This window comes from Schistocerca piceifrons, chromosome 7 (genome assembly GCF_021461385.2).
Source record: "Schistocerca piceifrons isolate TAMUIC-IGC-003096 chromosome 7, iqSchPice1.1, whole genome shotgun sequence".
In the NCBI taxonomy this organism is placed as follows: Eukaryota; Metazoa; Arthropoda; class Insecta; order Orthoptera; family Acrididae; genus Schistocerca; species Schistocerca piceifrons.
The window spans coordinates 335,366,796-336,201,117 of record NC_060144.1 but is presented as its reverse complement, the minus strand read 5'-3'; the positions used below and the strand labels follow the sequence as shown (position 1 = coordinate 336,201,117).

The following is an 834,322-nucleotide window of genomic DNA, read 5'->3' as shown; positions in this document are numbered from 1 at the left end:
TCATTTCATCCCCATCGACGCCCAAGTCGCCGAAGTGACGTCAAATCGAAAGACTTGCACCAGGCGAGCGGTCTACCCGGCGGGAGGCCCTCGTCACACGCCATTATTATTATTATTAAAATTTGAATTGTCATAATCTACTCATTAAGATGTATGACCTTATGTTAAAAGCTTAACAAAATAAGACAAGTATTACAATTAGAAACCGTGTGTTTTTCTTGAGTCAGCGTTACTGACGGCGCACGAATACGCGAACTTCATTCGTCCAGTATTTGAGAAAGAGAACATTTAATGGCTTCCAACAAAGTTCACACAAAATTTCAAACCCTTACGAAATTTTATCTCGCTGACATCTCCCACAGAATGACGAAAGGAAATAGTTTATCTCTTAAAATATTTCTGCTGTTCATGAAGTCAAACTTCAGCATGAGGCATGGCATTTAATTTATTACGGCTTTACCAATAACTTCATTCGCAAAACACTTTGCATACATATCTACGTACATCACTCATTGTTCCTACAGAGTTACATCACTGTACGACACATAGTTCATGAGATATGACGACCTAAACAAACACTGAGACTCGTGAAAACTAGCTTTTGCTTAAAATGGAGCTCAGATTAACCACGCTATATTCATCCAGTGTTTCATAATGAGAGCACTAAGCTACTTTTAACAAAGTACAAGCATAATTGTAAACGGCGATAATTCCGTATTTATTTTTGTTCACATGAAACAGAAGCTGGTTTCGTCACACTATATTCTGTGGACTCATTATAATCCTTACTGCTCACGAATCCGTGTGTGAACTGCTCGATTTAAATGCGTTGTAAATATGTTGCTCGTATTCTACGTTATTTTCGTTACATTCCGTTTTTCGTACTCTCACGTTTAATAGAGACCACCGAAATTTTTATTGCAGCAGCAGCAGCAATCCGTCGTCAGGCCACAAGCGGCCCATCGGGACCATCCGACTGCCGTGTTATCCTCATGTGAGGATGCGGATAGGCGGGGCGTGTCGTCAGCATACCGCTCTCCCCGTCGTTATGATGGTTTTCTGTGACCGGAGCCGCTACTATTCGGTCGAGTAGCTCCAATTGGCATCACGAGGCTGAGTGCACCCCAAAAAATGGCAACAACGCACAGCGGACAGGATGGTCAGCCATCCAACTGCCGGCCACGCCCGACAGCGCTTAACTTCGGTGATCTGACGGGAACCGGTGTATCCACTGCGGCAAGGCCGTTGCCCGAAATTTTTTTTGACATCTACTAAAGTGAACTATTTCTAGTACCTGTTAAAAAATGAAAATGTCGTGTGACTAGAGCCTCTCGTCAGGTAGACCGTTCGCCGGGTGCAAGTCTTTCGATTTGACGCCACTTCGGCGTCTTGTGTGTCTATGGGGATGAAATGATGAAGATTAGGACAACACAACACAACACTCAGTCCCTGAGCGGAGAAAAATCTGCGACCCAGCCGGAAATCGAACCCGGGCCCTTAGGATTGACCTTCTGTCGCACTGACCACTCAGCTACCGGGGGCAGACGTAGTTCTTGTTAATAACGTGTGAAAACGTTTGTGCAACTTCCGCCGCATTTTTATTATTGTCAAGGAAGAATGCTCTGGTCGCCAAGACTAGCAAGAAAGCACTGGACTTACTTAACTGCTTTTACATCTACATCCATACTGTGAAACGAATAGCACACACAATCATTGGCAAGAAGCGACACCATTCAAAGCAGAACTACGTACTTACTCATTCCAAGGCAATATTTACTATAACTGAATACCAATACTGTCAAAACCTGCTGACATGGAGTCCTCCATTAAATGCGAGAAAGTACGGAAAACAGGTGCAAACAAAAATATAACGTACAGTACGAGCAATATTCTTACAATGCATGGGAATGGAGTAGTTCACACTCAAGATTTGTAAGCAATAAGAGATACACATTATGTCCGCAAAACACTGTGCAACGAAAGCAGCTTCTGTTTTATATGAAACAAAAACAAATTTGGAATCATTTACCCCAACCCAGTATTACAGATGCGAGAAGAACGCAATCAGGATACGAGTAACACATTTACAACGCAATTTAAAGATTGCATTATACACGAGAAATCTTAATCAGAAGCTCACTGCGATGAAATCAACTTCTGTTATCTGTGAAACGAAAATAAATATCGAAGACTAGAGGTCAGCCTACAAGAAAGAGAGATGATGAGTTAATAAACTTGCAGTGCTTCAAGTGGCGTGGCAGCGAACTAAGGGTGTGTTACCAGAAGTCCCTGTATACGAATTCCAGCCCCTAGTCGTATACTGGCAATAGTGCACTGAGTTCCCCTATTTAAGACCCCTCCGGGGCAAGCATGCTCTACCCATTTGTCAGTTCTCATGCGTTGATTGATCGGGTGCGCTTCTGCTGCAACTCTTGTGGGCTGTGACGTCCTCCGTGCTGAAAGCTCGCCTCATCGATATCGGATCGATCGTCTTCACACAGTAAAATCGCAGAGCACGAAGTTTTTCTATGACAATATTCCATGCAGAATATGACTGAAAAATACCATCGCATTTGGTAAGTGCCTCAGATGGTCGCATCTCCACTGGTTATTGATAATAGAGTTCCAAAGGTTTTAGGTAATTTCCAAGAATGATTGCCTATCGAAGTTGGAGCACTCCAAACGATACATATCGAAGTTGCGATAGTAAAACGATTATGGAGGTCTCGTGGCGCGCGTTACGAGTATGTTTGAAGGTGTCACTAGAGAACGACAAAAGAAAAGCGTTAGAGAAGCACTGGTAAATTGAAAGGAGACGACTTACCTTACTTATTAGTCGCCGTCGGTGTTATCGTCTTGTGAGAGTCCGCTCGATGTATAAGCTGCAAGGACAAGTCCTTTTTTGCCATACCCGGTTTATACTCTGCCAATATCGCGTAGGAATATCGGCAATGTGTCGCATGCGTCGACTTTCCCCTGGAGACGCAAGTTGTGAAAGTATAGGTACTGGAATAAATAGAGTTCGTCCCTCTGTCCTGGACGGCCTTCTCTTTTTATGGTTGACTTGACAGACTTCCACAGGCGTTCTATGTTCTGGGTGTGGACACTGGCGTCATCTGAAGAGACAAACTCGACAGAGTGGTTCACAAATTCGTGTTCGAACCCTTCAGCTTTGAGACTCTGGTATGACTGAAATCCGTCGGTGATGACTTTTGTTCCTGCCAGTATGAAATGCTTTATAAGACTCACTAGAGTCACCTTGTCTCGCGACAATACCCTGACAACGAAACACTCGCGTGACTCCCTTTCTATGCCACCAAAAACCCAAATACGATCTACTTCAGTTTTAGTAGGCCGCCCTCTCTGATTCTTTCGCCTAGCAATGTGAGACTCGTCTACTTCCACTATTTTATGCGGTCCACCAATTGGCACACTGTCGTTTGTCACTACCACGTAGCACACTTCTCGACAAAATCCGAAGTAATCACAGACGGTATTCGCCGTTAGCCCACTTTCTGATGCTGTGGCTTGCAGAGTGTAATCACGAATCCAGCACGACACAAGAATTATGCTCGTCTCAATCGATAATTTAGAGGACTCGAACCACGTATTTTTCCTGATGCTGGTTCGCTTTCCACAAAGCCCGCAATGAAATTGCAATGGAATCTCTGTGCCCGCACTCCTCTTACGCAGTTTCACAGACTTGGCAGCACCACAGTCAATACAGTCTCTCGTGTCTTCGTCGGGCAGAAGTCCATATTTCCGGGAAAAAGTCAAACATTTGTCTACACCGCTTATGCATGGGATGAGAGTTCTCCCTGTGAGGCAATTCTCAAACAAAACTTGAGAAGCACCACTCATTACACTCGCTATCAAGGGAAAACGTCACAAACAATTATGGCCGGAACGTAATTTATTGAAACTGAATAAACAATGCAAAACTGATACAAATGATGATCACAAGTAATTTTTCATAACACGCGCCACGAGACCTCCATAATCGATTTACTATCGCAACTCCGTTATGTATCGTTTGGACCGCTCCAACATCGATAGGCAATCATTCTAAGAAATTACCAGGTTTTAAGTATGAGCCACAATTTTTGTAGCATGGTATTTCAGCAACTAGAGACTTCAAGAAGGGCAGGGAGTGGACAAAAAAAATACAGAAAAAAACATATTACCTTGCCTAATACGATGTGGGTAACTCGTTGGCATTCAAAACAGCTTCCAATCGTCTTGGAATGGGTAAGCACAGGTCCTGTATGGTTTTCAAGGAAATCTTATGTCATTCTTCCTGCAAAATAGTGCCAAGTCCAGGTAACGATGATGGAGGTGTATGGCGATCACACAGACTCGTGTCTCCAAAGTATACCACAAACGCTTAACATAATACTGAGGTCTGGTAACCGTGGTGACCAGAGGAGACGCGACTATTCATCCTTGTGCTCACCAAAATAGTCCTGAGCGATGTGAGCTGTGTGAGCAGAGCCCTGTCGTGTTCGAACACAGCATCACCACTGGCGTAAAGATATTTTACCATTGGATGTACCTTATCACCCAAAATAGTCACATTATCCTTGGCAGCAACGCGAACTTGCAATAAATATGGCTACCCAAATCATCACCGAATACCTGCAGTCTTTCACTCTTGCGACGTAAACTATGTTGGAAACAATGTGGAATAAGCCTGTTCCGACCAATTGCCGTTTTCCCATTGTCTCACAGCCCAGGTTTTAAGATTTCGGTTCCAAGCGCTCCTGTAACGGGCACTCGTATCACTGATGAGAAGTTTTCTAATTCCAGTTTGCTATGCGACTGCGGGCAGGACTCACCAGTGCGTCATTCAGTTGTGCAGTGATTTTTACAGCTGTCGTCCTATATTCTTGGCCGCAAAACTTTTTATCTTGTGACTTCGGTTTTATACAGAAGGGTACAAAAAATGTATCCACTGTTTAAAAGTCCATAACTGGCAAACTAATTGACGGAGTTGTCTCATTTTTGGTGAAAGTGTAGCTTAAAGTCCAACTTAAAGATATCGCTGTAGGTGTTCGAAATGGTCACAATTAACATCCACACACAAACGATGCCGCCGAACTGCAGCACGAACTACTGACTGCAACGTGTTCAGTTGGATATTTGCACATGAATATATGATGGATTCTCGAAGTTCATCCAACGTGCGTGGCTTTTGTCAATAAACGACGTCCTTTAGTGTTCCCCACAGGTAAAAGTCCAGAGGAGTTGGGTCTGGGGAACGTGATGGATATTCCACAGCACCTCTACGGCCTATCCATCTTCCACCGGCACAGTTACCGGTGACGTGTACCTTCAGAAGCTTCAGGCATCCATTTTACCTGCCATCCGAGACTTGTATGGAGCCGAAAGAGTTTACTTTCAACAAGATGGTGCCCCAGTCCACTACCAAAATCGTGTTAGGGCGTATCTCGACGAAAATCTACTAGGAAGATGGATAGGCCGTAATTCCTGGGTATATAGTCGAATTGACAGCCCTTAGATTTGTGCGATTTATCGTATACTCAAAATTTATCGGGTTTCTCTTAGTACCCATGTGGATGACCTCGCACTTTTCTTTGTTTAGTGCCAATTGCCACCATTTGCACCATACAGAAATTCTCTCTAGAGCATTTTGTAATTGGAACTGATCGGCTGATGATTTTACTAGACGGTAAATTACAGCGCCATCTGCAAAAAATCTAAGGGGGCTGCTCAGATTATCATCCAGATCATTTATGTAAATCGGGAACAGCAGAGGGCCTATGACACTACCTTGCAGAAGGAAAGATATGACTTCTGTTCCACTCGATGATTTACCGTCTATCTCTTACGAACTGTGACCTCTCTGAGAGGAAATCACAAATACAGTCACACAACTGAGACGTTACTCCATATGCACGCAATTTGATTAATAGTCGTTTGTGAGGAACAGTATCAAAAGCCTTCTGGAAATCTAGGATTATGGAGATCCCTTGTCGACAGAACTCATTACTTCATGGGACGAAAGAGCTAGCTGCGTTGCAAAAGAACCATATTTTCTGAATCCGTGTTGGTTATGTATCAATAAGTCATTTTCTTCAAGGTGATTCATAATGTTCGAGTATAATATATACTGTGCAAATACAAACTACTCAAAACCTTTTACAGTAGTTTCTGTGTATAAAGCTCACCACTATAGACTCGTGGAAGATGACTTGAGACTCTTAATAAGCCAGCTTAGGCCTCCTTTTGTAACTGGTGGTGACCTGAATTTCCATCATTTTACTTGGGGATGTGACATGACTGTCAGGAATGGCAGGGCTTTGATCGATGTTATCGAAGACAATAACCTAGTGATGGTCAACGATGGAGTTCCCACTACGGCGTCTGCTCCCTCCCGTTCAAGTTCTGCATTAGATATATCGCTTTGTACCCTTCGTTTTACTGAACTTTCTAATTGGCTCGTTAAGACTGACTCAATGAGATCCGATCATCTCCCAACAGAATTCTTTAATAACATAAACGTTGATATGAAACAAATGTTTTATGTTAGTAGTAAGTGGATAATTTCAGAGGCTAACTGGGACAAATATAGCGTCAGAGTTCGAAGAAACCTCGAAACTACAGAGAGCAACTTACAGGAAAAATAAACATACCATGATATAGAAGCCGCAGCGAATATCAGCATTCCTAATATAAAAAAAAGCATGTACTGTTACGAAGCAACATTCCCCTCCATGGTGGAATCCCGACTGCCGTAGAAAAGTTGCGAAACGCCAACTTACTCTGAAGAATTCTATCTTGGATAATACTTGGAAATGAGAAAAAAACGCGTGTATAAACAAATTCCTGATAAAAAGAAAAGTGGATTAAGTCTTGTTCTTCACTCAATAAAAAGCAACCATTATGTCCAAAATTTGGTATAAAACAAAGGGCTTTAGAAACAGCCATCTGCCATTCAATCTTACTATAACTGCCTGGGTATAGGGATTTATTGATACGCTCGCACCTTCAACGGTCCCATTCCAACATTATGCTTCTCCAGTTGAAGAAAACTATCATAATATCTTTCTTCTCCATGCTCTAAAGAAGAACTAAACGATGCTATTAAAACATTGTGTGACAGCTGTCCTGGTACTGAGTTCATACTTTATTCTATGCTTGATAATCCGGCTGTGGAAGCAAAAGATTTGCTAGTGTTCATTTTTAATCAGTGTTGGATGAAACAGGACCTATTGGAAACTTGGAAGACGCAGATCACCTAGTTCTGAAAACCGCGAAAGATCGAAATATCTCCTCTATTAACCGATCGCGTTGTCGTTTTGTGTAGCAAAAACGCTGGAACGAATGTTCAAAATGAGATTGGAACGGTAGCTTGGAAAGCGTAATTTAATGCCTAGGAGTCAATACGGATTTAGAAAAGGTAAAGGGACTATTTACAACCTGTATTCGCTTGCTACGGACATCATTTCAGCCTTTCATAAGGAAAAAACTGTAGTCGTCGTTTTTGCTGGACTTCAGGGGAGATTATGATCACATGCTGATGGATCTTGGTATTCCTTCAAGGATGATAGATAGGATCAGTTGTCTGGTCGCTCAAACAACAATCTATGTCATATTTAAAGGAAACATACTCGGTCCGTAACTTGTCTTTTAGGTCCTGGCCCAGGATGCAATTTTTGTATACTCTATGCTGTTGTTGTTGTAGCCTTCAGTCCTGAGACTGGTTTGATGCAGCTCTCCATGCTACTCTATATACTTACGCTATATACTTACGATTTAGAGCGAGTAATCACTCCTCCGACAAAAATTTTACGATATGCAGATGATGTTTGTGTTCATTTAACTGCAGACTCATATATTCAGTCTAAAACGGAATTGCTCAATGTGTAGAACACATCGATGAATGACTGTCCAACAATAGTTTGGAGATCTCGGCTGGGAAATCGGTGATTGTACCTTTTGATGAATCGAATACTGCTCGCATTGTTTATCACTCAACATGCGAAATGTATACTTTCCCGATAAAATCTCACTCTCGATTCCTCGGTATGAGGAATATGTGACTCTCGGCTCAGCTTGGCGCCTTACATACAATCTAGTGCTGATAAATGCGAGAGAGGATTAAGTGTAATTCGCTCTCTCACTCGTGTGTGGTGGGGAGCGCATCAAAGTACTTTACTCACGATGTACAGAGGGATTATTTGATACACACTGGACTATGGTTATATGCTGTATCACAATGTGTCTAAGATTTACCTCTCCAAATTAGATACTCTTCAGTTCAGAGCCATTAATAACTGCCTTGGAGCCATGCGTTCGACACCTACAAATGCTGTTTTGGTGGAGGCAGGAGAGATTTCCTTAAGCATTAGACGTCAAATGCTGTCAAATAAATTTTTCATTCAAGGAATGGCCTTCATGGAAAGTGCTGTCTGTAACAGTGGAGACTGCATTTATTAATTATGCAAACAAATGAACCGGAATAGTGGTTTAATAACATAGACTGCGTCTAGACTTTTCTGTACTGTATTCCGACTTTAGCGGTAGGTACAGAGACTGCTGTGTAAGCAAATGAATACAACCTATTGTGCACAAATAAGCGCGAGGAGCAGTTACTGCTCGATTATGTGAATGGAAATCAATCTCTGGAGGTAATATTGTTAAATATCAAGAAATATGCATCGGGAGAGATTCAGAGTGTAACCACAACACAAAACTAGTTGTAGGAAAGTCAGGTGCTAGAGTCGCATTCTATAGAAGTACCATAAGAAAATGTAATCTACCCAAAAAGGAGGTGGCTTACAGCATCCTCATTCGAACGATCCTTGGGTATTACTTGTCTGTCTGGAATCCTTCCCAAGTACACAAAACAAAATGTCCAGACACTCTGTGACCAAAATGGTACTGAAACTGAGGATGACAGATTAAAGGCCGAAATACTAAATATCTTTTTCCAAAGCTGTTTCACAGAGGAAGACTGCACTGTAGTTCCTTCTCTAGATTGTCGTACAGATGACAAAATGGTAGATATCGAAAAAGACGACAGAGGGATAGAGAAACAATTAAAATCGCTCAAAAGAGGAAAGGCCGCTGGACCTGATGGGATACCAGTTCGATTTTACACAGAGTACGCGAAGCAACTTGCCCCCCTTCTTGCAGCGGTGTACCGTAAGTCTCTAGAAGAGCGTAGCGTTCCAAAGGATTGGAAAAGGGCACAGGTCATCCCCGTTTTCAAGAAGGGACGTCGAACAGATGCGCAAAACTATAGACCTATATCTCTAACGTCGATCAGTTGTAGAATTTTGGAACACGTCTTATGTTCGAGTATAATGACTTTTCTGGAGACTAGAAATCTACTCTGTAGGAATCAGCATGGGTTTCGAAAACGCCGGTCGTGTGAAACCCAGCTCGCGCTATTCGTCCACGAGACCCAGAGGGCCATAGACACGGGTTCACAGGTAGATGCCGTGTTTCTTGACTTCCGCAAGGCGTTCAATAGTGCCCCACAGTCATTTAATGAACAAAGTAACAGCGTATGGACTATCAGACCAATTGTGTGATTGGATTGAAGAGTTCCTAGATAACAGAACGCAGCATGTCATTCTCAATGGAGAGAAGTCTTCCGAAGTAAGAGTAATTTCAGGTGTGCCACAGGGGAGTGTCATAGGACCGTTGCTATTCACAATATACATAAATGACCTTGTGGATGACATCGGAAGTTCACTGAGGCCTTTTTGCAGATGATGCTGTGGTGTATCGAGAGGTTGTAACAATGGAAAATTGCACTGAAATGCAGGAGGATCTGCAGCGAATTGATGCATGGTGCAGGGAATGGCAATTGAATCTCAATGTAGACAAATGTAATGTGCTGCGAATACACAGAAAGAAAGATCCCTTATCATTTAGCTACAAAATAGCAGGTCAGCAACTGGAAGCGGTTAATTCCATAAATTATCTGGGATTACGCATTAGGAGTGATTTAAAATGGAATGATCATATAAAGTTGATCGTTGGTAAAGCAGATGCCGGACTGAGATTCATCGGAAGAATCCTAAGGAAATGCAATCCGAAAACAAAGGAAGTAGGTTACAGTACGCTTGTTCGCCCACTGCTTGGATACTGCTCAGCAGTGTGGGATCCGTACCAGAAAGGTTTGATAGAAGAGATAGAGAAGATCCAACGGAGAGCAGCGCGCTTCGTTACAGGATCATTTAGTAATCGTGAAAGCGTTACGGAGATGATAGATAAACTGCAATGGAAGACTCTGCAGGAGAGACGCTCAGTAGCTCGGTACCGGCTTTTGTTAAAGTTTCGAGAACATACCTTCACCGAAGAGTCAAGCAGTATATTGCTCCCTCCTACGTATATCTCGCGAAGAGACCATGAGGATAAAATCAGAGAGATTAGAGCCCACGCAGAAGCATACCGACAATCCTTCTTTCCACGAACAATACGAGACTGGAATATGAGGGAGAACCGATAGAGGTACTCAAGGTACCCTCCGCCATACACCGCCGGGTGGCTTGCGGGGTATGGATGTAGATGTAGATGTACACTAATGACGGAGATGATAGAAAGGTAAATAGCGTGTTTCTTTAAAGGTTCTTTTAGTACTTTGGTCCCCAATTTTTCTAAGACCATCATTCCCGAGTACAATAAGATATTAGCTATTACCCCTACCCCTCCCTGTCTAACTAAATTTTAAAATGAAGAAGAATTTTATTTGAACAATATTTTTTTAACTGACGGAAGGTAAATGATATTTAGCTATTAGTAGTAGTAGTGGTAGCTTTATTCATCAGTAGATCTCTTTTTACAAGGATATAACACATGTCAAAGTATTTGCAAGTTTAGACCAATTTAAAATAAGCTAATTCGTGTACACTTATATTTAGAGACTTCTAGTCAGAGACAATCATTAGATTTACTCCTGGTATACAATAATTTTGTTTTACAAATAACTTATTAAACAATTGAGCCGTGCGTGGCTAGTGTTCGCGTCATCTCTTATTTAACATCCTGTTTTAACCGTACTACCACCTTGTTATGTTAATTTCAATTACGGATAGCCATCACTCGCCGATAATTGCCGACACACATGATTTGAGTGGGGACGACTTTGGTTGATCATCGGTCGGTCGTCTGCTCGGACGACATGTATTTGGCCAGCGATCGCTTATGGGTTGGCTGTGTGTGCCGACTCGTGATTCGTCCTTGTTATTGCACGGTCACTGCCGTTAGCATCGTCTAGTTCTTCGTGCAAGTGTTCGTGAAACTGTGTGTAGTTCATGTGGTTTTGCAGCGAACACATAGTGTGTTGTGGGGCGATCACTCTGTTGTATAAATAATCCAAAAGGCAAGATCGCTTAAACACTGTTTACTATATCACCGGTTTCAACACACTAAAGGTGCCATCATCGGATCTGTGAAGATATAACATGACAGGTTTGATGGAGGTCTTACATGAGTTACACTATATACATTACTATTAGTACAGCACCACATAAATGAATGTAGCTTAACATGCATAAATCATTTGGATATAACGATACATGAGGCAGACCAGCGAATATAAAATCATTGTCGCAGAAATATAAATTAAAAAACAACTGCTCTCATGGTCATTCTATTCCATCAGATATACAGAGGGGTCCGAAAATATGCATCCACTGTTTAAAAGTCCATAACTTGCAAACTAATTGACGGAGTTGTCCCTAGCAAGCGAATACAGGTTGTAAATAGTCCCTTTACCTTTTCTAAATTCGTATCGACTCCGAGGCATTAAATTACACTTTTCAAGCTACCATTCCAATCTCATTTTGAACATTCGTTCCAGCGATTTTGCTACACAAAACGACAACGCGATCGGTCAATAGAGGAGATATTTTGATCTTTCGCGGTTTTCAGAACTAGGTGATCTGCATCTTCCAAGTTTCCAATAGGTCCTGTTTCATCCAACACTGATTAAAAATGAACACTAGCAAATCTTTTGCTTCCACGGCCGGATTATCAAGCATAGAATGAAGTATGAACTCAGTACCAGGACAGCTGTCACACAATGTTTTAATAGCATCGTTTAGTTCTTCTTTAGAGCATGGAGAAGAAAGATATTATGATAGTTTTCTTCAACTGGAGAAGCATAATGTTGGAATTGGACCGTTGAAGGTGCGAGCGTATCAATAAATCCCTATACCCAGGCAGTTATAGTAAGATTGAATGGCAGATGGCTGTTTCTAAAGCCCTTTGTTTTATACCAAATTTTGGACATAATGGTTGCTTTTTATTGAGTGAAGAACAAGATTTAACCCACTTTTCTTTTTATCAGGAATTTGTTTATACACGCGTTTTTTTCTCATTTCCAAGTATTATCCAAGATAGAATTCTTCAGAGTAAGTTGGCGTTTCGCAACTTTTCTACGGCAGTCGGGATTCCACCATGGAGGGGAATGTTACTTCGTAACAGTACATGCTTTTTTTTATTAGGGATGCTGATATTCGCTGCGGCTTTCTACATCATGGTATATTTATTTTTCCTGTAAGTTGCTCTCTGTAGTTTCGAGGTTTCTTCGAACTGTGACGCTATATTTGTCCCAGTTGGCTTCTGAAATTTTCCACTTACTATTAGCATAAAACATTTGTTTCGTATCAACGTTTATGTTATTGAAGAATTCTGTTGGGAGATGATCTGATCTCATTGAGTCAGTGTTAACTAGCCAGTTAGGAAGTTCAGTAAAACGTAGGATACATAGCGTTATATCTAATGCAGAACTTGTACGGGAGGGAGCAGATGCCGTAGTGGGAACTCCATCGTTGACCATCACTAGGTTATTGTCTTCGATAACATCGATCAAAGCCCTGTCATTCCTGACAGTCATGTCACATCCCCAAGTAAAATGATGGAAATTCAGGTCACCACCAGTTACAAAAGGAGGCCTAAGCTGGCTTATTAAGAGTCTCAAGTCATCTTCCACGAGTCTATAGTGGGGAGCATTATACACAGAAACTACTGTAAAAGGTTTTGAGTAGTTTGTATTTGCACAGCATATACTGTACTCGAACATTATGAATCTTCATGAAGAAAATGACTTATTGATACATAGCCAACACGGATTCAGAAAATACCGTTCTTGTGCAGCGCAGCTAGCTATTTATTCCCATGAAGTAATGAGTGCTGTCGACAAGGGATCTCAGATAGATTCCATATTCCTAGATTTCCAGAAGGCTTTTGATACCGTTCCTCACAAGCGACTATTAATAAAATTGCGTGCATATGGAGTATCGTCTGAGTTGTGTGACTCGATTCGTGATTTCCTCTCAGAGAGGTCGCAGTTCGTAGTGACAGACGGTAAATCATCGAGTAGAACAGAAGTGATATCTGGCGTTCCGCAAGGTAGTGTCATAGGCCCTCTGCTGTTCCTGATTTACGTAAATGATCTGGATGATAATCTGAGCAGCCCCCTTAGATTTTTTGCAGATGGCTCTGTAATTTACCGTCTAGTAAAATCATCAGACGATCAATTCCAATTAGAAAATGGTCTAGAGAGTATTTCTGTATGGTGCGGAAGGTGGCAATTGGCACTAAACAAAGAAAAGTGCGAGGTCATTCATATGGGTACTAAAAGAAACCCGATAAATTTTGGGTATACGATAAATCGCACAAACCTAAGGGCTGTCAATTAGACTAAATACCTAGGAATTACAGTTACGAGCAACTTAAATTGGACAGATCACATAGATAATATTGTGGGGAAGGCGAAACAAAGACTGCCCTTTGTTGGCAGAACACTTAGAAGATGCGACAAACTCACTAAAGAGACAGCCTACATTACACTTGTCCGTCCTCTGCTGGAATATTGCTGCGCCGTGTGGGATCCTTACCGGGTAGGATTGACGGAGGACATCGAAAAAGTGCAAAGAAGGGCTGATCTTTTCGTGTCATCGCGCAATAGAGGTGAGACTGTCACTGATATGATAAGCGAGTTGGGGTGTCAGTCATTGAAACAAAGGCGGTTTTCTTTGCGGCGAGATCTATTTACGAAATTTCAATCACCAACTTTCTCTTCCGAATGCGTTAATATTTTGTTGACACCCACCTACGTAGGGAGAAATGATCATCATAATAAAATAAGAGAAATCAGAGCTCGAACGGAAAGATTTAGGTGTTCCTTTTTCCCACGTGCCATTCGAGAGTGGAATGGTAGAGAAGTAGTGCGAAAATGGTTCGATGAACCCTCTGCCAGGCACTTAAGTGTGAGTCGCAGAGCAACCATGTAGATGTAGATGTAGATGTAATTCGATTTGATTGTTTCCTGCATTGAGCGGGAATTTTTTAAGCGGCAGCGCAGTTTTTACTAATATAGCGACGCCACCTTTTCCATCGTGAAGGTCCTCCCTTGTCACGAAATAATTTTTAAAGCGAACAATCTGCTAAGACTTAGATCATGTTTCGCGTAACAGGACTATATCAGGCTGTGTAATGCATAATTCTCTTTGTGAGCTTTCTCGATTGGAGTTAGCTGATCTTGCGTTCCACTGCAATACTTTTGTAGACTTCATTATTTAGACCGGGAGAGACCCAAAGATGCCTTCTAGTAGAAGCCTGATACTATTATCGTCCATAGCATTGTTTCGTCGCGTATTTCGAATGACAATGTCTATAACATTTATTATCTTACCGATTAGTTCATTGCAAACAAGAGGCTGTCGTTTATTTAGAACTTGAGAAGTTGTTATCCCATGAGCACTAGACACGTTGGGATTCCGACTCATGGCAGTGATTGCATGTTACGTGGGATACAGCAGGTTTTGGTACTGAGGCCACTCATGTACATTACGGTGTCGCGTACTTCCGCTCGGTGAGTAATGCTTATCTGAAGAGGCCCATCCACACGTTTAGCACCAATCGCATTTGCGCACTGACAACGAGTAAACTTGTCGTGGGCAGCGGCGGGAAAAGTTCTGTGTTTTCGTGATCTGGAGTGCTGTTGTTCGTTTGAACAGAAACTATTGACCCAGGATAGAAAATATGTTGTCCCCCAGTGACGGAAGCGAACGCTGGCAAACGAGTAATGTTCAGCGCATCCCTGAAGTCTATTTATCAAACGTAATTAATTACTGAGCTCTTCGCCGTCTATGGTTCAAATGGCTCTAAGCACTGTGGGACTTAACATCTGAGGTCATCAGTGCCCTAGACTTAGAACTACTTAAACCTAATTAACCTAAGGACATCACATCCCTAGAGCCTTAGGTGCAGGTTGCCTATGTTTTTATCCAGACTTTCCGTGTAAGCTACATACAAACCATAATCTGTACATCTGTAGAAGTTAGAAGACCTCTGGGTCGTTACAGACTCTACAGAAAAAAAGTTTCGAACATTTTGTTGAGAAGGATCAGAAGTCAAAACTGCTTTTACATGGGGGCCACATGCATGCAATGAACGTTTCTGAATTTCTGAATTTCAGACTAACCTCACTTCGCCACTTATCTGCCGTGCTGGAAAAAGCTGGAGGGCTCGTGTTCTGACATCTCCTTCTTCTCCTCTTCAGGGTGTATTCCAGACTCACCCCTAACGACCGCTAACGACGGGCTGATACCATCCATCGGGGAGTCCAACGTAGTTCCTGGAGATGCTTGAAAGGGAACAGAATCTTCATGTAACCGCTGTGCAGCTGGTTGATGTCGATGTTGCCCAGCAGGGGCGTCGAAACTGCCACCTCCTTCGCCATTTGGTCCACTATACACCCCACCATGTATGGTGGAGCTAGTCTCGTACGAGAGGAAATTCAGATTACATAGACAATTATAACCGAACCAAACATAAAACCACAATTCACGAACTAAAAGGAAAACCATTAAATTGAAGCGCACTCAGAAACAGTGCCAGGTATCCTGAATTTATGCAAAATATTTCTGAGCGCTCGTTTAACCATTACTATTGTCATTGTTAACCAGAGACGTTATGTCCGGTTCATTGTTCATGGTTCATTGTCCCAGTTTCAAATTGCCTAGCTAACAGCCTCCAGGGACAACCAAATATTTGATTTTCAGTACTTGCGTAATTAGTAACCGAATTTAAAAATTAAAATGCTGTCATAATCTACTCATTGAGACACTGAGACAAATGGGCTGATAGAAAAAAATCCCAGTAACAAGAAGGAGTTGTGCGACATAAACGAAAGTACGTAAGCGTGTTTCTACATCTGAAAGATGATGTCTATTCAAATTTCGCGGCAGTCGCATGAGGATGCAAATCAGGTTTGCTTTAAATATGCGCTGTAACGAATGGTTCAAGTGGCTCTGACCACAATGGGACTGAACATCTGAGGTCATCAGGTCCCTAGAACTTAGAACTACTTAAACTTAACTAACCTAAGGACAACACACACATCCATGCCCGAGGCGAGATTCAAACCTGCGACCGTAGCAGTCGCGCGGTTCCGGACTGAAGAGCCTAGAACCGCTCGGCCACCGCGGCCGGCACGCTCTAACGGTCGTGAGCGTTAGTTACCTTTGGTTTTGGACGTGGTGAGATGATGTTAGTCAAGAGTGTCTTTAAAGCGAGAAAGACGCCATGATCAACACCTCACTGAGTTTGAACGAGGTCGTGTAACAGGGCTACGAGAAGTCGAATGTTGCTTCTGCGATATGGCAGCAATGTAGCCATCGTACATGATTGCTGCTGGCGGTGGTCACGGGAATGTACAGTCGCAAGAACACCGGGCTCCGGACGGCCATGTGGCACTACCGAGAGGGAAGACCATCGAGTTCGTCGTATGTCTCTGGTGCATCGAACTGCATCGTTAGCAGCAATTTGAGCAGTAGTTGACACCACAGTGACACAACGAAATGTAACAAATCGCTTACTTTAAGAACAGCTCCGAGCCAGACGCCCTGTAGCGTGCATTCCAGTGACCCCAAATCACGCTCATTTGCGATTTCAGTCGTGTCAAGCAAGAGCTCACTGGAGGGCATAGTGGAGGTCTTTTGGATTTCCTGATGAAAGCTGGTTCTGCCTTCGTACCAGTGGTAGCCGTGTTTTGGTTAGAAGGAGGCAAGTTGAGGGCCTGCATCCAACATATCTGCATGCTAGACACATTGGACCCACACCTGAGTTATGATCCGAGAGACGATTTCATATGACACCAGGAGCCCTCTCTTGGTTATCCCACTCACCCTGACTGCAAATTTGTACGTCAATTTGATGGTTCGACCTGTTGTGCAAACATTCATGAATAGCGGGGAGTGTTTTCCAACAGGATAACGCACGGCCACATACCGCTGTTGCAAACCAACGTTCTCTACAGAGGGTGACATGTTGCCTTGGCCTGCTTGATCACCAAATCTGTCTCCGATCTAGCACATATGAGGCATCATTGGAAGACAACTCCAGTTTCATCCACAACCAGCATTAATCGTCCTGTATCGAGCGCCTAAGTGCAACAGACATGGAACGTCATACTACAAATTGACATTCCGCACCTGTACGACACAATTCATGCACTTTTGCATTCAATATTCTGGCGGCTACACCGGTTATTAAAGTACCAGCATTTCAAATCGGAATTGCTTATCTCGCGCTTTCATTAACTTGTGACCTTGCAATGTTCATCACTTAAATATGTTAGCTAGACAAATGTATTCCCGAAATTTCGTTACTCTACATTATTTTTTGGTGTCGTTATTCTTTTTCTTCAGTGCGTTACAATTAGAAACTGTGCATACATATTGTGTCAGCGTAACTCACTGCGAGCAAATACCCAGATCATGTTCTTCCAGTATTTGAGAATGAGAGGGCTTATAGACTTTGCAACAGACTTTACAAATAATTTCAAACCATCAAGGAACTTTCTCTCGCTGATACCCCCACAAAATTATGAAACTAAAACGGCTTACAGCCTACTACGTTTTCACTGTTCACACACTAAAATTGCCACATCAAGTATGTCGATTTTGTTTATTACATCTTTATTACTAACTCTATCCGCAACACATTTTGCAGACGATATCCATCAATGAATATGTTTGCGAAATTATGTCATGATACGACACACAGTTCAGGAGTTATGACGTCATAAACATTGAGATGCTTGAAAAACTAGGTTTTTTTTCTTAAACTGCAGTAGATATTTCCCAGGCTATACTCATCCATTTTTTAATAATAAGAGCACTTAGTGACTTCGAACAAACTTTAAATGTAACTTCAAACGTTTCTAAACTTTTTCTCCCTTTCATTCTTAGCGTCAAATATTTGACACATTAATTCATTTGTAAAGTAACTAGAAGTTTGAGGCTGTTTCGTACATGGAACTTCGATTCTTTATACAGTTGTGGGTTTACGTGCACTTTATGATACTTAAGCAAAACACTGTAAGGGCAGTGCGGGATTCCAAGCTTGCGTTTCTCTGTCACAGAGCGTCTTCTGCCCACCCGAGTGGAGTTCGCTAAAAACAGCTGACAGCTGTACAAACAACTACCAGCTGTCACTGTGCAGAGTTTCATCACACAAGAAGAGGTTCACACATGTCTCTCACCGTCTGGCATTTGGTTCCCTTTTACAGAGCTGTTCTGAATTACCAGTGACAAGAATAATAACAATCCTGTAAAACTGTAGGTCATATTTTGTAGTTTGGAAGAAATTGATGTTTTAGATATTAAAGACTTCAGAACTTGGAGGAAAGACAGATCTCAAATAGCCAAAACATTTTTAATAGTGTGTGTGCGATGCTGAGTACATAGGCTATAAGATTTTTCTTCTTTTGTTGTTTTGTTACAATGCTGTTGAACACTGCCACTCATTCAAAATTTTCTAGCATCCTACGATCTAACCCTCATTGTTTTGATGGTCCTATTTTGTAAAAAATAACGGCTACTTTTACTGAACAGCAGTTTCGTAACCCAAAATGATTCTTTTAATTAAAATTGAGTGCATAATAATATTTTATGAGATTAATGCTTTTATTTATTTATTTTCATTCCAGTGAACCTCTCCATCTATGAAACGCAGTCATTGCACACGTCCTCCCACACCCAGAACTCTTCTAAGAAAAGATCATCATCGTATATATTTCTTCTCAAAAGCGTTTTTACCTGTATACAATGATTGGGACATTATTTTCAAGATTTCGTTTACTAATAATGACGAAAAATACACAAATAGTTTAAAATTCTTGTTTTCATACAAAAAACTTTATTTTGAAAACATTTTTGTAAAAACAGTGTAGACGTGCCGTGTATTGATAATTGCTTAACTAACATGCCCGGCAGCTTTTGCACTTGTTTAAATTCTTCACGCAAGCGTAGTTTATCATGCGATTTCGGACGTGCATGTCGAAGTAAGGAATGTAGAATGCACCATCTATTGAGAATCTAATTTTACTGTTACGTGCTACAGTAGTTAGAGTTGTTTACTTTCTTTAAGGGGGAAGGGCAAGGCGGCGGTCGAAAAAAAACTCGAATTTTTTATTGCGGAATTCGAATGTATATAAATTGAAAAACTATTGCCCAAAATATTACGCGCGAACTCCAAAAAGTAAAGATTCTGTAAGCGTTTGAAGCCGAGCGTGTACGGCACTCCTCGGCATTAGCGGTTTTACTCAAAATGTGAACGAAAGTTTTATTGGTTTCAATCGGAGGTACGCTCCAAAAATAACATCCAGCCGAAGCTAAATTGTCAAAACTGCTTCAAATTTCTATGTCTATTCTTACATTGGGTAACTTACATTGGGTAACAATGATTTAGAAAATCAAGTAGATTACTTCAGTAAAGCGATCAAAATTCCTAAACATAACTCATTACCACCAATTCGATTCCACAGAAATCAATGATCAAAATGTTTCGCAATTATACTCAGTGGCAATTCTACATTCAAAAAATGATGCCTGTAAAGCATTTAATAAACATTCCATTTGCAATTTGTTACCTGGAGCGACAAAGTTTTAACTCACCCCCAATTCTGTCCAACCTGAAGGAATATACAACAATCAATTCTCGAACTCTTTTAATCCATCCTGTTAAGCAACTCATCAATTGCTATTAAAGAAATATGCTAGTATTGTTTTCATTAGAAATCTTATCCTAATCAGGGAGTAATTAATGGCGCAAGATTAGTGGAAACTCACTTTGATGAGTTTCATTAAATCACGTTAACCTCACACCTTCTGATGCAATCATGTATTTCCAAATGATAAGAAAACTATACCCAATAAAAGCCGGCTGAAGTGGTCAAGAGGTTCTAGGCGCTACAGTCTGGAGCTGCGTGACTGCTATGGTCGCAGGTTCGAATCCTGCCTAGGGCATGGCTGTGTGTGTTGTCCTTAGGTTTAAGTAATTCTAAGTTCTAGGGAATGGATGACCTCAGAAGTTAAGTCCCACAGTGCTCAGAGCCATCTGAACCCAATAAAAGTAGCCTTCGCTATAATCATTAGTAAAGCACAAGGTCAGACACTTCAGAGGGCACTATTGTATTTCCCAGAATCTGTTATATTACATGGACAGTTATCTATGGCTTTTTCATGAGTTTGCACATTCGATGATATTTGTGTTTATGTTAAAGACACTAGCAGCCAAAAGTACACAATGATCACATGATAATTGCTAACGTTGTTTTCAAAGGAGTTTTGCAAAATAAAAAAGTTTTAAAAAAGGAAAATTAATCTGACAAAGACAATATTTGCTTTTTATATGTTTTACAATTAACGATATTTTATGTAATAATATCTATTTTTAACAATGAGACCAATACTGGTTACTGCTATTTAAAATATAATACATTTTATTAGTAAATACTTCAATTTACTTATTGCTGTACTATTGTCGGTGACTGATCAAGATAGAATGAGAACTATTTCTGTGCATCAGTTAGGTCTTTTTTATGAGAAAATGACACTTCAAGGTTGAACTATGCATTTGGGGACATGATTGTTAGGTAAAGTCCAGTATTTTTAAATTTAAAGCCATCTGATAATTACAACATTTTAAATAAGGTAGCAGTACGATTTCTAGATTTAAAGGGACACAATTTAAAAAGACAGATATCATGATTTAAAGGGACAGTAGATAAGCAGTACTAGTATGAGGACATTATTAAAATGTCACTAATAAGGGCTTCCAGTGTCACAAAAAACACTCATGCTATTTATATTCTAGAACATGCTACATTCCCCTCTTCTGGGGAGTCACTGGCAATTGATCAACGTCAGTCAGAGGAATTCCTATCCTACCTTCACTCTTGGACAAGTTTACTAGGTCATTATGTAACTCAAACCAGACATGAGATATAAAACTGACAGAAAACCCCTGGACCAAAGGGAACACATTCAAATGGTGGGAAACCCCTCCCCCACCCCTTGTCCAATAAGGTTCAAGCTCCCTCATCCCCTATCATCCTTTATAACTAGTTCAGTTGTGTAGAACTCTTCATTCGAGATCTGTGCATCATAGGGAGAGGTTCAGGTTTATTATAAATAAATTATTATTAACAATAATTCTGTATTGGCAGAGTCTGACAGTAATAACAATGGTATAACGATTTTCTTGAAGAGATAAACAGTATTGGTTTCAAAACAGACTTTATTATTTTTTTTCAATAATGTGTTTTGCATTGTTTAAGGCATCTTCAGATTGGCTAGCAGAACAGATGTAAAACACATAGGTAGTCATCCATTCAAATGTTCTAGCAGCCAGACGCCGTTGCCAATATTTAAGAACGTTGTGTGGTGCCCTTATATAAAATAGTGTTGAGTACATGGGAAGTCATGTTTAAAATGCAGAAAACTCTCAGTAGGTAGTTGGCCTTGTCGAGTTTTTAGAGACTTTGTGCAGTATCCTTGTAGAGTATATAGCGCAGTCCAAAAGACGCCAAAAATGGGATCAGGGTTACAGAAATAAATTACAAAATGTAAAGATGTAAGAAATTTCTATGTTTAAAATACATAAAAAATTTACATAAAAGTTAGGTTCATGCTGTTGTAATTCAGCTAGTGCACAAAATCAGTTATCCTTATTGCATGAGAATATCTGAGGACCAAGAGGTAAACTTAATGAGTTGCTTATTTGTGTTGAAGAATTAGAGTCGAGCAAACCAGTTGATATAAACTGCCTCTCTGAGCATCATGCGACCATGGTATAGATTTGCTAACTGTTATGGCATTCAAGTTAGCTTCTTACTTCTGTAGAGAAAATATGGAGAAAGGAGGAGTTGCCACATTCGTCAGGAACTGTTTTGATTTCAAGAATATTAATGAATATTGCTCAGTGTAGCACTTAGAAGTTTGTGCAACAGAAGAACTATTTCATAATAAGTGCTTGATAATAGTAAGCACATACAGAACACCTTCAGGAAACTTCAATCTTTTCATAAAAAATCTCGAAGCTCTGTTGTCCCATCTCACAGTAAAAAAAAAAAAAAAAAATAAAAATAAAAAAAAACAGTGAAATAGTGGTTGCTGCTGATTTTAATATGGATTTATTGAAAATCTCTCTCAGTGAACAATTATTGCAGTCAGTAACACCGATATTTAATTTAATTCCTACTGTGAAATTTCCAACTAGGGTATGTAAATGCTCTGAGACTGCTATTGATAAGATCTTTGTAGATAGATCTAGGGGAAAAAAGTCATATCACAAAACCAATAGTAAATGGTCTGTCTGATAAGACATGCAGCATCTTGTGCTAACTGTTGGAAATTGTCAGGATAAGAAATGTAATAAATCTGAGTACAGGAGGGTAATATATCAGTCAAAAATTGAGAAGTTTAGAAGATCGCTTGAAGACGTGAACTGGATAGATGTATACAGCACCTCTGACTCAAATGGAAAATACAAAGCATTCATTAATAAAGTTATGTCGTCTTTTGAAAATTGTTTTCTCGTAAAGGCAACTCAAATCAAACGGAAGTCTAAAAATAAGCCATGGATTACTCAGGGAATAAAAATATCATGTGGGGCAAAAAGGAGACTTTATCTACCATCTAGGAATAGCTCTGATGTTAGTATTGTAATGCATTACAAAGAATGCTCAAAATATTGAAGCACGTAATGCAGAAATCTAAGCAGCATTACTATGTGTAAAAGATAGTTACATCAGGTAACAAAATAAAAACTGTATGTGATGTAGTGAAGATAGTGACAGGAGGGGCCAAAAAGGATGAGGAACAGATAACTCTAAAAATAAATGAGACATTGGTAACAAGTGCACATAGTGTTGCAAACCTCTTAAGCAACTACTTTGTTTCTGTTATTGACAGCTTGGGATTATAAGGATCAGTAAACAGTGCAATGGAGTATCTGAGACCAGTAGTTACAAATAACTTCAGTAAAACAGAAACGATACTCTCATCTTCCAACGAAGTAATATTCATCATAAAATCTTTAAAATCTAAGTATTCTAGTCGCTATGATAATATATGAACAAAGTCCATCAAAGAGAGCTCATATGAGTTAAATTCTATCTTATTTGTGTAATCAATCTCTTATCAGTGGAACATTTCCAGATTGGCTAAAATATGTTGAAGTTAGGCTTCTTTACAACAAGGTGGACGAAAAGATACCATCAAATTATCGACCAATTTCACTTTTGCCAGCTTTTTCAAAAATATTTGAAAAGGTTGTATTCAAGCATCTCCTTAAGCATCTAACTGCAAATAGTATATTGTCGAAGTCACAGTCTGGGTTTCTTAAGGGTTCTGATGTAGGGAAAGCTATTTACATGTACAGTGTGAATGTACTTAATTCATTAGATAACAAATGAGAGACTACTGGTTATTTTCTATGAACTGTCAGAGCCTTTGGCTGTGAGAATCACAGCATTCTTTTAAGTAAATTAGAAGAATATGGTATCAGAGGACGTGCTGAAAAATGGTTTGAGTCTTATCTAACTAACAGGAAACAAAGGGTGTCGTTGTGAAATACCTCTTCAGTGAGTAGTCAGTCTTCATGTGATTGAGAATTAATTGCATGTGGTGCTCCTCAACGTTCCATCTTAAGTCTGTTGCTTTTTCTTGTATACATTTATGACTTCTCGTCGATTAGTTTGTCAGGTGCTAAGTTTGTTTTGTTTGCAGGTGATGGAAACATTGCAATAAGTAGAAAATCAAGTACAGATTTAGAAATGGTTGATAATCAAATTTTCATCAACACTAATAGATGGTTTAAGGCAAATCCACAGTCATTAAACTTTGGAAAGACCTACTATATGGAGTTCAGAACCTGTAGGAGAATTCCTTCCAGTGTGTGCATAACATATGAAGACCTGCAGATTGAAGAGGTTGACAGTGTTAAATTTCTGGGATCACAACTCAATGATAAATTACATACCACAGAAGCCCGTATCTCATGGTCGTGCGGTAGCGTTCTCGTTTCCCACGCCCGGGTTCCCGGGTTCGATTCCCGGCGGGGTCAGGGATTTTCTCTGCCTCGTGATGGCTGGGTGTTGTGTGATGTCCTTAGGTTAGTTAGGTTTAAGTAGTTCTAAGTTCTAGGGGACTGATGACCATAGAGGTTAAGTCCCATAGTGCTCAGAGCCATTCCATACCACAGAACTGCTGAAGCGCCTAAACATCTCTGTATATGAAGTGAGGATGGTGTCAGATGTAGGAGATATAAACATAAAAAACTTGCATATTTGCTTACTTTCATTCTATTACATCATATGGTATCATATTTGGGGTAACTTGTCAAACTGAGCAAAAGCGTTTAGTGTGAAAAGCGTGTAATAAGAGTCATTTCTGGTGTAAATTCAAGAACTTCATTTAGAAACCTGTTCAAGGAACTCTGTATTCTAACCACTGCTTCTCTGTATACTTATTCCTTAATGAAATTTGTTGCAACTAATATATCTCTGTTTCCAATCAATAGCTCAATACAAAGCATCAATACTAGGAATAAGAACAATCGACATAAAGAACTAAACTCACTTACCTTGCTCCAGAAAGGAGTCCAGTATTCAAGAACACACATTTTCAATAAATTGCCAGTAAACATAAAAAACTTGGTTTCAGATAAATTACAGAGTTTGAAAGAGTTTTTGATGGGCAACTCCTTCTATGATATAGATGAATATCTTAACAGGCACTGATAGACCAGCTTAAGTAATAAAGTCTTTTAGATTTCAGTTTTGACAGCACTTCGTCACAACAGACAAGATCAGTATTTTGTGTATGATAAATTTATTAAAAGTGCATAACTATGTTTCATTGTGACATAGTATTAATTCTGTAAATATTAGCAGGTCTAGTTTACACTAACGTATTCACCTATTTTCATAATCTTCTGACAAATGATTAGGATAATGAGTATTATGTTCAGAAGTTTCATGTTTCTTGTGTTATACTTTCTGACATGATCTACAACCACAAGACTCATCTCATTTTTGGATCTATGGAATGAAACCTGAATCTAAACTAATCTAATCTAAGTAGATAGTTGTCATTGTTGAGTCTTTACAGACTTCATGCAGTGACCTTGTAGAGTATATAGCACAGTCCAAAACAAAACAAAAATTGGATCAGGTCTACAGAAATGCATCATAAAATAGAAACATGTAAGAAATGCTGTTTCTGGTATCTTTTGGACTACACCATACATTCTACAAGGGCACTGCACGAAGTGTCTAAAAATCGAGTAGGGTAACTACCTACAGAGGTCTTCAATGTATTTTAATTATGACTTCCCATGTACTTAACATATTTTTATAACAGAGTACTATCCAATGTTCTTAAAATTTTGACAATAGCGTCTACCTGCTAAAACATTTGCGTGGATAGCAGCCTCTGTGCTTAACACCTGTTGTGCAAGCCAATTTTAAGATGCCTTAAACATATGGATTATTGGCAAAATATAGAATATTTCAGCCTCTTTTGCAGCCAACACTGTTATCTCTTCAAAATGTTTGCCACTTATTGTTGTATCATCCCACCATGAATTGAAAAAAATGATGTAATAAGTTAACTGATAGTTTATTATTAACAATTTTTTGCTTCATTAACAATTTTTCTTTCATGGTTTTATTTACAAATCTGTTTATTTATAATGGCACATATACAGTGTTTTCTTTACAAAGCTATTTTTTTCTTATATGTAATAATATGCAGACCTAATCCTTTACAGTTTTTTGTTGGTATAATTATGCATACATTTTTTCTTACATAAATGCATTCGTTTTATTTACAAAGTTATTATTTTTTCTCAAGGTTTATATACATTACTAATACTGCAGGTACACTAAAAACCTAATTATTACGATTCCCATTGTAATTTATGTTTTTCATTCTATATACAATAATTACATTTTTTCTGCTCATTCTATATACGATATTTACATTTTTTCTTCTGATTATTCTGTTTATAATATTTACATTTTCGTTCTGATCATTCTGCTTACAATGTTTACATTTTAATCATTATATTTGTGTTCATATGTTCTATGCACAGTATGTAAGAGAAACAAGGACAACAGTAGCAGGTGAAGAGAAACCACACACACACTCATACATGCACGTGAACACACACATACATAGCACATCTACACACACATGCACACACAACGTGCATAACAATATTATGCACACACACACACACACACACACACACACACACACACACACACACAGTGTGCAATGAGGTGTGCATACTCAGACACATACAAGTATGACAAGTGTTTCATCTAGCTATTCTGTAAACTCATCCAATATTTTCCATTGTTTCTCAGAAAATAGTTTGTTAATTAAATTTGTGAAAATGGTTTTCAAAGTCACACGTCATGAGAGCCCTCCATTCGGTTTTACAGTACTCCTTCACGCAGTGACGGTAAAATCCTGATACACCATAGTCATGCAGGACGTTATATTTATACATAGGAAGTAGTCGAAATTTTGTGATATAAGCACTATATTAAAGTGGGTGGAGATATCTTGTATACGCTAGTGTCCAAAATTAAAGCAATAAACGGAAATTTTTTGAGGTTGCTTTTATTTTGCCACAAAACAGTTGATAGTAAAGTTGAAAAATGTAAAGAATACAGAACTTAAATGAATGCAACTTACCAAACGATAGACAAAAATGTTGCTCGTTTTTTCCACCTTAGTGGATTTACATCCATATTCCGATTACTCGTTAATGTGCTCAGTAAGGGGTTTGACCACCTCTGGAAGCGGTACACACCTAACGATGACAGAACATGCTATGAATATTGTCATCAACCTCATGTTGAGGCAGTAGCGCTCATTCTTCAAACAGAGTTGCTCGCAGGTGTTGGAGAGTGAATTTTGGGTGCTGACGTGACACAATCTTTCTTCCTAGTGCATCCCAGACACGTTCGATGGGATTCAAATCAGGAGAGTGAGCAGGCCACGCTATACATGTAACATCTTCCATTTCCAAGAAAATGTCAGCCACCCATGCACTATCAGGTCGAGCATTATCGTCCATCAATACAACGTCAGCGCCCACAGCATCTCGCAACAACCGCACATAAGGGCCTTAAGATCTCGTCACGACACCTGACGGCGGTTAAACCTTGCCAATACACCCATACAATTTCATAAATAGGTGTTCGAGTGGACAACATAATTACTTCCCAGGCTGTTGGGGATCGTCCTCGATATCAGTCTCTTTCCACAATGCTGGGTCCAGAAATCGTGTTCCACGTTACCTCCTGATGGGAATCCATCGAGAATCACTCTGCAGACCAAATCGGGGCTCATCTGTGAAAAGAATATTGGGCCACTATTTGAGTGTCTGGGTGGCATGTTGACGACTCCACTCTAGAGGTTCCCTTCAGTGAAGACGTGTCACAGGTATGCACATAGTGGGTCTCCAACAATAAAGGGTACTCTCTCTAAGCCTTCTGCACAGCTTTTGCCTCAATACAACACATCCAGCGGATGCTGTGAGGTCAGATGCCAGTTGCTGTACAGTACTGAGGCGGTACTGTTGTGCCCTTACACCCAAATAACGGTACTCTCTGTATGATGCCACACGTGGCCGGCCTTGCCCTGACCTTTGGGATACATTTTCGGTTTCTATAACCTGTCGCCACATCCAAGAAACAACAGAACGTTTCACATTAAGCCAACGAGCCACATCAGTTTGCAACTGTCCTGCTTCCATTTTTTCTACAGTACTCCACCTCAGAGAGTCTGGTAAGCATCTTCTCTGTGTCATACTGCACCATCTGTGACTGTATACACAGCGACCATGGATGTGAGACTACCTGGCAAACACTACCCCATTTGATAGGTACCCCAACATCATTGTTGGCATGGTTGTCCGTTGACAGGAATACCATCTTCTGTTCGGAATACGATCGTACAAACATCTGTTGATAGTTTGTATGATCATATTGTGAATTAGACACAGGATGGGGAAATTGCTATTTGTTGCTTTAATTTTGGACACCAGTGTACTTTGATAGAAGGTTACAGGTTTGTATCGAAGAAGAGAACTGTTAGAATCACAGTATCATCTGCTCCCCAAGTGACTAAGAGGTATGCACTAAAGGTTGAGAGGGCTCGATATATACGGCGTTTGTTACTTAAACGGAGGGAGGGAGTGCATGAAGTCAGACATACGCTTAAAAATAAAAGGAGCATTATACAGATGGAGTAATTGGAACATGCGGCAGAGAGGTACTGTAGGTCCTTAACCCATTATATCCCATTGTATGATTTATCATACGCATGCTCTTCTTAGGCACTGTAGTTTCCAGAAGTTCATGGTCAACAATCGAAACCTTTTTATACCTTTTATTGTTAGTTTAGAAGTCCATTGTTGGAAACAACAATATCAGTGAAGAACAGGATCGTTTATTTCGTGGCAGAAGGCATTTATTCTAGTGCTATTCATTCTGCTGCTTTTCGACATGGATAAGCAGTAAGTAATGATGCAGTTATGATGTATATTGTTATAATTTTGCACATATTACTATGGATTACTAATTTGAATACTCCAGATCACTATATTTGCACAAATTTAAAAAGCTTACTTTATTAGCTTTGCTGTGGTATTGGCTTATATTTTGACGTATGAAATATCATACGGTGGGCAGTAAGGGATAATTTTCTATCAATTTGTACGATTTATCTGAGATAAAATTTGGAAAAGGAGAGAGGCTTAGAAGAGGTTCTAAATATACTATTCGCCACAGAGGATCATGATGAAACTGCCATTGATGAATTTGATGAATGCCAGGAACTTGAATATGTGCTTGTTCCATCAAATGATGGTGAGGACAGTGATAAATATGACGCAGCTAGTGATTCAGAAAGACAACCCGCCACTGTTGCTGATTTAGGGAAAAAGGTTCTGGGACAAACTGCAGAGGTAAGAGTAGTAAAAAGTGACAGCCTTATTGAAGATGCTACATGTTTATCCACTCAGCAGCAAAATCCTTGCTGTTCCAAATCACAATCACGATCCCAAGTTAGGAAAAAAAGACACTGGATAGCAAAAAATTAGAATCTACACTAAAATTTGAATTATCTCGTGTCCTACACCTGATATAATAGAACATCTCTGCACATCAAATTCGACTCCAGTTGACCTTTTTCGTACAGTTTTTGATGATGATTTGGTTGAGATTCTGATGAGAGAGACAGTAAAATATGCTGCTCAAAAGGGACACAACACACAAATAATTCATGACATTTACAAATACATTGCTATTTTGCTTTTATCTGGGTATCGTAAGGTCATGCATAGACGTTTGTACTGGGAGACCCGACCTGACACAAACAATGCCCTTGTTTCTAATTCTATCTCCAGAAATTCTTTTGACAAAATTCACAGATTCTTCCATGTCAATGATAATGACAGCATTGAAAAAGACGATAAAGTTTATAAAGTTCGCCGACTAATTTCACAATTTTCAAGAACTCATAGAGCCTCTAGGGTCAAATTTCTCCTTGGATGATGCCATGGAAACTGTTTATAAGGGGCAAGCCAATTCGCTATGGTTTCAAATGGTGGTGTTTAGCTACATCTACTGGATATCTCATCTAATTTGAGCCACATGTTGGGGCAAGTCAAAGAGATCCCCAGAAGACACTGGGGAAGTCTGTTGTTGAAAAGGTTTGTGTGGGCTACGTCCCTCAGAACAGCAGACTGTACATTGATAATCACTTTAACTCCTTGCCCCTACTTGAATCTCTTTCTTCAGATGGAATCAAATGCATAGGAACCCTGATAAATGACCGTTTGGAGAAGGTGCCTATGCCAGATATAAAGAAGATACCCAGAGGTACTACTCGTGTGTTAGGTGATACAGAAAATTCTGTCACACTGGTAAGATGGAATGACAATAGTCAAGTGACTTTGGGGACAAATGTAAAGGATGTAGGTGTATTAGGTGAGAATACATGTTTGAGGTGGAATATAGAATCAAGAAAGAAGGTTTCCATATCACAGCCTTCCCTTGTGCAGGAATATAATCGCCACATGGGAAGTGTAGACCTTTTTTGACTATCTACAAAGTTTATACCGCATTCGAATAAGATCAAAGAAATGGTACTGGCTGTTGATCTGGTTCTGCCTGAATGGGGCTGTTGTGAATATGTGGATCCTGTACAGGCAACTAACTAACAGTATGAGCCTATTGGAATTTACTAGCCATGTAGTACTTTCAATCCTGACCTCGCCCAACACTGAAAAGCCAAGATGTGTGAGACCACGATTTCTATCCCAGGTGCAAGAAGACATCTGATTTGATAATACTGGACATATGATTGACGAGCAGAGCACACACAGAAGATGTGGACAGTATGGTAAATACACAAAATTCCATTGTGTAAAATGCAGTGTAGGACTCCATCCAAAGCGGTGTTTCATTTTGTATCACCAATGCTAAGAAGACAGTTTCCTGATAAACCATCATTTTTGTCATGCATTCCTATTAAAGCAATGTCTTTTTATTCATGTAATACATTAATGTTACTTGTTTGTTCAACAATTTGTTTTTACCATTTATCCTTAACATATGAATAAATAATGTATATTTAAAATATAAATAATAATAATAATGAAGTTTAAATAATCTGAGCATTACTCTTTCTTTATTTATGCAGTTATTGAATGACAATCATGAAAAATTCCACATTTTAAGTGTGATAAAAATCTGGAAAGAATTCTATCCCTTACTGCCCACTGTATGATATATCAAATGTTAAAAAAAGTATGAATTTCAGGCCACAATAACAAAGTAACATTCAGAATATAATTATCAACCCATATAGATGGTGGATATGAAGTTTTATCAAAATCTAAAAAAAATTATTTTGGGATATAATGGGTTAATGTAATGACTAGAATGACTAGATATAAGCGGGGAATTGACACCACATATGCTTTGCTAGTGGAAAGCCGATGCACTCTAGAGAGGCATGTTAATAAAACGAAGATGTCATACTCCCACTGGTTCTGTGAACATGAGGATATAGTAATGTTTTCTATTTGGATTATGGATGCTGTGGCAATCTCTCTCAATACAAGCGAGTTGCAAGTCATATGTATTTGGAATCATAAAAATATCTGGATGCAATTTAAAGTGATATGAATCCATAAACGAAAAGCGATACACGTGGATCAGGTATTACTGTTGTTCCATAAAAACACGGGAGAACTGCTGGATATCAGTAACTTCCTGCCACGACATTTCGGTGCAGAGTCTTCTGGCCATCTTCAGGTGAATGCCACTGTAGTAGTACTCTACTTGAAGATGGCCAGAAGACTCTGCGCCGAAATATCGTGGCAGGAAGTTACTGATATCCGGCAGTTCTCCCGTATTTTTATGGAACAATCAGTACCCCGGGAAAGCTTTAAACATCACAGGTATTACTGTTACTACAGATGAAATTGCGAGAAATTCGCTGATCACAGGAGACATACGTGATATCTCCATGACATAGATTAGCACCTAATACTATTGCTCAGTGTTTGTCTAAATTTTTAAACCATTTATATTGCTCTTAATCATTTTATTTCGATTGTTCTCTAGAGCAGTGTCAGTTAAGGGAAGTATACGGCTCTTGGCACATATGCAGTTGACAGTATTGGGGGGAGAATTAACGTACACCGGGGAGAGAGAGAGGAGACTGGAGATGCTGTCAGCCAGATTTCTGTTCATATCTCTGATCGCTATGGTGAGGAAGGTTAGGTCTGCTTCTGCTGATCTGTCGGTGTCGCCCAGTTCCATTATCTGCTAGGCTGTGGATGTCTGTTTTCGTCCCATGCTTTTTTATGTTTAACATTTTACTGTCAACTACTATTATTTTAAAAAAATAAACAATTACGCTCTTCTTATAAAGCGGTCTGGGGTGATGTTAAAAATTATTTTCCCCCATTAATATGTGTTTTGGTCTATTGAGTAACACTATGCAGACAAAAAAATTGAGTCAACCTTACCCCGGGCCCTGGAGTATTCACATCACAACACACATCCATACGAAAATATGACCGAAAGTACTGGCTTCTTGGGTCTTTACTCTTCGCTACTGATACAGGTTATCGACTAAATTATGTTTGACAGTGGGGATGTAGTGCAAAATATTTTCTGTCTGTCTATAATTTTAATTATTTAACAAGGAAATCGATTTACAAGCTAGAGCTGTTGGTGTATCCATCTAAACTACAACACAACGATTTATAAACACACATTGTAGAGAGCTATTCGTAAAAACATTCGAGTTTTTATCACATTTTTTAAACTCACGCCAGAGGTTATTAACATCTTGATACAGATGAGTGGCTGCCTCAAAAGATGGCGACCGCAGCACAGTAGTGAGCGCCCACTGCTACCTGACATCATGGAGCTCTAAGGTGTTGTCTCACTGGTGGAGTAAAGAATTATTTTCGCTGACTTCTGTTACTACTATTATTATTGCGGAAGTGGTAAATACCATGATAGTTACAGGACTCAGAGCGACACCTGCTGCTTACATCAATGGCTTCTGCATTAGTGAGCACCTGAAAAAGACAAGTTACTAAAATATGTATGGTATTCTTTGAACAGAGCTGACACTGGGATCTGATACACGCGTAGCACTCTGCAGACACTAGACGTGGCGTACAGCAAGTCTTAAAACATCGGAAAACTATTCTTCTCTTTCAACAGAGGATACTCTGCGCACATGTGTGCCTGCACCGATATATAATTCTGTATTTAAGAACAATTGCAAAAGCAGTGTAAGATAGCGTCGCATATGAATGGGGCTGTCCTCCCTAAAACTACCCAACTAAAGATAAGAATAATCGATTCCTATTGGCTGAAACAAGCAGAGGAATGTTGTTTTACGCTTATAAACACGGTTCGTTTTGGTGTTAGAAGTCATTCCAGTCTAAGCCTTGCTAGCACCAAACATCAATAGCGCCGACAGAATTAACAGAGATCAAGCGACATAATGTAAACTATGGTCCTTTAGTGGCTAATAAGCAACAAAAATTTAATCTAGTGATCCTACAGGCATGTATTTAAGATGATCTTCTTCGTTTTTTCCATGTTTGTGTGTGTTCGTTATAGCTGTAATCTGATGATTAATTTCTTCTTCTTCTTCTGTTAAGGATGTGATGGGCACATGTAGACTCATGGTTGTGCCTGCAACAACTACTGTACGACCTGACAAGATGATGATGTGTTTGTCACCACAGCCTAGTTCGTCGATGATGTTTTTGCCACAACTGCAAACATCACCACAACCCAGCCTATCATCATCACTGTGGTACGAGTTGATAATACCAGCTCATCTGCCAATCCAGCCATGCCAAGAGGCATTCTGTAGTCTTTGCGGACCTCCGTTTCTAGGAGCACTTGATGATAATATCACGATGGATCGGCAGGATACGATATTACATTGCTGCAAATAATTATGTGCTGAGAGGCTCACAGACTTATTCAGACGCTGCTAATTTTGAACGTAAGTAGAACTACTATAAACCTGCTATGGATCTTCACTGAATCAGACATCCCTATGACATCACTCTGGAACTAACAGCAGCAGTACCCCTGCCCACTCTGTTGCAGATCAACAAGTAAGTCCTGCAGCTGCACTGGACTACTCTGAGATTGGTGGGCTTTTGGGGACAGGATCCCACAGCCCTGACAGCATGAAATTAGGCTACCGAGATCCTGACACTTTCCTCAATACGAGTGATGCCGTTTTTGAGAGGATGCTCCCTGAAATCGTCAGTGTCCCACAGTATCGCGCCATTAATTGTAACACAGGTCTATACTGTGAGCTCACTTACCCGCCCGAAGCGGGCAGTGATGCTGGTGAGGAAAAGAGCATCGTCCAAATTTGCGAGAGAACTGGCGTCATATCACAGGTCGGTTCTATCACAGAGTGGCTTGGAACTTTTGTCAAGAGTGTCGTACTCGGCCATTTTTTTTTTCGAAAAGCAGGAAAGAGGGTTGGGTAAAGAACTCAGTCACACACCCCACTCTGATGTACACTCATATGTCATTGGTCCACTTAATGGAGGGTCCAGTTTCATCCCTCTTCTGGAAGATATTACTGCTAAAAAAGCATACATTCATTTCTAGAACACAGATGAAAGGAATTAATATTGCTTTGCATGGTTACTTGTGACTAGTGATAGTAATTACCCTATGTTGCAATGCTTCCAAGTACTTACAATGTATGTAATGTCCGTGGGCATTTCAATTAACAAGGCATATCATTCCATGTAAAACTCGAGAACCTTCCAAAGTTCCAGGAGCAGAACTATGATTATTCAATTCTCGTATACAACCTGTATTACGATGACAGCGAGCCAGAAGAGGATGACCATGAGCACACTGTGCACAACAAAGAAGTCAGCTTAAAGTAGATGGACCCCTGCACTTTTCAATATTAGCTGATCAGCACCCAAAACATATAGATTTTTTGCTGTTCCCTCAGGTCAAGAAGCAACACCATGTGTGGACCAGAGACATAAATGACATGTTTGTTGCAGATGCCTCAACTCTTTTACCAAGGGGGAGTATCTTGAAAGACACATCAATGAGTGCTTCAACCAGAAATCCGTAAATGTGGAAATGCTTGCCAAGGATAAAAAGTTCTTAATATTTCAAAACGCCCACCACCTGGAGCAATGCCCCTTCATCCTACAAGGCAACTCGAGTACCTTCTACCTCTTGTGGCATCACCCTACCTACACAGGCATGTATTGTATGCAGCAGGGTATCAAGGCTCTTGTGGAATGTTGTGAAGGCGATCCCACTGCCTCTCACACTATTTCCACAGAACGGCATGTACTGTATCTTGCAGTGTAGAAAGTTGTAAGGTAGTATACCTTCTGTCACAACATATTCGAATCATATGTCAGGGACAATCCTGCGAAATGGTTGCTCACTGAGCTCGAAAAACTTTTGTGGGAAGTTGATGAGATTTAACGCAATGATGTTTCATGACTGACTCACAGGAGAACGATGCATTGTACAAGCAGGCAGTCGAGTGTCATATTTGACGGCTGCCATTGGATGGAAAAGCGAAAACTCCATGTTGAGAACATTGTCATCTAATGATGCAGCTGAAATATATGCAAATTGAAGTACCACCTGGCACGGAACATTCCACTCTTGTTTCACATCCTGAATCGAGTATCATGCCCACTTCAGCATGAGTAATTTTAGGCTGAAAGAAGATAAGCTCACTGTCATTCCTGAGATCATTGAAACGTGCATTTCTTTGCCCTAACGTATCACACCAAAAATATTGCTCCACTTCTTGGATGCACTTTGCTTCATGTCACATATCTCTTCAGAAACTTGCTAGGACAATGCATCAGCAGGACCCACACATATCACCAGTGCCACATATCCCCATGATGCAAAGTTTCAGCTTCTGATGGCTAAGGCGGTATTTCCATGCAAAGACCTGGATTCGATGGAGAGACTACAAAAAAAAAAAAAAAAAAAAAACCACATTGCCAGAGATAACAGCATTCTCCAACAAGCCAACAGACACTGGCCTAACATACAGAGTCTGAGCAAGTGGTGAATCTTTGGCAGGAGTTCATCATCCTTGGCCGGCCGCAGTGGCCATGCAGTTAAAGGCGCTGCAGTCTGGAACCGCAAGACTGCTACGGTCGCAGGTTCGAATCCTGCCTCGGGCATGGATGTTTGTGATGTCCTTAGGTTAGTTAGGTTTAACTAGTTCTAAGTTCTAGGGGACTAATGACCTCAGCAGTTGAGTCCCATAGTGCTCAGAGCCATTTGAACCATTTGAGCCATCATCCTTGATTTAGGGGAATATGCTAGTTTATACATAATAGCAATGTACACCAGTCCACAAATATTTTTAAGGGGCTACGGAAAGGCTCAAAATCATGAAAAGTTCAATTTTTACGTTTTCTGAATCTGCAGACTGTTACCTTTTAATAGATATATAATTTATTCAATTCCGAAGACTACAACTATTTTTAATTTTTTTTTTGAAATGTGTTCTACATGGGCGTGACCCACTGTGGCGCTGTTAAACTGCTGTCAAATGGTGTTATTATTAACGTCCGTGTTCATCAGGTACGTTTTAGTGATGTGAGATAAAGTATGTGTTGTGGCTAACCTGTGATGGTTCAATATATATCGCTGGTGTGGTTGTCGATTGTTTCATGTTTATTTGTCGTTATCTCGAAAATATTCGTAATTAATTCTGTTTCTTGAGTCTCTGTTTTGTTGAAGTATAATAATGAGTAAATATAAAGTTATTAGAAATCCTCTGAAGGCTTTTAAGAAAAGGAGAAATGTTGGAAAGCCAAAGGTATGTGTTATTACTGTAAACAATAAAGACGATAACCAAGTGAGTGAACCTAACCTCTCAAGTACACCTGCCCATAGCAGTCAAAGTGGGAAAGAAAATACTTCACAGAAGAAGCTTGGTTCAATGAGTGAAAACTATGAATGTTTTATGGGCGAATCGGATGTGAATGAAATATTTGATATGTTGGTTCTCAAAGGAATTTTTTCAAACTGTGTAAGATGTATTCATTGTAGTGAAGTTGGTCCGGAACTCTCCATAATAAAGCACGTAGGACTTGCTAGTGAAATACAACTGAAATGTGATAAGTGTTCATACATGACCACCTTTTGGAACAGTGTTGCAGTAACTGCAACTGAAGAAAATGGTAGCAAAATCTAGGAACACAACAACGAGCGATGCTTGCTTTAGACAAGGAATGCCTTCGGGCTGCAGACAGGGCTGTAAAGAGTCTAGAAATACAAGCAAGAGTAAACAGGAGGAGGAACAAGATGAAGCTGGAGGAGGAGTTTGCAGAGGATGAAGATAATCCATCCTATGGACCTGGAATGCACTAAAAAGTTAATCCAATCTTTGTCGCTCGATTCCCAAAACTTTTATTTTCTCATACTAATTACATGTTTTCTAAGGATCTTCCAAACATATTTGTTTCAAACTTTCAGTAAATGTTACACAGTACCTTCTGCATAATTTAACACAGCCTTTTTCCAAAAAATTGTATGTTTTTGAATATATAAATAAAAAATTGCAAAAAAATGTTGTGAATTTTCATTACAATTGAAAAAAAAATCATCTTTAATAACTGAACTAAAATTTTGTAAAATCCCTGTGTTAAGTTGTTGCCCATATTCCAATAAATAATCTGTAAAAAGTTCAACTTCCTACCTCAAATACTTTGTGAGGAAAGATGTAATTTATAAGCGTTATTTTAACATTGCAAGTATAGGGCGTTCCAGAGCCCCTTAAGAAGTTATGTGGTGTATGCCTGGGCACATATTCTCAGGCTCCTGCTTTCTACTACACCATGCCAGGTCTTCCATGGGATGCAGTGTTAACATCGTGCTGTTGCCCTATATTGAAATGCTGTTCTTCTCTGATCACGGATTTTCCAGGGGTTTTATCAGTGCATGCACAGGTACATTAAGGCGAATAACCTGCGAAGGAGTGAGGAGGAGTACATGCCATCTGCCGATTTAAGTTGCGTTCTTTGCAAGGGTATAAACAACCTCTACAGGCAAGCCCTACCATAGGAGAGTTTCGAAGTATCTCCAAAGAGAAAATTGCCAGACTGAAGGAAAAGATCCAAGATGTAATTGTCAATGTTGGTGAGGGCTATGTTAAGGAGGTAGAACGGCATACCCTACCCCTTTGCATGATGGGCATAGTGACTTGCTACTGTGTCCGGGGCGCCTAGTCCCACGAAACAGTTCCACCCTGAAGCATTTTACAATGCTGGAGAGCGAACAGCGACATATTCTACACTACAGAAACTTCCAGCAATGTCCTAGGTTGGGGTGAAACTTGATAAACTCACCCACATCTCCTTCAAGAAATGTTGCTTACTGAAGGAATACAAATGGTTCATATGGCTCTAGTCACAATGGGATTTAACATCTGAGTCATCAGTCCTCTAGACTTAGAACTACTTAAGCCTAACTAACCTAAAGACATCACACACATCCATGCCCGAGGCAGGATTCGAACCTGAGACCGTAGCAACAGCGCGGTTCCAAACTGAAGCGCCTAGAACAGAACGAGTACATTCTTGTAAACACTGAACAGAGGGCTCTAGCGATGTGTGACCGTGAAAAAGTATTTCATAAACTAATTTACAATTGTAACTTTGAAAAATATTTTTATAGACTAATAAACAATTCAGTCTTCACAAAAACAATGGAAAATCAGTAGGTCAGTGTCGTGTCTGTATTTTAGAGTGTCTGTGTAGTTCATTGCAGCGCACATGCTGCTGACGATTGACAGTCATATTAAATTATGAAATTCGTTCGGTTATAGCGAATATGATTGTAAAATGGCTATACAAATTACTAATAATACATGAAAATTGTTTCCGGATCAGTAATAGTACCCAGATTTCCCGTTTTACGCAAGTGGTCGCCTTAACTGCCTCAGCCATCCGAGCTTGCCTCCAGGATCGACCCAAGCTTCCATATGTCATAGTGCCTATGTCCCATAGTGCTTACATACAAACCATATTAGGGAGAGACATTGTTTTACTCATCAGATTTCCATGCTTTGGCATGAAATACAGAAGGGCTGAGTCTGTATTTAACAGTGTTTGCATAGTTTGGTACAGTGTTTCTTCAGAACCATGAACGTTAGAAGAAAGATAACATGGCCTAGAGTAAAATATTTTTATTTCTCATCAAAAATCTCTAAAAGAAGTGTGATACTTCAGCGATATAATTACAAATACCGTGAAAGTATGCAACAATAATGATTAAGGCTTTTGTACATTTTTAATTTTAATGTCTGTAATAGATGCATATTCGCAATTCTTTACTTTCAAGGAACTTTTTAATGGAAAGGATTATGAAGCTTATAGTTGTTCACTCTTTTCCCAGCTGATGCTAGCATTAAATGCGCTTATCGTCTTTCTCATGCCCCCAGTTTGGCGATTCACTGCTTTGGCAGTTTTCTATTCATCGCATTTTTTTTACTTTGTCATTTGTGATGTGATCACTTCGTTCTCAGAAGCATGTACGATATCTATATTCTTCTATGAGCAACATTACATTCTCTTTAGACTACTCCATCACTCACGCAGCTCACATCAATACCAACAACAGTAGACAACATGGCAGATGAAAACTTTCTGTACTACTAGTCCTGAAGCAAACAGGATGTGAACTTCCTTTGATAGTTTGCGGGAAAATGCAACAACCAGCAGATCACAGGCAGACACCTGCAAATGCGACCTATTCACGAAAATATGCCATTTGCAGATGTGCGCCTGGCATTTATACCAGCGAGAATTATTGTTTGCTGCTGCACGTGTGTTTTTGTTCACTGTGGTGTAAAGAAGGGTTAAGAAAGGGTTTCCGAGTATTCGATATTCAAGGGGCCCCTCGCCATTCTATATTTATTGATAATACGAGATGTTAAATCTTCAGTATATTAAAACAACTCCATGCTGTCAATATTGTGTTCAACATTGTCCGCTGGCAACCCCATTTTGCAAAAAAGGTGTCGAACATCCACTGGAAAGCACATGCAACATTATATTAGCTATAACGATAGAAAACAACGAAAAATAGAAAATGGTTGGAAGGTGCTTGAAAAAGAAGATCAACTTGTTGCATGTTAATTTATTCCCCACAATCAGTATCACTTTCCTGAAAGATTTCACAAACTATTTTCGGATCAGTCCTGCATCATATGACAGATTATTAATATCTATATGTAGCAAAGTAGAGAAGAAAGAACGTTAATGAAGGACCGGTGGCTGTTGACGAGAGATTAGGAATAATTTTGAGTTTTCTGGCAACAAGCAGGTCGTTCGAATGCTTGACGTTTAGTTCTGTAATATCAACAAACACAATTAGTAAAACTGTATGGAAACCTATCTGCCTGGCAAGGATATGTTCAGGTAATTAACACAAAACATTTTTTTACGTTTTGTGGTGATTTGGTGAAACTGACGCGCATTTAACAGAGCTCTTACAAGCCATTGTAGATGTATGGTGTGTTTTTCAAAGTGGAGGCGGTTTTCCAAACCGCTATGTAATTCACCAACCTGCACTATATTTTCAGATCAATAAAGTAACCAGTGTCTTAGAGAATCCTCTGTTAACCAGCCTAAGGTGATGTGTAAAATGACTACCCTTGGATAGATCTATTAAAATTGTTTTGTGTTAAAAGACTGCTTGAGAAACTGAATCTGAGACATGTAACGCATAAAGACGAACTGAAACTTAAACATTGCATGCTAATATTATGTGGCTGGTTCACAAAGCTCTGTCAGTATCTGAATGAAGAATATTGTCAAACCATCAATACTTTACCTCACACATGCAGTATTTCTTGAAAGTAGTGAGAAAATATTGAGAGCTATCTGTACCGATAATATGACAATATACACCCTCAGACGGTCTGTATGTTGACAAACGGTGTGAAAATATTACTGAACGTGTGAGAGCCCCTTAAGGCCAATTCACACTAGCTGTCATGGCATGTCACTTCAAAAAATACCTCAAAGCATTTCAAATGTCGGCATTCACACAAGCCATCGATGGAATGTCAGTATACATCAAGGTCTCTTGGGAAGTAAGTTATGATAGTGGCATCATCTGCTAATATCATAAGTTATCCTATTTTCGCTGGTCTCTATGATGTTATAATAGAATACCATATTTGGTGCTTTATTGTCTTATAAATTTTTATTTTACACTCAAGTGCCAAAGAAACTGGTATTCAAATACAGAGATATGTAACTGCAGGTTATCAAGATTTAAGTGACTTTGCATGTGGTGTCACAGTCAGCACACGAACGATGGGACTCAGAATCTCGAAGGTAGCGATGAAGTGAGAATTTTCCTGTACAACCGTTTCACAAGTGTACTGTGAATATCAGGAATCTGGTAAAACATCTCCAACATCCCTGTGGCCAGAAATAAATCCTGCAAGAACGGGACCAATGACGACTGAAGAGAATCATTCAACGTGACAGAAGTGCAACACTTCCGCAAATTTCTATAGATTTCAATGCTGGGCCATCAAAAAATGTCAGAGTGCGGACCATTCAATGAAACAACATCAATATGGGGTTTCAGTGTGAAGGCCTATTTGTGTACCCTTGATGAATGCATGACACAAAGCTTTACGCGTCGCCTAGGCCCATCGACACTGACACTGGACTGTTGATGACTGGAAACATGTTGCGTGGTTGGACGAGACTCGTTTCAAATTCTATCGACACACGAAGACAACCACATGAATCCATGGACCCTGCATGTCAGCAGGGTACTGTTCAAGTTGGTGGAGGCTCTGTAGTGGTGTGGGTGTGTGAAGTTGGAGTGTATGGGAACCCTGATATATGCATACAGCTGACATGTATGTAAGCATCCTCTCTGATCTCTTCCATCCATGCATGTCCATTGGGCAATTTCAGAAGGACAATACCACTCCACACACGTCCACAATTGCTACAGAGTGGCTCCAGGAACACTCTTCTGATTTTAAATACTTCCGCTGTTTACCAAACTCCCCAGAAATGTACATTGTAGAGCATATCTGGGAGGGCATTCAACGTGCTGTTCAGAACGCATCTCCACCCCCCTCTTACTCTTAAGGATTTATGGACAGCACTGCAGGATTCATGGTGTCAGTTCCCACCAGCACTACTTCAGAATTAGTAGAGTCCATGCCATGTCGTACTGCAGCACTTCTGCATGCTCACGGGGGCGCTACAAGATATTAGGCAGGTGTACCAGTTTCTTTGGTTCTTCAGTGTGTGATTCTGCTTTGTTTTAGTGGCAAATTGCAAATGTTCCATGGGGACTTTGACATTTTTTTCCACTGAGTGTCTTCCACAAGTGGTATCCGATGTCTGAAAGCGAAAAATTTCTTAGGGTTTATAATGAAGTAACAGATCTGAGTCCCACAGTGTTCATAAATAAGAACATAAATTAATGAAGCAATTTTTATTAATTAACATTTTAAGTGAAAAAGTCGGGTCTAGTGAGGGATATTATTAGTTACGTAAGGGAAAAACATAATGGATTAAGTAAATAGGCTCTATTTTGTGCAATGTAGGACTCATATGGAAAGAATAACTGATATAAACTGTGACTAATGTTTTTGTCACTCTTAAATCGAACCAACATTCAAACAAGTGTCTGCCTGCAAAGGTGTACAAAACAAGACTGACGAAACACCAAAGATATCACATACTTCATTATTCTTTGTTTTTGTATTCTTTGTTGTCTATATCGATATTATTTCCTCATTAAGTTTCGTCTTGCTGGCCCTCCTTTATAATGTGGAGTGCTGGGGAAGGCGCAATCATTACTAAGGATCCAGTTGTGTTGAATATTGGTGTTCACATTCGGAAATGAGCTACCCTTCTGAAACAAGATATGCTAAACTATAAAACTCAGGTCACTATATGGGGACTAAATAAAGAGTAGAAACTGGAAATTTACAATTCGCATGGAACATTTGGTAGGTTTATCTTTTGTGGAAGGATGGGAACGATGACAAGCTTCATTCTGTACACCACGATCACCGAACAGGAACGAAAGTTCCGCATTTTGAAAAATATTTTTGTAGGACACATGTTTCACTGCTTCAAATACCAACCCAACAGTTGACAGTGAATTTTAAAATCAGCCGAGTTTGTTACATATTCAAATTCTGCGCCGTTGTACTCGTAAGTTCCGTTTGAAACATAACACGAACTGTATAACAAAATCACATTTTGAACTAAAAAGCAGCAGTTTTCTTAGAATTATCACAAGTGCTTAGTTTTATGGTTCTGTGTGTCAAACTGTAAAAACAGAACCCTTATAGGATGACTTTGTTGTCTGGGAAAAAATCTGAAAACAGTTAATTTGTAATTATATAGATAGATAGATGAAGTCCCATACTCTGTGACAGAGTGTAGGGGAATGATACAGGAGACCCACACCACCGTACTAGGCAAGGTCCTAGTGGAGGTGGAGGACGACGGTTCAATCCCATCTCCGGCCATCCTGATTTAGGTTTTCCGTGATTTCCCTAAATCGCTTCAGGTAAATGCTGGGATGGTTCCTTTGAAAGGTCACGGCCGATTTCCTTCCCCATCCTTCCCTCACCCGACCTTGCGCTCCGTCTCTAATGACCTCGTTGTCGACGGGACGTTAAACACTAATCTCCTCCTCCTCCTAGTGGAGGTGGTTTGCCATTGTCTTCCTCCGGCCATAATGGGAATGAATGATGATGATGAAGCCGACACTACAACACCCAGTCATCTCGAGGCAGGAAAAATCCCTGACTCCGCCGGGAATCGAACCCGGGACCCCGTGCTCGGGAAGCGAGAACGCTACCGCGAGACCACGAGCAGCGGACCTTGTAATTATATAACACGAAAAATTATTTCTTTTGTCATTTGTTATCTGACTACAAACATAAAATTAAAACATTCTCGAAAGTTGCCGATCCCCTGGGACCAATATCTTTAAAGCATCAATGTCAATAACAGGAAAAAATCGCCGATATCCTCGATTCGTGGCATGGATAAGCTGCCTGTGTGTATAATTAAGTTTGTACATAACCATCAATGTACGAGTCCTACTCACACCTGGCCAATTTGTTCCTGGTTGGTTGGTTGGGGTGAGGACGTAACAGTGATTAGTGGAGGATGGGAAAGGAAGTCGGCTGTGCCCTTTCAAAGAAACCGTCCTGACATTTGCCTGAAACATTTACAGAAATCACAGAAAACCTAAATCAGCATGGCAGGAAGCAGTTTCGAACCGTTGTTCTCCCAAATGTGAGTCCATTGTGCTAACCACTGTGTCGCCTCTCTCGGTAATGTTTCCTTGCATAAAATTAATACTACATAATGATTAACAAAATTTTGAACGTTATAAATGGTGTTCAAAAATTAACAAAATGTCAATTACTCAGCACCAAATATATTGCAATTAACAATGCTATTTTGCAATGGCTGTTTAAACTATCATCAGTGCTCTTTTCTTGTCATAAACACTTCCTAATCTGTGATGAAATCTTAGAGGTGCGGAGGTGGGTGGAATGGGCGGCTGAAGCGTCTGACAGTTGGGGTGTAGGTAGAGAGTCTGGTGGGGATGAGGTTGGAGGCACTGCCTCAAATGTCAGTGAATGATGTGTAATCCATAGTTTAGGTTCTGCAGTGGATCTGTGGCACTGCAAAGCAGGTAACACTGCTGTTAGTTGGGCCCTGAGTTCAGAACCCACGCAGATTTGATTCTATGTATTGAAATTTTAGTGCACTTGTCATGGAGAAGGATATCCAATGTATGTTCACCCCTCCATAATACCTTGTAAGTACTAAAGTATGTGTGCTGAAGTAATGCTCTTATATTGTCACCATGTAACATTACATGCTTGCACATCGCCAAGTCCTTGTGCACAAAAAGCTTGGGAATTCTATCACACTGCAGAGGAGATGTTCTCATGTTGGAGACATGCTGTCTGATTCGTGGACCATTGCAGACTGTTCCATAGGGATGACAAACTCTACTGGGATGTTCTGTTTTTCACCATACAAGATATCTATCAGCAAAGCCTGAACGTACTCCTTGAAAGCACTGTGAATGCTGAGAAGCACCCAAGGAGGGCCTCTGACCATTGTCCATCGTGGCTTATCAGAGACAGTTCGAGTGTGTGGCACCACCGCTCCCGTAACCCATTGCTCTGTGGGCAGTAACCAATTATTACAACCTGCTGAGCTCAGGGGATGTAATATATCACAACAAGCGAGAGGTACGGTTTGGAAGAGAGGGATGACTCACGCCAAAGTGTGCAGAGAGACACAGGCAAGTGTGTCATTGACTTTGTTTCATCAAAGATTCACAGCAGGCATTTTGAACTCAAGGGTGGTGCCATGCACCATAAGTGCGAGGTTGGGTCAACTCCAGCGCCAATCTCAGAAACTGCAGTGTTGGCATCCTTTCGCCAGCCTTGCAGACAATGCACTCCTATTCACGCTACAGCTAAGTGGCCGCTGTGTGTGTTAGCTGCATTCCGTGGCCCAGAACATGGCTGACTGCTCCTTCAATCGCAACTCGTGAGCCCTTGTAGAACGCCAATGGGAAGCAGCCAATCACCGTCGTTGTAGTGAGCCTTATCAGTTGTGGCCGTCCACCTAGCGCAGCTCATTCAGTGCCCACAGACAGCTCTGCACCCGGAAGGCTGCAAGTTCGCAACCCAGCCCCGCACCTGTGAATGGCAGCTTGCAGTCCACCAGACGATGCCACCCAGTGAGTGGAGGCTAGCAGCCCTCTCGCTCCTTGCGCCAGTGCAGCTCGAAGCTGTTCTGCACTGTGCCACAGCAATGATGCATCCGTGCAGTGGAGATTAGAGGTAGCTTCAGGGGGCCAGTTGGCCACTGATATCCATCACCAAAACGTCGTCGTGGTTGGCCTGCAACTTAAACAATCGTCATTCTCTCCAGTTCTGGACACAGACAGAATGGTGACACAACTACCTCCTTTGAGCCTCCAGGCTCGCTTACTTATACTTCTTTTCCCTATGCCTCTGACGTAGTTCCTCTAGAGGGGACAAGTGGAGTGCTCTTTGATAATTATGTCAGCTTTCCTCTGCTTGTTTTGGCCCCTACACACAGGCCACTAGGCGCTGTTGTAAGTGCAGCATATGGGTTCTTCACAGTACGTCAGTGCCCTGTGCTGCCCTGATTACTTCACATTTGTATACAGTAACTCTCCAGGCAGTGCCTTCTAGCCTGTGAGCGGTGTTGTAAGCCTGCCTCACAGAATAATTTTCAAAACATGAACATCGCCCACACCTGCCATCTGATGTGCCAATTGGTCCCTTAAGTACTGCCTTCCAGCGATAACTGCATGAGATTTATAAGAATTCTGCAAATCCGCGCCTATACTTACACGTGGTGCAGCACAGTCGTGCAAAACTGTTGCACTCCACAGGGACTGCACAGTTCTTTGAAGAATGCCAACTAGAACTGCCTACCCTAGTCTGTCGTTATTGACAACTGAAATGAGAGCCGGCCATTGTGGCCAAGCAGTTCTAGGCGCTTCAGTCTGAGACCATACTGCTGCTACGATCGCAGGTTCGAATCCTGCCTTGGGCATGGATGTGTGTGATGTCATTAGGTTAGTTAGTCTAGGGCACTGATGACCTCAGATGTTAAAAGTCCCATAGTGCTCAGAGCCATTTGAACCAAACTGAGAGATCCATAGATATACAAAAGCCTTAGCCATAATCTCGTCTTTGATTTCTGGTATCAGAACTGCCTTGATCCACCATATGATTTGATTGATGATTGACCGAATATACTTGTATCCACTAGTATCGGGCAGCAGACTGACCAAGCCCAAGTGTATGTGCTGTAACTTACTTGCTGGAGTGAGGTATTGGCTGAGTTCCAGGCTAGCATGCCTCCCTATTTTGCAGTGCTGTTACACAATGCAAGTGTGAGTCCACTTGCTTCAATCACGATTTACATCCAGCCAAACAGATACAGCTCACTGCAAGTTTGGGTACAGGGCAGATCCCCAGGTGAGGCAAATTGTGGAGATTATCAAACTCAAATCTTCTCATTTGCGACAGCACCAACAGTCTAAACTTCCTTCTTGATATCTCGCAGCAGATCTGTCTGTTCACTCCAGGGAGGCAGCGGCACGCAAACCAAAGGTAGATAAAGGTGTTCTGTTAAAGTTCTTTGTTTTGTGAATCTGTCTCCTGCAGTGAAGCAAGCTCATCATGATTAATACACACTGAAAGAGCATTGATTCTTGGGAAGAAGTCTACCACCATATTGTCCACTCCTTGAATATATGACACATGTCATGTGTTTTCATGACATGTTCGTTTGATTCCCAAAAATCACCTTAATTATTCGTCAGTTTGCAGCCAAGGAAGAACTTGAAGGAGTGCTGTTTCTTTTTTTTTCCTCTGGTGTGTCGAAATCCTAATGCATTAACCTTGTGCCCTAGAAACGTGACTTCCTCCTGGCAAAGTTGGCACTTTTTCGTGTTTATCTCAGTGCCATGAAGATCATGATTATCGAACTTAGAGCGAAGGCGTGCCTTGTGATGTGATATATTTGATGAAAAAATCAAAATTTCATTGATGAATGAATAGCAAAAGGAAAATGTCTTAAAATCTTATTAATAAATCACTATCTTACTTAGTCCGCAAAGCTTGAAAAAGTATTCCTACAACCCAGACAGTGTAATAACAGCTGCCTTTGGCACATCATACAGAGTGATGGGAACCTAGAGTTATGCCTACTTCCAGTCGATTACAATGAAGATGCCCTTGCCAAGGCAAGAGAAAAATCCAGAATATTTGGAATTGAGTACCTGTCTGGTACTATTCTTGCACTTAGCGAACAATAGTTCCCACACATACTACACTGAAGTGCCAAAGAAACTAGTATAGGCATGCTTATTCAAATACAGAGATATGTAAACAGGCAGAATATGGCGCTATGGTCAGCAACGCCTATATAAAACAACAAGTGTCTGGCTCAGTTGTTACATCTGTAACTGCTGCTACAATTGGAGGTTATCAAGATTTAAGTGACTTTGAATGTGGTGTTATAGTCGGCGCACACGCGATGGGACACAGCATCTCCGAGGTAATGATGAAGTGGGCATTTTCCTGTATGACCATTTCATGAGTGTACCACAAATATCAGGAATCCGGTAATATATCATATCTCTTACATTGCTATGATTGGAAAAAGATCCTGCAAGAATGGGACCAACGACGATTGAAGAGAATCGTTCAACATGGCAGAAGTGCAACCCTTCACAAATTGCTAGTTTTCAACGCTGACCCATCAGCAAGTGTCGCATGCAAACTAGTCAATGAAACATCATCGATATGGGCTTTTGGAGCCGAAGGCCCACTCGTGTACCCTTGATGACTGCATGACACAAAGTTTTACACCTTGCCTGGGCTCTTCAATGCCGACATTGGTCTGTTGATGACTGGAAACATGTTGCCAGGTTGGATGAGTCTCGTTTCAAATTGTATCGAGCGGATGGACATGTAAGGGTATGGAGGCAAACTCATGAATCCACGGACCCTGAATGTCAGCAGGGGACTATTCAAGCTGGTGAAAGCTCTATAATGGCATGGGGCATGTGCAGTTGGAATGATAAGGGACCCCTTATACGTCTAGATACGACCTTGAAAGGTGACATGTATGTAAGCATCCCATCTGATCACGTCCATCCATTCATGTCCATTGTGCATTCCGACAGATGTGAACAATTCCAGCAGGACAACACGAATTGCTACAGGGTGGCTCATGGAACACTCTCCTGAGTTTAAATACTTCCACTGGCTACCAACCCCCCCCCCCCCAGACATGAGCATCACAGAGCATATCTGGGATGCCTTACAACATGCTGTTCAGAGAAGATCTCGACCTCCTGATATTATTTCGGATTTATGGACAATCCTGAAGGATTTATGGTGTCAGTTACCTCCAGCATTACTTCAGACACTAGTTGAATCCATGTCACGTCATGTTGCAACACTTGTACTTGCTCGCAGAGGCCCTACACGATATTAGGCAGGTGTATCAATTACTTTAGCTCTTCAGTGTATATTCAGGCTACAATGGAATTACGAACTAGTATAGAGCACATCGATGAGTGGATGTCTAACAATAGACAGACTGACTATAAACACTAAAGATATCACGAACGTCACTATTCGTTTTTCTCGTATCCTAAGTCTTCTACATTGATACTATTTTAACATTCCATTGCATCTTGGTTGGGATTGGGGTGGGGGGCCAATTATTTATATATTTTCGATGGAAAATAAATGTCGTAGTTTTGAAATTTTGTTTCTCTTCTCCCCACTTTACCACACAAAACTGAACATACGCTATAAAGTTTGTTTGGCCATTAATAAACTTTATCGTTTTTAGTTCCTCATTTATGGTATGTATACATTGACTTTTATATCGCGGATGGTAAGCAATAACTACACTATCACTGTTAAGTACTAGGCAAAGCGGATGGCATAAGGTACGTCTGAATTGGCCTCGTCTTTGAAAAGTATGTTACGTGCTTGATCTTTGGTGTTATATTTCTACTCTATGGTGCTAACAATGATCTCTGGGTGCTAAGAGCGCCTGATATCTGTGACGAAAGCGTTGTCAAATGTCTTACGTCAACGATATTTGTGTGTGTTTAGTATCAACTTTGTACGATGTTCTAGAGAATTCGCGAGAGAGCGTAGAGAGGTGAACAAATATATCTAATTTCTTGCGGAAAGGTTTCTGGGTACCTAGTGCTGTTGTGTCGTTTGAAACTTTGCTTCAGTTTTCAATAAGTGCGAGCGTGTGTAAGATATTTTTATTCTTATTAGCGGTAACAGATAATCACAAAAGGAAAATGTCTTATATGTTAGGACATCTTCATAATGGATGGCAGGTAGACCAGGCCATCTTATCAGAGGAAGATAGAGTTGTGGTACGTACGTATAGTTGTTACACAAGTGTGTAAAATAGAAATGTTTGAATTGATCTGTGCAGTACGCTACATCTTTATAGTACTCAGCCGTGAAAATATCATGCAGGCTAGGAATGAGAGTTTCTTCGGAGACTTTAACCGCGGTGTTTATAAACTTGTTTATTAATTTTTTGTTAAAACTGTAAACGATAGATTTCTGTAGATTTTCGTGCTGTCGAAAACGTGCTTATTGTGTGTATAGTTTGTCACCTTGTTTGGTAGCTATAAGAAGAATTGTTGCATGCTTCTGGCAGTTATAACTGTCTGCAAACTGTACGGAGATCTTACTTAAGTGCAGTTAAGCGTAACTTAGTCGTTGCAAGGCAATTTGGCATCCCATGTTTGACGCTGTGGGAGTGTTCCCTCCAGTATCTCGTGTGGTGCTTTCATTCCCGACCATCCCACGTTTACGTTTCTGATTAATATTTTATGCGCAACGTCAAAAACTATGGGACAGACATACGCAAACAACTCCCGATGTTAATTGCGACCATCCGTCAACCGTAACAGTACCATTTTGTAGTTGTCACTAATGGGTCATAAGATAATTACATGCATTGATTACGTGAAGTTCACAAACTGAAAACTATTCCGGTGCCCTTCAGTAGTTACTTAACCTTCTTGAATTTCTCCGTGACCCCATGAAGCACTGTGGTTCCATTTCTTTTACCTGTAACGTGACGGCAAATTACATACAGAGACCGATGTTCATTTTAATGCACGCTGGAACTCACCAGCAGGAATTCCTTTGAATGCTATAATTTTCTGTTTTTCATGTTATCCGGATAGTCCAATAGCTATTTATTAGCGACTAGTGCTATTACTAGGTTTGTGTCATTTACCAGTCGTGATTGGACAGACCTGTTAGGGTTACATATATAAGATTTGGTTACAATGTTCAGTGTGTATTCACAGTAAGTTCAGATACAACACATTAAGACAATATTATTTTGTCCATTCACTTCGGTCAATATTGAAAAATTCTCCAGTAGAATATAATGGGTGTTCTTTCAAGTCCTGTGCAGTTGTCCTTTTGAACAGCCCTAGTGGCAGAGATGCACTTCTCGGTCCAGTGTATTATGTATTGAATATTTTTAGGGCAACCACTGGAAAACTGTCTTGGGTTCCAGTCAGTCAACAACTTGATACTTCAATGTTCTTTATGTTGTAGGTGTCATGATTATGAATGTCTTGCCTCATGCTGAAATCACCTTGGTTTTCCTTTAGGCTACACTGCTGATGCATAGAAACACATATTGGCTGAGTACTGTCATTATCCCTAACCTGGTAAATATAGGTTTGCAGTACTCCTGTGTTTTATTTGATGTAATGATCCTGACAATTTTTTTAGCATTAACACCTTATAACCTGCAGAGTGTCCCCATAACAGCAGACTGTAATTATTATGGCTACGAAAGAGTGCATAATAAACCGTTAGTAGGTATTGGTCAGTTAATGTGCCTTTTAGTTTTCGTAGCAGGTATAAAACACGAGAGAGCTTGGAACACAAATAATCTGTGTGCTTGTTCATTGTCAGTTTGCTGTCTGTCATGAAGCCTAGTAGTTAGACAGCCTCCATGTTATCCTGGCAGCCAACGTTGCTGAAACTGCATATCATGTGTTTTTTCTCAATTCATTTTATTTCCGATGAAACACATTTTAATGCTTTCCAACAGAACATCTGCTGCCAACAGAGCTTGTTGAGCTGTTTACCCCTTGGCAAAGAGTGGTATCATCAGAAATCTGAAGAACGTTGTAGGTACAACCTATATTATTGACATAGATAAGGAACAGTAGAGGTCCTATGATGGATCCCTGGGGTGCACCCTACTCCAATTTTTGCTCTTGGGGGGTTGCTCCATGGACTGATACTATTTGTCTTCAGTTTTCAAGATAGGATTGAAGAGTAGCTTGGCCACACCTTCAATGCCATAACACTTAAGCATATTAATCAGTGTCTTGTGTGAGATGCAAACTAACACCTTTCGCAGATCGCAGAGTGTCAATGCCACACTCTTTATCTTCAAACACCTTCCTTATCTTCGTGATTAAGACCAATACCACTGTAACTGTTGACTTTCCCTTGCAAAAACCATGCTGTGTGCCCTGGAAGAGTTTGTTTTCAAGGAAATACGGAAGCGTCCGATCCCGCCCGTCTGCTTTGACCCATGACGTCACAAATATGGCGGAAACAAAAACAAACACACACGCACACTTTCCACAAGAAACCTATTGACACTAACGGGACAAGCGCGGGAAATGGGGTGTTTTGGGTGGGGGGCAATCTAAATATAAACAAATTTAGACGCCTTGCGTAGCTAAAACGTGTAAGTGAAGACAGCCATGCATGAATACCCACCCACCTCCCCAGCGGTCGTAACCCCTGCAACCCATAGAAGATAAAGATGCTTCAGAAGCTTATTAGTGTTTTTTGTCTTTTTTAAAAAAAAATCTCACGGGATAGAACGAACAGATCAGAAAGATAAATATAATAAACTAAAACAGAAATTCGAGGAAACAGATAATTAAAATAAGTAATAAGTGTTTTTAAATTTTAAAAAAATCAGAAAAGTAAATAAAATAAGATAAAACAGAACTGGAGACAGCCACACTCAAACCAAACTCTGCGCCGTCATGACGTCACACACGACAACACCCTTACGTCATGGCTCAAAGCGGACGCGTGGGTTCGGACGCTTCTGTCGACCCTCCAAAATACCATACATACAGATAAATCAGCGCACACACACACATACACACACACACACACACACACACACACACACACACACACACACACACACACACACAAGACCTGCTGTTTCTCAAGGATGCCTTTTGGCTGAAAGCATAAATGGTTTGTAGTCTTCTCATTGTGCTTGTCTGCGACTCTGTGCCTTGGGGATTGCCTTCTCTATGTGATAAGTAGCAGCCTATCCTTTTCATAATATTGCTGTTATTCCAGCCTGAGATTTGTAATGTAAGACACATATTAATAACTATTGACAAGTCTATCTTGTACCTTGAAGGTAATAGAAAAGATGGGTACATGAGAGCCATAATCAGTCTCACAAAATAAGTTTCTTAGACAAGTTCAGTTTGAATATAAAAAGGGGGTCTCCACAGAACACATGGCTTTCCAGTTTACGTATCAGATTATACAAAATTTAAATGATTAAATATTGCCAACTGGTATTTTCAGTGTCTTACCAAAAGCATTTGAAAGTGCAGTTCACATATTCTCATAGTGAAGCTCAGATATTAAGGCATCAGAGAGCTTGCAAGTAAATTGTTTTCATCTTATCTAACTAAAAAGATTATCGCATCAAGAAACTGAGGGAATTTACGCAGTTAGAGAAAGCATCTATAGACTGGGATAATCACAATAGGTGGTAAACGTTCGTGAGATTTCTTCACCCGAATGTGGGATAGTGATATGCGACATTGATATCTTGTTACTGTTCAAACAAGTTTTACACATTATGTCGTTGAAGGCCTCTCTGAAGGCTATTGTCAGTGGCACAGAAATACAATAAGTATATAGTTAAATTTTAAAAATGAAGTTTGTGTCATAATTCAACAGTTATAAAAAGTCAGGAATTACTTATAGGTCAAAAAAATTGGTACATTGCTTTATGAGAGTAATTGAAACTTGATGTTTTAAGAAGGAAGTCCTTTTAAATCTTCAGTTTGAAGTTTGTGGAGGTTGCAATGTTATCAAATGAGTGAATTCCATATTTTCATACTGTGTCAGCAATGTATTATTCAAATAATTAATCTGAAAAGTAACATCCTCCATAACTGTCAGTGTGACAACTTAATAATTCTTTCACTAGTTTCAGTGCCCAAAAGTGAGTGACGGCTAGCAGTAGGCCTAGCTTGTAAGACTTGTGCAGTTCCATTGTAATTCTGAAATGTGATATTTCTGTGAAGTTATTTGGTTGTGATTTGAGGGGGTCATTTTAAAGCATTTAGTTTACTTAGGGGAGAGCTGAATTAGAGATAAAAATTTACAAAAAGTTACACAGGTGAAATATCTGATGTACAAGCTTCATATGTTAATGTTATACTGTATCTGGAATTCTGGATGTGGATGTATAATACCGAGACTAGCTTTATGCAGATGGAATCCTATGTGATTTTTTAGCTTCATTCTTTGTTAAGCTTACCAGTTTGTGCTTAATGCAGTCATCAGTCTATCAGTATTTGTTACATGTATGTTTTGCTTGGTGCACCTTGGAGTAAGAAAATAATAGTAAATCCATTTATTACAAAATTAGAAAGCTCTCCTAGAGTATGTAGCCATGTTGAAAACTTGGGTATTTACATAATTACTGATATCTAAAGCTGCATTATGATTCGTAGAACAGTTGCTTTTTACTTTCCAAATGTATAATGTAATTATTTCAACAGGTAATACGTTTCGGCCATGACTGGGATCCATCTTGTATGAAAATGGATGAAGTATTGTACAGTATAGCAGAAAAAGTGAAAAACTTTGCAGTTATATACCTGGTAGATATAACAAAGGTTCCTGACTTCAATAAAATGTAAGTTCAACAAAAAAGAATCAACATAAGTAAAGTGTTGGCAGTTTTTAGTAATTTTGTGTAAATAGTGTTGTGAAACAATGTAACAAAATCTGTTTCAAAAATAGCGATGTCTTTATCATACTCCTTTAGGCTTCTGGTTTCTACAGTAATGTATTCAGAACTGAGTGGTTGGAACTAAGGAACTTTGTCTCCTCCCATTGCTTAACTCCATCAAAATCTTGTATTGAATGCCTCTTTTATTGCAATGATACTTCAAATATGAGGGTTGGAATGTAAAATAGTGGCAACTATTTACTCACAACCGATACAAGAGTTACTTGTTTGCACCTGTTCCTGTCCTTCAAAGTAGTCATCAGCATTGCGCAGAACCTGTTGCCAGCAATGTAGAAGGCGTAGTATACCGTTAACAGAGCCTGTTCTGTTGATGGTGCGAATGGAGCGGTCTGCTGCCTGTCAGATCTCTGAAACAGTTCTGAAGCGAATGCCACGAAGTGGTTCCTTCATCTTCAGAATCAAATCAATCACAAGGACTTACGTCCAGGGAGTGAATTGGATGGTACAGTACTTTAGCCCAATCGACCAAACAGAGCGGCCATAGCTTGCCCTGTATGCGCCTGCGTATTGTTATGCAGAATGTGATGCCGCCAGCTTTTGCAAAGCTGGTCGCAGGTGATGCCACGGAGGAATGTAATGCATTAGGATAATGCCATCACAGTCATACACAAGAATCACCATAACTTTAGACCACTCCATTAGCACCATCAAGAAAACAGGCTCTGCAAACAGTATACTACGCCTTTCACATTGCTGGCAACGGGTTCTACACAACGCTGGTGACTGCTTTGAAGGACAGTAACAGGTGCAAACATGTAACTCTTTTGTATCGGTTGTAAATAAATAGTTGCTACTATTTAAGTTCCAACCCTCGTATTACATTCAGTTGATAACGTAAGCTGGTACTGGGTGGCATGCTAAAACACAGCTAGCTACCAACTTGGCATTCAGTGCACCAGCTCTCTGTTGTGGCTATTCATTATTTACTCTATGAACAAAAGAGGAAAGATGCACAAGAAAGGAAATCATCAGATAATTCCCTTACTGCTAGATAAATTGGACAGGTAGACCTGACAAATTGCAAACCTAGCAGTTGAACCCAAGAGATGTGGTGAAAGTGACAAGGAAAGCTCAACACTTTCTCACTCTAAAGTGAGCCTAATCATCCAAATTAATGTGATGTCAGCATCAAGACAAATTAATATTACAATTACATCCAACACTCGGCAAAAATCTGGAATGGGGCCAGAGGCATACTTTTGTGTTTCATGCAAGAATATTGTCAGCACTTACTGTGTGATACGATGGGTGCAAACAAAGGTGTGTCAGCTGTTTGTGTTACTCAGCCAGTGAGAGAACAGTAGGTAGACAAATTGTTTCAAAGTAATACATTTGGACAAAAGCATGAAACATTGATGTAAATAAGAATCATAAATTTATTTACTCTTTGTTTGAGTCAACAGTTACCTAAACTGTGTTTGTATCTGCAAACCAAAGACAGTGTCACAACCCATGATATACACAAAAAAGCAGTGAAATATTTTGTGTTGCTACACAATTGACTTGAGCAAGCACACCAAGTGGATCAATGTTTTTTTTTTAATTTAATCATTTAGGTGGTAGGTGGATCAATGGTTTTTTAATTATTAATAATAAACATTGATTCACCTACATTCTCCCATGATTTTGTGAATAAAAACTTTTTAAGCCAAAGTGGTGGCTTTTGCTGCACTTCCAGATGATTCCACCCATACAGATCATTGACTCTGTCGTTTCACCACCACATTTGATACATTTTTGTATCTCTGCAATTAAACCTTTGACATGTACTGTGACATTGCCGTGCAGAACCAAATCACTGAAATCAGCCTAGTGTGTAGCACTCACTTTCATCAGAAAAAGGTTCTTTCAAAACTCACTAATACAAAAAACAACACAATGATTTCAATTTCGACACTAGAAACACATTGCCATTGTTCTCACCTCTCAGTGGTTATGTTAAAGAAATGTCCCATTGGCTATGCAGAACTGACACATTGTCAACCTATCAGCAGTAAATAAGACCTGATGCTGGCTCTGATCTAGACTGTAGCCCAGCTCTCAGATAAGTAATTTTAGACAAGACACAGAATTTAGGGTTACATAGTAAGAAATTATTCAAGGGAGAGCAAAGGGAGGGTCATTAGGGAGCACTTACGATGAAATTGAATGTAAATTCCAGATGAAATCCTCTGAATTTCAGAACATTTTCAACAGTACACTTGTTACAGACACACATTGAATTTCATTGTGTGCCCCTATAGTGGTCTTCCTTTCTTGCATTGGCACTGTTAAAGAATTAGTTAGAATTAGGAAAGAATTAGTTACCAGACCATTAATACTAGTTGCAAGACATTGGTTTGAATGCAAATGAATAAATCAATATAGGTATTAGCAGTAGTCTTCTACACTGCTTTCTCAAAATAAACTCTGCATTATTCAAAACCTTGTGAAAGGAATTTTGAAAATTACGGTGGTAGCAATTTAAGGCAACCTCTCATGGGCCAACACAATAATGAATATTCTATGAACGTCATCAAATAACATCCATTAGCTATGTGAAACTGGCACAGTGCTACCTTTTGTAGTGTAGAGGAAAACTGCCATGACTGGGATTGCTTGTTTTCTAGAATTTAGCCCACAAAGTATTTGAAGTGTCCAGAATATCATGAAAATATATTGAGAAAACTATGCCTTAACCTCCACACTTTATTCATCAAAATGTGTGGTAGGTATAATGCCTAGCTTTCCGTAAAGAAAATTGAATTCCACAGCTGAAAGTAATCATATCTTTTATTGATTTAAAAGAGGACTAGAAAAAGCAAGGAACTCCAGCATTGGTGGTTTTCCAAAATATTCAAGAAAGTAATAACCGAAATAGCAGTGTCACTTTTAATCAGTGCATCATACTTAGTTTCAGGATTGCTTGACTGAAAATCCTATTTACGCGTTTAAGCAGCTCACCAGCTGATGTACAGGGTGTATGTAAAGTCCGGGAACACTTCCAACTATTTATTGCACAAGAACCAAACATTGTATGGATACCATACATAAGTCATTATGAAGAAAAACCCTGAAAGTTTTTTCATATATACTGCCACAGCGTAGTTTGATAATTTTCCAATAGTCAGCACTAGTCACAAACCTGGTGAATTCAGGTGCGGTGCGAGCTTTGTGTGTGGGAGTTCATGAAATGGCCTCCCCGATCACCGGATCTCACTCTTGTGTTACTTTTTTCTGTGGGGACACTTTAAAGATCTGGTGTATCTACTGCCTCTACCATGTGATGTAGCAGAGCTCCAGGAGAGGATACGGGAAGCGACTGTCATAGTCGACAGTGCATGCTGGGACAGGTATGGCAAGAATTAGATTACCTTATTGAAGGCTGCTGGGTCACTCATAGTTCACATATCCAATGTTTGTAAAAAAAGAAAAAAAGCTTTCAGAGTTTCTCTTCAAAATGCAATATATGACATCTGTACAATGTGTAGTTCTTGTGCAATAAATAATGGAAAGTGTTCCCGGACTTTACATACACCCTGTATTTTGCAGTGCATCCAAAGTATTTGATACTATAGATAATGACACTACTAGAAAAGCTTAAATGTTTTCGGTCGTTATTACAGGTGCCTAGTTTGTCATATTTAACATTAAGGATGCAAAAAGTTATAGTGAATAACAGAAAAATATAGCAGCATAGACAGTAGTGCAACAATTTGCATTTGTTTCACTGCCACACAGTTCCAGCTGAGGGGTAGTTGGGATATTTGTTTAAAGATCAACTTTCACAGCAGCTTTGTTTCTGTTGGAGATAGTTTCAGCTTTCTGTGTGGCTTGTGGCAGAGCTACAATAATACATGTTAAACTATGTTGTAGCTCCTCACACAAATCACAAAATAAATCATTTTTGCACTATTTATCTTATCTTGGAGATGATGCTTTTCTGAATCATTGGGAGACCTGCACTCAACAACCCACCATGAACAGTGTGTTGGAGAAGACATGCTGCATCAGACTCAATTAGCAAGTGATCCATGGCAAGAAAGATTTATGTGCTTGAATTTCACCACTTTTTCCTTGTGTCCATTAATGAAGGAATGTGTGTCCTGTACTGAAAAATTAAGATTTTGTGATTTTTGGGAGAGACACTCAACACAATAGTGTCCCTGAATGGAGTTTGTTAGGGCTTTGTGTAATGTTTGTGTATTGATTAAATAAATCAGTTGTAAAGCATGGTCTCCTTGTAGTATTCATACTTGTTAAGATTGCAGACCAGTGAAAAACTCAAGTATTTCTTGTGTGATGGGCAGCTTCCTGGGTTCATTAGACTTCCTTAAGTTTCTTCAGGTAAATTTGCCTGCCTTAAGACTGATTCAGGGGTGTCCCCATTATACTTAAGCTAACAGATTGAGTGGCTTTTTCCGTGATGTTCGTCTGTCTCCTTCATCCGCCAGTTCACTACTGCGACTTTCTTTAGTAGTTTATCCAACAGTCTGATGGGCTGCCTTGTATTCTTGGTCTTTCCTCTGAGACTCCATTATAGTACTATCTTCTGTCATTTCTTTGTGCAATATGTCATGCCAGTTTCCTTTTCAGAGCCTTTGTCCTTTCCACAACTTCCAGAATTCTTGTTATTGCTGTTATGTCTTCGCGTTTTTCTTACCTTAGTGAAACTGATTGGCCTTTCTGTATCTCAGATCCATTCGTAATTTTCTTTTGAAAAACTCATTCAAAATCAGTTTCACAGCAATATGTCATGATACGAATAACTCACAGTTCAAATCAAGTCTTTCAAAATCTGTAAAAGCTGTGGATAGTGGCATTTCATGTTAACTGGCTCTTCTAATTACTTTACACTATGGTTAATTGTGATACACAGGGGAATCCGGCTTGTTAAATGGGTTGTGCATCTTCTAAAAGAGCATAGATGCAATTTGTCGCGACTTTAGTTAAAACTGTGTAGATAACAGGGAGTAAACAGATGGTACAGCAGTTCTTAAAATTGTGAATAGTTGTTCTTAAAATTCAATGTTAAGGTTGTAGTGAGGAGTCTGATGTTGCTCCTCTGACTGATATTGTGAAACAAATTTCTGGTTGTGAACATGTAAATGAGAAATGTATCTGAGTACTTAAATAGTAATGCCTACAAACCAGAATTTAAGTAGGTAAGTGATGAAGTGGGTTAGATAGAGGAGAATATAAACAAGGTGATTGAGGAACTCATTATCATGCACACTGAGATACTGGAAAGAATTGATCAGTTGCATAATGACAAGCAAGTAATGCATACCTAATTCCAGTGGGCTTCCAGATGTGACATGTAGCATGTTTTATAAATATAGTCAAAATCAGTTTCCGGTAAAAATGAATAGTTTTGGTTATTCGTGTTTTCAGTTATCCAAGCTGCCTTGGGTCCCCATTAACCCAGACAATTGGGAACTTCCTGTATCAAAACTTCTGCATTATATTTAGTGGAATGAAACAAAGGTAAATTGTTCACCATGTAACTGAGACATTGAGCCCATAAACAAAATTGTATTTCTCAAGTCTTTCCTCAGAGGTTACATTGCCCTAGCACTGCAGCCCAGGTAGACTTGAGAGAGGTACAGTAAACATGATTTTTTTACATAGTCACAGAAAGAAAAAGGTCAGCATATGAGTAACATTTTATATCATACTTTTTTTGTACTACGATAAATGATGGTTACGCATTTGAGACCGGCCTCAGTCATCCTGGATGGGGCAGCTTGACTGCCTTTTTTTTTTTTAACTGTGAATACCACAATTGTTTGATGTTCCATTTGGAACATTGACATCTATTAAACTCGGGCATACTAAGAGCAACATCACAATTTGGGCACCACCAAAATATTTTTTCCATCTTCTGGTTCGTACTGGCATCAACACACTTTGCAAACACATGCTGAGTGCAGTTTTGTTTCTCTGTTGGTGGAATCTTCTCAGAAAAATGTCAGTCATTAAATTTGCTTGATCCAAGACCTGGGAGAGAATTTCTGCACATATATTGTCTCTTTATGCAAAAGAATTATCTAAGTGTGTCAGACAGGAGAGGTACAATTTTCTTTTGATAATATTCCATTCAAGATACAAACACATTTTTTATGCTCACTGTAAACAAGTAAAAGATCAATATTTTCCATTGTTTGAACTGCATCCTTATGAAAGGATAATAAGCAGTCATTTGGTCTCATTTATACACTCACGTTTTGTGACTTCTTTAATTCAGAACCACACCTGGCTTTGATTTAGTCAGTGCCGCATGCCCTTCCCCCGTCTCCTTGTGAGTTGATAGTTCCCTCTGTTCTGCAAGCAGTGTGGCATGTTGAAAATATAAAACAGCCTTTGTTCCTCTCTGTTTTAAACAGGGCAGATGTTCCCATCTGAAAACTGTCTTTTTTTTATTCTTGGCTTTACAACTGTACATAGAAAGAGCTTTTCTGTTAGGCACTTGCTTCCCAATGTCTTGTGCTCTGATACTCAAACCCTGCAGGTGATGTATAATAGTTCACCAGTAGTCTGTTCTAAAGTACCGTAACACCTGACTCCTGTGCCGCTTCTTTCAGCATTCTCTTCCTCCTCTAGTACATATCTGGTTGAAGCATCACACACAAATTGATGCCATACTTATCTGGTTTGCTTTTTATGTAAAGAGGCAAAAGGTATTCACCCTCAAACCACACATTCTTACATCAGCTGTCATATACTTTGCTATCTAAAAACTGTTCATTATGCAAGTAGTGGCCCAGCAAAGACATAGATAGCAGACTAAAGCAGTACGGGACTCAGTGGAGTGCAGCAACATACAAAGTGCCGTTGTGGAGTACAGATTTGAACACAGTGGTAGCACAATGCACTGTGCAGTGGCAGCCGCAACTTTATTATTATTATTCACACACAATTTAGTAGTGAAAAACAAAGAAAAATAGAATGTCAGCCTTATTTGGAAATGAAACAAGTCATAAGGTACTCAAAGGCATTTTCTATCAACTTGGTGATTCTCAGAAAGCTTAAGTTTCAGCACCTTCCATGATTCACATTTTAAATAGATTTTTATTTGCTGACCTTATAACAGGCATTGTTACATATCATCAGGACAGTGGAACTTATGAATTACATTACTACAAATGGTTAATTTAATAATAACCACTACATTTTATAGCACATCTGATAACTTAATTTCCATGATAAAAGTAAAAGGATATGGACAAACTGAGATCTCCTGTTCTTTTTTGCAGGTATGAACTGTATGATCCATGTACAGTAATGTTCTTCTTCCGGAACAAACATATAATGATTGATCTGGGCACTGGTAACAACAATAAAATAAATTGGCCACTGGAAGATAAGCAGGAGATGATTGATATAATAGAAACAGTGTATCGTGGTGCAAGGAAAGGGAGAGGTCTTGTAGTGTCACCAAAAGACTATTCAACAAAATACCGTTACTAAATTTTGCTTTGTGCTGTGGTATAGAAGATCTGTGGAACATGACACCAGCTGACTCTGTGTGTGTGATAGAGATGGTGATGCCTTGCAGTGTCTGCAAGTATTTTTTATTTACTATAATGGAAACCATTATATTTCTACTTACACACTTTGTTTTAAAGGTGTATTTGTTGTGTTCAATAAAATCTATGTAAGTATTATATATAATCTTGGAATTTCCAATTTGTGTCCCCCTCCTGACCATGGGTGCTTAAACTTCAGGCAGACAGTCTGTTCAGCAGTAGCATGGCAAGGAGAGAATGAACTGTTCGTGAGGTAAAAGCTTTTAAATTAAGGAATACATGTCTTTTGTGTATCACTGTAACTTGGGAGACTGGTACCAGTTCATCAGATCAGTGTTCATTTGTAAAGGCAATATTATTCAGTAACCCACCTGTCTTCCAATGTGTGTCTTTGGAAGCAAAAATTAGATATTTCGTTTCATCCATCATCAAGTGTTTAGTAATTGTTTGGTAGAATATGAAGGGGTTCAATCATATCAGAAGTAATTTGCATTCTTTGTGGCCAGTAATAAGTCATTTTTGTCATTTGAATAAATAACTTCCAAAAATAAATATTTGTTTCATCAATTGCTACTCCAAAGTTACACATGAACATACAACTTATCATGGTAGACGAAGCATTGATAAAGAAACTTATTACAACGGGAACAATTCTTCAGTGGGTTGACTATTGGCTATTGACTCAATTAGTCAATACTATTTAGATAAATTGTAATAAGTCTTCTTTCAGGTATCAGCCCCATCAAGAATGCCAGCTAGGTGTCCACCTTCTCAGATGTGGGGTTACCATGTTTTGAGGCTGTATCAGTTGCTGGAACACCAGGCATTGTGATAGGGAAGCCTGTGGAGTAAGCTTGTGCAATTGCTGACCCACTCTGATGCCTCAAAGGCTGACATTTTTCCCCTCATCGTAACAGTGACAATCACTGTTGGTGCCAGGGGAGGCAGTTTCTGGAAAACACAATGGATGTTGTCCACTCACACTAACATGAGATTTAGCAGGTAGTAATGCAATCCCATTTGCTCAAGCCTCACGTAAACAGCCATTGTTCAGAGAGACATCTAGTGCCAAGTTCATGTGCATTACATTTGCCATAGTTTAATCACTAGTAAATCTGCGATTTAAGTTGAAATTGCTTTAATTTGCAAGTTACTGGAGATGCGATTGGGACATGGATGGGAAATCCTTGTAATTCTCTGCAGAGTGCTGTTTGCATCAAATTTTAAAGAGCAAAGTAGATACATTTGATACCAGTTGTTAACAGCATTCTGTACTCATCCTTGCAATGGATTTAATTTTTAAAACTCTTAGTGCCTACTGAAAACCGTGTCATTTAGAGGAAAATACTGAAAATGCATGCAAAAATATATGTTACAAGATGCAAATGTATTTTTGGAAACTTGGTAGTCACCTTAGTGATTCTTTTCTTAACAGAATGTTAAACAAAAAGTGGGACCCTTCACATAACTACTACATTATGTCCTACTGACATGAGATTCCCCATGAACTATGGACTTTGCTGTGGTGGGGTTACTTGTGTGCCTTATAGTTGCAGAAATTTGTGTAAAGGCAGGGTTCCTACGAAAGTAATATACCTGAGAAGCATAGGTGTATTGAATTTATTATGAAAGTAGTAGATACAGGTAAGACACAAAAGTCATGTTGGAATTCGTTTCTTTCATATCATGAATAATAAAATAAGGTGTTAGATTTCCTGGATGGAAATTGGTATAAAAGCACTCACTGCTCTGCTGTGTTATTGCATTGATAGTACTTTGTCCAACCTCTGTTCTTCCTAATTACCTCAAAACTTCGGAATTGATTTAGCTAGGGTTTGTAGTTGTTGCAGTGAATTTCGTGCTCTTTTATTGCTCTTTTCAACTCGCATATGGCCTCACATTGCCTTCCATTGTGAAACGGACCTTGTGCATATTCTCCAAAAGTTTTCCACATGGTTCAGATCCCAGCCATGTGCAGGCCATGCAAGACATAAATATCAACATTTTTCTCTTCAAAGCACTTTTCTGTTGTGCAGAAATCAGCACAAATCCATTATCTCCTTGCAACATTAGACTTCAGCCAACACAGACATCATAATTTGTAATCTATTCTCTCTAGCAACTTAGTATACATGCTGGAGTTTATTGTAGTATTCACTCAAGCAATGGGTCATTTACTCTTAGCAGAACAGTGCCCAAATCATAACACTTCCACCACCTAAATTTCTGCTCATTCTCCCTGCTGCTCTGTTCTCAGATCTTGACAGTAATACTGAAATCAAACCAGACCATCTAAAGTAAACTACTCATCACTTTATCCTTCTCAAGTCCATGAAACATGTTTTTCAACAAACTCCAAAGTGTTTGGGTGTTAGAGGTGGTTTCTACAGTCATTTCTTGCATAAGATTTGTCGTACACATCTGGCAGATACTGGCGGCTATAATTTAGCAACAAATTGAGAAAAGTAATGGTTTGTGTTCCTCCTTGCTGTGCCTGAAAGTATCTGTTTTGATGCCTCAGATAATTTCCTTCTTCGCCCAGATTTTTTATTCTGTCCCTGTCATATACGCATTGTCACTAATGCTCTCTGGTTTCTATTAGCAGGGAAGATATGTACAGGCATACTAGCACCACACAGCTGACTGCCTTATACAAAGCCCATTCTCTACCAATTGAGGTCATGTTGTGTACTGTACTACTGACTTCAAATGCCATAACATTTGACTGCATTTGTCAGGATACTGAATCTCATACTATTGCATATACACTGTGCGCAACTGTTCCAACTGACAGTGTTAATTTTCCTAAAACTCTGCATGGCTGTATACTGATGTCTGCTATTTTACAGGTGGATGTACCTTAAGGTAAGATGGGTATCTGTGAAGAATCAGACTGAACTTGTGGTTCCTGAAGAGGGAAGCAGTCTGGATGATTGACTGTTCTGACTTCGTAACAATAGTGAATGTGATCTTGCTCTGTTGGTATTGCAAACAGCTGAAAGCAAGGGGCAACACCAGCCCTTTACTTTTGGTGAAGGTGTGCAGCTTTATTGTAAGGCTACATTTAATCTAGATGCAGGATCCAACCTGACATGACTTGACCGTTCAAACAAAGGTCAACTGTCAGGAGGCAAACACCCAGGGTGCACCCTGGGGCACTTACATTGTAGCAGACACTAACGGGTTCAGTCCAACTATGCTGTGGGTATCTGCTACCCTCGTGGGGCTCACAGTTCTTTGAAGAGTTCCTGCATGGCGCATATAGGGCCCTGAACTATTGCAGCCAATTCTTCCTGGGCTGCAGTCCCTTCCTTGTGCCTCTCCCTCCCTGTCCTTACTCCTTCCCCCGTCTCAGTATTCTTACTTACATCGAACTGGTTATCCACTGGGTTTCCTGTATTCCTTGCAGCTTTGTTCCCCTTGCTTTTTCGGCATGTTTGTTTCCTCTCATGGTTTGACCTTCACTTCTAAACTCTATCCCTAGTATGAGCTGTTTGGGAAAGAACTCCCTCCCTAGTGTCCACAGTGTGGATTCATCTCACCCCTTCCTACCACTTTTCCTTCTATGCCATAGTCCCCTCAACCCCGCTAGGTCACTAGCATGTGTAGCCAGTGCATGTGGTGGAACTGTTCGTACCCATCTGGATGGGCCCCCTGACAACACATGAATCACATTTCTGTTACCTGAGCTGTCACCACCTCATTTATGCCTATGAATGGTTGCTTATCATTCCGGAGCATCAGATCTCACAGGAACAGCTGCCATGTCAGATGGCTCTTGCTGTGGCTGGGTGGTGCCCTTGGGGAGAGCATCTGATCAGAGTGAGTGGTAACAGGGTGGATGCTTTGAACTTCATGCATGTCCTACTGTCATCTCAATTGGTAATGGGTCATGAACACTGCTTCTTATGACCTTGTGGCCTTCCTTTCCCTGGCTAGACCCTAGGAGGAGGGCCAGGCTCACTGGCTTGGGGTGAAACACTTTCCCCGCTCACTGGTCTGTACTAGGATGGATGAGGGCACATTCACTGCCAGAAAATTATTTTTTGTGGAAAATATCAAAGACAAGTTTGGTGAAGTGCAGTCTTTGGTAAGATGTGATCGGGTTCCCTGTTGATTAAAGTTTCTTCTGCTGGCCAGTCTGCAGCTCTTTGTGCTTGTGATCATCTTGGCCATGTCTTGGTGACCATTACACCTCACCAGTCTTTGAATATGGTACATGGAGTTATTGTTCATAGGGGCCTCATGCTTTAAACTGATGAACTCTGGGCAAACCTGAAATGGTGGGGTGTTCATTTTGCTTGGTGTGTGCAGAAAGGTCGTAAGGAAAACCACAATAACAGCACCTTAGGTGTTACTAGTGTGGTGTGAAGCTGTACGTCCCACCACCCATAAGGTGCTTCTGGTTCTTGTGTCTTCCTGATGTACAGCAGAAAAGTCCCACGAGCATTTCTTACACTGAGGCTCGTTAGAAATTTGACAGACCTAATGCTGTGTTGATGACTTCTACTTCCGTCTGTGTTTCATGCTTTCACCTCCTCCCTCTGCCTTACCCCATTCCCATCCCCCTCGCCTCTCCCCCTCCCCGGCCATAGAACTGCACTCCTTCAGTGCTGTCGGTGATTGAGCTCCTTCTCAGGACACCTGACAACCCCCCTCCCTCCCTCCCCCCCCCCCCCCTTGCAGCTCTCTGGCTGGATGCTTGCTACAACTACTCAACCACAGGACACAGTCTGTGCACCTCAAGGCCGCCCGTTCTTTTGGTTCCAGATCTAACAGAAGCCTGCTCTCCCTTTGCGTCCTGCTTTCCTCAACCTATGAAAGAGGAGGAGGAGAAGTAGTAGTGCACTCAGATGTGCCACCCCCGCCTCACAACTTGAGTCTGACATCTTACTTAAAGATGTCATACTGTAATCATTGGTAAAGGATGGTGACCCAGTGGCATGATTGTCTCTAGCCCATTCACCTCCCATTTGGATACCTGCTCAGTGATTCTCCAGTGGAACTGTAATGGATAGTACCATCAATTCCCAGTGTTGGAATCCCTTATTGCCGTTTCTTGGCAGCTTGTCTACCAGAATCTCATTTTACTGGTGCTCAATCACTCCACACTTTCTCGCCCTTCAAGATTTTAATGCCCATCATCCTCTGTGAGGCAGTGAGTGTTTTTCATCTTGTTGGAGGCTCCTCATTGACCAGTTTCTTGCAGACCATGGCCTGTGCCTTCATAATGACATTTTCCCTACTCATTTTAGTGCTGCATTGTGGAGAAGTGAGGTGTTGAAACAACTAGTTATGGGTGGAATCAGGGCCAGGGGTTGAATCGTGGGAAGAAGAGAGGGCCAGAAGAAGCTTCCATTCAGTACAAGGTTCATTGTAGGATTCCACCTGACAAGGGGTAAAACATAAGTGGGAAGTTTCAGCCCACTGTTTTTCTGCCATTGCTCTTTCACTCTCTTCCCCTCTCCTTCCTTACACTGGTTGCCACATGATGACCTGTGATAGTCACCACTTCCTGTTGATTCTCTTGTACCCTTCCTGCCTCCTGGTGACCAGGTTATCCCTCTGGGCTTCCCTTCATGCTGATTGGTCTCTATATACCTCTCAAGTTGTTTCCACCTGTCAGGTTGTATTGATGAAGTCATATGTGATGTGCCCAATATGGTAATTTGCACTGCTGCCCACTTGATGGGACCCATTCGCAGACAGACAGCCCAGTGGGGGAACATGGCCATTGCCTCTGCTATCAACAATTGTTGTCACGCCTTGCAAAATCTGAAGTGGCCATGTCGTCTGCCAGTCTTATTACCCTTAAACGTCTATGTTCCAAAGCCAGTAACTAAATCAGACAGAGCAAATGAGTGTGTTGGGAACACTTCGTCTCCTCTATAGATTCTTCTGTCCCTCTGTCACGTGTGGGCTACTCCTCACCCTCCAAGGTTGTCAGTGGCGGTCTTCCATTCATGGCCTTACCCTTGCTGGTGGCCTTTGTACAGATCCATCAGTTCTCATGGAACACCTCGCAACCCATTTTGTGATGGCATCACTATCAGCTTCCTATCCAGCTGCCTTCCTTCTCTGGAAACAGTGGGCTGAAACTTCCCACTTATGTTTTACCCCTTGTCAGGTGGAATCCTACAATGAACCTTGTACTGAATGGAAGCTTCTTCTGGCCCTCTCTTCTTCCCACGATTCAACCCCTGGCCCTGATTCCACCCATAACTAGTTGTTTCAACACCTCACTTCTCCACAATGATTGTATCTCCTCCAGGTGTTTAATCATATTTGGCTCCAAGACAATTTTGCCCTCTCAATGGAGAGACAGTATGTCTGGCAAGGTTCCATCGTTCCTTGATAGTTACTGGCCAGTCAGCCTGACCACTGGTCCCTGCAAGTTACTAGAATGGATGGTAGCTTGTCAGTTCAGTTGGGTCCTTGAATCTCGAAACCTTTTATCTTATTACCAGTGCTGCTTTTGGGAGGGACAGTCTCAGATTGATTATCTGCTTCAATTGGAAACCACTGTTTGGCAGGCCATTTTTCAATGCCACTGTCTTGTCACAATATTCTTCTACCTTCAAAAGGCCTACAACACATCTTGGCATCATCACATCCTCCATACATACCATTAGTGAGGTCTTCAGGGGCTGCCTCCCAATTTTTATTCGCCGTTTCCTGTCCCACCAGTCATTCACTGTCTGGGTTGGCACAGTTTTCAGCTCTCACCGGACCTAGGAGAAAGTCATTTCATGGGGCTCTGTATTAAGTGCCCTTTCTCTAATTGCTCCTAATGGGCCTCCAGTGGACCATCCGTCATCCCTGTTCTGTATATGGATGCTTTCTAATTTTTGATTAGCTCCCACACCACGACCTCTGTGGAACGACAGCTCCATGGAGCCACACAGCACGCATCCACATACACTCTTGTACAATTTTCTGTTCTTTGCCCTCAAGTGCATTTCTGTCACCAAGCTACTGTCCATCCTGAGCCGGAGCCAGAGCCCTGCCTCAATGTCAGACACCTTGTTGTTCACCTCCTTGCCAACACCTCTCGTGGCATGAATCGTTTGACCCTTCTCCGCTTTTACTGGGCATCAGTTCTGTCTCAACCAGACTATAGTTGTTAAGTTCATGACCAGCTGTCCCTTCCATGCTGCTCTTCTTGGACCCGGGTCACCATTGTAGTCCCTTTAGCCACTGGTGCCTTTAACAGTACCCTTGTTGATAGTCTCCTGGTTGATGCTGGGATCCCTCTCCTTTAGATTTGGCGGTCCTAGCTCCTGGTTTCCTGTGCCATCACTATCCACTCCTCACCTGCTCGCCCCTCCTACTCTTATTCTTTTTGTGGCTTTGTGTTGTCTCCTGCCCGCCTTCAAGTGGGTTTACTGGTTGGGCTCTGCCTCACTTCTCTCCACTGTGACTTCCATCTCCCCTCCATGTCCTCTTGGCAGCATTCTCTCTCAACACACACACACACACACACACACACACACACACACACACACACACACACACACACACCTCCCCCTTGGGTAGTTCTTCGGCCACAGACTTGGATGGATCTCTTCTGGGGTCAAAGAGCCTCCATCATTCCAGAAAAAGTACCTCTGTCATTTTTCCCCCCACATCTGCCAACTTCAATGAAAGTAAATCTACAGTTCATGATCTGTGATAAGCTGCAAAATAATACCACTTTTTAGTAAGACGCTTAAACTTAAATTGCTTACATCTATAGTGTTCACATCTTTCCTAAATTTCCATGCTTTTGTAGCCATTTGCACTCTCCATTTTTATCATCTGCTGTTGTCAATTGTTCAGCAGAAACTTTCGCCTAAATGACATCAGTAACAAGCAAAGTATTTTTCCTACAGTTGTCTTGCACTCTTATGTTGTTCAACTGAGAAAAGTAATAGACAAGTTGCCAAATATATGGGATGGAGGAAAATTTAAAAATAAGTCTCATTCCAATTAACATTGAAATAGATGAACTTGTTTTATGCTGCTGTGTCTATGAAAATTATTTACAGTTGTGTGTTCTGTTTATAGACAAGGAAGCTCAGAAGTTCTGGAGTGTTTCAGAGAAGTGTAGACAAAGGAAACTAAAGCAAGTGAAAGAATGAAATGGGGAATGCAAACAAAGATTGGAAGTGAGTAAATTTTCTGAAAAGATGCCGAGTTCTTGACACACATTCTGATCAGTAGACAGGCTTCAGGAAACTTAGATCCCAGGATGATCTGCTTCTATGTCTTCCATAAACCTTTTTGATAGTCTGGTAATCAGTCTCTCTCTCTCTCTTTCCCTCTTTCCCCTGCCCCCTCCCCTCCCCGGTAGACCCAAGACGAGACCAATAGAAGATACAAGATAGCATTTGTACACGAGTGAAGTTCCAGTGATCAAATAAGATAAGTATAAATTTCACATGAAACAGTAAAAAGCAAAAACAGTGTTAGAGCACAAAGCATTGAAGCTGGAAGAACAAAAAGTACAGCTTCTAGAAGAGCCCTTTGAAACAGTGATGGTCTGTGATGGTAGTGATTACCTTTCTTAATGAGTCTTTTGCCCTCAATAATAACTGGAAGACATCGCAAAAGTGGACTTATGGATGGACAATCTTGTTTCAGTAGCAAGAAGGCCAAAAGAAAAATATTACATCAGCAATTCTACATCACAACCAAGGTTTACAGAGCTAACAGCATGGCCCCATCGCGGGACGTAATTCTAGCTACTGAAGGTATTGAACAAAGAAGCAGAATTGTTGGATTCTCTATAGTTAATGCAGATGAACTGTTAGTGGTTGAGAATAATTTTAACTGTGTAACTTAAATACCTACCTATCTTCCTGTCTGGATGATTGACTGAACTGACCTTGCAATGTCAGCCAACATGGCACTGCTGTGCTGGTACTTCAGACAACTAAAAGTAAGAGGAAATTATACCTGTTATTTATCCAAAGGGCATTCTTCTCTAGTGTATGGTTAAAGGATAACATCCTCTTGGGTAAAATAGTCCCCCATTTGGATCTCTGAATGGGGACTATTCAGGAGGATGTCATCAGGAAAAAAGAGACTGACAGTCTATGGGTCAGTGTGTGAAATGTTAGATTCCCGAAGCAGGCAGATAAGTTAGAAAATTTAGAAAGGAAAGGGATAGATTAAAGCAATGTATACAGCAGAACTTCGATTTTATCTTCTCCAATTTTACATCGTAAATTTGTAACCCCTATCAAAACTTGTAAGACCAATGGATTTCTTCATAGTAAAGTTTACCTCAATTCTCAGTTCTTGACATGATCCAGTTTTCTTCCTATTGACATTTGATGTGACTGAACAAGTTAAAAGTGGCACAAAAGACAGATGGTTCACATCACGGCTGCTGTGGAGAGGAGAGGGGGAGAGAGAGCTGATGTAATCCACAACTTACAACATTTAGCTTCACGGCACAATTATGATAGCTACTGCTAGGTTTCAGTGGTAATGGAAGACCAAGACAGTGAAAAGTGCTACAGAATGAGCCAAAACATGAAGGGGCACCCAGCCACCACCTTTCCTTGTGCCACTTACAACACAGTCTCATCTTTTTACATATATTTCTGATGTACTGAATTCAGTTATATCAATTGTCAACCTGTTAAATTCAAACACTGAGTCTGGAAGAATATGCCTGGTTATAATCGAGGAAACATCACCCATTTCCAGCTAGTGAACTTCCATTGTGTGGCAGCTTGTTAAGTCACCCAGGGGGCAGAGCAGAAACATTTCGATGGAGGGTGTGGGGAGAGTGTTACTGTAGGTTCAGGCCAGGATGAGTTTTGGAGCAGAGACTGTATTGTAAGGATAGCTCCCATCTGCACAGTTCAGAAAAGCTGGGGTGGACAGGAGGATCCAGACGGTTGGGATTGTGAAACGTCGTATGTCAACCTGTTCATGGACAATATAGAGGAAACCTATCTAGTCTCCCAAAACCCCTTGTCTGATTCAGATTCATTGACAAATCTTCATGATATGGACTTGGGGCCAACACACCCTACCTCATTCCTCCACAGTCTCAACACCTTTTCTCATCCATTTCACATGGTCCTCCTTAACTTTGCTTGCCACCTTCTTGGAGGTTTACCACCACCTCTCTAATGGCTCCATCCAACACCTCTGTCAACGTTAAACCCACCAACAGTTAATGCATATCAACAGTTGTCATCTCTCCTGCACTAAAAATCCCTCCCATATAGCCTGGCTGCCTGGGGACGGCATATCATCAGTGACAACAACTCCCTTACCCAGTATGCTGAAGGTCTAAGGGCCTTCACAGACAGGCATTATCTTCCAGACCTGGTCCGCAAACAGATTTCCCATGGGTCTATGGACAACAGAAATACGTGAATACTGATTGATTTTCAATTATTTATTTCCAAATACAGGTTACAATGTGCACTGTGCCGACCCACCATCGCCGTCTGCTGCTCTAGCCTGATTATTTACACATTCATCATGACAAGTCAAGAAAGGATAAGATTTTGTCCAATCCGTCAGCTAATCCAGATATAAAATAGCTGTTTCGCCAACAGTTTACCATGTGCAGGCAACCAGTGACCCAGATGTTTAGGCATTTTGTGATGGGCATCCACCTTTACTGATGCAAGTACCTGCTCAGTGGTTCACAGATGGTGGCAGCTATGTACATGTGTACGTATGAGTTGCTGCGTGCATTCCTTTAGGACGTAACAATCAAATCTCCCCCCCCCCCCCCCCCTGAGCAGAGGAGCTTCCAAAGATGGTTCATGATGACCATCTGAGTGTCACAAATATGTAGTACTAGTTGTGGCATCAGAAGACATAGCAATGTTTGTTTCATTTGCAGACACAGTAACAGATGTTACTGGCAAGCAAGCTTTTAAAATAACTCCGTGTAAAACAGATTGTATGGACACAAGACAAATCAATAGGAGTATTAAGAACACCATAATGATAATTAATACTTAACATTATTGCTTGAATACAATCTCACTGCTAAGTCATTTTTCCTGAATATCCATAATGGTCATTATCCGCAAAGAAACAAGATGGAGAAGGGATTGAATATGTTAGTATGTGTGACTTGCTGCATGAAAAGTCATTGACGTCACAGAAGGCATACAAAACAGATCGCATGATAAATCACAGTGGGTAGCATTTAAAATTAATCCTGTTCTTATTATTGAAATTTTTGCGTGCAAATGTCACATAGAGGGTTGGATTTGAAAGAGTAAATTACACTGTTGGTATATTGTTGAAGAAATTGCTGATAAAGATGGATTATAGATCTAGGGCAGTCATCTCTCAAGATTATTCAAAAATAATTACTATTGTGACAGTTACGCATAGGCAGATCATGGTCATTCAGAGGCACAAACTACCTTCAATGCTTACTGAGCCGGAGTATGCAGGACCGATAACTTGTTCCCAGACTAGGATGATGTAACCCTGAGATGCTATTCTCTTAAGGAGGGAGCAATGTCCCAGAAGAAGAGTAGTACTGTGGTGTAGTGGTTATGATACTAAACTGTTGCATGGAAGCTCGTGAGTTCGAAACTCACATGAACTGAAACATTTTAATTTCTATATTCAGTTTGAGTACATTCTAGAAGTATCCACAAATGTCAAGAATCGTTGTACTGGAATGTTCTGTCGCTGCATATATACTGTATGTGCTCTGGCCGGAGGCAGTTCACTCCGCACTCTTGTATGTGCAAGTGCTGAATAAACCTTCGTTAAGTGAAGTTAGTGTTCATCATTCATCTAATTACACCTTCTTCTATGTGACAGTATATCCTCAATCATTAGTGTGTGTGTGTGTGTGTGTGTGTGTGTGTGTAATAGTATATATTGCATCTAGCTTACATTTATTTAATAGTGGGATCTGCTAGAACGTCTGGATGCAATAGTGCACTGCTCAGTCATTTGAATTATTTTCTAGGGCTTTTCTTAATTTAAAAGCATCAATTCTAGCATGTCAGTGAATCTTATTGATAAGTTGTTTAAATATTAGTAAGCAGTCACAAAATGCAAGCTGTGGAACATTTATCTCACCATGAATTACATGGAAACAGGCAACAAATTCCTTTAAAATTTGTTCAGTAGGAACTGTGTGATTAGTAATAATTCTCTGCATTTTTAATTATTTATTTATTTGATTAGAGAAGATAAATTCTTACCGGACTAGTATTCAATAGGTAATATGTTGTTATTAATGTCCAATAGACCTCTGCTGGTTAAAGTACAAAATACAGCACAAATAATGCTTATATTTAGATTAAAGTTCAGTCTTGATCACGTTATGTCTGTTTTAATGAGTAACCGGTTTCGGTTTTTTCTATAAAACCATCATCAGACCTGTGAATAAATTTTAAGAAATACTAGATACCAATCTTTAAATGAATGAAAAAGTCTAATGATGTCAAAATTTTTAACAAAATAAAATAAAATTAGTTATACCCATTAGCTCCCTTGGGTTGGTAGGTGGAGCTCTCCTTGCTGCTGTGCAGTCAACTGATGGTTATGAGTGCTGAGCACGAGCTTAAATATGCAGAGGCTCCGCCTACTTCCTGTCACACTACTTCATAACTGCCAATCAGCGTTCATAATGACGCCATCGTCAAAGTATAAAAGTAGGAAATACACTAATAACATAAAATTGATTCATTTAAATATCTGATTAACAGATAGTAGTTGTGTCTACAACTTATTTATATTTTGTATAAAAACAGTGAATTACGATGTGTGATAGCTGTGCCCTCTATGGACAACCTTAATACTATTACAGTGCCAGTTACATCAAAGATGTAAAATCCTTGGCGTTGTGGTATATATCGATTATACCAAGTTGCCTACATCACAATTGCATCTTTGTTGGATGCTGCAGAATCGTCTTGTTTTAACTGTAGTTTTTATGGCAATCTTCTTTATAGCATTAAGTTAGCAGCCAATAGTACGTTCCACATTATGTATATCTGAATAACTGATGAGACTGCTGATGCAGCATATTTTACATACATTGCTTTTGCCATGGGTATAACTAATCTTATATTTTTAAAAAGCAAAAGAGTAGATGCTTTAATTATAAAATTTCGTCAAAAAGGTCATAATAATATTTTTTGCGAAAATCTAATTGTTCATTGAGCAGCATTGATGATTTGGTTTTCAAATGAGCATATATCTCGATTTCTTCTAGGATATTCATAAGTAAGCCTTTATTTGCATAATGAAGAACTTGTAAATTCTGTTGTACTGTCCCCTCAGCGTGATTATTGAATGTTATATGATGACCAAAAACAGACTTTGTTCGTGAGGTACCTGACGTATGTTCTTTGTACCTTACTGCAAAATTTCGACCTGTTTGGCCGATATATATTTTCTCACAGTCTCTACATTGGATCTTGTACACTCCTGATCTGGTAGATTTTCCATTATCTTTATTTACGGTATGTCTTAATTTTTGTTGTAAAGTATTGTTAGTTGTAAATGCTATTGTTATTCCAGAATTTTTAAATAAGTTAGTGATTCTATCTGATACGTTTCCCATATATGTCATCTTCATATATTTTGGATTACTTATTAGTGGAGTACTTTGTGATTGTTGTACTTTATTAAAAATGATATCTACCTGTCGTGTGTCGAAAGAGTTGGTTTTTGCAATTTGTTTTAAGATGGTCATTTCCTTTTTGATCTCATTAGCTTCTAGCGGTAATTTTAGTATTCGGTGTATCATAGACTTAAAAAATGCTTTTTTATACTTGTCAGGATGACATGATGTAGCATTAATAATATCAGTGGTTGTAGGTTTCCTGTATATGGCGAATAAATGTTTCCTGTTGTTATTAGTTATAGTGAGATCTAGGTAGTTAATAGATTTTCGATTTTCATGCTCAACTGTAAATTGTAGCTTCGGATGCATAGAGTTTAATTTTATAGCAAGTTTCTCAATTTCGTCTTTCGAACCATTATAAAGTAATAATGTATCGTCTACATATCGCTTGTAATATATGCTTTTATTTGCGATATCAGGGTTATTTTTCAGGAATTGTGTCTCAATGTGGTTTACGAAAATGTCTGCTACTGTCCCAGCCAAAGAATTTCCCATTGCTAAGCCATCTTTCTGACAATAGATTTTAGTATTAAATGAGAAATAATTGTAATCTAAAGTGCATCCAAGTAGTTCTATAAGTTCGATTATTTCGTCTTTAGTCATATTTTTGTATTGTATTAAGTTATCCCTAATTATATTAATCGTCTCAGTAATTGGTATATTTGTATATAAATTTTTAATATCTAATGAGGCGAAATTTGCACTAGTTGGAATGTCTATATTGTGGATTTGTTGTGTTAGTTCATAACTGTTTTTGATACTGAAGTTGTTGTCATATGTATAGAATGCTTTCAAAATTTTATTAAGTTTCATATTTAGTTTATATGAAGGACTACTTCTGTAGTTGACAATAGGTCATATAGATTTCTCTTTATGCAGTTTAATCTGTGATCTTAATTTAGGTATTTGGGGATTCATATTTTTCATCATATTTTTTTTCCTCAGGGGTCAAGAGGTGATTATTTTCATCGACTAGTTTCTTAATCTTTAATTGGAACTTTGGAGTGGGGTCTTTAGTTACTTCAACGATCCCATTTTCATTAAAAAATGAGAGTGTTTTAAATATATAATCGTCTTCTTTAATAATTACAAGGGTATTTCCTTTATCGGCCTTTACCACAATTGCTTTCTCTGCTAGTAGTTTATTATTGATGTTTTTAAGTGTTTTATCTTCAGTTTTTCTATGCAGTTTATTTTTCTCTTTTAAAATTAAGTCCTTCATTTTTAGGGCTATCTTACATGCTTCAGGTTTATTTATTTTCGATATTTTGCTTGTTGCTATAACATCAGCAATTATGTGTTTAACGTTGGTATTGTTTAGTGGGGGAGTTAAGTTATATTTTAAGCCTTTGTCAAGTAGTGACATTTCGGACTTTGTGAACTGAATATCTGTAAGATTCATTGTCCTTGGATAAAATTGATGTATATGGTTGACCTTTTCTGAAAGCTTATTTTGTTGTTTAGCTATGAGTAAATCAATTTTCCTCTGATGTCTTTGGGTAATCGCTTTCCGTAAAAAGTCTATTTTCTCATCAATGCTGCTTAGTAAAATAGAAAAAATCAAAGGTGAGAGTTCATTACTTAGCAATAAATGCAGACTATACATTTCGACATTTAAAAAATCTTTTATCTTAAAAGCTTCTCTAATTTCAGATTTAATCCATAAAATACTACTCTTTTGTTGTACATTACTAGATTTGGATTGAATATTGATTTTAGCATATTTTGGTATGATATGTTCCATGAGGCAAGTTTTATTAAATTTAATTTTCATACCAAGTTTCATAATTTTGGTTCTAATATTTCCTTTTGTAATTTCCAATTGCCTGACTAGACAAACTTTGCACAATTTTGGTAAACATTTTTGGAATACAGTGATCAATTAATTGTTATATTTAGATTAAAGTTCAGTCTTGATCACGTTATGTCTATTAACTACCTAGATCTCACTATAACTAATAACAACGGGAAACATTTATTCACCTTATACAGGAAACCTACAACCACTGATGTTATTATTAATGCTACATCATGTCATCCTGACAAGTATAAAAAAGCATTTTTTAAGTCTATGATACACCGAATACTAAAATTACCGCTAGAAGCTAATGAGATCAAAAAGGAAATGACCATCTTAAAACAAATTGCAAAAACCAACTCTTTCGACACACGACAGGTAGATATCATTTTTAATAAAGTACAACAATCACAAAGTACTCCACTAATAAGTAATCCAAAATATATGAAGATGACATATATGGGAAACATATCAGATAGAATCACTAACTTATTTAAAAATTCTGGAATAACAATAGCATTTACAACTAACAATACTTTACAACAAAAATTAAGACATACCGTAAATAAAGATAATGGAAAATCTACCAGATCAGGAGTGTACAAGATCCAATGTAGAGACTGTGAGAAAATATATATCGGCCAAACAGGTCGAAATTTTGCAGTAAGGTACAAAGAACATACGTCAGGTACCTCACGAACAAAGTCTGTTTTTGGTCATCATATAACATTCGATAATCATGCTGAGGGGACAGTACAACAGAATTTACAAGTTCTTCATTATGCAAATAAAGGCTTACTTATGAATATCCTAGAAGAAATCGAGATATATGCTCATTTGAAAACCAAATCATCAATGCTGCTCAATGAACAATTAGATTTTCGCAAAAAATATTATTACGACCTTTTTGACGAAATTTTATAATAAAAGCATCTACTCTTTTGTTTTTTAAAAATATAAGATTAGTTATACCCATGGCAAAAGCAATGTATGTAAAATATGCTGCATCAGCAGTCTCATCAGTTATTCAGATATACATAATGTGGAACGTACTATTGGCTGATAACTTAATGCTATAAAGAAGATTGCCATAAAAACTACAGTTAAAACAAGATGATTCTGCAGCATCCAACAAAGATGCAATTGTGATGTAGGCAACTTGGTATAATCGATATATACCACAACGCCAAGGATTTTACATCTTTGATGTAACTGGCACTGTAATAGTATTAAGGTTGTCCATAGAGGGCACAGCTATCACGCATCGTAATTCACTGTTTTTATACAAAATATAAATAAGTTGTAGACACAACTACTATCTGTTAATCAGATATTTAAATGAATCAATTTTATGTTATTAGTGTATTTCCTACTTTTATACTTTGACGATGGCGTCATTATGAACGCTGATTGGCAGTTATGAAGTAGTGTGACAGGAAGTAGGCGGAGCCTCTGCATATTTAAGCTCGTGCTCAGCACTCATAACCATCAGTTGACTGCACAGCAGCAAGGAGAGCTCCACCTACCAACCCAAGGGAGCTAATGGGTATAACTAATTTTATTTTATTTTGTTAAAAATTTTGACATCATTAGACTTTTTCATTCATTTAAAGATTGGTATCTAGTATTTCTTAAAATTTATTCACAGGTCTGATGATGGTTTTATAGAAAAAACCGAAACCGGTTACTCATTAAAACAGACATAACGTGATCAAGACTGAACTTTAATCTAAATATAACAATTAATTGATCACTGTATTCCAAAAATGTTTACCAAAATTGTACAAATAATGCTCCCTCAAACAGACTAGGCGCATTTGTGCTGGATTGAGGTTGTGTGTGACAAATGTTTCAGACGCAGTTGATCTTTTGTTTATAATTAGCAAATGTAGACTAACTGCATTTTGTTCGTGAAGAGCCGGTCTGTATATCAAGACATTCCCAGTTCCAAATTAGTGTCATTCTTAACTGAACAATACATCAATTTGCTTCCTAACAGAAATGAATTTCACTTAAATTGTTCTTAAACAAGTTTAGCGTTATTTGCTGAAACTACCATGTATACTTGTGATTCAAACAACACTCCTCTTTTCTGCAGTACTATTTCTACAGTGTTGATGTTATATACTATCATAGCAAAAATTAGAATTACGGTGAACATGGTTAAGTATTTCAAACCACTAAGGTTAAACAGTGAACATGCAAGGGGTATTTGACAAGTAATGCAACACAGATTTTTCGGAAAGCAGGTTTGTTGTGTTGAAGATTCCAATACACCATATTATTCAATACTCTTTTTGACTACAAAACCCTATTTTTCAACAGAAAATCTTTTCGATGGGAGAGCATGTATGGCCCCACAGTACCTACTCTATGCGTAGATTTCAAAGCCACATGTTGCTGCATCAATAACCTCCCTGTCATCCACGTACTGCTTTGCCCAGTGTGCTCCCTTCATTGGGGCCAAACAGATGGAAGGTGTGAGATCCAAGCTGTAGGATGGAGGAGACCAGCCATGTTTTGTCGTGGAGAAGTAATTCATTTTGCGTTTTTACGACAATGAGCACGCTGTTGTCATTCCTTCATTTACCTGAGGGTAACACAATACACTTCAGCGTTGATTGTTGCACTGTGAGGGAGGACATCAAGCAGAATAACCCCTTCAGAGTCCCAGAAGACAGTCTCCATGACTTTACTGACCAAGGGTGTGGCTTTGGACTTTTTCTTCTAAGGAGAGGTGGTGTGGTGCAACTCAATGTATTGCCGTTTTGTTTGTAGTTCATAGTGATGATGTCCATGTCTCAACCAATGTGACTATATTCACAGAGAATCGTCACAATCAGCGTCATAACATGAAGCAATTGCACTCAGATGGTCCTTCACTGTTCTTTACAGTCTCCTGTTAGATGGTGAGGAAACCAGCAAGGCACACAGCTTTGAGTACAACTAATGGATCAGGGTGTCAGCACTACAACAGAGATGTCCAGTTGTGCGGCAAGATGTTTGTGATTTGTGGATCACCTTGCATGAGTGTGTCCACACGTTCCAGCATTGCAGGAGTCACAGCTGTGAGTGGCCAGCACAAAGGTTTTTGCAACCTTATTGTGATAACAGACACCTCAATCAATGACTCACCAAGGTTTTGTTCATTGCCAGGTCTCCGTAGACATTCTGCAAGCACCTACTTTTTTTTTTTTTTTTTTTTTTTTTTTTTTTTTTTTTTTTTTTTTTTTTTTTTTTTTGCCAAAAGAAACTCAATGACAGCTCTCTGCTTGGAATGCATCTGTTACATACATTTATTTTGAAGGCTGTTCATCATGCCACAGAACTTAAACTGTGGGCGTTGAAGCAGGAATATTCCACGATGTCCCACAATAATTTCCACATGTTTGTCAACTGGGATTGGCCAAGAAAAATTATTTGTTGCCTTACTTATTGACTGCTCCCCTCGTAGTACTGATGTGTGTCTTATGGAAACAAAGTTCAGTTAATTGCACACTCTACGTAATGGCTACACTTACACAGTTACACAACACATTGGCACATAGCTGAAAATAAACACAGGCTTTGCACTTGCTAACATTACACAAGTCTATTGAGATTGTAGGTGTGTCTAGGGCTGGTTTGTTTGGTTGGTGGTGGTGACACCTTGACTTCTAAGTCTAGACTGCAGCCTCATGATATCTGCTCCTGAATTTAGGAAGAGCTGGTCTGCCCTTGGCCGATCCTCATCATCTTTGGGCGTTACAGGAAGTCTGTCCAAAAATGGCTTTACATGACTGACAGGAACTGCAATTGAACAAAAAGGCAGGTGGAGCTTAAGAGTGACGGGTGACATCTGAGACGGGGTATGGTTTTTTTTGTCAGCCAGGTTACTGTGCATGTGGGTAAGTTCATCCAACAGCCGTTGACAGATGGCAAGTTGGCTTCTTCCACGTCAGTCCTTATCACAGACATCAGCTGCAATAGGTTTCCAACCAGGAGCAGTGTGATCAAGTTGGGGATGCTGCCATATCACACAGCTGTAACATAAGTGGTATCTTGTTCCCTGAGGCTCCTGCTCTGCCTCCATTGCTGCTTGAGGAAGGCACCACATCTCCAGCTCATGCAGGGTGTCGATCAGCACCAGCAGAGAGAGAGAGAGAGTGTGTGTGTGTGTGTGTGTGTGTGTGTGTGTGTGTGTGTGTGTGTGTGTGTGTGTGGGCGGGGGGGGGGGGGGGGGGGGGCGGCGCACTTCCTCCATAGGTTGGTGTGGCACATCCTTTAGCATTGCTTGTGACATCTGCAAGGCTTGCACTGGGTGGTGCGTCAGGATGTTGATGTTGGAGACAGCACTCCTCTGCGTTGCTGACATGAAGTACTTGGCTAGGGTGTGGACGGCAATTGCAGGGGGGCTGCCTTTTGGCTTTTTGAAACCCTATAGGATGATTCATGTTGGTGAGATAATGCAGCTTTGAGTTTCTCACAGCCATGATCTCTCTCCACATTTCCCACAACTGTCAGTTCGACTTCTGTTCTTCCCTGAGAAGTAGGCATTGCTGGCTCTGATAGTCCACCCGAAAAACAAGATTGGCATTGAGCAGTGGCATGCCCAACACTGGGAGCTGAAGCACTGAGGTGACCCTCAACTTTAGGTCTCCATAGCCACCAGTGAGAGCTGGAACACCTTCCACAGAAAAAAGGTAAACATGGGCTCTAAAATGCGTACCTTAAGCACTATGAGCAGTTCTTATTCTTCAGTACTGTAAAACAAATCTCTTACTGCAAGCTATTTGCTTTCCATATTTTGGGAAGTGGTAGTATGTACCAAAACAAGGAAAAAGTCCAGTAAATATGTGCTCTAAAATGCATACCTTAAGAGCTATGACCACTTGTTCATCTTAACTATTTTGAAACACAACTCTTGTAATGAACAAGTGCTCATAACTTTTAAGGTATGCATTTTGGAGCACTTGTTTACTTGACTCTTTTGTTTCAAATGATCATTCCCGTCATATCCCTGAATACTAACCAACACTTCTGAAATACCATATACATGACCTCAGTTCCTGACTGTCAAGGCCTTTTACAGCCAGTGTTTGGTTGGTGTGCTTGTGTATTTTGATGAAAATCTGTTTGGCCAATACTGGATTTTCCATCTGTAGAATTACCATCTGTAGAATTACATTGAAGAATAATTGGCCTTCTGTCCCTTAATAGGAATGCCTTATTTTCATGTTGTAGTGAGTAATATTTGTGGCTGCACGATGGTTTTATACGATTTTTATTAATGGCCATTAACATAACTAATCAATCTAAATGTAACAAGTAGTAAATAGTGGGTACTCATCCACTACAGATAGGGAAAGATACCAGGAAAATCTCACTGCCTTTGCACTAAATGTAACTGGGGGATTTATAGTACTGGCATATTTGGATATAAATGTTTATTAGACTCCTCTAATTGGAATAGCAGCTTGTTGGGTTGTTACTGACATCAACAGCTTTCATTTTAAACTTTGTATGATTATACTATACCAGTGGTTCACTTGTTAACTTCATAATTTATTATTAAAACAAATGTACTTCCTTAATATTTACCCTAAAATTATGCTTGAAGCTGCAGTGAACTTGTCCCTTTGTCACAACCTTTTTTTTTTTTTGTTGTCGTGACACACACACAGCTCCCACCCACTAGCCTCTCTAGCGCCCAGGGCTGAAAGGGCATGTGGAGTTATTTCAGTGATCATATAAACAAATAACCTGGCAGTATGAGCCCACTGGTCCATATCACATTGCACCCTGGATGCGAGCACTTATTTGGCTGGGAAGGGTGTCATAAACCCACTGCAACCTCTCTTGGGAAAAGCTGGCCAATAATTGTGGTAACTGGACCTTGATATCCTGCATGCTGGTTTAGAGACGGAGTTAGTGTAAGAGCTGAAACTTAGGAAGTTGGGTACCCCATGTGTTCTGTTTCTCTAATCCAATAAGTTGAATATTTTTTTTCAAATTCATTACATTTCCAAGAAGTAGTCATGCATGATATATCTAGTACAAAAAAAAACAAAAAAAACTGAATCCATAAATAAGCCTGAGCTATACCACTACTGTAGAAAAGACAAGATCAAAGTTCTTAACTAAATTACTTCAGACTTTTACACCTTACTCTAATAATCAGACTGACACTGGCTATATAGTCTATTTTTAAAACAAAGTATACATTTTTTGCTAAAACAGACTGGGAGGAGGAGGAGGAGATCAGGACATGCATCGAATTTGCACCAAATTATTTTCAGGTTCAGTAGTTTAGTGTAACTTTTATACTCGGAACAATCTTTTGAGTACTATGAACCCATTAGCATAATTAGTTTTGCTATAGAGCATCTTAATAGGATATTATGGTCAATTGAAAATATTCATACAGCGAAACTCCACAGATTTTGTATGAGCTAATATGCATATTCAGTATAATAACCTATACCACTCTAAAGTAAAGTATTACAACTTTCAACAAATGCACCGAGCAAGGTGACGCAGTGGTTAGCACATTTCACTCGCATTCTGGAGGACAACGGTCCGTCCATACCAACATCTGGCCATCCCGGTTTAGGTTTTCTGCGACTTCCCTAAATCACTTGAGGTAACGGCCAACTTCCTTCCCTAATCCGATGGGACCGATGACCTCAATGACCTCGCTATTTGGTCCCCTCCCTCAAATTGACCAGCCAACTAATGCATTTTATTATCCCTGAAATTAATTATCTTCCATTTTAGTTGAAGTTGATGTTCAGAGAGGCTGCCACCTTTCACCATAAATTCTGCCGTAACTACTGCGAGATTCTGGATTTTAATTACACACTTCAGTTGCCTGAATTTTACTGAAATCTCTTACTTACAAATTACATTAATCTTCAATATGAATTATATTCATGGAAATAAGGGACTGGCATTGAAGAAGAAAGATAATGTCAAAGTATTTCTACACATTTGTAATTGGCAAACATTTTTTAAATTGTATTGGTTCTCGTATTTCATCAACAGTAAATTCCAACCTAGCCACTTTTTAAAGCATTATGTAGTTTTCAAAGTAAGTTTATTCTTAAGCCACTCTTAACAAGAGTACAACACTACAAGAAGTCAGTCTGCAGTGAGTTACCAACAGAGAAGTTTGCTGATATGTACAAATGTGCCACATTTGGTGTAGTACAGATTACAAGTTGAAAGCTGTACCACATTTGGTTCGAATTTTGCATCCAAAACTTCCTCCAACAATTGTTTAATGACAGAAGTTAATTAACATTTTGTAGTGAATTTATGTCTGAGGTCAGTGACTGTGCCAAACTTTAACAATAACTTGCAATGAATGTGTTGACTGATGAAAACAAAGTATTGCTGTGCACATATGGTTAATTATGGTTATTACATCACCTCAATTTGTATGAACTTCTTTATTATGATTTATGTTGTCTTTTGTTGATCAACTGGTTACCACACTTGAAAAAGATGAACCGTCATACTGGGCCGCAGGTTACTGCGCTCTGACTGCAACTATATAATTATTGCCAGAAGTAGTGTGTAACTATGTATCTGCACCAAACTGAGGTGTACAAGACCTGAATTGACCATAAACAGTGGCTCAGACAACACTAAAGAGTTAATAAAGTGTTTGAACTTCAAAATTCTGTGTGGGCTATATCACTGAAAGTATCCAACGACAATCAAAATTTCAGCCAATTTTTGACAGAGGCACTGGCTACCATAGGACACTGAAACAAGTAAAACGGGTAGGCTGCAAGCTGATCCCTGTGTTGTATTGAGAACAAACCTGGGATTTTGTTCACCATGGGAGTACCTCAATATCCACACACAGTTCATACATACGTGCCATGAGCGAATAAGCAAAACTCTACCATCTGGTGAGCAAGATGTAAGAGACAGGAGGCAAAATACCTTCCAACTTGAAGAAGAACATAATAATTCCAGTCACAAAGAAAGAAGATGTTGAGAGATGTGAAAATTACCAAACTGCCAGTTTAATAAGTCACAGCTGCAAAATACTAACACGAATTCTTTACAGACAAATGGAAAAACTAGTAGAAGCCGACCTTGGGGAAAATCAGTTTGGTTTCCATAGAAATGTTGGAACATGTGAGGCACAATACTGACCCTACAACTTATCTTAGAAGATAGAGAAAGCTTTTGACAATGTTGACTGGAATACGCTCTTTAAAATTCTGAAGGAGGCAAGGGTGAAATACAGGGAGCGAAATGATATATACAAGTTGTACAGAAACCAAATGGCAATTATAAGAGTCGAGGGCGAGGGGCGTTAAAGGGGAGCAGTGGTTGGAAAGGGAGTGAGACAGGGTTGTAGCCTATCCCCGATGTTGTTCAATCTGTCCATTGAGCAAGCAGTAAAGGAAACAAAAGAAAAATTCAGAGCAGGAATTAAAATTAAAGGAGAAGAAATGAAAACTGAGGCTTGCTGATGACATTGTAATTCTGTCAGAGACAGCAAAGGACTTGGAAGAGCAGTTGAACGGAATGGACAGTGTCTTGAAAGGAGGATATAAGATGAACATCAACAAAAGCAAAACGAGGATAATGGAATGCAATCTAATTAAATCGGGTGATACTGAGGGAATTAGATTAGGAAATGAGACACTTAAAGTAGTAAAGGAGTTTTGTTATTTGGGGAGCAAAATAACTGATGATGGTTGAAGTAGACAGGATATAAAATGTAGACTGGCAATGGCAAGGAAAGCATTTCTGAAGAAGAGAAATTTGTTAACAACGAATATTGATTTAAGTGTCAGGAAGTCGTTTCTGAAAGTATTTGTATGGAGTGTAGCCATGTATGGAAGTGAAACATGGATGATAAATAGTTTGGACAAAAAGAGAATAGAAGCTTTTGAAATGTGGTGCTACAGACGAATGCTGAAGATTAGAGGGATAGATCACATAACTAATGCGGAGGTACTGATAGAACTGGGGCGAAGAGAAATTTGTTTCACAACTTGACTAGAAGGAGGCATCAATTAATAGTACATGTTCTGAGGCATCAAGGGATCACCAATTTAGTGTTGGAGGGAAGCATGGAGGGTAAAAATCATAGATGGAGACCAAGAGATGAATACACTAAGCAGATTCAGAAGGATGTAGGTTGCCGTAGGTACGGAGAGATGAAGAAGCTCGCACAGGATAGAGTAGTATGGAGAGCTGCATCAAACTAGTCTCTGGACTGAAGACCACGGCAACAACAGAGACATGCCTTTCAAACTCTTAATGCCATCTGACCTGAGTTTAAGGCATCTCCAGATCCTTTATAGCAATCACTGATCATCTGATGCTATTCACAAGGCTTGGTAACAACACCAAGGCACTCTGGTGGCCATTCTACCTGTCACACAGAAACCCAACCCTGTCTTCTGGGTAGTTCACTTTACTACACTCTGCTCTCCCAGGCACCAGGCGATATACAAAAGTCAAAAACTTGGTACAACATTTTGCAAAGCAATTTGATCTACAATCCAGAAGCATTTCGTTGAAGTTGGGTTCAGCCAAAAATGCCTACAGATTTACTCACTGTATAGTTGCAGCACTGACTTGTACACAAATAATATTGAAATCATTACTATTTCTGAACAGTATCTTACCTCGGAGCTAACCGACACAGACAGTGTTGTCCAGAGCACAGGAAAAGCATATCTATGAATTATTAACACTTGTAGCTTCCATGGGTGAGAAGGTAGAGCATTAAGTTGGCATACCAAAGATTTCGCGTTTAAACTGCACTGATGGCTTAAGCATGAAACTGTTATACTGGAGAATATTTTCTAGACATGTAAAAAGACTTTGTAGTTTGTAGAAATTTTCTTTTGGCACTGGTTTCGCTTCGTTTCTTTGAAAGTAATAAATCTAGAGAGTACATTTGTAGTTTCACAGAATATAAAATCAGAACAGAAAAATGAAGAAACAACTGCATCACACATGTGGACATAGTAGTAGCAATAAAACCAATAGTAGTAGTAATAAACAAAATAATAGGTTTAATAAAATGTACATAACATTCAAAAATCAATGCAAACATGACCCCCTACACTCACACTCACTCTCTTTCATCCAGTTGGAAAGGCTTCACAATAATGGCTGCATACAAACAAGTGTTTGAGGCAAATTACTTTTGCACACAAACCACATTTGATGAATCCCACATTTGCACATCCACCCTGTAGGTTACACAATGGAAACTTGTCTGAAACAGAACTTTGTCGAAGTTTCAAAGGGTCTGGTTTCATCAATGAGTTCAGCCATTATCCACCCACAACAGTGGGAATTATAGAAACATGGCGAACACAACTGATTGTAGGTGAGGGTTTGCAGCTGAAGAAGATTATTCCATTGTTGCAGACTAATCTCTTCTGAAGAATCTCTAGCAGCATCAGAAATATTACGAATCATATGCTTGTACATTCTGAAGAAATGAAGATCAAGATGTTGACAAAGGGAGATTGTGTTTGCTAGTATTATGTGAAGTGGTCTTGTCTTCTGATTGGTTATTTTGCACGTGCAGGTCACAAAGGACACTAGCGTCTCTGTGGGGCCCCGTAAGAATCCAGTATTAGAAGAAGTTTCTCTCTATTGATTTGTTCCAATACCACTTCTTGTAGAAACGTCCTAAACAGTTCTTTGGTCATTTTGCCAAATGAGTGAGAGAGGACAATTAAAGTTAGTGCTGGGAACATGGACTGACGTGTACAGTGCTCAAAAATGAGGCTCTTGGAGGACAACAAACAGCTTTGGAGCAAGTTTGCCTATTTGTAGAAGCAATAGAATAACTGTGTATGGGTTGTTGCTTGAACAGACTATACAACCCCTAAAATATCTTTAGAAACCTCTAGTTGCGAGAGTGCGGCCCACAGGCATCTCCTTGTTGAATCCATTTTTGTCAGTGTTGCAGATATTTGCCTCTGTGTAGGCTGTCATGACTGCATGAGTTGCTTTTTGCCAATCCACCGTTTTCTGGATGTCATTTCTGTTGTGGTCAATTTTCACTATAACAAAAGATTTGACTTTAAGGCTTACAATATTGTTTTTACACCTCCAGCACTAGACCGAATTGTCACTGGCTTCAAACCTTGGGAAATTTAACTCGCTTGCTTTTGTTTTTTCCCACAATTTGGTGGTAGTGTTTGAAGGTCTCCAACACATGCATTGTAATATGTATTTACTTCTCCTTCACACACTTTAATTCTCCACTCTCTCACTGCTGTTTCCATTCAAACAATGTGTGCCATGGACATCCACTGCAAAATCTGTTTTTCATTGCAGACATCGTGCGGTGTGCACAAATGTTTGGGTTGGCTTCAGCAGCTTTTTGACATTAAGCCAATATTTGAGCATTTCAGTTTTCTCGTTTCTTGAGTAAAACATTACCCTTTTCTCCTCCTGTGGTATTTCATCATTTCCATCTCTTGAGGACCCTTCTAACAACGATATCAAAGACTTCGACTCTAGTTCACAAACAAACAATTCTGCTCCACATGGTGTGCGCTCATCACCATCTAACTTTTCTTCTTCTGTGACATTTGATGCACTCCATTCATCAATTATGGCCAGTAGGAATGCTGTATATTTTCTCTCCGCTTCAGTTATTTCTGTTGTTGTGAGCACACAACAGTCAGTATGCAACGCTTCATCGAGAATGTTAATAACGTCCCACGGATTCAAGTTGCACAACAGCAGTATTTGTGGCTTGCAGACTGGATAACAACTGCAGACCTATTTGTCTGTGTCTACAAACATGCGACTCTAGTCACAACACCCACATCTAAAGTACACAGGGCTGCCACCTGCAGTCTATTATTACTATTACTATTATTACTACTATTGTCCCATTGTTTATTCAGTGGAACTACAAATGCACTAGCTGCTTCATCATGAGTGGTCTCAGTTCTGTTGCACATGCCCGACTGAACACCACATCTATCTATATATATTATAACGACTCCATTTCTTACTAGGCTAATTACTGTTTAGCTCTACAGGGCCATTATACTGAAATGTTTCCCCACACCACCTAGTATTGTCTTTCTATTTGTGTGAGTAACTGTATGTTCACTGTTGTGGGTAAATACATACAGCGTACACAGGGCGGTGTGTGAAACTGATGGCGATTACACGCTTCCGCTGTTGTAGAAATCTGCTCCAGATGCTGCAGATACCGTGTTGAGCTGAAAGTGGTAACCAAAATACGGAGAAATATTCTTCGGGGGTCTGTTGCATAGCAATCAGATTGCTTTCAGTTCTGAGAAGTGTCCAGTTACTATTGTGGATTTGAATGATCCATGAAGTGACTTCTTTTCCGAAGAAAACATCGAACTATTTCACTAGAACTGAACGCTCCCGTCGGAACTGTTCTCAACTGGTGTTTATTAGTAAATCACAATAGCAGTACATCGCTGGGTGTACCTTCTTGAAATGAACAATATTTTATTGTTCTATTAACTGATTTCCTTCCATATGCACTTATATTTTACAATGTGAATCAAAAACTCGCAATGGCGTCGATTTTTTTACATCACAAGAATGGCTCTCCCTACTAAAAATTACTCTTAACTAGAACAAACAAAAACTATATCCTAAGAATAATTATGTGAGCGCTGTCCGCCACAGAGTAATAAACAATATCTTTGTCTCTCTCTCGCACTGTCACAGCAAGTTACGCTGCATGATACGTCATAATATGTACTCTAATTGTATGTTACTTTCAACTAACGAAGCACTGCCCAAAGAACATTTCTATAAACTCCAAAAAGTCTGTTCAAGCAGAAACGGTTAAAAAAAAGAATTTATCATCAGTGGGGTTTGAACCTGAGACCCTTAGTATGATGATCTAATGCTCTGCCAACTCATTTACGGAAGCTACACATATTAATTATTCACAGATATGCTTTTTGTGTGCTCTGGTAGTTTTGCTATTGTTTTTAATTAATGTTTACACCCGTTCTGCTGGATGGCAGCACATATTACAAACTAAATCAGAGTTTTGGTTGATACTCTATCGATGTACAATGTTTGGTACCAATCTGAGTGTCTGACATCCATAGGTTTGGGTGTTAGCAAATACAGAGATGCAACCCCAAACATACATAGTAATCCACACCATAAACTACAGAGGAGAGTCACTGTTTGTATGTGAGTGAATTGAACACTGAGCTGGAATTGGGAAGTTGCATCCCACTGAAAGAATCATTGGCAATATGCTATATTGATATACTGAAGGCAGACATGTACTGGAGAGGGGGAGGGGGAGACTGGATTTAAAACTGACACATGAAATACCCTTTGTTACACACGTATGGACTATAGATGGAAACAATTTTTATCTTCCAGCAGAACAGTAATAAAAAGCATAGTGTCACAAATAATACAATGTGTTTCATATACAACATCCCAAAACAACACAGTCTTCTGATAAACATAAGGCAAAAATGTTTGGAACACCTTAGAATCCTGCATTAAAAGCAGTCATATTGCTAACAAAAGTAATATTACGAATGCACTTTCAGAACTATTGGGCAAAATATTGGCAATAGAGACTCCAGATTTGATTGAATGTGTTAAAAATGCTTCTCGTAGATGTGGTTTGAGAAGGTATGCATTAAGAGATAATTAAACCGTAGGAACAATCTGCATACTGTTGTATTACAAATACGCTACCAATACACTGCTTAATGCTATTAACAATGGTAACATTTACTATTAAATGGGTAAATTAGGAAGAAAGATGCTACTGTCTCCTAATTTATACTATGTAGCTGCTGTTTATCTGTTATTAGTTGCTTGATATTAATGTGATTACACTGGCATTTTTCAGAGAAAATATGTACCTATATCTGTGACACTGATACAAGAGACATTATGCGGGCTTTCCAGTTTCTATGCCAATTTTTGCTGACACAAATCACAATGAATTTTCAGCCTCCTTTGTATATTAACACCATCATAGTAATACATCCCCACACAACCTACTCCAGCAAATTGGTTTAGTGCTGGAACATTAAGTTACCAGATACCATTACTGTTGAACAATGATAGCACAAAAATTTTACCATAGGAATTAAAAGGATATAATAAAGGTCTGAAGGCTTATTGCTTTCCTAAAATGAGCAACTGTTTAAAGTTTTTTTCATTTGTGACAATCTTTCATTTTTATTAATTTTTCATACTTCACATTTGAAATAAATGTTGTTCACAAGCATTCTTTCCTGTGAAGACCTTGGTGAGTTATTGCTGAAGACCATCTTTTGAGCCAAAAAACGGTTCGCCAAATAAATTGCTACTGTAATACTACCACAGTTTGCATTATTATCGCAGTTTGTGCTTTTCATTTGCCAATATAAAGTAAAATACTACAGCCTATCCAATCTGAAGTGCACATTCTTGTTAATACAGTTACATGACTCCTAAACAAGCTGAAACACCTACATCTCCAAATACATTTAAACAGTGATCACAATAATAGATCAGGAAAAGTAATCACTAGATGACGCATGCCTTTCTTGAAGCTTTTTTTGCTTCTTCAAATGGTTCCCATTGCACTTCGACTTTTAAAATTAATATTCCGAGGAAAAATACATTCTTTTTTTTCTTCTATTTTTGGGACATCTGCCAAATTTTCTCAGGCCAACATTTCCTTCGTATTACTATTAATAAGCACCACATGTATTGCATTTAGTGCAGCTTTTTTCTTACTCGCACCAAATGATTGATATGGCTCAAATTAAATGACAGGTGTGTGTGTGATATTGCATGACTACCAGATTCCACATACACTTTTCCCTGTGAATAGAAAGCCACAGCACCACCTGATTCTGCCTATTGGACCAATCCCTAAGAATCCAAACCTGCTCTTATTAAAACTCTGAGTGCTATAGAGTCCTGACATCAAAAGCATGCTTATATTCCTGAGAGCCTCACAATGCAGACTTTAAGAGAAATTCATTGAGAAGGTCTCTAGTGTCTCAAGACACGCACTCTTGTTTCCTATCCCTACCTTCCATTATTTGTATTTCAAACAGTACCTTGAAATACTGGATTTAACAGTAAATCCAAGAATTTTTCACTGTGAGAATTTCAAGTCCTCAATTAAAAAGAATGCAAGTTCACCAGTCACAAAGTCAATTAAACAGAAATAGGGAGCAGAGTCAGTGATGGGTACAATAAAAACTCCTGCATTTCTATATTAGTCACTTTGAGAGGTGCTCCCTGTGGCAGTGTTCCTTCTACTCCAACAGATTATAATGTGTTGAAACACTTTCTAGTGAAAGTTGGTGGACTCAGTTATGAAGAAGGGTGACTGCTATGATTTATGGACTTAATCTACATTAACTCATTATACACACACTTCATATTTCTTTGCAAGCCATTATGCATTGTACAGAGCAGCACCATCTAGATCACATAAGATTAGACACACTTACACACTTCTTTCTGTAGACCCATTGTGAGGCAGGACCATCCATACACATCTCTTTATCCCATGAAGTCTCTTTCAGCTTGCCCATTAAATTTTTACAACAGATTATTATATAATGAAAGCAGAATAATGATTGTATGGGATACCTTAAATATTGCCGCACCACATTTTCCTTTACTTTTTTCTCCAGCAAGTAGCATGTAAATATGCAAAAATTTTATTACCTGTCTTCATCAGTTAAGTCCCTGAATATCGTTCTACCTTTATTTGATCTTTTCTTTTAGTTAGAATTTTCAGGAGTCTCAAACACAGCAAAACACATATTCACTACAGTTTCTTCCAGTAAAACATAATCTATTGTAGCATCTGAATCATAGCTCCTTTGCTAATACTGCCCAGGTCAGAAGAGTAAATCAGTTATTTTTAAAAACTATATGCATGGGGTTCTACCATTTAACATTTCCACTCCTGTAAGATCTGTATTCTGACGAACACACGTAATCCAAGTGCAGGTGTTACCCCTTTGCACTTCCCAACTTTTTACAGAACTCTTCAAGGATGAAGAAGTATGACAGTACATCATTTCAGCCCAGTTATTGTACAGAATTCACCACTCAGTTTCATATGATTTCAGGAATAAATTTTGTTTTCTAGTTCCCACACGAAGAAGGTAATATACATTTCAGGTTCTCATCCAATATCTCCATTTTAATTACTCCTATAATACCATAACTTGCTGTTAAAACATCCTTCCCATTTTATTAAGTTACATTGTCTTTAACCCTTTAACGTATTGATTTTTTTTTTTCAAACTATGTTCCAAAAAATATTTTTTATTAGTGGATGACATTACATATAGACATGTAAAGATAGCTTTTAAAGCTCAAAATAATAAGACCAAATTTTGATGATCACCAATAATAAAATCCCAAGTATATTTGTGCACTGGACTTTGGCTGAAATATCAAGAAACTTGCACTCACTTTTTTAGTTTCTGTGTAGCCATGAAGTCTAACCAAGTATTTCAAAACAGTTTCCTTTGAACATAAATCTTGGTGGAGCTGGCTGGAGCACAGTGGCTTTTTTTATTTCATACTGCTGGTGAGCGCTTGTCGCTCAACTGATGAACTGTCATCAAACTCGGGACCACTACAGCCATCCTTTATTGCAAGCATACAGAAGAGAGGCTAAAAGTGCACTTCTTTTGTCAAGTATTCAAAGCTCCACCCAGTAAAGACAATATTTTGTGGCAAACCACCTCAAACGAAACATGACAGCCAGGCTAAATGTAGGGCCATATGCTCTCTAGTGGCCAAACAATTAACTATCTTCAGTGCTCAAACGGGCACAAGTGGGGGTTTTATTTTTTTTCACGTCTCTTATTCAGTTCCCCTAGTATAGTCAGGGTTTTAATTTTCTGTTAGAATAATATTGAGATAACTCAAGTTTTATATTAAGGGATCAAGTAACATTTTGACAAGTTCTTTAGGCATCATATTCACACCTATTCCCCCTGAAGATTAAGAGGAAACTTGAAATTTTTCTTTGAGACAATCTTCCTAACTTGCGAAGATTTTTTGAATGAAATTTGCCAAGAAAGCTTGCATTATCACATAATGCCAATGTATTTTGTTTGCATTTAACAGGTCTTGACACTAACAAAATTCAGATGATGTGCACAATCATGTAATTGATGATAAAATACTGAAAGAAATTGTCTCATTCCTTTATTTTAAAAAGTTTTCAGCTCTTGCTTGGGGGTTTACAAATAATAATAATTTTGTTCATACCAGTTTGTACTTCTTGACAAAATTCATCTTTATTTTCTGTTAACCTTAATATGCAAGCATCAAAACTTTTGTTTTGATTCTCAGCAGAAACTGAAGTTGAAGTATTGGTCACTAGACAGTGTGGACTTGCTAGGAGAGCATGTACATTCGCCGTCATGTTTCACCCCTTGCTTGCTTAGTTGCCAAAATAGCAAGACTTGGTTTGACCACAAACAAAATTGTTCAGACTTCTCATGATTTTGACAATAGTCATACTGATTATATAAGAGAAGAGTAGTTGTCAAATCATTTCAGGAAGAAACAGGGGTGGTATTCCTCCAGATATCACACCTGCAGAGGATGGATGACCAAGGGTTAGCGCGAGAATTTCTTGCTATATGGATTCTGAGGAAGGCCTCAATGACTTCCGATTATCAGTCACATGTTGCATTATTTTCAAGAGTGTCATGTTCAGAAAAATCAGTGCCACTATTCTCAAAATCAGTAAATAACAATTTTGTGATCAGTCAGACTCAGTCTGTCAACTGAATTCGTTTTTGTGGAAACAAATAGTGTGAAATGTGCTTTTAGAGAGGCAAGAAATTGACTGGGCAAGAATTTCAAGGATACAAGCTAAAGGTGTAGCAAGTGCAAACTCATACTGTGCTTGAAAACATGCAATACAAAATAAATACTTGTATCACAAAAGGGACAGAAATATGACTACTGAACATAAGATAAGCTTCATTGCTAAATATTTTTGTGTAAAATAATCCAGTTGGTTTCCGTTTTCAGAAATGGTATTTTTTTTAAAAATCACTTTATGAAAACATGTGTAAGTTCAAAAGCAGTGTAGTGCACATCGCTTTACTTTATAAACGCAACACTTTATATTAATCTAAAGGTTACTGTTATACAAAAACAATATAACAGTTACAGTTGCTTAAATTATGGTGTCAACAGCCTTGTCCTACTTCTAATTAATTAAGGATCTGCCAGTTTTATTTTGGCATTCTAGCTGACTGAAGCACCCTCACTTCACTTTGATATTGTGTGTTTCACAGGGATGTCTTAACGTGCCTTGGGTTTCTCCATTTGTTGTCCTGTTCTTTAATTCTACAGAGTTCTGGGTGCCGGATGACTTCGAGGATTCTTATTGATTATCTTCAAGACGTGTGCATTGCCATTATGAATACGGTGCAAGTGTGTGTGTGTGTGTGTGTGTGTGTGTGTGTGTGTGTGTGTGTGTGTGTGTGTGTGTGCGCGCGCGTGCGCTCTCTCTCTCTCTCTCTCTCTCTCACACACACACACACACACACACACACACACACACACACACACACACACACACACCGACAAAATGTATTCATTGCAAGTAAAGTGGATGCAGTCTGTTGCAAATTATTTACAAACCACAGGTTTTTTTCCTTAGCTATTTTGTGTCCCAAGACAAAGCGTATCTTTTACATGATTTATATATAATTTATTACAATAAACATACTTTTATCATACGAATCCAGTTTAATGACATTCATGTCTACATTATTTACACCAAGTCTTGTACTCGTTAATCTACAATGTCTTAGGCCTATAACAGAATCACTGAATATAATGAAGGAATGAGTGTTCTCGCTTTGATTGACACCTGCTGAAGATGCACAGCCTTATTTGTGAATGCATTATTTTACAAATGGCATTACCAAGGTGTAACTGGTTACATATTTACAGAAATGTCCATTATGGCTGCTTAACATTATTTTGATTAATTTTTTTCTCTGCTCCAGGCAGTGTAGCATGTACTATATAGTATGTGGCTGGCACTTGGGTCACTCACAGATTGAACAATGGTTTGGGAAAGAGAGGAGGGAGGAGCAAATGTTATACAACTTTGTGTGAACACAAACAAGTTGCATAATAAAAACGCAAATACAGCCTGGAAAAAAAAATACCACAAAATACTGTAACTTCAGCTTACCACCAGTAACCAAGGAATAGTTCATGCTCACAAAAAGCCTTGTGTTTTTAAAAGAAAAACAATATTCTGATAATTTAAATAATCATTTAGTGTTATACATCATCAAAAATTTGAGACAAACATCATCATGAAACTGCAATAAAATACATCTTAGTATGTTTTATACACAGAAAAGCATAGACTTTGGTCCACAGTTTAGAATGCACAGTAGTGCAGTAAAACTCACATCATGTCTCCTTTAACTGCTAACGACACAATGTTTACTGTACAAGCCAGGATCTCTGGGGAAGGGGAAAGGGGTCACTCCATTTCTTTTAAGAGCTGAGAAATTTACGGGCACAAAGCCATTTCACTAGTAACAGCACCAAACACATTTCCTAAACGTGTGGCACCTTGACATCCTGTCTGTGTTGTAGGAGTTTGCTGTGAAGTGTGGCGAGGGAAAGTGCAACCTGCCCGAGACAGACAAGCAGCAGGAAGACATCGCCAAGTAGCTTACACATCAGCAGATCCTGTATTGGCCACTACTGCGCCACAGGTTCCACATAGTTAGCAGGGTACAGCCCTACACGGCCATCCTTACGGCCTTTGCACCATCCTTGTTCATCTTCGTCTTCGAGCTTTTCAAACACGTCACCTGTGCAAAAAAATACAGTTTAGTACAGACTATGAATTAAAATCGGAATCTTACCGTGACACATGAAGTAAGGACATAAATTACAGACAAAATTTCCCCAGATCCATGTCTCAAATCTAAACACAGACATATGCTGAGGTATTCAGATCACAAAGACACTCTTAGAGCTATAAAATAAATGCATAATACCATTTTTATAGGTAGCTGTTGTACACGTATGGCTGTCACTTATTGAAAAATGTGGCTTTTAATTGTGTAACAGCCTACCTCCAGTATCCACCAGGAAAACCTCTAAGTTTTCCTAACATATAATGCAAACTCCCCCAAAAATATTTTTATGGCCTTTTTAACAAGACTCTGCATTTATCCATGGTAGAAGTACTGAATGTAATGAAGAATGGCACAAGTTTAACATCCTGACATTGGTACAGCCATTAGAGGTGGAAAGTAGACTTCTACAGCCAAGACTGATAAAACAAATTAGACGTGGCTGTTTTGAAGGAAGCTCCTAGACATTTGCATCAGGTGAATTAGGAAAGCCACAGAAAATCAGAGTCTGGTCTCAGCAGCCAGAGAACGTGATCGCGCGTGCATTTTCCTTGTGTAAATGTCTGTGTGTTTTCTACATTAAAAGAAGACCTTTTGACCAAAAGCTCTCATATATGCAGTCTTTCTGTTGTGCCTATGTGAGATTCAATAACTGCTCTATATGGTGAGTAACTATCTATCCTCTTCAAAATATTATAGTTATGACATCCTGGATTTTTCAGTGTCAGCAAATTTAATTAGGTATGCTGGATGGAGGTCTCACTTTCACTCTCTCTGTCTAAACATGCTGCCCCTCCCCCACCTCCCCCTCCCCCACCCCCTTTTCCAGCAAAGAGTAAAATATGTATTTTGTAAATGTTTACAGAGATGAAAAAAGCAAAAAATTATATAAAACGTCATTACTGACTGAATATCAAGCTTTAAACCTTTGTATTTATGCCCTTACACTTGGCCACAGAGCTAACCAATCAGTTTCATATGCACTATCTTATCAGGCCAGCTCCGTGACTTCAAACTTGGACTAACCATTGCATTATTACTCAGATGACATCCTATCATGGACATTTGAACTCTTCTAAATCTTCCGAAGTCGACTGTTTGTGATGTGATTGTGAAAAGAAACAGGAAGGAACTATCACACTTAAATGAAGACCAGGTAGATCTCATGTACTGATGAGGAGGGGCTGTCTGAGCACTGAAGAAGGTGGTTGTAAAAAAAAAAAAAAAAAAAAAAAAAAAAAAAAAAAAAAAAAAAAAAACACATGAAATCAGTGGAAATAATTACTGCGAGTTTGACAGTGGTAACAACAGTCCAGCTAGCACAATGACTGTGCACCTTGAGTTGAAAAGAATGGAATACAATGATTGAGCAACTTGTCATAAGCCATACATTTCTATGGTCAGTGATACATGAAGCTTCATGAAGTGTAAAGAGCAATGCCACTGGAAAATGGATGACTGTACATCACTTATTTGGAGTGTGAATCACGCTATAACCGGTAGCAATCCAATGGATAGATTTGTATTTGATGAATACCTGGAGAATGTTACTTGCTATCAGGTGTAGTGCCAAAATTGAAGTACAGAGATGGTGGTTTACAGAATGGAGGTATTTTTCGTTGTTATGGGATGGTCGTCTTACTGTGTTTAAGAAAACAATAACAATACACGTGGAAAGAAATGAACAGATTTTACAGCATTGTGTACTGCGTAAAGAAGAGGAGCAGTTCGGGGATGACAGTTGATTGTACCAGCATGAGAATGCACTCTGTCATAAAGCAGCATTCCAGACACTTGTGTCCTACATCACTACCTTCTACGGTTTTGGCTCTTGAAGAATGTGCTGCAATTAATCCATAACAAGTCAGATACTTCACTGAAAGTGTTCCCAGCAAAGTTCATGCTGTCAGAGGCGAAGGCTGGATGCAACCCATATTAATATCCTTTAATAGGTGTTCTGATACTTTTGATCAGTCAGTGTATTTGTGAGAACTGCAATATACTGAAATACTGGCTTGAACAGTTATTAATTCTTCAGCTCATGTAGAATATGTTCCACCTCGGGGTGTATACACCAGCAAAGAAAATCCCAGATTTCCTGTTTACAAATACATTTTTCCCTCAGAGCTGTAATACTTATCAATCCTTTGAATGACAAAAGTTTTTATAGACTTGTGATACGCTTGTCTCAACCAATCATAGTTCATGTCTGTGTTTGTTACTCTTTGAAATACATCAAACACAACTGCGTCAGTAAAATTTTAAATAATGACATAAATGGCTCGCATTATGGCTCCAAAATTTTTGTAAATGGCTGGTTCTCAAAGCACTAAGTTTTGAATGAGAGTCAAACATTTTGTGATTTAAGAAATTCATCTCACGTTTTCACACATAACATAATTCATCTTGCGTAACAAGGAAATTTATTTTGAAAGTAATGCTTTTCAAACCACCTTTAGCGACCTGTTAGAAATAGGTTTGTTTGAGTAGCTACCAGAGAGCACCAGAAAACATGCGTTACTGCGCATGCACAGCTATGATGACATACTCTGCTCATAAAGCCTTTCATCACATTTCTGTTTGGAAATGTGTGTGTACTGGTGCAGCATGTGACTACATGCAGCGCTGTGTCATTTTGTTCGGAAGGGACATACAAAACTATTGTATTTAGAACAGTTGTTATATCATATCCTATCCTATCCAGACAAGGAATGCAAAATAAGAAAGCAGTCCTTGGCATAATATTCATTTCCAAAGCAGACTCTACAACTCTACCCTAATATTTTGCTATGTGGTGACTTTAACAAAGATTTTTTTTTTTAAATTCATACTCTGCAATACTGTTATGTAGTATTTCCAACCAGGTTTGCAGCCATAGAGCAGTGCAAAAAACTAGTAAGACAGACTACAGACTTCGTGCAAAAAGAAGTTTTTTATGACTTTTTCAAACTGTGTGAAAAATTAACAAGGCTATCTGTAAAGCCAAGAAACTGTAATTTGTAATTTTTATTTGACTCCAGGAGCAACTACGCTACTGGCCATTAAAATTGCTATACCACGAAGATGATGTGCTACAGACGCGAAATTTAACAGACAGGAAGAAGATGCTGTGATATGCAAATGATTAGCTTTTCAGAGCATTCACACAAGGTTGGCGCTGGTGGCAACACCTACAACGTGCTGACATGAGGAAAGTTTCCAAGCAAATTCTCATACATAAACAGCAGTTGACCGGCGTTGCCTCGTGAAACGTTGTTAAGGAGGATAAACGCGTACCATCACGTTTCCAACTTTGATAAAGGTCGGATTGTAGCCTATCGCAATTGCAGTTTATCGTATTGCGACATTGCTGCTCGCATTGGCTGAGATCCAATGACTGTTAGCAGAATATGGAATCGGTGGGTTCATGAGGGTAATACAGAACACCGTGCTGGATCCCAATGGCCTCATATCACTAGCAGTCGAGATGACAGGCATCTTATCCACATGGCTGTAACAGATCGTGCAGCCACGTCTCGATCCCTGAGTCAACAGATGGGAATGCTTGCAAGACAACAATCATCTGCACGAACAGTTCAACAACGTTTGCAGCAGCATGGACTATCACCTCGGAGACCATGGCTGCGGTTACCCCTGACGCTGCATCACAGACAGGAGTGCCTGCGATGATGTACTCAACAACGAACCTGGGTGCACGAATGGCAAAACGTCATTTTTTTCGAATGAATCCAGGTTCTATTTACAGCATCATGATGGTCGCATCCGTGTTAGGCAAAATCACAGTGAACGCACATTGGAAGCATGTATTCGTCATCGCCATACTGGCGTATCACCCTGCGTGATGGTATGGGGTGCCATTGGTCACACGTCTCAGTCACCTCTTGTTCACATTGACGGCACTTTGAACAGTGGACGTTACATTTCAGATGTGATAAGACCCATGGCTCTCCCCTTCATTTGATCCCTGCGAAACCCTACAGTTCAGCAGGACAATGCACGACTGCAAGTTGCAGGTCCTGTACGGGCCTTTCTGGATACAGAAAATGTTCGACTGCTGCCCTGGCCAGCACATTCTCTAGATCTCTCACCAATTGAAAACATCTGGTCAATGGTGGCCGAGCAACTGGCTCGTCACAATACGCCAGTCACTACTCTTGATGAACTGTGGTATCGTGTACCTGTACACGCCACCCAAGCTCTGATTGACTCAATGCCGAGCCGTATCAAGGCCGTTATTACGGTCAGAGGTGGTTTTTCTGGGTACTGATTTCTCAGGACCTATGCACCCAAATTGCGTGAAAATGTAATCACATGTTAGTTCTAGTATAATATATTTGTCCAAAGCATACCCGTTTATCATCTGCATTTCTTCTTGGTGTAGCAATTTTAATGGCCAGTAATGTATAAAGCTTTGTGGGGAGTTACAATGATAAAACACTATGGGCTGACAGTCTATAATTTTCCAAAGAATGGCGTTCTGTAAAATTAAGACATAAACAACAGAAATTAAGAAATAATGTAAAGCGTAGAATAAGTACATGACAACTGTAATAACATGTCTTGCAACTGAAAAGCACTGTATTTCATGGAAGGCAGATTTGTAAAATTCTGCTAAAGCTTTCAATATATTTGAAACAAAACATTTTATTCAATATTACTGACCAAATTTGCCTGCTTAAGTCATCTTTACATGAACATTTACATATATGTATAGCATGTATGTATAGCATAGTATGTATAGCATAGTATGTATATATATATATTTGAATAACATTAAGAGACCTTACATCACAGCATAAAAGAAACAGGACACCAGAGAAGACTCCAAGACCACTGGAATTTTGCAACCCATACTGAAATGCACAATTCAGCTTAAAATGCATATTCATATGTCCAGATACACACTGAAGTAGGTCCTGACTTGGTATTAAGCTTTTCAGTGTGGTTTTTGGGATGCCAGTTTTCTTAGAGTACCAGTACTGTGTTACCTCATGTTAGGTTCTTTATTATGGCTTAATGCCATACATGCCAGAAGATGAAAGCATGTGCTTGAAATTCAGCGAATAGTTGAACCTAGCCAATAGTGTGGAATGAAACACTTTGCTTCAAATAAATTGACTGCCTCTGTGGAAAAGATGAATAAAAGCCAAATTCCTTTACTTAACCAACAAAAATAACTTCTTTGTTCTGCGAGATGATTAATGCTCAATTGCCAATAACATGGAAATAAAATAACAACCAGAAAACTGAACCTAACAACATATTTCAGTCTCCTGTAATTATGTGAATGTATTTTAATTCATTTGACAGCTCCCAGCCACAGAAATCCATTTTGTTTCCATTTGATGTGAGGTAGCACCTGGTTGCTTGATGCTACTGCTCAAACAGCCAACAGCCATGCTTCAAGTAGCCAAAAGCAGGAGAAGGTGCCACTCAAACGTAACTTCAGCTCTGTACATGTGCTTGAGCCCGCTGGAAACTGCACAAACGAACCTAATGTAAACAGTTGCGACGTAAAGCTCATCATTAGTTTGTAGTTACAAAGTATTGCATAGTCTTCGTCTTTAAGCGTTTGATGCATTTTGCTGTCAGCAGATGCTTCAGTTTTATTTTATTATTATTCACTCGTTTATGTTTTACTCCAATATTATTCTGTACCAAAGTAAAATTCTTTGTTAGCTTATCAGTCTTTACCCGTCAAATTACAAAAATTTAACTGAAAACTGAAAACTAAAATAATGAAAAATTCCCATAATTCCAAAAAAAAGTTCCTGGGTTTTTTCTGGTTTTCCTGTGGCATGTACAGCTGCACCTGCAACTCCCAAACATCTGGCCAGAAAAGTCAGTTTTTTTGCCAAGCCAATGCAAAGAACAGTCAAATGAAGTGTACATGTAAACGTGGGTGCCAGCACTGTTCACTGTAATGAAACGGCCTGATATGTGGGGAATTCAAATGGGTCAGGGCGGTTTATCTCTGTGAAATGAGTTTTTTTACACTGTTACATTTCATCTCGTAGCTTCCCATTCTAATCCATCTTACAGTGATAGCTGCACATGTTCCCAATGCTACTACGATGACCATCATCTAGCAACCTTTACTGTTGGACAATATAGTGAACAACTGCTACTACGATGACCATCATCTTGCAACCTTTACTGTTGGACAATATAGTGAACAGACGCCAAGTCTGGTGGTCTTAGATGGCACGTGATACATCATGCGATTTTGATCTCGGCTATCAATGTATCAAGGAAGTTTTTATGTTAAGTGACTGCTATTCCTTCAGGCAACTCCACATGCCATATTACAGCTGGATAATTCTGCCAAGAACAACAAATGGCAACGCTTCCCCAACCTGCTCGTTTGCCTGCCATTTCCGAAATGGTTGGACAGTAACTTATGTTATCACGGTCGTCTAGCAGCCACTACTGATGCTTTGTAAACTTTCACACAAAAGGCATGAAGGGGAAGTCCTAAGAACATATCCAGGCCCTCTCTGACTCCATGCCACAATGTCTAGACACTCCAATTGTAGAACATCACAATTTCAAACTGTATTAAACTCTCTGAGTCAGAGATGACACACATCCTGTAATTTCTACCATTTGTGTATCATGCTGTACCTAGTACACATACAACGTTATGCCTGTTCAAATGTACCTTAGATGTATCAATTTTCAAAACCATTAGTGTACATGTAACACGCTGGTTATTGATTGTTGGGAATATAATGAATCTTACTTCTTACATTTATTGATAAATTTTATTTCCAGTATGGAAAGTTCCAGCAGAATCTAAATAATTTAGGAACAAAAAAAATAACTCACTGAGTAGCAGAAACGTGGAGCTGTCGACAGACACACACACAACAATTGTGTTCCTTTATTTGTGCCTGTCAATGACACTGTGAGGGTTTCTTTTTTTTTCCCTACTCCTGAATTTTTGTTGTGTTTTAGTAACCTCCGATGAAGTTACAGGAAGTTTTTGGAACAATAAGAGTATTTTTGTTCTGTAACCAACATTTTGCCAATTTTTCTTCATTCTGTTTCACAATCAAAGGTGGATTTACATGCAGGCCCACTAGGCATGAGCCTAGGAGCGACAGCTTTAGAGAGCAGCATTTTTTGCACTGTATTTATTTTAACATTTAACATTTGAAAGTAAGTGTGCTTGCAAATGACAAAAAATTATTAAGATTGTAAAATAACTTGGCAGTTTTAGCATGCCATATTAATGGCAAATGATAATACACAAGCTTTGAAATAATATTAGTTTATTTTGTGACTGAATGAAAATCCACACAATTTATGTCAGGAATCGTGTTTACGAAATTGTTCAATGATATCTTAAAGTAAGCTATCAGGATGACAGTCGACAATACGAGCTTTGAAATAATATTATTCCGAGAATTCTTTCAGTTTCTGACTTCTGTTCACTGAAAATAGAGAAAGAAGCAACAATGAAATTAAATTACTCTGCACTGTCATTCTTATCTTGACAATTTTATTTCATAGCAAGTGGGGTCAAGTAATCCAAGCTAGTCAAATGATCACTGTCATGTCTCAAGCAAAAAGCTTTGTGCTTGTGTTGTATGATTTTGAAGGGGATACTTTTATTTACAAACTTATTTTCTTTCATGTTGGTGGCTGTTGATAATTTCATAAGTGTCTTTAACATGAATAAGAGTGACAAAAATGAACGTGAAAAATTAAGTGGGGCGGCATTTCAGAAATTAGTGAAGGGAAAGTGAGAACAAGAAGCAAATGTTCTAAAAATTCTTCGCAGAAGACTGTCTGTAGTTTGATTTCAAGTAGTCCAGCACTACAACCATAGTGAAAGAAGTAAATGAAAATGAAACAATAGTTAAAAATGAAGAATAACAAATTGTTCCTGAATTCGAATCTCACAAGAACCTAAGTGTTTTATCAAATATTACAAAAAGAAATAATATTGAATCATCAATCGACATAGTTTTACACTGTGGCATTAATCCAAATTGTAATGGTGATCTTTCTAATTCACAAAGGTCAACAGGCAGTAAAACCAGATATTTGAACAAAAATTTATTTTATCATGAACTTTAAAATGATGAAGCAACTTTGCGTGATTACTTAATATACTCCTGCAGCATTGGTGCTATTTTTTGTGCACTGTGTAAATTGTTTGGAGGTAAGACAATGATTGCTACTATTGGTATTTCAGATTGGAGAAATATTTCTAATATTTTGAAATATTTTATCTCATCATGAATAGTCACTTGAGCACAAAAATCATTAGTTATCACTTTTAACACAGAGAAAACTCATGTGGAATGGTAGAAAACCATTTAAAGTCAACACGTTGAGAGAAAAATGTTCTGGCGCAATGTGTTGAAAAGGGTGTTTGCAATAGTGAAGAAGCTAACAAATTGTGGACATCCTCTACGTGAACACAGTGAAAAATTCCACTCGTACATAAAGGTCAATTTATGAGGTCTCTCGAACTTATAGCATACAGAAATCCAGGGCAGGGACACACAAGTTACGTATCTTCAACAAACTGTGATGAAATAATAGAGCTACTTTCTGAATGAATAAAAAGAATCATCATAACCGATAACAAGCAGTTCAAATATTCCTCTGTAATAGTAGATTCTACTGCAGACATATCACATTTTGATCAATTATCTTAGTATTAACATATACGAAGGAGAATGGTGAGTCTGTTGAATGTTTCCTTCTGTTTTTACCAAACCTGGGACGTAAGTCTGAAAGCCCATCTGAATCCTGCCTACAAATTCTATTGATTTTACTGACTGTAGAAGCCAGTAATAAGACAATGCAAGCAACTTATTAGGAGCCTACACTTCTTACTTTTTTCAGGCATTAACTAAAGAACAAAATCTAAAAGTGCATTATGTGCCTTGTGCAGTACATTCTTTGAATTTTGTGGGCACTTGTGGTGCAAGCTGTTGTCAGGAAGCATCTTCATTTTTCAGTTTAGTGCAAAATGTTTATAATTTTTTCTCTGGTTCTACTCAACCCTGGGATAAACTTCTTTCTTCTGTGAAACCATGACGTAAAACAGCTAAAAGTTTATCAAAAACATGTTGGTCAGCAAGAGAGGAAGCATGTGTAAGTCTAAATGAAAATTGGGAGAGCTTTATACATACTCTCATACTTTACCAAGAATACCTGTGAGAAACCACTTATGCAAACTGAAGCTTCAGCTTTACTGAAACAACTAAGTAGACTAGAAAAAGTATTCATGATGACAGTTTGGAAGGGCATATTCCAGAGATTTAATAGTGTAAATACGAAATTGGGAAGTCAATATTGACATCGAAATAGTGCTTGAATTATATGAATCACTTGAAGAGTTTATTAGCTTTGTTCATGGCATGTTCTGCCATTACGAAAATAAATCCATGGACATTAAAACTGATTTTGATTACAAATGCACCTATAAAAAAATCAAGGAAATAAACTTTAAGTTGATGAAGAAGTGGCCACTGAAGTAGTTTTTCTGACTGATAGGGAGAAATTTACAGTCAAAACATTTTTCCTAATACTCAACACCTTGTATGTTGCATTAGTGAGGAGGAAGGGAAGTTATAAAGCACTGTTATTTTAGGCCCTTTCACAGTTTTCAGTTGTTGTTGTTGTTGTCTTCAGTCCTGAGACTGGTTTGATGCAGCTCTCCATGCTACTCTATCCTGTGCAAGCTTTTTCATCTCCCAGTACCTACTGCATCCTACATCCTTCTGAATCTGCTTAGTGTATTCATCTCTTGGTCTCCCTCTACGATTTTTACCCTCCACGCTGCCCTCCAATACTAAATTGGTGATCCCTTGATGCCTCAGAACATGTCCTACCAACCGATCCCTTCTTCTGGTCAAGTTGTGCCACAAACTTCTCTTCTCCCCAATCCTATTCAATACTTCCTCATTAGTTATGTGATCTACCCATCTAATCTTCAGCATTCTTCTATAGCACCACATTTCGAAAGCTTCTATTCTCTTCTTGTCCAAACTATTTATCGTCCATGTTTCACTTCCATACATGGCTACACTCCATACGAATACTTTCAGAAATGACTTCCTGACACTTAAATCAATACTGGATGTTAACAAATTTCTCTTCTTCAGGAAAGCTTTCCTTGCCATTGCCAGCCTACATTTTATATCCTCTCTACTTCGACCATCATCAGTTATTTTGCTCCCCAAATAGCAAAACTCCTTTACTACTTTAAGTGCCTCATTTCCTAATCTAATTCCCTCAGCATCACCCGACTTAATTAGACTACATTCCATTATCCTTGTTTTGCTTTTGTTGACGTTCATCTTATATCCTCGCTTCAAGACACTGTCCATTGAATTCAACTGCTCTTCCAAGTCCTTTGCTGTCTCTGACAGAATTACAATGTCATCGGCGAACCTCAAAGTTTTTATTTCTTCTCCATGAATTTTAATACCTACTCCGAATTTTTCTTTTGTTTCCTTTACTGCTTGCTCAATATACAGATTGAACAACATCGGGGAGAGGCTACAACCCTGTCTTACTCCCTTCCGAACCACTGCTTCCCTTTCATGTCCCTCGACTCTTATGACTGCCATCTGGTTTCTGTACAAATTGTAAATAGCCTTTCGCTCCCTGTATTTTACCCCTGCCACCTTTAGAATTTGAAAGAGAGTATTCCAGTCAACATTGTCAAAAGCTTTCTCTAAGTCTACAAATGCTAGAAACATAGGTTTTCCTTTCCTTAATCTTTCTTCTAAGATAAGTCGTAAGGTCAGTATTGCCTCACGTGTTCCAGTGTTTCTACGGAATCCAAACTGATCTTCCCCGAGGTTGGCTTCTACTAGTTTTTCCATTCGTCTGTAAAGAATTCGTGTTAGTATTTTGCAGCTGTGACTTATTAAGCTGATAGTTCGATAATTTTCACATCTGTCAACACCTGCTTTCTTTGGGATTGGAATTATTATATTCTTCTTGAAGTCTGAGGGTATTTCGCATGTTTCATACATCTTGCTCACCAGCTGGTAGAGTTTTGTCAGGACTGGCTCTCCCACGGCCGTCAGTAGTTCCAATGGAATATTGTGTACTCCGGGGGCCTTGTTTCGACTCAGGTCTTTCAGTGCTCTGTCAAACTCTTCACGCAGTATTGTATCTCCCATTTCATCTTCATCCTCTTCCATTTCCATAATATTGTCCTCAAGTACATCGCCCTTGTATAGACCCTCTATATACTCCTTCCACCTTTCTGCTTTCCCTTCTTTGCTTAGAACTGGGTTTCCATCCGAGCTCTTGATATTCATAAAAGTCGTTCTCTTATCTCCAAAGGTCTCTTTAATTTTCCTGTAGGCAGTATCTATCTTACCCCTAGTGAGACAAGCCTCTACATCCTTACATTTGTCCTCTAGCCATCCCTGCTTAGCCATTTTGCACTTCCTGTCGATCTCATTTTTGAGACGTTTTTATTCCTTTTTGCGTGTTTCACTTACTGCATTTTTATATTTTCTCCTTTCATCAATTAAATTCAATATTTCTTCTGTTACCCAAGGATTTCTACTAGCCCTCGTCTTTTTACCTTTTCAGTAAACTTACGAATAGTTCACCAGACATTAGATCTGTACACACAGCAAAACTCCAAGTGTCGTCTGAAATTAATTTAGAACCTTCCTTCCCAAGTGAACGTGTACATTTCATGGCACATTTGAAATCTTAAGAGAATAGTAAAGTACCAGCTGAAGTGAGTAAACTTCTACAAAAGAAGCAGTTATAGTCCAGGTTTGTGAATGTTGACATTGCTCTTAGAATGTTTCTATGTAAGGTACTTACAGAATGCTTGTTTTCAGCTCTTAAAAAGCTGAAACCATACCTACATTCTACCTTGTATGAGGAGAGATTTAACACCTTGTCCATTCTTCACATCGAAGCTGACCTCCAAACAGATGACCATCTCAGCTATTAAGTAATGATTAACGAGTTTGCTGCCATCAAAGCCAGATGCAAATTTTTCTGACTTAAGTTTTGTTTATTTCTTCATATTAGTTTTAAAAATTTTTAGGTTATAATGTGATTTGTTGTTAGCAGCTTAAAGAACATTTATTGTGATTCAAAAGCTGTAGAGTTATTATTTAAAACATATTTTTGCTGGTGTGCATATACTGCAGTGTGCCTAGGGGTACAAAAATTTTAAATCTGCCACTGCTTACAATATTCAATTTGTAACTACATGGGAAAGAATGTTTAGTGTACTTCTGTTTCACAATTACTTTAAAATAAAAAGCTACTAAATTTTCTTAGTTTCCATGAAACCTTCATTCCACTCACTCTTAACATCCATTCAAACATTTAGCCTTATTTTTATGTTGCATACATAGGCAATGTATTCTCTACACTTAATCACGCAAAACAGATAGTTTTCCGTATCTAAAGCCCCTTTTATATGATTGATTTTCTTGTCTCAACTGACTACTCGAGACAAGTGTGTGTACTGCAGTGCTCCTGTCATTCCATTCCCGTACTGAGTATCTTTTGTTTTGAGTGGTCATTTTCGTTTACACATTAGTGTCAAAATTGTCGGTGTTGTGAGAGCTGTCAGCTGCGCAGTTTGGCATCTAAATAGTGAAAGTGAGGTTATGAGGGACTATCCCTTTATGGAAAAATCGAAATGTACTCGCAAAATGTAGGAACAAGCAATGACAATGGGGTTTATCAATGGCTGAAGCAGAATTCATACTGGAAGTTCTCGTCAAATGTGGTGTGATAAAGTGTTCACACTCCTGATGACTGAAAAAATAGGAAAAGTGTCATCCAAACACTTCAGAACATATACATTTATTTGCTGGAGAAAACATATACTTGCAAACACATCAGAAAATATGCATAATGCAGTAAACAGCACCTTTTAGCTTTATCCTCGTTTGGTGTTTTATTGCTAACCACCAAAGAACAACGAAAATTATTATTCTCATCCATTGATGTTAACTTTTTCACTGTTTAACTAATTTTCATTACACACGTTTACATATTTACATTTTTATTTATGTACAGGGTATGTTCTTTTCCTCTGTAGAACGTAAATACTTTTTGCTTTCAGATATTTCGTCTCTCATGTAGACTAGAAGAACACTACTAGGAAAGAAAGAATACCAAGATCTTATGAAACTTCGCAATTGTTATGAAAACAAAGCAAACAACATAATGATTAAGAAGACACGAAAGCACAAAATTAGTTTCTATAACAGAAGCGAGCTTGAGGAGAATAATGACTTCACAGACACAGATGCGAAGTGGTTGGTTGCTGATTTACAGCAGGCATGAAAGGTGCACGTACTTTGATTAGTCTATAATCAGATAGTCTCTCATGAAAAATTGGCTTAATGATCAACTGAAGCAGCAAATTTCAAGAAACATTATTTTACCTTGTTTGAAGCTGAGTTCATCTGACTCTGCCCCTTCATAGTCATAAAGCGCTCTCACGGGAACACCAGGTTCACCATGGTCAACTAAGGCTTCCCCTGCATCTTCGTCCCATTCATCTTCTTCAAATGGATTAGCTTCTTGTCTTGTGCCATTCCTGTAATATGGAGAAAGATACTATTTGCTTGCTTCTCAATGATGTGTATTAAAAAGCCGCTGACTGTCACTGTTCAAATTGGGTATAACTAAACACTGTACAAGACTACATTACAGTAAAATTTCCTCAACAAATTTCCTAACTGAAATTTTAATACCTTTTCTTATTTAAAAAAATCCCATATTTCTTGTGCGTAACTGTAAAAATACATCATGCTGCTAGGAATTTCACTTCTTTTGAATCACTCAGCACATTCCAAAAATTATTACATCAGAATACGGAATACAAATAGTAAAATATGTTTACAGAGTCCGAAATATGAAAGGAAACAGCACTTTCATCCATCAATCTGAATTCAAGTAGGATTTTAAATGATATCATAATGTCAACAATGGAAATTCCTGGATAGATTGATGGTTAGTTGATTGGTGGGACAAGGGACCAAAAAAACTCTTGGCCCAAGAGTGGTGCACCCAAAAGAAAAGACATCCACCAGGAATGTTTTCGGATCAAGTTGGTAGATTCATAACAGTAAAAGGGAGAAGACTAAAAACATAATGGACATCTTTTGTACCGCCAATACTAAAAGCAAGATGAAGGAGATAGGGAAGTCAGCAGGTGGCTGTCCCCGGGGCTCTGCATGTGACAGGAAACGTCCCATCCACAGCTGCCCCACCCGCAATCCAGTACTGTCAAGAGCGCCCATTATTCAACAGAATGAAGCACCTAGAACAGAAAACTGGTGTGGCAAAAAGAGGCAAACCAATTCTAAAAGTGATTAAAGCAGAGTAAAAGAGGGATGAAAAGAGCAGTCTAGTCTAGGAGGGAGGGTCTGAAATCCTCCGGACCTAGCATACAGCGGGATATGTTCCATCCCCAACCACTCTGCCCCTGCTCCAGAAGTAGATTAAAATCTTATAACTGACAATAAAAACCACTTTCATGGAGAAAACAGAACCAGTTTAAACACCCACATATTAGAGGCATTATGGTTGTTTTAGAACCCATGACTGTTTATTAAATGGAAATTCATAAAATTGCAACCAGTCACTTTTTGAAATAGTTATCTATTCATTCTATGAACCAGTTTCTGAACCTTTTCAGCCTCATCTTCAGATTGTTTTCCAGAAGTTACGTAGTTATTTCAAGCATAATGTTGGGTGCTGGCTCTGTGACAAGTAGACAGAAGTATGAAACTAAATGTTGGATACAAATCAACAGATAAACAATATTCATGGGGATGCATTAAAGCATGTTTCATCATCTTGTCTCAGAGCCAGCACCCAGGATTATGCCTGAAATAGCCATGTAACTTCTGGAAAACCATCTGAAGATGAGCCTGAAGAAGTTCAAAAACTGGTTCACAGATTGAATACTAAGTTTCCAAAAAAGCAACTGGTTGCAGTTTGAGTTAACCTGGTATGACCAATGTGGAGATGATACAGGACTGTGGATTCATTCCACCAGCAGAAATGGAAGGAAGAGTGCCATCCTGCTGTAGTCTCCTTGACTGTGTGGAGTTTATTAGACGTGTCAGTAGCCCACCATATGTCATTGCATTTCTGAGCAAGCACAAATCTCATGCACACCCTCAAATCTGCACCTGGGATCAGCAAAGTGAATCAGTAGAAATTAAGCCATTCTCTAGCCAAATGGTCAGCCAATTCATTCTTCCAGACACCCACAATACTCCGTATGTAGAGTAAAACAACTGAACAAGCAGCACATCAAAGGTCAGCGAGAATGGCATGAATAGCCGAGACCAAAGGGTGGCAAGAATAGCATCACTCGATAGCCTGGAGACCGCTCACCGAGTCAGTAAATGTTAAAGAACAGTCAAGGGAGGCCCATTTAATAAAACAGAGGTCTCTGCTAACACCTGTAAGCTCTGCCATAAATACACAACAAATTCCCGGCGCCGGCCGCTGTGGTCTCGCGGTTCTAGGCGCGCAGTCCGGAACCGTGTGACTGCTACGGTCGCAGGTTCGAATCCTGCCTCGGGCATGGATGTGTGTGATGTCCTTAGGTTAGTTAGGTTTAAGTAGATCTAAGTTCTAGGGGACTGATGACCACAGCTGTTAAGTCCCATAGTGCTCAGAGCCTTTTGAACCAACCAAATTCCCGGCAATGACAGGAGTTCCACACTGGAAGGAGATGTAAAAGCATATCCTGCCTGATCCACAGTTTTAAAGCTGTCAGTGTAAAATTGGGAACAATTGAAAAACTGGACATAACAGATGCTGAAAGGCCATGGGGGTGGGAGTAGGAAGGGTAGGGAGAATGGCAGTTAGACTTTAGGACATAGAAAGAGATTGGACCTAATACAAGACCTGAGCACCATCCAAGGAGGAAGGCACAGGAAAACATGGACAGCACAGTCCAGGGAGGAAAAATCTTGGCAGAAGTGACTGCATAGGAGATGATGAGCTGGCACTTGACAAATCTGATGTGTGGCAAGGAGACTGTCTACAGGACTAGCCCAAAAGGCACCAGTAGCCAGATGTATACTATGATGGTGGGCTAGGTCCAACGGTTTGAAGTTGAAGGAGCTGCTGAGCCATAAACCTGGCAACCACAGTACAGTCAAGATGAAACCGTGGCTCAGTACTTACAGGTAAGAGTAGCATGATCTGCACCCAAGATGTATGGGCAAGGAAGCAGAGAGCATTAAGCTGTAGAAAGTTGAATAGCATTTCCAGTGGCGTCTATGATCATATTTGAGATGCCTTGCACAAACTCATTGATAAAATTCGACAGAGGGGCGGCAAATGTAATGGCTGAGGCAAAGAAAAGCCCTTAATGATCAAGTGACTGATGGGCAAGTTAGGTGTGAAAGGGCGGGGAGGACTAGTCAAGTCACAGGATCACTGCCAGTCTCCAGTGGGGATGGAACCACAACCACAAACATTGGCTCAGAAGCCATATGTATGGGGTGGGGGTAGGGGTAGGGGTGGGGGTGGGGGGGGTGGGGGGGGGGGGAGATATGGTGCCTCTGGAGGCACAGGAGGAGCCTTGTCCCAGTTCTCCTCCTCCTCCTCCTCCTCCTCCTCCATAACCTTTGGTGGGCAAGGTTGGTTTAAGGGGCTATTCACAGTGAGCATGGGGCAGATGAAGAGTGGATGGCTCCTTCAGCCATTGTTTGACATCAGGCTTCTGGTTTGGTATTTGTCAGGAGAAGGGGTCCTGAAAGGGAACCCTGTTACTGATAGACACTGAAGAAGGAGAACTCTTCTCTGGCCGGGTGTAGGAAATGGTTCCCTATTGGGAACCAAATGAGAGGAGTGTGATGGGAGATCTTGTTCGGAAAAGTTGAGGTATGAGGTGATGGTCATGATGTCAGTGTGATTATCATATCCACAGGATGTACACTTTCCTATTTTTTCCATGCTTCGGTATCTGACAGGTGGTCGATGTGTTTGTACCATATTTACTCGAATCTAAGCCGCACTTTTTTCTGGTTTTTGTACCCAAAAAAACCGCCTGCGGCTTAGAATCGAGTGCAAAGTAAGTGGAAATTCTGAAAAATATTGGTAGGTGCCGCCATAACTAACTTCAGCCGTTGAATATATGTAGCGCTACACAGGCAAGCTTCGCAGGCACAAAGATAAATACTGGTGCCAAAACCTCTGCGTCAGTAAATAAATTTAAAAAAAGGTGGAAGACAAGCTTTTTTCTCCACCCCGAGTTTCGACCACTGCATTTTCATACATTATCCAATGAAGTAAATACAAATTCCGTATTGTTAATCTTCGAATGTAGCAGCATTTCTATGGTCCGACTGGCAAGACTGTTTGGGATGTTTGTCAATACGGCCAACTCTACGTTCTGAATTTTTTCCTACCTGTGAGAAGAGGTGGTTGCTAATAGAAACTTTTATGAACTCTAATCACATGCAGTATTCTCTTCACCATAAGAATAATACGAATATAAACATTTTGCCATGTATTCTTTCATGTTTGCTGCTATCTCATTTAAATCCTGTCAGCGTAATAAACTACGAAACTAGTGTGAGACAACAGCAAACACAGAAGAATATACATATCATGTCATGTTTATATTCGTATTATTCTTATGCCTAATAGTGATACAGTCAGAAATGAAGCACGGCAATTGACTAGATTTTTAAATCTAAGATGACTCTAATTTCTGTGCAGAATGTAATGTACAAAAGAGGTGTCTGCAAAGATTTTCAAACGGAGAAAAATTTTAGCTAAACTCTCATTCAGAACATCTATCATATGCAGTCTATTATTTGGTTCTTGTTGATCATTATCAAAGAAAGCAGCAGTGTCAGTAACAACAAATAGCAGCCTCTTGCCATTGTTTCGCTAATGGGACAATTCCTCTCTTTTTTTATTGTAAGCGGCGGTAACGCACACAAAAGCAAGCGACAGGTCGTAAACACACATTATCAGACTGCGACAAACAATGCACGACACAGTACAATAATGCATTTTCAGCTTACAGTGACGTAAACATCTATAACAAAGAGAATGGAACTTATCAGATCAAAGAAAAATAAGCAATCGATTCAAACCAGATGAAGCACTTGAAAAAGGAAGGGTACCCATATAAATACAGACGGAGCGTCTGACGCATAGCAATGGCTACCTGTTAAAGCTTAACTGCTAAGCTTATGACTCGAACCAAACTACTGTAGCTGTATCGTCATTCATTCGACCTAAATTGTGTCTCATATTACAATGGACCAACATTGTTTCAATTTGGAGGTGCGGCCTAAAACTTTTCTCTCCCCTTGAATTCAAGTCTCAAATTTCAGGTGCGGCTTAGATTCGGGAAATGTTTTTTCCTTGATTTCGAGTCTCATTTTTTAGGTGCGGCTTAGATTCGAGTAAATATGGTATTCCTGGATCTTCTGTTCTTTCCTGTAAACTAGGCAAACTGGCGAATATGAAGGGTGATGTTCACATAATGGACTCACAAAGGTGGATGTTCACAAAGACTACATTCATGGAGTGATTGTCCACAGTTGCCGCATTTTGGATCCACATTGCAGCAGGATGACATATGCCCAAAGCATTAACATCTGAAGCTCCTCATGGGCAGTGGGATATACAATTGCACATCACACCTATACACCATGACCTCCAAAGGCTAAGATAAAGGCACCTGTATCCATATGATTATCCTTGGGGCCTTTCTGTATGTATCTGAAAAAAATTACATCTCACTGCTGGAAATAAGTTCAGAGTTCTGCATCTGCTTGGAGTGTAAGTTCTCCGTGGGAGATGATTCCTTGGACCATGTTCAATGTTTTGTGTGGAACGGTGATCACACACGTGTCACCTGGACGATCACATGCCCTAAAGAGCTGCAGATTGGGCGGCAGAGGAAGTTTTAATTAATCACAAACCATTTAGCATTTTTCCTAGAGACAACTTACCCAAATTTACCTTCAATGTTTTCGACAAAAAATAAAGGTTTCATAGCAGTAAAAGCATCCCCTTCAATCTAAGTACATACCAAGAATTCAGTGAAGTGTGGGCTTCCAGATGTCTGGATTCTCCCTCTTCCCATGGCATAGCCAAGGAAGGAAACATTGTGGGTTCATTATCTCTCTGCATTGTAATAATTTTTTCCATCTGAAGATACTGCTGGGGCATTGCGGTCACCAGTGGTAGGAATTCTGAGTCAGTTCGGGGTGTTCCCACGACCAGCTGAGGATGAAACATCCACCCAAACATAGCCCCACTTGCTTGAGTAAGCCTTATACAACTGAGGTGCAGCAGGTTCCCCAGAGGTAGGAAACCTGAGTGTCCAAAACCAAAAACCAAATCCAAGCAGGCTCCGCATCAAGAACACCATCCAATGGTAAGGCAGGTATAGCAAACAGATGGACTTACAGCACAGAAAAGGAAGCAGCACTGCAAAGGCTGGGCCCTGTTTTGGCCAAGCATGTAGTCACCAAAGTAATGCGAGCTCCCTGGGACAGGGTGGGGGGGGGGGGGGGGGGGGGGGGCAATGGGTCAAAGGAAAGGCAGCCCAATCACCCGTAATATGGTCTGACGTAGACTGTAACGTGAAGCTAAGCACATAAATTACTGACCACATAAATGTGTACTTCTAAACATTGACATGTTTTCATGGAACACTTTTAGTGCCTTATGGATTTGCCCATACATTAAAGACATATACATAGGAGTAAAGTGCCAAAGAACAGCTGACACAGCTTTTTTGTTTCTCTATGCTACTTACGTAATAGTAGACGTCCTATTAGCAGTATCGGCTTTCTCCTTGGCTTTTGAGGTACTTATACTCTCCACTTTACTGTCAGCTGTAACATCTGTTGAAATCACACGTCCTGTTGCTTTCTTGGCAGCTTTGTTATTAGCTGGTGGGAAATCCTGAACAAAAGAAAAAGGACAATGACAGACATCCCTACACATATTTAAATAAATCACCAAACACTATCATGTTAAACTGTGTACCCCATTATTTAAGAATGAGTTTGTTATTTCTTTTCCTATATGATGACAAGACATAATTAACAAATTTAATCAATTCCTATACTGAGGATGCTATATAAAAATTATGACACCTATGTGCCTTAACACTGCAAAGTTTTTTTTCTACATTATGCCATTTGGCTGATACCAAATTTTTGAAAGCTCTTTCCCTCTCACACTAGAATATTCATTTACATTTCATAAATTCATTTACATTCTAAAAATTTAAACACTAGCAAGAAATAAAATGATATTGTTTGTGCTCTATACCAATGCAGAAAGTTTTTAACATAAAATGCCATTACTCAAATTCAATCTAAGTAATACATTGAAAATTATAAAGAAAAACAACACAAAGCTGCTAAAATTATTATTTCTTTCATTGCGACATATCTTTCTATAAACTGAGTAATAGCTGCAACAAGACTCAAACACCATTCAAAGTTCATGATACTGTTTATGCACAGGCCAGTGTATGCATGCACAGAATCACCTGTTGATTGTCATCTGGAGCATCTTAATGCAATAGCTTCCTATCACCCTTCACTTGTAACCCCCCCCCCCCCTCCCCCCGAGTCATCTCTACTGAACCGATAAACTAAGGAGCCACTTTGCCAATAATGTTCACAGATAGAGAACCTAATTTGTTAGTTTTTGCTTTCTGGTCAGCACAATACAAAGGCTTTACTTCTGTGGCCATAGGAGCAACACCCATGCCCTAGAGTGAGGCATGCCTCTCGACTGTGCCCTTGTAGCATTATGAACATCTCTCTTGGCGCACTAATGTAGGAAAAGGCAGATTGCTACCTACCGTAAACAAGAGACTTCAAGGTGCAGACAGACACAATTAAGACACTTGCATAAAGCTTTCGGTCCCAGCCTTCATCAGTAAAAAAGAGAGAGACAGTTTCTTTTACTGATGAAGGCCGTGGCTGAAAGTGAAATTTTATGTGACAGTCTTAATTGTGCCTATGCAAGTGTCTTAACTGTGTGTCAGCAACTTGACATGTTTTCTTTATGGTAAGTAGCAATCTGTCTTTTCTTACATTGTTGATATTCCTACCTGGAATTTCCCTTGTTTGATGTCTGTTAGAACACTGCTATGACAGTGTATGACCTTGTGTTCCTCACACTAAGGAGTACAAGACACACCATGTACCAATAAATGAATCTTCAGACAATGTTTTGTCCTGTACCTTCCCAAACAACTTGGTAAATTGTTTATACTCCTACTTATTTTTTTAACAGCACCTATAACAGTTGCAAATGCTAATAGAAAATTTACAGCATTAAAATTAATAAAAATATTCTGGATCCATAGAGCGACAGATGGAATTATGACCAATTCTGGTTTATTCCCTACCTCCTGACTGTTTTTCACTAAAGCTCTTTTTATGAAGAATCAAGAAATGTGTCACAAGGTGACTGAATTGAATGAGTTTCATTTAACTGTAAATGTTCCTAGTCAGCTTGAAGGATTTTTTCAACAGAACAATTGAAAATACCATTATTATACTTTTAGTGTTGTACACATGTTAATAGTACTTTTTATTCTTTTCCATTCCTTATGTTTAATTTACAGCTCAACTCTTACAGTTAGTAAGCTTTATTATTATTATTATTATTAATATAAGCATCAAGGTATTGTAGATAAGCCATTAGCATATTGGCATCATATAACTAAAACTAGCAGCATTAGGTCAATTATAATAAATTACTGGTAGGTGAGACGGAAAGAGCAGATTGTATTTTACAGATGGTGTGTCAAAATTTTATTTATTAGCTCTAAGGCAGCATTTTATCTGTCACTTTATGGAAATTAAGATAGCACAGGTATGCTGCGTTACACTTTAATGAAAGCAGTTTTAGAGTGGTTATTTACAATAAAATGTTAATCAAGCAAAGCTAAGTTGTTTTAAGTTCAACAGTAACACAAGCATTTTACAATAATTACAACCAAGAAACCTCCAAAGCCGTTTCATGGCTTATTCATCAACTTGTAAGGAAGGAAGATTTGAGTTTGTTGCTTCATTAATGAAAAAGTCATTACACATGGTCATCGTGTATCATATGAGAAAATTTTCTTACAACTACTTGTGCTGCACACGGGGCAATTTCTACTTGTTAACTGATCTGCAGCTCATTTGGTGAATTTGGTAAGCAAAAATCCAACGAATACCACAGTTTCATGTTCTATTTCAGGACTCTTGACCCTGTACAAAATGTACTGGATCACCAAAATCCATTACAAGGGAATTAATACAAAATTCCAATAACAAGCAGCTAATTTAACTGGGAATAAAGTTCCTTCACTGTTGGTGAATTGTATTAATTGTTGATCTTTTGCAAAAAGATAAACCTATATCCTGGAGCCATAGAATGTTGCCTACCAGCCTTTGAAAAAGCAGCACTCTTCTAATACTTTAGTCACAATCCTGGAGCTGTGGTGAAGTTGAAGTTTTGAACTGGTCCACCTGGCACACTTTAGTGGCTCTACTGAGAGAGTGCTGCCAGTGAAAAGCAGTCATTCCAAGTCTGTGTCTAGTTGTTAAGAATTAACTCTTTATGTGTGTCAAATGGGTATCTTTCAGATACATTTAATTGTACCTCTATCTTGGAGATTGGCAGAAGTGATAGTATGATTAGGTGTGGATAATTTGCTTCCAATCCTGCTTATTAAACATGCTTTTAGACACTACAAGATACACAGGAATTAGTGTCAATGACAAGACACAGGAAATCCCACTGTAATAGTCTAACAGGCTGTGGTAAGCAAAACAGTGCCATAACAGGACAGTTTCACAGCAGCTACAGGCTAAGGGACATGTATACCTGGTGGAGTTTATCTACCAAGTTTTCAGCTGCTCCTGTATTTATTCTTCTGTATATCTAAGTGCAACTGTTCCCTGGCATAATTTAAACCTCTACTGCTCACTCCCTTTTCTCTCCCCTCCAGTACCTATTGACTAAGGCTGTCTCTAAGTGTGCTGCAGAATGCTGTTTCCATGCATTGTGTCTTTATTTTTCTTTCTACACCGTCGCCTGTAAGTGAAGGTAGGTAGTCCTCTGTCATTTCACAGTTCTAAACACACTACTGCATTTGAGCAAATACAGAGTGGCCCATAAAAATGTACACACTCTCTGATTGTCAATATTAACGGAATAAAAATCATACACTGTTACAATTCTTGCATGGGGAGAAGATTATTTTGTGTGTTTAAGTGCCCCCATTAGCAGCCAAACAACTTCGATGCCACTGAACTATTGACGGAACTATGGCTGTCAGTGTTGCCAGTGTGATAGCTGCACAGGGCACCTTGATGGTCTCTTATAGCTCATTCAGTGTTGCTGGTTTCTGTTGATGAACTTTACTTTTCAGGGTCCCCAAAGGTACATTTCCAGAAGTGTAAGGTCTGGAGACTGTGGTGGGTACTCAACAGCTCCTCTTCAACCAATCCGGCATCCAGGTACTTTACATTTTCATCCAAGTAGGCTCCGACATCTCTATGGTAGTGAGGCGGAGTGCTATCTTTTTGTAAGTCAAATCTTTCATTTCCAAACATCTCTCAGATGACAGGTAAAATCGATGTTTGCCGTATATGAAGATGCACATCACCCGTTATAGTACCATCAAAGAAGAATAAGCCAATCAAACTGTGTGATGTCAGACCACATCACACACAGTAGATTAACATGTTTGTCCACATGAACACGAGGATTTTCAGGAGCCCAGTAAAAGCAGTTGTGGTGGTTTACAGTACTGTTCAGTTTGAATTACGTCTCGTCAGACCCGATAACCATCCCTGCAAACTGTTCATTCTCACGAAACATGACTTCGAACAATTCACAGTACTCCAGCTTTCATCCAGCTCGTCCTCATTCATAGCTTACAGTGATCTTGGAAGGTACACTTTCCACTTTGCAGCCTTCAGAATTCGTCATACACTTGATCGGCTCACTCCGCTTTTACGTGCGACCTGCTTCACAGATTTTTCAGGTGACCTAGCAAAATGTTGCAACACAGCAGCACTGGAAGGCTGGACTTGGTGATGTTTTGATCGGCCATACCTTTCCTTATGCACGTCCTGAACAGTACCATCTGCTTCAAATTTAGCAGACACATTTACGTGTTAATGGCAAAGTTCTGTACACATTGCCGTTGTACCTCCGTCATGTTTTCACACTTCCAGTACCACTTCAATATGGCCTTGCAGTACTCAAATGACAATCTTACTTCATTTATCACTGCACTGTCATTTGCGGATAAACACGCACCAAGATCTGTTGAGAAAACAATGGACTACACTACCGAGCAAAATTGAAATGATACATCATTGTTCCAGAGATATTAACTACCAAAGAGTGCCTACATTTTTCTGGACCTCTGTATTATAATTCCTACAAATCAGTCAACTATGTAACAAAACTGCCTGTTGGCAAAATTTAATTCTGTGATAAATTTTTGTGGACCCAGAAAAAGCACATAATTGAAATACTACCCTTGCACATTGCAGTTATCATAGTGTGCTGTTTCTTATTTGCCAATGAATTATTTGAACAACCCAAAGTAATAGTCATGCAGTCTGAAAAATGAGTGTCATGCTCGAAATGGTGATCACAGCAAAAAAGCCAAATTAAATGTTTCAGCCTACAGTTTTGCCACATACATGCAACCATTAAATATTCGATTCATCTACATTATTAAAAATGGACTGAATATACCAAATAGTTGTTCTTAATCTTTGAACTGAACTACTATAAGAGCAAAACTTGTGTAATTTAGTAGTAACAACAACTAAAAATGCAAGGTGAAAGAAATTTACTCCAACAGTCGTTCATTTCAAAGACAATGAGGTTTCACTTTTCTAAATTTGTGAGGTATGAGAAAAACATGTACCCAATTTCCTGCTCACTGGAAACACTCCAGTTTGTTTTACATACATCATTGTGCTTAGAGCTATTATGCAAGTTCTAAAACTGTAAATCTAATCAAAGCATTTTAATGAAATTTTAAAATTTGAATGATGTGCAATTTGTAAGATAACTACAGAAGCAGAAATTTTTGATGCAAACACAAAGGGATAATTTGGTTTTTTAAACAAACATACCCTGATGAGCCAAAATTATATGACCCCCACTTAACAGCATGTAAGTCCACCTTTGGAATACAATACAACAGTTCTGTGCGGCATGGATTCGACAAGTCCTTGGTAGGGACACAAAGCTGGTGCCCAACAGTCTCAAGAAGTGTTCCACTGGGTTCTTACTGGGCAAATTTGGTAGCCACAACATCAACACAAGTTCCCCATGGTGCTCCTCAAACCACTCCAACACAATTTTGGCCTTGTTACATGGACACTTAACCTGATGGAAGATGCCATCACTGTCAGGGACACAGCAATGGATGCATGTGTTCTGCAAAAATGTTCACATAGGCCATAGCTGTCATGGTGCCTTTGATTACTTCCACAGGTCCCATGGAAGCCCTGGTGAATGTCTCCCCTAGCCACCAGCCTGCATCACTGGTGCGCTCAGATTTAGAGTTGACATTAGCCTGTATGAAGGTGTATCCAGACATGACCATTGACCTGATGTAACAAGAAAAATAATTCATCCAAGCAAATGATATGTTCCTATTGATCCACGGTCCAATCTCAATGAACCGAGCGAGGTGGCGCAGTGGTTAGCACACTGGACTCGCATTCGGGAGGACGACGGTTCAATCCCGCGTCCGGCCATCCTGATTTAGGTTTTCCGTGATTTCCCTAGATCACTTCAGGCAAATGCCGGGATGGTTCCTTTGAAAGGGCATGTCCGATTTCCTTCCCCATCCTTCCCTAATTCGAGCTTGTGCTCCGTCTCCCTCCAATCTCAATGATCCTGTAGCTATTGCAATTTTAACTGACAATATCACCAGGTCAACATGGCAACACATAGGGGTCAACTCATGCTGAACAGTGTGCTCTGAAATACTTGTGCATACACTAGCACTGTAGTGTGTCACCAGATTTGTCACAGATCGACTTTTATCCTACTTTACAGAGTGACAAAGCTTCTAACATCCACATTCTGTGATAGGGCACCGATGTTCACCTTGTCACCTACTTGTGGTTTCACCCTCCTTCAGCCAGTTTCCATAATTTGCTCATGACAGTATTTCTTGAGCAGCTGACTAGCTTTGCACATTCCGAGAAGCAAGTTTGCAGCCACTGGGCCATAGAAATATGCCAAAGTGTTTCAGTGAATTTCCCCATTTGCAGGAACATCATCACTTAAGTGCTTCTCCATTCATTTCTCCTCCACTTATACACTGAAGAGCCAAAGAAACTGGTACACCCGCGGCATACCATGAAGGACCCCTGCAACCATGCAGAAGTGCTAGAACACAAACATAGCAAGGGCTCAACTTGTGTCTGAAGTAGTGCTGGAGGGAACTGACACCATGAATCCTGCAGAGCTGTCCGTAAGTCTGTAAGAGCACAAGAGGGTGGAGATCTCTTCTGAACAGCACACTTCAAGGCATCCCAGATATGCTCAATAATGTTCATGCATGGGGAGTTTGGTGGCCATCGGAAGTGTTTAAACTCAGAAGAGTGTTCCTGGAGCCACTCTGTAGCAATTCTGGACGTGTGGGGTGTCGCATTGTCCTGCCGGAACTTCCTAAGTCTGTCAGAATGCACAATGGACATGAATGGATGCTGGTGACCAGACAGGATATTTACGTAAATGTCACCCCCTGCTAACATGCGGGGTCCATGAATTCATGAGGGTGTCTCCATGCCAGTACATGTACATCTGCCTGATACAATTTGAAATGATGCTTGTCCTACCAGGCAACATACTTCCAGTCATCAACAGTCCAATGATGGTGTTGATGGGCCCAAGCGAGACGTAAAGCTTTGTGTCATCCAATCATCAAGGGTACACAAGTGGGCCTTCGTCTCTGAAAGCCCATATCAATGATGTTTCAATGAATGGTTCAAACGCTGACACTTGTTAATGGCCCACCACTGACTGCAGCAATTTGCAGAAGGGCTGCACTTCTGTCACACTGAACGATTCTCTTCAGTCATCGTAGGTTCAGTTCTTGCAGGATCTTTTTCCAGCTGCATCAATGTCAGAGATTTTATGTTTTACCTGATTCCTGACATTCACAGTACGCTCATGAAATGGTTGCATGGGAAAATCCCCATTTCATCATTACCTCCGAGATGCTTTGCCCCATTGCTCGTGCACCAACTATAACACCACATTCAAACAATCTTGATAACCTGCCATTGTAACAGCAGCAACTGCGTCAGACAGCATTTTATATAGGTGCTGCTGATTGCAGCGCCCTATTCTGACTTTTCACGTATATCTGTATTTGAATAAGCATGCCTATACCAGTTTCTTTGGCGCTTCAGTGTATACTTTCCTTACCTCGTCGCACGCACACAGCACCACCATGCAGCATTCAGTGTTGTGGTGGGCAGTGGTCATAATGTTTTGACTCATCAGTGTACATTTCGTAACTTAAACTGTCTGTTGAAGAATCAGTTTTAGAAAATTTCTTGTCACACATCGCACTTTGAACACACTGTTTTGATATAATACTTCATATTATGTGAGTAATTTGAACAGTGAATGGGGGAGGCTCAGCCAATGATTCCTATGCCATCTCAATGCAACTGCATCACTTTTGTCACAATATTTCTTCAGAAGCAATCAACACTGTCCTCTTTTTCTTTTAGCATGCCCTGTCATGGTAATATCTGGGTGTCTGTCACTTACTGATCTTTAACAGTCTACTTTAATCTTCTATATGTAACACTACAGTATAGATTCACCTTGAAACAGAACTGTCTTCCCAACCCATTTCAGATAAATTGTTTTACTCTTTTGCAGTCCGGAATATCAGCTGCTTGGTTGCTTTCATAATGGGATCATTTCTGAATTTCTAGTCCAGATCTTTACATCATTCATCTTCAAACAGTTTGATTGTTGACACCACTGTGTCAATAAATTCAAAGAATGACATCATTTCCACCAAGCTATTAGTTTAAATGAGTATTTCATTAAGCACTACTGGATTGTTTCAAGCATGCGCACATCGCTGACGGAGATGACGTTTACACTAAAAGCAGACTAAAATATTCTGGTGTCTGACTGAGGTTCAATCCTGTAAACTTTCAGTTTCCAGGCACAAACTTTACCAGCAGACCACTAGGTCTGACTAGCATGTTGAATGGAACACACATCAATATTTCTGAGCTCAAATCCGCCCTCTACTGCACATCATCAAGTGGTACACTATGGTACTTAAAATTTTAGGTGTAGGTAACTTTCAGTCGAAGTGATAGATCTTTTAATTTGTCTATCTTTGTGCTCCTATGAAAGACCACATCTTGTTGCGTCAAAGTGTACGTTCTTTACAGAAAATTACAATTTCTTCATAATAGCGATAACAAACATAAAATGAACACACATGACAGAAAGAGCTCTTGCATGGTCTATGCTTACTAATCTGTTAAGAAGGTTTTGAACAGACCTACACTTGCTTCCTCTGCTGGAATTTTCTTTGCTATTATTACTAAGAGAACAAAGCTACAAATTATAGCATTCTGTACAACTAAAAAACTTAATTATTACATGCAAGTCTTCTCCAACAGGCCTCTGGTTGATGAGTGTGATTCCCATCGGGATCTCCGCCTTTGATTTGCCTTTTGCAATGTCCCTGAACTCCTCCGTGTACTCCTGCGAAACACGTGCAGGGTCACTAACATGCTTCAAAACACACAAACTAATGGCATGCCATTGCAATGCATGCTCTAAAATGTTTGAATAAATAAACAACTAACTTACAATGTGTAAAGAAACTACACAAACTTTTAACATTTAGCAGTTTGTTGATACAGCAACACACAAATGAAAGCACTGAACATTTTATGATTACATGCAAAACAACACACATCACATCACTGCAGAATCAGTTCTGGTACACATTTATATACATAGAGTTATTTATAAAAACATACAGACAGAAAAGCTCAAAATAAAAGAAATTAATTTAAATTTGTGAAAACTGCCAAAAGCATTAGTTAATTCATCAGCATTCTTTTACAGCTTTTGCAGCTTGCATAAGCTAAATGTCATGAATTTGTATATTATATCACGTGAATAAACTGCTCCCTCCCTGCCTTCTCCATCTACCACCGAATTATGACCAAAAACTTTGGTATGGGCCAGAAAGAATGTGGCCTACATTAGACTTCCATCACAGGCAGATGTACTGACTCGAACCCACCCCCTTGCTTCCAAACTAATAGCAAAATTTTACCCTCAAGCACAATGATTCCATTTTAAATAATAGTCTCCATTTCTTTTGCCTCGTAATATCATTAAGCCTGGCTAAAAATAGGTGGTGAGTGCCACATACAGTAAATTTTAAGGGACATTACAGATGTGCTATGTTTCTAGGATGCTCAATCATATTGTTGTTGTTGTGGTCTTCAGTCCTGAGACTGGTTTGATGCAGCTCTCCATGCTACTCTATCCTGTGCAAGCTTTTTCATCTCCCAATACCTACTGCAACCTACATCCTTCTGAATCTGCTTAGTGTATTCATCTCTTGGTCTCCCCCTACGATTTTTACCCTCCACGCTGCCCTCCAATACTAAATTGGTGATCCCTTGATGCCTCAGAACATGTCCTCCCAACCGATCCCTTCTTCTGGTCAAGTTGTGCCACAAACTTCTCTTCTCCCCAATCCTATTCAATACTTCCTCATTAGTTATGTGATCTACCCATCTAATCTTCAGCATTCTTCTGTAGCACCACATTTCGAAAGCTTCTATTCTCTTCTTGTCCAAACTATTTATCGTCCATGTTTCACTTCCATACATGGCTACACTCCATACAAATACTTTCAGAAATGACTTCCTGACACTTAAATCAATACTGGATGTTAACAAATTTCTCTTCTTCAGAAACGCTTTCCTTGCCATTGCCAGCCTACATTTTATATCCTCTCTACTTCGTCCATCATCAGTTATTTTGCTCCCCAAATAGCAAAACTCCTTTACTACTTTAAGTGCCTCATTTCCTAATCTAATTCCCTCAGCATCACCCGACTTAATTAGACTACATTCCATTATCCTTGTTTTGCTTTTGTTGATGTTCATCTTATATCCTCCTTTCAAGACACTGTCCATTCCATTCAACTGCTCTTCCAAGTCCTTTGCTGTCTCTGACAGAATTACAATGTCATCGGCGAACCTCAAAGTTTTTATTTCTTCTCCATGAATTTTAATACCGACTCCGAATTTTTCTTTTGTTTCCTTTACTGCTTGCTCAATATACAGATTGAACAACATCGGGGACAGGCTACAACCCTGTCTTACTCCCTTCCCAACCACTGCTTCCCTTTCATGTCCCTCGACTCTTATGACTGCCATCTGGTTTCTGTACAAATTGTAAATAGCCTTTCGCTCCCTGTATTTTACCCCTGCCACCTTTAGAATTTGAAAGAGAGTATTCCAGTCAACATTGTCAAAAGCTTTCTCTAAGTCTACAAATGCTAGAAACGTAGGTTTGCCTTTCCTTAATCTTTCTTCTAAGATAAGTCGTAAGGTCAGTATTGCCTCACGTGTTCCAGTGTTTCTACGGAATCCAAACTGATCTTCCCCGAGGTTGGCTTCTACTAGTTTTTCCATTCGTCTGTAAAGAATTCGTGTTAGTATTTTGCAGCTGTGACTTATTAAGCTGATAGTTCGGTAATTTTCACATCTGTCAACACCTGCTTTCTTTGGGATTGGAATTATTATATTCTTCTTGAAGTCTGAGGGTATTTCGCCTGTTTCATACATCTTGCTCACCAGATGGTAGAGTTTTGTCAGGACTGGCTCTCCCACGGCCGTCAGTAGTTCCAATGGAATATTGTCTACTCCGGGGGCCTTGTTTCGACTCAGGTCTTTCAGTGCTCTGTCAAACTCTTCACGCAGTATCGTATCTCCAATTTCATCTTCATCTACATCCTTTTCCATTTCCATAATATTGTCCTCAAGTACATCGCCCTTGTATAGACCCTCTATATACTCCTTCCACCTTTCTGCTTTCCCTTCTTTGCTTAGAACTGGGTTTCCATCTGAACTCTTGATATTCATACAAGTCGTTCTCTTATCTCCAAAGGTCTCTTTAATTTTCCTGTAGGCGGTATCTATCTTACCCCTAGTCAGATAGGCCTCTACATCCTTACATTTGTCCTCTAGCCATCCCTGCTTAGCCATTTTGCACTTCCTGTCGATCTCATTTTTGAGACGTTTGTATTCCTTTTTGCCTGTTTCACTTACTGCATTTTTATATTTTCTCCTTTCATCAATTAAATTCAATATTTCTTCTGTTACCCAAGGATTTCTACTAGCCCTCGTCTTTATACCTACTTGATCCTCTGCTGCCTTCACTACTTCATCCCTCAAAGCTACCCATTCTTCTTCTACTGTATTTCCCCCATTCCTGTCAATTGCTCCCTTATGCTCTCCCTGAATCTCTGTACAACCTCTGGTTCTTTCATATGTAAAATTAGAAATGTGCAAGTTGTGTCTGCATGAGTGTGTGTATGTGTGTCTGTTGTCTATTTTAGACAAGGGCCTTGCCTGAAAGCTCATTTTGTGACAGTCTTTTTGTTGTGCCTATCTGTGACTCAGCGTCTCTGTTATATGATGAGTAGCAACTATCCTTTGCATAATATTGTTGCGAACTGTCGTTCTGTAATGACAAGTTTTATTATTGATACTTACAAAAATATTTAAAGTAGATGCAGCTATGACTTTTCCTACAGTTTGCAATATAAAACTTGGGATCTTTGCATTTAGAGGGCAAGTACTCTACAACTGAGCTATCCAACCAGGACACGTGACATGTCCTCACAGCTGATTATTAAAACATCCTGATGTAATATTTTATACAAACAGCATGTAAGAATTGATTCCTGATTTGCAGTGTTACTGAAGAATTGTGGAAAAGTAATAATCATTTTCATCTGAATACATAACATTACCCTTTCTCTCTTCTACGAAAGAGAAGAATCTGTCAATAACCTCGCTGTAGTGGCAGAGTAAAGTAAAAATGCACTACACACTACATTCTAGCAATGAACAGAAAAAGAAAGAAGCAGTAATATTTTCATACAGTACATATAATTGTAACTATCATGCAGGTTCTACCTCGAAATATGGCCAGTTCATAGCCATATTCACACCATGTGTATTTGACCACCACTTCAAGTCCTTTTCATGATCTGCATTATTAACTGTGTGGTAAAACTCTTCATATATTTGAGGCAAACTGAAAAAAAGTGATAGTAGTTAGAACATTACCACCTACAGATACCATTTGTGAAACATGAAAATGTATAGTAACTTTGTACACAAAAGCAACAACAGCATCAGAGCTAATCAACTTTCTTCATCATTCTTAATGCAAGTTTGAAAATATGATAACGGAAAGTTCTTGGTGGAATATAAATAAAGGAAGGAGCAAAGGTAGTAATTTACCGTATACCTGAGTGGATTTCAGACTCATTTATGGGGCTATTGAGCACCGATGCCTCAATCTTATAGTAAGTTGTTACCTTTACTCCTCCATTATTAATGATGAGTTTGCCTGTTTGCAGTGTGAACTGACCTGTATTTAATTCACTACACCCCCCCCCCAAACCCACACATTTACTAACAATACAAATTCCATGAATTCTAATACAGCCCATGAATATTTGCTACTTACACTGGATCCTGAGAAACATTCAGACACTTATGAATACAAAACATCGTTTGTTTAAAGAACTGCAATCGCTGAGCCTCCATTTCTTGACATTTGTCAAAGACTACAGTCATGTCCTCCATGTATTTGGGATTGTAAGAATTTATCTCATCAAGGGCTGCTTCGTATTTCTCTTTTGCTTTTTGTACATCTTCTTTTGACTTCTGCACACGGTCCTGCATCTTTTTAACCTGTAAATACAATCAGTTTAAAGATATTTTATAATAGGCAAAAAAACAAAGTATATAATATTAAGAAACTGTGGTCCATAACTGCAAATCAGATCTAATGTAAAAGGAAAGTTTAAGTGACAAAACTCCACTATCACAATGAACAGTATCCATCTTAACCAAGTTTGCAGTTTCTTATATAAAGACAAGCATATAGTTTGGATACTCTATTTCATTACATCACTACCTGCAGGTGGAAAAGTACATAAAAGAGCAGTACATACAGCATCACCAACATTTTCAGGGCACTTCACTAAATGTGTACTATTTCATCTTAGGCTATGAATACTCAGTATACTTCTGGGTCATACAGTCGAATAATATGTTACAAATAATCAGAAATTAGGCTCTTATATTGTTCACCAGTGAGAGGCGATATCTGACACTAAGTGCCCAGTCTGATGCCATGGAAAATCCTCCACACAAAAATAATGATCTGAATCACTTTATGTGGGTTTTGATGTATTCGTGTCCAGCTGTCAGTTTGTACCATGACTAATCAATTCAAGTTAGGTGCTTTCATGCATTGAGTGCCCAGTCAAGTCAAGTGAGCATGCTCATCTCTGTGCAATGTGTTTTCTAGTAGCTTCCATACCCTAAAGGGAACAAGTTATTCTGGTTCGTGGTTATTTTCCAGCACTAAATTGGTGAATGGTTTCTCACAGTGTGCCCCATCTATCCTCTGTTACAATGTACAGTAACCAATGGCATAGTTTTGTTGACTAGGTGGTTGTCCCCTGAATCAAGGTACTTCCAACAAACAATTAAAATTGTGACATCTGAAAAACCCAGGCCTGCACAAAATCGGACATGGCATGTCCTATGAACTGGGCACCCGAACATCAAAAGCAACTTATCATAAGCACTCAAATTTGATGTGAAACAAAGTACAGGGTCGGAATTACTCTTCACCACTACTCCATCCATAATTAGCGGTGTGTGTGCGTGTGCCCGCGCACGTGCATGCATGCTGATTTTAAACAACATGAACTCACTGACCTGATCAGGAGACAAAGAGCTGTCAGCATTAGCATTTCTTTCTTGGTTACAAGCAGAGCGCTCTGTTTTGCATGCCACATGGTAGTCGCTTTTGGCTCTGTTTACTTTAGCTAACAATTTTGACCATGGTTTCTGAGCTTTCTTAAATGCATCCTCCATTTCCTTCTTTTCTTTTATCTGCATCATTGACTGCAATAAAAAAAAAATACAAAAATCATTAAATTTCCATTAGCTGTATGATGAAGAGATTTGTTACATTTATTTGAATCATGCTTACTTTGTGGTAGGTATCTTTCTGCCACGTTTTCACTTGATTCATAACATCATTACATAGATTGTCCTTAACCTTTAGATGCAAATCGCACAGTCTCTCTGCTTCAACCAAGACACCCTTCCACGCAGCCTCTGTTGTTCCATACTCTGGGCCTGAAACAATGAATTTTTTCATCTGCTCATGTCAGAAGCTATATAATTAAACATCAAAAATCAAACTGTATAATCATATAGTTTTAGTACAAAACAGTAACGGCAAAAATAGGTAAAAGCTGAAAATCGACCCCAGGTGAATGTGTAAGACCAAACAAAATTATGAAGGGGAAAATCAGGGAAGCAAAAGAAGATTGAAACAAAAACACTCATGTATTGAGACTTTACAAAGTAAATACAACTTTAATGATTGTATGACAGTAAAAAAGACTGGGAACTTCCATGCAAGAATGCAACCTCATCTACATGTGTAGTTAATGATAATAAGCTGATCATTGACAAAAATTAATAAATACATATTTAGAGAAACTCCATGGAAGAACTTTTCCATGATAATAGACCAGATTCACCTCAAGTCACAGGAAAAACAGCACCACATATTATCGTGGAAGAAGGGTGATTGCTAGTAATGGCAATGAAAGATGGGAAAACAGCAGTACCAGATGGGATGCCTCCTGAATTCCTTTAGATGTTTGAGGAAGAACCAATAGAATGGTTGACAACACTATTCAATAAAACGTATAATTTGGGTATTCATTCCTCAAAACTGGCTTCAATCAGAGCTTGGCTTATTTTTACGCATTGTGATTCCATAACAGTGATGTCACTGAGCCATCTCCTGAAAGTAATTTTAGATTATTTTGTGAATAATTTTTTAAAAGTTTGTGAAGAACAAATGGCACTTACACAATTTGGCTCCAGAAATGCTGTCAGTACTCCACAGCCTCTTTTCAGCATTCAGATCTTATTCCAGAGGTGTTGAGACATGAACTGTGATGATGATGATGATGATGATGATGATTGGTTTGTGGGGCATTCAACAGCACGGTTATCAGCACCCATACAAATTCCCAACCTTTGCTCAGTCCAATCTCGCCACACGGATGAATGATGATGAAATAATGACGACAACACAAACACCCAGTCATCTCGAGGCAGGTGAATGAACTGTGAAGTCTATACCTGTTTTACTGATTATCAAAAGGTTTTTGGTAGAATACAATGTAAGATGGCTGAGTTGTTAAAAAATAGTGGAATGGATGACAAAAACCTCTGGCTCAAAATTAATCTATATTGGAATACATATGTTGTGTGAGTAGAAAATGAGAAAGTGACACATTGAAGTTATGCCAAGGGCTGAGACAAGGTTGTATTTTGTTGCCACTAATATTTAAGCTCTATTCAGAAAATGTCTTCAAACACGCCCTTGAAAATATCGAAGAAGGTATCAACTTCAATTATGAGAAGCTGAAAAATATCCACTATGTTAATGATACTGTAATATTTGCCAACAGCCTAAATAGTCTTCAACATATTGTATCCCAAATCAATGGAAAGTAGTGAGCATTATGGCTTATAAATCATTGTAAGGAAAATAAAATTAACACTCATAATCAAGGAAGACCTACTGAACTGTCATCATAACAGTAATGGAAAACTTGCTGAACAAGTAAACAAACACATTCATCTGGGAACCAATTAAAGGGGTAACTCCAAAGAAATTATAAGTCCTTGTCAACAAAGCCAAAGCAACATTTTGTAAAATGATTAATACGTTCAACCACTTCTTACACGAAACAAAATTACGATTTCTGTAGCGCTTCATATTCCCCATCCTTTTTTATGGAACTGCTACATGGACTCTGACAAAGACTTGATGCATTTGAGATGTGGCCGTACAGAAGAATGTTAAAGAGTGTCGCAGAAAGATAAAATTATTAATGACATTGTCCAGAAAATGAAGACGGAGAATGAAGTCCTAAACACAGCAAAATGCGGAAAAATATCTCAGCCATGTAATGAGGAATGGGAACACACATAAACTGCTGCAAAATATTTCTCAAGGAAAGGTACCTGGTAAAAAGAGGATGAAGAATAACAACGTCTTGCCTCGGAAACTTAAGTGTGCATCTGTTAGAATATATCAGGCCCACACCTGGAAAGGTCACAACTGTGTAAGGTAGAGTCAATTCCATCTTTCATGATCTGTCATATAAACAAAATTTGCTGTTCAGCAAGTGAGTCCCCATTTGTTGGTCTTTGCAATCCTGAGGAGTCATCTCACAAGATGACTTGTATTTCCTGGTATCTGACACTGATCCAACTATTTGATGACTTCCATGCTGTCCACTCTTATTTGTGTGTTGACACAACACATTCTTATGAACTTAGGCACACCCATTCAGTGAGATGGGAACATCCGCTGCTACTACGCCTATCTCATAACCTGGGTTGATTATGTTGCCTAATGTCTGTGGGTACCAAGAATGCTAGGTAGTAGGCTTAATCACAAGATCTTGAATAACTAATAATGGTTGCACATTTCATTTAAGGTGATATCTACTTGTTTAACATGATATAACTACAACGAACAGGGCATGCTTATTTTGTAGCAGAGCAACATAATGTTATGCCCTAAGTTCATGTGTCTAATTAATTTCATACAACACTTTGTATGACGATTACTCTGTGTTTTTCACATGTCAGAACTCATCTGAAGTTACTCCCAAATATTTTGTTAAAGAAATCAGAATTTTATATCTACTGATATTGACATCATTATTAGTAGAGTAATAGTTCAGATACAACAAGAATGGGAGGGGAATGAATCAGCATCATATTAACTGTTGAGAGAAACTTACGAGGAGAGAAAAGTTATAAGGAATACCTTGCCTACCATAATAATACATTTCTAATTTGTTAGGTTCTCACAGTATGTAACTGCTTCCTTCATCAAATAATGAATTGGTGGTTTGAACAATATTAATTGGGTATGTCTTGCACAGGGAAGTGGGGAACACATGGGACTGGGCAGAGCCTTCAATGTTGACAAGAGACTACACTGCAATATTGCTGACAATCATTGATTATTTGGCTACTGTAGTTCTGGCATAAATCTATTATGCAAACCAAAGCAAAGCATGGAAAGCTGTAAGACTGGAGTAATATAGAGAAAGTTTACATAATAGAAATGAAATTTACAACAATATTATGGAAACAGGGCATGAAGGAGACAAAAAACATATGGGGCAGAAGACTGCAAGAAAAATCCAACGAGTAATGAAAGACCTAAGTAAAAACAAGACTCTTAGGATACACAACATCTCCTCAGAATTATAAAAAAAAGCAAAGGAGAACCAATCATGACAAAACTGTTCAACCTGGTAAGCATGGTATAAGACGCATGCGTATGTTACGACTTGAAAAAGAATTTAATAATCCCAATACTAAAGAAGCAAGGTGCTGACAGGTTAATTACAAAACCATTTTATCACACTTCCCAGGGAAAATTCTGACGATGTCCTTGTCTCTGAAGATTTTAAAATGAACAACAACAAAAGCAAAACCAGGGTAATGAAACTTAACCAAATTACATCAGATGAAGGTGAGAGCATTAGAATATGAATTAAGCCACTAAAACTAGTAGACATGTTTCTGTTATTAGAGCAACAAAATAACTTATGATGGCAGAAAAAGAGGATATAAAATGTACATTGGCAACAGCAAGAAGAGTGATTTTTAAAAAGAGATATATGTTAACTTCCAACATAACCATAAGTGTTCATAATTTTTTCTGAAGTATTTGTGAGTGTGTGTCCTCAGATGGAAGCAAAACATGGACAATAAATAGTACAGACCAGATGAGAATAAGGTTTTTGAAATGTGGTGCTACAGAAGAATATTGGAGATGAGATGGTAGATCACGTAGCTAATTATGAGGGTATTGAATCAAAATGGACAGAACTTTATGCCACAACTTAACTAAAGGAAACGATATGTTGCTAAGAGATGTACTGACTTGTTGAGGCATCAAGGCACTGTTACTTGGGTAACAAAAGTAGTGGTGGTGGGGTATTGTATACATTAACAGAAAGACTAATGCTTCACTACAGCAAAGAGAATGTGGTTGCAACAATCACAGGCAAATGAAGGGATCTGGAAAGGATAGGCTGGTCATGGAGAGCTCCAGCAAAACAAGTCTTTGGAATGGTGACTAGAACAAGTTCCTCTGTTGAGTATTTTTATGGGTGCCTGGAACATAACCTATCACTTATTATGAGCACTGGTGCCAAACAATTTACAACTTCACAACAAGAACCGAATGAGGTGGTGCAGAGATTAGAGCACTGTACTTTCAGTTGCAACATGCTAGCTTCAAATCTGTGGCATCATCATCACCACCCTGACGTAGGTTTAATGTGGTTTAAGAAACTCATTTAAAGGAAATGCCATTGTCAACTTTCTTCCCCACCCTTGTCCAATCTTCACTTTTTCTCTTCTTGTAATGGCCTCATTACCAATGGAGAATTACATCACCATCCTTGTTTCTACCCTTCCCTGCTTCATGGAAAAGTCAACTGATTGGCTTTCATTTTTACCAGTATGCAGTATCAGCACCCAAGTTGATGCTACATTCCTGGCTTCCAAAAGTTGTTGAAGACAGTTCCACACTGTTGCCCAACTAACAAAATAGGAGCATACACAGTCACGAGTTCCTAGAAAACAGAATACAGCATTTCATTCTAACGGAGAGAGGTCTTCAGACATAAAAGTAACTTTGGACATACCCCAAGGTGTTTTATAGGACCATCACTTTTTACAATATCAATTAGTGGATAGTGTCGCATGTTCTATGTGACGTTTCTCAGATGGTGCTGTTTTATTCTGAGAAGCCTTAATTCTAGAAAATTTTAGTACAGAGCAGGAAAACCTGTCAAGGATTGACATTTGATGCAGGGATTAACAGTTGGCCCTCAACAGTCAACATAAACAAATGTAGCCTATTGTGCACAAATAAATGGAGAGACCCATTCTTGTATCATTACATAATTGCCAAGGAATCACTGGAAATAATCACACACATGAATATTTGAGCATATGCAAGTAGCAATTATAGTGGAATGACCATGTAACTCTAATCCAAGGAAAAAAATGTGACACATTCATTGGAAGAACCCTCAGGAAGTGTAGCCCACCCATGAAGGATGCAATTTACAAAACCCTTGTTTGACCAGTACTTTAATATTGTTTGGCACTCTGAGATCCGTATCAGATAGGATTGACAGAGGAAATACAACCAAAGAAAAGCAGTGTGTTTCACTACAGATTCATTTAATAAACATGTAAGCATCACAGAGATCCTCAGTGAAATCAAATGACAAGCGGTGAAAGAGGGCATTGTACGTCATGGTGTGGTTTACTGTTACTTTTCTGTACGCATACATTGCTTGTAAGGCGTGTCCCATAAGTATATGTCTAACATACAATGACAAGAAGATAGAAGAAGTGGACAGTGTTAAATTCTTGGGATTACAAGCTTGATAATAAATTCAACTGGGAGGAGCACACCACAGAACTTCTGAAGCGTCTTAACAAATCTCTATTTGCAATGCGAATTGTGTCAGACATAGGGGATATAAAAATGAAAAAGCTGGCATACTATGCTTACTTTCATTCCATAATGTCATATGGGATTATTTTTTTGGGGTAATTCATCAAGACAAGCTAAAGTTTTCCGGGCACAAAAATGTGCAGTAAGAGTTATATGTGGTGTGAACTCAAGAACCTCCTGCAGAAGCCTGTTTAGGGAACTAGGGATAGTAACTACTGCTTCCCAATATATTTACTCCTTAAAGAAATTTGCAATTAAAAATATATCACTTTTTCAAACCAACAGCTCAATTCATGGAATCAATACTAGAAATAAGAATAACCTTCACAAGGATTTAAAGTCACTTAGTCTTGTACAAAAACGTGTGCATTATTCAGGAACACACATTTTCAATAACTTGTCAGCATATATGTATACCCGTCCTTTTTTCCCCTTAAGGTAAGTCTTTCCGCTCCCGGGATTGGAATGACTCCTTACCCTCTCCCTTAAAACCCACATCCTTTTGTCTTTCCCTCTCCTTCCCTCTTTCCTGATGAGGCAACAGTTTGTTGCGAAAGCTTGAATTTCATGTGTATGTTTGTGTTTGTTTGTGTGTCTATCGACCTGCCAGCACTTTCGTTCGGTAAGTCACATCATCTGTGAACTTCTGCACAATTTCAGTGCACTAATGTGATCATTGTAAGTGTGTGTGTGTGTGTGTGTGTGTGTGTGTGTGAGTACAATGTAACTTCTGCACCATTTCAATGCAGTAATGTGTTCATTGTAAAGAAGTATTATAGTAGTTGTATTACATGTGTATTACCTTATAAATACATAAAATAACTTTTTTTATTTTAATTTCAGTGCATTAGTATTTGTAAAATGAGTCTTTCATATAGTGTTCATTAAAAAATCATCATTCCACTTGGGACCCGTGGAATGGTACATTAGCTTATTTGTTTTAGTTGTAAATATTTGTCATGTATTGTTGTATTTCTGCCATGTTCTACATCCTGGAGGACCTCCTCACTACAGATCAATTGGAATGAAAGTAAATCTAATCTAATCTAATCTAATCTCCACAGCAGTCAACCAAAACACTGCCTCCCTCTGTGTTTGTTTCATGAAAAGACAATTTAGGTAAGCTTTACCAACAATCTTTCTTCTCATGGATCATTCATGAATGCAACAGGAAAGGAAGGATGGGAGAAGAGACTGGGGTACACAAAGTACCCCCTGCCACATGCCGTACAGTTCTTTGCAGAGTACTGTAGATGAAATTCTTTAGCATTTTCTTTCAGGCAAGTTGCAAGTTGTTTAACGGGTGTACTGGATTATTGGAACAATGACGCTGGCAGCCTCATTAGTATAGCAACAATTAATAGCACAAATACTGTTGCAGTTTTGAAAAACTGACTGTAAATCATTACACGAACTGCTTCACCTACACTTTAGACTGAACTATAACTGCTGGAGGTTACAATGGACGATCATGTTGTACAAGGTAACATACAGAAAATGTTCATGTGAAGAAAAAGTGGAAATCAAAATCTAATAAAATCTAAAGATTCATAAATAGGGTAAGCCTGATTTTGATGGACTGCCCATTACTCAAAAATTTTATCTAATGTTGAGATCTAAAAGCTTCCATAATTTCACTCATTACTTAAGCTCCGCAAGTGGAACACTACAGAAATCTCGGGTGTGAAGTATATAACAGTATTGAAAACAATTTCTATGATGAACTGTTCAACAGCACATTTGAATAATTTCAACTCAAACTTGATCATGGAAAAGAACTATTTGGTCTCTGAAATAGTGAAGGAATTTGGTTTTGTGGAATGAAATTCCAGAAGTTCCATGACTAGTATTCTTGAATCACAATTGAAGAAAACTACATTTTCTGGCTCCAGAGGTATATACCACTGCCATCAGTATAACAAAGTCTTTCCATCTGAAGTAAACTACTCAAGTGAATTTGAGGAAGAAGTTACGTAAAAACTAACCATTTTTAGAAAACACATTAGAAGCTAATCTATAGCCATAAAATAATCACAAATGCTGGTTAACAAGAGAGAGGACCTGTATCAGTACTAGGTGAATCCAGCGAGTCCTCTGAAATAAAATTATCCAAAAGAATACAGAGTGCACAATCAGGCAAGAATTTACTTAGTGGCACTTGCACACGAGCTTACACAATATCAGACATGGCTATCAGAACGCTGCTACGGAGGTTCATAAACAGTGTTCAAACGAAAAGGTAAAAAGTGTCACTAAAAGCTGTGCCTTCAGCACACAAGTTGATGCTCACAGTCTTTTTTTAAGTCCGAGGTCCAGTACTCATTGAATTTCTCAATCACAGAAAATCATTAACAGTTACATGTACTGTGAGACACGCTGTAGCCTTCACTAAGTCTATCACGAGCAAACAGCCGGGACTGCTCTCAGAGGGAACGATTCTGTTCCACACTAATGCATGTCCACAAGTCTTCAAGGTCACACACAATGTAATGGCCAAGTTCAAGTGGGAGCAGCTTCAGCATTTGCCCTTCATCCTGGACATATCACCCTGCGACTTCCATGTGTGTGATGTGCTAAAAACGCACATCAAAGGGAAGTGCTGCAACTCATATAATGAACTGAAGGCCACATGGAGGACTGGCTCCTGTGACACCACAGGAATTCTGGGAACAAGGTAACAGTGGGATCTCTTGAATAAAGACTCCAATCATAATGACAGTGTTGTTTCATACCTCGTCTTTTGAATACCCTTCATAGATTTGCAATATGCCTTCAGTCATGTAAGATGGATGGGGGTGGCAGTTAGTATGAAATATCTTGATGGTGGAAGAGTGGACGGCAAGGAGAGTGGGGCATAACTGACTGATGGAGATGCACCAGCCCAGGGCATGTGATCAAGGGAAATGCCCCAGCCTAGGGCACACAAGGAAGGGAAATTCCTCTGGGCGCAACCTGCAGCAAGTAGTGTCTAGGTTGTGCGGAAGGATGAAAGGTGCACCTAAGTGTATGCCCTTGTGGTCAAACAACATTGTTAATTGAGGTGGGGAAAACCCCCAGTGCATGTTCGAGGAAGGGGGGGGGGGAGGGGGGGGGGGGGAGGACACATCAGCACCAAGTTTAAAGAAACATTCTAAATGTGTGAAGGAGGAGGAATGGCGAGTCAACTGTTAATGGTCAATACATCAGGTATTAAACGAAGATCTGCATTGTACCTACTGTGGTGAAAGTATGCAAATTGATTGACAGAGTGGAAAAATATTTGCGGTAATGGGACAGAAATTGCATAGTAAAAGCATAGGAATACAATGTGAGGATGGCACAGACTGAGTGTAGAATACTTTCAAAGTGTCTGGTGGGAACATAAAATATCTTGAGTTTAAGGAAGGGTATGCAATTAGTTGTGCTTGATACTTACGGCATGATGTGTCTGTGAGAAGGAATGCATAGTTTGTAGATTCGTAGGATAGCAGGATGAGGAGATGCATCGAGGAATAGCGGATTTTCTGATGTATACAAGCAAGGTTCAATGGCTACTCTGATGTGTTTATGTGCTGAAGGGGAGTTAGAACAGAAAAAAAAAAATTCAAATAATCGGATTTTTATCTCATTATAAAATTTGCAATTTTCCGAATAAAATGATTATTTATAATCAATTATAAACTCACATGGGAAGTATTTTCTCTAATTTTTTAAAATATTATCTACACCGGTTGAAAACGTTAAAATTTTTATGTGCATTACTTCAAGATCTAATAAAATTGGTAATTTTTTTTATATAGAAGGCTGTGGATTCCTGTGTTATAAAGGTTAAATTACGTGTTTGTATTGGTCATGTCCAGAATAGGATGGGCACCAGGTTTACAATGTTGAAACAAAGTCTGAGAGACAAGAAACTTTCTGATGGTAAAACCATAAGAAGTAGGCTGACAGATAAAATGATTGATGAACTACAGCAGTATTATGCGATGGCCATTAGAAATAATACTGAGGATTTGTTGAAAATTAAGCAGGCAGAATGGGCTACCTTCTTCCACAGACTTTTAACTAATGAAAAACCAGTACACCACCTTTGCCCTCCTGGACCTGATTCATGATGCAATTACCGCAATGCCTAGTACTCAAACAGTTCACACAGCCATAAACGTTCCATCCCAGCAGCAGTCATGGATATCATAAAACCTATATACAGAGACCCGGCAAACCCTGAATCACTGAAGAAGTGTCTGCAAGGTCAGACTCAAAATCCCAATGAGTCGTTCAATAATCTTAATGGACCTACCTACCAAAAAATGTTTTTGTTGGAATAAAATGGAAATGAGCATTTGGCGTCATTGGCCGGGAGGCCCCTTACGGGGCAGGTCCGGCTGCCTTCGTGCAGGTCTTATTACATTTGACGCCACACTGGACGACCTGCGTGCCGGATGGGGATGAAATGATGGTGAAGACAACACAACACACAGTCCCCGAGCAGAGAAAAGTCCCCGACCCAGCAGGGAATCGAATCCGCGGCCCTTAGGATAGCAGTCCGTCACGCTGACCATTCAGCTATTGGGGCGGACTTTGTTGGAATGAAGACACTAAAGTGGGGATCAGTGACACTGTCATTGCTTTTACTTATGGCAACATTGGTAGGGTGAAAGTGCTACAGCATATGGGAATTAATCCTGGAGCAAACTGCATCAGAGAACTTGAACAGTTGGACATGGTTCGCATTGATAAAGCAGAGTACGCAGCAGAGTATGCAGCGCAGTTGGCCACTAAGGAGTCCAGAAAGAAGAAAAAATTTGGAAAAAGATCAAGAGGATGATATACAGTATGGTGCAGGGTGCTTCTGAGTGACTAAAAATAAAAATAAAAATAAGCGTACATTAAGTGAGTTACAGTCTTTTGAAACTTTAGAAGCTGTTCCTGCAAAAATTACATTTTCTTTTGCATTTTTACCTAAATCTCAGAAACCACTTCGAGTACTCAAATTTTCAGGGAGTAATAACATACATATCCTGAGTCTACTGAACTAAAAGAAGAACATAATGTTATGTATAATTAAAATTATTTAGAATAACATACAAAAAAGTACACAAAATTTTAACTGTGTAGTTCTAAAATTGTATTTCAGGAAGCAGTGGCAGAAATACAATTATTGTAGTTCAGTAGACTCAGAACACACTGTTTCATGTGCCGTAAAAGTTTCATGTCAATGGCTACGGTATTTCGTGGAGTACAGGGAAGCCAAGTCACTAAATTTAACATTGTCGGGATAGGGCCCTGCTCCAACTCCCCTTAAGCGAGGAGCACCAGTGATGCTACACATAATCTTGGCTGAATGCTGGTGATGAGAGGTGGTCAGTAGCGGTTATTAGTGTACCCTCAAGGGGAACACACAAACTACCAACAGAAACACTTCACTTCAGAGATAGAGGCTGGTCACCTGATTATACGTAAAATGAGGGTGCTGCAAGCAGGATGTGAAATGACAGTCCCTAATTGGGAGGGTGGGCTAAAGGTCTGCTGTGGAGTGTTTCTAATTGGTATTTGGTTGCCTGAGATGGGAATGTGCAGTCTACTCTCTCTCTGTACTTGTAGTTCTGGATTCTAGGTGTGTGGAAGGGCCAAGAATGCGAATGAAAGTGCAGTAAGGTGGAAGTGAGGCGCGTCGAACAGACAGTTCAGGGCTACCGAGGTCTAGGAAAGAGTATCTGGTATCTCAGCATCAGACAGAAAGATATGTCAAGTTTGGAGATAAGCTATCAATCATACAGGCACGATAATTGGAGAGGGGTAGTATGAAAAGGGAGAGAAGGAAACGTAGTAGGTGAATATGGATTGGGGCTAAGAAATGAAATAGGAAGCCGCCTGGTAGAATTTTGCACAGAGCATAACTTAATCATAGCTAACACTTGGTTCAAGAATCATAAAAGAAGGCTGTATACATGGAAGAAGCCTGGAGATACTGACAGATTTCAGATAGATTATATAATGGTAAGACAGAGATTTAGGAACCAGGTTTTAAATTGTAAGACATTTCCAGGGGCAGATGTGGACTCTGACCACAATCTACTGGTTATGAACTGTAGATTAAAACTGAAGAAACTGCAAAAAGGTGAGAATTTAAGGAGATGGGACCTGGATAAACTGACTAAACCAGAGGTTGTACAGAGTTTCAGGGAGAGCATAAGGGAACAATTGACAGGAATGGGGGAAAGACATACAGTAGAAGAAGAATGGGTAGCTTTGAGGGATGAAGTAGTTAAGGCAGCAGAGGATCAAGTAGGTAAAAAGACGAGGGCTAGTAGAAATCATTGGGTAACAGAGGAAATATTGAATTTAATTGATGAAAGGAGGAAACATAAAACCGCAGTAAATGAAGCAGGCAAAAAGGAATACAAACATCTAAAAAATGAGATCAACAGGAAGTGCAAAATGGCTAAGCAGGGATGGCTAGAGGATAAATGTAAGGTTGTAGAGGCTTATCTCACTAGGGGTAAGATAGATACTGCCTAGAGGAAAATTAAAGAAACCTTTGGAGAAAAGAGAACCACTTGTATGAATATCAAGAGCTCAGATGGCAACCCAGTTCTAAGCAAAGAACGGTGGAAGGAGTATAGAGGGTCTATACAACGGCGATGTACTTGAGGACAATATTATGGAAATGGAAGAGGATGTAGATGAAGATGAAATGGGAGATATGATACTGCGTGAAGAGTTTGACAGAGCACTGAAAGACCTGAGTCGAAACAAGGCCCCGGGAGTAGACAACATTCCATTAGAACTAATGACAGCCTTGGGAGAGCCAGTCCTGACAAAACTCTATCATCTGGTGAGCAAGATGTATGAGACAGGCAAAATACCCTCAGACTTCAAGAAGAATATAATAATTCCAATCCCAAAGAAAGCAGGTGTTGACAGATGTGAAAATTACCGAAGTATCAGTTTAATAAGTCACGGCCGCAAAATACTAACGCGAATTCTTTACAGACAAATGGAAAAACTAGCAGAAACCGACCTTGGGGAAGATCAGTTTGGATTCCGTAGAAACGTTGGAACACATGAGGCAATACTGACTCTACGGCTTATCTTAGAAGCTAGATTAAGGAAAGTCAAACCTACATTTCTAGCATTTGCAGACTTTGAGAAAGCTTTTGACAATGTTGACTGGGATACTCTCTTTCACATTCTGAAGGTGGCAGGCGTAAAATACAGGGAGCGAAAGGCTATTTACAATTTGTATAGAAACCAAATGGCAGTTATAAGAGTTGAGGGGCATGAAAGGGAAGCAGTGGTTGTGAAGAGAGTGAGACAGGGTTGTAGCCTATCCCTCATGTTATTCAATCCGCATATTGAGCAAGCAGTAAAGGCAACAAAAGAAAAAGTCAGAGTAGGAAGTAACTTCCATGGAGAAGAAATAAAAACTTTGAGGTTCGCCGATGACATTGTAATTCTATCAGAGACAGCAAAGTACCTGGAAGAGCAGCTGAACGGAATGGACAGTGTCTTGCAAGGAGGATATAAGATGAACATCAGCAAAAGCAAAACGAGGATAATGGAATGTAGTTGAATTAAGTTGGGTGATGCTGAGGGTATTAGATTAGGAAATTAGACACTTAAAGTAGTAAAGGAGTTTTGCTATTTGGAGAGCAAAATAAGTGATGATGGTCGAAGTAGAGAGGATATAAAATGTAGAATGGCAATGGGAAGGAAAGCGTTTCTGAAGAAGAGAAATTTGTTAACATCGAGTATAGATTTAAGTGTCAGGAAGTCGTTTCTGAAAGTATTTGTATGGAGTGTAGCCATGTATGGAAGTGAAACATGGACGATAAATGGTTTAGACAAGAAGAGAATAGAAGCTTTCGAAATGTGGTGCTACAGAAGATTGCTGAAGATTAGATGGGTAGATCACGTAACTAATGAGGAGGTGTTGAATAGGATTGGGGAGAAGAGAAGTTTGTGGCACAACTTGACTAGAAGAAGGGATCGGTTGGTAGGACATGTTCTGAGGCATCAAGGGATCACCAATTTAGTATTGGAGGGCAGCGTAGAGGGTAAAAATCGTAGAGGGAGACCAAGAGATGAATACACCAAGCAGATTCAGAAGGATGTAGGTTGCAGTAGGTACTGGGAGATGAAGAAGCTTGTGCAGGATAGAGTAGCATGGAGAGCTGCATCAAACCAGTCTCAGGACTGAAGACCACAACAACAACAACAACAACAATAATTGGAGAGGTGTGGAGGGGCGGACCAGATGCCGGAATTGTTTTTAAAAAGACTTTCTCGATTTGAAGCATAGCTATAACATTTGAACCCTAAACATTTAGACCTTTGAGCCCTAGTAAGAAAGAGAAGAAAGCGTACTGGGAATTTAAAAACTAGATTTCAAAGTTTCGTTTTTCGAAATATAAAGCGCAAATGTTACCTTAAAGCAAACTGTTAGTGGAGTGTGAAACAAGATCAATTTTCGAAGGGCAGAACAGTCAAGAACATTGCATAATTGGTAAGTACACTGAAAGGAATTTTGAAATAAGTAAAAATTGAACTTTAATCACGATTCTTGCATTAATAAAATATATATTGTGTATTGCTAATGACACAAGGAGTTTCCAGGCTACGTTAAAATATTGTATCAGGCAAACCAAAGTGGTTCACACACTGCTGCAACGAGAAACACTGTTGTGGAATTATTAAAACAAATCAAATAGCGAATTCCGTAATTTTAGCAGGGGCTCCCGTAACACCATAATTTAAACTAGAAATCGTGATGATTACGGACAAATCTTAATACTTTGGGTGTCTGCGCAGGCACTCTGACACATGCAAAGTCTAGCAGCTCTACATAAATGTGCTGTTGTGTGCAACCGGTACTGGCCCTTTCAGAGTCTCACTGTTCGTAGCAAAGTAAATTTAGTCAGACAGATCTCGGCGAAGCTCCGACGATTTTATTAGAGTCAAGTCACACAAATTGTTTCGAGTTGTCGCTACTGACCCTTTTCGATGAGCTCGTTCCACTTCTTGGCCCAGCCGCGCAGGCTCTTGGCGTAGGCCTTCTCGATGTCGGCGCGCTCCTGCACGAGCGCGACCAGGTCCGTGCACAGCCGGTAGCCGTCCTCGATGCGGCGGGTGGTGCGCTTGTAGTTGCCGGGCTCCCAGAAGGAGTCGCTGCCCGCGATCAGCATGTTGTCGTCGCTGTGGTGGGACATGGCGCCGGCGCCGCCTCTCAGCCCCGCTCCCTGCAACACCGCCAACGGCCAGCTGTAGCCCAGCTTTCTGTCTCCCCGCGACTCTTGCGCGAGCCGAAGCAGCCGTCCAAAGACGCAGACTTTACTTAGTTTGATTTATGACAAAATATAGTTTCCAAATTTCTCCTCTAACTTTCGGAGAACATTAAAACTTGAGAGTCTCGAAAAAGACGAGATGTTGTACGGGGTGTTCAGAAAGTCTCTCCGCAGTGCCGTATGGCTCAGTGAATATACCAAAATGAAACTCAGTGACATACAAGTTATCAGTTTGTTGAATATTCATTTTTACTTACAAATTTTCACATGAAATGTTGAGTTGTCCCCCTGTTGTTGAATACGCAATTCAATTCGTCTAACCACGTTTCCAAACACAAGCTGTAACATTTCTTGTATAACGGCAGCAGTTAAAGTGGATATTGCAGTTTTCAATTACTCGATGCATTTTGCATGGTTTTTATAGACAGTTGCTTTCGCTGCACCCCAGAAGAAAAAGTCAGGTGGTGTTAAGGCGATCGTGGAGGGCAAAGTCCCTGTGAAATTATGCGATCACCAAAAACATCAGCAAGTAGTGACATTGAAACGCGAGCTGTATGCACGGTTGCACCATCTTGTAGAAAATAACCGTTCAGTATTTCACTTAACACAACTTCTCCTATGAATGGGTACAGAATATCACTGCAGTATCGTTGTGCGTTTATTGTTTCGTTAACAAATATGGGACCCCCAATCGCACGGCATGCGCGGCTAATAATCATATGGCACTGCGGAGATACTTTTTGTAGACACCTTGGAAAACTACAAGTGTAACAGGATAATTTGTTGTTGCTCGAGTCCACTGCCCATACGGATGCGCTTGCAGCCTGACCGCCTACAGAGAACAGTCCAACCAGTACTAGCAAACTGGGACAGGCTAACAACAACAACACCGACAGGGTTCACGAATCCACAGGCAGAATAGAGAAACCACAGGAAGGTTCCAGAATGGAATTTTCACTCTGCAGCGGTGTGTGCGCTGATAGAAACTTCCTGGCAGATTAAAACTGTGTGCTAGACCGAGACTCGAATTCGAGACCTTTGCCTTTCGCGGGCAAGTACTCTACCACCACAGCTACCCGAGCACGACCCACGACCCGCTCTCAGTTTTACTTCCGCCAGTACCTCGTCTCTCACCTTCCAAACTTCACAGAGGCTCTCCTGCGAACCTTGCAGCACTAGCACTCCTGGACGAAAGGATATTTCTGAGAAATGGCTTAGCCACAACCTGGGGGATGTTTGCACAACGAAATTTTCACTTTGCAACGGAGTCTGCGCTGATAGCGCCCTTGCCCGCGAAAGGCAAAGGTCCCGAGTTCGAGACTCGGTCCGGCACACAGTTTTAATACGCCAGGAAGTTTCTAACCACAGGAAACTGAGTGAGACAAAGGAAAGAAAAACAAGAAAAGCACACCCAGAAAGAAAACGAAATTATAAATAGATTGACTTCCCGAACTTTCCTGGAAACGACAAAGAAATAACATTCTCGGCATTTACACACTCGCATGGCCATAGCCTGCAGACGTGTGCTTACAGTCTTACAGGTGAGTTGGATACTGACGACGTTCAGTGCACACTTCTATTTTATGTCGGGTAAATTATGACACTGTAAAAGTTTAAAGAATTTGTTGCTATTATATAATCAATCTCATGACACATGTAGTTCACAAATTTTCGGACTAATGCTTTTGAAATGTAGTATTTCTCTGAACTGTAGTTTCTTTGAAGCTACTTTGAACCGATGTACGAGGAGCGTTCGATAAGTATTTCAACAGGTTTTTTCCTCGACCAATTTCGATTGTGGAATATTCCCCCTTCCGCCTCCGTAGTTTCATTATGTTCCGATAGGTCGCCTTGCTATACGTAGGCCTTCAAAATGGCGTCTGCAACGGAGGTGCGTTCCAAACAGAGAGCTGTCATCGAATTTCTTTTGGCAGAAGACCAGAGCATCGCAGACATTCATACGCGCTTGAAGAATGTCTACGGTGACTTGGCAGTGAACAAAAGCACGGTGAGTCGCTGGACGAGGCGTCTGTTATCATCGGAACGAGGTAGCAAAACCTTTGTGCTGGCCGCACACAGCTGTGACTCCTGCAATGCTGGAACGTGTGGACACACTCATTCGAGGTGATCCACGAATCAAAAACACCTCGCTGCACAACTGTTGGTAGTGCTAACACACTCATCCACCAGTTGGTGTACCCAATGCTGCGTACCCGCTAGGTTCCTCGCTGTCTAAGTGAAGACCATAAAGAGCAACGAAGGACCATCTCTGTGGAATTGCTTGCACGTTACGAGGCTGATCGTGACAATTTTTTGTCCAACATCGTCACAGAAGACGAAACGAGGGTTCATCACTACGAACCACAAAAAAGGCAATCCACCGAGTGGCGCCACACCACCACCCCTTCCTCTGAAGAGGGAGTTCCTACCCTTAGTAGATGACGTCATAGCGACAGTCTTCTGGGACTCCCTCGTGGTGCAACAGTCAACTCTGAACTGTATTGTGCTAGTCTCAGGAAACAGAAGAAACGACAGCAGGGTGTTTGTCACTACAAAAATCAAACGAACTACATCACACCGCAAGACTCACACAGGTATGCGCACCGAGACCAGATCACCGAACTTTACTGGATTGTTCTTCCTCATCCACCCTACAGTCCGCAGCTCGTGGTCGTGCGGTAGCGTTCTCGCTTCCCGCGCCCGGGTTCGATTCCCGGCGGGGTCAGGGATTTTCTCTGCCTCGTGATGACTGGGTGTTGTGTGATGTCCTTAGGTTAGTTAGGTTTAAGTAGTTCTGTTCTAAGTTCTAGGGGACTGATGACCATAGATGTTAAGTCCCATAGTGCTCAGAGCCATTTGAACCATTTTTTCCACCCTACAGCCCGGGTCTCGCACTGTCCGACTTCTATTTGTTTGGCCCAATGAAAGATGCATTTCGCGGGAAGTAGTATGTGGATGATGTAGCAAGATGTTAGCTCCGACGTCGACCAGTAGAGGTAATACGCGGGCATACAGCCTCTCCCAATAAGATGTCTTGCGGCCGTCGCATTGAGTGGAGATTATATGGAGAGAGAAAAAAAACAGGCTTTTATAGCCAGAAGTGTGGGGAATAATATGATGTATCGAAATCCTGACTAAAACCAACCTGCTTACAGAAAAAAATATGTTGCATTACTTATTGAACGCGCCTAGTAGTATACAATGATTTATTATTATATCGAAATTATGTTTGTTATTGTTAATAAAATCCTAAGCACCTGTTGAGCATTAACAGCAGTGGTAACGGCTAGTTATTTGTATGGGGGGGGGGGGGGAGGGGGAGACGCTGACAGTAACAAAACAATGGCCTTCCTCATAATCGAATACCAAAGCAGCGGTTGGCCCGTCCAGATACATACAGATATTGACGGTAAAAGTTTACTTCGGCATACTATAAAGTTAATCTCTTGTTGTTTCCAGGCGTCTATCCCATAAAACAACAGTAAAGTAGCAACAAGCATACAGTTATGTGGAAGGCTCAACTTCCATTGTGACAACATTACTTTCTTTTAAAGAATCTTGGTACAAAATAATTTAAACAACACGAAGGTGACAGTCGAAACAAGGTTTTTTTTGTTCATTATACCAACAACGCACTTCACAATTCATTAAATGAGACAACACTTGAGGGGGTTTGGCTTTAATTAACGAACTCATTACAATCTCATATTATTAGAGATAATTTTTAAGACTTGTGTAGAACTCTTTCTGCAATGAGGTGTTAACGAGCGGGATTGCTTCAGTGTACGTAGACTAGCAGGCTGTGTACCCAAGGTAAGTACCGAAGCACTCTTTCACTACAGGAAATCTGTAGAAAGTATTGTGCGGATCGTAGCTGAAACCTTTAAGCCATTGATATCCAATGAAATGCGAAACCTCCGCTGAATAATACAGTAAGTGAAAGTATAGGCCTTGGTACAAATGTGAAAATAGATATTATCGAAACGCTGGTTTGTGTCCTTGCAAAATCGAAATCTAATAATACAATTACTGTGCGCTTCAATTTTAAAATATACTGGTTAATCTCAATAACGATAGAAACTGTGACCAGAGGACATGGCGAAAGAAATTCGCATGGTCCTTCAACCACATCTAAATACTGGTGTCTAAGCACCATCAATTTTGCAGGTAAGTACAGTCCGCAGATCAAAAGGAGAATCATTCCAAATATGGTTGCAAAATGCTAGCTGTCGGTATGGCATATGCAAAAAAAGGTTTCTACTGTTACTAATGGCGAGCTTGCCGGTCGATTAACTTGGGGGTCACATGCACAGCGGAACGAGTGAGTTTTATTGACAAAATACTGAGAAGATACAACAGGTCTACTAAGAAGAATGCAATACACACCGCTTGGCCGTCTTCTATTGGAATGTTGCTGCGCGGTATGGAATGCGGACCACATACGTTTGGCGGAGGATACCGAAAAAGTTCAAAGAAGTGGAGTTCATTTCATGTAGGGAAGAGAGTGTCGCATATATGATATGCGAGTTGGGGTGGTGGCGGTGGTGGTGGTTGCGGTGGTTAGTGTTTAACGTCCCGTCGACAACGAGGTCATTAGAGACGGAGCGTAAGCTCGGTTAGGGAAGGATGGGGAAGGAAATCGGCCGTGCCCTTTCAAAGGAACCATCCCGGCATTTGCCTGAAACGATTTAGGGAAATCACGGAAAACGTAAATCAGGATGGCCGGAGACGGGATTGAACCGTCGTCCTCCCGAATGCGAGTCCAGTGTGCGAGTTGGGGTGGCAATCATTAAACCAAAGGCGTTTTTCATTGCGACGATTTCCTTTCCACGGAATTTCAATCTCCAGCTTTCACCTCCGAATGCGAAAATATTTTGTTGACGCCCACTTATATAGAGGGAAATGATCATCGTAATAAAATAAGAGAAATCGGAGCTCGCACGGGAGGATTTAAGTGTTCGTTTTCCCCGCGCGCTGTTCGTGTGTGGAACGCTAGGGAAATAATGCGAAAGTGGTTCGATGAACCCCCTGCGTGCCACGTAAGTGGGAAATGCAGAGTAGTCGAGCATATGGAGACGTAGACTGCCATTAGTACGGATTTGGCTGAAATAATCAGAAGTTCCTCATCTATGAATCCCAGATAGAGCGTAAATTAACATTCGTCGTTCAACTCCATAATTAGGTACACGATTTCACATTAGGCCATTGCACTGCATCCACTCTTAAAGCCTTTTTAATTATGGCTCTTGTCATGCGAAGTAGAACTGTTATAACATTTTGCTAGTTTTGAGGAACTGCCTTGCTCTTCAGACAGTCAGCGAATAGGAAGTTACTCTTTTACTAATTTTCTGGTTTCTCTCTCTTATTCATGTACGGAAGGCTGTTCGTACGCTTCATGTGACAAAACCGTAACTTATTATTTTCATTAATCACTAACTTAATAACACCTCTTTTTTAATGTTTCAATAGCTAAATCGGGATCTGGTAACAAATTAGAAAAGGAGAAATACTCTAGTAGTACTAATAGTCCACGTTTAGAGGGAGGGCCGAAGTGGCACCCTCTTCCACATCAACAGTCGTTACAATTACTAGTCATTCTGAAGGACTCGCTGCAAGGGGATTGGTGCGTAGTGGGAGAGTCCGGCGAAAAAGATTGAAACCACGAGATACATGGGGCATTCAATAACTAAATCAACACATTTTTTGTCAGATAATTCCGGTTGAAAAAATGCGGAATTTGTTGTGCGACAACGTGGAGTATTCCCACGTCAGTCCCTATAGCTTCGTTGAATTTTCGATAGGTCGCGGCGCTGTTCGTGGCCTTCAAAATGACGTCTGTAACGGAGGTGGGTTCCAGGCAGAGAGCTGTCATTGAATTCCTTTCGGCGGAAAACCAGAGCATAGCAAATATTCATAAGCCCTTGCAGAATGTCTAGGGAGACCGGGCAGTGAACAAAAACACGCTGAGTCGTCGGGCGAGGCTTCTGTCATTATGGCAACGAAGTCCCGCAAACCTGTCCGACCTGACGCGTGCCGGCCGGCCGAACACATCTGTGCTGCCCTCAGGAAATTGAAGAAACGACGTCAGGGTGTTTGTCGCCACAGAAATGCAAACTAACTGCTTCTCCTCATTACAAGGCCTGAAATAAGTCTGCGCATCCGAAAGGAGCAGACGAAACTTCAATGGATTGTTCTTCCCCGTCCACCCTAGAGCCCGGATCTCGCATCTTCCGACTCCAGTGAGAGATTCACTCTGCGGGAAGCAGTACGTGGATGATGGCTAGGTTGCTGATGCAGCAAGGCGTTGGTTCCGACGTCGACCGGTCTCCCTACATACAGCCTCTCCCAGTAAAGGGCGTTGAGGCCGTCGCATTGAACGGAGATTATATTGAAAAATAGAGTTTTGTGTGGCCTAAGGAGTGGAGAATAATATGGCGTATTGGAATCCTGAATCAAACCAAATTACTTTTAAAAAAAGTGTATTTCATTACTTATTGAACTCCCTTCGTATTATGTCATCTTGCAGCTATGTGCTCCCAAGGAACTGGTTCAAAATACGCATTTGAGTTCGCTTACAAAATCTGAAAACAAAACAGGTTGTATCTCTTTGATTAACAAGTGTTAAATATATATATGCTGTGGCACCAAAATCCCAGTGTAGCTATGTAGTAGTGTTTGTTGGGTGACGTGTAGTAACCTGAAGCACAGGGGAGGTGTGGAAGCATAGTGTGTGTATCTGGTTATAGACCGGCTGACTTGTTAGAGTGTAGTCAGCACGCGGTGGCGCATGCACCGCGACACGTGAACGGTGGCTCCCACGTGCCGTGCTGGCTCGTGTAACATTTCGCAGGTTACCGAAATAGCGGTGGGCGGTCGCTGCCAGCAACTGGGGGCGCCCAGTCTGCGTCTTCGCAGCTGGCAACACTTGGCTCAGAAAATCAATAGCAGTTGTGCCCAAGGCGACCAGCCTTGTAAGAAAATGAGCCACGAAGGAACAGTTAAGACCTGTTGATCATTACTATTTTAGTACCAATGCTACATCATTGACCCTTTGTGACGCATAACATCTGTATTACAGGGTGTTTCAAAGCTCCATATTTATTGATAAAAATGTCACAAACAGGGGGTGAATTGCAAAATACTCGCAAAATATTAGTTTTAGCCATGCTGTCACAAATGATACGTTTCCAGCAGCAGCACGAGCAATATCTAGACGATAACTAAATTCACCGTGAACTTTACACAACATATTTGCATTTACACAAGTCATGGCGGCTGTTATTGTGTTCCTCACTTCTTCTGTGTCACGAGGTAAAGGGGAGATAAACACACTTTCCTTCATACATCCACACAAGAAAAATCGCATGGTGTCATGTCTGGCGGTCTCTGAGGCCAAGAATGCGGGGCAGTGTCCCGGGGTCCCGCGCGCCCTATCCAGCGTTGAGGCAGTGTGTCACTGAGAAACTGACTTACCGGTACGTTGTTGCACCAGTGTAGTGGAACACTGCTCTGTTGGAAAATGAAGTCATCGGAGTCCTCTTGAAATTGTGAAAAGAGCCAATTCTGCAACATTTGGAGATCATAGTTCAACGCTGCATAGGGCGCACGGAACCCCCAAGACACTAAACTGCATTCTTAGCCTCGAAGATCGCCCGACTTGACCCTCTGTGATTTTTCTTGTGAGGTATGTGAAGGAAAGTGCGTTCATCTCGCCTATACCTCGAGACGTAGAAGTAGTGAAGAACAGAATAACAACCACCATGACTTCTATAAAAGCATATACCCGTACATTGTTTAAAGTTTATGACGAATTTAGATATCGTCTAGATGACGATCGTGCTGCTGCTGGTGGACACACAGCATTTGTAATGTCGTAGCGAAAGCTTTAAGATGATGTGTGTGTTTTGCAATTCATACCATGTGTTGTGGTGTTTCGTTTTTATCAACAAATATGGAATTTTGAATCAGGTCATTCTGTGAAACAACCTGTATTAAATAAAAGGCTAACCCAGAGCGCGCGCCCCGCGACACACACACACACACACACACACACACACACACACACACACACACACACACACACGTCCCCTCTTGTCTAAATAATTTTGCAATTAGATTAAAAACAGCCGACCCGTTGCAAAGGATAAAGTAATCTTTACCTAGGTTTCGATAAGTATAAACCTATCTTCTTCAGAAGTAAGCAGTATTACATTAACATGGAGTGATACGTCGCTGCCACTTTTACAAAGATCTCCATAGCTCCATTAGTCAAAATCAAATATAGCCCTAAGAGTAGGGTTTGTCTGATAAATAAAATTAAGTACATGGAAGTTGGAGAGCGCATAAGCAACCCATGTTAACGTAATACTGCTTACTTCTGAAGAAGATAGGTTTATACTTATCGAAACCTAGGTAAAGATTACTTTATCCTTTGCAACGGGTCGGCTGTTTTTAATCTAATTACGTGGAACCGTCGCTGTTACGCAGCTATGTTTAAAATAATGAAATTTTGCAATTGTTTTTTATCTTCTGGTAACTTAACTAGACAGCAAAAAATCTAAGAGGGCTGATCAGATTGTCACCTAAATAAACAGGAAACAGCTGAGGTCCTTAGAGAACACCAGACATCACTTCTACTCGATGAATTACGAACTGCGAACTTTCTGAAAGGAAATCAAGAATCCAATCGCACAACTGCGACAGGCACGCAATTTTATTACAAGCTGCTTGCGATGGACGGTGTCGAAAGCCTTTTGGAAATATAGAAATGTGGACTGGATTTGAGATCCCTAGGCAATGGCACTCATTACTTCATGAGAATAAAGAGCTAGCTGCGTTTCACAAGAAGGATATTTCCTGAATCTGTGTTGCCGGCTGCGGTGGTCTAGCGGTTCTAGGCGCGCAGTCCGGAACCGCGCGACTGCTACGGTCGCAGGTTCGAATCCTGCCTCGGGCATGGATGTGTGTGATGTCCTTAGGTTGGTTAGGTTTAAGTAGTTCTAAGTTCTAGGGGACTGATGACCACAGATGTTAAGTCCCATAGTGCTCAGAGCCATTTGAACCATTTGAATCTGTGTTGACTCTGCGTCAATAGTCGTTTTCTTTGAGGTAAATCGTAATTTTCAAACACACAATATGTTTCAAAACCAAAATGCAGATCGGCGTTAGTGCTACAGCTTCTATGCGGCTTCATGAGAAATTTAGAACTGAAGTTTGAGTCTAGTGAGGAAATCCTGCATCATCAAAACTATTCTCAGAAGCACGAGAGCGTGTTTTCGTATTTCCAAACTGAATAGGGAAGACGGAATACAAATTAGTGGAACGTCTCTGAACAACCACCATTTTATTAATGACAATGTACCTTCATCTCTACCGCAGTTAAAATTCAACAACAAATGGAACAACCTGACAGAGTTCGAAAGTACGCTTGAAGCCAATTACAGTAAGACAATACAGTAAAGTGAACCAAAACTTGTACAGAATAACAATGCAGTCACACAGATAGTAGGAAAAAATGGCCTGTAGCGTTTTAGGTAAACTAAATACAGGTTTAAAATCAAGAGTCTGATGCATCTGAACAGAACAGTTTACAATCGATGTGTATCACCCGTTTCTAGTTTTGGCAAAGAGACATAGACTTTAAATGCGAAAACTAATCACAAAAGGAGGGTTGCTGCCCAGACTATGAAGAAAACGTGTAAAAAACATGCATACGCGTCGTTTGCTACCGGGATGCATAGAGAAGTCTAGGCGAGGCCTTTATCCCACATGGATGTCGAACGGCCCGCTACTGCAGAAGCTGGTCGCGGTCCTTACGTAAAGGAATGAATTTTCGTATTTCATCTATTCTATTAAACGTGCAAACATTCAAACATTTTTACACACGGTACAACTCACGACTGTCATTTCGCGAACCCTCTAAACAGGTTGGTTCTATTCCTGGCGTCATTCACAAAACCTGTTCATTTGCGGAGGGCACGCGTTCACGGATTGGACACCTATCAGTAGCCGAAGTGGTGGTCGGTTCACTCTTAACGCTCGTTATCTTCCGACACTTCCAAGTCTGTCTAGGTCCAGGTCGACCACGTTATTCTTTAACTGAAACCTCTTGTGTTCTCTCTAAACGACTCCACTCTCCTGATAGCTAAATCCTGATTCTGAAGTCTCTCTCTCTCTCTCTCTCTCTCTCTCTCTCTCTCTCTCTCTCTCTCTCTCTCTCTCTCTCTCATATCGGAATATAGTATAGTAAAGTCGCCAATTATTATTACTACCGACAGCATTCCATTTTCTGATCAGGGCTCAGTCCATAAAAAATCCTTAGTGACAGGATAGTATCTAAACAAAGTTGCCGTTCAATATTCAACCATGGGCAGCTTACTCGAAAGTCTGCAGAAGGACTCTCCTTATGAAAACTAACCACTACTCGTGTTTCTAAATTATTTCGCGCGCTGCCACGATCAGTGTCGTAAAGCCAATACAGCAAAAATCTGTCCTCACTGTCTAACTGCGATACTCTGTGCGGATGATTGCCTTCGCACATAAATGGCTTGTTTACTTTAACCTAAGTCTACTTTGCCTCTTTTTCTTCACTTATACCTTGGTAGTAGGACTATTTTCGACTATGAATTAGTTCAATTCACGTGTTCTTCAGTCCTGTCATTTAAAAGGACCGAAAATTTCAAACCCTTGTAGTGAAACGAAATACTTTAAAAAAGTAAAAGCACAAAGGGAACATTGTGGCAGTACGACGACTGAAATGTCAATAATGAAACTAGCGTATAACCTGTCAGGCAACTGATCAGTGAAGAGAGTGCCCCCAACGTATAGATTTGTAACAGATACACCAATGGGTTTTCTTCCACCACGGACCGCATTCTACTAAGGAAAGTTTGTAACATCGCTCCCCGGATATCAATCCTACCGTCGCCCGGCTTTTAAGCACCAACAATTACAGCGACACTTTCTCCGCCTAGCAATTTCACGATATGCGCGTCGTTTTGGAAAGCGTCTTTCCGTCTACTGCCGGAGCGCTATGTTCTACTACCTAGATGACTGGACTGAAATTCCTAGAAATTATGGCTGCAGTAATGTTCCGGAAAAGAAACCATATCGAAAACGCGGAAATGGTATCCGCAAAAACATTAAGGTGTCTGTATACACATTCTGAAACAAAACTTAATAAAGATGTTCCTTTTTTCCGATATGCGCCAAATAAGACTTATTTGTCCAAGGCACGTGAAATTTTTCCTTCCTTCAATCCGCAACAAACCTTCACCGCGGTATTGTGTGTCCAGATTCATTCACGCTTTTGAATTTCAATCAATACATTACGATTTCTATAATCTTTCTGTTCGAAATAACTCTTTTAGTGACATTGAATTCATTTCCACCGTATTTGTGCATTTTAATAAAATGTTTTATCACTGTTACACAGCTCTTCATTGAACCGTTTTATTGTCGTCTATTTTTAATTTTGTCTATTTTCATTGTTTACGGTTAAAACTGAAATTCTAGCCGATGTGTATGTGTCATAGTGCCACACCTTTGACACTAACAGTGTGGAGCAAATGGTCGCTCGATGTGCTACCATTCACTCAAGGGTGACGGACAGTTAGTGACACACACACACACACACACACACACACACACACACACACACACACACACACCGGCCGAAGTGGCCGTGCGGTTAAAGGCGCTGCAGTCTGGAACCGCAAGACCGCTACGGTCGCAGGTTCGAATCCTGCCTCGGGCATGGATGTTTGTGATGTCCTTAGGTTAGTTAGGTTTAACTAGTTCTAAGTTCTAGGGGACTAATGACCTCAGCAGTTGAGTCTCATAGTGCTCAGAGCCATTTGAACCACACACACACACACACACACACACACACACACACACACACAAACTACAATAAATTGTAGAAACAAAACTTGCGCGACCTTTTATTACATGAAGAGCGGAAAGGTTTACACGAAAAGCTGTGTGTGGATAGCTTGGAAGAAGATAAGATTTTAACAATTCTTCGATGTCAAGTTAGCTGGAGACAACAATACTACTATTAACACGGAGATACTAAACTGTCTCAAAAATGTGTTTCAGCTGCACAGGAAAAGGCTTCTACGCTCGAGTACTACGCTGCACTGCAAAAGCCAAACGAATGTGTATGTTGCGCCAATTGGCGACTCTGATGTACCATTATGAACCGTTAGCAACACACCAATTCCAATGGCCAGTCCGAACGACAACGGTGCAAGGCATCGGTTTTACTTTTTTCTCACACATACCCTTATTAACAAATCTGCTTCAAAAACAGCGTACAGTATGTAAGACAATTAATTTTGCTTTTAATTCGCCTTATCAGGTTACCACAGTCAATCAATGTTTCATCAAACATTAGAACTCAAGGAGGCCGTGTCACTAACCAGTACAATGTGTCAGTGTTTTCGTTATGTATGCTTGGCCCAACCAGTATGCAGTCGGGGTCTTGACGACTCAGTGTCTGCTCGAAACATCCGGCAGGAAACCCCACTTATGCAAATTACACAGCGTCACTCCCATCTTTATGCTATTCAGCTAACGACGCATTACGAACAATACAGCTTGCCGCCAGTGTGTACGTGAAAGGGGAGGGAGAGAGGGAGGCAGAGCTGCATTCTCCAGTTGACGTATCCTTTTTGCGAAGCTTCGTTCTTCTGACATTCTCTACACAATATGAAACTTTTGCTGGATCTTGTGCCTGTCTGTAAAGATACATATGTTGGGCGACTAACTGTGCATGCTACTAGCATTAACTTGCTTATATTTGCAGGCGATATATAACCGTATTAGCAGAATTTGCCCATAGTTTTCAAAAATGCCATAGAAGACATGGATAAGATATTCCAGGAACTTATCATCTGAAAACAAATAAGAAGAAAATTGAAAACGCAGTATGCAGTTAAGTGTTACTAAATGCGGGTGGAGAGAATCAAGTTGGGTGGTTGGGTTGTTTGGGGAAGGAGACCAGACCGCGAGGTCCACGGTCTCATTGGATCAGGGAAGGAAGTCGGCCGTGCCCTTTCAAAGGAGTGATTTAGGGAAATCTCGGAAAACCTAAATCAGGATGGCCGGATGCGATTTGAACCGTCGTCCTCGCTCGGTAATCAAACAAGTCACCAGCTTTAAGCATATAGGTAGTACAATATTAGAGCATAATAATTTCTGACAGAATATTAACTGTAATTTCACAAATTTTAGTAGCACTCAATAGAAAAAGTACTAACATAGAACAAGATTACTTTAACGTGTCACGCAAGCGCGAGAAATTAATTTCTCGCTGTGGGGTGGAGCGCGTATTTATGCTTCCTTTCTTCTGGAGACGCTGCTTTTCCTATTATTCGCCGTGGGACGGCGTTCCTATTTAAATGCCATGGGCTACTATTTTAATATACTGACCGTTTATTTTAAAAGTGCCGTAAGTTCATTCTTTAAAAAAAAATAGTCCGCAGCTCGTGGTCGTGCGGTAGCGTTCTCGCTTCCCACGCCCGGGTTCCCGGGTTCGATTCCCGGCGGGGTCAGGGATTTTCTCTGCCTCGTGATGACTGGGTGTTGTGTGCTGTCCTTAGGTTAGTTAGGTTTAAGTAGTTCTAAGTTCTAGGGGACTGATGACCATAGATGTTAAGTCCCATAGTGCTCAGAGCCATTTGAACCATTTTTTTTAAATAGTACAAAATAAAAAAATTATTTTTACACTAGATTAAAAACAAATTGTGTGAATTTCATTTATTCGGTAAGCTCTCTCAGGGTAATACGAAAATTGTATTCACAGCTGTTCGTTGCACCTGGCTGATAGGTAATACGTCATACGTTAGTGTTTTGCTGGCAATTTGTGGAGTCAAGTGTGAGCCACCGGCGGTACGTACCATCCGATTGGGATCTAGTGTAAACCACCTGTGGTACACGCCGGCGTGAACTGGCAAATACCAAGAAACAGCACTGAAAGAAATTTCGTTTCGATCCCTTCCCTCTGTCGCTTGAAGAAAGACAATATGGAAAGCAAAACAAGATACAGAAGTTTGAGATATGAGTCCTTAACACCTCGTAAAAGACCGTTGAGGAGGACTGTCAGGGAACAGACTGACATATGGAATGGACACTCACTCCTTCGACACTTAAAAACTTTAGCAGTAAACGCGAGAAAAGAAAGCACAACAAAGTCACTGTTGTACATCTAGCATCTAATACAGAAAATTACAATTTACTGCGTACTGAAGAGAAATGTGGAATATAGATACGAATTGAGGACGGTGCATGGTAGATGCCGGATTGAAACAATTGCATCAGAAATATTAATCCTGTTTCCCTGAGAACAAAACACTATACGTAAGATGGTCAAATTTTATGAGTGGCCGTCTGTCTACGTCGTCATTTCAAAAGAGCACAGGGTTGTGCTACACTGTGTCCCTAACTGCAGTAATACGAAGATGCGCAGAGGGCTGAACTACGTACCATATTCGATGAGGTTGCATGTATGTACCCTGACAACAAACGAGTCACAATTTGTCGCATCCGTTTTATTCTACAAACGCGGTCTTCTGAGACGAGGTGGCGGGTATTAGAAGATTACGTGCAGTTTGTTTATAATGGCAACAGATAACAAAGTTGTGCGAATGCAACACCATCTATTGATTGTTCACTAAGGCAAGTCACTTTTCATTCAGCAGTCTGAGAAGGGGTGAAAGCGAAAAAAATGGCTTCGCAAAATCGTAGATGAGAAGAGCATGCAGTAACTACTTTTATCTGCAAGAGGATCTACAGTTACTCAAATTCATCAGCTCTGCCTAGCAGCTAGTGTGCCTACAGTGGTGAGTAAAAGGAGGACTACAAATGATGTCGAGGCAAACGGCTATTCGAATGTGCATGGCAAGAGCGCAGTGTCATGACCACTGTCCAGGCCTATGCCATTACGCAACCTAAGGGCCAAAACATGCGACCTGATCGTGACTGGTATTCTGGCTGATGAATTTCCTCACATGAACGCACCGCTATTTACACTATTATTGAAGAAAAGCACGAAATTGTAAACTACACGCAATGAAGATACATGGAATCCTTGCCGACCAGTAAAAAGAAGGGCATGCGCCGCAAGGTTTTGGACCTCTACCGACAAGATGCAGACATTTACTTAGGGCGATTAAACGTGGATATCTTATACAAACGAAAAATGGAAACAACCGTCACTGCCTGTATTTACTCGAGTTGAAAAAGGAAGATTATAATTTTCTATAACGATCAACAACTGCTGATTATAGGCAACATGGGAAAACAATTACGGCTGGCGTCGACGCGAAAATCAAAATCCTGCCACACACGGAGCGACCTGTCTTCCGCGACCGTGGCTGTTGCTTCCTCAAGTCTCCTTTACAAAATCCCATGAAAGATAAATCACAATGGGGTAATATCCGGGCAGCTAGGAGACCACTTTAGCAGACATTTGTCTGTTGCTCCACCACGACCAATCCAACGATACCACTGCTCAGATAAGCCCTAAAATCGCGATGAAAATGTGAAGGTGCGCCATGTAAATGAGAGACAAAGTTCTCTGATTCTATTTGCAACAATGCCATCAAACAGTCCTGTAACATCCGAAGGCATGACTCTAGTATCAACCCGTTCTTCAAGAAAAAAGAAAAAATTAAAAAACGGCCCATAAAGTTTCTTATAAGACATGGCACAAAAAACACTGACCTTCGGAGAATCTCGCTCGTGTTCAACAATGTTATGCAGGTTTTCGGTTCCCCAAGTCCTACAATTGTGCGTTTTTGCTTTCCCATTTTTACGAAATGTCGCTTCATCTGAAAAAATTATCGAATTCACAAAACCATCATCTTCGATATGCAATGCACAACTCGAATCGCTGGTCTTTTTCTTTAGGATACAACTTTTGCACTCACTGTAGTCTATATGGTTTCACGTTTAATGTTTTACGCAAAACATGCTACACAGTCGTTGCTGATATTTCCCAACTCACCCCTAGGCAGATTTTGTCGGACTCCTTGTGAAACCTTATCTCACTCTTTCAATGTCATTTGCATCCACACGTGGCCAACCTCTTCACTTCTTTTCAACAAACACCCAATTTCAACTAACTTCACATGACTACTGTAGATTGCCTTTCTGGATGGTGCTGCTTTCCCGTAATTCAACCTAAATTTTTATTGGACATCCCATGCGCTCTTTATTTTGTCAAGTTCTAGCCACAGAAAGCCTTCTCAGCTCCAGAAAGCGTCATCTTTATTATCATACCGTCTAGTAACTATACAAGGAACTAAACGTCATACTTTTAATGATAAAAAAAACTTTCAAGTTTACTGTTTCAAATAATGTATATTGTTACTTTGTAAAGCTACTCGTTCGGTTACAATAGATTTTTTAAATTGTTCCCGGACTTTTTTGAAACACGCTGTAGACGGCATTTCCCAGTTAATGAACTGGAGGGTTGATACCTGACCGAGTCAAGGGGCAATACCGATGTCAATCCCGGTCAGGAAACTGTGCATTTTTTTGACAGGTCACTATCCTTAATCCAGCCATCTTGAATGGCACCAGTTCAGAGAGCCGTCTGCTGATGTGGAGTCGAAGGAACTCCAGTACATATTGTCTTCCATTCTACATCATTTAAGTTCTGTTAACATTAGATCTGCACACAGCTAGGGGAACAAATGTTCTATATCTTCAGAGCCTGAGCCAAATCTGCAAGACCAAACATTAGTGGGAACAGCCATAGAATGCAGGCAACTGGCCGAGGGCTGTATATGTATGTTCTCAGGCCATATCCTCCAGCTTTTGTGATGGAAACTTACTAACATCTCTTTCTATTTTCCAGTCTCTTTCTTCATACTATCTTTTACTTACACCAGTTGTTCCGTGTATATATTTCCGATTAAGCAGTAACTGCACAAAAGACTAACAGAACTGTCATGCTTTCTATTATTGTTAACCTATCAAGTAACACTGTACACAAATTGTGAATGAATTATTTTAATTATGGTTGTTAGCTGTGTAACTGATGGAATATACGATCCGTCATGGTATCTACACAGCGAGCCATGAAGTTCATGCAGCAACAAAAACAAATCGATATCCTTTGGAATATTTTCGACAACACATCCTTCTCGACCTCGCGCTGGCTGATAATTATTTCTTAAGGTAAGTGCTTAGAAGTGAATGGCTATTACGTGTATACATGAGGTAGGTTGAAGGGAAAACTAAACGCGCTAGTAAAAACTTAGTTCAAGAAATATATATAATTTTTATGATGAACGTTCCGTACTTTTTCACTACGCCTCATAAATGCCTGCTCTCCCACGTTAATGCCGCTTTTCGTCCCTAGTTAAGTCACTGCTGTTATTTTACCATGAATAAAATTCAAGAAATTAAACTTTTACGAAGCGGTTGCTGTACAACAACGTTCTTGCAAGGACTTTGAAAAAACTTTTGATTTACGTATTTAATACCAGCGACTAGCACTCGATGAGCATTATTTTAAAAGTAAGCTGTGTCACGAATCTGTTGAGGAATGAGATCACTTCCTATATTTCAGACTATGAGCCTCCCTCTATGTGCAAAAAAAAACAACACACACACACACACACACACACACACACACACACACTACCTCCAACAATTTTGGTCATGTTTCTTTACAACAGTTTAATTTGCGGCGATCAGACATGGGAAAGGGATGTTCGACAGAGAGAACATGTTTCGTCGCGAAATTTGACATGTTACCAAAATGATAACGTGGATCTTTACAAATATTTAGATTCCTCAGATTTCCTCGGTAAATATTGCTTTAAAAGGATAACACTACAATCAATTTTACTTACTTTACTCATTCCGTAAGAAACACTTCCTAACAATACGTAGACCCAATCAAGCTCTTACTACACTTTCACACTGAAGCTTGCAATTGCCCCATTGCTTTTCCAAATTAATCTTTCAGGTTACGACAGCCCACAGCAGCCTTTATAACTGTTCAAATAATTATACGCTTCCCCAACGGATGCTACTGACTTAGAATAACGATACTGACTCATCAGTGATTTTCGGGAAGTCCACGCACGCTCCCGCGGATAAACCGAGTAACAACTCACTGCTGTGTTACCAGTCGACGGAAAACTCCTAAACTCATTTTTCATTACATTAGCAAAACATTCGAAAGATTCTAGTGCGATTGAACTGCACGCGCCCATTCCGTCGCGAATTTAGTTCCTGCCAAGCAACTACGGGAGCAACGCACTCTCCTCGCCGCAGGTTCGTTCTTTCGCTCAATTTACTTTCACCTCTTGTCTTCAGGCGTGGAATCCTGACCGCAAGACAGCTGCATAATCACGAACTGTTAATACTTCCTGCTAACTCTGGAGTAACCGAGATTACTGCTGCACATCCTCCGATACAACAGTTGCCATAAATGTCTCCAGTCAATTTGTTCATTCTTCACTATGTGTATTTCTTTTTACGCCTACGTGATTACTCTGCTATTCACAATGAAGTACCTGGCAGAGGGTTCAATGAACCACCTACAAACTGTCTCCCTACCGTTCCACTTTCGAACAGCGCGCGGGAAAAACGAGCACTTAAAATTTTCTATGCGAGCACTGATTTCTCTTATTTTATCGTGATGATCATTTCTCCCTATGTAGGTGGGTGCCAACGGAATGTTTTCGCAATCGGAGGAGAAAACAGGTGCCTGAAATTTCATGAGAAGATCCTGTCGCAACGAAAAACGTCATTGTTTTAATGACTGCCACTCCAATTCACGTATCATGTCTGTGCCACTATCTCCCCTATTTCTCGATAGTACAAAACGAGCTGCCCTTCTCTGAACTTCATCAACGTCATCCGTCAGTCTCACCTGATGCGGATCCCACACCGCACAGCAATACTCCAGGATAGGGCGGACAAGCATGATGTTCAAATGGCTGAAATGGCTAAGAGCACTATGGGACTTAACATCTGAAGTCATCAGTTCTCCAGAACTTGGAACTACTTAAACCTAAGTAACCTAAGGACATCACACACATCCATGCCCGAGGCAGGATTCGAACCTGCGACCGTAGCACCAGCGCGGTTCCGGATTGAAGCGCCTAGAGCCACTCGGCCACATCGGCACGCTAAGCATGGTGTACGCAGTCTCTTTAGTAGACCTGTTACACCTTCTAAGTGTTCTGCAAAGGAACCGTTGTCTTTGGTTTGCTCTACCCACAACATTATCTATTTGATAGTTCCAATTTAAGTTATTTGTAATTGTAATCCCTCAGTATTTAATTGAATTTATACCCTTCAGATTTGTGTGAATTATTGCGTAATCGAAATTTAGCGGATTTCTTTCAGCACTCACGTGAATAACTTAACACTTTTATTTATTCATGGTCAATTGTCACTTTTCGCACCATACAGATATCTTATCTATATCATTTTCCAATTAGTTTTGGTCATTTGAGGACTTAACAAGACAGTAAATGAAAGCATCATCTGAAAAAATCTAAGACGGCTACTAAGATCGTCTCCTACGTCTTTAATATAGATCAGGAACAATAGTGGGCCTATAACCCTTCCTTGGGGAACGCCGGACATTACTCCTGTTTTACTCGATGTCTTTCCGTCTATTACTACGAATTGCGATCTTTCTGACAGGAGATCACGAATCCCGTCGCACGACTGAGGCGATATTCCGTAGACACGCAGCTTGGATAGAAGACGCTTGTGAGGAACTGTGTTGAAAGCCTTCTGGAACCCTAAAAATATGGAATCAATTCGACATCCTCTGTCGATAGCATTCATTACTTCATGAGTATAAAGAGCTAGTTGTGTTTCACAAGAACGATATTTTCTGGATCCGTGCTTACTATGTGTCAATAAATCGTTTTCTTCGAGGTATTTCATAATGTTCGAATACAGTATATGTTCCAAAACCCTACTTCAGATCGACATTAGTGAGATAGGCCTGTAATTCAGCGGATTACTCCTACTTCCCTTTTTGGGTATTGGTGTGAGTTGAGCAATTTTCCAGTCTTTAGGTACGGATCTTTCTGTGAGCGAGTGGTTGTATATAATTGCTAAATATGTAGCTATTTTATCAGCATAATGTGAGAGAAACCGGACTGGTATACAATCTGGGCCGGAGGCCTTGGCTTTATTACGTGATTTAAGCTGCTTTGCTACACCGAGGGTATCTACTTCTATATTTCTCATCTTAGCAGTTGTTCTTGATTGGGATTCAGGAATATTTACTTCGTCCGCTTTGGTGAAGGAGTTTCGGAAAACCGTGTTTAATAACTCTGCTTTGGTGACACTGTCATCAATGACTTCACAGTTTTTATCGCGCCGCGAAGGCATTGATTGCGTCTTGCGACTGGTATGCTTTATGTATGACCAGAATCAGTTTGGGTTTTCTGTCAGATTCCGAGACACAGTTTCGTTGGGGATTTTGCGTTCTTTTAAATTTGACATGCTTTTTTCGTTGCTTCTGCAACAGCGATCTGACCCGTTTTGTGTACCATGAGGGATCAGTACCATCACTTATTAATTTATGTAGTATATATCTCTTAACTGCAGTCGATACAGTCTCTTGATCAGATCGAAAGGAGTGAAGACTGTCTCTTAAAAAGGCATTAAGAGCATTTTTATCAGATTTTTAAATAGAAATACTTTCCGTTTCTTTTTGATGGTTGTAGGTGTTACGGTATTTCGCCTAGCAGCAACTGCCTTGTGTTCGCTAATCCCTGTGTTCGTCACGATACTCACTATTTGTCCAGGATGTTGTTGCTAAGCCGGCCGCAGTGGCCGTGCGGTTCTAGGCGCTACAGTCTGGAGCCGAGCGACCGCTACGGTCGCAGGTTTGAATCCTGTCTCGGGCATGGATGTGTGTGCTGTCCTTAAGTTAGTTAGGTTTAATTAGTTCTAAGTTCTAGGCGACTGATGACCTCAGAAGTTAAGTCGCATAGTGCTCAGAGCCATTTTTTTTGTTGTTGCTAAGAGGTCAAGTATGCTTTCGCAATCATTTACGCTTCATGAACTAATTGTCCAAAATAATTTTCTGAGAAAGCATTCAGTATAATTTCGGATGACGTTTTATTACTACCGCCTGGTTTAAAGGTATAATTTTTCCAACATACCGAGGGTAGACTAAAGTCACCACCAACTATAATTGTATGAGTGGGTGACTTCTACAGGAAAACAGGTAGCAGTCGCTGTATATAAAAAGGAGAACAGTGGAAACTTTTGGGAAGAAGTGTGAAAGTAGTTATTAACTCTCGCGCCCATAACCATTATAACTTAGACTACTCAGTCCTCAGAAACATGGAATTATTCTATCCATTTCTCAAGTTAACGAGTAATACACTCCTGGAAATTGAAATAAGAACACCGTGAATTCATTGTCCCAGGAAGGGGAAACTTTATTGACACATTCCTGGGGTCAGATACATCACATGATCACACTGACAGAACCACAGGCACATAGACACAGGCAACAGAGCATGCACAATGTCAGCACTAGTACAGTGTATATCCACCTTTCACAGCAATGCAGGCTGCTATTCTCCCATGGAGACGATCGTAGAGATGCTGGATGTAGTCCTGTGGAACGGCTTGCCATGCCATTTCCACCTGGCGCCTCAGTTGGACCAGCGTTCGTGCTGGACGTGCAGACCGCGTGAGACGACGCTTCATCCAGTCCCAAACATGCTCAATGGGGGACAGATCCGGAGATCTTGCTGGCCAGGGTAGTTGACTTACACCTTCTAGAGCACGTTGGGTGGCACGGGATACATGCGGACGTGCATTGTCCTGTTGGAACAGCAAGTTCCCTTGCCGGTCTAGGAATGGTAGAACGATGGGTTCGATGACGGTTTGGATGTACCGTGCACTATTCAGTGTCCCCTCGACGATCACCAGTGGTGTACGGCCAGTGTAGGAGATCGCTCCCCACACCATGATGCCGGGTGTTGGCCCTGTGTGCCTCGGTCGTATGCAGTCCTGATTGTGGCGCTCACCTGCACGGCGCCAAACACGCATACGACCATCATTGGCACCAAGGCAGAAGCGACTCTCATCGCTGAAGACGACACGACTCCATTCGTCCCTCCATTCACGCCTGTCGCGACACCACTGGAGGCGGGCTGCACGATGTTGGGGCGTGAGCGGAAGACGGCCTAACGGTGTGCGGGACCGCAGCCCAGCTTCATGGAGACGGTTGCGAATGGTCCTCGCCGATACCCCAGGAGCAACAGTGTACCTAATTTGCTGGGAAGTGGCGGTGCGGTCCCCTACGGCACTGCGTAGGATCCTACGGTCTTGGCGTGCATCCGTGCGTCGCTGCGGTCCGGTCCCAGGTCGACGGGCACGTGCACCTTCCGCCGACCACTGGCGACAACATCGATGTACTGTGGAGACCTCACGCCCCACGTGTTGAGCAATTCGGCGGTACGTCCACCCGGCCTCCCGCATGCCCACTATACGCCCTCGCTCAAAGTCCGTCAACTGCACATACGGTTCACGTCCACGCTGTCGCGGCATGCTACCAGTGTTAAAGACTGCGATGGAGCTCCGTATGCCACGCCAAACTGGCTGACACTGACGGCGGCGGTGCACAAATGCTGCGCAGCTAGCGCCATTCGACGGCCAACACCGCGGTTCCTGGTGTGTCCGCTGTGCCGTGCGTGTGATCATTGCTTGTACAGCCCTCTCGCAGTGTCCGGAGCAAGTATGGTGGGTCTGACACACCGGTGTCAATGTGTTCTTTTTTCCATTTCCAGGAGTGTAGTTTCTATAAAATCAATGATCCAACATTTAAATTGTGTGCACTTTAGTTGGCCAGCGAAGTTAATCAAGACTTCCTTCAATGAACGTACCATCAAGTTCTTCAGGTCCTTTTTGGCAAACCCAATAAGCAAACGATATAGTCCAGTTCCAAAAGTGTATCCGGTTTCCCAAATGCTCATTTATTTCTGTTTCCAGGAAGGGTTGCCTAACAGACCCACAAAACTGCGCCTGTATTTCTGAGATCAGTCTGCTGTGGAATGTGAGAACAAGGTTTATGCTCACGTACAATGGTGTCCAAAATTAAAGCAACAACCCGCTATTTCCCTGTCCTGTGTCTAATTCATGATCTAATCATACAAATTTTCAACAGATGTCGGTGCGATTGTGTTCTTCAGGCAAGATGGCATTCCTGTCAACGGACAACCAGGGCACTTATCAGACGGGGCTGTGTTTGCCGAATAGTCCCGCATCTACAAACGCTGTGTACATAGTTTCAGACAGTACAGTATGGCACAGACAAGACGCGTATCAGACTCTCTGCGGTGAAGGGCCACAGGAAGAATGGAAGCAGAACACTCCCAAACCGATATGGCCCGATGGCTTAATGTGAATATTCTGTTGTTTCACGGACATGGCGACAGTTTAGAGAGACTGAAACTGTATTCCGATGACCAGGGCAGGGCCGAACACGTGTGACGGCAAAAAGACGACCGTTATTAGGTTGTAAGGGCACGACGGTAGTGCCTTAGTATTGCACGGCAACTGGTATCCCACCTCGCAACATCTACTGGATGTATTATATAGCGAGGCAAACGGTGTACAGAAGGCTTCGGCAGAGTAGCTTTTGTTGTCCGAGACCTGCTGTATGTGTGCCTCCGACGCTTCTTCACAGAAGGTAATGTCTAGAGTGGAGTCGTCAACATGGCACCTGGACTGTCGATCAAGGCGCCAATGTGCTTTTCACAGAAAATTTTTGGAATCAAACAGTACACATGTAATACTGTTTTGTAGTGTTTATGACTGTGCTATGTTTTGCATGTTTTAGAATTAAAGAACCGACTGATGATGACCATATTGTCGCTTAAACTAGTTTGGGAATAAAAATAAAGAACGCAAGTGATTTGAATCAAGGATGACCCACAATCCTATATTGTACTTGAGATACGTATTATGCCGATTGAAGACGGGTGAGAGCCCGAACCGCGTAAAGGCACAAATAAAATTACATAAAAATAGCTGGTTGCCGTATTTCTTAAAAGAATCTTAGGAAGGGCAGAGGCCAGAAATATTGAAAGAATTCTCAGGAAGTTTAGTCCAACCACGAAGGTGGCAGCTTAGAAAACCATTGTTGTATTGATACAGCCAGTGTAGCACGAACACCATACAGGACTGATAGAGGAAATATGCAAAGAAGAGTAGCGCGTTTAGTCCCACATTCTTTTAGTACTCGTGAAAGGGTCACGAAGACGCTCCGTCAACTCCAATTGCAGATGCTATACGAGAGGCGTGCGCGTTATGCTGTGGCTTATTTTTAAAATTCCGTGAGTGTACGTTTCTAGATGAATCAACCAACATATTGCTTCCTCTTATGAATATCGCGCGAGATGGCTATGAAATAAATTCAAAGGTCTTTGGTCTCACACGGAGGCTTACCTAAAGTAGTTGAGCACACCTTTCGCGACTGGCGCAGGGAAGGGGAGGGGAGGGGAGGGGACAATAGTACACATAGCACCCTCCGCTACACACCATTAGGCAACGTGCAGAACAAATTTCGATCACCGTGATATTTACTGGACGTGATCAATTTTTTGTTCCGTGTCGTTGTTACACAAGTTTTTGGCGTAGCCCCGGGGGGGGGGTCCTGGAAGAAGACAATGTTCTGTTCTTGAGAGAAAAAGCTCATTAGAGACGAAATACAAGGTCATGCTTACGCGTATAGAAGCGGTCGTAGTTTTATTGAAGAGACAACCCCGGCAACGACCTGAAGTTATCTAGGAACGCCACGGAAACTATCAGGATGGCTCCCTGATGCGCGCTGCGGGTCTTTAACAAAGCGGCACTTGGCTCGGATGAAGCCGCGGAGACTTGTGGCCACTGATTGTGAACCAGCAGCTGCGGCTGGTAACGCGCTGTGGAGCTGTACGGTCCCGCCCCTGCGCCGTCGTTAGTATGCGGCGTGCGAGGTCCCATAACGACCGCCTGGAGTCCCGTCCCTTCCACACACTGGCTGCTCTCTGGATTCCAGCGCTAGAAAGCGCCCGGGATTTCCCAGACTAGCTGCGCAACCAAAAGATGCCGCCCCGCACGTACATCTCCATACTGGCGAAGGCAAGCTGTATCGATCAAGGAGTTAAAGCAGAGAGGAAAACTAACTAATTCAAGACCACTTTTCCTTCTCTTGCTATATGAACCTTTTTACAATAATTGGTGCTCAATAATTATGCTTCTGCAATTCTCCACACCCTTGTGCCACCAATAAACATAGTCAGTAGTCGATGCTTCCATTACAGTATCTTCCTCCCGGACAAGTTTCATTTACTGTGTTTACATGTGGTTCGCAAATCTGTTTTTCGGAAACACATTTCCCAATACAGCTTCAGATTGCATTCTAATACTGACTCTGGAAATGTGGTAGTAGCAGCCTCCACAGTCTATATAAACGCTGCAATATTTTTGCAACATGTTTAGGTTGTTAGTATCCGTCTTATTTTTACAAAAGTCGACTAGTCTGGACGGAGTGAATTTTTGTACAACAATGGAGAAGTAGAAATATTGGACTGAGCAAGAAGTTAACGATCTCATACATTTAAAAGAAGGGAAACAGCCAACGTATTGAATATATCGTGACACGAAACAGCTGATTTTCAGAGGCTATTCGTGTAAGACAACTGACGATTGGAAATTAGGTATTTGCCGGGATAGCAAAACCGATTCAGGTCTTAAATCTGTCGACACGACAGCGAAAAACGGTTTTCGAAGTTTGGTTTTCGACATCCGGAAGTGTAAGTTGCATGTAAATGTATCTATTGCCACATCTCACCAACTCGTCCCCCACTAGTAGTGACATTAACAGGCCTGTTTCTCCTGAAATGTCTGACACGCCTCCGTTCCATACTTTCACTCCGCAGTTTACTGTAACGTACCTCTGTAACCACAACCTTCCCAGTTCCTAAAGTCCTCATTTGAATCCCAGCAATGAGTATCAAACGCATAATTCTAGGAATTAGGACTTCAGTTTTACATTATGTTTAAAATCGCGTTGTTTTTCTTGGGGATTCTTCTGTGTGCGTATCTTCGAAGTCGTCCGTCCTCACATTCCATTAATGATAGTCTAATCACACTGAACATCACGTCTAAATATTCCACAACGAATTGCAGTCGTGGCAGGCGCACTAACCGGCGACAGAAAGGAACGGCACGAAGTTCAATATGACGCAAGTTTTGACGTTGACGGGACAGTGGCGTCGTCTGGTAACGTCCCAAATTAGCGAATTCTTGCCACGCTAACTCGTGTTACAATAGTGAACTTTGTGGTATATACGCCTTCTTGATCTTTATCTTATTGATGAATTTATTTTAGTGTCATTACGGAGGTTGCTGAGAGACCAATACTGAACATGAGAAATTATTTATGTTTTTCAATACCAGGAAATAGAACAACGCCACACAACACGTACATAAGAACGTACAGAGACGTCCTACGAGCCTTTCCTTATGAGAATTTCTTGAAGAGTAGAACTGTCAGCTTCGTTGAGAGAGAAAGCGACAGTTTTTAAATTACTTGCAAATTATAAAGAAACCAAGACGCAGAGGATTCAGCAAATAAGCGGACTATACTGTCTTCTAAATATTTAATTGAGCCAATGAATGTATAAGCTTCGAAATGTTTGTACCACACTGTTCCTATTCTTCCAGTTCTTAGGTGTGTGTAGTCGAGGCCCATATGGTAAGACCTTTGTCACGCACACCCGTAATTTTGTTCCGCTACATTAAATTCCACTTTAACGTGTGATGCGAAGTGACGTGGTGTTGTCGGCTAAATGTAATACTGGTATGTTTCTTCTTGCAATTTTGCTTCTATCGTGAACTTTTTATTTACGCGTCCTGCATCGTACCTTCAGTGTATAATTAAGAAAGCCGTATTGAAAACTATCCCATTTCTTATCCATTCAATAGTGTGTGTGTGTGTGTGTGTGTGTGTGTGTGTGTGTGTGTGTGTGTGTGTGTGTGTGTGTGTTTGTTTGTTTGGGGGGGGGGGGGGGGGGGGGGGGGGGGACGCAGTGGTTATTTTGAAGAGAAATTGCAGCAGAGAGCACTGTTTCTCTGGAAACTATAGGTAATTACTTCGAATGTGGACCAGGAGCTCTCTTTGGGCACTCACTGCGGTTGAAATTAATTATTCGGCTGTGTATTATTTTGGGTTTCCCCACATCACCTGTTACGGAAGCTCCGTTCAAAACCTGTCGGCAGGCACAGTTCCCATCTTTATTTACTCACTGCGACATGGCGACGTCCATTTTACTTGCTACTTTGTGTACGAACCCCCCCCCCCCCCCCCCAACAAAAAAGTGGCTAACATGTGTACAGACACACGGCGCTGAGTTTCCTTGCTTGTTTGTCTGTCTGTCTGTCTGTCAAATATCTGGTAACGCGTAGGCAAATCTAACATACAAATAAATACCGCTATTTTCACAGCTTTCTATTTTAATTTGTGGAACCTGCACATTTTGTGTTGATCTGAAGAACGTTGATACACACTAGTTTATCACTGAAGAGCGAGGAAAATATTTGGACGATCAACGCTCTCAATTACTTTACACAAATCATCGGAAGTTTACGTCCACAGTTGCTGGATGCGACCATAATCAACTACGGAACGAGAGAGAGTGAATTCCGGGATGTCTAATAACTGTGTAACCTAACAGCTATTTTGAATCAAACTTTTCGTAAGTTTAATTTACAAACAGTTTGATTCAAATACGACCCCTCCTCGTGAAGATAATAATCATAGTGTGTAAAGAGGAGGCTTTCTGGCATTTATTTAGTAACCAGTTTTCATTATCCAATATAGCAGAGAAGGCCGAAGAAACTAAGGGCCGAATGGTGAGTTTATCGTCCTTCTGCTTTTTTTCTGAATTTCAAAGGAGAAAGAACAAATAGGGGTGAAAAAAATACTGCGTAGTTTCTCTGCCAGGAGACCCCCACCGACAAAGAACGAGGCCACTCCGTGTCCTGACACAGTGTCATCTTTTTATCCTAAATACCGAACAATCGTTGTAGATAAAGACACTGTGCTCGGGCTGCAGAAGATCGCCACCCTCTAGAAAACTTTAAAAACACTTCAAAATCATCAAAAACACAAAACAAAAATGTGAAGGTGGCATAGGGCCTGGGAGTCTAACAGTATAAGCGTCCACCCTGACCCGCAAGATGAGAACGAATCACGTGGCCAGCTAAAGGAATCGCCCATATCACGTCGTAGTCCTTCCACCTGTAGATTCACCGAGCGCAGCGAATAGCAGGAGCCGCACCCATACCATCAGTGCCTTCGGACACACTTCGTGCGATTACGGTGTATACAGAGAAGATCAACCATTCCCTAAGACAGCGGTGAACAGACACAAATGCTGGGTGTTCAAAGACTACTCACGCCATCGTGATGTCTGTCGTCTTTTCAAAAAGCTACAATATGACAGTTTTGATATGGGAGCGTTATCTAATCCTGTGACCGCTCCCCTCCCGAAATCCCGGTTCTTTAAAGAATACAACTCCAATGCACAACACCTTTCCGAACGTCTGATTACTTTAGGAATGAGGTAATGTGTTACACATTTGACGAGAAGCATGTAAAAGATATATGGTTGAAGACGAAAAGCCCTAATTATGTCGGTTTTACTTGCTTCAGATCATGAAATGTATCAGTGCGATTTCGGTAGTTTTCGAACCCTTTTAAGAAAAGCTGTTTTTTATGCATCTCAATGTTTATGACAGTATACCTCCTTATATGTGTGTCATAACATGCCATAATTTTTGCAGGTACGTATAGTGGTGTATGTGACGACTGTCTGCAAAATATGCTCTGAATAACATTAGTAGCGAAGTAGTAATAAATAAGCCATATTTGATTTTGCAATTTTACTGCATGAAAAGCGAAAATATAGTAAGCGTTAACCTTTTTTTCTTTTCATCATTTTGGTGAGGGTGTCAGCGATAAAAAGTTTCTAAACAGGTTGGAAATTGTATGTAAGGTTTGTCGAAAGTTGTTAATTGTTGTCATTCTCAAATACTGATTAACTTCATAAATGGTACGCACTGACGCTGGTAAAACCAAAGATCACATAAGCATAACTACTGCACTTTCCAGTTTTATTCCATTGACGGAACAAATAGCTCTTACAGGGTTGCCTCCAATTCTTGCAGGCTCAATTGTTTTTTCTCAAGTGTTTACGTAAATTGACTATAATCACACAAAAAGCAATTGCTATAAAGATATATCAGTTAAAAACAAGTAAGTTCACATACAACAGCGCTGCACAAACTACATACAGACTACTGGCACTGCAGATCGCTCGATTCGTCTGAACGCAACAGATATTTCCACATTTCACAGTAAGAAGGAATGGCCAACTTCAAATTGCACGAGGACAAGATTTACGCGAAAATCTGTAATGAATGGACACCGGCACATTGGATCCGGACAAAGAAAGAGAGGTGGCCTCCTGGTTAACGGTTTGCGTTCCTTTTGTTCACACACTGTGGTTTAAATTTTTGGAAACAGTTTCTCCATAGAGGAAGTGAACCAAAGATCACGAGAAGCAACGACCGGCGCCGATACCTAGTCCTTATTATGCACTTTTAGGAAAGGGTCCGTCACACTATTGCAACTACGGTCTCCCACTGCTAAAGACACTAAAAGGGTTGTATCAAGTACTACGTGCAGAAAGTTACACATGGGTTGTTCACATGGCACGCTACCAACGACATGAGCACAGAACATAAGGAGGCGCGCCTTGGCATTGATCACGCCTACATGCACACCGACGCACATGAGCGTAGGACTCCTCCTTTTCATGCATGAAGATTGCCAATTAACATCGCACAAATTTTGCTATGATGAGAGCCAAAAATCACTATCCTCCATTACAACATTCGTAAAAACGGATTCCTTTAAACTGGACTAGGTAGCTGTACTGCATCGTCTTTGCACGTTGAACTATGAGCGTGAAATTTTATATACAGGCTGGGGCAAATAAAAGTGGCCGGGACAAGTGGATAGTATTGTACAAGAATGGAGGAGAAAAATATCTGCTTCCAATACGACGGAGCAACTGCCCATACAACCTGCTGAACCTTGAAGCACATTTGCACAATCTTCACGCCTGACAGTTGTTAGCGCAGGTCAGTCTGGTCGCGGCCCTAGCTGGACACCCAGGTCACCTAAACTGTCAGTGTGCGATTACTTTATGTGGGGAGTCCTCAAGCCTACGGTGTATCTTCAAGAACTGCAGCAGTACACGGTGGATGACAACAGTCCAGCTACGATCCGCTTTCAGGAACTTGCTCATCAGGGCCCAAAAAAAAAAAAAACCAGAAGATGAATGGTTGTATCTTTCAACATCTGCTACAGTCAGGTTAGCAGTGTATTTCCCTTCCTCTGCTGTGTTTAATTGCACCCTGGAACTCTGTTCTCCGGGCCACTTTTATTTACCCCATCCTGTACAATATCTTCTCGATAATTTTGTACAGCCTTACGCTGGAGTAATAAATGGTTGCTGTGTCCTAAAAGGCAACGCTGGACTAGGTAGGGCTTGCTTGTATACTAATATCTTCCACAGCAAACAATTCAGCGCATGGAGTGGCCACCCGTACATCTTGGTCTCAGTTCACGAAATGCTTGGTACACTGTTGGCAGGAATGTTACCACACACAGTTACGCCCCCGAGACCCGGCGGATTTTCAAGAATAATGTCTGTCAGTTCCTGAGCAGCTCACACTCGTCCTCACTCTCGCCAATAGCATCGCTGGTAGCTCGTCCAAGATTGTCAACACGTCCGGTTGACTGTCGTTTGCGGTTTTCTACTCTTCCCATCGTTGCATCTACGTTCAAGAAGTATTCAAAGTTTTAATTATCACGTCGGAAAAAAAAGTTGGCTAATTAATGTTTTGTTTATTTGCTGTTAGAGCTCGAGCAAATTACCCTGAGACAGGCGCAGAAACGCATTATCTTCGTGAGCTTTAGCTGAACTCCTACTTTTCCGAAGAGAGGGGTAACCCAGGTGACGATCGCCTGCCAACCTGCACACTTTGCTTGCTATCTCTTCACCACAGAGCAGATATAGGCGTCACAGTCTGGAACCGCGCAACCGCTACGGTCGCAGGTTCGAATCCTGCCTCGGGCATGGATGTGTGTGATGTCCTTAGGTTAGTTAGGTTTAAGTAGTTCTATGTTCTAGGGGACTGATGACCTCAGAAGTTGAGTCCCATAGTGCTCAGAGCCATTTGAACCATTTTTTTCTTCACCACATAGCATGGCTCATTTATCTCCACGCCCCATAGGTGTAAAGAAAGTTATCATCATCATCATCATCATCATCATCATCATCATCATCATCATGCATGTACGATTATTTGCAATGCCACTAAATTTTTGACAGAAGAGGCAATTGAGGAAGCAAAAAACTCATTAAAGCTTGTTGAGAGGGTTCTAGGCTCTGGCTATTACAGTCGCTCAATACGGAGAATAAACACCGAAGAGGAAGGCATAGCTATCTAGAAGTACTTCCCAAGGCTTCACAACTTCCAAAAGACGTGGAAGATGGAGGTATCGATTATATTGCTTCCCCCTACTTATACCTCCCGAGGAGATCACGAATGTAAAATTAGAGAGATTAGAGCGCACACGGAGGCTTTCAGACAGTCGTTCTTCCCGCGAACCATACGTGACTGGAACAGGAAAGGGAGGTAATGACAGTGGCACGTAAAGTGCCCTCCGCCACACACCGTTGGGTGGCTTGCGGAGTATAAATGTAGATGTAGATGTAGATAATTCGAGTACTTAATTTTTCTGTAATATTTCCGAAAAGGTTATCAGGGGATTGGCAATTTCCATGCGACTCGTGTTGTTTTTTCTTTGTCAGTACCATCGAAAGCGACACTCGACAGCTACGTTACATTCTTTACTTTTTTTTTTTTTTTTTTAATATGCGATTTCCTCGGCAGCATGTGGTTTCTCTTGTTTTGCTTTCGTTGATCGTTTATGTTACTACTTTTCCGCTACTCTAGTGAAAAACTATAAATAAAAAAACAACTACAGTATTTGTCGAATTAATACTGGCATAATCTGTTAATACGATCATTCTGCAGAGTCGCTAGCTGTGTTTTAAAAGTTATGCAGGATATAGGCCTACGTTTTGGATAAGCTTCCGCTCAGTGTTTACTGCGCAACAGCATTGTACCAACATACTGCGGCGAAGTGCGGGACCAAAAACAGCACAATATTACTGCGCAATATTTATGCCCGGGTTGCGGCAGTTAGAACTCTGCCTTCGTTGCGAACACGTCGGCGCTCGGCGATATGGAACTCTTTATATGTTGCGACTGAACTGCTTTCCATGCAAACCACGAGCAGCAATTACGCAGAATGGACGAAATAAGCCTTAAAAGCTTGCAGTGAACATTTGAATTGACCAAGTGCCCTTTGACTGCAGCACAGATTCGTACACTACAACGATAACTAACTACAAGTTGAACAATTTCACTGTGTAATTAATAGTGCACTTCAGCTGTTTTCTATACATTTCTCTACTGTAACAACGGATGCAAACGAAATAAAACAATTATTTACTGACTGCTGATTGACAGCTTACACGGTGGTCTGTCCACAGTGTGACAACTGTTTCAAAGAAGTTTGCTCACTGGATAGCTGACTGACCTCATCTGACAATTTTGAAAACTGCTACAAGTAAAATCAACATTTCTGCCTACTGTCATGAGACCATGATCTTCACTTTTCTCTGTCATTGCTGACACCGAGGTATTTGGCATTTTCTAAACAGTCAGAATTTCGTTTCTCAAAGTACCGCGTGGTGCCTTAATATACGTCCTCCAAAATAGTCCCCCATGTTTTGTCGTTCTCCTTTTTCAGTTCACTGCGAGAATGCGCTCCAAGTGAATTGAATTTCTCTCTGTCTCGGCAGAAACTACCGTTTACCGCGCAATTGTACCATTAGACGGTACAATACACTGAGTGGGAGTCAATACTTTTAAAGCTCTGCAATCTTCAATATATTGCACAATCCGTCAATACCCATTCTTAGACAATATTGTTGCCCCTTAATGGGGGATACCACGTTAGGAGACCGTTTGACACATTTTTTGGGATTTTTTTTGGGTGGGAAGAATTAATTAGAATTTAGTCAAATTTTGACATAATTTCATTCATATTTTGAACAGTTTTTGGGAATTTTTTGAATAATTTCAGCCAAAAATAACAAAGTTACGCTGTGATGTCAGCTGAATGTTGTGAGTGTGGTTCTCTATTTGCGTGCAATGTAGCCATTCAGATTTTCATCTGAAATCAAAAAGGTTTTGGTTTTACATTAATAACTTATTTTCTTAGAATATGAACCTCAAATGCAGGTGAAAATAATAAAAATTTTGCACGCGTTGGAACAATTTACTTCGATTTTCTCGATTTTTTCCTCTAATTATGCAAAGAATAATACCCTTAAAAAATCACTGTATCATCTCACAAGTTGGTTCATGTAATTCTTAATTTTTAGAATCATACTATCAATTTTCATAATGATCGGTTCTATACTTTTTGAGTTAGGCTGCACGCAAATGTGAAAAGGAGTCATTTCGAGATAAACGCGTTTGAAAAATAAATTCTCAGGAACTAGAAATTCAAGGAAGTTAACAATAATAATGTAAACTGCTTACCGATTAACCTGCGATTCCAGCACCATATAGTAATCCTTTTTCTTCCTCATAGGCTTCGTTTAAACCTTGCAGCAATGCTTTCCGAACTTGCCGACCTTCCTTAGACTCCAATGAACTACGTCGATTCTGCCGGCTCACGCGCTGGTTATCCATTTGTTCAGCATAATTGAAACTTTGCGTGCCTACTACAATTCCTGCCTCGTTCATGACCATCAGAAGGGATGAATTTCCTTCATTGAATAAGCCCGCTGCTAAATACGATGCCAATTCAACGACTGCAAGTGCAACTCTTTAGGAGCTAATCGCCAAATAGTGGAATTACAACTTTCATTTGCATTTTGTGTGTGTGGCCACCTAAACATCTCTCCAGTAATTCATCCCTTGATAAATCTCGAGCCTGTACCCGATCTGCACTCCGTTCTACGCTCATAAAATCTAAACAAATGAGAACTTCGCTTTGAAATTCTGATAGCGTATTTTTGGATAGTTAAGCTAACGATTTGTGCAATAAGAAAAACGGATTTTTTTTTTACCTCCTAACGTGGTTTCCCCCCTTAACTGCCCCTACCACTCGGTGCTCGTTCGCAACGGATCCTCCTCCTCCTCCTCCTCCTCCTCCACCACCACCACCACCACCACCACCACTGTACCTCCCCGAACGCGCCGTTCGCGCAGCTAAGGGTCAAATTATTTTGTACACAGTCGCAGTCCCCGCGACACTAGAGGCGCCAAAACAAAATTTGCAGCCCGTTGATAAAATGAGGTATAGTGTATTGATGAGCCGGCGTAAGCTGATCCCTGAAAGTTAAAAAACAGTGAGCTGGGCGCGGCAGCTTCTCGGACCTCTCTCAGCAACAACGCAACGCGATTTTGTAAACATCTCTCTGACAACTCCACAGTGTTGTCACATGTCTGTAGACGGCTACTGTTGTCTCCCGTAACCTTTAGCTTTTCGCAGTTGAGAACTGGCAACGGTGCTGCGAACTGTCAGGGTTCTTGCGCCATGTCGACTACAATAATTAGCGTCCTGCATTTCAAAGGGACCAACGCTGCAACAATCCATGCAGAGTTGCCTGAAGCGTACGACAGCAATGCACTATAATATTTTATGACGGTTAGGTGGCGAGCACGCTTCCAGTATAGTCAAACAAGACAATAACGAAGCACGAAGTGGCAGACCGTCTCTCTGTGAAAAACTGGGAGTCGAAAGGGAAGTAGAGACAATGATTTTCGAAGTCGATCCGGTAACGGACAAAGTTGAAATCAGTCATGAATCTGTTTCCAACATCTAGCACAACATTCTAAGTAAGACAAAATGGTTCAAATGGCTCTGAGCACTATGGGACTTAACATCTCAGGTCATCAGTCCCCTAGAACTTAGAACTACTTAAACCTAACTAACCTAAGGCCATCACACACATCCATGCCCGAGGCAGGATTCGAACCTGCGACCGTAGCAGTCGTGCGGCTCCGGACCGAGCGCCTAGAACCGCTAGACCACCGCGGTCGGCAAAGTAAGACAAACATCGCCGTCTGCTGCGGTCTACGACTGGTCTCACACTTTCAAGAAGACGCCGAATCGAGGCCGCCGCTGTAACGCTGCGGCTGTGTCAGAACATGAGAGATAACTTCTTTATCCACCTAATCACCAAGGACGAGCTCTAGGTGTATCACTATAAAATCCCAAAAAGGAGCAAAGCAAACAGCGGGAAACATGCGGACTCATGCCCAGCGAAAAATTGCAGTTTTCAATGCAATCGTGAACTGTAATATTCCTATCGACTGTGGTCATCTTATCCTACTTAACAAGGGTGGACATGTCGAAAACAGCCTAAAAAAGCGGAGACCCCACCGTCATTGGACAAAGCGATGAAGTTGTATAGAGACTGTCATGTTGTCGTGCTGACACCCCATGCTCGTAAGGAGACCAGCCGTCACATGGCGTTACTACTGAAATTTCCTGACGAGGTTACGGGAGACTGTCAAGACGTAGCATCGCGGGAAGTTGCGCAACTAGGTGTTATTGCTTCGCGACAACGCCCCAGCTCATTCCGCACAGGACACAGTCGCGCAAGCTGCTTCTTTGGGCTACCAAATTTTGCCTCATACCTGTGTTCCCTGAAATGGCACCTACTGACTTCTTACACTTCCCTTCGAAAGTAAAGATTTCGTGGCGCGCATTTCCACAATGACTACAAGGTGACTTTCGAGGTGAAGCTGCTGACTTCTACAAACGAGGTCCCCACTAAGTCATCCATCGTTGGTAAAGATGTGTCGCATTAAAGGGTGAAAACAGAATGTTCAGTAACAGTCTGAAAATGTTGTAAATGTGTTGCAAGAAGGGTTGTGTTCAGAAATAACTGTCAAGAAAAAAATTCTTTACGTTGCGCCGTTTCCGAATTAATTAGCATTGAAGTTATTCAAGCAGGCCGTTGCGCATGCCAAATAAAGCGGCCCGCCATATACACTCCTGGAAATTGAAATAAGAACACCGTGAATTCATTGTCCCAGGAAGGGGAAACTTTATTGACACATTCCTTGGGTCAGATACATCACATGATCACACTGACAGACCCACAGGCACATAGACACAGGCAACAGAGCATGCACAATGTCGGCACTAGTACAGTGTATATCCACCTTTCGCAGCAATGCAGGCTGCTATTCTCCCATGGAGACGATCGTAGAGATGCTGGATGTAGTCCTGTGGAACGGCTTGCCATGCCATTTCCACCTGGGGCCTCAGTTGGGCCAGCGTTCGTGCTGGACGTGCAGACCGCGTGAGACGACGCTTCATCCAGTCCCAAACATGCTCAATGGGGGACAGATCCGGAGATCTTGCTGGCCAGGGTAGTTGACTTACACCTTCTAGAGCACGTTGGGTGGCACGGGATACATGCGGACGTGCATTGTCCTGTTGGAACAGCAAGTTCCCTTGCCGGTCTAGGAATGGTAGAACGATGGGTTCGATGACGGTTTGGATGTACCGTGCACTATTCAGTGTCCCCTCGACGATCACCAGTGGTGTACGGCCAGTGTAGGAGATCGCTCCCCACACCATGACGCCGGGTGTTGGCCCTGTGTGCCTCGGTCGTATGCAGTCCTGATTGTGGCGCTCACCTGCACGGCGCCAAACACGCATACGACCATCATTGGCACCAAGGCAGAAGCGACTCTCATCGCTGAAGACGACACGTCTCCATTCGTCCCTCCATTCACGCCTGTCGCGACACCACTGGAGGCGGGCTGCACGATGTTGGGGCGTGAGCGGAAGACGGCCTAACGGTGTGCGGGACCGTAGCCCAGCTTCATGGAGACGGTTGCGAATGGTCCTCGCCGATACCCCAGGAGCAACAGTGTACCTAATTTGCTGGGAAGTGGCGGTGCGGTCCCCTACGGCACTGCGTAGGATCCTACGGTCTTGGCGTGCATCCGTGCGTCGCTGCGGTCCGGTCCCAGGTCGACGGGCACGTGCACCTTCCGCCGACCACTGGCGACAACATCGATGTACTGTGGAGACCTCACGCCCCACGTGTTGAGCAATTCGGCGGTACGTCCACCCGGCCTCCCGCATGCCCACTATACGCCCTCGCTCAAAGTCCGTCAACTGCACATACGGTTCACGTCCACGCTGTCGCGGCATGCTACCAGTGTTAAAGACTGCGATGGAGCTCCGTATGCCACGCCAAACTGGCTGACACTGACGGCGGCGGTGCACAAATGCTGCGCAGCTAGCGCCATTCGACGGCCAACACCGCGGTTCCTGGTGTGTCCGCTGTGCCGTGCGTGTGATCATTGCTTGTACAGCCCTCTCGCAGTGTCCGGAGCAAGTATGGTGGGTCTGACACACCGGTGTCAATGTGTTCTTTTTTCCATTTCCAGGAGTGTACAATTAGTGTCACTCGTTCTCATAGCGTAAATGACACTGTACAAGACCGCTCGGCCTTTGGCTCGCGTTCGATCCTCACTAAGTCCCAATTTTTGTATCTCTCTCATACTAGGTTTTCGGAAACCAAACGAAGAACTCGTTTGGCTACAGCGTTCTGGCGGACCACTTTAATTTGAGCGCCTAACGGTCCGATTGGCTAACTTCAACGCCAAACTTGTAAACGGCACAACGTGTCGAATCTTTTCTTAACAATTATTTCTCAGCACAATCTACCCTGCAACACCCTTACAACTTTTTCAAACTGTTTCTGACTATCCTGTACATGTAACGTGTTTCACAATTCACGTTACACACTTCTCGAGGTTGTAGAGGGGATGTAGTGGATGAAGTTTTACATAGGAAACCCATATCTGGAAACGGTTCGTTTCCATATTAAAAGGAAAATACGAGCTACTTAATCGCGCGCTAGATGTTTCTTCCGCTGTTCGCGTTTTATCGTTGGCTACCCACATTCATGAATGGTACGATGACGCGATGTCATGTGATGTCCTGTTTCCGTCTGCCGTATTTTCATGCTCCATGGTGATACGTCAGCTGACATTATGGTGACTAGTACTGCAGTAACAGGATGCTTTAGTACATGTTCACAGAGTACACAGACATGTTGTTAATTTACGGTGAAGCTCGCCGTAATGAAAGAGAAGCTCAACGGCTGTACCACGAGTACTTTCCAAACCGTGTGACTCAATCTAATACCATGTTTGCCAGAGTAGAACAACGCCTGCGGGAAGATGGTAAATTCACAAGCGATAGGGCAAACTGTAGTGCTCCAAGAAGGTGGCGCTCTGTTGTACTGGAAGACTAAGTGCGCCATGAAGTTGAAGGGAACCAATCGACGAGTACTCGAGCCACTGCACGTGACTTGCATGTGTCTTACTCGTCTGTCTAGCGTGTTCTTGCATGAAAATCAACTTCATCCATATCATCCTCAAAATGTACAAGCCATGGTGTGTGCGTATTCTGTGCCTCGTGTCAATATCTGTATTTGGTTTGTACACTGTTATGTGGATTTTACTCACTTCTAAGGCGAATTTTGTGCACCGACAAGGGTGTTTCAACAGGAAAGGTGTTTTGAATGCTCGAAATAGCCACATTTGGGATCAAGAAAACCCCAAAGTCACGTGTACACGAAGATTTCGGCGCATCTTCAGCAACACTGTCTAAACAGTTATCTCGATGGTCATGTGATTGGACCATAAATCCTTCCTCCACAACTAACGGGTGCCAGGTACTTGATACTCCTGCAACAAGCGCTGTCAGTTTTTGGAAGATGTGCCTGTGGATATTCGGCACGAATTGTGGTTCCAGGATCATGGCGCAGCAGTACATTTTGCATATCGCGTCCGAAACTATCTGAACGTAGTCTACGGAAGCAGGTGGATCGGTCGAGGTGAACCACATGCTTGGTCACCAAGATCCTCAGATTTAACCCCTTTGGACTTTTTTTGTTGGGCCACATGAAGAGCATCGTTTAAGTGATCCCTGTCCAGTCGGAGGAAGATGTGACTGAACGGATTATGGCTGCAGCAGAAGTGACTAACCATACAACACGCATTTTCTGGACAGAGTTTATGCAAAATTACTGCGCAGATGCACTGTGTGCACCCAACTAGGTGGTAGTTATATCGAACAGCTGTTGTAATATCACAGTAAATAGGCATGTAATCTGCACATCTTGTTTTCCTTGTAGCGTGGAACTGAACCGTTTCCGGACATGGGTTCTTAAGTAAAACTTAATCTACTACGTCATTTCTATACCTCTAGAAGTGTGTAACGTGAACTGAGAAATACCCTGTAGAGGAAATGTAACATCAAGTTCCATCGTTGCAGCTTGATTTTTAATTGAAGCACTTTGACCACCCCCTGTAATTAGCCTCATACGTCAGTTTGCAACTATGTGGCTGCTGACACGTTTGAGCGTCACTGCAGCTGTTTGACAGCTGGCGACCACGTGCTTGTGGGACATTCATTACGGGAGAGCAGGCGGCAGCGGCGGCCAAATGCTGGCTCGTAAACTGCTGCGGCCGACCGCGTTCCCGCGGCGCCGCATCAGCTGCTGCTACTGCGTGCCTTGCCCCAAATAACTGGCATGCCTTCCCGGGCCCAGCGCTTCCCTCACAATTCTGCCCGGAGGCTGCTGCGATTAATAACCACGCTACGTGCCCGAGCTCTCAACGCGAGCGGCAGGCACAAAGGCGTTACATTCAACACTTGTAAATTCCAGCGATGAAGAGACTACGAAGGAAGAGGTCGCACTACTTCCAATCGATAATTTCCGCCCGCCCCCCAACTTATTTCCACCGACACCATTATAAAGTATCTTTCGCTCGCCGATATTTACAGCCCCCCCCCCCACACACACACACACACTACGTAAGCGACCATGCAGTGCATGGCGGAGCATACCTCGTATCATTATTAGACATTTCCTTTCCTGCTCCACTACCAAATGGAGCGGAGGAAAAACGACTTTGTATGCTTCCATACGAGCTCTCATCTCTCTTAAATTGGCTTTACGGTTCTTACGTGAGATGTATGTAGGCAGCAGAAGAATCGTTCTGCTTTCAATCGCAAATGCCAATTCTCTTTTCGCAACAGCGTTTCGCGAAAGGAACATCTTATTCCCTCCAGAGATTTTCATTTGAGTTTACGAAGCATTTCGATAATATTCACTTGTTGATCGGAACTACTGTCAACAAATCTAGGGAGGCCTCTGGTTTGCTTAGCTGTCTTCCTTAAATCCGACCTGGTGGCAATCACCAACAATCGAGCAATATTAACGAATGGGTCGCGCCAGTGTTCTTTAAGCAGTCTGCCTCATAAATAACGGACGCTTTTCTAGAGTAATGCCAATAAACGAAAGTCGACCATTCATCCTCCCCACAACCGAGCTTACGCGCTCGTTCTACTTCACGTCGATTTACAACGTGGCAATTTCAAAGCAAACAGCTAATACGCTATTCGAACATTACAGGGCTGTTTATCCTACTTTTCTGTATTACCGTACATAGGTAGAGGTTATCTCCGGACAACCTTATGAAATCCGGTCCGGTAGATCACAGTCGCCGCAGTCGAAGGAGGCTCCATGTGATGTCCGAACGCATTCTGGGGTACTCCCCCTTTACTGGGATTTTGGGGAGAGCGGAGGGGTTAGTTTTTGTCCAGATCTGAGCTTACAAGGAGGGATCAGAAAATGCGACTCGCCGGGTGACGAGCTTCAGCATATTAATCGAGATGCAGTCGCAATTAACTTCAGTAAGAGTTTCGGTCACCACATTTCTGTTTTTTCTTTTTTTAAAAAAACCTAGGTCCATGATAATACCGCAGGATCTTTCGGACCTGGTGGAACTGTAAGAACTCTCGAAAATAAGGACTTTTGTTTATGCATATTAAGCTTGATAGCTTCCAAGAAATCTAAGAATTTGTAATTAAAGTTGAGGAGCAAAATCCTTGCTGGAAGAGATGCTGATCGAGACACAGACGTACAGCCTCCCACCATATCACTGCCAAATTCCATGCGAGTGGAATCGCATCACACTTCCTTTTTGCTCTCTGAAGTGACGGTCCAAAGCAGGGTCTTTAAAAAACAAGTTTCATTTCCGTAACATATCGTATCATATTGTGTGGAAGATTGACTGTGTGTATGACTTCCTCCAGTACGCTCCGTGAGGATTTCTTTTCTCCTTCGCATGCTTCTATGATACCGTCGCACGCACTGTGAAGGGTTACCGCGACGCGAAGAAAATAATCTCACACAAAGGGAACTTAGGGACTGGCCCTCTTCTTAAGTTTCTTCAATGTTTCGGAGCGCTGCCAAGCATGAAACACTAATAGCTTATCAACTGCAGAAAGCAGTACGACTGTAATCGTCAAGTCGCTGGTTTGAACCTCGCTAGTAGTCTGTTCTTTCTACTTTCATTTAAATTCCACATTTATTACAAAATGGAAACATTAACATTTACTGAAACACAGTATTTTTAATAAACTGGTACGGAAGTTCGAGTATTCACAGTAGATTACAATTTTATACAGAAATGTGCAACATCAAATAAATGATAAAATACTTTGTTTCTAGTGATTTTTTAGTATTACTGATGAAACATTTTTTTTCATTTAACGAAACGGCATTTCACACGCCTCTATCAAATTTTAATTTATTTTCATATGACCTATAATTAAATATAAAAAGTGTTATTTTTATTAAAATATGATTCAGTATTTGTTAATTACATTTTCATGTCTTACAGCTTGAGAGCACGTCTTGACTAAAGACAGCAGGGTGGCCGAGCGGTTCTAGGCGCAACAGTCTGGAACTGCGCGACCGCTACGGTCGCAGGTTCGAATCCTACCTTAGGCATGGATGTGTATGATGTCCTTAGGTTAGTTAGATTTAAGTAATTCTAAGTTCTAGGGGACTGGTGACCTCAGAAGTTAAGTCCCAGAGTGCTCAGAGCCATTTGAACCATTTCTTTATAGACAGCAGGTTCAAATAGATGTAGTTTGCAGTAGTTACAGAAATTAAGAGGTTTGCACAGGATATACAAGCGTTCAGCAACAAATTTTTGGACTGAAGACGACGACGACAACAGAGAGACAGACTCCCTCCAGGTCTGTGTAGTAAGCGTTTCTTCGTCTACAGCGATGCAGTTACGAGGGTTGGAACTTTAATAGTGGCAACTACTTATTCACAACTTATCGAAAATGGATACATGTATCAAAGTTTTACTGTCTATCACAGTAGTCACCGGCATTGTGTATAACCCATTGCCAGTGATGTGGAAGTCATAGTATATGCTCAGCAGTGCTAGTTGTGTTGATATTTGAGTGGAGATGTCTATTGCCCGATGAATCTGTAACAGTTCTGAAGCGAATGCCAAGGAGTAGTTCCTTCATCTTAGGGATCAAACTGAAGGCACGAGCCCTTAAGTCCGGAGAGTTTAATCGGTGGTACAGCACTTCCCAGCCGCATCAATCGAACAAATCAGTCATAACTTGCGCCTTATGTGCCCGAGCACTTTCCTGCAAACTGACAACTAGGTCGAGAAGAATGTGTCGCTGCTTTTTTCTTTCAGCTAGGTGGGGGGGGGGGGGGAGTGCTATTTCAACCTCCAAATTCCACGGTCTTATGTTCTGGTGACTTCAACTTGATTCCTAAATTGGATGGCATTCGCTACAGAACTGTTACACAGGTTCGTCGGCTAATGGATCGCTCCACTCAAACTATCAACACAATAAGGGTATCCTATGCTGGTCACTATTCTGAAGGACAGTAGAACTTTGAAACCTATATCTACGTTGTATAAGTTGTAAATAAAAATTTGCCAGTATTAAAGTTACAACGTCCATATCGTACATTGCGTAACGTGCGCCCAGTGTCTGAAGCGCATGGCCTGCGGTAGAAGACTTGTTTTAGCGAATGCACGCAGCTATCAAAAGAAGAAGTTTTACGCATACACGCATGCAGAGAGAGAGAGAGAGAGAGAGAGAGAGAGAGAGAGAGAGAGAGAGGTACTTTGGCGGTCTTCCACCCCTACAGTTTACAGAAAGTTGTGTTCACTTTCTACGGAGACGCCAAGCCGAGAAAGTTGTCTGACATCCCATCGACAGTCAGTTCGTGAACAGCCCTGCTTATGCGGGCCGAATATGAGTGGCTGGCGGGATCGGTGCCAGACCAACTTCCAAGCACGTTCCTGCCGACAGAAAACGTTGCGTCTCGCGAGGCAAACAACTTCGGGCCGCGTCGATGAGTTCTCTTGTAGCTCTTTCAGTGGCCGCACAAACACGCGTTGAAGTAGTGAAGTTGCCCTCCGCAGCACACAGCTCACTACGCATATCTTCGAACCTGGGGCAAACAAATTCCTAATGGTTCCAACTCTTCTAGGTTTTGCTTGGTATAATCCATTATTCAAAGCCGTAAATGGCAGTAAGTTTTAAAGAAAAAAATTGAAAATATATATGAAGCGGAAAGAAGATATGAAAATTACTACAGTATGAAATATCGGTTAATCTGTTGCAGTCATTATCATTGGGTTCCGTAAAGTAGGTCATTTTTTAATCTATTCTTATCCTCACCATAATTTTTTTCCTCAGCTTATTCCTCCATATTTTTGGATGAAATTGTATATGCTCTGGTAATCAAACGTTTGTATAAGGCGTCTAGCAATGAGTACAGAATAGAACACATTTCTTTCCTCTAACATCAGTCGCAATAAAATTTGTGCCTAGTAAAGAATCTTCAATGGTAACTTGCGACAACAACAACAACAACAACAACAACAAAGCTTCTCTCAATGATATACAGTACTGACAAATATGTTTCGAAATATCTTTTCTAACAAAACATATGCTACCTTAATGGCTCTGAGCACTATGGGACTTAACATCTTAGGTCATCAGTCCCCTAAAACTTAGAACTACTTAAACCTAACTAACGTAAGGGCATCACACACATCCATGCCCGAGGCAGGATTCGAACCCGCGACCGTAGCAGTCCCGCGGTTCCGGACTGAAGCGCCTAGAACCGCACGGCCACCGTGGCCGGCGATACCTTAATTTGAAATCCTTTAAGAAAAGTATTAACGACAACAACAAATTACCAACGTCACTTCCTGTCGCTATTTTTTTTTATCCGATGCGTTTCAGAATTGGAACTACATTGCATATTGATATCATCTACACAACTGAACCCTTTTTCATCATTAAATAATACTCGATTAAAATCACTGTACGCCCACAAGTTAAAACATCAGTTAATGAGTTTCTTTATGGTTGATTTACAAATACGAAAGGTTCAAATGGACAAGCCTGCTAAATTCAAATGCAACGCCACCAAGCGAAATACGCATCTCAATGCGAAGCAAACTTTGCTTATGACATGTTGTCAAGCCATAAAAACACCAACATGTCCAGTCCAATGCAGTTACAGGTGAACGATCACAACAATCTAAAATGAATGTGTTATTATTTCTAGATGTAAAACAGAGAATCAAGCAGAAGTTTTGTGTAATATTTTGGAAAAATAAAACGAGTTCCATTGAAAATGAAGCACAGGTGTCTAAACATGTTTGGGGAAAAAAAAGGAAAAAATATCTTGAGTTTTGCATGAGGCGGAGTTTTAAAAACAGAATTTAATTCTCAAGAACGGAGGAACGACAACAGGCGCTTCCAACATTGTCAAGATGTGGTGAACAGAGTACACTATCCGATTTGAAGGGAAGTGTGTACTCAGAAAAAATTAAGTGCGTCTCGTCGACAGACAGGTAGAAGAACCGCGCCGGCATGAAGTGTGAGCAAAAGCACGAATCTGGCGAGAATTAAAACAAGTTTCACTTTGCTGCCTTTAGTCTTGCATTATATGCATAATGTATACACAACAATAAACAAATACGTTGCAAATACACTGAAGCTACAGTAGTTCTAAAATCATGCTTATTCGTCCACTACGCTTTCACGGGTTATAGTACGAGTTTTCGAGATAAATAATATTTTGACAGGGGATTTCGTGCTTCTCTGCAGGGTAATTACTTGGGATTGCAACGAACGGGACAAGACACACTGACGGACACGGAAAGTGTTACATCACACTTATCAAACTTTGTTGAAATGTTCATCACATAATGTGTATTAAATAATTTAATGTTCATTCCATTCAGAAATGACAGTCTTAATCAGTAGGAGGTATGATCACTTAGAACACGAATACACCCTTGTATTCCTTGTGATCTAAGAAACATCCTCATCCTGAATTTCTTGCCATGCCTGAAACACCTGCAATGTCAGCTCGTGTAGAGTGCTGATTGAAGGCTGATACGAAAGTTTGCCATCCTCAGTTCCGATATACTATGTTGGTGACAAATCGGGGTTCAGTGCAGTTTAGTCAAGGATCCAACAATTCCTCAAGGTGTCTGAGCGTGAACTGCAGTGTGGGGTGTTGCATCATGCAGCTGGAATATGCCATTTTGTACCTTGGTCATAAACGGCGGTGTGAAAGACATTGTGCGTGTCCGTGGGAGGGGGTGAGGTACTTGTTCTTGCGCTGGAAAATGCTATTTGGTAAACTGGTCATGTAGGGTGTAACACCCCACAACAGGGTTTATCATTCTTGCCACATACTGGCGAGCATTACCAAATAAATCCTGCACCCATATTCAACAGTTCCTCACACCATGATCACAGCAGTTGGTGATGCATGGGTCTCGAGAACCGCTGCTTTTTGTGACCTTACACTAGGTCATCCATGGACACACTGGTGTCGATGTGGACCGCCACAAACAGAAGCAAGACTAATTGCTGACTACCACAATGTCATTCAATATCCCAATTGGCTCTCGCTCTACACCATGCAGATCTCCGTTGCCTGTGGTATGATGTCAGCAACTTAAGACCTCAACCCAGCTTCCAGTACTCTGTTCCGGACGGTTCGAGGTGACACAATCACAGCGCGGATATCAACTGTTGTCATCAGTCAATCTGTCACAGAGCCAGTCGAAGATCCCGCAATCTTTTTGTGGTCTTTTTGCCAGACTGTTGCCCTGAGTCCACCTGAGCACCATTCGTTCTGCAGTCATTGCACTACAGCTGTCAGAGAAATGTCGAAATTGTGCTTCCACGTCCCTCATGCCAATGATCAGATCTTTCGCAAAGTCCGAAGACATGTGGACGTCCTCTGGGCATGCTGTGTTGACATTTGCACCCTCAAACATTCCAGTAACGTACACGCATCCAACAGCCGTCATGTGCGCACACTTTCTTCATCTGTAGGAACGGTTTTTTTCAAGCTCGCACATGGATGAAATTTCAATCAAAACATTTCACATGCAGAGAAATACTGGAGTACCGTGTAACATTTTCTATTCCCGTCTGCGTATTATAACGCTAATAAGAGGCAAATGAAATGAACGACATTGTTAATGCACGTTTTAATTCGATAGGGCACATATATTTTGAAGTCGATAATGAACGTCGTCACACTCCGAGCACTTATTAACGTAGAAAACGCTGTCTGGCGCCTGCTGAGGTGCAAGTTGCCTCAACTGACGTCAGTGGCAGGTAGAGGCATTGGACAGGATTCCGGGATGCCCCACAACCGCTCCTGAGACTTCCGCCCAGCTTTTTCTTTTGTCACAGTTGCGACTGCTTCACTCAACTGCGTTACGGCGTTTTACTGCGTCTCAGTTGAAGCTCCGATGCTCTTCAGGCTCTGGAAGGAAAGCGCCATTCTCGTATCAAATCTGGTAACAGAGTTAATCACTTAAGAGAACAACTTCGAAACCAGTTTTATCGTCGCTTTACGACGCACCAGGAAATGTACAAAGCGAATTACACAGCCCTAACAGAAGGATTGTGTTTCAGATGTTTCTACGGTAACGGATTCGTTTAATACCAAACCCTTGAGTGTCAAACGTTCTCCAAAACCAGTAAAGCTCAACTGACGACGAATAACAAACTCAATTTTTCCATTTTATCCTGGTAACGTTCCTGCCTTTTTAGGCAAAGGGCATCAAGAAGCAATATTAAAGTTGCAGAGCATTCACTTAGACAGCAACTTTAGGACAACAGCGAAAAACTTCTACGGTGTGTGTGTGTGTGTGTGTGTGTGTGTGTGTGTGTGTGTGTAAGTGAGTGTGTGAGAGAGAGAGAGAGAGAGAGAGAGAGAGAGAGAGAGAGAGAGAGAGAATAATTTAAGCTCTCCAGAATCTAAAATCTGAGCTATCTCAAATTTCCCTCGGTAATTCAGCGAAGACCAACTTTTCTCTACCTTCATTTTATATTCTCACTATGGTTCTGAACAAACTCACTGCGGATCGGAGAAGTCCATTGTTTAGTCACAACTGAGTCATCTACTCTCCAACGATGGGCTCTGATAACTCCGATACGGACAATCGGGCTCGGAGTACCCCAAGGCCAGATAATTTTTAATCGCACTAAATAACATCGAGCAGTGGTCACTAAGTTGCTCTGCTACATTCCATCAAACACATCTGGATTTTGTGAATGCTAATAATTATTCTAAAAGATACAGAGCTCTGAAGTTCCATATTATACATGTACCTAGGTGTCAGCCATCTTAAGGTTTTCACGTGGATGTGTTAGCAATGACCTCGTTGCATATTGTAACTGTCTTCAGTATGTATTTTACTGGTCGCAGTGAAGTTCCACTGTTGAACAACAGCATCCCTCTACACAAACATAACAGACGGCCATGTACAGAAAAACTGCGAAAATACCAAAAATTACGAATCGTGTAAAATCCCCCGATGGATATGGAATTCATTGTCTCCGTTACACTATGCATATCGGACACGAAGCAGTTCCTATTTCGAAAGATGGTCTGAGGATGGAAGATTAGCGTATAAAAAATGAACTGTCAACAATGATATCAGAAGAGACTTATGTATGAACTCATGTTGGGGAAGTAAATTTACCTTGTTTTAAAGAACTTCATCTTGGTGTTCACCTTACGAGATCTAGGCAAACCACACAGCAAACAAAACCAAAATGTTATTGACTGAATGAGGGTTGTAACCCTGGTCCTCAGGAGTGTGGATCTAGTGTCTGAATGACTTTCACGTCACTCATTCACTCGAGCACTACGTAGCTTGTCACCGAACAGTGGGCTTGGTTCCCATGATAATATTCCGATGGTTGAAGGGCGAACCAAGGCAAAGAACTGAAGATCGCATATTAGGGACAAAAACAGGTTATGATTACTTAGATCATTTGGCCTCTTCCCTTTCTATCCCGTAAAGAAAAACATAGGCAACGAGTTCAGTTATTCTCACTAACAAGATAAGATGTTATCCGAATACAGAGAGATTTCATCCGCGCAGCTAAAAACCAGCTGCGATTAACTCTTGTCAATGGCTACTAGAGCAAGGAACACGATGAAAAATAAATTAAGATAATCGCCTCAAAAATTAATGGCAGCCTTTAAAGCCGAAGGCAGAATAAACTATAAAATTCATGAAATTTTGTGATTTCCCGTTTACAGCGCTGCATACGGCACTGAAACCAACCACTAGAACTATTCTGTAGTCTAAACACTTAACACAGTGCAACGAAACTCGGGACTTCACTCAGTGGCCAGCGTGCATGCGACAGGAGTCACACGCGTAATCCAACACTCAAGGTCAAAGCCCGCATACGGCGAAACTAGCCTACTCCAGTTTCACTATCGCATTTCACCGACAGAAAAATGCCCTCTCTCCCTCCAAAACTCACACGGGAGGTCCCCTATATGTCTACAGAGATGTCGCATGGGTCACTTGGGACCGTGCTTCCTTGTCAACGGGATTCACCTTTACACGAGAGAGAACTTAAAACCACAGCAGCATGCGGGTAGGTTGCTTTCTCATAACTGCACCGTTTCCCCTTCCGAAGAGTGAGTGTTTCACTGACACTAAAAAATAAGCCAACCAGTTAATGAGCATCATACATTCGAATAACGCACATGTTGCGTCCACTTCTCTCGGCTGCCACAACTGCAGCTGTCGAAACCATCTGTGACTGGAAATACAGGCAAACATTTAAATTCACTTTATCATTCTTCTTAGCTCGAAATTTGAAAATGAACTTTCATTCAAATCTAGACTGAAACATTTGCAGCAGGAACAAGGATGCGTAACAGACGAAAGAAAACACGTCCGCAATACTTTCGTAAAGACGAAACCAACGCCTTACAGGAAGTAGCACCTGCGACAAGAACCACATCAGACCTTATGACAACTGTATTAAGCATACTGAGGCAGCAAGGAATTTTGTTACCAAGGGAAGGGCAGGGAGTAAGAATTGCAGCAGGAGACCAAGCTTGACTACAGTTCAAATGGATATAGGCTGCACCAGTTTATCTGGGGGATGAAGATACTCGCGGGGATATACTAACGTGCAGACAGCTGCAACACACCTGTCTTCACTGAAGACCACCCCACCACCACCACCACCACCACCACCACCACCACCAACAACAACAACGTCTAGTATGGCCGCTGATGCATAAAGTCGCGCCGTAGTACAAAGATGGCAGTAGGAATGATTGTAACTGTAGAACAACAGTAAAGCACGTTATTTTTCGAAGAACTGACCTAGCTGAAATACAACTAGTTTCTACATGGGACCCAGCATGGGTTACAAACACAGATCGTGATAGTTCGAATTAGCCTACATTTGATATGTTTACACTTTCTACAAGTTCCAGACTGAGAACTCCACCGACACCGATACGTGATATATAGCACCGTTGGCGCTTTCGCAGACTTCTTCGCAGCCAGGAGGCAGCACGTAACGCTGCAAGTAAATGTGTTACTGGTCGCAGTGAAGTTTCGCCAACTGACGGGTAATATTCTTAATGTTATTTATTAGCGACTTGGCTAATAATATGAGTAGCAATTTTAGACTCCTCGGAACTGATGATTTCCATCTATGAGGAAGCGTTATCAGCAAAACGTAACTAAATTGTAACCTGGTTCAAGAATTAGCGACTACCTACTATGTACAATAATTGTTTAAGGGACGACAAACGACACTTCACACCATTTGCCTTCGGGCTTAATAAATCACTAATGAAGCGTGTCAAATTTAAAAATGTGGGATATGAAGTAGAAAGATCACAGACTCACTGAAAGAGAAAACACGTGCCGGACTTCGTTTGACTGCCAGGAAACTGGGAAACCACTGATTTGTCCACGTCAGAGATCGTTTAAAAACACTTGTATGACTTATGCTGGAATACTACAGAAGTGTACGGTATCGGTACAAGATTAGAGAACAAAAATAACGTATTCAAAAGCAAGGAGCTTGAAATATCACAGGCTTATTTCACATGCGAGAGAGTGTGATGCACGCCTTGTTTCACGAATCTGTCAGTTTAGATACTGCAGTATTGGAACAAGTTGAATTAAATTAACTAGAGTAAAATGAACCGAGGCGAAATTAATGAAGTTAGAAAACATTAAACAATAGTGTAAACCGTTCAGCAACGCTTAACTTGCGACTTATTGAAAATGCCGTGACAATTTCAAACTTCTGACAGACAGATTCATAAATCACATCGACAATACGGCATTTCATTCAATTTCGGCGAATTTAACTCAGCTGGTACATTGTGGCAGGGGAAGCCACGTTCCTCTCCAAATCTTTCCCCTCGATGTTGCTGGCCCCGCACAGCCAGCGGGGAATGTGGCAACAATGTACGGAAGTAATAATAGGAAGCATCAGCGACAGTAATAATTTGGAACGATTCGCGACAAGGCAGGAAATTCGGTCTGGAAGGAAACTGTCGGGACGTACTTTCTACTTCTAATAACCTCGAGAAGCCGTAATTTTTTAAATTCGAAGAACTCGTTATCAGAGCGGAGTCACCATCCCGTTGTATATTACGCAAGACCCTTTAAAAAGTAGAAGAAGAAAAATAAGGGGTGGTGCGAAGGCATTTCATAAATAATCCCACGATTCTTCTGTGAATGGAGCAGACTGAAACAATAGCGCGCAGGACAGAAACAAGTTACCTAGAAATTCCCGGCAGGGTTCGAACCCAAAACCTTGCCTTTTGCGGATTGAACTATCCATACACGAATCACGTCCTATCCCCGTAGCTTCACTTCTGTCGGTGCCTGTGTCCTACTTTCCAAACACCATGACACTCCACGGAGTGAAAAATTCATTCTGCGACCAAGAAGTATCTTCTGCCTGAGTGTAGACGTAGGTATCTTCTCGATTGTAGCGAGGCGTGCGATATGGTCCTTAAGACGGAGTCGAGTGATATGATGGGATCACATATAACAGCTGTGCGATATTCGCACGAACTCCCCGTAGACAACTGCAATACTTACCGCATTACAGGCACACAGAAGGCAACGAAAGTTACGGTCCTTACTCGGACGTCCTCGCTCGTGAGCGCACATTCAAACCACCACAAATCACTGTCGCAACCATCACGCACAAGCAGGAACGGACGGTACGCCCGCCTGCGTCACCTGTTTGGGGACTTTTCACACGCAACGTAAACAACGTAAGGCATCCCCTAAACACTGCGTCGGGGCCTGCGAAGGCGCCAGGCAGCTGCTGGACTTACGGAGTGGCGCGAGGAGGTGGAGAAGCGGCGCAGCGAGCCCATGAGTCGGGACGAGGCGGGCGCCTGGCTGTCGCCGCTAGCACCAACACCGGCAACACCACCAGCCACCGTCATGTCCGCGCAGCGACTGCCGCCGCCGCCGGCTAATGCTGTTTGCGTTAAGCGAGTTACCTCTCCTCTCTCTCCGCCTCTCCACCGATCCTCGGCCTACATACTGCGCCCAGCAGGCGCTCCGTCTGTCTTCCCCCACCCACTCCCATTCCACCGCTCCACACACGAGGGCGCGCTTCACGAGACCGCCTCGCCTGGCTCTCCAGCGCCCCAACCGTATCGTCCGGCAAAGTAGAGAAAAACAGATCGCCTATGCAAACCCATAAACGTATCTGCTTTCTTTTTCAGTACTACGCAGGATATTTGTGTTTCAGCTACTTTTCTGTGTCATAACACGAGTTCTTTACAGACGAATGAAAAAAAAACTGTCGGCCGGTGTGGCCGAGCGGTTCTAGACGCTATAATCTGGAATCCTGCCTCGGGCATGGATATGTGTGATGTCCTTAAGTTAGTTAGGTTTAAAAAAAAAAACTGGTAGAAGCCGAAGGAAGATCAGTTTGGATTCCGTAGAAATGCTGGAACACGCGAGGCAATACTGACACTACGACTCGTCCTAGAAGATAGAGGAAAGGCAAAGCTACGTTTCTAGCGTTTATCGACTTAGAGAGAGCTTTTAACAATGTTGACTGGGATACTCTCTTTCAAATTCTGAAGGTGGCAGGGGTAAAATACAGGGAGCAAAAGGCTATTTACAATTTGTACGGAAACCAGACGGCAGTTATAAAGAGTCGCGGGCAGTGGTTGAGAAGAGAAGGAGACAGGGTTGCAGCCTATCTCCGACGTTATTCAATCTGTATACTGATCAACCAGTAAAGGAAACAAAACAAAAATTTGCAGTACGAAAGAAAATCCATGGAGAAGAAATAAAAACTTTGAGGTTTGTCGACGACATTGTAATTCTGTCAGAGACAGTAAAGGACCTGGAAGAATAGCTGACTGGAATGGATGGTGTCTTGAAAGGATGTTGCAAGATGAACATCAGCAAAAGCAAAACGAGGATAATGGAATGTAGTCGAATTAAATCAGGTTATTCTGAGTGAATTAGATTAGGAAATGAGAAAGTAGTAGATGAGTTTTGGTATTTGCGAAGCAAAATAACTGATGATGGTCGGACGTTTCTGGAGAAGAGGAATTCGTTAACATCGAGTACAGATTTAAGTATCAGGAAGAATGCTGGAGATTAGATGGGTATATTACGTAACTAGTGAGGAGGTACTAAGTAGAATTCACGAGAAAAGGAATTGGTGGCACAACTTGACTAGCAGAACGGATCGGTTTATTGGACACGTTCTGAGGCGTCAAGGGATAACCAATTTAGTATTGGACGGAAGCGTGGTGGGTAAAAATCGTACAGAGAGACCAAGAGATGAAGACATTAAGCAGATTAAGAAGGATGTAGGTTGCAGTAGTTATTCGGAGACGAACAGGCTTGCACAGGGTAGAGTAGCACGGAGAGCCGCATCAAACCAGCCTCTGGACTGAAGACCACAACAACGGTCTTCTGACCGGTTTGATCCAACCCGCATTCTGCGCCATTCTTTTAATCTCACAATAGCAACTGAGACGTTGAGACGAAAAACGGGTTTTTTGGGTATATGAGTCATTACTGTGTTTGTTCTTTTCACACGATTCCACGCCTGGTGGTCCTAAAATGGAAAGCGTTGACTGTCTAAACCGGTGCTGAAAATTCGTTTCGCGCAGAAAGTGGACTTGTCACACAGACAAGTCCCTCTATACCGCACAAAAGAATTTGAGGCGTGATGGCAACACTATAGTGAGATGCAGTAAACAGCTGTGAGATTTCAAAATGGCTTCGGTGATGGAACCGTCAGACGTGTTAGGAGAGGATGTACATGAATTTACAAGCAAGCAACGACGGTCTGAATTGTGGAACAGAATTGTGATAAAACAAAACAGGGTCTGAGTTGGGTGCATACGAACTGGAAAGGAAATATGATTCCTAATAGGGAAACAGATACAGATGCAGGTAAACAGACATACGCTGTTCATTGTATCCTCTGTACATAATACACTAACTTAAAAAAAATGCAACACCAAAAAATAATTAACGTAGAGCAACGAAATTTCGAGAATACATTCTTTCTCAAATTACGGCCTATGTTTGACACTAGTAGACTTCTCTTGGCTAGGAATCGTTTTTGCCAGTGCTAGTCTCCATTTTATGTCCTCCTTCCTCCGTGCATCATGGGTTATTTTGATGCCTAGGTCTCGCGATTCTCAATTCTGGTAAGTTTCTCGCTGTTCTCATTTCTACTACGTCTCATTACCTTCGCCTTTTTCCGGATTACTCTCAATCCATATTCTGAACTCATTATACTATCCATTCCATTCAACGCATCATGTAATTATCCCCCAATTTCACTGAGGATACCAATGTCATCAGCGAATGTTATCACTGAAGTTCTTTCACCCAGAATTTTAATCCACTCTTGAACCTCTCTTTTATTTCCGTCATCGCTGTATAGACTGACCAGTAGGGGCGAAAGACTACATCCCTACCTTACACTCTTTTTTAATCCGAGCATTTCGTTCTTGTACACGGTTCTAGGCAGACGAGGAATACCACACAAATACCTATATAAATGACTTCCTAATATACAAATTTGTATTACAAATAAACAAATTCCTCTTTTTCAGAAATGTTTTTCGTGCTGTAGCCAGTCTCCATTTCATCTCTGTCTACTTCGGCTAACATCAATTACCTTAGTGCCCAAAAAGCAAAACTCTTATACTACTTTGTGTGTCTCATTTTGTAACCTAATTCCTTTTAGCGTCGGCTGATATGATTCTACCAATATGCATTACCCTTACTTTACTATTGTTGATGTTCATCTTATAAACTCTTTTTCAAGGCACTTGCCATTCCATTCAGCTGCCATTCAAAGTTCTTTGCTGGCTCTGGAAGAATTACACTGTCACTGGTAAACCTCGACGTGAAGTGAAATCAACGCCTAACTTTTTTTTTACGCATCCCGAAATACACGCTATAGACGGATTAAACATAATGACGGCTGGAAAGTCAGACCCTTGACACTGCACATCGCCCCCACCATCATGAGTTTTCTTCCACGCAAATGTATCATCATCATCATCATCATCATCATCATCATCATCATCCGTTACTGCACAAAGATTTCCAGGATTCTATATGAATTATGACCTCAGCCCATACACATCCAAGTTGCTCCTGCAGGTGTCCTAATATCCCCATACATCATTTATCAGACCGACGTTGCAGTCTTTTCATGTGTTTCTTCTGCAACAAAGAGTTTCGGCGGACCCTCTACCATCCATCTTCCTGGCTACGCATTGCGCCCACCTCAATTTTGTTTTCATCACGGTCGTAATTAACTGCAAACCGTTTTGAAAATTTACTTAAAGTTCTATTTATTTGTTTCACTACACATCCTGTCATTCTGTTCAGCTGCGCTAAATACCAATCCATAAATCGCTTCTAGATCGTCATTGTCTATTTGCAATTTTGTCCATGTGTTCATTTTACAATATTTTAAGTGTTTCTAAAACGATTTTCAAGCCTACTTTCAAACTTGCTCATTGAACTCTGTTATTGTGTTGTATCTATATTAACTGGGAAAAGCAAATCGTCATCAGTAAAACGAGAGTTGTCACGCTATCTTCTGTTAATAGTATTCCTTTTTCCCCAGACTTCAACAGCCTAAACGAAGCTTTTCACATTCCTGTACTCATAACTGGTTTAGAATTGAAAAAAAAAATGGTTCAAATGGCTCTGAGCACTATAGGACTTAACATCTGAGGTGATCAGTCCCCTAGAACTTAGAACTACTTAAACCTAACTAACCGAAGGACATCACACACATCCATGCCCGAGGCGGGATTCGAACCTGCGACCGTAGCGGTCACGCAGTTCCAGACTGAAGCGCCTAGAACCGCACGGCCACAACGGTCGGCCTTTAGAATTGAGGCGGTGCTGTTGTAACGAAAGTAAACGAGCTTTTCTTGCAAGCTATCAGCACTATGTCATTTAAAAGGTCTTTTTGTGATGTCCTATGTAAAACTAATACCAGTTTTCATTTGCTTTCCACATTTAGCAATATAAGAACAAAATATTTCAAGTAAAATATGCGAGGAATACGATACATCCACAAGAAAAATATGTCACGTTCCTACGAATGCCTCCACGTAGAACTGCAAGCAACACCCAGGCACGTGTCATGATATTCAAATCCAGAGCGCTTGGTGAACCACTCTCCTTGTTACGTTTCGTGCATCAAGTGACCCTTATAGGAACGAACACTGCCGTCCATGAAAAGGAAACTATAATCAGTGGCACCAACAGATGACGGGAGGTTAGCGGCTGTGCCTACTTAACTCCGAAGAGTCATAAGGTTCGAATGCCCACACGAGTAGTCTTGTCATCTGATTGTAGGCATGTTTCACATTCAAATGTGACACTTTTCCGTTTCGAATATTGTCCTAATATGCAAACGCGATGGTTGTCCGGCACGACACCGAATCTAGACCAGCCAGAGTTAGTGTGAAGACGCACCGGATTAGAATATTTTGCAAGTTACAAGTATAAATAATAATAAAAGCGGAAACTTGCATCGTTATCTGAAACTTTCGGAGTTAGCCTCGAAATCTCGCGAAATTGGTAAGGATTGGCCGTATTTTTGGGCGGCAAATATATGACGCACGGGGTGGACGAACACTGACAGGTCTTTTGAAGCGAAGGTTAGCTGTACCACAAGTTCGTTCACTTACTGCGTGTCCCCATGTACGATGATTTTTATTTTCTAGGAGCTGCCAAAAATCTGCAAACGTGTGGACTTTTAACGTTGTTAAATGGAGTCAGAGGTGAGTCAGGTTCGCTGCAACAGGACCAGTGGGAGATAAGGAGAGAGGAGGGCGGCTTTCCCATGGCGCGGGTCATCACCGCTGACCCGGCCTCGCAGGGACATCAGCGTCCCGGCTTTCTCTGCTCTCCAAGGTCGCACCCGCGGCCGGTAATGTCTGCTGTAGCAGGTGGCTGCATCTCCCCACTAGGCCATCTCATCAGCGAAAGCGCATCTATGACGGAAATGACGTGGTCTAGGTAAACAGCTCATGCCGAAACTACGGAAATTACCAGCAATGTCCAAACCGTATTTTTAAGAAATTTGTCATTCATGTACAGTGGTGTGTTTTGATACCCCAGGTCGACAGGATTTACAGGGTCCGCCTACTAGCAAAATACAGCTTCATACATGTATAGTTGTGTTTGCCCAAATAATCTCACCACAGCTGTTACTCACTGGACATATAACTATTCAGTCATTAGATTACATTTAGTTTTTCTGTAACTTCCAAGCCATTTCAGCTAGAGACCTGTAAGTCGTGTACGGTATTATTATTATCATTATTATTATAATCATCGTTTATTTCAATTTTCTATCAATCCATCTCTTCATTTCCTCCTTCCCCGCCCTCTGTCCATCTCCACTTCCACCTCATTTTTCACTTTCTGCCCATTTGCCCCTTCCCCTCTCTGCTGTCCGTTTCCTCCTCCTCTGTATGTATATCTCCCCCCCCCCCCTCTCTGTCTAACCATCTCCTCTCTCCCTATTTCTATCCATCTCCTCCTGCCTCCAGTTTCTCACCCCAACCACAACACAACCTCCACAGTATTTCTTTCCAGATAGTAAGTAGTTTGTCTGGACTAAGTCTGGTTGAAATCGATCCAGGGGTTTAGGGGCAGCTTTTTACCAGTAGCTGTGCCTGTGTACGCACATGTCAAGTATACGAGGGCTATTCGGAAAGTAAGGTCCCATGGGTCGCGAAATGGAAACTACAGGGGAAATCCGACGAAGCTTTGCCCGTATATAGCGCCATGTCGCTCATATCATCTCTGAGCACTCAGTGAGCACGTAAAGACGCTTATAACAATAATGGCTTCCATCAAGCATGTATGCCCGCTGCGAGGTTCCACCTGATTTCATGCAACCTCACGTAACGTACCTGTCATGCATTTTCTTTTTCATGACAACCCTCGGCAGATAAAATGACTACGTCGCTGTAACATTTTCGATGGGAAGTTGATCACCCAGAATACAGCCTGGACTAGGCCCCCCTTTATGTTCACCTCTACTCACATGAATCGCTGGCTGTAAGACCACAGTTTAGTACAGACAACGAACAGCAGACCAGCCTAGATAAGTAGCGGAAAGCGCAGGCGGCTACCTTCTATGACGAAGGTGTTGAGAAGTTGGTACAAAGCTACGACAAATGTCTATGTCGGATGTCGGAGCGGCGACTATGTAGAGAAGCAGCTGGAAGGATAGCAAACTTTTGAAAATAAAACACTTTTTTCACTGTGGTTTCCATTTCAAGACCTATCGGATCTTGTTTACCGACTGCACCTCGTATTTAATATATTTCACACATATTTTTACACGTCGTTCACCTGCATCTCCAGCGGAATTCGCCCCGTGGTTTCGTTTCCAGGAGACTCGAAGTTTTTTACGATTTATCTCCTGGTATACATTTTGCGAGCACATTCACTAGTATGTGTTAAACTATGTCCAAAATATGTTACGAATAGATTTAGTAATAGTGAAGTAATAGCTCAAAACGTCGTGCCTGATGCGGCAGTTTTACTACAGGATCAGTGAATATGTAAAAAGCTATAAACTTTTTTTCCTTGCGTCATTTGAGGGGCTGTCAACGAGAAAACGCTTCGGAAAAGTTTGTGATTATATGTAAAGTTTGTTGCCAGTCATATAATGGTCTCGTTCTCAAACACTCGACAAAGTCGCGAGCTACACTTCTTTTCACCCTCCTCCCACCCCACCCCCTTGCTAGGAAGGTGGTTCTTATCTCCCCTCCCCCCCACCAAGAGCAAATGTTTTGAGACAGAAAGTGATACGTGTACGAAGTTTGGTTGAAATCAGTCGACTGGTTCAGTAGGAATAGTGTTACACAGCTGTTTACAGTTTATTATTATCATTATTATTATTAGTAATGTTGTTGTCGTGGGCCTCCTTTCAGCTTTGCGAGATCATTTTTTTTAGACTTCCTGAACTGACTTACTGCAACTTGTTTTCTTGGGCGAAATTTCCTTCGTTTTCATTCGCAGTTTGGCGCTGTTCCTACAGCTCGAACTAACTGCAAGCAAAAATCTTGATATCTTTTGTGGCTCCTGTGTTTTTCCTACGAAGTTGTGTTGTACTAACTCTAGCCAGCTCTTTCGACCAGGTACTGGATACAGGGCTCTTCTAGAATTCTACAAACATCTGTGCGTTTTGCATCAAATTCTTGGTACCTGCCTGTTTTCAAATGAGACAACGACTAGAAAGCCCGTATGGCAAATAATACAGGAAAAAGATTTCCTTAGCCCATTTCTCCAAATGTTTTGCTGGTTATATACCCCGCGTACACACACAAACGTCTATGCTTTGCAAGCTGTATTTAAGTGTATGTCCGAGGGCATCGGTGTTACGATTACAACTCGCTTTCTTGTTTGTACTCACCCGTGCGAGATCTTTTTTCTTGTTTTACCGCCACCTTCGGATCATGAGATGTGCGTCAGAGGTAGTAGTATGTAGCTTGCCACTTCCCGAAAGGTACATTCTCAGAATTTTAAGAGTAAAGCTCTCTGTAACGGACAACGCCTCTCGTGTGATGTCTTATCTTCCGACTTTCCGAGACGCTCTCGCGCTTACTAAACAAACTCTTGACAAATCTTTTCGTTTTGTATCTTCTATATTTATTACATTAATCCTACGTCTACAATAAAGGTTACTGCCACAAAAAAGCAAGTACTGAAAAAATAAAAGCAGAAATTTAAAGAAAATGTCATGAAATTTATATGGAAAGTGTCCAATTTGTAACTACCACTTATCTACAGGAAACCTCACTAAATTGGGATAATTGGGGGCGAGTCCAGCCCCAGTCCTAACTAAAGAAATTTTTTCTACAACAGTTATCTGAACATGTAAGGGGCGTTCAGAAGAAAACGAGCTGGAGGCGTAATTACAGAAACCAGTACCTGTATGTTAGAAGTATTGACCCTGGCTGTTGAGACACTTGTCCCTCTGTGACACAGGGTGGTGAATGGCTGTCTCATAAAATTCCCAGGCCTGCGATGTTAACCAGTTCCGCACGTACAGCTGGACGTCGTCGACCGAGGTGAATCGTTTGCCCCTCAGAGCCTTTTTAAAGGGGACCCTCCTGATTCACTTCCTGCAGCACGGGAGAACAGTGGACGACCAGGCAACCTCACCCGTGGGGTCATTCTGCTCTACGACAATGCAAAGCCTCATACGGCCAACACAGTCGCGGCACTCCTGCAGAAATTCAAATGGGAGGTTCTCGGCCACCCTCCACACATTCCAGACCTCCCTCCCTGTGATTACGCCATTTCTGGTCCCCTTAAAAGCGCTCGGAGGGGCAAACGATTCACCTCGGATGACGACGTCCAGCTGTAAGTGCGGAACTGATTAACATCGCAGCCCCGGGAATTTTCTGAGACAGCCATTCACCGTCTTGTGTCACAGTGGGCCAAGTGTCTCAACAGCCAGGGTCAATACTTCTAACATACAGGTACTGGTTTCTGTAATTATGCCTCGGGCTCGTTTCTTTCAAAACGCCCTTATATAATCAGGAATATAACATATAGTGTATATTCTGAAATACTGCACATATATTTAATTTCAGAACATTTAATGTAATTCACAATTGTATTAAAAAACTTCAAATATATACTTAAAGGTAAATTAAACAACCTTGACATGTACACTACATACAGTACGTATTCAAAAAAATTGAAGCCTGTACTATTATGGAAGAGTAAATGCTATATTTACTGTAGAATGGTACGAATTTTACCTGTTATTTACTGGTGTTACCTGGATAGCCGGCCGGTGTGGCCGAGCGGTTCTAGGCGCTTCAGTCTGGAAAGGCGCGACCGCTACGGTCGCAGGTTCGAATCCTGCCTCGGGAATGGACGTGTGTGATGTCCTTAGGTTAGTTAGGTTTAAGTAGTTCTAGGTTCTAGGGGACTGATGACCATGGATGTTAAGTCCCATAGTGCTCAGAGCCATTTGAACCATTTGTTACCTGGATCTATAACGAAATGATCTGCAGCACCCAAAAGGAAAGACCTTATTTTTGGTTGAGATTCTTTTGTACATCGTTTTCATGACTCGTTATCGCACCTTTTTTGGAGTAGGTTAATACTTTTTGTAATCGGAATTAATGTTAATGAAGTTAGTGTGTCTGAATTTTCCCTTAGTCTACTCGTATTACCTGTACATTCACTGATATTTACTTCTTCCTTAAAATCAGTAAGCTTGGCGCGAATGATGTCCGGTACAGAACGATGGTGTTCCACTTCACGATAGGAAAACCGGTTCAAATGGTCGGTTTTCCGAATCAGAGTTTACTGTGTATTAATGAATAGCTCTCTTTGCAGAATTCGTAGTTTTTTCGCCTCTTTGTTTTTGAAACCTTGTACATGTTTATACTATACGGTGCTGTAGGCGTAACCACATATTAACCACGAATAAGAAAACGGCGGCGAAGAAGAAACGCGCCGCCTGCTGCGGTCACCCGTACAGATATTTTACTCGGTGTGGAGAAGCATCGACCCGAACCATCGAACAGCGCGGAAAAAAACTCGTCGGCTTCGCGCCGAGATTGGACGAGAACCGTTAGAAGAGGAGGAGGAGAAGGTGAAGAAAGAGGCCGGGAGCGGCATTAGGCGGCTGCGGCCGCGGCCGCCGCCGTGCGTGTCGGCGGTGCGCCGGGCCGACATTCCGGGAGGCGGCGCGCAGCGGGCGTCCTTGAACCCGGGACGCGCCGCCTGCTCCCTACCTGCCGACACCCCCAGTCACATTCGCAGCTCCACCGTCACTGTTGCGACGCAAGTTTTTTTTTTTTGACACACGTGCCTCCGACGTAGGCTCTTTTCACAGCCACAGAATAGCCACTTCTAGTATCCAAATACTACTATTTATCAATGAGTCACGACTGAAACCGGTAAAGGTATGGCAAGTTTTGGGTGTACCAGGGAGAATCAGAAGGTCTTCCCCCTATCTTTCATTAGACGAAATAAGGTACATAAAAGGTATTTACAAATCTACGGACTATACTAGGTATTTTACACTACATAGTGGCGACAGAAGTCACAGGATAGTGATATGCACATATACGGATGGCGGTAGTATCGCGTATGCAAGGTATAAAAGGGCAGAGTTTTGGCGGGGATGTCATTTGTATCAGGTGGTTCATGTGAAAAGGTTTCCGATGTGGTTATGGCCGCAAGACAGGAATTAACAAATGGTTTAAATGGCTCTGAGCATTATTTATTTATTTATTTATTTATTGCCAAATTACAGACATGTTACCTGATGTTTAAAACAGGTCGTACATCTTACAATTTTCGTTTTTCATCTTTTTACAGTTGTCTTTTCTTTTGTTTTATCTACAACATTTACAAAGAATGATACTTTTCAAAATAACGATAATTTAAGGTTGACATATAAATAAAATTGTTATTTTTTAAGAAGAATATAAAAAAGATAGGATAGAGGAGAGATTTGTTAGTCCCATCGCCGAATGTGACTGACGGTGAATACCTCGGAATGGTTTCTTCGAGCCGTTGACCGCCAGTCTCTCTCTCTCTCTCTCTCTCTCTCTCTCTCTCTCTCTCTCTCTCTCTCTCACACACACACACACACACACACACACACACACACACACACACACACACACACAAATGGTTATTAGTAGAGAAGTAATGTTTCTTATCCTACTTATTACTAATCCTATGTATTAACTACTTCAGGTGCCCATCCATGTACAGCATACGGTGATTTCTTGGCTAGATTGCCAGCACCTTATGCTTATTTACTGTCACATCTCAGCTTCCTCCTCCTGGTCACTATTTTCGCTGTCACTGTGGGTATCGCTGCCCACCCTCTGGAGATTGTTGTTACGCTGCACTATGGGACTTAACATCTGAGGTGGTCAGTCCCCTAGCACTTAGAACTAGTTAAACCTAACTAACCTAAGGACATCACACACATCCATGCCTGAGGCAGAATTCGAACCTGCGACCGTAGCGGTCGCGCGGTTCCAGACTGTGACGCCTAGAACCGCTCGGCCACAGAGGCCGGCCTAGTGTCTTCCTCAGCTGAGATACACACCTGAGGGAGGAGACGTTATAGTCATGGTTCTGCTGTTAAAATCTCTGTCATCGACAAAGTACGTCGCTCCGTAAAAAATGCACAGTTTCTTATTTACGTATTGAGATATCGAAGCAATGAGTATTAACCATACTGTGAAATATTTTCTTCCGATGAATGTTTGACTGGAATACTCTCTTTCAAATTCTAAAGGTGGCAGGGGTAAAATACAGGCAGCGAAAGGCGATTTACAATTTGTACAGAAACCAGATGGCAGTTATAAGAGTCGAGGGACATGAAAGGGAAGCAGTGGTTGGGAAGGGAGTGAGACAGGGTTGTAGCCTCTCCCCGATGTTATTCAATCTGTATATTGAGCAAGCAGTAAAGGAAACAAAAGAAAAATTCGGAGTTGGAATTAAAATCCATGGAGAAGAAATAAAAACTTTGAGGTTCGCCGATGACATTGTAATTCTGTCAGAGACAGCAAAGGACTTGGAAGAGCAGCTGAACGGAATGGATAGTGTCTTGAAAGGAGGATATAAGATGAACATCAACAAAAGCAAAACGAGGATAATGGAATGTAGTCGAATTAAGTCGGGTGATGCTGAGGGAATTAGATTAGGAAATGAAACACTTAAAGTAGTAAACGAGTTTTGCTATTTGGGAGAGCAAAATAACTGATGATGGTCGAAGTAGAGAGAATATAAAACGTAGACTGGCAATGGCAAGGAAGCGTTTCTGAAGAAGAGAAATTTGTTAACATCGAGTATAGATTTAGATGTCAAAGTGAAACATGGACGATAAATAGTTTAGACAAGAAGAGAACAGAAGCTTTCGAAATGTGGTGCTACAGAAGAATGCTGAAGATTAGATGGGTAGATCACATAACTTATCAGGAGGTACTGAGTAGAATTGGGGAGAAGAGGAGTTTGTGGCACAACTTGACTAGAAGAAGGGATCGGTTGGTAGGACATGTCCTGAGGCATCAAGAGATTACCAGTTTAGTATTGCAGGGCAGCGTGGAGGGTAAAAATCGTAGAGGGAGACCAAGAGATGAATACACTAAGCAGATTCAGAAGGATGTAGGTTGCAGTAGGTACTGGGAGATGAAGAAGCTTGCACAGGATAGAGTAGCATGGAGAGCTGCATCAAACCAGTCTCAGGACTGAAGACCACAACAACGACAACAAACAACGACGACGACGACGGGTGTTCCGCTAGGGAAAGATAATAAAATCAGTGGCAGTTGTTTGTAAACAGTGCCACGTTTATGAACCTGTTGCTTTGAGCCCGGTGTGCGAATGGATCACTGCTCGGGTGGTCCGGCGGGCCGGCCACGGAGCGGACGTGTGCCAGCAGCGCGGCCACCAGGGCCAAGGTGAACGCCCCGCGGGCATTGTGTGCCGGGGGAGGGCGCAGTCATCAGGAATCTGCAAGTCAGCACGCGGCTGCCAATGCCGCAGGCGCGCAACCAACTCAGAAACTCCGCGCTTAAAGGCCCTAGTGCGCCGCGGATACCTGTCTTCTACACTTTACGCACTGAAACAGAACCAGTTTAGTAAGCGTTACATCAAATTCATGTTCCCTACCTTTTGCAGGATGTACACTCTCCCCAGAGGAAGGGAGCTGGGAGCTGATACGGAAACGTTAGCGAGACAAGAGGAGTCCACGAAGGCCGGACTGGCATGGTAGAAGGTGGTGGGAGATGGGAAAAGAATTGCAGACAGAAGATCACTTAAAAACAGGTACTGGCTTTCAATGGAAATACTTCCACAACGCAACAGTGCTATGTAAAAATATGACATAATATACTATCTGTTTTTAGTAGTGAGAGTGTGAACCGTAACTTCAGTATTTAAAGCTGGAACTTCTTATACATGATGATTAGCTAAATTGAGAAATTCTATCGGTCGTATTAGTTTCAGGAATCCTTCATCTCCATGGAAAACTAATTCAATAGGACAGTGACGAAGATCTTTCTCGTAATTGCTGTGCACTGCCACGACAATTTTAGAAACATTCTCACCAAGGCTACCAAAACGTTGTGTTAACCAAAGTAATTCTCATTAATAATCATATTAATGAATCTCTTAGTTCTAATCTACTCTTGTCTAGAAAATAACCGAGCGAGGTGGCGCAGTGGTTATCACACTGGACTCGCATTCGGGAGGACGACGGTTCAATTCCGCGTCCGGCCATCCTGATTTAGGTTTTCCGTGATTTCCCTAAATTGCTTCAGGCAAATGCCGGGATGGTTCCTTTGAAAGGGCACGGCCGATTTCTTTCCCCATCCTTCCCTAATCTGATGAGACCGATGACCTCGCAGTTTGGTCTCTTCCCCCCAAATCAACTCAACCCCAATCTAGAAAACATTTTTAACTGTTCTTTTAGATATGTTTCGCCACAGATGTGCTCTCTTCTACTGACCTCTTACTTCTTTCAGTATTACAGGAACATTGTGTTTAAGCACTAACTAGTAGGAGAGCAATATTTTTGTTTGTGCCTACCTGAATACAAATCTTTACGATCTTCTTTCATAAGTTGTATGGGCTGCCACTGTGTCATTTGCAAGGCAATTTTTCTTCCTTCTTAACCCAAACAAACATTCCGACCAGCGTCTTCTGATTCAATTTCGGGATGTGATTACATTTTGTCCCTTAGATGTTTTACGTATGTTCTCTGTGCACGCCACCTCCAGTTTTCTTTTTATTAAACACTACATTGTTTTAACATTGCGTTTATCATGCACCTTCAAGAGAACTGTACGGAAACATCAACGCCACTGCCAAACAGTGGTGGTCTGATTTTTTTTTTGTAATGCTGTGTTCATACAAATCATTTAACGTGTAAATATTTTTCCATAGTGCCGTTTGGTCATTCAGTACTCACTCGCCTCATTTACCACTGCTGACCTTTCCATTTACGGCTGCTAGTAACACCACGGAGATGATTTTGAGATCGCGTCTCTACTTTTAACTAAAATAATCAATGGTCTCTTTACTTACTTTCCTCTCATACTGCACACCGCAGCAGATTTACATACCTTTCTGGTTCCTCTGAGAGAGAGAGAGAGAGAGAGAGAGAGAGAGAGAGAGAGAGAGAGAGGATCGGAGAGCGTAAAATCTGGCTTACCAGACGGAAAGTTCACCGGCGAGTGTGCTATTCTGCTTCATGCGAAACCGCTGCTTGCCTTGTACCATATTGGAAATTGGTCCTCGTCCAGTTTGCCTGTTTCATCGAATTCTCCCTAGCTATCAACGGTGTCGTCATCTCAGCGCCTCTTTACAAATCCGGACAACTTGTGCAGGTTAATGTGACGCTGAATGCTATCCGCCACGATCTGAAAATCCGAGCCACTGGATTAGCGCGACTTGCCGTTTTTAATTTTATTCACAGTGCCCCCCTCCATCCATCATGTCGTGTAAATCTTACATCTACCTTTCCTCCATCACTTACGTCGCTGAACGGTTCCAGAATTACTTCCTACAGTTGTTAATCAAAAAATGGCTCGGAGCACTATGGGACTCAACTGCTGAGGTCATCAGTCCCCTAGAACTTAGAACTACTTAAACCTAACTAACCTAAGGACAACACACACATCCATGCCCGAGGCAGGATTCGAACCTGCGACCGTAGCGGTCGCGCGGTTCCAAACTGTAGCGCCTAGAACCGCTCGGCCACTTCGGCCGGCAGTTGTTAATCGAGTAACAACTTTTTCAACAAAGGTCCCTCTGAATTCGGTGTATCTAAAGTCTAAAACAGTGCCAGCCAAGGAGCTTTACCTATGCGACACATACGTTGACGCGCGTAAATTTATTGGGAAATAGTTTCAGGAACCAATTATGGGTGCGAAACTGAAATCAATATTTTCGAAGGTTATTCTGAGTTTGCTTAAATTTCCGTGGCCACAGCATCGAGATTCTTAATAATTCTTTGGAATGAAAGTTATGGTGTCTGTTTACAGCAAAGGCTAGGTCTATATTTACGTTGAAACTGACAGTTTCATTGTGCGTGACAAATCCAACGAATATGACTACGATTCGAAGTATCGCGACATTTACCGACCAGTTCAACTAGTTATTCAAAGGACAGTCACAAATCAAAGGTTGCCAACGTCTCTCAACAAGATGCACTGTCGATTCGACAATATACAGGGTGTTTCAAAATGAATATACTGGTTTTAAGGATTTGTAGCATTTATAAATATAAATAACACATCAAATGAAAGAGCAACTCTAACAGATTTGTTTGTATACGCGTGCGCAAAGGGAAGAGTATGGAACGACCAAGAACGAATAAAAACATCTTGAACGAGTGAGAGTCCATCACGCCTAGTCCCAAGAAATCAGTTAGTCGTCGTCGTTCGCAGTTGTTACAGGTTCTAAAGCCTACATACTACGGCTTACGTGCCAACTTCGCAAACGAAATTTTGCTGCATGAGATGAAGATTTTCCAGTTCGTGTCGTCTTCAGTGGTCAATCGACATTTAACCTAAATGGAAATGTGAACACACGTAATTTGTGTATCTGGGGGTAAGCAAATCCCTACGAGATGGTACAGTTGCAACGAGACTCCTCTCGACTTTTTCGGTGAAGCAACTGTAACTGGTGTTCCTCAGCAGCAAAATGGTGCGCCATATCACTGGCATAGCTCAGCACGCGACTGATTAAACGACGACGTACCCGACCGCTGGATTGGCCGAAAGGCGTTGGATGACAGAGCTCGTTTTATATGATCTTCATGTTCACACACGATTTTTGCCTTTGGGGTTTATCAAGTATGATGTGGATATGTCTCCGCTAACAGGTGATCTATCCGACTTCAGAACCAACACTGTTGCAACAATTACTGTAGACAAAGTGGTCAAGGTATTGGAAAAACTCGCCTATCGACTCGATGTGTGACGATGGTGCTCACATTGAACACTTTTAGGAAAAACTGTTATAGTTGCTCTTTCATTTGATGAACTATTTTTAATTGTAAGGTAAATGTAATAAATGCTACAAAGCCTTAAAACCCGTATATTCATTTTGAAACACCCTGTATTATTTGGCACAAATTCGTTTATAATATTATAGCAATTACATTGTTAAATTTCACTATTATGGCCACCGCTACCTTTCGAACAGACTGCGTCATTAATATTTGACGTCACGATTTGACAACAGCTTCCACTCATTGATAAGACACACATTGTCTGCCCATTGGTACTTACAACCAGCTTCTGACACTCCCCTTGCGCTACCTTCACATTTTATGGCGAGCGCGATCTGTCTATTCAATGGTTTCCAGACATTTAATCATGTCTGCTTGTCTTTATGTGATTCTTGTGTACCTAAAATACTTCCATCACACGGCTCGTGATGAGGGGTACGAACAGCTTTTTAACAACGCTTCTCAGTAAGATAATGGAGGTTAGTGTGGGGTTAAAAACTATAGAGGGAGACCACAACTAAGCAGGTTCAAATGGATATAATTTCCAGCAATCATACTAAGACGAAGAGGTGTGCACAGGATAGACTAGTGTAGACAGCTGCATCAAACCACAGTCTTCGAACTGAAAACAACAAAAACAACTCGTATGTGACCGTTACAATACAATTAGAGAAATTACGGCTTTACTTGTATGGCGTGTACTATCCGCGAATTGAACAGCAAATTAAGGGGGGGGGGGGGGGGGGCGAGGAACACTATTAACTCCACTAGTGGGTTACGGACCGGACTGTGAAAGAACAGTCTAACAGATTTTATTATTCGTATGACAACGCAATTACAGTGACAGTGATGTGATGCTATCCTACAGAGCACGAGTGGCGACGCATCACAGTGGAATGTTTGGGAGGGAGGGTATAGTATTGCGTGTGGTATGCACAGGAGATTTTGAGGAGATACTAAAACGTACATTCTGTTTTTGCAGTATATTTCACCAACATTATGGGTATCGAAACACAAACCTCGTGTTACGCAAAGACACGAAAGACAGATGCACTTTAGAAGCATTCGACAAATCGCAGGAAGACGCATGTTGAAGTATCGGAGCTGAAAATTTTTGTCGAAAGAAGTAAACATCTCTCGGCAAAGAGCAGTAATCACTTAATGTTCCCATCCCATAGCACTTTAGGAGTAAATACACTGTTCCGACCTGATATTTACCACATATTCCACTACTTGACTGGTAAGTTTCTCTAAGAATATTGACACGTGGATTTATCGCTGTATCGTTCTTTTTACGTCGTACCGCATCCCAATAAAATGTCAATCGTTCGATGTGACAACTCTAGATAAAGTCACACGCTTCCAGCACGATTCTTTCAAGTTGATGTGGAGACTGGTTGGCGGAACTGAAGCTGTGAGAGCCGATCGTGGGTTGTGCTTGGATGGTCAGAGACTGCCCACCAACGAAGGCAAGGTTCCGAGTACGACTTAACGGTCTGGTATTCAAATACAGCCGGCGGGGTGGCCAAGCGGTTCTAGGCGCTACAGTCTGGATCTGCGCGACCGCTACGGTCGCAGGTTCGAATCCTGCCTCGGGCATGGATGTGTGTGATGTCCTTAGGTTAGTTAGGTTTAAGTAATGGCTCTGAGCACTATGGGACTTAACATCTGTGGTCATCAGTCCCCTAGAACTTGGAACTTCTTAAACCTAACTAACCTAAGGACATCACACACATCCATGCCCGAGGCAGGATTCGAACCTGCGACCGCAGCGGTCACGCGGTTCCAGACTGAAACGCCTTTAACCGCACGGCCACACCGGCCGGCTAGGTTTAAGTAGTTCTAAGTTCTAGAGGACTGATGACCTTAGAAGTTAAGTCCCGTAGTGCTCAGAGCCATTTTTTATTCGAATACCCCCACCAGATGTATTACTTTAAAAGGGTTTGTACGATCCGTCGCAATCACTGCAGCACAACTCTGTAATCGTTCAACGTACGCTGTCTTACCTATCTGATAGAAATCCAACTTCTTGAGGAATGTTCTACAATTAGCTGTACTTGCGTCTTCTACCAGATTTCTTTTTATCGTGCAGTGCACTTTTCAAAACCCTTCCAAACAAACCAGATCTTCCACTCGCCTTCTCTACTACAGAATCAGTAGTTTCGTCCCGTTTACACAGCTTCTTGGTACCACCGACAAACACAGTGTCTGACAACAAAAAAGCGGAGCATCTAGGAGGAGAGGAGAAAACGAAACTTCACCGGGTTGAGAGGGTATGTGATGTAATTTCGGTCGACATAAAACGAGTCAAGTACATAAAGAACTTGGGACTATGAGCCCACCTCTCCGTACGACGTTGCATCCCCTCTGACCTGAATGCATGCAATGATTCGGTTGGGAAACGTGTCATACAGCAGTTATAACATCTCCGGAGACAAATTGGCCCATACTGTTTTAATTCGTCCTTGATATCCTGGATACTGGCAGTGGGTCGGAGTTGACGTCGGAGCTGGTCACGGGTGTCGACGCGCATTATGCTACTGAAAGACACTGTCGCCTGAGAGGTAACAGATGTCCGCGACGTGCCGTTATGCCGTCAGGGTCACTAGCAGCCGTGACCTAAAGTCGTACCCGCTAGCCTCCGTACACCATGACGCCAGAATAACAATGATTTATGGATGAGGGCGCTAAACAGCAAGGTCATCAGCGCCCTGACGACATGAGTCAACACCGATGTGCCTCGCCAAAACATTAGAAGAATGGGGACCTCTCCACAGATCGCCGACGATTGTCATCCAGAGCAGTGCAGAACCGCTAATCATCGTTTAACACAATATGACGGTATTCACCAGCAGTCCACGCTTCACGGTCACGGAACCAGTCCAAACGCAGCCGTTAGTGCAAACAGCAGCCCACGCAATGGACGCTAATTCGTGGATTGGCTGTTGCCAGTCTCCGACCAACGGTGTGGATGACACAGATGTTCCACGAAGTTCGTTATTTGTTCTCAGATGGCAGACGCAGATGTGAAGGGGTATGACGTCCTTGGTACACAATACAGCGATCCTCCCTTATGGTGCTGAAACGTGGTCGACCGGAACCTTGACGAGTATGCCTAGTCTCACGTCTCCTTGCTGTCCAACACCGATCTTGTGTCACATCCGATGCCCCTCAAATCTGGACATTGCACAATTCGATCAGTCGACAAATGGAGAACGGCAATGAGACTCCTTTCACTGTCACCCACTGATGATATTTTCTCCAACGAGTACGATTTATCTCCACGTCCCTCACAGTGATTAGTTCCTCTCTGACACTGTCCACGCTCTTTGTGTCCTACCAGGCTTCGTAACAATACTACACCTAAATAACACTAATGCACTCTGCTGGCCGTTCTACCCGTCAGAGAGAAATGCCAATGATTTACATAACCGACGGTAATGTTTACGAAGTCGTACTGATATCCGACTACGTCTTCTGGGCGATTAACATTTTTTGTCAGTGTGCTTGCTGGATGTGAAGAGCTTCCAGAAATTCAGCACTGATTTGTAATGTGATACTACTGGGTCCTCTCTCTTTGCAGTTATCCAGGTTGACCGCATGGAAAAATGTTCGCCATTTGCTTACGATCACTAGTCTAAATTCTCTTTCTCGCCGCTTTGCACAGTTCATGAACTATTGACGGTTTTCATTTTGTATGTGTAAAATTGTGTCACCACAGTGTTTAAGATTAGGTATAACTTTCTAACAGATGAACTACTACTACTTAATACCTTGGTCTGTGAGACTCGACACGAACCCAGAATTCTACCCAGTGATTATGTTTTCATCAAAATACAGCTACAGCAAAATACGAACAGTGCACATTGGAACAGCGCAACGTGCAACGTGCTCATAGCGTCAATGTTATTTTTTTTCCAAAGGAGGTAACAATGCAGCCTTTACCCTCATTTGTCCGACTGCCAAACGTATTTTCCGCCAAGACTGTCGGCGTTGCCACTGACCGTAACATGTATACAGGATGTCCCAGGAGCAATGGTCAGGCTTTAGGAATGTGACAGGGGCCATCATTCGAAGCAAAAAGGTCTAGTAAACATTGGCTCTAAAATGCGTACCTTAAGAGCTTCAATGGAAGGGACGGGGTTTCGCATTAGCGGATACGAACAACTACTGATAGCTCTTTAGGTATGCATTTTAGAACCTATGTTTACCAGACTTTTTTGCTTCAAACGGTCGTTCCTGTCATGTTCCTGAATGCTGACCATTCCTCCTGGGACTACCTGTATAAATATTCATTTTATAAATTCTAATACCTTTTTCTTTCTGCAATATGATATTTACTTACGTTCCACGCTCGTTTCGCCTTTTGTTCAAAAGGCACCTTCAGTGGATTTGTTACGGCGTAAAGTCAAGCGCCGTCACGACGGAGGGCAACGTTAGACCAGAGAGGGTTGTGAAGAAGACGCCAGGCAATTGCACGTGGACCGACCCCTCACTAGGACAACGCGACGACAGCGCCCTCTACACGAAGAGAACATAAGCGCTGCAGCCGACTGGCCGCGGCCCCGTTCTACGAGTTCTACAGAAGCGTGAATACCAGCGACCTGGGTAGGAGCATCCACTGTATTACTTCACTTGTACTGGAAATGTTATACTGAAAGACACTGATTATATTGCATGTCGCCCTTTGCTTGCGACACATCGTTGATAATTTCTCAAAACTTAAGTACTGTAATTTATCTTATTGTAATAAAAACCCAGTAATACGATCTGCTTGAATTGTTGTCTAGCGATCCGAGAAAGCAGGCTTCCTAGGCACCCCATATTTGACGAGTAGGCAGGATACAACAAGATTTGTTAGTAACTCGTGTGTCTTGCGAAAATCTGGTCCGATCATATACCCTGCGCACAAAAAAACCTGATCACTTTTTCGAAACCCTGTAATTATCTGCCACTGTGAAGCATAAGTTTGAATTGTGCCTCATAGGTGCCTACAACGTTTCTTTGTAACAGTGCAGACGCGTGGCGCCCTGCGACGTCACCCTCGGGCTCGGCGACGCTTGAAGCAGCAAGGTGTCGACACACGCGAAATAAAAGGCCAGCTCTCAAAAGCTCAGTGCGATTTAAGGCGGGCTAATAAAGTGACACTGGCTCCACATTACACATCAACTCTCCCAAATGCCATCGTGGGCGTGTTACCTCATGGGAAGGTCGTCGCGCCCCTCTTAACCAACATTTTACTCCTCCTTTTGACGCCTCTGCCATGGAAGTCAGAATTGCGACACCTAGAGTTGAAATCAAGCTATTTTCTTATTGGTGGTCGAGGGAAACATTTCAGACACACCGCGGCTCAGAATAGACACGAAAACGTCTCAGGTCGCGATATAAAGGGCGTCAGTGAAACCAGCGCGTCCTAGAGGTGTTGGTTCCCAAACATTTAGCGGTCGAAACGATAGCTCGCAGTGCAATGACAAACAGGACGACGTTCTCGACAACTTATAACACTGTTAGCGACCTCCCGGACGATTCACCCCTTGTTTAGGGACATCGTGGGGCTGTAGCCCCACTCCACGTGATCTGAACGCTATGGCGTGTAGTTCGAACGCAATTTTTGCTCTGGTATACAGAGGGTGGTACCACTACGGACCTTTCAAAACTATGTGATGAAATCTCATCGTGATCCCAAGCAGCAAAGAGTATTTATGTTTTTTCATCCCCCTTGCTTCGCGCCCTCCTCACGGAGGGGTAGCAATATTACCAAGGCAACCCCTTCGACACCCCTTCAGTGAGGCTGCCTGCCACCGAGCACTAGAGAAGCCGCGAGGCATCACTCAACTGAATGGTTGTCGAAGTCTATGACAGACACATTTTTAAAATGTTCAACAAAGATGCGGGAGTGGCGCCGAAGGTGTTGGCGAAGCGGCGGGTCTTAGAGGGAGCCGTTGCTGTTTTATTCACGCTCATGTCTACAACACTATAATCCTACAACAGAATGTTGTCTGCCCACATTTTGCCGAAGTTGTTTCGAGCACGCTGCAGAAATTTCGCTAGAAAGCCCTTACAGATCCTCCATACAGTCCCTATCCCCATGCGATTTCCACACTTTTGGAGCCCTGAAGAAAGACATTCGTGGCTGCCGATTTGCTTCTGATGTAGAGGTGGGCGCCTGGGCACAATCATGGTTCCGTAAGCAACTGCAAACGTTTCTCCGTGAAGGCACTGACCGTCTTGTCTCTCAATGGCGATTACTTTTGAAATAATAAACGCTTACTTACTTTTATCCACCTATCTCGTTTTCAGTTTATTGCCCCTTATACACTGAAGAGCCAAAGAAACTGGTACACCTGGCTAATATCCTGTACGACAGCCGTGAGCACGAAGAAGTACCGCAACACGACGTGGCATGGACTCGACTAATGTCTGCAGTAGTGCTGGATGGAACAGACACCATTAATCCTGCAGGGTTGTCCATAAATCCGTAAGAGTACGACGGGGTGGAGATCTCTTCTGAATAGCACACTGCAAGGCATCCCAGACATGCTACATAATGTTAATGTCTGGGGCGTTTGGTGGCCAGCGGAAATGTTCAAACTCAGAAGAGTGTTCCTGGAGCCGCAGTGTAGCAATTCTCGACGTGTGGGGTGTCGCACTGTTCTGCTGGAATTGCCCCAGTCCATTGGAATGCACAATGGAGACGTATCGATGCATGTGAACAGACAGAATACTTACGTACGTGTCATCTGTCAGAATCGTACCCAGACGTATCAGTGGTCCCATATCACTCCAACTGCACACGCCCCAAACCATCATAGAGCCTCCACCATCTTGAACAGTCCTCTCCCGACATCCAAGGTCCATGAGGTTGTCTCCATACATGTACACGTCATTCTCTCGACACAATTTGAAACGAGGCTCGTCCGACCAGGCAACCTGTTTCCAGTCGTCAACAGTCAAATGTTGGTCTTGACAGAACCAGGCGAGGCGTAAACCTTTGTGTCGTGGAGTCATCAAGGGTACACGAATGAGTCTTCGCCCTCCGAAAGCCCACATCGATGATGTTTCGTTGAATGGTTCGTACGTTTACACTTGCTGATGACCCAGCACTGGAATCTTCAGCAATTTGCGGAAGGGTTACACTTCTGTCACGTTGAACGATCCTCTTCAGTCTTCGTCGGTCCAGTTCTTATAGGATCTTTTTCGGGCCGCAGCGATGTCCGAGATTTGATGTTTTACCGGATTCCTGATATTCGCGGTACACTCGTCAAATGGTCGTATGGGAAAATCCCCACTTCATCGCTACCTCGGAGATGCTGTGTCCCATCTCTCGTGTGCCGACTATAGCACCACTTTCAGACTCGCTCAACTTTTGAAAACCTACCATTGTAGCAGCAGTAATCGTTCTCACAACTGCGCCGGACACTCCTTGTTTTATAGACGCGCTGCCGAACACAGCGCCGTATTCTGCCTGTTTACATATCTCTACATTTTAATATGCATGTCTATACCAGTTTCTTTGGCGCTTCGGTGTAATACACTTCGTCCGACGCATGACCGTAAAATTCACTACACAATACTCGGCTACTAATCGACTGTTTCCTCCGACCAACTGTTCGCAACCCCTCCGAATGAATAGGCTCTGCTTTTTAATTACTCCTGCGCTGGGGCTCAGAACGTTGTTGAGCCCAGAAGTGCGCTCAACCACAATGTGTACCACTTCACCGAATAGTGCATATCCGCTCTCGCATAGATCGAGACGCAGCCACAGTGATCTCACACAGTTCCCCTCTCAAAGTCGTCTACAAATTTATTTCTGTACGCTACCCCCCCCCCCCCCCCACCCCTTGCCCAAAACACGAACTATTAAAACCTTTCGTCCTCAGCTTGCAGACTTAGGCGTAACAGAGTTATTTGTGCGGAGAGGATGGTGCAGAGAGCAGAGGAGATGGTGCAGAGAGGGTGAGTGTGTGAGTGCGGAGAGCAGTGTGCAGTACAGTGAGCGGTATTACCGTGGCAGTGCGCCGGCAGCAACAGCAGCAGCGGAAGGCAGGCATGGCGCGCCGCCACTGAGCCAGCCAGCCGGCCGACAGCGGCGCCGGACGCAGCAACGCGCCACCAAGGACGTGGGCTCTCACAGCTCGCTAGCCACGCTGTGGCGTGCCGTTGCGACACCTGCCTACTACCCTCCCCGCACTGCTCTAGTTCCCCCATCGCGAGTAGCGGTAAAAGCGTCACGTCTACACCTATGGGTGGATTAAAATAACAAGGTGACTGACAGCTAGTTGTCCACGAAAACTGAAGAGGAATTCCGCCTTATGCAAGACAGCTTTGTAGTTTTGTTTTCACCCAGACGCGTTTCGGCACTTCTTGCGTCATCTTCAGTGGGTGTTTATTTTTTCCTGCACTTTTTATACTATCTTCAGTGCGTTTATTTGACTATTCTTCTGCAAAATTGTTGTTACATGCTAACCTCTAAAGAAACTTTTGGTAAAAAATATTTACATTTGTAAAATGAGCGATTATTGTCACAACAGAAGAAGTATATAAATAACACCCACCCCAAACGGCATATCATCAGCCTCCTACATTAAACTCATATCACCCCATACTGCACACCATTCACTTTACATGCCTATCCACACTTCTGCCGCCCCCCCCCTCCCTCCCTCCCTTTATCTTGGAGCAAAAACCGCGGGCCTGTAACAACACTTCAAATCTGCGCGCCACATCTCTGCCAAACTGCCCGCAAAACAAATTAACACTGCACAGCCACCACAACACGTAGCGGCGACGAAAACTTTCTGCTTGGGGAACAAATTGTAGGAAATGCACAAATATCGACAAAAGCGAAAAGAATAAGCGTGTTACCTCGGCGCAAACAAGAGTAAAACACTACAGCGTCAAAAACTATAAGTAACACGCTGACACGATATGTAGTGATTCTCGGTCGGAAATACATAATGAACAGAAAAATAATGTTCGGCTGTTTGCAGATGACGAGCTGTGCGTTGCCGTAGTAGACCTACAGCTACTTGCATAAACATCCAATATCTCCATGTAATGTATGTAAACAAATGCATACATCCATTTTATACCCAAATGTTCTACAAAACTAGAACCTTAAGACGAATTGTAAATAAATAACACAGAATGCTTCAACTCAGTGATACATGTCAATACACAGTACTTTATGCAAACAAATGTAAAATATTTGACAATAATCGCTCATTTTAGAAATGTAAATATTTTTTACCGAAAGTTTCTTTAAAGGCTAACATGTATCAACAATTTTGCAGAAGGAAAAAATAGACAAATCCACTGAAGATAGCACAAAAAGAGCTGTAACACGTCTGGGTGAAAAAACTACAAAGATGCCTTGCATAAGGCGGAATTCGTCTCCGGCCTTCTTAGCAAGCACCGAAATAAGAAGAACTGCAACGTTCACAAAATGATTAGTTGTTCACGAGTTCGGCCACACCTTCTGTCCTGCACACACTGTCATGTCGTTTCTGCTCTCTCAGCTGACCGTTACCAGTCAGCTCCGGGCAACATGCGGCCTGTAACATAATCGTTGGGATTTGTTTCTATATGCTTTGCCTCTCAGTGCGGTACGTGAACTGCACGGTATGTGGGAAGCTGTTGTGAAACTGCTTAGGTAAGACAACTATGATCCAACAAAGTGAATTCAGTACTGTCAGGTAACGGGGAACGTATGGCGAATCTCTCTCACTGAACTGCTACCGGAACTATACTGCGCTTGCGCGCAATGCCGAACCGACGGCATCCCGTCTCGCCTTCCATGTTCAACTGCCAGTCAGTTATTCTGCCCCAGGCATGGTAAGTAGCAAAGCGGCCGTGCACTGCCACCGAGGGTACCGGCAAATGTAGCATTTACACTCCTCAAGCCAACTTATGGTAGTGTTACTTTTTATTTATTTACAACATGATCCATTACAATTGAGAGGGAGAAAATCGGTGCCGGCACATAGCCTACTCCTCGCGAATAGCACCTGAGGGGCCGCCAAGCTTAACGTTCTCATTCGACGAATGGATCGCCATCAACATTGTCGAATGCCCTCACTTCATGAGACACTGCTGGGAGGTTTTGTATTTGAACTTAGGCATCTACTCCCCTTACTGGCCAAACAATAGCAATGAAAATTTTTTCCACTGCCAGGATTCGAACCTTTAATTTTATTTCCATGATATTATCGCGAAATATACGTTGGAGAACGTAATACTTGAACATGTAACGAAACGCGCTGCTCTTATTTGGACCTTCTCTACTTCCTCTATCAATCCTATGTGAAAAAATTCCCAGACTGACAAGCAACATTCAAGAATTGGTCGAACGAAGAATTTGTAAGCTACAGCCTTCCTGGGTGGATACTTCCAGTGAATCTAAGTCTGACATCTGCCTTTTCTAGGATTAAAATGTTGAATGAACACATCTTTTAGCTGTCTAAAGTTCCAATTGTTATTTTATTTGAGCAAGCAGTTCTGGCGCTACATTATCTTCAGAGTCCCTGACCAACATGTAGGGAGAACCCTCTTCCTTGCTCCAGTCAAAGTGGGGGCTAGCATTCAGTGACTGGTATCGGTAGATTTTTGACACAGCTGTCCCTGCGATCAGCTCTTGTCGACTCTACAGCAGGATCATCCTGCAAGAGAATGATACCCACCCACATATTACCACGGCAGCTTTATCTACGCTGTAGAAGTTTCGCTGGAAAGCCCTCACACATACTCCATCCAGATCCGATCTCTCCCCACGTGATTTCCATATTTTTGGAGCCCTTAAGAAAGACATTTGTGGCCGTCGATTTGCTTCTGATGTAGAAGTGGGCGCCTGGGAACGTTCATGGTTCCACAGGCAACTGTGAACAGTCCACAAGTGATGATCGAAGGGATCTCTGTGTCAAAAATATACGGCCCCTATTTTGAGTGGACCAGATATGGGAATCTTCCTACAAGTCGGTCAGGGGGCCTGAGGCTGGCGTAATGCAACGCCGAAACTGGTTGCTCAAATAAAATAACTGGAAATTTAGACGGCTGAAAGGTGTTTTGATTCGACATTTTGTATTGAAAAGCAGAGGTCCTGCAGCCATCTGTATAAAGACGAACTTACAGAGGATTTTCGAGGATTAGTTTTACGTGGTCGTTCAACATGCGTGCTCCAGATATTAAATGAATGTGACTGTTCGGTAACTGTATTATCACACAATAACGAGTCTTTCTATTTATTTACAATACATTATATTTATATGTCCCCAACCTGAACTACTATCCTCTGTGGGTCTTCCTGCATTTCGTTACAATTTTTTTGTGTTGCGGCACCGTCCGCCAACAATCCCATTGAATTTCCTACTTTTATGTTTCGATCGATTTAGCTGGAACTTATTACTACCTGAGAATACAGTTCAAGGTCGAAACCTGCCCATCACTAATACTTTATGACAAGTAGTTCCGTGATCTCCACTTCACCTTACAACAGAGACAACCTGCTTTTTATTTTTGCGATATCTTTAACGCAAATGCACATGAGTACGAACAACATATCAGAGCCCGAGAATATCGCACATTTACGGAACTGCTTTGCGCATATCACTGTAGCTATAAATGCTACCGACAATCTTTCTGATTGTCCAGTTACCTGGCAATTTAACATACGCTCTGCACTAATTTGCGAAGTTTCTCGAACGAAGAAGAGCTGGTGATTACCATCCATATATAATATTTAGGTGCTGCACTTTCAGAGACACACAACAAAAGATGTTTAGTTCATCCTAAACACCTCCAGTGATGATGTAAGAATAGGCTGCATCAATGCTGTATAGTCATAATACCTTTAAGCGCAGAACCCTGAAACATTCCAAGGAAACCAGAACAAGAAATAAAACTACAAGCAGTTATAATGACAAAGCTTTTATTCGATATGACGTAATACATGAAACATCAAATGAGTCCTTAACATTTCGCTATAAAAGCAGTAAACCGACAACCTTTTGCAACGAATACCTGTCTGAGTTGTGGTTAATGTTTACTCCTCTCACTTTAAGCACCTCTCTCTAGACACGAGACAAGTGCCTGCGAGATCGCGCGTAGCCCATGATGAGGTTAGCAAAGAACGTTACTGCCGCCGAGTACCACAACAATTACGTAGGCACGCTGAAAGAGGTGGCATCCAAAGCACTTCATGAAAGGTTAATGGACGGTAAAGACTCGTGTCGAAATTATCTGCATCCTCTATCAGTTTAGGTCACATCCCTGCCACAGACTGCGTTTTACATGTGAATGGACCGGATGGACGCTAAAGGTAGTCTAACAGACCTCAACACACTATGGAAATAAATGCACAAGTCCATTCGCGACTAGAGTCAGTCCCAATATCGATGAATCTCAATAGCAGGTTTCACTCAAGTTCTTCGAGTCTTCCATCCGAAACATTCAGAATTACAAATGAAGCAGGCTTCTAAGTTTTCAGCCGAAATTCCAACTGTGAAGAAGTCCTTCTACGTTAGTTTGCAAAACGACATTTCTCACAGCTGAGCACCAAATGCTCGACTGTACAGCTGGTGCCAATTTGCCCTGAGTTTGTGAACGACTGGATTCTGCTGCTCTGTCGCCTACACAAGATATCACCATCTGCTCATAGTGAATTGCCACAACACACGTTCTTTACTATAGACATCTTAAAATAGCTGAAAACTAATTTCAGTCTTAAATTGTCATCAGATTGACACATATCAACATGACATGGTAGGACGGTTCGTTGACATGAGAAGTACTGGTAGACCACCGGAGTCCACTGTATGAAGCTTAATGGTATTATTGTAGTTCAGTTTGTTGAAATCATATGAGGCACTTGTATATTACAAACTATGATCCTTGGACTTATGTGAACTACCATTTTATTGATATGTATCAGTCGAAACAAATCGGAAAATAATAATTTAAAACAAGTGTTTGAGGGTTTTAAGCAGTCTCTTTTGAATCATTTAAGAATTTCCTATAAACAAGTATTAAAAGCGAATGCATGGACACCACTGTCGTGGCACACAGTCCAGTCGGACACCGAAATAAAACGGGTCCCGACGAGAGTCTTAGTGCAAATCGGGGCCTTGACGCGGCACATTTGGTGATCCACATCCTCCTTGGGCTGCCTCATTTTTCTTCCTTCACGTGAACTATCTTTCTGTATAATTTCGCACAGAGTTCAACGTCCCATTGCGGGTCGAAGTGGTTAGAGACCACTGTCCAACTCTCGCTTTGTCGAAGGAACCAAAAGTGAAGTGACTTCAGCGAATCCGCATAAATTTAAACCAGTACGTACGGACGGTGATCTGAACCAAGCTCGTTCCGAATAAGGATTTAGTGCCTCAGTGACTGCGCCAATTCGGTCTGACAGTTTCTCGTCAACTGAAAGTGGGCCACCCACCCAGCAACAGCCACTACTGAACAAATTCGAATTGTGTTCTTATGAACAGCGGTACAAGACGCAACCCAACATCTCTGGTACATTCAGTGCATTCAGTATTGCTGGCTAATGATACGGAGGCCCCATAGTTGATTCTTAGACCATCGTGCCTCATCTTTTAGTATAGGAGAACTATAGCCTATTATGACTCGTGTTGTAAAATGACAATCTGTTTTAATAAATAAACAATAACAGCAGCGTTCGAGTAGCAGAAAGGTGTAGAACTGAAATTTTTGCGATGTTTTTGTTTCATACACTTATGGGTTGTATCGGCCGTAGTTCTTAAAATCTTACACAGTTAGTGGGTATCACAGCCTGACTTCTAAGCAGACGAGCTAGTATTTCACATTGTATCAACAGATTACATTTGGCAAAAATTCAGGCCCAATATCGTGTACGATGACGAAACAATTTTATTGTGTTGGTGCATAAGTTCCTAGCGTTTTTCCACACGTTCATTAAGAGATAGTCATTAATAATGTAGCATCCTTCACTATTTACAACAGTTTGCCAACGCTGGGGTAACATTTAGATTCCGCGACTATAAAAAGCACGAGGTTTTGAGGCGGAGAACTCATCGAGCAATATTCGGAGCACATTTTCATCCGGAAAGGAAGTTCCTTGAAGGTTGTTCGACGCAGAGCGAAAAAGGTGAAACTCTGAGGGCGCAAGATTAGGTGAATAAGGTGGGTGCGGAATGACTTCCCAACCCAAATTCTGTACAACGTTTCCTGTCAGTCTAGCAGATTGCGGGCGGGCGTTGTCGTCGAGCAGCCCATCACTTCACACAGTCTTCCTGGTCGTTGTTCTTGGACTGCGTCTGCAAGACATTTCATTTGTTGACAAACGTCAGCAGTGATGGTTACACCTCGGGCAAGCAATTCGCAGAACGGCACACCGTCGCTGTTCCGCCAGATGCACAACATTATCTTCTGTGGATGCGTGCAGATCTTTGTACGGGGAGTTGCTGATTTATTTAGGCTCAACCATTCCTTTCTTTATGTTAGCATGAAGACGCCATTTATCGTCATCAGTAACGATACAGGATAGGAAGGGTCCATGAGCCAACTGATCACGAGCAAACCGAGAAGCGCATATGGCCACCCACTGATCTTTGTGATTTCGGCTTAGAGCGTACGGTACACCAACACCCGATTTTTGAACCTTCCTCGGTGCATCTAAATATCCCACCATGGTGGAATGATCACAGTCCACCATATTTGCCAGTTCTCCAGTACAATGGCGTAGAACATTTTGGATTAATGCTTTCAAACCATCTTCCTCAAACTCCGAAGGTCTTCCTGAAGGTGGAAAGTTACTAATGTTAAAACGACCCTAGTTAAAAAGAGAAAACCATTTTCTTGTCGTGTTATGTCCAATGGCCTTATCCCCATACACGGCGCAAATGAGTCTATCTGCCTCCGCTGCTGTCACTCCTCTATTGAACTCGAACAGAAGAATATGCCGGAAAGAGCCGATTTCTCCACTTGGCTCTCCATTTTCTAGCGTCTACAGCTCCACTCATGATCTCCAAATGACAAAATTACAACATGCAAACTCAACAGCAACAATGAACTACATATAAAAAATGGAAATCGATACATAAATCCATAGAAACTGGTTTATCAACACTCAAAACAAAAACGCTACGAATTTGTGCACCAACCTAATACTAACTTGACTTGGAGACCAAATGGCAATCATTCGTCTACAATTTTACCTCCACGATGCAGCTACAAAAGACAACCAAAGACGTGAGCAAAACAGCGTTTGCTGTATGGAAGAAATTATGTCACTTTGTGTCAGAATAAACGTCCCTCGGCTTTTACGGATAATCCAGCAGAAGCATCGAATAGCAGGGGACTACGTAGGATCTTGTTCAACCTCATCAACGCGCCAACTACCCGCCTCAGGCGAAATCGCAAATGCGCCCCACTCTCAGGTAGCCGGCTTGAATTCTAGCTTAGTATCATGCGGTAATTCATTGTCGACAGCAGTGGAAGTGTTGGAGATGTGTCGGGCAAATTTAGTTATACCTTCAGCCGTCTGGAATGGTATAAAACAGCTGCAACATTTCCGCTGCTGCCGAAAACAAATCACCGCACAATACTCCACTTTATCAATGGGCTGTTTGATTTGGTCCTCTAGCCAAGTCCTGCGAAAATAAAGTTAAATAAACCATTCAAAGAATCAGCTAAAATTCGCTTGACGCCTTCCTAAGATACAATCTCCATTCCTTCCAAATTAATAATACAAATTTAGACCAGGTGTGGCATGAATTCAAAGAAATAGTATCGGCAGCAATTGAGAGACTTATACCAAATAAATTAACAGACGACGGAACTGATCCTCCTTGGTGCACAAAACGGGTTAGAATACTGTTTCAGAAACAACGGAACAAACATGCCAAATTTAAACAGACGCAAAATCCCAAGATCGGCGATCTTTTACATAAGCACGAAATTTAGCGCGGACTTCAATGCGAGATGCTTATAACAGTTTCCACAACGAAACTTTGTCTCAAAACCTGAGAGAAAATCCAAAGAGATTCTGGTCGTACGTGGAGTATGTTAGCGGCAAAAAACAATCAATGCCTTCTCTGCGTGATAGCAATGGAGATACTATCGAAGACAGTGCTGCCAAAGCAGAGATACTAAACACAGCCTTCCAGTTTTCCACGTGCCGGTTTTGAGTTGTCTCCTATTCTGTCCCTTGGGTCTGGCGCGCAGTCATTTAACTCCTCTCTGTGTTCGTATTCTACGGTTTTGACTTGGGCGCGTATGATCTCAGTTGTTTCTTGCGCCCTAAGCAAAGCGAATCAAACAGCCTTCCGAAATGCCTTCACAAAAGAAGACGAAGTAAATATTCCAGAATTCGAACCAAGAACAGCTGCCAGCATGAGTAACGTAGAAGTAAATATGCTCGGAGTAGTAAATCAACTTAAATCACTTAATAAAAGCAAGTCTGCTGGTCCAGACTGTATACCAATTATGTTCCTTTCAGAGCATGCTAATGCATCAACTCCATACTTATCAGTCATATACAACCGTTCACTCGACAAAAGATTTGCGCCCAAAGACTGGAAAGCTGCACAAGTCAGTCCTATACTCAATAAAGGTAACAGGAGTAATCCACTAAATTACAGGCTCATATCATTAACGTCCATATGCAGCAGGATTTTGGAACACACATTGTATTCTAACATTATGAATTACATTGATGAGAACGGTATATTGACACACAGTCAACACGGATTTAGAAAACACAACTAGCTCTTTACTTTACTCACACGAAGTGTTGAGTGATATTGACACGGGATTTCAAATTTGTTACATATTTTTAGATTTCCCGAACGCATTTCATACTGTGCCTTACAAGCGGCTTGGTATCTAACTGCGTGCTCACAGAATATCGTCTCAGTTATGCGATTGGATTCGTGATTTCCTGTCAGAGAGGTCACAATTCGTAGTAACTGAGGAAAACTCTTCGAGTACAACAGAAGTGTTTCTGGGGTTCCCCAAGGTAGTTTATAGGCCCTCTGCTGTTATCTATACAAACGATTTAGCCGTGTGATTGCTTCCAGATGATGCTGTCATTTATCGTCTAGCAAAGTCATCAGAAGATCAAAACCAACGGCAAAACGATACAGATAAGATACCTGTAAGGTGCGAAAATTGGCAACTCACCCCGAGTAATGGAAACTGTTAGATCACCTAGGTAAGTGCTAAAAAGACTCCATTAACCTTCGAATGCACGATAAATCAATCCAATTTAAATCCCGTAAATTCAACTAAATACCAGGAATTACAATTACGAGTAACTTAAATTGGAACGTACACGTTGTGGGGAAGGCGAGCCAAACACTGCGTTTTATTGGCAGATCACTTAGAAAATTTAACAGATCTTCTAAACAGACTGCCTACACTACGCCTGTCCACCATCTTTTTAGAGTACTGTACACGGCGTGGGATCCTTACTAGACAGTAGTAACGGAGTACATCACGAAAGTTCATAGAAGAGCAGCGCGTTTTATATTATCGAGAAATAAGGGAGAGAGAGTCATTGACATGATACAGGATTTGGTATAGACGTCGTCAAAGCAAAGGTATTTCTCGTTGCGGCGGGATCTTCTCACGAAATTTTTATCACCAATTTTCTCCCCAGAATTCGAAAATATTTTGCTGACGCCAACACGCATAGAGAGAAACAATCATCATAATAAAAATAAGGGAAATCAGAGCTCACACGGAAATATATAGGTGTTCGTTTTTTTACGCGCGCTGTTCGAGAGTAGATTAATACGGAATTATTGTGAAAGCGGTTCCACAAACCCTCTGCCAGGATTAAGGGTGATTTGCAGAGTATCCGTGTAGATGTAGATTTAGCGATGTGCTGCGGTTACTGTGGGGCAGAGGTTTCTGTGTGTATATGTCCTGATGCACACTGAAATCTGCACACCACAGTAACCGCAACACACCGCAAGAGATGCCAAAACAAACAGCCCATTGATGAAGTGGAGTACTGAGCAGTAATTTGTTTTAGGCAGCAGCGAAAATTTTGTGGCTGGTTCATGCCGTTCCAGATTGCTAAATGTATAATCTGCATTCGCTTGACACAGCTGCAACACTTTTGCTGCTGCCAAAAACGAAATACTGCACGATATTCATTTAGCATTCAAACCGTCTATGTAGCAGGCGCACTGATATGGTTGGACAAGTCCCTGTCATTCGTGATGCTTCTGCTCTGCTATCTGGAGAAGACGAGGGAGGCTTACTGTGACGCATTGTGACTTACAGTGTTACTAAGAGTGTTTCTTCCACAAGAGACATGTTGTTTTGCCCACTCCCATGGCTGTCCTTGTTTTTAACTGCAAGGGCATCATGGGAAAAATTGTAGACTAACGACTGTCATTTCGTCACAGATTGAAATTAATAGATGAGAGAGTTGTACCTGGAAGACAGTGCACCCAGGAACACATTACGTTTCCTGGTCTGTGTTTGAATCTAATGACTGTCTTTATAATCACATGAAGGAAAGTGCATTATAAACCACCATATGCCGTTTCTGCCATTTTTTTTACTGCTTTTGTTGTTGAGAGGCATGAGAGTGGGTTTTGTGCGCTATTTGTAAATATTAATAGTTCTACACATTTAAGTGTTGTATAATATAATAAAACTATTTGGAACGAATTGTTAATTTTTCAGTTAGACAGTTTTAAGATGAGTAAAATTCTGTATAGTTACGTAACATGTGGACCGTTAAGCCATAAATCGTCGGTCGTGCACCATCTTGGACTTTTAAACCAAACAAGGTTCATCTTAGGAAACGCTATATTTGTAAGTATTTTAATCATTCTCCCCGTTTTGAAAACGGATATTTGTTTTAATTACCTCTAGCTTCTGTTTCAAAACGTTTTTAACTTACAATTGGTTTTTGATAATACATCTTAGTCTGATTTCACTTACTAATTCTTGGCGTGCAGTAGTGTAATAATGTAACACACAAAATGTTAAATACAGCATCGACAAGATTTTATCGATTGCAACACTTAAGTTTGAACAGAACATTTGTTATTAAGTATATGACCATATTGTACCTTCTAACAGTTTTTCACGTTCGGAATGACTTTACTTTTCCGGGATATTTATTGTAATTTTTTAAAAAAAAAACATTGCAACACCCAAAGTGAATACTATCATTTCAAAATGGAGTAAGGAAATATTTTATTACAGGGCTAGATAGAGGCGAAAGTCTGAAAAGTATTCCAAATACAACACTCTCCGCTACAAACATGTTTCGTCACCGTACTTTATGTTGAATCTGTCGCTTCCCAAAGACGCTATACGTCCTGTAATATTAGCCGACCCTGGGACGACGAGATTTCACCAAATCAGTTCCACTAACCAGGTATGCAGCGTACTATCCATCCCATCAAATTGCTACAATGATTTTCAACATGAAAACCATAAGAGTGACAGTCTCTAAGCGGAAAAGATATTTTGTGTGTGTGAAATCTTAAAGGACATAACTGCTAAGGTCATCAGTCCCTAAGCTTACACACTACTTAAACTACATTATCCTAAGGACAAACACCCTCCCCCCCCCCCACACACACACCCACACCCATGCCCGAGGGAAGACTCGAACCTCCGCCGGGACCAGCCGCACAGTGCATGACTGCAGCGCCTTAGACCGCTCGGCTAATCGAGCGCGGCAAAAGATATTTTAAAAGGAATCAGAAACCTAAGTTTTGATCGGACTACCGACTCACACGTATAGCAGATGGCTGCATGATAGGGAACGCATTGCAGACGAACGCTGCTTAGTGCCTTCGCCTGCCCTGTGAGAGAGACAACGAGCCTTGAACGAGACCTACCGCCGCAGGGCGGCATCAGCGAACGTTCTGTCTCTAACAAAAGTTGTTCCCCATGATGCGATCCATCACTCCTGGCCTTTCGTCGCAAAGATTTTGGAAAAGAAAACATTCTTCCTTTACCATATCCTTTTGTATGGTATTCTTTCGCTTTCCAACGGGAAAGTAACTGACGAAGTTCCAAAAGGCACCTGTGTATGCATACGAAGCTCACCAAGGAGGCAAACCGTGGAACGCTCAATGAATGGTCGAACAGTGACGAGGACGCAGCTTATGAGAGAGTACTTTCATAACATGAGAAGCGAAATTCTACGAAAGCACGAATTAGTATTACTTTCACAAAATACTGAGAGAGACTCCAGTATAGTCCTCTAACGGTCCGCCGTGTGAGTAAAACGATTACTGCAGACTCGCCACGGTTTCGTCTACTGCGAAGGACAGAGGGAACGGATTTTCCGTCTGGCCTCTGCCTGCGCAGTCGAGTGGTTCGCTGGAAAGCGGGTCACTGCACGCAAGGATGGCCACGGCTGCCCCCAGCTGTCTGGCAGGGGGCTTGCTGCAGCGCCCGCCGCGGTAAAACTGGAAGTGGGCACCTGCCAGCGGTCACCAGCGACTGGTGCATTACACCGACTGCAATAAATCGTGCCAACATCGTGGTGGTAAATCTATAGTGGAACAGACACGCCTCGGTGCAGCTAGAAAGAGAGGGTCCCGCAGGCGAAGGTCAGCAAACCAGTAATGCACCGAGTCGAACAGGAAAGTGGTGAGCTATTTTCTGTTCAGTGTTTAGCGTCTAGTCGGGCTGGCTTACAGTAAAAGCCCTGTCCAGTCGGTAGTGGTCTTAACACCGAGGTTTTTTACCTGACAGAGATCTAATAAAGATGGTTTCTCTCAGGGGTTTTACCGTGATCGACAAAAACATGAAAATTAAGAATCGGTATGGAACAAAAGAATATAATTCCCAATGTGATTTCCTGTTCGCTACGGGGAGTTCCACGACTTGACGTTTTTCTCAATAAACCGTTGTCCCTTCCCAGAAATGACACCATGCGACTACATTTACTCTCTGTACTACAAGTTTCGACAGGGAACCTGTTCTAATATGGAACATGATCACTACGCGTAACTGATCAAGTCAAGAGGTAAAGCTGCATCAAAAATTTAACTATGAGCATTTACTTTCTCCTTGAAAAATATCATCTTATTATGCGATAATTTAACTTTCGGTTATGCCTTTCCACTCAGAGACGTGACGGTTGTGTAACAGGCCGCCGCTGTTTGCCTTTTTTTTTTTTTTAATCCTATGACGACAGATTTTAATCTGAAGACTCTGCTACCCTCTTCCTAATGTACAATAACGTATTCGTCGCCTTCGCAAAACTTTCGTCACATTATTTTACTGCATGTGTTCACCACCAGATCTCACATCGTAATCGTATACACAAATCTTAAATACGGTAATTTTTCTGCTAAAATCTTATGTATTGCGTGTACCTCCTATAAACCATCTCGGTATGTCGATTGTCGCGTGTTTCTGACTGAATGTGATACGCAACGTGCTAGGAGTTTGCTTTATTTGGTGCAAGGTGCAAGGTTTCGAGCTACTTAGGATGCCGCTGCTTTAAGCTATCTGGTGAATCTTGTTTACGTTCTTCAATACATACTTTTTTCCTTAAGCGTGACGGCTTAACTACACACTAGACGTAAAGTGTGGTCCTTATTTACATTCACTTATCCAAAAATACAGGGTGTTACAAAAAGGTACGGCCAAACTGTCAGGAAACGTTCCTCACACACAAATAAAGAAAAGATGTTATGTGGACATGTGCCCGGAAACGCTTAATTTCCATGTTAGAGCTCATTTTAGTTTCGTCAGTATGTACTATACTTCCTCGATTCACCGCCAGTTGGGCCAATTGAAGGAAGGTAATGTTGACTTCGGTGCTTGTGTTGACATGCGACTCATTGCTCTACAGTACTAGCATCAAGCACATCAGTACGTAGCATCAACAGGTTAGTGTTCATCACGAACGTGGTTTTGCAGTCAGTGCAATGTTTACAAATGCGGAGTTGGCAGATGCCCATTTGATGTATGGATTAGCACGGGGCAATAGCCGTGGCGCGGCGCGTTTGTATCGAGACAGATTTCCAGAACGAAGGTGTCCCGACAGGAAGACGTTCGAAGCAATTGATCGGCGTCTTAGGGAGCACGGAACATTCCAGCCTATGACTCGCGACTGGGGAAGACCTAGAACGACGAGGACACCTGCAATGGACGAGGCAATTCTTCGTGCAATTGACGATAACCCTAATGTCAGCGTCAGAGAAGTTGCTGCTGTACAAGGTAACGTTGACCACGTCACTGTATGGAGAGTGCTACGGGAGAACCAATTGTTTCCGTACCATGTACAGCGTGTGCAGGCACTATCAGCAGCTGATTGGCCTCCACGGGTACACTTCTGTGAATGGTTCATCCAACAATGTGTCAATCCTCATTTCAGTGCAAATGCTCTCGTTACGGGTGAGGCTTCATTCCAACGTGATCAAATTGTAAATTTTCACAATCAACATGTGTGGGCTGACGAGAATCCGCACGCAATTGTGCAATCACGTCATCAACACAGATTTTCTGTGAACGTTTGGGCAGGCATTGTTCGTGATTGGGCCCCATGTTCTTCCACCTACCCTCAATGGAGCACGTTATCGTGATTTCATACGGGATACTCTACCTGTGCTGCTAGAACATGTGCCTTTACAAGTACGACACAACATGTGGTTCACGCACGATGGAGCTCCTGCACATTTCAGTCGAAGTGTTCGTACGCTTCTCAACAACAGATTCGGTGACCGATGGATTGGTAGAGGCGGACCAATTCCATGGCCTCCACGTTCTCCTGACCTCAACCCTCTTGACTTTCATTTATGTGGACATTTGAAAGCTCTTGTCTACGCAACCCCGGTACCAAATGTAGCGGCTCTTCGTGCTCGTGTTGTGGACGACTGTGATACAATACGCCATTCTCCAGGGCTGCATCAGCGCATCAGGGATTTCATGCGACGGAGGGTGGATGTATGTATCCTCGCTAACGGAGGACATTTTGAACATTTCCTATAACAAAGTGTTTGCAGTCACGCTGGTACGTTCTGTTGCTGAGTGTTTCCATTCCATGATTAATGTGATTTGAAGAGAAGTATTAAAATGAGCTCTAACATGGAAAGTAAGCGTTTCCGGACACATGTCTACATACCATATTTTCTTTCTTTGTCTGTGAGGAATATTTCCTGAAAGTTTGGCCGTACCTTTTTGTAACACCCTGTATATCAGAGGTGTCGACTGGTCAAGAATTTTCTTGTGTGTGTGTGTGTGTGTGTGTGTGTGTGTGTGTGTGTGTGTGTGTGTGTTCTGTCTCAATGCATACACAAATGAGAAAGAATACTGTATGCCATCTGAATTGCCGATGATATGGAGGGATCCCATCAGTCGTACTAATAACTTGTTTTGCATGATTTTCTCTATAAACAAAGCAGCCTCCACGAAAGACAAACCAAGAATTTCGTACACCAGTATAAGTTCTACAGTTCAAACTGTACCTAAAGTCGAAGAAGTTGCTGAAGCTTTATCTGAGCTCCACTGAAATCATCATCATGCTCATTCACATTCTCATCCACATCCTCCTCCTCATCATCCGCCAGCTCCATCACACCATCCTCATCCTCCATCAGCTCCACCACAATATAGCCGTGATTGTCAGTTTCTTCATAATCAATCGTCAGCATCATCAATGTCAGGCCTTCAGGACTTCTCTGGCTACTTCAGAATCGTGTCATGTTTTCCAGAGGCGACCTTGTCTTCGTCGACCTACTGCTTCGTTTTGTCACGTCGTTTGAGCTATTCTCGACTCAGTCATGCGCTGACAGTGCTGTATTAAACTGTCCCTGAATTTCATTATTTTATCTCTGATTTAATGAGCACTCATATCTTCTCATATGTCTCCGTACGTTTGTGCTCAAGCAGTAATAAACCCGTCATATATAGCAGAAATTCTATTTCGGTTTCCTCGCCTTATTTCGCTTGTGTTGATGGTAGTGGTTTGTATCCTAAAAGACTATCCCCAAAATGAGAGCTAATAAATTTTCACTTTTCGGGTCCAGTGAAAAAAAAATTATTCATCATGACAAAAAAAAATGGTTCAAATGCCTCTAAGCACTATGGGACTTAACGTCTGAGGTCATCAGTCCCCTAGACTTAGAACTACTTAAACCTAACTAACCTAAGGACATCACACACATCCATGCCCGAAGCAGGATTCGAACCTGCGACCGTAGCAGCAGTGCGGTTCCAGACTGAAGCGCCTAGAACCGCTCGGTCACAGCGGCCGGCTCATCATGACATTTAACTTCAGAAAATTCATAAATAATGAGATTACAGTATGGTAGCCTGCCGTGCACTTCGACTATTACGTGGAATTGTAGCGTGGGTGCAGATTCCATCAGCAGAGCGAAGTCTCAGTTTCCAAAACGGCAACGAAGACACACACATGCATCCCTCCCCCACTCAAGCGGCGTCTGGAAACACTTTATGGCTCACTGTCATGTCAGCCACCTGTCTGTCAGAAAAATCAAGCCATGTAAGTCACTGGCCTCATGCCCCTTGACCCGTCACCATCCAACATCTTCAACAACTGACGTTAGGTGAATGTATGTTCATTCTGCTTTCGTTCGTTCGACAGCACACGTCTTCAATACTCCGCGTACATGAGTAGTTAGCGTCATGGGAGAAAAAAATGGCCCCTGACTTCAAGTAAGTAAATAAACAATCTGAACAAAGGCAAAATGTTTTTAAACATTGTGAAAGGAATCTCATTACAGTCTTCAGCAATTCCTTGTAATCATTTATTAGTAATGAAGTGACAGCATGATCCGAAGCAACGCAAGATATTCCATAAATACATTAGAGTATGGAGCTGCTGAAGTTCATATTACTGCAGACCACGCCATATCGTAGAGGCATTTCATTTTCAGTATAATGATTTTTTTCCTTGCTTTAGTTACGTTGAAGAGGGAATACATAATTTGTTTACAGCTACTCTTGACTTAATTGAAGTCCCATGGAAATACAAGTGTGTTCTTACAGGCGCAACTAAGGAATAAGTACTGTTCTGCACAGTTTGGTTATAAAATTAAGTGAAGGAAATATATTTACAGCAAGTGTGACCTATCAGAACCTTGACTAACTCTAAAAATAAAAATGAGGCAGAGCTGTATCGACGGTTACTTTCCTATCTAGCATCGTATAATTGTAAACATCAACCAGAAGTTCACACAAAAATTTAGAAACTGTGCTTTTACAAATGAGCAACCATAGTTCAGCGACAATAAAGGGGGTTTCCAGTCGCCAGATACCTCAGTATTATTTATGACTTACGTGCGGTCTAAGGCACTGCAGTCATGGACTGGGCGGCTGGTCCTGGCGGAGGTTCGAGTTCTCCCTCGGGCATGGGTGTGTTTGTCCTTAGGATAATTTAGGTTAAGTAGTGTGTAAGATTAGGGACTGATAACCTTAGCAGTTAAGTCCCCTAGGATTTCACGCATATTTTATTTTTGACTTAAGGCAGGCTACATTGTCATGGATGGATGTATCTGAACTGAAAATTAGTTTTATTCATCCATCTACTTTTCTGCCACTTCATCCTCGCTTTTACTGGCGTGTCTGAGACGTGCCCCAAGCGATATCGACGAGAAGTCCGTTTTGGCACGTAATATTTGAGAGAACGTGTTGTTTTCGTAAATTTTTCTGTGAGCTCTTGAGCTAAAAGCCTGCAGGCTTCAGTTGAGCCTGTGTTGAACACAGTGCCAGCAGAGAATCAGATCGCGCTCTTGAAAACACTGGACTCCAAAGGATGGTGTGTGTGTGTGTGTGTGTGTGTGTGTGTGTGTGTGTGTGTGTGTGTAGGGATCGAAATGCACATTTTCGCTGCCTGTGTAAACGCGGCGACTTGGAGCAACTGAGCGCGTGGAGTGAAATTTTGGCAGAAGCCCGCGAGAGAGCAGAGGAGAAGAGAGGAGAGGGAGCCGTGAGGTCGCAGGTGCAGGCTGGGCTGGGCCGGGCCGCCCCGTTCTGTTCCGTTACGTTAGCAGGGGGCGCCCGAGGCGCTGCCGCATACCGGACAGCCTAGGTCACGCGGCGGCGAGCGCTCCCCGGCCTGCACTCACTTCTTCCCCAGCAGTGCACCCTCATCACCACTGCCCGGTAAACGGCGACTGTGCACCTGTCCTCAAGACATGCAGATTGTGACGTACTCGGCTGGCATTGACGCAAATCCACGTTAAAAAGTTCTTGGGTCAAGGTAACGCGACACTTTTTGTACAATCTTCTGGGCTAATACATATTTCTGGCATCTTGCTGCGATCTCCTTCCAGGAACTGTGGTGCACTGTCAAAAGTGTGATAATTACATGACAGTACTTGCCGCATTTATCGCGGTGGATGTTTATGACAGGCTACTAAGTGACGTTGCGCGACAGGTTGTAGCGTTCACTAGAATAGTCCGATCAACGAACGATGACGGTTCGCACATGTCGAGGCACGGACAGAAATGGCAATGTTGACGGTTCCCAGCGACAGTTGTAGTACGCGCATGCTTTCCTCTTTAAGAAAGAGTATATCCTGCAAATCATGTCTCTCGCTCCCTACGATCATGTTTAATGCTCGCGTTAGTTACGGCATTCAGAATAGAGCGCCCAGAACACTACTGAACGCTCATTGGCTGTAGGAGTACGCGTGACGTAGGTGCGCAGAACAACCCTAAACTCGACCGCCACCATTCGTGACTCCAACTATAGTTGCTGCAGGGTGCGGCGTTAGTGGCGTCTTGTTAGCACTGAAGGCTGGCAGCCATGCTGTAGGTTGTTTAAAGCTACCGTCACGATTAAAATCTTTCCGGTGTTCAGTAATTCCGCCTCTCTGACACTTCATTTGAACTGATAAACTGCTTTCGCTAAAACGCGGGTTGGTGTCGGCCAGAAGGCCGAAACATGGGGGGGGGGGGGGGGGGGGGGGGGGGGCGGCGAAGAAGATTCTAACAGAATCACGCGGTACTAACATCCAATAAGCTTACGTTCATAAGTAGTCCGGTTATTGTCACACCAAGGACGAAATAACTAATCATCTATAAAATTTTCTCGGACTTTTTGCCTACTCAGGGTAAAACCTCGAGCTTTCGTCTATTACCTCCATCGTCTTCGTCAGGAGCAACAGACTGACAAAACTGCTGCTGTGGTGGCCTTATACAGCCCAAAAACGCTTCTGATTGGTCGGTAATTATGTTACGCTGTAAACGCCTACGCTATTGGCGCCACCGCTCCCGCCATAGCGTAAACATGGTGACAAATATCTCTGGCTCTTCACTGCTTCGAGAGGTCGCTACCATAAACGCAAATATTACATCCGCTGTCACGGTTCAATGTATTCTCACAACCTCTTTAATTACAGAATCCGAGCATGTAGGACCCTGGGACAAAACTTTCGTTTCATCAAATAGAATTTTATGTGAGGCTGTGTTCGGCAACTGCAGATTTCTCCAGTTCTCAATTTTTAATATGCCACTTATTTTCTACACAATGGTCGGAAACGGTGGGGGTGGACTCAATGATGTAACTGATTCCGCACTCACAAGGGAAAATGCTGAACATCCGCGTGTTGAGCCACCTATTGCATTCCTTCCCTTCTGCGGCGCTGCGTCCACCAACTCAGGCATCGACCTAAGAAGCTGTATCAGTTCTATTTTCTGACCTCCGAAAAAGGTAAAGGAGATGCTGTGCCCCGTTAAGGACATTCTCGGTCTCAGGATCTCTGGAATTTCCAACATAACTTGTGCTCAGTCCATTCGTACCGTTTCCGAGCGCTGTGCCGAACATAAACAGCCTACTAAAAATCCAGAACTGGAGATATCTACAGCTAACGAGCACCGCCTCGCAAACATAAAATATACTGTTGGACGAAACAAAAGTTTTGTCCCAGGTTCCTACATACTAGGATTCTGTAATTAAAGACACTGCATAAATAAGAATAAATGAGAAAATCTTCAACCATTACAACGGATATAAACTTTGCGATGCGTGGAAGCGATGCAGAGAAGAGCCAGAGCTATTCGTCGCAATATTTACGCTGCGGTGGAAGTGATGGCGCCACCAGCGCAGTTGGCACCATTGCGTCAGCATTACGTAATTATCGACCAATCAGAAGCCGTTTCTGAGCCGCAAAAGGCTCCCTACCTGGGACTGAATCCGGGACTTCCAGCGCTCTAACTGCTAGACCACTAAGGCCTACAATCTTCTCAGCAATATTTCTTAACAAGAGAAACGAGACAGTTCACATACCTATGAACTATTTCTCGTAGTGAGAGACTTTTTTTGTCCTAGCCCTGCTTCTTTACGTTCTGACAGTTCATCACAATGGTCAAACCGGATAGCGAGGTCTAGCAGCAGTGACACCTATACATAATTCCTTAGGCAAAGGGCGAAGAGAAATGGCACGTGTGTTTACCGAAAGACGTAACATCGAAACAGGTTACCACATCTCCTCGCCAAACCATAAGAAGTCGGCTGTCACTTTGCAAGATGAACTGCGACTCCTTGCTAGAAGGGTACTGCAGAGGTCTACAGCGCCCTATTTGAGTCTGGGCGGACATTGGAAAACGCTCTTCCATAGGACGACAGATGAGCTGTGCGAAGGTACCTGCTCTCCTCGCGTCCTTGATCAAGCCGTCCGCGTACAGTACCAGACTACGTCATCCTTCTTGCAGCTGTAGCACAGATAACTGCAGAAAGGATGGGGTCGCGGCCTTGTCTCTTCCCGTACTTAATTACAAAAACGCTACAGCATCGTCTGCGAACAGCATCAGGAAGCTTCCGACATATATACAAACTGCGTACACCACTGAAGTGCATGCGCCGGAGGATAGTCGGCATTGCACCACATGTCACGTTTTCTTCCAGTTTCGGTCGCTTCTGGAGCACGGAAAGAGTGAATGCTTAAAAGCGTCTGTGCATCCCGTAATAACAGTCTGATCTTGTCTTCATTGTCTCTGTAGGAACGATATCTAGGGAGCTCAAGAGGATCTCTAGACTATTCACTGAACACTGGTTCTTGACGTTTGTACGTAGGCTTTCTCGTGATAGTTTGTTCCTATCTACAAGTGTCTGCCAATTCACATCATTTGTGTCACCCTTCATTCTATACTTTCCATATCCGTTGTTAGTCTTGTTTGGTAGAGGTCCCAAGAACTTTAGCAATATTCTTCCTTTGTAGACTAATTGCGAGTCTCCAATATTCTGAAGATGAATCTAAGTCTGCTGCCCGCTTTACAAATGACTAAGCTCATGTGACAACTCGATTTCATATTCCAAGAAATGGTTGCAGACAAATATTTGTATAACTTGGCTTATTCTAATTGTGACTCATTGATAATGTGATAGTACGGTACTACGTTCTTTTTCGTTTTGTGAAGCGCACATTTAAACCAAGTTGCAGATCTTTACGTCACTTTGAAATATCATCAAGATCTGACTGGATATTTGAAGACCACAGCAGTTAACAACGGTAGGGGAGAGTCTATGAGAGAGAGTTACTGGAAGTAAAACGTAAAACATGGTACCTGACTTGTTTTATTTGTATCACTTGATAGGCCCACGATAAACTAAGAAATCGTAGCTCTGTCTCTAATTTGAGATTCTCACTAACGGCAAGTTTGTCAGAGTGTGTGCATGTAAACAGTGGCAACTCCGAAGAACATGGCTACGAATAGTAGTAACGCGTGCAGGTTTCATACTAAAAAAATACTTTTCAGGGAAGCTTTGTATAAATCGGAGGGTGATGTGGATAACTACGACCCAAAGATCCTAAACGTGTTCCTGAACGAAAACGCGTTTCAAAGTTGTTGCTAATTAGAAAAAGTGAATAATTCTTTATGCAAGCAAGCAATTTAATGTTGTGTTCATTACTATTCTTTTCGTGAATTTACGTAACAGTGACATGGCACAAATATTAACGGCCATCCTTAACATTGTTTACGTGCTGCAGTAAGACGTCAATAACATTACTTTTATATAGCGCTGAATCTTAGGTCAATTTCTGAGGTTGTTATACTTCATTATTGCATACACTGAGAATAAAAATGTTCGTATCATAAACTGAAACAATTTGGACTTTTTAAATTTTCAGGTTTAAGAGGTTTCACAGTAATGTTTCGTTAACTCACTTAGAAAATAAGTGAATGCTAAACCATGTTAAATAAACAACTCATTGACGTACCTTTAAGAATAAAATTTTGTAGACAATTTCCTATTTTAAAAATATGCCATTACTGTAGAACTATTATAAAAAAATGACATTCAAATAAGTTAATCAAAATCGATGTACTTGAAATACGTAATTAATCAGATTTAAATTAAATGTTACCGCCCAATTTCTCGATACACTGTTTACATTTATACAGTTAGGTATTACTTCATTAGAGATAAATGCATCACTTCTTGTAAGTCTTAAGTTACTATTAATATTCTCCGCTGGGTCATTAATACACAACATGATCAACAAATTTTCCTGGAGCATGCTTGCTGTTACTACCTCTGTCGATTACTCTCCGTTCAAGATGACATGCTGCGCCCTGCCAACCAAAAAATCTTTATTCCAGTCACGAATTTTATTCGATACCGTGTATAACAGCACTTTCGTTAATAAAGACTGATGTTGCACCAAGTCACATGCTTTCCCAGGGTCCAGAAACACTGCATCCACCTAATTTCGTTGATCCATGCCTTTCGTAACATGTGAAGAAAGCTGAAGTTGGATTTAGTTTGATTGCAGTTTTCGAACCCACGCTGTTTGGGAAGGAACAGGCTATTGCGTTTGAGATACTGCATTATGTTTGAAATCAAACTATATCCTAGGATTCTAGAACATTTAACGATTTCGTCTCTTATTACCTTAGCTGGAATCCACGTTAAACTGCTGGTCCTCTTAGAACTGTGTACGGTAAGTCAGTACGAAGATCGCGAGGGCATACCACCTCCAACAGGAGCGTGGACAATAAAGCACTGTGGTGTTCAAAGCAATCTTTATGGGATGGATGAAGGCGAATGCACCACTTACACGCCGTGTACACCAGATGCCAGTGGGTAATGGTTGAGTGCGTCATGCAGGAAGTTGCAGCCTCAGCCAGGGGCGGAGATGGTGGCGCGTCTGTGCCGTGCTGGCACCGCTCCGGCCCGGAAGGCAGCAGCTGCGGGGGAAAGTGACGGGCGTCAGCTTTCCACGGTCACGAGCTCACGCCGCAAGTCACGCGTCCCCCCAGCCCAGCTCTGCCAAAACCCGGCCGCACAACACGTCACGTCACATCACTTCACCTGCTGTCTGTGGGAGACCGTGGACTCCACGACGAACCAGTCAGTAATGACGGCACTAACAGGCGAAACGCGACTGCACCAACCATAGCAATGTGAGCAAGGGATTTACTAAGACAACGCCGGGAAGATGGTTAGACCGATGTCAAAACCACAAATTTAAGTGTGTTTACTCATAGCGATGTAGGAAAGATTTACTGTAAGTTACACTTGCGCGCTGGATGGAAATTCTCACCAGGATACGTGTAATCCTCACGCAACACATATTTAGTGAGGGTTCTGACCATGTCCCCGTATCGACTGAAAGCTTCATCTTGTCACCTGTTCCTCTCCAGACCTGTTAACCACCACAAAAGCATTCCCCTCATGAAGTGCGACCAACATCTCTGCCAGTAAGCTACACAAGGGGAAATCGCACAGTTATATAATAATAAAAATAATAATAATAAAAGTAGTTTGGTTCAACGGCCTTGTGCAATTCTTTCTATTCGATGCCACTTCAGCATCTTGCGTGTCCGTGAGACAACGGTACCACCTCATCCAAGTACTAACGCGGACCCGACGATGCTTAACTCTGGCAATACTAACGCATATTCCATAACGTCTAACACCAAGAGGGAGGGTTACTTTGTGCCCACCACAAAAAAATTGAAAAATACAAATTTCATTAATTGTTATTAATTTTTATTAACAGAATGATTTTTAAATAGGTACTGATGTATAAGTATGTTTCACAACCGAAAAATATCTTTCAGTACAATCTTACCAATTACCAATGCATTTTCCAGGTGTGTGTACACGGAAAGGAGGGTACTTTATAACCACCACAAAAAAATTAAAAACACAAAGTTCGGTAACTGTCGTTGAGTTTTATGCACAACATACTTCTTAAAGCAATACAGATGTGTAAGAAGGGCCTGAACTTGAAAATATTAATGTGACATTTGTTGCGAAAAGTCAAATTGACTACTATCACTTTAATTTTTCGTTAAGTTTTACTGAAAAATTTAAACATTTACGGAATCTAGTATAAGAATTATTAAAAGCAATTTTTTTTCAAAATTTGATAATATAACGTACAAGACTAGATTACAATATTTCCAAAAGGTGGTACCGAGAGGGAAAATACACTATACACCTCTATTTATGAACTTATATTTACGGCGTAATTCTCAATTTTTTACTATTTCATAATAAAAACCCATATTTTTGGGAAAGGAAGACATTTTAATTAGATTTGGACTACATTTCTTCTTCTTCTTCTTCTTCTTCTTCTTCTTCTCCTCCTCCTCCTCCTCCTCCCCCCCTCCTCCTCCTCCTCCTCCTCCTCCTCGCCTTATCCCGTTTTCTCTACGGGGTCTGAACAGTTATATGGATAGAAGTAATTTTAGTACACTGGGTGGCCGGTTACCCTTCCTGACGCCACCACTTCCCCTGGGATGAAATGTGTGTACCCCATCCGTGCGCGTCTAGAGTAAATACCATGTACAAGTGTGAGAAAGTATTGTAAATTTTTGCTTACGATCTAGCTGAGGCGAGACTCATTATCTCAGTATGGGACTCGGTAGGTGTAAGGAACGGTGCAAGTCCGCTAACAATATCTCAGAATTATCCGAGATTTCCCTGAATTTCAAGCCCATTCCAATTTCCTCATACTTTCCAACGTTTTCGAGGCAAGTCAGCACCGAATTACAGTTAGGTGCGGATCCGAGGCTCAGTTCTGGGGTGTGTCACAATTTGTTCGTCATGTAGGGTGAGTTTCAACGTGTGTTTTATAAGAGGCAGCTACATGAAAACCAATCACCTACCAGGTCGGGAATACGGAATGGTTCCATTCAGAATCGCCATAGGCGTAATGACATTTATCCCACTGGGGGACGACATGATCAACTTCGGTGTCATAGAACGCGGTCGGCCGCTGACGGATCCACAACCGCATCCACGCTTGTACTTCCTTGTCCGACAGAAACCGACGACTTCAGGACGCCAAAGACATGAAAACGGTGAAAGATCCGGGCTGCAAAGAGGATGCTACAGTGTTTCACCGCCAAACCGCTGAAGCGTAGCCTTCGTTCGACTGGAAATGTGGAGGCGGGCGCTATCATCAGCTAAGAGGACAATTATGTCCGATAGCATTGCTGGTTGTTCTTACTTTATGGCACATCACAGTTTCTGCACAGTGTCTTCAAAGCGCTGTGCACTGAATGTGGTTCCAGGCACGAGGAAATCGACGAGCAAAGGGCCTCTGTAGTCAAAAAAGTCAACATGGGCTTACAGAAACTTGAGTGAACAGCTCTGGATTCTTTGGCGAAGGAGGTCTTCACTGCTGGCTTTACCGTTTGCCCTCAGGCTGTTGGAATGCTGTCCGGCAGAATCACCCTGTTTGTATGATAATGCCAGCCCTCACACTGCCAATAAAACGAAGGCTACGCCTCAGCGATTTGGTTGGGAAACACCGTACCATCCTCCGTACAGCCCGGATCTTTCACTGTGTGAGTTCCACACCTTTGGCGACCTGAAGAAAGACAGGCGTAGAAGTCGGTTTCAGTCGGACGAGGAATGCAAGAGTGTGTGCGGTTGTGGATCCGTCGGCGGCCGACGGCTTTCTACGAAAAAGAAATTTATCTCTCTCTACCTCCCCCCCCCCCCCCCCCGTCAAATTACAGAAACAACGCTACCTTACCCCACTTTTAACGTGCCAAGATTTTGACGACAATATATAAAATGTTGCAATACAACAATATTAATACATCAGTATACAATATCATCAACGAAATTTCATTTCAGAGAAGCACATTATTTGAAAAGTACTCGTCCCAAAATTTGTGAAACACTTGTGATGCAATTGATGTTCGAACTATTATAGCAACGAAGTTCCACAACTTCGTAATGTACACTATGTAAAATCCAAGAGAACACTGCACATTATCAGTATATCAATTACCATTAAGAATGTAACACAAAGGCTGCCGACTATGGCTGTCCAAGCTTGTATGCGGGGGGAAAACTCGTTTGTTTCAGTCCTTCAACATACGTTTTGGGAAGGTCAGTCTGCACTTCTACTTTTTTTTAACGGAGGGCTTTTCCTTTTGTGCCTCGCCTAATTCCATTTCCTTGCACTGTTGAAAATCAGTGTGTCCCGTCAGCCTGCGAATGGGTGCCTTTATCTCACTGGAATGTTTTCTAAAGCCGGTCAATCTGACAGCCCACCTCTCAGGCAAGAAACGAAAATGTGGAATTCTTTGCAATTTTCGAGATCCTTAGGTTTCAGTAAATGTAACTCCATCTTGCGTTCAGGGACGTGGTGCAGCGGCTGATCGATGAAATGTAATAATACTGAACCGACGGCCATTGTTTTGCTATTGTTTTATTAGGCAATCAGTTTCGAGGTTCCAAACCATGTCATCATCAGGCATGTCGCACGACTGACACCAAGTACTACTCGTTCATCCTGTCTGATCACCTGCATCCATTCATGTCCATTCCGACGGACTTGGGCAATTCCAGCAGGACAATATGACACCCCCACACGTCCAAAATTGCTACACAGTGGCTTCAGGAACACGCTTCTGAGTTTGAACACTTCCGCTGGCCACCAAACGCCCCAGACACGAACTTTACTGAGCATATCTGGGACGCTTTGCGACGTGCTATTCAGACGATATCTCCACCCTCTCGTACTCTTGCGGATTTATGGACAGCTCTGCAGGATTCATGGTGTCAGTTTCCTCCAGCACCACTTCAGACATTATTCGAGTCCATGCCACGTCGTGCTGCTTTGCTTCTGCGTGCTCGCGGTGGCCCTACACGATATTAAGCTGATGTACCAGTTTCTTTGGCTCTTTAGTGTACTACGCGCGTGTTTGTTTCCCGCATCGAGAGCGAGTATCGGCGCAAGCCAGAGGGAGACGCGAAGCTCTGGCTAGGTCGAGTCCGCGAGCAACTCGCCAAGGCCTGACATTATGCAGTGCCGCCGGCATTCCCTGGGTGTGCAGTCCAGCTGCGGGGCCTGCAACGCGAGACTCAGACTTAATTAGAAGCGTCACTCCTATGTAAATTAACGTCGTAGGGAGTGGCAACTAGGAAAAATAGTTGACGGAACACTTCTCTAATTAAAGCCATGCATCGCGGAAAGGCTGGGTACCCTCACGACAATCAGCAGTAACAGGCACTCATCGCCGAGCTCGTAATTCGCCTGTGTACTTTAGTCCACACGAGACCCAGCTGAGCGACGTGCTTTTGGTAACAGCATTACCGGAAGCCTTTGACCAGTAGCTGGCCACGGACGCCTGCGCTCCAGCCTTGACACTACGGCACGGGCTGGCAGAAGCCGCACCAATGCACGCGCACTGCAGCTCGCTAATCAATAAAGCATTCATTCCTGCGTGCACATGTAATGGCATGAGCTGCCACGCCCACAAAAAAGAACTTTTCCGCAAGAGTAGCAGCTGTAATGTACCAGAATAGGATAGCATTTAATGAAAACTAAAGTTCCCACAATTACGAAGTATGTGATACTAAGTCGCAATGTTTATGTGAAGTTGTGTTAATGAAAGAACTTGTAACGTTATTGGATTACTGCATTGATGAAATTAGGTCATCTTTTAATATAGCGCAACCAAATTACGATTGACTGTAAAGATACTGAACCGAACAGCAATTATGATAAACTGGACTTTTGTTTGCACTGATTTTATCATTCACAAAATTCCTACGCAAAAAAAGCAATTGTGATTCAGCTAACTGTAAAAACGAAGGATTTGTGTTAGGAACAGAAACAAACCAGTGATCACCACATTATCAACGAAACGATATAACCGATTCAAAAACATTTTCATAAACTGTATAGTTAGATTCCATGACAAGTTTTGTAAATATTAATTTTACTGTCAATTACTTCAATTCAAACAGTATAATGCAACTTTGGTATTGTTGATAGCGGAATAGGGGTGGTAAGGCGTCAGTTTTCAGGCACGAGACCGGTGTCAGTCATCAGTTTGTAGGGCGACAAACAAGTTTTAAATGTAGTTTGATTGCTTCGGCTAAATCACTTATTTTACTAACTTGACAAAGGCAGCTTGAGATACGTTTAAAAGACGCAGATTATACTACAGGTGGAGGAAAAAACAACAAACATGAGTACACACCTCAATCAAGATCGTCGATTATCAATAAATAAAGCAGCTGGTTATGTTTCACCGTGTACTGCCTTGTTAGTCAAATACCTTACCGGACGGCAGTCGCACAACGTCCTCCACAACCGACGATATATGGACAGGTCGCTAAGCATAGCAATTCGAACACTAGATGGACTGGGCTCCGCCAGCTAGGGACCAAAAGACGGCGTATTGAGAAATACAGCACACACTGTAAACTAGCGCCACCAACCAACCAATGTCGACGCACGCAGACGTTATCGGCAATGAAATATCAACAGCAGGAAGGCGAGCGATCGGTCCGAGAGAGGGGGGGCGGGGGGTGTTGTATATATACGTGTGATGCTTGTGCTCTGTACACCGGCCTCTAACGGTATGACAAATGTACGACATGCAACAACTACAGGGATACGGCACATATCGATTTAGGTTTTCCGTGATTTCCCTAAATCGCTCCAGGCAAATGCCAGGATGGTTCCTTTGCACGGCCGACTTCCTTCCCCATCCTTCCCTAATCCGATGAGACCGATGACCTTGCTGTCTGGTCTCCTTCCCCAACCAACCCAACAGTAACGAGATCATCCTTTACCTACCTTTAAAAAGCCCTGATTTTATATAGCGGTAAAAAACATACTTCACGCCGTGTTTCCTCAGAATAAGACTAGCTGGAAACACTACCCATGCAAAGCAAGAAAAGTTGCAGACTTGGACGCCGCAGTATTTTCACCACTCAGCCAATTCACGGTTGGTTTACACCGCTACGCGCTTCTGAAATGTCTCACACTAAATCCTTGCCGGCGTAAGGTAACGTCAAGATGGGCTAACTTAGCTCTCAAGCTTCCAGCGTCTGAGATGACAATGGCACTATGAACCAAGGTTCAAATTACTTCTTCACGCTCAGGCGATGGTGACAACTTATCAGCCTGAAGATACATATTAATTATAGTTGTCATACGTTGTCTTTCTGTTTCCTGGCTGCCGCAGCCGCCTTCACCGAATGTTTAAAACTGCCATACACTGCGATCCATCGTTTCATTTGTCTCTTGAAGTTCACAGGCTGTCCGCCTGTCCAAATTACAGCTGTTTATCTCAGAAATAACTTGAACATTCATAAACCCAGGAGAAGCTCAAATTTCGTACTGCCTTCTTGAGTCAAATCATTATCAAAATATGAAAATATGGACGGGATGCACAGAGATGCTAGTTCGTTACATTACATTCATGATGAAAATTTTCTTATAGGCTTAGTATCCGCTAGTGAACCTGATCGTATAGCGCAGCGCGCTAGCTTGCGAGACAGGAAGACAAACCAAAGCAAGCCATATAACGGTTAATGACCGTAGCTCATGCATCGGTCAGCCTGTGCGTGATTTATAGGCGGTTTCCCACGCTCGTTTAGGCAAATGCTGGGATGGTTCTCAATTTTCGCCTAAGAAAATACGATACCACAAACAGTTAAAATGAAGCGAAACGCATATGGCAACAAACTGCCTTCAATTGGTTGCACAGACGGTACATACCTCCAAGGAGTTAAAATACGATCGTACATAGAAGAAGTTTACACAACTCAGACAGGTGGCGCAAACGATTTCCCTCCCTTATGTAACTCATCACTGCAGCGACAGGAAGGGCAACCGGCCCCAAAGTTAAAATATATTTGCCCTCATAACGAGAATAAATCCAAATACAAGGCCACACAAGTAATGTGCAAAAATTTAGTGACAGCCATAATAAATAATATGATATTTAAGAGAACACGCGACTTTCAATAACTGTGAGTTTTCTTGCATTAATGCAGTAGTAAAATATATAGTTGCGGCGAAGCAATCAGATGCTAGTATAGCTCGTTCATACTGAGAGGCAAATCTCTTACGCAAAGCTTAAAAATTAAGGGTACCAGGCTTCTACACAACCAATAATCCTCCGCGTTTATAGAACACTGGCTGAAAGACGGTTGAACAAAATTTCATAGCGTTCGGACAGATTTTTTTTTACAAACATCTTTGTCCCTTTTACATATCTCTGAACTACGGAGCGTAGAATAATAAAAAGATGAAGAATGGATGCATTCATAACCACAACTCATAATTTTGAATTAAAGAGGGAAAATTCCGTTGGGTGTGGTGCGTAACGATGTTGGAAAACAGAATGCGTCTAGAGATGTGGAAAGCGACAATGACACTGCGGAAAAAGAATCGAATACATAGTGGCAATCACTTAGCAGCAAGCATTAGAGGACAAATACGTCAGATGCATAACTTGAACTAGATGGAAGCGACTATAGAGAAATAATAGTACTTGAAAGGTAAATGGAGATCTTCATCCAACGTCTGTATTGCATTGGGAAATGTTGGAAAACCAGAGTTTTTATCATTATCCGTGACTGGTCAATCTCTAACCTACTTCTTTTCCCTCCAAGGGCTGAAGATTTGCGCAAATAGTTGCCTTAGTGAGACCGTTCAGACTGTCACGTCGTACTGTGTACAATCGTAACACTAACTGCTAACGTCTGCGACGAATCTGATACCCAACTGAATTTGATGCGTCAACTTCCAAGTTTTTTTAAGTGGATGAGAAGCCAGGACAAAAGAGTAAATTTTGTCTCCAATCATACCGATAAACAGATAGCTAGAGAGAAACCGTACTGAGTCTGCAATCGGCAATCTTACTGAAGATCAGCACTTACATTTAGTAACTGAATTTGAGACGCTGGGAACAGTCTAGGCAAGGTCAGAATGCCACGACAGACTGTAAATTTACTCGTGTCCCTCACATATTCTCTCAGTGGGCACATATAAATAAGGGTCCAATTAGTTTCTGCACTGTAGAGATACACTTGGAACTGAACCAGAAGCATTAATCAATCATTTATATAGCCGGGCTAGCATAGAGCATTTGAGATTGTCTGTAATCACTTTCTACATGAGGCACGTTCAGTAAGTAAGTGTATTAAATTTTTTAGAAAAAGTATTTTAAAAATTACAGAATATTGTTGATACGCTTGTTGACTATTTTTTTGCATCATCAACATCCCGTTCAATGCGTGTATTGAATCTTCATGTCCTCTTCAAAGAATTCTCTCGCCAGCCACCCCCCCCTCCCTCCTCCTCCTCCTCCCACTTCAGAACCTCTTTCTGCACCTGAACGTCGATAGGAAACTGCATTCCACTCATGTGTGCCTTCAAGTTGCTGAAAAAACGATAATCTGAGGGCGCTAAGTCAGAGGAGTACGGGGAATGGTCCGAAACATCCCAACCAAATGAGTGCAACAGCGCCTTGGTGGCTACGGCTGTGTGTGGACGTACGTTTTGCAACAAGCACACTCCTTTTGTGACCATTCCCCTCCTTTAGTTGTGAATGCTCCTTTTGAGTTTTTTGGGATCTCTCAATATTATTGTGCACTGACGCCCTCGCCCTGAGGCAGCAATTCGACCAAAATTATTCCTTTTCGGTCCCACAACACTGAGGTCACGATTTTTTTGCTCGAAAATGTGGTTTTGAACTTTTTGGGAGATAAAGAATTGGTGTAACGCCACTGTAACGATTGTCTGGTCGTTTCAGGCATGTAATGAGCCACCCACGTTTCATCTCCAGTCACGAAACAGCTCAGAAAATCCTCACCTTCCAATTAAAGCCGCTCAAGAAACTCGCGGGCGCAGCTCACTGTTTCTCTCGTACTGCTCTGTCACCTGTTTTGGGACCCATCTTGCGCACGATTTCCAGCATCCAGCGTTCCTGTGAGTGTATCGTATAAGAGAGTTCAGGAGAGTTGTGGAAACGTCGCAGAAATTTCATCCACTGTCAATCGGCGGTCTTCACGAACAGTTTCTTCGATTTTTTGCACCAACTCATCAGTCAAAAATAGAAGATCTTCCATTTCTTTGTACGTCACAAACATTTTTTCTGCCCCCACTGAACTCCATACCTCACTTCAAACACACTTTCGCCGTAAACAGTTTTGATTAGCGAAAAAATTTCGGTAGGCGTTATTCCTTCCGCACGTGGCTCGCACTTGGCGGGATTTCTTACCGCCATCTTTCACGCAACTGGACCATGCAACGTGAGTTTACGTGCTAACGTGTTCCTCCGATGCTCACTCTGGTCAGGAGATCCCCGTCTACCAATCAATCAGTGTTGCCAATCACAAGAGACCATTATGATCACAGTACACTGACATTCTTAACACGTTTCGTACATTACTGTTTTGATTTAGGCATGGCAAGTTGCATTTTGCTAACATCGGTGAATACTTCTAGAAGGAATTACAAAAACATCATCTACTTACAAGTTTATCACTGGGTTACAGTAAAGAAGCGCTGCGTAATGCACTCCGTAGCAGTCTGCCGAAGTACGTTACTTTAACTCCGGGCGCGTCTGTCTTCGCTGGTTGCGGTCGCGACTTTTCCCCCCACAGAAATTGCCTGAAGCGCCTATCTACATCGCCTGCTACGGGCGAACGCTGCTATTGCACGCTCTTTCTCAATTTGACGGCAGGTTTCTGCTATTCTGCCGAGCAGCCGCAACAAGTTTTCAACACGGTGCGAGAATCGCGAAAGTTTGAACTCTATGGCCTTCCTTGCTTAACATAAAAGGTCCTTCCCCAACTATACAGACGTTTTTCTGTACCTCTCGCTTGTCTTGCCAAAACAGCGAAGCGACAGGCTAGTATGACAGAAGCATAGGTGCGAAAGTCATCGACTTGAGGTACTGAAGGACAGTATACAAAATTGAACAGAATTACCATTATTGGCTAAGTGAAATGTAAGTGACAGAATAAGATTGTTGTTTAAACTGCAAGTGCTCTCTCCATTTGAGTAAAGCTCGTCCGCCACATGCATCATACGTTCTATGGACAATCATATGCGTACACAGGTATGATGTTGCTTAGATTCAACGAAGTGTGTCGTGCACTTCACTAACGGTATTCGGCTCTGCCCACACCACTGGGAAAGAAGATTAATCGCCTCCAAGAGATGTGCAACACTGGTTCATGATTCGGCCGGAGTCCGTATCATACCTGGAAGCGCGTAAACATTTTTGTGGAATCATATGGCCCTACGGCGCAGTAAGACAAAGGGCGCACTGCTAGACCAATACAACAAGAACTACTTCCGAATAGGATTATGACACGTCGTGCTATTTTGTTAGTGTGTACCAACATTCGCAACCGTAATTCATTGCAAGCCAAGAGAACGAATATAAGACGCGTCTCATACACACTTTCTCGGATGTCTGACGTTGGCGATGATGATGTGTTACCACGTTTCTACCAATGGCCTCTGTAGTCTGGTCCTTTCAAACCCCACAATCCACGTTTCTTTGAAGAGTACTCGAGTAGGGGCACAATTGTTCGTCCGCAGACTAGCATAGAATGCTAAGTAAGGTGAGGAAGGAATCTACTCAACCAGAAGCTCGTACTTTATTTGTACCTGAATCACTTTGCTCCTCGGTTGTCGTTTGAGCGATAGTTGTTGCAACAGACCGTGACGATACCTCACTTCCATCTTTCATACTTTTTACTGATAATAGTGATAGACAAGGGAAACAATCCACAACCGCTATGTATGGTTACTGACTAATCTCCGCTCAAAAAAAAGGTACTTGTCTACCAACGGTAGACGGAAGTAAATATATGGACAAGTGCCTTTATCGGTGACTGCTAGGTCCAGCGCGGTGATGCTCCTGTACGCACTGCTGCTGGTGTACATCACATCGAAACGAACTTGGTGAGCCCTGAATTGAGAGGAGGAACTGCAGCTTGGTCACCGCAACTGAATCCTGTGGATTAGTACTTTTGGGGTTACCTGAAGGATCTGGCGTATTCCGAACCTGTCGAGTCTGCACGTGATCTTGTCTGCATAGGAGCAACAGTAGCAGCTTCACATCACCCGCCAAGCACCATGACTGAGCGAACGCGCCAATTGCTTACCTGAAAAATAAGTATGAGTTAACATGGTAGCAATTTCAAGTTACTACAACAACGCATTATTATGTAAATGTAAAATGTATTATAATTCATTCTAATATATAGCTTATATCAGTCATTTATAATCCTTGAAAGCATCCACGCTATCCTCACCCATGTTCGAGACGCAAAGGAATTAAAGACATTAGCTGCCAGTGGGCACTGATTTCTTACAGGTCTTCTGCTTACCAGACAGATGCTCTGACCACTACGCCATCCGGACACAGTGATCACCACAACCGCACGGAATACCCTCGCAGTCCTCCAGTCAGACCCAATTTCTAAACTTATCAGCCTCATTACTCGCAGTATCTCGCCAATTCCCGTAAGAGTTGACGCTTGGTGTGCATCTGCACTGAAGGGATCACTGGCCGACATCGAAAGAACATGCACCACACGTTTAATGACTGCGATGACGGCCAATGATCCCTTCAGAGCAGATACACACGAGCTCAAACTCTTACGGGAATGAGCGAGATCCCGCGAGTAATGAGGCTAATTAGCAGGGGCACTACATCTGTAGTGTGTGGTATAAGTTGAGAATTTGGGTCTGGTGGAAGGCGTGCTAGGGTAGTCCATGAGGCTGTGGCGAGCACCGTGTCCGGTAGTGGTCAGCGAATCTCCAAAGCAAGCAAGAGACCCGGCTTCGAATCCCGCTCCAGCACATATTTTCAACTTGCCCCACTGATACAGATCAAGGCCCATTGGCAGCGAATGTCTTCAGTTCCTTTGTGTGGTGGCTGCAGGATCAAAACGGTGTCTGTTCTTTCGCACACAACATATTTAAGACCCATGTTCCTTGCACCCGGTCACGCTACGGGTTTTGGTAATAATATCCATTCCACTCCTCTTATGTGTATGTTCTCCTTTCCTCCATTTTTTACTATCATACTAATTTGTTTCTCATGTACACAGTTTTGACGTTACCCTGCAGAGGAGTCCCGAATATTAATTCTGGCTTTCGGATATGTAACTATGTTTTCCGCCCACATAAGTATCTCAAATATGAACCAAACCTGATTTATTTATTTTGAACCGTTCTCAGTGTGGCCTAATACTTAACTCACATTAATGTACACAGTAATCATGCTAAACTAAAATTTGCTTGCACTGGGCTATGCTCGAACTATTGTTATTTTAGTGCGTTATTCTAGGTTTGTTTTTAAAGAGCAAAAACCATCAAAATTTAAAGAAAGGAGGGAGGGAGAATAATGGGGAAGGAAATTACTTGTGGCCTTGTTGGAGAAATCATCCTGGCATTCATCTTACAATAATGAGGAAAGTTTGTATCCCGATGCGGTCCTCCTGGCCGCTCATGAATTGTGTCTGAATCTAGTAATAATTTCGTTTATTTATTGCATGGTGCAGATTATGAATGGAAGACAATGAAACGAAACTGGCCCGGTAAGTATTTCAAAACTCTTGTTCACACGGACCTTACAGAAAACTGCAATTACACTATTACCAACTGTTACGTATCAGTGGTTCAGCAATATCTTGCAAGATAATTGTGAAAATAAATGTATGCTGATACCTGAGCACAATACATCAATTAACATTTCAGAGTTTCACGCGTTGACTGCTTTGGAATCCGCCACTGCTATTACAAAACCACTGTAAGAGGAAAGAGCACTTCTCCGTGAACTCGCGGCATTGCTTTCTTGTAGGGTCTTGTGCCAAAGTGAAGAGATTAAAAACTATGGGTCTACACATGTTCAGTCACATAATTCAAGATGATAAATAAAAATTATTTGAGATACTGAGGACAGCATACGACATTAATCATAATCTAAACAATTTCAATGCCGTTCGTTGTTCCTTCGAGCACATGACACATTAACGGTAGTTACAAAGAAGTGAAATTGAAAAGCAGCATTCTCAATTTCCAGTTGCTACAAGCATGCTCACACAATTCACTCGCCTATGGAACATACGGAAGTCATTTAGAACCTTAATTTTACAAAGCTTAAATGAAACTTTGGAGGATTTCTCTCTTGCTCCGACAAGGACCCTTATTAGCATTTTACACATTCCAGCAAAAATCATGACGAATGTGGGCTTCTGTATTGTATTTGGAGCATTTCCTTTGGAATACTGAAGTCATGGAATTTTTATGAAGTTAGTTTGACACGCCAATCGATCATTTAGCAAAACCTACATGATCACTGTTGGTGCACTTTATAATGGAATTGCAAATTAATATACCGGTATACGTTATATTGTATTCAACCTACCTATACCATGACCATCCGTCTGTTGAAAGTACGTTAACGTGACAGCTGTAGACATAAATGATTCTCATTTCTGTTGCATCAAAATTTATTTGTTTGCTTCTGTCTGTTTCGTTACATTCGGAGTATTATGGGACTGAATGTGAGAGTTGCCTGTATTCGGACTGTTCTCGATATGACCGAATTATTCTACATTATTAAGTTAGCTGTATCGCTCTACTAAACCTTTCAGGATGATCTTTAGTAGGTACAGCAGAACCTTGTAATAATGCCACTGAGAACATTACGCGTTTGATACTTCTATTCTGTCCATCAGGTAACTCTACCCAAAATATTTTGGGAGCAATGAAGAACAAACGTCTGTGTTTTTTCTTTTTTAAGGTCCTTTCAGCCATCAGCTTTAGACGCGTGTCAACTTTAAGGCCCGCCACGTTCTCATTAGACATATTTCACTTCGGCGATGGCTCAGCTTTAGGTTTGCTATGCGGCAGCTATGCCAAATGAGAAACATCGTTCACTTTGTATGTTCTTGAATCCTCTTGTCCTATGATAAATTACGTTATTCTGAATGTGCTGAGACTTCAAATGTGTAAATCTGTAGTTCGTTCACAGTGGCACACAACCCGGAAATGGATCCCACCCTTTTTCCCAAGTACGTCTCTTCTTTTTTCAAGGTATGTGCGCAGGTGGACCAAGACCAGAGGACGTCTGTAAAACTTTTCTATCACACTTCGATGGAATTGACGTGCAGCTGAGCATGAAGCCAAAGCAAGAGCTTTAAGGTTCCAGCAAGCAAGAAAGGTTAAGAAAGATGGGGAACCTGGATTCGGATACTAGACAGATAAGGTAAAAAAAAACCGCTACTATAAGAAGAGCAAACAAAGCTGGAAACCACAGGCAACTGTAAATACTGTAATACAGTACAAATAAATCTAATAACGTAGAAATGACTGGTATCTTTCTTAAACAAAGAAGTATGTTTAGTCAAAAATTGAACTACGTGAATGCAGTTAATTACCGCTACATTCCATTTATACGAGTATGCAAAACACATCAACTTATCTCGCATATACACCCGCGTTACACATTATCTGTAGAGATATAATGGTTTCGTATTATACCGTGCTTTAACATTTATCCTTCCCTGCCCTACCGTCCACATGCACCCCTCTGTCTTTCCTGGGCTATGCAAATTTCCGTTTATTTTAAACTGTTAATTATTATTGTATGTGTACTGCTTCGAAATATACGCTGCTCAGGAGTTGAGTGAGATCTTCGTAACGGGTATGGAGAGAAGACGCTAAGCAATTCTAGGGCAACGGTAAGACAAATGAGGTGTGTGAAAGTCAGTTGTTTTCAGTCTGCTGCTGGATAAGCGCCAAAACAGGCCACGACTACTTTCTTGGAAACGCTGTCTACAAAAGGAAGCTGTTTTCAACAGTTTACAACCGGTTACGAACTAAACAACATACTATATAGCAATGTTGAGCGTTGGACGATAAACGACTTAAATTTAAATTGACACACAGTACTCCATTCTCCAGGCTCGCAAGAAGTATGTAACAGCTTTCTGTGATAGTTTGACGTCAAATAGGGATCAGTGTTCCTCCTGGACAATGTCCTATATTTCTTGATCCCACTCTCAATCCACCGTCTGTCGATACATGATTTTTTGTGTTGTCTGAAGATATTTTGGATAAAAATTTAATAAAAATATAAAGTAGATACCTAGCTTATAACACCTGGACCTAATGATTATCCAAACCACGACCGGTTTCGGGACGTTAAAATCCATCTTTGCGTTCATACCGTGAAGCTGCCCGACGGCGGACGGTTTCCGCAAAGATGCAGTGATTTGGGGCCCTTGCACTGACTGACCCGATCACATGTGTGTTAACAAATGTAACAATTTTATAAACCTCAAGATGGGATTTTAACATTCCGAAATTGGACGCGGTTTGAATAATCATTAGTACAACTGAAGCAGATCTCTCTAAATTAATCGCACCTCTCGGTTGCTATGTCCTACACAACAAATCTTGTGTAGTTTATAACATTTTTATAAAGACAATTTGTTCTCTTCACAGGATAATTTTCTATAACCCCTTTGTCTATTAGAAAAATATAAATAGTTATTAATGTTCGGGTTGTTGGGGGGGTGGGAGGGGTGCGAAGTTTTTTTACGATGTGTAGGGTTCCGAACAACAACTTGGCAATAGCGTCACAAAAAGGTATGGAATACGGAATCGAGCAAATATTGCAAATAACGATAAATGGGAAATTCAACGTTGGGGAGCTAAGACCATAAAAGGACGGCCAATCAGTGACGAGCACGTGACAGGCTGTTCAGTAAACGTACGTATTTGGGTGTGTGTAGCAGAGCTGTTCTAATCCGACGTAGCTGCCGTCATGTTTCGCTCCGATTGTTGTACTCCACTACACTTGTTCCCGTGTGCCGCAAGGCGCTGAAGTCACCACGATTAAGTACACAGCGAGCTGGCTTTCACACCTAGGCCTGCTCGTCCCCCAGACGTCAATCCCTTAGAACTTTGGTTATGGGGACACTTTAAGGAATTTGTCCACGCCACGCTAATCTACGGTGTGCAGAACCTACAGGGTAGCGTCTTCAATGCATGCCAGCAGGTGCATCAACCACCGCGTATTCTTGAAACGGTGCGTCATTCTTTACGCCGGACGGCAAGGGGTGCATTGTCATGAACGGATGCCGCGTTGAAAATACGTATATGTACAAGGCCACTTAAGATGTTTCACAAATAAAAGAAGCGAAACGCATGTGGCAAAAAAACAAATTTTGAATCGACTAAGGAACGGCGGAAAATGGAAAAAATGACGAACTACACTATTTATGACATTATGACAAATTCCTGGAAGCAGTAACAACCGTAAAATATCGGTAACTGTCCAGGGCGACCTTAAGTGGAATGACCATAAAGCAAACAGTAGGAAAAGCAGATGCGACACACATTAATACGAAGACCCTTACGGAAATGTAATCCGCTTCTATGTCCTCCCTCAATCCGACCTGATAGAGATCCCAAACGCTCGAGCAATACTCAAGAATAGGTCGTATTAGTGTTTTATAAGTGGTCTCCGTTACAAATGAACCACAACTTCCCAAAATTCTACCAATGAACCGAATGAACCACAACTTCCCAAAATTCTACCAATGAACCGAAGACGACTATCTGTCTTCCCCACAACTGCCATTACATGCTTGTCCCACTTCATATCGCTCTGCAATGTTACGCCCAAATATTTAATCGACGCGACTGTGTCAAGCGCTACACTACTAATGGAGTATTCAAACATTACGGGATTCTTTTTCCTATTTATCTGCATTAATTTACATTTACCTATATTTAGAGTTAGCTGCCATTCATTACACCAATCACAAATCCTGTCCAAGTCGTCTTGTACCCTCCTACAGTCACTCAACGACGGCACCTTCCTGTACACCACAGCATCATCAGCAAACAGCCGCACATAGCTATCCACCCTATCCAAAAGATCATTTATGTAGATAGAAAACAACCGCGGACCTACCACACTTCCCTGGGGCACTTCAGATGATACCCTCACCTCCGATGAACACTCACCATTGAGGACAACGTACTGGGTTCTATTACTTAAGAAGTCTTCGAGCCACTCACATATTTGGGAACCGATCCTATATGCTCGTACCTTAGTCAGGAGTCTGCAGTGGGGCACCGAGTCAAACACTTTCCGGAAGTCAAGGAATATGGCATCCGTCTGATACCCTTCATCCATGGTTCGCAAGATATCATGTGAAAAAAGGGCGAGTTGCGTTTCGCAGAAGCGATGCTTTCTAAAGCCGTGCTGATGCATGGACAGCAACTTATCTGTCTCCAGGAAATTCATTATATTCGAACTGAGAATATGTTTGACAATCCTGCAATAAACCGATGTTAAGTATATTGGTCTGTAATTTCGAGGATCCGTCCTTCTACCCTTCTTATATACAGGCGTCACCCGCGCTTTTTTCCAGTCGCTCGGGACTTTAGGTTGGGCAAGAGATTCGCGATAAATGCAAGCTAAGTAAGGAGTCAATGCAGTAGAGTACTCCTGTAAAACCGAATTGGAATCCCATCAGGACCTGGCGATTTATTTATTTTCAACCCATTCAGCTGCTTCACAACCCCAGGGATGTCTATCGTATGTCCTCCATACGGGAATCTGTACGAGACTCAAACGGCGGTATGTTTGTACGATCCTCCTGCGTGAAACATTTCTCAAATGCTACATTTAAAATTTCAGCTTTCGTTTTGCTGTCTTCCGTTGCCAGGCCAGACTGATCAGTGAGTGACTGGATGGAAGCCTTCGACCCGCTTACCGATTTTACGTAAGACCAGAATTTCCTTGTGCTTTGAGCAAGATGTTTTGCTAAGGTATGGCGGTGGTAGTAGTTGAATGCTTCGCGCATCGCTCTTTTTACAGCAGCACGAATCTCTACAAGCTTTTGCCTGTCCTCATTCTCCCGATCTTTCTTGTACCGCGAGTGCAACTGTCTTTGCTTCCTGAGCATTCTCCGAATTGCGCTGTTAAACCACGGTGGGTCTTTTCCGTTCGTAACCCACTTTTTCGGCACATACTTCTCCAATGCGTGATTTACAATGCGTTTAAAATTTGCCCATAATTCTTCCACGTCCATCGTACCGGAAGTAAATGGAGTCGATTCATTTACTAAGTGGGATGCTAAAAACTGCTTATCTGCTCTTTCTAGTAAGGATACTCTCCTAGCCTTCTTGACAACATCATGATCACTAATCTCTGTCTTAACACTGACACCGTCGATGAGGTCTGATCTGTAATGAATCCATATACATCCGAGTCTATACTAAGTAGGTTGGAGTCGCCTCCGACATTCTGCGATACAGAATGTAGACTCCCTTTGAATGATTCTAGAATTGTCACGGTGGAACCTGGTGGCCGGTAACAACACCCAGCAATTAACTTTATTTCCCCTAGCCCTGTTAAACGTGTCTTAACTTCACAATCACACTCTACTTCGACCTCAGTAGACACAATATTTTTGTCAACTGCAATGAAGACACCACCTCCTACGGTGTCTAATCTGTCTTTCCGATACATGTTCCAACCCTTACTAAATATTTCAGAACTTCCTATCTCAGAGTTCAGCCATGTCCCAGTCCCGAGAATAATTTGCGTGCCACACGCTTCCTGGAGGGCAGTAAATTCAGGAACTTTATTCCGAATACACTGAAAATTTACTGCTAATTCCTGAGTACTGTTCATCAATCTGGGACCCTTACCAGGTAGGCCCGATAGAAATGAAGATCTAATGAAGATCGATGCACGGAATCGTTTATTCTGCGAGAGAGAGTTACAGAAATGCTGAACAAACTCCAGTGGGAGACGTCACAAGACAGGCGTTGTGCATCATACTACCGAAATTTCGAGAGAGTACCTTCTAGAAAGAGTCAGACGACATTACTTCCTCCCTTATACGTCTTGCGAAACGACTCCGATGAGAAAATTCGAGAAGTTAGAGCCAATACAGAGGCTAACGGACAATCACTCTTCCCACGTGTCATTGGTGAGTGGAGCAGGACAGAAGGGATCAGTTAATGGTACTAGAAGCATCCTTCACCACGAACCATTAGGGGCTTGCTGAGTACGATGTTGCAGATTTTGTGAGCACTCTCCGCAGTGGGACTCACAGGTGGTATGAGGGCTCTCTAGGCAAAAAAGATGAAGATGTCCGTTTATCTTGCCTGGAAGCCGATTCCGCCATAGAGGCCTTTGGTGAGGTAAAGCACGGGTAGTCGTGTCGGACGGAGAGTGTCGCGGCGTACCGCTGGCAGGTCCTGTGGGCGCGTATCTCACGCTGTTCGATCCCCCCGGCCGCATTCCGGGGCGATCGGCTGTTTGTTCCGTTTCCGTCGACGTCGACGTCCCCTGCGCTCCCTGACAGGATGGCGGTATCTGGGAAATGGGATTCTCTGGTCTGTGGGGACAAACAGCGCCGTCACCAGATAAGCCACGGCACAGCGCGTCAAGGGTGGGGGAACGAGCTGGGGGAGGGGGAACGAGCTGGTCGGCTAGCTACAGGCAGAACGCAGCCTCTCGGCGCTGCTGCTGTCTCTACCGTACTCTTGAACGAACACAGAGCAAGAAAGCATTAATTGCGATACCTGTCAAGGAATTTTGTAATGACAGCATTGTCTCCTAAGAATCTTTAGGGATAGGCAAAAATGATAAGACGTATTTTGTTTTAAAGAGAGATTTCTACAGCTGCCACTGACTCTCTTCACATTTTTCTAACACACTTCCTCCTACATATCCAGTGCGATTACGCGATGATGATACAAACTTTCCGGGGTGATCAAGAAGGGTAAATGTATCAATTTGAGGTAAGGGACCGCGATTCGGAACCGACCAAGTCGAAATTTTTAAGCGAAAAATCGTTGTGACACCTCTGACAGTGGAATATAAGTACAGATTCTGTTGTTGCTACGATTGTAGGGTACGCAACTTTCAGAAGTGCTTATGTGCACTAACATACGAAAAAAGTGTCCAGTAAATGGTCTACGGACTCTGAGGTACGCACCATAGGAGCTAGAAGTACTTTTTCCATCTTCTTTTCCGTTGAACAGGTGCCCACTGCTTTATATGCATTTTAGAGCCCACTTTTACAAGCATTGATCCATACTATCATCTCTGAAAGCCGCCTACCTTACAATCTTAGTAGCAACTATACTGGTACATATATTCCGCCGTCAGAGGTAGCAGAAAGGTTTTCGCTTAAAACTTTTGATTTCTTCGTTTCCGGACATTGTCCCTTACCTCAAATTGGCACATTTATCCTTCTTCATCATACCTGAAAAGTTCGTATTATCAAAGAAACGCCCTTTATCTTGCAAAAAAGATGGTAAAATTTGAGAGATACGAGGTAAAAAAGGACGCTCACATGGTATAGGAAGTATCGCCAGCGGAGTATAGATAGTTACACGTACAGTAGCGATCTGAGGTTAATGTTGTATGCCCTCTTCTCGCCTATCATATAACTCATATACATTTAGATCGCTGCCACCATCTTGCACACTCGATCAGGTGTTACACCTTCGCTAAATCAGCTACACAGCTTCAGGCGTTTTACTTTGTTTTAAACCGTGACGGGAGTAATTAGTTGTTCTTTTCATCGTTATTGTGGATTAGTCAAAGTTGCAACACTTTTAGCACACCAACATGTACCTCTTAAGAAAAATAGCCACACAACTGATGTGACACAAGGAAAACAGCTATGCAGTAGTCTCTATTTTCGACCATTAAAGGCGTTTTTAATTTAATATTACGTTCATTCCACCTACTCCGATGAAAATAACCGATTGACATTCACGAAGTTGAAAAGTTTTCTTAACCACTGAATCTTCTATTCTCTTTACAGACACCTGCACTCGCTAAATTTTACAAGTAAGAAGAGAGGCTATTGGGAAAAAAGGAAATATTCTTTCCCATTACTGTCTGTTAACTTGTGTTTACTCTAATCTGGAACTCTATCGTAACGCATGCTTGCCTTCGGCCATCAGCAGGCCTGAAAGTAAGTTGTTACGAACGACAATGGCTTCTGGCCTTCTCTACAATGAATCCACAGTTCCTAGATGACTTTACAAACGTAAGGTTCACTATAGAAAATGGGAAAAATGAAAACCTAATCTTTTTCGTGTGAGCTCTGATTTATTTAATTCTATGAGCATTATCTTAGATGGGTAGACCACATAACTAATAAGGTATTGAATAGAATTGGAGAGAAATTTACGGTATGACAACTTTAAACTAGAAGAAAGGATCGGTTGGCAGGTCATGTTCTGAGGCATCAAGGGATCACCAATTTAGTATTAGAGGGCAGCGTGGAGGGTAAAAATCGTAGAGGGAGACCAAGAGATGAATACACTAAGCGGGTTCAGAAGGATGTAGGCTGCAGTAGGTACTGGGAGATGATGAAGGTTGCACAGGATAGAGTAACATGGAGAGCTGAATCAAACCACTCTCTGGACTGAAGACCACAACAACAACAACAACAATAATAATAATAATAATAATAATAATAACAAGAACAACAACAACGATCATTACCTACATTTATGTTGGATTCAACGAAATATTATGTATTCGGAGGGGAAAGTTGCTGACTGAAATTTTGTGAAAGCGCTTTTGTTTTAATGATTGCCATACCGAATCGCGTATCTTAGCCGTGAAACTTTTTTCCTACTTCGCGATAATACAAAACGAGCTGTCCTCTGTCAATACCAGGCAAGGTGATGTACAAGCATAGTGCCGGTAGTCTCATTAGTCGATTTGTTGTACATTCTAAGTGCTCCGTCAATGAAACGCTGCTTGCGGGAAGGTTCTTGTGGCAGCAGTTAAACGCCCAAGCCCGATTCACATCACCAGCACCTTTCCATCATTAGATCTGAACTACTTGCATTCGTGAAAAAAAAGCTCTGAGCACTATGGGACTTAACATCTGAGGTCATCAGTCCCCTAGAACTTAGAACTACTTAAACCTAACTAACCTAAGGACATCACACACATCCATGCCCCAGGCAGGATTCGAACCTGCGACCGTAGCGGTCACGCGGTTCCAGACTGAAGCGCCTAGAACCGCACGGCCACACCGGCCGGCCATTCATGGACAGCAGTTCGTGAGTGCATGTAGAGAATAGTGTTACGGTTGGTGGTATTGGAAGGAGAGGTGAAAATTATTAAGACGACCTCCAGGATCTATGCTCCTGTCCGACGAAGTGATCACCCTCGTGAATCTATGACTGGAGGTTGGGAATTCAGCTACTGGAATTGGCGTTTAATCTGGACATCATCACAAGCGCCCGTCTGTCTCGTTCACTGTTCTGGCCACAAAACTACCAAATCACATCCGCCGCCGTGATACGAACCAGTGATCACGGGATCGGGAGATATCGCAGCACAGCAACTCTGGCCATAGAAGAATTACCACGCGACGCATTCATAGGGGGAGCTGTGTGTTGGTGGCCCTGAGGACAAACACATGGCCAGTATTACGTAAGCGCTGGCGCTGCGGCAAGAACTAGTTTGGCGACGGGCGGGTCGCTGACCCCGCAGCCGGCACTTGACCGCAAGGCCGGCACCGTGGCCGCGATCTGAAGCGCGGAATGTCTGACGGTTCGCTCACTGTTACCAAACTGATCGTGAGCAGTTCAGAATTCCCGACAAATGATAGTAGGCACAGGGGCACGTAATTTTGTTGTATGTTACCACTTTACCTACCATCGGGGTTCAGAGGCCCGACTGTGATTTTTAATATCTTCTCTATTAGTAACTTTATATTTTATTTTAATGAAATTTTATGATTTTCTCCTAATTTGCCAAGTTAGTCATAATTATCAAAAAAGTTATAAAAATTTCCCTATGGCTTTGCGTTAAAGTGTTGGTGCACGTTTCCTCCCGTACGGGCCTCGCGGGAATTTTTCAACAGCCAGATTTATGTCTGCGCAGCGTTGTTGTGTCATTTTCCACTGCTGACTCGCGCTGTTATTCTTACAGTGTTCAACAGTCCTCCTCTGTATTAAACACATGTTTATTTTGGTGCTTTATTTCATAACAGTTGTCTGTTCTACACAATAAAAATGTAACCAGGAAGAGGGCTATCAGACGAGGAGAAAAGGGAATTGCTGGAGCCGTCTTCTGATTCTGAAAACCCACCTAGTTAATGTGAATCTTCCAGAGATGATGATTATGAGTAGATGTCTCTGAAAACCCAGAACTACACGAGGATGAGATAATGAATAATCCTTTTACGAAGACACAGGACAATAATTTAGCGCAAATTCTGTTGAGTGTGACTCCTGTTTTCTCGTAATGGCTATAACTCCTCAAGCTGGAATTTTTGGTAGCCGGAGCAAAAAGAATGTACCGATTTAAGACCAGGTACCTACAAGTTATTCGATTAGAACTGTGATACTGAAGAAACTTGTTTTATGCTCATTGACAAAGGAAGGTCGAATCGTTTACGAGTATTGGGTGGATGCAATGAAAAAGTTTCTTGGTGTTCTGATCCTGACTGGAGTTCGCAAGTCAACAAATGAACATATTAGTCAGCTTTGGAGTATAGATAATGGGCGACCACTGTTCAATGAAATTGTGTCTCGCAATCGCTTACGTGCTATTCTGAGAGAGTTGCCCTGTGACAATGCAGCAGCCCGACGTGAACAAAGGTCAAGTCAAAAATTGGAAACAATCGGAAAAATTTCTGAGATATAGGAAATTACCCTTAGGGATGCCTACATACCAGGATGGTGCATGACGGTGGATGAACAGCTGGTCACATTTCAAGGTGCCCATTTTGGCAATACAGCTTATGAAAAACTCATAGATAAGGAAAAAGTTCTGGACAATTGGTGACAGTGTAACAAGCTACTGCTGCAAGGAGGAAGAAACTAGAGCAGTGAGGCTTTAAGAGAATGTTGTGAAAACCCTGCTGATCGAATTTGAAAAGTCTGGACATAATATCACCTGTGATAACGTTTTACATCTCTTGATTTAGCTCATTATTTTTTGTCACAAAATTTGCGTTAGTCGGTACTATCCAAAAAAAAGAAAAAAAAAGTGAACTACCTGCCGATTTTATTACACCTAAAGCAGTGCACTAAATCTTCTGCTATTGTCTGTAGACCCCGCGCAAATTTGCAATCAGATTAAAAACCACCAGTAAAAGTATAAAAACTTTATCTTTAAATGGTAAACTTTAAATAAATAAAATTATTACAGAAGTATTTATAACCCAAAAGTCGTTCATACCATAAGCGGTCAAAATAGTGTCAATTTAAACAACACAGGCCCGAGAGGCCCCACTGTAAGCAACGCTACATAGATTTTGGTAAGCAGAGGCTTAATAGCGTGCCCTCTTCTAATAATCGAGATATCGAATCAAGTGTGGGTTTCTTAAATGGAGCAATGTACTGCGCCGATATTCATGAGGGATTATAGAACATCCTCACTGTCAGCACCACTTTCCTTCAGCGCCGCTTTCGATTTAAGTATAATGTATATATAAATTGTGTAATATACGTTAAAGAAAATACAGTTAAGAATTATTAGTCTTGATAATGAAAATAAGTGCATTTGGAATGTATAGGGTTTACGTCAAAAGTAGTGTTTACTGTGCTTGTTGTTCATTCTGTTACAGCGATTCGAGGGCGCTGGAGTCAAGGCGGCGGATTTGCTACAGCAAGGTACGCCCTCATTGGAATCGTTACCATATGCGCCAAGCTGATGGCAAAGCCAAGCTAGAAGACTCGTCGTTGTGACAGCGCCCTGTGATTATTATTAAGAAGATGCTGATTGGTATTGTAAAGATAAAAACTAAAACGTTTTGTATGATTTCAATTACTCGCCTGATTGTCTTCACTAATACGTCCGAGCGATCAGAGTTACCGTTACTACGTTAATGACGTGAAAATGTATTAAGAAGACAAATAACTGAACAGAAGGTGTTATTTGCGAAAATTTAAAATCTTTGTCGAAAAATTATTTGTTTCAAAAGTGTTTGTGCTTAATGTCGATCATGATAAATGCAGTCACTATCATTTTACTCAAAAGGAGAACTGTAGCCAAGTGAATCGGAGTAAAAGGAAGTGGAATATCTTCGTATTCAAAAATGTTTAGAAAAGTTAAAAGAAGTATACATACTCATCGAGAAAGCCCTGACTACATCAATATCTCAGAGGGGGAAGACCTCAAGACACGACCAACAGATTCGTTTCATGTTTGGCAAGTCGAGTTTCTACCATCTAAAATTAAAGAGTAACAAGGAACCTCTTGAGTGCGACGTCGCAAAAGGCCAATGATGTCTATGGCATTCGATGCCTTACATATTGTCTACCATGCAACCTAATATTGGCTGCTAATGACAACAGGGGGGTGGGACTAGATGCGTTCAACGGCGAGCACAGCGTGAGACTACGGCGCATCCTTTAACTGCTTAATCGACGAGTAACTCACAACCGTGCTATAGTGGTGTCGATACAAAGCAGAGCAATGGCAACGATAAAAAAAATAAAAATTAAAAAAAATAACGAACTCTGCATCCAACAGTTGTCGATGTTGACAGAAAGCAACCGAATTAATTTCGTAGAGTGAGGAGGAAGTGGCAGATCAAATATTAGCGTTTCTGCAACATGAGTCAGTGGAATGGGTGGTTTTGCATACACTCGAATGTGTGGGCAATGTACATGGGGAGTATAAAAATAATGATCGGTGCTTAACAAGTGAAACACACTGGAATAGGTATCGAGTCACGTAGTCCACCCCTCTTGTCGCACAGAGCGCCACAAATCCCGTCTTCGGATCGAAGTGTGAAGGATAATCGTTGTCCAGGAGTGGGAATTAAACAATTATGTACCTGCAATATCATCCGCAGTAGATTGAAGAAACAATTATGAACAGTTTTTGAATAAGTCCACAGCAATATGGCCGTGTAGTGCATAAGAGAAACTACGGATATTCAAGGGAGGACAAGGCGCACTTGTTACAGAAACTCGTGCTTGCGAATTTCAAGGATGTTCGAAACGATTTACAGAATGTGTTTGATAGTGACCTAGTACGTTATGCACATCAAATTTCGCGCGACATAAGATTACAGAGATTTCAACGTAAGCAGTGGATGGTTGCATAACCCAAACAATGCTACAGAACTGGAAGACTTAAGATAACGAAATTGCAAACAAAGCGTCATGTTGACGATGCACACCAAACAACGAAATCACCCCGAAAATTTGTAGATGACGTAAACAAACTTAGGCTATCGTTTAGAAAGGAATTTGTTTCTTAACTCCGACCAATCGGGATTTGAGGAGGAAATGAATATGAATATGAAAGGAAACCTAGAAATTTGAGGTACCAAGAGTGTTGTATCAAGATTAACTAACATCAAGGCTTCAACGCAGGCATATACAATTATACGGACTGTTACACTGGATGATAAATTGGCTGAAAAGTTATTTATTGTGCTGCGAGAAGTTGGAGGTACTCTCCCCCGTACGATTCTTTCTCGTGTGATGATCTTGCAAGGGCAGCAGGTAGTATTCGCGTCATAGCGAGCAAGAGTGGGGAAATGGGCGTAAGAGAATTACAACTATGGTATGAGCACTGCTTTTTGCCAATATCTGGTCAAAATAAAATGCTTTTGCGTAAGTCTGGCCTGCGTATAAAACTCTTACTCCTCTATAGCGAACTACCCATCCCGCAAAGTGTGTGACATTGCAGTTCATACCACCTAGAGCCACTGGACAAATTCAGCCTCTGGATTTTTTTTCGTGAATATAAAACACTATCGCTATCTGCAGCTACGTCTTAAAGAATAGCCAATTTCACGATAAACTCCACGACAGACTGTTTGGCATTCGGTTGCATGCCATCACATTCCATCATTTCTCACCACCCCGTTAAACTAAAAGGTGTTCGCCTTCGATCTTGACCGTACGAACCTTTCGGATCACTGTGGCCTGCCATTTTTCCATTCTGTCATTCACCGAACAAGTCAATCTTTTTAACATTTGACTGTCAACGATGTTCTGTTGTGTGAAGTGTAATAAGTACATCCCACAGAAGTTTGATATCTACAACTCCCGTACATTGATTTTCGGTCGCTCTCCTGATGCAATGGAGAGTCACTAACAGCTAATAATTTTCCTGTGACAATAGTTAACACAACACTTTCAAATCAGCCTTACTAAAGACTGAAGTTGCAACCTTGCACTCAAGGGGTTTCTTGTACGAAATTCTGGCTCAACGCTCTTCGGTTTTGAGAAAATCGCACCTAAAACTCATGACGCATAATCGACTCAAAATAGACGGTATCGATAAATAACTGACTGTTTTCAGTCATCATGTGTGGGGTCCGTTAGATATTGAGAAAATAAATTGTTGCGCCTGCCACTAACGTACCCTTAAGGCAAACGCTACAGGCCTCTTCAACGGAAGCGCCGCTGGTGTAGCAACACATGCATCTTGCTGGGGAGGAGAGAACATTTGTTAGATTCACAAATGCAGTCTCCAGTTTTTTTATTTGTGTCTCTTTGCATATCGAAATCAGTAGGTATAGAACTTTTAATGATGTGACGGTAACAAATAATAAGACAGGTAAACGGATTTCTCGAACGACTCTTGATTAGTAAGGAACTAAAATTGTGATCCTGGTTGCCTTACAATGGCTCTTTTACTCTTTGTGTGTCCTCACTTTCCTTCGAACATTTGGATGGAAGGCACTTGCCATACAAACACCGGAAGCAAATATACTTGCGCCATCAAAATATCTAATGAATGCAACATTCGCGCAAATACACCATTCCTTTCGAAGATATGGCGGAAAACAGTCTTGGTTTATAATTCTAATTTGAAAAATCGTTGCTGAAAGTTGAACAACAATTACGGTACGAATCTCTGCTACATCCGCGCAGTTGAGCAATACCGCTGGGTTTCCTTAAACATATTGCAAATTTGAAACTCCAAATAATTTCTGTACCACGCCTCTATGTAAATAAACACTGTGCGGCCGGTTGTCTGTGGTCGTGACGAATTCGCAGCATTATTACCCGGAACTGTTTTTCATACAACGACACTTAAAATTTTAATTCTTTACTAATCGAATTCGTTTGACAATTCTTTTGTCTACCTTGTTATTACACCTTATTGATTACCTTATTAACCAGCCCATCCTACAAATTTCGATACGAAAAAAAATACAAATAAAATATTGCTGAATGCGTTTGAAAATCGGACCAGTTCTCTGTTCCCCAGCCAGGTGCCTTGATCGCTACGTATTCGTTGAATAGCGTTTAGCGTATAAGTATATAAGCGGCAATCGTAATGGTTTTCTCTCTCGATTTATAGGAAAAATCGCTTTCGCGGACACTATACACAATGATGAAAAACGCTCAATTTTCAATTATATATAGGTCCCGTCGATTCTGAAATTTGCTGTGGTTTTCTCAAAAACCAGGGTTGGGGATGTTAAGCGAAAATATCTTAGGTGTCTTTTATTTCAGGTCATACACAAGCTCCTTGCCAAATATGAGCCAATCGGTTGGGAGTGTCTCAGGCCTCACCCTCGGGAGTGATGCAACTGTTACGACGATTAAACACACAATAAAATTACGTGGCCCTCTGTACGCCATCATTTAATGGTGTCACGAAGGTTCTACGAAATAAAAGTGGTGCAAAGTATTAGGTCTGAAATGTAGTACTACAAAGGAATGGTGAAGGTTAAACGGGCACAACTTGACTAAAAGAAGGGGTCGATTGACAGGAAATACTCTGAGACGTCAAGCCGAGAGATGAATGCAGAAGCAGATTCAGAAGGATGTAGGTTGCTGTAGTTATTCCAAGATGAAGAGGCTTACACCGGATATAGTAGCATGAAGGGCTGCATCAAACCAGTCTTTGGACTGAAGACCATAAAAACAGCAAGGTGTTACACGGCTCACACTGTATAATTTGGGAGAGGGCAGGGGGAGGGAGAGAGTATGAGACTACCTCATCTACAGTATCGAAATTCATGCCTTAGTGCGTACATAGCTGCTGCCAGATTCTATGCTTAACACCCTTTGAATAGAACGACATTAGGTAGCGTAGAGCGCTGTAACTCAAGTTGGAGGACATTAAATACTGATTTACGAAACAATGGTCAAGTATTGAGCACAAAATAGATTGCAGTCAGTAGCGCGTATATTGAAATACGAGAAAATAAACGCATTTAAAAGCGTTACCACTGAACCACTTTTAATGAAGAATCGCACTGGAGCTGAGCTTCAAATTAAATATCAAACTTAATGAAAATTCAAATATTAATATTTATATATTAAATTCAATATTTAAATATAAAATTCATATTAAATACCTTTATAAAATACGCCTTAACTGACATTAAAAAACAGTAGGTTGAGTCGCCCTAAAATAACGTTAAAATCTCTCTAACGAAAATATTCACGCTAAAATGTAGCTTACGGTGTATTTACAATCGTGTCAGCCCGATGCAGGCTTGCCTTTTCTTTTTCTCTTCTCTTTTCTTTTCACTCACAGTCGTTCGTTCTTAACAGCCTTGAGACGATTGACGACAAGGTTACCTGAAACTTTATCAGCACTTGCTAATCCAACTCTATTTACAAACACAAGCGAGTATTTTTTTATAAATATAGATTATCTTGAACAGTTAAGGGCGGGGGGAGGGTGGCTGTGCGGCAGAGGTCGTGTATGAGTAGAACATAAGTCGTCCGTTGTTAGATTTTGCTGGAAGTCCAGAACTCGTAGGCAGAAAATTTGTGAAATCGGACTTCATGAATTTTATGAGCAGCTCTGAGAAGAAAAATGCAATGCCTGTATCAGTTTTCCGCTTGAATTCTGTTGAATTTCACGAGCCTACTACGTTTAACGAAACGTATTTCGTAACGTGCCGTTAGTTATCCATTTCGAAGGAAGTGGCTTAGAGCGGCACATCCTGTCGGCTTAACGGGCTTCCTCGGCTAACTTATTTCCTTGCTTGGAGTCTGCCCTCCCCTAAAACGATAGAAAAAATTCATACGGTTATGGCCTCCTGTATTATTCGTCGTCGTCCACGCCCCCCCCCCCCCCCCTCTCCCAGTCAGTCTTCTGACTGGTTTCATGCGGCGCTCCCGAATTCCTCTCAATTCCGAGTAACTATTGCACCCAGCGTCCTCATCTATTTGTTGGCGAAATGTCCGTCTGTGTTTCCCCTACAGCAGTTACCATCCACTCCTTCCTCTAGTTCCACACATGCTATTCGTTGATGTCTTAAACACCTGTCTCCCTCTTCTTACCAATGTTTTCAAACGCTGCGATTGTATTGTTTTCCAGCTTTCTAACACTCCACGTTCACTTCCAAGAACTACTTGCAATCAATATTCTTCTTTATCTACAAAAAAAATTCCATATACGTAATTGCGATTAATAGTTAGTTTAGAAATTCATGTTTCATTTCACGCCTGGAACAAGTTGGTCAATACTTTTTCCGTTGTCATTCCTAATTCTTATCAACATCGACTTTGCGACCTTCATGGGGTCACCAAGTTCCTATCTATCATAATTTTTCGGTTGAAGGGATTCGTTCCGTACTTTCAAGCCAAAGAAGTGATTAAGAGTGTAGTTTACATCTGTTCCTCTGTTGTGTATTTTATCATTTAAATAACCAGAACCCAAATTCTCAACAAGCACTCTAAACGTTACTGATTGTTTGTGACGAGATTAGGTTCAGCACCTTTTTACAACATTGTTGGGTGGGACACCACAATGGGTGAATTACAATGAAGTCCAGACCATTAGCTGCTTACAGGCGTTAATAAATATCAACGGGGACAGTTGAAAATGTGTGCCCCGACCGGGTCTCGAACCCGAGATCTTCTGCTTACATGGCAGACGTTCTATCCGAGTGAGCCACCGAGGACACAGAGGATAGTGCGACTGCAGGGGCTTATCTCTGGCACGGTCCCCGTGAGACCCACATTTCCAACTTACTGTCCACACACTACATTTGTAGTGCCCCTGCCCACTATACTCTTTACTCGCGGCAGTCAGTCTACCGATTCCCGTAAAACTTCGAGCAATGTGAGTGCATCCGCACTGAAGATCATTGGCCGGTAAGCCTTATCTATATGAAGATGGTATCTGTTCTTTCGGACAATGGTCCACTTCCACGATGTGTATGTGAGAGCTATGTCGTAAGTTTAACAGTTGAGTGAAAATGACTGTGATGGTTCCGTGTATCGTGTGGCGTTATATTTGTGTAGTATGCTGTAAGACCCCCCCATGAACCATGGACCTTGCCGTTGGTGGGGAGGCTTGCGTGCCTCAGCGATACAGATAGCCGTACCGTAGGTGCAACCACAACGGAGGGGTATCTGTTGAGAGGCCAGACAAACGTGTGGTTCCTGAAGAGGGGCAGCAGCCTTTTCAGTAGTTGCAAGGGCAACAGTCTGGATGATTGACTGATCTGGCCTTGTAACAATAACCAAAACGGCCTTGCTGTGCTGGTACTGCGAACGGCTGAAAGCAAAGGGAAACTACAGCCGTAATTTTTCCCGAGGGCATGCAGCTTTACTGTATGATTACATGATGATGGCGTCCTCTTTGGTAAAATATTCCGGAGGTAAAATAGTCCCCCATTCGGATCTCCGGGCGGGGACTACTCAAGAGGATGTCGTTATCAGGAGAAAGAAAACTGGCGTTCTACGGATCGGAGCGTGGAATGTCAGATCCCTTAATCGGGCAGGTAGGTTAGAAAATTTAAAAAGGGAAATGGATAGGTTGAAGTTAGATATAGTGGGAATTAGTGAAGTTCGGTGGCAGGAGGAACAAGACTTCTGGTCAGGTGACTACAGGGTTATAAACACAAAATCAAATAGGGGTAATGCAGGAGTAGGTTTAATAATGAATAGGAAAATAGGAATGCGCGTAAGCTACTACAAACAGCATAGTGAACGCATTATTGTGGCCAAGATATATACGAAGCCCACGCCTACTACAGTAGTACAAGTTTATATGCCAACTAGCTCTGCAGATGACGAAGAAATTGAAGAAATGTATGATGAAATAAAAGAAATTATTCAGATTGTGAAGGGAGACGAAAATTTAATAGTCATGGGTGACTGGAATTCGAGTGTAGGAAAAGGGAGAGAAGGAAACATAGTAGGTGAATATGGATTGGGGGACAGAAAGGAAAGAGGAAGCCGCCTGGTAGAATTTTGCACAGAGCACAACATAATCATAACTAACACTTGGTTTAAGAATCATGAAAGAAGGTTGTATACATGGAAGAACCCTGGAGATACTAAAAGGTATCAGATAGATTATATAATGGTAAGACAGAGATTTAGGAACCAGGTTTTAAATTGTAAGACATTTCCAGGGGCAGATGTGGATTCTGACCACAATCTATTGGTTATGAACTGCAGATTGAAACTGAAGAAACTGCAAAAAGGTGGGAATTTAAGGAGATGGGACCTGGATAAACTGAAAGAACCAGAGGTTGTACAGAGATTCAGGGAGAGCATAAGGGAGCAATTGACAGGAATGGGGGAAATAAATACAGTAGAAGAAGAATGGGTAGCTTTGAGGGATGAAGTAGTGAAGGCAGCAGAGGATCAAGTAGGTAAAAAGACGAGGGCTAGTAGAAATCCTTGGGTAACAGAAGAAATATTGAATTTAATTGATGAAAGGAGAAAATATAAAAATGCAGTAAGTGAAACAGGCAAAAAGGAATACAAACGTCTCAAAAATGAGATCGACAGGAAGTGCAAAATGGCTAAGCAGGGATGGCTAGAGGACAAATGTAAGGATGTAGAGGCTTGTCTCACTAGGGATAAGATAGATACTGCCTACAGGAAAATTAAAGAGACCTTTGGAGATAAGAGAACCACTTGTATGAACATCAAGAGCTCAGATGGAAACCCAGTTCTAAGCAAAGAAGGGAAAGCAGAAAGGTGGAAGGAGTATATAGAGGGTCTATACAAGGGCGATGTACTAGAGGACAATATTATGGAAATGGAAGAGGATGTAGATGAAGATGAAATGGGAGATACGATACTGCGTGAAGAGTTTGACAGAGCACTGAAAGACCTGAGTCGAAACAAGGCCCCCGGAGTAGACAATATTCCATTGGAACTACTGATAGCCTTGGGAGAGCCAGTCCTGACAAAACTCTACCATCTGGTGAGCAAGATGTATGAAACAGGCGAAATACCCTCAGACTTCAAGAAGAATATAATAATTCCAATCCAAAAGAAAGCAGGTGTTGACAGATGTGAAAATTACCAAACTATCAGCTTAATAAGTCACAGCTGCAAAATACTAACACGAATTCTTTACAGACGAATGGAAAAACTAGTAGAAGCCAACCTCGGGGAAGATCAGTTTGGATTCCGTAGAAACACTGGAACACGTGAGGCAATACTGACCTTACGACTTATCTTAGAAGAAAGATTAAGGAAAGGCAAACCTACGTTTCTAGCATTTGTAGACTTAGAGAAAGCTTTTGACAATGTTGACTGGAATACTCTCTTTCAAATTCTAAAGGTGGCAAGGGTAAAATACAGGGAGCGAAAGGCTATTTACAATTTGTACAGAAACCAGATGGCAGTTATAAGAGTCGAGGGACATGAAAGGGAAGCAGCAGTTGGGAAGGGAGTAAGACAGGGTTGTAGCCTCTCCCCGATGTTGTTCAATCTGTATATTGAGCAAGCAGTAAAGGAAACAAAAGAAAAATTCGGAGTAGGTATTAAAATTCATGGAGAAGAAATAAAAACTTTGAGGTTCGCCGATGACATTGTAAGTCTGTCAGAGACAGCAAAGAACTTGGAAGAGCAGTTGAATGGAATGGACAGTGTCTTGAAAGGAGGATATAAGATGAACATCAACAAAAGCAAAACAAGGATAATGGAATGTAGTCGAATTAAGTCGGGTGATGCGGAGGGAATTAGATTAGGAAATGAGGCACTTAAAGTAGTAAAGGAGTTTTGCTATTTGGGGAGCAAAATAACTGATGATGGTCGAAGTAGAGAGGATATAAAATGTAGGCTGGCAATGGCAAGGAAAGCGTTTCTGAAGAAGAGAAATTTGTTAACATCCAGTATTGATTTAAGTGTCAGGAAGTCATTTCTGAAAGTATTCGTATGGAGTGTAGCCATGTATGGAAGTGAAACATGGACGGCAAATAGTTTGGACAAGAAGAGAATAGAAGCTTTCGAAATGTGGTGCTACAGAAGAATGCTGAAGATTAGATGGGTAGATCACATAACTAATGAGGAAGTATTGAATAGGATTGGGGAGAAGAGAAGTTTGTGGCACAACTTGACCAGAAGAAGGGATCGGTTGATAGGACATGTTCTGAGGCATCAAGGGATCACCAATTTAGTATTGGAGGGCAGCGTGGAGGGTAAAAATCGTAGAGGGAGACCAAGAGATGAATACACTAAGCAGATTCAGAAGGATGTAGGTTGCAGTAGGTACTGGGAGATGAAAAAGCTTGCACAGGATAGAGTGGCATGGAGAGCTGCATCAAACCAGTCTCAGGACTGAAGACCACAACAACAACAACAACATGCTGTAAGAAAAAGGAGAGGGAGAAACACTACGGCAGCACATAGCCTACTTCTCTTAACATCTCCATCCGATGAAAGGATCAACATTAACAGTACCACAAGCCCTTACTTTATGAGACACCTCGGAGAGGTCTGGAGTTTAATCCTGAACGTTGGCCCAAAGCCTGCCATCAGGACTGGAAAACAACAAGAATAACTGTTACACATACCGCCCCCCCCCCGCCCCCCCACACACACAAATTCGAGTCTACTACAGAATTACAGACGCTACTAAATAAAGTGACACCTGTCTGTGAATACGTAATTACTCAGATTAATATGTTGTCTTTTGTATAAAAATCGAGTCATTTCTGTCCAAACCGTCGCACTTACAGACTATACTTTCCGAATTATTAATTTCGATTTCACAAACTATGTACGGCGTCGCCCGCATACTGCACAAGGAGGAAAAATTTCTGATTAAAGATTACTTTCCTTTCTTTAAATCCATGATGAGTGACTTACTGATGAAGTCCGTTTACACAGCTGTGCATCGACATGTACATTGCGGAGAAAATACGCTAGTGCAAAGACAGCACCCTGGCTCAATAATTAAGTGTTCCGCTCATCTCAATTGCTCGGTTTTGCCGTGAGGAGTCACAATGAGTACCTTGCACTCCATAATGGTTGCATGTGGCACACAGACAGTTGAACGTTTATGGGAGAAAGTTTCATGTTCAGGGTTCAAACGTTTAAGAGGCTTTTCGTCATGGCCTGACGAAGCAATCACAATGAGACTGTATTAGTCAGATTGAACTATAAAATAACCGGAAAGTCATATAACGTATCGTGAAAAAATATTACTACGGGAATCTTCATTCATCACCACGGACTAACAATAGAGTAGATTTTCGTAATTCTGGTGGGTATTTTGTTGTGACTTGGCAAGACAGCCAAGCCACTAGGAGATAGCCGAAAGGCACGCGTTTAAGCTCACGCAGGCTGGCGTGAGGTCTGGATCAGTTAAAGGAATTGAGTCTAGTAAAAAAAGTACGGAGCTTATGGAATACTTAACTTTAATCCATAATTTGTGAACATCGGTCTGACGGTACATGCATCACAAGATAAATAGCAAATGATAATGGCGCCTTGCTAGGTCGTAGCTGAAAGTTATGCTAACTATCGTCTCGGCAAATGAGAGCGTAATTTGTCAGTGAACCATCGCTAGCAAAGTCGGCTGTACAACTGGGGCGAGTGCTTGGAAGTCTCTCTCTAGACCTGCCGTGTGGCGGCGCTCGGTCGGCAATCACTGACAGTGGCGACATGCGGGTCCGACGTATACTAACGGACCGCGGCCGATTTAAAGGCTACCACCTAGCAAGTGTGGTGTCTGGCGGTGACACCACATATTTTATAGCTATGTAGTTTGTTTTTCAGTTAGTCTCTTTTAAAAGCAAGGAGTGTGCAGATGTACGAGATACGTCTTATTCTCTGTTCCTGCTACCCACCAGTTACAGGGACGCAGTGCTTTCACGGTGATCACACGTGGTCAGGGTTTGACTACACCTCCCTTGCCTCTTTGGGATGCGGCCGAGTCTCGACTTCTCGCCACGGAGAACATCAAATTATGCAGTCTTCTTCGTCGGGTTTTGAAGCAAGAGGGCATTCTGGGATGTATCTACATTACAATATTCTCTCCAAGCCACAGTGACACCGAATACGTCTGTACACCGGAGATCAACCCAAAGTGGCTTGCGTGATTTCAGGTGTACAGCTGGCGGATTCTGTAAAGTCCTGCTTACAGCAGAGTTCCAATGGGGCCCTGTCTCCTTAAGAATTTCAAGCCTTCCGCCTTCTCTTCTGACATTCCGAGGAGTTATCCTGGACAGAACAGGCAAACCGCTGAACGAGAGTAAGTTTGACAGTGCCAATAATGGTCCTCACAATCTCATTCAAATTATGACGATGCCTGATGTGGGACACTCAACGTCAACGGCACGGCCATGAGCGTCATTAAGAGGTGTCAGCATGCTAATCTGGTGATTCTGTGTGCATCTGCTGCGAGAGGTTGGGGGGGGGGGGGGGGGGCAGGGGTACGATCGATTGCTGTCCACACGGGAAGAGTAGCTAACAACGCATTAAAATTCACCTATCAATTGTAAAAGACGCCTTCATGATACAATGAACTACGATACTTGGAATCAGTTCATAAAAATGTTAAACTGCTTGGGCGAGCTATCCATTCAGGGCACGCTGACAATCCTTTCCCAACACTTACGAGATGAGGTCCGTCATTTCACGAAATTTCAATATTCCAAGTACAATGATGTCGGCGTCGGCGAGGATGTTGGGCAGATCTCAGAGTTTTCCTTACGACAGTGCATATAACACATGTAGCTAAAAAATGCTGGGCCGAAAGTGGTACACTACGAACACAGAGTGGTGGATCTTCCCGTTGGACGGCAAAAATAAAAAAAAATGTTAATGGGCAGTGTTCCATCGTAACCACTCGCAGCAGTTGCACACGCAATCACCAGTCTGGCATGCTGACACCTCTTAATGGCGCTCATGACCATGCCGTTGAGTGCAAAAAATGTTCAAATGAGTGTGAAATCTTATGGGATTTAAATGCTAAGGTCATCAGTCCCTAAGGTTAAAAGTGTGTCAGGACACACACACACACACACACACACACACACACACACACACACACACACACGAGGGAGGACTCGAACCTCCGCTGGGACCAGCCGCACAGTCACGACTGTAGCGCCTTAAACCGCTCGGCTAATCCCGCGCGGCGTTGAGTGCCCCACATCAAGCATCTTCATAATTTGAATGAGATTGTGAGGACCATTATTGGCACTATCAAATTCACTCCCGTTCAGTGGTTTGCCTGTTCTGTTCAGTATAACACCTTCATGATGATGCCTGACATGGGGCGCTCAACGGTATCGGAATGGTTGACGTCAAGTTCGCCAAGGCTGCCTGACCGACTTGATTGACCGCACATTGTTGTCAGTCACTTCCAACCATTCGGTTTCCCACCGACGTATGATTCTTCTATCAAACAATGAGGTGACGGCGTGCACAGGGACAGCACATCGAAGTACACCACCATCCCGACCCGCGTCTTTGACTGTTTTGTCGGTTGCATCGTTTCCTTGAATCCAGAGGTGTGCTGGTACCCAGCAAAATACCACCTCCTTTCCCTGGTGTTGGATCCGCTGTAAGGTGTCATGAATGATTTGTACCATCCTGTTACTAGATACACTGTGTAGCGCTCGTAGCCTCATTAAGACGTACATCTATGTTGCATGTAGGCCGTTTTCCCACGCAGGGGTCTAATATTCAGAAGCGGAATAATGAAATGAAATTGCAATACTGCGTAGCGTGTCTGTATTTGCTCTGCTGTCGTTTCCGGCAATTTTGAGGAGTAGATGTACTCTTGAGCAAAATTTCTTTGATTGGTTCGTACTGTGCTGCTTAAACGACAGTAATTTTAGTTTATTTAGCAACTAGCGGAGAAAGCGTGCGCGGGCCACGTGTTTGTTTATAGCTTGTGCGTCCACGCCCGTATCACGCAGCGTCTGGCTCTGTGCTTAATGTTTATGACGTCATTACTGCTGAACCGTGCGTCTTACAATGATAAAACACTAGTACATTCATCGGAAGATACTGATCCTGCCTATGAAATTTAGTAGGAAAGAAATAATAAATTTAAACATCATTCATGATGCGGCAGTTTTTCACGCACCTCGTTAATTATGACGTCATACTGATGTACTTTTACACTTACATTCAGTGGTACACACATACCGTCTGTAAAATGTCAGTTAGTAAGGAAGGACGGGGAAGGAAGTCGGCCGTACCCTTTCAAAGGAACCATCCGGGTATTTGCCTGGAGCGATTGAGGGAAATCATGGAAAACCTAAATCAGGATGGCCGGACGCGGGATTGAACCGTCGTCCTCCAAAATGCAAGTCCAGTGTGCTAGTCACTGCGCCACCTCACTCGGTTAAGTTCTTTCTTTCTCAAATAAAGGTCCAATAAAACCTGGGAATTCACGCGTCGCGGGCTACGCTACTTTTTCACCCCCAAACCTTTGATAGGTAGGTGGTTCTTACCCCCACAGCGATTGTCACCTGACTGTAAGGTATATGTGTACCAAGTTTGGTTGAAACCGGTCCAGTGGTTTACTAGGAGACGTGGAAGGAAAACACACACACACACACACACACACACACACACACACACACACTTTTGTAATACGTATGGGTATAATTTCCCTCTGGTGCGACTGCTTCACCAGGGCGTGACGAGAACCCTCAACTGAAACCTTTAAACTCTGAAGATTGATCATTCGCTCCGGAATACGAATACGTAAATAAAAAATATTGAACACAGTTGACAGACTTTTACTCACAACAAAATGTGAAAGTCGTTCGGCCATTTCGGAAACAATTAAAAGGTGACAACGAGAGAGAGAGAGAGAGAGAAGCAGTCGTTTTCTGTGCAGAAACATGCCAGCTGAGGGATCTCCAAATAGACCAGGGTGCAGCGTCTGGGCAATTAGGTTGGGCGGGCAGTGGCGCGCCGCGGCAGATAGTCCCAGGCGATTACTGGCCCCGGCTTCCGGCCTCATACCACAGCGCCTGACTCACACGACAGTGAAAGCCGAGCGGAGCCGAGCCGAGTTGCCCTGCTGCAGGCGCGCGTTGCTGCACTTGCTGGCGTCTGGCAGCACTGCATCCTCTAGCTACAGCCAACCACCTGCCGGACGTGTGTGCGCCTGCGTTGCAAGGTCATCGATAAAGAATGCCGCGATTATTAATTTGTGTTATGCAAAATAGTAAGCGCGCACCAAGACAAACTCGCAGCGCCTTGTAGTAATGTAAGTTGGTGACTACGCTATAGCCTGAACCGCTATCATTGATTCATTTGAACAGTGCTGTTGGTAGAGGACTTGCCCGCGAAAGGCAAAGGTCCCGAGTTCGAGTCTCGGTTCGGCACACAGTTTTAATCTGGCAGGAAGTTTCAGTGCTGTTATTGTTAACACCCAGACGGCTGATGCTTGCAGCTAGGACTTCGTTATTCGTATTGCGCATGCGCACAGAGAACTTTCCTCTTCCCCTCTCTCTGGCCCCTCTGACATCGGATGACTACTTCCAGAGGAGGGGGGGGGGGGGGGAGACCAGGTCTGGTTCGATAACAGTTTTCCCAACATTCGACTTATCATTTGATGCTCTCTCCACCCATTTTTCTCCTCGTACACCATCGTCCCAAGTGGCCGATAGTAATTGTCATGCGTCCACTCCAAAAATCTTACAAATGAGGAGCCTCTGGCGCCAGCTCCAGCTTAGTGCCGAAGGAGGGGCTTTTGCCACTCGGGCATTAAGGGAACCCTAGGGGCGAGCGAAATACACTGGCTGGTGTGCAAGACGAAAGGAACTTTCGCATGATGTGTCACTGCCAAGTAACATAGGTCTACGAAACGTGGACCTGCGTAGGAAGAGCTGCTATAGTACAGTACAGTACAGTACAGTACAGTACAGAAGGGAACTGTAAGAAATGCGTAATGAGAACAACAAACGTATCACTTCTATTCAACGACAATAATTGGACTGAGGATACCGCGATTTATGATGGTCCCTTGACGTAACAGGAGGCGTGACATGGTTCTTAACAGGGTGTGAAATCACGGAGGACAAAATGTATTCTCTGCAACGTGTACCCTTGCTAGCCACAAGGTACGTAAGGAATAGTTGTGGTAAGGCGTCCCATTTCTTGACCAGCACGACTGACAACCGCTGGGCAGTCGTCGGTGCGCGTGGACTACTGCTGTTAGTCTCCCTAATGCATCTCCCATATGTGATCGATGAGATTTAAGTCCGGGGAACGGGTGGCCTGTCCATTCGCCGAATATCCTCTCGTTCCAAGAGCTGCTCCACTTTTGACACGGTCGCGCATTGTCATCCACAGAAATGAAGTCAGAGACGTACGCACCCCTGAAAAGGCGCACATGCAGAAGGCCTACAGTCTCACAATAACGTTGATCGGTCGGTGTACCCTGTTCAGAGATTTGAGATTAGCACACTCAAGCAAAATTATGTCTCCCCACAACGTAACACCAGGACCACCAGAACGACAGTGTTACTGCATGCATTACGTGTTCCCACCTCTTGCCGTATGAGCGTAAGTCCAGAATCACTACTCAGATCGAATGTGCTCTCATCCGAGAGGGGCATGCGACACCATTTCCCGTCGGTCCAGTCCCTATACTCTTTGCACCGTCGCCAACGGTGCCACCGACGTGTAATGTGAACGGAACGCACCGTACTGGTCGTCAGGCGAGGAGACTAACCTCATGCAGTCGCCGTTCCACTGTGGAACGTGAGATTGCGTCCTGTTTGTTAAACGCGGTCGCAATGGCATCTGCTGCCTGACGTTGGCCCATTCTTGCGTGCTGCACAATGTAGCGGTCATCTACTGCTGAAGTTAACTATCGTTGACCATCTACTTTCCTTCGGGCAGCAGTGTCTGTGATTCGAAACTCTTCTCTTGCACGCGAAACAATGCTGTGAGCAATAGTAAACTCATGGGCTACACTCGTCACAGTTAGCCCTCCTACCACTTCCCCAATGATTCTTCCCCGTCTCGAGTCATTCAGATGTTGTCTCCAGGCCTTGTTCTAATGAAGAACACCACCACAGATGATGATGTTTCGTTTGTGGGGCGCTCAACTTCGCCGTCATCAGCGCCCATACAAAGTCCCAATTTTTACACAGTTTTTTTTTTTTTTTTTACCCAGTCCGATCTAGCCACTTTCACGAATGATGTTGACAACACAAACAGCCAGTCCCTGTGCAGAGAAAATCCCCAGCCCGGTCGGGAAGCGAACCAGGCACCCCCACAGAGCATCGTAACTGCTCGCTGATTGACACAGACTGTCTTTTCCCATTCCTTCAACTGTCTCGTGTTGCGGGACCAGCCTCATTTGGCGCTGCCGTCACGGTAACCTCACGCCATGTGACGTTCAACTTTCTGTGCACGACTGGGAGACCTCCGGCAACATGCTCCCGCACTTTCATTCATTTTTGTCGGGAAGGTAATATGTTATGTAATGTTATCTAGATCGTTCTTAAGTTTTGCACAGCTGTGTAAGTTAACGAATACGTAAATTGTACAAGGTGTGGTTGCTTTCCAGTAAGTATTGACAGTTAATCACACCGTCTAAGTTTTTCTGAAGCACCTCCAGATTTACACTTCCAAAAGCAACCGTGGAGCTTTCGGGATGCCGTGTGAGAAATAGCGCTTCGATTTAAGGATTTTTTCGGAATCTATACTGTGTTGCTTGAAGATAGTCGTTCTGTTCGAGATACCTCATTACGTCCGAGCTCCTTTCCGTGTGGGCTACATGTGAAACTTACTAAAACCGCCAAATCACTTTCGCCTTTGCCTCATGTCGCGCTGAGGAAAACTCAACTCTGTTCTGCGTGAACTTGTGCGCGACGCTCCAGCACACTCCTACCCATGTGACTACGGGAAAACAAACGTGGTTGCCTTCCAGTCACTCAGCGCTAGACACACATTAGGTTTTCCCTCGAGCTCGAAATATTTCCTCTGGATCTGTCCCTAATTCATTCACGACAGCAGTGCACTGCTGAGTGTTGCTTGCTGGCATAAGATCGGATACTGCTGTTAATCGTACCAAAAGTATCCACTGACTTCATGGAGCAACCAGTCTGATTAGCGCACAGCAAAAGAAAGCTATTATCCCAATAAAGCCTTGCCCTGTCAAGTTTTCTTTACATTCAAGCAATGCGCATAGCCGTGTTCACAGGAAAATTCACGAGCCGTGACAAGTTATTTTGAGATTTGTGTCGCAATACTTTAAGAAATTTATGTCTGGGCAGTCACCATCAAATCCAGGAACTGTGAAAAAGGGGCGAAGAGGGCCAGACTGTAAGATTTTCTTAAGAGAGCGCTCACGCGCTCATAGCAGCAGCAGCAGACGCGTATACTATGGATTGTGATGTTTACCGTTTCAAAGAATTTGCTCACATTTGAGAGCTCCTGACGTGCAGGCCTTACGCCACACAGAGCTGACGCTGAATTTCCACTAGTCCTATGTTCTCTGGAGTCGAAAACCTCATCCACACGTCTTGTCTTCGCAGTGATGGGAAGAAAGCGCCGCGGGGCCCCAGTTTAAAAACTGCTTCCACTAGCCGTCGTATCAGTAACACAGCTGTATTTATCAACCTGTAATAAATGATCAGACGGACAGGATGGGCAACAATCTGCGGCTGTTTGCTGATGACGCTCTCGTGTATGGGAAAGTAATAGGACACAAGACGACGGACAAATTTTCTAGTTGGTGTGATGAATGACAGGTAGTTCTAAATCTAGAAAATATAAGTTAATGCAGGTGAATAAAAAATAATAAAAAAACAACAGTCCCGTAATGTTCGAATACAGTATTAATGCTGTGCTGCTTTGACATGGTCACGTAGATTAAATATCTAGATGTAACGTTTCAAAGCGATATGAAATCGAAAGAGCACGTAAGAACGGTAGTAGGGAAGGTGAATGGTCCACTTCGGTTTAGTGGAAGAATTTTCGAAACGCTTGGTTCACCTCTAAAGGAGACCACATACAGAACGCTAGTGCGAACCAGTCTTGAGTACCGCTGGTATTTGGAATCCCCACCAGATCGGGTTAAAGGAAAAAATCGAAGCAATTCAGAAGCGGGCTGCTAGATTTGTTACCGCTAGATCTGAACAACGCGCGTATATTAAGGAAATGTTCCGTAAACTCCTGCGGGAATTGAAAAACCGGCGTTGAAAGATGATTGCTGAACGATTCCACTGCCGCCACCGTTCACTTCGCGGAAGGGCCACAAAGGCAGGAGCAATCAGGGCTCGTCCTGAGGCATATGCTCCTACAGAGGCCAATAAGATAGTCGTTCTTCCTACGCTCTACGGGAAAGGAAATGTCTAATATCGGTATAAGGTATCCCCCCATCATGTACAATACGTTGGCTTGTTGAGTATGTACGTGTGTACACAAATAAGCCAAAACATTATGACTAATGCCCACCGCGACCTTGGATGCAGCCTGGTGGCATTCCAGGCACGTGACGCGGTAACAAAAGTATGTAAGCAGAGCAGACGCGGACGGGGAATAACACTAGCGAAAATATGGGCTGGAAATGGCGAAATCCACTAAGATAAGCGACTCTGACAAAGGGCACATTATTATTTCGCAGAGCCTGAGAACGAGTATCTCGAAAATGGCGAAGTTGGTTTAATGTTCGAGTGCTACTGGTGAACATCTACGAAGAGAGTATGAGGACAGTGAAACTACCACTAGGCGCTAAATTCTTGGACGTCCACGACTCTTCACAGAACGTGGGGTTCGGAGGCCTGTTTGCTTTGTGAAGTAGGATAGACGGTGATCTGTGTCATCTCTGCCGAAAGAGCACAATGCTGGTGCACGTACAAGTGCTTCGGAGCACACCGTCCGTTGTACATTGTTGAACACGGAGCTCCGCAGCAGACCACTCCTAGATGTTCACATGTTGACCCAACGAAATCGTCAGTTACGATTGCAGTGGCACGCGACCACCTTGATTCTACTGTTGGTCAATCTAAACGTGTCGGCTCTTTGGGTAAATCACATTTTTACTACACCAGGTCGATGGTCGTCTCCACAAACGTCGCCATCGAGGTGAACGGCAGCTATGAAACGTGCAGCGCGCCACGGAAGCAGGCTTCTGGGAGCAGTATTATGCTATGGGAGACATTCTTCTGCGCTTGCATGGGACCTGCGGTAGTAATCTTAAGATACGCTGACAGCTGTGAACCACCTGCATCCCTTCACGCTAGATGTCTTCCCCGACGGCGATATCATCTTTCACCACTATAACTGTCCGTGTCTCTGAGCCAGAACCGCGCTACAAAGATTTGAGGAGCATTATAGCGGACTCACGCTGATGTCTCGGCGACCAAATTCGCCTGATGTAAATGCTGTAGAACCCATATAGGTCCCTATCGGGCGCAATCAACGCGTACACAAATCAGCGGCCCGTTATTTGCGCGAATTACATGACCTGTGCGTAGACATCTAATGCCAGATACCTCCACAAACCTTCAAACAAACTGTCCGATCCCCAATACGCAGAATCAGTGATGTATTTCGTTCCAAAGACGGATAAACAAGCTATTAAGCAAGTGGTCATAATGTTTTGGCTCATCGGTGTACCTCGATGCTACGTGGTTTCTAATGTCTTACATAAAAGTAATAGAAGACTGAGAAATTTTTTGACACGAGTAGAGAAGATGAAATACTGAATACTAATGACCACCGAATATTTAATTTAGCCCATCAACTGCAAGACTTAATTTAAACAATACAAAAAACTTTCATATTCACAATCAGTGCTGCACATGTATGTGGCAGTGCTTGTGTCGTAGGTGTTTCTTGCGCATCTAGGTGGAGCAAAACCAGTAACTTTGTGTACAACACGTAGGCCATCAGAGTTGTGAATGGAAACAAACATGCCTCATTAAAGCATGGCCGTATAGGTGGTAAGAGCGATAGAAGGGCAAACACGAGAAAGAAAGGCGGGGACAATAGCGCTGGCTACACAGAGTTACTAGTGCAGGACTAACTGCTGGTATATTGCTGTAACTTCACAAAACCACAGAAAAGACTGAACTGCACCATATTTTAATGCAGTTGAAGCGAGCGTAAAGAATGAGGCCACCGAGGCGTGAACAATAACTTACTATACGAACCTACGGGACCACATTCCAAAGTCTCTAGACAAGCTGCATATGGTGGAACATGCATCCTTATGCAAAGCCTAATGGACATTACAGCAAAGAGGAGAACTCCAAAACTAGTCTGCCCATATCTAAAGCAGGATACACACGCAAGTGCAAACTGGACAAGCACACAAAAGAAAACATTTTGTATCTATCTTGCTCGCTCCCACACAGACGTACAGAGAGAGAGAGAGAGAGAGAGAGAGAGAGAGAGAGAGAGAGAGAGAGAGAGAGAGAATGGTAAAGCTTGAAACTTGATAGTAGTGGCTAATGAAGCGAGGAACTAAATTCCAAATTAACTTACTCAGTGAATAGAAGATACATCCACGATACTGACATAACTATCTACGATAGGATAGAACGCTTTGTCACTCGTAATTTCCTTCACTGGAAAGCAATATACAGGTATGAGAGAAGCTCCGACACCTTAACGTAAGAATGGCAGTGACTATGCGATTTCTAGTGACGGGAAGAAACTAAAAAGCCTCCCAGAATCGTATGCTGCACTACGAGTCAAGATGAAGATGCTGCATCCAAATCGTTCGACAAAAACATTGCATAAGCTGGAATAAAATCTTCTAGCAATTGATTTCTTATTTGAGATGGTCTGACGAGCTAAAGCAATGAAAATTAACTCGAAACTGATTATTACATAAACAAATTTGGCACAGACACTTAAGCAGAGACTAGTGCAAACTTGTATAACCGAAGAAATCCAAATCCTCAAGCAGTTTGAATTATTAAAATGGTTGCACAAACTTATCACTTGAACGCGAAAATAGGCTTGTGCAAAATGCTTGCACGAGAACTGCTTTCAAGCTTCCAGTAACGTGTGTGGCGGTCTTACGCAGTTGGTAAAACATCATCATGCGTTAATTATAATTAAACAGCCGCATCCGGGATGCGAGAAAGAGACTTTTAGACCTACAGAACCAGAACGAAATAATGTGCCGAATTATGGTGGGAACACATGAGGTACTGATTTATTTCCTGTGCTAAAGTTCTGACAGTTTGGCAACTGTCGTACTGTTGTTTTCGGGTCGAAAGGGTTGTTTGATGCATCTCTCTATTCTCGTTTCCTCAGCAAGCCTATTCATTTCTGCATTCCTGCAGCCTGCGTCCATCTAAAGCTGTTAACTATATTCGAGTCTTGGTTACGTCCCACACTTTTCTCCCTCACAAATGGAGCTTTCGCCCAAAGCCTTCTTCAGAAAGGAAAAGAGAAAAGGAACAATATACGAGCAGGCACACCACATGCACACAAGAGCGCCATCTCCGGCCGCCGAGAGGCGTCACCGAAAGCGGTTATGGAGGGAGATGTGGTGAGCACACCACTTTCCCGATAGTTGTCAGTTTTTGTGACAGTGTGTACAAAACATTCGTTATTCAATATACAGCATGTAGAGTTCAGCAAGGACAAAGCATGTGTTCTGACATTTACTTTAGCAAGCTCATGAAGACGCCGCGTCGCTACACGAGAGGTCATAATGACACATCGGTATCCCTGCACGGATCGACCAGCTAGCTGCAGATTCAATTCATGCATCGCTCTTTGCCGCCGAACTACTATTCCGGCGTTTGTGTATCTGTGGCCGAATGCGCAGTTGTGCGGCCACGGATTTGAAAGGATAGAGCGAGGACTGTAGCTTCAGTCTGTGGGCACACTCAAAAATGGCCGAAAAAAAATGCACGGCTGAAATATCAGGTGAAGAAATAGGGTTTCTGCGGTTGCACGCTCGGAATCTAGTGACTTATCTACATCAACCACTTAAAGCCGAAAATCGCGAATTCCCATCATACGAAAGCTGTGATAATACCTGGAAGGGTAACTGTTTTTGAGCGCCAATGCTAGTTGGAGCTCATTCAGCATGAAGCTGCCAACGCTTCTGTAAGTGCTGCATTCTCGTGATTGGTTTGGGCACCTCTAAAGCGCCACAATTTGTTATTCTTATCTTTCACCTAGAAAGTTATTCCGGTGCTAAGGGGTTAACTTAACATTTTGGAGCGCGGCGAGTCGTTGTGCGACCTTCACTCGCAGCAGCACACAGTTGATTTGCCCCGCATGGTCAGACAGGCTGGCCGAGAATCGGCAGAAAGCGCCGGCGGCTTTCTACGCAGTCGGCCAGGAGACGGGCGCGGCGTCCTCCGACGCATGTCAACGGCGTTTCTCCCAGGAGGCGAGAGCAGCGTCGACGGCAGCGCATTTTCTCCCGCACATTCCGACGCACTTCTCATCGCTGGCAGCATCACCACTTCGTGAAAATGCCGTCCGCATCGGGGTAAGCGGCGCTAATGAACCTCTGAACAAAAGGTGTTGCGCTTCAGATTCCTTATTAGTGCCACTTGTCCTCGTGAGAGCTTTCTTTTCTTTAGTCTGACGCAGAAACGAAAGATAGCATCTGCCTGTGGATATCACTATGTTACACGCGTTCGCCAACGCTGCCGTGATAAATGATACATTTGCAGGTGTTTTCAGATCCTGAATTGTATGAACTGCTTTCTCCAAACTTATATCCCTTGGACCTCTGGCAAACACTCCACGTACGACACGGCGTGTAGTTATCAATGCTTTTATTCAGTTGTAGCCTTGTGCAGTATTCGGATCAACGATAGTTCTGTGCAGTGTCCTGCAAGAACATATTCCGAACAGAATAACAATTTAACTTGCTAATGGTTACAAAAACCTCAGGGAGAAGCCAAGGCTTCCGACTCACTAGCTCTGAGTTGCTCATCTCAAACATCGAGAGATCCTTTGTGTGAAGTTTGAATGGAATGTTTAGATTGAAGCTTTGAGTCCAGACTGTGAGGTGCGCTCAGATACCCCAATCTGAAGGACATTGTCTGCAAAATGTTGGGGATCTGGGATTAAGCACAGACCGACTTAACTTAGAATGTAACAATCATCGAAATGTATATCAAAAAATAAGTGCACAGACAACAAAACCCGGGCTGCGGTATCTGAACTCTTTAACAGAACTCATCCATTTTCTAATGAACCGCGGTTGGTTGGTTGGTGATTAATGGACTGAACAGCGAAGTTATCAGTCCCTAGGTCCAGGGGTAGTTCATCTGGACTGGCAGCGACCGTAAGGAAAGTATTCTGATGAGATAGTAACAGCGGCAAAATAAAGGCATTGAAGGCAATACTGATGTAGGAGTTGAGGAATTATATACGGACCCGTACACAGGTGAGAGTAGATGAGGAGTCCACCCACGGCTCATTCAAGGCGAGAAAAACCCCATCCACATAGGACCCCTGGCAATCCGATTAATGGCGGGGACAGTTACAGAACAAAGATTGCCCCCTAGTTGGGAGATTCGTAGCGGAAAGTGAGAAGACTGTAAACTAAATGGATATTAGATGGACCGACAATAATAAAATCAAGATGAGAGAAATTGGTAAGGCAGCAGGTGGGCGTACATGTGACGGGAGCCATCCCAATCACAACTGTCCAACCCCTTATTATAGTCAAGGCGTTAACGAGCACCCACTACTCGACAGAGTACAACGGAACAGGCCACGTTATATACACCACGAAATTACAACGAATGAAAAAGAAAGACACAAACGAATAGGTCTTTGGAGAAGGCACTTTTGAAAACACTATGCTGGAATGCTTTACGAGGTCTGCTCAAAAAATTCCGGACCTTTGTCCACAAATTTTTTCTACGCTTACCTTTTACTTCTCCTTCGGAATACTGTCCTCTGCAATTGATACATCGCTCCCAACGCCGTTTCCATTTCCGGAAGCAGTCTTAGTACGCCTCTTGCTGAATCGCGCGTAGCGCCGTCTGCCAGTTTTCTTGTATCTCGTCTATTATTGCAAATCTTCGTCCTTTCAACAAGGTTTTCTACTTTGGAAATAAAAGTCCACAGGAGCCAAGGCTGAAGAGTACGGAAGATGAGGCAGCACAGTGATTTTGTTTTTTTTTTGTGCAATAGTCACGCACCAACTGGGATGAATGTGCGGGTGAGTTATCGTCATGCAAAAGCCATGAATTGTCTCGCCACATTTCAGGCCCTTTCCTTCTCACATCTTCTCGCAAGCATCCCAACACGTCCCTTTAGTATCGATTAACAGTTTGTCCCCGTTGCACGAATTCGTGATGAACTAATCCTTCGAAGTTAAAGAAAACTATCAGCATAGCTTTGATATTTGACTTGACCGGGCGAGTTTTTTTACGGCCCTGGAGTACCTTTCCCAACCCACTGACAAGACTGAACCTTAGTCTCAACATCGTAACCGTAGTCCCATGTCTCATCACCAGTTATGATTCACTTAAGTAACACCTCCTTCTCATTTGCGCGATCCAACAGTTCTTCGCAGACTGCGACGTGAAGCTCTTTCTGGTCTTGACTCATGAGACGTGGGACGAACTTGGCGGCAACACGATGCATTCCAAGTGTCAGGATTTCATGACATGATCCAACTGAAATGTTACATTCTTCTGCAATATCTCTGACAGCCAGTCTTCGACTGGCGCGCACAGTTTCGTTAACGGATATGAGCACTGAAGGGCGTCCTCAACGAAGGTCATCTTTATTTTCCGTCCGCCCATTTTTAAACCGTGTGAACCACTCATAACACCGAGTGGGGCTTAAGCACTGATCACCGTATGCTTCCTGCATCATTTGGTGTGTGTCCGTAAATGGTTTCTTGGGCAACGGCCTTGCCGCAGTGAATACACCGGGTCCCGTGAGATCACCGAAGTTAACAGCTGTCGGGCATGCACGGCACTTGGATGGGTGACCATCCGGGCCGCCATGCGCTGTTGCCATTTTTCGGGGTGCACTCAACCCCGTGATGCCAACTGAGGAGCTACTCCACCGAATAGTAGCAGCTCCGGTCAGAGAAAACCATCATAACGACCTGGAGAGCAGTGTGCTGACCACACGCTCCTCCTATCCGCATCCTCATCTGAGGATGACACGGAGGTCGGATGGTCCCGATAGGCCACTTGTGGTCTGGAAACGGAATGCTTTATAAAGGCTTTCTTGAGTTTCGTGCAAAATTTAATGAAGACTTGTTGCTCCTCTAACTCTGCGGCCTCGAAATTCGCAAACTGTGCTACGCAACGTTGTTCTCTGTACAGCACTGAACAATAACTAACACACATGTAACAATGAAACTTCCGGAAATTACACATTAAACATAGTTTTGTGCAGGGATGCCAACTGCATTTCGCTCGAACACACCAATGGCACGAAATGACTAGTGTTTCAGAATTTTTTTGAACAGACCTCGTATGCAAGTGGACGTGGCTGCTGCTGGGGTGGGGAGAGGGTGATGCAACTGATTCATGAAACACCATATGTTACGGATATTCTGCACCGCGAGTTAATTTAGCAGATCGTAGACAAAATTGCTGACACAGTGACCAAAAAAGACTTGGAAGGCATAGCATATGAAACAATCAGCACCCTCGTCACTACTAGAACGGGAGCGCTGTTGAAATACGTTTCCGCACCAAAGGAATCCTCGAGATCGGGCTGGAGGCGGGAAGCGACGCGGAAGATCCACATCGGATAAAGCAACACACCCTAGAGGGCTGGGAGGGAGGGGGGGGGAGGGAGATACCCCTTCAATCAGGGAGCGTATGTGAAATTTGTGCAGGAGGAGACTGCTGTCCGCACACAAATGGATATCTAATTCCGATTCTGTCCTAACGCCCAGTGAGCCGCAGGGCACCTACGAACCTGGATGTCGTTGGGAGAGTGTGAGGAATCTGCTTCTTTGATGCAAACACTACTTCCGAGCTTTACAAACTTTTCCGCTTTGCGACACCGTTCCACTAATATCAATAAAAGATATTCTACAGTAAAAAATATTTTAAACAAATATTTATGTTTACATTTCATTTTAAGTACAGTCGAATTATACGTTAAATACCTCTTCATAAATATAAAACTTTTCAATACTATTACGAATCCAGTGCTTCAGTGGGTTTGACGAGCATTACAAATGCCTCATATTAGTTCGGATGTAGGACAAATTTACAATGTAATGAGGTAACTCATTTCTTGCAATAATCTCAGCAACAAGGTAACTAGCTTCTTGAGCTCCCATTTTTGAGTATTCTTCGTTATACAGCCTCACTTTTATGTTCTTGCAACTGCGTTATGGCGCGGAATGGAGGTTCGGGACACACTACTTGACGGTTGTTCTGTACCTACTGTACTGAAGTTTCGGACACATTGCTTGACTGCTGGTCTGCATCTGATGTTTCATACTCTGCCAAATGTGTCTTTCTGACAATAAATTAATATATTTCTGATGACTTCTGTAACTTACATCACTTGGAAAGAAGTAAAATAACGATGTCCCACGAATGAAACATACTGTTGGGAAAGAGGACAATTTCCTCGTTATCACCAACCGAAGAGCTAGTTAAGGCATGTACCGATAAAGAGCGCCTAACTACATCAGCAGAAATGAAATGAGCGTATGGCATCGTTGGCCAGGAGACTTATTTCAGTCGACGCCACACTGGGCGACTTGCGCGCCGGGTGGTGGTGATGAAATGAGAAAATATTCAACCCGGCCGGGAATCGAACCCGGGCCCACTTGCATGGGAGGCGAGTACGTTACCACCCAGCCAAGCAGGCGGACACATCAGCAGAAGAGGTACATCTAGGGCACAATTGATACATGCAGAAAGTAATGGAATTTAAAATGAGGATCGCTCGTTTAATATGTAATCTATGGCTACACTGAACGAAGAGGAGGATGTTTCGTATATATTACGAAGTTTTTCCATCTATTTGACATTTACATTCAGAATTTACTAGTCCCGCGACACCCTTGATGCTACTTAGTTTGGAAATTTTGACCTCTAGTGGTTATCAGAAAGGACAGACACTTTTCTATGACTGTAACAGCAGAAAGGGTTTGTGAATATTAGAAAACCATCAGGGTGTAATACGTCATTGACGCAAAACAGTGACACTAATTATTTACAGACGAATGGGTAGACCAGTAGAAGCAGACCTCGGTGAAGATCAATTTTGATTTCGGAGAAATGTGGACGCACGCGAGGTAATACTCGCTCTAAGTCTTACCTTAGAAAAGAGACATAATTTGAAGAAAATTTTTGACGATGTTGAAATTATGAAGGTAACAGAGATAAAATACCGAGAGCGAAGGTTATCTACAAATCATGAAGATACTGAACTGTAATTACAAGAATCTAAGGACATGAAAGGGAAGCAGTAGTTGAGAAGGAAATAAGACAGGGTTGTATTCGAAACATTATCAATCTGGACAATTAACAAGCAATAAATGAGACTACGGGAAAATTTGTAAAGAAACTCGAATTAGAGGAAGAAGAAATAAAATCTTTGAGATTTGATGATGACATTGTAATTATGTCAGAGACGCAAAAGACTTCGAATATTTCGAAAGGGTTAGCGTAAGCAGATTCAAATAGCGATTTGGAGATGATGAGGCTTCCGCGGGATAGGCTAGAGTGGAGAATTGTGTAAAACCAATCTTCGGACTGGAGACGACGTCAACATTAGCGGATGTAATAACTGTCGCATTAGATATGGATAATTAGCAGCAGCGGGAGCAGCAGATATGTTGGTTAGGACTGTTAGTAACAAAAGTAATAGGTTTTTTATGGCCACAGTGGCATCATTAATCATTAAGTGAATTTCCGAGTTGGACTGCAGACATAAAATACGGACAAAAGTAAAACAAAGGAAGAAAATAAATAGCCTCAGCCTCTGGCAAAAACAATAGAACTGCTCGAAAGCGGAAAGTGGGGCTCTTTAAACTGAAGACGAAGTTTTCTATTTTGAATATGAACACACTAAAAATCCCGTTTTAACACGTACAGGACGCCAATAATCCTACGGAACATTGCTCAGCTTTTAGGCAGGTCAATTACTGCGACGGTACTATAAGACGCGAGCAAAATGCTGGCCGCCTGATCCCAGCCGTGCTGTGACGTCGCTAATTACATACTTCGATAGCGACTGATTGCCAATTACAGGCCGCTCGCTAATCGCTAATAACCATTACGTCGGCGTCACAAGCTGTCTGTCGTGCTCTAATACTTCATTCCTCGTTAGTTCTGACCCAGCCAACACCTTTTACCAGTCCTGCTTCCTGATTACCTGTACAGCCCCACCGAAACGCCGTCCCAAGATTTACGGCAACGGTCTGGTTCTGCAATAGAAACCGTGCGCTATCGGCATTTAAATGATCCAAAGAGACAGGATGCTAACGTGATGTATTTTTGAAATGGACTTCATGAAACTTTGTTGCCTCTATTTCGCAGTGACTTCACGAGAGGCCAGTTCATCATTATTACATGCCTTGCAAGGAAGCAAGTCTGCAATAGCAGCCGTTACCGCTTGTACCAAATACAACGTCTTACACTCAGTTATCTCACAAACGAAACAGAAGCAGATAATAACAATATTATATTATAATTTACTGTATATTTGCAGCGTCAAAGGGAACATGATTTGAACACGTTGACACTGCACCAATGGCTATTTATTCTTTATATAAGTTTTCGTCACATTATTCTTATACACACTTTTACGTGGAAATGGAAAATAAGCAAATCACATTTCGAATCAAATAAATTAATACAAAGCCCTCTATGTTAAAACGAAATTTTCCACAGTGTTCCATAAACAAATATATAATACGTACTTACATAAGCAAATGTAGAATGTCATTTTAATAGTCTCTACTATTGATCTTCGAGTGCTCCAAATTGATTAGAGAGGTTGTTAACAGATTCATTGAATTAATCTTTTCTTCTTAGACGTGCACAGTCCGCTTTCAGCCCCCCTGGAATTAGCAATTCCTATTTCTGTGGCCTGATTCCGTTCTGGTAACGATGTTGTCAGTTTATTAAAATGGGACTGTGGTGTTCGTCATACGTGAAAAAATCTCGTAAACACTGTGTTTCCGTTTGAACTTCGGATTTTGATCAGGATCAGCTTCAGTCCGTCAAAGTAAGGCGCAGCCCGGTGGACTACATTAGTAAGCGTGGGAAACCGAAATCTTTTTCCAAATTACATCAACTTATCACACGAGTTCATCTAGATAGTTCAAATGTGCGTGAATTCCTAAGGGATTAAACTGCTTCGGTCATGGGCCCCTAGACATACACACTACTTAAACTAACTTATGTTAAGAACAACACACACCCATGCCCGAGGGAGGACTCGAACCTCCGGCGGGAGGGGCCGCGCAGTCCGTGACATGACGCCTCAAACCACGCGGCCATCTAGATAGTGAATCTTCTATTGTAAAAGATATGTCCGGACTTTCACTCCACGGTTATAACAGTAAACAACTATTCTTTCCCGAAAACTATGTTTATTCTACTTTCATGGGTTATGACGATGGATTGAAGCCCAGTCGTTACGGAGATTTAAAATACATCTTTCTCATAATGCTGAACATGGTGACTGTTGATTTTGAAGGGTGCAAAACTTTATGACTACAGTCCATTTATCTTAAAAATGGTTCGTCTACGGTGAAGTGTCTGTCAGAGCTTCCTCCAAGTTGGCCAGTATACTATTCTAAAAGAAGGTAATGGGATTCTTCGCTGTAAAATTGGCGACAGAGTGTCAGTACAGAGGGAGAATCATTAGTTCATTCTTATGGTGCACCCCCCCCCCCCCCCTCTTTCCTTTCTCCCCGGTCCGCTCTAGTTATAAGCCTCATCTTCATGGGGAGGCACTCTGACAAAGACACTGATACACGGAAGTCTATAACACACTCGCTGTTTGCAGAAACGGTAACGACACAATAAGTAACTAGATAATAAAAAAATACATGTCCCTTATAAACATTTTAACAGCTTTCTTTCTGTCGTATATCGTGACGGCCGTTGAGCGGCTATTTCTTCATCTGCTAATATGGCAGCATCCTTAATGTCCTAAGCTTGTTTGGAGTGGTAACTGGTAGTGTTGGCATACTGCCTGTCCCATGCTTTCAGAATTAGATGCCATAATTTTAGTTTTTGACACTGCTGAGGACTGAAGATTAACAAGTCTTAGTACACAAAGAGGAAGCTATTTAGTGTGTGAAAACGCTCATTGCTTAATGTATCAACATATACAAGAAACTGAAGTAAATGACTTTTCACTAGCAGTGCAGCAAATACGCACGGTAACTAGGTTCTGTGTGTGTGTGTGTGTGTGTGTGTGTGTGTGTGTAATGCCTTCAAAGAACTCTTGTAAAAACTATGTTATTTTAAAACTTTAAGAAGAAGGAGGAGAATGAGAAGACGAAGAAGAAAACGAAGTGGTAAGGGGACATTTCGGAAACAAGGCAGTGCTAGAGTTTCGTACTTAACGACTTCTCCGTCCTGTTTTGCATATTTATGCGTCAGTGGAAGTGACACTACATATTAATAAACGACTCACGCATCTGCTTCACTATGTCGCTAGATGAAGTTATCATTAATTAAATAACAAAATGGTAACCCTGTTGGACTGCTTACCGAAGGCCTTGTTCCGTCTGTTTATTTAACCTTATGCGAAACTTTGAAAGAGACACACCTTACATGTACACCGAGCATACTAAAGTAAATAAGGCGACTGTCGCTTCAAGGAAAATTTTCTGCTTAAAAAATTCTTAAAAATTTCACTAAAGGAGATTTCAAGAAGTTTTTTTTTTTTGCCTTTGAGTGTGTACTCAATTTAGCCATCGGCAACACATAGTGACAATGTACACATAATTGAATAAACGCATACAGAAATGCACATTTACAAGAATAAAAAGCTTAACTGTTACAGGTTTGTACATAATGTTTTAAAAATTGAATTGAATTGGAAAATAATTGAAAGTGCCTTGGCTTACAATTCACACCAATTCTGAAATATCTTCATCAGCAAGACATATTTATAATTTACGTACACCATTAAAACCTACAGATTTTGCTCTATATAGGGCAAAATCGTCTCCAACTGCTCAAAAATTAAATCTCTCAATTTGCCTGCTCCGTCCAATTAAGTGAAATGTTTATCAGTGACACAGAGTGTTCAGGATACTCATTACGGACTTTATTCGAATTCCCTGTCTTTTGCTACTTGAATCGTGCGTCCGAAGAGAGTTTTGCGCGGGAGGTACACGACGGCCGAGTACTGGAGAAATGAGAGTCGCAGACACGTGCAGCCGAATACAAGCTGGGAATGCAGCGGAACTGCTTCAGTGTGCGTTCACTTTAAATGTCATGCGCTGGAAAGATGGAACAGTGGCGAAACAGAGGGCAGAGTAACCGAGGAGAAAGGCTGCACGTAAGTAAGCGTGCGTGCGATGGCATTCACTGGGATGGACTGAGCGAACTGCCGGTGGCACACTTCTGTCGGCACCAGCTCCTGCACTGCTCTGCTCAATTGCATAACTTTCCGTCTCCCAACCGTCAGTCTCCAACTGGGTAACACTTGCTCACTCTTCGACTTTTAATAGTATCTCCACATCTTTACGACAGCAGAAAGTATCTTAGATTTGAAAAGGTGCTAAACGGGACTGTAAACTCGTGCTACGGATATGGGTCGTTTCTACGTATAACAGCGAGAAATTTACGGAACGAACGATGAACCTAGCGTAAGCGGCAGACACAGAATTTACATTCTTAGCAGTGAGCGGGCACCGAACAGTGGGAAAGTTAATACCAAGCAACGCAACAACAGAAACTGGCACTGTCTAACAGTGTTTGAAAGTAACACTGTCTGACAGTGTTTGAAAGTAAAAGTGGTTCTTGGCACGCAAGCTTCTGTGGTACAAGGTTACCACTGGAGAACTGTAACAGGTGTCAAGGTACTTTCAGTTACTCACTGGACTACACCCACGACAAGTCTGAAATCGCGTATCGTTTTGGTTTACAGTGCCTACTTTGTCACACAAGCACCACTATACCCGTCAGGCCTCTACCTTCGTTTGATGAATTAAGAAAGTGGGTTAGGAAAGATCTGGAGGAAAGAATTTTGTATGATTTATGTCTGTTTTCTGTTTTATCTTATGACATGTGGTGAAGTGTCGATGCGAAGCGCCGTGTTTTTGTGTACCTAACGAATGACTCGGTCCATGAGAACAACGCGAATCCTGTGAGAAGACTACTTTTAACTTGCTTTCTATTATATAATAAACTGGTTTACAAGACGCTCCTAATGTGTGTGACTTGTGTACCGTCAACTTCAGACACAATGCGCACGATACCGCTCTATAATAACTACAACTTCGACAGCTGATTATGAGCAATGACTTGTCTATGGAACTTTACCATCATGTGCTGATACAGCTTAGTTCTGCGGCAACAAGTTTCTCTTCGCTAGTTGAGTTCATAATATTTCCAGACTTATAGTCGTGTGCTTATTTATGCGTAACTAAACGTTTTCCTTATACTGAGCGTAGAATTTGGTCCACTACTATCCTGAATTTGATGCGCAATTTTAGAAAGTAAATAGAAAAAGTTTAACCGTGGTGTGTTGAAACTACTACTAAAGTGCATTACGTGACACGACAAAGACTTCTGGGAAGAGTAACTTAGATATTCCATAACGAATTAAATATGGTGTAGGTTTTTAGTAAGCAGCACTGGCTACTTCATGAGATGGGTAATGTTGGCTCACATTGACATTTAGCCGAAACAGATGAACTTCCAGACAGTCCAACAACATTTCAACAAACATAAAAAGGGTGAACACTATTTAACAAGCGTACGCTTACAAAAGGTGTATAACACGGCGTAATAAGTTGTGGGCCAGAAATAAAATAGTGTTTTGCCCTTTATTCGGTGATGACCAGGTGATCCAAATAGGGGCGACGAACGGCATGATTTAGATGCTGGAAATTTTAGTATTAAACGTTGTTCTTTGACCTACCAAGTATAAATGAACTTGTAAATGGAAACTTTGTAAAATATATTAAAAATAAGATTGGACAAGGATGACTTGTTATTCGACGATTGAAAACCCTTTGGAGTATGGAGCACATGCGAAATAACAGAAGAAAGCATATGTACATATGAGGCAAGTTTGGGAAATAATAGTGAGAAAAAGTTCAACCGCTGGCCACGAAAATGGATTACTGGAGACGGAGTGCTGGAGTATCACGAGTGGACTACACCGAAAATGAAGATATCAAAAAAATGATTTAAGTGGAAGGGTACATAACGGGAGTTCTTGACAAGAAGACGTTATCAAGGGACGCTTAAGCAAGAATTTGCCATAAAATCACTGTTCAAAACACATCGATAGTTTTAAACATGCGTGGCCTCTCGGGACCTACGATGGACACCTGGAAATAACACAGGGTGGATCACCTAAAACCTGGACCGCAAATGTTGTGGAAATGAAAAATGCTATTGATGCTGTTTTAGGGGAATGGTTTGGTAGTCAGGGATTCTTATTGTTAGCCGATCAACAGACTGTAATAATACTCAGGAGGTGCATTTTTTGTGCAATCATACGCTTTTTAAATGTAACATTGCATATTGACATTAGCAGAGACAGTATGGCCGATCAGAATGTCAGTGGTGTTTGCATCAGGATTCTAGTGCGGCTCGATTAAGACATATCGTATTCTGAAAAGTTTCCACACCAACACTTGTTTGTGCCATTCAACCTGAGTACTTGCTAGGTGAGATATTATGTTTGCTTACAGTGTGCTTATTTATTCCTTGAGTGCACTGTGACACACTAGTCAGTGTGTGGCATTCCGAGCAGTTGGTCGTGAGTGGACGATATGTTTTACCAACGCAGGAAAAGCCGACACGATCATGGTGTATGGAGAGTGCAGGAAGAATGCAATTCATTCTTGTATGGTTATTTATAAACCTCTTCAACCAGTTACGTGAAAGTGGTAGTGTAGTATCTAGACAACATAATAGAAGGAAACAAGTGATGACAGAAGGAGAAATTAATGTTCTTGCTACCGTAGCGGTTGATTCACACGTTAGCGCTCGCGCATTCGCACAAGTGGCATGAGTCAGGCAAGTGTCCTACGCATTCTCCACCGACATTGGTTCCATCCATATCACATCTCTCTTCAAGAGCTGCATAGAAACGATTGTGAAAATCATGTTAACTTCGGTACATGGGCAATAAGGTAGGATACTCCATCAAAGAAATCATGTATCTTGTTCAGTGATGAAGCCACTTTAACCAATACTGGGCAGGTAAACCGCCGAAACATGCGCTGTTGGTCTGTTGACAATCCCTGTTGGTTTCGTCAGATGGGACGCCAGCATCCATGGAGTGTAAACGTGTGATGAGACATTGTGAACCATTAGCTCAAAGGCCCATGTTTCATGAACGGAATACTAAACATGCACAAGTATCGCAGCCTCCTAGCAGACCATAGAAGACGTTCGTTCCTCTGTAGACTAGGAGGAACCTGTGGTACCAACATGATGGCTGTCCAGCCCATAGTGCACGAGGCACTACAGCATGAAGTCATTAATTATGTCCAAATCGTTGGATTACGCGCACAGGATTCGTACTTTTGCCGGCCGTTGCCCGATATGACGCCTGGTAACTTTCTTTCTGAGAGAAAGCTGAAAGATACTGTGCACAAGGATTCGATGATACGCAACGACGTATTACTGCAGCCTGCTCGGACATCTCCGCTGAAATGCTAGTACCAGTATACCAGTCGTTCCATACCAGACCGGAAGCGTGTATTGCCGCTGCCGGTTGTCATTTTGAAGACATCATATGATTGTCAGTTGTCTCGTTGCGGTCAGAATCCACATAACTCGTGTAAGCACTTGTGCTGTTCTTTAATGTGTGGCTCAAATGGCTCTAAGCACTACGGGACTTAACATCTGAGGTCATTAGTCCCCTAGACTTAGAACTACTTAAACCTAACTAACCTAAGGACATCACACACATCCATGCTCGAGGCAGGATTCGAACCTGCGACCGTAGCAGCAGCGCGGATCCGGAATTATGCGCCTAGAACCGCTCGGCCACAACGGCCGGCTTTAGTGTGTGCTTCCACAGGTACTGTAGAAGTGTAGGTGTGTAAGGAACTTTTCGGAATGCGATATCTCGTAAACTACTCGCGCTACAATCCTGCAACAAACACCAATGACATTCTAATTTACCGTACTTTTACGTTACTAATGTCAATAGCCATTTTTCCATTCGAAAAATGGCTATTGATCGGCTAACCATACGAGGCCCTGACTACGAATCTTTTCTATGAAAAACAGCACATCAATAGAATTTTCATTTCCATAATATCTGCGGTGCAAGTTTTAGGTGATACACTCCGTATACTGGCAAAGACCTATGTGTAAATTGCTATTCGCCGCCTTCGCAGTCAAGTAGTGACACCACTGGCTACGACAAGGGTACTCTTTTTTTTTTACGGACAATATGCAACTGTTGGCAAAAATTTATATTCTTACTTACAATAAGTTTTAAGTCTTTCTCCTTCTAGAGGGCTTACACTATCCACAGAACTGTGACGCTCTTCTAAATTCTAGACGGGTCTCTTAACAAATGAAGAATCGTTACAGCAGCTTCATATGGACAATGAATAAGTGAAAATTACTCGTGCTTAATGACTTTCTTTTCCAGAATTCGTCAAAGTAACGCTTGTTCCGTCATCACCACAAGCTCGGATGGCCGCGACTGGAATACGAAGCAAATGCGCTGACGAGAAGATTCGCAGGCCCAGCAACGGCAGAGTAGCGAGTCGCCTTGCAGGAAGGGCCTGGCTTATCTCGGCAGCGTGCTAATACCGTCCGCAAACACCGCACTTCAACACGGCGCGTGACTGCGGCCGAGTCGCGTGGCCTTATCGGCGCACGTACAGCCTTCGCTCCTAAAGCAGGCCTTCGCTGCCTCGTCTCTACCGCATTTGTGCCGCAGTCAAAGCGAAAACTTATCGACTCGGCTAAACGTAATCTGCTGTTAAGTGTCTGGCGTGACTTCGCCGTCAGTAGGGAACGAACATGGACAGATTTGTTGCCGGAAGACGACAGTGAGCTTTCCTCTGACATGCTTACCCGTAGACGTAGACAGACTGGCCCAGAGGGATGAGTGGGGAAATTGGTTCAAAAAATGGTTCAAATGCCTCTCAGCACTATGGGACTTAACATCTGAGGTCATCAGTCCCCTAGAACTTAGAACTACTTAAACTTAACTAACCTAAAGACATCACACACATCCATGGCCGAGGTAGGATTCGAACCTATGACCGTAGCGGTCACGCGGTTCCAGACTGAAGCGCCTAGAACCGCTCGGCCATAACGGCCGGCGGGGAAATTGGGCGCGAAAGGGTGGTGACGAGAGGGTGGGGGAGGAGGAGGAAGAAGGGGGGGGTGGAGGAGGAGGTGGTGCCTTGAGAAACCCACATTGAATACCTTTGCTTGAAGAATCAAATATAGCAACTGCCCAAACTGACGTACTACGACGGGACCAACACCAACTACATTTCGGTAAACAACTAGGTGTCGGTAAAACATACTGAGTGAGCGCAAAGAATATGTGGGAACGGCAGTGGCGTACCTTCTCACACATCGTTAGACGAAAGTCGTTTTTGTGTGTGTTGGAAAGTCATGACGTTTGCTTTGAGCCAATGAACAGCATGTATTACCGTGGGTCCGCCTGACGGTCGCAGGACGTAATACTGGACGCTGCACATGGAGAAAGTGGCGACATATTCCCTTTGTTTACGGTGAAATGAAGACAATGCTCGAAGACAGCAAATATAACGCGAACGTTTCCCTGCACTAAGATGTCCGCGTTATGGCACATTTACTGCAATCCACGATCGACTGGACAATACTGGCACATTGATGGCACGCAGATCCAATGCAGGTTTACCAGGACGGTGCGTACACTTACCTTTCAGGAAGACCTTACGCTTTAAGAACAGATCAGATGCACGAACACAAGAAATTACCAACGCGTTCGGTATTCACCAGAGTTTAGTGTTGTGTGAATAGCTGCTTCGAAATTTTCGTACTACTAGCGTACATGCCTTGGACTAGATGCTGATCCAACTCTGCTTCAGTTCGTACGCTGATTTCTGCAACAGGTTAACTAGTAAGGCCTTTAGTTTCCTGAAGCTTTTCTGTTTACGGACGAAGCTAATTTTACTCGGGGAAGGCATGCAAAACTGTCGCAACTCGTATACATGGATAGAGAAAACCGACGTACTACAGTTATGTGAAGTCATCACAGACTTTTTGTAGGGAATATGTGGGCCTGTGTAGTGGGCTTGCGCCCTACATATTGTCTTCCTGATTCAGGTGGCCAATGTACAAACTGTTCTTCCAAAAGCACCTACCAACGTGGTTACAGGTCACATCCCTAAGTATCAGGAAGAGGATGTGGTTCCTGCATCATGGGGGCCACGGCGCACTTTGCAGAACCAGTATATGCAGCCTAAAATGTACTATCGCCAATCACTGGATTGGCCGGGGAAGCCCTGCACATTTGCTTGCAAGATGCCCTGAGCACCTTTTCACTTCTTTTTCTGGGACTACATTAAATCCGAAGTGTCTTTACCTCTCGAACTCTGAGGACACATTAGGGGACCAAATTCTTGCAGCGGCCATAGATTTTCTGCTAAACACAGGACGCACCCTGTTACGTCAGTACCGACTCTGCATTGAAATTAATGGTGCTCATTTTGAACACTTATTGTACCGGTGGCAGAACAATGAACGACATTTAATAATATATTATCCTCAATCACACCCAATGACCTTGAGACTCCATACCCACTCAAAATGGATTTCCGACGTCTGGTTGCTAAACGAAATACGTTTGTTGTCTCCACCGTCATATCTCTTAAGTTTTGGCATTTAATTTTCGAACACCTTGTATACAAGCAACTCATCAACCATACATGCTGTTAGCTCACATGAAGTAGAAACACGTTGAGAAGACGATCGTCTTTGCTTTACTCATATTGTTCGGGAGTCTAATGAGTCTTTCCTAGGAATTTTACTGCAGCTCCTCATTCACGTCGCAAGGACGTCAACAAGCTAGCATCAGCCATTTCATTCGCTGACTGATACAGTATTTACAAACAAGTCGTATCTTTGGGGCAAATAATATTTTTCTGATTGGGGTAAAAATGTTTTTCCTATCGATGTTTTTTGACTTTAGTCTCTGTGTGATTTCCTTGACAAAACATGAACCAGACTCAGTATCCCATTTAGAAACACCTGACAACTGTGTACAATAAAAGAGATCCCAGCCGTGAACCTGCCCCGTAAGACTACAGATTTCACACTTAAAACACCTCACATTTGTGAACAACCAATCATCTTACCTGTACTGGCGTGAAAATTTCTAAACGGTCTACAATACTAAAACTAAACTGAACAGAATTCTCGATAACTGTCAACCAAATAAGAATTTCACAGACCAAAGATACATAAAACCATTTGTGGTCACCGTAAAAAAGTGCATTGATTGTGAGTGCCCAAAAAGGAAGAAAAAAAAACACATAGTTCAGAACCCACAAGCTTTCTTCCTCAGATTTAATAACGGTAGGTACTGAATATCTTTGAAGATAAATCCAAGTAAGGAGAAGCAATTGTCATTAAAGAGATGAAATTGTAATAATTCTAAGAATTATATTGATATGATGGTTGTGCGTGTCATAAGAAGATTTAAACTTTTCGAACCCACACGATTTCAAGTAGACATTATTACAACTTTTGTCAGCAGATCGTGGTCTTGTGGGTAGCGTTGCAGCTCTCGATCACGTGGTCCCGAATTCGATTTGCTGTCGGGTAAGGGATTTTCTCCGTTCGGGACTGAGTGTGTAAGTGCCGTCAAATAAGAAGACTTGCAACAAGCTGCCGAACACTCCAGAAGGTATCCCCCGACCAAAAATGCCATACACATATTTTCATTACAACTTTTACGTTGGAGATTCTTTTTGTATACACACACGTAAAAGCGTGAATATAGCACACCCAAGCCAACATCGTGTTAAGTAAAAATTATATAGTGACATACGCGCTGTCTATTAAACGTAACATATAATGATCATTACAGGTGCGTCTCCATAAATGTGCGTAATGAGAAGTGTTAAATGGGTGGCCTACGCTTTATCAACAGATTCCAAGAACACAGGTTATGACTGTGAAACGAAGGAACATGGCGGGTACGACATACTCCATAGAAGTGTGCATACTTCTTATGTATCAAAGATAGGTCGCTTGATGAAATACAAGTCTATCTACCAAGCGTAACTGTTTTCTTACGGGAAAGAAGTCCCGCCACAAATCGTCTGGCATCAATACATTTACAAGTAACCTGTGCATATGGGGAGTGTGTGATGAAGGGTAGTTTTTGTGGTACAAACATTACTGGTTTCTTTCCGCACCAATGAAAAGCTGCCATCAGGATAATCCATGGGCAATAACTACCAGGGTACGTCAATGGTTGCCTTTGTATTGTGAGCACGAGACGGTAATACGCGAGCGCAGTAGATGCGAATGGCACTTGCCTATCCCTTCACATACCAGTATCATTCAGGTAGATAAGTTGCAGTTGTGTATAGGGGCGGGGAGAGGATGGGGAGGTGATATACCTGTAAGGAGCTGTAACCAATTTACTGACAAACTGAAGTCCGTGATGAATTAAGGCGCTCTCGAGATGACAAAAATGATGAAATGTTGTACGACATGGTAAACAATCAACAATCATTAGGAACATAGTAATCGACACCAATTTTTACGATCACAACGGAAAGTCGATCTCAGCGACATTTGAGAGGTTTACTACTTGACAATATTTGCAATTAAATTCGTCAAGCACATTAGGCAGAATACTTACGAAGACTGCGCGGTTTGGAGACGACAGTGTTTTCCTATACATGGTCCAGTAAATGAGGTACACCGTTGCCTTTCCACGACCTCTGCACAAACCAGTATACAAATTGAATTAGTACGTGGCGTTCATCTTTGTTCAATATTTCTTGTAGCAGAATGAATGTCCATCTTCAATTTTATTGCAACATTACCCCTAACATATTGCCAAAATTTGTCGTATGATCTCGCGTAATCTCCATAGAATTCATTTCAGTATACGATTCGTAATCTTCAATTGAGAGGTATATAACACAGCTGACAACGTTACCGTAGGGTCACATAACTACATTATTCATTTATTTGGGGAAGTGTGTAGTGACGGGCGTCGTCAATTCAGCCGCAATGGCGCATCTTTCGCAATTTCTTCTTAGAAATATTTATATGGCGCCATACTTTACTGGAAAGCTGTTCGGATGGGACAAGAACCGTCAGGATAGGTGGGCGGAACACTGAATGTATAAGATTTGCAGATGACATGGCGATCCTCGCAGAAGATCAAGAGAAGCTGATTAAAATGCTAAATGACCTGAATGAAGCCTGTGCAGCATATGGTATGAAATACATAAAAAGAAAACCAAAAGCACTGTCATAATTCTAAAGAGAAGGAAAATTAAGTTGAGGTCGGAAATCATAGAACAGGTAAGAGCATTTAAGTATTTGGGAAGTTGGACTAAAGAAGACATGGATTGCCAACAAGATATCAAAATGAGAATGGTTCTGGCGAAAGAGGCACTTCAAAAACAGAGAAGACTCCTAACTAGGTGTTTCAACAAGGAATTAAGGAAGCGACTGGTTAAGTGCTTAATATGGAGCGTGGTCTTGTATGGAGCAGAAACATGGACTTTGAGGAAGCAGGATGAGAAGAGAATTGAAGCTTGTGAAATGTGGATATGGCGCATAATGGAGATCAGCTGGACTGATAAAGTCAGGAATGAAGAAGTACTGAGGAGAGTGGGAGAAGAACGGAGGATGCTGCTGACGGTGAAGAACAAGGAACTAAACTGGATAGACCACAATCTAAGAAAATATTGCCTTCTAGTAGAGGCAACTGAAGGTTAAAGAATGAAGACGAACGCAGAAGACAGACGTGCCCTTAGCGCCAGGATCTCACCTGCAATTGTTCCAGGTAAAATTCTGGCGCTAACTATTCCTAGAAGACAGAGAAGCTTGGAGGGCTATGCAGTCAAAACCTGCCGCAAGGCAGACAACTCAATGATGATGATGATACTGTACCATAACCATTGCATGTAAAACATTGTACTAAAGTGTCTACTAATCGGCATCTGAGACTTAAGTTTGTATCGCTATATCCTGTGGCACGCAATCTGTCATTTGTACAACTTAGTAACTACTCTATATCAGGTGGATGACATGGCTTTGCTGTATGTTGCAAAATCACTCCAGCTGTAAATGACATGTGAAGGCGTGGATGTTCTAAGTTAACGTTTTTCAAACTTTTCGGCTGAACATAAATACCAGCAGGTCTTTTCGCAAATGACAGCTTACTCGAAATGTGGGGTAAATCTTAAATTGCAAAAAAAGCTAACAAAGAAGTTATTTCGTATAATATAGTAAGACTTTAACACGTGCTTGTTCTGGTTGTGTATTATAATACTGAACATACGAATAATATCGATTGCCTTATTGACGTAGTGTGTTCCGGCATATGGTGGGTACCATCACGTGCTTTAGAAATATATTTCTACATTCGTAAAATGTCTTATGTATCTAGTCAGTTCTTGGATCTTAATGCAGTAGCTGTCAACAGGTTCCTATCCATTTAATTACAGGATCTCAGATTGTTTATATACATTTATTGTACTGTTACTGCTCTGTCTCTTGACGCTTCCACGTAACAAATTTGTTAAAACGAGCTTGAATCTCGTACCTTGAATGTCTGTGCTGTTTATATTTTAAGTATTTAAACGTAAGTAACGGCAACGGCCTTGCCGCAGTGGATACACCGGTTCCCATGAGATCACCGAAGTTAAGCGCTGCCAGGCTTGGTCGGCACTTGAATGGGTGACCACATCCTGGCCGCCATGCGCTGTTGCCATTTTTCGGGGTACGCTCAGCCTCGCGATGCCACCTGAGGAGCTACTCGACCGAATAGTAGCGGCTTCGATCAAGAATACCATCATAACGACCGGGAGAGCGGTGTGCTGACCCCGCGCCCGTCCTATACGCATCCTCCATGAGGATGACACGGCGGTCGGATGGTCCCGGTAGGCCACTCGCGGCCTGACGACGGAGTGCTCTTTAAACGTAAGTAACAAGTTCCATTAAGTACTATTATACTCTTGTGTACTACATATGGTGTAATGGCTACTAATTGATTTTATGTAAGTGGTGACAACAGCTATGACTTGAGGTCTACATGATCTGCGGAAATTATTTTGCCTGTTGCTGTCGGTGAGACGACTTCAATTGTTTCCCATGTCATGCAGGATGGCGTGTTAATTTACTGGTTATATACTCAGAAAATGTAACATGATTAAACGCATGGGATTCTGTGCAATTTTTCCGTGCTATGTGAGAGTTCTCAATACTCTCTAAAATGCCGAATACGTTGCAAGTTCTGGGATTATGGGTAGGTAGTGCATCTGGCACAATGGCGTAAGGTCAATTGAGACTTCGGATCAGTTCCGTAAATTATTATATTTTTTTGTGCTGTACGTGAACATGCGATTAGTAGCTTAACAGCACCGATATTACCGAATAATAGGTTATATATTCTACGTAACTGTACTACACCATCTTTTGATTGGATAAGATGTATTGACCTGCATTTCGTTGTAAGCCTTTACAGATCTGAAGATAGCCAATGAACTGGCTGTAACAGGTTGTCTGTATAAGAAAACTTGCGATCTACGCAATAAAGTGTTCTAAAAGGATATGAGACTGTCATGTTCTTCAACTGTCCACACAAGATTGGAAATTGTGACTCTTCTCTTTCTCCACATTCATTCGCAATCTATATTTCGTGTAGATGACTGCCAATGCTAAAAGCACACTTCACATAAGTAGGACGTTCAGAAAAATATCTTAACTCGTAGGCCATTATTACCTACTTGCGAATACCTCTGCTTCGCGAAGCTCCAAGACTCATGAAATGCAACGACGAGGATACTAACTTCGATTTCAGTGTGGAGTCTGAAGAAATTATTAATACACTGGTTTTGTCCTTCGGTGGTAAGTGCTGATGCAACTTCTTTACTCAAAGGATCTTTGACGCAATTGTGTTTTTCAATTATTTCTGGAAAATACTTCAGAAAGTAATAATTGAATTCAGTTAAATTATCCACAAATAACAGACGTCTCCACTACCTAGAAATCATTGTCTTCTAAAACCGTATGAAGAGCAGGAAAACAACTTTTATCTTTAGTATCAAACTTTTGGTGCCGGCCGAAGTCGCCGTACAGTTCTAGGCGCTGCAGTCTGCAACCGCGAGACCGCTACGGTCGCAGGTTCGAATCCTGCCTCGGGCATGGGTGTGTGTGATGTCCTTAGGTTAGTTAGGTTTAAGTAGTTCTAAGTTCTAGAGGACTAATGACCTCATAAGTTGAGTCCCATAGTGCTCAGAGCCATTTGAACCAAGCCAACCAAACTTTTCGTGCCAAAATACTAGACTGACATCTACAGCACTGCCACAGTAACAACCGTTAGTTGCTGCCTCGCTGTGTATCACTACTATAGTCTGATTGAAATTATTTGATAGTTGACACTTCTGGCATTGCCAAATTGCCACAATAATTAGTTCACATCAATTTCTTTTTCTAGATTGCTTTCTTTTTTGATGTGCGTAGATCTCGAACCTTGGTGTGGCCATTTTATTTATTATTTCATCACACATGATAACCACACCAAAAAACAAACACACACACACACACACGCGCGCGCGCGCGCGCGCGCCGGTTTCACACACAGCACTAACCCAGCACTACTTGATCGTTCCGCGTAAGACGTGATGCAGCGTCATTTACACAGTTGTCACAATCACACAGATCGGCTTACGTTAAATGAGCTTCGCACGACATTGCGTGAAGAGGAATTTTTGAAGACTGGCAGTTAACTTTTAGCGACTGCAACACCAGAGTCATAAATAGCTTAGCGTTGTACAGTGTAATGGCACAGCCTGGTGGTGCCGGGCTGGCTGCCCTCTGCAATAATAAAAAAAGCCTTGGATGAAATATTCAACGATCAACTAGAACAGATCTCATATGACGACCGCCCCGACCAAGTGCAGAGAAGAATAACGTAAAGAAAGAAAGTGGTTAGCGTACAAACTTGAGTAGAAGATCAAGGGTTGGAATTTCAACAGATGCAGCGTTTTTTTTATTTTTCTAAATTTAATCAAAATACTGTGATTAGTATTTTTATTCAGTTAACTGAAACACGTAATTTTTTTTTATTTCTAATATTTTGCTGTGCCATTTTCATCATCGTATTGACTTTAACTGCTCATATTTTTCATCCTGTCATTCAATTTTTGTTTGGAATTTGCTTGTGTCGCCTATAACTTGAAACACAGTGCCAACAAGTACTGTTCATCGGATGTTAACGCGGCATCCCATGTAGCCAGTATGAGGATAGTCTCAGGAAACCAATGACAGCGAGAAATTGCCGTGTACTTTTACCGTAAAACTGAAAATTTTGCTGCAGAAGATGGCTAGGCAGACAGACATATTACGAAATTTTGTCTTGAGTTTGCTCACGGTAGTAAGCCTTAAATACCGCGAAAAAAGCGATTGTGGTTCTGGTTCTGGCGCAGGTCACTGATCGTCGTTTTCTCGAATATAGTGCTGGTCACGAGGTGGTTGTTTGGGCTACACAAGCCGTCGTCTGTCACAGTTCAGCCACTGGTCGCTTACAATCGCCTGTCGACAGAGCATCTCCCATTTCAGTCGTACCTCGCGGCGGCCGCTTCCAACACTGCTTCGCGTTACACATTAACAGCGTGTGAGTGTGTCGCTTATGAGCGAGTGGTAGTCGGCAGCGGATGTGGCAACACTGTAGCGGCAAGTGATAGTCGCCAACTATCAAGTAATTTTTATCGGACTATAGCGCACGCGTTGTTCCTTTAGTCAGAAAGAAAATAAGCCGAATTATTGTTTTTATGACACTACTGCCACGGCACTACCCTAACGCCGCAAAGCACTGTTTGAAAACCCCTTTAAGTAATGAAGCATCTGAGCTAACTTGGACCTCGCACCGAAGCGGCTGCGATATGTTCCTGTGGCACACAGACATACCTCGCCAGAGCCCGCACTCACCCACCTCGTCGTGGTCCTCCTGGTCGAGCAGCGCGGTGTCGGCGCGCCGCGCCAGCTTGTAGAGCGAGCGTCCCATGGCGTCCATTGGCCGGCCCGCAGCCTAGCCTCGCCGCAGCAGAACCCGCACCCGCACTGGCTCGCTCGCGGCTCGTCCGGCCCGCGGCCTTGGACGGGGCGCGCTGCCCACTCGCCGTATTACTTAGCGGCCGCTAACGCCGACTCTCGCCTCTGACTGGCACGCTAATTGCCGACGCAGCCGCCGGGGCACGTGAGCGCGCACCACTACGGCAGCTGCTCGCGGAAAATTACGACCCGTCCCAGCTGAATGGGTACACTACCAGATAACCCACAGCGCCACCCACCCGCGCGCAGCCGGCAGCCGAACGTAAACAACCGCGGAAGGGCAGCGTTATCAGAGTTTGGCCTGACCCCACGAGTTGGTGGCAAGCGTTCTGAAAAGGCAATGCTCCCGCGGCGAACACACACTGTCACCTGTACGATGTCGTTACCACCGGTGGGATCGCCTTTCTGAAATCATCTATACGGTATTTAATTTACAGCGATCCGCTTCACCTATGCTAATTGTTTATTCAGATCGCGACCGGTTTCAGGATTTTAAAATGCAGTCTTCAGGTGTACAAAGCTATTGTAACTGTTAACAGGTAACGTGCTGTCGGAATGGAAGTGGTTGGCGCTGCTACCGTACCGCTGCCCAGCGGCAGACAGTTTCCGCCAACATGCAGTCATTGCAGCTTTCGCACCGACTACCCCGTGTTACCAACTACAATAATTTCGTACACCTGAAAATGGGATTATAATTCCCGAAACTGGTCGTGGTTTGAATAAATAATTAGTGTAACTAAAGCGGATCTCTTTAACTTAATTATTATGCCTCTCAATTGCAGATGTCCTACGTGTCAAACATTTTGCATCTATACGATATTTTACGTAAAGGTCCCAGGTATCGCAACCTGCAGCCATTCAGCCTGGCGGGCCCTCATTTGCGAGTAATTGAGGAAAAAAGTAGTTGAATTTGTCGTTTCCTCTACTTCTTTACAAACGGAATGTTATTGAGACAGGTTGGGTAGTGCAATCGTTATAGCACAACGCTCATATACAAGACGTTATGGATTCGAATCTCCTAGTGGATTGAGGTTTTTTTTTTTATTTTTACACCGTTATCAAAATGACTTCGATATTACTTTTACTTAGCGAAGGTGTTTAAGTGTACCTTTTAAATTCCTGTTCCTTCCGTCATGTCATTTTGACCAACGTACGAACTTTTTCAATTCCTCTCAATTTTTATCCCCATCATCCCACTTGGCATCTTCGTGCATGTGAATTTAATCGCTAATCGCTCAATTATTTTTATCTATCTATTATCATATTTAAACATTTTCAAATGCTGCTAGGTCAGCTAAAAAACAAATGAATGAATCTAGTAAAAACGAGTGAATCTAGTAAAAACGAGTGAATCTAGTAAAAACGAGTGAATCTAGTAAAAACGAGTGAATCTAGTAAAAACGAGTGAATCTAGTAAAAACGAGTGAATCTAGTAAAAACGAGTGAATCTAGTAAAAACGAGTGAATCTAGTAAAAACGAGTGAATCTAGTAAAAACGAGTGAATCTAGTAAAAACGAGTGAATCTAGTAAAAACGAGTGAATCTAGTAAAAACGAGTGAATCTAGTAAAAACGAGTGAATCTAGTTAAGATGATGAGTGGATCTATTTATGTGTGTAACAGCGCCAAAAAAGTAATTTTCGTTCCAAAGTGTACATTTTCTTGGATGCTAATCGTCATACAAACATATGCAACATGAATTCTTATTTCACTATGAACAAAACAACGTAGATGAACATTTAAACGAAAGAAGGGTTTGTAAGTAAAACGAAATTCATGATGAAACGGAAGAAATTAAATCGATATTAATACACTGAAATAATTAAAGTCTCATGCACAAAGATTACAAGTGGAAAAGGAATTATAGGAAGAAATAATGGGAACGACTGGAAAAGTTAGTACGGTGATTAAGATGATGTGACAAAGGAACGGAAATTAAAATGTTACTTTTAAACCCTTAACTGAATAAAAATTATGATCAGTCATTTCGATAAAGATTTAAAACTTACAAAATCGCAAAGCACCAGGATAGATTTAAACTCACAACCTCTTGCTTTTCAGTCTTGCCCTATAACCATTACGCTACAACCACTGTCAGTAATATTTCTTTTTTAAAGCCGCATAGAAGTCACCCAAAATTCCAAATTTTGTGTCGTCGATGACTAGCAAATAAGGTCCCACCAGCGTTAATGGCTGCCTGGGTCCTTAACCTACATCACTGTGTGGATGGTTTCAAAACGTCGACCCCACCGTTGGGGACATCTCCCTGTAAGTTGCTGGCACATGCTACTGTGATTCTACACAAAAGAATTTATTTTTCGCTCCACCTGCCCTGAAACTTGCGCCGGCCCCGGACAGAACCCGTCCAAGGAATTTATGACGCGGCCGATGTGCCAGCTGATCTGGATGTGGCTTTGAGGCGGTTCGTCACATCCGACATGGTCAATTCCGAGCAGGTACCTACGTCCCATCTCAGTTACACGATTCGCAACATTTCGAAAATGTTCTCACACTTTCACATGGGATAACGCTAGATGCAGACCGATGACAGATGGGGAATACACACGAATTCCGTCCGAGATGGAGGGGGAGGGGCGTGGTCACAGCAGGATTAACACTGAAACTGCCAAAACGAGATTAACATGCCTCCCCCGCCAGGACACAGGATGAGGCCAGGGAAAAGGAAAGGATTTACTTTTTCCTCACAGAAGCCTGTCTGCCTACGGACAATAATAATACCAGCTTAGCGTAGCGTTGTGACGGACAACGACTGGTCATAATAAAATTCGCAGTGATAAAAGGAATGTTCACCCTGTACCTCTGTGAATCAATTTACTCACCACTCTTAAGTGTTTCAGCGGCCTATCCTCATCTTCCGTCATTTGACCAGTTCCCATAAACACAATCTACGTGGGTCACCAGCGATAATTTTTGGAACCTGCAGCGGCCGTGTATGAACAGAACTTAGGGCAGCCTAGTACATAATCTGGATACCTTCCAAAAATTGTCTCTGGTGATGTTACGATTTTGAATGAGTAAAATAATCGTCCATCATATGATGATGGAAGGTAGCCTTCTGAAACATGGAGTGTGGTGAATTAATTAATTCGCAATGGCAGTGCTTGAACATTAGTCTCTGCTTGTTCTCAGAATGCCATCGTCTACACTGTTCCACTTTATCAAAATGGATAAAGTTTATGAGTGTTTGCGCTACGACGTCAAGGTCGTGTGTAATGCAACGAAGACTTGCCACTATCTATAGAATATAATGGAATGTTATAAAAATAAAAATATGTAGACATGCACTGATTATTAAGTATTTGGGCGTCTGCCATACTCCATCGAGCAATAACTGAGAGCTCTGTATGTTACCATGTTGTATCTTTATCATTTTCAAATTAAGTCCACAACAAAACATCTTTAGATCCTCGATTGTTTACATAAAATGAACTCAAAATTTGAACCGTCTATAACTCTTCTGTGGTGGTGGTGAAGAGCTAGAAGAGACGCACCCCCCCCCCCCCCCCCCCTCTGCCTGCACCTGCATATGTTTCTAGCATTCAGTTTTGAACGACTCTGTATTCCCAGCTCTGTGCTGTCGAGGATGCTCACACGTCAGATACGCAACCTCCTCAGATCGTAACGGTGCCCTGTGGGTAATAGCAGCGCGAGGGGTCTTCCATCTGGCTCTGAATATTGCGGCGTGTAGCGGTTGAGGCGCGCCGGGTGGAAAGGTCAACCGGGTCGCGCCGCAGGTCGTTGAGAGGCGCACCGCGAGCTGTTGCGGCCGCTTTTTAAGACACTTGGGGGCTATTGAGGAGCCGGCGGACACGCTCCGCTCTACCGCGAATGGCGATCGTGAGCCGCCTCGTGGGTAATACACCAGCGCCTCCTGAACACACTGCCACTCAGCTCCGCCCAGTACTTTGATCGCGTTCCCAGAATACAATCAACCTGCATTCTTCACTTTATCTGGTGCATCTGAAACATTTATTCCTTCGCAGCCTCTGTGCGTACGGAGATTCCTGCCGATCCGTTAAGAACTAGTATAGTTCGCAAATTAGGCAAGCTACATGTAGCACGGAACAATCAAACGAGATGTTGCAGTATTTGACACACTAGATCATCTCGTATCCTCTAACACAGCAAGTCAGACTGGCTCTATTAGGTACAATTAATCAGCTAAAAATCGACTGCCACAGGGAAGTTCAAAACGCGAATCACAAACATACCTCACACTGGGTGGCTGATTTTGTAATAAAATGACAACTCCGATGACGTCCTTGGTATGTTACAGGCTCGATACCGAGGCGGTTGGCCCAGGAGACATCGACTGTGCCCAGCAGCTACGATAACTGACCTCTTACCAAAAATCCTTGCAACGTTGCATGCACGTCGCTGTTAATATAAATCCGACAACAGCCCTTCCACTCATCCGAACTGTCACAGGTTTTGTTTTCGCGGACCGTCGTGGGACTATTTTCCCGCTGTCCCAAACCGATACGCTTCAAAAGTTTGAGCGTACCACATCCCAAATGGGACCATATTGGGAGGGAGGTACTCCCAGGCGTGCGGCCGAGTTGTTTCCGTTTATGCTCAATATTTTGTCGGTCGATCCAGGCGTTATCTTCAGGTGCTAGTGTCGTGCTGTTGTGTAAACTCTATGTCTAGTTTCCACCTAAAATGACTGGGAGACTCGAGGGTAATATACCTGTTCCGCCCAGTACTATGATCGCGTTCCCAGAACACCACCACCCATTCTTCACTTTATCTGGTGTATCTGAAACAATTCCCTCTCAGCCTCTGTGCGTGCGGAGATTTCTGCCGATCCGTTAAGAACTAGTATAGTTCGAAAATTACGCAAGCTACATGTAGCACGGAACAATCAAACAAGATGTTGCAGTATTTGACACACTAGATCATCTCGTATTCTCTATCACAGCAAGTCAGACTGGCTCTATTAGAAATAATTACTCAGCTAAAAATCGACTGCCACAGGGAAGTTCATAACGCGGATCACAAACATATCTCACACTGGGTGGCTGATTTTGTGATAAAATGACCACTCTGATAACGGTGTTGGTATGTTATAGGCTCGATCTGCGGTGGTTGGCCCAGGAGACATCGACTGTGTACAGCAGCTGCCGTAACTCACCTCCTACCAAAAATCCTTCCATCCTTGCATGCACTGTCGCTGTTAGTATAAATCCGCGAGCAGGCCTGCCACTCATCCAAACTGTCACAGAGATTTTGTTTTCGCGGACTGTCGTGGTACTATTTTCCCGCTGTCCCAAACCGATAAGCTTCAAATGTTCGAGCATACTACATCCCAGATGGGACCATATTGAGGGGGCACTCCCAGGCGTGCGACCGGGTAGTTTCCGTTTATGTCCAGTATTTTGACGACCAATCCAGTCGTCATCTTCAGGGGCTAAAGTCGTGCTGTTGTGTATACTCTACGTCTAGTTTCCAACCAAAAAGGCTGTGCGAAATAGAAACAACTCGGCTAAAAACACCACTAATCAATCACGCTGAGAAAACGTAGCACCGTATAACCCTTTTACTACCACAAGACGTATGTTTTCCACTATAGGTTGTCAGAGAACCAGAGGGGAAACTGCCGCATGTTGTTACTATGTATTAACGTTCCACTGGTAAAGGGAATCCTGCTACTGGTTTGCATATTTCTTATAATTACAGATTGTACCTATGAGCTGTGCTGTCTTCAGCATTCACTGCCAATCTTCTGCCCCGTATTGTCCCCCGTATTGTCCTTCGCACCTGCAGAAGCAAAAGCAATGAACGTATTTTCAAAGCGGGCTGCCGTCGCGCCTTCCGGTACAAATAGCGTCAATGAACTGCACGCACATATTGACGTCAGCCACATCACAAACGAAGAACATATCGCCCACCTGTAGTATGATTTACAAACTAGGAGCGATACTCTATCCACTGATGTTTCTCTGTTTTCTGTATGTCTTTCAGTTTTTGCGCACGCAGTCATCTCTTGTGACACTAACTACCTATAAGTGACTATTTCTCCTCCTGCCTCTCCCTTCCCTCCCACGGCTTTGGTAAACGACATAGCGGGCATTATTTTTGTGACCACACAAGGAAAGAGTTCACGACCGGATGTATCAGCAGCTGTTTAAGGGGGGACAGGACGTCAAACGGGCCGACTTGGAGCAGGAGAGGCACCACAGGACATTTTAATTTCCACTGTCTATACTTTTACAAGTAAATTCGTAAAACTTTGTCAGCATGACCAGGAAGCATTCGGGATTCACACTCACAGCAGTGGAAGTTCAAAAACATAACAGAATAAATTTTTTTACATGTGAAACTTCATCATATTTTCGCTTACTATTGGCTACATTTGTTGCTATAGGTACATTTTTCTTCACAAGTAAGAGAGATTCTTTGATGAATTTTGCACAGCTTACAAACCATACTTACAGGTGTACGAAACTCTAGAATTTTCCAAATTTATTAAAAACTGTGGTATAAATTGAGGTAATTAACTACAACATTTGATTTTTTTCTAAACAAAGTTCAAAACGTAACAGCTCATTCATTTTTTTTCATAAATTAAATAGATTCTAGAGTTTCAGACACCTGTAAATATGGTTTGTATGCTGTGCAAAATTGATCGAACAGTCTCTCTTACTTATGAAGAAAAGTGTACCTATAGCAACAAATGCAGCCAATAGTAAGTGAAAAAATGATGAAATTTCATATGTAAAAAAATTATTTTGTTATGTTTTGAACTTCCGCTGCTACGAGTGTGAATCCTGAATCCTTCCTGGTCGTGCTGACAAAGTTTTATGAATTTACTTGTAAAAGTATAGACAGTGGAAATTAAAATGTCCTGTGGTGCCTCTCCTGCTCCAAGTCGGCCCGTTTGACGTCCTACCCTCCCTAATCAACTATGTTGTATGGTCGTTGTCGATGGAACTTCTCTATTCCTAACGTTTTGTTCAGAGCTGCGCTGGACATCTTCAGACTTACTCCCTTCCGCTGTGTCTTGCTCACTAATTCATCAGCACGTATGTCTTTTCATTTTGCTACTTCTGACGACGCTATTAATTAAAATTACTATACATTACTGTCTTTCACTCTGAAAAAAAAAGTGGTAGTCAAAAGGTTAATGAGTGATCGCACCCAGACCTAAGAACACCGCAGACACAGGAGGTGATGGCACAACGTTTTGTGACTGTCACCATGTAAGCGCGAGTGTGGAGTGGCTCTCTCTCTCTCTCTCTCTCTCTCTCTCTCTCTCTCTCTCTCTCTCTCTCTCTCTCGCCCCCCCCCCCTCCTTATTCTCTACATTACTTAGCAGTGTGGCTAGATTTTGGTTGTAATAACTATTAAGAAAACGTGTTTCACTGGATTAATCTGGCACAATTGTTTCTTGACGAAAGTGAATTAGCACCAAACACGCACTAAAGACATTGTAGGTACATCGTTCTATCAAATTATCCTGTTTGATGTAACACTGTATTTTACGTGATATGAAATGCTAGCAAATTTCGTGCAGTGATCGCAGCCATCCTTTGGTTTAGAAGTTTTCACATATACCGAAACCGATAATGTGGAAGTTTACTATCGCAAATGACAACAGAATTATCAGAGACTTGTAAGAACAAGGTAACTTGAGCTTAAAGCCTGCGTGTTGCCCATTCAGCTTTATGAAGGAAAAAAGTATGGTTAGGTTTTGACGTCCCGTCGACGCCCCAGCCGCTAGAAATGTAGCAGGAGGCGTGCGAGGAAAATATTCACACACATCTGTCTCAGACAATTAGTACTATATTTTGTAATTTACAATATTATTTTATAATTACCTGTTCGTCTTTATCCCAGTCATGTAATTCACAGTATTACCGGATAGGCTTGCAACAATTACCATCACATCACTTTATGATTATACGGAAATTTATCGATACAACTTACGGAATCGGTAGATGTATTGTTTTGTAGCAAACAACCTCACGTTTTACACAACACAGTTCACTCACATTTTGGTTCATGTGACTACTATTTGGGATGCACAAAAATTCCCACCAGTATTAAATTTCTTCCCACATTCGTTGCAGCAAATCGGGCTTAACTTCTGCAACGGCAGCGTAGATTCGATTTTTCTAGTCGGCTAAATTTTTTGATCCTGGAGGAACACACACACTGTTTTTAATGAAACCCCAGAAAAAAAAAATCCAGCGGTGTCAAGTCTGGTGAGCGAGGTGGCCATGCGATTTGCCCTTTACAGTCAGTTCACAGTCCTCGGAGGCGATTATTAAGGAAACCTCGAACTTCGTGAGGAAATGAGGTGGTGCACCGTCTTGCTGGTGGAAAACCCTACCATCTCGGTCATATTAATCTATCTGTTGAATTGAAAAGTTTTCAAGTATATCCATATACACAATACCAGTGACAGTTTTCTCAAAGAAGAAGAAAGGGCCCTTGACTTTCAATTTGCTGGGGGCACAAAACACATTAAATTTGGGACTGTCACAGACGTTTTCCAAGCTTCGCTGCCCCATACACTGCAGTTGTGGGTTTTCGCCATGACACTGATAAGAAATGTTGACTCATCCCTGAACACTACTGTGACCAGTAATGTCTTGTGGTCTTCTACTCGATGTAACATTTCCGCACGGAATTCCCCACGAGCAATCTTATCTGAATGACTAATGTGCTGTGCCACTGTGAATCTGTATGGTTTCAATTATAAATGTCTACGCAGTACTCGTCAAACAGTCTTTTGTGGAAGCCAGTCTCACAAGACGCACATCGCGTTGCGGGCAAAGCTCTTCCTAACCTGTTCGACAATCATCAACACGCTGGATACCTGGCGATTTATCATCTCACAATGAACAACCCGTCTCAACAAAGTTCTTGTGACAAGAGTAAACTGTAGGTCTGCTTGGAAGTTCTTTAACGTTTTCGGTACGATACTTAGCCGAACTGTTGTTGCATAGTTCGTTTCATGTAACCAAAACACACAGAGAGCACGCCCCACTCCGGTGAAAGGAGCCATTTTAACTTGCACTGAGGTGGTGCTCCTGGTGGCTGAATGGGGTACCGACGATGCACTAGGTGAATCGAACTTGAGGTGGTTTGCTACAAAATGACTTACAAGACAGGTGGAGGTGTCATCTTATTAAATGTCTATATCAGTCTAAGTTTGTAAAGTTCTTTTTGACTGAGCCTGTATAACAGAATAGGTACAATATGGCTGAAGGCTAGGTCTACAGACAAATCCAGCAGTACATTATAAGGTTAACATGGATGACGGAAATAACGTATCATTAGGAGTATTCTGATACGAGTATCCATGTAGATGCTTTGTACAAGCAGGTACATGAAGAAGTGCTAGCGGTGGTCTGAGAGCGTCCTATTCAATGTTACAACGAGTTAGCGCTGGTAGAGGAAGCTTGTGATGAGGTAAGTTAAGTATCTAGCATTAGACTTTCGTCAGATTAAAATTGAATGTTCATGGCCCTTAATTAAAATGGTTTCACAAGGATACTGTGGGTCAAACAGAAATCGTAATATTTAGTGCAATATGTAAATAAAACAAGATGGTGTGAGGAAAGTGATTAACTGATACAATAACTTTTAGAGTTCGAGAGTCGACAGCACATTCAGAGATGTCGAGTCAGCGACGTCTCTACTTTTCACTGTACCTTCTGTTTTACTGTTGAAACTGAACTCGTTAACGTTTTTTGTCTTCAATTGATAAGCATCGCATTTCTCTAGCTGAAATGGAGTAATGTGTTTCACTCAGCTATGTCATTCTTAAATGCACTGAGCGAACAAAGTGGCGCAATGGATTCAGATTCGTTTCCACTGAAAAGGGCAGGGCCATTTCTCTACTCTCGCCCTGTACAAAAAGATGACAGGATGGAAGCGTTTAACATTCCGTCGACGGTATAGCCACTAAAGTCAGAACAGAAGCCTGGATAGTGAAGGAAATAGGCTGTAACGTAGCACCCTGGCTTTCGGCTTAGTGAATCGAGGAAATCACAGGAAACATAACACAATGTGGAATACATGGATTTGAATAGAGCTCATTTCATATAGGGCTTCAGTGTTTCCATAACAGCGCCACCTCGCTCAGGCATTGTGCCTGTGAATGAGTGGTATAGTCGAATGGAACTAAATGAGGGCCTGACATGTGGGTCACGAATTTTGATCATGTTTTGCAAAGACATTCTATATTGAAAATGGAGAGATACGTGTTTCGGCTTTTTGCTGTACACTCTATAGTCAGCGAAAAAATCGTGGTCAAAGTTGATGACGGAAAATCGTATTTTCAATGCTATACAACGAAAGACCGTCTAAAAACATTTTTATTAATATAACATGGCGAGTGCAAAGTCAACGTGTCGAGTTGTCAACGTTTTTCTGTTTTCATGTTGTAGCTAAGTTGCTGTCATTCAAAGTGTCTAAGCAGAGCGACTTCGGCGACCGAGCGGTCGATGCGATAGACTACCATACATTTTTTTTTCGGGCTATCTGATAATATTCTGCTAATGGGAACAGCTTTTTTGCATTTTTTAAGTAAAACATTGGGAGGTGTGACTGATAGTTACACAAGTATGTATAATGTACTGATATTTATGTTCATCGTGATACATGACGCCATACGAGAGGACTGTCGTAGATGACGCTCAACGAACCCTCGCCATTAAAGCGATACCGCCAGAAAGGCGACATCACAGCAGAGGAGAAAATTACAAGGTAGTATCCGCCCTATCAAAATTCATGCCTTGGTCCACAACTAGCCATCCGCGTCTATCTTTCAAGATATGCTTCTATACGCTTGGTACGGATCCAAATTCATATATGATAGATTTGTTTATAACGACGTGTATCAGATATGTTTTCCACGAATATAACAATGCGGAGAGATTTCGGTTTTGCGCATTGTACGAGAAATATTTTTGTTTTTGCCTTTTCCCGTGCCAAGTTTCAGCCCTCTGACTGCGACAACACTTACGAATAGACAGTCAGGATTACAGAATAAAGTAGCTTATGTGTATTTTTGTACTATGTAGCACGATGTAACTGTCGATACATTATATGACCGCTCGATTGCCGAGCTCGCTCTGCTACTTGCTTAGAATCATGGATACCGTAGCTACAGCATGAAAACACAAAAACGTTAATAACTCTAACATTATTAACTTTGGACCCCATATCATACTAACAAAATGTTTTAAGACGATCTTTCGAGGTATAGCAGTGTAAATATGATTTACCGTCATCAACTTGGATCTTTATTTTTTCAAAAACTGGGGAGTGACTAGCAAAAAGCCGAAACACGTCCCTCTTCATTTTCAACATGGATCGTCCTCCTAAAACTTTATCAAAATCGGTGGCGCACGTGTCAGACTCTCCCTTTTTAAAGGATTAAATGTCTTACTGAGACGGCTTCGTGTGTGACTTTACCAGCAAGGTTTGTAGTGATATCAATATTTTGATTTGTCACCCTTCAGTCTTGAAACGCGCGACCTCTACGGTCGCAGGTTCGAATCCTGTCTCGGGCATGGATGTGTGTGATGTCCTTAGGTTAGTTAGGTTTAAGTAGTTCTAATTTCTAGGGGACCGATGATCTCAGATGTTAAGTCCCATAGTGCTCAGAGTCATTTGAACCATTTGCCATTTGATTCGTCACCACAGCTGGACGTGTAATACTGATGCATTGTTATATTTATAAATATTTTTTTTTCAAACTGCCGATGAGAGCGAGAGGCGTGGCAAAGTAGTAGCATTGTACGCATTATCGACACATGGCTCACGGTCGGGTGTTTGGCGAATGCCGTAACATGGCCAGTTCTTGGGACAGGAAGTGAAACGGGGCAGTTAAGTTCAAATTCAGTGGAGAAGACACGTATACTGTAGGTCTCAAGCCTCGTGCGAAACTGACTTTGCCAGGAAATTTAAAGGCAAATTTATCTTTCTTTCCTGTGGGAGGAGCGTGATTACGGCATTAATTGTGTTGGCAACTCGGAGAAGCCAGTGCAGTAGAGACACTGAAGCCAACCGCGGAAGGAAGGTTCTCGGGGTAGGAGAAGAGCCCACTCGTGGGCGGAGAGTGTCAGAGAAGAGGCGCGCCCTGCAGCCGTCTGCGTGAAGGAAGGACCTCTGTTTCCGACGCCGGGTCCGTGCTGAGGTCATTGCCGCCAGAGCGAACTATGTTGCAGTAATGCAGGTGAGCTCTCAGTGCGTACGAGAACTCTCGCGCAACTGCTCCTTTTCTTTCTCCCACACTAATCGGGATCTCTACATGGGTACCCCACAAGTCACCGTACGGTGCGTGAAGGAGGGGTATCTTGTACCACTACTCGTCATTTCCTTTCCTGTTCCACTAGCAAACAGCGAGAGAAAAACGATTACCTATACTCCTCCGAATGAGCCCTAATTTCTCGTATCTTACGCTCATGGTCCGTACGCGCTGTGCTGACGGCAATGGAATCGTTCGGAAGTCAGCTTCTAATGCCAGTTCTCTGAATTTCATCAATAGTGTATCTCGACTCAAGAATAGGTCGCACCAGCGTCCTATATGCGGTCTGCTTTAAAGGTGAGCCACTCTTTCCTCGAATTCTCCCAATAAACCGAAGTCGACCATTCGCCTTCCATACCACAGTTCTCACTTGCTTGTTCCATCTCCAGTAATACTATATCCGAACATTACAGGTTTGTGCATTTCCGCCACAGTAACTCGTGCACCGAAATTAATTAAGAATATATGCAGTTTTACATACAAGGATTCTTATGTTTATAATTTCTTTCCCGTCAACAGCGCAAATAACCTGTTGTGTGTTGCTACCCTCGCAGCTATGCGATCGATTCATGGGTAAAAACATGCTCTCCAACCCTGCAAGCATGACCGAATAAATGCCCTCTGGTGCAGAGCATGTGTGCTTCGATTAATGTGCGCAGTTTCTCTTTCAGAAGACTCTTAGTGTTACATTAATCTAGCGACTGTATTTAATGCAACTATTTGAGACAGCCGTACAGGCGCAGTGGGTAGCATGAGTAATCAATTGTACTCGAGCGGAGACCCGACAGATGGTTAATATAGGGCGTTTCACAATGTTTTGACGGTTTCAAATTTCAATAACGCGCGCTGAAAACAAGATACAGCGACGGTGGCGCCGTCTGTTAGTACTGCAGACAGTAAGTTTCATCCCATATACACATCAGTAATCATGTCGCACTGGTCGAAGCGATGTCGAGCGTTCGCGGTGGAGTTACAGGGACTGGCGTGCGCGTGCAAAGCGCCTTTTGTTAGCATATCGAGACATAGCCGCGATATCAAATTCCTGCGGCCGGCCGGGGTGACCGAGCAGTTCTAGGCGCTACAGTCTGGAACCGCGCGACCGCTACGGTCGCAGGTTCGAATCCTGCCTCGGGCATGGATGTGTGTGATGTCCTTAGGTTAGTTAGGTTTAAGTAGTTCTAAGTTATAGGGGACTGAAAACTTCTGAGGTCAAGTCCCATAGTGCTCATAGCCATTTGAGCCATTTTTTGTGCCAATTCCTGCACGTGGAACAACAGTGGACTGTGTAAGAAACTTCAGTGCAACTTCTAGTCCCTCGAATTGAAAGTCAATCGGCCCTCGGAAAACCATCTGAACTCCCGAGAACACCGAACGTGTACGTAGCAGTTTACAGGCAAACTGTTGTCATTCGTTACGAAAACTAGGTTGTAACAAGACAGCGCGACATGTCACACATCCAACATGGCCTTGCAAGTTCTCCGTGAACCGTTTGGTAACCGCATAGTTTCCAAACGTGCCTGTGTCGATTGGCCGCCTCGCTCGCGTGATTTAACCGCGCCGAACTTTTACGTGTAGGTTATTTGTGGGCGAGAGTGCACTCCCACCGGCCGAGAAGCTATCAACAGTTATAAGATAGAATTCACGATGAAATTTCCAGAATTCCTCTAGCTATTATGAATGATTGTTCAAAAACTGGGAAAACACCTATTGTTGTGTAGTAGCAAATGGTTGTCATTCGTCGAATGTAGTGTTTCTTAAGCAAAGTTGAAGAAATTCCGTATCTTGTGTAAAATTTTCTTTGTTTCGCGATTAGTTTGTGTTTTATTCAAATGTGAAATAGTCAAACCATTATTAGGCACACTGTACAACACGTGGTTAGGATACCGAACTCTTATACGGGAGGAGATGTTTTCAGTTCCGTTTCCAGCCAGCCTGTTTTAGGATTTTGGGTGTTTCCCCAAATGCATTAGGACAAATGTGTCCGAAGGAACGGTAAAATCTACTCCTGCTTCCTTCCTTCCTTTCTTCCCTACTCACTCCGTATATTATTAAGGCTGGAAAAGAATAAGCTCTTACTTTTTCAATGCAAACATTCGCCTTAATCGACTAGATAAGCTATAGAAAACCTAAATCTAGAAGACTGGAAAGGGCTTTAAACCCAACTCTTCCCGAGCCAGAACCCACTGGCTTTATAACCACTACGTCACCTCGTCAGTCATCGCATTTATGAATAACTTGCCTGAATGAAACACGCTACTGCGACTGAACTAGGCATACAAAATACTAATTACTAGACGGGTCATGTGCTGAACATACTTACGACAGTAGAGTGTGTGAATATTTTTGTCGCGCACAGTGAAATTGTAATAACAGATTCCCTCTGGGGCAACGTGTTGACCGCTGTGTGCGAATCCAGGCGGGATCAGATGAGTGGCTGCGCTACCGGTCCAAATCCGGGAGTGGGCAGGCGCCGGCATCCGACCGTAGGACGCGCTCTAACGGTGCGACTCCCAGTGTTGGAAGGGTTACTCACCTGGCGCGACCGTTCTGCAAGTTACGCAGCGGCCGGTCCACCGGCCCTTGACCCGCAGCCGCCCACGAAAACTTGTGTAACTCCTTGACGGTAATTTTAAGAACACTATTTAGGACGGCCTACACCTGTGCAGCGTTGTTGAAGTACAGATACTGTGCAGGAGCAGCGTGGAGCGTGGTTAATTGTGTTGCTCGCTTCCTCTCGAAATTGTGTACACGAAGCACTTTATTTGCAATGCGCCGTGCGTGATGTTTGGGCTTAAGATCCATGTGTTAAGAACGGTTTACTATATTTTCAGCAGAGATAAGAAACCTCGAACCATCCGCTTACACTCTTACGTGGATAAGATCTGTCGTGGGTGTCTATACAGTAATGATGGTCTTATATAGATGTTAATATAAAAAAAAAAGGGGGGAACACAGGCACCAGTGGAATCACATCCATGATACGTAGGTCCATGAATGTGGTAGCAATTATGATTTGCGCCGGATGAAACGAGTTCGAGGAAACGACTTACATATTTAACGAACTGACGCAGACAGTATACCGAGAACACGAGTGCCTTCCATCGATTCGTTGCTTTACGTAACCGGACTGTGACTTACAAAGTACTATCTCATGATATTGATGCAGATCATACCTACTGCTATCTGAGGCAGAAACTTGCGGCATCCCCAACTACATACATGAATAGCAGAAGCAAAAATGGAGCGCTTTGAAGATCGTCTGACGCTGACAACAACACATTTTGGAGCGGTAGTTTTTGTAATATATTTTACATTCATATAACAACAATAATTTCTGTCATGTTAATTAAAGCTGAAAATACGACGTTTTTCATGTGTATTAACACACTGAAAAGAGGGTGATTTCGTGGTAGTATTCGCTTGAAATTTTTGCACCCCTCACACAAAGTCAGAGATCAAGTATAAGGAGAGACATAATGTCGAATTTAATTTCTAAATTCGCTGCCCATCTACATCTTTCAGTGCCTAGAAAGGAATGGGAATTCAGTGCACCTCTAAAACTAGCTACCATACGAAAAGTTTTGCTTGTCTTTCACTGTTATTCCAGCTTCATTTCACACAAGACCTTTTTCCGGAACGTACTAAGTTAAGTACAAAATAAACTGCTGAAATGAAGCAATTTAAAAAATGACGATTGTTGGTAGTTTTTCCATTTACTTTACCGGTGTTTCGGATTTATACTTTTGGCGGATATACCCTAACTTAATTCTTATTTTACTTTTCCAGAGATCCTCAGCTTATATTCATACCACGTACTCAAACAGAAAGAAAGCCCACCAAACACGATGTTTAACGCCATACTATATGGTGGCTCGCATGTTCTACTTGTAACAAAAAACAGATGTCTCACCTCAGAAGAAAATCAAAAAGCAATGGTGATCTGTAAGCCACAACGGAACAAGAGTATGTCTGACTAAAAATTTTGAGGGCAGAACATAGCAGAGGTGTCCTGATTCCAGATGAATATGATAGAACAAGACAATATAGAAGCCAAGTCAGGTACTGGACGTGAATACTGTGTGAGCAAAGTGCGGTTTCAGAGCGCGCCACAATGTGGAAGGAGGGCGATTCCCCGCCGCTCCTGATACTTAAAAAAGTAGTTGTCGCCAGCCCCTATAGGCGGCGGTAGCAGCAGCAGCAGCAGTTGAAGCAGCAGGGACTTGGGGGTCGTGTGTTATTCACGCACAGCTGTTGGGACGGCGAGGGGTGACCTACTTGTGCAACGCCTTGCTCCGGGGACCTACACCCCGCCCGATACGGCACTACGAAGGTAGGCCCGAGCGCGCGCCCGCGTTCGATTGTTATAAAACATTCAAGCGCCTCGCTTGGGCCGTGTCTGACACGAACCACGCTTTCTCCTACAGAACATAAGAACTCAGTGGAAATGGTGGTTCACAACAGAGCTACATGGAGCACGTTCGTCTACAAAAGCAGTGCGTGCACGTGTTGGAACGGGAGAAATAGTCCAATTTCTGTGTCACTTTCAGATTTGCATCTATTCTCTGCAAATAATTGAAATGTACGTAAAAGAGTACTTTTATTCCATTTATTAAGGTTTCCTCCCGTTCTGTCCACCAATGGAGCTTCCGATGAATGACTGCTGGTAATGCGTCTATACGTAGATGTAGAGCACGCTCTGTTTATGCTCTGAAGGACGTTTCTTAAAGTTTTGTAAGAAAGTTGAGAGATACACGGTGCCCTTCGAGTGTCTGCCACTCATGCATTATATACTCAGGTTGGTCAGAACCAGTTTGAAACGCTTGTAAGGTGACGTCCATTAATTACGTCAGCTCAATATAGGGGGCGGGGAGGTTTGCCAGAATGTCACCAAATCTCATTTAAAAGGGGGATAGGCAATGAAAATCTCACATCATTTTTTAAAATCAGAATACACACATTATATAATGGACAATTTTAAAGTGCCCACCAGTATTGATGCCCTCTCTGAACAGAACTGTATGCTTTACATTGCGCATACCCGGGATTCCCAGAGTTGAAACAAATGCCGCACAAATCTCAGTTTTCATTCGGAAAGTTCTCTGTCAAGTCGGTCCAAATCACGGCGTGTCAGTGAGTCAGCCGTGATATTTCGAAACCCACACAAAGCCAATGTTATTGTGTTCAACATAAATCTCTATTACAACTTTCAAAATGCTTATGGTAAGAGGAATGTCGACAAGTCGAAACACGTGCGAGCAAGTAGTTTAACCATTTATGGATGGGAGCCGAAGCTCGCCGTTATCTACTCCACTATCAATCATACTGTTCTCTTAGTGATCATACAAATCAAGATACTAACAACCTATGTAATCATACGGTTCAAAGAAAGGTACAAACAACGTTCTCTCTCATCTGGAAAGTAAGTAAAGGTTTAAGGTGGCATTTAATACACGCAATATCCCGATAAAAGGTCAATTTTTAGAGACCCATCAAAAGAGCTAATACTATTTTCGTTTAGCCTTTTTGTCCATCTATCTCTCTATGTGCCTGTCTGTCTGTATGTCTGTCTCTGTCCGTTCGTCCGTCCGTCCATCCGAAAACTATTCAGGCTTTAACCACTGTCCGATGCACTTACTGAACAGAACAAGGTTTTATTAATATTGTTCAACCAATGTGTAAAACAAATTCATTTTTACATGACTAATGGGTAAACTTCACGTGGGAGGGGGGGGGGGGGGGGGAGGCGGGGGCCCACCACATTTCACCGAAGTGGGAGGGGGAGTCAAAAAAGAAAAAAGGCTTCCCCTAAGGATGTTGTAAGGGAGGTTGCGCTGGGACATAAATGTTAAGGAAAATATTCTTTATGTTGCGCCGTTTCCCAGTTATATAGCACTGGAGTTAGTCACCTAGTAGCCCGCGCAAATTCAAGCACTTGCACGCGCTGGACGTGGCCATGCACCGACATCTGTGGAGTTACTATTTGTTCAAATGCTCATTACCAGTTAAAATATACCTTCTCCGGAAGTGGTAAGTTTATGCTACGTAAGCAAAAGCTATGTTTGTTCGGTTTGTGGAAACCAAACTAAGACCGAGATTGGCGACACTATCTCTGGCAGGCTGATTGAACTTGCGCGTGCGACGACCTGCTTCGCTAACTTCAATGCAAAATAATTCGGAAACGGCGCAGCCTATCGAATTTTTTTCTTAACAATTATTTCTCATCACAACCTACCCTGCAACGCCCTTGCAATCTTTTCAGACTGTTTCTGACCACCCTGTATATACCAGCCGCGCCCTATCCGTTAACGGTGGTTAATAGCTATAAAAAAACAGTACCCAGGTATGTATCTATTCCAGTTTTGTATTAGTTCATCTTCTCCTTACTCCTGTCTCTGTACAGCTCCTCTTGCCCCACCTCCTCTCTCTATACATCTCCACCTCCCTCCTCCTGTTTCCATGTTCTCACCCTCACCCCTTTAGGAGACTGGTGGTTCTCATCCCCCCTCCCCTTCTCATACTCCCGTGCCCCATGTAAAGATCGTAACTAAAATGTGTACCTAATTTGATTGAAATCGTTTCACAGGTTTAGGATAAACCTTTTACCCGTGCCTTCGCTCGCTTACGCACATTTCATTTTCACTCAGCTCAATGATTATGATGTATGATCTCCTGAATTATGGGTCGTACAATTAAATTTTTTCTAGGCATATTTAGCTGCATATGTTGATACTGTCTGCGAAAGAGTGCTGCGAATTGAGTTCGTAGTGAAGAACTAATACATTAAAACGTCATGCTTCATGCGGCAGTTTTATTACAGGATCATCGAAAATGTAGCAAGCGATAAAAATTTTTCATTTCATCATTTTGTGGGGGTTGTCAGCAAAAGAAGTTTGCTAAAGGTTTTACATTATGTATAAAGTTTGTTACAAGTAACTAAGTGTTCTTATTTTCAAACGCAGATTTCATACAAATCTGTCCAGTCGCTTGTACGTGAAGGACTAACACACACACACACACACACACACACACACACACACACACACAGCATTCAATAAGTAGCAACACTTTTTTCTGAAAGCAAGTTGGTTTTATTCAAGATTCCAAAAAATTGTTCAAATAGCTCTGAGCACTATAGGACTTAACATCTGAGGTCATCAGTCCCCAAGAACTTAAAACTACTTAAAGCTAACTAACCTAAGGACATCACACACATCCATGCCCGAGGCAGGATTCGAACCTGCGACCGTAGCAGTCGCGCGGTTCCGGACTGAAGCGCCTAGAACCGCTCGGCCACTGCGGTTCCAAAACACCATATTATTCATCACTCTTTTGGCTACAAAACTCTGTTTTTCAACATAATCTCCGATCAATGCAACGGCCTTACGCCACCTTCTGGGAGGGCCCGTATGCCCGCATGGTACTACTATACTGGTCGGCGTCGGAGCCAACATCTTGCTGCATCAATAACTTCCTCCTCATCCACATACTGCTTGTCGCGAAGCGCATCCTTCATTGGACGAATCAAATGGAAGCTCTTTACGGTGTTCTGTTAGCCGGCGAGGAACCCAGCAGGCACGTACCTTTGAGTACCCCAACTGGTGGACGAGTTGTCAGCTTTACCAACGGACAAGTCCAGTTGTGCAGCGAGATGTTTGTGATTCGTGGATCATCTCGAATGAGAATGTCCTTACGATCCAACATGGCAGTACTCACAGCTGTGTGCGGCCGGCCGGCCGGCACGCGGCAGATCGGACAGGTTTGCACGACCTTATTGCGATGATAACAGACGCCTAGCCCAGCGACTCCGCGTGCTTTTGTTCATTGCTGATGTTCAGCAAGGGTCTATGAATGTATGCGATGCTCTGGTTTTCCCGCAAAAGAAACTCAATAACAGCTCTCTGCTTGGAATGCATCTCCGTTACAGACGCCATTTTCTAGGCTACGTATAGCGACGCCACCTAAAGGAACTTCATGGAACTATAGGGGCTGAAGGGGGAATATTCTACATTTTTTTTTTCTTCAACGCAAATCGGGTGAGAAAAATATGTTTAAGTACTTAGTGAACGCCCCTCACATATTTTCCGTTACAGAGAGTCTGTGCCATCCTCATTGCCATTCTTTGTTTATGCACCTGGTTCTCAGACAATCCCACCTAATATGGTTCCCATGCACTCGAGCAACTTTCAAGTCGGGTGGTACCAAGTTATATGTGCCATCTCTACTGTAACCAAACTGCCAACCCCAAGTATCCTATCAAAGCATCGAAAGCTAATATTTACTTTATCAATAAGTTAGTACCTGTGGTGCTTCCAATTCGTATCTATGTATACTGTTAAGGCTCAGTTTCTGTATGACAGGCTGGTTTATAAATCCAGAAATTGAAGGGTATTACGGTAATTACTTTTTATCGGGTGGACAGCACTGCATCTCTTTACAGTATTGTCTTTGCAACAAGCTGATAATTTGTATTACTGCTTCCTTCATATATGCATCCTAAGTACTTGAACAGGTGGACGGTTTCAAGTACTTAGGATGCATATTCTCACAGGATGGCAACATAGTGAAAGAACTGGAAGCGAGGTGTAGCAAGGCTAATGCAGTGAGCGCTCAGCTACGATCTACTCTCTTCTGCAAGAAGGAAGTCAGTACCAAGACTAAGTTATCTGTGCACCGTTTAATCTTTCGACCAACTTTGTTGTATGGGAGCGAAAGCTGGGTGGATTCAAGTTACCTTATCAATAAGGTTGAGGTTACGGATTTGAAAGTAGCTAGGATGATTGCAGGTACTAGTAGATGGGAACAATGGCAGGAGGGTGTCCACAATGAGGAAATCAAAGAAAAACGGAATGAACTCTATAGATGTAGCAGTCAGGGCGAACAGGCTTAGATGGTGGGGTCATGTTACACGCATGGGAGAAGCAAGGTTACCCAAGAGACTCATGGGTTCAGCAGTAGAGGGTAGGAGGAGTCGGGGCAGACCAAGGAGAAGGTACCTGGATTCGGTTAAGAATGATTTTGAAGTAATAGGTTTAAAATCAGAAGAGGCACCAATGTTAGCACTGAATAGGGGATCATGGAGGAATTTTATAAGGGGGGCTATGCTGCAGACTGAACGCTGAAAGGCATAATCAGTCTTAAATGATGATGGCTTCCTTCATTGGATAGATGTTAGTCTTTAGATAACTGGATCGTCTGTGAAAATGCTACTAATACAGGTGGTAATAATTAAAGTGCAGCTACACTCAGAGGTTCAGTGCGCGCTTTATTCATTATATGTTAGCGAAACCTTGTAGATATGCTTCTGCGTTAATGTGGAACCAATTAACACTAAAAAAAAAAGTTCCGATTTTGGTCACCAGGTGCAAATCTGGCGCTGTACAGCATCTCGTCGGCGTCTCCGGTGCTCATATTGAACACACTGTGTATGAGGTGGACACTCTGTGAGTAGCTGTACTTTAATTACAGCCATCCGGTCCTATCAACAGACTGGCTATGTTTGTTGCAGTACGTTTCTGTGCCACACCTCTCATGCTTTTTTTTATTACATGAAGAAGAAAATCAGCAAGAAATAGAGAAATCGGGCTTTGTTAATGCACTACGTTTTAAGTGAGCCAACTGTTTATGTAATTTTTAACTCTTGAAGTGATGCTGAATACATACCCCTTCCAGAACGTTGAACCACTACTTCGAACACACATCGTAAAAGCAACTGAATACATACAACATTGGCAGTTAGATGGTGCACAGGCTTCACAGTGTTGGCTCCTTCCCAAAGTCGAGTGGCAGACCAGGAACGTTCGACAGTCTCGTCCATTCGTCTTTTCTATTGATAGCAAAAATCTTGCTTCGGCACGCTAATGCTGCCGCTGCGTTCCCTCACTGCTAGTAGTGCCAGTAAGGCTTCTCCGAGACATGTGAGGCCTATAACCTGGATAATCGGTTGTCACGAACATCTCAAGACAGCAGAGAGTTCTATTGGAGCAGTTGCGCTGAAGGTGGTTAGCAGTTTGCAGAAAATCCCTCTGGTAGGTAAGTGTAGATTTATGTAACCATTAGATGCACCATAATCGCAAATACCTTCGTTTAAAAGGCTGTTTACTGTGTTATACTTTCCAGCAGTACATCGGAGGGTTATGGCACAGTCTGAGAAAGTATCACAACACTGCAGTAACCGCAACATAATTTAACCAACATTTTTTCATCTCTCGTATGTCCAATACATCCTACTATAAACAGACTTATACCTGCGACGCGATGGACTGCACTTATTTGGGAAATTTTCAAAGCAGCTTTCATAAAAAGGGGCCACTGCGTTATGTTGCGTTATGTATCATGTTTTGGTGACATAATATGGGACTACAGTAGAATAGCTGTAGCGGAAATGGTTAGATGGTACTGGGCGGCATGTGCGAGTGTCATTACGAATTTTGTAAACAAATCTCATTGTTGTTTGGGTCAAGTTTGCTCCTCTAGGTGCCCATCTATTAAATCTAAATTATTTAAATTATTTTGTATGAGTAGCATAGGTGCGTCGCGCCTGTGTGTGTGTGTGTGTGTGTGTGTGTGTGTGTGTGTGTGTGTGTGTATAAGATCAGGCGACGAAGTCTCTTCGGTAGTGTGGTAAGAATATAAATTTCAACACCTGGCATGTACAGCACCAGACACAGCAACATCGCCACCTAACCGTAGCTGAAGAGATTAATGTAGATCCATCGAGCGGTTCCAGTAAGACTCCCACACCATCGGAAGGTATGGGCGGACTTCATGTAGGTGTGTCACTTCTGCTTACGTTGAATAAAAAATCACTGACACAGTCTGGCACACCTGCGAAGGATTGGCGGCATTTGATCCCTCTCACCCCACCACGGCGGCCAGGTTCTAATTTGTTTACGATCGGGATCGACATGCAAGAAGTGCTCGCACTAGAGAAACAACAAAAACAACGCACTTATGGCATAAGCAGTTATACAAAATAAAGCATAACTGAAAGAGCGGCATTTGATGATGGCAAGATGTTGCTGAATAGATCAGTAAGGAGGTACGCTTTTCAAGTGAAGTACCAGATACACAGTAATTTTATTATAGTGACGTACATTTACGACAGTGTATCTCTGCGTTACACATATTAATCGTTGTTTAATATCGTTTAAAGTATTTTAATGATCCACATAAGCAAAATGTTCATCTCATTTCACATGCATAATTGCAAAATTACACAGAGTGAAACTTCGTGCCGGCCGGTGTGGCCGAGCGGTTCTAAGCGCTTCAGTCTGGAACCGCGCGACCGCTACGGTCGAAGGTTCGAATCCTGTCTCGTGCATGGATGTGTGTGATGTCCTTACGTCAGTTAGGTTTAAGTAGTTCTAAGTCTAGGGGACTGATGACCTCAGATGTTAAGTCCCGTAGTGCTCAGAGCCATTTGAACCATTTTGAAACTTCGTGTATAAGTATTTCAGTTGAGTAACTCAGCAGTTTCAAATCCTCGAAGACAGAAATTCGTTGATGTAATTTATGTATAAAATACGCAAATTTATGCTCTAGACGTATCTGGAAAGCGTTTTAAAGCAACATGGTCTTGTTCGTAATAAAACTTGTCATTACCATATAATGCACGAATGTGAAATGTACTGATGCTGAAGGCAACCCTTTTGAACATTAAACAGAAAGAAAGAACGTTTACTTTTCACACTGGACATTAATCTCTCCACTTTCACAGATTTAATATTGTGGAACGGAAAATAAATTTTCGATGACCGTTCCAGGTGACTATTACATCTTTTGATGCACCCTGTATATTATGAATGAGAAAGTCTTCAACAATGGAACGTTTGTAAAGGAAAGCAACAAAACGAATAATTGACTTATTTACAGTTTCTGTTTCTTATGTCATTGTTTGCACAGAAAAATTTCACGAATTTGTATCTAGAAGCAATTACTATGTGATAAAACATTATGTCAAATGTTTGTGTTATCTATTTGGAACTTGTTTACATACTTTTGTGAACATTTAATTTTTCATTATCACTATAAACTTAATTATATCAACAATTTATGTAACATTCAAGATTGTTACTCGTCTGTACAAGGGTCTGTGTTAGTGAAGTTAGTCTACCGCAGTTTGTCAGTCAGTCAAGATGAAATTCTTTCAGTAGATTTTGCAACAATTTAAAGGTGTCATTATGACAGTTTTCGAAGAAAATATGTAGACGACAGAAAACACCGAGTACTTTATTCCATAGTTTGCATTACAAATCGAACCACTCGTCGATCCAAGGTAAAACCAACTCACAGCTAAGCGTTTTAATGATTTCCACATACTAGTCGTGTTACAACTTTACGTGCTGAAATCATCTACTTTAGTTCATGGCACTGGTGCAACTGTCGTGTCACAGCAAACGGTGTGTCCCGTACAGAGTTCACGACGGCGCCTTTGTTGGGTAACTGGCCGCGTAACCTTGTGGCCCCACTTACATATGCAGCCCGTGGAAGCCGGCGGGCCACCACCGAAAACGTGGGCGGCGCCCTGCCCAAAGTTCAGCGCCGCGATTTGCATCGCCCCGCCAATTGCGCGCGCGGCCTCTCCAGCACGTTGCTGACTCGGGGCCCTCCTCAGACCCTGAGACGGTGCAGCGTGCAGCCCAAGGGCACGGCAAAGCGGGAGCGGTCGATACCGCGTGCCTCTCATCAGCTGAGTAAAAATTTCTCGGTGTACATGCCGCGTCAAATCAGGACAAATCTCCAAGCTTTCGACCACTACCTCCATGGTCGTCGTCAGGGCTAAAACTGACTGTCGTGAACTAGCGAGGTTCCCACTTTTATACGCAAAGGACGGCTTCTTATTGGCTGGAATATGTCAGCGATATGGCGCGTAGCGAAGTGGTGCCCTCTACTTCAATAGATGTAGTTGCTATCCCGCGTTGCTTGCAGCGCCATCCCTTAAATCAGGAGGTAAAGTGCGGGAAGTTTTTCTCTGCGATTTTTCTTTATCCAGTGCACTCTTCCAAGTGTTGCTAAGTGCATAGCCGTTGTCTCTATTAAAGTTATTATCGCTAAGTCTAATTTCGACTGCTTCCCGGATCACAGAGTCCCAGTAATTCGATGTGTGGGCTATTACTCTGGTTTCTTCAAATAAAATCTTATGCTTGTTAAGCAGGCTATGTTCAGCCACCGCTGATTTTTCCAAATACCTGTATTTCAGGTGGCGTTGGTGCTCTATGCAGCGGTCGGCAACGGTTCTTACAGACTGGCCCACGTAATTCTTGCTGTATTCGCAAGGAATAGTATAAATTCCCGGCACTCTTAAGCCGAGACTATCTTTGACTGGTCTCAACATTTCCTTAATTTTCCTAGGTGGTCGGAAAACTGGTTTTATTCCTTGCCTCTTCAGGACTCTGGCTATCTTGCTCGTTGTAGCACCGCAAAAAGGAAGCCGCGCTATGTGTTGGTCCTCTTCTTGTATGTGGCCGGCATCGTGTCTTACTTTCTTGGACAATACTGATTTAATTTCACCGGCAGAATAACCATTCCTCTTGAAAACAGTCGTCAAATGGTTGATCTCGGGACCGAGGTGGTCCTTGTCGGAAATAGTCCTGGCTCTGTGTACCAAAGTATTCAGCATAGCTCTCTTCTGAGACGGATGATGGAAGCTATGGCTATGCAGATATAAGTCTGTATGGGTTGGCTTCCTGTACACAGAATGGCCCAGTCGTCCATCCGGCTTTCGCTCTACCAACACATCTAAAAAAGGTAACGTCCCTTCCTTCTCTACCTCCAATGTAAATTTTATGTTTGGATGTACACCATTCAGATGTTCGACGAACTGCTGCAGCGTGTCGCTGCCGTGTGGCCAGATTAAAAATGTATCGTCGACGTATCTGTAGAAGCATGATGGGCGGAGGTGAGCACTGCTCAGGGCTCGTTCTTCAAAGTCCTCCATGAAAAAATTCGCTATTGCTGGTGACAGTGGCGAACCCATGGCTGTTCCATCCGTCATTTCATAATAATTTCCACTGTATAAAAAATAAGTGGTCGTCAAGGTATGCCGGAACAACTTCAAAATTTCTGAGGAGAAATGAGCACACAACAATTGTAATGTGTCATCCACAGGTACTTTGGTGAACAGAGAAACCACGTCGAGGCTGACCATGATATCACTTGGGCCTATCTTCATCTGTTTTATGATATCAACAAACATTTTTGAATTTTTAATATGATGTGGGCAGTGACCAACTATAGGCGCCAACAATTTAGTTAAGTGCTTTGCAAGCTTGTACGTAGGAGAGCCAATAGCGCTAACAATCGGTCTCAACGTGACGTTCTCCTTATGAACCTTTGGCAAACCGTACAGTCTTGGTGGCCTAGGTGCTCTCGGCCGTAAGTTCTTCACCAGTTCGTCGGAGAGGCCAGAGTTTTTTAGTAGCTCCCTTGTCTTCCTGCTGAGCGCCGATGTGGGATCCCGTCTGAGAACCCGGTATGTGCTGTCCTCCAGTAATAATCCAACTTTCTTACGGTAATCTGTAGCATTGAGGATTACCGTGGCGTTCCCCTTGTCAGCAGGTAAAACAACTAGATCTTCATCCTTCTGCAACAATTTCAGTCCTTGTCTCTCCTCTCTGCTGATATTTGACTTAGGTGGCTTGGATGTCGCTAAAATCCGGCTAGTAGCAAGCCTTACGTCATCCGCTGCTTCTTGAGGAAGATGACGAACTGCTTGTTCCACTCCACTAATGATCTCAACCACCGGTAACTTACGTGGAGCTGGGGCAAAGCTCAATCCTTTACTGAGAGCCGAGATGGTAGCTTCATCAAGTTCCTTGTCAGAGAAGTTGATAACAGTGCGGTGCATGCCGTTGGACCCAGTAGTTCCTTGATCACGGTTAAGCCGCTCAAATTTATCGACCTGTTTCGCCGTAGTCCCGCTTAAATTGGCTCGTTGGTGTGCAAGTCATATCCACCCATTCCCAGTCCAATGGTGAGAGGACTTCGGCCAGAAATAAATGGCAACTAAATAACAGGCGAGCGTTCATGTCTAGTTCATAGCTGGTATGACGTATCCTCTCCTTCACAATAGCATGGCTGGTCTTTCGTAAAATTCTGTTTACTGCAGCGCTTCTGATGTGGTGTTTGACGACTGCAAACTTCGGTACTACCTCCTTGTCACGACAGCGTTGTAAAAAAGCCAGTTTGCTCAGCAACTGAGACTGTTTCAGGCGCAGCTTCTCCAGGTGACGAACGCTGCGCGCTATGTCCTCCCCGTAGAGGAAACTAATATGGCTACGAAGTCTTTCGCGACGTATTTCCTGAGTAAAAATTTCTCGGTGTACATGCCGCGTCAAATCAGGATAAATCTCCAAGCTTTCGACCACTACCTCCATGGTCGTCGTCAGGGCTAAAACTGACTGTCGTGAACTAGCGAGGTTCCCACTTTTATACGCAAAGGACGGCTTCTTATTGGCTGGAATACGTCAGCGATATGGCGCGTAGCGAAGTGGTGCCCTCTACTTCCATAGATGTAGTTGCTATCCCGCGTTGCTTGCAGCGCCATCCCTTAAATCAGGAGGTAAAGTGCGGGAAGTTTTTCTCTGCGATTTTTCAGAGCTGACACTTTAACGCCACCGCTCTCTCCTGTGTGCCACAATGACATGTGACGGCTTAATCAGGAGAGCTCGTACAAAGACTTGAGAGCACGAAGCTGTGGTGAGGTAAATACCGCCACAGTGAGCGCGTTAGTCCGCTATCAAGGCCGCCGAATCAAGGCACGCGCCTTGAGACTCTTATTACTGTGTCAATGCCAGGCTGAGATTCATTGGAAGAATCTTACGGAAATGTGATTTGCCCACCAGAGAAGTAGCTTACAAACCCTTCGGCCGGCAGATTCTTGAGTACACCACTGTCAGTGAAGATGTGCTGTATTGATGCCGTTTTTTTAAACTCTATTAAGCCTTAAATACTATTATCAGTGGACTGTCTCAACGGGAATACAGATCGGTTGAATGAGAAGTTTAATTAAAGGACACCACATGCTTCATTTGTAGTGACACATTAACAATGGTAACATGGATGGATGGTTGGTAGCTTGCTTGATTGATTGGTTGTTTAAAGGGACCAAACTACTAGGTCATCAGCCCTTTTAACAAGTGGGCTGTGGCACCGGACACCAAGCTCACATTTTTCAGGTTTCCCAACCTATCCTTAATTTTTTTCCTATTCTTGAAAGAACACAATCCCGGTTAACACTGCAAGCATCGCAGCTTCATTTCACACAGTGCTGCTTACACAAAACTTGATTTGAACTGATAATTAAGAAGAAAAATAACCACAGCTCTGTATCATTTCTTACTCCACAAGATACTTCAAAGCCTATGCTGCTTCGTCAGGTGATACAAGTCATAAGTTCGTTAACTGTCCTGCCAAAACATGTTAAGTGTGGCTGTAGACAACTATAACCTTGAAAATGAATGCAGGTTAGCGATTAATGACAGAAAAAACAGGTTATTGTGGCAAAATCTCATGGTAACTAATTCCAAAAAGGATTTTATAAAACAACTTTTGACGTTAGGGTACAAGTTTAGCGATTAAAGATAACAGGCAGTGTACAAACTGAGGTTTCTTCGAAACTGTTGTATCACAGAAATGCAAAATTGAAAACGGACTCCTCCACCCATTTGTCATGTGTGTCCACACATGCATATAAAACTGCACTAACGAGACACACTGTCCGTTTAGTAACACACACTTCGTTCCCCTTCCAATGATGTATCTCGCATTTACACATCTTTTCCTTTAGTAACATTTGGTTTACTTGGAAAATTCCAGGCTGTACTGTGCTTCCGATCGCTACTTAAACTGTTGACCTGATTTATTTCTATAATCAGGCGAGTGGGCCGGTTCACGGGACAACACGGCTGAAATATCACGCGTGGTAAACCGGTGTAGCGCTGGCGTCGCAGAGTTCTTAACTCGACAAGCCTGTCGGACAAGAGCGTAGATACTGTGGGAGCACAAGGATAGTTCGCCAATTCCAGCTCCAACAGCTGGAAGCACACAGAGGCGCCGCAGACGCCGATAGCGTGACAACAAGCTGCTCCATTCTCCTCCTCCCGGCGGGGGCGGACCGTAATAAAAAGGACGCTTTCAGACAGAAACGGGACGCCGCGAGGCGGTCGCCATTGTCGAAGCTGCGGCCGGCGGCGCGGGAGTTATTAGCTGCCAAGGCTGGCTGCCATTGTGCAAAGAGGAAGCGGCCCATTGCGCCGCCCAGTAGACCACACCACACCAGCCCAGCCCAGACTGCGAGCCGACGAGCAGCAGCGCCGGCCGGCTATCCGCCCGCTGACGTCACGGGCCGCATACTGTGACGTCACGAAGGCACTGTCGAGGACTCGCAACGAGAGCGTGCGAACTTCCCCCTCCGATTTGATTCACACTGACAGTGTGTGTAAGGCAGGACTTCAACGTATGTAAACGAAACACGCAGCTGTCAACCTCCTTCGGGAAAATCGAGTTTGAAAGATGTAGGCGTGCTTTCATGCCTTGAATGGTAGCTACCGCACAAGGAGTAACCGCAGTATGTCGTAAGTGCGCGGTCTTTCGATCGAATCGGCACCACTTTCTTCTTTTTCTTTTTCTTTTTTTCTTACAGACGTAATTCTAACAACAGGTTTTGGTGGTAAGTCACAAAATCACGAAATTGTGTGGCGACCCAGACCCATTTCTGAATGTTTATTTTGCAATAGACACACTGGAAGAACCATGCACATGCAAAATTTCGCCATTCATTGCATACGCTGTACGTACACTAAGTATTATTTTCGAAGGTTCTACAATCATCCTGATTCGTGCAGTGCTCTCTAGGTTACACATTATAATGTCACCAAGTGTAGAAACAATAACATAAATAAAATTAGCGTGGTGATTTGATCGAAAGTTCTTGTGAATCATCTGTTTCAAATCTCCTTAGCAAATATTTTTTTCTTTTTTCAGGTTGAAGATTATGAAAATAATAAGTCAGTTTCGGTATTACGTTGGAATGAAAAGAGGAGGTACCTACAGCGAGTTCCGATCAAGAGACCTCGCGATATGAAACCGCGCCCTTACTCGCTCGGCTCCAGACTACTTGAATACTAGCGATCGTACGAGTATATAAAGCACACCTAGAATGTTCAACACGATTTTCTCGAAAACGTGTTTTTGAGTTCTGTTCCTGTTTACAAATATTGAAGTCGCAATCTTGTTCTACACACCCTGTGAAAATGTATCACATCGGTGGGGGAAATCATCAGGGTTCCCAAACTGTCCCCGTGACGGAAGATAAATATATTTTTTAAATTAGAAAAACTTGTTTTATTCATTGATTACTTCAATTTTAGATCATAACTAATAACACAGGAACCTTAATAAAGTTAAGAAAATAATCAGTGTCATCAAAATGTCGGAAAAAAGCCATGTTAGTAATATTTTTTCGTGGATCACTTATTCACTTTCCGCGGAAAGCCAGTGTCCCGCGGAACACGGTTTGTGGAACCCTGCTTTAGATCACACACAGCCTCTATCGTTGCCGTGCAGGGCTTTGAAACCAACATCAAAGTGACACACACCAATAAACCCACGGTTCTTTAACCAATCGATCCCCTGTGAATGAAACAGCTTCAAACGTCTGATTATTTTACAAATGAGTTAATGTTTAATGTGTTAAATATTTGTTTCTTCAAGCATATAAACGAGAAAAAAAATATGTTTGAAGTTCGTGTATGGCTAATTTCCCTCATAATGGGACAATGGATGAATATAAGCTGGGTAATTTGCATTTTAATTTGACTGTATGAATTACGAAAATTTAGTAAGCGCTAAACTTTTCTCCTTTCATCATTTTGTTCGTTTGTTTGTTTGTTTGTTTGTTTGTTAAGAGGGAGGGGGGGAGCGGGTTCTGTGAGAGTGTGTTTCGTAAGGGTTTGAAATTATGAGAAAAATTTAGTTAGAAGTTGCCAAGTGCTCTCATTCTCAAACAACGGTTCTCGTATTTGCGCCAATAGTTACACTAACTCGAGGCATACATGCAGTTTGCAACTAATACTTGTCTTACTGAGTTAAGCGTTTAACGTAACGTTACATCTCTTCATCAACAGACTACGACAACATTTTCAATTGTTATATTCGGTCAAAACTTACGCGAGATACTGAAATTCGAATTTTTGTTCGACCTAGCATATCGTTTCAGTAATTTTGATAGTGAGTACTACAATTCACCTAATTTTTGTGGCGAAATTCTAAACGTTAATGTGATGGTTACGTTTCATCAGACAAAGGCATAACAAAGTTTGAAATGCTGAATTTACAATTCTTTCTGTATATACTTCTTGGAAGAGCCAGAATTACATTTTCTTGAGCGACTTCCCCATTTCTGCTACAATGTGCATCACCTGGTTGACCATCGACACAGGACTGCAAGACAACTTGGCAGTTTGTTTATCTTTTTCTTAAGTTTCCTCAAAAATACAATACATAAAAAGTTCAAAAGGAACAAAAATGGCGTCTGATTTTATCGGTCAAAACACATGCAAGTTTTGTCCGTACACAATACCTGACGCCAATCCTGGGGTGCCCATTCTGCATTATTCCTTGCCCATCTGTAACAGAGTCCATGGCGATGTGTACGACGTGGTGTTCGCCATGGTCGTCGAGAATGGAGATTCGCATCATGCAATAGTTTGATGAGACACGTGACGTACTGTAGCCTCTTCGAAAGCCGAATTACCGAATTCAGTTCTGGAGCACACATCCCACGGATCCTCTACCCCAGAAATCGTAGATACCTATCATCCTGTACACCTGTCGAAAGCGGTCGCATTTTGGGGTACTAAGTCCTAAATACTACCTGTCAATTGGAACTCATTCCACGCCCACTCCACATCACTGACTCCGGTGCACACGTCAGGCAGCTTCCTCGTTGACGAGCCTTCTGCGCCTAATATGATGTGAACCCAATCATTGGCCAAGACTGTCCTTCGTAGCATGACGGCTGCTCACTCAACTGTTCCACAGACGTGTGTTAATGCACCCCTACTGGGAGTACTTTCGACTGAAATGCTGCAGTCCATTCGAGTACGGCGTTCTACCTGTAGGTAGCGTTCATGGTAACTCCGTACGTTTACAAACACCGTCAGAGGTGAGCTTCCAATCCGTACAGGAACAGTCACAATAGCAACACACCTGCACGAAATATTGGGGTGATTCAAAACTTTTATCGATTTGTATATTTCTGTTCCAATGGCTTACGACTGCTGTGCAAAAGCTACTGTATACCAGACAATAAATCGCAAGATTAACGTTTCCAAGTCGTCTAGCGTAGCACATCCATGGAAGTCACGCACAGCATACTAAGAAGTATCAGTCATGTTTAATTGCCTGAGGAGCTACGTTGCCTTCAAATCCGCAACGTGGAACGAAAGGTGTATTCATAACGCCAGCGTGAGCTTCTCAAGCACGTTCTGACGAGGGAGAGGCGCCGTGCTGACAAGGCGAAACGTCTTCTCGGCGCGGTGGCGGAGACGTGACAAATGAGACTGTAGCACAAAGGGTGGAGACGCGAGGGCGCTGAGTACCGAGCCAGGAGTGCTCCAGGGCAGCGGGACTCACGTCTCTGGAAGCCGACATGATGGACGCTTCTCGAGGGCGCACTCACTGCTACATGTTCCAGCACACGTCACAGAACTCTGCGTCACAACTGCGAATTGTCAAGCCATTGTGTATATGCCTCACGACTGGAGAGCAAAAGAGGCGACAAAACAAGACGTTCAGCGACTCAGCTTGGTATGGATTCCATGTACTACACTGAAGCTTCCGAAAGAAATTTTCAAATGTGATGTTTCTATAGGTGCAAAAGTATGAGCGATCGGCTATGTATTTGGAAATCTGATATGAAGAATAATGTGAAAGTGAATAAATATTTTTATGACATTATCGAATTGACACCGACTTACTGTCAAAATGACTAGTGCATCATTAGAAGACTATTTATTTATTTATTTTCTTTTAGTCTATTATCTGTACAGAAGAACAGACCAAATGTTGCACATGAATTGGCATGAATATTGTACGTAATATTTTAACATAATTGCAAATTTTTTAATAATGACTCAGCATTATGCTGTTTAAGGGGAAAGTATTAACAGAATTTCTACATAAGAAAAATAGCAACTAAAAAAGTAAACATAAAAAAATCTACATACAACAATTTGGCCATCTGGTACACAGATATCGGTTCATTCGGAATCCGGAAGGCACACGGTACTGTTCTATTACTACGCAGCACTGGTGATCACAAATTTTATAATTTATAATTTTGGACTATACGACTATACGACACTACGCTACACAGCACTACCCACGCCTACTCACTCAACAGATTTTTAGTTTGATTGGCTGAATTGAACCACCAGTCACACCAGTTTAGTTTCATCAGCAGCCTTGTAAACGTTCACCGTAAACTACGAGGGTTGCCCAGAATGTAATGTACCGCATTTTTTTTCCTTCAACAATTCTTTATTGAACATACTGACAATTATACACACGAAAAAATGGTGTTTTATCTACACACCCAATTTTTCAACGGAATCTCCATCCCGTTCTTTGGCCTCCTTCCAGCGCCAAACAAGAGCGTGTATGCCCTGACGGTACCAAACTTCGTTCTGGTGGCGCAGCCAGTGCTTCACTGTGTAAATTGCCTCTCATCGTCCTCAAATTGTCTTCCACGAATGGCGTCCTTCAATGGCCCAAAGAAGTGGAAGTCCGAGGGGGATAGCAGCAACACGTCAGGTGTGACAGCCGTGGATGGTCTCCCCGACCGCTGCAAATCATGGAGCTCCGCCGAACCGCCTTCTGATGACCTCACCCTACGTGCCCAGCGACTAAATGTACTTCTGTCGCCAGGAAAGGCTCCATAGATTTTACACAAGCGTTTGTGAATGTGCCATAATTCTCGCACTTGCCAGCTCTTGCAATCTTCGGAACAGAGTGGATGATACTTTTCGGAAGCTCAGATGGCGTATTGCCACACTCATACATTCTACACACCAACGTGAATAGTCGTTTTGTTGCCACTTGTTGATTTAGAGATTCTGGTGGAATGTTATCTATCCCTTCTGCCTTATTTGATATTAAGTCTTCCAAAACTGTTTTAAATCTGATTTTAATACTTGATCCCCTGTCTCTCTTGTTTCTCCTCCTATCAAATCCGACAAATCTTCCCCCCCCCCCCCCATAGAGGCCTTCAATGTACTCTTTGCACCTATCCGCTCTCTTCCTGCATTTAACAGTGGAATTCCTATTGCAGTCTTAATGTTGATTTTGATTTCATCGAAGCTTGTTTTGACTTTTTTATATGCTGAGTCAGTTCCGATAATCATTTCTTTGTCGATGTCTTCACATTTTTCCTGCAGCCATTTCGTCTTATCTTTCCTCCACTTCCTATTTATTTCATTCCAAGTGACTTTTACTCCTGTATTCCTGATTTTCCCTGAACATTTTTGTACTTTCTTCTTTTATCCATCAACTGAAGTATTTCTTCTGTTACCCATGGTTTCTTCGCAGTTATTTTCTTTGTACCAATGTTTTTCTTTCCAGCTTCTATCATGCCATTTTTAGCGATGTCCATTCCTCTTTAACTGAACTGCCTACCGAGATACTCATTATGGCAGTGTCTATAGTCTCAGAGAACTAAAAGCGTCTGTTCTGCATTCCTTAGTCCCTCCTTATCCCATTTCTTTGTGCACTGATTCTTCCTGACTCGTCTCTTAAACTTCAGCCTACTCTCCATCACTACTAAATTGTGATCTGAGTCTATATCTGTCCTTGGAAACGCCTCACAATCGAATATCTGATCTCAGAATCTCTGTCTGACCATGAAGTAATCTAATTTAAATCTTCCCATATCTCCCGGCCTTTTCCAAGTGTACCTCCCGCTCTTGTGATTCTTGAACAGAGTATTCGCTGTTACCATCTGAAATTTACTGCAGAACTCTAATCTTCCTCCACTCTCATTCCCACAACCGAGTCCATATTTTCCTGGAGCCTTTTCTTCTACTCCATCCCCTGCAAGTGCATTCCACCCCTCATGACTATTAGGTTTTCGTCTCCCTTTACGTACTGTATTTCAACTTCAGCTTGCGACGTCGGAATGCATATTTGAACTTTCGTTGTCGGTGCTGGTTTGCTGTCGATTATAATGAGAATAACCCTGTCACTGAACTGGTCACAGTAACTCACTCTCTGCCCTACCTTCCTACTCATAACGAATCCTACTCCCGTTATACCATTTTCTGCTATGTTAATCTGACCAGAAAACCTTGTCTTCTTTCCATTTAACACCGATGTAACAGCAGCGCCTTGACTTCTGAAGTATAGAACCGGAATATTAGACGTACTCGCTCCGTTTATGATCTCTACAGTTCACACACACCTAGAGGAGCTGGATGCGGCCGCGTAATGTCTACTGTAGTCTAGCGCCGTTAATCACTACTGTTAAATTCGTAGAACTGATTTCATCAGTATGTCACACCTATTTTTGCAACACGTGAGGATAATCGCTACTTCGAGTAGTTTCTCATTAACGCAGATGATTCTGTTTGGACAGCGTCTTCATGATCATTAAGCAGATTTCACCACTGCAGCGAACTTGCATCCTTCACCGGAGATAGAGATTGTTTGATGAAAGGGGCAATTTTTCTGGAAAGAAAATGCGCCGCGTTTAGCACAGACAAAATTCGACGTAGAAATTTAGCTGTTCTCACCGTGTAAGCGCGGACACGTCAATAGTCTCTCTCTCTCTCTCTCTCTCTGCTATTCTATGGAGTTTCGTCCAACACTTTGATTTTCGCTTTCCAGTAGCATGACATCATGTGGTGGCAGTATCTAACACTAAATTTAAAATACGCTACAGTGTCACTTATTTCTTTTCATTTCAAGAAAGAGCATTAAAATTATCGTTAAATGCCTATAAATAAAACCTCTAAAACCGCATTTTTAGAATAGCGATTAAAATTGCACCGCTTTTTCCACAAACTCTGGGAAATCTGTAGACTCTTTATGGAAACGAATCTACGTTACAGACCTACACAAAAACTTTTAATGTTTGTATATGATCTACCATAAAAATATTTTCGGACACGATATAAAAAGACAAGACGGTTCTACTACGGACAAAATTACACAAAAGCTGCTGATTGACGATTTAGAAGAAAAAACTACACTTTTTCAATGAACACGAATGGAAGAGACTGCAGAACGCCTCGCGAAGCAACGAGGTGAAGTTTCAGCTCACACAAACAGTATCCTGCGAGCGCAGATTTTCTTCCTGTCTGCTTGTTTACTATACGAGAAAACAGAAAGATAAGAACTTTTAGTTACGTCTCTACGAGCTCCTGTCACTCTTGCATAGTTATGTCATCTCCCTAACACCACGTAACATACAAGTGAGTGTTTACACTCCACATACTCGTGCACGAAAATAGGCAGCAGGCTGAAAATTACGATGCAGCCTCTTCAATCATTTGCATCACTTGCAGAAAAAACATCGAGAATACTACATCAAGGTGCGATGCGGATTAATTTTCTCCTACACTTTCACAACGAAAAAATTCTGACTTACAGTGAGACACATCTGTATGGCATACGACAGTGTGAGAGAATTCACGTCTCGTTGTGTTTGTGTAAAAATATAGTGTTCCGTCTTTTGTGCAATATACTTGCTGGGCCGTACCTGCATCCTATTGCGCCTGCTTTTCGCGTGCCAATATGCACCTGATACCTATGAGATTACTGCTGGGACACGATATTCCGCTCCTGAAATTGCCTGGAAAATGCATTGGCGGATCACGGAAACTCTCTTTGGGGTCACGCAAGAATTCAAAGTAGCAAGTGAACAAGTGGCAGGCAACATATTATTTACTTTCTTATTCGATGCTATTCAGCGGTCAATTTGCATTCGATAGCAAGTCATGCCCGGAGAAAATATGGCGACGAAGTCGGGCACGCCTTTGTTACTTCTAACTCGTAGACGACTGCCAGTTCTCAGAATAACAGCTAACAGTGAAACTAAACCAGTTAGTATTTGATTACGGGCACTACCAATTTGCAAAAAGTGACTCGTGTGTTCCAGAAGGCAGCGGTTCGAATTTCAGTGTACGTACTACTTTCAGCAGTGTATTCGCGTCGATGTCACAACAAATACCAGTTGTATTTTCGCCTGCACACGCGGAAGCTGGCGTGGAAGAGCACGCTACACAAAACGGTGCATGTCCTCGCGACGCGTCAGAGCGTGAACCAGCGCCACTCGGCACCCGAGCGTGCCGTGCCATGTCACACACAGCTGCGGCAACAGCAAATAAAATCGCCGCACGCTGCGCCTGTATGTCAACCAAGTCACCAAGCACCAATTCGACGGCTGGTTTGACGCAACTCTCCACGCTATCACCTGCAAGCCTCTTACTCTCTGCGTAACTATTGCAACCTACACTGAGGTGACCAAAGTCATGGCATACCTCCTAAAATCGTGTCGGCCCTCCTCCTGCCCGGCGGAGTGCAGCAACTCTACGTGGCATGGACTCAACAAGTCGTTGGAAGTCCTCTGCACAAATATTTAGCCATGCTGCCTCTGTAGCCGTCCATAATTGCGTTGTTGCGGTGCAGGATTTTGTGCACGAACTGACCTCTCTATTTTGTCTCATAAATATTCGATGCGATTCATGTCGGGCGATTTGGGTGGTCAAACCATTCGCTCGAATGTTCAAATGTTCTTCAAAACAACGGCGAACCACTGTGCCCGGTGGCAGGGCGCATTCTCATCCATAAAAATTCCATCGTTGTTTGGGAACATTATGTCCATCAGCGGCTGCAAAAGATCTCCAAGTAGCCGAACAAAACCAGGACCCCAGTTCATTCCATATGAAACAGCCCACACCATTATGGAGCCACCACCAGCTTGCGCAGTGCCTCGTTGACAAATTGGGTACATGGCTTCGTGGGGTCTGCGCCACGCTCTAACCCTACCATCAGCTCTTAACAACTGAAATAGGGACTTATCTGACGAGGTCACTGTGTTCCAGTCGTGTAGGAGGCAACCAGTAAGGTTATGAGCACAGGCGAGGCGCTGCAGAGCATGCCGTGCTTTTAGCAAGCGTCGGTCTGCTGTTATTGTCCATTAATACCAAATTTCCCCGCATTGTCGTAATACATACGTTCGTCGTACGTCCCAAACTGATTCCTGCACTTGTTTCAGGCAGTGTTGCTTGTCTGTTGGCACTGGCTACTCCACGTAAATGGCGCTGCTCTCGGTCGTTAACTGAAGGCCATCGGCCACTACGACGTCGTGGTGGGAGGTAATGCCCGAAATATTGTATTCTCGGCACACTCTTGACACTTGGTCTCGGAATATTGAATTCCCTAACGATTTCCGAAATGGAATGTCTCATGCTCCTGAGGTCTTAATCCCCGTCGTGAGGCCACAATCATGTCGGGAACCTTTTCATATTAATCACCGGAGTACAAATGACAGTTCCGCCAATGCACTGTCCTTTTATACCTTGTGCACGCGATACTACCGCCATCTGTATATCCCATGACTTTCGTCACCTCAGTGTGTACATCTTTTTGAACGTAGCAAATTTAGTCAATTTCGAAACTAGAAAAAATTATCTTTAGCTACATCAGAGCTTGGCTAGGAGCTACGCGTTCCACACCAACAAATGCACAGTCAGAGGAAGCTGCAAAAATGCCTAAGGCCTTACGAAGGAAATTGACGATAGACGTATTCCTCCTCAGACACTGTGCAAAATTGGATTATACACTCCTGGAAATTGAAATAAGAACACCGTGAATTCATTGTCCCAGGGAGGGGAAACTTTATTGACACATTCCTGGGGTCAGATACATCACATGATCACACTGACAGAACCACAGGCACATAGACACAGGCAACAGAGCATGCACAATGTCGGCACTAGTACAGTGTATATCCACCTTTCGCAGCAATGCAGGCTGCTATTCTCCCATGGAGACGATCGTAGAGATGCTGGATGTAGTCCTGTGGAACGGCTTGCCATGCCATTTCCACCTGGCGCCTCAGTTGGACCAGCGTTCGTGCTGGACGTTCAGACCGCGTGAGATGACGCTTCATCCAGTCCCAAACATGCTCAATGGGGGACAGATCCGGAGATCTTGCTGGCCAGGGTAGTTGACTTACACCTTCTAGAGCACGTTGGGTGGCACGGGATACATGCGGACGTGCATTGTCCTGTTGGAACAGCAAGTTCCCTTGCCGGTCTAGGAATGGTAGAACGATGGGTTCGATGATGGTTTGGATGTACCGTGCACTATTCAGTGTCCCCTCGACGATCACCAGTGGTGTACGGCCAGTGTAGGAGATCGCTCCCCACACCATGATGCCGGGTGTTGGCCCTGTGTGCCTCGGTCGTATGCAGTCCTGATTGTGGCGCTCACCTGCGCGGCGCCAAACACGCATACGACCATCATTGGCACCAAGGCAGAAGCGACTCTCATCGCTGAAGACGACACGTCTCCATTCGTCCCTCCATTCACGCCTGTCGCGACACCACTGGAGGCGGGCTGCACGATGTTGGGGCGTGAGCGGAAGACGGCCTAACGGTGTGCGGGACCGTAGCCCAGCTTCATGGAGACGGTTGCGAATGGTCCTCGCCGATACCCCAGGAGCAACAGTGTCCCTAATTTGCTGGGAAGTGGCGGTGCGGTCCCCTACAGCACTGCGTAGGATCCTACGGTCTTGGCGTGCATCCGTGCGTCGCTGCGGTCCGGTCCCAGGTCGACGGGCACGTGCACCTTCCGCCGACCACTGGCGACAACATCGATGTACTGTGGAGACCTCACGTCCCACGTGTTGAGCAATTCGGCGGTACGTCCACCCGGCCTCCCGCATGCCCACTATACGCCCTCGCTCAAAGTCCGTCAACTGCACATACGGTTCACGTCCACGCTGTCGCGGCATGCTACCAGTGTTAAAGACTGCGATGGAGCTCCGTATGCCACGGCAAACTGGCTGACACTGACGGCGGCGGTGCACAAATGCTGCGCAGCTAGCGCCATTCGACGGCCAACACCGCGGTTCCTGGTGTGTCCGCTGTGCCGTGCGTGTGATCATTGCTTGTACAGCCCTCTCGCAGTGTCCGGAGCAAGTATGGTGGGTCTGACACACCGGTGTCAATGTGTTCTTTTTTCCATTTCCAGGAGTGTATAATCGAAAGTGAATGAAGAGAGAATAAATACTGAAAAAAAACTGGAAACAGAATTATTTACAGGCGTACATTTATATCAGTTTCTCCCGTATTTCCAAAAAACTAGAACAAAGCCTAATTTCGATTACCAGGATGAAGAAATAACTTCATCTGCCAAAGTTTTCTAATTTCTAACGAAACTGTTCTTCAGAGCAGAGCTTTTGGTAAAAACTGACATTGTTTATCTCTTCCCGGAGTATTTCGAGAGATGTAGTTATGGCTCCAAAAGCAGAGGTAGAGTCAAATGCTTGTTCATGCGTCAAAACAGTGCTTACAAGTTACTGATTTTGTTTCCAGTGAGACTTCTAGTTTTTCCAGAGTAGATGCAGCTATAAATGTAGTTCTGTATTACTTGCAGAAAATCTCAGTAAAAAACATTTTGATTTTAACCGATTGTAAAAACTTACTCCAACATATGCAGACGCCTGTTCATCTCAAGAAAACTCTTCCTGTTTATCAAGAAGACCAACAAGGAGAACTAAAATCTTGGGATGACGATAAATTTTATGTTGATTATGGGACACGCTAACATTAAATACAATGAAATCGTCGATGAATAAGCGAAGAGTGTTGTTCAAAACTACGTATTTAGAACTTTCTACTGCCGCCAACAGAGGAACAGTACATTATACTGAAGACGTAGAAACCAATGGGAATGCGAAAATCGGTCTATGATGTTCACACACATGGCTCTGAGCACTATGGGACTTAACAGCTGAGGTCATCAGTCCCCTAGAACTTAGAACTACTTAAACCGAATTAACCTAAGGACATCACACACATCCATGCCCGAGGCAGGATTCGAACCTGCGACCGTAGCAGTCTCGCGGTTCCAGACTGAAGCGCCTAGAACCGCTCAGCCACACTGGCCGGCTATGATGTACAGTGAAGGGAAATATTATGGACAGAACAGCCGAACATTTCCTCGAAGCCCTGGTTCTACACAATTACGGCAAACAATCATTTATAACTTGCGAAATTCACACGAGACTCAACGATGGTTCATTCCCCTATCATTCCCACGTTCGAAATAATCCTTAATGTGAATGTAAACTGTAAGCAAACCAACAAACTGATTTCATACGACAGTCAATCAGCTCTGATTAACAACTAATGCAGCAGCTCTTCTCCAGTGATGTAATATATAAATATGAAATTTTTAAATAAAGTAACCTCATCCTGTAAAATACTAAAGTATTCCTAAAACTCTGAGAAATGACTACGTGGCTTTCATAAAGAAGTAGTAGTGATTGTCAAGGCTCGATATCGATCTGCAATGATTCTCCTCCCTCCCCCCAGCCCCCTCCCCTACTTCCATTAGCGAATTGACGATTCTGTAGCATTTTTCCTATCCACCAATCTTCTTTGAGTCAAGTCGCGCCATAAATTCTCTCCCCCAATTCGATTAAGTACCATCTCATTCGTTGTTCGATCCACCAGTCTATCTAACCTTCAGCGTTGTTCTGCAGCAGCACATTTCAAAAGCTTAAACTCTGTTCTTGTCGGAAATATCCATATGTAACTTCCGTTTAAGACTACACTCAATACAAGTATCTGCAGGAAAGACGTCCTAACACTTAAATTTATATCAGACGTAAAAAAGTTTTGCTCTTTATTACCGCCTTTTTGCGGCTGCCAGTCGGCATTTTATTTACTCTCCACTCGGGTCATTGTCAGTTATTTTGCTGCCCAAAGAGCAAAACACATATGCCACTTTTAGTTTCTCATTTGCTAAGCTAATGTTCCATCGGGATTGACAGTGGCAGTGGTGTCTGCGAGGGACCAAGTGCTGAAACTCTTCTAATCTGATTTAGGAAGGATGGGACAAGGAAGATGAAGTTTAACGTCCCGTTGACGATGACGTCAATGGAGACGGATCACAAAAACAGACTAGGCATTGAAATCGGTCGTGTCCTTTTGAAAGTAATCACCCCTGTATTTGCATTACACGGAAAAATTAAGTCTAGAGTATGGTTTATGTAAAAACGATATGCAACCAGTCACTTTTTGAATGTGGTACGATTTATTGTACCATTAGATATTTTTCGAGTAACTGCAAGATCACAATGTACACAGCTGCATCTTTCCATGCAACCTACTGGTTATCCCAGTTTCGTTAAGACTGTGGCAATGATAAATAAAAAGTCGTGAATTATGTTCACAAAACCTCTATTTATTGAAGATAGTCTTACCATGAATCAATAATCAGCTGAAATCGTTTTAGAACTGCTTCAGAATAGCCAATGTAGTCCATTTTTTGAACCGCATTTAGTACTGCACTGCAGTCTTTATGGATGTCCTTGACTGCGTCGTAGTGGTGTCATTTTATTGCCAACTTCAATTTGGGGAACAACTAGAAGTTGGCTGTAGCCAAATCCGGCGATTATGGCTAAGCGGTCCAGAGCTGTTACTCGTCTGATGACCAAAAACTCGTCCACTAGCTTCGCTTTGTGGACTGGGGCGTCGCCGTGGAGGCGCGACCATGAACCTGTCTCGCTATTTGGGTCGAATTCGACGAATTCTCTCCCACAAATCAAAAACTTTACGATGGCTCGCTTCTCCGCCATTTGCCAACGAGTGTCACACACGTACTGCCATTACATTCGCGGCCAGGACGCCTGCTGCAGCGACACTAGCTCTTCGACCTTCTACGCTGTTGTTGCAACGTCAAGGATCATAATGCCGCAACTCGCCCTAAGGCAGCACTGCAGTTTGGAATTTCACACAATCAGTCCTACCGGAACTGGGGCCACACCGTGTACGCATGTTAATTCGCTAGTAACTCTTCATTATATTTCACTGCCTTTGTTTATCTGCAGCTTTTTTTTATCCATGTGACATGTATCTTTCCAACGAATAGATAACCTGATACTTGCAAAGTTCACTCGCGTCCATTATTTTTTTTATTCCATAATTTAAAGCATCTGACGTCAAAGATCGCGATAAGGATAAGCCTAATATATATCATCCTCATACTCTTTGAATTTACACCGTGTGTTTTAGTGTAGAACAAGTGCACCTAAATACTGGAATGTTCATCTAATACCTCCAGCTGACGATAAGACTGCAGTGGTTCCAAAACTACTTAACATTATGACCCAGCGAATCATTCACAAGAACAGAATCATCTTCATCGTTTATCATTATTGCCTAAAACACTTGAAAATACTGCCATCGTATGTAAAAGTCTAATGACGTCACTGTCATTGGAATCGTTCTCAGAATCATAAGAAACATTCATCCGTATCTTCATTCTCACTAGCAACATCTGAATAATCGTCGTCAGAAATTTCCGAAAGTACTTCACGTTCGTTCGTTTCCTTCCATTTTCTTCAATACAAAAATAATAACGACATGAAATATCAAAATGCAATCAGAAAATACATGCAAGCAATCAAGTCTGATGCAATGACTACTGGTGCAAAAGCCTGACATACGAAGCAGTTAAAATAAATCACAGCAGAAAAAATCTACAGAAATCTTGTACAAATCGAGGTACCTCGAGACCCGTCCGTGACGGATGGCGCGAAACACGAGTAAACTCTTGGTTGTCCGCCATGTGTCAATGGTATAGTAAAGCAAACCAATTCGAAAAGCGACTGGTTGAACATATGGTGTGGCTATAAAATAATGGGACTGATACTGTCACAGAGTAAATAGGCATGCGCCGGAGATGAATGACCAATAGCTGTGATGCGTGAAGGCTTCTGAGTCGAATGCTGCATCTCTGATAGTAAATATATCAGTGTAGCCGTGGCCTTCGTTTGCGTAAGAGTTGTCATTTTGTTTTGCCAAAAAATAATGTGTGTGATAATAGAACAATAAATTACTAAGAAGTTTAACATGAAACTTAAAAAACTGCTACTGAAACCTGTCTTCTTCTTCTTCTTCTTCTTCTTCTTCTTCAGTCCAGAGACTGGTTTGATGCATCTCTCCATGCTACTCTATCCTGTGCAAGCTTCATCATCTCCCAGTAACTACCGCAACCTACATCCTTCAGAATCTGCAACCTGTATTCATCTCTCGTTCTCCCTCTACGATTTTTACCCTTCACACTTCTCTCCAACACTAAATTGGTGATCCCTTGATTCCTCAGAAAGTGTCCTACCAACCGATCCCTTCTTCTAGCCAAGTTGTGCCACAAACTCCTCTTCTCCCCAATTCTCTTCAGTACCTCCTCTTTAGTTATGTGATCTACCCATCTAATCTTCAGCATTCTTCTGTAGCAACACACTTCGAAAGTTTCTATTCTCTTCTTGTCGAAACTATTTATCATCCATGTTTCACTCCCAAACATGGCTACACTAAATACAAATACTTTCGGAAATGACATTCTGACACATTAAACTCGATGTTAACGAATTTCTCTTCATCAAAAACGCTTTCCTTGCCATTGGCAGTCTACATTTTATGCCCTCTACTTCGATACTGAAACCTATTTTTTACTAAATGTGTATGGAGAAGACTTCATCACATATGTCAGTTTTCGAGTGGTTCAAGCGTTTCCAAGATGGCCGAAAAGACGTTGAAGCTGACTGACGCTCGAACAGCCTTCAACATCAAAAACGGATGTAAATATCGATGAAGTAGGTAATCTCATTCGATCTGACTGTCGGTTGAGTATTCAATCCATTGCCCTGTACTGTACGAAGTATTAAAGAATGCATCCGGCAAATTCTACATAACCAATTTTTACATGAGAAAAGTGAGAGTGGCGAAAATTCTCAAGATCGAACAAAAATGACCTTGTGAAAATGTTTGCACTGACACTCTGAATACCATTAAAAGATCTTAATTTCTTTGAAAGTGATAACGTGAGACGAATCTTGCTTTCTCCATTTATGATCCGGAAACTAAGCGCCAATGATTTGCTGCAAGTGCCAACTCCATGGTGAGCGAAAAAAGCTCGGATGAAGAAATCAATATTCGAAGCGATGATAGTTTTTTCATACTCATTTGATTCCTAAACTAACATTACTAACTTGAAGTTCTTGCTCTAAACCGTGAGAAAATAAGGGGGGAAAAAAGACCCGAATTGTGGAAGAACAAGACATGGATTCTGCATCAAGACAACACCCGGCTTGTACTGCATTGTCGATCAGGAGGTTTTCTAGAGAATTGCAGCAGCCCAGTGTTAGACCACCCAATGTATTCGCCTGACCTAGCACTGTGTGACTTACCTATTGTCCAAGGTCAAATTTGCATTAAAAGGAACAAGATTTGAGTTCGTTGAATCAGTGAAAGAAAATGCGGCACGCGTCATCAAAAAGCTCATAGAGGAAAGCTTCCTGCAGTGTTTCCACCGACGGAAAATTCGCTTGGTGCGTTGTAGGGATTGAGGAGGGGAATATATTGAGGGTGACAATAACTAAATACATATGTTTTTGAAATAACTTTTATACAGAAATACACTCCTGGAAATTGAAATAAGAACACCGTGAATTCATTGTCCCAGGGAGGGGAAACTTTATTGACACATTCCTGGGGTCAGATACATCACATGATCACACTGACAGAACCACAGGCACATAGACACAGGCAACAGAGCATGCACAATGTCGGCACTAGTACAGTGTATATCCACCTTTCGCAGCAATGCAGGCTGCTATTCTCCCATGGAGACGATCGTAGAGATGCTGGATGTAGTCCTGTGGAACGGCTTGCCATGCCATTTCCACCTGGCGCCTCAGTTGGACCAGCGTTCGTGCTGGACGTGCAGACCGCGCGAGACGACGCTTCATCCAGTCCCAAACATGCTCAATGGGGGACAGATCCGGAGATCTTGCTGGCCAGGGTAGTTGACTTACACTTTCTAGAGCACGTTGGGTGGCACGGGATACATGCGGACGTGCATTGTCCTCTTGGAACAGCAAGTCCCCTTGCCGGTCTAGGAATGGTAGAACGATGGGTTCGATGACGGTTTGGATGTACCGTGCACTATTCAGTGTCCCCTCGACGATCACCCGTGGTGTACGGCCAGTGTAGGAGATCGCTCCCCACACCATGATGCCGGGTGTTGGCCCTGTGTGCCTCGGTCGTATGCAGTCCTGATTGTGGCGCTCACCTGCACGGCGCCAAACACGCATACGACCATCATTGGCACCAAGGCAGAAGCGACTCTCATCGCTGAAGACGACACGTCTCCATTCGTCCCTCCATTCACACCTGTCGCGACACCACTGGAGGCGGGCTGCACGATGTTGGGGCGTGAGCGGAAGACGGCCTAACGGTGTGCGGGACCGTAGCCCAGCTTCATGGAGACGGTTGCGAATGGTCCTCGCCGATACCCCAGGAGCAACAGTGTCCCTAATTTGCTGGGAAGTGGCGGTGCGGTCCCCTACAGCACTGCGTAGGATCCTACGGTCTTGGCGTGCATCCGTGCGTCGCTGCGGTCCGGTCCCAGGTCGACGGGCACGTGCACCTTCCGCCGACCACTGGCGACAACATCGATGTACTGTGGAGACCTCACGCCCCACGTGTTGAGCAATTCGGCGGTTCGTCCACCCGGCCTCCCGCATGCCCACTATACGCCCTCGCTCAAAGTCCGTCAACTGCACATACGGTTCACATCCACGCTGTCGCGGCATGCTACCAGTGTTAAAGACTGCGATGGAGCTCCGTATGCCACGGCAAACTGGCTGACGCTGACGGCGGCGGTGCACAAATGCTGCGCAGCTAGCGCCATTCGACGGCCAACACCGCGGTTCCTGGTGTGTCCGCTGTGCCGTGCGTGTGATCATTGCTTGTACAGCCCTCTCGCAGTGTCCGGAGCAAGTATGGTGGGTCTGACACACCGGTGTCAATGTGTTCTTTTTTCCATTTCCAGGAGTGTAGTTCCGTTATTTTATACCCACGTCTTGTATTATACCTTCATAAACCGCCAGTTTGAATCACAGATGCAGTTCGTCATCTAGGAAGGATATAATGAATAAATCTAGATGGTCAGAGACGAATTTCAATCGTCGTCGTCCCGGCTACGAGTTGTGGAAGTAGTAAAACAAACTGATTCTTTATAGTTACTTATTATTTCCCTATTTCGAAGGCTTAATGTATTGCTGACGTAATATGTATGGGATCTACAGCAGGGCAGCAACAGCGGAAATGATTAGATGGTAGTGGAAGAGGTGTGGGAGTGTCTTACGAATTTTATAAAATAATCTTTGTTGCTTCAGTCAAGTTTGGTATGACACTTTTCGGCAGCATGCTGCAACCTCCAGATGCCCATCTATTAATTCTAAATTATTTTGTGTGACTACATATGGCATAGGCGCATCGAGCTTGTGCGTGACAGCGCACGCAGAAATATTTTTTAATATTAAATGAGCTGTGACGCGATGTTTCATCGTTACGGTTACGCAGACACAGGCGCTCTTCATTCCGCTGTCTGGGGCGCACCGAAGTGGCCCTACTAGACTTGGCCACTGTTTCTATGTTTCGATACAGTGAATCGATGCGTGGAACTGTTTCAGTGTTTCATTCCGCCCCTGTCTCGGATAACCGGACCAGATTCGATCTCGAGCCAGACACAGAAACTGTATCGTTTCAAAGTAAGGCTGTTTCACTCCACCTGTGCTTGGAACGGACTAATTGTATCGAAACAGTGATGTTTCATTCTGCTCTGTGTCGGACGAGATTCGGGCCGGCACAGGTACTGAAAAACAACATACCACTTCATGAAACACTTTCAAGAGTGTCGAAATCTTTTTGACAGGCAATAGCATGACGCTTAAGATATCCGAAAATAAAGCTTCGTTTCTAGCTGACTGTCCTATTCCGAAATTGCGTAACATCTGCATTATAAACACTAACCAAACAATAAAACAACGCATACTATTCACATTCAAAATAATAAATATGTTAAAATCATTCAGTTAAATTACACTTTTTTTTATAACATACGCTTCTCTGTTCATGTACGGTAATCATATTAAGAAACACAAGTAAACCTACAACATTCTGAATAAAGAAGGCGTAGAGTGACAGTTATTAGACACGTACATCAATTTGATGTAGGTATAATTGCAAGGAATCTGTTTGACATATCACCATATCACTTATAGTGTAATGGTGAACGGGAAGGGCTGGGGAGCATGGTGAATTTATAGTAACGGTTCGAAACACCTTGAAAGACAAAAATTTTTTTCTGTTATATTTTGTTATTTATTCGAATTATTTGTGAGTCTATAGTCAATGTGCCTATTATCCACAATGATTCCTTTGTGTGCATGGAAATTAGCAGAATGGGTATATTACCCATACTAACGGAGTGTGGGAATCCCAGTAGCATATCCGTAGTTTCTGCAGTTTGCTCCCACCTCCAGTTCCGTTCGTGGTGGTTCTTCTGTCTTCAGCTATGGCTGTCCTCAGCCAATTGAAAAGTATGAAAGTCACACGACACGAAAGCAATGCATTTGCTGCAGGAAATACGAAATGCCTATAGGCCTAAGTGATAGTTTCATACTTTCTGCAATATGATTAGCGCTCTCGCTCCTGATTTGTGTTTATACGGACATACTTATACACTAGACATTCAAGATGATAAAATGTATAGGATTATTAGATTACTAAACACAAAATGTTTCACTGTTTCGAAACAGCGTATCGAAACATTACATTGTACTATTTCATTTGTTTCGAAACAGTTACGTGTTTCAGTTTGCCCATCTCTAGGCCCTACCAAGAGGATATAAGCAACACGCAGTCGCGGCGCTGGCCGTATTTTGCGCCGGTGATTACGGGAGCGTCCCCATCGACCCAGAAAGCCAGCTGTGCCCGTGTCTCTGAACGACCTCGCCTCCGAAATAGCTGACGGTGACGGCACGCTGCTGTGCCTGTGGTTCGATCCGTCCGCCCATCAGCGCGCCGCGCCGCCAGGGGCTTTGTGTGTGAGTCTCTAGCTTATCCAGCGGACGTGAACGTGACGGGTGAGCCGACCGCTGCTTAGCACGTCACTGCTCGCCACAGGCCGGCACCCTCGCAGCACCACTGTCTCCCGACTGAGTCGCATTAACCCGGTTCTTCCATGATGGGACGCGGTAACTGACCACCACAGCATTCACTCTGTACAGTGGGCAGGCTGTGAAGGAAACCAAGGGAATTAAAGAGCAAGGAGAAGAGACAAAAACTTTATGGGTTACAGATGACAATGCAATTCTGTAAGATGTGACAAAGGATATGGAAGGACAATTGAACGGAATGGACAGTGTTCCTTTATGTTTTTACACTTTATACGTCACAATGACAACATCCACAATGCTGTAACTGGTTCCGACCAGCCAGTGGCTGCCTTCAGACTGTCAATAGGAAAAACGTGTCGATACAGAATCATTGTGTAACCTATTAAATCTACCCACGTAATGACAGAAAAAGGATATAATTGTTTAAAATAAAAGTGACGTGTTTCCATCACTACCCACAGAAGGTGAATCTGAAAATCAAACGGCAGCAAAAATCATTAGACAAACGGCGACCGGGTATCTCGTGACATCAGACAATAGGCAATACGCCAAGTGGCCACAGAGCCTCAACAATTTATCTAATGAATGTAACTACAAAATCTGCCGAAGCAGCTATTCCTTTGGGGAATACAGACGTGCTCTAACAGACAGAGGATTTCCCCTCTGCCTATAAAACCTCACCTTACCTAGTGTCGTCTTCACACCTGCTGAAAATGCAAAGGAAATGTTAAACTACCGTTTTCTGCGTATGGATTATTGTTTTGTTTTGTTTTGTTCTAGGGCGCAAAAACAATTAGGGTAATACGCGCCCAAGCCGGCCGCGGTGGTCTAGCGGTTCTCGGCGCTCAGTCTGGAACCGCACGACTGCTACGGTCGCAGGTTCGAATCCTGCCTCGGGCATGGATGTGTGTGATGTCCTTAGGTTAGTTAGGTTTAAGTAGTTCTAAGTTCTAGGGGACTGATGACCACAGATGTTAAGTCCCATAGTGCTCAGAGCCATTTTTGAATACGCGCCCACGTCAGAATTGTAGAACACGGAGAAAAAGAAAAGAGTTAAAAACGACTACACGTTAATCGTCAATCCCGATGGACAGCTAAAAACAGGGACGTGGAGATAGGTATATAAAATATGCCACAGAGAAATGGAGGTCCTGAACTAAAAATTACATGGCCTTCGCCATATTGACATGACGGATAAAAAGTAAAACGCGGTCTACAACATGTAGATTTAGGCATCAGCTTTTTTTATCATTATGAAGGTAACTAACTTGGCAGGTTCTCTAGATTCTGTGACTATTCGTCTCGTTTTTTTTTTCTTTTTATCTAATGACAGTATGGACATCACCAATGGCAGATCGAAACCAGTGCGGCATTTAACATGCTCATGTAATTGTGTAATATAACATATAAAAAACATAAAAGAACACTTTCCACGGACAGTGCGTATTTTCTTTTAACAAAAGAATGGGCAGGATCTTGAAAAGGCGGTTCAAGATGAACATCAATAAAAGTAAACCAGTAGTAAAGAAATGTAGTCTTAACTGAATCGGACAATGCTGCGGGAATTAATATTAGGCAATGAGACTCTGAAAACGGTAGACGAGTTTTGCTATTTGCGGAGCAAAATACTTTACTATGGCTGAAATACACGATATAAAAGGCAGACTTGTAACAGCAAGACATTATTTTCTTCAAAAGAGAGATATTTTAATATTTAATACAAATTCAAGTGCTGGGTCGTAAATCTGAAAGTATTTACCTGATTGTAGCCTTGCACGTAAGTGGCACGTGGAGAAAAACCAGTTGGACAAGAGTAAAATAGAAGCTTTTTAAATGTGGTGCTATAGAATAATAATGAAAATCAGATGAGTAGACCACGAGGTACTGAATGGAATTAAGGATAAAAAAGGAAGTTTATAGTTTAAGGTATTGTCGAGGAGACGTCATTAGAGACGGACCACGAGCTTGCATTAGGAACGGATGGGAATGGAAAGTGGACATTATCTTATCAAAGGAACCATCCTAGCATCCGACTTAATCGGTCAACGAAAATCATGGGAAACAAATACAGACAGCCAAAGGGGGAGAAAAAAAGCGGGGGGGGGGGGGAAATCGAAATAGTGAAGCGAGACTAAGGCTGGGATACAGTACGCGCATTTGCAGAAAGTCGTGGCTGGATAATTTTTTAGTTCAATAGCAGCCTAAGACGAGTCTGCCGCAGACTTGACAGAATCTCATTTTAGAGACGGAATCTAGTGACTGGAAAGATGTCACTCAAAGTACATCGGCTTAACAGAGGACTATGTAGAGAAGTAAATACATTTAGAACACCCCGCCCCCTCCCCTTCCTTAAAAGAAACGAGCTTTCTGCCTACCTATCCTCTAATCTCTGTGCCTCTCTCGGTCGGTGAGTCGGTGCACCCCTCAAAATTTCAGTGAGTGGGGACATCATTTTGAACTGGGACGTCAAACGCGGAAAAGGTTCGCTTTTTCTCCTGTATGAAGGCCTATCGATTGTCGTACGCCTCCTTGTCTTTTTCTTTTAGGTCAATATTGTTTCAATAACTATACAGAGCACACTGGTCATCTTGGGCTAGTATCGAAATGCGAAAATAGTTTCCAAAAGGCAACTTCAGAGAAAATGACACATGCTCCCCGGTGACAGACACGGAATGTTAGTCTAACCACTACCTCTCAAGACCTACATTTATATACCCAGCAAGCCACTGTGCAGTGGATGGTGGACAGTGTTTCGCGCCAAAATGGAACACTTTCCGTTGGGGCATGCCGCGAGGTGAAAAAAATCACTGCCTGTATTTCTGCGTAACTTTATTAAATCTCGTAGTATTCTCAAGATCCCCACATTATGTTTCAGTGTATCATTTTACGCACACCAGTTTTCTAAATACAGTGAATACCGTTCGACAGGAAACTGAGGGGAACTGAACCATTTTTTCATGCTGCAGGAATTTAACTCTACAGTGACCCACTATCCACCCTCCCTCCAAACACCGCACTCTAGTTTCACATCCTAAAGCTGCCATGGTCCCTCAGTCAGTCCTACAGCATGTGAGCAGGAAGATGTGCACTGGGCAACTATGTGCTTCAAGTAGATACAAGAGAACACATGGATAGGACATAAAAATGAATGTAAGCGTAAAAATACAACCATATATTTTTAAACAATTAGATACGAGGTGTCACGAATCACCACAGATCTCCTACCGTAATTAAATAATTTTTTTTACATTATAGACGACTGATGATATCGAACATGAAAACGTTCAGTTGCGAAAGATTGAATTTTTTCTTATCTATACGAATAGGATAATTGACGCATGCCAGAATATGAGAAAGTAGTTCATTTTCGGTATCATAAGATTAAGACAAAGCAATTCGATTTCCTGTTACATTACTCTTTTAGGTACAAACTATATTAAAAGTTTAAAATAGTATATTGCTGGGGTTTAAAATTTTTTAGCGGAGCCTTTTCCAGCATCACGGCTTCGACAAGCTGTTCAGTACCGTGTATCATATTCATTTCACCGCTCGAAAGCGCATCTGAATAGCTTTTGTGCTTATCATGAGGTCCTGCACAGTTGATGTAGCGGGGAGAGGAACTGCAGTGTTGATTAAATTGTCAAATTCGCCGTCGTAGGCTACCTCGATGTGTTGCTCGGAACTCTGAACGATCGCCAAGTTGTTTTCGTCTGACATACCTGGCGCTGTACCTACACAGTTCACTGACTTTGACACACCTATAGCCGAATTCGAAAACTGAAGTGTTTCGATTTTTTCTACAGTGGCAACACACAGGGACAAGCGGTAACATAACTACTGTTTACTTTGCTCGGTTTAACGAAAAAGAGAGAAACTGAGTGACGTCGCGACTGCAGAAAGCAAATATTTTCCTCGTCCGAGAAGCGATATCTTTTAGTTGTTAACAGATTTTTGTTTCGTGTCAAAAGCGGAAAAAAGTATGAAATTCTTTATTTAGTCGGACCGCAGCATTGTTTCGTGTTAACCAATTTTCCTCGTTAAACGCTTTCGTGAGAAACATTTTCAACGTAAACAAAGGGGAAAGAGGCAGGGTGGGGTGGGGGACATGACGCGTTTCCGAACAACACAACGTACCTGAAGCGTCACGGTACACGGAGGTTGACACGTCGAAATTCTCTCCTGCTACCTGGCGACAACAGGCGCTGCCAACGTATAAACATACCTCGGCCGCTGAATGCCGTACTTGTCGTAACGATTTATACTGGCAGCGTGTTTTCGCTGCCGCGACTTCTCGCAGCCTGACACTTGAGCAGAGGGGATGGCGGGACAGCATCGCATCGACTTTTTGCTCGCTTTGCCTCGCTTCTCCCCGCTCCCCTCCTCAGAAGCGAACTGGGTCACGAAGCCCTCGGCGCGCGTATTGTCGGAGCATCCCCTCAGACCGACGCCCACGCCGTATCGAGCGCAACGCTCAGCCGGGTGAGGAACAGGGGGGGGAGAGGTAGGCTGACAACAGCGCGGGAATTTGTTACCGCCACACGTGCCGGCATTGCTGACCTTACTCCACGCTAAACATCGCCACCACGACGAAGATCTTGAAGGGGCCATACCAAAGTACACTTTTCTTGTACTTTTCAGCTAAGCAGGTGTTACTGTGAATGTAGACAACAAACCTATGCAACAATACAGTTCTTCGTCAAGCCTGAGGGATATAGAGCAGAACTGCTCGTTTTGGAGACTCGGTACCGATATCTGTCAAAGTAGAGTGAACGCGTACGTGTTGGTAAGTGCATCTCATTAAGACGCCTGAAGATGTATCTAGCCGGCCGAAGTGGCCGTGCGGTTAAAGGCGCTGCAGTCTGGAACCGCAAGACCGCTACGGTCGCAGGTTCGAATCCTGCCTCGGGCATGGATGTTTGTGATGTCCTTAGGTTGGTTAGGTTTAACTAGTTCTAAGTTCTAGGGGACTAATGACCTCAGCAGTTGAGTCCCATAGTGCTCAGAGCCATTTGAACCATTTGAACCAAGATGTATCTATGTAGCTTCGAAGTCGATGGTGTGTAAAATTAACAGATTGTTAGACTGACTTGTTTCCGCGAAGTTGATTTGAAGTCTTTAATTTCTTATTATTCCCTAAAGTAAACAAAGTCACGTCAATGTTTTGCACCTGACGCCGTGGTACCTTCCCAACAATATGGAAGAAAGGAGATCAAAGAATGTAAGAACTAGGAAAACATTATAAACTCACCATTCTATTCATGAAATCGTCAAAATTAAAAGCAAGAGTGGTAAATAATGAAAGGAACTGAAGCAGGACATTCGGTACGAGTAACCAAAAGTCGGTAACGGATCCTCTTTATACACACACACACACACACACACACACACACACACACACACACACACACACACACACACACACCGCAATTTTCGGTCGAAATGGGGCCCTATTTGAGGAAAAAAAAAAAGTTCAAATGGCTCTGAGCACTATGGGACGCAACTGCTGTGGTCGTAAGTCCCCTACAACTCAGAACTACTTAAACCTAACTAAGAGTGTGCCTTTCAAACCAGTGCACAGTAGTCACCCGCCACCAAGCGGCACACTGCTCCTGTTATAGCCAAGCGAAGTATGCCCTAAGCTCTGGCTAAGGGAGGTAAATCGTTCAACTGCGACACCGTATGTAACAGCTCAAAATATCTGAATTTGCGCATTTCTAAATGCCATTTGATCGGTGTGTTAAAACACGTTAATCAAATTAAAATATGCACAAGGATGATGGCACATACCGATGTGTTTATGCAATTCCTGTATCAATTCGATTGAGCTCTCATACCCTATTATAATGCCTTCTAGTATAGTATTGGGCTAACTTTTAGTTTCACCAAAGCGTCCACTTTTGCAAGCATATTTCCCCCTTCAGTGTGGTGGAAGGGTTTAAAGCACGTGTATCAAAACGGCAGCCAATATGTAATATCAACGTAACGTATCAATGTTGCCTCTTAGCAAATGATGTGAGCTATAGTAAGAAAATTATGAAGTAGATGTACAATCGCACCAAATCTGGGTTTTGAGTGAAATCCAAACAAGCTTTTGGCCTCTTCGTTTCCATGCAGAAAATTACTGTTCGGTTTGAACAAAGTCTTTACGATATATTGAACTGAACGGAGATAAAGCTACGAGAGGGTGCTGAAAAGTAATGCCTCCGAAATTTCGTGGTAACTCAGAAAGCCTTTTAAATAAAACAAACGTTGTCAACAATCTACATCTTTACTCTTCATGTCTAGATATTATTTCTCAACGTAGTCACCCTGGCAACAAGCACATTTCTTCCAACAAGAGACCAATTTGTTGATACCGTCACTGTAGAGTGCTTGACTTTGTTGACGGAGTCACAATCTCACCTCTGCTTGCACCGCTTCATCAACTATCTGAGTGAAGCCCTCGAAGTTTCTTTAAGTTCTGGAAACGTGTGAAAATCAGATGGTGCCAAATCGGCTCGGCTCTGAGCACTATGGGACTCAACTGCTGTGGTCATCAGTCCCCTAGAACTTAGAACTACTTAAACCTAAGTAACCTAAGGACATCACGTACACCCATGCCCGAGGCAGGATTCGAACCTGCGACCGTAGCAACAGCGCGGCTCCGGACTGGAGCGCCTAGAACAGCATGGCCACCGTGCCAAATCGGCTCTGTATGGAGCATGATCGATGACAGTGAACCTAGGGCGTCTGATTGTTGCAGGTGTCGCAGCGTTGACGTGTTGTCTAGCATTATGACGCTGAAGGAAGGGTGGCCCACGTGTGGACGAACTCTTCGGTCAGAAACTAGACTATAGCAAGCTGTTTCTCATGCACCGACATAGTTACGTTACACGCCGCCATGTTACACGTTACAATTCTAGGTCCTCCAGCGGCAGAGGATTGCTACATCCTTCCGCGAACGGGAAAGCAGACTGAGTAAAACCTGCATGACAACTAATGTCTCAACAGAACAAAAAATTCGGAGTCATTACTTTTCAGAGACCGTTATTCACGCGGAGAGATAGTTACCCAATTATTTGTGAGATATGCGTTAGCTGTCAGTGGTTTTGTAGAGCTGATGCAATATCCCGTCCAAAATCATAGTTTTTAGGTCACCTCTACGAATCCAACAATTAACAGCTACTGACTCCCTTGCTCAACAGAACTACGATGTTCCCGTAACACATCTAAGGACGAGGAATGTTCTCTTACTAGATATTTGTCGTGGTGTATTTTCGATTACGTGATGGGCAGTTCCTCTCTTTTTCAGCTCAAGCAAAGCAGTGGAGTTAGTGGCAATCAACTCGGACCACAACGTAGGGGTAAGCAGCGACCGAGTTCCATAATGAAAGGCTGTGTAAACAATGCGACCGATGAGTAAGCAATCTAGTAGCGGAGCCCTGCATCCGACTCTGGTGTGTCAACACGAGACGCTTATTTTTGGCCACCGTCGTTTTATTTTTAGTTGCCTATTTCACTGGTGGCCATCAGTTCCGCCGATTTAGGGCAGTTTGCGGAATTAACACATCACCCACGTAAGCTGTGTTTCTTGTGGCTGTTTAAAGAGTTCATCGCACAGCTATTCCCTATTAGACACATGTTGTTCTCAACACAGCCGTCACTAAATATGACCCCTTTCCATGTGCGTTATCTCAGAAGTACGTGAAAGATGTCCTCCGCACCTATTAAACTCAGTTTACAAGTATTTACTCAACACTACTGATAATGGACGAATTTTATAGCGCTCAACAGACACAAGAAGCAGCCGAATTGTAGAGATGCACAAAAAGCGCTCTGCTGTCTCTGAAATTACATTAGTTCGGCTACTTTACAGGAGCATGAAGTTGTCAAAATCTGTTAATGATCGTCTGCTACAGCTAGACAGTGAATGGGTGAAGAACATACGAGCAAAAGATAATTTAAAGCAATGACACTATACGTATGGAGAAAAACCAATTGTAGATATCCTCAAACGGCAGTACATGGTTCATCTAGTGTCTCTGACATCACTACTAATAGTGTGACGTTGAATCATATAAACAGTAACGTGTCTTATTGATCAAAGCTTAGTAAAACTTTAGTGTCCTTAAGCAAAGAAAATTTTTGGGAGAGTAACGATCCATCAGGCTTTTTAAGAATTGACAGAGTTTCTGAAGCATGCTACTGAGGTGGAAGTCGATTTTTTCTTTTTTTCGAAAGAGGAAGTCAGACATTTCATATTCACAGCATTTCGAGAATATGGTAGTGTACCAGAGGAGGTTACGGTGTAATCATTCAGATAACGGGTGCGTTAACTCCAAACATGTTTCATTTAGTGTCGACAAGGAATCAGATTGGAAGTGTGCTCAAAATGGGCTTTCGGCATATGTGTTGCTCAAGACTAGCAGCCGATACTACGAGGTGTTTCCGAAAGATTTAACCGATTTCACTACACTATTTCTTCTACATGAGGGAACACTTTAAATGAGGTGTGGAGGAATGGCAGCCTATTCTTCCTCAACAGCCGACTGCTGGGACGGTAGTGATTTTGGACGCTGGGGTCTGGAGCAAAGTCTACGTTCTAACTCATCCGAAATGCGCTGCACTGGATTCAGTTTGGGCGTCTAGGTAGATCAGTCCATTTTAGGAATGTTATCGTCTACAACCCATTGCCTCAGAGATGCTGCTTTATGACAGGGGCATTGTCACGCTGATACAATCATCGCCTCGAAACTGTTCCTCTACTGTACGCAGTATACAATGATGTAAAATATTTTCATATCCTTCCGGATTTAGAATTTTCTTATGAGCAATATGGGACCAAACTCTACCCACTAAAAACACCATATCATGATTGATCGCTGCGGATCACTCACAGTCATCCTGTGTCCAGTGGCTCCACCTCAAGCGTCGCTTAGCTTTGACTACAGGCATGTGTTGCTAACGAAGACCTGCTCGATCACTGTATCCCATTCTTTTTAAATCCCTACGCACGGTCACTGTGCTAGCTAGACTGCTGGTAGCATTTTGGAGCTCACGACTGATCCCTCCACTGGCTTCATGTGTTTTTCATTTTATTTTTATTTTTACAGGCACGCTCTACGATGCTGCATGGTCCCCACCCGTCAGTACGTAAGGTCTGCCCTGGTCATAGTTTAGCTGTGGTTGTTCCTCCGTCTTTCACGAATCACGTCGTAAATAGCTGAATTGGACAGCTTTAGAAGGGTTGAAATGTCCCTCCTGGATACGTTACTCACTTCACGTCCAATCACTAGTCCTCGCTCGAAGTCAAATGTTCACATGTTCAAATGTGTGTGAAATCTTATGGGACTTAACTGTGAAGGTCATCAGTCCCTAAGCTTACACACTACTTAACCTAAATTATCCTAAGGACACACACACACACACACACACACACACACACACACACACACACACACACACACACACACACACACACGGCCGCGCGCGCCCACACGCCCGAGGGAGGACTCGAACCTCCGCCGGGACCAGCCGCGCTCGAAGTCACCGAGCTCTCGTGACCGACCATTCTGCTGTTACCGCTTGTCTACTGACAATACAATACTCCTCCCGCCTACTTTTATACTGGTAGATCCGCCTCTCCTGGCATACGGGGGTCAATTCCACATTACACAGAGTGGACATTACCAAAACCGATAACATGCAGCGACGGATTCCTAACTGGAAATGGAGGGAAAAAGGTCCAATGAACGTGTGTCCGGAAGTGCATCGTTGCTGCGGTAGATGGCACTGATGAATGGAGGTTCCTCTGACCACGTGCCGAGTGTTCCTTGTGTGTTGCATGCCGCGTGATTGACGCCACTCACTGTAAGCAGCAGAACGGACCGGTATTCACGTCGGGAAAAAGCAGAGATGGTGTTTGTGTACAGTTAAGCAGATGGAAACGGTCGAGAGGCAGTACGGTCGTCCAAATCTGGTGTACACACAGTCTGCCGCCTACCTGCACGTTCGTCTATCTGAAAGGACCCTGATCACACAAACGCCCAAAAGGGGCTTGAAGTGTTTTGTGATGTGGTTGGTGCCTGAGGATACTTGTTATGGTATAGCAGTGCTGCCTCTCGACCGTTTCCACCTGCTTGGCCGTAAGCGAACAAGAACACCGGACCATTCTACTACTTACAGTCCACTGCATCAATCACACTGCCTGCAACACACAAGGAACACACCGCACGTGGTCACAGCAACTTACATTCGTTAACGCCATCTACCTTGGCAACTATGCATTTCCAAACATGTTAATAGGGCCTTTCTTCCTTCACTTCAGTCAGGAACCCGTCCCTGCAGTTTAACAAAATCGGCAATGTTCACCCTGTATAGGTGTGTCCGGATAGTTTCGTTTAGTTGGTGTGTGCATCGAGACTAAAAGTTTACAGTGGCGACCACTGTAAGCTGCCAGTAGGGGCCTCCCTGGTGCAGATAGCTCTGTATCCGTTTGAATAGCTACAATTCCCTTACGAATGTACGGACTGATTTAACAATGAGCTGCCTTAACGGTGTATCAGGCGTAAGGAGCATAAAGATCTCTGAATGCACCACTGGGCTCCAAGGTCGCCTGACCTAACCGTATGAGACAAATTTTTTGCTGTTTTGGCAAAGACTCCATATACGAGCTACCCCTTCCCCTGAACTGCGACGCCGCGTAGCAATAACATTGAGTACAATTACTCCCGGCATGCTCACGAAAATATGTGAGGTATCTGTCCCTTTCAGAATAGGTTCTTTTGAAAATGAAAAACTTTGTAGTCCTATGCGTAAATTAAAATCTACCACAAATTTCTGTTTTCAATCATGCAGTAGATATAGTCTTGTGTAATCGGATTAATCATTTTGAAACGCACTGCGTTATACACGAAAATCTACGTGGTTACGGATATATGAAACCAAGCAGTTAACAAACCCGGCGAACCACATTAGAGCAGTACTTGGTAAAGTCTGACTCACCACGCTGTTGCCAGGAGCCCTTGAAATTTAACCGCGGGACTCATTGCATCAGCTAAAAGGTCAAAACAACAAATATTACACTGACGATTAATAAACAGACTTGAAACAACTTTCTGAATTTCATTAATTTTTGCAGCGCTTTCATGCAGAGTAAAACCAAGGGTAGTCCTTAGTTTGAAGAACCTGTATGATCCTTCTCCTCGGCTGTTTTATAAGGGCTTTGTTCGATCCCGACTTGGCTTTACGTGTAAATCTATGGCTCGGCATGATCCTCGTAAAATTATCACAGTGGTTGATTCAGTTTCTCTTAGTTTTCATCCAGCCATGTCTATCTGAGTCGTCATTTCAGAATTTTCTAGAATTTAAAATTTAAACATGACTCAAGGCTTTACCCTTTAAGCTACAAATGTAAAATTGCATATGTTGGTATCTTGACTAACTTCCTGTTTTATGGAGTATATTTTACATATTGGGGCTAATTACTAGCAAGTCGAGCTCCGTAAACACAAATTATCATCATCATGAATTTCGTAATGACTAGGTGACAGTGGTTGCGTAAAATGTATTTTTTAAAATATTACGCTATCGGTGTAAGCATTCAGCCATAGCCTCTATCTGTCCTCAGTTATTGCTCTAATGTTCGTGTATTTTGGCCAGTTTTTGTCTGTAGCGACAGGAGGTATGTACTACGAAAGAAATACAACTGTTTGTAGTACATGTATCGAAGATTGTTCATGTTATGTAACGATGCTTCCAGTAAGTAGCTGACGGTAGGTATGTGACTGGATACCGTCCCGGCATATTAATAATAATAATAATAATAATAATAATAATAATAATAATCCTATGCAGTCAGTGTCCACTGAGTCATCATTTAGTTCCTCAGTTTCGTGCGAGCTGCAGAGCACCATAATATGTACGTAACAATAATTCATATAGACTTTAAATGCTAGTAGCTGACAAATCCGGCATTGCCCAGGTACTCATTTTGTCGATTTTCTATTGGAAACGAAAGCAAAAAATGAACTGTACTTGTAGTGAAGTATCTAAAAAATTTCATTTACATGTATTCGGTACTACATCTTTGAAATTATCAAACAGTCACACGATGAAATACGGTATCCAAATTAAGAAACATGATTCCTGACAGTTCTTGTACGTTGGGAGTAGCTGCCTCGCGAGTCTAAATGTGTCTATGGCAATGCCTCCTCATAGCTCTATACGTGGCTATCGTTTTCGCCTACAGCCGTTTGTGCTTCGCAGTTGACAGCTGTAAGAAGATTTGCAAGGTGTCGGAGACTTCCTCGTGGTAATTCGACTATAGGACTGCCTAAGTATTAAAGAATAAATGCATTAAAACTCCATGCATGATGCGGCATGTTTTCACGCATCTCACAGTTTATGACGTCATATCTTCTGAACTATGATAGGTAGGCGGTTCTTGCCCTCACAGCGATTGTTGCCTGGCAGTAAGGGATTGTGGGTAGCAAGTTTGATTGCGACTCGACAGCTATTAAACAAGGTGCTTAACACCACACACATTTACTACATATTCATTGACATATATTCCCATTAAAATGTCAGCCGTGGCCGCAAGAAGTGAACACCGTTCGCCCCTCCGCTTTATGCTACGCCAGTCTGTGAACTCCGTGCAAACGAAGAAACAATACACGCTAAAATGTAGCAGCAACCGTAGTTTAAATTCGCTGTGGTGTTCACCTCTTATACGTCCGTGCAATTACACGTACTCCAAGTATTTTTAGAAATACGGCCGCGTAACTGAATTACCATTCACACGGATAAAGTAACGTTCAATTACTGTTTTAAAGTCAGTGTCTTTGCAACACAATAAAATATACTTACTATTCCTGCGTGGTAGGTAAGTGTGCAGACTCTTGTGCAAACACAAGGGCCAGCGGGAAATCATAAATAGGTACAATGACAACAGTTCCTTAACACCTGACATCCCTAGACTTCTGCTCATGGAGACCTTGAAAACCGGAGTTTAACCGACAAAACTGATTTACAATGAAGGTACAGTGAGAATGCTTCGAAACGTTGTGCGTAGCCAATCCCGACACTTTCTAGTCGACAATGAAGTCCAGAAACAGTGTCTACTCGTTATGTGGCCACATCTACTCGTAACTGTGGTCTGCCCGATACTTCTCGTTACACCTGCTTCCGTTCCCGCTGCCATGTCACCGACAACAGACCAAAGGATTTCGAGGGGAATGGAAAGTCATTAGTCACCTGGGCTGTAAAACTAACGATTACATTTCGTGCCGTGCGTATTCGGTATTACTGACACACATATCCGTTACAAAATATTAGTTATTCGTTACTGAACGTCTTTACTGATCACATACAGAATAAATCAGTTGCCCCTATCGATGTAGTTCTGTGCAACCCGCAATGTTGTATCTTGCCTTCATAAACCAGGCGCGAGATTTTCGTTTTTCCTCGCTTGGTACGCGCTAACTATTAGTCCTACAGAAAAATGAACATGATCTTTCTGTAGGAAATTAAATGTAGTTAGACTTTGTACCAGGATACGTTTTTGGCAGGGCTCGTAGTTTCTGAGTTATTCAAAAAAACGTACAAAGTGAATTTCAAACGCACCCTCACTGCCACGCTTGCCTCATCGGTCAGGATTTATAGTATGTTGTTTATGGCACTCCCTCCTACCGGTGTTCAAAAATTTGCGACTGCATGAACTATTTCCCACGTCCGATCTTTATCGCCTTCCCTGCCAGGACTTATTACGCCACCGGCTTACTCGAGCACATTGTTGTTGTTGTTGTGGTCGTCAGTCCTGAGACTGGTTTGATGCAGCTCTCCATGCTACTCTATCCTGTGCAAGCTTATTCATCTCCCAGTACCTACTGCAACCTACATCCTTCTGAATCTGCTTAGTGTATTCATCTCTTGGTCTCCCTCTACGATTTTTACCCTCCACGCTGCCCTCCAATACTAAATTAGTGATCCCTTGATGCCTCAGAACATGTCCTACCAACCGATCCCTTCTTCTGGTCAAGTTGTGCCACAAGCTTCTCCTCTCCCCAATCCTATTCAATACTTCCTCATTAGTTATGTGATCTACCCATCTAATCTTCAGCATTCTTCTGTAGCACCACATTTCGAAAGCTTCTATTCTCTTCTTGTCCAAACTATTTATCGTCCATGTTTCACTTCCATACATGGCTACACTCCATACGAATACTTTCAGAAATGACTTCCTGACACTTAAATCAATACTGGATGTTAACAAATTTATCTTCTTCAGAAACGCCTTCCTTGCCATTGCCAGCCTACATTTTATATCCTCTCGACTTCGACCATCATCAGTTATTTTGCTCCCCAAATAGCAAAACTCCTTTACTACTTTAAGTGCCTCATTTCCTAATCTAATTCCCTCAGCATCACCCGACTTAATTAGACTACATTCCATTATCCTTGTTTTGCTTTTGTTGATGTTCATCTTATATCCTCGCTTCAAGACACTGTCCATTCCATTCAACTGCTCTTCCAAGTCCTTTGCTGTCTCTGACAGAATTACAATGTCATCGGTGAACCTCAAAGTTTTTATTTCTTCTCCATGAATTTTAATACCTACCCCGAATTTTTCTTTTGTTTCCTTTACTGCTTGCTCAATATACAGATTGAACAACATCGGGGAGAGGCTACAACCCTGTCTTACTCCCTTCCCAACCACTGCTTCCCTTTCATGTCCCTCGACTCTTATGACTGCCATCTGGTTTCTGTACAAATTGTAAATAGCCTTTCGCTCCCTGTATTTTACCCCTGCCACCTTTAGAATTTGAAAGAGAGTATTCCAGTCAACATTGTCAAAAGCTTTCTCTAAGTCTACAAATGCTAGAAACGTAGGTTTTCCTTTCCTTAATCTTTCTTCTAAGATAAGTCGTAAGGTCAGTATTGCCTCACGTGTTCCAGTGTTTCTACGGAATCCAAACTGATCTTCCCCGAGGTTGGCTTCTACTAGTTTTTCCATTCGTCTGTAAAGAATTCGTGTTAGTATTTTGCAGCTGTGACTTATTAAGCTGATAGTTCGATAATTTTCACATCTGTCAATACCTGCTTTCTTTGGGATTGGAATTATTATATTCTTCTTGAAGTCTGAGGGTATTTCGCCTGTTTCATACATCTTGCTCACCAGATGGTAGAGTTTTGTCAGGACTGGCTCTCCCACGGCAGTCAGTAGTTCCAATGGAATATTGTCTACTCCGGGGGCCTTGTTTCGACTCAGGTCTTTCAGTGCTCTGTCAAACTCTTCACGCAGTATCGTATCTCCCATTTCATCTTCATCTACATCCTCTTCCATTTCCATAATATCGTCCTCAAGTACATCGCCCTTGTATAGACCCTCTATACACTCCTTCCATCTTTCTGCTTTCCCTTCTTTGCTTAGAACTGGGTTTCCATCTGAGGTCTTGATATTCATACAAGTCGTTCTCTTATCTCTAAAGGTCTCTTTAATTTTCCTGTAGGCGGTATCTATCTTACCCCTAGTGAGATAGGCCTCTACATCCTTACATTTGTTCTCTAGCCATCCCTGCTTAGCCATTTTGCACTTCCTGTCGATCTCATTTTTGAGACGTTTGTATTCCTTTTTGCCTGTTTCACTTACTGCATTTTTATATTTTCTCCTTTCATCAATTAAATTCAATATTTCTTCTGTTACCCAAGGATTTCTACTAGCCCTCGTCTTTTTACCTACTTGATCCTCTGGTGCCTTCACTACTTCATCCCTCAAAGCTACCCATTCTTCTTCTACTGTATTTATTTCCCCCATTCCTGTCAATTGCTCCCTTATGCTCTCCCTGAATCTCTGTACAACCTCTGGTTCTTTTAGTTTATCCAGGTCCCATCTCCTTAAATTCCCACCTTTTTGCAGTTTCTTCAGTTTTAATCTACAGGTCATAACCAATAGATTGTGGTCAGAGTCCACATCTGCCCCTGGAAATGTCTTACAATTTAAAACCTGGTTCCTAAATCTCTGTCTTACCATTATATAATCTATCTGATACCTTTTAGTATCTCCAGGGTTCTTCCATGTATACAACCTCGAGCACATACAAATTGTAAAACTGACTTGTGTAAATTTTACCTAACAATTTTGTGAATTTTAACAGCATAAAAATAATTACATCCTTGTATTCGTCAAGCCTTCTGATTACGAAACTACTGTGCTTCGAAGGGTTAAGTCTGGATGTAATTGTCAATGTAATTAGCTTTGAAGTAACGTTTGCGAAAGTCGTTTTCCTTCCTTTACCCTGGTGAGTACGTTTAAATTAATAATGTTAACGAAACAGCCGGCCGTTCTGGTAGCTAATCAATACGAGACCAAAAAAAGTATATCGGGAACAATTCGAATAGTCTGAAATTTTTGTACAGTTATACGATCAACATACTAGAAAACCTTACTGCTGAGGGACGAGAGTGGTGGCGGAGATGCGTTTGAAGGTCACTTTTGCATGTTTTTCTTGAATAACTCTGAAACAGTGGGCTCAAACGAGAACATATCCCAATACACAATTTAATTACATTAAATTTCCCGCAAAAATCCGTGATTCATTTTTTCTGTAGGACGAACAGTTTGTACGTCGAAAGCGAGAGAATACGAAAACCTCGCGCGTGGTTTTCGACGGCCGGATACAAGAGTATGGGCTGCATAAGACGACCTGGTAGAGGTAACTGAATCACCCTGTATTAATCCCCCCCCCCCTCCAAGTTATCAAGTTTTGCGAACGACCGTCGTCATGAATGCGCCATTTGAGTGAGACGTCTTCCCTCGACGGATTTTTCTCTTTTACATCCTTACGAGCAATCACTATGACTCTGACGACATTAATGTTAACACCTGAAGTTGCAACAGCTGACCGAGCGAGGTGCCGCAGTTGTTAGCACAATGAACTCAAGATTAGGAAGGAAGACGGTTAAAATCCGCGTCCAGCCATCCAGATTTAGGTTTTCCGCGATTTCCCTAAATCACTTCAGGCAAATGTCGGGAGGGTTAATGTGAAAGGGCACAGCCGTTTTGCTTCCTCATTCTAGACGAGCTTGTGCTCGGTTTCTTATGATCTCGATGTCGAATGGACGTTAAACGCTTTTTTGCATTAGTCAAAAACTTCGTCATAACAAAGTAGGCCTAATACCAAACTGAATCGCCACGCCTCTGCCGTAAGGGAGCCACCATAGGCTGACATGGCGTTCTCCCTCACGGCGGCTGGTTTCTGCTGTGGCAAGATACGTAAGGTAGATGGACGGCAGTGGTTCGGCCACTTTGAGTAGCCTTGTTAAAACCTCCGTTCATCGTGGGGAAAGAAGGAATTGGATTAAGAATACTGCCGACTCCACCCGAGTCGGACACGAGTTGCGTGCGATGAAATGAAAACATGGCGAGTGATAAAACGTATTAGGTACCGCGCGTCACTAACTAATTCCTCGGTCGAGAATAATAAACTGGAGAAATAAGTAACTGCCGATACGGAACGAACGTGCAGAAAGAGGATAGGCGAGTAATGAAACGGTTCCGTTACTCCGAGACAGTTAGGAGTAACGAAAACGGAGGAATACCAAAACCCCTGATTCGGTCCCAGTCTGGTAAGAACTGCGCCCCCCCCCCCCCCCCAAAAAAAAAAGTTCCAGTCAGTAACAAAAGGGTACTTCGAGTGTGGGGGAATACTCGTTACTGCATACCGACAGGGTTCCGACACTGGCCTAATTAAGAAATGTTTCGTTATACAGCAACCTAAGTCAGCAACAGCAGAAGATTGCGCTCGCGTAACAAAGGAGCAGCTTGTTGTTGAAGGCGGCCACCACAGTATAAAAATTACGAGTAAAAATTAGTTTAATTCGGTACGTGGAAAAATCGCGTGTCACTCTGGAACTGTGCCTTGTTCCTGCAACATATGTACGAAAAGCGAACAGCAGACGGCGCCAGCAGAGCGGCAACACTTCACGGGCAAGAGCAGCTCTCCAGACTTCCCGGATGGAAGTCAAGGCTACGGCTGCGGTGCGCACCTGCCAAGTCCATGTCACGCTAAGCTAGCGCTCTCTCTCTCTCTCTCTCTCTCTCTCTCTCTCTCTCTCTCTCTCTCTCTCTGTGTGTGTGTGTGTGTGTGTGTGTGTGTGTGTGTGTGTGTGTGTGTGTGTGTGTGTGTGTGGGGGGGGGGGGGGAGGGGGGTGTTAGAATGGACTTTGCACCTTGTAAAGCTAAGGTGGTGTCCCGGGTGCACTGACGACACCTTCGTCTTATGGAGCCATGGTGAGCAACAGCTCGGTGACTTCCTTAGACCACCGGAAAGTCTCCATGCCTACATAAAATTTACCAAGGAGGTAGAAAAGAACCAACAGCTTCCGTTTCTAGATGTGATGGTTACAAGAAACTATGAGAACCTGAGACACAGGGTGTACTGAAAATCGACACACACTGACACATACCTGCACAAACTGTCAGACCACCACCCGAGCCACAAAAAGAGTGATGGTTAATACGCTCGTAACGTGCGCAAGACGAATATGTGAGCCGCTGCAGTTCCAGCACAATATGCAAACACCTACAATGCGTTCTGAGGAACAGCGGCTACTTCATCAGTTGCATAAAAAGTGTCACAGAATGTACACTAGCCGATGTGACACGTCGGAAGAGAAATGTCAGGTACGATATTCCTGGCGCACATACCCGCGGTGACGGACAGAATCGGCCGTATATTGCGCAAACATGGCCAGGATCCCCGAAAATAAACGGTACTGCAAGGTGGGATAATTTGAAGAAATCGACCGTGGTGGAGGATGCGTCGTGTGAAACCGACCACAAAAGATACTTCGTCGACACGGAATTTCTTGCTGTGGAGAAGAACTACCACGCCCGGCTAGTTCAGAGAAGCCATACAGATCCACAAATACGACAATAGCTTCAACAAGAAACCCCGTAAGATGAACGGATCCTGGATTTCCGCGCTGCAGCAAATGACCGTTGCAGGTAACAAAAGCAGGACCACAGCGGCAGTGACCAGAGGAAAGTACCAGAGACAGGAGCCAACAGGCACTTTATCAACAAGGGGGCACAAAAGTCTCGATAACTTTGTACTTTTATGGCTCTTTACTTTGCTCCTTTCCAGGCAAGGGTAAGCTTCCATTCTTAATAGTGGAAGCCAGTTTTGTTCCTAGTGTTGCTTCTTATGCTTAAATCACCAAAATCAACAATAAGACGCAGAGCAAATGTCACATTTTATTATAATTATACTATGTCACTTCAAATTGAATAACCAAATCAATTAATTTTGAGGTTTTACATTTTAGTGTCCCCTGTGCACTGTAGGTACTGATAATAGATCATGTGATGTACAGAACAGAATGAACGGTTTTAATTTGAGTAACAGGCTGTTTACCGCAAACTAACATATTTCTCATCATTTCGTTTATCGTTCCTTCTGATGCGTCCGTAGCTCGTGGTCTGCTGGTTATCGTTGCACACCATATCCTGAAGTCCCGCTTTCAATTCCTGGCCGAGCCCTGGATTATCTCCGCTCGTTGAATGGCTGTCGTATTATCATCATCATCATCGACGCGCAAGTCGCAAACGTCTAGAAAAACTTGCACTAAGCGGCCGAAGCACTGCCGGGCAACAATGCCATACGATCATTTCGTTTCACTTGTTGCTTCTCAACTGGGCTTTTTATGGTGCTCGCAAATTTGTTTTAGTAGCGTACGATGGAAAGCGATTTGTACATAACAAAAGGAAGACCCAATACTGACCTCTGTGTAACAAGTAGTGACACACACACACACACACACACAGAGACACACACACACACACACACACACACAGACACACACACACACACACACACACACACACACACACACACACACAGACGCGCGCGCGCGCTCTCTGAAGTGCCACCTATTTGGGTGTAAATCGTCTAACATGACTGTTGCATTCAGTCAAATATGAAGTGAATCACTCTCTGTATCTTGAAACACACACACACACACACACACACACACACACACACACACACACACACACACACGGTTCTCAGAAACAATGATATGGTACGCACTGTCATTTTACCTTACACAAACCACAAAAGAATTACGGTTAGTGACATTTTGTGAGCCATGTATCAGTACATAGCGGTGAAATAGTATACAATATGTTCAATCCTGATAGCTTTCTGGAACGCAAACAGTAACTCAGAATATCATTTGCGGATATGTTTTTGAAGAAGAAGTCGATAATGAAGTGCATAGTTACTTATTAATACCAGTCTGAAAACCCATCTTAAAGAGGACTCCAACAATGGCATACATTGTCTGGAAAGGTATCTTGTAAAAGTGAAGAATTACATGCATGGTTCAGTGCAATGAGAGTCAATTATTTTCCTCATTCCCCAGCTGTAGTCAGAGTAGCACAAACTCAGCGAACGCTTGTAGCACATTTTTCGCATATGTAGCTCTCTATCGAGCTGGTTATATCAATTTTAAGAAGGGATTAGTCAGGAGGCTTGCTACCTGTGTATCACTCATTATTCTGTCATCTTTAATAAGAACGGCACCATTTTGTTTATTTACAGGCTTATTTTATCCTTTCTAACTATTCACCATGGAGATTTAATTTCATTTTCATAATAAATTCTGACAAAAGGTGTGAGGCTTTTTATTTTCTACTCAATAAAAAATAGTTTTCATTATATGCAAGCAGTTGCACATCTTATCATTCTGCATTGTTCACCCTTCAGCAACGTGATCTTTTAATGGTTTTTAATATCAAAGATTTCTTTGTTACGCCATTGCTACAGTATTGTATAATTTGTATTACGAAACACCTGGTAAATTTAGAGAGAAATTTACAGTTTACATCCATTGTCTTACACACCTCACGTCAAACGATAATTTGCAGGTTCCTACTGTGACATTAACTACTTAACTCTTGTCCCTATTAACATTTGACTATGATTTTTCATTTTGTCTATTATGGCTAACTTGCCATCAAGATCCAGAATCCATCAAAAAGTAGACGGACATTAACTTTGTTGAATACGTACTCACTTCATACAAATAAGATAACGGAAAAATGTACGAAAGTTATTCATCGCACTGAGTGGCTAACAAAAATTTCGTTTATAAGAAACAAACAACGCAAGATGATGTAACCTAAGTCAATACACTGGCTGCTTCTCCAGACACCATTGTGTTTGTTAAAATGAGCATTGCTTTGAGAAAGAGAGAGAGAGAGAGAGAGAGAGAGAGAGAGAGAGAGAGAGAGAGAGAAACGAATAGGTGCGTTTAAATTGTAATCGTTATCTGACATTTTAATCTGAAACGTGGTTAAGCGAAGATTTCTTGATATTCCAACCCAGAGGATAGCTGATATTCCACGAAATGTTCTGTTACAACTGCAAAGTACAAGATGGAAGACGGGTGGTGGTGGTGGAAATTTGTGGTAAGTTCCTATGGAACCAAACTGCTGAGGTCATCGGTCCGTAGGCTTACACACTACTTAAACTAACTTAAGCTAAGGATAACACCCACACCCACACACCCATGCCCCCGAGGGTGGTCTCGAAGCTCGTGGGGGGGGAGGGGAGGGGGGGGGGAGCCGCGCAACCGTAGAGGGCACCCAAGACCACGCGGCGGGATGACGGATACCATAAGAAAGCAATCTGTTAGAGCTTTACGTTTAAATTGCCGTATTGCGAGGAATAACTAGTCGTGCAAACCATATAGCACACTCCACCCTGGGTTTCCACCTATCTCTGAAACCGATCACCCAACACCGCAATGTTTCCGACCAGAGACCGTTGCTTTGTTTACATTCGAAACAAGTGAGGGATGACGAAAACTGAATTGCGGGAAACGTTCATCGCTGTCGTTTTCACATGTTAAGGCCTGTATCGACTTTACCCGTCCGCTGAGAGATCGCTTTTCCGATTGTCTTATGTTTAGACAAATGATCTATGTAAATTAGCTGTTCCGATTTCCTATCTAGTCAGAACCGATGGGTGTTTTTCTTTAGTTCAATATGAGATGAGAAATTTCTTCGGTGTTTCCGTCCAGATTTGTCGTCATTAAATAAATAAATAAATAAATAAATGAACTCGACGAAACATGACAGCTCGAGCACGTTTCTAACACAGATGTGCATTTACATGGAGGTGAAGGTCGACTGTGGAAGAGCAAATCCTGCAGCTAGAACTGCATTTCCAAAATCATTATTGGATTGTTTAGATGAACAATCAGAAGCGGCATTGGTAGCTCCATATAGACCTAAATAAAGTAAGTGAGTAATTTGCTCTATGATTCACAATGGCAGGTTTATGTATTGAGAGATTAGATGCATTGTTTTTTTCTTTAAAAGGGAAATATACTGTAAGGGTAGTCTATACATAACGAATGGCATGTTTTGATATACGAAACTTACTTTTCACGATTAATTACACACAGTCGTGGTATGTGCCATTTGTGAAACCTAAGCACTCGGCACAGTCGAGGTTCAGATTAGCCATGTAATGTTTATTTTGTGGGGCATGGGAAGCTGTGCTGTGCCGGCACTATACATCCCCAGTACAGCAACTTCGAACTCATATCGGCAAATGTTTGGCAGAAAACATTAACAAGTTCTACGTGTTACTAGCTTCTTTTCAACACCAATCGATTTGCATTAATAAAGTTCGCTGTCTCATTTCGATCACCGTCGTTATTTTAGTGTCTCAGCACATGAAGTTAGTTTCGAGTGTAGTGTAGCAATACACTTGCCCCTTTCCCCATTACTGCTTACTGAGAGACACGTTCCTGTATCTCGAATAGTTCAGGTGTATTAATATTTCCGGGCTACTTCGTTCCAAGTGGAGATAAAACAGACAGTATCCACGGCCAAACTACAAAATTTCTGTCTTCATTTCAGGAGCAGCAAAAATTTTTGCGAAGCTAGGTTTACGCTAGCTTTTAAGAATTTATGGACGCTTCACTTTTATCATTGTGCTTCCAGTTGAAGCCAGAGTAATGTGCACGTCAGCGAGACGCAGCGTCCTTCTGGTGCATCACCTTTAAGCATTTAGCGCAAGTCTGCTAACAGCCTGAGCCGGCCGCATCAGATACGGAACGGCGTCTGCAGGCAATAAAGCTAACAGGTTGCCTGCACTCACTACGGGCACCGTGATACAATGGCCGATGCAGTACATCCAATGCAGCTCGGCCGACTCGCGAACAGCCTCAAATTGCCGTAACAGTAACAGAATCGGGAAAAACTATAGCTCGTACCTGTGCCACGTGCTCTTGCTCATTGGGGAGAGAGGGGTCACCTGTTGACAACTGCAGGAACAGACCTGGTATCTTCACCATCGATATTGAGTTGCTGACAAATTTACCACTTATCATTAGCCACTTACGAATCGGAAGAACGTTGTACACCGCGATCCTAGGGATCTCAGCGTAGCAACTACGGCTGCAGACGCTCTGCGCTCCATCTATGAAACCGTCGTGGAGTTAGCTGCCTGTGACTGACGCTGTTCGCTACGAATTAGTGCCTGGCTCTGCACGGCGGTGGCGCTCGCTACGTTCGCAGCACACTGGCTGAAGGCGCCTCTCAGCCTCGACTACAAATGCATCGCACATGCAGGCTAATTACCCTGTCAGGCTCATGGGAATTACACTCGTAAAATGCTAGGGCACGCTGGGCTTTCTTCCCTCGAATTAATTTAAGAAATACAGTACCCGGCGGATTTTTATATACCAAGACATGTTTCGGATTATCACTCACCTTCAATTGGTCTAATACTGATAACTCCTTCAAAAGTTTTCATGGTTGAATGCTGAAGCTGCCTTCTGTTCTGTAGCTTGTTGCAGTGGCATGCGCAGATGCAGGAATCGGTTATGGGACCGGGGGGTGGGGGTGGGGGTGGGGGGGCACAGTTATCTCTCTTCCTACCCCCCAATCCTACCCCCCCCCCCCCCACCGTGCCGTCACCACCATTTTCAATGTGCCATAGACGCCTAACATTTTTATAATAATAGTAAGTGAAGCAAAGCAGTCATCAATCGACTGATTATATATCACGCTATGAGACCAAGACGCTGCTGTGTTCGATTGTATTCTTTATTACAAAAGCCCTATTTCGGCGTGTTTGCCATCTTCAGTTTATATCAGGTGATCTTGATATCCATATAACATGGATGTCTCTCTGCTGTCACATTACTGTGTAAGTTTGCTCCTTTGATACTGGTGGAGCTAAAACAGGTGTTAAACTTTTGCGGGAGCAGTTATTCGTGAAGTTGTTGAATTATGAAAGTTTATTTCATAATGACGATACTGGACAGCTCTACTGACAGTTGAGTCGGCGATGCCATATGGACATCAATGCCACCCGTATGGCAATCAAGCCGAAATATGCCTATTTTAATAAACAATACAATCGAACACAGCAGCGTCTAGGTCTCACAGCATTATATATAATGTCCTTATACGACATACGACGCACTACGGCCAGCTGAGTACAAAATCCAAAGATTGTTTTGAAGACCACAGTGGTTTACTAAGCATGGTCGTGTTGGAGGTGGTAGGTTGTTGCCTTCTTGCGACCTCTGAACTGACTTACCCCGCCAGCTACAGGGAGATCTACAGTTCACCGTGAATTCCAAATCACAATGCAGCCCGGAATATTTCACCCTCAACATACACTGTCACTGGGGAAAGAAGTGGTAAGTGACATATGAATCCTCTGTTTGACCGGGAACTGAACCAGAACCTCTGGATTTGTTGCCTGCGACTTTACCACAGAGCTATCTAGCCAATATGTAAAATGCTTTAACACAACAAAAATTGTTTACACAGTTTTGGCATAACGTTCAAGAAATTGCAGTTCAGAAGGATGTAAGTCGGCCTTGGTGGCCTAGCAGTGAAGTGCTTACCCTGAAGCAGAGAGTTGGCGCTACGTAATTCCGTACGATCACGGATTTTTCAGTTTGTATTTTACCCTAGCCTTCATATCTTGACGTGAGGAGTCGCCAGAAACAGAACGTGGTTCGGATTCTACGTTAAACTGCAGATCCCCTTTCCACGGTTGGATAACTGGGTTACATTAGGGGCACGCAAGTTCCCAAAGTGGCGTCCAAGTCAAAGATATCCTTCAGCCCATAGAGCCACACGAAATTATCATTATTTACAGAAATTCTGCACTTAAAAATATTTCATTTGAAAATCTAGACAACAGATGTGTCACACAATTAACTTAAGAACAGTAAGAGTAACAATCTGCCATAACTCTGAGAATGTCATAGTTTATACAATATACAATCTTAGTGTACACTCAGTATTTCACTAAGCACTGCGATTATGAATAAAGGTCTGTCTACAAATGCCCACGAGAGCGCGTCAATGAGGTGAACGCCGTTTCTTTTGGGAAGTCAGTTATTCTGTTACTCATTTATATTTCAGTAGAGGACGGCCTTTTGCCTTCCCTCACTCAACGTCCAGTGCTTTATCGGTTCTACAAGTGGACGCACGAACCGTATCGGATTTGTAATTGACCGCAGATGTGAATGTGCAAATTTACTTGCTTGAAACATTACTGGCAACCCCACACGCAACCACTGGAAAGCCTTGAATGTCCTGACAACCACACACCAACCCCCTCTTCCCCATGAAATACCCTACCCCGCCACCCACCCGAGTGCCGCGCCTGTATAGCGCAAGGAGGAGCTCCAAATTACAGGACACAAGGCAGCTCGAAGGTTCATAACGCAGTTGATAAAACCATTCTATTGATTAACATATAATGGTATCACGCCAACTCTACAGGGGCGAAAGGCCGAAACGTGTCTTGTATTATCGCGAAACAGTGGAGAGTGTGCCACAGATATGATGTACGAATTGTGGTGACAGTCATTAAAACAAAGCCATTTTCTGCTGCGACACGACCTTCCCATGAAATTTCAATCATCAACTTTCCCCTCAGAGTACAAAAATATATTGTTGGCGCCCACTTACATAGGGAGAAATGATAATCACAACGGAAAAAAATGTGTGTTCGTTTTCCCGTGCGCTGTTGAAGAGTGGAAGGGTAGAGATGTTTAAAGGTGGTTCCATGAACCCTCTACCAGGTACATGTAGATTTAGATGTAGGTATAACCAACCTTGTATAAAAACTGACTGGCTGCTGCTTTTTTCAAGTAATTCCATCCATAGCGACGGAGTTCACCCACAAGTAACGTGGATAAATAGCTGATGTCAGAAGACACAATGGGGGAAACCGACTAAGCTGCCCCTCTATTATTCTCTAATGGTGTTTTCCAGAATTTGTTTTTTGCCTTCCAATACAGACAGTTTACTACTGGCATTGAGAGGAAACAACTGCAGACGGTTGAAGGAGGTCATGTTTTACCCTCTTAAGCTGCTGCTGATTTTTCTAACTGAACAACCACAACCAGTTTAGATCCGCAAACCATCAACGGATTCCAGTATACCAACAAAAAGAAAATAAAGAGCGTTACAAAACTGGACTGAGAGGTAAGTTCTTTCCGTTGGTATACAGGAACCCCATGCTGGTCGGTGGACCGAAACCGCCTGTTCGATAGAAAAATTTTATCAGCACGTCTTGGCGGTATATCACAAAACTAGCTTCTTAAAACAGAAGGTTGAACCGTGATAATACACTAAGCAAGCCTTCAGACAATAGTACATACAATCAGTATATTAATGCAGCGTGGGGTAGGATTCAAGTTACTTAGTATCTTCTCCTTTTCCTTGTGCCTTTGTCCCAAATCGGCGCACGATCGACATTTTTATGAACAGATTTGGCATGGTTACTTTAAGGGGTAGCCGCGGACGCTCTTCCTGTCTGCACCCCATTACACCCCTCCCCCTTTCCACGGGACGTTATGTGTGTACCCCCAACTGGCTGCGTCAAGTGAAATGGGGCGAAAGTTTTCCAAATGTTTGCGAATCGTCTAAGCGAGACAGGGATACCGGCCTGGCATTGTGGGAAATCGCCTGAAAACCACAGCCAGGCTCGATGGCACACTGACCCTCGTCGTAATTCAGACGGGCGGATTCGGTCCGGGGCCAGCTCACCTCACCGTCCGGGAAACACGCTCGGCTATCAGGGCCAATATTTAAGTTTCTTAGTTCATTGGCGTTGTTTTTTTACATAAATAATGAATTTATAAACTCATTTACCAGCTTTATTTGTCAATGAGCTTTAAGCTAACTGGAAGGAGAAATGAATAACAATTTTCTGGACTTTTGTTTTTGTTCCTTGTTTGTCGTTACCCTACCCATTCCACTACAAATTCAAGACGTCCTCTTTGAGTGGAAACATACTCAATCCTGAGAAGGTATCCTTCAGCATTTGCTTCGTTTTGTTGTGTGTCCGATGTGGCTTCTTGTTAACCTATTAACGGTGACGACCTCTTCCTGCTTGGTATCATATTACGTAACTGGGGGCAATGTAGTACGCCTGTTGAATAGCCCTATTGCGCCAGCTCTCACAGACAATGAGTGAAAGCATGTGACGACAATAGGGTCAGGACGTTTAAGTTCTAGACTATACAGAGCCTCACAAGACCAGGCGATGCGTCGGCAATGAGTTTCAGGCTCTCGCCTCTTTCATTAGATATATCCATTCACGGTTATCTGATCTCAGCACTATGTTGCAAGGAATAAACGTAATAACATCCAGGTACACATTGGACATCGCATCAGTATGTTGGGAGGAAAGCTACTGTGAGACATTTTCTTGAATACTTTCTTAAGAAAGTATCTGGAATATTTCCTTGGCGTGAAATGTAACTAGTGGGCACAAAACTTACAATTTTTTTTCTGTAAGCCTTCGTTCGCGATTATAACCCGTTCTCCGTGACCGCTCACGCAACGCCGCTCACCCGGTAACAATTCAGCCTTCCAGCAATTACATCTGGAGTCCTTTCGCTGACGCTTCTTAGCCAACACTGCAGTAACATTCGCTATAGTTGTATGCTCTGGCATGTTTAGTTCTCCGGCTTGGTGGCTGGAGGGAGCGTCTGTCACACTTTTCCCTGCAACGTCTTGACTTGATTCATGTATGTGTCTGTCTGAACTGGAGTTACATTTGTATGAAAAATTTCTGATTCAACTTTCTCACTGTCTTATTGTATATGACCAAGGATAGTGCACTTTCACTCAATCAGGTGAGAGATCTCTTACTCTACGCTGTAGTGGATTACCATATTATTCACGAACAGTTTACGTTAATAACCAACGCTCGGAAATGTGGTTCTCAGTGCAGCTAAAATGTCAATCCGCTTCTTCTCAACAGAGTACACTGAAATATAGCACCCTTGATTGCTGCTAACGCTACTAATGATTATTATGATGATGATGATTTATATGGTTATTAGTCGCACCATCAGCACATGGCATTCGAAGATATAGGAGCGAGATTGTATCCTGGGTTTTCGGTTGTAAGAATTCAATCATACGTGCCATACTCGGTAGGAGAATAGTTACCGACTTTGATAAAATTTAATAGTGGCGAGGGTACAACTAACAAGTAAGATCATACAAATTTTTAATGTTTATAAATTTATTATGTTCAGGGATAGAATTAGAAAGATATTTAATTTCCATGCTGGTTTCGAACGCTAACACTGAATGTAGCATCCTGGTAATTCTAAAGCATCGACAGTTATGGACCATCTGTACAGTTTTTCGTGTTCACAGCTGCTGACATTTGGAAGAACTACTGCAAGAATAATAATTAGACATTCAACGTGTAATGTTCTACTTTACACTATGTTGAATGCAATTTTTCATAAACTTGGTGTCAAAGCAAATTTCAGCAAATTGCTTTCCTCTCACTTGATAGTAAGTTACTCTACTAAAAAGGGTTCAGTTGCTTAAATTGAGTCTACTGTTGTAACATTTTTGTTGCAATTTTTAAAGTATATTTACAGCGTCAATTTAGGCTACGCACTGCTCTCCCACCCTGCTGCATTCGTCGAAAAACAACTTCTGCCAAAAGAGTCACTAAAGCAGCTGCGTAAAGATTGACTTTAATTTATCATGTCCCTGAGAGAGATAACGAAATAGCCAAAACGAAAGCAATATGCTGTCTCTAACAACGGCAGGATCATCTAAAGATGCACCATGCCATTAATTGAGAGCATCCTCTACTAGAGTTTTGACATTTTCTGTCCTGTTTTGTGATGTGCATGTTGCAGAAGGAACTGTCGCTGCAGTCTACAGCGCAAGCAGGTTCTGAGGGTTGTTATGATACCACGAGCATCTTTCTTCCCTCCCCTTCAACACAAAGACATGGCGCGGTAAAAAACCCGCGGTAGCAGTAGGGGCGGATAAATCGCCTCCGTTCCTTTTGATGGGTTAAATCCAATAGCTCCGCACGGACATGCGGATGACTGTCAGGCAGCGCATATTTTTTGCCAACGTGACGCCGTTTGCCTCTGACAGTGCGCCTATTCATCAAGAGTAGCTATTCTTTCTCAAGCGCTACTGACGAAAGAATTCAGTTAAAAAACTATTTCACATATTCTAGTCTCACATCAACTTGATAGTGAACTAGTTATCTTTTCATTATTCACCACAGTCATCATGATGCAACTAAATTAAGCTATCAGTCGCACTCTATTGTTGAGTATGCAGTGAAAAAACTAGTTCCTGGGCACTTAACGTTTGATGCGCTTTATGTTATAGTTGTTGCGGACGAAATGTATACAATATCTAGGAATTGTTCCATAAACTCAAGAGGGCAACAGTTATGTCCAATTTGGACTAAACAGATTCCATATAGAAAGGTGCACCACGTGGCGCTGGAAGCTACAGTGAAACTATGGCACATCCATCAGCATAATTATATATAGCACAAAAAGGGAAGGAGTAGTAGAGTTTAACGTCTCATCGACAGTGCGGTCGTTAGTGATGGAGTACAAGTTCTGATTACGAAAGGGTGAGGAAGGAAATCGGCCGTGCCCTTTTCAGTTCCGACATTTGCGTAGGGCGATTTAGGGAAACCATAAAAAACCAATATCTGAATGGCTAGACGGGGAATTTGAACTGCCGTTCTCCCGACTGCGAGCCCAGTGCGCTAAGCGCTGTTCCACCTCGCTCGGTTTCTACATGACAGACATTCCGTCTCGTCTGCTGTGTGGAAGTTAAATCCATAAATCATCATCTAGCAGCTGGTACGTTAAAGTCAAGTAGGCAACAATTCAGTTTTAAAACATCTAATTCAGGCACTGGTTAAGGTGAAAGAACAAATGGCATTTCCTTCTTTCAATGACTTTAGAAAACGGGAACATTTAGAAAGTTTTCTTATTTTTCGTGAAACAAATTTAGCTTGTTACTGAACGGCTTAATAGAAATTCAAGAAAAATAGGAATGATATACTCATTGTGAAGCAGGTCGTATGTAATTTGCATAGCCAAGACAATGAAGTGATTTTCCTCGCGGAAGCACGCATTTATCAAACTAAAAATTGCGCAACTCGCAACTGAACATGCTTTTTTTTTACATTTTGAGGGAAACGAGACATTGCCAGCACACAAATTAACAATTCAACACTGCCAACTTTCAATTATGTTACCTTCCAACATCACATCTGAGTCTGGCTTTATTTTTCTTTCTGTCTTGGTCAGGGTTCAAGTTTCTGTTCTATACAAGCATATGGTCCCAACGAAGCTCGTTAAGAATCGTTTCCTGGCAGTGAAGGAGACAAAGTCAGTATTTTTCATTTCTGGATAAGAGACTCTTTTGCGTACGCTATTCAAGCTTTCACTTATATTGTACCTCTGGAAACCTATGTGCGATAACTTCCGAGGTATGGGACACCTTTTCGCTTACAATGTGCACCATTGCGTTCCGATTTTCACCTCTTGCGCAATTAATGATTTCTATTTAGCTTCTGCTGATCGTCATATCGCACTTCTCTACAAAAATCTGGTTCATTCGCTGAAGTGCCTTCTGTAGCTCGTCTTCATTCCTGCCCAATAAGCCAATGTCTTTGTGACTACCTCACTTACTAAATTTAATGGTCTGACAGTCCTTCCTTGTTGGGAAAGTAACCATTACGATTGGCTGAATGGAATACATTTGCATTATGTGCTAAGTCGGGAAAATCCTCTAGCTCTAATGACGCGGCGGCAAATTTTAGCCACGAAACAAGCACGTCGGTGTGGGGAACACCCAACTAATTCAGCCCCGCCTGGAGTTCCGTCTTCGTATGTGCAAAGCCAGAACCCACCGCCGCCCACGCGAACTGCTGCTGGCACCAGTACACACTCGAAATAGCGGTGGTTCTAGCTGCTTTTCTGCCAGTCACTACGTACACATCCAAGCGTCTGTTCTCTGCACAGTGTACAGTTGGGCGGGCAGTTTTTGGTAGCTATAACATATGCCCTTTCATTACCTGAAAAAACTTATCAGTATTACGTCCGTTTTTAAATATGCAACCATCTCGCTTAAAAACCTGAGAAAGGGGCACTCAAACGATCCAGTCTTCTTGATAGTGACCAATATATATCGGTTGACCAGAAGGGGACATGACACAGCAATCTGTTCATCACAAGCACTTACGAATGACAGACAACAGAATAGCTGACGCTTGTGCGAAGTAAGTTATTTCGGATGATATCGAGAACTACAGAGAAGCACCTACGAGAGGAGATATTCAGCATTAGATAAATCACCTCGTTAGAAAAGAGAGCGTCAAGTGACAGACACTACGACATGATGACGCCAATAATACTTTGGCATCGCGCGCTCAGTTGCAGACGGCAATAATTATTCATTATATATTCCACATGACGTTCCATTATGGTCAATACAAATAATGCATCTGAAACATCAGTTACCCTCTTCAGTCTCTCTACTGTTTTTATCAAATGGTATTTTAATATTTAGCACATTGTACTCCTTCCTCGTCGAGCCAGAACGACTTATACTACAGATATATAACAGACATTCATAAATACACAGCAATGATTTTATCAGATTGTAAGCAAATTTGCTATTTCTGTATTAATTGCCAAAATACCGTAATTATGTATTAATCTGTTCTGTTTCATGCTAATACATTTCCCTCACACTTATTATTTATGCAGGGGGCTCAATGTGTCACCAGAAACCCAATAAACAAGCGTGCTAGTCGCCGAGGACACACATGCGCCGAAAATTTTTCACTTTTGTTGCTTGCCGGTTCAGCGTCGGAATGCGTGCCTCCCCGTTGCCCGTTGTCATCGTAAACAATATGAGAGTACTTGTCGGAAGTAAACCCTACGAGTGTGGCATTACAGCATAGGTTCCGGGTTCGTTTTGCCTCATTGGCTCCACATACTGGAAGCCTGTGCTGAACAACTAACAAAGTAAAATTTTGGTTTATTTACGCGTCTGCGTTAATATATATAAGACGACACAAAATTTTAAAATTTTCGGTTTCTGGTATCACCGATTCGGTGCGTTTGAGAAACTCAATTTGACAGGAATTGCGCACAACATAACGTACTTCAAAGTTCCTTAGGTACCTTACTTTAATACTGAAACGGTAAGCATATTTCACTGGCATATGCAGACTACGTACTTTTATATGATTAATATGAATATCATCATTCTGATTCAAAGACCTGAAATTACTTTTTACGGTGATTAAATACACGATATTCAACATGTTACTAACAACAAAAAATATGAATACACAGATAATGTTTGGTTTTCGTCGAAAATTAAAAATGTGAACTAAGGAAAAAAATCAGTATTATTGAGAAACTACTGCTGGATGAAAAAAAAACTGCTAAATTAATATTCCTCAACGTGTAAACAAACTTGAAACAAGTACAAAATATCACATCGCGGTGGAAAATGCAAAATTCGTGATCTGGTTCAATCGCAGACTATCACCGGTAGCAACACGTGAGAATTTTGTAATGTAGTCTAAAACCCCAGGTTCCGGAAGAGGTACGTGCCCCCTACTGCCGCCCCCTTGCACGCGTCTATGATGACTTCACTAACATTACATAGACATCTAACCCAGTATATCCTCACGGTACACCATGTACTAAATAGCGGTGCAATACAGGAAGAGAAACATTTGCTATAGCTTTGAAATTTAAAGCGCTTTGAAATTTAAACCGTTTAGAAAGAAAGCAGGAAACGAAATTAGTGGCATACATATGCGAGGCGAAGCACAGGTACGTGATCACCAAAGCCGTAAAATTACGTCAGTGTTAGCTACGGATGTGGGACGGCGCTTGCAGCACGAACCACGCCGCGTCGTACATACTGATGGCTGCGAACGACGCACCGAGCAGCAGGACACGCCGCCCGATATCCTAGGGTTGGCTTCACCGGCTCCAAATCGCGGCATGGCTCGTCCTTACACAATCCCTCTAACTCCTCTGTGGAACCCGTCACTCCGTCCGAACCATTAAGTCAGGTGACACAACACAATGATCCACAGAAACGGCACCCAACACCAAAAGAGTTCCTGTTTCACTTCACAAACACGCGTCGGCCGCCTACGTTGAAGCGCTCGATCTGTCCGTCACATTTCCCGGCACTCGCGGCTCGGAGCAGTAGCGGCACCCAGCAGTGACGCCTCCCTCTGGGCTACTGGCCGCACCGCACGCAGAGGTCGTCGGGTTGGCAGGCTGACAAGGCTCACCGCCACGAAAAGATACTAGGACCCACCGCGCCTGCGCGATCCTCATCTCCACAGCAGCGATTCACGGCGTATGATAGGAATGTGCAGGTTCCTCGTATCTCGTATCAGCTCGCACGCTCACGCACAGTACAGGTAGTCTAGTGCGTATCAGAAGTGGGAGGGGAAACAAACTGTATGTAGTGGCGAGGTTACACATGAATTGGATCACGACTTCCCGCGAACGAATTAGTCATAGCGCCACTTCGCTCGTCCAATCACAAAAATACGGGTATGAAGACGATCTTCCCGAGTACAGACCATAAAAAAAACCGGTTTGTGAAGGACGGTTTTAGAGCCGCGTCTATATTGGAAACACTTAAAATGGGGTACAGTCTACGCTGGACATGAATGGCCTTGTTTTAGGCAAATGGCTCTGAGCACTATGGGACTTAACATCTATGGTCATCAGTCCCCTAGAACTTAGAACTACTTAAACCCAACTAACCTAAGGACATCACGCAACACCCAGCCATCACGAGGCAGAGAAAATCCCTGACCCCGCCGGGAATCGAACCCGTGTTTTAGGCAAAAGAAAGAGTCGTACTGCACTGCTGGTGACAGATCTCGAGAAGCTGGTTCAACCGCTTGACTGGGAAGTGTTTTCTTCCTCCGAGAACGTCGGTTCCCTTCTCCGTCGTGTGTGAATCAGTTGAGTGCATTCAACAGTAATGAATGCCTGTGTAGTGTGATGTACCGTATGTGTTTTATCATGACGAGAGAAAGGGTGGGGGGGGGGGGGGGGGGGTGTGAAACCCAGCGCCGGCACATAGCCTACTCCTCTGGAACAGCAACACATGGTGGGCGCAGGGAACTTCACCATCCGACGGACGGATCACTATCAACAGTATCAGGTGCCCTCATTCCATGGGCCACTATGTAGAGGTTTGGAATTTAATCCACAAGATTGGTGCAAAGTTTGGTAACCAGGAGTTAACGAATACTCCGAACATTTCTTCCGCCATCACGTTTCCTACCGGCTACTTCCGAGTCGACTGCCACCGATTTTCCGTGCTTCAGCGACCTCGGTTGTGGAAGTACGTAATGTAATGGGGAATTATTCCCCTCAAGTAATTCAGGAAAACAATTGAAAACTTAAACCGAAATTGACAGACCGCGATTCGAACCATCTCTTTCTGAAATTAATGCACTGCCTAATTAATCTACCACTTAGCTCTATTAGCTTTTGGAGTTAAGGCTGTGGCAGCACTGTTTTAAAAATTTCGACACGAAATTATGTATTTTTACTACCACCATTTTATTCGTTATCATATCCTCCCCAGAGCCATTTCTGTTTCTTAGCTGTTTTAACTAGACCTCTGGGGAGAATATGATAAATTAAATGCTAGAAAGAGATGGAAGTAACCTGCTGGAAGATGTGCGATACTCATCATTAAGTGCATTAACTCTGGAAGATTACCAGAAAAATGAAAAAGGCTGACGTTGTACCAGGTACTCTTAAAAAAAGAGACAAGGAAAAGTTTGAGAAATATTATCCACTTAGTTTGTTATCACATCTTAAACTCTTAATTAAAACTGTATTAAAGCGGCTCGCAAGAGATCTGAATTTCCATTAACCTGTTCAGCAAGAGGGTTTTCAGGAAGGAAGTGTGAATCACTTCGCTTGAGGAAACAACTGAGTATAACAGCAGGATTCATCTCCGTTGAGATTTGGGGCATCATGAAGCCCATGAAACTGCCAGAATAAATTCGAGGTTAAAGCTCTTGAGATACCTCTGTGAGCCGGCAACAAAGGCAATCACAGTGGATGACGACAGTATCAGTATGAGCCCAATTGGCAAAGGAGTTGGCCAAGATGAAACCATCTCTGTGAAACTGTTCAACTTGCTTTGCAGGACGAATTCAAATAACTAGACTGGAATAGCAGAGGATTAAAACTCAATGACTCGTGTAATGTAAGTCAAGATTTGAAAGAAGCTACAGAGGATGATCCCTGAACTAAAACTTATCTCTGCAAAGATTGGCTTCGAAATGACTACCAGCAGAACAAAAATACTAAACCTAACAACAAACCACTTATGACTGGAAACCAGTCTGAAGAAGCTATTTATGAAAAATTTATTTTGGTCACGAATTAAACTACCGAAAAACAACCTAAAAGCTGACATTCCTTCCGAATAAGACTGAGCTGGGCAGCGTTCCGGAAAGCGATTCGTCCTGACCAACAAGGATGTCCCAAATAACCGGAAGGATACGTGCGTTTTACCAGCTGCAACTTACGGTCGCCAAACTGTCATATATAGTGTATGAATTTCACCGCAAATCGTTATCAACTTTTCTGCCAACATCTCATTTCAGAAATGGAGACGTTTCGTGGCGCTTCGTATCACCAAATGTGTCGCATCGCGATTACTTCGTTTTGGGGCATCTTAAGCAAAAAATCTAAGCGACTGTGAACACGCTGTTAGACATTTGATAAAATATCCACTGAAACCAAAAACAGTGTCGTCCACTTCTTGTCAAGACCTAAGGATCGTTTTACAACGAATATTATGGAAAAGTCAGTTTCGGCACGGTGAATCTTTTAATGACGTCATTTTCAAACCACGTCAAACATAGTGGTAATTGTTCAGTCTGACGACTGGCTATCTGTTAGGCTACAATGAGTCTGCTTCCTACTGGCTTATTACGAGGTATCTTACTTTAGAAAAATTTTCTACGGACTGTAATATATAGCACGTACAAAATTGTACGGATCATCTTCCAGGACACATACCTCACACGCAAAAAAATAAAATATGATATTCGGATATGGGTTCGAAAACTTTTTACTCTCATATTACAACTTCATAGTACATTTACATCACTATTTTGCAATTCATACTTACGTGATGCCGGAGGTTTCATCAAACCAATTTCAGAACACTTCTCTAGCGTTTAACTCTCAAATAGCACGTGGAAAAAGGAACATTTAAACCTTTCCGTGCGAGGTCTGATTTCTCTTATTTTATTACGATCACCATTTCTCCGTAGGTAGATGAGTGTTGCCAAAATATTTTTGGCATTCGGAGGAAGAAGTTGGAGATTGAAATTTCGCGGAAAGATCTCGCCACAACGAGAAACACCTTTGTTTTAATGAATGCCACCCCAACTCGGGCATCATATCCGTAACAGACTCTTTCCTTTCCTGCAATAATACAAAACAGCTTCCAGTCTCGGAAACATTTCGATGTCCTTCGTCAATCCTGTCTGGTAAGGACCTCACACCGTGCAACGATACTCCAGAAGAGGACGGACGAATGTAGTACAGACAGTCTCTTTATCAGACCTGTTGCATTTTTTAAGTGTTCTGCCAATAAAACGCAGTCTTTGGTTCGTGTTGCCCGCGACATTTTCTATGTGATCGTTCCAATTTAAGCAGTTCGTAATTATAATCCTTTGGAATTTAGTTGAATTGTGGGCAATAAATTTTGCATGTTTTATCGTGTAACCGATATTTAACCGCTTCCTTTTGGTGAAGTGCCTGACACTGTTTAGAGTCAATTGCCACTTTTGGCGGCAACCAGTCTAAAGGGTTGCTCATATTGTCTCCTAAAACGTCAATACAGATTAGGAACAGCAAAGGGTCCGTAATTAGAGCGCTTCCCGTCAGTTACTTTGAACATGCCGTGACAATGATTTTATTAATATTAATGATGTGCACAAGAGGGCAAGCCATAGGTGTCCAACAAATCCGTTCCCCCAATGTTATTATTACCACGTATCCCGTGGGATAAACTCTGTAGTGTTCAGAACTTAGAGAAGGAAGTATCAGCGATAATGGAAGTTTGAATCAGGCCTGAAGGCTTGATGAGACAGCCCAATAATTAAGAGGATCTTCCAGATAAGCACGATATCCGGGTTCGAGTTCCTGTCTTGCACAAATTTTCAATTGGGACTATATTCTCATTATCAACCGACCCACCCTAACGTTTCCCATGAACCGTGGATCTTGCCGACGTAGGGTTACTTGCGTGTCTCCATGATACAGGTAGTCGTACCGTGCGTGCAACCACAATGGAGGTTGTATCGGCGGAGAGCCCAGACTAACCTGTAGTTTTTGAAGAGAGGCAGCAGCGTTTTCAGTAATTGCTGGGACAACTGCCTGATCTTGCAGTGTTGGTACCGCAAACAGCTGAAAGCAAGGATAAAAACGGAGGCCGTTATTTTCTCGCATGCATCTCTACTGTATAGCTTAGTGATGATAGCATCCTCTTGGGTAAAATATTCCATAGATAAAATATTCCTCCATTCAAATATCCAAGGTGGACCTACTCAGGAGGATGTTGCAAAAAAAAGGCGGAGAGACAGGGTTGTAGTCTGTCCCCGACGTTATTATTCCGTTAACTGAGCAAACAGTAAAGGAAGACGGCTATCAACAGAAACAAAATAATGTTAATGGAATACAGTAGGATTAAATCCGACGATACTGTAGGAATTAGATTAAGTATTGACACATTCAAAGTAGTAGCTGAACTTTGCTATTTAGGCAGCAAAATAACTAATGTTGGCCAAACTAGACAGAATATAAAATGAATGCTGGCAATAGCAAGAAAACCCATTTCTGGAGATATCTGTCTGGAGTGTAGCCTTGTACGTAAGTCAAACATGGGCAATATATAATACGCACTCCGTCTTCAGGCCACAAGTGGCCCATCGGGACCATTCGACCGCCATGTAATCATCAGCTGATGATGCGGATAGGAGGGGCGTGTGGTCAAGCATACCGCTCTCCCGGTCGTTACGATGGTTTTCTGGGACCGGAGCCGCTACTATTCGGTCAAGTAGCTCTTCAATTGGCATCACGAGGCTGAGTGCACCCCGAAAAACGCTAACAGCGCATGGCGGTCCGGATGGTCACCCATCCAAGTGCCAGCCACACCCGACAGCGCTTAACTTCGGTGATCTGACGGCAACTGCTGTATCCTCTGCGGCAAGGCCGTTGCCCACAATATATAATAGAAGTTTTTAAAATATGGTGTTCCACAAAAATGTTAAAAATTGGATGATAGGTCGAATAAATAATAAAGAGGTGCTTAATCCAAATCGGGGAACAGAAATTTATGACAATTTGAATAAAATAAGCGATCTGTTGATGGGATGTGTCCTTAATTTGGTAATAGAGGAACTGTGAGGATAAAAACTGCGAAGGGAGACGAAGGCATGAATATAGTAAGCAGGTTCAAATGGATATTCATGTGGATGGATATGAAGAGCTTGCACAGACTAGACTAGGGTTGAGAGCTGCGTCAAACCAGTCTTCCGACTGAAGACCATATTATGCGGACACTATAACGTGGCTGTTTCACGTAGGGAGAGTTTTAAACTATGGTTGCGTAAGATAGAGGTCACGCCTGAACCACCACTGCCAACCGCAGCAAACAATTGCGCTATAGCCACTACCAAATGCTTTGTGTACTCCAATTTGTTTTGTGTTGTGGATTGCTTTCTTTTTATTATTTTGAAATGTGTTAAGAGGCTACTCCTAGTGCATAAAGGTATCTGAATGCGATTCTCACCACAAAGAAGGGAATCAGCGATCCTTATGACAGTTATGTCAGTTCTGCCTTCGTGGAAGCACAGAACGCGGACGTTCGAGAGGGGGGCGTGGCTTATACCGCGCACCGCTCCTCTCCTTTCAGTCAGTCGAAGTTCTCCACTGCCGCGATATACTGTCCGCGTAACAATAACAACAACACACAGATTCAGTAGGGTCAGGAATGGTTGGAGAGTAGGAGGAGGATAGCGAAAAGCGATATATCTTTTGCTCATAAATCTAAGTAGCAGCTGCGATCAGCATCCCGAATTGTAACTGTGCGGGAATGCATCATTTTGAAGTAGGTACGGTACAGCCACTAGCGACAATTATCGTTGTGGATGGCGAAAAAAGCGTGATGTAGACTCCACTAATCGAAATACAAAATAAGAAGATTTAAAAAAGTTATTCTTTGGCATGGGTGGTTCGTGATGGGGTGACAGACATTACGGAATACCAGCCAAGTGATTATTGCATAAATAGCAGTGCATCACCTCTTGTTACGAACGCCAATATGAACGAGACGGTCGGCAAAGTTACAGCGATGACCGAAAGCGCTACGCAGTGTATTACAGCTATCGAAGACGGAAATGTTTCCTCGCAGAGTTAATCTATGCAACAGCCTCGTCCGTTAGTAGTTCGCTGCAAAGTTTCGTCAATCTCTCAGCGGCGCTGTACCGGTTAGCCAAGTTCCGCAATCACCAAACGAGGCCATTTCCTCTATTTCCCAACGGAGAGCGCTATCGATTTAGTTTTCAATTCGGACAAATCGTTGCCAATGCGTCCGCGGCGGTCTGCCGTCGCTGTTAAATCCAAAGTGGAATGTGTTCTCTCTTAATTACACGACTGGATACGGACGTGATTTCTCACGATACGCAAGGTCTATTATATCCTCGTTCGTACTGTCCTCCTTTCAATTTATCAACTTGCATCAACTTTACAATCGTTTGTAATTTAATTCCAGACTGCGACTTGCCGGCCGAAGTGGCCGTGCGGTTAAAGGCGCTGCAGTCTGGAACCGCAAGACCGCTACGGTCGCAGGTTCGAATCCTGACTCGGGCATGGATGTTTGTGATGTCCTTAGGTTAGTTAGGTTTAACTAGTTCTAAGTTCTAGGGGACTAATGACCTCAGAAGTTGAGTCCCATAGTGCTCAGAGCCATTTGAACCAGACTGCGACTGAACATGGCAACCATTGAAACATAACCCCCCCCCCCTCTCTCTCTCTCTCTCTCTCTCTCTCTCTCTCTCTCTCTCTCTCTCTCTCTCTCTCTCTCTCAGTACTCGAGTTATTTCGCAGTAAGTTATTCTTTCCCACCGTTCAAGGATATAATTTATATCTAGTGCATTCATTTACCTCAGGCTACCCTATTTTTACAGCGGATACCAATAATGTTACATCAGACTGAAATCACGGAATAAATTATTATTGGTCAAAATTTATAGAGGGAACAGCGTAGATGCGTAGCAACGTCTAGATGAACTCCATGCCATCATCTTATGGCATTCAAATTCACCTTAACTACTTCGACTTAAATTCTGTGAATGCGAATAACTTGGCTTTAGTTGTTTTAGGTATAGGTGTACTACCCATCAGTGACATACGAAAATTTGTGCCGGACTGGGACGAAAAACGCGGACTTGCCGCATATCGCGAGCGGTCGCCTTTACTGTTAGGCTATCCGTGCACGCCTCACCTGAACACCGTGAATGAAACACGGCGAGATGGAACTAGACTGCCAGAAAATTACTTAGTAGTTGCATACATCGGCAAGGTCTACACTTCCAGTAAAGAGCTAATTAAGCTTAATGAAATGCATAAACCTGTACTGGTATGCAGACTGATTGGAACTTCATGTTATTAAATTACTGCTTTTGTTAACACTACGAATAGAGAACGTTAATTTTTTAATCTGCGGGGAGGGTATAATTGATCTTTTACTGATTGGGAGAACCCTCACGAAAAACTAGAGATCGCAGGACACAAACCATGTGGAAAAATTTCTAAGGACACGGTGAAGAGAAACAACGAATAAACCATGAAAGGAACACACTTTAATTTCCACATGAAGGATTAACATTTGTTAAATGCATAGCATGTTTACGTTCCACTTACAAACGTCACGTCACAAAGGTTGATGAGTAATGTGAAGTTAGTTCGGATAACATTTCATAACTGTTCGCGGCACTTTTCGAACGGTGGACCATGGAATGTTCAACTGTCTTGACACAGTTCCATCACTGCTTGAAGATAATACATTTCGACTGGAAAATTCAGCCATAGCAACGGTACGTTCTTCAACAATTTGTGGCACAACTGGCCATCGCCCACTCCCAGGAACAATTCCCAAATTGCCAGTTAATTCGACCTTCCGAATCATTTTCTTCAACCACGGTGAAAAAGAGGACCTCTCCATATTCCTTTAGTGCGTCGATATTCGCGGAGAGCAGTAGCACTAGTGCTGCTGTTTTGATAAAACAGCTTTACGGGTACAGCCCTGCTCGCCTTGGCCAGATCCAAGTGGACTAACTGCAATTTTAATGCACACTGATTGGGCCACTCAAAACATACACAAAAAAGCTAAAATCGCAAAACCTGATGTGTTATTAGGATCAATTACGGTAAGGCAAATCGAAGTCTGCAGCCTCGAGAAACCTATGCTCCCTGAATAATAGTGGAAAAACTGCGTAAATTTTTGGACGTTTTTCAGTTGTTGCCTTCTAATTCAAATTATGCGTTTTCCGATGTTTGTCTTTAATAATATTTTAAGGTATTTTAAATAGGCAGCAAATTTAAGTCAAACCGCAGCTCTATACGGTCAATGTTTCTGAGATGTGGAATTTCAAATATTCATTTTTTTTTACCGAAAATGAAACTTTCAAGTTTAGCTCATGTTTTGGCTCAAATGGCTCTGAGCACTATGGGACTTAACATCTATGGTCATCAGTCCCCTAGAACTTAGAACTACTCAAACCGAACTAACCTAAGGACAGCACACAACACCCAGCCATCACGAGGCAGAGTAAATCCCTGATCCCGGCTCATGTTTTGGTCTGAATATCGGCATAACCGTTCATCCTGCAAGAAAAGCCACGAGAATTGAAATTTTAGCGAATTTTATTGGCTTTCATTACAGCAAAAAAGTAGTTTCCAAGCGCAGCAGTTCTCCTGAAATCACATCAACACAAAATGTTAGAAAACTGAATTTTTGAAGAATTGGTCATAAACATTATTAATAACTGACTGGGGATTCAATGAAAGGAAAATGCGTAGCATCATGTTCAAAGATTGGACTGTATTTTTACATGAATTACATGTATTACCATCCTCCATTTCCATCCATAGACAAAATACTATCCTTCAGCTGTGGAATCGTGGGAGGTGCTGAAATAAATTGCCACCTGTCTCCAGAAAACCCATTGAAAGGGTCTGAAAAATAACTGGATGCTTGATAGGGAAGATAAATTGTAAAACAAACGTAAAGTGGTAACTTTAGCGACAAACACCAACTGAAAGTGCGTTGACGTGCATCCATTCAACTTCTTTGAAAGAATGTTGTTCACTAAGCACTTGGACAGTGAAGTCATTGGGCATTTTTAAATTCTAACTGGCCCCTTATCCATTGTATTGTTCAACGAAGAGGGGTTGCGTAACGGGTTGAAATCAATTTTCTACGCCGCTTTTACTCTACTTTCCCAAAACATCTCTCTTGAGGCCAGAACATTTGTAGTGGTCCACAAGGCTACCTGGCGCCGAAACGATTATATTAGGGCAATCGTTGCTACTTACATCACCTGCACATTAAACAACTTTGGCAGGAACGTTTCAGGGGTATTTGATGAACAGCTTGAGGAGAGTTAAAACTCCAAAACGATTGCAGCCCTTTCATGCAACGAGATCGTGTTTGATTCTTCAAAATGCCCCAGGAGAAACTGTTAGCTAGCGACTCCAAGAAGAGACGCCATATTGACCAGTTGGGCTCTGCGTAGGGCCTCGCGGACATTGAAACTAAGATGACAACAGAAGATGCCGACGGCGACATTATGCGTACCGCCCTCGATGAAAGCACATCCAATGAGAATGTGAACGTGGCTGGACAGTATGTGGACTTACTGCTTCTCTTCGGTTTGGGCTTGAAACGTTTACTTTCAGAGACAAGTGGCACTCACTTTCCCATCACTTCTTTCGGTCAAGGAGTAATACAATTGCTTCCCGGATTTGAACTACATTATGTTTTGCGATTTTAATGTCTAATTTAATTGGCCTAATGCTTGTGTTTCAATCCTACGGCATCGTACCTGTACCGAAGCCTAGCGGGAAGTCACGACACCAACACTACTAACAACGCAAATCCTGCAGCACACAGTCTGAACATCACTCCTATAAATATGGTACCCATATTGTAAGTAATTTTCCGTCCACAATGGATCTGGTTCAAAATGGTTCAAATGGCTCTGAGCACTATGGGACTTAACTTCTCAGGTCATCAGTCCCCTAGAATTTAGAACTACCTAAACCTAACTAACCTAAGGACATCACACACATCCATGCCCGAGGCAGGATTCGAACCTGCGACCGTAGCGGTCGCGCGGTTCCAGACTGTAGCACCTAGAACCGCTCGGCCACACCGGCTGGCTGGATATGGTTGCGAAAGTATATAAAGATAAAAGCGCAAAACTTATATAGCACGTTTATTCTTACAGTGGCACAAGCCTGTATGCCTCCCCCTGCATTCGTTACAGTGGATAAGGCAGGGGTACAGTAAACGTCAGGTCACGCTGAGGTTAAGGTCTTTAAAGATATAATGTTGATTCAGTTGGACAAGGACGTAACATAAATTATTTGCACTAATAATCCGGTATTGTTGATTAGTGGCTCCCAAAATGGAAAGACTGTCTCACCTTTCATTTGTATGGAGGAATGTAGTTACTATCAAAGGGAATGTGACCGAATACTGAAGATACATTGCTTTTCCAAATTACTTAACATTTTGGAGTGATTGATTAACGGTTTGTTGCTTAACAGCTATCTCGCTATTGGTCCGTAGCATTTTAGTACACGCCTGATACACAATCGCTCAACAGAAATCGAAATCCATTAAAAGCAATGCCTCGTCTAACTTTGATGACATCTTCCGCATGTAGATGTCGTTTGTTTATGGGCCAGTTTACAGGACAGCTATGAGTTCTCGCTCGTTGCCTTCTCCCGGCATCGCGTAAAAACGGCCCTGCTACGACAACTGCGCCGGGCGTGTTTCCACAGGTGGGTCGTAGCGCCGGCAAATACAGGCGGCGGACAACTTAATATCCGGCCGGCCCACCCGTCTCTCCCAACTTCCGCAGCCTCTCCTCGCCTCACCGCGCACTAATTGTTTAGCCCGAGAAACTTCACCTGCGCCGACCTGCTTCTGCACATTTAACGCACCAACTCCCGATTCAATTACTTCTCCGCTATTTTCCTCCGCCATAGTGAGTCACGACATTTTGCAGCAGACTTGAGCAACGTAATTAGCGCGGCGGAAGCCAGCTTGATTGCATTCCACTTAGTGATGTAGCGCTCGTACAGCTATAAAATATTTCTTTTGCACAATTTGGCGAAGAAGTCACTTATGTGCAATAGCATACCGAAACACTTTTTCCTCAAAAGAAACACCGTTATTCTCAGATAATAAGTTTGTTTCGAGGACGATAAAACTGCTGGTACATCTGTTGCCTTGAAATTATGCAAAAAGGACAGGTCTTAAGTAACGTAAACATCCCATTCAAGAGTAAAAATTCTCTGACTCATTAAGAATCAAAACGTAAAAATGTACATTGGTGTTCTGTTCAGAACGTGTGGACGAAGGTAACTTTCGTATGATGTATTACTGCCAAGTAACATACGTCGCCGAAACTTGGAGCATACATACACTCATGTTATGTTTTTCTCGTTAACACCTTGAACGACTAGAGATAACAGTTCACATTCACAGGACTTACACATTAGTAAGTCCTGCAGAAATGATTAGCATCTGAACCATGTCCGCCCGCGGGTTCGAGGCAACATCGACACTGTGGCGCAACACCACCTACCGGTAAAATTTGCCTTCGCCTCTCCCTGTCGGTATAAACCGAAGGTAAGGGATCCGTGTGACTTGAGCAGAAGTGCAGGATGCATCGCAGACGTATGCGCGAACCGCACCGTCATATCAGTGAGTTTGAACGAGGGCGCATTGTTCGCATGAGAGAATGTGATGGATGCATCCATCTGGGAAATCACTACTCGTGTGGGACGAAGTGTTTTGGCAGTGCAACAGGTGAGCGCAGAATGGTTCACGGAAGGCCGTACAACACGTCGAGATTGGTCAGGTCGCATCACCCACACCACCCCCAGAAAAGAACGACACCTCACCTGAATGGCATTACAGGACAGATCTGCGTCCTCTTGGCTCTCGCTCAACAGTGGAACGGTGCAAGAGAGTAACACATCGTACACTATCAGGGGTGAGAGTCCGTCGCCGATTATTACGGCATGGGTTAGGTGCGCATCTTCCACTTCTCTGCCTACCTTTGATGCTAGACGGCAACAATCTGTGGAACGACGTCACCTGGGGCAGGAATGGCATCAGATACAGTTTCGAACGAATCCAGTTCTGTCCGTTTGAAAATGATGGCCACATTTTGGTTCCTCGCAGACAGGGATCAGCATGACAGTGTTAGCATTGGCACAAGTCATACAGCGCGAACTCAACGCCTTATAGTTTGGGGTGCTATTCGGTACAACCACAAATCACAGTTGGTGCTTGTCCAGGGCACTGTGACCAGTGTCACCTACTGAATGACATCCTGCGACCCGTAGCCATATTCTTTCTGCACAACACCCCATCGGAATTTCTCAGGAAGACAATATACGACCACATATTGCTGAACGAACACATGCTTTCTTGATGTCAGAGGATGTCAACCTCTGGCATGGCTCGCCAGATCACCAGATGTCGCCAATCGAAAGTGTGTGGGATATGGTGAAACGACGGGTGCAGCACTGTGAACCAATGCCAACCGCCACAGATCAACTTTGGAACCAGGTGAATGCAACATGGATGGCTGTACTGCACGACGCCATTCGCGACTTATATGCGTCGATGCCATCACGCATCGAACAAGTTATCAGAGCCCATGGGCGACCCTGTGCCTACCAGGCAGGAGGATACATGCTGAACCGATGTGACTGAAATGCTAATCACTTCTGCACAACATACAAATGTACATGTCCTGTGAATGTGAACGTCCAGTCTCTAGTTCTTCAAGGTGTTCTTTTTTTTCTTTTCTTTTTTTCCCTGAACGTGAGTGTAGAAAACACTGCTGCGACATAGTACAGAAGGTAACAGAAAGAAACACGCAGTAAGACAAACAGAAATGTCATTTGAACTTACTGTGATTTATGATGGTCCCTTGGACATTGCAAAAGGCGGGACATGTTTTTCAGTAGGAGACGTAATCACCACGAACGACAATACATGTTTTGCAGCGCGCACTCTTGCTAGCCACAAAGCTGGTAAGATCTATCTTCATCCACCAGCGCTGTTGAAAACTGATGGATGGTCGCTGGTGCTGTATACCACACGTACTCAATGATGGGATTAAAATTGGGGGAATGTACAGGCCAATTCATTCACCGAAACCTCAAAGAGCTTCTCCACCTGCGCTGTCAGATGCGGTCGCGCACAGTCCATAAAAATGTACTCATGACCAAATGCTCCCCCGAAGACACACGTGGAGAAGGAGTACGATGTGACAGTAACGCTGACCGGCCAGCGTAGCGTATTCAAAGATCTGAAAGTCAGCTTGCCCTAGCAATATTACGCCTACCACAGCATAACACTTGGACCACGAAAACGATCATATTCGGCACTGCTTCTGGGTGCATTACGCGAACCCAACGCTCGCCATCTGAGGGTGCGTCCAGAATCACTTCTCGGACTGAATCTGCTCTCATCCGAGAATAGCATGCGACCTCAGTCCTCATTTGCCCATTCAGCACCATCGCTAGCCGTGCCGCCAATAACGAGATTTTCGCTCTGCAGCGGAGTGTGCACTGATATGAAGCTTCCTGGCAGATTAAAACTGTGTGCCGGACAAAGACTCGAACTCGGGACCTTTGCCTTTCGCGGTCAAGTGCTCTCCCATCTGAGCTATCCAAACACGACTCACGCCCCGTCCTCACACTGGCGGAAGTAGAGCTGTGAGGACGGGGCGTGAGTCGTGCTTGGACAGAGCAGATGGCAGAGCACATGCCCGCGAAAGGCAAAGGTCCCGAGTTCGAGTCTTGGTCCGGCACACAGTTTTAATCTGCCAGGAAGTTTCGTGCCGCCAATGTTCGTGTGTCAACGGAACGCAATGTACAGGTCGTCGCGTAAAGACACCACCCTCATGTATTCGCCACGCCACTATGGAGCATGAGAATGGGTCTCCTGCAGTCTTGTTAATGCAGCTGCAATGGAACCCACTGTTTGACATGGATCCCTTCTTGCCTGTTGCACAATGTAGGGGGTCACTGCTGCTGCAGTTGACCGTGGTCGATCACCTATTATCCTTCGGGAAGCAGTACCTGTTATTCGGAACGCTCCCCGTTCACGTGAAATAATGCTGTGTGCAGTTCCAACTATACACGTCGCACTTAGCCTTTCTTCCAGCTTCACAGTGATTCTTTCCAGAATGATATCATCGAAATACTGTATTGTCTTTGGGTCATGTTGTAATGGAGGCCACCACCATGGTGCACCGTAACCGCTCGCTGGCTGACACACATTGTGTTTTCCCGTTTCCTGAACTGCCTCGTATTACACTGACAACCCTATTTGGCGGTTTAATCATGTTGACCTCACGCCATCTGACGTCCAGTTTTCTGTGCACGACTGAAGGACCTCTGGCAACTTTGTCACGCATTTTCACACATTTCCACTGAGTTGTTATTATGTTATGTTATTTTACCTACCTCGTTATCACGTTTTGCAGAGCAGTGTATTATCTATGCAATAATTACAAAGCACCACTCATACTCATGATGCTTTGTCAATAAAGCCTATCTCGTGTGGTGTAACAGGCATTTAAATTGCAGTAAACTTATGACTGGAAAAAATAACAGCTGTTATCATTACTGACTCTTCTCGTTTTCCGACGTCCTCGACTCTCTTCCTATTTGTACTTATGCTTTAATGCCCGTGTAACTACCATGCACTTTGTTTACAACTACACACCGGTGTGTCTGTTGTTGTCGTCGTCGTCGTCGTCTTCAGTCCGAATACGGTTTGATGCAGCTTTCCACGCTAGTCTATTTTGCCCAAGTCTTATGTCTGCGCAGCTACTGGCTATAGCTCTGAGCATTATGGGACTTAACTTCTGAGGTCATCAGTCCCCTAGAACTTAGAACTACTTAAACCTAACTAACCTAAGGACATCACACGCATCCATGCCCGAGGCAGGATTCGAACCTGCGACCGTAGCGGTCGCGCGGTTCCAGACTGTAGCGCCTAGAACCGCTCGGCCACTCCGGCCGGCCGCAGCTACTGCAGCCTACCGGGTGGTTATAATTAAAATGCAGCTAGTCACAGAGGTCCAGTGTGAGCTGTAATTATCCTGCGACAATGAAACTTTGTAGGTATTCTAATGTTCTAGCGGAACCCATTTACGCTGTAAAAAATTATTTCCAATTTTGTGCGCCAAGTGCAAATCTGGCGCTGTAACGCAAGAAAGACGTATACAAATGTTTCCACATATAATGAATTTGGAACGGGTCGTGGGCAGAAAAGACGAAGCAAGCGAGAGAGACGTAATGTTAATTTTATTATTAATCGCAGCTTCCACAATTTGTTCGAAATGAGCATCGGAGACGTCGATGAGGTGCTGGACAGCGCCAGATTTGCACCTGCTGGCCAAAATTAAAACTATTTTTTCAGCTTAAATCGGTCCCACAGTAGCGTATCTACCACGTTTGGCTGCCATACGATAATTACAACCCACGCTGGACGTCCGTGATTAGCAGGACTTCAATATAAGCACCCAGTATATCATTCCTTTCTGTCTTGGTCTCCGTCTACGATTTCAACTTACCACATTTCTCTCCATTGCCTAATCAAACATTTCTTGACCCTTCTTTTAGACAAGCTGTGTCATAATGCTCTTTCCCCTGCGATTTCATTCAGCACTACATCAGTTACTCGATCCATTCATCTAGCATTCATCATTGTTCTGTAACATCGCATTCGAACGCTATTCTCTTCCTGTCTGCACTGTTTACGTCCACCTGTGCTTCATGGACTAATAATTACGTTTCCAAAATTTTTCGTCCGGATTTCACTTTCCCGAAAGCGCCTAATTTCTATTACCGCAGACAGACGAATAAACGAAGCTAATGCGTTCTCATTCTCAGTAACCACAATGATTATTTACGGAAAGTAGTAACTGAATTTACAAATTCTGAACTTTATTTTAAAACTTATGTTCTCTAACCTCAAAGATGACTTCTCAGCAACTTTATAGGTCTTGCTGCAGAGCAATCTGTATCATTATTCAGCGCAGAAGTGACGTCATTAGAAACGTGTGTTGTTTCCTACCGCATTCAGGAAGTCTGAATTTCTGAAAGCAGCCCATACGCCACTGCTGAACTGCTTTAGCCACTGGATGTGCGGATGGTACGCTCACCTGCAACATAAAGGATAGAAAAGCGCTCAGTAAATCAGACCATGAGCGAAGCTATTGCGCAAAGTTTCTTGCACACCGCAGGCGCAGCGAATCTTATACGGCAAGTTTTTACTCTAGCGGCAGCTCGGCGGAACTGCCTCTCACTGCGGAGCTATGGAACAGCTTCACAGATACGGTACAAGGGCTGCAAAGAAATATTCACAGGATGGTCACACAGAGACATATACACACTGCAATAAGCAACAATAATGAATTTGCCTTCAGCAGCAATACCAACGAAGATTTAGTGCTTTATGATTTCACAGCACCGCGTGTCTATATTCCACAAGTGTCACCTTCCGAACTGAAGTAGTCGGGTGTAGCTGTCCAATGAGAGTACCTTCAGTGTCCCACAAAGATGAAAATCTATAACATATCATCATCAATGAAAGATATCGCAAGAGATTTGACAATGCACAAATGGAGAACTTTTGCTGTATGATCAGTATCTAGCGAGATGATTTAAAAAAATGAACAAATGTTGGAAAACCCCTGAGATGAGAAGTAAGTAATGCGACGCATTACGGGGCTGGGCTCCGCCTTGAATTGCCTTTTAAATAGCCATACTGTGTTTCATAGTTTTCCCAAAATTATGACAAGCTTTATGACCATTTGAAGAAGGCTCTACAAAACCTAGCCTCTTGGAGACTAAAGACCCGAATAAACAATAATCCACTGATGATGAGACAAATGTGATGAAACACGTTGGGCAGTAAGAAGATTTTACCCTTCACCTCATCAGGGGGAACCTAAACCTCATAATTTAGTCTGTAAACACTGCTACTGCAATAGCATCGAAAACGAGATGATGATAATATGACATGCTGAGATTTACTATGATACTTACAGAATATGAGACACAAACTAAAAAATAAATATTACTGGTAGGTTTACAACGTGATTAGAGAGAAAATGTTACGGACACACTCAGGGCACTCAAACTGGACTCCAGAACCTCAACAGTCTCAATGACTGTTGCATAAATTTAGAGACACGTAAAGGAAGACTAACAATAATACACTCCTGGAAATTGAAATAAGAACACCGTGAATTCATTGTCCCAGGAAGGGGAAACTTTATTGACACATTCCTGGGGTCAGATACATCACATGATCACACTGACAGAACCACAGGCACATAGACACAGGCAACAGAGCATGCACAATGTCGGCACTAGTACAGTGTATATACACCTTTCGCAGCAATGCAGGCTGCTATTCTCCCATGGAGACGATCGTAGAGATGCTGGATGTAGTCCTGTGGAACGGCTTGCCATGCCATTTCCACCTGGCGCCTCAGTTGGACCAGCGTTCGTGCTGGACGTGCAGACCGCGTGAGACGACGCTTCATCCAGTCCCAAACATGCTCAATGGGGGACAGATCCGGAGATCTTGCTGGCCAGGGTAGTTGACTTACACCTTCTAGAGCACGTTGGGTGGCACGGGATACATGCGGACGTGCATTGTCCTGTTGGAACAGCAAGTTCCCTTGCCGGTCTAGGAATGGTAGAACGATGGGTTCGATGACGGTTTGGATGTACCGTGCACTATTCAGTGTCCCCTCGACGATCACCAGTGGTGTACGGCCAGTGTAGGAGATCGCTCCCCACACCATGATGCCGGGTGTTGGCCCTGTGTGCCTCGGTCGTATGCAGTCCTGATTGTGGCGCTCACCTGCACGGCGCCAAACACGCATACGACCATCATTGGCACCAAGGCAGAAGCGACTCTCATCGCTGAAGACGACACGTCTCCATTCGTCCTTCCATTCACGCCTGTCGCGACACCACTGGAGGCGGGCTGCACGATGTTGGGGCGTGAGCGGAAGACGGCCTAACGGTGTGCGGGACCGTAGCCCAGCTTCATGGAGACGGTTGCGAATGGTCCTCGCCGATACCCCAGGAGCAAGTGTCCCTAATTTGCTGGGAAGTGGCGGTGCGGTCCCCTACGGCACTGCGTAGGATCCTACGGTCTTGGCGTGCATCCGTGCGTCGCTGCGGTCCGGTCCCAGGTCGACGGGCACGTGCACCTTCCGCCGACCACTGGCGACAATATCGATGTACTGTGGAGACCTCACGCCCCACGTGTTGAGCAATTCGGCGGTACGTCCACCCGGCCTCCCGCATGCCCACTATACGCCCTCGCTCAAAGTCCGTCAACTGCACATACGGTTCACGTCCACGCTGTCGCGGCATGCTACCAGTGTTAAAGACTGCGATGGAGCTCCGTATGCCACGGCAAACTGGCTGACACTGACGGCGGCGGTGCACAAATGCTGCGCCATTCGACGGCCAACACCGCGGTTCCTGGTGTGTCCGCTGTGCCGTGCGTGTGATCATTGCTTGTACAGCCCTCTCGCAGTGTCCGGAGCAAGTATGGTGGGTCTGACACACCGGTGTCAATGTGTTCTTTTTTCCATTTCCAGGAGTGTATGAAGTATTTTATAGCATGTCAAACAGAGCTTTCCGCTGTTCTGAGACTTAATCCAGGATCTCTGCGCACCAGTCTTTACGTGTATTATTTCTGTGGCGCGTAAACTTATTTCTGCTCTTATAGTGATAGCTGACGCATCCTGAAGTAACAGTGTCAGACAAAGGATCTCTCTTTAGTATCATCAGTTTCTTGATTTTAGTTGTACTAAACATTTCAATGACTCCATCACACCGTATTAGAGATAAAATTGATAATACAAAATGCACTCTGGTGAAATGCACTTATGAATAAATCGGTGTTGTCAAAGAAAGACCACAATGAAGCTCCTCGAGGCAAACACCAATGAAATAGCGTATGTTGGTTCAAACTTTTGCTCACAGAATTAAAAAATGGCTAATGTGATTAGGAGATGTAAAAGAAAAGTAATTCAGTACCTACTCTAAACAGACAGTTTCTAAACCAGCAGTAACACTTTGCAAAACAAAAAAATCCACTACTTTCTAACATGACCAAGGAATACAAACTAATCGTATCCAAATCAAACGAATGGCATAATAACGATGTGAAATTCACTTGCCCTTTTCTCACTTGATATTCTGTGAACTATGGCTGAAGGACAACATGCAGATTCCATATTCCTAGATTTCCTAAATATGACATGGTACACCACCGCTGACTATTAACGATGGTACGAACATACGGAATATGTCCCTAAGTACGTGAGTGGTTCAAAGACTTCTTAATAGAGAAGACATCTTAAGCAACATAACGCAGTATGTTGCCCTCGACGGCCAGTGTTCATGAGAGAAGCCCCAGAGAAGTGTTCTCCATGTACATAAATGATCTGGCGGACACGGTAGGCAGCAATCTGCACTTGTTTGCTGATGAAGCTACAGTATATGGGGAGGTGTCAAAGTTGAGTTACCGTTGGATACAAGATGATTTAAACAAAATTTCTAGTTGGTGTTACGAATGGCAGCTGGCTGGCTCTAAATGCAGAAATAATGTACGTTAATTGTAGATGAGTACGAAAAACAAACCCTTCACGTTCAGACACAGCATCTGTAGTGTCCCATTTGACACGAAGTCCTTTAAATACCTGGGCGTAACGTTGCAAAGCGATGTGAAATGTAACGAGCATGTGAGGATTGTGATAAGGACGGCGAATGGTCGACTTCAGCTTATTGGGAGTATTTTAGGGAAGCGTGGTTAATCTGTAAATGAGACCACATATAAAACGCTAGTGCGACCTATTCTTGAGTGCTGCTCGACTGTTTGGGAGCCGCATCCTGTCCGATTAAAAGAAGACATCAGGCAATTCAGAGGAGGGCTGCTAGATTTGTTACCGATAGATTCGAACAAAACACAAGTATTACGGAGATGCTTCGGGAACCCACATGGGAATCGCTGGTGAGAAGACGACGATCTCAAGCGACACCATTGAGAAAACTTAGGTAACCGGCATTTGCAGTTGACTCAGAACGATTCTATTGCCGCCAACATGCACTTCGCATTAGAACCACGAAGATTAGATACGAGAAATTAGGAGTCATACGGAGACCTAGAGGGAGTCATTTTTCGCTCGCTCTGTCTGCGAATGAAACAGGAAAGGAAACGGCTAGTAGTGGTACAGGGGACCCTCCGCCGGGCACCGTACGGTAGCTTGCGGAGTATGTACGTGAGATGCAGATGTAGAAGGATAATAGTTCTGTTTATAATAAATGCATACAAATCGTGTTGATTTTTTTCTGCAGTAAGCGTACACAAAGGCACAATAACAGAGAAAGATATGTGAATTGCTGCAGTTTCGTGTGTGTGAGAATTCCTAAGCTTTCCGAAAGATTCCAGAACAAGTGTTCACAAGCTGCCCGCCTTAGTATATTGTTTCATATTTACGACATAACTGCTCGCCGAGTGATCGAGGTGAGCTCGTTATAAGAACCTTTTGTATGCTGAACTAACACACCTTACAGCTTCCAGTTCCAGTAGAATCCCAGCTTGATTCCCACTATACACATAATCGAACGTCTTAATGTTTATTTTTCTTACGCATTAAGGGATACAGATCTCCTCCACCACGCAGGAGAACAAGTTTGTCGTACAAAGTGTCTGAGACGCAAATACTTAAGATTATCTCAGGGGACTCGCGGTGACAGCACAATGAAAATTAGGTCAAACGAGAATTTAGCTAATGATCTTCCGAATACAAACAATATACTGAGGTTCATGCATTATTGTTCTAGCTGACGGTGCGCACCTTGGAGAGACAGGTTGCTTTCTGTACAGGGTGTCCTTTCAGCGGGCTACTGTAAACCTGAGACGTATCGAAACACACACCGCTACAGTATAGAATGTCGTCTCCAACTGACCCGGCCTCGATTTCACTTTTCCCCTACGTAATTTTTACTTGTGCTTCAGCTGTTGCAATATAATTTTTTAATTCGAGTGATACCATCTGTATCCTGCGAATTGTAAGTAGAACAGTTCGACAAAAATCTTTATCGACAGCTACTTTTCAATAATTTTCTTGTCAAAGGTATTTCTCCCCAGAGCCATAACGTAATTATAACCATATTAAGTACAACGGTGAAGCCTGCATATGAATGACTAACCTTTTTTTTTAATTTCAAGGCACCCTTTTATTGACTTCTGTATTTTGTATTAGAGAAACCACCATTTCATTAATTTCTTTTTGAAGTTCATGTGCCTTTCGTATGAAACCACCGATGCTATTGCAAGACAGACACACGTAACGGAACACTGAGGTATCTCTACGAACGTAGTGGATTTCAACAGTCACTTACAGAGTTCAAAGCAACAGTCTGCGCGGAGATTGTGCTACGTGATTGTGAGATTTCGACATGTGGTTATTCTTTGCAGTTATCGTAATGAGCTCACTGACTGTGAAAGTAAGTAATTAAGCATATCTAATGTTGCTGAGGCGTAAATATGTGTGTGTGTGTGTGTGTGTGTGTGTGTGTGTGTGTGTCTGTTTCGAAATGAAGGCACTGAAGCGCAATGTACTTTTAATATAAGTTCACTAAATTTTGGGTCCATTTTGCTTGTCAATTAGGACTATAATTTGTTCTAGGCATTACCAATTCACAAATGTTTCGAGACGTGGGATTGAGTCTAGGGAAAATGCGAAATTGCTTTCAAACGTATCTCATGAAATGAAGGGTGGTTGAAAGCAGAATGTCTGAATGGTTCCAATGACAAATCACAACTTTAAAACAATTGACTGTTTACTTTTTGCCAATTTCTTCTTGTACTCCTTGCTTACTATAATAACAAAGGCCAGTTGTGTGAAACTACATTAAAATCAATTTTTTTATGTTGTTGGATTCAAAGTGCTAATAATAAAGTATTTGGGGGTCAGAGAAATGAGCACCATTGACCAAATGAAGGAAAAAATAGCATGCTGGATGTTATGCTCAAAGGAGGCGGGAATCTCTTAAAGCTATGGCTGCTTTAAAGAGGGCGAGTCGATTATTACCGTTTTTCATGCTACGCGTTGACGGCCGCGGAGTTCATGAGGTCCTGCATGGAAAAAATAACATCTATTGCATAAATTTATCAGAAGCTTGCGAGATTACAGAACTGCGTATCTGACGGCAGAATGAACTGGGAACACTGGCTGGTGGGCACAGGGAGTTCTTTTTGCTCTGACACGCCTGCCTGGTTGCGCGCGCCACAGAGCGGATGGCGACGGGTAAACAAACGCAGCTGACGTACACAGGGACGCCGCACGCCGCTGTTTTGCTGCGGATTATTTGGCTTGCTCACACAAAATAAATGCACCGGTCTTTAAAACCGGAGGCTCGGCGGGTAGTGGCGGGCCTGCCGAGAGGGGAAAAAACGCATGTGACGTTGCAGTACACGTGTGCGAATCTTAGTGCCGATTCGTCGCCTGGGGGCGGGCGATGCTCGTAAATCTCGCACGCCCTCGGTGACTGCCGTAGCCGATATCGAAAATGTGGGCTGCATATGGGCTGGTAGGAACACGAGCCGATAACACGGCCCGACTGCACGATGCACCAGCTGCTACGCTGCGTATCTGTTAACAGGCTATGGTGTTATGGTGCGTCGTTAGTACTGTAGCGCACCCTCATTATAGTGCTGAGAAAATACACACCAACTAGAAATAAATAAATCTTTATAAACATAAAAGTTTCCTTACTTATGCATTCTTCCATCATTTCTTGGAAGAACAATTCCATGTTTAAGGTTGGATAACAAGATAACTTTTGTTTTATTGATTTTTTTTATTTCTGACTAATCTTCGACTTGTTGAGCCATCCTCAGGAAACATCTGACAAGCGTCCTCAAGGGACACCAGGTCGTAAGTAACAAAAAATTGTAAGCAGTTATCCAATCCATCTGTACAGAATGTTTTGCACCAAACTTGTTTATTTCCTTAATATTGTAAACTGAACAACTGTTTGAGAAACTATCAAACTGAGCACTCATAATTTATATTGTGCACCAACATGTTTTTTAACATTGTAAGTAACATTTTATGCAACGGACAATATTAAACGAAATAAATAAATAAACTACACAATATTACAGCATTACAGGTGATAGTGTAATATTGCTGATATTTGTGAAGTCGTAACATTGGTTGACGAGTTGTCAAAGTGAGCACTCTTCATTTATGTTGTGCACCAAATATGTTTTCTGACATTTTAATTTACAATTTACGGAATGGGTAATACTAAACACAATATAACCTGTAATACTGTAACATTGAGTATTTTAGTAATTTATTATGTTTGATAACATCCATTGCGTACTGTTTTATTTACAATGTTAAAAAACATGTTTGGTGCACAACGTAAATAAGCGCTCAATTTCAGAGTTTCTCAAACACTTGTGTAATTTGCAATATTAAGAAAAAAAAACAAGTTTCGTGCAAAACATTCTGTACAGGTGGATTGGATCTTTGTTTATAATTTTTCATTACCCAAGAGCTACTGTCCCTTGCGGACGCTAGTCACTTGTTTCCTGGAGATGGCCCAATAAGCAGAAAACTAGTTAGAAATAAATAAAAATCAGTAGAACAGAAAATTTACTCGTTATTCAACGTTAAATAAAAGTCCTAATAACTATTGTTCTTTCTTTTACGCAACGTTATCTGTTGCAGATAGCATCAGCTACAGTCAAGTGGAACTGTTACTGTATATCAACTGTTCAAAACGTTCTCAGCTATACACACTACCAATTGTGTGACATTCTCTTGCATCGCAAGTTAGGTGCACGTCTCTTTATTGTGTAACAATGTTACCGTCGTCGTCTATGCGGGATTCGGCTGCCGTTCTGCTGGTTTAGCCACTCACGTAACCACAAAAGAGTGTCCATTGAAAATAGCGGCGATAAACCCTTGATGCCAAAAACAGAAAATGGAGGATGTTTATCGAAAACCTGTAAATGTTCCATCTCTCCTCACAAATGCAGGCAGTAATGAACGTAATTTATTAGACACCTGTAAGCCTTACTGTTGCCCGCGCAGCACGGAGCACATATCTAAACACTCTTTAAGATAAATCTTTCACAAAATACCTAAATTCCCACTCAGAGTTGGAAATTTCTCACCATAGTAAATCCTGATTTCCACCACTTTTTTCTGTTAATAGCAATGAAGCCACATGGCTGCCAATCTTGAGAAGAAACTGTCAGTAATTACATGGCAAATACGAAAGGTGCCCCTCCTCTGGGAAAATTTTAAAAATTAGAAGCCTCATTTTGGCTTTAACAGCTGTATTTCAGACATTTTCCGACCCTAAATGAACTAGATATATTTAAATGATCATATCTTTATTTTCATATTAAACGTAATCCAAATTTTCATCTTCTATAACGAAAACTACTTCAGCCTCGCCCGCCCGGCTAGCCGCGCGCTCTAACGCGCTGCTTCCCGTGCGAGAAGGCGTGCCGATCCCCCCCCCTCATTTGCCCAGTTCCAGAGCACCGTTCCAGCTTTTGGAGTTCTTATCAACTACGAATGATACAAGATACAGATCGAATTCAGGGATGGACTGCTAGGATTGTAACAGATCGATATGGCCCACATGAAAATAAGATGCTCGAGGAATTCAACTGGAAACATCTCGACAAAGTCTATTTTTCTTGTGAACCTACGTTCACCAATTCAGTAAATCGAGGGTGAATGTGCGATAGTTCTGTTGCCACAATTGCGTATCTTGCTTAGCGGTAATGAGAATAAAATATGGGAGATTAGGGCGTACGCTGAGGCGCACAGACATTAATTTTTTTCGCTCTCAGTACCTTGAAAGGAATAGACCAGAAAATCGCTGATATTGGTGAGAACTGTCCTCCGCCACGCGCTGTATAATTGCTTATGGAATAGGAATGTGGATGCAAAAGTGATAACTTTCTGTTTGCTACCACAGAAGTTTACATTTAGGTCAAAATTAATATATTGTGACTTCGTCTCCTTTCGAGTTAATGATGATGATGTTTGGCTGGTTTGTGGGACTGAAGGGACCAGACTCCTAGGGCCATCGATGTTGTTTCGTTTGTGGGGCGCTCAACTGCGCGGTCATCAGCGCCCGTACGAAGTCCCAATTTCTTCACAGTCCAATCTTTTTTCTTCCACAGTCCACTCTAGCCACTGACACCAATAATGAGAATGATGATGGAATGATGAGAAGAACACAAACAGCCAGCACCCGGGCAGAGAAAATCCCCAATAATTCCTTTTAAGCGACACTAATTTTTGTTACCTTTAAGTTTCTTCTGCAAAATGTTCGTTGTCCCTAGATGCTCCTTTAACTTATTCGGGATACCCTCGGCTGGGCAACAACTTCAGCTGAGGTCCATGGCTTTTCTCGGAAAAATTGCCGCGCGGGATAGCCGCGCGGTCTTAGGCGCCTTGTCACAGTTCGCGGAGATCCCCCCCCGTCGGAGGATCGAGCGCTCGCCCTCGAGCGCGCGTGCGCGCGTGGTGCGTGCGTGCGTGCGCGCTCGAGTGTGTGTGTGTGTGTGTGTGTGTGTGTGTGTGTGTGTGTGTGTGTGTGTGTGTGTCCTCAGCGTAAGTTAGTTTAACTTAGATTAAGTAGTGTGTCAGCCCAGGAACCTATGTTCTCAGCAGTTGTCCCATAGACTCTTACCACAAATTTTCTCAGAAAAACTGCTCAATTAACTAAATTATTTCATGCAAATTGGGTACATAGGCCTATATCTTGATTTTCCCGACATCATGCAACAACTAAGAGCAAATGAATCAGTCGCGTGCGGCATACTTATGGAACCGCTAACACTCATAATATTTGTTTCGAAATTATTTTCACAGTGAGCTGGATGTAACAGGACTTTTTTTTTCAATTCCATCCAATCCCCAAGATTGACACTATTCTGGTTGCTAAGTTTGATGTAGCGTAAGCTTTGGAAAAAGTTAATTTTGTTATGGAATACAGTCGTACTGAGCGCTAAATGACACCGCCCTGTCCTCTGTTAAGCTTTATCGTGCTCTCTCTCTGGTGCGCGCGCGCGCACACACACACACACACACACACACACACACACACACACACACACACACACACACTTCAGAAGTTTTAGACTTATATGCCAGAGTTTCAGGAACTGCTTTACGCACACAAGTTAAGTTGGTCGCGCTATCTCCTGCCTGTTACGACACCTGTTAACGTAACGTTTCCAACGCCGCAGTGCCGGCCGTGGTGGCCGAGCGGTTCTAGGCGCTCCAGCCCGGAACCGCGCTGCTGCTACGGTCGCAGGTTCGAATCCTGCCTCGGGCATGGTTGTTTGTGATGTCCTTAGGTTTAAGTAGTTCTAAGTCTAGGGGACTGATGACCTCAGAAGTTTAGTCCCATAGTGCTCAGAGCCATTTGAACCAACGGCGCAGTACACGAACCTAGGCTTCTGCGTGACATACTGCCCTGACTCTTTTCGATGTCATGGAATTTGTTGCACTCAGTTTGACTATAACAGCCAGTGACTCGATGTTTATTTTCGCACTGTAGGGCGTTAACTTTCTCACTGATGTTTTATTTTTGAAAGTTTGGGAAATGCTGGCACTTAAGAGGAGCAAGTATGAATAATAGAAATATTTCTATCTTTCCGTACAGCGCAATGTTTGTTTTCTGTTACTTACCAAATATATTTCCTTACGAAAAAAACTGGCAAGTTAATGCGAGAAACATTAATATTCTGAAAACGCAAATGATACGGTGATCGGAGTAGGAGGGGCCGAAAAAAGAAAGACACGAGGAAGTGAATGTCAAAAATCTATTTGTTGTCAGTGTGATCTACGAACAAGGTAAAAGCTTCCCGACCGTCCCCAGAGACAGGAAAATCTGGTATCTCCTGCATTCGAAAAACCTCTCTCCTGTTGATTGCAATCATCGGCAGGAAACTAAATGCTTAGTTTCACACTCCTAGTGAACATGCGCCTCTCAGGAATCCATGGGATTTACTTCTCGTTTTTACACCATCTAGCCGACAAGCTAAGAATGTGAACACTATAAAATCGTTACAGTGAGAACTCAGGTGCGCCTCAAATTTTAAAAGATGCAAGAAATGAAGCCACTATATCTAATAATGCCATAAAATTTATAATCGAATCAAGCGGTCGTCTGACGTATTGTTTGTAAGGAACTGGCACACACTGTCTAGGGACTAGATGCAACTGGGGCAGTATGCTTCTATTTTGCTCTGATTTTTCCACTACAGGTTCGCGTTAGTTTCCCCACCACGCCGACCTAATTTTTTACTTCAACTGATTACAAACACTCGCACTGTGAAATTGTGACAGCAAACGTATTCCATTCAGATAACTAATATTTTTTGTCGCCTTTTAGCGACCATTAGTGTGTGTCAGAAATGCTGAACAAAATTGCAGCTGGAGGCGTTACAAGAAAGGCGTACGCTTAAAAAATTTAGAAGGCCCACCTTTTAAAACAGGAGTGGAACTCGTGTAATGACCAAACACTTGGAAATAGGTAAGTTATGTACGTGTTCCTTGGTTACATTTGCGAATACTCGCAATGATAGGAAGCGTGTCTGCAAGTTCACAGTATCAGTGAAAATATGGTTAAATTCTCATCTTATACGTAACTATCACTAACATCTTAATCAAGTTTAATATCGGCAAGCCAACAACACACATATCGATTCAGAAACAGATGAACAGAGTACATGCAGTTGCCACGCAGAAATTATTTCAATCTGTTTCTAAAACCATTTTCAGTGTCTGCTAAAAGTTTTAATTCAGGAAGGAGGTTGTTAAATATTCTCACGGCGACAGACTTCACTCCTATTTGTACACGAGTAAGGTTACAAAATGGATAGTATAGGCCGTTATACAGGGTGGCCCAAAGAAACGTATAAGTTCCTAAACGATAAAATTCTGTCGAGCTTTCACCGAGTGCTCCTCGGCGACTGCCAAGTGGTGACAATCTTTTGGTTCTGCTCCCGACGAAAACATTACCTTATATTACGCAGGAGCGAGCACCACTGGCGTAACAAAAGGCAGCGCAGCTATACAAATACGGTAACAACCAAAAGACAGTCACCACTTGACAATGGCCGAGGAGTACTCGGCCGAAAGCTCGAGGATTTTGAACCACTTGACGCGGCTGGAAGCTCGAGAGAATTTTATCAGTACATGTCGCCGCGAACGAATGTGCTAGTATACTGCTTAATTGCTCGTAATTTCGAAATTAAATGACGGAGACGTGTCATTTTCGGTGAAAATATAGCTTTGGGGTTAAGTTATTGAAATCAGTGTAAGTATGCGAGTGACCACCATTAACATTCACACAGAGGCGATGCCACAGAAATGGTGCACTAATTACCGATTGGAACGTGTCCAGTTGGATATCTGCACAGGAATGTTCGACGCATTCTTGATGTCCATCCAGTGTATGTGGTTTTTGTCGATTGTACTACCACAGATAAAAGTCGGGAGAACTTCGGTCCTGCCTATTAAATCGATCGTGGGCGTATATTTTCGTTGAGCTACCGCCTGAGACCATTATTGGGCGGGGGGAGGGGGGGGGGGGCGTATTCTGTTGAACGTAAAACCTTTCGTCCCCATACTGGATGTCTCAAGCTTCTTCAAGTGCACCTAGCCGGTAACTGTGTCGTCAAAGTAGAAAGACCGAATGACATCCCGGTAAGATAAGCTAAATCACACATTCACTCCCGGTAAATTCACGGCTTTGTCCCCGCTGGTGTGCGGATTTGCGGTGGTCCAGTAGACGCACTTGTGGTAGTTTACTGTATCACTGAGTTTAAAATGCTTCTCACCACACCACGCAATGATCTGTGCACACATTTCATTGTCAGTAAACCACCCGCAGTACTCTTATTCTACAATCTGGGTCGTCCTCGTTCATAGCGTGTAGGAATCTCTGGCTGTAGCTCTTAAACTTTGCTGCCTTCAACATGCGCTTGAACACTTCAGCGACTCATCCTGCTTTAACGAACACATTGATTTACAGACTTCTGTGATAAGCGAGAGAACTGATGCAACACAGCACGAGACTTCGCTGGGCTTGTTGCTGTTACAGGTAGTCCATATCGTTGTTTGTGTACATCTGTAAAACAGCGTTAGACTTCAATTGTTCTCGAATGCATGCAGTTTTTAAACATATCGGTGGGTCTATTTGAAACTCATTGCGCCCCTGGCGATGAACTTCATTAATGTTTTCGTACTTAATGTAACCCTTAAAATCTGCTTTCCTTTCATCGAGTGTCAGGCCTACACCAGCCACGTTTACTCATGTAACTGGAAACAAATCTTAACACCACCTATGTGGCGACTGCCAGAACAATAAACTATTAAACTATCCAAAACGAGACGTTTCCGTCATTTAATCTTGAAGTTATGAACAATTAAACAGTGTATACATTTTTGGAACACTCTGTATTTATGAATGCTACTACATTGAACAGCCAGAAGTCATGGGGAAGGCAGTGGATGTGATATCGGCGCCCGGCCGATGTGGCCGAGCGGTTCTAGGCGCTACAGTCTGGAACCGCGCGACCGCTACGGTCGCAGGTTCGAATCCTGCCTCGGGCATGGATGTGTGTGATGTCCTTAGGTTTAAGTAGTTCTAAGTTCTGGAGAACTGATGACTTCAGATGTTAAGTCCCATAGTGCTCAGAGCCATTTGAACCATTTTGTGATATCGGCCGTCGGCTGCAGAAGCCTTTGCAGTGCATTTGTTTCCGTACATTTATGGTGGAAATGTTTTCCTGACACCCCACATTCAAATCGGCGGCGATGTCATTCTCACAGACAATCAATCGTCACATATGGCATTGAAGAGGTAATGTACCGTCTGGTACAACTGTGATATTCCTGTGACTATCTACGCATATGAAAAAACTATCTGCGGTACAGCTACATGGTTACTCTGCAATACACTTATTAATGCCTGGCAGAGGTCCATTTCTCTATCGTTCCACTCTCGAAAAGCGCATGGGAAAAACTAGCACTTAAATCTTTTTGTGCGAGCTCTGATTTATTTATGATGATCATTTCTCACTACGCAGGTGGGCGCCAATAAAATATTTTCACAATCGGAAGAGAAAGTTGGCGATTGAAATTTCGTGAGAAGATCGGGCCGCAACGAAAAACGCCTTTGTTTTAATGATTGCCACCTCCATTCAGGTATCGTGTCCGTGGCACTCCCTCTGTGTTTCACGATAATACAAAGTATTGCAAGATTTAGTTTGGAAATCAAAATTCTTGTTCAAACCCCGACATGCTGTGTTCCATGTGTGTTGTTCCGACTATCATCTCACGTTCGAAGTAGGTTAACTCGCGTCATGCTTCCACTTTCACTACGCACTCGTCTGTATCAGACTGTTCAGGTATCGTGCCTACACTTGCACCGTACGTCACACCTAATCGCAACATTCGGGCGTCATATAAGGCACAATGGGACAAACTTAACCGTGACTTCTTAACACGCAGTTTATTATTTCCAAGTATGACAAGTTCTTTACAAGAGACAAAAAATGGCTCTGAGCACTATGGGACTCAACTGCTGAGGTCATTAGTCCCCTAGAACTTAGAACTAGTTAAACCTAACTAACCTAAAGACATCACAAACATCCATGCCCGAGGCAGGATTCGAACCTGCGACCGTAGCGGTCTTGCGGTTCCAGACTGCAGCGCCTTTAACCGCACGGCCACTTCGGCCGGCCAAGAGACAATAGGAGGGTGACTGTATTGTGAGGCTACTTTTAATATTATCTAGTTATCTGGACAACTGCCTAAATAAGGCTTATGATAGACGAATACTGATGATTGGCTTGTGGGGCGCTCAACTGCGCGGTCATCAGCGCCCGTAGTGTGTCCCAACTTTTACACAGTCCAATCTAGCCACTGTCACGAATGATGATGATGATGATGATGATGATGATGACGACGACGAAATGATGAGGACAACACAAACAGCCAGTCCCTGGGCAGAGAAAATCCCCAATCCGGCAAGGAATCGAACCCGGGACCCCGCGATCCAGAGGCAGCAGCTTACGATCCTTACCACATATTTCTGTGAAATCAGAAATTCGGAGTTTTTCTCAAAACTGGGGTTCTGTCGGAAACGACATGTCCAACATTTTTATTAAGATGTATCGCAATGAACAAGAGGCCTTTAACGCAAGCAAACAAGTCATATCATTTAAAAGTCGGGCACAGGACGAGCTATCCCGTGTATTTTGTGACTGTTCATCAAATACAGAACAGACATCAGCACCGGAAGCCAGGCCGAGAAAAAGTGAGGTATAAAAAAAGTATCCTGTATTAAGTACGGCAGCCTACAAGAAAGAGGAACAATTGTCAGTATATATTGCTTGAATTGCTAGCTGTTGTGGTTCAGGCAGTGATTAAGGTATAACAAGTAATGTCAAGTATCTTCAGAAACAAGGAATGAAGTTTTTGTGGCCACAAGTGCCAAATATTGATTCGATAAATCAAGATCAGGTAACTGTAGTTGCAGCTGCAGCGGATGTTCTGTAACGAAGATTAAGATTTAACATGCATGAACTTTAAGGTGTTAACCTCAAATAATTTTGGAGCTATGTGCGTGGCATTCCATGCTAGTACCTTTCATTATATTTACAATCTTGTTGATAGATCATACTGTTTGATGTATGTATCGTGCCAGGGTTTTTTCTTTTATGACGCTTAATACAGCACTTAAAGTTTTCAATCAAATATTTGACCTTCGAAAAATAAAGTTTCGTTGTGTTTTTGAAATACTGAACATAAATCAAACGGCAGTTGACAGTTGGAGTGCAAGTATAGGCCGGTCAATGCATTCCCAAATCCACGCTAACTTTGACCATCCTCAAATTTTTCCATTATTTCCTCCATATTTTACAAATGTATTATGCTAATTACTATGAAATCCTCTCGTACAGGTCACTATGTTCACTAACATAAATATCACAGAAATAAAAAAAAAAAACAATCATGATAATCACAATTCAATCTGAAAATCGGTATACCTGGTTTACGGTACTAGAAACTTTAAATATGGCATCCAATAATCAGGAACAATACTACAGATAATGTTTCAAGACGTGTACCGATAAATTTTCTACGCACGTACGGTGCCATCACAGGAAGGGGAGGGAATGATTCGGATAAATTATGTACCCTCCGCCACACACCGTACAGTGGATTGCGGAGTAGAGATACAGACCTAGCAGCTGCGGGTGTCTGGGCAGGGCACATACATCTTGACAACGGGTACAAACGTGGCCCCTTCTGTCGCGATGACGGCAGCCGCTTCCGCACTGGCCTGGAGGCGGTACAGCAGTTGTCACCAGTAGCCGGCAGCAGCCACGTCACGCGGAAGTGAACTGTCGCCGCCTTCCTCGTTGTGGTGTCACGTGGCCAGCGACGCAATCGCTGACAGGTACTAGCCTTTACCAGGTCTCCACACACCGCGGAGTGCTCGTGGCGAAGGAAGTTCAACATTGTGCCGACATCGAGGTCATTATTAAAGATGGATAAAAGCGTAGGAAACAAAGCATCCACAGCAGAGCAACTACCGATGAACATGGTGATCGCAAAGTAGTACTTCAAAGGATGCAAGAGGAACAACATGACCACCCTATAATGTTTCTTAAACTTCTTCAATGTGAAACACGAGCTGAGCAGGTTTATAATGCTGCTCTCTGTGGTTTCGCCGTGCTTATGTCCTAACGTCTCTAAATTCTGTTATTAACACACGTTCCTGCGGAAAGTGAGTCGCTCCGTTGACACTTTTCGTCACAGTAGAGGCCACTTAGGCCTGCGACTCAACACCACAGGGTGTACCAAGTTAAGACTGGCCACCCAAAACAAACTTTGATATAAAGAGCGATTGAATATACTGATGTGCTGTTTCCGCTAAGTGAAAGAGAACACTGTGGCGAATTTTCTGACGTACGCACGTAATTTCTAACGTATACTGCTACATAATAATGTTACCGACCAAACTTTTTATTTAATTATATACTTTTTCTGTGGCACTGCCAGAAGCCTTTGAAAATTTCTTCAGCGACATAACCTCTTCGTTCCCTCGTTACAAACACGTGGATCTCCATTCACCATTTTTTTTTCCTGCGTAAATAGGCGTATTTTTCCACTTACAGAGCGATGGCCGCGAGTATGGACATTCCACTTTTTATTTATAAAACCAGGCCACAGCACCTTGCAACGAACGATTCGTGTGTTAATTTAGAGCCTGGTTGGACGCAGAAAATGATTACTTCTACAAAATGAAAAGGAAGTATTAGACTAATAATGTGTATTTTTACCTAACGTTCGCAAACTATTCTAGATGTTGAGAATTAGTTCAGATCTCCACAAATTTTCTTCGTTACTATGAAATAATCTATTTTCTGAATGTGCTCCTACGCACTTCAGGTCATAATGCACATTTGCTAGACACATGCACCAAATGTGGAATGTATGTATGTATTATAAAAATAATTGTTTTGACGCTTATCATAAAATGCACCGTAAAGGTTTATTTACTGGCAATAACTACTGCAGGATGATTATTTTCTTGCATTTATGAAGTAGTTTTAGAGCATCAACAACAACCTGTATTGGAAATAACACTTTCAAAATTATTAACATTAAGAATCGTATTTTCTGTGTGTATTAGCAGATACAGTTTGCAGTTTCCCATAAACACACAGAAGCCCGCGCGGATAGGAGTGCAGCACCGGCAAGTACTAAATCTGCATATGCGGATATTGAAATTTTGCAAACCTTTTTAACCTGTTCGGTAGCCGGAGATCTGACAGTGGGATTGCTCCTGGGCTAAATTTTCGCCACCTGAAGTCGAATTTCGTAACTGGCTAAGGCCAATCAGAACCACATTTTAGTTCACCATGGCCTTTCAACGTTACTGACACTTCTCGTGGGTTACAAGTATCTGTCGTAACTACTAAATGTGATTTAATGAAATTTTCTGCAGAACATTCCCGCAGCATCGTGACATCAAAATATGTCGTGTTACGTGTTGTTGTCATTTAGTCATTAGTTCGTTTATCAGATGAATGTTATTTCGCCACAATGTTAAATCATATTAAAACGTTGCCCTTCTCCGAGTGTTAAGTGTTGCAATGTGTACTCATAAATATATTTAAGATAAACTTTGATAAATTCACACATTTTACACCCAATATTATGTCATATGTACAGTACACTTGCGTTCCACCGAAACTATTCTTTGGTCTTTTGGTACAATATATAAATGACGTAGTAAATGGTAGGATTACCAGTAGTATTGGTGACGATGGTACAGGAAGAAACACAAATTAATGTATAAGAGAGAAACTGTGAGCTTACGACTTTTTTGTTTGCTTGTTTGTTTTGTATATAATTACGAGGGTGGACTGAAAAGTAATGCCTCCACCTTCGTAACTCTTTAACAGTTGACAGCATTGGTATGCGGCAGGTACTAGCTTGTTCAGTAGCCTCTTTTCTACAGCTCCAGTTGGTGGGAAGTCGTAGTATTGAAAGGCTGTATTGTTGCAGTGTAAAGTACGGAACTCTGCGCAGACGGTCGGTCAAAGCGATTTAAGCAACGTGCAGTCATTGAATTCTTGACAGCAGAATGTGTCACCCCAAAGGAGATTCATCAGAGAATGAAAGCAGTTTATGGTGACTGTGTTGATGTGAGTACTGTGCGTCTTCATTCTTGTGACGCGAGAGGAGTTACTGGCAAATTTCAAGTCTGTGCGCTCTCATTTTTGGAGTAGGCATCCGGGGTACCCATCATGCACAGATCTTCCGATAGCCAAGCAAAGCAATAATGTGACCCACACGTTCTTGTGAAATGCCGATTGTGCTTGCAATTTCTGAGTGATACGACGATCGTCCTGAATCAATCTGTCAACATTTTGCTTGTGAAACTCGGTGGTTGCTGTCACAGGACGTCCAACTCTTTAGTTTGTCACGCAGGTCAGATGTTCCCGCCTCAACATCTTTAAACTTAATCGCCCAACGACGCACAGTACTCACATCAACACAATCACCATGAACTACTTTTATTCTCTGAGTAATGTCCTTTGCGGTGACAACTTTTGCTGTCATGAATTCAATGACTGCACGTTGCTTAGATACACTGTAACAACACAACCGTTCAATGCTAAGGCTTCCAGCCAACTGGAGCTGTAGAGAAGAGGCTACGAAACAAGCCAGTACCTGCCGCATTCCAATACTGACAACTGTGAAAAGTTACCAAGGTGGAGGTATCACTTTTCAGTCAACCCTCGTAATTAGAACCGCAAATCGTTTACTGCTAGTCCATTGTATATTATAAGCCTGAGAAAATATAAACTGCATCTGGTAAGTAACAAAAATAGTGATTGCGGAAGTACTGCGCTTTTATGTGACCAAAACAATTACTTCTAATGCAATTACAGTTTACACGTACAAACATAAAAAATTATATTATTATTGTTGTTTTTGTTCTCAACAGAACTATTACCACCACTATCATCATCATCGGCCAGAGTTTCCTGTTATTACTGATAAGTGAGAATAACAGAAACATGTTTTACATAAGCTCGACGAAGTACTGAAGCGATGTTCGATATACAGGGTTATTACAAATGATTGAAGCGATTTCACAGCTCTACAATAACTTTATTATTTGAGATATTTTCACAATGCTTTGCACACACATACAAAAACTCAAAAAGTTTTTTTAGGCATTCACAAATGTTCGATATGTGCCCATTTAGTGATTCGGCAGACATCAAGCCGATAATCAAGTTCTTCCCACACTCGGCGCAGCATGTCCCCATCCATGAGTTCGAAAGCATCGTTGATGCGAGCTCGCAGTTCTGGCACGTTTCTTGGTAGAGGAGGTTTAAACACTGAATCTTTCACATAACCCCACAGAAAGAAATCGCATGGGGTTAAGTCGGGAGAGCGTGGAGGCCATGACATGAATTGCTGGTCATGATCTCCACCACGGCCGATCCATCGGTTTTCCAATCTCCTGTTTAAGAAATGCCGAACATCATGATGGAAGTGCGGTGGAGCACCATCTTATGGTACGTTTAGCTCCCTGCTTGCTTTATTCGTCGACTTCCGCGGGCTACGCGTGAAACTTGTCCGCACGCGTTCAACCGTTTCTTCGCTCACTGCAGGCCGACCCGTTGATTTCCCCTTACAGAGGCATCCAGAAGCTTTAAACTGCGCATACCATCGCCGAATGGAGATAGCAGTTGGTGGATCTTTGTTGAACTTCGTCCTGAAGTGTCGTTGCACTGTTATGACTGACTGATGTGAGTGCATTTCAAGCGCGACATACGCTTTCTCGGTTCCTGTCGCCATTTTGTCTCACTGCGCTCTCGAGCGCTCTGGCGGCAGAAACCTGAAGTGCGGCTTCAGCCAAACAAAACTTTATGAGTTTTTCTACGTATCTGTAGTGTGTCGTGACCATATGTCAATGAATGGAGCTACAGTGAATTTATGAAATCGCTTCAATCATTTGTAATAGCCCTGTATTTTTGTTTTCCATTTTTTAAATTTTACTTTTTTGAGGAAATAGCGCTTCCTAGTGCTGTATGATAAATCTATATTGTTACTTTTAATTTTTGCTACAACATCTATGGTTCATTTTATAAATCAAGAACTTTCAAATAAAATCTTAAATATATATTGACAACTTCCATTTAGCTAGAAATACTATTTATCTGTAAGTAAGAGACAGGAGGATAACTAATCTAGTAATACACCGATAGCATACGCAAACAAAGCGACTGCAATGAGATAATGCCTGACAGGCACAGTATGTAACACACCTAAAGTACACGTAACGCAGTTACGATCTTAACTGACCAAAGCTACTAGGAAAACAACTGCCGTTCAGGAGTACCTGTGATGGTCTATGGTAGCTTACGGTAAATTGGAAATTTGGTCCTACGGTACCAAACTGCTTAAGTCATCGATCCCCCGGCTTGCACACTATTTAATATAACTTTAACTTTCGCTAAGGACCACACACACACACACACACACACACACACACACACACACACACACACACACACACACACACCCTAGGGAGGACTCGAACCTCCGACGGGGGAAGCCGCGTGAACCGTGGCAAGACGCCCAAGACCGCGCATCTACCCCGCGCGGCAGCTTACAGGACGTACGGGTACTTATGCAGAAAACCTGGAAGAAGGCTGTGTTGCCATCTTTAGCCCTTTCAGAAGTCAGAAACATATCTATCAGTTCCGGGAGGCTGCATCTGCAGGTCAAAATAATGACAGTCTGGAGCGAATGGATAATAAGAGTGAATTAAAACAACAACAACAACAACAACAACAACAATAATAATAATTATCGATGGCATGCTCTATTCAAATTTAATATAAGAGGTAAGTGAATATCTTGGGAGGCTATGAGAGAATATTCGCAGACGACTGGTGCAGAACTACTGTACAATAACTACGAGTAAACATCCGGAGCGAAGACCTGTGCCATCATCTTCGCCCTGTACCCAGACCCAGTTGCCCCACCCCCAGTGAGGTTCGCCGGCCGGTGTTGTCGAGCGGTTCTAGGCGCTTGTCTGGAACCGCGCGACCGCTACAGTCGCAGGTTCGAATCCTGAGTAGTTCTAAATGTAGGGGACTGATGACCTCAGATGTTAAGTCCCATAGTGCTCAGAGTCATTTGAACCATCACATGGTGCGATTGCTGCGAGGCTACGAGAGCCTTGCGCCAGCTGTACCTGGTACTCAGTGCACGATCAAAGTCGCACCAGACGCTGGTATACATCTACATCAACACTCCGCAAGCCACCTGACGGTGTGTGGCAGAGGGTAGTTACGGTATCAGTGACTCATCCCCCTTTTCCTGTTCTATTCGCGAATGGCACGTGGGAAGAATTATTGTCGGTAAGCCTTTGTGTTAGCTCATCATGTGATGTGAAGAGGGAGACGAAAATAACAAAGCTAGCCGACTATCGCTCACACCGAAGCAGAGTTTATTGCTCAGTCTCACTCCCTGTGGTTCTAGTAAAGCCAACGAGTATCAAAAAGTAGTAGGAGGCCCTTTGCTACTTCTTTATTAGACAACATTTCTTGAAGACTTCACGACCCGAATACTCTGTCTTTTGGTCTCCAACGCTTCTTACTGGAAGATTAGTATGTTGCAGTCTGATGGCCCTCGCCGCATAACTTACATATAGGGACTTCTGTCTCTATACCCATCGTGTGTAAGTTCTTAAAGCTCCCATGACCTGTTATAGCTAGCACGAGTTTAGCCTGTTTCCTGTCCTCTGCTTTGGCAACATTAGCTTGCCGCGTTTTTGTTTTGGGATACCATCATTTACGAAATGCTCCTGCGGCCGCTCACTGATTATGCAGCTGTCGTCTGAGGCAATGCCGCGGAACAGTACGTGGGTCGGCTCCAGCGCGTCCAAAACAGGGGCCGCAAGCGGGCGCTGCATCTGCCGCAAGACTATCAAACGAAGCTGGTTCACCAGATGGCAGCCTTCCCTTCCTTACGAGGGCAGTTCCGCACAATGGTGCGCGCCCTTTTAGAGAAGTCAGAAGGCTCCCAGAACGAACAAACAAACACACACACACACACACACACACACACACACACACACACACACACACACACCTCGGCGCTGGTGCAAGAAAACCCGGTGGCCAGACCTGCTGCATACTAAAAAGTGTCGGCAAGTAACAGATAGAACGAAATGAAACATGGAGCACGGAAGTGACAGCCACGTGTACAATGAAATAAAGGTTCACCCTCAGATAGGTGTGGTATCACGTACCAGTACCATCCCACAGGCGTCAAAGCTGGTAACGGAATTGCAAGTTTCCGTCAGACGCCGATCGCAATCGTGCGGGACCCGATGGACCCAACGGTGCGGGACCGGTGAGCTACGCCTCCAGTGGCTCCATACCACGAGCGCCCTCTGCCGCCGCTATGTAGGACGGTCGGCGACAGCCACAGAGACCACTCGCACTTTGAGCCTCTTCGCTACGTGACGCTACGCAAACGCCGCCTAGTCGCGGCGCCGACATCATCGTTTGTGCTTTCGTTCAGAAAGCCTCTTTCTCGTTAACACTGAGAGCTGGAATCTATTTCTTGCAGCATTATCTGTAATGAGTCTTCGTACACTTGGAAAACCACAAGTAAAATAAATCTTCTGTTCACAGTGTTAACTTGTTCGCTAATCGTTGCTACTCCTGTCCAGCTTTCCTACGATGACAGTTGCTACACCACTCTGCAGCTCACCTCTCCATACCATAGTGTACGAAGTCGTACACAACAGAAGGAACACCTGACACGTTTACCCTACAAAAAATCTGGAAAAAGAAACCCAGCAAAAAACTCGCGGCTGAGTCATATGATTGCTTCCGGAAATGAGTTCTTTACCACCCATGTGTTCCTCGAAACACTCCGTACAATCTCTGGCAGATTGTCGGCCGCATTTTGTACATTACTCGCTAGAAATTCCACAGTGATCGCCATCCACCCGGCAGGAGGAGCCGGCCTGTTTGTGTTGCCAGCGGTGCCGCGCTGCGGCAGCTACTCAGTTTCGCCGGTACTCCACTGATGGCTGCACGGTGGCTCTTGACCCCGGGTGACTGCGGCTACAGCTACGGCTGGACACGGCGCCTCGCCATGGCGACGGCGGGACCGGTTCCACCGCGTCCGTGGCAGCGGCAGCAGCGCACCAAGGTCAGACACGTGCTGCTGCTGCTGCTCCCACGTTCAGTGACACAACGCTCCCAGCTCTAGGAAACACCTTAAAACGTAAATGCCTATCTTCGGATATAAACACTATGTGATCGAAAGTATCCGAACACCCCCGTGTAACGCGCAACTGACCACGAGATGTCACGAGAGGCTGACCCGCCAATGGAAAGCCAGTAACACTAGATTGCGACTGTCGGGAGAGCACAGTGACTTCGAACGTGCCATCTCAGTAACAAATCCATCTTTGACATGTCAACCCTTCTAAAGCTGCCCAGTACGATTGTTGTTGATGTTATTGTGAAGCAGAAATGCGAAGGAAAAACCACAGTCAGGAATATCAGACAGACCTCATGTACTGATGGACAGGGACCATCAAACACTTAGTTGCAATGTGCTGCCAGCATTCCAGCTATTACAATGATTGTGCCTACTGAATAAAAAATAAAAAAAAAGAATGAGATGCAATGGTCGACCAGCTCTTCATAAGCCACACATTTCTGAACTCAGTGCCAAACGGTGCTTGAGCTGGTATAAAGAACGACGCTGCTGGATGGAGGCTGACTGAAAACTAGTCATTTTTTTTTTGTAATGAATCATGCTATAGCCTGTGGCAATCCGATGGGAAGGTTTGGGTTTGGCGAATACCTGGAGAACGTTACTTGCCAACACAGGTAGAGTCAACAGTCAAATACGGACGAGGTGATTTTACAGTACGGGGGTGTTTTTCGTGTCTAGGGTGTTGTCAGCTAACCACAGAAGGACGTGAACACATTTTACAGCAATGTGCGCTGAAGCCGGCCGGAGTGGCCGTGCCGTTCTAGGCGGTACAGTCTGCAACCGAGAGACCGCTACGGTCGCAGGTTCGAATCCTGCCTCGGGCATGGATGTGTGTGATGTCCTTAGGTTAGTTAGGTTTAATTAGTTCTAAGTTCTAGGCGACTGATGACCTCACACGTTAAGTCGCATAGTGCTCAGAGCCATTTGAACCATTTTTTGTGCGCTGCATACAATAGAGAAACATTTCGGTCGCGACGACTGCGTTCATCAGCATGACAGTACACCGTGTCATAAACAGCGTTTGTGAGGCAATGGTCTATGGACAATAACATTGCCGAAGTGGGCTGACCTGTCCTGAGACCCCACATTAACCGAACAGACCCCTTTGGGATTAGTCAGCATGTCCATTTCGCTCGCAGAGACCGCCGAGGCCGCTGCCCTGCAGGCAAACGCAGCCCGTCATAACGGGATCTCTGATCCGTAGTGGGTTACCAATTACAGTGAGACCTCGTTTATCCGGTCCCCATTAATAAAAATCTCCGGTTCACACTGGACGTATTTTCACCGCAGTCACTCAACGGCAGGAGAAGTCAAAATTTTTTATCTACCGCTCACTTTAGCAACTCTGAATGACATTTTCTAATCGCGCACCGGCTTCAAGGTAATGGTAATTTACAAAGCACTGAAATAACTTTACTTTACAAAATTCGTGAAGATGAATTACAGCATATTACGAACGTACAGTCCACCGCCCGCTGTGAAAGCTGGCACCCACACTATTGGTCTGTGGGGACTAGGTTGTCTACCACTGCTGTACTGTATGTGATATTCAGGAATTAATGGTGGAAACAATCAACGACGACAGTCATTAAATTTATAACCTTCGCATGTGCATCCTTGCACTAAGTCATTTAACAAGTTGACACTAAGTTGTACGTTACAGCCCAGTTTCTTTCAAGTGTAAAACGGTATAAAAGGGAAACAAGGCAAAAATTTACATGCACTGCGTGGAATGAATAAAGGAAAATTTGTTGAAACTGCAGAATTTTTGCGGGAACTTCAACGGTGGGACATTGGAAGAGTAACCAGAAGGAAAATTTTGACGAAGTTGGCGTTCATTACGAAGACATTACCACAAATACAGAGGCAACAACTGCTGTGTGTGTGTGTGTGTGTGTGTGTGTGTGTGTGTGTGTGTGTGTGTGTATTGGGAGGGGGGGGGGGTCTGAAGCATCCGCAGAATTTTTTACCGGGGAGTAAGAATTTAAATAGCTTTTTCCAGACAGACGAGATGGTCAGTTTCGGAATATATCATCCTAGAAGAAATAAATTTTAGTTGTGACACAAAAAACTTATTCTATCCCAGAAAACTGATGGTTATCCGCTGAATATATTAATTTAAAAAATCCAGGAGGCGGCCTGGTTTCCCATCTTATCATCTCCCCCCCCCCCCCCCCGTCTACTCCGAATAAATCTAATAAATTATTTGAGGCGGGGGTCTTATACAGCAATATACAGTGTGTCGCAGAAGGAACATTCAGTGATAGGAATGAACAGTCGAAGCCAAATGGGCTAGTGAACATGGGTTCTTAAATGTATAACCTTAAAAGTTACAGGCAGTACATCTTTGATACTATGAAACAAATCTCTTCAGTTCCAAGCTCTTTGATTTCTTTCAAATGGTTCAAATGGCTCAGAGCACTATGCGACTTTTGCGGTCATCAGTCCCCTAGAACTTAGAACTAATTAAACCTAACTAACCTAAGGACATCACACACATCCATGCCCGAGGCAGGATTCGAACCTGCGACCGTAGCGGTCGCTCGGTTCCAGACTGTAGCGCCTAGAACCGCACGGCCACTCCGGCCGGCTTTGATTTCTTTATTTTGAGACGTAGTAATAAGGTCGAAATCAAAAGAAAAAATGTGTAGTAAATATAGGCTCTGTGATGCATACCTAGAGAACTATCAGCACTTGTTCAGTAGACGAGATGTGTTTCACACTGGCGACGATGAACAAGTTGTCGTTGCTCTTAACGTATACATTGTAGAGCCCTGTTTAACAGACTTTTTTGGTTCACATGATGGTTCCTGTTATATTTCCTGAATACTGATGACAATTCAATCCTGGGACACTATATATTGAAGAACCCACTCCGCAGGTGATTAGTTTTGGCCTGAACGCCGCCGCTTTAACACGATCGAAACGTCAGTTATTTTAGTGATGTTAGTATTTTATAAGATGATGCGGCACTACATCTCGAAAAGATTGTAATGTCATTGACACCGGCCACGGATGTCTTAAGTATTTACGTTTTCACCCGTGATTTACGAACATTACTGCCTACGTAGTACGTCGGAATAGCACGATTGGGAGGACGGATATGTTGGAGAACCATAGTTACCTTACTACAGGTATACACAGCAATAAAATTAAATTAACGGAATCAATGTCACGACATCATCATATAGAAGGTTCAGCATATTTGAACTGTGTGTACTGATATCAATTAACGTCACTGCATTATCAATGATTTCATCCCTATTGATTCATTTGTATCATACACATTCATTGTGATAGTGTACACCCCGATCCTCCACAGACTCCCTTCATCCACCTCGTGGTTCCCCGTGGGAGAATCTTTGGTACTAGCGTTTGGGACACGTAGGTGTGTTGCGAGGATGAGTGCTCTAAAAAGCAGAAAAGTCGGGTTCGAGTTTGTCTGGTACACATTCTCGATTTTACAGCATATTAATTACTCTGCAGGTTCAACATAATATCTACCGTCTTATACTGATATCATTCCATTTCACTGCATCGAATTAATTTCCATCGATCTACTCATTTCAATTGACCCGCCCGGATAGCCATGCGTGTTAAAGCGTTGCTTCCGGCACGGGGAGGTGCGCCGTCATCCCGCTAGGTTAATATCGGGCTGATATCCATTGGAGATTCACAATTCGTAAACATTTAGAAAACTTTCGCTCACTTTCACATGAATAACACTACCCGCAGGCAGTTGGGGTGCACATAAATTATTCTTTCCTGAGAGTTACGGAGCGGCGGAAGGAGAGACATCCGGCCATTCCTTGAATTAAACGTGTCAAATCCGTTAATAACCATGCCGGCCCTGCGCCAATGCGGATCAATGGCACAAGAATAAGAATAAGAAATAAAGAGCTATTTATTTCACTTCAGCGCATTTACTTAATTATGAAAGTTGCTCCCGATAAACTTTCACATAAGGTCTTTCAGTGGCTAAATCAGTTTCGACAGTACTCGATGGATAATTCTTGGTGTAACACAGTGTCAAAATATGCGCGGAGTTACAATTTGTGTTAGGCCTCTATCCGAAGACTGACGGCAGTCTCGACCTTTTGTTTAAGGAAGTAATAACATGCGCGATTCTTGGAATGTGCGATACGCTCTCGAGTTTAAACAGTGAGTGATGCACAAGCGTCTCTTGAAGCGTCAGCAATTTCGATCCATCCCGACACTCGATAATCGTCTAAGTTACGGTATTTCGTTCAACAAAATAAATGAAGGCCTGTCGGGTTGAAAAATCACTACTGTTTTGGATTTCCCGCAGTAACTCTAATGGGTCGTCAGAAAAAAGCAGTACCCTTACAGACCAATATTGCGCTCCAACATGCGAAACGAATTGGTAAAAATAAATAAGTAAAAAGACTAACAGAAAAGTAAGTGTTCAATCAATAAAGCAACAGGCACAGTAGCGAAAATTGCTTTCTGCAGAATCACATTGATTCTCCTAATTCAGTCTCACGTGATCGCCATCATAAAACATTATCCGCTGAACTACTTCTCAAGTGGGAAATAAAACATTAATACTGGTACAGTCCAGTGGAACTACACTGACGAAAAAACAAAAAAACTGCAACACCAAGGAGGAGTTGTGCGACAATACGAAAGCTGCTAGGCGTATTCTACTTCTCGAAGATGACGTCCATTCAAATTTCAAACCAGTCGCACAAGAGGATGCACATCAGGTTTGCTTTAAATACACACTGTAACGGTCCTGAGTCTTAGTTGCCTTTTGAGATTGGTCTAGCGAGCTGATGTTAGTCGAGAATGCCCTTAAGGCGACAAAGAAATCATTATCAACAACTCACTGAGTTTGAATGAAATCAGGTAATAGGGCTACGAGAAGCTGGATGTTCCTTCCGCGATACTGCAGAAAGACTTGGCAGGAGTGCAGCCATTGTACATGATTGCTGGCAGGGTGGGCCACGAGAATGTACGGGCTACGGCCACGTGGTAGTACTGAGAGGGAAGAACATCGCGTTCGGAGTGTGGTTCCGGCGCATCGTACAGCAACTGCAGCAGCTACTTGAGCTTCAGGTGGCACTGTTACAAATCGGTTACTTCAAGAACAGCTCCGAGCCAGGCGCCTTGTAGCAAGCATTCCACTGGCCCGAACCACCGCCACATACGACTTCAGTGCTGTCAAACGACAGCTCATTGGAGGGCAGGGTGGAGGTACGTTGGGTTTCCTGATGGAAGCTGGTTCTGCCTCGGTGCCAGTGATTGCTGTGTGTGTGTGTGTGTGTGTGTGTGTGTGTGTGTGTGTGTGTGTGTGTGAGTGAGGAGGAGGCCAATTGAGGGCCTGCACCCAACCTGTCTGCGTACTAGACACAATGGACCCACACCTCGAGCTGTGATCTGGGGTGTGATTTCGTATGACAGCATGAGCACTCTCGTGGTTATCCCACGCACCTTGACTGCAAATCTGTACGTCAGTCCGGTGATTCGACCTGTTGTGCTGTCAGTCGTGAACAGCATTCCAAGGTTGTTTTCCAACACGATAACGGTCACCCATATACCGCTGTTGTAACCCAACGTGCTCTACAGATTGTCGATATGTTGCCTTGCCCTGCCCGATCATCATATCTGTTTCCAGTCGAGGACATATGGGACACAATCGAACGATAGCTCCAGCGTCATCCACAAACAGCATTAACCGTCACTGTACTGACAGATCAAGTGCAACAGGTATGGACCTCAGTCTCTCTCTCTCTCTCTCTCTCTCTCCTGTTAAAATTACTTTGTAAAGGATCAGTCAGGCGCACAGTCACTCTGAGTTGGTCTTTAGAGACAAACTCAGGTACTCAGCTGTGGGTGAACGATTGCTGATCTTGCAGTTCAACGATGCTTAATATTTTCGTCTATTCACGCTCATTACATTACATTCACGTATTTGGAGGAATTCTAGTCAGTTTCTTCCGTTTGAGGATATGATGTTATACAATAATTTTTACCTTTGCAACTGACTGTGTAAATGAAAAATGGCTAAGAAAACCAGCGTTAGGGGTAAAATTCATATGAAATACAAGAGTACACGCAAGTGACATCTGTTCGTGAGCGAGAAGCAGAAGACACAATGCCTCCCCTGACAAGTTTTAAGTGAATAAGGTGCAATGTGCTTGGTAACAAAAAATGTTTTAGTAGTTCCATACAAACTTATTGCTCTGAATAAAATATTCATATCAATCTATTTAATAAGTGGTGACTGCAGGACACTGAGACGAACTATTTACATTAGAATGTGTATGTCCGAAGGAACACTACATAGTAATTCTGAACAACAGAGGCACTGCAATATTTTATTCAATTACAATGTCCTCCTCCTCTGAACGGGAATTACAGGAGTGTACGAATGCAAATTGTGTCCAAGGAGAGACGACATATGGAAGCCTGTGTCTGGCCGTGACTCGCGCATGGATAGCCAAAGCGGTTAGGGCGCGACCGCTCGCGGAAACAGAATCCGGTTCGAGTTCTAGTCCGACACAAATTTTCATTCCCTTATACAGCTGGTGGTTGTTCGTACTCACAACTGACAATATGGTTCAAATGGCTCTGAGCACTGTGGGACTTAACATCTGTGGTCATCAGTCCCCTAGAACTTAGAACTACTTAAACCTAACTAACCTAAGGACATCACACACATCCATGCCCGAGGCAGTATTCGAACCTGCGACCGAAACGGTCACGCGGTTCCAGACTGAAGCGCCTAGAACCGCACGGCCACACCGGCCGGCTACAACTGACAGTACATTTCATGTGTTTCATAATGGCTGTAGTCACCGCAATACCTGTTCTTTCGGACATGCATGCATGTCCCAAGGAACACTGCATCGTTCTCCTTAACTCAGGAACTTGAGCAACTTATCGTTTTCTGGTTGTTTGTTAGTACAGTAGATCTGGAAACAACTATGCTGTCTCTTTGTTACTCTGATCCGGATATCAATATTTTTCGAACGCCTAATACCACTGGCTACATGTAGCTGCGCGGCAGAAAAGAGCGAGATGGAGGCTGTTTCCTTACATCCCGCCTCATCCCTCGCAATCTTCTGAACTACGCGTTGTAGCTGCTAGCCTACTACTCATAGAAACTACCGAGCCGCATTGGCGTCTGCGGATGGGCGAGATAATGAATCTACGAGAGAAGCCTACGTGAGGCTCTGCAAGTCGTAGTGTCCCTATCAGAGGTGAGGATTAACCTACCGCGCGGTTGATACCACTCGTTCGCCAGTGCTGCACTATACACACATTTTTAGACCATTCGGCACATCGTCTACGTCGGCGCCCCGCGGGCTGTAAACAAAAGCTCCAAAACACTGCGCACGGCAACGGAGCGAGCGGAAGAGAAGTTCGGCTCGCTGTGTCAACATCAGACCGCAGGCCGAGGCCGGGGGCCCTATTTGCAGTCCGCGTGGGAGAAGTGGGTACAGACAGCGCGGAAGGAAATGCAGCGTGCGCCAGACGGCATTAACTTTCGCCGCTGTTCATTAGGAATACGCGCATTCCTGAGATAGTAGATAGTGCGGGAGTTAAACGTCTGCGCGCTCGACAGCTCACAACTTGAGGCCAATAAAGCACATTCACGATTAGTTGCAAAAGATAGCTTCCAGTGAACTGTAAAATCCTCACTAAGGAAATGCAATAGTAGGTCATTGTATTTATTTTATGAGACCCACCGAGCTCGCTTTCTTGACTTCTTGAACCATTGCCGCAAAATGTTAAGGACGCTTACCACAATGAGGTCAGGTTGAACTTATGGAAAACTGTTTCCAGTTTTATTGTATTACGAAAGAAGACCAAGAATAATCCTTCAGCACTAGTCAAACCAAAGTAGTTATCCATCCTAATGCAAAGCGTAAAGAGGTAAAACACAACGTTCAAGAATTAATGTTCGTGCTGTTTCTGTTATTAACACTATGCCTGAAATGACAATGTGACCAAGACACGAAAAGGAGCGTTGTCGGAGAAACTAGTGCCACTCTAATCTTACGGTGAAGTGACGTCTAAACCAAGTGTCCATGAAAGTCGATGCGACCTAGAAATTCCCTATCAGTCGACAACTGAAGAACGTTGGAGCCGCTACATTGAATTTAGTCGTATTTCGTTGTTTTCGTATTATGGCCTCCATGTTATGAAAGTATGTCATTTCAACGCAACGGCGCATTTAAGATCGATCTCTAACACTTCCCTCCTGGTACGATTCGTTATAATTAAATGTCATTTAATAACACATCGGTGGTAAAAGCCTTCAGGAGGTCCCAAGATTAAAGGCGCCACTACCGGGAGCTGTGTGTTCACCGTGGTGTAGTGGTTACAGACAGTGGAGTTAACAAATCGAAAGAAGCAGCTTCGTGTCCGGCTGTACTGAAATATTTTTTTCAGCACCGGTTTGCAACAGTATGTTCCGCAATATTCGATGTTATTTACGTACAAGAGCGCTCTCTATCAAGATGAGTTTGTTCGATTTTGTGAGTTCAGTCTGATTAAAAACACGAAAGGTTCTTACATGTCGCAAATATTTGGCTGTTTTTTTTTCTAACACGTCGCGCTTTCCGCGGTGGGGGAGGGGGGGAGGAAGAGAAGGGAGCTTAGGCAGGAACCTACTAAGAGCACAGCCTCCACAGGCGGCAATGTAGCACTGAGTCTGGCATTCGGTCGATCGTACAGATGGCGAATACTGTCCTTAGATGGAGACAAGAGCGGAGATCGTGCTGGCCAGGGAAGTTGCTGCACACTTTGCAAAGCATGTCGAGTCTCACGGGTAATGTGTGGGCGAGCACTATCCTGCTGGAACAACCCATCACCTTCCTGTTGTAAGATCGGCAAAAGAACGGGTCTAACGACATTCTGCACGTACAGGACGCTGGTTGACCATAATGCCCCGGTTGGAGCCAGTGCGTCTTGGACGAATGCACTCTACGAGGCAGCGCTCACCAGGTCCGCGTCGGACGCGCTAACGGCCATCACTTGCATGCAAGCAGAATCTTTCAACACTGAAAACCATGGTGCGCCATTCCATCTTCGTGGTCCTCTGACGGCACTAGCCGAGCCGTGCAGGTCAATGCTGCGGCGTAAGTGAAAGACGGGCTAGAAGTGGGTGTGCTCGTAGTCCCACTGCTACTAACTGGTTCGCAACAGTTCGTGTTGACACGTCTGGGCTCACAAGTCCTATTATCTGTGCTGTGATAGCTGTACGAGCTGTCACTGCTGCCCTAACAATGTGACGATCCTGGCGGCCATATATGGTGCGATGACGTCCATAGCCGCGTCTACGGGTGTGAAAATGCTCGTGAGCACTAGTATCAGCATCGTTGCACAACCGACGCATCACGTCCAAATATATGGCCATTCTCCGAAAGAACAATCCCGCCACTCAGAAGGCCACAATTTGACTCCTTTCAGAATCGCTCAGTTGACTGTAAGAAGCAGGAGTGTGTGTGTGTGTGTGTGTGTGTGTGTGTGTGTGTGCGCGCGAAATGGTTGCCTGCTCGCTTCACACGTTTGCACCGCATTGAGCACAACTGGGGGGTCCGAAGGGCTTTCTTGGGTCTCCACGTTAAAGACTCACACTCGCCCAACGCGTTCTTCAGTTACTCTTGGTTATTCCACACTCTTCCCTTGCGGAAAGGTATGCAAACAAAACTGTTTGAATTGCTCTTTCATTTGATGTACAATTTATAGTTGTAAGTTATAATAAATGCTACAAAGCGATAAAACCTGTACATTCATTTTGAAGCACCCTGTATAAACTGACACGAGGCTATTGTGGTTCGGTCACAGGCTGTTAAATGTCGATCCTATTAGCCAATATAAGAGTGGTTTTGGGAGGTTTTTTACGTTTATCTAGTCGAACGTCACGCAAACAACACAAGAAGTATTAGCTATGAAAAAAAATTTGGATTATAACTAAAAATTTACTTTTATCTGTAACAATTTATTTACAATACCCCCCCCCCCCCCTCTCTCTCTCTCTCTCTCTCTCTCTCTCTGGTTGTGAGGTAAATCACTTAAGATACAATATTTTTTTGAAGTTCCTGTGAAATTTACCTCTTGGGGCACAATAAGTTTTCAAACACAGACTCGATTATACCAAAAAATAGCAGATCTACATTTTCCCGCTATTGGGTAATATTCTGCAAATGCCCACGATTGTAGATACAGACTTCAGAAACCAATGGAAATTTGGAAGTATTTATGAAAATCGATTACAATTATACTAACAACGATGTCATTGAAGCGAAGTTGAATCCAGTGACTTTATAGACAGGAGAAGAAATAAGCAGAAGAATGAAAATGGCCTGGTATGCTTTTGGTACGTTAAATTGGATTCTGGGGACCAAGCTTCAAATGTGTATGTGTAACAATGATTATAATGTGTCTGTAGCATCAGTAGACTTTATATCAATAAGATGCAAGTAGCTCCTCCTTTGTTATAGACATACGAGTTCTCTCACGCAGATGAAACAAACTCACGAATATTCTTCGCTCTCTTCTGCGTAAATCCACGTTGGTCCTTTACATTGACGAAATGGCTCTCTAAGCTGCCTAGGATGTTTTTCAGACGACTTGCAATGCTCTAGACACGTAGAGAAGTTGTATACGACGTGAAAATCATTTCATTTCCCATCTTTAGCCTGTCAGTCTTCGGACTTCATATCTGCACAGTCTCTGTTGGCATACTACAGCACACGATTTCTCTTGTCTACCGTTCCGTAATATTACTGTCCGTCGTGTGATTTGCTCGGCCCTATACCAAATTTGGTGTCACATGAGATATGGAATTGAGAAAAGAGGACAGAGTACTGGCACGAAAAACTAGGTAATTCTTTCTCTCTCCTTATTTCTACAGAATAAAATACACCGACTGACCTGACAATACCGCTGAGGTAGTAGGTACCTTTTCCAAGTGCAAATTTTATTAGTGCCGACATTAAACTGTAGGCATAAACTTTTTGCTACGGCGGCAGACACGGCTTATTACGCAACTGCAACTCTGATGCGGCTCTGGATGAATTATGCAGCCACAGAACAGCCAAGGTGGGGTTCTGCAGACTGTCGCTCCGGTGTACCGTCATGCAAAACGGCAACAGAAGCACACCATAGCAGTCAGATATTGACAAGATTTCAAATTTGTGCGAAGACTGACAACTTACTTTAAATATCCTAAAATGTAAGATTTTGCACATCACAAAATGCAAAAATTTTGACTACAATATCACAGTCAGAATTAGAATCTCTTAACGCATAGAGATACCTGGCTGTAGCACTTTGAAGGGATATAAACTGGAACGATCATACATGCTCAGTCGTACGTAAACCAGGTGGCATTGCTGATTTGTAGGATACTGGGAAAACGCAGTCTACGAAGGAGAAGCTTACAAGACATTTGCGCGTTTAGTCTTAGAATATTGCTCAGCGTGCGGAAACTATGCCCAACAGGACTAACCGGGAATACTGAACATAAACTGTTACGGCAAAGCAAGCTGATACTCAGCGCAGTGACTGATGCTAACGACTGTAAATGGAAAATGCCTTTACGGTCGCTCCCATCAGCCACCGCACCGAGCGGCAATTTGGTTTGCCCTAACAGTACATAGGATTGTTTGACTCACGGAAATGCTGAAAAATATGAACTGGCAGACGCTTGAAGATAGGCGTCAACTATAACGTAAAGAACTTTTGGAAGTTTTAAGAACCAACTTTAAAAGATGACCCTCGCAATTTATAACAGCCTCTAGCATCGCTCACGTAGGAATCGTGAAGACAACGTTAGATCAATTACATGTGCACAGAAGCTTCGTACGCGAATGGAGCGGGAAGAACTGTTATGGGAAGTACGCTGTGCGACGCAGATTACAGTGTTCTACGGTATATGGATGCGGATGTACGACGCAGATGCGTTGTTGGTAGCACGGACCCGGCCGGCGTCTTGCATCGTGACTGCGCAGCCTGGCGCCTGGGGGAAACTTTTCTCATTAGCACCGTGGAATATAGCTGCTGATCACAACTCGGCTGTTTACCACGCTCTTCCAGAGCTGGCATCACTCTTTTCTGATGACCAACTTTTCCATAAGTGTCTTTGAATGTGAGAGCCAGGACTGTGGTTGTAGCCTGCAAGGAGTCAGGAAGCACTTCGTAAAATGGTACTCGGTAATCTTCGCGTCGCCCGTACTAAGGAGCGTTCCGTAAGGGACACACATATAATCTCTATGCAGTCAAATCTGGATGAGTGGAACAACTTCTACAGACATTTTTACCTCCAGAGGCAGAAGGCAGTGATTTCTGTGAGTCGTTTTCATGGTTCGCACCTCCGTGAGTGAAAGCTTTCTTTTAAAGGAAGACGGCGAAATACAGAGACTGGAAAAAATTATGGAAACACAAGAAACACATTACCACGCCTAACACGGTGTAGGAGAATCGAAACAGCTTCCCGTCGTCTTGTATTGGGTAAATGAAGATCCTACATGGTTTTCAAGAGAATCTTACACCATTCTTTCCGCAAAATAGTGGAAACTTCAGGTAAAGATGGAGGTGGATAGCGATCAGGCACCCTTCTCTCCAACGAAGACCAGAAAGGCCCATTAATATTGTGATATTAAGACTGTCGATGCCATGGTGATCTGACAGTTCATCCTCATGCTCATAAAACTAGTCGAATACACATCACCATCGAGGAACACATATTGTACTATGGGATGTATCTGATCTGCCAAAATGGTCACATAATCCTTCTACAGCGACCATTAGGGCCCTCGAATACCGCAACATGGCTGCCCATATCCATCACTGACCCCACATGTTTCACTCTTGGGTCGCAAACTTGGCCAGAAGTTGGAAACAGTGTGGACAGAAAGTAATCCAACCAAATGACTTTTTACATTGCTTCATAGTCCAGGTCCTGTGGCTTCGGCGCCATGTTTTCCAGTTTCTGGCGTTTGCATCACTTACAACTGGTTTTGGAATTCCAGCCCGCCTTGCAGTTCCCTACGTATGGATCTACGTTCGTGTTGTTTTAGTGCTCACACGGTTCGCGAGTGAGACATTCAGTTCTGCAGTGACTTTTGCAGCTGTAGTCGTCCTAATTTTTCGTCACAATCCTCTTCAACGACAGTCTGTGACAGTCAGTCAACACACTTTTTTTCCACGTTGTGACTTAGCGGATGGGAGATTTTCCTCTTTCCCTGTATGCTGTATAAATCTTCGACACTGTGCCTCTGTGAACATCAAGTACTCCGGCTCCCTTGGTTACTAAAACAGTCACCACACGACACCAACAATTTGCTCAACATAATGCACTCAGTACACAGACCACGACTGACACTTCGCAACGTACTGAGGACATGCGGAGGTGCCGTTCGTGATCCGATACAACAGCGCAATCTGCAGGGTTGGCTAGCACCTGCATTTACATCCAAGCATGGTTTTCCATATTTTTATCCAACTCCTGTAGTGTACGGACACTGTCATTTTATCCAGAATTCTATACGATTTTGTAGACATCAAAATTCAAAAGCAATGTAAACTCTGGATTTCCTTAATATTGGATTATTTATACATGCTCTGAGAACTTCAGTGCATACTGTAATTTAGGTCAGAAAAACGTATGCGAGGTCATTGGTTACCTGAATGTCGTTATCGTTTTAGGAAACAATATTACTTAACAAGTTCCGACCGCTCAAAAACGTGCGTTGTGTTCTCAGGACGTGAAAGTGAAAAAAATGTTATCTCACGATTGAAAAAGGACTGATTTCTTTACGTAAATATGTTATGTGTGAATACTATATCCGTATACTCCAGCCTTAAAATCCATAGGGTTGATTCACCGCTTTACTCGTTCTGATTTGAGTTCATCAGCACTAACCTCTCGTAACCGCCTTGCTTGGCCCAACACGCTGTCCCACAGTATGTAAAGTTATGATGAATCACCAGCCGAATATAACGAACAACAATCAATTGATAAGCGAACGAAAGCATTTGACGACATTCTAGTTGGAGCTTTTATTTGTGGGAAAGGCATGTAGAATTTTGCCGATTTTTGATTCGAGTTGTTGCTATCAGATGAAACTGTTGACATCTTGAAGTGGGTTGGATAGTAAATTGACTTTGGATGAAAAAAAAAAATACGTTTGAAAGTTATTTACAACTTACCTTAATAACTACATTTCTTCCACGAATGTTTTGCAAAGTTCTGGTAATAACGGGCACGTTGATGAGAGTTCACTTCAAAATAAACACGTCAAACGTCTGTATAAATCACGGGTAGTGAGAAACTTAAGGGTTATCACCAATTTAGTTGTAACCAGTTTAAAATCTCTCTTTGGTATCGGTCTAGTCATTACTCGGTCAATTTCGTTTGCAAGATATTCAGAATCGTGTTCAGACATTCTTGTGAGTTCAAGGAACACTAGTTTACCAACAGCTCGCATAAGGCAAGCATAAACCCCGGAATAATTACACTTTCTTATCGCGGCTTGCAGAAGTATAAGAGCTGCAGCCACTTCCACTAGTTCGCTTTCGCGGTGCTAATGTGGCCTTTGGCTCGGAAATGTGTTGCCGTAGATATACTTTAAACAATAAGAAATTTATATCGTCCATGTAAAGCGTCATGCCTGGAGAGGTCAACAACAAATGCAAATATCATAACCTGCAATTTCAGAATATTAAAAAAAAAAAATTCATACGACGAACAGTCCACAGTTACGCATGAAAACAAAGACCTCAACATTGGTTATTCGAAAAAGTCTCTTAATCCCGAAGTGCTCTTACGAAGATTTAAGACTTCCACCTATTCTGTCTTGGATGCTCAGATAAAGTGAAAAAATATTAAGTAGTCTTTGTGTTAAATTCTGATTTTACACCATTATGTGGATGCCTTCGAAAATCGAATCTAAATGAAACAACGCCTCAGTTCAGTTTCACTGACCGCGTCAAATACAGAAAAGAGTACACCATTATGTGGATGCCTTCCAAAATCGAATCTAAATGAAACAACGCCTCAGTTCAGTTTCACTGACAGCGTCAAATACAGAACAGAATCAAAGAATATTTTAAACTCCACGTCGACAGACACTGCTAATAGGGAGCGAGTAATAACTGTCCAATAAAATAAAGACTAATACCTACACGAGAATACAGAAATTATTCTCCAGTGACAGGAGCTCTCACATGTGAAGTTAGTTTGTAGCTTCATCTAGTGCAAATATAATTGGATAGCACGACTTACATAGTGGAAGTTTGGAAGCAGTCTTATAAACCAATGTTAATGAATATTGAAATAAAATTTGATCGCCTCATCTAAAAGCAAGCAGTACATATTATCAACGAATTGTTACAACATTTAGGGTGCATGAAGACAATGACTGGATGGGCAGTACAAGAAATAAACTGAAGAGTGAAAGAACGCCTGACGTGCGGTTTTCAAACTAAGCATCCAATTCGTCAAAAACGAAAAATAGACAATGATTATGTATTACCAGTTTTGACTAATAGCAATGACATACAGTCTGAAAAAAATAAACAAAAAACCAACAGGGGATTGCTTGGCGAATAATGGACGTAGAGATGCAGAAAATAAATGTCCCTCGATGACAGATGCATCCGGTACCTTTGCTAATTTCAGTGTTCATATTTTCCTTTACACTAATATTTCACTGAGCTGTCTTGTCCTCCTAATGGAAGTTGGGAGGTGCTTCATTCCATTAAAATCCGGAAGTCAGCGTAAAGGAAGAATAATTAATTTTTAAACCTGAATTGTCTCACCGCACCGGGGCTGTTTAACGTGCACGCATCACGCTACACTGTCTAACGAACCACATGGTTTGTTAGCATGTATCCGACAAATCAGTATCACTACTGCCAGGTAGTCCCATAAAAGACAAACACACTTATAATTACGTATTCTTTCACGGTCCCCCGTGCGATGGATAATCTACCTCGCTTCTAAGCCTTTGAAATGAAAAGTCTTTCATTTCACTAGCGTTCATCCCGCCTAGTCCAGGGTCCGCCTTTTTCAGGAGTCGTGAAGTCAGCCTAAAGGTACGAAGTCGTGTGCGTCATCCGTAGGGGAATCGTGTAAACTCTTGTGTGTGTCTTCGTATTTTAAGAGTACGTTCAGATGCAACAACGGGCGAAATCAGGAGTGGTTCAGATGACGAGCATTGGCGCAGTTACTACTGGTCGTCAATCAGTGTTGGTCGATCGTACGAAGTGGACACGGTGGAAGTTGTTTGTTTGCAGTTCATTTATATGAAGAGGCGTAGAAAAGGAGTCCACCCTGTTTTAAGTGCTTGCTTACTCAAAGTTTGACTGTCACATTATATCCAAAGCTAAAGGGCAACGAACCCATATTGAATTCCTTTAGGATGTACGTAAGAGTGTTTCGTTGCGCCCTCTATTTTGTTCGCCGCTGGAATATCGCTCTGCAAACTGAAATCACGGCCGCCAACGTTACTATTGTGATTCATTTTCGCCATGTGTTTTGCTTCTGTGTGCTTTATTACATTTTTTATTAATACGCAAAAGAATGTCCACAGCTAATAGCGAAAATGACCAGAAAACTGATGAGGCCCTCAAGTGCCCGAAAGGAAAACTCAGTGCTTCACATTAGCGGAAAACGTACGAAAAAATGCAGTGCTGAATTGCACAGCTGGTGCTGCCACGGCCATATAGGACGTGTCGCTAGCAGCAAATGTGAGAAGCTAGTTTCATTCGAAACTTTCTGTGAAGTTACGTCTGAATGACGTGTATAGTACTTGAATTAATGGACTGCTGTCAGGTTTCGTGGTCGGATCGAGTTTTACAGAAGCAAGGTGCGTGAGTGGATCCTCAGAAATTTCGACATATTCGGAAAAAACAGCCGAACTGAACTCTGAACGCAATTAGTCCGAAGGTTGTTGCCTCACTCTGGGTTTTTGTGATTGCGTATTATTGGAGTTTTCACTGTTGTGAAGATACTTTTACACAATTAAATCATTACTGCTCCGCAACGAGCTATCGAAGATCATGGGTTCCAGATACCGAAATAAATTCAGAAAATATGCCTGAATACCTCCGGAAAAAAATCCGTTTAGTTTCGGTTACACTATAAATCATACAAAATTATTTATTTATGTATTATTTGATTTTTTTTATTATTTAACATTATCTGATTAGGGCCATCAGGCTTTGTCTTACATCGGACCAGGGTTACACACATACAATTTACCTATTACTACATAGTTACGTAAGAAATAAGTTTTAATTAATATGACATCTAGTACTAAAATGATTTGAGTGTCTGAAGTGCAGTGTGAGTAAATTACACTGACTATGAACTGATAAAAGTAATAGTGGCAATATATGTACTACTGCAGCAGCTGTCACTAATAGTAATAATAATTAATTATAATAATAATGAAATAACAATAATAATGATAGTGGCTGGTATAAGAGGAATTGATAGGTGTACAAAATAGATGTTTTCTGATTGTGTACTGGGAAAAAGGAAATTTAAGGGAGACTGGCTCGGCTAAGAATACTGGGAAATGAGGAGAGGGATGTACATTGGTAGCGAGTGCGTATAGGGGCAATTGCAATCCTTACTGTTGCTTGAGTAGATGTGTTTTTAACTGTCTTCTGAAGCTGCAGATGTTATTTGGTTCTCTAATATAATGCGGGAGGTTATTCCAGAGTCAGGTTTCTGCTACTGAGACAGCCTTCGAGAAAGTGGCTGAACGACAGAATGGGACAGAAAGGATTTTGGACTCGTGGGAACGGGTGTTTCTGCCATATGTTTCAGACAAGAGCGTTACGATCGAGGAAAGATACGAGGGACATTGTACGCTGATTAGACAGCAGAAAAGACAGAGGGTATGGAAATCTCTGCGCTTCGTTGTACGCAGCCACGGTAGCTGTGCGTGTTGTTATTAAATGAGATCATATAGTCTAACACTACAGGCATTCATAACCAGTTCCAGACGCCTGAGCTTTCCTAAGAAAGGCCTTCACTATAATCAATCACTTGAAGTGTAAGTGTTTGTGCACTTTTCTTTTACAGGTCAAGAGGGAAGAGCTTTTTATATTTTTGTAGGCTGTGGAGAGATGCTAATGCCTTCTTGCACAATGCAGCTGCGTGCTCTGTCCAATTTAGATTTTCATCTATTATCACGCCTTTGCTGAAGGAGAGAAGTTGATATTTGTCCCATTTGGCGTATAAGTTGCTAAGGATTTCCGATATTTGGGTTAACGTGCCTAGAATGATCACCCAGTACCGCTTGGGTTTTTAATAGAATGAGCTTTTAACCCAATATCATGCATCCATTTTGATAGTGCACACAGGTCGATACTGAGAGAGAGAGATAACTTCAGGTTTATTACATACAACCGAAGATCATTAGCGTACAAGTGGAACTTGCAGCAGGACAAAACTGATGATACGTCACTGACATGCAATGAAAAAGAGCACTAGTTCTAATACGGGACTCTGGGGGACTCCTTTGCGACTGTATGGTGCGGGTATGTTGCACTGCTGGTGAGACGTCAGGTATGAGCCAAACCATTGTACTGCACATGGCGAGAAATTTAGGCTGCTAAGTTTGGCAAGTAAAATGTCATAGTCGACGGTGTCAGGGGCATTGCTGACGTCTAAGAAGAAGCACGTGTAGCTGCCTCCTGGGCACCCATGGCAAGCTTCAGAAGGTCGTCTGTTATACTTATTAAGGCAGATTTTGTGCTGCGATGTTTACGGAAGCCTGGTTTGTATTCGTCTAGTAGCTTGTTTGTAATTAGGCAGTTTGTTAGCTGATCGCGGACTGCACAGGGGATAGACAAAGTAATGTGAACAGTGGCAGTAATGGGATGGTTGTGTTTGACGGTCAACAACGCAGGTAACACTCGTGTCGCGCTGGACTGTGCGTGTTCAGGACGCACAAGACATCAGTGCAGGTTGTTTACGAGTAGTGCACACTTCGTATTTGCATTCAGAGGGAGAGGTCGACGTGCAATGAAAGACCTAACAGAGTTCCAAAGAGGGCAGATTGCTGGGGCCCGATTAGCTGGAGCATCAGTAACCTAGACAACCAGCTTATTGAATGTTTCAAGAGCAACTCTTTCAACACTCATGACAGTCTACACAAAACACGGAAAGACATCGTCGTATAAACTTAATAGTGGGCTCAAATTAAAACTAAATGACAGAGATCGCCGTACGCTAACACTAATTTTGTCAAAACAACAAAACTACAGCGGCTAAAGTGACTGTAGAGATCAACAGCCATCTTCGAGATCCCGCATCTATCGACACTGTCCGCCGAGGACTCCGTAAGGCGAATATTCATGGACGAGCTGCTGTACCGAAACCATTAGTGACGACAACCAACGAAAAGAAGCGTGAAATATGGTGTCAGGAGCATAAATCCTGGATGGCTGATCAGTGGAAACAGGTCATATGATCCGACGAGTCAACGTTTTCATTATTTCCAACACCCGCCAGGTTTATGTTTGGAGAATGCCAAAAGAAGCCTACAGTCCTGATTGCTTGATTCCAACGGATAAGCAAGGAGGTGGAAGTGTGATGGTGTGGCCAGCCACATCATGGCATTCTGCTGGTCCCATCAGCACTCTCAAAGGCCGTGTTACAGCCAACTATTATGTGAACATTTTAGGCTATCAGGTGTACCCCATGATTCACATGATGTTCCCCAACAATGATACCATATTTCAGGACGATAACGCACCCATTCACGCAGCCAAGACAGTACAATCGTGATATGAAGAGCATCCAACTGATCTGCAGCGTCTTCCCTGGCCAGCACAGTCCCCAGAATCGGACATTATCGACCCTTTGTGGGCGGTATTAGAGCGCAGACTCCAGAGCAGATTTCCGTTTGCCTCATCACTGCAGGAGTTAGAAGAGGTTATGATCGAAAAGTAGCATATCATTCCACTGGAGCCTATACATCCTCTACATTTAGCTGTATTACGGTACAAATTAGGGTCCAACCCCTTATTAATAAACCACCCCCGAGTAAGTAAAGGTGTTCACAATATTTTGTCTTTTCCTGTATATTTTAAGGCCTTGGACAGTGCAGGAAGGATGCAAATAGGTCGGTAATCAGAGGGTGCTGTGGCAGAGCCCTTTTCCGGCAATGGCTTACCTAATCCCTGCTCCAGGCCTCAGGGAAAAGATTGTGACTAAGGAGTGGTTGAAGATATCTGTTATAGTGGGCAGTAGTGAGTCAATAATAAGCATCATTTGGGCTGTGATGCCATCGTGTCCATCATGCACTGCCTTTTTTGATGGTGTTGCAAGTAACGTGCTTTAGCCAGAATTTTTCGTGGCTACGGTCGTTTACTCCCATGAATGAGGGGAGGCTGTGCTTCGTTTGTGGTTCAGTTGTGGTTGTAGGTAATGTGAAGTACCGGGCTCGTCTATTTTTGTTGTCCGTTAAATGTGGGCATGTCAGTGTTGCACTTCCCACAGCTTCACTGAGTCTTGCGTTTCTGCTTTAAAGGTTGTCTAATTAAAAATATAGTTATTCCAGTTACAAACATCGTAAATTAGAATCAGAATATAGAAAACGTTGTGGAGAAGACGAAACAAAAATTGCAGTTTTATAGGCATAGCACAAAACCACTAAAGAGACTGCCTACGCTACGCTTGTCCGTCCTCTTCTGGAGTATTGGTGCGCGGTATGGAATCCTTACTATACAGGACTGACGGAGGACATCAAAAAGCTTCAAAGAAGTACCACCGCGAAATTGGGGGGGGGGGGGGGGGGGGGTGTCTCGGATATGACACGCGACCTGGGGTGACAGGCGTTTTTCGTTGTAGTGAGTTTCACGAAATAATTGACAATTTTCTCCTCCGGTTGCGAAAATATTTTGTTGACTCGCACCTACATAGGGAAAAATAACCATCGCAGTAAAATAAGAGCTCATGGGAAAAGATTTAAGCGTTCATTTTTCCACATGCTATTCGAGAGTGGAATTGTCGATAAATAGTTTCAAAGTGATTCTATGCAGCCTCTGTCAAGCACTGAAGTGGACTGCACAGTTATCATGTACATGCAGACATTTTCTCGGGGGAGTTCGGGTGCATACTACACATTCAGCGCACTAAAACAGGTTGAATCTATGTCTTCTTTCTCCAGGACTATCAAAACAGATTTTGATTAAATACAGTATTTTTTTTAAAAATGTATTAAACACAGGAGAAAATTTTCCGTTGATACTCACTGCTCAGTTCTATAATTTCGTTCGAAACTTACAAATGGTCTATTATGTTATTCAATCTGTATATTGAGCAAGCAGTGAAGTAAACAAAACAAAAATTCGGAGTAGGTGGAGAAGAAATAAAAACTTTGAGGTTCGCCGATGAAATTGTAATTCTATCAGTGACAGAAAAGGACTTGGAAGAGCAGTTGAACGAAATGGACAGTGTCTTGAAAGGAGGATATAAGATGAACATCAACAAAAGCAAAACGAGGATAATGGAATGTAGTCGAATTAAGTCGGGTGATGCTGAGGGAATTAGATTAGGAAGTGAAACACTTAAAGTAGTAAAGGAGTTTTGCTATTTGGGAGAGCAAAATAACTGATGATGGTCGAAGTAGAGAGAATATAAAACGTAGACTGGCAATGGCAAGGAAAGCGTTTCTGAGGAAGAGAAATTTGTTAACAACGAGTATAGATTTAAGTGTCAGGAAGTCGTTTCTGAAAGTATTTGTATGGAGTGTGGCCATGTATGGAAGTGAAACATGGAAGATAACCAGTTTGGACAAGTAGAGAATAGAAGCTTTTGAAATGTGGTGCTACAGAAGGATGCTGAAGATTACATGGGTAGATGATATAACTAATGAGGAGGTATTGAATAGGATTGGGGAGAAGAGAAGTTTGTGGCACAACTTGACTAGAAGAAGGGATCGGTTGGTAGGACATATTCTGAGGCATCAAGGGATCACCAATTTAGTATTGGAGGGCAGCGTGGAGGGTAAAAATCATACAGGGAGACCAAGAGATGAAGAGACTAAACAGATACAGAAGGATGTAGGTTGTAGTAGGTACTGGGAGACGAAGCTTGCACAGGATAGAGTAGCATGGAGAGCTGCATCAAACCAGTCTTAGGACTGAAGACCACAACAACAACAACATGTTAAACCCACCCTAAAAGTGGCGGCCTACATGTAGCACAGAACTCCCAAATAGCCTTCTGTGGTCCTGTTTAATTCAGTACTTTTCGAGCTGCCAAGCTTCCTTTTACTGACGTAGAGACGTTTTCATCGCAGACAACCTACGCCACTGCGCGCCGGCGCGCGCCCCCGCGTGGCGGCGGAGAGGATCCGCTGGAGCGGCCAGCGGGGCCTTATGCACGGGCGCGCATCTGCAGAGATAAATCTAGGCTCACGACCCCGCAGATCAATACATCGGCGCGAGGGTCGCCGACCCAACACTCCGTCCCGTCCCCTCCTGGGCGGCTGGCGGGACCGGTTTCTTTGCTCCGGCAACAAGTGACCCGGACATACGGCGCGACGTTCTCCAGCGGCCAGCACACGTCGCCGGACAAATGGGGCGCTCTCATCCGCATCGTCATGGCATCACGACGTGTGCAATCTCGTTATTATTCCCACTGCTGTCGACATTATTAAATCTATCTGTTTCACTACGGTAAAAGTAGTTGGGGTTCAGTAGAAAAAGGTTCTCTTATCTCGCGTCTGGAGCAATAAGGGAAATGACATAGTGGTGACGATATCATCTGTCTGCGAGAGAGTTCCGCCAGTAGCGTTTGAGGGTCTAGAGCAGAGGTTCCCAAACTGGTGGGCGCCTCCCCTTGGGGGAGGATGGGGGGGCGTGATGATGTTGCAAGGGGGGCGCGGGTGGAGTTAGCGGTAAAAACCTAATATTTATTTTTAATATCGATATTTTAGTAAAAATGAATGTGCAGGTATTAATGATAGATTATGGTGCTAAATGCAATCGTTTGGCGTCCCACTTCCCGCAATCCTATCTCAATATCTAAAATCGTATACTGGTGAAGAAATGGTGAGCAGTAAGGGAATGTAATCAAGGTAAGGAAGTTGTTTTATTCATATTTTTTAAAGTTCTGTGTAGTCTGCAAAATTATTTCGTAAAACTTATTTTTTATTTTTTGTCTGGTTCTGAGAACTGGGCGTTTGTCGCCGTTCGGTAACTGTCAGCGTTGACATAAATGCCAACCTATGCGCAATGACAATGGGGAGCGCTATAGGCGTACAAATCAGTGATGTTCGTTAACACCGTGACTGAGTGACTATTTTTGATAATGAGTGAAAGTAATAAGCTACACTCAACTTAAAATAATGACCCGCATCCACTAATGTGCAAAGGTCGCAAATATTTTTCCTTGTTTACCAAGGACTTTCTTTACTTTAGGAGTGGCTTATAATCACTAGACTAGACTGATGACGTAATAACTGCGACTAGATACATTAACAGCCCACCATGTTACATGACGTCACCATCACAAATTTTTCAATAGTTTCTTGATAATAAAAATCTCTATATTTTTTAGGTGGGGCACGGAAGTTTTCTTTTCGGCAAAAGGGGGGCGTGACAAACAAAAGTTTGAGAACCTCTGGTCTAGAGCTTGAGAGGAATACGTCGCGTGGAGATCTGTTGGCTCACTGCAGGAAACTGAATGTCTAGCGAACGACGCGAGCCGTCGGTATATTCATTGAGATGTGATGTATTAGAAATAGGTCTGAAACGTTATTGTATGTTTGATTTGAAGATGTCGCTGGTCTGTTATCACTATAATTTGTCTTTTGGTTCTAGTGGATGGCGGCTTGGTTCATGTTCATACAATGCAGGCTTCCACGGCCAGATGTCGTAGCTGCTACTAAGTCTTCCGGATCGTATGACCGTGGTGCACGAAACTTTTTCATTCCTAACGTTTCGTCCTGAGCTGTGCTGGATATCTTCAGTTCTGCTCTGGCCGTTGACGTCACCGTCGCGTGTGACGAGGGCCTCCCGTCGGGTAGACCGCTCGTCTGGTGCAAGTCTTTCGATTTGACGCCACTTCGGCGACTTGCGCGTCGATGGGGATGAAATGATGATGATTAGGACAACAGAACACTCAGTCCCTGAGCGGAGAAAATCTCTGACCCAGCCGGGAATCGAACCTTAGGATTGACAGTCTGTCGCGCTGACCATTCAGCTACCGGGGGCAGACTACCGTCGCCACTATTTTGACGTAGGCAGGGGTGACACATTCATTTGTAGAGTAGGCAGAGACTTTTCCACAGTAGTCTCATATTTTCTAGCGTTTAATATGTTGGAAGGCACTCCTAATAAGAACTATCCGCCTGAAAACCCTTATTCTTGCCGAGGTGCCGCCATTTTATTGGGTGGGTTTTGGGAGGGAGTAGGTCTCCGGATTGTTAGTGTTACCATCCAATTGTTGTTTTCTAAGGCTTCCACCTCCGACATGTTGATGTTATCGATCATTAAGCACGATATCTCGTTGTTTACTAGCCCTTAAATGAATATTCGCCTGGCGGATGGATGGGCAATTCGTACCTTCTTGCTCAAGCGTCAGCACGCTGTGTGGCAAATACCGTTGTTACCTTGCTTACTGCACCTTATAACATTACTAGTTCTCACCTATCGATGAAAAATTAACAACGGACTGCAATTTATCTCAAAAAACATGTGTTTTGCACATACTAAAATATTGAGAACAAGTAAAATTGAATTTTCACTTATCTGGTTTATCTCAACGTTAGCGATAGTTGATTATAGGCAGCTGTTTAACACCTTTCGCAGGTATCTCACATCAGTTGCTGAATTCACACACGCCATATTGAGCTAATGTTCAGATTTGAATAATAAAGCCCCCTTACTTATTAAACATGTCATTTATTTTTGTTCCTCACATTACATTTTTTCCAGCAGCGCCTCCCACCTGTAAACCGGCTCCTCCTGAGTCTACTGCAAAACTCGTCTCGTACTTATGTGTGTGCTATATATGGCGTGGAAACCACACATAAAACATCTGAGCTCTGGCTTTTTCTTCGCATGTGTCGACACCTTGCCTGTGGACGCGTTGCCCAGCCCGAGGTGACACTGCACGGCCTCACGTTTTTGCACCATTCCAGAGGAAGGTTGTAGATACCTTCGTGTCACATTTCAATTTTTTGCGTCGTAACAGGAGAATAATGGGGTTTCAAAAAAGTGACTTTTTATTGTGTTGTGCAATGTTTATGAAACTTTTTAATAACAATAATAATTGTTCACGCCAGTACTTAGCATACAGGTTTTGCAGAACATCCAAGAAACTGCAATTCAAAGGAATACAACATTTGAAAAGCATTCGTCAGAAAATTTGAGAAGCGTATCAGTCGTAATTCATTTAATAACTGTAGTGACAATACATTCTCCAAACTTTAACGACATACAGCATAAAATCGAAGTGGGCACTCACCATTATTTATCAGTACGTCACATAGCAATACGATCGTCATATTCACTCTGGGAATGTGCGCCTTTACGTAGCTAGAATGTTCCGTGTCAGGTCTTAAGGCCATTCATGGAGAAAAGGCGTCACGAAAGTAGTTGGACAGTATCCTCGGATAAATGTAGAACGCAATTTATAGAATTCGTTGTCACTTTACTCGCTTAAAGTCAGCTGTGAAATAAAATATAATGGCTACGGCTGGCGCATCCTTAAAAGCGATACGAGAGGGATCTTTCTGTGGCAGATCTTTCGAGACGGTGACAGCCAGGCGGCACGCCAGATGCCTCGGGCTCTCCATTATGCGCCGACGCTGCTCCTAATTGACCTCCTCTGAGGGCAGCGTCCCCAGCACAGCTGTGCGCTGCACGCCCCGCCTCTTCCGCCTCCCAACACTTTCATCTCCCGGCTGTTCGCTTCGCTTCTACACATGAAACACGCTCTCATAACGCTGCTTACCCACCACTGTGCCGTACAGGTATTTTGCGACTTATGCTGTTTGAAATGGTATCAACTAAGAGGGTGGCGACAGCGCGGCAATTACGAATGTAACGAATCAAGACCCAGGCGCATCCGTCGGCTAGTGCCGCTCGCTATATACGAGTTAACGCCACCTCTGTATTCCCAAGATGACAGTGACTATTCCCCAGCCTGGAGATAGTGAAGTGCTCTACATCAAATCCTCCTACACGAGTGTGATGGAGGCCTAAAAGGCTGACTCAAGCGTGAGTGGTGTTCCAAGAGCTGCAGATTTCCTAATATCTACTGGGAAATAAACGTTTCAAAAGCCATGGCACCAAGGACTATTTTGCAGGAGAGTAATTACTGCGAGCTGGGAAGAGTCGATGAAACACACTGAATGGGGCTATTGAGCTTGACTGGCCGAAAGACGTGAATGACGGAACAGTTTCGTGAAGCTGTCTGCAGCTCCGATTGTCGAGCCATCTGGGGGGGAGGGGCTCGCTTAGAGACCGTGTTACCTCTGGAGCGGAGGTGATGTTTTTCGTACACTTAAAAAAATAAATAACTCAAAATAAAAAAACGCACCACGACGGAATTATCCGAATGCGACGGAAATCGGCAGATGTGATGTACATGTACAGACGAGCAAATGATTACAATTTAGAAAAACTGGATGATTTATCCAAGAGAAAGAACTTCAGAAACTGAGCAAGTCAATACAACGTTGGTCCACCTCTGGCCCTTATGCAAGCAGTTATTAGGCTTGGCATTGATTGCGGAGTTGTTGGGTGTCCTCCTGAAGAATGTAGTGCCAAACCCTGTCCAATTGGCAATTAAGATCGTCAGAGTCTCCAGCCGGTTAGAGGATACTAACCATAATACTACAAACATTTTCAATCGGGGAGATATCCGGCGGGCGACCTTGCTGGCCAAGGTAGATTTTGGCAAGCACGAAAACAAGCAGTGGAAACTCTCGCCGTGTGATGGAATTTTACTCTAGCAAATGAGATTCCTGGCCGGAGGCTTGTCCGGAGACGTCCCAGACGGCGGTGGGATACCAACCTGATTTGTACGCCAGCGGTACGTCGAAGATATTCTACGCCACGTTTTGTTGCCCTTCATGGCAAGCCATCATAGTCTTACATTTCACCCAATTTAAGTTCCGCCCGTTTCTACTGCCTATTTTGGTGCTGGTCGTTTTTACCTTGGCCAGAAACGTCGCCGCATCTTTAACCAACTGAGAAAGTTTGGGTAGAAGCAGCTCGAGATTTTGACGATATAACGCGCCAATTGGACAGAAGTTGGCACTTATCCCGCAAGAGGACATCCAATAACTGTCAATCAATGCAAAGTCGAATAACTGCTTGCGTAAGGGACAGAGGTAGATCAATGTGTTATTGACTTCCTCAATTTGTGAAGCTTTCTCTCCTGAATAAATCGTCCACTTTTTCTGAAACTGTGATTTTTTTTGTCTGTACGTGTGTATCAACTTTGCCGGTTTCCGTTCCATTTGGGTAATTCTTTCGTGATGCGTCTCTCGCTTTTTTTTTTCTTTTTGTTGTCTAGTGTGCATTTCAGAAGTCAGAAAAAGGTTACACTTCGTGATCAGCTGCAAAATGGAAAATTGAGTATCTGAGGTGCATTCCTGTCGACGTACACCGCTTTCGCGTTGAGTCATTCCGGTTGTCTAGGAGACTTTCCTTAAGTGTGTGTCCAGATGCTCAGTGGGCAGAGGCCTAAAAACGTTATAGAGCGAAGTAGAAAGTTGGACGGCGCTATTTAGTGAATGAGACGGACATACGAGGTTTTCGATGGAGCTAAAACGTATTCGTTTCCGAGGAAATTTGGGAGCAGCGCTCTTATGTGACTTTTTCCCTACTGCCGTTCAACTGTATTCTTGTTTTGTTGCGGTGGACATTATCGATAAAAGCTGCAAGGAGCTAGTCAGTGGCGGTGCGTGAACTGTTAGCGGTATGTCTGATCTAGTCCAATGGCCGGACTTCTGAAATGAGAGTAGTTTGTAGCTACGGGCTCTTAATACTTAGCACTGCAGTAGTGAGAATTTTAGCGGAATCTCGAGCGTCAAAGCTGGTCTGGCAACCTTTATTTAGACAGATTTGACATTGTAGCAGAGCAGAGAATTAATCCAGGTCCGCCAATAACGTTTCCCGTCAAATCCACTGACAGGTACGCCGCTTAATTTGTTCAAATGGTGCAAATGGCTCTGAGCACTATGAGACTTAACATCTGAGGTCATCAGTCCCCTAGAACTTAGAACTACTTAAACCTAATTAACCTAAGGACGTCACACACATCTATGCCCGAGGCAGGATTCCAACCTGCGACCGTAGTGATTGCGCGGTTCCAGACTAAAGCGAATAGAACCGCTCGGCCACAGCGATCGGCACTTAATTTCTCTCTCATGCTGCACACCGTCGAGAGTACGAGGATCTGGGCAAGTCTGACTTCACGTAGCACCACGGAAGATCCGAGGCAGGGATGAAGGAACTTTCACGAAATCTTTGTTACCATGGTGAAGTTCGCTCATACGTTCAGTTAAAAGTATGTGTCAGATCGGTAATCTAATCCGAAACATTGCCTTTTGTAGACAGGTAACTGTAAATTGAATCCCCCCTCCCCCCGAGAAATTCGCACATCTAAGGTTAGAATGATGTTCGTATACACACACACACATATTACAGAATCGTATGCAAAACTTTTTTTATAGTCTGAGAAGAGCAAGCAGAAAATTTCGTAGGAGTCAACAGAACACGAACAGATTGTAACACGTCTGTACTGGAATAAGATGGGAGTGTGACGCTGAGTTTCTGACGACGTGTACAAGAACGTAGAATTAAATGCAAATAACTATTTCCTCCATTGTGTACTGAATTGTGACTGCTGCTAATTTAAATGAAAATGTTCCTACTTCTTCGTCTGTCTTGTTATTTACGAACTGCAATACTGTCATATAATGCATATGACTACATAGATATGGGTAACGTCCGCACGTGGATTACGAAAACAGATTCTCGCAACAACCTAACTGCACATTATTCATGACGAAGAATTTTCGCAAAAGCGATGGTTTGTTATCACAATATTATAAAACAGTCTAAGAAGTTGTGATGCTACAAGGAATCTTCGAGCCAATACCTACAGTGGTTTATGCCAGTAGCATGTTAGTCACGGATATAGTTTGGCTTGTGGTATGCTAGTGAGCTCGCCGTCTATTGTAGGCAGATATGACGTCACGCAGTGGTTGCTGGAGGCCTCAGTAGAGCAGCAACTATCTATTCTAGTTTTGGCAGCCATTTGGGCAACATACATCCTACATTTAAGAGCCAAAGAAACTGAAAAACCTGCCTAATATCGTTACGACCCCCGCAACACGACGTGACATGGACCTACTAATGTCTGAAGTAGTGCTGGAGGGAACTGACACAGTGAATCCTGCAGGACTGTCCATAAATCCGTAAGAGTACGAGGGGGTGGAGATGTCTTCTGAACAGCACGTCGGAAGGCAACCTAGCTTTGCACAAAAATGTTCATGTCTGGGGAGCTTGGTGGGCAACTGAAGTGATTAAACTCGGAAGAGTGTTCCTGGAGCCACTGCGTAGCAATTCTGGACTTGTGCGGTGTCGCATTGTCCTCCTGGAATTGCCGAAGTCCATCGGAATTCACAATGGACATGAATGGATGCAGTTGATCAGACAGGATGCTTACGTACGTGTCACCTGTCAGAGCTGTGTACAGATGTATGAGGGGTCCCATGTCACTCCAACTGCACACGCCCCGAACCATTACAGAGCCTCCGCTAGCTTGAATAGTCCCCTGCTGACATGCAGGGTCTATGGATTCATGAGGTTGTCTCCATACCTGTACACGTCCATCCGGTCGAGACAATTTGAAACGAGACTCGTCCGACCAGCAACATGTTTCCAACATGTATCGCTGGATGGGAAACCTACTTTAGCAATAACGTGATGGTGCGGAATCCACGTTCCTTCCTCAGCCACTGTACTGTTAAGACATATCACATGTTGATCACCTTTTCTATATCAAAGAGAGGACTTGTCAGTTTCTTCCTCATTCATCCGACAGATACTAATAGCAGCAGCAAGTGGGTACATTATGACTTCCATGGTTCTCCTAGTACATCTGCTTGTGTAATCCGCATGTCGTGGTATGCTTGGTATCCAACCGCCAAACCATTTGCTCCAGTCTGATACGTACATAAATTCTGCAATTCTTGGCCTGGTGCAAGGCTATTTTCGTTGACGATTTGTGTGCAAGATGCCTTAACTTAAACTGTTTCGTGTAGGTTGCGTTAACGTCGTTGTGTGTGTGTGTGTGTGTGTGTGTGTGTGTGTGTGTGTGTGTGTGTGTGTGTGTGTGAACAGTCTCTCAGGACCCTAGTCTGTGAGGCCGTTAGTAGAGGCCTGGAATTAAACCCATGACGCTGATGGAAAGTCTGCCGATCAGGAATTACACGCCCTAGTCGGACAAATAGTGCTAACGAAAACTTTTTGAACATGATGCTTCGAATCGACTACTCCGGACGGTTTACATCCTATATTATATTTGCTCAGTAGCACACCACATGCCTTCCACTTGAGCCAAGCTCTGCTGCCCTTTATTGAAATTCACCGCCGCTTTTAATTTCAGAACGCCTGTACATATGTGACTTGTAGCTTCCTGTACTAATATAAGACGCACTCCTTTTGAGTCGTTGGGACTGAGGAGAAAGGACTGCGAAAGACGTGTCACCCGTGAGGCTTACGTAAAGCGAACACAGCATCCAAAGGCACGCATAGCGTTATGCAACGTTTCCGGACCTGTTTGCGCCGATGAACACGGAGACAGCACTGGGATAAAGGCAAGGATAAGACCTGACAGGATCGGTGATAAGATTTAGTTCCTCTAATGACAGTTCGAGCGTGTTACACACACACACACACACACACACACACACACACACACACACACACCAAAGCTTGTAAGCTATTCCGAAAATCTGGAAAGCAGTTGTACAGTACATCAAAAATCAGTATGAAACAGTGCGGAACAATCTCTGGGAAGAACGACTTTCAAACAGCGTTCTTCTCAATAAACCGGCACGCCAGAATTATGGACTCCAACGCGGCGATGAAAAATGCACTGTACAATGACAGTTTGCAGCTCCACATACCTCCTCTTCCTCCTCGAAATGTATCTGATTATGCAGGTTGTTCACAGAGTCTCTTCCAAGCTTATCTCTTCTCCCACAGTGTATCACTTAGCATATCCTCCCATTGCTGTATTCTCCGGTTCATATAATCCTTCACTTGGTCTGTCGATCTGGTTCGTGGTCTTCCGACTGGTCATCATTCAGATTCTGCCCATACTACGGCTCTTTCTCTGAAATCTTTCTGGTCCCATTATTTTAAAATGACCAAATTATTTAAGCCTGATACTCTCCACTGTTTCTTTTATGAGCTTGATCTGTAGGGTGTTTCGTATTGTTTCATTCCTTATCCTGTCTCGTCTTGCACAGAATCTGTCGCAGAAACCGCACCTCTGTTGCTTGTATAACAGATAATTACTGTTTACTTTACATTACGAAGACACACGTAGTCACGTACTCAGTCACACAAAATAATACGTATCAAAGGAGTAGTATCGCCTCAGAAAGAATCTGACATTAAGCCTTCAGGGACAGGATGAAATGGAACGCATATGGCAACAGATGGAAAGCAGATACACATGCGCAGAGTTCGACCAGCAGAGGAGAGTTTATCGCGCGGCACCAGACCGGAATCAACTGTTTCGAAGTCACCCGCCGATTTCTTGTCAAGACTCGCGCCAAGTACTCATCATAAAACAAGAGTCATATTAATTATAACCACAACGTACAGACAAACGTTGCGGCTGATTAAATAATGTTTTACGATTCCCACACTAACTAGCAAAATGTATTTACAATCTTTCTTTCTCTGAACGAATCAAAAACGATTTGTCGTCAGATAATCTATCGGTAGCATTACTAAGTGGTAAAAGAAATTAAGCTACTCATATTAGAAATAATAATTACCTGAAATTGCACAGTTCATATAATAATGGAATTTCATCACTGACATTAAAGCTGCAAACTCTTGTTCTCGAATAGCATGAAGAGCGCTTGTTGAGTCCAGCTTGTGTCACACGTTCGCCATGAGACACAGAAGGAAGATTCAGAATTTTACTTAGGGCACTAGCCTACAGTTTGGCTGTCAGAAACGTTAAACCATCATCGATCCTCCCTTTGCCACACAAATACTTCGTCAACAATCGGGATTCGAATCAGCTGCTTCCCAGTCAAACTTCACCGCGCAAGAGTGTATTAGTGACCTCGGCTATGATTATGGGTGGGCTTCCAGTGTAGTGCAAATTTTTGAACATGAATCCACTTTGAAAATCTTCGTACCAATTACGGTTCTTATTAAATGAAATAGCTTCTCATTTGACCTTATAAGGCTTAATCAACGCTGTTTTAGATCTACCCGCCCCATTAATATTGCAGGTGGTAATTGGGAATTTAAATCTGGACATAGTGGCAGTCGCGTGGGCACGGTATGCAGAAGTAGACACACTTGTGTTTGCCAATTTGTTATATACAGGGTGGATAAAATATAATTGGCCCAGGAAAATATTTCATCCACTTTCAGGTAGGCAACCCAACTTACGTCAACCGCCCCCGTTGCAAATGATTCAAGTCGGTTTGCTTATCATGAAATATTTTCCGCCCAGTTCTATTTTATCCACCTTGAATAACTGTGGTTTGTTAATTTTTCTTGAGCCAGTCCCCCCCCCCCTCCCCCATCCACCTCCCGCTTGGTTCCATCCGAAGTAAAAATCAGGTTTATGAACTTTGAATTCACTATGATAAGAATTTTTAAAAAAGTATCAACGCCACGAAATATTAGTACCACAAAAAATCTTGTTACCTAATGCGGACAGGTTATTTACTTTTGTATCCTTAGCTGCACGGACATTTCGAAGATCACAGTGGTCGGGTGAACTGACGGGTCAATGAGCCCAAGATATGTATAGAAAAGACAGAGTGACACGAACCGTTCTTTTTTTTTTTTGCACCTCAGCACTAGCCATTCAGTCGCCTTTCATTTACAGAAGGAAGACAGGAACTGTGGGAAGTACAATGCCTTTGTCGTCAGTTCGTTTACACGGGGAAATTCATTTTCGCCGGTATTACCCGCCGCATGAAATAACTGGAAAACAGTGACACAAATGTTAAGCGCTTTCTCTTATAATTTGCTGGTGCGTAAATTAACTGTGCGTCAAAATGCCCCACTAGTTGTGCGAGAAGTGACGGTTTATTGGGAAAGCTTGCACAGCAACGTGAGACTGTCAAGAACTCACCCTGGCGGGAGATCTCAGTACATCTTAAAAGTCCGGAATATAGGTGCATGCATTTCGATCGGAAGCTTCTATGAGAAAACCATCTTGCATTTATTTTGTAAACGTCACTTCTTACCTGGTTGCTGTATTTTTTAAAACAACTCAGCCAACGTTACAAAATTTAAAGTGCTTGGTCTGAAATCGATGTTGATGAATTACAATTTGGAATTCAGGAAAGAAAGGTCAGTGTTAATTTTGATAAAGTCTCGAATCTTCTCTTCTGTATGAGATTATTCTTGACAGTGCACCATTTCAAGTTACCTTTCCGCGTTACCGGGGATAGACAGTAATATTCACAATTGTGTTGCGAGTGATGAAGTCATTGGTAAACCAGCTAGTTATGCACAACATTTCTGTTAGACGCAAAATGACATTTTTGTGCGAATTTTCATATTTTTTGAATTTAGGAACTAAGGAGTATAAATTCCTCAAATCAAGATCAAATTCTTGTCGGGTTTTCAGCTGAATCAAACTGTCGTCTGCATACAATATTTCCGCTGCCCACCTGGCCGACATCATCAGGTGAGAAAAGATAAAGCGCTATCGCCGATAACTGACTGAAACCATGAACGACGGGAACTTATACGCAGCGAAAATATGAAAGCCATGCGCAAAGGTCTAATCGTTGCTGCTGACCCCTTGCACAAGAAGAGTTGCAACGCCTCCAGTGGTGAATACTGTCGAAAAACGATATACCATTAAGGATTGTTACTCACAGACGGCCGATTCAAATGCATCCCTTCCTTCTTTCTTATTACGTTCAAATTGCATGCATCTTATTTCTTTGTGAACTAAACCGGGAAGGGGTCAAACATGAAAAAGAAGAGAGAGGCAGAGAAATAATTGGAATTTCATGCCACTTAATGTACAGTTTTATCAACAGCTGGTCTTCGCTAAATAACGTATGTGTTTCTAATGTATGGTGGGAAAAAAAGAAGATTAGAGTCCAATGTTCCGTCCGCAACGGTGTCAGTAGACAGAGAAAAAGCTACAGTGTGTAACGCCGGAAATGCATATCCTCCTATTTCCATCTATTGTACTATTATTTTTTTCCTTGTTTTGTTACCTCAAGATATGACATTTCTGTCTCTTTATATATTGTAATTGCTTTACTGTTTGTATATATATATTTATGCATTTATGTCGATGTATAATTGTTTTGTTTCGTAAATATTATTTGTATTTTTACGCTGGGTCTTGCCTAGGGAAAACTGCTATCGAACGATTACATCGATAGGTCGTGTGAAGAATCAAAGTGTGTAGGTTCTTTGGTAGTGTTAACGCTGCCGCGTGGAGCGCGGGAGAGCAAGTGAGAGTCTGGCGGGAGTAGCGAGTGGAGCAGGTGTGTTGTGTGACGCTCCCGCGAGTTGCCGCGCTTTCGGGGTTTGGCAGCATGTAATTGCGCTCGACTTGCGATGATAGTTTCTGACATGGTGTCGCGGACGGGAAACATTAACTAGCGCACATCAAGAGCCCGTTTCGTCTGGTGACCGTGTCGAGAAGAAGGCGCGCCAACATCCAGCTTCTGCAACAGCGACGGCCGACAATGAGTGACTGTCGCCACCTCCTCAATCGACGGCTTCAAACCTTCAATCGACCAACAAGGAAGACTGGAAGCAAGTAAAGTTTTAGAACTGTATGGCAGACCTCAGCTTTTCAAACTGTACCATTTTCGTCACTATAATTACAGCAACTTAGCATGAACCTTTGTTGCTCATTGTCCCAATTGCATTGCCGAGCAGGGTCCCTTCCTTTTCCGAAATGAGCCCGAGGGTCGTTGAAATTCAAACGCCAGCATCATTCGATTTCACTGCTTTAATTTCAAAGTTCAGTAGCTGGCTACAATATTTAGGTTACACGAGCACAAATTTAGAGTGCGAGTTTTGTTAGCATATTTTAGCTTACCTGTGACTGCAGCTCAGCTTGGTACGTACTAAATTTTACTATTGTTAATAGTTCAGAATCATTTAATTCAAGTTCAAAGTTAAATCTCTTGTTTCTAAATTGCGTAGAGTCAAGTTGCTTTTGAAATGATTGTTGAGGTAGTCCAAGACTAACCGTATTTTACTGGATTTCGATGTGCTTCAGAAAGAAAGCTCACTATTAACTTCAGTCACTAAATTAACTTTCGATTTTCCGGTTTTATTAATTCTTTTGCTAAATTAAGTCAGAGTGTAGCGAAATTTATTACTTCTGACAAACTTTCAGTTTTCACACTACACGTGTCAACCTTCAGTTGCCACGCTTCTAGTGTTAATTATATGTGTAATAACCTTTCTTTTTCAGTTACTATAGTAATTGTCCTTAGGACTGGCGACCGTGATTTCCCCCAAATCTCAAATATCTAATTACCGCTAGTTAATTGTTAACGTAACGGCCGCACATTTACTTTCTTTATTAACTTTACCCCTTTTCAAAATTAATTTCCACCAGTTTCATTTGCATTTTTCCTTTCATTTAGATGTAACCCTTTCCTCCCTCTTTACCGACAGGTTAACTTCGGTGACGATTGCTTTTCCAAAACTCCCATTAGGTACACGCGGTTTCATTTTTCACTGTCATTAAGGTCGGTAAGTGAGGGGGAGGTTACACGTGGCGACCTGGTGACAGGACAATCTTCAGTTTTGAGGTTGTTCTGGACACGAATTTTGTATGGTGCAAATCTCGTAACTAAGTATTGGTTACGAACAGGTCGTTACGTCAGCGACATTAAGTAGTGGGAGTAAATCTAATTATATTTGAGATTTGGCATTTATATTGAAAATTATTAAAATGAGTGAAGGCAACAATTACCAAAATTTGGTAGACTTGGATACGGAACAATCGGTCGAACAGTGGGAAACGCGCACGGCGGTTCCCATTGTTCAGGGGCAGGCGGCTAGCATGAAAGACGCGACCGCCGAAACGCAACAAAGAGCAGAAATGGAATTCCAAACTTTAGAAAATGTTTCGGAATCGGAAGCGAAAATCAAATCTGTACCCCTTGATGATGAATACGGGGGAACATATATAGAGGAACCAGCTACGGAAGTAAAACCGGTAGTCTCCGGGAATTTAACTGATTTATTGAATGTTTTGATTAATGAAATCAAGAGTCAATCGGCAGAAATTATAGCTCTGTCTGCCAAGCAAGAAGCTCAGTCTGAAAAGATTGAACGAAAGCTAGACAATCAGAACAAAGCTATTAATGTTGTTAACAACAATGTTGGAGTTGTTAATACAAAAGTTGATAAAATCAAAGAAGATATTGTTGTAATTAATACCGAAATCGGTAATCTTAAACAGGAAATGATAGGCGTTCAGGCGGAAATTGCGAGCATAAATACTCGTTTTGATTCCGAAATTAGCAGAATCGAGAAAAGTGTAGGAGAAGCAATTGCTCCGATCATCGAGAATAAGGTGACGGAACAAATTCAATTAGTGAAAAAAGAGGATCAACAGAAGGTGGAAACTTTAAAGGCTTTAGTGTCCGAAGTAGACACTAAAGTGAGGGAGCAGGCTAATACCTGCGAAGAGAAAAAGAGGGAAGTGGAAACGCTTGCGACAACCACTTGCCAAGTAATTACGAGAGTGTCGGAATTAGAAAAGAAATTTGATGAAAAACAGAGCTATGTGCCAATCTGTGCACATAGTTCGGAATTGTTGGCGGAAGAGGAGCGGTTCGACCCCTTGAAAAAAGGCGGTATACACGCGACGGATTTCATTAAGAATTGTGAAAGAGTTTTACCCAGATCATGGACTAATGAGAGAAAAATTAATGCGGTTATTGATGTGCTGGCTGGTGATGCCAAGCGTTGGGGCTTAAACCTCAACATTACGAACCTGACTTTTGACGAGTTTAAAAATTTGTTTCTGGCTGAATACTGGTCAGAGCAAAAACAGCAAAGTGTCTGGCGCGAATTTGTCGTATCGAGGCCTTTCGATGCGAATTCGCGCGGTTCGATGAGGGAGTTTTGTGAGGGCTGGATCCGCAAGTTGGAATATTTGCGTGATCGCCGCACGGAATCCGAAATAGTCTGGGAACTCTACAAGAAGCTTCCAGATGATACAAAACGCTACGTAGGAAGCAATTACAGGACAATCAATGATTTCCTGGAAAGAGTGGAGGACGAGGACAATTGGCGCAATAATCGCGACAGTGGTAGAGGCCGTGGTAACAACAAAGGGTACCACAGCAACCACACCAACGATAACCATGGGAATAATGCATACCGCAACCATGGCAGCAATAACAATAATCGTTCGGACCGTAATAACAATCGGTACAATGCGAATAATAACCGGAATGACGGAAACCAGTATCATACTAGCGTGATACGGGCTGCGCAGAATAGTAATAATGCCAGAGGGTGTGACCAGCCGCCTCAGCAGTATCCGGGGAGCGTATCTGCTGGGACGAGACAGGGAAACCATTAGCTGCGCCGGTGAGGGGCCGACCGGGCGTGGAGAAATTTTGGCGGCCCAATAACAGGAGAAAACCCAGGTATCGTCGTTATGAAAATTCCGTGTGGAATAATCAACGGCGGGAGAGTGTGCCAGTGTTAAGAGAAAGGAGTGCGCCCACAAGTAGTAGATCAGCAGTATACACGGCAGTAGGTAGTACATTCACTGTCAGTGAGAACAATTTAAGTAGTGTTCCGGAAATCGATCATAAAGTGGCAGCTGTAATACCCACAGCGGAACTGGAGATTGAGTTTAAGAATGATTCGCAATTGTTGAGAGAAGATCAGATGTCGGATAAAACGTCCGTCATTGAGCGAGGGGATGCAGAGAGGGATGAGGTCTGGTTAAGGCAGTTCGGTCGCTTATACGACGAACTAAGAGATTATAGGGGTCTGTATGGGAGAAGTGTTTATGGGGAGCGCGTGCAGTATTTGCCGCGTCTCGTCCCACAGGAAGATAGTATTTGTGAAGTGATTGAAAGTTCTGGCCCTAACCGGCAGACTTTACCAGAAATAGTTGATGTTAATGGGCAGCACGAGCAAGATTCGTCGTGTTTCGTCCCGCAGGAGTTAGATGTTGAAGGAGTAACGGAAAGTTCTGGCCCTAACCGGCAGACTTTACCGAAAGTTATAGTGGTAGAAGTAGCCGACCCATCCGACGCAAACCTCCAGTTTAAACATTGCGAGAGTATTAAGGGGAAAGATTACGAAAATTTTAGTGATAGCCGGACACAATTGGTAGAAAAGCACATAGATTTCAGCGTGTATGAGGTTAGAGCTGACGTTATGCGGTCAGACGGTAGCAGTGTGGGTTGCGCAGATCCAGAGGAAGTAATTTCAGATGCGACTGGGCACATTCCTCCAGGTAGATTGGCAGATGAGATCAATCTGACCAAAGAGGAATCAACGAAGGTGACAATTAGTGAATCGATAGCAAAGCAACACTCACTAGTTGACGAGTTACAGGAAAAGGTTTCGGTATTGGAGGCGAAGCTACAGACTAAGCCTCAGGACAGACGTGTTGAAATTAAAACTGTATGTGAACAGAGGCTGAAAAAGCCGCCAGATAAACCGGATTTAGGATCAAAGCCGGATGGTTTTTTCTGGAATGACCTGGATATAGACGAGGATTTACTGTGGGAAAATAAAGAAACAGTCGAGGACAAGTGTAGACAGATAGTAGTGTCTGTTAATAGGCACGACCTACAACTAAACGTGTTGATTGACACCGGTGCAGAATTGAGTGCTGTATCTGGGAAAATATTTGAGTTACTGAAAGACAGGCCTGGCATCGTAGTTATGCCAGTAACAGGAGTGAAAATTATCGGTGCTACTGGGAAGGCCAGTAAACCGGTCACAAAACAGATTTTTGTCAACTTCGAGATATGTGGGGCACGATTTGAACAAGAGTTTGTCGTCGTGCCAGACTTAACTACGGAAGTAATTATCGGGTTAGATTGGCTATTAAAGTACCGTGCAGTGATTAACTGCGAAAGCAAAACGTTGACATGTACGTCCCAAGATAAAACAATAGTAGTTAGTTCTGACGAGGCAGGAGACGGTGTGCATAGGCAATACCAGCCTATACACATTGTTAAGTGGCCGGATGGTATTGACGTAGGTATGAATCTGAACTACTGTAATGTGAAGAATCTCGGCATTGACAATAATGTAGAAAGTGAATTGGAAAGTATTGTGGAAGGTGTGTCAAACGTAACACACGAACAAAGACGAGGCCGACTTTCCCGTACCTACTGCCATCACAACCATAGGGCATGGGGCAAATATGAAGCAGAATTTAAGAGAATTATGAACACCTTGAGACATGAATCTACGGGATTTTCTCCAGAGGAAATCCTGTTGGATGACAGAAGTAAAAGTTTAGTGGAAGTGATAATCAAATTCCCTCCACGGATTGACATTAGTATTGGTGTGAAAAAAGATCGTTTGCGAGAAGTAATGAAGCTAAAAGCTGATGCTCGCATACGGCGTCATGACGCTAAAGCGCGTTTTGCTAAGTTTGCAATCGGAGACTTAGTACTTGTAAAAGCTCATGAGAAATCGAGCGAGATAGACAATGAAATCTCTAAATTTAAGTTTGTTTATAATGGACCATATAAAGTCATTGGTATACCTCACACAAATGCTTATTGCTTAGAGTATCCAAGCTCTGGAAAGCTATTAGGTATACGAAATATAATAGATTTGAAATTGTACCAACCTAGGATCGATTAATACCACACAATGGGTAATTTGTACAATATGTAAATATAGAGTGTAAGATTTAAGGTTTGCTAGATTGCCATGCTTTTGACTGACCAAGAGGACATTAAAGAAGTTGTAATTAATAAGTAATTAATTTTGACTAAATGATTTAAGAGAGAGTGATTATTTATCAATTGAAAAATCCAAGCTGCTAATTTAAGTTTTCAGCTGAGTCACAGTAGATTAAGCAACGTAAATATGATTTTGTAACTAGCTGTAAGATTTCATGAATATGTGTTTTACTAGTCATTGCCGATGTACTTAGACGCTGTTTTAAGTTTCAGGCTAGTACATGCGTGTGATGATGGACAGTGTTGAGTTATCCACTGTGATAGTATTAAGGGACTCCTTGAGATTACTCGGGAGTGAGTTTTTCCTAAAGAATTCAGTGAAACGGACGTTCTGGAAACGCCGTCACAAGGGCGAGTGAGATCAAGCGTGCCGCACACGCGGGCGCAACAATACTGGCGAGGCGAGCCGCTATCGGCTCTTGTGCCGCTGTTGGCTCTTGTGCCGCTGTCGGCATTCTTTGTCAGTAGACAGAGAAAAAGCTACAGTGTGTAACGCCGGAAATGCATATCCTCCTATTTCCATCTATTGTACTATTATTTTTTTCCTTGTTTTGTTACCTCAAGATATGACATTTCTGTCTCTTTATATATTGTAATTGCTTTACTGTTTGTATATATATATTTATGCATTTATGTCGATGTATAATTGTTTTGTTTCGTAAATATTATTTGTATTTTTACGCTGGGTCTTGCCTAGGGAAAACTGCTATCGAACGATTACATCGATAGGTCGTGTGAAGAATCAAAGTGTGTAGGTTCTTTGGTAGTGTTAACGCTGCCGCGTGGAGCGCGGGAGAGCAAGTGAGAGTCTGGCGGGAGTAGCGAGTGGAGCAGGTGTGTTGTGTGACGCTCCCGCGAGTTGCCGCGCTTTCGGGGTTTGGCAGCATGTAATTGCGCTCGACTTGCGATGATAGTTTCTGACATGGTGTCGCGGACGGGAAACATTAACTAGCGCACATCAAGAGCCCGTTTCGTCTGGTGACCGTGTCGAGAAGAAGGCGCGCCAACATCCAGCTTCTGCAACAGCGACGGCCGACAATGAGTGACTGTCGCCACCTCCTCAATCGACGGCTTCAAACCTTCAATCGACCAACAAGGAAGACTGGAAGCAAGTAAAGTTTTAGAACTGTATGGCAGACCTCAGCTTTTCAAACTGTACCATTTTCGTCACTATAATTACAGCAACTTAGCATGAACCTTTGTTGCTCATTGTCCCAATTGCATTGCCGAGCAGGGTCCCTTCCTTTTCCGAAATGAGCCCGAGGGTCGTTGAAATTCAAACGCCAGCATCATTCGATTTCACTGCTTTAATTTCAAAGTTCAGTAGCTGGCTACAATATTTAGGTTACACGAGCACAAATTTAGAGTGCGAGTTTTGTTAGCATATTTTAGCTTACCTGTGACTGCAGCTCAGCTTGGTACGTACTAAATTTTACTATTGTTAATAGTTCAGAATCATTTAATTCAAGTTCAAAGTTAAATCTCTTGTTTCTAAATTGCGTAGAGTCAAGTTGCTTTTGAAATGATTGTTGAGGTAGTCCAAGACTAACCGTATTTTACTGGATTTCGATGTGCTTCAGAAAGAAAGCTCACTATTAACTTCAGTCACTAAATTAACTTTCGATTTTCCGGTTTTATTAATTCTTTTGCTAAATTAAGTCAGAGTGTAGCGAAATTTATTACTTCTGACAAACTTTCAGTTTTCACACTACACGTGTCAACCTTCAGTTGCCACGCTTCTAGTGTTAATTATATGTGTAATAACCTTTCTTTTTCAGTTACTATAGTAATTGTCCTTAGGACTGGCGACCGTGATTTCCCCCAAATCTCAAATATCTAATTACCGCTAGTTAATTGTTAACGTAACGGCCGCACATTTACTTTCTTTATTAACTTTACCCCTTTTCAAAATTAATTTCCACCAGTTTCATTTGCATTTTTCCTTTCATTTAGATGTAACCCTTTCCTCCCTCTTTACCGACAGGTTAACTTCGGTGACGATTGCTTTTCCAAAACTCCCATTAGGTACACGCGGTTTCATTTTTCACTGTCATTAAGGTCGGTAAGTGAGGGGGAGGTTACAAGTGGATACAGATGGGAAGGAAATCGACTCTCCGCTTTACGAAAGAACCCCCACATTTCCCAAACACGAAGAGAGTGACTAAACTGTGGCACATTATCACTCGGTATACGACAATGTAGCTGTAATTGGCTCGAAGATAGCAAATATGTAATGCTTTGGTGATTGTAAATGAGACAGTTTACGAATGACAGTTCCACTGGTCAACATGTGAATGTATCAAGCATTCCGCAACATCGGCGAAGACACTTACGATCACGAAGACTATCGTAGGAGGCCCCAAATGCGTAAATCTCCCGCCAATTTGTTGAATACTTTATGGCTTAGGCCTTCCATAGTTTACTAGTCCGTATTCTTAGCAGTATGTCTTCCGTCAGCCACGGAACGGAGGTTCCTGCCTGATCACTGCTGCTCTCTTGCGACTGAGATATCCAGTCCATCGCTGTGGTCGATAAAAGCGTACATATGAACATCGTGTTTATGTAAATATAATAAAAATTGGCGGGGTCGAGCAGGACTAGCGCACTGAGGGTTCGTACAAACTGAGTAATATTTATACACAGTTGATTCATTCCAGAATCGAGACTCACGACGATTTGTACCGGTTATCGACATTTACACTGGCAAACCATCGGTACCACGGGTACAAAGATTTTAGACAACGCTTTAATTTAATAATATACGAGGATTGAATGAAAATTAATGCCTCCACCTTCGTAACTCTTCAACAATTGGCAGCATTGGTATGCGGCAGGTACTGGCTTGTTCCGTAGCCTCTTCTCTACAGCTCCAGTTGGCGGGAAGCCTTAGCATTGAGCAGTTGTGTTGTTACACCGTAAAGTATGGAACCCTGCGCAGACGGTCGGTCAATGCGATTTAAGCAACGTGCAGTCAATGAATTCTTGACAGCAGAAGGCGTCACCCCAAAGGAGATTCATCAGAGAATTAAAGCAGTTTATCGTGATTGTGTTGATGTCAGTACTATGCGTCGTTGTGCGAGTAAGATTAAATACGTTGAGGAGGGAACTTCTGACCTGCGTGACAAACTAAAGAGTTGGACGTCCTGTGACAGCAACCACCGAGTTTCACAAGCTAAATGTTGGCAGACTGATACAGGACGATCGTCGTATCACTCAGAAATTGCAAGCACAATCGGCATTTCGCAAGAACGTGTGGGTCACATTATTGCTTTGCTTGGCAATCGGAAGATCTGTGCACAATGGCTATCCCGGACGTGACGCCTTCAGAAAACGTGTTCATCGTTGGCAGAAATGTATCCAACTGGCTGGTGATTATGTGGAAAAGTGAATATTGGTAATTAAAGATCAGATTCTAAAGATTATTTCTGCGTTTGATTTCTTAAAATATTCTCATCCAAACCCAATTATTGAAGGTGGAGGCATTACTTTTCATTTAACCCTCGTGAATGTAAGAAAGTCATGCAGGAGGCAGACGACCGTTAATTATAATAATCAGCAGTTCTCCATGCCTGATGTTTGACTTTTACCATCGCGAACCGGTCAGCCTGAATGCAGAACTACTGTTTGTTTTAATTTCAAACAAAACGTCCGATAAAAAATAACACTTTTCGATTGATATAATTACGAAATAACAATTTTCGGATTATTTTCTTTGGTTCTACTGTGAAACCTTCCTTTTTGCCAAATTTCATGGTTCTAGGCCTACAGGAAGTACCATATAGTTTCTGATGAGCGAGTATGCGATTTTTAAAATGTGCGACATAAATGGTCGTATCTTCCGGTGCATTGACTTCGAAGCTTCAATGTTTTACACCAGCAGGGGACCATAAACCTCAGTATGTGACATGAAGTTCAACTTGATACCTCCACCCATTCCTGACAAAAAAGATTTTTAACAGTCAGACGGACAAAATGTCATCCTATAAGGGATCCGCTTTTACCGACTGAGGTGTGGAACCCTAAAAATTATTACAAATGATAGAAGTTTGTATTGCGGCAAGATCTAGGAACCAAGCAGCAATCGAGTCAGTGAAAAACTGCTTCACCATCGCGATCGCTGAAAGCAAAAGATACGAGAGCGAACGTGAAATCAATATCGATTTGGTTCTTCGACAGAGTAGGAATAAGACACTATTAATTTTTTCCCCTAAGCACAAGAGCTTACCAGCACCATCATCTACTAGTGCTAAAATGATTGCGAAGTCTCTGTGGGATAAACTATCTTACATTGAGCCAATCTAGGGTTCGCTCATTGAGGTAACTTTTGGAAAAAAGGGGGGGGGGACACGTAAGATTTTGTATTTGTGGGACTCCACAGTCTCCAGATGCCTAACAAAAATAAGCATGATCCGTAATGACATGAAATACAAATGTTACGAATGTGCTTGACAATGAAGCTTAGTCGAAATTAGCTAACCGTACAATTAAACAAACATCGCATTACAGTCCTTCACTGTCCATGTTTACGTTTATTTAAAAAAAATGGGAAAAGAAAGTTCTCAAGCATATCGAGGTATGTACTTCCTGTACCAGTGTTCTCGGCGAAGACATATGGACCATACACTGTATCTCAAATAATTACAGGATCTACTGGATGGGTTGAACATTCTAATAACTACAGAATATAGATTGAGAGTAAAACGAAGAGAGTAGCAGAAATGAGAACTGCGAGAAACGTAACATCAGACTTGGGAATGGCGAAGTGTCGAAGTTAAGAAATTCTGCTACCTAGGCAGCAAAATAATCCGTGAAGGGTGGCGTAAAGAGGACATATAAAGCAGACTAGCAAAGGTCAAAAGGGCATTCCATTCATGACCAAGAGAAGTCTGCTAGTATCAAACATAGGTCTTAATTCGAAAAAGAAATCTCTGAGAGTTTACCGTTGGAGCACAGGATTGTATGGTAGTGAATGATAGACAGTGGGAAAACCGAAACAGGAGAGAATCAAAGCGTTTGAGGTGTGGTGCTACAGAAGAATGTTGAAAATTAGGTGAACCGATAAGGCAAGGAATGAGGTGGTTCTCCGCAGAATCTGAGAGGAAAGGAATATACGGAAACACTAACAAGAAGAAGTGACAGGGTGACAAGGACGTATGTCACCAGTTACCCCTAGATCTGAGAAATTCGTCTTCCAACCTGAGAGTCCAAGAGACCCGGCCGCCAGTCGGGACATAGCTGCAACTAAGGTTCGTTCCCTCCCCTTGTTACTTTGGCTGCATGGACCTAATTGTTAACTTCGGACGCACACTAAGGTTCGGTGCAAGAGTTTACAAATAGCACAGACAGCCCTCTTTCGGTTGCCGAACTCAGACGCCTTCAAATCTCTGACAGTAGTATTGCGGAAGTTGCCGCCATTTTTGTTACATGTGAGGTCTCATTACCTTGTCAGCAGCCTTGCGTTCGAGCACTACGTGTGGGTTCGCATGGTTCACGTTCGGAAACTTGCAGCAGACACGTTGTTGCTACTGCGCCATTACACCGTTTGTACCACGAGCACACAAAATCGCGACTTTACGATGTCTAATGAGGTATGCTTTTTCGTTCGGCCCATGCGCCTGTTTTCGTAATTCGGATCTCACAGCTAGTATCTTATTCTCTCGTTCACCATTCGTCGCGCTCTCTCTCTCTCTCTCTCCCCCTCCCCCCCCCCCCCCTCTCTCTCTCTCTCTCTCTCTCTCTCTCTCTCTCTCTCTCTCTCTCTCTCTCTCTCTCTCTCTCTCTCTCTCTCTCCCCCCCCCCCCCCCGCCCACCCCTTGCGACTGGGCGCATAACCGATTATCATAAGGTGCCTACTTTCTGTGGTCTCATGTATTATTCCTTGTCCTACAGCATGGTGGCTTCGTGCCAAATCTCTGACATTAGAGAGTACTTGGTAGAAAATTTGTAACAGGGCTACCTCCCATTTGTGTGTCTTACTGCAAAAATATATGCCTAATCTCTCTTACTGCAGCCTACCTTGTGCTGTAACTCCCCTACCTGTCCCGTTGTTGTTAAATGAAGTTTTCAATTAGGCTACGAAACACCCGCCGAGAGAAAAAGCCCGACGCCTTTACAGTCCTGGGGCAGCAGATCAGCAGGTGAGTTACCTTCCTGTCTTATTGTGAAGACAATGGGCATCAGATCGTCATACCGCCAGTCACATTGGACTACTCACACACCAGAGGAGCAACAACAGGAGAGGAAGTCGTAGCGGGCCGCAACAGACGAGTTAGAACACTGATGGCTTTTTATGAGGATTTTAACTCTATCAATACGATCTACAGTGCTTACACCACTGGGTTTGAAAATTCTGCTCTTAATTGACGACTAGTTATAAAGTTATTATTATTTGAACCTTTTAAAAAATGTATCCCCCTCTCTAGTTAAGAGATCTGTGCTTGCACGAAGGCTTAAAAAGCATGCGTGGTGTCATATAGCTAGAGTGAGGCGGGAAAGGGTGACATTTTCTTCGGAGGATGACGTAACGGGCGAGACAGAGGTTACACAGGCTGTCGACGCATGTGCAGCACAGAGCTCACGCCCCCTCCGTAGACCCCTTCCCCCCCTTCAAGTGTTGTCTGTCGGCGACGCCCGATGAAACATCCGCAGGCGTCTCACGCCGCACCGCTCGCTTCCTTCCTTACCGAGCGCCAGTAGGCTATACAGTTGTCATGCAAATCTCACAGCGGGAGGGGAGCGGCCTTCAAGCCGCAGATGTGCCTCGCTTCCCAACGCCGCGTTTGATGTTCAGACGGCACTGACAAACACCTGAGTCAGGCGGAGCTTTTAGCCGGTGGATTTAAATGTCTCCAATATATTCTGCGCTTGTCTCTGAACAATCTGCGACAGCCAATGCAGCTGTCAGCGTCGAAAACACACACACACACACACACACACACACACACAAAGGTTGCGAAGTCTTGAAAGTAATGGTACCTTCAACAAATAATTACTTGATTCGAGTAACATTAGGAGCTTTTTTTCTGTGACGGGCCGCTTCTTCCTTATACTCTTATACCCTACATTTTACACTATGCAGCGTTTCAGATTCTCTGAGTAGCTTATCGTTGATACAAGTGTTTGCACAATTGTTCTGGAATACCTTCGCAATGTATCTCGGACAGCAATTTTAGCATGACCGTACACAGCTCTGAGATGGCTATTGCGATAGCATTATGGGTATACAGGGTGGAGAAAAACAACAGAACACTATACACTGAGGAGACAAAAATCGTGGAATACCTCTAAATATCGTGTCGCGCCTCCTTTTGCCTGGCGCAGTGCGGCAACTCGACGTGACTCAACAAGTCGTTGGAAGTCCTCTGCGGAAATATTGGACCACTGTGTCAATAGCCGATGGACGATTTTGTGCACGAACTGACCCCCCTTAAATGTTCGATGGGCTTCATGTCGGGCTATCGGGGTGGCCAAATCATTCAGTCGAACTGTCCAAAAGTTCTTCAAACCAATCGCGAACAGTTGTACCCCGGTGACACAGTGCATTTTTGTTTGGGAACATGAAGTTTATGAATGGCTGCAAGTGGTGCTGAATAGCCGAACATAACCACTTCCAGTCAATGATCGGTTCAGATGGACCAAAGGAATCAACCCACCTCTTCTAAACGCAGCTCATACCTTTATGGATCCATCACCGGCTTGCACGGTGCCTTGTTGAGAAATTGGTTCCATGTCTTCGTGGGGTCTGCGCCACCTTCGAACCCTACCCTCATCTCTCACCAACTAAAATCGGGACTCATCTGACCAGGCCACGGTTTTCCAGTCAGCTAGGGTCCAACTCGATATACTCACAAGCCGAGGGGAGGCGCTGCAGGCGATTTCGTGCTGTTAGCCAAGGCACATGTGTTAGTCATCTGGTGCCATAACGGAATGATTCTCAATATGAGAAAATTCAATTACTGGGTCTTACTAAACTGCTCTCCCAGAATCCAGTAAAAGTTGCAGGTTGCTTCTCTAACGGCTTCCAAAGACAACAACTTTATTTTCATATATCGCGTTATTATTGAGGGAATTAAGAACCTTAAAATGCTATCATTGTTGTTGTGGTCTTCAGTCCAAACACTAGTTTGATGCAGCTCTCCATGCTACTCTATCCTGTGTAAGCCTCATCGACTCCGAGTACTGCAACCAACATATCTCTGAATCTGCTTATTGTATTCATATCTTCGTCTCGCTCTCCAGTTTTAACCCCCTCCCCACCCTTCCCTCCACAACTAAACTGGTGGTGTGTCCTACCAACCGATCCCTTCTTTTTGTCAAGTTGTACCACAAATTTCTCTTCTTCCCAATTCTATTTAGTACCTCCTCATTAGTTACGTGATCTACCCACCTAATTTTCAGCATTCTTCTGTAGCACCACATTTCAAAAGCTTCTATTCTCTTCTTGTCTAAACTGTTAATCGTCCATGTCATTTCTATACATGACTACAATCCATACAAATACTTTCAGAAAGAACTTCCTGGCACTTAAAAGTATACTAGACCTTTTTTTTTTCAGAAATGCTTTTTTTGCTTACTTCGACCATCATCAGTTATTTTGCTTCCCAAATAACAAAACTCATTTACTACTTTAAGTGTCTCATCTCCTAATCTAATTCCCTCAGCATAACCTGATTTAATTCGACTACATTCCATTATTCTCGTTTTGCTTTTGTTGATGTTCATCTTATATCCTCCATTCAAGCAAGACACTGTCCATTCCGTTCAGCTGCTCTTCCGTGCCCTTTAATGCCTGACAGAATTATGTCATCGGCAAACCTCAAAGTTACTACGTTTTTCTTTTGTTTCCTTTACTCCTTGCTCAACATACAGATTGAATAATATCGGGGATAGGCTGCAACCCTGTCTCACTCCCTTCGCAACCTCTGCTTCACTTTCATACCCCTGGACTCTTGTAACCGACATCTGGTTTCTGTACAAATTGTAAATAGCCTTTTGCTCCCTGTATTTTACTCCTGTCACCCTTCGAATTTGAAAGAGTATTCCAGGAATGTAACTTTGCCCTCCTTAACCTATCTTCTAAGATAAGTCGTAGGATCAGAATCTCCTCGCGTGTTCCTACATTTCTCCAAAATCCAAACTGATCTTCGCCGAGATCGGCTTCTACCAGTTTTTCTACTCTTCTGTAAAGGACTGGTGTTAGTATTTTGCAGCCGCGACTTTTTAAACTGATAGTTCGGTAATTTACATACCTGTCAGCACCCGCTTTCTTTGGAATGCTGTCATTGCCTTCTCATTAAGAGGCATAATTTTATGTTAAAGGTTTAACACAGTGATATAAGTATTACAGCTAGCAACTGTCAGAGACTTAGCCACTTCCAACAAACTTTAAGCATAATTTCAAATAATGACATGATTGTTACAGTAGGTACACCAAATAGCTGCTTACAAAACGTAACCTTTATTTACGACAGACTGTTTCAGCTAAATCGCCATTTTCAAGTACCTGCAATTATAATTTTGGTGAGAACAGGTATGGATGCCATTGTCATTCATATTGAAGTGGCTGCCATGTAGCTGTCTAGATTGATGTGACGTCTATGCTGCGTCGTTAGTGGACCGTTTTGTAACTGTCACTGCTTTATTAAGATCGTAAACAGTGTCAAGAGGTTGAAATTAAATGTTAGTTACGATGTGACAGCAGTTCAACATTCCACTTTTACGACACTAAACATTGTGCAGATGAAATGCAATATTATTCTATTAACTAAAATTTGTTACGGTTTTCTTTGGTTGTTGCATACGTTACTTCCGATTTATCCATTTCCGTGTCCTAGAAGTTCAATAAAGTTTTTAGTGACAGTACTTATGTCTAAATTCTTTATGTTCGTTTAGTATTTTTTGTATTTTCTCGTGTACATATAAATTTGTAATTTCTCTAGAACGTTCATTGCAAAGCCTTTTGGTAATCTGTGCAGAAACTGTAGTGCATTTTCGATCGTATCACCAGTGTGATTCAGATTTTTCAAATGTAGAAAGAAGCTCGACTGATAATATTTGCTGTCTCTAGTGTGTTCATTATATCTCACGTTGAAATTTCTTCCTGTTTGGCCCATGTAAAAGCTATTGCAACTGCCAAAAAGGAAGAATTTTTAACGTGAGATATAAAGAACACACACACACACACACACACACACACACACACACACACACACACACACACACACACACACACACACACAGAGAGAGAGAGAGAGAGAGAGAGAGAGAGAGAGAGACAGAGAGAGAGACAGAGAGAGGGGGGGGGGGGAGCGGATATTATCAGTCGAACTTCTTTCTACATTTGAAAAATTTAAATCACATTGCTGATACGATCGAAAATGCACTAAAGATTCTGCACAGAATACCAAAAGGCTTTACAGTGAACGTTCTAGAAGAATTACAAATTTTTATGTACAGGGGAAAATACCAACAAAAATACTAAACGAACATACAGAATTTAGACATAAGTTCCGCCATTAAAAACTTTATTGCTCTTTTAAAACACGAAAATGGATGAATCGGAAGTAACAGTTGCAACAACCAAAGATAATCGCAACAAATTTTAGTTAATAAAATAATATCGCTGTTCATGTGCACTATCTTTGTAAACATATACCATCGTAAAAGTGGAACTGTCGAACTGCTGTCACGTCGTAACTAACATTTAATTTCACCGTCCTGACACCTTTTACGATTTTAATAAAGCAGTGACAATTACAACGACGCAATATGGACGTCACATCAATCTAGACGTGAGTACAAGGCAGCTACTTTAATATGAATAACAATGCGAGCTGTATGAACAGTGGTTTTCTCGTCTTGGTCACAGCATCATCACTGGTGGACAAACACTGTATCACGGTATGAACCTGACCAACCAAAATGGTCACATAATCCTTGCCAGCAATATGACCTTGCAGAGTAAGTATGGAGTCCATCGCATACCACGATAAGGCTGCCCTAATCACCGAAATCCCGCCATGTTCGCTCTTGAGACGTAAAATCGGCCAGAAGTTGAAACCAGTGTGAAAGAAGACGCATCCGACCAAGCGATTTTCTTCCGCTGTTCCATAGCCCGGGTTCGGCGCCAAGTTTTACAGTTTCGGGAATTTGCATCACTGATGGGTGACCTTTGAATTCGAGCTCGGCATGCAACTCCCTGCTTCAGGAGGTCCCTTCGTGTTGCTTCGGTGCTGACGGCGTTTTTGAGTCCGGCAATCAGTTCTACAGTGACTTCTGCAGCTACCACAATCTTCTTCAATAAGAGTCTGTCACGATCACTCAACACACACTTTCGTGAGCATTGTGACTTGCTGATGATGATCTTACGTTTTTATTGTGTGCGTTATAAATTATTGTGCGTCTTGAAATCCCACACTCCTCGACTACCTGCACCCACAATATGAGCACCAATCATTTTCTCATGTCCGAATGCACTCAGCTCCCATATAATGCACTCACAACTACACAAAACACTGTTCTGACCACGTCTGACAATTGCAACGCACTGAGGACATAGTACAGATGCCGTTCGTGATTCTCTACAACAGCTGGACGCTTGGGTACCATCTGCATTTCTCACTGTGTTTGCATATTTTTGTCCAACACCTTTAGTCGCCCACAGAGTTTAACTTTACGTCCGTTGCTCCACAACGGGGCATTTCGGACCTCTCATTACTTGTAATATTTTACTCTATTCCATGTTCTCTACCCTACTCTGACAAAACCATGTAGTTTCTTCTCCTCTCTGTATAGATAGATTAACTGTCAAGAATTGCTCTCGGAGGTGAAAGGAAGAAAGATCAAGATTAACCGTCCCTTCGGTGACGAATGCATTACATAGACAAAAGTTCAGATTTCGAAAGGAAATTTGGACTGCCATTTGCAGAGTCGATTCATAAGAACATCTGGAAACCTTCACCTGGATGGACAAATGGTCATTTGAGCCGCATCCTTCCGAACGGCAGTACTGAGTCGAACCACTACGCCACCAAGTTCGTGCAATGAGACGTCAGATCCTATATCTAAGCCCAAAAGATAAGCCCAGATAGTTTCGAACTGATGTCACCTTCGTCTGTCCATCGGTTACAATCAAGCAGAAGAGATTAACTCGTTTACTGCGACGGTGTTATCCGCGTTTATATCTCTCACACGAGATCAACGAACATTTCTTCCTGAATAAGGTGATACAGATAATTCCCGCAGTTCACAGCTACTTGGCACACTGTACTCTTTCTTTAACACATAGTTTAGAATGATTAGAACAGCTCATCAGCGAGACACGGTTGGTACGAACACGCTACAATACAACGTAACCCATGAAACTGTACGTTCAGTCACAACAGAGAATAGTAAAACACGCGACACTATTTTAGTGCAATGAGGATGTTGGAACAGGAAAGTCCGTGAATTACTAAGACCTGAATCCTCACACTGATCTGGAACGATTCTAGGAAATTATGGAACTCAAGGGAGTGATCATAAAAGTTAAACACCCGTCTGTTGTAGACAAGCGAAGTGAGAGACAAACCGTAGCAGAACAAAGTTGGCGGAGGGGGAGGGGGGGACACCAGTCATGGGGTAGTGAGCGTTCGAACGTAATGAAGTAACTACTGGCAGCATCAGTGCCAGAAGCAGTGCGCTGGTGTCTTCGTTTCACAGGCCGCTACACTTGTGGTGTGTTCGAGAGCTGTTACAGTTTGCGCCTGTGCCGATGAGTCAGCGCAGGCAAACGCTGGATGACCAGCATTTGTTCACGCGTTTGAGGACTGGTGCGTGCCAACAATCTGCAGATAACTGCTGACCGAACTTGAAGAAGTCCTTCATTAATAAAAAGATTCGCACGTCACCCTCTAATTATAGCTTGCGTCTGCCACTAGGGTGGCGCTTATCGTTGAAACAACCGGTTTTCTGTTATATCGGTTTTTTTCCTTGCCAATTTTCTGAAATCGAACAAAGATTGAAAACTTTTGTCTCAATTTCAAGACACAGAATCAAAATATTAAATTAAATAGGCAAATAAAAGAAAACTTAATCCCTCCACCATTCGCTGCTTTTCTCGAGAACTGGTAAGTGGTTGGATACACCAGTCTTCTCTTATTGATCCTCACTTTTTGAAACTCTGCTGAACAATCATTTTGTGCTCGGAGATCATGCCACTATTTGGGCACTACGAATAGTCAGTGCTCAAGAGTAAAAAACTGAGACTGAAGCACTGTTTTTCCGTGTTAATTTGTCCGGTTTCACTGGCTACATGCTGTTGAAGGCATATTATATAGACACAGGCAGCAGGTAAGTTACTTCCTATTTGTATTATATAATATGCACGAATTGTTAAGTTTTTAATTTAATACTGTTACCATAATTCCTTTCAATTGTTTCACAGATATGACAGACAAATATTTACTCTTTTAAAAAGGAATGAAGCATTTTACTTCATTGCTACTCCACTTCGTAAAAGTATTTCCAGATGAAGGTTGGTGCCATACTGCAATAAAATTGATGTCCAGCGACGATAGCGAGAGACTACCACCGTACAAACCAGGTGGGGGTGGGGGTGGGGGGGTAAGTATTGCCCCCTGCACGTTAACGCTTAGCTTCGGGCACGACACGTGGCAACAGGGATATTACTGTCTCAGCAATGCAGAACCAATTCTTACGCCATGTGTTCGTTGCTCGTTTCTGTCGACATTGTTATTTAAACAACACCGATCACTTTTCCCATTTTTATAATAACGCAATATTTCTAACCAATGCAGATTCTCCGAATAAAAAATACTCCTTTTTTAAAAAAAAGGATTATTTAAAAAAGAAAAATTTTAGCGTTTTTGTTATGACATTTCGGTTTTTACTCAGTTATTTGTAAAATATAAAAAACACCTCCTATAACCGAGCCCAACAAATAGGAAAATACCGATTATTCAGACCCGAAATACCGGTATTGGTTTTAAACGATTGGCTTTTCCCATCCCTATCTCCCAAACGTTGAACAACGATATCTATTCCTTTCACGCGATGAAAATGGTCACTGATGGTTGATCAATATTGGTATTCTGTGGATAACCGTTTGCGTGTCTTTGCATGAAGCACTTATCACGAAGTCATACTGCACGAAATGTCACGGACTAGTGACAACAGTTATATGTCGTGAAACATGTTCACGCGAGAAGTACAGTGTATGTGGGACGATGAACGAGTCGTCTTCTGCACTGTCCCCCCAAAAAGGTAGATCAGATAACCTTGTACTACGTCTCCGTCTGCAACGCCATCGTTCAAGACTCCACGCCTGGTCACCCCGTCATGTCCTCTTTATTAATTGATCGAAGAACATGCGCCGACTTTTACACGCACGGACCGTAAAAATCTTGAGTGGCACCTAGCTCAGCAGATCCACTTACAGTCTAACTGAATATCTTTTAATTCGATATGGCTGTCATATCCAATTTGACATTGAACACTACTCTGCACGCAATGTGGCCGGCAGCCCTAGAAGAATGGTATTGCTGTCTTGTTACAAACAAAAGACAATTTACAGTCATCTGAGCAGTACAGTGAAATTTCTTGCACGTACCCTTCTCTCCCCCCGTAGGAAATTTTCTACATATAGACAGCAGACAGAAGACGACAGACAGCAGTAAAACGTTTATCCTGGAAACATATTTAACTATTTTTCAATTAACATATGAGATATTCAACCCATTCAGAATAAACAGGGAGCCAAAGTGGACAAGAATCATAGGTTTGGGGCCCAAAGTCATATGCGCGCACAAGCAAACATACAAGGTTTTGAAGCGTCAATTAAAGGTGTCTCGTGTTTTCCTGATGAGCTACAATTCAGGCTCACAAATTTATATGCGCGAATAGACAATGAAATCTGATCTTCGTAGGGACGCAGTTGCGGAAAGTTTTGCCGCTGTCTCTGCAGAGTACAAAACGAATATTTTGTACCCGCCTGGAAGGCTGCGCGTGGGTCTGCTCCTGTAAACTGAAGGGTAGGCCGAATGTAGGAAGTGAATAGGAGCAGGAAAAGGTACAACACGTCGCTACTGCAAATACAGTTAAAGCATCTTTACTAGTGTATAAACATATGCATACATATTACATAACTTTCGGTGATGAGCATGTAGGTGCGACGTCGTGGACACATCGTTACTGATGCAAAGTCTCAATAGCAAACTAAGCTGAAGCTATGTTTCCTGGCTGTCTACACTTTATGAAATGAGCAGAATCTGGGGTGGAGCTCGTAGAGCTCTCCCGCTCCGGCTAGAGTGCGCTGTCGTCGGTGTCTCGTAGTGCCAACTTATGAACCTATGCCGTGGCATCGTTGCTATCGATACCACAGAATATCTGTCATCAATCTGCTACCGTTCGCATTGAAAAATAATGGTTTTTCTCGGTACTTCCTCTACAGCTCGGTACTTCCTCTACAGCTCTGACAAGTGACACCTTTACCTCGACAACACGCACGACAGACATCGCAGTTGCCACGTGCTAATCCATCAATCATCTTGTTATCGCGGATTGCGAAACGGTTTCTTTTTTTTTCCTGAACACGTGATAGAAGATATCGAGAAGAGCAGAATGCGGGAAGTAGGCAAGTCACCTGGAAAAAAATTCTTAACAATACTCTCTTTGGTCGAATATCCCCCTAATGGTATAACCGAATTATGTTTGGCAGAGCCGAAACGTCTAGTTTAAAGTTGTATAACTACTAAATAGTAATGAGGTACAAATGAATCGAAAGCGGTCTTGCTTGATGTTGTCTTTAAAACATTTTACACATCACCCTACATAAAGAGAGTCGAACTACCTGACTCCAACGGTTTGCAAAAAATGGTTCAAATGGTTCTGAGCACTATGGGACTCAACTTCTGAGGTAATTAGTCCCCTAGAACTTAGAACTAGTTAAACCTAAGTAACCTAAGGACACCACACACATCCATGCCCGAGGCAGGATTGGAACCTGCGACCGTAGCGGTCTCGCGGTTCCAGACTGCAGAGCCTAGAACCGCACGGCCACTTCGGCCGGGAACGGTTTACAGCTCGCACCATTAATAGCCTCAAGAGTAACTACGGAGGGAAAAATATCACTCTACAGTCACAAATAGATATTTTATTTATGATGCATACCGCATTCAAGCGCAGGTTCATCTTAAGATGACTGCCGTCAGTATTTGTGTTTCAACTTTATTAACTGGAACATCGCCTGAGAGATTTCGGGTAAGCCGAAATTTTTTACTTTTAAATATCACGTGTATTGTGGATTGTGAATTTCTTAGAGGGAACACTGTACTTCTGTCAAACTTATATGTAGTCGAGAATTAGTGTGTGATTTGTACGCACTAGTCACTAATGCACTAAATAATAAAAGTTATGCCGGCCGGTGTGGCCGGGCGGTTCTAGGCCCTTCAGTCTGGAACCGCGTGACCGCTACGGTCGCAGGTTCGAATCCTGCCTCGGGCATGGATGTGTGTGATGTCCTTAGGTTAGTTAGGTTTAAGTAGTTCTAAGTTCTAGGGGATTGATGACCACAGATGGTAAGTCCCATAGTGCTCAGAGTCATTTGAACCAATAGAAGTTAATCTGTAAACATTATGAAATATTATGCTGGTTTACTCATGAACTCTGCTTTTTTTTTAAATTGAAGTATCAGAAATAGTGAAGCTGTATTTTATTCTGACTGCTATAAATGCACACCAGGTACTGATGTCATCAACAGCTAATCAAGCAATAACTTCGAATAATGGTGAAAAACAAGATCTTTGGAACTTACTGAAGGTGGCATTTGTTTTTCACAAATACGAGTAATTTTGACTGGACATTTTAGTAAGTCACAAAGCTAGTTCCCGTTCTCCACGTACTTGAAAACGAACTTTCTTTTGAGTTATACTTTATTGGAAGATCTAGACTCAAAACCTGATGAACATCGAGAGGGATAAAAACAGAGAAAGCTATTATGAATGTTATTTTGCTAACATATCAATTAAGTTGAGCCTTAACCGATCCATCTCAAGCAACATTTTCCATAGTAAAGCTCCACAATTCCAGCAAAGTGTAGTATTTCTCACAAAGGGACGATAGGAAGCTATTGCTATTATTAAATATTAGCAAGAAGAAGCCATCTTCATTTCGGTTTTTACAATCCATAGCGGCACTACCCTTTATCGTCTTTCATAATTACGTAAATCATATTAGTTACACTCAATAAATCCTCCTCTTACATCAACATTTAGTTCACCAAAACTGGCTTTAAATTACTTCGAAAATTATCGCTACGGATCCGACGTACCAGATTTCTTTTTCTGATGTTAAACTACGTTAAGAACCGACAAAGGAGATGCAGAAGTGCACCATTACTTAACCGTATTTCTATATGTAAATAATTACGCCACAGCAAGCATTGGGAACCTTACGAATCCGTTAACAATAGCACCGCGCACACTACTACAACAGTAAACATAACACTAAAACATAACACCAAAAAAGAGAACATGGCGTCCTGAGCTCTCAGCCAGAGTCGACATCACCACTGCCATCTGTTGTCGACACTACGCAACAGCTGTGTTGGACGTCATTCAACAGCATGTTACGACGGCAGTTGATTTTAGTTAGCATTTTTAAGCTTTGTTGAACAGTAGTTGAAGTCAGGCGCATCTTTACAACTGCATACAGGGTGTTACAAATAGGTACGGCCAAACTTTCAGGAAACATTCCTCACACACAAATAAAGAAAAGATGTTATGTGGACATGTGTCCGGAAACGCTTAATTTCCATGTTAGGGCTCATTTTAGTTTCGTCAGTATGTACTGTACTTCCTCGATTCAATGCCAGTTGGCCCAATTGAAGGAAGGTAATGTTGACTTCGGTGCTTGTGTTGACATGCGACTCATTGCTCTACATTATTAGCATCAAGAACATCAGTACGTAGCATCAACAGATTAGTGTTCATCACGAACGTGGTTTTGCAGTCAGTGCAATGTTTACAAATGCGGAGTTGGCAGATGCCCATTTGATGTATGGATTAGCACAGGCAATAGCCGTGGCGCGGTACGTTTGTATCGGGACAGATTTCCAGAACGAAGGTGTCCCGACAGGAAGACGTTCGAAGCAATTGATCGGCGTCTTAGGGAGCACGGAACATTCCAGCCTATGACTCGCGACTGGGGAAGACCTAGAACGACGAGGACACCTGCAATGGACGAGGCAATTCTTCGTGCAGTTGACGATAACCCTAATGTCAGCGTCAGAGAAGTTGCTGCTGTACAAGGTAACGTTGACCACGTCACTGTATGGAGAGTGCTACGGGAGAACCAATTGTTTCCGTACCATGTACATCGTGTGCAGGCACTATGAGCAGCTGACTGGCCTCCACGGGTACACTTCTGCGAATGGCTCATCCAACAATGTGTCAATCCTCATTTCAGTGCAAATGTTCTCTTTACGGATGAGGCTTCTTTCTCACGTGATCAAATTGTAAATTTTCACAATCAACATGTGTGGGCTAACGAGAATCCGCACGCAATTGCGCAATCACGTCATCAACACAGATTTTCTGTGAACGTTTGGGCAGGCATTGTTGGTGATGTCTTGATTGGGTCCCATGTTCTTCCACCTACGCTCAATGGAGCACGTTATCCTGATTTCATACGGGATACTCTACCTGTGCTGCTAGAACATGTGCCTTTACAAGTACGACACAACATGTGCTTCATGCACGATGGAGCTCCTGCACATTTCAGTCGAAGTGTTCGTACGCTTCTCAACAACAGATTCGGTGACCGATCGACTGGTAGAGGGGGACCAATTCCAAGGCCTCCACGCTCTCCTGACCTCAACCCTCTTGACTTTCATTTATGGGGGCATTTGAAAGCTCTTGTGTACGCAGCCCCGGTACCAAATGTAGAGACTCTTCGTGCTCGTATTGTGGACGGCTGTGATACAATACGCCATTCTCCAGGGCTGCATCAGCGCATCAGGGATTCCATGCGACGGAGGGTGGATGCATGTATCCCCGCTAACGGAGGGCATTTTGAACATTTCTTGTAACCAAGTGTTTGAAGTCACGCTGGTACGTTCTGTTGCTGTGTGTTTCCATTCCATGATTAATGTGATTTGAAGAGAAGTAATAAAATGAGCTCTAACATGGAAAGTAAGCTTTTCCGGACACATGTCCACAACATATTTTCTTTCTTTGTGAGTGAGGAATGTTTCCTGAAAGTTTGGCCGCACCTTTTTGTAACGCCCTGTATAAGTTGTTCGTTGACACGTTCGGTGCCATCGCCCCGCCAGGCGTTGTTGCTCGGGGAACGACAACTGGCCAACGCCACGCGTAGCGTCTTCTATCGGCGCCGTCTTGGCTACATTTTGCCTATTTTTACAGAAATGTCTCAAAACAAGCGTGGACGGTAAATTTTGGGTGTACTAAGGTTGAAAATAATTATTTTACAGAGAAAGAACGATGAATTGAAAACAAATACACTTACCTGCACAAGTTTGATCACAGAATAGCAGAAACTTAAAGCAGCAGCTAAATCGCAACCGACGTTCACTGCAGAATGCTCGGGCACGAACTGACGTAAATCCCATCCACACAGTGGCGTCGGCCACCTACCGTTCCCCGACCTACCACTCCTGGCGGGGCGGGACCACCGTACTTGTTACGGAATTGGCTATAAGTGGCTATGAGTTCGAACTATTTATGAAAAGAACGTTTCATACTCGTTCAAGGGATCCATCAACAAAGTTGATAAAGCAGAGGCGCGCAATATAAGCAAGATGAATTACGGTGGGTGTTAAACTTCACACCTTTTATAGAGTAATAGCAGTGCCGTTTACAATGGTCAGCTAGGAATGTTTACGCTAATGAGAGAGCGAAGAAGATCGTAACACTTGCAAATCAACGACTCCAACGTAAGTTCATCGAGGAACCTTTCTTTCTCCAGATAAGGACGGTCTAAGGCAGGTAGTGTAAATTAGTAACAAGAGCTAACTGAAATGTAACAGCAGTAAATGTTAAAAAAAGCGCTGATGGCTACATGTTATGCGTTCGGTACTGACATCCATGACTTTTTAAAACAATGTTACCCAAGTAATTTACAGTCGAAAACATCCCCACTAGTGTTGAGTTTAGCTAAGTAGATGGTTGTAGCACTGAAGAAAATATGTCTTGTGAGAAGATCATCTTTCTCGCTCGCGCGCGCGCGCATTACAAGAGAGAGAGAGAGAGAGAGAGAGAGAGAGAGAGAGAGAGAGAGAGAGAGAGAGGGGGGGGGGCGAGAAGAGAGATTCAACAATAATAATAATAAATGCGCTCAACACTAGTGGGGATGTTTTCGACTGTAAATTACCCCGGTAACATTGTTTTACAAACAATCATGGATGTCAGTACCGAACGCATAACATGTAGCCATCTGCGTTACGTATCAGTTAGGTCTTGTTACTAATTTACTCTACCTGCCTTAGACCGTCCGTATTTGGAGAAAGAAAGGTTCCTCGATGAACTTACTTTGGAATCGTTTATTTGCAAGTGTTACGATCTCCTTCGCTCTCTCATTAGCGGAAACATTCCTGGCTGACCATTGTAAACGGCACTGCTATTACTCTATAACAGGTGTGAAGTTTAACACCCACCGTAATTTTACAGATGCAGTTCCGACTCAGTCGCCTCGCTGCCTACGCATCTTCCTACATTATTCTGTAAGTTTGAACACGCTCATTTACGTCATTGCGTGACCAAACAGGGAAGATCGGGAAAGTGAAATATATTGCAAGTGATTTATTCAGGATAATGGAAATTCCGTTCATCTCTCGCATGTGAAAAGCATACCATACCCAAATATTTTCCGAGATACAGTCATTGATGAGGACTTGGTTATGTGGATTTTGGTTTATAATATGCAAGCGGAGAGAGCGGGATATGCAGCTCTTTCAAATGCGGAAGTGTCACTTTTAAAGGTTTTTGGTGCAATACTTGATGAACACTTACAGAGTTTAGCTAAGTAGATGGTTGTAGCACATAAGAAAATGTGTCTTGTGAGAAGATCATCTTGCTTGTATTGTTTCATTATATTCCAGCATACTCATACAGATTTTAAAGCAGTACTGCTGAGTTAAAACTGCGTAGTCTTGAAACATTATTTTGCCTGTGCAGCATTTTTCCTCATGAGTCACATCGGAGGAGAATCCAACTTTCTGAAGTTATCTGTCGATAAAGTACGATTCATTCAGTTAAGATAAAGTGGTGATGCTTTTTATTAATAAAATACTGGGTGGTTCTAATTAAACTTCCCTATTTAACACCTTAAAACACGGAAACTAATTACCATACGAGTACCAAACTTGGTTGCATTAATGTCCAGAGTATGGGGTGCATGATTTTCATGACCTTGGACAAAACGAGCACGGCATTATTGGTGAAGCTCTCATATTGAAACAACAGTAATGCTGCAGCTGCACTTCGAGAATATCACAGGCTGAAACGATTACGGAAGGGTCCTCTTTCTCCACCTGCTGTGCGGAGCACGATGAAGACGTTCGAATCCATTGGAGAACTGGGCGTCGCTCTGGAAGGAGGCCGACGACGGGTTGCACCCAGGTGTGACTGACGAAATCGCTGTTGCTATGACGGACAATGCTGCGCGCGATTCTCGATCGTCAGGCAGTGCGCGTGCTGTCACGACAGTTGAACATCCCGTGATCCGCTGTACGGAAGGTGCTTCGAACCGTTCTCAAATAGTATCCGTACAAGATCCATATCGGATAGCAGCCTACACCACAGAACACACAAAGAAGTGCTGACTTCGTTCGCCACTTACTCGCAAGGATTGAAACTGATGAGGGCTAGTCCTGGACCATCCTCATTTTTCTCTACGGTTGAGATGAACACACACAATTGCCGAGTGTGGAACTCTTCACCCCCTAGGCAATGTGCATTATGTTCCTCTGTTTGGTGAACTTGGCACGGTATGGTGTGGTTTCACGGCTATGTTCATCATTGGCCCATTCTTTTTTGAACAGGTTGGCGATGAATGACCAAGTGTGACTGGCCAGCGTTACTGGTACATGATTCACCAGCATGTCACACCCGCCCTACAGGAGAGAGACGCGCTGAACTCCACTGTTTTCATGCAAGATGGGGCCCCACCACACATCACTCGTGGAGTTCACATACTTCTCCGAAACACATTTGGAAACAATCGAATAATCAGCCGATCGTTTCCAAATGCTTGGCCGGCACGATGACCTGATCTCACTACATGTGATTTCTGATTACGGGGCTGCCTGAAGGACAGGGCTTACCAGGGGAACACACACAAATGTGCTGATCTGAAGCGCAGCATATCAAGAGAGATAGCCAGCATACCTACGGACATGCTTCGTTCTGCGGTAAAGAATGCAATCCTGAGCTTTCAGACTTCTTGACACTGATGAGTGCCATGTTGAGCCTCTTTTGTAGCAGTAATGGTCCGGATTTTAATGGTATGATGTACCGTGGCAGCACATTAAAAGTGTTTCAATTGGACTGATTCTGCATTATTTCTCTTCCCCTGTCTTTGAGATTAACGCTACCAATTTTGGTCCGTACGGTTATTAGTTTCCGTGTTGTAAAGTCTTAAACAGGGAAAGTTTAAGGTATATTTACACTAACACCTGGATTGTAAGGTTGGTAACAATGTTTGTCAAGAATTTTTGAGACCAAATCTCGCGTGCTGATTACAGTACTATCTACGAGAAATAACTTCCCAGGTATTCTGAAACAGGAATTAAATTAAGAGTTCACTGCAGTTTCGAACTGCAGCTGCTGGAAGCCAAATGATCGTAGCGAGGTATTAAACGACTATACGCCACGAACTAACAAGTCAAGCGCGGCAGCCGTTATGTCCGTGGAACGGGTTAACTAAAAAGCGGACCTAGCCTGTTTTCGCTGACTTAGTCCAGGGCTTGGCCAGAAATTAAAGTGACAGAAGTGACAGCTCTAGATGGCCCAGCATTTAGAAAAAATAGCATTTTTGAAGCGGATCGGAGGAGGCACGAGTTTCCGGCAGTTGTTGGCGCAGTGGTAGGAGTACAGACTGGTAATTCGAGGGTCGTGGCATCGAGTACCTATGCGGAAACATCTTTTGTAATTTGTTCAAATAGTTCAAAAGGCTCTAAGCACTATCGGACTTAACATCTGAGGTCATCAGTCCCCTAGACTTAGAACTACTTAAACCTAACTAACCTAAGGACATCACAGACATCCATGTCCCAGGCAGGATTCGAACGTGCGACCGTAACAGCCGCGTTCCGGACAGAAGCGCCTACAACCGCTCGACCACAGCGACCGGCCTTTGTAATTTGTACGTTACTTACACGTCTAGTAAACCGAAATAGTTCTCACCATATAGCATTTATGAATATTTTCATAAAAAGCATGAAAATGAAAGGCAAAGGAAAATTTGAGATTGCAAACAAATTTGCAGGAAGAGATTGTAAGGCGTACACGAGAACTTCGTATTTGACACTGGATATTTTTAATATTTTACAGTAGATGATTTACACGTACTGGAGTGACAGCCATCGTAGAAACAGGGAAGCTGTGACTGACTCGGCACGTTGCACACTTTTATAAACGCCGATTTCTTTTTTTTACCGTTACGTGGCTGTTTTAAAGTTTGTATAGAAATACGAACTTCGTTTAAATTCATAAGAGGTTTGTCACAGCAAACCACGCGTAACGCATTATTTAGCCAAATATTCGCGAGAATAACTCGTGATGTACAATGGAATGTGTTTTGATGCCGTGTTCTCGGAATGGTATTTTCTTCTCTCTCTCTCGATGAGACCAAAGCAGTTTTGAAGATATTTGATCAAAGGCTTCACCTGACGATAAAAACAGACGTAGCAGGGTTGCACTATTGGAGTGCGTTTGGATCAATCACTGTGATATTGCAGGATGGAAATATTTTTCACCTTGAAACATCTCGTTGTATAATTATGGATTTGTCTTCCCCACGAGTCAATTAACAGAACCAATTTGTTCTCTTGCACGTCGGGTTTCATCACATTGGTCAAAAATTCCTTTTCATGCCCTTAATGAAAATATTAATAAATACAATAAACGGAACACTATTTCGGGTTATATGCAGACAAATTGACGTAGAAATTGAAAATGATAAAAAAAAGGAGTTTCCGCTTAGGAACTGGATGCCACGACGTTTCGATTTCAATTTCGTATTATTTCCACTGCGCCAACCGTTGGCTGGAAACAACGCCGACTTAAACACAGTCAAAGAAAAAAATGCAACACGTAGGCATTACACAACGTAATAAAAAGTATCCGGACACCTGACTGAAAATGACTTACAAGTTCGTGGCGCCCTCCATCGGTAATGTTGAAATTCGATATGATGCTAGCCCACCCTTAGCCTTGGTAACAGCTTCCACTTTCGCAGACATACGTTCAATTAGGTGCTGGAAGGTTTCCTGGGGGATGGCAGCCCATTCTTCACGGAGTGCTGCACTGAGATATCGATGTCGGTCGGTGATGCCAGGCACGAAGTCGGCGTTCCAAAAGATCCGGAAGGTGTTCTATAGGATTCAGGTCACGACTCTGTGCAGTCCAGATCATTACAGGGATCTTACTGTCGTGTAACCACTCCGTCACAGGCCGTGCATTATGAACAGGTGCTCGATAGTGTTGAAGGATGCAATCGCCATCCCCTAGTTGCTGTTCAACATTGGGAAGCAAGAAGGTGCTTAAAACATCAATGTAGGCCTGTGCTGTGATAGTGCCACGCGAAACGACAAGAGGTGCAAGCCCCCTCCAAGAAAAACACAACCACACCATAACATCTCCACCTACTAATTTTACTGTTGCCACTACACACGCTGGCAAATGACGTTCACTGGGCATTCGCCACACCCACACCCTGTCATCGGACCGCCACATTGTGTACCGTGATTCGTCACTCCAGACAACGTTTTTCCACCGTTCAATCGTCCAATGTTTACGCTTTTTCACCAAGCGAGGCGTCGTTTGGCGTTTACCGACGTGATGTGTGGCTTATGAGCAGCCGCTCGACCATGAAATCCAAGTTTTCTCACCTCCCGCCTAACTGTCATAGTACTTGCAGTGGCTCCTGATGCAGTTTGGAATTCCTGTGTGGTGGTCTGGATATGTGTTTGCCTGTTACACATTACGACCCCCTTCAACAGCCGGCGGTCTCTGTCAGTCAACAGACGATGTCGGCCTGTACGGTTTTGTGCTGTACGTGCCCGCCGCGCGGGATTAGCCGAGCGGTCTGAGGCGGTGCAGTCACGGTCTGCGCGGCTGGTCCCGGCGGAGGTGTGTGTGTGTGTGTGTGTGTGTGTGTGTGTGTGTGTGTGTGTGTGTGTCCTTAGGATAATTTAGGTGAAGTAGTGTGGAAGCTTGGGGACAGGTGACCTTAGCAGTTAAGTCCCATAAGATTTCACACACATTTGAACATTTTGTACGTGCCCCTTCATGTTTCCACTTCAGTATCACATCGGAAACAGTGGACCTAGGGATGTTTACGATTGTGGAAATCTCGCGTGCAGACGTATGATAAAAGTGACACCCAAACACCTGATCACGTTCGAAGTCCGGGAGTTCTGCGAAGCCTCCCATTCTGTTCTCTCACGCTGTCTAACGACTGCTGAAGTCGCAGATATGAAGTACCTGGCAGTAGGTGGCAGCACAATGCACCTAACATGAGAAACTTATGTTTTTGGGGGTGTCCGCATACTTTTGATCACATAGTGTATATGAATGAACGGGAGTGAGTACATACGATGCTCATGCACAGACGAACAAATAATTACAATTGCAGAAATATTGTATGATTTATAGAAGAGAAGGAGCTTCACACACTAAGCAAGCCAAGAGCGTGTTTGGTCCACCTCCGACACTTACGAAAGCAGTTAGTTGTTCTGCTTGGCATTGATTCTGTCCAGCTGACGCACTAGATCCTTAAAATCCCAAGACGGCTGGAGGGCGGCGCCTATGAAGCTCCAAATGCTCTCAATTGGAGAGAATTCTGGCGACCTCGCTGGCCAAGGTAGGCTGTCTCTCAGCTGGTCGTAGGTTGTGTTCCAAAAATAACAGCATAGAGACAGAAGTGAAGACACTTTCTGATAGATCTGACCGTCATTTTGCAGGAAAATCCTCAAGCAGGTACAGTGAAGCTGTTACTGATTTGTTTGACTGATGGGGCTGCTAAGTGCTGTACCACCTACTACACTCCCTCGACTTAAGCCCCCGTAAGTTCAACTCTATTTCTAAAATGAAGGAAACACTTCACGGCATTCGCTTCAGATCTGCTACAAATTCGTCGGCCAATAGACTGCTCCGCTCGAACTGTCAACACAACTTTCACTGCTAAGAGTATCCTACGACTTCCACATCGCTGGCAACGGGCTATACACAGTGCTGGTGAAGGAAAGTAAAACTTTGAAACACGTATCTATTTTGTACGAGCTGTCAATAAATAGTTGCCGCTATTAAGGAGAAATCTACTGTTTCCTTGTTTTATTTCCTTGGGGGGGGGGGGGGGGGGGGGAGTGAGAGTATGAGAGAGAGGGTGAATATTACAACGCTTCCTCTTCGCTTCTACATCTACATCTACATTGATACTCCGCAAGCCACCCAACGGTGTGTGGCGGAGGGCACTTTACGTGCCACTGTCATTACCTCCCTTTCCTGTTCCAGTCCCAGTTACTACATTAGAGGTATTAAACGCTATAAATATGTTAAAAATTATAATTTCATGATGGTATTCCAGGCAACGTAATAAAGCACAGTGCAAGATACACAGATTTCCAACTTGCTGACATCATTACTATACCATTAGCACAGAAGTCTTCCCAGACAAACTAAAACATAGATCATCAAGCCAGTATACAAATAAGATGATCAGTCTGGTGTTGTCAATTACCGACCTACATCACTGTTATCTGTATTTTCAAAAGAAATTGAAAGAGTAGGCCTAATGCACGAAAGACTCATTTCCTTAATAAAAATCGAATATTAGTTAATGGAAACAACAGTTTTAGGAAAAAGATCAACTGAAACAGCAATCTATAACTTTAAAACTGATCATAGCTTCCACAGACAAAAATGGATTAAACTGTGGCCTGTTTTTGGGTCTATCCAAGGTGGTCGATGTCACTGACTATAATTTATTACTCGGGAAACTACACTATGTGATCAAAAGTATCCAGACACCTGGCTGAAAATGAAGCACAAGTTAGTGGCACCCTCCATCAGTAATGCTGGAATTCAATATGGCGTTGGCGCAAATTAGCGGACACTAATTCGCTTAACGTGCCGCCCACCAATCACAGCCTTGGTCTGCGGAACTGGTGCGTTGCTGCTATGCCACGGGCACCCAAGCGTGGCAGAGAGGGCGGAGAGTCGCTGGTCGCGTCGTGCTGAGGCGGCTGCAGGTGCATACTTTCCCCCGGGGCAGGTGGCCAACCTGTTGCTCGTCCGCCGCCTGCCAATAGCTCTCCTGGGAGCCGCCGGCGGACTCACAATGAGCGAGCAGAGTCCTCGCTTGCATCACCGGTCGGAAATGCAGACGCCCGCTGCGCCGCTCAGCGCTACCCTGCTTCTCCTGTCGGTTCCACAGCTGGCCCTGGCCCCAAACCAGAGTGATGTCACCGGCACAGCTCCGCTTGATGCCTTTACCAGCTGCGCTACGAGTACGTAACCGGTTGCTAATGAGATGGGCGTTGCAACGAGTGACCGAACATCTTTATATCATATGTGAACGTCGCTTATCGCGGCGACACTCAATGTTTTGCCGTGTCACATTGTTTTGGTTACTCAAGCTTTAAGTGACTTCCTCTGTCATCGTCTGGAGTTAATAATAATGTTATTAGAGTCGAGATCCCGCAAAGCATTCTGACTCATTTGAGCACTGTTTCTCATCTTCCGCGATTCTCTCATTTGTTCTCCATATAGTCTGTCTTCAGTCCACTTTGTTGATGGTTTCTTGACCTAACATTTCACTTGTGTACCTTGTGTCTGTATACGATTCTGTCTTCAACTAGATATATCTGCGCTTTTTCTACGTCAAGTTTGACTCGTGCGGTCCACGGCTTTCTTGAACTGACCACCTGTATGTATGTACCAGTTCTGCTAGTGAGTGTTTTTGTTGACAGCCTGCTGATGTGCCCGCAGAACTTTCTTTTTCTTACATCTGCTGCAATGTTTGAAATCATCTTGTAATGTCTCTTGCAGCGGTCTGTCCGCGATATTTTCAGAAATTTTTTAAATTATATAACTCAGTACATATCTCGAAATATCTCTTCTTATCTTACCGATTCCTAAACTTTAAAATACGAAGATTATCAATGCAAAGTAGTTTCACGCCCTATTATTCCTTGGAGCGTCCATTTACTCCATGGAATAGCTTCTCTGCTATCTATGTTTTCTCTTATGAAAAGAATGAAGAATGCTTGCCGATTAGCCGTGAAAGGAGGAGGATGTATATGTATGTATTGTTGAGCTAGTCGCCATCTTGATGAGATTCTGTATGAGAAGGAATTTAATACATGAACTAAACTAAAGTAAGTGTGTTCGCGTATTATTTAACTGATTATTATTGACAGTGTCTGCTTACTACGCTGTGTTGCACGGGATCAGTGGGGAACGTCTGATTTACACTGGACGAACCTGCCGTTTTGTATGCTCAAGATATCCAGTTACTTCAAATAAATAGGCTAACACGGTCTTACCAGCAGATCTCCGGTCTTCCCCATGTGATCACCGAAAGTTAATAATTATTACAAATGTTTTCAGGAGATCGACTGACAATTTTCGTCGCACCTAGACTTCGAAATTGCTTCACTGCCTTATGGAATTTAAGTTAAGCTCAATTTAATCAGGAAAGAACAGTACTGAACTATGTGAATGTGATAAGCCTGCTTTGTGAATAAAAATTCCCTTAACATACGCATGTTTTTACTATCCTGATCAGTGAAGCTAAATCAGGCCGGTGTGAGAGAGGTTTTTAAATTTTTTGAATACCACAAAAAAACATTAAACTCTCTACGGTTTTCCTACAGTGTAATCTGTGTACTCATATTCTTTTAGCTCTGGGCCGAGAATATTATCATTTTGCATTCTTCTTTCAGTATGCTTTCCATGTCGCTTTTCGTATGGAATGTTAGTGTTTCACTGGGTACAGTATTTCAGGCTTGATAACTGTGTTGTAGGGTGTGATCTTTGTTTGAATCAACATGCATTTCTTATATATGTCTTGCGTTTTGTCGTAACCTCTGTTCATGTTTTGTAGTCGAGTCTTCTGTGCCATCTTTTCTCCTCTTGCAGGTTCGAGGATTTTACCTGGATATTTTAAGTGTGTAGCTCTGTTTACCTTATCGTATTTTGTGTCTAATTTTTATATGTTTAATTCTGAACAGAGTAATTCAGACTTCTGGAAAGACATTTGCAGGTCAACTTTTTCTGCACATTCCTTTAGTATTTCTATTTGGCTGGTTGCTGATGCTCCGAGAGTATGGCCAGGTCGTGTGCGAAAGCTAGGTTTTAGATTTATATCTCGTCCCGCGATCGTGCTACTTGTGTTGGTTCCCTGTGTACTTGGATTTCAGTTCTTTTTCACATTCTCTCATTACTTTGTCCAGGACTAGGTTGAACAATAGTGGGGATAATCCTTCGCCTTGGCGTATTCCAGCTTTGATAAGGAATTATATATTTCATTTATTTATTTGGCCTTCAGCAGCAAAATGGCCATTTAACCAGCTAAAAGGTAAACAACTGGCATACAATCACCATAAATTGAAGATATAATAGTGATACATGTACATCAAAGGGTTTTAGAAGCCTGCTGTTAACTGACATGTGTTTAAGATATTTTACAATAGATTTTAGTGATTTAAAGGAAAAGAACATACTCGTATAACAATATTAAAGATTATCAATGGTGTAGTGACAGAAATATATATGAAGACACGCGTTTACATCTAACAAAGGTGTTGGAGATCCCGGAAAAAAAAGAAAAAACGGTGGTTTAACAGCGTTAATTGATCTTGCATTTACTATGGAAAGATTAGGAGCAATAGAAATACAAATTTTCAGAGCCTAAACTGAATTAACTATACACGTAGAATACACATTAACATGCAACGACTGTTAACCTAATTCCCAATCCTGCGTTCTTGCTACGAATATACCTTGGCAGCTTGTAAATATCTAAAATATTCTTTATAATATGCGGAAATACTAAATAAATAAATAAATAATAATAATAATAATAATAATAGAATGGCGGCACTCGTAGGAAACTGCTTTCAGACTTAATTGTTGTAGTAAAGACTGTCTATGCCATTCCCATTTTGGGCAAGCAAAGCGGATGTTCACTGTATAACATTTTGCAGTGTTAGTACGGTCACAGGACGGGCTTTGGTGTAGTTCCAGTGCGACAGAGACGCATCGGAACACTTTCGTGGTCGAATCGCATATGTCAGACAGTGAATATCAACTATCGCGGAACCGGGGCCGGCGTGGAAAAAGAAGCTGAACACAGGCATAATATCTTCTGAAGAACTGAGACAAGTTCCAGTCGTCCTGCGATTATGAAAGCCATTCTGTGTAGACAAATGTGTAACTGAGAAGACTAAAGTTTGAGGTCGATGAAAGTTCGGGATTTTGTCGCTTCTTTAGCAAGAACATCGACTTCTTCAGTATTAATGATGCCACCCGTAAGATTTAATACACAGCAGTTTTATCGTCTGCCTTTGATTTCATGCTAGCTGTATTGCCAAGGCGATGCTGCTGGTATCTGAATTCTACTTATTAAGCCATGTAGACCGTAAAATTTAACAGAATCGAATAAAATGAGTATCTTATAAACCTGAAGGGAGCTGACATTTTAAGGCTTCTAGTACACCTGCTTCCGCAGAAAAAACCCATGTTTCCTTCGGCAGTTTAAACAATTTTGAGGCTTTTATTTGTGACAGAGAAAGGCACATCCCACACTTTCTCTCCCTCCTAATTTGAAGCCATTGGTAGAAACGTTCCAAATATCCGTTCATTTCTGGTATACTAGGCAGATTGTACCACAACAGATGAGTGGATCTAATCGTCGTACCAATTGTCATAGAGACGTCACTAAATCATACAACTTAATATATGCTTCTCTGTGACGGAAATACGGAAGCAATTATACTGATCCCGTTAGACGATAACTCAGCATCGAGAGCTCTTGTCCATGCAAAAAGGCTGAAGGCAAATAAGCGGAGTGATTTAGACTTACCACCTAACGGAATGTTTACTGCTACATGGGTCATTCAAATATAAAGCGGAACATCCTAACACAGCTTTATTGATGATACATACCAATATAAAAGGAATGTCTTACTTATTCCCTTTACAAATACATTTTCTCCATCGGACAGGAAAATTTCAGATCCCTTCATCGAATAATGTAGTTGGCTCTTCCAGTAGCCAATTAGTATTCGTCCATAACATAAATTTACATTATCTCTGGTAACGAATAAAGATTCCGTAATTTAGTGACGTCTCTTCCACCAGTAGGCCAACTAAATACCAAAGTACTACAAGGCCTATTAGTGCGAGTGTTAACTCGATTACAGAGGAATTCGCTGAAAGCCGGAGTACAAAAACAAATCTGAAGTGGAAAGAAATCTGAGAAATATTTATCCATCTTTGTGACACGTTGTTGGCCTTTTATCAGAGTCGAAAATTACATTTCTGCGCACAATATTTCAGCGACGGACCGAGTAGCCGTCTTCATATTCTCTGAGATTGCTGCCCAGCTAGAAAGTGAGCTACTGATGGAGTCGTACCCATATTTACAACCACGTTCGAATCCCAATGCCCTCTGACAATTACAGTCACAGCCGGCCGAAGTGGCCGTGCGGTTAAAGGCGCTGCAGTCTGGAACCGCAAGACCGCTACGGTCGCAGGTTCGAATCCTGTCTCGGGCATGGATGTTTGTGATGTCCTTAGGTTAGTTAGGTTTAACTAGTTCTAAGTTCTAGGGGACTAATGACCTCAGAAGTTGAGTCCCATAGTGCTCAGAGCCATTTGAACCAATTACAGTCACTACAACGACAAAACCCTGTGGATCAGAAGTGTGAAAACATCGCCAATTTTTAAACTAACTGTTAATGTAGGACATAAATATGAGTGACACGATTTTTGATCGTTTGTTTCTGAATTTCAATATTATCATTGAAAAATTCAAAACAGTTTATGCAATATGCCGGGCAAAGGGCAAAATTCGCAGAAGTGCGAGTAGTACTCGCGCTCTGAGGGTTCCGTACGAACTTAATTATGTATATAGATAAGTCATCTCTAGGTCCCGATGACTGAATCTGCGAATATCAAAATGTATGACAAATTGCCGTAACTTTTGATTCCATTGACTCAAAAGCTTAAATTTTTTTACACCGCCAAGGGACCTTAGACCCCAATACTTGGCACAAATTGCGACTTCGTATCTCCACCCGTTCCCGAGAAAAAAAGTATTTTAACAGACGGACAACAAAGTGATCCTATAAGGATAAAGATTTTACCCACTGAGCCACAGAATCCTAAAAATCAAAATATTAAATTTAGGAGAGAAAGACTATCGTGTGCTTTATGTTCTTTGATACAGCCAAGAAAATATAACAACAAATTTGACCAAAATGTTGTAATTAATCCATTACAATTAAAACTGAAAAGTGACCCAAAAATTTTAAAATTAAAATCTTTTATTATTTTCACAATCTACTGTATAAATTGAGAGTATCATTGTCATCCAGTTAGTCTAAAAACAATGTCTAAGCTTCACGTATTTTCTTTACTACACTGCTTGCTCTTAATATGGATGGTCAGAATGAGAAGCCTTATGCACCATTTAAAACACTTGATTTTTCCTAAAGCTCGGGAACTCATATCCACCGCGTATGAAACTTCAGCCTAACTGTTGTTATTCTGAACGTCGACCAGTTGATTTGTTTTCGTATCAACAGAAAAGATACCTTAGTATTCTGCCAATTTTCTACCTACTTAAGTACGTAATCTCATTTTGCCTGCTCCTGATACTAGTCCCTCAGTTTATTAAATGAAATTTAAATATATTGACTGACGTCGTTTGGTATTGTAAAGGAAAGTAACTCTTTGAAAAGACTGTTCGAAGCTGTCAACAACTACTTCGTTTCCAGAATGAGATTTTGCCATTCGCGGACAAGTGCTCTACCAACTGAGCTACCCAAGCACGACTCACGCCCCGTTCTCACAGTTTTACTTCTGCCAGTATCTCGTCTCCTACCTTCCAAACTTTACAGAAGCTCTCCTGCGAACCTGCAGAACTAGCACTCCTGAAAGAAAGGATATTGCGGAGACATGGCTTAGCCACAGCCTGGGGGATGTTTCCAGAATGAGATTTTCACTCTGCAGCGGAGTGTGCGCTGATATGAAACTTCCTGGCAGATTAAAACTGTGTGCCGGACCGAGACTCGAACTCGGGACCTTTGCCTTTCGCGGGCAAGTGCTCTACCATCTGAGCTACCGAAGCACGACTCACGCCCGGTCTTCACAGCTTTACTTCATATCAGCGCACACTCCGTTGCAGAGTGAAAATCTCATCCTGGAAACATCCCCAAGGCTGTGGCTAAGCGATGTCTGCGCAATATCCTTTCTTTCAGGAGCGCTAGTTCTGCAGGTTCGCAGGAGAGCTTCTGTAAAGTTTCGAAGGTAGGAGACGAGATACTGGCAGAAGTAAAGCTGTGAGGACCGGGCGTGAGTCGTGCTTCGGTAGCTCAGATGGTAGAGCACTTGCCCGCGAAAGGCAAAGGTCCCGAGTTCGAGTCTCGGTCCGGCACACAGTTCCAATCTGCCAGGAAGTTTCACATCAGCGCACACACTGCTGCAGAGTAAAAATCTCATTCTGGAATAGTACATACTTTATGGGGCGATTCTGAAACAGCGGATACGTAACTTATCTCTCAATTTTTGTTGTAATTAACAATACCTTTTTAATTTTTCTGAAAGAATAACAGTTAAAACTTGGTCCGTAGTGCTAGCCTGATGTGTGGTTGAAAGCAGTCAGTGGTTCGTTTAACCCGAAATACTACAATCTGAAAAAAATGGCCGGCAGTTCCCGTAACAGGAGTGAAGTAGTTCCAGTTGGTCACTCACTCTTGTCTTGTGTTGTATGGAGTATGGCTAATAGTGTTAGATACAAAGATATTGAATTATTTGCTGACACTGTAAGCATGTATCGTTCGACATTCCGCCCACAAATGTATCTACACGTCTAACAATACGAATGGAACACGAGAGTTCACAGACGCATTTAAAACCTGGATAGATAGGAAGGGAACGACCTGTCGACATCGAAATCATTAGCGACAGAGAAGTAGTTTAGAAGGTTCTAATGGAGAGAATGTGTATGCCTTACTCTTGTTGTAGAGAAATCTACAATATTCGCTTGAAGTTAACTGGAAAATCTGAATTAGAATGGTAAGACGGGGATGTGAATCTTGCTACGCACTACTACAATTTCAGTGTGTGCACCACCCCATTCGCTTCACTGCGCAGCAATATTATCGGCTGATAAATGTTCTAGATCAGAATCCAATTTAATAAAATAACTCCAACAGTGATCCTAACGCAGGAAGAGGCAAGACATTCCTGGCGCTACAGGAGCGCACATGGTCGCGAACAGATGCAGCACTTCACCTATACCATTACACTACGGAGTTCTACCAATGGAACTTCAAATTAACGGCGTTACCGCGACCACGCACGACATCCCAGCGGTAATGCATTGTTTCTACGTGATACTTCGATTTCCGCAGACGTTCACCCCTCCACATGATAAAGCGGATGGTGTTAGTGTTCTCGACACGATGGCGAGACGCCTCGACGATCACGGCTAACTGCAGTATGCATTTTATTGCTCTATTGCCAAAGAAAACTGAATACCTACGAGTGCACAAAACAGAAGCGGCTTCCGCGCTGTTAACTGATTGTCTGATTCCATACTGACCGAGTGAACGTAAAATAGTGCAACAGGCAACACTTTAACTGAAGCTGCTACAGTGCATAGTTTGACTTGTTTCCGCGACGTGCACACAGTACTACAACTAGTTTGTTTCCATGTTGTTCACCCTTTGACCCGGTATCCGAGAAGCGCCTCCCCGTGAAGGTTTCCCCCGGTGTACACGACATTAAGAGCACATAAATAAATTACCATATATGTGCCTATTACAACGTTCTACGAGCTTATTCTCGTCTCTGTGATATACGTTACAGCTTTTCAGATACTTGTTTAATTCGAGCAATTTCACAATACAGGATGAAGAAACGCTGCATTAAACTACCTGTCATGAAAAACAGTTAACATGTAAGTAACATATCAATAATTCCTTCGTGTAATATACTACGAACCAAGGGCGCCGTTGCGTGACAACAGGAAGACCGTTTATACCTGGAAAGAGAAGAAACAAATAATTAGGCAAAGGGTAAACGTCACTGACAACATCGTCAACAATCTACCTCTAATTCAGGCGTTATCTGGAACAGCGGCTTAACTGTAATATAGTATGAGAGAGATATAAAGCATCAAACGTTTTAAATAGCTGTTTTTATTCATTTCAGGCTCTCTTGCATGGACTAAATGTCAGTCAAATATAAACAAAATATTGTTGTTTCAGAATGTATGACGTGATAGTGTAGTATGTACGAATTACTGACTGGTTTTGAAGCAACAGCGTGACACTTCGTAGATGTAGTATGATTATTCCTATACATCTCAAATCAGTTATGCCGTCGTGCCACAGAACGCCGCATTAGATAGTCGTGTGCACCAAGTTTTCACACTAATAATACCTGACAGTCCCGGGCACGAGCATCTTAACAAACAAAAAATATTCGTTGGATAGCCTACCAGACATTGAGAAACATCAGACTTGATGACTGTACATTAAGTGCTTAGTAATAGCCTCTGGAGATTCCCTCAAAGAACAAGGGATTTCTAAAATATGTCCAGCCATTACCTCCGCAACTTACGCCGTTGGAAGAAATGAGAGAGGCGGGGGACGGGGGTCCAGCCACGTAGCTACACGTCGAGCTGCTGCCGAAATTAGTAAGCCATCATCCACATTCCTTATCATTTCTAGCACTAGTACTGTTTCGTTTACCTCGACCAAACCCTTTCAAATATCTATAGCTCTTAAGCATTTAACTTTTATTTTAAGTCATAAATTTTTAAAATATCGAAACCTGGTGGTCAACATTAGTGCGTTCTTTACCTCTTATTTCAGCCTAAAATATTTATTTGCTTAAGTAGAACTGAATTTATATTTCAAATACAGAGTCACATTTGGGCTCCTCCAATGAGAGGAATCTTGTACTCCCCACTAAATCGATTCTGACGATGAACCCTGATGAATCAATGTTACAATCACTGCCACAAATTTGATGGAATACCATGATTTCAAGGATATATGGAATGGAGTCCGTCTCTTTGGGTCCAATTTGTTGGACAGTCTGGTGGTGGACAAACTTACGTTTGCCACCATATGCTATAAAGGGTGATAACTACTGCCTATGCTACAGCTATGGAGAAACATTCCAGTATTGGCTCATGGTTAAACTAAATAAGTACGAAAACGAGTTCAAGAAGTCTGTCTACATACTAGTATCCAGTCTCTACAGCACAGCTGAATTGAAATAATACAAGTGTCTCAGCATCTTTGTTTAAAATGCTTTGATAAAATGATACAACGTCTACATACAGCTAGTGAACTACGTTGAGGCGGCCGGGGTGGCCGAGCGGTTCTAGGCGCTACAGTCTGGAACCGCGCGACCGCTACGGTCTCAGGTTCGAATCCTGCCTCGAGCATGGATGTGTGTGATGTCCTTAGGTTAGTTAGGTTTAAGTAGATCTAAGTTCTAGGGGACTGATGACCTCAGAAGTTACGTCCTATAGTGCTCACAGCCATCTGAACCATTTTTTGAATTACGTAGAAGTCAAGTTCGCTAATACAGAACGCTGCACCTCTTATGATATCCAAGATTCAATGTGCGATGCATACGCAGGTTGGGTCAGCTGCCTGCGAATTTTAAGCAACCCGCAATGCCTTCAAAAACCATGGGCAAGATTATCATATTCTCTCGCTCTCTCTCTCGCTCTCGCTCTCTACTTGCAAACTATCAGTCGCCCAGAAAAATGAAGAACTATTTTGTAGGAAATTTAATAGAGTTAATCTTGTATAGTGATATGTTTCCCCCCAGGGCCCACTGTTTTCCAATTTTTCAACAAAAACGCGTTTGAGGGTCACTTTTGTACGTTTTTCTTAACCAGTTTGAAAACTACAGCCTCTAATGATTACGTATCCTAGTACCAAATATAACTACATTAGACTTCTTACAAAAATGTCCCATTCATTTTTCCTATAGGACTAATAGTTTGCACGAGGTAAGCGAGATAATATGAAAATACTGTGTGCGGTATTTGAAGGTGTTGCAGGTTGCATAAAACCCATGCGTAGGGTCAGCTGTATCACCCTGTATGTATGACCACTGCCCACAGCGAGATTGGCGAGATGAATGCCACCTGGTGTTATTACAGGCATGTGACGCTATAAGGGAAGTACCAGATGATCAAAAAGTCAGTACAAATTTGAAAACTTAATAAACCACGGAATAATGTAGATAGAGAGGTAAAAATTGACCCACATGCTTCGAATGACATGGGGTTTTATTAGAACCGCCCCATATTGCTAGATGCGTGAAAGATCTCTTGCGCGCGTCGTTTGGTGATGATCGTGTGGTCAGCCGTCACTTTCGTCATGCTTGGCCGCCCAGGTCCCCAGACCTCAGTCCGTGCGATTATTGGCTTTGGGGTTACCTGAAGTCGCAAGTGTATCGTGATCGACCGACATCTCTAGGGATGCTGAAAGACAACATCCGACGCCAATGCCTCACCATAACTCCGGACATGCTTTACAGTGCTGTTCACAACATTATTTCTCGACTACAGCTATTGTTGAGGAATGATGGGGGACATATTGAGCATTTCCTGTAAAGATTATCATCTTTGCTTTGTCTTACTTTGTTATGCTAATTATTGCTATTCTGATCAGATGAAGCACCATCTGTCGGACATTTTTTGAAAGTTTGTATTTTTTTGGTTCTAATAAAACCTCATGTCATTGCAAGCATGTGTGTCAATTTGTACCTCTCTATCTATATTATTCGGTGATTTATTCAGTTTTTAAATTTATACTGACTTTTGGATCACCCAGTATATAAGCAGAGAAGAGGCGAATCATTCTAACGACGGTAGCGGCCGCAAAAAGGGAAATCCACTGACGCAGCGACTTTGACTAAGGGCGGAATGTTATGGCCTGGTGCCTGGGAACGATCATATCTGAAACTGCGAAGCTATTCGGTTGTTCACGTGCTGCTGTCGTGAGCATCTATGGAAAGTAGTTGAAGGTCTGTGAAACCAAGTACAGGCGACAAGGTGTTGGGCGACTGGGTTTCCTCACAGAAAGTGGTGGCTCGAGACTTGGCCGCTCTGTAAAGCAGGACATATCTGACGACAGAATAAAATGCCGGTGCAGGCACAAGTATTTCGGATTACATCATTCACAGCACACTGTTGGACGTGCACCTCTTCATCTTTCTATGTTGGCCCAACAACATCACCAACTACGATTACACAGGTTCATTGAGAGTTGACCGTGGATCAACAGAAGTGTATCGTCTGGTCGAATGAACGATGTTTCTTGTTACACCAGGCTTATAGTCGTGCCCGGCTATGCCGTCATCCAGGCAAACAGCTGCTTAGGAAATATGTACTGGGGGACGGGCGTGGACGATGAGGGCAGTACTGTGCTATGGGGAACATCCACCTCGGTTTCCACAGCAGCATGAAAACTATGGACTACGTCAAAATTATTGCGGACGACTTGGATATCTTCTAGAATGATGTCTTCACCGGTGCCATCTTCCAGAAGTACAACTTTCCTTATCACAAAGCCGAAATTGTTCTGAAGAGGTCAAAGAAACATTACAGTGAACTCACGATGTCTTGGCTAACAACGCCGGCTGTCCTGAATCCGATCCTACACATTTGGGACGATATGGACGCCGGTACCGCGCCCACAAACCACCGGCTCATAATTAACGGAAGTTCAATGACCAGTGCGTAGACATCTGGTGCCACGTAACGCCGGAAACCTACCATGGACTCCTGGTCGATTCGATGCCACGCAAAATAATCGCTACTTTATTACATTCCATTACATCAGAGTGTATAGATGGTCCATCTGAAGTTTCGGATGAGATTATCTCGAAAACTATACATCGGGTAAAAATAGTGGGTAAGACAAGTACGGAAGGTCAAATGCGGACAGCAAATGATACTACACGTAACCCCCAGCCCCCGCCCCCTTGGGTGGGGCAACTTTTAAATCTTAAACGGAAATCCCCATTTTTATTGCAAATTCGGACTCTCCTTAAAGTAATCAAGTTTTGTCAGAAACATTTTTTGAACCATTGACACAGATGGCGCTGAAATTGAGAAAAATTAAAATTGGGGAAGAACTCCCATTTATTGAGAATGATCCGAGAAGGAAGCATCAAATCTACACATAATGTGCACCAATTCTTTCATTACGCCAAATTAAGCTATTTTTTGTACAAAATGTATCCTAGCCGCCACGGTTTTTGTTGGAGGGAGGCGGAATGGTATTAATACCCCGTTAGGGAACTATTCACAATTGCATTACTCGTCGGACTGTGGCGTTACCGTGACCAAACTGCGAACTATGGCTCAGTATAAAGGTCGGTGCAATGCGATCAGATGTCACTTCACTTTCAGATTGTGAACGGTAAACATCAACTGACGAAAGTAAATTATTCTTCAGCGAAACATGGCTCACTATCCTTCTGCAGAGACTGTTGATGTGATTTTAATTTTAGGTGAATGCCTTGACAATTACGCTGAAGCTGCGCAATTGTATGCGGTTCGTTTCCCAAACAGACAACATCCAATTGAAAACATTGCACTCAACGAGCTCGAAATGGATACATGCACCATCCACCTCGTCATCAGGAATACCATGAAAATGACGCTCGTACCCTTACCGATCTCGCCTGTGTTCAGCTGGATCCCGAAATGAGTAGTCGTGCGATTCAGAGAGAAACTGGAATACCGAAATCAACTGTTTTGCGGACTTTGAAGGCACATAAATATCATGCGTATCATATCACACGGACACAGGCTAACGCTAAAAGTAGGACACAGTACATCTTGTACAAAAATAGCTTAATTTGGCGTAACGAAAGAATTGGTGCACATTTTGAATCAATTTGATGCGTCTTTCTCGGATAATTCTCAATAAATCTGAGTTATTCCCCAATTTTACTTTTTTCTCGATTTCAGCGCCATCTATCAATGGTTCAAAAATGTTTCAGACAAAACTTTATTACTTTTTATGGAGAATCCGAATCTGCAATAAAAAATTGGCGTTTACATTTAAGGTTTAACAAGTTGCCCCCTGCCCCACTCGAGCGAGCGGGGGGCTTTCAGCTTACGAACTTGTCTTACCCACTATTTTTACCCTATGTATAGTTTTCGAAATAACCTCATCCGAAACTTCAGATGGACCACCCTATATATAATGTGTGTGTGTGTGTGTGTGTGTGTGTGTGTGTGTGTGTGTGTGTGTGTGAACATTATGCTAGAGATACGCGAGCGACGTCGATGGCAGATATTTGAGGGAAAGAATTACTGCACCACCCACAGAGCCCTGCACTTTGGCGCCGAAGGCTGCGGCCCAGAATCTGATTTGTCCTTTACGCGCGATATGCAAAACTTGCCGTTATGACAGCGGATGCGATAAGACTGTGCTTATTTGACTTTCAAATGAGAGAATAGTGCTTAAAGTTTTCAGTAAGTGAAAGTAACCAACTGATTCCGGTAACATTTCACATTGTCTATCAACGGAACGAAAGGGCGATACACAATCTGTCATTTAAAACATATCCCGCTTCCGTCGCTCTTTATGTCTCTATTAGGCTGTCTTCGTCTCTTACGAACAATAATTGTAAGAGACTTCGGGAAAAGCCACGGTCTCGTGAATGACATGTCAGCAAGAGTTTGGAGCAACAGTGGGGAACTACAACAACAAACTGCAGTGGCCGATCCTCACCACAACGAGTCAAGTACTAACCACTCAGTTAATTACGACCAAACATCATGTGATACACGTATCCGAAATATGTTTCACATTATCAATTTGTACATCAACGTATATTGTTAATATCTCTGTATGCGTGTATAATAAGGGGCAGTCAAATGAAAACGAGACAGATGGACAGAAAGTAAGTAGACTGTTTATTATTCTAAAAGTAATCACCATAACTCTTAATACATTTATCCCACTGTGAGAAAAGACGGTCGATGCCTTGAAGGAAAAATGTTTGCGGTCGCTTAATTAACCATGATTGCACCAAAGTGTGCACCCCTTCGTTCGAAGCAAATCGACGGCCACGAACGTCTTTCTTCAGGGCTCCACAGGTCGGAAATCACGTGGGACGAGATCGGAAGGAATATTAGGTTTAATGTTCCGTCTACATAGAAGTCATTAGAGACTCACAAAAGTTCGAATTGTGTCAAGAATGGTGACGGGAATTGGCTGTGCCCTTTCAAAGGAACCATCCCGAAATTTTCCCGGAGAGAATTAGGGAAATCACGGAAAACCTAAATGTGGATGGCCGGACGCGTGTTTGGACCGTCAACTTTCCGAATGCGAGTACAGTGTGCTAACCCCTGCGCCACCTCGCTCGGTGGAAGAGATCGGGACTGCATGGAGGATGTGTAAGTGCTTCCCACAGGAACTTCTCTACTGTACACGAAATAACAAACACGCTAACTCCAGACATGTAAACTCCGGGAAAGTCATGATGACCTTTTTCTATGACTGCAAGGGTTCGCTCCTCACTGACTTCCTGGAACACATTTTACGAACAGCCGTACGTGGACAGTTTGCAAAAACTGAAGAGCGCCATGAAGTCTAAACATTTGGGAAAGTTGCCGGACGGCATCATTCTGTTGCAGGATAATGCCCGACCACATGTTGCCAAGGTGGTTCCAAACAAGCTGTACCGGTACAAATTTCGCTAGGACGCCCTTACACGTTCCCCAACCAGGACGCATTTCTGCCCATGCGATTTGTGGCCGTCAGTTTGCTTTGGACGAAGATGTACACACCTGGGTACGATTGTGATACCGTAGACAACCGCAAACATTTTTCGTTGAAGGCATCGACCGCCTTGTCTCTCAGTAGGATAAGAGTATTAACAGTTGTGACAATTACTTCTGAAATAATAAACAGCTTACTTACTTTGCCCATCTGTGTAATTTTCATTTGAGTGCCCTTTATATATGAACTAAGCAGTGATCACGTTAAATGTGATTCGTCGAAGTCCGAAGTTCTCCGCACACACAAACTACACGTGCACTTCATGAAAACTCAGGGTGCCGCGGTAGCTAATGACAGTGAGATCGACCTGCATAGATCACTTTTTTGTCGCCACTAACATGAGACAATGGTCAATGTTAGGTTTAGAGCCACGACGTCCACGAAACTAGACGAGATCGCTGGAATGCTGCACGTATTTGAGTTCATAATCATTCTATTTTATGATATGTCAGACGCATTACGAACTGTGTTGTCAGCTAGCTTATCGTTCAACGTTTTTAGTTTTTTATCTATTTAGCTATGCCCAATAGCCATCTCGTCGCCAGTCTTCGGAGAGTATACCTGAGGTATGTTAAAACGACAATGTTCCACTATTCTGGCGAAGGCGACGCAGACTTAGGTAACCGCGTCGAAACCCTGAACTCTCAAGTCACTCCTTGTTAAACTGCCTGCATTCGTGGCATACCTGTCAACTAATAATAGAAATCTGACACCAAAAATAAACTGTTCTCAGAATACGTATCCAACACTAGAACGATCGTTGTACCACTTAACACACCTCACATAGTAATGCACGAATTCAAACTTTACACATTAACTGCAGTGCATGGACTGACCAAACCGGATATTGTTGCTCGATGTCGGTATTGCACCTAGCTCTTGGACGTTTTTCTTTTCTAAGGAAAAGTAGCTGCAGTTTTATCAGGGTAAATGAATTCGCACAGTAACTGATGTCCGAGCTCTGAAAATTCATAAGTACTGGTTGAGGTGTGGAATTAGTGCAACTCAAATGGACCGATCTTTTTCCATCAAACCGTAATTTCTTATAGATGTGTGAATAGCATGCTGCATCCTTTTTCAGATAATTAGCAACTAGCAAAAGGACATACGGTTATTTCATGTAGGACGATGCAAGATAAGATAGTTCTTATCTCAAGGACAGTACGCATTACTGACAGAAGCGTTGGTGGTGTGTGCACACAAGTCTGAAGAGCTTAATGACATAGGAGCACTATTGGAAAGCAGGCCAAGAAAGTTGCTAACTGAAAACGATAAGCCACGCTATCTGCCACAATTGTGACGGTCCATTTAGTGCGACCATCGCTATTCATTTGGATACTTAAATATAATGTCAAATTAGGAGCCGTTAGTAAGTACGGTTGCTGTTAAGAAAGGTGGCTACAAGTGAGTATGACGCCCCGTGCTAATACTGCCATAAAATGTTACATATATGCCTGGCAGCATCCTAATGTACCGACGCGCGAGCAGCGGTGGTATGGCTAAAATCCTTATCGTCCCAGTTTCGACAAGCCATGACCGAATAATCACGACTATGAAAAAAACACTATTGTACTTTCAGTTCATTCTTGACTACTGCACTGTATACTGGAAAGAATAATGCGTCAGGCCATCTTTGACTAAAGCCACAATGAAATGCGTTTTATATTGAACTAAAGGGTAGTCAAAGAGTCAATAGGTACAATACGCGCATGATTTACGAACAATATACGTTACATGGATTAGAGCAATTTGTGACTGGTTCGTAGCCTGTTATTTATTGAAATGATATTCTGCATTGATTGTTTATTGGAGTTTAACTTTGAATAGTTTATTTAATTCGGAGTAGAGATATAATCAGAATAAATGTGAGTCATTCTTAGGAAGTCATGTAATACCTGTGACTATGGCGACCTGTTAGTTCGCAAGCAGTGCCGTAAATTCGTCATAATTCGCAATCGGATAGAATTTTAGTCAGTTACAACGGCGTAACTGAATATTGCGCTTCAACTGGCGATATGTATTACACACTTTATACTAACATCCACACCTGTTTTGGACACTGAAGTTCTTCGACGGTAGGGATCGGGAAGGTGTTAGTTTGGGCCATCCATATGCAGTGGTCAAAATAAATGCTGCATATTGCCGAAACTTTAACACTGAATGTTATGATCCGGAAAGGCGTGATATTAATAGATAGGTTTCTTTGTAACGTAATTCTAGCGGAAACAGTTCACGTTTCTACCGCGAGTCTGCAGTATGTGCAGTCTATGGAAACCGTATGTCCTGTACACAATGCTGTACTTGCGCTGTGCATCATTACGAGAGTTGTTGCTCCAGTATCGTTCGGACAGCAATAACGTACAATCAACAGCGCGGTATAGTTACTGTAATGGAGCAGCAGGAAGACAGGTATTCGAAGCAAATGTTGCTATGAGTCAAAGCGATGTCTCTAGAATCTGGACCAAGTTTCTAGTGACAGGATCAGTTCAGAATTTTCAATGAAGAGGCCGCAGAAGAAAAGCAACACGTGCAGGACCGATATTAACGTATAAAAGCAAGCAGAAACAGTCAACATAATGTCACACGTCCACGGGGATTAAGTGCCAGAAGACCTCTCAATGGTTCTCTTCTATATTGTGTTCGGAGAGGGTTTGTATCGCATTGGCAAGAAACATTCTTTGTGGATTAGACAGCGATAGGACACAACGCGCTTTTCTGTTGAGACCCGTTATCACTCTCCGCCCTGATAATAATAACTTTCGTGTTTGGAGGCACGAGGACAACGTTTACACTATATCGTAGACTGCCACTCTTATCAAGGCGGTTCAGCCATGTTTTGGAGTGGAATCATGTATAACCACAGGATCCCCCTTGTGCTAATACACGGCAGGATGACTACTGCAGGCATTGTAGCACCATTTGGTGAATATATTGGAGCGGAATTCACGTTGACGGACGACAGTGCACGCTCCCATCGCCACAATCTCGTGAAAACCTTAATGGAGCACACACTCAGTCGGATGGAACTGCCTCCACATTCTCCACACCTCACTCCACTGAGAATGCATTGACCATGTTAAAGCTAGGGGGCTTGCGATCGTTCTGTTCCACAGGAGACTTTAAAAGGCATCACAGGCCGCTGTGCAGGAATGGGAAATATCCTACAGGCTTATCTGGACAATTTGGTGAACAATATGCCCAACAGCATTCAAAAGTGTCTCCAACTACGAGGAGGGCCAACTGGTTCATAAACAATGTGTTTTGCAAGTTAACAGTGATAAGAAACTTTAGTGTTTGGAGTGGAAATCTTTTGTATGGCTTTTTGTGTTTATCAATGTGTAATCTTCATTTTTGTTTTCTTATGACTGTACCTGACAGAACAAGATCAGTTTTGCTTCCAATTATGCCCAGTATTGACAATAAAGCAACATGCAACATTCATTTTGATCACTGTAAGAACATCTTTCTACGCATATCTCCCAATACGCAGATGACCACAAAACCAATACGTCTTCTGCCACAAGCGCAGTAACAGGAGAGGGCATCTGCGGCAGTGCCATTGGTTACACGGAATGCCGGGTTCAAATGGCTCTGAGCACTATGGTACTCAACTTCTGAGGTCATCAGTCCCCTAGAACTTAGAACTACTTAAACCTAACTAACCTAAGGAAAACACACACATCCATGCCCGAGGCAGGATTCGAACCTGCGACCGTAGCGGTCGCGCGTTTCCAGACTGTAGCGCCTAGAACCGCTCGGCCACCTCGGCCGGCCGGAATGCTGGGCACAGCGCTTGCGTCGTGAGTGAAGCGCTGTATAATCTTACAAAAAGCCTGCTGTCGCTTGAATGTTAGCGCATGGCTAAACAAAAATGATTACTGCTTACCTTTTTCTGCATCTATCCACACATTAAAGATGATATTTAAAAAAACTATATCTTCAGGCTTTCTGCCCCCCAAAAATGTCGCATAGTGCTACAATTCGCAAGAGTAGCTAGCACGTCGGGCAATAACCGCAGCTGGTACTACGACACACGTTTTAAAAAACCACGAATATCGCCCGCTTCATGAATGAGTTTTCATGCTTTGCACCATTAGCTCTAACAGTATGTCTCTTAACTACTTTGCCACCAACGCAGGACTGCGCTCCAAGTAGCAGAAACACACGGGTCGCGACGGCCCCGCAGGCGTGCGCCTATCTCGTTGAGAGGCTTATATGGCTAAAACATCTGCGACTGCCTCCCACGCAAGGCCTCGCGCGGTATGTCGACACGGCACTGCACTCTGTGCTGCTTCCAAGCTAGTGCGCTGCTCGGCAACACATTTCCGGTCGCTCTCTTGTGTCTGTGATCGGACTTCCTAGCATGCCATGTTTCAATCCAGTTAGGTAGAGGCAGTATTTCTTGACTTCCGAAAACACATCGTGAGTCAGCACCGTACACACCTTCGCTATTATCGACAGTACGCGGTATGAAGCAAAATTTGTGACTGTACTGTGAATTTCTTGGTAGGGAGGACGCAGCGTATCTTCGATGGAGAGGCATCTATAGAAGTAGAAGTAAACTTCCTCACAAATTAAAACTGTCCTGGACAGAGACTCGAACCCGGAACTTTCGCGGGCAATTTCTGCAACGACTGAGCTACCCAAGCACGACTCACGATCGTCACAGGTTTACTTCCTCCAGTGTCTATCTCCTACTTTCCAAACTTCACAAATGCACTCCTTCGAACCTTACAAGAACCAGCACTCCTGGAAGAAAGGATACTGCAGAGGCATGGTTTAGCCACAACGAGGGAAAATTCCCAGAACGAATTTTTAACTATACAGCGGAGGGTGCGTTGATACGAAACTTACCGGGAAATTAAAATTTTCTGCCAGACCAGGATTTTGCCTTTCGTATGCGAGTGGTCTACCGACTGAGGTGCCGAAGATCGCCTCACGACCCGTTCTCACGGCTTCACTCTGGAAACATTCCCCACACTGTGGCTAAGTCATGTTTCCGCAATGTACTTGCTTCTAGGAGCACCAATTCTGCACGTTTCGTAGGAAAACTTCTGTGAAGTTTGGAAAGTAGGAGATGAGGTGGTGATGGAAGTAAAGCTGTGAGTGTTGGCCCGTGGGTGGTGCTACTAGTTAAGTCGGTAAAGCACTTTTCCGCGAAAGGCACAGGTCCTGGGTTCGAGTGCCGATACGGCATAGTTTTCGTATCAGCACACACTGCGCTCCGGACTAGAAAGTTCTCTCTAGAACCAGTTTCACGTGTTCCCCAGTCTAGCGTTTTTGGACTCTTGCTATTCATATGTCCAAATGTGTGTGAGTTCCTAAGGGACCAAACTGCTGAGGCCATCGGTCCCTAGACTTACACACTACTTAAACTAACTTATTTTTTGAACACCACACACACCAATGCCCGGGGGGAGGACTCGAACCTCCGGCGGGAGGGGCCGCGCAGTCCGTGCATGGCGCCTCAAACCGCACGGCCACTCCGCGCGGCTCTTGCTGTTCATGTCGTATAAATGACCTTGCAGACAATATTAATAGCAACCTAAGACTTTTCGCATATATAATGTCTATAATGAAGTACTTTCGGAAAATAGACAGCACAAATATTAGATCGCATCTTGATTAGATTCGAAAGTGGTGCAAAAATTGGCAACTTGCTTTAAATGTTCACAAATGAAAAATTGCCCAGTTGACAAAATGAATGCAAACGACTACAATATAAACGAATCACAGTCGGAGTCTGTCGACTACCGAGCGAGGTGGCGCAGTGGTTATCACACTGAAATCGCATTCGAAAGGACGACGGTTCAATCCCGCGTCCAGCCATCCTGATTTAGGTTTTCCGTGATTTCCCTAAATCGCTCCACGCAAATGCCGGGATGGTTCCTTTGAAAGGGCACGGCCGACTGCCCTCCCCTTCCTTCCCCGTCCTTCCCTAAATCGATGAGACCGATGACCTTGCCGCTTGGTCTCTTCTCCCAAAACAACCCAACCTCTGCCGACTCATACCTGGGCCTGGGTGTAACAATCTGTGGGGAGATGAAACGGAACAATCATATAGGCTCAGTCATACGCCACGCAGAAAGCAGTTTTCTGTTCATTCGCAGAATACTAGCGGAAATATAATCAGTCTGCAAATGAGATTGTTTACGAAACACAAGTGCGACCTATACTCGAATATTGCTCTAGTGTGTGGGGACAAATAGGGCGATCAGGGGATAATGAACGTATATGAAGATGGGTAGGACGAACGGTTACAGTTTTGTTTCACCCAGGGGTGAGAGTGTTATGATGAAAGAACTGAATTAGCAGACGCTTGAAAAACAGAGGCAAACTGTATCCAGAAAACCTACTTACAAAGCTTCAACAACCGGCTTTATGTGGTGAATCTACGAATTTTCTAGGTATCACTCCGGTGGGAATCGCGAGATCAAGGATACACTAATTACGGCGCGTGAAGAGGCATCTACCAGTCATTCTTCCCGCGATCCAGACGTGAACGGGACAGCAAGTCTCCTTTGTGACTGACACAATGGGAAGTACGCTCTCTCATGCACTTCACAGTCGTTTGTCGACTATGGCTGTAGAGCTGCCACCGTCCACTCCGTACTTAGCACCGTCAGACTTCCTTATCTTCGGGCCTTTGAAAGATTGATTACGTGACCGCCCGTTTTCCAAACTCGGACGTTGTAGCTAAAGCTGTAACACAACGACTGTCAGGCTGTTCATGTTTTTGCGAGTGCTGCATGCAAATATTTATTTCTCGTTGGCGATAGTGCACAACGAATGGTGGTGACTATGTAGGAAAATGGGATATGTAGCCGAAATTTTTACTCTAAATGTAAGTCTTAGAATTAGCATGAGGGCACTATCTTGTACTAACTTTTAGCTGTGAATCACACGAACAGGGTTGTAAACGAATCATAGCACGGGTACATCCAGTGCCCTTTGCCAGAAAAAAGGGCAACGATCATCGCATGTGCGAAGCGGAAAAAGCGCAGGAAGAGTGTTGGCCCCCTTAAACTTAAGTGTGCGGGCTTCGATTCTCCGCCTGTGTTGACTCGGATTCGTTGGTCTGCGCCCAATGATGCTGGTTTCCATGCCTTGTTGAGTTGAAATCCCGTGTCTCTATTAGTCAGGCCGTTACTTATACGTATTTCGACTACTATTATAATAACGGGAGTCCCAGCACGTGCAAGCTGACGAAAGGATCTTTATCTCTCCGTGATCCATGCTGTGTCCCGTGTCAAGACGATGTTCAGACACAGCAGACTTTTCTGGCTGACCCAGACTGGTGTGACGTCTATGATCTATCCTTAAAAGTGCGACATATCTGGTCGAAGTATGATTTCCCACATGGGCACGGGATTTTATACATTCCTCATCCCCTCAAACCCAGGTCGACTTTGACGAAACCCAGTACAGTTTTCAATCGCGCTTGAGGGCGGAAGACACATTTTCTTTGATGTTTCTTGAGCAGCCTGCCAAACTTTAAGGGCGCGCCACCAGCATAGGGCAGTAAAACCACCCTCGTGGATAGTTAATAAACTGCTCTTTCGAAGGATATACAGTGTGAGCCAGAACTCTATTGATATACTCCCAAAGGTCGTAGTATGGACCAAAACAAGGGAAAAAGCGTCCAGTAAACATGGGCTCTACAATGCGTGCCTTAAGAGCTATGAGCACTTGTTGAGTAGAAGAGAGGTGTTTTCCAGTAACGAAGATGAGCAAGTACTCATAGCTCTTAAGGTATGCATTTCAGAGCCCGTATTTACTAGACTGTTTTGCTCCACACGGCTACCTCTGAAAGTTTGTCGGTGGTGTTCTGCTTTACCATGTATGCACTTCTATATGCCCGTCACTCCTAAAATATATGTTAGCGTGGGAACGTCTGAAGTGATGTAAGGAAAACTTTTCTTCCTACCTCTCATCTTTCAGACTGGAAATGAGTTTCTACTTCAATTTGTATCACGTATCTCCTCACATACTTCTACGGATCCACGAGTGAAGTCAGCAAAGCAGAAACTCATTTCAACTTGGAGCGGTAGATTGAGAAAGTTTCAGACGGCAAGTGAATGAGAAGCGAAGTCGCCTGGGCGAGGCAATTACGATCTCGTTTGCTGTCTTGTACATAACGTTCTCGTTTTAGCGATAACTGAGTATGTGACATGCAGAATTCCATATTTATCGTACGTTATTGCTTCCTTTTTTTTAGGGAGGGAGAATTATTGAGAGGGGGGGAGGAGTAAAGTTCTTTGTTTTTTTTTGTAAATGACTGAGCACTATGGGACTTGACATCGATGGTCATCTGTCCCCTAGAACTTAGAACTACTTAAACCTAACTAACCTAAGGACAGCACACAACACCCAGCCATCACGAGGCAGAGAAAATCCCTGACCCCGCCGCGAATCGAACCCGGGAACCCGGGCGTGGGAAGCGAGAACGCTACCGCAAAGTTCTTTGTTGCTGTATTTAATATTCTGGGGCAGGTCGAAGATTAATCAGTAGACAGACGGTGATTAATAAGAAGCTAGTATATTGCGTTTAGTCACCCGAAACTGAACATACATCCGCAATGCGAATGTGTGATACGATACATTAGCGGCCGTTGTAATATCCATGAGATTTTTCTATCCCTCTCCCCTGGCATTCACATATCTCACATTGTGGATGCCCTTAACGAGTACCTACGGATAAGTAAAGAACCCAGATAGCTTACTTACACATTAATAAAAACATAATGTTCTCTGATCTTAGTACCACAAAGATGTGGTCGGATCATCACCAACAGATTTTTAAGCCCTTACTAAATGGGACCCTTCAGAAACAAACAGGAACATTCGCGCAGTTTGCCGTTCGCTGCGCATCGCGTCTGTTACTGTGCCAACTCAAGTACGGTAATGGAAACGACTTCTGAAACTACGATTACAACTGGCTTTCCAGGAGTCAGAGACAACGCCCCCCCTCCCTCCCCCCTGCCATTGCTTTACACCATTTAATTCTTATTTGATTTATCTGAGTATACAATAACAAAGTTGCACATCCCGTGTATTATTAACGCTCTGTTTCAAAATCTTTATAATCAAGTCATTTCCCACTACACGAACAAGCAGTGACAGTTTGAATGTTCAATTTTCTACATATTTCAAAACAGATATATACTGATAGCCAAAACGTTATGACCACTGCACCACGTGACGTTGTACGACGCCTGGTGACGTTGCGCGGTAGCGGAAGTATGTAAGAGGGGAAGACACGGACGGGGGATCACCTTAACGAACAATGGGGAAATCCATCGAGTTAAGTGAGTCTGACAACGGGCAGATTATTATGTTGCACAGCCTGTGAACGAGTATCTTGAAAACAGTGAAGCTTGTCGAATGTTCACGTGTTATTGTCGAGATCATCTACATAAAGATGTAGGACAGTGAAACTACCACTAGGCACTAAATGGCTAGCCGCACAAAACTCTTCATAGAACGTGGGGTTCGGAGGCTTGTCTACTCTTTAAAGGAGGACATATGATAATCTGTGGGATCTCTGCCGAAAACGCCCAATGCTCGTGCACGCACAAGTGTTTCGGAGCTCACCGTTCATCGTACATTTTTGAACATGGAGCTCCGCAGCAGACCTCCCCTGCGTGTTCACATACTGACACAAATGACATCGTCAATTATGATGGCAGTAGGCACGGGACCGACGAGATTCGGCAGTCGATCAATGGAAACGTTTCAGCTCTTCGGGTGAACCACATTTTTGAACAGTAGGTCAATGTTTGTCTCCACAAATACCGTGACTTGAGGTGAACAGTGGTTCGAAACTTGCAGTGCGTCACGGACGCAGACTGGTGGTAGCAATATTAAGCTTTGGGAGCATTCTACTGCGCTTGCATGTGACGTGTGGCAGTAATCGAAGACACGGTGACGTCTCCGAATCACCTGCATCCCTTTGTGCTTGATGTCATAACCGACGAGCATTTTAGTGAAGTCACGTTGCTGTCACGGCGACCAAACTCGCCAGGTGTAAATCCTATGGAACCCATCTAGGTTGCTATCGGGCGCCATCACCGAGTAAACAAATCAGCGGCCCATTGCTTATGCAAATTACATGGCCTGTGCGCAGACATATAATACTATATTCCCACACAAATCTGCCAACGAACTGTCTGATCCCTGATACACAGAATCAGTGCTGTATCGCATTCCAAAGACGGACGAACAAATTACTCAGCAGGTGGTCATAATGTTTTGGTTCATCCGTGTACCTTAAAATGGGGACAATCGCTAATTGTAGTGCAGTAGATAAAAATCGAAATAAAAGACGCGTATTCAGTAGGAATATTATTCAGCAAGAAGTCAAGTATAAGAAATGTCAAATACGGTCTAACTTACACAGTAAATACACAAAACAGTGATGCAATGCTCTACAAATGCTGACAACATACGTATTACAATTACGTATCATCAGTTTTATTTGTTGAAGTCAGTACCAGAAATCGGCTGACATAACCTCCTGCCAACAACAACGTCAGGGCCACGCGGGGTAGCCGCGTGGCCTGAGGCGCCTTGCCACGGTTCGCGCGGCCCCTCCCCTCCCCCCCCCCCCCCCCCCCGTCGGAGGTACGAGTGCTCCCTCGGGCGCGCGCGCGTGTGTGTGTGTGTGTGTGTGTGTGTGTGTGTGTGTGTGTGTGTGTGTGTGTGTAGCGTGTAAGCCTAGGGACCGATGGTCTCAGCAGTTTGGTCCCATAGGAACTTTCAGAGAGAGAGAGAGAGAGAGAGAGAGAGAGAGTGGGTGGAATCCCACTCGCTTACTACGTACCACGGACCAGGTGATCCTCGAGTACTGTGAGCGTGACGGGCTAGAAAGAAACACTAAATGGGGAAAAGACCTGAGCTACATCGCACATGCGCACTAAGGCAAATAGGGCGGACGGGGTGCTTTCCACCTCACCTTGTGAGAAGAGGTTAATAGAACTACCCCAAATGCCGTCTTCCATGATAGGGCCTAGTAATACTGCTTTCAGAGTCAGACAAGCTACAGCATTAGTAAACAGCAACTACAGAATCATAAAAGTAACCTCTGTAGCTGCTGTTGTTTTGGAACGTGCAGCTCCTCATGGGAACAGCTCCTATTATCGAACACAACACTGCAGCTGGATTTGCGGTACCGTTAGGGTTACGTCCCCCCCCCCCCCCGCCCCCCTTGTATACAGACACTTCTTACATCTAAATACATACTCCGCAAGCCACCATACGGTGCGTGGCGGACGGTATCCCGTACCACAAATAGCTGTTTCCTTTCCTGTTCCACTCGAAGATAGAGCGAGGATGTGAACCCTAACTTCTCGTATCTTCGTGGTTCCTAAGCAAAATGTATGTTGGCGGTAGCAAGATCTTTCTGCAGTAAGCTTCAAATGCCGATTCTCCAAACTTTCTCAATAGTGTCCTTCGAAATGAATGTCTTCTTCCCTCCAGGGATTCACACTTGAGCTCCCGAGGCATATCCGTAACTCTTGCTTGCTGATCGAATCTCCCGGCAACAAATCTCGCAGCTCGCCTCTGAATTTCTTCGATGTCTTCTTTCAATCCGATCTGGTGCGGAACACAAACACTCTAGCAGTACTCAATAGGCCGTACGAATGTCCTACATGCGGTCTCCTTTACAGATGAACCACACTTTCCTAAAATTCTCCCAATAAACCGAAATCGACCATTCGCCTTCGCTACCACAATCCTCAACAGCCCGTTCCATTTCATATCGCTTCGCAACGTTATGTTCAGATATTTAAACGACGTGACTGTGTCAAGCAGAACACTACAGATGCTGTATCTGAACATTACGTAATTGTTTTTCCTACTCATCCGCGTTAATTTAGGTTTTTCTGCATTAAAAGCCAGTTATCATTCATCACATCAACTATAACTTTTGTCTAACTCATTTTGTAACTTCCTACAGTCACTCAATGACAACGCCTTCCCGTACACCACAGCATCATCGCCAAACAGCAACAGACTGCTGCTTATTCTGTCCGACAGGTCATTTACGCATGCAGAAAATAATAGCGGTCCTTTCACACTTCGCCGGGGCACTCCTGATGTTAACCCTGTCTCCGATGAACACTCGCCGTCGAGGACAACTCATTGGGTTCTTTTACTTAAGAAGTCTTCGAGCCAGTCAGGTATCTGGAAGCCTATTCCGTATGCACATATCTTCGTTAACAGTCGGCAATGGGGTACCGTGTCAAATGCTTTTCGAAAATCCAGAGATATGGAACCAGCCCACTGCCCTTCTACCATAGTTCGCAGTACATCATATGAGAAAAGAGCAAGCTGGATTTCGCACGAGCGATGCTTTGTATGGCCGTGCTGATTCGTGGACATGAGCTTGAGCTAGGAAATTCGTTAAAGCTATTAGAATATGCTCTACAATTCTGCAGCAAACCAATGTTCAGGATAGTGACTTCCTTACAAACAGGAATCTCCTGCGCTTTTTTCCAGTCGCTTGGCACTTTGCCCTGGTCGAGAGATTCGCAATAAATGCAAACTAAGTAAGGGACCGATGACGTACTCTTTGTAAAACAGAATTGGGATTCGATCCGGACCTGGCGGTTTACTTGTTTGCAACTCTTTCAGTTGTTTCTCTACGCCAGGGATGATTATTACTCTGTTCGATACGGGACACTGTGCGGTGGTCAAACGACGGTACGTTTGTACGATTATGCTGCGTGAACGATTTCTTAAACGTGGAATTATAACTTCGGCCTTCCTTTTGCTGTCTTCTACTGCCGAAACAGACGGGTCAACGAGTGGCTGAATGGAAGCCTTAGACCCACTTATCGATTATGCATAGGACGTGAATTTTTTGGGGTTCTCCGCCAGATGTTTAGTCAAAGTATGACTGTGGTAGTAGTTGTATGCTTCGCGCATACATCTTTTCACAGACCCACGTATCTCTTCTAAGTCTTTGCCAGTCGCCATTTGCGCGTCCTCTTTTGAACCGAGAGTGCAACAGCCTTTGCTTTCTCGGCATTATCCGTATTTCGTTATGAAACCACAGTGGGTCTTTTCCGTCCTTAATCCAATTACTAGGCACATACTCGTCCAGAGCATGATTTAAAATCTGTTTAAACTTTGTCCATAATTCTTCTATAGCCATCATTTTGGAACTAAATGACTGCAGTTCATTGCCTAATTGAGATGTCAACAACTGCTTATCTGCTCTTTCTAGCAGAAACAATCTCCTAGCCCTCTTGACTGATTTATTAACTCTCGGAACCACAGTCGCTATGAAGACATCATGACCCCTAATCCCAGTCTTTATACTGACGCTATCGTAGTTTAATGAAGTGACAAGACATTTTGTTTGTTTACTTGAAGTGGAAACCGCAGTGAGGTATATATGTCGCGACGAGGAATCGGCTCAGGAAGCCAAAGAAAGCGGGTTAAGTGCTTACCTAACTTAATTTCGATGCTGCTTATTCACGGACGTACGGACTGGCCTTGTGTATTCACGCTGAATAGGTTTCATTCGCGCACGTAATATTTCTGGGTTATGTAGGTGCCTGACGATGAAAAGCTGTGCAAAGGTGGGAACTTCCCTGATAGTACCCACATGAATTCTGTCCCTCCCGTTGTTGATTTTCAGTGGAGAAATGCCCTTCCACCCTGCACCGACTGCAATCGTAATTCTAAAGGACACAGAAGTTGTATCTACATCTGCATACACACCCCACAAGCCACCGTATGGCACTTGGCGGAGGCTGTCTTATACCTTTACTAATCATTTTCTTTCCTGTTCCACTCGCAAACACAGCGAGGGAAAAACAATGCCTGTGTGTCTCCATACTCTTCTCTTCGTGGTCCTTACACGAAACGTACTTTGGCGGCAGCAGAGTCGTTCGGCAGTCAACCTGAATTGTAGATTCTCTACACTTTCTCAAAAGTGTTGCGCGAAAAACAAATCGCCTTCCGTCCAGGGATTCCCAGTTGAGTTCACGAAGCATCTCCGTAATATTCGTTTGTTACCGAACCTACTGGTAACAAATCTGGCAGTCCGCCTCTGAACTGCTTCGATTTCTTCCTTTAATCCGACATGGTGTTGATCCCAAACATTCGAACAGTACTCAAGAATGGATCGCACTAGTATTCTATACGCGGTCTACTTTACACATTAACCAAACTTTCCGAAAATTCTCTCAATAACCGAAGTCTATCAATCGCGTTTCTTGTTACCGTCCTTACGTGCTCTTCCATTTCATACTTGTCAAATGGTATCTACAGTCCAAAGATGTTTACGTTACGCTTTACCCATCTGTCTATGCAATATGCAAAGCGAAATATGAAACTTTGGCAGTCAAAGTATTACGCAATAGGTTCTAGACATCGAAACTTTGTTTCCGAAAGTGATAGTACACAACTAGCATCAGTTTTGCCTTTTTTTATCTACTTAGATATTTAAACAAGTATGCTTTTTAATGGAACGTTGTCTTTTTTATAGTCATCAGAAACCACTTCTTCCGAAGAGTTCAGTTAAATAACGATTGCAAATGTTTGCTTTGAAATTTTTGCAAAAATCTGAGGTAATTATGCAACTACAAGTGCTTAGGTAGGAGGTATTACGCTGTGTGTCCTTTTATAGATCTCAGCTTTTTTGTCTGATCCTTATGGAGAAGAGGCAAAAATGACTACTGTGGTGTCACCGCCAGACACCACACTTGCTAGGTGGTAGATTAAATCGGCCGCGGTCCATTTAGTACATGTCGGACCCGCGTGTCGCCACTGTGTAATCGCAGACCTAGCGCCACCACAAGGCAGGTCTCGTGATAGGAACAAGCACTCGCCCCAGTTGTACGGACGACCTAGCTAGCGACTAGATGTACGAAGCCTTTCTCTCTCATTAGCCGAGAGACAGAATAGCCTTCAGCTAAGTTAATGGCTACGAACTAGCAAGGCACCATTAGCCTTACAGTGATTGTAATTAAAGTCTCCTGTGTATAGTCAAGAGCGATGTACCACAATGATTGATTAAAGATAAGTATTAATCCAGCTACGTACTTTTCTTCATAGCATTAATTACGTAGCCTGTTCCAGTACTTCACGCCCGTCTGCGTTAGTCTAGCGTGCATTTTCAGCCATCTCGATCTTCAAGGTGTTGGCCCAGCTGCCGACACATCAACTACGAAGGCTTTCGTGACGCAATCCTTGGATAAATAATTATCGGTAAACTTACGTCAAATTTGGATAAAATCTCAGACTGTCGTCAGATATGGCCTATGAAGACGATGATTGAGGCACTCATAGAAAGTTCGGGATTTTATCCGAATTTGTCGCGACAACTTTACCGAAACTTTTTGTCGATACTCAACGATTTTAATAAATGGAAATATTGGACTTCGTAGCTCATCCAAGGTTACTCGACAGAGAAGAGCTAGTAGCGGTACATCCAGTATTACTCTCAAGAGCGACGGCACGACACCTCAATGCAGACAGCGCACGGGCAGGAGAACAATTGCACAGGCTTTAGCGCCGGCTGCCGAGGTCACGCCGCCACGTGATGAGCAGGTGATAAATGAAGCCTCGCGGGCGAGAAAGGACGTACGGCCTTAGGAGCTCTGTATGTGCCTGTGCTACCTGTGCAAGATCATCCGTGAAGGGACTTGGCTGAAGTAATTTGCAAATCGACTTCTGATGACCACTCTGAAAATCTCAAGTCAACCCACATCAGTTTCGGTTTCGGTGTTTAGTTCTTTAGGTAGCATAATACAGGGATTATGACCACGTAGTCGTTGACGTCAAGTGAATTGTAACTTACGCACAGTTCGACGAGGTAGAGAATTACCACTACATAACAAACTCAGTTGGGAGGAGCGTAGCAGAAAGCTGCTTAAAGGCCATAACCAATTTAAACCTCTGAATCAATCTTCTTGTTAAACATAAGCAGAGCGTACCATGTGATATAAATGGCGCTGTACGTGCCCTAACCGCTGTTATCTTATTCCCATTATCACTTCGCGAGATATATGACGGTGACGGCGGAATCGTCGCACTGTCTGCTTCAAATACATTTCCCCTCATTATACCCAACAAAGTTTTACGAGAATTACGTGTTTTTCTTCCAGAGATAGCCACATACATTCCCCGAGCATTTATGTTAACTTTCGCGTGGGCTGTACCGACATGTTACGATCCTAGTCTTGCGACTCTGAATTCTGTCATGTCTGCCAGGTAAGGCCCCCAAATTCTGGAAAAATATTCTAGAATGGATCGTACTAGCCCCTTGTATGCCGTAATCTTTACATATATATCCCTTTTCCCCCAGAATCCTTCCAGCTAATTCAAGTCTCCAATTCGCTATCTGTAATACTGCTTCTACGTGATAGTCCCTGTTCGTATCGCTTCCGAATATTGCCTCCGACGTCCACCTACTTAACTGAGTGGTTAACGCGTCTGACTATCATGCAGTGAGCACGGGTTCGATTCCCGACTGGGTCGAACACTTGCTCCGCTCGGGAAGTTGGTGTTGTGTTGTCCTCATCACCTTTCCATCATCATCGACACCGAACTCGTCCAATATGGCGTCAACTGAAAAGATTTGCAACTCGGCGGCTGGACTCTGCATGTGGGGACTCCTGGCCATCAATGCCATACGATCATTACACTACTTATGTCATGTGCAGAAGATCTTCGCCACAAATACTATAGCAGACTCACTATGTTATCCAGTGGAGCTTGATGAAGCAGACCAAGGTCAAAAAATTTTCACCCTCCAACACGCCATGATGAATAGCTCATAAGTAATGCGTACAGCATCGTTTCGTTTGTGTAAAGATAGAATTTCTATGAGACGATTCATTAACATACGTGAAGCGGCGAATTAATCGAAATTGTGTCATTACTCTAGCATTTATATTACGTTCCAGCCACTTAGTTGGTAATACCAGCTGCAGCACTCTGCTAAATATTTCCACCCAATTTCGTTGTTTAATCGCAGTGTTTGTGAAAAAATCGGTAACTCAGAATACTGGTTTGAAAGTACACTGACTGTAGCAACCGCAGTAAGATCAGTGACAACTCATAACTCTGAAGCTGCACTTTAAACGGAATGTCTATAGAGTCTTACATACGTGATGAGTAATGTGAAAGCAACCATCTGAAAATGCTGTACAAGGTCATAAGCTAATTATCTTCGGAAACTTTTATTTACCGGTATATGCTTTCCAGAAGTAGTCTCCAAAGGCAAAGTGCCTTTCCGTGAACTGGAGCAGGATTTCACAGGGCCAGCAATTGCATCAACACCTTTCTGAATAATAAACGGATTTACAGTAGCTTAGAACTGATCGTCTTGGCCTGTACCAGGGGTATGTGCGAAACCTACCAGTCGGCCCAGGGCTGGGAATTAGGGGTTACCCAGTCACCCGTCACGTACAGGGTGTCCAGAAAAGGACTCCCTGATTTCAAAATTAAATATCTCGAAAACAAAGATCGATAGAGGAATGCAGTAAACGGTATGTTTATTGTGAAAGCTGTAAGAAGTTTATACAGCAGTTTGAAATAATAGTTACAAAAGCTGCTAACAGATGGCGCTGTAATCGCCATACGTAATGCCTAGTATAAATAGTGCTCCGAAGCCCAGAGCGATCAGTTCCACTATTGAAACGCGACAGGAGGTTAGCGTACCGAAGGAAGAGATTAAAACCATGTACTCCATTGAACAACGCGTTTTTCTGGTGCTAGAGTACCACAGGATAGAAGAGAGTCCTACGGCAACAAGGCAAAGTTTTCAAACACGACTTAATGTTCCAAAAGGACCCGATGCGAAAACCATTCGTACGCTCTTTGCAAAATTTCAACGAACAGGCAGCGTAACTGGTGATCTAGTGGGGCATGTTAGCTGCAAGCAAACCGCAGTTACGCCTGAAAATATCGCCACAGTTTCTGGAATTATTCAGCGAAATCCAATGTCATCCGTCAGTAGAATTGCATCTGAGACTGGTTTGAAGCGTTCCAGCACGCAGAAAATACTGAGAAAGAGCCTACACATGTTTCCATTCAAAATTCAAACGCACCAGGCCATACCCGTACGAGCTGTGCAACAAAGGGTTGCCTTTGCTAATCAGATGCTCACAATGATTGACAGTGAAGAATTTGATGTTGGCTGCATCTGGTTTACAGATGAAGCACACTTCCATCTGAATGGATACGTGAATAAGCAGAACTGGCGATTTTGGGGTTCCGAAAAGCCATATTGGTGTGAAGCGAAACCCCTGTATTCTCCTAAAGTTACTGTGTGGGCTGCAGTATGCAGCAGAGGCATTACTGGCCCAATTTTCATTCGAGAAACGGTCACTGGTGCACGTTACGTTGCAATTTTGGAACATTTTGTCGCCACACAGCAAGCGTTAGAGGATCGACCAGGTTGGTTGGTTGGTTGTTTGGGGGAAGGAGACCAGACGGCGAAGTCATCGGTCTCATCGGATTAGGGAAGGACGGGGAAGGAAGTCGGCCGTGCCCTTTGAAAGGAACCATCCCGGCATTTGCCTGGAGCGATTTAGGGAAATCACGGAAAACCTAAATCAGGATGGCCGGACACGGGATTGAACCGTCGTCCTCCCGAATGCGAGTCCAGTGTCTAACCACTGCGCCACCTCGCTCGGTGATCGACCAGGTACTGAATAGTTTATGCAAGATGGAGCCCGACCACATCGGACCGAACAAGTGTTTCACTTTCTAGAGGAATACTTCGGGAATCGAGTCTCTGCTTTGGAATATCCCAAATTTACTGATGCAGGCATGGATTGGATTCCATATTCGCCGGATTTGACTCCCTGTGACTTTTTTTGTGGGGCACAGTGAAAGACATGGTCTACCCGAAGCATCCCGCCACGCCACGCCGGATCTCTGTGGCATGTGAATCCATTTCGGTTGAGACACTACGAAATGTGATGGCGAATTTCATTCTTCGTTTGCGCCACCTCTGTAGTGCCAATGGTGAACATTTTGAAAACATTGTGATGTGATTGTTTGCAAAGATTGTTTTCATACGATTATTTCACTTATGTATGCTGATATGAGCTATACAGCGTACAGCGCCATCTCTTAGTAGCTTTTGTAACTATTATTTCAAACTGCTGTATAAACTTCTTACAGCTTTCACAATAAACAAACCGTTTACTGCATTCCTCTATCGATCTTTGTTTTCGAGATATTTAATTTTGAAATCAGGGAGCCCTTTTCTGGACACCCTGTATCAGACGCTTGGGCTAGCTTTCAGAAGCGCACAGGGAGGAAAAAGAAGAGGAGCCTCAAACGAAGAAGCGGAGGAAGGATAGGAGAAAGTAAAAGAAGAAAGGAAAAAGGAACGAAAAACAGTGGTGAGATGGTTCGTATGTCAGCTATGGACATTGCGAAACATTCCCAAAACACTCAAGACATGTTCCCCAAGAGAGGGGAAAAAGAATAGCAAGAGGATAGATGTGCAGTACGGAAGGGAAAAGATGCTACAAAGGCTGGTGTCCTTTGGTGGCCAAGTACGAACCCGCCAGAGGGTGGCGAGACCGCTGGAAGGCGGGGAGGGAGGAGTTATGCGGTGAGAACGTAGTTAAAATATGTCTGCCAAAACCGTGTTCATTATTTTACACATGCAAATTTGTCGCGCTGTAGCGTCCAGCGAGCGGATCAGGATTAGACCTCACGCTCATTCCCACCTTTTTAATAGGCTCTTCCAACGCGTTTTCAATGTGCCTGAAATTACAAACTGGAATATTTTCCGGCGACACTCTGAAAAGGGCGAGGAAACCCTGATAAATAACGAGACTGAAGAAGTATGCACTATAAGAAACTACTATCGAGCCCTGCGAGACACTAACACGCTATGTATCTTATGCTACTCAATCGCGACAATGTAGCTATGAGCAAAGGCTTAAACAGAGATGGTAGAATGTAGTATGCTTACATTGCTACTTTATACGTAAATAAAATTACTAAGTGTACAAGTACGTTTAAGGAACGCACATTTGCGGTAACAGGTATGAGAGATTTGAATCTGCATTTGTGATATTACGAAACACGTGTGTTAACAGTGAAGGAAACGAGATGTTTCTGAAGTGACCATAAACCCTAGTGTATCCAAAAGAAAAGTAACATTAGAAGCGCTCGACAATGATAGATGTAATGATATTGTGGGCAATGTCATTATTGATCTGTAAATCTTTGCTCAAGTTCTTTCTGAAACTGTCTTGCTCGCTTTGTGGTGGTGAAGTTAAACTTCATGAGGATATTGGAGCAAGGGGAAATGCTGCTGTAAATTAATTATTAAATTTGCGTGAACGCTGCAGAAGTAAGACGACACACAGGTGTGATGCAGAGGCTTGTAATGAGTCCGGTGGTGCGGGGCGTCACCTTGAGGGCCCCTCCTGTGGCGGCGAGGCGCCACCTGGTGTCCACTGGCTGTGCGGACGCCGCGGGGCCGGGTCAAGGCCGACCAGCTGCCCGTCCCAGCCCATGATCTGCTCGCGGCGCGAGTCTGAGCAAGGCGCGCCATTCCATTCAGAGGCTGCGAATCCTACAGGAAAGCCCGTGTCGCTAGCCTCTACCGTCGGAATCCGAACAGCATTGCCACGATCACCGTTTAAGTTTTCTCCAACGATGCCTCTACTGCATTAACTGAAACGTGACATTATCATCGTTTTAAAATTTGTCGTTTATTAACAGATGTACAGGGTTATTACAAATGATTGAAGCGATTTCACAGCTCTACAATAACTTTATTATTTGAGATATTTTCAGAATGCTTTGCACACACATACAAAAACTCAAAAAGTTTTTTTAGGCATTCACAAATGTTCGATATGTGCTCTTTTAGTGATTCGGCAGACATCAAGCCGATAATAAAGTTCCTCCCACACTCGGCGCAGCATGTCCCCATCAATGAGTTCGAAAGCATCGTTGATGCGAGCTCGCAGTTCTGGCACGTTTCTTGGTAGAGGAGGTTTAAACACTGAATCTTTCACATAACCCCACAGAAAGAAATCACATGGGGTTAAGTCGGGAGAGCGTGGAGGCCATGACATGAATTGCTGGTCATGATCTCCACCACGGCCGATCCATCGGTTTTCCAATCTCCTGTTTAAGAAATGCCGAACATCATGATGGAAGTGCGGTGGAGCACCATCCTGTTGAAAGATGAAGTTGGCGCCGTCGGTCTCCAGTTGTGGCATGAGCAAATTTTCCAGCACGTCCAGATACACGTGTCCTGTAACGTTTTTTTCGCAGAAGAAAAAGGGGCCGTAAACTTTAAACCGTGAGATTGCACAAAACACGTTAACTTTTGGTGAATTGCGAATTTGCTGCACGAATGCGTGAGGATTCTCTACCACCCAGATTCGCACATTGTGTCTGTTCACTTCACCATTAAGAAAAAAATGTTGCTTCATCACTGAAAACAAGTTTCGCACTGAACGCATCCTCTTACATGAGCTGTTGCAACCGCGCCGAAAATTCAAAGCATTTGACTTTGTCATCGGGTGTCAGGGCTTGTAGCAATTGTAAACGGTAAGGCTTCTGCTTTAGCCTTTTCCGTAAGATTTTCCAAACCGTCGGCTGTGGTACGTTTAGCTCCCTGCTTGCTTTATTCGTCGCCTTCCGCGGGCTACGCGTGAAACTTGCCCGCACGCGTTCAACCGTTTCTTCGCTCACTGTAGGCCGACCCGTTGATTTCCCCTTACAGAGGCATCCAGAAGCTTTAAACTGCGCATACCATCGCAGAATGGAGTTAGCAGTTGGTGGATCTTTGTTGAACTTCGTCCTGAAGTGTCGTTGCACTGTTATGACTGACTGATGCGAGGTTATTTCAAGCACAACATACGCTTTGAGGCTCATGTCGCCATTTTGTCTCACTGCGCTCTCGTGCGCTCTGGCGGCGGAAACCTGAAGCGCGGCTTCAGCCGAACAAAACTTTATGAGTTTTTCTACGTATCTGTAGTGTGTCGTGACCATATGTCAACGAATGGAGCTACAGTGAATTTATGAAATCGCTTCAATCAACTGTAATAGCCCTATATATACGCACCGCAACCAGTCACACACTTCATAGATAATCAATCTCATTGCTGTGCTGTTAAGTCTGACGACTAGTTTAATACAGCTTTCCAGGTTGGTCTATCCTGTGCAAGCCTCCTAATCCCTGCATAGCTACAAATTTTACACCCCCACCCACAATGATTCTGACTGACGATTACTTGATACCTCTGGCGGAGTTCTTTCACCGCAGCCTTTCAGTCAGGTTGTGCCACAAATTTCTTTTTTCTTGAATTCAGTTCAATTCTTCCTCATTAGTTATTCGATCCATCTGAAGCATTAAATGGACAAACCCAGGTCATTTTAAGCAAATTTAATGCCGCAAAAAAAGCACAAAAATGCGAACCTATTCACTTATTTCCTGTAACTAACTTCAAATCTAAATAACTTATGTCAATTTTGTGAAATGTAATTGTTATTTCATAAATAATGTTTCAAAGGCATAGCAGCAGTCAGCATGCGGCTCATTGCGATCTATTATATTACTGTTTTGTTTTAGAAAGTCAGTGAAGAGCATCCCTGCTAAAATCTCTCTCTCATCTATCTCTCGTGTGTTAGCTTTTATACTGACAGGACCCACTATAGCTGCGATCCTTGCATATCAGTAACTAATCTCTCTTTTGTGCAGATAAATCTGATTTATTGTATGTCATGTATTAGCTTGAGAACCATTTGCAATTAAATTTATGTAAATTATTTAAGTCTCATGAGTTCTCACTTTAACAGTAGTCCTAATAGATACAAGATACATAAAATGTCTTAATGTTTTGTTGTTACAGCAAACAACCAATACGACCTTAACGGATCGTGGCGTGCAGACGCAATGGCCGCATACAATTAGTTTTGTGCATTTTATTCACTTGCAGCTTGCTACAGCGTTCCTGAAATTAACTGCCCATCATCACGAAGCGTTTTGCAAACTTGAATGCAAGCGAGAAACTTTCAATGATCTGGCCACAGTCTCCAAGCTAATTCCATTTCGCCCGTAAATAACATATCGGTCCCGCAAAATTGATGGTCGAGTTAAAAGATGTAACCTTCTCTAAATTTTACTGCATTTTTCTAGAAGTCAATTTGGCCACTACCCAAAATGCATCCACCATCAACAATGATCGTCTGCCCCAGTTAATTTAACAGTTTTCTTTCCAGTGATTAATTTCAGTTTCTACTTAAAACCAAATTTTAGTAATCTTGCGTGAGCAGATGCATCACATCCAACTAATCTTAAGCGTTCTTCTGTAGCACCACATTTCAAAAGTTTCTATTCTTCCAGACGTTCATTAGGAGGACACACCAACTATGGCCCATCATGAGCGCCATTGGATCACCGACGTAACTGACTCGCGAAACATCTGGTCTGCCTCCTTACTGTACGCACCGCCGCCCCATGCAGATATGCATTTGTTGTGATCCACATTTCATGTAATTTTTGGGAGATTCACTGAAGCTGCAGTGTTCATCTCTGGCCCGCTAATATAGAATGGGACGCAACATCAGCTATACTACATCCCCCTACATACCGCTCCCAAGGTTTTATTGAGCATAAGATTAGATTAATTACAGCAGCACGCACAGAGGCATTTAAACAATCGTTATTCCCGTGCTCCACACTTGAATGTAACGGGAAATACCACTATGAATTGGTACCGTGGGACGTACGCTCCGCCACGGACTTTAGTGATTTGCAGGGTATAGATGCAGATGTAGATATCAAGAATAATATCAGGACGACACGAAGAAGTTTCCATTTTTGGTGTTCTGTGGCACAGTAACACGAAAGATTAGCCTTCTCGTACAGAGGCATAAAGCCGATTCAGTCTTCAGGCCCCTAGCAAAAATTCAACACATGAAGCCGAGAAAGAACGAGAGGGATCTACAGCGTACCGTGTGGCTGTGGACGGTTCATCGTTGGACAGACGGTGCGCATTGCTGAACAACGGCATACAGGACATGAGAGGTGTTTCCGTCTACGGTATCGTGATAAATCAGCGGTAGCAGACCATGCTCTGCAAACGGACATTAATTGCATTCCACGGAACATCTATTATTAAAAAACTGAATGGCTTTTGGGATAGTTTCAGAAAAGAAGCGTTCGAGATAGAATTCTCTGCAAACCCATAAATTAATAAAGACAGCGGTCTGCAATTCACGCTACTTCGGACCCAGTCATTGGAACGTTTAAGTTTGTCCACCGGTTGCGAGATTAAAACATTACCTTATATGGCGCTGGGCTGATCACCAGTGATGTCACAGGCGGTGGCTCCGCTATACAAGGACGGCAGCAGCAACCTCAGAACAGTCACCGCTTGAAAATGCCGAGGAGACTTGCTCGAAAGTCGCAGATTAATACCGTCTGATGCGGATGGAAGGACTGTCACCTTCTTCATGAAGCCCAAGCGTATTTCTCCTGTCTCATAGCTTGCGTACCAGCCTTCCTTTATCTGCATAGGACTGTGTTGTTATCTGGTGTATAAATTGTTCATAAAGCTGCTCCAATTTTTTCCAAACGTTTCATATAAATAACACCTATCTTTCCTCTGCTCGTGTATGCTTCTAGAATCCTGTATTTGCCCTCTAGCTATCATTGCTTAGCCATTCAGTATTTTCTGTCAATCTAATATTTTCAGTATCTGTATCTACTTCGTTTGCTACATTTTTATACATTACTTTTCGTCAGTTAAATTAAACATCTCTTATCTTATCCACAGATTTCTACTAGACACTTTTTGCTGATTTGATCCTCTGCTGCCTTCACTAATTCGTATCTCCAGGTTACCCATTAGTTTTGTATTGTAGACTTATACCTTTCCTTTGTTTGTCAATTGTTGCCTCATACTCTCCAACGAACTCTCGACATCCTCTGATTCTTTGGCCTAATCCAGGTCCCATCTTTTTAGTCTCCTGTGTTCTTTTGACATTAAAGCATTAGTAACGCGTTTTGAGTCGCTAGTACTCACCATCAGGCTTGAAGCCATAAAATCATTTAAATATTATTTACGCTACTAATACTGTTATTGTAATTTGCTTATTTGCCTGGGTCTTCATTAGGTACGGAACATATGCCTCACTACACAAAACAGAAATATTCGGTGTATTCACTGACAAAACGCATACTGGCATGTCAATATTTTTGGTGACTTATTATATACACGCATATGCTCCTGCGGTGGTCAAACATCTTTCTTCCTTTTTATAACACTTTCCTGCACTATCTTAAGTTTCAGTTAGCACGGTTTCTACTTCTGTGTAGGGAGGTGTATGTTTCGGATCTAATATCCTGGCATAAAATTTTTGTGATTTGTATGCACTGACACCAAGCATTAAATTTAGTGGCACTACGTATCCTCCGTGAAGCACAGTGCAGTAGTTAGTTGAGTATATATGTAGATCTATGTTGACCGAACTTATCAGACGATAAGGACTCAGTTTGATACCGTAGAGCAGTCGCACATTGATACGCCACGACAAATACAGTAGTGCCTTAGCCACGCGATTAGTCCAGTTTGCTTTGTGTCTATGTAGAATACGCGTAGTACGACCCACAACAGTGGGTCAATTTGTTCGTCTACCGCAATTCCATGATGTGCGCGATGACGTTTTACGATTTTAGACAGGGTGACAGTCTCTCGTCTGTCTGATACTGACAAGACTCGTAAATAACTTTCTAGTACCACATATTCTTGACGTTCAGATGTCACGCATCGCAGATATCTTCGAAAGTATAGCTAATCGTGTGGTAGACACACAGAAAAGGTATCGGGAACTGTTAACACACAATCAGTTTCTGGAAACACAACACTGGAATCGTGCTTTTGGCTAATTTTATAAATTATCTTCAATGTTCCCATTACTGGTACTGACATGTCGAGGACGTCAAGAGTTCAGATGTTCCAAAACCAGAATTACAATGCGCTAAAATAGTACACGACCATTGATAATAATTAAAGCTGGGAATGTAAACGAATCGAGGAGATATGTACACTGCATAATTTACGCATCACCCAAATCAACGGGCCCACGTATCAGTTTGATGCAGAAGGCGTGTAAGCGTTCAAAATTTGTTAAACAAAGTTCTGCAAAATGTGTCAGTTAACAGCAACTACAGTACTGTTAAACACTGCAAATGTACAGATAAAAGAAAACTTGAACGCTACCAAATATATGAAATTTTTGAAGCTAGTGTTAATGTCCATAGTTAAGAGGCACCAACAACTGCCACCGCCATATTTTTTTATGCAAATCAAACTTTTCCGAGAACACTTTGCGGCAGCCCATTCTTTCTTCGTTACGTGCGGTGAGGACAGTTGTTTCTACGTCACGACAGGCCATTCGAAAACAGCGTTTAGTCACCAACGTATTGTTCATTGTCTGGCTATCTCTGACAAAGAACGATTCAATTTCACGTGACGAAGAAAAAGGAAGACTTTCTGGAGTAGAAGACGAGCATTTCACAACGAAGGAATTCACGTTGCATCGCCCATCGCCACAATCATCAAATCCCCCCAAACTCACTCCCCTCGCACGCACAGTTAACATCTATGATTTTTGGATTTTTCAACTGCGATCCTAAAGGAACGAAACTCGCTAATAGTTAACAAAATGCGGTGTTCACTGGCCAAACCTAGGCTTAGAGGGAACGTTGGCGCTCACGGAAGTACGCGTAAGATGTACCTATCCGAGAATTTTTGTTTGTGCTCATAACGAAACAAGCGTTAATTTGGAAGGGTTGTAATGAATTTACGCTTGTCTCTACTACACATTTAAGCAGTTTGCAATTGAACGCAGCAAATACTTACGGTTTGCGGTTTGTTTCCACAGTAACTACGTTAAGCGGTAATTCCGACACAATCGAGTTTTTACCATTTCGCTTTTTGGCAAAGCACTTAACCAGCTGATAAACTATTGCATCGGACGCTGTATCGTTTACGACACGTTGTGGCGTAACGTGCGCATGTGGAAATTGGCAGAAAGTTTGCACTGCACGTTTGAGGACTTTGCGTTCCTTCTGAGGCGCACAGATTACGTGCTAGAGCAAACTGGTCAAACGAGATTTTTTAGCTTCACTATAAATTAACATTAGCTGCGACAAACAACTCGCGTAGTTGCAGCATTAGTGTGGAGCAGCACAGCACGACTGGTGTGACCGAATGCCCTAAAATAGACCGGTAAGTAGTCGTCCTCTGGCTGTGTCACGCTTTGCGTAACAGCACCGCACCTGCATCTTCCCGCTGGTACCTACCCGTAGGAGCTCGGCTGTGGATTGCCCCAAAGACAAAAAGGGCTACTCCAAATTGTTGGTAAATCCAGGTGCGGCTCCAGGGTTCGGATCTCGGGGGACATAGTTCTTCACTGTCTCCCCCGCCCCCTCCCTTTACGTAACAGATGCAAAAAGTAATTTATTTAGCCGTCACCTCCACATTTAAGGTGACACAGACGCCTAGGGTTTTAATAACAAAACAAAACATTTCAATGTAATCATAATAAGTTGTTTACTCTGTGATTAGTACAGTGCTTTTTCTTTGGAAGGGTGGGGGAGAGATATATATGGGGGTGGAGGCCACACTACGCATGACCAACCCTTTGGATCATCCGCGCCTGAGAACACCCTTCCGTACGACATAAGACAACTGAAATAGCATCTAATGGATGCTAGCAATGTGCCTGCTTATATTAATGTCGTCAAAATATCATGCAGATTGCATTCAATGTTATTTCGAGAGCGATCTGAGCCATACGAAACACAAATGTTCACGACATTGATACCTGCAGACTATGAGGAAGGTAATTGCTAGTAAGTGACCTACGTGGTACCATTACATGACCTATAAATAACTACTACTACACAAAAATGAATACTTGTACCAAGCAGCATGCATTGAACAGTCTACAGAGCCTACCGGTTTATTGGAAGCGAAAAAAATGAACGAAGACCCTAATGTCTAGTCTACGTCGAGGTCATTAGAGACTGAGCACGAAAAATTCATCTCAGTATTCACCTTAAGCTATTTTGGGAGAAATCACGGAAAACTTATGCCGTCTTACAACTATGAGCCAGGTGTCATACCGTTATGCTACTTTACTAGGCCATTCGAAACGAGAGGACGACCATAAAATATTTCACACTTTTACCCACGATTATGTTTTGGACGGCCACGATCCTATCAATATCTGCACCCAATGCGCGCATACTTTTTCACGTCCCTTTCATCCGTGTATGATAACTCTACGCGTTCAGTTTACATACTCATACTTACGATTAGAGATGGCACACGCATCAGACTTGTTCGTTACTATGGACCTTGGCAGTTTTTTGGGAGAGGGGTTGTGAGAAACTCGTGGCTCGAATGAATGATCTCATGAATGAGGTGAACTCAAGTACATTCAGAGTGGAAGCGAAAGCAGCAAAGTGTGATAATGAATGGCCTGCAATATTAAGTACTAAAATACACTCCCGGAAATTGAAATAAGAACACCGTGAATTCATTGTCCCAGGAAGGGGAAACTTTATTGACACATTCCTGGGGTCAGATACATCACATGATCACACTGACAGAACCACAGGCACATAGACACAGGCAACAGAGCATGCACAATGTCGGCACTAGTACAGTGTATATACACCTTTCGCAGCAATGCAGGCTGCTATTCTCCCATGGAGACGATCGTAGAGATGCTGGATGTAGTCCTGTGGAACGGCTTGCCATGCCATTTCCACCTGGCGCCTCAGTTGGACCAGCGTTCGTGCTGGACGTGCAGACCGCGTGAGACGACGCTTCATCCAGTCCCAAACATGCTCAATGGGGGACAGATCCGGAGATCTTGCTGGCCAGGGTAGTTGACTTACACCTTCTAGAGCACGTTGGGTGGCACGGGATACATGCGGACGTGCATTGTCCTGTTGGAACAGCAAGTTCGCTTGCCGGTCTAGGAATGGTAGAACGATGGGTTCGATGACGGTTTGGATGTACCGTGCACTATTCAGTGTCCCCTCGACGATCACCAGTGGTGTACGGCCAGTGTAGGAGATCGCTCCCCACACCATGATGCCGGGTGTTGGCCCTGTGTGCCTCGGTCGTATGCAGTCCTGATTGTGGCGCTCACCTGCACGGCGCCAAACACGCATACGACCATCATTGGCACCAAGGCAGAAGCGACTCTCATCGCTGAAGACGACACGTCTCCATTCGTCCTTCCATTCACGCCTGTCGCGACACCACTGGAGGCGGGCTGCACGATGTTGGGGCGTGAGCGGAAGACGGCCTAACGGTGTGCGGGACCGTAGCCCAGCTTCATGGAGACGGTTGCGAATGGTCCTCGCCGATACCCCAGGAGCAACAGTGTCCCTAATTTGCTGGGAAGTGGCGGTGCGGTCCCCTACGGCACTGCGTAGGATCCTACGGTCTTGGCGTGCATCCGTGCGTCGCTGCGGTCCGGTCCCAGGTCGACGGGCACGTGCACCTTCCGCCGACCACTGGCGACAACATCGATGTACTGTGGAGACCTCACGCCCCACGTGTTGAACAATTCGGCGGTACGTCCACCCGGCCTCCCGCATGCCCACTATACGCCCTCGCTCAAAGTCCGTCAACTGCACATACGGTTCACGTCCACGCTGTCGCGGCATGCTACCAGTGTTAAAGACTGCGATGGAGCTCCGTATGCCACGGCAAACTGGCTGACACTGACGGCGGCGGTGCACAAATGCTGCGCAGCTAGCGCCAATCGACGGCCAACACCGCGGTTCCTGGTGTGTCCGCTGTGCCGTGCTTGTGATCATTGCTTGTACAGCCCTCTCGCAGTGTCCGGAGCAAGTATGGTGGGTCTGACACACCGGTGTCAATGTGTTCTTTTTTCCATTTCCAGGAGTGTATTATGCTGGTCATTCTCGTATTCGTCCCAAGCTGAAACTTGCTAGTCCCTTCGGTAATAACATTCCGAAAATAAAACGTTGTGACACGTGACCGAGTCCGCTCACCACCACGGCCGATCGACCAATAGCACTGGTAATCATCCGCTTCTGTTTGGCGGCAGCTACTATCCAATACTGCTTATCTGTGAGACCTTAAAATGTGTGACAAAATTGACGATCCCGCCAAGTGTGAGGTGCGCAGTTATATCCGCTTTTTAAACGCGCGGGAAGTCCGACCTATCGAAATTTATGGACAGATAAATAAGGTTTACGGTAATGTGATGAACAAGGCGTCAGTTCACAAGTGGTGTATCACGTTCTATGGCGGACAGAAGAATGTGCACAGCTGAGATCGCTCCGGCCAGCCATCTGTAGCGACTGACGAACTCAAAGCAAAGATTGAAACAAAAATCCAAGAACATAAGCGTTTCACTATTAATGGACAACAGCGGCCTCTTGTCAGACGCCTCAACGACTTCGCCGCGCCATTAAAAGGTAGTGGCGTTTAATGCTGACCAGTGGAGTGATCCTCCATCACGATAATACTCGTCCGTATGCAGCGGTAATGAGACAGGAGTGGTTACAGTGGGAAATGTTTCAACATCCGTCACATAGTCCGCACTTAGCCCCAGGTGATTCTCACTAATTCATAAAATTGAAAGATTTTTTGTGTGGACAGCGCTACGGAAGTGATGATGAACTTAAAGAAGCCGTTACTCAGTGGATCAACAACGTGGTGGCAACTGAGTATGCAGAAGCATAGAAAAGCCGGTAAAACAATATGGCACGCTCCTAAATTTGAACCGTGACTAAGCAGAAAAATAACTTGGTTTCAAATTATATGTAAAATACAGTTTCGTTTAATTATATCAAATACAAATTTCTGTACAAAGTAAAGTTCTTTGCTTTCCGAATGACCCTCGTATTTTTCAAATTTATCAGTAAAATCAAATCAAAACTTTAAAAAATCATCGAAATTTATTCTACATTCCAGCGTCCGTTTTAACTTTTTTAACGCTGTATCTGGTGACATTTCCGAACCTTCGTTCGTTATAGAGCTTTTCAGCTCTATGTGGAACCGACGGAAGTTAAATAAGACGATGAGTGAAAGAAATGTCTTACATCAGTCTTCGTAATTGCAGTACTACACTGCTGAGAAACAATAAGAGATGTGAAAGTAAACCCAGGGCTTTCGTTTCAGATCAGCAAGAAATACTTCATCAAAATCCAAGAACAATGGCACTTCTTTCATCTGACATTAAAGGACGCAAATACCTATATAATTTTATTACTGATAGCTTGAAATTATTCCAGCGGGAACCGCCCCCAGCTTACTCCGGGTCTGTTTACTTAAATGGTATGATCGGCTCTACCAATAACGCCAACATACTGTCAATCTTTCACTGTTTTCCGCATACCGACAATCTGGGCAGCAGGACTGCTCTCTTATCTTCACTGCTTCTACGAATATGATTACGCTCTACGCTCTTTACTATAGAAACAAATCATCTTCAAAGTCTCTGCTAAGCCTGTGCGACTTCGTCGAAATCAGTGCATAATTGTGCAGCAGCTCAGTTTTTCAAACGAAATACAATTAACAACAAAATTATCTCATATTTTTATCGATCTTGCACGTAAAACTTCACACTGACCAGATGAATGCAAAACAACATGTGCAGATCGTATCCGTTTGAAAATTCTGACAGCAGTGTTGACAGAAGAGTCGTCGTAAAGACTGAATACCCTATTGAAACTGCCGTCTAACGGACAATGAGTGCGACGCCTTGAACTAAACGTATCGCGCATCATCAGACGGAGCAACTGAGTAACAAACGATATCGCCTTAATTCTCAAGTTTCTGTGAGCACGTGCCATGGCAAAAGCTCTCAATTACACTATTGTCGCAGTATCTTAACCTGCAACCATCGCGAACACCGACCTAGCACAGACACAACCAAAACATACCCTAAATTATATTGGAATGATCTAGCATGGGGAACACTACCAAATGGTCCCATTCGATTTCGTCATACTTGTCGCTACCCCGACATCGATTTCCTAAATCAGTATGATGAAAAAATATTGTCTTTGAAAATTATAAGATTTCACAGTATTTTTAATTACAAAATATTTATTGCTTATTAAAGAATTTGGCCGGCAGGTGAATGTGTTGCTTAGTAGAAATGTAGTCATAAACCCGCTAGTTCCAATCTCGCTAGGAGTATAAATTTTTTTAAAATTTGAATTCCACATTCATTAACAAGTTAAAGTGTTACTTAACAAATTTGAATCATAAGTTTTGTAACAATGACTTCTTTTTATTTTGAACTACCATTCGCGCGAAAATTTGGTGCAAAAATGTGGAACAAAAAATACAAATTTTCGTTTAAAATTTCTAGAAATTATATTAATAGAAAGGCATTTCGCATATCTGTATCACACGGCAATTTACTTTCACACAATCAGTAGTTAAAAAGAGAACTCGTTACTTTTATTAAAGAACTAGGAACCAGCCGAGAAACCAGGCGTTGCACGGGTACTTATTTATAGCCTACCTGAGGCTTCACACGTGTGGAATTTATTTTATGAGTTGCAAAGCTTTTCTGTACATAATGTTTGAGGTAATATGATTGGGGCATAACCGGTTTGCTTGTTTGCTTTACTAACAAGGGAAAGAGCAACGTAGATCTGACTGTGCAAAAAGCAACTAACAACCGCGCACTCAACACGCAGCGTCTGGCGTTGTGCTTTGTTGATGGTCGTGGCATGACATAATCTCACTGGGAACTGTAGAGTTTAAAGCGAAATTGAAAACTGTTAGGGGGTAAGTGGGATTCGTGATATAAAAACTCGTTCGCAAACGCTACTTTCTCTCAGAATTTCTATGATATAACGTTAGAGTGATGTAACTTCAAGCCTCTATGAGTTAAGGGTTCTGAGAAGCGAGATAACGCAAGACGCTGTCGATCAGAGTCACTTCACGCCACCCTTTCGGAAGGCGTTTCCAAACAGCTGGTTAGAACTTTATTTTCTCGAGTCATAGGGAGTCTCGCCTCACGATCTTCACTGGATTCTTGAAACCGTATACTCCTCAGTCTTGAGCCATTCTGATTTATTCAAGAAGACTACACTGTTTTCTAGGCATTTTTCGTAAACCACACGAAATCAAAATGTAATGATTAGGCACCCAAATCAGAAAGTAAACTGAGCAAATTCGTTATTCCTAGCAAATAATATAAATAAAACCTCTCGGAAGAAGCACAGCTATGTCGTCAAATTTTTAATACATAAAACGAAATCAGTAAATCCGTATATCCTAGCCAAGTAAATTCTCTGTTACGTTGTACTCATACAGATAAGACTGCGATGATTAATTCTGCCACTGACGTTAACTTGAGAAAATGCATCTGTCACTGAGTTTTATATATATAAAAAACTAACAGCACGATCTACTGGTTCTTTATTGTACTGAGCCATGATGATTAAACATCTAAACTACTACGCTGAGCAGACAATTTTACATGAAACACTAAAGCGTTATCTTTTTTTCCGTATTCCGATCTTGATGAAATAACGCCTACACGCTGCCCTACGCAACGCTCAAGTTACCTGTGAGAACCTCACGAAAATTCGTCAAGTAGCTTTGGAGATTAGCATGTTCAAGCAGACAGACACGACGGTAGTAAATTTTATTATTACAAATTATCGTTCACTATTTGCAACTTAAAATTTCCATTTGTTGGTATTCCAGTTGCTGTGTGTTTGTTTATCGATTGTCATTTTTAATTTATAGTTCACTGTGACCGAGCGGTTCTAGGCGCTTCAGTTCGGAACCGCGCTTCTGCTACGGTCGCAGGTTAGAATCCTGCCTCGGGCATGGATGTGTGTGATGTCCTTAGTTTAGTTGGGTGTAAGTAGTTCTAAGTCTAGGGGACTGATGACCTCAGATGTTAAGTCCCATAGTGCTTAGAGCCATTTGTAGTTCACTGTTGCTATTTAAATTTACATACTGTCATTTGGAGATAGTGACTGGAGCCGTCGACGCTACAAAATGAAGTGCCAAGCGGAGAAATCGGAACATTTCCGACGTATTCTTCTGTTTTGAGTTAAATAGAGGGGACGCACCCAGAAACATTTGCGCAGTGAGTGGGGTTATTGCCACTCCACAGAGCAAGAGAAGAAAATAGTTTTCTCGTTTCGAGGAGGATGATGATCGTCTTAATACGCAATGACCCACGTCAGTGTACTCGATAACTGGCAAATGTGATGAACCGATCACTCCACGATCGTACGACATTTTCATGCAATGGGGAAGGTTCAAAAATCGAATGTGGGGGGTATCGCATGCTTTAGGCCAAAATCTCGAAGGAAGTGGACACATGTGCATCCTGCTTTCTCGTTATTAACTGGCTCGTGAACACCACCAACCATTCCTATTCTGTACCGTTACTGGCGACGAGAAATGGTGTCTTTATGCTAAAACAAGGAAAACAAAGAAATGGTTAAACCCAAATAAAGTATCAACAGCCCGTAAGAAGACCAGTGCGATCCACCAAAGACTGTTACGCATCTGGTGGAACAGCAACGATGTGGTGTACTAACAGTTGCTTCCTCGGTATGTAAGCATCACTGTTGAGCTAAACTGTCAACAACTGAGACGTCTTGAAGACACAGTCCACGAACAACGACCAGGAAGACTGCGTGAAGTGATGCTACTCCACGATAACGCTAGTCCGCTTTCTGCTAGACTGACAAAAAAAACAAAAAAAAAACACCACTGTACAGGAGTTGGGTTGGGAAGTCATTCCGCACCCACCTTACTCACCTGACACTGCGCCCTCGGATTTTCACCTTTTCCGCTTTCTATCGAAAAATCTTCAGAGAACTTCCTTTCCGGATGAAAATGCGCTCCTAATATGGCTCACGAGTTCTTCGCCTCAAAACCAGTCGCGAAATCGTGAATTTACCCCAGAGGTGCAGACTATTGTATATAGTGAAGGAGAATATATAACTGACGACTAACGTCTCTGTTATGTCTATCTGTTGTGTTTATTCAAATTATGTAGAAGCAGTATGAACTTCGCGACTAAACCAATAAAAAATAAGTAAAGCTGCTGCTAGTAAGATACGAACTGCAACAATTTAGGCTGCGCTCTTAACTACTACGATTATATTATCAACCTAAAGATGTTTTCTACTTTGAAAGCGCTCGGAAATCTTTTAATTTTCGAAGCTTTTTAATTGCACCATGCAGCTGTACGAATCGGATCTCGGGGCACTGACCTCCAAAAATGCTGGATATATGAAGAATATATTAACGAGGCCAGTGCCTAGAGTTCCGTTGTAAGCCTGGACCTTCCATACCGAAAAAAAATAAATAAATAAATATCGTGGTACTGTTCCAACACTAGCGGCCGTATACAACTACACTAACTGCGACTAGTGCATTCTCCATAAACTATAAGCTTGACAGCCCCCCCCCCCTCTCTCTCTCTCTCTGTCTCTGTCTGTGTGTGTGTGTGTGTGTGTGTGTGTGTGTGTGTCGCTCCCTCGGTGTCAGGTCTCGTTGAGGACGCCATACATCTTGCCACTGTACCCTGTGCAGTGGAAGTGACGGCCGCCACCTGCAGTTGACGTCTGCAGCGTCCGCAAAGGGGGGGGGGGGGGGTAGCAGCGACTGCCGGCCCGCACCCTCCACACAGAAGCCGCTAGCGCAAAGGCGTCGCCCGGCAATGTCCAGCCGCGGTTTCTTTCTATGAATAACTGTGCTCCATTTTGTGACGGACCTGACTGGGTACGAGGTGTCTGATAAAAGTAATGAGACTGACCTAACTACCAAAGTTTTAATTTTTTTTTTCAAACAACAATATTATCCCCTTCAAAGTAGCTCCCTTCGGCAGCTGCACACCGGTATAACCTTTATTCCCAGTCTTGGTAGCAGGGCAGAGTGGCTGTGGAACAACAGGAACGCCTTTTAATGTAAAAAATGCCTTGATGGAAGTGCCCGTGTCACAGTGAGCGTTGTCATGATGCAGCATCCACTTATCTGCAATGTCCCGTCTCACTCTATTCACGCTTTTCATGAGTCTTTCAAGGACATCTTTGTAAAACACTTGGTTGACAGTTTGTCCCGGAAAAATAAATTATTTATGTACGATACCCCTCACTGTCGAAAAACCAAATCAACATTGTTTTCATCTTCGGTTTGCTCATTCGGGTTTTTTTCGGTCGAGGAGATGTCTCGGTGTGCCATTCCTCACTCTGCCGTTTTGTTCCAGGATCATACTAAAAAATCCAAATTTCATCACCTGAACCACTCGTCGTCATTGGCAATCCTCTCAATAAGATTGAAGTGCAGGTTTCTTCGATTGTCCTTCTGCTCAGCTGTCAGGTTTTTCGGCATCATTTTGGCACAAATCTTTCGCATGTGCAAAACTTAGGACAAAATTTGGTGCACGGTGGAAATGTTTACGGTTAACGGGTCACCCGTCATTCTAATTGGTAAGATGTCCGTCTGGTCTCACAAGAGCACGCAGACCTTCGATGTTTTCGTCGGTTTTTGAAGTTTAAGGTCTCCCTGAACGAGGGTCATCTCCAAGGTGTTCTTGGGTCTTCCAAAAATGATATGTGCCAGCGAAAACCTTGTGCTCTCCATAAGGAATGTTCCCCGTAGGCTGGTTTCAACTTTTCAAAGGTCACACTCCCGGATTCCCCAAGTGTAACAGAAAATTTGATGGTATAACTTTGCTCTAAATCCCGCTGTTCTACGTTCGTAACACACAGCACAAAAACACAACTTCACTGGTGGCGCTCTCAAAAATCATGCGATAGCTGTAGGAGCTGAAACTCTGACTAAGCATCTGGAAGAGATAAACACACTGGTCTCCTCAAGCAGACCAACACAGTGTTTTCATGTAGCTTGCAAAGATATCAGTTTCACTACTTTTGTCATACTCCTCGTAAATCACGGTCATTTTCCTAGGACTGTATATACAAACGCCACGGCAATAATAAAATCAAAGATGTAACAGTCGCTTTACTGCACATTTGTAAGGCAACATAAAATCCGCTCCGCGCCTTATGTTTCCCAATTCCACAGAGACCTACATGCAGCACGCATGTCTTCAACATGACGACATGAATGCGTCGCACTGCTACACACCGCATGTCTCTCCAGAGTGTCGTCAAACGCATTTTCTCTGACAATTCGGTAGATATTTCCAATTTCGTTTTTACTACGTGTACACAGATGAGCCAAACATTATGACCACTCCCATCGCGAAGTTGTGTGCTGCCTGGTGACGCTGGGGACACATGACGCGGTTTGAGAAGAGTATGAGCGGGGCAGAGACGAATGGGGAATCATTCTAGAGACGATAAGTGGCGCAAATGCGGAAATTCTGCCGACTTAACTGGCTGTGACAAAAGCCAGATTATTGTGGCCTAGTGCCTGGAACGAAGTTAGTAGACTATTCGAGCGCTACAGTCGGGAGCACCTACGGGAAGTGATTGAAGAATGCTGAACCCACGAGTAGGCGTCGATAAGTTTGACGTCCATACCTCATCACAGAACATGAGGAACGGAGGCCTGCCCGCTCTCTAAAGCAGGACAGGCGGCGACCGGTGAAAATCTGACAACAGAGGCTAGCACAAGTGTTATGGAGCACATTGGACAACGCATAGTGTTGAACATGGGTGTTCCGCAGCAGAGGACCCCACGTCTTCCAATGTTGACCCAGCAACATCAGTTATGATTATAGTGGGCACGAGATCATCCAGATTGGACTGTGGATCAATGGAATCGTGTCGCCTAGTCGGATGAATCCCATTTATTGTTAAATCAGATCGATGGTCGTTGCGTCATTCAGGCGAATGGCTGTTCGAAACATGAAGTGCTCCACGGACGCAGGTCAGAGAGAGCAGTATTACGTTATGGGGGGGGGGGGGGGACATTTACCTGTGTTTCCATGGGTCCTGCTGTATTAATCGAAGGCAATATGATTTCTGCGGACTACGTGAATATTATTAGTGACCACCTGTAACCAATTATGACTGATGTCTTCCCCCAACAGCGGTGATATCTTCCAGCAGGATAACTGTCCCTGCCACAAGGCCAGAATCGTGCTGCAATGGTCTGAAGACCTTGACAGTAAACTCAGGTTGATGTCTTGGCCACCAAATTCGGCTTATCTGAATCCAATGGAATCCAACTGGGACGCTATCGGGCGCCACCTCCTAATCCACAAACCAACCGCCCGTAAATTACCCGAAATGTGTGGCCTGCGCAAAGGTATCTGGTGCTACAAACCTCCGGAGACCTATGAAGTACATATTGAATCCAAGCCATGCATAATCACTGCTGAATTGCGTTCAGCAGGTGGACCAAACCGCTTATAAGAGTGAGCGAGCGCGCGCGCTTATGGGCGCTCAACGGCGAGGTTATCAGCGTAGTCATGATGTTTTGGCTCATCAGTGTAAACGGAATCATCAAAAACAAAAATACTGCGTTTCATGTTACGCTTCCCTACAAACACAATGTTTTTTACCAAGTGGAATTTTATCGTTCTAGTGCGAAATTCAAATTTAATTATTCATCTAAGACTGGTCATATCACAAAAAAAAACTTGCCCACCATGCCTTCCTTGTCTGTGCTGATCCGCGTCCGTCAGTTTGTTATAGCCACGCTCGAGCGCTGTTCAGTCGCAGCTAGACAGCCAAGGTTTTCTTACAAGAAGACTTCGCAGATTTCGAGGTAAGTGCCCAGACAATTTCCTAGAGCACAACGACGCAGCTCCAAGAAAACTTTCAAAAAATTGTCTTTGAAGATTAGATTTCCAAGCTCCGCTGAACACAAAATATTATCTGCTGATGATTGACGTAATCACTGGCAACTGAATGTGTAGAGTGGAAAGTCTTGTCTATCTTAACGTCGCCGGTTCGAATCACACTGATTGCAATTGCTTTTACTATTATTTAAGCTCTATACTTATTATCAAACGGAAATGTTACGTAACAAATACTAAATGATAATTTAACAAAAAACATTTTATACTTTTAATTACTGATCGTAGGACAAAATTTGATACAGAAATGACAAGCGAGTTACTGTTAAATGAGAGACATCTCACTCTTTAATCTCTAGAAATATAAAAATTATTTGATTTTATACTTGATTTCCGCATTTTTGTACTAAATTTTCATTTACCTGAATAGTAGCATTTTCATGCTACTTTATTAGTAAATAAAAACAAATAAGCAATTTCGTTATGCCGCCCACGGTATACCACGATATGGCTGCCCAAATAATAACCGAACCCATAGCCATGTTTCACTCATAGGACGTAAACTCGGCCAGAACTTTGAAATAGTGTGAAACAAGGACTCAGACGACCAAATGACATTCTTCCACAGCTCCTTAGTTCAGGTTTTATACAATAGCTTCGGCACGTTTTCCTGTTGCGGGCATTTGCATCACAGGTGAGGGGTTTTGGAATTCAAGCACCCCACGTAATTCCCTGCTTATGGAGCTCCCTTCGTGTTGTTTTGGTGCTGACATGGTTCGCGAGTGTAACATTCAATTCTGCAGTGATTTTTGTTAACTGCCGTACTCTTTATTTTTCGTCCTAATTCTCTTCAATGACCGTCCGTCACGATCACTCAATCCACATTTTCATCCGAGTTGTAACTTAGCGAATTATGTCTTTCCGCTTTCCCTGTAAGCGGTATGAATGTTCGATACTTCGGCTGCTTTTGTTACGGAAGCATCCACCATACGAGAGCCAACAACTTGCCCACGTACGAATGCTGTTGTCTCCAACACATTGCATTCACATCTACGCTAAACATTAGTCTGACCACGACTGACACTTGCAACATATTACGGGCATTGGATAGGTGCCCTCCGTGGTCAAATACAACAGCACAACCTGTAAAAAATGTTCAACTGTGTGTGAAATCTTATGGGACTTAACTGGTAAGGTCATCAGTCCCTAAGCTTACACACTACTTCACCTAAATTATCCTAAGGAACACACACACACACACACACACACACACGTGCCCGAGGGAGGACTCGAACCTCCGCCGGGACCAGCCGCACAGCACAACCTGTAGGCTTGGTCAGCAACGTCATTTGTGTCCACGCATGCATTTCTCGCGGTGTTTCCATAGTTTTATCGAAACCCTCTAGTGATGTCTGAGCAGGCCCAATGTCTTGTTGCAACAATGAATTTCCGAAGAGTGATCATAGTTACTTCTGTTTTATCTCACAATCTTAACGATCCAATATACTTGGAAACGTTCCTCCCTGTCCGACGTCTCTGTACTCCTATAGCGTCTGATGAAGTAACACCCGGAGCCACGTCGAGAGTCAACGAAGACTTCGCCCTGTGCTGTGCTGCTCCGTAGACATCCTCCGAATCGCTTATTGACGGATCTAGATAATTACTATTAACTGCTACATAAATACTACCAATCTAAGTAAGATTTGCGAGCCCCACTTTGACCCCTGAAATAGGGTTAAAACAGTCACTACTCCTGCACCACTCATCAGTGTCCTGTAGCAGTCCGTCTAATTTATGAAAGCTCCCAGATCCCAGCACTGGATTTGACAACAAACGCTGTCATCACTCACTACACCGTCACTGAACTGTTCCTACCATCTTCTCTGTGAACAACACAGGATCGCAGTTTAAAGTTGAAATTACCAATGGAGTAAAGGGCAATTTATCAGCATCTAATAACCGCCGCCAAGTCAACGTCGCTCGTTAGATAACGCCTTCAGCTAGTTAGATGCTCCACTCTCTGCTAGGACCTCTCCCTGAACAGTCCGCGTACGCGCGCTAAACAGCAATACGCGCCTTGAAAATAGAGAGCTGACTTAAAACGGTTCCCACGCAAGCACACGGGAACGCACTTCCGAACACTTTCGAAACTTTCCACACTGAGAGAAAACCTTAACTGGTCTTTGAGTACACATTTCCGAAACACCCACCAGTACACCATTCAGCCCCAGGGGGCTCATAACTACTGCTGCGCCCCGCCACGGCTGCCGCCCGACTCCCCGACTTCGTCCTAGAGATGGGAAAAACAGACACCGGTATTTCAGTTCTGAACAACCGGTATTTTTCGGTATTTGCTTGGTCTCGATTATGAAGACCTTGTCGTTTTTTCTCGTTTATTAGAAAAAATAAGATATGTCGGTTAGCCATAGCAACAGAGCTACGATTTTTCTTTTTTTTAAAGATTTTTTTAAAAAAAAGAGTAATTCTCATTCGTAAAATTTGGATTGGTTTGAAATATTCCATCACTATAGATAATGGGAAAAGCGATCTGTGCTATCTCAGTAACACAACCGACAGAAACACATGATACAAGAATTGGTACTGCATTACTGAGACAGACACCTGTTGCCGTGTGTCGTGGATTAATACTTGTGTACGTGCAGTGTGCAAGAGTGGCCCCCACTTGATTTATACGGTAGTTTCTCGCTACCTCGTCGGACAGCCGTTTTATTGGAGAATGGTACCAACCCTAGTCTGGAAATATTTTTACGAAGTGACGTAACAAAGAAGTACAATGCTTTACTTGCTTTAAAAGAAAAGATTTCTGTCATTTATATGAAATAATAAAAGAAGGAAATCATGATAACAGTAATAAATTTTTAAAAATTTAACAACGATTCATTTCTAGAAAACAATAAAAATAGGTAGTATCTCTTCTGCTGCTTGTATCTACATAATATGCGTTTATCTGCTTGTAGCTCTTGAAAACGAACAAATTAACACGAAAAACACAGTTTTACAAGCTCCGTTTTCGCTTTTTAGCACCGACTAATCGTAACAGTCTAATATTGGTGTGATCGCCGATCACAATATAATTTTTGCGCACAATTTCAAAAAATTAAATAGAAGAGTACTGGTGATTTTTCGTAGTACTCAACCACTTCTCACTTTTCGAGGAAAGCAGCTAACTGTGGACAGGCTGCGTTTCTGTATTTGCCTATTTAATATTTTGATTCTATGTACCTCGAAACAGTCAAAAATTTTCAATTTTTGTTCGATTTATAGGCTTATCACAGAAAATAATACAAATTCAAAACCGAAAATGTTATTTCAGCAACCGGTTATTTTGAGCAGTTTTAACACTAAAAAGAAAGCGACACAACCGAATACCGGTTGTTTCAGCGATAACCGCCATCCCTACTTCGACTGCTCCCAGCTGTACCACCATTATTTGAACTTTAGAGCTTTGGACCAATTAGCCTCTAGAGCAGCAAGTAGGCGCTGCAACTGGCCATTTCCCTTTAACGCTTGTGCAGTGCTGTTGCCTGTCGATATTTTCAGAGTTTGTTTCCCATGGTGTATGAGGAAATGTGAGCTACCCTGTGGGAAACATTCGCCTTGGAATTCCTTCATTCCTTCATTCACAGTAATTGTTCTTAGCATTCTATTCAATTTTTCAAACCCAGTAGGCGCTGGATCGAGGGCGCCTATCACGAGAGAGGCCAGAGACACGCCTACATGCAACAAGCCGCCAACGCCCTCTCGACAGCATGTATTTAGGCCGCCTCCGCCGCTGACTGAAGGGACTCACTCACTCATCCAGTTTGGCGTCTGTCACTTTACTCACAGAGCAGGTTTAGTTCATCACAGGTTACAACAGTACATAGCGACCAGATTAGTAACTACAACTAATACTTTACATCAGTCTGCAAAAGAACTATTACTGATGAGCTTGTACCACAAAACATGGGCGCTATTCAAGTTAAGTAAAACTTCCCGTTCATGTAAATAAAGAACCGTATTAATCCACATGTGGTTCAAATGGCTCTGAGCACTATGGGACTTAACATCTGAGGTCCAGACTGAAGCGCCTAGAACCGCTTGGCCACAACTGCCGGCAATCCACGTGTGCATTTGTGTTGTAGAAAGAGGATACAGGCCAACCATACCAAAATCTTCTCCCGTGCTTCCTTGCGGTACAAGGCTCTACACTTTCTATTAGAATTTATCGCCGATGACGAGTGATGATCACTACTATTTGAAAAAGAGGAAAGGAAATAAATATGAGAGTAAAAATGGCCTAGACTGCAGTTGGTACCCTAAATAATTTTTCAGAACGTAGTTCTTAATGTGTATGAAACCGAACGCTAACAAACAGTTTGATGATCAGTTTTTACTCATAACACGAAGACCATTCAGTATTTGAGGGTGGTGCGTTGGTCAATGGAGAGATGAAAGTTGCAAATCATTGGGAGAGGCAGTAATACAAATATATGAAATACGGAACAGACTAGAATGGAAGGCTTTCAACTATTATAGTGATAAAAAAAGCGTTTATGTGGGTTCGACAGTAGCCAGAAAGCTGGGCGGTAGCTGACTAAAGGGAGTTCTTTTCTAGGTTCCAAGAGTTAACAAAAGATTGAGAAGACATACTAATGAAAGGTCTGAGGCTAGATGATGTTCAGGAAGGAAAGGCATTCGTATCACTGAAGATCGCAATGCATGGAAATGTCTAGAGAGGGCTATTGTTTATCAGTGAATGTCAAATGGCTGATGATTGTTATATATTAGATTTTATCGTAATAGCGATTGTTTAGAAAATAACAATTTAGATGGGTCACTAAATCTTCATCGAAATCATTTTGTTTTCACGCCACAGAGTGGTAATTACCTCCTGGTCGGGAACCACTGCTTTCTCCGAAATTTATGTTGCAAAGGCAGTTCTCGTTACCCGGAAGCCGGGAAACAAGCGCTTTCACGTACGGAAATTTTATTGCGATACCCGACTAGTCCCGAAAATGGTCAGCATCACGCTTCGCTCCGCCAGAAAGGATTTCACTTATCTGCTGTACTGTTACCTAAGCCTAACCACTGTTTTGACTGCGATTTTGTCTCTGTCCTGGTGGTGGTGGTGGTCGTGGTGGTGGTGAATCCACATTTTGTCTACCACCGCCTGACGACAGCGTGAGACCTTCAAATTTACGCTTCAACTTCTAAAACCATTTTTTTTTTAAACGTCGTTCGACTGTGTTTGTCTCGAGTCAACAAACGTAATATCGGGCACTCTGTTTCTACCTAAGTATAACTTCGGTCAGGGTATTATCCGACCTTACACGACGCCTGCAATCCCAAATATGTCAACACACTCAATGCTTTTGTCTTCAGTCACGATTCCACGCACTATACAAACTGATCTTCTTCTGGAACATTGCCAACCTGCAGTGAACGAACGAACACGTAACAGTTAATTTATTAAACAATGAACGGTTCGTTGGAACACACGATTGCGCGGTCAACTGCACTGACGAATTTTTCTCGGAAAATCGGTCTAGTAATATCTTCGTTTTGTAGAGACATTTCACCCGTTTCTTACTAGTCATCTTCGCCAGAAGACATTACTCGGCTGATCTTTCGGAGAAGAATTTATGCGTTATCTGTAGTGTTGGTGAAGATTCTTCGTGAGCTTCACTCAGATTAGTACCGGTTTGCGTCTAAAGTGAACACTTTTTTAGATGAAAATATTTTATTATTGCTGATTACTCGATTAAGCATTTCTGCCACGTGGGAAAGATTTTGTTCGTACACAAAATTTAGGCTCATGAACCCAACTCTTTTAATAAAATTCCTTTCTGTTTCTTGGAAAAGTAAAAGAATTTTCAATCTAAACTCAGAGTATGTATGCATTCCCGCTAGTTAAAATATACTAATGCTACAATATTTATATCGCTCACCTTACTTGGAGCGTTTTCATTTCTATTGTTAATCACCCACCTGAAATTACTTCTTTAGCCAAGCGACTCACATTAAGTGAAGGGAATGGTTGATAGGACACATTCTGAGACATCAACCATTCACCAACTGATTACTGGAGGGAAGTGTGACGGGTAAAAACCGTAGAGGGAGACCAAAAGAGTACAGTAAGCAGATTCAGATGGACGTAGTTTGCAGTAGCTATTCAGAGACGAAGAGGCTTGCATTGTATACAGTTGAATTGAGAGACGCATCAAACCATTCTTAGGACTGAAGACAACAACGACAACTTCAGGTTGTTGCCTTAACCTGCAGAACCTGGATGGTCACCAAGCATAGCACTCACTGTTTCTTCGCAACCCTACGTATCTAGCCTGTACCACTTTCGTGACCAGTCTCCATCTTTCAATATTACTAGCATCTACTTCCACCCTTTCCCTTGCCCAACTAATGTGGAGGACTTTGTCTCCAACTTGTATGGGTGGCTAGCCCCAAACTGCTCGTGCCGATATCTTGTCTACTGCAGAGCTGATGTTTAGCGCGAAACCAGCACAGTGCCGTTAGCACGGGAACTAGGCCTGAATACCAACATGCGTGCTGCACGGCACTTCCTTCTCCATTCGATCCACTGAATTACTGGCACAGAATCGATACCACAAAGGGTTCTAAAATGAACGTACAAGTCTTTGACTTTCACTATAACACTGAAACTACATTGTCTAGTCGTGAGAGTAGGTTTTAAGTGAAAATTCATATTATAAAGTTAAGCCTTAATAAACAGCTGATTTGATTACCACATGTTTTAAGCAGAAATTTTCTCGTTTAAGGAGGTGTACACCAACACAAGAACCGAGAATCAGAAGAGAGATGGGTGGAAGTAGATTCACGTGACGCCTAATTAGATTACTGCTTTTATATACGAAGAGTACTGCCACCGGTCGTAAGTTCTAGACAAATCCTAGTGCTAAGCACATTAAAAATCCATTAACTTAAATTCTCTTGCTGAGTTACGTAGATACATTTCATTTTGGTATTCCTCTTTGCCGAAGATGCGTATCTCTGTTCCTTGGCTTTTAGCCTTCACACTGTGTTTTAGACAACGCAGTGGGAATGAGTCAGTGTGAAGTCTCTTCCAATACAAGTGAGTCTCATAAACGTTGCTAGTACTGGAAATACCGAGCAGAGGCGAATCGTGGAATATGAGGACATCTCAAGGCAATGCAAAAAATTATATAGGATAATTACACAATAAAGAGCAACTAGACTAAATAAGGTTCAATATACAAAATGAGACGTATTTTTCTTGTGGAAATATTAACGTGTGAAAGCCGAAAGGCGCTTGGATTCCAAACAGTACATTTTGCTTGTCGGCCCTGAAAACCTTGCCCTTCCTTGTAGCAACTATATGCCAATTGCAACAATGCAGAACGATCGACCCCTTCAATGTACGTGATGTCCTGTTTACAAGCAGTAGAAATCGTGTTCCGTCAAACGACGGGACCTGCAGTCTACCAAAATTTTCGCATTCCATTAATTGGTATTGGCAGTCAAAGTGTTACAGGCGTTTTCAGCTTTTTCTGTCGCGTCAAAATCTGCATTCCTTCTCATCTTGTCACAGGTTAGATAATGCGTTTCAATTCACCTACGCAAGTTTGACAAATTTGCATCGCGATGTTTCGGTTTTTATGTTTTCCCCATTTTGTTTTTCGCTAACTAAATGACGATCTAGTAAGAACTTAAAATTTACGACAGTTATGACAGTTTTTGTCGTAAGAAATGCTTATTTAATTTTAGTTCCCGTCTGACATTAAACAAGCATGTGGGAATCCCTACAATTTTCGAAGAAAACAAAAAGAGGTATTAGCAACCACTACAATAAATTATCAGCTTATCTAGATTCAGGGATTAAATATTCCTGCTTGCTGCGTGACGAATAGGAACATTCATCGTGAACAGCCTTCTGTTTCTTTTTTACATAATTTTTTTTATCAGTGTATTCAGGTAGATATTGAGCTGGAAGCAGCAGATTAAACTTTAGCTATTTCGTAAAAAATCAAGCAGCAGCGATTTTTTCAGTTCAAAGTTGAAGTTGTTTATTTTATTATATCGCTTTTGTCCACCTGTAAGTTGACACAACGTACTTTCCTGTAAGTCCTTATTAACATGGTTTCTGCAGTTAGGAATGCATGCCCTTGGCAACTCTGATAACTGATATCTTATCTCTACTTGCTTTTCAGCCATATATGAAGGATTTCCTTATTGCGACCTCTCCTACGAAGTACATGGCAACAGCTTTTAGCGACATGTACTGCCATATACAGTTTTAGCTAGGCAGAGAACCCGGCACTTCACAACTTTGTCTTCCTTGTGGTTCAAGGATCTGGCCACACACATATGGGCAAGAAGTTCTTCGTAATTTCGTTTACAGTCTCACTGGTGGCTTCCAGCGCAGTATACATAAACCCTCTGTGAGTGAGAGCTCTTTTGTGTTACATTGTGAAAATAGAGTCGTGCCACGCGATAGTTACAATTAGTGATACGTTTTCTCAATGCCAGTGGGCAAATTGCGCTTTAGTTAAGGAACTGTACGAAATTTTTAGTGTCGTACACTGAGGACTAGATAGTAATGGGCAGGATGAATGATTGAGGTAAATGATGGGTAGTGACAATAACGAAACAAGATACGCAGCAGAAACGTTCGCAAAAACTTACAAATACAAAGCGAAGTCGTCTTACGCGACCTATTTTCCACCAACACTGTCCCGTAATTAATATAAAATGAGAATTAAAAAGACCAATCATGTCAGAACAATTAATTCCCACCAACAATGTGCATCAGTACTTGTGATTGCAAGCAGCTAATCAATGTAGTTTACGTTCTTACGCTATACCGCAGGTTTCAGTCTACATAAGAGGCCACTCTGGAAACACATTAAGTTGAGCTGCAAGCGAGCAGGCACGATTATGTCACCTAGGCCGACGGCAGTGGCCCATCCTCCTCAGAGAGTCGGTTCACGAAAGGGACCAGTGAGCCATACGGGTCAAACGCCACCTGGCTGACCATCTTTCCTTTGAGGAGGCGCCACAGGGCATCTTTCAGTGAAGCAGCTATAGCATCTTCCACTGGGACACCAGTAACTCGAATGTGGAAGGAGGAGAAATGACGTTCTTCGCAAGGTACGGAAAGATGCTTTTTTTTAGCAAAATGTAAAAAACAGGGTTTTCTTCGAAATACACCACACCGCCGGGAGATAAAGATCGAAATGTGGAGAGACAACAGACTGTCAAGCCACCTTCGTGGGTGGCAGATGCACTCTATCTCCGGCACAGCAGAAACCGAACGTTTAACACAAGCTAATGAAAATAAATTAGGAGATAGAGAGACGGCTGTGCTCTTGAGAACCCATCTCATTGATCACAGAAAGAGAAGAGAGAATGCAGGACGCCGTTTTGCAGCACCAGATGCTAGAAAACATTTTACTAGTTAACCGCCAGAAATCAGAAATGAAGAGGAGACTCATTTAGGGCATCTACTCACTGCTTGCCGCTCGGAATGTCCGTAGCTCAGCCAATACGAAGTGACGTAGAGACTGAAAAAGTAAAAACTCTAACCTTCCTTTGAGGAAGTAGACACAACAAAATCACTTCACCTCATAGTAAGAAGTTTTCATCGCCAGACTACTACTCCATACCTTGCCAGCCAAGCAGCCAGGCGCCTCTCTGAGTAGATAAATAAATAAACGTCGTGTGACTAGGGCCTCCCGTCGGGTAGACCGTTCGCCGGGTGCAAGTCTTTCGATTTGACGCCACCTCAGCGACTTGCGCGTCGATGGGGATGAAATGATGATGATTAGGACAGGACAACACAACACCCAGTCCCTGAGCGGAGAAAATCTGCGACCCAGGCGAGAATCGAACCTAGGATTGACATTCTGTCGCGCTGACCACTCAGCTACCAGGGGCGAACTCTGAGTAGATGAGCTGAGGGACTCGAAAACAATTCGGACTGCGTTGCACATAGGCTAAAGCGCAGGTTATTGGTGCGAAACCAGTGACTCATTTTGCACATTCTTCAGCTTCCAGCAGCAGATAAGCACGTTGCGCCCTAGCCGCAACTTATCTTCTTCCTCTCTTCAGTGCTTTGTTTACTCTGAGTGCTTCATGGCATGGCTGAAGCTTTTAGCGCACCGAAGTTATGTTCAGGCCTGCGGTACCTGTTTTCAAGATGATTAATTGCGTTGCTATATTTCGGTTATATGTTTTTCTTTAGGGAATAACGTCTAACACATGTTTCTTCATAATTTCTAAATTTCTATAAACGAACGTGCAATACTACTAGGCCCTACTGCGCGTTTGTTGTGCGGTACTGACCACCCGATAGTCTTTCAGTATCAGCCATAAGTAATTTCAATTTTTAAATTATGTTCCCTTTTCTTATTTCTTTTCAGATTGAAATAGCGTATAATAAAATAAAACAGGAGGAACATGAAATGAAGAGTGCATGAAAATGTCCGTGTGCGAAGTTATGTTTAACAAAATTACACCAGGTAGGCAGCTGAAACGTTTTCAACTTCAAACGAAAAACATTTACACCGAAGAGCAGAGATTAACAGCAAACAAAAAAATGAAGTCTGAAACGGGGTTGAAGAAGCTGAACTTAAGTCGGTTGTCCCAAAATAAAACACACACACGAAGGGTGGCCGTGGGAAGTCAATTACGAAGCGACGAACAAAAGTGGGCTTTATTGTAAATAATGGGCCAACAGCAGAGATTAAAAAGTGCATTACGTGTGTGTGAAGTTATTTGGAGAAGACTGGGTGATGTGTACCAAGTGTAGAGGCTGGGCATATGTTGGATGTGTGGATCAGGAGAATATTTTGTATTTTAATTGCGATCTCTGTAAAACAGTAAGCAAAACATTGGTGAACTAAGTTGAAATTGTAAGTTTCCTTGCTTTGGTGTTCTATTATTATTATTATTATTATTAGTCATTAAGTATCAACGCAATGTATCACTGACAACCAATATTATCACAGGAAAGACAATGACCGATACTGCAAGATATTTCCGACAAGCCTCGTGATTTTATCTCATAGTTTCGATGTAATTAAGTACTACAGAAAAAATATAAATCATTCCATCGTGATGTTTCTAGAACGTGTCTGGATGTAAGAGAATAGTGTATTAGTATTCTGATTAATCACCACAGTTACAAAGTAAATCGAAAAAACTCAAGCCGGCCGATACTACACGACTCTCCCCTAATCCTGAGTTTGAGTAGTTTTCAAGCTTCTGTCTGAAGACTTGGCTGCAGATTTTTACGATCAATATCCTTTCAATTTCGGCCATAGATGCAAACGCATACCCTTCTACAACGCTATCTATCTTAATATTAACATTTCAGCAATCGCGATACGATTTCGTGAATATTATTGTTTTATACCGAGAAGTCATTAGAATCAGATGTAATGCTGACTTCTATGTAATAAACTGAATTAATTGTTGTTCTTGTTTAATTTCGTAGCTAGAGACTTCCTCATTCATTATGTTGGAGGGGCTACGATTTATCGAGGTCTGATTAACAAGGCCAATTTTTCAAAACTTCAAGTCAAAAGCCCAACCGTCATCTAGCAAACAGCATCTTCACATTCTTTTTTGATCATGGCCACACTTTAACTGCTGGTTTCTTACATCTGTATTTGAGCCTAAACCTCAATCCATGTAGTGGCGCCATTCAGGTTCACCCATCTCGAAATATTAACACAAAAGGAAAATCGCATTAATTGCTTGGGCAGCTCGTCGTGTATGATCTAGAGCTTGTTCAGCAATTGCCTTGCAGGAGAAGTATTATACACCTTCAAAACGCCAGTCCCACTCAGAACAAAAACCATGGGAAGGTTAGCTATGGAATGATTGGCAATACTACAAATTCACACAAACTGCATAGTCACTGACGATTTGGGACTTTACGGACAGCTGTACAATATCGGAACAAAAGTAGTGTGTCTTAAAAATTGTCTTCAATCTGTAGCTTGGTTGGAAAACTGTACTGCTTTACTATGCACGGTACTATTGGATGTGAAAGCGTAGGCTCCAAATTACACTGCAAGTTGGCATTTTTCACATCACGAAACAACTGATAAAAGTGAAAGAAGCGATATGTCTAAGAAAAACTCTAGCGCCAACAGAGGCCTGAACGCTAGCTCCTTACCAGGTTGAAGACGATAGCGTATTGGAAACTTGTTTTATACTCTGGTAGAAATTCCAAGTGGGGTAATTCTGTATAAAAGTTTTGATAGATCATGTCCTCTGGTACCAAAACTGCACTCTGTGTAGCATTGACATTGTAGTAAAATGAAATTCTGAGCATACAGTACCTAAAATTTTTTTTATCTACGTCTCTTATGAGCGATCTTTTCTATTCACCGATTCATATTTCTAAGAGAAGCCTCTTACGCCATCTACTGTCGGATCCAACAATATTTCGCCACCATTCACGGCACTGTGTTATTACCGGAGTAAGCTATAAGGTATACCGACTCTTACACTTGCTTCTTTTATTTTTGTAATGAGCACCGCAAAGTGGTGCCCTGGTACATGGCAGCTGTAAGCCGCACATATCCAACATGTGTTTTGATCGGCAACAGGGATACAGATGTTTGTAAAACTATAGACGTTAGTTTAAGACATCTAGCAAATCAGTGACACGACCAGACACAGTATACAGTTCTCACTGTAACTTAAATGTACCTCACTTCTGAAATAGTGCAGGTACTCTTTCAGAGACAAACTTTTTTGGCGCGCTGATGTGTACATGTATGTGGAGGGCGGGGAGGCTTTTTGCGTTATGGCACGCTTACAAATGTTGCTGTTAAATGATACGATTGGCAAATGAAGGGTTTGAACTCGTCAAGGACAGTTCCACTGAAGAGTTTGTAGAACTTTTAGTGTTAAGATTCTCCTAGTGTGAGGGATCTCGCTTCAAGTCTCCATGAGACAAACTTCGTTTCTGAACGCTCACGCAACACTGTTTGTGCGCATTAAATGACTGTAAGTCTGCGTCATTGTCCTAGCTCCAGTCCTGTCGGGCCGCAAATATAAAAAGAGCGACCGCTACCGAGATAGAGTATCGCCCAATAGTATCACACACTTACGAGGGTTAGTTAAAGTTTGAATTATCACCTCGAAAAAAATTAATTTACCTGATTTTTTTTCGAGACGATAATCAGCATTTATCACTATCCCTCGAATGTACTTCTCCCATAGCCTAGTTACCAATGTTCCATTGTCTCTGAGTAACAATGACATTAACGCAGGTCAAACCAAAAAAAATTTCGTTAATACAATAAGCACACAACTTTTTTTCTTATTTTAATCTTGCTGATGCGAAATTCCGCGTTCTGGCCCTAGGGCCAATCAGGGTCTACTGACCGTCGTATGGAGAGGCGTTAGCTCCGCACTCCGCTATTCCAGTCGTTGTCGGCTTTCTAGACCCTGGAGGCGCTACTTCTCACTCTAGCAGCTCTTCAAGAGACACCGGGAGACTGAGTACATCTCGTTTCAGTCCCCTCTCTAAGGAGAAATTTCTGGTACTACCAGGAATCGAATCAAAGTCAACACAGCGGCCAGAAACGCTGTCTACTGAGTTACTCAGGCGCACCAACCTTAGTGATGGAAAACGTTAATTGATTAATAAAAATAAACTGATTGTAATGGACTCTATTCACATTACTGTCGCTGGCGCAGCTGATCTGTTCATTTACGGTGAGCGACTGTAACGTTTCAAATTTCCCCGCGAAAGAAAGTGCTACGTAATTAACATTTTGTTTGTTTGCAAGTATATGTATGCAGTTATAGTACAAATGAGCATCCCTGCGCCACAGTCCCGTAGCACGCCTTTACAGGGGTCGTAACAAAACGGCGCAGGTCATACACGAAATGGTGTAACGTGCAGTAATTCGAGTTGTGCATCTGAAAGGGAAGAACGCTGCAATAAACCTTGAGCGGTAAAAGTGTAGGGCGACAAAGCGGCGAAAGAGGCGAAGATCCAACCATTATCGAGCAAGCTGATGCTGTTTGTGTGTGTGTATGTTTTTTTTCTTTCTTTTTTTCCTACTGCCCCGGGGATGATGCCAACATATTATGGTCGTAAGAAGCCAAACTGTCACAGGAGCATACTACCGCAATCTTCAGAGGAGGTTACGGGAGGCTGACTGCAAGCTGTTCCTACTGCCCCGGGGATGATGTCAACATATTATGGTCGTAAGAAGCCAACCTGTCACAGGAGCATACTACCGCAATCTTCAGAGGAGGTTACGGGAGGCTGACTGCAAGCTGTTCGAGGCAGTGCTTTTAACGTAACATTTCATTCAGCGGACACTTCTTTAGGCCATAAAATTTTGGCTCATCCACTTATCCTCCCTACATAAACACAGTACCTTTTTCCTCTTTCCCCTGACGAAAAAACCGCTGCGTAAAAGGCATTTCCAGATTGCCGACGACCCATATCGAGATGAGATCTTCCCCAAACCACAAAAATGCAGACTTGTACAACCAAGGTCTCCGCAAGTCATCAACTTCCGGGAGAAATGTTTTGTACTGAAGGGTGAACATGTAACGACGGACTAACTCCATCACCGAGACTATTTGGAGAAGAGAATAAACTTTTGTGACTACCCTGCATATTATTAATGCAGAGGCCACACAGGTGTTATCATCTTACGTATATAAATAAAAAATGTAAACGTTCGTTTGTAGAAATTCTTAAGTTTCAGAATGTTCTTACCCCCTGCTTCGAAATTTTGACAACGTTATACTCTGATACGTGCGTGTTTTTATATACCTACTTTTAAATATATGTATAAGACATGAATATATAAATACGTAATACAGAAAATGGGAAAGTTTATTATCAAACATCTCGGAAAATTCTTGATAGATTCGGAAAATTCTTGATAGATTTAATTCAAATTTTTACACACTACTCTTAACGAACATTAGGACCTACATAGGTGCCACATACACAGGTTGAATCTCCTAAGAGCTAAGAGTCGTCAGGCGGATTTTCTCTCGTGTTTGAGCAGATATTTGCGATTTAGTTTTTGCATCGTGTAGCTGGAGTCAGCCGAAACAAATAGTGCTCATCGCGTCTTTCATGCGACGCCCTGTGCCCACGGAAAGCGTTGGTTTGTTTCCCGTTACGAACAAAATGATTTTAATACCCTGAATACACAGTATTAATGTTCCACAATAATATTTATTTGATAGTTCGTTAAGAACTGTCTTTCGGCTTCTTAGGCCAGTCACGTTATTTTTTGGGCCCATTCGACTGATCAGCCTCAAACTGATCTAGTGCGATATTCGTTTTACCAATATCTATTAAATGGCACGGCAAAAGAAGAGGAATAACGAGTACTGTAGCAGCGACAGCACCGCTTTGGCCCGCGCTGACTGTTCTAGCCATGCAGAAGCGTGCCGCTCGGTAGCTGTTGGAGTACCGATTATTCCTCGTGTTTTACTGTCCCTGTTAATACATATCGGTAAAACTAATATAGCAAGAAACTAACCTGAGGGCCATATAGTGAAAAAGTGAATCTGGTAATTGGAGTCTTTAAGTTTTTGTTAATCATTCCTTTTGCTTTCTTGTGGAGATAGTTCCATAGCAACTTTCATCCAATAACAAATATTTCCTTGTATACAACCGAGAAGTTGAATACCAATTTTCATAAATTTTTAATGTAGCGAAATAGCATCTTAAAATTTTCATCCCCTGCTGCGTTCCCTTAGGGGTTGCATTTCCAGAAACAGTGACGTGTGTGCTTTATTTCTAACACAGAAGTCAAATACAAATTTTCTTACAGTTAGCTTCAAAATTGCTTGCACAATGAAATAATTCCATAAAAGCTTTGCACCACGATACGGGTTCAATTCCCAAATATAGTGGAGCACAATTTTTTTTTATTTGTAACTGAGAAGTCAAATACTAAAATCCATACATGTAGCTTTAAAAAATTTTTAGTAGTTCATTAACAGTTATATTTTCAAAAATCTTTCATGCACATTTCACCCCCATAAGGTTAAATTTCCAAAAATGATGAAAACCGCATTTCTTTACTTCTGACCGAGAAACCAAATACCAATTTTCGTAGGTGTAGCTTCAAAATTGCCTTAATAGCGGCATTAAAAAAATTACCTTCATCCCCTATTGGCCCGCTTAGGGTTGGAATAAATCCCTTCTTAAACGACACTTATAGCATAAGGTCCACAACTTCTTCAAGTGTCAAGTTTCTATCCTTAGCAGTTTGGGTTGGGCGATGATGTGTCAGTCATGATATTGCCTATATATACGCCATTTGCAAACAGGTAAATTATATTTATGACTTATCGTCTTATGATTAGAATACTACTACATAACCTGAATTTGCAATAACGATAAATAAGATTCAAAGTTAGATTGGGGGGGGGGGGGGGAGAAGATGAGATGGACAGAGGTGTGCGAGGAAATGGACATGGAAAGAGGAAAGGATGCTATGGGCAGCGGAAGGGGGAGGGGGAAGAGATGATGGACAGAGAAAGGGGTAGAGGGGGCAGGAGAAGATGGATAGAGAGACGGTAGGGGGGAGGGGGAGCAGGAGTAGTTTAGGACGTATACCCATACATAGTACAAATGTGTGCTTTCTCTTGTCTTTCTTTTCCACTAAACCAGACTGAGCCACAGCAACGCATGGCCGGGAACAGCTAGTAATTAATAAACGTACTCAACAGTAACTTCAAACACAGACCGAAAGTAGAATCAATCACTACAACTTCAAGGTGAAATGAAGCAGCACTGTTATTCTGTAAGAATGTCCGTTGCTTTACATGTGTGTGCATGACATACAAAGCAGGAAAGATTGGTCTCAAGAACGTGAGATATGGCGTTGCGTGCTGCTAGCTCACGTAGTGGGAGACGGGAGTAGCCGCAACAGGATCTGTGTGACTCATCCCGTAGGAGCGGCTGCCTTCTCAGCCGCTACGACCAACACCTGGAACGCGGCGTCATCCAAAGTAAACGATAAGACTTCCAAGAAGCAGCTCAGCTACGTGGCAGTGCAGAGAACTCGGAAAATGATAGTTCGCCTGAAAGCCGAAGATTAATACAAAGAGTACCTTTAAAAAAAAAAGTTAACTGATGGGACGTGAACGCTGTCGTGACAGAATTAGAAACGAATACACGTAGATTTGTGTTTGTGCTGTACAGTTCGTTTGGCGACAGGTGACAGTACAGTTAGCTGGAATTATGTGCTGGAAAGCGATTTACGAGGACGCGCTGAAAAGTAATGTCCAATTTTTTTATGTGAAACCTAAAGCTTTTTACATTAAATGTTATTAAGATTCTATGGCTAAGATAGATACTGCCTACAGGAAAATTAAAGAGACCTTTGGAGAAAAGAGAACAACTTGCATGAATATCAAGAGCTCAGATGGAAACCCAGTTCTAAGCAAAGAAGGGAGAGCAGATAGGTGGAAGGAGTATATAGAGGGTCTCTACAGGGGCGATGTTCTTGAGGACAATATTATGGAACTGGCAGAGGATGAAGATGAAATGGGAGATACGATACAGCGTGAAGAGTTCGACAGAGCACTGAAAGACCTAACTCGAAACAAGGCCCCGGGAGTAGACAAAATTCCGTTGGAACTACTGAAGGCCTTGGGAGAGCCAGTGCTGACAAAACTCTACCATCGGGTGAGCAAGATGTATGAGACAGGCGAAATATCCTGAGACTTCAAGAAGAATATAATAATTCCAATCCCAAAGAAAGCAGGTGTTGACAGATGTGAAAATTACCGAACTATCAGCTTAATAAGTCACAGCTGCAAAATACTAACACGAATTCTTTACAGACGAATGGAAAAACTTGTAGAAGCCGACCTCGGGCAGATCAGTTTGGATTCCGTAAAAATGTTGGAACACGTGAGGCAATTCTGACCCTACGACTTATCTTAGAAGAAAGATTAAGGAAAAGCAAACCTACGTTTCTAGCATTTGTAGACTTAGAGAAAGCTTTTGACAATGTTGACTGGAATACTCTCTTTCAAATTCTGAAGGTGGCAGGGGTAAAATTCAGGGAGCGAAAGGCTATTGACAATTTTTACAGAAACCAGATGGCAGTTATAAGAGTCGAGGGGCATGAAAGGGAAGCGGCGGTTGGGAAGGGAGTGAGACAAGGTTGTAGCCTCTCCCTGGTGCTATTCAATCTGTATATTGAGCAAGCAGTAAAGAAAACAAAAGAAAAGTTCGGAGTAGGTATTAAAAGCCACGGAGAAGAAATATAAACTTTGAGGTTCGCCGATGACATTGTAATTCTATCAGAGACAGCAATTATGTAAATGTATACTTAGAATCTATACAGCAATTATGTAAATGTATACTTAGAAATAATCGTAAGATTGAATTTCACCAATAGTGACGAATAAGCTTCTTATTCAAATAATAATTCAGAAGAATCCTCACTCTTCATACTCAATGTTTGCTGTGGACCCAAGAATAGGGGACAAAACGCTCATAATACGTTAATCCTGACAAAGCGCTAATTTAACGTACTCTTAGTTACGTGTGGTTAAGCAGTAATTCTTAGTTCCTGCGACAATGCTTTCTGTTCCATTTCAGCGAAGATAATGTTGACATGCAAGTCACATTATTGCTTGCGTTGACACTTTCGCAATGACCTTTCACTCTGCATCGCAGTGTGCATTAATTTGAAATTTTTTGTACATCAAAAGTGCCCTACCGACTGTGCTAACCGAGCACGACCCACGACCTACCCTCAAAGCTTTACTTCCGCCAGTACCTCATCTCCTACATGCCAAATATTACTGGAGTTCTCTTACGTACCTTGCGGGAATTGCAATCTTTTCTTCCAGGAGTCCGCAATGTATGCAAGAGATCTTCTGTGAAATTTGGAAGGCAGGAGATTATGTACTGGCGGAAGTAAAACCATGAGGACGAGTCGTGATTCGGGCTTGGGTAGCTCAGTTGGTAGAGCATTTGCCAGCGAAAGGCAAAGGACCCGAGTTCGAGTCTCGGTCCGGCACTCAGTTTTAATCCGCCAGGAAGTTTCCCACCAGCGCACACTCCGCTCCGGGGTTGACTTTTTGTTTTGTTTTTGTTTTGGTTTTTTGGGGCGCAAAACTGCTATGGTCATTAGCGCCCGGTCTGTGACTTAGGCAACGATAAAAAACGAAAATGGAAAGCAGCAGCAATGGGAACGAAACAAAAAATTGGAGAAACTAAAAGCAGAAGGAAAGCTTAAAAATCCACTACAGAAAGGGGTTGGTTGTCCCCAAAAAGAGCTTCAAATGACTGACGTCATCTCACTGGCACTAATAAACTCGAGAACGCGATCGGCCGAGCGCGTGTCATCTGCTAAAATTTACCGATATATCAGGCGACAGCTGTAGACGGGCGCGTAACGGAGTAAAATAGGGGCACTCAATTAAAAGGTGTCTGACCGTCCACAGCTGAGAGCAGTGGGGACAGAGTGGGGGAGGATCACCGCTTAAAAGATGTCGATGGCTAAGAAGACAGTGCCCTATCCGGAGTCTAGTTAAAATTACCTCCTCCCGACGACGCGTTCGGGAGGAAGAGGTCCAAGCACAGGGAAGAGCTTTCATGTCCCGCAATTTATTATGGGGAAGTGTCGACCAATGTGCGTGCCATAAAAGAACAACACGACGACATAAAACGCTCCGTAGATCGGCGAGGGAATCGATCGAATAGCTGGCCGAAGAAGACAGACTGCAGCCTTGGCCGCTATATAGGCCACCTCATTTCCACAGATACCAACATGTCCTGGGATCCAGAGGAACGCCACCGAGATGCCACCGAGACACCCCCCAAGTGGAGCAAGCGTAGGCATTCCTGAATCCGCTGGACCAGAGGGTGGACAAGGTAGAGAGCTTGGAGACTGAGGAGAGAGCTGAGAGAATCTGAACAGATAACGTACTGTATCCGCTGATGGCGGCGGATGTAGTGGACAGCCTGGAGAACAGCGTAAAGCTCCGCAGTATAAACTGAACACTGGTCGGGAAGCCGAAATCGATTTGGGGTGTCGCCAACAATATAGGCACTCCCTACACCTAACGATGTTTTCGAGCCATTAGTGTAAATAAATGTGGCTTCCTTCATTTGTGCACATAGCGCAGCAAATGCCCGACGATAAACAAGTGAAGGGGTACCATCCTTGGGAAACTGACAAAGGTCATGGAGCAGGCAGATCCGGGGACGGAGCCAAGGCGGTGCTGTACCCCAAGTTGTCAAGAAGGTTTTAGGAAAGCGGAAGGAAAGAGAATGGAGCAGTTGACGGAAGCGGACTCCCGGTGGTAGTAGGGAGGATGGGCGGCCTGCATACCCTACATCCAAGGAGGCGTCGAAAAAAATGTCATGGGCCGGATTAGCAGGCATGGAAGACAGATGGCTAGCGTAACGACTCAGAAGGACAGCTCGCCGATTGGACAGCGGAGGTTCAGCAGTCTCAGCATAAAGGCTTTCCACAGGGATGGTGTAAAAAGCTCCAGACACTAAACGTAATCCACGGTGGTGGATAGAGTCGAGACGCCGAAGAATAGACGGCCGAGCAGAGGGGTAAACTATGCTTCCATAGTCCAATTTCGAGCGCACTAAGGCGCGATAGAGGTGGAGAAGGACCACTCGGTCCGCTCCCAAGGAGGTACCATTCAGGACACGGAGGGTGTTGAGGGATTGCAGACAGCGAGCCGAAAGATAGGAAACGTGGGAGGACCAGCACAGTTTTCTGTCAAACATAAGACCCAAGAATTTAGCGACGTCCGAAAACGGAAGGTTGACAGGTCCTAGATGTAAGGAGGGTGGAAGAAACTCCTTACGTCGCCAAAAATTAACACAAACGGTCTTACTGGGAGAAAAACGGAAGCCGGTTTCGATGCTCCGAGAGTGGAGGCGATCGAGACAACCTCGAAGTCGTCGTTCAAGAAGGCTGGTCCGTTGAGAGCTGTAGTAGATTGCAAAATCGTCCACAAAGAGGGAGCCTGAGACATCAGGAAGGAGACAATCCATACTCGGATTTATGGCAATGGCAAACAGTACAACACTCAGCACGGAGCCCTGGGGTACCCCGTTTTCTTGGGAGAAACTACGGGAGAGAGTGGTGTTCACCCGCACTCTAAATGTGTGCTCTGCCATAAATTCGTGAAGAAAAAGGGGCAGCCGACCTCGAAAGCGCCGAGAACAGTGTGCGGAGGATGCCTGTCCTCCAACAGGTATCGTATGCTCTCTCCAGATCAAAAAATGTTGCTACTGTTTGGCGTTTCCGGAGAAAATTGTTCACGACATAAGTGGAGAGAGCAACAAGATGGTCAACTGCAGAACGATGCTTTCGGAAACCGCATTGGGCAGGTGTTAGACGACTGCGGGACTCCAGCCACCACGCTAAACGGCAATTCACCGTACGCTCCAAAACCTTACATACACTACTCGTAAGAGAAATGGGGCGATAGCTAGAGGGGAGATGTTTGTCCTTTCCAGGTTTCGGAACAGGAACGACGATAGCTTCCCGCCATCGTCTGGGAAAAGTACTGTCGGTCCAAATTCGATTATAAAGGCGAAGGAGGTAGCGCAGACTATGAGCTGATAAATGCAGCAACATTTGGATGTGGATACCATCCGGTCCTGGTGCGGCGGAGCGAGAAGAAGAGAGTGCATGTTGGAGTTCCCGCATGGGGAAAACAGTATTATAGCTTTCGCGATTTTGAGACAAGAAAACAAGAGGTTGCACTTCCGCTGCACGTTTCTGCGGGAGAAACGCTGGCGGGTAATTTGAAGAGCTCGAAATCTCAGCAAAGTGTTGACCCAGTGAGTTAGAAATTGCGACGGGGTCCACTAATGCATCATGCGCGACAGTGAGCCCAGAGACCGGGGCGAAACTAGGCGCGCCTGATAACCGTCGAATCCGACTCTAAACTTCCGAGGAGGGAGTGAAGGTGTTAAATGAGCTAGTAAAGAATTTCCAGCTTGCCCTCTTGCTATCGCGGATGACGCGATGGCATCGCGCACGGAACTGCTTATAGCGGATACAGTTGGCCAAAATAGGATGGTGGCTGAAAACGCGAAGAGCACGTCGCCGCTCACATATTGCGTCACGGCATGCCTCGTTCCACCAAGGAACTGGGAGGGGGGGGGGGGGGCCCGGGGCAATTGGGAGGTGCGTGGTATTGAACGTTCCGCAGCTGTAAGAATAACGTCTGTAATATGTGTGACCTCATCGTCGACGCTAGGAAAGTGACGGTCATCGAATGTCGCTAGAGACGAAAAAAGTGTCCAATCGGCTTGGGCAAACTTCCAGCGTCGCGGGCGCATATATGGCAGTTGAGGCTGCAGTCTAAGGACACATGGAAAGTGGTCACTCGAGTGTGTATCATCAAGGGCGAACCATTCGAAGAGCCGAGCTAGCGGAACAGTACCGACCGAAAGGTCCAAATGAGAGAAATTTGTCGTGGAGGCAGACAAAAATGCTGGGTCCCCAGTGTTGAGGCAAACTAGATCCGCTTGGTGGAAGACGTCTAGCAATAGTGAGCCACGTGGACAAGGATGTGGAGATCCCCAATGCGGGTAGTGGGCATTGAAGTCCCCAACCAGCAAATAGGGGGGTGGAAGCTGACCAAGAAGATGAAGCAGATCAGCTCGCGCCATTGGTGTGGACGATGGAATGTATACAGTACAAAGAGAAAAGGTATATCCAGAAAGGGAAAGACGGACAGTGACAGCTTGGAAGGAAGTGTTTAAGGGGATTGGTTGATAATGGAGAGTATCATGGAGAAGAATCAGAGTCCTCCATGTGCTGGAGTGCCTTCAACAGAGGGGAGATCAAATTGGACTGAAAATGGGGGAGAACAAAGCGGTCATGGGGACGCAGCTTTGTTTCCTGAAGACAGAAGATGACCGGCGAGTAGGATCGTAAGAGGATCGACAATTCATCCCGATTGGCTCGAATGCCGCGGATATTCCAGTGGATAATGGACATAGGGTGAACAGAAAATGGAGGAATGTGACCAAGGTTGCTGTCAACGACTGCTCAGAGCTTGCGACCGACAGCATGGAATGGCATTCAGCCGAAGGCAGAAGATCCTGATCCATAGGTTGTTCAGGAGCAGCTCCTGCCACCAGCGATCGGACGCCAGCAGTGCCCCTCGGCGACACAGAAGACGGCCGAGGGCGATTACCGCCAGGTGGTGCTGTAGATGAGACACGCCTTGGCAGAGAAGGAGATGACCTGGGTTTCTTATTAGCCTTCTTGGAAACACGATGTTTAGATGAAGGAGGAACCGATGGTTGTGAAGTTGGGATACGTAAAAAATCTTCACGGGTATGCTCTTTTTTCGAAGTCTTGGTGTCAGACTTTTGGGCTAGAGATTTAGCAGAACCCGATGAAGGGTGAGCCATAGAGTGGGCAGGCGAAAGTGGGGAGGTTGAACGGGCGATCTTTGCGCTGGCCGATCTGACGACCGTGGCACTAAAGGTGAGGTCACAAGTCTGCGTGGCCGCCTCCTTTGTTGGCCGAGGAGAGGTAAGGACAGTGCTGGATTTTCCTGTCTGAGGCATGGTGAGCTGTCGACTGGAGAATAATTTTCGAGCAGCAAAGGTCGACACGTTTTCCTTCACTCAGACTTCCTGAATGAGCTTTTCGTCTTTAAAAATGGGGCAATCTCGAGAGGAAGCAGCGTGGTCACCCATACAGTTGATGCAACGAGGGGATGGAGGTGGACAAGTACCCTCATGGGCATCCTTGCCACACGTAACACATTTGGCCGGACTGGAACAGGACTGGCTGGTGTGATTGAACCGCTGACATCGATAGCAACGCGTAGGGTTTGGGATGTAAGGGCGAACGGAAATTATCTCATAGCCTGCTTTGATTTTAGATGGGAGTTGAACTTTGTCGAATGTCAAGAAGACAGTACAGGTTGGAATGATGTTCGTGTCAACCCTTTTCATGACTCTATGAACAGCCGTTGCGCCCTGGTCAGACTGGTAGTGTTGAATTTCCTCGTCAGACAATCCGTCGAGGGAGCGTGTATAAACGACCCCACGTGATGAATTTAGAGTACGGTGCAGTTCCGCCCGGACAGGGAGGGTGTGTAGCAGTGAAGAACGCAGCAATTTTTGTGCCTGGAGGGCACCGACGGTTCCTAACAACAAGGTGCCATTTCGTAATCTGGAACAAGACTTTACAGGACCTGCAATTGCGTCGACACCTTTCCGAATAAGGAAAGGGTTGACCGTGGAGAAGTCGTGACCTTCGTCAGACCGAGAAACAACAAGGAACTGTGGCAACGATGGAAGGACTGTCTGTAGCTGAGACTCATTGAACTTACGCTTGTGAGCTGACATAGTAGAAGATGAAAAAACCATTGCGAAAGTATCCCCCATGATTACCGGCGTCTCAGATGGCGCGCTCCTTCCTTGTGGGGGCCCCCTCTGAGGGCACTCCCGCCTTAGGTGATTGTCCACACCTCAGGTCACACCTCCCGACAAACGGACGGAGGGACCAATCGGCACTTTCGGAAGGTATCAGCTTTGGTAATCACCCCTCCCTGGGCCTGGCCGTTACCAGGGGGTACGTATGTGTCCTACCTGTCTACCCGGGGCGGGGAATTACGAGTTACCCCGTCACCGGCTACGCATGTAAATGCGTGGGTCGGCCTTCAGACACGCACAGGGAGGAAAAAAGAGAAAGGGAAAGGAAAGAAGAGAGGTCTCAAACGCCGCAGCGGAGAAAAGGGCAAAAAGAAGAGGTAAGGAAAAGAGAAGGACAAAGGAAGTGTGAAGACTTGCAAGCGGAGAAAGCAAAGAATTTGTTACAGTTTCGAGCGTCCGTCTCCGGACGTAGGCACACAACATACTCCAGAGGGGGAGAAAGGGAAGGAAAGTGGTGGTGGTGAGGGGGGTGGGGGTGAAGGTGGGGGATGGGGAAGGATGCGGAAAGGGAAGGTATGCAGCCCGGAAAGGAAGGAAGGCCACATTAGCTCGGGGTCCCGTGTTCGCTACGCACGTATCCACAAAAAGAGTTGTGGACCCCCTGGGGGGGCTCCATGTTGAAAAAAATCCATTCTGGAAATATCCCTCAGGCTGTGGCAAAGCCATATCTCCGTGATATCTTTTCTTCGAATTTTGGTGCTAACCCGAATTTTGCAAGAGAATGTCTGAAGTTTCGAAGGCAGGAGATGAAGTACTGACAAAGTAAAGCTGCTAGGGCGGATCTTGAGTTATTGCTAGGCAGCTGAGCTTGTAGGGCACTTGCTGCGGAAAGCGAATGTCCCACATTTGAATCTGATCCAATCGATCACATTCCAACTCGCAGTTTTAATCTGCTATGAGGTTTCAGATATCAGTGCTAACGAATGACAAAAATGTTCAAATGTGTATAGAATCTTATGGGACTTAACTACGAAGGTCATCAGTCCCTAAGCTTACACACTATTTAACCTGAATTATCCTACGGACAAACACACACATCCATGTCCCAGGGAGGACTTGAACTTCCGCCGGGACCAGCCGCGCAGTCCATGACTGCAGCGCTCTAGACCGCTCGGCTAATCCCGCGCGGCTAACGAATAACATTTTGGATCTTTCATGTCAGAATTTCATGTGGTATGCTGGTCCGTACTGTTCCTTAGCGTTTTCCGTGATGAATGTACCGTGAAGAGATACAGACGAAAATACCACTTGGGCAATGCGCCAGTTAATAGAGTTGGATTTTTTTTTTTTGGGGGGGGGGGGGGGGGGGAGGGAAGCGGGGAAGAGCGAAGGAAAGTGTTTTCCTCCTCAATAATACCGGCAACATTTCTAAATCAAAAATTCTTCATTTCTGGGAAACTGCTAAATTGTGGGCATAGCATGTATGAACACCATTTCCTAATTTTCTAGGGTCCCACACAGATACCATGTCACTAACTTTGACTTAGACTGTTTGAAAACAAGACTCCGACACAGGAGTCAGAGTGGCCCGTGAATAGTATGTTAACGCTCACCGAAAAAAAAAAAATGGGCAGGTATGGCCGACGTCTCCTCAGGAGACTTACGCCCCGGAAGTGGCGGAACCCTGCAGGAAAGATTTCCTGACCACTATTTTATAGCATTCGATAGAAGCCCTAAGCGACCTGCGGCAAGCTACCGCGAGGTGGCACAGCAAGGCGCTGGGAGTAACCTAGAAATGCGATTTTCAGGTGAGCCGTGCTGCAATCCTGCGCTTCATTTCCGCGCACGGCCGCTGCAATTTCCGCCGTCATCAGCGGTCGGCGTAGGCGTAGGCGTAGGCGCTGGCGCTACGCAGCGCCGCCCCGCCGCACGTCACCGCCACGGCAGCCGCCGCCGGCGTCGTCCACAGATTACTTCGCGGCGCTACTGTTTCCCCTAAATTAAAAACGCCACGCAAACTGCTCACTGTTACCGCGTTTCCACCCACTCCACCGACACCCGAAAACTTGGAAGCTATTCTTACGATCTGTTACAACGAAACTTTATTTCCGGAGTTGATAGCAATGATTTTCTTTTTGCACTCTCCGATGGCACGTTTCGAGAAATATTTTCATTATCAGGAGGAGGGGGAACCATCATTTCACGTTTCCAGTTTGAATACTCTCTCTCTCTCTCTCTCTCTCTCTCTCTCTCTCTCTCTCTCTCTCTCTCTCTCTCTGACAAGCTTGCTCACACTGTATTCTATTTAGGACAATTTACTAGACACCGCGGCGAAACTAAACTGGCGAATCCTTTGTTCATACTGGAGGCAAAATCCAATCGTACTTTTCTTTATGTGCATTTCCGTGTTTTCGGGGTGCAAATACTGTTCCATAAAATTTCGGGCTTGCAGCCGCATAAATTCAGCTTCCTCTTCTAATATTTCGTCTGAATATCGTCCAGCCATCTTCAAAGTAGGCCGAGGTGACTGACGCTCCTGCACTTGCTCCGTCCTTTTCAGCCCGAGGACTTGACCACTGCGGTGTGCGGCCAAAGATACACAATGCGCCAGAGACGTTGAAAGGCGGCAAAGAGGTGTAACATATGCATGGAAATTAGATGTATGGCTGCGCAGTCGCTCCACACGGTGATATCGATTTGCCACCGAGAGCCGCACCGTCGCGACGTCTTTGTGATTTAATTACAGAAATTGCCGGATTCCATGATTTGTCCAAGATGAAGCCGCTATCTCTATCAATTACATTCGTCGGAAACCGAATTTCAATTGCTTCTTTCACTACTGAGTCCCATAAAGATGAAGTCAAGGTCAAAATTTCGACATTATCATACACCATAGAGCGTCGAAATTTTAGCCTCGACTTCATCTTTCTGGGACTCAGTAGTGAAAGAGCCAGTCACCTCGGCTCACTCTGAAGATCTGTTCAGCCGAAATATTGGAAGTGAAGCTGAATTTATGCGGCTGCACGCCCGAAATTTTATGGAACGTACTTTTCTTGCTTGTGTAAAATGTAATGAGTGGGAAACGCTAATCCTGCCCACAGTGCCTAGATAAGCGTGGCTAACTACTCGAAAACCACATCGCTGCTGACCGGCAGAACTGACTAAGCGACCTGGCACGGAGTCCACAGAACACTGGCCTTCACGATCTGGGACACTTCGCGCGTTACTGCGTCAACACCTCAGCGGGTTGATAACCATCTTAATGGGAAGAGACACAGAACACAAGATTACAGTATTAGAGGACTTAACACTGAGGTGACTAAAGTCATGCGATAGCGATATGCACATGACGATAATAAAGCGTACACAACGTATAAAAAGGCAGCGCATTGGCGAACTGTCATTTGTACTCAAGTGATTCATATGAAACGGTTTCCTGTGTGATTATGACCGAACAGACTATAAACGCGGAATGGTAGTTGGAGCTACACACATGGGATATTCTACTTCGGAAATTGTTTGAGAATTCAATATTCTGAAATCCACAGTGTTAAGAGTATTCCAAGCATACCAAATTTCAGGGATCACCTCTCACCACAGACTACACTGTGGCTGACGACCTTCACTTAACGACCGAGAGCAGCGGCGTTTACGTAAGTTGCCAGTGGTAACAGACAAGCGACACTATGTGAAATAACCGCAGGTATCAATGTGGGTCGTAGGGTGAACTTATCCGTTGGACAGTGCGGCGAAATTTGGCGTTACGGGGCTACAGCAGCTGACGACCGACGCGAGTGCTTTTGCTAACAGCATCGCTTGCAGCGCCTCTCCTGGGGTCGTCACCATATCCGACCCTGGACGACTGAAAAACCTTGGCCCGGTCACATGAGTCCCCTTTTCCATTTGGTAAGAGCTGCTGGAAAGGCTCAAATGTGGCGCACAGCCCACGGAGCCACGTCAACAAGGCACTGTGCAAGGAGATACTAATAATGGGTCCGTAATTGCTGTGTTTACACGGAATGGACTGGGTCCTCTGGTCTAACTGAATCGATCATTGGCGAAATGGTTATGTTCGGCTACATGGTCCCAAACAACGATGGAATTTTTATGTATGACAATGCGCCATGTCACCGGGCCACAATTGTTCACGATTAGTTTGAAGAACATTCGGGACAATTCGAGCAATGATATGGACACCAAGACCGCCCGACATGAATCGAATCGATCATTTTTGGGACGTTATCGAAAGGTCAGTTAGTGCACAAAATTCTGCACTGACAACACTTCCGCTATTATGGACGGATTTTGGGGCAGCATCGCTCAATATTTCTGCAGTGGACTTCTAACGCTTTGTTCAGTCCATGCACTACGCCGGGGAAAAGGCTATCCGATACGATATTAGGAAGTATTCCATGACTTTTGTCACACATGTTCACTGTAAGGAAAAATCGAAGCTTTTAAAGTAAGTCGTTAATTTTTTTAATGTTATTTGTTTATTATATATCACTACAAATGAACTACAATAAAAATAAAATAATAAAACACAAAACAAATACAAATGATACGTTGAACTATCGAACCGTTGTCATATGCTAGTGTACAATTTCTTTACCCAGTCAAGGATTGATGTGGCCACGAGAAAGTCATTTGGATCACCCAGGCAGGCTCTATATTTACGTTCCTAGAGAATATGCCGGATGGACTTGCTCGGTTCTCCACAATGACAGCTCAGATTGGACTGGTCACCCCCATTTTTACAAGTAGTATGCACCCACACCGTGTCTTGCTCGGATGGTTTTTGTCTTGCACTCATTCTTTGGGAGATCAAAGCCCTTGGGTCTCTGTGGAGAGTCAATAAGATGCCTCACTTCAGATGGAGTATTCGTAATCCAGGTTTACGCCATTTGCTGTCAATGCTGCAGCTGCCACCAGCAACCTGTTGCGCCAATAGCAGGAGTGGATTTCTACAACGACGTCACTTTCACTTTCAACTGTAACTGTTCCAATGCGCTGCTACAGTTTCAGCTTTTGTCCATTTTCAAACACAAGACTTGGTGCTATGTAACGGCATTGTCTATTGAAACGAATATCGTCCATGCCATCTTTTCTTGAATACGTTGGTAAGTCAGTAGCACCCGTTGACTAACTTTAACCTGCATCCGGATAAGACTACTCGTGTCATTGGTAACAACCACTGGCTACACAGAGGGAGTCAGGAGGAAAAGTACAAGCTTTGAGGGGCGACAGTATTGGTGATCCTGATCAAAAAGCTTCAAATGAACATATCCGCTTTTTCAACCGTATCCACATACAGGTGCTTGAAAAATCACGGGTGTCAGGTCCTTCACCAGCACTCACTTGGGAATACAATTAAAGAGACGTTAGGCTACGTAGTTTTGTCTTTACGGACCACAGGTCATTTTCCTGAAACCACACACACACGCACGTAGACTTAAGTGTGCCTGCTGCTTCCAGCACTAGGGTTCCCATGTATCTCCACAGCAGTTGACTTTTACACCGTTGGGCTGATGCTATTTCTATTACGGACATTTCGACGGAAACAACAGCAAAGGCATTCCTTACTACGTGGAACCTCTGCGCGTATTTTAGATGCATGTGTTAAAAGTAAAGGACCGTACGAATAAGCTCTGACCAACAACAAAGTGTGTGTCTACAAGAAGTGCAAAATGCATTGCAGTTGGCGGTGGACTTTTTGAACATGTTTGTGAGGAAATGTACACAGTTAAACAAAATATTTTGTCACAATGTTTCAATTACTTATCACTAGCACGCGTCTTATTCCCCAATTCTTTCATTAGTTTCCTCGGAAGAACAGAACATATGTCTTTTGTTCAGAATCACTAATGCTATCGCCCCTCAAAGCATGTACCCCGCCGCCTGACTCACGCTGTATTATTATCAACAGTGACGTGGTCCTGCAAGAATGTCATTTTTAACTTATTTCTCTTTCACGGTATGACATCAAATCTTAGCTAGAAAATGGCACAAAAGCCAAAACTGTAATAGCTCAGCATGCGAGTTACAGATTAACTATAGCATGATGTCACTTAATAAATTAACTACCTTCTTGTCTATATAGCGTTTTTCCTTGCTAAACGAATGAAGTTAATGAAAGTGAATTCTGATGTATAATTCTAGTGCCCTGAATAACGTTTATCATATTCTAGGAAGGAGACCATGTATTATAAGCGGCTGTTCAATTTATTGTTTATTGTGCGACCGGCTTTTGTCAAAAACAATTATCCAGAAACTGTAGTACATATACTATGGGTACAGGAAAATTTCAGATGAAAAGAATGTTTGGAAACTGTAGTAGGAATACAGACACTACTAACAGATTTTTGCTAACAGCACGAGTCACATACATTATAACTGACACTATTTATCTACCTTTCCACGACTATACACTGTTTATAAATATTATACTTTTGACGTTGTGTTTTTGATGTATGTATGCAACTCTTACTGTAAACAAGAAACTAAAGCTTGCTTGTTTTTTTATTACAGTTTTCGAAAATCCTTTTCATCTGACTTTTCTTGCATCCGTCATTTGCGTAAACAGGTGTTCCATAAAGGTCTTTGACGGAAACCGATAGTACAACAAAAAGTACACTGAACAGCAGCATAAGCTGTTACGTGATGTCATTTATAAAAAAAAGCTATGGAACAATGTTTATTACTTTGTGGAGAAAACTGTTCATTCAGTGTGTAGCACCTGTCGCTGCTTGAATTAGCAGAGCAAAGTTTTACCTGATGTTACCTTCATATAATATATGCATATAAAAATAATAATTGTGTTAATGCAACGAACTGATTACACACTGCTGAATAGGTGCCCCTCAGTTCGTTAACGCTATGGGCTCTGCGCCATCTTTTTTTTCCCCGCCCTCCCAGCGCCAAGGTAAGGGAAGGGTTTCGCTAGGCTCTGGGGAACATTATTGGATCAAATTCACTTATCTTGAACGGGCGCAGCCTGAACAACCGTTTTTCTTCGAGATTCACAAAAGAGAATGTGTTGCCTAAAATGCTTGGCTACTAATCCATGTTAACAGTAGGAAATGCAGAACCGGTCCATCCGCGACCACGACCACGATAGCTGACAGTCATTAACTGTGAGGGTAATCATCTGATCTTCCCTATTCAAAATAGGCTGAGACTTTTCCTCGAAACAAAGAAAATAGAATACTGTGTTTAAATATGGTGGCTCAACCTGCTTATTTGTTAATCATTTGTGGAAATAGTTCTTTGATGGAACTGAAAGCGCTTTGCAACATTTTTAAGCGTTTCCTTCAGTACCCTAGGGAAGGAAACAAAGTTCGTTTCTGTTTCGTCGATATTTATAAAGTAACCACACTAAAGGTAAAAGCGTTCCTCAACCCGAAGGTTTGCTTGCAGAGGTTTACTAGGCATGGCTTTGCATCCCTGTGGCCTTTGAAATAACTTACACAGCCAGTACAAGGGAACCTTAAGATTAATGTTGACTTCATACCACCAAGACATAAATTTAACAACTGCATAAACGTATTACCATAGTGCCAAACATTTTCGGGCACAAAATAAATACTTGGCACTAAATTTCGAAAAATGTGCTTTTGTAGAACTTTCGTATGCACCAAATTCTTGTATCATAATCCACATTCTCTACCAACACCTTCACATATAGAGCAACATAACGCAACATGCAAACCGCAGTGATTTCACACAGTAAAATTCTTACGCAAGACTGACAGCGTTAAACGTGTATTAAAAACCAAAGTTTTCCTTATCACTGTAAGCTGACACTTGTGGTATGCCATGGTAGTTGTATTTGTGCTACTGGTCCCTTATCACTTTTGTTATCTGACAGTCCGGGCGATAATTTAATGACATAGGTGGTTACAGTTAAAATATTTTATTGAGGAAAAGTATTTGAATAGATATCAAAGGCGAATAAGCACCGTATGCAGCAGAAACAGTAAACAAACCTCTCAAAGGTCAAATGGAGAAACTTGAAATAAAGTTTAGAAAAATTTTAAGGAAAATCATAGGACAAAGAATTCCAAAATGATAAGATAGCATACATCAAAAGAGAAGAAAATCTCTGCAAGAAAATAGAAAATTTTTCGGATGTAATGCGAGAAAGAAATTTTTATGGGCAACTTTTCAAAATAAACTAACAGATTAACCAAACAAAGCTTTCACTTTTTCCGCAACCGCAAAGCAAAGCCCCACTGGTACACCTAGTAGAACTAAACATTTCAGAAAAATCATAATCGTTCGACCAGCTAAATTAATTACTAAACATGTAAATATAAGGTTCCAAGACAAGTCCACACAAAAACCCACACACATCATCATCATCTCGAAGAAGAGAGGAAAAGAAGATCAGAAAGAATGGAGAAATATTGGGCACTGAGAAGAAAGGCGAATAATCTGCAAGCTGTCGCCGTGACGTACTGCTTAACGCTTTGCCTGCTTTGTCAAGAGACCTTTCATTGCTCTCTTTCCCCTCGAAGGAAAAGCTCTCCTCAATATGGAAGTTAGTTTGAACAAAGCAGTGTGTTACTAGGGATAGTCCTACTGGAAGTGCTATGAGGTTGTCTTCACCAACCTTTGAACTTAAACTTCCGGGCAGGTTAAAACTGTGAGCCGGGCAGGGAGTCGAACCCAGAGGCAAAGGTCCCGGGTCCGAGATTTCATTCGACACACAGTTTTTATCTGTCAGGAAGTTTCGTATCAGCCAACACGAGTGAAAAATCATTCCGCAACCTCTGAACTGATTTACGCAGCCAGTTATGGGAGGACTTAAACAACACTGACTCCAAGCTAGGGTACTACTTGCATATTTCACAATCATCATCAAAACACTGGCAGAGGTAACACAAGCAGTAAATTGCACTGAAAGTTCTATGGCCGCTTTAAGATTGAATATAGCGCCATAAGATTTGTAATATGACGCACAAGACACGGTGCATTTTGAGACATATGGACACTTATTTTTTCCCCCTAGAGATCGATGCGCAAATAAAGTAGGGCAGTAAGTTGCTAATTTCGGTATTTATTAACTTCCGCCGTGGAACTAGCGGATTGCTGCTTAGGCCTAAATACAGGGTGTCCATAATTAAAGTTCCAGTTTGGCTGGTTGGTTGATTCTGAGGAGGGGACTATAGGAGGGATGGGGAAGGAAGGCAGCAGTGCCCTTTCAAAGAAACCACACCAGCATTTGCCTGAAGCGATTTAGGGAAATCACGGAAAACCTGCATCAGGATGGCAGGACGTGAGTTTGAACCGTCGTCGTCTTGAATGCGAGTAGAGTGTGCTAACCACTACGCAACCTCGCTCGATCCCAATGTCGAAACGTTGCAGAAAGAGAAACACTGCTCAGAATGATGTTAAATATGAACGGCATATAATTGGTATTCTTGGCGCTGGGGAACAGTCATGGAGCAAAAATATTGTTACGAAAATTTTACCAATGGATGGTGTTGTGAGCGTCCGAATATGCACACAAACAGACGCGCGGCACGGTTCTTCGTCAGTCTGCGACCGAGACACCCAACATGATTGTCTCCATGAAGGATCGCGCGATGCTGAAATGAAGCTCTTTTGTAATAACGGTGACAGTGCGCCAGTAGCCCTGTAGAAGTTCCGCACACAAAGGCGTTGGTCCGATGTCTGCTAAGGGTTTGGAGGAAATGATTACAAAATTGGAAAATACAGATTCTTTTGAAGCACACTGTGGCAGAGGGAGGAAAACAGTTGATCTGACGTATATCGAAGATGTGGCCACAGCATCGCCGCGGGGGTCGAGCGGCGGTGTGCAAACATGCAAAGTACGGAGAATTGCCCGAACTTTGGACGTGCCTGAGAGCAAGGTGCATAAAATCCTACGAAACAACCTGCACCGATATCCGTACAAAATCACACGTGTTCAGGGGTTGCTTCCTGCTGACCTGCTAGCATGGCAAACTTTCGCCCTGAAATTTCTTGCTCGCATCGAAGTGGATAATGAATGGCCATGGAATATTCTGTGGACAGACGAAGTACATTTCCAAGGACATGTCAATACGCAGAATTGCAGAATATGGGCAACGGAAAATCCGCACGCATATCAACCTGCGTGGTGCATAGCTTATCGTAGGGCCGTATTTATCCGGGGAATGAGTCCTGCCGGTCCTGTTACCTGTACCGTCACTGGTGAACGCTCCGACAGTCTTCTGCGCGCCAACGTCAGTCGAACCCTTCAACAGCGTGGGTGTGTAGGGTGGGATCATTTTTATGCAAGACGGCGCTCCTCCGCACATTGCACAGCCAGTGAAGTGGCTGTTGCGGAGGCATTTCGGAAATCTCAGAATTATGAATCGTCATTTCTATACAGCCTGGTCGTCTAGATCAACCGATCTTAATCCGTGTGACTTCTGGCTGTGGGCTTATTTGAAAGATGTGTTCAGGACGAACGTTGCTGAATTCAAGGCACGCGTTGTGCAACGCACTCTGAACGTGGCCCCCCACCCCCAGACATTCCGATCTCTTGTGGGACTTGCTGTTTGTTGATTACAGTTTATAGCAGAAAACTGTGGACAACATATTGAACATTTCTTGCGCCAGTCTCACGACAATGAGAAACCGATGTCACTTTGCTTGTTATACGATTTTTCGCTTCAGCACAATTGACTGCGGAACCTGTGCGGTCAAGCACATTGAACAGCACGGATGGTATAATGTACAGCTCAAACCACAGTCCGTCGTATTGCTATTCGTCGGTCATTTGTAGCCGTCCCCCAATTACGTTAAGACGCTTATAGCGCCATTTGTTGGTACAATGTTCGTTTCATTCTCTTTCCATGACGTTTCTCCCTACGTCAATAACACGCTTGTCTAATCTAACATCATTCTGAGCAGTCTCTCTCTTTCTACAGCGTTTTGAAACTGGAACTTTAATTAAGAACACCCTGTACGATGACGAGCCAAAACACTATATCACTACCCACCGCGAGACTGAATGCCACCTCGTGGCGTTGCAGGCACGCGAAGCGGTAAGGGAAGAATGTAAGCGTAACAGAAACGAGCGACGATACGGGCCGCAAATCCACTGACATATTCATAAGCAACTTCGACAACAGGCAGCTCGTTATCGCACGGCGCACGAGAACGAGCATCCCAGAAACGGCGGTGCTGGCCGGCTGCTCTCGTGCTCCTGTCGTAATCATCTATGGAAAGTCGTTGAAGGACAGTGAAATCACGAATAGCAGACAAGGTGCTGGACTTGGCCGTAGGGCGCTTTCCCACTCCGTAAAACAGTGCAGGCGGCAATCTGTGTCAGGTTTGACGACTGAGTACAATGTTGGTGCAAGCGCAAGTGTTACGAAGGATGCCGTTCGGCGCACTGCGTTGAACATAGGACTCCGCAGCACACGGCCGCTACGTATTCCCGAGCTGACCCGACGATGCTGTCAATTGCGACTGCACTGGGCACCGGATCATTGACTCTGGACCAGGGCTCAATGGAAACGGATCGTCGGCTAGGATGGATCACGTTTTTTGTTTCACTAAACCGATAGTCGAGTGCGGATAAGCCGTCATCCAAGCGAACGGCTGCTCGAAAAATGCACCCCGCTGGGGACGCAATGATGGGAGCAGTATTATACTATCGGGGAACTTTACCTGGGCTTCCATGGGATCTAAGATAGTAACGGAGTACACCATGACAGGTGTGGACTATACGTGAAATTATTCCACGCCATCTGTATTCCCTCACGCTTGGGGTCTTCGCCAACGGCAACTGCATCTTCCAGCAAAGGAAATGTCCTTGTCAGAAGGTCGAACGGTGCTACAGTGATTTGAGGAGCATGATAGGGAACTCACGTCGGTATCTTTGCCACCAAATTCTCATTATTGGTATATATACAATTTTCCCAGCATGACCGAAGCAAGCGATTCTGTTGGCGCCCACCTACACACGAAAAAATGATCGTCATTACAAAACAAGTCAGAGCTCACACAGATATTTCAAATGTTCAAATGGGTGTGAATTCCTAAGGGATAAACTGCTCAAACTGCTTAGGTCATCGGTCCCTAGTCTTATACACCACTTAAAGTAACTTTTGCTAAGAACAACACCCGCCCCCCTCCCCGTGCCCGAGGGAGGACTCGAACCCCCGGCGGGAGGGGCCGACAGAGATTTAAATAAGTTTACCCGCGCGTCGTTCGAGAGTGGAACAACAGCTTGCATATGGTTCGATGAACCCTGTGCCGGGCACTTTATTGAGGATTGCAAAGTAATCATGTAGACGTTGGCGAACTTGAGTAGTCATGATTTTTTTTTCTTCGTTCTTCGCAAATTCTCTTCATACGCTCGCTGTGTTTCTCTTGCGCTCTTCCGAATATTTACTTCCTGTTCTTTTTTCGGTGTGTTTTTGTTGAATGGTGTGTTTTTGTTGAAGTCTGTGTTTCTTTATGATGTTTCTGAACTGTTTTCGATAGTTTATGATGTACTGTGGAACTACCAGTTCTTTAATGTGTTCTGTATTGGATTAGCCCGGCGGACGTTCGAGTCCTCCCTCGGGCGGCGCGCGCGCGCGTGTGTGTGTGTGTGTGTGTGTGTGTGTGTGTGTGTGTGTGTGTGTGTCCTTAGGATTATTTAGGTTAAGTAGTGTTTAAGCTTAGGGATTGATGACCTTGGCAATTAAGTTCAGTAAGATTTCACACACATTTGAACATTTTTTTGTTCTGTATCAGTAATCCATATTGTCTTGTTTTTGACGGTGTTTGTTATCGGAAAGATTTGCCTTGTGAGCCTGTTGTTCATCCTGCAGATGTGTCCATAAAATTTCATCCTCCTCTGTCTAAAGGTTTCCGTTATTGTTTCCATTGTTTGTAGATCTCTCCTGATGGCCTCTTCATCGAAATTCCTTCACGATAAACTTGTCGCAATATTTTCCTTAGAATTTTTCTTTCCTGCTTTTCGGTCAGTTACTTTCAGATGACCGTGAATCACTGTAGCTTCTGCAGCGTAGAATGCATCTGGAAGAACTACTGTGCTGTAACGCTTTAGTTCTGCGTTGACAGAAATAAGATTTTTTATTGTGAGCTTATACAGGGTGATAATTATTGAACTGCATGAAAATAAAAACGTAGATTAGTTACAAACTACGGTGTGCACACACTTTATTCAACATGTAAACGCTACTACGTATATTCGGATTTAGGTTACGACATGTTCGATATGTCTGCCATCATTAGCTATGATGTGGCGCAGACGAATAGCGAAATTCTGCATGACCCGCTGAAGTGTCGGAAAATCGATGCTGTCCATTACCTCCTGCCATAGCTGTTTTCAGCTCGTTGTATACCTTGTCTTTAATATAGCTCAACAAAAAGGAGTTGCATGTATTCAGATCCGAAGAACATGGTGGCCAATCCAGGCCCATACCAGTGGCCTCTGGGTACCACAGAGACAGAATGCGGTCCCCAAAGTGCTCTTCCACGACATCATACACTCTCCTGCTTCGGCGAGGGCCGAGCTCTGTCTTGTATGAACCACGTATTTGGATAATGGCGATGAAATCATTTTCCAAAACCTTCACGTACCGTTCGGTAGTCACTGTTCCATCAAGGAAAATAGCATAGATTATTCCGTGATTGCACATGCATACCACACAGTGACCCGTTGAGGATGAAGAGACTTCTCGATCGCGAAAAGCGCATTCTCTGTCCCCCAAATGCTCCAATCTTGCTTACTGACGAACCAATCCTAATGAAAGTGGGCTTCGTCGCTAAACCAAACCATACTGCCGATACTAAATCCCACTACGCCCAGCAGCCAACCGTGCAGTTTGAACGCCCAAACGCAAACCTTTCGGAAGTTATGAGGATTTTATTTCATATAGTTCAATAATTGTCGCCCTGTATGCTTTCCGTAAAGTGGAGTTCTTTCTTGATTGGCTATTACGTTCACTCCTGATGCTGGGATGATCTCTCCTAGATATCTAAAGTGCTTAATTTCTGCCACTTTCCCGTAATGAATATTAATAAGATGGACAGATTATCTGCAGGCTTGCTTTCAAGGTATCGAGATTTCTCATAGGTTTATTTGTAGACCTATTTTCTGCGAAATTTCATGAAACGTCTCCAGTGCAAGTTTGGCTTCTCCTCTATTGCTGGTTAGAATGGCAAGATCGTTCGTCAAAGCCACACACTTCACAATGATGCTCTGCTCTCTTTTAATCCCCTGTTGAATGCCCTTTATTTCCATTTCCATGTATTCACAATTTTTTTCAGAATCGTGTTAAACAGAAGGGGGAAAGTCCATGTGTGTGTGTGTGTGTGTGTGTGTGTGTGTGTGTGTGTGTGTGTGTGTACATCTCATAGCTGTCCCACACAAAGAGAGGTGAAAACCACACTAAATTTCTCAACTTGCAGGGAGGACATATGGGGATACGGGAGACGGACTGAAAACATATAGTACAGAATGAATCTGTGAGTATAAACTGCAGAAATATTATCTACAGTTTTGGTTGGAACAGCTGATACTAATTAATATATTGTTCGATCTTTCGAAGACAAACTGACAGTTTCTTATATTTGAAGTCAAATCAGCTCTAGTTTTCTGAAAACAACTCTCTCTCTCTCTCTCTCTCTCTCTCTCTCTCTCTCTCTCTCTCTCTCTCCACTTATAGTGAAACGCGTTGCAAAATGAGATCCCGTACCGAGTACTGATCGGGTCCACAATTTTCACCTGTCACAGACTTTCACGTGTAACAATATTTGCAAAATGTTTATTAGAAATTTTCCAGTTCTTCCATTCGAAAGACGAGAAGACGGATGTAACTATCGTTATTAGTGAATGTTTATTCTGCACAACTGTGTACATTCTCGTGCCCATTTCAACTGGGAAACACTATACATCCAGTATTTCCATTAAATACCAGTACTTTAATAAACTGCATTACGATGGTGTAACAACAATCAGCTTTCCAGGCTACTTTAAATGTGATGCTGGGAAAAAGCATCACAGAAATTTTCAAACATTGGTTTTGTGTCCTAGCATGCACGAGACATGCGGGCAACCAGTTGTAAACGCACAAACTGCTATCCTTGACATGTCGGCACAGATCAAAGTAAACGTTTCTCGTAATCGGCTACCGCGCTGGTGTATGTTTGGAGATAATAATTTCTTGTTTGTTTGTTGTGTTGTTGATTCAATGTTGACTGGTCAAATACAGAAAACCACGGGGCTGTGTCATTCTTCGTATAACGAGACACTGCTGGCACTTTTTACACCAGAAGAGGCGATACCGGAATGCTCGTTAGTATCAGTGCTCGCAGAATGTTTTTATGCCGACGTGGTTCGCTTTCGTTTCCAGAGAACTTACATGAAATGAAAGCAAGATAAAAAAGAGAACTAAGAAGCGTACTATACATACATCCCCATCCTCCCCGGCGATTTGAAGTCCGCAGTCCGCTGCTGGGTTAAAGACTTCCTCCAGACTTCTAAAAGCAATGCGAACTTAAGGTACACACATCAGCGTTTTCTAACATCATCTCTCCGCATTGCATTTGGTAGCTTCCTCCGTTTTCTCTTTTGGAATCCAGCAAATTTGCGTGATCTATTGACCATCCGTTCACTTGCATGTGTCATGCTCACTACCATACATTTTCGTGTCCCTCCGGCTCATTTCCAACACATATCCATCTACAGCTCACTGAGCAACCCTCAATTTTTGAATCTTTTCCGTTAAAAATCCTCAACCCTCAGCCATGAAATCAAAATTGATAATCCAATTAATAGCAATATTTACTTTAACGAACACAATCCAGACCATTTTTGCTGTTCTGCTTATTTTCTTTCCCGTCCATCCTTTTGTCTTCAGCTGCCATAATTACGATTACTTATCAACTGGACCCAATGAATCATTACTTTTTCTTTTCGGTATGTTGCTTTCACGTAACTTTAGTCTTATTGTATTTCATTTTCCGGCTTACGTAGAAAAGTAGTCTATTAAATTCTACCATTAATTGTTTGTACAAGAAGCATATAGTACATTGTAACACCCGTTTCATGTAGTTGAAGGATTTGATAACTTCCTCAACACTTGCTAAAAGTAGTTTGGGTGGTATGGAATCTATGTCACTCCTCCTAACTCTTCGTTTCTCATGATTCAGGTGAAGTCTACAGCAAGCTACAGCTCTTTACTATTACTGAGTATGCTAGAGTCACGTCAGCACCTCGTTTCTCAATGTCTGTTGACACAGATTTCGCTGTAACTAAGTCAAACTTTCTTGTCTGTATTTGCATTCGGTACCGTAAAAACAGACAACAGCAGTAACTATTTTACCACAGAATAATTCCTTGTGGCCTTAACGGTATTTGCAAGGTAGACAACACAGGAAAAGAAGTATTCGATACTGTGAAAGACTGATTTTAGACGGAATGTTAGTCGCTGAAATTTAGATAATCCTTAAGTCGTTCAACCTATCCTCTACAAGCGTCTGTTACCACCTGAAATGAAACTTCTTGTGAAACGAGACAAGTATGATACGCTTAGACCTGAATCTCCGGTTTGCACAACACGAACAGTAGTAGCAATTCCAGTTCAATAGAAATGCCTTTCCAGAAATTTCATTATTCGTCAGAATTTCAAAATCTGGACTATGAAACCCTCGTCAAGTTATGAAGACAAGCGCTGTCTCAGACATTCATTCAATTTGTGCAAGCACAGTTATTCTCGCAATCTCTTTTATATTAGGCTTGCGTCCAACGCCTTAATCGTCGTTTTGTCTTTTGGATCATTTAAGTGTCAAAGGCAACACGTATGAAATGGCGTAACAAAATACACGAATTCCGCCAGTGTGGGCAGAGAAGCTAACAACGTTCTAGATTCAGTGAATTAGAGAAAATGTAGTGCCGCTGCGTGTGCCACAGCCGCGATGCCTTTTACACCAACAAATTCTTTGCTCTTGGAAGCAGTGGAAATGCCGCTTCATATTCGGGGACAGCTTCTGGTAGACAACTTTTTGCTGTGGAGACTCTAAAAACTTGAGTCACCAATTCATGAGATCGTGTAAATTCAATTAAAATCTCCAATGATGGGTTTAAAATTTCACGTCAATCACATGCGGGTAGCGTCTTGTTTCGCCTGATCTCTCAGCAGAACGGACGCACGCAATACCTCAAATTAGTCCAGTGTCTAGCACAGTTGCAGTGGTACTCGTGCAAGTTCTGTAGTTCAAGCCGCTAGGGCTAAAGAAGATCATTTGTTTCATTAAGCGTAGTATCAATACAAACAACTTAGCAATACGGAGGGACAACAGTGTTGTTCTTACAAACACAATACAGAAGAGTTTGCGTTATAGCGATACGAATTTTCACGGGATTACAGCACACCAAGGCCTCCAACAGGACTAGTGCTCCGACCTGTTTGCAAACGACGCAGCGCACAACGGGCAGTTACACATCCTTTATTTCAGAACAGCCGACCACATCCATACTGCGCACTACAGAAGATTGTGGTTTTTGGTTTGGACATGCGGCAGAGGATATCTAAACTCTCTGATAAGGATGCGTTTCCATAACGGAAACCTCCCCAGTCATCTCCCGAGGACACTTAAGAGCCCTGATAACCAATATCGCGGACCACCACCACCACCACCACCACCACCACCACCACCACAGGACGGGCGTTAGAGATTAATTTGCTCATGCGACTCAACAAGGGATTTGATATGATATTCATATTTTTTTGTATGAGCGGTACGAGAATCAGCAGGTAACTGTGCGCAAGAGACTAAACAAACTCAGCACTAGTTTCCTACTAGTGTCACTACTATCGTCGCATCAGAAACTGAAGAAACTTGCAAAATAGTCACTGAAACTTTTAGATATTGCAACCAGAAGGAATTCCTAAAACTAGCAGCAACAGAATACTAATTAATGGAGAATATCCATCCGCTTGAAGACTGCTTTACTTTACAGAAATGAAGGAGCTACAGAAGGCTATTTACAAGATGACCCATATCTTAACACCCATGTGATGGCGCAAGTGACAATTTTCAGGTACGTCGAAAGGTGCAATACATAAGAATGTTAGAAGCACAACGCTAAAGCTAGAATATCCCAGGCAAAAGACTCACCTATACAGAAAAGAACACTGCTGATATTACATAGTATCTCTTTGAACACTCGGACTGGAAAAAGCCTTTAGTACAATTCATAAAGGAAAAACAGTGAAGCATGATTTGGAAGAGAGGGTATCCACTCCATGTACTACACCTTATAAAGACGGGTCAGAAAGGGCGCAGCATTTCGCCCGCGCTTTTTAATAATAGAAAGGCAAGTTTCCTGCAGGTATCAGAATAGACAAAGAGACTAATCTGAATTGTGTTTTACATGCAGATGACGCCATAATTTTAAGAAAAAGAATGATATGCAAAAAGGAATTTACCTTCTACGCAAAAAAGTTAAAAGTTCAATACGATTACATCCACAAAGAAAACACAACTGCTTTCATTTGAAAGGGCCCCACAAAAACAAAGATAGTGGTGAACCAAACAGTAGTAGAACAGGTCAGCCATTCTAATTATCGGAATGTGATATAAGATTACGACGAAGATACAGACGAGAAGGTAGTAAACTATGGTAAACAATATACACGCGCTTCCGAAACAATAATTGCCATCCCACAGTGCTCTACGGAAGTGAAGCTTGGGTCATTTACAAATAGGGTAGCCAGATTAAATTGACAGGATTATCTATCACTACCTGGCGAAATGACTTGTTGAGCCAAAGGAAAACAATAAAACAGTACACATTAAAATTATTTTTTATTATTCTTAGTTCCAGCTTTCGACAAATTTCTGTTGCCTTTATTTTTTTGGTAATAAGCTTGTATTTTGCAAACTTCAAATTACAACGAATGCATAATTCTGCTTTTAACATATCGACACTCAATTTCTTTCTAACGTCAGACCATAAATGATTCATGTGACTCAAGATTCTGTTAAGATAAGCGTTGCTGCATTACCTTTCGGTAATTTCGCAAATCAATAATGAATTAGTGAAACGGAGAGACATCTAAAAACACTGAACCACTCAAACGTCGGTACCGAACACGGGGCTGAAATACCGAACAGTTCGGTAAAAATCGAGCATCTGGCAACGCTGTTTACAAACGATAAGGAAGGAAGATCCAGGCGGGTGAAAAGATATTTGTTAGGTCTGTGAAAAGCTGTACCAGAGTACAAAGATTAAATATGTTTAACTCTAGAAACAAAACTGAAGACAACAGAAGAAAATGGAGTGAAAATCTCAACAGAATGAACTACTGCAGACTACATTATAAAGTCAGAAATTATACTCTTAGTCGGCAGAGGAAGTCTGGGAAGACCATGGAAGAAATGGGACCGCAATAGGCAAATGCCTAATACCTGAAGTGCAGGAGAAGATAGTATTTGCATGCAGAAACTTTGAAGTGAAGCACGGCGAAAAACGAAAAACAAAAAACAAAAGAAAAACTGCAATCTTTGAAGATGATTTGTTGGAGGAGCATGTTGAAAAACCGTTGGACTGTTACGGTCCATAATGAAGTTTAAAGGCGGGTAGGAAGGACAAGAAACGTCAATACAGACACTGCTAGAAGGAGAAACATGTTAGCCACCTAGTTCGCCATTCATCCACGTTAGCTTTCCCGACTGAAGGAATGGTAGAGGGAAGAAGATAGAGGTAACGACCGAGAAGCAAGCTCACGGATAAAATTAAAGGCGGCTGAAGATTCGAGAGCATCAATAGACTAGCGTCAAGAAGGGAGGAAATGTGAACAAGCCCATCAACTTTCGGGTTGAGGAGAAAAAGAAGAATTTAGCACCACTACTGTAAAACGGTCCCAGCTACATAGCATGTACGCCAAATGCCAATAAAATTAAATAACTAAAAAATCGAGACACAATGCTGGGCGCCCCCAGTGAGTAATGCAAGTGACTCGTTTGGGTCGAGCTGTCCTCAGAGCGGGCGCCGACCCTGACAATGCAGCTGCGTTAGTGGGCGGTACGTTATTTTCAGGTTCGCTTGATCGGCCCTGAGCACCTGCAGGTGTTACATTTCGAACGGCGGTCAAGGCCGCGAGCCACCACAGGCAACTGTCGGTTCGGTTCATTCAACTTGTTACTGCCTGAGGCACTACATCAGGCTGCAAGACTAACAGTCCTCTAACATGAATCACTTCCAATTCAACTTGACTGGCACTGAAGACTGCAATGACGCATGCTAGATAGTGTTGTGGGTTTGTGATGGCTGCGCGGAGGGGGGGGGGGGGGGGGGGAATGTTAGCAAACTTGTGAATCCCCGCTACTCACATTCGTCACATCGGTGTCACACAGAAACAGGTTTCCTGTGGCATCGAATATATGGCCATTTTTAAGACTGGGGGGATTTTAAATCAAGCACTGGACATTTTTGTATTAATTTCGAGTATAAGACGCACTTGAATCTTGGTGGCAATTTTTCGAAGAAAAAAGTGTTGTGTTGGCAGAAGAGCCAACACCGTGTTACTAGTAGAGGCCGAAATGCACGCGTTTTAGCTCACGCAAGCTTGCGTGAGGGGGGGGGAAGAACTATACTGACGTGAGGTCTGGAACATGACAAGGAATTAGAATTGAGAAAGCGGACGCAATTAGTTTGATACTTAACTTTAATCCATTAATGATGAACGTCGCTCTTGACGATACATGATTCACAGTATTATCTGTTCAGAATACATTCATAGTTACTGAATATGGCGCCTTGCTAGGTCGTAGCAAATGACTAGCTGAAGGCTATGCTAAACTGACGTCTCTGCAATTGAGAGCGTATGTAGACAGTGAATCATCGTTAGCAAAGTCGGCTGTACAACTGGGGCGAGTGCAAGGGAGTCTCTCTAGACCTGCCGTGTGGCGGCGCTCGGTCTGCAATCACCGATAGTGGCGACACGCGGGTCCGACGTATACAAACGGACCACGGCCGATTTAAAGGCTACCACATAGCAAGTGTGGTGTCTGGCGGTGACACCACAAAAAGGGCGTCTAATAGTCCGTAAAATATGGTATCCATGCGATACACAGCGCCAGATTTCGTTTCTAGGTGAGCTTCTAGGTGTAAAAAAAAGAAAAAGTGAGTCAGTCTGTAAAGTCGTCTTGTAAATCTCTGAAACAAATGTGAGCTGCACCAAAGACCTGTAGCTTTTTAGAAGGCAGTGAATACCATTTCCTTTAACAATACAGCAGCGTCAGCTGACATCTTAAACCGCAGAGTTTCACCAAATGAAGTCGACTGACTGACCCCAGATGATACGTTCAAAATCAAGTTCAAGAATTATATATCCGTCCAATACTACAAGCCCATTTGGTACCAACATTTCATACTTTATTAAGGTAATCTCGTTGATGTGATAGATGTGAACGTCGTTCCTCGTGCCTTAGGGTTATAATCACTGCGCAACTACAATGTCAGAACAGCACCGGCTTGACAAGGAATTTCAAAAATGTGAAATCAATCAGTAATCTCCTCGCGTGTCAAAGTCCCAAACTCTTGACAGACTGATATCCGTATCGGCCGCGCAGGAAAGTAGCTGCCGCTAATGAGACATTAAACCGATTGGGGAAGATTGTGGTAGTCTCCATACTTAGCGATCGCGCAGTTACTAACAGGTATTACTTAACGGACGATAGACAGCTGCTCCTTCCGAACATATGCGTTAAAGGAGAAAAGGTGTAGAAAAGAAGTGTTCGCAATTATCATTCTTTACTTCCTGTACAAAAAGAAAATAGTTTTCGATAGGTGGTTTGATTGCTTACATGTTATCCGGAATCTTTAACGTTCGATCCTCAGGAAGTCCTCTAATTTGTTACTGTTGTGACATTTGGATGACTTGTCCTTCAGAAGCTTTGTCTACCCTGAACACTACAAAATGTATTTGAACTGCAGGTACCGCCTTAATCGGCTAGCTAAGAGAGGTCACACCTCTGTGGAGGTGAAGTGCGACAATGCGATATTTAAGTACGAGTATGATAGGTTTAAAATCTTTACGTTTTACTCTGTACATAGTACATACGTGCATGTTCAAAATTATATCTATAGAACTTTCAAATAGATCAGCAGTTAGTGTAACTACCTCTTGACACAGTACACTTATAGTGGACCTGCTGAACACTTAGCGCCAATCGTGTACACATAACTGATCACCAATTCACTTTTGTCATAGGTTTGCCTACGTTTAGCCATAGTTACGTGCTGTAGCAATGAAAATGCACAGCATTCCATTATAGTCTTGATATTGGAGATCCTCCTGTAGTGTTATTTTATTCAAGTAATACTTGGGTGTGCTCTTCTATATATATTTTGAAGCCCTCCGTCGTATTTTCCTGTATACATGTGAATACTAATCTCAGGAACTACTGTAGCTAAAAAAAAAAATGGCTCTGAGCACTATGGGACTTAACATCTGAGGTCATCAGTCCCCTAGAACTTAGAACTACTTAAACCTAACTAACTTAAGGACATCACACACATCCATGCCCGAGGCAGTATTCGAACCTGCGACCGTAGCGGTGGCGCGGCTCCAGACTGAAGCGCCAAGAACCGTTCGGCCACAAACGGCCGGCACTACTGTAGCGATTTTGATACTGTTTTCACTAATATATAGACCGATTAACGGGGAAGATTTGTGTCTAGCACCACCTATTATAAAGAAGTCGTTGGGCAGTAAATACTTACAAGGGAAACTCCCCCCTCCCTCAGATTTAGTAGTAAGAGGGCCCAAAGGAAAGCCCGTCAAAAACTGAAGGCAGATAAAGTACAAAAACAGGAAGGAGGCGTACCGGACTGTGACGAAAAAGCAAAGTACAAACAGTGAACGGTCCAAGAACAAGAAGTGAAAAGTACGTAGAGCAGCTTGGTAGACAACTGACGTCGTGGTTACGATGTTGGACTGCCACGCGGGCCAGCCGCGTTCAAACCTCAAACACGCGCGTGTGTTTGATGTTTGGTTTGTGTGGCGCTCAACTGCGCGGTCATCAGCGCCCGTACAAGACCCAATTATTACACAGTCCAATTTTTTATCACAGTCCAGTCTAGCCACTGCCACAAATGATGATAATGATGAGGACAACACAAACACCCAGTTCCAGGACAGAGAAAATCCCCAACACGGCCAGGAATCTAACCCGGGACCTCGTGATCCAGAGGCAGCAACTCTAGCCATCTTATATTCTCTTTATTCAAATTAGATTCTGTGTCTTGGTGTAACGTCCGTTTGCAACAGCGAGGTGTGAGGCAGGGACCTATAATGACAGTTGATTCTGCGCAGTAGCTGCCGAAAGGGAGTGCCTTTCTAATGGGAACCCCAAACATCTGATGACAAGTCACCCGACTCCACCGGAAAACACGTCTAGTTTGTCATACAAGGCGTTAGTGACAGTACGTGTGTCATATGATAGGAATCTCTTATCGAAGCACCTAATTTGTAAGACTCTTAAGTGAATGAGATAAGTCTCCTTGCCTGATTTAGGTGTTGGTATGGCTGTGAATGTGATCACTCCCAAGGAAATGATGAAAACATAATAGTTTGTCACATAAGCTGCAACAAAAATGAACGCAACAGTTTCACAATCACACAGTTTCTCTTCGCTCTGTCAAATCATATGTTTTTAACGTTTTCGAACTTGCGTTCGGTTTTGGAAGTCTTGAATTCCTTTGTTGTAACATAGTTGACACCCGTTTATTTGTTTTTTTTTCATTTCTGTGAGACGTCTATATTAGATCTCGCCTGCTCTCACTACTCAACACATTTATTGCGACGGTAACGTATTCTCACCACATGACTCACGTTCTATAACCAATATACAGTATGGCAACTGCCAAGATCACAGAAAGAAAACTAACATTTCAGTGATCGTTCGGAGAGTTCATAATGTTGTGAAATTAAATAAATAAGTAAGTGGCACGTGAGAGTTTCGAACACTGCTCACCCGCTTGGCAGTCCAACACTATGACCACTTAGCCACGATGCCGTTCCTGTCTGAAGCTGCTCCTTATTGCACTTCTTATTCCTTGACTGTTCACTGTTTCTATTTTGCTTCTTTTTCACAGTTCAGTACATCTTCCTGTTTTCATGCTTGATCTGTGTTCAGTTTTGGACGGGCTATCCACTGGGGCCATCTTACCACTCAATCTAAGTGGGATGCAATGGGGAGTTTCCCTCGTTAGGTTCGTGCTACACGTGCGAAGCTAGTCAAACACTTAAAACTTCGTTTCATTCCGCATAATAGTACGCCACGTATCAGCAACAGGCCCCCACTTTATCTTTACACGGAAACACGACGTTGCACATCTGTCGCACAAGGGTGGGGCCCACTGTTCATTGACGTGTGACTGTGTTGCACTCCGTACCATGAGAAGTTTTACCGATACATGCTGCTTCTCTATGATGTCGATACTAAAATGTTTTAGGTCTGCTCAAGTTTACAGACACGAGGATCTGTGTATTCAAGGTCTCTCTCCTACTTTCTGAACTTAGTCGATGCGCTCCTGCATATCTTTTTTGACCAACGCTCGTGAAAAAAAAAGCAAGGTTCGGGGTTGGTTCGAGTCTCTGTTCAGTTTGAAGTTGTCTAAACGTTTCAAAACAGTTCTCGCTCCCATGGAGAATGAAACATTCATTCAAGAGTGCTGGATCCCGAGAACACAATGTTTCACCCTTAAGTGTTCCTCTTATAAACAGAACAGAAATTACGAAGGTTTGCAGCCGGCAGTGGATTCTGAGGAATACGAGGAAGTAGTATTTCCAACATTCAGAGGTCTCTGGTTAACTGAGATTAGGAAAAACTACTGGTATGTAGCAACACAGGAAACGAACGGGCAGTACCCGTTATTACATTAAGTGTAACTCTAGACTGATGTGTATGAGAATATGGCAAGCAGTGTTCCCAAATTTCAATTACTCTCTCACTCAATTAAAAAAAAACCCTCCTACGAACGGGGGAGGGGGGGGAGGGGGAGGGGGGGGGGGGAGACGGCGGAGGCGGCGCCGCAAGATAAGTAAAAATTTACATCACCTACAAAAGCATAATCTCCTTTTTTTTAATTTAATTCATCAGTTGAACTTAGAAATTAAATTGTAATATTGGTAGTTTCTAGCCTCTATTCAATCATTCTTTGCAATGAGCATGGAGTATGTACCCAGATTGCATGATTTACAAGGAATTACACTACACTACCGTAGGATTTCCAACTACAAAGACATTAAGTTTGTAACGTCAGCACTCTTTGAAAGCATGTTAAAAATTGTTCAGTGGATATAAGTAAGCCATCGTGACAAACATGCAGGGCATAAAAGTTTAAAACTAAGCAGTGATTCAACTGAATAATTATGAGGGGAAACATGGATAAGTTATTTTGGTGTGCTACGAAGTACTTAAAGATACCGTTTTTACAAGCATTAAACCACTTTAAACTTTGGATATCAGCCGCAAAAATCTGTTGAATAACATTAGGGAGCAGATGTTAACACGACATTCATATAAAGCATTAAGTACTACAGATTTGGCTCCTTTCCGGAGGCACGCCCAAGATACTGACGAAGTTTCCGCAGTGTTACTTAGACGCTGGCAGCCTTCAATACTGTTACTGATTTTCTCCGAATTATCCGCATATATTAACGTTACTAAGTGATTACTGAATTACTATTTTGTCGAAAACTTACATTTTGATACCATGGCTAGGTACAAAATACAAGTTTGATTCTTGCAAAGAGGAAAATAATGTTAAAAGAAGTAACAGTTGAAACACAAGAACAAATATTTAGTATCAAAGATTCTAAACGCCCATAGTTCAAAAATTCGCGCCAGTAAATTACTAAGTAGGAAGTGTTAGCACGTTCAAATATATTACAACGGATGTTGCTTCGTGTTGGTGAGCACATATTTGCGGACTAGGTTTGAGGTGGTGTACCGTGAGTAAAAACGAAAACAAAGAGTGTTCGCAGTAGAGGAATAGGAAGAGAGAAATCTTTAAACTTGCATTCATTTTTTCGTTGAAATTTTACGCTATTTAAATTCGCCAAATGCATTTCAGGGAGGAAACCCATAATCTGATCCAGCGAACAGAATAACTTTGAACTTATCTCGTACAATTGGAACGTTGTTTTAGAGACAAAATGCACTTCTCCAATTCATACACTTTTATACGGAAACCGGTAATTGAATTGTTATAATGACAGCAGGAAATTTAAGTCCGCTGTGTTAGCTACATTATCTTCGTAATAAGATAACTGTCTCTACGATTCCTACATAGAAATTACTAGAAGTTCGCAGTACCTTACGAAATGTCCGGTTCTGATTCCTATTAAACAAAGTTATGTAAAATCATAAGCTGCATCACCATTACAATTATATACAGCCGATAACGACATAATAAATCGCTAAATAATCTAAGACGAAAAAAGATTGTACGACAAAGGGCAAGTAATTTACTTGTGTATAGTCTACTGATACATTCACAGTACGGGGCAACTCACAGCCTTGACAACAACAACGCAGTTCTTGTGACCTCCAGAAGCCCTTCGCTAGTGATACAAACATAATGATTACAAAAATCTCTTCTTAAATGCAACAAAATTTTGTTTCCTGCTGCGCAGACCAATGGAAATGTCTGACAGCAATAAGGAAATTGACAAATAAGCTTACACGACAATACGAATCAGTCAGTGCTTTGTAACGTAGAAGAATTATTTCCCACCATCACGGATTAGAGCCTCAACTAATGTTACAAAAATTATCTCCGTTACAATGTCATTTTCCATCTTTATCTCACTGCGAAACGAAATCGGATACCTGGCCGATTACATAAAAACTAATCGTAGGACAGACAAGTTGCCGGACTACGATTCATTGGAAGAATCCTCAGGAAATGGGAGTCCGTCAACAATGGAGGTAGCTTACAAAATCTTCATTGGGGCAACACTTGACTACCGCTCGTCAGCACGGCACTCCTACTAGACAGGAAATAGAAAGGAGCCAAAGAAGAGCAGCTCATTTCGTTATAGTTTCATTTAGGAAGAACCAACCAACTCCAGTGGGAGACGCTGCAAAAGAGGCTTTCTCTACCACAATGTGACTATTGTTAAAGTTCAGAGAGGATACGTTACTAGAAGAGTCAACTAATATATCGCTTCCTCCTTATAAATACCTCGCGAAAGGACCGTGAAGATAAAATCAGAGAGATTCCAGCACACACGGAGGCTACCGGCAATGGTTCTTCCCGCGAACCATTCGCGACTGGAACAGGAAAGGGGGATGGAGGGAGACTGACACTGGTACACAAAGTACCCTCCGCCAGAGGCCATAAGGTGGCTTGCGGAGTACAGCGTGTAGACTTAGATGTAAATATAGGTATTACGCGTAATTTATTCCTCTGTGGTTATAGTCCAAATTAAGGACGTGTGCATCGTGTTAGATTTATCGAACAATTAGCGTATGTGAAGGAAAATCTTTGCTGGACCCCTTCAACAGCGAGTAGACATTAAGGCCGCCAACGTTTCTGACAATTTTATAACCTGAACAGAAATGCGATTATGTAGATAATTACAGAGAATACAGAAATTATCTATATTTAGTCAAGTAGCTTTCAAAAGCGCTACATAGCTTGAATCTGTGGCTAAGCCATCGTCAGGAAATAATCAGGAAGTGCTTCTACATCTACACACTGCAAAACACAGTATAGCGAATGATGAAAAGTATTTGGTGCCAATACTAACAGCCTTCTATCTTATTGCACATGCGTGCGAAGTGAGAGAAAAGTAACTTTATACAGGAAAATGACTTCATAATAAGGTCAGAAAAGGGTAAGGAGTGTCGAACTGAATAAAATTTTCGAGATATAATATTACACGTCTGAATTCTGAAACTACCGACGTATAAAGACGACAGCCAATGAGTGACAAGCGCGCTTGAGTTTGTGGACTTTAAGGGGAGACGGTGGCAGTCTTACACTGATATCTCTGTAACTCCGTATTTCTGTCATTTTTTGTTCAACCTTACTGAAATTTTGTACTCTTATGTATAGGGATCCAATATACTTTAAATAATTTTTACAGACTCTTTAATAAAATTTTAATGCTGAGAGAGAATTTCGAATAAAGTTCACTTTTTCATTTTTTCCGCACAATTTTGCCAAATTTTTTGTATGCTAAAATAGTCTACACTAATAAATGTACAAAGAGCGTTCAAAAAGTTTTGCACAGTCGTCTCTAATTTTTTTATTTTTTTTCAGGAGGAAAATGGAATTTTTTGTGAACATAGGCTTTGAACATTTAGCTGTAAGTTGGTACATATAAAAGTATTTTCTTTTTTTTTTTTTTACAGGTGAGCCATAATGGACCGTGAAGTATATGTCAGGTTGCGATAACAGTCGGTGATAGAGTTCCTCCTCAAGACCGGCGATGACTCTGCCACATCGATTCACAGGAAGTTGCTCCCTGTTTATGGGGAGGACAAATTGGATCGCAGCAGTATCCAGCGTTGGTTGCAGATGTTTATAGAAGGTGATTTCTCTCTACTGGACAATCCACGATGCGGTAAACCATCGACTGCAATGAGTGAATAACGAGACCATTGATCAAATTATCCAAAGTGGCAGATGTGTGACGACACGAAAACTTGCTGAAATGACTCGTTTGTCATTGGGTAGTGTGATAACAGGGTCAGCTCATCAGACTACACCATGACAATGCCAAACCCCATACAGCCCTAATGACGCAGGAGAAAAATCAGGAAAATTGGTTGGAAAATTGTTCGTCACCCTCCCTACAGTCCGCACTTGGCTCCTCTATGCTCATCTGAAGGCCCCCCTGCGCGGTAAAACATTTGATAGTGAGAAAGATCTTATTTCCTGTGTCAAGCGATGGTGTAAAAGTCAATCCCCAGAATTTTACCAAAGTACATTTACATCATGGAAAGAACGTTGGGCCAGATGCGTCACAGCTGACTGAGGCTACATTGAGTAGGCTCAATGTATAGCTAAATGTTCCAAGTAAGTTAACAAAGAATTTCATTCTCCTCTTGCACAAAATAAAAAGAAATTAGACGACAGTGCAAAACACCATTTGTACAAATAAGTGCAATAACTTTTTGGCAAATTACTTTTATTATTTTCTGTGATATTTTGGATTTGAACATTTTAATGGCAAATTTTCCATATATTATCAACCATAAGACTGTTTATAATGTCTAGATTAAAATTTTGTTCCATTAAATATTACTTCCATATAAAAGAATGTATGTGCCAAATTTCAGCGAAAACCTTCCAGTAATTTCTGATGTGTGTGTTTCTGAAAGAAGAAAACCTTAAGTTGCAGAAAAATCGTTTTAAATTTTGGATGAAATTTTTTAAAAAAGTTTTAATCATACCTTAGCTAAAACTCCCCATATCTATTTCAACATTCCTCCTCCTCCTATCATCATCATCATCATCATCATCATCATCATCTGGAGCTCTTTTATCTCTTCTGCCTAGCATTTTTTTCTATATTCAGTGCTGAAGTCTCCGCTTTCGCGATTCGTTGCTGATCGATGATTCGCAGTATATGCTGAGTGAAGACTACAGGTGAAAAGCCCAGCTTACTGAGGATGTGAAGCCTTGCCACATTCCCGACAAAACACTGCTGCATATTCCGAAGCAGAAATCTTCACTATCAAATCATAACAAACAGTCTTTGGGCGTCTCTTCCAAATAAGAGCAAAGAAACTTTCATTTGACTTCTGCGTTTTGCCGTACAGACATTTTTATAGCAGTTCTCGTGACGACAGTGATCGAAAGTTGGTTTAATGGTCACTGCAAGCTCACAAGGAAGGTTATTTTTTGGCTGTAAACTTCCCCACTTTCCTTGCTTTTCAGAAATTTGTCGACAAGTAATGAAACTGAAAGCCCCACACTGACTTTCTCATACTATCTAAATCTGTGAGGTTAATTCTAATTGCAGCACCATAACAGACTTACTGGCTGACAGTTCTCTTCTTTGTTAGTATATTTTTACCTCCAAGTGGCTTCCCATCCTCCAGTAGCTTGACTTTACTGTCTTCATCAAGTCTTCCGAGTCGTCCCCCCATCCTCCTCTGAATATGGCCTACGTGCTCCGGTTTTTCAATAGTGCAATCTTTTCCGTAGGGTTGACTTTCAACTACGTTCTTGAAAGCACTAGAGTCTCCATCTCCTAACTAGTATACGTATCTCACTCCATACTTTCGCAAATGCCAATGGAAAAGTGGGCATGGCACATAACACAACTTACTGTTTTACTTTTTTTATTCAATTTGTAGGTCGAATTTCAATGAAAAAATTAGGGATAATAATCTCACATCTACTTTCAACTAAGCAAATAAAGAATGTAGTGGTTTTTCATTATTTCTACCAGTCTCCTAACTTGCCACAGCAAATACTTGTTAGACTAAAGTGGGCAGATACTAATTAAATTAGCTGAGCGTAGTAGTTTCTGCTACGTAGAACCTCAAATTGCTATCCACCACGTTTCCGTGATGTTTCTTGGTTACGGCTTCACAGAGGTGGATTTCAGACCTATGATTATCTAGAAAATTTTATACAATTCGACATTTCCTACCTGCTCTGAACTTGTTATTAGGTTGTTTTTCACCACGCTGCTGCACATTGTTTCGGAGTCTACGTTAAGCTGAGCAGGGTTAGTCAACTGAAAGGCTGGAGGAATCAAACCAGACTCTGGGATGAGGGCCCGTTTAGTTATTCTTAACACCAGAAACGAGTCAGCAACTTTTGTCATATCTTTCATTACTTACCGAAATGATTAGCTCTCGGTATCTCTAACCGTGCATGAAATATTAGGATTAAGCGAGGCACTGCATTTTGCTGCTAAAAAGACGTATCACCTCGAATTTCACGTCGTCGTCTTTCAGGAAATACCTGCCACGCCATCGTTTCTGCATCTGTTAAACAAGGAAGACGCTATTGGGTACCGTGTCAGGAGAATACGGGAAGTGGGACAAAATCTGACGGTCCAAAGACTCAGCACGAGTGACGTTCTGTGCGGAAGAGCCTGGGGCGTTAAGCTGAGCAACAAATGTCTCAGTGTTCCCTGTGATTCTTGATCCAAACAGCCTTTCATAACATCATTAGAAGATTGCAATACTATACTCTTTTACCAGAGTGCCTTTTTGGGCGTAATCTGCAAGGACCGCACCACGACAGCCACCAAAAAGCTCAGAATCACTTTGTCCGATGATGGCTGGGTCTTCATATTTTTCGACTGTGGTAAATTCAAACATTTCACGTCAAGTTTTGGTCCTCTGCCTGCGGGTGACAGTGAGACACACAGCATACGTTTATGGTGATTAGGTGGCTACCGAAGTCATCTGGATTGGCCTAACACAGCGGCACATTTCCGCTACTGTCACGGTTCAATGGCTTTTCTAAATTAGTGAGAACAGCCGCAGAACCCAGCTGGCAGCGAACTTTGTAATGTTTCAAATGTCATGAAAGATGTTGAAACACTGAGGCTGCCATCTTCTCTTGTGATCCCTGGTTCTTTTATTAGGTTTTCTGTCATTCAAACTCGTTTAACCACATTGCATGCGTTTGCAGCATCTATCACTGCGTGATGCGAAAGTGCTTTGTTACCGTATATTTCATTAACAGATGCACCATCGTTCACCTTCGAAGGCAGAAAAAGAATTAGCTTAAGATACATAGAAAGTACAATGTTGGTATTAGAATCGACTTTGCTAAAAGAATGGATAGGTTGACAGGAGGTATGCTGGCGCATCAAAAGGAATAGTTAAGCTGGAGGTGGAAGGAAGTTAGATTATAAATTATACACGGAGACCTAGGTACGAATGCAGTAAGCAGGTTCAAATGCTGTAGGTTGCAGTAGTCAGAGATGGACAGTTTTTAATACATATATCGATGTTCACAAAAGACATCGGCATTATCGGAAAAAAAACGATTTTTTGGCCCCTCCATAGGGGACAGAAATCTCGGGAGTGAAACACTTATACGTGTTCCGCGCATGAAATATTGCGCTTACCGTAAACATTTCAAACAAGAGTTCATTTTCCACTAAATATGAATGCAGTGATGTGCGACTTTGTACGGTATCTTGTGTAACTTTTACAGTGCTTGTATCTTTTCTTGATCCAGGCACTCAGGGGGTAAGAGCAGCGTAAATTCTGCTTCATAGTTGGGAGCAGGGAGTGGTGATTTCCACCATCTTCAAGCAACGTATTGTACGCCGCGTGTCTATCCCTTGCAATGGTACAAATGGCATACGGAAGCAACAACCTTTCATGAATATGCAGTATAGATACAATCATGTTAAAATCTGGTGCTCCTCTGTAGTATTGAATAACAAATTAAATTAAGCCCATTATAAGACATTTACTGTTAATTGGAAAGACTGGTAGTAGCTGTAATGGGCAAGATATCTGCCAATGAGAACTATAGTGTCTACGAGTCAAGAAAACACAGACAATAAAAAAATATCGTTTCCGAAATCCAACATTTAATATCTATTAATCTAAACATCGATAATTTAGTTATCAGTGAGATATATCTAAATTATCATGAAAAATATAGAATTTTGATGTGACGATATTTTTGCCCATCCCCATTGGTTGTTATCCGGTCTCGTAAACTGACATATGGCCGGGAGAGCGGTGTGTTTACCACATGCCCCTCCATATTCTCAATCCAGTAACGCCGGCGGATGAGGATGACACGGCGGCCGGTCGGTACCGTTGAGCTTTCATGGCCTGTTCGGGCGGAGTTCAGTTATGTTTTTTTGGTGGTTGTTATTCAGAGATGAAAGGTTTGACGAGAATAAACTAGCTGTGACACGTGACAAGACCGCAAGACGACGACAAACAATTTAACATCAGGCTGACTCATTTTGTTTCGCATACTCTAACGACGTGCTACGGTACTGTGCCGCGGTGGCTTCAGTGGTTATCTGGAGTGCAGACAAGTACTTGATAAACGAAAAAAAATAATTACATAACTATTTTTTGAGGTGATAAACTTTACGGCTACCCCTCAAGCATATATATAAAGAAGGAACGTGGTGACGATACTAACTGTTGTTGTTGTTGTTGTTGTTGTTGTTGTTGTCGTCGTCGTCGTCTTCAGTCCAGAGACTGATTTGATGCAGCTCTCCATGCTACACTATCCTGTCCAAGCTTCTTCATCTCCCATTACGTACTGCCACCTACATCCTTCTGAATCTGCTTATTGTATTCATCTCTTGGTCTCCCTCTACGATTTTTACCCTCCAATACTAAATTGGTGATCCCTTGATGCCTCAGAATATGTCCTACCAACAGATCCCTTCTTCTAGTCAAGTTGTGCCACAAATTTCTCTTCTCCCCAATTCTATTCAATACCTCCTCATTAGTTATGTGATCTACCCATCTGATCTTCAGCATTCTTCTGTAGCACCACATTTCGAAAGCTTCTATTCTCTTCTTGTCCAAACTATTTATCGTCCATGTTTCACATCCATACATGGCTACACACCATACAAATACTTTCAGAAACGACTTGCTGACAAATCTATACTCGATGTTAACAAATTTCTCTTCTTCAGAAATTTGTTCCTTGCCATTGCCAGTCCACATTTTAAATCCCCTCTGCTTCGACCATCATCAGTTATTTTGCTCCCCAAATAGCAAACCTCATTTACTACTTTAAGCGTCTCATTTCCTAATTTAATTCCAGCAACATCACCCGATTTAATTCGACTACAGTCCATTATCCTCGTTTTGCTTTTGTTGATGTTCATCTTATATCCTCCTTTCAAGATACTGTCAATTCTGTTCAGCTGCTCTTCCAGGTTCTTTCTTGTCTCTGACAGAATTACAATGTCATTGGCGAACCTTAAAATTTTTATTTCTTCTCCATTGATTTTAATTCCTACTCCGAACTTTTCTTTTGTTTCCTTTACTGCTTGCTCAATATACATGGGGAATAGGCTACACCCCTGTCTCACTCCCTTCCCAACCACTGCTTCCCTTTCATGCCCCTCGACTTATCTTAGAAGAAAGATTAAGGAAAGGCAAAGCTACGTTTCTAACATTTGTAGACTTACAGAAAGCTTTTTACAATGTTGACTGGAATACTCGCTTTCAACTTCTGAAGATGGCAGGGGTAAAATACAGGGAGCGAAAGGCTGTTTACAATTTGTACAAACACCAGATGGCAGTTAACAATAACTGACATCTGGTGTTTGTACAAATTGTAAACAGCCTTTCGCTCCCTGTATTTTACCCCTGCCATCTTCAGAAGTTGAAAGCGAGTATTCCAGTCAACATTGTAAAAAGCTTTCTGTAAGTCTACAAATGTTAGAAACGTAGGTTTGCCTTTCCTTAATCTATTTTCTGAGATAAGTCGTAGGGTCGGTATGGGCTCACGTGTTCCAACATTTGTACGGAATCCAAACTGACCTCCCCCAAGGTTGCCTTCTACCAGTTTTTCCATTCGTCTGTAAAGGATTCGTGTTAGTATTTTGCAGCCGTGGCTTATTAAACTGATAGTTCGGTAATTTTCACATCTGTCAACAACTGCTTTCTTTGGGATTGAAATTTACTAACTGTATCTGAATTACTGGCAGACAAATAGACAGCCACGAGTGGAGGAGCGCGAACCGGGTGGATTTTTTAATGCTATCAATTAGTGGCAGTGAGGGGGGCTGGGAGGTGGGGCAGTAAACAGCGTGGGCGTCGCGTGCACGTGTCGTGCCGCGTCCCGGGCTGTGGCAGCGGCGGCTATTGATTGTGGCCGCGCGGGCGGCGTGGGAGGCTCGCGAGGCTGGCGGCGCCTTTAGGCGGGGGCAGAAACGTCGCGCCGACGGGCTCTGGCGGCCAGCGCTCTGGGAAAACACTCTTCACAACGACGTGGAGAACGCGACACTGGATGACACTAGCAGCAGACAGTTTACAAGGCAGCAGCTAGGGCCATACCAGTCTGCTATGGCTCACACACAACAATCAACATTTACACTGATACACACGGGATACATTCTAACATCGTGTCGGACCACCTCCTCCCTGGCGTAGTGCCGCAGATCGACGTGACATAGGCTCGACAAGTCGTTGCAAGACCCCTGCAGAAATTTTGTGCCATACTCTCTCTATAACCAACCATGGCTGCGAAAGTGTTCCTGGTGCAGGATTTTATGCACAGACCTCTCAGTTATGTCTCATAAGCGTTCGATGGGATCTGGGTGGCCAAATCATTAGCTCGAATTGTCCAGAATGTTCTTTCGACCATTTGCGAACAATTGCGGCCCGGTAGCACGACATCGTTGTTTGGGAACATGATCATGAATGGCTTCATATGGTCTCCATGAAGCCGAACGTAACCATTTTCAGTCAACGGTCGGTTCAGTTCGACGAGAGTATCCATTCCGTTCCATGTAAACCCATTCTACATCATTCAAGAGAACTGTGACTGGGGATGAGAGTTGGTGCTAAGGATAAAATCCAGAATCAAAGAAAGTGCAGGGTCAGTGGAAAACTCAAACGTCGCCACGATCCAAGAAAGCACTTCAAACTCGAATCAATGTGAAACCAGCGTTGAGATGTATTTCTTTTATGTCAATGGCATTGTCCACAAAAAATTTGTTCCTCCAGGACGAACAATGAACCAAAATTTTTATATGGGCGTGTTACGAAGGTTACGGGAGTGTGCGACAAAAACGGCCAGAACTGCGGAGAAATAGGAACTCGTTTCTCCACCATGACAATGCTTCAACCCACACAACTCATACGGTCCGACAGTTCACAGCAAAAAACAACATGGTGCTTGCGCCTCATCCACCCGATCTGATTTTGTTTGTTTGTTTCCACGGATGAAGCGAAGTCTGAAACGAAAGCGATTCGATAATGTGGATGATGTCAAAGAAAACACGCTAATGGCTTTGAACAACATTCTGCCTCGAGAGTTCCACAACAGTTTTCAGCAGTAGCAAAACCGTTGGGACAAGTGCATTAATGCGCCTGAACAGTACTTTGAAGGGCATCAAAGTACTTTGAATGTAGAGTTCTATAAAAATTCTGGATATGCCTTCATGGCATTTCACGATATCTTCAGTGTGGGTGCACCCTAGGTCCCACTTTTCGCAGGAATCCTGCTAAACGCTGCAAGCAGTGAGGATGGTGGACAGGGGTCCGCTACGGAAGTAGAGTGCACCAAGTTGGGAATTTGGGTTGGACGGGAAGTGTACATGGATAGCTGAAACGCTTAAGGCGACCGCTCGCGTAAAGCAAGAAATCGGGGTTCGGCAGAAATTTTCGGTTGTCTACACTGAATTATTTTAGTGTCCTCATGTGGCTGACGTCCGTATTCCTCTTTCATCATGTATATATACGGCCGCGGAATACTGTACATCTGGTGTCTATTCTTTCGGACATGTCCGCAACAACAGACACCACACACGTAACAGCAATAGTAGTACCTCGGCCTGGTATACAGTGTAGCTTGTTTTCTGAGGTTTCCCGTAAAATGTATCCAAATGTTGTCTGTGCATGCACGTACAAGATATAGCCTCTGTAAACCGGATTTTGTGAGAACAAGAACTTTCTAGCTCCACATGTACGTTCAAATTCACAGATGCAGCCCGAGAATTCGGATGAATCGTTTCGAAACGCACTGTATTATCCTTATTCCGACAGGCATGCAAGTGTTTTACAATGATTGAACGCTGTGGCCACATATCCTCTTTGCTGCATTCACTCCAGCTTGTGTGTCACAATGTACTGAATAACGTGAACAGTCTCGTGTCTCTTCCTCCCTCCCCCCCCCCCCCCCCCAACACCTCAACCATCGTGGATATTTCCACTTTACGAAATGAAAATACTTCTACTGGTACCAAACCGGACGCATAGGATTGATACAAGAGCAGTGGCTTTCCAGTCCTAACCAGATTCTGTGACACGACTGTCGTGGGCAACACAGCGAACAGCTAAAGTCAAGCGGTGCAATCCGGGCCGAACGCGTTGAATGCGCTTCAATCCGCGTCATCTCTGCACAAGGGTTCACTGAGAGTCTGCCCTTTGAGCACATACTGTGCGGCCTCTGGTGTGAGAGTCGGAAAAAAACCACGGTAATCTACCTATTCATGTATTTTTCATCATGAATGGCTTTTTTTATCCCGCCGACTGTACACGCGGATAGAGCAATATTGAACTTCCTGGTAAAATAAAACTGTGTGCCGGACCAGAGACTCGAACTCGGAACGTTTGTCTTTCGCGGGACAGTTTGGAAGGTATGAGACGAGGTACAGGCGGAACTGAAGCCGTGGGGGCGTGAATCGTGCTTCGGTAGCTCAGATGGTAGAGCGCTTGCACGCGAAAAGCAAAGGTCCCGAGTTCGAGTCTCGGCGCGGCACACAGTTTAATCTGCCAAGAAGTTTCACATCAGCGCGCACACTGTTGCAGAATGAAAATTTCGTTCTGGAAGCACTATACTTCGTAGTACCTTATAGTACTCTTCACGAAGTGACAACGCTTGTAGTAATTCCCAAATTTAGTAACACTTGTAGATAAACCAAGCTCTCCCTGTTACCACAGCGTAGAGAGACGAGGAAAAAAAAAGCCAGCTGTGACAAACACAATGGAACTACGAACAGAACTGTTTTACGCCTTTTTTCCCCCCGACACTAAATACAATCTGTGTGGAACGTTTTCGCGTACGACACGTTCTTCGCTCTCCGAGCACTTCATATGAATATTGTATAGTTTGTTGGAGTCAGTGTCATTCTGACACACGTTTTCCAATCTCGAATTGAAAGAGTGTCGCAGCTGACTACGAGAAACTTGGAAGCACTACAGATTTTCTTGTAAAAAGGACACAGGATTGTTCACCTGATCAAACCATAGCGATATGCGATTTAGCTTGGGCCTCCCAAATCATTAAAGGTGTATCAGGGTGGTTACCACTACCACTACGGAATGGCCTATGATTCCTGCTTCTTCGCCCATTATGGAACGTTGCAAAACGAAGAAAATTCTTATACTGAAATTATCACCACCACTATGAGATCATCCGACGTTACTAGAAAAGGAACGGAATCGTCTTAGCAACACCTAAACCTACGGATTCGGCATTAATATGGGCAATTTTCGATTATTTTCACATGTGATCTCCCTCCCAACTACACCAATAAAATATTTCTGACTACCGTGCACTAAGGCTGATGGAAACTCATCTAGCATTTTCAGAGCAATGCTCAGACGTCACCCTGACCCCTCCTCTACACCAAACGCTATGAGTACTAGGGTTGTTCTAGTCCTATGACATTCCGTACAGACAATAAGCAACATAAGTACTACGCTTGAAATTAATACAGGTGTTCCAGAATTACTGCCGCGGAAAAACACGCACACAATCGAGCGGTACTGAATACAAGCTTTTGAGGGCGAAAAGTAAAGTGGACATGTATGCTGGCAACAGCTAGACCTGTAAGCGAATGAAACAAGTTTGTTTCCAAACAGAACGGCACACTGTGCACGCAGTCGACATTTGCACTGTTGTCTAGATGTTTTCAGTGCCATACATATACAAAGATGAGTATGTATAAGAAATCAAACGAAATGCAATTAATCTGTAATGGGCCACTGGAGATCACGGGTAGCTTGCACCACAACACTCAAAGTATACCTGAACAGTATTCTAAATTTTGTCGACGCGGTTGGATTGTGTTCAGTTATTTTTACTTTGGAATTTCCCTGATCCATGTTTTAGCATTCAGTTTTCTGTGACTGAGACATGAAAGTGTTATAACGTACTCAATGATGCAGTGTAACTGAAAAAGGTATCCAGACGAATGCAAATAAAACTGAGGACCTTTATATTATTTCAATTAACAATTACTATACTCGTATGTCCAGGATTGGTCTTGTAAGCACGAGGATGCAAGACTACGACTTTGCACATATCCAGGTCAGGATCGGGAGAGGGATTATCTACCCCGGGCGGCAATTTCATATTCTTCAAGGGAAAAAACCTTGTTTCACAAAGCGCCTTGCATCCAGCGCACGTTGGTCCGTCGATTAGTCATTAGATCTTCTCGGTGTATAAAAGAAAATGAAATTGTTACGGTACAGTAAATTTTTGCCAAAGCGCTACACTACTAAGGGCCTGTTGCACAGTTCCCGGTTAGCAACCGCGAAGTTCTATTCTAGGAATGGCGCGGAAAACGTGTTGTACGAACACGTAATAACGCCTAAGCGGAGAATAAACGCCGGATAAATGAACCGGTGATTCAGGCAGGGTTAGTGAAGTTAACCGGAAAATAAGTTTTGACAATGGCAAGAACAGTTACAGAATTAACGACGGCAAGATTGTTTATTAGAACGAGGAAGGAGAAGAAACGGGGACATCGAACAAGTTATATGGAAGAATACGACGATTCCAAATAATAAAAATTTCGTACTACTACTACTACTACTACTACTACTACTTTTTGATCTCATTCTTGAGGAACTGTAGCTTCCGAATGAAATGTGAAACTATTTCCTAACATAAAACTTTTTGCTTGTAACAGACCTAATAGACATTTGATATTGGTACTTCGTAAATTATATTCTGTCGTGTTATTTATGTAAATCAGGTGGATACAACTGACCATTTGTGTCAAAACAGTCTCTTTTATTTGTCGTGTGTCACAATTGCTGCAATTAGAAAGACCTATTTCGTTCTATTTAGCAGACAGTGACAAAATAGACGTAATCAAATCGACAAACCACTCCAGTCCTGGGTACTACTCGTATTAACAGTTTTTTCACTATTAGACAACGACATTATGATTTTTAATGTCGCAAAACGTTTGACGAACTTTGATGGGGTAATAGATTCTTTCGCAGAAAGAAAAGCGCGCCGATTAAAGCTGTAGCAAGATTAGAGAGAAAAAAAATGCTGGGGCCTAAGGATTGAAGAAACGTGTACCGTCTTGCTTGTCACTTGTCTTTACTGGTTTTATGTTTCCTACATTTAATTTTATGTCACACAAAAGAGGAAGTTATCAGTTAACAGGCAATAAAGAGTGCAAATTTTCTGGAGAGTTCTTATTCTCCCGGTCACAAATAATCCCACCCAGTATTGATTTTTTTTCTTTTCTTAAAAGAAGGGCAGTAGGATGTCAAAACCGGCCGACTGGGAGCAGGAGAGGCAGCACAGGAAATTTTAATATCCACTGTCCTGAATATAAGTTTGATGGCTTCTATTACAAAATAAACACGTTTGAATTCCACAGAGCGAAGTGATGCGCGATAGAAGACTGCTGTGTGTAGAGGCATGGCACTGCACTTTGGCACACTTAAGACCACATAACATGTCCTACATTTACTCGAACATGTCCTACATTTACTCGAACATGTCCTACATTTACTCGAACATGTCCTACATTTACTCGAACATGTCCTACATTTACTCGAACATAGATGTTTTTTATATATCGAACACTTCAGAAACATGTGCTCTACAAAATGGACGTATATTTGACAAATTTTTTTTTTTTAAATTTTTGACGTCCTCTTTCAAACGCTCGAGATGGAGGAGGGCTCCACTATCAAGTTTTTACCTCGATTTACAATTTAATATAGCCAAACCGAAGAAGACACACGGTGCCGTGATTTGCAAAAGCGGCCCCTGTACAAAACTCAAGTACATTTAAAACTTTATTGCAAACTAGAAAATCAATGGTGAAACTAATAAATGTAAATAAATAAATTCAGTGTGTCCCAGTGAAACCTGACAGGACAATCTAGACTAGTAGACATACAGAACCAGAAGTAAATCTTTGTTGGATCTTCATGGAGGATTGAAACTGTGTAACGGACTGATAATGCAATTATCCGCAAAAGGCGAACATACCGAGTTCGTGTTTCGGTCCGGCACACAGTTTTAATCTGCCAGAAAGTTTCGTATCTGGGCGTACTCCGCTGCAGAGTGAAAATTTCATTCTGGACGTATCTTTATCATTAGGCGATGCATTTTAAGTGTAAACAAGTTACACTATATTACAAAACGTAATTAACAGACTCAATTGTCAGAAAAAAACTTCTCCTCCTACTTCTCGGTAGATTAAAGATTATATAGAGGCTTGAAAGCAGAAAGGTGAGAAAAATCTTCAGTGGCTCTTTCTCTTAAATGTAATCTTCCGTTACATGAGAGATTGCATTATACAGCAAACGCCTCGGCGTGGTGCTATCTGACTGCGGTGACAGCAGAGAAGTTATTCCGTGGCGCCAGTCGCCACCTAGCGGGTGGTGAATGCAGTTAGGCGACCACAGAAGCGTCGGATACCAGAGCGCGCTTTGTTTAACACCGGCCCAATTGCTTTAGTCGGCCCAACGCGCACGTTATTACGTTACACACCTTTCTTTCGTTCCCTTCCCTCCCGTTATTCTCTTTGTCCCCCGCGCTCGACGCCTCCGTCGCATGAAGAACAAACACGCACGCAATCCTCGATTGCAAACACGCGACAGCGAGGAGCCCGTTACGAGTGACCTCACAAACGCATTTGTTCCGACCACAGGCATCCGGTGTAATTACAGTTCCAAATACCTGCTCGTATTACTTCCATTATACCACTCCTCTCTCAACACACACACACACACACACACACACACACACACACACACACACACATCCGATACACGGGAATTTAGTGACGTAAGAGATATCAGGGTATTCTCATTATCACCCGCAATGTAGCTGTGTGCTCGTTTACCGACACCACAGGTGGATTTCAAAGCACATCCGGAGTGCTTTGAAAGAGAATGTGGCCAAACAGACGTTTTAGACGGCGATATCACTTTGATGGCACCCATGCCTGGTGAGAGTTGTACCCCAAGTACATAATAGTTTTTACACAGTGTAAGTGAAATATGATACCTTACTGTGTTTTCGCGATTTATATAAACCGCCAGTTACGATTACATCCGCAGTTTGGAAAATATGTAGCTAAAAAAATTATCTCCTTGCAGACAAATCCCTATTCGCATGCATGCCAGATTTACGGCAACGCAAAATCTCCCAGTTTCGCGGGGTTTTACACTAGTTCGAAATTTTGCGCGAACTTCAATGCGAGATGCTGTTGATATGAATAGTTTCCACAACAAAACTGTCTCAAAATCTGGTAGAAATCCAAAGAGATTTTGTTCGTTTGACGAACTTTCGCAGAAGATCTTCGAGTAAAGGGGAGAAGGCTCTGAAATTGTCATGTTTTATCATATAAATGAGTTGTTCAATTTCGAGGCGTGTTACACCATAACAACAACATTTCATTGGTGACTGACGAACTTATTATATCCCAGAACACTCATGATTATACACTTCATTTACGAATAAAAATCCTGTACTTCGGACTCAGAGTGGTGGAGGTGGGGGCGCAAGTGCCTCCTCTTGCCCTCACTAGCGAACGCGAATGTTCGTCTGCGACGTACAGTCTGTTAAGTAACAGTGCTGACAGCTTTACACACAAATGGCAGAAGGTATGGCCTTAGTTCTTTTTCACATCCCAACAGAGGGCACATTTGTCTTTCATGCAATGTCCGTAAAGCATTTGTTAACTTAGAATTCCTGGCTGAGATACAAACGAAGAGAAACGAGTGGAGTCCGGTTTATCAAAGATGTTTGATGCTGATTGCCAAACATTGGTTCGTTGACATAAATGAAGACTGGATACAGCAGGACGCTTTGCAACGACTGACAAAGAGAGAGAGAGAGAGAGAGAGAGAGAGAGAGAGAGAGAGAGGTGTGCAGGTACTGGACTGGCCCTCACAATCGTCTGGCGCTAGTCTTATTGCAAATGTATGCTATTACATTCAAAAGAAGCTGCAAGGGAAAAGAATCTACACTTCGCGACTCAAATTCGACGCATTTAGAGGTCTCTTCCACGGGAATACGCGGTAAACCTCGTTTCAAAACTGCCTCGGAGACACCAAGAAATTATCGACACTGCGGGTGATGGCGAGTTATTAATTGCAATTGCATTTTTCTTTTTTTCCATATATGATGTACGTACGTTTTAGTTTGTTGTCAAATAGATTTTTCTACTGATTAACCCGACCATGATCTTACTTAACAGCCTGTACGTCAGCAGCAAGACACAATCAATGCCTTCACTGCGCGATAGCGATGGATGGTAATGTTACCGGTGATAGTGCCCCTAAACCGGAGTTACTAAACACCGTTTACGGAAATTCCTTCGCCAAAGTAAATATTCTAGAATTCGAATCAAGTTCAGCTGCCAATTTGGGTAAATTAGAAGTAGATACCTTAAGTCAATAAATCCAAACTCTACACCCATTAGGTTCCTTTCGGAGCATGCTGATGTACTGACTCATACTTAATGTTTAAGTCACCGCTCGCTCGGCTGTACCTAAATACTGAAACGTTGCGCATGCCGCAACACACAAGAAAGAAAACAGAAGTAATCCGCTGAACTACTGATCCATGTCACTGACATCAGTTTGCAGTAGGTTCTTAGAATAAATTTTGTGTTCCACCACAACGAACTACGTGGAAGAAAATTATCTACTGACACAGCCAGCACAAATTCAGAAAATATCGTTCTTGTGAAATAACTATCAGTTTATTCTCACAAAGTAGCGAGTGCCGTTGACAGGGCATCTCAAATTGACTCCCTAGATCTACATTTTCAGAAGGCTTTTGGCAACGTTGCGCGCAAGTGGTTTCTAATCGAATTGCATGCCATGCAGTATCGTCTCAGGCGACTGGATTCGTGATTTCCTGTCAGACAAGTCACTAGTTCGTAGTAATAGACGGAAAGTCATCGAGTAAACAAAAGTGATATCTGGCGTTTCCCAAGGAAGTGTTACAGGCCCTCTGCTATTCCTAGTTTATCCAAACGACTTACGAAATAATCTAAACAGCCCCCTTCGACTGTTTCTAGGTGATGCTATCGTTTACCGTCTAGTAAAGTCACCAGAAGATCAGAAGCAATTTCAAAACGATTCCGGTAAGATATCAGCATGTCATATCCGTGACACTTCTCACCGTATTTCGCGATAATATAGAATGAGCTGCCCTTCTTTGAACCTTATCGGTGACCTTCGTCAATCCTATTTGGTGAGGACCCCATACTGTCTGAGGGCATCCACATGGGTGCGAAAAGAAATCTATTAAATTTCGGTCACTCAAATTTAAAGGCCAAAAAATGTTCAAATGTGTGTGAAATCTTATGGGACTTAACTGCTGAGGCCATCAGCCCCTAAGCTTACACACTACTTAACCTAAATTATCCTAAGGACAAACACACACACACCCATGCCCGAGGGAGGACTCGAACCTCCGCCGGAATCAGCGGCACAGTCTATGACTGCAGCGCTAAAGGTTGTCAATTTAATTAAATATTTAAGGGTAACAATTATGAACAACTTAAACTCTATCACACGGATATTGTTGTCGGGAAGGCGAACCAAAGTTTTTTTTTTTCTTCTTTCTCCCAGCACCCTTGACGATGCAACAAATCGACTAGCGAGACTGAATACACTACGTTTGTCCGTCTTCTGCTCGAGTACTGCTGTACAGTATGGGGTCCTCGCCAGATAGGATTGACGGTCATCGAGAAGGTTCAAAGAAGGGCAGCTCATTCTATATTATCGCGAAATACGGTGAGAAGTGCCACTGATATGGCACGTTGAGGTGGCAATTATTAAAACAAGCGCTTTTCGTTGCGACGTTATTTCAATCACCAACTGTCTCGACCCTCACCTGTGTGAGAAAAGAAAAGGAAAGAACCGAAAAAAAGAAAAGATGGAAATCAGAGCTCAGCGGCAAGATGTGTGTGTGTGTGTTCGTTTTTCCCTAAGTGCTATTCGAGAGTGGATAAATAGATAAATAGTCAATGTGGTTCGGTTGCCCCCTAAATTGTGAATTGCGGAGTAGTCATGTAGATGTAGATGCATTATTCGCTAGAAAATTTTTGCAAGATGTCATATTCATTTCCTAGCATCATCACTCGCCATGACACCCTCAATGTACTTTTCATCCTTGGAAATTAGATAATTAGGTTTTTTTCCCCCAAGTGCCTTCTCAGAACAGATTACATGAAGTGCATGGCACAGGGCACTTCCTACTGCGGCAGTTATTAGGTTTTTTCCATTCAATTCGCGACTGAGGCGGGAAGAATGACCGCTTACAAGCATATGCGTGCGCTATAATAAATCTTGTCTTCGCGGTCCCTACGGGGCTATATGTAAGGAATTGCAGTATTTTAGTGGATTCTTCACCTAATTCTGTTTTTGGAAACAGTGTGAGGTATGATCCAAAAGAAAGGGGAAATTTTCAACATCGTGGGCTTTATACATTCGATTTACAATCACTTTTTATCTTGTTGGTACACATGTTCCCTTGTATGTTTGTATTTTCAGCCGTTTTAAATGTTTAGTTTACTGTCAACAGTCGAAAATGTTATACTTGTTTTAGAGTGTTCGGCGAATTTTTACTTTCGAAGTAGATGGATCAAAGAATTTGGATTAAATTTTGCTTGAAAATGGAATGAAGCTCAGCACCACATTCGAAATGTTGACTGTGGCTTTTGGCGGATCTGCTATAAGTAAGAAAAGAGTTTACGTGTAGTATAAACTTTCCAAAGAAATTTAAAAAGACGTTGAAGACGAATACCGCCCTGGATGCCCCAGCACATCTATTACTGACGAAATAGAGGCAGTAGTAAAGAAAATCGTTCTGTAAAATCGCCGAACCACCATCAGAGAGGTTGCTAATGATGTCACCAAATCCTTTAGCTCGTGCCAAGCAGTTTTTTCAGATGTTTTGGGCGCGAAATATCTGGTAGGTTTCTTCCGAAATTTTTGAATTTCGACCAAAAACAACGTCACATGGAAATCACTCATGAACTGCTGAGAAGGTGAAAATAAGCTGACTGTGTGAAGTTTCTGTTAGGGAGGGCATTGGACTAGGGAGGTCCCTGCAGCTGTGTTAGCTATACTGCTGTAGTGGTGCTAGTACACCTGCCTAATAAGCACGCAGCCCCGGATTCAAGTTCCAGGCATGGCACAAATTTTAATTCGCATCTTCAGCTTCTATCATTATCGTAGAAATCGCGAATGATCCAGAATTTCTAAAGAAGGTTATAGCAAGTGATGAAACATGGGTATACGGGTATGACGTCGAAACCAGGGTCCAGTTGTCCCAATGTAAACTGCCTGAAAAGCCAAGATCGAAAAAAAAAAAAAAAAGTCAAAGCTCGACCAAACGTCAAGGTTCTTCTCATTGTTTTCGTCGATTGCAACGGGATAATCCATCATGAGTTCCTGCCTTATGGTCATACGGTCAAAAGAGAGTGCCTGGAAGTAATGTGCTGTGTGTCAAGCAATCCGCAGGTAACGACCATCATTGTGGCAAAACCATTCATGGAAATTCCATTATGACTGCTCCCACTCACATGTCAATGCTTATTCTTGATTTTTTTGGCAAAAACAAAACAGTTACAACATGGGAGCCATCGTATTTGCCATCCATGCCCCGCCTCTAGAGACTTCTTTCTATTCCCTAGGCTGAAGAAAACCATAAAAGGACATCGTTTTGCCAACACTGATGAGACGAAAACATAATCGCTGAAAGAAAGTGAGTCACAGAAGTACTTCTACAATTGGTAAATGCGCTGGGCCAAGTGAATTATATCTTGAGTTCTAATCTGAACGGGGCAAAGATGAAACTGATAAATAAATAAAGATTTTTTTACGAAAAAACAAATATGCCCATTACTGAAACTTCCTGACAGATTAAAACTGTATGCCGGACCGAGATTGGAACTCGGGACCTTTTCGCGAAAGGCAAAGGTCCCGAGTTCCATTCTCGGTCCGGCACACAGTTTTAATCTGTCAGGAAGTTTCATATCAGCGCACTCTCCGCTGCAGAGTGAAAATCTCATTATGTCTATTACTTCTTGCAGCACTGGGTCAAACAGACCTTTGTTTATATACAGCCAATGTTCATTTGTAGTCTCTTGAGAAACATTCTAGGATGGGTTGCACAAATGTTTTGTAAGTAATCCTCTTTGAAGACTGACTGAATTTTCCCGATATCCTAGCAATGAGTCAAAGTCTACAACCTGCTTTATCTATGACTTAGCCTGTGAGATCTTTTACTTCATGACCATACACACGTTACAACCACTTATTTGTAATAGTTGGAGTCTAACTGTGACTCACTGTTGATATAATCACAGAATAGTAGGTTTTTTTATACAAGCATGAACTGTATAGTCTTGTATTTCTGTGCATTTAAATTGAGTCGCAAATCGTTACATCATTTTGAAAATATCTTATAAATATCTAACAATGTTAGGTACAATATTTTTGAGAGAATACTTCATTACAAGTATCTACATCATCAGTGAAAAGTCTGAGGTCACTATTATCTGACAACCCATTAATGTACACAACCAACACATTACATGGAGCAAATCTGGTAACAAGAGCAGTCAGGTGAGCTTCGATCGATCTACCTAAACAGGACACCTTAGATCTTCCTCTTCTATTTCTTTCCTGAGAGTGATATACCAAGACTTCTTTTACCACCTGTCATTCGCATTAAATGTTCACACCATATCTATTCTTATATCTCTGATGCATTCCTGAGCCTGGGTCATTTCCCTTATTTCTTGCATGGTCTCGCCGAGATATTCAACACAATTTTTTGAGAAAGTCCATTTCTACAAAACTCAATTTGTTTTTATTTTTCCAGTAAACCCCCAGCATTCACATCCAAAAGTTGGTGTAGAGCATATTCCTTACTTTCCAATTTATCTTAGAAGACCATAACAGAGGGTTTAGCTTCTGGATTGCTGCTTCCCCAATACTTGTTTCGTCTTCCGAAAGGATGCTACTGAAATATTTAAATTTTTTACGTGTGTTTATGTATTGGTTATCTACTATTGTGCTTCCTGCATTTTCTCCACTGCATAGGTATTCAGTCTTTTGGAAGGTTGCTTTCAATCCCCCACTTACACTGAGGTAACAGGATACCTCCTAATATCAAGTCGGATCTCCTCCTGCCCGTGTAGTGCAGCAACTCAACGTAGCATGGACTCAACAAATCCTTGGAAATTCCCTGCAGACATACTGAGTCATGCTGCCTCTACAGCCGTCTATATTTGCGAAAGTGTCGCTGGTGCACGATTTTGTGCACCAACTCACCTTCCGATTATGTCCCATGAATATTCGATATGATTCCTATCAGGTGATCTGAGAGGCCAAATCATTCGCTTGAATTGTCCAGAATGATTTTCAAGCCAATCGCGAACAACTGTGGCCCTGTGACATGTTTGGCAACATGAAGTCCATGAATGGTCTCCAATTAGCCAAAAGTTGTTTGTTGTTGTTGTTGTGGTCTTCAGTCGTCCTGAGACTGGTTTGATGCAGCTCTCCATGCTACTCTATCCTGTGCAAGCTTCTTCATCTCCCAGTACCTACTGCAACCTACATCCTTCTGAATCTGCTTAGTGTATTCATCTCTTGGTCTCCCTCTACGATTTTTACCCTCCACGCTGCCCTCCAATACTAAATTGGTGATCCCTTGATGCCTCAGAACATGTCCTACCAACCGATCCCTTCATCTAGTCAAGTTGTGCTACAAACTTCTCTTCTCCCCAATCCTATTCAATACTTCCTCATTAGTTATGTGATCTACCCATCTAATCTTCAGCATTCTTCTGTAGCACCACATTTCAAAAGCTTCTATTCTCTTCTTGTCCAAACCATTTATCGTCCATGTTTCACTTCCATACATGGCTACACTCCATACAAATACTTTCAGAAACGACTTCCTGACACTTAAATCTATACTCGATGTTAACAAATTTCTCTTCTTCAGAAATGCTTTCCTTGCCATTGCCAGTCTACATTTTATATCCTCTCTACTTCGACCATCATCAGTTATTTTGCCCCCCAAATAGCAAAACTCCTTTACTACTTTAAGTGCCTCATTTCCTAATCTAATTCCCTCAGCATCACCCGACTTAATTCGACTACATTCCATTATCCTCGTTTTGCTTTTGTTGATGTTCATCTTATATCCTCCTTTTAAGATCCTATCCATTCCGTTCAACTGCTCTTCCAAGTCCTTTGCTGTCTCTGACAGAATTACAACGTCATCGGCGAACCTCAAAGTTTTTATTTCTTCTCCATGGATTTTAATACCTACTCCGAATTTTTCGTTTGTTTCCTTTACTGCTTGCTCAATATACAGATTGAATAACATCGGGGAGAGGCTACAACCCTGTCTCACTCCCTTCCCAACCACTGCTTCCCTTTCATGCCCCTCGACTCTTATAACTGCCATTTGGTTTCTATACAAATTGTAAATAGCCTTTCGCTCCCTGTATTTTACCCCTGCCACCTTCAGAATTTGAAAGAGAGTATTCCAGTCAACATTGTCAAAAGCTTTCTCTAAGTCTACAAATGCTAGAAACGTAGGTTTGGCCTTCCTTAATCTAGCTTCTAAGATAAGTCGTATGGTCAGTATTGCCTCACGTGTTCCAACATTTCTATGGAATCCAAACTGATCTTCCCCGAGGTCGACTTCTACTAGTTTTTCCATTCGTCTGTAAAGAATTCGCGTTAGTATTTTGCAGCTGTGACTTATTAAACTGATAGTTCGGTAATTTTCACATCTGTTAACACCTGCTTTCTTTGGGATTGGAATTATTATATTCTTCTTGAAGTCTGAGGGTATTTCGCCTGTGTCATACATCTTGCTCACCAGATGGTAGAATTTTGTCAGGACTGGCTCTCCCAAGGCCGTCAGTAGTTCCAATGGAATATTGTCTACTCCGGGGGCCTTGTTTCGACTCAGGTCTTTCAGTGCTCTGTCAAACTCTTCACGCAGTATCGCATCTCCCATTTCATCTTCATCTACATCCTCATCCATTTCGATAATATTGTCCTCAAGTACATCGCCCTTGTATAGACCCTCTACATACTCCTTCCACCTTTCTGCTTTCCCTTCTTTGCTTAAAACTGGGTTTCCATCTGAGCTCTTGATATTCATATAAGTGGCTCTCTTTTCTCCAAAGGTCTCTTTAATTTCCCTCTAGGCAGTATCTATCTTACCCCTAGTGAGATAAGCCTCTAAATCCTTACATTTGTCCTCTAGCCATCCCTGCTTAGCCATTTTGCACTTCCTGTCGATCTCATTTTTGAGTTGTTTGTATTCCCTTTTGCCTGCTTCATCTACTGCGTTTTTATATTTTCTCCTTTCATCAATTAAATTCAATATTTCTTCTGTTACCCAAGGATTTCTACTAGCCCTCGTCTTTTTACCTACTTGATCCTCTGCTGCCTTCACTACTTCATCCCTCAGAGCTACCCATTCTTCTTCTACTGTATTTCTTTCCCCCATTCCTGTCAATTGTTCCCTTATGCTCTCCCTGAAACTCTGTACAACCTCTGGTTTAGTCAGTTTATCCAGGTCCCATCTCCTTAAATTCCCACCTTTTTGCAATTTCTTCAGTTTTAATGTACAGGCCATAACCAATAGATTGTGGTCAGAGTCCACATCTGCCCCTGGGAATGTCTTACAATTTAAAACTTGGTTCCTAAATCTCTGTCTTACCATTATATAATCTATCTGAAACCTGTCAGTATCTCCAGGCTTCTTCCATGTATATAGCCTTCTTTTCCATTTTCTAATCAAAATATCCACGGGTGTACAGCCGGTCTACAGTGTCCAACTGTAGACCGTCTAGGGTCCAACCGATATGGTCATGAGTCCAGGAGAGCTGCTGCAAGCGAACTCGCGTCAGTTGTCTGCTGCCATAACCCTTTAACGCCACGTTTCACTGCGCTGTCCTAACGGTACGTTCGTCGTACATCCCACATTGATTTCTGTGGTTATTTCGCGCAGTGTTGCTTTACTGTCAGCACAAACAACTCTACACAAATGTCATTGTTCTCGGTCATTAAGTGAAGACCGTCAGCCACTGTGTTGTCCCTTGTGAGAGGTAATGTCTGAAATTTGAAGTTCCCGGCACACTCCTGACACTGAGCATCTTGGAATACTGAATTCCCTAACAATTTCCAAAATGGTACATCCCATGCGTCTAGCTCCAACTACACCCCGCATTCGAAGTCTGTGCGGCCATTGGAAACTTTTCACATGAATCATCCGGGTACAAATGATAGCTTCACCAATACACTGCCCTTTTATACCTTGTATACGTTATAGTACCGCCATCTGTACATATGCATATCGTGACTTCTGTCATTACAGCGTATCATACTATTTTAATAATTTTCTTAGCGTAAAGTAGGTATCTTCCTCTTCATTAGACACTCCTACCTGATCATCTGCGAAGAGCTTTGAGTACATACAATAAACCAGTTTTACCGCAATACCCATTCCTATACATTTACTACTCCACAAGCCTAAGGCTTTCTGAATGGGTATTTTAATCCATGATGGAGATGATAAGAATCTGTGCTTCACTCCTTTTCTAATTTTGAAAAGCTGTGACGAAACTTTATCTCCCACTTTGATTACGTGCTCTGCGAACTTTTACAGGTTACATATACTTCTGGTATGTCTTTTCGAGCCCAGTCCCCCACAGGGCTTCATTTTCTTCAACGGTACGGTGTCATATGCTTCCTCGAGAGTCTCTTTGCCGTTGGTCTGAAAGTAAAAATGTTGTTATTACAACGTCTTTCCTTCTGGAATTCATTTTGCTCTTCATCATCATCGATGATCATCATCATCATCATCATCATCATCATCGATGATCATCATCATCATCATCATCATCATCATCGATGATCATCATCATCATCATCATCTCTATCCTGTCTTTTAGAACCCTGCCACACAATCTAAACAGAGAGTGTAACACTTGACTCTGCGATAGTTTCCAAATACCTTCTATTACATTTCTTACAAACAGGATTTAGATATGCCGAATCCCATTCCTTGCGCACTTCTCCTCTCTTTGATATGCGTGCATTAAACAATTTACTCAAATATTTCCATAACACACTCGAAACATACTTCACTAATTCTATTAGAACGTTTCCCGGTCCAGTTTTCTATTTCTTCCACAGATCTTCCTACTTCTGTAGCTGTTACTGGGTTCTCATTTCACCACAAATTATTCGTTATTCAAATCCAGTTCTATGTCCTTATACCCGGTTCTGTCTTCCATAAGCACTGTCTTGATTTCCCTTATTTTAATGCCAATAACTTATTTTTGTCCTTCTTCACATCTATTCTTAAACTCTACACATTTTCCAGGCTTCTGTTAGTAGTCCTCCTCTCCACCCCCCTCCCATACATACTTCTATATGCCCAAATTTCCTTTCCCACATCTCATTTTTCCTATTAATAATTTCTCTTTTAACTTCCCTGTTTATTGCCACATGCTTATTTCTATCCTCCATGTCTGTCGTCCTCATCCAACTGTTATATATTTTCTTCTTCACTTTTATCTATTCCCCACGTTTTCTGTCCACCTCTCTAGGCTTCGTTTTATTTCTTCACTTGCTAATTCAGCGCTTCATATGCTGAATCCTGAATCCATCTTTTAATTTGCCCATAATTTTTCTACCGCATTTTCGCCTTCATTCAAATTTTGCAGCTTGATAGGTAGTCTCAGTTTATAAATAAATTTAACACTTTCATCTCTGAGACTAGTACACTCTTTTGCACATGACAGAAGACAATCCGTGCTCCAAGAAGGAACTGGTCAGAGCCACATTTTGGGCTTCCGTATACCCCGAGTAATTCACCTTACCAGAATGAGATTTTCACTCTGCAGCGGAGTGTGCGCTGATATGAAACTTCCTGGCAGATTAAAACTGTGTGCCCGACCGAGTTCGAGTCTCGGTCGGGCACACAGTTTTAATCTGCCAGGAAGTTTCAATTCACCTTACGTCTAGAATTTTTCTTTCGCATAATGTAATCTAAAATTGTTCTCAAATCTTCTGAATGATTGCGACGTGTATTTATGTACCCACTTACGAGGGTTTTTCTTTTACGACACACACACACACACACGCGCGTGATAAAGTTCCTCCAATTACTTCTATTCTACTGCACCATAGAGGCCGACCTGACAGAGCGGAGACATTGTTGACCTGTGCTAAGAATATTCAAGTTAAAGAAGGACGTGTTTACATTAGAGGCGCAATACTCTTATTAGTTGGTCTTCTTTGATCTAGCAGACTATAAAATACCTACTGCTGCCAGATAAATCGCCAGCTATAAAGCGATGAAGTGACTATAAGAGAGAATTTTGTCGTCTCTTGCACTAAGATTTGGCAGCGGTTACTAGTTTTTTTTTCTGTACTGTAAGATCCTTTCCTTTCCGTCTTGCCTTAGGCAACTTCCTTGGAATCAAAAACATCAGATTTGCACGGGCGCCTTTAGCTAGCTAGAACGAAACTGCAAACGTCTCAACATCTACATCTACATCTACGTCCATACTCCGCAAGCCACCTGACGGTGTGTGGCGGAGGGTACCTTCAGTACCTCTATCGGTTCTCCCTTCTATTCCAGTCTCGTATTGTTCGTGGAAAGAAGGACTGTCGGTATGCCTCTGTGTGGGCTCTAATCTCTCTGGTTTTATCCTCATGGTCTCTTCGCGAGATATACGTAGGAGGGAGCAATATACTGCTTGACTCTTCGGTGAAGGTATGTTCTCGAAACTTCAATAAAAGCCCGTACCGAGCTACTGAGCGTCTCTCCTGCAGAGTCTTCCACTGGAGTTTATCTATCATCTCCGTAACGCTTTCGCGATTACTAAATGATCCTGTAACGAAGCGCGCTGCTCTCCGTTGGATCTTCTCTATCTCTTCTATCAACCCTATCTGGTACGGATCCCACACTGCTGAGCAGTATTCAAGCAGTGGGCGAACAAGCGTACTGTAACCTACTTCCTTTGTTTTCGGATTGCATTTCCTTAGGATTCTTCCAATGAATCTCAGTCTGGCATCTGCTTTACCGACGATCAACATTATATGATCATTCCATTTTAAATCACTCCTAATGCGTACTCCCAGATAATTTATGGTATTAACTGCTTCCAGTTGCTGACCTGCTATTTTGTAGCTAAATGATAAAGGATCTATCTTTCTGTATATTCGCAGCACATTACACTTGTCTACATTGAGATTCAATTGCCATTCCCTGCACCATGCGTCAATTCGCTGCAGATCCTCCTGCATTTCAATACAATTTTCCATTGTTACAACCTCTCGGTACACCACAGCATCATCTGCAAAAAGCCTCAGTGAACTTCCGATGTCATCCACCAGGTCATTTATGTATATTGTGAATAGCAACGGTCCTATGACACTCCCCTGCGGCACACCTGAAATCACTCTTACTTCGGAAGACTTCTCTCCATTGAGAATAACATGCTGCGTCCTGTTATCTAGGAACTCCTCAATCCAATCACACAGTTGGTCTGATAGTCCATATGCTCTTACTTTGTTCATTAAACGACTGTGGGGAACTGTATCGAACGCCTTGCGGAAGTCAAGAAACACGGCATCTACCTGTGAACCCGTGTCTATGGCCCTCTGAGTCTCGTGGACGAATAGCGCGAGCTGGGTTTCACATGACCGTCTTTTTCGAAACCCATGCTGATTCCTACAGAGTAGATTTCTAGTCTCCAGAAAAGTCATTATACTCGAACACAATACGTGTTCCAAAATTCTGCAACTGATCGACGTTAGAGATATAGGTCTATAGTTCTGCACATCTGTTCGACGTCCCTTCTTGAAAACGGGGATGACCTGTGCCCTTTTCCAATCCTTTGGAACGCTACGCTCTTCTAGAGACCTACGGTACACCGCTGCAAGAAGGGGGGCAAGTTCCTTCGCGTACTCTGTGTAAAATTGAACTGGTATCCCATCAGGTCCAGAGGCCTTTCCTCTTTTGAGCGATTTTAATTGTTTCTCTATCCCTCTGTCGTCTATTTCGATATCTACCATTTTGTCATCTGTGCGACAATCTAGAGAAGGAACTACAGTGCAATCTTCCTCTGTGAAACAACTTTGGAAAAAGACATTTAGTATTTCGGCCTTTAGTCTGTCATCCTCTGTTTCAGTACCATTTTGGTCACAGAGTGTCTGGACATTTTGTTTTGATCCACCTACCGCTTTGACATAAGACCAAAATTTCTTAGGATTTTCTGCCAAGTCAGTACATAGAACTTTACTTTCGAATTCATTGAACGCCTCTCGCATAGCCCTCCTCACACTACATTTCGCTTCGTGTAATTTTTGTTTGTCTGCAAGGCTTTGGCTATGTTTATGTTTGCTGTGAAGTTCCCTTTGCTTCCGCAGCAGTTTTCTAACTCGGTTGCTGTACCACGGTGGCTCTTTCCCATCTCTTACGATCTTGCTTGGCACATACTCATCTAACGCATAATGTACGACGGTTTTGAACTTCGTCCACTGATCCTCAACACTAACTGTACTTGAGACAAAACTTTTGTGTTGAGCCAACAGGTACTCTGAAATCTGCTTTTTGTCACCTTTTCTAAACAGAAAAATCTTCCTACCCTTTTTAATATTCCTATTTACGGCTGAAATCATCGATGCCGTAACCGCTTTATGATCGCTGATTCCCTGTTCTGCGTTAACTTTTTCAAATAGTTCGGGTCTGTTTGTCACCAGAAGGTCTAATATGTTATCCCCACGAGTCGGTTCTCTGTTTAACTGCTCAAGGTAGTTTTCAGATAAAGCACTTAAAAAAAATTCACAGGATTCTTTGTCCCTGCCACCCGTTATGAACGTTTGAGTCTCCCAGTCTATATCTGGCAAATTAAAATCTCCACCCAGAACTATAACATGGTGGGGAAATCTACTCGAAATATTTTCCAAATTATCCTTCAGGTGCTCAGCCACAACAGCTGTTGAGCCAGGGGGCCTATAGAGACATCCAATTACCATGTCTGAGCCTTCTTTAACCGTGACCTTCACCCAAATCATTTCACATTTCGGATCTCCGTCAATTTCCTTCGATACTATTGCACTTCTTATCGCTATAAACACGCCTCCCCCTTCACTGTTCAGCCTGTCTCTACGGTATACATTCCAATCTGAGTTTAGGATTTCATTACTGTTTACGTCTGGTTTCAGCCAACTTTCTGTCCCTAGTACTATATGGGCATTGTGACCGTTTATTAATGAGAGCAGTTCTGGGACCTTTCTATAGACGCTCCTGCAGTTTACTATTAGCACATTAATATTGTTATTCCCTGTTGCATTTTGCCTACTCCTACCTTGCCGCGTCTCAGGAGGCGTCTTGTCGGGCCTAGGGAGGGGATTCTCTAACCTAAAAAACCCCCATGTGCAACTTACATAAGGAGCTGTCAGATGTATAAATTATCCCATAAGGGCAGTTGGAACGCCCTATCCCGACAATGTTACATTTAGTGACTTGGCTCCCCTGTATTTTATTTCAGGAACCACTGTAGCCATTCACATGAAACTTTTGCAGGACATTAAACTGTATGTTCTGACCTGAGAAGAAATAGTAGTCAATTGAAAGACATAAATAAACGCGCTAGCAATATGTGATAAGTTAGAATCAGAACTTGTATTTAATGAAAAAAATATTTTCTAGTTGTTACTTACGGTTAATTTATCCGCAAGTATTATGTCATTTAAATGTATGTTCTGAGTCTACTGAACTACAATAATTGCATTTCAGCCATTGATTTCGGAAGTACAATTTTTTAATTACACGGTTAAAATTTTGTGTACTTTTTGTGCGTTATCCTAAATAATTTTAATTATACATAACGTTACGTTCTTTTAGCTCAGTAGACTCAGGATACATATATGTTATTACTCCTTGCAAATTTGAATACTGGAAGTGGTTTCTGAGATTTAGGGAAAAAAGCAACAGAAAACGTAAATTTTCAGGGTCAGCTTAAGTTTCAAAAGACTGAAACTCAATATATATGCTTATTTTTTTATTTTTAATCACTCAGAAGCACCCTGCACCATATTGTATATCATCCTCTTGATCTTTTTCCAAGTTTTTCTCTTCTTCTTTCAGGACAACTGTGCTGCATACTCTGCTCTATCAATGCGAACCTTGTCCATCCATTCAAGTTCTTTGGTGCAGTTTGCTCCACGGTTAATTCCCATATGCTGTAGCACTTTCACCCTACCAATGTTGCCATCATTAAAAGCAATAACAGCATCCTGATCCCCCACCCCTCACCCCACTTTAGAATCTTCATTCCAACAAAAACACTTTTTGGTAAGTCAATCCATGTAAGATTCTTGAACGACTCATTGGGATTTTGAATCTGACCATGCAGACACTTCTTCAATAAGTCAGGATTTGCCAGGTCTCTGTAAATAGATTTTATGATATCCATGACTGCTGCTGGGATGGAATGTTTATGGCTGTACGAACTGTTTGAGTACTGGCTATTGCAGTAATTGCACCATGAATCAGGTCCAGGAGGGCAAAGGTAGTGTACTGGTTTTTCATCAGTTGACAATCTTTGTAAGAAGGTAGCCCATACTGCCTGCTTCATTTTCAACAAATCCTCGTTATTGTTTCTAATAGCCATCCCATAATACTGCTGTAGTTCATCAGTCATTTTGTCTGTCAGCCTGCTTCTTATATTTTTACCATCAGAAAGTTTCTTGTCTGTCAGACTTGTTTTTCAACTTCCTCAACTTGGTACCCAGCCTCTTCTGGACAAGATCAACACATTCCAGCCTTCTATATAAATAATTACTGATTTTATTAGATCTTGATTCCAACCAGTGTAGATTATATTTAAAAAATAAAATACTTCCCACGTGAGTTTATAAGTGATTATATATGTAATCATTATATTTGGAAAATTGCAAATTTTATAATGAGATAAAAATCCGAAAATGTGAAATTTTTTCCCGTTCTAACTATCCTTAAGTCAGCGTAAGTCATAATTCCAAATACCTTTAGCTGCTTTTCCGACGCCAACATAGCGAGAGCGGTACTATGCACGATCGGTGAGCACAGATCTGTTACAGTGGTCTTGAAGAGGAAATGGCAAATCAGCTTCGGGAGCTCTGCCAAGAGTCCTCTTGGGATAACGTCCTGGCTACAAATTTGCAATCCACGCCGCAGCATGCTTCCACACACATCTCATCATAGTAGAAGTTTGAAACAGACTGTGTCCCCTCAGCTTTTGAGCGCATTAATCCACGTCTCTTCTATCATACAACGCTAAATGGAAGCTGCAGTAGCTAAAAAAACAAACTTCCTCAAATTGTCAATTCGCAGTCAATTGAAATGTCCCGAAGGAGGATACCGCCAATCCGCGTTATTTTAACGATCAAGTGGATACAGAATCTACAGAGTGATTCCGTGATGATGATAATACTTTCAGGGTTGATGGCGAAGGATAATGTACCAATCGGAAGTAACCGACCGTGGTCTGTAAATGACCCAGTCTGAAGTTAAAAAGCTCTGATACCTCTGACAGTGGATCTCTTCTACTGCAGTCTCTTTGTTTTTCATGTTTTATGAGGAGGCAGTATGGACTAAAACATGAAAAAATGTCTAGAAAAACTGGTAGAAGCCGACCTTAGGGAAGATCAGTTTGGATTCCGTAGAAATGTTGGAACACGTAAGGCAATACTAACCCTACGACTTATCTTAAAAAATAAATTAGGGAAAGGCAAACCTACATTTCTAGCATTTGTAGACTTAGAGAAAGCTTTTGACAATGTTGACTGGAATAATCTCTTAAGTTCTGAAGGTGGCAGGGGTAAAATACAGGGAGCGAAAGGCTACTTGCAATTTGTACAGAAACCAGATGGCAGTTATAAGAGTCGAGGGACATGAAAGGGAAGCAGTGGTTGGGAAGGGAGTGAGACAGGGTTGTAGCCTCTCCTCGATGCTATTCATTCTGTATATTGATCAAGTAGTAAAGGCAACAAAAGAAAAATTCGGAGGTGGAATTAAAATCCATGGAGAAGAAATAAAAACTTTAAGGTTCGCCGATGACATTGTAATTCTGTCAGAGACAGCAAAGGATCTGGAAGAGCAACTGAACAGAATGGACAGTATCTTGAAAGGAGAATATAAGATGAACATCAACAAAAGCAAAACGAGGATAATGGACCCTAGTCGAATTAAATCGGGTGATGCTGCCGGAATTAGATTAGGAAATGAGACGCTTAAAGTAGTAAATGAGTTTTGCTATTTGGGGAGCAAAATAACTGATGATGGTCGAAGTACAAAGGATATAAAATGTAGACTGGCAATGGCAAGGAAAGCGTTTCTGAAGAAGAGAAATTTGTTAACATCAAGCATAAATATAAGTGTCAGGAAGTCGTTTCTGAAAGTATTTGTATGGAGTGTAGCAATGTATGGAAGTGAAACATGGAAAATAAACAGTTTAGACAAAAAGAGAATAGAAGCTTTCCAAATGTGGTGCTACAGAAGAATGCTGAAGATTAGATGGGTAGAGCACATTACTAATAAGGAGGTATTGAATAGAATTTGGTAGAAGAGAAATGTGTGGCACAACTTGACTAGAAGAAGGGATCGGTTGGTATGACATATTCTGAGGCATCAAGGGATCACCAATTTAGTATTGGAGGGCAGCATGGAGGGTAAAAATCGTAGAGGGAGACCAAGAGATGAATACACTAAGCAGATTCAGAAGGATGTAGGTTGCAGTAGGTACTGGGAGATGAAGAAGCTTGCACAGGATAGAGTAGCATGGAGAGCTGCATCAAACCAGTCTCTGGACTGAAGACCACAACAACAAACATACTTGTTCAGTAGAAGAGATGTGTTTCACAATAGAAAAAACGAACAAGTGCTCTTAAGGTATGCAATTTAGAGTCCATGTTTATTAGACAGTAGTAGGAAGTAAGAATGTGCTGAATACTCATTTTAGTATAGTTTCGTGCCTTCATACTATTCGAAATTAAAGTATATCAATTCTCACTTCACCTACATTCGTGAAATACAAGCGCTCTGCCCGGCGTTGCATGGTACCATTATGAGTTTGGAGTTCCCTTGGAAAAAAGAGAGGAAATCGTTGTGCCATTTAGTATTTCAAACTGGTGTATAAGTATCTGCTATACACAAATTCGAATTGAAACCATGTTATGCCGTCGATGTCCTCCCTTCGAAGGCTCTTTCAAATGCAACATCGAATAAAAGTATATAGTTCTATTTTTAAAAAAATAGTTGGTATGTAAAAGTCAGAAAATTCGTCGGATTGTCCGCCATAACTTGGCCAACACCCCACCTACAAATATTTACAAGATCTGAATCAAATTTGTTTCGCCGGTGAGGTCTGTTAGCTGCATCGTATTGTGTGAAGTAAAGAACTGTTGATTTTTTTCGATTCTAAACATCTCTGTTTAAATACTTGACTAGTATCACAGTCGCGAAACATCCTTTTCACCCGAGAATTCCTCCTCATTTATGTCGCTTGCTTCATAAACAGCGTTTCTACTGCTGCGCCACTGAGGTAGATAACAGACTGAAACAATCTGCACGGTGAATCTAAATGTCACAAAAAAAGCAGAAATATAAATTCCGCCGGAAGCATTTGATTTATAAGCGCAGCTTCAGCATTCCGATGTTAAGGGCAATCAATAATTGAAGCAATATACTACGGGCTGTTTCTTTTTCCCTAAAAAAGGAAACGCCCACGCACGCAGTAAGAGGGTTTCATAGCACGTAACGCAGATATAGTAATTTATCTTACTTGTTGGCGCTTTTGTTACTCAATACAGGTTATATTTGACGTTTTAAAGGCTTTTCGATAGCTCACAGGAAAAACTGCTTGGTAATGCTTGCAGTGAATCTGTTTTCATGTATATCACCACGTAAACATAATGGTGATGACTATTCTTAGCCCTTTTACGAATTATTTATGCAGGAAACGATTTATACACTCACATCACACGAGTTTAGAAATGGATCAAAATACTTAAGAGACAATTCGAGAAGACTGGCTCAGTGTAGCCGTTTACAATACTCCCTTACAGGATAATTTGATTACTGTGTTTTACCAAATTGCAGAGTTAACGACACTCGACTTTAATGATTACTCATGCTGAATTTACCATGTGTAGCTTGTCTACAAGGCAGGTGTATGATGCCTATGGATTTTATGCAGATCGTATGATGAACTTCGGTTATCGAGATCCGGCTGACAACTTCCTTTGTATAGTTGAATCGCAGCAATATCAGTCATTATCTCCCGATAAATTGTAACTTATTCTACCGTCCACTCTGCGCCACTACACAGTTAATTTTCATTTTGAATGAAGTCTTAATGGCCAGAATATTATCATCAAGTTCCGCCCCAGAAGACTTGCAACTCTTGACGTTTTTGTGGTCTATTGTTTTGTTCTGCGTGACAATACGTACTTTGACAGTTACATATCACGTCAACACTGAAACACACAAACAGGTTACCAGGGACTGCAGGTTCGTTATACACAGCTATCAGCTGAAAATCCTAAATGGTGTTAGAAATTTTGTAAGGTTTACTGCAATAGAGAGAGAGAGAGAGAGAGAGAGAGAGAGAGAGAGAGAGAGAGAGAGAGAGAGTTGCAGTTTTGCCGCTTCCTATGAAGAAGCATCCATCAAATTGACAGCTGGAATTTAAACCTTGTTAAAATCCGAAAATCTGGTATTCCTTTACAAGCAATGCCACATGTACTATATATGTCTAACAATTTTCGATCTAACACTGATGTTCTTAGTACATACGGACTCACTGCAGGTTCGCTTATCTTTATAATCACACGCTACCTTACACTCCAGATTACAAAACTGATTTGGAAGCAGCAATTGAAGTAACCTACCTCAGGATTTGTTAACACTGAAAATGGATATAACGACGGCTTTTCGAACGAGAAATGTCTGTAGCACCATCCAATGTTAAACGAAGTTTAATATTTATCCGTCACTATAATATAGCCGGCCGAGGTGGCCGAGCGGTTCTAGGCGCTACAGTCTGGACCCGCGCGACCGCTACGGTCGCAGGTTCGAATCCTCCCTCTGGCATGGATGTGTGCGATGTCCGTAGGTTAGTTAGGTTCAAGTAGTTCTAAGTTCTAGGGTATGATGACCTCAGAAGTTAAGTCCCATAGTGCTCAGAGCCATTTGAACCATTGTAAGATAATAGCTTTCCAGTGACCGATTCCCCGACGGTCCTTGGATTTTTCTTTTCTTAGCACTTAACACAGTTTTCGTCTCTGAGCTTTATCTATGAACTCAAATATGCATAGCAGTTTGACCAAGTCTTGGTCTCTGTGCACAAACGTAGATCAGTCAGAATGCAACCAATATGTGGAAATGGAAATCCACTTATTCTTCCCTTCGTTACCTGTTTAAAAACTATTATCGCCTTTGCGAATTTCAATATTTAGGGCGATAGCAAAGAGTACCTATTTTGTGTAGACAGATGAGAGAATGGAATCAGGAACAGAGAAAGCCATCAACGAAACTCTAAAATCGTCGAACGCAATATACAGGGACAACGATATTCTGATCTTCTGTTCAAATGGAATGTCCATCCACACCTGTTCCAAATGAATCCATCTTGTGAAATATTATAGTTTAACAAAGTAAAGCAAAAGATTACTTCTATACACCAGTCTAATAAAAACGAAAATCCACGTAGGTCACTTAAATCACTGTTTCCTGTTTATATATAGGAGAAAACTATGTTGATTAACTGCAAACGGGCATGGCACATTGTATCAGATGGTCGAAGCCGTAGGAAAAAAAGGTCGCGGTGGGTCAGTACAGTGTACTGTCTGTCTACTTACAATCGCCAAAACATGTCAAACGAAATTTTATTGGTTGTTTCACGTTTACGTTGAGTTATATTTCACTGTATTCCATTGCTATAATCCGTGAGGCAGCTGCTACGTAACAAAGTCATTCAAACGTATCATAGTTCATTCGCAGTCCCCCCCCCCCTCCCCAGCCACTAGAAATCCAGCGGTCTGTCGTTCATATGAAATCTGATGCACTCAGCAAAATAATTTTCTAAGAGTGGTCATACACCGCTGTTTCAAACTTCTTTTGAATTACCGCTGTCACGTTATCGACTCATGTGTATCTTACAGAAAAGAAATGAAGAGCTCTACCTCAAACCTTCAAGCCACAGGTTCTCGTACACTTCTGCGAGTGGACAACCAGCAATTATCTGAGATTTACCGTAATAAGATTTTTTATCACTTACAAAATTTAGTTGTTGCGGCATGACAGTTCTCCAAACTGACCAACGCATTCTTTCGTATCGGTTGCAGTTAATGGAAGCATAGAAACGAAGGCAGATCGCACAAATACCTTTCGACTTTTGCAGTGAGGGCGGGGCAGTTTCACTGATTTAGTTTCTTGCCATAGATCGATTAACAATATTTATTACCTTTAAATATCAACTAAGTCATAGAAACCAGAATGCAGCATCTATGAAGTCTCCAGTCAAAATGGGACGGAAACGTGGTGTTCAAAATGTTTATGTACGTACGTATGTACGATGTGAACAATTCATATTCAGGCACACAAGATCATAAGATTTTTACGCTGTTTCGTTCTTCTTAGCTGATTCAAATATACCGGTTCCTCATCAGACGCATTAAAAAACACGCCAATGCGCGCAGGAAATGTCCCGCTATTAGAAACATCTGTGGAGTAGAGTCAAACGTTAAGTGTCTCATTCGCTGTATATAAAAAAAACGAAAAACCAACTATTACGTCTCTCGAAAATTAAATTGTTTGACACGCAAAGGAAAACATACTTCGACATTCTGTTCAACATGACATACGCCAGAAACAGCTGACTAACATCCCAACCTCCGATTTCAGAAAATCAAGGACACTTAAAAACACCTAGTTATTTTAACTTGTTGCCAGCACAGGCATATGGTGCGACACAAGCAGTTCACGCAGAAACACGGATGAGACAAATGACACTTTATTCAACAGAAGAATTTAAAATGGGCCCCAAAAATGATCTCTTTGATACAAATGTTGGTTAATTTATGTTGTTTCTGTATACAGCATATAATGAATTTGCGATGTTTGTTTTTGAAGATAATATGTTATGCATCACATCGTATCATCCTCATTACGTATATACCTGTACATTTATTGGCGTATGTAAACAAAATGACAATTGCATTTGTATGCTTACACATGGATAATAAATAAGAACTGTAATAATCATATGTTAATGACCTGACACCCAACGTAATGTGTAAATAAAATTAACGTGATTTTCCCACATATGCAACAAATTTGTTTGTACTGGGCGAGAGGTATTTGCTCCTACCACTGCAATTCTAAACCGTGAAGCACAAACATAGGGGAGCCAGTAGCATGTAGACGCGTCTTTACCAAAAAACTTACTAAACACGGGTTACTTTATGCATGCTCTAGTGCTACCATTTTGGGGTAATGTGATGTCCGTGTGAATTTTAGTAATAACTGACATCTACGAAACTTTTAGGATTCTAGAGCCAACCTATTGTTTTTTGGCCTGTCTTGTTTAGACACTACGAAACGCTGCAACAGACAGCGTCATCTACGAGCTGAGGAATTACACGTAGATTTCAATCTGACAAGAATTCTACAAACGTTTTAGTTCGTTAGGCTCTTATCAAATTGGCGAATGGCACACAGTAACTTCCACAAACCAATTTAAAAACAAATTATGCCGGTTTAAGAACAAAACAGGACAGGCAGATCATTAAGCAGATATGAAACCAACCGAAGTACTTAGGTGAAATATTATGTTTTAGGGCAAATATTTCTTAGTGATATCCGAACACTTTATCCGACGATAAATAACTGTGTGTGCTCGAAGATTGCTTTCTTGATACTCCATAAAGGGCAAGTACCGGTAAGTTTATAAACTTCACTCATCAGATCACTATGTCAGAAAGATTAACATTATTTCCAATTAGCAGATTGTTTAAGGCACAGATAAACAAAATGTCAGATCATTTTGTTCTTCTAGTCCAAACTCGCGGGTACGTTTTGCACAACGGAATGAAAATTTCTAATACGATTATCCTATTGTTTTACATTATTACTAGCCTAGATAGGTGCGTTGTTGTAACCCAAAAGATATCATAAACATACTGCATGTAAAGTTGCGCTACAGTGAATAAAATATCGCAAAAATTTCAGGTCCGTAACTGGCATCTATAAGCGAAAGCACAAAACAATAACAGTAATACTTGTAATTTCAAACAAAAACTTGAACTTATTTGACACACGGGTAAATACTCATAGTTGCATGCTTGCAGCAATGAATACTAACCCATGCTGCGATACAGTTTATAACAACACTTCACGTATTACGAAGATACTGCTAGTATCTTGCACCTTACCTGTAAATATCAGCTCTGCTATTCCAATGGAGATCAAGTATTCCGACACATATACACATGCACACGCGAACCTCGCGTACGTAATATCCTAGCACGCACTTTAACGCAAAAATAAAAAAGACCTGATATCAAAACACACCTTCTGGACAGAATAATTTGACGCCTGTCCTACACTTTGCTCGCGTCACGCTGCTAAACACACGAACTAGACCGCTCAAGCATCCCTGTATGGGTGTGGCTAAATCACGTAAACATCCGATGTCGCCCGAATCGTTACGAAGACGCTCTCTGAATTTACCTCCATAAAAAAATTTCTCTGTATACGTTATCTTGGTGATGAAGATCAGAAAAAATTACGCAAAAACACAGTAGCTCTTTTATCACTTTATAATACATAATAAGTCATATTTTAGCTAGTTGGCTATCTAGGCAACGATGACTGTTACTAGATTTGCCTCTGTTAAAGTAAACAAAGTTATCTCTGTTTAGTATCGTTGCGAGAACAGTACTGCGTCTGTGGTGGCGAATGGGAAGTTATTAAATCTGGTGTTTTTATTTAGCTCTTTGTTATTATCCTCTTGGAAATACGTTGTACTAGGTTATGTTATTAAATGCATAATGGAAAGTATGTAATGGGGCAGAATGGACCAATAAATGGTTATGATGATGATATTTGAAAAGACGGTCAACTTGTGAAATGCTAAATATTTAATGATTAATTATGGTCAAAAGCAAAAAATACTAAAAAACGCTATAAATGTCACCAATGTCGCTTATAATCGAGAAACATGATTTTCATGCATTGGCGATCCTGGCCATGTTTATAGATATACAATCTTCGGCTTGCTTATTATAGTAGCGTCTGTGTTAAGGTTGATGTTTGTGTGACGTTACGGTGTTTGATTGCAATGGAAGGGGGTGGAGAGGCGTCAGGTGCGATGGTTCCGGTAAACAATAATGATTCAAGCAGTGAAGATGAAGGTGATACTAAGGACGACGACATTCAACAGAAGTTTGATACCGCTTTGCCTGCGAAACATACCTATCTGGGAGACCTCGAAGAAGTGAGAGGAAGAATTGTATTAGATGATGGTTCGTTGCAGACAATCCCAATTCTTCCTCAGCCTGGAGTTGTCTTGGTGCCAGGACAGACTCTACCACTTACAGTTTTTTACCCACCAACAGTCAGTATGCTACGGCGAAGTATCAACACTGATCGAATATTTGGCGTAATTTGTATAAAGTATGTAAATTCATCTCCTGCGACGATAGCGAATGTTGGGACAACAGCGGAAATATACGAATTCCAGGATGAGGAGTCTGACTTCGGTTTCCGTATCAAGGCAAAGGGGAGGCAAAGGTTTCGGGTGATTGAGTCAAATCGACAAGTCGATGGGAATATAATAGCAAAAGTTAAAATATTACCAGAAGTTATTTTGCCTGACCCTTTGAAGGAAATTAAACACCTTTCACTGAATCGCCTGAGACAATTCAAAAATCTGCAGCAGTGGTCCTGTTTAAATGCTCGAGATGCTGTACAAACACGTTGGCCAATTTGGGTGTATATGCAGTACCAGACAGAATATCTGATACCAAGAATAATGCATCACTTGCAGCATGTAAGCAGTGGAAGAAGTAATGTAGCGATTCCAAAGGATCCCGTAGAATTATCTTTCTGGGTGGCACAAAACTTGCCTATTGTTGATGAACAGAGGCTTAGGCTGCTAAGCATTAATTCAGCTGTTCAACGTCTTCGACTTGAACTTTGTATATTAGAAAGGTGTAAACTATTTTGTTGCAGTGATTGTGGCACAATAGTTGCCAGAAAACGTGACGTATTTCCCATGTCTATTGAAGGCCCTCAGGGTACATATGTAAATCCTGGCGGCTATGTACATGAGACTATGACACTGTATAAAGTACAAGGGTTAGAGCTTTTGAGTGAGGAGCCAGATACTGAATATTCATGGTTCCCAGGTTATGGGTGGACAATAGCTCAATGTAGGCAATGCCATAAACACATGGGGTGGAAATTTACTGCAGTGAAAAAAGGTCTAAAACCAGATACATTCTGGTGCTTGTGTCGCAGGTCACTTGCACCAAAATTGTCACCACAAGATGATGATGATGACACAGTGCTTGTCATGTAAGCAGAAAACTAATTTAGACTTGTTTAATGTATTACTGTATACTCTTGCATTGTGTATATTTATCTCATTATGGCTGGCTGCAAATATATAAATTTGTTTTGGATATTTATGTAAAATACTTGGAAAGTTGTATAAAGTAGCGAGAAGGGAAGTACAGTGACCTGATTAAGATAGTGAGATTACTAAAGACTGTTATAAGGAATGAAGAAAGCACATTTAGTATATTTTTGTATGTATGTGTGTTGTAGTCCAGAATTTTGAATATCACTATTAGCAGAATGCTATTTATTCTTTCTGCTCACTTATGTACTAAGAAGATTGGGATCATTATTGGTTGTTAAGTAGAAAACATGATTAGTAGTTGAAGGATGTTGGAATTGGAAATATTCATCATTACATTTCTTTTGCAAATTCATTCCAATGTATCACAAAGCAGGAAGAACATTGACCAAAATTCAGTATGAATGAAACTGCAAGGCATATTTGTTTGTAGCATTTATCTTTGACTTTAATCAGAGGTTTACTGTAATATATTTTAGAGCCACATTAAAAAGATAAAATGCTTTTGTTTTAAATGCTTTTCAAGTACAGAACATTAAAAGTGATAGCATACCTTATATTTAGTTCTGATTCCACTGGAGAAATTTGTTTCTCTCTCCATGTCCCTCCCCCTTCCTCCAAAACTATAATTTCAGTAGTGCTTTGTAGACAATGATAGTTGCTAATTGACCAGCAAGCAAAATCCCATAATATTTTGGTGAAAGACAACAATCTCCAACATTCTTCACAGATAAAATTGACTGATTTACTCAGAGAGAGAGAGAGAGAGAGAGAAGAGCATTATTTGTCTTGTGAAGTATTGCTGTTCCATGTAAAACAGTAACACACGTCGAATAAGCTGCTCTGTGCAGACTGTGCACAATATTTCCATATTTTCAAAATTATTACATTGTAGTGATAGATAGGGGAAGCTTTTAAAGAGAAGTCAAATTATAAAAATGACGGGTCGTCACTCAGGTGAAAGATTTAAAATATTGAAAATGATTAACAGAAATTATGATGAAATGAGAAGTTTTTAAATTTTGCTGTTCTTTTTGGAGCACTTTCAAACAGAGAAGGTGGGGGTTATTTGAATGTCATTAAAGAGAGAGAATATTTTTTAAAAAAATCAAATTTTGGTGCAAAAAGGCAGAAATAACTATTGGAAGTCCATAACAAGGTAAAAGTGACTGAATTACTAGTAACTAAAAACAAATAAAGGAATAATATGACAAACAAATTTAAAGGCATATGGAAAGCACAACAAAGTGGCTCTAAAATGACATGGTGTCAACAGTGATGAAGTTTTAAAAATATTCTCATATCTGATGCCTGATAGATTCCTACATAATGTTTGTTGGAATCATCTGTATGTCTTAAGCTGTAAACCTATGAAGACTTATAGACTTTTGGAAGGCTTGTCATATATGCTAACTGGCCATAACATAGCCAAATTCAGCATGAAAATAGCAATAAAACAAAATGTGTAACCCTTTATAGAAGATACGAGTAAGCGACTCAGAATTATTTAATAATGGCGGAGGGCACAATGATGTGATACTTCCAATATGTATGTAACGCTACGTAGAAACATATTTCTGAGAATGCTATTATAGTGTCAACTAATTGTGCTTTGACTCATGTGACATCCTGGTATTACTTTTAAGTTGGAAATTGTGGCTTGAACACAAGAGTTTCAGATGCCTTCTGGACATACATTAATAGTTTTTCCTGTGCAAAATAACTTTGATAATCTCAATTTAATTTATCATTTCTTAGGTATAGAGCATCATTTTTGGTAACTACTGTGATACTGTAAATAAATTGAAAATTCAGAGTTGACTTCTATAGTTTATACATAAATTGTTATATTTTGCCTGCAGTGAAGTGGTTGCTGGGAAAATTTGAAATGTGTGATAGGGTTACTGAGGGTCTTAGATTTGTGAATTAGATTTACATATTTTTTCTGATTCGAGAAGTTCAGTAGCTTCAGGTCATTGTACTGTGTAATTCTGTATGTCAGCTTTGTTGAATAAAAATAATCTGCAATTAGTGAGCAACCCAATAGTTCCAAGTCATTGTGACCGAACAAAGTAAGATTGTAAGATCTAGCACTTTCTGTATTTGCTGATGCTCATCAGATGTTCCAGACTACAAAGATTTTTACCACAAAACTGAAAGCAGAGTATCACATAGCAATAAAAATTTAAAACTAAAAATGGCACATAAAGCTGACAGTAGTTTGTGCACATTTGAATACTAGTTGTGGGTATAACTTTTATCTGTTCAAGAAGACTATTTGTCCATCAATAAAGAAATGTTCGTACGGGTGCTTCCTGACCATGACTAGTGTTTTCTTTGTTAGGAATGTGAATCTAACTTAAGTAAGGTAATATTATGAAAAGGACAGTTTCCACTCACCACATAGAAGGGATGCTAAGTTGCAGATAGGAAAAACAAAAAATCTACGCTATGTGGTGAGTAGCGATTATTCTTTTCATAATATTGTCATTATTCCATCCCAGATTTTCTGCTGTTTAAATAAGTTAAAGAGCTATTGATTATAACTTTGTTCTGTTTTGAGCTGTAAATGACTAACATCCTTATAGAGCACAAAATTGTTGAAGATTTTGTGACTACTTTTTTTTATAATTTCTGTTGGCTTTTGTCTCAGATTCTTCGGTCAACATTTGTTTAATGTTTTTTCTAACATTTTAACAGCATGAGCGGCTGGCATTGTAATATATTCATCCTCCATTGCTGGTGATCACTACCAGCACTGGAGGGAGAATCTTTGACAATGGCAGCCTGTCATGCTGATAAAATGTTAGAAAAATCATCAAACAAATGTTGTCTAAGGATCCTGAGATAAAAACTAACAAGCATCCTAATTTGAGGTTGAAAATTATACTTTCTGTTCTTAGAAAACTGTCAAGAATCACTACCTTCCTCTTTTAAATATGCCATTTGAAGAAAGTTCTCAGACTTAAAGAAAGTGTTAGGTCTAACAGTATGAAAGAACAGACTGATTGAATGGTTGTATTCTTTTTTAAAAGCACATATGTACAGTATTTGTTAAACAGAAATAAATATATATTGTATAGATGCTACCAATGTAATATCTTTTGAAAGGGATTTGATACTTATCCTGATCACAAGTTTTAATGCATGAATATGAAACTATAGTTACAGTTGACTGTCATAGCATTATATGTATTATATCAAATTCAGTCATGTTGCTACTTATATTTCTGAGCTGAGCAAATACAACTAAGGGGGTGGTGAAGTATGGGAGTGTTTACCTTACGTGCGACTGAATTCATCTGATATGTTTGATAAATATGTGACCATTTTTTTTATTAGTACTGTTGTCCAGTAATTGTATTCAGGCAACTTTCACAAAGCTTCAGAGCAATATACTAATTATTCAGTATACAACATAAATATCCTGATGTAGCTTGAAGACTGTACAGAATATTTTTACTGCCAGTGTAGAATTATTCACCTGTAATTTAGCAGTTGCTGTAAAGCTATGTATGTTGGTCAGACTATTGTAAATGGTCGGAATACTATGGAAGGAAAAGATTAAACTATTTAATACTGTGATGAATAATTAGTGTATGATTTAATTTAAATAAAGGCAAAACAGACCTGTATATGTAATTTGTACTTAATCTTTGCTTTCATTTCCAAACTTTTATTTGTCGCATCCTTATAGTGGGTTAATAGCCATGGTGATAGTGTTGTTCAATCTAACCTTCAAGTTGAAGAGTTCTTTATTGGAGGTGATCTGCAGTCTTTGAGCATTCATTCAGTGTTAGTTTTGTAGTCTTTTATGATGTAGCAATAAATATCAGCTAAAAAAGTTACTTTCTTGATACATAACAGAACATATGCTCATAGAAATGATAATGATTGCACTATACTGCATGTTCCATTTCCAGAAAAGTCAAGTAAAAAAGTGAGATTTTAAAATACGTATTGAAAACCTTAATTTGCAAAACACATATTTTGTGCAGAAGTTTCTCACAATAGTCTTTTATTGTATTATATTCTTATCTGTATATACTATCACAATCTTTTCTTTTCAGTCAGCAATGTGCAATACTGACTCATGGAGGAAAGGGACAGAGAAAGACTCGCCATAGTATGCTGTAATTAAATATATGTGTGAGTAATTTCTGTACAAAAATCTGCACACTTCGTATTGCAAAACTCTATAACAGATTACCAGCAGACATCAGGCAAAGATCTGGAAATCCACAAATATTCAAAACTAAAGTAAAAGAGTACCTTATTAGTCATCCCTTCTATAAATTATCATAATATCTGGATTCAGGATGAATATTAAACAGCTTTAATTTTATCAGTGGATAGCAGGAACACAGTGAGCAAAAAGTGGATGAAAAATATGATAATTTGACATTTAAAATCTACTCAAGTGTTATGTCATGTTCAACAACTGAGTATGCATTAATTTTTGGCAACTCGACGTACTGTCATCTGCAGGTCATTGCTGACGAATGATGGGATAGTCTATTTTGGCAACCTTTCATGCTCTTATCACAATGAAAATTAACATTGCCAGGGATAATTTTACAGCTTGCTGGAGAGCCTGGTAGCCCTAAATCATCCTGTATTGTCCAGCAGCAGAAACTCAGCTCTAATATCATACAGCAAAATTTTCACAGTCTTGAAAACAAGAAATCTGGTAGAGTGACACCTCCAACCAGTGTTCAGCAATTCAAACTTAGATTCAAATTAATTCAACAGAACATTCAAAGTATTGGCAACAACCACAATAAATTGGCTACCACCACAGGAATTGATAACCCTGATGTTTTAGTTATAAAGTTATAAGTGAACACTGTACACAGATGAGCTGATTAGCATATGTCAGCCACTCTCTATGACATTTGCTCTGCCTTCAGCAGAAAAGAGAAAGATGGTGGTGGGGTAATTATCTTTGTGGCGAGAGTTAGTGACTATTATATATCTAAGCACAGATAGTTAACAGAACTTGCAGCAGTTAACTACATTTGGGGGAAAGAGCCCTGTGCATACCTCCATTTGGTTGCCTAGACATTTGCTTCAATGTTCTTAATCACCTGCTTGTCGAAATAGACAGTAAACATCGCAATAAAAATGGCTTTTAATATCGCACTAATTGGAGATATAAACACTGACTTCTTGTTCAATAAAAATAGCTTTTAATATCACACTAATTGGAGATATAAACACTGACTTCTTGTTCATTGACTCCAGCTCTAAAAAACTAATGCTAATACTAGCTCAATTTAACTTAGCTTTTCTGATAAATGAGCCCTCTAGAGAGGTCAACAGTGTCAAATCATACACTGACAACATTATAACTAATGTGTCTCACTTTATGTACAATGCACGAGTTCTGAAGCTTGCAATTTCTGACCACCATGGTGTACAGTACTGACAGAAACTGAAAATCTTCATGTCAGCAGCAAAAAGAAACAATACATGACAAAAAAAAAAAACACCGAGCATGACAGTGTTACAGATCTCAACAGTATGCTAGAAAGCTTACAATGATGTGAAAAGAACTGCATTACTTTCATTGAAATTGCATCAGATTTTTATTATTGCTTCAGTGTTTCATGCCCAGAAATGACCTTGCCAGCAAATTACTTCAAAAAATACAAAAAATAACTCAATAAATCATTAAGTGGAAACAGTGAGAGAAAAACTTAGTTTTCTTTCCTATGTGCAATGCTAAGAATGGAAATAATAATATACGAAAGGCAGAACTTAGGAACTATCACAATTATTACAAAGATCTGCTCTTAGAAACTAAAAGTAAATACGTAGACACAATGTTAAGAAGCCCTAACGATGGCTTAGCTGTTTGGAAATTTATAAATAGGTTTAGTGATTGTAAGGACACATCAACTAGTGATCTTACCATAAACTACAAAAAGAAAATCATCAAATGCCAATATGAGATCACAAATGTTTATAATGAGTACTTTCCTTCTGTTGGAAAATCCATCAGTAACCATTTCAACAATCTTCATTATAGATATAAGGATACTCCAGTCAAACAAAGAATATACTTGACCCCAACAAACAGCAAAGAAATAAAACACACAGTAAGGTCACTAAAAAATACACAGTCAGCAGGTTACAATAGATTGTCTATCAGCACATTAAATAGGTGCGTACACAACAAATCTGGTGCCATGACCACATCAGTAAATGATGTAACTGCACCAGGTAGTTTCCCAGGCAGTCTAAAGATAGCACAAGTAACCCCAATTTAGAAGGAAGGCAATGAATCTAAAACAAAACCACTGCCCTAACTCAGTCTTACTTGCATTTTCTGAGGAAATTGACGAAGTTATTTATACTAGACTAATGACATTTCTAAGTCAACACAGTCTAATATTTGAAAATCAGAATGGTTTTATGAGAAACAGGTCAACTGCAATAGCCGCAATTAAAAAGTCGAAATAATAGCTGCCATAGAGGACAAGGAATATGTTACTGGAGTTCCTTGCTCTAGAAAAAAACATTTGATTGTGTCAGCATCACCATATTATTTGATAAGCTATAGAACCTGGGTATAAAAGGAACTGCCTATGAGTTAATAAAATCATATATAAGCAACAGGAAACAATTTATGTTGCTTAAAACAAACAGTGGGTCTTTCAAATGCAAAATTACTAATATCAGAGGTGGAGTGTCTCAAGATTCCTTCTTTGGACCCCTTCTTTTCTTGATTTATGTTAATTATACACAATACTGTTCTCCTCTCCAAAAAAATATTGTATGCAGACGATACATCAATTGTGTGCAAACACAAAGCCTATGACATCTGGAGGTGCTGTGTAAAAGTGTATTCTAAATGCAAGTGCTTCAAAGACTGCAATAATGGAATTGAACACCAGGAAACAAATAGAATTTGGTATGAAATTGTCCATAGGATATGGCATTGTAAAAAGGAAAAATGGACAAAATTCTCAGGAACTGTGATCCAGGACACACTCAAATGGGACATGCACATAGATTCCTAAGCCTGCAAACTGTCTAAAAACATACTTGCCATAAACAGGATTAACCTATATTGTAAGGATATATGTGTCCTAAAAACTTCTTTCATTCATTGTTCTCATCAAATTTAAACTATGTGGTAGAAATATGGGGAGCAACAACACAAACCAACCTAAGCACATTATTAACACTACAGAAAAAAATTATCAGAATTATTTTTGGTGTCAATCCAAGAGAATCCTGTCGGAACCTGTTTCCAAAATTAGGTGTGCTTCCCATTATAGATGTATACATATTAAAAATATTGCTTGTGAAAACAATTAATCCAAACCTACACCAGACAAAAAAAATCAGTTACCATGTTAACAGCCACAGAGTAGTTTTATACTGGTATGGAAAAAATGCATTTCATGCTGGGTTGAAGCTAGCCAATGCCCTACTAAAAAGTCTCACAGTCTTCGTACTAGCAAATCAAAAGACCAGCTAAAAAGAATTTTAATTCAAAATCAGTTTTTTCCCTGGATGAGCCCATCTTTATGAAAAGTGCTTTGTGAGTATGTCAAACTCATAGTTTTAAGTACACTACTGGCCATTAAAATTGCTACACCACGAAGATAATGTGCTACAGATGCCGAAATTTAACTGACAGGAAGAAGATGCCATGATATGTAAATGATTAGCTTTTCAGAGCATTCACACAAGGCTGGCGCCGGTGGCGACACCTACATGAGGAAAGTTTCCAACCGATTTCTCATACACAAACAGCAGTTGACTGACGTTGCCTCGTGAAACGTTGTTGTGATGCCTTGTGTAAGGAGGAGAAATGCTTACCATCATGTTTCCGACTTTGATAAAGGTCGGATTGTAGCCTATCATGATTGTGGTTTATCGTATCGTGACACTGCTGCTCGCGTTGGTCGAGATCCGATGACTGTTAGCAGAATATGGAATCGGTGGGTTCAGGAGGGTGATACGGAACACCGTGCTGGATCCCAACGGCCTCGTATCACTAGCAGTCGAGATGACAGGCATCTTATCCGCATGACTGTAAAGGATCATGCAGCCATGTCTCGATCCCTGAGTCAACAGATGGGGACGTTTGCAAGACAGCAACCCATCTGCACGAACAGTTAGATGACGTTTGCAGCAGCATGGACTATCAGCTCGGAGACCATGGCTGCGGTTACCCTTGACACTGCATCACACACAGGAGCGCCTGCGATGGTGTACTTAATGACAAACCTAGGTGCACGAATGGCAAAACGTCATTTTTTTCCATCGTGGTGAACACACATTGGAAGCATGTATTTATCATCGCCATACTGGCATATCAAATGGCATGATGGTATGGAGTGCCATTGGTTACACGTCTCAGTCACCTCTTGTTCGCATTGACGGCACTTTGAACAGTGGACGTTACATTTCAGATGTGTTACGACCCGTGGCTCTGCCCTTCATTCGATCCCTGCGAAACCCTACATTTCAGCAGGATAGTGCACGACCGCATGTTTCAGGTCCTGTACGGGCCTTTCTGGATACACAAAATGTCCAACTGCTGCCCTGGCCAGCACATTCTCCAGATCTCTGGCCAATTGAAAACGTCTGGTCAATGGTGGCTGAGCAACTGGCTCGTCACAATACGCCAGTCACTACTCTTGATGAACTGTGTTATCATGTTGAAGCTGCACGGGCAGCTGTACCTGTACACGTCATCCAAGCTCTGTTTGACTCAATGCCTAGGCGTATCACGGCCGTTATTAAGGCCAGAGGTGGTTGTTCTGGGTACTGATTTCTCAGGCTCTATGCACCCAAATTGCATGAAAATGTAATCACATGTCAGCTCTAGTATAATATATTTGTCCAATGAATACCCATTTATCATCTGCATTTCTTCTTGGTGTGGCAATTTTAATGGTTCAAAATGGCTCTGAGCACTATGGGACTTAACTTCTGAGGTCATTAGTCACCTAGAACTTAGAACTACTTAAACCTAACTAACCTAAGGACATCACACACATCCATGCCCGAGGCAGGATTTGAATCTGCGACCGTAGCGGTCGCGCGGTTCCAGACTGTAGCGCCTAGAACCGCTCGGCCACCCTGGCCGGCAATTTTAATGGCCATTAGTGTAATTCACAGGTGATCTGGTGATGATAAAAATATTTGTAACACTGTTATTTGTATATTTATTATGACACATAAATCTTTGTGAACTAATATATTCAGAAGAATAAGCTGTATGATGTCCTGAAACTATATATTTCTAAGGATTGTATTGGATTATTTGCTGTTGAATACATATTGGTTTTGTTATTGTTATTATTATTATTATTATTATTATTATTACTACATTATTTGAGAAAAAGTGTGATATAGGTGTAAATAATGTTAGTCTCTCAAATCATTTGTGCCAAATAAAAGCAGTAAAATCAAGTGTGGAAAATATATGTAAACTACATGCCTACAAAGGACTTCGATCAAAAATAAAAGTGCAAAGTTTTTCAAGAGAACAGAAACAACATTGGCATGAAGTATACACAGGAACCAATGTGAAGTCCTCAACATTATTTAAACTGAATTTAGAAAGAAATTTCCAAAACCACCCATATTAGTAGCAATGTCTCACAAAACCAGACAGATAATAGCATGTATTAGAAAGCTGCCTCACACCCTTAAATATCTAAATTCCACAAAAATCTACAGAATATGATACATGAATGCATTAAAAATAAATGAAAACAAAATTTGATAAATTTCTATTCTACCTTCCTTTTAACTACATTCTAAAATGTACTCAGAAAAATTATTTTTCATAGCTATAAAGTATGTTATCCGCACTGACATCAGTACAAAATATGAACTTATGAAATATTAGACTAACTTTGGATTGTATTTAGCACTTCATAACAGATATAACTCAGGATGCTGTTTGTAATTGGAAGAAATCATCAAATGTGAACACCCCACAGGTGACTTACAGCCACTATTGTTTATTACATACATAAATGATCTTTGAGGAGAAAACTGGAAGCCATGTGAAGTTGTTAGCAGAAGATACTACTGTCTATACGAAAACCAGAAAAAGAAAGTGAAATCGGGAAGACCAGCAGAGGATCAGCACTGAGCTAGGGATTGACAGTTCATGCTCAATATAAATCACTGTAACATGTTATACACTCCTGGAAATTGAAATAAGAACACCGTGAATTCATTGTCCCAGGAAGGGGAAACTTTATTGACACATTCCTGGGGTCAGATACATCACATGATCACACTGACAGAACCACAGGCACATAGACACAGGCAACAGAGCATGCACAATGTCGGCACTAGTACAGTGTATATCCACCTTTCGCAGCAATGCAGGTTGCTATTCTCTCATGGAGACGATCATAGAGATGCTGGATGTAGTCCTGTGGAACGGCTTGCCATGCCATTTCCACCTGGCGCCTCAGTTGGACCAGCGTTCGTGCTGGACGTGCAGACCGCGTGAGATGACGCTTCATCCAGTCCCAAACATGCTCAATGGGGGACAGATCCGGAGATCTTGCTGGCCAGGGTAGTTGACTTACACCTTCTAGAGCACGTTGGGTGGCACGGGATACATGCGGACGTGCATTGTCCTGTTGGAACAGCAAGTTCCCTTGCCGGTCTAGGGATGGTAGAACGATGGGTTCGATGACGGTTTGGATGTACCGTTCACTATTCAGTGTCCCCTCGACGATCACCAGTGGCGAACGGCCAGTGTAGGAGATCGCTCCCCACACCATGATGCCGGGTGTTGGCCCTGTGTGCCTCGGTCGTATGCAGTCCTGATTGTGGCGCTCACCTGCACGGCGCCAAACACGCATACGACCATCATTGGCACCAAGGCAGAAGCGACTCTCATCGCTGAAGACGACACGTCTCCATTCGTCCCTCCATTCACGCCTGTCGCGACACCACTGGAGGCGGGCTGCACGATGTTGGGGCGTGAGCGGAAGACGGCCTAACGGTGTGCAGGACCGTAGCCCAGCTTCATGGAGACGGTTGCGAATGGTCCTCGCCGATACCCCAGGAGCAACAGTGTCCTTAATTTACTGGGAAGTGGCGGTGCGGTCCCCTACGGCACTGCGTAGGATCCTACGGTCTTGGCGTGCATCCGTGCGTCGCTGCGGTCCGGTCCCAGGTCGACGGGCACGTGCACCTTCCGCAGACCACTGACGACAACATCGATGTACTGTGGAGACCTCACGCCCCACATGTTGAGCAATTCGGCGGTACGTCCACCCGGCCTCCCGCATGCCCACTATACGCCCTCGCTCAAAGTCCGTCAACTGCACATACGGTTCACGTCCACGCTGTCGCGGCATGCTACCAGACTGCGATGGAGCTCCGTATGCCACGGCAAACTGGCTGACACTGACGGCGGCGGTGCACAAATGCTGCGCAGCTAGCGCCATTCGACGGCCAACACCGCGGTTCCTGGTGTGTCCGCTGTGCCGTGCGTGTGATCATTGCTTGTACAGCCCTCTCGCAGTGCCCGGAGCAAGTATGGTGGGTCTGACACACCGGTGTCAATGTGTTCTTTTTTCCATTTCCAGGAGTGTATATAAATGAGCTGAATGATGTTTTGTTGTTTGATGACACAAATGGCAGTCAATCTCTGGAAACAGTCATAACTGTAAAATATGTAGGAGTATGTATCTGTACTGATTAAAGCAAACTGATCAAACACACATAGTTGTAGAAAAGGCAGACACCAGATATAGGTTAATTTAAAGAACAGGTCCCTAGGAAACTTAATTAATCCACAAGTAAGGTACCATACAAAACGCTCATTTAGATGATTCTTGAGCATTGCTCATTAGTCTGGTACCCTTACCAGTTGGTACTTATACGGGTGATAGAAAATATTCAAAATGCAGCAAATTTTATCATGGATTCATTCAGTAATTTCAGAGTGTATCAAACTCCAGTGACAGACACTACATAACACTCATTTGAATTATAGAGAGGTTTGCTCTTAAAATTCTGAGAATCCATTTGAATCAAGCAACATATCATCTCTCAGATTTTTTTTTGAGTGAGTAGTTAATGATGCTCTTCTTGGCTCAACTGAATTCCCACTAGCATTTTATGCAAAATATTCTGATGACTGGATCAGTTATCAAAATATTGTACCATACATAAAACAGAAACAACAACTCAGTTGAATATCCAGAAGACCACCATTAATCAAGAAATCCAGATACCCAACTCTGGTCGCTACAAGGGAGGATCACTGTACAGTATACCAAGCATATTGTAACCCCATTACCTCTGCGCCTGCCATCCGAGAACAAGTAATGAACTCCCTGCAACTCCCTAAACCACTGTTTGGAGACTAGCAGCTTCCACAAAACAAATGGCTGCATTTGGAGTGATGTCATAACTTGGAAGCATGGACTGTTGAAGACTGGTGTCACATTGTCTTTGGTGATGAACTGCAGTTCTGCACTATGCCAGATGACCATCATCAGTGCATATGGCAGTGACCTGGATAGAAGCCTCATTTTTCTAATGTTTTTGGAGAGGCACAGCATCGTTACGTTTGGCATCATGATGTGTTGAGCCATTGGGTGTGACTTCAGGTCAAGGTGGTAGCGACAAGGATTTCCGACAGTACAATGATACATCATGTGTTGTGTATGACTTCACACACAATGCTAAGGAGAGGTGGGTTACAGAGTGTTGCAGTAACAGTCATTGCAGGAAAGCTGAACAGGATCAGAAATTATTAGTGAACAAGTTAACACACTATACAGTTACTTAACTTATGAGGCTCTCTGATCAGGAATGATGGTGTCAGAGCCTAACTAGGCGATGTCTGCATAGCATCATGTAGTGATGAGTCTCCAACTGCGAGTCAGCTGTTTGGCTGCTGCTGGCTGTCCTATGGCAGAGGGCACTCGTGGCATGGAGCCGCTGGAGGAAGGGTTCAGTGAGAGTGCACCACTGGGTCCACCGGATCCGCATGACTGCTGTTGGTGTCTGATGGAAACTTGCAATTCCTTCGCCAACTTTGACGCCCGTGGGTTGGTGTCAATATGTGATATCTTGCATCTGTATAAGTTACCTTTCATGTGACAGTACTATGATATCATTTTTCAACAGGGCAATGGTCATTCACACATGTGACATGTGTGTATGAACTGTATGCATTATGTTGAGGTACTCTTGCGACCAGCAAGATTCCCAGATCCATCCCAAATAGAACATGTGTTGGACCAGCTAATACCATAATGTTGTAATTAATGCTATTAACCCATAATCAATGATATTCTGTGTTACTTTTTGGTACAAAAGGCCAGTTGGTACAATTATTAATTATAAATATAATGGTCTCTGTACTGTTTCATGGGCAATCTATGTGAGCACAATACAGGGCGTTCCAAAAAAATGTACACACAATTTTTACGACTGTAACACTAATATTTATTAAGACATGGAAAAATTTCAAAATAATATGAACAAATGCAGAAATCAGCCATTCAGATTATTGGCCATTATCGCCAGACACAGCTGATAATGCTGAATGATGGAAAGCAACATGTTCCTAATTGTTGCAACTGGTATTTTGTTACATTCATTTTCAATGACTACTTTGAACTCATTAACTGTACCTCATCTTCTTCTATAAACAGTGTGCTTCACATGTCCCAATAGAAAAGAAATCCCTAGGAATTAAATCTGGAGAGAATGGAGGGTACTTGATACTGCCCCTATGTCCTATCTATTTGTCCTGTAGAAGTTTGCCAAGATAGGCCCTTACATCGAGATGGCATAGTGGTTCCATCCTGCTGGAAATACCTTTCTCCACCTCAAAACATCTCTTCACTGCATGGCATGGCATATTTCTGTAGTAAGTTCACGTAATTTTCATCAGTCACTGTATGCTCTAAAAAGAAAGGTCCAATCAAATCAAATGCTGATAAACCACACCACACTGCAACTCCTGGTAGGTCATCAAGAAGGAAAATTAATTTTGTTTTGTCTTAGTTCAGAGAATATTATTGAGTTTGTGTTCAATGACCTGTAGTCAATGTAGGGCAGATGGGCTAAACCTGCATCCTAGAATTGCTGTAACCAGTTTTACCAAAGCTGAATAATATATTTTGCTATCCTTCGTTACTTTAATTGTGAATGTGCTGCCCTATAACCCACTCATCCATACTACCAGGACACTTGTATTAGTCTTTTTCAGATTTTTATTAAAATGGACACCCCAGACCACATTAATTCAGATGTGATAGAGGCCCACTGTTGGACTGCATGAAAAGTGAGGGCAGGCATACTTGTTGTTGAGGTTCTAGTTTATTATGTCTGACCACCATAAGGAATGATAACCACACTATGTACCAAGCACATCACAATACCCCTTCACATCTGCACCAGCCATCTCACTAGTAATGGACCCCCTGAGACATTTTGTTTCATGCTGCAAGTTTTTTTCGGTACTAGCAGCTGCCAGACTAGAGAATTACTGTCCCATGCATAGACTGATGTTAACACTACTACACAAACAGCTGCATTTGGCATGGTGCTGTGCCTAGGAAGCATGGACTGCTGATGAATAGCATCACATTATACTTAGCAATGAACTGCAATTCTGCACTACACCAGATGATCATTGCGGCAAGTATGGTGGCAGCTTGTGCAGAGGCCCCATTCTCCCATTGTTTTGGAGGGCACGGTACTGTTAATCCTGGCATCATGGTGTGATGAATCATCAGGTATGACTTCAGGTCAATGCTGGTAGTGATTGAGAGTTCTCTGATGGCACAATGGTACATCGCAGACATCCTGTCTCCTCTTGTGTTACTTCTCATGCAAAGGTATCATGGTGCCATTTTTCAGTGGGACAATGCTCACCCACATACATGGCACTTGCTTCTATGGAATGTCTGCATGATTTTTAGATAGACCTGTGGCCAGAAAGATTCACAGTCTGCCACTGATAGAACAATGTAGGAGCAGCTTGGACATCAACTCCTTCCCAGTGCCAATGCCTAGGATATCAAGGATCAGTTACAACAGTTGTGAGCCAGCTTATCTCAGGAGATGATAAAATGGCTTTATGACATGAATCAGTGCACTCATCAGGCCAGATGGGTGTGCAATGTCATACCGATAAGTTGGTGCATACTGCCTCCTCCTTTGTAAATTTGACTCGTTTTTGTAATCGCAAAAATAAAATAACATACCCTCTCAACCTGTGAAGTTTCATTTTGTTTTCCTCCTCTTCTTCTTGGTACTTCACCTTTTTTGTCACGTTCTTTTTAATCTTGAGGGAGTCATAACTTTAAATTCTTTAAAAATGTTCTTCCACAATATGCTGTCAGTAATCCCTTTCAATACCCTTATTGCTTGTTTTTGAACTTTAAATGACTGTTCCACAAATCTTGCACTTCTCTAGAAAAGCATTGCATATTGTAATATAACAGTATTTACTCAATCATCCCTTTTGCCTTAAATTTTCAAGTTTCCCAAAAAAATGGTATGGTTAACAAATATTAAATGTCACAGTCCACAGATATACTGCAGCTTCATAGTGTCCAAGGGCCACAATATCTGGCAATCAGACATGTTGTCTTTGTCAGGTGTGCTGACAAACTGAGCTCCGAGGGGTGCGCAGCCAATTTTATGTACCTCCTCATCTGTGAGCTGTTTTCTGTGTGGTCTGCAGCTGAGGGCATCGACAGCTGCAGAGACAATGCAGCCGACACCTGTGGTAGTGCTGGTGTTGTTACTCCACCCACCAGATCACTGTATTTGCTTCATATCTTCTTAATTAGACCCAGTGCTGGTTCCAAGGTCTTGCTGAGTTTATAGCCACAGTCCTGGTTGATGAGATTGTCCTTGCAATCTTGGTCGATGAGATTGTCCTTGCAGTCCTAGCCGATGAGATTGTCCTTGGTATGAATTTAAATGGCCTCTCTAATGACACTGTCTAGTATTTCCAAGTCTGTGCTAAAGTCTGGTATGTTTGTATTCCATCTCATTATTCTCAGACACACAGTGCTCTGTGATTGCTGACTTAATGGGATGCAACTTATGGACCTGGGACTGGTCATGGCGTTACCCAGGTGGCAGCTGATTCCGCACATAGGAAGGCTACAGGACATAAAACATCAAAATTTTTACATTTTGTTGGCAGATCATCACTGGAGACTCCATGCAAGACTGTTGTGAATCTTACTAAAATGCAACTGAGTGGCAATTCAGCTTCAGTTCTGGAGATGGGACTTAATTTTGCTCCCACTCCTAAGTTCTCACTGGTCGAGGACATGGTCAGTGCAGTTGAACAGGTTGCAGTGTGACTACTGCCTGAAGCTGATGAAGAAGTATGTTGTGAAACTTATCACGTTCTGATGAAGACCAAGCTTACACAGTTAAACATTAACAGCAAAGAGAGTGTAGGCTTTCAGGACCTGAGTGTGTGCTCTGAGATTGTTGTCTTCCCTGCTGACAAATGCAACATTAATGTTGTTCTCCTCCACAAAGACCACACTGAGAAGATGCAGAGCACGTCAGTTGATGACAACTTCTACACGAAGATCGACACTGATCCCACCAGGGTGGAGTACAAGACCACTATGATCCTCAAGGACTCAGATTTATCAGAGTAGGCCATCAAAAAATAGTTACCACAAGGACTAGTGCTGCCAAGACTGCTCATTGTCAGCTATATCAGGATTTCTAATACTTGCTGGCAAAACTTCTGACAGAAATACCAAGCCCTTATGTGGGTAAATGCCAGCATCACATCCTGTGGATTTTGTGAAATGCCTCAATAACTTTAGACTGAAGGACTCAGCTTTGATGTTATTTTGCTATACAACAGGATGCATCCATGAGAATCACTAGAACTCACTGGTCAGAAATTTGACAGGAAGATTATTGACCTTTTCAGGCACGTCCTGACTGCCATCAGTTTTTGGTTAGTGGGGAATGCTATGAAGAAATGGATGGAGTCACTACAGCCAGCGCACTCTCGCCTGTGGTTGTATATGGACTACTTCAGGAAGAAGCCGTGATGTCATCCAAATGCCAACCCTCTTGATTTTCCATTATGTGGATGGAACATTCGCCATCTGGGTTCACGGAATGGTCAAATTCCTTGACCTCCTTGCACACCTGAACCCCATACATTCCATCTTAATATTTGCTATGAAGACCAAAGCAGGAGGAAGACTAGCAGTCGTAGATGTCATGGTCAAGACAAGAGCTGACGGCTCTCTGGGGTATGGTGTGTATCGGAAGAAAATGCACACTGGCCTGTATTTGCATGCAGACAGCTGTGAACACCTGGCACGGAAGAATAGAGTACTAAAAACACTAGTACACAAGGTGCACACCATCTTAGATGCAGGTAGCCTGCCTCCAGGAACAGTAACCCCCAGAAATGTGTTTTGAAAATTCAGTTACTCAGAATGGCAGATTAGGCACACTCTCCACCCCACCACAACACTACTACCTGTGTATACGGAAGAGGTTGCCACCGCCTTTATACGATACGCTGATGCATTATCAGGAAAAATTAGAACATACAGTAAAAATACTGAGTAAAAACAGTCATATGGCCACTCAATAAAACACTGGCATTATTGGGAAGTGTCAAAGATGACCTTGGTTTCTGGAAGGCTGGGGTATATCGGATTCCTCGCCAATGTGGCAAGACATACATGGGAAAAACAGTGCGCACTATCGAAAATCGATGCCGAGAACACCAGCGACACATTCAACTATTGTAGCCAAACAAGTTGATGGTCACAGAGCACTGTTTATCTGCTAATCAGGGGATGAAATACGAAAGTACCAGGATTTCAGCACAGACTTCAAAGTACTGGGACAGCATTGTTAGAGAGACCATTCAAATTCGCGCCAGGGAAATCTCATCAATTAGGACTGTAGCTATAATCTCAGTAAGACTTGGAAACCAGTACTGGGTCTAATTAAGAAGACACTCTGCAAAAATACCAATCTGGTGTCCAGAGTAACTAAACCCATGCTGCCACAGATGACAACACCATTGCATCCCCAAACACCAACACACACCTTCGGGCATGGGCCATGTAGGGAATGGCTAGAGTAGGGGGGAGGGATATAAATCAGCCACATACTCTCAGCTGCTTGGCAGTGCACTTGATGATGGCAACAGGTCTGATTGCTGAAATATTGTGTCCATCAGACACTACAAAACATCAGTACACCCATGAACAGTTTGATCAACAAGTGCACCTGGATAAATGCTTTTGTTATGCCAAGGAATGTTTCTGTTACTTGCCTCATGCTACTACGAACTGAAGAACACTGTATATACATTCTTATTTAGCAGTATCAACATCTACATCCATATTCCGCACACCACCTGGAGGAGGAGGAGGAGATTAGTGTTTAACGTCCCGTCGACAACGAGGTCATTAGAGACGGAGCACAAGCTCGGGTGAGGGAAAGATGGGGAAGGAAATCGGCCGTGCCCTTTCAAAGGAACCATCCCGGCATTTGCCTGAAGCGATTTAGGGAAATCACGGAAAACCTAAATCAGGATGGCCGGAGACGGGATTGAACCGTCGTCCTCCCGAATGCGAGTCCAGTGTGCTAACCACTGCACCACCTCGCTTGGTCGCACACCACCTGATGGTGTGTGACAGAGGGTACCTGGAGTACCTCTATCGGTTCTCCCTTCTATTTCAGTCTCGTACTTTTCGTGGAAAGAAAGATTGTCGGTACGCCTCTGTGTGGGCTCTAATCTCTCTGATTTTATCCTCATGGTCTCTTCGCGAGATGTACGTAGGAGGGAGCAATATACTGCTTGACTCCTCAGTGAAGGTATTTTCTCAAAACTTCAACAAGAGCCCGTACCGAGCTACTGAGTGTCTCTCTTGCAGAGTCTTCCACTGGAGTTTATCTATCATCTCCGTAACGCTTTCGTGATTACTAAATGATCCTGTAACGATTTCTGGGAATGCAGCCAAGATGCAAATTTGTAGACCGTTCTTGTTATGGTACTGGAAAGCTTTGGATGAAATATGAATAATGGAAGGACTAAAGGCAACAACTCACGGTGAAGCTGACACACTGAGCAGTCAACAGGCACATAAAAAAAACTACTGAGCTTTCAAACAGCATTCTCCTTAAGAAATAACTGACGTTAACAAATACATGAAAAACACACACATGCACACCCATCCACCCACACACACACACACACACACACACACACACACACACACACAGTCTTATCTATGTGCCTGTCAACTACTCTATATTTCAGTGAAACAGTGAAAGATTGTCTTTAGTTCTTTCATTATTAATTTGTTCTTTTGTTAATGAATTTTGCCAATTTTTTGCTCTTTCTAACACTTCTGAGAAACTGGATATCAAATTAACTGGGTAGGAAGTACACAAATTATGTTTCTCTTTCATTGAGTGAATCTGGATGACCTTAGATGTTTTCAGCAATTCTGACCAAATTTACACAAACGTGTTAGATGAGCCACTAAATTTTTTATGCGTTTCTTTATGACCGGCAAAGTATACCATCAATGCTGGATGAATGTACATTCAGTTCCTTGATAGTTTTTACTATTTATCTGGTTATTAGTAATAAACTTTGGGGTTTTGCAAGATTGCATTTTGATTCAGTCTTCATGGACAGAATGCCATTATTCATTATTGTACAAATTTTGGCTGGACCAAAGATTTTCTTATTGCCGTTTTCACTTATTTTATTATCAATCAGTCCATATCTGATGAGCTCCACATAAATTTAATTTTATTTGTTACAACATGAATATAGTTTTTATACATCCGTTTGGAATGTTTAATAACTTGTCTTAACATTATTATTATTATTATTATTATTATTATTATTATTTTTTGTAGTGCCTCTGTTCATTCATTGGAGACTTCTTTCCTTAAACATTTAATGTAGTATTCACCTTAAACAGGCATAAAACTCTAACACCTGATTCAGCGACTTGCATTCCTGCAATAAATATATACTGTATGTAAAATCAAGGCTATTTCAGAATGCAGTAGTACAATATCTAAAATAAGGTGAACTTATCATCTACATTTATAGTCCAACAGATACACAAAATCAAATAAAAGTAATTCAGGAGTAGGTATAATAAAGAATATGAAAACAGGAATGTGGTCCAGCTATTATGAATGGCAAAGCAAACAAGTTGTTGTTGCCAAGACAGACATAAAGCCAAGACCCATCACTACAATAAATGCACAGAGGTTGGACAAAAATAAGGAAACACTGGAAGGAATGCATGCTTGAATATAAATACAGATGTAGCCAAGCCTGCAGGCTGTGCTGTTGTATGTGACCATCAATGGCAACTGTGCAAAGTCCTCAGTATGTTGCAAGTGTCAGTCGTGGTCAGAAAAGTCTTTTGTGTAATTGCAAGTGTATTATGTCAGACCCAAAAGAATTCAGTTGTGGTCAAACTGTTGGTGCTCGTTTGTTGAGTGCTCCTGTAATCGACGGAGGCAATGTGTTTGATAGAATGAGATTTTCACTCTGCAGTGGAGTGTGCGCTGATATGAAACTTCCTGGCAGATTAAAACTGTGTGCCGGACCGAGACCCGAACTCGGGACCTTTGCCTTTCGCGGGCAAGTGCTCTTCCAACTGAGCTACCCAAGCACGACTCATGCCCCGTCCTCACAGCTTTACTTTTGCCAGTATCTCGTCTTCTACCATCTTAACTTTACAGAAGCTCTCCTGCGAACCTAGCAGAACTAGCACACCTGAAAGAAAGGATATTGCGGAGACATGGCTCAGCCACAGCCTGTGGGATGTTTCCAGAATGAGATTTTCACTCTGCAGCAGAGTGTGCGCTGATGTGAAACTTCCTGGCAGATTAAAACTATGTGCGGGACCGAGTCTCGAACTCGGGAACTTTGCCATTGCCATTCTGGAAACATCCCCCAGGCCGTGGCTAAGCCATGTCTCCACAGTATTCTGTCTTTCAGGAGTGCTAGTTCTGCAAGGTTTGCAGGAGAGCTTCTATAAGGTTTGGAAAGTAGGAGACAAGGTACTGGCAGAAGTGAAGCTGTGAGGACAGGGCATGAGTCATGCTTGGGTAGTTCAGATGGTAGAGCACTCGCTCGCAAAAGGCAAAGGTCCCGAGTTTGGGTCTCAGTCCAGCACACAGTTTTAATCTGCCAGGAAGTTTCATATCAGTGCACACTCTGCTGCAGAGTGAAATTCTCATTCTGGAAACATCCCACAGGCTGTGGCTAAGCCATGTCTCCGCAATATCCTTTCTTTCAGGAGTGCTAGTTCTGCAAGGTTCGCAGGAGAGCTTCTGTAAAGTTTGGAAGGTAGGAGACGAGATACTGGCAGAAGTAAAGCTGTGAGGAGGGGGCGTGAGTCATGCCTGGGTGGCTCAGTTGGTAGAGCCGCGAAAGGCAAAGGTCCCGAGTTCGAGTCTCGGTCCGGCACACAGTATTAATCTGCCAGGAAGTTTCAATGTGTTTGGTGTTTCAAGAGGCATAGTGTTGAAGATTTATACTGCATACAGAGAAACACCATCTGCTAAGTCGGAACATGGACAAAAGAATGTGTTGAGTGATCATGACAGATGGTCATTGAAGAGGACTGTGACAAAAGGTAAGAGCACGCAAAAGTCACTAGAACTGAATATCACACCTGTGAATCCTGTTGGCACCAAAACACAAAGGGAGCTCCATATGGGGAACTGAAGGACAAGTTGGAATTCTGAAACCACTTATCAGTAATGAAAATGGCCATGATAGGAAATCGTAGTGGCAAAGTCACAGAACCTGGACTATTAAGTAATGAAAGAAAGTCATCTAGCAGGATGAATCTCGTTTCACAACGTTTCCAATTTCTGGCTGAGGTTATGTCCCAAGACTGAAACAGAGTGGGGGTTTAGTGATGGTTTGGGCAGCCATATCATGGTATTTAATGGGCCCCATGGTTACTCTCCCAGATTGTATTACTGCCAAGGACTACATGACCTTTTTGGGTGATCAGATACATTGCATGGTACAAAGTTTGTCCCCAATGGTGATTCTGTATTCTGAGGCAACAGCCCATATTCGCACAGCTTGCATTGTCCAGGACTGGTTTTGTGAGGATGTGTTGCACTTCCTCTGGCCAACACTATCACATGGTCTCAATATTATTGAGCCTTTGTGGTCTACTTTGAAGAGAGTGATGTGTGATTGCTGTTCACCTCCACTGTTGTTACCTTAACTTGCCAATATTTTGCAAGAAGACAAGTATAAGATCCCTTGAAAACCAAAGAGGACCCTTATTGATACATTCTGAGATGTCTAGAAGCTGTTTTGAAAGCCAACAGGTTTCCTATGAAGTATTAGGCACTTTAAAGTGCTGTGTTTTTGGTGTTTCCATACTTTTGGCCAACCCCTGTATACATGCCTACTAGCTCCGCAAAAGAAGTTTCTTCAGTTTGTTGGGGGGGAGATATGAAAATGTAATCGTGATGGGTAACTGGAATTTGATGATAGGAAAATGAGAAGTAAAAATAGCAGGCTAATATAGACTGGGGGGCAAGAATATAAGGGGAAGTTGCCTTGCAGAATTTTGTGCCGAGAACAACTTAACTATTGCATAGCCTTCATGTAAGAATCATGTAACAAGGTAGCATATATGGAAGCAACCTAGAAGTACTGAAAGGTTTTAGATAGATATTCGAAAATGGATTTTAAATTGCACAACATTTTCAGGACCAGATGTGGAATCTGATCATAATTTGCTGGTTATGAAACGCAGATTGAAAATGATGAAATTGTAGTAATGTAAGAAATTTAGGGGAGGGGGCCTGGATAAGTCAAACAAATCAGAGGTGGTCGAGTTTTAGTGGGAGTTTTAATCAACAGTTAATTGAAATAGGTGAAATGAATATGACAGAGGGTGAATGGACAGCTTTGAGAGATGAAGTAGTGAAGAGAGAAGAGGAAAAAAGTGTCAAACAATTCAGACAGATGGTAGAGCAGTAATGTACCACAGAGTGGTGTGAAAGCAAAATACTTGTAAGAAGCAATGTGACGTAACTGAATTCTTGGTGACAGAAAAATAAACTGTGGTGCAAATCCATAAATATTTGTGTGCCATGTATGATAATGATGCAGTTGATAGTACCGTTGGGTGTAGGGTAAAGAGAATTAAAGCATCAACAAGTACAGAACTGTGATGTCCTATTACAGCCACTGCTCCTGACATGTTGAATCATTTGTGCAGATCAGCGCATTGCAACTCGACAACTGGCTCCATTGGAACAGTGAATGCAATGATTGAGACTCTTGGATATTCTAAGGTGTGCTCGATTTGGGATCCACAAATGCACACAATGGACCATAGATTTAAAGAAAAGCCTTTTCACCTGAGCTGTTGGAGCAACATGAGGGCAATGGAGAGGCCTTTCTGTCATAGAGTGTTACATGTGACAAAATCTGAATGCATCATTTTGAGCCAGAAACAAAGAGGTATTCAGAGGAGTGAGTGACACTACCCACAATTAGTAAAAAAGATGAAATTAAAGGAAGTCCCTCTTTGACAGTCATGATAACAATGTTTTGGGATAGTGATGATATAATTCTCATGGATGTGTTGCCATTGATTCAGATGGATGTGTAAAGAATATGAACAAACTTGAGAACAGTGTCTGAAGTCTTCAGTCTGATGAGAATCCCCAGAGCACATCCACACACAAGTCTCAGAACTCAAGAATACATTGCCAAATTGAGTTGGACACCATTGCCTAATCCATGGTATAACTCATGCCTGGTACCCTCAGACTTCCATGTGTTTGGGCCACCTAAGGGTTCTCTATGTGGGACACACTTTGAAGACGATGACAGCATCATTCAAGAAGTGAAAAAATGGCTACAAACACAAGACAAGAGCTTTTATCAACAGGAAGTAAATGCTCTTACACAATACAGACATAAGGTCACAGAAGGCAATGGAGAGTATGCAGAAAAATAGAACATGTAAAAGAAATGTTGACTGATATTTGAGTACTAAGCAGTATTCAGCAGTCATGGAACTGTGATCTTTCAATACAATCTACTTAAAGTTTACTGCATAATGAAATGTAAAGGGGGTTCCTCAAGTCCACAGGTACCATGCCTATGAAGTATTTTCCAAAGTTAATACATCTGATTTAAAAACTTACAACCTGAAAAAATTAGTAGATGGGAACATGACATTTCTAGTGACACCAGATGTGCTTCTGTTAATTTAAATAACAGAGAAATTAAACCATCAGAAGCATTTTTGTGGGCAAGGAGGCAGAGCTGTGTTGGCACAGAGAGCTTATTTACAACATCATCTACGGCGGGAATTAAAAAAGTAGAGGCACATTTGTGAAAAGCTGTACTTATTCTGATGATAGAAAACTGAAACATGCGTTATTTTTCTACGTAAACTCCCTGGAGTTCAATACAGTTTTCCCGACGTTTTACGAGTTTTTTTTCTTTTTCTTTAAGGGTCCAAACATGTGAAAATCACTTGGAGCCAGGTCTTTACTGTATGGTGGATGTTCCAGCACCTCGAATCTCAACTCCTTTATTGCGTCGGCTGTCCGTTTGGCAGAATGTGGGCGAGCGTTATCTTGCTGCAGGATGTCACTTCTTCACAGTTTTCCACGATGCTTGGATCTGATTGCAGGTTTTAGTTTTGTACGCAACACGTCACATCCCCCATACAATACAGACCTGGCTCTAAAGCCTCATTTGCGCTTGGGCGATGTCTTGCAACATTGTGGCATACCACGGAAATGTGCATTGCGTCGTCTTGTAGCATGCTACAAAAGGCAACATCTTGCGGCGTATGTTGCATACGGCAGGTTAATTTATACCAAAGCAACAGCACACACTGGTGGGCACTACTTTGTCATCCAAGATGTGCAGATGACTAATGGGTTCAGATGGAACCCAGTTTTCAAGAATGTTACAGAGTGATCGTTTGATATGTAACTGCCAACTTCGTTAGTTTTTTTTTTTTTAAATAATCATTTACACAACCCCCAATGATGATAAATTCCAAGGACCAAGGAGACAGTCTAATTGGAGATCATTATAGTTAAACCATATAAGAAATACAGCAAACCTGTAAATTTCTGAAATCAGCCAGTGATGTTTGTGTTCAGCCAAAGATGGCACGTTTACTTGGAGGCACTTGTATTATAGAAGACTGCCCGAGAAGAGGAGAGTTTCAGTTGAGTCAGCTATCTGATAAATTAGGGTCAAAGTCATCGTAAATCAGCTTTGGATCACAACTCAATGCTGGGAGTTATTTGTATGTGTAGTGTAAATTGATTGTGACAATAATTTGAATAACAGTACAGGCTGCAGCATAACAGCACAAGCTGCCAACAGTGATTTTTCATTTTTATAATTTCAGGGTTTCATAAATTGTCAAATTTAGTTACCACAATTAAATTTTTGAAATGGTACCCGGGATGACTATCTAATTAGACAATGAGACCCTGCACAGTGACTAGCCAACTTTTTCTGTTGCATTTTCCAACCAATACCTTCAGTTATAGGAATGAAGAGAAAAAGCATGTATATAGCTGTAATCCATCCAGTGTCAGCTCAGATGTAGCATAACAAGCTGGTTGTGACATTACGAGTGACTAATTTGCAAAAATAATTGTGGTTGCGAGTACATTTGATGGGGTGGCTGACAGCCGACAAGAGCAGCAGCAACAGCTTCCCAGTGCAGAAGCAGGCCACAGTGTCCAGGTGGGCAAGCAACTTGGAAAGCTCGCATGGCCGCGGTGAGGAGATTAGTGTGCCAGCAGTTGTGATTAATCAGCAGTTAGGAAAATCTTGAGTGAGCAGGAAGATGGAGGCATGCTAACTAAGTGAGCTAAGGTGGTGGCCCCAGTGACTTACAAAATAGAGTAAAAATGAGAGTAATCACTGAAAATACACAAAATGTCTTGTAGACATACTATGAGGAAATTAAACACACTCACGAATCACAGCAGTGAGACAAGCTCATTGCAAATTAAAACTTGTCTGTAAACACAAAATTTAAAAAGTTAGTAACAATTATAATCATTAAAGTTTATAGAAATTATATCAAATGAACCAGATATGCAATTTAGGCTGATGATATGTCATATGAGTAAGCTGATGATGACAGCGTTTATGACAAGTTACTATTACAATTAAACAAATTAGGCAGTGGGCAAACATGACTACCACCAGTTCCTTATCCAACTCATTCCTATGTTTTGTCAACTATAATTCCATAGTTATAATGTATTTTAGTCTGTGTTAGCATTGGATGTAGCAAGAATTTCATAAAGTTATTCATTATTATAAAATTTATATAAAATGTTCCACTATGTGGTCACAAATTCACCCAGAGTATTGATTATATGTTCTAATATGTGCAATTTATGTTAAAATTTCCTGAATGGCAATCATGTTGAATAGTGTAATGGTCATGTGACTGAGTTTTTAAAGAAACAAGCACAACAGAGAAAGGATTGTGGTGGTCAGGTGCTCATCACTGTGTGAGATTTGGGCGGACTGGGTTTCAGACTGTGTTAGGGGGAATTGGGAATATGTTGGTGGTCAAACACTTGGAAATATTTTGGGACTTTGAATCTGACTGCTTTCTGTAACTGATTGTTCTATGGGCAACCCCCAAGTTTGTTATTTAACTGTCCAGCTATGAACTTAAGCATATTTGCTGCATTGTATGATTTCAATGTGAAACTTCTGATAACATTCGTGATAATGAACTTTAGATTTCACTGTGATGTTAGAGAGATTTAATGTCTAAACTTTTAAAATTTTGCTACTTGTTCCTCATGAATTAATTGTATGGCTTCATGTACTTATTCTGCACTTATACTGATTGGCTGGTTGATTAGGGATAAGAGACTTAACAGCAAGATCATCAGTTCCTCGGTCAAGGATTCATTCATGCAGCGGTTGTTGACTCAGTGCTCTGATGAGGGAAGTATGTGCGAGTGGTAAAAGCAAGGCACTGAAGACAATACTGATACCGGAGCTAAAAAAAATTATTTATGAGTAAGTAAAAGTATACGAATTTGATTCATATGTAGGATGAAGCAGACAAGTGATCTACCAGGACTCAGTTGTGATGATGGAAATTCCATTTCAGACCCTGACCAACCTGATCAAAGGCAAAGACAGGTACAGAGTATAGAATGGCTTCAAGAGATCCATAAAAGTAAATGGGAAAAGGTTAAAAATGTAATGGACTTTAGTTGGACCATAAATACTACAACAAGGTAAGAGAAATATTTCAGGCTACACATGGGCATCCCCTCAGGCTCCACTTGTGAGCAGAGCAGGCCCTTCTACCACTGTCCCACCTCCAGTCCATCACATGCAAAGCACTGAAGAGGAGGATAGCCCCCACTAATCAACAGATTGCTACTCCTAAACTGAAAACAGAGTACAGCTGAAAAAGAGACAGACTGCCTAAACACAATTAAAACAGAGGACAGGAAGGAGGGAGGACAGAGGCAGCAAGCAAAGGAGGTAGGATCGAGGGTCTTTTTGTCCAGCATGTGGCTTTAGGTTCCCCTAACTCCAACTCCAACACCAACCACGTGCCCCACACCAAAGATAGTTTATACTGTTATATCTGAGAATAAAAACTACAGTCATGGAAACCAGTTCAGTCGTCTGTGAGACGTCCACCAACATGAGAGGCAAAGAATACATAAGATCACGCTTAGCACAGTGAGCCAGGAGGTGCGGACATTCCGCTATGATGTGACCAATATTCAGTAAGGCTCCACAGCCACAATATGTGGGTGGCTCATTACATAAAATGAAACTATAGGTTAATCTAGTATGACAGACGGAGGTGCAACATACGATGGTGGATTCCTTCTGGGAGGAAGAGTGTCATGCAGCAGTAGTCTCTCTGACACTGTAGAGTTTATTAGAGGGGGCAGTAGCTATCAGATGTTGTTCTATCTCTGAGTGAGCAGAAGCCTTAGTTGCACCCGCATATCCAGACTTGGGATTGAGAAGGCAATTGAGAATGGTAACTGCAAAGCTGAACAAGAGTTGGTACCGTCAGAAATGAGGAGGGAAGATCGCTGTTTTGACAAGGAGACTGTGTACAAGCCTAGTCTGAAAGGCACCAGTGGCCAGTCACACTCCACAGCTGATGGTTCCAATGGGTCACAATCCTCTTCATCTTCAGTAGCTCTACAGCCCTTGGTGAGCCTTGGCTTCTTCAACAATCTTCCTCCACACTTCTCGGTTATTTGCTGCTCTTTTCCACCCCCGGACTCCCATATTGCTGATATCCATTATTACCTCATCGATCCATCTTCTTCTAGGCCTCCCTTTTCGCCTAACTGAATGGATCATACCTTTCATCATTTTCTTTGGCATTCTATCCTCTGCCATTCTCTCCAAGTGTCCTAGCCATCGTATTCGCTGTGATTTAACAAATTTTACTATGTCCCTGCCTTGTATTAACTCCTGTAATTCAGCATTGTAGCGCATTCTCCAGCCTTCTTCCTCCCTTATTGGCCCATAGATTTTGCGTAGTATTTTCCGCTCAACGCTTCTTAGAGCATTTTTATCGTGTTCTGTCAATGTCCATACCTCTGAGCCGTATGTGATAACTGGGCGGACTAGGGAATTATATATTAGCAATTTAGTTTTTCTTGTAACAAGGCTACTTTTGAAAAGCTGCATATTTGCAAAGTAAGCTCTGTTTCCTGCTTGTATTCTTTCCCTTATAGCCTTTCCAATACTGTTATCATTTGTTATTAGGGCTCCCAAATAGTTAAAAGAGGACACTCCATTGAAGCATTTCCCATTGATGTTTAGGTTTTTAGGGGTTCTTCTGGCCTCAGATTGTGACATTACCATATATTTTGTTTTGTTTACATTTACTATGAGGCCAATTTTTAAGGCTTCTGTTTCCATTGCCCGGTATGTTTCTAGGAGTGTATTGGTATTTCTTCCTACTATAGCAATGTCATCAGCGTATGCACATATCTGGCTAGTTTTCATAAATATGGTGCCTCTTTTGTTGATTTTATTATCTGCACTATGCAGGGCAATGTTGAATAGGACAGTGGAGAGGCTATCCCCTTGCTTCACACCTTTATTAAAGTCAAAGCTCTCACTTGTTCTGCTAAGGACCTTTACTTTTGCTCTTGTCTCTGTCATTGTCATTCTGATTAGTCTTATTAATTTAGCACATATACCAACTTCTTTCAGTACTCTGTATAGTTCTTACCGGATTATGCTGTCAAAGGCTTGTTTGAAATCGATGAATAAGAAATGCAGATCTATATCATATTCATAGAACTTTTCCATCATTTGCCTTATCACAAATATTTGATCAGTTGTTCCTCTGCCCGGTCGAAAGCCACACTGATATTCCCCTAGTATGCCTTCTGCACACTTCCGTATCCTTTCGTTTAATATACTTGTGAAGATCTTATAAGCTGTACTTAGGAGTGTTACACCTCTATAGTTTTCACATGCTGTTCTGTCCCCTTTCTTATAAATGGGGACTATTATTCCAATTTTCCAATTATCTGGCATAGTTTCTGTTTCCCATATATCTGATATTAATGTGTGCAGTTCCTTTATTACAGCCTCACCACCAGTTTTTATTAATTCAGCAATTATGCTGTCTTCCCCAGGGGCTCGATTGTTTTTTGACTTGTGCACAGCCTGGGAGACCTCTTGTAGTGTTGGTTTTCTTGCCTCATTGGTTTCATTGTCTACTTCCAGCTGCACTCTTCCCTCCTGTGCAGCTGTCTCTTCATCTTCTAGGCTGGTGCTTAGTGTATCTTTGAAATATTCTGCCCATCTTCCCACTATCTGTTCTTCCTCCCTTATCATTTTCCCATCTTTACTGGAACAGGCCATTGTTTTTGGTTGGAATCTATTCTTCATTTTGCCTATGGCATGATAGAACTTTCTTATTTCACTCTGTTCCTTTAGTTCTTCTAGTTCTTGAAATTTCTTCTTATTCCACTCTCTTTTCTTTCTCTTGCACAGTCTGTTAGCTCTTCTCCTTAATTCTCTATATTGTTCCACATTATTTCTGGTTTCTCTCTGTAGCATTTTTGTTCTTGCCCTGTTCTTTTCCTCTATTGCTGACCTGCAATCTTCATCAAACCACTCCTGGGTTCTTCTGTTCCTTCTTATGCCTATTATTTCCTCTGCAGCATCCTTAATGGCTTTTTCAAACCTGTTCCACCTTCCATCTACTCCTTCTGTGGTCTCTTCATTGCTCAACTTTCTGCTTAGTGTTGCTTGGTACTTTTTTACTTCATCGGGGATGTTCAGTTTGTCTGTATTCCATTTCATCATCTTTCCCATTCTGTTGCCATTTGTTAGTGACAGTTTCTCTCTCAAGACTGATTTTATCAGAAAGTGGTCTGAATCACAGTTTGGTCCTCTGCAGCTCCGTACATCCGTAACTGACGTGGAGTGGCGTGCAATCACTAAAATATGATCAATCTGATTGACTACTCCATTGGCTGCAGACTTCCAAGTTCCCAGATGGATCCTTTTATGTGGAAAGCAGGTACTTTTAATAATCATATTATTCCTTGCTGCGAATTGGCATAATAAGTCTCCATTCTCATTGTTTTCTTCATGTAGTGAATATTTTCCAGAAACTCCATACAGATGTTCATTCCTCCCTATTTTTGCATTAAAATCTCCTATTACTAGCATCAGGTCATATTTAGGTACTGCACCGTATACTTTTTCCAAGTCTTCGTAGAAATGTTCTTTAATTATATCCTCTTTTTCCTCTGTTGGTGCATGTGCATTAACTATTGATATATTCCTAAATTTACCTTTTAGTCTGAGTCTGCACATCCTTTCATTTATGGGTTCAAATTCTAGAAGGCTTTTCCTAACTTCCCTAGTTATTATAAACCCTGTTCCAAGTTGGCCTGTTCTTTCTTCTGGTCCACTATATACCAACGAGTACTCAGGTTTATCTATCTGCCCATTCCCCTGCCATCTTATTTCCTGTAGCCCTACAATATCATATTTGAATTTTAAAATTTCATTAGCTATTTCTTTCATCTTTCCAGGCTGAAGCATTGTCCTCACATTCCATGATGCTACTGTTAGAGAAAGGATTGTGGTGGTCAGGTGCTCATCACTGTGTGAGATTTGGGCGGACTGGGTTTCAGACTGTGTTAGGGGGAATTGGGAATATGTTGGTGGTCAAACACTTGGAAATATTTTGGGACTTTGAATCTGACTGCTTTCTGTAACTGATTGTTCTATGGGCAACCCCCAAGTTTGTTATTTAACTGTCCAGCTATGAACTTAAGCATATTTGCTGCATTGTATGATTTCAATGTGAAACTTCTGATAACATTCGTGATAATGAACTTTAGATTTCACTGTGATGTTAGAGAGATTTAATGTCTAAACTTTTAAAATTTTGCTACTTGTTCCTCATGAATTAATTGTATGGCTTCATGTACTTATTCTGCACTTATACTGATTGGCTGGTTGATTAGGGATAAGAGACTTAACAGCAAGATCATCAGTTCCTCGGTCAAGGATTCATTCATGCAGCGGTTGTTGACTCAGTGCTCTGATGAGGGAAGTATGTGCGAGTGGTAAAAGCAAGGCACTGAAGACAATACTGATACCGGAGCTAAAAAAAAATTATTTATGAGTAAGTAAAAGTATACGAATTTGATTCATATGTAGGATGAAGCAGACAAGTGATCTACCAGGACTCAGTTGTGATGATGGAAATTCCATTTCAGACCCTGACCAACCTGATCAAAGGCAAAGACAGGTACAGAGTATAGAATGGCTTCAAGAGATCCATAAAAGTAAATGGGAAAAGGTTAAAAATGTAATGGACTTTAGTTGGACCATAAATACTACAACAAGGTAAGAGAAATATTTCAGGCTACACATGGGCATCCCCTCAGGCTCCACTTGTGAGCAGAGCAGGCCCTTCTACCACTGTCCCACCTCCAGTCCATCACATGCAAAGCACTGAAGAGGAGGATAGCCCCCACTAATCAACAGATTGCTACTCCTAAACTGAAAACAGAGTACAGCTGAAAAAGAGACAGACTGCCTAAACACAATTAAAACAGAGGACAGGAAGGAGGGAGGACAGAGGCAGCAAGCAAAGGAGGTAGGATCGAGGGTCTTTTTGTCCAGCATGTGGCTTTAGGTTCCCCTAACTCCAACTCCAACACCAACCACGTGCCCCACACCAAAGATAGTTTATACTGTTATATCTGAGAATAAAAACTACAGTCATGGAAACCAGTTCAGTCGTCTGTGAGACGTCCACCAACATGAGAGGCAAAGAATACATAAGATCACGCTTAGCACAGTGAGCCAGGAGGTGCGGACATTCCACTATGATGTGACCAATATTCAGTAAGGCTCCACAGCCACAATATGTGGGTGGCTCATTACATAAAATGAAACTATGGGTTAATCTAGTATGACAGACGGAGGTGCAACATACGATGGTGGATTCCTTCTGGGAGGAAGAGTGTCATGCAGCAGTAGTCTCTCTGACACTGTAGAGTTTATTAGAGGGGGCAGTAGCTATCAGATGTTGTTCTATCTCTGAGTGAGCAGAAGCCTTAGTTGCACCCGCATATCCAGACTTGGGATTGAGAAGGCAATTGAGAATGGTAACTGCAAAGCTGAACAAGAGTTGGTACCGTCAGAAATGAGGAGGGAAGATCGCTGTTTTGACAAGGAGACTGTGTACAAGCCTAGTCTGAAAGGCACCAGTGGCCAGTCACACTCCACAGCTGATGGTTCCAATGGGTCACAATCCTGCCAACCACAATCGAAGTGGCAATGGGCCAGAACCTAGTACAAACGAAAGAGAGCTGCTTGATTTGCCCGCTGACATGTGGGCAAGGAAGCAGAGCGTGTTAAGGTTTTGCACACAGTCAATATTCAGCTGACAAGCGATCATTAGGTCGAAAGCTGAAAATGGGCCATGGATAGCATTGAAATGGGTAGGAGCATCATCACTGGGGCAACACAGATCATGGTCGGTAAGAAGCTGATCAATTAAAACGCCCCTACCAGATGAAATGCTACTCCCTTACAAGGGGTGGTGTACACTTTAGTCCCCAAGTAGGAGAAAAGGGGGGAGGGGATAGCTGGACTACCATAGTCAATGCAATGTAAGTACGTGGTCTGCCTGGAGGTAAATAAACATTACAATTGGTGATCTCTAAGGCCGTTTGCAATTGCATTTCTATTGCTTCCAAGGTGTTTTGAAGGGGAATCCGCTCCCTGGCAATATCTGTGCAACCAATGTACATACACCTCCAGATGTTCTCTTGGGGCCAGCACAGTTCTAACAGAATGCATGACAACCATGCAGTGTTGCAAAACGATCACCAGTGAAGTGCGTTTCTTGTAGAGCAACACAAATTGCAGAAGAGGAGGAATTATGGTATTGCAGTTCAAGCAGGTGAATGTAATATCCACCACTTTGTTAGAAAAGTTCCATGACAATTTAGAACAAGCACAGAAATTTTCAACTGTAATGCTTGTAAGCAGCCTATTGGATGACCACGATATCTTGATAAAACTTTCCTTTCAGTCACCTTTTCACTTGCGGAAACAAGAAAAAATCATAAGGTGAGAGGTTGGGCGAATATGTCGGATGTGGGATGGCAATATCAGAATGTCTGGCGAGATGCTTGCTAACAGATAAAGCAGTAGAGGGTTTTTGCATTGTCATGCACTAAGGATCACTGAGAATGTCACAAATCAGAGCTGCAGCATCAAGCTGCTTGTCACAAACATTTCAACTCTTTGATGTATAGATATTGGTTCACTGTTTGAGCTGGAGGAACACACTCATGGTGAACTAATCCTTTACTAGTTGTCATTGGACTTTTTTCAAGGCTGGTGATACAAGACTCCGTCATTCAGCACTCTGATGCTTCACATGAGTGTCAAACTGGTAATACCAACTTTCATCCTCAGCAATAATCGTTGACAGAAATGTGGGATCATGTCTGGCTCCATTCAGTAGTTCAGCAGAAACTCTTTGTCTTTCCTTTTTCTGTTCATCTGTTAGTGTGTGAGGGAAGAGTTTGACATTAAATTTCTGTTTCCCTAAATCTTCACGTAAAATCTTATGAGACACATCAGAATTCAAATTAAGTTCTTCTGATATCGCATGCACAGTTACATGATGGTCATCTTGCAATAGCTGCCTTACCAGTGTGTGATTTGCAGGGGGGGATGGGGGGGGGGATTTCCCCCCCTCTGCATGAGACCATCCCCTCCTCTGGTTTTAGTTTATGCATACCAACCTGGGATGTTTATTTCCCATGCACTGGAGTAAAACTTTACATATAATTTAAATTTGTGGAGCCGAACACTGAAAGTTTTTTAAACAGTCTTACTATTAATATGTTTGCTTATTAATTTTGAAAAAAGTGTTATGTAGTAGTTAAGCACTTCAAAACATTTAGAACTAAATCATCATTCTCACGTTGTCATTGTTGCTTTCGTCTAAGGTGCGTCATCCGTTTACTTGCGAGGGAAGTTGTGTGGCAGTCATACCGCAGCAGTTGTATCGCAGAGTTGGGTGAGCTAGGGGCTGAAAGACCCACCCCGGGCCCTGACACAGGGTGGTGACCGGCCAAGTACCTGTGCGAACATTTACCGTTAGGCCACCTTTTGGCAACGGTATGGTGCGAACTGGCGCACCTGGGACGAGAGCACACATTACTAAATAACGTACCATCGTTGCTTCTAGTTCCTAGGATACTATTTCGTGGACCTTCTTTAAATACTCTTCTCTTCCATCATCGTTTTCTTTTCCTGTGGTTTTCATTTCTGTTGTTAGCTGCATGTGCAAGCACCAAGTAGGCCACTGCTGTCATACTTTATCATCCTTTATACTGCAAGACCAACACACGTGTGGCACAAATTCTGTTGCTTTGGTATAAATTAACATGCCGTGTGCAACATACGCCGCAAGATGTTGCCTTTTGTAGCATACTACAAGACGACGCAAGCTACATTTCCGTGGTATGCCACAATATTGCAAGACGTCGCCCCAGCGCAAATGAGGCTTTAGAACCAGGTCTGTATTGTATGGGGGATGTGACGTGTTGTGTACAAAACTAAAACCTGCAATCAGATCCAAACGTCATGGAAAACTGTGAAGAAGTGTCATCCTGCAGCAAGATAACGCTCGCCCACATTCTGCCAAATGGACAGCCGACGCAATAAAGGAGTTGAGATTCGAGGTGCTGGAACATCCACCATACAGTACAGACCTGGCTCCAAGTGATTTTCACATGTTTGGACCCTTAAAGAAAAAGAAAAAAACTCGTAAAACGTCGGGAAAACTGCATTGAACTCCAGGGAGTTTACGTAGAAAAATAACGCATGTTTCAGTTTTCTATCATCAGAATAAGTACAGCTTTTCACAAATGTGCCTCTACTTTTTGAATTCCCGCCGTAGATGATGTTGTAAATAAGCTTTACCTATAATGTACTTTTAAAGATATAACAAGGGATGGCTTTTCTGATGGTGAATATGTGTGAATAGTGAGTTTCGGCATTAACATCTATTTATAAATAACTGTTTGACCATGGGTAACGCCATGGTCCAAGCTAGTAACATATGTAATTATACTAACCCCCTAAGACATCCCCCCCCCCCCCCCCCACTGGTAAAAGCACAAATCGCACACTGTGCCTTACACACTCCACATTTACATTAGAATGTGTTGTAGACAGGCAACCATCTCTGGTATCATCTTCCACGAATCTCTGCCTTCACGAAACCTTTCAAACCACTCAAAAAATGACTTCTTGAAAGTGTCTCGTCTACATGTCCTTGCTTAGTCGTAGTTCACATTTCATGAGGGGTTTTCCTGAGCTTATGCAGAACTTTACTCTTTGCTGACAATTAGCAACTGTTTCACTGTAGCTAATGCGCCGAGAACCCAAAGCATGTGTTGCTAAGCAAGGCCCTGCCACCTAATGAGTCTGTGCGGAAACATGTCCAAGGTCATTTCAAGGATGCACACATACCAGGTAACATTAAAACTAAAATTTGTTCCTTTGTGTTATTGCGAACTCAGAAATTAAAAAAAAAAAAAAAAAAAATTGTCCCGTAACTTTTCTGATAAAGGGAGTAATTTCAGGACAATCATGTTATGGGTGTCGGGTTAGGTGTGAAGGGGCCAGGAGGACTGGTCACCCACTAGGGTCACTGCCAGTCACCAATTGGGATGAAACCACAGCAATGAGGATTGGTTCAGAATTCGAATGTTTGAAGGGATGTAGCACCACCACGGTCACTGGAGTAGCCTTATCTCCCTTTGCAACCTTTGGCGGCTGAGATACTTGCAAGTGTGTGAGGATGGATGAAAAGCAGGAAGCTCCTGGACCCAAAGGCCATGTCTCATTCCACTATTGTCTGGGGTTGGGCCTCTGATCTGCGAGGTTTCAGCTAGAGTAGTCTCACGAGCAAGCCTTGTCACTGGTAGACACTGGAGGAGGACACTTCTTTTCCGGGTGGGTGTGGGAAATTTTTCTCCAATATGGTGCCACAAAAACAAGAGAGCAGGGTGGTGGAAGAACTCCTTTAGAAAAAATTGAGGTAGTGGCGGTAATAGCTATAACTTTCAAATACAGTAGTTGATCATCATATCAACAGGATGAAGGCGCTCATATATTATTGTACCTCAGTGTAAAACAGCCAGTCAATAGGTACATATTCCTGTATTTTCTTTTCTTTCTTGAAGACTAGGCAAACTGGTGAATGTGGAGGATGGTGTTCTGTGCAATTGACACATGAAGATGGTAGTTCACAGGGACTACCTTTGTGGAGAGATCACACACAAATGTCACATTTTGGGTGCACTATGCAGAGGGATGACATAAAACCAAAGCTTAAGCTTCGGGATCACCTCACTGGTGGTGGGACGTAAGGTTTCATATCACACCTGTTATAACTTTTTCCCCTCCTTGCATGAACCATGTACTTTGCCGTTGGTGGGGAGGCTTTCGTGCATCAGCGATACAGATAGCGGTACCGTAGGTACAACCACAACGGATGGGTATCTGTTGAGATTCCAGACAAATGTGTGGTTCCTGAAGAGGGGCAGCAGTCTTTTCAGTAGTTGCATGTCAACAGTCTAGATGATTGACTGATCTGGTCTTGTAGCATTAACCAAATTGGCCTGGTTGTGCTGGTACTGTAAATAGCTAAAAGCAAGGGGAAACAACAGCCGTAATTTTTCCTGAGGGCCGCAGCTTTACTGTATGGTTAAATGATGATAGCGTCCTCTTGGGTAAAATATTCCGGAGGTAAAATAGTCCCCCATTCAGATCTCCAGGCGGAGACTACTAAGGTCGACGTCGTTATCAGGAGAAAGAAATCTTGGCATTCTAGGGATCTGAGCGTGGAATGTCAGATAGTGGGAATTAGTGAAGTTTGGTGGCAGGAGGAACAAGACTTCTGGTCAAGTGAATACATAGTTATAAATACAAAATCAAACAGGAATAATGCAGGAGTAGGTTTAATAATGAATAAAAAAAATAGGAGCATAGGCAAGCTACTATGGACAGCATAGTGAATGCATTAATGTAGCAAAGATAGACACAAAGCCCATGCCTACCACAGCAGTACTAGTTACGTGACAACTAGCTCCATAGATGATGAAGAGATTGAAGAAATGTATGATGAGATAAAAGACATTATTCAGATAGTGAAGGCAGATGAAAATTTAACAATCATGAGGGACTAGAGTTTGACTGTAGGAAAAGGAAGAGAAGGAAAAGTTGTAAGTGAATATGGATTGCGGGTAAGGAATGAAAGAGGAAGCCGCCTGGTAGAATTTTGCACAGAGCATAACTTTATCATAGCCAACACTTGCTTTAAGAATCATGAAAGAAGGTTGTATACATGGAAGAGGCCTGGAGACACTGGAAGGTTTCAGATAGATTATATACTGGTTAAGACAGAGATTTTGGAACCAGGTTTTAAATTTTAAGACATTTCCAGGGACAGATGTGGATTCTGATCACAATCTAGTGGTTATGAACTGTAGTTTAAAACTGAAGAAACACGAAAAGGTGGTAATTTAAGGAGATGGGACATGGATAAACTGAAAGAACCAGAGGTGTAGAGTATTTCAGAGTGGACATTAGGGAACAACTGACAAGAAAAGGGGAAAGAAATACAGCAGAAGAAGAATGGGCAGATTTGAGAGATGAAATAGTGAAGGCAGCAGAGGATCGAATACATAAAAAGATGAGGGCTACTAGAAATCCTTGGGTAATGAAGAGATACTGAATTTAATTGGTGAAAGGAGAAAATATAACAATACAGTAAATGAAAGCAGGCAAAAAGGAATACAAACGTCTTAGAAAAGGATCAACAGTGTGTGCAAGATGGCTAAGTAGGGATGTCTACAGGGCAAATGCACGGATGTAGAGGCATATCTTACTATGTGTAAAATAGATACAGCCTACAGGAAAATTAAAGAGACCTTTGGAGAAAAGAGAACCACTTGTATGAATATCAAGAGCCTAGATGGAAAACCAGTAGTAAGCAAAGGGAAGGCAGAAGGAGTATACAGAAGGCGATGTACTTGAGGGTAATATTATGGAAATGGAAGATGATGTAGATGAAGATGAAATGGGGGATATGATATTGCATGAAGAGTTTGTCAGAGCACTGAAAGATCTAAGTAGAAACAAGGCCCCAGCAGTAGACAACATTCCATTAGATCTACCGATAGACTTGGGAGAGCCAGCCCTGACAAAACTCTACTACCTGGTGAGCAAAATGTATGAGACATGCAAGATTAGATTAGATTAGTTTTTCGTTCCATAAATCCGTGCTGAGGAGATCCTCGTGGATGTGGAACATGTCAATTCTTTTTTTCTTTTATGAAAAGCTGAAATAACAATACTAATAGTATTAAAATATATACATCATTTGTTTCTATTAAAAAATTCGTCAATGGAGTAGAATAGTATGAATATATATACAATACATCATTTGTTTCTATTAAAAAATTCGTCAATGGAGTAGAAGGAGTTGGCCACTAGTAAGTCTTTCAGGCTCCTTTTAAACTGATCTTTATTTGTAACTAAATTTTTTATGTTTGCTGGCAAATTATTGAAGATGAGTTCCTGAGTAGTGGACGCCTTTTTGAACTAAAGTAAGTGCTTTTAAGTCCTTGTGCAGGTCATTTTTGTTCCTGGTATTGTATGTATGAACTGAGCTGTTTGTTGCAAAAAGAGATATATCATTTAGGACAACTTTCATTAAGGAGTAAATATACTGAGAGGCAGTAGTTAGTATACCCAGTTCTTTGAAGAGGTTTCTACGGGACGTCCGTGATTTTACTCCACAAATAATACGTATTACATGCTTTTGGACTCTGAAAACTTTTGTTTGACTTGAAGAGTTACCCCAAAATATTATACCATATGACATTATGGAATGAAAGTAGGCAAAGTATGCAAGCTTTTTCATTTTTATGTCGCCCACGTCTGCTAACACTCGAATTGCAAATACAGATTTGTTAAGGCGTTTCTGCAGTTCTGTGGTGTGCTCCTCCCAACTGAATTTATTATCAAGTTGTAATCCCAGGAATTTAAGACTGTCAACCTCTTTTATCTGCTCTTCTTCATACTTTATGCATATGCTGGGTGGAAACTTCTAACAGGTTCTGAATTGCATATAGTGAGTCTTTTCGAAGTTTAATGTCAGTGAGTTGGCTTTAAACCATTTATTAATATCCATGAAAATATCATTAGCAGATCTTTCTAGAATTACACTCGACACACTATTTATTGAAATACTTGTGTCATCTGCAAACAAAATGAACTCTGCTTCTGGCAGTGTAACTGATGAGAGATCATTAATGTACACAAGAAAAAGCAATGGCCCTAAGATGGATCCTTGTGGGACACCACATGTAATTTCTTCCCATTCTGATGATGACTGATGACTTACGACTTAAATCACTAGTCCCTTGCACTGACACCCTTTGTTTCCTGTTAGCGAGGTATGACTTGAACCATTTAGCAGCACTGCCCGTGACACCATAGAATTCTAATTTATTTAAAAGGATGTTGTGGTTCACACAATCGAAGGCCTTTGACAAATCACAGAAAATACGTGCTGCTTGTAACTTGTTATTTAATGAATTAAGTACATTTTCACTGTAGGTGTAAATAGCCTTCTCTATATCAGAATCCTTCAGAAATCCAAACTGTGTTCTTGATAATATGTTATTTGCGGTCAGATGGTTGAGAAGCTGCCTGTACATTACTTTTTCTAACGTTTTTGAGAATGCTGGCAAAAGTGAAATCAGTCTGTAGTTTGATGGTATCTCTTTATCCCCTTTCTTGAATAGAGGCTTAACATCTGCGTATTTTAGCCAGTCAGCAAATGTCCCAGTTATAATTGACTGGTTACACAAGTAACTCAGAATTGTACTAAACTCACAAGAACATGCCTTAATTAACTTTGTTGATATTTCATTGTAACCACTAGAATACTTTGTTTTTAAAGATTTTATTATGGAAGTTATTTCTTTTGGTGAAGTGCATGATATATTCATGTACCTGAAGCTATTTGTAAAGGCTAGTTTCAGATATTCGAGGGCATTATTTACTGATCCTGACAATCCCATTCTATCAGTAACGGATATAAAGTACTTGTTAAATAGATTTGCCACACTATGCCCATCGGTTACTAATGTGTCATCTATCCTTAGTGCTATTTGCTCCTGTTCCTTTCTGGTTCTATCAGTCTCTTCTTTCACTATATCCCATATTGTTTTTATTTTGTTCCCTGACATTGCTATCTTCTTCTCGTAGTGCATTTGTTTAGATGTCTGAATTACTTTTTTTAATATTTTACAGTATTCCTTGTATTTAGCTAAATCATCAGCAATGGAGCTATTCTTGGTCGACAGAATACATTCCTTGTATAATCCATGGTTTTATTATAGACTTCTGTTTAATTTGAGTAACTTTTAGAGGAAAACAGTTTTCAAATGTGGTACAGACTTGAAGAAGAACATAATAATTCCAATCCCAAAGAAAGCAAGGTCTGAAAATTACCGAACTATCAGTTTAATACGTCATGGCTGCAAAATACTAACACAAATTCTTTACAGATGAATGGAAGAACTAGTAGAAACTGATGTTGGGGAAGATTGGTTTGGATTCTGTAGAAATGTTGGAGCATGAGGCAATACTGGCCCTATGACTTATCTTAGAAGATAGATTAAGGAAAGGGAAACCTATGTTTCTAGCATTTGTAGACTTAGAGAAAGCTTTCGATAATTTTGACTGGAATACTCTCTTTCAAATTCTGAAGGTGGCAGGGATCAAATACCGGGAGCAAAAGGCTATTTACAATATGTACAGACACCACATGGAAGTCATAAGAGTCGAGGGGCACGAAAGGGAAGCAGTGGTAAGGAACGGAGTGAGACAGGGTTGTAGCCTATCTCCAATGTTATTCAATCTGTATATTGAGCAAGCAGTAAAGGAAAAAAAAAGAAAAATTTGATGTAGGAATTAAAATCCATGGAGAAGAATTAAAGCTTTGAGGTTTGCCGCTGACATTGTAATTCTGTCAGAGACAGCAAAGGACCTGGAAGAGCAGTTGAATGGAATGGACAGTGTCCTGAAAGAAGGATATAAATGAACATCAACAAAAGCAAAACGAGGATAATGGGATGTAGCTGAATTAAATCAGATGATGCTGAGGGAATTAGATTAGGAAGTGAGACACTTAAAGTAGTGGATGAGCTTTGCTATTTGGGGAGCAAAATAACTGCTGATGGTTGAAGTACAGAGGATATAAAATGTAGACTGGCAATGGCAAGGAAAGCGTTTCTGAAGAAGAGAAATCTGTTAACATCAAGTATAGATTTAAGTATTTGTATTTAGTGTAGCCATGTATGGAAGTGAGACATAGACAATAAATAGTTTAGACAAGAAGAGAATAGAAGCTTTCGAAATGTGGTGCTACAGAAGAATGCTCAAAATCAGATGGCCAGATCACGTAACTAATGAGGAGGTACTGAATAGAATTTGGGGGAAGAGAAATTTGTGGCACAACTTGACTAGAAGAAGGGATCGGTTGGTAGGACATGTTCTGAGGCATCAAGGGATCACCAATTTAGTATTGGAGGGCAGTGTGGAGGGTAAAAATTGTAGAGGGAGACCAAGAGATGAATACACTAAGCAGATTCAGAAGGATGTAGGCTGCAGTAGGTACTGGGAGATGAAGAAGCTTGCACAGGATAGAGTAGCATGGAGAGCTGCATCAAACCAGTCTCAGGACTGAAGACCACAACAACAACAACAGATAAAATGAACAATTTTACTGTAGTCATGTTTACTGGACTTCTCTAAGAAAGTATGAATTTATTGCACTTAGTTTTCTTGTTTCAATGAGTGCTATCACCTCCCGAAGTATTCAACTTTTATTTTTGAACACCCTGAATTTGACTGCAAATTGCACCTGTGTGATGTGCTCAATACATTGCAAGTGTCTCACAGTCAGAGGTAAGTGAATTTGAATGTGGACAAACTGCTTGTGCTCATACAGAGGGTGCTTCCGTAACTAAGGTAGTTGAAGTGTTTGGAGATTTCAAGTGGCACTGTATTGAAGATTTGTACCACATATACAGAATAGAAGCTTTCGAAATGTGGTATTACAGAAGAATGCTGAAGATTAGATGGGTAGATCACATAACTAATGAGGAGGTATTGAATAGGATTGGGGAGAAGTTTGTGACACAACTTGACTAGAAGAAGGGATCGGTTTGTAGGATACATTCTGAGGCATCAAGGGATCATCAGTTTAGTATTGGAGGGAACAGAGGGTAAGAATAATAGAGGAAGACCAAGGTATGAATACACTAAACAGATTCAGAAGGCTGTAGGTTGCAGTAGTTACTCGGAGATGAAGAAGCTTGCACAGGATAGAGTAGCATGGAGAGCTGCATCAGATCAGTCTCTGCACTGAACACAACAACAACAAAACTTTTTACAGGATACATTCCCTTCAAAGGTTAAGATAAAGGTGCCTTATGTGCTTGATAATCATTTGGACCTTTATGGATGCTTCAGACAAAATGTACACTTCACTGTTCAAGATTAGTTGTTCTTCCTCCTCTTATGGATTGTAAGACCATTCATTGGACGATATTCAAACTTTTGTGTTGTGCAATGGTCACTGGTATGTCACATAGACAGTAACGTGCCTGAGGAGCTGTAGACTGTGCAGCAGAGGAGGCTATAATCATTAGCAATCCATTGTGTGTTTTATCCAAAGACTCATCTACAAATTTATCTTCTTCATAAAAAATGACAGCTTTGTAGCATTAAAAAAATCTCTATCAGTTGGAGTACATGCTGAGTATTGGAGAAATTGTTTTGCTCACAGATGTCTAGCTGCTTCTCCTTCTTCTTCTTCCCCTGGAGTAGCTAGGATAAGAAAACAAAGAGGCTTGTAACTGTCCACACTGAAATGTCTAGACCTGTCTGCTGAAACATCCAGATCAGAACAACCATTGTTTTGGTTTGATGTGTTATATTTGTGAAACATCCTCCCTGATGCCACCCTCCACAGTAAAGGCCATGGCTGGAGTCCCAATGCGCCCAGGAATATGGGCATCTACTCCTTGGCATGTATGGGAACCCAGCAGTTCAGGTGCAGCAGTGTGATCCCTGTGTTGTCACAGAGATCAACTGAAAGCTTACTTAACTACTTCAACATGTGTGAAAGGCTACCTCGTTGGCTTTGAAGTGCATGCAAGAGTCTACACAGGTATTGTATGCAGATGACCTTTAACACTGCATTCAGCAGGTACTATTTTAAGATGTTCTTCTACAGCTGGTCCACACTATAGAAAAAAAAAATTGGAAAATGATGGTCAAACCTAGAAGTGGACCAAAAATTACTTCAGCAAAAAGATGATGTAAAGTAAATGACTGAATATTCTGAGAAAGGATACCACAACCTAGAGAAGAGCCAGGTTGACATCAAAGGCTGCCACCATGAGAAAGAAAGTAAGACAAGGAAGGATACTCAGGGATGAGAGATTGCAGCACAGGAAAGGAGACCGTTGCTGCAGCACCTTAGAGCACTGTGACTGCCACGTACTTATGCACTAATGTGTCTGTAAACATTCTGCCTGCACTATGTAACTACATTTTGCTTTGCTACTTTGAATATTGTTCAGCTGATTTACTAATTTGATGCTAGGTCACCATTCACATGTATACTTCTGTTAAAATTCTAAAACTGGTTTAGACATCACTATCCTACGGGATCCTTTCCACATATTAACCCTACCTTGTGATTATTATTTGTTTATTGCTCATTTCTTATTTTATTTTGCTAACGTCCACACTATTAAAAAGGCAACAGGATCAATTTTATGTTATGATTTGGGCTTAAAAGCAACACTATATGACCAACTCCTACTGATCCCAGTGGGCTTTACTGAAATATTAGGTCATGCATTGCCCACAGCAAACTGTTTGTCAGCTGAAATTGATCTGTGACTCATAATGCCGGAAGTTTGCCCCGTTGCAGAGTTTTATCCTCATATGCCTCCCAATCTCCCATGACATGCATCCATCAAGTAGCTGTTATGGAAGCACAAGCACAGTCACGCAGTTGGTTTATATATATATATCAAGCATGTACCATGACTGAGCTAGAAGTGAATCTGGCATAGTCAGAGGAAAAAGAAGTAGTTCATGATTCTGTTGTGAAACATGACAAAAGTAGCAGGATCGGAGGAATCAAAATAGTTTTATGTTAGAAATGGATGAAGTTCTGACTTTTGCCTCTAAGATTAAATGTCTGGAAACAGTAAGTGAGAACAATCCATCCAATGTGCAAAGATGAATTTCAAATTTTTAGTTGAAGGACTGTCACACAGTTCTCATGTGAAGAAGATATTTGTGAAAAGTTCCACAAAATAACAAAAGCAGGAAAAGGAGACTAGATGGATTGGTCTTGGAGGAGAGAGACGGAAACATGGCAAACTTCGCAAATTGGTACAATTCTACTCCTGTGACCTACTGAGCATGACGGACAGCATGCATAGTTATGGATACACATGCAACCTGCTCAGTTTTTGGATAGCACTGCAGCAAAGAGCGTTAGGTTGTTTGGTGATGGAGACCAGACAGCGAGGTCATCGGTATCATGGGATTAGGGAAGGAAGTTGGCCGTGCCCTTTCAAAGGAATCATCCCGGCATTTGCCTGGAGCAATTTAGGGAAATCACAGAAAACTTAAATCAGAATGGCCAGATGCGGGCTTGAACCGTCATTCCCCCAAATGTGAGTCCAGTGTGCTAGCTACTGCACCTCACTCGGTGCAAAAAAGACACCGGCAATATACAGGGTTGTGATTGTGGTTGAAATTGTCTGCAAAGTACTGGTTTTAAGATAACCTTTCACACTTTCAATATGAGAGGTACTATCCCTTTGTGGTGACTATTGACAGCTACACCATCAATAGCCATCCGTTCTTTGAGCTGGCTTCTTTGTTTCTAACTTAGTTGGTGGCCATATTGCTTACTTGTATGTACTTCATCTTATTCTGTTCCAAGTTATATGCAATAAAAGTGAACTTCAATCATAAGTGTGGATTTATTTTAATCTCCAATGGTTGTAGTGTGTGAATACCCGCAGTGGTGACACCATTTTTCTGACAATTTCGTTATTTCACTGTTCCATGCTGTTTCTCTACATGAGCCATGGATATAAACCATTACACCGCTTCAAAACCAACATTCTGTCAACACTGTTCACACCAGATATAATACAACTGTGTTTCTCTCTGCAACTGTGAACACAAAATCACTTTGTCTTGCTGCTGAACACTTCAGTGTGTGAACTTAACCCTTGTGACACAATGCCACCATGGTGGGAATGCCACGCCATGCTACTGACTCTGGATGCCACTCTCTCCTGCTATGATGGACCTACATTCACTTCCCCATAAGGACTTTCACTGATCAAACACTAACATTACTTGCTCCTGACATTCTGGCCAGCACAAGACCCTAGTTTCGCACAACCATGTCGTTCTGTCAAGTCTTTAGACCATATGCAGTTCTATTTTCAAACGGCTCTGGCTGTTGCATCTGCGCCATCCCTCCCCCTTTCTGTGGGTGTTGTGCCGACACTATCCGTCCCACACAGTCAATGAGACCTCAGGTGACACCACGCCTGGGATACCGCCACTGCACTTCACCGCAAAGATAGCTTCCGTGCCTCCACTAGGCACTCCTGTGGTGTGACACGAGCATGTCAGATGATTTCTGAAGTTGCCCCAATTACTCAAGGACAGCCCAAAGACTTGGTTTTCCCTGGTCAACAGTATTTTGGACATCCACAAAGACGATGCTAAATTCGTGTACCTCATCAGCCATTTGCATGGACACATTGACCTGATTAGTGACCTAATACTCTAGCCACCTGCCTTGCCTAAATATGCCAGCACTCCGGACATTATAACCGAGTGCCTATCTTGCTTGCTAGAGGACACATTTCTCATATCATACATGAAGAACAGCTGGGTGGCAAATCACTGTCACAGCCCTAGCACAAATTGTGTGTTCTCGTCAACCCTGAAGTGCTTGCGGTTGCGGCCCTATGGACACTGGATGGTGAAGTCACCTTGGGACTTGCGTCTAGAACTATTATCCCATGTCACTGAGCCTTTGGATGCCTCACTTCACCTCGCCAACCAAGCGTACCACATAATCCGTCGTCAGCAGCTCCTGCCCTCAGTGAGTTTCCCTGCATTGGACATTAGTTGGCAACAGTGCTTCAGCTGCGCCCTCCCCCTCTTGGCCATATGGCAGTGGGCACAGGAAATTGGGTGTGACACTAGGCAGCACGACACTGCCACCTCGGTACCAGCCATTAGCTCTACCGGCTCCTGACACCCACACTGCTCCCTCCACTGGGAAGTTAGCACCCAGCATAGTGCATCAGATGGTGCAAGTTACTCCCATCGCATCTTCCCGCTATGCTGAGGTTGATGTTTGGCGATACCGTGAAGGAACTGTTGACCTGTTTGCAGGGACATCCAAACACTCCACGCGGGCAGCTACAAGCCTCATCCTGCATTGCTACAGCAGGGCGCTGCCTCCAAGATCAATCACCATCCTGTGTCTTTACCACCCAGCAGACTTTTATGTGCTCGATCACACTGCTAATACGCTGTTCCCCGTCAACATGGGTGCCGACTCAAATGTCATCCCTCCCTTCACTGCCCTCCTAACCTTCTACAATCGTCAACTGTTCTACGAACAGCCAACAGCTCCAATATCTCACTGTCCACAGTGCCACTGATCTTTGGCTCCAGCTTATGTCCGATCTTCAATATGCTTGGGTCTTCCATATTGCTTATGTGGATGGCCCAGTCCTTAGGACTGATTTCCTCATACATTTCGATCTCCCACAGGACCTTCACACAGCTGCCTTCCTCACCACACTCTGGGCACACACATTGCTAATTCCTTACCCTCTGTCTGTACATCTGCAGCTCACTGTGACCTCATCTCTGCTTCCTCCGAGTGCTCTCGCTTGAGGCTTCTCTTTTCAGCTCCCTCGCTGATGTATTGACTCAATGCCAAGACTTTGTTGCATTACATGCCAACAACATCCCCATCAGCTGAGTGCCCAACCATCACCCAATCTGGCAGGTGCTCTCTGCATCTGATGGTACCTGCCTCAGGTTAACTACCACGGAAGTCCTCCCATCCATTATACAGCTAGATGCCTTACTGCTAAGAAACTACATCACACAAAGCTCAATGTGCAAGAACTCTTAGATGCTGCCAAAGCACACCTGTCTGATAGCATGTGGTTGTCCCCAATCCAAGTGGTTCCTAAGAAAGACGGTACCTTTCAATTATGTGTAGAATAGCATAAACTTAACAAACATACTATTAAGGACACCTATGTAGTACCACACATTGAAGATTGTGTCCAACAGCTCCACAGCATGCAGTTCTTCATTGTTATTGACTGTTGAAAGGCTTACCATCAGATTCTGATGCATGGAGACAATATTCCAAACACTGCCATTGTCACACATTGGGTCTATTTGAGTATTGCTTTATGCCCTATGGCCCAAAGAACATGCCCCAAATATGGCAGTGGTTTATCAGCTCCATACTGTTTTCATTACAATTTTCCTACCCTCATCTCCTCTAGCTCTGTTGAGAAACAAGAGCGACACTTATTGCAGGCGTTCATTGTTCTTCTGGACATTGGTGTACAGATCAACCACAAGCCACGACTTTCGCATGGCAATACCTTCATTTGCCACACCTGTCACACCCGTCTCCCACCCTCTAAAGGAGTCTAACCAACATCAAATCACACGGTTTTCACTAATGAACTGCCTATAACTGAAACTTATCATGATCTAAGATGGTTTCTTGGCAGTCTGAACTTTTCCCAGCATCATATCCCTCGTGTTGCTTCTTTCCAGGCGCCCCTGACAGATGCCCCAGTGGGTAAAAACACCTCTGTCACTGACTTGGTGCAATGGTCTGACAACATGATGCACGCATTCAATACAGCTCTCACTAATCCAGTCACTCCTGCACATCCAATCGCAGACAATCACATCTCCATCACTACAGACATGAGCAAATCTTCGATCGATGCTGTTCTGCAACAACATGTCAGTGGTACCTCACACTGACTTTCTTTTCCAAAAAACTTTGTTCCTCGCAATCCAAATGGTCAGCATTTGGCAGAGAACTGTTAGTGATCCATTAATTCTGCAACGACAGAGATGGGCAAGTGGTCAGTTTTTACCCAACACTGGCCACAATCATGGGTGCTATCCGCAACCTCACAGCTTTCTCCCCAGCCATTGCTGGCACATGGACCTTATATGTCAATATACCACCAATGTCTGCTACATTAGAGGTGGCAACACTGTTGTGGCTGACAAACTGTCGCGAGTGGACTCTATTTCCTCCTAACTCGACCTAAATGAACAGGCTTGCTTGTAAGCGTAGAACCCCGACATCCAGTGCTTATTACACGATGCCTATTCCTCTTTCCTCTTTGATCACTGAACCATGTCATTTCCCCTGTTCTACATTACCGCTTTTGTGTGACATGTTACAGGTACATCCAGTCTGGCGGTCTCTCCATCTCTTTGTCTTAAGGGGGGTAGGACATCAGAAATTAAAAAAAAAAATTAAAATTCGATTTTTTAAAAATATGCCTATTTTGTAGTGCACATCTTCCTGAACAGTTTGATGTATAAAACACATATATTTGAGAGATTATATGGCACGTTATTTGGTCTTAATTGCACCAAAATGCACTGCCACACCCCTATGCACAGCATTCTTCTGTCATACATAATTGTATTTCGCTCTGTAGAATTCGAATATTTATATTTGCAACACAGATTGTCATACATGAAACAAAGGACTATTGATATCAATACTTTCTCTGCTGCTATTGATGTCCATTGTTTTGATTGCTGATTTTGTTTGTTCTCTTGTTTCGAAAGGCTTGCAGTGTGCTGTTGTGAATTTCAAAACGCTTTTCATTTGTCTGTGTTGTTTTATGGTGTATTATCACACAAGATGTCTAGACTTCGTTGCTTCAACCGTAAACAATGTCACCAGGGCAACAGATACACAGTACAGGGTGCTACAACAAACGTTACACCAGTGGCAATAGACTGCAACCTATCAGAGCTGATAAGCAAACCACTGCCGAGTGCTTCAGGAAGGAAACTTGTTTTTGGTGCTAATGAAAATGAAGGTTGTGAATCTGAAGGTTCATGTAATATTATTGTTCAGGTTAACATAATGTCACAGTTAATACTGGACATTGTTATGTGCAAGCATTGCTTTGAAGTGCAAGGTGTTTCTGTAGTGGAAGATGAGAGTGCCAGGAAAGGCCTAGCTACGAACTTCTCTGTTATACACAGCAAATGCAACATTGGTGAGTCTTGCAGGATATCTGAAATCGTAAACAAAGATTACGATGTGTATTTGAGGGTTGCATATGGCATGCACTGGATTGTTAGGGGACAGAAGGCAGCAAGAACACTTTGTGCAGTGATGAATCTTCCACATCCTCCAGCAAAATTTGAGAGATACTATGGCTTACTGAGATTCAGAAGGATGTAGGTTGCAGTAGGTACTGGGAGATGAAGAAGCTTGCACAGGATAGAGTAGCATGGAGAGCTGCATCAAACCAGTCTCAGGACTGAAGACCACAACAACAACAACAACAACAACATGGCTTACTGCTTGGAGCTGTAAAAGAAGTTGCAGAATCATCAATGAAAACTGCTGCAGAAGAATCTATTATCAAAAATGGTGGTTACAGGAGCATAGTGGCTGCTTTTGATGGTACTTGACAAAAAAGAGGGCACACTTCACTGAATGGTGCTGTTACAACAACATGTGTTGACATTGGTAAAGTGCTAGATGTTGAAGTGTTGAGCAAATTTTGTCAAATAATTGTGTGACAGGGATTCCAGATCATGAATGTAATATGAACTATAAAGGCTCAAGTGAAGGCATGGAAGTTCATGGAGTTGTCAGCTTGTTTACCAGATCTGTTGCCTCACATGGCCTGTGATATGTGAAGTACCTTGGTTATGGTGATAGTAAAACTTTCCTTGAGGTTCAAAAATGTGCCCCATACGCAACTGAGACTATTGTGCAGAAGTTAGAATGTGGGACATGTACAGAAAAGACTTGGCATAGACTCAGAAGGCTCAGACAAGATTTGTCAGGAAAAAAATTATCTGATGGGAAGGGAATAAAACACAAGGGACTTGAAAAATATGAAGCAAGCATTTTGGGCCTTATACTTCCACAAAAGGTCCACAGACAATAATCCTATCCACAACTTGTGCCTAAAAGGAAGCGAATCATGGTGTGGCTACCAAAGGTCAATTGCTGGTGGTGAAGAATATCAACACAGGAATTCTCTACCAACTGATGTAATGAAAGCCATCAAACCTTTATTCATGGATTTTGCAAATGAAAACTTATTGAAGAAATGTCTTCATGGCAGTATCCAAAACCCAAATCCAAGTATTAACCAACAATTGCCAAAAACCATTTTTGTGGGAAGAAATGCACCTGCTATTGGCATTTACGATGCAGTTTCACATTTAAATGATGGTGTGCAAAGCAAGAAATATGTTTTAGAGAAAATGGGAATTAAGCCTGGAGTGAACTGTATCAAAGCTTTGTATGTGATAGACAGAGAACTTGTAGTGAAAGCAAATAAATCATTTTTGGAGGTGATAAAAATCAAGAAGAGTGCATCATAGGATTGTGAAAAGCAAGAAAACTGATTCAGAAAATGAAAAAGAACCGGCTTATGGGGATGGACAGTTCTAAAAGAATGCCACATACAAGCAGAAACTTTAACGGCCATTTTTCGGAAAACACAAATTTCTGTCCTTAGGTACATGTAACATCCAAAATAAATATCCTATTAAGCCGGCCACTGTGGCCGAGCGGTTCTAGGCGCTTCATGGAACTGAGCTGCTGCTACGGTTGCAGGTTCGAATCCTGCTTCAGGCATGGATGTGTTTGATGTCCTTAGGTTAGTTAGGTTTAAGTAGTTCTAAGTCTAGGGGACTGATGCCCTCAGATGTTAAGTCCCATAGTGCTTAGAGCCATTTTGAAATATCCTATTACTTTCAAACTTGGTATGCTTGTTAAACACAAACTCCTTAATCCAAAACTAGTATTTTCCAAATCTATTAAAAACTATGGTAAAAATAGAGATAATTAGCTATAAAATTTGAGTTTTTTTCTAAACACGAAGTTTAAAATGTAACAGCTCATTCATTTTTTCACAAATTACATAAATTCTACAGTTTCATACACCTGTAAGTATGGTTTGTACGCTGTGCAAAATTCATCGAAGAATCTCTCTTACTTAGGAAGAAAAATGTACCTATAGCAACAAATGCAGCCAATAGTAAGTGAAAAAAATGATGAAATTTCACATGTAAAACAATTATTTTATTGTTTTTGAACTTCCACTGCTATGAGTGTGAATCCTGGATCCTTCCTGGCCATGCTGACAAAGTTTCATGAATTTATTTGTAAAAGTATAGACAATGGAAATTAAAATGTCCTGTGGTGCCTCTCCTGCTCAAAGTCGGCCTGTTTGATGTCCTACCCCTTACGACTTTTTTGGGTTTACATGAGCTTGCACACCATAGTATCATTGCTACAAGCCGCCTGGTAACTGAGTGTTTGGTCTGGCCTGGAATTAATATACTATCACTCTAGGGCTCACGGTTGTTTATCCTGTCAACATAGTAAATTTAGCCATCATGTCCAACCTCCTCTAAGGCATTTTGAGATCCCAAAAGGCAGGTTTCACCACATCTGTTTCAACGTTGTCAGTCCTCTGATGGATTTAAGTACATCCTCTCCATGATCAACTGCATTGGTAGATGGTGGAAATTTAGCTACCTCTTACACAGACATTTTGACTGATCCAGTTGTGTGAGCCTTCATCAATACCTGGCTCTCTTGTTTTGGCTGTCCCTCCACCATCACAACTGATCAAGGGAGAGAGATCGAGAGTCTACTCTTTTCTGAGCTGTGCAATTTCTGCAGTGTCAACAAATTTCACATCACAGCCTGTCAACCTCAAAGCAAGGGTTTGGTCAAGCATTGACACTGCACACTGAAAGCTCCCCTGATATGTCATGCTGGACCCTGGGCTAAAGTGTTAGCTTGGGTGCTGCTTGGCATCCGCATTGCCTTCAAGCTGAAGTCAACTCCTCGTTGGCCGAGATCCTTTATGGCAAGCCCCTGGTACATCCAGCTATATTTGTTCAGGACTCCACTCCTCTTGCTCCATCCAAGCTCCCTATTTGCTATCAAGCATTCAGCTGTGTGTTCCCCAACCCTCCACTCTGCGACAACTCCATTCATATTGCCTTGTGGCCCCCTTACTCAGGACCACATAGCATACTTGGCTGAGCTGACAATACCATTGACATTTACCTCTACAGCAGACTGTTTCACTCAACGGGGTTAAACTGGCATGGTCACTAAATAAGGATCCTCTCTCACCCACCACTCTAGACGAGCTTCCCACAAGTGTTGACTCCCATCTGTGTGCCTACGTCTGCAGCCTTTCATATGCAAATACCCTAGTGCTTCCTCAAAATCGAGTGCTGCATGTGAAGTGTTCTGCCCCCCCCCCCCCCCCCCCCAAAATGCTCTCTTACCCTCACCTCCAAGAGTTGAGGTTTCTGTGACTGCTCCCCTCCCCCTCTGAGTACACCTTCCACTACAACTGCCATGAGTGAAGTGCTTCCTCCTCTTGTGCCTTCTACTACATTGCCACCTCCCACCTCTTTCAGTTTCATCACTTTCTGTGTTGATGTTTAATTGTATTGTATTGAGGATCTGTCTCTCCACCTGTGCAATGGCACACTCTTCGCACTTTATGAGCCCCCATACTCCCTTGATGACCCAACCACCCGCCAGTCTTGCTACTCCCTATCTACCAGCTTCACACTAGTGGTGGTGATGACATAATCTCTGCATCCATCAACTCCAATGGCTGCCTTACAGTCTCTATTCCTCTCAACCAGCAACCCTCTCTGGCTTGAGATCAGCTGATTCCCTTGTTCCACGCAGGTCACCAACTTCATCTGCCACAACATCTGCTACAACACCGTATCGCCTCCTCCATCAGCAATGAGCCGTCACTCTCCACAAGAAATGGTCCACCCACAACTCCTATCAGGGCCAGTCATAGCAAGAGTCAAGAATCATCAAGCTCTGTAATGACTTCCTGACTGACTACCATCTCCTACGGTCGTCCAGCACATCTATGCTTCTCGTCCTCTACTGTGCCACGCACTGTGGGTGGGGAGGGGGGGGGGAGGGGGGGGGGGGGGGGAGGGTGTGTGTGTGTCTGTGGTGGCTACTGACGGTCATATCATTGACAGCCATCCATTCTCTGAGCTAGCTCCTTTGACTCTAATTTAATCAGTGGGCATATTGTTTCTTGTTATTCTGTTCCGAGTTACATATAATAAAATTGTACTTCAATCACAAGTGTGGATTCATTCCGTTCTCCACCAGGTGTAGTGTGTGAATACCCAGATCTTCATGAGTTCCCCAGCAATTACATTAAATGATTCTAATGTGCAATGGTTATTATTGACGATACGAAAGTTCAGGGGATGGGGTGAGGGGTTGCAATTAAAGAAAATAGTGATTAAACCAGGAAAAATAAAATTTATATCCGAAAGTTTGTTCCACAATTAGGAGTAAGTAATATTTATATTTTTCAGTGTAAGTTCATGCAGCATCAACCTGTGTCAATCAGGAGTGCATTGTAAATATTTTGGTGACTATAATGGTTTTTGTTTATACAAGTTGTATGATTAATAATAACATAAATGAAAATTATATTTCCTTGGCTGATATATTCACATTTGTTGTGCATGTGAGATGATAGTGATAATCTGTGCACATCTGGAGAATAAGGTGGTGTGCTTTCAAGTTTGTACGGTTTTGTTGTTTTGCACAGAGAGAGAGAGAGAGAGAGAGAGAGAGAGAGAGAGAGAGAGAGGGGGGCACACAGGGGGATTCGAAATTTTGTGTTCTCTCTGCGATTAATTTCTTCTGTTATAAGAGGATGGTAATTCATCGTGATTTGAGACAATCTTAGATTATGACAGAAACACAACCTTATACATTAATGAGGCTACATTATTTTAGAGGATCTTCTATTTTACTGTCAGTGTTATATATTGCTGTACTTTAATGTTCCTCTCTGTTTGTCAGCTTTTGTCTGTGTTATTTTGTAATTTAGAAATGTATGCCAAATGTTCATTTTGACAGCTGATGGAAATAGCATGGTATGGCACTTGGGGAGGCTATATAATCATGGTGACTACTTTGTTCGAGTTTCAGGTCTGGCTCTTACACCAACCAGTATTCAACAGGTGCCTTCATGGAAATTTTGTAAAATCAGGTTAAAAGTGGTTTCGGTAGATGTCAATACCAAATATAGGTCTGCTGTTACTGGTAGGGGGAGCTTGGATGAATGAATATCCCATTGGACACACCAAGCATTCTGCATCTTCATTAATGACCGGCTAACAGGCCTCAAAGTGTAACATATCATACGTGTCGCTTTGAACACAAAAAAAAAATCACACAGTTGATTGTAAACCCTGAAGAAAGGAAAAGAGGCAAGTCAGGCAGCATCAGGATAAGGAATGTTAGTGGCAGTTCAGAGTTTCTCAGATGAACTTTGCAATTTTATTGGACACTCAGACTATTTCATGGGAAATACTCGGCTATAGTAACACTTGACCTGCTGCTGTGACTTTCGAAGTCAAATGTATGGCAGTTTAACCCAAACTGGTGTAATTCAGTGACAATTGTATATTAAATCAGGAAATAATAGTTAATTGACAGAGGAGCTGATCGAAGAAAAGGACATAGTCAGTTTCGTTACGGTTTGAATAAATGAAATGGTTGCCATGGAAACTGAAGTGTATGAACTTGGTGCATCTTCCTGACATGAGTATCTTTGACCTGTGAGCTAAGAATTTTCCTTTCTTGAGACTGCCAATTGGAGGCTAAAGAAAGCTTGTTAGCACTGTATGTTTCCAATACAGTGGTCAGATTCTGAAATTTCTCTGAAGGGTATTGGCTTCCTACACGGTTGTCAATAGTTGTGGCTTTTTAAATTTGTCTCGGATGTCAAATTTGAAATTGGCGATCCTTTTAAGCAAAAGTGTGTTGTTAAAATTGGTAGTGTCAGTTTTCTCAAGACTGTGTTTCCCTTTTATAAAGTAATGGGGTTGCAGCATTTTGCAGGACATGCTGCAAAGTGTTCAAATTGTACCTTTGTAACAGGGAAGAAAGAATGTACATACAAAAGAGCCTTTTCTTAAGCCATCAGTCACTATCCAAATGAGAACAAAGTATGTTTAGTGTCCCAAAAGGTTTGATATTATGGCTCTTACATTTTCTTGTGTATACTCGTGACATTTAATCCGTAACATTAACAGATACCAATTTTATTTTGTTTGCGTATGATACAAACGTTGGAGTAAATAGTAAATCAAGAGCAGTGTTAAACAATGCTTTCAATGCAATTATCATGGTCATTAATACATGTTTCTAGCCGTTCTTTGTCACTAAACTTTAAAAAACAGACTTCAAAACTTTTAAGAGGTTTCCACTGAGGACGATCTAAATATAAGAAGCAGACAAAAGGAGTCAAAAGTGTTAAATTTTTGGGATTATAATTTTATAATATATTTAGTTGGGAGGTGCATAACACAGAACTCCTGAAGAACTCTTTGTTATCAATATTGTTTGCAATGGGGGTGCTGCCATACATACAATGAGGTGACAAAAGTCACAAGATACCTCCTAATATAGTAGTAACCTAATATATGTAACCGAACACAACCATTTCCAGTCAAGGATCAATTCAGTTGGAACGGACGACCCAGTCCATTCCACGAAAACCCACCCACGTCATTATGGACCCACGACACCAGCTTGCACAGTACCCTTTTGACAATTGGATCCATGGCTTCATGCGGTCTGTACCTCACTTATAGCCTACCTCAGCTCTTACCAACTGAAATTGGAACTCATCTCACCAGGCCATGGTTTTCCAGGTGTCTAGAGTAAAAATACAAACACAATCAATATGGTCACAAGCTCACAAGAGGCGCTGCAGGGTACCGCATGCTGTTAGCAAAGGCACTCGTGTTGGTTGCCTGCTGCCAAAGCCCATTAATACCAAATTTCACCACAATGTCCTAACAGATATGTTCGCTGTCTGTGATGAGAGGTAATGACTGAAATTTGGTATTCTCGGCACACTCTTGGCACTGCGGAACTCGTAATACTGAATTCCCAAACGATTTCTGAAATGGAATTTCCCATGCATCTAGATCCAATTACCATTTCATGGTCAAAGTCTCTTAATTCCTGTTGTGTGGCCATAATCACATCGGGCATCTTTTCACATGAATCACCTGAGTACAAATGACGTCTCCAACAATGCACTGCCCTTTTATACCTCATATAAGCAATATTATCACCAACTGTAAATGTGCATATTGCTATCCCATAACTTTTTCATCTCAGTGTAAGTGATATAAATCCTCGAGTCAAGCTAAAGTTCTTAAGAGTTGTAAAGCGTGTAACACAAATTACTCGTGGTATGAATGCAAGAATATCCTGCAGACGCCTGTTCAAGGTATTAGTAATAAGAACTGCATACCAGTACATTTATTTCTTAATGAAATTTGTCATAAATAGTATATTTTTTCTTTTAAAACCAACAGCTCAATTTATCGAATCAATACTAAAAGTAGAAAGAATAATTTACTTAAAAATTTAAAGTCACTTACTTTAGTCCAGAAAGGTGTGCCTTATCTAAGAACAGACATTTCACGTAACACCTCAGTGACCATAAAAAGTATAGCTAGTGTTAAAAGGACGATTTAAGAGAAGCCTAAAGGATTTATTAGCCTCCTCCTATTCCACTGGTGAATTTCTTAGTAGAACCAAATGATGACAATATCATAAATAATATTACATAACGAGTTACATAAAATCTGATTCTGCAAATCTCTAGTGCAGCAATGCAATGTGTGTAAGTGTTGTAAGCTGTTATCTGTCTAATGATCTGTGGTTACAGTAACTTAAGAATTAACTCCTACACTTCAGTGTATACAGGGTGTTACAAAACTTTCAGGAAACATTCCTCACACACAAAGAAAGAAAATATGTTATGTGGACATGTGTCTGGAAATGCTTACTTTCCATGTTAGAGCTCATTTTAGTTTCCCATCATGGGATTTTCTTGTGTGTGACAGGCAAAGTCCTCTTTGAAACAGAGTGAGGTGGCACAGTGGTTAGCACACTGGACTTGCATTTGGGAGGACGAAGGTTAAAACCTGCGTCCAGCCATCCTGATTTAGGTTTTCTGTGATTTCTCTAAATAGTTCCAGGCAAATGGTTCCTTTGAAAGGGCACGGCCAAATTCCTTCCCTGCTCCGGTGGGACCAATGACCTTGCTCTTTGGTCCCCTCCCCAAAATCAACCAATTAGTCCTCTTCGAATCTGAGGGTGCGGCACATCCATGGAGCACCACAGTCACCTCTCCTTGTTGCAAACATACCAGTTTCTCGCAGTAGTTGTTGTAGTTAGACAAAAATGGTACATGATGTTATAATCACAATGGGGCAGAAGACTATGTCCTCTTCTCAGTTGGCATGTATATTGTGAAGGAGGAGATTTGAAAGTGATCTAATCTTTCAATTTATTTTACACCACAGACAAGGGTTCTTTATCAAAACTTTATCTACTACAGCCCCTCTACAGCCCCCACAACCTGTACAGGAATTGTGGAACATCCTATAAACCTAGTCCATAGGAAACTGCATTACTGTTGCGCCTTTCTGCTTTATTTTACCCACATTTTCAGTCTTGTTTCTTTATAACTCTCCAGGCATTTGCCTCATTTTCCCTGTGTCAATGCCTACAAAGATGCATCTCAGTTTCCTCTCATCTTCTTTCCTCTGTACACCTCATATGTCATTCTATATCATCTGAAGTCAAAGTAGTTTCACCAGGTCTGAAGCTACAAGGATCAGATACTTTAAAACTGTGGAAAAAGTAAGCACGCCTGTCCTAAACTTCCTCACAGTCGGAGAAGCCACTGTTCATTTTATGAAACTGACCATTTTTAAAAATTTTTAATCACTGCCAGAACTATTTTCCTAAAAAGTGTGTAAAAAGATGTACACATTTACCAAATCATTTGTGTAACCAATGTACTTTTTCATGTTATTACAGGATAATTCATTTATTATGTATAAAACTAATTCAATTTTTGCTTGGCACTTATATGCAATATTACTGAATCACACTGGCAGTAAGATGTCAATTCAATTTAACTCTCTTCTAAAGAGAATGAAATGGGATGCACAACAGTTCACCAAAATAACTATAAATATAAAAGCTTTAATATGCATTGATACATTCAAATACTATATAAGGCAGGTACTCAGTAACAATCTGAGAACACAGTACATATGACAGAACCTGAATAGTTTGGACGGTTGAAGTCAAACATCTTAAAACTTTACAAAACTGAAATTCACTTATAATCACTCTGCACCAGCAATCAGTAGTAATATTCCTGGAGAAAAATGCCCACTACCTTTATTCACAGTAATTAACAAAGTACAGAAATGGGGAGGGAGGGAGGGAGGGAGGGAGGGGGAGAGGGAGGAGAGAGAGAGAGAGAGAGAAATACGGGAATAAACAACAGATGGGGGGATGGGACAATGGGACAAACAACAGTTTGGAAGAGGGGTAGACAAACAATAAATAAGGGGAGAGGCAGTACGTAGCGGAACAAAAGTTTTATGCTAATGTTTGAAGCATGTTTTTATATTCTTAAATGTGTGTTTACATACTTAAGCTTCCAGTTTTCACAAAAATTTTGGAGACCTCGTGACCAGATTTGTGAAAATTTATCATAATTTTTTCTTTTTATTACAGCAGCCAGTTTTCTGATGACCAGAGATATGATGCTTTTTTTTGTATCATGTATTCGATGGTAGTTTCATATTCTTCCTTCTGCACAAATTTTAAGTTTATTTTTGTGAGTTATTATTCATGTAACTACAAGGAAAATAGTTACCAAATTTTTGGTATCTGAGCAGTGTTACAATTAATTTAATGTACGGGTGCTGAAGATATATAAAAAAGTGATCTTTGAAAATCTGACTAGAAGTCTTTTTATTTCAGCAGTCTGTATATAAAGATAAGTATAGATTAACATCAACAGTATTTGTTAAGTCAGTGTAAACGAAGTATCGTAATAACTGATTCAAAGCATATTTCATTTAAAAATGTTTTCACATTCATTTGACTGTTCCCTTTCCCAATTCTCTCCTATACTGGTAGCTGCCCACTAAAGAGGAAAAACTTTATTATATAATCTCATTTTTTTTTTTTTTTTTTTTTTTTTTTCATTTTCCCACATGACGAAAGTGCATTCCACTTACGAAAATGCTGAATTCATCCAAATTATTCAGACTGTCATACACTTCTTTATTACAGGTTCTTATAAAGCATCTATATTTAATAGTTTACAATGGAATCAGAAGTCAATAATTAATGGTAAACAACATAAAACTTTCAGCATCTCATATGTTGCATATACACATGGAATCTGAACCACTGAAAGACAGCGTGTACAAAAAAAATGAACATAAAATGGGCAAATTAAAACTGAAACAATTACAGACATTCTCTCTCTCTCTCTCTCTCTCTCTCTCTCTCTCTCTCTCTCTCTCTCTCTCTGTCCCCTCTCACTCATGAAGTACTATTTGTAGATTTTATTGGTACTGGTATGTAAAAAATAGATGTTTATAGCACACTGCTCAAAATTTCCCATTGTACACATTCGTACATGTCCTTAGGCACAAAGTAATAAATGGGGAAACGCAACCTTGGAAGATCATGGAAATTGGACAGAACTTCCAAGAAACAGCACTATCACACCATACACAAAACAAATCTATTACAATGGACAATTTGTAATGAAACAAATAAAACAACATGCAAAATATGCAATCACTCAAGTCCCAACGTCCAATTGATCCCCTGCACAAGGAACAAAATTAGTGGTTGCCATGCAACCAGCCATCTCAGCCAGTCGAGTAGCTGTCCATAGAGAACATGGGGTCTTTCCCATCTAATTTTTGTTAAGGATTAGTACATGTAATTAGACAGTATTGGAAACTGTAGTATCACCTCTCAATAAAAGTAAATTTGTTTTTCTCTTATATTGTATTGTTAGCGGACTTACAAGATTACTGTTACCACACTCCATATGAAAAGAGAAGATTCCTAAAACTTCACAAGACTTTTGCCAGCTTTCAGTCGTGTAGTGCAAATGGCTGCCACTAATACTGACTAAAAACCACAGTCACCTAGAACTGTGGCAACACTGAGGCACTGCTGTTGAAATGTGAACATCATTTTCTACAATTAGTCATAGCAGACATATACAGCCATTGCCCAAAGACAATGGTAACTATCTCAAATATTTTAGGATGGACGTACTATAATCATAGTATACTGACACTTCACTTTTTTTAACAATTAGCATGTGGCTGACTTAATATTATGGCGCTTGCAGGAAAGGGAAAGTGCAGTGGACGTAATACTACGTCGCACCAGCTACAATTATTTTCCTCAGTACTGAATGTATATTTATGATACCTGCAGAGTCTGTGTGGCCTACAGATGTTGTAGTCTCCACTGTAACTGCTAGTTGGCAGTAATGGCTTCACTGGAAAATTTCTTCCTTACTGAAACCTATGTTAAAGTAGGCTTCACCTGAAATTCGAGTTTTCTCTGTTTTGTGTGTTGTTGTGTTGATTTTGTGTACAAAATGTGAGAGAAGAAACATTTAGAGCAAATGATTTATGAAGTACTTGATGAGTCTACAGACGAAAAAAATGGAGTATTTTACAACAATCTAGATTATACATCATCTGAAAATAGTGGTAAGTCAAGATTTGTTTGACGCTGACTTGCTGCATACATTTATCATATTATTTTCACAGATTTTGTTCTTATGAATTTTTCTCCTACAGATATGCCAGGAAATGAATCTGAGCATGATTAATCTTCTACAACTACACCTATTCAGAGTAGAAAGTAGATATAAAAGTGACTCTGATGACGTCTGGACCAATGACTTCGTTGTGACAAGAAGGTTCTGTGAAAGTGAGCGCAATGGTGCTGATACTTCTGCGGCATTTCAGTAGACAGTCAATTCTGATGAATGTATGGTCTTATTTGGCTTTTAATTAATATGCCGCAATTCATAATTTATGTTAGATATAAGTTTCTTTAAATTTAAAGCATGCTGCATCAAGACCACTACAAATAATTACACTATTGATCTGGTGCTTAGGGTATTTATGTTATTGTATTATAAATTTATGTCTTATAAATTTGGGCACTACTTCTTAACATATATGGCACGCCAACATTTTATGAAGTGGAGGTGTGTTAGTTAACGAGCATTGTGCTCTTATTTAAATATATGGCCGAAAGAGTCAGCCTACAGGAATTGTGAAACGAACCCTGTCGTCGAGGACCGTGTGCCACAAAGGGCGCAGATTCACCTCCGTCCCACATCGCGTAGGTTAAGTCACTGTCAGTATCAGTATCATGCAGATCCCTTCAGCACCAGGACACAAGCAGACTCCTGCAAATTTTTCTTGGTGCTATTGATGTATATACAAAAGCATCATGTCCCTCTCTGTGTACTTCTTCCCTGTGACACTGCTTATGGTGAAATAAATTAGTTTCAATTTAGTGCAGTAAATATATGTGCATACTTCCTCCACTGGCTGGCATTTTACCCGTTTTGGTCACAAGGAGTAGAATTTTATGAGACCAATTTCTTAATTTGTGTTCTCTTTTCTCATTAGGAGGTATGGTTCTCTTATTGATCTTGTCATGTATCTTTTTACATTTTTTACTTACACCATTTTCACTAACAGAAATAACATCAGCCTGAATAGAATTTTGCCTGCTGCAGCCTTTGCCATCATCATCATCATCATCATCATCATTTGAGAGCAACATTAAGTGTATAATCTTGCATCTTGCAGTAGGAATCTGGGAAAACCCAAATACATTTTTCATTCTTTATTTTACAAGCTTTTTGAAACCAAATAATGTGAGGAAGTCGGTATGTATTTCTATATTTTCTGCTTGGAGTAGCTATCTCGTATCAGTGTCAGTAATCGTACTTTCTCAGTATAGGTGGCTTCCAAGATAGCAATGTTTAGGTTTTGAAACTACTACATGCTTCACAAAGTTTTGAAGATGTTGCTTGTGTAAAATATATTTCAAGTTCTTCCACTTTTCTTTGTACATACCATTTCCTTCAATTTCTGCACCAAGTGCATCTGCATTACACATTTCACGAAGTTTTGAAGATGTTGCTTGTGTAAAATTTATTTCAAGTTCTTCCACTTTTCTTTGTACATACCATCCTTCTTGTGCTTATCATCTTGTCTGGGTATTTAAGGCAGGATATATTACAGGCTACAACAGAAATGCTAACATTCAAAGCATAAACAACTTCACACCCAGTAATATAGACATCTGCACTGTCTTCTTCAGTTTCACTCTCTGATTACGGTGATTGTTTAGGTATGTTATCACTATATTTATTGTTGTAGCGAGTATGGCATTTCTTGCACAGTGGATGTGGTGGTAACGCAGTTACTTGTGGACCAAGATATTTCTGCAATGCCCCTGACAGATTTCCAAAAACTGTGAATTGTTTTTCACTCTTCTTAAACACCACCTTCTTGTGCCCTTCTTCATGGCCCACACACCTAACCCTTTTACTTTAGTATTTCCTCACTGACACTGTATCTAACAAAAAGTTCAAACTAAACACAAAACTCTATGCAGAATGATTTACGGGCTAGTTCTTATTCGATTATTAAAAACATAAAAAGGCTGGAAAGAGTGCTGCCAACAAGTTTATTACACACTAGAAATTCAATGACTGACATACGCAGAATGTTGAAAAGTTTCTAACACTTCACACAGACAAATTTTGCCAACTTTGATTGCAATAACTGTTGTTGTTGTTGTTGTCGGTCTTCAGTCCTGAGACTGGTTTGATGCAGCTCTCCATGCTACTCTATCCTGTGCAAGCTTTTTCATCTCCCAGTACCTACTGCAACCTACATCCTTCTGAATCTGCTTGGTGTATTCATCTCTTGGTCTCCCTCTACGATTTTTACCCTCCACGCTGCCCTCCAATACTAAATTGGTGATCCCTTGATGCCTCAGAACATGTCCTACCAACCGATCCCTTCTTCTGGTCAAGTTGTGCCACAAACTTCTCTTCTCCCCAATCCTATTCAATACTTCCTCATTAGTTATGTGATCTACCCATCTAATCTTCAGCATTCTTCTATAGCACCACATTTCGAAAGCTTCTATTCTCTTCTTGTCCAAACTATTTATTGTCAATGTTTCACTTCCATACATGGCTACACTCCACACGAATACTTTCAGAAATGACTTCCTGACACTTAAATCAATACTGGATGTTAACAAATTTCTCTTCTTCAGGAACGCTTTCCTTGCCATTGCCAGCCTACATTTTATATCCTCTCTACTTCGACCATCATCAGTTATTTTGCTCCCCAAATAGCAAAACTCCTTAACTACTTTAAGTGCCTCATTTCCTAATCTAATTCCCTCAGCATCTATTAACACATTAACCAAACACTATATAGTGCAACTTTGATAACTTTTGTGATGAGGGCTTTTGAGTAAATAAATTGTAAAAACTTGTAAAAATGCATTTCTTTAAATTTTTTGTAATAACTGTTTACATAACACAGATCGCTGAAGCAGAGAAAATTTTGTTTATAACTGAATCAGAGGAATGCGGTAATACAACAAGCAAATTAGCATTCTGTGACTTTCCAAATTAGAAAACCACCCCGAGTACAAAAAAAAATTAAAATTTTTAAGTTAAAAGAAAGCCCTTGTATATATATGTGTGTGTGTGTGTGTGTGTGTGTGTGTGTGTGAACTAAATCTGAATATCTAAGGAGGCACAATAAAAAGATTTTCACACTTTAAGCTTTCAGCCAATAGCCTTTGTCAAAAACAGAAAAACACACACACACACACACACAAACACATGTGTGTGTGTGTGTGTGTGTGTGTGTGTGTGTGTGTGTGTGTGTGTGTGCTTGTGTGTGTGTCTATTGTTGACAAAGACCATCAAGTGTGAAAATCTTTTTGTTGTGCTTATCTGTGACTCAGCATCTCCACTACATGGTGAGTAGCAACTATCCTTCTCATAATATTGTTACACTCCATCCTGGATTTTCCATTGTTTAATGTATGAAGAGGGAGCTTTAAAGCAAAACATCTGCCAGGTCTCCAGTGCTTTTGCTTTATTAGTTGTGTTTTCTTTTAGTTTTCTAGTGTGTTAAGACTTACTTACACAATTTATGTTTCTCAAATGACTATACCATTCACAAAAACCAAAATAAATTGAAAATATTTTATTGCTTAATACATGTAACATAGAGGTCTAACATATATTTTTCCAGAGAAATTCATGATCATGAATTGCCATGTCCTGTATGATTTTAAGATGAAAGTGCCCTACATATATAGTTTCAAAAAACAGTATTAAGTAAAGAACCTAGAGAGAAATGACAATAATAGCCCAATTACAGCATGCACAGAAGCATTTAAATGTGCATTCTTCCTCCTCTCCACAACTGACTGGAATGGAAAGAAATCCTAACATGAGATACTATGCCACGTAGGGCCTATTAACTGCTATGCACTTCATAGTGGTTCGTAGAGTACCTATGTGGATGTAGAACACACAGCGGTTTACAGAGTACATATCTAGATGTAGAACAGATTCGTCCACAGAATAATGACGTATGGGGGTGGAGGTTTGGAAGTACCACAGGCATAGGTTATTGCAGAGGTTGATGAGTGACAGGATACCATTTTAGTGGACGACGATGCAATTATGGATAGGTTGCCATCTTACCTCACAGTCCAAAGAAAGATAACCAAAGTTCTGGAATATAATGTGGTAGAGATTTTCAAGACCTGGTGATATTAGGCATGTAGGTCAGTAGCTGCTTCCCAGTGGTAATAAGTTTATTGGAATCATTAAGTGATTTGTTTACTAAACAATTTGACAGGCTACTGTTATGTCTGTAGCTTTTCAGATAAGATTGTAGGTACATTTGGATAACTCATATTTTTTAACATAACCTCCATTCATTGTGAGGCTTTATGCCACCTTACTGGAAGGACCTGTATGCCTGCACATTATCACCACTCTCCTGGTTGACATTAGAACCAACGTCTTGTTGCATCAAAAACCACCATCCACATACTGCTTCCCATAGAGTGCCAGACAGATGGAAACCAGAATGTGCAAGATCCGGGTTGTACGGTGGATGAGGAAGAACAGTCCAATGAAGATTTATGAGCTCCTCTCAGGTGCACAAACTGGTGTGAGGTATTGCGTTGTCACTGAGAAGAAGAGGTCCATTCGCATTTTTATGGGGGACAAACATGCTGAAGTCATTTCTTCAATTTCCTCAGGCTAGCACAGCTGTGTGGGGCCAGCCAACACGTGGGAGATCAAAACGAGTTTATGTGATCTCGTTGCGATGAAGACAGATGCCTTATCCAATGACTCAATGTGGTTTTGTTCACTGCCAGGTCTCCACAGGCATTCTCCCTGCGCCTATGAATATCTGCGATGCTCAGGTTGTCTGTGAAAAGCAACTCAATGACAGCTCTCTACCTGGAATGCACCTCCGTAACAAATGTCTTTTTGATGGCTACGTATAGTGCCGACACCTATAGGAACTTCATAAAACTATAGGGACTGAAGCGAGAATATTCCACAATGTCCCACATCAAATTTAGCATTTTTTCAACTGAAACTGGCTGAGAACAAAAATGTGTTGCATTACATATTGAACGTCCCTTGTACTTATCACTGCAGATGTGAAGCCCACAGATACCAAAGAGTGATGGGAATGAATGATAGCTGTCAAAATTGGGGCTACTATTGGTAACCGGTGTGAACCATAAATACATTTAGACAGTATGTGCCCCTCTCTCCTCAGTGGAGAACTTTGAAAGCAGTTGCCAGTTTTTCTCATCTATATCTGGTTTTAAGCTCTGGGCAACTTCCCATGTTAACACTACATAACGAAGCACCACAATTATTCATATGATTTCTCAATATTAATGTGATGATTATAATTTAACATTCTGATAGGTGAAAGTGTGACAAAGTTTGTAACATTGTATTTTCAGTTATTTCTACAGATATTACTTACAAGCAACAAAATTATCTTCAGTGCATTAACTGGTTCACCATTCATATAGAATGGAAGACAGCACTTCAATGGAAAGCACTTTGTTTTCACACAAATCATCAAATAATTGTGAAATGTTTTTATGCTGTTGTTAGAAATGACATAGACGAAACAATGTTATGATGACTTAAGAGAATACATGGGAAATTCTCGACTATTAATAAAATAGTTCTATTCAAGGAAGCCCATATGATAGTCTGCAGGGGGGCTAGAACTGGGGGTATAAGGTATTTTTAATATTTTTGAAGGCAGTTGGTGACTTGTAAGTTACTGTAAAAAACTTCCAGTTCCCACCCTGTTAAAAACCTGTGTAACACTGATTTTTAAATCATTTTCTTGAAAGGAAAAAAAATCTGACTGCACTATTTTTTCATTTCCCTGAGAGCTGGGAGGGGGGGGGGGGGGAGGGGGGGAGGGGGAACAACAACAACAACACTGTGAGATATGCACCCTCGAACATAAATGCAAATGCTAGCCAAGCCTGCAGGTTGCACTGTTATACAGGGTGTTCGAAAAAGAGTGTTGAATGCTTTGAGACATGGTAGTACTCATCAAAACAAGAGAAATAAGTCCAATGAACACTGGTCTGGAAACACATACTTTCCGAGATAAATTTGTTTACAGTAAGGACTGTGTGATGCTTGGTTGTGGATATTAGCACATTCATTGTACTGGCGTTCCATCAAATGTATCGGATATTATGATATCTTAGTCACAGTACTCTACTACTGTTAGGTGGTCTGCAGTCAGTTTTGTGTCATGGGTCATGTTGTATGCAATGTCAGTTTTCATCATGTTTGTGTGCCTTATTATACAGTACTGTCAACCCTGGATATGTATCGAGGTGTTTTACCTTCTTCCAAATGCAAATTCACTTGTATGTTTCCGTTTTGCACTGTTTCTACCTAAAAATGGTGTAGTGCATTTACTTTTCTCTCTTCCACCATTTGTTAGCAATGGAAGCCTGCTACTCGCCAAGAGAAATGGCAGATACGATATTCCGCTATAGTTTAACAAATGGACGTAGCCTGCGAGCCCGTGCCCTCTATGCTAAAAAATATCCCCATGCAGGGTACCCTCTGATAAGCTGTTCAGCAGACTTTCCCAGCATATGAGGGAAACAGATACCCTTGCACCTTGGAAGAGTGACAGGGGAAGGCCCCACACAGTCCGCATGCCTGACACGGAGGAGTGTGCACTAAGTTCAGCGGGAGAAAACCCTCTCACCAGCATGTGATGATTAGCAGCAGCAGAAGGCATGTCTCATTCTCTTATCTGGGGAGGGGGGAGGTGGGAACTTCACGAATAACTGCTGTACCCTTATCATGTACAGCACATTCAGGCCCTAAGGCCACAGGATCATCAAAGCACACATTGGTTCCAGCAATGGCTGTTTCAGAAGTGTACTGCAGATTGACTGGTCACATCCAAGATTTTATTTACTGATGACACAGGGTTCACAAAAGACAGTGTTGTGAATGTGAATTTCCATAACTAGCATGTATCAGCAGATGTAAATCCCCAAGAAATTCAGAAAAATGGCATCAACACTGGTTCTCAACGAACGTAAGGGCAAATGTACTTGGCGATAGATTAATAGAACCATATGTGCTACCACAAAGATTAACTGGGGTGCGTTATCTGGAATTTCTCATTAACGTATTGCCTACTTTGCTGGAGGCTGTGCCATTGCAGCAATAAATAAAAATGTGGTTTATGCATGATGATGCACCAGTACACTTTTGCCACAATGTGCGCAAACATATGATAGATGCCAACGGGGGGTGGGGGGTGGGGGGGGTGCACACCTTGTCCTGTTTGTTCCCCAGACCTCCAACCCCTGGGAGGAATTAGCCTATGTTATGCCAATCAATAACCTGAGGACACTATAGGGTCATGAATCAATGCGTGCCAGCAGGTACAACAACAACAACCAGTTATACTTCAAAGGAAGCTTCATTCCTTACAAAAGAGGGCAGAGGGGTGCATCATCATGAATGGACACCACGTTGAACGCTTCCTGTAAAGACGTGTTTATCACAGGCAGTATACATTTCCGGACCCATGTTTACTGGTCTTCTCTAAGAAAGTATGTATTCCCGGACCTATATTTATTGCACTTAGTTTTCTTGTTTCAATGAGTGCTATCACCTCCCAAAGTATTCAACTTTTATTTTTGAACACCCTGTATTTGACTGCAAATTGCACCTGTGTGATGTGCTCAATACATTGCAAGTGTCTCACAGTCAGAGGTAAGTGAATTTGAATGTGGACAAACTGTTTGTGCTCATACAGAAGGTGCTTCCATAACTAAGGTAGTTGAAGTGTTTGGAGATTTCAAGTGGCACCGTATTGAAGATTTGTACCACATATACAGAATAGAAGCTTTCGAAATGTGGTGCTACAGAAGAATGCTGAAGATTAGATGGGTAGATCACATAACTAATGAGGAGGTATTGAATAGGATTGGGGAGAAGAGAAGTTTGTGGCACAACTTGACTAGAAGAAGGGATCAGTTGGTAGGACATGTTCTGAGGCATCAAGGGATCACCAATTTAGTATTGGAGGGCAGTGTGGAGGGTAAAAATCGTAGAGGGAGACCAAGAGATGAATACACCAAGCAGATTCAGAAGGATGTAGGTTGCAGTAGGTACTGGGAGATGAAGAAGCTTGCACAGGATAGAGTAGCATGGAGAGCTGCATCAAACCAGTCTCAGGACTGAAGACCACAACAACAACATACAGAAGGTGGAGAAACATCATCCATTAAGTTAGAACATGGTGAGAGTGTGTGCAGAGTGATTGTGACAGATGATCATTGAAGAGGATTGTGACAAAAGATAAGAGGACACCAGTTACATAAGTCACTGTACAACTAAATGCTGCACTTGCGGAACACTGCCAGCACCAAAAAAACCAAAAGGGAGCTCCATAAGCAGGGAACTGCAGCGTGAGCTCGAATTCCCAAACCACTCATCAGCAATGTGACTGCCCTTAAAAGGAAATTGTGGTGTTGAAGCCATGAAACATAGACTGTGGAGCAATAGAAGACTGTTATTATATTGGATGAGTCTTGTTTCACACGGTTTCCAACTTCTGGGCATGAGGATCATGTAATCATTTTGACTCATCAGGTCCAAACCACGGTACAATGTCTGGTCCTCAGTGATTATGCTTTTTTCGAAGACGACATGTCACCTGTTCACATTACTCATATCATGTACGGCCAGTTATGTGAGCATGACGATGGTCACCAAAGTCACCACATTTCAGTATTATTCAGCCTTGGCAGAGAAGGGTTCGTGATCGCTATCCAGCTCCATTATTTTCACCTGAACTTACCCCTATTGGGGGGGATGCAAGTCCAGGCCCCAAAGTCACGAGTGTCTATGTGAACAAGGGTGCTCTAATCTTTGTCTGTGAAGGAATGGGAACAGTGGACAGGCTTAAGGAGATAGTGCCCAAGATATATCAATGGGAGAGTGCGGAGCTTCTGGTCAAGACAGTGACTGAGCTCTTCAAGACTGCAAATATATCAATTTGGGCACTGAAACTTCTTAACGATACTCCTCCAGAGACTGTCTGAGAGAGCACATGTGCAGAAACAAAAGATCTTGAGAGAGGACGGGAGGGTAGTCAACTAAAAGGTGTGGAGGAAGTCAATGACAAATTCCTGAGGGCAATACAAGAACAGGAACTGAAGCTGTACTTAAAGAGTGCTCACACATTACCGTCAGGATAACCAAAGACATCAGAACTGACCATGGCGGCAGGTTGGCGGATTTAAGTGTTGCAGATCACCCTGCAAGACAGCAAGGGGGGTAACTGCTGCCCTGAGTCATCCTATGGGACACTATTTGGCCTTTTATACTGATATGGCTACTGACAAGTGATCAGTTATAATGAATGGGCGTAGACAGAGATGTATACTGCCAAAACACAACATCCTGTTGCAGAGCATGCTACACAATATGACAATTGGGACCTCGGTGCCGGTTTCACAACATGAGCACATTTGTGTTCTTCTACCAGATACCAGTTTTCTCAGAACTCTGCCTAATGAGAACTGGTGTTACACCATTTCCTTGGTTCTCACCACACACCTGGCATTAATTTATATTAAGTTATTCGGTCCTCAGCATTTCTTCTCAGTAACTATTCCATTCTTCATCCCTTATAGTTTTCTATGTCTTTTATTTTCTTACCTGCCTGTTTTTCCCTGCCCTCCACCTCAATCACATACAATGCATTTAGCTTTCCGCTCTTATTAGCTCTTTGTCAGTAATCTCTATCTTGCTTACTACTCTATCTTTCCAACTGTTAAGCTCTTAGGTTTTTCAAATTGCATCCAGTTGTAGTTCTCAACGGTCTTTCCTTCTCATTCTGTCTGATAGGTCTCACCTGACCCGGGGTTCGGGCCAACTTTTCCGAACTCTCCTGATTTCCTAAACCTCATAAGTCCTTTTCCTTCCTCTTCAACCCTTTTGCCAGAAGTAGTAGTAACTGGCTCTGAAAGCATGCACATTTACTTAACCTTTTATATATGTTTTCTCTTGCTGCTGCTGCTTCTTGGTGAGTAGATTTTTTTTATCTATCCAGTAACATATCCCATGTATATCAGTTCAGAGAATATGCTAAATAGACCATGACCAATAGGAATCATAGCAAAACAGACTGATACTCACATAGGAGAAACTAAACCCATGCCCCTCCAAAGTCAAAACTTCAATAAGGAATCCAATATGTCTTGAGTAAATGGTAGATGAAGTGAAATTGCCATATGATCTTTTACTTAAACTGTCATATCAGCAGGAAATGCACAAACAGGAATGAACCTTAGTGTAACAATAACCTGCAATTGTAAAGGAAGCAGTAAGAAGACTGTTTAACACTGGAAGCAGGAAAGGACAATGGACAAACTATTGGGAGGCCCTTGCTAAATACAACTTTGCAATTAAGGCAAGTGAAACTATCATCCTGGAAGGTATTCTGTGAGAAAGTGGATATACAGCTACATGTGCCAGAGTTCATAAAATCCTCACTAGAATACTAACTAAACCAGGACCCACCCCAAGGAAGGAAGATGGTGAGTATAGAAGGTCAGCACATCAGATGCTGGATGTGCTCCTCAAGACCTCAACCTCCTTCATTGCACTCTGGCAGATAACACAGGCCAAGATTCAATCCATGGGAGGTACTGGTTTACAGGAAACAAAAGGGAGATTCTGCCAGAGAGTGTGTTGATTAAAAAAATCCAATGTTTCAACCATTCAAGTCACAAGGCCCTGATGGAATGTTTCCAGCTCCACTGCAACAAGCAAGAGAGGGGCTACTTAGATTGCTATGCAGACTGTTTCCAAGTCAGCCTAGAAGCAGGAGTCATTTCTAATGCTTGGAGGATGGTGAATTGACCACACCAAGGCTGAGAATATGAGACCAGCCTATCCTTTCTCCTAAAGACATTAGAAAACTGTTTAAGGAGCACGTTAGGAAGGGGAGGTTCACTGAGGATCCTCTACATATAAACCAACATGCATATCACCCAGGCAAATCATGTAAAAGAGCACTTCACCAACTTGTGGGGAAGGTGGAAAATTCTGGGAAATGCTCTCTGCACCTTCCTGGATACTGAAGGGGCTGCATGTAGGTGGATTACAATCATGCCTGAGTACACTAAAGGTGGAAGCCAACAGGTTCAAAGAGAAAACGGTGATCAACATCATCAAAGGGTATCCACAAGGAAAGGTTCTGTCCTCACTACTGTGGAACACAGAGGTGAACGAACTCATTGAAGAGTTAAATACAAGATGTTACTTTTGCCATAGATACACATATGATTTGGTCATAGTAGTTCTTGGCAAACTTGCTAATGCTGTTAGAACAATGGCACAATGAGCACTGAGAATTGGGTCCAAACTGGTGCAGCAAACAGGATCTATAGGCCGGTTTCCAAGAAAACCTGTTGTACTGTTTATGAGGGATCATATCCAGGACACCACTACTGGAATCTCAAACACTTTGACAAAATTATACCAGCAGGGGGCCAGTGAAGTATCTAGGGGTAATCCTGGATGTGAAATTATCTGGACGCCACATATAAAGAACATGTGTTTCAAGGCAAAATGTACTCATATATGCACTAGAAGGGCCTTGTGGTAAAAACTAGGGTCGAAGCCCAAGAGCATGTACTGTATATACATCATTGTAATAAGTCCTATGATAACTTATGGAGCTACACAATATGGTGGAATAAAGTGCAACAGAAGGGTTGCTGCTAAGGAGCTTGGCAAGATTAAGAGATTGGCCTGCTTAGCCACAGCAGGGTAGAAGTACAGCAGCAGCACACCCACCGCTGGCATGGAGGCCAAGCTGAAAATGCCCCCATTACACCTTTGGTTTACAATGGAGACACCAGCAGGGGGATACAGATTAAAAACTGTAAATAACTGGGGACCTTTAGGAAATCCAGAAACACTAACCTATATAATGCGTAAATATCAGAATAGCAGTGAAACAAAAACTTTGAGCTGCTTCAATAAACCTTTCAAGGTAGTAAGTGGAAGTAGAGGAGCAATGACAGACATTATCTGGTTTACTGAAGGATCAAAAACAGATGAAGGTGGAGGAGATGGGATACAGCCTACACTAGATTAAGATAGATAGATAGATAGATAGATAGATAGAGAGAGAGAGAGAGAGAGAGAGAGAGAGAGAGAGAGCAAGGTGCAGCCTCATTGGAGCTGGCCATGGAATTCCAGCCAGAAATATCTACAACCAGAGTGCATTTGGAGGAGACTCTGTGAATGGTGCTGACAAGGATCATGGCATCTATATTCATTCAGTGAGCCAAGCAAGTTCTGAAACCTCCATGAACCCTGCAATGAGATCAAAGATGACACATGTCATTGCTGAATGCCATGAAGCCCTTGTGAGTTGTGAGGCTAGTGGGAAGCAACGGGATAAACCAGCTGTGGATGCTTGGTCATACAGGAATCAGTGATGATGAACAGCTGACAGGCTGGCCAGGACAGGTCTAATGACTCCATTTGGTGGTAAACTCAGAAGAAATACTTCAACAGCCAAGATCACTAGTAAGCTTTTAACCTGATAACCAGTTTCAGTAAGACTACATTATCATCTATCTTCATATCTGCGACAGACAGAAAACTAAGTCGATAGGGTAATATGTTTACAAGTCAAACATAACAATGTACAAAATTAATTATCCATATACTTGGAAAAGTAAGATACCTTCTGCTCTACAAATTTACGTAATCCCCCCATCTGGGCCATGTATCATGTCATAACAAATACGCATGTGAAGATCATGAAGATCACTAGACATAGGCTGTCAAATTTAAAATAAACAACATGTATAAACATGGTCTTTACATGCATATTCATGATGTGACACGATATAGCATAGATGGAGGAAATTAAATGAATTTGTAGAGCATAATGTATGTTATTTTTCCAAGTGTATGGACAATTAATTTTGCACGTTGTTATACTTGACTTGTAAACCTATAGTCCTGTCAACTTAGTTCTGTCCATTGCAGATCTGAAGATGGTAACTTAGTCTTACTGAAACTGGTTTTCGAAAGAAATGTTTTACTAGTGATCTTGGCTTTTTGAAGTTCTTCTTCTGAGTTTATTACACTGCAGATCGACCCCATTCTGGCACAACGTAAGGAATATATAATCCATTTGGTAGACCAAAACCTATCCTAACCATCACTAAATCCTGTGCTGGGACAAGAGACATGTTAAAGTCATGATAGGACTGATGACTGACCATGGGAACTTCAAGCAACACCTATACGTGATGGGTATAGAGAAAAAAGTCCCCAAGTGCAGACTAAGAGGTGAGGGGTATGAGACCACACTACATACAATCTTTCAATGTGAAGTACTGGGGGCCACAATACAAAGGTCATTAATTTCTGAAGAAACTGTGTCTAATAACGAACAAGTAAAAAGCCTCCTACTACTTTTAAAAGCTGCTGGCCGGCTGTACTACAATTACTGGAAGAGAAACCAAACAATAAAATGAGTTAAGATTCCAGCATCAGTGTTCTTTTGTCTCCCTGCATTAGTCAGTCAGTCAATGGCCCTAACACACTACACTAGCGCACACCCGAAATTGCTTCAGTGTCTATCAATTCTCTCCACTCAGGATATTGTACCACATTCTGCTGTCAAGAAGTCTTCTGTTTTGTTGCAAACGTGGTACACATTTAATATGAAAATAAAGGCGCTTTGGTAAAGTTATTTATAAGTGTAGAAATTCATTTGGTTACTTACAAACATGGTTCTTTGGATATCACACGTGAAAAGAGTTAGTTGAGTTCATTATGATGAGTTTACAGGATAAATAACAATGGCTCTATGTGAAACCTTAAGTTTGAACTCGGGCACGTGTTCTGGAGGAATGGGTGGACGTGTGGAAAGCAAGGTGTGGAGATAGGAAAGGAGAAACACGCTGAGAGCTAAGAGGGGCACGTGGCCGGGAGATGGGCCGGGCGCGTGGCTGGGAAACGAAACAGGTGCGGGGGAGCGGCATTTGGGGGCAGGAGAGGGGCGTGATAACAGGAGAGGGACATGGGGATGGGAGAGAGGGGGAATGAGAGGGAAGTGGAAGAAGAAGGAGGGAGTGAATGTGAAGGGGGGGGGGGGGGGACAGAAATGGAATGCATTTTACTTTGGATCTGTTGTCTGGCACTTACCAATATAGACACTAAATCCATGCATCGTTTCAAATGCTTATCAACTTGGTGCCCAGAAGTTGTCCTGCAATTGCGAGGCTCCAAAACTAATGCTGTAAGTAGTCTCTTCATTCTAAAGTATCGGTTAACCATGCCACCAGCCCCAAAGTCAATACAGCTCAGTTTTTTTGCTTTTTCTATCACTCAGCTTTGGGCTCCCGAATAAGGAAAGTTTCAGTGGTACACAAACATTTTCCAATTTATGTGGCATCCAACACCAACTATATCAAAAAGAAACTTCACTAAAGAAATATTTAGTACTGCTGATACACATACAAAAAAGTACATAAAGCCTGTTCTACATGACTGACCTTCTGGTCAAAATCGACTACTCGAAGCGTGTCCGCCTTTCATGCCTGTGTGTGAATCAGCAAGGATCTACAGACTATCAAGTGTGAAGTTCTAAATTTCCTAGTATGCTGTATATTATGCATGCGCAGAAACACAGGATTCTGGTAGCGTCTGCAAATATCAAAAGTTATAACCTATCCTGATCGAGCTCACTCCTATTATAGAAAATGATTTTCTGCTTATGTGCCTTCCTAATCTTTATTGCATTGATTGCTTTGTTTTTGTGGAAAATCAAAAATTTACTTAAGATCCTAGCATTTTTCTTACTAGTGCTCTCCTCCAAGAGAGACAAAATATCTGAAAGCTATAAGTATTTATGTTTTACACAGAAAATACCTATACTATGCAAAAATAAGAATGTAAACAAAATATGAACAAAGTTTTAATGAAAATTATTTCAACAGTGAAAGAATCAGATTTACTGGATGAGAAAAATAATTTTTGTTGTTATTTGGCACTTAGCAAGAAAACAAGTTACAAAGAATAAAGCAAAAAGGCACTATTTACTGTTTTCTACACATTGTCTGATGTATTTGCAAGTACATATTTTCTCGAGAAAATACATGCAAATGTTCTGAAATGTTTGGGTGACACTTTACCTATTCTTTCAGTTCTCAGGAGTAGAAAATTTACCACACAAGTGTTGACAAGAACTTTCACTATGAATTCTGCTTTGGTCATTAATAAACTCTACCATCATTGCTCTTTTTACATTCTGTTACGTATTTCGATTTTTCCATAAAAGGATAGTCCCTCATAACCTCATTTTCACCATTCACATACCAAACTGCACAGCAGACAGCACTCACATCACCGCCAATTTTTTCGCTGACGTGTGAACAAAAATGACCACTCAAAACAAACAAGAGGTAGTACAGGAACAGAAAGCTAGGGGTGCTGCACTCTTTATCTTCAGTAGTCAATTTAGGAAACAAAAGTTGACTGTGTAAAAGGGGCTTAAAGATTATCCTAACTTTCAAAACTATTAGTTCTTTCATTGGGGAGGAGAATGCTAGGTAACACGTGCAGGACAGAATTGTGCATCAAAACAGGGAACAAAGAAGCTACTTCATTGGCAGAATGAGACAGGTGCAAAATAACAAACATATGCATGTATTTGCTCGAGAAAATATGTACTTGCAAACACATCACACAATGTGTAGAACACAGTAAATAGAGCCTTTTTACTTGATTCTTTGTAACTTGTTTTCTTGCTAAGTGCCAAAGACACACACACACACACACACACACACACACACACACACACACACACACACACACACACATTTACTTGCCATTAGTGTACATATAAGTAAAAACATTTAATTTTTAAATTATAATAAATTAAAGGATACGGGTTACAGAACATCCTCTTTAAGTCTACCTTCTCCTTACAATATGGGCAAGTCTGTTTCTTACCCACAATGCACCATCCACGGATGCAAAATTCATGGAATCTGTATTCATAGTTAAGGCTTAAATAATGAGTTACATTGCAAATACATCAATGATATTCTAATTACATGTAGAATATAGAAAATTAAAACATTCATAGAATAAAAAATGACTGCTTTTTATCTAAGTAACTGATGTTCCCTTATAATAGATGAAGATCTATTTAAAAAATTTATATGTTCAATGTGCTGTTCTGGAGTACTTTTATTTATGTATCCAGTGTTCTCCGAAAACATACAAGTGCGCTGAAAGCTCACCAACCAATTCATTTAATGTACCACAGGAAGTTAACAAATGATGTTAACATGAGTGGGACAGAATTGTCTATCAAAACAGGGAACAAAGAAGTTACTTCACTGAGAGAATGAGGCGGGTGCAAAATAACAAACAAATTGTACAGGGAAAAAAATGCACCACTGGAGGGCACGAAACACACAAAGTGAAGCAAAGGAGATGGAAGTAACAATTGACTGTAAAAACATGTGAAATCATTTAGGGAGCTTGTTTCCTTTATTAACAAGGACTGCAAAAATTCAGTTTCACATTTGAGAACATTTATAACAAATTGTAACTATAAACAATGGAAAATCCAAGTAGAAATATCAACAGTGTAGGAAAAGATAGATTGCTAATTACCATAAAGATGACATGTTAAGTTGCAGAGAGGCACAATTAAAAGACACACAAAGCTTTTGGCCACAGCCTTCATTAGCAAGAGAGAAACTGAGAAACACACACCATTCATACACACAAGCAGGCATTCTGGCCTGCACTGCCGGAAATGGTAGTCGTGTGAGTGAGCTGTGCTTGTTTGTGTGTATGAATAGTGTGTGTTTCTCTCTTTCTCTTTTGCTGATGAAGGCTGTGGCCGAAATCTTTGCATAAGTGTCTTAATTGTGCCTGTCTGCAACTTAATGTGTTTTGTTTACGATAAGTAGCGATCAGTCTTTTTCTACATTGTTAAATTGAACTTAGGGTAGAAGTTAAATTTGGCAGGGAACAAAGGGAGAAATAAACAGGGCTTACAGACAGGTAGGTAGAAGTGTGCCATGCGGGCACATTTTGATATCGATAGTTCTCATTCATTATTTGCCTTTTTGGTCATAATAGCTTCTTGAGCAGTTTGTCGCTTGCAAAGTGCAGGTTTGTGGACCAGCATTTAATGCAGGAGACACTCTCAAAGTGACGGGCAGTTGAGTGGTGTGCCAGACAACGGATGCAGAAAATCCCGTGATTTTGCGGCCAACAGTATCCTTGGCCTTCTGGTAAAAGTTGCGTTCTGGTCACTGTGGACTTGAGTGTCAGCTGGCCATGAAGATTGCTCGTTGAAAAAGCCAGCCCTGCGTGCTGCATGGAACCTGACTTGTTCTTAGGATTTGAATTTGCAAGAAGCCTATGTCCATTGAGATGCCGGATTGGGTTCCTGTCTGCCAGTTTCAAGAAACAGATGCAGGGGCATCTGGTGAATAACGTCTCTTAGTTCCTGATTCTTAGCAAACTCATAAAACTTAACTGATGCCAGCCCTTTGTCAAATGGCTCTCAACTTAAGCTTCAATCCGCAAAAATTATGGTGATGCTCCAATAACCATGTGCACAATTATGTTTTATCGTACAGTGGATATTCCAACTTGCACAATGGCTATTCTAAACTTGCCATCCTGGTTATCCATTGTGACATGTAAACATCTTTATTCATGAATATTTTAAATATCACCCAAGTTACGTGTCTGTGAACGTGTGTGACTAAGCTAGTGGTGCTCAAGCTGTCTGACTAAGTTTATCCATACCTACAACTAAAATTTATTGTTTATTCTGGAATCAGGTGCTTCACGCACAACGTTCACCTTTTTCAAGTGTATTTACAGTGTCTATTTCTGTTGTAAATGCAAATTGTTAATTAACAATGGAAAATCCAGGATGTCTGTGGATGGCAGTCACCACTACATAGACAGACACTCTAGGTAAAGGCATTTATCATATCAAGGCTTCTTTAGCTGGCCCCACAATATAAACAACAGATACATCAAGCTATCTTGCAACATACAAAACCACTAATTAACAATTTAATAAAGAATAAATAGTTGCTACTTACCATACAGCACAGATGGGCACAACAAAAAGACTGTCAGAAAATGAGCTTTCAGCCAACAAGGCCTTTGTCGGGGATAGAAAACACACACACACACACACACACACACACACACACACACACACACACGCGCGCGCGCGCGCGCGCGCGTGCGTACGACTGCAGTCTCTGGCTGCTGAGGCCACACTGTGAGCAGTTGTGTGTGACGGAAAATGCAACCAGGTGGTAGACATTAAGGAAGAGGCCAGGGCACAGAGGGGGGAGTGATAGCAGGGTGGGGGGGGGGGGTAAGGGTGGGCGGCTGTACAGTGCTGCTTGTGGGAGCATACACGGAAGAGGTGGAGAGTAGGGCAGTTAGGTGTAGTTGGGAGGTTAGATGGAAGGTGGAGGGTTAGCACAAAAGGAGAGAGGTAAAAAGAATGTACATGCGTTGGTGGAATGAGGACTGCATAGTGCTGGAATGGGAACAGGAAAGTGGATAGAGGGTAAGGACAAAGACTAACAAAGGTTGAGGCCAGCAGAGCTGTGGGAAAATAGGATAGATAGCAAGGAGACTCCCCATATATGCAATTCAGAAAAGCTGGTGTTGGAGGGAAGGATCCAGATGGCACAGGCTGTGAAGCAGTCATGGAAATAATGAACGTTGTGTTGAGTGGCATGCTAAGCACTGCAGTGGTTAGCTGTTTCTTAGTGACAGTTTGTCAGTAGCCATCAAAGGGATAGAAAAATTGTTAGTTGTATGCCCACATAGAATGCAGCACAGTAGTTGCAGCTTAGCTAGTAGATCTCAAGACTGGTTTCACAGGTAGCCCTGCCTTTGATTGGATAGGTGATGCTTGTGACGGGACTGGAGTAGGTGGTGGTAGGAGGATGTATGGGACAAGTCTTGCATGTACGTCTCTTAATGCGATAGCCTTAGGGGTTAGGAGGAGGAGTTGTGTAGGGATGGATGAGGATATTGTGTAGGTTCAGAGGGCAGTGGAATACGACTGTGGGAAGGGTGGGAAGGGTAGTGGGTAGCACATTCAAATGGCTCTGAGCACTATGGGACTTAACATCTGAGGTCATCAGTGGTAGGACATTCCTCATGACGACAGTTAGTCGAAACCCTGGTGGAGCATGTTATTCAGTTGCTCCAGTCCTGGGTGTGCTGAGTCACGATGGAAATGCTCCTCTGCGACTGAACAGTGTGACTCTGGGAGGTGGTGGGTGACTGGAAAGATAAGGTGTGGGAGATCTGTTTTTGTAAAAGGTTGTGAGGGTAATTACGATCTGCAAAAGCCTCAATGAGACCTTTGGTGTATTTTGAGAGGGACTGCTCATTACCACAGATGCAGTGGCCACAGGTGGCTAGGCTGTATGGAAGGGACTTTTTGGTGTGGAATGGGTGGTAGCTGTCAAAGTGAAAGTATAGCTGGTGGTTGGTAGGTTTGATAAGCACAGAGGTACTGATGTGACCATCCTTGAGGTGCAGGTCAACATCAAAGTAGGCGGCTTGTTGGGGAGGGGGGAGGGGGGCAGGGAAGGGAGGGGGGGGGGTGATGTCGAGATCCTGAAGGAATGTGGGCAGGGTGTCCTCACCCTCAACTCAGATCACAAAAATGTCATCAATGAATTGGAACCAGGTGAGGAGTTTGGGATTCTGGGTGTTTAGGAAGGATTCCTCTAGACTGCCCATGAATAGGTTGGCATAGAATGGTGCCATGTGAGTGACCATACCCATACCCCAGATTTGTTTGTAGGTAATGCCTTCGAAGGAGAAGTAGCTGTGGGGAGTTCATAGTTGGTCTTGGCGATTAGAAAGGAGGTTGTACGTTTGGAATGTGTTGGGCGTTGGAAAAAGGTACTGTTCAATAGCAGTGAGGCCATGGGCATTAGGCACCTTAGTGTAAAAGGAGGGGCATCAACAGTCATGAGCAGCGCACAGGTGAAAACAGAACAGGAACTATGGAGAGTCAGTGGAGGAAATGGTTGGTACCTTTTATATATGACAATAAGTTGCATGTAATAGACAAAACGGGTTGGTTTATGAATGCAGAGATTCCCTCAGTAGGGCCACAATGACGCATCCTGGGTGGTTGGATTAATGTACTTCAGGAAGAGCGCAGAAGGTAGGAGTTTGGGGAGTGGTAGGGTTAAGGGGGGGGAGGGGGGGAGGGGGGGAGGGGGAGAGGGGGAGGGGGAGGGGGAGAGGGAGAGAGAGAGAGAGAGAGACTCTGGGGAGAGGTTCTGGGATGGGTTTAAGGATTTCAGGAGAGACTGGAGATGCTGCTGGAGTCCTCAAAGGGGTCCACTGTGGCATAGTTTGTAGGTGGATGAATCTGACAGCTGGCAGAGTCCTTCTGCCAGGTAATCCTTGTGGTTCAAAACAACAGTGGTGCAGCCTTTGTCAGCAGGTGGGATTATAGGTTTGGGATCAGTTTTTAGGTGGTGGATTGCATCTCTTTCCTTGGCTGTAACATTAGTTTGCATGTTGAGGAATTTGGGAAATGATTCTGAGGCCAGGTTCAAGGTTAAGAAATTCTAGAAAGCTAACATGGGGCGATTGAGAGGCAATCAGGGTGGATAATGGATAGTGAACTGAGTCAAGGTTCAGCATTGCTCTTTGGGTGAGTTCGATTGGCAGGGTTGGAGGGGCATGTTTCCACTGTAGGGACCAGGAAAAGGAGAGGAGGTCTTTAACAAGTCATGCGTGACTGAATGTGGGAGTGGGGCAAAAGGTGAGGCCTTTGAAAGGAACTAATTCTTTTGCGGGGCTACAGCATTCGAAGGAACGGTTTGTAATTTTATTTTGGGTCTGTTCTGATTCTGGATTCTGTATGGTGGTGGGAGTGAGTTTTTGAGGGTGAGGTAAATGTAGATCTGCAAAGTAGGGTTTCTCAGTTATAAGAGCATGTGGGAGAGGTTTAGAGGTTGCTGTAGAAGTGGTGGATAGTGGCAAGGCAGGAATAGGAAGTGAACAGGTGGACAGTTTTTTGAGCTGTCATTGTGCATGTTGCTCTAGTTACCGGAGGGCAAAGGTTTCAATGTGTGCTATGGGATCCAGGAATTTGGAATGCCATAGCAGGAGAATTTTACAGATGGAGAGGAGGTTTGGGCCGGATCGATATGGTTTTGCAGTACTATGTTGGCGAGGGTTAAGGACTGACAGAATCTGAAAGGACAGAGGTCATAGTGAGAGGAAGGGTGGCAGCCATAGATGGGTAATTTGAAATTAAGGCTGTTTGACAAGATTTCATGAGCCAAGCAACAACCCAAGAAAAGTAGGGGGGGCTGGGCTCTGGCTAGGGATAAGGAAACTTTCCTGTATTGACGCAGATTGAAGGAGTAAGCATCCATGGTGGAGAATAAAATTGTGTAAAATATGTAAATAACGTAGAAATATGCCCAAAAAGTCCGCAAAAATACACCCAAACACAAGGGGGAAAAAATCACGAAAAGGATGAAATGGATGGAGTAGGGGAAAAGAAGGTGAAATCTGTGGGAGTAGCCCGATAATGAAAGGCAAAAACCAACTGAAATTGGTGTGAGGATAAAATGGGATTAAAGTAAAATTAAATTGAAAGATTGTAATGGTTATTGCTGGTGGACAAGTCTGAAGAAGGAGGACGGCAGATGTGACTAGTTTGGGGGATTTGGTACATGCGAACTGGAATAGAGAGGTGAATGAGCAGGGGTGGGGAAGGGTTGGTAAGATGAGATACAAGTTCGTACAGCACACGCAGGTAAGGGTAATAACATGCAAAAATAAGCAAGTGTGACACAGGAAGAATAATCAATTTGAAGGTATTGGATTTATGATACTGGTGGGAGAAATGTGGGACACGAAATGATGTGCCAACAATCAGTGCGGTCTTTTAGCCGTCTATTGTGCATGGCCAAGATAGTTGATACAGTGTGGCTTGTACACAGAGTATGCAGTGCTGTGCAGTTTGTAGGATGACAAGAGAAACAAAGGACACATGAGAAAGAGTGAGGGACATTGAGTATAGTAATGCATTAGAAAATAGTAACAAAGGAAAGCAGCACTGGGTTACAGGATGGAAGAAAAGCCATCAGTCAAAATTCAACAATGGAAAATGCAAAACTTAGTGTAACAATACTATGAAAATACTACTCCCACCACCCATCTGCCTCTTCCATCACACACAGCTGCTTGCAGTGTGGCCTCAGCAGCCAGAGACTGCAGTTACGTGTCTCTAAATTGTGTGTGTGTGTGTGTGTGTGTGTGTGTGTGTGTGTGTTTGTGTGTGTGCGCGCGCGCCCGCTTGTGTGTATGTTCTATCTCCAATGAAGGCCTTGTTGGTTTAAAGCTCATTTTCTGACAGTCTTTTTGCTGTGCCTATCTGTGGCTCAGCATCTCCGCTATATGGTGAATAGCAACTATCCTTTTTGTAATATTACGAAACTGTTAATTAGTAGTTTGTATGTTACGTGATAGCTTGATGTATCTGTTGTTTATATTGTGCGTCCAGCTAATAAAGCTTTGGTTTGATAGATGTCTTTACTGAGAGTGTTTGTATGTCTAGTGGCAATCACCATCCACATTTAAGAGAAGAATGATAAATTGCTTGGCTCTGAAACTCCCACTTGTATCATACTTTGAATTTAATGTTGACAGTCTATTCTGCTTGCTTCGAAACAGTGGTCTTCCTTCTTATTATCTGCAAACAGTCACATGATAGTGGCTGGCTGATATTAATGACTTGTTAGCTATTTTTAATATGTTTTTGAAACTTTTACTGCAGAATATGAAAGTTAATTTTATAGACTAGTGATCTGATTAGACTTATGTGCCAAGTATCTCTCAAATTAACTTAATGTTGTTCTCAAAAAAATATTTTTCTTTAATTTTCACTCAGTCATTTCTGAAAGTTATGTAATATCTATGAACAGTTGTGTTACTGGAAATTAATTAATTTTGCAGGAGGGGGGGGGGGGGGTAGTTACTCAGATTGTCTTGCATCATTTTCTGTGTTTTCATATAAAGGTTTGTGTTTTTAGTAATTTGTGGCCCAGTATCCTTCTACTCAATACCAGCTCCCTAATACATTGCAAGAAGGAAAGTGCAGGAGAAAATATTGTGTGAGTAGAATGGTGGCGATGAGGTGTGGGAGGAATGTACCAATTTTCTGCCTGTTGCACGAGGCAAACTGGAAGGGATTTTTACACATTTACAAAAAAAGTGATGACTGCCATCTCTCATTATGTTGCATGTCAGCTATTCTGCTGAAGTATTCTACTTATTTACTTAAGATAATCTATGCATACAAAGATATAAAACATGAAGATTGCTTATTTTAAGACCCTTGACTTCCTGGAACAGCCTAAGGCCAGTACTAATTTGAAGTCAATTTCTGGTGCCATTTGGAGCCCCTGTGAATCACACGGCACTTTGGAGCCTGTTAGTTGATGGCAGCTAGCAGCAGCACTGAGCTGCATGCTATTTATTTATATTATTATTATTATTATTAATTGTTGTCATTTATCCTTTAATTTGGTGTATTAACACAAGATCAAAAATATATCACAATCTGTTTATTTCGGTCATTGACCCATTATCAAACTAAACTGAAAATGGATTAATCAGAAAAATAAAACAGTTCACACTGGTACAGGTTATTTTTTATCATTTTATGGATAAAAATACCATTGATTGTAAGAGGTATACTTACAGGTACCTTATAAAGATGGAGGTGAAATCAAAATTGTGTGTGTGTGTGTGTGTGTGTGTGTGTGTGTGTGTGTGTGTGTACAAAAACATATCAACTGTCTGCACTAAATAAAAGAAAATAAATATAAGTTCATAAGAGGTAGTGTAAAAATTACATAACCAACTCTCTGTAACTGCACTGTCTACATTACAAAGTTCATTTACTGACTGAGTATATTGCATAAAAAGAAGATGAAGAAGAGCATACTCAATATGTTACAATGCCAAAACTGCTGAGAATATCCGTCCAGAGAAAAGACATATGATCAACAGGCTGACTCATTTATACATAGAGGCAAGTAAGATATGGGTTGAGAGAGAATACAACACATATTTACAGGAGTTTTGTAATCTCAGTATTGGTTATATATGCAAGAATTAAGTTATGATGCACAATGAGCTCATGGCAACACAAGTAATAATAAAAATCTCCGTTATCTACCTTGAGGAATGATTTATTAGAACTTATCCCACAGTCCATGCGACAAGTAATAAAATTATATATGAGGTATTAATCATACTCTTTGTGAACAACTTGAAGGAACAAAGAGTATTATTCCACTGTTTAAGAGCAGACAGTAAGTCACAGTCTTCAAATATTACATGATGAAACAAAATTGTGCTTTGGTGATCATACAATTGTTATAATCACATCCAAATAACTACCGCCAGCATGGATAACTAACACTGGTTCACTGCATCAAGCCAAAACTCGTGCTACCCAAGAATACCTCCAATAACACCCACTGCAAAAATTTTAATTGGCAAAATAGGCTGAACAACTGTTTTCAAAAATTTCTGAAAATTTCAAATGCTATACTTTGTCAAACCATTAGATAAAAGTCTACCTCAAACAGAAGTGGAACACAGCAAAGCATGCACAACACAAATGATGCAGAGCCTCAGCTGCTGATGCATAGTTATGCAGACAATGCGGCACAAATCATTACAACTTGACAGATGCGCTTCAGTTTTCTACTGATATTTTCTATGACACAGGTAAGTGTCAAGCTCATTCCTGTGAAAATACCACCCTCTATTTGCTTCCCCATAGATGTCAAATCAGAGATTATACCTCTCAGTATTCAGTGGGAACTGAAATCTTTATCTTCCTTTCTATGTCAGATTTATCCATCATTACAGTTTGCTTAAAGTTACAAGTGATTTACATAATAAAGACACAACTCCAATTAACATTTTATTTCAAAAGAAAGTGAAGATAAAAAGTGTATTATAATGTACTGTGGTACTGAATAAACTATGTTGTCAATTACAACTGAAGTCAGTTTGCTTAAACCACAACCAGTTTTGGGCTTATGCCTATCTTCAAAGTGAAAACACATTCAGTTTCATGTTTCCCCATTTAATGATGGAGTTTACTGTACACCCCAAATGTTGAAAAAGGAGACACAAGTGAAATCACCAGACATGACAAAGTGGTACGAGTTGAATGTGTAGTAACCTGCCAGTTACTATACTTACCAACCATGGCAGACTTAAGTCGGGCAACTGAAGTTGTTAAATGTGTTCGAGATGTGTAAACTATTTTCATCAAATTCTTACTGATGTTGCTCAATCGGTCAATAAGTTTTCTCTTTTTTACAGCTGTGGTTTCCTTGTATTTCTAGTCAGAACCAAAGTGACAATGCCAAGAGCCAAATTTTCACGTGTTTTGGATTCAGTGGTTTTCTGTCATTCAGCTCTTCCATGGAGGCTTTTCTATGGACGCCTCTGCAACAACAACAGGTGCGCACACACCCGTGTTGGAGCAGTGGTTGGCTATGCTGACCCAGGCTCAGCTGCCAGTTGTTAATGTGCTGCTGAACCCCCCCCCCCCCCCCCCCCCCCCCCCCCCCCCCCCGCCCCCCCAACCATGATGAAAACTGGCGTTCAGGGGTTCAGGGTGGTCAACATGGAGGTCAGTAAGTCCTTTCTCCTTATCACAGATATCCCCTTGTATGCATCACTCACTGTGCCAGTTAGCTCCTCATCACTGAACCAGCATCACTTTTTTTGACAAGATGTGTTGTTTGCAGTCCTCTTACCACCACCAGTGTACACATGTGGTCACTGTGCATGGTGAATTCTCCCCATGTCGCAAACAGCTGCAATAATCGTGTTTTGCATTGGTGGCTGAGCTTCATGGACTGTCATCAGTGTCAGTTCATCATCGCTAACAAGGAACCTATTAAGTAAGGCTCATTTGAAAGTGTATGTCAATAGTTACGACATGGTAAGTATTAGTTGCCAATGTTTCACCATGTGCATTAGGATGCCGACAGAAAATGAGTGTCAGGAGGGTGCAGAGATCAATCTTCTATGGGACGTTCATATTACATTTCACAAAATGGACACTGTCAACTTTCAAGAAAAGTTCAAAGCAAATAATCAACTCAACCATGAACACTGAATGCAAAATTGAGTGCCACTATGACCACAAAGGTTTGCACCATCAAAAATGAAGGTGAACTTCTTGGGAGTTACAAGCCATACAGGACATTCTGCTAGGTATCCACTCTTAAAGAATGCATATAGAATCATATTGGTATACCAGGGCAATGAGAACTGATGGAATGTGATGGCATGCAACCGAATGTGAAACAGTCTGTTGTGGAGCTTATTGTAAAACTGGCTATCCTTTAAGGTGTAGCTGTACACAGTGCGACATATGTTTTATAGGCATGATGAAAACAGACATCCAAAGCTGAATTTGCTGGTTCCGAGGAATAGTTTGCTCTAAGTAGTATGATTTTTATAAACATACAAGCAATCAAGCAAAAGAAAGTTATTTTGACTAGCTATTGGTCAAAAACAGTGTGCATACCATAGTTGTTGTTCTCTTACAACCATTTTCCCACTCTTGCTCACTGTGACCTAAATATTCCCTACTGCCCTCGCAATATCATTCACACGAGAAAGGATCTTAGGGGGGCAGAGCACCTCCAAGTTCTCACAGCACAATAAATAACTTTCCAGCCAATTTACCATCCAGATTAATAGTCAGCATAATTACATATGAATGTGTTAATGCATTGACGTTCGCTGAACTTGATACACCTTTCTTGGTAACTCTAATTTCCAGGGTTCCTTTCATATGCATTTTGCTAAATGATGGGATAAGTTTTCTTATCTCATCTACAAACTTTTGGGCTGATTCTACAGTTTTCTGTGCACCATAAAAATGATGCTTTGTTTGAAATTTTGTTCTCTTACATCTTCCAATTCTGCAGCACCGTTTGAAGTTGTGCGACTACCCACTGCATCCTTTGAAATCACTGCAATCTATGCCATGTGCGATTTAATGTGCATAACGTAGTAGGTCACTATCATGCACGTCCTGTAAATTGTATTGAACATCCTTGAAATGTGCAAACAACAGCTTTTGTAACATTTGCGTCTTTTCCTTCCTTGAGTATCTGTAGTTTTTCTTATTCACTACATGCCCATACTTCTGCGAACTTATTTATTCATAATTGTTTTTTTACTATGCTGCCAATGATCTTCCATGCATGTAATTATGTTTAGCTCCCACTCCTTGGAATATGATTGCCCTTTACTATGTTTCACTGGAGAAGGGCTTTGTGGCCCCCCCCCCCCCCCCCCCGTCCAAAAAGGATGTTGAACTACATAGCTCGACACCTGTTTCAGTGCCACTTTCACTTGTTAAGCATGTGTCGTCATAACTGTCCATTTCATTTACATTGTCTGTACAGTTGAGCATATACACCACACATTCCACTGACTCATCTTGCAGAAACGGTAATATTTCATCTGTCACTTTTTCCTCACTCTGCAAAATTCCTTAGGTTCCTTTCTGATGAAATTTCAACTTTGGCAATTTTTGTTGTAGATATAATGCGATATTTGATTTGTTTATCATTGCAATTTCTCTGCTTTGTATGAACACTACTAGTACTGTAGCACTATTCCCAGTTACTCATCAACTAATTAGTTCAACTACACTCCATAGCCTCACGCTGCGCCCACCATTGGATGCCTCCAGTCCCACCCCTGTAAACTTTAGCACCAATTCTGTGGTTACATGCTATACAATATGTGGGCGTCTAATGCTGTACACATAAATGGCATCCTGCAACCTCGCACTCAGGGGTTCCTTGTAAACCTCAGGAGCCTTATGCAGACTCCACTGTTTAAGAGACAATCATCCATTCAGTCCCAGATGAGGAGGTGTGCCAACATGCCCTTCAGTTTGAGGACTCTACATTAAGACATGATTTTTAATATTGGACAGTCATTCGAAGTATCCCATGCCGCAGGTCGCCAATTAGAGGCTTGGGTTGGTGTTGTGGTTTTTGACACCATGCAGTCCGGTGTATGGAGCCCAGCGCACTGGGGGAAGAGGAGATAGTTACAGTACATACAAGCCAACTGAGCCAACACGGATGAAAATGATGTTGGCAGCAAGAACAGCAAATGCCACATTCTTCATGCCCCTCTTATTTTGTACAGCACAAGCAGATGGTGGGCCTCTTTCCTGTCCTCCCCCAGGAGTCATCACAGGAATCAATGGATGTCGATATTCGTACTGTTTCGTTGTTGTTTTCACCGTTGTCTGCAGGCCAGAATGAACTTTTCATTGAAATGTGGGTGATGGATAAGTCAGCAGGGGGGGGCCACCAAGTATCTGCTCAATTCACAAATGTATGCCAGTCTATGGTCCCCACTGTTGGTAAGCTATGAAACAGCTGATTCGTAGGCATGGCTAACACAGTTTGTAAGTCAGTTGTAAACTATGAAAAGTTGGCTCAGAGTCAATCCTTTTTCAAAATCGACTTGCCCGAAGCCCACCCTCAGATTCTATTGAATGAGGCATCAGAACAGTTGCTTATGGTTAATATGTCATTAGGCCTTCATCAGTATAAACATATTTTTATAAGAACTTATGAGGGTTGTCCCTCATTGCATTGACTATCTCGGTGATATTGTCGTAACAGGTGGTACACCATGGAGGATTACCCATGTAATCTCTGTTCTTTGTTTACTGTTCTACAGGCTGTGGGCCTCAAATGTAATCTTTCTATGTCTAGTTTTTTCCAGCCTTTCATTTTTTTTATTTGTCTTAAGAAATTTCCCCAAATGGCATGCACCCCATGGAACGGCACATGGATTTACCCTGTCAGTCTAATCAACGAGAACTTCACGCATTCCTTGGGAAAGTGGTGTACTATCAGAAATTTATTCCCAGAGTGACTGCTGTCACCCATCCCTTGCATCTGTTGCTTCAGAAAAGTGATCCTTTTGTTTTGTCTGCAGCCTGTGAGCCTCATGTTGTGTAACTCAAGGGCAGTGTTTGCTCTGTGCTTTGTACTACAATATTTCAACCCGGCAAGCATCTGGTCCTGGTCACAGACAAGTCCCAGTACAGAATTGGGGTGGTCCTGGCTCTTCATCATTCAGATGTCTCCAAACAGCCTATTGCAGCAAAAACACTCAACTCCGCTCAGCAATGTTAGTCTCAGGTGGAAAAGAAGCTCTTGTTATTGTCTACACATAAAAAAAATTTTTTACTTAATTACTGAGCATAAACCTTTGGTCTCCCTGTTTAGCCTCCGGGCATCCTTACTGGACAAAGCCACTCATTGTCTTCAGTGTTGGGCTCTGTCTTTGTCCCAGTACAATTATGACATACATTTTCATTCCATGTCACAACATGCAAATATGGATGCTCTGGATGTTCGACCAGGAAGAACTGGTTTGTTTTCAACTGGATATGGAGGCAAGATACACGGAGATTGGTTTCCCCATTACTAGTTTCCATATTTCCTCTGTCGTGGGGCTGGTCCAGTGCTCTGGCAGGTTGTACACATGGTACAGCATGGGTGGCCCAACTGCATGCCAAGCTGGGCATCAGAAACGCTTCATAACTGTAAAATACTTCACCATCTCCTCTCTCTTGGGTGGCATTAAGTCTCCTGTTGACAGAAGGGTTTACACCCAACATCGTAGTTCCAGCAGCTCTGCAACAGAAGGTCCTCCACAGAACACTCGCACAAAACTATTGGCGTGCTGCCATATGTTTTGTCAAACATCAATTGGGGTGCGGAACACATTGTCAAGGCCTGCCACAAGTCTCCAGGTTAGCATGTGATGTCACACTTTTTTTTTTGCTGTGGCTGTCCTGTACACAGCCTTGGGAGGAAGTCCACGTTGATTTTGCTGGTCCTTCTTTTTAGACACTTTCTGATTATTGGCAGCTGACACTTTTTTCTCATTTTCTGTATGTTGTACATTGTCGATATGCAACACAACTGTTAACACACAGGCGACGATATATAGAAGGCTTGCTGGCCCTCAGTTCATAGCACAATCTTTCAAGGCCTTTTGTACATACAATGGTATTTGCTATGTCACAGTGGCTCCTACCCATCTGCAGTCAAATGGCGAGGCAGAATTCCTTGTCCTAACATATAAGATACAGATGTGCAAGAATGTATAAGATTGCCTGCCTTTTTCTTAAGCTCTTATGGGATTACGCCCACTGGGGCAAAGAGTCTCACCGAACTCCTGCACAGTCATCCGTCATGGACACTGCTCAACCTCTTACTGCCAGGCAGGCATCCTCCAGCAGCACTGCTTTTGTTGATGTTCATGCCCAGCACACCAGTCTAGGGCACAGCATTTGAATGGTGCCCCCACTGGATACTGCCTGTTGTCCAAAGCCAACATATTCACCACGTCTTCAGGATTCACATTGAAGATCCATTCGTGGCATGCCATAAGGACCAGCTGTATTCCAGGTTGGACATAGAGTGTCCTCTTCATGCCATGGGCACAACGTCTCATTCTTCATTGGCCCTGGCCATGTCAAGTTCGAGCAGGCCTGGTCATGCCCGCCTGCCCTGAAGGTTGGGGCTTTGTCAGCATCAATGGCATATCTGCTTCCTGCAGCAAGTGCACTAGGCAGGTGCTGCAACCAGGGATGGAAGCCAGGGCTCCTTCACCAGAGCTTCTCCTCTACAGTCCACCACTGTTGCTGCCCATGCCGGCATCCATCGTCTTAAGACTCAGATGTCCAGATGGCTCCCACCCCTGTCACTGGAGGTGCCCTTGTCCAACACATTTTAATCTGTACTCGCAGAGCTGGGAACTTCTCATGCCTTTGGCTGCAGCCCTCAGCACTGTCAAGGGTGCCCTGGACATCTCTTTAGACACAGCATTGTGGGCAGTGACACCTGGTTTGTTCTCCCCGCAAGGAAGGAGGATTACAGTAACCCGTTAGCTACTACACCCACCGCCCACAGCAAACATAAGTGGGGCCACTGCAGCTAGTGCCAACATTCAAAACGCACATCTGCACACTACTTGAGGCAGGCGCCAGGAGCAGCCCAGTCACCGACTGCCATCACCAGGTCCACTGTACTCACACAGCACTACAAGAGCAACACCTCACATGGATAGCATCTTTATGAGGGCATGTATGGGCCATTGACCTCCATGTCTTCACTTGTTAAATGTGTTCGAGATGTGTGAACTGCTTTTATTGTATTTTTGTTGAAGTCACTCTGCGAACCAATAAATTGTATCTCTTTTACGACCATGTTTCCTTGTGTTCCTATTTAGAACAAAATGTACTATGAGTACCAGTATCCAGACCATAACTGCACATTTGTCACATAATTTATCCTTTAGGATGGACTGAACTCCAAGAGCGAATGTGGAACATGAAACTGAATGTATAATCACCTGAAGATGGGTGTAAGGCCAAAATTGCTTATGATTTAAATAACAACAATGTAAACAAAACATAGATTGCTACTTACCGTAAAGATGACATGTTAAGTTGCAGACAGGCACAATTAAAAGTCACTTATACATACTCTTTCGGCCACAGTCTTCATCAGAAAAAGAAACACACATGCACACATTCATTCAAACAAACAAGCACACTTCATGCACATATGAGTGCCATCTCTGGCAGCTCGGATGACGAAGTCTGTGGCCGAAAGCTTAAGTATAAGTGTCTTTTAATTGTTCCTGACTGCAACTTAATGTGCCACCTTTACGTTACGTAACAATGTATCTTCTCCTTACACTGTTGATATTTCCACCTGGATTGTCCATTGTGATTTAAATAAACCACCTTCAACTGTGATTGGTAGTAGATTTTAAACATCATTGGCCTTTAAAGAAACAACAACGGTATGTTGATGATTTTCACTTATGGGCCGTCTGACAGCAACTGAATAAAACACAATTTTAGTGCCATATGCGTTTCGCCTTTATTTTCTGCAAGGCATCATCAGTGGCAGGTTGCGTAGACAGTTTCTTACATATTACGCTCCTGTTGCATTTTTGGTCTTGTTCTTCTTCCTATGAGCGCCAATTTGCTGTTTTTTCTGCATTCCACAGCACTATGCACTGAACGCTTTTTTTTAATGCAAATATAAAAAAAATACGCACACACGCAACTTATAATATTTTATTTAAAATTATTGCTAGAATTCATGTTTCTGGGGGCATTATAGAGTTCATTTCTATACAATAATATGGAATCCTATCTTGAAAATACAATAATATGGAATCCTATCTTGAAAAGATGAAATATGTAGAACACAGCACCCAATTTCTTGAATGTATATGTGTGACTTGCTGGTTAATTTCTTGGGCATTCATTTGGTTGATGTAAATGTTTTTAATAAGAAGTGTGAAAACAGGATGGAAAATGTGATGCAAATGGAGGAAGTTGTAAGTAACAAGGGAAACACTGGGATTTTTTATTAAAGGAAGGGGGTGGGGAGAGTAGAATACACGTACAGCATAGAAGATGTTATTACTAAATGTGAAAAGGATACAAATGATCACAGGATAGTTTGTAAGTGTTTTCAATTAATCCTTCCTCATTTTCCTTTGCTTGTATGTGATTGCCACACACAGCACAAACACCTCTTTCTAGATGCCTCGTAGGGATGCCATCTGCCCGGTAATACTGTAAAAAAGAGTAACAATTCAATGTACAGCTAACATAAAATGACATGCTAATAGTGGAAAAGAAACATGAATTACCAATAATATACACAAATAGAGGCTATACGCACGAAATAACAACTCTGTTGAAAACAAAGACACAGAGCAGTCTCTACTCAGCAAGGTTTCATTACCTGCTGTTCACTTGCCCAGTTAACATTTTTCTTGGTATTTGTATCTACATTTACATACACACTCTGCAAGCCACCATACAGTGCATGGCGAAGGGCACCATGTCCCACTACTAGCCATTTTCTTTCCTGTTCCACTCGCAAACAGATCAAGAAAAAAACAGCTGTCTATATGCCTACATACGAGCCCTAATTTCCCTTATGTTCATGGTCCTTATGCAAAATGTACGTTGGCAACAACAGCAGAATTTTTCTGCTGTTGGCATCAAATGTCAGTTCTCTATAGTTCCACATTAGTGCCTGGCAAAAATCATGTTGTCTTGCCTCCAAGACTCCCATTTGAGTTCACAAAGCATATATGTGATACCTGCATGCTGATCGAACTAGCCAGTAACAAATCTAGCAGCACGCTTCTGAATTACTTCAATGTCTTCCTTTAATTCGACCTGGTGGGGATCCCAAATGCCCGAACAGTAATCTAGAATAGGTCACACTAGCATTATACACTGCGTCTACTTTACGGATGAGCTACACATTCCCAAAATTACCACAACAAAACGAAGTTGAGCATTCACACTCCCTACTACTAACCTGACATGCTCATTCCATTTCATATTACTTTGCAATGTTATGCTCAGATATTTAATCAATGTGATTATGCCCAGCAGCATCCTAATAATGCTGTATTTAAATGTTACATACTTGTTCTTGCTGCTCATTCAGGTTAACTTCCATTTTTCTATATTTAGAGCAAGCTGCCATTCATCACACCAATTACAAATTTTGCTTACGCCATCTTGTATATTGCTACAGTCAGCCAATGACGACACTTTCTTGTACACCACAGTGTTATCAGCAAACAGCCTTAAACTGTCGCTCACCCTGTCTTTCAGATCATTTATATACACAGAGGAAAAGAACGGTCCTACCACACTTCCCTCGGTCTCTCTTGATGATAGCTTTCTCCCTGATGAACACTTGCTATCAAGGACAATGGTTCTATTACTGAAGAAATCTTAATCCACTCACACATCTGGGAACAAAAAACATACGGTTGATCCTTTATCAACAAACGGCATTGGGCACCATCTCAAATGCTTCAGAAATTTAAAAATATGGAATCTGGCTGTTGCCCTCCACCCATTGCCTGTAGAATATCAAGAGAGAAAAGGCAAGCTGAGTTATGTATGAGTGATGCTTTCTAAATCCTAGCTGATTCGTAGACAGAAGCTTTTCTGTTGAAACATAAAAGCTGCTTTCGACCATACACGAAGTCACACACAGAATATTCATTCACTAAATACTGAAATAAATACTGGCAGAGTTTTGAAGCCAGTAGGTCAGTCTTCTGTCAGATTTTGAGGTGGATCTATGTTTTTCGTCAGTCCCTACAATGTGTAATAAACAGTATTATTTAAAATTCATCTCTCTCTCTACATCACCAACAACTTTAATCACGGCACAATTCAATGCACCTTTAACCCATACAGCCACAGACACTGATTCATTTACTTCATAATTCCTTGTCCTGAGAACCAACGGCATTGTAGACATAACCCCGATCTCTGTTATACAATTCACGTATCTGAAATGTATGATAAGCAATAATTTCTCTGCTGTTTAAAGTCTCCAGCCCTAAACTTGTGCACCTACTCCGCTCTTCATAGATATATTATCAATAGCTTTATACACTGTAAGGCGCGAACGCCTTCTCCTCCTAAAATAACGCAGCATAACTAGTCTGTGTCGATGCTATTGTACAGAAACCTAGTACCAACTGCTTGGTTAATAAATTTAGAAAGAAGTCAGATGTAGGTTCTCCTTCTCTTTGGAATTTTAATAGTGTTAATGTTAAATGGAAGCATGCTACTAATAGATTGAAGTTTCATTTTACACATTATTTCAAACCAAAGGCACAGACTAGTTATGCCGCGTTATTTTAGGAGGAGAAGGTGTTCGCGCCTTACAGTGTATAAAGCTATTGATAATATATCTATTACTACGAAGAGCGGAGTAGGTGCGCAAGTTATTCTTCATGGTCCTTCAGTGTTTTGTAGATGCGTACTGAATTTTACACTTACCAATGCTGATACTAGTGCACATGGTAATGGTTGGGTAACTGTGGCTCTAGTTCGTGGTGGTAAAGTGGAGACTGTATCAGGGCTGGAGACTTTTAACAGCCGAGAAGTTATTGCTTATCGTACATTTCAGATATGTGAAGTGTATAACAGAGATCGTGGTTCATCTTACTATATGTCTACAATGCCGTTGGTTCCTAGGGCAAGGAATCGTCATAAAGTAAATGAATCAGAGTCTGTGTCTGTAAGGGTTAAAGGTGCACTGAATTGTGCCAAGATTAAAGTAGTTGGTGATGTGACAGATTACTATAGAAATGGAAATGAAGTGTGCACTAATTTGTGCCAAGATTAAAGTTGTTGATGATGTGACACATTACTATAGGAACTGAAAAAAGTACCTGTCCTTTCCTTGAGAAAATAAAAGAAAAATAATAAATGTGCTGTTAATTTTTGGAACACAGCCTATGACCAGCTTAGAGACAGAAGTGATGACACTTTCTGCAGGACCTGACCATCATTTTGTAGGACAATGCTCAAGCACGTACAGTGCAAGCTGTAACTGATTTGTTTGTCTAATGGGGCTGCTAAGTGCTCTACCAGCTACTGCACTCCTCTGACTTAAGCCCTCGTACGTTCAACTCGATTTCTAAACTGAAGGAAACACTTCACGGTGCTTGCTTCAGAACTGCTACAAATTCGTTGGGTAATAGACTGCGCCGCTCGAACTGTCAACACAACTGGCACTGCTAAGAGTATCCTACGACTTCCACATCACTGGCAACGGGTGATACACAATGCTGGTGACTACTTTGAAGGTCAGTAAAACTTTGAAACATGTATCTATTTTGTACGAGCTGCAAATAAATAGTTGCCACTATTAAAGTTACAACCCTCGTATCTAATAATATCGTATATATTGAAATGTACTGATGATACGGGTAGGAATAAATAAGATTATCTGCTCTTTCATAGGTCACAACAACGTAATCACAAACAATGAGTGATGCAATGTGATTTATCAAACATTACAGCAGCCTTACATCAATACAATATTAACCCAAATGTAGTTCTATTAAATGTTCTTAAACTTCTCATGTGTTCAAAGGTACAGAAACAAGTTAATACATTAAAATTGTACAATTCACAGTGAGGACATCATTAAGAAATATAAACTAATCTAACTTACAGACAATAAATCCAGATACACAAGTTTTGCCTATATCAAACAATAATGTATTTAATTTTGTCTATCTCAATATATGGAAGGAATTCTTTTTTATTAACTAATTTTACCATAAGTAAAGAAAGAAGTAACTGAACTGTTGTTAAATTGAAGATCTCGTATTTCACTACGAAAACATAAAAACTACTGTGACCTTTGTATTTAAAATTTTTTGTAAATTACAAGCATTTTGCCATCTGAATTGTCAACTCAATGTAAAACTTGTAATTGTAACTCACTTAAAGTCTGTTTACAATTATTAACCCATCATAGTGTTTACTATAAGTACTGGCAGAGTTTTGAAGCCAGCATGTCAGTCTTCCATCAGATTTTGAGGCGAAATCTATGTTTGTCACCAGTCCCAACAATGTGATGATAAACAGTATTATTTAAAATGGTGCATATGTAAACTTGATTATTATACATATCACACACAAGGTCTGCAGATCGGAGGCACTCCAGATTATCTACAAGAATCAACTGTTGCAGGAAAGAAGAAAAGAAGACAATAAATATTTGTACTTCACTGCATTTACACCCCCGTTTGATGAACTACTTGCAATATTAGCTGTTGTCACGGACAGCGACAAATTCTTTTACACTTCAGCAGATACTGAAACAGTGTAACATTACAAAGTGATGGAGGAGCTGGGCTTCGAAATAAGCCAGATTGCAGTACAGGTATTAATTTCAAGTTTCAGGTGCACTGAGGATGCTCACAAAAAGAAAAGGCATGCAATATCCATGAGAAATTGATGACAACATCTGTGTGGAAGCTGCCAACAGATGGCTACACACAACCTAGTAATCTGATCTGCACGCTGTAGTTTCCACACCTCGTAAAACAGAACGTATTTGGAAACACATTTTTTTAATGCCAAAAAAAGGTGCAAATGCAATAAGGTAGGTCATTTGAAAAAAGAGTGAATAGGAAAACTATTTTATATTTGTTTATTTTGAGTGATAGAAAATTAACTTGTGTGACGGTGTAAATAGTGAAAACTGAAATAGGGAGGGAGACGAAGGTAAGCCAGAAAATGTAGTCAATTTAGCTGATAATAAATCAGAATAAGGGGATGTGAGGAGTGATACAAGTATTGTTTGCTCTCCTTTTCATGGGTTCACTAATGTGGAAGTCACTAAGGGTGCAAAGAAGACATGATAGCCAAACTTATTGAGTCAGCCACCAAACAGTGTCAAAAAGTGATCAGCAGGGTCAAAAGTTTGATCAACAGGGTCAGAAGCTTGACAAATTAAAGCTAACTTTAGAGCAACAGAATGAGGACCTTAAAGATTTTAGGAAGGAATTAAATACTGCCAAAATAGCTACAACCAATAGCACCAAATATATTGAGAATGTAGAACAAGAATTAATTGCATCCGAAAAATATTTTGATAATGAAAACGAGAAGTTTGACACTAGATTAAATTTGAGTAACAAAAGGTGGAGGAAGTTAATAAAGACCTTTTATACTAACATGTGGTGTCTGTCCTTTAGAACATTCATACAATTAATTCACCTAGATGGGCAATGCATACACCTTCTTCAGTGTGGATGAATAATTACGTACGATCTCCAGTGGAAATCCCAGAGTAGTGAGCATGGAGGAAATGGACAGGGACTGCGGATAGGTGGCACTCTGGTGGGGTTGGGGGAATGTGGGTTGGCCGTGAGGTCTGCTGAGGTAGTCCACGCAGTTGCATAACACTGTGTCCCAGATGGCGCTGTGGTTAACGCACCTGCCTAGTAAGCAGGAGATCCTGGGTTCGAATCCTGGTCCAGTACGCAATTTCGTTCATCGCTTATGATTTCGTGTAATGTCCCAATGCAGTTGACAACAGTAATCCCCTCCCAAACTTCAATTTACACATAATGATCCTTTGGCTGAAGTTGAAAGATAAAAATAACAAAAAATTGCATGATAAAATAAAAAGGGAGAAGAAATTTACAATTAGTTGAGTCTGAAAAACATTACAATTCTGAGATTTTAACTGTAAAGAGTAGCGTTGATACATGTGTAACTGAAGTCAGTCAGGTCTAAAAGAAAGTTAATGAAACTGCAGAGAGTCTGATTACCACAGACTGTTGTTTCAATAACAGTAGTGGCTGGAACAACATCAACATAAAAATTTCCCTAGTGGGAACAAGATTCATATTGTGGATTTTATTTCAATGTAAAGATAACTTTAACAATATCATGTCTGACAAAAGCTTGTCAAAAAATTTCTGGACAGAGAAGCACTTTCCTGGGCAAATCAACACATCCAAACAGATATGACTTTCTTAGAAAAATTCTAGTCTGAGACAAAACAGACAAAAATCAAGACAACATTTTTAAAATGGTCCATGTTTTAGGGAAGGCAATGATAGTATGAAGACCTTCTGCACAAAGCAATTACTTTGGTCTAACCTCTAGATGATTTAAAACAGATTGACATTTTAAAAAAAGTCATTTACAAAAAAAGTTCAATGGGGGTCTAGTTTATGGACTGGATAATTCTATAGAGCAATTTCATAGGTATGTTGACAAACTGAATGTGGCCTGAGAATGGAATGATACACAGACAGAAGAGAATAGGGAACGTAGGCACAATCATAATGGGGGTGGCTAAGCAACCACAATGATGCCAGAAATGGAAGAAGAGACAACTATAATCATCATTATAATGACAGGGACAGGAGAATATATCCAAGGAGGGAGACACCTAGAGAAAACTATAGAAGACGTGACCAAAGACAGGATAGGAAGTGATCTAATGAGAGAGAACGAGAGGCAGGAAACAGACAAGAGTATGGTAACAAAAGGAGGTATGATAACAGACAACTCGAGAACAGAAGAAACAATAAGGGAAACTAGCTTCCACTTCACAGGGAGTCTGTTGGTCTGAGGCGAGTTTTGATGTAACTAGAAACATGGCTAATACAAGCAGAAGAGGTAGAGGTAATCTTAGGGGGAAAATCTTATAATAAGGATGACAGGTCATACCAGGGAAATAAAATGAAGTTCAACAGAGTTGTTGGAGGAAATTTTACGTAATATAACCAGAGATAAAAGCTTGTAAACCAGATGTAGACAATGAACTAGATACAGACATCTTGACAAATTTATTTAATAAGACACAAAGTAGTCATGAAGTTTTGAATAATGATACCTCTGAGAATACTCAATGTGATGAATATGGTCTTAAGACTTTATTTAATGATGTAACTTTTAAGGATATTTATGAAATTGTGTTAGCTGATATAAATTGTGATGAGAAGGCAAGTCATGTACTTAAGAGGGGGTAAAGTTGATGATATTAATGATGCTTTTAATGATATTTGTGATGTGTATAATGATGATGTTTTCAAAGTTGTTAGTGATGATGGTGATTTTGTACAAGGTGTACAACTTTGCTTCCACTGTTTGCCAGTAGGTGGCGACAACGGGAAGTAGTGGTCGAAATAAACAGATTGCAGATGTCAGGAAGTTAGCTTGGACCTCAGTCAACATAACCTTATTCAAACATTAGTCGATTTGTGTCAGCATCACAAAGTTGTTCTTGATTAGAAGGGTCAGTTTATGAGCCTAATTCTCATCATTTGGACCATTACAGAATAGGGGAGTAGCTCACAACTGGTTCACCTCTTACTTTAGCAACAGACAGCAAAAGGTCATTATTCACAATGTTGAGAATGGCTGTGATGTGGGGTACAGTCAAGTGGGGGTGGGGGTGGGGGTGGGAGGAATCAGGGTTGGGGCCCCTCCTGTTTCTTATTTATATAAATGATTTGTCCTGTAATATTACGGGCAATTCTAAAATATTTCTGTTTGCTGATGACACTAGCTTGGTAGTAAAGGATGTTGTATGCAACAATGGCCCAATTTCAAATAGTGCAGTTCATGACCTAAGTTCATGGCTCGTAGAAAATAAACTAACACTAAATCACAGTAGGACTCAGTTTTTACGGTTTCTAACACGCGATTCAACAAAACCTAACGTTTTGATTTCACAGAATGGGCATATGATTAGTGAAACTGAGCAGTTCAAATTTCTAGGTGTTCAGACGGATAGTAAAATGTGGAAAGCCCACATCCAGAGTCTTGTTCAAAGACTTAATGCTGCCATTCTTAATATTCGAAATGTATCTGAAGTGAGTGACCATTCGACACAAAAATTAGTCTACTTTGCTTATTTTCACCACTTATGTCATATGGTATTATATTTTGCGGTAGCTCCTCCCATTCTAAAAGGATATTTTTGGCTCAGAAATGGGTGGTTCAGACAATAAGTGGTGCAAGTTCACGAATCTCTTGTCGACCCCTATTCATGAGTCTGGATATTTTGACTTTGGCTCCTAAATATAGATATTCCTCACTGTCATTTCTTGTTAACAATATTAGCTTATTCCCAAGTATAAGCAGCTTTCACTCAGTTAATACTTGGCAGAAATCAAACCTGCATTTGGAACAGACTTCCTTAACTCTTGCACAGAAAGGTGTGCAGGATACTGCTGCATCCATTTTCAATAAGCTACCGCTCAAATACAAAAATCTTAGCAGTAATCCATATGATTTCAAATTGAAACTGAAGAGTTTCCTCACGGGTCACTCCTCCAATCCTGTTGAGGAGTTCCTTGAAAAATTAACCTGATTCTTGTTGTATTGTTGATTGCGTTTACTTAAACTTATGGACTGACTTTTTCAAGTTCCTAAACATTTCATTTTTATCTGTTACTACTTTTATGTTGTAATTTCATGTACTGACATGTTCCATGACCTTGGAGATTTGCTCCTCAATTTGATCCTACGGAACTTGATGTGTAAATAAAATAAAAATCCCCTGCCTGATGAACTACTTGTAGTATTAGCTGTTGTCACAAACAGCAACAAATTCTTTTACGCTTCAGCAGATACTGAAATGGCATAACATTATACTCTCTCAAGAAAATTTATTACATCTGAACTCAATGTGTTCAAGAATTCTGCAGCAAACCGATGTTAAGGACATTAGTTTGTAATTATGTGGGCCAATTTCTTTCTTTACCCTTCTTGTATAGGATAGTCAGCTGCATTTTTTTTTCCAATCAGTTGGGTCTTTTCATTGGGTGAGAGAGTCATAATAAATGGATGCAAAGTAAGGGGCCAATGCCACAGAGTACTCTCTGTACAACCGAACTGGGATTCCATCTGGACCTGGCTACTTACTTGTTTCAGTTCTTTCTCTATGCCATGGATGCCTATTTCTATGTCGCATTTTGGGAATCTGTACGACAGTCACATGATTGTATTATCCTCTTGCTCGAACGATTTCTTAAAGGTGAAATTTAAAAATTCATCTTTCCTTTTGGTGTCTTCTATTCTCACCCTAGACTGGTCGATGAGTGACTGGACAGAAGGCTTCAGATTTCTTACTGATTTTACCCATGACCAGGATTTTCTCAGATTCTCTGCAAGATCTCTTGCTGGTGGAAGCTGGTGTATGCTTCGTGTATTGATCTTCTTATGGACACACGAGTTTTGAAAACTTTTGTCTGTCAATATTTGTGCTTTCTTAAAAAAATAGCATTTTCTGACTATTAAACCACACACGATTCTTTCTAGCCTTACTTGGAACACACGTCTCCAGAGTGTGGTTTACAATTAGTTTAAACTTTGTCCGTAATTCCTCTATGGCCGTCACATTGGAGCTAAGCCCATCCATTGTCTAAGCAAGATGCTAAAAACTACTTATTTGCTTTTTTTTTTTTTAAGCATAAATACTCTTCTGTCTTCCTGGTGGACAGCGTGATCAGTAATCAGTGTCTCTATACTAACACTTAATAATGTCAGGCCTGTTTGTAATTACTAGGTCTAAAAATTTTCTGCTGTGTGTGGTTTGTCTAACTAGTTGTTCAAGGCAGTTTTCAGAAAATGTGTTCAAAAGTACTTCATAAAACTGTCCGTACCACCTGCAGCGAATCCACAGAAGGCCCAGTCCATACTCGTTCGATTAAAGTCGCCTCCAACTAATACGGCACGATCTGGGTATGTCTGTGCAACTGGGTGTTGACTTCCCTTGAATGATTCTACATCTGTTACAGTGGAATCAGGTGGTCGGTACAACCATCTGATAATTAACTTGAGTCCACCTAGTTCTGCTACTTGTGTCCAGATTTCACAGCGAGACTCAATTTCGACCTTGATAGACACAATATTTTTGTTGACAGCAACGAACACTCCCCCAACTATGACACTTAATATGCCTTTCTGGCATATGTTCCATGTCTCACTAAATATTCTGGAGCTTTCTACTTCATTTCAGCCAGCTCCCAGTTCTGAGAATAGTTCTGAGCACACAACTTTCCTGGAAAGCAGTATGTTCAAGAGTTTCTTACAAATACTTTGAAAATTTACAGTTACAATGGTAAGATAGTTACTGAAACAGTAAGAAACATTCATAATAAACCAATAATGATTTTTATATTTTTTTATCAGTACAATGCTCATTTATTCTAGTTACTGAGATAACATCAGTAGAAAAAAAAAATCTATAGCATTTCGTATCAGAATGCTTAATTTCTGTACCTACGTAAAAATACTGCAAACCCCTTTTAATGCATGGCAGAGAGTACTTAGCATTGTATCACATGTTAAAAAGTTTCTTCACGTATGGAGTGTAGTAAGAATGACTGCTCAAAGCCCTTTGTGTGTACAGTATCTGACCTAAAATTGTCTCCCTTTGCAGTGTGGCATCAGTTGCCTGAGACTGCAGTCATCTGAGTGTGAGTTGTGTTTACGTGTGTGTGTGTGTGTGTGTGTGTGTGTGTGTGTGTGTGTGTGTGTCATCTATTTCTGACGAAAGCCTTACTGGCCAAAAGCTTTATTTGTGACAGTCTTTTTGTTGTGCATATCTGCGTCTTCGCAGTGGCAACTGGCAACTTTCCTTTTCATAATATTGTTACATTCTTTCTATGGGAGTGATACATGGGGGGAGGGGGTTATTCCTAGACTAGTTCTTGAATTTTGGGACAAGGCTTTCACAGGAAAATTGGCAGCTATCTTCAAGCAATGGTCTACTCTGGTTTTTCAGCATTTCCGTCACTCCCCTCCCCCCCAAGTGCAACAATTCATGCTGCTCTTTAAAAGATGGGACATCCAAATGTTTTGTAAGCAATTTCCTTTGTAGATTGACTGTATTTTCCCTGTATATAGATGACCCATATCAGCAAACTGTCATCCCACCTCATGCTATATTTGTACATTTATTTAGCACACCTGCACTTGTAATTTGATTTAAGGTACTACTGCCACAGTTGGCCACAGTCACCAGTATGGACAAGAAACAGTCGGAATGAATTGCAACACATGTAACTCAACAGTATTTGTATCACAAAATAAATTGGATTATACAGAAAGTGGTAACAGCTCTACTAATGTTTATTGTAAAGTGGTTTCAATATTGAGAAGAATCAGATGAAAGTATTTTTGTAGAGGCACATTGTATTCGCTAAACAATGGAAAGTGTTGTTAGCTGACAGTGTTATGTACATGCGAACATGAATTATTATCAAGGCATTTGTGACTGTATCACACAGAAACTTCGGTAAGAGTGCTAAAGTGATCTGTGCTTCTTGTGTGTAAGTGTGTTCACCAACAATACAACATCAACATTTATAAACTTTGTTGCAGTAGTATGTCATAAAAGTATTTAGAATTTACTCGTACAATAATCAACAATCAAGAAGTAGTTCTGGCTACACATGTATGATCAACAGTTATCAACCATAAAGAGCAATTAGTTATTTTCATTGCAGGACCTACCTTGCTGGCTAAGTAGCCAACACTTTGAGTTACAATCTGTTGCAGTGTTGACAGTGAATTGTTGCAGCCTACATACTGTCAAAAGGTGAGTGACTGATATAAACTGGGTGTTGCTCTGGTTGCACATAAGTAAATATATAAATGCAGCATTTTAATGCACCACGTACAGGTACAGGTATAAGAAATGCTGTCACACAATAATAGAAACAGTACTGATATATACAATACAGTATGAGAGGCACTTACACCCTTCTTTACCTACAGCTGATCTTGTGTGATCATTCCATTTCATATCCCTACAAATAGTTAAATGCAGATATTTGTATGAGTTGGCCAATCTCAATTAGGGCCCAATGATGCTTTGGTCATGGGGTATTATGTTTTTTCATTTTGTGAAGAGCAAAATTTTTACATTTCTGATCATTTGGCAAGTTGTTAGTCTTTGTTCTACTATAAAATCTTATCATCATGTCACTTTATATTGATGCAGCTTTGATAGTATTAGGTAAGTTCGTAAGTGTGTACTGTTAATGTTCTGCTTGTTGGTATTCTGGTTGCTAGGGGTTTACTTATCAACTGTCATTTTTTATTTGTTGTTTACTGTTATTTGAGTTTACATATTGTCATACAAAAATACTGAGTGGCACTATGGATGCTAGAAAAGGAAGGCCAATAGAGGGATGACAGTGCCAGAGGCAGCCGGAAACATTTGCACCCTCTACGGGAATAATGCCTTTGGACAGAGCACGGCAGGAAAATGGCTTTCTCATTTTAAGGGTGATCGTTTTGACATTAGTGGTTCTCCATGTTCAAAAAGACCTTCGGGGTTTGATGAAGATAGTTTATACGCATTAATTCACAATGATTCAAGTCAGTGTACTCGAGATGAGAAGAATGTGTTGAACTGTGATCATTTCACCATTGTGTAAGATTTTCATGCAATGGGGAAGGTTCAAAAATCAGATGTATGGGTACCACATGCTCTAGGACAAAATCACAATTATCAGCAAATGATCATATGCCCATCTCTGGTTGCTCGTCATCAGCAGGCTTGTGAACAACATCAGCTATTCCTACCTTGTTTTGTTACTGGTGAAGAGAAATGGTGCTAACGTAACAAAAATAAATGAGTGGTTGAGTCCAAACAAAGCAGGAACTCCCTGTACTAAGACCTGTGAACATCCACCAAAGATAATGTTATGCATCTAGTGGTATAGTGAAGGTGTGGCGTACTGTGAACTGCTTCCCCAAGGTGTATCCATCACTGCCGACATTTATTGTCAACAACTAAGACTTCTTGCAGACACAATCCAAGAACACTGACCAGGAACACTGCATTAAGTGATGCTACTGAACAATAACACCTGCCCACATTCCGCTAGACTCACAAAGGGCACTATACAGGAGCTGGGTTGGGATATCATTCCACATTCACCTGATCTTGTGCTCTCAGATTTTCATCTGTTCCGCTCTCTTTTGAACATCCTTCAAAGAACTTCCTTTCCTGGCGAAAATGCTCTCTGAACATGGCTTGATGAGTTCCTCACCTCAAAACCCCATGATTTCTACAGTTTCTGACTCAAAAAGCTATCCCAGCATTGGCAAACTGTTGTAAATCATGAGGGATAATACTTTATTGATGACTGAAGTCTCTGTTATGTGTGTCTGTTGTGTTTATTAAACTTGTGGAAAAATGCTAAGAACTTGGCCACCAACCTAATACTTCATTAGAGATAACTGGATCACCAGTAGAAGGTTTGAGGTTACTATTAATAACGTCTGGCAGGTCATTAATATAAAACATGCACATCAAGGGTCCCAACACACTTTCCTAGAACACACCTAAAGCTACCTCTACTCTTGTTGACTCCTTGTCATTCCAAGGAAAGCTCAATCTAGTTACAAATTTTGTTGGGGGACTGATGACCTTCGCTGTTTAGTCCCCCTTAAACATCCCAACAACCACCACCACCACAAATTTTGTTTGATACTCCTTATTATCATGCTGAGTGAAATAATTTCTGCAAGTTGAAAAATTCGGCATCAACCTGTGTACCTTGCTCCATGGCTTTCAGGTTGTCACATGAGAAAAGTGAGAGTAGGGCACTGCACGACTGATGTTTTCAGATTCCATGTTGGTTGACATGGACAATGGCAATCTGATTGAGATACCACATTATATTTGAGTTCATATGTTCTAGGATTCTACAACCGATGGACATCAATGAAATGGGCAGTAGTTTTGTGGATCACTTCTGCTGCCCATCTTGTAGACAGGTGTGACCTGTGCTTCCTTCCAACACCTGGACACAATTTTTGGTTTGAGCAATCTACAGCATATTATGGTTAAAATGACAGCTAACTTGGCATCAAATTCCTTCTTAAGAAAAGAGTGAGTTTATCTTAAAATATCTTAAGTGCCATTCTGTACTGGTACTGTTGCTACTATTTCTTAGCATTAAAAAGGTCCTAATTACTTTTTCAATTTTTATTTTATGATTTCATGCTGTTATGTTACTATTTCATGCTTTTGGAATAATAACGGAAAATTATTTTGAGAAAAGAAGATATATCACCTTAGTCTCCCTAGATTTAGGAAAGCCCTTTGACAGCATGACAGCATCCGAAGAGACAAATTATGGGAATGTCTGGTACAATTGCATGTACCAGAATATCTTATTTCCATAGTAAAAATGTTGTACAACCTATTCCATAGCTGCTTCCAGATAGGAGAATGTTATTCTGTCAGCTTTATGAGTAAAGAAGAGCAACAGGCCAGTGTATTGCCACTGGTCCTATTTGTTGTTGGATAAAGTAATGAAGAGACTGAAATATAAAGCTTATAAGGAAATCAATACTTTATCTCTTCATATTGGAACAAAAATTAAACATGGGGACCCACAAATTGACAAAATTTGCTCTAAAAATCCGCCATACTGAGATAGTTGCAATGCCAATTGGCAGACAAGGATTACATGTGACTATTGATCTGGATGAAGAAAAGCTAGAAAATACTGACCACTTTCAGAACCTTTGCAGTATCTTAACTTGAGACACAAAGTCTTTCACGGAAATCACCAATAAAATTCATACAGGAGCTAACTTTTACCACTAAGTTCAGGACAACCAAATTCCCTTACGAGTCAAGCGAACCAATTATCAGTCTGTTATTGCAACCAATTACTATATATGCTTTGAAACCTTCACTTTAACAGAAGAGGACAATCATAGACTGTAGGTTGCAGAAATTAAGTTCCAGAGGTCAATGCCCCCCCTCCCCTCCTATAAAAATAAAATCAGAAATGAAAAGATCTGCAAACAAACACATATGCCATGTGAAGGCATAGGAATATCAAGGTTGAAGTAGTTTTGACATGTAAAGAGGTTGAAACACAAGGATAGTGAGAAAATGGCCATAAAAGGATCTTGATGGCATGAGAGTAAAGAGGCCAGAGCTGGAAATGGTGGATCACTCTAGTAAAACAGGAGACCAGGAGATGGTGGGTCACTCACCTGAAACAGGGTCTGGAAGAATGATGAGTGGAATGCATCAAGTTGACAGAGAAGATTTGTACTTCAACAGACAAAGATGGAAATCCAAATACATTGCTACCATACCTGGGCAACTGGAGATGGTCAAAAGGCGATGACAATATCTCATGTGTATGGTTTATACATATACTCCCCCCATGAACCATGGACCCTGCCATTGGTGGGGAGGCTTGCGTGCCTCAGCGATACAGATAGCCGTACCGTAGGTGCAACCACAATGGAGGGGTATCTGTTGAGACGCCAGACAAACTTGTGGTTCCTGAAGAGGGGCAGCAGCCTTTTCAGTAGTTGCAAGGGCAACAGTCTGGATGATTGACTGATCTGGCCTTGTAACAATAACCAAAACGACCTTGCTGTGCTGGTACTGCGAACGGCTGAAAGCAAGGGGAAAAGCAAGGGGAAACTATGGCCGTAATTTTTCCCGAGGGCATGCAGCTTTACTGTATGATTTAGGTAAAATAGTCCCCCATTCGGATCTCCGGGCGGGGACTACTCAAGTGGACGTCGTTATCAGGAGAAAGAAAACTGGTGTTCTATGGATCGGAGCGTGGAATGTCAGATCACTTAATCGGGCAGGTAGGTTAGAAAATGTAAAAAGGGAAATGGATAGGTTGAAGTTAGATATAGTGGGAATAAGTGAAGATCGGTGGCAGGAGGAACAAGACTTCTGGGCAGGTGACTACAGGGTTATAAACGCAAAATCAAATAGGGGTAATGCAGGAGTAGGTTTAATAATGAATAGGAAAATAGGAATGCGAGTAAGCTACTACAAACAGCATAGTGAACGCATTATTGTGGCCAAGATAGATACGAAGTCCACACCTACTTCAGTAGTACAAGTTTATATGCCAACTAGCTCTGCAGATGACGAAGAAATTGAAGAAATGTATGACGAGATAAAAGAAATTATTCAGATAGTGAAGGGTGACGAAAATTTAATAGTCACAGGTGACTGGAATTCGAGAGTAGGAAAAGGGAGAGAAGGAAACGAAGTGGGTGAATATGGATTGGAGGAGAGAAATGAAAGAGGAAGCCGTCTGGTAGAATTTTGCACAGAGCATAACTTAATCATAGCTAACACTTGGTTTAAGAATCATGAAAGAAGGTTGTAAAAATGGAAGAATCCTGGAGATACTAAAAGGTATCAGATAGATTATATAATGGTAAGACAGAGATTTAGGAACCAGGTTTTAAATTGTAAGACATTTCCAGGGGCAGATGTGGACTCTGACCACAATCTATTGGTTATGAACTGTAGATTAAAACTGAAGAAACTGCAAAAAGGTGGGAACTTAAGGAGATGGGACCTGGATAAACTGAAAGAACCAGAGGTTGTACAGAGTTTCAGGGAGAGCATAAGGGAACAATTGACAAGAATGGGGGAAAGAAATACAGTAGAAGAAGAATGGTAGCAGAAATCCTTGGGTAACAGAAGAAATATTGAATTTAATTGATGAAAGGAGAAAATATAAAAATGCAGTAAATGAAGCAGGCAAAAAGGAATACAAACGTCTCAAAAATGAGATCGACAGGAAGTGCAAAATGGCTAAGCAGGGATGGCTAGAGGACAAATGTAAGGATGTAGAGACTTATCTCACTAGGGGTAAGATAGATACTGCCTACAGGAAAATTAAAGAGACCTTTGGAGATAAGAGAACCACTTGTATGAACATCAAGAGCTCAGATGGAAACCCAGTTCTAAGCAAAGAAGAGAAAGCAGAAAGGTGGAAGGAGTATATAGAGGGTCTATACAAGGGCGATGTACTTGAGGACAATATTATGGAAATGGAAGAGGATGTAGATGAAGATGAAATGGGAGATACGATACTGCGTGAAGAGTTTGACAGAGCACTGAAAGACCTGAGTCGAAACAAGGCCCCCGGAGTAGGCAACATTCCATTGGAACTACTGACGGCCATGGGAGAGCCAGTCCTGACAAAACTCTACCATCTGGTGAGCAAGATGTATGAAACAGGTGAAATACCCTCAGACTTCAAGAAGAATATAATAATTCCAATCCCAAAGAAAGCAGGTGTTGACAGATGTGAAAATTACAAAACAGTCAGTTTAATAGGCCACAGCTGCAAAATACTAACACGAATTCTTTACAGATGAATGGAAAAACTAGTAGAGGGAAGATCAGTTTGGATTCTGTAGAAATACTGGAACACGTGAGGCAACACTGACCTTACGACTTATCTTAGAAGAAAGATTAAGGAAAGGCAAACCTACGTTTCTAGCATTTGTAGACTTAGAGAAAGCTTTTGACAATGTTGACTGGAATACTCTCTTTCAAATTCTGAAGGTGGCAGGGGGTAAAACACAGGGAGTGAAAGGCTATTTACAATTTGTACTGAAACCAGATGGTAGTCATAAGAGTCGAGGGACATGAAAGGGAAGCAGTTGTTGGGAAGGGAGTAAGACAGGGTTGTAGCCTCTCCCCGATGTTATTCAATCTGTATATTGAGCAAGCAGTAAAGGAAACAAAACAAAAATTCGGAGTAGGTATTAAAATCCATGGAGAAGAAATAAAAACTTTGAGGTTTGCCGATGACATTGTAATTCTGTCAGAGACAGCAAAGGACTTGGAAGAGCAGTTGAACGGAACGGATAGCGTCTTGAAAGGAGGATATAAGATGAACGTCAACAAAAGCAAAATGAGGATAATGGAATGTAGTCTAATTAAGTCGGGTGATGCTGAGGGAATTAGATTAGGAAATGAGACACTTAAAGTAGTAATGGAGTTTTGCTATTTGGGGAGCAAAATAACTGATGATGGTCGAAGCAGAGAGGATATGAAATGTAGACTGGCAATGGCAAGGAAAGCGTTTCTGAAGAAGAGAAATTTGTTAACATCGAGTATAGATTTAAGTGTCAGGAAGTCGTTTCTGAAAGTATTTTTATGGAGTGTAGCCACGTATGGAAGTGAAACATGGATGATAAATAGTTTGGACAAGAAGAGAATAGAAGCTATCGAAATGTGGTGCTACAGAAGAACGCTGAAGATTAGATGGGTAGATCACATAACTAATGAGGAAGTATTGAATAGGATTGGGGAGAAGAGAAGTTTGTGGCACAACTTGACCAGAAGACGGGATCGGTTGGTAGGACATGTTCTGAGGCATCAAGGGATCACCAATTTAGTATTGGAGGGCAGTGTGGAGGGTAAAAATCGTAGAGGGAGACCAAGAGATGAATACACCAAGCAGATTCAGAAGGATGTAGGTTGCAGTAGGTACTGGGAGATGAAGAAGCTTGCACAGGATAGAGTAGCATGGAGAGCTGCATCAAACCAGTCTCAGGACTGAAGACCACAACAATAACAAATGGTTTATACAAAATAATGGACGTGATCATTCATAAAATACATTCTAATGAAGGAAGGGTATGTATGTACGTACGTAATAGTTGCTAAAACTGACACCATGAGGGCAAAAATGATAACGTAACATAAGAGAAAAAAAAATCAAATTTCAAGTTCCCAGAAACAATCATGTAGTAGAGAAGCAATCCAGAAATAAAATGGCATCAAGTAGTCCTCTGGGCTTCATAGAGGAGCTGAGTCACTTCCCCTCACCAATTTCAATTACTTCTCTGTATCTTGTTTCTAACAAACATTTACCAATTGTCTGCCTAACAAATGATGCAATAACTTCTGTTAAATATGTAAGTAACTATTCTGAGATATTTCTATTTATTCATCATCTTTCTTTTACTATCCCAAACAGAATGGAGGAAGGACTGTGTCTGCTGGGTAGTTCTTGTCCAATGGATGCTGCTGGGGTTAAACTCCTGGGATATAGCAATGAACAGCAACACATGAGAATAATTACTGATAGAGCCATAGTGAAATAATTAACAGAAAGAAACAGCCTCATATCTGGAGACTGCAACTTGCTGCGTGGACTCAAGTATTCATTTTATAGTAACAACACTGCTTCCTTTTTAATAGTGACTCCAAAAAGTGATCTAATGAAAACTATTATATTAAGAATCAATTTTAAATATATTGTCTACATTTTAAAATCCAGACTATATACTACTGACAGCTCATACAAAGCAGTTAGATGAGTCTACTTTCAAAACGACTGCAATTGTTTTAACTACAGTAGAATGTCGTTTATCCCAACTAACTGGGTGACATGCGTGGTTTCTTCAGATAATGGAACTGCATACTTTTATTTACCAATAAAAACTACATACTCGTATATTTATAACAATATGAATCTCTCTTATTATTACAAAGGCATGTACAGTATGAATTTATTTAGTACAGCCTAGTAAACAAAAATCATGTAATACATATACATTTTCATGTTCAGTACGTATGTATAAAACTAACCCAAAAAAACATTAGTTTTGGTCTGTCTAAGCACACCTACCCACTCATGAGTAGCATGTCAAGCAAGCACTTTTTTTCAGGACAAATATCTGGTACTGGTCACTTTCATATTGGGATTCAAACCAACACAGGGCAGTATCTAAACACGTAAATGCTTCAGAAGCAGCCAATATACTTTCATCATCATTTTCGGGACCACTACTTGATGAGATGCTGGCAGCATCATATTTATTAGCGTCGAAATTTAGAATTTTGCTTTCCTGGATGATTTGGTACAGCTATTCTGGATGAATTGGTACACCGGACCTTCATCATTGGCACTCATCCATTCTTCAACATGAAAGAAAGAACAATACATTTATGTTTAGGTATTTTATATCGCAAGTTTACTTTATGTGGCAATTTAGTTCTTTTAGCACCCTGAGCATTTGGGATGTATCAAACTGCTTGTCATTTTCAATTAGACTTTGAGAACTTTTCATCATACCAAAAATTTCATTTTGAACTTCTTCAAATTCTGTTCCTTTACACTATCCAATGCTGCTCCGATCATGTAGGATACTTTTATGTTTTCTTAACAGACTCTCTTCTCTCTCCTCTTCTCTTTCTAACAATAACTCATGTAATAATTCTTTTCTGCAATACCATTTGAAAATCTCAACAATACCATGATCCATGGGCTGTAACATTAGGTGGAAGAAATGTCACTTTCATGAACTTGTAGTTTTCGTTTCAGATATTACATTCTGGATGAGTTTGTGTGCTGTCGAAGAGCAGTAAATTTTCTCTATTTCGCCATTCTTTAACTGATGAGCTTTTACAGAGGGTATAAAAACTTTAAACTATTCTGTGAAAATCATACTATCTATACAGATGCTCTTTTGTGAGGTATAAACGACAGGCATCACAACATAGTAAATGTTTGAAACAACATGGTTTCTTACTTTTATCAATGATGAGCCTAGACAATCAGTGGCTACCAGTATCCTCAGTAAAAGCTAAAGCAGTAATATGACCCTTGCTTATTTTAGGACAAGGTGCTGCTAATTCACACTGTGAAGCAAGGGTTTTTCTTGACAAAGCTTTACAATTGAGCCCAGTTTCATCAGCATTGTAAACATTTCTGAAAGCAAAATCCTCTTTCCTCAATACGTCCCTTTGTTTTATCTTGAGAGGGGAAAAAAAACGCTCCTGAGGAATCAGTACTCGATTTATCTCCTTGTATTTGAAGGTCGTGAACGCCACATCTTAACTTACAGCTTTTTAACCAGCCTGTGCTTGCTTTAAAATCTAATGGCCCAACATGTATTTCATTAAACCAAACTGCCTTTTCACATAGAATGAGATCAGAGATAGGTACACGTTGCAATCTTTATTGTGTAAACAGCTTGTAAACAGCACCATTTAGATCTGCGTTTGTGATGAACTTCATAGTTTTATGACTTGTCAATCTATCAGTAGTATGAAGCTTAGATATAAAATTGGTGATGCTTGGCTCTTGTCTTTTTATACCTGTAATTGTTGACTCACCAAACTTGACCTCATTAGATTACACTGTTACAGATTAGTTTTCCTCTGACCTTTTATTAATCTAGTATTAATCTCTCACAGAAAGAACAATACGTTTATGTTTAGGTATTTTATATCATAAGTTTACTCAACATGGCAAAGCTGACACAAGTGATCATAACAGAGTGCAAAAGGTTGCTATTACCTGGTTTTCGACCATGGTGCGAGAGGGTGGGCAGGTGGGTGCAAGATGGTAGCAGTAGAGAGGGAGAGAGTGGCACACGCAAGTGGGAAGTGAGCAACAGTTCCGTTAAGCTATCATTCAGCTGAGCAAAGTTTGGATAATCGACACTCTACTGTACGTGGAAGCATGTATGTGTACTAAAACAATGAGCATTATAGTCGCTTACCCCAATATGTGATGCCATTTTGTCAGCACATATTTCAGCAATATCTCTTCCCAAGACTCCATAATAGAGGCCATAAAAGACAAAAATTAATCCTACATCCATCCACACATGAGGTTTAACTTCAAAAACCATATTCAGGCCAAAGAAAGTTGCCATCATAATGGCATATCCTATTATTCCGAGAGCATAGCTAAGTTTGTATAGAAAGTAAAACCATTTGTACACCAACCTGTAAAGGACCAAAACAGTAATTTTTAGGAACAGTGGAACACACTCAAAATACAGAATACAAAACATAATTTCTGAATACAGTGCTGCAGGGACTTCAGCTAAAGCGACTGATGTACTGAAATCTGATGCCTTAGATGATTGGCACCAAACTCAAAACATTCCAACACATTCAGGTCAGGTTCATGTGAAAATTTCAAGCAATTTTCTATACACACAGATAAGCTCTATTATTGTCCAATACATACACACAGATAAGAAACGTAAGTGTTGTTTGTCTGTGCATGCCGTTATAGCTCCGCAACCCTCGCAGTTTCATGGTGTTATATGGTATGGTAGCCCTCCATCCCCCTTCTATAAAGAAGGTTTCAGTTTTGAACTGCGGGGGTTGGGTTTGAAGATATGGATGTCACAAGAGAGCATTGCACCAATATACATCTTATAAGAAGTCAATGAAGCAGCTGAGAATCGAGTACTGAAGTGGCTATGACTATGTTCCTCAATGTTCTATAATATTCCAGAAAGAATTTTCTACAATCTTCCAGAATGTTGGATAATGTTGTCGGGTGTTCCAGAATGTTAAAGAAACTTCCAGAAGGTTCAATGTTCTAGAATTTTCCACAATGTTATAGAATATTCTCGAATGGTCCATTATAATGTTGTGGTGGGGATACGTTCAGCTCACACGGGTACATATAAGCAAACTTCAGAATACTTTTGGAAATCAGAGTGGATCAAGGAAAGTGAAACTTTTTAAAGAACTTAAATTGCTGAAGGCAGTGAACAGCGTATTAAGTAGAATTTTAGTGTGTTAAATAATAGTAATATTTAGCAGGAAGCTGAGTCACAAAAGAGGGCAAGATCTTGCTAGTGGTGAACCGTAAAGAAGAAACATAAAAAGATCACAGAAATGAAACAGAAGCAGAATGAGAAGCACATTTAACTTCAAAACAGAGGAGAATGAATATACCAAGAAAAACTCAACAGATGGACAATGAGACCAAATTAGAGAAGATGTACAAGCAAGACATTCAACAAGCTGACAGAAACAGCTGCCGAAACAAGATTACAAAATGAACTAAGTGGAGTTACAATGAGAAGTTCATGAAAGAAAACAATAGAAAGTGCCTGAACAAAACAAAAATGTAGTAGTAGTGCAAAGCAAAAGAACAGAGATTACAGTTGGGCATGTAAAGAATTCCATTATAATACCACTAAAAAGCACAAAAAACACAAACATGTTGTCATTGACAAAATGAATTAAGTGCATCACTTCTGGAAAGACAAAACTTCAGCTAAGTTCTTGAGTGATCTGGAATGCTCTCTTAGAAAAAAAAAAAAGAATGACAGTAAAGACCAAGAGAAGTGGGACTTGTTCAGCTACTAACTAATAAAGGAGCAGCATAATTTTGTTGCCAGATTTTCACTATTTTAACAATGATATTTTACACAATAAATAATAATAAAATGGTATTATTGTCTTTTGACTATAAAAAGTCAGTCTGTTGCAACAAATATTAAAAACTATATGGAATAATAAAATTGTCATACCACCATGTTTATTTTGACATCAACATAAATTATTACCTTAGAAGACAATAGCAACAACAACAACAGCAGCAGCAGCAACAACAACAACCATATTCAGTTACTGCGGTAAGTAATATTTTCACAAGTCCAATCACTTTCCTGTCACTTTCACTTAGAAATGGGAGCACAGTTCAAGTTTCAAAATATTACTAGTTTGAAACACACCCCTCCCTCCATCATTATGAGACTTCTTTGCGTGACTCTTATTTACATCTTCTGTGCATCCCTGTAAAATACTGAAAACCTTCTAAGTCTCTCTTCCTCTGCTTGTATTGTTAGTTCCTACTTTAAATTTCTTGCCTTTTTTTCCTTCTTCAGTTACTGTTTTCTTGCTTCTCAGACAATATTTCATATGAATTTCATTCCTGGATGCAGTTTTTTTTCTTCACTAACGTCCCTTCTTCTTTTTTTCATATTCTATAAACTGCCTTGGATATTAACTATTTACTAAGACATTGGTGAAAGAAGAAATGTAACCAGAAATCAATGGAAATCTGTGATAATAAACATGGAACTAGGGCAAAATGTGACTCTACTAAAACTGGAGGAAGAGCCCTTAATTAAATCTTAATGAGGAATAAGGGAACCAACCAAGGTAGACGACAATGTCCAATTCAGACATTCATTGAATTTTATGAAGAGCTAATATGTAAGGGCTGCTCAGAAGCCCTCAACATAGACAGCGTGCTGCTAAATGACAATATCAACCAGATACTCAGGCTCTGCCAGCACATGATCTGCATGTGAATGATTTTCATAGAGACCTAAATCACACCACTATTACTGGATGTAATAAGTTTGAGTTCTTTTAATAGCCTCCTTGTATTCCATATTTTTGGTTTCATTCCTTTCTTCATTAAGTGAGGCTTTCACTGTATCTCAACCTGTCACTTCACACATTTTGCCACTGGATTTTGGCTTCCCAGTTCAATGATCAGTAATGTCAAAATTATTCTTTGTACTCTCCACAGTAGCTGTAATTCAGAGCAAATGTTGTGGTATCCTGTTCCCTGCAACATCACAGATTTACTGTTAGAGTTTTACTGCTATTCAAGTTGTCCTGACCATGCCAGTACATATATTCAGTCACAGCCAGACTGACAGCTCGTGCCTTCCGCACTGTGCTGACACTTATGGTAGTTTCCACAATCAGAAAGGAAGACTCTTCCACCTTCTCTGGCCTTGACGATTATCATCTTTCTTAGCCAGTAAAAGCATTGTTCTTCTTTCTCTGTATCCCTACACTGGGAAACTTACATGTGAAGCTATATTAATTCTGAATAGTTTTATGATGTGTCACTCCTCCCCACCACCCTTTCTGCAACTGAATTTGGGATTCACTATGACAGAGTTTCAACTATATACAGATTTCTCACCTGACAACATAACAAATACGAGGGTTGGAACTTAAATAGTGGCAACCGATACAAAAGAGTTACATGTTTGCAACTGTTACTGTCCTACAAAGATGTCAGCGATGTGGAAGGCGTAGTATACCGTTAGAAGAGCCTGTACTGTTGATGGTGCGAATGGAGTGGTCTACTGCCTGTCGAATCTCTAGAACAGTTTCGAAGCGAATGCCACGTAGTGGTTCCTTCATCAATGGAATCAAATCAAAGTCACAAGGACAGCTTGTGCTGTATGCGCCCACATATTATTGTGCAAAATGATGGATTGGTTGCGCAGAAAGTGCCGCCGCTTCTTTTGCAAAACTGGTCACAGGTGATGCTCCTAAAACGAACAGTAATACTGTGCACTGACTGTCTGCCATGGAGGAGCGTAATGCGTTAGGATAACACCATCACAGTTGTACATGGGAATCACCATAACTTTCACCATATTCGGGCTCTGACACATTTTCGACTTTTGCGGCGACCTATAATGATGATTGGATTGGCGTTTCAGTTTTGGCTTGTAAGATGTGGCTCATGTCTCATCCAGAGTTACGATATGGCATAAGAAAGCCTCTCCTTCATGCTCACAGTGCTCCAAGTGATCTCTGAGCAGTGTCATAATGCATCTATTTCTGCATTTCTGTCAAGTCATGCGGAACCCATTGTGATGCAATTTTTTGCATGCCCACGTGTTCCTTCAGGATGTGAAGTACAGTCGTATGCGCTAATCTGGTTTCGTGGGCGAGCTCACAAATCGTATGGCGTCAATCACTGTCTACTAATGCGGCGACAGCATGCACTACTTTTTCAAAGACACTAGAATGACCTGCCTGATGCATGTCTGCTATGATTTTTGAACTTCGTTGAAGGCTTTTACCCAACGTGTCAATGTTTGGGTACGGCAATCCTGATTCCCTGTATGCCTCTTGAAAACCTTGATGACACTGTTGTACTGTACAACCTCTGGCACATTCAATCTTGATCCAACTCTGTTGTTCCTGTTTCGAAAACATAGTGACACTGTTAAATTAGACCGCTTGCTCACAAGTGACTTGTTTCCCTTGCTTGTGTGCTATCAGCAACAATAGTAGATCCCATTGCATAGTGTCTCAACAGCATTGCTGCCACTACTTAAGTTCCAACCTACGTATATTCACTTGTGCACTAAACATGGTAGTTATCTTAATGTAACAAATGAATTACAGAAGAACTGTACACATCAGATGAGGAGGGTGGGAAATAAATTAGTTTACTCTCATACAAAATAGAGAGGAATGACAAGAATTCAACAGTTCCCTAGCCAAATTAAATTTATTACAACAAAGTTCAATTTCCTCCTGTCTAATGGCAGGATTCTCTTGATCTAGGTGATAACTGCTCTTCCTCTGCCCGCTCCTCATATCTAGGGAAATTTAGAAAAAGTTGTCTTTCCATAATTTTTGTCAGTGTTTATGAGAGGAAAGATCTTACCTTTAGTTATTAATTCGAATGAAAAATTTGTATATAATGTACTGTTTTCTAGTCACTATATTATTTAAATTGTGTAAAATCTGTTTTTTTATTCTGTTTTAACACATTTGCTTTACCGAAATTTTCTGACACTAGCACCAACTTATCAAATGAGTTTTTTTTCCTTATTAAGAAGCTTGCTTCCTGCGCACTGTAATCTCCAGTCTTTTCCATTATTTTTGAAAGTTGTCATCAAGAAAGCAAAGGATAGAGAGATCAGAGAAAAAATTGAAACACAATCCAAAGAGTGTCACAAAACTTTGGGAACAGTTTCCAGCTTCATCAAAATTCAATGTACATACCTCAAACTATTTCTTTATTTTCAAACATTTCAATGCTTCTGGTATCTGTCATAAATCAATCATATTGATATCCATCTATAATCATTATTAGTAACAGGAATTACAAACTACCAAACCAATATTCCAGTACTTAATAAATAAAAGAACAGCCAAAGTATTATTTTCATATGTAATTTATAAGAAATTATTACCTAGAGTCCATTGACAACACCAGAATAGTCTCAGCGTGAAAGAAAAATCTGGTAACGTGTCATGCTAGATATTTGAATGTAACGCTTGTATGTGCTGTGGAAAAGAGCGACAGGTAAAACCAAAACATTAAAATGTGATACCATACAAATATTACCACAACAACGAGACACTGTAAAAAAAAAAAAAATGAAGCTACAAGGCTATAACTGATAAAATGTTTTAAATATGTACATAAAAGTGCACAGACAAAAAATATATACTGAAATGAAATTATTTTGAGTGTGTGTGTGTGTGTGTGTGTGTGTGTGTGTGTGTGTGTGTGTGTGTAAATAATATTAGTTGTAATAGTACACACAAAAAAGTAAATGTTTATGGTAATATTTATAATGTGCACTTTCATTGTTTTAGTTTTCCCCTATATTGTAACAGAAAATGGACACACTATACAAACATCCTATTATGCTAAAGAAAATAAAAAACTGTTAAACATTCCTGAAAATAAATCCAGTCATCAAAAAGTAAAACTCATTTCTGTTGCATGTGGTTGATGAAACATCAAATTTCATTGAATAGATAGGCAGCATTCGAAAAATTCTGTTCTCTCTTACAGCAAACATCCAGCATATGATATTTTTTTCCATAAAGTATGAAAAGCTAAGCAAGGTCTGACAGTTAATAATAATAACATCTTAACCTTTATGGAAAACTGAAAATTAAGATGCTCAAAGAGATGAGAAGCAAATTTACATTAAAGTGGCTCTGACGAAAGACATGAACTGGATGGAGGATTCATTGTATACAGCCTGCTTAAACAACTAATGATTGGGTTTAGTTACAAAAGTCCAAGACTCTTGATACCAAGGATTAACAAGGGATTTTTAATTACAGTATAATTAATGCTCATATTCCAACAAAGCAGCAGAGGAGAAAGAAAAAGATCTTTTCTATGAACTTCTCCAAAGAATGTACAATGGTTGTTGAAGTCATATCTAATAATGGAAAATGCAGGATGGAAAACTGGCAATATTATGAAAAGGACAGTTGTTGCTCACTATATAGCAGAGATGCTGAGTCGCAGATGGGCACAACAAAAAGAATGTCAGACAAAGCGGCCATCAGAATTAGACACCCCCCCCCCCCCCACACACACACACACACAAATAACTAGCACACGCATGACCACAGTCTCTGGCTGCCACGGCCAGACAGTGAGCAGCACCGCATGATGGGAGAAGAAAGTGCTGGAATCAGAATAGGTAATGGGTAGAAAAGTTTTTCTGAACTGCGCATATGGGAACTCTCCCTACAATATACCCTATGTTCCCGTAACCATACTGCCTCAACCTTCATTAGTCATTGTCCTTTGCTCACCTACCCCTTCCCTGTTCCCATTCCAGCACTATGCAGCCCTCTATTCCACCAATGCACCCACAGTGTTTATTCTCTCCTCCTCTGATGCCCCCTTCCCATATGCTCTCCATCTAACCTCCTGACTGCACCAGCTGTCCTAACCTCTCCCCATCTCATCCCTGTATGCTCCCACAAGCAGCACTTTACCTCCCCCACTCCTACCCTGCTCTTTTCCCCTCTCCAACTCAGCCTCGTCCTCACTCCCCCCCAGTCTGCTTCTCCCAACATGCGCTGTTACTCGCTGTGTGTGTGTGTGTGTGTGTGTGTGTGTGTGTGTGTGTGTGCAAATGGCTCTGAGCACTATGGGACTTAACTGCTGAGGTCATCAGTCTCTCTCTCTCTCTCTCTCTCTCTCTCTCTCTCTCTCTCTCTCTTCTCTGTGTGTGTGTGTGTGTGTGTGTGTGTGTGTGTGTGTGTGTGTGTGTGTGTGCACGCGTGCACACACACACACACACACACACACACACACACACACACACACGCCTGTGTGCGCACATGCGTGTGCTGTCTAATTCTGATGAAGGCCTGTTTTGTCGAAAGCTTTGTTTGACAGTCTTTTTGTTGTGCCTATCTGCGACTCAATATCTCTGCTACATGACGAGTAGCAACTACCCTTTTCATGGTATTGAAGTTATAGCTAAATAACAGCTGGAGACCTCAATGCCCAAGTGGGGAGAGAATATCATCATCAAACAACTCGATCACAAAGCAAACACACAACCAGGAATGATAACAAAACTGGATTAGTCTTATTTGCAGCTTCTCTTAATATAGTTATTGGATCCACACAGTTCTTACACAAAAACATCCACAAGGGGACATGGAATGCCCTCAATGGCAATATAGTGAACCAGAGAGACTATATACAAATGAGATTTTCACTCTGCCAGGAAGTTTCAGAGAGACTATATACTTGGGCCAGAGTTAGGTCAAGGACAGCACATTTCTCACATGGAATTAGTATAAACTATCAAAAATACAACACAGAGACCCTAGAGGCACCTGACATTAAATGGTAATACAAAAAAATACATAAGCAGAAGAAGGAGCAGGTGGGTGCTGCAGCACTGAATAAAAGAGGAAAATTATTAAGATGGCAACTGAAAAAATGATGCATTGGGAACTGAGAATAGGCACAGAAGAAACAAATGATTTGATGCTGAATGTAAGGCAGCAACCGAAGAAAAGAATAAGGTGTACAACAGGATATTACAAAGAAACTGCACTGAAAGAATATGGCAAGATTACAAAGGGAAAATGAAAAATGAAAAAATAATTCATCAAAAAACAGAATGGTTAAAAATGAATTTTTCACACAAATGGGATTACTACAGAATCAGAATGAAGTAAAAAAATTCTTTAGAGAAGTAAATCCTTCAGAGAAGTAAATGATGAGTGGAGGCCATTTAGCTTTATATGTAACCTAAATCATGGACGAAAGTGATATAATCATAAGAAACGAGAAAGGAATCTGCAAACAATGCTGCATTGACTTTCACAACTTACTCAAGACACACACAAGGTGTTCCTATGGATGAATAGGTAAAGGTACATGAAGAGAAGTCTGTCCCTTCAACAGCTGGAGAAGTAAGTACTGCCCTGAAACAACTAAAGAACAACAAGACAGTAGAATTACTAAAAAAGGTTTGTCAGAAAAATAGCTTCTCTTAAAAATAATAAGGCTGATCTGGGAAGAGAAGAAAATGCTACAACAGCGATAGACATGAATTATGTCCACACATTAACAAGAAAGGGGATCAAATGGAGTCTGCAAATTATCAAGGGGTAACACCCTCAAACTTCTAGTATAAGAAGGGCTCTAATCTCCTAATTGACCTCTTCCTCCCAATCCCCCAGAGAGAAACAGGTCCATACCAAGAGAATATATCCTAGGCCAGAAAAAAACTGAATTTTGAATTAGCACACACCACCTGCTCGTTGACTTTAAAACTGCATATGGCAGTGTCAATAGAAAGACATTATATGCTGTCCTGAGAGAAACTACAATGTCTGAGAAGCTGCTGAAGATGACAGTAAACAGTGTGAGAAGCAGAGAGGTTTAGGGGAGTATTGTTAGAACTAATGGATATTCACAATTGTGTATATCAAGGGGACATGCTGGCATATCTTCTTTTTAATGTGCCTCTGGAACATGTGATAAGAGACGTTTATATGCTTACCAGGGTCAGACTTCCACAAATCGGTGCAAATATTAGTCTACACCGATGATACAGACACAGTTGCGAGATCTCTTAAGTCAATGGAAGAGTTGTTCATTGTGTTAGAACAGACTGCAGAGGACATGGGATAAACAAGCATTGAGTCTAAGACTAAATAAATTGTTTATGGGAGAGCACACTTGAGAAACATGCTGAAGTCAGTAACTGTGTTCGGTTGTGAATTTGGGGAGTTCGAGGAGTTTAAATACCTGATATCAATCATGACCTACGACTATGATTCCTTGTGCAAAATTAAATGATGGTTAACACAATACGCAAATAGATATCAATCAGAAAAATAATAGAGACAGCAAGATTGAGTTAGGTGGGCATTTGGCACTGCTGAGTGATACAGACGTGCCAAACTAACTTTAAATTCCAGATGGAAAAGTAAGGGTTGCTGACCTAAAACAGGATGGCTAGATGTTGTCGAAGACAGCAGAAAACACAAAGAATGGGATACAGGGATTGGAAAGCACTAGCACAGAACATACATTTCTTGTGGAAATTAACTGAAGAGATGAAAGTCCATAATGGACTGTAGAGCCACAGAAGAAGAAGAAAACAAAGTAGTTTATGGACATAAAAAAGAAAGGTTGAGGAAACAGTAAGCAATGCAGAACAGTTACATAAATTATCATCGTTCCATCTTTCAACTCTCTGAAATGACAAAAATATCCAGTAATCTCCTTCTCTAGCTTTTCAATCATAAGATCAAACTGTTTTAATGTGCAAAACTTCAGGATAGAAGTGACACAGCTCAATGAAATTTGGACCATACACAGAAAGAATTGCTATTATATATTACAGAAGGTAACTGAAAGAAATATGCGATGACATGAACACAAATGACACTTTCATTCTAAGACAATGATGATGATCCCCTGGAGATTATGAAAGGCAGAACATCGTTCTTAGTATGGTGTGCGATAACCACGGACAGCAATGCGTGCTCTGCAATGCACTACTATGCTGGTCTTGGGATTGGTAAGGAGTTCTCGTGGTAGGGCATTCCATTCCTCCACCAGTGTAGCTGACAACTGTTGGATGCTCAATGGTGCATGTGGATGTGCTACATACCACACGTGCTCAATGGGATTTAAGTTGGGAGAATGGGCAAGCCAATCCATTCACAAAATAACTTCTCATTCCAGAAGCTCCTCCACATGCACTGTTCAATGCAGTTGCACAATGAAATCCATAAAAAAGAAATCGGGACCAAATGCACCTCTGAAGGTGCACATGGGGAAGGAGTACAGTGTGACAGTAACATTGACCGGTGAATGCACCATCTCCAGAGATATGGAGATCAGTACGCCTATGCAACATAGCACCTCCCAACACCGTAACACCTGGACCACTAAAACCAGTCTCTTTGATAATGTTCCTGAGTGCATTAAGTGTTCCTACATCTTGTCATATGATGGTATATCCAGAACCACTACTCAGACTGAATCTGCTCTCATCCGAAAAAAACATGCAATGCCAATCCTCACTGGTCCATTCCCTATGTTCTTGGCACCATTGCAAATGGTGCCACTGATTTGTGTGTAGCAACATCACACAATGTGCTGGTCATCGGGCAAAGAGACGATCCCCATTCAGTCGCTGTGCAATTTTTGGAGGATGAGAGTGCAGTCCTGTTGAATATGGTTGCAATTGCACCCACTATTTGATATGCTCCCCTTCTTGCCTGTTGCACAAAGTAGCAATTATCTGCTGCTATAGCAGACCATGTTGGGTTGTTTTTGGGGAAGGAGACCAGACAGCGAGGTCATCGGTCTCTTCGGATTAGGGAAGGAAGTCGGCTGTGCCCTTTCAGAGGAACCATCCCGGTATTTGCCTGGAGCGATTTAGGGAAATCACGGAAAACCTGAATCAGGATGGCCGGACGCGGGATTGAACCGTCGTCCTCCCGAATGCGAGTCCAGTGTCTAACCACTGCGCCACCTCGCTCGGTATAGCAGACCATGGTCGACCATCTCTCCAGTGGGCAGTAGTGCCTATGGTTCGAATCGCTCTCCTTACATGTGAAAAAAGGCTGTGAGCAATACCAAACTCCTGGGTGACACTTGTCAATTCCGTCCTGCTTCCAGTTTTCCGAAGGTTCTTCCCCATGTCGAGTCATCCATATGTCTCCGGGCCACATTGTAATGAAGAACACCACCACAGTGAACAGTAACTGGTTTCTAATTTACACACACCACCTTTTCCCATTCCTTTAACTGCCTCGCGTTGTGGGGCAAGCCTCATTTGGATTTATAGTTATGATGACCTCACACCATGTGACTTCCAACTTTTCTGTGCATAACTGAGAGGCGTCTGGTAACACCTTCCCGCACTTGCTTCAATTTCCACCAATAGTTAAGTATGTTAGGTAACTTTATCTACCTTGTCCTTAAGTCCTGCAGAGCATTGTATATCTGTAACACATATTCATATCTGCTGCACAGTCCAACATTTTACAAGTGGTGTTGGTGTTATCTACTGAGGGAATAACCACTACTGCAAAGCATGAAACATATCCCAACATTAGTCATAAATTTTTTTAGGGTAATTTATGAAGTGAGTAGTGATGTTATCATCAACTTCTTCTTTCTCGTGAAGTTTATTGTTGTCTTATGAGAAGATGCAGCTGTGATACTGCTATATCAAGCAAAATTTAATGTATTTCTCATCACTTCAGGGTCTAAATATTCGGACATATTCTTTGCCAATTACGCTCAATTCTTAGGCTCATCTGTATTTTCTTTCTCTGATTGGTTCCTATACCTCCACGTTATTGCAAATGATACCCAGAAAAGGATATCGGGAAACACTAAATATTAACACCTAAATCAGTTTACTAGTCATCACAAAATAATAAATACATATTCTTCTCACACACAGTGACTGAGTGTCATGGCAATCAAAGGGGCTGGAGATTGTTCCCATGGTAAGAAATCAAACTTATGACAGTTGAAAATGAAGCACAAACAACAGCACAATGTGGTGTGCAGTATGGCTGTTTGAACATGGTACTCCACAATGAGGTCATTGACATACATACTAATATAATTTAATACAAATATGATTAAAATATTTAAAATTGTATTCTACCAAATAAAATCCTGAAACTTAAATGTGAGCCACACAATTTCACACTCCATCTCCTAGTCCCCCAAACATACATGAGTAAAATGATGGTACACTAACGAGACTTTTGCTTGCCGATCACTGGGATAAACAAGGATGAGACAGCCACTCTGGAAACATTAAAATCTTAACAACAATAATGTACAAAGTCAGGCAGAAAAAAAAGAAACGTATTTGTCTCAATGTCATCTAAAAACGAAGGCAGATCAGTTGATTGCTATTCTCTTGTCATGATATCAAACATGGTGTTAAAATATGGAGTATAAAAATCTGTACACCACAGATGCCAAACATTGGTGGGTCGTTTTGTCAAAAGAGGAATTCGTGCATCACAGGGCAGAGCTCTATTCAACAGGCATGATTTATTCGCTGATGCACTACCCTCTGATGCAAAACTGAGGTGAATGGACACAGTGAAACAATGGATTGTGCCACTCCTTGGCTGCTACACTGACAGTCTCATTTCCACGAATTACTGAACACTTGGCATGCAGCAGAATGACACTTCCTTCCTCTACCTCTGTAGGCAGAGAAGAGTGTGTTGCAAAGTATGGTCTTATGTGCTGAACATGTGCTGTTGATAGACTGAAAATGCTTAAGACTTAACACTGAGGGACATTACACTTTCACTTGAATCTTTTGAAAAGAGTATCACTGATCTTATATTTAAAAAGCATCTAGAAAGGAAGGACTGTATGAAGCTGATTAAAGTTCTTGTTTTAAGTTCTCTTGAAAATACTGAGTATACAAGTAATGCCATAGTCTTTCTTCAGGTTGGAAAGAAGGGGAAGGAATCATATAAGATGATGTCTTTGTAGGAAAGAGTGATTTATTCCTATCACAAGAAATACAATGGCTAGCATAGAATATGAAAGAAAGTGATGCAAGTTATGATCCATGCTCTAGACCAGGGGTACTCAACCCTTTTTACCTACCACCCACTTTTGTATCTCTGTTGGTTCCGCAGTGTGGTCTATAAAGTAGGAAAGGGACCTCACTTTATAAAGCAGAGCTGCAGCAAGTTAAAGCATATACGAGGGGCATTTGAAAAGTCTGAGCAAAAATAAAAACTACTTAAGTGTTTGGGGTAAACCTTTTTTATTTTTCGACATAGTCTCCTTTTAGACTGTCCAACACTGTTCTAATTTGTTGATCCCTTCTGAATAATAGGAATTGTCCAAGTCTGCAAAACAGCTATTAGCTGCTGCAATTGCCACCTCATTTGAATAAAATCTTTATCCCACCAGCCATTTCTTCAAACTGGCGAACAAATAGTGGTCCAAGGGAGCCAAGTCTGGAGAATAGGGGTGATGTGAAATGAGTTGGAATCCTATTTCCATTAATTTTGTGACCACAACTGCTGAGGTGTGTGCTGAACTTGGCTCTGAGCACTATGGGACTTAACATCTGAGGTCATCAGTCCCTTAGAACTTAGAACTACTTAAACCTGACTAACCTAAGGACATCACACACATCCATGCCCGAGGCAGGATTCGAACCTGCAACCGTAGCGGTTGCATGGTTCCAGACTGAAGTGCCTAGAACCGCTCGGCCACACCGGCCGGCCATGCTGAACTGCTGAGGTGTGTGCTGGTGCATTGTCGTGATGGAAAAAGACTTTTTTTCAGTCCAATCCCCAGCGTTTTTCTTGCAGCTCGGTTTTCAAACGGTCCAATAACGATGAATAATATGCAGCTGTAATACCCTTTTCCAGATAGTCGATGAGGATTATACCTTGCAAATCCCAAAAGACAGTCGCCAAACCTTTCCGGCCAAAGGAATGGTCTTCGCCTTTTTTGGTGCAGATTTTCCCTTGGTAACCCATTGTTTAGATTGTTATTTGGTCTCAGGAGTATAGTAATGTATCCTTGTTTCATTCACAGTGATAAAATGACAGGTAAAGTCCTGTGGATTCTTCCTGAACAGCTGCAAACAATCCTTGCAACACTTCACATGATCCCGTTTTTGGTCAAGCGTGAGCAATCGCGGAACCCATCTTGTGGATAACTTTCTCATGTCCAAATGTTTATGCAAAATATTATGTACCCATACATTTGAGATACCCACAGCACTAGCAATCTCATGCACCTTTACTTTTCTGTCATCCATCACCATATCATGGATTTTATCAATGATTTCTGGAGACGTGACCTTCACAGGGCGTCCAGAACATTCAGCATCACTTGTGCCCATATGGCCACTCCGAAAATTTTGAAACCACTTATAAACTGTTCTAACCGAAGGTTTAGAGTCACCATAATGTTTATCAAGCTTCTCTTTAGTCTCCTGAGGCGTTTTGCCTTTCATAAAGTAATGTTTAATCACCACACAAAATTCTTTTTCGTCCATTTTTTGACAATCACTCTACTTCCTGGATTCATGTGAATGCCAAACACAAAGAAATAGATCAATATGGCCGAAACTTGGTATGGTTCTTTCCAAAGATGCTACTAACTAAACATGATCTCGATACACACCAGCAGTGCCATCTCTTCGACTTTTCAAATGCCCCTCGTAATAATAAGTAATCACCAAATATTTTATGCCAATTTTTTTATGAAAACCTAATGAAAATCTCTTTAACCTCCAACTGCCTACCACCCTCCATGAAAACTGGAATGCCCACTAATGGGTGGCAGGGAACAGGTTCACTAATACTGCTCTAGATGGAAAGTGAGACCTAGAAGAAGGTGGATTGATGGTGTAACAGAAGATCTCACCAACACAGGAGGCTGGGGGTGGAAAAGAGTTGCAAAATAACTGTTAAGAGTGGAGGAAAGTAGATGAAGCAACCAAGGCTCAACAAGGGCTATAGCACTACAGAAGAAGAATAATACTGATTTATTGCTACCACAAGAAGAGTAATATTGTCAAGAGTTGAGTAGACCTCAAAATATGTCACAGAGTTATCATCAGAGGTCAAAACTGACTTGGGGTCTGCTTGTTTGATACTTCCCAACATCTCTTCATGTTTTATTGGTACACACCGATAGCAAGATACCAGTATGTTGGAACTTACATGAGCCAATGTGTCCTGCTTGCCAACAGGTGATGGAGGTGTTCTCATGTGGGAGATTTTTACATGGTATAAAATATAGGATCCTATTGTCCAATCAAGTGCACCTCTTAATTTATCTTCAGGTAAACCATATGTCCTATCAGACAAGCACCATACAACTTTTCTCGAATCTTGTCAGAGTGGTTTGAGGAATATTCCACGAACATGAGGGTGCTGATGTGGTCCCTACATCAAAAAACCTAAATCATAATGCTCATCGCGGATGTCACTCAGTGAGATGTGCACACCTAGGAGCCAACTCTAGTAAGTATTCATAAGTTCTGGGTGGCAGATGAGCATTCAGCGATCAGGGCAGCTCCCCTATCTATTATTTTTTCTTTTTTTTTTTTTTTTTTTTTTTTTTTTTTTTTTTTTTTTTTTTTTTTTAAGACACTGAAGACAATACTTTTCATTATGAGTTTCTGAATTTTTCTGCAGCAACTGTTATTCCAAAGAGAGCAAATACACATACATCATCAACTGTCTTCAATGAATCCATTTAACTAAGACTCCAAAAACACACTTTCAGTATAAACTATTAGAATATTACGAGGGCGGTTCAGAAAGTAACCTCCGATTGGTCACAGTGCGGGTTGTGGGGGGAGTAGCGACGCCATCTGTGCGTTCACGCACTCAACAGGTCAGTCGGCATCAAGCCGTGGTCGAGTGAACGTCGTACCTGCGCTAGTTTAGTTTTTGTGGCAGTTTGAAATGTGTGCTGCAATAGAAAACCCCGCCAAATGTGAAGTGCATGCTGTCATAAGGTTTTTTACAGCCAAAGGATATTCTGCAGCAGCTATTCATCGTGAGCTTTGTGCCGTGTACGGACCAAGAGTTATGAGTGAAGGAGTTGTCCGTGAATGGGTACGTTTATTTAAAAGTGGACGAGAAAACGTTCATGATGAAGAGAGGAGTGGTAGACCATCATTGGTGACTGACGAACTCGTTCAGACAGTTGATGCAAAAGTTCGTGAAAATCGACGTTTCTCAATGTCGGAGTTGTCTACTGGTTTTCCACAGATTTCTAAGACTCTCTTGTACGAGATAGTGACAGCAAGATTGGGTTACCGTAAGTTCTGTGCACGATGGGTGCCCAAAATTCTTACCGACCACCACAAAACTCAAAGAATGGCCTCTGCATTAGACTTTCTGTCACGTTATGAGGACGAAGGAGAACCATTGTTAAACAGAATCGTGACCGGTGACGAAACCTGGATTAAGTATGTGAACCCTGAGACAAAAGAACAATCAAAGATGTGGGCACATTCAAATTCGCCTACCAAACCAAGAAAAGCCTCGCAAGATTTTTCTGCCAGAAAACTGATGGCAACGGTGTTTTGGGATGCCAAAGGGGTGTTGTTGGTTGAATTCATGGAACGTGGTATGACCATTAATCAAGACGTGTACTGTGAAACAATTAAAAAGTTACAACGGGCTATACAGAACAAACGCCGTGGTATGCTGACTTCCGGTATCGTTTTTTTGCACGATAACGCCCGTCCTCACTCTGCTTGCAGAACAACGGCCCTTCTTGAGTCCTTCAAGTGGGACGTTATCAACCATCCACCTTACAGCCCAGACCTGGCGCCAAGTGATTATCACCTCTTCATGCATTTGAAGAAATGGCTCGGGTCACAGCGGTTTGATGACGACGAAGAGCTCAAAGATGCGGTCACAGGCTGGCTCCAGGCACAAGCGGGTGATTTTTATGCAGAAGGAATTTCAAAGCTTGTGAAGAGATACGATAAGTGCCTCAATCGCTATGGAGACTACGTAGAAAAATAGTGCAAAGATGTAGTTGTAAGATGTATATATTAAAATATTTTTATTTAACTTGGTGTATTTTTTTAAATCAACCGGAGGTTACTTTCTGAACGGCCCTCGTATATACTATCCATTATAACTGCGAGTAGCAGTATAGCGAATGAGAAAATGTGCTTCATTTTTGAGACAGACAGACAGACAGACACACACACACACACACACACACACACACACACACACACACACTTTTTTTGTTTTTCATTATACATTATGTGTAAAGAACATGATTAACTGTTGCACTTGCTATTTGTTTACACATGCTAACAACCACTAAATTGATCAATTCTCACCTTGGGGTTGTTCCCAGTATTGGTTTTTGCATAGCTTTTCGAACAATAAATCCTGTTATACAGGAAAAAAGTAGCCAAAAGAAAATGAAGCGCCACCATCGATTTTGTAGTGACATGACCTGTGGAATTATCCACAATGCCAGCAAAGTAATAAACTGAAAACAAGAATTTAGTTGTTAATTTGTATCAGTTATAGAACTGTAGGGTTACATACATACAGAAAGAGCAACAATATTTTTGTTTCAGTAAAGGGCCAAAAGATTACCAATTCTCTTCAAGAACACTAGCTTTACAGTAGCAAATAAATAGAGAATGGGTAAAATCCACATCATGGTATGAAGTTATTAGTGGCAGGAAACTTGAGACAATTACAGAGAGAGGGAATAATTGAAATTAACATCCATAATATTATACACATCTGTCCAGTTAGTTTCCTGTCAGGCTGCCCCGAAACTTTCGGTTGTTTGTACATCAATTACTCAAACTGTTTTCCATGATACTACTTCACTGTAACCAGATAACTTGATTAGTAATGGCAGTTGTGCACCATGGTCAGTGAGGCGACCCACTACTGGATAAACATTTATATCACTTGACTAACTGTTCACCGACAAATAGTTTGTCTATCAGTGTACTGCTTTCCGTGTAATTCTGGTGGGAAAAATCAACAACAGAACTCACATTACAAGTGTTACAGAGCATTTCCAAACAGTTACTTTTACGTTAATCTTTCAGAAAATTAGTATTAAAGTTTCCAAAGAGTATCATTTGCTTTCTTTTGTTTGGTAGGTAGTATAACAACAACTCAATTGTTTTTAGAATATTTGAAAAATATAACAATTATAAATGACTTTCCAGTATTAGCAATCCACAAGCACTTGCTTCCCACTGTTGACCCCAGCAGAAAATATTGGTTGGGAATAGGAGAGAAAAATGGATAGGTGCTGGAATATCACTTTGTAAAGGGGGGGGGGGGGGGGGGCACAGACAGTAATGATGAGAATATTTAACACGTTAGAGCTCTACAAGAAGTAGCCAAAGACATGGCAGTGAATGCAATGAGCTGTTCCTTATGTGTGGTAACGAGTGATGAAGGGAGCATATCTTTGTGGCTGGTCACCAGCTCGGCATTCTCATTAGTCTCAGTCACTTTTGGAGGAACGCTTCTTAGCTACCCAATATCCTACGTAAGTTGTCTGATTCGAGATCGCTAATTATATTTTCATGCTCTGAACCCAGGGCTGACACTCTATACTTATTCCTTTGCAACTTTAACAACTTCTCTTCTTCACCCATTCATTATCAGTTCAACAGACTCCCTTCTTGGGTGTTGACCTCCAGCCTGCTGATGGCTCCGTGAAAATTTACAGCCATGTAGAGCACACCGTGTATGAACAGTCCAATAACTGCCAACCCTTCCACACTAAAATGCTCCTCCCATACAGTCTACCATTCACAGAAAGTGTATCTGCTGTGACAAACAATCCCTTGTCCTGTACGCTGAAGGTTTTACAAAGGCCTTCACAGCCAAGAATTAAACTCCAAGCCTAGGATGCAAAGAGATCTCTTATGCCATATCCACATATGCCCTTAATTCTTAAACCACCCACACTAACCAGCTGCAAATGAGGTATCCACTTGTTATTCAATATCCCTCCTCTGTCAGAACTTTAACTGTTTTCCTTCGAGCCCTAAAATTAGGATAATTCTTCTCACCTCTCACAATGGTATTAGGCCACATATCCACACTGTGGAACACTCTTGGTTTCAGCTTTGCACTATACTTCCTCTCAACCCCTTGCCACATGGGTCATCTCCTTGGGAAAGATCCATCTGTCAGTTCTGTCACTAGCTTATCCTACCCTGTCAGAGCCAGGGCCATCTGCTGCAATCATGTCACATGCCCACTCTACAGTAACTTATGTATAATTCATGTGTGCATGGTTGTCAACTAATTGTCCACTTGTATGCAAGTCACTTACCAAAATGTGGTCAAGGGCAAAGCCGAACACACAGTAGTAGAACACAATGCTGAGCAGAACATGTTTCACTTCAACAGCGGCTTCATAAATAGGGCCGTCTAGGTGCCCTCTCCCCTTCTGTGAGTTATACAGACTGTAATTGTCTCCACAACATATCCTTTGATCCTATATTCCTCCTAGCATCAGTCTTCACTGTTCCCTGCTCCACATCTATTGCTCCTTTACTCCTTTAAACAACGAACACAGTTTTCTCTCCATGACCACCCTGGCGCTCTGATCTCCTTTCCTCCCAACGCTCTCTTTCAGAACATTGTTTCCTGAACATGCAATTTCATCAACTTTACAGTTTTCCACATGCAACTTCTGCTTCCTGGAACCACATAGGCTCACTGTTACCACATTCCTATCCATTCCTTTTCTGCCTCTGTTATTCCTCTTATTCACTGCACCTGACACAGGCCCTCATCCCAGTCAGGCTGCAGTGCTTGGCAGTGTAACTGAGTTTGTATGTTTCTGATAGTTATCTCTGAGTCTGAAAGCTTAGAAAAACTTTGTGTCTTGTTTATTTGCCTGTGAACACTCAATGCATCAAAGATACAGTAAGCGGCTAACTTTATTCCCTCCATTATTGTAACTTTCCAGTACCCCTTTCTGTACTACAATGACTACATTTTCATTGAACACTTTTTTTCCCAACTTTGTTTCTAGTGGCCTGACTTTAAAATCTCCCTTGCAAGCTCCCTCAAGTTCACACTGATGTGACCCCCCCTCCTTGCTGTTCCATCTCCTCCAAACTGCAAAAGCTTTCCATTTCTCCAGTAAATAGATCAGCCAAGTCACTGTTTGTCCCAATCAGTTTGCAATCAACTGTTGTTTGTTTCTCTGATTCCGTATGCTTTTTGGTTCCCATCCCATTTGTTTATTAATGAACTACCCACGTTTTGACAGGGAATAGACCGATTGATTATTACAAGAAGACATAATGATAGTGTGGATTAGGGAAATATATGATAGTCTAGCGGTAAGAGACAGTTTAAATTATGCACATTTATTACATCAGCAAAGGAAGAGGGTCAGAATGTACAAACTGGAAGACACCTTTAGGTGAGCATCCATTCCAAAACATCAGTTTTGCGATGAACTTGCCAATCGTGTATCTGACCAGTTTTCACAAATACTGAGCAAACATTGTCCGCCACCCAACTTAAGGATAAATTGAAATATATTTCAAATTCCATGAATCAGAACTTAGAGGAAAGCATTATCAAAGATTAAATACTGTAATGATAGTACACTGAGCTCAGGTGAACAATAAATTAAGTGGCCACATTTGAACACAAAATGTATTTTTAAAATTTAGGAACAAGTCTTCATGTCCCCATCTCCATCTCCTAAAAAGATCAATATATTATTAGTTCTCAGTATGGAGTCCTACAAAGAAATAAAATCTATGAGATGCAAGGAATCAATACACACAACTTACAGATTTTTTTTTCTTTTTTTCCCCTTTAGTATTTTAATGTTAGCTGAATGAAGAATGTAACAGCAAGAAAAGTACCTGATAGGAACGAAAATGACGTTTCTTCCACTCAACCAATGCTACTTGGGCTACAACTAGTGTTACAGCCAGTATCAGGATCATTTCAGCATGCATGGCTTCATGGCCTTTATGCTGCTGATGCATCCGTAAGTGCTCCAACCTAAAACATCAGAAGTCTCAGTATGCTTTTTAAATTAGAAGCAGAGAAAGCATCAAATGAAGTTTTTTTATCAATATCACTCAATTTACTAACACAAACTTGTTAGTCATATTTTTTATCTTACATGAGAAAGCTGTCTCTGGCAAGTGAATCTTTAAAGTTTACTTCCACCAATACTTTCAAGTACATTGACGCTGCCTTAATATAAACCGTACTGGTCATTTCCGACAAGAACTTTGCTAAAAACAGAGAACAGAAGTACTCTTTTTCCTTCAACAACAATTAATCCCACATATCTGAATCTTTAGGAAAGCAATGCCACACAAGAGAGAGAGAGAGAGAGAGAGAGAGAGAGAGAGAGAGAGAGAGAGAGAGAGAGAGAACTGAAAGTTTATTTGCAAAATCTTTATAGTTGTGATGTCACACTATTTATGAATGTAATTTATTTGCACAAAATTACAGGGTGTTTAGGTTTACAAAGCATGAGTCCATTTTATATAAATGGTTGCACAACAAGTACATGAGCACAACAAGTACATGAGCACAACAAGTACATGAACTTTATAGACAAAAATGTTTTACTACAAATGTTAATACATAGTCTGTCATGGAGTTCTCAGTTGATAGTTCTGCTGGTCAAGGATTCGTACAGATGTCAACAGTGACCTAACGAACCACAAGTGACATGTAATTGTTAATGTAACTATCTTCTGAAGTTACTTCTTACAAGAATGAAGTGAAGATTTTTTCGTATGGACAGGACGTTAAATTTGGAATGCATTTATTCTTATAATTTCTGAAATCCAAACCAATTCTGGGAATAATAATATGCTCAAACATTGACATGGCACTTTAAAACAAGCCACACTCATCTCTATAAAACGCAGTCAGTTCTCCACAAAGGGCCCAAGAATGTCCAATCTCTCACAGTCGTAACTGTTGTATTTCCACTGGTGAGAAAGCAATGTGTCCCTCATCATCAGTTCATGCAATTGTAAAACAGAACATGAATGGTTAAAAAGGACATGCTCAGACTTTACAGTTGAAAAGTTAAAACCTGTCTTCTATGTCAGTTTCTTCAGCCTTCTTATCATCAGATGCAAAGGAGAAGTTGTTACTGCAAGGCTGGAAGAGGAAACAAAGGTGGAGAACTTGGCCCCAAACAACACACACTGGGCAGGATTTCTTACTGCTGACACTGAAGGACACTGTTCTCTTGATCAAAGTGTTCATACATGTGGTCACAGACACCACTATTTAAAACAACATTAGGACAGGAAGTATTCTATACAGATGAGAATATGGCCTCAGAAGCCCCATTCAAGGAGTTACCTATGGATATCACACCTCAATGTAGTATATAATAGGCCTTTGCAATGTCAAAAATTATATCACTTAATGATATCTTCACAGCAAAGGCTGCTGTACAGACCCTTCCAGTGGGAATAGGTTTTTAGAGGTGAAGTGATACTGGTAAGGTTTTTGGAGGTAGAATGACACTCCCAGAAACCACACTAAAAATTACTAAGGGACTTTCTAGAATCTTAGACGCAGAAATGGTGACAGCTGACCACCCACTCCTACATACTTCCAACACAATTGACAAGGAGCTAATTGGGCTCAGCTTCTGGGAGGGTGATGAAAATAGCTTCCTTTCATGAGTTGGGCAACTTTCCTGTCAGATAAAGATAATTAAAGAGGGTTAGGACATCTTCACTTATTCCTGAGAGATGTTGCAACTTGCTGTATTGTCTCACACTGTGACCAGGTTATGTATCACGTGCTTCACACAATCCATTTCAATATGGACAAAGACCTGCTGATCATTGGTTTAACTAAAGTTGCAACAACCTCTCTCATCAATCACTCTGAGGAGTTGAATCTGACAGACGAAGGTGTTAAGTCTGTCAAAATGTTTTGCTATTGTGTGGGCAACATCTCATGGGTTGCTCAAGAGACTTCTATTTCACAATGCAGCAGTGAATGTGAATTACTCCATCCCCTCCTGACTGTCTCCTATACAACTATACTTCTAGTGGGTTGGCCTATAAAATCAAGACCCACTGCTATGATCTCTTCGTGCTCTCCTTAAATAATTCAATGAGATATCACCCTCAGTCAGCTGACTCTTGAACCTATGAAAAGCTGCAATCTTGAGGAGTTGCATACCTCACACTACAAGGGGACAGGTCTTTGCTTTGTAGCTGGTCTGAAGACTCTTGTATGGATACTTGAGCAGTGTGGTGGATAATATTGGTTCGAGGTGTGTTTTTTATGTAAGTACCATTTTGAAATTAAAAAAAGACGTGCTAAGATATCTCAATAATTTATTTTTACATGAAAGCCTGTACCTTAATCTACTTTTCTACATAATTTCCATCAATATTGAGGCACTTGTCATAAAGTTGTACCAGTTTTTGAATACCCTCCTCATAGAAGTCTGTCACCTGACTTGTTAACCACTGCATCACCACTGTTTTGACTTCGTCATCGTCTTGAAGACGCTGACCGCCCAGGTGTTTCTTCAAGTGCAGGAACAGATGATTGTCACTGGGCGCAAGATCAGGGCTGTACGGAGGATGATCTAGAGTTTCCCATCGAAAAGATGTGATGAGATCTTTGGTCTGATTCATCACATGCGGATGGGCATTGTCTTGCCGCAAAACAATGCCCTTGCTCAACTTGCCACGTCTTTTGTTCTGAATTGAACGGCGCAGATTGTGCAATGTCTTACAGTAAACTGCTGCATTGATTGTCTCATTACGAGGCAGAAATTCCACAAGCAATACTCCTTTTCTGTCCCAAAAAACTGTGCACCTGATTTTCTGGGCAGAAATTAAACTTCACTGTTCTGGGTGAATCTGTATGCTGCCATTTCATGGGCTGTTGCTTTGATTCTGGTGTGACGTAGGCCACCCATGTTTCACCGCCAGTAACTATTTGGCTTAAGAAATCATCACCGTCATTGTGGTACTGCTCAAGGAAAGTCAATGCACTGTCTAAACATTTGGTTTTGTGCACATCCGTCAACATTTTCGGTACCCAACGTGCGCACAATTTTCAGTAATTCAAGTGCTCGGTCACAATGCCATACAAAGCACTGCGAGAAACATTAGGAAAGTCATCCCGCAAGGAGGAAATCGTAAAGTGTCTGTTTTCTTTCACCTTATTGTCCACTTCCTGCACCAAACTTTCATTAAAGACCGAAGGACGCCCACTCTGTTTTTCATCATACACATTTGTGCGGCCATCTTTAAATACTCTAACCCACTTTCTTACCATTCAATCACTCATAATGTTTTCTCCGTAAACTACACAGATCTCACAATGAATATCAATCACTTTTAGGCCTTTAGCACTAAGAAATCTTATAACAGCCTATACTTCACAGTCGGTGGGACTAACGATTATCGGAGGTATCTTAAACACTCAGTACACAACATAAACAAGGAAGAATCACACTGTAATGGTGTCAGTGCATAGACAACAGATGTAGGTACACAGTGTGCATGTGCAGAACGCCGATCACAGTGCTGCGGCCACGGTGTGGCAAAACGGTACTTTTAAAAAACATGCCTCGTAATATGGTACACCCTTTTCTGGACACTTTGACACTGTACAAACACAGCTTCCAGTTTGTACAATGAGCAATCATTGTGGCAGTTGTCTTTTGCTCACTGCTCTATCTGGCAGGTGAATCCAGATTGGGAAATGATCATTAGAGTGCAAGTCATTGATCACTTAACATTTAGCATTGTGTACAAGGGCTGGGGAGCATACTGAGGGATCAATGGAAATGAATGATGCTGTACCAGTGCTGAAGTGCATGTTCTGCCCCTCTTCAGTAGATATATACATTTGGTGGCATTAAGAGCCTCTCAAACAGCTCTGTCCCTGTGTGTGATAAGCTCCCCAAATAGAAGGAATGGCCAAGGAAGCTGCATAATGAGTTCTGTGGGAGAATTTTTGTTGAGAGTTAACCATTTTTCTACATCATCTTGTTATATGTTGAGTAAGGTGCTTTTACATATTTCCCATTTACTTTTTGATAATGCTGTACATATTAATTACTCTTTGCTCAGTCAGTTGTCTGTTGTTTCTTCTTCAGGCATATCGCAAGTGAGTAAGTTATGTTAAAGTATACTCCTTTAAGTATATCAAAATAGTTACTTATCCCTAAAAAAAGAATTTATCAAGAGGTTATGGGGCTAGATACACATAAGTAAAAATTAGATAGGTAACTATTTGTCAGCTATAAAGGAGCACACAAACAGGTCTGTGACACACTGCATATCAGCAAATAATTGGAAGTAGCATCAGATGGCATGTTAGTTGCAGTGAATGAAAGTCACGGATTACTTTTTGTCAGTCAAGTACAGTCAGAAAAGTCAGTTAGGTGCTTTAAGTTCACATAATAAATTTGTCTATCATCAATGCAGTCTATTAAGTCACAGTTGGAATTTTTGTCAGAGGATCATTACAGAAATGTCAATTATGTCTTCTTGACAACTGGAAAAAAACTCACCAAGTGGTGACACACATACATAAAAGCAGGTTATAATCATGCACACTTTTGGAGCCCAGTGGCTCCTTCTCATAGCAGAAGGGCTGAAGGGGAAGGAAGAGGGGGTGAAGGAAATGGACTGTAGAGGTCTAGGAAAAGGGTTGGATTTTGAAAAAGTCGCCCAGAATTGCAGGTCAGGAGACACTTACCGGACGGGATGAGAAGGAAGGACTGATTGTCGGGGACTGTACCAGATGAGATTTGAGAACCTAAGAGTTTAAAGATGGAAGGCACGGTAATATGCAAGTCAGAGATTACTGCTAACACATTGCGCACGAGTTAATAAGAGTGAAAAGCTAAGTGCATTGTACGTGACAGAGATGAGAGGGGAACAGCGAGAAATAAAAGATGTAGAAAACTAAAATGGACTGAAGCAAGGAGTAGTTACTATGAAGAAATGCTGAGACTGAAGAAATTATCGTCAATTAAGGACAGGTGGGTGCCGAGTACCAAGGACTTCTTGTAGCGTTAGTTCCCACCTGTACATTTCTGAGAAACTGCTGTCTAAGGGAAGAATCCAGATGGTGCATGTGATGAAACAGGCACTGAGGTCATGAGTGTCATGTTGAGCATGCTCTGCAACAGGGTATTGTTTGTTGCCAATATAAATCCTATGTCGATGCCTGTTTATCCTAACTGATAATTTGGTGGTTGGTTGGTTTAAAAAAGGGGGGGGGGGGGCGACCAAACTGCGAGGTCATTGGTCCCTTGTTCCCAGTAGAACAATTACCCAAGGGAAAGAAGAAAACAAAGATGGCTTATGGCACAATAACAGAGAAGGGAAGAACCAGAAGAACAAGAGGAGGACAAAAACTCCACATTGGACAAAACAGGACAAGAAAACTACAGAGAGATGCAAGAAACAGGGAGATGAAATTAAAAACAAGAAAGCAGATTACCATGGCTGGCTGACTATGAGTTAAAAAAAGGAGAAGCCAGCCACTCTGCAACACATTAAAACCTCCACCCTAAAAGCCCTATGGTGGAGGACACAGAGGGACAAAGGACATGCACTAAAACTCAGATCAAATGATAAAACCCACCCTCACAAATAAAACTTAAAACTATAGCTGCTGTTGAGGCATTAACACCAAAGGTAGGGCGCTGGGCTAAAAGTGGGCAGTCCAGCAAGAGGTTGACGACTGTCATTTGGGAGGTGGGTTCTCGCGACGGAGGAGGTAACTATGTGTAGCCATGCACGGCAAATGTGGAGCTGACAAAGGACAACTGATTCCTTGCGAGAAGCCCGCAGGGCAAACTTGCTTACATTCGCAGTCTCCTTAATGACACGCAGTTTGTTGTGCATACTGTTATGCCACTTCATCTCCCAAAGCCAAAAAACCTTGCGGCGTAAGACAGAACGCAGGTGAGTTACAGAGATGCCCATCTCCAAGAGTGGTTTCCATGTAGCCTGTTTGGCCAACCTGTCAGCAAGTTCGTTGTCTGGGATTCCAACATGTACTGGGGTCCACACAAACAACACTGAACGACTGGACTGTTCCAGGGCAGAAGTGGACTCCTGGATGTTCGCTACCAAAGGATGGTGAGGGTAGCACTGGTCGATAGCTTGTAAGCTGCTCAGGGAGTCAGAACAGAGAAGAAACAACTCACCAGAACAGGAACGGATGTACTGAAGTGCACGAGATATGGCCACAAGCTTTGCAGTGAATACACTGCAGCCAGCAGGCAAGGAATGCTGTTCAATATGACCTCTGTGGACATAGGCAAAGCCAACATTACCATTAGCTATCCAGCCATAGGTCTAAACAACTTCAGAGTCCCAGAACACGTGAAGAACCAAGAGGAAGTGACAGCAGAGAGCGGCGGGGTTAACGGAGTCCTTAGGGCCATGCAAAAGGTCCAGACAAAGCTTTGGCCGAGGTGTACACCATGGAGGTGTAAGCGAATGGACCTCAAGCAGAAGTGATAAAGGGAAGGACTCCAGTTCGGAGAGAAAGGATCCCACAAGGACAGCAATTGTGAGCCCTGACCTGGGCCACCGATGTGGGGGTGCACTGTCGCAGGTGGGAAAAGGAGACAGTAATTCGGATGTTCAGGAGAACTATGAATGTGTGCAACATAACTGGTGAGCAGTTGTGCACGTCGGATCCGCAATGTAGGGAATCTGGCCTCCACCAGGACACTGGACTTGCTCTAAAAGCACCCATCGCTAGGCGAACGCCACAGTGGTGGAATGGATGGAGCAAACACAACACTGAGGGTGCCGTTGAATTGTAAACCAGGCCATAGTCAAGGCGGGATTGAATAAGGGTTCTGTAGAGCTGCAGCAGCACAGAGCGATCTGCACCCCAGTTGGTGTTGCTCAGGCAGCGGAGAGCATTGAGGTGCTGCCAGCACTCCCGCTTAAGCTGATGTAGGTGAGGTAGCCAAGTCAATAGGGCATCGTAAACCAGCCCTAAGAATTGACACGTCTCCACTACAGTGAGTGGATCATCATTAAGATAAGGTTTAGGTTCCGGATGAATGGTACAGTGTCGACAGAAGGGCATGACACACAACTTCGCGGCTGAAAACTGGAAGCCGTGGGCTAGAGCCCATGACTGCACCTTGTGAATGGCTCCCTGTAGGCACCGCTCAGCAACACCAGTAGTGGAGGAGCAATACGAAATGCAGAAGTCATCAGCATACGGAGAAGGGGAGACCGACAGCCCTACAGCTGCTGCTAAGCCGTTGATGGCCACTAAAAATAGAGAGGCACTCAATACGGAGCCCTGTGGAACGCCATCCTCCTGCATTTGGGGGTACTATGGTAGGAACTTGGGACATAGAAAATACGGAACGACAGGAAGTTTTGGATAAAAATCGGGAGTGGGCCCTGGAAACCCCACTCATATGATGTGGTATGGATACGAAGTCACTAGGTTGTGTCGTATGCTTTACGTAAGTAAAAAAAAGACAGCAACCAGATGCTGCTGCCTGGAAAAGGCTGTTCAGAAGGTAGACTCGAGGGACACAAGATTATCAGTGGTAGAGCGACCTTGGCGGAAGCTGCCCTGACATGGAGCCAGTAGGCCATGTGACTCCAGAACCCAACCGCTAACACAACATATCTTTCAGCAGCTTACAGAGAATGTTGGTGAGGCTGATAGCTATCCACATCAAGCGGATTTTTACCGGGTTTTAGCACCTGAGTGATGGTGCTCTCCTGCCATTGTGATGGAAACACACCATCACACCAGATCCGGTTGAAGATGACGAGGAGATATCCCTTGTAGTCAGACCAGAGATGTTTAATCTATGACTGTGGATCCGATCCAGCCAGGAGCTATGTTGGGGCAATGTGCAAGGGCGCTGAGGGGCTCCCACTCTGCAAATGGGGCATTATAGGGGTCACTGTGGCGTGTAGTGAACGAGAGGACTTTCCTTTCCATCTGTCATTTGAGGGTGCGGAAGGCTGGGGAGTAGTTCTCCGATGCAGAGGCTCAAGCATAGTGCTCAGCAAAGTGCTTGGAAATTGTGTTTGCGTTGGTAGAGAGCACACCATTGACATTAACGCCAAGGGCACCTATTGGGGTCTGGTACCCAAAAGGACGTCTGATCTTTGTCCAGACATATGAGGGTGACGCTTGGCACCCAATGGTTGACACATACCTACCCAACACTCCTGTTTCCGTCGTTTCATAAGCAGGTGAACGCGGGCTGCTTAAAGGCTATTAGTTGCTCTAGGGAAGGGTGCCACTTACGTTGCTGTGGAGCTTGCCAATGTTCTTTAATTGCCTCAATGACTTCCGGCGACCACCAAGGGACTGTCTTTCACTGGGGGCAACCTAGAGAATGAGGGATCAAGTTTTCCACTGCAGAAATTATTGTTGTAGTGACCTGCTCAATCACAACATCGATGGCACTACGTGGGGGAGATTCAACAGTGACAGCAGAGGTGAAGGCTACCCAGCCTGCCTTGTTTAAAACCCATCTGGGTAGGCAATCATGGGCATGACGCCGGGGGAGTGACAGGAAGATGGGGATGTGGTCACTACCACACAGGTCGTCACGTGTTCTCCAGTGGACAGATGGGAGGAGTCCTGGGCTGCAAATTGATAGATCAATGGCCAAGTAACTACCATGAGCCACAATGAAATGTGTGGCAGCCCCAGTATTTAAGAGGCAGAGGTTGAGTTGGAACAGTAAATTTTCGACATCTCTGCCACGGCCAGTAAGCATGGTGCTACCCCACAAGGGTTTCTGGGCATTAAAATCTCCCAAAAGTAGGTAAGGTTCAGGGAGTTAATTGATCACTGCAGCCAATTCTTCAGGGGTACTGCACCATCTGGAGGAAGATATACATTGCAGACAGTTATTTCCTGCGTCATCCGTATCCTGACAGCCACAGCTTCAAGAGGACTTTGAAGGGGTACAGGTTCACTATACACTGAGTTCAGGACATAAACGCAAACTCCAACTGACACTCTATTATATTCACTACAGTTCTTGTAATATCCCCTGTAGCCATGAAGGGCAGGAGACCGCATTGCCAGGAACCAGGTTTCCTGGAGGGCAATGCAGAAAGCAGGTGTAAAGCTTAGCAGTTGCTGTAGCTCAGCCAGGTGGTGGAAAAAACCGCCGCAATTCCACTGGAGGATGACATGATTGTGAGACTGAGAAGGCATGAAACACTCAATGAGGTACGCTACGCCTCAGGGTCACCTGCTGCCACCAACTTATTTCCTGAACAGGCTATATCTATTGTGTCTGACGGTCTGGTGAGATCTAGGTCCTCAGCAGATGCCAGAATCTTTACCTCATCCTCAGACGCAGAGCTTGTAGGCAGCGGTGGTATGGGTGCCACTGCAATTCCCTTGGTCTTGGGGGTCTTCTTTCTGGCTCCTTGGGTTTCTATGACTGGGAGGGCTTCGCTGATTCTGTCTCCAGGACTGAGGATGACCGTGAAGCCCTACGACCAGCTGCTTTTGGGCACTTCAGCCACTGGCTGGTGTCATCTTTACCACTAGCAGAAATCTGGGAAGGGAGTGACCCAAGAGACTCCTTCCCAGCGAGAGGAACCAAAGAAAACTTACACTTCTCCAGTTGAGAAGCGGGGACTGGTGTCCCCAATGGATGACATCGGAAGTTCACTGAGGTTTTTTGCAGATGATGCTGTGGTGTATCGAGAGGTTGTAACAATGGAAAATTGTACTGAAATGCAGGAGGATCTGCAGCAAATTGACGCATGGTGCAGGGAATGGCAATTGAATCTCAATGTAGACAAGTGTAATGTGCTGCGAATACATAGAAAGATAGTTCCCTTATCATTTAGCTACAAAATAGCAGGTCAGCAACTGGAAGCAGTTAATTCCATAAATTATCTGGGAGTATGCATTAGGAGTGATTTAAAATGGAATGATCATATAAAGTTGATCGTTGGTAAAGCAGATGCCAGACTGAGAGTCATTGGAAGAATCCTAAAGAAATGCAGTCCAAAAACAATGGAAGAAGGTTACAGTACGCTTCTTCGCCCACTGCTTGAATACTGCTCAGCAGTGTGGGATCCGTACCAGATAGGGTTGATAGAAGAGATAGAAAAGATCCAACGGAGAGCAGCGCGCTTCGTTACAGGATCATTTAGTAATCGCGAAAGTGTTACGGAGATGATAGATAAACTCCAGAGGAAGACTCTGTAGGAGAGACGCTCAGTACCTTGGTACGGGCTTTTGTCAAAGTTTCGAGAACATACCTTCACCAAAGAGTCAAGCAGTATATTGCTCCCTCCTACGTATATCTCGCGAAGAGACCATGAGGATAAAATCAGAGAGATTAGAGCCCGCACAGAAGCATACCGACAATCCTTCTTTCCACGAACAATATGAGACTAGAATAGAGGGGAGAACCGATAGAGGTACTCAGGGTGCCCTCCGCCACACGCCGTCAGGTGGCTTGCGGAGTATGGATGTAGATGTAGAATGGTTTGGGGGACAGTGCTCCCGAGGTAGGTGGTGCGGGAGCAACAGGGAGAGAAGTGCCCCCCCCCCCCCCCCCCACCATCAAAGGGGCAGGTGAAGTCTTCCAGCTCTGAGAGCTGACTGGAACTCGCAGAACTGATGGGGCTACAACTGTTCTCATAGCAGCGCATAAGAGGAGGTCATAGCCACAGGATGTAGCTGCTCAAATTTCCTCTTGGCCTCAGTGTAGGTTAGTCAGTCCAGGGTCTTGTAATCAATGATTTTCCTTTCTCACTGTAAAATCCTGCAGTCTGATGAGCAAGGGGAATGATGCTCTCCGCAGTTGACACATCTACATCTACATCTACATTGATACTCCGCAAGCCACCCAACGGTGTGTGGCGGAGGGCACTTTAAGTGCCACTGTCATTACCTCCCTTTCCTGTTCCAGTCGCGTATGGTTCGCGGGAAGAACGACTGTCTGAAAGCCTCCGTGCGCGCTCTAATCTCTCTAATTTTACATTCGTGATCTCCTCGGGAAGTATAAGTAGGGGGAAGCAATATATTCGATACCTCATCCAGAAACGCACCCTCTCGAAACCTGGCGAGCAAGCTACACCGCGATGCAGAGCGCCTCTCTTGCAGAGTCTGCCACTTGAGTTTATTAAACATCTCCGTAACGCTATCACGGTTACCAAATAACCCAGTGACGAAACGCGCCGCTCTTCTTTGGATCTTCTCTATCTCCTCCGTCAACCCGACCTGGTACGGATCCCACACTGATGAGCAACACTCAAGTATAGGTCGAACGAGTGTTTTGTAAGCCACCTCCTTTGTTGATGGACTACATTTTCTAAGCACTCTCCCAATGAATCTCAACCTGGTACCCGCCTTACCAACAATTAGTTTTATATGATCATTCCACTTCAAATCGTTCCGTACGCATACTCCCAGATATTTTACAGAAGTAACTGCTACCAGTGTTTGTTCCGCTATCATATAATCATACAATAAAGGATCCTTCTTTCTATGTATTCGCAATATATTACATTTGTCTATGTTAAGGGTCAGTTGCCACTCCCTGCACCAAGTGCCTATCCGCTGCAGATCTTCCTGTATTTCGCTACAATTTTCTAATGCAGCAACTTCTCTGTATACTACAGCATCATCCGCGAAAAGCCGCATGGAACTTCCGACACTATCTACTAAGTCATTTATATATATTGTGAAAAGCAATGGTCCCATAACACTCCCCTGTGGCACGCCAGAGGTTACTTTAACGTCTGTAGACGTCTCTCCATTGATAACAACATGCTGTGTTCTGTTTGCTAAAAACTCTTCAATCCAGCCACACAGCTGGTCTGATATTCCGTAGGCTCTTACTTTGTTTATTAGGCGACAGTGCGGAACTGTATCGAACGCCTTCCGGAAGTCAAGAAAAATAGCATCTACCTGGGAGCCTGTATCTAATATTTTCTGGGTCTCATGAACAAATAAGGCGAGTTGGGTCTCACACGATCGCTGTTTCCGGAATCCATGTTGATTCCTACATAGTAGATTCTGGGTTTCCAGAAATGACATGATACGCGAGCAAAAAACATGTTCTAAAATTCTACAAGAGATCGACGTAAGAGATATAGGTCTATAGTTTTGCGCATCTGCTCGACGACCCTTCTTGAAGACTGGGACTATCTGTGCTCTTTTCCAATCATTTGGAACCCTCCGTTCCTCTAGAGACTTGCGGTACACGGCTGTTAGAAGGGGGGCAAGTTCTTTCGCGTACTCTGTGTAGAATCGAATTGGTATCCCGTCAGGTCCAGTGGACTTTCCTCTATTGAGTGATTCCAGTTGCTTTTCTATTCCTTGGACACTTATTTCGATGTCAGCCATTTTTTCGTTTGTGCGAGGATTTAGAGAAGGAACTGCAGTGCGGTCTTCCTCTGTGAAACAGCTTTGGAAAAAGGTGTTTAGTATTTCAGCTTTACGCGTGTCATCCTCTGTTTCAATGCCATCATCATCCCGTAGTGTCTGGATATGCTGTTTCGAGCCACTTACTGATTTAACGTAAGACCAGAACTTCCTAGGATTTTCTGTCAAGTCGGTACATAGAATTTTACTTTCGAATTCAATGAACGCTTCACGCATAGCCCTCCTTACGCTAACTTTGACATCGTTTAGCTTCAGTTTGTCTGAGAGGTTTTGGCTGCGTTTAAACTTGGAGTGGAGCTCTCTTTGCTTTCGCAGTAGTTTCCTAACTTTGTTGTTGTACCACGGTGGGTTTTTCCCGTCCCTCACAGTTTTACTCGGCACGTACCTGTCTAAAACGCATTTTACGATTGCCTTGAACTTTTTCCATAAACACTCAACATTGTCAGTGTCGGAACAGAAATTTTCGTTTTGATCTGTTAGGTAGTCTGAAATCTGCCTTCTATTACTCTTGCTAAACAGATAAACCTTCCTCCCTTTTTTTATATTCCTATTAACTTCCATATTCAGGGATGCTGCAACGGCCTTATGATCACTGATTCCCTGTTCTGTACATACAGATTCGAAAAGTTCGGGTCTGTTTGTTATCAGTAGGTCCAAGATGTTATCTCCACGAGTCGGTTCTCTGTTTAATTGCTCGAGGTAATTTTCGGATAGTGCACTCAGTATAAGGTCACTCGATGCTCTGTCCCTACCACCCGTCCTAAACATCTGAGTGTCCCAGTCTATATCTGGTAAATTGAAATCTCCACCTAAGACTATAACATGCTGAGAAAATTTATGTGAAATGTATTCCAAATTTTCTCTCAGACGGGAGGTGGGGCATATGGAGTATTGGGATGGGATGTGTGTTCACAATCTCAACACGTGATGCTGGAAGTACAGCGGGAAGGGTATATGGCAGGACCTCCAGCACTTAAAGCACCGCATTGGGGGAGGGATATATGGCTTGGCATCACACCTTGACCTTCTCAGGTAATGCGCAACCCTCAAAGTCCAAAATGAAGGCACCGGTGGCAATCTGATTATCCCTCAGACTCCAATGGATGTGCCAGACAAAATGAACTCCTCATCGTTCTAAGTTGGCGTGCAGCTCGCCGTCAGGCTGCAAAAGAAGGTCCCTGTGGAATATACTACCCTGGACTATAATTAAGCTCTTATGAAGTGTGATGGTAACGGTAACATCCCCCAGCTTGCCACAAGCGAATAATGCCCGTGACTGGACAGAGGATGCTGTTTTTATCAAGACTGACCCTACCCGCATTTTGAACAAGCCCTCCACCTCCCCAAATTTGTCCTCTAAATGCTCTACGAAAAACTGAGGCTTCATCGAGACAAAGGAGTCCCCATCAGCTCTCGTACATACGAGGATCCGGGGCGAATAAGGTTCACTGCCATACTTAGCCTGGCATTCCTCCCATGGTGTGGCCAGGGAGGGGGAACAATTTAGGATCATACTTCCCTGCATTACACTGAGACTCGGAATGCTCAGAGACTGCTGGTGTTTGATCACCAGCAAGTGATGATGTGGTATGCTTCATCGTGTGTCATCTGCCCTGATGCCACCCACTCCGACCAGTGGCTCTCCCCAAGGGTACCACCCATATGCAGCAAAGGCCACCTGGCAGGATGGCCATTGCCATGAGTACCAATGCTCCAGGGTGTCGGACATCTACTCTTTGGCATATGTGGGGAGTTAACGACACAGGCATCAGCAGAGCGACCCTGTGTAGTCAGGGGGCTACAACCAACAGGGTACAAGGTGGCCCCACCACAACAGACTGGCTACCATGCTAGATATGAGGTGCAAAGAATTCCACGGTCCTCATCGGCGCAGAAAATGACACTGCATATTGGGTGGAGGAAAACGCACCCAGGCACCCAGGAAGGTGTCCTCGCTCAAAAGATGCAGGATGGGCAGGACTGCAACGCCACGACGAGAAAGTGGGCTAAAGATCTCGATGCACAATGGATACGATGCACCATGTAATCCATTTAGTCATCTCTTATGACAGGCAGGAATACCTTGGGCCTATTTTAACCCCTGGGCCCACGGGGGGGGGGGGGGGGGGGGGGGGATTTGGTGGTAGTGTAAAAGGCCAAACAATATTTGCATAACAGCTGATATATGACGTGTCGTTTCACAGGTGGCTCTCCCTTTGATAGTATACGTTTTGCCAGCTACAGGCTGGTATAGGTGGTGGTAGAAGGATGCACAGGGCATGTCTTGCAGTGGGGACACTCACAGGGGTAGGAGCCACAGGGTAGAGAGGTGGGAGCAGAAGAACCATATGGTCTGACAAAAATATGGCTGAGATTGGCAGCGCGATGAAAAGCTATTCTAGGTGTGGTGGGCAAAATCTCAGCTGAAATGGTCTCCTTTCGGAGCATGATTTTAGAAGTCGTGGCCCTGTCAAAGTAACTGATTAACACAGTACAAACAGGATAATACTGAGTGACCTATGGTGTGCTCCAAAGTTATTTTTTTGGAGGAATCATCATCATTGGGTGTGATGGCCCGGGAAATCTGCTTTTCAACTAGACTCGTCAGGTAATTACGTCCAGTGATGGCTGGGGTGAGAATGGTGATGTACTGCCGTAAAGAGTCTGCATCCGAACAAATATGTTTGCCTAGAATGCCAAAGCTGTAAGGGAGAGAGTGGTTGACATGGAAAGGATGGCAACTATCAAAATATAAGTACTGTTGTTTGTTAGTAGGTTTCATGCGGACAGAAGGGGCGTGGTATTTGGAATAGGACCTTGTGAAATTTAATTGGAGAAGGTATACAGGGATTCCAGGAGTTTTAACAGGTCTGCCTCAACGTGAGTTAATTTCTTCCGCCTCAGCATTTTCTTCACAGTAACTACTCCTTTCTTCATTCCATGTCAGTTTCCTTCATCTTAAATTTTCTTACCAGTCTATTTTTTGCCATAACCCTCCCACCTTTGTTATGTACAATGCACTTAACTTCGCACTCTGATTAACTCGTACACAATATTTTAGCAGTAATCTGTGTCTTGCACATTACCCTGTCTTCCATCTTTAAACTCTGAGATTTTCATATCTCCTTTCATGCAGTCCCCAACAATCGGTCTTTCCTTCTCGTCCTGTCTGGTAAGTCTCCCCTGACCCACAGTTCTGGGTGACTTTTCCGAAATCTACCCCCTTTCCCAGATCTTTCAAGTCCTTCTACCTCCTCTTCAACCATTCTGCTGGAAGAAGAAGGTGCCACTGGCTTCAAAAGCTGCCCTAATTTTGCTCTTCTTTCATGCGTGTGTTCTGCCACCGCTTGGTGAGTATACTGTCAATTATGTCTCCTTGCGATTCACACTAGACTTAACATTAAAGTCGAAAAAGTTGTATTCAGTAGCAGCCAGACAGAAAGTTAAACCGACAGGAGGAGAACCTGAACAAAGTGTAAAGTCTTGGGCTGAGAAAGATCATGAGAGGCAATTTCTGTAGGTTTGAATCTCAGTGGCAATACAGCCAGGAAAATAGTAAACTGTAAGTCTGCTAGTCAAAAGCTTGAAGAATTAGAAACGCAACATGGCAATATATCAGATTTAACAATTGAAAGTTTGGAGAGAAATTTGTTTAGTTACAAATACGATACTAGTAAGTCAGCTATTCAGAACTGTATTCATATTCAAGAATATGCAGAAGATTCAGTGGCAGAAGGTGAAGCTATGAAAAACAGCCAGATTATTTGCGAATTCTCCGAATGTTACTGCCAAAATGGGAGGAGAACGAGACCAATGCGTTCTATGTCATTAGAAACAGAGCACAAGTTTGTATTAGAGGATGATGAGGGAAGGAAATCGGCCATGCAATTTCGAAAAAACCATCCCCACATTTGCTTGAAGAGATTTATGGAAATCACAGAAAACCTAAATGAGGAAGGCTGGAAGTGAGTTTGAAATGTCATCCTCCCAAATGCGAGTCCAGTGTGCTAACCACTGCGTCACCTCACTAGGTACACCAAAACTTCATCGCTTCTGTACCACATGGGATAATGCAGCAACATCTGACAAAAATATTATTTGAATGTTTATGTCTGGGAGAAGATAGATTAAATGAGACAGAACAGTCAAACATGTCCCAAAATCTTTTCATCTCAAAACAAAATGAACATTTTGGCAAAGGAAGTCAGCTAAATAGCCTACAGTTCAACAATTCAAATGCGACAAAACTGGACTTTTAAAGAAACACTGCAGAAACAAACCACATGACAAATATTTAGCATTTTGTAGACACCACTATTCACACAACTGCAAACAGTGTGGACATTTTGTCTGGGAATGCCCAAATGTAACATTAGACAGAAATAACATAAGCAAAAAATCTGACAGCAAAGAATCAATAGGTTTGAAATGAAAGCACTAGTCAATGTTGAATTACCTGCTGCCAATATAAATGACATAAATTTGCAGCCTGATTGAGAAATTACTTTGTACCAAAATTTTGGCACCAACAACGCATGACATTTAGAATGGGCTGGTTAATAAATTAAGTAAAACTATATCAATGTATGAAAGTCTCGATTGGCGATGCTAGTAGAAGGAACTTGAGTGGGCAACATTGACTTAGAGAATGGAGAACAGTGATGTGACATTGTTCAGGAGAATATAAACTTTAATTTTCTGCTACTCATGTCTTAGATAAAGGATATGTTCAGTCTCCAGATGAGGACCTCTTAGTTTTCAAAATCACTGACAATTTGGAAACTGTAGCAATATGCAGATACGAGCGACAGCTGTACAAAATGTTGTCTTGTTCAAAGGAGTCCAACAAATGTACGACAGCAATCTCAATTACAATGTGGCTTCAAAAGTTAGCACATCAAAACGTCACATATGTTAGAGACCCACTGAAAAGAAATGGCACTGTTTATCCCGATGACTGAAATGAGTACGTATGGGTTTGCTGTATATATGGATATATTGCAAACAACATACCAAATCTCATTCGACAAATATGAAGATTGTGGAAAATACCATGGATGTAATTCATGCTGACTTGTTTTTGAAATTAATCTCACTTTGTTAGGAGTAGTAAGGTATTTTCTGTTGTTTAAAGATGAATTTTCTCATTTCCAAACTCAATATTTACTGAAGATGAAACAATTGCCAAATCAGAAACTTTCTTGAAAATGGTAGAAAATCAGTTTGGGAAGAAAGTAAAATGTTTAAAGTCTGACTATGGCACCGAAATAAAGAATGCTCTCACTAAAAAGCTTTCAGGTAAACTTGGAGTGTTTCACATCAGGATCAACGCGTACATGCCTCAACTAAATGGAAGAACTGAAAGAGAAATAAGTACAGTTGTCAAGTCCGCACAATCAGCAATACAAGCACGAAGACTGAATGAGAATCTGTGGACCAAAACAATAAATTATGTAGTCTTTACATTAAATAAAAGTGGAAGAAGTGCAATAAAAAGAAAAAGTCCTGCTGAATTGTACTAGCTGCAAGAGGAAGGACTGGACTATTCAGAAACCTTTAGTCCTGTAGTACATTATGAATAAATTAGACTGCTTCTTAGTCTTGCTGCTACAAATACAATGAAAATAACAACTTTTGATGTAAAAACCGCATTTCTATACAGTAATCTGCAACAAGAAATCTTCATGAATCAACCTCATGGATTCAACGATGGGCCGGCCGAAGTGGCCGCGCGGTTCTGGCGCTGTAGTCTGGAACCGCGAGACCGCTATGGCCGCAGGTTCGAATCCTGCCTCGGGCATGGATGTGTGTGATGTCCTTAGGTTAGTTAGGTTTAACTATTTCTAAGTTCTAGGGGACTAATGACCTCAGCAGTTGAGTCCCATAATGCTCAGAGCCATTTGAGCCATTCAACGATGGTACAAATAGAGTTTGCAAGGTGAAAAAGAGTTTATGTGGCCTAAAACAAGCTCAAAAGACCTGGAATGAGAAATTCTCAAATTATCTGATGTCACTAGGATTTGTTAACACTGACGATAATCCTTGTAGCTACTGTAATGAAGATAAAGAAGACAGAAGCATCATTATAGCATTGTTTGTTGATGATGGGTTAGTCACTGGAAGGCCGACAGACAGCTTCACTGGCTTTGAACAAGCTGAATCAGTAGTTTGAAATAACATTTCACAAAATATTTTGATATTAAATGTCATATCTTAGGATGGAATTTAAAATAAGTTTAGAGGGAATTTTTGTAAATCAGTCTATGCATACAATGGAAATCTTATGGTGGTTAAAGTTTGATGATTTGAACCCATTGTGATAAAGATAATCTTGTCGATGATGTCAGTGAAAATCTCGTGTTTTGCTGTTAATTACTTACGCAGTTTTAGTAATAAACCAATGGTTAGTCATTGGAAAATGTCGAACATCGCTTTCAGTACCTATAAGGAACTATGAAGTTCGATATATTCTTTGATGGAGAATCAACACTGATTGCCTTTCCTCATCCTGATTATGGAGGTGATATCTCAACAAGATGCTCCAGCTGCAGAGGAGTTCTTATCATGCGAGGAGGACATATTGCTGTTACACCCAAAAGCAACGTCTTGTGGCAACTTCAATCACGCAAGCAGAATATCAAGCCACCATCTCTTCTGTCAGCAGTGTATGTTGGATATGACATCTTGGACAAGAACTTGGAATTTTAGGTTTGATAGAACTGACAGAACCGTGTACTGACAATCAAGCTGCCATACATACGTTGAAAATAACTATGAAGGAAAAATAACAAGAGGCAAGAATCATACTGACATTCAAAGGAAGTTCATTCAGCAATATTACAGAATGACCATAAGTTTAAACATCTGGAAAGTTCAAGTCAACTTGCTGGCATACTGAGAAAACCACAGGCTCGGGGTGCTTGAGAAATTATGAAGAAAACTAATTATGGAAGAGTGTTGAGAGTTAACTACTTTTTTTATGTCTTGTTATTTGTGCAAGGTGCTTTTATGTTTTTTCTATGTATTTTTTTGATAATGCTATACATGGTAATTACTCTTTGCTAAGTCCGTTATCTGCAGTTTCTTGTTCAAGCTTATTGTTAGCAAATAAGTTACATTAAAGTGTACCTTTTTAAACATAAACAATAGTTACTCATCCGTAATACAAGAATTTACCAAGACTCTTTGTCTACAACTTCATGTGGCAGCAGATAGATAGAACATGCACTGATACATTGACTGCTTGTAGGATGGTGGTGAGGGAGAGGGGCAAGAATTGATACACATTCCTTATAAAAATAGAATGCCTCTTTCAGCTCTCTCTCCATTCTGCAGGGACTGTAACCACACAGAACAGGGATGTCACACATCAGAAAGGCATTCTTGCCATCTGTTGTTCTTCTGAGGTGGGGAGTTTGCGGCAAAAGAGGAGTTACCTATGAGATGTATCAGTTTCCTCAGCTGTCCATTCCACCGTAAGAACCATTTTATACTGGCCAATTTTTAATCTGTTGTTCTTGGTGCTCTGCTTGGATTTTGGGGACAGAAACATTCTTTTACTTCATCTTTTCTGTCTGCAACTAGAATGAGTTGTTTTTCTCAATACTCTCTACTGCTAATGTTGTTTGTGTGATAGGTTTACCAATCTGTTTACAATACTTTTTGAGTGTTGTCTTGTGAATGTTACTAGTACTATCAACAAAAATTACACTTTTACCATAACTTACAGCATACATACTTACATTCACCAAACAAGCGTAGTTTTTGATAGTTTTCAAGCAATCACTGACTATAGATGGCAACTGAGAGCCTTCGGCAATATCCAGATGTAAATTATAGGAAATAACCACAACGTGCTTATCAAATGATTCTAATACAACCCTGGCTTTGTGGTACAGATGAGCATTAAATTAGAAAATACTATCTTATGTCAATGACCCCCAGTTACATCTATTTTGTATTGGTCTCTCACAATCGAACAATAGGAATGATCACAAAACTTTTTTTTAAGCAGCCTCCTTTGTAGGCTAACTACATTTTCCCAGTATTCTACCAATGAACTGGAGTGATCACCTGTAACTGAACCTATGTGATCATTCTATTTTATACCACCACAATTTCTCCTGAAAAATTGTTGCATCTTGACAACTGTGAATATGATTTAGCAGAAAGGATTTGTTGTCAAACAACACAACCCTTTTCAATAAAGCAATAGATGTGTAACAATATTCATATCTGCACTTCAAATTTGATTGAACATACCATGGCACATGAATGTGTTGTCAGTTACACAGCCACATTTGAGACAATGTACAAATACAGGACCATTCAGAAACACTTGCCCTAACCTGTCATTGCAGCTCACTGGCAGTGACAAGGCAGACAGCCACCCACTGTCCTTAACACAGCCTAGATGGACTCAAGCCCTTGATACCATTTCACAAACTCCTAAAAAAAACTCAACTTTCAACCTAACCTATCCTTGGGCAATATTACAGATCAGTATGTCACCATGACTAATTCACATTCGTTAGTTTCGCAAACTCAAACACCCACCTTTCCACCTCACCTATACTTTGTGTTAATTAATGTACAAAAAATACTACCAGTGTTCTATTCTCTATCTGTTTGCACACTTAGACCTATGTTGTCATATGGCACACGACCATTACATCACAAGACAAAACTGACTTCTCATATTGGTAGATCCCATTAAGCCGCTTGGCCTTCATCAAGCATATTATTTAGTTGGTTATGCGTATTCAGTGCCTTGTGTACAAGTAGATGACTTTCCTTTTACGCCAGTGTATGAACACCCAACAAGCTTCACCATTTCCAACAGGTACTTCCTCACAGCCTGATCTTTACTAGGTTTGGTTAAAGCAAGAGGTTCCTCGATTTCCTGCATATGGAACACTACATAAGCAATGGTTCCATACTTCATTTTGAATTAAGTTCTAGCCATTGTCAATGGACATGAGACTACGTAAAGAGAAGTACTCTGTCTTGGATTTACTTTTAAGAAGCGCTGAGCAGCTCTCCCAGGCCTTTCAAATGACTTACTTCACTCTGCAGCACTATTTTTCCACTTCTCATTCCTACGCAAAATTATGGCTGTTTGTAGTGCAGTAGATATGGCTAGGTCTATATTCTCTTCATATTTAGCATGCATCATTGCAATTAATCAACACTATGAAATACTCCCATAAGGACTTGGGTGGGAAGACACTATGCGCTATAAACTTTGTAGCAAACGTATGCTGGAAATAACTGAAAACACCTAATACTTGTACACCCAAAGGTGGAAAAACCAACAAATTACTTGGTACGTTCAAATGAGATAGGCCTAGTGGTATTTCACTTTATGGTTAGAGGTTGCAAATTTTAAGCCCACTGCCAATCAAGAGGATCATAGCTGGGTGGAGAAAAAAAGATTGCTTCTAGATAGCCTATGTAATTTCTTAGTTAACAATTATGAACTGATTCATCGGAAGTGTTGCAAATTCAATAGTCAACACAAGTTTATCATCTGACTAGTGGACCAAATAATTCCAAGTAGATTATAATCAACTACACTTACCTTCGCATATCATCTTCAGACAGGTCCAGCAGTGTCTGTAAATATTAAATAAGAATTAACTTGGGAACTTCAAAGCAAGGAAAACTGCAAGGTAAATTCATACGCATACACACATACAACCTTTTTTCAGATAGAAAACAAAGGATGTATATTTTACTTAAATATTATGAAAGAATGTGCAGCGTATGACATTAATTTCATGCTGTAAAGTGTCTGCGTTCGAGTGCTCACTGTCGAGTTCTCTTGTCAAAATAAACCCATAGAGATCCACAAAGACGTTGGAGGCATTCGTAAAAAAAAGTCGTCGGTTGACAACGACATTAACATAATACTTGTGAATTCACTCGTTCCGTTAGCAGGGGTTTTGGTATCTATACAACTCTTATTATAATTCAGCAACAATTTATATGCGGCATGAGATGAGGAACTAAAGTAATGACATACAACATGGATTTCAAAGTGCTTATCACTAAACTAATTAACTTATCTCCACGGCCCGCTGAAAAGGCATAGCAAATGAACAACAAGACAGTATGTTTTTCTAACAATGCACTAGCATCTGACGTACAGTTAGGCACTCGCTGAAACAACAGCGCAAAGCCAGAAAGAGGAAATGTGTTTATGGACTGCTTGTACAAGATTTTCAAGTATCACATTACTCGCGCTTAGTGCACTAAGTTAACATAAGGATTACTCAGGAATTATAACGTGTCATATGTACTTACTCTGTTCAGTTCATCCATATTTGTAGGTGGAATTTACAAACAATGCAACTTACAGAAAAACAATCACACACACATCCATGCCTCTCGCTTGACTAGAGTAAACAATACACTATCAATGTGCCAGGTCTCGTCTGCTGGAAGCGTCGTCGTGCAGGGCTGCCACTATTGAAATGGAATTAAGAGTCGATTGTATGCGACAAAGCCTGTATCCCTGCCTTATCTATTTCTTTATTTATTTACGTCTTAAATCTTTGTAGCACAAATATTGCACCATTGAACTGAATAAATTACAAACAATTTATCAAAAATATTTGATACTAGCAAAAATTTGTTTAATATACTATAAATTGTTTACGCACTCCCATTTTCTTACACACTTTGTCGGATTACTTGACATAGTCTTCAAATTTACAGTTTGTTTAGACAGTTTCATTTTCAAGATACGCCAGGGTTGTAAGTCATGGGAACTCTGTGGAAAGTACGTCAAGTGGGACTTCCTACCCCTGCTACACGCTTACCCTTAACCCATTCCTAACTCAACAAAACGTCGTCCACAGTGAATTTTTACTTACCTATCTCGCACAGCCAACTAACACCCGCCCCCATCCCCACCCCCCCAACACGTACACACACTCTTAACCATTAACCTGGACGCTAGGGATGGGAAAAACGGTCTTGTTAAAACACATACCGCTGTTTCATGATTTATTGATGATGATGACTTATTGATCCATTTTCATCTATAGCTTCACAATGTGCAAGAGATTTTAGGATTTTTTTTGTTAATATTAACAGTTTTACATTTAATATACCTTTGTACATAATAACACACAATAATACACTCCTGGAAATTGAAATAAGAACACCGTGAATTCATTGTCCCAGGAAGGGGAAACTTTATTGATACATTCCTGGGGTCAGATACATCACATGACCACACTGACAGAACCACAGGCACATAGACACAGGCAACAGAGCATGCACAATGTCGGCACTAGTACAGTGTATATCCACCTTTCGCAGCAATGCAGGCTGCTACTCTCCCATGGAGACGATCGTAGAGATGCTGGATGTAGTCCTGTGGAACGGCTTGCCATGCCATTTCCACCTGGCGCCTCAGTTGGACCAGCGTTCGTGCTGGACGTGCAGACCACGTGAGACGACGCTTCATCCAGTCCCAAACATGCTCAATGGGGGACAGATCCGGAGATCTTGCTGGCCAGGGTAGTTGACTTACACCTTCTAGAGCACGTTGGCTGGCACGGGATACATGCGGACGTGCATTGTCCTGTTGGGACAGCAAGTTCCCTTGCCGGTCTAGGAATGGTAGAACGATGGGTTCGATGACAGTTTGGATGTACCGTGCACTATTCAGTGTCCCCTCGACGATCACCAGTGGTGTACGGCCAGTGTAGGAGATCGCTCCCCACACCATGATGCCGGGTGTTGGCCCTGTGTGCCTCAGTCGTATGCAGTCCTGATTGTGGCGCTCACCTGCATGGCGCCAAACACGCATACGACCATCATTGGCACCAAGGCAGAAGCGACTCTCATCGCTGAAGACACGTCTCCATTCGTCCCTCCATTCACGCCTGTCGCGACACCACTGGAGGCGGGCTGCACGATGTTGGGGCGTGAGCGGAAGACGGCCTAATGGTGTGCGGGACCGTAGCCCAGCTTCATGGAGACGGTTGCGAATGGTCCTCGCCGATACCCCAGGAGCAACAGTGTCCCTAATTTGCTGGGAAGTGGCGGTGCGGTCCCCTACGGCACTGCGTAGGATCCTACGGTCTTGGCGTGCATCCGTGCGTCGCTGCGGTCCGGTCCCAGGTCGACGGGCACGTTCACCTTCCGCCGACCACTGGCGACAACATCGATTTACTGTGGAGACCTCCCGCCCCACGTGTTGAGCAATTCGGCGGTACGTCCACCCCGCCTCCCGCATGCCCACTATACGCCCTCGCTCAAAGTCCGTCAACTGCACATACGGTTCACGTCCACGCTGTTGCGGCATGCTACCAGTGTTAAAGACTGCGATGGAGCTCCGTATGCCACGGCAAACTGGCTGACACTGACGGCGGCGGTGCACAAATGCTGCACAGCTAGCGCCATTCGACGGCCAACACCGCGGTTCCTGGTGTGTCCGCTGTGCCGTGCGTGTGATCATTGCTTGTACAGCCCTCTCGCAGTGTCCGGAGCAAGTATGGTGGGTCTGACACACCGGTGTCAATGTGTTCTTTTTTCCATTTCCAGGAGTGTATATCAATTAATGATGAATACCTAAATAAATGTTGTTACGCTATATACAGAGAGATGAAATACAAATGTTCTTCTGAATGAGACTACATTGGGTAAACACACCAAAATTTAGTTTTGTAGGTATTCATTTACCGTGTAAAAGCAGTGATCAACCAAGTACGACTTCAGTTTAGATTTGAAGTGACCAATGTTTTGTATGTGTTTAATGGTATCTCGTAAGGCATTGTATAGTTTGATACTAGGATGGATAAGGCTGTTTTGAAATAACTTTGTGTTGGGGCTTTGAACATGTACATTTTAGTTATGAGTATCCTATATCTTTCTGTATTCGCTTGGTTACGCTTATAACATTTTTAAAAATTTTCTACTGATGATCAAATAAACAACCGGTATATCAATTTGACATAGGAGCAATGTTAAAATTTTTGGGTATTAAATAAAAGACTTTTTTGAAAGGATAAATGATTATTCACAAAATTTCCATTGCACTGAAATACTGGGTTATTATAGAAAATGGGAGAAGCTATCAGTGCTCTTCTAACAAGTTCACCAGCAGTTAAAAATGAACAACACACATGTGACATAAGAATCGATACAGCAATGCACAGACGATAATGTACCAGCTGTTCTTTTCAATCCAAGAGCAGTGATCCTTCAATTTTTGGAAGCAGAGTGAAAGGACGTATGCCAGGCTATTCATTGCAGCTCAGCAATATTTATCGTAGGTATTATGTTCTGGGCTTCTGAAGGATTGGTACCAGTATTGTCTTTGAATGATATCGTTTCTGATGAAGGGAGTCAACTTACAGATCAACGCGTTATAGAACGAGTGTTTATGAACATAGTGGGTAATAAATATTGGCTACTGGATTAGTTCATTAGTGAAATTTTAACTATTGTCATGTAGTTGTTCTTGCTAAATGCTCCATTTTACCTGCTGTCTAAATTGTTCATTTCAATGTTTTGAAGGAGCATTTTTATATGATTATACAAATGCATGGTGGCATGGTGCATTATAAGCAATGGATCTGCCTTCTTCAGTACGGATGCACAAGTATGCCTGACCTCCTGCATGAATCTCTGAGTAACAAGCACGGAGGAATGGACAGCGACTGCGGATAGGTGGCACTCAGTGAGATTGTGGATCTGCCATGAAGTGTGTTGAGAGAGTCTGAGCAGTTACGATAATATTCTGTGCTAGGTGGCGCAGTGGTCAACGCACCTGCCTAGTGAGCAGGAGATTCCAGGTTCGAATCCCGGTCCAGCACACATTTTCAATCATTGCCGCTGATTCCGCATAACGTTCCAATGCAGCTGACATCAGTAATCCCTTTTCTTTCCTTTCTCTGCCCTCCATTTTTAATTTACATATCATGGAGCATTTTTAGTTTCATCAATAAGAAATCAGTTCTATTCAGAATCTGTTAAAAAAGTAAATGGATATATTCAGTTACAAAATGGATTTTTCATTCGAAATAATTAAAGAAAAAGAACGCTAAAAATTTTACTTAAAAGTTTGTTATCCGCTTGCCTTTTCTATGAAATAATAAAAGGGAAAGGAACCTTAGCAACAGTAATAAATTAAAAACTTAACAATTCAAAATAGTTTATAACAAATATAGAAAGGGGTTAATCTGTGCCTGTGTCTAGATATTACAGGTTTAACTGCTTGTAGATCTTGAAATTGAAAACTTAACAGGAAAAACAGTCTCCAAACTCAGTTTCCATCCTTTCTCACTAACTGTTAGTAACACTCAAATAGTGATGTGATCTCTGAACACAACATTAGTTTTGAGCACAGTTTGAAAATTAGAATCAATAGAAGAAAATTGGTAATATATTGTAATATTGCGGTACTAAAGACTTTAGGACTGCAACTCTCTTCGTTTTATCAGTGTGATGCAACATTTTAAAACTTCCACAAACTGTGTTCATCATTTAAGCCTATTTAAAACACATACTCAGTGATTGGTCAATGGCCCCAGGGCACAGTCACCAGATATTTTTGTATGTTGGGAAATAGGTCCAATTTATGTATTGGGTATATGATTGTTACTTCACTACTTAGAGATACTCTTAACTCTAAAGCATTAAAAGCCTTCAAGTAATTGATAATCACTAAGTTCTTTAAGCCATGCTTTTTTATTTCATGTTTCAGTAATCTCAGGTGCAATCGTTTCACTCTATAGTTATTGATTGGAGGCAGTGTGAGCTGTTACAGCTAAGTTAAGTTTCGACCTCAGTGGAGTGTGAAATGTGGAAAAAACAAGAAGAAGAACTTTGTCACTATGTTCAGGAGGGACATAAGAGCGGGAATGTTGAATATCTGCTATAAAGTGATGCAATTTTAGGTATGTATGCATGCAGATATGAGTAATCAGCAGCTATGGTATAAATCACACATGGAGTAACAAGGCTGTGTGAAGGCATATCACAGAATCATTCATGTTCAAACACACTTGTTAAACTACTTATTTTTCAGTTGATAAACAACATGGGTTTGCCATGTTGCTATAGTGCTACTGTTGTTCATCCCAAAGTGTACCGTCATGTACCAATAACAGGTAGAGAGATGAAGCTCAACTTAGTATCGACAACTTATAAGCAACATGTGATTTGACACTGCTGCAAAACTTTGCAATCCAGTAGTCACTGTATGTGTTCAACAGTTAAAATTTAATCTCATATTCATTACAACTAACATTTGCCATTTTTTAATGTGGACAAATTTAAATCCAGTTAAAAAATAAAAAAAGAGGCTTTGATGGCTATGGGGTGGTTTGGTCCCCCTTGCCCTTCACCCCCATCCCTCCCCTGTATCCAGGACCTGAGCTACAAGGATAGCTGGCGTTGCACCAACTGAGATATAATTGGCTGACAATAAAATTTTTGGCGACTTTTGAACATTTTCAACCAACAACTGTTTGTACTGATGTAGTATGCCAGAATTATGTTCTTTTAGTTTCTTTCACAAACTGATGGTTTGCTTTAAACCTAACCTCTCTTAAAACTTCATTTCTTTCTGCCCTGGCTATCCTCTGAGCTTTGCACTCACTTTCACAGCCAATTAGAAGGGAATCTACAGTTTAACATAGGCTTTGAACCATGCTTCAAAGCCAGCAGTTTTCAACTGAACATACATTGCTATAGTCCAATCAATGAACGATGGCAGTTTGCACAGCTCGAGACATGAAACTACATTGTCGGCAACAACACTGAACCAAATGTCGCTAGATTGACGGTGAAAAATCGCTAAATGTCGCTAAATAATTTGAGGGAATTGACGAATTGAAATTCAAAAATATTTTTGTATACTTTTATTATTTCAGATCTTTTTGTTTACCCACCCACACACACACACACACACACACACACACACACACACACACACACACACACACACACACAAAATTTATTCATCATCATTGTCTGAACTGTCAATTAGACAGATTAAATAGTACTGAAGTGTTCCCTCAGTTGAAAGTGATGGCTGTGCATTGCTATCATTTTTTGTAATAAATATGGTTCCAGTAAGTCTTTGTACATTCATTGGTAACTCATAGTCAAAACATTTTTATTCATTCTTTTTGTGGTGCTTTTGATCATCAAAATAGAATTCGATGAAGTAAGACCAAGGCCACTGCAGAGTTTTAATACGACCATATTCTTGGCATAAAAAATTCGTTCTATCTCTGCATTTGAATGTGGCAATAACAACACAGTAACTTCAAGAGTGCACAACTTTTTGAATGGATTTAGATTTCCAGCATCTTTATGTTACAGAACTTCGATCCAAAAATCGACTGAATTCTCTATGTTTTGCCATCAAATGAAATTGATATCATTCCATTGTTATGAGATTTTTCCCACTCCTTGATGTCATTATATTTCAGTTGGCTCAAATGGCTCTGAGCACTATGGGACTTAACATCTATAGTCATCAGTCCCCTAGAACTACTTAAACCTAACTAACCTAAGGACATCACACAACACCCAGCCATCACGAGGCAGAGAAAATCCCTGACCCCGCCGGGAATCGAACCCGGGAACCCGGGCGTGGGAAGCGAGAACGCTACCGCACGACCATGAGATGCGGGCTATATTCCAGTTCTTTTGCTAACTCAATGACATCATGACTACTTGTTTTAGTTTGCAAAACTACTCTGACAGACAATTTGTTGACAGACAGAGAACAAACGAAGGAGTCAGACAATTTGTTCATCAAAATTTCAATATTAGGTGGAAGTTTATTTTCTAGTTCTTTTATAAACTTCACAGTAAAGTCAATGGATCGTTTTGTTGCAAGTTTGATACTGTCTACAGACAAGTTCAGCATGCTAGCACAGGTTTCAAAAGCATAGCTGAGAGTAGTATAGGGATTAAGACGACTTCCTTGAACAGATGTAGTAAGGACGTTCAAGGTAACAGTAGGCTCATAAATTACTCTTTTACAAACTCATAGCGAAAGAAAAGTAAGCGTATCCAGCAGTTTTGTGGGATCAGAGTTTTCACTCTCACCCACTTTCACGGCTGTTTGGACTTCACCTAAAACACTTCGTAAAAAACTTAAGTACATCAAGTCGTTTGGATCTTCGATCATAGAATGGAGCAGTTCTGCTGTGTAACAATTTTCTCTAGTTTCACATCTAGAGAAGTGCAATTTCAGTTCATCACATTGTTGTAAAATGCGATAGACTGCTGGTTCTATGGAAAGCCATCACATCACACATACTTTAAGAATTTTCAGCGGTGCTTTGCCGCAATTTATTGTTTCAAATATTTGTCTGTATTCGTATTGACGACTTGGAGATTGTATAAAATCAGTTTTAGGTTTCTCTTATCATATATTCTATGTTTTGGGGTATAGTGTTCTCTGAAGTGTGACTCGCTGCTAGTTGTAAAGAATGACATATGCAATGAACAAGTACAAGATTTGGCAGTCCATAATCAGTTTTTAAAATTTTGTGTAGACCATTATTCACTGCTGTAATAACTCATGCATTGTCTGTATCTACTCCAAGGAAATTTTCAATTTCCAGGTTGTGGTCTCTTAAAGTTACTATGACTGCATCAGCCTGATCTTCCACATTGGCATTTTCATGGGAGTAAGAGATAAAAATTCGATGCAGTTTTTCTTTGTGATTCACTGTATCTTATTGCAGTTCCTAGCTGTTTTAAAATTCATCTACCAACAGATTAAATTTTTCATTATCGATATCGTGGTACTTCCTTGAAATATGAACCCAACACTTCACTTTTCATGTTTGAACACTTCATTCGATGTAATTATAAGTCTGCGGTGGATTTAGAGTCTCAAAATACATTTCTACACAGTTCTTCCAAATGCTCCAAAGTCAAAAACGAACAATGTTCAGCATTGAACAATGCAAGTAATGCTTCTGCTTTACTAGAAGGCCTAATATTGTCCATTTTTTGTACTGGCAAGGTCTTCTGTGCCGATTTTATATCAAGTCTCAGTTTATGTTTCTTGGTTTCAATTTTTTTTTTATATCACTCAGTTTTGCATAAAATTCAGTTTGGCAGTAGCGACACATACATTTAATATCATTACCAGAAACTGGTGTCAGCCATCCTTTAAATTCAGCTTATTCCCTCATTATTTTTTGTACATTTGAGTGTAGCACTTTCTCTTCACTGGTAATTCCATTACACCACACTGTATTCGCTCACCATACACAATGTAACACAAAGAAACGAAAATGTGCAAAAATACACTTAAGCACAATCTTAGCAATAACAATGCCATTCAAAGCTGCCCAACACCTTCAAAATGGCACGAGACATCTATCGATTCCAAGCTACCCGAACAGCTCTGAAGCGGTACAAGACAAATGCCGATTTCAGAGTGCCTTGCTCTAGCTGTTCTTTTGGAGTTTGGTTAGCATTTTCCAAAAGTACTGAGAGTTACGCCACATGTATTCTCAAGAGCAGTTGCATGTTGGAAAAAGGTAGTTTAAGAAATTGAGAGAGAAGTCTCTAAACAAATTTAGTCGTTAAACAGTTTTAAAATGTTGTGTTTGATGTCGAAATGTCGCTTAATCTACTGACAAATTCGCTAAGTTGGAAACGCTGCAAAAGGGGATTGCATTGTTGCCGGTTACAAGCGACAGTTGCGGTAGGCGCATACGTGTGGTCCGTGCTCGAAGAAAGCGTGTGTACTGCAAATTATGTCTCGCTTGCTTGTGCAGAATTTGTCGCTTACCACCACCATCAGCAGTGGCAATTCGCAACAAATGGAATAAAAATTCACTAAATAACTACGATCATGTTTAATGCTCACATTGGCTACTGCATTCATAGCAGAGCGCTGGGAGCACTACTGAGCACTCGTTGGCTATAGGAGAATGCATGACGTAGATGCAAAGAACAAGCCTAAACTCGACCGCCATCGTTCGTGATTTCAACTATAAAGGTGAAAGAAATGATAAGTAACAGATAAAAATCTTTATGAAAAGAATGAAAACAGTGTATAATCCTGACAGAAAGCTTAACTAAACTTATAATGGGAATTTATTTACCCAACACCCACCAACATTTAATGGCAACTGAATACTCTGTTTTAAGTATTGTAATTAGGTAAGAGATCGATACATACAGAGCAATATAACATCTTTTCAGATCTACTAGAAATGACAAAGAGATTAAAACTGAAACACTTAAGGTTTACAATGGCATCTTCTTATGACATTTCTTTTTGGTTTCCAGCTCATCTGATATTGATAAGAGGTTAATCAAAACTGACCAGGGTATAAGTCTCAGCATAGCTGTTATCGAATTGCCCTGATGGATGCATAGCAGTCCTGATGTAGGTAGCAGAACCTGGGGCCATTACAAAAGAAGTGAGTTCTTTTTTTTCATGGCAAAAATGGTTTAAAAGTTCTTATGTTCTGCACTGAGGCAGTAAAGCTTATCTCGTCTAGCAATACTATCAACAGAAGGACAGTATGGCTACAGGACTGTTTACCTTGCAACTGGGCATAGCAAAAATGTTAAAAAATATCAACTGGCAGTACTAGGAATATTTTTCAGCTGTATATGTCTCAGTCGCTTAGAGATCATTAAGATAAAATCAAAAAATAACAGAGACCACTTTCTTTATGTTCCATGGAATGTGACTAGTGTAATGCAGTTAGAATTTTATAACTGAATTTGGAATGTAAATCAACCCAGCAAACACTCATGTTCTTTGATGCGTATTCTGCTTGACATTCAGACTCGAACTGATCCTGAGCTTAGGAGCATTTGAGCTACTTATTCAGATTAATTTTCAGGATAATAGTTTTCAAACTTTGTGTTACAGGATCTTTATCTATAAAAAATGAGTGTTTGTCAGTCTGTTCGGAATGTACAATCTCAAAACAAAACAAAAAAAATCGGTTTACGGGCAACTTTTTGCAATATTATTGGCATCATCTGGAGATGGTTTGTAGCTATATAGCTTTTCAGCAACAATGTACCGGTTTTCCGTTCAAACTGACTGCAAGAAAGACAGTGCTGCAATAGTTTTCATTCGTAAGTAAAATATTAGGTTGGTGCCAACGTTCGTAGCTTTTTCCCGTAAGTTTAATAAACATAACAGATACACTTAACAGATACTTGAATGACGAATATTATATTTTCCTTCCTTCACTATTTACATCAGTCTGCCAACACTGAGCTAACTTTTCGACTCTGCGACTGTAGGTTTTAAGGCGAGGAATTCGTCGAGTCATGTTTTTCATCCGAGAACGAAATTACTTGAAAGCTGTTCGATAGGAAGCGGAAAATATGAAAATCTGAAGGCTCAAAATCAGCTGCGTAAGGTATGCGTGGAATTACTTCACAACCCAACTCCTATATAGCCTTTTTTGTAAGTCTAGCGTAAAGCCGGCGGGCGCTATCGTGGAATAGCATCACTTCATGCAGTCTACCTGGTCGTTGTTCTTGGTCTGCGTCTGCAAGACGCTTCAGTTTTGGGCAATAAATGTCAGGAGTGATAGTTACGCCTCGAAGAAGCATTTCGTAGCACACCACACCGTCGCTGTTCCACCAGACGAGTACCATTATCTTCTGTGGATGTGCGCAGGTCTTTGTATGACGAGTTGCCGCCTTGTTTGGACTTTCCTGTCCTTTCCTTATGTTAGCACCATTTCTCATCGCCAGCAGCGATACAAGATAGGAATGGTCTTTGCTGTTCACGAGCCAACTGATGACGAGCTAGCAGAGATGCACAAATGGCCTCCCACTGATAGGCCTAATTGTGATTTTGGCTTAGAGCATGTGGTACCCATACACCCGATATCTGAACCTTCCCCATTGCTTTCACATGTCGCACGATGGTGGAATGATCACTGTTCATCACATTTGCTAGTTATCGAGTATACTGACGTGGATCATTGTGGATTAATGCGTTTAAACGATCTTCATCGAACTCCGAAGGTCTTCCTGAACACAGCGAGACACTTCAGAGACAACCATTTCCTGCTGTGCTGTGTCAAGTGGCGTTATCCCCTTACGCAGGGCAAATGTTTCTGGATGCTTCCGCTCCTGTCACCCCTCTAGTGAACCCAAACAGGAGAATATGTCGGAATTGTTCCAATTTTTCTGCTTGACACTATTTTCTAGAGCCCACAGCTCCACTTACTACCTCCAAATGACAAAGTGACTGTATATAAACTCAAATAATCGATAAATAAATCCATAGAAACCGGAATACCAACATGCAAAACAAAAATGCTACGAACTTATGCACCAACCTAATAAATAGTTCATCTGATTGAGTTGAAACTTTGAACAATTGTTGTCACTGTCTGCGTCGAAGTAATCATGCCTCCTAAACGCACACCAGTTGGTAGATCTATTAGCCAGGCACAAAAGAGAAGCAATTACCGCGCGACTGCTACGGTCGCAGGTTCGAATCCTGCTTCGGGCATGGATGTGTGTGATGTCCTTAGGTTAGTTACGTTTAAGTAGTTCTAAGTTCTAGGGGACTGATGACCACAGATGTTAAGTCCCATAGCGCTCAGAGCCATTTTTTTTAGAAGCAATTACGTGCTTCTCAAGGAAGCGAGGATCACTAAGCAAGTAACGAATCAGATCGTTCACGTGTTGCTCAGTCACGTGCATCAGAATCGGAAGACCAACGCGCAGCAAGAAATTTCGCTGATCGCATACACTGAAATCAGCATAGCAACGAACAGTTAAGAGTGGACGCAGAACGTTTCCGTGCTACTAGATCTCAACGGACCGTGAATGTTGACTCCAATCTCGCTGTAGCCCAATACAGTGTCAATTGCAGCTACAGTCTGCATCTAAGGTTAGTCGGATGGATGAAGTGTGTGAGCATATTTTCATCTACATGGCTACTCTGCAAATCACACTTAAGTGCCTGGAAGAGGGCTCATCGAACCACCTTCACAATAATTCTCTATTATTCCAATCTCGAGCAGCGCGCGGAAAAAGCAAGCACGTATATCTTTCCGCGCGCTCTGATTTCCCTTATTTTATTACGATGATCGTTTCTCTGTATGTAGCTTGGTGTCAATAAAATATTTTCGCATTCGGAGTAGAATGTTGGTGACTGAAATTTCGTGAGAAGATTGCGCTGCAACGAAAAACGCGTTTGTTTTAATGACATCCACCCCAAATCCTGTGTTATATCAGTGACACTCTCTTCTCTATTTCGCAATAGTACAAAACGTGTTGCTCTTATTTGAACTTTCTCGATATGCAGAAGTACTCCAAAAGACGAGGGAACAAGCGTTGTAAGTAGATCTGTTACATTTTCTAACTGTTCTGCTAATAAAATGTAGTCTTTGGTTTGCCTTCCCCACATTTCTTTCCAATTTAAGTTGTTCGTAATTGTAATTCCTAGGTATCTAGTGGTATTTTCGGCCTTTAGATTTGACTGATGTATCGTGTAAACGAAGTTTAATGAATTCCCTTTAGCACTCATATGGATGACCTCACACTTTTCATTATTTAGATTCAATTACCAGTTTTTGAACTATACAGATATCTTTTCTAAATCGTTTTTCAATTTGATTTGATCTTCTGATGATTTTACTGGACGATAAACGACAGCATCATCTGCTAACAATCTAAGACGGCTGCTCAGATTGTCTCCTAAATCGTTTACATAGATACATAGTAACAGCAGACGGCCTATAACACTGTTTTGGGGAACGCCAGTAATCGCTTCTGTTTTACTTGATGACTTCCCATCAATTACTACGAACTGTGACCTCTCTAACAGGAAAGAATCCAGTTACGTAACTGAGACGATATTCCATAGATACGCAGTTTCACTACAAGGCCCTTGTGTGGTAGAGTGTCAAAAACCTTCGCCGCTTGTGCGGTTGAGTGTCAAAAGCCTTCTGAAAATCTAGAAATATGGAATCAATTTGAAATCCCTTGTCAGTAGTACTCAACGCTTCGTACGAGTAAAGAGCTAATTGTGGTTCACAAGAACGATGTTTTCTAAATCTGTATTGACTGTGTGTCAATACACTGTTCTCTTAGAGGTAATTAATAATGTTCGGACACAATATACGCTGCAAAATCATGCTGAATATCGACGGTAATGTTAGAGGCGTGCACTTTGGTGGGTTACTCCTACAACCTTTCTTGAATAGTAGTGTGACCTGTGCAATTTATCATAAAGACTTCCAGAATGCATGGGAATATTTTTGGACTAATCAGGGAAAAATGGGGTAATGCCTGCAGACTTCAAGTTAATTCGGGGTTGCCGAGTGTAAAAATAGATTTACCGAAGCATGCTCCACCGTTCACAATCATTTGTGGTCAGAGTATTTGTGACGAACAAGCGGACAGCCACAGAAATGTTCAACATGCCACGCAGAGGACCACAAGAGAAGCAATTGCACACGTAGATGACCGATCCAACTCCCTAGGAAAAACACATACGCAAGCGTAATGACGAACCTGAACGAAGAGTTTCTAACGCTTTCGACGAAAGAAAGGAGACTTTCGAGCCACCACACGCTGAGGAGATGAAAGACAACTCCGCGGCCTGCGAGCAGCCGGGAATGGCTGGCGTATAACGGCAGGAGAGGCGCCGGTCACATGCGACACGTGCACCTGTTGAAACCTCCCCTTAGAAAAATTAATGAATTCCTGTGCTGATAAACCTCTTACATTATTTGATTTTCAAACAGCTGAGCAGGACTGAACGTACTCAGACATTTCGCTCTTTGCCAATTCTGATCAACACTAAACTGACACTCAATATTTTTAGCGCAACGCAATCTGACTTTCAAAAATCCCTACAAAAGAATGGCCCTGACTAACAATAATCTATACCTTTCATCAATCACTTACCTCACAAAAATCTTCGTTACTCGAACTACTGCAATACAGCGAGCGCCACTACTGCCAGCTAAATAAAAGATTCTAACTACTGAAGGCACTAACTACTGATAGGCATAGTTGGCAAATGAAAGATTTTGATAGAGAACAAACAATGTAGTTACCTTAATAGTGTTCAAAAGTCATAATATATATAGCAGTTCATGACATCCAGTCTTAAAAATTTACTGTCTCTGATGGACACACGTCCAGATCATCCGCTCTCAAAACTCCGCCATTTCTCTCCCCACATCCACCACTGCAGGCGGCTCACCTCCAACTGCGCAACGCTACGCGCTGTTCACGTCCAACTGCCCAACACTACAATGGCGACTATTCCAACAATGCCAACCAGCCACAGATTGCACACAGCACAGTCAGTGATTTTCATACAGAGCGCTAAGTGACGCTACCAACACAAAAACCTCGGGCATGGATGTGTGTGATGACCTTAGGTTAGTTAGGTTTAATTAGTTCTAAGTTATAGGCGACTGATGACCTCAGAAGTTAAGTCGCATAGCGCTCAGAGTCATTTGAACCATTTTTTGCTACAGAGACGTGCTCCCCGCATTCCGCGCTGTGCGCGATTTTGTCATCACTGCACTGCTCGCCTGTGCAGACACATGGTGTTCTGACTGCTTTGACACACTTATCATTCGATTTTACAAAAACTATTTGGCCCAAAAATTTGATTTTTACACATCTTCTTGACTGATACCTTCCCCCAATAAATGAGTTAATTTTGTTTCGATGATCAACGCAGTTATTGTGCAGTATTAAATGTTGTAAACCATTGCACGAAATTTTGATGAGTTTGCAGAGGTAAAAGTCCACAGCGTATACTTTCCGTATGGTCGATTTTAATTGCTACTAGAAATTTCAAAAAATTACACTCAAACGAATAAAATTCATGAAGTAAGACACTTCGATAATGTTTTTAAATAAAGAAATACTAAGCACAGAACAAGGTTTGAACTCAGAATCTTCTGCTTAGCAGCCAAACCCTTTTTTTTATTCACCAAAAACAGTAACAAAAATGGCTACAATGAAATGAACCCTTTAACCATTACGCTAACGCAGCTCATCATTTAATTTAATTCCTGGAGGACTTTGAACTAGGACGCAAAATACCGTCAAACACTGTTGGTATGACTATGAATTACTCACGTTTCGTCGAAGTACAATAGGAAATAAACAATTACCGCTGTTCTTTATTGCGAAAAAGCGGTTAGTGAGAATGATACAAACACCTTTCCTTGCTATCGCCTGAATTAGGAGGTTTATTGCTTGTTTGGTTTAATTAATTAATAGAATATGAAGCAATTGGTATAAAGAATGCTTTTTCCAAACTTTCTATAAAAGAAATTCTGCTATCAAGACATTGCTTTCGTTCACTTACTTTATTTATGACTGAACGTTTCTAAAACTGAAGACACTCGTCCGTGCTCTGTACTGCAGTCGAGCTCTGGCAACGTCGTTCTCTGTTCATTGGCTGACTGTGTTTTGTGACGTCAGATGCGAAGAACGAACCTAAACTCGGCCGCCGTCATAAATGACGCGCACTTTAAATAAACGCATACATTGTGGACAAAAGAAATGTAAATCTCTGTGAGTGTTACTTCATCGTCCACTTCACTGTCTTTTCATGGGCTATGAGTGTCCAAATAAGTTTGGCGCATTATCCTCACTCTGGCTTCGAATTGCCATTTCTGGAGAAATCTATCTACACCAGATAAAAAGAGTCAAAAAGCGTGTGGGAACATGCCGGAGTAGTATTGAGTACTCTAACTGCAAGAACTCAAAAAAGTTTTTCAGCTCAGTCACCTTCTCCGTGCTTGAAGAAAACTCATTAAATAAACATCGTATGACAGTAGTGTTAGTCCACATTTCAAGGTATTGTACAGTATTTGCATGTGACAATGTCCTGCAATAAGATGTGGTGCTTCACTCTTTTTTTTTCAATTTCACGATAACTGATTGGTTTTTCCCGCAATTGACAGAACAGTTGTCTGCAATATACGCAACTAGTTGTGATTCTGAAGGATCAGTCTTAATGATGCTCTCTTTAAGCTTCTTGACCATAGAAGTTGATGATTCGTCAGTGTCTTCGTAAAAATCTGTAACAGCTGGAGTCGTTCTCATTTCTTGCTCTAAGTACAGGATAGCAACTGGAAATAATGTCATATATCCTATGTTTGAAGCATCACATGCAATCGAGAATGGAGCTGTACCAACTTTTTCCAGATTTACTGCAGAGAATGGGGAACCAATACATTCTCTGCCATAGCTTCAGTTTTAGTCCGTCCACACGAATAACGGACGATGGTTTCGAATCTTGAAACAAAAAGTGAGATAGGAGAGCATTTCCACAGTCTTGTGAAATGTAACTGTGATGATGTTTCACTCCGTGATATGTTAATATTAGTTACGTTGCTGACACTTCATTTTCCTGACTAGTTCCCACTGGTACGAAATACCTTTGACAGTGGAATTTCTTAACACATCCTGCACTTTATCAATATCAGTCTTGGTACAGGCATGATGCTTTACTGCATCGTATTTCTCTGCTAAGTTAAACAGCAAGTTTTACAATATCCTGTATATTAATCTCGTTTCGAAAGCCACCCCGAAAAACCTGTTTGTTGTAGTTATTTGTCATTGAAATGACACTCACGGCGCCGTTTTTTAGCCTGTTGCACTTGACAAGCTCACTTTAATACGATGTGGTGTGTGTACACTTATCACTTAGTCACTACACTGCCGTTCTTAAACACTTCAATTTTAAACTAAACGCATGTCGTGTGCCAAAAAAATGGCTCTGAGCACTATCGGACTTAACATCTGAGGTCATCAGTCCCATTGAACTTAGAACTACTTAAACCTAACTAACCTAAGAACATCACACACATCCATGGCCGACGTAGGAATCGAACCTGCGACCATAGCGGTCTCGCTATTCCAAACTGAAGCGCCTAGAACCGCTCGGCCACACTGGCCGGCTGTCGTGTGCCGTTCACCTAATATAGCCACGACAGAGTATTTCACTACATCAACCAGCTGCATGTAACAATGGATATACTTGGCGCATTCATTTGTTCGACAGCGATATTCCTTTCAGAATTGCATTTGTCCTGCAAAGACGCGCCAGGCCTCAGCGCCACACACACGCACACACACACACACACACACATGGCGCTCTACCCCACTCCAACCCTGTCCTTCGTGCATACAGCAGTCATGTACTGGAAAATGCGGAAGGACATGCTCACACCAATCAGTACACTTGAGCACATAACACAAAGATCCCTTTTCGAAAGGCCGAGGTTGAGGAGGCTTTTGGCAGATAAAGGTGTCCAGGTTCCCCTTCAGTTCACTGTTGCTGAGATGGTCCGCAGTTCCTCAATATCCCGGTGCAGACGGCGGACAGCACAACGAACGTCTTTGTTGATCGTACTTGGAAGTTTTCCCTTGGCGGTACCAGTCGAGGCGTCGAGACGCAGGTCAAACCTTATTTTCATGATTTAAAGAAGTATTCTTGACATTAAAAATGTAATTATAATTTTATTATTTTCATTTTTGTGCTCAGTGTATCAAAGGCTTTCCAGTGCACGGAATAAATTAGCATTGTTTGTACTACGAAACTATATATGATTATTAAGGGTTAAGCATGTAATAATTCGATGTAAGACATTTTGTTGAGTCTGAATTTTGTTTTCGTACTGGTCGGTAGAAAGGAAAAGTTTCTTAATCGATGTGAAGGTATAAAGGCTGTAAAAAGGAGAGAGAGAGAAGGTAAATACAATTTATTCAAAACAAGTATCTCCCAAGTGTAACGTCTTATCATTTCCTATAACTAAAAATTGCAAGGTGTAGTCCGAGTCTGTCCTGAATAACAGCGAAGAACATTTATGTTATTATATATTTTCTTCGTTTGACCACGGTTGTGATTCGCATGTTTCTTTTTGTTACGCGACGTGTTATGAATATTTTCATTATACGCGCAAAAGTGCACACCGCTTTAATCGAACCTGCGTCTTTCGGAAACGATAACTTTTAATCAGTACAATTACGCGAATACCGTCTAAATCGCAAAAGTGTTTCCTGGACCAAATAATTCTTGTAAAATGTGTATTTTCCAAAGTGAGCAGCATTGCACTATCGCTGACTCGCAACAATCGAAAGAGTAAAATCAATGCTTAAATAAAATTGCCACCTTTTAATAATTATTATTATCCCATTAAATAAATAAATAGCAATTCAGCGGCTATACAATCAATAAACAGAGGGTGCAATTCAGTGGCAACCTATTGACAGGACTAGCTTATATGCGTGTGCTAATGTGTGTTTTTTCTATTTGTTTCATGCTGTAATGAGCGGAAATCTTCGACGACCCTAAGCACGATATTTTTGCTGCACCATTCCATCCCAGCGGCAGCAGTACGAAGCACTGCGTAAAGTAAGCCGTCTTCTTCAACCTGGTGCCGATTCTTACTAAACAAACGTAACAAAAAAAAATTTTTACATTTTGAAAGTGTGTCCTCTTAGGAAGCTATAAGAGTCAATTATATTTAAATAACTGCGAGAAGGATCAGTAAAATACAGCATCAAGTGTTTTCAGAAGGGGTTAACTGAACGAGATTGGAACTGAATTTTAATCAAACGAATGCGAACATTTATAGTACTGATTCCAATCTGGTGCAGTGTAGTAATTATTTTATGTTTTGTGTGACGTTATAATTGATGTATTGCGTGTGACGTTTTCCCGATTAGACTTGCACCCAAACATTTGCAAACATGGTGAAAACAGTGCGACTTGTAAGAAAAGCTACACAGCAGGAAGTAACTGTAGAACATTCAGAGGAGAAAGGAATAACTAGTGATGTAGAAATTGATAATATTTTTTCAGATCAGACAGAGGATACAGAACAGGACACTAATATTAAAGTCAATGATCCACCTGCTGTAGAACACTCAGGCAGAATACAGACGGTAGTTCAAGTGCATACTGAAGCAGAACCACACGAAACACCAGTTACAGTCGATTTACCACCGGTAGAGCCAACACAAACAGTAATGGATCCATTTTCTCTCTTAACGATGAAAATGGAACAAATGTTTAAAATACAGGAACAATCACAGGAACAAATGTTTAAAATACAGGAACAATCACAGATACAGCGAGAACAAGAAACTGCTAAACAGCTTGCAACTGAGATTAATAATAATTTAGATAAACGTATTAGCAGAGTAGATGAACGGATTAGGACCTTGGATGAGCGCATCAGTCAATTAGACGAGCGTACGCAGTTAAGCTTTTCACAGTTCTCAAAAGAGATAGATCAAAAGCTCGAAAACCGGTTAAAAGAACACGATCGCCAGCTGCGACAGCAAATAGATGCCCAGTTGTCTGCTATACAGATCAACATTTCAAGTATGCAACAAACATACCATGACTTACCACAGAATGTAAAGCAAGTAACCCGGGATGTGGACAAATTACAACAAACACACACTTCTTTGGAAGCAGAAATACGCAACATAAGTACACGTATAGAAAACCTTACGGTTGATAATAAAAACGTAATAGAACAAAATGCAAAGAACAAGAAGAACGCGTTGTGATCACATTCAACACATGGCTAAATGACAAAGACAAACAAATTAGTACTGTTATACAGAAGGAACTACCTGTGATGCTACAACAAGCAGGAACACAACTGATACATGAAAACAACACAAAGATTCATGAACTCCAGACTGAATTACAAAACGTGCAGAAAGTGCTTAATGAAACACGTATGCAAACATCTCATAACAGTTCACCGGAGTGTGTTAGTATCACAGAAACACACCCTGATCATTATGAAACGCCTTTAACTGAAAGTAGGGGGCAGACGGGCAATAATTTCAATCCAACACGTGGAGTAACATCCGTTTATCAAGACCATACACAATCATTGGTGACTCAGGATGATTTAGTGAAGAATCCACAGTTTCAGAAGTTTACCAATGGATAAGAACGGACCCCATTCAATTGTGTTTATCAAAGGGATCCGCGGAATAATGCCAAAAAGTTGGAACGAAAGGGAGAAAATTGTCTTTACCATTACCCATATTCAAGGTGAGCCAGCGTTGTTCGCGTCACAGAAAGCTGAACAATGCAGCTCCTTCGATGAATTTGAACAAGCATTTCTAAACAAGTATTGCTCGCGTGGGGTACAAGAACGAGTAAGAAAATAAGTTTATAGTCCTGAGCCATTTAATAGAAAAGGCGGTACTTTGCGGAAATATTTCGAAAAGTATCTGGATAAAGTGAAATATTTATCCACACCAATTCCTGAGTGTGATGTTTTAAAGATATTAAAGGAGAAGTTACCGCGTGATCTAAAGGAGAAATTGTTTCACATTCCTGAAGACAACGTGGAACATTTTCTATCTGTACTGGACTCTTTAGATTTTGTTATCGAAGAGGACAGACACCATCATGGGAATAATTAGTCGAATAATGGTAATGGTAATGGCAATGGGCGAAACCACAAGAACAATAGTAATAGAAATACATACTATAGGAATCAAAATCATTGGAATAGTCCGAATTATTCAGAATGGCAGAACCACAGTATGAACACAAATGGACAGTACAGTAATGCCCCGAATCACAATTATCATCCACAGAACAATAGCGGACAAAACGATAACGGAAACTTTTCAAAGAAACGGAAACGAGATTTTAGAGCTAACGCCAATTACAATAACGGTAATTTTTCAAATAATCAGCAAAACATGCAACCACCACATAATTGGTCAACACAGAATTATGCACAACAGCAATGGCAGCAGCCTAGGCCACCGCAATATCACAACAACACTCATGTACAACCCCCGTACAATACAAATATGTCAAATAACATGCAGCAGCATAGGAATGCGCAGCCATGGCAACCCCCGAATCAAAATATCAAGATCATTGAGGTAAGTGAACCGCAACCATCAACCAGTACCAGTCAGTCAAACTAGATGCGACGACATTCTGCTCCCGTGTGTCAGTCGCAGGGTGTCTAGGGGGCACTTGCATGAATGATGTTAGTAATAACGAGCAACCAAACGTGCAGAAAACCAGCTGTAGTAACAATGAGAATGTGTGTCGCATAGAATCAACAGCGATCGGGTCGAACGACGCGAACAATGCAGTGTGTAGGAATAATTCTGTTGATGTTGCTCAGCAACGTAGTTCAACTGTGCAGATGTTAAGATATAATGACGGAGTCGATATACGAGAGGAATTATGTCAAGATTTTCGGAAGAAGTGTAATTTGTTTGAACGGGAAGTCGTACAAGCAGCTACAGTTTGTGATATTTATGGTATTCAAACTACGGTGATTTTAGATACTGGAGCATCTGTTTCTGTGCTGAATGAATCGTTCTTTCTTCACTTAAAGAAGATTAGAAAGATTCCGGTTTTTCCAGTCACTAATTGTCGAGTTACAGGAGCCATTAGTCAGAAAGCCGAACTAGTTCGGGAACAGACACGGATTTGTATTAATTTTGGAATGGGAGCCAAAGAGTGCACCTTCCTTATTGTAAAGAATTTAGCCGTGAACTGTCTCCTCGGATTAGATATTTTGCGAGAGACGGAAACTGTAATCGATCTCGCAAAAGGGTGAATGCAGCATGTGTTTCGATGACACGAGAGTCAGGTTAGACTTGGTAAAGACCAAAGAATTGCATGGCAAATATTGTCAAATTTTAAAGATAGAACCGATTCGCGCACATTTATGGCGGCTTCAAGATAGTTCCAATTGCAGTACATTCCCGGTCATGGAAGATGTGAAGGACGAGGAGAATATCCACCTCTCGGAAATAGTAGAAAAAGTACAACAATCCTCTGGTCTTGACAGTCTGCAACAAAAGCAATTATTAGACACACTTACTAATTATCGTAAAGTATTTTTGAAAAAACCTGGACTAATTAAAGGTTAACTGTACGACATGCAAGTGTTTCCCCATGAAATTTACTGTCATCAAACGTACTCAATACCCAGCGCGAAAAGGGAAGCAGTAACAAAAGAAATTAGACGAATGCTGGAATGGGGAATTATTGAGACCTCGTTATCACCATATAGTAATCCACTTTTACCGGTAATGATGTGGCGTATGGGAGAATAGGAACATACAACACTGGAAGCATCAGCACTGCTTGGAGGAAGAGACTCTCAGAATACCAATTAGTTGTAAGAAAATTTCAGCTCCAGTTCGACGGAGAAGAGGACGCCGAGCTGCAGCAAGGAGAAGAAGAATTGCTTCAAGATGATTCCACCCTAAGACACTTAATCAAACATAATACAAACTTGTTGAGATTTAGTAAACTTTCAGGAACTTATGCGTGTGAAACTACGAACAGTGAACAGAACTGCATATTTCACACAACAGTAGGATATAGTGACTTTAGAAAATAAACGTTTCATTTTGTTGATTGTTAACTATTTTAAACTCACTAGGGTGAGCAAGTTATGTCCTTTTTTTTTCTTTCAGACTGTGTACAGGTTACACTTACAACATGTAAAGTTTACGCGAGTTACATATAGGTTTAACAAATTTTCCACCGTAAGTTAGTGCTCGGACTTGCATGAGCTATAAACCAGGTCGAACAAGATGTTGTCCATGACTGAACAGATCATTACACAGACAAACATATACAGACTTGTGTTTATCACTGCACAATTCTTTGTAAGTCTAGGAGCATCTTTTCGAGAAAATATAAGACTTAGGATTTGCTTTTATATTGTAA

The 834,322-nt window shown here is 42.1% G+C and overlaps 4 protein-coding genes and 2 non-coding genes across 14 annotated transcripts; 3 read left to right on the top strand and 3 right to left on the bottom strand.

The window, feature by feature from the left end:
• The first annotated feature begins 49,564 nt into the window (after positions 1-49,564).
• LOC124805096 (thioredoxin-like protein 4A) lies at positions 49,565-62,266 on the top strand. The gene is made up of 3 exons (XM_047265537.1): positions 49,565-49,912; positions 54,365-54,501; positions 61,854-62,266. Exons 1-3 carry the CDS (start codon positions 49,835-49,837, stop codon positions 62,065-62,067), a joined length of 429 nt encoding a protein of 142 aa, XP_047121493.1. The 5' UTR covers positions 49,565-49,834; the 3' UTR covers positions 62,068-62,266.
• A 33,969-nt stretch (positions 62,267-96,235) lies between these two features.
• LOC124805154 (protein kinase C and casein kinase substrate in neurons protein 1-like) lies at positions 96,236-650,895 on the bottom strand. Of its 9 annotated transcripts, XM_047265633.1 has the most exons (11): positions 650,676-650,895; positions 403,668-403,751; positions 146,348-146,591; positions 131,770-131,918; positions 131,493-131,681; positions 130,228-130,454; positions 129,669-129,789; positions 126,097-126,201; positions 117,215-117,363; positions 110,844-110,998; positions 96,236-97,386 (listed from the first exon to the last, which is right to left on the bottom strand). In XM_047265633.1, exons 3-11 carry the CDS (start codon positions 146,559-146,561, stop codon positions 97,274-97,276), a joined length of 1,422 nt encoding a protein of 473 aa, XP_047121589.1. In that variant the 5' UTR covers positions 146,562-146,591; positions 403,668-403,751; positions 650,676-650,895; the 3' UTR covers positions 96,236-97,273. The 9 variants fall into 9 exon arrangements, with proteins under 9 accessions (XP_047121589.1, XP_047121588.1, XP_047121583.1 ...); XM_047265632.1 differs by lacking the exon at positions 403,668-403,751; XM_047265627.1 differs by lacking the exons at positions 403,668-403,751; positions 650,676-650,895 and adding an exon at positions 399,200-399,513.
• Positions 650,896-651,171: 276 nt separating this feature from the next.
• LOC124805155 (protein cereblon) lies at positions 651,172-656,520 on the top strand. The gene has a single exon (XM_047265634.1). It carries the CDS (start codon positions 651,584-651,586, stop codon positions 652,823-652,825), a length of 1,242 nt encoding a protein of 413 aa, XP_047121590.1. The 5' UTR covers positions 651,172-651,583; the 3' UTR covers positions 652,826-656,520.
• Positions 656,521-671,458: 14,938 nt separating this feature from the next.
• On the bottom strand, positions 671,459-671,531 carry Trnaa-cgc. Its single transcript has one exon. It is a non-coding gene; the product is annotated as a tRNA-Ala (tRNA).
• Positions 671,532-711,997: 40,466 nt separating this feature from the next.
• LOC124805336 (RING finger protein 121) lies at positions 711,998-812,038 on the bottom strand. The gene is made up of 8 exons (XM_047265856.1): positions 811,909-812,038; positions 811,184-811,218; positions 789,072-789,213; positions 785,532-785,686; positions 768,381-768,609; positions 747,181-747,314; positions 730,465-730,566; positions 711,998-713,761 (listed from the first exon to the last, which is right to left on the bottom strand). The coding sequence occupies exons 1-8, from the start codon at positions 811,924-811,926 to the stop codon at positions 713,641-713,643; spliced, it is 936 nt and encodes a 311-aa protein (XP_047121812.1). The 5' UTR covers positions 811,927-812,038; the 3' UTR covers positions 711,998-713,640.
• A 3,324-nt stretch (positions 812,039-815,362) lies between these two features.
• On the top strand, positions 815,363-815,435 carry Trnat-agu. The gene has a single exon. It is a non-coding gene; the product is annotated as a tRNA-Thr (tRNA).
• The last annotated feature ends 18,887 nt before the right edge of the window (positions 815,436-834,322 follow it).

Coding starts and splice junctions, on each gene's coding strand:
- LOC124805154 (XM_047265625.1), bottom strand. CDS start 389,312: ATGATAAGTGGTAAATTTGTCAGCAACTCAATATCGATGGTGAAGATA. Junction 131,682..131,769: donor AGAAAGATACCTACCACAAA/GTAAGCATGATT, acceptor TTTTTATTGCAG/TCAATGATGCAGATAAAAGA. Junction 97,387..110,843: donor TGAACTCAGCTTCAAACAAG/GTAAAATAATGT, acceptor TTTTTTGCACAG/GTGACGTGTTTGAAAAGCTC.
- LOC124805336 (XM_047265856.1), bottom strand. Junction 789,214..811,183: donor TCTGAAGATGATATGCGAAG/GTAAGTGTAGTT, acceptor CTGATGTTTTAG/GTTGGAGCACTTACGGATGC. Junction 768,610..785,531: donor ATACTGGGAACAACCCCAAG/GTGAGAATTGAT, acceptor GGTCCTTTACAG/GTTGGTGTACAAATGGTTTT.
- LOC124805096 (XM_047265537.1), top strand. CDS start 49,835: ATGTCTTATATGTTAGGACATCTTCATAATGGATGGCAGGTAGACCAG. Junction 49,913..54,364: donor CAGAGGAAGATAGAGTTGTG/GTACGTACGTAT, acceptor TTATTTCAACAG/GTAATACGTTTCGGCCATGA. Junction 54,502..61,853: donor GTTCCTGACTTCAATAAAAT/GTAAGTTCAACA, acceptor TCTTTTTTGCAG/GTATGAACTGTATGATCCAT.
- LOC124805155 (XM_047265634.1), top strand. CDS start 651,584: ATGGAAGGGGGTGGAGAGGCGTCAGGTGCGATGGTTCCGGTAAACAAT.